The 1,089,684-nt window shown below is 44.0% G+C and overlaps 1 long non-coding RNA gene across 5 annotated transcripts; it reads right to left on the bottom strand.

Annotated features, from left to right (window-relative positions):
- Nucleotides 1–177,185: 177,185 nt before the first annotated feature.
- Nucleotides 177,186–1,033,879, bottom strand: LOC307181491. Of its 5 annotated transcripts, none has more exons than XR_013826899.1 (4): nucleotides 1,033,838–1,033,879; nucleotides 535,792–535,877; nucleotides 300,346–300,427; nucleotides 177,186–177,246 (listed from the first exon to the last, which is right to left on the bottom strand). It is a non-coding gene; the product is annotated as an uncharacterized lncRNA (long non-coding RNA). The 5 variants fall into 5 exon arrangements; XR_013826900.1 differs by lacking the exon at nucleotides 1,033,838–1,033,879 and adding an exon at nucleotides 783,757–783,805; XR_013826901.1 differs by lacking the exon at nucleotides 1,033,838–1,033,879 and adding an exon at nucleotides 764,083–764,142.
- Nucleotides 1,033,880–1,089,684: the final 55,805 nt, after the last annotated feature.

Genomic DNA, 1,089,684 nt, shown 5'->3' with positions numbered 1-1,089,684 from the left:
CAGCATGCCGGCCGGAACCAGATTAAGGCCTGAAGCCATCCTGCGGTGTTGTGGCCAGCTCAAAAGAAAGCGAGTTGAAGAAAGGAGCTCAGGGGCACTGTAAATCACAAACCTGCAGAGTTATAAATGACAGCTATCGTCCAAAAATAGACTGAAGTAAGGCTGCCAAGAGGACTTGAAAGCGGGGCAGAATTGCAGGAAACCGATTTCAGAGGTAGACTGGAATTGCATTGAAAGCATAGGAAAAGAGGCAGAACGTCCACAATGATGCACTTGGCCAAAAAGGGCGTATGCGTTTTTTTCCTGAATATATTCAGGAAAAAACGCATACGCCCCTTTTTGGCCAACCAAGCAAGCTTGCAAAGGAAATCTGCACTACAATGAAGTCTCACTTCCCCCTGGTCAAAAGGGCCATCTGAAAAAAGTGTAAATCCAGAAAGGCAGTACAGGCCATGGAGAACTGGGAGCCTTGTTATGCTGATGGGCGGATGTAAATTGCCAACAACCACTCGGGAGAAGTGTATGGTGTTTCCTGAAACATCTAAAAAAACAAAGCAACAGAACCTAGGGCACTTCCACTTATGGTCCTATAGCTTAGGGAAATTAAAATCAAAAAGACACAGCCACCCCAAACTTTGGGACGCCTCTGTTTACAAGAACCTCGTTTACAGTACAAGTTCAACATCACAGAAAGTGAAAAATGGATAAAGAACTTTGGTACTTACGTACAATGCAGTATCACTCAGCAATGAAATCTATGTCATCAGGCCCGTAGCAGCATAATGAGTGGATTCAGGTACGATGATTCTAACTGAAATAAGTCACACAGAAAAAGAAACATCATAAGATATCACTAATACACGGAATGTAAACTTGGCTACACAGGAACTGCATTCCAAAACAGAACAGGGTCTCAAATTTAGAAAACCAACTTATGCTTGCTTAAGGGAAAGGTGAGTTGGGGTGCTGCATAGAACCAGAGATTGAAATGAGCACAGATAAAGTTCCTTAAGCCAAATATGGAATAGACAAGAGCTACTCCTTGCTCAACGAAATGGACTCAACACCCCATATTAAACGCCTAAGAATGTACCTGACTAGTAAGTATCTTAAAACCTATGGATTGCTATGTCTCCGAAAGAGAATCAAGCATGTGTACACGGCATAAACGCAGCAGTGATAGGATTGGAGAGGTTCGGTGAGCAAATGAAGACCCTTTGAAGTCATATTGCATGGTACCCCATTCCACGGGTTTCAACTACCCAGGTTTAAGGTATTCTTCCTTCAGCTAAAACATGCATGTGGAACCTAGAGTATGATCAACCATGTGATCGGGAGACGTGTTCAAATATGTCTCAGTTTTCCTCCCCTGGTACTCGGGTGCAACATTCCAGACGCTTTACTAACACTCTCCCCACTTGGAGAGTCAGCGCCTTTAACCTCCTGTTTGGCCCAGTTTGCAATTTCTGCGGAAGATGAACAGGAATAGCGAGAACCAATGAGAGACTAGCTGGAGGTGTCTGGGCGGGCAAATTTAACTCTCATTTCCCACCAGGAAGAGGAATTAACCAAAGGCTCAGCATGCCGGGCCGGAACCAGATTAGGGCCTGAAGCCATCCTGCGGTGTTGCGGCCAGGTCACAAGAAAGCGAGTTGAAGAAAGGAGCTCAGGGGCACTGTAATTCACAAACCTGCAGAGTTATAAATGACAGCTATCGTCCAAAAATAGACTGAAGTAAGGCCGCCAAGAGGACTTGAAAGCAGGGCAGAATTGCAGGAAACCGATTTCAGGAGGTAGACTGGAATTGCATTGAAAGCATAGGAAAAGAGGCAGAACGTCCACAATGATGCACTTGGCCAAAAAGGGCGTATGCGTTTTTTCCTGAATATATTCAGGAAAAAACGCATACGCCCTTTTTGGCCAACCAAGCAAGCTTGCAAAGGAAATCTGCACTACAATGAAGTCTCACTTCCCCCCGGTCAAAAGGGCCATCTGAAAAAAGTGTAAAATCCAGAAAGGCAGGACAGGCCATGGAGAACTGGGAGCCTTGTTATGCTGATGGGCGGGATGTAAATTGCCAACAACCACTCCGGAGAAGTGTATGGTGTTTCCTGAAACATCTAAAAAACAAAGCAACAGAACCTAGGGCACTTCCACTTATGGTCCTATAGCTTAGGGAAATTAAAATCAAAAAGACACAGCCACCCCAAAGTTTGGGACGCCTCTGTTTACAAGAACCTCGTTTACAGTACAAGTTTAACATCACAGAAAGTGAAAAATGGATAAAGAACTTGTGGTACTTACGTACAATGCAGTATCACTCAGCAATGAAATCTATGTCATCAGGCCCTTAGCATCACAATGAGTGGATTCAGGTACGATGATTCTAACTGAAATAAGTCACACAGAAAAAGAAACATCATAAGATATCACTAATACACGGAATGTAAACATGGCTACACAGGAACTGCATTCCAAAACAGAACAGGGTCTCAAATTTAGAAAACCAACTTATGCTTGCTTAAGGGTAAAGGTGAGTTGGGGTGCTGCATAAAACCAGAGATTGAAATGAGCACAGATAAAGTTCCTTAAGCCAAATATGGAATAGACAAGAGCTACTCCTTGCTCAACGAAATGGACTCAAAACCCCATATTAAACCCCTAAGAATGTACCTGACTAGTAAGTATCTTAAAACCTATGGATTGCTATGTCTCCAAAAGAGAATCAAGCGTGTGTACAGGGGCATAAACGCAGCAGTGATAGGATTGGAGAGGTTCGGTGAGCAAATGAAGACCCTTTGAAGTCATATTGCATGGTACCCATTCCACGGGTCTCAACTCTCCATGTTTAAGGTATTCTTCCTTCAGCTAAAACATGCATGTGGAACCCAGAGTATGATCAACCATGTGAACGGGAGACGTGTTCAAATATGTCTCAGTTTTCCTCCCCTGGTACTCGGGTGCAACATTCCAGACGCTTTACTAACACTCTCCCGACTTGGAGAGTCAGTCCCTTTAACCTCCTGTTTGGCCCAGTTTGCAATTTCTGCGGAAGATGAACAGGAATAGCGAGAACCAATGAGAGGCTAGCTGGAGGTGTCTGGACGGGCAAATTTAACTCTCATTTCCCACCAGGAAGAGGAATTAACCAAAGGCTCAGCATGCCGGGCCGGAACCAGATTAGGGCCTGAAGCCATCCTGCGGTGTTGCGGCCAGCTCAAAAGAAAGCGGGTTGAAGAAAGGAGCTCAGGGGCACTGTAATTCACAAACCTGCAGAGTTATAAATGACAGCTATCGTCCAAAAATAGACTGAAGTAAGGCTGCCAAGAGGACTTGAAAGCGGGGCAGAATTGCAGGAAACCGATTTCAGGAAGTAGACTGGAATTGCATTGAAAGCATAGGAAAAGAGGCAGAACGTCCACAATGATGCACTTGGCCAAAAAGGGCGTATGCGTTTTTTCCTGAATATATTCAGGAAAAAACGCATACGCCCTTTTTGGCCAACCAAGCAAGCTTGCAAAGGAAATCTGCACTACAATGAAGTCTCACTTCCCCCCGGTCAAAAGGGCCATCTGAAAAAAGTGTAAAATCCAGAAAGGCAGGACAGGCCATGGAGAACTGGGAGCCTTGTTATGCTGATGGGCGGGATGTAAATTGCCAACAACCACTCGGGAGAAGTGTATGGTGTTTCCTGAAACATCTAAAAAACAAAGCAACAGAGCCTAGGGCACTGCCACTTATGGTCCTATAGCTTAGGGAAATTAAAATCAAAAAGACACAGCCACCCCAAAGTTTGGGGCGCCTCTGTTTACAAGAACCTCGTTTACAGTACAAGTTCAACATCACAGAAAGTGAAAAATGGATAAAGAAGTTGTGGTATTTACTTACAAAGCAATATCACTCAGCAATGAAATCTATGTCATCAGGCCCTTAGCATCACAATGAGTGGATTCAGGTATGATGATTCTAACTGAAATAAGTCACACAGAAAAAGAAACATCATATGATATCAGTAATACACGGAATGTAAACTTGGCTACACAGGAACTGAATTACAGAACAGAACAGGGTCTCAAATTTAGAAAACCAACTTACGCTTGCTTAAGGGGAAAGGTGAGTTGGGGTGCTGCATAAAACCAGAGATTGAAATGAGCACAGATAAAGTTCCTTAAGTCAAATATGGAATAGACAAGAGCTACTCCTTGCTCAACGAAATGGACTCAACACCGCATATTAAACGCCTAAGAATGTACCTGACTAGTAAGTATCGTAAAACCTATGGATTGCTATGTCTCCAAAAGAGAATCAAGCATGTGTACACGGGCATAAACGCAGCAGTGATAGGATTGGAGAGGTTCGGTGAGCAAATGAAGACCCTTTGAAGTCATATTGCATGGTACCCATTACACGGGTCTCAACTCTCCAGGTTTAAGGTATTCTTCCTTCAGCTAAAACATGCATGTGGAACCTAGAGTATGATCAACCATGTGAACGGGAGACGTGTTCAAATATGTCTCAGTTTTCCTCCCCTGGTACTCGGGTGCAACATTCCAGACGCTTTACTAACACTCTCCCCACTTGGAGAGTCAGCGCCTTTAACCTCCTGTTTGGCCCAGTTTGCAATTTCTGCGGAAGATGAACAGGAATAGCGAGAACCAATGAGAGACTAGCTGGAGGTGTCTGGGCGGGCAAATTTAACTCTCATTTCCCACCAGGAAGAGGAATTAACCAAAGGCTCAGCATGCCGGGCCGGAACCAGATTAGGGCCTGAAGCCATCCTGCGGTGTTGTGGCCAGCTCAAAAGAAAGCGAGTTGAAGAAAGGAGCTCAGGGGCACTGTAAATCACAAACCTGCAGAGTTATAAATGACAGCTATCGTCCAAAAATAGACTGAAGTAAGGCTGCCAAGAGGACTTGAAAGCGGGGCAGAATTGCAGGAAACCGATTTCAGGAGGTAGACTGGAATTGCATTGAAAGCATAGGAAAAGAGGCAGAACGTCCACAATGATGCACTTGGCCAAAAAGGGCGTATGCGTTTTTTCCTGAATATATTCAGGAAAAAACGCATACGCCCTTTTTGGCCAACCAAGCAAGCTTGCAAAGGAAATCTGCACTACAATGAAGTCTCACTTCCCCCTGGTCAAAAGGGCCATCTGAAAAAAGTGTAAAATCCAGAAAGGCAGGACAGGCCATGGAGAACTGGGAGCCTTGTTATGCTGATGGGCGGGATGTAAATTGCCAACAACCACTCGGGAGAAGTGTATGGTGTTTCCTGAAACATCTAAAAAACAAAGCAACAGAACCTAGGGCACTTCCACTTATGGTCCTATAGCTTAGGGAAATTAAAATCAAAAAGACACAGCCACCCCAAACTTTGGGACGCCTCTGTTTACAAGAACCTCGTTTACAGTACAAGTTCAACATCACAGAAAGTGAAAAATGGATAAAGAACTTGTGGTACTTACGTACAATGCAGTATCACTCAGCAATGAAATCTATGTCATCAGGCCCGTAGCAGCATAATGAGTGGATTCAGGTACGATGATTCTAACTGAAATAAGTCACACAGAAAAAGAAACATCATAAGATATCACTAATACACGGAATGTAAACTTGGCTACACAGGAACTGCATTCCAAAACAGAACAGGGTCTCAAATTTAGAAAACCAACTTATGCTTGCTTAAGGGGAAAGGTGAGTTGGGGTGCTGCATAAAACCAGAGATTGAAATGAGCACAGATAAAGTTCCTTAAGCCAAATATGGAATAGACAAGAGCTACTCCTTGCTCAACGAAATGGACTCAACACCCCATATTAAACGCCTAAGAATGTACCTGACTAGTAAGTATCTTAAAACCTATGGATTGCTATGTCTCCGAAAGAGAATCAAGCATGTGTACACGGGCATAAACGCAGCAGTGATAGGATTGGAGAGGTTCGGTGAGCAAATGAAGACCCTTTGAAGTCATATTGCATGGTACCCATTCCACGGGTTTCAACTACCCAGGTTTAAGGTATTCTTCCTTCAGCTAAAACATGCATGTGGAACCTAGAGTATGATCAACCATGTGATCGGGAGACGTGTTCAAATATGTCTCAGTTTTCCTCCCCTGGTACTCGGGTGCAACATTCCAGACGCTTTACTAACACTCTCCCCACTTGGAGAGTCAGCGCCTTTAACCTCCTGTTTGGCCCAGTTTGCAATTTCTGCGGAAGATGAACAGGAATAGCGAGAACCAATGAGAGACTAGCTGGAGGTGTCTGGGCGGGCAAATTTAACTCTCATTTCCCACCAGGAAGAGGAATTAACCAAAGGCTCAGCATGCCGGGCCGGAACCAGATTAGGGCCTGAAGCCATCCTGCGGTGTTGCGGCCAGGTCACAAGAAAGCGAGTTGAAGAAAGGAGCTCAGGGGCACTGTAATTCACAAACCTGCAGAGTTATAAATGACAGCTATCGTCCAAAAATAGACTGAAGTAAGGCCGCCAAGAGGACTTGAAAGCAGGGCAGAATTGCAGGAAACCGATTTCAGGAGGTAGACTGGAATTGCATTGAAAGCATAGGAAAAGAGGCAGAACGTCCACAATGATGCACTTGGCCAAAAAGGGCGTATGCGTTTTTTCCTGAATATATTCAGGAAAAAACGCATACGCCCTTTTTGGCCAACCAAGCAAGCTTGCAAAGGAAATCTGCACTACAATGAAGTCTCACTTCCCCCCGGTCAAAAGGGCCATCTGAAAAAAGTGTAAAATCCAGAAAGGCAGGACAGGCCATGGAGAACTGGGAGCCTTGTTATGCTGATGGGCGGGATGTAAATTGCCAACAACTACTCGGGAGAAGTGTATGGTGTTTCCTGAAACATCTAAAAAACAAAGCAACAGAACCTAGGGCACTTCCACTTATGGTCCTATAGCTTAGGGAAATTAAAATCAAAAAGACACAGCCACCCCAAAGTTTGGGACGCCTCTGTTTACAAGAACCTCGTTTACAGTACAAGTTCAACATCACAGAAAGTGAAAAATGGATAAAGAACTTGTGGTACTTACGTACAATGCAGTATCACTCAGCAATGAAATCTATGTCATCAGGCCCGTAGCAGCATAATGAGTGGATTCAGGTACGATGATTCTAACTGAAATAAGTCACACAGAAAAAGAAACATCATAAGATATCACTAATACACGGAATGTAAACTTGGCTACACAGGAACTGCATTCCAAAACAGAACAGGGTCTCAAATTTAGAAAACCAACTTATGCTTGCTTAAGGGTAAAGGTGAGTTGGGGTGCTGCATAAAACCAGAGATTGAAATGAGCACAGATAAAGTTCCTTAAGCCAAATATGGAATAGACAAGAGCTACTCCTTGCTCAACGAAATGGACTCAACACCCCATATTAAACGCCTAAGAATGTACCTGACTAGTAAGTATCTTAAAACCTATGGATTGCTATGTCTCCGAAAGAGAATCAAGCATGTGTACAGGGGCATAAACGCAGCAGTGATAGGATTGGAGAGGTTCGGTGAGCAAATGAAGACCCTTTGAAGTCATATTGCATGGTACCCATTCCACGGGTTTCAACTACCCAGGTTTAAGGTATTCTTCCTTCAGCTAAAACATGCATGTGGAACATAGAGTATGATCAACCATGTGATCGGGAGACGTGTTCAAATATGTCTCAGTTTTCCTCCCCTGGTACTCGGGTGCAACATTCCAGACGCTTTACTAACACTCTCCCCACTTGGAGAGTCAGTCCCTTTAACCTCCTGTTTGGCCCAGTTTGCAATTTCTGCGGAAGATGAACAGGAATAGCGAGAACCAATGAGAGGCTAGCTGGAGGTGTCTGGACGGGCAAATTTAACTCTCATTTCCCACCAGGAAGAGGAATTAACCAAAGGCTCAGCATGCCGGGCCGGAACCAGATTAGGGCCTGAAGCCATCCTGCGGTGTTGCGGCCAGGTCACAAGAAAGCGAGTTGAAGAAAGGAGCTCAGGGGCACTGTAATTCACAAACCTGCAGAGTTATAAATGACAGCTATCGTCCAAAAATAGACTGAAGTAAGGCCGCCAAGAGGACTTGAAAGCAGGGCAGAATTGCAGGAAACCGATTTCAGGAGGTAGACTGGAATTGCATTGAAAGCATAGGAAAAGAGGCAGAACGTCCACAATGATGCACTTGGCCAAAAAGGGCGTATGCGTTTTTTCCTGAATATATTCAGGAAAAAACGCATACGCCCTTTTTGGCCAACCAAGCAAGCTTGCAAAGGAAATCTGCACTACAATGAAGTCTCACTTCCCCCCGGTCAAAAGGGCCATCTGAAAAAAGTGTAAAATCCAGAAAGGCAGGACAGGCCATGGAGAACTGGGAGCCTTGTTATGCTGATGGGCGGGATGTAAATTGCCAACAACCACTCGGGAGAAGGGTATGGTGTTTCCTGAAACATCTAAAAAACAAAGCAACAGAACCTAGGGCACTTCCACTTATGGTCCTATAGCTTAGGGAAATTAAAATCAAAAAGACACAGCCACCCCAAAGTTTGGGACGCCTCTGTTTACAAGAACCTCTTTTACCGTATAAGTTTAACATCACAGATTGTGAAAAATGGATAAAGAACTTGTGGTACTTACGTACAATGCAGTATCACTCAGCAATGAAATCTATGTCATCAGGCCCGTAGCATCACAATGAGTGGATTCAGGTTCGATGATTCTAACTGAAATAAGTCACACAGAAAAAGAAACATCATAAGATATCACTAATACACGGAATGTAAACTTGGCTACACAGGAACTGCATTCCAAAACAGAACAGGGTCTCAAATTTAGAAAACCAACTTATGCTTGCTTAAGGGTAAAGGTGAGTTGGGGTGCTGCATAAAACCAGAGATTGAAATGAGCACAGATAAAGTTCCTTAAGCCAAATATGGAATAGACAAGAGCTACTCCTTGCTCAACGAAATGGACTCAAAACCCCATATTAAACGCCTAAGAATGTACCTGACTAGTAAGTATCTTAAAACCTATGGATTGCTATGTCTCCAAAAGAGAATCAAGCCTGTGTACAGGGGCATAAACGCAGCAGTGATAGGATTGGAGAGGTTCGGTGAGCAAATGAAGACCCTTTGAAGTCATATTGCATGGTACCCATTCCACGGGTCTCAACTCTCCATGTTTAAGGTATTCTTCCTTCAGCTAAAACATGCATGTGGAACCCAGAGTATGATCAACCATGTGAATGGGAGACGTGTTCAAATATGTCTCAGTTTTCCTCCCCTGGTACTCGGGTGCAACATTCCAGACGCTTTCCTAACACTCTCCCGACTTGGAGAGTCAGTCCCTTTAACCTCCTGTTTGGCCCAGTTTGCAATTTCTGCGGAAGATGAACAGGAATAGCGAGAACCAATGAGAGGCTAGCTGGAGGTGTCTGGACGGGCAAATTTAACTCTCATTTCCCACCAGGAAGAGGAATTAACCAAAGGCTCAGCATGCCGGGCCGGAACCAGATTAGGGCCTGAAGCCATCCTGCGGTGTTGCGGCCAGCTCAAAAGAAAGCGAGTTGAAGAAAGGAGCTCAGGGGCACTGTAATTCACAAACCTGCAGAGTTATAAATGACAGCTATCGTCCAAAAATAGACTGAAGTAAGGCTGCCAAGAGGACTTGAAAGCGGGGCAGAATTGCAGGAAACCGATTTCAGGAGGTAGACTGGAATTGCATTGAAAGCATAGGAAAAGAGGCAGAACGTCCACAATGATGCACTTGGCCAAAAAGGGCGTATGCGTTTTTTCCTGAATATATTCAGGAAAAAACGCATACGCCCTTTTTGGCCAACCAAGCAAGCTTGCAAAGGAAATCTGCACTACAATGAAGTCTCACTTCCCCCCGGTCAAAAGGGCCATCTGAAAAAAGTGTAAAATCCAGAAAGGCAGGACAGGCCATGGAGAACTGGGAGCCTTGTTATGCTGATGGGCGGGATGTAAATTGCAAACAACCACTCGGGAGAAGTGTATGGTGTTTCCTGAAACATCTAAAAAACAAAGCAACAGAGCCTAGGGCACTGCCACTTATGGTCCTATAGCTTAGGGAAATTAAAATCAAAAAGACACAGCCACCCCAAAGTTAGGGGCGCCTCTGTTTACAAGAACCTCGTTTACAGTACAAGTTCAACATCGCAGAAAGTGAAAAATGGATAAAGAAGTTGTGGTATTTACTTACAAAGCAATATCACTCAGCAATGAAATCTATGTCATCAGGCCCTTAGCATCACAATGAGTGGATTCAGGTATGATGATTCTAACTGAAATAAGTCACACAGAAAAAGAAACATCATAAGATATCAGTAATACACGGAATGTAAACTTGGCTACACAGGAACTGAATTACAGAACAGAACAGGGTCTCAAATTTAGAAAACCAACGTATTCTTGCTTAAGGGTAAAGGTGAGTTGGGGTGCTGCATAAAACCAGAGATTGAAATGAGCACAGATAAAGTTCCTTAAGCCAAATATGGAATAGACAAGAGCTACTCCTTGCTCAACGAAATGGACTCAACACCCCATATTAAACGCCTAAGAATGTACCTGACTAGTAAGTATCTTAAAACCTATGGATTGCTATGTCTCCGAAAGAGAATCAAGCATGTGTACAGGGGCATAAACGCAGCAGTGATAGGATTGGAGAGGTTCGGTGAGCAGATGAAGACCCTTTGAAGTCATATTGCATGGTACCCATTCCACGGGTTTCAACTACCCAGGTTTAAGGTATTCTTCCTTCAGCTAAAACATGCATGTGGAACCTAGAGTATGATCAACCATGTGATCGGGAGACGTGTTCAAATATGTCTCAGTTTTCCTCCCCTGGTACTCGGGTGCAACATTCCAGACGCTTTACTAACACTCTCCCCACTTGGAGAGTCAGTCCCTTTAACCTCCTGTTTGGCCCAATTTGCAATTTCTGCGGAAGATGAACAGGAATAGCGAGAACCAATGAGAGGCTAGCTGGAGGTGTCTGGACGGGCAAATTTAACTCTCATTTCCCACCAGGAAGAGGAATTAACCAAAGGCTCAGCATGCCGGCCCGGAACCAGATTAGGGCCTGAAGCCATCCTTCGGCGTTGCGGCCAGCTCAAAAGAAAGCGAGTTGAAGAAAGGAGCTCAGGGGCACTGTAATTCACAAACCTGCAGAGTTATAAATGACAGCTATCGTCCAAAAATAGACTGAAGTAAGGCTGCCAAGAGGACTTGAAAGCGGGGCAGAATTGCAGGAAACCGATTTCAGGAGGTAGACTGGAATTGCATTGAAAGCATAGGAAAAGAGGCAGAACGTCCACAATGATGCACTTGGCCAAAAAGGGCGTATGCGTTTTTTCCTGAATATATTCAGGAAAAAACGCATACGCCCTTTTTGGCCAACCAAGCAAGCTTGCAAAGGAAATCTGCACTACAATGAAGTCTCACTTCCCCCCGGTCAAAAGGGCCATCTGAAAAAAGTGTAAAATCCAGAAAGGCAGGACCGGCCATGGAGAACTGGGAGCCTTGTTATGCTGAAGGGCGGGATGTAAATTGCCAACAGACACTTGGGAGAAGTGTATGGTGTTTCCTGAAACATCTAAAAAACAAAGCAACAGAGCCTAGGGCACTGCCACTTATGGTCCTATAGCTTAGGGAAATTAAAATCAAAAAGACACAGCTCCCCAAAGTTTGGAACGGCTCTGTTTACAAGAACCTCGTTTACAGTACAAGTTCAACATCGCAGAAAGTGAAAAATGGATAAAGAAGTTGTGGTATTCACTTACAAAGCAATATCACTCAGCAATGAAATCTATGTCATCAGGCCCTTAGCAGCACAATGAGTGGATTCAGGTATGATGATTCTAACTGAAATAAGTCACACAGAAAAAGAAACATCATCAGATATCAGTAATACACGGAATGGAAACTTGGCTACACAGGAACTGAATTACAGAACAGAACAGGGTCTCAAATTTAGAAAGACAACTTATGCTTGCTTAAGGGTAAAGGTGAGTTGGGGTGCTGCATAAAACCAGAGATTGAAATGAGCACAGATAAAGTTCCTTAAGCCAAATATGGAATAGACAAGAGCTACTCCTTGCTCAACGAAATGGACTCAACACCGCATATTAAACGCCTAAGAATGTACCTGACTTGTAAGTATCTTAAAACCTATGGATTGCTATGTCTCCAAAAGAGAATCAAGCATGTGTACAGGGGCATAAACGCAGCAGTGATAGGATTGGAGAGGTTCGGTGAGCAAATGAAGACCCTTTGAAGTCATATTGCATGGTACCCATTCCACGGGTTTCAACTACCCAGGTTTAAGGTATTCTTCCTTCAGCTAAAACATGCATGTGGAACCTAGAGTATGATCAACCATGTGATCGGGAGACGTGTTCAAATATGTCTCAGTTTTCCTCCCCTGGTACTCGGGTGCAACATTCCAGACGCTTTACTAACACTCTCCCCACTTGGAGAGTCAGTCCCTTTAACCTCCTGTTTGGCCCAGTTTGCAATTTCTGCGGAAGATGAACAGGAATAGCGAGAACCAATGAGAGGCTAGCTGGAGGTGTCTGGACGGGCAAATTTAACTCTCATTTCCCACCAGGAAGAGGAATTAACCAAAGGCTCAGCATGCCGGGCCGGAACCAGATTAGGGCCTGAAGCCATCCTGCGGTGTTGCGGCCAGGTCACAAGAAAGCGAGTTGAAGAAAGGAGCTCAGGGGCACTGTAATTCACAAACCTGCAGAGTTACAAATGACAGCTATCGTCCAAAAATAGACTGAAGTAAGGCTGCCAAGAGGACTTGAAAGCGGGGCAGAATTGCAGGAAACCGATTTCAGGAGGTAGACTGGAATTGCATTGAAAGCATAGGAAAAGAGGCAGAACGTCCACAATGATGCACTTGGCCAAAAAGGGCGTATGCGTTTTTTCCTGAATATATTCAGGAAAAAACGCATACGCACTTTTTGGCCAACCAAGCAAGCTTGCAAAGGAAATCTGCACTACAATGAAGTCTCACTTCCCCCCGGTCAAAAGGGCCATCTGAAAAAAGTGTAAAATCCAGAAAGGCAGGACAGGCCATGGAGAACTGGGAGCCTTGTTATGCTGATGGGCGGGATGTAAATTGCCAACAACCACTCGGGAGAAGTGTATGGTGTTTCCTGAAACATCTAAAAAACAAAGCAACAGAACCTAGGGCACTTCCACTTATGGTCCTATAGCTTAGGGAAATTAAAATCAAAAAGACACAGCCACCCCAAAGTTTGGGACGCCTCTGTTTACAAGAACCTCGTTTACAGTACAAGTTCAACATCACAGAAAGTGAAAAATGGATAAAGAACTTGTGGTACTTACGTACAATGCAGTATCACTCAGCAATGAAATCTATGTCATCAGGCCCGTAGCAGCATAATGAGTGGATTCAGGTACGATGATTCTAACTGAAATAAGTCACACAGAAAAAGAAACATCATAAGATATCACTAATACACGGAATGTAAACTTGGCTACACAGGAACTGCATTCCAAAACAGAACAGGGTCTCAAATTTAGAAAACCAACTTATGCTTGCTTAAGGGGAAAGGTGAGTTGGGGTGCTGCATAAAACCAGAGATTGAAATGAGCACAGATAAAGTTCCTTAAGCCAAATATGGAATAGACAAGAGCTACTCCTTGCTCAACGAAATGGACTCAACACCCCATATTAAACGTCTAAGAATGTACCTGACTAGTAAGTATCTTAAAACCTATGGATTGCTATGTCTCCAAAAGAGAATCAAGCGTGTGTACAGGGGAATAAACGCAGCAGTGATAGGATTGGAGAGGTTCGGTGAGCAAATGAAGACCCTTTGAAGTCATATTGCATGGTACCCATTCCACGGGTCTCAACTCTCCATGTTTAAGGTATTCTTCCTTCAGCTAAAACATGCATGTGGAACCCAGAGTATGATCAACCATGTGAATGGGAGACGTGTTCAAATATGTCTCAGTTTTCCTCCCCTGGTACTCGGGTGCAACATTCCAGACGCTTTACTAACACTCTCCCCACTTGGAGAGTCAGTCCCTTTAACCTCCTGTTTGGCCCAGTTTGCAATTTCTGCGGAAGATGAACAGGAATAGCGAGAACCAATGAGAGGCTAGCTGGAGGTGTCTGGACGGGCAAATTTAACTCTCATTTCCCACCAGGAAGAGGAATTAACCAAAGGCTCAGCATGCCGGGCCGGAACCAGATTAGGGCCTGAAGCCATCCTGCGGTGTTGCGGCCAGGTCACAAGAAAGCGAGTTGAAGAAAGGAGCTCAGGGGCACTGTAATTCACAAACCTGCAGAGTTATAAATGACAGCTATCGTCCAAAAATAGACTGAAGTAAGGCTGCCAAGAGGAGTTGAAAGCGGGGCAGAATTGCAGGAAACCGATTTCAGGAGGTAGACTGGAATTGCATTGAAAACATAGGAAAAGAGGCAGAACGTCCACAATGATGCACTTGGCCAAAAAGGGCATATGCTTTTTTTCCTGAATATATTCAGGAAAAAACGCATACGCCCTTTTTGGCCAACCAAGCAAGCTTGCAAAGGAAATCTGCACTACAATGAAGTCTCACTTCCCCCCGGTCAAAAGGGCCATCTGAAAAAAGTGTAAAATCCAGAAAGGCAGGACAGGCCATGGAGAACTGGGAGCCTTGTTATGCTGATGGGCGGGATGTAAATTGCCAACAACCACTCGGGAGAAGTGTATGGTGTTTCCTGAAACATCTAAAAAACAAAGCAACAGAGCCTAGGGCACTTCCACTTATGGTCCTATAGCTTAGGGAAATTAAAATCAAAAAGACACAGCCACCCCAAAGTTTGGAACGGCTCTGTTTACAAGAACCTCGTTTACAGTACAAGTTCAACATCGCAGAAAGTGAAAAATGGATAAAGAAGTTGTGGTATTTACTTACAAAGCAATATCACTCAGCAATGAAATCTGTGTCATCAGGCCCTTAGCAGCACAATGAGTGGATTCAGGTATGATGATTCTAACTGAAGTAAGTCACACAGAAAAAGAAACATCATAAGATATCTGTAATACACGGAATGTAAACTTGGCTACACAGGAACTGAATTACAGAACAGAACAGGGTCTCAAATTTAGAAAACCAACTTATGCTTGCTTAAGGGTAAAGGTGAGTTGGGGTGCTGCATAAAACCAGAGATTGAAATGAGCACAGATAAAATTCCTTAAGTCAAATATGGAATAGACAAGAGCTACTCCTTGCTCAACGAAATGGACTCAACACCCCATATTAAACGCCTAAGAATGTACCTGACTAGTAAGTATCGTAAAACCTATGGATTGCTATGTCTCCGAAACAGAATCAAGCATGTGTACAGGGGCATAAACGCAGCAGTGATAGGATTGGAGAGGTTCGGTGAGCAAATGAAGACCCTTTGAAATCATATTGCATGGTACCCATTACACGGGTCTCAACTCTCCAGGTTTAAGGTATTCTTCCTTCAGCTAAAACATGCATGTGGAACCCAAGTATGGTCAACCATGTGAATGGGAGACGTGTTCAAATATGTCTCAGTTTTCCTCCCCTGGTACTCGGGTGCAACATTCCAGACGCTTTACTAACACTCTCCCCAGTTGGAGAGTCAGCGCCTTTAACCTCCTGTTTGGCCCAGTTTGCAATTTCTGCAGAAGATGAACAGGAATAGCGAGAACCAATGAGAGGCTAGCTGGAGGTGTCTGGACGGGCAAATTTAACTCTCATTTCCCACCAGGAAGAGGAAATAACCAAAGGCTCAGCGTGCCGTACCGGAACCAGATTAGGGCCTCAAGCCATCCTGTGGTGTTGCGGCAAGCTCACAAGAAAGCGAGTTGAAGAAAGGAGCTCAGGGGCACTGTAATTCACAAACCTGCAGTTATAAATGACAGCTATCGTCCAAAAATAGACTGAAGTAAGGCTGCCAAGAGGACTTGAAAGCGGGGCAGAATTGCAGGAGACCGATTTCAGGAGGTAGACTGGAATTGCATTGAAAGCTTAGGAAAAGAGGCAGAACGTCCACAATGATGCACTTGGCCAAAAAGGGCGTATGCGTTTTTTCCTGAATATATTCAGGAAAAAACGCATACGCCCTTTTTGGCCAACCAAGCAATCTTGCAATGGAAATCTGCACTACAATGAAGTCTCACTTCCCCCCGGTCAAAAGGGCCATCTGAAAAAAGTGTAAAATCCAGAAAGGCAGGACAGGCCATGGAGAACTGGGAGCCTTGTTATGCTGATGGGCGGGATGTAAATTGCCAACAACCACTCGGGAGAAGTGTATGGTGTTTCCTGAAACATCTAAAAAACAAAGCAACAGAACCTAGGGCACTTCCACTTATGGTCCTATAGCTTAGGGAAATTAAAATCAAAAAGACACAGCCACCCCAAAGTTTGGGACGCCTCTGTTTACAAGAACCTCGTTTACAGTACAAGTTCAACATCACAGAAAGTGAAAAATGGATAAAGAACTTGTGGTACTTACGTACAATGCAGTATCACTCAGCAATGAAATCTATGTCATCAGGCCCGTAGCAGCATAATGAGTGGATTCAGGTACGATGATTCTAACTGAAATAAGTCACACAGAAAAAGAAACATCATAAGATATCACTAATACACGGAATGTAAACTTGGCTACACAGGAACTGCATTCCAAAACAGAACAGGGTCTCAAATTTAGAAAACCAACTTATGCTTGCTTAAGGGTAAAGGTGAGTTGGGGTGCTGCATAAAACCAGAGATTGAAATGAGCACAGATAAAGTTCCTTAAGCCAAATATGGAATAGACAAGAGCTACTCCTTGCTCAACGAAATGGACTCAAAACCCCATATTAAACCCCTAAGAATGTACCTGACTAGTAAGTATCTTAAAACCTATGGATTGCTATGTCTCCAAAAGAGAATCAAGCGTGTGTACAGGGGAATAAACGCAGCAGTGATAGGATTGGAGAGGTTCGGTGAGCAAATGAAGACCCTTTGAAGTCATATTGCATGGTACCCATTCCACGGGTCTCAACTCTCCATGTTTAAGGTATTCTTCCTTCAGCTAAAACATGCATGTGGAACCCAGAGTATGATCAACCATGTGAATGGGAGACGTGTTCAAATATGTCTCAGTTTTCCTCCCCTGGTACTCGGGTGCAACATTCCAGACGCTTTACTAACACTCTCCCCACTTGGAGAGTCAGTCCCTTTCACCTCCTGTTTGGCCCAGTTTGCAATTTCTGCGGAAGATGAACAGGAATAGCGAGAACCAATGAGAGGCTAGCTGGAGGTGTCTGGACGGGCAAATTTAACTCTCATTTCCCACCAGGAAGAGGAATTAACCAAAGGCTCAGCATGCCGGGCCGGAACCAGATTAGGGCCTGAAGCCATCCTGCGGTGTTGCGGCCAGGTCACAAGAAAGCGAGTTGAAGAAAGGAGCTCAGGGGCACTGTAATTCACAAACCTGCAGAGTTATAAATGACAGCTATCGTCCCAAAATAGACTGAAGTAAGGCCGCCAAGAGGACTTGAAAGCAGGGCAGAATTGCAGGAAACCGATTTCAGGAGGTAGACTGGAATTGCATTGAAAGCATAGGAAAAGAGGCAGAACGTCCACAATGATGCACTTGGCCAAAAAGGGCGTATGCGTTTTTTCCTGAATATATTCAGGAAAAAACGCATACGCCCTTTTTGGCCAACCAAGCAAGCTTGCAAAGGAAATCTGCACTACAATGAAGTCTCACTTCCCCCCGGTCAAAAGGGCCATCTGAAAAAAGTGTAAAATCCAGAAAGGCAGGACAGGCCATGGAGAACTGGGAGCCTTGTTATGCTGATGGGCGGGATGTAAATTGCCAACAACCACTCGGGAGAAGCGTATGGTGTTTCCTGAAACATCTAAAAAACAAAGCAACAGAACCTAGGGCACTTCCACTTATGGTCCTATAGCTTAGGGAAATTAAAATCAAAAAGACACAGCCACCCCAAAGTTTGGGACGCCTCTGTTTACAAGAACCTCGTTTACAGTACAAGTTCAACATCACAGAAAGTGAAAAATGGATAAAGAACTTGTGGTACTTACGTACAATGCAGTATCACTCAGCAATGAAATCTATGTCATCAGGCCCGTAGCAGCATAATGAGTGGATTCAGGTACGATGATTCTAACTGAAATAAGTCACACAGAAAAAGAAACATCATAAGATATCACTAATACACGGAATGTAAACTTGGCTACACAGGAACTGCATTCCAAAACAGAACAGGGTCTCAAATTTAGAAAACCAACTTATGCTTGCTTAAGGGTAAAGGTGAGTTGGGGTGCTGCATAAAACCAGAGATTGAAATGAGCACAGATAAAGTTCCTTAAGCCAAATATGGAATAGACAAGAGCTACTCCTTGCTCAACGAAATGGACTCAAAACCCCATATTAAACCCCTAAGAATGTACCTGACTAGTAAGTATCTTAAAACCTATGGATTGCTATGTCTCCAAAAGAGAATCAAGCATGTGTACAGGGGAATAAACGCAGCAGTGATAGGATTGGAGAGGTTCGGTGAGCAAATGAAGACCCTTTGAAGTCATATTGCATGGTAACCATTCCACGGGTCTCAACTCTCCATGTTAAAGGTATTCTTCCTTCAGCTAAAATATGCATGTGGAACCCAGAGTATGATCAACCATGTGAATGGGAGACGTGTTCAAATATGTCTCAGTTTTCCTCCCCTGGTACTCGGGTGCAACATTCCAGACGCTTTACTAACACTCTCCCCACTTGGAGAGTCAGTCCCTTTAACCTCCTGTTTGGCCCAGTTTGCAATTTCTGCGGAAGATGAACAGGAATAGCGAGAACCAATGAGAGGCTAGCTGGAGGTGTCTGGACGGGCAAATTTAACTCTCATTTCCCACCAGGAAGAGGAATTAACCAAAGGCTCAGCATGCCGGGCCGGAACCAGATTAGGGCCTGAAGCCATCCTGTGGTGTTGCGGCCAGGTCACAAGAAAGCGAGTTGAAGAAAGGAGCTCAGGGGCACTGTAATTCACAAACCTGCAGAGTTATAAATGACAGCTATCGTCCAAAAATAGACTGAAGTAAGGCTGCCAAGAGGACTTGAAAGCGGGGCAGAATTGCATGAAACCGATTTCAGGAGGTAGACTGGAACTGCATTGAAAGCATAGGAAAAGAGGCAGAACGTCCACAATGATGCACTTGGCCAAAAAGGGCGTATGCGTTTTTTCCTGAATATATTCAGGAAAAAACGCATACGCCCTTTTTGGCCAACCAAGCAAGCTTGCAAAGGAAATCTGCACTACAATGAAGTCTCACTTCCCCCCGGTCAAAAGGGCCATCTGAAAAAAGTGTAAAATCCAGAAAGGCAGGACAGGCCATGGAGAACTGGGAGCCTTGTTATGCTGATGGGCGGGATGTAAATTGCCAACAACCACTCGGGAGAAGTGTATGGTGTTTCCTGAAACATCTAAAAAACAAAGCAACAGAACCTAGGGCACTTCCACTTATGGTCCTATAGCTTAGGGAAATTAAAATCAAAAAGACACAGCCACCCAAATGTTTGGAATGGCTCTGTTTACAAGAACCTCGTTTACAGTACAAGTTCAACATCGCAGAAAGTGAAAAATGGATAAAGAAGTTGTGGTATTTACTTACAAAGCAATATCACTCAGCAATGAAATCTGTGTCATCAGGCCCTTAGCAGCACAATGAGTGGATTCAGGTATGATGATTCTAACTGAAGTAAGTCACACAGAAAAAGAAACATCATAAGATATCAGTAATACACGGAATGTAAACTTGGCTACACAGGAACTGCATTCCAAAACAGAACAGGGTCTCAAATTTAGAAAACCAACTTATGCTTGCTTAAGGGTAAAGGTGAGTTGGGGTGCTGCATAAAACCAGAGATTGAAATGAGCACAGATAAAGTTCCTTAAGCCAAATATGGAATAGACAAGAGCTACTCCTTGCTCAACGAAATGGACTCAACACCCCATATTAAACGCCTAAGAATGTACCTGACTAGTAAGTATCTTAAAACCTATGGATTGCTATGTCTCCGAAAGAGAATCAAGCATGTGTACAGGGGCATAAGCGCAGCAGTGATAGGATTGGAGAGGTTCAGTGAGCAAATGAAGACCCTTTGAAGTCATATTGCATGGTACCCATTCCACGGGTCTCAACTCTCCATGTTTAAGGTATTCTTCCTTCAGCTAAAACATGCATGTGGAACCCAGAGTATGATCAACCATGTGAATGGGAGACGTGTTCAAATATGTCTCAGTTTTCCTCCCCTGGTACTCGGGTGCAACATTCCAGACGCTTTACTAACACTCTCCCCACTTGGAGAGTCAGTCCCTTTAACCTCCTGTTTGGCCCAGTTTGCAATTTCTGCGGAAGATGAACAGGAATAGCGAGAACCAATGAGAGGCTAGCTGGAGGTGTCTGGACGGGCAAATTTAACTCTCATTTCCCACCAGGAAGAGGAATTAACCAAAGGCTCAGCATGCCGGGCCGGAACCAGATTAGGGCCTGAAGCCATCCTGCGGTGTTGCGGCCAGGTCACAAGAAAGCGAGTTGAAGAAAGGAGCCCAGGGGCACTGTAATTCACAAACCTGCAGAGTTATAAATGACAGCTATCGTCCAAAAATAGACTGAAGTAAGGCTGCCAAGAGGACTTGAAAGCGGGGCAGAATTGCAGGAAACCGATTTCAGGAGGTAGACTGGAATTGCATTGAAAGCATAGGAAAAGAGGCAGAACGTCCACAATGATGCACTTGGCCAAAAAGGGCATATGCGTTTTTTCCTGAATATATTCAGGAAAAAACGCATACGCCCTTTTTGGCCAACCAAGCAAGCTTGCAAAGGAAATCTGCACTACAATGAAGTCTCACTTCCCCCCGGTCAAAAGGGCCATCTGAAAAAAGTGTAAAATCCAGACAGGCAGGACAGGCCATGGAGAACTGGGAGCCTTGTTATGCTGATGGGCGGGATGTAAATTGCCAACAATCACTCGGGAGAAGTGTATGGTGTTTCCTGAAACATCTAAAAAACAAAGCAACAGAACCTAGGGCACTTCCACTTATGGTCCTATAGTTTAGGGAAATTAAAATCAAAAAGACACAGCCACCCCAAAGTTTGGAACTGCTCTGTTTACAAGAACCTCGTTTACAGTACAAGTTCAACATCGCAGAAAGTGAAAAATGGATAAAGAAGTTGTGGTATTTACTTACAAAGCAATATCACTCAGCAATGAAATCTGTGTCATCAGGCACTTAGCAGCACAATGAGTGGATTCAGGTACGATGATTCTAACTGAAATAAGTCACACAGAAAAAGAAACATCATAAGATATCAGTAATACACGGAATGTAAACTTGGCTACACAGGAACTGAATTACAGAACAGAACAGGGTCTCAAATTTAGAAAACCAACTTATTCTTGCTTAAGGGTAAAGGTGAGTTGGGGTGCTGCATAAAACCAGAGATTGAAATGAGCACAGATAAAGTTCCTTAAGCCAAATATGGAATACACAAGAGCTACTCCTTGCTCAACGAAATGGACTCAACACCCCATATTAAACGCCTAAGAATGTACCTGACTAGTAAGTATCTTAAAACCTATGTATTGCTATGTCTCTGAAAGAGAATCAAGCATGTGTACAGGGGCATAAACGCAGCAGTGATAGGATTGGAGAGGTTCGGTGAGCAAATGAAGACCCTTTGAAGTCATATTGCATGGTACCCATTCCACGGGTTTCAACTACCCAGGTTTAAGGTATTCTTCCTTCAGCTAAAACATGCATGTGGAACCCAAGTATGATCAACCATGTGAACGGGAGACGTGTTCAAATATGTCTCAGTTTTCCTCCCCTGGTACTCGGGTGCAACATTCCAGACGCTTTACTAACACTCTCCCCACTTGGAGAGTCAGTCCCTTTAACCTCCTGTTTGGCCCAGTTTGCAATTTCTGCGGAAGATGAACAGGAATAGCGAGAACCAATGAGAGGCTAGCTGGAGGTGTCTGGACGGGCAAATTTAACTCTCATTTCCCACCAGGAAGAGGAATTAACCAAAGGCTCAGCATGCCGGGCCGGAACCAGATTAGGGCCTGAAGCCATCCTGTGGTGTTGCGGCTAGGTCACAAGAAAGCGAGTTGAAGAAAGGAGCTCAGGGGCACTGTAATTCACAAACCTGCAGAGTTATAAATGACAGCTATCGTCCAAAAATAGACTGAAGTAAGGCCGCCAAGAGGACTTGAAAGCGGGGCAGAATTGCAGGAAACCGATTTCAGGAGGTAGACTGGAATTGCATTGAAAGCATAGGAAAAGAGGCAGAACGTCCACAATGATGCACTTGGCCAAAAAGGGCGTATGCGTTTTTTCCTGAATATATTCAGGAAAAAACGCATACGCCCTTTTTGGCCAACCAAGCAAGCTTGCAAAGGAAATCTGCACTACAATGAAGTCTCACTTCCCCCCGGTCAAAAGGGCCATCTGAAAAAAGTGTAAAATCCAGAAAGGCAGGACAGGCCATGGAGAACTGGGAGCCTTGTTATGCTGATGGGCGGGATGTAAATTGCCAACAACCACTCGGGAGAAGTGTATGGTGTTTCCTGAAACATCTAAAATACAAAGCAACAGAACCTAGGGCACTTCCACTTATGGTCCTATAGCTTAGGGAAATTAAAATCAAAAAGACACAGCCACCCCAAAGTTTGGGACGCCTCCGTTTACAAGAACCTCGTTTACCGTACAAGTTCAATATCAGAGAAAGTGAGAAATGGATAAAGAACTTGTGGTACTTACGTACAATGCAGTATCACTCAGCAATGAAATCTATGTCATCAGGCCCGTAGCAGCATAATGAGTGGATTCAGGTACGATGATTCTAACTGAAATAAGTCACACAGAAAAAGAAACATCATAAGATATCACTAATACACGGAATGTAAACTTGGCTACACAGGAACTGCATTCCAAAACAGAACAGGGTCTCAAATTTAGAAAACCAACTTATGCTTGCTTAAGGGGAAAGGTGAGTTGGGTTGCTGCATAAAACCAGAGATTGAAATGAGCACAGATAAAGTTCCTTAAGCCAAATATGGAATAGACAAGAGCTACTCCTTGCTCAACGAAATGGACTCAACACCCCATATTAAACGCCTAAGAATGTACCTGACTAGTAAGTATCTTAAAACCTATGGATTGCTCTGTCTCCGAAAGAGAATCAAGCATGTGTACAGGGGCATAAACGCAGCAGTGATAGGATTGGAGAGGTTCGGTGAGCAAATGAAGACCCTTTGAAGTCATATTGCATGGTACCCATTCCACGGGTTTCAACTACCCAGGTTTTAGGTATTCTTCCTTCAGCTAAAACATGCATGTGGAACCCAAGTATGATCAACCATGTGAACGGGAGACGTGTTCAAATATGTCTCAGTTTTCCTCCCCTGGTACTCGGGTGCAACATTCCAGACGCTTTACTAACACTCTCCCCACTTGGAGAGTCAGCGCCTTTAACCTCCTGTTTGGCCCAGTTTGCAATTTCTGCGGAAGATGAACAGGAATAGCGAGAACCAATGAGAGACTAGCTGGAGGTGTCTGGACGGGCAAATTTAACTCTCATTTCCCAGCAGGAAGAGGAAATAACCAAAGGCTCAGCGTGCCGTGCCGGAACCAGTTTAGGGCCTGAAGCCAACCTGCGGTGTTGCGGCCAGGTCAAAAGAAAGCAAGTTGAAGAAAGGAGCTCAGGGGCACTGTAATTCACAAACCTGCAGAGTTATAAATGACAGCTATCGTCCAAAAATAGACTGAAGTAAGGCTGCCAAGAGGACTTGAAAGCGGGGCAGAATTGCAGGAAACCAATTTCAGGAGCTAGACTGGAATTGCATTGAAAGCATAGGAAAAGAGGCAGAACGTCCACAATGATGCACTTGGCCAAAAAGGGCGTATGCGTTTTTTCCTGAATATATTCAGGAAAAAACGCATACGCCCTTTTTGGCCAACCAAGCAAGCTTGCAAAGGAAATCTGCACTACAATGAAGTCTCACTTCCCCCCGGTCAAAAGGGCCATCTGAAAAAAGTGTAAAATCCAGAAAGGCAGGACAGGCCATGGAGAACTGGGAGCCTTGTTATGCTGATGGGCGGGATGTAAATTGCCAACAGACACTGGGGAGAAGTGTATGGTGTTTCCTGAAACATCTAAAAAACAAAGCAACAGAGCCTAGGGGAGTGCCACTTATGGTCCTATAGCTTAGGGAAATTAAAATCAAAAAGACACAGCCACCCCAAAGTTTGGGACGCCTCTGTTTACAAGAACCTCGTTTACAGTACAAGTTCAACATCGCAGAAAGTGAAAAATGGATAAAGAAGTTGTGGTATTTACTTACAAAGCAATATCACTCAGCAATGAAATCTATGTCATCAGGCCCTTAGCATCACAATGAGTGGATTCAGGTATGATGATTCTAACTGAAATAAGTCACACAGAAAAAGAAACATCATAAGATATCAGTAATACACGGAATGTAAACTTGGCTACACAGGAACTGAATTACAGAACAGAACAGGGACTCAAATTTAGAAAACCAACTTATGCTTGCTTAAGGGTAAAGGTGAGTTGGGGTGCTGCATAAAACCAGAGATTGAAATGAGCACAGATAAAGTTCCTTAAGTCAAATATGGAATAGACAAGAGCTACTCCTTGCTCAACGAAATGGACTCAACACCCCATATTAAACGCCTAAGAATGTACCTGACTAGTAAGTATCTTAAAACCTATGGATTGCTATGTCTCCGAAAGAGAATCAAGCATGTGTACAGGGGCATAAACGCAGCAGTGATAGGATTGGAGAGGTTCGGTGAGCAAATGAAGACCCTTTGAAGTCATATTGCATGGTACCCATTACACGGGTCTCAACTCTCCAGGTTTAAGGTATTCTTCCTTCAGCTAAAACATGCATGTGGAACCAAAGTATGATCAACCATGTGAACGGGAGACGTGTTCAAATATGTCTCAGTTTTCCTCCCCTGGTACTCGGGTGCAACATTCCAGACGCTTTACTAACACTCTCCCCACTTGGAGAGTCAGCGTCTTTAACCTCCTGTTTGGCCCAGTTTGCAATTTCTGCGGAAGATGAACAGGAATAGCGATAACCAATGAGAGACTAGCTGGAGGTGTCTGGACGGGCAAATTTAACTCTCATTTCCCACCAGGAAGAGGAAATAACCAAAGGCTCAGCGTGCCGTGCCGGAACCAGATTAGGGCCTGAAGCCATCCTGCGGTGTTGCGGCCAGGTCACAAGAAAGCAAGTTGAAGAAAGGAGCTCAGGGGCACTGTAAATCACAAACCTGCAGAGTTATAAAAGACAGCTATCGTCCAAAAATAGACTGAAGTAAGGCTGCCAAGAGGACTTGAAAGCGGGGCAGAATTGCAGGAAACCGATTTCAGGAGGTAGACTGGAATTGCATTGAAAGCATAGGAAAAGAGGCAGAACGTCCACAATGATGCACTTGGCCAAAAAGGGCGTATGCGTTTTTTCCTGAATATATTCAGGAAAAAACGCATACGCCCTTTTTGGCCAACCAAGCAAGCTTGCAAAGGAAATCTGCACTACAATGAAGTCTCACTTCCCCCCGGTCAAAAGGGCCATCTGAAAAAAGTGTAAAATCCAGAAAGGCAGGACAGGCCATGGAGAACTGGGAGCCTTGTTATGCTGATGGGCGGGATGTAAATTGCCAACAACCACTCGGGAGAAGTGTATGGTGTTTCCTGAAACATCTAAAAAACAAAGCAACAGAGCCTAGGGCACTTCCACTTATGGTCCTATAGCTTAGGGAAATTAAAATCAAAAAGACACAGCCACCCCAAAGTTTGGAACGGCTCTGTTTACAAGAACCTCGTTTACAGTACAAGTTCAACATCGCAGAAAGTGAAAAATGGATAAAGAAGTTGTGGTATTTACTTACAAAGCAATATCACTCAGCAATGAAATCTGTGTCATCAGGCCCTTAGCAGCACAATGAGTGGATTCAGGTATGATGATTCTAACTGAAATAAGTCACACAGAAAAAGAAACATCATAATATATCAGTAATACACGGAATGGAAACTTGGCTACACAGGAACTGAATTACAGAACAGAACAGGGTCTCAAATTTAGAAAACCAACTTATGCTTGCTTAAGGGGAAAGGTGAGTTGGGGTACTGCATAAAACCAGAGATTGAAATGAGCACAGATAAAGTTCCTTAAGCCAAATATGGAATAGACAAGAGCTACTCCTTGCTCAACGAAATGGACTCAACACCCCATATTAAACGCCTAAGAATGTACCTGACTAGTAAGTATCTTAAAACCTATGGATTGCTATGTCTCCGAAAGAGAATCAAGCATGTGTACAGGGGCATAAACGCAGCAGTGATAGGATTGGAGAGGTTCGGTGAGCAAATGAAGACCCTTTGAAATCATATTGCATGGTACCCATTCCACGGGTTTCAACTACCCAGGTTTAAGGTATTCTTCCTTCAGCTAAAACATGCATGTGGAACCTAGAGTATGATCAACCATGTGATCGGGAGACGTGTTCAAATATGTCTCAGTTTTCCTCCCCTGGTACTCGGGTGCAACATTCCAGACGCTTTACTAACACTCTCCCCACTTGGAGAGTCAGCACCTTTAACCTCCTGTTTGGCCCAGTTTGCAATTTCTGCGGAAGATGAACAGGAATAGCGAGAACCAATGAGAGGCTAGCTGGAGGTGTCTGGACGGGCAAATTTAACTCTCATTTCCCACCAGGAAGAGGAATTAACCAAAGGCTCAGCATGCCGGGCCGGAACCAGATTAGGGCCTGAAGGCATCCTGCGGTGTTTCGGCCAGGTCACAAGAAAGCGAGTTGAAGAAAGGAGCTCAGGGGCACTGTAATTCACAAACCTGCAGAGTTATAAATGACAGCTATCATCCAAAAATAGACTGAAGTAAGGCTGCCAAGAGGACTTGAAAGCGGGGCAGAATTGCAGGAAACCGATTTCAGGAGGTAGACTGGAATTGCATTGAAAGCATAGGAAAAGAGGCAGAACGTCCACAATGATGCACTTGGCCAAAAAGGGCATATGCGTTTTTTCCTGAATATATTCAGGAAAAAACGCATACGCCCTTTTTGGCCAACCAAGCAAGCTTGCAAAGGAAATCTGCACTACAATGAAGTCTCACTTCCCCCCGGTCAAAAGGGCCATCTGAAAAAAGTGTAAAATCCAGAAAGGCAACAGGCCATTGAGAACTGGGAGCCTTGTTATGCTGATGGGCGGGATGTAAATTGCCAACAGACACTCCGGAGAAGTGTATGGTGTTTCCTGAAACATCTAAAAAACAAAGCAACAGAGCCTAGGGCAGTTCCACTTATGGTCCTATAGCTTAGGGAAATTAAAATCAAAAAGAGACAGCCACCCCAAAGTTTGGAACGGCTCTGTTTACAAGAACCTCGTTTACAGTACAAGTTCAACATCGCAGAAAGTGAAAAATGGATAAAGAACTTGTGGTACTTACGTACAATGCAGTATCACTCAGCAATGAAATCTATGTCATCAGGCCCGTAGCAGCATAATGAGTAGATTCAGGTACGATGATTCTAACTGAAATAAGTCACACAGAAAAAGAAACATCATAAGATATCACTAATACACGGAATGTAAACTTGGCTACACAGGAACTGAATTCCAAAACAGAACAGGGTCTCAAATTTAGAAAACCAACTTATGCTTGCTTAAGGGGAAAGGTGAGTTGGGTTGCTGCATGAAACCAGAGATTGAAATGAGCACAGATAAAGTTCCTTAAGCCAAATATGGAATAGACAAGAGCTACTCCTTGCTCAACGAAATGGACTCAACACCCAATATTAAACGCCTAAGAATGTACCTGACTAGTAAGTATCTTAAAACCTATGGATTGCTATGTCTCCGAAAGAGAATCAAGCATGTGTACAGGGGCATAAACGCAGCAGTGATAGGATTGGAGAGGTTCGGTGAGCAAATGAAGACCCTTTGAAGTCATATTGCATGGTACCCATTCCACGGGTTTCAACTACCCAGGTTTTAGGTATTCTTCCTTCAGCTAAAACATGCATGTGGAACCTAGAGTATGATCAACCATGTGATCGGGAGACGTGTTCAAATATGTCTCAGTTTTCCTCCCCTGGTACTCGGGTGCAACATTCCAGACGCTTTACTAACACTCTCCCCACTTGAAGAGTCAGCGCCTTTAACCTCCTGTTTGGCCCAGTTTGCAATTTCTGCGGAAGATGAACAGGAATAGCGAGAACCAATGAGAGGCTAGCTGGAGGTGTCTGGACGGGCAAATTTAACTCTCATTTCCCACCAGGAAGAGGAATTAACCAAAGGCTCAGCGTGCCGTGCCGGAACCTGATTAGGGCCTGAAGCCATCCTTCGGTGTTGCGGCCAGGTCACAAGAAAGCGAGTTGAAGAAAGGAGCTCAGGGGCACTGTAATTCACAAACCTGCAGAGTTATAAATGACAGCTATCGTCCAAAAATAGACTGAAGTAAGGCTGCCAAGAGGACTTGAAAGCGGGGCAGAATTGCAGGAAACCGATTTCGGGAGGTAGACTGGAATTGCATTGAAAGCATAGGAAAAGAGGCAGAACGTCCACAATGATGCACTTGGCCAAAAAGTGCGTATGCGTTTTTTCCTGAATATATTCAGGAAAAAACGCATACGCCCTTTTTGGCCAACCAAGCAAGCTTGCAAAGGAAGTCTGCACTACAATGAAGTCTCACTTCCCCCCGGTCAAAAGGGCCATCTGAAAAAAGTGTAAAATCCAGAAAGGCAGGACAGGCCATGGAGAACTGGGAGCCTTGTTATGCTGATGGGCGGGATGTAAATTGCCAACAACCACTCGGGAGAAGTGTATGGTGTTTCCTGAAACATCTAAAAAACAAAGCAGCAGAACCTAGGGCACTTCCACTTATGGTCCTATAGCTTAGGGAAATTAAAATCAAAAAGACACAGCCACCCCAAAGTTTGGAACGGCTCTGTTTACAAGAACCTCGTTTACAGTACAAGTTCAACATCGCAGAAAGTGAAAAATGGATAAAGAAGTTGTGGTATTTACTTACAAAGTAATATCACTCAGCAATGAAATCTGTGTCATCAGGCCCTTAGCAGCACAATGAGTGGATTCAGGTATGATGATTCTAACTGAAGTAAGTCACACAGAAAAAGAAACATCATAAGATATCAGTAATACACGGAATGGAAACTTGGCTACACAGGAACTGAATTCCAAAACAGAACAGGGTCTCAAATTTAGAAAACCAACTTATGCTTGCTTAAGGGGAAAGGTGAGTTGGGTTGCTGCATGAAACCAGAGATTGAAATGAGCACAGATAAAGTTCCTTAAGCCAGATATGGAATAGACAAGAGCTACTCCTTGCTCAACGAAATGGACACAACACCCAATATTAAACGCCTAAGAATGTACCTGACTAGTAAGTATCTTAAAACCTATGGATTGCTATGTCTCCGAAAGAGAATCAAGCATGTGTACAGGGGCATAAACGCAGCAGTGATAGGATTGGAGAGGTTCGGTGAGCAAATGAAGACCCTTTGAAGTCATATTGCATGGTACCCATTCCACGGGTTTCAACTACCCAGGTTTTAGGTATTCTTCCTTCAGCTAAAACATGCATGTGGAACCCAGAGTATGATCAACCATGTGATCGGGAGACGTGTTCAAATATGTCTCAGTTTTCCTCCCCTGGTACTCGGGTGCAACATTCCAGACGCTTTACTAACACTCTCCCCACTTGGAGAGTCAGCGCCTTTAACCTCCTGTTTGGCCCAGTTTGCAATTTCTGCGGAAGATGAACAGGAATAGCGAGAACCAATGAGAGGCTAGCTGGAGGTGTCTGGACGGGCAAATTTAACTCTCATTTCCCACCAGGAAGAGGAATTAACCAAAGGCTCCGCATGCCGGGCCGGAACCAGATTAGGGCCTGAAGCCATCCTGCGGTGTTGCGGCCAGGTCACAAGAAAGCGAGTTGAAGAAAGGAGCTCAGGGGCACTGTAATTCACAAACCTGCAGAGTTATAAATGACAGCTATCGTCCAAAAATAGACTGAAGTAAGGCTGCCAAGAGGACTTGAAAGCGGGGCAGAATTGCAGGAAACCGATTTCAGGAGGTAGACAGGAATTGCATTGAAAGCATAGGAAAAGAGGCAGAACGTCCACAATGATGCACTTGGCCAAAAAGGGCGTATGCGTTTTTTCCTGAATATATTCAGGAAAAAACGCATACGCCCTTTTTGGCCAACCAAGCAAGCTTGCAAAGGAAGTCTGCACTACAATGAAGTCTCACTTCCCCCCGGTCAAAAGGGCCATCTGAAAAAAGTGTAAAATCCAGAAAGGCAGGACAGGCCATGGAGAACTGGGAGCCTTGTTATGCTGATGGGCGGGATGTAAATTGCCAACAGACACTCGGGAGAAGTGTATGGTGTTTCCTGAAACATCTAAAAAACAAAGCAACAGAGCCTAGGGCACTGCCACTTATGGTCCTATAGCTTAGGGAAATTAAAATCAAAAAGACACAGCCACCCCAAAGTTTGGGACGGCTCTGTTTACAAGAACCTCGTTTACAGTACAAGTTCAACATCGCAGAAAGTGAAAAATGGATAAAGAAGATGTGGTATTTATTTACAAAGCAATATCACTCAGCAATGAAATCTGTGCCATCAGGCCCTTAGCAGCACAATGAGTGGATTCAGGTATGATGATTCTAACTGAAATAAGTCACACAGAAAAAGAAACATCATAAGATATCAGTAATACATGGAATGTAAACTTGGCTACACAGGAACTGAATTACAGAACAGAACAGGGTCTCAAATTTAGAAAACCAACTTATTCTTGCTTAAGGGTAAAGGTGAGTTGGGGTGCTGCGTAAAACCAGAGATTGAAATGAGCACAGATAAAGTTCCTTAAGCCAAATATGGAATAGACAAGGGCTACTCCTTGCTCAACGAAATGACTCAACACCCCATATTAAACGCCTAAGAATGTTCCTGACTAGTAAGTATCTTAAAACCTATGGATTGCTATGTCTCCGAAAGAGAATCAAGCATGTGTACAGGGGCATAAACGCAGCAGTGATAGGATTGGAGAGGTTCGGTGAGCAAATGAAGACCCTTTGAAGTCATATTGCATGGTACCCATTCCACGGGTTTCAACTACCCAGGTTTAAGGTATTCTTCCTTCAGCTAAAACATGCATGTGGAACCTAGAGTATGATCAACCATGTGATCGGGAGACGTGTTCAAATATGTCTCAGTTTTCCTCCCCTGGTACTCGGGTGCAACATTCCAGACGCTTTACTAACACTCTCCCCACTTGAAGAGTCAGCGCCTTTAACCTCCTGTTTGGCCCAGTTTGCAATTTCTGCGGAAGATGAACAGGAATAGGGAGAACCAATAAGAGACTAGCTGGAGGTGTCTGGACGGGCAAATTTAACTCTCATTTCCCACCAGGAAGAGGAAATAACCAAAGACTCAGCGTGCCGTACCGGAACCAGATTAGGGCCTGAAGCCATCCTTCGGCGTTGCGGCCAGCTCAAAAGAAAGCGAGTTGAAGAAAGGAGCTCAGGGGCACTGTAATTCACAAACATGCAGAGTTACAAATGACAGCTATCGTCCAAAAATAGACTGAAGTAAGGCTGCCAAGAGGACTTGAAAGCGGGGCAGAATTGCAGGAAACCGATTTCAGGAGGTAGACTGGAATTGCATTGAAAGCATAGGAAAAGAGGCAGAACGTCCACAATGATGCACTTGGCCAAAAAGGGCGTATGCGTTTTTTCCTGAATATATTCAGGAAAAAACGCATACGCCCTTTTTGGCCAACCAAGCAAGCTTGCAAAGGAAATCTGCACTACAATGAAGTCTCACTTCCCCCCGGTCAAAAGGGCCATCTGAAAAAAGTGTAAAATCCAGAAAGGCAGGACAGGCCATGGAGAACTGGGAGCCTTGTTATGCTGATGGGCGGGATGTAAATTGCCAACAACCACTCGGGAGAAGTGTATGGTGTTTCCTGAAACATCTAAAAAACAAAGCAACAGAACCTAGGGCACTTCCACTTATGGTCCTATAGCTTAGGGAAATTAAAATCAAAAAGACACAGCCACCCCAAAGTTTGGAACGGCTCTGTTTACAAGAACCTCGTTTACAGTACAAGTTCAACATCGCAGAAAGTGAAAAATGGATAAAGAAGTTGTGGTATTTACTTACAAAGCAATATCACTCAGCAATGAAATCTGTGTCATCAGGCCCTTAGCAGCACAATGAGTGGATTCAGGTATGATGATTCTAACTGAAGTAAGTCACACAGAAAAAGAAACATCATAAGATATCAGTAATACACGGAATGGAAACTTGGCTACACAGGAACTGAATTCCAAAACAGAACAGGGTCTCAAATTTAGAAAACCAACTTATGCTTGCTTAAGGGGAAAGGTGAGTTGGGTTGCTGCATGAAACCAGAGATTGAAATGAGCACAGATAAAGTTCCTTAAGCCAGATATGGAATAGACAAGAGCTACTCCTTGCTCAACGAAATGGACACAACACCCAATATTAAACGCCTAAGAATGTACCTGACTAGTAAGTATCTTAAAACCTATGGATTGCTATGTCTCCGAAAGAGAATCAAGCATGTGTACAGGGGCATAAACGCAGCAGTGATAGGATTGGAGAGGTTCGGTGAGCAAATGAAGACCCTTTGAATTCATATTGCATGGTACCCATTCCACGGGTTTCAACTACCCAGGTTTTAGGTATTCTTCCTTCAGCTAAAACATGCATGTGGAACCCAGAGTATGATCAACCATGTGATCGGGAGACGTGTTCAAATATGTCTCAGTTTTCCTCCCCTGGTACTCGGGTGCAACATTCCAGACGCTTTACTAACACTCTCCCCACTTGGAGAGTCAGCGCCTTTAACCTCCTGTTTGGCCCAGTTTGCAATTTCTGCGGAAGATGAACAGGAATAGCGAGAACCAATGAGAGGCTAGCTGGAGGTGTCTGGACGGGCAAATTTAACTCTCATTTCCCACCAGGAAGAGGAATTAACCAAAGGCTCCGCATGCCGGGCCGGAACCAGATTAGGGCCTGAAGCCATCCTGCGGTGTTGCGGCCAGGTCACAAGAAAGCGAGTTGAAGAAAGGAGCTCAGGGGCACTGTAATTCACAAACCTGCAGAGTTATAAATGACAGCTATCGTCCAAAAATAGACTGAAGTAAGGCTGCCAAGAGGACTTGAAAGCGGGGCAGAATTGCAGGAAACCGATTTCAGGAGGTAGACTGGAATTGCATTGAAAGCATAGGAAAAGAGGCAGAACGTCCACAATGATGCACTTGGCCAAAAAGGGCGTATGCGTTTTTTCCTGAATATATTCAGGAAAAAACGCATACGCCCTTTTTGGCCAACCAAGCAAGCTTGCAAAGGAAATCTGCACTACAATGAAGTCTCACTTCCCCCCGGTCAAAAGGGCCATCTGAAAAAAGTGTAAAATCCAGAAAGGCAGGACAGGCCATGGAGAACTGGGAGCCTTGTTATGCTGATGGGCGGGATGTAAATTGCCAACAGACACTCGGGAGAAGTGTATGGTGTTTCCTGAAACATCTAAAAAACAAAGCAACAGAGCCTAGGGCACTGCCACTTATGGTCCTATAGCTTAGGGAAATTAAAATCAAAAAGACACAGCCACCCCAAAGTTTGGGACGGCTCTGTTTACAAGAACCTCGTTTACAGTACAAGTTCAACATCGCAGAAAGTGAAAAATGGATAAAGAAGTTGTGGTATTTACTTACAAAGCAATATCACTCAGCAATGAAATCTGTGCCATCAGGCCCTTAGCAGCACAATGAGTGGATTCAGGTATGATGATTCTAACTGAAATAAGTCACACAGAAAAAGAAACATCATAAGATATCAGTAATACATGGAATGTAAACTTGGCTACACAGGAACTGAATTACAGAACAGAACAGGGTCTCAAATTTAGAAAACCAACTTATGCTTGCTTAAGGGTAAAGGTGAGTTGGGGTGCTGCGTATAACCAGAGATTGAAATGAGCACAGATAAAGTTCCTTAAGCCAAATATGGAATAGACAAGAGCTACTCCTTGCTCAACGAAATGACTCAACACCCCATATTAAACGCCTAAGAATGTTCCTGACTAGTAAGTATCTTAAAACCTATGGATTGCTATGTCTCCGAAAGAGAATCAAGCATGTGTACAGGGGCATAAACGCAGCAGTGATAGGATTGGAGAGGTTCGGTGAGCAAATGAAGACCCTTTGAAGTCATATTGCATGGTACCCATTCCACGGGTTTCAACTACCCAGGTTTAAGGTATTCTTCCTTCAGCTAAAACATGCATGTGGAACCTAGAGTATGATCAACCATGTGATCGGGAGACGTGTTCAAATATGTCTCAGTTTTCCTCCCCTGGTACTCGGGTGCAACATTCCAGATGCTTTACTAACACTCTCCCCACTTGAAGAGTCAGCGCCTTTAACCTCCTGTTTGGCCCAGTTTGCAATTTCTGCGGAAGATGAACAGGAATAGGGAGAACCAATGAGAGACTAGCTGGAGGTGTCTGGACGGGCAAATTTAACTCTCATTTCCCACCAGGAAGAGGAAATAACCAAAGGCTCAGCGTGCCGTGCCGGAACCAGATTAGGGCCTGAAGCCATCCTTCGGCGTTGCGGCCAGCTCAAAAGAAAGCGAGTTGAAGAAAGGAGCTCAGGGGCATTGTAATTCACAAACCTGCAGAGTTATAAATGACAGCTATCGTCCAAAAATAGACTGAAGTAAGGCTGCCAAGAGGACTTGAAAGCGGGGCAGAATTGCAGGAAACTGATTTCAGGAGGTAGACTGGAATTGCATTGAAAGCATAGGAAAAGAGGGAGAACGTCCACAATGATGCACTTGGCCAAAAAGGGCGTATGCGTTTTTTCCTGAATATATTCAGGAAAAAACGCATACGCCCTTTTTGGCCAACCAAGCAAGCTTGCAAAGGAAATCTGCACTACAATGAAGTCTCACTTCCCCCCGGTCAAAAGGGCCATCTGAAAAAAGTGTAAAATCCAGAAAGGCAGGACAGGCCATGGAGAACTGGGAGCCTTGTTATGCTGATGGGCGGGATGTAAATTGCCAACAACCACTCGGGAGAAGTGTATGGTGTTTCCTGAAACATCTAAAAAACAAAGCAACAGATCCTAGGGCACTTCCACTTATGGTCCTATAGCTTAGGGAAATTGAAATCAAAAAGACACAGCCACCCCAAAGTTTGGAACGGCTCTGTTTACAAGAACCTCGTTTACAGTACAAGTTCAACATCGCAGAAAGTGAAAAATGGATAAAGAAGTTGTGGTATTTACTTACAAAGCAATATCACTCAGCAATGAAATCTGTGTCATCACGCCCTTAGCAGCACAATGAGTGGATTCAGGTATGATGATTCTAACTGAAATAAGTCACACAGAAAAAGAAACATCATAAGATATCAGTAATACACGGAATGTAAACTTGGCTACACAGGAACTGAATTACAGAACAGAACAGGGTCTCAAATTTAGAAAACCAACTTATGCTTGCTTAAGGGTAAAGGTGAGTTGGGGTGCTGCATAAAACCAGAGATTGAAATGAGCACAGATAAAGTTCCTTAAGTCAAATATGGAATAGACAAGAGCTACTCCTTGCTCAACGAAATGGACTCAACACCCCATATTAAACGCCTAAGAATGTACCTGACTAGTAAGTATCGTAAAACCTATGGATTACTATGTCTCCGAAAGAGAATGAAGCATGTGTACAGGGGCATAAACGCAGCAGTGATAGGATTGGAGAGGTTCGGTGAGCAAATGAAGACCCTTTGAAGTTATATTGCATGGTACCCATTACACGGGTCTTAACTCTCCAGGTTTAAGGTATTCTTCCTTCAGCTAAAACATGCATGTGGAACCCAAGTATGATCAACTATGTGAACGGGAGACGTGTTCAAATATGTCTCAGTTTTCCTCCCCTGGTACTCGGGTGCAACATTCCAGACACTTTACTAACACTCTCCCCACTTGGAGAGTCAGCGCCTTTAACCTCCTGTTTGGCCCAGTTTGCAATTTCTGCGGAAGATGAACAGGAATAGCGAGAACCAATGAGAGACTAGCTGGAGGTGTCTGGACGGGCAAATTTAACTCTCATTTCCCACCAGGAAGAGGAAATAACCAAAGGCTCAGCGTGCCGTGCCGGAACCAGATTAGGGCCTGAAGCCATCCTGCGGTGTTGCGGCCAGGTCACAAGAAAGCAAGTTGCAGAAAGGAGCTCAGGGGCACTGTAATTCACAAACCTGCAGAGTTATAAATGACAGCTATCGTCCAAAAATAGACTGAAGTAAGGCTGCCAAGAGGACTTGAAAGCGGGGCAGAATTGCAGGAAACCGATTTCAGGAGGTAGACTGGAATTGCATTGAAAGCATAGGAAAAGAGGGAGAACGTCCACAATGATGCACTTGGCCAAAAAGGGCGTATGCGTTTTTTCCTGAATATATTCAGGAAAAAACGCATACGCCCTTTTTGGCCAACCAAGCAAGCTTGCAAAGGAAATCTGCACTACAATGAAGTCTCACTTCCCCCCGGTCAAAAGGGCCATCTGAAAAAAGTGTAAAATCCAGAAAGGCAGGACAGGCCATGGAGAACTGGGAGCCTTGTTATGCTGATGGGCGGGATGTAAATTGCCAACAACCACTCGGGAGAAGTGTATGGTGTTTCCTGAAACATCTAAAAAACAAAGCAACAGATCCTAGGGCACTTCCACTTATGGTCCTATAGCTTAGGGAAATTGAAATCAAAAAGACACAGCCACCCCAAAGTTTGGAACGGCTCTGTTTACAAGAACCTCGTTTACAGTACAAGTTCAACATCGCAGAAAGTGAAAAATGGATAAAGAAGTTGTGGTATTTACTTACAAAGCAATATCACTCAGCAATGAAATCTGTGTCATCACGCCCTTAGCAGCACAATGAGTGGATTCAGGTATGATGATTCTAACTGAAATAAGTCACACAGAAAAAGAAACATCATAAGATATCAGTAATACACGGAATGTAAACTTGGCTACACAGGAACTGAATTACAGAACAGAACAGGGTCTCAAATTTAGAAAACCAACTTATGCTTGCTTAAGGGTAAAGGTGAGTTGGGGTGCTGCATAAAACCAGAGATTGAAATGAGCACAGATAAAGTTCCTTAAGTCAAATATGGAATAGACAAGAGCTACTCCTTGCTCAGCGAAATGGACTCAACACCCCATATTAAACGCCTAAGAATGTACCTGACTAGTAAGTATCGTAAAACCTATGGATTACTATGTCTCCGAAAGAGAATGAAGCATGTGTACAGGGGCATAAACGCAGCAGTGATAGGATTGGAGAGGTTCGGTGAGCAAATGAAGACCCTTTGAAGTTATATTGCATGGTACCCATTACACGGGTCTTAACTCTCCAGGTTTAAGGTATTCTTCCTTCAGCTAAAACATGCATGTGGAACCCAAGTATGATCAACTATGTGAACGGGAGACGTGTTCAAATATGTCTCAGTTTTCCTCCCCTGGTACTCGGGTGCAACATTCCAGACACTTTACTAACACTCTCCCCACTTGGAGAGTCAGCGCCTTTAACCTCCTGTTTGGCCCAGTTTGCAATTTCTGCGGAAGATGAACAGGAATAGCGAGAACCAATGAGAGACTAGCTGGAGGTGTCTCGACGGGCAAATTTAACTCTCATTTCCCACCAGGAAGAGGAAATAACCAAAGGCTCAGCGTGCCGTGCCGGAACCAGATTAGGGCCTGAAGCCATCCTGCGGTGTTGCGGCCAGGTCACAAGAAAGCAAGTTGCAGAAAGGAGCTCAGGGGCACTGTAATTCACAAACCTGCAGAGTTATAAATGACAGCTATCGTCCAAAAATAGACTGAAGTAAGGCTGCCAAGAGGACTTGAAAGCGGGGCAGAATTGCAGGAAACCGATTTCAGGAGGTAGACTGGAATTGCATTGAAAGCATAGGAAAAGAGGCAGAACGTCCACAATGATGCACTTGGCCAAAAAGGGCGTATGCGTTTTTTCCTGAATATATTCAGGAAAAAACGCATACGCCCTTTTTGGCCAACCAAGCAAGCTTGCAAAGGAAATCTGCACTACAATGAAGTCTCACTTCCCCCGGTCAAAAGGGCCATCTGAAAAAAGTGTAAAATCCAGAAAGGCAGGACAGGCCATGGAGAACTGGGAGCCTTGTTATGCTGATGGGCGGGATGTAAATTGCCAACAACCACTCGGGAGAAGTGTATGGTGTTTCCTGAAACATCTAAAAAACAAAGCAACAGAACCTAGGGCACTTCCACTTATGGTCCTATAGCTTAGGGAAATTAAAATCAAAAAGACACAGCCACCCCAAAGTTTGGAACGGCTCTGTTTACAAGAACCTCGTTTACAGTACAAGTTCAACATCGCAGAAAGTGAAAAATGGATAAAGAAGTTGTGGTATTTACTTACAAAGCAATATCACTCAGCAATGAAATCTGTGTCATCAGGCCCTTAGCAGCACAATGAGTGGATTCAGGTATGATGATTCTAACTGAAATAAGTCACACAGAAAAAGAAACATCATAAGATATCAGTAATACACGGAATGTAAACTTGGCTACACAGGAACTGAATTACAGAACAGAACAGGGTCTCAAATTTAGAAAACCAACTTATTCTTGCTTAAGGGTAAAGGTGAGTTGGGGTGCTGCATAAAACCAGAGATTGAAATGAGCACAGATAAAGTTCCTTAAGCCAAATATGGAATAGACAAGAGCTACTCCTTGCTCAACGAAATGGACTCAACACCGCATATTAAACGCCTAAGAATGTACCTGACTAGTAAGTATCTTAAAACCTATGGATTGCTATGTCTCCGAAAGAGAATCAAGCATGTGTACAGGGGCATAAACGCAGCAGTGATAGGATTGGAGAGGTTCGGTGAGCAAATGAAGACCCTTTGAAGTCATATTGCATGGTACCCATTCCACGGGTTTCAACTACCCAGGTTTAAGGTATTCTTCCTTCAGCTAAAACATGCATGTGGAACCTAGAGTATGATCAACCATGTGATCGGGAGACGTGTTCAAATATGTCTCAGTTTTCCTCCCCTGGTACTCGGGTGCAACATTCCAGACGCTTTACTAACACTCTCCCCACTTGGAGAGTCAGTCCCTTTAACCTCCTGTTTGGCCCAGTTTGCAATTTCTGCGGAAGATGAACAGGAATAGGGAGAACCAATGAGAGGCTAGCTGGAGGTGTCTGGACGGGCAAATTTAACTCTCATTTCCCACCAGGAAGAGGAATTAACCAAAGGCTCAGCATGCCGGGCCGGAACCAGATTAGGGCCTGAAGCCATCCTGCGGTGTTGCGGCCAGGTCACAAGAAAGCGAGTTGAAGAAAGGAGCTCAGGGGCACTGTAATTCACAAACCTGCAGAGTTATAAATGACAGCTATCGTCCAAAAATAGACTGAAGTAAGGCTGCCAAGAGGACTTGAAAGCGGGGCAGAATTGCAGGAAACCGATTTCAGGAGGTAGACTGGAATTGCATTGAAAGCATAGGAAAAGAGGCAGAACGTCCACAATGATGCACTTGGCCAAAAAGGGCGTATGCGTTTTTTCCTGAATATATTCAGGAAAAAACGCATACGCCCTTTTTGGCCAACCAAGCAAGCTTGCAAAGGAAATCTGCACTACAATGAAGTCTCACTTCCCCCCGGTCAAAAGGGCCATCTGAAAAAAGTGTAAAATCCAGAAAGGCAGGACAGGCCATGGAGAACTGGGAGCCTTGTTATGCTGATGGGCGGGATGTAAATTGCCAACAACCACTCGGGAGAAGTGTATGGTGTTTCCTGAAACATCTAAAAAACAAAGCAACAGAACCTAGGGCACTTCCACTTATGGTCCTATAGCTTAGGGAAATTAAAATCAAAAAGACACAGCCACCCCAAAGTTTGGAACGGCTCTGTTTACAAGAACCTCGTTTACAGTACAAGTTCAACATCGCAGAAAGTGAAAAATGGATAAAGAAGTTGTGGTATTTACTTACAAAGCAATATCACTCAGCAATGAAATCTGTGTCATCAGGCCCTTAGCAGCACAATGAGTGGATTCAGGTATGATGATTCTAACTGAAATAAGTCACACAGAAAAAGAAACATCATAAGATATCAGTAATACACGGAATGTAAACTTGGCTACACAGGAACTGAATTACAGAACAGAACAGGGTCTCAAATTTAGAAAACCAACTTATGCTTGCTTAAGGGTAAAGGTGAGTTGGGGTGCTGCATAAAACCAGAGATTGAAATGAGCACAGATAAAGTTCCTTAAGTCAAATATGGAATAGACAAGAGCTACTCCTTGCTCAACGAAATGGACTCAACACCGCATATTAAACGCCTAAGAATGTACCTGACTAGTAAGTATCGTAAAACCTATGGATTGCTATGTCTCCGAAAGAGAATGAAGCATGTGTACAGGGGCATAAACGCAGCAGTGATAGGATTGGAGAGGTTCGGTGAGCAAATGAAGACCCTTTGAAGTCATATTGCATGGTACCCATTCCACGGGTTTCAACTACCCAGGTTTAAGGTATTCTTCCTTCAGCTAAAACATGCATGTGGAACCTAGAGTATGATCAACCATGTGATCGGGAGACGTGTTCAAATATGTCTCAGTTTTCCTCCCCTGGTACTCGGGTGCAACATTCCAGACGCTTTACTAACACTCTCCCCACTTGGAGAGTCAGTCCCTTTAACCTCCTGTTTGGCCCAGTTTGCAATTTCTGCGGAAGATGAACAGGAATAGGGAGAACCAATGAGAGGCTAGCTGGAGGTGTCTGGACGGGCAAATTTAACTCTCATTTCCCACCAGGAAGAGGAATTAACCAAAGGCTCAGCATGCCGGGCCGGAACCAGATTAGGGCCTGAAGCCATCCTGCGGTGTTGCGGCCAGGTCACAAGAAAGCGAGTTGAAGAAAGGAGCTCAGGGGCACTGTAATTCACAAACCTGCAGAGTTATAAATGACAGCTATCGTCCAAAAATAGACTGAAGTAAGGCTGCCAAGAGGACTTGAAAGCGGGGCAGAATTGCAGGAAACCGATTTCAGGAGGTAGACTGGAATTGCATTGAAAGCATAGGAAAAGAGGCAGAACGTCCACAATGATGCACTTGGCCAAAAAGGGCGTATGCGTTTTTTCCTGAATATATTCAGGAAAAAACGCATACGCCCTTTTTGGCCAACCAAGCAAGCTTGCAAAGGAAATCTGCACTACAATGAAGTCTCACTTCCCCCCGGTCAAAAGGGCCATCTGAAAAAAGTGTAAAATCCAGAAAGGCAGGACAGGCCATGGAGAACTGGGAGCCTTGTTATGCTGATGGGCGGGATGTAAATTGCCAACAACCACTCGGGAGAAGTGTATGGTGTTTCCTGAAACATCTAAAAAACAAAGCAACAGAACCTAGGGCACTTCCACTTATGGTCCTATAGCTTAGGGAAATTAAAATCAAAAAGACACAGCCACCCCAAAGTTTGGAACGGCTCTGTTTACAAGAACCTCGTTTACAGTACAAGTTCAACATCGCAGAAAGTGAAAAATGGATAAAGAAGTTGTGGTATTTACTTACAAAGCAATATCACTCAGCAATGAAATCTGTGTCATCAGGCCCTTAGCAGCACAATGAGTGGATTCAGGTATGATGATTCTAACTGAAATAAGTCACACAGAAAAAGAAACATCATAAGATATCAGTAATACACGGAATGTAAACTTGGCTACACAGGAACTGAATTACAGAACAGAACAGGGTCTCAAATTTAGAAAACCAACTTATGCTTGCTTAAGGGTAAAGGTGAGTTGGGGTGCTGCATAAAACCAGAGATTGAAATGAGCACAGATAAAGTTCCTTAAGTCAAATATGGAATAGACAAGAGCTACTCCTTGCTCAACGAAATGGACTCAACACCGCATATTAAACGCCTAAGAATGTACCTGACTAGTAAGTATCGTAAAACCTATGGATTGCTATGTCTCCGAAAGAGAATGAAGCATGTGTACAGGGGCATAAACGCAGCAGTGATAGGATTGGAGAGGTTCGGTGAGCAAATGAAGACCCTTTGAAGTCATATTGCATGGTACCCATTCCACGGGTTTCAACTACCCAGGTTTAAGGTATTCTTCCTTCAGCTAAAACATGCATGTGGAACCTAGAGTATGATCAACCATGTGATCGGGAGACGTGTTCAAATATGTCTCAGTTTTCCTCCCCTGGTACTCGGGTGCAACATTCCAGACGCTTTACTAACACTCTCCCCACTTGGAGAGTCAGTCCCTTTAACCTCCTGTTTGGCCCAGTTTGCAATTTCTGCGGAAGATGAACAGGAATAGCGAGAACCAATGAGAGGCTAGCTGGAGGTGTCGGGACGGGCAAATTTAACTCTCATTTCCCACCAGGAAGAGGAATTAACCAAAGGCTCAGCATGCCGGGCCGGAATCACATTAGGGCCTGAAGCCATCCTGCGGTGTTGCGGCCAGGTCACAAGAAAGCGAGTTGAAGAAAGGAGCTCAGGGGCACTGTAATTCACAAACCTGCAGAGTTATAAATGACAGCTATCGTCCAAAAATAGACTGAAGTAAGGCTGCCAAGAGGACTTGAAAGCGGGGCAGAATTGCAGGAAACCGATTTCAGGAGGTAGACTGGAATTGCATTGAAAGCATAGGAAAAGAGGCAGAACGTCCACAATGATGCACTTGGCCAAAAAGGGCGTATGCGTTTTCTCCTGAATATATTCAGGAAAAAACGCATACGCCCTTTTTGGCCAACCAAGCAAGCTTGCAAAGGAAATCTGCACTACAATGAAGTCTCACTTCCCCCCGGTCAAAAGGGCCATCTGAAAAAAGTGTAAAATCCAGAAAGGCAGGACAGGCCATGGAGAACTGGGAGCCTTGTTATGCTGATGGGCGGGATGTAAATTGCCAACAGACACTCGGGAGAAGTGTATGGTGTTTCCTGAAACATCTAAAAAACAAAGCAACAGAGCCTAGGGCACTGCCACTTATGGTCCTATAGCTTAGGGAAATTAAAATCAAAAAGACACAGCCACCCCAAAGTTTGGGACGGCTCTGTTTACAAGAACCTCGTTTACAGTACAAGTTCAACATCGCAGAAAGTGAAAAATGGATAAAGAAGTTGTGGTATTTACTTACAAAGCAATATCACTCAGCAATGAAATCTGTGCCATCAGGCCCTTAGCAGCACAATGAGTGGATTCAGGTATGATGATTCTAACTGAAATAAGTCACACAGAAAAAGAAACATCATAAGATATCAGTAATACATGGAATGTAAACTTGGCTACACAGGAACTGAATTACAGAACAGAACAGGGTCTCAAATTTAGAAAACCAACTTATTCTTGCTTAAGGGTAAAGGTGAGTTGGGGTGCTGCATAAAACCAGAGATTGAAATGTGCACAGATAAAGTTCCTTAAGCCAAATATGGAATAGACAAGAGCTACTCCTTGCTCAACGAAATGACTCAACACCCCATATTAAACGCCTAAGAATGTTCCTGACTAGTAAGTATCTTAAAACCTATGGATTGCTATGTCTCCGAAAGAGAATCAAGCATGTGTACAGGGGCATAAACGCAGCAGTGATAGGATTGGAGAGGTTCGGTGAGCAAATGAAGACCCTTTGAAGTCATATTGCATGGTACCCATTCCACGGGTTTCAACTACCCAGGTTTAAGGTATTCTTCCTTCAGCTAAAACATGCATGTGGAACCTAGAGTATGATCAACCATGTGATCGGGAGACGTGTTCAAATATGTCTCAGTTTTCCTCCCCTGGTACTCGGGTGCAACATTCCAGACGCTTTACTAACACTCTCCCCACTTGAAGAGCCAGCGCCTTTAACCTCCTGTTTGGCCCAGTTTGCAATTTCTGCGGAAGATGAACAGGAATAGGGAGAACCAATGAGAGACTAGCTGGAGGTGTCTGGACGGGCAAATTTAACTCTCATTTCCCACCAGGAAGAGGAAATAACCAAAGGCTCAGCGTGCCGTGCCGGAACCAGATTAGGGCCTGAAGCCATCCTTCGGCGTTGCGGCCAGCTCAAAAGAAAGCGAGTTGAAGAAAGGAGCTCAGGGGCACTGTAATTCACAAACCTGCAGAGTTATAAATGACAGCTATCGTCCAAAAATAGACTGAAGTAAGGCTGCCAAGAGGACTTGAAAGCGGGGCAGAATTGCAGGAAACCGATTTCAGGAGGTAGACTGGAATTGCATTGAAAGCATAGGAAAAGAGGCAGAACGTCCACAATGATGCACTTGGCCAAAAAGGGCGTATGCGTTTTTTCCTGAATATATTCAGGAAAAAACGCATACGCCCTTTTTGGCCAACCAAGCAAGCTTGCAAAGGAAATCTGCACTACAATGAAGTCTCACTTCCCCCCGGTCAAAAGGGCCATCTGAAAAAAGTGTAAAATCCAGAAAGGCAGGAGAGGCCATGGAGAACTGGGAGCCTTGTTATGCTGATGGGCGGGATGTAAATTGCCAACAGACACTCGGGAGAAGTGTATGGTGTTTCCTGAAACATCTAAAAAACAAAGCAACAGAGCCTAGGGCACTGCCACTTATGGTCCTATAGCTTAGGGAAATTAAAATCAAAAAGACACAGCCACCCCAAAGTTTGGGACGGCTCTGTTTACAAGAACCTCGTTTACAGTACAAGTTCAACATCGCAGAAAGTGAAAAATGGATAAAGAAGTTGTGGTATTTACTTACAAAGCAATATCACTCAGCAATGAAATCTGTGCCATCAGGCCCTTAGCAGCACAATGAGTGGATTCAGGTATGATGATTCTAACTGAAATAAGTCACACAGAAAAAGAAACATCATAAGACATCAGTAATACATGGAATGTAAACTTGGCTACACAGGAACTGAATTACAGAACAGAACAGGGTCTCAAATTTAGAAAACCAACTTATTCTTGCTTAAGGGTAAAGGTGAGTTGGGGTGCTGCGTAAAACCAGAGATTGAAATGAGCACAGATAAAGTTCCTTAAGCCAAATATGGAATAGACAAGAGCTACTCCTTGCTCAACGAAATGACTCAACACCCCATATTAAACGCCTAAGAATGTTCCTGACTAGTAAGTATCTTAAAACCTATGGATTGCTATGTCTCCGAAAGAGAATCAAGCATGTGTACAGGGGCATAAACGCAGCAGTGATAGGATTGGAGAGGTTCGGTGAGCAAATGAAGACCCTTTGAAGTCATATTGCATGGTACCCATTCCACGGGTTTCAACTACCCAGGTTTAAGGTATTCTTCCTTCAGCTAAAACATGCATGTGGAACCTAGAGTATGATCAACCATGTGATCGGGAGACGTGTTCAAATATGTCTCAGTTTTCCTCCCCTGGTACTCGGGTGCAACATTCCAGACGCTTTACTAACACTCTCCCCACTTGAAGAGTCAGCGCCTTTAACCTCCTGTTTGGCCCAGTTTGCAATTTCTGCGGAAGATGAACAGGAATAGGGAGAACCAATGAGAGACTAGCTGGAGGTGTCTGGACGGGCAAATTTAACTCTCATTTCCCACCAGGAAGAGGAAATAACCAAAGGCTCATCGTGCCGTGCCGGAACCAGATTAGGGCCTGAAGCCATCCTTCGGCGTTGCGGCCAGCTCAAAAGAAAGCGAGTTGAAGAAAGGAGCTCAGGAGCACTGTAATTCACAAACCTGCAGAGTTATAAATGACAGCTATCGTCCAAAAATAGACTGAAGTAAGGCTGCCAAGAGGACTTGAAAGCGGGGCAGAATTGCAGGAAACCGATTTCAGGAGGTAGACAGGAATTGCATTGAAAGCATAGGAAAAGAGGGAGAACGTCCACAATGATGCACTTGGCCAAAAAGGGCGTATGCGTTTTTTCCTGAATATATTCAGGAAAAAACGCATACGCCCTTTTTGGCCAACCAAGCAAGCTTGCAAAGGAAATCTGCACTACAATGAAGTCTCACTTCCCCCCGGTCAAAAGGGCCATCTGAAAAAAGTGTAAAATCCAGAAAGGCAGGACAGGCCATGGAGAACTGGGAGCCTTGTTATGCTGATGGGCGGGATGTAAATTGCCAACAGACACTCGGGAGAAGTGTATGGTGTTTCTTGAAACATCTAAAAAACAAAGCAACAGAGCCTAGGGCACTGCCACTTATGGTCCTATAGCTTAGGGAAATTAAAATCAAAAAGACACAGCCACCCCAAAGTTTGGGACGGCTCTGTTTACAAGAACCTCGTTTACAGTACAAGTTCAATGTCACAGAAAGTGAAAAATGGATAAAGAAGTTGTGGTATTTACTTACAAAGCAATATCACTCAGCAATGAAATCTGTGTCATCAGGCCCTTAGCAGCACAATGAGTGGATTCAGGTATGATGATTCTAACTGAAATAAGTCACACAGAAAAAGAAACATCATAAGATATCAGTAATACATGGAATGTAAACTTGGCTACACAGGAACTGAATTACAGAACAGAACAGGGTCTCAAATTTAGAAAACCAACTTATTCTTGCTTAAGGGTAAAGGTGAGTTGGGGTTCTGCGTAAAACCAGAGATTGAAATGAGCACAGATAAAGTTCCTTAAGCCAAATATGGAATAGACAAGAGCTACTCCTTGCTCAACGAAATGACTCAACACCCCATATTAAACGCCTAAGAATGTTCCTGACTAGTAAGTATCTTAAAACATATGGATTGCTATGTCTCCAAAAGAGAATCAAGCATGTGTACAGGGGCATAAACGCAGCAGTGATAGGATTGGAGAGGTTCGGTGAGCAAATGAAGACCCTTTGAAGTCATATTGCATGGTACCCATTACACGGGTTTCAACTACCCAGGTTTAAGGTATTCTTCCTTCAGCTAAAACATGCATGTGGAACCTAGAGTATGATCAACCATGTGATCGGGAGACGTGTTCAAATATGTCTCAGTTTTCCTCCCCTGGTACTCGGGTGCAACATTCCAGACGCTTTACTAACACTCTCCCCACTTGAAGAGTCAGCGCCTTTAACCTCCTGTTTGGCCCAGTTTGCAATTTCTGCGGAAGATGAACAGGAATAGGGAGAACCAATGAGAGACTAGCTGGAGGTGTCTGGACGGGCAAATTTAACTCTCATTTCCCACCAGGAAGAGGAAATAACCAAAGGCTCAGCGTGCCGTGCCGGAACCAGATTAGGGCCTGAAGCCATCCTTCGGCGTTGCGGCCAGCTCAAAAGAAAGCGAGTTGAAGAAAGGAGCTCAGGGGCACTGTAATTCACAAACCTGCAGAGTTATAAATGACAGCTATCGTCCAAAAATAGACTGAAGTAAGGCTGCCAAGAGGACTGGAAAGCGGGGCAGAATTGCAGGAAACCGATTTCAGGAGGTAGACTGGAATTGCATTGAAAGCATAGGAAAAGAGGGAGAACGTCCACAATGATGCACTTGGCCAAAAAGGGCGTATGCGTTTTTTCCTGAATATATTCAGGAAAAAACGCATACGCCCTTTTTGGCCAACCAAGCAAGCTTGCAAAGGAAATCTGCACTACAATGAAGTCTCACTTCCCCCCGGTCAAAAGGGCCATCTGAAAAAAGTGTAAAATCCAGAAAGGCAGCACAGGCCATGGAGAACTGGGAGCCTTGTTATGCTGATGGGCGGGATGTAAATTGCCAACAACCACTCGGGAGAAGTGTATGGTGTTTCCTGAAACATCTAAAAAACAAAGCAACAGAACCTAGGGCACTTCCACTTATGGTCCTATAGCTTAGGGAAATTGAAATCAAAAAGACACAGCCACCCCAAAGTTTGGAACGGCTCTGTTTACAAGAACCTCGTTTACAGTACAAGTTCAACATCGCAGAAAGTGAAAAATGGATAAAGAAGTTGTGGTATTTACTTACAAAGCAATATCACTCAGCAATGAAATCTGTGTCATCACGCCCTTAGCAGCACAATGAGTGGATTCAGGTATGATGATTGTAACTGAAATAAGTCACACAGAAAAAGAAACATCATAAGATATCAGTAATACACGGAATGTAAACTTGGCTACACAGGAACTGAATTACAGAACAGAACAGGGTCTCAAATTTAGAAAACCAACTTATGCTTGCTTAAGGGTAAAGGTGAGTTGGGGTGCTGCATAAAACCAGAGATTGAAATGAGCACAGATAAAGTTCCTTAAGTCAAATATGGAATAGACAAGAGCTACTCCTTGCTCAACGAAATGGACTCAACACCGCATATTAAACGCCTAAGAATGTACCTGACTAGTAAGTATCGTAAAACCTATGGATTGCTATGTCTCCGAAAGAGAATGAAGCATGTGTACAGGGCATAAACGCAGCAGTGATAGGATTGGAGAGGTTCGGTGAGCAAATGAAGACCCTTTGAAGTCATATTGCATGGTACCCATTACACGGGTCTTAACTCTCCAGGTTTAAGGTATTCTTCCTTCAGCTAAAACATGCATGTGGAACCCAAGTATGATCAACCATGTGAACGGGAGACGTGTTCAAATATGTCTCAGTTTTCCTCCCCTGGTACTCGGGTGCAACATTCCAGACGCTTTACTAACACTCTCCCCACTTGGAGAGTCAGCGCCTTTAACCTCCTGTTTGGCCCAGTTTGCAATTTCTGCGGAAGATGAACAGGAATAGCGAGAACCAATGAGAGACTAGCTGGAGGTGTCTGGACGGGCAAATTTAACTCTCATTTCCCACCAGGAAGAGGAAATAACCAAAGGCTCAGCGTGCCGTGCCGGAACCAGATTAGGGCCTGAAGCCATCCTGCGGTGTTGCGGCCAGGTCACAAGAAAGCGAGGTGAAGAAAGGAGCTCAGGGGCACTGTAATTCACAAACCTGCAGAGTTATAAATGACAGCTATCGTCCAAAAATAGACTGAAGTAAGGCTGCCAAGAGGACTTGAAAGCGGGGCAGAATTGCAGGAAACCGATTTCAGGAGGTAGACTGGAATTGCATTGAAAGCATAGGAAAAGAGGCAGAACGTCCACAATGATGCACTTGGCCAAAAAGGGCGTATGCGTTTTTTCCTGAATATATTCAGCAAAAAACGCATACGCTCTTTTTGGCCAACCAAGCAAGCTTGCAAACGAAATCTGCACTACAATGAAGTCTCACTTCCCCCCGGTCAAAAGGGCCATCTGAAAAAAGTGTAAAATCCAGAAAGGCAGGACAGGCCATGGAGAACTGGGAGCCTTGTTATGCTGATGGGCGGGATGTAAATTGCCAACAACCACTCGGGAGAAGTGTATGGTGTTTCCTGAAACATCTAAAAAACAAAGCAACAGAACCTAGGGCACTTCCACTTATGGTCCTATAGCTTAGGGAAATTAAAATCAAAAAGACACAGCCACCCCAAAGTTTGGAACGGCTCTGTATACAAGAACCTCGTTTACAGTACAAGTTCAACATCGCAGAAAGTGAAAAATGGATAAAGAAGTTGTGGTATTTACTTACAAAGCAATATCACTCAGCAATGAAATCTGTGTCATCAGGCCCTTAGCAGCACAATGAGTGGATTCAGGTATGATGATTCTAACTGAATTAAGTCACACAGAAAAAGAAACATCATAAGATATCAGTAATACACGGAATGGAAACTTGGCTACACAGGAACTGAATTCCAAAACAGAACAGGTTCTCAACTTTAGAAAACCAACTTATGCTTGCTTAAGGGGAAAGGTGAGTTGGGTTGCTGCATGAAACCAGAGATTGAAATGAGCACAGATAAAGTTCCTTAAGCCAGATATGGAATAGATAAGAGCTACTCCTTGCTCAACGAAATGGACACAACACCCAATATTAAACGCCTAAGAATGTACCTGACTTGTAAGTATCTTAAAACCTATGGATTGCTATGTCTCCGAAAGAGAATCAAGCATGTGTACAGGGGCATAAACGCAGCAGTGATAGGATTGGAGAGGTTCGGTGAGCAAATGAAGACCCTTTGAAGTCATATTGCATGGTATCCATTCCACGGGTTTCAACTACCCAGGTTTTAGGTATTCTTCCTTCAGCTAAAACATGCATGTGGAACCCAGAGTATGATCAACCATGTGATCGGGAGACATGTTCAAATATGTCTCAGGTTTCGTACCCTGGTACTCGGGTGCAACATTCCAGACGCTTTACTAACACTCTCCCCACTTGGAGAGTCAGCGCCTTTAACCTCCTGTTTGGCCCAGTTTGCAATTTCTGCGGAAGATGAACAGGAATAGCGAGAACCAATGAGAGGCTAGCTGGAGGTGTCTGGACGGGCAAATTTAACTCTCATTTCCCACCAGGAAGAGGAATTAACCAAAGGCTCAGCATGCCGGGCCGGAAACAGATTAGGGCCTGAAGCCATCCTGGGGTGTTGCGGCCAGGTCACAAGAAAGCGAGTTGAAGAAAGGAGCTCAGGGGCACTGTAATTCACAAACCTGCAGAGTTATAAATGACAGCTATCGTCCAAAAATAGACTGAAGTAAGTCTGCCAAGAGGACTTGAAAGCGGGGCAGAATTGCAGGAAACCGATTTCAGGAGGTAGACTGGAATTGCATTGAAAGCATAGGAAAAGAGGCAGAACGTCCACAATGATGCACTTGGCCAAAAAGGGCGTATGTGTTTTTTCCTGAATATATTCAGGAAAAAACGCATACGCCCTTTTTGGCCAACCAAGCAAGCTTGCAAAGGAAATCTGCACTACAATGAAGTCTCACTTCCCCCCAGTCAAAAGGGCCATCTGAAAAAAGTGTAAAATCCAGAAAGGCAGGACAGGCCATGGAGAACAGGGAGCCTTGTTATGCTGATGGGCGGGATGTAAATTGCCAACAGACACTCGGGAGAAGTGTATGGTGTTTCCTGAAACATCTAAAAAACAAAGCAACAGAGCCTAGGGCACTGCCACTTATGGTCCTATAGCTTAGGGAAATTAAAATCAAAAAGACACAGCCACCCCAAAGTTTGGAACGGCTCTGTTTACAAGAACCTCGTTTACAGTACAAGTTCAACATCGCAGAAAGTGAAAAATGGATAAAGAAGTTGTGGTATTTACTTACAAAGCAATATCACTCAGCAATGAAATCTGTGTCATCACGCCCTTAGCAGCACAATGAGTGGATTCAGGTATGATGATTCTAACTGAAATAAGTCACACAGAAAAAGAAACATCATAAGATATCAGTAATACACGGAATGGAAACTGGGCTACACAGGAACTGAATTACAGAACAGAACAGGGTCTCAAATTTAGAAAACCAACTTATGCTTGCTTAAGGGTAAAGGTGAGTTGGGGTGCTGCATAAAACCAGAGATTGAAATGAGCACAGATAAAGTTCCTTAAGCCAAATATGGAATAGACAAGAGCTACTCCTTGCTCAATGAAATGGACTCAACACCGCATATTAAACGCCTAAGAATGTACCTGACTAGTAAGTATCTTAAAACCTATGGATTGCTATGTCTCCGAAAGAGAATCAAGCATGTGTACAGGGGCATAAACGCAGCAGTGATAGGATTGGAGAGGTTCGTGAGCAAATGAAGACCCTTTGAAGTCATATTGCATGGTACCCATTCCACGGGTTTCAACTACCCAGGTTTAAGGTATTCTTCCTTCAGCTAAAACATGCATGTGGAACCTAGAGTATGATCAACCATGTGATCGGGAGACGTGTTCAAATATGTCTCAGTTTTCGTACCCTGGTACTCGGGTGCAACATTCCAGACGCTTTACTAACACTCTCCACACTTGGAGAGTCAGTCCCTTTAACCTCCTGTTTGGCCCAGTTTGCAATTTCTGCGGAAGATGAACAGGAATAGCGAGAACCAATGAGAGACTAGCTGGAGGTGTCTGGACGGGCAAATTTAACTCTCATTTCCCACCAGGAAGAGGAATTAACCAAAGGCTCAGCATGCCGTGCCAGAACCAGATTAGGGCCTGAAGACATCCTTCGGTGTTGCGGCCAGGTCACAAGAAAGCGAGTTGAAGAAAGGAGCTCAGGGGCACTGTAATTCACAAACCTGCAGAGTTATAAATGACAGCTATCGTCCAAAAATAGACTGAAGTAAGGCTGCCAAGAGGACTTGAAAGCGGGGCAGAATTGCAGGAAACCGATTTCAGGAGGTAGACTGGAATTGCATTGAAAGCATAGGAAAAGAGGCAGAACGTCCACAATGATGCACTTGGCCAAAAAGTGCGTATGCGTTTTTTCCTGAATATATTCAGGAAAAAACGCATACGCCCTTTTTGGCCAAGCAAGCAAACTTGCAAAGGAAATCTGCACTACAATGAAGTCTCACTTCCCCCCGGTCAAAAGGGCCATCTGAAAAAAGTGTAAAATCCAGAAAGGCAGGACAGGCCATGGAGAACTGGGAGCCTTGTTATGCTGATGGGCGGGATGTAAATTGCCAACAGACACTCGGGAGAAGTGTATGGTGTTTCCTGAAACATCTAAAAAACACAGCAACAGAGCCTAGGGCACTTCCACTTATGGTCCTATAGCTTAGGGAAATTAAAATCAAAAAGACACAGCCACCCCAAAGTTTGGGACGCCTCTGTTTACAAGAACCTCGTTTCCCGTACAAGTTCAATATCACAGAAAGTGAAAAATGGATAAAGAACTTGTGGTACTTACGTACAATGCAGTATCACTCAGCAATGAAATCTATGTCATCAGGCCCGTAGCAGCATAATGAGTGGATTCAGGTACGATGATTCTAACTGAAATAAGTCACACAGAAAAAGAAACATCATAAGATATCACTAATACACGGAATGTAAACTTGGCTACACAGGAACTGAATTCCAAAACAGAACAGGTTCTCAAATTTAGAAAACCAACTTATGCTTGCTTAAGGGGAAAGGTGAGTTGGGTTCCTGCATAAAACCAGAGATTGAAATGAGCAGAGATAAAGTTCCTTAAGCCAAATATGGAATAGAAAAGAGCTACTCCTTGCTCAACGAAATGGACTCAACACCGCATATTAAACGCCTAAGAATGTACCTGACTAGTAAGTATCTTAAAACCTATGGATTGCTATGTCTCCGAAAGAGAATCAAGCATGTGTACCGGGGCATAAACGCAGCAGTGATAGGATTGGAGAGGTTCGGTGAGCAAATGAAGACCCTTTGAAGTCATATTGCATGGTAACCATTACACGGGTCTTAAATCTCCAGGTTTAAGGTATTCTTCCTTCAGCTAAAACATGCATGTGGAACCCAGAGTATGATCAACCATGTGAATGGGAGACGTGTTCAAATATGTCTCAGTTTTCCTCCCCTGGTACTCGGGTGCAACATTCCAGACGCTTTACTAACACTCTCCCGACATGGAGAATCAGCGCCTTTAACCTCCTATTTGGCCCAGTTTGCAATTTCTGCGGAAGGTGAACAGGAATAGCGAGAACCAATGAGAGACAAGCTGGAGGTGTCTGGACGGGCAAATTTAACTCTCATTTCCCACCAGGAAGAGGAAATAACCAAAGGCTCAGCGTGCCGTGCCGGAACCAGATTAGGGCCTGAAGCCATCCTGCGGTGTTGCAGCCAGCTCACAAGAAAGCGAGTTGAAGAAAGGAGCTCAGGGGCACTGTAATTCACAAACATGCAGAGTTATAAATGACAGCTATCGTCCAAAAATAGACTGAAGTAAGGCTGCCAAGAGGACTTGAAAGCGGGGCAGAATTGCAGGAAACCGATTTCAGGAGGTAGACTTGAATTGCCTTGAAAGCATAGGAAAAGAGGCAGAACGTCCACAATGATGCACTTGGCCAAAAAGGGCGTATGCGTTTTTTCCTGAATATATTCAGGAAAAAACGCATACGCCCTTTTTGGCCAACCAAGCAAGCTTGCAAAGGAAATCTGCACTACAATGAAGTCTCACTTCCCCCCGGTCAAAAGGGCCATCTGAAATAAGTGTAAAATCCAGAAAGGCAGGAGAGGCCATGGAGAACTGGGAGCCTTGTTATGCTGATGGGCGGGATGTAAATTGCCAACAGACACTCCGGAGAAGTGTATGGTGTTTCCTGAAACATCTAAAAAACAAATCAACAGAGCCTAGGGCACTTCCACTTATGGTCCTATAGCTTAGGGAAATTAAAATCAAAAAGACACAGCCACCCCAAAGTTTGGGACGCCTCTGTTTACAAGAACTTCGTTTACAGTACAAGTTCAACATCGCAGAAAGTGAAAAATGGATAAAGAAGTTGTGGTATTTACTTACAAAGCAATATCACTCAGCAATGAAATCTATGTCATCAGGCCCTTAGCATCACAATGAGTGGATTCAGGTATGATGATTGTAACTGAAATAAGTCACACAGAAAAAGAAACATCATAAGATATCAGTAATACACGGAATGTAAACTTGGCTACACAGGAACTGAATTACAGAACAGAACAGGGTCTCAAATTTAGAAAACCAACTTATGCTTGCTTAAGGGTAAAGGTGACTTGGGGTGCTTCATAAAACCAGAGATTGAAATGAGCAGAGATAAAGTTCCTTAAGTCAAATATGGAATAGACAAGAGCTACTCCGTGCTCAACGAAATGGACTCAACACCGCATATTAAACGCCTAAGAATGTACCTGACTTGTAAGTATCGTAAAACCTATGGATTGCAATGTCTCCAAAAGAGAATCAAGCATGTGTACAGGGGCATAAACGCAGCAGTGATAGGATTGGAGAGGTTCGGTGAGCAAATGAAGACCCTTTGAAGTCATATTGCATGGTACACATTACACGGGTCTCAACTCTCCAGGTTTAAGGTATTCTTCCTTCAGCTAAATCATGCATGTGGAACCCAAGTATGATCAACCATGTGAACGGGAGACGTGTTCAAATATGTCTCAGTTTTCCTCCCCTGGTACTCGGGTGCAACATTCCAGATGCTTTACTAACACTCTCCCCACTTGGAGAGTCAGCGCCTTTAACCTCCTGTTTGGCCCAGTTTGCAATTTCTGCGAAAGATGAACAGGAATAGCGAGAACCAATGAGAGGCTAGCTGGAGGTGTCTGGACGGGCAAATTTAACTCTCATTTCCCACCAGGAAGAGGAATTAACCAAAGGCTCAGCATGCCGGGCCGGAACCAGATTAGGGCCTGAAGCCATCCTGCGGTGTTGCGGGCAGCTCAGAAGAAAGCGAGTTGAAGAAAGGAGCTCAGGGGCACTGTAATTCACAAACCTGCAGAGTTATAAATGACAGCTATCGTCCAAAAATAGACTGAAGTAAGGCTGCCAAGAGGACTTGAAAGCGGGGCAGAATTGCAGGAAACCGATTTCAGGAGGTAGACTGGAATTGCCTTGAAAGCATAGGAAAAGAGGCAGAACGTCCACAATGATGCACTTGGCCAAAAAGGGCGTATGCGTTTTTTCCTGAATATATTCAGGAAAAAACGCATACGCCCTTTTTGGCCAACCAAGCAAGCTTGCAAAGGAAATCTGCACTACAATGAAGTCTCACTTCCCCCCGGTCAAAAGGGCCATCTGAAAAAAGTGTAAAATCCAGAAAGGCAGGACAGGCCATGGAGAACTGGGAGCCTTGTTATGCTGATGGGCGGGATGTAAATTGCCAACAGACACTCCGGAGAAGTGTATGGTGTTTCCTGAAACATCTAAAAAACAAATCAACAGAGCCTAGGGCACTTCCACTTATGGTCCTATAGCTTAGGGAAATTAAAATCAAAAAGACACAGCCACCCCAAAGTTTGGGACGCCTCTGTTTACAAGAACCTCGTTTACAGTACAAGTTCAACATCGCAGAAAGTGAAAAATGGATAAAGAAGTTGTGGTATTTACTTACAAAGCAATATCACTCAGCAATGAAATCTATGTCATCAGGCCCTTAGCATCACAATGAGTGGATTCAGGTATGATGATTGTAACTGAAATAAGTCACACAGAAAAAGAAACATCATAAGATATCAGTAATACACGGAATGTAAACTTGGCTACACAGGAACTGAATTACAGAACACAACAGGGTCTCAAATTTAGAAAACCAACTTATGCTTGCTTAAGGGTAAAGGTGACTTGGGGTGCTTCATAAAACCAGAGATTGAAATGAGCAGAGATAAAGTTCCTTAAGTCAAATATGGAATAGACAAGAGCTACTCCGTGCTCAACGAAATGGACTCAACACCTCATATTAAACGCCTAAGAATGTACCTGACTTGTAAGTATCGTAAAACCTATGGATTGCAATGTCTCCAAAAGAGAATCAAGCATGTGTACAGGGGCATAAACGCAGCAGTGATAGGATTGGAGAGGTTCGGTGAGCAAATGAAGACCCTTTGAAGTCATATTGCATGGTACCCATTACACGGGTCTCAACTCTCCAGGTTTAAGGTATTCTTCCTTCAGCTAAATCATGCATGTGGAACCCAAGTATGATCAACCATGTGAACGGGAGACGTGTTCAAATATGTCTCAGTTTTCCTCCCCTGGTACTCGGGTGCAACATTCCAGATGCTTTACTAACACTCTCCCCACTTGGAGAGTCAGCGCCTTTAACCTCCTGTTTGGCACAGTTTGCAATTTCTGCGAAAGATGAACAGGAATAGCGAGAACCAATGAGAGGCTAGCTGGAGGTGTCTGGACGGGCAAATTTAACTCTCATTTCCCACCAGGAAGAGGAATTAACCAAAGGCTCAGCATGCCGGGCCGGAACCAGATTAGGGCCTGAAGCCATCCTGCGGTGTTGCGGGCAGCTCAGAAGAAAGCCAGTTGAAGAAAGGAGCTCAGGGGCACTGTAATTCACAAACCTGCAGAGTTATAAATGACAGCTATCGTCCAAAAATAAACTGAAGTAAGGCTGCCAAGAGGACTTGAAAGCGGGGCAGAATTGCAGGAAACCGATTTCAGGAGGTAGACTGGAATTGCATTGAAAGCATAGGAAAAGAGGCAGAACGTCCACAATGATGCACTTGGCCAAAAAGGGCGTATGCGTTTTTTCCTGAATATATTCAGGAAAAAACGCATACGCCCTTTTTGGCCAAGGAAGCAAGCTTGCAAAGGAAATCTGCACTACAATGAAGTATCACTTCTCTCCGGTCAAAAGGGCCATCTGAAAAAAGTGTAAAATCCAGAAAGGCAGGAGAGGCCATGGAGAACTGGGAGCCTTGTTATGCTGATGGGCGGGATGTAAATTGCCAACAGACACTCGGGAGAAGTGTATGGTGTTTCCTGAAACATCTAAAAAACAAAGCAACAGAGCCTAGGGCACTGCCACTTATGGTCCTATAGCTTAGGGAAAATAAAATCAAAGAGACACAGCCACCCCAAAGTTTGGGACGCCTCTGTTTACAAGAACCTCGTTTACCGTACAAGTTCAATATCACAGAAAGTGAAAAATGGATAAAGAACTTGTGGTACTTACGTACAATGCAGTATCACTCACCAATGAAATCTATGTCATCAGGCCCATAGCAGCATAATGAGTGGATTCAGGCACGATGATTCTAACTGAAATAAGTCACACAGAAAAAGAAACATCATAAGATATCACTAATACACGGAATGTAAACTTGGCTACACAGGAACTGAATTCCAAAACAGAACAGGTTCTCAAATTTAGAAAACCAACTTATGCTTGCTTAAGGGTAAAGGTGAGTTGGGTTGCTGCATAAAACCAGAGATTGAAATGAGCAGAGATAAAGTTCCTTAAGCCAAATATGGAATAGACAAGAGCTACTCCTTGCTCAACGAAATGGACTCAACACCGCATATTAAACGCCTAAGAATGTAACTGACTAGTAAGTATCTTAAATCCTATGGATTGCTATGTCTCCGAAAGAGAATCAAGCATGTGTACCGGGGCATAAACGCAGCAGTGATAGGATTGGAGAGGTTCGGTGAGCAAATGAAGACCCTTTGAAGTCATATTGCATGGTACCCATTACACGGGTCTTAAATCTCCAGGTTTAAGGTATTCTTCCTTCAGCTAAAACCTGCATGTGGAACCCAGAGTATGATCAACCATGTGAACGGGAGACGTGTTCAAATATGTCTCAGTTTTCCTCCCTTGGTACTCGGGTGCAACATTCCAGACGCTTTACTAACACTCTCCCGACATGGAGAGTCAGCGCCTTTAACCTCCTATTTGGCCCAGTTTGCAATTTCTGCGGAAGGTGAACAGGAATAGCGAGAACCAATGAGAGACTAGCTGGAGGTGTCTGGACGGGCAAATTTAACTCTCATTTCCCACCAGGAAGAGGAAATAACCAAAGGCTCAGCGTGCCGTGCCGGAACCAGATTAGGGCCTGAAGCCATCCTGCGGTGTTGCGGCCAGCTCAAAAGAAAGCGAGTTGAAGAAAGGAGCTCAGGGGCACTGTAATTCACAAACCTGCAGAGTTATAAATGACAGCTATCGTCCAAAAATAGACTGAAGTAAGGCTGCCAAGAGGACTTGAAAGCGGGGCAGAATTGCAGGAAACCGATTTCAGGAGGTAGACTGGAATTGCATTGAAAGCATAGGAAAAGAGGCAGAATGTCCACAATGATGCACTTGGCCAAAAAGGGCGTATGCGTTTTTTCCTGAATATATTCAGGAAAAAACGCATACGCCCTTTTTGGCCAACCAAGCAAGCTTGCAAAGGAAATCTGCACTACAATGAAGTCTCACTTCCCCCTGGTCAAAAGGGCCATCCGAAAAAAGTGTAAAATTCAGAAAGGCAACAGGCCATTGAGAACTGGGAGCCTTGTTATGCTGATGGGCGGGATGTAAATTGCCAACAGACACTTGGGAGAAGTGTATGGTGTTTCCTGAAACATCTAAAAAACAAAGCAACAGAGCCTAGGGCACTTCCACTTATGGTCCTATAGCTTAGGGAATTTAAAATCAAAAAGACACAGCCACCCCAAAGTTTGGAACCACTCTGTTTACAAGAACCTCGTTTACAGTACAAGTTCAACATCGCAGAAAGTGAAAAATGGATAAAGAAGTTGTGGTATTCACTTACAAAGCAATATCACTCAGCAATGAAATCTATGTCATCAGGCCCTTAGCAGCATAATGAGTGGATTCAGGTATGATGATTCTAACTGAAATAAGTCACACAGAAAAAGAAACATCATAAGATATCACTAATACACGGAATGGAAACTTGGCTACACAGGAACTGAATTACAGAACAGAACAGGGTCTCAAATTTAGAAAACCAACTTATGCTTGCTTAAGGGTAAAGGTGAGTTGGGGTGCTGCATAAAACCAGAGATTGAAATGAGCACAGATAAAGTTCCTTAAGCCAAATATGGAATAGACAAGAGCTACTCCTTGCTCAACGAAATGGACTCAACACCGCATATTAAACGCCTAAGAATGTACCTGACTAGTAAGTATCTTAAAACCTATGTATTGCTATGTCTCCGAAAGAGAATCAAGCATGTGTACAGGGGCATAAACGCAGCAGTGATAGGATTGGAGAGGTTTGGTGAGCAAATGAAGACCCTTTGAAGTCATATTGCATGGTACACATTCCACGGGTTTCAACTACCCAGGTTTAAGGTATTCTTCCTTCAGCTAAAACATGCATGTGGAACCTAGAGTATGATCAACCATGTGATCGGGAGACGTGTTCAAATATGTCTCAGGTTTCGTACCCTGGTACTCGGGTGCAACATGCCAGACGCTTTACTAACACTCTCCCGACTTGGAGAGTCAGTCCCTTTAACCTCCTGCTTGGCCCAGTTTGCAATTTCTGCGGAAGATGAACAGGAATAGCGAGAACCAATGAGAGACTAGCTGGAGATGTCTGAACGGGCAAATTTAACTCTCATTTCCCACCAGGAAGAGGAATTAACCAAAGGCTCAGCGTGCCGTGCCGGAACCACATTAGGGCCTGAAGCCATCCTGCGGTGTTGCGGCCAGGTCACAAGAAAGCGAGTTGAAGAAAGGAGCTCAGGGGCACTGTAATTCACAAACCTGCAGAGTTATAAATGACAGCTATCGTCCAAAAATAGACTGAAGTAAGGCTGCCAAGAGGACTTGAAAGCGGGGCAGAATTGCAGGAAACCAATTTCAGGAGGTAGACTGGAATTGCATTGAAAGCATAGAAAAAGAGGCAGAATGTCCACAATGATGCACTTGGCCAAAAAGGGCGTATGCGTTTTTTCCTGAATATATTCAGGAAAAAACGCATACGCCCTTTTTGGCCAAGCAAGCATACTTGCAAAGGAAATCTGCACTACAATGAAGTCTCACTTCCCCCCGGTCAAAAGGGCCATCTGAAAAAAGTGTAAAATCCAGAAAGGCAGGACAGGCCATGGAAAACTGGGAGCCTCGTTATGCTGATGGGCGGGATGTAAATTGCCAACAGACACTCGGGAGAAGTGTATGGTGTTTCCTGAAACATCTAAAAAACAAAGCAACAGAGCCTAGGGCACTGCCACTTATGGTCCTATAGCTTAGGGAAATTAAAATCAAAAAGACACAGCCACCCCAAAGTTTGGAACGGCTCTGTTTACAAGAACCTCGTTTACAGTACAAGTTCAACATCACAGAAAGTGAAAAATGGATAAAGAACTTGTGGTACTTACGTACAATGCAGTATCACTCAGCAATGAAATCTATGTCATCAGGCCCGTAGCAGCATAATGAGTGGATTCAGGTACGATGATTCTAACTGAAATAAGTCACACAGAAAAAGAAACATCATAAGATATCACTAATACACGGAATGTAAACTTGGCTACACAGGAACTGAATTCCAAAACAGAACAGGTTCTCAAATTTAGAAAACCAACTTATGCTTGCTTAAGGGTAAAGGTGAGTTGGGTTGCTGCATAAAACCAGAGATTGAAATGAGCAGAGATAAAGTTCCTTAAGCCAAATATGGAATAGACAAGAGCTACTCCTTGCTCAACGAAATGGACTCAACACCGCATATTAAACGCCTAAGAATGTAACTGACTAGTAAGTATCTTAAATCCTATGGATTGCTATGTCTCCGAAAGAGAATCAAGCATGTGTACCGGGGCATAAACGCAGCAGTGATAGGATTGGAGAGGTTCGGTGAGCAAATGAAGACCCTTTGAAGTCATATTGCATGGTACCCATTACACGGGTCTTAAATCTCCAGGTTTAAGGTATTCTTCCTTCAGCTAAAACCTGCATGTGGAACCCAGAGTATGATCAACCATGTGAACGGGAGACGTGTTCAAATATGTCTCAGTTTTCCTCCCTTGGTACTCGGGTGCAACATTCCAGACGCTTTACTAACACTCTCCCGACATGGAGAGTCAGCGCCTTTAACCTCCTATTTGGCCCAGTTTGCAATTTCTGCGGAAGGTGAACAGGAATAGCGAGAACCAATGAGAGACTAGCTGGAGGTGTCTGGACGGGCAAATTTAACTCTCATTTCCCACCAGGAAGAGGAAATAACCAAAGGCTCAGCGTGCCGTGCCGGAACCAGATTAGGGCCTGAAGCCATCCTGCGGTGTTGCGGCCAGCTCAAAAGAAAGCGAGTTGAAGAAAGGAGCTCAGGGGCACTGTAATTCACAAACCTGCAGAGTTATAAATGACAGCTATCGTCCAAAAATAGACTGAAGTAAGGCTGCCAAGAGGACTTGAAAGCGGGGCAGAATTGCAGGAAACCGATTTCAGGAGGTAGACTGGAATTGCATTGAAAGCATAGGAAAAGAGGCAGAATGTCCACAATGATGCACTTGGCCAAAAAGGGCGTATGCGTTTTTTCCTGAATATATTCAGGAAAAAACGCATACGCCCTTTTTGGCCAACCAAGCAAGCTTGCAAAGGAAATCTGCACTACAATGAAGTCTCACTTCCCCCTGGTCAAAAGGGCCATCCGAAAAAAGTGTAAAATTCAGAAAGGCAACAGGCCATTGAGAACTGGGAGCCTTGTTATGCTGATGGGCGGGATGTAAATTGCCAACAGACACTTGGGAGAAGTGTATGGTGTTTCCTGAAACATCTAAAAAACAAAGCAACAGAGCCTAGGGCACTTCCACTTATGGTCCTATAGCTTAGGGAATTTAAAATCAAAAAGACACAGCCACCCCAAAGTTTGGAACCACTCTGTTTACAAGAACCTCGTTTACAGTACAAGTTCAACATCGCAGAAAGTGAAAAATGGATAAAGAAGTTGTGGTATTCACTTACAAAGCAATATCACTCAGCAATGAAATCTATGTCATCAGGCCCTTAGCAGCATAATGAGTGGATTCAGGTATGATGATTCTAACTGAAATAAGTCACACAGAAAAAGAAACATCATAAGATATCACTAATACACGGAATGGAAACTTGGCTACACAGGAACTGAATTACAGAACAGAACAGGGTCTCAAATTTAGAAAACCAACTTATGCTTGCTTAAGGGTAAAGGTGAGTTGGGGTGCTGCATAAAACCAGAGATTGAAATGAGCACAGATAAAGTTCCTTAAGCCAAATATGGAATAGACAAGAGCTACTCCTTGCTCAACGAAATGGACTCAACACCGCATATTAAACGCCTAAGAATGTACCTGACTAGTAAGTATCTTAAAACCTATGTATTGCTATGTCTCCGAAAGAGAATCAAGCATGTGTACAGGGGCATAAACGCAGCAGTGATAGGATTGGAGAGGTTTGGTGAGCAAATGAAGACCCTTTGAAGTCATATTGCATGGTACCCATTCCACGGGTTTCAACTACCCAGGTTTAAGGTATTCTTCCTTCAGCTAAAACATGCATGTGGAACCTAGAGTATGATCAACCATGTGATCGGGAGACGTGTTCAAATATGTCTCAGGTTTCGTACCCTGGTACTCGGGTGCAACATGCCAGACGCTTTACTAACACTCTCCCGACTTGGAGAGTCAGTCCCTTTAACCTCCTGCTTGGCCCAGTTTGCAATTTCTGCGGAAGATGAACAGGAATAGCGAGAACCAATGAGAGACTAGCTGGAGATGTCTGAACGGGCAAATTTAACTCTCATTTCCCACCAGGAAGAGGAATTAACCAAAGGCTCAGCGTGCCGTGCCGGAACCACATTAGGGCCTGAAGCCATCCTGCGGTGTTGCGGCCAGGTCACAAGAAAGCGAGTTGAAGAAAGGAGCTCAGGGGCACTGTAATTCACAAACCTGCAGAGTTATAAATGACAGCTATCGTCCAAAAATAGACTGAAGTAAGGCTGCCAAGAGGACTTGAAAGCGGGGCAGAATTGCAGGAAACCAATTTCAGGAGGTAGACTGGAATTGCATTGAAAGCATAGAAAAAGAGGCAGAATGTCCACAATGATGCACTTGGCCAAAAAGGGCGTATGCGTTTTTTCCTGAATATATTCAGGAAAAAACGCATACGCCCTTTTTGGCCAAGCAAGCATACTTGCAAAGGAAATCTGCACTACAATGAAGTCTCACTTCCCCCCGGTCAAAAGGGCCATCTGAAAAAAGTGTAAAATCCAGAAAGGCAGGACAGGCCATGGAAAACTGGGAGCCTCGTTATGCTGATGGGCGGGATGTAAATTGCCAACAGACACTCGGGAGAAGTGTATGGTGTTTCCTGAAACATCTAAAAAACACAGCAACAGAGCCTAGGGCACTTCCACTTATGGTCCTATAGCTTAGGGAAATTAAAATCAAAAAGACACAGCCACCCCAAAGTTTGGGACGCCTCTGTTTACAAGAACCTCGTTTCCCGTACAAGTTCAATATCACAGAAAGTGAAAAATGGATAAAGAACTTGTGGTACTTACGTACAATGCAGTATCACTCAGCAATGAAATCTATGTCATCAGGCCCGTAGCAGCATAATGAGTGGATTCAGGTACGATGATTCTAACTGAAATAAGTCACACAGAAAAAGAAACATCATAAGATATCACTAATACACGGAATGTAAACTTGGCTACACAGGAACTGAATTCCAAAACAGAACAGGTTCTCAAATTTAGAAAACCAACTTATGCTTGCTTAAGGGGAAAGGTGAGTTGGGTTCCTGCATAAAACCACAGATTGAAATGAGCAGAGATAAAGTTCCTTAAGCCAAATATGGAATAGACAAGAGCTACTCCTTGCTCAACGAAATGGACTCAACACCGCATATTAAACGCCTAAGAATGTACCTGACTAGTAAGTATCTTAAAACCTATGGATTGCTATGTCTCCGAAAGAGAATCAAGCATGTGTACCGGGGCATAAACGCAGCAGTGATAGGATTGGAGAGGTTCGGTGAGCAAATGAAGACCCTTTGAAGTCATATTGCATGGTAACCATTACACGGGTCTTAACTCTCCAGGTTTAAGGTATTCTTCCTTCAGCTAAAACATGCATGTGGAACCCAGAGTATGATCAACCATGTGAATGGGAGACGTGTTCAAATATGTCTCAGTTTTCCTCCCCTGGTACTCGGGTGCAACATTCCAGACGCTTTACTAACACTCTCCCGACATGGAGAATCAGCGCCTTTAACCTCCTATTTGGCCCAGTTTGCAATTTCTGCGGAAGGTGAACAGGAATAGCGAGAACCAATGAGAGACTAGCTGGAGGTGTCTGGACGGGCAAATTTAACTCTCATTTCCCACCAGGAAGAGGAAATAACCAAAGGCTCAGCGTGCCGTGCCGGAACCAGATTAGGGCCTGAAGCCATCCTGCGGTGTTGCAGCCAGCTCACAAGAAAGCGAGTTGAAGAAAGGAGCTCAGGGGCACTGTAATTCACAAACCTGCAGAGTTATAAATGACAGCTATCGTCCAAAAATAGACTGAAGTAAGGCTGCCAAGAGGACTTGAAAGCGGGGCAGAATTGCAGGAAACCGATTTCAGGAGGTAGACTTGAATTGCCTTGAAAGCATAGGAAAAGAGGCAGAACGTCCACAATGATGCACTTGGCCAAAAAGGGCGTATGCGTTTTTTCCTGAATATATTCAGGAAAAAACGCATACGCCCTTTTTGGCCAACCAAGCAAGCTTGCAAAGGAAATCTGCACTACAATGAAGTCTCACTTCCCCCCGGTCAAAAGGGCCATCTGAAAAAAGTGTAAAATCCAGAAAGGCAGGAGAGGCCATGGAGAACTGGGAGCCTTGTTATGCTGATGGGCGGGATGTAAATTGCTAACAGACACTCAGGAGAAGTGTATGGTGTTTCCTGAAACATCTAAAAAACAAAGCAACAGAGCCTAGGGCACTGCCACTTATGGTCCTATAGCTTAGGGAAAATAAAATCAAAAAGACACAGCCACCCCAAAGTTTGGGACGCCTCTGTTTACAAGAACCTCGTTTACCATACAAGTTCAATATCACAGAAAGTGAAAAATGGATAAAGAACTTGTGGTACTTACGTACAATGCAGTATCACTCACCAATGAAATCTATGTCATCAGGCCCATAGCAGCATAATGAGTGGATTCAGGCACGATGATTCTAACTGAAATAAGTCACACAGAAAAAGAAACATCATAAGATATCAGTAATACACGGAATGTAAACTTGGCTACACAGGAACTGAATTACAGAACACAACAGGGTCTCAAATTTAGAAAACCAACTTATGCTTTCTTAAGGGTAAAGGTGAGTTGGGGTGCTGCATAAAACCAGAGATTGAAATGAGCACAGATAAAGTTCCTTAAGCCAAATATGGAATAGACAAGAGCTACTCCTTGCTCAACAAAATGGACTCAACACCGCATATTTAACGCCTAAGAATGTACCTGACTAGTAAGTATCTTAAAACTTATGGATTGCTATGTCTCCGAAAGAGAATCAAGCATGTGTACAGGGGCATAAACGCAGCAGTGATAGGATTGGAGAGGTTCGGTGAGCAAATGAAGACCCTTTGAAGTCATATTGCATGGTACCCATTCCACGGGTTTCAACTACCCAGGTTTAAGGTATTCTTCCTTCAGCTAAATCATTGATGTGGAACCTAGAGTATGATCAACTATGTGATCGGGAGACGTGTTAAAATATGTCTCAGTTTTCGTACCCTGGTACTCGGGTGCAACATGCCAGACGCTTTACTAACACTCTCCCGACTTGGAGAGTCAGTCCCTTTAACCTCCTGCTTGGCCCAGTTTGCAATTTCTGCGGAAGATGAACAGGAATAGCGAGAACCAATGAGAGACTAGCTGGAGATGTCTAAACGGGCAAATTTAACTCTCATTTCCCACCAGGAAGAGGAATTAACCAAAGGCTCAGCGTGCCGTGCCGGAACCACATTAGGGCCTGAAGCCATCCTGCGGTGTTGCGGCCAGGTCACAAGAAAGCGAGTTGAAGAAAGGAGCTCAGGGGCACTGTAATTCACAAACCTGCAGAGTTTTAAATGACAGCTATCGTCCAAAAATATACTGAAGTAAGGCTGCCAAGAGGACTTGAAAGCGGGGCAGAATTGCAGGAAACCAATTTCAGGAGGTAGACTGGAATTGCATTGAAAGCATAGGAAAAGAGTCAGAATGTCCACAATGATGCACGTGGCCAAAAAGGGCGTATGCGTTTTTTCCTGAATATATTCAGGAAAAAACGCATACGCCCTTTTTGGCCAACCAAGCAAACTTGCAAAGAAATGTGCACTACAATGAAGTCTCACTTCCCCCTGGTCAAAAGGGCCATCTGAAAAAAGTGTAAAATCCAGAAAGGCAGGACAGGCCATGGAGAACTGGGAGCCTTGTTATGCTGATGGGCGGGATGTAAATTGCTAACAGACACTCAGGAGAAGTGTATGGTGTTTCCTGAAACATCTAAAAAACAAAGCAACAGAGCCTAGGGCACTGCCACTTATGGTCCTATAGCTTAGGGAAATTAAAATCAAAAACACACAGCCACCCCAAAGTTTGGGACGCCTCTGTTTACAAGAACCTCGTTTACAGTACAAGTTCAACATCGCAGAAAGTGAAAAATGGATAAAGAAGTTGTGGTATTTACTTACAAAGCAATATCACTCAGCAATGAAATCTATGTCATCAGGCCCTTAGCAGCACAATGAGTGGATTCAGGTATGATGATTCTAACTGAAATAAGTCACACAGAAAAAGAAACATCATAAGATATCAGTAATACACGGAATGTAAACTTGGCTACACAGGAACTGAATTACAGAACAGAACAGGGTCTCAAATTTAGAAAACCAACTTATGCTTGCTTAAGGGGAAAGGTGAGTTGGGGTGCTGCATAAAACCAGAGATTGAAATGAGCAGAGATAAAGTTCCTTAAGCCAAATATGGAATAGACAAGAGCTACTCCTTGCTCAACGAAATGGACTCAACACCGCATATTAAACGCCTAAGAATGTACCTGACTAGTAAGTATCTTAAAACCTATGGATTGCTATGTCTCCGAAAGAGAATCAAGCATGTGTACAGGGGCATAAACGCAGCAGTGATAGGATTGGAGAGGTTCGGTGAGCAAATGAAGACCCTTTGAAGTCATATTGCATGGTACCCATTCCACGGGTTTCAACTACCCAGGTTTTAGGTATTCTTCCTTCAGCTAAAACATGCCTGTGGAACCCAGAGTATGATCAACCATGTGATCGGGAGACGTGTTCAAATATGTCTCAGTTTTCCTCCCCTGGTACTCGGGTGCAACATTCCAGACGCTTTACTAACACTCTCCCGACTTGGAGAGTCAGCGCCTTTAACCTCCTGTTTGGCCCAGTTTGCAATTTCTGCGGAAGATGAACAGGAATAGCGAGAACCAATGAGAGGCTAGCTGGAGGTGTCTGGACGGGCAAATTTAACTCTCATTTCCCACCAGGAAGAGGAAATAACCAAAGGCTCAGCATGCTGTACCGGAACAAGATTAGGGCCTGAAGCCATCCTGCGGTGTTGCGGCCAGCTCAAAAGAAAGCGAGTTGAAGAAAGGTGCTCAGGGGCACTAAAATTCACAAACCTGCAGAGTTATAAATGACAGCTATCGTCCAAAAATAGACTGAAGTAAGGCTGCCAAGAGGACTTGAAAGCGGGGCAGAATTGCAGGAAACCGATTTCAGGAGGTAGACTGGAATTGCATTGAAAGCATAGGAAAAGAGGCAGAACGTCCACAATGATGCACTTGGCCAAAAAGGGCGTATGCGTTATTTCCTGAATATATTCAGGAAAAAACGCATACGCCCTTTTTGGCCAACCAAGCAAGCTTGCAAAGGAAATCTACACTACAATGAAGTCTCACTTCCCCCCGGTCAAAACGGCCATCTGAAAAAAGTGTAAAATCCAGAAAGGCAGGACAGGCCATGGAGAACTGGGAGCCTTGTTATGCTGATGGGCGGGATGTAAATTGCCAACAACCACTCGGGAGAAGTGTATGGTGTTTCCTGAAACATCTAAAAAACAAAGCAACAGAACCTTGGGCACTTCCACTTATGGTCCTATAGTTTAGGGAAATTAAAATCAAAAAGACACAGAACCCCAAAGTTTGGAACGGCTCTGTATACAAGAACCTCGTTTACAGTACAAGTTCAACATCGCAGAAAGTGAAAAATGGATAAAGAAGTTGTGGTATTCACTTACAAAGCAATATCACTCAGCAATGAAATCTATGTCATCAGGCCCTTAGCAGCACAATGAGTGGATTCAGGTATGATGATTCTAACTGAAATAAGTCACACAGAAAAAGAAACATCATAAGATATCAGTAATACACGGAATGTAAACTTGGCTACACAGGAACTGAATTACAGAACAGAAGAGGGTCTCAAATTTAGAAAACCAACTTATGCTTGCTTAAGGGTAAAGGTGAGTTGGGGTGCTGCATAAAACCAGAGATTGAAATGAGCACAGATAAAGTTCCTTAAGCCAAATATGGAATAGACAACAGCTACTCCTGGCTCAACGAAATGGACTCAACACCCCATATTAAACGCCTAAGAATGTACCTGACTAGTAAGTATCTTAAAATCTATGGATTGCTATGTCTCCGAAAGAGAATCAAGCATGTGTACAGGGGCATAAACGCAGCAGTGATAGGATTGGAGAGGTTCGGTGAGCAAATGAAGACCCTTTGAAGTCATATTGCATGGTACCCATTACACGGGTTTCAACTACCCAGGTTTTAGGTATTCTTCCTTCAGCTAAAACATGCATGTGGAACCCAGAGTATGATCAACCATGTGATCGGGAGACGTGTTCAAATATGTCTCAGTTTTCCTCCCCTGGTACTCGGGTGCAACATTCCAGACGCTTTACTAACACTCTCCCCACTTGGAGAGTCAGCGCCTTTAACCTCCTGTTTGGCCCAGTTTGCAATTTCTGCGGAAGACGAACAGGAATAGCGAGAACCAATGAGAGGCTAGCTGGAGGTGTCTGGACGGGCAAATTTAACTCTCATTTCCCACCAGGAAGAGGAATTAACCAAAGGCTCAGCATGCCGGGCCGGAACCAGATTAGGGCCTGAAGCCATCCTGGGGTGTTGCGGCCAGGTCACAAGAAAGCGAGTTGAAGAAAGGAGCTCAGGGGCACTGTAATTCACAAACCTGCAGAGTTATAAATGACAGCTATCGTCCAAAAATAGACTGAAGTAAGGCTGCCAAGAGGACTTGAAAGCGGGGCAGAATTGCAGGAAACCGATTTCAGGAGGTAGACTGGAATTGCATTGAAAGCATAGGAAAAGAGGCAGAACGTCCACAATGATGCACTTGGCCAAAAAGGGCGTATGCTTTTTTTCCTGAATAAATTCAGGAAAAAACGCATACGCCCTTTTTGGCCAACCAAGCAAGCTTGCAAAGGAAATCTGCACTACAATGAAGTCTCACTTCCCCCCGGTCAAAAGGGCCATCTGAAAAAAGTGTAAAATCCAGAAAGGCAGCACAGGCCATGGAGAACTGGGAGCCTTGTTATGCTGATGGGCGGGATGTAAATTGCCAACAGACACTCGGGAGAAGTGTATGGTGTTTCCTGTCGGGAGCCATATAGGAAGTGCCTTTGAGTCACAGCACAGACGAGACCCATAGTATCAAGCAAAGTTGATGCTATCGGGTATAAATATGGAGAAGCAAAGCTCTCCTCAGCAAAGCTGGTGCTGTCAGGTGTATATATGGAAAAGTAAAGTTCTCGTTTGCAAAGCTTCCTGCCTCCTGGTGGCTGGTGCCGTGCAATTGGCCTCTCTTGCCCAGTGCTGTAAGCTGGGCCCTCTCTGGAGGAGAAACCTGGGTTCCCGAAGACATGTGATCAGAGCCGGGGCCCCGCCAGTTGGTGAGGGAATCCCAGGGCAGGTGCTGGGCGTGGAGGCCACGGGGGCATAGGCTACCAAGGTGACAGAAAACTGACCTTCTCTGGGGGCGCTGCACCTCGCTCACTCGCACACCTCACATCTCCCTGCTTGGCCCCGGAGGATGGCTGGTTAGCCAGAGACGGGTAAGATTCCTCAGGGAAGGAACAACCTAAGACAGGCACAGTCGCAGAGGGGCCATCAGGAGAGAACTTGGGGGCCAACAGAGGTGGGGCATAGACCCTCACCCCCCCAACTTTGCAGGAGCCTGAACCCTCACCCCTTTTGAGAGAGGTCTCTTGTCCCCATGGCTGCTTCGCTTCCCACGCCCAGCTCAGATGAGAACCCAGGTAGCAGACCAGAGACCTGGCCAATGGCAACTGCTCTTCCACCGCAGCAGGGCTCTGTTTCCCATTTCCTCCGTGAACCATAGCTTTTCTCTGTGTTTTTCCCTGCCTTTGCCTAAGGTGATTTTTATAGGATTGCTTTTGGTGTTGGGAAAAATGTATAGTTTTAATGCAGGGGTTTAGGAAAGACCCCAATTTAGGGTAAAAACCAAGAGAAGGATTATAGCTACTTTGGCTCCTTTAATGATTATATTTGTTGGGGAAATATAATGGTGGGAACATTTCTGCAGCAGCTTTGTACTTTAAAAGAAAAATTGCAAGAGTTATGGCCTCCCAGTGGAGTTATAAACATGCTGGGAAATACCTGGGTATGGTGACAAGGTTTTATGCAACAGTGGGTTTAATCAATGAGTTTACGGTACAATGTCCGCTCCCATGGTTTTTTAGAAGTATAAAAAATGATGTGTATTGTTTTGATTGTTTTGATTACTATTGTAGGTTAGGAAATTTTTGGGTATGGTGGTGGGAAGGTTTTATGCTACAGTGGGTACATAATAAATTAGATAGAGTAGGCTACTTGGTAGCCTTTTATAAGTAGAATTGTTTTTTTGTATAATTTAGTGCCTTGTTTTGATTATAAAGGTAGAAGAAAATAGTCTATAAATATTTACAATTGTTAAAAGAATAATGTGCTTGAGTTTGTGCTTTGAATAGTTGGCTGATTGAACAAGAACATATAGGTACAAGAACATCTAATTTTCTAAAGAAGACGATGAAACCACAGACTGTGTTCCTGACGTAGATGTGACCAACATGTGATTAACCACAGGAGAAGAAAGAGACTCTGGGCGATGGGAAAATTACCTAACCTGTTTTAATCAATCTGCTGATGTAAATTACCTTTGTTTTGTGGCCTATGTGGGGGAGTTCTTGGCGTGGGAATGAGAATGTTGAATTTGAAAATGAGATCACTTTATAGTATAAAAGCTTTTGGAATCTTGAAAATAAATTTGTCAGATCCTTGCACCCAAGAAGAGGTGTCTTGAGTTCTGTCCACGCCGACTCCGTCCTCCCCTTTGGGTGAATCCTGTTCAGCTGGGGCTGGTCCTCGGCAGTTTCCTGAAACATCTAAAAAACAAAGCAACAGAGCCTAGGGCACTTCCACTTATGGTCCTATAGCTTAGGGAAATTAAAATCAAAAAGACACAGCCACCCCAAAGTTTGGGACGCCTCTGTTTACAAGAACCTCGTTTACCGTACAAGTTCAATATCACAGAAAGTGAAAAATGGATAAAGAACTTGTGGTACTTACGTACAATGCAGTATCACTCAGCAATGAAATCTATGTCATCAGGCCCGTAGCAGCATAATGAGTGGATTCAGGTACGATGATTCTAACTGAAATAAGTCACACAGAAAAAGAAACATCATAAGATATCACTAATACACGGAATGTAAACTTGGCTACAGAGGAACTGAATTCCAAAACAGAACAGGGTCTCAAATTTAGAAAACCAACTTATGCTTGCTTAAGGGGAAAGGTGAGTTGTGGTGCTGCATAAAACCAGAGATTGAAATGAGCACAGATAAAGTTCCTTAAGCCAAATATGGAATAGACAAGAGCTACTCCTTGCTCAACGAAATGGACTCAACACCCCATATTAAACGCCTAAGAATGTACCTGACTAGTAAGTATCTTAAAACCTATGGATTGCTATGTCTCCAAAAGAGAATCAACCGTGTGTACAGGGGCATAAATGCAGCAGTGATAGGATTGGAGAGGTTCGGTGAGCAAATGAAGACCCTTTGAAGTCATATTGCATGGTACCCATTACACAGGTCTCAACTCTCCAGGTTTAAGGTATTCTTCCTTCAGCTAAAACATGCATGTGGAACCCAGAGTATGATCAACCATGTGAACGGGAGACGTGTTCAAATATGTCTCAGTTTTCCTCCCCTGGTACTCGGGTGCAACATTCCAGACGCTTTACTAACACTCTCCCCACTTGGAGAGTCAGCGCCTTTAACCTCCTGTTTGGCCCAGTTTGCAATTTCTGCGGAAGATGAACAGGAATAGAGAGAACCAATGAGAGACTAGCTGGAGGTGTCTGGACGGGCAAATTTAACTCTCATTTCCCACCAGGAAGAGGAAATAACCAAAGGCTCAGCGTGCCGTGCCGGAACCAGATTAGGGTCTGAAGCCATCCTGCGGTGTTGCGGCCAGCTCAAAAGAAAGCGAGTTGAGGAAAGGAGCTCAGGGGCCCTGTAATTCACAAACCTGCAGAGTTATAAATCACAGCTATCGTCCAAAAATAGACTGAAGTAAGGCTGCCAAGAGGACTTGAAAGCGGGGCAGAATTGCAGGAAACCGATTTCAGGAGGTAGACTGGAATTGCATTGAAAGCATAGGAAAAGAGGCAGAACGTCCACAATGATGCACTTGGCCAAAAAGGGCGTATGCGTTTTTTCCTGAATATATTCAGGAAAACACGCATACGCCCTTTTTGGCCAACCCAGCAAGCTTGCAAAGGAAATCTGCACTACAATGAAGTCTCACTTCCCCCCGGTCAAAAGGGCCATCTGAAAAAAGTGTAAAATCCAGAAAGGCAGGACAGGCCATGGAGAACTGGGAGCCTTGTTATGCTGATGGGCGGGATGTAAATTGCCAACAGACACTCGGGAGAAGTGTATGGTGTTTCCTGAAACATCTAAAAAACAAAGCAACAGAGCCTAGGGCACTTCCACTTATGGTCCTATAGCTTAGGGAAATTACAATCAAAAAGACACAGCCACCCCAAAGTTTGGGACGCCTCTGTTTACAAGAACCTCATTTACCGTACAAGTTCAATATCACAGAAAGTGAAAAATGGATAAAGAACTTGTGGTACTTACGTACAATGCAGTATCACTCAGCAATGAAATCTATGTCATCAGGCCCGTAGCAGCATAATGAGTGGATTCAGGTACGATGATTCTAACTGAAATAAGTCACACAGAAAAAGAAACATCATAAGATATCACTAATACACGGAATGTAAACTTGGCTACAGAGGAACTGAATTCCAAAACAGAACAGGGTCTCAAATTTAGAAAACCAACTTATGCTTGCTTAAGGGGAAAGGTGAGTTGTGGTGCTGCATAAAACCAGAGATTGAAATGAGCACAGATAAAGTTCCTTAAGCCAAATATGGAATAGACAAGAGCTACTCCTTGCTCAACGAAATGGACTCAACACCCCATATTAAACGCCTAAGAATGTACCTGACTAGTAAGTATCTTAAAACCTATGGATTGCTATGTCTCCAAAAGAGAATCAAGCGTGTGTACAGGGGCATAAACGCAGCAGTGATAGGATTGGAGAGGTTCGGTGAGCAAATGAAGACCCTTTGAAGACATATTGCATGGTACCCATTCCACGGGTCTCAACTCTCCAGGTTTAAGGTATTCTTCCTTCAGCTAAAACATGCATGTGGAACCCAGAGTATGATCAACCGTGTGAACGGGAGACGTGTTCAAATATGTCTCAGTTTTCCTCCCCTGGTACTCGGGTGCAACATTCCAGACGCTTTACTAACACTCTCCCCACTTGGAGAGTCAGCGCCTTTAACCTCCTGTTTGGCCCAGTTTGCAATTTCTGCGGAAGATGAACAGGAATAGCGAGAACCAATGAGAGGCTAGCTGGAGGTGTCTGGACGGGCAAATTTAACTCTCATTTCCCACCAGGAAGAGGAAATAACCAAAGGCTCAGCGTGCCGTGCCGGAACCAGATTAGGGCCTGAAGCCATCCTGTGGTGTTGCGGCCAGCTCACAAGAAAGCGAGTTGAAGAAAGGAGCTCAGGGGCACTGTAATTCACAAACCTGCAGAGTTATAAATGACAGCTATCGTCCAAAAATAGACTGACGTAAGGCTGCCAAGAGGACTTGAAAGCGGGGCAGAATTGCAGGAAACCGATTTCAGGAGGTAGACTGGAATTGCATTGAAAGCATAGGAAAAGAGGCAGAACGTCCACAATGATGCACTTGGCCAAAAAGGGCATATGCGTTTTTTCCTGAATATATTCAGGAAAAAACGCATACGCCCTTTTTGGCCAACCAAGCAAGCTTGCAAAGGAAATCTGCACTACAATGAAGTCTCACTTCCCCCCGGTCAAAAGGGCCATCTGAAAAAAGTGTAAAATCCAGAAAGGCAGGACAGGCCATGGAGAACTGGGAGCCTTGTTATGCTGATGGGCGGGATGTAAATTGCCAACAGACACTTGGGAGAAGTGTATGGTGTTTCCTGAAACATCTAAAAAACAAAGCAACAGAGCCTAGGGCACTTCCACTTATGGTCCTATAGCTTAGGGAAATTAAAATCAAAAAGACACAGCCACTCCAAAGTTTGGGACGCCTCTGTTTACAAGAACCTCGTTTACCGTACAAGTTCAATATCACAGAAAGTGAAAAATGGATAAAGAACTTGTGGTACTTACGTACAATGCAGTATCACTCAGCAATGAAATCTATGTCATCAGGCCCGTAGCAGCATAATGAGTGGATTCAGGTACGATGATTCTAACTGAAATAAGTCACACAGAAAAAGAAACATCATAAGATATCACTAATACACGGAATGTAAACTTGGCTACAGAGGAACTGAATTCCAAAACAGAACAGGGTCTCAAATTTAGTAAACCAACTTATGCTTGCTTAAGGGGAAAGGTGAGTTGTGGTGCTGCATAAAACCAGAGATTGAAATGAGCACAGATAAAGTTCCTTAAGCCAAATATGGAATAGACAAGAGCTACTCCTTGCTCAACGAAATGGACTCAACACCCCATATTAAACGCCTAAGAATGTACCTGACTAGTAAGTATCTTAAAACCTATGGATTGCTATGTCTCCAAAAGAGAATCAAGCGTGTGTACAGGGGCATAAACGCAGCAGTGATAGGATTGGAGAGGTTCGGTGAGCAAATGAAGACCCTTTGAAGACATATTGAATGGTACCCATTCCACGGGTCTCAACTCTCCAGGTTTAAGGTATTCTTCCTTCAGCTAAAACATGCATGTGGAACCCAGAGTATGATCAACCGTGTGAACGGGAGACGTGTTCAAATATGTCTCAGTTTTCCTCCCCTGGTACTCGGGTGCAACATTCCAGACGCTTTACTAACACTCTCCCCACTTGGAGAGTCAGCGCCTTTAACCTCCTGTTTGGCCCAGTTTGCAATTTCTGCGGAAGATGAACAGGAATAGCGAGAACCAATGAGAGGCTAGCTGGAGGTGTCTGGACGGGCAAATTTAACTCTCATTTCCCACCAGGAAGAGGAAATAACCAAAGGCTCAGCGTACCGTGCCGGAACCAGATTAGGGCCTGAAGCCATCCTGCGGTGTTGCGGCCAGCTCAAAAGAAAGCGAGTTGAGGAAAGGAGCTCAGGGGCACTGTAATTCACAAACCTGCAGAGTTATAAATGACAGCTATCGTCCAAAAATATACTGACGTAAGGCTGCCAAGAGGACTTGAAAGCGGGGCAGAATTGCAGGAAACCGATTTCAGGAGGTAGACTGGAATTGCATTGAAAGCATAGGAAAAGAGGCAGAACGTCCACAATGATGCACTTGGCCAAAAAGGGCATATGCGTTTTTTCCTGAATATATTCAGGAAAAAACGCATACGCCCTTTTTGGCCAACCAAGCAAGCTTGCAAAGGAAATCTGCACTACAATGAAGTCTCACTTCCCCCCGGTCAAAAGGGCCATCTGAAAAAAGTGTAAAATCCAGAAAGGCAGGACAGGCCATGGAGAACTGGGAGCCTTGTTATGCTGATGGGCGGGATGTAAATTGCCAACAGACACTCGGGAGAAGTGTATGGTGTTTCCTGAAACATCTAAAAAACAAAGCAACAGAGCCTAGGGCACTTCCACTTATGGTCCTATAGCTTAGGGAAATTAAAATCAAAAAGACACAGCCACCCCAAAGTTTGGGACGCCTCTGTTTACAAGAACCTCGTTTACCGTACAAGTTCAATATCACAGAAAGTGAAAAATGGATAAAGAACTTGTGGTACTTACGTACAATGCAGTATCACTCAGCAATGAAATCTATGTCATCAGGCCCGTAGCAGCATAATGAGTGGATTCAGGTACGATGATTCTAACTGAAATAAGTCACACAGAAAAAGAAACATCATAAGATATCACTAATACACGGAATGTAAACTTGGCTACAGAGGAACTGAATTCCAAAACAGAACAGGGTCTCAAATTTAGAAAACCAACTTATGCTTGCTTAAGGGGAAAGGTGAGTTGTGGTGCTGCATAAAACCAGAGATTGAAATGAGCACAGATAAAGTTCCTTAAGCCAAATATGGAATAGACAAGAGCTACTCCTTGCTCAACGAAATGGACTCAACACCCCATATTAAACGCCTAAGAATGTACCTGACTAGTAAGTATCTTAAAACCTATGGATTGCTATGTCTCCAAAAGAGAATCAACCGTGTGTACAGGGGCATAAATGCAGCAGTGATAGGATTGGAGAGGTTCGGTGAGCAAATGAAGACCCTTTGAAGTCATATTGCATGGTACCCATTACACAGGTCTCAACTCTCCAGGTTTAAGGTATTCTTCCTTCAGCTAAAACATGCATGTGGAACCCAGAGTATGATCAACCATGTGAACGGGAGACGTGTTCAAATATGTCTCAGTTTTCCTCCCCTGGTACTCGGGTGCAACATTCCAGACGCTTTACTAACACTCTCCCCACTTGGAGAGTCAGCGCCTTTAACCTCCTGTTTGGCCCAGTTTGCAATTTCTGCGGAAGATGAACAGGAATAGACAGAACCAATGAGAGACTAGCTGGAGGTGTCTGGACGGGCAAATTTAACTCTCATTTCCCACCAGGAAGAGGAAATAACCAAAGGCTCAGCGTGCCGTGCCGGAACCAGATTAGGGTCTGAAGCCATCCTGCGGTGTTGCGGCCAGCTCAAAAGAAAGCGAGTTGAGGAAAGGAGCTCAGGGGCCCTGTAATTCACAAACCTGCAGAGTTATAAATCACAGCTATCGTCCAAAAATATACTGAAGTAAGGCTGCCAAGAGGACTTGAAAGCGGGGCAGAATTGCAGGAAACCGATTTCAGGAGGTAGACTGGAATTGCATTGAAAGCATAGGAAAAGAGGCAGAACGTCCACAATGATGCACTTGGCCAAAAAGGGCGTATGCGTTTTTTCCTGAATATATTCAGGAAAACACGCATATGCCCTTTTTGGCCAACCAAGCAAGCTTGCAAAGGAAATCTGCACTACAATGAAGTCTCACTTCCCCCCGGTCAAAAGGGCCATCTGAAAAAAGTGTAAAATCCAGAAAGGCAGGACAGGCCATGGAGAACTGGGAGCCTTGTTATGCTGATGGGCGGGATGTAAATTGCCAACAGACACTCGGGAGAAGTGTATGGTGTTTCCTGAAACATCTAAAAAACAAAGCAACAGAGCCTAGGGCACTGCCACTTATGGTCCTATAGCTTAGGGAAATTACAATCAAAAAGACACAGCCACCCCAAAGTTTGGGACGCCTCTGTTTACAAGAACCTCGTTTACAGTACAAGTTCAATATCACAGAAAGTGAAAAATGGATAAAGAACTTGTGGTACTTACGTACAATGCAGTATCACTCAGCAATGAAATCTATGTCATCAGGCCCGTAGCAGCATAATGAGTGGATTCAGGTACGATGATTCTAACTGAAATAAGTCACACAGAAAAAGAAACATCATAAGATATCACTAATACACGGAATGTAAACTTGGCTACAGAGGAACTGAATTCCAAAACAGAACAGGGTCTCAAATTTAGAAAACCAACTTATGCTTGCTTAAGGGGAAAGGTGAGTTGTGGTGCTGCATAAAACCAGAGATTGAAATGAGCACAGATAAAGTTCCTTAAGCCAAATATGGAATAGACAAGAGCTACTCCTTGCTCAACGAAATGGACTCAACACCCCATATTAAACGCCTAAGAATGTACCTGACTAGTAAGTATCTTAAAACCTATGGATTGCTATGTCTCCAAAAGAGAATCAAGCGTGTGTACAGGGGCATAAACGCAGCAGTGATAGGATTGGAGAGGTTCGGTGAGCAAATGAAGACCCTTTGAAGACATATTGCATGGTACCCATTCCACGGGTCTCAACTCTCCAGGTTTAAGGTATTCTTCCTTCAGCTAAAACATGCATGTGGAACCCAGAGTATGATCAACCGTGTGAACGGGAGACGTGTTCAAATATGTCTCAGTTTTCCTCCCCTGGTACTCGGGTGCAACATTCCAGACGCTTTACTAACACTCTCCCCACTTGGAGAGTCAGCGCCTTTAACCTCCTGTTTGGCCCAGTTTGCAATTTCTGCGGAAGATGAACAGGAATAGCGAGAACCAATGAGAGGCTAGCTGGAGGTGTCTGGACGGGCAAATTTAACTCTCATTTCCCACCAGGAAGAGGAAATAACCAAAGGCTCAGCGTGCCGTGCCGGAACCAGATTAGGGCCTGAAGCCATCCTGCGGTGTTGCGGCCAGCTCACAAGAAAGCGAGGTGAAGAAAGGAGCTCAGGGGCACTGTAATTCACAAACCTGCAGAGTTATAAATGACAGCTATCGTCCAAAAATATACTGACGTAAGGCTGCCAAGAGGACTTGAAAGCGGGGCAGAATTGCAGGAAACCGATTTCAGGAGGTAGACTGGAATTGCATTGAAAGCATAGGAAAAGAGGCAGAACGTCCACAATGATGCACTTGGCCAAAAAGGGCATATGCGTTTTTTCCTGAATATATTTAGGAAAAAACGCATACGCCCTTTTTGGCCAACCAAGCAAGCTTGCAAAGGAAATCTGCACTACAATGAAGTCTCACTTCCCCCCGGTCAAAAGGGCCATCTGAAAAAAGTGTAAAATCCAGAAAGGCAGGACAGGCCATGGAGAACTGGGAGCCTTGTTATGCTGATGGGAGGGATGTAAATTGCCAACAGACACTTGGGAGAAGTGTATGGTGTTTCCTGAAACATCTAAAAAACAAAGCAACAGAGCCTAGGGCACTTCCACTTATGGTCCTATAGCTTAGGGAAATTAAAATCAAAAAGACATAGCCACTCCAAAGTTTGGGACGCCTCTGTTTACAAGAACCTCGTTTACAGTACAAGTTCAACATCGCAGAATGTGAAAAATGGATAAAGAAGTTGTGGTATTTACTTACAAAGCAATATCACTCAGCAATGAAATCTATGTCATCAGGCCCTTAGCAGCACAATGAGTGGATTCAGGTATGATGATTCTAACTGAAATAAGTCACACAGAAAAAGAAACATCATAAGATATCAGTAATACACGGAATGTAAACTTGGCTACACAGGAACTGAATTACAGAACAGAACAGGGTCTCAAAATTAGAAAACCAACTTATGCTTGCTTAAGGAGAAAGGTGAGTTGGGGTGCTGCATAAAACCAGAGATCGAAATGAGCACAGATAAAGTTCCTTAAGCCAAATATGGAATAGACAAGAGCTACTCCTTGCTCAACGAAATGGACTCAATATCCCATATTAAACGCCTAAGAATGTACCTGACTAGTAAGTATCTTAAAACCTATGGATTGCTATGTCTCCAAAAGAGAATCAAGCATGTGTACAGGGGCATAAACGCAGCAGTGATAGGATTGGAGAGGTTCGGTGAGCAAATGAAGACCCTTTGAAGTCATATTGCATGGTACCCATTACACAGGTCTCAACTCTCCAGGTTTAAGGTATTCTTCCTTCAGCTAAAACATGCATGTGGAACCCAGAGTATGATCAACCATGTGAACGGGAGACGTGTTCAAATATGTCTCAGTTTTCCTCCCCTGGTACTCGGGTGCAACATTCCAGACGCTTTACTAACACTCTCCCCACTTGGAGAGTCAGCGCCTTTAACCTCCTGTTTGGCCCAGTTTGCAATTTCTGCGGAAGATGAACAGGAATAGCGAGAACCAATGAGAGACTAGCTGGAGGTGTCTGGACGGGCAAATTTAACTCTCATTTCCCACCAGGAAGAGGAAATAACCAAAGGCTCAGCGTGCCGTGCCGGAACCAGATTAGGGCCTGAAGCCATCCTGTGGTGTTGCGGCCAGCTCAAAAGAAAGCGTGTTGAGGAAAGGAGCTCAGGGACACTGTAATTCACAAACCTGCAGAGTTATAAATGACAGCTATCGTCCAAAAATAGACTGAAGTAAGGCTGCCAAGAGGACTTGAAAGCGGGGCAGAATTGCAGGAAACCGATTTCAGGAGGTAGACTGGAATTGCATTGAAAGCATAGGAAAAGAGGCAGAACGTCCACAATGATGCACTTGGCCAAAAAGGGCGTATGCGTTTTTTCCTGAATATATTCAGGAAAAAACGCATACGCCCTTTTTGGCCAACCAAGCAAGCTTGCAAAGGAAATCTGCACTACAATGAAGTCTCACTTCCCCCCGGTCAAAAGGGCCATCTGAAAAAAGTGTAAAATCCAGACAGGCAGGACAGGCCATGGAGAACTGGGAGCCTTGTTATGCTGATGGGCGGGATGTAAATTGCCAACAGACACTCGGGAGAAGTGTATGGTGTTTCCTGAAACATCTAAAAAACAAAGCAACAGAGCCTAGGGCACTTCCACTTATGGTCCTATAGCTTAGGGAAATTAAAATCAAAAAGACACAGCCACTCCAAAGTTTGGGACGCCTCTGTTTACAAGAACCTCGTTTACCGTACAAGTTCAATATCACAGAAAGTGAAAAATGGATAAAGAACTTGTGGTACTTACGTACAATGCAGTATCACTCAGCAATGAAATCTATGTCATCAGGCCCGTAGCAGCATAATGAGTGGATTCAGGTACGATGATTCTAACTGAAATAAGTCACACAGAAAAAGAAACATCATAAGATATCACTAATACACGGAATGTAAACTTGGCTACAGAGGAACTGAATTCCAAAACAGAACAGGGTCTCAAATTTAGTAAACCAACTTATGCTTGCTTAAGGGGAAAGGTGAGTTGTGGTGCTGCATAAAACCAGAGATTGAAATGAGCACAGATAAAGTTCCTTAAGCCAAATATGGAATAGACAAGAGCTACTCCTTGCTCAACGAAATGGACTCAACACCCCATATTAAACGCCTAAGAATGTACCTGACTAGTAAGTATCTTAAAACCTATGGATTGCTATGTCTCCAAAAGAGAATCAAGCGTGTGTACAGGGGCATAAACGCAGCAGTGATAGGATTGGAGAGGTTCGGTGAGCAAATGAAGACCCTTTGAAGACATATTGCATGGTACCCATTCCACGGGTCTCAACTCTCCAGGTTTAAGGTATTCTTCTTTCAGCTAAAACATGCATGTGGAACCCAGAGTATGATCAACCGTGTGAACGGGAGACGTGTTCAAATATGTCTCAGTTTTCCTCCCCTGGTACTCGGGTGCAACATTCCAGACGCTTTACTAACACTCTCCCCACTTGGAGAGTCAGCGCCTTTAACCTCCTGTTTGGCCCAGTTTGCAATTTCTGCGGAAGATGAACAGGAATAGCGAGAACCAATGAGAGGCTAGCTGGAGGTGTCTGGACGGGCAAATTTAACTCTCATTTCCCACCAGGAAGAGGAAATAACCAAAGGCTCAGCGTGCCATGCCGGAACCAGATTAGGGCCTGAAGCCATCCTGCGGTGTTGCGGCCAGCTCAAAAGAAAGCGAGTTGAGGAAAGGAGCTCAGGAGCACTGTAATTCACAAACCTGCAGAGTTATAAATGACAGCTATCGTCCAAAAATATACTGACGTAAGGCTGCCAAGAGGACTTGAAAGCGGGGCAGAATTGCAGGAAACCGATTTCAGGAGGTAGACTGGAATTGCATTGAAAGCATAGGAAAAGAGGCAGAACGTCCACAATGATGCACTTGGCCAAAAAGGGCGTATGCGTTTTTTCCTGAATATATTCAGGAAAAAACGCATACGCCCTTTTTGGCCAACCAAGCAAGCTTGCAAAGGAAATCTGCACTACAATGAAGTCTCACTTCCCCCCGGTCAAAAGGGCCATCTGAAAAAAGTGTAAAATCCAGAAAGGCAGGACAGGCCATGGAGAACTGGGAGCCTTGTTATGCTGATGGGCGGGATGTAAATTGCCAACAGACACTCGGGAGAAGTGTATGGTGTTTCCTGAAACATCTAAAAAACAAAGCAACAGAGCCTAGGGCACTTCCACTTATGGTCCTATAGCTTAGGGAAATTACAATCAAAAAGACACAGCCACCCCAAAGTTTGGGACGCCTCTGTTTACAAGAACCTCGTTTACCGTACAAGTTCAATATCACAGAAAGTGAAAAATGGATAAAGAACTTGTGGTACTTACGTACAATGCAGTATCACTCAGCAATGAAATCTATGTCATCAGGCCCGTAGCAGCATAATGAGTGGATTCAGGTACGATGATTCTAACTGAAATAAGTCACACAGAAAAAGAAACATCATAAGATATCAGTAATACACGGAATGGAAACTGGGCTACACAGGAACTGAATTCCAAAACAGAACAGGGTCTCAAATTTTGAAAACCAACTTATGCTTGCTTAAGGGGAAAGGTGAGTTGTGGTGCTGCATAAAACCAGAGATTGAAATGAGCACAGATAAAGTTCCTTAAGCCAAATATGGAATAGACAAGAGCTACTCCTTGCTCAACGAAATGGACTCAACACCCCATATTAAACGCCTAAGAATGTACCTGACTAGTAAGTATCTTAAAACCTATGGATTGCTATGTCTCCAAAAGAGAATCAAGCGTGTGTACAGGGGCATAAACGCAGCAGTGATAGGATTGGATAGGTTCGGTGAGCAAATGAAGACCCTTTGAAGACATATTGCATGGTACCCATTCCACGGGTCTCAACTCTCCAGGTTTAAGGTATTCTTCCTTCAGCTAAAACATGCATGTGGAACCCAGAGTATGATCAACCGTGTGAATGGGAGACGTGTTCAAATATGTCTCAGTTTTCCTCCCCTGGTACTCGGGTGCAACATTCCAGACGCTTTACTAACACTCTCCCCACTTGGAGAGTCAGCGCCTTTAACCTCCTGTTTGGCCCAGTTTGCAATTTCTGCGGAAGATGAACAGGAATAGCGAGAACCAATGAGAGACTAGCTGGAGGTGTCTGGACGGGCAAATTTCACTCTCATTTCCCACCAGGAAGAGGAAATAACCAAAGGCTCAGCGTGCCGTGCCGGAACCAGATTAGGGCCTGAAGCCATCCTGCGATGTTGCGGCCAGATCAAAAGAAAGTGAGTTGAGGAAAGGAGCTCAGGGGCACTGTAATTCACAAACCTGCAGAGTTATAAATGACAGCTATCATCCAAAAATATACTGAAGTAAGTCTGCCAAGAGGACTTGAAAGCGGGGCAGAATTGCAGGAAACCGATTTCAGGAGGTAGACTGGAATTGCATTGAAAGCATAGGAAAAGAGGCAGAACGTCCACAATGATGCACTTGGCCAAAAAGGGCGTATGCGTTTTTTCCTGAATATATTCAGGAAATAACGCATACGCCCTTTTTGGCCAACCAAGCAAGCTTGCAAAGGAAATCTGCACTACAATGAAGTCTCACTTCCCCCCGGTCAAAAGGGCCATCTGAAAAAAGTGTAAAATCCAGAAAGGCAGGACAGGCCATGGAGAACTGGGAGCCTTGTTATGCTGATGGGCGGGATGTAAATTGCCAACAGACACTCGGGAGAAGTGTATGGTGTTTCCTGAAACATCTAAAAAACAAAGCAACAGAGCCTAGGGCACTTCCACTTATGGTCCTATAGCTTAGGGAAATTAAAATCAAAAAGACACAGGCACCCCAAAGTTTGGGACGCCTCTGTTTACAAGAACCTCGTTTATAGTACAAGTTCAACATCGCAGAATGTGAAAAATGGGTAAAGAAGTTGTGGTATTTACTTACAAAGCAATATCACTCAGCATTGAAATCTATGTCATCAGGCCCTTAGCAGCACAATGAGTGGATTCAGGTATGATGATTCTAACTGAAATAAGTCACACAGAAAAAGAAACATCATAAGATATCAGTAATACACGGAATGTAAACTTGGCTACACAGGAACTGAATTCCAAAACAGAACAGGGTCTCAAATTTAGAAAACCAACTTATGCTTGCTTAAGGGGAAAGGTGAGTTGGGGTGCTGCATAAAACCAGAGATCGAAATGAGCACAGATAAAGTTCCTTAAGCCAAATATGGAATAGACAAGAGCTACTCCTTGCTCAACGAAATGGACTCAAAACCCCATATTAAACGCCTAAGAATGTACCTGACTAGTAAGTATCTTAAAACCTATGGATTGCTATGTCTCCAAAAGAGAATCAAGCGTGTGTACAGGGGCATAAACGCAGCAGTGATAGGATTGGAGAGGTTTGGTGAGCAAATGAAGACCCTTTGAAGTCATATTGCATGGTACCCATTACACAGGTCTCAACTCTCCAGGTTTAAGGTATTCTTCCTTCAGCTAAAACATGCATGTAGAACCTAGAGTATGATCAACCGTGTGAACGGGAGACGTGTTCAAATATGTCTCAGTTTTCCTCCCCTGGTACTCGGGTGCAACATTCCAGACGCTTTACTAACACTCTCCCCACTTGGAGAGTCAGCGCCTTTAACCTCCTGTTTGGCCCAGTTTGCAATTTCTGCGGAAGATGAACAGGAATAGCGAGAACCAATGAGAGACTAGCTGGAGGTGTCTGGACGGGCAAATTTAACTCTCATTTCCCACCAAGAAGAGGAAATAACCAAAGGCTCAGCGTGCCGTGCCGGAACCAGATTAGGGCCTGAAGCCATCCTGCGGTGTTGCGGCCAGATCAAAAGAAAGTGAGTTGAGGAAAGGAGCTCAGGGGCACTGTAATTCACAAACCTGCAGAGTTATAAATGACAGCTATCGTCCAAAAATAGACTGAAGTAAGTCTGCCAAGAGGACTTGAAAGCGGGGCAGAATTGCAGGAAACCGATTTCAGGAGGTAGACTGGAATTGCATTGAAAGCATAGGAAAAGAGGCAGAACGTCCACAATGATGCACTTGGCCAAAAAGGGCGTATGCGTTTTTTCCTGAATATATTCAGGAAAAAACGCATACGCCCTTTTTGGCCAACCAAGCAAGCTTGCAAAGGAAATCTGCACTACAATGAAGTCTCACTTCCCCCCGGTCAAAAGGGCCATCTGAAAAAAGTGTAAAATCCAGAAAGGCAGGACAGGCCATGGAGAACTGTGAGCCTTGTTATGCTGATGGGCGGGATGTAAATTGCCAACAGACACTTGGGAGAAGTGTATGGTGTTTCCTGAAACATCTAAAAAACAAAGCAACAGAGCCTAGGGCACTTCCACTTATGGTCCTATAGCTTAGGGAAATTAAAATCAAAAAGACACAGCCACCCCAAAGTTTGGGACGCCTCTGTTTACAAGCACCTCATTTACCGTACAAGTTCAATATCACAGAAAGTGAAAAATGGATAAAGAACTTGTGGTACTTACGTACAATGCAGTATCACTCAGCAATGAAATCTATGTCATCAGGCCCGTAGCAGCATAATGAGTGGATTCAGGTACGATGATTCTAACTGAAATAAGTCACACAGAAAAAGAAACATCATAAGATATCACTAATACACGGAATGTAAACTTGGCTACAGAGGAACTGAATTCCAAAACAGAACAGGGTCTCAAATTCAGAAAACCAACTTATGCTTGCTTAAGGGGAAAGGTGAGTTGGGGTGCTGCATAAAACCAGAGATTGAAATGAGCACAGATAAAGTTCCTTAAGCCAAATATGGAATAGACAAGAGCTACTCCTTGCTCAACGAAATGGACACAACACCCCATATTAAACGCCTAAGAATGTACCTGACTAGTAAGTATCTTAAAACCTATGGATTGCTATGTCTCCAAAAGAGAATCAAGCGTGTGTACAGGGGCATAAACACAGCAGTGATAGGATTGGAGAGGTTCGGTGAGCAAATGAAGACCCTTTGAACTCATATTGCATGGTACCCATTACACAGGTCTCAACTCTCCAGGTTTAAGGTATTCTTCCTTCAGCTAAAACATGCATGTGGAACCTAGAGTATGATCAACCGTGTGAACGGGAGACGTGTTCAAATATGTCTCAGTTTTCCTCCCCTGGTACTCGGGTGCAACATTCCAGACGCTTTACTAACACTCTCCCCACTTGGAGAGTCAGCGCCTTTAACCTCCTGTTTGGCCCAGTTTGCAATTTCTGCGGAAGATGAACAGGAATAGCGAGAACCAATGAGAGACTAGCTGGAGGTGTCTGGACGGGCAAATTTAACTCTCATTTCCCACCAGGAAGAGGAAATAACCAAAGGCTCAGCGTGCCGTGCCGGAACCAGATTAGGGCCTGAAGCCATCCTGCGATGTTGCGGCCAGATCAAAAGAACGTGAGTTGAGGAAAGGAGCTCAGGGGCACTGTAATTCACAAACCTGCAGAGTTATAAATGACAGCTATCGTCCAAAAATAGACTGAAGTAAGGCTGCCAAGAGGACTTGAAAGCGGGGCAGAATTGCAGGAAACCGATTTCAGGACGTAGACTGGAATTGCATTGAAAGCATAGGAAAAGAGGCAGAACGTCCACAATGATGCACTTGGCCAAAAAGGGCATATGCGTTTTTTCCTGAATATATTCAGGAAAAAACGCATACACCCTTTTTGGCCAACCAAGCAAGCTTGCAAAGGAAATCTGCACTACAATGAAGTCTCACTTCCCCCCGGTCAAAAGGGCCATCTGAAAAAAGTGTAAAATCCAGAAAGGCAGGACAGGCCATGGAGAACTGGGAGCCTTGTTATGCTGATGGGCGGGATGTAAATTGCCAACAGACACTCGGGAGAAGTGTATGGTGTTTCCTGAAACATCTAAAAAACAAAGCAACAGAGCCTAGGGCACTTCCACTTATGGTCCTATAGCTTAGGGAAATTAAAATCAAAAAGACACAGCCACCCCAAAGTTTGGAACGGCTCTGTTTACAAGAACCTCGTTTACAGTACAAGTTCAACATCGCAGAAAGTGAAAAATGGATAAAGAAGTTGTGGTATTCACTTACAAAGCAATATCACTCAGCAATGAAATCTGTGTCATCAGGCCCTTAGCAGCACAATGAGTGGATTCAGGTACGATGATTCTAACTGAAATAAGTTACACAGAAAAAGAAACATCATAAGATATCAGTAATACACGGAATGGAAACTTGGCTACACAGGAACTGAATTACAGAACAGAACAGGGTCTCAAATTTAGAAAACCAACTTATGCTAGCTTAAGGGGAAAGGTGAGTTGGGGTGCTGCATAAAACCAGAGATTGAAATGAGCACAGATAAAGTTCCTTAAGCCAAATATGGAATAGACAAGAGCAACTCCTTGCTCAACGAAATGGACTCAACACCCCATATTAAACGCCTAAGAATGTACCTGACTAGTAAGTATCTTCAAACCTATGGATTGCTATGTCTCCGAAAGAGAATCAAGCATGTGTACAGGGGCATAAACGCAGCAGTGATAGGATTGGAGAGGTTCGGTGAGCAAATGAAGACCCTTTGAAGTCATATTGCATGGTACCCATTCCACGGGTTTCAACTACCCAGGTTTAAGGTATTCTTCCTTCAGCTAAAACATGCATGTGGAACCTAGAGTATGATCAACCATGTGATCGGGAGACGTGTTCAAATATGTCTCAGTTTTCGTACCCTGGTACTCGGGTGCAACATTCCAGACGCTTTACTAACACTCTCCCAACTTGGAGAGTCAGTCCCTTTAACCTCCTGTTTGGCCCAGTTTGCAATTTCTGCGGAAGATGAACAGGAATAGCGAGAACCAATGAGAGACTAGCTGGAGGTGTCTAGACGGGCAAATTTTACTCTCATTTCCCACCAGGAAGAGGAATTAACCAAAGGCTCAGCGTGCCGTGCCAGAACCAGATTAGGGCCTGAAGCCATCCTGCGGTGTTGCGGCCAGCTCACAAGAAAGCGAGTTGAAGAAAGGAGCTCAGGGGCACTGTAATTCACAAACCTGCAGAGTTATAAATGACAGCTATCGTCCAAAAATAGACTGAAGTAAGGCTGCCAAGAGGACTTGAAAGCGGGGCAGAATTGCAGGAAACCGATTTCAGGAGGTAGACTGGAATTGCATTGAAAGCATAGGAAAAGAGGCAGAACGTCCACAATGATGCACTTGGCCAAAAAGGGCGTATGCGTTTTTTCCTGAATATATTCAGGAAAAAACGCATACGCCCTTTTTGGCCAACCAAGCAAGCTTGCAAAGGAAATCTGCACTACAATGAAGTCTCACTTCCCCCCTGTCAAAAGGGCCATCTGAAAAAAGTGTAAAATCCAGAAAGGCAGGACAGGCCATGGAGAACTGGGAGCCTTGTTATGCTGATGGGCGGGATGTAAATTGCCAACAACCACTCGGGAGAAGTGTATGGTGTTTCCTGAAACATCTAAAAAACAAAGAAACAGAGCCTAGGGCACTTCCACTTATGGTCCTATAGCTTAGGGAATTTAAAATCTAAAAGACACAGCCACCCCAAAGTTTGGAACGGCTCTGTTTACAAGAACCTCGTTTACAGTACAAGTTCAACATCACAGAAAGTGAAAAATGGAGAAAGAAGTTGTGGTATTTACTTACAAAGCAATATCACTCAGCAATGAAATCTGTGTCATCAGGCCCTTAGCAGCACAATGAGTGGATTCAGGTATGATGATTCTAACTGAAATAAGTCACAGAGAAAAAGAAACATCATAAGATATCAGTAATACACGGAATGGAAACTTGGCTACACAGGAACTGAATTACAGAACAGAACAGGGTCTCAAATTTAGAAAACCAACTTATGCTTGCTTAAGGGGAAAGGTGAGTTGGGGTGCTGCATAAAACCAGAGATTGAAATGAGCACAGATAAAGTTCCTTAAGCCAAATATGGAATAGACAAGAGCTACTCCTTGCTCAACGAAATGGACTCAACACCCCATATTAAACGCCTAAGAATGTACCTGACTAGTAAGTATCTTCAAACCTATGGATTGCTATGTCTCCGAAAGAGAATCAAGCATGTGTACAGGGGCATAAACGCAGCAGTGATAGGATTGGAGAGGTTCGGTGAGCAAATGAAGACCCTTTGAAGTCATATTGCATGGTACCCATTCCACGGGTTTCAACTACCCAGGTTTAAGGTATTCTTCCTTCAGCTAAAACATGCATGTGGAACCCAGAGTATGATCAACCGTGTGAACGGGAGACGTGTTCAAATATGTCTCAGTTTTCCTCCCCTGGTACTCGGGTGCAACATTCCAGACGCTTTACTAACACTCTCCCGACTTGGAGAGTCAGTCCCTTTAACCTCCTGTTTGGCCCAGTTTGCAATTTCTGCGGAAGATGAACAGGAATAGCGAGAACCAATGAGAGACTAGCTGGAGGTGTCTGGACGGGCAAATTTAACTCTCATTTCCCACCAGGAAGAGGAATTAACCAAAGGCTCAGCGTGCCGTGCCCGAACCAGATTAGGGCCTGAAGCCATCCTGCGGTGTTTTGGCCAGCTCACAAGAAAGTGAGTTGAAGAAAGGAGCTCAGGGGCACGGTAATTCACAAACCTGCAGAGTTATAAATGACAGCTATCGTCCAAAAATAGACTGAAGTAAGGCTGCCAAGAGGACTTGAAAGCGGGGCAGAATTGCAGGAAACCGATTTCGGGAGGTAGACTGGAATTGCATTGAAAGCATAGGAAAAGAGGCAGAACGTCCACAATGATGCACTTGGCCAAAAAGGGCGTATGCGTTTTTTCCTGAATATATTCAGGAAAAAACGCATACGCCCTTTTTGGCCAACCAAGCAAGCTTGCAAAGGAAATCTGCACTACAATGAAGTCTCACTTCCCCCCGGTCAAAAGGGCCATCTGAAAAAAGTGTAAAATCCAGAAAGGCAGGACAGGCCATGGAGAACTGGGAGCCTTGTTATGCTGATGGGCGGGATGTAAATTGCCAACAGACACTTGGGAGAAGTGTATGGTGTTTCCTGAAACATCGAAAAAACAAAGCAACAGAGCCTAGGGCACTTCCACTTATGGTCCTATAGCTTAGGAAAATTAAAATCAAAAAGACACAGCCACCCCAAAGTTTGGGACGCCTCTGTTTACAAGAACCTCGTTTACAGTACAAGTTCAACATCGCAGAAAATGAAAAATGGATAAAGAAGCTGTGGTATTTACTTACAAAGCAATATCACTCAGCAATGAAATCTATGTCATCAGGCCCTTAGCAGCACAATGAGTGGATTCAGATATGATGATTCTACCTGAAATAAGTCACACAGAAAAAGAAACATCATAAGATATCACTAATACACGGAATGTAAACTTGGCTACACAGGAACTGAATTTCAGAACAGAACAGGGTCTCAAATTTAGAAAACCAACTTATGCTTGCTTAAGGGGAAAGGTGAGTTGGGGTGCTGCATAAAACCAGAGATTGAAATGAGCACAGATAAAGTTCCTTAAGCCAAATATGGAATAGACAAGAGCTACTCCTTGCTCAATGAAATGGACTCAACACCCCATATTAAACGCCTAAGAATGTACCTGACTAGTAAGTATCTTAAAACCTATGGATTGCTATGTCTCCGAAAGAGAATCAAGCATGTGTACAGGGGCATAAACACAGCAGTGATAGGATTGGAGAGGTTCGGTGAGCAAATGAAGACCCTTTGAAGTCATATTGCATGGTACCCATTCCACGGGTTTCAACTACCCAGGTTTAAGGTATTCTTCCTTCAGCTAAAACATGCATGTGGAACCCAGAGTATGATCAACCATGTGATCGGGAGACGTGTTCAAATATGTCTCAGTTTTCGTACCCTGGTACTCGGGTGCAACATTCCAGACGCTTTACTAACACTCTCCCCACTTGGAGAGTCAGCGCCTTTAACCTCCTGTTTGGCTCAGTTTGCAATTTCTGCGGAAGATGAACAGGAATAGCGAGAACCAATGAGAGGCTAGCTGGAGGTGTCTGGACGGGCAAATTTAACTCTCATTTCCCACCAGGAAGAGGAAATAACCAAAGGCTCAGCGAGCCGTGCCGGAACCAGATTAGGGCCTGAATCCATCCTGCGGTGTTGCGGCCAGCTCAAAAGAAAGCGAGTTGAGGAAAGGAGCTCAGGGGCACTGTAATTCACAAACCTGCAGAGTTATAAATGACAGCTATCGTCCAAAAATATACTGACGTAAGGCTGCCAAGAGGACTTGAAAGCGGGGCAGAATTGCAGGAAACCGATTTCAGGAGGTAGACTGGAATTGCATTGAAAGCATAGGAAAAGAGGCAGAACGTCCACAATGATGCACTTGGCCAAAAAGGGCATATGCGTTTTTTCCTGAATATATTCAGGAAAAAACGCATACGCCCTTTTTGGCCAACCAAGCAAGCTTGCAAAGGAAATCTGCACTACAATGAAGTCTCACTTCCCCCCGGTCAAAAGGGCCATCTGAAAAAAGTGTAAAATCCAGAAAGGCAGGACAGGCCATGGAGAACTGGGAGCCTTGTTATGCTGATGGGCGGGATGTAAATTGCCAACAGACACTCGGGAGAAGTGTATGGTGTTTCCTGAAACATCTAAAAAACAAATCAACAGAGCCTAGGGCACTTCCACTTATGGTCCTATAGCTTAGGGAAATTAAAATCAAAAAGACACAGCCACCCCAAAGTTTGGGACGCCTCTGTTTACAAGAACCTCGTTTACAGTACAAGTTCAACATCGCAGAATGTGAAAAATGGATAAAGAAGTTGTGGTATTTACTTACAAAGCAATATCACTCAGCAATGAAATCTGTGTCATCAGGCCCTTAGCAGCACAATGAGTGGATTCAGGTATGATGATTCTAACTGAAATAAGTCACACAGAAAAAGAAACATCATAAGATATCAGTAATACACGGAATGTAAACTTGGCTACACAGGAACTGAATTACAGAACAGAACAGGGTCTCAAATTTAGAAAACCAACTTATGCTTGCTTAAGGGGAAAGGTGAGTTGGGGTGCTGCATAAAACCAGAGATCGAAATGAGCACAGATAAAGTTCCTTAAGCCAAATATGGAATAGACAAGAGCTACTCCTTGCTCAACGAAATGGACTCAACATCCCATATTAAACGCCTAAGAATGTACCTGACTAGTAAGTATCGTAAAACCTATGGATTGCTATGTCTCCAAAAGAGAATCAAGCATGTGTACAGGGGCAGAAACGCAGCAGTGATAGGATTGGAGAGGTTCGGTGAGCAAATGAAGACCCTTTGAAGTCATATTGCATGGTACCCATTACACAGGTCTCAACTCTCCAGGTTTAAGGTATTCTTCCTTCAGCTAAAACATGCATGTGGAACCCAGAGTATGATCAACCATGTGAACGGGAGACGTGTTCAAATATGTCTCAGTTTTCCTCCCCTGGTACTCGGGTGCAACATTCCAGACGCTTTACTAACACTCTCCCCACTTGGAGAGTCAGCGCCTTTAACCTCCTGTTTGGCCCAGTTTGCAATTTCTGCGGAAGATGAACAGGAATAGCGAGAACCAATGAGAGGCTAGCTGGAGGTGTCTGGACGGGCAAATTTAACTCTCATTTCCCACCAGGAAGAGGAAATAACCAAAGGCTCAGTGTGTCGTGCCGGAACCAGATTAGGGCCTGAAGCCATCCTGCGGTGTTGCGGCCAGCTCAAAAGAAAGCGAGTTGAAGAAAGGAGCTCAGGGGCACTGTAATTCACAAACCTGCAGAGTTATAAATGACAGCTATCGTCCAAAAATAGACTGAAGTAAGGCTGCCAAGAGGACTTGAAAGCGGGGCAGAATTGCAGGAAACCGATTTCAGGAGGTAGACTGAAATTGCATTGAAAGCATAGGAAAAGAGGCAGAACGTCCACAATGATGCACTTGGCCAAAAAGGGCGTATGCGTTTTTTCCTGAATATATTCAGGAAAAAACGCATACGCCCTTTTTGGCCAAGCAAGCAATCTTGCAAAGGAAATCTGCACTACAATGAAGTCTCACTTCCCCCCGGTCAAAAGGGCCATCTGAAAAAAGTGTAAAATCCAGAAAGGCAGGACAGGCCATGGAGAACTGGGAGCCTTGTTATGCTGAAGGGCGGGATGTAAATTGCCTACAACCACTCGGGAGAAGTGTATGGTGTTTCCTGAAACATCTAAAAAACAAAGCAACAGAGCCTAGGGCACTTCCACTTATGGTCCTATAGCTTAGGGAATTTAAAATAAAAAGACACAGCCACCCCAAAGTTTGGGACGCCTCTGTTTACAAGAACCTCGTTTACAGTACAAGTTCAACATCGCAGAAAGTGAAAAATGGATAAAGAAGTTGTGGTATTTACTTACAAAGCAATATCTCTCAGCAATGAAATCTATGTCATCAGGCCCTTAGCATCACAATGAGTGGATTCAGGTACGATGATTCTAACTGAAATAAGTCACACAGAAAAAGAAACATCATAAGATATCAGTAATACACGGAATGTAAACTTGGCTACACAGGAACTGAATTACAGAACACAACAGCGTCTCAAATTTAGACAACCAACTTATGCTTGCTTAAGGGGAAAGGTGAGTTGGGGTGCTGCATAAAACCAGAGATTGAAATGAGCACAGATAAAGTTCCTTAAGTCAAATATGGAATAGACAAGAGCTACTCCTTGCTCAACGAAATGGACTCAACACCGCATATTAAACGCCTAAGAATGTACCTGACTAGTAAGAATCGTAAAACCTATGGATTGCTATGTCTCCAAAAGAGAATCAAGCATGTGTACAGGGGCATAAACGCAGCAGTGATAGGATTGGAGAGGTTCGGTGAGCAAATGAAGACCCTTTGAAGTCTTATTGCATGGTACCCATTCCACGGGTTTCAACTACCCAGGTTTAAGGTATTCTTCCTTCAGCTAAAACATGTATGTGGAACCTAGTGTATGATCAACCATGTGATCGAGAGATGTATTCAAATATGTCTCAGTTTTCGTACCCTGGTATTCGGGTGCAACATTCCAGAAGCTTTACTAACACTCTCCCGACTTGGAGAGTCAGTCCCTTTAACCTCCTGTTTGGCCCACTTTGCAATTTCTGCGGAAGATGAACAGGAATAGCGAGAACCAATGAGAGACTAGCTGGAGGTGTCTGGACGGGCAAATTTAACTCTCATTTCCCACCAGGAAGAGGAATTAACCAAAGGCTCAGCGTGCCGTGCCGGAACCAGATTAGGGCCTGAAGCCATCCTGCGGTGTTGTGGCCAGGTCACAAGAAAGCGAGTTGAAGAAAGGAGCTCAGGGGCACTGTAATTCACAAACCTACAGAGTTATAAATGACAGCTATCGTCCAAAAATAGACTGAAGTAAGGCTGCCAAGAGGACTTGAAAGCGGGGCAGAATTGCAGGAAACCGATTTCAGGAGGTAGACTGAAATTGCATTGAAAGCATAGGAAAAGAGGCAGAACGTCCACAATGATGCACTTGGCCAAAAAGGGCGTATGCGTTTTTTCCTGAATATATTCAGGAAAAAACGCATACGCCCTTTTTGGCCAACCAAGCAAGCTTGCAAAGGAAATCTGCACTACAATGAAGTCTCACTTCCCCCCGGTCAAAAGGGCCATCTGAAAAATGTGTAAAATCCAGAAAGGCAGGACAGGCCATGGAGAACTGGGAGCCTTGTTATGCTGATGGGCGGGATGTAAATTGCCAACAGACACTGGGGAGAAGTGTATGGTGTTTCCTGAAACATCTAAAAAACAAAGCAACAGAGCCTAGGGCACTTCCACTTATGGTCCTATAGCTTAGGGAAATTAAAGTCAAAAAGACACAGCCACCCCAAAGTTTGGGACGCCTCTGTTTACAAGAACCTCGTTTACAGTACAAGTTCAACATTGCAGAAAGTGAAAAATGGATAAAGAAGTTGTGGTATTTACTTACAAAGCTATATCACTCAGCAATGAAATCTATGTCATCAGGCCCTTAGCAGCACAATGAGTGGATTCAGGTATGATGATTCTAACTGAAATAAGTCACACAGAAAAAGAAACATCATAAGATATCAGTAATACACGGAATGTAAACTTGGCTACACAGGAACTGAATTACAGAGCAGAACAGGGTCTCAAATTTAGAAAACCAACTTATGCTTGCTTAAGGGTAAAGGTGAGTTGGGGTGCTGCATAAAACCAGAGATTGAAATGAGCACAGATAAAGTTCCTTAAGTCAAATATGGAATAGACAAGAGCTACTCCTTGCTCAACGAAATGGACTCAACACCGCATATTAAACGCCTAAGAATGTACCTGACTAGTAAGTATCGTAAAACCTATGGATTGCTATGTCTCCAAAAGAGAATCAAGCATGTGTACAGGGGCATAAACGCAGCAGTGATAGGATTGGAGAGGTTCGGTGAGCAAATGAAGACCCTTTGAAGTCATATTGCATGGTACCCTTTACACGGGTCTCAACTCTCCAGGTTTAAGGTATTCTTCCTTCAGCTAAAACATGCATGTGGAACCCAAGTATGATCAACCATGTGAACGGGAGACGTGTTCAAATATGTCTCAGTTTTCCTCCCCTGGTACACGGGTGCAACATTCCAGACGCTTTACTAACACTCTCCCCACTTAGAGAGTCAGTCCCTTTAACCTCCTGTTTGGCCTAGTTTGCAATTACTGCGGAAGATGAACAGGAATAGCGAGAACCAATGAGAGACTAGCTGGAGGTGTCTGGACGGGCAAATTTAACTCTCATTTCCCACCAGGAAGAGGAAATAACCAAAGGCTCAGTGTGTCGTGCCGGAACCAGATTAGGGCCTGAAGCCATCCTGCGGTGTTGCGGCCAGCTCAAAAGAAAGCGAGTTGAAGAAAGGAGCTCAGGGGCACTGTAATTCACAAACCTGCAGAGTTATAAATGACAGCTATCGTCCAAAAATAGACTGAAGTAAGGCTGCCAAGAGGACTTGAAAGCGGGGCAGAATTGCAGGAAACCGATTTCAGGAGGTAGACTGAAATTGCATTGAAAGCATAGGAAAAGAGGCAGAACGTCCACAATGATGCACTTGGCCAAAAAGGGCGTATGCGTTTTTTCCTGAATATATTCAGGAAAAAACGCATACGCCCTTTTTGGCCAACCAAGCAATCTTGCAAAGGAAATCTGCACTACAATGAAGTCTCACTTCCCCCCGGTCAAAAGGGCCATCTGAAAAAAGTGTAAAATCCAGAAAGGCAGGACAGGCCATGGAGAACTGGGAGCCTTGTTATGCTGAAGGGCGGGATGTAAATTGCCTACAACCACTCGGGAGAAGTGTATGGTGTTTCCTGAAACATCTAAAAAACAAAGCAACAGAGCCTAGGGCACTTCCACTTATGGTCCTATAGCTTAGGGAATTTAAAATAAAAAAGACACAGCCACCCCAAAGTTTGGGACGCCTCTGTTTACAAGAACCTCGTTTACAGTACAAGTTCAACATCGCAGAAAGTGAAAAATGGATAAAGAAGTTGTGGTATTTACTTACAAAGCAATATCACTCAGCAATGAAATCTATGTCATCAGGCCCTTAGCATCACAATGAGTGGATTCAGGTATGATGATTCTAACTGAAATAAGTCACACAGAAAAAGAAACATCACAAGATATCAGTAATACACGGAATGTAAACTTGGCTACACAGGAACTGAATTACAGAGCAGAACAGGGTCTCAAATTTAGAAAACCAACTTATGCTTGCTTAAGGGGAAAGGTGAGTTGGGGTGCTGCATAAAACCAGAGATTGAAATGAGCACAGATAAAGTTCCTTAAGTCAAATATGGAATAGACAAGAGCTACTCCTTGCTCAACGAAATGGACTCAACACCGCATATTAAACGCCTAAGAATGTACCTGACTAGTAAGTATCGTAAAACCTATGGATTGCTATGTCTCCAAAAGAGAATCAAGCATGTGTACAGGGGCATAAACGCAGCAGTGATATGATTGGAGAGGTTCGGTGAGCAAATGAAGACCCTTTGAAGTCATATTTCATGGTACCCTTTACACGGGTCTCAACTCTCCAGGTTTAAGGTATTCTTCCTTCAGCTAAAACATGCATGTGGAACCCAAGTATGATCAACCATGTGAACGGGAGACGTGTTCAAATATGTCTCAGTTTTCCTCCCCTGGTACACGGGTGCAACATTCCAGACGCTTTACTGACACTCTCCCCACTTGGAGAGTCAGTCCCTTTAACCTCCTGTTTGGCCCAGTTTGCAATTTCTGCGGAAGATGAACAGGAATAGCGAGAACCAATGAGAGACTAGCTGGAGGTGTCTGGACGGGCAAATTTAACTCTCATTTCCCACCAGGAAGAGGAAATAACCAAAGGCTCAGTGTGTCGTGCCGGAACCAGATTAGGGCCTGAAGCCATCCTGCGGTGTTGCGGCCAGCTCAAAAGAAAGCGAGTTGAAGAAAGGAGCTCAGGGGCACTGTAATTCACAAACCTGCAGAGTTATAAATGACAGCTATCGTCCAAAAATAGACTGAAGTAAGGCTGCCAAGAGGACTTGAAAGCGGGGCAGAATTGCAGGAAACCGATTTCAGGAGGTAGACTGAAATTGCATTGAAAGCATAGGAAAAGAGGCAGAACGTCCACAATGATGCACTTGGCCAAAAAGCGCATATGCGTTTTTTCCTGAATATATTCAGGAAAAAACGCATACGCCCTTTTTGGCCAACCAAGCAATCTTGCAAAGGAAATTTGCACTACAATGAAGTCTCACTTCCCCCCGGTCAAAAGGGCCATCTGAAATAAGTGTAAAATCCAGAAAGGCAGGACAGGCCATGGAGAACTGGGAGCCTTGTTATGCTGATGGGCGGGATGTAAATTGCCAACAGACACTTGGGAGAAGTGTATGGTGTTTCCTGAAACATCTAAAAAACAAAGCAACAGAGCCTAGGGCACTTCCACTTATGGTCCTATAGCTTAGGGAATTTAAAATAAAAAAGACACAGCCACCCCAAAGTTTGGGACGCCTCTGTTTACAAGAACCTCGTTTACAGTACAAGTTCAACATCGCAGAAAGTGAAAAATTGATAAAGAAGTTGTGGTATTTACTTACAAAGCAATATCACTCAGCAATGAAATCTATGTCATCAGGCCCTTAGCATCACAATGAGTGAGTTCAGGTATGATGATTCTAACTGAAATAAGTCACACAGAAAAAGAAACATCATAAGATATCAGTAATACACGGAATGTAAACTTGGCTTCACAGGAACTGAATTACAGAACAGAACAGCGTCTCAAATTTAGAAAACCAACTTATGCTTGCTTAAGGGTAAAGGTGAGTTGGGGTGCTGCATAAAACCAGAGATTGAAATGAGCACAGATAAAGTTCCTTAAGCCAAATATGGAATAGACAAGAGCTACTCCTTGCTCAACGAAATGGACTCAACACCCCATATTAAATGCCTAAGAATGTACCTGACTAGTAAGTATCTTAAAACCTATGGATTGCTATGTCTCCGAAAGAGAATCAAGCATGTGTACAGGGGCATAAACGCAGCAGTGATAGGATTGGAGAGGTTCGGTGAGCAAATGAAGACCCTTTGAAGTCATATTGCATGGTACCCATTCCACGGGTTTCAACTACCCAGGTTTAAGGTATTCTTCCTTCAGCTAAAACATGCATGTGGAACCTAGAGTATGATCAACCATGTGATCGGGAGACGTGTTCAAATATGTCTCAGTTTTCCTCCCCTGGTACTCGGGTGCAACATTCCAGACGCTTTACTAACACTCTCCCCACTTGGAGAGTCAGTCCCTTTAACCTCCTGTTTGGCCCAGTTTGCAATTTCTGCGGAAGATGAACAGGAATAGCGAGAACCAATGAGAGACTAGCTGGAGGTGTCTGGACGGGCAAATTTAACTCTCATTTCCCACCAGGAAGAGGAAATAACCAAAGGCTCAGCGTGCCGTGCCGGAACTAGATTAGGGCCTGAAGCCATCCTGCGGTGTTGCGGCCAGCTCAAAAGAAAGCGAGTTGAGGAAAGGAGCTCAGGGACACTGTAATTCACAAACCTGCAGAGTTATAAATGACAGCTATCGTCCAAAAATAGACTGAAGTAAGGCTGCCAAGAGGACTTGAAAGCGGGGCAGAATTGCAGGAAACCGATTTCAGGAGGTAGACTGGAATTGCATTGAAAGCATAGGAAAAGAGGCAGAACGTCCACAATGATGCACTTGGCCAAAAAGGGCGTATGCGTTTTTTCCTGAATATATTCAGGAAAAAACGCATACGCCCTTTTTGGCCAACCAAGCAAGCTTGCAAAGGAAATCTGCACTACAATGAAGTCTCACTTCCCCCCGGTCAAAAGGGCCATCTGAAAAAAGTGTAAAATCCAGAAAGGCAGGACAGGCCATGGAGAACTGTGAGCCTTGTTATGCTGATGGGCGGGATGTAAATTGCCAACAGACACTTGGGAGAAGTGTATGGTGTTTCCTGAAACATCTAAAAAACAAAGCAACAGAGCCTAGGGCACTTCCACTTATGGTCCTATAGCTTAGGGAAATTAAAATCAAAAAGACACAGCCACCCCAAAGTTTGGGACGGCTCTGTTTACAAGCACCTCATTTACCGTACAAGTTCAATATCACAGAAAGTGAAAAATGGATAAAGAACTTGTGGTACTTACGTACAATGCAGTATCACTCAGCAATGAAATCTATGTCATCAGGCCCGTAGCAGCATAATGAGTGGATTCAGGTACGATGATTCTAACTGAAATAAGTCACACAGAAAAAGAAACATCATAAGATATCACTAATACACGGAATGTAAACTTGGCTACAGAGGAACTGAATTCCAAAACAGAACAGGGTCTCAAATTCAGAAAACCAACTTATGCTTGCTTAAGGGGAAAGGTGAGTTGGGGTGCTGCATAAAACCAGAGATTGAAATGAGCACAGATAAAGTTCCTTAAGCCAAATATGGAATAGACAAGAGCTACTCCTTGCTCAACGAAATGGACACAACACCCCATATTAAACGCCTAAGAATGTACCTGACTAGTAAGTATCTTAAAACCTATGGATTGCTATGTCTCCAAAAGAGAATCAAGCGTGGGTACAGGGGCATAAACGCAGCAGTGATAGGATTGGAGAGGTTCGGTGAGCAAATGAAGACCCTTTGAAGTCATATTGCATGGTACCCATTACACGGGTCTTAACTCTCCAGGTTTAAGGTATTCTTCCTTCAGCTAAAACATGCATGTGGAACCTAGAGTATGATCAACCGTGTGAACGGGAGACGTGTTCAAATATGTCTCAGTTTTCCTCCCCTGGTACTCGGGTGCAACATTCCAGACGCTTTACTAACACTCTCCCCACTTGGAGAGTCAGCGCCTTTAACCTCCTGTTTGGCCCAGTTTGCAATTTCTGCGGAAGATGAACAGGAATAGCGAGAACCAATGAGAGACTAGCTGGAGGTGTCTGGACGGGCAAATTTAACTCTCATTTCCCACCAGGAAGAGGAAATAACCAAAGGCTCAGCGTGCCGTGCCGGAACCAGATTAGGGCCTGAAGCCATCCTGCGATGTTGCGGCCAGATCAAAAGAAAGTGAGTTGAGGAAAGGAGCTCAGGGGCACTGTAATTCACAAACATGCAGAGTTATAAATGACAGCTATCATCCAAAAATATACTGAAGTAAGTCTACCAAGAGGACTTGAAAGCGGGGCAGAATTGCAGGAAACCGATTTCAGGAGGTAGACTGGAATTGCATTGAAAGCATAGGAAAAGAGGCAGAACGTCCACAATGATGCACTTGGCCAAAAAGGGCGTATGCGTTTTTTCCTGAATATATTCAGGAAAAAACGCATACGCCCTTTTTGGCCAACCAAGCAAGCTTGCAAAGGAAATCTGCACTACAATGAAGTCTCACTTCCCCCCGGTCAAAAGGGCCATCTGAAAAAAGTGTAAAATCCAGAAAGGCAGGACAGGCCATGGAGAAGTGGGAGCCTTGTTATGCTGATGGGCGGGATGTAAATTGCCAACAGACACTCAGGAGAAGAGTATGGTGTTTCCTGAAACATCTAAAAAACAAAGCAACAGAGCCTAGGGCACTTCCACTTATGGTCCTATAGCTTAGGGAAATTAAAATCAAAAAGACACAGGCACCCCAATGTTTGGGACGCCTCTGTTTACAAGAACCTCGTTTACAGTACAAGTTCAACATCGCAGAATGTGAAAAATGGGTAAAGAAGTTGTGGTATTTACTTACAAAGCAATATCACTCAGCATTGAAATCTATGTCATCAGGCCCTTAGCAGCACAATGAGTGGATTCAGGTATGATGATTCTAACTGAAATAAGTCACACAGAAAAAGAAACATCATAAGATATCAGTAATACACGGAATGTAAACTTGGCTACACAGGAACTGAATTCCAAAACAGAACAGGGTCTCAAATTTAGAAAACCAACTTATGCTTGCTTAAGGGGAAAGGTGAGTTGGGGTGCTGCATAAAACCAGAGATCGAAATGAGCACAGATAAAGTTCCTTAAGCCATATATGGAATAGACAAGAGCTACTCCTTGCTCAACGAAATGGACTCAACACCCCATATTAAATGCCTAAGAATGTACCTGACTAGTAAGTATCTTAAAACCTATGGATTGCTATGTCTCCAAAAGAGAATCAAGCGTGTGTACAGGGGCATAAACGCAGCAGTGATAGGATTGGAGAGGTTCGGTGAGCAAATGAAGACCCTTTGAAGTCATATTGCATGGTACCCATTACACAGGTCTCAACTCTCCAGGTTTAAGGTATTCTTCCTTCAGCTAAAACATGCATGTGGAACCTAGAGTATGATCAACCGTGTGAACGGGAGACGTGTTCAAATATGTCTCAGTTTTCCTCCCCTGGTACTCGGGTGCAACATTCCAGACGCTTTACTAACACTCTCCCCACTTGGAGAGTCAGCGCCTTTAACCTCCTGTTTGGCCCAGTTTGCAATTTCTGCGGAAGATGAACAGGAATAGCGAGAACCAATGAGAGACTAGCTGGAGGTGTCTGGACGGGCAAATTTAACTCTCATTTCCCACCAGGAAGAGGAAATAACCAAAGGCTCAGCGTGCCGTGCCGGAACCAGATTAGGGCCTGAAGCCATCCTGCGGTGTTGCGGCCAGATCAAAAGAAAGTGAGTTGAGGAAAGGAGCTCAGGGGCACTGTAATTCACAAACCTGCAGAGTTATAAATGACAGCTATCGTCCAAAAATAGACTGAAGTAAGTCTGCCAAGAGGACTTGAAAGCGGGGCAGAATTGCAGGAAACCGATTTCAGGAGGTAGACTGGAATTGCATTGAAAGCATAGGAAAAGAGGCAGAACGTCCACAATGATGCACTTGGCCAAAAAGGGCGTATGCGTTTTTTCCTGAATATATTCAGGAAAAAACGCATACGCCCTTTTTGGCCAACCAAGCAAGCTTGCAAAGGAAATCTGCACTACAATGAAGTCTCACTTCCCCCCGGTCAAAAGGGCCATCTGAAAAAAGTGTAAAATCCAGAAAGGCAGGACAGGCCATGGAGAACTGGGAGCCTTGTTATGCTGATGGGCGGGATGTAAATTGCCAACAGACACTCGGGAGAAGTGTATGGTGTTTCCTGAAACATCTAAAAAACAAAGCAACAGAGCCTAGGGCACTTCCACTTATGGTCCTATAGCTTAGGGAAATTAAAATCAAAAAGACACAGCCACCCCAAAGTTTGGGACACCTCTGTTTACAAGAACCTCGTTTACAGTACAAGTTCAACATCACAGAATGTGAAAAATGGATAAAGAAGTTGTGGTATTTACTTACAAAGCAATATCACTCAGCATTGAAATCTATGTCATCAGGCCCTTAGCAGCACAATGAGTGGATTCAGGTATGATGATTCTAACTGAAATAAGTCACACAGAAAAAGAAACATCATAAGATATCAGTAATACACGGAATGTAAACTTGGCTACACAGGAACTGAAATCCAAAACAGAACAGGGTCTCAAATTTAGAAAACCAACTTATGCTTGCTTAAGGGGAAAGGTGAGTTGGGGTGCTGCATAAAACCAGAGATCAAAATGAGCACAGATAAAGTTCCTTAAGCCAAATATGGAATAGACAAGAGCTACTCCTTGCTCAACGAAATGGACTCAACACCCCATATTAAACGCCTAAGAATGTACCTGACTAGTAAGTATCTTAAAACCTATGGATTGCTATGTCTCCAAAAGAGAATCAAGCGTGTGTACAGGGGCATAAACGCAGCAGTGATAGGATTGGAGAGGTTCGGTGAGCAAATGAAGACCCTTTGAAGACATATTGCATGGTACCCATTCCACGGGTCTCAACTCTCCAGGTTTAAGGTATTCTTCCTTCAGCTAAAACATGCATGTGGAACCCAGAGTATGATCAACCGTATGAACGGGAGACGTGTTCAAATATGTCTCAGTTTTCCTCCCCTGGTACTCGGGTGCAACATTCCAGACACTTTACTAACACTCTCCCCACTTGGAGAGTCAGCGCCTTTAACCTCCTGTTAGGCCCAGTTTGCAATTTCTGCGGAAGATGAACAGGAATAGCGAGAACCAATGAGAGACTAGCTGGAGGTGTCTGGACGGGCAAATTTAACTCTCATTTCCCACCAGGAAGAGGAATTAACCAAAGGCTCAGCGTGCTGTGCCAGAAACAGATTAGGGCCTGAAGCCATCCTGCGGTGTTGCGGCCAGCTCACAAGAAAGCGAGTTGAAGAAAGGAGCTCAGGGGCACTGTAATTCACAAACCTGCAGAGTTATAAATGACAGCTATCGTCCAAAAATATACTGAAGTAAGGCTGCCAAGAGGACTTGAAAGCGGGGCAGAATTGCAGGAAACCGATTTCAGGAGGTAGACTGGAATTGCATTGAAAGCATAGGAAAAGAGGCAGAACGTCCACAATGATGCACTTGGCCAAAAAGGGCGTATGCATTTTTTCCTGAATATATTCAGGAAAAAACGCATATGCCCTTTTTGGCCAACCAAGCAAGCTTGCAAAGGAAATCTGCACTACAATGAAGTCTCACTTCCCCCCAGTCAAAAGGGCCATCTGAAAAAAGTGTAAAATCCAGAAAGGCAGGACAGGCCATGGAGAACTGGGAGCCTTGTTATGCTGATGGGCGGGATGTAAATTGGCAACAGACACTTGGGAGAAGTGTATGGTGTTTCCTGAAACATCTAAAAAACAAAGCAACAGAGCCTAGGGCACTTCCACTTATGGTCCTATAGCTTAGGGAAATTAAAATCAAAAAGACACAGCCACCCCAAAGTTTGGGACGCCTCTGTTTACAAGCACCTCATTTACCGTACAAGTTCAATATCACAGAAAGTGAAAAATGGATAAACAACTTGTGGTACTTACGTACAATGCAGTATCACTCAGCAATGAAATCTATGTCATCAGGCCCGTAGCAGCATAATGAGTGGATTCAGGTACGATGATTCTAACTGAAATAAGTTACACAGAAAAAGAAACATCATAAGATATCAGTAATACACGGAATGGAAACTTGGCTACACAGGAACTGAATTACAGAACAGAACAGGGTCTCAAATTTAGAAAACCAACTTATGCTTGCTTAAGGGGAAAGGTGAGTTGGGGTGCTGCATAAAACCAGAGATTGAAATGAGCACAGATAAAGTTCCTTAAGCCAAATATGGAATAGACAAGAGCTACTCCTTGCTCAACGAAATGGACTCAACACCCCATATTAAACGCCTAAGAATGTACCTGACTAGTAAGTATCTTCAAACCTATGGATTGCTATGTCTCCGAAAGAGAATCAAGCATGTGTACAGGGGCATAAACGCAGCAGTGATAGGATTGGAGAGGTTCGGTAAGCAAATGAAGACCCTTTGAAGTCATATTGCATGGTACCCATTCCACGGGTTTCAACTACCCAGGTTTAAGGTATTCTTCCTTCAGCTAAAACATGCATGTGGAACCTAGAGTATGATCAACCATGTGATCGGGAGACGTGTTCAAATATGTCTCAGTTTTCGTACCCTGGTACTCGGGTGCAACATTCCAGACGCTTTACTAACACTCTCCCGACTTGGAGAGTCAGTCCCTTTAACCTCCTGTTTGGCCCAGTTTGCAATTTCTGCGGAAGATGAACAGGAATAGCGAGAACCAATGAGAGACTAGCTGGAGGTGTCTAGACGGGCAAATTTAACTCTCATTTCCCACCAGGAAGAGGAATTAACCAAAGGCTCAGCGTGCCGTGCCAGAACCAGATTAGGGCCTGAAGCCATCCTGCAGTGTTGCGGCCAGGTCACAAGAAAGCGAGTTGAAGAAAGGAGCTCAGGGGCACTGTAATTCACAAACCTGCAGAGTTATAAATGACAGCTATCGTCCAAAAATACACTGAAGTAAGGCTGCCAAGAGGACTTGAAAGCGGGGCAGAATTGCAGGAAACCGATTTCAGGAGGTAGACTGGAATTGCATTGAAAGCATAGGAAAAGAGGCAGAACGTCCACAATGATGCACTTGGCCAAAAAGGGCGTATGCGTTTTTTCCTGAATATATTCAGGAAAAAACGCATACGCCCTTTTTGGCCAACCAAGCAAGCTTGCAAAGGAAATCTTCACTACAATGACGTCTCACTTCCCCCCTGTCAAAAGGGCCATCTGAAAAAAGTGTAAAATCCAGAAAGGCAGGACAGGCCATGGAGAACTGGGAGCCTTGTTATGCTGATGGGCGGGATGTAAATTGCCAACAACCACTTGGGAGAAGTGTATGGTGTTTCCTGAAACATCTAAAAAACAAAGAAACAGAGCCTAGGGCACTTCCACTTATGGTCCTATAGCTTAGGGAATTTAAAATCTAAAAGACACAGCCACCCCAAAGTTTGGAACGGCTCTGTTTACAAGAACCTCGTTTACAGTACAAGTTCAACATCACAGAAAGTGAAAAATGGAGAAAGAAGTTGTGGTATTTACTTACAAAGCAATATCACTCAGCAATGAAATCTGTGTCATCAGGCCCTTAGCAGCACAATGAGTGGATTCAGGTATGATGATTCTAACTGAAATAAGTCACAGAGAAAAAGAAACATCATAAGATATCAGTAATACACGGAATGGAAACTTGGCTACACAGGAACTGAATTTCAGAACAGAACAGGGTCTCAAATTTAGAAAACCAACTTATGCTTGCTTAAGGGTAAAGGTGAGTTGGGGTGCTGCATAAAACCAGAGATTGAAATGAGCACAGATAAAGTTCCTTAAGCCAAATATGGAATAGACAAGAGCTACTCCTTGCTCAACGAAATGGACTCAACACCCCATATTAAACGCCTAAGAATGTACCTGACTAGTAAGTATCTTCAAACCTATGGATTGCTATGTCTCCGAAAGAGAATCAAGCATGTGTACAGGGGCATAAACACAGCAGTGATAGGATTGGAGAGGTTCGGTGAGCAAATGAAGACCCTTTGAAGTCATATTGCATGGTACCCATTCCACGGGTTTCAACTACCCAGGTTTAAGGTATTCTTCCTTCAGCTAAAACATGCATGTGGAAGCCAGAGTATGATCAACCATGTGATCGGGAGACGTGTTCAAATATGTCTCAGTTTTCGTACCCTGGTACTCGGGTGCAACATTCCAGACGCTTTACTAACACTCTCCCCACTTGGAGAGTCAGCGCCTTTAAACTCCTGTTTGGCCCAGTTTGCAATTTCTGCGGAAGATGAACAGGAATAGCGAGAACCAATGAGAGGCTAGCTGGAGGTGTCTGGACGGGCAAATTTAACTCTCATTTCCCACCAGGAAGAGGAAATAACCAAAGGCTCAGCGTGCCGTGCCCGAACCAGATTAGGGCCTGAAGCCATCCTGCGGTGTTTTGGCCAGCTCACAAGAAAGTGAGTTGAAGAAAGGAGCTCAGGGGCACGGTAATTCACAAACCTGCAGAGTTATAAATGACAGCTATCGTCCAAAAATAGACTGAAGTAAGGCTGCCAAGAGGACTTGAAAGCGGGGCAGAATTGCAGGAAACCGATTTCAGGAGGTAGACTGGAATTGCATTGAAAGCATAGGAAAAGAGGCAGAACGTCCACAATGATGCACTTGGCCAAAAAGGGCGTATGCGTTTTTTCCTGAATATATTCAGGAAAAAACGCATACGCCCTTTTTGGCCAACCAAGCAAGCTTGCAAAGGAAATCTGCACTACAATGAAGTCTCACTTCCCCCCGGTCAAAAGGGCCATCTGAAAAAAGTGTAAAATCCAGAAAGGCAGGACAGGCCATGGAGAACTGGGAGCCTTGTTATGCTGATGGGCGGGATGTAAATTGCCAACAGACACTCGGGAGAAGTGTATGGTGTTTCCTGAAACATCTAAAAAACAAAGCAACAGAGCCTAGGGCACTTCCATTTATGGTCCTATAGCTTAGGGAAATTACAATCAAAAAGACACAGCCACCCCAAAGTTTGGGACGCCTCTGTTTACAAGAACCTCGTTTACCGTACAAGTTCAATATCACAGAAAGTGAAAAATGGATAAAGAACTTGTGGTACTTACGTACAATGCAGTATCACTCAGCAATGAAATCTATGTCATCAGGCCCGTAGCAGCATAATGAGTGGATTCAGGTACGATGATTCTAACTGAAATAAGTCACACAGAAAAAGAAACATCATAAGATATCAGTAATACACGGAATGGAAACTGGGCTACACAGGAACTGAATTCCAAAACAGAACAGGGTCTCAAATTTTGAAAACCAACTTATGCTTGCTTAAGGGGAAAGGTGAGTTGTGGTGCTGCATAAAACCAGAGATTGAAATGAGCACAGATAAAGTTCCTTAAGCCAAATATGGAATAGACAAGAGCTACTCCTTGCTCAACGAAATGGACTCAACACCCCATATTAAACGCCTAAGAATGTACCTGACTAGTAAGTATCTTAAAACCTATGGATTGCTATGTCTCCAAAAGAGAATCAAGCGTGTGTACAGGGGCATAAACGCAGCAGTGATAGGATTGGATAGGTTCGGTGAGCAAATGAAGACCCTTTGAAGACATATTGCATGGTACCCATTCCACGGGTCTCAACTCTCCAGGTTTAAGGTATTCTTCCTTCAGCTAAAACATGCATGTGGAACCCAGAGTATGATCAACCGTGTGAACGGGAGACGTGTTCAAGTATGTCTCAGTTTTCCTCCCCTGGTACTCGGGTGCAACATTCCAGACGCTTTACTAACACTCTCCCCACTTGGAGAGTCAGCGCCTTTAACCTCCTGTTTGGCCCAGTTTGCAATTTCTGCGGAAGATGAACAGGAATAGCGAGAACCAATGAGAGACTAGCTGGAGGTGTCTGGACGGGCAAATTTCACTCTCATTTTCCACCAGGAAGAGGAAATAACCAAAGGCTCAGCGTGCCGTGCCGGAACCAGATTAGGGCCTGAAGCCATCCTGCGATGTTGCGGCCAGATCAAAAGAAAGTGAGTTGAGGAAAGGAGCTCAGGGGCACTGTAATTCACAAACCTGCAGAGTTATAAATGACAGCTATCATCCAAAAATATACTGAAGTAAGTCTGCCAAGAGGACTTGAAAGCGGGGCAGAATTGCAGGAAACCGATTTCAGGAGGTAGACTGGAATTGCATTGAAAGCATAGGAAAAGAGGCAGAACGTCCACAATGATGCACTTGGCCAAAAAGGGCGTATGCGTTTTTTCCTGAATATATTCAGGAAATAACGCATACGCCCTTTTTGGCCAACCAAGCAAGCTTGCAAAGGAAATCTGCACTACAATGAAGTCTCACTTCCCCCCGGTCAAAAGGGCCATCTGAAAAAAGTGTAAAATCCAGAAAGGCAGGACAGGCCATGGAGAACTGGGAGCCTTGTTATGCTGATGGGCGGGATGTAAATTGCCAACAGACACTCGGGAGAAGTGTATGGTGTTTCCTGAAACATCTAAAAAACAAAGCAACAGAGCCTAGGGCACTTCCACTTATGGTCCTATAGCTTAGGGAAATTAAAATCAAAAAGACACAGGCACCCCAAAGTTTGGGACGCCTCTGTTTACAAGAACCTCGTTTACAGTACAAGTTCAACATCGCAGAATGTGAAAAATGGGTAAAGAAGTTGTGGTATTTACTTACAAAGCAATATCACTCAGCATTGAAATCTATGTCATCAGGCCCTTAGCAGCACAATGAGTGGATTCAGGTATGATGATTCTAACTGAAATAAGTCACACAGAAAAAGAAACATCATAAGATATCAGTAATACACGGAATGTAAACTTGGCTACACAGGAACTGAATTCCAAAACAGAACAGGGTCTCAAATTTAGAAAACCAACTTATGCTTGCTTAAGGGGAAAGGTGAGTTGGGGTGCTGCATAAAACCAGAGATCGAAATGAGCACAGATAAAGTTCCTTAAGCCAAATATGAAATAGACAAGAGCTACTCCTTGCTCAACGAAATGGACTCAACACCCCATATTAAACGCCTAAGAATGTACCTGACTAGTAAGTATCTTAAAACCTATGGATTGCTATGTCTCCAAAAGAGAATCAAGCGTGTGTACAGGGGCATAAACGCAGCAGTGATAGGATTGGAGAGGTTCGGTGAGCAAATGAAGACCCTTTGAAGTCATATTGCATGGTACCCATTACACAGGTCTCAACTCTCCAGGTTTAAGGTATTCTTCCTTCAGCTAAAACATGCATGTAGAACCTAGAGTATGATCAACCGTGTGAACGGGAGACGTGTTCAAATATGTCTCAGTTTTCCTCCCCTGGTACTCGGGTGCAACATTCCAGACGCTTTACTAACACTCTCCCCACTTGGAGAGTCAGCGCCTTTAACCTCCTGTTTGGCCCAGTTTGCAATTTCTGCGGAAGATGAACAGGAATAGCGAGAACCAATGAGAGACTAGCTGGAGGTGTCTGGACGGGCAAATTTAACTCTCATTTCCCACCAAGAAGAGGAAATAACCAAAGGCTCAGCGTGCCGTGCCGGAACCAGATTAGGGCCTGAAGCCATCCTGCGGTGTTGCGGCCAGATCAAAAGAAAGTGAGTTGAGGAAAGGAGCTCAGGGGCACTGTAATTCACAAACCTGCAGAGTTATAAATGACAGCTATCGTCCAAAAATAGACTGAAGTAAGTCTGCCAAGAGGACTTGAAAGCGGGGCAGAATTGCAGGAAACCGATTTCAGGAGGTAGACTGGAATTGCATTGAAAGCATAGGAAAAGAGGCAGAACGTCCACAATGATGCACTTGGCCAAAAAGGGCGTATGCGTTTTTTCCTGAATATATTCAGGAAAAAACGCATACGCCCTTTTTGGCCAACCAAGCAAGCTTGCAAAGGAAATCTGCACTACAATGAAGTCTCACTTCCCCCCGGTCAAAAGGGCCATCTGAAAAAAGTGTAAAATCCAGAAAGGCAGGACAGGCCATGGAGAACTGTGAGCCTTGTTATGCTGATGGGCGGGATGTAAATTGCCAACAGACACTTGGGAGAAGTGTATGGTGTTTCCTGAAACATCTAAAAAACAAAGCAACAGAGCCTAGGGCACTTCCACTTATGGTCCTATAGCTTAGGGAAATTAAAATCAAAAAGACACAGCCACCCCAAAGTTTGGGACGCCTCTGTTTACAAGCACCTCATTTACCGTACAAGTTCAATATCACAGAAAGTGAAAAATGGATAAAGAACTTGTGGTACTTACGTACAATGCAGTATCACTCAGCAATGAAATCTATGTCATCAGGCCCGTAGCAGCATAATGAGTGGATTCAGGTACGATGATTCTAACTGAAATAAGTCACACAGAAAAAGAAACATCATAAGATATCACTAATACACGGAATGTAAACTTGGCTACAGAGGAACTGAATTCCAAAACAGAACAGGGTCTCAAATTCAGAAAACCAACTTATGCTTGCTTAAGGGGAAAGGTGAGTTGGGGTGCTGCATAAAACCAGAGATTGAAATGAGCACAGATAAAGTTCCTTAAGCCAAATATGGAATAGACAAGAGCTACTCCTTGCTCAACGAAATGGACACAACACCCCATATTAAACGCCTAAGAATGTACCTGACTAGTAAGTATCTTAAAACCTATGGATTGCTATGTCTCCAAAAGAGAATCAAGCGTGTGTACAGGGGCATAAACACAGCAGTGATAGGATTGGAGAGGTTCGGTGAGCAAATGAAGACCCTTTGAACTCATATTGCATGGTACCCATTCCACGGGTTTCAACTACCCAGGTTTAAGGTATTCTTCCTTCAGCTAAAACATGCATGTGGAACCTAGAGTATGATCAACCATGTGATCGGGAGACGTGTTCAAATATGTCTCAGTTTTTGTACCCTGGTACTCGGGTGCAACATTCCAGACGCTTTACTAACACTCTCCCGACTTGGAGAGTCAGTCCCTTTAACCTCCTGTTTGGCCCAGTTTGCAATTTCTGCGGAAGATGAACAGGAATAGCGAGAACCAATGAGAGACTAGCTGGAGGTGTCTAGACGGGCAAATTTAACTCTCATTTCCCAACAGGAAGAGGAATTAACCAAAGGCTCAGCGTGCCGTGCCAGAACCAGATTAGGGCCTGAAGCCATCCTGCGGTGTTGCGGCCAGGTCACAAGAAAGCGAGTTGAAGAAAGGAGCTCAGGGGCACTGTAATTCACAAACCTGCAGAGTTATAAATGACAGCTATCGTCCAAAAATAGACTGAAGTAAGGCTGCCAAGAGGACTTGAAAGCGGGGCAGAATTGCAGGAAACCGATTTCAGGAGGTAGACTGGAATTGCATTGAAAGCATAGGAAAAGAGGCAGAACGTCCACAATGATGCACTTGGCCAAAAAGGGCGTATGCGTTTTTTCCTGAATATATTCAGGAAAAAAGGCATACGCCCTTTTTGGCCAACCAAGCAAGCTTGCAAAGGAAATCTGCACTACAATGAAGTCTCACTTCCCCCCGGTCAAAAGGGCCATCTGAAAAAAGTGTAAAATCCAGAAAGGCAGGACCGGCCATGGAGAACTGGGAGCCTTGTTATGCTGATGGGTGGGATATAAATTGCCAACAGACACTTGGGAGAAGTGTATGGTGTTTCCTGAAACATCTAAAAAACAAATCAACAGAGCCTAGGGCACTTCCACTTATGGTCCTATAGCTTAGGGAAATTAAAATCAAAAAGACACAGCCACCCCAAAATTTGGGACGCCTCTGTTTACAAGAACCTCGTTTACAGTACAAGTTCAACATCGCAGAATGTGAAAAATGGATAAAGAAGTTGTGGTATTTACTTACAAAGCAATATCACTCAGCAATGAAATCTATGTCATCAGGCCCTTAGCAGCACAATGAGTGGATTCAGGTATGATGATTCTAACTGAAATAAGTCACACAGAAAAAGAAACATCATAAGATATCAGTAATACACGGAATGTAAACTTGGCTACACAGGAACTGAATTACAGAACAGAACAGGGTCTCAAATTTAGAAAACCAACTTATGCTTGCTTAAGGGGAAAGGTGAGTTGGGGTGCTGCATAAAACCAGAGATCGAAATGAGCACAGATAAAGCTCCTTAAGCCAAATATGGAATAGACAAGAGCTACTCCTTGCTCAACGAAATGGACTCAACATCCCATATTAAACGCGTAAGAATGTACCTGACTAGTAAGTATCTTAAAACCTATGGATTGCTATGTCTCCAAAAGAGAATCAAGCATGTGTACAGGGGCAGAAACGCAGCAGTGATAGGATTGGAGAGGTTCGGTGAGCAAATGAAGACCCTTTGAAGTCATATTGCATGGTACCCATTACACGGGTCTCAACTCTCCAGGTTTAAGGTATTCTTCCTTCAGCTAAAACATGCATGTGGAACCCAGAGTATGATAAACCATGTGAACGGGAGACGTGTTCAAATATGTCTCAGTTTTCCTCCCCTGGTACTCGGGTGCAACATTCCAGACGCTTTACTAACACTCTCCCCACTTGGAGAGTCAGCGCCTTTAACCTCCTGTTTGGCCCAGTTTGCAATTTCTGCGGAAGATGAACAGGAATAGCGAGAACCAATGAGAGACTAGCTGGAGGTGTCTGGACGGGCAAATTTAACTCTCATTTCCCACCAGGAAGAGGAAATAACCAAAGGCTCAGCGTGCCGTGCCGGAACCAGATTAGGGCCTGAAGCCATCCTGCGGTGTTGCGGCCAGATCAAAAGAAAGTGAGTTGAGGAAAGGAGCTCAGGGGCACTGTAATTCACAAACCTGCAGAGTTATAAATGACAGCTATCGTCCAAAAATAGACTGAAGTAAGTCTGCCAAGAGGACTTGAAAGCGGGGCAGAATTGCAGGAAACCGATTTCAGGAGGTAGACTGGAATTGCATTGAAAGCATAGGAAAAGAGGCAGAACGTACACAATGATGCACTTGGCCAAAAAGGGCGTATGCGTTTTTTCCTGAATATATTCAGGAAATAACGCATACGCCCTTTTTGGCCAACCAAGCAAGCTTGCAAAGGAAATCTGCACTACAATGAAGTCTCACTTCCCCCCGGTCAAAAGGGCCATCTGAAAAAAGTGTAAAATCCAGAAAGGCAGGACAGGCCATGGAGAACTGGGAGCCTTGTTATGCTGATGGGCGGGATGTAAATTGCCAACAGACACTCGGGAGAAGTGTATGGTGTTTCCTGAAACATCTAAAAAACAAAGCAACAGAGCCTAGGGCACTTCCACTTATGGTCCTATAGCTTAGGGAAATTAAAATCAAAAAGACACAGCCACCCCAAAGTTTGGGACGCCTCTGTTTACAAGAACCTCGTTTACAGTACAATTTCAACATCACAGAATGTGAAAAATGGATAAAGAAGTTGTGGTATTTACTTACAAAGCAATATCACTCAGCATTGAAATCTATGTCATCAGGCCCTTAGCAGCACAATGAGTGGATTCAGGTATGATGATTCTAACTGAAATAAGTCACACAGAAAAAGAAACATCATAAGATATCAGTAATACACGGAATGTAAACTTGGCTACACAGGAACTGAAATCCAAAACAGAACAGGGTCTCAAATTTAGAAAACCAACTTATGCTTGCTTAAGGGGAAAGGTGAGTTGGGGTGCTGCATAAAACCAGAGATCAAAATGAGCACAGATAAAGTTCCTTAAGCCAAATATGGAATAGACAAGAGCTACTCCTTGCTCAACGAAATGGACTCAACACCCCATATTAAACGCCTAAGAATGTACCTGACTAGTAAGTTTCTTAAAACCTATGGATTGCTATGTCTCCAAAAGAGAATCAAGCGTGTGTACAGGGGCATAAACGCAGCAGTGATAGGATTGGAGAGGTTCGGTGAGCAAATGAAGACCCTTTGAAGACATATTGCATGGTACCCATTCCACGGGTCTCAACTCTCCAGGTTTAAGGTATTCTTCCTTCAGCTAAAACATGCATGTGGAACCCAGAGTATGATCAACCGTATGAACGGGAGACGTGTTCAAATATGTCTCAGTTTTCCTCCCCTGGTACTCGGGTGCAACATTCCAGACACTTTACTAACACTCTCCCCACTTGGAGAGTCAGCGCCTTTAACCTCCTGTTAGGCCCAGTTTGCAATTTCTGCAGAAGATGAACAGGAATAGCGAGAACCAATGAGAGACTAGCTGGAGGTGTCTGGACGGGCAAATTTAACTCTCATTTCCCACCAGGAAGAGGAATTAACCAAAGGCTCAGCGTGCTGTGCCAGAAACAGATTAGGGCCTGAAGCCATCCTGCGGTGTTGCGGCCAGCTCACAAGAAAGCGAGTTGAAGAAAGGAGCTCAGGGGCACTGTAATTCACAAACCTGCAGAGTTATAAATGACAGCTATCGTCCAAAAATAGACTGAAGTAAGGCTGCCAAGAGGACTTGAAAGCGGGGCAGAATTGCAGGAAACCGATTTCAGGACGTAGACTGGAATTGCATTGAAAGCATAGGAAAAGAGGCAGAACGTCCACAATGATGCACTTGGCCAAAAAGGGCATATGCGTTTTTTCCTGAATATATTCAGGAAAAAACGCATACGCCCTTTTTGGCCAACCAAGCAAGCTTGCAAAGGAAATCTGCACTACAATGAAGTCTCACTTCCCCCCGGTCAAAAGGGCCATCTGAAAAAAGTGTAAAATCCAGAAAGGCAGGACAGGCCATGGAGAACTGGGAGCCTTGTTATGCTGATGGGCGGGATGTAAATTGCCAACAGACACTCGGGAGAAGTGTATGGTGTTTCCTGAAACATCTAAAAAACAAAGCAACAGAGCCTAGGGCACTTCCACTTATGGTCCTATAGCTTAGGGAAATTAAAATCAAAAAGACACAGCCACCCCAAAGTTTGGAACGGCTCTGTTTACAAGAACCTCGTTTACAGTACAAGTTCAACATCGCAGAAAGTGAAAAATGGATAAAGAAGTTGTGGTATTCACTTACAAAGCAATATCACTCAGCAATGAAATCTGTGTCATCAGGCCCTTAGCAGCACAATGAGTGGATTCAGGTATGATGATTCTAACTGAAATAAGTCACAGAGAAAAAGAAACATCATAAGATATCAGTAATACACGGAATGGAAACTTGGCTACACAGGAACTGAATTACAGAACAGAACAGGGTCTCAAATTTAGAAAACCAACTTATGCTTGCTTAAGGGGAAAGGTGAGTTGGGGTGCTGCATAAAACCAGAGATTGAAATGAGCACAGATAAAGTTCCTTAAGCCAAATATGGAATAGACAAGAGCTACTCCTTGCTCAACGAAATGGACTCAACACCCCATATTAAACGCCTAAGAATGTACCTGACTAGTAAGTATCTTCAAACCTATGGATTGCTATGTCTCCGAAAGAGAATCAAGCATGTGTACAGGGGCATAAACGCAGCAGTGATAGGATTGGAGAGGTTCGGTGAGCAAATGAAGACCCTTTGAAGTCATATTGCATGGTACCCATTCCACGGGTTTCAACTACCCAGGTTTAAGGTATTCTTCCTTCAGCTAAAACATGCATGTGGAACCCAGAGTATGATCAACCGTGTGAACGGGAGACGTGTTCAAATATGTCTCAGTTTTCCTCCCCTGGTACTCGGGTGCAACATTCCAGACGCTTTACTAACACTCTCCCGACTTGGAGAGTCAGTCCCTTTAACCTCCTGTTTGGCCCAGTTTGCAATTTCTGCGGAAGATGAACAGGAATAGCGAGAACCAATGAGAGACTAGCTGGAGGTGTCTGGACGGGCAAATTTAACTCTCATTTCCCACCAGGAAGAGGAATTAACCAAAGGCTCAGCGTGCCGTGCCCGAACCAGATTAGGGCCTGAAGCCATCCTGCGGTGTTTTGGCCAGCTCACAAGAAAGTGAGTTGAAGAAAGGAGCTCAGGGGCACGGTAATTCACAAACCTGCAGAGTTATAAATGACAGCTATCGTCCAAAAATAGACTGAAGTAAGGCTGCCAAGAGGACTTGAAAGCGGGGCAGAATTGCAGGAAACCGATTTCGGGAGGTAGACTGGAATTGCATTGAAAGCATAGGAAAAGAGGCAGAACGTCCACAATGATGCACTTGGCCAAAAAGGGCGTATGCGTTTTTTCCTGAATATATTCAGGAAAAAACGCATACGCCCTTTTTGGCCAACCAAGCAAGCTTGCAAAGGAAATCTGCACTACAATGAAGTCTCACTTCCCCCCGGTCAAAAGGGCCATCTGAAAAAAGTGTAAAATCCAGAAAGGCAGGACAGGCCATGGAGAACTGGGAGCCTTGTTATGCTGATGGGCGGGATGTAAATTGCCAACAGACACTTGGGAGAAGTGTATGGTGTTTCCTGAAACATCGAAAAAACAAAGCAACAGAGCCTAGGGCACTTCCACTTATGGTCCTATAGCTTAGGAAAATTAAAATCAAAAAGACACAGCCACCCCAAAGTTTGGGACGCCTCTGTTTACAAGAACCTCGTTTACAGTACAAGTTCAACATCGCAGAAAATGAAAAATGGATAAAGAAGCTGTGGTATTTACTTACAAAGCAATATCACTCAGCAATGAAATCTATGTCATCAGGCCCTTAGCAGCACAATGAGTGGATTCAGATATGATGATTCTACCTGAAATAAGTCACACAGAAAAAGAAACATCATAAGATATCACTAATACACGGAATGTAAACTTGGCTACACAGGAACTGAATTTCAGAACAGAACAGGGTCTCAAATTTAGAAAACCAACTTATGCTTGCTTAAGGGGAAAGGTGAGTTGGGGTGCTGCATAAAACCAGAGATTGAAATGAGCACAGATAAAGTTCCTTAAGCCAAATATGGAATAGACAAGAGCTACTCCTTGCTCAATGAAATGGACTCAACACCCCATATTAAACGCCTAAGAATGTACCTGACTAGTAAGTATCTTAAAACCTATGGATTGCTATGTCTCCGAAAGAGAATCAAGCATGTGTACAGGGGCATAAACACAGCAGTGATAGGATTGGAGAGGTTCGGTGAGCAAATGAAGACCCTTTGAAGTCATATTGCATGGTACCCATTCCACGGGTTTCAACTACCCAGGTTTAAGGTATTCTTCCTTCAGCTAAAACATGCATGTGGAACCCAGAGTATGATCAACCATGTGATCGGGAGACGTGTTCAAATATGTCTCAGTTTTCGTACCCTGGTACTCGGGTGCAACATTCCAGACGCTTTACTAACACTCTCCCCAATTGGAGATTCAGCGCCTTTAACCTCCTGTTTGGCCCAGTTTGCAATTTCTGCGGAAGATGAACAGGAATAGCGAGAACCAATGAGAGGCTAGCTGGAGGTGTCTGGACGGGCAAATTTAACTCTCATTTCCCACCAGGAAGAGGAAATAACCAAAGGCTCAGCGAGCCGTGCCGGAACCAGATTAGGGCCTGAATCCATCCTGCGGTGTTGCGGCCAGCTCAAAAGAAAGCGAGTTGAGGAAAGGAGCTCAGGGGCACTGTAATTCACAAACCTGCAGAGTTATAAATGACAGCTATCGTCCAAAAATATACTGACGTAAGGCTGCCAAGAGGACTTGAAAGCGGGGCAGAATTGCAGGAAACCGATTTCAGGAGGTAGACTGGAATTGCATTGAAAGCATAGGAAAAGAGGCAGAACGTCCACAATGATGCACTTGGCCAAAAAGGGCATATGCGTTTTTTCCTGAATATATTCAGGAAAAAACGCATATGCCCTTTTTGGCCAACCAAGCAAGCTTGCAAAGGAAATCTGCACTACAATGAAGTCTCACTTCCCCCCGGTCAAAAGGGCCATCTGAAAAAAGTGTAAAATCCAGAAAGGCAGGACAGGCCATGGAGAACTGGGAGCCTTGTTATGCTGATGGGCGGGATGTAAATTGCCAACAGACACTCAGGAGAAGTGTATGGTGTTTCCTGAAACATCTAAAAAACAAAGCAACAGAGCCTAGGGCACTTCCACTTATGGTACTATAGCTTAGGGAAATTAAAATCAAAAAGACACAGCCACCCCAAAGTTTGGGACGCCTCTGTTTACAAGAACCTCGTTTACCGTACAAGTTCAATATCACAGAAAGTGAAAAATGGATAAAGAACTTGTGGTACTTACGTACAATGCAGTATCACTCAGCAATGAAATCTATGTCATCAGGCCCGTAGCAGCATAATGAGTGGATTCAGGTACGATGATTCTAACTGAAATAAGTCACACAGAAAAAGAAACATCATAAGATATCACTAATACACGGAATGTAAACTTGGCTACAGAGGAACTGAATTCCAAAACAGAACAGGGTCTCAAATTTAGAAAACCAACTTATGCTTGCTTAAGGGGAAAGGTGAGTTGTGGTGCTGCATAAAACCAGAGATTGAAATGAGCACAGATAAAGTTCCTTAAGCCAAATATGGAATAGACAAGAGCTACTCCTTGCTCAACGAAATAGACTCAACACCCCATATTAAACGCCTAAGAATGTACCTGACTAGTAAGTATCTTAAAACCTATGGATTGCTATGTCTCCAAAAGAGAATCAAGCGTGTGTACAGGGGCATAAACGCAGCAGTGATAGGATTGGAGAGGTTCGGTGAGCAAATGAAGACCCTTTGAAGACATATTGCATGGTACCCATTCCACGGGTCTCAACTCTCCTGGTTTAAGGTATTCATCCTTCAGCTAAAACATGCATGTGGAACCCAGAGTATGATCAACCGTGTGAACGGGAGACGTGTTCAAATATGTCTCAGTTTTCCTCCCCTGGTACTCGGGTGCAACATTCCAGACGCTTTACTAACACTCTCCCCACTTGGAGAGTCAGCACCTTTAACCTCCTGTTTGGCCCAGTTTGCAATTTCTGCGGAAGATGAACAGGAATAGCGAGAACCAATGAGAGGCTAGCTGGAGGTGTCTGGACGGGCAAATTTCACTCTCATTTCCCACCAGGAAGAGGAATTAACCAAAGGCTCAGCGTGCCGTGCCGGAACCAGATTAGGGCCTGAAGCCATCCTGCGGTGTTGCGGCCAGCAAAAAAGAAAGCGAGTTGAGGAAAGGAGCTCAGGGGCCCTGTAATTCACAAACCTGCAGAGTTATAAATGACAGCTATCGTCCAAAAATAGACTGAAGTAAGGCTGCCAAGAGGACTTGAAAGCGGGGCAGAATTGCAGGAAACCGATTTCAGGAGGTAGACTGGAATTGCATTGAAAGCATAGGAAAAGAGGCAGAACGTCCACAATGATGCACTTGGCCAAAAAGGGCGTATGCGTTTTTTCCTGAATATATTCAGGAAAAAACGCATACGCCCTTTTTGGCCAACCAAGCAAGCTTGCAAAGGAAATCTGCACTACAATGAAGTCTCACTTCCCCCCGGTCAAAAGGGCCATCTGAAAAAAGTGTAAAATCCAGAAAGGCAGGACAGGCCATGGAGAACTGGGAGCCTTGTTATGCTGATGGGCGGGATGTAAATTGCCAACAGACACTCGGGAGAAGTGTATGGTGTTTCCTGAAACATCTAAAAAACAAATCAACAGAGCCTAGGGCACTTCCACTTATGGTCCTATAGCTTAGGGAAATTAAAATCAAAAAGACACAGCCACCCCAAAGTTTGGGACGCCTCTGTTTACAAGAACCTCGTTTACAGTACAAGTTCAACATCGCAGAATGTGAAAAATGGATAAAGAAGTTGTGGTATTTACTTACAAAGCAATATCACTCAGCAATGAAGTCTGTGTCATCAGGCCCTTAGCAGCACAATGAGTGGATTCAGGTATGATGATTCTAACTGAAATAAGTCACACAGAAAAAGAAACATCATAAGATATCAGTAATACACGGAATGTAAACTTGGCTACACAGGAACTGAATTACAGAACAGAACAGGGTCTCAAATTTAGAAAACCAACTTATGCTTGCTTAAGGGGAAAGGTGAGTTGGGGTGCTGCATAAAACCAGAGATCGAAATGAGCACAGATAAAGTTCCTTAAGCCAAATATGGAATAGACAAGAGCTACTCCTTGCTCAACGAAATGGACTCAACATCCCATATTAAACGCCTAAGAATGTACCTGACTAGTAAGTATCTTAAAACCTATGGATTGCTATGTCTCCAAAAGAGAATCAAGCATGTGTACAGGGGCAGAAACGCAGCAGTGATAGGATTGGAGAGGTTCGGTGAGCAAATGAAGACCCTTTGAAGTCATATTGCATGGTACCCATTACACAGGTCTCAACTCTCCAGGTTTAAGGTATTCTTCCTTCAGCTAAAACATGCATGTGGAACCCAGAGTATGATCAACCATGTGAACGGGAGACGTGTTCAAATATGTCTCAGTTTTCCTCCCCTGGTACTCGGGTGCAACATTCCAGACGCTTTACTAACACTCTCCCCACTTGGAGAGTCAGCGCCTTTAACCTCCTGTTTGGCCCAGTTTGCAATTTCTGCGGAAGATGAACAGGAATAGTGAGAACCAATGAGAGACTAGCTGGAGGTGTCTGGACGGGCAAATTTAACTCTCATTTCCCACCAGGAAGAGGAAATAACCAAAGGCTCAGCGTGCTGTGCCGGAACCAGATTAGGGCCTGAAGCCATCCTGCGGTGTTGCGGCCAGCTCAAAAGAAAGCGAGTTGAGGAAAGGAGCTCAGGGGCACTGTAATTCACAAACCTGCAGAGTTATAAATGACAGCTATCGTCCAAAAATAGACTGAAGTAAGGCTGCCAAGAGGACTTGAAAGCGGGGCAGAATTGCAGGAAACCGATTTCAGGAGGTAGACTGGAATTGCATTGAAAGCATAGGAAAAGAGGCAGAACGTCCACAATGATGCACTTGGCCAAAAAGGGCATATGCGTTTTTTCCTGAATATATTCAGGAAAAAACGCATACGCCCTTTTTGGCCAACCAAGCAAGCTTGCAAAGGAAATCTGCACTACAATGAAGTCTCACTTCCCCCCGGTCAAAAGGGCCATCTGAAAAAAGTGTAAAATCCAGAAAGGCAGGACAGGCCATGGAGAACTGGGAGCCTTGTTATGCTGATGGGCGGGATGTAAATTGCCAACAGACACTTGGGAGAAGTGTATGGTGTTTCCTGAAACATCTAAAAAACAAATCAACAGAGCCTAGGGCACTTCCACTTATGGTCCTATAGCTTAGGGAAATTAAAATCAAAAAGACACAGCCACCCCAAAGTTTGGGACGCCTCTGTTTACAAGCACCTCATTTACCGTACAAGTTCAATATCACAGAAAGTGAAAAATGGATAAAGAACTTGTGGTACTTACGTACAATGCAGTATCACTCAGCAATGAAATCTATGTCATCAGGCCCGTAGCAGCATAATGAGTGGATTCAGGTACGATGAATCTAACTGAAATAAGTCACACAGAAAAAGAAACATCATAAGATATCAGTAATACACGGAATGTAAACTTGGCTACAGAGGAACTGAATTCCAAAACAGAACAGGGTCTCAAATTTAGAAAACCAACTTATGCTTGCTTAAGGGGAAAGGTGAGTTGTGGTGCTGCATAAAACCAGAGATTGAAATGAGCACAGATAAAGTTCCTTAAGCCAAATATGGAATAGACAAGAGCTACTCCTTGCTCAACGAAATGGACTCAACACCCCATATTAAACGCCTAAGAATGTACCTGACTAGTAAGTTTCTTAAAACCTATGGATTGCTATGTCTCCAAAAGAGAATCAAGCGTGTGTACAGGGGCATAAACGCAGCAGTGATAGGATTGGAGAGGTTCGGTGAGCAAATGAAGACCCTTTGAAGACATATTGCATGGTACCCATTCCACGGGTCTCAACTCTCCAGGTTTAAGGTATTCTTCCTTCAGCTAAAACATGCATGTGGAACCCAGAGTATGATCAACCGTGTGAACGGGAGACGTGTTCAAATATGTCTCAGTTTTCCTCCCCTGGTACTCGGGTGCAACATTCCAGACGCTTTACTAACACTCTCCCCACTTGGAGAGTCAGCGCCTTTAACCTCCTGTTTGGCCCAGTTTGCAATTTCTGCGGAAGATGAACAGGAATAGCGAGAACCAATGAGAGGCTAGCTGGAGGTGTCTGGACGGGCAAATTTAACTCTCATTTCCCACCAGGAAGAGGAAATAACCAAAGGCTCAGCGTGCCGTGCCCGAACCAGATTAGGGCCTGAAGCCATCCTGCGGTGTTTTGGCCAGCTCACAAGAAAGTGAGTTGAAGAAAGGAGCTCAGGGGCACAGTAATTCACAAACCTGCAGAGTTATAAATGACAGCTATCGTCCAAAAATAGACTGAAGTAAGGCTGCCAAGAGGACTTGAAAGCGGGGCAGAATTGCAGGAAACCGATTTCGGGAGGTAGACTGGAATTGCATTGAAAGCATAGGAAAAGAGGCAGAACGTCCACAATGATGCACTTGGCCAAAAAGGGCGTATGCGTTTTTTCCTGAATATATTCAGGAAAAAACGCATACGCCCTTTTTGGCCAACCAAGCAAGCTTGCAAAGGAAATCTGCACTACAATGAAGTCTCACTTCCCCCCGGTCAAAAGGGCCATCTGAAAAAAGTGTAAAATCCAGAAAGGCAGGACAGGCCATGGAGAACTGGGAGCCTTGTTATGCTGATGGGCGGGATGTAAATTGCCAACAGACACTTGGGAGAAGTGTATGGTGTTTCCTGAAACATCGAAAAAACAAAGCAACAGAGCCTAGGGCACTTCCACTTATGGTCCTATAGCTTAGGAAAATTAAAATCAAAAAGACACAGCCACCCCAAAGTTTGGGACGCCTCTGTTTACAAGAACCTCGTTTACAGTACAAGTTCAACATCGCAGAAAATGAAAAATGGATAAAGAAGCTGTGGTATTTACTTACAAAGCAATATCACTCAGCAATGAAATCTATGTCATCAGGCCCTTAGCAGCACAATGAGTGGATTCAGATATGATGATTCTACCTGAAATAAGTCACACAGAAAAAGAAACATCATAAGATATCACTAATACACGGAATGTAAACTTGGCTACACAGGAACTGAATTTCAGAACAGAACAGGGTCTCAAATTTAGAAAACCAACTTATGCTTGCTTAAGGGGAAAGGTGAGTTGGGGTGCTGCATAAAACCAGAGATTGAAATGAGCACAGATAAAGTTCCTTAAGCCAAATATGGAATAGACAAGAGCTACTCCTTGCTCAATGAAATGGACTCAACACCCCATATTAAACGCCTAAGAATGTACCTGACTAGTAAGTATCTTAAAACCTATGGATTGCTATGTCTCCGAAAGAGAATCAAGCATGTGTACAGGGGCATAAACACAGCAGTGATAGGATTGGAGAGGTTCGGTGAGCAAATGAAGACCCTTTGAAGTCATATTGCATGGTACCCATTCCACGGGTTTCAACTACCCAGGTTTAAGGTATTCTTCCTTCAGCTAAAACATGCATGTGGAACCCAGAGTATGATCAACCATGTGATCGGGAGACGTGTTCAAATATGTCTCAGTTTTCGTACCCTGGTACTCGGGTGCAACATTCCAGACGCTTTACTAACACTCTCCCCACTTGGAGAGTCAGCGCCTTTAACCTCCTGTTTGGCCCAGTTTGCAATTTCTGCGGAAGATGAACAGGAATAGCGAGAACCAATGAGAGGCTAGCTGGAGGTGTCTGGACGGGCAAATTTAACTCTCATTTCCCACCAGGAAGAGGAAATAACCAAAGGCTCAGCGAGCCGTGCCGGAACCAGATTAGGGCCTGAATCCATCCTGCGGTGTTGCGGCCAGCTCAAAAGAAAGCGAGTTGAGGAAAGGAGCTCAGGGGCACTGTAATTCACAAACCTGCAGAGTTATAAATGACAGCTATCGTCCAAAAATATACTGACGTAAGGCTGCCAAGAGGACTTGAAAGCGGGGCAGAATTGCAGGAAACCGATTTCAGGAGGTAGACTGGAATTGCATTGAAAGCATAGGAAAAGAGGCAGAACGTCCACAATGATGCACTTGGCCAAAAAGGGCATATGCGTTTTTTCCTGAATATATTCAGGAAAAAACGCATACGCCCTTTTTGGCCAACCAAGCAAGCTTGCAAAGGAAATCTGCACTACAATGAAGTCTCACTTCCCCCCGGTCAAAAGGGCCATCTGAAAAAAGTGTAAAATCCAGAAAGGCAGGACAGGCCATGGAGAACTGGGAGCCTTGTTATGCTGATGGGCGGGATGTAAATTGCCAACAGACACTCGGGAGAAGTGTATGGTGTTTCCTGAAACATCTAAAAAACAAATCAACAGAGCCTAGGGCACTTCCACTTATGGTCCTATAGCTTAGGGAAATTAAAATCAAAAAGACACAGCCACCCCAAAGTTTGGGACGCCTCTGTTTACAAGAACCTCGTTTACAGTACAAGTTCAACATCGCAGAATGTGAAAAATGGATAAAGAAGTTGTGGTATTTACTTACAAAGCAATATCACTCAGCAATGAAATCTGTGTCATCAGGCCCTTAGCAGCACAATGAGTGGATTCAGGTACGATGATTCTAACTGAAATAAGTCACACAGAAAAAGAAACATCATAAGATATCACTAATACACGGAATGTAAACTTGGCTACAGAGGAACTGAATTCCAAAACAGAACAGGGTCTCAAATTTAGAAAACCAACTTATGCTTGCTTAAGGGGAAAGGTGAGTTGTGGTGCTGCATAAAACCAGAGATTGAAATGAGCACAGATAAAGTTCCTTAAGCCAAATATGGAATAGACAAGAGCTACTCCTTGCTCAACGAAATAGACTCAACACCCCATATTAAACGCCTAAGAATGTACCTGACTAGTAAGTATCTTAAAACCTATGGATTGCTATGTCTCCAAAAGAGAATCAAGCGTGTGTACAGGGGCATAAACGCAGCAGTGATAGGATTGGAGAGGTTCGGTGAGCAAATGAAGACCCTTTGAAGACATATTGCATGGTACCCATTCCACGGGTCTCAACTCTCCAGGTTTAAGGTATTCTTCCTTCAGCTAAAACATGCATGTGGAACCCAGAGTATGATCAACCGTGTGAATGGGAGACGTGTTCAAATATGTCTCAGTTTTCCTCCCCTGGTACTCGGGTGCAACATTCCAGACGCTTTACTAACACTCTCCCCACTTGGAGAGTCAGCGCCTTTAACCTCCTGTTTGGCCCAGTTTGCAATTTCTGCGGAAGATGAACAGGAATAGCGAGAACCAATGAGAGACTAGCTGGAGGTGTCTGGACGGGCAAATTTCACTCTCATTTCCCACCAGGAAGAGGAATTAACCAAAGGCTCAGCGTGCCGTGCCGGAACCAGATTAGGGCCTGAAGCCATCCTGCGGTGTTGCGGCCAGCTCAAAAGAAAGCGAGTTGAGGAAAGGAGCTCAGGGGCCCTGTAATTCACAAACCTGCAGAGTTATAAATGACAGCTATCGTCCAAAAATATACTGAAGTAAGGCTGCCAAGAGGACTTGAAAGCAGGGCAGAATTGCAGGAAACCGATTTCAGGAGGTAGACTGGAATTGCATTGAAAGCATAGGAAAAGAGGCAGAACGTCCACAATGATGCACTTGGCCAAAAAGGGCGTATGCGTTTTTTCCTGAATATATTCAGGAAAAAACGCATACGCCCTTTTTGGCCAACCAAGCAAGCTTGCAAAGGAAATCTGCACTACAATGAAGTCTCACTTCCCCCCGGTCAAAAGGGCCATCTGAAAAAAGTGTAAAATCCAGAAAGGCAGGACAGGCCATGGAGAACTGGGAGCCTTGTTATGCTGATGGGCGGGATGTAAATTGCCAACAGACACTTGGGAGAAGTGTATGGTGTTTCCTGAAACATCTAAAAAACAAATCAACAGAGCCTAGGGCACTTCCACTTATGGTCCTATAGCTTAGGGAAATTAAAATCAAAAAGACACAGCCACCCCAAAGTTTGGGACGCCTCTGTTTACAAGCACCTCATTTACCGTACAAGTTCAATATCACAGAAAGTGAAAAATGGATAAAGAACTTGTGGTACTTACGTACAATGCAGTATCACTCAGCAATGAAATCTATGTCATCAGGCCCGTAGCAGCATAATGAGTGGATTCAGGTACGATGAATCTAACTGAAATAAGTCACACAGAAAAAGAAACATCATAAGATATCAGTAATACACGGAATGTAAACTTGGCTACAGAGGAACTGAATTCCAAAACAGAACAGGGTCTCAAATTTAGAAAACCAACTTATGCTTGCTTAAGGGGAAAGGTGAGTTGTGGTGCTGCATAAAACCAGAGATTGAAATGAGCACAGATAAAGTTCCTTAAGCCAAATATGGAATAGACAAGAGCTACTCCTTGCTCAACGAAATGGACTCAACACCCCATATTAAACGCCTAAGAATGTACCTGACTAGTAAGTATCTTAAAACCTATGGATTGCTATGTCTCCAAAAGAGAATCAAGCGTGTGTACAGGGGCATAAACGCAGCAGTGATAGGATTGGAGAGGTTCGGTGAGCAAATGAAGACCCTTTGAAGACATATTGCATGGTACCCATTCCACGGGTCTCAACTCTCCAGGTTTAAGGTATTCTTCCTTCAGCTAAAACATGCATGTGGAACCCAGAGTATGATCAACCGTGTGAACGGGAGACGTGTTCAAATATGTCTCAGTTTTCCTCCCCTGGTACTCGGGTGCAACATTCCAGACGCTTTACTAACACTCTCCCCACTTGGAGAGTCAGCGCCTTTAACCTCCTGTTTGGCCCAGTTTGCAATTTCTGCGGAAGATGAACAGGAATAGCGAGAACCAATGAGAGGCTAGCTGGAGGTGTCTGGACGGGCAAATTTAACTCTCATTTCCCACCAGGAAGAGGAAATAACCAAAGGCTCAGCGTGCCGTGCCGGAACCAGATTAGGGCCTGAAGCCATTCTGCGGTGTTGCGGCCAGCTCAAAAGAAAGCGAGTTGAGGAAAGGAGCTCAGGGACACTGTAATTCACAAACCTGCAGAGTTATAAATGACAGCTATCGTCCAAAAATAGACTGAAGTAAGGCTGCCAAGAGGACTTGAAAGCGGGGCAGAATTGCAGGAAACCGATTTCAGGAGGTAGACTGGAATTGCACTGAAAGCATAGGAAAAGAGGCAGAACGTCCACAATGATGCACTTGGCCAAAAAGGGCGTATGCGTTTTTTCCTGAATATATTCAGGAAAAAAGGCATACGCCCTTTTTGGCCAACCAAGCAAGCTTGCAAAGGAAATCTGCACTACAATGAAGTCTCACTTCCCCCCGGTCAAAAGGGCCATCTGAAAAAAGTGTAAAATCCAGAAAGGCAGGACAGGCCATGGAGAACTGGGAGCCTTGTTATGCTGATGGGCGGGATGTAAATTGCCAACAGACACTCGGGAGAAGTGTATGGTGTTTCCTGAAACATCTAAAAAACAAAGCAACAGAGCCTAGGGCACTTCCACTTATGGTCCTATAGCTTAGGGAAATTAAAATCAAAAAGACACAGCCACTCCAAAGTTTGGGACGCCTCTGTTTACAAGAACCTCGTTTACCGTACAAGTTCAATATCACAGAAAGTGAAAAATGGATAAAGAAGTTGTGGTATTTACTTACAATGCAGTATCACTCAGCAATGAAATCTATGTCATCAGGTCCGTAGCAGCATAATGAGTGGATTCAGGTACGATGATTCTAACTGAAATAAGTCACACAGAAAAAGAAACATCATAAGATATCACTAATACACGGAATGTAAACTTGGCTACAGAGGAACTGAATTCCAAAACAGAACAGGGTCTCAAATTTAGTAAACCAACTTATGCTTGCTTAAGGGGAAAGGTGAGTTGTGGTGCTGCATAAAACCAGAGATTGAAATGAGCACAGATAAAGTTCCTTAAGCCAAATATGGAATAGACAAGAGCTACTCCTTGCTCAACGAAATGGACTCAACACCCCATATTAAACGCCTAAGAATGTACCTCACTAGTAAGTATCTTAAAACCTATGGATTGCTATGTCTCCAAAAGAGAATCAAGCGTGTGTACAGGGGCATAAAAGCAGCAGTGATAGGATTGGAGAGGTTCGGTGAGCAAATGAAGACCCTTTGAAGACATATTGCATGGTACCCATTCCACGGGTCTCAACTCTCCAGGTTTAAGGTATTCTTCCTTCAGCTAAAACATGCATGTGGAACCCAGAGTATGATCAACCGTGTGAACGGGAGACGTGTTCAAATATGTCTCAGTTTTCCTCCCCTGGTACTCGGGTGCAACATTCCAGACGCTTTACTAACACTCTCCCCACTTGGAGAGTCAGCGCCTTTAACCTCCTGTTTGGCCCAGTTTGCAATTTCTGCGGAAGATGAACAGGAATAGCGAGAACCAATGAGAGGCTAGCTGGAGGTGTCTGGACGGGCAAATTTAACTCTCATTTCCCACCAGGAAGAGGAAATAACCAAAGGCTCAGTGTGTCGTGCCGGAACCAGATTAGGGCCTGAAGCCATCCTGCGGTGTTGCGGCCAGCTCAAAAGAAAGCGAGTTGAAGAAAGGAGCTCAGGGGCACTGTAATTCACAAACCTGCAGAGTTATAAATGACAGCTATCGTCCAAAAATAGACTGAAGTAAGGCTGCCAAGAGGACTTGAAAGCGGGGCAGAATTGCAGGAAACCGATTTCAGGAGGTAGACTGAAATTGCATTGAAAGCATAGGAAAAGAGGCAGAACGTCCACAATGATGCACTTGGCCAAAAAGGGCGTATGCGTTTTTTCCTGAATATATTCAGGAAAAAACGCATACGCACTTTTTGGCCAACCAAGCAATCTTGCAAAGGAAATCTGCACTACAATGAAGTCTCACTTCCCCCCGGTCAAAAGGGCCATCTGAAAAAAGTGTAAAATCCAGACAGGCAGGACAGGCCATGGAGAACTGGGAGCCTTGTTATGCTGATGGGCGGGATGTAAATTGCCAACAGACACTGCGGAGAAGTTTATGGTGTTTCCTGAAACATCTAAAAAACAAAGCAGCAGAGCCTAGGGCACTGCCACTTATGGTCCTATAGCTTAGGGAAATTAAAATCAAAAAGACACAGCCACCCCAAAGTTTGGGACGCCTCTGTTTACAAGAACCTCGTTTACAGTACAAGTTCAACATCGCAGAAAGTGAAAAATGGATAAAGAAGTTTTGGTATTTACTTACAAAGCAATATCACTCAGCAATGAATTCTATGTCATCAGGCCCTTAGCATCACAATGAGTGAGTTCAGGTATGATGATTCTAACTGAAATAAGTCACACAGAAAAAGAAACATCATAAGATATCAGTAATACACGGAATGTAAACTTGGCTACACAGGAACTGAATTACAGAACACAACAGCGTCTCAAATTTAGAAAACCAACTTATGCTTGCTTAAGGGGAAAGGTGAGTTGGGGTGCTGCATAAAACCAGAGATTGAAATGAGCACAGATAAAGTTCCTTAAGTCAAATATGGAATAGACAAGAGCTACTCCTTGCTCAACGAAATGGACTCAACACCGCATATTAAACGCCTAAGAATGTACCTGACTAGTAAGTATCGTAAAACCTATGGATTGCTATGTCTCCAAAAGAGAATCAAGCATGTGTACAGGGGCATAAACGCAGCAGTGATAGGATTGGAGAGGTTCGGTGAGCAAATGAAGACCCTTTGAAGTCATATTGCATGGTACCCTTTACACGGGTCTCAACTCTCCAGGTTTAAGGTATTCTTCCTTCAGCTAAAACATGCATGTGGAACCCAAGTATGATCAACCATGTGAACGGGAGACGTGTTCAAATATGTCTCAGTTTTCCTCCCCTGGTACACGGGTGCAACATTCCAGACGCTTTACTAACACTCTCCCCACTTGGAGAGTCAGTCCCTTTAACCTCCTGTTTGGCCTAGTTTGCAATTACTGCGGAAGATGAACAGGAATAGCGAGAACCAATGAGAGACTAGCTGGAGGTGTCTGGACGGGCAAATTTAACTCTCATTTCCCACCAGGAAGAGGAAATAACCAAAGGCTCAGTGTGTCGTGCCGGAACCAGATTAGGGCCTGAAGCCATCCTGCGGTGTTGCGGCCAGCTCAAAAGAAAGCGAGTTGAAGAAAGGAGCTCAGGGGCACTGTAATTCACAAACCTGCAGAGTTATAAATGACAGCTATCGTCCAAAAACAGACTGAAGTAAGGCTGCCAAGAGGACTTGAAAGCGGGGCAGAATTGCAGGAAACCGATTTCAGGAGGTAGACTGAAATTGCATTGAAAGCATAGGAAAAGAGGCAGAACGTCCACAATGATGCACTTGGCCAAAAAGGGCGTATGCGTTTTTTCCTGAATATATTCAGGAAAAAACGCATACGCCCTTTTTGGCCAACCAAGTAAGCTTGCAAAGGAAATCTGCACTACAATGAAGTCTCACTTCTCCCCGGTCAAAAGGGCCATCTGAAAAAAGTGTAAAATCCAGAAAGGCAGGACAGGCCATGGAGAACTGGGAGCCTTGTTATGCTGATGGGTGGGATGTAAATTGCCAACAACCACTAGGGAGAAGTGTATGGTGTTTCCTGAAACATCTAAAAAACAAAGCAACAGAGCCTAGGGCACTTCCACTTATGGTCCTATAGCTTAGGCAATTTAAAATCAAAAAGACACAGCCACCCCAAAGTTTGGAACGGCTCTGTTTACAAGAACCTCGTTTACAGTACAAGTTCAACATCACAGAAAGTGAAAAATGGATAAAAAAGTTGTGGTATTAACTTACAAAGCAATATCACTCAGCAATGAAATCTGTGTCATCAGGCCCTTAGCAGCACAATGAGTGGATTCAGGTATGATGATTCTAACTGAAATAAGTCACACAGAAAAAGAAACATCATAAGATATCAGTAATACACGGAATGGAAACTTGGCTACACAGGAACTGAATTACAGAACAGAACAGGGTCTCAAATTTAGAAAACCAACTTATGCTTGCTTAAGGGGAAAGGTGAGTTGGGGTGCTGCATAAAACCAGAGATTGAAATGAGCACAGATAAAGTTCCTTAAGCCAAATATGGAATAGACAAGAGCTACTCCTTGCTCAACGAAATGGACTCAACACCGCATATTAAACGCCTAAGAATGTACCTGACTAGTAAGTATCTTAAAACCTATGGATTGCTATGTCTCCGAAAGAGAATCAAGCATGTGTACAGGGGCATAAACGCAACAGTGATAGGATTGGAGAGGTTCGGTGAGCAAATGAAGACCCTTTGAAGTCATATTGCATGGTACCCATTCCACGGCTTTCAGCTACCCAATTTAAGGTATTCTTCCTTCAGCTAAAACATGCATGTGGAACCTAGAGTATGATCAACCATGTGATCGGGAGACGTGTTCAAATATGTCTCAGTTTTCGTACCCTGGTACTCGGGTGCAACATTCCAGACGCTTTACTAACACTCTCCCGACCTGCAGAGTCAGTCCCTTTAACCTCCTGTATGGCCCAGTTTGCAATTTCTGCGGAAGATGAACAGGAATAGCGAGAACCAATTAGAGGCTAGCTGGAGGTGTCTGGACGGGCAAATTTAACTCTCATTTCCCACCAGGAAGAGGAATTAACCAAAGGCTCAGCGTGCCGTGCCGGAACCAGATTAGGGCCTGAAGCCATCCTGCGGTGTTGCGGCCAGCTCAAAAGAAAGCGAGTTGAAGAAAGGAGCTCAGGGGCACTGTAATTCACAAACCTGCAGAGTTATAAATGACAGCTATCGTCCAAAAATAGACTGAAGTAAGGCTGCCAAGAGGACTTGAAAGCGGGGCAGAATTGCAGGAAACCGATTTCAGGAGGTAGACTGGAATTGCATTGAAAGCATAGGAAAAGAGGCAGAACGTCCACAATGATGCACTTGGCCAAAAAGGGCGTATGCGTTTTTTCCTGAATATATTCAGGAAAAAACGCATACGCCCTTTTTGGCCAACCAAGCAAGCTTGCAAAGGAAATCTGCACTACAATGAAGTCTCACTTCCCCCCGGTCAAAAGGGACATCTGAAAAAAGTGTAAAATCCAGAAAGGCAGGACAGGCCATGGAGAACTGGGAGCCTTGTTATGCTGATGGGCGGGATGTAAATTGCCAACAGACACTGCGGAGAAGTTTATGGTGTTTCCTGAAACATCTAAAAAACAAAGCAGCAGAGCCTAGGGCACTGCCACTTATGGTCCTATAGCTTAGGGAAATTAAAATCAAAAAGACACAGCCACCCCAAAGTTTGGGACGCCTCTGTTTACAAGAACCTCATTTACAGTACAAGTTCAACATCGCAGAAAGTGAAAAATGGATAAAGAAGTTGTGGTATTTACTTACAAAGCAATATCACTCAGCAATGAAATCTATGTCATCAGGCCCTTAGCAGCACAATGAGTGGATTCAGGTACGATGATTCTAACTGAAATAAGTCACACAGAAAAAGAAACATCATAAGATATCACTAATACACGGAATGTAAACTTGGCTACACAGGAACTGCATTCCAAAACAGAACAGGGTCTCAAATTTAGAAAACCAACTTATGCTTGCTTAAGGGGAAAGGTGAGTTGGGGTGCTGCATAAAACCAGAGATTGAAATGAGCACAGATAAAGTTCCTTAAGCCAAATATGGAATAGACAAGAGCTACTCCTTGCTCAACGAAATGGACTCAACACCCCATATTAAACGCCTAAGAATGTACCTGACTAGTAAGTATCTTAAAACCTATGGATTGCTATGTCTCCAAAAGAGAATCAAGCGCGTGTACAGGGGCATAAACGCAGCAGTGATAGGATTGGAGAGGTTCGGTGAGCAAATGAAGACCCTTTGAAGTCATATTGCATGGTACCCATTCCACGGGTCTCAACTCTCCAGGTTTAAGGTATTCTTCCTTCAGCTAAAACATGCATGTGGAACCCAGAGTATGATCAACCATGTGAACGGGAGTCGTGTTCAAATATGTCTCAGTTTTGCTCCCCTGGTACTCGGGTGCAACATTCCAGACGCTTTACTAACACTCTCCCGACTTGGAGAGTCAGTCCCTTTAACCTCCTGTTTGGCCCAGTTTGCAATTTCTGCGGAAGATGAACAGGAATAGCGAGAACCAATGAGAGGCTAGCTGGAGGTGTCTGGACGGGCAAATTTAACTCTCATTTCCCACCAGGAAGAGGAATTAAGCAAAGGCTCAGCATGCCGGGCCGGAACCAGATTAGGGCCTGAAGCCATCCTGCGGTGTTACGGCCAGGTCACAAGAAAGCGAGTTGAAGAAAGGAGCTCAGGGGCACTGTAATTCACAAACCTGCAGAGTTATAAATGACAGCTATCGTCCAAAAATAGACTGAAGTAAGGCTGCCAAGAGGACTTGAAAGCGGGGCAGAATTGCAGGAAACCGATTTCAGGAGGTAGACTGGAATTGCATTGAAAGCATAGGAAAAGAGGCAGAACGTCCACAATGATGCACTTGGCCGAAAAGGGCGTATGCGTTTTTTCCTGAATATATTCAGGAAAAAACGCATACGCCCTTTTTGGCCAACCAAGCAAGCTTGCAAAGGAAATCTGCACTACAATGAAGTCTCACTTCTCCCCGGTCAAAAGGGCCATCTGAAAAAAGTGTAAAATCCAGAAAGGCAACAGGCCATTGAGAACTGGGAGCCTTGTTATGCTGATGGGCGGGATGTAAATTGGCAACAGACACTCAGGAGAAGTGTATGGTGTTTCCTGAAACATCTAAAAAACAAAGCAACAGAGCCTAGGGCACTTCCACTTATGGTCCTATAGCTTAGGGAAATTAAAATCAAAAAGACACAGCCACCCCAAAGTTTGGAATGGCTCTGTTTACAAGAACCTCGTTTACAGTACAAGTTCAACATCGCAGAAAGTGAAAAATGGATAAAGAAGTTGTGGTATTCACTTACAAAGCAATATCACTCAGCAATGAAATCTATGTCATCAGGCCCTTAGCAGCACAATGAGTGGATTCAGGTATGATGATTCTAACTGAAATAAGTCACACAGAAAAAGAAATATCATAAGATATCAGTAATACACGGAATGGAAACTTGGCTACACAGGAACTGAATTACAGAACAGAACAGGGTCTCAAATTTAGAAAACCAACTTATGCTTGCTTAAGGGTAAAGGTGAGTTGGGGTGCTGCATAAAACCAGAGATTGAAATGAGCACAGATAAAGTTCCTTAAGCCAAATATGGAATAGACAAGAGCTACTCCTTGCTCAATGAAATGGACTCAACACCGCATATTAAACGCCTAAGAATGTACCTGACTAGTAAGTATCTTAAAACCTATGGATTGCTATGTCTCCAAAAGAGAATCAAGCATGTGTACAGGGGCATAAACGCAGCAGTGATAGGATTGGAGAGGTTCGGTGAGCAAATGAAGACCCTTTGTAGTCATATTGCATGGTACCCATTCCACGGGTTTCAGCTACCCAATTTAAGGTATTCTTCCTTCAGCTAAAACATGCATGTGGAACCTAGAGTATGATCAAACATTTGATCGGGAGACGTGTTCAAATATGTCTCAGTTTTCGTACCCTGGTACTCGGGTGCAACATTCCAGACGCTTTACTCACACTCTCCCCACTTGAAGAGTCAGCGCCTTTAACCTCCTGTTTGGCACAGTTTGCAATTTCTGCAGAAGATGAACAGGAATAGCAAGAACCAATGAGAGGCTAGCTGGAGGTGTCTGGACGGGCAAATTTAACTCTCATTTCCCACCAGGAGGAGGAAATAACCAAAGGCTCAGTGTGCCGTGCCAGAACCAGATTAGGGCCTGAAGCCATCCTGCGGTGTTGCGGCCAGCTCACAAGAAAGCGAGTTGAAGAAAGGAGCTCAGGGGCACTGTAATTCACAAACCTGCAGAGTTATAAATGACAGCTATCGTCCAAAAATAGACTGAAGTAAGGCTGCCAAGAGGACTTGAAAGCGGGGCAGAATTGCAGGAAACCGATTTCAGGAGGTAGATTGAAATTGCATTGAAAGCATAGGAAAAGAGGCAGAACGTCCACAATGATGCACTTGGCCAAAAAGGGCGTATGCGTTTTTTCCTGAATATATTCAGGAAAAAACGCATACGCCCTTTTTGGCCAACCAAGCAAGCTTGCAAAGGAAATCTGCACTACAATGAAGTCTCACTTCCCCCCGGTCAAAAGGGCCATCTGAAAAAAGTGTAAAATCCAGAAAGGCAGGACAGGCCATGGAGAACTGGGAGCCTTGTTATGCTGAAGGGCAGGATGTAAATTGCCAGCAACCACTCGGGAGAAGTGTATGGTGTTTCCTGAAACATCTAAAAAACAAAGCAACAGAGCCTAGGGCACTTCCACTTATGGTCCTATAGCTTAGGGAAATTAAAATCAAAAAGACACAGCCACCCCAAAGTTTGGGACGCCTCTGTTTACAAGAACCTCGTTTACAGTACAAGTTCAACATCGCAGAAAGTGAAAAATGGATAAAGAAGTTGTGGTATTTACTTACAATTCAGTATCACTCAGCAATGAAATCTATGTCATCAGGTCCTTAGCATCACAATGAGTGGATTCAGGTATGATGATTCTAACTGAAATAAGTCACACAGAAAAAGAAACATCATAAGATATCACTAATACACGGAATGTAAACTTGGCTACACAGGAACTGAATTACAGAACAGAACCGGGTCTCAAATTTAGAAAACCAACTTATGCTTGCTTAAGGGTAAAGGTGAGTTGGGGTGCTGCATAAAACCAGAGATTGAAATGAGCACAGATAAAGTTCCTTAAGTCAAATATGGAATAGAGAAGAGCTTCTCCTTGCTCAACGAAATGGACTCAACACCGCATATTAAACGCCTAAGAATGTACCTGACTAGTAAGTATCGTAAAACCTATGGATTGCTATGTCTCCGAAAGAGAATCAAGCATGTGTACAGGGGCATAAACGCAACAGTGATAGGATTGGAGAGGTTCGGTGAGCAAATGAAGACCCTTTGAAGTCATATTGCATGGTACCCATTACACGGGTCTCAACTCTCCAGGTTTAAGGTATTCTTCCTTCAGCTAAAACATGCATGTGGATCCCAGAGTATGATCAACCATGTGAACGGGAGTCGTGTTCAAATATGTCTCAGTTTTGCTCCCCTGGTACTCGGGTGCAACATTCCAGACGCTTTACTAACACTCTCCCGACTTGGAGAGTCAGTCCCTTTAACCTCCTGTTTGGCCCAGTTTGCAATTTCTGCGGAAGATGAACAGGAATAGCGAGAACCAATGAGAGGCTAGCTGGAGGTGTCTGGACGGGCAAATTTAACTCTCATTTCCCACCAGGAAGAGGAATTAACCAAAGGCTCAGCATGCCTGCCCGGAACCAGATTAGGGCCTGAAGCCATCCTGCGGTGTTACGGCCAGGTCACAAGAAAGCGAGTTGAAGAAAGGAGCTCAGGGGCACTGTAATTCACAAACCTGCAGAGTTATAAATGACAGCTATCGTCCAAAAATAGACTGAAGTAAGGCTGCCAAGAGGACTTGAAAGCGGGGCAGAATTGCAGGAAACCGATTTCAGGAGGTAGACTGGAATTGCATTGAAAGCATAGGAAAAGAGGCAGAACGTCCACAATGATGCACTTGGCCGAAAAGGGCGTATGCGTTTTTTCCTGAATATATTCAGGAAAAAACGCATACGCCCTTTTTGGCCAACCAAGCAAGCTTGCAAAGGAAATCTGCACTACAATGAAGTCTCACTTCTCCCCGGTCAAAAGGGCCATCTGAAAAAAGTGTAAAATCCAGAAAGGCAACAGGCCATTGAGAACTGGGAGCCTTGTTATGCTGATGGGCGGGATGTAAATTGCCAACAGACACTCAGGAGAAGTGTATGGTGTTTCCTGAAACATCTAAAAAACAAAGCAACAGAGCCTAGGGCACTTCCACTTATGGTCCTATAGTTTAGGGAAATTAAAATCAAAAAGACACAGCCACCCCAAAGTTTGGAGTGGCTCTGTTTACAAGAACCTCGTTTACAGTACAAGTTCAACATCACAGAAAGTGAAAAATGGATAAAGAAGTTGTGGTATTCACTTACAAAGCAATATCACTCAGCAATGAAATCTGTGTCATCAGGCCCTTAGCAGCACAATGAGTGGATTCAGGTATGATGATTCTAACTGAAATAAGTCACACAGAAAAAGAAACATCATAAGATATCAGTAATACACGGAATGGAAACTTGGCTACACAGGAACTGAATTACAGAACAGAACACGGTCTCAAATTTAGAAAACCAACTTATGCTTGCTTAAGGGTAAAGGTGAGTTGGGGTGCTGCATAAAACCAGAGATTGAAATGAGCACAGATAAAGTTCCTTAAGCCAAATATGGAATAGACAAGAGCTACTCCTTGCTCAACGAAATGGACTCAACACCCCATATTAAACGCCTAAGAATGTACCTGACTAGTAAGTATCTTAAAACCTATGGATTGCTATGTCTCCAAAAGAGAATCAAGCATGTGTACAGGGGTATAAACGCAGCAGTGATAGGATTGGAGAGGTTCGGTGAGCAAATGAAGACCCTTTGAAGTCATATTGCATGGTACCCATTCCACGGGTTTCAGCTACCCAATTTAAGGTATTCTTCCTTCAGCTAAAACATGCATGTGGAACCTAGAGTATGATCAACCATTTGATCGGGAGACGTGTTCAAATATGTCTCAGTTTTCCACCCCTGGTACTCGGGTGCAACATTCCAGACGCTTTACTGACACTCTCCACACTTGAAGAGGCAGCACCTTTAACCTCCTGTTTGGCACAGTTTGCAATTTCTGCGGAAGATGAACAGGAATAGTGAGAACCAATGAGAGGCTAGCTGGAGGTGTCTGGACGGGCAAATTTAACTCTCATTTCCCACCAGGAGGAGGAAATAACCAAAGGCTCAGCGTGCCATGCCAGAACCAGATTAGGGCCTGAAGCCATCCTGCGGTGTTGCGGCCAGCTCACAAGAAAGCGAGTTGAAGAAAGGAGCTCAGGGGCACTGTAATTCACAAATCTGCAGAGTTATAAATGATAGCTATCGTCCAAAAATAGACTGAAGTAAGGCTGCCAAGAGGACTTGAAAGCGGGGCAGAATTGCAGGAAACCGATTTCAGGAGGTAGACTGGAATTGCATTGAAAGCATAGGAAAAGAGGCAGAACGTCCACAATGATGCACTTGGCCAAAAAGGGCGTATGCGTTTTTTCCTGAATATATTCAGGAAAAAACGCATACGCCCTTTTTGGCCAACCAAGCAAGCTTGCAAAGGAAATCTGCACTACAATGAAGTCTCACTTCTCCCCGGTCAAAAGGGCCATCTGAAAAAAGTGTAAAATCCAGAAAGGCAACAGGCCATTGAGAACTGGGAGCCTTGTTATGCTGATTGGCGGGATGTAAATTGCCAACAGACACTCAGGAGAAGTGTATGGTGTTTGTGAAACATCTAAAAAACAAAGCAACAGAGCCTAGGGCACTTCCACTTATGGTCCTATACCTTAGGGAAATTAAAATCAAAAAGACACAGCCACCCCATAGTTTGGGACGCCTCTGTTTACAAGAACCTCGTTTACAGTACAAGTTCAACATCGCAGAAAGTGAAAAATGGATAAAGAAGTTGTGGTATTCACTTACAAAGCAATATCACTCAGCAATGAAATCTATGTCATCAGGCCCTTAGCAGCACAATGAGTGGATTCAGGTATGATGATTCTAACTGAAATAAGTCACACAGAAAAAGAAACATCATAAGATATCAGTAATACACGGAATGTAAACTTGGCTACACAGGAACTGAATTACAGAGCAGAACAGGGTCTCAAATTTAGAAAACCAACTTATGCTTGCTTAAGGGTAAAGGTGAGTTGGGGTGCTGCATAAAACCTGAGATTGAAATGAGCACAGATAAAGTTCCTTAAGCCAAATATGGAATAGACAAGAGCTACTCCTTGCTCAATGAAATGGACTCAACACCGCATATTAAACGCCTAAGAATGTACCTGACTAGTAAGTATCTTAAAACCTATGGATTGCTATGTCTCCAAAAGAGATTCAAGCATGTGTACAGGGGCATAAACGCAGCAGTGATAGGATTGGAGAGGTTCGGTGAGCAAATGAAGACCCTTTGAAATCATATTGCATGGTACCCATTCCACGGGTTTCAGCTACCCAATTTAAGGTATTCTTCCTTCAGCTAAAACATGCATGTGGAACCTAGAGTATGATCAACCATTTGATCGGGAGACGTGTTCAAATATGTCTCAGTTTTCGTACCCTGGTACTCGGGTGCAACATTCCAGACGCTTTACTCACACTCTCCCCACTTGAAGAGTCAGCGCCTTTAACCTCCTGTTTGGCACAGTTTGCAATTTCTGCAGAAGATGAACAGGAATAGCGAGAACCAATGAGAGGTTAGCTGGAGGTGTCTGGACGGGCAAATTTAACTCTCATTTCCCACCAGGAGGAGGAAATAACCAAAGGCTCAGTGTGCCGTGCCAGAACCAGATTAGGGCCTGAAGCCATCCTGCGGTGTTGCGGCCAGCTCACAAGAAAACGAGTTGAAGAAAGGAGCTCAGGGGCACTGTAATTCACAAACCTGCAGAGTTATAAATGACAGCTATCGTCCAAAAATAGACTGAAGTAAGGTTGCCAAGAGGACTTGAAAGCGGGGCAGAATTGCAGGAAACCGATTTCAGGAGGTAGATTGAAATTGCATTGAAAGCATAGGAAAAGAGGCAGAACGTCCACAATGATGCACTTGGCCAAAAAGGGCGTATGCGTTTTTTCCTGAATATATTCAGGAAAAAACGCATACGCCCTTTTTGGCCAACCAAGCAAGCTTGCAAAGGAAATCTGCACTACAATGAAGTCTCACTTCCCCCCGGTCAAAAGGGCCATCTGAAAAAAGTGTAAAATCCAGAAAGGCAGGACAGGCCATGGAGAACTGGGAGCCTTGTTATGCTGAAGGGCAGGATGTAAATTGCCAGCAACCACTCGGGAGAAGTGTATGGTGTTTCCTGAAACATCTAAAAAACAAAGCAACAGAGCCTAGGGCACTTCCACTTATGGTCCTATAGCTTAGGGAAATTAAAATCAAAAAGACACAGCCACCCCAAAGTTTGGGACGCCTCTGTTTACAAGAACCTCGTTTACAGTACAAGTTCAACATCGCAGAAAGTGAAAAATGGATAAAGAAGTTGTGGTATTTACTTACAATTCAGTATCACTCAGCAATGAAATCTATGTCATCAGGTCCTTAGCAAAACAATGAGTGGATTCAGGTATGATGATTCTAACTGAAATAAGTCACACAGAAAAAGAAACATCATAAGATATCACTAATACACGGAATGTAAACTTGGCTACACAGGAACTGAATTACAGAACAGAACCGGGTCTCAAATTTAGAAAACCAACTTATGCTTGCTTAAGGGTAAAGGTGAGTTGGGGTGCTGCATAAAACCAGAGATTGAAATGAGCACAGATAAAGTTCCTTAAGTCAAATATGGAATAGACAAGAGCTACTCCTTGCTCAACGAAATGGACTCAACACCGCATATTAAACGCCTAAGAATGTACCTGACTAGTAAGTATCGTAAAACCTATGGATTGCTATGTCTCCGAAAGAGAATCAAGCATGTGTACAGGGGCATAAACGCAGCAGTGATAGGATTGGAGAGGTTCGGTGAGCAAATGAAGACCCTTTGAAGTCATATTGCATGGTACCCATTACACGGGTCTCAATTCTCCAAGTTTAAGGTATTCTTCCTTCAGCTAAAACATGCATGTGGAACCCAACTATGATCAACCATGTGAACGGGAGACGTGTTCAAATATGTCTCAGTTTTCCTCCCCTGGTACTCGGGTGCAACATTCCAGACGCTTTACTAACACTCTCCCCACTTGGAGAGTGAGCGCCTTTAACCTCCTGTTTGGCCCAGTTTGCAATTTCTGCGGAAGATGAACAGAAATAGCGAGAACCAATGAGAGGCTAGCTGGAGGTGTCTGGACGGGCAAATTTAACTCTCATTTCCCACCAGGAAGAGGAATTAACCAAAGGCTCAGCGTGCCGTGCCGGAACCAGATTAGGGCCTGAAGCCATCCTGCGGTGTTGCGGCCAGCTCAAAAGAAAGCGAGTTGAAGAAAGGAGCTCAGGGGCACTGTAATTCACAAACATGCAGAGTTATAAATGACAGCTATCGTCCAAAAATATACTGAAGTAAGGCTGCCAAGAGGACTTGAAAGCGGGGCAGAATTGCAGGAAACCGATTTCAGGAGGTAGACTGGAATTGCATTGAAAGCATAGGAAAAGAGGCAGAACGTCCACAATGATGCACTTGGCCAAAAAGGGCGTATGCGTTTTTTCCTGAATATATTCAGGAAAAAACGCATACGCCCTTTTTGGCCAACCAAGCAAGCTTGCAAAGGAAATCTGCACTACAATGAAGTCTCACTTCCCCCCGGTCAAAAGGGCCATCTGAAAAAAGTGTAAAATCCAGAAAGGCAGGACAGGCCATGGAGAACTGGGAGCCTTGTTATGCTGATGGGCGGGATGTAAATTGCCAACAGACACTGGGGAGAAGTGTATGGTGTTTCCTGAAACATCTAAAAAACAAAGCAACAGAGCCTAGGGCACTGCCACTTATGGTCCTATAGCTTAGGGAAATTAAAATCAAAAAGACACAGCCACCCCAAAGTTTGGGACGCCTCTGTTTACAAGAACCTCGTTTACAGTACAAGTTCAACATCGCAGAAAGTGAAAAATGGATAAAGAAGTTGTGGTATTTACTTACAAAGCAATATCACTCAGCAATGAAATCTATGTCATCAGGTCCTCAGCATCACAATGAGTGGATTCAGGTGTGATGATTCTAACTGAAATAAGTCACACAGAAAAAGAAACATCATAAGATATCAGTAATACACGGAATGGAAACTTGGCTACACAGGAACTGAATTACAGAACAGAACAGGGTCTCAAATTTAGAAAACCAACTTATGCTTGCTTAAGGGTAAAGGTGAGTTGGGGTGCTGCATAAAACCAGAGATTGAAATGAGCACAGATAAAGTTCCTTAAGCCAAATATGGAATAGACAAGAGCTACTCCTTGCTCAACGAAATGGACTCAACACCCCATATTAAACGCCTAAGAATGTACCTGACTAGTAAGTATCTTAAAACCTATGGATTGCTATGTCTCCAAAAGAGAATCAAGCATGTGTACAGGGGTATAAACGCAGCAGTGATAGGATTGGAGAGGTTCGGTGAGCAAATGAAGACCCTTTGAAGTCATATTGCATGGTACCCATTCCACGGGTTTCAGCTACCCAATTTAAGGTATTCTTCCTTCAGCTAAAACATGCATGTGGAACCTAGAGTATGATCAACCATTTGATCGGGAGACGTGTTCAAATATGTCTCAGTTTTCCACCCCTGGTACTCGGGTGCAACATTCCAGACGCTTTACTGACACTCTCCACACTTGAAGAGTCAGCGCCTTTAACCTCCTGTTTGGCACAGTTTGCAATTTCTGCGGAAGATGAACAGGAATAGTGAGAACCAATGAGAGGCTAGCTGAAGGTGTCTGGACGGGCAAATTTAACTCTCATTTCCCACCAGGAGGAGGAAATAACCAAAGGCTCAGCGTGCCGTGCCAGAACCAGATTAGGGCCTGAAGCCATCCTGCGGTGTTGCGGCCAGCTCACAAGAAAGCGAGTTGAAGAAAGGAGCTCAGGGGCACTGTAATTCACAAACCTGCAGAGTTATAAATGACAGCTATCGTCCAAAAATAGACTGAAGTAAGGCTGCCAAGAGGACTTGAAAGCGGGGCAGAATTGCAGGAAACCGATTTCAGGAGGTAGACTGAAATTGCATTGAAAGCATAGGAAAAGAGGCAGAACGTCCACAATGATGCACTTGGCCAAAAAGGGCGTATGCGTTTTTTCCTGAATATATTCAGGAAAAAACGCATACGCCCTTTTTGGCCAACCAAGCAAGCTTGCAAAGGAAATCTGCACTACAATGAAGTCTCACTTCTCCCCGGTCAAAAGGGCCATCTGAAAAAAGTGTAAAATCCAGAAAGGCAGGACAGGCCATGGAGAACTGGGAGCCTTGTTATGCTGAAGGGCGGGATGTAAATTGCCAACAACCACTCGGGAGAAGTGTATGGTGTTTCCTGAAACATCTAAAAAACAAAGCAACAGAGCCTAGGGCACTTCCACTTATGGTCCTATAGCTTAGGCAATTTAAAATCAAAAAGACACAGCCACCCCACAGATTGGAACGGCTCTGTTTACAAGAACCTCGTTTACAGTACAAGTTCAACATCGCAGAAAGTGAAAAATGGATAAAGAAGTTGTGGTATTTACTTACAAAGCAATATCACTCAGCAATGAAATCTATGTCATCAGGCCCTTAGCAGCACAATGAGTGGATTCAGGTATGATGATTCTAACTGAAATAAGTCACAAAGAAAAAGAAACATCATAAGATATCAGTAATACACGGAATGTAAACTTGGCTACAAGGAACTGAATTACAGAACAGAACAGGGTCTCAAATTTAGAAAACCAACTTATTCTTGCTTAAGGGTAAAGGTGAGTTGGGGTGCTGCATAAAACCTGAGATTGAAATGAGCACAGATAAAGTTCCTTAAGCCAAATATGGAATAGACAAGAGCTACTCCTTGCTCAACGAAATGGACACAACACCGCATATTAAACGCGTAAGAATGTACCTGACTAGTAAGTATCTTAAAACCTATGGATTGCTATGTCTCCGAAAGAGAATCAAGCATGTGTACAGGGGCATAAACGCAGCAGTGATAGGATTGGAGAGGTTCGGTGAGCAAATGAAGACCCTTTGAAGTCATATTGCATGGTACCCATTCCACGGGTTTCAACTACCCAGGTTTAAGGTATTCTTCCTTCAGCTAAAACATGCATGTGGAACCTAGAGTATGATCAACCATGTGATTGGGAGATGTGTTCAAATATGCCTCAGTTTTCGTACCCTGGTACTCGGGTGCAACATTCCAGATGCTTTACTAACACTCTCCCGACTTGCAGAGTCAGTCCCTTTAACCTCCTGTTTGGCCCAGTTTGCAATTTCTGCGGAAGATGAACAGGAATAGCGAGAACCAATTAGAGGCTAGCTGGAGGTGTCTGGACGGGCAAATTTAACTCTCATTTCCCACCAGGAAGAGGAATTAACCAAAGGCTCAGCGTGCCGTGCCGGAACCAGATTAGGGCCTGAAGCCATCCTGCGGTGTTGCGGCCAGCTCAAAAGAAAGCGAGTTGAAGAAAGGAACTCAGGGGCACTGTAATTCACAAACCTGCAGAGTTATAAATGACAGCTATCGTCCAAAAATAGACTGAAGTAAGGCTGCCAAGAGGACTTGAAAGCGGGGCAGAATTGCAGGAAACAGATTTCAGGAGGTAGACTGGAATTGCATTGAAAGCATAGGAAAAGAGGCAGAACGTCCACAATGATGCACTTGGCCAAAAAGGGCGTATGCGTTTTTTCCTGAATATATTCAGGAAAAAACGCATACGCCCTTTTTGGCCAACCAAGCAAGCTTGCAAAGGAAATCTGCACTACAATGAAGTCTCACTTCTCCCCGGTCAAAAGGGCCATCTGAAAAAAGTGTAAAATCCAGAAAGGCAACAGGCCATTGAGAACTGGGAGCCTTGTTATGCTGATGGGCGGGATGTAAATTGCCAACAGACACTCAGGAGAAGTGTATGGTGTTTGTGAAACATCTAAAAAACAAAGCAACAGAGCCTAGGGCACTTCCACTTATGGTCCTATACCTTAGGGAAATTAAAATCAAAAAGACACAGCCACCCCAAAGTTTGGGACGCCTCTGTTTACAAGAACCTCGTTTACAGTACAAGTTCAACATCGCAGAAAGTGAAAAATGGATAAGGAAGTTGTGGTATTCACTTACAAAGCAATATCACTCAGCAATGAAATCTATGTCATCAGGCCCTTAGCAGCACAATGAGTGGATTCAGGTATGATGATTCTAACTGAAATAAGTCACACAGAAAAAGAAACATCATAAGATATCAGTAATACACGGAATGGAAACTTGGCTACACAGGAACTGAATTACAGAACAGAACAGGGTCTCAAATTTAGAAAACCAACTTATGCTTGCTTAAGGGGAAAGGTGAGTTGGGGTGCTGCATAAAACCAGAGATTGAAATGAGCACAGATAAAGTTCCTTAAGCCAAATATGGAATAGACAAGAGCTACTCCTTGTTCAACGAAATGGACTCAACACCGCATATTAAACGCCTAAGAATGTACCTGACTAGTAAGTATCTTAAAACCTATGGATTGCTATGTCTCCAAAAGAGAATCAAGCATGTGTACAGGGGCATAAACGCAGCAGTGATAGGATTGGAGAGGTTCGGTGAGCAAATGAAGACCCTTTGAAGTCATATTGCATGGTACCCATTCCACGGGTTTCATCTACCGAATTTAAGGTATTCTTCCTTCAGCTAAAACATGCATGTGGAACCTAGAGTATGATCAACCATTTGATCGGGAGACGTGTTCAAATATGTCTCAGTTTTCGTACCCTGGTACTCGGGTGCAACATTCCAGACGCTTTACTCACACTCTCCCCACTTGAAGAGTCAGCGCCTTTAACCTCCTGTTTGGCACACTTTGCAATTTCTGCAGAAGATGAACAGGAATAGCGAGAACCAATGAGAGGCTAGCTGGAGGTGTCTGGACGGGCAAATTTAACTCTCATTTCCCACCAGGAGGAGGAAATAACCAAAGGCTCAGCGTGCCGTGCCAGAACCAGATTAGGGCCTGAAGCCATCCTGCGGTGTTGCGGCCAGCTCACAAGAAAGCGAGTTGAAGAAAGGAGCTCAGGGGCACTGTAATTCACAAACCTGCAGAGTTATAAATGACAGCTATCGTCCAAAAATAGACTGAAGTGAGGCTGCCAAGAGGACTTGAAAGCGGGGCAGAATTGCAGGAAACTGATTTCAGGAGGTAGATTGAAATTGCATTGAAAGCATAGGAAAAGAGGCAGAACGTCCACAATGATGCACTTGGCCAAAAAGGGCGTATGCGTTTTTTCCTGAATATATTCAGGAAAAAACGCATACGCCCTTTTTGGCCAACCAAGCAAGCTTGCAAAGGAAATCTGCACTACAATGAAGTCTCACTTCCCCCCGGTCAAAAGGGCCATCTGAAAAAAGTGTAAAATCCAGAAAGGCAGGACAGGCCACGGAGAACTGGGAGCCTTGTTATGCTGAAGGGCAGGATGTAAATTGCCAGCAACCACTCGGGAGAAGTGTATGGTGTTTCCTGAAACATCTAAAAAACAAAGCAACAGAGCCTAGGGCACTTCCACTTATGGTCCTATAGCTTAGGGAAATTAAAATCAAAAAGACACAGCCACCCCAAAGTTTGGGACGCCTCTGTTTACAAGAACCTCGTTTACAGTACAAGTTCAACATCGCAGAAAGTGAAAAATGGATAAAGAAGTTGTGGTATTTACTTACAATTCAGTATCACTCAGCAATGAAATCTATGTCATCAGGTCCTTAGCATCACAATGAGTGGATTCAGGTATGATGATTCTAACTGAAATAAGTCACACAGAAAAAGAAACATCATAAGATATCACTAATACACGGAATGTAAACTTGGCTACACAGGAACTGAATTACAGAACAGAACCGGGTCTCAAATTTAGAAAACCAACTTATGCTTGCTTAAGTGTAAAGGTGAGTTGGGGTGCTGCATAAAACCAGAGATTGAAATGAGCACAGATAAAGTTCCTTAAGTCAAATATGGAATAGACAAGAGCTACTCCTTGCTCAACGAAATGGACTCAACACCGCATATTAAACGCCTAAGAATGTACCTGACTAGTAAGTATCGTAAAACCTATGGATTGCTATGTCTCCAAAAGAGAATCAAGCATGTGTACAGGGGCATAAACGCAGCAGTGATAGGATTGGAGAGGTTCGGTGAGCAAATGAAGACCCTTTGAAGTCATATTGCATGGTACCCATTACACGGGTCTCAATTCTCCAAGTTTAAGGTATTCTTCCTTCAGCTAAAACATGCATGTGGAACCCAAGTATGATCAACCATGTGAACGGGAGACGTGTTAATATATGTCTCAGTTTTCCTCCCCTGGTACTCGGGTGCAACATTCCAGACGCTTTACTAACACTCTCCCCACTTGGAGAGTGAGCGCCTTTAACCTCCTGTTTGGCCCAGTTTGCAATTTCTGCGGAAAATGAACAGGAATAGCGAGAACCAATGAGAGGCTAGCTGGAGGTGTCTGGACGGGCAAATTTAACTCTCATATCCCACCAGGAAGAGGAATTAACCAAAGGCTCAGAGTGCCGTGCCGGAACCAGATTAGGGCCTGAAGCCATCCTGCGGTGTTGCGGCCAGCTCAAAAGAAAGCGAGTTGAAGAAAGGAGCTCAGGGGCACTGTAATTCACAAACCTGCAGAGTTATAAATGACAGCTATCATCCAAAAATATACTGAAGTAAGGCTGCCAAGAGGACTTGAATGTGGGGCAGAATTGCAGGAGACCGATTTCAGGAGGTAGACTGGAATTGCATTGAAAGCATAGGAAAAGAGGCAGAACGTCCACAATGATGCACTTGGCCAAAAAGGGCGTATGCGTTTTTTCCTGAATATATTCAGGAAAAAACGCATACGCACTTTTTGGCCAAACAAGCAAGCTTGCAAAGGAAATCTGCACTACAATGAAGTCTCACTTCCCCCCGGTCAAAAGGGACATCTGAAAAAAGTGTAAAATCCAGAAAGGCAGGACAGGCCATGGAGAACTGGGAGCCTTGTTATGCTGATGGGCGGGATGTAAATTGCCAACAGACACTGGGGAGAAGTGTATGGTGTTTCCTGAAACATCTAAAAAACAAAGCAACAGAGCCTAGGGCACTTCCACTTATGGTCCTATAGCTTAGGGAAATTAAAATCAAAAAGACACAGCCACCCCAAAGTTTGGGACGCCTCTGTTTACAAGAACCTCGTTTACAGTACAAGTTCAACATCGCAGAAAGTGAAAAATGGATAAAGAACTTGTGGTATTTACTTACAAAGCAATATCACTCAGCAATGAAATCTATGTCATCAGGCCCTTAGCAGCACAATGAGTGGATTCAGGTACGATGATTCTAACTGAAATAAGTCACACAGAAAAAGAAACATCATAAGATATCACTAATACACGGAATGTAAACTTGGCTACACAGGAACTGCATTCCAAAACAGAACAGGGTCTCAAATTTAGAAAACCAACTTATGCTTGCTTAAGGGGAAAGGTGAGTTGGGGTGCTGCATAAAACCAGAGATTGAAATGAGCACAGATAAAGTTCCTTAAGCCAAATATGGAATAGACAAGAGCTACTCCTTGCTCAACGAAATGGACTCAAAACCCCATATTAAACGCCAAAGAATGTACCTGACTAGTCAGTATCTTAAAACCTATGGATTGTTATGTCTCCGAAAGAGAATCAACCATGTGTACAGGGGCATAAACGCAGCAGTGATAGGATTGGAGAGGTTCGGTGAGCAAATGAAGACCCTTTGAAGTCATATTGCATGGTACCCATTACAGGGGTCTCAACTCTCCAGGTTTAAGGTATTCTTCCTTCAGCTAAAACATGCATGCGGAACCCAGAGTATGATCAACCGTGTGAACGGGAGTCGTGTTCAAATATGTCTCAGTTTTGCTCCCCTGGTACTCGGGTGCAACATTCCACACGCTTTAGTAACACTCTCCCGACTTGGAGAGTCAGTCCCTTTAACCTTCTGTTTGGCCCAGTTTGCAATTTCTGCGGAAGATGAACAGGAATAGCGAGAACCAATGAGAGACTAGCTGGAGGTGTCTGGACGGGCAAATTTAACTCTCATTTCCCACCAGGAAGAGGAATTAACCAAAGGCTCAGCATGCCGGTCCCGAACCAGATTAGGGCCTGAAGCCATCCTTCGGTGTTACGGCCAGGTCACAAGAAAGCGAGTTGAAGAAAGGAGCTCAGGGGCACTGTAATTCACAAACCTGCAGAGTTATAAATGACAGCTATCGTCCAAAAATAGACTGAAGTAAGGCTGCCAAGAGGACTTGAAAGCGGGGCAGAATTGCAGGAAACCGATTTCAGGAGGTAGACTGGAATTGCATTGAAAGCATAGGAAAAGAGGCAGAACGTCCACAATGATGCACTTGGCCAAAAAGGGCGTATGCGTTTTTTCCTGAATATATTCAGGAAAAAACGCATACGCCCTTTTTGGCCAACCAAGCAAGCTTGCAAAGGAAATCTGCACTACAATGAAGTCTCACTTCTCCCCGGTCAAAAGGGCCATCTGAAAAAAGTGTAAAATCCAGAAAGGCAACAGGCCATTGAGAACTGGGAGCCTTGTTATGCTGATGGGCGGGATGTAAATTGCCAACAGACACTCAGGAGAAGTGTATGGTGTTTCCTGAAACATCTAAAAAACAAAGCAACAGAGCCTAGGGCACTTCCACTTATGGTCCTATAGCTTAGGGAAATTAAAATCAAAAAGACACAGGCACCCCAAAGTTTGGAATGGCTCTGTTTACAAGAACCTCGTTTACAGTACAAGTTCAACATCGCAGAAAGTGAAAAATGGATAAAGAAGTTGTGGTATTCACTTACAAAGCAATATCACTCAGCAATGAAATCTATGTCATCAGGCCCTTAGCAGCACAATGAGTGGATTCAGGTATGATGATTCTAACTGAAATAAGTCACACAGAAAAAGAAACATCATAAGATATCAGTAATACACGGAATGGAAACTTGGCTACACAGGAACTGAATTACAGAACAGAACAGGGTCTCAAATTTAGAAAACCAACTTATGCTTGCTTAAGGGTAAAGGTGAGTTGGGGTGCTGCATAAAACCAGAGATTGAAATGAGCACAGATAAAGTTCCTTAAGCCAAATATGGAATAGACAAGAGCTACTCCTTGCTCAACGAAATGGACTCAACACCGCATATTAAACGCCTAAGTATGTACCTGACTAGTAAGTATCTTAAAACCTATGGATTGCTATGTCTCCAAAAGAGAATCAAGCATGTGTACAGGGGCATAAACGCAGCAGTGATAGGATTGGAGAGGTTCAGTGAGCAAATGAAGACCCTTTGAAGTCATATTGCATGGTACCCATTCCACGGGTTTCAGCTACCCAATTTAAGGTATTCTTCCTTCAGCTAAAACATGCATGTGGAACCTAGAGTATGATCAACCATTTCATCGGGAGACGTGTTCAAATATGTCTCAGTTTTCCTCGCCTGGTACTCGGGTGCAACATTCCAGACGCTTTACTGACACTCTCCCCACTTGAAGAGTCAGCGCCTTTAACGTCCTGTTTGGCACAGTTTGCAATTTCTGCAGAAGATGAACAGGAATAGCGAGAACGAATGAGAGGCTAGCTGGAGGTGTCTGGACGGGCAAATTTAACTCTCATTTCCCACCAGGAGGAGGAAATAACCAAAGGCTCAGCGTGCCGTGCCAGAACCAGATTAGGGCCTGAAGCCATCCTGCGGTGTTGCGGCCAGCTCACAAGAAAGGGAGTTGAAGAAAGGAGCTCAGGGGCACTGTAATTCACAAACCTGCAGAGTTATAAATGACAGCTATCGTCCAAAAATAGACTGAAGTAAGGCTGCCAAGAGGACTTGAAAGCGGGGCAGAATTGCAGGAAACCGATTTCAGGAGGTAGACTGAAATTGCATTGAAAGCATAGGAAAAGAGGCAGAACGTCCACAATGATGCACTTGGCCAAAAAGGGCGTATTCGTTTTTTCCTGAATATATTCAGGAAAAAACGCATACGCCCTTTTTGGCCAACCAAGCAAGCTTGCAAAGGAAATCTGCACTACAATGAAGTCTCACTTCCCCCCAGTCAAAAGGGCCATCTGAAAAAAGTGTAAAATCCAGAAAGGCAGGACAGGCCATGGAGAACTGGGAGCCTTGTTATGCTGAAGGGCGGGATGTAAATTGCCAACAACCACTCGGGAGAAGTGTATGGTGTTTCCTGAAACATCTAAAAAACAAAGCAACAGAGCCTAGGGCACTTCCACTTATGGTCCTATAGCTTCGGGAAATTAAAATCAAAAAGACACAGCCACCCCAAAGTTTGGGACGCCTCTGTTTACAAGAACCTCCTTTACAGTACAAGATCAACATCGCAGAAAGTGAAAAATGGATAAAGAAGTTGTGGTATTTACTTACAATGCAGTATCACTCAGCAATGAAATCTATGTCATCAGGTCCTCAGCATCACAATGAGTGGATTCAGGTGTGATGATTCTAACTGAAATAAGTCACACAGAAAAAGAAACATCATAAGATATCAGTAATACACGGAATGTAAACTTGGCTACACAGGAACTGAATTACAGAACAGAACAGGGTCTCAAATTTAGAAAACCAACTTATGCTTGCTTAAGGGAAAAGGTGAGTTGGGGTGCTGCATAAAACCAGAGATTGAAATGAACACAGATAAAGTTCCTTAAGTCAAATATGGAATACACAAGAGCTACTCCTTGCTCAACGAAATGGACTCAACACCGCATATTAAATGCCTAAGAATGTACCTGACTAGTAAGTATCTTAAAACCTATGGATTGCTATGTCTCCAAAAGAGAATCAAGCATGTGTACAGGGGCATAAACGCAGCAGTGATAGGATTGGAGAGGTTCGGTGAGCAAATGAAGACCCTTTGAAGTCATATTGCATGGTACCCATTACACGGGTCTCAATTCTCCAAGTTTAAGGTATTCTTCCTTCAGCTAAAACATGCATGTGGAACCCAAGTATGATCAACCATGTGAACGGGAGACGTGTTAAAATATGTCTCAGTTTTCCTCCCCTGGTACTCGGGTGCAACATTCCAGACGCTTTACTAACACTCTCCCCACTTGGAGAGTGAGCGCCTTTAACCTCCTGTTTGGCCCAGTTTGCAATTTCTGCGGAAGATGAACAGGAATAGCGAGAACCAATGAGAGGCTAGCTGGAGGTGTCTGGACGGGAAAATTTAACTCTCATTTCCCACCAGGAAGAGGAAATAACCAAAGGCTCAGTGTGCCGTGCTGGAACCAGATTAGGGCCTGAAGCCATCCTGCGGTGTTGCAGCCAGCTCAAAAGAAAGCGAGTTGAAGAAAGGAGCTCAGGGGCACTGTAATTCACAAACCTGCAGAGTTATAAATGACAGCTATCGTCCAAAAATATACTGAAGTAAGGCTGCCAAGAGGACTTGAATGTGGGGCAGAATTGCAGGAAACCGATTTCAGGAGGTAGACTGGAATTGCATTGAAAGCATAGGAAAAGAGGCAGAACGTCCACAATGATGCACTTGGCCAAAAAGGGCGTATGCGTTTTTTCCTGAATATATTCAGGAAAAAACGCATACGCCCTTTTTGGCCAACCAAGCAAGCTTGCAAAGGAAATCTGCACTACAATGAAGTCTCACTTCCCCCCGGTCAAAAGGGCCATCTGAAAAAAGTGTAAAATCCAGAAAGGCAGGACAGACCATGGAGAACTGGGAACCTTGTTATGCTGATGGGCGGGATGTAAATTGCCAACAACCACTTGGGAGAAGTGTATGGTGTTTCCTGAAACATCTAAAAAACAAAGCAACAGAACCTAGGGCACTTCCACTTATGGTCCTATAGCTTAGGGAAATTAAAATCAAAAAGACACAGCCACCCCAAAGTTTGGAACGGCTCTGTTTACAAGAACCTCGTTTACAGTACAAGTTCAACATCGCAGAAAGTGAAAAATGGATAAAGAAGTTGTGGTATTTACTTACAAAGCAATATCACTCAGCAATGAAATCTGTGTCATCAGGCCCTTAGAAGCACAATGAGTGGATTCAGGTATGATGATTCTAACTGAAATAAGTCACACAGAAAAAGAAACATCATAAGATATCAGTAATACACGGAATGTAAACTTGGCTACACAGGAACTGAATTACAGAACAGAACAGGGTCTCAAATTTAGAAAACCAACTTATGCTTGCTTAAGGGTAAAGGTGATTTGGGGTGCTGCATAAAACCAGAGATTGAAATGAGCACAGATAAAGTTCCTTAAGCCATATATGGAATAGACAAGAGCTACTCCTTGCTCAACGAAATGGACTCAACACCCCATATTAAACGCCTAAGAATGTACCTGACTAGTAAGTATCTTAAAACCTATGGATTGCTATGTCTCCAAAAGAGAATCAAGCGTGTGTACAGGGGCATAAACGCAGCAGTGATAGGATTGGAGAGGTTCGGTGAGCAAATGAAGACCCTTTGAAGTCATATTGCATGGTACCCATTCCACGGGTCTCAACTCTCCAGGTTTAAGGTATTCTTCCTTCAGCTAAAACATGCATGTGGAACCCCGAGTATGATCAACCGTGTGAACGGGAGACGTGTTCAAATATGTCTCAGTTTTCGTACCCTGGTACTCGGGTGCAACATTCCAGACGCTTTACTAACACTCTCCCGACTTGGAGAGTCAGTCCCTTTAACCTCCTGTTTGGCCGAGTTTGCAATTTCTGCGGAAGATGAACAGGAATAGGGAGAACCAATGAGAGACTAGCTGGAGGTGTCTGGACGGGCAAATTTAACTCTCATTTCCCACTAGGAAGAGGAATTAAGCAAAGGTTCAGCATGCTGTGCAGGAAACAGATTAGGGCCTGAAGCAATCCTGCGGTGTTGCGGCCAGCTCACAAGAAAGTGAGTTGAAGAAAGGAGCTCAGGGGCTCTGTAATTCACAAACCTGCAGAGTTATAAATGACAGCTATCGTCCAAAATTATACTGAAGTAAGGCTGCCAAGAGGACTTGAAAGTGGGGCAGAATTGCAGGATACCGATTTCAGGAGGTAGACTGGATTTGCATTGAAAGCGTAGGAAAAGAGGCAGAACGTCCACAATGATGCACTTTGCCGAAAGGGCATAAGCGTTTTTTCCTGAATATATTCAGGCAAAAACGCATACGCCCTTTTTGGCCAACCAAGCAAGCTTGCAAAGGAAATCTGCACTACAATGAAGTCTCACTTCCCCCCGGTCAAAAGGGCCATCAGAATAAAGTGTAAAATCCAGAAAGGCAGGACAGGCCATGGAGAACTGGGAGCCTTGTTATGCTGATGGGCGGGATGTAAATTGCCAACAGACACTTGAGAGAAGTGTATGGTGTTTCCTGAAACATCTAAAAAACAAAGCAACAGAGCCTAGGGCACTTCCACTTATGGTCCTATAGCTTAGGGAAATTAATATCAAAAAGACACAGCAACCCCAAAATTTGGGACGGCTCTTTTTACAGGAATCTCTTCTACGGCACAAGTTAAATATCCCAGAGAGCAAATAATGGATAAAGAAGTTGCGGTACTTCTGTACAACAGAATACCACTCAGCAATGAAATCTATGTCACCAGGCCCGTACCAGCATAATGAGTGGATTGAGGCACGATGATTCTAAGTGAAATAAGTCACACAGAAAAAGAAACATCATAAGGTATCACTAATACACGGAATGTGAACTTGGCTACACATGAACTGAATTACAAAACAGAACAGGGTGTCAAGTTTAGAAAACCAACTTATGCCTGCTTAAGGGGGAAGGTGAGTTGGGGTGCTGCATAAAAGCAGAGTTTGAAATTAGCACAGATACCGTTCCATAAGCCAAATATGTAATAGACAAGAGCTACCCCTTGCTCAACGAAATGGATTCAACAATGAGGTATCACCTCACACCTGGTAGAATAGGCATCATTGAAAATCTACAAACAAAAAATGCTGGAAAGGGTTTGGAGAAAAGGAACCCTCTTCCACTATTGTTGGGAATATAAATTGATACAGTCATTATGGAGAACAATATGGAATTTCTTAAGAAACTAACAATAGAATTACCATATGATACAGCAATCCCAGTACTGGACATATACCCAGACAAAACCATAAATCAGAAAGAGTCATTCACCGCAATGTTCATTGCATCACTATTTACAATATCGAGGTAATGGAAGCAACCTAAATGCCCACAGACAGACGAATGCATAAAGCTGTGGTACATATATAAAATGGAATATTACTAAGCCATGAAAAGGAATGAAATTGGGTCATTTGTAGAGACGTCGATGGATCTAGAGACTGTCATACAGAGTGAAGTAAGTCAGAAAGAGAAAAACAAATCTTGTATATTCATGCATATATGTGGAACCTAGAAAAACTGTACAGATTAACCATTTTGCAAGGCATAAATAGAGCAACAGATGTAGACAACAAACGTATGGACAACCAGGGGGGAAAGCTGTTGGGGGGGTGGTGGTGGGATGAGTTGAGAGACTGGGATTGGCATGTATACATTTATATGTATAAAATAGATAACCAATAAGAACCTGCTGTATAAAAATATAAAATAAAATTCAAAATTAAAAAGAAGTAAAATTTAAAAAATAAAACAGAAAAAACAATTATTCCCTGCACATACATGTATTTATATGAATAAATTATTTCCATGCTTATATCTGTAAATACAAAAAAGAGGAATAAAATCTACCTTGAACCAAAAACGAAAAAGAGAAAAAAAACACAGAACCCACCAGTTACACAGAGGAAAACCGTATCAGGGCACTTGCTCCAGTTGTAAACAATTCTGAAGTTGGTCAGTGGTGGGGAATCGTCTCCCATTCAGCCAGCAGCCCCCACGCAACAAGCGTCCTCATTGCAAAGCTGGGGCACCGTGCCGAGGCATCTGTGAGTAAACGTGAGCTGAGCCCCAGGCCAGTTGCTGCTGAACTATTCCCACCCGTCCCAGGTAAAACACCTGAATATATACAAGGACTTGAAAGCCTAGAGGAAGGGCCATAGAGCCACACGAGTGACAGCATGCCGGCCGACTTGGTGCCTGCAGGCCAGCCAGGATGGTCCTGGCCCTGGGTGCTCTTCTGGAAGATTTCCATTTCCCTGCCTGAGATACCCGTCCTGTCCCTGCCCCCACTGCTTTTTTCCTTCCTCACCTCTGCCCAGGGAGAAATTCCAGCAGCAGGTATGGGTGACACATCCTCTTCTTTAGCAGGTGGCAGCCTGGCAACTGCTGCAGAAAGTCCAGCAGAGCCCCACTCACACTGGGCCACCCACAAAGCCGTGGCCTCTCACTCCCTCCCACCAGCCCAGCCCCGAGACTGCTGACAGGGCAGAGAAAATGGCGTCAGGCACGGCTGCAGGGGCTCTTGCTGCCTGGAGTGGTATTTATATTGATCTCAACCCAGGCACACCTGGGGAGGGCTGGCCGGCACGGTAAGGCTGCCCAGGTCAGCCAATCATCACCCCTCAGGGGCTCACAGTTGCAGAAAATGGAACTTGCTGAACCGGCCAGGTCCAAGGAACAGGTGTGGGCTCCTGAGAGTCAGGATAGACAAGGGGCTGCAGCTTTGGCTTGTTTTCTAATCATTTTATCTGGCCCATGAGTGGGAGACAACTTCAAGAAAACCCTCTCCTAATGAGAGGAACCCAGGAGTCAGGGAGAGGAGGGGTGGGTGGTGGTTGGAGACAGAGGCCTGGTGCCCCGGGTGCAGTGGAAGTCTCTGGAAGACCAGGTGGAGGGAGGCCTCACGGAGTGATGCCCAGGGTCACAGACCTGTCGCAGCTGCTGTTTGTTAGTTCAAGTCCTGCTCTGAGGTGCTCTGTGTCAGCTCTGAGCGACAGGTGAGCTGGGGGTGCTCTGCAATGAGGGCTATGTGCACGGTTCCTGTGTGCCCAGCCCTGCCACGGTACCTGCAAGGGTAGCTCTGTATCCTGGGAGGGGCCTGACCACGAGAGCCCCGTGGGCTGGGGTGGGGGTGGGGTACCTGCCCAGGTGAGCTCCATATTCTGGGATTGGTCTGACCACGAGAGCCCCATGGGCTGCTGGGGACCTGGTAAAGGATGTCAGGACAGTCAGTGAAGCCACCGAGGATATACCTCCAGTTGCTCCTAATTCCTACACCCTGCTGGTCATTCTACCAACCACCAGGACATGGTATTCTGTATTAGTCTTCAATGATGCCTTCTTTTGTATTCCATTAGTCCCAGAGTCACAAGAAATTTTGGCTTGTGAGTGGCAGGACTCAACATACAACTAAAACAATACTTCCGGGCCGTCTGGCCCCAAGGGTGCAAAAATTCCCACACCATCTTTGGGGAAAGCTTAGCTAAAGACCTAAAAGTTCTACCTCTGGAAAAGGAAACCCTCCTTCAATATGCAGACGACATTCTGATCACCAGCCCTACTAAGGAGGCCTCTGAACTACCAAGCCAATAAAGGATAGAAGTTGTCCAAGAAAAAGCTCAAATATCACAGACTGCGGTGACCTGCCTGGGCTTCATTCTCACAGAAGGTCAGAGAAGCCCATCCCAGGAAAGGGAAGAAACCATTTTCAGCCTTACCCCTTTCTAAAACTAGAAGACAGCTTAGGGGTTCCTGGGGACGCCAGGGTTTGCTGCTTCTGGATCCCTAACTACAGTCTACTAGCTGGGCCTCTATATGAAACACTGAAAGGAAAAGATGATGATCCTTTTGAATAGAATCCAGAAGTGGCCTTTCAAGAATGGAAAGAGCAGTCAATTCAGACCCTTGCCCTGGAACTCCCTAATTTAGCTAAACCCTTTGACCTTTACATTCCCGGTGAAAGGTGAATCGCCATTGGAGAATTAGTGCAAAAACTGGGACCACTTGAAATGGAACAATGCAAGAATGCCATCCAGGTAGGATAAACTACGGTCACTAAGGGGCTTGGCCCACTGCCACATCTGGCCAAGATACTGGCGGTATCTAAAAACCTGGAAATCAGCAGCCCAAAAGGCCACCTCCCTCCTAAGGGAAAAGGACCCCACGTGGTGATCCTAACCACCAACCATGCCCTGAAGTTGCAGGGTTCACTCCGTGGGCACACTGACCTCGAGTGAGGAGGCCCTCCAACTCCAACATCCAGAGAGATAACCGGGGGCAACAGGGCACCATGACGACTCGTGTGAACATCACTTGACCTGGAGTTTCTCTCATAAAACAACAAGAGTGTGTCCCAAAAGAGTAGACTACTGCTTGCAGGACTTACTGCACCCAGAGGGGAGCTAATAATCTTGGCGGGGGAACAGTATACCACACTGTCACCATAGAAAAGCCTACAGACACCGTGATGATGGTGGCCAATAAGACCGGCTGGACTCCTGTTTACTTCAAAAGGCTGTTGACTCAGTAGCCATCATGGTCCTTGGTCACCACTGACCCTGGACTGTCTGGGAGTTGAGCGGGCAGGGCTCTGACACCTGGTGCTGTTTGTACGTTAATTCAGGGGCCTAACTGAAGAAAGCGCAGGCTACTGGTCAGAGCATCTAGGCTGGCAGAGATGGTCAGCCTAAGGTGGCCGAACAAATGTGGGGCGGGGTGAAACCGGCCCCCACAGCGTCTCTGCACATCTCTTTCCTGGACCCTTAAAGGTCATTAGAATCTATAACACTTCCAATGCTGGTGCTCAGGTGGACGAGCAGGGAGGCAGGGGTCCTGGGGACAATCAACGTCACCGGGAGGCTGCTGGGGAGAAGCTCTGACCCTCGCCCCAGGGTATGAGGGCTCCCAACTCAGCACTCAGCAGTTACAGAAGAAGGGTCTGCACCCTCAGCACTCCAAGAATGAGGAACGGGACAAAAGGCAGAGGAGGGGTTTGTCCCCAGCAAAGCCCATTAAAAATCCCTGGGAGATAAAAATAGAATCTGGGCAATAAAGTCAAGTCTAACCTTTTTTATCCTTTGTGCTTTGTCTAATTTCACGTGCTCCTAGGGTCCCGCATGCAGAGGTTCCACACCCGGCACTTCAGACCAGATTTCCTAGTGCAGAATGGCTGGGTCGACACCTCAGCTCCTGGGGCCCAGTGCAGACTCCACGATATAGAGCCTGAGCTACAGCCAACCCGGCCCTCGAGAGCTCCGCCGCCTCCCTCCCTCCCACTGACTCTGACAGGATCTCTACACAGCAGCCCAGCCCACAGCCCACGGGGTAGTGCATGCTCTCACCTCCCCATTCTCTGATCAAAATATAAAGTTTCCTTTGCTTGTGAACAAAACTCAGTCTCGATCTGTTGGCCCCAATGACACTGGGCAGGGGGACACTTGTTGGGGTCCACTCTGGAGGATCAGTAACAGAAATTGAGACTATTGTAACCTCAACGAACAGATGTGTGAGCCAAACTGTAGTTAACATAGAACAGTGTATAAGGCTCGGGTAAAATAAGATGTTTTTAACACTTCCATTTGATATTTCCATCACTTTTTATAAGCAAGTTCAGTGAAAAGGTTTGTCTTATTTGTCAGGTCAATATTAGAGAAACGAAGTGATTTCTTTCCAAGGATGTACAGCTAATAATCTTGGTTAAACCTTCAATCTTGTTTTAAATGCTTTTCCATTGAAAATGATACCTCTCTTTCAGCTCCCCCATTTCTGAGAAGTATAAAATCTTATAATTTATTATTACCAAAGGGGAAAGGTGGGAGGAGGGATAAATTAACAGTTTGGAATGAACACATACACACTGCTATGTATAAAATAGATCATCAACAAGGAACTACTGTATAGCACAGGGAACTACACTCAACATTTTGCAATAACCTATAAGGGGAAATAATCTGAAAAAGAATAGATATTTTTATTGACATCATCTATCAATGACAGTTAAAGTGTAGCCTAAGGGAAGCTGGTGGTGAGTGCTTCTGACCCTGAAGACTTCAATCATCTAAAGTTTGGACTCTGCCTACTTCCCAAGGCCCTTAATGAACATATGTGTAGCCGTAGCTTAAAAAATTCCCCAGTTTGGGTTTCGGGGAGACACTGATTTTGAAAAAGCCCTGGTGTTGTCCTTACATGAATGGGACTCTTCCTACTGCTAAAACATGTCTGTCACACCCAGAGGATGGTATACCGTCTGATCGGGAAGAGTTTGGAAAAGGCATCTCATCTCCTCATCTCCTGGTGCTCGGGTTCACCCCTCCAGCATCTTTACTAACAGTCTCCCCACTTGGAGATGTCAGCACTGTCAACATCCTGTTGCATACAGTTTGGAATTTGTCCAGAGGATGAAGCGGAAGGATGAGGAACAATGAGAGACAAGTCCTAGGTGTTCAGACAGGCACATGTCACTCTAATTTCCAATCAGGAAGACGAATTGACCAAAGGCTAGGGTTGCCCATGGAAACAGTATAGGGCTTGAGGAAATCCCGCTGCTTTGTGGCCAGTTCCCATAAACACGAGTTGAACAATGGAACTCAGGGGCAGTAAAATTCACAAAACTGCAGAGTTGAAAATATCCATCACTGAAAAATGTCTTGAGGAAAGTCAGAGAAAAGGACTTGTAAGCAAGGGAGAATGGCAGGAAAGGGATTTGAGGAGGTAGAAAGGACTCGCCATTAAGCACAAGAAAAGGAGCTGAACATTGCCAACATTGCAGTTGGCCAAAAAGGGTGTATGCGTTCTTTTCTGTATATATTCAAGAAAAGGGCATACACTTTTTTAGCCAACCAAACAGGTGGGCACTGGAAGTCAATACTACAAAAGATATCACTTCGCATCAGTCAGAAGAGCCATCCTCATAAAGCATAAACAACAGAAATGCAGGACAGGGCAACAAGAAGAGGGAGCCCTGTGAGACTTATAGTGGAAATATATATTGCCAACGGCCATTCTGGAGAAGTGTATTGTGTTTACTAAAGCATCTACAAAATGAGCTACAGAGCATAGGGCACTTGCACTCATGGGCGTATATCTTGGGAAAAACAAAAATCGAGAGGACACAGGCACCCCAATGTTTACCCCCTCTCTGTTTAAAAGATCCTCGACTAGGATATAACTTAAATGTCTCTGGAGGGAAAAAATGGATAGAGATGTGGTACTTAGGTAGAGTGGAATATTATTCAGCCTGGAAATCAATGAAATATGGCCAGTTGTAACAACTCCAGAGGAGTTACGTATGATCATTCTAAGTGACAGAATTCAAAAAGAAAAAGACACATATCATAAGATATCACTTAAAGGTGGAATCCAAAATGGCTACACATGAAATAAATTACAAAACAAAAACATAGTCAAATATGTAGAAAACACGCATAAGGCTGCTAAACGGGAAAGGTGGGGAGGGGTGAGGCATCATCCAGGAGGTTGAAATTAGCAAAGATACCATTCCAAATACCAAACTGATAATCAACAAGGCCTACACGGTAGCTAAAAGAACTGCACTCAGCACACTCAAGTCACCGGAAAAGAATATATACGACTGGTAAGAATCTGAAAAAGAATTTATTGATGTCTCTCTGTACGTGAATCAAGTGGATGTACAGCAGCAAGAAACAGAGCTTTGAAAATCAGCTGTAACCAATATAGTAATAAATTGAAAAAAATAAACGACAGAGAGACAGAGAAAACCTCTTACAACTTTTCCTCAGGGACGGTGATGCAACATGGATTGAACACATCTAGACCCACAGCAGGATGAGACATAAGGCTGGAAACTGTTTGCGCTAAGAGAAATGTGAGGTTGGGTGAGGAAATGCACACCCTTTAAAGTAATACTACCTGGTACCCATTCAATGGGTCCCAAATCTGCAGGTTCAAGGGATCTTCCTACAGCTAAAACATGCATGGAAAACCCAGAGGACTGTACACCATGTGATCGGGAGATGTGTCTAAAATGCACCTCATTTATCCTCTCCTGCTGCTCCTGTTCACCATTCCAGCCACGCTACTTAGAATCTCCCCACTTGGAGAATCAGCACATTTAAACTTCTGTTTCACACATTTTGCAAATTGTGAGGAGGATGAACGGGAAGAGGGGGAACCAATGAGAGAAGAGTTGTAGGGGTTTGGACGGGCACATATCACTCTAATTTCCCATTAAGAATAAGAATTAAAGAAAGGCTCAGCCTGCCTCGCCGGAGCCAAAATAGGGCCTGAAGCAATCCTGCGGGTTTGAGGCCAGCTCACAAAAGAGCAACTTAAAAAATGGAGCTCAGGGTCACTGCAATTCACAAACCTGCAGAGTTATAAATGAAAACTAACGTCCAAAAATATGTTGAGGTAAGGCAAAGAAGAGGATCTGAATGCAAGACAGAATTGCAAGAAACAGATTTCAAGAGATAGATTGGACTCGTCTTTAACGCACATGAAAAGCGGCAGAATTTCGACAATGATGCAGTTGGCCCAAAAGGGCGTATGCGTTTTTTCCTGATTATATCCAGGAAAAAACGCATACGCACTTTATGGGCAACGAAGCAAGCAAGCAATGCAAATGTGCACAACAAAGAAGTCTCACTTCCCACCGGTCAAAAGGGCCATCCTAAAAAATTGTAAAAACCAGAAATGCAGGACAGGCCATGGAGAACAGGGAGCCTTTATACGCTGATGGGCAGTGTGTGAACTGCCGAGAGCCACTCTGGAGAAGTGTATGGTGGTTCCTAAATCATCTAAAAAACAGAGCTACAGAGCATAGGACACTTCCAATCATGGGAGTATATCTAGGGAAGTCTAAAAATCAACAAGACACAAGCACACCACAGTTTAGGGCTACTCTGTTTACAAGAACCTCAACTTCAGTACACCTTAAATATCCCAGGAAAGAGAACAATGGATAAAGAAGATGTGGTACTTATGTACAATGGAATATCTCTTCACCATGAAATCAATGTAATAAGGCTAGTAGAAGGATAAAGAGTGGATTTAGGTCCGATAATACTACTTGAAATAAGTCAAACAGAAAAAGAAACATATCATAAGATATCACTTATAGAGGGAGGGTAAATATGGCTGCACAAGAAATGAATTACAGAACAGAACAGTGTCTCACATTTAGAAAACACACTTATGTCAGCTTAAGGGGAAAGGAGAGGTGGGGTGATGCATAAAACCAGAGTTTGAAATTAGCACAGATACCGTTCAATAAACCAAATAGGTATTAGACAAGATCTACACCTTGCTCAATGAACTGGCCTCAACACACCCTATACACCGCAGAGAAATATATCTGAGGAATAAGAATCTTAAAACCCATGTATTGATATATCTCCATAAGGGAATCAAGTGTGTGCAGAGCGGCACAAACACAGCAGTGAAAAGGAGCTAAACCCCATTATAGAAATAAATTTTAAAAACAAAACGCTGAAACAATGAAAGAGAGAAAAATTCTTACAAAATTCGCTCAGGGGCTGTGATGCAACCTGGATTGACCACATATAAACCCACAGCTGGATAAGACATAAGGCTGGACACTTGGGGCTGACAGGATTGGTGAGCTTTGGTGAGCAACTGCCGAAAGTTTAATGCAATACTTCATGCTACTCAGTCCAAGGGTCCCAACACTCCAGGTTGAAGGGAATCTTCCTACAGCTAAACCATGCTTGGGAAACCCAGCGACTGGTATACCATATGATCGGGAAAGGTTTCTAAAACGCACCTCATTTTTCCTCTCCTGGGGCTCCGGATCGACATTCCAGCCGCTTTACTAACAACATCCCCACATGGAGTCAATGCCTTTAAGTTCTGGTATCGCACAGTCTGCAGTTAGTGCAGAGGATGAATGGGAATAGGGGGAACCAGTGAGAAACTAGCTGTAGCGGTTTCAATGGGCACATGTCACTCTAATATCACATGAGTAAGAAGAATTAACCAAAGGCACAGCAAGGTGCCCCAGAAGAAAAATAGGGCTTCAAGGAATCCTGTGGTTACGGGGCAAGACCACAAAAATAAGAGCTAAAAAATGGAGCTAAGGGCCACTGCAATTCAAAAACCTGCAGAGTTATAAAGGCCGACTATTTTTAAAAAATATATTGAGGTAAGGCTATGAAGAGACATTGAAAGCAAGGCAGAATTGCAGGAAACCGATTTCAGGAGGTAGACTGGAATTGCATTGAAAACATATGAAGAGAGTCAGAAACTCGACAATGATGCACTTGGCCAAAAAGGGCGTATGTGTTTTTACCTGAATATATTCAGGAAAAAACACATACGCCCTTTTTGGCCAACCAAGCAAGCTTGCAAAGGAAATCTGCACTACAATGAAGTCTCACTTCCCCCCGGTCAAAAGGGCCATCTGAAAAAAGTGTAAAATCCAGAAAGGCAACAGGCCATTGAGAACTGGGAGCCTTGTTATGCTGATGGGCGGGATGTAAATTGCCAACAGACACTTGGGAGAAGTGTATGGTGTTTCCTGAAACATCTAAAAAACAAAGCAACAGAGCCTAGGGCACTTCCACTTATGGTCCTATAGCTTAGGGAAATTAAAATCAAAAAAACACAGCCACCCCAAAGTTTGGAACGGTTCTGTTTACAAGAACCCAGTTTACAGTACAAGTTCAACATTGCAGAAAGTGAAAAATGGATAAAGAAGTTGTGGTATTTACTTACAAAGCAATATCACTCAGCAATGAAATCTATGTCATCAGGCCCTTAGCAGCACAATGAGTGGATTCAGGTACGATGATTCTAACTGAAATAAGTCACACAGAAAAAGAAACATCATAAGATATCACTAATAAACGGAATGTAAACTTGGCTACACAGGAACTGAATTACAGAACAGAACCGGGTCTCAAATTTAGAAAACCAACTTATGCTTGCTTAAGGGGAAAGGTGAGTTGGGGTGCTGCATAAAACCAGAGATTGAAATGAGCACAGATAAAGTTCCTTAAGCCAAATATGGAATAGACAAGAGCTACTCCTTGCTCAACGAAATGGACTCAACACCGCATATTAAACGCCTAAGAATGTACCTGACTAGTAAGTATCTTAAAACCTATGGATTGCTATGTCTCCGAAAGAGAATCAAGCATGTGTACAGGGGCATAAACGCAGCAGTGATAGGATTGGAGAGGTTCATGAGCAAATGAAGACCCTTTGAAGTCATATTGCATGGTACCCATTCCACGGGTTTCAACTACCCAGGTTTAAGATATTCTTCCTTCAGCTAAAACATGCATGTGTCCCTAGAGTATGATCAACCATGTGATCGGGAGACGTGTTCAAATATGTCTCAGTTTTCGTACCCTCGTACTCGGGTGCAACATTCCAGACGCTTTACTAACACTCTCCCGACTTGGAGAGTCAGTCCCTTTAACCTCCTGTTTGGCCCAGTTTGCAATTTCTGCGGAAAATGAACAGGAATAGCGAGAACCAATGAGAGACTAGCTGGAGGTGTCTGGACGGGCAAATTTAACTCTCATTTCCCACCAGGAAGAGGAATTAACCAAAGGCTCAGCGTGCCGTGCCGGAACCAGATTAGGGCCTGAAGCCATCCTGCGGTGTTGCGGCCAGGTCACAAGAAAGCGAGTTGAAGAAAGGAGCTCAGGGGCACTGTAATTCACAAACCTGCAGAGTTATAAATGACAGCTATCGTCCAAAAATATACTGAAGTAAGGCTGCCAAGAGGACTTGAAAGCGGGGCAGAATTGCAGGAAACCGATTTCAGGAGGTAGACTGGAATTGCATTGAAAGCATAGGAAAAGAGGCAGAACGTCCACAATGATGCACTTGGCCAAAAAGGGCGTATGCGTTTTTTCCTGAATATATTCAGGAAAAAACGCATACGCCCTTTTTGGCCAACCAAGCAAGCTTGCAAAGGAAATCTGCACTACAATGAAGTCTCACTTCCCCCCGGTCAAAAGGGCCATCTGAAAAAAGTGTAAAATCCAGAAAGGCAGGACAGGCCATGGAGAACTGGGAGCCTTGTTATGCTGATGGGCGGGATGTAAATTGCCAACAGACACTCGGGAGAAGTGTATGGTGTTTCCTGAAACATCTAAAAAACAAAGCAACAGAGCCTAGGGCACTGCCACTTATGGTCCTATAGCTTAGGGAAATTAAAATCAAAAAGACACAGCCACCCGAAAGTTTGGGACGCCTCTGTTTACAAGAACCTCGTTTACAGTACAAGTTCAACATCGCAGAAAGTGAAAAATGGATAAAGAAGTTGTGGTACTTACGTACAATGCAGTATCACTCAGCAATGAAATCTATGTCATCAGGACCGTAGCAGCATAATGAGTGGATTCAGGTACGATGATTCTAACTGAAATAAGTCACACAGAAAAAGAAACATCATAAGATATCACTAATACACGGAATGTAAACTTGGCTACACAGGAACTGCATTTCAAAACAGAACAGGGTCTCAAATTTAGAAAACCAACTTATGCTTGCTTAAGGGGAAAGGTGAGTTGCGGGGCTGCATAAAACCAGAGATTGAAATGAGCACAGATAAAGTTCCTTAAGCCAAATATGGAATAGACAAGAGCTACTCCTTGCTCAACGAAATGGACTCAACACCCCATATTAAACGCCTAAGAATGTACCTGACTAGTAAGTATCTTAAAACCTATGGATTGCTATGTCTCCAAAAGAGAATCAAGCGTGTGTACAGGGGCATAAACGCAGCAGTGATAGGATTGGAGAGGTTCGGTGAGCAAATGAAGACCCTTTGAAGACATATTGCATGGTACCCATTCCACGGGTCTCAACTCTCAAGGTTTAAGGTATTCTTCCTTCAGCTAAAACACGCATGTGGAACCCAGAGTATGATCAACCGTGTGAACGGGAGACGTGTTCAAATATGTCTCAGTTTTCCTCCCCTGGTACTCGGGTGCAACATTCCAGACGCTTTACTAACACTCTCCCCACTTGGAGAGTCAGCGCCTTTAACCTCATGTTTGGCCCAGTTTCCAATTTCTGCGGAAGATGAACAGGAATAGGGAGAACCAATGAGAGACTAGCTGGAGGTGTCTGGACGGGCAAATTTAACTCTCATTTCCCACCAGGAAGAGGAAATAACCAAAGGCTTAGCGTGCCGTGCCGGAACCAGATTAGGGCCTGAAGCCATGCTGCGGTGTTGCGGCCAGGTCACAAGAAAGCGAGTTGAAGAAAGGAGCTCAGGGGCACTGTAATTCACAAACCTGCAGAGTTATAAATGACAGCTATCGTCCAAAAATAGACTGAAGTAAGGCTGCCAAGAGGACTTGAAAGCGGGGCAGAATTGCAGGAAACCGATTTCAGGAGGTAGACTGGAATTGCATTGAAAGCATAGGAAAAGAGGCAGAACGTCCACAATGATGCACTTGGCCAAAAAGGGCGTATGCGTTTTTTCCTGAATATATTCAGGAAAAAACGCATACGCCCTTTTTGGCCAACCAAGCAAGCTTGCAAAGGAAATATACACTACAATGAAGTCTCACTTCCCCGCGGTCAAAAGGGCCATCTGAAAAAAGTGTAAAATCCAGAAAGGCAGGACAGGCCATGGAGAACTGGGAGCCTTGTTATGCTGATGGGCGGGATGTAAATTGCCAACAGACACTCGGGAGAAGTGTATGGTGTTTCCTGAAACATCTAAAAAACAAAGCAACAGAGCCTAGGGCACTTCCACTTATGGTCCTATAGCTTAGGGAAATTAATATCAAAAAGACACAGCAACCCCAACATTTGGGACGGCTCTTTTTACAGGAATCTCTTCTACGGCACAGGTTAAATATCCCAGACAGCAAATAATGGATAAAGAAGTTGCGGTACTTGTGTACAACAGAATACCACTCAGCAATGAAATCTATGTCACCAGGCCCGTACCAGCATAATGAGTGGATTGAGGCACGATGATTTTAAGTGAAATAAGTCACACAGAAAAAGAAACATCATAAGGTATCACTAATACACGGAATGTGAACTTGGCTACACATGAACTGAATTACAAAACAGAACAGGGTGTCAAGTTTAGAAAACCAACTTATGCCTGCTTAAGGGGGAAGGTGAGTTGGGGTGCTGCATAAAAGCAGAGTTTGAAATTAGCACAGATACCGTTCCATAAGCCAAATATGTAATAGACAAGAGCTACCCCTTGCTCAACGAAATGGATTCAACAATGAGGTATCACCTCACACCTGGTAGAATAGGCATCATTGAAAATCTACAAACAAAAAATGCTGGAAAGGGTGTGGAGAAAAGGAACCCTCTTCCACTATTGTTGGGAATATAAATTGATACAGTCATTATGGAGAACAATATGGAATTTCTTAAGAAACTAACAATAGAATTACCATATGATACAGCAATCCCAGTACTGGACATATACCCAGACAAAACCATAAATCAAAAAGAGTCATTCACCGCAATGTTCATTGCATCACTATTTACAATATCGAGGTAATGGAAGCAACCTAAATGCCCACAGACAGACGAATGCATAAAGCTGTGGTACATATATAAAATGGAATATTACTAAGCCATGAAAAGGAATGAAATTGGGTCATTTGTAGAGACGTCAATGGATCTAGAGACTGTCATACAGAGTGAAGTAAGTCAGAAAGAGAAAAACAAATCTTGTATATTCATGCATATATGTGGAACCTAGAAAAACTGTACAGATTAACCATTTTGCAAGGCATAAATAGAGCAACAGATGTAGACAACAAACGTATGGACAACAAGGGGGGAAAGCTGTTGGGGGGTGGTGGTGGGAGGAGTTGAGAGACTGGGATTGGCATGTATACATTTATATGTATAAAATAGATAACCAATAAGAACCTGCTGTATAAAAATATAAAATAAAATTCAAAATTAATAAGAAGTAAAATTTAAAAAATAAAACAGAAAAAACAATTATTCCCTGCACATACATGTATTTATATGAATAAATTATTTCCATGCTTATATCTGTAAATACAAAAAAGAGGAATAAAATCTACCTTGAACCAAAAACGAAAAAGAGAAAAAAAACACAGAACCCACCAGTTACACAGAGGAAAACCGTATCAGGGCACTTGCTCCAGTTGTAAACAATTCTGAAGTTGGTCAGTGGTGGGGAATCGTCTCCCATTCAGCCAGCAGCCCCCACGCAACAAGCGTCCTCATTGCAAAGCTGGGGCACCGTGCCGAGGCATCTGTGAGTAAACGTGAGCTGAGCCCCAGGCCAGTTGCTGCTGAACTATTCCCACCCGTCCCAGGTAAAACACCTGAATATATACAAGGACTTGAAAGCCTAGAGGAAGGGCCATAGAGCCACACGAGTGACAGCATGCCGGCCGACTTGGTGCCTGCAGGCCAGCCAGGATGGTCCTGGCCCTGGGTGCTCTTCTGGAAGATTTCCATTTCCCTGCCTGAGATACCCGTCCTGTCCCTGCCCCCACTGCTTTTTTCCTTCCTCACCTCTGCCCAGGGAGAAATTCCAGCAGCAGGTATGGGTGACACATCCTCTTCTTTAGCAGGTGGCAGCCTGGCAACTGCTGCAGAAAGTCCAGCAGAGCCCCACTCACACTGGGCCACCCACAAAGCCGTGGCCTCTCACTCCCTCCCACCAGCCCAGCCCCGAGACTGCTGACAGGGCAGAGAAAATGGCGTCAGGCACGGCTGCAGGGGCTCTTGCTGCCTGGAGTGGTATTTATATTGATCTCAACCCAGGCACACCTGGGGAGGGCTGGCCGGCACGGTAAGGCTGCCCAGGTCAGCCAATCATCACCCCTCAGGGGCTCACAGTTGCAGAAAATGGAACTTGCTGAACCGGCCAGGTCCAAGGAACAGGTGTGGGCTCCTGAGAGTCAGGATAGACAAGGGGCTGCAGCTTTGGCTTGTTTTCTAATCATTTTATCTGGCCCATGAGTGGGAGACAACTTCAAGAAAACCCTCTCCTAATGAGAGGAACCCAGGAGTCAGGGAGAGGAGGGGTGGGTGGTGGTTGGAGACAGAGGCCTGGTGCCCCGGGTGCAGTGGAAGTCTCTGGAAGACCAGGTGGAGGGAGGCCTCACGGAGTGATGCCCAGGGTCACAGACCTGTCGCAGCTGCTGTTTGTTAGTTCAAGTCCTGCTCTGAGGTGCTCTGTGTCAGCTCTGAGCGACAGGTGAGCTGGGGGTGCTCTGCAATGAGGGCTATGTGCACGGTTCCTGTGTGCCCAGCCCTGCCACGGTACCTGCAAGGGTAGCTCTGTATCCTGGGAGGGGCCTGACCACGAGAGCCCCGTGGGCTGGGGTGGGGGTGGGGTACCTGCCCAGGTGAGCTCCATATTCTGGGATTGGTCTGACCACGAGAGCCCCATGGGCTGCTGGGGACCTGGTAAAGGATGTCAGGACACTCAGTGAAGCCACCGAAGATATACCTCCAGTTGCTCCTAATTCCTACACCCTGCTGGTCATTCTACCAACCACCAGGACATGGTATTCTGTATTAGTCTTCAATGATGCCTTCTTTTGTATTCCATTAGTCCCAGAGTCACAAGAAATTTTGGCTTGTGAGTGGCAGGACTCAACATACAACTAAAACAATACTTCCGGGCCGTCTGGCCCCAAGGGTGCAAAAATTCCCACACCATCTTTGGGGAAAGCTTAGCTAAAGACCTAAAAGTTCTACCTCTGGAAAAGGAAACCCTCCTTCAATATGCAGACGACATTCTGATCACCAGCCCTACTAAGGAGGCCTCTGAACTACCAAGCCAATAAAGGATAGAAGTTGTCCAAGAAAAAGCTCAAATATCACAGACTGCGGTGACCTGCCTGGGCTTCATTCTCACAGAAGGTCAGAGAAGCCCATCCCAGGAAAGGGAAGAAACCATTTTCAGCCTTACCCCTTTCTAAAACTAGAAGACAGCTTAGGGGTTCCTGGGGACGCCAGGGTTTGCTGCTTCTGGATCCCTAACTACAGTCTACTAGCTGGGCCTCTATATGAAACACTGAAAGGAAAAGATGATGATCCTTTTGAATAGAATCCAGAAGTGGCCTTTCAAGAATGGAAAGAGCAGTCAATTCAGACCCTTGCCCTGGAACTCCCTAATTTAGCTAAACCCTTTGACCTTTACATTCCCGGTGAAAGGTGAATCGCCATTGGAGAATTAGTGCAAAAACTGGGACCACTTGAAATGGAACAATGCAAGAATGCCATCCAGGTAGGATAAACTACGGTCACTAAGGGGCTTGGCCCACTGCCACATCTGGCCAAGATACTGGCGGTATCTAAAAACCTGGAAATCAGCAGCCCAAAAGGCCACCTCCCTCCTAAGGGAAAAGGACCCCACGTGGTGATCCTAACCACCAACCATGCCCTGAAGTTGCAGGGTTCGCTCCGTGGGCACACCGACCTCGAGTGAGGAGGCCCTCCAACTCCAACATCCAGAGAGATAACCGGGGGCAACAGGGCACCATGACGACTCGTGTGAACATCACTTGACCTGGAGTTTCTCTCATAAAACAACAAGAGTGTGTCCCAAAAGAGTAGACTACTGCTTGCAGGACTTACTGCACCCAGAGGGGAGCTAATAATCTTGGCGGGGGAACAGTATACCACACTGTCACCATAGAAAAGCCTACAGACACCGTGATGATGGTGGCCAATAAGACCGGCTGGACTCCTGTTTACTTCAAAAGGCTGTTGACTCAGTAGCCATCATGGTCCTTGATCACCACTGACCCTGGACTGTCTGGGAGTTGAGCGGGCAGGGCTCTGACACCTGGTGCTGTTTGTACGTTAATTCAGGGGCCTAACTGAAGAAAGCGCAGACTACTGGTCAGAGCATCTAGGCTGGCAGAGACGGTCAGCCTAAGGTGGCCGAACAAATGTGGGGCGGGGTGAAACCGGCCCCCACAGCGTCTCTGCACATCTCTTTCCTGGACCCTTAAAGGTCATTAGAATCTATAACACTTCCAATGCTGGTGCTCAGGTGGACGAGCAGGGAGGCAGGGGTCCTGGGGACAATCAACGTCACCGGGAGGCTGCTGGGGAGAAGCTCTGACCCTCGCCCCAGGGTATGAGGGCTCCCAACTCAGCACTCAGCAGTTACAGAAGAAGGGTCTGCACCCTCAGCACTCCAAGAATGAGGAACGGGACAAAAGGCAGAGGAGGGGTTTGTCCCCAGCAAAGCCCATTAAAAATCCCTGGGAGATAAAAATAGAATCTGGGCAATAAAGTCAAGTCTAACCTTTTTTATCCTTTGTGCTTTGTCTAATTTCACGTGCTCCTAGGGTCCCGCATGCAGAGGTTCCACACCCGGCACTTCAGACCAGATTTCCTAGTGCAGAATGGCTGGGTCGACACCTCAGCTCCTGGGGCCCAGTGCAGACTCCACGATATAGAGCCTGAGCTACAGCCAACCCGGCCCTCGAGAGCTCCACCGCCTCCCTCCCTCCCACTGACTCTGACAGGATCTCTACACAGCAGCCCAGCCCACAGCCCACGGGGTAGTGCATGCTCTCACCTCCCCATTCTCTGATCAAAATATAAAGTTTCCTTTGCTTGTGAACAAAACTCAGTCTCGATCTGTTGGTCCCAATGACACTGGGCAGGGGGACACTTGTTGGGGTCCACTCTGGAGGATCAGTAACAGAAATTGAGACTATTGTAACCTCAATGAACAGATGTGTGAGCCAAACTGTAGTTAACATAGAACAGTGTATAAGGCTCGGGTAAAATAAGATGTTTTTAACACTTCCATTTGATATTTCCATCACTTTTTATAAGCAAGTTCAGTGAAAAGGTTTGTCTTATTTGTCAGGTCAATATTAGAGAAACGAAGTGATTTCTTTCCAAGGATGTACAGCTAATAATCTTGGTTAAACCTTCAATCTTGTTTTAAATGCTTTTCCATTGAAAATGATACCTCTCTTTCAGCTCCCCCATTTCTGAGAAGTATAAAATCTTATAATTTATTATTACCAAAGGGGAAAGGTGGGAGGAGGGATAAATTAACAGTTTGGAATGAACACATACACACTGCTATGTATAAAATAGATCATCAACAAGGAACTACTGTATAGCACAGGGAACTACACTCAACATTTTGCAATAACCTATAAGGGGAAATAATCTGAAAAAGAATAGATATTTTTATTGACATCATCTATCAATGACAGTTAAAGTGTAGCCTAAGGGAAGCTGGTGGTGAGTGCTTCTGACCCTGAAGACTTCAATCATCTAAAGTTTGGACTCTGCCTACTTCCCAAGGCCCTTAATGAACATATGTGTAGCCGTAGCTTAAAAAATTCCCCAGTTTGGGTTTCGGGGAGACACTGATTTTGAAAAAGCCCTGGTGTTGTCCTTACATGAATGGGACTCTTCCTACTGCTAAAACATGTCTGTCACACCCAGAGGATGGTATACCGTCTGATCGGGAAGAGTTTGGAAAAGGCATCTCATCTCCTCATCTCCTGGTGCTCGGGTTCACCCCTCCAGCATCTTTACTAACAGTCTCCCCACTTGGAGATGTCAGCACTGTCAACATCCTGTTGCGTACAGTTTGGAATTTGTCCAGAGGATGAAGCGGAAGGATGAGGAACAATGAGAGACAAGTCCTAGGTGTTCAGACAGGCACATGTCACTCTAATTTCCAATCAGGAAGACGAATTGACCAAAGGCTAGGGTTGCCCATGGAAACAGTATAGGGCTTGAGGAAATCCCGCTGCTTTGTGGCCAGTTCCCATAAACACGAGTTGAACAATGGAACTCAGGGGCAGTAAAATTCACAAAACTGCAGAGTTGAAAATATCCATCACTGAAAAATGTCTTGAGGAAAGTCAGAGAAAAGGACTTGTAAGCAAGGGAGAATGGCAGGAAAGGGATTTGAGGAGGTAGAAAGGACTCGCCATTAAGCACAAGAAAAGGAGCTGAACATTGCCAACATTGCAGTTGGCCAAAAAGGGTGTATGCGTTCTTTTCTGTATATATTCAAGAAAAGGGCATACACTTTTTTAGCCAACCAAACAGGTGGGCACTGGAAGTCAATACCACAAAAGATATCACTTCGCATCAGTCAGAAGAGCCATCCTCATAAAGCGTAAACAACAGAAATGCAGGACAGGGCAACGAGAAGAGGGAGCCCTGTGAGACTTATAGTGGAAATGTATATTGCCAACGGCCATTCTGGAGAAGTGTATTGTGTTTACTAAAGCATCTACAAAATGAGCTACAGAGCATAGGGCACTTGCACTCATGGGCGTATATCTTGGGAAAAACAAAAATCGAGAGGACACAGGCACCCCAATGTTTACCCCCTCTCTGTTTAAAAGATCCTCGACTAGGATATAACTTAAATGTCTCTGGAGGGAAAAAATGGATAGAGATGTGGTACTTAGGTAGAGTGGAATATTATTCAGCCTGGAAATCAATGAAATATGGCCAGTTGTAACAACTCCGGAGGAGTTACGTATGATCATTCTAAGTGACAGAATTCAAAAAGAAAAAGACACATATCATAAGATATCACTTAAAGGTGGAATCCAAAATGGCTACACATGAAATAAATTACAAAACAAAAACATAGTCAAATATGTAGAAAACACGCATAAGGCTGCTAAACGGGAAAGGTGGGGAGGGGTGAGGCATCATCCAGGAGGTTGAAATTAGCAAAGATACCATTCCAAATACCAAACTGATAATCAACAAGGCCTACACGGTAGCTAAAAGAACTGCACTCAGCACACTCAAGTCACCGGAAAAGAATATATACGACTGGTAAGAATCTGAAAAAGAATTTATTGATGTCTCTCTGTACGTGAATCAAGTGGATGTACAGCAGCAAGAAACAGAGCTTTGAAAATCAGCTGTAACCAATATAGTAATAAATTGAAAAAAATAAACGACAGAGAGACAGAGAAAACCTCTTACAACTTTTCCTCAGGGACGGTGATGCAACATGGATTGAACACATCTAGACCCACAGCAGGATGAGACATAAGGCTGGAAACTGTTTGCGCTAAGAGAAATGTGAGGTTGGGTGAGGAAATGCACACCCTTTAAAGTAATACTACCTGGTACCCATTCAATGGGTCCCAAATCTGCAGGTTCAAGGGATCTTCCTACAGCTAAAACATGCATGGAAAACCCAGAGGACTGTACACCATGTGATCGGGAGATGTGTCTAAAATGCACCTCATTTATCCTCTCCTGCTGCTCCTGTTCACCATTCCAGCCACGCTACTTAGAATCTCCCCACTTGGAGAATCAGCACATTTAAACTTCTGTTTCACACATTTTGCAAATTGTGAGGAGGATGAACGGGAAGAGGGGGAACCAATGAGAGAAGAGTTGTAGGGGTTTGGACGGGCACATAACACTCTAATTTCCCATTAAGAATAAGAATTAAAGAAAGGCTCAGCCTGCCTCGCCGGAGCCAAAATAGGGCCTGAAGCAATCCTGCGGGTTTGAGGCCAGCTCACAAAAGAGCAACTTAAAAAATGGAGCTCAGGGTCACTGCAATTCACAAATCTGCAGAGTTATAAATGAAAACTAACGTCCAAAAATATGTTGAGGTAAGGCAAAGAAGAGGATCTGAATGCAAGACAGAATTGCAAGAAACAGATTTCAAGAGATAGATTGGACTCGTCTTTAACGCACATGAAAAGCGGCAGAATTTCGACAATGATGCAGTTGGCCCAAAAGGGCGTATGCGTTTTTTCCTGACTATATCCAGGAAAAAACGCATACGCACTTTATGGGTAACGAAGCAAGCAAGCAATGCAAATGTGCACAACAAAGAAGTCTCACTTCCCACCGGTCAAAAGGGCCATCCTAAAAAATTGTAAAAACCAGAAATGCAGGACAGGCCATGGAGAACTGGGAACCTTGTTATGCTGATGGGCGGGATGTAAATTGCCAACAGACACTCGGGAGAAGTGTATGGTGTTTCCTGAAACATCTAAAAAACAAAGCAACAGAGCCTAGGGCACTGCCACTTATGGTCCTATAGCTTAGGGAAATTAAAATCAAAAAGACACAGCCACCCCAAAGTTTGGGACGCCTCGGTTTACAAGAACCTCATTTACCGTACAAGTTTAATATCACAGAAAGTGAAAAATGGATAAAGAACTTGTGGTACTTACGTACAATGCAGTATCACTCAGCAATGAAATCTATGTCATCAGGACCGTAGCAGCATAATGAGTGGATTCAGGTACGATGATTCTAAATGAAATAAGTCACACAGAAAAAGAAACATCATAAGATTTCACTAATACACGGAATGTAAACTTGGCTACACAGGAACTGCATTCCAAAACAGAACAGCGTCTCAAATATAGAAAACCAACTTATGCTTGCTTAAGGGGAAAGATGAGTTGGGGTGCTGCATAAAACCAGAGATTGAAATGAGCACAGATAAAGTTCCTTAAGCCAAATATGGAATAGACAAGAGCTACTCCTTGCTCAACGAAATGGACTCAACACCCCATATTAAACGCCTAAGAATGTACCTGACTAGTAAGTATCTTAAAACCTATGGATTGCTATGTCTCCAAAAGAGAATCAAGCGTGTGTACAGGGGCATAAACGCAGCAGTGATAGGATTGGAGAGGTTCGGTGAGCAAATGAAGACCCTTTGAAGACATATTGCATGGTACCCATTCCACGGGTCTCAACTCTCCAGGTTTAAGGTATTCTTCCTTCAGCTAAAACATGCATGTGGAACCCAGAGTATGATCAACCGTGTGAACGGGAGACGTGTTCAAATATGTCTCAGTTTTCCTCCCCTGGTACTCGGGTGCAACATTCCAGACGCTTTACTAACACTCTACCCACTTGGAGAGTCAGCGCCTTTAACCTCCTGTTTGGCCCAGTTTGCAATTTCTGCGGAAGATGAACAGGAATAGGGAGAACCAATGAGAGACTAGCTGGAGGTGTCTGGACGGGCAAATTTAACTCTCATTTCCCACCAGGAAGAGAAAATAACCAAAGGCTCAGCGTGCCGTGCCGGAACCAGATTAGGGCCTGAAGACATCCTGCGGTGTTGCGGTCAGCTCACAAGAAAGCGAGTTGAAGAAAGGAGCTCAGGGACACTATAATTCACAAAGCTGCAGAGTTATAAATGACAGCTATCGTCCAAAAATAGACTGAAGTAACGCTGCCAAGAGGACTTGAAAGCAGGGAAGAATTGCAGGAAACCGATTTCAGGAGGTAGACTGGAATTGCATTGAAAGCATAGGAAAAGAGGCAGAACGTCCACAATGATGCACTTGGCCAAAAAGAGCGTATGCGTTTTTTCCTGAATATATTCAGGAAAAAACGTATACACACTTTTTGGCCAACCAAGCAAGCTTGCAAAGGAAATCTGCACTACAATGAAGTCTCACTTCCCCCCGGTCAAAAGGGCCATCTGAAAAAAGTGTAAAATCCAGAAAGGCAGGACAGGCCATGGAGAACTGGGAGCCTTGTTATGCTGATGGGCAGGATGTAAATTGCCAACAGACACTCGGGAGAAGTGTATGGTGTTTTTTACTGAAACATCTAAAAAACAAAGCAACAGAGCCTAGGGCACTTCCACTTATGGTCCTATAGCTTAGGGAAATTAAAATCAAAAAGACACAGCCACCCCAAAGTTTGGGACGCCTCTGTTTACAAGAACCTCATTTACAGTACAAGTTCAACATCACAGAAAGTGAAAAATGGATAAAGAAGTTGTGGTATTTACTTATAAAGCAATATCACTCAGCAATGAAATCTATGTCATCAGGCCCTTAGCAGCATAATGAGTGGATTCAGGTACGATGATTCTAACTGAAATAAGTCACACAGAAAAAGAAACATCATAAGATATCACTAATACACGGAATGTAAACTTGGCTACACAGGAACTGCATTCCAAAACAGAACAGGGTCTCAAATTTAGAAAACCAACTTATGCTTGCTTAAGGGGAAAGGTGAGTTGGGGTGCTGCATAAAACCAGAGATTGAAAGGAGCACAGATAAAGTTCCTGAAGCCAAATATGGAATAGACAAGAGCTACTCCTTGCTCAACGAAATGGACTCAACACCCCATATTAAAGGCCTAAGAATGTACCTGACTAGTAAGTATCTTAAAACCTATGGATTGCTATGTCTCCAAAAGAGAGTCAAGCACGTGTACAGGGGCATAAACGCAGCAGTGATAGGATTGGAGAGGTTCGGTGAGCAAATGAAGACCCTTTGAAGTCATATTGCATGGTACCCATTCCACGGGTCTCAACTCTCCAGGTTTAAGGTATTCTTCCTTCAGCTAAAACATGCATGTGGAACCCAGAGTATGATCAACCATGTGAACGGGAGACGTGTTCAAATATATCTCAGTTTTCTTCCCCTGGTACTCGGGTGCAACATTCCAGACGCATTACTAACACTCTCCCCACTTGGAGAGTCAGCGCCTTTAACCTCCTGTTTGGCCCAGTTTGCAATTTCTGTGGAAGATGAACAGGAATAGCGAGAACCAATGACAGACTAGCTGGAGGTGTCTGGACGGGCAAATTTAACTCTCATTTCCCACCAGGAAGAGGAATTAACCAAAGGCTCAGCGTGCCGTGCCGGAACCAGATTAGGGCCTGAAGCCATCCTGCGGTGTTGCGGCCAGCTCACAAGAAAGCGAGTTGAAGAAAGGAGCTCAGGGGCACTGTAATTCACAAACCTGCAGAGTTATAAATGGCAGCTATCGTCCAAAAATATACTGAAGTAAGGCTGCCAAGAGGACTTGAAAGCGGGGCAGAATTGCAAGAAACCGATTTCAGGAGGTAGACTGGAATTGCATTGAAAGCATAGGAAAAGAGGCAGAACGTCCACAATGATGCACTTGGCCAAAAAGGGCGTATGCGTTTTTTCCTGAATACATTCAGGAAAAAACGCATACGCCCTTTTTGGCCAACCAAGCAAGCTTGCAAAGGAAATCTGCACTACAATGAAGTCTCACTTCCCCCCGGTCAAAAGGGCCATCTGAAAAAAGTGTAAAATCCAGAAAGGCAGGAAAGGCCATGGAGAACTGGGAGCCTTGTTATGCTGATGGGCGGGATGTAAATTGCCAACAGACACTCGGGAGAAGTGTATGGTGTTTCCTGAAACATCGAAAAAACAAAGCAACAGAACCTAGGGCACTTCCACTTATGGTCCTATAGCTTAGGGAAATTAAAATCAAAAAGACACAGCCACCCCAAAGTTTGGGACGACTCTGTTTACAAGAACCTCGTTTACAGTACAAGTTCAACATCGCAGAAAGTGAAAAATGGATAAAGAAGATGTGGTATTTACTTACAAAGCAATATCACTCAGCAATGAAATCTATGTTATCAGGCCCTTAGCAGCACAATGAGTGGATTCAGGTATGATGATTCTAACTGAAATAAGTCACACAGAATAAGAAACATCAAAAAATATCACTAATACATGGAATTTAATCTTGGGTACAGAGGAACTGAATTACAAAACAGAACAGGGTCTCAAATTTAGAAAACCAACTTATGCTTGCTTAAGTGGAAAGGTGAGTTGGGGTGCTGCATAAAACCAGAGATTGAAATGAGCACAGATAAAGTTCCTTAAGCCAAATATGGAATAGACAAGAGCTACTCCTTGCTCAACGAAATGGACTCCACACCCCATATTAAACGCCTAAGAATATACCTGACTAGTAAGTATCTTAAAACGTATGGATTGCTATGTCTCCAAAATAGAATCAAGCATGTGTACAAGGGTCATAAAGGCAGCAGTGATAGGATTGGAGAGATTCGGTGAGCAAATGAAGACCCTTTGAAGTCATATTGCATGGTACCCATTCCACGGGTCTCAACTCTCCAGGTTTAAGGTATTCTTTCTTCAGCTAAAACATGCATGTGGAACCCAGAGTATGATGAACCGTGTGATCGGGAGACGTGTTCAAATATGTCTCAGTTTTCGTCCCCTGGTACTTCGGTGCAACATTCCAGACGCTTTACTAACACTCTCCCCACTTGGAAAGTCAGTCCCTTTAACCTCCTGTTTGGCCCAGTTTGCAATTTCTGCGGAAGATGAACAGGAATAGCGAGAACCAATGAGAGGCTAGCTGGAGGTGTCTGGACGGGCAAATTTAACTCTCATTTCCCACCAGGAAGAGGAAATAACCAAAGGCTCAGCGTGCCGTACCGGAACCAGATTAGGGCCTGAAGCCATCCTGCGGTGTTGCGGCCAGCTCAAAAGAAAGCGAGTTGAAGAAAGGAGCTCAGGGGCACTGTAATTCACAAACCTGCAGAGTTATAAATGACAGCTATCGTCCAAAAATAGACTGAAGTAAGGCTGCCAAGAGGACTTGAAAGCGGGGCAGAATTGCAGGAAACCGATTTCAGGAGGTAGACTGGAATTGCATTGAAAGCATAGGAAAAGAGGCAGAACGTCCACAATGATGCACTTGGCCAAAAAGGGCGTATGCGTTTTTTCCTGAATATATTCAGGAAAAAACGCATACGCCCTTTTTGGCCAACCAAGCAAGCTTGCAAAGGAAATCTGCACTACAATGAAGTCTCACTTCCCCCCGGTCAAAAGGGCCATCTGAAAAAAGTGTAAAATCCAGAAAGGCAGGACAGGCCATGGAGAACTGGGAGCCTTGTTATGCTGATGGGCGGGATGTAAATTGCCAACAGACACTCGGGAGAAGTGTATGGTGTTTCCTGAAACATCTAAAAAACAAAGCAACAGAGCCTAGTGCAATTCCACTTATGGTCCTATAGCTTAGGGAAATTAAAATCAAAAAGACACAGCCACCCCAAAGTTTGGGACGCCTCTGTTTACAAGAACCTCGTTTACCGTACAAATTCAATATCACAGAAAGTGAAAAATGGATAAAGAACTTGTGGTACTTACGTACAATGCAGTATCACTCAGCAATGAAATCTATGTCATCAGGCCCGTAGCAGCACAATGAGTGGATTCAGGTATGATGATTCTAACTGAAATAAGTCACACAGAAAAAGAAACATCATAAGATATCACTAATACACGGAATGTAAACTTGGCTACACAGGAACTGAATTCCAAAACAGAACAGGGTCTCAAATTTAGAAAACCAACTTATGCTTGCTTAAGGGGAAAGGTGAGTTGGGGTGCTGCATAAAACCAGAGATTGAAATGAGCACAGATAAAGATCCTGAAGCCAAATATGGAATAGAGAAGAGCTACTCCTTGCTCAACGAAATGGACTCAACACCCCATATTAAACGCCTAAGAATGTACCTGACTAGTAAGTATCTTAAAACCTATGGATTGCTATGTCTCCAAAAGAGAATCAAGCATGTGTAAAAGGGTAATAAACGCAGCAGTGATAGGATTGGAGAGATTCGTTGAGCAAATGAAGACCCTTTGAAGTCATATTGCATGGTACCCATTCCACGGGTCTCAACTCTCCAGGTTTAAGGTATTCTTTCTTCAGCTAAAACATGCATGTGGAACCCAGAGTATGATGAACCGTGTGATCGGGAGACGTGTTCAAATATGTCTCAGTTTTCGTCCCCTGGTACTTCGGTGCAACATTCCAGACGCTTTACTAACACTCTCCCCACTTGGAGAGTCAGTCCCTTTAACCTCCTGTTTGGCCCAGTTTGCAATTTCTGCGGAAGATGAACAGGAATAGCGAGAACCAATGAGAGGCTAGCTGGAGGTGTCTGGACGGGCAAATTTAACTCTCATTTCCCACCAGGAAGAGGAAATAACCAAAGGCTCAGCATGCCGTACCGGAACCAGATTAGGGCCTGAAGCCATCCTGCGGTGTTGCGGCCAGCTCAAAAGAAAGCGAGTTGAAGAAAGGAGCTCAGGGGCACTGTAATTCACAAACCTGCAGAGTTATAAATGACAGCTATCGTCCAAAAATAGACTGAAGTAAGGCTGCCAAGAGGACTTGAAAGCGGGGCAGAATTGCAGGAAACCGATTTCAGGAGGTAGACTGGAATTGCATTGAAAGCATAGGAAAAGAGGCAGAACGTCCACAATGATGCACTTGGCCAAAAAGGGCGTATGCGTTTTTTCCTGAATATATTCAGGAAAAAACGCATACGCACTTTTTGGCCAACCAAGCAAGCTTGCAAAGGAAATCTGCACTACAATGAAGTCTCACTTCCCCCCGGTCAAAAGGGCCATCTAAAAAAAGTGTAAAATCCAGAAAGGCAGTACAGGCCATGTAGAACTGGGAGCCTTGTTATGCTGATGGGCGGGAAGTAAATTGCCAACAACCACTCGGGAGAAGTATATGGTGTTTCCTGAAATATCTAAAAAACAAAGCAACAGAGCCTAGGGCACTTCCACTTATGGTCCTATAGCTTAGGGAAATTAAAATCAAAAAGACACAGCCACCCCAAAGTTTGGGAAGCCTCTGTTTACAAGAACCTCGTTTACAGTACAAGTTCAACATCGCAGAAAGTGAAAAATGGATAAAGAAGTTGTGGTATTTACTTACAAAGCAATATCACTCAGCAATGAAATCTATGTCATCAGGCCCTTAGCATCACAATGAGTGGATTCAGGTATGATGATTCTAACTGAAATAAGTCACACAGAAAAAGAAACATCATAAGATATCAGTAATACACGGAATGTAAACTTGGCTACACAGGAACTGAATTACAGAACAGAACAGGGTCTCAAATTTAGAAAACCAACTTATGCTTGCTTAAGGGTAAAGGTGAGTTGGGGTGCTGCATAAAACCAGAGATTGAAATGAGCACAGATAAAGTTCCTTAAGTCAAATATGGAATAGACAAGAGCTACTCCTTGCTCAACGAAATGGACTCAACACCGCATATTCAACGCCTAAGAATGTACCTGACTAGTAAGTATCTTAAAACCTATGGATCGCTATGTCTCCGAAAGAGAATCAAGCATGTGTACAGGGGCATCAACGCAGCAGTGATAGGATTGGAGAGGTTCGGTGAGCAAATGAAGACCCTTTGAAGTCATATTGCATGGTACCCATTCCACGGGTTTCAACTACCCAGGTTTAAGGTATTCTTCCTTCAGCTAAAACATGCATGTGGAACCTAGAGTATGATCAACCATGTGATCGGGAGACGTGTTCAAATATGTCTCAGTTTTCGTACCCTGGTACTCGGGTGCAACATTCCAGACGCTTTACTAACACTCTCCCGACTTGGAGAGTCAGCGCCTTTAACCTCCTGTTTGGCCCAGTTTGCAATTTCTGCGGAAGATGAACAGGAATAGCGAGAACCAATGAGAGACTAGCTGGAGGTGTCTGGATGGGCAAATTTAACTCTCATTTCCCACCAGGTAGAGGAAATAACCAAAGGCTCAGCGTGCCGTGCCGGAACCAGATTAGGGCCTGAAGCCATCCTGCGGTGTTGCGGCCAGCTCAAAAGAAAGCGAGTTGAAGAAAGGAGCTCAGGGGCACTGTAATTCACAAACCTGCAGAGTTATAAATGACAGCTATCGTCCAAAAATAGACTGAAGTAAGGCTGCCAAGAGGACTTGAAAGCGGGGCAGAATTGCAGGAAACCGATTTCAGGAGGTAGACTGCAATTGCATTGAAAGCATAGGAAAAGAGGCAGAACGTCCACAATGATGCACTTGGCCAAAAAGGGCGTATGCGTTTTTTCCTGAATATATTCAGGAAAAAACGCATACGCCCTTTTTGGCCAACCCAGCAAGCTTGCAAAGGAAATCTGCACTACAATGAAGTCTCACTTCCCCCCGGTCAAAAGGGCCATCTGAAAAAAGTGTAAAATCCAGAAAGACAGGACAGGCCATGGAGAACTGGGAGCCTTGTTATGCTGATGGGCGGGATGTAAATTGCCAACAACCACTCGGGAGAAGTGTATGGTGTTTCCTGAAACATCTAAAAAACAAAGCAACAGAGCCTAGGGCACTTCCACTTATGGTCCTATAGCTTAAGGAAATTAAAATCAAAAAGACACAGGCACCCCAAAGTTTGGGACGCCTCTGTTTACAAGAACTTCGTTTACCGTACAAATTCAATATCACAGAAAGTGAAAAATGGATAAAGAACTTGTGGTACTTACGTACAATGCAGTATCACTCAGCAATGAAATCTATGTCATCAGGCCCGTAGCAGCACAATGAGTGGATTCAGGTACGATGATTCTAACTGAAATAAGTCACACAGAAAAAGAAACATCATAAGATATCACTAATACACGGAATGTAAACTTGGCTACACAGGAACTGAATTCCAAAACAGAACAGGGTCTCAAATTTAGAAAACCAACTTATGCTTGCTTAAGGGGAAAGGTGAGTTGGGGTGCTGCATAAAACCAGAGATTGAAATGAGCACAGATAAAGTTCGTTAAGCCAAATATGGAATAGACAAGAGCTACTCCTTGCTCAACGAAATGGACTCCACACCCCATATTAAACGCCTAAGAATATACCTGACTAGTAAGTATCTTAAAACGTATGGATTGCTATGTCTCCAAAATAGAATCAAGCATGTGTACAAGGGTCATAAAGGCAGCAGTGATAGGATTGGAGAGATTCGGTGAGCAAATGAAGACCCTTTGAAGTCATATTGCATGGTACCCATTCCACGGGTCTCAACTCTCCAGGTTTAAGGTATTCTTTCTTCAGCTAAAACATGTATGTGGAAACCAGAGTATGATCAACCGTGTGATCGGGAGACGTGTTCAAATATGTCTCAGTTTTCGTCCCCTGGTACTTCGGTGCAACATTCCAGACGCTTTACTAACACTCTCCCCACTTGGAAAGTCAGTGCCTTTAACCTCCTGTTTGGCCCAGTTTGCAATTTCTGCGGAAGATGAACAGGAATAGCGAGAACCAATGAGAGGCTAGCTGGAGGTGTCTGGACGGGCAAATTTAACTCTCATTTCCCACCAGGAAGAGGAAATAACCAAAGGCTCAGCGTGCCGCACCGGAACCAGATTAGGGCCTGAAGCCATCCTGCGGTGTTGCGGCCAGCTCAAAAGAAAGCGAGTTGAAGAAAGGAGCTCAGGGGCACTGTAATTCACAAACCTGCAGAGTTATAAATGACAGCTATCGTCCAAAAATATACTGAAGTAAGGCTGCCAAGAGGACTTGAAAGCGGGGCAGAATTGCAGGAAACCGATTTCAGGAGGTAGACTGGAATTGCATTGAAAGCATAGGAAAAGAGGCAGAACGTCCACAATGATGCACTTGGCCAAAAAGGGCGTATGCGTTTTTTCCTGAATATATTCAGGAAAAAACGCATACGCCCTTTTTGGCCAACCAAGCAAGCTTGCAAAGGAAATCTGCACTACAATGAAGTCTCACTTCCCCCCGGTCAAAAGGGCCATCTGAAAAAAGTGTAAAATCCAGAAAGGCAGGACAGGCCATGGAGAACTGGGAGCCTTGTTATGCTGATGGGCGGGATGTAAATTGCCAACAGACACTCGGGAGAAGTGTATGGTGTTTCCTGAAACATCTAAAAAACAAAGCAACAGAGCCTAGTGCAATTCCACTTATGGTCCTATAGCTTAGGGAAATTAAAATCAAAAAGACACAGCCACCCCAAAGTTTGGGACGCCTCTGTTTACAAGAACCTCGTTTACCGTACAAATTCAATATCACAGAAAGTGAAAAATGGATAAAGAACTTGTGGTACTTACGTACAATGCAGTATCACTCAGCAATGAAATCTATGTCATCAGGCCCGTAGCAGCACAATGAGTGGATTCAGGTATGATGATTCTAACTGAAATAAGTCACACAGAAAAAGAAACATCATAAGATATCACTAATACACGGAATGTAAACTTGGCTACACAGGAACTGAATTCCAAAACAGAACAGGGTCTCAAATTTAGAAAACCAACTTATGCTTGCTTAAGGGGAAAGGTGAGTTGGGGTGCTGCATAAAACCAGAGATTGAAATGAGCACAGATAAAGATCCTGAAGCCAAATATGGAATAGAGAAGAGCTACTCCTTGCTCAACGAAATGGACTCAACACCCCATATTAAACGCCTAAGAATGTACCTGACTAGTAAGTATCTTAAAACCTATGGATTGCTATGTCTCCAAAAGAGAATCAAGCATGTGTAAAAGGGTAATAAACGCAGCAGTGATAGGATTGGAGAGATTCGTTGAGCAAATGAAGACCCTTTGAAGTCATATTGCATGGTACCCATTCCACGGGTCTCAACTCTCCAGGTTTAAGGTATTCTTTCTTCAGCTAAAACATGCATGTGGAACCCAGAGTATGATGAACCGTGTGATCGGGAGACGTGTTCAAATATGTCTCAGTTTTCGTCCCCTGGTACTTCGGTGCAACATTCCAGACGCTTTACTAACACTCTCCCCACTTGGAGAGTCAGTCCCTTTAACCTCCTGTTTGGCCCAGTTTGCAATTTCTGCGGAAGATGAACAGGAATAGCGAGAACCAATGAGAGGCTAGCTGGAGGTGTCTGGACGGGCAAATTTAACTCTCATTTCCCACCAGGAAGAGGAAATAACCAAAGGCTCAGCATGCCGTACCGGAACCAGATTAGGGCCTGAAGCCATCCTGCGGTGTTGCGGCCAGCTCAAAAGAAAGCGAGTTGAAGAAAGGAGCTCAGGGGCACTGTAATTCACAAACCTGCAGAGTTATAAATGACAGCTATCGTCCAAAAATAGACTGAAGTAAGGCTGCCAAGAGGACTTGAAAGCGGGGCAGAATTGCAGGAAACCGATTTCAGGAGGTAGACTGGAATTGCATTGAAAGCATAGGAAAAGAGGCAGAACGTCCACAATGATGCACTTGGCCAAAAAGGGCGTATGCGTTTTTTCCTGAATATATTCAGGAAAAAACGCATACGCACTTTTTGGCCAACCAAGCAAGCTTGCAAAGGAAATCTGCACTACAATGAAGTCTCACTTCCCCCCGGTCAAAAGGGCCATCTAAAAAAAGTGTAAAATCCAGAAAGGCAGTACAGGCCATGTAGAACTGGGAGCCTTGTTATGCTGATGGGCGGGAAGTAAATTGCCAACAACCACTCGGGAGAAGTATATGGTGTTTCCTGAAATATCTAAAAAACAAAGCAACAGAGCCTAGGGCACTTCCACTTATGGTCCTATAGCTTAGGGAAATTAAAATCAAAAAGACACAGCCACCCCAAAGTTTGGGAAGCCTCTGTTTACAAGAACCTCGTTTACAGTACAAGTTCAACATCGCAGAAAGTGAAAAATGGATAAAGAAGTTGTGGTATTTACTTACAAAGCAATATCACTCAGCAATGAAATCTATGTCATCAGGCCCTTAGCATCACAATGAGTGGATTCAGGTATGATGATTCTAACTGAAATAAGTCACACAGAAAAAGAAACATCATAAGATATCAGTAATACACGGAATGTAAACTTGGCTACACAGGAACTGAATTACAGAACAGAACAGGGTCTCAAATTTAGAAAACCAACTTATGCTTGCTTAAGGGTAAAGGTGAGTTGGGGTGCTGCATAAAACCAGAGATTGAAATGAGCACAGATAAAGTTCCTTAAGTCAAATATGGAATAGACAAGAGCTACTCCTTGCTCAACGAAATGGACTCAACACCGCATATTCAACGCCTAAGAATGTACCTGACTAGTAAGTATCTTAAAACCTATGGATCGCTATGTCTCCGAAAGAGAATCAAGCATGTGTACAGGGGCATCAACGCAGCAGTGATAGGATTGGAGAGGTTCGGTGAGCAAATGAAGACCCTTTGAAGTCATATTGCATGGTACCCATTCCACGGGTTTCAACTACCCAGGTTTAAGGTATTCTTCCTTCAGCTAAAACATGCATGTGGAACCTAGAGTATGATCAACCATGTGATCGGGAGACGTGTTCAAATATGTCTCAGTTTTCGTACCCTGGTACTCGGGTGCAACATTCCAGACGCTTTACTAACACTCTCCCGACTTGGAGAGTCAGCGCCTTTAACCTCCTGTTTGGCCCAGTTTGCAATTTCTGCGGAAGATGAACAGGAATAGCGAGAACCAATGAGAGACTAGCTGGAGGTGTCTGGATGGGCAAATTTAACTCTCATTTCCCACCAGGTAGAGGAAATAACCAAAGGCTCAGCGTGCCGTGCCGGAACCAGATTAGGGCCTGAAGCCATCCTGCGGTGTTGCGGCCAGCTCAAAAGAAAGCGAGTTGAAGAAAGGAGCTCAGGGGCACTGTAATTCACAAACCTGCAGAGTTATAAATGACAGCTATCGTCCAAAAATAGACTGAAGTAAGGCTGCCAAGAGGACTTGAAAGCGGGGCAGAATTGCAGGAAACCGATTTCAGGAGGTAGACTGCAATTGCATTGAAAGCATAGGAAAAGAGGCAGAACGTCCACAATGATGCACTTGGCCAAAAAGGGCGTATGCGTTTTTTCCTGAATATATTCAGGAAAAAACGCATACGCCCTTTTTGGCCAACCCAGCAAGCTTGCAAAGGAAATCTGCACTACAATGAAGTCTCACTTCCCCCCGGTAAAAAGGGCCATCTGAAAAAGTGTAAAATCCAGAAAGACAGGACAGGCCATGGAGAACTGGGAGCCTTGTTATGCTGATGGGCGGGATGTAAATTGCCAACAACCACTCGGGAGAAGTGTATGGTGTTTCCTGAAACATCTAAAAAACAAAGCAACAGAACCTAGGGCACTTCCACTTATGGTCCTATAGCTTAGGGAAATTAAAATCAAAAAGACACAGCCACCCCAAAGTTTGGAACGGCTCTGTTTACAAGAACCTCGTTTACAGTACAAGTTCAACATCGCAGAAAGTGAAAAATAGATAAAGAAGTTGTGGTATTTACTTACAAAGCAATATCACTCAGCAATGAAATCTGTGTCATCAGGCCCTTAGCAGCACAATGAGTGGATTCAGGTATGATGATTCTAACTGAAATAAGTCACACAGAAAAAGAAACATCATAAGATATCAGTAATACACGGAATGTAAACTTGGCTACACAGGAACTGAATTACAGAACAGAACAGGGTCTCAAATTTAGAAAACCAACTTATGCTTGCTTAAGGGTAAAGGTGAGTTGTGGTGCTGCATAAAACCAGAGATTGAAATGAGCACAGATAAAGTTCCTTAAGTCAAATATGGAATAGATAAGAGCTACTCCTTGCTCAACGAAATGGACTCAACACCGCATATTAAATGCCTAAGAATGTACCTGACTAGTAAGTATCTTAAAACCTATGGATTGCTATGTCTCCGAAAGAGAATCAAGCATGTGTACAGGGGCATAAACGCAGCAGTGATAGGATTGGAGAGGTTCGGTGAGCAAATGAAGACCCTTTGAAGTCATATTGCATGGTACCCATTACACGGGTCTTAACTCTCCAGGTTTAAGGTATTCTTCCTTCAGCTAAAACATGCATGTGGAACCTAGAGTATGATCAACCATGTGATCGGGAGACGTGTTCAAATATGTCTCAGTTTTCCTCCCCTGGTACTCGGGTGCAACATTCCAGACGCTTTACTAACACTCTCCCGACTTGGAGAGTCAGCGCCTTTAACCTCCTGTTTGGCCCAGTTTGCAATTTCTGCGGAAGATGAACAGGAATAGCGAGAACCAATGAGAGACAAGCTGGAGGTGTCTGGACGGGCAAATTTAACTCTCATTTCCCAACAGGAAGAGGAAATAACCAAAGGCTCAGCGTGCCGTGCCGGAACCAGATTAGGGCCTGAAGCCATCCTGCGGGGTTGCGGCCAGCTCAAAAGAAAGCGAGCTGAAGAAAGGAGCTCAGGGGCACTGTAATTCACAAACCTGCAGAGTTATAAATGACAGCTATCGTTCAAAAATAGACTGAAGTAAGGCTGCCAAGAGGACTTGAAAGCGGGGCAGAATTGCAGGAAACCGATTTCAGGAGGTAGACTGGAATTGCATTGAAAGCATAGGAAAAGAGGCAGAACGTCCACAATGATGCACTTGGCCAAAAAGGGCGTATGCGTTTTTTCCTGAATATATTCAGGAAAAAACGCATATGCCCTTTTTGGCAAACCAAGCAAGCTTGCAAAGGAAATCTGCACTACAATGAAGTCTCACTTCCCCCCGGTCAAAAGGGCCATCTGAAAAAAGTGTAAAATCCAGAAAGGCAGGACAGGCCATGGAGAACTGGGAGCCTTGTTATGCTGATGGGCGCGATGTAAATTAACAACAACCACTCCGGAGAAGTGTATGGTGTTTCCTGAATCATCTAAAAAACAAAGCAACAGAACCTAGGGCACTTCCACTTATGGTCCTATAGATTAGGGAAATTAAGATCAAAAAGACACAGCCACCCCAAAGTTTGGAACGGCTCTGTTTACAAGAACCTCGTTTACAGTACAAGTTCAACATCGCAGAAAGTGAAAAATGGATAAAGAAGTTGTGGTATTTACTTACAAAGCAATATCACTCAGCAATGAAATCTGTGTCATCAGGCCCTTAGCAGCACAATGAGTGGATTCAGGTATGATGATTCTAACTGAAATAAGTCACACAGAAAAAGAAACATCATAAGATATCAGTAATACACGGAATTTAAACTTAGCTACACAGGAACTGAATTACAGAACACAACAGGGTCTCAAATTTAGAAAACCAACTTATTCTTGCTTAAGGGTAAAGGTGAGTTGGGGTGCTGCATAAAACCAGAGATTGAAATGAGCACAGGTAAAGTTCCTTAAGCCAAATATGGAATAGACAAGAGCTACTCCTTGCTCAACGAAATGGACTCAACACCCCATATTAAACGCCTAAGAATGTACCTGACTAGGAAGTATCTTAAAACCTATGGATTGCTATGTCTCTGAAAGAGAATCAAGCATGTGTACAGGGGCATAAACGCAGCAGTGATAGGATTGGAGAGGTTCGGTGAGCAAATGAAGACCCTTTGAAGTCATATTGCATGGTACCCATTACACGGGTCTCAACTCTCCAGGTTTAAGGTATTCTTCCTTCAGCTAAAACATGCATGTGGAACCTAGAGTATGATCAACCATGTGATCGGGAGACGTGTTCAAATATGTCTCAGTTTTCGTACCCTGGTACTCGGGTGCAACATTCCAGATGCTTTACTAACACTCTCCCGACTTGGAGAGTCAGTCCCTTTAACCTCCTGTTTGGCCCAGTTTGCAATTTCTGCGGAAGATGAACAGGAATAGCGAGAACCAATGAGAGGCTAGCTGGAGGTGTCTGGACGGGCAAATTTAACTCTCATTTCCCACCAGGAAGAGGAATTAACCAAAGGCTCAGCGTGCCGTGCCGGAACCAGATTAGGGCCTGAAGCCATCCTGCGGTGTTGCGGCCAGCTCAAAAGAAAGCGAGTTGAAGAAAGGAGCTCAGGGGCACTGTAATTCACAAACCTGCAGAGTTATAAATGACAGCTATCGTCCAAAAATAGACTGAAGTAAGGCTGCCAAGAGGACTTGAAAGCGGGGCAGAATTGCAGGAAACCGATTTCAGGAGGTAGACTGGAATTGCATTGAAAGCATAGGAAAAGAGGCAGAACGTCCACAATGATGCACTTGGCCAAAAAGGGCGTATGCGTTTTTTCCTGAATATATTCAGGAAAAAACGCATACGCCCTTTTTGGCCAACCAAGCAAGCTTGCAAAGGAAATCTGCACTACAATGAAGTCTCACTTCCCCCCGGTCAAAAGGGCCATCTGAGAAAAGTGTAAAATCCAGAAAGGCAGGACAGGCCATGGAGAACTGGGAGCCTTGTTATGCTGATGGGCGGGATGTAAATTGCCAACAGACACTTGGGAGAAGTGTATGGTGTTTCCTGAAACATCTAAAAAACAAAGCAACAGAACCTAGGGCACTTCCACTTATGGTCCTATAGCTTAGGGAAATTAAAATCAAAAAGACACAGCCACCCCAAAGTTTGGAACGGCTCTGTTTACAAGAACCTCGTTTACAGTACAAGTTCAACATCGCAGAAAGTGAAAAATAGATAAAGAAGTTGTGGTATTTACTTACAAAGCAATATCACTCAGCAATGAGATCTGTGTCATCAGGCCCTTAGCAGCACAATGAGTGGATTCAGGTATGATGATTCTAACTGAAATAAGTCACACAGAAAAAGAAACATCATAAGATATCAGTAATACACGGAATTTAAACTTAGCTACACAGGAACTGAATTACAGAACACAACAGGGTCTCAAATTTAGAAAACCAACTTATTCTTGCTTAAGGGTAATGGTGAGTTGGGGTGCTGCATAAACCCAGAGATTGAAATGAGCACAGATAAAGTTCCTTAAGCCAAATATGGAATAGACAAGAGCTACTCCTTGCTCAACGAAATGGACTCAACACCCCATATTAAACGCCTAAGAATGTACCTGACTAGGAAGTATCTTAAAACCTATGGATTGCTATGTCTCCGAAAGAGAATCAAGCATGTGTACAGGGGCATAAACGCAGCAGTGATAGGATTGGAGAGGTTCGGTGAGCAAATGAAGACCCTTTGAAGTCATATTGCATGGTACCCATTACACGGGTCTCAACTCTCCAGGTTTAAGGTATTCTTCCTTCAGCTAAAACATGCATGTGGAACCTAGAGTATGATCAACCATGTGATCGGGAGACGTGTTCAAATATGTCTCAGTTTTCGTACCCTGGTACTCGGGTGCAACATTCCAGATGCTTTACTAACACTCTCCCGACTTGGAGAGTCAGTCCCTTTAACCTCCTGTTTGGCCCAGTTTGCAATTTCTGCAGAAGATGAACAGGAATAGCGAGAACCAATGAGAGGCTAGCTGGAGGTGTCTCGACGGGCAAATTTAACTCTCATTTCCCACCAGGAAGAGGAATTAACCAAAGGCTCAGCGTGCCGTGCCGGAACCAGATTAGGGCCTGAAGCCATCCTGCGGTGTTGCGGCCAGGTCACAAGAAAGCGAGTTGAAGAAAGGAGCTCAGGGGCACTGTAATTCACAAACCTGCAGAGTTATAAATGACAGCTATCGTCCAAAAATAGACTGAAGTAAGGCTGCCAAGAGGACTTGAAAGTGGGGCAGAATTGCAGGAAACCGATTTCAGGAGGTAGACTGGAATTGCATTGAAAGCATAGGAAAAGAGGCAGAACGTCCACAATGATGCACTTGGCCAAAAAGGGCGTATGCGTTTTTTCCTGAATATATTCAGGAAAAAACGCATACGCCCTTTTTGGCCAACCAAGCAAGCTTGCAAAGGAAATCTGCACTACAATGAAGTCTCACTTCCCCCCGGTCAAAAGGGCCATCTGAAAAAAGTGTAAAATCCAGAAAGACAGGACAGGCCATGGAGAACTGGGAGCCTTGTTATGCTGATGGGCGGGATGTAAATTGCCAACAGACACTCGGGAGAAGTGTATGGTGTTTCCTGAAACATCTAAAAAACAAAGCAACAGAGCCTAGGGCAATTCCACTTATGGTCCTATAGCTTAGGGAAATTAAAATCAAAAAGACACAGCCACCCCAAAGTTTGGAAAGGCTCTGTTTACAAGAACCTCGTTTACAGTACAAGTTCAACATCGCAGAAAGTGAAAAATGGATAAAGAAGTTGTGGTATTAACTTACAAAGCAATATCACTCAGCAATGAAATCTATGTCATCAGGCCCTTAGCAGCACAATGAGTGGATTCAGGTATGATGATTCTAACTGAAATAAGTCACACAGAAAAAGAAACATCATAAGATATCAGTAATACACGGAATGTAAACTTGGCTACACAGGAACTGAATTACAGAACAGAACAGGGTCTCAAATTTAGAAAACCAACTTATGCTTGCTTAAGGGTAAAGGTGAGTTGGGGTGCTGCATAAAACCAGAGATTGAAATGAGCACAGATAAAGTTCCTTAAGTCAAATATGGAATAGACAAGAGCTACTCCTTGCTCAACGAAATGGACTCAACACCGCATATTAAACGCCTAAGAATGTACCTGACTAGTAAGTATCTTAAAACCTATGGATCGCTATGTCTCCGAAAGAGAATCAAGCATGTGTACAGGGGCATAAACGCAGCAGTGATAGGATTGGAGAGGTTCGGTGAGCAAATGAAGACCCTTTGAAGTCATATTGCATGGTACCCATTCCACGGGTCTTAACTCTCCAGGTTTAAGGTATTCTTCCTTCAGCTAAAACATGCATGTGGAACCTAGAGTATGATCAACCATGTGATCGGGAGACGTGTTCAAATATGTCTCAGTTTTCGTACCCTGGTACTCGGGTGCAACATTCCAGACGCTTTAGTAACACTCTCCCGACTTGGAGAGTCAGTCCCTTTAACCTCCTGTTTGGCCCAGTTTGCAATTTCTGCGGAAGATGAACAGGAATAGCGAGAACCAATGAGAGGCTAGCTGGAGGTGTCTGGACGGGCAATTTTAACTCTCATTTCCCACCAGGAAGAGGAATTAACCAAAGGCTCAGCGTGACGTGCCAGAACAAGATTAGGGCCTGAAGCCATCCTGCGGTGTTGCGGCCAGCTCAAAAGAAAGCGAGTTGAAGAAAGGAGCTCAGGGGCACTGTAATTCACAAACCTGCAGAGTTATAAATGACAGCTATCGTCCAAAAATAGACTGAAGTAAGGCTGCCAAGAGGACTTGAAAGCGGGGCAGAATTGCAGGAAACCGATTTCAGGAGGTAGACTGCAATTGCATTGAAAGCATAGGAAAAGAGGCAGAACGTCCACAATGATGCACTTGGCCAAAAAGGGCATATGCGTTTTTTCCTGAATATATTCAGGAAAAAACGCATACGCCCTTTTTGGCCAACCCAGCAAGCTTTCAAAGGAAATCTGCACTACAATGAAGTCTCACTTCCCCCCGGTCAAAAGGGCCATCTGAAAAAAGTGTAAAATCCAGAAAGACAGGACAGGCCATGGAGAACTGGGAGCCTTGTTATGCTGATGGGCGGGATGTAAATTGCCAACAACCACTTGGGAGAAGTGTATGGTGTTTCCTGAAACATCTAAAAAACAAAGCAACAGAGCCTAGGGCACTTCCACTTATGGTCCTATAGCTTAGGGAAATTAAAATCAAAAAGACACAGCCACCCCAAAGTTTGGAAAGGCTCTGTTTACAAGAACCTCGTTTACAGTACAAGTTCAACATCGCAGAAAGTGAAAAATGGATAAAGAAGTTGTGGTATTTACTTACAAAGCAATATCACTCAGCAATGAAATCTGTGTCATCAGGCCCTTAGCAGCACAATGAGTGGATTCAGGTATGATGATTCTAACTGAAATAAGTCACACAGAAAAAGAAACATCATAAGATATCAGTAATACACGGAATGTAAACTTGGCTACACAGGAACTGAATTACAGAACAGAACAGGGTCTCAAATTTAGAAAACCAACTTATGCTTGCTTAAGGGTAAAGGTGAGTTGGGGTGCTGCATAAAACCAGAGATTGAAATGAGCACAGGTAAAGTTCCTTAAGCCAAATATGGAATAGACAAGAGCTACTCCTTGCTCAACGAAATGGACTCAACACCCCATATTAAACGCCTAAGAATGTACCTGACTAGGAAGTATCTTAAAACCTATGGATTGCTATGTCTCCGAAAGAGAATCAAGCATGTGTACAGGGGCATAAACGCAGCAGTGATAGGATTGGAGAGGTTCGGTGAGCAAATGAAGACCCTTTGAAGTCATATTGCATGGTACCCATTACACGGGTCTCAACTCTCCAGGTTTAAGGTATTCTTCCTTCAGCTAAAACATGCATGTGGAACCTAGAGTATGATCAACCATGTGATCGGGAGACGTGTTCAAATATGTCTCAGTTTTCGTACCCTGGTACTCGGTTGCAACATTCCAGACGCTTTAGTAACACTCTCCCGACTTGGAGAGTCAGTCCCTTTAACCTCCTGTTTGGCCCAGTTTGCAATTTCTGCGGAAGATGAACAGGAATAGCGAGAACCAATGAGAGGCTAGCTGGAGGTGTCTGGACGGGCAATTTTAACTCTCATTTCCCACCAGGAAGAGGAATTAACCAAAGGCTCAGCGTGACGTGCCAGAACAAGATTAGGGCCTGAAGCCATCCTGCGGTGTTGCGGCCAGCTCAAAAGAAAGCGAGTTGAAGAAAGGAGCTCAGGGGCACTGTAATTCACAAACCTGCAGAGTTATAAATGACAGCTATCGTCCAAAAATAGACTGAAGTAAGGCTGCCAAGAGGACTTGAAAGCGGGGCAGAATTGCAGGAAACCGATTTCAGGAGGTAGACTGGAATTGCATTGAAAGCATAGGAAAAGAGGCAGAACGTCCACAATGATGCACTTGGCCAAAAAGGGCGTATGCGTTTTTTCCTGAATATATTCAGGAAAAAACGCATACGCCCTTTTTGGCCAACCCAGCAAGCTTGCAAAGGAAATCTGCACTACAATGAAGTCTCACTTCCCCCCGGTCAAAAGGGCCATCTGAAAAAAGTGTAAAATCCAGAAAGACAGGACAGGCCATGGAGAACTGGGAGCCTTGTTATGCTGATGGGCGGGATGTAAATTGCCAACAACCACTTGGGAGAAGTGTATGGTGTTTCCTGAAACATCTAAAAAACAAAGCAACAGAGCCTAGGGCACTTCCACTTATGGTCCTATAGCTTAGGGAAATTAAAATCAAAAAGACACAGCCACCCCAAAGTTTGGAAAAGCTCTGTTTACAAGAACCTCGTTTACAGTACAAGTTCAACATCGCAGAAAGTGAAAAATGGATAAAGAAGTTGTGGTATTTACTTACAAAGCAATATCACTCAGCAATGAAATCTGTGTCATCAGGCCCTTAGCAGCACAATGAGTGGATTCAGGTATGATGATTCTAACTGAAATAAGTCACACAGAAAAAGAAACATCATAAGATATCAGTAATACACGGAATGTAAACTTGGCTACACAGGAACTGAATTACAGAACAGAACAGGGTCTCAAATTTAGAAAACCAACTTATGCTTGCTTAAGGGTAAAGGTGAGTTGGGGTGCTGCATAAAACCAGAGATTGAAATGAGCACAGATAAAGTTCCTTAAGTCAAATATGGAATAGACAAGAGCTACTCCTTGCTCAACGAAATGGACTCAACACCGCATATTAAACGCCTAAGAATGTACCTGACTAGTAAGTATCTTAAAACCTATGGATCGCTATGTCTCCGAAAGAGAATCAAGCATGTGTACAGGGGCATAAACGCAGCAGTGATAGGATTGGAGAGGTTCGGTGAGCAAATGAAGACCCTTTGAAGTCATATTGCATGGTACCCATTCCACGGGTCTTAACTCTCCAGGTTTAAGGTATTCTTCCTTCAGCTAAAACATGCATGTGGAACCTAGAGTATGATCAACCATGTGATCGGGAGACGTGTTCAAATATGTCTCAGTTTTCGTACCCTGGTACTCGGGTGCAACATTCCAGACGCTTTAGTAACACTCTCCCGACTTGGAGAGTCAGTCCCTTTAACCTCCTGTTTGGCCCAGTTTGCAATTTCTGCGGAAGATGAACAGGAATAGCGAGAACCAATGAGAGGCTAGCTGGAGGTGTCTGGACGGGCAATTTTAACTCTCATTTCCCACCAGGAAGAGGAATTAACCAAAGGCTCAGCGTGCCGTGCCAGAACCAGATTAGGGCCTGAAGCCGTCCTGCGGTGTTGCGGCCAGCTCAAAAGAAAGCGAGTTGAAGAAAGGAGCTCAGGGGCACTGTAATTCACAAACCTGCAGAGTTATAAATGACAGCTATCGTCCAAAAATAGACTGAAGTAAGGCTGCCAAGAGGACTTGAAAGCTGGGCAGAATTGCAGGAAACCGATTTCAGGAGGTAGACTGGAATTGCATTGAAAGCATAGGAAAAGAGGCAGAACGTCCACAATGATGCACTTGGCCAAAAAGGGCATATGCGTTTTTTCATGAATATATTCAGGAAAAAACGCATACGCCCTTTTTGGCCAACCAAGCAAGCTTGCAAAGGAAATCTGCACTACAATGAAGTCTCACTTCCCCCCGGTCAAAAGAGCCATCTGAAAAAAGTGTAAAATCCAGAAAGGCAGGACAGGCCATGGAGAACTGGGAGCCTTGTTATGCTGATGGGCGGGATGTAAATTGCCAACAGACACTTGGGAGAAGTGTATGGTGTTTCCTGAAACATCTAAAAAACAAAGCAACAGAGCCTAGGGCACTGCCACTTATGGTCCTATAGCTTAGGGAAATTAAAATCAAAAAGACACAGCCACCCCAAAGTTTGGGACGCCTCTGTTTACAAGAACCTCGTTTACAGTACAAGTTCAACATCGCAGAAAGTGAAAAATGGATAAAGAAGTTGTGGTATTTACTTACAAAGCAATATCACTCAGCAATGAAATCTGTGTCATCAGGCCCTTAGCAGCACAATGAGTGGATTCAGGTATGATGATTCTAACTGAAATAAGTCACACAGAAAAAGAAACATCATAAGATATCAGTAATACACGGAATGTAAACTTGGCTACACAGGAACAGAATTACAGAACAGAACAGGGTCTCAAATTTAGAAAACCAACTTATGCTTGCTTAAGGGTAAAGGTGAGTTGGGGTGCTGCATAAAACCAGAGATTGAAATGAGCACAGATAAAGTTCCTTAAGCCAAATATGGAATAGACAAGAGCTACTCCTTGCTCAACGAAATGGACTCAACACCCCATATTAAACGCCTAAGAATGTACCTGACTAGTAAGTATCTTAAAACCTATGGATTGCTATGTCTCCGAAAGAGAATCAAGCATGTGTACAGGGGCATAAACGCAGCAGTGATAGGATTGGAGACGTTCGGTGAGCAAATGAAGACCCTTTGAAGTCATATTGCATGGTACCCATTCCACGGGTTTCAACTACCCAGGTTTAAGGTATTCTTCCTTCAGCTAAAACATGCATGTGGAACCTAGAGTATGATCAACCATGTGATCGGGAGACGTGTTCAAATATGTCTCAGTTTTCCTCCCCTGGTACTCGGGTGCAACATTCCAGACGCTTTACTAACACTCTCCCCACTTGGAGAGTCAGCGCCTTTAACCTCCTGTTTGGCCCAGTTTGCAATTTCTGCGGAAGATGAACAGGAATAGCGAGAACCAATGAGAGACTAGCTGGAGGTGTCTGGACGGGCAAATTTAACTCTCATTTCCCACCAGGAAGAGGAAATAACCAAAGGCTCAGCGTGCCGTACCGGAACCAGATTAGGGCCTGAATCCATCCTGCGGTGTTTCGGCCAGCTCAAAAGAAAGCGAGTTGAAGAAAGGAGCTCAGGGGCACTGTAATTCACAAACCTGCAGAGTTATAAATGACAGCTATCGTCCAAAAATAGACTGAAGTAAGGCTGCCAAGAGGACTTGGAAGCGGGGCAGAATTGCAGGAAACCGATTTCAGGAGGTAGACTGGAATTGCATTGAAAGCATAGGAAAAGAGGCAGAACGTCCACAATGATGCACTTGGCCAAAAAGGGCGCATGCGTTTTTTCCTGAATATATTCAGGAAAAAACGCATACGCCCTTTTTGGCCAACCAAGCAAGCTTGCAAAGGAAATCTGCACTACAATGAAGTCTCACTTCCCCCCGGTCAAAAGGGCCATCTGAAAAAAGTGTAAAATCCAGAAAGGCAGGACAGGCCATGGAGAACTGGGAGCCTTGTTATGCTGATGGGCGGGATGTAAATTGCCAACAACCACTCGGGAGAAGTGTAGGTGTTTCCTGAAACATCTAAAAAACAAAGCAACAGAACCTAGGGCACTTCCACTTATGGTCCTATAGATTAGGGAAATTAAAATCAAAAAGACAGAGCCACCCCAAAGTTTGGAACGGCTCTGTTTACAAGAACCTCGTTTACAGTACAAGTTCAACATCGCAGAAAGTGAAAAATGGATAAAGAAGTTGTGGTATTTACTTACAAAGCAATATCACTCAGCAATGAAATCTGTGTCATCAGGCCCTTAGCAGCACAATGAGTGGATTCAGGTATGATGATTCTAACTGAAGTAAGTCACACAGAAAAAGAAACATCATAAGATATCTGTAATACACGGAATGTAAACTTGGCTACACAGGAACTGAATTACAGAACAGAACAGGTTCTCAAATTTAGAAAACCAACTTATGCTTGCTTAAGGGTAAAGGTGAGTTGGGGTGCTGCATAAAACCAGAGATTGAAATGAGCACAGATAAAGTTCCTTAAGTCAAATATGGAATAGACAAGAGCTACTCCTTGCTCAACGAAATGGACTCAACACCGCATATTAAACGCCTAAGAATGTACCTGACTAGTAAGTATCTTAAAACCTATAGATTGCTATGTCTCCGAAAGAGAATCAAGCATGTGTACAGGGGCATAAACACAGCAGTGATAGGATTGGAGAGGTTCGGTGAGCAAATGAAGACCCTTTGAAGTCATATTGCATGGTACCCATTACACGGGTTTCAACTACCCAGGTTTAAGGTATTCTTCCTTCAGCTAAAACATGCATGTGGAACCTAGAGTATGATCAACCATGTGATCGGGAGACGTGTTCAAATATGTCTCAGTTTTCGTACCCTGGTACTCGGGTGCAACATTCCAGACGCTTTACTAACACTCTCCCGACTTGGAGAGTCAGTCCCTTTAACCTCCTGTTTGGCCCAGTTTGCAATTTCTGCGGAAGATGAACAGGAATAACGAGAACCAATGAGAGGCTAGCTGGAGGTGTCTGGACGGGCAAATTTAACTCTCATTTCCCACCAGGAAGAGGAATTAACCAAAGGCTCAGCGTGCCGTGCCGGAACCAGATTAGGGCCTGAAGCCATCCTGCGGTGTTGCGGCCAGCTCAAAAGAAAGCGAGTTGAAGAAAGGAGCTCAGGGGCACTGTAATTCACAAACCTGCAGAGTTATAAATGACAGCTATCGTCCAAAAATAGACTGAAGTAAGGCTGCCAAGAGGACTTGAAAGCGGGGCAGAATTGCAGGAAACCGATTTCAGGAGGTAGACTGGAATTGCATTGAAAGCATAGGAAAAGAGGCAGAACGTCCACAATGATGCACTTGGCCAAAAAGGGCGTATGCGTTTTTTCCTGAATATATTCAGGAAAAAACGCATACGCCTTTTTTGGCCAACCAAGCAAGCTTGCAAAGGAAATCTGCACTACAATGAAGTCTCACTTCCCCCCGGTCAAAAGGGCCATCTGAATAAAGTGTAAAATCCAGAAAGGCAGGACAGGCCATGGAGAACTGGGAACCTTGTTATGCTGATGGGCGGGATGTAAATTGCCAACAGACACTCGGGAGAAGTGTATGGTGTTTCCTGAAACATCTAAAAAACAAAGCAACAGAGCCTAGGGCACTGCCACTTATGGTCCTATAGCTTAGGGAAATTAAAATCAAAAAGACACAGCCACCCCAAAGTTTGGGACGCCTCTGTTTACAAGAACCTCGTTTACAGTACAAGTTCAACATCGCAGAAATTGAAAAATGGATAAAGAACTTGTGGTACTTACGTACAATGCAGTATCACTCAGCAATGAAATCTATGTCATCAGGCCAGTAGCAGCATAATGAGTGGATTCAGGTACGATGATTCTAACTGAAATAAGTCACACAGAAGAAGAAACATCATAAGATATCACTAATACACGGAATGTAAACTTGGCTACACAGGAACTGCATTCCAAAACAGAACAGGGTCTCAAATTTAGAAAACCAACTTATGCTTGCTTAAGGGGAAAGGTGAGTTGGGGTGCTGCATAAAACCAGAGATTGAAATGAGCACAGATAAAGTTCCTTAAGCCAAATATGGAATAGACAAGAGCTACTCCTTGCTCAACGAAATGGACACAAAACCCCATATTAAACCCCTAAGAATGTACCTGACTAGTAAGTATCTTAAAACCTATGGATTGCTATGTCTCCGAAAGAGAATCAAGCATGTGTACAGGGGCATAAACGCAGCAGTGATAGGATTGGAGAGGTTCGGTGAGCAAATGAAGACCCTTTGAAGTCATATTGCATGGTACCCATTCCACGGGTTTCAACTACCCAAGTTTAAGGTATTCTTCCTTCAGCTAAAACATGCATGTGGAACCCAGAGTATGATCAACCATGTGCACGGGAGACGTGTTCAAATATGTCTCAGTTTTCCTCCCCTGGTACTCGGGTGCAACATTCCAGACGCTTTACTAACACTCTCCCCACTTGGAGAGTCAGCACCTTTAACCTCCTGTTTGGCACAGTTTGCAATTTCTGCGGAAGATGAACAGGAATAGCGAGAACCAATGAGAGGCTAGCTGGAGGTGTCTGGACGGGCAAATTTAACTCTCATTTCCCAACAGGAAGAGGAAATAACCAAAGGCTCAGCGTGCCGTGCCGGAACCAGATTAGGGCCTGAAGCCATCCTGCGGTGTTGCGGCCAGCTCAAAAGAAAGCGAGTTGAAGAAAGGAGCTCAGGGGCACTGTAATTCACAAACCTGCAGAGTTATAAATGACAGCTATCGTCCAAAAATAGACTGAAGTAAGGCTGCCAAGAGGACTTGAAAGCGGGGCAGAATTGCAGGAAACCGATTTCAGGAGGTAGACTGGAATTGCATTGAAAGCATAGGAAAAGAGGCAGAACGTCCACAATGATGCACTTGGCCAAAAAGGGCGTATGCGTTTTTTCCTGAATATATTCAGGAAAAAACGCATACGCCCTTTTTGGCCAACCAAGCAAGCTTGCAAAGGAAATCTGCACTACAATGAAGTCTCACTTCCCCCCGGTCAAAAGGGCCATCTGAAAAAAGTGTAAAATCCAGAAAGGCAGGAGAGGCCATGGAGAACTGGGAGCCTTGTTATGCTGAAGGGCGGGATGTAAATTGCCAACAACCACTCGGGAGAAGTGTATGGTGTTTCCTGAAACATCTAAAAAACAAAGCAACAGAACCTAGGGCACTTCCACTTATGGTCCTATAGCTTAGGGAAATTAAAATCAAAAAGACACAGCCACCCCAAAGTTTGGAACGGCTCTGTTTACAAGAACCTCGTTTACAGTACAAGTTCAACATCACAGAAAGTGAAAAATGGATAAAGAAGTTGTGGTATTTACTTACAAAGCAATATCACTCAGCAATGAAATCTGTGTCATCAGGCCCTTAGCAGCACAATGAGTGGATTCAGTTATGATGATTCTAACTGAAATAAGTCACACAGAAAAAGAAACATCATAAGATATCAGTAATACACGGAATGTAAACTTGGCTACACAGGAACTGAATTACAGAACAGAACAGGGTCTCAAATTCAGAAAACCAACTTATGCTTGCTTAAGGGTAAAGGTGAGTTGGGGTGCTGCATAAAACCAGAGATTGAAATGAGCACAGATAAAGTTCCTTAAGCCAAATATTGAATAGACAAGAGCTACTCCTTGCTCAACGAAATGGACTCAACACCGCATATTAAACGCCTAAGAATGTACCTGACTAGTAAGTATCTTAAAACCTATAGATTGCTATGTCTCTGAAAGAGAATCAAGCATGTGTACAGGGTCATAAACGCAGCAGTGATAGGATTGGAGAGGTTCGGTGAGCAAATGAAGACCCTTTGAAGTCATATTGCATGGTACCCATTCCACGGGTTTCAACTACCCAGGTTTAAGGTATTCTTCCTTCAGCTAAAACATGCATGTGGAACCTAGAGTATGATCAACCATGTGATCGGGAGACGTGTTCAAATATGTCTCAGTTTTCCTCCCCTGGTACTCGGGTGCAACATTCCAGACGCTTTACTAACACTCTCCCCACTTGGAGAGTCAGCGCCTTTAACCTCCTGTTTGGCCCAGTTTGCAATTTCTGCGGAAGATGAACAGGAATAGCGAGAACCAATGAGAGGCTAGCTGGAGGTGTCTGGACGGGCAAATTTAACTCTCATTTCCCACCAGGAAGAGGAAATAACCAAAGGCTCAGCGTGCCGTACCGGAACCAGATTAGGGCCTGAAGCCATCCTGCGGTGTTGCGGCCAGGTCACAAGAAAGCGAGTTGAAGAAAGGAGCTCAGGGGCACTGTAATTCACAAACCTGCAGAGTTATAAATGACAGCTATCGTCCAAAAATAGACTGAAGTAAGGCTGCCAAGAGGACTTGAAAGCGGGGCAGAATTGCAGGAAACCGATTTCAGGAGGTAGACTGGAATTGCATTGAAAGCATAGGAAAAGAGGCAGAACGTCCACAATGATGCACTTGGCCAAAAAGGGCGTATGCGTTTTTTCCTGAATATATTCAGGAAAAAACGCATACGCCCTTTTTGGCCAACCAAGCAAGCTTGCAAAGGAAATCTGCACTACAATGAAGTCTCACTTCCCCCCAGTCAAAAGGGCCATCTGAAAAAAGTGTAAAATCCAGAAAGGCAGGACAGGCCATGGAGAACTGGGAGCCTTGTTATGCTGATGGGCGGGATGTAAATTGCCAACAACCACTCGGGAGAAGTGTATGGTGTTTCCTGAAACATCTAAAAAACAAAGCAACAGAACCTAGGGCACTTCCACTTATGGTCCTATAGCTTAGGGAAATTAAAATGAAAAAGACACAGCCACCCCAAAGTTTGGAACGGCTCTGTTTACAAGAACCTCGTTTACAGTACAAGTTCAACATCGCAGAAAGTGAAAAATGGATAAAGAAGTTGTGGTATTTACTTACAAAGCAATATCACTCAGCAATGAAATCTGTGTCATCAGGCCCTTAGCAGCACAATGAGTGGATTCAGGTATGATGATTCTAACTGAAGTAAGTCACACAGAAAAAGAAACATCATAAGATATCAGTAATACACGGAATGTAAACTTGGCTACACAGGAACTGAATTACAGAACAGAACAGGGTCTCAAATTTAGAAAACCAACTTATGCTTGCTTAAGGGTAAAGGTGAGTTGGGGTGCTGCATAAAACCAGAGATTGAAATGAGCACAGATAAAGTTCCTTAAGTCAAATATGGAATAGACAAGAGCTACTCCTTGCTCAACGAAATGGACTCAACACCGCATATTAAACGCCTAAGAATGTACCTGACTAGTAAGTATCTTAAAACCTATGGATTGCTATGTCTCCGAAAGAGAATCAAGCATGTGTACAGGGGCATAAACACAGCAGTGATAGGATTGGAGAGGTTCGGTGAGCAAATGAAGACCCTTTGAAGTCATATTGCATGGTACCCATTCCACGGGTTTCAACTACCCAGGTTTAAGGTATTCTTCCTTCAGCTAAAACATGCATGTGGAACCTAGAGTATGATCAACCATGTGATCGGGAGACGTGTTCAAATATGTCTCAGTTTCCATACCCTGGTACTCGGGTGCAACATTCCAGACGCTTTACTAACACTCTCCCGACTTGGAGAGTCAGTCCCTTTAACCTCCTGTTTGGCCCAGTTTGCAATTTCTGCGGAAGATGAACAGGAATAGCGAGAACCAATGAGAGACTAGCTGGAGGTGTCTGGACGGGCAAATTTAACTCTCATTTCCCACCAGGAAGAGGAATTAACCAAAGGCTCAGCGTGCCGTGCCGGAACCAGATTAGGGCCTGAAGCCATCCTGCGGTGTTGCGGCCAGGTCACAAGAAAGCGAGTTGAAGAAAGGAGCTCAGGGGCACTGTAATTCACAAACCTGCAGAGTTATAAATGACAACTATCGTCCAAAAATAGACTGAAGTAAGGCTGCCAAGAGGACTTGAAAGCGGGGCAGAATTGCAGGAAACCGATTTCAGGAGGTAGACTGGAATTGCATTGAAAGCATAGGAAAAGAGGCAGAACGTCCACAATGATGCACTTGGCCAAAAAGGGCGTATGCGTTTTTTCCTGAATATATTCAGGAAAAAACGCATACGCCCTTTTTGGCCAACCAAGCAAGCTTGCAAAGGAAATCTGCACTACAATGAAGTCTCACTTCCCCCCGGTCAAAAGGGCCATCTGAAAAAAGTGTAAAATCCAGAAAGGCAGGACAGGCCATGGAGAACTGGGAACCTTGTTATGCTGATGGGCGGGATGTAAATTGCCAACAGACACTCGGGAGAAGTGTATGGTGTTTCCTGAAACATCTAAAAAACAAAGCAACAGAGCCTAGGGCACTGCCACTTATGGTCCTATAGCTTAGGGAAATTAAAATCAAAAAGACACAGCCACCCCAAATTTGGGACGCCTCTGTTTACAAGAACCTCGTTTACAGTACAAGTTCAACATCGCAGAAATTGAAAAATGGATAAAGAACTTGTGGTACTTACGTACAATGCAGTATCACTCAGCAATGAAATCTATGTCATCAGGCCTGTAGCAGCATAATGAGTGGATTCAGGTACGATGATTCTAACTGAAATAAGTCACACAGAAAAAGAAACATCATAAGATATCACTAATACACGGAATGTAAACTTGGCTACACAGGAACTGCATTCCAAAACAGAACAGTGTCTCAAATTTAGAAAACCAACTTATGCTTGCTTAAGGGTAAAGGTGAGTTGGGGTGCTGCATAAAACCAGAGATTGAAATGAGCACAGATAAAGTTCCTTAAGCCAAATATGGAATAGACAAGAGCTACTCCTTGCTCAACAAAATGGACTCAACATCCCATATTAAACGCCTAAGAATGTACCTGACTAGTAAGTATCTTAAAACCTATGGATTGCTATGTCTCCGAAAGAGAATCAAGCATGTGTACAGGGGCATAAATGCAGCAGTGATAGGATTGGAGAGGTTCGGTGAGCAAATGAAGACCCTTTGAAGTCATATTGCATGGTACCCATTCCCCGGGTCTCAACTCTCCAGGTTTAAGGTATTCTTCCTTCAGCTAAAACATGCATGTGGAACCCAGAGTATGATCAACCATGTGAACGGGAGACGTGTTCAAATATGTCTCAGTTTTCCTCCCCTGGTACTCGGGTGCAACATTCCAGACGCTTTACTAACACTCTCCCAACTTGGAGAGTCAGTCCCTTTAACCTCCTGTTTGGCCCAGTTTGCAATTTCTGCGGAAGATGAACAGGAATAGCGAGAACCAATGAGAGGCCAGCTGGAGGTGTCTGGACGGGCAAATTTAACTCTCATTTCCCACCAGGAAGAGGAATTAACCAAAGGCTCAGCATGCCGGGCCGGAACCAGATTAGGGCCTGAAGCCATCCTGCGGTGTTGCGGCCAGCTCAAAAGAAAGCGAGTTGAAGAAAGGAGCTCAGGGGCACTGTAATTCACAAACCTGCAGAGTTATAAATGACAGCTATCGTCCAAAAATAGACTGAAGTAAGGCTGCCAAGAGGACTTGAAAGCGGGGCAGAATTGCAGGAAACCGATTTCAGGAGGTAGACTGGAATTGCATTGAAAGCATAGGAAAAGAGGCAGAACGTCCACAATGATGCACTTGGCCAAAAAGGGCGTATGCGTTTTTTCCTGAATATATTCAGGAAAAAACGCATACGCTCTTTTTGGCCAACCCAGCAAGCTTGCAAAGGAAATCTGCACTACAGTGAAGTCTCACTTCCCCCAGGTCAAAAGGGCCATCTGAGAAAAGTGTAAAATCCAGAAAGGCAGGACAGGCCATGGAAAACTGGGAGCCTTGTTATGCTGATGGGTGGGATGTGAATTGCCAACAACCACTCGGGAGAAGTGTATGGTGTTTCCTGAAACATCTAAAAAACAAAGCAACAGAACCTAGGGCACTTCCACTTATGGTCCTATAGCTTAGGGAAATTAAAATGAAAAAGACACAGCCACCCCAAAGTTTGGAACGGCTCTGTTTACAAGAACCTCGTTTACAGTACAAGTTCAACATCGCAGAAAGTGAAAAATGGATAAAGAAGTTGTGGTATTTACTTACAAAGCAATATCACTCAGCAATGAAATCTGTGTCATCAGGCCCTTAGCAGCACAATGAGTGGATTCAGGTATGATGATTCTAACTGAAATAAGTCACACAGAAAAAGAAACATCATAAGATATCAGTAATACACGGAATGTAATCTTGGCTACACAGGAACTGAATTACAGAACAGAACAGGGTCTCAAATTTAGAAAACCAACTTATGCTTGCTTAAGGGTAAAGGTGAGTTGGGGTGCTGCATAAAACCAGAGATTGAAATGAGCACAGATAAAGTTCCTTAAGCCAAATATGGAATAGACAAGAGCTACTCCTTGCTCAACGAAATGGACTCAACACCCCATATTAAACGCCTAAGAATGTACCTGACTAGTAAGTATCTTAAAACCTATGGATTGCTATGTCTCCGAAAGAGAATCAAGCATGTGTACAGGGGCATAAATGCAGCAGTGATAGGATTGGAGAGGTTCGGTGAGCAAATGAAGACCCTTTGAAGTCATATTGCATGGTACCCATTACACGGGTCTGAACTCTCCAGGTTTAAGGTATTCTTCCTTCAGCTAAAACATGCATGTGGAACCCAGAGTATGATCAACCATGTGAACGGGAGACGTGTTCAAATATGTCTCAGTTTTCCTCCCCTGGTACTCGGGTGCAACATTCCAGACGCTTTACTAACACTCTCCCCACTTGGGGAGTCAGCGCCTTTAAACTCCTGTTTGGCCCAGTTTGCAATTTCTGCGGAAGATGAACAGGAATAGCGAGAACCAATGAGAGGCTAGCTGGAGGTTTCTGGACGGGCAAATTTAACTCTCATTTCCCACCAGGAAGAGGAAATAACCAAAGGCTCAGCGTGCCGTACCGGAACCAGATTAGGGCCTGAAGCCATCCTGCGGTGTTGCGGCCAGCTCAAAAGAAAGCGAGTTGAAGAAAGGAGATCAGGGGCACTGTAATTAACAAACCTGCAGAGTTATAAGTGACAGCTATCGTCCAAAAATAGACTGAAGTAAGGCTGCCATGAGGACTTGAAAGCAGGGCAGAATTGCAGGAAACCGATTTCAGGAGGTAGACTGGAATTGCATTGAAAGCATAGGAAAAGAGGCAGAACGTCCACAATGATGCACTTGGTCAAAAAGGGCGTATGCGTTTTTTCCTGAATATATTCAGGAAAAAACGCATACGCCCTTTTTGGCCAACCAAGCAAGCTTGCAAAGGAAATCTGCACTACAATGAAGTCTCACTTCCCCCCGGTCAAAAGGGCCATCTGAAAAAAGTGTAAAATCCAGAAAGGCAGGACAGGCCATGGAGAACTGGGAGCCTTGTTATGCTGATGGGCGGGATGTAAATTGCCAACAACCACTCGGGAGAAGTGTATGGTGTTTCCTGAAACATCTAAAAAACAAAGCAACAGAACCTAGGGCACTTCCACTTATGGTCCTATAGCTTAGGGAAATTAAAATCAAAAAGACACAGCCACCCCAAAGTTTGGGACGCCTCTGTTTACAAGAACCTCGTTTACAGTACAAGTTCAACATCGCAGAAAGTGAAAAATGGATAAAGAAGTTGTGGTATTTACTTACAAAGCAATATCACTCAGCAATGAAATCTGTGTCATCAGGCCCTTAGCAGCACAATGAGTGGATTCAGGTATGATGATTCTAACTGAAATAAGTCACACAGAAAAAGAAACATCATAAGATATCAGTAATACACGGAATGTAAACTTGGCTACACAGGAACTGAATTACAGAACAGAACAGGGTCTCAAATTTAGAAAACCAACTTATTCTTGCTTAAGGGTAAAGGTGAGTTGGGGTGCTGCATAAAACCAGAGATTGAAATGTGCACAGATAAAGTTCCTTAAGCCAAATATGGAATAGACAAGAGCTACTCCTTGCTCAACGAAATGGACTCAACACCCCATATTAAACGCCTAAGAATGTACCTGACTAGTAAGTATCTTAAAACTTATGGATTGCTATGTCTCCGAAAGAGAATCAAGCATGTGTACAGGGGCATAAATGCAGCAGTGATAGGATTGGAGAGGTTCGGTGAGCAAATGAAGACCCTTTGAAGTCATATTGCATGGTACCCATTCCACGGGTTTCAACTACCCAGGTTTAAGGTATTCTTCCTTCAGCTAAAACATGCATGTGGAACCTAGAGTATGATCAACCATGTGATCGGGAGACGTGTTCAAATATGTCTCAGTTTTCCTCCCCTGGTACTCGGGTGCAACATTCCAGACGTTTTACTAACACTCTCCCCACTTGGAGAGTCAGTCCCTTTAACCTCCTGTTTGGCCCAGTTTGCAATTTCTGCGGAAGATGAACAGGAATAGCGAGAACCAATGAGAGGCTAGCTGGAGGTGTCTGGACGGGCAAATTTAACTCTCATTTCCCACCAGGAAGAGGAATTAACCAAAGGCTCAGCATGCCGGGCCGGAACCAGATTAGGGCCTGAAGCCATCCTGCGGTGTTGCGGCCAGGTCACAAGAAAGCGAGTTGAAGAAAGGAGCTCAGGGGCACTGTAATTCACAAACCTGCAGAGTTATAAATGACAGCTATCGTCCAAAAATAGACTGAAGTAAGGCTGCCAAGAGGACTTGAAAGCGGGGCAGAATTGCAGGAAACCGATTTCAGGAGGTAGACTGGAATTGCATTGAAAGCATAGGAAAAGAAGCAGAACGTCCACAATGATGCACTTGGCCAAAAAGGGCGTATGCGTTTTTTCCTGAATATATTCAGGAAAAAACGCATACGCCCTTTTTGGCCAACCAAGCAAGCTTGCAAAGGAAATCTGCACTACAATGAAGTCTCACTTCCCCCCGGTCAAAAGGGCCATCTGAAAAAAGTGTAAAATCCAGAAAGGCAGGACAGGCCATGGAGAACTGGGAGCCTTGTTATGCTGATGGGCGGGATGTAAATTGCCAACAACCACTCGGGAGAAGTGTATGGTGTTTCCTGAAACATCTAAAAAACAAAGCAACAGAGCCTAGGGCACTGCCACTTATGGTCCTATAGCTTAGGGAAATTAAAATCAAAAAGACACAGCCACCCCAAAGTTTGGGACGCCTCTGTTTACAAGAACCTCGTTTACAGTACAAGTTCAACATCGCAGAAAGTGAAAAATGGATAAAGACGTTGTGGTATTTACTTACAAAGCAATATCACTCAGCAATGAAATCTATGTCATCAGGCCCTTAGCATCACAATGAGTGGATTCAGGTATGATGATTCTAACTGAAATAAGTCACACAGAAAAAGAAACATCATAAGATATCAGTAATACACGGAATGTAAACTTGGCTACACAGGAACTGAATTACAGAACAGAACAGGGTCTCAAATTTAGAAAACCAACTTATGCTTGCTTAAGGGTAAAGGTGAGTTGGGGTGCTGCATAAAACCAGAGATTGAAATGAGCACAGATAAAGTTCCTTAAGCCAAATATGGAATAGACAAGAGCTACTCCTTGCTCAACGAAATGGACTCAACACCGCATATTAAACGCCTAAGAATGTACCTGACTAGTAAGTATCGTAAAACCTATGGATTGCTATGTCTCCGAAAGAGAATCAAGCATGTGTACAGGGGCATAAACGCAGCAGTGATAGGATTGGAGAGTTTCGGTGAGCAAATGAAGACCCTTTGAAGTCATATTGCATGGTACCCATTCCACGGGTTTCAACTACCCAGGTTTTAGGTATTCTTCCTTCAGCTAAAACATGCATGTGGAACCCAGAGTATGATCAACCATGTGATCGGGAGACGTGTTCAAATATGTCTCAGTTTTCCTCCCCTGGTACTCGGGTGCAACATTCCAGACGCTTTACTAACACTCTCCCCAATTGGAGAGTCAGTGCCTTTAACCTCCTGTTTGGCCCAGTTTGCAATTTCTGCGGAAGATGAACAGGAATAGCGAGAACCAATGAGAGGCTAGCTGGAGGTGTCTGGACGGGCAAATTTAACTCTCATTTCCCACCAGGAAGAGGAAATAACCAAAGGTTCAGCATGCCGTACCGGAACCAGATTAGGGCCTGAAGCCATCAGGCGGTGTTGCGGCCAGCTCAAAAGAAAGCGAGTTGAAGAAAGGAGCTCAGGGGCACTGTAATTCACAAACCTGCAGAGTTATAAATGACAGCTATCGTCCAAAAATAGACTGAAGTAAGGCTGCCAAGAGGACTTGAAAGCGGGGCAGAATTGCAGGAAACCGATTTCAGGAGGTAGACTGGAATTGCATTGCAAGCATAGGAAAAGAGGCAGAACGTCCACAATGATGCACTTGGCCAAAAAGGGCGTATGCGTTTTTTCCTGAATATATTCAGGAAAAAACGCATACGCCCTTTTTGGCCAACCAAGCAAGCTTGCAAAGGAAATCTGCACTACAATGAAGTCTCACTTCCCCCCGGTCAAAAGGGCCATCTGAAAAAAGTGTAAAATCCAGAAAGGCAGGACAGGCCATGGAGAACTGGGAGCCTTGTTATGCTGATGGGCGGGATGTAAATTGCCAACAACCACTCGGGAGAAGTGTATGGTGTTTCCTGAAACATCTAAAAAACAAAGCAACAGAACCTAGGGCGCTTCCACTTATGGTCCTATAGCTTAGGGAAATTAAAATCAAAAAGACACAGCCACCCCAAAGTTTGGAACGGCTCTGTTTACAAGAACCTCGTTTACAGTACAAGTTCAACATCGCAGAAAGTGAAAAATGGATAAAGAAGTTGTGGTATTTACTTACAAAGCAATATCACTCAGCAATGAAATCTGTGTCATCAGGCCCTTAGCAGCACAATGAGTGGATTCAGGTATGATGATTCTAACTGAAGTAAGTCACACAGAAAAAGAAACATCATAAGATATCAGTAATACACGGAATGTAAACTTGGCTACACAGGAACTGAATTACAGAACAGAACAGGGTCTCAAATTTAGAAAACCAACTTATGCTTGCTTAAGGGTAAAGGTGAGTTGGGGTGCTGCATAAAACCAGAGATTGAAATGTGCACAGATAAAGTTCCTTAAGCCAAATATGGAATAGACAAGAGCTACTCCTTGCTCAACGAAATGGACTCAAAACCCCATATTAAACCCCTAAGAATGTACCTGACTAGTAAGTATCTTAAAACCTATGGATTGCTATGTCTCCAAAAGAGAATCAAGCGTGTGTACAGGGGAATAAACGCAGCAGTGATAGGATTGGAGAGGTTCGGTGAGCAAATGAAGACCCTTTGAAGTCATATTGCATGGTACCCATTCCACGGGTTTCAACTACCCAGGTTTTAGGTATTCTTCCTTCAGCTAAAACATGCATGTGGAACCCAGAGTATGATCAACCATGTGATCGGGAGACGTGTTCAAATATGTCTCAGTTTTCCTCCCCTGGTACTCGGGTGCAACATTCCAGACGCTTTACTAACACTCTCCCCACTTGGAGAGTCAGCGCCTTTAACCTCCTGTTTGGCCCAGTTTGCAATTTCTGCGGAAGATGAACAGGAATAGCGAGAACCAATGAGAGGCTAGCTGGAGGTGTCTGGACGGGCAAATTTAACTCTCATTTCCCACCAGGAAGAGGAAATAACCAAAGGCTCAGCATGCCGTACCGGAACCAGATTAGGGCCTGAAGCCATCCTGCGGTGTTGCGGCCAGCTCAAAAGAAAGCGAGTTGAAGAAAGGAGCTCAGGGGCACTGTAATTCACAAACCTGCAGAGTTATAAATGACAGCTATCGTCCAAAAATAGACTGAAGTAAGGCTGCCAAGAGGACTTGAAAGCGGGGCAGAATTGCAGGAAACCGATTTCAGGAGGTAGACTGGAATTGCATTGCAAGCATAGGAAAAGAGGCAGAACGTCCACAATGATGCACTTGGCCAAAAAGGGCATATGCGTTTTTTCCTGAATATATTCAGGAAAAAACGCATACGCCCTTTTTGGCCAACCAAGCAAGCTTGCAAAGGAAATCTGCACTACAATGAAGTCTCACTTCCCCCCGGTCAAAAGGGCCATCTGAAAAAAGTGTAAAATCCAGAAAGGCAGGACAGGCCATGGAGAACTGGGAGCCTTGTTATGCTGATGGGCGGGATGTAAATTGCCAACAACCACTCGGGAGAAGTGTATGGTGTTTCCTGAAACATCTAAAAAACAAAGCAACAGAACCTAGGGCACTTCCACTTATGGTCCTATAGCTTAGGGAAATTAAAATCAAAAAGACACAGCCACCCCAAAGTTTGGGACGCCTCTGTTTACAAGAACCTCGTTTACAGTACAAGTTCAACATCGCAGAAAGTGAAAAATGGATAAAGAACTTGTGGTAGTTACTTACAAAGCAATATCACTCAGCAATGAAATCTGTGTCATCAGGCCCTTAGCAGCACAAAGAGTGGATTCAGGTATGATGATTCTAACTGAAATAAGTCACACAGAAAAAGAAACATCATAAGATATCAGTAATACACGGAATGTAAACTTGGCTACACAGGAACAGAATTACAGAACAGAACAGGGTCTCAAATTTAGAAAACCAACTTATTCTTGCTTAAGGGTAAAGGTGAGTTGGGGTGCTGCATAAAACCAGAGATTGAAATGAGCACAGATAAAGTTCCTTAAGCCAAATATGGAATAGACAAGAGCTACTCCTTGCTCAATGAAATGGACTCAACACCCCATATTAAACGCCTAAGAATGTACCTGACTAGTAAGTATCTTAAAACCTATGGATTGCTATGTCTCCGAAAGAGAATCAAGCATGTGTACAGGGGCATAAACGCAGCAGTGATAGGATTGGAGAGGTTCGGTGAGCAAATGAAGACCCTTTGAAGTCATATTGCATGGTACCCATTCCACGGGTTTCAACTACCCAGGTTTAAGGTATTCTTCCTTCAGCTAAAACATGCATGTGGAACCTAGAGTATGATCAACCATGTGATCGGGAGACGTGTTCAAATATGTCTCAGTTTTCCTCCCCTGGTACTCGGGTGCAACATTCCAGACGCTTTACTAACACTCTCCCCACTTGGAGAGTGAGTCCCTTTAACCTCCTGTTTGGCCCAGTTTGCAATTTCTGCGGAAGATGAACAGGAATAGCGAGAACCAATGAGAGGCTAGCTGGAGGTGTCTGGACGGGCAAATTTAACTCTCATTTCCCACCAGGAAGAGGAAATAACCAAAGGCTCAGCGTGCCGAGCCGGAACCAGATTAGGGCCTGAAGCCATCCTGCGGTGTTGCAGCCAGGTCACAAGAAAGCGAGTTGAAGAAAGGAGCTCAGGGGCACTGTAATTCACAAACCTGCAGAGTTATAAATGACAGCTATCGTCCAAAAATAGACTGAAGTAAGGCTGCCAAGAGGACTTGAAAGCAGGGCAGAATTGCAGGAAACCGATTTCAGGAGGTAGACTGGAATTGCATTGAAAGCATAGGAAAAGAGGCAGAACGTCCACAATGATGCACTTGGCCAAAAAGGGCGTATGCGTTTTTTCCTGAATATATTCAGGAAAAAACGCATACGCCCTTTTTGGCCAACCAAGCAAGCTTGCAAAGGAAATCTGCACTACAATGAAGTCTCACTTCCCCCCGGTCAAAAGGGCCATCTGAAAAAAGTGTAAAATCCAGAAAGGCAGGACAGGCCATGGAGAACTGGGAGCCTTGTTATGCTGATGGGCGGGATGTAAATTGCCAACAACCACTCGGGAGAAGTGTATGGTGTTTCCTGAAACATCTAAAAAACAAAGCAACAGAACCTAGGGCACTTCCACTTATGGTCCTATAGCTTAGGGAAATTAAAATCAAAAAGACACAGCCACCCCAAAGTTTGGAACGGCTCTGTTTACAAGAACCTCGTTTACAGTACAAGTTCAACATCGCAGAAAGTGAAAAATGGATAAAGAACTTGTGGTATTTACTTACAAAGCAATATCACTCAGCAATGAAATCTGTGTCATCAGGCCCTTAGCAGCACAATGAGTGGATTCAGGTACGATGATTCTAACTGAAGTAAGTCACACAGAAAAAGAAACATCATAAGATATCAGTAATACACGGAATGTAAACTTGGCTACACAGGAACTGAATTACAGAACAGAACAGGGTCTCAAATTTAGAAAACCAACTTATGCTTGCTTAAGGGTAAAGGTGAGTTGGGGTGCTGCATAAAACCAGAGATTGAAATGAGCACAGATAAAGTTCCTTAAGTCAAATATGGAATAGACAAGAGCTACTCCTTGCTCAACGAAATGGACTCAACACCGCATATTAAACGCCTAAGAATGTACCTGACTAGTAAGTATCTTAAAACCTATGGATTGCTATGTCTCCGAAAGAGAATCAAGCATGTGTACAGGGGCATAAACGCAGCAGTGATAGGATTGGAGACGTTCAGTGAGCAAATGAAGACCCTTTGAAGTCATATTGCATGGTACCCATTCCACGGGTTTCAACTACCCAGGTTTAAGGTATTCTTCCTTCAGCTAAAACATGCATGTGGAACCTAGAGTATGATCAACCATGTGATCGGGAGACGTGTTCAAATATGTCTCAGTTTTCGTACCCTGGTACTCGGGTGCAACATTCCAGACGCTTTACTAACACTCTCCCGACTTGGAGAGTCAGTCCCTTTAACCTCCTGTTTGGCCCAGTTTGCAATTTCTGCGGAAGATGAACAGGAATAGCGAGAACCAATGAGAGGCTAGCTGGAGGTGTCTGGACGGGCAAATTTAACTCTCATTTCCCACCAGGAAGAGGAATTAACCAAAGGCTCAGCGTGCCGTGCCGGAACCAGATTAGGGCCTGAAGCCATCCTGCGGTGTTGCGGCCAGCTCAAAAGAAAGCGAGTTGAAGAAAGGAGCTCAGGGGCACTGTAATTCACAAACCTGCAGAGTTATAAATGACAGCTATCGTCCAAAAATAGACTGAAGTAAGGCTGCCAAGAGGACTTGAAAGCGGGGCAGAATTGCAGGAAACCGATTTCAGGAGGTAGACTGGAATTGCATTGAAAGCATAGGAAAAGAGGCAGAACGTCCACAATGATGCACTTGGCCAAAAAGGGCGTATGCGTTTTTTCCTGAATATATTCAAGAAAAAACGCATACGCCCTTTTTGGCCAACCAAGCAAGCTTGCAAAGGAAATCTGCACTACAATGAAGTCTCACTTCCCCCCGGTCAAAAGGGCCATCTGAAAAAAGTGTAAAATCCAGAAAGGCAGGACAGGCCATGGAGAACTGGGAGCCTTGTTATGCTGATGGGCGGGATGTAAATTGCCAACAGACACTCGGGAGAAGTGTATGGTGTTTCCTGAAACATCTAAAAAACAAAGCAACAGAGCCTACGGCACTGCCACTTATGGTCCTATAGCTTAGGGAAATTAAAATCAAAAAGACACAGCCACCCCAAAGTTTGGGACGCCTCTGTTTACAAGAACCTCGTTTACAGTACAAGTTCAACATCGCAGAAAGTGAAAAATTGATAAAGAACTTGTGGTATTTGCTTACAAAGCAATATCACTCAGCAATGAAATCTGTGTCATCAGGCCCTTAGCAGCACAATGAGTGGATTCAGGTATGATGATTCTAACTGAAATAAGTCACACAGAAAAAGAAACATCATAAGATATCAGTAATACACGGAATGTAAACTTGGCTACACAGGAACAGAATTACAGAACAGAACAGGGTCTCATATTTAGAAAACCAACTTATTCTTCCTTAAGGGTAAAGGTGAGTTGGGGTGCTGCATAAAACCAGAGATTGAAATGAGCACAGATAAAGTTCCTTAAGCCAAATATGGAATAGACAAGAGCTACTCCTTGCTCAATGAAATGGACTCAACACCCCATATTAAACGCCTAAGAATGTACCTGACTAGTAAGTATCTTAAAACCTATGGATTGCTATGTCTCCGAAAGAGAATCAAGCATGTGTACAGGGGCATAAACGCAGCAGTGATAGGATCGGAGAGGTTCGGTGAGCAAATGAAGACCCTTTGAAGTCATATTGCATGGTACCCATTCCACGGGTTTCAACTACCCAGGTTTAAGGTATTCTTCCTTCAGCTAAAACATGCATGTGGAACCTAGAGTATGATCAACCATGTGATCGGGAGACGTGTTCAAATATGTCTCAGTTTTCGTACCCTGGTACTCGGGTGCAACATACAAACGCTTTACTAACACTCTCCCGACTTGGAGAGTGAGTCCCTTTAACCTCCTGTTTGGCCCAGTTTGCAATTTCTGCGGAAGATGAACAGGAATAGCGAGAACCAATGAGAGGCTAGCTGGAGGTGTCTGGACGGGCAAATTTAACTCTCATTTCCCACCAGGAAGAGGAATTAACCAAAGGCTCAGCATGCCGGGTCGGAACCAGATTAGGGCCTGAAGCCATCCTGTGGTGTTGCGGCCAGGTCACAAGAAAGCGAGTTGAAGAAAGGAGCTCAGGGGCACTGTAATTCACAAACCTGCAGAGTTATAAATGACAGCTATCGTCCAAAAATATACTGAAGTAAGGCTGCCAAGAGGACTTGAAAGCGGGGCAGAATTGCAGGAAACCGATTTCAGGAGGTAGACTGGAATTGCATTGCAAGCATAGGAAAAGAGGCAGAACGTCCACAATGATGCACTTGGCCAAAAAGGGCGTATGCGTTTTTTCCTGAATATATTCAGGAAAAAACGCATACGCCCTTTTTGGCCAACCAAGCAAGCTTGCAAAGGAAATCTGCACTACAATGAAGTCTCACTTCCCCCCGGTCAAAAGGGCCATCTGAAAAAAGTGTAAAATCCAGAAAGGCAGGACAGGCCTTGGAGAACTGGGAGCCTTGTTATGCTGATGGGCGGGATGTAAATTGCCAACAACCACTCAGGAGAAGTGTATGGTGTTTCCTGAAACATCTAAAAAACAAAGCAACAGAACCTAGGGCACTTCCACTTATGGTCCTATAGCTTAGGGAAATTAAAATCAAAAAGACACAGCCACCCCAAAGTTTGGAACGGCTCTGTTTACAAGAACCTCGTTTACAGTACAAGTTCAACATCGCAGAAAGTGAAAAATGGATAAAGAAGTTGTGGTATTTTCTTACAAAGCAATATCACTCAGCAATGAAATCTGTGTCATCAGGCCCTTAGCAGCACAATGAGTGGATTCAGGTATGATGATTCTAACTGAAGTAAGTCACACAGAAAAAGAAACATCATAAGATATCAGTAATACATGGAATGTAAACTTGGCTACACAGGAACTGAATTACAGAACAGAACAGGGTCTCAAATTTAGAAAACCAACTTATGCTTGCTTAAGGGTAAAGGTGAGTTGGGGTGCTGCATAAAACCAGAGATTGAAATGAGCACAGATAAAGTTCCTTAAGCCAAATATGGAATAGACAAGAGCTACTCCTTGCTCAACGAAATGGACTCAACACCACATATTAAACGCCTAAGAATGTACCTGACTAGTAAGTATCTTAAAACCTATGGATTGCTATGTCTCCGAAAGAGAATCAAGCATGTGTACAGGGGCATAAACGCAGCAGTGATAGGATTGGAGACATTCGGTGAGCAAATGAAGACCCTTTGAAGTCATATTGCATGGTACCCATTCCACGGGTTTCAACTACCCAGGTTTAAGGTATTCTTCCTTCAGCTAAAACATGCATGTGGAACCTAGAGTATGATCAACCATGTGATCGGGAGACGTGTTCAAATATGTCTCAGTTTTCGTACCCTGGTACTCGGGTGCAACATTCCAGACGCTTTACTAACACTCTCCCGACTTGGAGAGTCAGTCCCTTTAACCTCCTGTTTGGCCCAGTTTGCAATTTCTGCGGAAGATGAACAGGAATAGCGAGAACCAATGAGAGGCTAGCTGGAGGTGTCTGGACGGGCAAATTTAACTCTCATTTCCCACCAGGAAGAGGAATTAACCAAAGGCTCAGCGTGCTGTGCCGGAACCAGATTAGGGCCTGAAGCCATCCTGCGGTGTTGCGGCCAGCTCAAAAGAAAGCGAGTTGAAGAAAGGAGCTCAGGGGCACTGTAATTCACAAAACTGCAGAGTTATAAATGACAGCTATCGTCCAAAAATAGACTGAAGTAAGGCTGCCAAGAGGACTTGAAAGCGGGGCAGAATTGCAGGAAACCGATTTCAGGAGGTAGACTGGAATTGCATTGAAAGCATAGGAAAAGAGGCAGAACGTCCACAATGATGCACTTGGCCAAAAAGGGCGTATGCTTTTTTTCCTGAATATATTCAGGAAAAAACGCATACGCCCTTTTTGGCCAACCAAGCAAGCTTGCAAAGGAAATCTGCACTACAATGAAGTCTCACTTCCCCCCGGTCAAAAGGGCCATCTGAAAAAAGTGTAAAATCCAGAAAGGCAGGACAGGCCATGGAGAACTGGGAGCCTTGTTATGCTGATGGGCGGGATGTAATTTGCCAACAGACACTTGGGAGAAGTGTATGGTGTTTCCTGAAACATCTAAAAAACAAAGCAACAGAGCCTAGGGCACTGCCACTTATGGTCCTATAGCTTAGGGAAATTAAAATCAAAAAGACACAGCCACCCCAAAGTTTGGGACGCCTCTGTTTACAAGAACCTCGTTTACAGTACAAGTTCAACATCGCAGAAAGTGAAAAATGGATAAAGAAGTTGTGGTATTTACTTACAAAGCAATATCACTCAGCAATGAAATCTGTGTCATCAGGCCCTTAGCAGCACAATGAGTGGATTCAGGTATGATGATTCTAACTGAAATAAGTCACACAGAAAAAGAAACATCATAAGATATCAGTAATACACGGAATGTAAACTTGGCTACACAGGAACTGAATTACAGAACAGAACAGGGTCTCAAATTTAGAAAACCAACTTATTCTTGCTTAAGGGGAAAGGTGAGTTGGGGTGCTGCATAAAACCAGAGATTGAAATGAGCACAGATAAAGTTCCTTAAGCCAAATATGGAATAGACAAGAGCTACTCCTTGCTCAACGAAATGGACTCAACACCCCATATTAAACGCCTAAGAATGTACCTGACTAGTAAGTATCTTAAAACCTATGGATTGCTATGTCTCCGAAAGAGAATCAAGCATGTGTACAGGGGCATAAACGCAGCAGTGATAGGATTGGAGAGGTTCGGTGAGCAAATGAAGACCCTTTGAAGTCATATTGCATGGTACCCATTCCACGGGTTTCAACTACCCAGGTTTAAGGTATTCTTCCTTCAGCTAAAACATGCATGTGGAACCTAGAGTATGATCAACCATGTGATCGGGAGACGTGTTCAAATATGTCTCAGTTTTCCTCCCCTGGTACTCGGGTGCAACATACAGACGCTTTACTAACACTCTCCCGACTTGGAGAGTGAGTCCCTTTAACCTCCTGTTTGGCCCAGTTTGCAATTTCTGCGGAAGATGAACAGGAATAGCGAGAACCAATGAGAGGCTAGCTGGAGGTGTCTGGACGGGCAAATTTAACTCTCATTTCCCACCAGGAAGAGGAATTAACCAAAGGCTCAGCATGCCGGGCCGGAACCAGATTAGAGCCTGAAGCCATCCTGTGGTGTTGCGGCCAGGTCACAAGAAAACGAGTTGAAGAAAGGAGCTCAGGGGCACTGTAATTCACAAACCTGCAGAGTTATAAATGACAGCTATCGTCCAAAAATAGACTGAAGTAAGGCTGCCAAGAGGACTTGAAAGCGGGGCAGAATTGCAGGAAACCGATTTCAGGAGGTAGACTGGAATTGCATTGCAAGCATAGTAAAAGAGGCAGAACGTCCACAATGATGCACTTGGCCAAAAAGGGCGTATGCGTTTTTTCCTGAATATATTCAGGAAAAAACGCATACGCCCTTTTTGGCCAACCAAGCAAGCTTGCAAAGGAAATCTGCACTACAATGAAGTCTCACTTCCCCCCGGTCAAAAGGGCCATCTGAAAAAAGTGTAAAATCCAGAAAGGCAGGACAGGCCATGGAGAACTGGGAGCCTTGTTATGCTGATGGGCGGGATGTAAATTGCCAACAACCACTCGGGAGAAGTGTATGGTGTTTCCTGAAACATCTAAAAAACAAAGCAACAGAACCTAGGGCACTTCCACTTATGGTCCTATAGCTTAGGGAAATTAAAATCAAAAAGACACAGCCACCCCAAAGTTTGGAACGGCTCTGTGTACAAGAACCTCGTTTACAGTACAAGTTCAACATCGCAGAAAGTGAAAAATGGATAAAGAAGTTGTGGTATTTACTTACAAAGCAATATCACTCAGCAATGAAATCTGTGTCATCAGGCCCTTAGCAGCACAATGAGTGGATTCAGGTATGATGATTCTAACTGAAGTAAGTCACACAGAAAAAGAAACATCATAAGATATCAGTAATACACGGAATGTAAACTTGGCTACACAGGAACTGAATTACAGAACAGAACAGGGTCTCAAATTTAGAAAACCAACTTATGCTTGCTTAAGGGGAAAGGTGAGTTGGGGTGCTGCATAAAACCAGAGATTGAAATGAGCACAGATAAAGTTCCTTAAGCCAAATATGGAATAGACAAGAGCTACTCCTTGCTCAACGAAATGGACTCAACACCGCATATTAAACGCCTAAGAATGTACCTGACTAGTAAGTATCGTAAAACCTATGGATTGCTATGTCTCCGAAAGAGAATCAAGCATGTGTACAGGGGCATAAACGCAGCAGTGATAGGATTGGAGACATTCGGTGAGCAAATGAAGACCCTTTGAAGTCATATTGCATGGTACCCATTCCACGGGTTTCAACTACCCAGGTTTAAGGTATTCTTCCTTCAGCTAAAACATGCATGTGGAACCTAGAGTATGATCAACCATGTGATCGGGAGACGTGTTCAAATATGTCTCAGTTTTCGTACCCTGGTATTCGGGTGCAACATTCCAGACGCTTTACTAACACTCTCCCGACTTGGAGAGTCAGTCCCTTTAACCTCCTGTTTGGCCCAGTTTGCAATTTCTGCGGAAGATGAACAGGAATAGCGAGAAGCAATGAGAGGCTAGCTGGAGGTGTCTGGACGGGCAAATTTAACTCTCATTTCCCACCAGGAAGAGGAATTAACCAAAGGCTCAGCGTGCTGTGCCGGAACCAGATTAGGGCCTGAAGCCATCCTGCGGTGTTGCGGCCAGGTCACAAGAAAGCGAGTTGAAGAAAGGAGCTCAGGGGCACTGTAATTCACAAACCTGCAGAGTTATAAATGACAGCTATCGTCCAAAAATAGACTGAAGTAAGGCTGCCAAGAGGACTTGAAAGCGGGGCAGAATTGCAGGAAACCGATTTCAGGAGGTAGACTGGAATTGCATTGAAAGCATAGGAAAAGAGGCAGAACGTCCACAATGATGCACTTGGCCAAAAAGGGCGTATGCGTTTTTTCCTGAATATATTCAGGAAAAAACGCATACGCCCTTTTTGGCCAACCAAGCAAGCTTGCAAAGGAAATCTGCACTACAATGAAGTCTCACTTCCCCCCGGTCAAAAGGGCCATCTGAAAAAAGTGTAAAATCCAGAAAGGCAGGACAGGCCATGGAGAACTGGGAGCCTTGTTATGCTGATGGGCGGGATGTAAATTGCCAACAACCACTCGGGAGAAGTGTATGGTGTTTCCTGAAACATCTAAAAAACAAAGCAACAGAACCTAGGGCACTTCCACTTATGGTCCTATAGCTTAGGGAAATTAAAATCAAAAAGACACAGCCACCCCAAAGTTTGGAACGGCTCTGTGTACAAGAACCTCGTTTACAGTACAAGTTCAACATCGCAGAAAGTGAAAAATGGATAAAGAAGTTGTGGTATTTACTTACAAAGCAATATCACTCAGCAATGAAATCTGTGTCATCAGGCCCTTAGCAGCACAATGAGTGGATTCAGGTATGATGATTCTAACTGAAGTAAGTCACACAGAAAAAGAAACATCATAAGATATCAGTAATACACGGAATGTAAACTTGGCTACACAGGAACTGAATTACAGAACAGAACAGGGTCTCAAATTTAGAAAACCAACTTATGCTTGCTTAAGGGGAAAGGTGAGTTGGGGTGCTGCATAAAACCAGAGATTGAAATGAGCACAGATAAAGTTCCTTAAGTCAAATATGGAATAGACAAGAGCTACTCCTTGCTCAACGAAATGGACTCAACACCGCATATTAAACGCCTAAGAATGTACCTGACTAGTAAGTATCTTAAAACCTATGGATTGCTATGTCTCCGAAAGAGAATCAAGCATGTGTACAGGGGCATAAACGCAGCAGTGATAGGATTGGAGAGTTTCGGTGAGCAAATGAAGACCCTTTGAAGTCATATTGCATGGTACCCATTCCACGGGTTTCAACTACCCAGGTTTAAGGTATTCTTCCTTCAGCTAAAACATGCATGTGGAACCTAGAGTATGATCAACCATGTGATCGGGAGACGTGTTCAAATATGTCTCAGTTTTCGTACCCTGGTACTCGGGTGCAACATTCCAGATGCTTTACTAACACTCTTCCGACTTGGAGAGTCAGTCCCTTTAACCTCCTGTTGGCCCAGTTTGCAATTTCTGCGGAAGATGAACAGGAATAGCGAGAACCAATGAGAGACTAGCTGGAGGTGTCTGGACGGGCAAATTTAACTCTCATTTCCCACCAGGAAGAGGAATTAACCAAAGGCTCAGCGTGCCGTGCCGTAACCAGATTAGGGCCCGAAGCCATCCTGCGGTGTTGCGGCCAGGTCACAAGAAAGCGAGTTGAAGAAAGGAGCTCAGGGGCACTGTAATTCACAAACCTGCAGAGTTATAAATGACAGCTATCGTCCAAAAATAGACTGAAGTAAGACTGCCAAGAGGACTTGAAAGCGGGGCAGAATTGCAGGAAACCGATTTCAGGAGGTAGACTGGAATTGCATTGAAAGCATAGGAAAACAGGCAGAACGTCCACAATGATGCACTTGGCCAAAAAGGGCGTATGCGTTTTTTCCTGAATATATTCAGGAAAAAACGCATACGCCCTTTTTGGCCAACCAAGCAAGCTTGCAAAGGAAATCTGCACTACAATGAAGTCTCACTTCCCCCCGGTCAAAAGGGCCATCTGAAAAAAGTGTAAAATCCAGAAAGGCAGGACAGGCCATGGAGAACTGGGAGCCTTGTTATGCTGATGGGCGGGATGTAAATTGCCAACAGACACTCGGGAGAAGTGTATGGTGTTTCCTGAAACATCTAAAAAACAAAGCAGCAGAGCCTAGGGCACTTCCACTTATGGTCCTATAGCTTAGGGAAATTAAAATCAAAAAGACACAGCCACCCCAAACTTTGGGACGCCTCTGTTTACAAGAACCTCGTTTACCGTACAAGTTCAATATCACAGAAAGTGAAAAATGGATAAAGAACTTGTGGTACTTACGTACAATGCAGTATCACTCAGCAATGAAATCTATGTCATCAGGCCCGTAGCAGCATAATGAGTGGATTCAGGTACGATGATTCTAACTGAAATAAGTCACACAGAAAAAGAAACATCATAAGATATCACTAATACACGGAACGTAAACTTGGCTACACAGGAACTGAATTCCAAAACAGAACAGGGTCTCAAATTTAGAAAACCAACTTATGCTTGCTTAAGGGGAAAGGTGAGTTGGGGTGCTGCATAAAACCAGAGATTGAAATGAGCACAGATAAAGTTCCTTAAGCCAAATATGGAATAGACAAGAGCTACTCCTTACTCAACGAAATGGACTCAACACCCCATATTAAACGCCTAAGAATGTACCTGACTAGTAAGTATCTTAAAACCTATGAATTGCTATGTCTCCAAAAGAGAATCAAGCTTGTGTACAGGGGCATAAACGCAGCAGTGATAGGATTGGAGAGGTTCGGTGAGCAAATGAAGACCCTTTGAAGACATATTGCATGGTACCCATTCCACGGGTCTCAACTCTCCAGGTTTAAGGTATTCTTCCTTCAGCTAAAACATGCATGTGGAACCTAGAGTATGATCAACCGTGTGAACGGGAGACGTGTTCAAATATGTCTCAGTTTTCCTCCCCTGGTACTCGGGTGCAACATTCCAGACGCTTTACTAACACTCTCCCCACTTGGAGAGTAAGCGCCTTTAACCTCCTGTTTGGCCCAGTTTGCAATTTCTGCGGAAGATGAACAGGAATAGCGAGAACCAATGAGAGGCTAGCTGGAGGTGTCTGGACGGGCAAATTTAACTCTCATTTCCCACCAGGAAGAGGAAATAACCAAAGGCTCAGCGTGCCGTACCGGAACCAGATTAGGGCCTGAAGCCATCCTGCGGTGTTGCGGCCAGGTCACAAGAAAGCGAGTTGAAGAAAGGAGCTCAGGGGCACTGTAATTCACAAACCTGCAGAGTTATAAATGACAGCTATCGTCCAAAAATAGACTGAAGTAAGGCTGCCAAGAGGACTTGAAAGCGGGGCAGAATTGCAGGAAACCGATTTCAGGAGGTAGACTGGAATTGCATTGAAAGCATAGGAAAAGAGGCAGAACGTCCACAATGATGCACTTGGCCAAAAAGGGCGTATGCGTTTTTTCCTGAATATATTCAGGAAAAAACGCATACGCCCTTTTTGGCCAACCAAGCAAGCTTGCAAAGGAAATCTGCACTACAATGAAGTCTCACTTCCCCCCGGTCAAAAGGGCCATCTGAAAAAAGTGTAAAATCCAGAAAGGCAGGACAGGCCATGGAGAACTGGGAGCCTTGTTATGCTGATGGGCGGGATGTAAATTGCCAACAACCAGTCGGGAGAAGTGTATGGTGTTTCCTGAAACATCTAAAAAACAAAGCAACAGAGCCTAGGGCACTTCCACTTATGGTCCTATAGCTTAGGGAAATTAAAATCAAAAAGACACAGCCACCCCAAAGTTTGGGACGGCTCTGTTTACGAGAACCTCGTTTACAGTACAAGTTCAACATCGTAGAAAGTGAAAAATGGATAAAGAAGTTGTGGTATTTACTTACAAAGCAATATCACTCAGCAATGAAATCTGTGTCATCAGGCCCTTAGCAGCACAATGAGTGGATTCAGGTATGATGATTCTAACTGAAGTAAGTCACACAGAAAAAGAAACATCATAAGATATCAGTAATACACGGAATGGAAACTTGGCTACACAGGAACTGAATTACAGAACAGAACAGGGTCTCAAATTTAGAAAACCAACTTATGCTTGCTTAAGGGTAAAGGTGAGTTGGGGTGCTGCATAAAACCAGAGATTGAAATGAGCACAGATAAAGTTCCTTAAGTCAAATATGGAATAGACAAGAGCTACTCCTTGCTCAACGAAATGGACTCAACACCGCATATTAAACGCCTAAGAATGTACCTGACTAGTAAGTATCTTAAAACCTATGGATTGCTATGTCTCCGAAAGAGAATCAAGCATGTGTACAGGGGCATAAACGCAGCAGTGATAGGATTGGAGAGGTTCGGTGAGCAAATGAAGACCCTTTGAAGTCATATTGCATGGTACCCATTACACGGGTCTTAACTCTCCAGGTTTAAGGTATTCTTCCTTCAGCTAAAACATGCATGTGGAACCCAAGTATGATCAACCATGTGAACGGGAGACGTGTTCAAATATGTCTCAGTTTTCCTCCCCTGGTACTCGGGTGCAACATTCCAGACGCTTTACTAACACTCTCCCCACTTGGAGAGTCAGCGCCTTTAACCTCCTGTTTGGCCCAGTTTGCAATTTCTGCGGAAGATGAACAGGAATCGCGAGAACCAATGAGAGACTAGCTGGAGGTGTCTGGACGGGCAAATTTAACTCTCATTTCCCACCAGGAAGAGGAAATAACCAAAGGCTCAGCGTGCCGGGCCGGAACCAGATTAGGGCCTGAAGCCATCCTGCGGTGTTGCGGCCAGGTCACAAGAAAGCGAGTTGAAGAAAGGAGCTCAGGGGCACTGTAATTCACAAACCTGCAGAGTTATAAATGACAGCTATCGTCCAAAAATAGACTGAAGTAAGGCTGCCAAGAGGACTTGAAATCGGGGCAGAATTGCAGGAAACCGATTTCAGGAGGTAGACTGGAATTGCATTGAAAGCATAGGAAAAGAGGCAGAACGTCCACAATGATGCACTTGGCCAAAAACGAAAAAACGCATACGCCCTTTTTGGCCAACCAAGCAAGCTTGCAAAGGAAATCTGCACTACAATGAAGTCTCACTTCCCCCCGGTCAAAAGGGCCATCTGAAAAAAGTGTAAAATCCAGAAAGGCAGGACAGGCCATGGAGAACTGGGAGCCTTGTTATGCTGATGGGCGGGATGTAAATTGCCAACAGACACTCGGGAGAAGTGTATGGTGTTTCCTGAAACATCTAAAAAACAAAGCAACAGAGCCTAGGGCACGGCCACTTCTGGTCCTATAGCTTAGGGAAATTAAAATCAAAAAGACACAGCCACCCCAAAGTTTGGAAAGGCTCTGTTTACAAGAACCTCGTTTACAGTACAAGTTCAACATCGCAGAAAGTGAAAAATGGATAAAGAAGTTGTGGTATTTACTTACAAAGCAATATCACTCAGCAATGAAATCTATGTCATCAGGCCCTTAGCATCACAATGAGTGGATTCAGGTATGATGATTCTAACTGAAATAAGTCACACAGAAAAAGAAACATCATAAGATATCAGTAATACATGGAATGTAAACTTGGCTACACAGGAACTGAATTACAGAACAGAACAGGGTCTCAAATTTAGAAAACCAACTTATGCTTGCTTAAGGGTAAAGGTGAGTTGGGGTGCTGCATAAAACCAGAGATTGAAATGAGCACAGATAAAGTTCCTTAAGTCAAATATGGAATAGACAAGAGCTACTCCTTGCTCAACGAAATGGACTCAACACCGCATATTAAACGCCTAAGAATGTACCTGACTAGTAAGTATCGTAAAACCTATGGATTGCTATGTCTCCAAAAGAGAATCAAGCATGTGTACAGGGGCATAAACGCAGCAGTGATAGGATTGGAGAGGTTCGGTGAGCAAATGAAGACCCTTTGAAGTCATATTGCATGGTACCCATTACACGGGTCTCAACTCTCCAGGTTTAAGGTATTCTTCCTTCAGCTAAAACATGCATGTGGAACCCAAGTATGATCAACCATGTGAACGGGAGACGTGTTCAAATATGTCTCAGTTTTCACCCCTGGTACTCGGGTGCAACATTCCAGACGCTTTACTAACACGCTCCCCACTTGGAGAGTCAGCGCCTTTAACCTCCTGTTTGGCCCAGTTTGCAATTTCTGCGGAAGATGAACAGGAATAGCGAGAACCAATGAGAGGCTAGCTGGAGGTGTCTGGACGGGCAAATTTAACTCTCATTTCCCACCAGGAAGAGGAAATAACCAAAGGCTCAGCGTGCCGTACCGGAACCAGATTAGGGCCTGAAGCCATCCTGCGGTGTTGCGGCCAGCTCAAAAGAAAGAGAGTTGAAGAAAGGAGCTCAGGGGCACTGTAATTCACAAACCTGCAGAGTTATAAATGACAGCTATCGTCCAAAAATAGACTGAAGTAAGGCTGCCAAGAGGACTTGAAAGCGGGGCAGAATTGCAGGAAACCGATTTCAGGAGGTAGACTGGAATTGCATTGAAAGCATAGGAAAAGAGGCAGAACGTCCACAATGATGCACTTGGCCAAAAAGGGCGTATGCGTTTTTTCCTGAATATATTCAGGAAAAAACGCATACGCCCTTTTTGGCCAACCAAGCAAGCTTGCAAAGGAAATCTGCACTACAATGAAGTCTCACTTCCCCCCGGTCAAAAGGGCCATCTGAAAAAAGTGTAAAATCCAGAAAGGCAGGACAGGCCATGGAGAACTGGGAGCCTTGTTATGCTGATGGGCGGGATGTAAATTGCCAACAACCACTCGGGAGAAATGTATGGTGTTTCCTGAAACATCTAAAAAACAAAGCAACAGAACCTAGGGCACTTCCACTTATGGTCCTATAGCTTAGGGAAATTAAAATCAAAAAGACACAGCCACCCCAAAGTTTGGAACGGCTCTGTTTACAAGAACCTCGTTTACAGTACAAGTTCAACATCGCAGAAAGTGAAAAATGGATAAAGAAGTTGTGGTATTTACTTACAAAGCAATATCACTCAGCAATGAAATCTGTGTCATCAGGCCCTTAGGAGCACAATGAGTGGATTCAGGTATGATGATTCTAACTGAAGTAAGTCACACAGAAAAAGAAACATCATAAGATATCAGTAATACACGGAATGTAAACTTGGCTACACAGGAACTGAATTACAGAACAGAACAGGGTCTCAAATTTAGAAAACCAACTTATGCTTGCTTAAGGGTAAAGGTGAGTTGGGGTGCTGCATAAAACCAGAGATTGAAATGAGCACAGATAAATTTCCTTAAGTCAAATATGGAATAGACAAGAGCTACTCCTTGCTCAACGAAATGGACTCAACACCGCATATTAAACGCTTAAGAATGTACCTGACTAGTAAGTATCGTAAAACCTATGGATTGCTATGTCTCCAAAAGAGAATCAAGCATGTGTACAGGGGCATAAACGCAGCAGTGATAGGATTGGAGAGGTTCGGTGAGCAAATGAAGACCCTTTGAAGTCATATTGCATGGTACCCATTACACGGGTCTCAACTCTCCAGGTTTAAGGTATTCTTCCTTCAGCTAAAACATGCATGTGGAACCCAAGTATGATCAACCATGTGAACGGGAGACGTGTTCAAATATGTCTCAGTTTTCCTCCCCTGGTACTCGGGTGCAACATTCCAGACGCTTTACTAACACTCTCCCCACTTGGAGAGTCAGCGCCTTTAACCTCCTGTTTGGCCCAGTTTGCAATTTCTGCGGAAGATGAACAGGAATAGCGAGAACCAATGAGAGGCTAGCTGGAGGTGTCTGGACGGGCAAATTTAACTCTCATTTCCCACCAGGAAGAGGAAATAACCAAAGGCTCAGCGTGCCGTACCGGAACCAGATTAGGGCCTGAAGCCATCCTGCGGTGTTGCGGCCAGCTCAAAAGAAACCGAGTTGAAGAAAGGAGCTCAGGGGCACTGTAATTCACAAACCTGCAGAGTTATAAATGACAGCTATCGTCCAAAAATAGACTGAAGTAAGGCTGCCAAGAGGACTTGAAAGCGGGGCAGAATTGCAGGAAACCGATTTCAGGAGGTAGACTGGAATTGCATTGCAAGCATAGGAAAAGAGGCAGAACGTCCACAATGATGCACTTGGCCAAAAAGGGCGTATGCGTTTTTTCCTGAATATATTCAGGAAAAAACGCATACGCCCTTTTTGGCCAACCAAGCAAGCTTGCAAAGGAAATCTACACTACAATGAAGTCTCACTTCCCCCCGGTCAAAAGGGCCATCTGAAAAAAGTGTAAAATCCAGAAAGGCAGGACAGGCCATGGAGAACTGGGAGCCTTGTTATGGTGATGGGCGGGATGTAAATTGCCAACAACCACTCGGGAGAAGTGTATGGTGTTTCCTGAAACATCTAAAAAACAAAGCAACAGAACCTAGGGCACTTCCACTTATGGTCCTATAGCTTAGGGAAATTAAAATCAAAAGACACAGCCACGCCAAAGTTTGGAACGGCTCTGTTTACAAGAACCTCGTTTACAGTACAAGTTCAACATCGCAGAAAGTGAAAAATGGATAAAGAAGTTGTGGTATTTACTTACAAAGCAATATCACTCAGCAATGGAATCTGTGTAATCAGGCCCTTAGCAGCACAATGAGTGGATTCAGGTATGATGATTCTAACTGAAGTAAGTCACACAGAAAAAGAAACATCATAAGATATCAGTAATACACGGAATGTAAACTTGGCTACACAGGAACTGAATTACAGAACAGAACAGGGACTCAAATTTAGAAAACCAACTTATGCTTGCTTAAGGGTAAAGGTGAGTTGGGGTGCTGCATAAAACCAGAGATTGAAATGAGCACAGATAAAGTTCCTTAAGTCAAATATGGAATAGACAAGAGCTACTCCTTGCTCAACGAAATGGACTCAACACCGCATATTAAACGCCTAAGAATGTACCTGACTAGTAAGTATCTTAAAACCTATGGATTGCTATGTCTCCGAAAGAGAATCAAGCATGTGTACAGGGGCATAAACGCAGCAGTGATAGGATTGGAGAGATTCGTGAGCAAATGAAGACCCTTTGAAGTCATATTGCATGGTATCCATTCCACGGGTTTCAACTACCCAGGTTTAAGGTATTCTTCCTTCAGCTAAAACATGCATGTGGAACCTAGAGTATGATCAACCATGTGATCGGGAGACGTGTTCAAATATGTCTCAGTTTTCGTACCCTGGTACTCGGGTGCAACATTCCAGACCTTTACTAACACTCTCCCCACTTGGAGAGTCAGTCCCTTTAACCTCCTGTTTGGCCCAGTTTGCAATTTCTGCGGAAGATGAACAGGAATAGCGAGAACCAATGAGAGGCTAGCTGGAGGTGTCTGGACGGGCAAATTTAACTCTCATTTCCCACCAGGAAGAGGAATTAACCAAAGGCTCAGCATGCCGGGCCGGAACCAGATTAGGGCCTGAAGCCATCCTGCGGTGTTGCGGCCAGGTCACAAGAAAGCGAGTTGAAGAAAGGAGCTCAGGGGCACTGTAATTCACAAACCTGCAGAGTTATAAATGACAGCTATCGTCCAAAAATAGACTGAAGTAAGGCTGCCAAGAGGACTTGAAAGCGGGGCAGAATTGCAGGAAACCGATTTCAGGAGGTAGACTGGAATTGCATTGAAAGCATAGGAAAAGAGGCAGAACGTCCACAATGATGCACTTGGCCAAAAAGGGCGTATGCGTTTTTTCCTGAATATATTCAGGAAAAAACGCATACGCCCTTTTTGGCCAACCAAGCAAGCTTGCAAAGGAAATCTGCACTACAATGAAGTCTCACTTCCCCCCGGTCAAAAGGGCCATCTGAAAAAAGTGTAAAATCCAGAAAGGCAGGACAGGCCATGGAGAACTGGGAGCCTTGTTATGCTGATGGGCAGGATGTAAATTGCCAACAACCACTCGGGAGAAGTGTATGGTGTTTCCTGAAACATCTAAAAAACAAAGCAACAGAGCCTAGGGCACTTCCACTTATGGTCCTATAGCTTAGGGAAATTAAAATCAAAAAGACACAGCCACCCCAATGTTTGGGACACCTCCATTTACAAGAACCTCGTTTACCGTACAAGTTCAATATCACAGAAAGTGAAAAATGGATAAAGAACTTGTGGTACTTACGTACAATGCAGTATCACTCAGCAATGAAATCTATGTCATCAGGCCCGTAGCAGCATAATGAGTGGATTCAGGTACGATGATTCTAACTGAAATAAGTCACACAGAAAAAGAAACATCATAAGATATCACTAATACACGGAATGGAAACTTGGCTACACAGTAACTGCATTCCAAAACAGAACAGGGTCTCAAATTTTGAAAACCAACTTATGCTTGCTTAAGGGGAAAGGTGAGTTGCGGTGCTGCATAAAACCAGAGATTGAAATGAGCACAGATAAAGTTCCTTAAGCCAAATATGGAATAGACAAGAGCTACTCCTTGCTCAACGAAATGGACTCAACACCCCATATTAAACGCCTAAGAATGTACCTGACTAGTAAGTATCTTAAAAGCTATGGATTGCTATGTCTCCAAAAGAGAATCAAGCGTGTGTACAGGGGCATAAACGCAGCAGTGATAGGATTGGAGAGGTTCGGTGAGCAAATGAAGACCCTTTGAAGTCATATTGCATGGTACCCATTCCACGGGTCTCAACTCTCCAGGTTTAAGGTATTCTTCCTTCAGCTAAAACATGCATGTGGAACCCAGAGTATGATCAACCATGTGAACGGGAGACGTGTTCAATTATGTCTCAGTTTTCCTCCCCTGGTACTCGGGTGCAACATTCCAGACGCTTTACTAACACTCTCCCGACTTGGAGAGTCAGTCCCTTTAACCTCCTGTTTGGCCCAGTTTGCAATTTCTGCGGAGGATGAACAGGAATAGCGAGAACCAATGAGAGACTAGCTGGAGGTGTCTGGACGGGCAAATTTAACTCTCATTTCCCAACAGGAAGAGGAAATAACCAAAGGCTCAGCGTGCCGTACCGGAACCAGATTAGGGCCTGAAGCCATCCTGCGGTGTTGCGGCCAGCTCAAAAGAAAGCGAGTTGAAGAAAGGAGCTCAGGGGCACTGTAATTCACAAACCTGCAGAGTTATAAATGACAGCTATCGTCCAAAAATAGACTGAAGTAAGGCTGCCAAGAGGACTTGAAAGCGGGGCAGAATTGCAGGAAACCGATTTCAGGAGGTAGACTGGAATTGCATTGAAAGCATAGGAAAAGAGGCAGAACGTCCACAATGATGCACTTGGCCAAAAAGGGCGTATGCGTTTTTTCCTGAATATATTCAGGAAAAAACGCATACGCCCTTTTTGGCCAACCAAGCAAGCTTGCAAAGGAAATCTGCACTACAATGAAGTCTCACTTCCCCCCGGTCAAAAGGGCCATCTGAAAAAAGTGTAAAATCCAGAAAGGCAGGACAGGCCATGGAGAACTGGGAGCCTTGTTATGCTGATGGGCGGGATGTAAATTGCCAACAACCACTCCGGAGAAGTGTATGGTGTTTCCTGAAACATCTAAAAAACAAAGCAACAGAACCTAGGGCACTTCCACTTATGGTCCTATAACTTAGGGAAATTAAAATGAAAAAGACACAGCCACCCCAAAGTTTGGAACGGCTCTGTTTACAAGAACCTCGTTTACAGTACAAGTTCAACATCGCAGAAAGTGAAAAATGGATAAAGAAGTTGTGGTATTTACTTACAAAGCAATATCACTCAGCAATGAAATCTGTGTCATCAGGCCCTTAGCAGAACAATGAGTGGATTCAGGTATGATGATTCTAACTGAAATAAGTCACACAGAAAAAGAAACATCATAAGATATCAGTAATACACGGAATGGAAACTTGGCTACACAGGAACTGAATTACAGAACAGAACAGGGTCTCAAATTTAGAAAACCAACTTATGCTTGCTTAAGGGTAAAGGTGAGTTGGGGTGCTGCATAAAACCAGAGATTGAAATGAGCACAGATAAAGTTCCTTAAGCCAAATATGGAATAGACAAGAGCTACTCCTTGCTCAACGAAATGGACTCAACACCGCATATTAAACGCCTAAGAATGTACCTGACTAGTAAGAATCTTAAAACCTATGGATTGCTATGTCTCCGAAAGAGAATCAAGCATGTGTACAGGGGCATAAACACAGCAGTGATAGGATTGGAGAGGTTCGGTGAGCAAATGAAGACCCTTTGAAGTCATATTGCATGGTACCTATTACACGGGTCTCAACTCTCCAGGTTTAAGGTATTCTTCCTTCAGCTAAAACATGCATGTGGAACCCAAGTATGATCAACCATGTGAACGGGAGACGTGTTCAAATATGTCTCAGTTTTCCTCCCCTGGTACTCGGGTGCAACATTCCAGACGCTTTACTAACACTCTCCCCACTTGGAGAGTCAGCTCCTTTAAACTCCTGTTTGGCCCAGTTTGCAATTTCTGCGGAAGATGAACAGGAATAGCGAGAACCAATGAGAGGCTAGCTGGAGGTGTCTGGACTGGCAAATTTAACTCTCATTTCCCACCAGGAAGAGGAAATAACCAAAGGCTCAGCGTGCCGTACCGGAACAAGATTAGGGCCTGAAGCCATCCTGCGGTGTTGCGGCCAGCTCAAAAGAAAGCGAGTTGAAGAAAGGAGCTCAGGGGCACTGTAATTCACAAACCTGCAGAGTTATAAATGACAGCTATTGTCCAAAAATAGACTGAAATAAGGCTGCCAAGAGGACTTGAAAGCGGGGCAGAATTGCAGGAAACCGATTTCAGGAGGTAGACTGGAATTGCATTGAAAGCATAGGAAAAGAGGCAGAACGTCCACAATGATGCACTTGGCCAAAAAGGGCGTATGCGTTTTTTCCTGAATATATTCAGGAAAAAACGCATACGCACTTTTTGGCCAACCAAGCAAGCTTGCAAAGGAAATCTGCACTACAATGAAGTCTCACTTCCCCCCGGTCAAAAGGGCCATCTGAAAAAAGTGTAAAATCCAGAAAGGCAGGACAGGCCATGGAGAACTGGGAGCCTTGTTATGCTGATGGGCGGGATGTAAATTGCCAACAACCACTCGGGAGAAGTGTATGGTGTTTCCTGAAACATCTAAAAAACAAAGCAACAGAGCCTAGGGCACTGTCACTTATGGTCCTATAGCTTAGGGAAATTAAAATCAAAAAGACACAGCCACCCCAAAGTTTGGGACGCCTCTGTTTACAAGAACCTCGTTTACAGTACCAGTTCAACATCGCAGAAAGTGAAAAATGGATAAAGAAGTTGTGGTATTTACTTACAAAGCAATATCACTCAGCAATGAAATCTATGTCATCAGGCCCTTAGCATCACAATGAGTGGATTCAGGTATGATGATTCTAACTGAAATAAGTCACACAGAAAAAGAAACATCATAAGATATCAGTAATACACGGAATGTAAACTTGGCTACATAGGAACTGAATTACAGAACAGAACAGGGTCTCAAATTTAGAAAACCAACTTATGCTTGCTTAAGGGTAAAGGTGAGTTGGGGTGCTGCATAAAACCAGAGATTGAAATGAGCACAGATAAAGTTCCTTAAGTCAAATATGGAATAGACAAGAGCTACTCCTTGCTCAACGAAATGGACTCAACACCGCATATTAAACGCCTAAGAATGTACCTGACTAGTAAGTATCTTAAAACCTATGGATTGCTATGTCTCCGAAAGAGAATCAAGCATGTGTACAGGGGCATAAACGCAGCAGTGATAGGATTGGAGAGGTTCGGTGAGCAAATGAAGACCCTTTGAAATCATATTGCATGGTACCCATTACACGGGTCTCAACTCTCCAGGTTTAAGGTATTCTTCCTTCAGCTAAAACATGCATGTGGAACCCAAGTATGATCAACCATGTGAACGGGAGACGTGTTCAAATATGTCTCAGTTTTCCTCCCCTGGTACTCGGGTGCAACATTCCAGACGCTTTACTAACACTCTCCCCACTTGGAGAGTCAGCGCCTTTAACCTCCTGTTTGGCCCAGTTTGCAATTTCTGCGGAAGATGAACAGGAATAGCGAGAACCAATGAGAGGCTAGCTGGAGGTGTCTGGACGGGCAAATTTAACTCTCATTTCCCACCAGGAAGAGGAAATAACCAAAGGCTCAGCGTGCCGTACCGGAACCAGATTAGGGCCTGAAGCCATCCTGCGGTGTTGCGGCCAGCTCAAAAGAAACCGAGTTGAAGAAAGGAGCTCAGGGGCACTGTAATTCACAAACCTGCAGAGTTATAAATGACAGCTATCGTCCAAAAATCGACTGAAGTAAGGTTGCCAAGAGGACTTGAAAGCGGGGCAGAATTGCAGGAAACCGATTTCAGGAGTTAGACTGGAATTGCATTGAAAGCATAGGAAAAGAGGCAGAACGTCCACAATGATGCACTTGGCCGAAAAGGGCGTATGAGTTTTTTCCTGAATATATTCAGGAAAAAACGCACACGCCCTTTTTGGCCAACCAAGCAAGCTTGCAAAGGAAATCTGCACTACAATGAAGTCTCACTTCCCCCCGGTCAAAAGGGCCATCTGAAAAAAGTGTAAAATCCAGAAAGGCAGGACAGGCCATGGAGAACTGGGAGCCTTGTTATGCTGATGGGTGAGATGTAAATTGCCAACAACCACTCGGGAGAAGTGTATGGTGTTTCCTGAAACATCTAAAAAACAAAGCAACAGAACCTAGGGCACTTCCACTTATGGTCCTATAGCTTAGGGAAATTAAAATCAAAAAGACACAGCCACCCCAATGTTTGGAACGGCTCTGTTTACAAGAACCTCGTTTACAGTACAAGTTCAACATCGCAGAAAGTGAAAAATGGATAAAGAAGTTGTGGTATTTACTTACAAAGCAATATCACTCAGCAATGAAATCTGTGTCATCAGGCCCTTAGCAGCACAATGAGTGGATTCAGGTATGATGATTCTAACTGAAATAAGTCACACAGAAAAAGAAACATCATAAGATATCAGTAATACACGGAATGTAAACTTGGCTACACAGGAACTGAATTACAGAACAGAAGAGGGTCTCAAATTTAGAAAACCAACTTATTCTTGCTTAAGGGTAAAGGTGAGTTGGGGTGCTGCATAAAACCAGAGATTGAAATGAGCACAGATAAAATTCCTTAAGCCAAATATGGAATAGACAAGAGCTACTCCTTGCTCAACGAAATGGACTCAACACCCCATATTAAACGCCTAAGAATGTACCTGACTAGTAAGTATCTTAAAACCTATGGATTGCTATGTCTCCGAAAGAGAATCAAGCATGTGTACAGGGGCATAAACGCAGCAGTGATAGGATTGGAGAGGTTCGGTGAGCAAATGAAGACCCTTTGAAGTCATATTGCATGGTACCCATTCCTCGGGTTTCAACTACCCAGGTTTAAGGTATTCTTCCTTCAGCTAAAACATGCATGTGGAACCTAGAGTATGATCAACCATGTGATCGGGAGACGTGTTCAAATATGTCTCAGTTTTCCTCCCCTGGTACTCGGGTGCAACATTCCAGATGCTTTACTAACACTCTCCCCACTTGGAGAGTCAGTCCCTTTAACCTCCTGTTTGGCCCAGTTTGCAATTTCTGCGGAAGATGAACAGGAATAGCGAGAACCAATGAGAGGATAGCTGGAGGTGTCTGGACGGGCAAATTTAACTCTCATTTCCCACCAGGAAGAGGAATTAACCAAAGGCTCCGCATGCCGGGCCGGAACCAGATTAGGGCCTGAAGCCATCCTGCGGTGTTGCGGCCAGGTCACAAGAAAGCGAGTTGAAGAAAGGAGCTCAGGGGCACTGTAATTCACAAACCTGCAGAGTTATAAATGACAGCTATCGTCCAAAAATAGACTGAAGTAAGGCTGCCAAGAGGACTTGAAAGCGGGGCAGAATTGCAGGAAACCGATTTCAGGAGGTAGACTGGAATTGCATTGAAAGCATAGGAAAAGAGGCAGAACGTCCACAATGATGCACTTGGCCAAAAAGGGCGTATGCGTTTTTCCCTGAATATATTCAGGAAAAAACGCATACGCCCTTTTTGGCCAACCAAGCAAGCTTGCAAAGGAAATCTGCACTACAATGAAGTCTCACTTCCCCCCGGTCAAAAGGGCCATCTGAAAAAAGTGTAAAATCCAGAAAGGCAGGACAGGCCATGGAGAACTGGGAGCCTTGTTATGCTGATGGGCGGGATGTAAATTGCCAACAGACACTCGGGAGAAGTGTATGGTGTTTCCTGAAACATCTAAAAAACAAAGCAACAGAGCCTAGGGCACTGTCACTTATGGTCCTATAGCTTAGGGAAATTAAAATCAAAAAGACACAGCCACCCCAAAGTTTGGGACGCCTCTGTTTACAAGAACCTCGTTTACAGTACCAGTTCAACATCGCAGAAAGTGAAAAATGGATAAAGAAGTTGTGGTATTTACTTACAAAGCAATATCACTCAGCAATGAAATCTATGTCATCAGGCCCTTAGCATCACAATGAGTGGATTCAGGTATGATGATTCTAACTGAAATAAGTCACACAGAAAAAGAAACATCATAAGATATCAGTAATACACGGAATGTAAACTTGGCTACATAGGAACTGAATTACAGAACAGAACAGGGTCTCAAATTTAGAAAACCAACTTATGCTTGCTTAAGGGTAAAGGTGAGTTGGGGTGCTGCATAAAACCAGAGATTGAAATGAGCACAGATAAAGTTCCTTAAGTCAAATATGGAATAGACAAGAGCTACTCCTTGCTCAACGAAATGGACTCAACACCGCATATTAAACGCCTAAGAATGTACCTGACTAGTAAGTATCTTAAAACCTATGGATTGCTATGTCTCCGAAAGAGAATCAAGCATGTGTACAGGGGCATAAACGCAGCAGTGATAGGATTGGAGAGGTTCGGTGAGCAAATGAAGACCCTTTGAAATCATATTGCATGGTACCCATTACACGGGTCTCAACTCTCCAGGTTTAAGGTATTCTTCCTTCAGCTAAAACATGCATGTGGAACCCAAGTATGATCAACCATGTGAACGGGAGACGTGTTCAAATATGTCTCAGTTTTCCTCCCCTGGTACTCGGGTGCAACATTCCAGACGCTTTACTAACACTCTCCCCACTTGGAGAGTCAGCGCCTTTAACCTCCAGTTTGGCCCAGTTTGCAATTTCTGCGGAAGATGAACAGGAATAGCGAGAACCAATGAGAGGCTAGCTGGAGGTGTCTGGACGGTCAAATTTAACTCTCATTTCCCACCAGGAAGAGGAAATAACCAAAGGCTCAGCGTGCCGTACCGGAACCAGATTAGGGCCTGAAGCCATCCTGCGGTGTTGCGGCCAGCTCAAAAGAAACCGAGTTGAAGAAAGGAGCTCAGGGGCACTGTAATTCACAAACCTGCAGAGTTATAAATGAGAGCTATCGTCCAAAAATCGACTGAAGTAAGGTTGCCAAGAGGACTTGAAAGCGGGGCAGAATTGCAGGAAACCGATTTCAGGAGTTAGACTGGAATTGCATTGAAAGCATAGGAAAAGAGGCAGAACGTCCACAATGATGCACTTGGCCGAAAAGGGCGTATGAGTTTTTTCCTGAATATATTCAGGAAAAAACGCATACGCCCTTTTTGGCCAACCAAGCAAGCTTGCAAAGGAAATCTGCACTACAATGAAGTCTCACTTCCCCCCGGTCAAAAGGGCCATCTGAAAAAAGTGTAAAATCCAGAAAGGCAGGGCAGGCCATGGAGAACTGGGAGCCTTGTTATGCTGATGGGTGGGATGTAAATTGCCAACAACCACTCGGGAGAAGTGTATGGTGTTTCCTGAAACATCTAAAAAACAAAGCAACAGAACCTAGGGCACTTCCACTTATGGTCCTATAGCTTAGGGAAATTAAAATGAAAAAGACACAGCCACCCCAAAGTTTGGAACGGCTCTGTTTACAAGAACCTCGTTTACAGTACAAGTTCAACATCGCAGAAAGTGAAAAATGGATAAAGAAGTTGTGGTATTTACTTACAAAGCAATATCACTCAGCAATGAAATCTGTGTCATCAGGCCCTTAGCAGCACAATGAGTGGATTCAGGTATGATGATTCTAACTGAAGTAAGTCACACAGAAAAAGAAACATCATAAGATATCAGTAATACACGGAATGTAAACTTGGCTACACAGGAACTGAATTACAGAACAGAACAGGGTCTCAAATTTAGAAAACCAACTTATGCTTGCTTAAGGGTAAAGGTGAGTTGGGGTGCTGCATAAAACCAGAGATTGAAATGAGCACAGATAAAGTTCCTTAAGTCAAATATGGAATAGACAAGAGCTACTCCTTGCTCAACGAAATGGACTCAACACCGCATATTAAACACCTAAGAATGTACCTGACTAGTAAGTATCTTAAAACCTATGGATTGCTATGTCTCCGAAAGAGAATCAAGCATGTGTACAGGGGCATAAACGCAGCAGTGATAGGATTGGAGAGGTTCGGTGAGCAAATGAAGACCCTTTGAAGTCATATTGCATGGTACCCATTCCACGGGTTTCAACTACCCCGGTTTAAGGTATTCTTCCTTCAGCTAAAACATGCATGTGGAACCTAGAGTATGATCAACCATGTGATCGGGAGACGTGTTCAAATATGTCTCAGTTTTCCTCCCCTAGTACTCGGGTGCAACATTCCAGACGCTTTACTAACACTCTCCCCACTTGGAGAGTCAGTCCCTTTAACCTCCTGTTTGGCCCAGTTTGCAATTTCTGCGGAAGATGAACAGGAATAGCGAGAACCAATGAGAGGCTAGCTGGAGGTGTCTGGACGGGCAAATTTAACTCTCATTTCCCACCAGGAAGAGGAATTAACCAAAGGCTCAGCATGCCGGGCCGGAACCAGATTAGGGCCTGAAGCCATCCTGCGGTGTTGCGGCCAGGTCACAAGAAAGCGAGTTGAAGAAAGGAGCTCAGGGGCACTGTAATTCACAAACCTGCAGAGTTATAAATGACAGCTATCGTCCAAAAATAGACTGAAGTAAGGCTGCCAAGAGGACTTGAAAGCGGGGCAGAATTGCAGGAAACCGATTTCAGGAGGTAGACTGGAATTGCATTGAAAGCATAGGAAAAGAGGCAGAACGTCCACAATGATGCACTTGGCCAAAAAGGGCGTATGCGTTTTTTCCTGAATATATTCAGGAAAAAACGCATACGCCCTTTTTGGCCAACCAAGCAAGCTTGCAAAGGAAATCTGCACTACAATGAAGTCTCACTTCCCCCCGGTCAAAAGGGCCATCTGAAAAAAGTGTAAAATCCAGAAAGGCAGGACAGGCCATGGAGAACTGGGAGCCTTGTTATGCTGATGGGCGGGATGTAAATTGCCAACAACCACTCGGGAGAAGTGTATGGTGTTTCCTGAAACATCTAAAAAACAAAACAACAGAACCTAGGTCACTTCCACTTATGGTCCTATAGCTTAGGGAAATTAAAATCAAAAAGACACAGCCACCCCAAAGTTTGGAACGGCTCTGTTTACAAGAACCTCGTTTACAGTACAAGTTCAACATCGCAGAAAGTGAAAAATGGATAAAGAACTTGTGGTACTTACGTACAATGCAGTATCACTCAGCAATGAAATCTATGTCATCAGGCCCTTAGCAGCATAATGAGTAGATTCAGGTACGATGATTCTAACTGAAATAAGTCACACAGAAAAAGAAACATCATAAGATATCACTAATACACGGAATGTAAACTTGGCTACACAGGAACTGCATTCCAAAACAGAACAGGGTCTCAAATTTAGAAAACCAACTTATGCTTGCTTAAGGGGAAAGGTGAGTTGGGGTGCTGCATAAAACCAGAGATTGAAATGAGCACAGATAAAGTTCCTTAAGCCAAATATGGAATAGACAAGAGCTACCCCTTGCTCAACGAAATGGACTCAAAACCCCATATTAAACCCCTAAGAATGTACCTGACTAGTAAGTATCTTAAAACCTATGGATTGCTATGTCTCCAAAAGAGAATCAAGCGTGTGTACAGGGGAATAAACGCAGCAGTGATAGGACTGGAGAGGTTCGGTGAGCAAATGAAGACCCTTTGAAGTCATATTGCATGGTACCCATTCCACGGGTTTCAACTACCCAGGTTTTAGGTATTCTTCCTTCAGCTAAAACATGCATGTGGAACCCAGAGTATGATCAACCGTGTGAACGGGAGACGTGTTCAATTATGTCTCAGTTTTCCTCCCCTGGTACTCGGGTGCAACATTCCAGACGCTTTACTAACACTCTCCCGACTTGGAGAGTCAGTCCCTTTAACCTCCTGTTTGGCCCAGTTTGCAATTTCTGCGGAAGATGAACAGGAATAGCGAGAACCAATGAGAGGCTAGCTGGAGGTGTCTGGACGGGCAAATTTAACTCTCATTTCCCACCAGGAAGAGGAATTAACCAAAGGCTCAGCATGCCGGGCCGGAACCAGATTAGGGCCTGAAGCCATCCTGCGGTGTTGCGGCCAGCTCAAAAGAAAGCGAGTTGAAGAAAGGAGCTCAGGGGCACTGTAATTCACAAACCTGCAGAGTTATAAATGACAGCTATCGTCCAAAAATAGACTGAAGTAAGGCTGCCAAGAGGACTTGAAAGCGGGGCAGAATTGCAGGAAACCGATTTCAGGAGGTAGACTGGAATTGCATTGCAAGCATAGGAAAAGAGGCAGAACGTCCACAATGATGCACTTGGCCAAAAAGGGCGTATGCGTTTTTTCCTGAATATATTCAGGAAAAAACGCATACGCCCTTTTTGGCCAACCAAGCAAGCTTGCAAAGGAAATCTACACTACAATGAAGTCTCACTTCCCCCCGGTCAAAAGGGCCATCTGAAAAAAGTGTAAAATCCAGAAAGGCAGGACAGGCCATGGAGAACTGGGAGCCTTGTTATGGTGATGGGCGGGATGTAAATTGCCAACAACCACTCGGGAGAAGTGTATGGTGTTTCCTGAAACATCTAAAAAACAAAGCAACAGAACCTAGGGCACTTCCACTTATGGTCCTATAGCTTAGGGAAATTAAAATCAAAAGACACAGCCACCCCAAAGTTTGGAACGGCTCTGTTTACAAGAACCTCGTTTACAGTACAAGTTCAACATCGCAGAAAGTGAAAAATGGATAAAGAAGTTGTGGTATTTACTTACAAAGCAATATCACTCAGCAATGGAATCTGTGTCATCAGGCCCTTAGCAGCACAATGAGTGGATTCAGGTATGATGATTCTAACTGAAGTAAGTCACACAGAAAAAGAAACATCATAAGATATCAGTAATACACGGAATGTAAACTTGGCTACACAGGAACTGAATTACAGAACAGAACAGGGACTCAAATTTAGAAAACCAACTTATGCTTGCTTAAGGGTAAAGGTGAGTTGGGGTGCTGCATAAAACCAGAGATTGAAATGAGCACAGATAAAGTTCCTTAAGTCAAATATGGAATAGACAAGAGCTACTCCTTGCTCAACGAAATGGACTCAACACCGCATATTAAACGCCTAAGAATGTACCTGACTAGTAAGTATCTTAAAACCTATGGATTGCTATGTCTCCGAAAGAGAATCAAGCATGTGTACAGGGGCATAAACGCAGCAGTGATAGGATTGGAGAGATTCGTGAGCAAATGAAGACCCTTTGAAGTCATATTGCATGGTACCCATTCCACGGGTTTCAACTACCCAGGTTTAAGGTATTCTTCCTTCAGCTAAAACATGCATGTGGAACCTAGAGTATGATCAACCATGTGATCGGGAGACGTGTTCAAATATGTCTCAGTTTTCGTACCCTGGTACTCGGGTGCAACATTCCAGACGCTTTACTAACACTCTCCCCACTTGGAGAGTCAGTCCCTTTAACCTCCTGTTTGGCCCAGTTTGCAATTTCTGCGGAAGATGAACAGGAATAGCGAGAACCAATGAGAGGCTAGCTGGAGGTGTCTGGACGGGCAAATTTAACTCTCATTTCCCACCAGGAAGAGGAATTAACCAAAGGCTCAGCATGCCGGGCCGGAACCAGATTAGGGCCTGAAGCCATCCTGCGGTGTTGCGGCCAGGTCACAAGAAAGCGAGTTGAAGAAAGGAGCTCAGGGGCACTGTAATTCACAAACCTGCAGAGTTATAAATGACAGCTATCGTCCAAAAATAGACTGAAGTAAGGCTGCCAAGAGGACTTGAAAGCGGGGCAGAATTGCAGGAAACCGATTTCAGGAGGTAGACTGGAATTGCATTGAAAGCATAGGAAAAGAGGCAGAACGTCCACAATGATGCACTTGGCCAAAAAGGGCGTATGCGTTTTTTCCTGAATATATTCAGGAAAAAACGCATACGCCCTTTTTGGCCAACCAAGCAAGCTTGCAAAGGAAATCTGCACTACAATGAAGTCTCACTTCCCCCCGGTCAAAAGGGCCATCTGAAAAAAGTGTAAAATCCAGAAAGGCAGGACAGGCCATGGAGAACTGGGAGCCTTGTTATGCTGATGGGCAGGATGTAAATTGCCAACAACCACTCGGGAGAAGTGTATGGTGTTTCCTGAAACATCTAAAAAACAAAACAACAGAACCTAGGGCACTTCCACTTATGGTCCTATAGCTTAGGGAAATTAAAATCAAAAAGACACAGCCACCCCAAAGTTTGGAACGGCTCTGTTTACAAGAACCTCGTTTACAGTACAAGTTCAACATCGCAGAAAGTGAAAAATGGATAAAGAACTTGTGGTACTTACGTACAATGCAGTATCACTCAGCAATGAAATCTATGTCATCAGGCCCTTAGCAGCATAATGAGTAGATTCAGGTACGATGATTCTAACTGAAATAAGTCACACAGAAAAAGAAACATCATAAGATATCACTAATACACGGAATGTAAACTTGGCTACACAGGAACTGCATTCCAAAACAGAACAGGGTCTCAAACTTAGAAAACCAACTTATGCTTGCTTAAGGGGAAAGGTGAGTTGGGGTGCTGCATAAAACCAGAGATTGAAATGAGCACAGATAAAGTTCCTTAAGCCAAATATGGAATAGACAAGAGCTACCCCTTGCTCAACGAAATGGACTGAAAACCCCATATTAAACCCCTAAGAATGTACCTGACTAGTAAGTATCTTAAAACCTATGGATTGCTATGTCTCCAAAAGAGAATCAAGCGTGTGTACAGGGGAATAAACGCAGCAGTGATAGGATTGGAGAGGTTCGGTGAGCAAATGAAGACCCTTTGAAGTCATATTTGATGGTACCCATTCCACGGGTTTCAACTACCCAGGTTTTAGGTATTCTTCCTTCAGCTAAAACATGCATGTGGAACCCAGAGTATGATCAACCGTGTGAACGGGAGACGTGTTCAAATATGTCTCAGTTTTCCTCCCCTGGTACTCGGGTGCAACATTCCAGACGCTTTACTAACACTCTCCCCACTTGGAGAGTCAGCGCCTTTAACCTCCTGTTTGGCCCAGTTTGCAATTTCTGCGGAAGATGAACAGTAATAGCGAGAACCAATGAGAGGCTAGCTGGAGGTGTCTGGACGGGCAAATTTAACTCTCATTTCCCACCAGGAAGAGGAATTAACCAAAGGCTCAGCATGCCGGGCCGGAACCAGATTAGGGCCTGAAGCCATCCTGCGGTGTTGCGGCCAGGTCACAAGAAAGCGAGTTGAAGAAAGGAGCTCAGGGGCACTGTAATTCACAAACCTGCAGAGTTATAAATGACAGCTATCGTCCAAAAATAGACTGAAGTAAGGCTGCCAAGAGGACTTGAAAGCGGGGCAGAATTGCAGGAAACCGATTTCAGGAGCTAGACTGGAATTGCATTGAAAGCATAGGAAAAGAGGCAGAACGTCCACAATGATGCACTTGGCCAAAAATGGCGTATGCTTTTTTTCCTGAATATATTCAGGAAAAAACGCATACGCACTTTTTGGCCAACCAAGCAAGCTTGCAAAGGAAATCTGCACTACAATGAAGTCTCACTTCCCCCCGGTCAAAAGGGCCATCTGAAAAAAGTGTAAAATCCAGAAAGGCAGGACAGGCCATGGAGAACTGGGAGCCTTGTTATGCTGATGGGCGGGATGTAAATTGCCAACAACCACTCGGGAGAAGTGTATGGTGTTTCCTGAAACATCTAAAAAACAAAGCAACAGAGCCTAGGGCACTGCCACTTACGGTCCTATAGCTTAGGGAAATTAAAATCAAAAAGACACAGCCACCCCAAAGTTTGGAACGGCTCTGTTTACAAGAACCTCGTTTACAGTACAAGTTCAACATCGCAGAAAGTGAAAAATGGATAAAGAACTTGTGGTACTTACGTACAATGCAGTATCACTCAGCAATGAAATCTATGTCATCAGGCCCTTAGCAGCATAACGAGTAGATTCAGGTACGATGATTCTAACTGAAATAAGTCACACAGAAAAAGAAACATCATAAGATATCACTAATACACGGAATGTAAACTTGGCTACACAGGAACTGCATTCCAAAACAGAACAGGGTCTCAAATTTAGAAAACCAACTTATGCTTGCTTAAGGGGAAAGGTGAGTTGGGGTGCTGCATAAAACCAGAGATTGAAATGAGCACAGATAAAGTTCCTTAAGCCAAATATGGAATAGACAAGAGCTACTCCTTGCTCAACGAAATGGACTCAAAACCCCATATTAAACCCCTAAGAATGTACCTGACTAGTAAGTATCTTAAAACCTATGGATTGCTATGTCTCCAAAAGAGAATCAAGGGTGTGTACAGGGGAATAAACGCAGCAGTGATAGGATTGGAGAGGTTCGGTGAGCAAATGAAGACCCTTTGAAGTCATATTGCATGGTACCCATTCCACGGGTTTCAACTACCCAGGTTTTAGGTATTCTTCCTTCAGCTAAAACATGCATGTGGAACCCAGAGTATGATCAACCGTGTGAACGGGAGACGTGTTCAAATATGTCTCAGTTTTCCTCCCCTGGTACTCGGGTGCAACATTCCAGACGCTTTACTAACACTCTCCCGACTTGGAGAGTCAGTCCCTTTAACCTCCTGTTTGGCCCAGTTTGCAATTTCTGCGGAAGATGAACAGGAATAGCGAGAACCAATGAGAGGCTAGCTGGAGGTGTCTGGACGGGCAAATTTAACTCTCATTTCCCACCAGGAAGAGGAATTAACCAAAGGCTCAGCATGCCGGGCCGGAACCAGATTAGGGCCTGAAGCCATCCTGCGGTGTTGCGGCCAGGTCACAAGAAAGCGAGTTGAAGAAAGGAGCTCAGGGGCACTGTAATTCACAAACCTGCAGAGTTATAAATGACAGCTATCGTCCAAAAATAGACTGAAGTAAGGCTGCCAAGAGGACTTGAAAGCGGGGCAGAATTGCAGGAAACCGATTTCAGGAGGTAGACTGGAATTGCATTGCAAGCATAGGAAAAGAGGCAGAACGTCCACAATGATGCACTTGGCCAAAAAGGGCGTATGCGTTTTTTCCTGAATATATTCAGGAAAAAACGCATACGCCCTTTTTGGCCAACCAAGCAAGCTTGCAAAGGAAATCTACACTACAATGAAGTCTCACTTCCCCCCGGTCAAAAGGGCCATCTGAAAAAAGTGTAAAATCCAGAAAGGCAGGACAGGCCATGGAGAACTGGGAGCCTTGTTATGGTGATGGGCGGGATGTAAATTGCCAACAACCACTCGGGAGAAGTGTATGGTGTTTCCTGAAACATCTAAAAAACAAAGCAACAGAACCTAGGGCACTTCCACTTATGGTCCTATAGCTTAGGGAAATTAAAATCAAAAGACACAGCCACCCCAAAGTTTGGAACGGCTCTGTTTACAAGAACCTCGTTTACAGTACAAGTTCAACATCGCAGAAAGTGAAAAATGGATAAAGAAGTTGTGGTATTTACTTACAAAGCAATATCACTCAGCAATGGAATCTGTGTCATCAGGCCCTTAGCAGCACAATGAGTGGATTCAGGTATGATGATTCTAACTGAAGTAAGTCACACAGAAAAAGAAACATCATAAGATATCAGTAATACACGGAATGTAAACTTGGCTACACAGGAACTGAATTACAGAACAGAACAGGGACTCAAATTTAGAAAACCAACTTATGCTTGCTTAAGGGTAAAGGTGAGTTGGGGTGCTGCATAAAACCAGAGATTGAAATGAGCACAGATAAAGTTCCTTAAGTCAAATATGGAATAGACAAGAGCTACTCCTTGCTCAACGAAATGGACTCAACACCGCATATTAAACGCCTAAGAATGTACCTGACTAGTAAGTATCTTAAAACCTATGGATTGCTATGTCTCCGAAAGAGAATCAAGCATGTGTACAGGGGCATAAACGCAGCAGTGATAGGATTGGAGAGATTCGTGAGCAAATGAAGACCCTTTGAAGTCATATTGCATGGTACCCATTCCACGGGTTTCAACTACCCAGGTTTAAGGTATTCTTCCTTCAGCTAAAACATGCATGTGGAACCTAGAGTATGATCAACCATGTGATCGGGAGACGTGTTCAAATATGTCTCAGTTTTCGTACCCTGGTACTCGGGTGCAACATTCCAGACGCTTTACTAACACTCTCCCCACTTGGAGAGTCAGTCCCTTTAACCTCCTGTTTGGCCCAGTTTGCAATTTCTGCGGAAGATGAACAGGAATAGCGAGAACCAATGAGAGGCTAGCTGGAGGTGTCTGGACGGGCAAATTTAACTCTCATTTCCCACCAGGAAGAGGAATTAACCAAAGGCTCAGCATGCCGGGCCGGAACCAGATTAGGGCCTGAAGCCATCCTGCGGTGTTGCGGCCAGGTCACAAGAAAGCGAGTTGAAGAAAGGAGCTCAGGGGCACTGTAATTCACAAACCTGCAGAGTTATAAATGACAGCTATCGTCCAAAAATAGACTGAAGTAAGGCTGCCAAGAGGACTTGAAAGCGGGGCAGAATTGCAGGAAACCGATTTCAGGAGGTAGACTGGAATTGCATTGAAAGCATAGGAAAAGAGGCAGAACGTCCACAATGATGCACTTGGCCAAAAAGGGCGTATGCGTTTTTTCCTGAATATATTCAGGAAAAAACGCATACGCCCTTTTTGGCCAACCAAGCAAGCTTGCAAAGGAAATCTGCACTACAATGAAGTCTCACTTCCCCCCGGTCAAAAGGGCCATCTGAAAAAAGTGTAAAATCCAGAAAGGCAGGACAGGCCATGGAGAACTGGGAGCCTTGTTATGCTGATGGGCAGGATGTAAATTGCCAACAACCACTCGGGAGAAGTGTATGGTGTTTCCTGAAACATCTAAAAAACAAAACAACAGAACCTAGGGCACTTCCACTTATGGTCCTATAGCTTAGGGAAATTAAAATCAAAAAGACACAGCCACCCCAAAGTTTGGAACGGCTCTGTTTACAAGAACCTCGTTTACAGTACAAGTTCAACATCGCAGAAAGTGAAAAATGGATAAAGAACTTGTGGTAATTACGTACAATGCAGTATCACTCAGCAATGAAATCTATGTCATCAGGCCCTTAGCAGCATAATGAGTAGATTCAGGTACGATGATTCTAACTGAAATAAGTCACACAGAAAAAGAAACATCATAAGATGTCACTAATACACGGAATGTAAACTTGGCTACACAGGAACTGCATTCCAAAACAGAACAGGGTCTCAAACTTAGAAAACCAACTTATGCTTGCTTAAGGGGAAAGGTGAGTTGGGGTGCTGCATAAAACCAGAGATTGAAATGAGCACAGATAAAGTTCCTTAAGCCAAATATGGAATACACAAGAGCCACCCCTTGCTCAACGAAATGGACTGAAAACCCCATATTAAACCCCTAAGAATGTACCTGACTAGTAAGTATCTTAAAACCTATGGATTGCTATGTCTCCAAAAGAGAATCAAGCATGTGTACAGGGGAATAAACGCAGCAGTGATAGGATTGGAGAGGTTCGGTGAGCAAATGAAGACCCTTTGAAGTCATATTTGATGGTACCCATTCCACGGGTTTCAACTACCCGGTTTTAGGTATTCTTCCTTCAGCTAAAACATGCATGTGGAACCCAGAGTATGATCAACCGTGTGAACGGGAGACGTGTTCAAATATGTCTCAGTTTTCCTCCCCTGGTACTCGGGTGCAACATTCCAGACGCTTTACTAACACTCTCCCCACTTGGAGAGTCAGCGCCTTTAACCTCCTGTTTGGCCCAGTTTGCAATTTCTGCGGAAGATGAACAGGAATAGCGAGAACCAATGAGAGGCTAGCTGGAGGTGTCTGGACGGGCAAATTTAACTCTCATTTCCCACCAGGAAGAGGAATTAACCAAAGGCTCAGCATGCCGGGCCGGAACCAGATTAGGGCCTGAAGCCATCCTGCGGTGTTGCGGCCAGGTCACAAGAAAGCGAGTTGAAGAAAGGAGCTCAGGGGCACTGTAATTCACAAACCTGCAGAGTTATAAATGACAGCTATCGTCCAAAAATAGACTGAAGTAAGGCTGCCAAGAGGACTTGAAAGCGGGGCAGAATTGCAGGAAACCGATTTCAGGAGCTAGACTGGAATTGCATTGAAAGCATAGGAAAAGAGGCAGAACGTCCACAATGATGCACTTGGCCAAAAATGGCGTATGCTTTTTTTCCTGAATATATTCAGGAAAAAACGCATACGCACTTTTTGGCCAACCAAGCAAGCTTGCAAAGGAAATCTGCACTACAATGAAGTCTCACTTCCCCCCGGTCAAAAGGGCCATCTGAAAAAAGTGTAAAATCCAGAAAGGCAGGACAGGCCATGGAGAACTGGGAGCCTTGTTATGCTGATGGGCGGGATGTAAATTGCCAACAACCACTCGGGAGAAGTGTATGGTGTTTCCTGAAACATCTAAAAAACAAAGCAACAGAGCCTAGGGCACTGCCACTTATGGTCCTATAGCTTAGGGAAATTAAAATCAAAAAGACACAGCCACCCCAAAGTTTGGAACGGCTCTGTTTACAAGAACCTCGTTTACAGTACAAGTTCAACATCGCAGAAAGTGAAAAATGGATAAAGAACTTGTGGTACTTACGTACAATGCAGTATCACTCAGCAATGAAATCTATGTCATCAGGCCCTTAGCAGCATAACGAGTAGATTCAGGTACGATGATTCTAACTGAAATAAGTCACACAGAAAAAGAAACATCATAAGATATCACTAATACACGGAATGTAAACTTGGCTACACAGGAACTGCATTCCAAAACAGAACAGGGTCTCAAATTTAGAAAACCAACTTATGCTTGCTTAAGGGGAAAGGTGAGTTGGGGTGCTGCATAAAACCAGAGATTGAAATGAGCACAGATAAAGTTCCTTAAGCCAAATATGGAATAGACAAGAGCTACTCCTTGCTCAACGAAATGGACTCAAAACCCCATATTAAACCCCTAAGAATGTACCTGACTAGTAAGTATCTTAAAACCTATGGATTGCTATGTCTCCAAAAGAGAATCAAGGGTGTGTACAGGGGAATAAACGCAGCAGTGATAGGATTGGAGAGGTTCGGTGAGCAAATGAAGACCCTTTGAAGTCATATTGCATGGTACCCATTCCACGGGTTTCAACTACCCAGGTTTTAGGTATTCTTCCTTCAGCTAAAACATGCATGTGGAACCCAGAGTATGATCAACCGTGTGAACGGGAGACGTGTTCAAATATGTCTCAGTTTTCCTCCCCTGGTACTCGGGTGCAACATTCCAGACGCTTTACTAACACTCTCCCGACTTGGAGAGTCAGTCCCTTTAACCTCCTGTTTGGCCCAGTTTGCAATTTCTGCGGAAGATGAACAGGAATAGCGAGAACCAATGAGAGGCTAGCTGGAGGTGTCTGGACGGGCAAATTTAACTCTCATTTCCCACCAGGAAGAGGAATTAACCAAAGGCTCAGCATGCCGGGCCGGAACCAGATTAGGGCCTGAAGCCATCCTGCGGTGTTGCGGCCAGGTCACAAGAAAGCGAGTTGAAGAAAGGAGCTCAGGGGCACTGTAATTCACAAACCTGCAGAGTTATAAATGACAGCTATCGTCCAAAAATAGACTGAAGTAAGGCTGCCAAGAGGACTTGAAAGCGGGGCAGAATTGCAGGAAACCGATTTCAGGAGCTAGACTGGAATTGCATTGCAAGCATAGGAAAAGAGGCAGAACGTCCACAATGATGCACTTGGCCAAAAAGGGCGTATGCGTTTTTTCCTGAATATATTCAGGAAAAAACGCATACGCCCTTTTTGGCCAACCAAGCAAGCTTGCAAAGGAAATCTGCACTACAATGAAGTCTCACTTCCCCCCGGTCAAAAGGGCCATCTGAAAAAAGTGTAAAATCCAGAAAGGCAGGACAGGCCATGGAGAACTGGGAGCCTTGTTATGCTGATGGGCGGGATGTAAATTGCCAACAACCACTCGGGAGAAGTGTATGGTGTTTCCTGAAACATCTAAAAAACAAAGCAACAGAACCTAGGGCACTTCCACTTATGGTCCTATAGCTTAGGGAAATTAAAATCAAAAAGACACAGCCACCCCAATGTTTGGAACGGCTCTGTTTACAAGAACCTCGTTTACAGTACAAGTTCAACATCACAGAAAGTGAAAAATGGATAAAGAAGTTGTGGTATTTACTTACAAAGCAATATCACTCAGCAATGAAATCTGTGTCATCAGGCCCTTAGCAGCACAATGAGTGGATTCAGGTATGATGATTCTAACTGAAGTAAGTCACACAGAAAAAGAAACATCATAAGATATCAGTAATACACGGAATGTAAACTTGGCTACACAGGAACTGAATTACAGAACAGAACAGGGTCTCAAATTTAGAAAACCAACTTATGCTTGCTTAAGGGTAAAGGTGAGTTGGGGTGCTGCATAAAACCAGAGATTGAAATGAGCACAGATAAAGTTCCTTAAGTCAAATATGGAATAGACAAGAGCTACTCCTTGCTCAACGAAATGGACTCAACACCGCATATTAAATGCCTAAGAATGTACCTGACTAGTAAGTATCTTAAAACCTATGGATTGCTATGTCTCCGAAAGAGAATCAAGCATGTGTACAGGGGCATAAACGCAGCAGTGATAGGATTGGAGAGGTTCGGTGAGCAAAAGAAGACCCTTTGAAGTCATATTGCATGGTACCCATTACACGGGTCTTAACTCTCCAGGTTTAAGGTATTCTTCCTTCAGCTAAAACATGCATGTGGAACCCAAGTATGATCAACCATGTGAACGGGAGACGTGTTCAAATATGTCTCAGTTTTCCTCCCCTGGTACTCGGGTGCAACATTCCAGACGCTTTACTAACACTCTCCCGACTTGGAGAGTCAGTCCCTTTAACCTCCTGTTTGGCCCAGTTTGCAATTTCTGCGGAAGATGAACAGGAATAGCGAGAACCAATGAGAGACTAGCTGGAGGTGTCTGGACGGGCAAATTTAACTCTCATTTCCCACCAGGAAGAGGAAATAACCAAAGGATCAGCGTGCCGTGCCGGAATCAGATTAGGGCCTGAAGCCATCCTGCGGTGTTGCGGCCAGCTCAAAAGAAAGCGAGTTGAAGAAAGGAGCTCAGGGGCACTGTAATTCACAAACCTGCAGAGTTATAAATGACAGCTATCGTCCAAAAATAGACTGAAGTAAGGCTGCCAAGAGGACTTGAAAGCGGGGCAGAATTGCAGGAAACCGATTTCAGGAGGTAGACTGGAATTGCATTGAAAGCATAGGAAAAGAGGCAGAACGTCCACAATGATGCACTTGGCCAAAAAGGGCGTATGCGTTTTTTCCTGAATATATTCAGGAAAAAACGCATACGCCCTTTTTGGCCAACCAAGCAAGCTTGCAAGGGAAATCTGCACTACAATGAAGTCTCACTTCCCCCCGGTCAAAAGGGCCATCTGAAAAAAGTGTAAAATCCAGAAAGGCAGGACAGGCCATGGAGAACTGGGAGCCTTGTTATGCTGATGGGCGGGATGTAAATTGCCAACAGAAACTCGGGAGAAGTGTATGGTGTTTCCTGAAACATCTAAAAAACAAAGCAACAGAGCATAGGGCACTGCCACTTATGGTCCTATAGCTTAGGGAAATTAAAATCAAAAAGACACAGCCACCCCAAAGTTTGGGATGCCTCTGTTTACAAGAACCTCGTTTACAGTACAAGTTCAACATCGCAGAAAGTGAAAAATGGATAAAGAAGTTGTGGTATTTACTTACAAAGCAATATCACTCAGCAATGAAATCTATGTCATCAGGCCCTTAGCATCACAATGAGTGGATTCAGGTATGATGATTCTAACTGAAATAAGTCACACAGAAAAAGAAACATCATAAGATATCAGTAATACACGGAATGTAAACTTGGCTACACAGGAACTGAATTACAGAACAGAACAGGGTCTCAAATTTAGAAAACCAACTTATGCTTGCTTAAGGGGAAAGGTGAGTTGGGGTGCTGCATAAAACCAGAGATTGAAATGAGCACAGATAAAGTTCCTTAAGTCAAATATGGAATAGACAAGAGCTACTCCTTGCTCAACGAAATGGACTCAACACCCCATATTAAACGCCTAAGAATGTACCTGACTAGTAAGTATCGTAAAACCTATGGATTGCTATGTCTCCGAAAGAGAATCAAGCATGTGTACAGGGGCATAAACGCAGCAGTGATAGGATTGGAGAGGTTCGGTGAGCAAATGAAGACCCTTTGAAGTCATATTGCATGGTACCCATTCCACGGGTTTCAACTACCCAGGTTTAAGGTATTCTTCCTTCAGCTAAAACATGCATGTGGAACCCAAGTATGATCAACCATGTGAACGGGAGACGTGTTCAAATATGTCTCAGTTTTCCTCCCCTGGAACTCGGGTGCAACATTCCAGACGCTTTACTAACACTCTCCCCTCTTGGAGAGTCAGCGCCTTTAACCTCCTGTTTGGCCCAGTTTGCAATTTCTGCGGAAGATGAACAGGAATAGCGAGAACCAATGAGAGACTAGCTGGAGGTGTCTGGACGGGCAAATTTAACTCTCATTTCCCACCAGGAAGAGGAAATAACCAAAGGCTCAGCGTGCCGTGCCGGAACCAGATTAGGGCCTGAAGCCATCCTGCGGTGTTGCGGCCAGGTCACAAGAAAGCGAGTTGAAGAAAGGAGCTCAGGGGCACTGTAATTCACAAACCTGCAGAGTTATAAATGACAGCTATCGTCCAAAAATATACTGAAGTAAGGCTGCCAAGAGGACTTGAAAGTGGGGCAGAATTGCAGGAAACCGATTTCAGGAGGTAGACTGGAATTGCATTGAAAGCATAGGAAAAGAGGCAGAACGTCCAAAATGATGCACTTGGCCAAAAAGGGCGTATGCGTTTTTTCCTGAATATATTCAGGAAAAAACGCATACGCCCTTTTTGGCCAACCAAGCAAGCTTGCAAAGGAAATCTGCACTACAGTGAAGTCTCACTTCCCCCCGGTCAAAAGGGCCATCTGAAAAAAGTGTAAAATCCAGAAAGGCAAGACAGGCCATGGAGAACTGGGAGCCTTGTTATGCTGATGGGCGGGATGTAAATTGCCAAAAACCACTCGGGAGAAGTGTATGGTGTTTCCTGAAACATCTAAAAAACAAAGCACCAGAGCCTAGGGCACTTCCACTTATGGTCCTATAGCTTAGGGAAATTAAAATCAAAAAGACACAGCCACCCCAAAGTTTGGGACGCCTCCGTTTACAAGAACCTCGTTTACCGTACAAGTTCAATATCACAGAAAGTGAAAAATGGATAAAGAACTTGTGGTACCTACGTACAATGCAGTATCACTCAGCAGTGAAATCTATGTCATCAGGCCCGTAGCAGCATAATGAGTGGATTCAGGTACGATGAATCTAACTAAAATAAGTCACACAGAAAAAGAAACATCATAAGATATCAGTAATACACGGAATGTAAACTTGGCTACACAGGAACTGCATTCCAAAACAGAACAGGGTCTCAAATTTAGAAAACCAACTTATGCTTGCTTAAGGGGAAAGGTGAGTTGGGGTGCTGCATAAAACCAGAGATTGAAATGAGCACAGATAAAGTTCCTTAAGCCAAATATGGAATAGACAAGAGCTACTCCTTCCTCAACGAAATGGACTCAACACCGCATATTAAACGCCTAAGAATGTACCTGACCAGTAAGTATCTTAAAACCTATGGATTGCTATGTCTCCGAAAGAGAATCAAGCATGTGTACAGGGGCATAAACGCAGCAGTGATAGGATTGGAGAGGTTCGGTGAGCAAATGAAGACCCTTTGAAGTCATATTGCATGGTACCCATTCCACGGGTTTCAACTACCCAGGTTTAAGGTATTCTTCCTTCAGCTAAAACATGCATGTGGAACCTAGAGTATGATCAACCATGTGATCGGGAGACGTGTTCAAATATGTCTCAGTTTTCCTCCCCTGGTACTCGGGTGCAACATTCCAGACGCTTTACTAACACTCTCCCCACTTGGAGAGTCAGTCCCTTTAACCTCCTGTTTGGCCCAGTTTGCAATTTCTGCGGAAGATGAACAGGAATAGCGAGAACCAATGAGAGGCTAGCTGGAGGTGTCTGAACGGGCAAATTTAACTCTCATTTCCCAGCAGGAAGAGGAATTAACCAAAGGCTCAGCATGCCGGGCTGGAACCAGATTAGGGCCTGAAGCCATCCTGCGGTGTTGCGGCCAGGTCACAAGAAAGCGAGTTGAAGAAAGGAGCTCAGGGGCACTGTAATTCACAAACCTGCAGAGTTATAAATGACAGCTATCGTCCAAAAATAGACTGAAGTAAGGCTGCCAAGAGGACTTGAAAGCGGGGCAGAATTGCAGGAAACCGATTGCAGGAGGTAGACTGGAATTGCATTGAAAGCATAGGAAAAGAGGCAGAACGTCCACAATGATGCACTTGGCCAAAAAGGGCGTATGCGTTTTTTCCTGAATATATTCAGGAAAAAATGCATACGCCCTTTTTGGCCAACCAAGCAAGCTTGCAAAGGAAATCTACACTACAATGAAGTCTCACTTCCCCCCGGTCAAAAGGGCCATCTGAAAAAAGTGTAAAATCCAGAAAGGCAGGACAGGCCATGGAGAAGTGGGAGCCTTGTTATGCTGATGGGCGGGATGTAAATTGCCACAGACACTCCGGAGAAGTGTATGGTGTTTCCTGAAACATCTAAAAAACAAAGCAACAGAGCCTAGGGCACTGCCACTTATGGTCCTATAGATTAGGGAAATTAAAATCAAAAAGACACAGCCCCCCCAAAGTTTGGGACGCCTCTGTTTACAAGAACCTCGTTTACAGTAGAAGTTCAACATCGCAGAAAGTGAAAAATGGATAAAGAAGTTGTGGTATTTACTTACAAAGCAATATCACTCAGCAATGAAATCTATGTCATCAGGCCCTTAGCATCACAATGAGTGGATTCAGGTATGATGATTCTAACTGAAATAAGTCACACAGAAAAAGAAACATCATAAGATATCAGTAATACACGGAATGTAAACTTGGCTACACAGGAACTGAATTACAGAACAGAACAGGGTCTCAAATTTAGAAAACTAACTTATGCTTGCTTAAGGGTAAAGGTGAGTTGGGGTGCTGCATAAAACCAGAGATTGAAATGAGCACAGATAAAGTTCCTTAAGTCAAATATGGAATAGACAAGAGCTACTCCTTGCTCAACGAAATGGACTCAACACCGCATATTAAACGCCTAAGAATGTACCTGACTAGTAAGTATCTTAAAACCTATGGATTGCTATGTCTCCGAAAGAGAATCAAGCATGTGTACAGGGGAATAAACACAGCAGTGATAGGATTGGAGAGGTTCGGTGAGCAAATGAAGACCCTTTGAAGTCATATTGCATGGTACCCATTACACGGGTCTCAACTCTCCAGGTTTAAGGTATTCTTCCTTCAGCTAAAACATGCATGTGGAACCCAAGTATGATCAACCATGTGAACGGGAGATGTGTTCAAATATGTCTCAGTTTTCCTCCCCTGGTACTCGGGTGCAACATTCCAGACGCTTTACTAACACTCTCCCCACTTGGAGAGTCAGTGCCTTTAACCTCCTGTTTGGCCCAGTTTGCAATTTCTGCGGAAGATGAACAGGAATAGCGAGAACCAATGAGAGGCTAGCTGGAGGTGTCTGGACGGGCAAATTTAACTCTCATTTCCCACCAGGAAGAAGAAATAACCAAAGGCTCAGCGTGCCGTACCGGAACCAGATTAGGGCCTGAAGCCATCCTGCGGTGTTGCGGCCAGCTCAAAAGAAAGCGAGTTGAAGAAAGGAGCTCAGGGGCACTGTAATTCACAAACCTGCAGAGTTATAAATGACAGCTATCGTCCAAAAATAGACTGAAGTAAGGCTGCCAAGAGGACTTGAAAGCGGGGCAGAATTGCAGGAAACCGATTTCAGGAGGTAGACTGGAATTGCATTGAAAGCATAGGAAAAGAGGCAGAACGTCCACAATGATGCACTTGGCCAAAAAGGGCGTATGCGTTTTTTCCTGAATATATTCAGGAAAAAACGCATACGCCCTTTTTGGCCAACCAAGCAAGCTTGCAAAGGAAATCTGCACTACAATGAAGTCTCACTTCCCCCCGGTCAAAAGGGCCATCTGAAAAAAGTGTAAAATCCAGAAAGGCAGGACAGGCCATGGAGAACTGGGAGCCTTGTTATGCTGATGGGCGGGATGTAAATTGCCAACAACCACTCGGGAGAAGTGTATGGTGTTTCCTGAAACATCTAAAAAACAAAGCAACAGAACCTAGGGCACTTCCACTTATGGTCCTATAGCTTAGGGAAATTAAAATCAAAAAGACACAGCCACCCCAAAGTTTGGAATGGCTCTGTTTACAAGAACCTCGTTTACAGTACAAGTTCAACATCGCAGAAAGTGAAAAATGGATAAAGAAGTTGTGGTATTTACTTACAAAGCAATATCACTCAGCAATGAAATCTGTGTCATCAGGCCCTTAGCAGCACAATGAGTGGATTCAGGTATGATGATTCTAACTGAAGTAAGTCACACAGAAAAAGAAACATCATAAGATATCAGTAATACACGGAATGTAAACTTGGCTACACAGGAACTGAATTACAGAACAGAACAGGGTCTCAAATTTAGAAAACCAACTTATGCTTGCTTAAGGGTAAAGGTGAGTTGGGGTGCTGCATAAAACCAGAGATTGAAATGAGCACAGATAAAGTTCCTTAAGTCAAATATGGAATAGACAAGAGCTACTCCTTGCTCAACGAAATGGACCCAACACCGCATATTAAACGCCTAAGAATGTACCTGACTAGTAAGTATCTTAAAACCTATGGATTGCTATGTCTCCGAAAGAGAATCAAGCATGTGTACAGGGGCATAAACGCAGCAGTGATAGGATTGGAGAGGTTCGGTGAGCAAATGAAGACCCTTTGAAGTCATATTGCATGGTACCCATTACACGGGTCTTAACTCTCCAGGTTTAAGGTATTCTTCCTTCAGCTAAAACATGCATGTGGAACCCAAGTATGATCAACCATGTGAACGGGAGACGTGTTCAAATATGTCTCAGTTTTCCTCCCCTGGTACTCGGGTGCAACATTCCAGACGCTTTACTAACACTCTCCCCACTTGGAGAGTCAGCGCCTATAACCTCCTGTTTGGCCCAGTTTGCAATTTCTGCGGAAGATGAACAGGAATAGCGAGAACCAATGAGAGGCTAGCTGGAGGTGTCTGGACGGGCAAATTTATCTCTCATTTCCCACCAGGAGAGGAAATAACCAAAGGCTCAGCGTGCCGTACCGGAACCAGATTAGGGCCTGAAGCCATCCTGCGGTGTTGCGGCCAGCTCAAAAGAAAGCGAGTTGAAGAAAGGAGCTCAGGGGCACTGTAATTCACAAACCTGCAGAGTTATAAATGACAGCTATCGTCCAAAAATATACTGAAGTAAGGCTGCCAAGAGGACTTGAAAGCGGGGCAGAATTGCAGGAAACCGATTTCAGGAGGTAGACTGGAATTGCATTGAAAGCATAGGAAAAGAGGCAGAACGTCCACAATGATGCACTTGGCCAAAAAGGGCGTATGCGTTTTTTCCTGAATATATTCAGGAAAAAACGCATACGCCCTTTTTGGCCAACCAAGCAAGCTTGCAAAGGAAATCTGCACTACAATGAAGTCTCACTTCCCCCCGGTCAAAAGGGCCATCTGAAAAAAGTGTAAAATCCAGAAAGGCAGGACAGGCCATGGAGAACTGGGAGCCTTGTTATGCTGATGGGCGGGATGTAAATTGCCAACAACCACTCGGGAGAAGTGTATGGTGTTTCCTGAAACATCTAAAAAACAAAGCAACAGAACCTAGGGCACTTCCACTTATGGTCCTATAGCTTAGGGAAATTAAAATCAAAAAGACACAGCCACCCCAAACTTTGGGACGCCTCTGTTTACAAGAACCTCGTTTACAGTACAAGTTCAACATCACAGAAAGTGAAAAATGGATAAAGAACTTGTGGTATTTACTTACAAAGCAATATCACTCAGCAATGAAATCTGTGTCATCAGGCCCTTAGCAGCACAATGAGTGGATTCAGGTATGATGATTCTAACTGAAGTAAGTCACACAGAAAAAGAAACATCATAAGATATCAGTAATACACGGAATGTAAACTTGGCTACACAGGAGCTGAATTACAGAACAGAACAGGGTCTCAAATTTAGAAAACCAACTTATGCTTGCTTAAGGGTAAAGGTGAGTTGGGGTGCTGCATAAAACCAGAGATTGAAATGAGCACAGATAAAGTTCCTTAAGCCAAATATGGAATAGACAAGAGCTACTCCTTGCTCAACGAAATGGACTCAACACCGCATATTAAACGCCTAAGAATGTACCTGACTAGTAAGTATCTTAAAACCTATGGATTGCTATGTCTCTGAAAGAGAATCAAGCATGTGTACAGGGGCATAAACGCAGCAGTGATAGGATTGGAGAGGTTCGGTGAGCAAATGAAGACCCTTTGAAGTCATATTGCATGGTACCCATTACACGGGTCTTAACTCTCCAGGTTTAAGGTATTCTTCCTTCAGCTAAAACATGCATGTGGAACCCAAGTATGATCAACCATGTGAACGGGAGACGTGTTCAAATATGTCTCAGTTTTCCTCCCCTGGTACTCGGGTGCAACATTCCAGACGCTTTACTAACACTCTCCCCACTTGGAGAGTCAGCGCCTTTAACCTCCTGTTTGGCCCAGTTTGCAATTTCTGCGGAAGATGAACAGGAATAGCGAGAACCAATGAGAGGCTAGCTGGAGGTGTCTGGACGGGCAAATTTAACTCTCATTTCCCACAAAGAAGAGGAAATAACCAAAGGCTCAGCGTGCCGTACCGGAACCAGATTAGGGCCTGAAGCCATCCTGCGGTGTTGCGGCCAGCTCAAAAGAAAGCGAGTTGAAGAAAGGAGCTCAGGGGCACTGTAATTCACAAACCTGCAGAGTTATAAATGACAGCTATCGTCCAAAAATAGACTGAAGTAAGGCTGCCAAGAGGACTTGAAAGCGGGGCAGAATTGCAGGAAACCGATTTCAGGAGGTAGACTGGAATTGCATTGAAAGCATAGGAAAAGAGGCAGAACGTCCACAATGATGCACTTGGCCAAAAAGGGCGTATGCGTTTTTTCCTGAATATATTCAGGAAAAAACGCATACGCCCTTTTTGGCCAACCAAGCAAGCTTGCAAAGGAAATCTGCACTACAATGAAGTCTCACTTCCCCCCGGTCAAAAGGGCCATCTGAAAAAAGTGTAAAATCCAGAAAGGCAGGACAGGCCATGGAGAACTGGGAGCCTTGTTATGCTGATGGGCGGGATGTAAATTGCCAACAACCACTCGGGAGAAGTGTATGGTGTTTCCTGAAACATCTAAAAAACAAAGCAACAGAACCTAGGGCACTTCCACGTATGGTCCTATAGCTTAGGGAAATTAAAATCAAAAAGACACAGCCACCCCAAAGTTTGGGACGCCTCTGTTTACAAGAACCTCGTTTACAGTACAAGTTCAACATCACAGAAAGTGAAAAATGGATAAAGAACTTGTGGTATTTACTTACAAAGCAATATCACTCAGCAATGAAATCTGTGTCATCAGGCCCTTAGCAGCACAATGAGTGGATTCAGGTATGATGATTCTAACTGAAGTAAGTCACACAGAAAAAGAAACATCATAAGATATCAGTAATACACGGAATGTAAACTTGGCTACACAGGAACTGAATTACAGAACAGAACAGGGTCTCAAATTTAGAAAACCAACTTATGCTTGCTTAAGGGTAAAGGTGAGTTGGGGTGCTGCATAAAACCAGAGATTGAAATGAGCACAGATAAAGTTCCTTAAGCCAAATATGGAATAGACAAGAGCTACTCCTTGCTCAACGAAATGGACTCAACACCGCATATTAAACGCCTAAGAATGTACCTGACTAGTAAGTATCTTAAAACCTATGGATTGCTATGTCTCTGAAAGAGAATCAAGCATGTGTACAGGGGCATAAACGCAGCAGTGATAGGATTGGAGAGGTTCGGTGAGCAAATGAAGACCCTTTGAAGTCATATTGCATGGTACCCATTACACGGGTCTTAACTCTCCAGGTTTAAGGTATTCTTCCTTCAGCTAAAACATGCATGTGGAACCCAAGTATGATCAACCATGTGAACGGGAGACGTGTTCAAATATGTCTCAGTTTTCCTCCCCTGGTACTCGGGTGCAACATTCCAGACGCTTTACTAACACTCTCCCCACTTGGAGAGTCAGCGCCTTTAACCTCCTGTTTGGCCCAGTTTGCAATTTCTGCGGAAGATGAACAGGATTAGCGAGAACCAATGAGAGGCTAGCTGGAGGTGTCTGGATGGGCAAATTTAACTCTCATTTCCCACCAGGAAGAGGAAATAACCAAAGGCTCAGCGTGCCGTACCGGAATCAGATTAGGGCCTGAAGCCATCCTGCGGTGTTGCGGCCAGCTCAAAAGAAAGCGAGTTGAAGAAAGGAGCTCAGGGGCACTGTAATTCACAAACCTGCAGAGTTATAAATGACAGCTATCGTCCAAAAATATACTGAAGTAAGGCCGCCAAGAGGACTTGAAAGCGGGGCAGAATTGCAGGAAACCGATTTCAGGAGGTAGACTGGAATTGCATTGAAAGCATAGGAAAAGAGGCAGAACGTCCACAATGATGCACTTGGCCAAAAAGGGCGTATGCGTTTTTTCCTGAATATATTCAGGAAAAAACACATACGCCCTTTTTGGCCAACCAAGCAAGCTTGCAAAGGAAATCTGCACTACAATGAAGTCTCACTTCCCCCCGGTCAAAAGGGCCATCTGAAAAAAGTGTAAAATCCAGAAAGGCAGGACAGGCCATGGAGAACTGGGAGCATTGTTATGCTGATGGGCAGGATGTAAATTGCCAACAACCACTCGGGAGAAGTGTATGGTGTTTCCTGAAACATCTAAAAAACAAAGCAACAGAACCTAGGGCACTTCCACTTATGGTCCTATAGCTTAGGGAAATTAAAATCAAAAAGACACAGCCACCCCAAAGTTTGGGACGCCTCTGTTTACAAGAACCTCGTTTACAGTACAAGTTCAACATCACAGAAAGTGAAAAATGGATAAAGAACTTGTGGTACTTACGTACAATGCAGTATCACTCAGCAATGAAATCTATGTCATCAGGCCCGTAGCAGCATAATGAGTGGATTCAGGTACGATGATTCTAACTGAAATAAGTCACACAGAAAAAGAAACATCATAAGATATCACTAATACACGGAATGTAAACTTGGCTACACAGGAACTGCATTCCAAAACAGAACAGGGTCTCAAATTTAGAAAACCAACTTATGCTTGCTTAAGGGTAAAGGTGAGTTGGGGTGCTGCATAAAACCAGAGATTGAAATGAGCACAGATAAAGTTCCTTAAGCCAAATATGGAATAGACAAGAGCTACTCCTTGCTCAACGAAATGGACTCAACACCCCATATTAAACGCCTAAGAATGTACCTGACTAGTAAGTATCTTAAAACCTATGGATTGCTATGTCTCCGAAAGAGAATCAAGCGTGTGTACAGGGGCATAAACGCAGCAGTGATAGGATTGGAGAGGTTCGGTGAGCAAATGAAGACCCTTTGAAATCATATTGCATGGTACCCATTCCACGTGTTTCAACTACCCAGGTTTAAGGTATTCTTCCTTCAGCTAAAACATGCATGTGGAACCTAGAGTATGATCAACCATGTGATCGGGAGACGTGTTCAAATATGTCTCAGTTTTCCTCCCCTGGTACTCGGGTGCAACATTCCAGACGCTTTACTAACACTCTCCCCACTTGGAGAGTCAGTCCGTTTAACCTCCTGTTTGGCCCAGTTTGCAATTTCTGCGGAAGATAAACAGGAATAGCGAGAACCAATGAGAGGCTAGCTGGAGGTGTCTGGACGGGCAAATTTAACTCTCATTTCCCACCAGGAAGAGGAAATAACCAAAGGCTCAGCGTGCCGGGCCGGAACCAGATTAGGGCCTGAAGCCATCCTGCGGTGTTGCGGCCAGGTCACAAGAAAGCGAGTTGAAGAAAGGAGCTCAGGGGCACTGTAATTCACAAACCTGCAGAGTTATAAATGACAGCTATCGTCCAAAAATAGACTGAAGTAAGGCCGCCAAGAGGACTTGAAAGCGGGGCAGAATTGCAGGAAACCGATTTCAGGAGGTAGAGTGGAATTGCATTGAAAGCATAGGAAAAGAGGCAGAACGTCCACAATGATGCACTTGGCCAAAAAGGGCGTATGCGTTTTTTCCTGAATATATTCAGGAAAAAACGCATACGCCCTCTTTGGCCAACCAAGCAAGCTTGCAAAGGAAATCTGCACTACAATGAAGTCTCACTTCCCCCCGGTCAAAAGGGCCATCTGAAAAAAGTGTAAAATCCAGAAAGGCAGGACAGGCCATGGAGAACTGGGAGCATTGTTATGCTGATGGGCGGGATGTAAATTGCCAACAACCACTCCGGAGAAGTGTATGGTGTTTCCTGAAACATCTAAAAAACAAAGCAACAGAACCTAGGGCACTTCCACTTATGGTCCTATAGCTTAGGGAAATTAAAATCAAAAAGACACAGCCACCCCAAAGTTTGGGACGCCTCTGTTTACAAGAACCTCGTTTACAGTACAAGTTTAACATCACAGAAAGTGAAAAATGGATAAAGAACTTGTGGTACTTACGTACAATGCAGTATCACTCAGCAATGAAATCTATGTCATCAGGCCCTTAGCATCACAATGAGTGGATTCAGGTACGATGATTCTAACTGAAATAAGTCACACAGAAAAAGAAACATCATAAGATATCACTAATACACGGAATGTAAACATGGCTACACAGGAACTGCATTCCAAAACAGAACAGGGTCTCAAATTTAGAAAACCAACTTATGCTTGCTTAAGGGTAAAGGTGAGTTGGGGTGCTGCATAAAACCAGAGATTGAAATGAGCACAGATAAAGTTCCTTAAGCCAAATATGGAATAGACAAGAGCTACTCCTTGCTCAACGAAATGGACTCAAAACCCCATATTAAACCCCTAAGAATGTACCTGACTAGTAAGTATCTTAAAACCTATGGATTGCTATGTCTCCAAAAGAGAATCAAGCGTGTGTACAGGGGCATAAACGCAGCAGTGATAGGATTGGAGAGGTTCGGTGAGCAAATGAAGACCCTTTGAAGTCATATTGCATGGTACCCATTCCACGGGTTTCAACTACCCAGGTTTAAGGTATTCTTCCTTCAGCTAAATCATGCATGTGGAACATAGAGTATGATCAACCATGTGATCGGGAGACGTGTTCAAATATGTCTCAGTTTTCCTCCCCTGGTACTCGGGTGCAACATTCCAGACGCTTTACTAACACTCTCCCCACTTGGAGAGTCAGTCCCTTTAACCTCCTGTTTGGCCCAGTTTGCAATTTCTGCGGAAGATGAACAGGAATAGCGAGAACCAATGAGAGGCTAGCTGGAGGTGTCTGGACGGGCAAATTTAACTCTCATTTCCCACCAGGAAGAGGAATTAACCAAAGGCTCAGCATGCCGGGCCGGAACCAGATTAGGGCCTGAAGCCATCCTGCGGTGTTGCGGCCAGGTCACAAGAAAGCGAGTTGAAGAAAGGAGCTCAGGGGCACTGTAATTCACAAACCTGCAGAGTTATAAATGACAGCTATCGTCCAAAAATAGACTGAAGTAAGGCCGCCAAGAGGACTTGAAAGCAGGGCAGAATTGCAGGAAACCGATTTCAGGAGGTAGACTGGAATTGCATTGAAAGCATAGGAAAAGAGGCAGAACGTCCACAATGATGCACTTGGCCAAAAAGGGCGTATGCGTTTTTTCCTGAATATATTCAGGAAAAAACGCATACGCCCTTTTTGGCCAACCAAGCAAGCTTGCAAAGGAAATCTGCACTACAATGAAGTCTCACTTCCCCCCGGTCAAAAGGGCCATCTGAAAAAAGTGTAAAATCCAGAAAGGCAGGACAGGCCATGGAGAACTGGGAGCCTTGTTATGCTGATGGGCGGGATGTAAATTGCCAACAACCACTCGGGAGAAGTGTATGGTGTTTCCTGAAACATCTAAAAAACAAAGCAACAGAGCCTAGGGCACTGCCACTTATGGTCCTATAGCTTAGGGAAATTAAAATCAAAAAGACACAGCCACCCCAAAGTTTGGGGCGCCTCTGTTTACAAGAACCTCGTTTACAGTACAAGTTCAACATCACAGAAAGTGAAAAATGGATAAAGAAGTTGTGGTATTTACTTACAAAGCAATATCACTCAGCAATGAAATCTATGTCATCAGGCCCTTAGCATCACAATGAGTGGATTCAGGTATGATGATTCTAACTGAAATAAGTCACACAGAAAAAGAAACATCATATGATATCAGTAATACACGGAATGTAAACTTGGCTACACAGGAACTGAATTACAGAACAGAACAGGGTCTCAAATTTAGAAAACCAACTTATGCTTGCTTAAGGGTAAAGGTGAGTTGGGGTGCTGCATAAAACCAGAGATTGAAATGAGCACAGATAAAGTTCCTTAAGTCAAATATGGAATAGACAAGAGCTACTCCTTGCTCAACGAAATGGACTCAACACCGCATATTAAACGCCTAAGAATGTACCTGACTAGTAAGTATCGTAAAACCTATGGATTGCTATGTCTCCAAAAGAGAATCAAGCATGTGTACACGGGCATAAACGCAGCAGTGATAGGATTGGAGAGGTTCGGTGAGCAAATGAAGACCCTTTGAAGTCATATTGCATGGTACCCATTACACGGGTCTCAACTCTCCAGGTTTAAGGTATTCTTCCTTCAGCTAAAACATGCATGTGGAACCTAGAGTATGATCAACCATGTGAACGGGAGACGTGTTCAAATATGTCTCAGTTTTCCTCCCCTGGTACTCGGGTGCAACATTCCAGACGCTTTACTAACACTCTCCCCACTTGGAGAGTCAGCGCCTTTAACCTCCTGTTTGGCCCAGTTTGCAATTTCTGCGGAAGATGAACAGGAATAGCGAGAACCAATGAGAGACTAGCTGGAGGTGTCTGGGCGGGCAAATTTAACTCTCATTTCCCACCAGGAAGAGGAATTAACCAAAGGCTCAGCATGCCGGGCCGGAACCAGATTAGGGCCTGAAGCCATCCTGCGGTGTTGTGGCCAGCTCAAAAGAAAGCGAGTTGAAGAAAGGAGCTCAGGGGCACTGTAAATCACAAACCTGCAGAGTTATAAATGACAGCTATCGTCCAAAAATAGACTGAAGTAAGGCTGCCAAGAGGACTTGAAAGCGGGGCAGAATTGCAGGAAACCGATTTCAGGAGGCAGACTGGAATTGCATTGAAAGCATAGGAAAAGAGGCAGAACGTCCACAATGATGCACTTGGCCAAAAAGGGCGTATGCGTTTTTTCCTGAATATATTCAGGAAAAAACGCATACGCCCTTTTTGGCCAACCAAGCAAGCTTGCAAAGGAAATCTGCACTACAATGAAGTCTCACTTCCCCCTGGTCAAAAGGGCCATCTGAAAAAAGTGTAAAATCCAGAAAGGCAGGACAGGCCATGGAGAACTGGGAGCCTTGTTATGCTGATGGGCGGGATGTAAATTGCCAACAACCACTCGGGAGAAGTGTATGGTGTTTCCTGAAACATCTAAAAAACAAAGCAACAGAACCTAGGGCACTTCCACTTATGGTCCTATAGCTTAGGGAAATTAAAATCAAAAAGACACAGCCACCCCAAACTTTGGGACGCCTCTGTTTACAAGAACCTCGTTTACAGTACAAGTTCAACATCACAGAAAGTGAAAAATGGATAAAGAACTTGTGGTACTTACGTACAATGCAGTATCACTCAGCAATGAAATCTATGTCATCAGGCCCGTAGCAGCATAATGAGTGGATTCAGGTACGATGATTCTAACTGAAATAAGTCACACAGAAAAAGAAACATCATAAGATATCACTAATACACGGAATGTAAACTTGGCTACACAGGAACTGCATTCCAAAACAGAACAGGGTCTCAAATTTAGAAAACCAACTTATGCTTGCTTAAGGGGAAAGGTGAGTTGGGGTGCTGCATAAAACCAGAGATTGAAATGAGCACAGATAAAGTTCCTTAAGCCAAATATGGAATAGACAAGAGCTACTCCTTGCTCAACGAAATGGACTCAACACCCCATATTAAACGCCTAAGAATGTACCTGACTAGTAAGTATCTTAAAACCTATGGATTGCTATGTCTCCGAAAGAGAATCAAGCATGTGTACACGGGCATAAACGCAGCAGTGATAGGATTGGAGAGGTTCGGTGAGCAAATGAAGACCCTTTGAAGTCATATTGCATGGTACCCATTCCACGGGTTTCAACTACCCAGGTTTAAGGTATTCTTCCTTCAGCTAAAACATGCATGTGGAACCTAGAGTATGATCAACCATGTGATCGGGAGACGTGTTCAAATATGTCTCAGTTTTCCTCCCCTGGTACTCGGGTGCAACATTCCAGACGCTTTACTAACACTCTCCCCACTTGGAGAGTCAGCGCCTTTAACCTCCTGTTTGGCCCAGTTTGCAATTTCTGCGGAAGATGAACAGGAATAGCGAGAACCAATGAGAGACTAGCTGGAGGTGTCTGGGCGGGCAAATTTAACTCTCATTTCCCACCAGGAAGAGGAATTAACCAAAGGCTCAGCATGCCGGGCCGGAACCAGATTAGGGCCTGAAGCCATCCTGCGGTGTTGCGGCCAGGTCACAAGAAAGCGAGTTGAAGAAAGGAGCTCAGGGGCACTGTAATTCACAAACCTGCAGAGTTATAAATGACAGCTATCGTCCAAAAATAGACTGAAGTAAGGCCGCCAAGAGGACTTGAAAGCAGGGCAGAATTGCAGGAAACCGATTTCAGGAGGTAGACTGGAATTGCATTGAAAGCATAGGAAAAGAGGCAGAACGTCCACAATGATGCACTTGGCCAAAAAGGGCGTATGCGTTTTTTCCTGAATATATTCAGGAAAAAACGCATACGCCCTTTTTGGCCAACCAAGCAAGCTTGCAAAGGAAATCTGCACTACAATGAAGTCTCACTTCCCCCCGGTCAAAAGGGCCATCTGAAAAAAGTGTAAAATCCAGAAAGGCAGGACAGGCCATGGAGAACTGGGAGCCTTGTTATGCTGATGGGCGGGATGTAAATTGCCAACAACTACTCGGGAGAAGTGTATGGTGTTTCCTGAAACATCTAAAAAACAAAGCAACAGAACCTAGGGCACTTCCACTTATGGTCCTATAGCTTAGGGAAATTAAAATCAAAAAGACACAGCCACCCCAAAGTTTGGGACGCCTCTGTTTACAAGAACCTCGTTTACAGTACAAGTTCAACATCACAGAAAGTGAAAAATGGATAAAGAACTTGTGGTACTTACGTACAATGCAGTATCACTCAGCAATGAAATCTATGTCATCAGGCCCGTAGCAGCATAATGAGTGGATTCAGGTACGATGATTCTAACTGAAATAAGTCACACAGAAAAAGAAACATCATAAGATATCACTAATACACGGAATGTAAACTTGGCTACACAGGAACTGCATTCCAAAACAGAACAGGGTCTCAAATTTAGAAAACCAACTTATGCTTGCTTAAGGGGAAAGGTGAGTTGGGGTGCTGCATAAAACCAGAGATTGAAATGAGCACAGATAAAGTTCCTTAAGCCAAATATGGAATAGACAAGAGCTACTCCTTGCTCAACGAAATGGACTCAACACCCCATATTAAACGCCTAAGAATGTACCTGACTAGTAAGTATCTTAAAACCTATGGATTGCTATGTCTCCGAAAGAGAATCAAGCATGTGTACAGGGGCATAAACACAGCAGTGATAGGATTGGAGAGGTTCGGTGAGCAAATGAAGACCCTTTGAAGTCATATTGCATGGTACCCATTCCACGGGTTTCAACTACCCAGGTTTAAGGTATTCTTCCTTCAGCTAAAACATGCATGTGGAACATAGAGTATGATCAACCATGTGATCGGGAGACGTGTTCAAATATGTCTCAGTTTTCCTCCCCTGGTACTCGGGTGCAACATTCCAGACGCTTTACTAACACTCTCCCCACTTGGAGAGTCAGTCCCTTTAACCTCCTGTTTGGCCCAGTTTGCAATTTCTGCGGAAGATGAACAGGAATAGCGAGAACCAATGAGAGGCTAGCTGGAGGTGTCTGGACGGGCAAATTTAACTCTCATTTCCCACCAGGAAGAGGAATTAACCAAAGGCTCAGCATGCCGGGCCGGAACCAGATTAGGGCCTGAAGCCATCCTGCGGTGTTGCGGCCAGGTCACAAGAAAGCGAGTTGAAGAAAGGAGCTCAGGGGCACTGTAATTCACAAACCTGCAGAGTTATAAATGACAGCTATCGTCCAAAAATAGACTGAAGTAAGGCCGCCAAGAGGACTTGAAAGCAGGGCAGAATTGCAGGAAACCGATTTCAGGAGGTAGACTGGAATTGCATTGAAAGCATAGGAAAAGAGGCAGAACGTCCACAATGATGCACTTGGCCAAAAAGGGCGTATGCGTTTTTTCCTGAATATATTCAGGAAAAAACGCATACGCCCTTTTTGGCCAACCAAGCAAGCTTGCAAAGGAAATCTGCACTACAATGAAGTCTCACTTCCCCCCGGTCAAAAGGGCCATCTGAAAAAAGTGTAAAATCCAGAAAGGCAGGACAGGCCATGGAGAACTGGGAGCCTTGTTATGCTGATGGGCGGGATGTAAATTGCCAACAACCACTCGGGAGAAGTGTATGGTGTTTCCTGAAACATCTAAAAAACAAAGCAACAGAGCCTAGGGCACTGCCACTTATGGTCCTATAGCTTAGGGAAATTAAAATCAAAAAGACACAGCCACCCCAAAGTTTGGGGCGCCTCTGTTTACAAGAACCTCGTTTACAGTACAAGTTCAACATCACAGAAAGTGAAAAATGGATAAAGAAGTTGTGGTATTTACTTACAAAGCAATATCACTCAGCAATGAAATCTATGTCATCAGGCCCTTAGCATCACAATGAGTGGATTCAGGTATGATGATTCTAACTGAAATAAGTCACACAGAAAAAGAAACATCATATGATATCAGTAATACACGGAATGTAAACTTGGCTACACAGGAACTGAATTACAGAACAGAACAGGGTCTCAAATTTAGAAAACCAACTTATGCTTGCTTAAGGGTAAAGGTGAGTTGGGGTGCTGCATAAAACCAGAGATTGAAATGAGCACAGATAAAGTTCCTTAAGTCAAATATGGAATAGACAAGAGCTACTCCTTGCTCAACGAAATGGACTCAACACCGCATATTAAACGCCTAAGAATGTACCTGACTAGTAAGTATCGTAAAACCTATGGATTGCTATGTCTCCAAAAGAGAATCAAGCATGTGTGCAGAGGCATAAACGCAGCAGTGATAGGATTGGAGAGGTTCGGTGAGCAAATGAAGACCCTTTGAAGTCATATTGCATGGTACCCATTACACGGGTCTCAACTCTCCAGGTTTAAGGTATTCTTCCTTCAGCTAAAACATGCATGTGGAACCTAGAGTATGATCAACCATGTGAACGGGAGACGTGTTCAAATATGTCTCAGTTTTCCTCCCCTGGTACTCGGGTGCAACATTCCAGACGCTTTACTAACACTCTCCCCACTTGGAGAGTCAGCGCCTTTAACCTCCTGTTTGGCCCAGTTTGCAATTTCTGCGGAAGATGAACAGGAATAGCGAGAACCAATGAGAGACTAGCTGGAGGTGTCTGGGCGGGCAAATTTAACTCTCATTTCCCACCAGGAAGAGGAATTAACCAAAGGCTCAGCATGCCGGGCCGGAACCAGATTAGGGCCTGAAGCCATCCTGCGGTGTTGTGGCCAGCTCAAAAGAAAGCGAGTTGAAGAAAGGAGCTCAGGGGCACTGTAAATCACAAACCTGCAGAGTTATAAATGACAGCTATCGTCCAAAAATAGACTGAAGTAAGGCTGCCAAGAGGACTTGAAAGCGGGGCAGAATTGCAGGAAACCGATTTCAGGAGGCAGACTGGAATTGCATTGAAAGCATAGGAAAAGAGGCAGAACGTCCACAATGATGCACTTGGCCAAAAAGGGCGTATGCGTTTTTTCCTGAATATATTCAGGAAAAAACGCATACGCCCTTTTTGGCCAACCAAGCAAGCTTGCAAAGGAAATCTGCACTACAATGAAGTCTCACTTCCCCCTGGTCAAAAGGGCCATCTGAAAAAAGTGTAAAATCCAGAAAGGCAGGACAGGCCATGGAGAACTGGGAGCCTTGTTATGCTGATGGGCGGGATGTAAATTGCCAACAACCACTCGGGAGAAGTGTATGGTGTTTCCTGAAACATCTAAAAAACAAAGCAACAGAACCTAGGGCACTTCCACTTATGGTCCTATAGCTTAGGGAAATTAAAATAAAAAAGACACAGCCACCCCAAACTTTGGGACGCCTCTGTTTACAAGAACCTCGTTTACAGTACAAGTTCAACATCACAGAAAGTGAAAAATGGATAAAGAACTTGTGGTACTTACGTACAATGCAGTATCACTCAGCAATGAAATCTATGTCATCAGGCCCGTAGCAGCATAATGAGTGGATTCAGGTACGATGATTCTAACTGAAATAAGTCACACAGAAAAAGAAACATCATAAGATATCACTAATACACGGAATGTAAACTTGGCTACACAGGAACTGCATTCCAAAACAGAACAGGGTCTCAAATTTAGAAAACCAACTTATGCTTGCTTAAGGGGAAAGGTGAGTTGGGGTGCTGCATAAAACCAGAGATTGAAATGAGCACAGATAAAGTTCCTTAAGCCAAATATGGAATAGACAAGAGCTACTCCTTGCTCAACGAAATGGACTCAACACCCCATATTAAACGCCTAAGAATGTACCTGACTAGTAAGTATCTTAAAACCTATGGATTGCTATGTCTCCGAAAGAGAATCAAGCATGTGTACACGGGCATAAACGCAGCAGTGATAGGATTGGAGAGGTTCGGTGAGCAAATGAAGACCCTTTGAAGTCATATTGCATGGTACCCATTCCACGGGTTTCAACTACCCAGGTTTAAGGTATTCTTCCTTCAGCTAAAACATGCATGTGGAACCTAGAGTATGATCAACCATGTGATCGGGAGACGTGTTCAAATATGTCTCAGTTTTCCTCCCCTGGTACTCGGGTGCAACATTCCAGACGCTTTACTAACACTCTCCCCACTTGGAGAGTCAGCGCCTTTAACCTCCTGTTTGGCCCAGTTTGCAATTTCTGCGGAAGATGAACAGGAATAGCGAGAACCAATGAGAGACTAGCTGGAGGTGTCTGGGCGGGCAAATTTAACTCTCATTTCCCACCAGGAAGAGGAATTAACCAAAGGCTCAGCATGCCGGGCCGGAACCAGATTAGGGCCTGAAGCCATCCTGCGGTGTTGCGGCCAGGTCACAAGAAAGCGAGTTGAAGAAAGGAGCTCAGGGGCACTGTAATTCACAAACCTGCAGAGTTATAAATGACAGCTATCGTCCAAAAATAGACTGAAGTAAGGCCGCCAAGAGGACTTGAAAGCAGGGCAGAATTGCAGGAAACCGATTTCAGGAGGTAGACTGGAATTGCATTGAAAGCATAGGAAAAGAGGCAGAACGTCCACAATGATGCACTTGGCCAAAAAGGGCGTATGCGTTTTTTCCTGAATATATTCAGGAAAAAACGCATACGCCCTTTTTGGCCAACCAAGCAAGCTTGCAAAGGAAATCTGCACTACAATGAAGTCTCACTTCCCCCCGGTCAAAAGGGCCATCTGAAAAAAGTGTAAAATCCAGAAAGGCAGGACAGGCCATGGAGAACTGGGAGCCTTGTTATGCTGATGGGCGGGATGTAAATTGCCAACAACTACTCGGGAGAAGTGTATGGTGTTTCCTGAAACATCTAAAAAACAAAGCAACAGAACCTAGGGCACTTCCACTTATGGTCCTATAGCTTAGGGAAATTAAAATCAAAAAGACACAGCCACCCCAAAGTTTGGGACGCCTCTGTTTACAAGAACCTCGTTTACAGTACAAGTTCAACATCACAGAAAGTGAAAAATGGATAAAGAACTTGTGGTACTTACGTACAATGCAGTATCACTCAGCAATGAAATCTATGTCATCAGGCCCGTAGCAGCATAATGAGTGGATTCAGGTACGATGATTCTAACTGAAATAAGTCACACAGAAAAAGAAACATCATAAGATATCACTAATACACGGAATGTAAACTTGGCTACACAGGAACTGCATTCCAAAACAGAACAGGGTCTCAAATTTAGAAAACCAACTTATGCTTGCTTAAGGGTAAAGGTGAGTTGGGGTGCTGCATAAAACCAGAGATTGAAATGAGCACAGATAAAGTTCCTTAAGCCAAATATGGAATAGACAAGAGCTACTCCTTGCTCAACGAAATGGACTCAACACCCCATATTAAACGCCTAAGAATGTACCTGACTAGTAAGTATCTTAAAACCTATGGATTGCTATGTCTCCGAAAGAGAATCAAGCATGTGTACAGGGGCATAAACGCAGCAGTGATAGGATTGGAGAGGTTCGGTGAGCAAATGAAGACCCTTTGAAGTCATATTGCATGGTACCCATTCCACGGGTTTCAACTACCCAGGTTTAAGGTATTCTTCCTTCAGCTAAAACATGCATGTGGAACATAGAGTATGATCAACCATGTGATCGGGAGACGTGTTCAAATATGTCTCAGTTTTCCTCCCCTGGTACTCGGGTGCAACATTCCAGACGCTTTACTAACACTCTCCCCACTTGGAGAGTCAGTCCCTTTAACCTCCTGTTTGGCCCAGTTTGCAATTTCTGCGGAAGATGAACAGGAATAGCGAGAACCAATGAGAGGCTAGCTGGAGGTGTCTGGACGGGCAAATTTAACTCTCATTTCCCACCAGGAAGAGGAATTAACCAAAGGCTCAGCATGCCGGGCCGGAACCAGATTAGGGCCTGAAGCCATCCTGCGGTGTTGCGGCCAGGTCACAAGAAAGCGAGTTGAAGAAAGGAGCTCAGGGGCACTGTAATTCACAAACCTGCAGAGTTATAAATGACAGCTATCGTCCAAAAATAGACTGAAGTAAGGCCGCCAAGAGGACTTGAAAGCAGGGCAGAATTGCAGGAAACCGATTTCAGGAGGTAGACTGGAATTGCATTGAAAGCATAGGAAAAGAGGCAGAACGTCCACAATGATGCACTTGGCCAAAAAGGGCGTATGCGTTTTTTCCTGAATATATTCAGGAAAAAACGCATACGCCCTTTTTGGCCAACCAAGCAAGCTTGCAAAGGAAATCTGCACTACAATGAAGTCTCACTTCCCCCCGGTCAAAAGGGCCATCTGAAAAAAGTGTAAAATCCAGAAAGGCAGGACAGGCCATGGAGAACTGGGAGCCTTGTTATGCTGATGGGCGGGATGTAAATTGCCAACAACCACTCGGGAGAAGGGTATGGTGTTTCCTGAAACATCTAAAAAACAAAGCAACAGAACCTAGGGCACTTCCACTTATGGTCCTATAGCTTAGGGAAATTAAAATCAAAAAGACACAGCCACCCCAAAGTTTGGGACGCCTCTGTTTACAAGAACCTCTTTTACCGTATAAGTTTAACATCACAGATTGTGAAAAATGGATAAAGAACTTGTGGTACTTACGTACAATGCAGTATCACTCAGCAATGAAATCTATGTCATCAGGCCCGTAGCATCACAATGAGTGGATTCAGGTTCGATGATTCTAACTGAAATAAGTCACACAGAAAAAGAAACATCATAAGATATCACTAATACACGGAATGTAAACTTGGCTACACAGGAACTGCATTCCAAAACAGAACAGGGTCTCAAATTTAGAAAACCAACTTATGCTTGCTTAAGGGTAAAGGTGAGTTGGGGTGCTGCATAAAACCAGAGATTGAAATGAGCACAGATAAAGTTCCTTAAGCCAAATATGGAATAGACAAGAGCTACTCCTTGCTCAACGAAATGGACTCAAAACCCCATATTAAACCCCTAAGAATGTACCTGACTAGTAAGTATCTTAAAACCTATGGATTGCTATGTCTCCAAAAGAGAATCAAGCCTGTGTACAGGGGCATAAACGCAGCAGTGATAGGATTGGAGAGGTTCGGTGAGCAAATGAAGACCCTTTGAAGTCATATTGCATGGTACCCATTCCACGGGTCTCAACTCTCCATGTTTAAGGTATTCTTCCTTCAGCTAAAACATGCATGTGGAACCCAGAGTATGATCAACCATGTGAATGGGAGACGTGTTCAAATATGTCTCAGTTTTCCTCCCCTGGTACTCGGGTGCAACATTCCAGACGCTTTCCTAACACTCTCCCGACTTGGAGAGTCAGTCCCTTTAACCTCCTGTTTGGCCCAGTTTGCAATTTCTGCGGAAGATGAACAGGAATAGCGAGAACCAATGAGAGGCTAGCTGGAGGTGTCTGGACGGGCAAATTTAACTCTCATTTCCCACCAGGAAGAGGAATTAACCAAAGGCTCAGCATGCCGGGCCGGAACCAGATTAGGGCCTGAAGCCATCCTGCGGTGTTGCGGCCAGCTCAAAAGAAAGCGAGTTGAAGAAAGGAGCTCAGGGGCACTGTAATTCACAAACCTGCAGAGTTATAAATGACAGCTATCGTCCAAAAATAGACTGAAGTAAGGCTGCCAAGAGGACTTGAAAGCGGGGCAGAATTGCAGGAAACCGATTTCAGGAGGTAGACTGGAATTGCATTGAAAGCATAGGAAAAGAGGCAGAACGTCCACAATGATGCACTTGGCCAAAAAGGGCGTATGCGTTTTTTCCTGAATATATTCAGGAAAAAACGCATACGCCCTTTTTGGCCAACCAAGCAAGCTTGCAAAGGAAATCTGCACTACAATGAAGTCTCACTTCCCCCCGGTCAAAAGGGCCATCTGAAAAAAGTGTAAAATCCAGAAAGGCAGGACAGGCCATGGAGAACTGGGAGCCTTGTTATGCTGATGGGCGGGATGTAAATTGCAAACAACCACTCGGGAGAAGTGTATGGTGTTTCCTGAAACATCTAAAAAACAAAGCAACAGAGCCTAGGGCACTGCCACTTATGGTCCTATAGCTTAGGGAAATTAAAATCAAAAAGACACAGCCACCCCAAAGTTTGGGGCGCCTCTGTTTACAAGAACCTCGTTTACAGTACAAGTTCAACATCGCAGAAAGTGAAAAATGGATAAAGAAGTTGTGGTATTTACTTACAAAGCAATATCACTCAGCAATGAAATCTATGTCATCAGGCCCTTAGCATCACAATGAGTGGATTCAGGTATGATGATTCTAACTGAAATAAGTCACACAGAAAAAGAAACATCATAAGATATCAGTAATACACGGAATGTAAACTTGGCTACACAGGAACTGAATTACAGAACAGAACAGGGTCTCAAATTTAGAAAACCAACGTATTCTTGCTTAAGGGTAAAGGTGAGTTGGGGTGCTGCATAAAACCAGAGATTGAAATGAGCACAGATAAAGTTCCTTAAGCCAAATATGGAATAGACAAGAGCTACTCCTTGCTCAACGAAATGGACTCAACACCCCATATTAAACGCCTAAGAATGTACCTGACTAGTAAGTATCTTAAAACCTATGGATTGCTATGTCTCCGAAAGAGAATCAAGCATGTGTACAGGGGCATAAACGCAGCAGTGATAGGATTGGAGAGGTTCGGTGAGCAGATGAAGACCCTTTGAAGTCATATTGCATGGTACCCATTCCACGGGTTTCAACTACCCAGGTTTAAGGTATTCTTCCTTCAGCTAAAACATGCATGTGGAACCTAGAGTATGATCAACCATGTGATCGGGAGACGTGTTCAAATATGTCTCAGTTTTCCTCCCCTGGTACTCGGGTGCAACATTCCAGACGCTTTACTAACACTCTCCCCACTTGGAGAGTCAGTCCCTTTAACCTCCTGTTTGGCCCAATTTGCAATTTCTGCGGAAGATGAACAGGAATAGCGAGAACCAATGAGAGGCTAGCTGGAGGTGTCTGGACGGGCAAATTTAACTCTCATTTCCCACCAGGAAGAGGAATTAACCAAAGGCTCAGCATGCCGGCCCGGAACCAGATTAGGGCCTGAAGCCATCCTGCGGTGTTGCGGCCAGGTCACAAGAAAGCGAGTTGAAGAAAGGAGCTCAGGGGCACTGTAATTCACAAACCTGCAGAGTTATAAATGACAGCTATCGTCCAAAAATAGACTGAAGTAAGGCTGCCAAGAGGACTTGAAAGCGGGGCAGAATTGCAGGAAACCGATTTCAGGAGGTAGACTGGAATTGCATTGAAAGCATAGGAAAAGAGGCAGAACGTCCACAATGATGCACTTGGCCAAAAAGGGCGTATGCGTTTTTTCCTGAATATATTCAGGAAAAAACGCATACGCCCTTTTTGGCCAACCAAGCAAGCTTGCAAAGGAAATCTGCACTACAATGAAGTCTCACTTCCCCCCGGTCAAAAGGGCCATCTGAAAAAAGTGTAAAATCCAGAAAGGCAGCACAGGCCATGGAGAACTGGGAGCCTTGTTATGCTGAAGGGCGGGATGTAAATTGCCAACAGACACTTGGGAGAAGTGTATGGTGTTTCCTGAAACATCTAAAAAACAAAGCAACAGAGCCTAGGGCACTGCCACTTATGGTCCTATAGCTTAGGGAAATTAAAATCAAAAAGACACAGCTCCCCAAAGTTTGGAACGGCTCTGTTTACAAGAACCTCGTTTACAGTACAAGTTCAACATCGCAGAAAGTGAAAAATGGATAAAGAAGTTGTGGTATTCACTTACAAAGCAATATCACTCAGCAATGAAATCTATGTCATCAGGCCCTTAGCAGCACAATGAGTGGATTCAGGTATGATGATTCTAACTGAAATAAGTCACACAGAAAAAGAAACATCATCAGATATCAGTAATACACGGAATGGAAACTTGGCTACACAGGAACTGAATTACAGAACAGAACAGGGTCTCAAATTTAGAAAGACAACTTATGCTTGCTTAAGGGTAAAGGTGAGTTGGGGTGCTGCATAAAACCAGAGATTGAAATGAGCACAGATAAAGTTCCTTAAGCCAAATATGGAATAGACAAGAGCTACTCCTTGCTCAACGAAATGGACTCAACACCGCATATTAAACGCCTAAGAATGTACCTGACTTGTAAGTATCTTAAAACCTATGGATTGCTATGTCTCCAAAAGAGAATCAAGCATGTGTACAGGGGCATAAACGCAGCAGTGATAGGATTGGAGAGGTTCGGTGAGCAAATGAAGACCCTTTGAAGTCATATTGCATGGTACCCATTCCACGGGTTTCAACTACCCAGGTTTAAGGTATTCTTCCTTCAGCTAAAACATGCATGTGGAACCTAGAGTATGATCAACCATGTGATCGGGAGACGTGTTCAAATATGTCTCAGTTTTCCTCCCCTGGTACTCGGGTGCAACATTCCAGACGCTTTACTAACACTCTCCCCACTTGGAGAGTCAGTCCCTTTAACCTCCTGTTTGGCCCAGTTTGCAATTTCTGCGGAAGATGAACAGGAATAGCGAGAACCAATGAGAGGCTAGCTGGAGGTGTCTGGACGGGCAAATTTAACTCTCATTTCCCACCAGGAAGAGGAATTAACCAAAGGCTCAGCATGCCGGGCCGGAACCAGATTAGGGCCTGAAGCCATCCTGCGGTGTTGCGGCCAGGTCACAAGAAAGCGAGTTGAAGAAAGGAGCTCAGGGGCACTGTAATTCACAAACATGCAGAGTTACAAATGACAGCTATCGTCCAAAAATAGACTGAAGTAAGGCTGCCAAGAGGACTTGAAAGCGGGGCAGAATTGCAGGAAACCGATTTCAGGAGGTAGACTGGAATTGCATTGAAAGCATAGGAAAAGAGGCAGAACGTCCACAATGATGCACTTGGCCAAAAAGGGCGTATGCGTTTTTTCCTGAATATATTCAGGAAAAAACGCATACGCACTTTTTGGCCAACCAAGCAAGCTTGCAAAGGAAATCTGCACTACAATGAAGTCTCACTTCCCCCCGGTCAAAAGGGCCATCTGAAAAAAGTGTAAAATCCAGAAAGGCAGGACAGGCCATGGAGAACTGGGAGCCTTGTTATGCTGATGGGCGGGATGTAAATTGCCAACAACCACTCGGGAGAAGTGTATGGTGTTTCCTGAAACATCTAAAAAACAAAACAACAGAATCTAGGGCACTTCCACTTATGGTCCTATAGCTTAGGGAAATTAAAATCAAAAAGACACAGCCACCCCAAAGTTTGGAATGGCTCTGTTTACAAGAACCTCGTTTACAGTACAAGTTCAACATCGCAGAAAGTGAAAAATGGATAAAGAACTTGTGGTACTTACGTACAATGCAGTATCACTCAGCAATGAAATCTATGTCACCAGGCCCTTAGCAGCATAATGAGTAGATTCAGGTACGATGATTCTAACTGAAATAAGTCACACAGAAAAAGAAACATCATAAGATATCACTAATACACGGAATGTAAACTTGGCTACACAGGAACTGCATTCCAAAACAGAACAGGGTCTCAAATTTAGAAAACCAACTTATGCTTGCTTAAGGGGAAAGGTGAGTTGGGGTGCTGCATAAAACCAGAGATTGAAATGAGCACAGATAAAGTTCCTTAAGCCAAATATGGAATAGACAAGAGCTACTCCTTGCTCAACGAAATGGACTCAAAACCCCATATTAAACCCCTAAGAATGTACCTGACTAGTAAGTATCTTAAAACCTATGGATTGCTATGTCTCCAAAAGAGAATCAAGCGTGTGTACAGGGGAATAAACGCAGCAGTGATAGGATTGGAGAGGTTCGGTGAGCAAATGAAGACCCTTTGAAGTCATATTGCATGGTACCCATTCCACGGGTTTCAACTACCCAGGTTTTAGGTATTCTTCCTTCAGCTAAAACATGCATGTGGAACCCAGAGTATGATCAACCGTGTGAACGGGAGACGTGTTCAAATATGTCTCAGTTTTCCTCCCCTGGTACTCGGGTGCAACATTCCAGACGCTTTACTAACACTCTCCCGACTTGGAGAGTCAGTCCCTTTAACCTCCTGTTTGGCCCAGTTTGCAATTTCTGCGGAAGATGAACAGGAATAGCGAGAACCAATGAGAGGCTAGCTGGAGGTGTCTGGACGGGCAAATTTAACTCTCATTTCCCACCAGGAAGAGGAATTAACCAAAGGTTCAGCATGCCGGGCCGCAACCAGATTAGGGCCTGAAGCCATCCTGCGGTGTTGCAGCCAGGTCACAAGAAAGCGAGTTGAAGAAAGGAGCTCAGGGACACTGTAATTCACAAACCTGCAGAGTTATAAATGACAGCTATCGTCCAAAAATAGACTGAAGTAAGGCTGCCAAGAGGACTTGAAAGCGGGGCAGAATTGCAGGAAACCGATTTCAGGAGGTAGACTGGAATTGCATTGAAAGCATAGGAAAAGAGGCAGAACGTCCACAATGATGCACTTGGCCAAAAAGGGCGTATGCGTTTTTCCCTGAATATATTCAGGAAAAAACGCATACGCCCTTTTTGGCAAACCAAGCAAGCTTGCAAAGGAAATCTGCACTACAATGAAGTCTCACTTCCCCCCGGTCAAAAGGGCCATCTGAAAAAAGTGTAAAATCCAGAAAGGCAGGACAGGCCATGGAGAACTGGGAGCCTTGTTATGCTGATGGGCGGGATGTAAATTGCCAACAGACACTCGGGAGAAGTGTATGGTGTTTCCTGAAACATCTAAAAAACAAAGCAACAGAGCCTAGGGCACTGCCACTTATGGTCCTATAGCTTAGGGAAATTAAAATCAAAAAGACACAGCCACCCCAAAGTTTGGGACGCCTCTGTTTACAAGAACCTCGTTTACAGTACAAGTTCAACATCGCAGAAAGTGAAAAATGGATAAAGAAGTTGTGGTATTTACTTACAAAGCAATATCACTCAGCAATGAAATCTATGTCATCAGGCCCTTAGCATCACAATGAGTGGATTCAGGTATGATGATTCTAACTGAAATAAGTCACACAGAAAAAGAAACATCATAAGATATCAGTAATACACGGAATGTAAACTTGGCTACATAGGAACTGAATTACAGAACAGAACAGGGTCTCAAATTTAGAAAACCAACTTATGCTTGCTTAAGGGTAAAGGTGAGTTGGGGTGCTGCATAAAACCAGAGATTGAAATGAGCACAGATAAAGTTCCTTAAGTCAAATATGGAATAGACAAGAGCTACTCCTTGCTCAACGAAAAGGACTCAACACCGCATATTAAACGCCTAAGAATGTACCTGACTAGTAAGTATCTTAAAACCTATGGATTGCTATGTCTCCGAAAGAGAATCAAGCATGTGTACAGGGGCATAAACGCAGCAGTGATAGGATTGGAGAGGTTCGGTGAGCAAATGAAGACCCTTTGAAATCATATTGCATGGTACCCATTACACGGGTCTCAACTCTCCAGGTTTAAGGTATTCTTCCTTCAGCTAAAACATGCATGTGGAACCCAAGTATGATCAACCATGTGAACGGGAGACGTGTTCAAATATGTCTCAGTTTTCCTCCCCTGGTACTCGGGTGCAACATTCCAGACGCTTTACTAACACTCTCCCCACTTGGAGAGTCAGCGCCTTTAACCTCCTGTTTGGCCCAGTTTGCAATTTCTGCGGAAGATGAACAGGAATAGCGAGAACCAATGAGAGGCTAGCTGGAGGTGTCTGGACGGGCAAATTTAACTCTCATTTCCCACCAGGAAGAGGAAATAACCAAAGGCTCAGCGTGCCGTACCGGAACCAGATTAGGGCCTGAAGCCATCCTGCGGTGTTGCGGCCAGCTCAAAAGAAAGCGAGTTGAAGAAAGGAGCTCAGGGGCACTGTAATTCACAAACCTGCAGAGTTATAAATGACAGCTATCGTCCAAAAATAGACTGAAGTAAAGCTGCCAAGAGGACTTGAATGCGGGGCAGAATTGCACGAAACCGATTTCAGGAGGTAGACTGGAATTGCATTGAAAGCATAGGAAAAGAGGCAGAACGTCCACAATGATGCACTTGGCCAAAAAGGGCGTATGCGTTTTTTCCTGAATATATTCAGGAAAAAACGCATACGCCCTTTTTGGCCAACCAAGCAAGCTTGCAAAGGAAATCTGCACTACAATGAAGTCTCACTTCCCCCCGGTCAAAAGGGCCATCTGAAAAAAGTGTAAAATCCAGAAAGGCAGGACAGGCCATGGAGAACTGGGAGCCTTGTTATGCTGATGGGCGGGATGTAAATTGCCAACAACCACTCGGGAGAAGTGTATGGTGTTTCCTGAAACATCTAAAAAACAAAGCAACAGAACCTAGGGCACTTCCACTTATGGTCCTATAGCTTAGGGAAATTAAAATAAAAAAGACACAGCCACCCCAATGTTTGGAACGGCTCTGTTTACAAGAACCTCGTTTACAGTACAAGTTCAACATTGCAGAAAGTGAAAAATGGATAAAGAAGTTGTGGTACTTACGTACAATGCAGTATCCCTCAGCAATGAAATCTATGTCATCAGGCCCGTAGCAGCATAATGAGTGGATTCAGGTACGATGATTCTAACTGAAATAAGTCACACAGAAAAAGAAACATCATAAGATATCACTAATACACGGAATGTAAACTTGGCTACACAGGAACTGCATTCCAAAACAGAACAGGGTCTCAAATTTAGAAAACCAACTTATGCTTGCTTAAGGGTAAAGGTGAGTTGGGGTGCTGCATAAAACCAGAGATTGAAATGAGCACAGATAAAGTTCCTTAAGCCAAATATGGAATAGACAAGAGCTACTCCTTGCTCAACGAAATGGACTCAACACCCCATATTAAACGCCTAAGAATGTACCTGACTAGTAAGTATCTTAAAACCTATGGATTGCTATGTCTCCGAAAGAGAATCAAGCATGTGTACAGGGGCATAAACACAGCAGTGATAGGATTGGAGAGGTTCAGTGAGCAAATGAAGACCCTTTGAAGTCATATTGCATGGTACCCATTCCACGGGTTTCAACTACCCAGGTTTAAGGTATTCTTCCTTCAGCTAAAACATGCATGTGGAACCTAGAGTATGATCAACCATGTGATCGGGAGACGTGTTCAAATATGTCTCAGTTTTCCTCCCCTGGTACTCGGGTGCAACATTCCAGACGCTTTACTAACACTCTCCCCACTTGGAGAGTCAGTCCCTTTCACCTCCTGTTTGGCCCAGTTTGCAATTTCTGCGGAAGATGAACAGGAATAGCGAGAACCAATGAGAGGCTAGCTGGAGGTGTCTGGACGGGCAAATTTAACTCTCATTTCCCACCAGGAAGAGGAATTAACCAAAGGCTCAGCATGCCGGGCCGGAACCAGATTAGGGCCTGAAGCCATCCTGCGGTGTTGCGGCCAGGTCACAAGAAAGCGAGTTGAAGAAAGGAGCTCAGGGGCACTGTAATTCACAAACCTGCAGAGTTATAAATGACAGCTATCGTCCAAAAATAGACTGAAGTAAGGCTGCCAAGAGGACTTGAAAGCGGGGCAGAATTGCAGGAAACCGATTTCAGGAGGTAGACTGGAATTGCATTGAAAACATAGGAAAAGAGGCAGAACGTCCACAATGATGCACTTGGCCAAAAAGGGCGTATGCGTTTTTTCCTGAATATATTCAGGAAAAAACGCATACGCCCTTTTTGGCCAACCAAGCAAGCTTGCAAAGGAAATCTGCACTACAATGAAGTCTCACTTCCCCCCGGTCAAAAGGGCCATCTGAAAAAAGTGTAAAATCCAGAAAGGCAGGACAGGCCATGGAGAACTGGGAGCCTTGTTATGCTGATGGGCGGGATGTAAATTGCCAACAACCACTCGGGAGAAGTGTATGGTGTTTCCTGAAACATCTAAAAAACAAAGCAACAGAACCTAGGGCACTTCCACTTATGGTCCTATAGCTTAGGGAAATTAAAATCAAAAAGACACAGCCACCCCAAAGTTTGGGACGCCTCTGTTTACAAGAACCTCGTTTACAGTACAAGTTCAACATCACAGAAAGTGAAAAATGGATAAAGAACTTGTGGTACTTACGTACAATGCAGTATCACTCAGCAATGAAATCTATGTCATCAGGCCCGTAGCAGCATAATGAGTGGATTCAGGTACGATGATTCTAACTGAAATAAGTCACACAGAAAAAGAAACATCATAAGATATCACTAATACACGGAATGTAAACTTGGCTACACAGGAACTGCATTCCAAAACAGAACAGGGTCTCAAATTTAGAAAACCAACTTATGCTTGCTTAAGGGTAAAGGTGAGTTGGGGTGCTGCATAAAACCAGAGATTGAAATGAGCACAGATAAAGTTCCTTAAGCCAAATATGGAATAGACAAGAGCTACTCCTTGCTCAACGAAATGGACTCAACACCCCATATTAAACGTCTAAGAATGTACCTGACTAGTAAGTATCTTAAAACCTATGGATTGCTATGTCTCCAAAAGAGAATCAAGCGTGTGTACAGGGGAATAAACGCAGCAGTGATAGGATTGGAGAGGTTCGGTGAGCAAATGAAGACCCTTTGAAGTCATATTGCATGGTACCCATTCCACGGGTCTCAACTCTCCATGTTTAAGGTATTCTTCCTTCAGCTAAAACATGCATGTGGAACCCAGAGTATGATCAACCATGTGAATGGGAGACGTGTTCAAATATGTCTCAGTTTTCCTCCCCTGGTACTCGGGTGCAACATTCCAGACGCTTTACTAACACTCTCCCCACTTGGAGAGTCAGTCCCTTTAACCTCCTGTTTGGCCCAGTTTGCAATTTCTGCGGAAGATGAACAGGAATAGCGAGAACCAATGAGAGGCTAGCTGGAGGTGTCTGGACGGGCAAATTTAACTCTCATTTCCCACCAGGAAGAGGAATTAACCAAAGGCTCAGCATGCCGGGCCGGAACCAGATTAGGGCCTGAAGCCATCCTGCGGTGTTGCGGCCAGGTCACAAGAAAGCGAGTTGAAGAAAGGAGCTCAGGGGCACTGTAATTCACAAACCTGCAGAGTTATAAATGACAGCTATCGTCCAAAAATAGACTGAAGTAAGGCTGCCAAGAGGAGTTGAAAGCGGGGCAGAATTGCAGGAAACCGATTTCAGGAGGTAGACTGGAATTGCATTGAAAACATAGGAAAAGAGGCAGAACGTCCACAATGATGCACTTGGCCAAAAAGGGCATATGCTTTTTTTCCTGAATATATTCAGGAAAAAACGCATACGCCCTTTTTGGCCAACCAAGCAAGCTTGCAAAGGAAATCTGCACTACAATGAAGTCTCACTTCCCCCCGGTCAAAAGGGCCATCTGAAAAAAGTGTAAAATCCAGAAAGGCAGGACAGGCCATGGAGAACTGGGAGCCTTGTTATGCTGATGGGCGGGATGTAAATTGCCAACAACCACTCGGGAGAAGTGTATGGTGTTTCCTGAAACATCTAAAAAACAAAGCAACAGAGCCTAGGGCACTTCCACTTATGGTCCTATAGCTTAGGGAAATTAAAATCAAAAAGACACAGCCACCCCAAAGTTTGGAACGGCTCTGTTTACAAGAACCTCGTTTACAGTACAAGTTCAACATCGCAGAAAGTGAAAAATGGATAAAGAAGTTGTGGTATTTACTTACAAAGCAATATCACTCAGCAATGAAATCTGTGTCATCAGGCCCTTAGCAGCACAATGAGTGGATTCAGGTATGATGATTCTAACTGAAGTAAGTCACACAGAAAAAGAAACATCATAAGATATCTGTAATACACGGAATGTAAACTTGGCTACACAGGAACTGAATTACAGAACAGAACAGGGTCTCAAATTTAGAAAACCAACTTATGCTTGCTTAAGGGTAAAGGTGAGTTGGGGTGCTGCATAAAACCAGAGATTGAAATGAGCACAGATAAAATTCCTTAAGTCAAATATGGAATAGACAAGAGCTACTCCTTGCTCAACGAAATGGACTCAACACCCCATATTAAACGCCTAAGAATGTACCTGACTAGTAAGTATCGTAAAACCTATGGATTGCTATGTCTCCGAAACAGAATCAAGCATGTGTACAGGGGCATAAACGCAGCAGTGATAGGATTGGAGAGGTTCGGTGAGCAAATGAAGACCCTTTGAAATCATATTGCATGGTACCCATTACACGGGTCTCAACTCTCCAGGTTTAAGGTATTCTTCCTTCAGCTAAAACATGCATGTGGAACCCAAGTATGATCAACCATGTGAATGGGAGACGTGTTCAAATATGTCTCAGTTTTCCTCCCCTGGTACTCGGGTGCAACATTCCAGACGCTTTACTAACACTCTCCCCACTTGGAGAGTCAGCGCCTTTAACCTCCTGTTTGGCCCAGTTTGCAATTTCTGCAGAAGATGAACAGGAATAGCGAGAACCAATGAGAGGCTAGCTGGAGGTGTCTGGACGGGCAAATTTAACTCTCATTTCCCACCAGGAAGAGGAAATAACCAAAGGCTCAGCGTGCCGTACCGGAACCAGATTAGGGCCTCAAGCCATCCTGTGGTGTTGCGGCAAGCTCACAAGAAAGCGAGTTGAAGAAAGGAGCTCAGGGGCACTGTAATTCACAAACCTGCAGAGTTATAAATGACAGCTATCGTCCAAAAATAGACTGAAGTAAGGCTGCCAAGAGGACTTGAAAGCGGGGCAGAATTGCAGGAGACCGATTTCAGGAGGTAGACTGGAATTGCATTGAAAGCTTAGGAAAAGAGGCAGAACGTCCACAATGATGCACTTGGCCAAAAAGGGCGTATGCGTTTTTTCCTGAATATATTCAGGAACAAACGCATACGCCCTTTTTGGCCAACCAAGCAAGCTTGCAATGGAAATCTGCACTACAATGAAGTCTCACTTCCCCCCGGACAAAAGGGCCATCTGAAAAAAGTGTAAAATCCAGAAAGGCAGGACAGGCCATGGAGAACTGGGAGCCTTGTTATGCTGATGGGCGGGATGTAAATTGCCAACAACCACTCGGGAGAAGCGTATGGTGTTTCCTGAAACATCTAAAAAACAAAGCAACAGAACCTAGGGCACTTCCACTTATGGTCCTATAGCTTAGGGAAATTAAAATCAAAAAGACACAGCCACCCCAAAGTTTGGGACGCCTCTGTTTACAAGAACCTCGTTTACAGTACAAGTTCAACATCACAGAAAGTGAAAAATGGATAAAGAACTTGTGGTACTTACGTACAATGCAGTATCACTCAGCAATGAAATCTATGTCATCAGGCCCGTAGCAGCATAATGAGTGGATTCAGGTACGATGATTCTAACTGAAATAAGTCACACAGAAAAAGAAACATCATAAGATATCACTAATACACGGAATGTAAACTTGGCTACACAGGAACTGCATTCCAAAACAGAACAGGGTCTCAAATTTAGAAAACCAACTTATGCTTGCTTAAGGGTAAAGGTGAGTTGGGGTGCTGCATAAAACCAGAGATTGAAATGAGCACAGATAAAGTTCCTTAAGCCAAATATGGAATAGACAAGAGCTACTCCTTGCTCAACGAAATGGACTCAAAACCCCATATTAAACCCCTAAGAATGTACCTGACTAGTAAGTATCTTAAAACCTATGGATTGCTATGTCTCCAAAAGAGAATCAAGCATGTGTACAGGGGAATAAACGCAGCAGTGATAGGATTGGAGAGGTTCGGTGAGCAAATGAAGACCCTTTGAAGTCATATTGCATGGTAACCATTCCACGGGTCTCAACTCTCCATGTTAAAGGTATTCTTCCTTCAGCTAAAATATGCATGTGGAACCCAGAGTATGATCAACCATGTGAATGGGAGACGTGTTCAAATATGTCTCAGTTTTCCTCCCCTGGTACTCGGGTGCAACATTCCAGACGCTTTACTAACACTCTCCCCACTTGGAGAGTCAGTCCCTTTAACCTCCTGTTTGGCCCAGTTTGCAATTTCTGCGGAAGATGAACAGGAATAGCGAGAACCAATGAGAGGCTAGCTGGAGGTGTCTGGACGGGCAAATTTAACTCTCATTTCCCACCAGGAAGAGGAATTAACCAAAGGCTCAGCATGCCGGGCCGGAACCAGATTAGGGCCTGAAGCCATCCTGTGGTGTTGCGGCCAGGTCACAAGAAAGCGAGTTGAAGAAAGGAGCTCAGGGGCACTGTAATTCACAAACCTGCAGAGTTATAAATGACAGCTATCGTCCAAAAATAGACTGAAGTAAGGCTGCCAAGAGGACTTGAAAGCGGGGCAGAATTGCAGGAAACCGATTTCAGGAGGTAGACTGGAACTGCATTGAAAGCATAGGAAAAGAGGCAGAACGTCCACAATGATGCACTTGGCCAAAAAGGGCGTATGCGTTTTTTCCTGAATATATTCAGGAAAAAACGCATACGCCCTTTTTGGCCAACCAAGCAAGCTTGCAAAGGAAATCTGCACTACAATGAAGTCTCACTTCCCCCCGGTCAAAAGGGCCATCTGAAAAAAGTGTAAAATCCAGAAAGGCAGGACAGGCCATGGAGAACTGGGAGCCTTGTTATGCTGATGGGCGGGATGTAAATTGCCAACAACCACTCGGGAGAAGTGTATGGTGTTTCCTGAAACATCTAAAAAACAAAGCAACAGAACCTAGGGCACTTCCACTTATGGTCCTATAGCTTAGGGAAATTAAAATCAAAAAGACACAGCCACCCCAATGTTTGGAATGGCTCTGTTTACAAGAACCTCGTTTACAGTACAAGTTCAACATCGCAGAAAGTGAAAAATGGATAAAGAAGTTGTGGTATTTACTTACAAAGCAATATCACTCAGCAATGAAATCTGTGTCATCAGGCCCTTAGCAGCACAATGAGTGGATTCAGGTATGATGATTCTAACTGAAGTAAGTCACACAGAAAAAGAAACATCATAAGATATCAGTAATACACGGAATGTAAACTTGGCTACACAGGAACTGCATTCCAAAACAGAACAGGGTCTCAAATTTAGAAAACCAACTTATGCTTGCTTAAGGGTAAAGGTGAGTTGGGGTGCTGCATAAAACCAGAGATTGAAATGAGCACAGATAAAGTTCCTTAAGCCAAATATGGAATACACAAGAGCTACTCCTTGCTCAACGAAATGGACTCAACACCCCATATTAAACGCCTAAGAATGTACCTGACTAGTAAGTATCTTAAAACCTATGGATTGCTATGTCTCCGAAAGAGAATCAAGCATGTGTACAGGGGCATAAGCGCAGCAGTGATAGGATTGGAGAGGTTCAGTGAGCAAATGAAGACCCTTTGAAGTCATATTGCATGGTACCCATTCCACGGGTCTCAACTCTCCATGTTTAAGGTATTCTTCCTTCAGCTAAAACATGCATGTGGAACCCAGAGTATGATCAACCATGTGAATGGGAGACGTGTTCAAATATGTCTCAGTTTTCCTCCCCTGGTACTCGGGTGCAACATTCCAGACGCTTTACTAACACTCTCCCCACTTGGAGAGTCAGTCCCTTTAACCTCCTGTTTGGCCCAGTTTGCAATTTCTGCGGAAGATGAACAGGAATAGCGAGAACCAATGAGAGGCTAGCTGGAGGTGTCTGGACGGGCAAATTTAACTCTCATTTCCCACCAGGAAGAGGAATTAACCAAAGGCTCAGCATGCCGGGCCGGAACCAGATTAGGGCCTGAAGCCATCCTGCGGTGTTGCGGCCAGGTCACAAGAAAGCGAGTTGAAGAAAGGAGCCCAGGGGCACTGTAATTCACAAACCTGCAGAGTTATAAATGACAGCTATCGTCCAAAAATAGACTGAAGTAAGGCTGCCAAGAGGACTTGAAAGCGGGGCAGAATTGCAGGAAACCGATTTCAGGAGGTAGACTGGAATTGCATTGAAAGCATAGGAAAAGAGGCAGAACGTCCACAATGATGCACTTGGCCAAAAAGGGCATATGCGTTTTTTCCTGAATATATTCAGGAAAAAACGCATACGCCCTTTTTGGCCAACCAAGCAAGCTTGCAAAGGAAATCTGCACTACAATGAAGTCTCACTTCCCCCCGGTCAAAAGGGCCATCTGAAAAAAGTGTAAAATCCAGACAGGCAGGACAGGCCATGGAGAACTGGGAGCCTTGTTATGCTGATGGGCGGGATGTAAATTGCCAACAATCACTCGGGAGAAGTGTATGGTGTTTCCTGAAACATCTAAAAAACAAAGCAACAGAACCTAGGGCACTTCCACTTATGGTCCTATAGTTTAGGGAAATTAAAATCAAAAAGACACAGCCACCCCAAAGTTTGGAACTGCTCTGTTTACAAGAACCTCGTTTACAGTACAAGTTCAACATCGCAGAAAGTGAAAAATGGATAAAGAAGTTGTGGTATTTACTTACAAAGCAATATCACTCAGCAATGAAATCTGTGTCATCAGGCACTTAGCAGCACAATGAGTGGATTCAGGTACGATGATTCTAACTGAAATAAGTCACACAGAAAAAGAAACATCATAAGATATCAGTAATACACGGAATGTAAACTTGGCTACACAGGAACTGAATTACAGAACAGAACAGGGTCTCAAATTTAGAAAACCAACTTATTCTTGCTTAAGGGTAAAGGTGAGTTGGGGTGCTGCATAAAACCAGAGATTGAAATGAGCACAGATAAAGTTCCTTAAGCCAAATATGGAATACACAAGAGCTACTCCTTGCTCAACGAAATGGACTCAACACCCCATATTAAACGCCTAAGAATGTACCTGACTAGTAAGTATCTTAAAACCTATGTATTGCTATGTCTCTGAAAGAGAATCAAGCATGTGTACAGGGGCATAAACGCAGCAGTGATAGGATTGGAGAGGTTCGGTGAGCAAATGAAGACCCTTTGAAGTCATATTGCATGGTACCCATTCCACGGGTTTCAACTACCCAGGTTTAAGGTATTCTTCCTTCAGCTAAAACATGCATGTGGAACCCAAGTATGATCAACCATGTGAACGGGAGACGTGTTCAAATATGTCTCAGTTTTCCTCCCCTGGTACTCGGGTGCAACATTCCAGACGCTTTACTAACACTCTCCCCACTTGGAGAGTCAGTCCCTTTAACCTCCTGTTTGGCCCAGTTTGCAATTTCTGCGGAAGATGAACAGGAATAGCGAGAACCAATGAGAGGCTAGCTGGAGGTGTCTGGACGGGCAAATTTAACTCTCATTTCCCACCAGGAAGAGGAATTAACCAAAGGCTCAGCATGCCGGGCCGGAACCAGATTAGGGCCTGAAGCCATCCTGTGGTGTTGCGGCTAGGTCACAAGAAAGCGAGTTGAAGAAAGGAGCTCAGGGGCACTGTAATTCACAAACCTGCAGAGTTATAAATGACAGCTATCGTCCAAAAATAGACTGAAGTAAGGCCGCCAAGAGGACTTGAAAGCGGGGCAGAATTGCAGGAAACCGATTTCAGGAGGTAGACTGGAATTGCATTGAAAGCATAGGAAAAGAGGCAGAACGTCCACAATGATGCACTTGGCCAAAAAGGGCGTATGCGTTTTTTCCTGAATATATTCAGGAAAAAACGCATACGCCCTTTTTGGCCAACCAAGCAAGCTTGCAAAGGAAATCTGCACTACAATGAAGTCTCACTTCCCCCCGGTCAAAAGGGCCATCTGAAAAAAGTGTAAAATCCAGAAAGGCAGGACAGGCCATGGAGAACTGGGAGCCTTGTTATGCTGATGGGCGGGATGTAAATTGCCAACAACCACTCGGGAGAAGTGTATGGTGTTTCCTGAAACATCTAAAATACAAAGCAACAGAACCTAGGGCATTTCCACTTATGGTCCTATAGCTTAGGGAAATTAAAATCAAAAAGACACAGCCACCCCAAAGTTTGGGACGCCTCCGTTTACAAGAACCTCGTTTACCGTACAAGTTCAATATCAGAGAAAGTGAGAAATGGATAAAGAACTTGTGGTACTTACGTACAATGCAGTATCACTCAGCAATGAAATCTATGTCATCAGGCCCGTAGCAGCATAATGAGTGGATTCAGGTACGATGATTCTAACTGAAATAAGTCACACAGAAAAAGAAACATCATAAGATATCACTAATACACGGAATGTAAACTTGGCTACACAGGAACTGCATTCCAAAACAGAACAGGGTCTCAAATTTAGAAAACCAACTTATGCTTGCTTAAGGGGAAAGGTGAGTTGGGTTGCTGCATAAAACCAGAGATTGAAATGAGCACAGATAAAGTTCCTTAAGCCAAATATGGAATAGACAAGAGCTACTCCTTGCTCAACGAAATGGACTCAACACCCCATATTAAACGCCTAAGAATGTACCTGACTAGTAAGTATCTTAAAACCTATGGATTGCTATGTCTCCGAAAGAGAATCAAGCATGTGTACAGGGGCATAAACGCAGCAGTGATAGGATTGGAGAGGTTCGGTGAGCAAATGAAGACCCTTTGAAGTCATATTGCATGGTACCCATTCCACGGGTTTCAACTACCCAGGTTTTAGGTATTCTTCCTTCAGCTAAAACATGCATGTGGAACCCAAGTATGATCAACCATGTGAACGGGAGACGTGTTCAAATATGTCTCAGTTTTCCTCCCCTGGTACTCGGGTGCAACATTCCAGACGCTTTACTAACACTCTCCCCACTTGGAGAGTCAGCGCCTTTAACCTCCTGTTTGGCCCAGTTTGCAATTTCTGCGGAAGATGAACAGGAATAGCGAGAACCAATGAGAGACTAGCTGGAGGTGTCTGGACGGGCAAATTTAACTCTCATTTCCCAGCAGGAAGAGGAAATAACCAAAGGCTCAGCGTGCCGTGCCGGAACCAGTTTAGGGCCTGAAGCCAACCTGCGGTGTTGCGGCCAGGTCAAAAGAAAGCAAGTTGAAGAAAGGAGCTCAGGGGCACTGTAATTCACAAACCTGCAGAGTTATAAATGACAGCTATCGTCCAAAAATAGACTGAAGTAAGGCTGCCAAGAGGACTTGAAAGCGGGGCAGAATTGCAGGAAAACAATTTCAGGAGCTAGACTGGAATTGCATTGAAAGCATAGGAAAAGAGGCAGAACGTCCACAATGATGCACTTGGCCAAAAAGGGCATATGCGTTTTTTCCTGAATATATTCAGGAAAAAACGCATACGCCCTTTTTGGCCAACCAAGCAAGCTTGCAAAGGAAATCTGCACTACAATGAAGTCTCACTTCCCCCCGGTCAAAAGGGCCATCTGAAAAAAGTGTAAAATCCAGAAAGGCAGGACAGGCCATGGAGAACTGGGAGCCTTGTTATGCTGATGGGCGGGATGTAAATTGCCAACAGACACTGGGGAGAAGTGTATGGTGTTTCCTGAAACATCTAAAAAACAAAGCAACAGAGCCTAGGGGAGTGCCACTTATGGTCCTATAGCTTAGGGAAATTAAAATCAAAAAGACACAGCCACCCCAAAGTTTGGGACGCCTCTGTTTACAAGAACCTCGTTTACAGTACAAGTTCAACATCGCAGAAAGTGAAAAATGGATAAAGAAGTTGTGGTATTTACTTACAAAGCAATATCACTCAGCAATGAAATCTATGTCATCAGGCCCTTAGCATCACAATGAGTGGATTCAGGTATGATGATTCTAACTGAAATAAGTCACACAGAAAAAGAAACATCATAAGATATCAGTAATACACGGAATGTAAACTTGGCTACACAGGAACTGAATTACAGAACAGAACAGGGACTCAAATTTAGAAAACCAACTTATGCTTGCTTAAGGGTAAAGGTGAGTTGGGGTGCTGCATAAAACCAGAGATTGAAATGAGCACAGATAAAGTTCCTTAAGTCAAATATGGAATAGACAAGAGCTACTCCTTGCTCAACGAAATGGACTCAACACCCCATATTAAACGCCTAAGAATGTACCTGACTAGTAAGTATCTTAAAACCTATGGATTGCTATGTCTCCGAAAGAGAATCAAGCATGTGTACAGGGGCATAAACGCAGCAGTGATAGGATTGGAGAGGTTCGGTGAGCAAATGAAGACCCTTTGAAGTCATATTGCATGGTACCCATTACACGGGTCTCAACTCTCCAGGTTTAAGGTATTCTTCCTTCAGCTAAAACATGCATGTGGAACCAAAGTATGATCAACCATGTGAACGGGAGACGTGTTCAAATATGTCTCAGTTTTCCTCCCCTGGTACTCGGGTGCAACATTCCAGACGCTTTACTAACACTCTCCCCACTTGGAGAGTCAGCGCGTTTAACCTCCTGTTTGGCCCAGTTTGCAATTTCTGCGGAAGATGAACAGGAATAGTGAGAACCAATGAGAGGCTAGCTGGAGGTGTCTGGACGGGCAAATTTAACTCTCGTTTCCCACCAGGAAGATGAAATAACCAAAGGCTCAGCGTGCCGCACCGGAACCAGATTAGGGCCTGAAGCCATCCTGCGGTGTTGCGGCCAGCTCAAAAGAAAGCGAGTTGAAGAAAGGAGCTCAGGGGCACTGTAATTCACAAACCTGCAGAGTTATAAATGACAGCTATCGTCCAAAAATAGACTGAAGTAAGGCTGCCAAGAGGACTTGAAAGCGGGGCAGAATTGCAGGAAACCGATTTCAGGAGGTAGACTGGAATTGCATTGAAAGCATAGGAAAAGAGGCAGAACGTCCACAATGATGCACTTGGCCAAAAAGGGCGTATGCGTTTTTTCCTGAATATATTCAGGAAAAAACGCATACGCCCTTTTTGGCCAACCAAGCAAGCTTGCAAAGGAAATCTGCACTACAATGAAGTCTCACTTCCCCCCGGTCAAAAGGGCCATCTGAAAAAAGTGTAAAATCCAGAAAGGCAGGACAGGCCATGGAGAACTGGGAGCCTTGTTATGCTGATGGGCGGGATGTAAATTGCCAACAACCACTCGGGAGAAGTGTATGGTGTTTCCTGAAACATCTAAAAAACAAAGCAACAGAACCTAGGGCACTTCCACTTATGGTCCTATAGCTTAGGGAAATTAAAATCAAAAAGACACAGCCACCCCAAAGTTTGGGTTGCCTCTGTTTACAAGAACCTCGTTTACAGTACAAGTTCAACATCACAGAAAGTGAAAAATGGATAAAGAACTCGTGGTACTTACGTACAATTCAGTATCACTCAGCAATGAAATCTATGTCATCAGGCCCTTAGCAGCATAATGAGTGGATTCAGGTACGATGATTCTAACTGAAATAAGTCACACAGAAAAAGAAACATCATAAGATATCACTAATACACGGAATGTAAACTTGGCTACACAGGAACTGCATTCCAAAACAGAACAGGGTCTCAAATTTAGAAAACCAACTTATGCTTGCTTAAGGGGAAAGGTGAGTTGGGGTGCTGCATAAAACCAGAGATTGAAATGAGCACAGATAAAGTTCCTTAAGCCAAATATGGAATAGACAAGAGCTACTCCTTGCTCAACGAAATGGACTCAACACCCCATATTAAACGCCTAAGAATGTACCTGACTAGTAAGTATCTTAAAACCTATGGATTGCTATGTCTCCGAAAGAGAATCAAGCATGTGTACAGGGGCATAAACGCAGCAGTGATAGGATTGGAGAGGTTCGGTGAGCAAATGAAGACCCTTTGAAGTCATATTGCATGGTACCCATTCCACGGGTTTCAACTACCCAGGTTTAAGGTATTCTTCCTTCAGCTAAAACATGCATGTGGAACCTAGAGTATGATCAACCATGTGATCGGGAGACGTGTTCAAATATGTCTCAGTTTTCCTCCCCTGGGACTCGGGTGCAACATTCCAGACGCTTTACTAACACTCTCCCCACTTGGAGAGTCAGTCCCTTTAACCTCCTGTTTGGCCCAGTTTGCAATTTCTGCGGAAGATGAACAGGAATAGCGAGAACCAATGAGAGACTAGCTGGAGGTGTCTGGACGGTCAAATTTAACTCTCATTTCCCACCAGGAAGAGGAATTAACCAAAGGCTCAGCATGCCGGGCCGGAACCAGATTCGGGCCTGAAGCCATCCTGCGGTGTTGCGGCCAGGTCACAAGAAAGCGAGTTGAAGAAAGGAGCTCAGGGGCACTGTAATTCACAAACCTGCAGAGTTATAAATGACAGCTATCGTCCAAAAATAGACTGAAGTAAGGCCGCCAAGAGGACTTGAAAGCAGGGCAGAATTGCAGGAAACCGATTTCAGGAGGTAGACTGGAATTGCATTGAAAGCATAGGAAAAGAGGCAGAACGTCCACAATGATGCACTTGGCCAAAAAGGGCGTATGCGTTATTTCCTGAATATATTCAGGAAAAAACGCATACGCCCTTTTTGGCCAACCAAGCAAGCTTGCAAAGGAAATCTGCACTACAATGAAGTCTCACTTCCCCCCGGTCAAAAGGGCCATCTGAAAAAAGTGTAAAATCCAGAAAGGCAGGACAGGCCATGGAGAACTGGGAGCCTTGTTATGCTGATGGGCGGGATGTAAATTGCCAACAACCACTCAGGAGAAGTGTATAGTGTTTCCTGAAACATCTAAAAAACAAAGCAACAGAGCCTAGGGGAGTGCCACTTATGGTCCTATAGCTTAGGGAAATTAAAATCAAAAAGACACAGCCACCCCAAAGTTTGGGACGCCTCTGTTTACAAGAACCTCGTTTACAGTACAAGTTCAACATCGCAGAAAGTGAAAAATGGATAAAGAAGTTGTGGTATTTACTTACAAAGCAATATCACTCAGCAATGAAATCTATGTCATCAGGCCCTTAGCATCACAATGAGTGGATTCAGGTATGATGATTCTAAATGAAATAAGTCACACAGAAAAAGAAACATCATAAGATATCAGTAATACACGGAATGTAAACTTGGCTACACAGGAACTGAATTACAGAACAGAACAGGGTCTCAAATTTAGAAAACCAACTTATGCTTGCTTAAGGGTAAAGGTGAGTTGGGGTGCTGCATAAAACCAGAGATTGAAATGAGCACAGATAAAGTTCCTTAAGCCAAATATGGAATAGACAAGAGCTACTCCTTGCTCAACGAAATGGACTCAAAACCCCATATTAAACGCCTAAGAATGTACCTGACTAGTAAGTATCTTAAAACCTATGGATTGCTATGTCTTCGAAAGAGAATCAAGCATGTGAACAGGGGCATAAACGCAGCAGTGATAGGATTGGAGAGGTTCGGTGAGCAAATGAAGACCCTTTGAAGTCATATTGCATGGTACCCATTCCACGGGTTTCAACTACCCAGGTTTTAGGTATTCTTCCTTCAGCTAAAACATGCATGTGGAACCCAGAGTATGATCAACCATGTGAACGGGAGACGTGTTCAAATATGTCTCAGTTTTCCTCCCCTGGTACTCGGGTGCCACATTCCAGACGCTTTACTAACACTCTCCCCACTTGGAGAGTCAGCGCCTTTAACCTCCTGTTTGGCACAGTTTGCAATTTCTGCGGAAGATGAACAGGAATAGCGATAACCAATGAGAGACTAGCTGGAGGTGTCTGGACGGGCAAATTTAACTCTCATTTCCCACCAGGAAGAGGAAATAACCAAAGGCTCAGCGTGCCGTGCCGGAACCAGATTAGGGCCTGAAGCCATCCTGCGGTGTTGCGGCCAGGTCACAAGAAAGCATGTTGAAGAAAGGAGCTCAGGGGCACTGTAAATCACAAACCTGCAGAGTTATAAAAGACAGCTATCGTCCAAAAATAGACTGAAGTAAGGCTGCCAAGAGGACTTGAAAGCGGGGCAGAATTGCAGGAAACCGATTTCAGGAGGTAGACTGGAATTGCATTGAAAGCATAGGAAAAGAGGCAGAACGTCCACAATGATGCACTTGGCCAAAAAGGGCGTATGCGTTTTTTCCTGAATATATTCAGGAAAAAACGCATACGCCCTTTTTGGCCAACCAAGCAATCTTGCAAAGGAAATCTGCACTACAATGAAGTCTCACTTCCCCCCGGTCAAAAGGGCCATCTGAAAAAAGTGTAAAATCCAGAAAGGCAGGACAGGCCATGGAGAACTGGGAGCCTTGTTATGCTGATGGGCGGGATGTAAATTGCCAACAACCACTCGGGAGAAGTGTATGGTGTTTCCTGAAACATCTAAAAAACAAAGCAACAGAGCCTAGGGCACTTCCACTTATGGTCCTATAGCTTAGGGAAATTAAAATCAAAAAGACACAGCCACCCCAAAGTTTGGAACGGCTCTGTTTACAAGAACCTCGTTTACAGTACAAGTTCAACATCGCAGAAAGTGAAAAATGGATAAAGAAGTTGTGGTATTTACTTACAAAGCAATATCACTCAGCAATGAAATCTGTGTCATCAGGCCCTTAGCAGCACAATGAGTGGATTCAGGTATGATGATTCTAACTGAAATAAGTCACACAGAAAAAGAAACATCATAATATATCAGTAATACACGGAATGGAAACTTGGCTACACAGGAACTGAATTACAGAACAGAACAGGGTCTCAAATTTAGAAAACCAACTTATGCTTGCTTAAGGGGAAAGGTGAGTTGGGGTACTGCATAAAACCAGAGATTGAAATGAGCACAGATAAAGTTCCTTAAGCCAAATATGGAATAGACAAGAGCTACTCCTTGCTCAACGAAATGGACTCAACACCCCATATTAAACGCCTAAGAATGTACCTGACTAGTAAGTATCTTAAAACCTATGGATTGCTATGTCTCCGAAAGAGAATCAAGCATGTGTACAGGGGCATAAACGCAGCAGTGATAGGATTGGAGAGGTTCGGTGAGCAAATGAAGACACTTTGAAATCATATTGCATGGTACCCATTCCACGGGTTTCAACTACCCAGGTTTAAGGTATTCCTCCTTCAGCTAAAACATGCATGTGGAACCTAGAGTATGATCAACCATGTGATCGGGAGACGTGTTCAAATATGTCTCAGTTTTCCTCCCCTGGTACTCGGGTGCAACATTCCAGACGCTTTACTAACACTCTCCCCACTTGGAGAGTCAGCACCTTTAACCTCCTGTTTGGCCCAGTTTGCAATTTCTGCGGAAGATGAACAGGAATAGCGAGAACCAATGAGAGGCTAGCTGGAGGTGTCTGGACGGGCAAATTTAACTCTCATTTCCCACCAGGAAGAGGAATTAACCAAAGGCTCAGCATGCCGGGCCGGAACCAGATTAGGGCCTGAAGGCATCCTGCGGTGTTTCGGCCAGGTCACAAGAAAGCGAGTTGAAGAAAGGAGCTCAGGGGCACTGTAATTCACAAACCTGCAGAGTTATAAATGACAGCTATCATCCAAAAATAGACTGAAGTAAGGCTGCCAAGAGGACTTGAAAGCGGGGCAGAATTGCAGGAAACCGATTTCAGGAGGTAGACTGGAATTGCATTGAAAGCATAGGAAAAGAGGCAGAATGTCCACAATGATGCACTTGGCCAAAAAGGGCATATGCGTTTTTTCCTGAATATATTCAGGAAAAAACGCATACGCCCTTTTTGGCCAACCAAGCAAGCTTGCAAAGGAAATCTGCACTACAATGAAGTCTCACTTCCCCCCGGTCAAAAGGGCCATCTGAAAAAAGTGTAAAATCCAGAAAGGCAACAGGCCATTGAGAACTGGGAGCCTTGTTATGCTGATGGGCGGGATGTAAATTGCCAACAGACACTCGGGAGAAGTGTATGGTGTTTCCTGAAACATCTAAAAAACAAAGCAACAGAGCCTAGGGCAGTTCCACTTATGGTCCTATAGCTTAGGGAAATTAAAATCAAAAAGAGACAGCCACCCCAAAGTTTGGAACGGCTCTGTTTACAAGAACCTCGTTTACAGTACAAGTTCAACATCGCAGAAAGTGAAAAATGGATAAAGAACTTGTGGTACTTACGTACAATGCAGTATCACTCAGCAATGAAATCTATGTCATCAGGCCCGTAGCAGCATAATGAGTAGATTCAGGTACGATGATTCTAACTGAAATAAGTCACACAGAAAAAGAAACATCATAAGATATCAGTAATACACGGAATGTAAACTTGGCTACACAGGAACTGAATTCCAAAACAGAACAGGGTCTCAAATTTAGAAAACCAACTTATGCTTGCTTAAGGGGAAAGGTGAGTTGGGTTGCTGCATGAAACCAGAGATTGAAATGAGCACAGATAAAGTTCCTTAAGCCAAATATGGAATAGACAAGAGCTACTCCTTGCTCAACGAAATGGACTCAACACCCAATATTAAACGCCTAAGAATGTACCTGACTAGTAAGTATCTTAAAACCTATGGATTGCTATGTCTCCGAAAGAGAATCAAGCATGTGTACAGGGGCATAAACGCAGCAGTGATAGGATTGGAGAGGTTCGGTGAGCAAATGAAGACCCTTTGAAGTCATATTGCATGGTACCCATTCCACGGGTTTCAACTACCCAGGTTTTAGGTATTCTTCCTTCAGCTAAAACATGCATGTGGAACCCAGAGTATGATCAACCATGTGATCGGGAGACGTGTTCAAATATGTCTCAGCTTTCCTCCCCTGGTACAAGGGTGCAACATTCCAGACGCTTTACTAACACTCTCCCCACTTGGAGAGTCAGCGCCTTTAACCTCCTGTTTGGCCAGGTTTGCAATTTCTGCGGAAGATGAACAGGAATAGCAAGAACCAATGAGAGGCTAGCTGGAGGTGTCTGGACGGGCAAATTTAACTCTCATTTCCCACCAGGAAGAGGAATTAACCAAAGGCTCAGCATGCCGGGCCGGAAACAGATTAGGGCCTGAAGCCATCCTGCGGTGTTGCGGCCAGGTCACAAGAAAGCGAGTTGAAGAAAGGAGCTCAGGGGCACTGTAATTCACAAACCTGCAGAGTTATAAATGACAGCTATCGTCCAAAAATAGACTGAAGTAAGGCTGCCAAGAGGACTTGAAAGCGGGGCAGAATTGCAGGAAACCGATTTCAGGAGGTAGACTGGAATTGCATTGAAAGCATAGGAAAAGAGGCAGAACGTCCACAATGATGCACTTGGCCAAAAAGGGCGTATGCGTTTTTTCCTGAATATATTCAGGAAAAAACGCATACGCCCTTTTTGGCCAACCAAGCAAACTGGCAAAGGAAATCTGCACTACAATGAAGTCTCACTTCCCCCCGGTCAAAAGGGCCATCTGAAAAAAGTGTAAAATCCAGAAAGGCAGGACAGGCCATGGAGAACTGGGAGCCTTGTTATGCTGATGGGCGGGATGTAAATTGCCAACAGACACTCAGGAGAAGTGTATGGTGTTTCCTGAAACATCTAAAAAACAAAGCAACAGAGGCTAGGACACTGCCACTTATGGTCCTATAGCTTAGGGAAATTAAAATCAAAAAGACACAGCCACCCCAAAGTTTGGAACGGCTCTGTTTACAAGAACCTCGTTTACAGTACAAGTTCAACATCGCAGAAAGTGAAAAATGGATAAAGAAGTTGTGGTATTTACTTACAAAGCAATATCACTCAGCAATGAAATTTGTGTCATCAGGCCGTTAGCAGCACAATGAGTGGATTCAGGTATGATGATTCTAACTGAAATAAGTCACACAGAAAAAGAAACCTCATAAGATAGCAGTAATACACGGAATGTAAACTTGGCTACACAGGAACTGAATTACAGAACAGAACAGGGTCTCAAATTTAGAAAACCAACTTATGCTTGCTTAAGGGGAAAGGTGAGTTGGGGTGCTGCATAAAACCAGAGATTGAAATGAGCACAGATAAAGTTCCTTAAGTCAAATATGGAATAGACAAGAGCTACTCCTTGCTCAACGAAATGGACTCAACACCGCATATTAAACGCCTAAGAATGTACCTGACTAGTAAGTATCTTAAAACCTATGGATTGCTATGTCTCCGAAAGAGAATCAAGCATGTGTACAGGGGCATAAACGCAGCAGTGATAGGATTGGAGAGGTTTGGTGAGCAAATGAAGACCCTTTGAAGTCATATTGCATGGTACCCATTACACGGGTCTTAACTCTCCAGGTTTAAGGTATTCTTCCTTCAGCTAAAAGATGCATGTGGAACCCAAGTATGATCAATCATGTGAACGGGAGACGTGTTCAAATATGTCTCAGTTTTCCTCCCCTGGTACTCGGGTGCAACATTCCAGACGCTTTACTAACACTCTCCCCACTTGGAGAGTCAGCACCTTTAACCTCCTGTTTGGCACAGTTTGCAATTTCTGCGGAAGATGAACAGGAATAGCGAGAACCAATGAGAGACTAGCTGGAGGTGTCTGGACTGGCAAATTTAACTCTCATTTCCCACCAGGAAGAGGAAATAACCAAAGGCTCAGCGTGCCGTGCCGGAACCAGATTAGGGCCTGAAGCCATCCTGCGGTGTTGCGGCCAGGTCACAAGAAAGCGAGTTGAAGAAAGGAGCTGAGGGGCACTGTAATTCACAAACCTGCAGAGTTATAAATGACAGCTATCGTCCAAAAATAGACTGAAGTAAGGCTGCCAAGAGGACTTGAAAGCAGGGCAGAATTGCAGGAAACCGATTTCAGGAGGTAGACTGGAATTGCATTGAAAGCATAGGAAAAGAGGCAGAACGTCCACAATGATGCACTTGGCCAAAAAGGGCGTATGCGTTTTTTCCTGAATATATTCAGGAAAAAACGCATACGCCCTTTTTGGCCAACCAAGCAAACTGGCAAAGGAAATCTGCACTACAATGAAGTCTCACTTCCCCCCGGTCAAAAGGGCCATCTGAAAAAAGTGTAAAATCCAGAAAGGCAGGACAGGCCATGGAGAACTGGGAGCCTTGTTATGCTGATGGGCGGGATGTAAATTGCCAACAACCACTCGGGAGAAGTGTATGGTGTTTCCTGAAACATCTAAAAAACAAAGCAACAGAACCTAGGGCACTTCCACTTATGGTCCTATAGCTTAGGGAAATTAAAATCAAAAAGACACAGCCACCCCAAAGTTTGGAACGGCTCTGTTTACAAGAACCTCGTTTACAGTACAAGTTCAACATCGCAGAAAGTGAAAAATGGATAAAGAAGTTGTGGTATTTACTTACAAAGCAATATCACTCAGCAATGAAATCTGTGTCATCAGGCCCTTAGCAGCACAATGAGTGGATTCAGGTATGATGATTCTAACTGAAATAAGTCACACAGAAAAAGAAACATCATAAGATATCAGTAATACACGGAATGTAAACTTGGCTACACAGGAACTGAATTACAGAACAGAACAGGGTCTCAAATTTAGAAAACCAACTTATTCTTGCTTAAGGGTAAAGGTGAGTTGGGGTGCTGCATAAAACCAGAGATTGAAATGAGCACAGATAAAGTTCCTTAAGCCAAATATGGAATAGACAAGAGCTACTCCTTGCTCAACGAAATGGACTCAACACCCCATATTAAACGCCTAAGAATGTACCTGACTAGTAAGTATCGTAAAACCTATGGATTTCTATGTCTCCGAAAGAGAATCAAGCATGTGTACAGGGGCATAAATGCAGCAGTGATAGGATTGGAGAGGTTCGGTGAGCAAATGAAGACCCTTTGAAGTCATATTGCATGGTACCCATTCCACGGGTTTCAACTACCCAGGTTTAAGGTATTCTTCCTTCAGCTAAAACATGCATGTGGAACCTAGAGTATGATCAACCATGTGATCGGGAGACGTGTTCAAATATGTCTCAGTTTTCCTCCCCTGGTACTCGGGTGCAACATTCCAGACGCTTTACTAACACTCTCCCCACTTGGAGAGTCAGTCCCTTTAACCTCCTGTTTGGCCCAGTTTGCAATTTCTGCGGAAGATGAACAGGAATAGCGAGAACCAATGAGAGGCTAGCTGGAGGTGTCTGGACGGGCAAATTTAACTCTCATTTCCCACCAGGAAGAGGAATTAACCAAAGGCTCCGCATGCCGGGCCGGAACCAGATTAGGGCCTGAAGCCATCCTTCGGCGTTGCGGCCAGCTCAAAAGAAAGCGAGTTGAAGAAAGGAGCTCAGGGGCACTGTAATTCACAAACCTGCAGAGTTATAAATGACAGCTATCGTCCAAAAATAGACTGAAGTAAGGCTGCCAAGAGGACTTGAAAGCGGGGCAGAATTGCAGGAAACCGATTTCAGGAGGTAGACTGGAATTGCATTGAAAGCATAGGAAAAGAGGCAGAACGTCCACAATGATGCACTTGGCCAAAAAGGGCGTATGTGTTTTTTCCTGAATATATTCAGGAAAAAACGCATACGCCCTTTTTGGCCAACCAAGCAAGCTTGCAAAGGAAATCTGCACTACAATGAAGTCTCACTTCCCCCCGGTCAAAAGGGCCATCTGAAAAAAGTGTAAAATCCAGAAAGGCAGGACAGGCCATGGAGAACTGGGAGCCTTGTTATGCTGATGGGCGGGATGTAAATTGCCAACAGACACTCGGGAGAAGTGTATGGTGTTTCCTGAAACATCTAAAAAACAAAGCAACAGAGCCTAGGGCACTGCCACTTATGGTCCTATAGCTTAGGGAAATTAAAATCAAAAAGACACAGCCACCCCAAAGTTTGGAACGGCTCTGTTTACAAGAACCTCGTTTACAGTACAAGTTCAACATCGCAGAAAGTGAAAAATGGATAAAGAAGTTGTGGTATTTACTTACAAAGCAATATAACTCAGCAATGAAATCTGTGCTATCAGGCCCTTAGCAGCACAATGAGTGGATTCAGGTATGATGATTCTAACTGAAGTAAGTCACACAGAAAAAGAAACATCATAAGATATCAGTAATACACGGAATGGAAACTTGGCTACACAGGAACTGAATTCCAAAACAGAACAGGGTCTCAAATTTAGAAAACCAACTTATTCTTGCATAAGGGTAAAGGTGAGTTGGGGTGCTGCGTAAAACCAGAGATTGAAATGAGCACAGATAAAGTTCCTTAAGCCAAATATGGAATAGACAAGAGCTACTCCTTGCTCAACGAAATGACTCAACACCCCATATTAAACGCCTAAGAATGTTCCTGACTAGTAAGTATCTTAAAACCTATGGATTGCTATGTCTCCGAAAGAGAATCAAGCATGTGTACAGGGGCATAAACGCAGCAGTGATAGGATTGGAGAGGTTCGGTGAGCAAATGAAGACCCTTTGAAGTCATATTGCATGGTACCCATTCCACGGGTTTCAACTACCCAGGTTTAAGGTATTCTTCCTTCAGCTAAAACATGCATGTGGAACCTAGAGTATGATCAACCATGTGATCGGGAGACGTGTTCAAATATGTCTCAGTTTTCCTCCCCTGGTACTCGGGTGCAACATTCCAGACGCTTTACTAACACTCTCCCCACTTGAAGAGTCAGCGCCTTTAACCTCCTGTTTGGCCCAGTTTGCAATTTCTGCGGAAGATGAACAGGAATAGCGAGAACCAATGAGAGGCTAGCTGGAGGTGTCTGGACGGGCAAATTTAACTCTCATTTCCCACCAGGAAGAGGAATTAACCAAAGGCTCAGCGTGCCGTGCCGGAACCTGATTAGGGCCTGAAGCCATCCTTCGGTGTTGCGGCCAGGTCACAAGAAAGCGAGTTGAAGAAAGGAACTCAGGGGCACTGTAATTCACAAACCTGCAGAGTTATAAATGACAGCTATCGTCCAAAAATAGACTGAAGTAAGGCCGCCAAGAGGACTTGAAAGCGGGGCAGAATTGCAGGAAACCGATTTCAGGAGGTAGACTGGAATTGCATTGAAAGCATAGGAAAAGAGGCAGAACGTCCACAATGATGCACTTGGCCAAAAAGGGCGTATGTGTTTTTTCCTGAATATATTCAGGAAAAAACGCATACGCCCTTTTTGGCCAACCAAGCAAGCTTGCAAAGGAAGTCTGCACTACAATGAAGTCTCACTTCCCCCCGGTCAAAAGGGCCATCTGAAAAAAGTGTAAAATCCAGAAAGGCAGGACAGGCCATGGAGAACTGGGAGCCTTGTTATGCTGATGGGCGGGATGTAAATTGCCAACAACCACTCGGGAGAAGTGTATGGTGTTTCCTGAAACATCTAAAAAACAAAGCAGCAGAACCTAGGGCACTTCCACTTATGGTCCTATAGCTTAGGGAAATTAAAATCAAAAAGACACAGCCACCCCAAAGTTTGGAACGGCTCTGTTTACAAGAACCTCGTTTACAGTACAAGTTCAACATCGCAGAAAGTGAAAAATGGATAAAGAAGTTGTGGTATTTACTTACAAAGTAATATCACTCAGCAATGAAATCTGTGTCATCAGGCCCTTAGCAGCACAATGAGTGGATTCAGGTATGATGATTCTAACTGAAGTAAGTCACACAGAAAAAGAAACATCATAAGATATCAGTAATACACGGAATGGAAACTTGGCTACACAGGAACTGAATTCCAAAACAGAACAGGGTCTCAAATTTAGAAAACCAACTTATGCTTGCTTAAGGGGAAAGGTGAGTTGGGTTGCTGCATGAAACCAGAGATTGAAATGAGCACAGATAAAGTTCCTTAAGCCAGATATGGAATAGACAAGAGCTACTCCTTGCTCAACGAAATGGACACAACACCCAATATTAAACGCCTAAGAATGTACCTGACTAGTAAGTATCTTAAAACCTATGGATTGCTATGTCTCCGAAAGAGAATCAAGCATGTGTACAGGGGCATAAACGCAGCAGTGATAGGATTGGAGAGGTTCGGTGAGCAAATGAAGACCCTTTGAAGTCATATTGCATGGTACCCATTCCACGGGTTTCAACTACCCAGGTTTTAGGTATTCTTCCTTCAGCTAAAACATGCATGTGGAACCCAGAGTATGATCAACCATGTGATCGGGAGACGTGTTCAAATATGTCTCAGTTTTCCTCCCCTGGTACTCGGGTGCAACATTCCAGACGCTTTACTAACACTCTCCCCACTTGGAGAGTCAGCGCCTTTAACCTCCTGTTTGGCCCAGTTTGCAATTTCTGCGGAAGATGAACAGGAATAGCGAGAACCAATGAGAGGCTAGCTGGAGGTGTCTGGACGGGCAAATTTAACTCTCATTTCCCACCAGGAAGAGGAATTAACCAAAGGCTCCGCATGCCGGGCCGGAACCAGATTAGGGCCTGAAGCCATCCTGCGGTGTTGCGGCCAGGTCACAAGAAAGCGAGTTGAAGAAAGGAGCTCAGGGGCACTGTAATTCACAAACCTGCAGAGTTATAAATGACAGCTATCGTCCAAAAATAGACTGAAGTAAGGCTGCCAAGAGGACTTGAAAGCGGGGCAGAATTGCAGGAAACCGATTTCAGGAGGTAGACAGGAATTGCATTGAAAGCATAGGAAAAGAGGCAGAACGTCCACAATGATGCACTTGGCCAAAAAGGGCGTATGCGTTTTTTCCTGAATATATTCAGGAAAAAACGCATACGCCCTTTTTGGCCAACCAAGCAAGCTTGCAAAGGAAGTCTGCACTACAATGAAGTCTCACTTCCCCCCGGTCAAAAGGGCCATCTGAAAAAAGTGTAAAATCCAGAAAGGCAGGACAGGCCATGGAGAACTGGGAGCCTTGTTATGCTGATGGGCGGGATGTAAATTGCCAACAGACACTCGGGAGAAGTGTATGGTGTTTCCTGAAACATCTAAAAAACAAAGCAACAGAGCCTAGGGCACTGCCACTTATGGTCCTATAGCTTAGGGAAATTAAAATCAAAAAGACACAGCCACCCCAAAGTTTGGGACGGCTCTGTTTACAAGAACCTCGTTTACAGTACAAGTTCAACATCGCAGAAAGTGAAAAATGGATAAAGAAGATGTGGTATTTACTTACAAAGCAATATCACTCAGCAATGAAATCTGTGCCATCAGGCCCTTAGCAGCACAATGAGTGGATTCAGGTATGATGATTCTAACTGAAATAAGTCACACAGAAAAAGAAACATCATAAGATATCAGTAATACATGGAATGTAAACTTGGCTACACAGGAACTGAATTACAGAACAGAACAGGGTCTCAAATTTAGAAAACCAACTTATTCTTGCTTAAGGGTAAAGGTGAGTTGGGGTGCTGCGTAAAACCAGAGATTGAAATGAGCACAGATAAAGTTCCTTAAGCCAAATATGGAATAGACAAGGGCTACTCCTTGCTCAACGAAATGACTCAACACCCCATATTAAACGCCTAAGAATGTTCCTGACTAGTAAGTATCTTAAAACCTATGGATTGCTATGTCTCCGAAAGAGAATCAAGCATGTGTACAGGGGCATAAACGCAGCAGTGATAGGATTGGAGAGGTTCGGTGAGCAAATGAAGACCCTTTGAAGTCATATTGCATGGTACCCATTCCACGGGTTTCAACTACCCAGGTTTAAGGTATTCTTCCTTCAGCTAAAACATGCATGTGGAACCTAGAGTATGATCAACCATGTGATCGGGAGACGTGTTCAAATATGTCTCAGTTTTCCTCCCCTGGTACTCGGGTGCAACATTCCAGACGCTTTACTAACACTCTCCCCACTTGAAGAGTCAGCGCCTTTAACCTCCTGTTTGGCCCAGTTTGCAATTTCTGCGGAAGATGAACAGGAATAGGGAGAACCAATAAGAGACTAGCTGGAGGTGTCTGGACGGGCAAATTTAACTCTCATTTCCCACCAGGAAGAGGAAATAACCAAAGGCTCAGCGTGCCGTACCGGAACCAGATTAGGGCCTGAAGCCATCCTTCGGCGTTGCGGCCAGCTCAAAAGAAAGCGAGTTGAAGAAAGGAGCTCAGGGGCACTGTAATTCACAAACCGGCAGAGTTATAAATGACAGCTATCGTCCAAAAATAGACTGAAGTAAGGCCGCCAAGAGGACTTGAAAGCGGGGCAGAATTGCAGGAAACCGATTTCAGGAGGTAGACTGGAATTGCATTGAAAGCATAGGAAAAGAGGCAGAACGTCCACAATGATGCACTTGGCCAAAAAGGGCGTATGCGTTTTTTCCTGAATATATTCAGGAAAAAACGCATACGCCCTTTTTGGCCAACCAAGCAAGCTTGCAAAGGAAATCTGCACTACAATGAAGTCTCACTTCCCCCCGGTCAAAAGGGCCATCTGAAAAAAGTGTAAAATCCAGAAAGGCAGGACAGGCCATGGAGAACTGGGAGCCTTGTTATGCTGATGGGCGGGATGTAAATTGCCAACAACCACTCGGGAGAAGTGTATGGTGTTTCCTGAAACATCTAAAAAACAAAGCAACAGAACCTAGGGCACTTCCACTTATGGTCCTATAGCTTAGGGAAATTAAAATCAAAAAGACACAGCCACCCCAAAGTTTGGAACGGCTCTGTTTACAAGAACCTCGTTTACAGTACAAGTTCAACATCGCAGAAAGTGAAAAATGGATAAAGAAGTTGTGGTATTTACTTACAAAGCAATATCACTCAGCAATGAAATCTGTGTCATCAGGCCCTTAGCAGCACAATGAGTGGATTCAGGTATGATGATTCTAACTGAAGTAAGTCACACAGAAAAAGAAACATCATAAGATATCAGTAATACACGGAATGGAAACTTGGCTACACAGGAACTGAATTCCAAAACAGAACAGGGTCTCAAATTTAGAAAACCAACTTATGCTTGCTTAAGGGGAAAGGTGAGTTGGGTTGCTGCATGAAACCAGAGATTGAAATGAGCACAGATAAAGTTCCTTAAGCCAGATATGGAATAGACAAGAGCTACTCCTTGCTCAACGAAATGGACACAACACCCAATATTAAACGCCTAAGAATGTACCTGACTAGTAAGTATCTTAAAACCTATGGATTGCTATGTCTCCGAAAGAGAATCAAGCATGTGTACAGGGGCATAAACGCAGCAGTGATAGGATTGGAGAGGTTCGGTGAGCAAATGAAGACCCTTTGAATTCATATTGCATGGTACCCATTCCACGGGTTTCAACTACCCAGGTTTTAGGTATTCTTCCTTCAGCTAAAACATGCATGTGGAACCCAGAGTATGATCAACCATGTGATCGGGAGACGTGTTCAAATATGTCTCAGTTTTCCTCCCCTGGTACTCGGGTGCAACATTCCAGACGCTTTACTAACACTCTCCCCACTTGGAGAGTCAGCGCCTTTAACCTCCTGTTTGGCCCAGTTTGCAATTTCTGCGGAAGATGAACAGGAATAGCGAGAACCAATGAGAGGCTAGCTGGAGGTGTCTGGACGGGCAAATTTAACTCTCATTTCCCACCAGGAAGAGGAATTAACCAAAGGCTCCGCATGCCGGGCCGGAACCAGATTAGGGCCTGAAGCCATCCTGCGGTGTTGCGGCCAGGTCACAAGAAAGCGAGTTGAAGAAAGGAGCTCAGGGGCACTGTAATTCACAAACCTGCAGAGTTATAAATGACAGCTATCGTCCAAAAATAGACTGAAGTAAGGCTGCCAAGAGGACTTGAAAGCGGGGCAGAATTGCAGGAAACCGATTTCAGGAGGTAGACTGGAATTGCATTGAAAGCATAGGAAAAGAGGCAGAACGTCCACAATGATGCACTTGGCCAAAAAGGGCGTATGCGTTTTTTCCTGAATATATTCAGGAAAAAACGCATACGCCCTTTTTGGCCAACCAAGCAAGCTTGCAAATGAAATCTGCACTACAATGAAGTCTCACTTCCCCCCGGTCAAAAGGGCCATCTGAAAAAAGTGTAAAATCCAGAAAGGCAGGACAGGCCATGGAGAACTGGGAGCCTTGTTATGCTGATGGGCGGGATGTAAATTGCCAACAGACACTCGGGAGAAGTGTATGGTGTTTCCTGAAACATCTAAAAAACAAAGCAACAGAGCCTAGGGCACTGCCACTTATGGTCCTATAGCTTAGGGAAATTAAAATCAAAAAGACACAGCCACCCCAAAGTTTGGGACGGCTCTGTTTACAAGAACCTCGTTTACAGTACAAGTTCAACATCGCAGAAAGTGAAAAATGGATAAAGAAGTTGTGGTATTTACTTACAAAGCAATATCACTCAGCAATGAAATCTGTGCCATCAGGCCCTTAGCAGCACAATGAGTGGATTCAGGTATGATGATTCTAACTGAAATAAGTCACACAGAAAAAGAAACATCATAAGATATCAGTAATACATGGAATGTAAACTTGGCTACACAGGAACTGAATTACAGAACAGAACAGGGTCTCAAATTTAGAAAACCAACTTATTCTTGCTTAAGGGTAAAGGTGAGTTGGGGTGCTGCGTATAACCAGAGATTGAAATGAGCACAGATAAAGTTCCTTAAGCCAAATATGGAATAGACAAGAGCTACTCCTTGCTCAACGAAATGACTCAACACCCCATATTAAACGCCTAAGAATGTTCCTGACTAGTAAGTATCTTAAAACCTATGGATTGCTATGTCTCCGAAAGAGAATCAAGCATGTGTACAGGGGCATAAACGCAGCAGTGATAGGATTGGAGAGGTTCGGTGAGCAAATGAAGACCCTTTGAAGTCATATTGCATGGTACCCATTCCACGGGTTTCAACTACCCAGGTTTAAGGTATTCTTCCTTCAGCTAAAACATGCATGTGGAACCTAGAGTATGATCAACCATGTGATCGGGAGACGTGTTCAAATATGTCTCAGTTTTCCTCCCCTGGTACTCGGGTGCAACATTCCAGACGCTTTACTAACACTCTCCCCACTTGAAGAGTCAGCGCCTTTAACCTCCTGTTTGGCCCAGTTTGCAATTTCTGCGGAAGATGAACAGGAATAGGGAGAACCAATGAGAGACTAGCTGGAGGTGTCTGGACGGGCAAATTTAACTCTCATTTCCCACCAGGAAGAGGAAATAACCAAAGGCTCAGCGTGCCGTGCCGGAACCAGATTAGGGCCTGAAGCCATCCTTCGGCGTTGCGGCCAGCTCAAAAGAAAGCGAGTTGAAGAAAGGAGCTCAGGGGCACTGTAATTCACAAACCTGCAGAGTTATAAATGACAGCTATCGTCCAAAAATAGACTGAAGTAAGGCTGCCAAGAGGACTTGAAAGTGGGGCAGAATTGCAGGAAACCGATTTCAGGAGGTAGACTGGAATTGCATTGAAAGCATAGGAAAAGAGGGAGAACGTCCACAATGATGCACTTGGCCAAAAAGGGCGTATGCGTTTTTTCCTGAATATATTCAGGAAAAAACGCATACGCCCTTTTTGGCCAACCAAGCAAGCTTGCAAAGGAAATCTGCACTACAATGAAGTCTCACTTCCCCACGGTCAAAAGGGCCATCTGAAAAAAGTGTAAAATCCAGAAAGGCAGGACAGGCCATGGAGAACTGGGAGCCTTGTTATGCTGATGGGCGGGATGTAAATTGCCAACAACCACTCGGGAGAAGTGTATGGTGTTTCCTGAAACATCTAAAAAACAAAGCAACAGATCCTAGGGCACTTCCACTTATGGTCCTATAGCTTAGGGAAATTGAAATCAAAAAGACACAGCCACCCCAAAGTTTGGAACGGCTCTGTTTACAAGAACCTCGTTTACAGTACAAGTTCAACATCGCAGAAAGTGAAAAATGGATAAAGAAGTTGTGGTATTTACTTACAAAGCAATATCACTCAGCAATGAAATCTGTGTCATCACGCCCTTAGCAGCACAATGAGTGGATTCAGGTATGATGATTCTAACTGAAATAAGTCACACAGAAAAAGAAACATCATAAGATATCAGTAATACACGGAATGTAAACTTGGCTACACAGGAACTGAATTACAGAACAGAACAGGGTCTCAAATTTAGAAAACCAACTTATGCTTGCTTAAGGGTAAAGGTGAGTTGGGGTGCTGCATAAAATCAGAGATTGAAATGAGCACAGATAAAGTTCCTTAAGTCAAATATGGAATAGACAAGAGCTACTCCTTGCTCAACGAAATGGACTCAACACCCCATATTAAACGCCTAAGAATGTACCTGACTAGTAAGTATCGTAAAACCTATGGATTACTATGTCTCCGAAAGAGAATGAAGCATGTGTACAGGGGCATAAACGCAGCAGTGATAGGATTGGAGAGGTTCGGTGAGCAAATGAAGACCCTTTGAAGTTATATTGCATGGTACCCATTACACGGGTCTTAACTCTCCAGGTTTAAGGTATTCTTCCTTCAGCTAAAACATGCATGTGGAACCCAAGTATGATCAACTATGTGAACGGGAGACGTGTTCAAATATGTCTCAGTTTTCCTCCCCTGGTACTCGGGTGCAACATTCCAGACACTTTACTAACACTCTCCCCACTTGGAGAGTCAGCGCCTTTAACCTCCTGTTTGGCCCAGTTTGCAATTTCTGCGGAAGATGAACAGGAATAGCGAGAACCAATGAGAGACTAGCTGGAGGTGTCTGGACGGGCAAATTTAACTCTCATTTCCCACCAGGAAGAGGAAATAACCAAAGGCTCAGCGTGCCGTGCCGGAACCAGATTAGGGCCTGAAGCCATCCTGCGGTGTTGCGGCCAGGTCACAAGAAAGCAAGTTGCAGAAAGGAGCTCAGGGGCACTGTAATTCACAAACCTGCAGAGTTATAAATGACAGCTATCGTCCAAAAATAGACTGAAGTAAGGCTGCCAAGAGGACTTGAAAGCGGGGCAGAATTGCAGGAAACCGATTTCAGGAGGTAGACTGGAATTGCATTGAAAGCATAGGAAAAGAGGCAGAACGTCCACAATGATGCACTTGGCCAAAAAGGGCGTATGCGTTTTTTCCTGAATATATTCAGGAAAAAACGCATACGCCCTTTTTGGCCAACCAAGCAAGCTTGCAAAGGAAATCTGCACTACAATGAAGTCTCACTTCCCCCCGGTCAAAAGGGCCATCTGAAAAAAGTGTAAAATCCAGAAAGGCAGGACAGGCCATGGAGAACTGGGAGCCTTGTTATGCTGATGGGCGGGATGTAAATTGCCAACAACCACTCGGGAGAAGTGTATGGTGTTTCCTGAAACATCTAAAAAACAAAGCAACAGAACCTAGGGCACTTCCACTTATGGTCCTATAGCTTAGGGAAATTAAAATCAAAAAGACACAGCCACCCCAAAGTTTGGAACGGCTCTGTTTACAAGAACCTCGTTTACAGTACAAGTTCAACATCGCAGAAAGTGAAAAATGGATAAAGAAGTTGTGGTATTTACTTACAAAGCAATATCACTCAGCAATGAAATCTGTGTCATCAGGCCCTTAGCAGCACAATGAGTGGATTCAGGTATGATGATTCTAACTGAAATAAGTCACACAGAAAAAGAAACATCATAAGATATCAGTAATACACGGAATGTAAACTTGGCTACACAGGAACTGAATTACAGAACAGAACAGGGTCTCAAATTTAGAAAACCAACTTATTCTTGCTTAAGGGTAAAGGTGAGTTGGGGTGCTGCATAAAACCAGAGATTGAAATGAGCACAGATAAAGTTCCTTAAGCCAAATATGGAATAGACAAGAGCTACTCCTTGCTCAACGAAATGGACTCAACACCGCATATTAAACGCCTAAGAATGTACCTGACTAGTAAGTATCTTAAAACCTATGGATTGCTATGTCTCCGAAAGAGAATCAAGCATGAATACAGGGGCATAAACGCAGCAGTGATAGGATTGGAGAGGTTCGGTGAGCAAATGAAGACCCTTTGAAGTCATATTGCATGGTACCCATTCCACGGGTTTCAACTACCCAGGTTTAAGGTATTCTTCCTTCAGCTAAAACATGCATGTGGAACCTAGAGTATGATCAACCATGTGATCGGGAGACGTGTTCAAGTATGTCTCAGTTTTCCTCCCCTGGTACTCGGGTGCAACATTCCAGACGCTTTACTAACACTCTCCCCACTTGGAGAGTCAGTCCCTTTAACCTCCTGTTTGGCCCAGTTTGCAATTTCTGCGGAAGATGAACAGGAATAGGGAGAACCAATGAGAGGCTAGCTGGAGGTGTCTGGACGGGCAAATTTAACTCTCATTTCCCACCAGGAAGAGGAATTAACCAAAGGCTCAGCATGCCGGGCCGGAACCAGATTAGGGCCTGAAGCCATCCTGCGGTGTTGCGGCCAGGTCACAAGAAAGCGAGTTGAAGAAAGGAGCTCAGGGGCACTGTAATTCACAAACCTGCAGAGTTATAAATGACAGCTATCGTCCAAAAATAGACTGAAGTAAGGCTGCCAAGAGGACTTGAAAGCGGGGCAGAATTGCAGGAAACCGATTTCAGGAGGTAGACTGGAATTGCATTGAAAGCATAGGAAAAGAGGCAGAACGTCCACAATGATGCACTTGGCCAAAAAGGGCGTATGCGTTTTTTCCTGAATATATTCAGGAAAAAACGCATACGCCCTTTTTGGCCAACCAAGCAAGCTTGCAAAGGAAATCTGCACTACAATGAAGTCTCACTTCCCCCCGGTCAAAAGGGCCATCTGAAAAAAGTGTAAAATCCAGAAAGGCAGGACAGGCCATGGAGAACTGGGAGCCTTGTTATGCTGATGGGCGGGATGTAAATTGCCAACAACCACTCGGGAGAAGTGTATGGTGTTTCCTGAAACATCTAAAAAACAAAGCAACAGAACCTAGGGCACTTCCACTTATGGTCCTATAGCTTAGGGAAATTAAAATCAAAAAGACACAGCCACCCCAAAGTTTGGAACGGCTCTGTTTACAAGAACCTCGTTTACAGTACAAGTTCAACATCGCAGAAAGTGAAAAATGGATAAAGAAGTTGTGGTATTTACTTACAAAGCAATATCACTCAGCAATGAAATCTGTGTCATCAGGCCCTTAGCAGCACAATGAGTGGATTCAGGTATGATGATTCTAACTGAAATAAGTCACACAGAAAAAGAAACATCATAAGATATCAGTAATACACGGAATGTAAACTTGGCTACACAGGAACTGAATTACAGAACAGAACAGGGTCTCAAATTTAGAAAACCAACTTATGCTTGCTTAAGGGTAAAGGTGAGTTGGGGTGCTGCATAAAACCAGAGATTGAAATGAGCACAGATAAAGTTCCTTAAGTCAAATATGGAATAGACAAGAGCTACTCCTTGCTCAACGAAATGGACTCAACACCGCATATTAAACGCCTAAGAATGTACCTGACTAGTAAGTATCGTAAAACCTATGGATTGCTATGTCTCCGAAAGAGAATGAAGCATGTGTACAGGGGCATAAACGCAGCAGTGATAGGATTGGAGAGGTTCGGTGAGCAAATGAAGACCCTTTGAAGTCATATTGCATGGTACCCATTACACGGGTCTTAACTCTCCAGGTTTAAGGTATTCTTCCTTCAGCTAAAACATGCATGTGGAACCTAGAGTATGATCAACCATGTGATCGGGAGACGTGTTCAAATATGTCTCAGTTTTCCTCCCCTGGTACTCGGGTGCAACATTCCAGACGCTTTACTAACACTCTCCCCACTTGGAGAGTCAGTCCCTTTAACCTCCTGTTTGGCCCAGTTTGCAATTTCTGCGGAAGATGAACAGGAATAGCGAGAACCAATGAGAGGCTAGCTGGAGGTGTCTGGACGGGCAAATTTAACTCTCATTTCCCACCAGGAAGAGGAATTAACCAAAGGCTCAGCATGCCGGGCCGGAACCACATTAGGGCCTGAAGCCATCCTGCGGTGTTGCGGCCAGGTCACAAGAAAGCGAGTTGAAGAAAGGAGCTCAGGGGCACTGTAATTCACAAACCTGCAGAGTTATAAATGACAGCTATCGTCCAAAAATAGACTGAAGTAAGGCTGCCAAGAGGACTTGAAAGCGGGGCAGAATTGCAGGAAACCGATTTCAGGAGGTAGACTGGAATTGCATTGAAAGCATAGGAAAAGAGGCAGAACGTCCACAATGATGCACTTGGCCAAAAAGGGCGTATGCGTTTTTTCCTGAATATATTCAGGAAAAAACGCATACGCCCTTTTTGGCCAACCAAGCAAGCTTGCAAAGGAAATCTGCACTACAATGAAGTCTCACTTCCCCCCGGTCAAAAGGGCCATCTGAAAAAAGTGTAAAATCCAGAAAGGCAGGACAGGCCATGGAGAACTGGGAGCCTTGTTATGCTGATGGGCGGGATGTAAATTGCCAACAGACACTCGGGAGAAGTGTATGGTGTTTCCTGAAACATCTAAAAAACAAAGCAACAGAGCCTAGGGCACTGCCACTTATGGTCCTATAGCTTAGGGAAATTAAAATCAAAAAGACACAGCCACCCCAAAGTTTGGGACGGCTCTGTTTACAAGAACCTCGTTTACAGTACAAGTTCAACATCGCAGAAAGTGAAAAATGGATAAAGAAGTTGTGGTATTTACTTACAAAGCAATATCACTCAGCAATGAAATCTGTGCCATCAGGCCCTTAGCAGCACAATGAGTGGATTCAGGTATGATGATTCTAACTGAAATAAGTCACACAGAAAAAGAAACATCATAAGATATCAGTAATACATGGAATGTAAACTTGGCTACACAGGAACTGAATTACAGAACAGAACAGGGTGTCAAATTTAGAAAACCAACTTATTCTTGCTTAAGGGTAAAGGTGAGTTGGGGTGCTGCGTAAAACCAGAGATTGAAATGTGCACAGATAAAGTTCCTTAAGCCAAATATGGAATAGACAAGAGCTACTCCTTGCTCAACGAAATGACTCAACACCCCATATTAAACGCCTAAGAATGTTCCTGACTAGTAAGTATCTTAAAACCTATGGATTGCTATGTCTCCGAAAGAGAATCAAGCATGTGTACAGGGGCATAAACGCAGCAGTGATAGGATTGGAGAGGTTCGGTGAGCAAATGAAGACCCTTTGAAGTCATATTGCATGGTACCCATTCCACGGGTTTCAACTACCCAGGTTTAAGGTATTCTTCCTTCAGCTAAAACATGCATGTGGAACCTAGAGTATGATCAACCATGTGATCGGGAGACGTGTTCAAATATGTCTCAGTTTTCCTCCCCTGGTACTCGGGTGCAACATTCCAGACGCTTTACTAACACTCTCCCCACTTGAAGAGCCAGCGCCTTTAACCTCCTGTTTGGCCCAGTTTGCAATTTCTGCGGAAGATGAACAGGAATAGGGAGAACCAATGAGAGACTAGCTGGAGGTGTCTGGACGGGCAAATTTAACTCTCATTTCCCACCAGGAAGAGGAAATAATCAAAGGCTCAGCGTGCCGTGCCGGAACCAGATTAGGGCCTGAAGCCATCCTTCGGCGTTGCGGCCAGCTCAAAAGAAAGCGAGTTGAAGAAAGGAGCTCAGGGGCACTGTAATTCACAAACCTGCAGAGTTATAAATGACAGCTATCGTCCAAAAATAGACTGAAGTAAGGCTGCCAAGAGGACTTGAAAGCGGGGCAGAATTGCAGGAAACCGATTTCAGGAGGTAGACAGGAATTGCATTGAAAGCATAGGAAAAGAGGGAGAACGTCCACAATGATGCACTTGGCCAAAAAGGGCGTATGCGTTTTTTCCTGAATATATTCAGGAAAAAACGCATACGCCCTTTTTGGCCAACCAAGCAAGCTTGCAAAGGAAATCTGCACTACAATGAAGTCTCACTTCCCCCCGGTCAAAAGGGCCATCTGAAAAAAGTGTAAAATCCAGAAAGGCAGGACAGGCCATGGAGAACTGGGAGCCTTGTTATGCTGATGGGCGGGATGTAAATTGCCAACAGACACTCGGGAGAAATGTATGGTGTTTCTTGAAACATCTAAAAAACAAAGCAACAGAGCCTAGGGCACTGCCACTTATGGTCCTATAGTTTAGGGAAATTAAAATCAAAAAGACACAGCCACCCCAAAGTTTGGGACGGCTCTGTTTACAAGAACCTCGTTTACAGTACAAGTTCAACATCGCAGAAAGTGAAAAATGGATAAAGAAGTTGTGGTATTTAATTACAAAGCAATATCACTCAGCAATGAAATCTGTGTCATCAGGCCCTTAGCAGCACAATGAGTGGATTCAGGTATGATGATTCTAACTGAAATAAGTCACACAGAAAAAGAAACATCATAAGATATCAGTAATACATGGAATGTAAACTTGGCTACACAGGAACTGAATTACAGAACAGAACAGGGTCTCAAATTTAGAAAACCAACTTATTCTTGCTTAAGGGTAAAGGTGAGTTGGGGTGCTGCGTAAAACCAGAGATTGAAATGAGCACAGATAAAGTTCCTTAAGCCAAATATGGAATAGACAAGAGCTACTCCTTGCTCAACGAAATGACTCAACACCGCATATTAAACGCCTAAGAATGTTCCTGACTAGTAAGTATCGTAAAACCTATGGATTGCTATGTCTCCGAAAGAGAATGAAGCATGTGTACAGGGGCATAAACGCAGCAGTGATAGGATTGGAGAGGTTCGGTGAGCAAATGAAGACCCTTTGAAGTCATATTGCATGGTACCCATTCCACGGGTTTCAACTACCCAGGTTTAAGGTATTCTTCCTTCAGCTAAAACATGCATGTGGAACCTAGAGTATGATCAACCATGTGATCGGGAGACGTGTTCAAATATGTCTCAGTTTTCCTCCCCTGGTACTCGGGTGCAACATTCCAGACGCTTTACTAACACTCTCCCCACTTGAAGAGTCAGCGCCTTTAACCTCCTGTTTGGCCCAGTTTGCAATTTCTGCGGAAGATGAACAGGAATAGGGAGAACCAATGAGAGACTAGCTGGAGGTGTCTGGACGGGCAAATTTAACTCTCATTTCCCACCAGGAAGAGGAAATAACCAAAGGCTCAGCGTGCCGTGCCGGAACCAGATTAGGGCCTGAAGCCATCCTTCGGCGTTGCAGCCAGCTCAAAAGAAAGCGAGTTGAAGAAAGGAGCTCAGGGGCACTGTAATTCACAAACCTGCAGAGTTATAAATGACAGCTATCGTCCAAAAATAGACTGAAGTAAGGCTGCCAAGAGGACTGGAAAGCGGGGCAGAATTGCAGGAAACCGATTTCAGGAGGTAGACTGGAATTGCATTGAAAGCATAGGAAAAGAGGGAGAACGTCCACAATGATGCACTTGGCCAAAAAGGGCGTATGCGTTTTTTCCTGAATATATTCAGGAAAAAACGCATACGCCCTTTTTGGCCAACCAAGCAAGCTTGCAAAGGAAATCTGCACTACAATGAAGTCTCACTTCCCCCCGGTCAAAAGGGCCATCTGAAAAAAGTGTAAAATCCAGAAAGGCAGGACAGGCCATGGAGAACTGGGAGCCTTGTTATGCTGATGGGCGGGATGTAAATTGCCAACAACCACTCGGGAGAAGTGTATGGTGTTTCCTGAAACATCTAAAAAACAAAGCAACAGATCCTAGGGCACTTCCACTTATGGTCCTATAGCTTAGGGAAATTGAAATCAAAAAGACACAGCCACCCCAAAGTTTGGAACGGCTCTGTTTACAAGAACCTCGTTTACAGTACAAGTTCAACATCGCAGAAAGTGAAAAATGGATAAAGAAGTTGTGGTATTTACTTACAAAGCAATATCACTCAGCAATGAAATCTGTGTCATCACGCCCTTAGCAGCACAATGAGTGGATTCAGGTATGATGATTGTAACTGAAATAAGTCACACAGAAAAAGAAACATCATAAGATATCAGTAATACACGGAATGTAAACTTGGCTACACAGGAACTGAATTACAGAACAGAACAGGGTCTCAAATTTAGAAAACCAACTTATGCTTGCTTAAGGGTAAAGGTGAGTTGGGGTGCTGCATAAAACCAGAGATTGAAATGAGCACAGATAAAGTTCCTTAAGTCAAATATGGAATAGACAAGAGCTACTCCTTGCTCAACGAAATGGACTCAACACCGCATATTAAACGCCTAAGAATGTACCTGACTAGTAAGTATCGTAAAACCTATGGATTGCTATGTCTCCGAAAGAGAATGAAGCATGTGTACAGGGGCATAAACGCAGCAGTGATAGGATTGGAGAGGTTCGGTGAGCAAATGAAGACCCTTTGAAGTCATATTGCATGGTACCCATTACACGGGTCTTAACTCTCCAGGTTTAAGGTATTCTTCCTTCAGCTAAAACATGCATGTGGAACCCAAGTATGATCAACCATGTGAACGGGAGACGTGTTCAAATATGTCTCAGTTTTCCTCCCCTGGTACTCGGGTGCAACATTCCAGACGCTTTACTAACACTCTCCCCACTTGGAGAGTCAGCGCCTTTAACCTACTGTTTGGCCCAGTTTGCAATTTCTGCGGAAGATGAACAGGAATAGCGAGAACCAATGAGAGACTAGCTGGAGGTGTCTGGACGGGCAAATTTAACTCTCATTTCCCACCAGGAAGAGGAAATAACCAAAGGCTCAGCGTGCCGTGCCGGAACCAGATTAGGGCCTGAAGCCATCCTGCGGTGTTGCGGCCAGGTCACAAGAAAGCAAGTTGCAGAAAGGAGCTCAGGGGCACTGTAATTCACAAACCTGCAGAGTTATAAATGACAGCTATCGTCCAAAAATAGACTGAAGTAAGGCTGCCAAGAGGACTTGAAAGCGGGGCAGAATTGCAGGAAACCGATTTCAGGAGGTAGACTGGAATTGCATTGAAAGCATAGGAAAAGAGGCAGAACGTCCACAATGATGCACTTGGCCAAAAAGGGCGTATGCGTTTTTTCCTGAATATATTCAGGAAAAAACGCATACGCCCTTTTTGGCCAACCAAGCAAGCTTGCAAAGGAAATCTGCACTACAATGAAGTCTCACTTCCCCCCGGTCAAAAGGGCCATCTGAAAAAAGTGTAAAATCCAGAAAGGCAGGACAGGCCATGGAGAACTGGGAGCCTTGTTATGCTGATGGGCGGGATGTAAATTGCCAACAACCACTGGGGAGAAGTGTATGGTGTTTCCTGAAACATCTAAAAAACAAAGCAACAGAACCTAGGGCACTTCCACTTATGGTCCTATAGCTTAGGGAAATTAAAATCAAAAAGACACAGCCACCCCAAAGTTTGGAACGGCTCTGTATACAAGAACCTCGTTTACAGTACAAGTTCAACATCGCAGAAAGTGAAAAATGGATAAAGAAGTTGTGGTATTTACTTACAAAGCAATATCACTCAGCAATGAAATCTGTGTCATCAGGCCCTTAGCAGCACAATGAGTGGATTCAGGTATGATGATTCTAACTGAATTAAGTCACACAGAAAAAGAAACATCATAAGATATCAGTAATACACGGAATGGAAACTTGGCTACACAGGAACTGAATTCCAAAACAGAACAGGTTCTCAACTTTAGAAAACCAACTTATGCTTGCTTAACGGGAAAGGTGAGTTGGGTTGCTGCATGAAACCAGAGATTGAAATGAGCACAGATAAAGTTCCTTAAGCCAGATATGGAATAGATAAGAGCTACTCCTTGCTCAACGAAATGGACACAACACCCAATATTAAACGCCTAAGAATGTACCTGACTTGTAAGTATCTTAAAACCTATGGATTGCTATGTCTCCGAAAGAGAATCAAGCATGTGTACAGGGGCATAAACGCAGCAGTGATAGGATTGGAGAGGTTCGGTGAGCAAATGAAGACCCTTTGAAGTCATATTGCATGGTACCCATTCCACGGGTTTCAACTACCCAGGTTTTAGGTATTCTTCCTTCAGCTAAAACATGCATGTGGAACCCAGAGTATGATCAACCATGTGATCGGGAGACATGTTCAAATATGTCTCAGTTTTCCTCCCCTGGTACTCGGGTGCAACATTCCAGACGCTTTACTAACACTCTCCCCACTTGGAGAGTCAGCGCCTTTAACCTCCTGTTTGGCCCAGTTTGCAATTTCTGCGGAAGATGAACAGGAATAGCGAGAACCAATGAGAGGCTAGCTGGAGGTGTCTGGACGGGCAAATTTAACTCTCATTTCCCACCAGGAAGAGGAATTAACCAAAGGCTCAGCATGCCGGGCCGGAAACAGATTAGGGCCTGAAGCCATCCTGCGGTGTTGCGGCCAGCTCAAAAGAAAGCGAGTTGAAGAAAGGAGCTCAGGGGCACTGTAATTCACAAACCTGCAGAGTTATAAATGACAGCTATCGTCCAAAAATAGACTGAAGTAAGGCTGCCAAGAGGACTTGAAAGCGGGAGAGAATTGCAGGAAACCGATTTCAGGAGGTAGACTGGAATTGCATTGAAATCATAGGAAAAGAGGCAGAACGTCCACAATGATGCACTTGGCCAAAAAGGGCGTATGCGTTTTTTCCTGAATATATTCAGGAAAAAACGCATACGCCCTTTTTGGCCAACCAAGCAAGCTTGCAAAGGAAATCTGCACTACAATGAAGTCTCACTTCCCCCCGGTCAAAAGGGCCATCTGAAAAAAGTGTAAAATTCAGAAAGGCAGGACAGGCCATGGAGAACTGGGAGCCTTGTTATGCTGATGGGCAGGATGTAAATTGCCAACAACCACTCGGAAGAAGTGTATGGTGTTTCCTGAAACATCTAAAAAACAAAGCAACAGAGCCTAGGGTACTGCCACTTATGGTCCTATAGCTTAGGGAAATTGAAATCAAAAAGACACAGCCACCCCAAAGTTTGGAACGGCTCTGTTTACAAGAACCTCGTTTACAGTACAAGTTCAACATCGCAGAAAGTGAAAAATGGATAAAGAAGTTGTGGTATTTACTTACAAAGCAATATCACTCAGCAATGAAATCTGTGTCATCACGCCCTTAGCAGCACAATGAGTGGATTCAGGTATGATGATTCTAACTGAAATAAGTCACACAGAAAAAGAAACATCATAAGATATCAGTAATACACGGAATGGAAACTGGGCTACACAGGAACTGAATTACAGAACAGAACAGGGTCTCAAATTTAGAAAACCAACTTATGCTTGCTTAAGGGTAAAGGTGAGTTGGGGTGCTGCATAAAACCAGAGATTGAAATGAGCACAGATAAAGTTCCTTAAGCCAAATATGGAATAGACAAGAGCTACTCCTTGCTCAATGAAATGGACTCAACACCGCATATTAAACGCCTAAGAATGTACCTGACTAGTAAGTATCTTAAAACCTATGGATTGCTATGTCTCCGAAAGAGAATCAAGCATGTGTACAGGGGCATAAACGCAGCAGTGATAGGATTGGAGAGGTTCGTGAGCAAATGAAGACCCTTTGAAGTCATATTGCATGGTACCCATTCCACGGGTTTCAACTACCCAGGTTTAAGGTATTCTTCCTTCAGCTAAAACATGCATGTGGAACCTAGAGTATGATCAACCATGTGATCGGGAGACGTGTTCAAATATGTCTCAGTTTTCGTACCCTGGTACTCGGGTGCAACATTCCAGACGCTTTACTAACACTCTCCCCACTTGGAGAGTCAGTCCCTTTAACCTCCTGTTTGGCCCAGTTTGCAATTTCTGCGGAAGATGAACAGGAATAGCGAGAACCAATGAGAGACTAGCTGGAGGTGTCTGGACGGGCAAATTTAACTCTCATTTCCCACCAGGAAGAGGAATTAACCAAAGGCTCAGCATGCCGTGCCAGAACCAGATTAGGGCCTGAAGACATCCTTCGGTGTTGCGGCCAGGTCACAAGAAAGCGAGTTGAAGAAAGGAGCTCAGGGGCACTGTAATTCACAAACCTGCAGAGTTATAAATGACAGCTATCGTCCAAAAATAGACTGAAGTAAGGCTGCCAAGAGGACTTGAAAGCGGGGCAGAATTGCAGGAAACCGATTTCAGGAGGTAGACTGGAATTGCATTGAAAGCATAGGAAAAGAGGCAGAACGTCCACAATGATGCACTTGGCCAAAAAGTGCGTATGCGTTTTTTCCTGAATATATTCAGGAAAAAACGCATACGCCCTTTTTGGCCAAGCAAGCAAACTTGCAAAGGAAATCTGCACTACAATGAAGTCTCACTTCCCCCCGGTCAAAAGGGCCATCTGAAAAAAGTGTAAAATCCAGAAAGGCAGGACAGGCCATGGAGAACTGGGAGCCTTGTTATGCTGATGGGCGGGATGTAAATTGCCAACAGACACTCGGGAGAAGTGTATGGTGTTTCCTGAAACATCTAAAAAACAAAGCAACAGAGCCTAGGGCACTTCCACTTATGGTCCTATAGCTTAGGGAAATTACAATCAAAAAGACACAGCCACCCCAAAGTTTGGGACGCCTCTGTTTACAAGAACCTCGTTTCCCGTACAAGTTCAATATCACAGAAAGTGAAAAATGGATAAAGAACTTGTGGTACTTACGTACAATGCAGTATAACTCAGCAATGAAATCTATGTCATCAGGCCCGTAGCAGCATAATGAGTGGATTCAGGTACGATGATTCTAACTGAAATAAGTCACACAGAAAAAGAAACATCATAAGATATCACTAATACACGGAATGTAAACTTGGCTACACAGGAACTGAATTCCAAAACAGAACAGGTTCTCAAATTTAGAAAACCAACTTATGCTTGCTTAAGGGGAAAGGTGAGTTGGGTTCCTGCATAAAACCAGAGATTGAAATGAGCAGAGATAAAGTTCCTTAAGCCAAATATGGAATAGAAAAGAGCTACTCCTTGCTCAACGAAATGGACTCAACACCGCATATTAAACGCCTAAGAATGTACCTGACTAGTAAGTATCTTAAAACCTATGGATTGCTATGTCTCCGAAAGAGAATCAAGCATGTGTACCGGGGCATAAACGCAGCAGTGATAGGATTGGAGAGGTTCGGTGAGCAAATGAAGACCCTTTGAAGTCATATTGCATGGTAACCATTACACGGGTCTTAAATCTCCAGGTTTAAGGTATTCTTCCTTCAGCTAAAACATGCATGTGGAACCCAGAGTATGATCAACCATGTGAATGGGAGACGTGTTCAAATATGTCTCAGTTTTCCTCCCCTGGTACTCGGGTGCAACATTCCAGACGCTTTACTAACACTCTCCCGACATGGAGAATCAGCGCCTTTAACCTCCTATTTGGCCCAGTTTGCAATTTCTGCGGAAGGTGAACAGGAATAGCGAGAACCAATGAGAGACAAGCTGGAGGTGTCTGGACGGGCAAATTTAACTCTCATTTCCCACCAGGAAGAGGAAATAACCAAAGGCTCAGCGTGCCGTGCCGGAACCAGATTAGGGCCTGAAGCCATCCTGCGGTGTTGCAGCCAGCTCACAAGAAAGCGAGTTGAAGAAAGGAGCTCAGGGGCACTGTAATTCACAAACATGCAGAGTTATAAATGACAGCTATCGTCCAAAAATAGACTGAAGTAAGGCTGCCAAGAGGACTTGAAAGCGGGGCAGAATTGCAGGAAACCGATTTCAGGAGGTAGACTTGAATTGCCTTGAAAGCATAGGAAAAGAGGCAGAACGTCCACAATGATGCACTTGGCCAAAAAGGGCGTATGCGTTTTTTCCTGAATATATTCAGGAAAAAACGCATACGCCCTTTTTGGCCAACCAAGCAAGCTTGCAAAGGAAATCTGCACTACAATGAAGTCTCACTTCCCCCCGGTCAAAAGGGCCATCTGAAATAAGTGTAAAATCCAGAAAGGCAGGAGAGGCCATGGAGAACTGGGAGCCTTGTTATGCTGATGGGCGGGATGTAAATTGCCAACAGACACTCCGGAGAAGTGTATGGTGTTTCCTGAAACATCTAAAAAACAAATCAACAGAGCCTAGGGCACTTCCACTTATGGTCCTATAGCTTAGGGAAATTAAAATCAAAAAGACACAGCCACCCCAAAGTTTGGGACGCCTCTGTTTACAAGAACTTCGTTTACAGTACAAGTTCAACATCGCAGAAAGTGAAAAATGGATAAAGAAGTTGTGGTATTTACTTACAAAGCAATATCACTCAGCAATGAAATCTATGTTATCAGGCCCTTAGCATCACAATGCGTGGATTCAGGTATGATGATTGTAACTGAAATAAGTCACACAGAAAAAGAAACATCATAAGATATCAGTAATACACGGAATGTAAACTTGGCTACACAGGAACTGAATTACAGAACAGAACAGGGTCTCAAATTTAGAAAACCAACTTATGCTTGCTTAAGGGTAAAGGTGACTTGGGGTGCTTCATAAAACCAGAGATTGAAATGAGCAGAGATAAAGTTCCTTAAGTCAAATATGGAATAGACAAGAGCTACTCCGTGCTCAACGAAATGGACTCAACACCGCATATTAAACGCCTAAGAATGTACCTGACTTGTAAGTATCGTAAAACCTATGGATTGCAATGTCTCCAAAAGAGAATCAAGCATGTGTACAGGGGCATAAACGCAGCAGTGATAGGATTGGAGAGGTTCAGTGAGCAAATGAAGACCCTTTGAAGTCATATTGCATGGTACCCATTACACGGGTCTCAACTCTCCAGGTTTAAGGTATTCTTCCTTCAGCTAAATCATGCATGTGGAACCCAAGTATGATCAACCATGTGAACGGGAGACGTGTTCAAATATGTCTCAGTTTTCCTCCCCTGGTACTCGGGTGCAACATTCCAGATGCTTTACTAACACTCTCCCCACTTGGAGAGTCAGCGCCTTTAACCTCCTGTTTGGCCCAGTTTGCAATTTCTGCGAAAGATGAACAGGAATAGCGAGAACCAATGAGAGGCTAGCTGGAGGTGTCTGGACGGGCAAATTTAACTCTCATTTCCCACCAGGAAGAGGAATTAACCAAAGGCTCAGCATGCCGGGCCGGAACCAGATTAGGGCCTGAAGCCATCCTGCGGTGTTGCGGGCAGCTCAGAAGAAAGCGAGTTGAAGAAAGGAGCTCAGGGGCACTGTAATTCACAAACCTGCAGAGTTATAAATGACAGCTATCGTCCAAAAATAAACTGAAGTAAGGCTGCCAAGAGGACTTGAAAGCGGGGCAGAATTGCAGGAAACCGATTTCAGGAGGTAGACTGGAATTGCATTGAAAGCATAGGAAAAGAGGCAGAACGTCCACAATGATGCACTTGGCCAAAAAGGGCGTATGCGTTTTTTCCTGAATATATTCAGGAAAAAACGCATACGCCCTTTTTGGCCAAGGAAGCAAGCTTGCAAAGGAAATCTGCACTACAATGAAGTCTCACTTCTCCCCGGTCAAAAGGGCCATCTGAAAAAAGTGTAAAATCCAGAAAGGCAGGAGAGGCCATGGAGAACTGGGAGCCTTGTTATGCTGATGGGCGGGATGTAAATTGCCAACAGACACTCGGGAGAAGTGTATGGTGTTTCCTGAAACATCTAAAAAACAAAGCAACAGAGCCTAGGGCACTGCCACTTATGGTCCTATAGCTTAGGGAAAATAAAATCAAAGAGACACAGCCACCCCAAAGTTTGGGACGCCTCTGTTTACAAGAACCTCGTTTCCCGTACAAGTTCAATATCACAGAAAGTGAAAAATGGATAAAGAACTTGTGGTACTTACGTACAATGCAGTATCACTCAGCAATGAAATCTATGTCATCAGGCCCGTAGCAGCATAATGAGTGGATTCAGGTACGATGATTCTAACTGAAATAAGTCACACAGAAAAAGAAACATCATAAGATATCACTAATACACGGAATGTAAACTTGGCTACACAGGAACTGAATTCCAAAACAGAACAGGTTCTCAAATTTAGAAAACCAACTTATGCTTGCTTAAGGGGAAAGGTGAGTTGGGTTCCTGCATAAAACCAGAGATTGAAATGAGCAGAGATAAAGTTCCTTAAGCCAAATATGGAATAGAAAAGAGCTACTCCTTGCTCAACGAAATGGACTCAACACCGCATATTAAACGCCTAAGAATGTACCTGACTAGTAAGTATCTTAAAACCTATGGATTGCTATGTCTCCGAAAGAGAATCAAGCATGTGTACCGGGGCATAAACGCAGCAGTGATAGGATTGGAGAGGTTCGGTGAGCAAATGAAGACCCTTTGAAGTCATATTGCATGGTAACCATTACACGGGTCTTAAATCTCCAGGTTTAAGGTATTCTTCCTTCAGCTAAAACATGCATGTGGAACCCAGAGTATGATCAACCATGTGAATGGGAGACGTGTTCAAATATGTCTCAGTTTTCCTCCCCTGGTACTCGGGTGCAACATTCCAGACGCTTTACTAACACTCTCCCGACATGGAGAATCAGCGCCTTTAACCTCCTATTTGGCCCAGTTTGCAATTTCTGCGGAAGGTGAACAGGAATAGCGAGAACCAATGAGAGACAAGCTGGAGGTGTCTGGACGGGCAAATTTAACTCTCATTTCCCACCAGGAAGAGGAAATAACCAAAGGCTCAGCGTGCCGTGCCGGAACCAGATTAGGGCCTGAAGCCATCCTGCGGTGTTGCAGCCAGCTCACAAGAAAGCGAGTTGAAGAAAGGAGCTCAGGGGCACTGTAATTCACAAACATGCAGAGTTATAAATGACAGCTATCGTCCAAAAATAGACTGAAGTAAGGCTGCCAAGAGGACTTGAAAGCGGGGCAGAATTGCAGGAAACCGATTTCAGGAGGTAGACTTGAATTGCCTTGAAAGCATAGGAAAAGAGGCAGAACGTCCACAATGATGCACTTGGCCAAAAAGGGCGTATGCGTTTTTTCCTGAATATATTCAGGAAAAAACGCATACGCCCTTTTTGGCCAACCAAGCAAGCTTGCAAAGGAAATCTGCACTACAATGAAGTCTCACTTCCCCCCGGTCAAAAGGGCCATCTGAAATAAGTGTAAAATCCAGAAAGGCAGGAGAGGCCATGGAGAACTGGGAGCCTTGTTATGCTGATGGGCGGGATGTAAATTGCCAACAGACACTCCGGAGAAGTGTATGGTGTTTCCTGAAACATCTAAAAAACAAATCAACAGAGCCTAGGGCACTTCCACTTATGGTCCTATAGCTTAGGGAAATTAAAATCAAAAAGACACAGCCACCCCAAAGTTTGGGACGCCTCTGTTTACAAGAACTTCGTTTACAGTACAAGTTCAACATCGCAGAAAGTGAAAAATGGATAAAGAAGTTGTGGTATTTACTTACAAAGCAATATCACTCAGCAATGAAATCTATGTCATCAGGCCCTTAGCATCACAATGCGTGGATTCAGGTATGATGATTGTAACTGAAATAAGTCACACAGAAAAAGAAACATCATAAGATATCAGTAATACACGGAATGTAAACTTGGCTACACAGGAACTGAATTACAGAACAGAACAGGGTCTCAAATTTAGAAAACCAACTTATGCTTGCTTAAGGGTAAAGGTGACTTGGGGTGCTTCATAAAACCAGAGATTGAAATGAGCAGAGATAAAGTTCCTTAAGTCAAATATGGAATAGACAAGAGCTACTCCGTGCTCAACGAAATGGACTCAACACCGCATATTAAACGCCTAAGAATGTACCTGACTTGTAAGTATCGTAAAACCTATGGATTGCAATGTCTCCAAAAGAGAATCAAGCATGTGTACAGGGGCATAAACGCAGCAGTGATAGGATTGGAGAGGTTCGGTGAGCAAATGAAGACCCTTTGAAGTCATATTGCATGGTACCCATTACACGGGTCTCAACTCTCCAGGTTTAAGGTATTCTTCCTTCAGCTAAATCATGCATGTGGAACCCAAGTATGATCAACCATGTGAACGGGAGACGTGTTCAAATATGTCTCAGTTTTCCTCCCCTGGTACTCGGGTGCAACATTCCAGATGCTTTACTAACACTCTCCCCACTTGGAGAGTCAGCGCCTTTAACCTCCTGTTTGGCCCAGTTTGCAATTTCTGCGAAAGATGAACAGGAATAGCGAGAACCAATGAGAGGCTAGCTGGAGGTGTCTGGACGGGCAAATTTAACTCTCATTTCCCACCAGGAAGAGGAATTAACCAAAGGCTCAGCATGCCGGGCCGGAACCAGATTAGGGCCTGAAGCCATCCTGCGGTGTTGCGGGCAGCTCAGAAGAAAGCGAGTTGAAGAAAGGAGCCCAGGGGCACTGTAATTCACAAACCTGCAGAGTTATAAATGACAGCTATCGTCCAAAAATAAACTGAAGTAAGGCTGCCAAGAGGACTTGAAAGCGGGGCAGAATTGCAGGAAACCGATTTCAGGAGGTAGACTGGAATTGCATTGAAAGCATAGGAAAAGAGGCAGAACGTCCACAATGATGCACTTGGCCAAAAAGGGCGTATGCGTTTTTTCCTGAATATATTCAGGAAAAAACGCATACGCCCTTTTTGGCCAAGGAAGCAAGCTTGCAAAGGAAATCTGCACTACAATGAAGTCTCACTTCTCCCCGGTCAAAAGGGCCATCTGAAAAAAGTGTAAAATCCAGAAAGGCAGGAGAGGCCATGGAGAACTGGGAGCCTTGTTATGCTGATGGGCGGGATGTAAATTGCCAACAGACACTCGGGAGAAGTGTATGGTGTTTCCTGAAACATCTAAAAAACAAAGCAACAGAGCCTAGGGCACTGCCACTTATGGTCCTATAGCTTAGGGAAAATAAAATCAAAGAGACACAGCCACCCCAAAGTTTGGGACGCCTCTGTTTACAAGAACCTCGTTTCCCGTACAAGTTCAATATCACAGAAAGTGAAAAATGGATAAAGAACTTGTGGTACTTACGTACAATGCAGTATCACTCACCAATGAAATCTATGTCATCAGGCCCATAGCAGCATAATGAGTGGATTCAGGCACGATGATTCTAACTGAAATAAGTCACACAGAAAAAGAAACATCATAAGATATCACTAATACACGGAATGTAAACTTGGCTACACAGGAACTGAATTCCAAAACAGAACAGGTTCTCAAATTTAGAAAACCAACTTATGCTTGCTTAAGGGTAAAGGTGAGTTGGGTTGCTGCATAAAACCAGAGATTGAAATGAGCAGAGATAAAGTTCCTTAAGCCAAATATGGAATAGACAAGAGCTACTCCTTGCTCAACGAAATGGACTCAACACCGCATATTAAACGCCTAAGAATGTAACTGACTAGTAAGTATCTTAAATCCTATGGATTGCTATGTCTCCGAAAGAGAATCAAGCATGTGTACCGGGGCATAAACGCAGCAGTGATAAGATTGGAGAGGTTCGGTGAGCAAATGAAGACCCTTTGAAGTCATATTGCATGGTACCCATTACACGGGTCTTAAATCTCCAGGTTTAAGGTATTCTTCCTTCAGCTAAAACCTGCATGTGGAACCCAGAGTATGATCAACCATGTGAACGGGAGACGTGTTCAAATATGTCTCAGTTTTCCTCCCTTGGTACTCGGGTGCAACATTCCAGACGCTTTACTAACACTCTCCCGACATGGAGAGTCAGCGCCTTTAACCTCCTATTTGGCCCAGTTTGCAATTTCTGCGGAAGGTGAACAGGAATAGCGAGAACCAATGAGAGACTAGCTGGAGGTGTCTGGACGGGCAAATTTAACTCTCATTTCCCACCAGGAAGAGGAAATAACCAAAGGCTCAGCGTGCCGTGCCGGAACCAGATTAGGGCCTGAAGCCATCCTGCGGTGTTGCGGCCAGCTCAAAAGAAAGCGAGTTGAAGAAAGGAGCTCAGGGGCACTGTAATTCACAAACCTGCAGAGTTATAAATGACAGCTATCGTCCAAAAATAGACTGAAGTAAGGCTGCCAAGAGGACTTGAAAGCGGGGCAGAATTGCAGGAAACCGATTTCAGGAGGTAGACTGGAATTGCATTGAAAGCATAGGAAAAGAGGCAGAATGTCCACAATGATGCACTTGGCCAAAAAGGGCGTATGCGTTTTTTCCTGAATATATTCAGGAAAAAACGCATACGCCCTTTTTGGCCAACCAAGCAAGCTTGCAAAGGAAATCTGCACTACAATGAAGTCTCACTTCCCCCTGGTCAAAAGGGCCATCCGAAAAAAGTATAAAATTCAGAAAGGCAACAGGCCATTGAGAACTGGGAGCCTTGTTATGCTGATGGGCGGGATGTAAATTGCCAACAGACACTTGGGAGAAGTGTATGGTGTTTCCTGAAACATCTAAAAAACAAAGCAACAGAGCCTAGGGCACTTCCACTTATGGTCCTATAGCTTAGGGAATTTAAAATCAAAAAGACACAGCCACCCCAAAGTTTGGAACCACTCTGTTTACAAGAACCTCGTTTACAGTACAAGTTCAACATCGCAGAAAGTGAAAAATGGATAAAGAAGTTGTGGTATTCACTTACAAAGCAATATCACTCAGCAATGAAATCTATGTCATCAGGCCCTTAGCAGCATAATGAGTGGATTCAGGTATGATGATTCTAACTGAAATAAGTCACACAGAAAAAGAAACATCATAAGATATCACTAATACACGGAATGGAAACTTGGCTACACAGGAACTGAATTACAGAACAGAACAGGGTCTCAAATTTAGAAAACCAACTTATGCTTGCTTAAGGGTAAAGGTGAGTTGGGGTGCTGCATAAAACCAGAGATTGAAATGAGCACAGATAAAGTTCCTTAAGCCAAATATGGAATAGACAAGAGCTACTCCTTGCTCAACGAAATGGACTCAACACCGCATATTAAACGCCTAAGAATGTACCTGACTAGTAAGTATCTTAAAACCTATGTATTGCTATGTCTCCGAAAGAGAATCAAGCATGTGTACAGGGGCATAAACGCAGCAGTGATAGGATTGGAGAGGTTTGGTGAGCAAATGAAGACCCTTTGAAGTCATATTGCATGGTACCCATTCCACGGGTTTCAACTACCCAGGTTTAAGGTATTCTTCCTTCAGCTAAAACATGCATGTGGAACCTAGAGTATGATCAACCATGTGATCGGGAGACGTGTTCAAATATGTCTCAGGTTTCGTACCCTGGTACTCGGGTGCAACATGCCAGACGCTTTACTAACACTCTCCCGACTTGGAGAGTCAGTCCCTTTAACCTCCTGCTTGGCCCAGTTTGCAATTTCTGCGGAAGATGAACAGGAATAGCGAGAACCAATGAGAGACTAGCTGGAGATGTCTGAACGGGCAAATTTAACTCTCATTTCCCACCAGGAAGAGGAATTAACCAAAGGCTCAGCGTGCCGTGCCGGAACCACATTAGGGCCTGAAGCCATCCTGCGGTGTTGCGGCCAGGTCACAAGAAAGCGAGTTGAAGAAAGGAGCTCAGGGGCACTGTAATTCACAAACCTGCAGAGTTATAAATGACAGCTATCGTCCAAAAATAGACTGAAGTAAGGCTGCCAAGAGGACTTGAAAGCGGGGCAGAATTGCAGGAAACCAATTTCAGGAGGTAGACTGGAATTGCATTGAAAGCATAGAAAAAGAGGCAGAATGTCCACAATGATGCACTTGGCCAAAAAGGGCGTATGCGTTTTTTCCTGAATATATTCAGGAAAAAACGCATACGCCCTTTTTGGCCAAGCAAGCATACTTGCAAAGGAAATCTGCACTACAATGAAGTCTCACTTCCCCCCGGTCAAAAGGGCCATCTGAAAAAAGTGTAAAATCCAGAAAGGCAGGACAGGCCATGGAAAACTGGGAGCCTCGTTATGCTGATGGGCGGGATGTAAATTGCCAACAGACACTCGGGAGAAGTGTATGGTGTTTCCTGAAACATCTAAAAAACACAGCAACAGAGCCTAGGGCACTTCCACTTATGGTCCTATAGCTTAGGGAAATTAAAATCAAAAAGACACAGCCACCCCAAAGTTTGGGACGCCTCTGTTTACAAGAACCTCGTTTCCCGTACAAGTTCAATATCACAGAAAGTGAAAAATGGATAAAGAACTTGTGGTACTTACGTACAATGCAGTATCACTCAGCAATGAAATCTATGTCATCAGGCCCGTAGCAGCATAATGAGTGGATTCAGGTACGATGATTCTAACTGAAATAAGTCACACAGAAAAAGAAACATCATAAGATATCACTAATACACGGAATGTAAACTTGGCTACACAGGAACTGAATTCCAAAACAGAACAGGTTCTCAAATTTAGAAAACCAACTTATGCTTGCTTAAGGGGAAAGGTGAGTTGGGTTCCTGCATAAAACCACAGATTGAAATGAGCAGAGATAAAGTTCCTTAAGCCAAATATGGAATAGACAAGAGCTACTCCTTGCTCAACGAAATGGACTCAACACCGCATATTAAACGCCTAAGAATGTACCTGACTAGTAAGTATCTTAAAACCTATGGATTGCTATGTCTCCGAAAGAGAATCAAGCATGTGTACAGGGGCATAAACGCAGCAGTGATAGGATTGGAGAGGTTCGGTGAGCAAATGAAGACCCTTTGAAGTCATATTGCATGGTAACCATTACACGGGTCTTAACTCTCCAGGTTTAAGGTATTCTTCCTTCAGCTAAAACATGCATGTGGAACCCAGAGTATGATCAACCATGTGAATGGGAGACGTGTTCAAATATGTCTCAGTTTTCCTCCCCTGGTACTCGGGTGCAACATTCCAGACGCTTTACTAACACTCTCCCGACATGGAGAATCAGCGCCTTTAACCTCCTATTTGGCCCAGTTTGCAATTTCTGCGGAAGGTGAACAGGAATAGCGAGAACCAATGAGAGACTAGCTGGAGGTGTCTGGACGGGCAAATTTAACTCTCATTTCCCACCAGGAAGAGGAAATAACCAAAGGCTCAGCGTGCCGTGCCGGAACCAGATTAGGGCCTGAAGCCATCCTGCGGTGTTGCAGCCAGCTCACAAGAAAGCGAGTTGAAGAAAGGAGCTCAGGGGCACTGTAATTCACAAACCTGCAGAGTTATAAATGACAGCTATCGTCCAAAAATAGACTGAAGTAAGGCTGCCAAGAGGACTTGAAAGCGGGGCAGAATTGCAGGAAACCGATTTCAGGAGGTAGACTTGAATTGCCTTGAAAGCATAGGAAAAGAGACAGAACGTCCACAATGATGCACTTGGCCAAAAAGGGCGTATGCGTTTTTTCCTGAATATATTCAGGAAAAAACGCATACGCCCTTTTTGGCCAACCAAGCAAGCTTGCAAAGGAAATCTGCACTACAATGAAGTCTCACTTCCCCCCGGTCAAAAGGGCCATCTGAAAAAAGTGTAAAATCCAGAAAGGCACGAGAGGCCATGGAGAACTGGGAGCCTTGTTATGCTGATGGGCGGGATGTAAATTGCTAACAGACACTCAGGAGAAGTGTATGGTGTTTCCTGAAACATCTAAAAAACAAAGCAACAGAGCCTAGGGCACTGCCACTTATGGTCCTATAGCTTAGGGAAAATAAAATCAAAAAGACACAGCCACCCCAAAGTTTTGGACGCCTCTGTTTACAAGAACCTCGTTTACCATACAAGTTCAATATCACAGAAAGTGAAAAATGGATAAAGAACTTGTGGTACTTACGTACAATGCAGTATCACTCACCAATGAAATCTATGTCATCAGGCCCATAGCAGCATAATGAGTGGATTCAGGCACGATGATTCTAACTGAAATAAGTCACACAGAAAAAGAAACATCATAAGATATCAGTAATACACGGAATGTAAACTTGGCTACACAGGAACTGAATTACAGAACACAACAGGGTCTCAAATTTAGAAAACCAACTTATGCTTTCTTAAGGGTAAAGGTGAGTTGGGGTGCTGCATAAAACCAGAGATTGAAATGAGCACAGATAAAGTTCCTTAAGCCAAATATGGAATAGACAAGAGCTACTCCTTGCTCAACAAAATGGACTCAACACCGCATATTAAACGCCTAAGAATGTACCTGACTAGTAAGTATCTTAAAACCTATGGATTGCTATGTCTCCGAAAGAGAATCAAGCATGTGTACAGGGGCATAAACGCAGCAGTGATAGGATTGGAGAGGTTCGGTGAGCAAATGAAGACCCTTTGAAGTCATATTGCATGGTACCCATTCCACGGGTTTCAACTACCCAGGTTTAAGGTATTCTTCCTTCAGCTAAATCATTCATGTGGAACCTAGAGTATGATCAACTAAGTGATCGGGAGACGTGTTAAAATATGTCTCAGTTTTCGTACCCTGGTACTCGGGTGCAACATGCCAGACGCTTTACTAACACTCTCCCGAGTTGGAGAGTCAGTCCCTTTAACCTCCTGCTTGGCCCAGTTTGCAATTTCTGCGGAAGATGAACAGGAATAGCGAGAACCAATGAGAGACTAGCTGGAGATGTCTAAACGGGCAAATTTAACTCTCATTTCCCACCAGGAAGAGGAATTAACCAAAGGCTCAGCGTGCCGTGCCGGAACCACATTAGGGCCTGAAGCCATCCTGCGGTGTTGCGGCCAGGTCACAAGAAAGCGAGTTGAAGAAAGGAGCTCAGGGGCACTGTAATTCACAAACCTGCAGAGTTTTAAATGACAGCTATCGTCCAAAAATATACTGAAGTAAGGCTGCCAAGAGGACTTGAAAGCGGGGCAGAATTGCAGGAAACCAATTTCAGGAGGTAGACTGGAATTGCATTGAAAGCATAGGAAAAGAGTCAGAATGTCCACAATGATGCACGTGGCCAAAAAGGGCGTATGCGTTTTTTCCTGAATATATTCAGGAAAAAACGCATACGCCGTTTTTGGCCAACCAAGCAAACTTGCAAAGAAATGTGCACTACAATGAAGTCTCACTTCCCCCTGGTCAAAAGGGCCATCTGAAAAAAGTGTAAAATCCAGAAAGGCAGGACAGGCCATGGAGAACTGGGAGCCTTGTTATGCTGATGGGCGGGATGTAAATTGCTAACAGACACTCAGGAGAAGTGTATGGTGTTTCCTGAAACATCTAAAAAACAAAGCAACAGAGCCTAGGGCACTGCCACTTATGGTCCTATAGCTTAGGGAAATTAAAATCAAAAAGACACAGCCACCCCAAAGTTTGGGACGCCTCTGTTTACAAGAACCTCGTTTACAGTACAAGTTCAACATCGCAGAAAGTGAAAAATGGATAAAGAAGTTGTGGTATTTACTTACAAAGCAATATCACTCAGCAATGAAATCTATGTCATCAGGCCCTTAGCAGCACAATGAGTGGATTCAGGTATGATGATTCTAACTGAAATAAGTCACACAGAAAAAGAAACATCATAAGATATCAGTAATACACGGAATGTAAACTTGGCTACACAGGAACTGAATTACAGAACAGAACAGGGTCTCAAATTTAGAAAACCAACTTATGCTTGCTTAAGGGGAAAGGTGAGTTGGGGTGCTGCATAAAACCAGAGATTGAAATGAGCAGAGATAAAGTTCCTTAAGCCAAATATGGAATAGACAAGAGCTACTCCTTGCTCAACGAAATGGACTCAACACCGCATATTAAACGCCTAAGAATGTACCTGACTAGTAAGTATCTTAAAACCTATGGATTGCTATGTCTCCGAAAGAGAATCAAGCATGTGTACAGGGGCATAAACGCAGCAGTGATAGGATTGGAGAGGTTCGGTGAGCAAATGAAGACCCTTTGAAGTCATATTGCATGGTACCCATTCCACGGGTTTCAACTACCCAGGTTTTAGGTATTCTTCCTTCAGCTAAAACATGCCTGTGGAACCCAGAGTATGATCAACCATGTGATCGGGAGACGTGTTCAAATATGTCTCAGTTTTCCTCCCCTGGTACTCGGGTGCAACATTCCAGACGCTTTACTAACACTCTCCCGACTTGGAGAGTCAGCGCCTTTAACCTCCTGTTTGGCCCAGTTTGCAATTTCTGCGGAAGATGAACAGGAATAGCGAGAACCAATGAGAGGCTAGCTGGAGGTGTCTGGACGGGCAAATTTAACTCTCATTTCCCACCAGGAAGAGGAAATAACCAAAGGCTCAGCATGCTGTACCGGAACAAGATTAGGGCCTGAAGCCATCCTGCGGTGTTGCGGCCAGCTCAAAAGAAAGCGAGTTGAAGAAAGGTGCTCAGGGGCACTAAAATTCACAAACCTGCAGAGTTATAAATGACAGCTATCGTCCAAAAATAGACTGAAGTAAGGCTGCCAAGAGGACTTGAAAGCGGGGCAGAATTGCAGGAAACCGATTTCAGGAGGTAGACTGGAATTGCATTGAAAGCATAGGAAAAGAGGCAGAACGTCCACAATGATGCACTTGGCCAAAAAGGGCGTATGCGTTATTTCCTGAATATATTCAGGAAAAAACGCATACGCCCTTTTTGGCCAACCAAGCAAGCTTGCAAAGGAAATCTACACTACAATGAAGTCTCACTTCCCCCGGTCAAAACGGCCATCTGAAAAAAGTGTAAAATCCAGAAAGGCAGGACAGGCCATGGAGAACTGGGAGCCTTGTTATGCTGATGGGCGGGATGTAAATTGCCAACAACCACTCGGGAGAAGTGTATGGTGTTTCCTGAAACATCTAAAAAACAAAGCAACAGAACCTTGGGCACTTCCACTTATGGTCCTATAGTTTAGGGAAATTAAAATCAAAAAGACACAGAACCCCAAAGTTTGGAACGGCTCTGTATACAAGAACCTCGTTTACAGTACAAGTTCAACATCGCAGAAAGTGAAAAATGGATAAAGAAGTTGTGGTATTCACTTACAAAGCAATATCACTCAGCAATGAAATCTATGTCATCAGGCCCTTAGCAGCACAATGAGTGGATTCAGGTATGATGATTCTAACTGAAATAAGTCACACAGAAAAAGAAACATCATAAGATATCAGTAATACATGGAATGGAAACTTGGCTACACAGGAACTGAATTACAGAACAGAAGAGGGTCTCAAATTTAGAAAACCAACTTATGCTTGCTTAAGGGTAAAGGTGAGTTGGGGTGCTGCATAAAACCAGAGATTGAAATGAGCACAGATAAAGTTCCTTAAGCCAAATATGGAATAGACAACAGCTACTCCTGGCTCAACGAAATGGACTCAACACCCCATATTAAACGTCTAAGAATGTACCTGACTAGTAAGTATCTTAACATCTATGGATTGCTATGTCTCCGAAAGAGAATCAAGCATGTGTACAGGGGCATAAACGCAGCAGTGATAGGATTGGAGAGGTTCGGTGAGCAAATGAAGACCCTTTGAAGTCATATTGCATGGTACCCATTCCACGGGTTTCAAATACCCAGGTTTTAGGTATTCTTCCTTCAGCTAAAACATGCATGTGCAACCCAGAGTATGATCAACCATGTGATCGGGAGACGTGTTCAAATATGTCTCAGTTTTCCTCCCCTGGTACTCGGGTGCAAGATTCCAGATGCCTTACTAACACTCTCCCCACTTGGAGAGTCAGCGCCTTTAACCTCCTGTTTGGCCCAGTTTGCAATTTCTGCGGAAGACGAACAGGAATAGCGAGAACCAATGAGAGGCTAGCTGGAGGTGTCTGGACGGGCAAATTTAACTCTCATTTCCCACCAGGAAGAGGAATTAACCAAAGGCTCAACATGCCGGGCCGGAACCAGATTAGGGCCTGAAGCCATCCTGCGGTGTTGCGGCCAGCTCAAAAGAAAGCGAGTTGAGGAAAGGAGCTCAGGGGCACTGTAATTCACAAACCTGCAGAGTTATAAATGACAGCTAACGTCCAAAAATAGACTGAAGTAAGGCTGCCAAGAGGACTTGAAAGCGGGGCAGAATTGCAGGAAACCGATTTCAGGAGGTAGACTGGAATTGCATTGAAAGCATAGGAAAAGAGGCAGAACGTCCACAATGATTCACTAGGCCAAAAAGGGCGTATGCGTTTTTTCCTGAATATATTTTCCTGAATATATTCAGGAAAAAACGCATACGCACTTTTTGGCCAACCAAGCAAGCTTGCAAAGGAAATCTGCACTACAATGAAGTCTCACTTCCCCCCGGTCAAAAGGGCCATCTGAAAAAAGTGTAAAATCCAGAAAGGCAGCACAGGCCATGGAGAACTGGGAGCCTTGTTATGCTGATGGGCGGGATGTAAATTGCCAACAACCACTCGGGAGAAGTGTATGGTGTTTCCTGAAACATCTAAAAAACAAAGCAACAGAGCCTAGGGCACTTCCACTTATGGTCCTATAGCTTAGGGAAATTAAAATCAAAAAGACACAGCCACCCCAAAGTTTGGGACGCCTCCGTTTACAAGAAACTCGTTTACCGTACAAGTTCAATATCACAGAAAGTGAAAAATGGATAAAGAACTTGTGGTACTTACGTACAATGCAGTATCACTCAGCAATGAAATCTATGTCATCAGGCCCATAGCAGCATAATGAGTGGATTCAGGTACGATGATTCTAACTGAAATAAGTCACACAGAAAAAGAAACATCATAAGATATCAGTAATACACGGAATGTAAACTTGGCTACACAGGAACTGAATTCCAAAACAGAACAGGGTCTCAAATTTAGAAAACCAACTTATGCTTGCTTAAGGGGAAAGGTGAGTTGGGGTGCTGCATAAAACCAGAGATTGAAATGAGCACAGATAAAGTTCCTTAAGCCAAATATGGAATAGACAAGAGCTACTCCTTGCTCAACGAAATGGACTCAACACCCCATATTAAACGCCTAAGAATGTACCTGACTAGTAAGTATCTTAAAACCTATGGATTGCTATGTCTCCAAAAGAGAATCAAGCGTGTGTACAGGGGCATAAACGCAGCAGTGATAGGATTGGAGAGGTTCGGTGAGCAAATGAAGACTTTTTGAAGTCATATTGCATGGTACCCATTACACGGGTTTCAACTACCCAGGTTTTAGGTATTCTTCCTTCAGCTAAAACATGCATGTGGAACCCAGAGTATGATCAACCATGTGATCGGGAGACGTGTTCAAATATGTCTCAGTTTTCCTCCCCTGGTACTCGGGTGCAACATTCCAGACGCTTTACTAACACTCTCCCGACTTGGAGAGTCAGTCCCTTTAACCTCCTGTTTGGCCCAGTTTGCAATTTCTGCGGAAGACGAACAGGAATAGCGAGAACCAATGAGAGGCTAGCTGGAGGTGTCTGGACGGGCAAATTTAACTCTCATTTTCCACCAGGAAGAGGAATTAACCAAAGGCTCAGCATGCCGGGCCGGAACCAGATTAGGGCCTGAAGCCATCCTGGGGTGTTGCGGCCAGGTCACAAGAAAGCGAGTTGAAGAAAGGAGCTCAGGGGCACTGTAATTCACAAACCTGCAGAGTTATAAATGACAGCTATCGTCCAAAAATAGACTGAAGTAAGGCTGCCAAGAGGACTTGAAAGCGGGGCAGAATTGCAGGAAACCGATTTCAGGAGGTAGACTGGAATTGCATTGAAAGCATAGGAAAAGAGGCAGAACGTCCACAATGATGCACTTGGCCAAAAAGGGCGTATGCTTTTTTTCCTGAATAAATTCAGGAAAAAACGCATACGCCCTTTTTGGCCAACCAAGCAAGCTTGCAAAGGAAATCTGCACTACAATGAAGTCTCACTTCCCCCCCGGTCAAAAGGGCCATCTGAAAAAAGTGTAAAATCCAGAAAGGCAGCACAGGCCATGGAGAACTGGGAGCCTTGTTATGCTGATGGGCGGGATGTAAATTGCCAACAACCACTCGGGAGAAGTGTATGGTGTTTCCTGAAACATCTGAAAAACAAAGCAACAGAGCCTAGGGCACATCCACTTATGGTCCTATAGCTTAGGGAAATTAAAATCAAAAAGACACAGCCACCCCAAAGTTTGGGACGCCTCCGTTTACAAGAAACTCGTTTTCCGTACAAGTTCAATATCACAGAAAGTGAAAAATGGATAAAGAACTTGTGGTACTTACGTACAATGCAGTATCACTCAGCAATGAAATCTATGTCATCAGGCCCATAGCAGCATAATGAGTGGATTCAGGTACGATGATTCTAACTGAAATAAGTCACACAGAAAAAGAAACATCATAAGATATCAGTAATACACGGAATGTAAACTTGGCTACACAGGAACTGAATTCCAAAACAGAACAGGGTCTCAAATTTAGAAAACCAACTTATGCTTGCTTAAGGGGAAAGGTGAGTTGGGGTGCTGCATAAAACCAGAGATTGAAATGAGCACAGATAAAGTTCCTTAAGCCAAATATGGAATAGACAAGAGCTACTCCTTGCTCAACGAAGTGGACTCAACACCGCATATTAAACGCCTAAGAATGTACCTGACTAGTAAGTATCTTAAAACCTATGGATTGCTATGTCTCCAAAAGAGAATCAAGCATGTGTACAGGGGCATAAACGCAGCAGTGATAGGATTGGAGAGGTTCGGTGAGCAAATGAAGACCCTTTGAAGTCATATTGCATGGTACCCATTCCACGGGTTTCAACTACCCAGGTTTAAGGTATTCTTCCTTCAGAAAAACATGCATGTGGAACCTAGAGTATGATCAACCATGTGATCATGAGACATGTTCAAATATGTCTCAGTTTTCGTACCCTGGTACTCGGGTGCAACATTCCTGACGCTTTACTAACACTCTCCCGACTTGGAGAGTCAGCGCCTTTAACCTCCTGTTTGGCCCAGTTTGCAATTTCTGCGGAAGATGAACAGGAATAGCGAGAACCAATGAGAGACTAGCTGGAGGTGTCTGGACGGGCAAATTTAACTCTCATTTCCCACCAGGAAGAGGAAATAACCAAAGGCTCAGCATGCCGTGCCGGAACCAGATTAGGGCCTGAAGCCATCCTGCGGTGTTGCGGCCAGATCAAAAGAAAGTGAGTTGAGGAAAGGAGCTCAGGGGCACTGTAATTCACAAACCTGCAGAGTTATAAATGACAGCTATCGTCCAAAAATAGACTGAAGTAAGTCTGCCAAGAGGACTTGAAAGCGGGGCAGAATTGCAGGAAACCGATTTCAGGAGGTAGACTGGAATTGCATTGAAAGCATAGGAAAAGAGGCAGAACGTCCACAATGATGCACTTGGCCAAAAAGGGCGTATGCGTTTTTTCCTGAATATATTCAGGAAAAAACGCATACGCCCTTTTTGGCCAACCAAGCAAGCTTGCAAAGGAAATCTGCACTACAATGAAGTCTCACTTCCCCCCGGTCAAAAGGGCCATCTGCAAAAAGTGTAAAATCCAGAAAGGCAGGACAGGCCATGGAGAACTGGGAGCCTTGTTATGCTGATGGGCGGGATGTAAATTGCCAACAGACACTCGGGAGAAGTGTATGGTGTTTCCTGAAACATCTAAAAAACAAAGCAACAGAGCCTAGGGCACTTCCACTTATGGTCCTATAGCTTAGGGAAATTAAAATCAAAAAGACACAGCCACCCCAAAGTTTGGGACACCTCCGTTTACAAGAAACTCGTTTACCGTACAAGTTCAGTATCACAGAAAGTGAAAAATGGATAAAGAACTTGTGGTACTTACGTACAATGCAGTATCACTCAGCAATGAAATCTATGTCATCAGGCCCATAGCAGCATAATGAGTGGATTCAGGTACGATGATTCTAACTGAAATAAGTCACACAGAAAAAGAAACATCATAAGATATCAGTAATACACGGAATGTAAACGTGGCTACACAGGAACTGCATTCCAAAACAGAACAGGGTCTCAAATTTAGAAAACCAACTTATGCTTGCTTAAGGGGAAAGGTGAGTTGGGGTGCTGCATAAAACCAGAGATTGAAATGAGCACAGATAAAGTTCCTTAAGCCAAATATGGAATAGACAAGAGCTACTCCTTGCTCAACGAAATGGACTCAACACCGCATATTAAACGCCTAAGAATGTACCTGACTAGTAAGTATCTTAAAACCTATGGATTGCTATGTCTCCGAAAGAGAATCAAGCATGTGTACAGGGGCATAAACGCAGCAGTGATAGGATTGGAGAGGTTCGGTGAGCAAATGAAGACCCTTTGAAGTCATATTGCATGGTACCCATTACACGGGTCTCAACTCTCGAGGTTTAAGGTATTCTTCCTTCAGCTAAAACATGCATGTGGAACCCAGAGTTAGATCAACCATGTAAACCGGAGACGTGTTCAAATATGTCTCAGTTTTCCTCCCCTGGTACTCGGGTGCAACATTCCAGACGCTTTACTAACACTCTCCCGACTTGGAGAGTCAGTCCCTTTAACCTCCTGTTTGGCCCAGTTTGCAATTTCTGCGGAAGATGAACAGGAATAGCGAGAACCAATGAGAGGCTAGCTGGAGGTGTCTGGACGGGCAAATTTAACTCTCATTTCCCACCAGGAAGAGGAATTAACCAAAGGCTCAGCATGCCGGGTCGGAACCAGATTAGGGCCTGAAGCCATCCTGCGGTGTTGCGGCCAGGTCACAAGAAAGCGAGTTGAAGAAAGGAGCTCAGGGGCACTGTAATTCACAAACCTGCAGAGTTATAAATGACAGCTATCGTCCAAAAATAGACTGAAGTAAGGCTGCCAAGAGGACTTGAAAGCGGGGCAGAATTGCAGGAAACCGATTTCAGGAGGTAGACTGGAATTGCATTGAAAGCATAGGAAAAGAGGCAGAACGTCCACAATGATGCACTTGGCCAAAAAGGGCGTATGCGTTTTTTCCTGAATATATTCAGGAAAAAACGCATACGCCCTTTTTGGCCAACCAAGCAAGCTTGCAAAGGAAATCTGCACTACAATGAAGTCTCACTTCCCCCCGGTCAAAAGGGCCATCTGAAAAAAGTGTAAAATCCAGAAAGGCAGGACAGGCCATGGAGAACTGGGAGCCTTGTTATACTGATGGGCGGGATGTAAATTGCCAACAGACACTCGGAAGAAGTGTATGGTGTTTCCTGAAACATCTAAAAAACAAAGCAACAGAGCCTAGGGCACTGTCACTTATGGTCCTATAGCTTAGAGAAATTAAAATCAAAAAGACACAGGCCCCCAAATGTTTGGGACGCCTCTGTTTACAAGAACCTCGTTTACCGTACAAGTTCAATATCACAGAAAGTGAAAAATGGATAAAGAACTTGTGGTACTTACGTACAATGCAGTATCACTCAGCAATGAAATCTATGTCATCAGGCCCGTAGCAGCATAATGAGTGGATTCAGGTATGATGATTCTAACTGAAATAAGTCACACAGAAAAAGAAACATCATAAGATATCACTAATACACGGAATGTAAACTTGGCTACAGAGGAACTGAATTCCAAAACAGAACAGGGTCTCAAATTTAGAAAACCAACTTATGCTTGCTTAAGGGGAAAGGTGAGTTGTGGTGCTGCATAAAACCAGAGATTGAAATGAGGACAGATAAAGTTCCTTAAGCCAAATATGGAATAGACAAGAGCTACTCCTTGCTCAACGAAATGGACTCAACACCCCATATTAAACGCCTAAGAATGTACCTGACTAGTAAGTATCTTAAAACCTATGGATTGCTATCTCTCCAAAAGAGAATCAAGCGTGTGTACAGGGGCATAAACACAGCAGTGATAGGATTGGAGAGGTTCGGTGAGCAAATGAAGACCCTTTGAAGACATATTGCATGGTACCCATTCCACGGGTCTCAACTCTCCAGGTTTAAGGTATTCTTCCTTCAGCTAAAACATGCATGTGGAACCCAGAGTATGATCAACCGTGTGAACGGGAGACGTGTTCAAATATGTCTCAGTTTTCCTCCCCTGGTACTCGGGTGCAACATTCCAGACGCTTTACTAACACTCTCCCCACTTGGAGAGTCAGCGCCTTTAACCTCCTGTTTGGCCCAGTTTGCAATTTCTGCGGAAGATGAACAGGAATAGCGAGAACCAATGAGAGACTAGCTGGAGGTGTCTGGACGGGCAAATTTAACTCTCATTTCCCACCAGGAAGAGGAAATAACCAAAGGCTCAGCGTGCCGTGCCGGAACCAGATTAGGGCCTGAAGCCATCCTGCGGTGTTCCGGCCAGCTCACAAGAAAGCGAGTTGAAGAAAGGAGCTCAGGGGCACTGTAATTCACAAACCTGCAGAGTTATAAATGACAGCTATCGTCCAAAAATATACTGACGTAAGGCTGCCAAGAGGACTTGAAAGCGGGGCAGAATTGCAGGAAACCGATTTCAGGAGGTAGACTGGAATTGCATTGAAAGCATAGGAAAAGAGGCAGAACGTCCACAATGATGCACTTGGCCAAAAAGGGCGTATGCGTTTTTTCCTGAATATATTCAGGAAAACACGCATACGCCCTTTTTGGCCAACCAAGCAAGCTTGCAAAGAAATCTGCACTACAATGAAGTCTCACTTCCCCCCGGTCAAAAGGGCCATCTGAAAAAAGTGTAAAATCCAGAAAGGCAGGACAGGCCATGGAGAACTGGGAGCCTTGTTATGCTGATGGGCGGGATGTAAATTGCCAACAGACACTCGGGAGAAGTGTATGGTGTTTCCTGAAACATCTAAAAAACAAAGCAACAGGGCCTAGGGCACTTCCACTAATGGTCCTATAGCTTAGGGAAATTAAAATCAAAAAGACACAGCCACCCCAAAGTTTGGGACGCCTCTGTTTACAAGAACCTCATTTACCGTACAAGTTCAATATCACAGAAAGTGAAAAATGGAAAAAGAACTTGTGGTACTTATGTACAATGCAGTATCACTCAGCAATGAAATCTATGTCATCAGGCCCGTAGCAGCATAATGAGTGGATTCAGGTATGATGATTCTAACTGAAATAAGTCACACAGAAAAAGAAACATCATAAGATATCAGTAATACACGGAATTTAAGCTTGGCTACACAGGAACTGAATTACAGAACAGAACAGGGTCTCAAATTTAGAAAACCAACTTATGCTTGCTTAAGGGGAAAGGTGAGTTGTGGTGCTGCATAAAACCAGAGATTGAAATGAGCACAGATAAAGTTCCTTAAGCCAAATATGGAATAGACAAGAGCTACTCCTTGCTCAACGAAATGGACTCAACACCGCATATTAAACGCCTAAGAGTGTACCTGACTAGTAAGTATCTTAAAACCTATGGATTGTTATGTCTCCAAAAGAGAATCAAGCGTGTGTACAGGGGCATAAACGCAGCAGTGATAGGATTGGAGAGGTTCGGTGAGCAAATGAAGACCCTTTGAAGACATATTGCATGGTACCCATTCCACGGGTCTCAACTCTCCAGGTTTAAGGCATTCTTCCTTCAGCTAAAACATGCATGTGGAACCCAGAGTATGATCAACCGTGTGAACGGGAGACGTGTTCAAATATGTCTCAGTTTTCCTCCCCTGGTACTCGGGTGCAACATTCCAGACGCTTTACTAACACTCTCCCCACTTGGAGAGTCAGCGCCTTTAACCTCCTGTTTGGCCCAGTTTGCAATTTCTGCGGAAGATGAACAGGAATAGCGAGAACCAATGAGAGGCTAGCTGGAGGTGTCTGGACGGGCAAATTTAACTCTCATTTCCCACCAGGAAGAGGAAATAACCAAAGGCTCAGCGTGCCGTGCCGGAACCAGATTAGGGTCTGAAGCCATCCTGCGGTGTTGCGGCCAGCTCAAAAGAAAGCGAGTTGAGGAAAGGAGCTCAGGGGCCCTGTAATTCACAAACCTGCAGAGTTATAAATCACAGCTATTGTCCAAAAATATACTGAAGTAAGGCTGCCAAGAGGACTTGAAAGCGGGGCAGAATTGCAGGAAACCGATTTCAGGAGGTAGACTGGAATTGCATTGAAAGCATAGGAAAAGAGGCAGAACGTCCACAATGATGCACTTGGCCAAAAAGGGCGTATGTGTTTTTTCCTGAATATATTCAGGAAAACACGCATACGCCCTTTTTGGCCAACCAAGCAAGCTTGCAAAGGAAATCTGCACTACAATGAAGTCTCACTTCCCCCCGGTCAAAAGGGCCATCTGAAAAAAGTGTAAAATCCAGAAAGGCAGGACAGGCCATGGAGAACTGGGAGCCTTGTTATGCTGATGGGCGGGATGTAAATTGCCAACAGACACTCGGGAGAAGTGTATGGTGTTTCCTGAAACATCTAAAAAACAAAGCAACAGAGCCTAGGGCACTTCCACTTATGGTCCTATAGCTTAGGGAAATTAAAATCAAAAAGACACAGCCACCCCAAAGTTTGGGACGCCTCTGTTTACAAGAACCTCGTTTACCGTACAAGTTCAATATCACAGAAAGTGAAAAATGGATAAAGAACTTGTGGTACTTACGTACAATGCAGTATCACTCAGCAATGAAATCTATGTCATCAGGCCCGTAGCAGCATAATGAGTGGATTCAGGTACGATGATTCTAACTGAAATAAGTCACACAGAAAAAGAAACATCATAAGATATCACTAATACACGGAATGTAAACTTGGCTACAGAGGAACTGAATTCCAAAACAGAACAGGGTCTCAAATTTAGAAAACCAACTTATGCCTGCTTAAGGGGAAAGGTGAGTTGTGGTGCTGCATAAAACCAGAGATTGAAATGAGCACAGATAAAGTTCCTTAAGCCAAATATGGAATAGACAAGAGCTACTCCTTGCTCAACGAAATGGACTCAACACCCCATATTAAACGCCTAAGAATGTACCTGACTAGTAAGTATCTTAAAACCTATGGATTGCTATGTCTCCAAAAGAGAATCAAGCGTGTGTACAGGGGCATAAACGCAGCAGTGATAGGATTGGAGAGGTTCAGTGAGCAAATGAAGACCCTTTGAAGACATATTGCATGGTACCCATTCCACGGGTCTCAACTCTCCAGGTTTAAGGCATTCTTCCTTCAGCTAAAACATGCATGTGGAACCCAGAGTATGATCAACCATGTGAACGGGAGACGTGTTCAAATATGTCTCAGTTTTCCTCCCCTGGTACTCGGGTGCAACATTCCAGACGCTTTACTAACACTCTCCCCACTTGGAGAGTCAGCGCCTTTAACCTCCTGTTTGGCCCAGTTTGCAATTTCTGCGGAAGATGAACAGGAATAGCGAGAACCAATGAGAGGCTAGCTGGACGTGTCTGGACGGGCAAATTTAACTCTCATTTCCCACCAGGAAGAGGAAATAACCAAAGGCTCAGCGTGCCGTGCCGGAACCAGATTAGGGTCTGAAGCCATCCTGCGGTGTTGCGGCCAGCTCAAAAGAAAGCGAGTTGAGGAAAGGAGCTCAGGGGCCCTGTAATTCACAAACCTGCAGAGTTATAAATGACAGCTATCGTCCAAAAATAGACTGAAGTAAGGCTGCCAAGAGGACTTGAAAGCGGGGCAGAATTGCAGGAAACCGATTTCAGGAGGTAGACTGGAATTGCATTGAAAGCATAGGAAAAGAGGCAGAACGTCCACAATGATGCACTTGGCCAAAAAGGGCGTATGCGTTTTTTCCTGAATATATTCAGGAAAAAACGCATACGCCCTTTTTGGCCAACCAAGCAAGCTTGCAAAGGAAATCTGCACTACAATGAAGTCTCACTTCCCCCCGGTCAAAAGGGCCATCTGAAAAAAGTGTAAAATCCAGAAAGGCAGGACAGGCCATGGAGAACTGGGAGCCTTGTTATGCTGATGGGCGGGATGTAAATTGCCAACAGACACTCGGGAGAAGTGTATGGTGTTTCCTGTCGGGAGCCATATAGGAAGTGCCTTTGAGTCACAGCACAGACGAGACCCATAGTATCAAGCAAAGTTGATGCTATCGGGTATAAATATGGAGAAGCAAAGCTCTCCTCAGCAAAGCTGGTGCTGTCAGGTGTATATATGGAAAAGTAAAGTTCTCGTTTGCAAAGCTTCCTGCCTCCTGGTGGCTGGTGCCGTGCAATTGGCCTCTCTTGCCCAGTGCTGTAAGCTGGGCCCTCTCTGGAGGAGAAACCTGGGTTCCCGAAGACATGTGATCAGAGCCGGGGCCCCGCCAGTTGGTGAGGGAATCCCAGGGCAGGTGCTGGGCGTGGAGGCCACGGGGGCATAGGCTACCAAGGTGACAGAAAACTGACCTTCTCTGGGGGCGCTGCACCTCGCTCACTCGCACACCTCACATCTCCCTGCTTGGCCCCGGAGGATGGCTGGTTAGCCAGAGACGGGTAAGATTCCTCAGGGAAGGAACAACCTAAGACAGGCACAGTCGCAGAGGGGCCATCAGGAGAGAACTTGGGGGCCAACAGAGGTGGGGCATAGACCCTCACCCCCCCAACTTTGCAGGAGCCTGAACCCTCACCCCTTTTGAGAGAGGTCTCTTGTCCCCATGGCTGCTTCGCTTCCCACGCCCAGCTCAGATGAGAACCCAGGTAGCAGACCAGAGACCTGGCCAATGGCAACTGCTCTTCCACCGCAGCAGGGCTCTGTTTCCCATTTCCTCCGTGAACCATAGCTTTTCTCTGTGTTTTTCCCTGCCTTTGCCTAAGGTGATTTTTATAGGATTGCTTTTGGTGTTGGGAAAAATGTATAGTTTTAATGCAGGGGTTTAGGAAAGACCCCAATTTAGGGTAAAAACCAAGAGAAGGATTATAGCTACTTTGGCTCCTTTAATGATTATATTTGTTGGGGAAATATAATGGTGGGAACATTTCTGCAGCAGCTTTGTACTTTAAAAGAAAAATTGCAAGAGTTATGGCCTCCCAGTGGAGTTATAAACATGCTGGGAAATACCTGGGTATGGTGACAAGGTTTTATGCAACAGTGGGTTTAATCAATGAGTTTACGGTACAATGTCCGCTCCCATGGTTTTTTAGAAGTATAAAAAATGATGTGTATTGTTTTGATTGTTTTGATTACTATTGTAGGTTAGGAAATTTTTGGGTATGGTGGTGGGAAGGTTTTATGCTACAGTGGGTACATAATAAATTAGATAGAGTAGGCTACTTGGTAGCCTTTTATAAGTAGAATTGTTTTTTGTATAATTTAGTGCCTTGTTTTGATTATAAAGGTAGAAGAAAATAGTCTATAAATATTTACAATTGTTAAAAGAATAATGTGCTTGAGTTTGTGCTTTGAATAGTTGGCTGATTGAACAAGAACATATAGGTACAAGAACATCTAATTTTCTAAAGAAGACGATGAAACCACAGACTGTGTTCCTGACGTAGATGTGACCAACATGTGATTAACCACAGGAGAAGAAAGAGACTCTGGGCGATGGGAAAATTACCTAACCTGTATTAATCAATCTGCTGATGTAAATTACCTTTGTTTTGTGGCCTATGTGGGGGAGTTCTTGGCGTGGGAATGAGAATGTTGAATTTGAAAATGAGATCACTTTATAGTATAAAAGCTTTTGGAATCTTGAAAATAAATTTGTCAGATCCTTGCACCCAAGAAGAGGTGTCTTGAGTTCTGTCCACGCCGACTCCGTCCTCCCCTTTGGGTGAATCCTGTTCAGCTGGGGCTGGTCCTCGGCAGTTTCCTGAAACATCTAAAAAACAAAGCAACAGAGCCTAGGGCACTTCCACTTATGGTCCTATAGCTTAGGGAAATTAAAATCAAAAAGACACAGCCACCCCAAAGTTTGGGACGCCTCTGTTTACAAGAACCTCGTTTACCGTACAAGTTCAATATCACAGAAAGTGAAAAATGGATAAAGAACTTGTGGTACTTACGTACAATGCAGTATCACTCAGCAATGAAATCTATGTCATCAGGCCCGTAGCAGCATAATGAGTGGATTCAGGTACGATGATTCTAACTGAAATAAGTCACACAGAAAAAGAAACATCATAAGATATCACTAATACACGGAATGTAAACTTGGCTACAGAGGAACTGAATTCCAAAACAGAACAGGGTCTCAAATTTAGAAAACCAACTTATGCTTGCTTAAGGGGAAAGGTGAGTTGGGGTGCTGCATAAAACCAGAGATTGAAATGAGCACAGATAAAGTTCCTTAAGCCAAATATGGAATAGACAAGAGCTACTCCTTGCTCAACGAAATGGACTCAACACCCCATATTAAACGCCTAAAAATGTACCTGACTAGTAAGTATCTTAAAACCTATGGATTGCTATGTCTCCAAAAGAGAATCAACCGTGTGCACAGGGGCATAAATGCAGCAGTGATAGGATTGGAGAGGTTCGGTGAGCAAATGAAGACCCTTTGAAGTCATATTGCATGGTACCCATTACACAGGTCTCAACTCTCCAGGTTTAAGGTATTCTTCCTTCAGCTAAAACATGCATGTGGAACCCAGAGTATGATCAACCATGTGAACGGGAGACGTGTTCAAATATGTCTCAGTTTTCCTCCCCTGGTACTCGGGTGCAACATTCCAGACGCTTTACTAACACTCTCCCCACTTGGAGAGTCAGCGCCTTTAACCTCCTGTTTGGCCCAGTTTGCAATTTCTGCGGAAGATGAACAGGAATAGAGAGAACCAATGAGAGACTAGCTGGAGGTGTCTGGACGGGCAAATTTAACTCTCATTTCCCACCAGGAAGAGGAAATAACCAAAGGCTCAGCGTGCCGTGCCGGAACCAGATTAGGGTCTGAAGCCATCCTGCGGTGTTGCGGCCAGCTCAAAAGAAAGCGAGTTGAGGAAAGGAGCTCAGGGGCCCTGTAATTCACAAACCTGCAGAGTTATAAATCACAGCTATCGTCCAAAAATAGACTGAAGTAAGGCTGCCAAGAGGACTTGAAAGCGGGGCAGAATTGCAGGAAACCGATTTCAGGAGGTAGACTGGAATTGCATTGAAAGCATAGGAAAAGAGGCAGAACGTCCACAATGATGCACTTGGCCAAAAAGGGCGTATACGTTTTTTCCTGAATATATTCAGGAAAACACGCATACGCCCTTTTTGGCCAACCCAGCAAGCTTGCAAAGGAAATCTGCACTACAATGAAGTCTCACTTCCCCCCGGTCAAAAGGGCCATCTGAAAAAAGTGTAAAATCCAGAAAGGCAGGACAGGCCATGGAGAACTGGGAGCCTTGTTATGCTGATGGGCGGGATGTAAATTGCCAACAGACACTCGGGAGAAGTGTATGGTGTTTCCTGAAACATCTAAAAAACAAAGCAACAGAGCCTAGGGCACTTCCACTTATGGTCCTATAGCTTAGGGAAATTAAAATCAAAAAGACACAGCCACCCCAAAGTTTGGGACGCCTCTGTTTACAAGAACCTCATTTACCGTACAAGTTCAATATCACAGAAAGTGAAAAATGGATAAAGAACTTGTGGTACTTACGTACAATGCAGTATCACTCAGCAATGAAATCTATGTCATCAGGCCCGTAGCAGCATAATGAGTGGATTCAGGTACGATGATTCTAACTGAAATAAGTCACACAGAAAAAGAAACATCATAAGATATCACTAATACACGGAATGTAAACTTGGCTACAGAGGAACTGAATTCCAAAACAGAACAGGGTCTCAAATTTAGAAAACCAACTTATGCTTGCTTAAGGGGAAAGGTGAGTTGTGGTGCTGCATAAAACCAGAGATTGAAATGAGCACAGATAAAGTTCCTTAAGCCAAATATGGAATAGACAAGAGCTACTCCTTGCTCAACGAAATGGACTCAACACCCCATATTAAACGCCTAAGAATGTACCTGACTAGTAAGTATCTTAAAACCTATGGATTGCTATGTCTCCAAAAGAGAATCAAGCGTGTGTACAGGGGCATAAACGCAGCAGTGATAGGATTGGAGAGGTTCGGTGAGCAAATGAAGACCCTTTGAAGACATATTGCATGGTACCCATTCCACGGGTCTCAACTCTCCAGGTTTAAGGTATTCTTCCTTCAGCTAAAACATGCATGTGGAACCCAGAGTATGATCAACCGTGTGAACGGGAGACGTGTTCAAATATGTCTCAGTTTTCCTCCCCTGGTACTCGGGTGCAACATTCCAGACGCTTTACTAACACTCTCCCCACTTGGAGAGTCAGCGCCTTTAACCTCCTGTTTGGCCCAGTTTGCAATTTCTGCGGAAGATGAACAGGAATAGCGAGAACCAATGAGAGGCTAGCTGGAGGTGTCTGGACGGGCAAATTTAACTCTCATTTCCCACCAGGAAGAGGAAATAACCAAAGGCTCAGCGTGCCGTGCCGGAACCAGATTAGGGCCTGAAGCCATCCTGTGGTGTTGCGGCCAGCTCACAAGAAAGCGAGTTGAAGAAAGGAGCTCAGGGGCACTGTAATTCACAAACCTGCAGAGTTATAAATGACAGCTATCGTCCAAAAATAGACTGACGTAAGGCTGCCCAGAGGACTTGAAAGCGGGGCAGAATTGCAGGAAACCGATTTCAGGAGGTAGACTGGAATTGCATTGAAAGCATAGGAGAAGAGGCAGAACGTCCACAATGATGCACTTGGCCAAAAAGGGCGTATGCGTTTTTTCCTGAATATATTCAGGAAAAAACGCATACGCCCTTTTTGGCCAACCAAGCAAGCTTGCAAAGGAAATCTGCACTACAATGAAGTCTCACTTCCCCCCGGTCAAAAGGGCCATCTGAAAAAAGTGTAAAATCCAGAAAGGCAGGACAGGCCATGGAGAACTGGGAGCCTTGTTATGCTGATGGGCGGGATGTAAATTGCCAACAGACACTTGGGAGAAGTGTATGGTGTTTCCTGAAACATCTAAAAAACAAAGCAACAGAGCCTAGGGCACTTCCACTTATGGTCCTATAGCTTAGGGAAATTAAAATCAAAAAGACACAGCCACTCCAAAGTTTGGGACGCCTCTGTTTACAAGAACCTCGTTTACCGTACAAGTTCAATATCACAGAAAGTGAAAAATGGATAAAGAACTTGTGGTACTTACGTACAATGCAGTATCACTCAGCAATGAAATCTATGTCATCAGGCCCGTAGCAGCATAATGAGTGGATTCAGGTACGATGATTCTAACTGAAATAAGTCACACAGAAAAAGAAACATCATAAGATATCACTAATACACGGAATGTAAACTTGGCTACAGAGGAACTGAATTCCAAAACAGAACAGGGTCTCAAATTTAGTAAACCAACTTATGCTTGCTTAAGGGGAAAGGTGAGTTGTGGTGCTGCATAAAACCAGAGATTGAAATGAGCACAGATAAAGTTCCTTAAGCCAAATATGGAATAGACAAGAGCTACTCCTTGCTCAACGAAATGGACTCAACACCCCATATTAAACGCCTAAGAATGTACCTGACTAGTAAGTATCTTAAAACCTATGGATTGCTATGTCTCCAAAAGAGAATCAAGCGTGTGTACAGGGGCATAAACGCAGCAGTGATAGGATTGGAGAGGTTCGGTGAGCAAATGAAGACCCTTTGAAGACATATTGAATGGTACCCATTCCACGGGTCTCAACTCTCCAGGTTTAAGGTATTCTTCCTTCAGCTAAAACATGCATGTGGAACCCAGAGTATGATCAACCGTGTGAACGGGAGACGTGTTCAAATATGTCTCAGTTTTCCTCCCCTGGTACTCGGGTGCAACATTCCAGACGCTTTACTAACACTCTCCCCACTTGGAGAGTCAGCGCCTTTAACCTCCTGTTTGGCCCAGTTTGCAATTTCTGCGGAAGATGAACAGGAATAGCGAGAACCAATGAGAGGCTAGCTGGAGGTGTCTGGACGGGCAAATTTAACTCTCATTTCCCACCAGGAAGAGGAAATAACCAAAGGCTCAGCGTACCGTGCCGGAACCAGATTAGGGCCTGAAGCCATCCTGCGGTGTTGCGGCCAGCTCAAAAGAAAGCGAGTTGAGGAAAGGAGCTCAGGGGCACTGTAATTCACAAACCTGCAGAGTTATAAATGACAGCTATCGTCCAAAAATATACTGACGTAAGGCTGCCAAGAGGACTTGAAAGCGGGGCAGAATTGCAGGAAACCGATTTCAGGAGGTAGACTGGAATTGCATTGAAAGCATAGGAAAAGAGGCAGAACGTCCACAATGATGCACTTGGCCAAAAAGGGCATATGCGTTTTTTCCTGAATATATTCAGGAAAAAACGCATACGCCCTTTTTGGCCAACCAAGCAAGCTTGCAAAGGAAATCTGCACTACAATGAAGTCTCACTTCCCCCCGGTCAAAAGGGCCATCTGAAAAAAGTGTAAAATCCAGAAAGGCAGGACAGGCCATGGAGAACTGGGAGCCTTGTTATGCTGATGGGCGGGATGTAAATTGCCAACAGACACTCGGGAGAAGTGTATGGTGTTTCCTGAAACATCTAAAAAACAAAGCAACAGAGCCTAGGGCACTTCCACTTATGGTCCTATAGCTTAGGGAAATTAAAATCAAAAAGACACAGCCACCCCAAAGTTTGGGACGCCTCTGTTTACAAGAACCTCGTTTACCGTACAAGTTCAATATCACAGAAAGTGAAAAATGGATAAAGAACTTGTGGTACTTACGTACAATGCAGTATCACTCAGCAATGAAATCTATGTCATCAGGCCCGTAGCAGCATAATGAGTGGATTCAGGTACGATGATTCTAACTGAAATAAGTCACACAGAAAAAGAAACATCATAAGATATCACTAATACACGGAATGTAAACTTGGCTACAGAGGAACTGAATTCCAAAACAGAACAGGGTCTCAAATTTAGAAAACCAACTTATGCTTGCTTAAGGGGAAAGGTGAGTTGTGGTGCTGCATAAAACCAGAGATTGAAATGAGCACAGATAAAGTTCCTTAAGCCAAATATGGAATAGACAAGAGCTACTCCTTGCTCAACGAAATGGACTCAACACCCCATATTAAACGCCTAAGAATGTACCTGACTAGTAAGTATCTTAAAACCTATGGATTGCTATGTCTCCAAAAGAGAATCAAGCGTGTGTACAGGGGCATAAATGCAGCAGTGATAGGATTGGAGAGGTTCGGTGAGCAAATGAAGACCCTTTGAAGTCATATTGCCTGGTACCCATTACACAGGTCTCAACTCTCCAGGTTTAAGGTATTCTTCCTTCAGCTAAAACATGCATGTGGAACCCAGAGTATGATCAACCATGTGAACGGGAGACGTGTTCAAATATGTCTCAGTTTTCCTCCCCTGGTACTCGGGTGCAACATTCCAGACGCTTTACTAACACTCTCCCCACTTGGAGAGTCAGCGCCTTTAACCTCCTGTTTGGCCCAGTTTGCAATTTCTGCGGAAGATGAACAGGAATAGAGAGAACCAATGAGAGACTAGCTGGAGGTGTCTGGACGGGCAAATTTAACTCTCATTTCCCACCAGGAAGAGGAAATAACCAAAGGCTCAGCGTGCCGTGCCGGAACCAGATTAGGGTCTGAAGCCATCCTGCGGTGTTGCGGCCAGCTCAAAAGAAAGCGAGTTGAGGAAAGGAGCTCAGGGGCCCTGTAATTCACAAACCTGCAGAGTTATAAATCACAGCTATCGTCCAAAAATATACTGAAGTAAGGCTGCCAAGAGGACTTGAAAGCGGGGCAGAATTGCAGGAAACCGATTTCAGGAGGTAGACTGGAATTGCATTGAAAGCATAGGAAAAGAGGCAGAACGTCCACAATGATGCACTTGGCCAAAAAGGGCGTATGCGTTTTTTCCTGAATATATTCAGGAAAACACGCATATGCCCTTTTTGGCCAACCAAGCAAGCTTGCAAAGGAAATCTGCACTACAATGAAGTCTCACTTCCCCCCGGTCAAAAGGGCCATCTGAAAAAAGTGTAAAATCCAGAAAGGCAGGACAGGCCATGGAGAACTGGGAGCCTTGTTATGCTGATGGGCGGGATGTAAATTGCCAACAGACACTCGGGAGAAGTGTATGGTGTTTCCTGAAACATCTAAAAAACAAAGCAACAGAGCCTAGGGCACTGCCACTTATGGTCCTATAGCTTAGGGAAATTACAATCAAAAAGACACAGCCACCCCAAAGTTTGGGACGCCTCTGTTTACAAGAACCTCGTTTACCGTACAAGTTCAATATCACAGAAAGTGAAAAATGGATAAAGAACTTGTGGTACTTACGTACAATGCAGTATCACTCAGCAATGAAATCTATGTCATCAGGCCCGTAGCAGCATAATGAGTGGATTCAGGTATGATGATTCTAACTGAAATAAGTCACACAGAAAAAGAAACATCATAAGATATCACTAATACACGGAATGTAAACTTGGCTACAGAGGAACTGAATTCCAAAACAGAACAGGGTCTCAAATTTAGAAAACCAACTTATGCTTGCTTAAGGGGAAAGGTGAGTTGTGGTGCTGCATAAAACCAGAGATTGAAATGAGCACAGATAAAGTTCCTTAAGCCAAATATGGAATAGACAAGAGCTACTCCTTGCTCAACGAAATGGACTCAACACCCCATATTAAACGCCTAAGAATGTACCTGACTAGTAAGTATCTTAAAACCTATGGATTGCTATGTCTCCAAAAGAGAATCAAGCGTGTGTACAGGGGCATAAACGCAGCAGTGATAGGATTGGAGAGGTTCGGTGAGCAAATGAAGACCCTTTGAAGACATATTGCATGGTACCCATTCCACGGGTCTCAACTCTCCAGGTTTAAGGTATTCTTCCTTCAGCTAAAACATGCATGTGGAACCCAGAGTATGATCAACCGTGTGAACGGGAGACGTGTTCAAATATGTCTCAGTTTTCCTCCCCTGGTACTCGGGTGCAACATTCCAGACGCTTTACTAACACTCTCCCCACTTGGAGAGTCAGCGCCTTTAACCTCCTGTTTGGCCCAGTTTGCAATTTCTGCGGAAGATGAACAGGAATAGCGAGAACCAATGAGAGGCTAGCTGGAGGTGTCTGGACGGGCAAATTTAACTCTCATTTCCCACCAGGAAGAGGAAATAACCAAAGGCTCAGCGTGCCGTGCCGGAACCAGATTAGGGCCTGAAGCCATCCTGCGGTGTTGCGGCCAGCTCACAAGAAAGCGAGGTGAAGAAAGGAGCTCAGGGGCACTGTAATTCACAAACCTGCAGAGTTATAAATGACAGCTATCGTCCAAAAATATACTGACGTAAGGCTGCCAAGAGGACTTGAAAGCGGGGCAGAATTGCAGGAAACCGATTTCAGGAGGTAGACTGGAATTGCATTGAAAGCATAGGAAAAGAGGCAGAACGTCCACAATGATGCACTTGGCCAAAAAGGGCATATGCGTTTTTTCCTGAATATATTTAGGAAAAAACGCATACGCCCTTTTTGGCCAACCAAGCAAGCTTGCAAAGGAAATCTGCACTACAATGAAGTCTCACTTCCCCCCGGTCAAAAGGGCCATCTGAAAAAAGTGTAAAATCCAGAAAGGCAGGACAGGCCATGGAGAACTGGGAGCCTTGTTATGCTGATGGGCGGGATGTAAATTGCCAACAGACACTTGGGAGAAGTGTATGGTGTTTCCTGAAACATCTAAAAAACAAAGCAACAGAGCCTAGGGCACTTCCACTTATGGTCCTATAGCTTAGGGAAATTAAAATCAAAAAGACATAGCCACTCCAAAGTTTGGGACGCCTCTGTTTACAAGAACCTCGTTTACCGTACAAGTTCAATATCACAGAAAGTGAAAAATGGATAAAGAACTTGTGGTACTTACGTACAATGCAGTATCACTCAGCAATGAAATCTATGTCATCAGGCCCGTAGCAGCATAATGAGTGGATTCAGGTACGATGATTCTAACTGAAATAAGTCACACAGAAAAAGAAACATCATAAGATATCACTATTACACGGAATGTAAACTTGGCTACAGAGGAACTGAATTCCAAAACAGAACAGGGTCTCAAATTTAGTAAACCAACTTATGCTTGCTTAAGGGGAAAGGTGAGTTGTGGTGCTGCATAAAACCAGAGATTGAAATGAGCACAGATAAAGTTCCTTAAGCCAAATATGGAATAGACAAGAGCTACTCCTTGCTCAACGAAATGGACTCAACACCCCATATTAAACGCCTAAGAATGTACCTGACTAGTAAGTATCTTAAAACCTATGGATTGCTATGTCTCCAAAAGAGAATCAAGCGTGTGTACAGGGGCATAAACGCAGCAGTGATAGGATTGGAGAGGTTCGGTGAGCAAATGAAGACCCTTTGAAGTCATATTGCATGGTACCCATTCCACGGGTCTCAACTCTCCAGGTTTAAGGTATTCTTCCTTCAGCTAAAACATGCATGTGGAACCCAGAGTATGATCAACCGTGTGAACGGGAGACGTGTTCAAATATGTCTCAGTTTTCCTCCCCTGGTACACGGGTGCAACATTCCAGACGCTTTACTAACACTCTCCCCACTTGGAGAGTCAGCGCCTTTAACCTCCTGTTTGGCCCAGTTTGCAATTTCTGCGGAAGATGAACAGGAATAGCGAGAACCAATGAGAGGCTAGCTGGAGGTGTCTGGACGGGCAAATTTAACTCTCATTTCCCACCAGGAAGAGGAAATAACCAAAGGCTCAGCGTGCCGTGCCGGAACCAGATTAGGGCCTGAAGCCATCCTGCGGTGTTGCGGCCAGCTCAAAAGAAAGCGAGTTGAGGAAAGGAGCTCAGGGGCACTGTAATTCACAAACCTGCAGAGTTATAAATGACAGCTATCGTCCAAAAATATACTGACGTAAGGCTGCCAAGAGGACTTGAAAGCGGGGCAGAATTGCAGGAAACCGATTTCAGGAGGTAGACTGGAATTGCATTGAAAGCATAGGAAAAGAGGCAGAACGTCCACAATGATGCACTTGGCCAAAAAGGGCATATGCGTTTTTTCCTGAATATATTCAGGAAAAAACGCATACGCACTTTTTGGCCAACCAAGCAAGCTTGCAAAGGAAATCTGCACTACAATGAAGTCTCACTTCCCCCCGGTCAAAAGGGCCATCTGAAAAAAGTGTAAAATCCAGAAAGGCAGGACAGGCCATGGAGAACTGGGAGCCTTGTTATGCTGATGGGCGGGATGTAAATTGCCAACAGACACTTGGGAGAAGTGTATGGTGTTTCCTGAAACATCTAAAAAACAAAGCAACAGAGCCTAGGGCACTTCCACTTATGGTCCTATAGCTTAGGGAAATTAAAACCAAAAAGACACAGCCACCCCAAAGTTTGGGACGCCTGTGTTTACAAGAACCTCGTTTACAGTACAAGTTCAACATCGTAGAATGTGAAAAATGGATAAAGAGGTTGTGGTATTTACTTACAAAGCAATATCACTCAGCAATGAAATCTATGTCATCAGGCCCTTAGCAGCACAATGAGTGGATTCAGGTATGATGATTCTAACTGAAATAAGTCACACAGAAAAAGAAACATCATAAGATATCAGTAATACACGGAATGTAAACTTGGCTACACAGGAACTGAATTACAGAACAGAACAGGGTCTCAAAATTAGAAAACCAACTTATGCTTGCTTAAGGAGAAAGGTGAGTTGGGGTGCTGCATAAAACCAGAGATCGAAATGAGCACAGATAAAGTTCCTTAAGCCAAATATGGAATAGACAAGAGCTACTCCTTGCTCAACGAAATGGACTCAATATCCCATATTAAACGCCTAAGAATGTACCTGACTAGTAAGTATCTTAAAACCTATGGATTGCTATGTCTCCAAAAGAGAATCAAGCATGTGTACAGGGGCATAAACGCAGCAGTGATAGGATTGGAGAGGTTCGGTGAGCAAATGAAGACCCTTTGAAGTCATATTGCATGGTACCCATTACACAGGTCTCAACTCTCCAGGTTTAAGGTATTCTTCCTTCAGCTAAAACATGCATGTGGAACCCAGAGTATGATCAACCATGTGAACGGGAGACGTGTTCAAATATGTCTCAGTTTTCCTCCCCTGGTACTCGGGTGCAACATTCCAGACGCTTTACTAACACTCTCCCCACTTGGAGAGTCAGCGCCTTTAACCTCCTGTTTGGCCCAGTTTGCAATTTCTGCGGAAGATGAACAGGAATAGCGAGAACCAATGAGAGACTAGCTGGAGGTGTCTGGACGGGCAAATTTAACTCTCATTTCCCACCAGGAAGAGGAAATAACCAAAGGCTCAGCGTGCCGTGCCGGAACCAGATTAGGGCCTGAAGCCATCCTGTGGTGTTGCGGCCAGCTCAAAAGAAAGCGTGTTGAGGAAAGGAGCTCAGGGACACTGTAATTCACAAACCTGCAGAGTTATAAATGACAGCTATCGTCCAAAAATAGACTGAAGTAAGGCTGCCAAGAGGACTTGAAAGCGGGGCAGAATTGCAGGAAACCGATTTCAGGAGGTAGACTGGAATTGCATTGAAAGCATAGGAAAAGAGGCAGAACGTCCACAATGATGCACTTGGCCAAAAAGGGCGTATGCGTTTTTTCCTGAATATATTCAGGAAAAAACGCATACGCCCTTTTTGGCCAACCAAGCAAGCTTGCAAAGGAAATCTGCACTACAATGAAGTCTCACTTCCCCCCGGTCAAAAGGGCCATCTGAAAAAAGTGTAAAATCCAGACAGGCAGGACAGGCCATGGAGAACTGGGAGCCTTGTTATGCTGATGGGCGGGATGTAAATTGCCAACAGACACTCGGGAGAAGTGTATGGTGTTTCCTGAAACATCTAAAAAACAAAGCAACAGAGCCTAGGGCACTTCCACTTATGGTCCTATAGCTTAGGGAAATTAAAATCAAAAAGACACAGCCACTCCAAAGTTTGGGACGCCTCTGTTTACAAGAACCTCGTTTACCGTACAAGTTCAATATCACAGAAAGTGAAAAATGGATAAAGAACTTGTGGTACTTACGTACAATGCAGTATCACTCAGCAATGAAATCTATGTCATCAGGCCCGTAGCAGCATAATGAGTGGATTCAGGTACGATGATTCTAACTGAAATAAGTCACACAGAAAAAGAAACATCATAAGATATCACTAATACACGGAATGTAAACTTGGCTACAGAGGAACTGAATTCCAAAACAGAACAGGGTCTCAAATTTAGTAAACCAACTTATGCTTGCTTAAGGGGAAAGGTGAGTTGTGGTGCTGCATAAAACCAGAGATTGAAATGAGCACAGATAAAGTTCCTTAAGCCAAATATGGAATAGACAAGAGCTACTCCTTGCTCAACGAAATGGACTCAACACCCCATATTAAACGCCTAAGAATGTACCTGACTAGTAAGTATCTTAAAACCTATGGATTGCTATGTCTCCAAAAGAGAATCAAGCGTGTGTACAGGGGCATAAACGCAGCAGTGATAGGATTGGAGAGGTTCGGTGAGCAAATGAAGACCCTTTGAAGACATATTGCATGGTACCCATTCCACGGGTCTCAACTCTCCAGGTTTAAGGTATTCTTCTTTCAGCTAAAACATGCATGTGGAACCCAGAGTATGATCAACCGTGTGAACGGGAGACGTGTTCAAATATGTCTCAGTTTTCCTCCCCTGGTACTCGGGTGCAACATTCCAGACGCTTTACTAACACTCTCCCCACTTGGAGAGTCAGCGCCTTTAACCTCCTGTTTGGCCCAGTTTGCAATTTCTGCGGAAGATGAACAGGAATAGCGAGAACCAATGAGAGGCTAGCTGGAGGTGTCTGGACGGGCAAATTTAACTCTCATTTCCCACCAGGAAGAGGAAATAACCAAAGGCTCAGCGTGCCATGCCGGAACCAGATTAGGGCCTGAAGCCATCCTGCGGTGTTGCGGCCAGCTCAAAAGAAAGCGAGTTGAGGAAAGGAGCTCAGGAGCACTGTAATTCACAAACCTGCAGAGTTATAAATGACAGCTATCGTCCAAAAATATACTGACGTAAGGCTGCCAAGAGGACTTGAAAGCGGGGCAGAATTGCAGGAAACCGATTTCAGGAGGTAGACTGGAATTGCATTGAAAGCATAGGAAAAGAGGCAGAACGTCCACAATGATGCACTTGGCCAAAAAGGGCGTATGCGTTTTTTCCTGAATATATTCAGGAAAAAACGCATACGCCCTTTTTGGCCAACCAAGCAAGCTTGCAAAGGAAATCTGCACTACAATGAAGTCTCACTTCCCCCCGGTCAAAAGGGCCATCTGAAAAAAGTGTAAAATCCAGAAAGGCAGGACAGGCCATGGAGAACTGGGAGCCTTGTTATGCTGATGGGCGGGATGTAAATTGCCAACAGACACTCGGGAGAAGTGTATGGTGTTTCCTGAAACATCTAAAAAACAAAGCAACAGAGCCTAGGGCACTTCCACTTATGGTCCTATAGCTTAGGGAAATTACAATCAAAAAGACACAGCCACCCCAAAGTTTGGGACGCCTCTGTTTACAAGAACCTCGTTTACCGTACAAGTTCAATATCACAGAAAGTGAAAAATGGATAAAGAACTTGTGGTACTTACGTACAATGCAGTATCACTCAGCAATGAAATCTATGTCATCAGGCCCGTAGCAGCATAATGAGTGGATTCAGGTATGATGATTCTAACTGAAATAAGTCACACAGAAAAAGAAACATCATAAGATATCACTAATACACGGAATGTAAACTTGGCTACAGAGGAACTGAATTCCAAAACAGAACAGGGTCTCAAATTCAGAAAACCAACTTATGCTTGCTTAAGGGGAAAGGTGAGTTGGGGTGCTGCATAAAACCAGAGATTGAAATGAGCACAGATAAAGTTCCTTAAGCCAAATATGGAATAGACAAGAGCTACTCCTTGCTCAACGAAATGGACACAACACCCCATATTAAACGCCTAAGAATGTACCTGACTAGTAAGTATCTTAAAACCTATGGATTGCTATGTCTCCAAAAGAGAATCAAGCGTGTGTACAGGGGCATAAACACAGCAGTGATAGGATTGGAGAGGTTCGGTGAGCAAATGAAGACCCTTTGAACTCATATTGCATGGTACCCATTACACAGGTCTCAACTCTCCAGGTTTAAGGTATTCTTCCTTCAGCTAAAACATGCATGTGGAACCTAGAGTATGATCAACCGTGTGAACGGGAGACGTGTTCAAATATGTCTCAGTTTTCCTCCCCTGGTACTCGGGTGCAACATTCCAGACGCTTTACTAACACTCTCCCCACTTGGAGAGTCAGCGCCTTTAACCTCCTGTTTGGCCCAGTTTGCAATTTCTGCGGAAGATGAACAGGAATAGCGAGAACCAATGAGAGACTAGCTGGAGGTGTCTGGACGGGCAAATTTAACTCTCATTTCCCACCAGGAAGAGGAAATAACCAAAGGCTCAGCGTGCCGTGCCGGAACCAGATTAGGGCCTGAAGCCATCCTGCGATGTTGCGGCCAGATCAAAAGAACGTGAGTTGAGGAAAGGAGCTCAGGGGCACTGTAATTCACAAACCTGCAGAGTTATAAATGACAGCTATCATCCAAAAATATACTGAAGTAAGTCTGCCAAGAGGACTTGAAAGCGGGGCAGAATTGCAGGAAACCGATTTCAGGAGGTAGACTGGAATTGCATTGAAAGCATAGGAAAAGAGGCAGAACGTCCACAATGATGCACTTGGCCAAAAAGGGCGTATGCGTTTTTTCCTGAATATATTCAGGAAAACACGCATACGCCCTTTTTGGCCAACCAAGCAAGCTTGCAAAGGAAATCTGCACTACAATGAAGTCTCACTTCCCCCCGGTCAAAAGGGCCATCTGAAAAAAGTGTAAAATCCAGAAAGGCAGGACAGGCCATGGAGAACTGGGAGCCTTGTTATGCTGATGGGCGGGATGTAAATTGCCAACAGACACTCGGGAGAAGTGTATGGTGTTTCCTGAAACATCTAAAAAACAAATCAACAGAGCCTAGGGCACTTCCACTTATGGTCCTATAGCTTAGGGAAATTAAAATCAAAAAGACACAGCCACCCCAAAGTTTGGGACGCCTCTGTTTACAAGAACCTCGTTTACAGTACAAGTTCAACATCGCAGAATGTGAAAAATGGGTAAAGAAGTTGTGGTATTTACTTACAAAGCAATATCACTCAGCATTGAAATCTATGTCATCAGGCCCTTAGCAGCACAATGAGTGGATTCAGGTATGATGATTCTAACTGAAATAAGTCACACAGAAAAAGAAACATCATAAGATATCAGTAATACACGGAATGTAAACTTGGCTACACAGGAACTGAATTCCAAAACAGAACAGGGTCTCAAATTTAGAAAACCAACTTATGCTTGCTTAAGGGGAAAGGTGAGATGGGGTGCTGCATAAAACCAGAGATTGAAATGAGCACAGATAAAGTTCCTTAAGCCAAATATGGAATAGACAAGAGCTACTCCTTGCTCAACGAAATGGACTCAACACCCCATATTAAACGCCTAAGAATGTACCTGACTAGTAAGTATCTTAAAACCTATGGATTGCTATGTCTCCAAAAGAGAATCAAGCGTGTGTACAGGGGCATAAACGCAGCAGTGATAGGATTGGAGAGGTTCGGTGAGCAAATGAAGACCCTTTGAAGTCATATTGCATGGTACCCATTACACAGGTCTCAACTCTCCAGGTTTAAGGTATTCTTCCTTCAGCTAAAACATGCATGTGGAACCTAGAGTATGATCAACCGTGTGAACGGGAGACGTGTTCAAATATGTCTCAGTTTTCCTCCCCTGGTACTCGGGTGCAACATTCCAGACGCTTTACTAACACTCTCCCCACTTGGAGAGTAAGCGCCTTTAACCTCCTGTTTGGCCCAGTTTGCAATTTCTGCGGAAGATGAACAGGAATAGCGAGAACCAATGAGAGACTAGCTGGAGGTGTCTGGACGGGCAAATTTAACTCTCATTTCCCACCAGGAAGAGGAAATAACCAAAGGCTCAGCGTGCTGTGCCAGAACCAGATTAGGGCCTGAAGCCATCCTGCGGTGTTGCGGCCAGATCAAAAGAAAGTGAGTTGAGGAAAGGAGCTCAGGGGCACTGTAATTCACAAACCTGCAGAGTTATAAATGACAGCTATCGTCCAAAAATAGACTGAAGTAAGTCTGCCAAGAGGACTTGAAAGCGGGGCAGAATTGCAGGAAACCGATTTCAGGAGGTAGACTGGAATTGCATTGAAAGCATAGGAAAAGAAGCAGAACGTCCACAATGATGCACTTGGCCAAAAAGGGCGTATGCGTTTTTTCCTGAATATATTCAGGAAAAAACGCATACGCCCTTTTTGGCCAACCAAGCAAGCTTGCAAAGGAAATCTGCACTACAATGAAGTCTCACTTCCCCCCGGTCAAAAGGGCCATCTGAAAAAAGTGTAAAATCCAGAAAGGCAGGACAGGCCATGGAGAACTGGGAGCCTTGTTATGCTGATGGGCGGGATGTAAATTGCCAACAGACACTCGGGAGAAGTGTATGGTGTTTCCTGAAACATCTAAAAAACAAATCAACAGAGCCTAGGGCACTTCCACTTATGGTCCTATAGCTTAGGGAAATTAAAATCAAAAAGACACAGCCACCCCAAAGTTTGGGACGCCTCTATTTACAAGAACCTCGTTTACAGTACAAGTTCAACATCGCAGAATGTGAAAAATGGGTAAAGAAGTTGTGGTATTTACTTACAAAGCAATATCACTCAACATTGAAATCTATGTCATCAGGCCCTTAGCAGCACAATGAGTGGATTCAGGTATGATGATTCTAACTGAAATAAGTCACACAGAAAAAGAAACATCATAAGATATCAGTAATACACGGAATGTAAACTTGGCTACACAGGAACTGAAATCCAAAACAGAACAGGGTCTCAAATTTAGAAAACCAACTTATGCTTGCTTAAGGGGAAAGGTGAGTTGGGGTGCTGCATAAAACCAGAGATCAAAATGAGCACAGATAAAGTTCCTTAAGCCAAATATGGAATAGACAAGAGCTACTCCTTGCTCAACGAAATGGACTCAACACCCCATATTAAACGCCTAAGAATGTACCTGACTAGTAAGTATCTTAAAACCTATGGATTGCTATGTCTCCAAAAGAGAATCAAGCGTGTGTACAGGGGCATAAACGCAGCAGTGATAGGATTGGAGAGGTTCGTGAGCAAATGAAGACCCTTTGAAGACATATTGCATGGTACCCATTCCACGGGTCTCAACTCTCCAGGTTTAAGGTATTCTTCCTTCAGCTAAAACATGCATGTGGAACCCAGAGTATGATCAACCGTGTGAACGGGAGACGTGTTCAAATATGTCTCAGTTTTCCTCCCCTGGTACTCGGGTGCAACATTCCAGACACTTTACTAACACTCTCCCCACTGGGAGAGTCAGCGCCTTTAACCTCCTGTTAGGCCCAGTTTGCAATTTCTGCGGAAGATGAACAGGAATAGCGAGAACCAATGAGAGACTAGCTGGAGGTGTCTGGACGGGCAAATTTAACTCTCATTTCCCACCAGGAAGAGGAAATAACCAAAGGCTCAGCGTGCTGTGCCAGAAACAGATTAGGGCCTGAAGCCATCCTGCGGTGTTGCGGCCAGCTCACAAGAAAGCGAGTTGAAGAAAGGAGCTCAGGGGCACTGTAATTCACAAACCTGCAGAGTTATAAATGACAGCTATCGTCCAAAAATATACTGAAGTAAGGCTGCCAAGAGGACTTGAAAGCGGGGCAGAATTGCAGGAAACCGATTTCAGGAGGTAGACTGGAATTGCATTGAAAGCATAGGAAAAGAGGCAGAACGTCCACAATGATGCACTTGGCCAAAAAGGGCGTATGCATTTTTTCCTGAATATATTCAGGAAAAAACGCATACGCCCTTTTTGGCCAACCAAGCAAGCTTGCAAAGGAAATCTGCACTACAATGAAGTCTCACTTCCCCCCGGTCAAAAGGGCCATCTGAAAAAAGTGTAAAATCCAGAAAGGCAGGACAGGCCATGGAGAACTGGGAGCCTTGTTATGCTGATGGGCGGGATGTAAATTGCCAACAGACACTCGGGAGAAGTGTATGGTGTTTCCTGAAACATCTAAAAAACAAAGCAACAGAGCCTAGGGCACTTCCACTTATGGTCCTATAGCTTAGGGAAATTAAAATCAAAAAGACACAGCCACCCCAAAGTTTGGAACGGCTCTGTTTACAAGAACCTCGTTTACAGTACAAGTTCAACATCGCAGAAAGTGAAAAATGGATAAAGAAGTTGTGGTATTCACTTACAAAGCAATATCACTCAGCAATGAAATCTGTGTCATCAGGCCCTTAGCAGCACATGAGTGGATTCAGGTACGATGATTCTAACTGAAATAAGTTACACAGAAAAAGAAACATCATAAGATATCAGTAATACACGGAATGGAAACTTGGCTGCACAGGAACTGAATTACAGAACAGAACAGGGTCTCAAATTTAGAAAACCAACTTATGCTTGCTTAAGGGGAAAGGTGAGTTGGGGTGCTGCATAAAACCAGAGATTGAAATGAGCACAGATAAAGTTCCTTAAGCCAAATATGGAATAGACAAGAGCTACTCCTTGCTCAACGAAATGGACTCAACACCCCATATTAAATGCCTAAGAATGTACCTGACTAGTAAGTATCTTCAAACCTATGGATTGCTATGTCTCCGAAAGAGAATCAAGCATGTGTACAGGGGCATAAACGCAGCAGTGATAGGATTGGAGAGGTTCAGTGAGCAAATGAAGACCCTTTGAAGTCATATTGCATGGTACCCATTCCACGGGTTTCAACTACCCAGGTTTAAGGTATTCTTCCTTCAGCTAAAACATGCATGTGGAACCTAGAGTATGATCAACCATGTGATCGGGAGACGTGTTCAAATATGTCTCAGTTTTTGTACCCTGGTACTCGGGTGCAACATTCCAGACGCTTTACTAACACTCTCCCGACTTGGAGAGTCAGTCCCTTTAACCTCCTGTTTGGCCCAGTTTGCAATTTCTGCGGAAGATGAACAGGAATAGCGAGAACCAATGAGAGACTAGCTGGAGGTGTCTAGACGGGCAAATTTAACTCTCATTTCCCAACAGGAAGAGGAATTAACCAAAGGCTCAGCGTGCCGTGCCAGAACCAGATTAGGGCCTGAAGCCATCCTGCGGTGTTGCGGCCAGGTCACAAGAAAGCGAGTTGAAGAAAGGAGCTCAGGGGCACTGTAATTCACAAACCTGCAGAGTTATAAATGACAGCTATCGTCCAAAAATAGACTGAAGTAAGGCTGCCAAGAGGACTTGAAAGCGGGGCAGAATTGCAGGAAACCGATTTCAGGAGGTAGACTGGAATTGCATTGAAAGCATAGGAAAAGAGGCAGAACGTCCACAATGATGCACTTGGCCAAAAAGGGCGTATGCGTTTTTTCCTGAATATATTCAGGAAAAAAGGCATACGCCCTTTTTGGCCAACCAAGCAAGCTTGCAAAGGAAATCTGCACTACAATGAAGTCTCACTTCCCCCCGGTCAAAAGGGCCATCTGAAAAAAGTGTAAAATCCAGAAAGGCAGGACCGGCCATGGAGAACTGGGAGCCTTGTTATGCTGATGGGTGGGATATAAATTGCCAACAGACACTTGGGAGAAGTGTATGGTGTTTCCTGAAACATCTAAAAAACAAATCAACAGAGCCTAGGGCACTTCCACTTATGGTCCTATAGCTTAGGGAAATTAAAATCAAAAAGACACAGCCACCCCAAAATTTGGGACGCCTCTGTTTACAAGAACCTCGTTTACAGTACAAGTTCAACATCGCAGAATGTGAAAAATGGATAAAGAAGTTGTGGTATTTACTTACAAAGCAATATCACTCAGCAATGAAATCTATGTCATCAGGCCCTTAGCAGCACAATGAGTGGATTCAGGTATGATGATTCTAACTGAAATAAGTCACACAGAAAAAGAAACATCATAAGATATCAGTAATACACGGAATGTAAACTTGGCTACACAGGAACTGAATTACAGAACAGAACAGGGTCTCAAATTTAGAAAACCAACTTATGCTTGCTTAAGGGGAAAGGTGAGTTGGGGTGCTGCATAAAACCAGAGATCGAAATGAGCACAGATAAAGCTCCTTAAGCCAAATATGGAATAGACAAGAGCTACTCCTTGCTCAACGAAATGGACTCAACATCCCATATTAAACGCGTAAGAATGTACCTGACTAGTAAGTATCTTAAAACCTATGGATTGCTATGTCTCCAAAAGAGAATCAAGCATGTGTACAGGGGCAGAAACGCAGCAGTGATAGGATTGGAGAGGTTCGGTGAGCAAATGAAGACCCTTTGAAGTCATATTGCATGGTACCCATTACACGGGTCTCAACTCTCCAGGTTTAAGGTATTCTTCCTTCAGCTAAAACATGCATGTGGAACCCAGAGTATGATAAACCATGTGAACGGGAGACGTGTTCAAATATGTCTCAGTTTTCCTCCCCTGGTACTCGGGTGCAACATTCCAGACGCTTTACTAACACTCTCCCCACTTGGAGAGTCAGCGCCTTTAACCTCCTGTTTGGCCCAGTTTGCAATTTCTGCGGAAGATGAACAGGAATAGCGAGAACCAATGAGAGACTAGCTGGAGGTGTCTGGACGGGCAAATTTAACTCTCATTTCCCACCAGGAAGAGGAAATAACCAAAGGCTCAGCGTGCCGTGCCGGAACCAGATTAGGGCCTGAAGCCATCCTGCGGTGTTGCGGCCAGATCAAAAGAAAGTGAGTTGAGGAAAGGAGCTCAGGGGCACTGTAATTCACAAACCTGCAGAGTTATAAATGACAGCTATCGTCCAAAAATAGACTGAAGTAAGTCTGCCAAGAGGACTTGAAAGCGGGGCAGAATTGCAGGAAACCGATTTCAGGAGGTAGACTGGAATTGCATTGAAAGCATAGGAAAAGAGGCAGAACGTACACAATGATGCACTTGGCCAAAAAGGGCGTATGCGTTTTTTCCTGAATATATTCAGGAAATAACGCATACGCCCTTTTTGGCCAACCAAGCAAGCTTGCAAAGGAAATCTGCACTACAATGAAGTCTCACTTCCCCCCGGTCAAAAGGGCCATCTGAAAAAAGTGTAAAATCCAGAAAGGCAGGACAGGCCATGGAGAACTGGGAGCCTTGTTATGCTGATGGGCAGGATGTAAATTGCCAACAGACACTCGGGAGAAGTGTATGGTGTTTCCTGAAACATCTAAAAAACAAAGCAACAGAGCCTAGGGCACTTCCACTTATGGTCCTATAGCTTAGGGAAATTAAAATCAAAAAGACACAGCCACCCCAAAGTTTGGGACGCCTCTGTTTACAAGAACCTCGTTTACAGTACAATTTCAACATCACAGAATGTGAAAAATGGATAAAGAAGTTGTGGTATTTACTTACAAAGCAATATCACTCAGCATTGAAATCTATGTCATCAGGCCCTTAGCAGCACAATGAGTGGATTCAGGTATGATGATTCTAACTGAAATAAGTCACACAGAAAAAGAAACATCATAAGATATCAGTAATACACGGAATGTAAACTTGGCTACACAGGAACTGAAATCCAAAACAGAACAGGGTCTCAAATTTAGAAAACCAACTTATGCTTGCTTAAGGGGAAAGGTGAGTTGGGGTGCTGCATAAAACCAGAGATCAAAATGAGCACAGATAAAGTTCCTTAAGCCAAATATGGAATAGACAAGAGCTACTCCTTGCTCAACGAAATGGACTCAACACCCCATATTAAACGCCTAAGAATGTACCTGACTAGTAAGTTTCTTAAAACCTATGGATTGCTATGTCTCCAAAAGAGAATCAAGCGTGTGTACAGGGGCATAAACGCAGCAGTGATAGGATTGGAGAGGTTCGGTGAGCAAATGAAGACCCTTTGAAGACATATTGCATGGTACCCATTCCACGGGTCTCAACTCTCCAGGTTTAAGGTATTCTTCCTTCAGCTAAAACATGCATGTGGAACCCAGAGTATGATCAACCGTATGAACGGGAGACGTGTTCAAATATGTCTCAGTTTTCCTCCCCTGGTACTCGGGTGCAACATTCCAGACACTTTACTAACACTCTCCCCACTTGGAGAGTCAGCGCCTTTAACCTCCTGTTAGGCCCAGTTTGCAATTTCTGCGGAAGATGAACAGGAATAGCGAGAACCAATGAGAGACTAGCTGGAGGTGTCTGGACGGGCAAATTTAACTCTCATTTCCCACCAGGAAGAGGAATTAACCAAAGGCTCAGCGTGCTGTGCCGGAAACAGATTAGGGCCTGAAGCCATCCTGCGGTGTTGCGGCCAGCTCACAAGAAAGCGAGTTGAAGAAAGGAGCTCAGGGGCACTGTAATTCACAAACCTGCAGAGTTATAAATGACAGCTATCGTCCAAAAATAGACTGAAGTAAGGCTGCCAAGAGGACTTGAAAGCGGGGCAGAATTGCAGGAAACCGATTTCAGGACGTAGACTGGAATTGCATTGAAAGCATAGGAAAAGAGGCAGAACGTCCACAATGATGCACTTGGCCAAAAAGGGCATATGCGTTTTTTCCTGAATATATTCAGGAAAAAACGCATACGCCCTTTTTGGCCAACCAAGCAAGCTTGCAAAGGAAATCTGCACTACAATGAAGTCTCACTTCCCCCCGGTCAAAAGGGCCATCTGAAAAAAGTGTAAAATCCAGAAAGGCAGGACAGGCCATGGAGAACTGGGAGCCTTGTTATGCTGATGGGCGGGATGTAAATTGCCAACAGACACTCGGGAGAAGTGTATGGTGTTTCCTGAAACATCTAAAAAACAAAGCAACAGAGCCTAGGGCACTTCCACTTATGGTCCTATAGCTTAGGGAAATTAAAATCAAAAAGACACAGCCACCCCAAAGTTTGGAACGGCTCTGTTTACAAGAACCTCGTTTACAGTACAAGTTCAACATCGCAGAAAGTGAAAAATGGATAAAGAAGTTGTGGTATTCACTTACAAAGCAATATCACTCAGCAATGAAATCTGTGTCATCAGGCCCTTAGCAGCACAATGAGTGGATTCAGGTACGATGATTCTAACTGAAATAAGTTACACAGAAAAAGAAACATCATAAGATATCAGTAATACACGGAATGGAAACTTGGCTACACAGGAACTGAATTACAGAACAGAACAGGGTCTCAAATTTAGAAAACCAACTTATGCTTGCTTAAGGGGAAAGGTGAGTTGGGGTGCTGCATAAAACCAGAGATTGAAATGAGCACAGATAAAGTTCCTTAAGCCAAATATGGAATAGACAAGAGCAACTCCTTGCTCAACGAAATGGACTCAACACCCCATATTAAACGCCTAAGAATGTACCTGACTAGTAAGTATCTTCAAACCTATGGATTGCTATGTCTCCGAAAGAGAATCAAGCATGTGTACAGGGGCATAAACGCAGCAGTGATAGGATTGGAGAGGTTCGGTGAGCAAATGAAGACCCTTTGAAGTCATATTGCATGGTACCCATTCCACGGGTTTCAACTACCCAGGTTTAAGGTATTCTTCCTTCAGCTAAAACATGCATGTGGAACCTAGAGTATGATCAACCATGTGATCGGGAGACGTGTTCAAATATGTCTCAGTTTTCGTACCCTGGTACTCGGGTGCAACATTCCAGACGCTTTACTAACACTCTCCCAACTTGGAGAGTCAGTCCCTTTAACCTCCTGTTTGGCCCAGTTTGCAATTTCTGCGGAAGATGAACAGGAATAGCGAGAACCAATGAGAGACTAGCTGGAGGTGTCTGGACGGGCAAATTTAACTCTCATTTCCCACCAGGAAGAGGAATTAACCAAAGGCTCAGCGTGCTGTGCCGGAAACAGATTAGGGCCTGAAGCCATCCTGCGGTGTTGCGGCCAGCTCACAAGAAAGCGAGTTGAAGAAAGGAGCTCAGGGGCACTGTAATTCACAAACCTGCAGAGTTATAAATGACAGCTATCGTCCAAAAATAGACTGAAGTAAGGCTGCCAAGAGGACTTGAAAGCGGGGCAGAATTGCAGGAAACCGATTTCAGGAGGTAGACTGGAATTGCATTGAAAGCATAGGAAAAGAGGCAGAACGTCCACAATGATGCACTTGGCCAAAAAGGGCGTATGCGTTTTTTCCTGAATATATTCAGGAAAAAACGCATACGCCCTTTTTGGCCAACCAAGCAAGCTTGCAAAGGAAATCTGCACTACAATGAATTCTCACTTCCCCCCGGTCAAAAGGGCCATCTGAAAAAAGTGTAAAATCCAGAAAGGCAGGACAGGCCATGGAGAACTGGGAGCCTTGTTATGCTGATGGGCGGGATGTAAATTGCCAACAACCACTCGGGAGAAGTGTATGGTGTTTCCTGAAACATCTAAAAAACAAAGAAACAGAGCCTAGGGCACTTCCACTTATGGTCCTATAGCTTAGGGAATTTAAAATCTAAAAGACACAGCCACCCCAAAGTTTGGAACGGCTCTGTTTACAAGAACCTCGTTTACAGTACAAGTTCAACATCACAGAAAGTGAAAAATGGAGAAAGAAGTTGTGGTATTTACTTACAAAGCAATATCACTCAGCAATGAAATCTGTGTCATCAGGCCCTTAGCAGCACAAAGAGTGGATTCAGGTATGATGATTCTAACTGAAATAAGTCACAGAGAAAAAGAAACATCATAAGATATCAGTAATACACGGAATGGAAACTTGGCTACACAGGAACTGAATTACAGAACAGAACAGGGTCTCAAATTTAGAAAACCAACTTATGCTTGCTTAAGGGGAAAGGTGAGTTGGGGTGCTGCATAAAACCAGAGATTGAAATGAGCACAGATAAAGTTCCTTAAGCCAAATATGGAATAGACAAGAGCTACTCCTTGCTCAACGAAATGGACTCAACACCCCATATTAAACGCCTAAGAATGTACCTGACTAGTAAGTATCTTCAAACCTATGGATTGCTATGTCTCCGAAAGAGAATCAAGCATGTGTACAGGGGCATAAACGCAGCAGTGATAGGATTGGAGAGGTTCGGTGAGCAAATGAAGACCCTTTGAAGTCATATTGCATGGTACCCATTCCACGGGTTTCAACTACCCAGGTTTAAGGTATTCTTCCTTCAGCTAAAACATGCATGTGGAACCCAGAGTATGATCAACCGTGTGAACGGGAGACGTGTTCAAATATGTCTCAGTTTTCCTCCCCTGGTACTCGGGTGCAACATTCCAGACGCTTTACTAACACTCTCCCGACTTGGAGAGTCAGTCCCTTTAACCTCCTGTTTGGCCCAGTTTGCAATTTCTGCGGAAGATGAACAGGAATAGCGAGAACCAATGAGAGACTAGCTGGAGGTGTCTGGACGGGCAAATTTAACTCTCATTTCCCACCAGGAAGAGGAATTAACCAAAGGCTCAGCGTGCCGTGCCCGAACCAGATTAGGGCCTGAAGCCATCCTGCGGTGTTTTGGCCAGCTCACAAGAAAGTGAGTTGAAGAAAGGAGCTCAGGGGCACGGTAATTCACAAACCTGCAGAGTTATAAATGACAGCTATCGTCCAAAAATACACTGAAGTAAGGCTGCCAAGAGGACTTGAAAGCGGGGCAGAATTGCAGGAAACCGATTTCGGGAGGTAGACTGGAATTGCATTGAAAGCATAGGAAAAGAGGCAGAACGTCCACAATGATGCACTTGGCCAAAAAGGGCGTATGCGTTTTTTCCTGAATATATTCAGGAAAAAACGCATACGCCCTTTTTGGCCAACCAAGCAAGCTTGCAAAGGAAATCTGCACTACAATGAAGTCTCACTTCCCCCCGGTCAAAAGGGCCATCTGAAAAAAGTGTAAAATCCAGAAAGGCAGGACAGGCCATGGAGAACTGGGAGCCTTGTTATGCTGATGGGCGGGATGTAAATTGCCAACAGACACTTGGGAGAAGTGTATGGTGTTTCCTGAAACATCGAAAAAACAAAGCAACAGAGCCTAGGGCACTTCCACTTATGGTCCTATAGCTTAGGAAAATTAAAATCAAAAAGACACAGCCACCACAAAGTTTGGGACGCCTCTGTTTACAAGAACCTCGTTTACAGTACAAGTTCAACATCGCAGAAAATGAAAAATGGATAAAGAAGCTGTGGTATTTACTTACAAAGCAATATCACTCAGCAATGAAATCTATGTCATCAGGCCCGTAGCAGCATAATGAGTGGATTCAGGTACGATGATTCTAACTGAAATAAGTCACACAGAAAAAGAAACATCATAAGATATCACTAATACACGGAATGTAAACTTGGCTACACAGGAACTGAATTCCAAAACAGAACAGGGTCTCAAATTTAGAAAACCAACTTATGCTTGCTTAAGGGGAAAGGTGAGTTGTGGTGCTGCATAAAACCAGAGATTGAAATGAGCACAGATAAAGTTCCTTAAGCCAAATATGGAATAGACAAGAGCTACTCCTTGCTCAACGAAATAGACTCAACACCCCATATTAAACGCCTAAGAATGTACCTGACTAGTAAGTATCTTAAAACCTATGGATTGCTATGTCTCCAAAAGAGAATCAAGCGTGTGTACAGGGGCATAAACGCAGCAGTGATAGGATTGGAGAGGTTCGGTGAGCAAATGAAGACCCTTTGAAGACATATTGCATGGTACCCATTCCACGGGTCTCAACTCTCCTGGTTTAAGGTATTCTTCCTTCAGCTAAAACATGCATGTGGAACCCAGAGTATGATCAACCGTGTGAACGGGAGACGTGTTCAAATATGTCTCAGTTTTCCTCCCCTGGTACTCGGGTGCAACATTCCAGACGCTTTACTAACACTCTCCCCACTTGGAGAGTCAGCGCCTTTAACCTCCTGTTTGGCCCAGTTTGCAATTTCTGCGGAAGATGAACAGGAATAGCGAGAACCAATGAGAGGCTAGCTGGAGGTGTCTGGACGGGCAAATTTCACTCTCATTTCCCACCAGGAAGAGGAATTAACCAAAGGCTCAGCGTGCCGTGCCGGAACCAGATTAGGGCCTGAAGACATCCTGCGGTGTTGCGGCCAGCAAAAAAGAAAGCGAGTTGAGGAAAGGAGCTCAGGGTCCCTGTAATTCACAAACCTGCAGAGTTATAAATGACAGCTATCGTCCAAAAATAGACTGAAGTAAGGCTGCCAAGAGGACTTGAAAGCGGGGCAGAATTGCAGGAAACCGATTTCAGGAGGTAGACTGGAATTGCATTGAAAGCATAGGAAAAGAGGCAGAACGTCCACAATGATGCACTTGGCCAAAAAGGGCGTATGCGTTTTTTCCTGAATATATTCAGGAAAAAACGCATACGCCCTTTTTGGCCAACCAAGCAAGCTTGCAAAGGAAATCTGCACTACAATGAAGTCTCACTTCCCCCCGGTCAAAAGGGCCATCTGAAAAAAGTGTAAAATCCAGAAAGGCAGGACAGGCCATGGAGAACTGGGAGCCTTGTTATGCTGATGGGCGGGATGTAAATTGCCAACAGACACTCGGGAGAAGTGTATGGTGTTTCCTGAAACATCTAAAAAACAAATCAACAGAGCCTAGGGCACTTCCACTTATGGTCCTATAGCTTAGGGAAATTAAAATCAAAAAGACACAGCCACCCCAAAGTTTGGGACGCCTCTGTTTACAAGAACCTCGTTTACAGTACAAGTTCAACATCGCAGAATGTGAAAAATGGATAAAGAAGTTGTGGTATTTACTTACAAAGCAATATCACTCAGCAATGAAGTCTGTGTCATCAGGCCCTTAGCAGCACAATGAGTGGATTCAGGTATGATGATTCTAACTGAAATAAGTCACACAGAAAAAGAAACATCATAAGATATCAGTAATACACGGAATGTAAACTTGGCTACACAGGAACTGAATTACAGAACAGAACAGGGTCTCAAATTTAGAAAACCAACTTATGCTTGCTTAAGGGGAAAGGTGAGTTGGGGTGCTGCATAAAACCAGAGATCGAAATGAGCACAGATAAAGTTCCTTAAGCCAAATATGGAATAGACAAGAGCTACTCCTTGCTCAACGAAATGGACTCAACATCCCATATTAAACGCCTAAGAATGTACCTGACTAGTAAGTATCTTAAAACCTATGGATTGCTATGTCTCCAAAAGAGAATCAAGCATGTGTACAGGGGCAGAAACGCAGCAGTGATAGGATTGGAGAGGTTCGGTGAGCAAATGAAGACCCTTTGAAGTCATATTGCATGGTACCCATTACACAGGTCTCAACTCTCCAGGTTTAAGGTATTCTTCCTTCAGCTAAAACATGCATGTGGAACCCAGAGTATGATCAACCATGTGAACGGGAGACGTGTTCAAATATGTCTCAGTTTTCCTCCCCTGGTACTCGGGTGCAACATTCCAGACGCTTTACTAACACTCTCCCCACTTGGAGAGTCAGCGCCTTTAACCTCCTGTTTGGCCCAGTTTGCAATTTCTGCGGAAGATGAACAGGAATAGTGAGAACCAATGAGAGACTAGCTGGAGGTGTCTGGACGGGCAAATTTAACTCTCATTTCCCACCAGGAAGAGGAAATAACCAAAGGCTCAGCGTGCTGTGCCGGAACCAGATTAGGGCCTGAAGCCATCCTGCGGTGTTGCGGCCAGCTCAAAAGAAAGCGAGTTGAGGAAAGGAGCTCAGGGGCACTGTAATTCACAAACCTGCAGAGTTATAAATGACAGCTATCGTCCAAAAATAGACTGAAGTAAGGCTGCCAAGAGGACTTGAAAGCGGGGCAGAATTGCAGGAAACCGATTTCAGGAGGTAGACTGGAATTGCATTGAAAGCATAGGAAAAGAGGCAGAACGTCCACAATGATGCACTTGGCCAAAAAGGGCATATGCGTTTTTTCCTGAATATATTCAGGAAAAAACGCATACGCCCTTTTTGGCCAACCAAGCAAGCTTGCAAAGGAAATCTGCACTACAATGAAGTCTCACTTCCCCCCGGTCAAAAGGGCCATCTGAAAAAAGTGTGAAATCCAGAAAGGCAGGACAGGCCATGGAGAACTGGGAGCCTTGTTATGCTGATGGGCGGGATGTAAATTGCCAACAGACACTTGGGAGAAGTGTATGGTGTTTCCTGAAACATCTAAAAAACAAATCAACAGAGCCTAGGGCACTTCCACTTATGGTCCTATAGCTTAGGGAAATTAAAATCAAAAAGACACAGCCACCCCAAAGTTTGGGACGCCTCTGTTTACAAGCACCTCATTTACCGTACAAGTTCAATATCACAGAAAGTGAAAAATGGATAAAGAACTTGTGGTACTTACGTACAATGCAGTATCACTCAGCAATGAAATCTATGTCATCAGGACCGTAGCAGCATAATGAGTGGATTCAGGTACGATGAATCTAACTGAAATAAGTCACACAGAAAAAGAAACATCATAAGATATCAGTAATACACGGAATGTAAACTTGGCTACAGAGGAACTGAATTCCAAAACAGAACAGGGTCTCAAATTTAGAAAACCAACTTATGCTTGCTTAAGGGGAAAGGTGAGTTGGGGTGCTGCATAAAACCAGAGATTGAAATGAGCACAGATAAAGTTCCTTAAGCCAAATATGGAATAGACAAGAGCTACTCCTTGCTCAACGAAATGGACTCAACACCCCATATTAAACGCCTAAGAATGTACCTGACTAGTAAGTATCTTAAAACCTATGGATTGCTATGTCTCCAAAAGAGAATCAAGCGTGTGTACAGGGGCATAAACGCAGCAGTGATAGGATTGGAGAGGTTCGGTGAGCAAATGAAGACCCTTTGAAGACATATTGCATGGTACCCATTCCACGGGTCTCAACTCTCCAGGTTTAAGGTATTCTTCCTTCAGCTAAAACATGCATGTGGAACCCAGAGTATGATCAACCGTGTGAACGGGAGACGTGTTCAAATATGTCTCAGTTTTCCTCCCCTGGTACTCGGGTGCAACATTCCAGACGCTTTACTAACACTCTCCCCACTTGGAGAGTCAGCGCCTTTAACCTCCTGTTTGGCCCAGTTTGCAATTTCTGCGGAAGATGAACAGGAATAGCGAGAACCAATGAGAGGCTAGCTGGAGGTGTCTGGACGGGCAAATTTAACTCTCATTTCCCACCAGGAAGAGGAAATAACCAAAGGCTCAGCGTGCCGTGCCCGAACCAGATTAGGGCCTGAAGCCATCCTGCGGTGTTTTGGCCAGCTCACAAGAAAGTGAGTTGAAGAAAGGAGCTCAGGGGCACGGTAATTCACAAACCTGCAGAGTTATGAATGACAGCTATCGTCCAAAAATAGACTGAAGTAAGGCTGCCAAGAGGACTTGAAAGCGGGGCAGAATTGCAGGAAACCGATTTCGGGAGGTAGACTGGAATTGCATTGAAAGCATAGGAAAAGAGGCAGAACGTCCACAATGATGCACTTGGCCAAAAAGGGCGTATGCGTTTTTTCCTGAATATATTCAGGAAAAAACGCATACGCCCTTTTTGGCCAACCAAGCAAGCTTGCAAAGGAAATCTGCACTACAATGAAGTCTCACTTCCCCCCGGTCAAAAGGGCCATCTGAAAAAAGTGTAAAATCCAGAAAGGCAGGACAGGCCATGGAGAACTGGGAGCCTTGTTATGCTGATGGGCGGGATGTAAATTGCCAACAGACACTTGGGAGAAGTGTATGGTGTTTCCTGAAACATCGAAAAAACAAAGCAACAGAGCCTAGGGCACTTCCACTTATGGTCCTATAGCTTAGGAAAATTAAAATCAAAAAGACACAGCCACCCCAAAGTTTGGGACGCCTCTGTTTACAAGAACCTCGTTTACAGTACAAGTTCAACATCGCAGAAAATGAAAAATGGATAAAGAAGCTGTGGTATTTACTTACAAAGCAATATCACTCAGCAATGAAATCTATGTCATCAGGCCCTTAGCAGCACAATGAGTGGATTCAGATATGATGATTCTACCTGAAATAAGTCACACAGAAAAAGAAACATCATAAGATATCACTAATACACGGAATGTAAACTTGGCTACACAGGAACTGAATTTCAGAACAGAACAGGGTCTCAAATTTAGAAAACCAACTTATGCTTGCTTAAGGGGAAAGGTGAGTTGGGGTGCTGCATAAAACCAGAGATTGAAATGAGCACAGATAAAGTTCCTTAAGCCAAATATGGAATAGACAAGAGCTACTCCTTGCTCAATGAAATGGACTCAACACCCCATATTAAACGCCTAAGAATGTACCTGACTAGTAAGTATCTTAAAACCTATGGATTGCTATGTCTCCGAAAGAGAATCAAGCATGTGTACAGGGGCATAAACACAGCAGTGATAGGATTGGAGAGGTTCGGTGAGCAAATGAAGACCCTTTGAAGTCATATTGCATGGTACCCATTACACGGGTTTCAACTACCCAGGTTTAAGGTATTCTTCCTTCAGCTAAAACATGCATGTGGAACCCAGAGTATGATCAACCATGTGATCGGGAGACGTGTTCAAATATGTCTCAGTTTTCGTACCCTGGTACTCGGGTGCAACATTCCAGACGCTTTACTAACACTCTCCCCACTTGGAGAGTCAGCGCCTTTAACCTCCTGTTTGGCCCAGTTTGCAATTTCTGCGGAAGATGAACAGGAATAGCGAGAACCAATGAGAGGCTAGCTGGAGGTGTCTGGACGGGCAAATTTAACTCTCATTTCCCACCAGGAAGAGGAAATAACCAAAGGCTCAGCGAGCCGTGCCGGAACCAGATTAGGGCCTGAATCCATCCTGCGGTGTTGCGGCCAGCTCAAAAGAAAGCGAGTTGAGGAAAGGAGCTCAGGGGCACTGTAATTCACAAACCTGCAGAGTTATAAATGACAGCTATCGTCCAAAAATATACTGACGTAAGGCTGCCAAGAGGACTTGAAAGCGGGGCAGAATTGCAGGAAACCGATTTCAGGAGGTAGACTGGAATTGCATTGAAAGCATAGGAAAAGAGGCAGAACGTCCACAATGATGCACTTGGCCAAAAAGGGCATATGCGTTTTTTCCTGAATATATTCAGGAAAAAACGCATACGCCCTTTTTGGCCAACCAAGCAAGCTTGCAAAGGAAATCTGCACTACAATGAAGTCTCACTTCCCCCCGGTCAAAAGGGCCATCTGAAAAAAGTGTAAAATCCAGAAAGGCAGGACAGGCCATGGAGAACTGGGAGCCTTGTTATGCTGATGGGCGGGATGTAAATTGCCAACAGACACTCGGGAGAAGTGTATGGTGTTTCCTGAAACATCTAAAAAACAAATCAACAGAGCCTAGGGCACTTCCACTTATGGTCCTATAGCTTAGGGAAATTAAAATCAAAAAGACACAGCCACCCCAAAGTTTGGGACGCCTCTGTTTACAAGAACCTCGTTTACAGTACAAGTTCAACATCGCAGAATGTGAAAAATGGATAAAGAAGTTGTGGTATTTACTTACAAAGCAATATCACTCAGCAATGAAATCTGTGTCATCAGGCCCTTAGCAGCACAATGAGTGGATTCAGGTATGATGATTCTAACTGAAATAAGTCACACAGAAAAAGAAACATCATAAGATATCAGTAATACACGGAATGTAAACTTGGCTACACAGGAACTGAATTACAGAACAGAACAGGGTCTCAAATTTAGAAAACCAACTTATGCTTGCTTAAGGGGAAAGGTGAGTTGGGGTGCTGCATAAAACCAGAGATCGAAATGAGCACAGATAAAGTTCCTTAAGCCAAATATGGAATAGACAAGAGCTACTCCTTGCTCAACGAAATGGACTCAACATCCCATATTAAACGCCTAAGAATGTACCTGACTAGTAAGTATCTTAAAACCTATGGATTGCTATGTCTCCAAAAGAGAATCAAGCATGTGTACAGGGGCAGAAACGCAGCAGTGATAGGATTGGAGAGGTTCGGTGAGCAAATGAAGACCCTTTGAAGTCATATTGCATGGTACCCATTACACAGGTCTCAACTCTCCAGGTTTAAGGTATTCTTCCTTCAGCTAAAACATGCATGTGGAACCCAGAGTATGATCAACCATGTGAACGGGAGACGTGTTCAAATATGTCTCAGTTTTCCTCCCCTGGTACTCGGGTGCAACATTCCAGACGCTTTACTAACACTCTCCCCACTTGGAGAGTCAGCGCCTTTAACCTCCTGTTTGGCCCAGTTTGCAATTTCTGCGGAAGATGAACAGGAATAGTGAGAACCAATGAGAGACTAGCTGGAGGTGTCTGGGCGGGCAAATTTAACTCTCATTTCCCACCAGGAAGAGGAAATAACCAAAGGCTCAGCGTGCTGTGCCGGAACCAGATTAGGGCCTGAAGCCATCCTGCGGTGTTGCGGCCAGCTCAAAAGAAAGCGAGTTGAGGAAAGGAGCTCAGGGGCACTGTAATTCACAAACCTGCAGAGTTATAAATGACAGCTATCGTCCAAAAATACACTGAAGTAAGGCTGCCAAGAGGACTTGAAAGCGGGGCAGAATTGCAGGAAACCGATTTCAGGAGGTAGACTGGAATTGCATTGAAAGCATAGGAAAAGAGGCAGAACGTCCACAATGATGCACTTGGCCAAAAAGGGCATATGCGTTTTTTCCTGAATATATTCAGGAAAAAAGGCATACGCCCTTTTTGGCCAACCAAGCAAGCTTGCAAAGGAAATCTGCACTACAATGAAGTCTCACTTCCCCCCGGTCAAAAGGGCCATCTGAAAAAAGTGTAAAATCCAGAAAGGCAGGACAGGCCATGGAGAACTGGGAGCCTTGTTATGCTGATGGGCGGGATGTAAATTGCCAACAGACACTTGGGAGAAGTGTATGGTGTTTCCTGAAACATCTAAAAAACAAATCAACAGAGCCTAGGGCACTTCCACTTATGGTCCTATAGCTTAGGGAAATTAAAATCAAAAAGACACAGCCACCCCAAAGTTTGGGACGCCTCTGTTTACAAGCACCTCATTTACCGTACAAGTTCAATATCACAGAAAGTGAAAAATGGATAAAGAACTTGTGGTACTTACGTACAATGCAGTATCACTCAGCAATGAAATCTATGTCATCAGGCCCGTAGCAACATAATGAGTGGATTCAGGTACGATGATTCTAACTGAAATAAGTCACACAGAAAAAGAAACATCATAAGATATCACTAATACACGGAATGTAAACTTGGCTACAGAGGAACTGAATTCCAAAACAGAACAGGGTCTCAAATTTAGAAAACCAACTTATGCTTGCTTAAGGGGAAAGGTGAGTTGTGGTGCTGCATAAAACCAGAGATTGAAATGAGCACAGATAAAGTTCCTTAAGCCAAATATGGAATAGACAAGAGCTACTCCTTGCTCAACGAAATGGACTCAACACCCCATATTAAACGCCTAAGAATGTACCTGACTAGTAAGTATCTTAAAACCTATGGATTGCTATGTCTCCAAAAGAGAATCAAGCGTGTGTACAGGGGCATAAACGCAGCAGTGATAGGATTGGAGAGGTTCGGTGAGCAAATGAAGACCCTTTGAAGACATATTGCATGGTACCCATTCCACGGGTCTCAACTCTCCAGGTTTAAGGTATTCTTCCTTCAGCTAAAACATGCATGTGGAACCCAGAGTATGATCAACCGTGTGAACGGGAGACGTGTTCAAATATGTCTCAGTTTTCCTCCCCTGGTACTCGGGTGCAACATTCCAGACGCTTTACTAACACTTTCCCCACTTGGAGATTCAGCGCCTTTAACCTCCTGTTTGGCCCAGTTTGCAATTTCTGCGGAAGATGAACAGGAATAGCGAGAACCAATGAGAGGCTAGCTGGAGGTGTCTGGACGGGCAAATTTAACTCTCATTTCCCACCAGGAAGAGGAAATAACCAAAGGCTCAGTGTGTCGTGCCGGAACCAGATTAGGGCCTGAAGCCATCCAGCGGTGTTGCGGCCAGCTCAAAAGAAAGCGAGTTGAAGAAAGGAGCTCAGGGGCACTGTAATTCACAAACCTGCAGAGTTATAAATGACAGCTATCGTCCAAAAATAGACTGAAGTAAGGCTGCCAAGAGGACTTGAAAGCGGGGCAGAATTGCAGGAAACCGATTTCAGGAGGTAGACTGAAATTGCATTGAAAGCATAGGAAAAGAGGCAGAACGTCCACAATGATGCACTTGGCCAAAAAGGGCGTATGCGTTTTTTCCTGAATATATTCAGGAAAAAACGCATACGCCCTTTTGGCCAAGCAAGCAATCTTGCAAAGGAAATCTGCACTACAATGAAGTCTCACTTCCCCCCGGTCAAAAGGGCCATCTGAAAAAAGTGTAAAATCCAGAAAGGCAGGACAGGCCATGGAGAACTGGGAGCCTTGTTATGCTGAAGGGCGGGATGTAAATTGCCTACAACCACTCGGGAGAAGTGTATGGTGTTTCCTGAAACATCTAAAAAACAAAGCAACAGAGCCTAGGGCACTTCCACTTATGGTCCTATAGCTTAGGGAATTTAAAATAAAAAGACACAGCCACCCCAAAGTTTGGGACGCCTCTGTTTACAAGAACCTCGTTTACAGTACAAGTTCAACATCGCAGAAAGTGAAAAATGGATAAAGAAGTTGTGGTATTTACTTACAAAGCAATATCTCTCAGCAATGAAATCTATGTCATCAGGCCCTTAGCATCACAATGAGTGGATTCAGGTATGATGATTCTAACTGAAATAAGTCACACAGAAAAAGAAACATCATAAGATATCAGTAATACACGGAATGTAAACTTGGCTACACAGGAACTGAATTACAGAACACAACAGCGTCTCAAATTTAGACAACCAACTTATGCTTGCTTAAGGGGAAAGGTGAGTTGGGGTGCTGCATAAAACCAGAGATTGAAATGAGCACAGATAAAGTTCCTTAAGTCAAATATGGAATAGACAAGAGCTACTCCTTGCTCAATGAAATGGACTCAACACCGCATATTAAACGCCTAAGAATGTACCTGACTAGTAAGTATCGTAAAACCTATGGATTGCTATGTCTCCAAAAGAGAATCAAGCATGTGTACAGGGGCATAAACGCAGCAGTGATAGGATTGGAGAGGTTCGGTGAGCAAATGAAGACCCTTTGAAGTCTTATTGCATGGTACCCATTCCACGGGTTTCAACTACCCAGGTTTAAGGTATTCTTCCTTCAGCTAAAACATGTATGTGGAACCTAGTGTATGATCAACCATGTGATCGAGAGATGTATTCAAATATGTCTCAGTTTTCGTACCCTGGTATTCGGGTGCAACATTCCAGAAGCTTTACTAACACTCTCCCGACTTGGAGAGTCAGTCCCTTTAACCTCCTGTTTGGCCCACTTTGCAATTTCTGCGGAAGATGAACAGGAATAGCGAGAACCAATGAGAGACTAGCTGGAGGTGTCTGGACGGGCAAATTTAACTCTCATTTCCCACCAGGAAGAGGAATTAACCAAAGGCTCATCGTGCCGTGCCGGAACCAGATTAGGGCCTGAAGCCATCCTGCGGTGTTGTGGCCAGGTCACAAGAAAGCGAGTTGAAGAAAGGAGCTCAGGGGCACTGTAATTCACAAACCTACAGAGTTATAAATGACAGCTATCGTCCAAAAATAGACTGAAGTAAGGCTGCCAAGAGGACTTGAAAGCGGGGCAGAATTGCAGGAAACCGATTTCAGGAGGTAGACTGAAATTGCATTGAAAGCATAGGAAAAGAGGCAGAACGTCCACAATGATGCACTTGGCCAAAAAGGGCGTATGCGTTTTTTCCTGAATATATTCAGGAAAAAACGCATACGCCCTTTTTGGCCAACCAAGCAAGCTTGCAAAGGAAATCTGCACTACAATGAAGTCTCACTTCCCCCCGGTCAAAAGGGCCATCTGAAAAATGTGTAAAATCCAGAAAGGCAGGACAGGCCATGGAGAACTGGGAGCCTTGTTATGCTGATGGGCGGGATGTAAATTGCCAACAGACACTGGGGAGAAGTGTATGGTGTTTCCTGAAACATCTAAAAAACAAAGCAACAGAGCCTAGGGCACTTCCACTTATGGTCCTATAGCTTAGGGAAATTAAAGTCAAAAAGACACAGCCACCCCAAAGTTTGGGACGCCTCTGTTTACAAGAACCTCGTTTACAGTACAAGTTCAACATTGCAGAAAGTGAAAAATGGATAAAGAAGTTGTGGTATTTACTTACAAAGCAATATCACTCAGCAATGAAATCTATGTCATCAGGCCCTTAGCAGCACAATGAGTGGATTCAGGTATGATGATTCTAACTGAAATAAGTCACACAGAAAAAGAAACATCATAAGATATCAGTAATACACGGAATGTAAACTTGGCTACACAGGAACTGAATTACAGAGCAGAACAGGGTCTCAAATTTAGAAAACCAACTTATGCTTGCTTAAGGGTAAAGGTGAGTTGGGGTGCTGCATAAAACCAGAGATTGAAATGAGCACAGATAAAGTTCCTTAAGTCAAATATGGAATAGACAAGAGCTACTCCTTGCTCAACGAAATGGACTCAACACCGCATATTAAACGCCTAAGAATGTACCTGACTAGTAAGTATCGTAAAACCTATGGATTGCTATGTCTCCAAAAGAGAATCAAGCATGTGTACAGGGGCATAAACGCAGCAGTGATAGGATTGGAGAGGTTCGGTGAGCAAATGAAGACCCTTTGAAGTCATATTGCATGGTACCCTTTACACGGGTCTCAACTCTCCAGGTTTAAGGTATTCTTCCTTCAGCTAAAACATGCATGTGGAACCCAAGTATGATCAACCATGTGAACGGGAGACGTGTTCAAATATGTCTCAGTTTTCCTCCCCTGGTACACGGGTGCAACATTCCAGACGCTTTACTAACACTCTCCCCACTTAGAGAGTCAGTCCCTTTAACCTCCTGTTTGGCCTAGTTTGCAATTACTGCGGAAGATGAACAGGAATAGCGAGAACCAATGAGAGACTAGCTGGAGGTGTCTGGACGGGCAAATTTAACTCTCATTTCCCACCAGGAAGAGGAAATAACCAAAGGCTCAGTGTGTCGTGCCGGAACCAGATTAGGGCCTGAAGCCATCCTGCGGTGTTGCGGCCAGCTCAAAAGAAAGCGAGTTGAAGAAAGGAGCTCAGGGGCACTGTAATTCACAAACCTGCAGAGTTATAAATGACAGCTATCGTCCAAAAATAGACTGAAGTAAGGCTGCCAAGAGGACTTGAAAGCGGGGCAGAATTGCAGGAAACCGATTTCAGGAGGTAGACTGAAATTGCATTGAAAGCATAGGAAAAGAGGCAGAACGTCCACAATGATGCACTTGGCCAAAAAGGGCGTATGCGTTTTTTCCTGAATATATTCAGGAAAAAACGCATACGCCCTTTTTGGCCAACCAAGCAATCTTGCAAAGGAAATCTGCACTACAATGAAGTCTCACTTCCCCCCGGTCAAAAGGGCCATCTGAAAAAAGTGTAAAATCCAGAAAGGCAGGACAGGCCATGGAGAACTGGGAGCCTTGTTATGCTGAAGGGCGGGATGTAAATTGCCTACAACCACTCGGGAGAAGTGTATGGTGTTTCCTGAAACATCTAAAAAACAAAGCAACAGAGCCTAGGGCACTTCCACTTATGGTCCTATAGCTTAGGGAATTTAAAATAAAAAAGACACAGCCACCCCAAAGTTTGGGACGCCTCTGTTTACAAGAACCTCGTTTACAGTACAAGTTCAACATCGCAGAAAGTGAAAAATGGATAAAGAAGTTGTGGTATTTACTTACAAAGCAATATCACTCAGCAATGAAATCTATGTCATCAGGCCCTTAGCATCACAATGAGTGGATTCAAGTATGATGATTCTAACTGAAATAAGTCACACAGAAAAAGAAACATCATAAGATATCAGTAATACACGGAATGTAAACTTGGCTACACAGGAACTGAATTACAGAGCAGAACAGGGTCTCAAATTTAGAAAACCAACTTATGCTTGCTTAAGGGTAAAGGTGAGTTGGGGTGCTGCATAAAACCAGAGATTGAAATGAGCACAGATAAAGTTCCTTAAGTCAAATATGGAATAGACAAGAGCTACTCCTTGCTCAACGAAATGGACTCAACACCGCATATTAAACGCCTAAGAATGTACCTGACTAGTAAGTATCGTAAAACCTATGGATTGCTATGTCTCCAAAAGAGAATCAAGCATGTGTACAGGGGCATAAACGCAGCAGTGATATGATTGGAGAGGTTCGGTGAGCAAATGAAGACCCTTTGAAGTCATATTTCATGGTACCCTTTACACGGGTCTCAACTCTCCAGGTTTAAGGTATTCTTCCTTCAGCTAAAACATGCATGTGGAACCCAAGTATGATCAACCATGTGAACGGGAGACGTGTTCAAATATGTCTCAGTTTTCCTCCCCTGGTACACGGGTGCAACATTCCAGACGCTTTACTGACACTCTCCCCACTTGGAGAGTCAGTCCCTTTAACCTCCTGTTTGGCCCAGTTTGCAATTTCTGCGGAAGATGAACAGGAATAGCGAGAACCAATGAGAGACTAGCTGGAGGTGTCTGGACGGGCAAATTTAACTCTCATTTCCCACCAGGAAGAGGAAATAACCAAAGGCTCAGTGTGTCGTGCCGGAACCAGATTAGGGCCTGAAGCCATCCTGCGGTGTTGCGGCCAGCTCAAAAGAAAGCGAGTTGAAGAAAGGAGCTCAGGGGCACTGTAATTCACAAACCTGCAGAGTTATAAATGACAGCTATCGTCCAAAAATAGACTGAAGTAAGGCTGCCAAGAGGACTTGAAAGCGGGGCAGAATTGCAGGAAACCGATTTCAGGAGGTAGACTGAAATTGCATTGAAAGCATATGAAAAGAGGCAGAACGTCCACAATGATGCACTTGGCCAAAAAGCGCATATGCGTTTTTTCCTGAATATATTCAGGAAAAAACGCATACGCCCTTTTTGGCCAACCAAGCAATCTTGCAAAGGAAATTTGCACTACAATGAAGTCTCACTTCCCCCCGGTCAAAAGGGCCATCTGAAATAAGTGTAAAATCCAGAAAGGCAGGACAGGCCATGGAGAACTGGGAGCCTTGTTATGCTGATGGGCGGGATGTAAATTGCCAACAGACACTTGGGAGAAGTGTATGGTGTTTCCTGAAACATCTAAAAAACAAAGCAACAGAGCCTAGGGCACTTCCACTTATGGTCCTATAGCTTAGGGAATTTAAAATAAAAAAGACACAGCCACCCCAAAGTTTGGGACGCCTCTGTTTACAAGAACCTCGTTTACAGTACAAGTTCAACATCGCAGAAAGTGAAAAATTGATAAAGAAGTTGTGGTATTTACTTACAAAGCAATATCACTCAGCAATGAAATCTATGTCATCAGGCCCTTAGCATCACAATGAGTGAGTTCAGGTATGATGATTCTAACTGAAATAAGTCACACAGAAAAAGAAACATCATAAGATATCAGTAATACACGGAATGTAAACTTGGCTTCACAGGAACTGAATTACAGAACAGAACAGCGTCTCAAATTTAGAAAACCAACTTATGCTTGCTTAAGGGGAAAGGTGAGTTGGGGTGCTGCATAAAACCAGAGATTGAAATGAGCACAGATAAAGTTCCTTAAGCCAAATATGGAATAGACAAGAGCTACTCCTTGCTCAACGAAATGGACTCAACACCCCATATTAAATGCCTAAGAATGTACCTGACTAGTAAGTATCTTAAAACCTATGGATTGCTATGTCTCCGAAAGAGAATCAAGCATGTGTACAGGGGCATAAACGCAGCAGTGATAGGATTGGAGAGGTTCGGTGAGCAAATGAAGACCCTTTGAAGTCATATTGCATGGTACCCATTCCACGGGTCTCAACTCTCCAGGTTTAAGGTATTCTTCCTTCAGCTAAAACATGCATGTGGAACCTAGAGTATGATCAACCATGTGATCGGGAGACGTGTTCAATTATGTCTCAGTTTTCCTCCCCTGGTACTCGGGTGCAACATTCCAGACGCTTTACTAACACTCTCCCCACTTGGAGAGTCAGTCCCTTTAACCTCCTGTTTGGCCCAGTTTGCAATTTCTGCGGAAGATGAACAGGAATAGCGAGAACCAATGAGAGACTAGCTGGAGGTGTCTGGACGGGCAAATTTAACTCTCATTTCCCACCAGGAAGAGGAAATAACCAAAGGCTCAGCGTGCCGTGCCGGAACCAGATTAGGGCCTGAAGCCATCCTGCGGTGTTGCGGCCAGCTCAAAAGAAAGCGAGTTGAGGAAAGGAGCTCAGGGACACTGTAATTCACAAACCTGCAGAGTTATAAATGACAGCTATCGTCCAAAAATAGACTGAAGTAAGGCTGCCAAGAGGACTTGAAAGCGGGGCAGAATTGCAGGAAACAGATTTCAGGAGGTAGACTGGAATTGCATTGAAAGCATAGGAAAAGAGGCAGAACGTCCACAATGATGCACTTGGCCAAAAAGGGCGTATGCGTTTTTTCCTGAATATATTCAGGAAAAAACGCATACGCCCTTTTTGGCCAACCAAGCAAGCTTGCAAAGGAAATCTGCACTACAATGAAGTCTCACTTCCCCCCGGTCAAAAGGGCCATCTGAAAAAAGTGTAAAATCCAGAAAGGCAGGACAGGCCATGGAGAACTGTGAGCCTTGTTATGCTGATGGGCGGGATGTAAATTGCCAACAGACACTTGGGAGAAGTGTATGGTGTTTCCTGAAACATCTAAAAAACAAAGCAACAGAGCCTAGGGCACTTCCACTTATGGTCCTATAGCTTAGGGAAATTAAAATCAAAAAGACACAGCCACCCCAAAGTTTGGGACGGCTCTGTTTACAAGCACCTCATTTACCGTACAAGTTCAATATCACAGAAAGTGAAAAATGGATAAAGAACTTGTGGTACTTACGTACAATGCAGTATCACTCAGCAATGAAATCTATGTCATCAGGCCCGTAGCAGCATAATGAGTGGATTCAGGTACGATGATTCTAACTGAAATAAGTCACACAGAAAAAGAAACATCATAAGATATCACTAATACACGGAATGTAAACTTGGCTACAGAGGAACTGAATTCCAAAACAGAAAAGGGTCTCAAATTCAGAAAACCAACTTATGCTTGCTTAAGGGGAAAGGTGAGTTGGGGTGCTGCATAAAACCAGAGATTGAAATGAGCACAGATAAAGTTCCTTAAGCCAAATATGGAATAGACAAGAGCTACTCCTTGCTCAACGAAATGGACACAACACCCCATATTAAACGCCTAAGAATGTACCTGACTAGTAAGTATCTTAAAACCTATGGATTGCTATGTCTCCAAAAGAGAATCAAGCGTGTGTACAGGGGCATAAACGCAGCAGTGATAGGATTGGAGAGGTTCGGTGAGCAAATGAAGACCCTTTGAAGTCATATTGCATGGTACCCATTACACAGGTCTCAACTCTCCAGGTTTAAGGTATTCTTCCTTCAGCTAAAACATGCATGTGGAACCTAGAGTATGATCAACCGTGTGAACGGGAGACGTGTTCAAATATGTCTCAGTTTTCCTCCCCTGGTATTCGGGTGCAACATTCCAGACGCTTTACTAACACTCTCCCCACTTGGAGAGTCAGCGCCTTTAACCTCCTGTTTGGCCCAGTTTGCAATTTCTGCGGAAGATGAACAGGAATAGCGAGAACCAATGAGAGACTAGCTGGAGGAGTCTGGACGGGCAAATTTAACTCTCATTTCCCACCAGGAAGAGGAAATAACCAAAGGCTCAGCGTGCCGTGCCGGAACCAGATTAGGGCCTGAAGCCATCCTGCGATGTTGCGGCCAGATCAAAAGAAAGTGAGTTGAGGAAAGGAGCTCAGGGGCACTGTAATTCACAAACCTGCAGAGTTATAAATGACAGCTATCATCCAAAAATATACTGAAGTAAGTCTACCAAGAGGACTTGAAAGCGGGGCAGAATTGCAGGAAACCGATTTCAGGAGGTAGACTGGAATTGCATTGAAAGCATAGGAAAAGAGGCAGAACGTCCACAATGATGCACTTGGCCAAAAAGGGCGTATGCGTTTTTTCCTGAATATATTCAGGAAATAACGCATACGCCCTTTTTGGCCAACCAAGCAAGCTTGCAAAGGAAATCTGCACTACAATGAAGTCTCACTTCCCCCCGGTCAAAAGGGCCATCTGAAAAAAGTGTAAAATCCAGAAAGGCAGGACAGGCCATGGAGAAGTGGGAGCCTTGTTATGCTGATGGGCGGGATGTAAATTGCCAACAGACACTCAGGAGAAGAGTATGGTGTTTCCTGAAACATCTAAAAAACAAAGCAACAGAGCCTAGGGCACTTCCACTTATGGTCCTATAGCTTAGGGAAATTAAAATCAAAAAGACACAGGCACCCCAAAGTTTGGGACGCCTCTGTTTACAAGAACCTCGTTTACAGTACAAGTTCAACATCGCAGAATGTGAAAAATGGGTAAAGAAGTTGTGGTATTTACTTACAAAGCAATATCACTCAGCATTGAAATCTATGTCATCAGGCCCTTAGCAGCACAATGAGTGGATTCAGGTATGATGATTCTAACTGAAATAAGTCACACAGAAAAAGAAACATCATAAGATATCAGTAATACACGGAATGTAAACTTGGCTACACAGGAACTGAATTCCAAAACAGAACAGGGTCTCAAATTTAGAAAACCAACTTATGCTTGCTTAAGGGGAAAGGTGAGTTGGGGTGCTGCATAAAACCAGAGATCGAAATGAGCACAGATAAAGTTCCTTAAGCCATATATGGAATAGACAAGAGCTACTCCTTGCTCAACGAAATGGACTCAACACCCCATATTAAACGCCTAAGAATGTACCTGACTAGTAAGTATCTTAAAACCTATGGATTGCTATGTCTCCAAAAGAGAATCAAGCGTGTGTACAGGGGCATAAACGCAGCAGTGATAGGATTGGAGAGGTTCGGTGAGCAAATGAAGACCCTTTGAAGTCATATTGCATGGTACCCATTACACAGGTCTCAACTCTCCAGGTTTAAGGTATTCTTCCTTCAGCTAAAACATGCATGTGGAACCTAGAGTATGATCAACCGTGTGAACGGGAGACGTGTTCAAATATGTCTCAGTTTTCCTCCCCTGGTACTCGGGTGCAACATTCCAGACGCTTTACTAACACTCTCCCCACTTGGAGAGTCAGCGCCTTTAACCTCCTGTTTGGCCCAGTTTGCAATTTCTGCGGAAGATGAACAGGAATAGCGAGAACCAATGAGAGACTAGCTGGAGGTGTCTGGACGGGCAAATTTAACTCTCATTTCCCACCAGGAAGAGGAAATAACCAAAGGCTCAGCGTGCCGTGCCGGAACCAGATTAGGGCCTGAAGCCATCCTGCGGTGTTGCGGCCAGATCAAAAGAAAGTGAGTTGAGGAAAGGAGCTCAGGGGCACTGTAATTCACAAACCTGCAGAGTTATAAATGACAGCTATCGTCCAAAAATAGACTGAAGTAAGTCTGCCAAGAGGACTTGAAAGCGGGGCAGAATTGCAGGAAACCGATTTCAGGAGGTAGACTGGAATTGCATTGAAAGCATAGGAAAAGAGGCAGAACGTCCACAATGATGCACTTGGCCAAAAAGGGCGTATGCGTTTTTTCCTGAATATATTCAGGAAAAAACGCATACGCCCTTTTTGGCCAACCAAGCAAGCTTGCAAAGGAAATCTGCACTACAATGAAGTCTCACTTCCCCCCGGTCAAAAGGGCCATCTGAAAAAAGTGTAAAATCCAGAAAGGCAGGACAGGCCATGGAGAACTGGGAGCCTTGTTATGCTGATGGGCGGGATGTAAATTGCCAACAGACACTCGGGAGAAGTGTATGGTGTTTCCTGAAACATCGAAAAAACAAAGCAACAGAGCCTAGGGCACTTCCACTTATGGTCCTATAGCTTAGGGAAATTAAAATCAAAAAGACACAGCCACCCCAAAGTTTGGGACGCCTCTGTTTACAAGAACCTCGTTTACAGTACAAGTTCAACATCACAGAATGTGAAAAATGGATAAAGAAGTTGTGGTATTTACTTACAAAGCAATATCACTCAGCATTGAAATCTATGTCATCAGGCCCTTAGCAGCACAATGAGTGGATTCAGGTATGATGATTCTAACTGAAATAAGTCACACAGAAAAAGAAACATCATAAGATATCAGTAATACACGGAATGTAAACTTGGCTACACAGGAACTGAAATCCAAAACAGAACAGGGTCTCAAATTTAGAAAACCAACTTATGCTTGCTTAAGGGGAAAGGTGAGTTGGGGTGCTGCATAAAACCAGAGATCAAAATGAGCACAGATAAAGTTCCTTAAGCCAAATATGGAATAGACAAGAGCTACTCCTTGCTCAATGAAATGGACTCAACACCCCATATTAAACGCCTAAGAATGTACCTGACTAGTAAGTATCTTAAAACCTATGGATTGCTATGTCTCCAAAAGAGAATCAAGCGTGTGTACAGGGGCATAAACGCAGCAGTGATAGGATTGGAGAGGTTCGGTGAGCAAATGAAGACCCTTTGAAGACATATTGCATGGTACCCATTCCACGGGTCTCAACTCTCCAGGTTTAAGGTATTCTTCCTTCAGCTAAAACATGCATGTGGAACCCAGAGTATGATCAACCGTATGAACGGGAGACGTGTTCAAATATGTCTCAGTTTTCCTCCCCTGGTACTCGGGTGCAACATTCCAGACACTTTACTAACACTCTCCCCACTTGGAGAGTCAGCGCCTTTAACCTCCTGTTAGGCCCAGTTTGCAATTTCTGCGGAAGATGAACAGGAATAGCGAGAACCAATGAGAGACTAGCTGGAGGTGTCTGGACGGGCAAATTTAACTCTCATTTCCCACCAGGAAGAGGAATTAACCAAAGGCTCAGCGTGCTGTGCCAGAAACAGATTAGGGCCTGAAGCCATCCTGCGGTGTTGCGGCCAGCTCACAAGAAAGCGAGTTGAAGAAAGGAGCTCAGGGGCACTGTAATTCACAAACCTGCAGAGTTATAAATGACAGCTATCGTCCAAAAATATACTGAAGTAAGGCTGCCAAGAGGACTTGAAAGCGGGGCAGAATTGCAGGAAACCGATTTCAGGAGGTAGACTGGAATTGCATTGAAAGCATAGGAAAAGAGGCAGAACGTCCACAATGATGCACTTGGCCAAAAAGGGCGTATGCATTTTTTCCTGAATATATTCAGGAAAAAACGCATATGCCCTTTTTGGCCAACCAAGCAAGCTTGCAAAGGAAATCTGCACTACAATGAAGTCTCACTTCCCCCCAGTCAAAAGGGCCATCTGAAAAAAGTGTAAAATCCAGAAAGGCAGGACAGGCCATGGAGAACTGGGAGCCTTGTTATGCTGATGGGCGGGATGTAAATTGGCAACAGACACTTGGGAGAAGTGTATGGTGTTTCCTGAAACATCTAAAAAACAAAGCAACAGAGCCTAGGGCACTTCCACTTATGGTCCTATAGCTTAGGGAAATTAAAATCAAAAAGACACAGCCACCCCAAAGTTTGGGACGCCTCTGTTTACAAGCACCTCATTTACCGTACAAGTTCAATATCACAGAAAGTGAAAAATGGATAAACAACTTGTGGTACTTACGTACAATGCAGTATCACTCAGCAATGAAATCTATGTCATCAGGCCCGTAGCAGCATAATGAGTGGATTCAGGTACGATGATTCTAACTGAAATAAGTTACACAGAAAAAGAAACATCATAAGATATCAGTAATACACGGAATGGAAACTTGGCTACACAGGAACTGAATTACAGAACAGAACAGGGTCTCAAATTTAGAAAACCAACTTATGCTTGCTTAAGGGGAAAGGTGAGTTGGGGTGCTGCATAAAACCAGAGATTGAAATGAGCACAGATAAAGTTCCTTAAGCCAAATATGGAATAGACAAGAGCTACTCCTTGCTCAACGAAATGGACTCAACACCCCATATTAAACGCCTAAGAATGTACCTGACTAGTAAGTATCTTCAAACCTATGGATTGCTATGTCTCCGAAAGAGAATCAAGCATGTGTACAGGGGCATAAACGCAGCAGTGATAGGATTGGAGAGGTTCGGTAAGCAAATGAAGACCCTTTGAAGTCATATTGCATGGTACCCATTCCACGGGTTTCAACTACCCAGGTTTAAGGTATTCTTCCTTCAGCTAAAACATGCATGTGGAACCTAGAGTATGATCAACCATGTGATCGGGAGACGTGTTCAAATATGTCTCAGTTTTCGTACCCTGGTACTCGGGTGCAACATTCCAGACGCTTTACTAACACTCTCCCGACTTGGAGAGTCAGTCCCTTTAACCTCCTGTTTGGCCCAGTTTGCAATTTCTGCGGAAGATGAACAGGAATAGCGAGAACCAATGAGAGACTAGCTGGAGGTGTCTAGACGGGCAAATTTAACTCTCATTTCCCACCAGGAAGAGGAATTAACCAAAGGCTCAGCGTGCCGTGCCAGAACCAGATTAGGGCCTGAAGCCATCCTGCGGTGTTGCGGCCAGGTCTCAAGAAAGCGAGTTGAAGAAAGGAGCTCAGGGGCACTGTAATTCACAAACCTGCAGAGTTATAAATGACAGCTATCGTCCAAAAATACACTGAAGTAAGGCTGCCAAGAGGACTTGAAAGCGGGGCAGAATTGCAGGAAACCGATTTCAGGAGGTAGACTGGAATTGCATTGAAAGCATAGGAAAAGAGGCAGAACGTCCACAATGATGCACTTGGCCAAAAAGGGCGTATGCGTTTTTTCCTGAATATATTCAGGAAAAAACGCATACGCCCTTTTTGGCCAACCAAGCAAGCTTGCAAAGGAAATCTGCACTACAATGACGTCTCACTTCCCCCCTGTCAAAAGGGCCATCTGAAAAAAGTGTAAAATCCAGAAAGGCAGGACAGGCCATGGAGAACTGGGAGCCTTGTTATGCTGATGGGCGGGATGTAAATTGCCAACAACCACTTGGGAGAAGTGTATGGTGTTTCCTGAAACATCTAAAAAACAAAGAAACAGAGCCTAGGGCACTTCCACTTATGGTCCTATAGCTTAGGGAATTTAAAATCTAAAAGACACAGCCACCCCAAAGTTTGGAACGGCTCTGTTTTCAAGAACCTCGTTTACAGTACAAGTTCAACATCACAGAAAGTGAAAAATGGAGAAAGAAGTTGTGGTATTTACTTACAAAGCAATATCACTCAGCAATGAAATCTGTGTCATCAGGCCCTTAGCAGCACAATGAGTGGATTCAGGTATGATGATTCTAACTGAAATAAGTCACAGAGAAAAAGAAACATCATAAGATATCAGTAATACACGGAATGTAAACTTGGCTACACAGGAACTGAATTTCAGAACAGAACAGGGTCTCAAATTTAGAAAACCAACTTATGCTTGCTTAAGGGTAAAGGTGAGTTGGGGTGCTGCATAAAACCAGAGATTGAAATGAGCACAGATAAAGTTCCTTAAGCCAAATATGGAATAGACAAGAGCTACTCCTTGCTCAACGAAATGGACTCAACACCGCATATTAAACGCCTAAGAATGTACCTGACTAGTAAGTATCTTCAAACCTATGGATTGCTATGTCTCCGAAAGAGAATCAAGCATGTGTACAGGGGCATAAACACAGCAGTGATAGGATTGGAGAGGTTCGGTGAGCAAATGAAGACCCTTTGAAGTCATATTGCATGGTACCCATTCCACGGGTTTCAACTACCCAGTTTTAAGGTATTCTTCCTTCAGCTAAAACATGCATGTGGAACCCAGAGTATGATCAACCATGTGATCGGGAGACGTGTTCAAATATGTCTCAGTTTTCGTACCCTGGTACTCGGGTGCAACATTCCAGACGCTTTACTAACACTCTCCCCACTTGGAGAGTCAGCGCCTTTAAACTCCTGTTTGGCCCAGTTTGCAATTTCTGCGGAAGATGAACAGGAATAGCGAGAACCAATGAGAGGCTAGCTGGAGGTGTCTGGACGGGCAAATTTAACTCTCATTTCCCACCAGGAAGAGGAAATAACCAAAGGCTCAGCATGCCGTGCCCGAACCAGATTAGGGCCTGAAGCCATCCTGCGGTGTTTTGGCCAGCTCACAAGAAAGTGAGTTGAAGAAAGGAGCTCAGGGGCACGGTAATTCACAAACCTGCAGAGTTATAAATGACAGCTATCGTCCAAAAATAGACTGAAGTAAGGCTGCCAAGAGGACTTGAAAGCGGGGCAGAATTGCAGGAAACCGATTTCGGGAGGTAGACTGGAATTGCATTGAAAGCATAGGAAAAGAGGCAGAACGTCCACAATGATGCACTTGGCCAAAAAGGGCGTATGCGTTTTTTCCTGAATATATTCAGGAAAAAACGCATACGCCCTTTTTGGCCAACCAAGCAAGCTTGCAAAGGAAATCTGCACTACAATGAAGTCTCACTTCCCCCCGGTCAAAAGGGCCATCTGAAAAAAGTGTAAAATCCAGAAAGGCAGGACAGGCCATGGAGAACTGGGAGCCTTGTTATGCTGATGGGCGGGATGTAAATTGCCAACAGACACTTGGGAGAAGTGTATGGTGTTTCCTGAAACATCTAAAAAACAAATCAACAGAGCCTAGGGCACTTCCACTTATGGTCCTATAGCTTAGGGAAATTAAAATCAAAAAGACACAGCCACCCCAAAGTTTGGGACGCCTCTGTTTACAAGCACCTCATTTACCGTACAAGTTCAATATCACAGAAAGTGAAAAATGGATAAAGAACTTGTGGTACTTACGTACAATGCAGTATCACTCAGCAATGAAATCTATGTCATCAGGCCCGTAGCAGCATAATGAGTGGATTCAGGTACGATGAATCTAACTGAAATAAGTCACACAGAAAAAGAAACATCATAAGATATCAGTAATACACGGAATGTAAACTTGGCTACAGAGGAACTGAATTCCAAAACAGAACAGGGTCTCAAATTTAGAAAACCAACTTATGCTTGCTTAAGGCGAAAGGTGAGTTGTGGTGCTGCATAAAACCAGAGATTGAAATGAGCACAGATAAAGTTCCTTAAGCCAAATATGGAATAGACAAGAGCTACTCCTTGCTCAACGAAATAGACTCAACACCCCATATTAAACGCCTAAGAATGTACCTGACTAGTAAGTATCTTAAAACCTATGGATTGCTATGTCTCCAAAAGAGAATCAAGCGTGTGTACAGGGGCATAAACGCAGCAGTGATAGGATTGGAGAGGTTCGGTGAGCAAATGAAGACCCTTTGAAGACATATTGCATGGTACCCATTCCACGGGTCTCAACTCTCCAGGTTTAAGGTATTCTTCCTTCAGCTAAAACATGCATGTGGAACCCAGAGTATGATCAACCGTGTGAATGGGAGACGTGTTCAAATATGTCTCAGTTTTCCTCCCCTGGTACTCGGGTGCAACATTCCAGACGCTTTACTAACACTCTCCCCACTTGGAGAGTCAGCGCCTTTAACCTCCTGTTTGGCCCAGTTTGCAATTTCTGCGGAAGATGAACAGGAATAGCGAGAACCAATGAGAGACTAGCTGGAGGTGTCTGGACGGGCAAATTTCACTCTCATTTCCCACCAGGAAGAGGAATTAACCAAAGGCTCAGCGTGCCGTGCCGGAACCAGATTAGGGCCTGAAGCCATCCTGCGGTGTTGCGGCCAGCTCAAAAGAAAGCGAGTTGAGGAAAGGAGCTCAGGGGCCCTGTAATTCACAAACCTGCAGAGTTATAAATGACAGCTATCGTCCAAAAATAGACTGAAGTAAGCCTGCCAAGAGGACTTGAAAGCAGGGCAGAATTGCAGGAAACCGATTTCAGGAGGTAGACTGGAATTGCATTGAAAGCATAGGAAAAGAGGCAGAACGTCCACAATGATGCACTTGGCCAAAAAGGGCGTATGCGTTTTTTCCTGAATATATTCAGGAAAAAACGCATACGCCCTTTTTGGCCAACCAAGCAAGCTTGCAAAGGAAATCTGCACTACAATGAAGTCTCACTTCCCCCCGGTCAAAAGGGCCATCTGAAAAAAGTGTAAAATCCAGAAAGGCAGGACAGGCCATGGAGAACTGGGAGCCTTGTTATGCTGATGGGCGGGATGTAAATTGCCAACAGACACTTGGGAGAAGTGTATGGTGTTTCCTGAAACATCTAAAAAACAAATCAACAGAGCCTAGGGCACTTCCACTTATGGTCCTATAGCTTAGGGAAATTAAAATCAAAAAGACACAGCCACCCCAAAGTTTGGGACGCCTCTGTTTACAAGCACCTCATTTACCGTACAAGTTCAATATCACAGAAAGTGAAAAATGGATAAAGAACTTGTGGTACTTACGTACAATGCAGTATCACTCAGCAATGAAATCTATGTCATCAGGCCCGTAGCAGCATAATGAGTGGATTCAGGTACGATGAATCTAACTGAAATAAGTCACACAGAAAAAGAAACATCATAAGATATCAGTAATACACGGAATGTAAACTTGGCTACAGAGGAACTGAATTCCAAAACAGAACAGGGTCTCAAATTTAGAAAACCAACTTATGCTTGCCTAAGGGGAAAGGTGAGTTGTGGTGCTGCATAAAACCAGAGATTGAAATGAGCACAGATAAAGTTCCTTAAGCCAAATATGGAATAGACAAGAGCTACTCCTTGCTCAACGAAATGGACTCAACACCCCATATTAAACGCCTAAGAATGTACCTGACTAGTAAGTATCTTAAAACCTATGGATTGCTATGTCTCCAAAAGAGAATCAAGCGTGTGTACAGGGGCATAAACGCAGCAGTGATAGGATTGGAGAGGTTCGGTGAGCAAATGAAGACCCTTTGAAGACATATTGCATGGTACCCATTCCACGGGTCTCAACTCTCCAGGTTTAAGGTATTCTTCCTTCAGCTAAAACATGCATGTGGAACCCAGAGTATGATCAACCGTGTGAACGGGAGACGTGTTCAAATATGTCTCAGTTTTCCTCCCCTGGTACTCGGGTGCAACATTCCAGACGCTTTACTAACACTCTCCCCACTTGGAGAGTCAGCGCCTTTAACCTCCTGTTTGGCCCAGTTTGCAATTTCTGCGGAAGATGAACAGGAATAGCGAGAACCAATGAGAGGCTAGCTGGAGGTGTCTGGACGGGCAAATTTAACTCTCATTTCCCACCAGGAAGAGGAAATAACCAAAGGCTCAGCGTGCCGTGCCGGAACCAGATTAGGGCCTGAAGCCATCCTGCGGTGTTGCGGCCAGCTCAAAAGAAAGCGAGTTGAGGAAAGGAGCTCAGGGACACTGTAATTCACAAACCTGCAGAGTTATAAATGACAGCTATCGTCCAAAAATAGACTGAAGTAAGGCTGCCAAGAGGACTTGAAAGCGGGGCAGAATTGCAGGAAACCGATTTCAGGAGGTAGACTGGAATTGCATTGAAAGCATAGGAAAAGAGGCAGAACGTCCACAATGATGCACTTGGCCAAAAAGGGCGTATGCGTTTTTTCCTGAATATATTCAGGAAAAAAGGCATACGCCCTTTTTGGCCAACCAAGCAAGCTTGCAAAGGAAATCTGCACTACAATGAAGTCTCACTTCCCCCCGGTCAAAAGGGCCATCTGAAAAAAGTGTAAAATCCAGACAGGCAGGACAGGCCATGGAGAACTGGGAGCCTTGTTATGCTGATGGGCGGGATGTAAATTGCCAACAGACACTCGGGAGAAGTGTATGGTGTTTCCTGAAACATCTAAAAAACAAAGCAACAGAGCCTAGGGCACTTCCACTTATGGTCCTATAGCTTAGGGAAATTAAAATCAAAAAGACACAGCCACTCCAAAGTTTGGGACGCCTCTGTTTACAAGAACCTCGTTTACCGTACAAGTTCAATATCACAGAAAGTGAAAAATGGATAAAGAACTTGTGGTACTTACGTACAATGCAGTATCACTCAGCAATGAAATCTATGTCATCAGGTCCGTAGCAGCATAATGAGTGGATTCAGGTACGATGATTCTAACTGAAATAAGTCACACAGAAAAAGAAACATCATAAGATATCACTAATACACGGAATGTAATCTTGGCTACAGAGGAACTGAATTCCAAAACAGAACAGGGTCTCAAATTTAGTAAACCAACTTATGCTTGCTTAAGGGGAAAGGTGAGTTGTGGTGCTGCATAAAACCAGAGATTGAAATGAGCACAGATAAAGTTCCTTAAGCCAAATATGGAATAGACAAGAGCTACTCCTTGCTCAACGAAATGGACTCAACACCCCATATTAAACGCCTAAGAATGTACCTGACTAGTAAGTATCTTAAAACCTATGGATTGCTATGTCTCCAAAAGAGAATCAAGCGTGTGTACAGGGGCATAAAAGCAGCAGTGATAGGATTGGAGAGGTTCGGTGAGCAAATGAAGACCCTTTGAAGACATATTGCATGGTACCCATTCCACGGGTCTCAACTCTCCAGGTTTAAGGTATTCTTCCTTCAGCTAAAACATGCATGTGGAACCCAGAGTATGATCAACCGTGTGAACGGGAGACGTGTTCAAATATGTCTCAGTTTTCCTCCCCTGGTACTCGGGTGCAACATTCCAGACGCTTTACTAACACTCTCCCCACTTGGAGAGTCAGCGCCTTTAACCTCCTGTTTGGCCCAGTTTGCAATTTCTGCGGAAGATGAACAGGAATAGCGAGAACCAATGAGAGGCTAGCTGGAGGTGTCTGGACGGGCAAATTTAACTCTCATTTCCCACCAGGAAGAGGAAATAACCAAAGGCTCAGTGTGTCGTGCCGGAACCAGATTAGGGCCTGAAGCCATCCTGCGGTGTTGCGGCCAGCTCAAAAGAAAGCGAGTTGAAGAAAGGAGCTCAGGGGCACTGTAATTCACAAACCTGCAGAGTTATAAATGACAGCTATCGTCCAAAAATAGACTGAAGTAAGGCTGCCAAGAGGACTTGAAAGCGGGGCAGAATTGCAGGAAACCGATTTCAGGAGGTAGACTGAAATTGCATTGAAAGCATAGGAAAAGAGGCAGAACGTCCACAATGATGCACTTGGCCAAAAAGGGCGTATGCGTTTTTTCCTGAATATATTCAGGAAAAAACGCATACGCACTTTTTGGCCAACCAAGCAATCTTGCAAAGGAAATCTGCACTACAATGAAGTCTCACTTCCCCCCGGTCAAAAGGGCCATCTGAAAAAAGTGTAAAATCCAGACAGGCAGGACAGGCCATGGAGAACTGGGAGCCTTGTTATGCTGATGGGCGGGATGTAAGTTGCCAACAGACACTGCGGAGAAGTTTATGGTGTTTCCTGAAACATCTAAAAAACAAAGCAGCAGAGCCTAGGGCACTGCCACTTATGGTCCTATAGCTTAGGGAAATTAAAATCAAAAAGACACAGCCACCCCAAAGTTTGGGACGCCTCTGTTTACAAGAACCTCGTTTACAGTACAAGTTCAACATCGCAGAAAGTGAAAAATGGATAAAGAAGTTGTGGTATTTACTTACAAAGCAATATCACTCAGCAATGAAATCTATGTCATCAGGCCCTTAGCATCACAATGAGTGAGTTCAGGTATGATGATTCTAACTGAAATAAGTCACACAGAAAAAGAAACATCATAAGATATCAGTAATACACGGAATGTAAACTTGGCTACACAGGAACTGAATTACAGAACACAACAGCGTCTCAAATTTAGAAAACCAACTTATGCTTGCTTAAGGGGAAAGGTGAGTTGGGGTGCTGCATAAAACCAGAGATTGAAATGAGCACAGATAAAGTTCCTTAAGTCAAATATGGAATAGACAAGAGCTACTCCTTGCTCAACGAAATGGACTCAACACCGCATATTAAACGCCTAAGAATGTACCTGACTAGTAAGTATCGTAAAACCTATGGATTGCTATGTCTCCAAAAGAGAATCAAGCATGTGTACAGGGGCATAAACGCAGCAGTGATAGGATTGGAGAGGTTCGGTGAGCAAATGAAGACCCTTTGAAGTCATATTGCATGGTACCCTTTACACGGGTCTCAACTCTCCAGGTTTAAGGTATTCTTCCTTCAGCTAAAACATGCATGTGGAACCCAAGTATGATCAACCATGTGAACGGGAGACGTGTTCAAATATGTCTCAGTTTTCCTCCCCTGGTACACGGGTGCAACATTCCAGACGCTTTACTAACACTCTCCCCACTTGGAGAGTCAGTCCCTTTAACCTCCTGTTTGGCCTAGTTTGCAATTACTGCGGAAGATGAACAGGAATAGCGAGAACCAATGAGAGACTAGCTGGAGGTGTCTGGACGGGCAAATTTAACTCTCATTTCCCACCAGGAAGAGGAAATAACCAAAGGCTCAGTGTGTCGTGCCGGAACCAGATTAGGGCCTGAAGCCATCCTGCGGTGTTGCGGCCAGCTCAAAAGAAAGCGAGTTGAAGAAAGGAGCTCAGGGGCACTGTAATTCACAAACCTGCAGAGTTATAAATGACAGCTATCGTCCAAAAATAGACTGAAGTAAGGCTGCCAAGAGGACTTGAAAGCGGGGCAGAATTGCAGGAAACCGATTTCAGGAGGTAGACTGAAATTGCATTGAAAGCATAGGAAAAGAGGCAGAACGTCCACAATGATGCACTTGGCCAAAAAGGGCGTATGCGTTTTTTCCTGAATATATTCAGGAAAAAACGCATACGCCCTTTTTGGCCAACCAAGCAATCTTGCAAAGGAAATCTGCACTACAATGAAGTCTCACTTCCCCCCGGTCAAAAGGGCCATCTGAAAAAAGTGTAAAATCCAGAAAGGCAGGACAGGCCATGGAGAACTGGGAGCCTTGTTATGCTGAAGGGCGGGATGTAAATTGCCTACAACCACTCGGGAGAAGTGTATGGTGTTTCCTGAAACATCTAAAAAACAAAGCAACAGAGCCTAGGGCACTTCCACTTCTGGTCCTATAGCTTAGGGAATTTAAAATAAAAAAGACACAGCCACCCCAAAGTTTGGGACGCCTCTGTTTACAAGAACCTCGTTTACAGTACAAGTTCAACATCGCAGAAAGTGAAAAATGGATAAAGAAGTTGTGGTATTTACTTACAAAGCAATATCACTCAGCAATGAAATCTGTGTCATCAGGCCCTTAACAGCACAATGAGTGGATTCAGGTATGATGATTCTAACTGAAATAAGTCACACAGAAAAAGAAACATCATAAGATATCAGTAATACACGGAATGGAAACTTGGCTACACAGGAACTGAATTACAGAACAGAACAGGGTCTCAAATTTAGAAAACCAACTTATGCTTGCTTAAGGGGAAAGGTGAGTTGGGGTGCTGCATAAAACCAGAGATTGAAATGAGCACAGATAAAGTTCCTTAAGTCAAATATGGAATAGACAAGAGCTACTCCTTGCTCAACGAAATGGACTCAACACCGCATATTAAACGCCTAAGAATGTACCTGACTAGTAAGTATCTTAAAACCTATGGATTGCTATGTCTCCGAAAGAGAATCAAGCATGTGTACAGGGTCATACACGTAGCAGTGATAGGATTGGAGAGGTTCGTGAGCAAATGAAGACCCTTTGAAGTCATATTGCATGGTACCCATTCCACGGGTTTCAACTACCCAGGTTTAAGGTATTCTTCCTTCAGCTAAAACATGCATGTGGAACCTAGAGTATGATCAACCATGTGAACGGGAGTCGTGTTCAAATATGTCTCAGTTTTCCTCCCCTGGTACTCGGGTGCAACATTCCAGACGCTTTACTAACACTCTCCCGACTTGGAGAGTCAGTCCCTTTAACCTCCTGTTTGGCCCAGTTTGCAATTTCTGCGGAAGATGAACAGGAATAGCGAGACCCAATGAGAGGCTAGCTGGAGGTGTCTGGACGGGCAAATTTAACTCTCATTTCCCACCAGGAAGAGGAATTAACCAAAGGCTCAGCATGCCGGGCCGGAACCAGATTAGGGCCTGAAGCCATCCTGCGTTGTAACGGCCAGGTCACAAGAAAGCGAGTTGAAGAAGGGAGCTCAGGGGCACTGTAATTCTCAAACCTGCAGAGTTATAAATGACAGCTATCGTCCAAAAATAGACTGAAGTAAGGCTGCCAAGAGGACTTGAAAGCGGGGCAGAATTGCAGGAAACCGATTTCAGGAGGTAGACTGGAATTGCATTGAAAGCATAGGAAAAGAGGCAGAACGTCCACAATGATGCACTTTGCCTAAAAGGGCGTATGCGTTTTTTCCTGAATATATTCAGGAAAAAACGCATACGCACTTTTTGGCCAACCAAGTAAGCTTGCAAAGGAAATCTGCACTACAATGAAGTCTCACTTCTCCCCGGTCAAAAGGGCCATCTGAAAAAAGTGTAAAATCCAGAAAGGCAGGACAGGCCATGGAGAACTGGGAGCCCTGTTATGCTGATGGATGGGATGTAAATTGCCAACAACCACTAGGGAGAAGTGTATGGTGTTTCCTGAAACATCTAAAAAACAAAGCAACAGAGCCTAGGGCACTTCCACTTATGGTCCTATAGCTTAGGCAATTTAAAATCAAAAAGACACAGCCACCCCAAAGTTTGGAACGGCTCTGTTTACAAGAACCTCGTTTACAGTACAAGTTCAACATCACAGAAAGTGAAAAATGGATAAAAAAGTTGTGGTATTAACTTACAAAGCAATATCACTCAGCAATGAAATCTGTGTCATCAGGCCCTTAGCAGCACAATGAGTGGATTCAGGTATGATGATTCTAACTGAAATAAGTCACACAGAAAAAGAAACATCATAAGATATCAGTAATACACGGAATGGAAACTTGGCTACACAGGAACTGAATTACAGAACAGAACAGGGTCTCAAATTTAGAAAACCAACTTATGCTTGCTTAAGGGGAAAGGTGAGTTGGGGTGCTGCATAAAACCAGAGATTGAAATGAGCACAGATAAAGTTCCTTAAGCCAAATATGGAATAGACAAGAGCTACTCCTTGCTCAACGAAATGGACTCAACACCGCATATTAAACGCCTAAGAATGTACCTGACTAGTAAGTATCTTAAAACCTATGGATTGCTATGTCTCCGAAAGAGAATCAAGCATGTGTACAGGGGCATAAACGCAACAGTGATAGGATTGGAGAGGTTCGGTGAGCAAATGAAGACCCTTTGAAGTCATATTGCATGGTACCCATTCCACGGCTTTCAGCTACCCAATTTAAGGTATTCTTCCTTCAGCTAAAACATGCATGTGGAACCTAGAGTATGATCAACCATGTGATCGGGAGACGTGTTCAAATATGTCTCAGTTTTCGTACCCTGGTACTCGGGTGCAACATTCCAGACGCTTTACTGACACTCTCCCGACCTGCAGAGTCAGTCCCTTTAACCTCCTGTATGGCCCAGTTTGCAATTTCTGCGGAAGATGAACAGGAATAGCGAGAACCAATTAGAGGCGAGCTGGAGGTGTCTGGACGGGCAAATTTAACTCTCATTTCCCACCAGGAAGAGGAATTAACCAAAGGCTCAGCGTGCCGTGCCGGAACCAGATTAGGGCCTGAAGCCATCCTGCGGTGTTGCGGCCAGCTCAAAAGAAAGCGAGTTGAAGAAAGGAGCTCAGGGGCACTGTAATTCACAAACCTGCAGAGTTATAAATGACAGCTATCGTCCAAAAATAGACTGAAGTAAGGCTGCCAAGAGGACTTGAAAGCGGGGCAGAATTGCAGGAAACCGATTTCAGGAGGTAGACTGGAATTGCATTGAAAGCATAGGAAAAGAGGCAGAACGTCCACAATGATGCACTTGGCCAAAAAGGGCGTATGCGTTTTTTCCTGAATATATTCAGGAAAAAACGCATACGCCCTTTTTGGCCAACCAAGCAAGCTTGCAAAGGAAATCTGCACTACAATGAAGTCTCACTTCCCCCCGGTCAAAAGGGCCATCTGAAAAAAGTGTAAAATCCAGAAAGGCAGGACAGGCCATGGAGAACTGGGAGCCTTGTTATGCTGATGGGCGGGATGTAAATTGCCAACAGACACTGCGGAGAAGTTTATGGTGTTTCCTGAAACATCTAAAAAACAAAGCAGCAGAGCCTAGGGCACTGCCACTTATGGTCCTATAGCTTAGGGAAATTAAAATCAAAAAGACACAGCCACCCCAAAGTTTGGGACGCCTCTGTTTACAAGAACCTCGTTTACAGTACAAGTTCAACATCGCAGAAAGTGAAAAATGGATAAAGAAGTTGTGGTATTTACTTACAAAGCAATATCACTCAGCAATGAAATCTATGTCATCAGGCCCTTAGCAGCACAATGAGTGGATTCAGGTACGATGATTCTAACTGAAATAAGTCACACAGAAAAAGAAACATCATAAGATATCACTAATACACGGAATGTAAACTTGGCTACACAGGAACTGCATTCCAAAACAGAACAGGGTCTCAAATTTAGAAAACCAACTTATGCTTGCTTAAGGGGAAAGGTGAGTTGGGGTGCTGCATAAAACCAGAGATTGAAATGAGCACAGATAAAGTTCCTTAAGCCAAATATGGAATAGACAAGAGCTACTCCTTGCTCAACGAAATGGACTCAAAACCCCATATTAAACGCCTAAGAATGTACCTGACTAGTAAGTATCTTAAAACCTATGGATTGCTATGTCTCCAAAAGAGAATCAAGCGTGTGTACAGGGGCATAAACGCAGCAGTGATAGGATTGGAGAGGTTCGGTGAGCAAATGAAGACCCTTTGAAGTCATATTGCATGGTACCCATTCCACGGGTCTCAACTCTCCAGGTTTAAGGTATTCTTCCTTCAGCTAAAACATGCATGTGGAACCCAGAGTATGATCAACCATGTGAACGGGAGTCGTGTTCAAATATGTCTCAGTTTTGCTCCCCTGGTACTCGGGTGCAACATTCCAGACGCTTTACTAACACTCTCCCGACTTGGAGAGTCAGTCCCTTTAACCTCCTGTTTGGCCCAGTTTGCAATTTCTGCGGAAGATGAACAGGAATAGCGAGAACCAATGAGAGGCTAGCTGGAGGTGTCTGGACGGGCAAATTTAACTCTCATTTCCCACCAGGAAGAGGAATTAAGCAAAGGCTCAGCATGCCGGGCCGGAACCAGATTAGGGCCTGAAGCCATCCTGCGGTGTTACGGCCAGGTCACAAGAAAGCGAGTTGAAGAAAGGAGCTCAGGGGCACTGTAATTCACAAACCTGCAGAGTTATAAATGACAGCTATCGTCCAAAAATAGACTGAAGTAAGGCTGCCAAGAGGACTTGAAAGCGGGGCAGAATTGCAGGAAACCGATTTCAGGAGGTAGACTGGAATTGCATTGAAAGCATAGGAAAAGAGGCAGAACGTCCACAATGATGCACTTGGCCGAAAAGGGCGTATGCGTTTTTTCCTGAATATATTCAGGAAAAAACGCATACGCCCTTTTTGGCCAACCAAGCAAGCTTGCAAAGGAAATCTGCACTACAATGAAGTCTCACTTCTCCCCGGTCAAAAGGGCCATCTGAAAAAAGTGTAAAATCCAGAAAGGCAACAGGCCATTGAGAACTGGGAGCCTTGTTATGCTGATGGGCGGGATGTAAATTGCCAACAGACACTCAGGAGAAGTGTATGGTGTTTCCTGAAACATCTAAAAAACAAAGCAACAGAGCCTAGGGCACTTCCACTTATGGTCCTATAGCTTAGGGAAATTAAAATCAAAAAGACACAGCCACCCCAAAGTTTGGAATGGCTCTGTTTACAAGAACCTCGTTTACAGTACAAGTTCAACATCGCAGAAAGTGAAAAATGGATAAAGAAGTTGTGGTATTCACTTACAAAGCAATATCACTCAGCAATGAAATCTATGTCATCAGGCCCTTAGCAGCACAATGAGTGGATTCAGGTATGATGATTCTAACTGAAATAAGTCACACAGAAAAAGAAATATCATAAGATATCAGTAATACACGGAATGGAAACTTGGCTACACAGGAACTGAATTACAGAACAGAACAGGGTCTCAAATTTAGAAAACCAACTTATGCTTGCTTAAGGGTAAAGGTGAGTTGGGGTGCTGCATAAAACCAGAGATTGAAATGAGCACAGATAAAGTTCCTTAAGCCAAATATCGAATAGACAAGAGCTACTCCTTCTCAACGAAATGGACTCAACACCCCATATTAAACGCCTAAGAATGTACCTGACTAGTAAGTATCTTAAAACCTATGGATTGCTATGTCTCCAAAAGAGAATCAAGCATGTGTACAGGGGTATAAACGCAGCAGTGATAGGATTGGAGAGGTTCGGTTAGCCAATGAAGACCCTTTGAAGTCATATTGCATGGTACCCATTCCACGGGTTTCAGCTACCCAATTTAAGGTATTCTTCCTTCAGCTAAAACATGCATGTGGAACCTAGAGTATGATCAACCATTTGATCGGGAGACGTGTTCAAATATGTCTCAGTTTTCCACCCCTGGTACTCGGGTGCAACATTCCAGACGCTTTACTGACACTCTCCACACTTGAAGAGTCAGTCCCTTTAACCTCCTGTTTGGCCCAGTTTGCAATTTCTGCGGAAGATGAACAGGAATAGCGAGAACCAATTAGAGGCTAGCTGGAGGTGTCTGGACGGGCAAATTTAACTCTCATTTCCCACCAGGAAGAGGAATTAACCAAAGGCTCAGCATGCCGTGCCGGAACCAGATTAGGGCCTGAAGCCATCCTGCGGTGTTGCGGCCAGCTCAAAAGAAAGCGAGTTGAAGAAAGGAGCTCAGGGGCACTGTAATTCACAAACATGCAGAGTTATAAATGACAGCTATCGTCCAAAAATAGACTGAAGTAAGGCTGCCAAGAGGACTTGAAAGCGGGGCAGAATGCAGGAAACCGATTTCAGGAGGTAGACTGGAATTGCATTGAAAGCATAGGAAAAGAGGCAGAACGTCCACAATGATGCACTTGGCCAAAAAGGGCGTATGCGTTTTTTCCTGAATATATTCAGGAAAAAACGCATACGCCCTTTTTGGCCAACCAAGCAAGCTTGCAAAGGAAATCTGCACTACAATGAAGTCTCACTTCTCCCCGGTCAAAAGGGCCATCTGAAAAAAGTGTAAAATCCAGAAAGGCAACAGGCCATTGAGAACTGGGAGCCTTGTTATGCTGATTGGCGGGATGTAAATTGCCAACAGACACTCAGGAGAAGTGTATGGTGTTTGTGAAACATCTAAAAAACAAAGCAACAGAGCCTAGGGCACTGCCACTTATGGTCCTATAGATTAGGGAAATTAAAATCAAAAAGACACAGCCACCCCAAAGTTTGGGACGCCTCTGTTTACAAGAACCTCGTTTACAGTACAAGTTCAACATCGCAGAAAGTTAAAAAATGGATAAAGAAGTTGTGGTATTTACTTACAAAGCAATATCACTCAGCAATGAAATCTATGTCATCAGGCCCTTAGCAGCACAATGAATGGATTCAGGTACGATGATTCTAACTGAAATAAGTCACACAGAAAAAGAAACATCATAAGATATCACTAATACACGGAATGTAAACTTGGCTACACAGGAACTGCATTCCAAACCTGAACAGGGTCTCAAATTTAGAAAACCAACTTATGCTTGCTTAAGGGGAAAGGTGAGTTGGGGTGCTGCATAAAACCAGAGATTGAAATGAGCACAGATAAAGTTCCTTAAGCCAAATATGGAATAGACAAGAGCTACTCCTTGCTCAACGAAATGGACTCAAAACCCCATATTAAACGCCTAAGAATGTACCTGACTAGTAAGTATCTTAAAACCTATGGATTGCTATGTCTCCGAAAGAGAATCAAGCATGTGTACAGGGGCATAAACGCAACAGTGATAGGATTGGAGAGGTTCGGTGAGCAAATGAAGACCCTTTGAAGTCATATTGCATGGTACCCATTACACGGGTCTCAACTCTCCAGGTTTAAGGTATTCTTCCTTCAGCTAAAACATGCATGTGGAACCCAGAGTATGATCAACCATGTGAACGGGAGTCGTGTTCAAATATGTCTCAGTTTTGCTCCCCTGGTACTCGGGTGCAACATTCCAGACGCTTTACTAACACTCTCCCGACTTGGAGAGTCAGTCCCTTTAACCTCCTGTTTGGCCCAGTTTGCAATTTCTGCGGAAGATGAACAGGAATAGCGAGAACCAATGAGAGGCTAGCTGGAGGTGTCTGGACGGGCAAATTTAACTCTCATTTCCCACCAGGAAGAGGAATTAAGCAAAGGCTCAGCATGCCGGGCCGGAACCAGATTAGGGCCTGAAGCCATCCTGCGGTGTTACGGTCAGGTCACAAGAAAGCGAGTTGAAGAAAGGAGCTCAGGGGCACTGTAATTCACAAACCTGCAGAGTTATAAATGACAGCTATCGTCCAAAAATAGACTGAAGTAAGGCTGCCAAGAGGACTTGAAAGCGGGGCAGAATTGCAGGAAACCGATTTCAGGAGGTAGACTGGAATTGCATTGAAAGCATAGGAAAAGAGGCAGAACGTCCACAATGATGCACTTGGCCGAAAAGGGCGTATGCGTTTTTTCCTGAATATATTCAGGAAAAAACGCATACGCCCTTTTTGGCCAACCAAGCAAGCTTGCAAAGGAAATCTGCACTACAATGAAGTCTCACTTCTCCCCGGTCAAAAGGGCCATCTGAAAAAAGTGTAAAATCCAGAAAGGCAACAGGCCATTGAGAACTGGGAGCCTTGTTATGCTGATGGGCGGGATGTAAATTGCCAACAGACACTCAGGAGAAGTGTATGGTGTTTCCTGAAACATCTAAAAAACAAAGCAACAGAGCCTAGGGCACTTCCACTTATGGTCCTATAGTTTAGGGAAATTAAAATCAAAAAGACACAGCCACCCCAAAGTTTGGAGTGGCTCTGTTTACAAGAACCTCGTTTACAGTACAAGTTCAACATCACAGAAAGTGAAAAATGGATAAAGAAGTTGTGGTATTCACTTACAAAGCAATATCACTCAGCAATGAAATCTGTGTCATCAGGCCCTTAGCAGCACAATGAGTGGATTCAGGTATGATGATTCTAACTGAAATAAGTCACACAGAAAAAGAAACATCATAAGATATCAGTAATACACGGAATGGAAACTTGGCTACACAGGAACTGAATTACAGAACAGAACAGGGTCTCAAATTTAGAAAACCAACTTATGCTTGCTTAAGGGTAAAGGTGAGTTGGGGTGCTGCATAAAACCAGAGATTGAAATGAGCACAGATAAAGTTCCTTAAGCCAAATATGGAATAGACAAGAGCTACTCCTTGCTCAACGAAATGGACTCAACACCCCATATTAAACGCCTAAGAATGTACCTGACTAGTAAGTATCTTAAAACCTATGGATTGCTATGTCTCCAAAAGAGAATCAAGCATGTGTACAGGGGTATAAACGCAGCAGTGATAGGATTGGAGAGGTTCGGTGAGCAAATGAAGACCCTTTGAAGTCATATTGCATGGTACCCATTCCACGGGTTTCAGCTACCCAATTTAAGGTATTCTTCCTTCAGCTAAAACATGCATGTGGAACCTAGAGTATGATCAACCATTTGATCGGGAGACGTGTTCAAATATGTCTCAGTTTTCCACCCCTGGTACTCGGGTGCAACATTCCAGACGCTTTACTGACACTCTCCACACTTGAAGAGTCAGCACCTTTAACCTCCTGTTTGGCACAGTTTGCAATTTCTGCGGAAGATGAACAGGAATAGTGAGAACCAATGAGAGGCTAGCTGGAGGTGTCTGGACGGGCAAATTTAACTCTCATTTCCCACCAGGAGGAGGAAATAACCAAAGGCTCAGCGTGCCATGCCAGAACCAGATTAGGGCCTGAAGCCATCCTGCGGTGTTGCGGCCAGCTCACAAGAAAGCGAGTTGAAGAAAGGAGCTCAGGGGCACTGTAATTCACAAATCTGCAGAGTTATAAATGATAGCTATCGTCCAAAAATAGACTGAAGTAAGGCTGCCAAGAGGACTTGAAAGCGGGGCAGAATTGCAGGAAACCGATTTCAGGAGGTAGACTGGAATTGCATTGAAAGCATAGGAAAAGAGGCAGAACGTCCACAATGATGCACTTGGCCAAAAAGGGCGTATGCGTTTTTTCCTGAATATATTCAGGAAAAAACGCATACGCCCTTTTTGGCCAACCAAGCAAGCTTGCAAAGGAAATCTGCACTACAATGAAGTCTCACTTCTCCCCGGTCAAAAGGGCCATCTGAAAAAAGTGTAAAATCCAGAAAGGCAACAGGCCATTGAGAACTGGGAGCCTTGTTATGCTGATTGGCGGGATGTAAATTGCCAACAGACACTCAGGAGAAGTGTATGGTGTTTGTGAAACATCTAAAAAACAAAGCAACAGAGCCTAGGGCACTTCCACTTATGGTCCTATACCTTAGGGAAATTAAAATCAAAAAGACACAGCCACCCCATAGTTTGGGACGCCTCTGTTTACAAGAACCTCGTTTACAGTACAAGTTCAACATCGCAGAAAGTGAAAAATGGATAAAGAAGTTGTGGTATTCACTTACAAAGCAATATCACTCAGCAATGAAATCTATGTCATCAGGCCCTTAGCAGCACAATGAGTGGATTCAGGTATGATGATTCTAACTGAAATAAGTCACACAGAAAAAGAAACATCATAAGATATCAGTAATACACGGAATGGAAACTTGGCTACACAGGAACTGAATTACAGAACAGAACAGGGTCTCAAATTTAGAAAACCAACTTATGCTTGCTTAAGGGTAAAGGTGAGTTGGGGTGCTGCATAAAACCTGAGATTGAAATGAGCACAGATAAAGTTCCTTAAGCCAAATATGGAATAGACAAGAGCTACTCCTTGCTCAACGAAATGGACTCAACACCCCATATTAAACGCCTAAGAATGTACCTGACTAGTAAGTATCTTAAAACCTATGGATTGCTATGTCTCCAAAAGAGAATCAAGCATGTGTACAGGGGTATAAACGCAGCAGTGATAGGATTGGAGAGGTTCGGTGAGCAAATGAAGACCCTTTGAAGTCATATTGCATGGTACCCATTCCACGGGTTTCAGCTACCCAATTTAAGGTATTCTTCCTTCAGCTAAAACATGCATGTGGAACCTAGAGTATGATCAACCATTTGATCGGGAGACGTGTTCAAATATGTCTCAGTTTTCCACCCCTGGTACTCGGGTGCAACATTCCAGACGCTTTACTGACACTCTCCACACTTGAAGAGTCAGCACCTTTAACCTCCTGTTTGGCACAGTTTGCAATTTCTGCGGAAGATGAACAGGAATAGTGAGAACCAATGAGAGGCTAGCTGGAGGTGTCTGGACGGGCAAATTTAACTCTCATTTCCCACCAGGAGGAGGAAATAACCAAAGGCTCAGCGTGCCATGCCAGAACCAGATTAGGGCCTGAAGCCATCCTGCGGTGTTGCGGCCAGCTCACAAGAAAGCGAGTTGAAGAAAGGAGCTCAGGGGCACTGTAATTCACAAATCTGCAGAGTTATAAATGATAGCTATCGTCCAAAAATAGACTGAAGTAAGGCTGCCAAGAGGACTTGAAAGCGGGGCAGAATTGCAGGAAACCGATTTCAGGAGGTAGACTGGAATTGCATTGAAAGCATAGGAAAAGAGGCAGAACGTCCACAATGATGCACTTGGCCAAAAAGGGCGTATGCGTTTTTTCCTGAATATATTCAGGAAAAAACGCATACGCCCTTTTTGGCCAACCAAGGAAGCTTGCAAAGGAAATCTGCACTACAATGAAGTCTCACTTCTCCCCGGTCAAAAGGGCCATCTGAAAAAAGTGTAAAATCCAGAAAGGCAACAGGCCATTGAGAACTGGGAGCCTTGTTATGCTGATTGGCGGGATGTAAATTGCCAACAGACACTCAGGAGAAGTGTATGGTGTTTGTGAAACATCTAAAAAACAAAGCAACAGAGCCTAGGGCACTTCCACTTATGGTCCTATACCTTAGGGAAATTAAAATCAAAAAGACACAGCCACCCCATAGTTTGGGACGCCTCTGTTTACAAGAACCTCGTTTACAGTACAAGTTCAACATCGCAGAAAGTGAAAAATGGATAAAGAAGTTGTGGTATTCACTTACAAAGCAATATCACTCAGCAATGAAATCTATGTCATCAGGCCCTTAGCAGCACAATGAGTGGATTCAGGTATGATGATTCTAACTGAAATAAGTCACACAGAAAAAGAAACATCATAAGATATCAGTAATACACGGAATGGAAACTTGGCTACACAGGAACTGAATTACAGAACAGAACAGGGTCTCAAATTTAGAAAACCAACTTATGCTTGCTTAAGGGTAAAGGTGAGTTGGGGTGCTGCATAAAACCTGAGATTGAAATGAGCACAGATAAAGTTCCTTAAGCCAAATATGGAATAGACAAGAGCTACTCCTTGCTCAATGAAATGGACTCAACACCGCATATTAAACGCCTAAGAATGTACCTGACTAGTAAGTATCTTAAAACCTATGGATTGCTATGTCTCCAAAAGAGATTCAAGCATGTGTACAGGGGCATAAACGCAGCAGTGATAGGATTGGAGAGGTTCGGTGAGCAAATGAAGACCCTTTGAAGTCATATTGCATGGTACCCATTCCACGGGTTTCAGCTACCCAATTTAAGGTATTCTTCCTTCAGCTAAAACATGCATGTGGAACCTAGAGTATGATCAACCATTTGATCGGGAGACGTGTTCAAATATGTCTCAGTTTTCGTACCCTGGTACTCGGGTGCAACATTCCAGACGCTTTACTCACACTCTCCCCACTTGAAGAGTCAGCGCCTTTAACCTCCTGTTTGGCACAGTTTGCAATTTCTGCAGAAGATGAACAGGAATAGCGAGAACCAATGAGAGGTTAGCTGGAGGTGTCTGGACGGGCAAATTTAACTCTCATTTCCCACCAGGAGGAGGAAATAACCAAAGGCTCAGTGTGCCGTGCCAGAACCAGATTAGGGCCTGAAGCCATCCTGCGGTGTTGCGGCCAGCTCACAAGAAAACGAGTTGAAGAAAGGAGCTCAGGGGCACTGTAATTCACAAACCTGCAGAGTTATAAATGACAGCTATCGTCCAAAAATAGACTGAAGTAAGGTTGCCAAGAGGACTTGAAAGCGGGGCAGAATTGCAGGAAACCGATTTCAGGAGGTAGATTGAAATTGCATTGAAAGCATAGGAAAAGAGGCAGAACGTCCACAATGATGCACTTGGCCAAAAAGGGCGTATGCGTTTTTTCCTGAATATATTCAGGAAAAAACGCATACGCCCTTTTTGGCCAACCAAGCAAGCTTGCAAAGGAAATCTGCACTACAATGAAGTCTCACTTCCCCCCGGTCAAAAGGGCCATCTGAAAAAAGTGTAAAATCCAGAAAGGCAGGACAGGCCATGGAGAACTGGGAGCCTTGTTATGCTGAAGGGCAGGATGTAAATTGCCAGCAACCACTCGGGAGAAGTGTATGGTGTTTCCTGAAACATCTAAAAAACAAAGCAACAGAGCCTAGGGCACTGCCACTTATGGTCCTATAGCTTAGGGAAATTAAAATCAAAAAGACACAGCCACCCCAAAGTTTGGGACGCCTCTGTTTACAAGAACCTCGTTTACAGTACAAGTTCAACATCGCAGAAAGTGAAAAATGGATAAAGAAGTTGTGGTATTTACTTACAAAGCAATATCACTCAGCAATGAAATCTATGTCATCAGGCCCTTAGCAGCACAATGAATGGATTCAGGTACGATGATTCTAACTGAAATAAGTCACACAGAAAAAGAAACATCATAAGATATCACTAATACACGGAATGTAAACTTGGCTACACAGGAACTGCATTCCAAACCAGAACAGGGTCTCAAATTTAGAAAACCAACTTATGCTTGCTTAAGGGGAAAGGTGAGTTGGGGTGCTGCATAAAACCAGAGATTGAAATGAGCACAGATAAAGTTCCTTAAGCCAAATATGGAATAGACAAGAGCTACTCCTTGCTCAACGAAATGGACTCAAAACCCCATATTAAACGCCTAAGAATGTACCTGACTAGTAAGTATCTTAAAACCTATGGATTGCTATGTCTCTGAAAGAGAATCAAGCATGTGTACAGGGGCATAAACGCAGCAGTGATAGGATTGGAGAGGTTCGGTGAGCAAATGAAGACCCTTTGAAGTCATATTGCATGGTACCCATTACACGGGTCTCAACTCTCCAGGTTTAAGGTATTCTTCCTTCAGCTAAAACATGCATGTGGAACCCAGAGTATGATCAACCATGTGAACGGGAGTCGTGTTCAAATATGTCTCAGTTTTGCTCCCCTGGTACTCGGGTGCAACATTCCAGACACTTTACTAACACTCTCCCGACTTGGAGAGTCAGTCCCTTTAACCTCCTGTTTGGCCCAGTTTGCAATTTCTGCGGAAGATGAACAGGAATAGCGAGAACCAATGAGAGGCTAGCTGGAGGTGTCTGGACGGGCAAATTTAACTCTCATTTCCCACCAGGAAGAGGAATTAAGCAAAGGCTCAGCATGCCGTGCCGGAACCAGATTAGGGCCTGAAGCCATCCTGCGGTGTTACGGCCAGGTCACAAGAAAGCGAGTTGAAGAAAGGAGCTCAGGGGCACTGTAATTCACAAACCTGCAGAGTTATAAATGACAGCTATCGTCCAAAAATAGACTGAAGTAAGGCTGCCCAGAGGACTTGAAAGCGGGGCAGAATTGCAGGAAACCGATTTCAGGAGGTAGACTGAAATTGCATTGAAAGCATAGGAAAAGAGGCAGAACGTCCACAATGATGCACTTGGCCAAAAAGGGCGTATGCGTTTTTTCCTGAATATATTCAGGAAAAAACGCATACGCCCTTTTTGGCCAACCAAGCAAGCTTGCAAAGGAAATCTGCACTACAATGAAGTCTCACTTCTCCCCGGTCAAAAGGGCCATCTGAAAAAAGTGTAAAATCCAGAAAGGCAGGACAGGCCATGGAGAACTGGGAGCCTTGTTATGCTGAAGGGCGGGATGTAAATTGCCAACAACCACTCGGGAGAAGTGTATGGTGTTTCCTGAAACATCTAAAAAACAAAGCAACAGAGCCTAGGGCACTTCCACTTATGGTCCTATAGCTTAGGCAATTTAAAATCAAAAAGACACAGCCACCCCACAGATTGGAACGGCTCTGTTTACAAGAACCTCGTTTACAGTACAAGTTCAACATCGCAGAAAGTGAAAAATGGATAAAGAAGTTGTGGTATTTACTTACAAAGCAATATCACTCAGCAATGAAATCTATGTCATCAGGCCCTTAGCAGCACAATGAGTGGATTCAGGTATGATGATTCTAACTGAAATAAGTCACAAAGAAAAAGAAACATCATAAGATATCAGTAATACACGGAATGTAAACTTGGCTACAAGGAACTGAATTACAGAACAGAACAGGGTCTCAAATTTAGAAAACCAACTTATTCTTGCTTAAGGGTAAAGGTGAGTTGGGGTGTTGCATAAAACCTGAGATTGAAATGAGCACAGATAAAGTTCCTTAAGCCAAATATGGAATAGACAAGAGCTACTCCTTGCTCAACGAAATGGACACAACACCGCATATTAAACGCGTAAGAATGTACCTGACTAGTAAGTATCTTAAAACCTATGGATTGCTATGTCTCCGAAAGAGAATCAAGCATGTGTACAGGGGCATAAACGCAGCAGTGATAGGATTGGAGAGGTTCGGTGAGCAAATGAAGACCCTTTGAAGTCATATTGCATGGTACCCATTCCACGGGTTTCAACTACCCAGGTTTAAGGTATTCTTCCTTCAGCTAAAACATGCATGTGGAACCTAGAGTATGATCAACCATGTGATTGGGAGATGTGTTCAAATATGCCTCAGTTTTCGTACCCTGGTACTCGGGTGCAACATTCCAGATGCTTTACTAACACTCTCCCGACTTGCAGAGTCAGTCCCTTTAACCTCCTGTTTGGCCCAGTTTGCAATTTCTGCGGAAGATGAACAGGAATAGCGAGAACCAATTAGAGGCTAGCTGGAGGTGTCTGGACGGGCAAATTTAACTCTCATTTCCCACCAGGAAGAGGAATTAACCAAAGGCTCAGCGTGCCGTGCCGGAACCAGATTAGGGCCTGAAGCCATCCTGCGGTGTTGCGGCCAGCTCAAAAGAAAGCGAGTTGAAGAAAGGAACTCAGGGGCACTGTAATTCACAAACCTGCAGAGTTATAAATGACAGCTATCGTCCAAAAATAGACTGAAGTAAGGCTGCCAAGAGGACTTGAAAGCGGGGCAGAATTGCAGGAAACAGATTTCAGGAGGTAGACTGGAATTGCATTGAAAGCATAGGAAAAGAGGCAGAACGTCCACAATGATGCACTTGGCCAAAAAGGGCGTATGCGTTTTTTCCTGAATATATTCAGGAAAAAACGCATACGCCCTTTTTGGCCAACCAAGCAAGCTTGCAAAGGAAATCTGCACTACAATGAAGTCTCACTTCTCCCCGCTCAAAAGGGCCATCTGAAAAAAGTGTAAAATCCAGAAAGGCAACAGGCCATTGAGAACTGGGAGCCTTGTTATGCTGATTGGCGGGATGTAAATTGCCAACAGACACTCAGGAGAAGTGTATGGTGTTTGTGAAACATCTAAAAAACAAAGCAACAGAGCCTAGGGCACTTCCACTTATGGTCCTATACCTTAGGGAAATTAAAATCAAAAAGACACAGCCACCCCAAAGTTTGGGACGCCTCTGTTTACAAGAACCTCGTTTACAGTACAAGTTCAACATCGCAGAAAGTGAAAAATGGATAAGGAAGTTGTGGTATTCACTTACAAAGCAATATCACTCAGCAATGAAATCTATGTCATCAGGCCCTTAGCAGCACAATGAGTGGATTCAGGTATGATGATTCTAACTGAAATAAGTCACACAGAAAAAGAAACATCATAAGATATCAGTAATACACGGAATGGAAACTTGGCTACACAGGAACTGAATTACAGAACAGAACAGGGTCTCAAATTTAGAAAACCAACTTATGCTTGCTTAAGGGTAAAGGTGAGTTGGGGTGCTGCATAAAACCAGAGATTGAAATGAGCACAGATAAAGTTCCTTAAGCCAAATATGGAATAGACAAGAGCTACTCCTTGTTCAAAGAAATGGACTCAACACCGCATATTAAACGCCTAAGAATGTACCTGACTAGTAAGTATCTTAAAACCTATGGATTGCTATGTCTCCAAAAGAGAATCAAGCATGTGTACAGGGGCATAAACGCAGCAGTGATAGGATTGGAGAGGTTCGGTGAGCAAATGAAGACCCTTTGAAGTCATATTGCATGGTACCCATTCCACGGGTTTCATCTACCGAATTTAAGGTATTCTTCCTTCAGCTAAAACATGCATGTGGAACCTAGAGTATGATCAACCATTTGATCGGGAGACGTGTTCAAATATGTCTCAGTTTTCGTACCCTGGTACTCGGGTGCAACATTCCAGACGCTTTACTCACACTCTCCCCACTTGAAGAGTCAGCGCCTTTAACCTCCTGTTTGGCACACTTTGCAATTTCTGCAGAAGATGAACAGGAATAGCGAGAACCAATGAGAGGCTAGCTGGAGGTGTCTGGACGGGCAAATTTAACTCTCATTTCCCACCAGGAGGAGGAAATAACCAAAGGCTCAGCGTGCCATGCCAGAACCAGATTAGGGCCTGAAGCCATCCTGCGGTGTTGCGGCCAGCTCACAAGAAAGCGAGTTGAAGAAAGGAGCTCAGGGGCACTGTAATTCACAAACCTGCAGAGTTATAAATGACAGCTATCGTCCAAAAATAGACTGAAGTGAGGCTGCCAAGAGGACTTGAAAGCGGGGCAGAATTGCAGGAAACTGATTTCAGGAGGTAGATTGAAATTGCATTGAAAGCATAGGAAAAGAGGCAGAACGTCCACAATGATGCACTTGGCCAAAAAGGGCGTATGCGTTTTTTCCTGAATATATTCAGGAAAAAACGCATACGCCCTTTTTGGCCAACCAAGCAAGCTTGCAAAGGAAATCTGCACTACAATGAAGTCTCACTTCCCCCCGGTCAAAAGGGCCATCTGAAAAAAGTGTAAAATCCAGAAAGGCAGGACAGGCCATGGAGAACTGGGAGCCTTGTTATGCTGAAGGGCAGGATGTAAATTGCCAGCAACCACTCGGGAGAAGTGTATGGTGTTTCCTGAAACATCTAAAAAACAAAGCAACAGAGCCTAGGGCACTTCCACTTATGGTCCTATAGCTTAGGGAAATTAAAATCAAAAAGACACAGCCACCCCAAAGTTTGGGACGCCTCTGTTTACAAGAACCTCGTTTACAGTACAAGTTCAACATCGCAGAAAGTGAAAAATGGATAAAGAAGTTGTGGTATTTACTTACAATTCAGTATCACTCAGCAATGAAATCTATGTCATCAGGTCCTTAGCATCACAATGAGTGGATTCAGGTATGATGATTCTAACTGAAATAAGTCACACAGAAAAAGAAACATCATAAGATATCACTAATACACGGAATGTAAACTTGGCTACACAGGAACTGAATTACAGAACAGAACCGGGTCTCAAATTTAGAAAACCAACTTATGCTTGCTTAAGTGTAAAGGTGAGTTGGGGTGCTGCATAAAACCAGAGATTGAAATGAGCACAGATAAAGTTCCTTAAGTCAAATATGGAATAGACAAGAGCTACTCCTTGCTCAACGAAATGGACTCAACACCGCATATTAAACGCCTAAGAATGTACCTGACTAGTAAGTATCGTAAAACCTATGGATTGCTATGTCTCCAAAAGAGAATCAAGCATGTGTACAGGGGCATAAACGCAGCAGTGATAGGATTGGAGAGGTTCGGTGAGCAAATGAAGACCCTTTGAAGTCATATTGCATGGTACCCATTACACGGGTCTCAATTCTCCAAGTTTAAGGTATTCTTCCTTCAGCTAAAACATGCATGTGGAACCCAAGTATGATCAACCATGTGAACGGGAGACGTGTTAATATATGTCTCAGTTTTCCTCCCCTGGTACTCGGGTGCAACATTCCAGACGCTTTACTAACACTCTCCCCACTTGGAGAGTGAGCGCCTTTAACCTCCTGTTTGGCCCAGTTTGCAATTTCTGCGGAAAATGAACAGGAATAGCGAGAACCAATGAGAGGCTAGCTGGAGGTGTCTGGACGGGCAAATTTAACTCTCATATCCCACCAGGAAGAGGAATTAACCAAAGGCTCAGAGTGCCGTGCCGGAACCAGATTAGGGCCTGAAGCCATCCTGCGGTGTTGCGGCCAGCTCAAAAGAAAGCGAGTTGAAGAAAGGAGCTCAGGGGCACTGTAATTCACAAACCTGCAGAGTTATAAATGACAGCTATCATCCAAAAATATACTGAAGTAAGGCTGCCAAGAGGACTTGAATGTGGGGCAGAATTGCAGGAGACCGATTTCAGGAGGTAGACTGGAATTGCATTGAAAGCATAGGAAAAGAGGCAGAACGTCCACAATGATGCACTTGGCCAAAAAGGGCGTATGCGTTTTTTCCTGAATATATTCAGGAAAAAACGCATACGCACTTTTTGGCCAAACAAGCAAGCTTGCAAAGGAAATCTGCACTACAATGAAGTCTCACTTCCCCCGGGTCAAAAGGGACATCTGAAAAAAGTGTAAAATCCAGAAAGGCAGGACAGGCCATGGAGAACTGGGAGCCTTGTTATGCTGATGGGCGGGATGTAAATTGCCAACAGACACTGGGGAGAAGTGTATGGTGTTTCCTGAAACATCTAAAAAACAAAGCAACAGAGCCTAGGGCACTTCCACTTATGGTCCTATAGCTTAGGGAAATTAAAATCAAAAAGACACAGCCACCCCAAAGTTTGGGACGCCTCTGTTTACAAGAACCTCGTTTACAGTACAAGTTCAACATCGCAGAAAGTGAAAAATGGATAAAGAAGTTGTGGTATTTACTTACAAAGCAATATCACTCAGCAATGAAATCTATGTCATCAGGCCCTTAGCAGCACAATGAGTGGATTCAGGTACGATGATTCTAACTGAAATAAGTCACACAGAAAAAGAAACATCATAAGATATCACTAATACACGGAATGTAAACTTGGCTACACAGGAACTGCATTCCAAAACAGAACAGGGTCTCAAATTTAGAAAACCAACTTATGCTTGCTTAAGGGGAAAGGTGAGTTGGGGTGCTGCATAAAACCAGAGATTGAAATGAGCACAGATAAAGTTCCTTAAGCCAAATATGGAATAGACAAGAGCTACTCCTTGCTCAACGAAATGGACTCAAAACCCCATATTAAACGCCAAAGAATGTACCTGACTAGTCAGTATCTTAAAACCTATGGATTGTTATGTCTCCGAAAGAGAATCAACCATGTGTACAGGGGCATAAACGCAGCAGTGATAGGATTGGAGAGGTTCGGTGAGCAAATGAAGACCCTTTGAAGTCATATTGCATGGTACCCATTACACGGGTCTCAACTCTCCAGGTTTAAGGTATTCTTCCTTCAGCTAAAACATGCATGCGGAACCCAGAGTATGATCAACCGTGTGAACGGGAGTCGTGTTCAAATATGTCTCAGTTTTGCTCCCCTGGTACTCGGGTGCAACATTCCAGACGCTTTAGTAACACTCTCCCGACTTGGAGAGTCAGTCCCTTTAACCTCCTGTTTGGCCCAGTTTGCAATTTCTGCGGAAGATGAACAGGAATAGCGAGAACCAATGAGAGACTAGCTGGAGGTGTCTGGACGGGCAAATTTAACTCTCATTTCCCACCAGGAAGAGGAATTAACCAAAGGCTCAGCATGCCGGTCCCGAACCAGATTAGGGCCTGAAGCCATCCTTCGATGTTACGGCCAGGTCACAAGAAAGCGAGTTGAAGAAAGGAGCTCAGGGGCACTGTAATTCACAAACCTGCAGAGTTATAAATGACAGCTATCGTCCAAAAATAGACTGAAGTAAGGCTGCCAAGAGGACTTGAAAGCGGGGCAGAATTGCAGGAAACCGATTTCAGGAGGTAGACTGGAATTGCATTGAAAGCATAGGAAAAGAGGCAGAACGTCCACAATGATGCACTTGGCCAAAAAGGGCGTATGCGTTTTTTCCTGAATATATTCAGGAAAAAACGCATACGCCCTTTTTGGCCAACCAAGCAAGCTTGCAAAGGAAATCTGCACTACAATGAAGTCTCACTTCTCCCCGGTCAAAAGGGCCATCTGAAAAAAGTGTAAAATCCAGAAAGGCAACAGGCCATTGAGAACTGGGAGCCTTGTTATGCTGATGGGCGGGATGTAAATTGCCAACAGACACTCAGGAGAAGTGTATGGTGTTTCCTGAAACATCTAAAAAACAAAGCAACAGAGCCTAGGGCACTTCCACTTATGGTCCTATAGCTTAGGGAAATTAAAATCAAAAAGACACAGGCACCCCAAAGTTTGGAATGGCTCTGTTTACAAGAACCTCGTTTACAGTACAAGTTCAACATCGCAGAAAGTGAAAAATGGATAAAGAAGTTGTGGTATTCACTTACAAAGCAATATCACTCAGCAATGAAATCTATGTCATCAGGCCCTTAGCAGCACAATGAGTGGATTCAGGTATGATGATTCTAACTGAAATAAGTCACACAGAAAAAGAAACATCATAAGATATCAGTAATACACGGAATGGAAACTTGGCTACACAGGAACTGAATTACAGAACAGAACAGGGTCTCAAATTTAGAAAACCAACTTATGCTTGCTTAAGGGTAAAGGTGAGTTGGGGTGCTGCATAAAACCAGAGATTGAAATGAGCACAGATAAAGTTCCTTAAGCCAAATATGGAATAGACAAGAGCTACTCCTTGCTCAACGAAATGGACTCAACACCGCATATTAAACGCCTAAGTATGTACCTGACTAGTAAGTATCTTAAAACCTATGGATTGCTATGTCTCCAAAAGAGAATCAAGCATGTGTACAGGGGCATAAACGCAGCAGTGATAGGATTGGAGAGGTTCGGTGAGCAAATGAAGACCCTTTGAAGTCATATTGCATGGTACCCATTCCACGGGTTTCAGCTACCCAATTTAAGTTATTCTTCCTTCAGCTAAAACATGCATGTGGAACCTAGAGTATGATCAACCATTTCATCGGGAGACGTGTTCAAATATGTCTCAGTTTTCCTCGCCTGGTACTCGGGTGCAACATTCCAGACGCTTTACTGACACTCTCCCCACTTGAAGAGTCAGCGCCTTTAACGTCCTGTTTGGCACAGTTTGCAATTTCTGCAGAAGATGAACAGGAATAGCGAGAACGAATGAGAGGCTAGCTGGAGGTGTCTGGACGGGCAAATTTAACTCTCATTTCCCACCAGGAGGAGGAAATAACCAAAGGCTCAGCGTGCCGTGCCAGAACCAGATTAGGGCCTGAAGCCATCCTGCGGTGTTGCGGCCAGCTCACAAGAAAGGGAGTTGAAGAAAGGAGCTCAGGGGCACTGTAATTCACAAACCTGCAGAGTTATAAATGACAGCTATCGTCCAAAAATAGACTGAAGTAAGGCTGCCAAGAGGACTTGAAAGCGGGGCAGAATTGCAGGAAACCGATTTCAGGAGGTAGACTGAAATTGCATTGAAAGCATAGGAAAAGAGGCAGAACGTCCACAATGATGCACTTGGCCAAAAAGGGCGTATTCGTTTTTTCCTGAATATATTCAGGAAAAAACGCATACGCCCTTTTTGGCCAACCAAGCAAGCTTGCAAACGAAATCTGCACTACAATGAAGTCTCACTTCCCCCCAGTCAAAAGGGCCATCTGAAAAAAGTGTAAAATCCAGAAAGGCAGGACAGGCCATGGAGAACTGGGAGCCTTGTTAGGCTGAAGGGCGGGATGTAAATTGCCAACAACCACTCGGGAGAAGTGTATGGTGTTTCCTGAAACATCTAAAAAACAAAGCAACAGAGCCTAGGGCACTTCCACTTATGGTCCTATAGCTTCGGGAAATTAAAATCAAAAAGACACAGCCACCCCAAAGTTTGGGACGCCTCTGTTTACAAGAACCTCCTTTACAGTACAAGTTCAACATCGCAGAAAGTGAAAAATGGATAAAGAAGTTGTGGTATTTACTTACAATGCAGTATCACTCAGCAATGAAATCTATGTCATCAGGTCCTCAGCATCACAATGAGTGGATTCAGGTGTGATGATTCTAACTGAAATAAGTCACACAGAAAAAGAAACATCATAAGATATCAGTAATACACGGAATGTAAACTTGGCTACACAGGAACTGAATTACAGAACAGAACAGGGTCTCAAATTTAGAAAACCAACTTATGCTTGCTTAAGGGTAAAGGTGAGTTGGGGTGCTGCATAAAACCAGAGATTGAAATGAACACAGATAAAGTTCCTTAAGTCAAATATGGAATACACAAGAGCTACTCCTTGCTCAACGAAATGGACTCAACACCGCATATTAAATGCCTAAGAATGTACCTGACTAGTAAGTATCTTAAAACCTATGGATTGCTATGTCTCCAAAAGAGAATCAAGCATGTGTACAGGGGCATAAACGCAGCAGTGATAGGATTGGAGAGGTTCGGTGAGCAAATGAAGACCCTTTGAAGTCATATTGCATGGTACCCATTACACGGGTCTCAATTCTCCAAGTTTAAGGTATTCTTCCTTCAGCTAAAACATGCATGTGGAACCCAAGTATGATCAACCATGTGAACGGGAGACGTGTTAAAATATGTCTCAGTTTTCCTCCCCTGGTACTCGGGTGCAACATTCCAGACGCTTTACTAACACTCTCCCCACTTGGAGAGTGAGCGCCTTTAACCTCCTCTTTGGCCCAGTTTGCAATTTCTGCGGAAGATGAACAGGAATAGCGAGAACCAATGAGAGGCTAGCTGGAGGTGTCTGGACGGGAAAATTTAACTCTCATTTCCCACCAGGAAGAGGAAATAACCAAAGGCTCAGTGTGCCGTGCTGGAACCAGATTAGGGCCTGAAGCCATCCTGCGGTGTTGCAGCCAGCTCAAAAGAAAGCGAGTTGAAGAAAGGAGCTCAGGGGCACTGTAATTCACAAACCTGCAGAGTTATAAATGACAGCTATCGTCCAAAAATATACTGAAGTAAGGCTGCCAAGAGGACTTGAATGTGGGGCAGAATTGCAGGAAACCGATTTCAGGAGGTAGACTGGAATTGCATTGAAAGCATAGGAAAAGAGGCAGAACGTCCACAATGATGCACTTGGCCAAAAAGGGCGTATGCGTTTTTTCCTGAATATATTCAGGAAAAAACGCATACGCCCTTTTTGGCCAACCAAGCAAGCTTGCAAAGGAAATCTGCACTACAATGAAGTCTCACTTCCCCCCGGTCAAAAGGGCCATCTGAAAAAAGTGTAAAATCCAGAAAGGCAGGACAGACCATGGAGAACTGGGAACCTTGTTATGCTGATGGGCGGGATGTAAATTGCCAACAACCACTTGGGAGAAGTGTATGGTGTTTCCTGAAACATCTAAAAAACAAAGCAACAGAACCTAGGGCACTTCCACTTATGGTCCTATAGCTTAGGGAAATTAAAATCAAAAAGACACAGCCACCCCAAAGTTTGGAACGGCTCTGTTTACAAGAACCTCGTTTACAGTACAAGTTCAACATCGCAGAAAGTGAAAAATGGATAAAGAAGTTGTGGTATTTACTTACAAAGCAATATCACTCAGCAATGAAATCTGTGTCATCAGGCCCTTAGAAGCACAATGAGTGGATTCAGGTATGATGATTCTAACTGAAATAAGTCACACAGAAAAAGAAACATCATAAGATATCAGTAATACACGGAATGTAAACTTGGCTACACAGGAACTGAATTACAGAACAGAACAGGGTCTCAAATTTAGAAAACCAACTTATGCTTGCTTAAGGGTAAAGGTGATTTGGGGTGCTGCATAAAACCAGAGATTGAAATGAGCACAGATAAAGTTCCTTAAGCCATATATGGAATAGACAAGAGCTACTCCTTGCTCAACGAAATGGAGTCAACACCCCATATTAAACGCCTAAGAATGTACCTGACTAGTAAGTATCTTAAAACCTATGGATTGCTATGTCTCCAAAAGAGAATCAAGCGTGTGTACAGGGGCATAAACGCAGCAGTGATAGGATTGGAGAGGTTCGGTGAGCAAATGAAGACCCTTTGAAGTCATATTGCATGGTACCCATTCCACGGGTCTCAACTCTCCAGGTTTAAGGTATTCTTCCTTCAGCTAAAACATGCATGTGGAACCCCGAGTATGATCAACCGTGTGAACGGGAGACGTGTTCAAATATGTCTCAGTTTTCGTACCCTGGTACTCGGGTGCAACATTCCAGACGCTTTACTAACACTCTCCCGACTTGGAGAGTCAGTCCCTTTAACCTCCTGTTTGGCCGAGTTTGCAATTTCTGCGGAAGATGAACAGGAATAGGGAGAACCAATGAGAGACTAGCTGGAGGTGTCTGGACGGGCAAATTTAACTCTCATTTCCCACTAGGAAGAGGAATTAAGCAAAGGCTCAGCATGCTGTGCAGGAAACAGATTAGGGCCTGAAGCAATCCTGCGGTGTTGCGGCCAGCTCACAAGAAAGTGAGTTGAAGAAAGAAGCTCAGGGGCTCTGTAATTCACAAACCTGCAGAGTTATAAATGACAGCTATCGTCCAAAATTATACTGAAGTAAGGCTGCCAAGAGGACTTGAAAGTGGGGCAGAATTGCAGGATACCGATTTCAGGAGGTAGACTGGATTTGCATTGAAAGCGTAGGAAAAGAGGCAGAACGTCCACAATGATGCACTTTGCCGAAAGGGCATAAGCGTTTTTTCCTGAATATATTCAGGCAAAAACGCATACGCCCTTTTTGGCCAACCAAGCAAGCTTGCAAAGGAAATCTGCACTACAATGAAGTCTCACTTCCCCCCGGTCAAAAGGGCCATCAGAATAAAGTGTAAAATCCAGAAAGGCAGGACAGGCCATGGAGAACTGGGAGCCTTGTTATGCTGATGGGCGGGATGTAAATTGCCAACAGACACTTGAGAGAAGTGTATGGTGTTTCCTGAAACATCTAAAAAACAAAGCAACAGAGCCTAGGGCACTTCCACTTATGGTCCTATAGCTTAGGGAAATTAATATCAAAAAGACACAGCAACCCCAAAATTTGGGACGGCTCTTTTTACAGGAATCTCTTCTACGGCACAAGTTAAATATCCCAGAGAGCAAATAATGGATAAAGAAGTTGCGGTACTTCTGTACAACAGAATACCACTCAGCAATGAAATCTATGTCACCAGGCCCGTACCAGCATAATGAGTGGATTGAGGCACGATGATTCTAAGTGAAATAAGTCACACAGAAAAAGAAACATCATAAGGTATCACTAATACACGGAATGTGAACTTGGCTACACATGAACTGAATTACAAAACAGAACAGGGTGTCAAGTTTAGAAAACCAACTTATGCCTGCTTAAGGGGGAAGGTGAGTTGGGGTGCTGCATAAAAGCAGAGTTTGAAATTAGCACAGATACCGTTCCATAAGCCAAATATGTAATAGACAAGAGCTACCCCTTGCTCAACGAAATGGATTCAACAATGAGGTATCACCTCACACCTGGTAGAATAGGCATCATTGAAAATCTACAAACAAAAAATGCTGGAAAGGGTGTGGAGAAAAGGAACCCTCTTCCACTATTGTTGGGAATATAAATTGATACAGTCATTATGGAGAACAATATGGAATTTCTTAAGAAACTAACAATAGAATTACCATATGATACAGCAATCCCAGTACTGGACATATACCCAGACAAAACCATAAATCAAAAAGAGTCATTCACCGCAATGTTCATTGCATCACTATTTACAATATCGAGGTAATGGAAGCAACCTAAATGCCCACAGACAGACGAATGCATAAAGCTGTGGTACATATATAAAATGGAATATTACTAAGCCATGAAAAGGAATGAAATTGGGTCATTTGTAGAGACGTCGATGGATCTAGAGACTGTCATACAGAGTGAAGTAAGTCAGAAAGAGAAAAACAAATCTTGTATATTCATGCATATATGTGGAACCTAGAAAAACTGTACAGATTAACCATTTTGCAAGGCATAAATAGAGCAACAGATGTAGACAACAAACGTATGGACAACCAGGGGGGAAAGCTGTTGGGGGGGTGGTGGTGGGATGAGTTGAGAGACTGGGATTGGCATGTATACATTTATATGTATAAAATAGATAACCAATAAGAACCTGCTGTATAAAAATATAAAATAAAATTCAAAATTAAAAAGAAGTAAAATTTAAAAAATAAAACAGAAAAAACAATTATTCCCTGCACATACATGTATTTATATGAATAAATTATTTCCATGCTTATATCTGTAAATACAAAAAAGAGGAATAAAATCTACCTTGAACCAAAAACGAAAAAGAGAAAAAAAACACAGAACCCACCAGTTACACAGAGGAAAACCGTATCAGGGCACTTGCTCCAGTTGTAAACAATTCTGAAGTTGGTCAGTGGTGGGGAATCGTCTCCCATTCAGCCAGCAGCCCCCACGCAACAAGCGTCCTCATTGCAAAGCTGGGGCACCGTGCCGAGGCATCTGTGAGTAAACGTGAGCTGAGCCCCAGGCCAGTTGCTGCTGAACTATTCCCACCCGTCCCAGGTAAAACACCTGAATATATACAAGGACTTGAAAGCCTAGAGGAAGGGCCATAGAGCCACACGAGTGACAGCATGCCGGCCGACTTGGTGCCTGCAGGCCAGCCAGGATGGTCCTGGCCCTGGGTGCTCTTCTGGAAGATTTCCATTTCCCTGCCTGAGATACCCGTCCTGTCCCTGCCCCCACTGCTTTTTTCCTTCCTCACCTCTGCCCAGGGAGAAATTCCAGCAGCAGGTATGGGTGACACATCCTCTTCTTTAGCAGGTGGCAGCCTGGCAACTGCTGCAGAAAGTCCAGCAGAGCCCCACTCACACTGGGCCACCCACAAAGCCGTGGCCTCTCACTCCCTCCCACCAGCCCAGCCCCGAGACTGCTGACAGGGCAGAGAAAATGGCGTCAGGCACGGCTGCAGGGGCTCTTGCTGCCTGGAGTGGTATTTATATTGATCTCAACCCAGGCACACCTGGGGAGGGCTGGCCGGCACGGTAAGGCTGCCCAGGTCAGCCAATCATCACCCCTCAGGGGCTCACAGTTGCAGAAAATGGAACTTGCTGAACCGGCCAGGTCCAAGGAACAGGTGTGGGCTCCTGAGAGTCAGGATAGACAAGGGGCTGCAGCTTTGGCTTGTTTTCTAATCATTTTATCTGGCCCATGAGTGGGAGACAACTTCAAGAAAACCCTCTCCTAATGAGAGGAACCCAGGAGTCAGGGAGAGGAGGGGTGGGTGGTGGTTGGAGACAGAGGCCTGGTGCCCCGGGTGCAGTGGAAGTCTCTGGAAGACCAGGTGGAGGGAGGCCTCACGGAGTGATGCCCAGGGTCACAGACCTGTCGCAGCTGCTGTTTGTTAGTTCAAGTCCTGCTCTGAGGTGCTCTGTGTCAGCTCTGAGCGACAGGTGAGCTGGGGGTGCTCTGCAATGAGGGCTATGTGCACGGTTCCTGTGTGCCCAGCCCTGCCACGGTACCTGCAAGGGTAGCTCTGTATCCTGGGAGGGGCCTGACCACGAGAGCCCCGTGGGCTGGGGTGGGGGTGGGGTACCTGCCCAGGTGAGCTCCATATTCTGGGATTGGTCTGACCACGAGAGCCCCATGGGCTGCTGGGGACCTGGTAAAGGATGTCAGGACAGTCAGTGAAGCCACCGAGGATATACCTCCAGTTGCTCCTAATTCCTACACCCTGCTGGTCATTCTACCAACCACCAGGACATGGTATTCTGTATTAGTCTTCAATGATGCCTTCTTTTGTATTCCATTAGTCCCAGAGTCACAAGAAATTTTGGCTTGTGAGTGGCAGGACTCAACATACAACTAAAACAATACTTCCGGGCCGTCTGGCCCCAAGGGTGCAAAAATTCCCACACCATCTTTGGGGAAAGCTTAGCTAAAGACCTAAAAGTTCTACCTCTGGAAAAGGAAACCCTCCTTCAATATGCAGACGACATTCTGATCACCAGCCCTACTAAGGAGGCCTCTGAACTACCAAGCCAATAAAGGATAGAAGTTGTCCAAGAAAAAGCTCAAATATCACAGACTGCGGTGACCTGCCTGGGCTTCATTCTCACAGAAGGTCAGAGAAGCCCATCCCAGGAAAGGGAAGAAACCATTTTCAGCCTTACCCCTTTCTAAAACTAGAAGACAGCTTAGGGGTTCCTGGGGACGCCAGGGTTTGCTGCTTCTGGATCCCTAACTACAGTCTACTAGCTGGGCCTCTATATGAAACACTGAAAGGAAAAGATGATGATCCTTTTGAATAGAATCCAGAAGTGGCCTTTCAAGAATGGAAAGAGCAGTCAATTCAGACCCTTGCCCTGGAACTCCCTAATTTAGCTAAACCCTTTGACCTTTACATTCCCGGTGAAAGGTGAATCGCCATTGGAGAATTAGTGCAAAAACTGGGACCACTTGAAATGGAACAATGCAAGAATGCCATCCAGGTAGGATAAACTACGGTCACTAAGGGGCTTGGCCCACTGCCACATCTGGCCAAGATACTGGCGGTATCTAAAAACCTGGAAATCAGCAGCCCAAAAGGCCACCTCCCTCCTAAGGGAAAAGGACCCCACGTGGTGATCCTAACCACCAACCATGCCCTGAAGTTGCAGGGTTCACTCCGTGGGCACACCGACCTCGAGTGAGGAGGCCCTCCAACTCCAACATCCAGAGAGATAACCGGGGGCAACAGGGCACCATGACGACTCGTGTGAACATCACTTGACCTGGAGTTTCTCTCATAAAACAACAAGAGTGTGTCCCAAAAGAGTAGACTACTGCTTGCAGGACTTACTGCACCCAGAGGGGAGCTAATAATCTTGGCGGGGGAACAGTATACCACACTGTCACCATAGAAAAGCCTACAGACACCGTGATGATGGTGGCCAATAAGACCGGCTGGACTCCTGTTTACTTCAAAAGGCTGTTGACTCAGTAGCCATCATGGTCCTTGGTCACCACTGACCCTGGACTGTCTGGGAGTTGAGCGGGCAGGGCTCTGACACCTGGTGCTGTTTGTACGTTAATTCAGGGGCCTAACTGAAGAAAGCGCAGGCTACTGGTCAGAGCATCTAGGCTGGCAGAGATGGTCAGCCTAAGGTGGCCGAACAAATGTGGGGCGGGGTGAAACCGGCCCCCACAGCGTCTCTGCACATCTCTTTCCTGGACCCTTAAAGGTCATTAGAATCTATAACACTTCCAATGCTGGTGCTCAGGTGGACGAGCAGGGAGGCAGGGGTCCTGGGGACAATCAACGTCACCGGGAGGCTGCTGGGGAGAAGCTCTGACCCTCGCCCCAGGGTATGAGGGCTCCCAACTCAGCACTCAGCAGTTACAGAAGAAGGGTCTGCACCCTCAGCACTCCAAGAATGAGGAACGGGACAAAAGGCAGAGGAGGGGTTTGTCCCCAGCAAAGCCCATTAAAAATCCCTGGGAGATAAAAATAGAATCTGGGCAATAAAGTCAAGTCTAACCTTTTTTATCCTTTGTGCTTTGTCTAATTTCACGTGCTCCTAGGGTCCCGCATGCAGAGGTTCCACACCCGGCACTTCAGACCAGATTTCCTAGTGCAGAATGGCTGGGTCGACACCTCAGCTCCTGGGGCCCAGTGCAGACTCCACGATATAGAGCCTGAGCTACAGCCAACCCGGCCCTCGAGAGCTCCGCCGCCTCCCTCCCTCCCACTGACTCTGACAGGATCTCTACACAGCAGCCCAGCCCACAGCCCACGGGGTAGTGCATGCTCTCACCTCCCCATTCTCTGATCAAAATATAAAGTTTCCTTTGCTTGTGAACAAAACTCAGTCTCGATCTGTTGGCCCCAATGACACTGGGCAGGGGGACACTTGTTGGGGTCCACTCTGGAGGATCAGTAACAGAAATTGAGACTATTGTAACCTCAACGAACAGATGTGTGAGCCAAACTGTAGTTAACATAGAACAGTGTATAAGGCTCGGGTAAAATAAGATGTTTTTAACACTTCCATTTGATATTTCCATCACTTTTTATAAGCAAGTTCAGTGAAAAGGTTTGTCTTATTTGTCAGGTCAATATTAGAGAAACGAAGTGATTTCTTTCCAAGGATGTACAGCTAATAATCTTGGTTAAACCTTCAATCTTGTTTTAAATGCTTTTCCATTGAAAATGATACCTCTCTTTCAGCTCCCCCATTTCTGAGAAGTATAAAATCTTATAATTTATTATTACCAAAGGGGAAAGGTGGGAGGAGGGATAAATTAACAGTTTGGAATGAACACATACACACTGCTATGTATAAAATAGATCATCAACAAGGAACTACTGTATAGCACAGGGAACTACACTCAACATTTTGCAATAACCTATAAGGGGAAATAATCTGAAAAAGAATAGATATTTTTATTGACATCATCTATCAATGACAGTTAAAGTGTAGCCTAAGGGAAGCTGGTGGTGAGTGCTTCTGACCCTGAAGACTTCAATCATCTAAAGTTTGGACTCTGCCTACTTCCCAAGGCCCTTAATGAACATATGTGTAGCCGTAGCTTAAAAAATTCCCCAGTTTGGGTTTCGGGGAGACACTGATTTTGAAAAAGCCCTGGTGTTGTCCTTACATGAATGGGACTCTTCCTACTGCTAAAACATGTCTGTCACACCCAGAGGATGGTATACCGTCTGATCGGGAAGAGTTTGGAAAAGGCATCTCATCTCCTCATCTCCTGGTGCTCGGGTTCACCCCTCCAGCATCTTTACTAACAGTCTCCCCACTTGGAGATGTCAGCACTGTCAACATCCTGTTGCGTACAGTTTGGAATTTGTCCAGAGGATGAAGCGGAAGGATGAGGAACAATGAGAGACAAGTCCTAGGTGTTCAGACAGGCACATGTCACTCTAATTTCCAATCAGGAAGACGAATTGACCAAAGGCTAGGGTTGCCCATGGAAACAGTATAGGGCTTGAGGAAATCCCGCTGCTTTGTGGCCAGTTCCCATAAACACGAGTTGAACAATGGAACTCAGGGGCAGTAAAATTCACAAAACTGCAGAGTTGAAAATATCCATCACTGAAAAATGTCTTGAGGAAAGTCAGAGAAAAGGACTTGTAAGCAAGGGAGAATGGCAGGAAAGGGATTTGAGGAGGTAGAAAGGACTCGCCATTAAGCACAAGAAAAGGAGCTGAACATTGCCAACATTGCAGTTGGCCAAAAAGGGTGTATGCGTTCTTTTCTGTATATATTCAAGAAAAGGGCATACACTTTTTTAGCCAACCAAACAGGTGGGCACTGGAAGTCAATACTACAAAAGATATCACTTCGCATCAGTCAGAAGAGCCATCCTCATAAAGCATAAACAACAGAAATGCAGGACAGGGCAACAAGAAGAGGGAGCCCTGTGAGACTTATAGTGGAAATATATATTGCCAACGGCCATTCTGGAGAAGTGTATTGTGTTTACTAAAGCATCTACAAAATGAGCTACAGAGCATAGGGCACTTGCACTCATGGGCGTATATCTTGGGAAAAACAAAAATCGAGAGGACACAGGCACCCCAATGTTTACCCCCTCTCTGTTTAAAAGATCCTCGACTAGGATATAACTTAAATGTCTCTGGAGGGAAAAAATGGATAGAGATGTGGTACTTAGGTAGAGTGGAATATTATTCAGCCTGGAAATCAATGAAATATGGCCAGTTGTAACAACTCCAGAGGAGTTACGTATGATCATTCTAAGTGACAGAATTCAAAAAGAAAAAGACACATATCATAAGATATCACTTAAAGGTGGAATCCAAAATGGCTACACATGAAATAAATTACAAAACAAAAACATAGTCAAATATGTAGAAAACACGCATAAGGCTGCTAAACGGGAAAGGTGGGGAGGGGTGAGGCATCATCCAGGAGGTTGAAATTAGCAAAGATACCATTCCAAATACCAAACTGATAATCAACAAGGCCTACACGGTAGCTAAAAGAACTGCACTCAGCACACTCAAGTCACCGGAAAAGAATATATACGACTGGTAAGAATCTGAAAAAGAATTTATTGATGTCTCTCTGTACGTGAATCAAGTGGATGTACAGCAGCAAGAAACAGAGCTTTGAAAATCAGCTGTAACCAATATAGTAATAAATTGAAAAAAATAAACGACAGAGAGACAGAGAAAACCTCTTACAACTTTTCCTCAGGGACGGTGATGCAACATGGATTGAACACATCTAGACCCACAGCAGGATGAGACATAAGGCTGGAAACTGTTTGCGCTAAGAGAAATGTGAGGTTGGGTGAGGAAATGCACACCCTTTAAAGTAATACTACCTGGTACCCATTCAATGGGTCCCAAATCTGCAGGTTCAAGGGATCTTCCTACAGCTAAAACATGCATGGAAAACCCAGAGGACTGTACACCATGTGATCGGGAGATGTGTCTAAAATGCACCTCATTTATCCTCTCCTGCTGCTCCTGTTCACCATTCCAGCCACGCTACTTAGAATCTCCCCACTTGGAGAATCAGCACATTTAAACTTCTGTTTCACACATTTTGCAAATTGTGAGGAGGATGAACGGGAAGAGGGGGAACCAATGAGAGAAGAGTTGTAGGGGTTTGGACGGGCACATATCACTCTAATTTCCCATTAAGAATAAGAATTAAAGAAAGGCTCAGCCTGCCTCGCCGGAGCCAAAATAGGGCCTGAAGCAATCCTGCGGGTTTGAGGCCAGCTCACAAAAGAGCAACTTAAAAAATGGAGCTCAGGGTCACTGCAATTCACAAACCTGCAGAGTTATAAATGAAAACTAACGTCCAAAAATATGTTGAGGTAAGGCAAAGAAGAGGATCTGAATGCAAGACAGAATTGCAAGAAACAGATTTCAAGAGATAGATTGGACTCGTCTTTAACGCACATGAAAAGCGGCAGAATTTCGACAATGATGCAGTTGGCCCAAAAGGGCGTATGCGTTTTTTCCTGATTATATCCAGGAAAAAACGCATACGCACTTTATGGGCAACGAAGCAAGCAAGCAATGCAAATGTGCACAACAAAGAAGTCTCACTTCCCACCGGTCAAAAGGGCCATCCTAAAAAATTGTAAAAACCAGAAATGCAGGACAGGCCATGGAGAACAGGGAGCCTTTATACGCTGATGGGCAGTGTGTGAACTGCCGAGAGCCACTCTGGAGAAGTGTATGGTGGTTCCTAAATCATCTAAAAAACAGAGCTACAGAGCATAGGACACTTCCAATCATGGGAGTATATCTAGGGAAGTCTAAAAATCAACAAGACACAAGCACACCACAGTTTAGGGCTACTCTGTTTACAAGAACCTCAACTTCAGTACACCTTAAATATCCCAGGAAAGAGAACAATGGATAAAGAAGATGTGGTACTTATGTACAATGGAATATCTCTTCACCATGAAATCAATGTAATAAGGCTAGTAGAAGGATAAAGAGTGGATTTAGGTCCGATAATACTACTTGAAATAAGTCAAACAGAAAAAGAAACATATCATAAGATATCACTTATAGAGGGAGGGTAAATATGGCTGCACAAGAAATGAATTACAGAACAGAACAGTGTCTCACATTTAGAAAACACACTTATGTCAGCTTAAGGGGAAAGGAGAGGTGGGGTGATGCATAAAACCAGAGTTTGAAATTAGCACAGATACCGTTCAATAAACCAAATAGGTATTAGACAAGATCTACACCTTGCTCAATGAACTGGCCTCAACACACCCTATACACCGCAGAGAAATATATCTGAGGAATAAGAATCTTAAAACCCATGTATTGATATATCTCCATAAGGGAATCAAGTGTGTGCAGAGCGGCACAAACACAGCAGTGAAAAGGAGCTAAACCCCATTATAGAAATAAATTTTAAAAACAAAACGCTGAAACAATGAAAGAGAGAAAAATTCTTACAAAATTCGCTCAGGGGCTGTGATGCAACCTGGATTGACCACATATAAACCCACAGCTGGATAAGACATAAGGCTGGACACTTGGGGCTGACAGGATTGGTGAGCTTTGGTGAGCAACTGCCGAAAGTTTAATGCAATACTTCATGCTACTCAGTCCAAGGGTCCCAACACTCCAGGTTGAAGGGAATGTTCCTACAGCTAAACCATGCTTGGGAAACCCAGCGACTGGTATACCATATGATCGGGAAAGGTTTCTAAAACGCACCTCATTTTTCCTCTCCTGGGGCTCCGGATCGACATTCCAGCCGCTTTACTAACAACATCCCCACATGGAGTCAATGCCTTTAAGTTCTGGTATCGCACAGTCTGCAGTTAGTGCAGAGGATGAATGGGAATAGGGGGAACCAGTGAGAAACTAGCTGTAGCGGTTTCAATGGGCACATGTCACTCTAATATCACATGAGTAAGAAGAATTAACCAAAGGCACAGCAAGGTGCCCCAGAAGAAAAATAGGGCTTCAAGGAATCCTGTGGTTACGGGGCAAGACCACAAAAATAAGAGCTAAAAAATGGAGCTAAGGGCCACTGCAATTCAAAAACCTGCAGAGTTATAAAGGCCGACTATTTTTAAAAAATATATTGAGGTAAGGCTATGAAGAGACATTGAAAGCAAGGCAGAATTGCAGGAAACCGATTTCAGGAGGTAGACTGGAATTGCATTGAAAACATATGAAGAGAGTCAGAAACTCGACAATGATGCACTTGGCCAAAAAGGGCGTATGTGTTTTTTCCTGAATATATTCAGGAAAAAACACATACGCCCTTTTTGGCCAACCAAGCAAGCTTGCAAAGGAAATCTGCACTACAATGAAGTCTCACTTCCCCCCGGTCAAAAGGGCCATCTGAAAAAAGTGTAAAATCCAGAAAGGCAACAGGCCATTGAGAACTGGGAGCCTTGTTATGCTGATGGGCGGGATGTAAATTGCCAACAGACACTTGGGAGAAGTGTATGGTGTTTCCTGAAACATCTAAAAAACAAAGCAACAGAGCCTAGGGCACTTCCACTTATGGTCCTATAGCTTAGGGAAATTAAAATCAAAAAAACACAGCCACCCCAAAGTTTGGAACGGTTCTGTTTACAAGAACCCAGTTTACAGTACAAGTTCAACATTGCAGAAAGTGAAAAATGGATAAAGAAGTTGTGGTATTTACTTACAAAGCAATATCACTCAGCAATGAAATCTATGTCATCAGGCCCTTAGCAGCACAATGAGTGGATTCAGGTACGATGATTCTAACTGAAATAAGTCACACAGAAAAAGAAACATCATAAGATATCACTAATAAACGGAATGTAAACTTGGCTACACAGGAACTGAATTACAGAACAGAACCGGGTCTCAAATTTAGAAAACCAACTTATGCTTGCTTAAGGGGAAAGGTGAGTTGGGGTGCTGCATAAAACCAGAGATTGAAATGAGCACAGATAAAGTTCCTTAAGCCAAATATGGAATAGACAAGAGCTACTCCTTGCTCAACGAAATGGACTCAACACCGCATATTAAACGCCTAAGAATGTACCTGACTAGTAAGTATCTTAAAACCTATGGATTGCTATGTCTCCGAAAGAGAATCAAGCATGTGTACAGGGGCATAAACGCAGCAGTGATAGGATTGGAGAGGTTCGTGAGCAAATGAAGACCCTTTGAAGTCATATTGCATGGTACCCATTCCACGGGTTTCAACTACCCAGGTTTAAGATATTCTTCCTTCAGCTAAAACATGCATGTGTCCCTAGAGTATGATCAACCATGTGATCGGGAGACGTGTTCAAATATGTCTCAGTTTTCGTACCCTCGTACTCGGGTGCAACATTCCAGACGCTTTACTAACACTCTCCCGACTTGGAGAGTCAGTCCCTTTAACCTCCTGTTTGGCCCAGTTTGCAATTTCTGCGGAAAATGAACAGGAATAGCGAGAACCAATGAGAGACTAGCTGGAGGTGTCTGGACGGGCAAATTTAACTCTCATTTCCCACCAGGAAGAGGAATTAACCAAAGGCTCAGCGTGCCGTGCCGGAACCAGATTAGGGCCTGAAGCCATCCTGCGGTGTTGCGGCCAGGTCACAAGAAAGCGAGTTGAAGAAAGGAGCTCAGGGGCACTGTAATTCACAAACCTGCAGAGTTATAAATGACAGCTATCGTCCAAAAATATACTGAAGTAAGGCTGCCAAGAGGACTTGAAAGCGGGGCAGAATTGCAGGAAACCGATTTCAGGAGGTAGACTGGAATTGCATTGAAAGCATAGGAAAAGAGGCAGAACGTCCACAATGATGCACTTGGCCAAAAAGGGCGTATGCGTTTTTTCCTGAATATATTCAGGAAAAAACGCATACGCCCTTTTTGGCCAACCAAGCAAGCTTGCAAAGGAAATCTGCACTACAATGAAGTCTCACTTCCCCCCGGTCAAAAGGGCCATCTGAAAAAAGTGTAAAATCCAGAAAGGCAGGACAGGCCATGGAGAACTGGGAGCCTTGTTATGCTGATGGGCGGGATGTAAATTGCCAACAGACACTCGGGAGAAGTGTATGGTGTTTCCTGAAACATCTAAAAAACAAAGCAACAGAGCCTAGGGCACTGCCACTTATGGTCCTATAGCTTAGGGAAATTAAAATCAAAAAGACACAGCCACCCGAAAGTTTGGGACGCCTCTGTTTACAAGAACCTCGTTTACAGTACAAGTTCAACATCGCAGAAAGTGAAAAATGGATAAAGAAGTTGTGGTACTTACGTACAATGCAGTATCACTCAGCAATGAAATCTATGTCATCAGGACCGTAGCAGCATAATGAGTGGATTCAGGTACGATGATTCTAACTGAAATAAGTCACACAGAAAAAGAAACATCATAAGATATCACTAATACACGGAATGTAAACTTGGCTACACAGGAACTGCATTTCAAAACAGAACAGGGTCTCAAATTTAGAAAACCAACTTATGCTTGCTTAAGGGGAAAGGTGAGTTGCGGGGCTGCATAAAACCAGAGATTGAAATGAGCACAGATAAAGTTCCTTAAGCCAAATATGGAATAGACAAGAGCTACTCCTTGCTCAACGAAATGGACTCAACACCCCATATTAAACGCCTAAGAATGTACCTGACTAGTAAGTATCTTAAAACCTATGGATTGCTATGTCTCCAAAAGAGAATCAAGCGTGTGTACAGGGGCATAAACGCAGCAGTGATAGGATTGGAGAGGTTCGGTGAGCAAATGAAGACCCTTTGAAGACATATTGCATGGTACCCATTCCACGGGTCTCAACTCTCAAGGTTTAAGGTATTCTTCCTTCAGCTAAAACACGCATGTGGAACCCAGAGTATGATCAACCGTGTGAACGGGAGACGTGTTCAAATATGTCTCAGTTTTCCTCCCCTGGTACTCGGGTGCAACATTCCAGACGCTTTACTAACACTCTCCCCACTTGGAGAGTCAGCGCCTTTAACCTCATGTTTGGCCCAGTTTCCAATTTCTGCGGAAGATGAACAGGAATAGGGAGAACCAATGAGAGACTAGCTGGAGGTGTCTGGACGGGCAAATTTAACTCTCATTTCCCACCAGGAAGAGGAAATAACCAAAGGCTCAGCGTGCCGTGCCGGAACCAGATTAGGGCCTGAAGCCATGCTGCGGTGTTGCGGCCAGGTCACAAGAAAGCGAGTTGAAGAAAGGAGCTCAGGGGCACTGTAATTCACAAACCTGCAGAGTTATAAATGACAGCTATCGTCCAAAAATAGACTGAAGTAAGGCTGCCAAGAGGACTTGAAAGCGGGGCAGAATTGCAGGAAACCGATTTCAGGAGGTAGACTGGAATTGCATTGAAAGCATAGGAAAAGAGGCAGAACGTCCACAATGATGCACTTGGCCAAAAAGGGCGTATGCGTTTTTTCCTGAATATATTCAGGAAAAAACGCATACGCCCTTTTTGGCCAACCAAGCAAGCTTGCAAAGGAAATATACACTACAATGAAGTCTCACTTCCCCGCGGTCAAAAGGGCCATCTGAAAAAAGTGTAAAATCCAGAAAGGCAGGACAGGCCATGGAGAACTGGGAGCCTTGTTATGCTGATGGGCCGGATGTAAATTGCCAACAGACACTCGGGAGAAGTGTATGGTGTTTCCTGAAACATCTAAAAAACAAAGCAACAGAGCCTAGGGCACTTCCACTTATGGTCCTATAGCTTAGGGAAATTAATATCAAAAAGACACAGCAACCCCAACATTTGGGACGGCTCTTTTTACAGGAATCTCTTCTACGGCACAGGTTAAATATCCCAGACAGCAAATAATGGATAAAGAAGTTGCGGTACTTGTGTACAACAGAATACCACTCAGCAATGAAATCTATGTCACCAGGCCCGTACCAGCATAATGAGTGGATTGAGGCACGATGATTTTAAGTGAAATAAGTCACACAGAAAAAGAAACATCATAAGGTATCACTAATACACGGAATGTGAACTTGGCTACACATGAACTGAATTACAAAACAGAACAGGGTGTCAAGTTTAGAAAACCAACTTATGCCTGCTTAAGGGGGAAGGTGAGTTGGGGTGCTGCATAAAAGCAGAGTTTGAAATTAGCACAGATACCGTTCCATAAGCCAAATATGTAATAGACAAGAGCTACCCCTTGCTCAACGAAATGGATTCAACAATGAGGTATCACCTCACACCTGGTAGAATAGGCATCATTGAAAATCTACAAACAAAAAATGCTGGAAAGGGTGTGGAGAAAAGGAACCCTCTTCCACTATTGTTGGGAATATAAATTGATACAGTCATTATGGAGAACAATATGGAATTTCTTAAGAAACTAACAATAGAATTACCATATGATACAGCAATCCCAGTACTGGACATATACCCAGACAAAACCATAAATCAAAAAGAGTCATTCACCGCAATGTTCATTGCATCACTATTTACAATATCGAGGTAATGGAAGCAACCTAAATGCCCACAGACAGACGAATGCATAAAGCTGTGGTACATATATAAAATGGAATATTACTAAGCCATGAAAAGGAATGAAATTGGGTCATTTGTAGAGACGTCGATGGATCTAGAGACTGTCATACAGAGTGAAGTAAGTCAGAAAGAGAAAAACAAATCTTGTATATTCATGCATATATGTGGAACCTAGAAAAACTGTACAGATTAACCATTTTGCAAGGCATAAATAGAGCAACAGATGTAGACAACAAACGTATGGACAACAAGGGGGGAAAGCTGTTGGGGGGGTGGTGGTGGGATGAGTTGAGAGACTGGGATTGGCATGTATACATTTATATGTATAAAATAGATAACCAATAAGAACCTGCTGTATAAAAATATAAAATAAAATTCAAAATTAATAAGAAGTAAAATTTAAAAAATAAAACAGAAAAAACAATTATTCCCTGCACATACATGTATTTATATGAATAAATTATTTCCATGCTTATATCTGTAAATACAAAAAAGAGGAATAAAATCTACCTTGAACCAAAAACGAAAAAGAGAAAAAAAACACAGAACCCACCAGTTACACAGAGGAAAACCGTATCAGGGCACTTGCTCCAGTTGTAAACAATTCTGAAGTTGGTCAGTGGTGGGGAATCGTCTCCCATTCAGCCAGCAGCCCCCACGCAACAAGCGTCCTCATTGCAAAGCTGGGGCACCGTGCCGAGGCATCTGTGAGTAAACGTGAGCTGAGCCCCAGGCCAGTTGCTGCTGAACTATTCCCACCCGTCCCAGGTAAAACACCTGAATATATACAAGGACTTGAAAGCCTAGAGGAAGGGCCATAGAGCCACACGAGTGACAGCATGCCGGCCGACTTGGTGCCTGCAGGCCAGCCAGGATGGTCCTGGCCCTGGGTGCTCTTCTGGAAGATTTCCATTTCCCTGCCTGAGATACCCGTCCTGTCCCTGCCCCCACTGCTTTTTTCCTTCCTCACCTCTGCCCAGGGAGAAATTCCAGCAGCAGGTATGGGTGACACATCCTCTTCTTTAGCAGGTGGCAGCCTGGCAACTGCTGCAGAAAGTCCAGCAGAGCCCCACTCACACTGGGCCACCCACAAAGCCGTGGCCTCTCACTCCCTCCCACCAGCCCAGCCCCGAGACTGCTGACAGGGCAGAGAAAATGGCGTCAGGCACGGCTGCAGGGGCTCTTGCTGCCTGGAGTGGTATTTATATTGATCTCAACCCAGGCACACCTGGGGAGGGCTGGCCGGCACGGTAAGGCTGCCCAGGTCAGCCAATCATCACCCCTCAGGGGCTCACAGTTGCAGAAAATGGAACTTGCTGAACCGGCCAGGTCCAAGGAACAGGTGTGGGCTCCTGAGAGTCAGGATAGACAAGGGGCTGCAGCTTTGGCTTGTTTTCTAATCATTTTATCTGGCCCATGAGTGGGAGACAACTTCAAGAAAACCCTCTCCTAATGAGAGGAACCCAGGAGTCAGGGAGAGGAGGGGTGGGTGGTGGTTGGAGACAGAGGCCTGGTGCCCCGGGTGCAGTGGAAGTCTCTGGAAGACCAGGTGGAGGGAGGCCTCACGGAGTGATGCCCAGGGTCACAGACCTGTCGCAGCTGCTGTTTGTTAGTTCAAGTCCTGCTCTGAGGTGCTCTGTGTCAGCTCTGAGCGACAGGTGAGCTGGGGGTGCTCTGCAATGAGGGCTATGTGCACAGTTCCTGTGTGCCCAGCCCTGCCACGGTACCTGCAAGGGTAGCTCTGTATCCTGGGAGGGGCCTGACCACGAGAGCCCCGTGGGCTGGGGTGGGGGTGGGGTACCTGCCCAGGTGAGCTCCATATTCTGGGATTGGTCTGACCACGAGAGCCCCATGGGCTGCTGGGGACCTGGTAAAGGATGTCAGGACAGTCAGTGAAGCCACCGAGGATATACCTCCAGTTGCTCCTAATTCCTACACCCTGCTGGTCATTCTACCAACCACCAGGACATGGTATTCTGTATTAGTCTTCAATGATGCCTTCTTTTGTATTCCATTAGTCCCAGAGTCACAAGAAATTTTGGCTTGTGAGTGGCAGGACTCAACATACAACTAAAACAATACTTCCGGGCCGTCTGGCCCCAAGGGTGCAAAAATTCCCACACCATCTTTGGGGAAAGCTTAGCTAAAGACCTAAAAGTTCTACCTCTGGAAAAGGAAACCCTCCTTCAATATGCAGACGACATTCTGATCACCAGCCCTACTAAGGAGGCCTCTGAACTACCAAGCCAATAAAGGATAGAAGTTGTCCAAGAAAAAGCTCAAATATCACAGACTGCGGTGACCTGCCTGGGCTTCATTCTCACAGAAGGTCAGAGAAGCCCATCCCAGGAAAGGGAAGAAACCATTTTCAGCCTTACCCCTTTCTAAAACTAGAAGACAGCTTAGGGGTTCCTGGGGACGCCAGGGTTTGCTGCTTCTGGATCCCTAACTACAGTCTACTAGCTGGGCCTCTATATGAAACACTGAAAGGAAAAGATGATGATCCTTTTGAATAGAATCCAGAAGTGGCCTTTCAAGAATGGAAAGAGCAGTCAATTCAGACCCTTGCCCTGGAACTCCCTAATTTAGCTAAACCCTTTGACCTTTACATTCCCGGTGAAAGGTGAATCGCCATTGGAGAATTAGTGCAAAAACTGGGACCACTTGAAATGGAACAATGCAAGAATGCCATCCAGGTAGGATAAACTACGGTCACTAAGGGGCTTGGCCCACTGCCACATCTGGCCAAGATACTGGCGGTATCTAAAAACCTGGAAATCAGCAGCCCAAAAGGCCACCTCCCTCCTAAGGGAAAAGGACCCCACGTGGTGATCCTAACCACCAACCATGCCCTGAAGTTGCAGGGTTCACTCCGTGGGCACACCGACCTCGAGTGAGGAGGCCCTCCAACTCCAACATCCAGAGAGATAACCGGGGGCAACAGGGCACCATGACGACTCGTGTGAACATCACTTGACCTGGAGTTTCTCTCATAAAACAACAAGAGTGTGTCCCAAAAGAGTAGACTACTGCTTGCAGGACTTACTGCACCCAGAGGGGAGCTAATAATCTTGGCGGGGGAACAGTATACCACACTGTCACCATAGAAAAGCCTACAGACACCGTGATGATGGTGGCCAATAAGACCGGCTGGACTCCTGTTTACTTCAAAAGGCTGTTGACTCAGTAGCCATCATGGTCCTTGGTCACCACTGACCCTGGACTGTCTGGGAGTTGAGCGGGCAGGGCTCTGACACCTGGTGCTGTTTGTACGTTAATTCAGGGGCCTAACTGAAGAAAGCGCAGGCTACTGGTCAGAGCATCTAGGCTGGCAGAGATGGTCAGCCTAAGGTGGCCGAACAAATGTGGGGCGGGGTGAAACCGGCCCCCACAGCGTCTCTGCACATCTCTTTCCTGGACCCTTAAAGGTCATTAGAATCTATAACACTTCCAATGCTGGTGCTCAGGTGGACGAGCAGGGAGGCAGGGGTCCTGGGGACAATCAACGTCACCGGGAGGCTGCTGGGGAGAAGCTCTGACCCTCGCCCCAGGGTATGAGGGCTCCCAACTCAGCACTCAGCAGTTACAGAAGAAGGGTCTGCACCCTCAGCACTCCAAGAATGAGGAACGGGACAAAAGGCAGAGGAGGGGTTTGTCCCCAGCAAAGCCCATTAAAAATCCCTGGGAGATAAAAATAGAATCTGGGCAATAAAGTCAAGTCTAACCTTTTTTATCCTTTGTGCTTTGTCTAATTTCACGTGCTCCTAGGGTCCCGCATGCAGAGGTTCCACACCCGGCACTTCAGACCAGATTTCCTAGTGCAGAATGGCTGGGTCGACACCTCAGCTCCTGGGGCCCAGTGCAGACTCCACGATATAGAGCCTGAGCTACAGCCAACCCGGCCCTCGAGAGCTCCGCCGCCTCCCTCCCTCCCACTGACTCTGACAGGATCTCTACACAGCAGCCCAGCCCACAGCCCACGGGGTAGTGCATGCTCTCACCTCCCCATTCTCTGATCAAAATATAAAGTTTCCTTTGCTTGTGAACAAAACTCAGTCTCGATCTGTTGGCCCCAATGACACTGGGCAGGGGGACACTTGTTGGGGTCCACTCTGGAGGATCAGTAACAGAAATTGAGACTATTGTAACCTCAACGAACAGATGTGTGAGCCAAACTGTAGTTAACATAGAACAGTGTATAAGGCTCGGGTAAAATAAGATGTTTTTAACACTTCCATTTGATATTTCCATCACTTTTTATAAGCAAGTTCAGTGAAAAGGTTTGTCTTATTTGTCAGGTCAATATTAGAGAAACGAAGTGATTTCTTTCCAAGGATGTACAGCTAATAATCTTGGTTAAACCTTCAATCTTGTTTTAAATGCTTTTCCATTGAAAATGATACCTCTCTTTCAGCTCCCCCATTTCTGAGAAGTATAAAATCTTATAATTTATTATTACCAAAGGGGAAAGGTGGGAGGAGGGATAAATTAACAGTTTGGAATGAACACATACACACTGCTATGTATAAAATAGATCATCAACAAGGAACTACTGTATAGCACAGGGAACTACACTCAACATTTTGCAATAACCTATAAGGGGAAATAATCTGAAAAAGAATAGATATTTTTATTGACATCATCTATCAATGACAGTTAAAGTGTAGCCTAAGGGAAGCTGGTGGTGAGTGCTTCTGACCCTGAAGACTTCAATCATCTAAAGTTTGGACTCTGCCTACTTCCCAAGGCCCTTAATGAACATATGTGTAGCCGTAGCTTAAAAACTTCCCCAGTTTGGGTTTCGGGGAGACACTGATTTTGAAAAAGCCCTGGTGTTGTCCTTACATGAATGGGACTCTTCCTACTGCTAAAACATGTCTGTCACACCCAGAGGATGGTATACCGTCTGATCGGGAAGAGTTTGGAAAAGGCATCTCATCTCCTCATCTCCTGGTGCTCGGGTTCACCCCTCCAGCATCTTTACTAACAGTCTCCCCACTTGGAGATGTCAGCACTGTCAACATCCTGTTGCGTACAGTTTGGAATTTGTCCAGAGGATGAAGCGGAAGGATGAGGAACAATGAGAGACAAGTCCTAGGTGTTCAGACAGGCACATGTCACTCTAATTTCCAATCAGGAAGACGAATTGACCAAAGGCTAGGGTTGCCCATGGAAACAGTATAGGGCTTGAGGAAATCCCGCTGCTTTGTGGCCAGTTCCCATAAACACGAGTTGAACAATGGAACTCAGGGGCAGTAAAATTCACAAAACTGCAGAGTTGAAAATATCCATCACTGAAAAATGTCTTGAGGAAAGTCAGAGAAAAGGACTTGTAAGCAAGGGAGAATGGCAGGAAAGGGATTTGAGGAGGTAGAAAGGACTCGCCATTAAGCACAAGAAAAGGAGCTGAACATTGCCAACATTGCAGTTGGCCAAAAAGGGTGTATGCGTTCTTTTCTGTATATATTCAAGAAAAGGGCATACACTTTTTTAGCCAACCAAACAGGTGGGCACTGGAAGTCAATACTACAAAAGATATCACTTCGCATCAGTCAGAAGAGCCATCCTCATAAAGCATAAACAACAGAAATGCAGGACAGGGCAACAAGAAGAGGGAGCCCTGTGAGACTTATAGTGGAAATATATATTGCCAACGGCCATTCTGGAGAAGTGTATTGTGTTTACTAAAGCATCTACAAAATGAGCTACAGAGCATAGGGCACTTGCACTCATGGGCGTATATCTTGGGAAAAACAAAAATCGAGAGGACACAGGCACCCCAATGTTTACCCCCTCTCTGTTTAAAAGATCCTCGACTAGGATATAACTTAAATGTCTCTGGAGGGAAAAAATGGATAGAGATGTGGTACTTAGGTAGAGTGGAATATTATTCAGCCTGGAAATCAATGAAATATGGCCAGTTGTAACAACTCCAGAGGAGTTACGTATGATCATTCTAAGTGACAGAATTCAAAAAGAAAAAGACACATATCATAAGATATCACTTAAAGGTGGAATCCAAAATGGCTACACATGAAATAAATTACAAAACAAAAACATAGTCAAATATGTAGAAAACACGCATAAGGCTGCTAAACGGGAAAGGTGGGGAGGGGTGAGGCATCATCCAGGAGGTTGAAATTAGCAAAGATACCATTCCAAATACCAAACTGATAATCAACAAGGCCTACACGGTAGCTAAAAGAACTGCACTCAGCACACTCAAGTCACCGGAAAAGAATATATACGACTGGTAAGAATCTGAAAAAGAATTTATTGATGTCTCTCTGTACGTGAATCAAGTGGATGTACAGCAGCAAGAAACAGAGCTTTGAAAATCAGCTGTAACCAATATAGTAATAAATTGAAAAAAATAAACGACAGAGAGACAGAGAAAACCTCTTACAACTTTTCCTCAGGGACGGTGATGCAACATGGATTGAACACATCTAGACCCACAGCAGGATGAGACATAAGGCTGGAAACTGTTTGCGCTAAGAGAAATGTGAGGTTGGGTGAGGAAATGCACACCCTTTAAAGTAATACTACCTGGTACCCATTCAATGGGTCCCAAATCTGCAGGTTCAAGGGATCTTCCTACAGCTAAAACATGCATGGAAAACCCAGAGGACTGTACACCATGTGATCGGGAGATGTGTCTAAAATGCACCTCATTTATCCTCTCCTGCTGCTCCTGTTCACCATTCCAGCCACGCTACTTAGAATCTCCCCACTTGGAGAATCAGCACATTTAAACTTCTGTTTCACACATTTTGCAAATTGTGAGGACGATGAACGGGAAGAGGGGGAACCAATGAGAGAAGAGTTGTAGGGGTTTGGACGGGCACATATCACTCTAATTTCCCATTAAGAATAAGAATTAAAGAAAGGCTCAGCCTGCCTCGCCGGAGCCAAAATAGGGCCTGAAGCAATCCTGCGGGTTTGAGGCCAGCTCACAAAAGAGCAACTTAAAAAATGGAGCTCAGGGTCACTGCAATTCACAAACCTGCAGAGTTATAAATGAAAACTAACGTCCAAAAATATGTTGAGGTAAGGCAAAGAAGAGGATCTGAATGCAAGACAGAATTGCAAGAAACAGATTTCAAGAGATAGATTGGACTCGTCTTTAACGCACATGAAAAGCGGCAGAATTTCGACAATGATGCAGTTGGCCCAAAAGGGCGTATGCGTTTTTTCCTGATTATATCCAGGAAAAAACGCATACGCACTTTATGGGCAACGAAGCAAGCAAGCAATGCAAATGTGCACAACAAAGAAGTCTCACTTCCCACCGGTCAAAAGGGCCATCCTAAAAAATTGTAAAAACCAGAAATGCAGGACAGGCCATGGAGAACAGGGAGCCTTTATACGCTGATGGGCAGTGTGTGAACTGCCGAGAGCCACTCTGGAGAAGTGTATGGTGGTTCCTAAATCATCTAAAAAACAGAGCTACAGAGCATAGGACACTTCCAATCATGGGAGTATATCTAGGGAAGTCTAAAAATCAACAAGACACAAGCACACCACAGTTTAGGGCTACTCTGTTTACAAGAACCTCAACTTCAGTACACCTTAAATATCCCAGGAAAGAGAACAATGGATAAAGAAGATGTGGTACTTATGTACAATGGAATATCTCTTCACCATGAAATCAATGTAATAAGGCTAGTAGAAGGATAAAGAGTGGATTTAGGTCCGATAATACTACTTGAAATAAGTCAAACAGAAAAAGAAACATATCATAAGATATCACTTATAGAGGGAGGGTAAATATGGCTGCACAAGAAATGAATTACAGAACAGAACAGTGTCTCACATTTAGAAAACACACTTATGTCAGCTTAAGGGGAAAGGAGAGGTGGGGTGATGCATAAAACCAGAGTTTGAAATTAGCACAGATACCGTTCAATAAACCAAATAGGTATTAGACAAGATCTACACCTTGCTCAATGAACTGGCCTCAACACACCCTATACACCGCAGAGAAATATATCTGAGGAATAAGAATCTTAAAACCCATGTATTGATATATCTCCATAAGGGAATCAAGTGTGTGCAGAGCGGCACAAACACAGCAGTGAAAAGGAGCTAAACCCCATTATAGAAATAAATTTTAAAAACAAAACGCTGAAACAATGAAAGAGAGAAAAATTCTTACAAAATTCGCTCAGGGGCTGTGATGCAACCTGGATTGACCACATATAAACCCACAGCTGGATAAGACATAAGGCTGGACACTTGGGGCTGACAGGATTGGTGAGCTTTGGTGAGCAACTGCCGAAAGTTTAATGCAATACTTCATGCTACTCAGTCCAAGGGTCCCAACACTCCAGGTTGAAGGGAATGTTCCTACAGCTAAACCATGCTTGGGAAACCCAGCGACTGGTATACCATATGATCGGGAAAGGTTTCTAAAACGCACCTCATTTTTCCTCTCCTGGGGCTCCGGATCGACATTCCAGCCGCTTTACTAACAACATCCCCACATGGAGTCAATGCCTTTAAGTTCTGGTATCGCACAGTCTGCAGTTAGTGCAGAGGATGAATGGGAATAGGGGGAACCAGTGAGAAACTAGCTGTAGCGGTTTCAATGGGCACATGTCACTCTAATATCACATGAGTAAGAAGAATTAACCAAAGGCACAGCAAGGTGCCCCAGAAGAAAAATAGGGCTTCAAGGAATCCTGTGGTTACGGGGCAAGACCACAAAAATAAGAGCTAAAAAATGGAGCTAAGGGCCACTGCAATTCAAAAACCTGCAGAGTTATAAAGGCCGACTATTTTTAAAAAATATATTGAGGTAAGGCTATGAAGAGACATTGAAAGCAAGGCAGAATTGCAGGAAACCGATTTCAGGAGGTAGACTGGAATTGCATTGAAAACATATGAAGAGAGTCAGAAACTCGACAATGATGCACTTGGCCAAAAAGGGCGTATGTGTTTTTTCCTGAATATATTCAGGAAAAAACACATACGCCCTTTTTGGCCAACCAAGCAAGCTTGCAAAGGAAATCTGCACTACAATGAAGTCTCACTTCCCCCCGGTCAAAAGGGCCATCTGAAAAAAGTGTAAAATCCAGAAAGGCAACAGGCCATTGAGAACTGGGAGCCTTGTTATGCTGATGGGCGGGATGTAAATTGCCAACAGACACTTGGGAGAAGTGTATGGTGTTTCCTGAAACATCTAAAAAACAAAGCAACAGAGCCTAGGGCACTTCCACTTATGGTCCTATAGCTTAGGGAAATTAAAATCAAAAAAACACAGCCACCCCAAAGTTTGGAACGGTTCTGTTTACAAGAACCCAGTTTACAGTACAAGTTCAACATTGCAGAAAGTGAAAAATGGATAAAGAAGTTGTGGTATTTACTTACAAAGCAATATCACTCAGCAATGAAATCTATGTCATCAGGCCCTTAGCAGCACAATGAGTGGATTCAGGTACGATGATTCTAACTGAAATAAGTCACACAGAAAAAGAAACATCATAAGATATCACTAATAAACGGAATGTAAACTTGGCTACACAGGAACTGAATTACAGAACAGAACCGGGTCTCAAATTTAGAAAACCAACTTATGCTTGCTTAAGGGGAAAGGTGAGTTGGGGTGCTGCATAAAACCAGAGATTGAAATGAGCACAGATAAAGTTCCTTAAGCCAAATATGGAATAGACAAGAGCTACTCCTTGCTCAACGAAATGGACTCAACACCGCATATTAAACGCCTAAGAATGTACCTGACTAGTAAGTATCTTAAAACCTATGGATTGCTATGTCTCCGAAAGAGAATCAAGCATGTGTACAGGGGCATAAACGCAGCAGTGATAGGATTGGAGAGGTTCGTGAGCAAATGAAGACCCTTTGAAGTCATATTGCATGGTACCCATTCCACGGGTTTCAACTACCCAGGTTTAAGATATTCTTCCTTCAGCTAAAACATGCATGTGTCCCTAGAGTATGATCAACCATGTGATCGGGAGACGTGTTCAAATATGTCTCAGTTTTCGTACCCTCGTACTCGGGTGCAACATTCCAGACGCTTTACTAACACTCTCCCGACTTGGAGAGTCAGTCCCTTTAACCTCCTGTTTGGCCCAGTTTGCAATTTCTGCGGAAAATGAACAGGAATAGCGAGAACCAATGAGAGACTAGCTGGAGGTGTCTGGACGGGCAAATTTAACTCTCATTTCCCACCAGGAAGAGGAATTAACCAAAGGCTCAGCGTGCCGTGCCGGAACCAGATTAGGGCCTGAAGCCATCCTGCGGTGTTGCGGCCAGGTCACAAGAAAGCGAGTTGAAGAAAGGAGCTCAGGGGCACTGTAATTCACAAACCTGCAGAGTTATAAATGACAGCTATCGTCCAAAAATATACTGAAGTAAGGCTGCCAAGAGGACTTGAAAGCGGGGCAGAATTGCAGGAAACCGATTTCAGGAGGTAGACTGGAATTGCATTGAAAGCATAGGAAAAGAGGCAGAACGTCCACAATGATGCACTTGGCCAAAAAGGGCGTATGCGTTTTTTCCTGAATATATTCAGGAAAAAACGCATACGCCCTTTTTGGCCAACCAAGCAAGCTTGCAAAGGAAATCTGCACTACAATGAAGTCTCACTTCCCCCCGGTCAAAAGGGCCATCTGAAAAAAGTGTAAAATCCAGAAAGGCAGGACAGGCCATGGAGAACTGGGAGCCTTGTTATGCTGATGGGCGGGATGTAAATTGCCAACAGACACTCGGGAGAAGTGTATGGTGTTTCCTGAAACATCTAAAAAACAAAGCAACAGAGCCTAGGGCACTGCCACTTATGGTCCTATAGCTTAGGGAAATTAAAATCAAAAAGACACAGCCACCCGAAAGTTTGGGACGCCTCTGTTTACAAGAACCTCGTTTACAGTACAAGTTCAACATCGCAGAAAGTGAAAAATGGATAAAGAAGTTGTGGTACTTACGTACAATGCAGTATCACTCAGCAATGAAATCTATGTCATCAGGACCGTAGCAGCATAATGAGTGGATTCAGGTACGATGATTCTAACTGAAATAAGTCACACAGAAAAAGAAACATCATAAGATATCACTAATACACGGAATGTAAACTTGGCTACACAGGAACTGCATTTCAAAACAGAACAGGGTCTCAAATTTAGAAAACCAACTTATGCTTGCTTAAGGGGAAAGGTGAGTTGCGGGGCTGCATAAAACCAGAGATTGAAATGAGCACAGATAAAGTTCCTTAAGCCAAATATGGAATAGACAAGAGCTACTCCTTGCTCAACGAAATGGACTCAACACCCCATATTAAACGCCTAAGAATGTACCTGACTAGTAAGTATCTTAAAACCTATGGATTGCTATGTCTCCAAAAGAGAATCAAGCGTGTGTACAGGGGCATAAACGCAGCAGTGATAGGATTGGAGAGGTTCGGTGAGCAAATGAAGACCCTTTGAAGACATATTGCATGGTACCCATTCCACGGGTCTCAACTCTCAAGGTTTAAGGTATTCTTCCTTCAGCTAAAACACGCATGTGGAACCCAGAGTATGATCAACCGTGTGAACGGGAGACGTGTTCAAATATGTCTCAGTTTTCCTCCCCTGGTACTCGGGTGCAACATTCCAGACGCTTTACTAACACTCTCCCCACTTGGAGAGTCAGCGCCTTTAACCTCATGTTTGGCCCAGTTTCCAATTTCTGCGGAAGATGAACAGGAATAGCGAGAACCAATGAGAGACTAGCTGGAGGTGTCTGGACGGGCAAATTTAACTCTCATTTCCCACCAGGAAGAGGAAATAACCAAAGGCTCAGCGTGCCGTGCCGGAACCAGATTAGGGCCTGAAGCCATGCTGCGGTGTTGCGGCCAGGTCACAAGAAAGCGAGTTGAAGAAAGGAGCTCAGGGGCACTGTAATTCACAAACCTGCAGAGTTATAAATGACAGCTATCGTCCAAAAATAGACTGAAGTAAGGCTGCCAAGAGGACTTGAAAGCGGGGCAGAATTGCAGGAAACCGATTTCAGGAGGTAGACTGGAATTGCATTGAAAGCATAGGAAAAGAGGCAGAACGTCCACAATGATGCACTTGGCCAAAAAGGGCGTATGCGTTTTTTCCTGAATATATTCAGGAAAAAACGCATACGCCCTTTTTGGCCAACCAAGCAAGCTTGCAAAGGAAATATACACTACAATGAAGTCTCACTTCCCCGCGGTCAAAAGGGCCATCTGAAAAAAGTGTAAAATCCAGAAAGGCAGGACAGGCCATGGAGAACTGGGAGCCTTGTTATGCTGATGGGCGGGATGTAAATTGCCAACAGACACTCGGGAGAAGTGTATGGTGTTTCCTGAAACATCTAAAAAACAAAGCAACAGAGCCTAGGGCACTTCCACTTATGGTCCTATAGCTTAGGGAAATTAATATCAAAAAGACACAGCAACCCCAACATTTGGGACGGCTCTTTTTACAGGAATCTCTTCTACGGCACAGGTTAAATATCCCAGACAGCAAATAATGGATAAAGAAGTTGCGGTACTTGTGTACAACAGAATACCACTCAGCAATGAAATCTATGTCACCAGGCCCGTACCAGCATAATGAGTGGATTGAGGCACGATGATTTTAAGTGAAATAAGTCACACAGAAAAAGAAACATCATAAGGTATCACTAATACACGGAATGTGAACTTGGCTACACATGAACTGAATTACAAAACAGAACAGGGTGTCAAGTTTAGAAAACCAACTTATGCCTGCTTAAGGGGGAAGGTGAGTTGGGGTGCTGCATAAAAGCAGAGTTTGAAATTAGCACAGATACCGTTCCATAAGCCAAATATGTAATAGACAAGAGCTACCCCTTGCTCAACGAAATGGATTCAACAATGAGGTATCACCTCACACCTGGTAGAATAGGCATCATTGAAAATCTACAAACAAAAAATGCTGGAAAGGGTGTGGAGAAAAGGAACCCTCTTCCACTATTGTTGGGAATATAAATTGATACAGTCATTATGGAGAACAATATGGAATTTCTTAAGAAACTAACAATAGAATTACCATATGATACAGCAATCCCAGTACTGGACATATACCCAGACAAAACCATAAATCAAAAAGAGTCATTCACCGCAATGTTCATTGCATCACTATTTACAATATCGAGGTAATGGAAGCAACCTAAATGCCCACAGACAGACGAATGCATAAAGCTGTGGTACATATATAAAATGGAATATTACTAAGCCATGAAAAGGAATGAAATTGGGTCATTTGTAGAGACGTCGATGGATCTAGAGACTGTCATACAGAGTGAAGTAAGTCAGAAAGAGAAAAACAAATCTTGTATATTCATGCATATATGTGGAACCTAGAAAAACTGTACAGATTAACCATTTTGCAAGGCATAAATAGAGCAACAGATGTAGACAACAAACGTATGGACAACCAGGGGGGAAAGCTGTTGGGGGGGTGGTGGTGGGATGAGTTGAGAGACTGGGATTGGCATGTATACATTTATATGTATAAAATAGATAACCAATAAGAACCTGCTGTATAAAAATATAAAATAAAATTCAAAATTAAAAAGAAGTAAAATTTAAAAAATAAAACAGAAAAAACAATTATTCCCTGCACATACATGTATTTATATGAATAAATTATTTCCATGCTTATATCTGTAAATACAAAAAAGAGGAATAAAATCTACCTTGAACCAAAAACGAAAAAGAGAAAAAAAACACAGAACCCACCAGTTACACAGAGGAAAACCGTATCAGGGCACTTGCTCCAGTTGTAAACAATTCTGAAGTTGGTCAGTGGTGGGGAATCGTCTCCCATTCAGCCAGCAGCCCCCACGCAACAAGCGTCCTCATTGCAAAGCTGGGGCACCGTGCCGAGGCATCTGTGAGTAAACGTGAGCTGAGCCCCAGGCCAGTTGCTGCTGAACTATTCCCACCCGTCCCAGGTAAAACACCTGAATATATACAAGGACTTGAAAGCCTAGAGGAAGGGCCATAGAGCCACACGAGTGACAGCATGCCGGCCGACTTGGTGCCTGCAGGCCAGCCAGGATGGTCCTGGCCCTGGGTGCTCTTCTGGAAGATTTCCATTTCCCTGCCTGAGATACCCGTCCTGTCCCTGCCCCCACTGCTTTTTTCCTTCCTCACCTCTGCCCAGGGAGAAATTCCAGCAGCAGGTATGGGTGACACATCCTCTTCTTTAGCAGGTGGCAGCCTGGCAACTGCTGCAGAAAGTCCAGCAGAGCCCCACTCACACTGGGCCACCCACAAAGCCGTGGCCTCTCACTCCCTCCCACCAGCCCAGCCCCGAGACTGCTGACAGGGCAGAGAAAATGGCGTCAGGCACGGCTGCAGGGGCTCTTGCTGCCTGGAGTGGTATTTATATTGATCTCAACCCAGGCACACCTGGGGAGGGCTGGCCGGCACGGTAAGGCTGCCCAGGTCAGCCAATCATCACCCCTCAGGGGCTCACAGTTGCAGAAAATGGAACTTGCTGAACCGGCCAGGTCCAAGGAACAGGTGTGGGCTCCTGAGAGTCAGGATAGACAAGGGGCTGCAGCTTTGGCTTGTTTTCTAATCATTTTATCTGGCCCATGAGTGGGAGACAACTTCAAGAAAACCCTCTCCTAATGAGAGGAACCCAGGAGTCAGGGAGAGGAGGGGTGGGTGGTGGTTGGAGACAGAGGCCTGGTGCCCCGGGTGCAGTGGAAGTCTCTGGAAGACCAGGTGGAGGGAGGCCTCACGGAGTGATGCCCAGGGTCACAGACCTGTCGCAGCTGCTGTTTGTTAGTTCAAGTCCTGCTCTGAGGTGCTCTGTGTCAGCTCTGAGCGACAGGTGAGCTGGGGGTGCTCTGCAATGAGGGCTATGTGCACGGTTCCTGTGTGCCCAGCCCTGCCACGGTACCTGCAAGGGTAGCTCTGTATCCTGGGAGGGGCCTGACCACGAGAGCCCCGTGGGCTGGGGTGGGGGTGGGGTACCTGCCCAGGTGAGCTCCATATTCTGGGATTGGTCTGACCATGAGAGCCCCATGGGCTGCTGGGGACCTGGTAAAGGATGTCAGGACACTCAGTGAAGCCACCGAAGATATACCTCCAGTTGCTCCTAATTCCTACACCCTGCTGGTCATTCTACCAACCACCAGGACATGGTATTCTGTATTAGTCTTCAATGATGCCTTCTTTTGTATTCCATTAGTCCCAGAGTCACAAGAAATTTTGGCTTGTGAGTGGCAGGACTCAACATACAACTAAAACAATACTTCCGGGCCGTCTGGCCCCAAGGGTGCAAAAATTCCCACACCATCTTTGGGGAAAGCTTAGCTAAAGACCTAAAAGTTCTACCTCTGGAAAAGGAAACCCTCCTTCAATATGCAGACGACATTCTGATCACCAGCCCTACTAAGGAGGCCTCTGAACTACCAAGCCAATAAAGGATAGAAGTTGTCCAAGAAAAAGCTCAAATATCACAGACTGCGGTGACCTGCCTGGGCTTCATTCTCACAGAAGGTCAGAGAAGCCCATCCCAGGAAAGGGAAGAAACCATTTTCAGCCTTACCCCTTTCTAAAACTAGAAGACAGCTTAGGGGTTCCTGGGGACGCCAGGGTTTGCTGCTTCTGGATCCCTAACTACAGTCTACTAGCTGGGCCTCTATATGAAACACTGAAAGGAAAAGATGATGATCCTTTTGAATAGAATCCAGAAGTGGCCTTTCAAGAATGGAAAGAGCAGTCAATTCAGACCCTTGCCCTGGAACTCCCTAATTTAGCTAAACCCTTTGACCTTTACATTCCCGGTGAAAGGTGAATCGCCATTGGAGAATTAGTGCAAAAACTGGGACCACTTGAAATGGAACAATGCAAGAATGCCATCCAGGTAGGATAAACTACGGTCACTAAGGGGCTTGGCCCACTGCCACATCTGGCCAAGATACTGGCGGTATCTAAAAACCTGGAAATCAGCAGCCCAAAAGGCCACCTCCCTCCTAAGGGAAAAGGACCCCACGTGGTGATCCTAACCACCAACCATGCCCTGAAGTTGCAGGGTTCGCTCCGTGGGCACACCGACCTCGAGTGAGGAGGCCCTCCAACTCCAACATCCAGAGAGATAACCGGGGGCAACAGGGCACCATGACGACTCGTGTGAACATCACTTGACCTGGAGTTTCTCTCATAAAACAACAAGAGTGTGTCCCAAAAGAGTAGACTACTGCTTGCAGGACTTACTGCACCCAGAGGGGAGCTAATAATCTTGGCGGGGGAACAGTATACCACACTGTCACCATAGAAAAGCCTACAGACACCGTGATGATGGTGGCCAATAAGACCGGCTGGACTCCTGTTTACTTCAAAAGGCTGTTGACTCAGTAGCCATCATGGTCCTTGATCACCACTGACCCTGGACTGTCTGGGAGTTGAGCGGGCAGGGCTCTGACACCTGGTGCTGTTTGTACGTTAATTCAGGGGCCTAACTGAAGAAAGCGCAGACTACTGGTCAGAGCATCTAGGCTGGCAGAGACGGTCAGCCTAAGGTGGCCGAACAAATGTGGGGCGGGGTGAAACCGGCCCCCACAGCGTCTCTGCACATCTCTTTCCTGGACCCTTAAAGGTCATTAGAATCTATAACACTTCCAATGCTGGTGCTCAGGTGGACGAGCAGGGAGGCAGGGGTCCTGGGGACAATCAACGTCACCGGGAGGCTGCTGGGGAGAAGCTCTGACCCTCGCCCCAGGGTATGAGGGCTCCCAACTCAGCACTCAGCAGTTACAGAAGAAGGGTCTGCACCCTCAGCACTCCAAGAATGAGGAACGGGACAAAAGGCAGAGGAGGGGTTTGTCCCCAGCAAAGCCCATTAAAAATCCCTGGGAGATAAAAATAGAATCTGGGCAATAAAGTCAAGTCTAACCTTTTTTATCCTTTGTGCTTTGTCTAATTTCACGTGCTCCTAGGGTCCCGCATGCAGAGGTTCCACACCCGGCACTTCAGACCAGATTTCCTAGTGCAGAATGGCTGGGTCGACACCTCAGCTCCTGGGGCCCAGTGCAGACTCCACGATATAGAGCCTGAGCTACAGCCAACCCGGCCCTCGAGAGCTCCACCGCCTCCCTCCCTCCCACTGACTCTGACAGGATCTCTACACAGCAGCCCAGCCCACAGCCCACGGGGTAGTGCATGCTCTCACCTCCCCATTCTCTGATCAAAATATAAAGTTTCCTTTGCTTGTGAACAAAACTCAGTCTCGATCTGTTGGTCCCAATGACACTGGGCAGGGGGACACTTGTTGGGGTCCACTCTGGAGGATCAGTAACAGAAATTGAGACTATTGTAACCTCAATGAACAGATGTGTGAGCCAAACTGTAGTTAACATAGAACAGTGTATAAGGCTCGGGTAAAATAAGATGTTTTTAACACTTCCATTTGATATTTCCATCACTTTTTATAAGCAAGTTCAGTGAAAAGGTTTGTCTTATTTGTCAGGTCAATATTAGAGAAACGAAGTGATTTCTTTCCAAGGATGTACAGCTAATAATCTTGGTTAAACCTTCAATCTTGTTTTAAATGCTTTTCCATTGAAAATGATACCTCTCTTTCAGCTCCCCCATTTCTGAGAAGTATAAAATCTTATAATTTATTATTACCAAAGGGGAAAGGTGGGAGGAGGGATAAATTAACAGTTTGGAATGAACACATACACACTGCTATGTATAAAATAGATCATCAACAAGGAACTACTGTATAGCACAGGGAACTACACTCAACATTTTGCAATAACCTATAAGGGGAAATAATCTGAAAAAGAATAGATATTTTTATTGACATCATCTATCAATGACAGTTAAAGTGTAGCCTAAGGGAAGCTGGTGGTGAGTGCTTCTGACCCTGAAGACTTCAATCATCTAAAGTTTGGACTCTGCCTACTTCCCAAGGCCCTTAATGAACATATGTGTAGCCGTAGCTTAAAAAATTCCCCAGTTTGGGTTTCGGGGAGACACTGATTTTGAAAAAGCCCTGGTGTTGTCCTTACATGAATGGGACTCTTCCTACTGCTAAAACATGTCTGTCACACCCAGAGGATGGTATACCGTCTGATCGGGAAGAGTTTGGAAAAGGCATCTCATCTCCTCATCTCCTGGTGCTCGGGTTCACCCCTCCAGCATCTTTACTAACAGTCTCCCCACTTGGAGATGTCAGCACTGTCAACATCCTGTTGCGTACAGTTTGGAATTTGTCCAGAGGATGAAGCGGAAGGATGAGGAACAATGAGAGACAAGTCCTAGGTGTTCAGACAGGCACATGTCACTCTAATTTCCAATCAGGAAGACGAATTGACCAAAGGCTAGGGTTGCCCATGGAAACAGTATAGGGCTTGAGGAAATCCCGCTGCTTTGTGGCCAGTTCCCATAAACACGAGTTGAACAATGGAACTCAGGGGCAGTAAAATTCACAAAACTGCAGAGTTGAAAATATCCATCACTGAAAAATGTCTTGAGGAAAGTCAGAGAAAAGGACTTGTAAGCAAGGGAGAATGGCAGGAAAGGGATTTGAGGAGGTAGAAAGGACTCGCCATTAAGCACAAGAAAAGGAGCTGAACATTGCCAACATTGCAGTTGGCCAAAAAGGGTGTATGCGTTCTTTTCTGTATATATTCAAGAAAAGGGCATACACTTTTTTAGCCAACCAAACAGGTGGGCACTGGAAGTCAATACCACAAAAGATATCACTTCGCATCAGTCAGAAGAGCCATCCTCATAAAGCGTAAACAACAGAAATGCAGGACAGGGCAACGAGAAGAGGGAGCCCTGTGAGACTTATAGTGGAAATGTATATTGCCAACGGCCATTCTGGAGAAGTGTATTGTGTTTACTAAAGCATCTACAAAATGAGCTACAGAGCATAGGGCACTTGCACTCATGGGCGTATATCTTGGGAAAAACAAAAATCGAGAGGACACAGGCACCCCAATGTTTACCCCCTCTCTGTTTAAAAGATCCTCGACTAGGATATAACTTAAATGTCTCTGGAGGGAAAAAATGGATAGAGATGTGGTACTTAGGTAGAGTGGAATATTATTCAGCCTGGAAATCAATGAAATATGGCCAGTTGTAACAACTCCGGAGGAGTTACGTATGATCATTCTAAGTGACAGAATTCAAAAAGAAAAAGACACATATCATAAGATATCACTTAAAGGTGGAATCCAAAATGGCTACACATGAAATAAATTACAAAACAAAAACATAGTCAAATATGTAGAAAACACGCATAAGGCTGCTAAACGGGAAAGGTGGGGAGGGGTGAGGCATCATCCAGGAGGTTGAAATTAGCAAAGATACCATTCCAAATACCAAACTGATAATCAACAAGGCCTACACGGTAGCTAAAAGAACTGCACTCAGCACACTCAAGTCACCGGAAAAGAATATATACGACTGGTAAGAATCTGAAAAAGAATTTATTGATGTCTCTCTGTACGTGAATCAAGTGGATGTACAGCAGCAAGAAACAGAGCTTTGAAAATCAGCTGTAACCAATATAGTAATAAATTGAAAAAAATAAACGACAGAGAGACAGAGAAAACCTCTTACAACTTTTCCTCAGGGACGGTGATGCAACATGGATTGAACACATCTAGACCCACAGCAGGATGAGACATAAGGCTGGAAACTGTTTGCGCTAAGAGAAATGTGAGGTTGGGTGAGGAAATGCACACCCTTTAAAGTAATACTACCTGGTACCCATTCAATGGGTCCCAAATCTGCAGGTTCAAGGGATCTTCCTACAGCTAAAACATGCATGGAAAACCCAGAGGACTGTACACCATGTGATCGGGAGATGTGTCTAAAATGCACCTCATTTATCCTCTCCTGCTGCTCCTGTTCACCATTCCAGCCACGCTACTTAGAATCTCCCCACTTGGAGAATCAGCACATTTAAACTTCTGTTTCACACATTTTGCAAATTGTGAGGACGATGAACGGGAAGAGGGGGAACCAATGAGAGAAGAGTTGTAGGGGTTTGGACGGGCACATAACACTCTAATTTCCCATTAAGAATAAGAATTAAAGAAAGGCTCAGCCTGCCTCGCCGGAGCCAAAATAGGGCCTGAAGCAATCCTGCGGGTTTGAGGCCAGCTCACAAAAGAGCAACTTAAAAAATGGAGCTCAGGGTCACTGCAATTCACAAATCTGCAGAGTTATAAATGAAAACTAACGTCCAAAAATATGTTGAGGTAAGGCAAAGAAGAGGATCTGAATGCAAGACAGAATTGCAAGAAACAGATTTCAAGAGATAGATTGGACTCGTCTTTAACGCACATGAAAAGCGGCAGAATTTCGACAATGATGCAGTTGGCCCAAAAGGGCGTATGCGTTTTTTCCTGACTATATCCAGGAAAAAACGCATACGCACTTTATGGGTAACGAAGCAAGCAAGCAATGCAAATGTGCACAACAAAGAAGTCTCACTTCCCACCGGTCAAAAGGGCCATCCTAAAAAATTGTAAAAACCAGAAATGCAGGACAGGCCATGGAGAACTGGGAACCTTGTTATGCTGATGGGCGGGATGTAAATTGCCAACAGACACTCGGGAGAAGTGTATGGTGTTTCCTGAAACATCTAAAAAACAAAGCAACAGAGCCTAGGGCACTGCCACTTATGGTCCTATAGCTTAGGGAAATTAAAATCAAAAAGACACAGCCACCCCAAAGTTTGGGACGCCTCGGTTTACAAGAACCTCATTTACCGTACAAGTTTAATATCACAGAAAGTGAAAAATGGATAAAGAACTTGTGGTACTTACGTACAATGCAGTATCACTCAGCAATGAAATCTATGTCATCAGGACCGTAGCAGCATAATGAGTGGATTCAGGTACGATGATTCTAAATGAAATAAGTCACACAGAAAAAGAAACATCATAAGATTTCACTAATACACGGAATGTAAACTTGGCTACACAGGAACTGCATTCCAAAACAGAACAGCGTCTCAAATATAGAAAACCAACTTATGCTTGCTTAAGGGGAAAGATGAGTTGGGGTGCTGCATAAAACCAGAGATTGAAATGAGCACAGATAAAGTTCCTTAAGCCAAATATGGAATAGACAAGAGCTACTCCTTGCTCAACGAAATGGACTCAACACCGCATATTAAACGCCTAAGAATGTACCTGACTAGTAAGTATCTTAAAACCTATGGATTGCTATGTCTCCAAAAGAGAATCAAGCATGTGTACAGGGGCATAAACGCAGCAGTGATAGGATTGGAGAGGTTCGGTGAGCAAATGAAGACCCTTTGAAGACATATTGCATGGTACCCATTCCACGGGTCTCAACTCTCCAGGTTTAAGGTATTCTTCCTTCAGCTAAAACATGCATGTGGAACCCAGAGTATGATCAACCGTGTGAACGGGAGACGTGTTCAAATATGTCTCAGTTTTCCTCCCCTGGTACTCGGGTGCAACATTCCAGACGCTTTACTAACACTCTACCCACTTGGAGAGTCAGCGCCTTTAACCTCCTGTTTGGCCCAGTTTGCAATTTCTGCGGAAGATGAACAGGAATAGGGAGAACCAATGAGAGACTAGCTGGAGGTGTCTGGACGGGCAAATTTAACTCTCATTTCCCACCAGGAAGAGAAAATAACCAAAGGCTCAGCGTGCCGTGCCGGAACCAGATTAGGGCCTGAAGACATCCTGCGGTGTTGCGGTCAGCTCACAAGAAAGCGAGTTGAAGAAAGGAGCTCAGGGACACTATAATTCACAAAGCTGCAGAGTTATAAATGACAGCTATCGTCCAAAAATAGACTGAAGTAAGGCTGCCAAGAGGACTTGAAAGCAGGGAAGAATTGCAGGAAACCGATTTCAGGAGGTAGACTGGAATTGCATTGAAAGCATAGGAAAAGAGGCAGAACGTCCACAATGATGCACTTGGCCAAAAAGAGCGTATGCGTTTTTTCCTGAATATATTCAGGAAAAAACGTATACACCCTTTTTGGCCAACCAAGCAAGCTTGCAAAGGAAATCTGCACTACAATGAAGTCTCACTTCCCCCCGGTCAAAAGGGCCATCTGAAAAAAGTGTAAAATCCAGAAAGGCAGGACAGGCCATGGAGAACTGGGAGCCTTGTTATGCTGATGGGCGGGATGTAAATTGCCAACAGACACTCGGGAGAAGTGTATGGTGTTTTTTACTGAAACATCTAAAAAACAAAGCAACAGAGCCTAGGGCACTTCCACTTATGGTCCTATAGCTTAGGGAAATTAAAATCAAAAAGACACAGCCACCCCAAAGTTTGGGACGCCTCTGTATACAAGAACCTCATTTACAGTACAAGTTCAACATCACAGAAAGTGAAAAATGGATAAAGAAGTTGTGGTATTTACTTATAAAGCAATATCACTCAGCAATGAAATCTATGTCATCAGGCCCTTAGCAGCATAATGAGTGGATTCAGGTACGATGATTCTAACTGAAATAAGTCACACAGAAAAAGAAACATCATAAGATATCACTAATACACGGAATGTAAACTTGGCTACACAGGAACTGCATTCCAAAACAGAACAGGGTCTCAAATTTAGAAAACCAACTTATGCTTGCTTAAGGGGAAAGGTGAGTTGGGGTGCTGCATAAAACCAGAGATTGAAAGGAGCACAGATAAAGTTCCTGAAGCCAAATATGGAATAGACAAGAGCTACTCCTTGCTCAACGAAATGGACTCAACACCCCATATTAAAGGCCTAAGAATGTACCTGACTAGTAAGTATCTTAAAACCTATGGATTGCTATGTCTCCAAAAGAGAGTCAAGCACGTGTACAGGGGCATAAACGCAGCAGTGATAGGATTGGAGAGGTTCGGTGAGCAAATGAAGACCCTTTGAAGTCATATTGCATGGTACCCATTCCACGGGTCTCAACTCTCCAGGTTTAAGGTATTCTTCCTTCAGCTAAAACATGCATGTGGAACCCAGAGTATGATCAACCATGTGAACGGGAGACGTGTTCAAATATATCTCAGTTTTCTTCCCCTGGTACTCGGGTGCAACATTCCAGACGCATTACTAACACTCTCCCCACTTGGAGAGTCAGCGCCTTTAACCTCCTCTTTGGCCCAGTTTGCAATTTCTGTGGAAGATGAACAGGAATAGCGAGAACCAATGACAGACTAGCTGGAGGTGTCTGGACGGGCAAATTTAACTCTCATTTCCCACCAGGAAGAGGAATTAACCAAAGGCTCAGCGTGCCGTGCCGGAACCAGATTAGGGCCTGAAGCCATCCTGCGGTGTTGCGGCCAGCTCACAAGAAAGCGAGTTGAAGAAAGGAGCTCAGGGGCACTGTAATTCACAAACCTGCAGAGTTATAAATGGCAGCTATCGTCCAAAAATATACTGAAGTAAGGCTGCCAAGAGGACTTGAAAGCGGGGCAGAATTGCAAGAAACCGATTTCAGGAGGTAGACTGGAATTGCATTGAAAGCATAGGAAAAGAGGCAGAACGTCCACAATGATGCACTTGGCCAAAAAGGGCGTATGCGTTTTTTCCTGAATACATTCAGGAAAAAACGCATACGCCCTTTTTGGCCAACCAAGCAAGCTTGCAAAGGAAATCTGCACTACAATGAAGTCTCACTTCCCCCCGGTCAAAAGGGCCATCTGAAAAAAGTGTAAAATCCAGAAAGGCAGGAAAGGCCATGGAGAACTGGGATCCTTGTTATGCTGATGGGCGGGATGTAAATTGCCAACAGACACTCGGGAGAAGTGTATGGTGTTTCCTGAAACATCGAAAAAACAAAGCAACAGAACCTAGGGCACTTCCACTTATGGTCCTATAGCTTAGGGAAATTAAAATCAAAAAGACACAGCCACCCCAAAGTTTGGGACGCCTCTGTTTACAAGAACCTCGTTTACAGTACAAGTTCAACATCGCAGAAAGTGAAAAATGGATAAAGAAGATGTGGTATTTACTTACAAAGCAATATCACTCAGCAATGAAATCTATGTTATCAGGCCCTTAGCAGCACAATGAGTGGATTCAGGTATGATGATTCTAACTGAAATAAGTCACACAGAATAAGAAACATCAAAAAATATCACTAATACATGGAATTTAATCTTGGGTACAGAGGAACTGAATTACAAAACAGAACAGGGTCTCAAATTTAGAAAACCAACTTATGCTTGCTTAAGTGGAAAGGTGAGTTGGGGTGCTGCATAAAACCAGAGATTGAAATGAGCACAGATAAAGTTCCTTAAGCCAAATATGGAATAGACAAGAGCTACTCCTTGCTCAACGAAATGGACTCCACACCCCATATTAAACGCCTAAGAATATACCTGACTAGTAAGTATCTTAAAACGTATGGATTGCTATGTCTCCAAAATAGAATCAAGCATGTGTACAAGGGTCATAAAGGCAGCAGTGATAGGATTGGAGAGATTCGGTGAGCAAATGAAGACCCTTTGAAGTCATATTGCATGGTACCCATTCCACGGGTCTCAACTCTCCAGGTTTAAGGTATTCTTTCTTCAGCTAAAACATGCATGTGGAACCCAGAGTATGATGAACCGTGTGATCGGGAGACGTGTTCAAATATGTCTCAGTTTTCGTCCCCTGGTACTTCGGTGCAGCATTCCAGACGCTTTACTAACACTCTCCCCACTTGGAGAGTCAGTCCCTTTAACCTCCTGTTTGGCCCAGTTTGCAATTTCTGCGGAAGATGAACAGGAATAGCGAGAACCAATGAGAGGCTAGCTGGAGGTGTCTGGACGGGCAAATTTAACTCTCATTTCCCACCAGGAAGAGGAAATAACCAAAGGCTCAGCGTGCCGTACCGGAACCAGATTAGGGCCTGAAGCCATCCTGCGGTGTTGCGGCCAGCTCAAAAGAAAGCGAGTTGAAGAAAGGAGCTCAGGGGCACTGTAATTCACAAACCTGCAGAGTTATAAATGACAGCTATCGTCCAAAAATAGGCTGAAGTAAGGCTGCCAAGAGGACTTGAAAGCGGGGCAGAATTGCAGGAAACCGATTTCAGGAGGTAGACTGGAATTGCATTGAAAGCATAGGAAAAGAGGCAGAACGTCCACAATGATGCACTTGGCCAAAAAGGGCGTATGCGTTTTTTCCTGAATATATTCAGGAAAAAAGGCATACGCCCTTTTTGGCCAACCAAGCAAGCTTGCAAAGGAAATCTGCACTACAATGAAGTCTCACTTCCCCCCGGTCAAAAGGGCCATCTGAAGAAAGTGTAAAATCCAGAAAAGCAGGACAGGCCATGGAGAACTGGGAGCCTTGTTATGCTGATGGGCGGGATGTAAATTGCCAACAGACACTCGGGAGAAGTGTATGGTGTTTCCTGAAACATCTAAAAAACAAAGCAACAGAGCCTAGGGCACTTCCACTTATGGTCCTATAGCTTAAGGAAATTAAAATCAAAAAGACACAGGCACCCCAAAGTTTGGGACGCCTCTGTTTACAAGAACTTCGTTTACCGTACAAATTCAATATCACAGAAAGTGAAAAATGGATAAAGAACTTGTGGTACTTACGTACAATGCAGTATCACTCAGCAATGAAATCTATGTCATCAGGCCCGTAGCAGCACAATGAGTGGATTCAGGTATGATGATTCTAACTGAAATAAGTCACACAGAAAAAGAAACATCATAAGATATCACTAATACACGGAATGTAAACTTGGCTACACAGGAACTGAATTCCAAAACAGAACAGGGTCTCAAATTTAGAAAACCAACTTATGCTTGCTTAAGGGGAAAGGTGAGTTGGGGTGCTGCATAAAACCAGAGATTGAAATGAGCACAGATAAAGATCCTGAAGCCAAATATGGAATAGAGAAGAGCTACTCCTTGCTCAACGAAATGGACTCAACACCCCATATTAAACGCCTAAGAATGTACCTGACTAGTAAGTATCTTAAAACCTATGGATTGCTATGTCTCCAAAAGAGAATCAAGCATGTGTAAAAGGGTAATAAACGCAGCAGTGATAGGATTGGAGAGATTCGTTGAGCAAATGAAGACCCTTTGAAGTCATATTGCATGGTACCCATTCCACGGGTCTCAACTCTCCAGGTTTAAGGTATTCTTTCTTCAGCTAAAACATGCATGTGGAACCCAGAGTATGATGAACCGTGTGATCGGGAGACGTGTTCAAATATGTCTCAGTTTTCGTCCCCTGGTACTTCGGTGCAACATTCCAGACGCTTTACTAACACTCTCCCCACTTGGAGAGTCAGTCCCTTTAACCTCCTGTTTGGCCCAGTTTGCAATTTCTGCGGAAGATGAACAGGAATAGCGAGAACCAATGAGAGGCTAGCTGGAGGTGTCTGGACGGGCAAATTTAACTCTCATTTCCCACCAGGAAGAGGAAATAACCAAAGGCTCAGCATGCCGTACCGGAACCAGATTAGGGCCTGAAGCCATCCTGCGGTGTTGCGGCCAGCTCAAAAGAAAGCGAGTTGAAGAAAGGAGCTCAGGGGCACTGTAATTCACAAACCTGCAGAGTTATAAATGACAGCTATCGTCCAAAAATAGACTGAAGTAAGGCTGCCAAGAGGACTTGAAAGCGGGGCAGAATTGCAGGAAACCGATTTCAGGAGGTAGACTGGAATTGCATTGAAAGCATAGGAAAAGAGGCAGAACGTCCACAATGATGCACTTGGCCAAAAAGGGCGTATGCGTTTTTTCCTGAATATATTCAGGAAAAAACGCATACGCCCTTTTTGGCCAACCAAGCAAGCTTGCAAAGGAAATCTGCACTACAATGAAGTCTCACTTCCCCCCGGTCAAAAGGGCCATCTAAAAAAAGTGTAAAATCCAGAAAGGCAGTACAGGCCATGTAGAACTGGGAGCCTTGTTATGCTGATGGGCGGGAAGTAAATTGCCAACAACCACTCGGGAGAAGTATATGGTGTTTCCTGAAATATCTAAAAAACAAAGCAACAGAGCCTAGGGCACTTCCACTTATGGTCCTATAGCTTAGGGAAATTAAAATCAAAAAGACACAGCCACCCCAAAGTTTGGGAAGCCTCTGTTTACAAGAACCTCGTTTACAGTACAAGTTCAACATCGCAGAAAGTGAAAAATGGATAAAGAAGTTGTGGTATTTACTTACAAAGCAATATCACTCAGCAATGAAATCTATGTCATCAGGCCCTTAGCATCACAATGAGTGGATTCAGGTATGATGATTCTAACTGAAATAAGTCACACAGAAAAAGAAACATCATAAGATATCAGTAATACACGGAATGTAAACTTGGCTACACAGGAACTGAATTACAGAACAGAACAGGGTCTCAAATTTAGAAAACCAACTTATGCTTGCTTAAGGGTAAAGGTGAGTTGGGGTGCTGCATAAAACCAGAGATTGAAATGAGCACAGATAAAGTTCCTTAAGTCAAATATGGAATAGACAAGAGCTACTCCTTGCTCAACGAAATGGACTCAACACCGCATATTCAACGCCTAAGAATGTACCTGACTAGTAAGTATCTTAAAACCTATGGATCGCTATGTCTCCGAAAGAGAATCAAGCATGTGTACAGGGGCATCAACGCAGCAGTGATAGGATTGGAGAGGTTCGGTGAGCAAATGAAGACCCTTTGAAGTCATATTGCATGGTACCCATTCCACGGGTTTCAACTACCCAGGTTTAAGGTATTCTTCCTTCAGCTAAAACATGCATGTGGAACCTAGAGTATGATCAACCATGTGATCGGGAGACGTGTTCAAATATGTCTCAGTTTTCGTACCCTGGTACTCGGGTGCAACATTCCAGACGCTTTACTAACACTCTCCCGACTTGGAGAGTCAGCGCCTTTAACCTCCTGTTTGGCCCAGTTTGCAATTTCTGCGGAAGATGAACAGGAATAGCGAGAACCAATGAGAGACTAGCTGGAGGTGTCTGGATGGGCAAATTTAACTCTCATTTCCCACCAGGTAGAGGAAATAACCAAAGGCTCAGCGTGCCGTGCCGGAACCAGATTAGGGCCTGAAGCCATCCTGCGGTGTTGCGGCCAGCTCAAAAGAAAGCGAGTTGAAGAAAGGAGCTCAGGGGCACTGTAATTCACAAACCTGCAGAGTTATAAATGACAGCTATCGTCCAAAAATAGACTGAAGTAAGGCTGCCAAGAGGACTTGAAAGCGGGGCAGAATTGCAGGAAACCGATTTCAGGAGGTAGACTGCAATTGCATTGAAAGCATAGGAAAAGAGGCAGAACGTCCACAATGATGCACTTGGCCAAAAAGGGCGTATGCGTTTTTTCCTGAATATATTCAGGAAAAAACGCATACGCCCTTTTTGGCCAACCCAGCAAGCTTGCAAAGGAAATCTGCACTACAATGAAGTCTCACTTCCCCCCGGTCAAAAGGGCCATCTGAAAAAAGTGTAAAATCCAGAAAGACAGGACAGGCCATGGAGAACTGGGAGCCTTGTTATGCTGATGGGCGGGATGTAAATTGCCAACAACCACTCTGGAGAAGTGTATGGTGTTTCCTGAAACATCTAAAAAACAAAGCAACAGAGCCTAGGGCACTTCCACTTATGGTCCTATAGCTTAGGGAAATTAAAATCAAAAAGACACAGCCACCCCAAAGTTTGGACTGGCTCTGTTTACAAGAACCTCGATTACAGTACAAGTTCAACATCGCAGAAAGTGAAAAATGGATAAAGAACTTGTCGTATTTACTTACAAAGCAATATCACTCAGCAATGAAATCTGTGTCATCAGGCCCTTAGCAGCACAATGAGTGGATTCAGGTATGATGATTCTAACTGAAATAAGTCACACAGAAAAAGAAACATCATAAGATATCAGTAATACATGGAATGTAAACTTGGCTACACAGGAACTGAATTACAGAACAGAACAGGGTCTCAAATATAGAAAACCAACTTATTCTTGCTTAAGGGTAAAGGTGAGTTGGGGTGCTGCATAAAACCAGAGATTGAAATGAGCACAGATAAAGTTCCTTAAGCCAAATATGGAATAGACAAGAGCTACTCCTTGCTCAATGAAATGGAGTCAACACCGCATATTAAACGCCTAAGAATGTACCTGACTAGTAAGTATCCTAAAACCTATGGATTGCTATGTCTCCGAAAGAGAATCAAGCATGTGTACAGGGGCATAAACGCAGCAGTGATAGGATTGGAGAGGTTCGGTGAGCAAATGAAGACTCTTTGAAGTCATATTGCATGGTACCCATTACACGGGTCTCAACTCTCCATGTTTAAGATATTCTTCCTTCAGCTAAAACATGCATGTGGAACCTAGAGTATGATCAACCAAGTGATCGGGAGACGTGTTCAAATATGTCTCAGTTTTCGTACCCTGGTACTCAGGTGCAACATTCCAGACGCTTTACTAACACTCTCCCGACTTGGAGAGTCAGTCCCTTTAACCTCCTGTTTGGCCCAGTTTGCAATTTCTGTGGAAGATGAACAGGAATAGCGAGAACCAATGAGAGGCTAGCTGGAGGTGTCTGGACGGGCAAATTTAACTCTCATTTTCCACCAAGAAGAGGAATTAACCAAAGGCTCAGTGTGCCTTGCCGGAACCAGATTAGGGCCTGAAGCCATCCTGTGGTGTTGCGGCCAGGTCACAGGAAAGCAAGTTGAAGAAAGGAGCTCAGGGGCACTGTAATTCACAAACCTGCAGAGTTATAAATGACAGCTATCGTCCAAAAATAGACTGAAGTAAGGCTGCCAAGAGGACTTGAAAGCGGGGCAGAATTGCAGGAAACCGATTTCAGGAGGTAGACTGGAATTGCATTGAAAGCATAGGAAAAGAGGCAGAACGTCCACAATGATGCACTTGGCCAAAAAGGGCGTATGCGTTTTTTCCTGAATATATTCAGGAAAAAACGCATACGCCCTTTTTGGCCAACCAAGCAAGCTTGCAAAGGAAATCTGCACTACAATGAAGTCTCACTTCCCCCCGGTCAAAAGGGCCATCTGAAAAAAGTGTAAAATCCAGAAAGGCAGGACAGGCCATGGAGAACTGGGAGCCTTGTTATGCTGATGGGCGGGATGTAAATTGCCAACAGACACTTGGGAGAAGTGTATGGTGTTTCCTGAAACATCTAAAAAACAAAGCAACAGAACCTAGGGCACTTCCACTTATGGTCCTATAGCTTAGGGAAATTAAAATCAAAAAGACACAGCCACCCCAAAGTTTGGAACGGCTCTGTTTACAAGAACCTCGTTTACAGTACAAGTTCAACATCGCAGAAAGTGAAAAATAGATAAAGAAGTTGTGGTATTTACTTACAAAGCAATATCACTCAGCAATGAAATCTGTGTCATCAGGCCCTTAGCAGCACAATGAGTGGATTCAGGTATGATGATTCTAACTGAAATAAGTCACACAGAAAAAGAAACATCATAAGATATCAGTAATACACGGAATGTAAACTTGGCTACACAGGAACTGAATTACAGAACAGAACAGGGTCTCAAATTTAGAAAACCAACTTATGCTTGCTTAAGGGTAAAGGTGAGTTGTGGTGCTGCATAAAACCAGAGATTGAAATGAGCACAGATAAAGTTCCTTAAGTCAAATATGGAATAGATAAGAGCTACTCCTTGCTCAACGAAATGGACTCAACACCGCATATTAAACGCCTAAGAATGTACCTGACTAGTAAGTATCTTAAAACCTGTGGATTGCTATGTCTCCGAAAGAGAATCAAGCATGTGTACAGGGGCATAAACGCAGCAGTGATAGGATTGGAGAGGTTCGGTGAGCAAATGAAGACCCTTTGAAGTCATATTGCATGGTACCCATTACACGGGTCTTAACTCTCCAGGTTTAAGGTATTCTTCCTTCAGCTAAAACATGCATGTGGAACCTAGAGTATGATCAACCATGTGATCGGGAGACGTGTTCAAATATGTCTCAGTTTTCCTCCCCTGGTACTCGGGTGCAACATTCCAGACGCTTTACTAACACTCTCCCGACTTGGAGAGTCAGCGCCTTTAACCTCCTGTTTGGCCCAGTTTGCAATTTCTGCGGAAGATGAACAGGAATAGCGAGAACCAATGAGAGACAAGCTGGAGGTGTCTGGACGGGCAAATTTAACTCTCATTTCCCAACAGGAAGAGGAAATAACCAAAGGCTCAGCGTGCCGTGCCGGAACCAGATTAGGGCCTGAAGCCATCCTGCGGGGTTGCGGCCAGCTCAAAAGAAAGCGAGCTGAAGAAAGGAGCTCAGGGGCACTGTAATTCACAAACCTGCAGAGTTATAAATGACAGCTATCGTTCAAAAATAGACTGAAGTAAGGCTGCCAAGAGGACTTGAAAGCGGGGCAGAATTGCAGGAAACCGATTTCAGGAGGTAGACTGGAATTGCATTGAAAGCATAGGAAAAGAGGCAGAACGTCCACAATGATGCACTTGGCCAAAAAGGGCGTATGCGTTTTTTCCTGAATATATTCAGGAAAAAACGCATATGCCCTTTTTGGCAAACCAAGCAAGCTTGCAAAGGAAATCTGCACTACAATGAAGTCTCACTTCCCCCCGGTCAAAAGGGCCATCTGAAAAAAGTGTAAAATCCAGAAAGGCAGGACAGGCCATGGAGAACTGGGAGCCTTGTTATGCTGATGGGCGCGATGTAAATTAACAACAACCACTCCGGAGAAGTGTATGGTGTTTCCTGAATCATCTAAAAAACAAAGCAACAGAACCTAGGGCACTTCCACTTATGGTCCTATAGATTAGGGAAATTAAGATCAAAAAGACACAGCCACCCCAAAGTTTGGAACGGCTCTGTTTACAAGAACCTCGTTTACAGTACAAGTTCAACATCGCAGAAAGTGAAAAATGGATAAAGAAGTTGTGGTATTTACTTACAAAGCAATATCACTCAGCAATGAAATCTGTGTCATCAGGCCCTTAGCAGCACAATGAGTGGATTCAGGTATGATGATTCTAACTGAAATAAGTCACACAGAAAAAGAAACATCATAAGATATCAGTAATACACGGAATTTAAACTTAGCTACACAGGAACTGAATTACAGAACACAACAGGGTCTCAAATTTAGAAAACCAACTTATTCTTGCTTAAGGGTAAAGGTGAGTTGGGGTGCTGCATAAAACCAGAGATTGAAATGAGCACAGGTAAAGTTCCTTAAGCCAAATATGGAATAGACAAGAGCTACTCCTTGCTCAACGAAATGGACTCAACACCCCATATTAAACGCCTAAGAATGTACCTGACTAGGAAGTATCTTAAAACCTATGGATTGCTATGTCTCCGAAAGAGAATCAAGCATGTGTACAGGGGCATAAACGCAGCAGTGATAGGATTGGAGAGGTTCGGTGAGCAAATGAAGACCCTTTGAAGTCATATTGCATGGTACCCATTACACGGGTCTCAACTCTCCAGGTTTAAGGTATTCTTCCTTCAGCTAAAACATGCATGTGGAACCTAGAGTATGATCAACCATGTGATCGGGAGACGTGTTCAAATATGTCTCAGTTTTCGTACCCTGGTACTCGGGTGCAACATTCCAGATGCTTTACTAACACTCTCCCGACTTGGAGAGTCTGTCCCTTTAACCTCCTGTTTGGCCCAGTTTGCAATTTCTGCGGAAGATGAACAGGAATAGCGAGAACCAATGAGAGGCTAGCTGGAGGTGTCTGGACGGGCAAATTTAACTCTCATTTCCCACCAGGAAGAGGAATTAACCAAAGGCTCAGCGTTCCGTGCCGGAACCAGATTAGGGCCTGAAGCCATCCTGCGGTGTTGCGGCCAGCTCAAAAGAAAGCGAGTTGAAGAAAGGAGCTCAGGGGCACTGTAATTCACAAACCTGCAGAGTTATAAATGACAGCTATCGTCCAAAAATAGACTGAAGTAAGGCTGCCAAGAGGACTTGAAAGCGGGGCAGAATTGCAGGAAACCGATTTCAGGAGGTAGACTGGAATTGCATTGAAAGCATAGGAAAAGAGGCAGAACGTCCACAATGATGCACTTGGCCAAAAAGGGCGTATGCGTTTTTTCCTGAATATATTCAGGAAAAAACGCATACGCCCTTTTTGGCCAACCAAGCAAGCTTGCAAAGGAAATCTGCACTACAATGAAGTCTCACTTCCCCCCGGTCAAAAGGGCCATCTGAGAAAAGTGTAAAATCCAGAAAGGCAGGACAGGCCATGGAGAACTGGGAGCCTTGTTATGCTGATGGGCGGGATGTAAATTGCCAACAGACACTTGGGAGAAGTGTATGGTGTTTCCTGAAACATCTAAAAAACAAAGCAACAGAACCTAGGGCACTTCCACTTATGGTCCTATAGCTTAGGGAAATTAAAATCAAAAAGACACAGCCACCCCAAAGTTTGGAACGGCTCTGTTTACAAGAACCTCGTTTACAGTACAAGTTCAACATCGCAGAAAGTGAAAAATAGATAAAGAAGTTGTGGTATTTACTTACAAAGCAATATCACTCAGCAATGAGATCTGTGTCATCAGGCCCTTAGCAGCACAATGAGTGGATTCAGGTATGATGATTCTAACTGAAATAAGTCACACAGAAAAAGAAACATCATAAGATATCAGTAATACACGGAATTTAAACTTAGCTACACAGGAACTGAATTACAGAACACAACAGGGTCTCAAATTTAGAAAACCAACTTATTCTTGCTTAAGGGTAAAGGTGAGTTGGGGTGCTGCATAAAACCAGAGATTGAAATGAGCACAGATAAAGTTCCTTAAGCCAAATATGGAATAGACAAGAGCTACTCCTTGCTCAACGAAATGGACTCAACACCCCATATTAAACGCCTAAGAATGTACCTGACTAGGAAGTATCTTAAAACCTATGGATTGCTATGTCTCCGAAAGAGAATCAAGCATGTGTACAGGGGCATAAACGCAGCAGTGATAGGATTGGAGAGGTTCGGTGAGCAAATGAAGACCCTTTGAAGTCATATTGCATGGTACCCATTACACGGGTCTCAACTCTCCAGGTTTAAGGTATTCTTCCTTCAGCTAAAACATGCATGTGGAACCTAGAGTATGATCAACCATGTGATCGGGAGACGTGTTCAAATATGTCTCAGTTTTCGTACCCTGGTACTCGGGTGCAACATTCCAGATGCTTTACTAACACTCTCCCGACTTGGAGAGTCAGTCCCTTTAACCTCCTGTTTGGCCCAGTTTGCAATTTCTGCGGAAGATGAACAGGAATAGCGAGAACCAATGAGAGGCTAGCTGGAGGTGTCTGGACGGGCAAATTTAACTCTCATTTCCCACCAGGAAGAGGAATTAACCAAAGGCTCAGCGTGCCGTGCCGGAACCAGATTAGGGCCTGAAGCCATCCTGCGGTGTTGCGGCCAGCTCAAAGAAAGCGAGTTGAAGAAAGGAGCTCAGGGGCACTGTAATTCACAAACCTGCAGAGTTATAAATGACAGCTATCGTCCAAAAATAGACTGAAGTAAGGCTGCCAAGAGGACTTGAAAGTGGGGCAGAATTGCAGGAAACCGATTTCAGGAGGTAGACTGGAATTGCATTGAAAGCATAGGAAAAGAGGCAGAACGTCCACAATGATGCACTTGGCCAAAAAGGGCGTATGCGTTTTTTCCTGAATATATTCAGGAAAAAACGCATACGCCCTTTTTGGCCAACCAAGCAAGCTTGCAAAGGAAATCTGCACTACAATGAAGTCTCACTTCCCCCCGGTCAAAAGGGCCATCTGAAAAAAGTGTAAAATCCAGAAAGACAGGACAGGCCATGGAGAACTGGGAGCCTTGTTATGCTGATGGGCGGGATGTAAATTGCCAACAGACACTCGGGAGAAGTGTATGGTGTTTCCTGAAACATCTAAAAAACAAAGCAACAGAGCCTAGGGCAATTCCACTTATGGTCCTATAGCTTAGGGAAATTAAAATCAAAAAGACACAGCCACCCCAAAGTTTGGAAAGGCTCTGTTTACAAGAACCTCGTTTACAGTACAAGTTCAACATCGCAGAAAGTGAAAAATGGATAAAGAAGTTGTGGTATTAACTTACAAAGCAATATCACTCAGCAATGAAATCTATGTCATCAGGCCCTTAGCAGCACAATGAGTGGATTCAGGTATGATGATTCTAACTGAAATAAGTCACACAGAAAAAGAAACATCATAAGATATCAGTAATACACGGAATGTAAACTTGGCTACACAGGAACTGAATTACAGAACAGAACAGGGTCTCAAATTTAGAAAACCAACTTATGCTTGCTTAAGGGTAAAGGTGAGTTGGGGTGCTGCATAAAACCAGAGATTGAAATGAGCACAGATAAAGTTCCTTAAGTCAAATATGGAATAGACAAGAGCTACTCCTTGCTCAACGAAATGGACTCAACACCGCATATTAAACGCCTAAGAATGTACCTGACTAGTAAGTATCTTAAAACCTATGGATCGCTATGTCTCCGAAAGAGAATCAAGCATGTGTACAGGGGCATAAACGCAGCAGTGATAGGATTGGAGAGGTTCGGTGAGCAAATGAAGACCCTTTGAAGTCATATTGCATGGTACCCATTCCACGGGTCTTAACTCTCCAGGTTTAAGGTATTCTTCCTTCAGCTAAAACATGCATGTGGAACCTAGAGTATGATCAACCATGTGATCGGGAGACGTGTTCAAATATGTCTCAGTTTTCGTACCCTGGTACTCGGGTGCAACATTCCAGACGCTTTAGTAACACTCTCCCGACTTGGAGAGTCAGTCCCTTTAACCTCCTGTTTGGCCCAGTTTGCAATTTCTGCGGAAGATGAACAGGAATAGCGAGAACCAATGAGAGGCTAGCTGGAGGTGTCTGGACGGGCAATTTTAACTCTCATTTCCCACCAGGAAGAGGAATTAACCAAAGGCTCAGCGTGACGTGCCAGAACAAGATTAGGGCCTGAAGCCATCCTGCGGTGTTGCGGCCAGCTCAAAAGAAAGCGAGTTGAAGAAAGGAGCTCAGGGGCACTGTAATTCACAAACCTGCAGAGTTATAAATGACAGCTATCGTCCAAAAATAGACTGAAGTAAGGCTGCCAAGAGGACTTGAAAGCGGGGCAGAATTGCAGGAAACCGATTTCAGGAGGTAGACTGGAATTGCATTGAAAGCATAGGAAAAGAGGCAGAACGTCCACAATGATGCACTTGGCCAAAAAGGGCGTATGCGTTTTTTCCTGAATATATTCAGGAAAAAACGCATACGCCCTTTTTGGCCAACCCAGCAAGCTTGCAAAGGAAATCTGCACTACAATGAAGTCTCACTTCCCCCCGGTCAAAAGGGCCATCTGAAAAAAGTGTAAAATCCAGAAAGACAGGACAGGCCATGGAGAACTGGGAGCCTTGTTATGCTGATGGGCGGGATGTAAATTGCCAACAACCACTTGGGAGAAGTGTATGGTGTTTCCTGAAACATCTAAAAAACAAAGCAACAGAGCCTAGGGCACTTCCACTTATGGTCCTATAGCTTAGGGAAATTAAAATCAAAAAGACACAGCCACCCCAAAGTTTGGAAAGGCTCTGTTTACAAGAACCTCGTTTACAGTACAAGTTCAACATCGCAGAAAGTGAAAAATGGATAAAGAAGTTGTGGTATTTACTTACAAAGCAATATCACTCAGCAATGAAATCTGTGTCATCAGGCCCTTAGCAGCACAATGAGTGGATTCAGGTATGATGATTCTAACTGAAATAAGTCACACAGAAAAAGAAACATCATAAGATATCAGTAATACACGGAATGTAAACTTGGCTACACAGGAACTGAATTACAGAACAGAACAGGGTCTCAAATTTAGAAAACCAACTTATGCTTGCTTAAGGGTAAAGGTGAGTTGGGGTGCTGCATAAAACCAGAGATTGAAATGAGCACAGGTAAAGTTCCTTAAGCCAAATATGGAATAGACAAGAGCTACTCCTTGCTCAACGAAATGGACTCAACACCCCATATTAAACGCCTAAGAATGTACCTGACTAGGAAGTATCTTAAAACCTATGGATTGCTATGTCTCCGAAAGAGAATCAAGCATGTGTACAGGGGCATAAACGCAGCAGTGATAGGATTGGAGAGGTTCGGTGAGCAAATGAAGACCCTTTGAAGTCATATTGCATGGTACCCATTACACGGGTCTCAACTCTCCAGGTTTAAGGTATTCTTCCTTCAGCTAAAACATGCATGTGGAACCTAGAGTATGATCAACCATGTGATCGGGAGACGTGTTCAAATATGTCTCAGTTTTCGTACCCTGGTACTCGGTTGCAACATTCCAGACGCTTTAGTAACACTCTCCCGACTTGGAGAGTCAGTCCCTTTAACCTCCTGTTTGGCCCAGTTTGCAATTTCTGCGGAAGATGAACAGGAATAGCGAGAACCAATGAGAGGCTAGCTGGAGGTGTCTGGACGGGCAATTTTAACTCTCATTTCCCACCAGGAAGAGGGATTAACCAAAGGCTCAGCGTGACGTGCCAGAACAAGATTAGGGCCTGAAGCCATCCTGCGGTGTTGCGGCCAGCTCAAAAGAAAGCGAGTTGAAGAAAGGAGCTCAGGGGCACTGTAATTCACAAACCTGCAGAGTTATAAATGACAGCTATCGTCCAAAAATAGACTGAAGTAAGGCTGCCAAGAGGACTTGGAAGCGGGGCAGAATTGCAGGAAACCGATTTCAGGAGGTAGACTGGAATTGCATTGAAAGCATAGGAAAAGAGGCAGAACGTCCACAATGATGCACTTGGCCAAAAAGGGCGTATGCGTTTTTTCCTGAATATATTCAGGAAAAAACGCATACGCCCTTTTTGGCCAACCAAGCAAGCTTGCAAAGGAAATCTGCACTACAATGAAGTCTCACTTCCCCCCGGTCAAAAGGGCCATCTGAAAAAAGTGTAAAATCCAGAAAGGCAGGACAGGCCATGGAGAACTGGGAGCCTTGTTATGCTGATGGGCGGGATGTAAATTGCCAACAACCACTCAGGAGAAGTGTAGGTGTTTCCTGAAACATCTAAAAAACAAAGCAACAGAACCTAGGGCACTTCCACTTATGGTCCTATAGATTAGGGAAATTAAAATCAAAAAGACAGAGCCACCCCAAAGTTTGGAACGGCTCTGTTTACAAGAACCTCGTTTACAGTACAAGTTCAACATCGCAGAAAGTGAAAAATGGATAAAGAAGTTGTGGTATTTACTTACAAAGCAATATCACTCAGCAATGAAATCTGTGTCATCAGGCCCTTAGCAGCACAATGAGTGGATTCAGGTATGATGATTCTAACTGAAGTAAGTCACACAGAAAAAGAAACATCATAAGATATCAGTAATACACGGAATGTAAACTTGGCTACACAGGAACTGAATTACAGAACAGAACAGGGTCTCAAATTTAGAAAACCAACTTATGCTTGCTTAAGGGTAAAGGTGAGTTGGGGTGCTGCATAAAACCAGAGATTGAAATGAGCACAGATAAAGTTCCTTAAGTCAAATATGGAATAGACAAGAGCTACTCCTTGTTCAACGAAATGGACTCAACACCGCATATTAAACGCCTAAGAATGTACCTGACTAGTAAGTATCTTAAAACCTATAGATTGCTATGTCTCCGAAAGAGAATCAAGCATGTGTACAGGGGCATAAACATAGCAGTGATAGGATTGGACAGGTTCGGTGAGCAAATGAAGACCCTTTGAAGTCATATTGCATGGTACCCATTACACGGGTTTCAACTACCCAGGTTTAAGGTATTCTTCCTTCAGCTAAAACATACATGTGGAACCTAGAGTATGATCAACCATGTGATCGGGAGACGTGTTCAAATATGTCTCAGTTTTCGTACCCTGGTACTCGGGTGCAACATTCCAGACGCTTTACTAACACTCTCCCGACTTGGAGAGTCAGTCCCTTTAACCTCCTGTTTGGCCCAGTTTGCAATTTCTGCGGAAGATGAACAGGAATAGGGAGAACCAATGAGAGGCTAGCTGGAGGTGTCTGGACGGGCAAATTTAACTCTCATTTCCCACCAGGAAGAGGAATTAACCAAAGGCTCAGCGTGCCGTGCCGGAACCAGATTAGGGCCTGAAGCCATCCTGCGGTGTTGCGGCCAGCTCAAAAGAAAGCGAGTTGAAGAAAGGAGCTCAGGGGCACTGTAATTCACAAACCTGCAGAGTTATAAATGACAGCTATCGTCCAAAAATAGACTGAAGTAAGGCTGCCAAGAGGACTTGAAAGCGGGGCAGAATTGCAGGAAACCGATTTCAGGAGGTAGACTGGAATTGCATTGAAAGCATAGGAAAAGAGGCAGAACGTCCACAATGATGCACTTGGCCAAAAAGGGCGTATGCGTTTTTTCCTGAATATATTCAGGAAAAAACGCATACGCCTTTTTTGGCCAACCAAGCAAGCTTGCAAAGGAAATCTGCACTACAATGAAGTCTCACTTCCCCCCGGTCAAAAGGGCCATCTGAATAAAGTGTAAAATCCAGAAAGGCAGGACAGGCCATGGAGAACTGGGAACCTTGTTATGCTGATGGGCGGGATGTAAATTGCCAACAGACACTCGGGAGAAGTGTATGGTGTTTCCTGAAACATCTAAAAAACAAAGCAACAGAGCCTAGGGCACTGCCACTTATGGTCCTATAGCTTAGGGAAATTAAAATCAAAAAGACACAGCCACCCCAAAGTTTGGGACGCCTCTGTTTACAAGAACCTCGTTTACAGTACAAGTTCAACATCGCAGAAATTGAAAAATGGATAAAGAACTTGTGGTACTTACGTACAATGCAGTATCACTCAGCAATGAAATCTATGTCATCAGGCCAGTAGCAGCATAATGAGTGGATTCAGGTACGATGATTCTAACTGAAATAAGTCACACAGAAGAAGAAACATCATAAGATATCACTAATACACGGAATGTAAACTTGGCTACACAGGAACTGCATTCCAAAACAGAACAGGGTCTCAAATTTAGAAAACCAACTTATGCTTGCTTAAGGGGAAAGGTGAGTTGGGGTGCTGCATAAAACCAGAGATTGAAATGAGCACAGATAAAGTTCCTTAAGCCAAATATGGAATAGACAAGAGCTACTCCTTGCTCAACGAAATGGACACAAAACCCCATATTAAACCCCTAAGAATGTACCTGACTAGTAAGTATCTTAAAACCTATGGATTGCTATGTCTCCGAAAGAGAATCAAGCATGTGTACAGGGGCATAAACGCAGCAGTGATAGGATTGGAGAGGTTCGGTGAGCAAATGAAGACCCTTTGAAGTCATATTGCATGGTACCCATTCCACGGGTTTCAACTACCCAAGTTTTAGGTATTCTTCCTTCAGCTAAAACATGCATGTGGAACCCAGAGTATGATCAACCATGTGCACGGGAGACGTGTTCAAATATGTCTCAGTTTTCCTCCCCTGGTACTCGGGTGCAACATTCCAGACGCTTTACTAACACTCTCCCCACTTGGAGAGTCAGCACCTTTAACCTCCTGTTTGGCACAGTTTGCAATTTCTGCGGAAGATGAACAGGAATAGCGAGAACCAATGAGAGGCTAGCTGGAGGTGTCTGGACGGGCAAATTTAACTCTCATTTCCCAACAGGAAGAGGAAATAACCAAAGGCTCAGCGTGCCGTGCCGGAACCAGATTAGGGCCTGAAGCCATCCTGCGGTGTTGCGGCCAGCTCAAAAGAAAGCGAGTTGAAGAAAGGAGCTCAGGGGCACTGTAATTCACAAACCTGCAGAGTTATAAATGACAGCTATCGTCCAAAAATAGACTGAAGTAAGGCTGCCAAGAGGACTTGAAAGCGGGGCAGAATTGCAGGAAACCGATTTCAGGAGGTAGACTGGAATTGCATTGAAAGCATAGGAAAAGAGGCAGAACGTCCACAATGATGCACTTGGCCAAAAAGGGCGTATGCGTTTTTTCCTGAATATATTCAGGAAAAAACGCATACGCCCTTTTTGGCCAACCAAGCAAGCTTGCAAAGGAAATCTGCACTACAATGAAGTCTCACTTCCCCCCGGTCAAAAGGGCCATCTGAAAAAAGTGTAAAATCCAGAAAGGCAGGAGAGGCCATGGAGAACTGGGAGCCTTGTTATGCTGAAGGGCGGGATGTAAATTGCCAACAACCACTCGGGAGAAGTGTATGGTGTTTCCTGAAACATCTAAAAAACAAAGCAACAGAACCTAGGGCACTTCCACTTATGGTCCTATAGCTTAGGGAAATTAAAATGAAAAAGACACAGCCACCCCAAAGTTTGGAACGGCTCTGTTTACAAGAACCTCGTTTACAGTACAAGTTCAACATCGCAGAAAGTGAAAAATGGATAAAGAAGTTGTGGTATTTACTTACAAAGCAATATCACTCAGCAATGAAATCTGTGTCATCAGGCCCTTAGCAGCACAATGAGTGGATTCAGGTATGATGATTCTAACTGAAGTAAGTCACACAGAAAAAGAAACATCATAAGATATCAGTAATACACGGAATGTAAACTTGGCTACACAGGAACTGAATTACAGAACAGAACAGGGTCTCAAATTTAGAAAACCAACTTATGCTTGCTTAAGGGTAAAGGTGAGTTGGGGTGCTGCATAAAACCAGAGATTGAAATGAGCACAGATAAAGTTCCTTAAGTCAAATATGGAATAGACAAGAGCTACTCCTTGCTCAACGAAATGGACTCAACACCGCATATTAAACGCCTAAGAATGTACCTGACTAGTAAGTATCTTAAAACCTATGGATTGCTATGTCTCCGAAAGAGAATCAAGCATGTGTACAGGGGCATAAACACAGCAGTGATAGGATTGGAGAGGTTCGGTGAGCAAATGAAGACCCTTTGAAGTCATATTGCATGGTACCCATTCCACGGGTTTCAACTACCCAGGTTTAAGGTATTCTTCCTTCAGCTAAAACATGCATGTGGAACCTAGAGTATGATCAACCATGTGATCGGGAGACGTGTTCAAATATGTCTCAGTTTTCATACCCTGGTACTCGGGTGCAACATTCCAGACGCTTTACTAACACTCTCCCGACTTGGAGAGTCAGTCCCTTTAACCTCCTGTTTGGCCCAGTTTGCAATTTCTGCGGAAGATGAACAGGAATAGCGAGAACCAATGAGAGACTAGCTGGAGGTGTCTGGACGGGCAAATTTAACTCTCATTTCCCACCAGGAAGAGGAATTAACCAAAGGCTCAGCGTGCCGTGCCGGAACCAGATTAGGGCCTGAAGCCATCCTGCGGTGTTGCGGCCAGGTCACAAGAAAGCGAGTTGAAGAAAGGAGCTCAGGGGCACTGTAATTCACAAACCTGCAGAGTTATAAATGACAACTATCGTCCAAAAATAGACTGAAGTAAGGCTGCCAAGAGGACTTGAAAGCGGGGCAGAATTGCAGGAAACCGATTTCAGGAGGTAGACTGGAATTGCATTGAAAGCATAGGAAAAGAGGCAGAACGTCCACAATGATGCACTTGGCCAAAAAGGGCGTATGCGTTTTTTCCTGAATATATTCAGGAAAAAACGCATACGCCCTTTTTGGCCAACCAAGCAAGCTTGCAAAGGAAATCTGCACTACAATGAAGTCTCACTTCCCCCCGGTCAAAAGGGCCATCTGAAAAAAGTGTAAAATCCAGAAAGGCAGGACAGGCCATGGAGAACTGGGAACCTTGTTATGCTGATGGGCGGGATGTAAATTGCCAACAGACACTCGGGAGAAGTGTATGGTGTTTCCTGAAACATCTAAAAAACAAAGCAACAGAGCCTAGGGCACTGCCACTTATGGTCCTATAGCTTAGGGAAATTAAAATCAAAAAGACACAGCCACCCCAAATTTGGGACGCCTCTGTTTACAAGAACCTCGTTTACAGTACAAGTTCAACATCGCAGAAATTGAAAAATGGATAAAGAACTTGTGGTACTTACGTACAATGCAGTATCACTCAGCAATGAAATCTATGTCATCAGGCCTGTAGCAGCATAATGAGTGGATTCAGGTACGATGATTCTAACTGAAATAAGTCACACAGAAAAAGAAACATCATAAGATATCACTAATACACGGAATGTAAACTTGGCTACACAGGAACTGCATTCCAAAACAGAACAGGGTCTCAAATTTAGAAAACCAACTTATGCTTGCTTAAGGGTAAAGGTGAGTTGGGGTGCTGCATAAAACCAGAGATTGAAGTGAGCACAGATAAAGTTCCTTAAGCCAAATATGGAATAGACAAGAGCTACTCCTTGCTCAACAAAATGGACTCAACATCCCATATTAAACGCCTAAGAATGTACCTGACTAGTAAGTATCTTAAAACCTATGGATTGCTATGTCTCCGAAAGAGAATCAAGCATGTGTACAGGGGCATAAATGCAGCAGTGATAGGATTGGAGAGGTTCGGTGAGCAAATGAAGACCCTTTGAAGTCATATTGCATGGTACCCATTCCCCGGGTCTCAACTCTCCAGGTTTAAGGTATTCTTCCTTCAGCTAAAACATGCATGTGGAACCCAGAGTATGATCAACCATGTGAACGGGAGACGTGTTCAAATATGTCTCAGTTTTCCTCCCCTGGTACTCGGGTGCAACATTCCAGACGCTTTACTAACACTCTCCCAACTTGGAGAGTCAGTCCCTTTAACCTCCTGTTTGGCCCAGTTTGCAATTTCTGCGGAAGATGAACAGGAATAGCGAGAACCAATGAGAGGCCAGCTGGAGGTGTCTGGACGGGCAAATTTAACTCTCATTTCCCACCAGGAAGAGGAATTAACCAAAGGCTCAGCATGCCGGGCCGGAACCAGATTAGGGCCTGAAGCCATCCTGCGGTGTTGCGGCCAGCTCCAAAGAAAGCGAGTTGAAGAAAGGAGCTCAGGGGCACTGTAATTCACAAACCTGCAGAGTTATAAATGACAGCTATCGTCCAAAAATAGACTGAAGTAAGGCTGCCAAGAGGACTTGAAAGCGGGGCAGAATTGCAGGAAACCGATTTCAGGAGGTAGACTGGAATTGCATTGAAAGCATAGGAAAAGAGGCAGAACGTCCACAATGATGCACTTGGCCAAAAAGGGCGTATGCGTTTTTTCCTGAATATATTCAGGAAAAAACGCATACGCTCTTTTTGGCCAACCCAGCAAGCTTGCAAAGGAAATCTGCACTACAGTGAAGTCTCACTTCCCCCCGGTCAAAAGGGCCATCTGAAAAAAGTGTAAAATCCAGAAAGGCAGGACAGGCCATGGAAAACTGGGAGCCTTGTTATGCTGATGGGTGGGATGTAAATTGCCAACAACCACTCGGGAGAAGTGTATGGTGTTTCCTGAAACATCTAAAAAACAAAGCAACAGAACCTAGGGCACTTCCACTTATGGTCCTATAGCTTAGGGAAATTAAAATGAAAAAGACACAGCCACCCCAAAGTTTGGAACGGCTCTGTTTACAAGAACCTCGTTTACAGTACAAGTTCAACATCGCAGAAAGTGAAAAATGGATAAAGAAGTTGTGGTATTTACTTACAAAGCAATATCACTCAGCAATGAAATCTGTGTCATCAGGCCCTTAGCAGCACAATGAGTGGATTCAGGTATGATGATTCTAACTGAAATAAGTCACACAGAAAAAGAAACATCATAAGATATCAGTAATACACGGAATGTAATCTTGGCTACACAGGAACTGAATTACAGAACAGAACAGGGTCTCAAATTTAGAAAACCAACTTATGCTTGCTTAAGGGTAAAGGTGAGTTGGGGTGCTGCATAAAACCAGAGATTGAAATGAGCACAGATAAAGTTCCTTAAGCCAAATATGGAATAGACAAGAGCTACTCCTTGCTCAACGAAATGGACTCAACACCCCATATTAAACGCCTAAGAATGTACCTGACTAGTAAGTATCTTAAAACCTATGGATTGCTATGTCTCCGAAAGAGAATCAAGCATGTGTACAGGGGCATAAATGCAGCAGTGATAGGATTGGAGAGGTTCGGTGAGCAAATGAAGACCCTTTGAAGTCATATTGCATGGTACCCATTACACGGGTCTGAACTCTCCAGGTTTAAGGTATTCTTCCTTCAGCTAAAACATGCATGTGGAACCCAGAGTATGATCAACCATGTGAACGGGAGACGTGTTCAAATATGTCTCAGTTTTCCTCCCCTGGTACTCGGGTGCAACATTCCAGACGCTTTACTAACACTCTCCCCACTTGGGGAGTCAGCGCCTTTAAACTCCTGTTTGGCCCAGTTTGCAATTTCTGCGGAAGATGAACAGGAATAGCGAGAACCAATGAGAGGCTAGCTGGAGGTGTCTGGACGGGCAAATTTAACTCTCATTTCCCACCAGGAAGAGGAATTAACCAAAGGCTCAGCATGCCGGGCCGGAACCAGATTAGGGCCTGAAGCCATCCTGCGGTGTTGCGGCCAGGTCACAAGAAAGCGAGTTGAAGAAAGGAGCTCAGGGGCACTGTAATTCACAAACCTGCAGAGTTATAAATGACAGCTATCGTCCAAAAATAGACTGAAGTAAGGCTGCCAAGAGGACTTGAAAGCGGGGCAGAATTGCAGGAAACCGATTTCAGGAGGTAGACTGGAATTGCATTGAAAGCATAGGAAAAGAAGCAGAACGTCCACAATGATGCACTTGGCCAAAAAGGGCGTATGCGTTTTTTCCTGAATATATTCAGGAAAAAACGCATACGCCCTTTTTGGCCAACCAAGCAAGCTTGCAAAGGAAATCTGCACTACAATGAAGTCTCACTTCCCCCCGGTCAAAAGGGCCATCTGAAAAAAGTGTAAAATCCAGAAAGGCAGGACAGGCCATGGAGAACTGGGAGCCTTGTTATGCTGATGGGCGGGATGTAAATTGCCAACAACCACTCGGGAGAAGTGTATGGTGTTTCCTGAAACATCTAAAAAACAAAGCAACAGAGCCTAGGGCACTGCCACTTATGGTCCTATAGCTTAGGGAAATTAAAATCAAAAAGACACAGCCACCCCAAAGTTTGGGACGCCTCTGTTTACAAGAAGCTCGTTTACAGTACAAGTTCAACATCGCAGAAAGTGAAAAATGGATAAAGACGTTGTGGTATTTACTTACAAAGCAATATCACTCAGCAATGAAATCTATGTCATCAGGCCCTTAGCATCACAATGAGTGGATTCAGGTATGATGATTCTAACTGAAATAAGTCACACAGAAAAAGAAACATCATAAGATATCAGTAATACACGGAATGTAAACTTGGCTACACAGGAACTGAATTACAGAACAGAACAGGGTCTCAAATTTAGAAAACCAACTTATGCTTGCTTAAGGGAAAAGGTGAGTTGGGGTGCTGCATAAAACCAGAGATTGAAATGAGCACAGATAAAGTTCCTTAAGCCAAATATGGAATAGACAAGAGCTACTCCTTGCTCAACGAAATGGACTCAACACCGCATATTAAACGCCTAAGAATGTACCTGACTAGTAAGTATCGTAAAACCTATGGATTGCTATGTCTCCGAAAGAGAATCAAGCATGTGTACAGGGGCATAAACGCAGCAGTGATAGGATTGGAGAGTTTCGGTGAGCAAATGAAGACCCTTTGAAGTCATATTGCATGGTACCCATTCCACGGGTTTCAACTACCCAGGTTTTAGGTATTCTTCCTTCAGCTAAAACATGCATGTGGAACCCAGAGTATGATCAACCATGTGATCGGGAGACGTGTTCAAATATGTCTCAGTTTTCCTCCCCTGGTACTCGGGTGCAACATTCCAGACGCTTTACTAACACTCTCCCCAATTGGAGAGTCAGTGCCTTTAACCTCCTGTTTGGCCCAGTTTGCAATTTCTGCGGAAGATGAACAGGAATAGCGAGAACCAATGAGAGGCTAGCTGGAGGTGTCTGGACGGGCAAATTTAACTCTCATTTCCCACCAGGAAGAGGAAATAACCAAAGGCTCAGCATGCCGTACCGGAACCAGATTAGGGCCTGAAGCCATCCGGCGGTGTTGCGGCCAGCTCAAAAGAAAGCGAGTTGAAGAAAGGAGCTCAGGGGCACTGTAATTCACAAACCTGCAGAGTTATAAATGACAGCTATCGTCCAAAAATAGACTGAAGTAAGGCTGCCAAGAGGACTTGAAAGCGGGGCAGAATTGCAGGAAACCGATTTCAGGAGGTAGACTGGAATTGCATTGCAAGCATAGGAAAAGAGGCAGAACGTCCACAATGATGCACTTGGCCAAAAAGGGCGTATGCGTTTTTTCCTGAATATATTCAGGAAAAAACGCATACGCCCTTTTTGGCCAACCAAGCAAGCTTGCAAAGGAAATCTGCACTACAATGAAGTCTCACTTCCCCCCGGTCAAAAGGGCCATCTGAAAAAAGTGTAAAATCCAGAAAGGCAGGACAGGCCATGGAGAACTGGGAGCCTTGTTATGCTGATGGGCGGGATGTAAATTGCCAACAACCACTCGGGAGAAGTGTATGGTGTTTCCTGAAACATCTAAAAAACAAAGCAACAGAACCTAGGGCACTTCCACTTATGGTCCTATAGCTTAGGGAAATTAAAATCAAAAAGACACAGCCACCCCAAAGTTTAGGACGCCTCTGTTTACAAGAACCTCGTTTACAGTACAAGTTCAACATCGCAGAAAGTGAAAAATGGATAAAGAACTTGTGGTAGTTACTTACAAAGCAATATCACTCAGCAATGAAATCTGTGTCATCAGGCCCTTAGCAGCACAAAGAGTGGATTCAGGTATGATGATTCTAACTGAAATAAGTCACACAGAAAAAGAAACATCATAAGATATCAGTAATACACGGAATGTAAACTTGGCTACACAGGAACAGAATTACAGAACAGAACAGGGTCTCAAATTTAGAAAACCAACTTATTCTTGCTTAAGGGTAAAGGTGAGTTGGGGTGCTGCATAAAACCAGAGATTGAAATGAGCACAGATAAAGTTCCTTAAGCCAAATATGGAATAGACAAGAGCTACTCCTTGCTCAATGAAATGGACTCAACACCCCATATTAAACGCCTAAGAATGTACCTGACTAGTAAGTATCTTAAAACCTATGGATTGCTATGTCTCCGAAAGAGAATCAAGCATGTGTACAGGGGCATAAACGCAGCAGTGATAGGATTGGAGAGGTTCGGTGAGCAAATGAAGACCCTTTGAAGTCATATTGCATGGTACCCATTCCACGGGTTTCAACTACCCAGGTTTAAGGTATTCTTCCTTCAGCTAAAACATGCATGTGGAACCTAGAGTATGATCAACCATGTGATCGGGAGACGTGTTCAAATATGTCTCAGTTTTCCTCCCCTGGTACTCGGGTGCAACATTCCAGACGCTTTACTAACACTCTCCCCACTTGGAGAGTGAGTCCCTTTAACCTCCTGTTTGGCCCACTTTGCAATTTCTGCGGAAGATGAACAGGAATAGCGAGAACCAATGAGAGGCTAGCTGGAGGTGTCTGGACGGGCAAATTTAACTCTCATTTCCCACCAGGAAGAGGAAATAACCAAAGGCTCAGCGTGCCGAGCCGGAACCAGATTAGGGCCTGAAGCCATCCTGCGGTGTTGCGGCCAGGTCACAAGAAAGCGAGCTGAAGAAAGGAGCTCAGGGGCACTGTAATTCACAAACCTGCAGAGTTATAAATGACAGCTATCGTCCAAAAATAGACTGAAGTAAGGCTGCCAAGAGGACTTGAAAGCGGGGCAGAATTGCAGGAAACCGATTTCAGGAGGTAGACTGGAATTGCATTGAAAGCATAGGAAAAGAGGCAGAACGTCCACAATGATGCACTTGGCCAAAAAGGGCGTATGCGTTTTTTCCTGAATATATTCAGGAAAAAACGCATACGCCCTTTTTGGCCAACCAAGCAAGCTTGCAAAGGAAATCTGCACTACAATGAAGTCTCACTTCCCCCCGGTCAAAAGGGCCATCTGAAAAAAGTGTAAAATCCAGAAAGGCAGGACAGGCCATGGAGAACTGGGAGCCTTGTTATGCTGATGGGCGGGATGTAAATTGCCAACAACCACTCGGGAGAAGTGTATGGTGTTTCCTGAAACATCTAAAAAACAAAGCAACAGAACCTAGGGCACTTCCAGTTATGGTCCTATAGCTTAGGGAAATTAAAATCAAAAAGACACAGCCACCCCAAAGTTTGGAACGGCTCTGTTTACAAGAACCTCGTTTACAGTACAAGTTCAACATCGCAGAAAGTGAAAAATGGATAAAGAACTTGTGGTATTTACTTACAAAGCAATATCACTCAGCAATGAAATCTGTGTCATCAGGCCCTTAGCAGCACAATGAGTGGATTCAGGTACGATGATTCTAACTGAAGTAAGTCACACAGAAAAAGAAACATCATAAGATATCAGTAATACACAGAATGTAAACTTGGCTACACAGGAACTGAATTACAGAACAGAACAGGGTCTCAAATTTAGAAAACCAACTTATGCTTGCTTAAGGGTAAAGGTGAGTTGGGGTGCTGCATAAAACCAGAGATTGAAATGAGCACAGATAAAGTTCCTTAAGTCAAATATGGAATAGACAAGAGCTACTCCTTGCTCAACGAAATGGACTCAACACCGCATATTAAACGCCTAAGAATGTACCTGACTAGTAAGTATCTTAAAACCTATGGATTGCTATGTCTCCGAAAGAGAATCAAGCATGTGTACAGGGGCATAAACGCAGCAGTGATAGGATTGGAGACGTTCAGTGAGCAAATGAAGACCCTTTGAAGTCATATTGCATGGTACCCATTCCACGGGTTTCAACTACCCAGGTTTAAGGTATTCTTCCTTCAGCTAAAACATGCATGTGGAACCTAGAGTATGATCAACCATGTGATCGGGAGACGTGTTCAAATATGTCTCAGTTTTCGTACCCTGGTACTCGGGTGCAACATTCCAGACGCTTTACTAACACTCTCCCGACTTGGAGAGTCAGTCCCTTTAACCTCCTGTTTGGCCCAGTTTGCAATTTCTGCGGAAGATGAACAGGAATAGCGAGAACCAATGAGAGGCTAGCTGGAGGTGTCTGGACGGGCAAATTTAACTCTCATTTCCCACCAGGAAGAGGAATTAACCAAAGGCTCAGCGTGCCGTGCCGGAACCAGATTAGGGCCTGAAGCCATCCTGCGGTGTTGCGGCCAGCTCAAAAGAAAGCGAGTTGAAGAAAGGAGCTCAGGGGCACTGTAATTCACAAACCTGCAGAGTTATAAATGACAGCTATCGTCCAAAAATAGACTGAAGTAAGGCTGCCAAGAGGACTTGAAAGCGGGGCAGAATTGCAGGAAACCGATTTCAGGAGGTAGACTGGAATTGCATTGAAAGCATAGGAAAAGAGGCAGAACGTCCACAATGATGCACTTGGCCAAAAAGGGCGTATGCGTTTTTTCCTGAATATATTCAAGAAAAAACGCATACGCCCTTTTTGGCCAACCAAGCAAGCTTGCAAAGGAAATCTGCACTACAATGAAGTCTCACTTCCCCCCGGTCAAAAGGGCCATCTGAAAAAAGTGTAAAATCCAGAAAGGCAGGACAGGCCATGGAGAACTGGGAGCCTTGTTATGCTGATGGGCGGGATGTAAATTGCCAACAGACACTCGGGAGAAGTGTATGGTGTTTCCTGAAACATCTAAAAAACAAAGCAACAGAGCCTAGGGCACTGCCACTTATGGTCCTATAGCTTAGGGAAATTAAAATCAAAAAGACACAGCCACCCCAAAGTTTGGGACGCCTCTGTTTACAAGAACCTCGTTTACAGTACAAGTTCAACATCGCAGAAAGTGAAAAATTGATAAAGAACTTGTGGTATTTGCTTACAAAGCAATATCACTCAGCAATGAAATCTGTGTCATCAGGCCCTTAGCAGCACAATGAGTGGATTCAGGTATGATGATTCTAACTGAAATAAGTCACACAGAAAAAGAAACATCATAAGATATCAGTAATACACGGAATGTAAACTTGGCTACACAGGAACAGAATTACAGAACAGAACAGGGTCTCATATTTAGAAAACCAACTTATTCTTCCTTAAGGGTAAAGGTGAGTTGGGGTGCTGCATAAAACCAGAGATTGAAATGAGCACAGATAAAGTTCCTTAAGCCAAATATGGAATAGACAAGAGCTACTCCTTGCTCAATGAAATGGACTCAACACCCCATATTAAACGCCTAAGAATGTACCTGACTAGTAAGTATCTTAAAACCTATGGATTGCTATGTCTCCGAAAGAGAATCAAGCATGTGTACAGGGGCATAAACGCAGCAGTGATAGGATCGGAGAGGTTCGGTGAGCAAATGAAGACCCTTTGAAGTCATATTGCATGGTACCCATTCCACGGGTTTCAACTACCCAGGTTTAAGGTATTCTTCCTTCAGCTAAAACATGCATGTGGAACCTAGAGTATGATCAACCATGTGATCGGGAGACGTGTTCAAATATGTCTCAGTTTTCGTACCCTGGTACTCGGGTGCAACATACAGACGCTTTACTAACACTCTCCCGACTTGGAGAGTGAGTCCCTTTAACCTCCTGTTTGGCCCAGTTTGCAATTTCTGCGGAAGATGAACAGGAATAGCGAGAACCAATGAGAGGCTAGCTGGAGGTGTCTGGACGGGCAAATTTAACTCTCATTTCCCACCAGGAAGAGGAATTAACCAAAGGCTCAGCATGCCGGGTCGGAACCAGATTAGGGCCTGAAGCCATCCTGTGGTGTTGCGGCCAGGTCACAAGAAAGCGAGTTGAAGAAAGGAGCTCAGGGGCACTGTAATTCACAAACCTGCAGAGTTATAAATGACAGCTATCGTCCAAAAATATACTGAAGTAAGGCTGCCAAGAGGACTTGAAAGCGGGGCAGAATTGCAGGAAACCGATTTCAGGAGGTAGACTGGAATTGCATTGCAAGCATAGGAAAAGAGGCAGAACGTCCACAATGATGCACTTGGCCAAAAAGGGCGTATGCGTTTTTTCCTGAATATATTCAGGAAAAAACGCATACGCCCTTTTTGGCCAACCAAGCAAGCTTGCAAAGGAAATCTGCACTACAATGAAGTCTCACTTCCCCCCGGTCAAAAGGGCCATCTGAAAAAAGTGTAAAATCCAGAAAGGCAGGACAGGCCTTGGAGAACTGGGAGCCTTGTTATGCTGATGGGCAGGATGTAAATTGCCAACAACCACTCAGGAGAAGTGTATGGTGTTTCCTGAAACATCTAAAAAACAAAGCAACAGAACCTAGGGCACTTCCACTTATGGTCCTATAGCTTAGGGAAATTAAAATCAAAAAGACACAGCCACCCCAAAGTTTGGAACGGCTCTGTTTACAAGAACCTCGTTTACAGTACAAGTTCAACATCGCAGAAAGTGAAAAATGGATAAAGAAGTTGTGGTATTTTCTTACAAAGCAATATCACTCAGCAATGAAATCTGTGTCATCAGGCCCTTAGCAGCACAATGAGTGGATTCAGGTATGATGATTCTAACTGAAGTAAGTCACACAGAAAAAGAAACATCATAAGATATCAGTAATACATGGAATGTAAACTTGGCTACACAGGAACTGAATTACAGAACAGAACAGGGTCTCAAATTTAGAAAACCAACTTATGCTTGCTTAAGGGTAAAGGTGAGTTGGGGTGCTGCATAAAACCAGAGATTGAAATGAGCACAGATAAAGTTCCTTAAGCCAAATATGGAATAGACAAGAGCTACTCCTTGCTCAACGAAATGGACTCAACACCACATATTAAACGCCTAAGAATGTACCTGACTAGTAAGTATCTTAAAACCTATGGATTGCTATGTCTCCGAAAGAGAATCAAGCATGTGTACAGGGGCATAAACGCAGCAGTGATAGGATTGGAGACATTCGGTGAGCAAATGAAGACCCTTTGAAGTCATATTGCATGGTACCCATTCCACGGGTTTCAACTACCCAGGTTTAAGGTATTCTTCCTTCAGCTAAAACATGCATGTGGAACCTAGAGTATGATCAACCATGTGATCGGGAGACGTGTTCAAATATGTCTCAGTTTTCGTACCCTGGTACTCGGGTGCAACATTCCAGACGCTTTACTAACACTCTCCCGACTTGGAGAGTCAGTCCCTTTAACCTCCTGTTTGGCCCAGTTTGCAATTTCTGCGGAAGATGAACAGGAATAGCGAGAACCAATGAGAGGCTAGCTGGAGGTGTCTGGACGGGCAAATTTAACTCTCATTTCCCACCAGGAAGAGGAATTAACCAAAGGCTCAGCGTGCTGTGCCGGAACCAGATTAGGGCCTGAAGCCATCCTGCGGTGTTGCGGCCAGCTCAAAAGAAAGCGAGTTGAAGAAAGGAGCTCAGGGGCACTGTAATTCACAAAACTGCAGAGTTATAAATGACAGCTATCGTCCAAAAATAGACTGAAGTAAGGCTGCCAAGAGGACTTGAAAGCGGGGCAGAATTGCAGGAAACCGATTTCAGGAGGTAGACTGGAATTGCATTGAAAGCATAGGAAAAGAGGCAGAACGTCCACAATGATGCACTTGGCCAAAAAGGGCGTATGCGTTTTTTCCTGAATATATTCAGGAAAAAACGCATACGCCCTTTTTGGCCAACCAAGCAAGCTTGCAAAGGAAATCTGCACTACAATGAAGTCTCACTTCCCCCCGGTCAAAAGGGCCATCTGAAAAAAGTGTAAAATCCAGAAAGGCAGGACAGGCCATGGAGAACTGGGAGCCTTGTTATGCTGATGGGTGGGATGTAATTTGCCAACAGACACTTGGGAGAAGTGTATGGTGTTTCCTGAAACATCTAAAAAACAAAGCAACAGAGCCTAGGGCACTGCCACTTATGGTCCTATAGCTTAGGGAAATTAAAATCAAAAAGACACAGCCACCCCAAAGTTTGGGACGCCTCTGTTTACAAGAACCTCGTTTACAGTACAAGTTCAACATCGCAGAAAGTGAAAAATGGATAAAGAAGTTGTGGTATTTACTTACAAAGCAATATCACTCAGCAATGAAATCTGTGTCATCAGGCCCTTAGCAGCACAATGAGTGGATTCAGGTATGATGATTCTAACTGAAATAAGTCACACAGAAAAAGAAACATCATAAGATATCAGTAATACACGGAATGTAAACTTGGCTACACAGGAACAGAATTACAGAACAGAACAGGGTCTCAAATTTAGAAAACCAACTTATTCTTGCTTAAGGGGAAAGGTGAGTTGGGGTGCTGCATAAAACCAGAGATTGAAATGAGCACAGATAAAGTTCCTTAAGCCAAATATGGAATAGACAAGAGCTACTCCTTGCTCAATGAAATGGACTCAACACCCCATATTAAACGCCTAAGAATGTACCTGACTAGTAAGTATCTTAAAACCTATGGATTGCTATGTCTCCGAAAGAGAATCAAGCATGTGTACAGGGGCATAAACGCAGCAGTGATAGGATTGGAGAGGTTCGGTGAGCAAATGAAGACCCTTTGAAGTCATATTGCATGGTACCCATTCCACGGGTTTCAACTACCCAGGTTTAAGGTATTCTTCCTTCAGCTAAAACATGCATGTGGAACCTAGAGTATGATCAACCATGTGATCGGGAGACGTGTTCAAATATGTCTCAGTTTTCCTCCCCTGGTACTCGGGTGCAACATACAGACGCTTTACTAACACTCTCCCGACTTGGAGAGTGAGTCCCTTTAACCTCCTGTTTGGCCCAGTTTGCAATTTCTGCGGAAGATGAACAGGAATAGCGAGAACCAATGAGAGGCTAGCTGGAGGTGTCTGGACGGGCAAATTTAACTCTCATTTCCCACCAGGAAGAGGAATTAACCAAAGGCTCAGCATGCCGGGCCGGAACCAGATTAGAGCCTGAAGCCATCCTGCGGTGTTGCGGCCAGGTCACAAGAAAACGAGTTGAAGAAAGGAGCTCAGGGGCACTGTAATTCACAAACCTGCAGAGTTATAAATGACAGCTATCGTCCAAAAATAGACTGAAGTAAGGCTGCCAAGAGGACTTGAAAGCGGGGCAGAATTGCAGGAAACCGATTTCAGGAGGTAGACTGGAATTGCATTGCAAGCATAGTAAAAGAGGCAGAACGTCCACAATGATGCACTTGGCCAAAAAGGGCGTATGCGTTTTTTCCTGAATATATTCAGGAAAAAACGCATACGCCCTTTTTGGCCAACCAAGCAAGCTTGCAAAGGAAATCTGCACTACAATGAAGTCTCACTTCCCCCCGGTCAAAAGGGCCATCTGAAAAAAGTGTAAAATCCAGAAAGGCAGGACAGGCCATGGAGAACTGGGAGCCTTGTTATGCTGATGGGCGGGATGTAAATTGCCAACAACCACTCGGGAGAAGTGTATGGTGTTTCCTGAAACATCTAAAAAACAAAGCAACAGAACCTAGGGCACTTCCACTTATGGTCCTATAGCTTAGGGAAATTAAAATCAAAAAGACACAGCCACCCCAAAGTTTGGAACGGCTCTGTGTACAAGAACCTCGTTTACAGTACAAGTTCAACATCGCAGAAAGTGAAAAATGGATAAAGAAGTTGTGGTATTTACTTACAAAGCAATATCACTCAGCAATGAAATCTGTGTCATCAGGCCCTTAGCAGCACAATGAGTGGATTCAGGTATGATGATTCTAACTGAAGTAAGTCACACAGAAAAAGAAACATCATAAGATATCAGTAATACACGGAATGTAAACTTGGCTACACAGGAACTGAATTACAGAACAGAACAGGGTCTCAAATTTAGAAAACCAACTTATGCTTGCTTAAGGGGAAAGGTGAGTTGGGGTGCTGCATAAAACCAGAGATTGAAATGAGCACAGATAAAGTTCCTTAAGCCAAATATGGAATAGACAAGAGCTACTCCTTGCTCAACGAAATGGACTCAACACCGCATATTAAACGCCTAAGAATGTACCTGACTAGTAAGTATCTTAAAACCTATGGATTGCTATGTCTCCGAAAGAGAATCAAGCATGTGTACAGGGGCATAAACGCAGCAGTGATAGGATTGGAGACATTCGGTGAGCAAATGAAGACCCTTTGAAGTCATATTGCATGGTACCCATTCCACGGGTTTCAACTACCCAGGTTTAAGGTATTCTTCCTTCAGCTAAAACATGCATGTGGAACCTAGAGTATGATCAACCATGTGATCGGGAGACGTGTTCAAATATGTCTCAGTTTTCGTACCCTGGTACTCGGGTGCAACATTCCAGACGCTTTACTAACACTCTCCCGACTTGGAGAGTCAGTCCCTTTAACCTCCTGTTTGGCCCAGTTTGCAATTTCTGCGGAAGATGAACAGGAATAGCGAGAACCAATGAGAGGCTAGCTGGAGGTGTCTGGACGGGCAAATTTAACTCTCATTTCCCACCAGGAAGAGGAATTAACCAAAGGCTCAGCGTGCTGTGCCGGAACCAGATTAGGGCCTGAAGCCATCCTGCGGTGTTGCGGCCAGGTCACAAGAAAGCGAGTTGAAGAAAGGAGCTCAGGGGCACTGTAATTCACAAACCTGCAGAGTTATAAATGACAGCTATCGTCCAAAAATAGACTGAAGTAAGGCTGCCAAGAGGACTTGAAAGCGGGGCAGAATTGCAGGAAACCGATTTCAGGAGGTAGACTGGAATTGCATTGAAAGCATAGGAAAAGAGGCAGAACGTCCACAATGATGCACTTGGCCAAAAAGGGCGTATGCGTTTTTTCCTGAATATATTCAGGAAAAAACGCATACGCCCTTTTTGGCCAACCAAGCAAGCTTGCAAAGGAAATCTGCACTACAATGAAGTCTCACTTCCCCCCGGTCAAAAGGGCCATCTGAAAAAAGTGTAAAATCCAGAAAGGCAGGACAGGCCATGGAGAACTGGGAGCCTTGTTATGCTGATGGGCGGGATGTAAATTGCCAACAGACACTTGGGAGAAGTGTATGGTGTTTCCTGAAACATCTAAAAAACAAAGCAACAGAGCCTAGGGCACTGCCACTTATGGTCCTATAGCTTAGGGAAATTAAAATCAAAAAGACACAGCCACCCCAAAGTTTGGGACGCCTCTGTTTACAAGAAGCTCGTTTACAGTACAAGTTCAACATCGCAGAAAGTGAAAAATGGATAAAGACGTTGTGGTATTTACTTACAAAGCAATATCACTCAGCAATGAAATCTGTGTCATCAGGCCCTTAGCAGCACAATGAGTGGATTCAGGTATGATGATTCTAACTGAAATAAGTCACACAGAAAAAGAAACATCATAAGATATCAGTAATACACGGAATGTAAACTTGGCTACACAGGAACTGAATTACAGAACAGAACAGGGTCTCAAATTTAGAAAACCAACTTATTCTTGCTTAAGGGTAAAGGTGAGTTGGGGTGCTGCATAAAACCAGAGATTGAAATGTGCACAGATAAAGTTCCTTAAGCCAAATATGGAATAGACAAGAGCTACTCCTTGCTCAACGAAATGGACTCAACACCCCATATTAAACGCCTAAGAATGTACCTGACTAGTAAGTATCTTAAAACTTATGGATTGCTATGTCTCCGAAAGAGAATCAAGCATGTGTACAGGGGCATAAATGCAGCAGTGATAGGATTGGAGAGGTTCGGTGAGCAAATGAAGACCCTTTGAAGTCATATTGCATGGTACCCATTCCACGGGTTTCAACTACCCAGGTTTAAGGTATTCTTCCTTCAGCTAAAACATGCATGTGGAACCTAGAGTATGATCAACCATGTGATCGGGAGACGTGTTCAAATATGTCTCAGTTTTCCTCCCCTGGTACTCGGGTGCAACATTCCAGACGTTTTACTAACACTCTCCCCACTTGGAGAGTCAGTCCCTTTAACCTCCTGTTTGGCCCAGTTTGCAATTTCTGCGGAAGATGAACAGGAATAGCGAGAACCAATGAGAGGCTAGCTGGAGGTGTCTGGACGGGCAAATTTAACTCTCATTTCCCACCAGGAAGAGGAATTAACCAAAGGCTCAGCATGCCGGGCCGGAACCAGATTAGGGCCTGAAGCCATCCTGCGGTGTTGCGGCCAGGTCACAAGAAAGCGAGTTGAAGAAAGGAGCTCAGGGGCACTGTAATTCACAAACCTGCAGAGTTATAAATGACAGCTATCGTCCAAAAATAGACTGAAGTAAGGCTGCCAAGAGGACTTGAAAGCGGGGCAGAATTGCAGGAAACCGATTTCAGGAGGTAGACTGGAATTGCATTGAAAGCATAGGAAAAGAAGCAGAACGTCCACAATGATGCACTTGGCCAAAAAGGGCGTATGCGTTTTTTCCTGAATATATTCAGGAAAAAACGCATACGCCCTTTTTGGCCAACCAAGCAAGCTTGCAAAGGAAATCTGCACTACAATGAAGTCTCACTTCCCCCCGGTCAAAAGGGCCATCTGAAAAAAGTGTAAAATCCAGAAAGGCAGGACAGGCCATGGAGAACTGGGAGCCTTGTTATGCTGATGGGCGGGATGTAAATTGCCAACAACCACTCGGGAGAAGTGTATGGTGTTTCCTGAAACATCTAAAAAACAAAGCAACAGAGCCTAGGGCACTGCCACTTATGGTCCTATAGCTTAGGGAAATTAAAATCAAAAAGACACAGCCACCCCAAAGTTTGGGACGCCTCTGTTTACAAGAAGCTCGTTTACAGTACAAGTTCAACATCGCAGAAAGTGAAAAATGGATAAAGACGTTGTGGTATTTACTTACAAAGCAATATCACTCAGCAATGAAATCTATGTCATCAGGCCCTTAGCATCACAATGAGTGGATTCAGGTATGATGATTCTAACTGAAATAAGTCACACAGAAAAAGAAACATCATAAGATATCAGTAATACACGGAATGTAAACTTGGCTACACAGGAACTGAATTACAGAACAGAACAGGGTCTCAAATTTAGAAAACCAACTTATGCTTGCTTAAGGGAAAAGGTGAGTTGGGGTGCTGCATAAAACCAGAGATTGAAATGAGCACAGATAAAGTTCCTTAAGCCAAATATGGAATAGACAAGAGCTACTCCTTGCTCAACGAAATGGACTCAACACCGCATATTAAACGCCTAAGAATGTACCTGACTAGTAAGTATCGTAAAACCTATGGATTGCTATGTCTCCGAAAGAGAATCAAGCATGTGTACAGGGGCATAAACGCAGCAGTGATAGGATTGGAGAGTTTCGGTGAGCAAATGAAGACCCTTTGAAGTCATATTGCATGGTACCCATTCCACGGGTTTCAACTACCCAGGTTTTAGGTATTCTTCCTTCAGCTAAAACATGCATGTGGAACCCAGAGTATGATCAACCATGTGATCGGGAGACGTGTTCAAATATGTCTCAGTTTTCCTCCCCTGGTACTCGGGTGCAACATTCCAGACGCTTTACTAACACTCTCCCCAATTGGAGAGTCAGTGCCTTTAACCTCCTGTTTGGCCCAGTTTGCAATTTCTGCGGAAGATGAACAGGAATAGCGAGAACCAATGAGAGGCTAGCTGGAGGTGTCTGGACGGGCAAATTTAACTCTCATTTCCCACCAGGAAGAGGAAATAACCAAAGGCTCAGCATGCCGTACCGGAACCAGATTAGGGCCTGAAGCCATCCGGCGGTGTTGCGGCCAGCTCAAAAGAAAGCGAGTTGAAGAAAGGAGCTCAGGGGCACTGTAATTCACAAACCTGCAGAGTTATAAATGACAGCTATCGTCCAAAAATAGACTGAAGTAAGGCTGCCAAGAGGACTTGAAAGCGGGGCAGAATTGCAGGAAACCGATTTCAGGAGGTAGACTGGAATTGCATTGCAAGCATAGGAAAAGAGGCAGAACGTCCACAATGATGCACTTGGCCAAAAAGGGCGTATGCGTTTTTTCCTGAATATATTCAGGAAAAAACGCATACGCCCTTTTTGGCCAACCAAGCAAGCTTGCAAAGGAAATCTGCACTACAATGAAGTCTCACTTCCCCCCGGTCAAAAGGGCCATCTGAAAAAAGTGTAAAATCCAGAAAGGCAGGACAGGCCATGGAGAACTGGGAGCCTTGTTATGCTGATGGGCGGGATGTAAATTGCCAACAACCACTCGGGAGAAGTGTATGGTGTTTCCTGAAACATCTAAAAAACAAAGCAACAGAACCTAGGGCACTTCCACTTATGGTCCTATAGCTTAGGGAAATTAAAATCAAAAAGACACAGCCACCCCAAAGTTTAGGACGCCTCTGTTTACAAGAACCTCGTTTACAGTACAAGTTCAACATCGCAGAAAGTGAAAAATGGATAAAGAACTTGTGGTAGTTACTTACAAAGCAATATCACTCAGCAATGAAATCTGTGTCATCAGGCCCTTAGCAGCACAAAGAGTGGATTCAGGTATGATGATTCTAACTGAAATAAGTCACACAGAAAAAGAAACATCATAAGATATCAGTAATACACGGAATGTAAACTTGGCTACACAGGAACAGAATTACAGAACAGAACAGGGTCTCAAATTTAGAAAACCAACTTATTCTTGCTTAAGGGTAAAGGTGAGTTGGGGTGCTGCATAAAACCAGAGATTGAAATGAGCACAGATAAAGTTCCTTAAGCCAAATATGGAATAGACAAGAGCTACTCCTTGCTCAATGAAATGGACTCAACACCCCATATTAAACGCCTAAGAATGTACCTGACTAGTAAGTATCTTAAAACCTATGGATTGCTATGTCTCCGAAAGAGAATCAAGCATGTGTACAGGGGCATAAACGCAGCAGTGATAGGATTGGAGAGGTTCGGTGAGCAAATGAAGACCCTTTGAAGTCATATTGCATGGTACCCATTCCACGGGTTTCAACTACCCAGGTTTAAGGTATTCTTCCTTCAGCTAAAACATGCATGTGGAACCTAGAGTATGATCAACCATGTGATCGGGAGACGTGTTCAAATATGTCTCAGTTTTCCTCCCCTGGTACTCGGGTGCAACATTCCAGACGCTTTACTAACACTCTCCCCACTTGGAGAGTGAGTCCCTTTAACCTCCTGTTTGGCCCACTTTGCAATTTCTGCGGAAGATGAACAGGAATAGCGAGAACCAATGAGAGGCTAGCTGGAGGTGTCTGGACGGGCAAATTTAACTCTCATTTCCCACCAGGAAGAGGAAATAACCAAAGGCTCAGCGTGCCGAGCCGGAACCAGATTAGGGCCTGAAGCCATCCTGCGGTGTTGCGGCCAGGTCACAAGAAAGCGAGCTGAAGAAAGGAGCTCAGGGGCACTGTAATTCACAAACCTGCAGAGTTATAAATGACAGCTATCGTCCAAAAATAGACTGAAGTAAGGCTGCCAAGAGGACTTGAAAGCGGGGCAGAATTGCAGGAAACCGATTTCAGGAGGTAGACTGGAATTGCATTGAAAGCATAGGAAAAGAGGCAGAACGTCCACAATGATGCACTTGGCTAAAAAGGGCGTATGCGTTTTTTCCTGAATATATTCAGGAAAAAACGCATACGCCCTTTTTGGCCAACCAAGCAAGCTTGCAAAGGAAATCTGCACTACAATGAAGTCTCACTTCCCCCCGGTCAAAAGGGCCATCTGAAAAAAGTGTAAAATCCAGAAAGGCAGGACAGGCCATGGAGAACTGGGAGCCTTGTTATGCTGATGGGCGGGATGTAAATTGCCAACAACCACTCGGGAGAAGTGTATGGTGTTTCCTGAAACATCTAAAAAACAAAGCAACAGAACCTAGGGCACTTCCAGTTATGGTCCTATAGCTTAGGGAAATTAAAATCAAAAAGACACAGCCACCCCAAAGTTTGGAACGGCTCTGTTTACAAGAACCTCGTTTACAGTACAAGTTCAACATCGCAGAAAGTGAAAAATGGATAAAGAACTTGTGGTATTTACTTACAAAGCAATATCACTCAGCAATGAAATCTGTGTCATCAGGCCCTTAGCAGCACAATGAGTGGATTCAGGTACGATGATTCTAACTGAAGTAAGTCACACAGAAAAAGAAACATCATAAGATATCAGTAATACACAGAATGTAAACTTGGCTACACAGGAACTGAATTACAGAACAGAACAGGGTCTCAAATTTAGAAAACCAACTTATGCTTGCTTAAGGGTAAAGGTGAGTTGGGGTGCTGCATAAAACCAGAGATTGAAATGAGCACAGATAAAGTTCCTTAAGTCAAATATGGAATAGACAAGAGCTACTCCTTGCTCAACGAAATGGACTCAACACCGCATATTAAACGCCTAAGAATGTACCTGACTAGTAAGTATCTTAAAACCTATGGATTGCTATGTCTCCGAAAGAGAATCAAGCATGTGTACAGGGGCATAAACGCAGCAGTGATAGGATTGGAGACGTTCAGTGAGCAAATGAAGACCCTTTGAAGTCATATTGCATGGTACCCATTCCACGGGTTTCAACTACCCAGGTTTAAGGTATTCTTCCTTCAGCTAAAACATGCATGTGGAACCTAGAGTATGATCAACCATGTGATCGGGAGACGTGTTCAAATATGTCTCAGTTTTCGTACCCTGGTACTCGGGTGCAACATTCCAGACGCTTTACTAACACTCTCCCGACTTGGAGAGTCAGTCCCTTTAACCTCCTGTTTGGCCCAGTTTGCAATTTCTGCGGAAGATGAACAGGAATAGCGAGAACCAATGAGAGGCTAGCTGGAGGTGTCTGGACGGGCAAATTTAACTCTCATTTCCCACCAGGAAGAGGAATTAACCAAAGGCTCAGCGTGCCGTGCCGGAACCAGATTAGGGCCTGAAGCCATCCTGCGGTGTTGCGGCCAGCTCAAAAGAAAGCGAGTTGAAGAAAGGAGCTCAGGGGCACTGTAATTCACAAACCTGCAGAGTTATAAATGACAGCTATCGTCCAAAAATAGACTGAAGTAAGGCTGCCAAGAGGACTTGAAAGCGGGGCAGAATTGCAGGAAACCGATTTCAGGAGGTAGACTGGAATTGCATTGAAAGCATAGGAAAAGAGGCAGAACGTCCACAATGATGCACTTGGCCAAAAAGGGCGTATGCGTTTTTTCCTGAATATATTCAAGAAAAAACGCATACGCCCTTTTTGGCCAACCAAGCAAGCTTGCAAAGGAAATCTGCACTACAATGAAGTCTCACTTCCCCCCGGTCAAAAGGGCCATCTGAAAAAAGTGTAAAATCCAGAAAGGCAGGACAGGCCATGGAGAACTGGGAGCCTTGTTATGCTGATGGGCGGGATGTAAATTGCCAACAGACACTCGGGAGAAGTGTATGGTGTTTCCTGAAACATCTAAAAAACAAAGCAACAGAGCCTAGGGCACTGCCACTTATGGTCCTATAGCTTAGGGAAATTAAAATCAAAAAGACACAGCCACCCCAAAGTTTGGGACGCCTCTGTTTACAAGAACCTCGTTTACAGTACAAGTTCAACATCGCAGAAAGTGAAAAATTGATAAAGAACTTGTGGTATTTGCTTACAAAGCAATATCACTCAGCAATGAAATCTGTGTCATCAGGCCCTTAGCAGCACAATGAGTGGATTCAGGTATGATGATTCTAACTGAAATAAGTCACACAGAAAAAGAAACATCATAAGATATCAGTAATACACGGAATGTAAACTTGGCTACACAGGAACAGAATTACAGAACAGAACAGGGTCTCATATTTAGAAAACCAACTTATTCTTCCTTAAGGGTAAAGGTGAGTTGGGGTGCTGCATAAAACCAGAGATTGAAATGAGCACAGATAAAGTTCCTTAAGCCAAATATGGAATAGACAAGAGCTACTCCTTGCTCAATGAAATGGACTCAACACCCCATATTAAACGCCTAAGAATGTACCTGACTAGTAAGTATCTTAAAACCTATGGATTGCTATGTCTCCGAAAGAGAATCAAGCATGTGTACAGGGGCATAAACGCAGCAGTGATAGGATCGGAGAGGTTCGGTGAGCAAATGAAGACCCTTTGAAGTCATATTGCATGGTACCCATTCCACGGGTTTCAACTACCCAGGTTTAAGGTATTCTTCCTTCAGCTAAAACATGCATGTGGAACCTAGAGTATGATCAACCATGTGATCGGGAGACGTGTTCAAATATGTCTCAGTTTTCGTACCCTGGTACTCGGGTGCAACATACAGACGCTTTACTAACACTCTCCCGACTTGGAGAGTGAGTCCCTTTAACCTCCTGTTTGGCCCAGTTTGCAATTTCTGCGGAAGATGAACAGGAATAGCGAGAACCAATGAGAGGCTAGCTGGAGGTGTCTGGACGGGCAAATTTAACTCTCATTTCCCACCAGGAAGAGGAATTAACCAAAGGCTCAGCATGCCGGGTCGGAACCAGATTAGGGCCTGAAGCCATCCTGTGGTGTTGCGGCCAGGTCACAAGAAAGCGAGTTGAAGAAAGGAGCTCAGGGGCACTGTAATTCACAAACCTGCAGAGTTATAAATGACAGCTATCGTCCAAAAATATACTGAAGTAAGGCTGCCAAGAGGACTTGAAAGCGGGGCAGAATTGCAGGAAACCGATTTCAGGAGGTAGACTGGAATTGCATTGCAAGCATAGGAAAAGAGGCAGAACGTCCACAATGATGCACTTGGCCAAAAAGGGCGTATGCGTTTTTTCCTGAATATATTCAGGAAAAAACGCATACGCCCTTTTTGGCCAACCAAGCAAGCTTGCAAAGGAAATCTGCACTACAATGAAGTCTCACTTCCCCCCGGTCAAAAGGGCCATCTGAAAAAAGTGTAAAATCCAGAAAGGCAGGACAGGCCTTGGAGAACTGGGAGCCTTGTTATGCTGATGGGCAGGATGTAAATTGCCAACAACCACTCAGGAGAAGTGTATGGTGTTTCCTGAAACATCTAAAAAACAAAGCAACAGAACCTAGGGCACTTCCACTTATGGTCCTATAGCTTAGGGAAATTAAAATCAAAAAGACACAGCCACCCCAAAGTTTGGAACGGCTCTGTTTACAAGAACCTCGTTTACAGTACAAGTTCAACATCGCAGAAAGTGAAAAATGGATAAAGAAGTTGTGGTATTTTCTTACAAAGCAATATCACTCAGCAATGAAATCTGTGTCATCAGGCCCTTAGCAGCACAATGAGTGGATTCAGGTATGATGATTCTAACTGAAGTAAGTCACACAGAAAAAGAAACATCATAAGATATCAGTAATACATGGAATGTAAACTTGGCTACACAGGAACTGAATTACAGAACAGAACAGGGTCTCAAATTTAGAAAACCAACTTATGCTTGCTTAAGGGTAAAGGTGAGTTGGGGTGCTGCATAAAACCAGAGATTGAAATGAGCACAGATAAAGTTCCTTAAGCCAAATATGGAATAGACAAGAGCTACTCCTTGCTCAACGAAATGGACTCAACACCACATATTAAACGCCTAAGAATGTACCTGACTAGTAAGTATCTTAAAACCTATGGATTGCTATGTCTCCGAAAGAGAATCAAGCATGTGTACAGGGGCATAAACGCAGCAGTGATAGGATTGGAGACATTCGGTGAGCAAATGAAGACCCTTTGAAGTCATATTGCATGGTACCCATTCCACGGGTTTCAACTACCCAGGTTTAAGGTATTCTTCCTTCAGCTAAAACATGCATGTGGAACCTAGAGTATGATCAACCATGTGATCGGGAGACGTGTTCAAATATGTCTCAGTTTTCGTACCCTGGTACTCGGGTGCAACATTCCAGACGCTTTACTAACACTCTCCCGACTTGGAGAGTCAGTCCCTTTAACCTCCTGTTTGGCCCAGTTTGCAATTTCTGCGGAAGATGAACAGGAATAGCGAGAACCAATGAGAGGCTAGCTGGAGGTGTCTGGACGGGCAAATTTAACTCTCATTTCCCACCAGGAAGAGGAATTAACCAAAGGCTCAGCGTGCTGTGCCGGAACCAGATTAGGGCCTGAAGCCATCCTGCGGTGTTGCGGCCAGCTCAAAAGAAAGCGAGTTGAAGAAAGGAGCTCAGGGGCACTGTAATTCACAAAACTGCAGAGTTATAAATGACAGCTATCGTCCAAAAATAGACTGAAGTAAGGCTGCCAAGAGGACTTGAAAGCGGGGCAGAATTGCAGGAAACCGATTTCAGGAGGTAGACTGGAATTGCATTGAAAGCATAGGAAAAGAGGCAGAACGTCCACAATGATGCACTTGGCCAAAAAGGGCGTATGCGTTTTTTCCTGAATATATTCAGGAAAAAACGCATACGCCCTTTTTGGCCAACCAAGCAAGCTTGCAAAGGAAATCTGCACTACAATGAAGTCTCACTTCCCCCCGGTCAAAAGGGCCATCTGAAAAAAGTGTAAAATCCAGAAAGGCAGGACAGGCCATGGAGAACTGGGAGCCTTGTTATGCTGATGGGTGGGATGTAATTTGCCAACAGACACTTGGGAGAAGTGTATGGTGTTTCCTGAAACATCTAAAAAACAAAGCAACAGAGCCTAGGGCACTGCCACTTATGGTCCTATAGCTTAGGGAAATTAAAATCAAAAAGACACAGCCACCCCAAAGTTTGGGACGCCTCTGTTTACAAGAACCTCGTTTACAGTACAAGTTCAACATCGCAGAAAGTGAAAAATGGATAAAGAAGTTGTGGTATTTACTTACAAAGCAATATCACTCAGCAATGAAATCTGTGTCATCAGGCCCTTAGCAGCACAATGAGTGGATTCAGGTATGATGATTCTAACTGAAATAAGTCACACAGAAAAAGAAACATCATAAGATATCAGTAATACACGGAATGTAAACTTGGCTACACAGGAACAGAATTACAGAACAGAACAGGGTCTCAAATTTAGAAAACCAACTTATTCTTGCTTAAGGGGAAAGGTGAGTTGGGGTGCTGCATAAAACCAGAGATTGAAATGAGCACAGATAAAGTTCCTTAAGCCAAATATGGAATAGACAAGAGCTACTCCTTGCTCAATGAAATGGACTCAACACCCCATATTAAACGCCTAAGAATGTACCTGACTAGTAAGTATCTTAAAACCTATGGATTGCTATGTCTCCGAAAGAGAATCAAGCATGTGTACAGGGGCATAAACGCAGCAGTGATAGGATTGGAGAGGTTCGGTGAGCAAATGAAGACCCTTTGAAGTCATATTGCATGGTACCCATTCCACGGGTTTCAACTACCCAGGTTTAAGGTATTCTTCCTTCAGCTAAAACATGCATGTGGAACCTAGAGTATGATCAACCATGTGATCGGGAGACGTGTTCAAATATGTCTCAGTTTTCCTCCCCTGGTACTCGGGTGCAACATACAGACGCTTTACTAACACTCTCCCGACTTGGAGAGTGAGTCCCTTTAACCTCCTGTTTGGCCCAGTTTGCAATTTCTGCGGAAGATGAACAGGAATAGCGAGAACCAATGAGAGGCTAGCTGGAGGTGTCTGGACGGGCAAATTTAACTCTCATTTCCCACCAGGAAGAGGAATTAACCAAAGGCTCAGCATGCCGGGCCGGAACCAGATTAGAGCCTGAAGCCATCCTGCGGTGTTGCGGCCAGGTCACAAGAAAACGAGTTGAAGAAAGGAGCTCAGGGGCACTGTAATTCACAAACCTGCAGAGTTATAAATGACAGCTATCGTCCAAAAATAGACTGAAGTAAGGCTGCCAAGAGGACTTGAAAGCGGGGCAGAATTGCAGGAAACCGATTTCAGGAGGTAGACTGGAATTGCATTGCAAGCATAGTAAAAGAGGCAGAACGTCCACAATGATGCACTTGGCCAAAAAGGGCGTATGCGTTTTTTCCTGAATATATTCAGGAAAAAACGCATACGCCCTTTTTGGCCAACCAAGCAAGCTTGCAAAGGAAATCTGCACTACAATGAAGTCTCACTTCCCCCCGGTCAAAAGGGCCATCTGAAAAAAGTGTAAAATCCAGAAAGGCAGGACAGGCCATGGAGAACTGGGAGCCTTGTTATGCTGATGGGCGGGATGTAAATTGCCAACAACCACTCGGGAGAAGTGTATGGTGTTTCCTGAAACATCTAAAAAACAAAGCAACAGAACCTAGGGCACTTCCACTTATGGTCCTATAGCTTAGGGAAATTAAAATCAAAAAGACACAGCCACCCCAAAGTTTGGAACGGCTCTGTGTACAAGAACCTCGTTTACAGTACAAGTTCAACATCGCAGAAAGTGAAAAATGGATAAAGAAGTTGTGGTATTTACTTACAAAGCAATATCACTCAGCAATGAAATCTGTGTCATCAGGCCCTTAGCAGCACAATGAGTGGATTCAGGTATGATGATTCTAACTGAAGTAAGTCACACAGAAAAAGAAACATCATAAGATATCAGTAATACACGGAATGTAAACTTGGCTACACAGGAACTGAATTACAGAACAGAACAGGGTCTCAAATTTAGAAAACCAACTTATGCTTGCTTAAGGGGAAAGGTGAGTTGGGGTGCTGCATAAAACCAGAGATTGAAATGAGCACAGATAAAGTTCCTTAAGCCAAATATGGAATAGACAAGAGCTACTCCTTGCTCAACGAAATGGACTCAACACCGCATATTAAACGCCTAAGAATGTACCTGACTAGTAAGTATCTTAAAACCTATGGATTGCTATGTCTCCGAAAGAGAATCAAGCATGTGTACAGGGGCATAAACGCAGCAGTGATAGGATTGGAGACATTCGGTGAGCAAATGAAGACCCTTTGAAGTCATATTGCATGGTACCCATTCCACGGGTTTCAACTACCCAGGTTTAAGGTATTCTTCCTTCAGCTAAAACATGCATGTGGAACCTAGAGTATGATCAACCATGTGATCGGGAGACGTGTTCAAATATGTCTCAGTTTTCGTACCCTGGTACTCGGGTGCAACATTCCAGACGCTTTACTAACACTCTCCCGACTTGGAGAGTCAGTCCCTTTGACCTCCTGTTTGGCCCAGTTTGCAATTTCTGCGGAAGATGAACAGGAATAGCGAGAACCAATGAGAGGCTAGCTGGAGGTGTCTGGACGGGCAAATTTAACTCTCATTTCCCACCAGGAAGAGGAATTAACCAAAGGCTCAGCGTGCTGTGCCGGAACCAGATTAGGGCCTGAAGCCATCCTGCGGTGTTGCGGCCAGGTCACAAGAAAGCGAGTTGAAGAAAGGAGCTCAGGGGCACTGTAATTCACAAACCTGCAGAGTTATAAATGACAGCTATCGTCCAAAAATAGACTGAAGTAAGGCTGCCAAGAGGACTTGAAAGCGGGGCAGAATTGCAGGAAACCGATTTCAGGAGGTAGACTGGAATTGCATTGAAAGCATAGGAAAAGAGGCAGAACGTCCACAATGATGCACTTGGCCAAAAAGGGCGTATGCGTTTTTTCCTGAATATATTCAGGAAAAAACGCATACGCCCTTTTTGGCCAACCAAGCAAGCTTGCAAAGGAAATCTGCACTACAATGAAGTCTCACTTCCCCCCGGTCAAAAGGGCCATCTGAAAAAAGTGTAAAATCCAGAAAGGCAGGACAGGCCATGGAGAACTGGGAGCCTTGTTATGCTGATGGGCGGGATGTAAATTGCCAACAGACACTTGGGAGAAGTGTATGGTGTTTCCTGAAACATCTAAAAAACAAAGCAACAGAGCCTAGGGCACTGCCACTTATGGTCCTATAGCTTAGGGAAATTAAAATCAAAAAGACACAGCCACCCCAAAGTTTGGGACGCCTCTGTTTACAAGAACCTCGTTTACAGTACAAGTTCAACATCGCAGAAAGTGAAAAATGGATAAAGAAGTTGTGGTATTTACTTACAAAGCAATATCACTCAGCAATGAAATCTGTGTCATCAGGCCCTTAGCAGCACAATGAGTGGATTCAGGTATGATGATTCTAACTGAAATAAGTCACACAGAAAAAGAAACATCATAAGATATCAGTAATACACGGAATGTAAACTTGGCTACACAGGAACAGAATTACAGAACAGAACAGGGTCTCAAATTTAGAAAACCAACTTATTCTTGCTTAAGGGTAAAGGTGAGTTGGGGTGCTGCATAAAACCAGAGATTGAAATGAGCACAGATAAAGTTCCTTAAGCCAAATATGGAATAGACAAGAGCTACTCCTTGCTCAATGAAATGGACTCAACACCCCATATTAAACGCCTAAGAATGTACCTGACTAGTAAGTATCTTAAAACCTATGGATTGCTATGTCTCCGAAACAGAATCAAGCATGTGTACAGGGGCATAAACGCAGCAGTGATAGGATTGGAGAGGTTCGGTGAGCAAATGAAGACCCTTTGAAGTCATATTGCATGGTACCCATTCCACGGGTTTCAACTACCCAGGTTTAAGGTATTCTTCCTTCAGCTAAAACATGCATGTGGAACCTAGAGTATGATCAACCATGTGATCGGGAGACGTGTTCAAATATGTCTCAGTTTTCCTCCCCTGGTACTCGGGTGCAACATACAGACGCTTTACTAACACTCTCCCGACTTGGAGAGTGAGTCCCTTTAACCTCCTGTTTGGCCCAGTTTGCAATTTCTGCGGAAGATGAACAGGAATAGCGAGAACCAATGAGAGGCTAGCTGGAGGTGTCTGGACGGGCAAATTTAACTCTCATTTCCCACCAGGAAGAGGAATTAACCAAAGGCTCAGCATGCCGGGCCGGAACCAGATTAGAGCCTGAAGCCATCCTGCGGTGTTGCGGCCAGGTCACAAGAAAACGAGTTGAAGAAAGGAGCTCAGGGGCACTGTAATTCACAAACCTGCAGAGTTATAAATGACAGCTATCGTCCAAAAATAGACTGAAGTAAGGCTGCCAAGAGGACTTGAAAGCGGGGCAGAATTGCAGGAAACCGATTTCAGGAGGTAGACTGGAATTGCATTGAAAGCATAGGAAAAGAGGCAGAACGTCCACAATGATGCACTTGGCCAAAAAGGGCGTATGCGTTTTTTCCTGAATATATTCAGGAAAAAACGCATACGCCCTTTTTGGCCAACCAAGCAAGCTTGCAAAGGAAATCTGCACTACAATGAAGTCTCACTTCCCCCCGGTCAAAAGGGCCATCTGAAAAAAGTGTAAAATCCAGAAAGGCAGGACAGGCCATGGAGAACTGGGAGCCTTGTTATGCTGATGGGCGGGATGTAAATTGCCAACAACCACTCGGGAGAAGTGTATGGTGTTTCCTGAAACATCTAAAAAACAAAGCAACAGAACCTAGGGCACTTCCACTTATGGTCCTATAGCTTAGGGAAATTAAAATCAAAAAGACACAGCCACCCCAAAGTTTGGAACGGCTCTGTGTACAAGAACCTCGTTTACAGTACAAGTTCAACATCGCAGAAAGTGAAAAATGGATAAAGAACTTGTGGTAGTTACTTACAAAGCAATATCACTCAGCAATGAAATCTGTGTCATCAGGCCCTTAGCAGCACAATGAGTGGATTCAGGTATGATGATTCTAACTGAAGTAAGTCACACAGAAAAAGAAACATCATAAGATATCAGTAATACACGGAATGTAAACTTGGCTACACAGGAACTGAATTACAGAACAGAACAGGGTCTCAAATTTAGAAAACCAACTTATGCTTGCTTAAGGGGAAAGGTGAGTTGGGGTGCTGCATAAAACCAGAGATTGAAATGAGCACAGATAAAGTTCCTTAAGTCAAATATGGAATAGACAAGAGCTACTCCTTGCTCAACGAAATGGACTCAACACCGCATATTAAACGCCTAAGAATGTACCTGACTAGTAAGTATCTTAAAACCTATGGATTGCTATGTCTCCGAAAGAGAATCAAGCATGTGTACAGGGGCATAAACGCAGCAGTGATAGGATTGGAGAGTTTCGGTGAGCAAATGAAGACCCTTTGAAGTCATATTGCATGGTACCCATTCCACGGGTTTCAACTACCCAGGTTTAAGGTATTCTTCCTTCAGCTAAAACATGCATGTGGAACCTAGAGTATGATCAACCATGTGATCGGGAGACGTGTTCAAATATGTCTCAGTTTTCGTACCCTGGTACTCGGGTGCAACATTCCAGATGCTTTACTAACACTCTTCCGACTTGGAGAGTCAGTCCCTTTAACCTCCTGTTGGCCCAGTTTGCAATTTCTGCGGAAGATGAACAGGAATAGCGAGAACCAATGAGAGACTAGCTGGAGGTGTCTGGACGGGCAAATTTAACTCTCATTTCCCACCAGGAAGAGGAATTAACCAAAGGCTCAGCGTGCCGTGCCGTAACCAGATTAGGGCCCGAAGCCATCCTGCGGTGTTGCGGCCAGGTCACAAGAAAGCGAGTTGAAGAAAGGAGCTCAGGGGCACTGTAATTCACAAACCTGCAGAGTTATAAATGACAGCTATCGTCCAAAAATAGACTGAAGTAAGACTGCCAAGAGGACTTGAAAGCGGGGCAGAATTGCAGGAAACCGATTTCAGGAGGTAGACTGGAATTGCATTGAAAGCATAGGAAAAGAGGCAGAACGTCCACAATGATGCACTTGGCCAAAAAGGGCGTATGCGTTTTTTCCTGAATATATTCAGGAAAAAACGCATACGCCCTTTTTGGCCAACCAAGCAAGCTTGCAAAGGAAATCTGCACTACAATGAAGTCTCACTTCCCCCCGGTCAAAAGGGCCATCTGAAAAAAGTGTAAAATCCAGAAAGGCAGGACAGGCCACGGAGAACTGGGAGCCTTGTTATGCTGATGGGCGGGATGTAAATTGCCAACAGACACTCGGGAGAAGTGTATGGTGTTTCCTGAAACATCTAAAAAACAAAGCAGCAGAGCCTAGGGCACTTCCACTTATGGTCCTATAGCTTAGGGAAATTAAAATCAAAAAGACACAGCCACCCCAAAGTTTGGGACGCCTCTGTTTACAAGAACCTCGTTTACCGTACAAGTTCAATATCACAGAAAGTGAAAAATGGATAAAGAACTTGTGGTACTTACGTACAATGCAGTATCACTCAGCAATGAAATCTATGTCATCAGGCCCGTAGCAGCATAATGAGTGGATTCAGGTACGATGATTCTAACTGAAATAAGTCACACAGAAAAAGAAACATCATAAGATATCACTAATACACGGAACGTAAACTTGGCTACACAGGAACTGAATTCCAAAACAGAACAGGGTCTCAAATTTAGAAAACCAACTTATGCTTGCTTAAGGGGAAAGGTGAGTTGGGGTGCTGCATAAAACCAGAGATTGAAATGAGCACAGATAAAGTTCCTTAAGCCAAATATGGAATAGACAAGAGCTACTCCTTGCTCAACGAAATGGACTCAACACCCCATATTAAACGGCTAAGAATGTACCTGACTAGTAAGTATCTTAAAACCTATGAATTGCTATGTCTCCAAAAGAGAATCAAGCTTGTGTACAGGGGCATAAACGCAGCAGTGATAGTATTGGAGAGGTTCGGTGAGCAAATGAAGACCCTTTGAAGACATATTGCATGGTACCCATTCCACGGGTCTCAACTCTCCAGGTTTAAGGTATTCTTCCTTCAGCTAAAACATGCATGTGGAACCTAGAGTATGATCAACCGTGTGAACGGGAGACGTGTTCAAATATGTCTCAGTTTTCCTCCCCTGGTACTCGGGTGCAACATTCCAGACGCTTTACTAACACTCTCCCCACTTGGAGAGTAAGCGCCTTTAACCTCCTGTTTGGCCCAGTTTGCAATTTCTGCGGAAGATGAACAGGAATAGCGAGAACCAATGAGAGGCTAGCTGGAGGTGTCTGGACGGGCAAATTTAACTCTCATTTCCCACCAGGAAGAGGAAATAACCAAAGGCTCAGCGTGCCGTACCGGAACCAGATTAGGGCCTGAAGCCATCCTGCGGTGTTGCGGCCAGGTCACAAGAAAGCGAGTTGAAGAAAGGAGCTCAGGGGCACTGTAATTCACAAACCTGCAGAGTTATAAATGACAGCTATCGTCCAAAAATAGACTGAAGTAAGGCTGCCAAGAGGACTTGAAAGCGGGGCAGAATTGCAGGAAACCGATTTCAGGAGGTAGACTGGAATTGCATTGAAAGCATAGGAAAAGAGGCAGAACGTCCACAATGATGCACTTGGCCAAAAAGGGCGTATGCGTTTTTTCCTGAATATATTCAGGAAAAAACGCATACGCCCTTTTTGGCCAACCAAGCAAGCTTGCAAAGGAAATCTGCACTACAATGAAGTCTCACTTCCCCCCGGTCAAAAGGGCCATCTGAAAAAAGTGTAAAATCCAGAAAGGCAGGACAGGCCATGCAGAACTGGGAGCCTTGTTATGCTGATGGGCGGGATGTAAATTGCCAACAACCACTCGGGAGAAGTGTATGGTGTTTCCTGAAACATCTAAAAAACAAAGCAACAGAGCCTAGGGCACTTCCACTTATGGTCCTATAGCTTAGGGAAATTAAAATCAAAAAGACACAGCCACCCCAAAGTTTGGGACGGCTCTGTTTACAAGAACCTCGTTTACAGTACAAGTTCAACATCGTAGAAAGTGAAAAATGGATAAAGAAGTTGTGGTATTTACTTACAAAGCAATATCATTCAGCAATGAAATCTGTGTCATCAGGCCCTTAGCAGCACAATGAGTGGATTCAGGTATGATGATTCTAACTGAAGTAAGTCACACAGAAAAAGAAACATCATAAGATATCAGTAATACACGGAATGTAAACTTGGCTACACAGGAACTGAATTACAGAACAGAACAGGGTCTCAAATTTAGAAAACCAACTTATGCTTGCTTAAGGGTAAAGGTGAGTTGGGGTGCTGCATAAAACCAGAGATTGAAATGAGCACAGATAAAGTTCCTTAAGTCAAATATGGAATAGACAAGAGCTACTCCTTGCTCAACGAAATGGACTCAACACCCCATATTAAACGCCTAAGAATGTACCTGACTAGTAAGTATCTTAAAACCTATGGATTGCTATGTCTCCGAAAGAGAATCAAGCATGTGTACAGGGGCATAAACGCAGCAGTGATAGGATTGGAGAGGTTCGGTGAGCAAATGAAGACCCTTTGAAGTCATATTGCATGGTACCCATTCCACGGGTTTCAACTACCCAGGTTTAAGGTATTCTTCCTTCAGCTAAAACATGCATGTGGAACCCAAGTATGATCAACCATGTGAACGGGAGACGTGTTCAAATATGTCTCAGTTTTCCTCCCCTGGTACTCGGGTGCAACATTCCAGACGCTTTACTAACACTCTCCCCACTTGGAGAGTCAGCGCCTTTAACCTCCTGTTTGGCCCAGTTTGCAATTTCTGCGGAAGATGAACAGGAATCGCGAGAACCAATGAGAGACTAGCTGGAGGTGTCTGGACGGGCAAATTTAACTCTCATTTCCCACCAGGAAGAGGAAATAACCAAAGGCTCAGCGTGCCGTGCCGGAACCAGATTAGGGCCTGAAGCCATCCTGCGGTGTTGCGGCCAGGTCACAAGAAAGCGAGTTGAAGAAAGGAGCTCAGGGGCACTGTAATTCACAAACCTGCAGAGTTATAAATGACAGCTATCGTCCAAAAATAGACTGAAGTAAGGCTGCCAAGAGGACTTGAAATCGGGGCAGAATTGCAGGAAACCGATTTCAGGAGGTAGACTGGAATTGCATTGAAAGCATAGGAAAAGAGGCAGAACGTCCACAATGATGCACTTGGCCAAAAAGGGCGTATGCGTTTTTTCCTGAATATATTCAGGAAAAAACGCATACGCCCTTTTTGGCCAACCAAGCAAGCTTGCAAAGGAAATCTGCACTACAATGAAGTCTCACTTCCCCCCGGTCAAAAGGGCCATCTGAAAAAAGTGTAAAATCCAGAAAGGCAGGACAGGCCATGGAGAACTGGGAGCCTTGTTATGCTGATGGGCGGGATGTAAATTGCCAACAGACACTCGGGAGAAGTGTATGGTGTTTCCTGAAACATCTAAAAAACAAAGCAACAGAGCCTAGGGCACTGCCACTTATGGTCCTATAGCTTAGGGAAATTAAAATCAAAAAGACACAGCCACCCCAAAGTTTGGGACGGCTCTGTTTACAAGAACCTCGTTTACAGTACAAGTTCAACATCATAGAAAGTGAAAAATGGATAAAGAAGTTGTGGTATTTACTTACAAAGCAATATCACTCAGCAATGAAATCTGTGTCATCAGGCCCTTAGCAGCACAATGAGTGGATTCAGGTATGATGATTCTAACTGAAGTAAGTCACACAGAAAAAGAAACATCATAAGATATCAGTAATACACGGAATGGAAACTTGGCTACACAGGAACTGAATTACAGAACAGAACAGGGTCTCAAATTTAGAAAACCAACTTATGCTTGCTTAAGGGTAAAGGTGAGTTGGGGTGCTGCATAAAACCAGAGATTGAAATGAGCACAGATAAAGTTCCTTAAGTCAAATATGGAATAGACAAGAGCTACTCCTTGCTCAACGAAATGGACTCAACACCGCATATTAAACGCCTAAGAATGTACCTGACTAGTAAGTATCTTAAAACCTATGGATTGCTATGTCTCCGAAAGAGAATCAAGCATGTGTACAGGGGCATAAACGCAGCAGTGATAGGATTGGAGAGGTTCGGTGAGCAAATGAAGACCCTTTGAAGTCATATTGCATGGTACCCATTACACGGGTCTTAACTCTCCAGGTTTAAGGTATTCTTCCTTCAGCTAAAACATGCATGTGGAACCCAAGTATGATCAACCATGTGAACGGGAGACGTGTTCAAATATGTCTCAGTTTTCCTCCCCTGGTACTCGGGTGCAACATTCCAGACGCTTTACTAACACTCTCCCCACTTGGAGAGTCAGCGCCTTTAACCTCCTGTTTGGCCCAGTTTGCAATTTCTGCGGAAGATGAACAGGAATCGCGAGAACCAATGAGAGACTAGCTGGAGGTGTCTGGACGGGCAAATTTAACTCTCATTTCCCACCAGGAAGAGGAAATAACCAAAGGCTCAGCGTGCCGGGCCGGAACCAGATTAGGGCCTGAAGCCATCCTGCGGTGTTGCGGCCAGGTCACAAGAAAGCGAGTTGAAGAAAGGAGCTCAGGGGCACTGTAATTCACAAACCTGCAGAGTTATAAATGACAGCTATCGTCCAAAAATAGACTGAAGTAAGGCTGCCAAGAGGACTTGAAATCGGGGCAGAATTGCAGGAAACCGATTTCAGGAGGTAGACTGGAATTGCATTGAAAGCATAGGAAAAGAGGCAGAACGTCCACAATGATGCACTTGGCCAAAAAGGGCGTATGCGTTTTTTCCTGAATATATTCAGGAAAAAACGCATACGCCCTTTTTGGCCAACCAAGCAAGCTTGCAAAGGAAATCTGCACTACAATGAAGTCTCACTTCCCCCCGGTCAAAAGGGCCATCTGAAAAAAGTGTAAAATCCAGAAAGGCAGGACAGGCCATGGAGAACTGGGAGCCTTGTTATGCTGATGGGCGGGATGTAAATTGCCAACAGACACTCGGGAGAAGTGTATGGTGTTTCCTGAAACATCTAAAAAACAAAGCAACAGAGCCTAGGGCACTGCCACTTCTGGTCCTATAGCTTAGGGAAATTAAAATCAAAAAGACACAGCCACCCCAAAGTTTGGAAAGGCTCTGTTTACAAGAACCTCGTTTACAGTACAAGTTCAACATCGCAGAAAGTGAAAAATGGATAAAGAAGTTGTGGTATTTACTTACAAAGCAATATCACTCAGCAATGAAATCTATGTCATCAGGCCCTTAGCATCACAATGAGTGGATTCAGGTATGATGATTCTAACTGAAATAAGTCACACAGAAAAAGAAACATCATAAGATATCAGTAATACATGGAATGTAAACTTGGCTACACAGGAACTGAATTACAGAACAGAACAGGGTCTCAAATTTAGAAAACCAACTTATGCTTGCTTAAGGGTAAAGGTGAGTTGGGGTGCTGCATAAAACCAGAGATTGAAATGAGCACAGATAAAGTTCCTTAAGTCAAATATGGAATAGACAAGAGCTACTCCTTGCTCAACGAAATGGACTCAACACCGCATATTAAACGCCTAAGAATGTACCTGACTAGTAAGTATCGTAAAACCTATGGATTGCTATGTCTCCAAAAGAGAATCAAGCATGTGTACAGGGGCATAAACGCAGCAGTGATAGGATTGGAGAGGTTCGGTGAGCAAATGAAGACCCTTTGAAGTCATATTGCATGGTACCCATTACACGGGTCTCAACTCTCCAGGTTTAAGGTATTCTTCCTTCAGCTAAAACATGCATGTGGAACCCAAGTATGATCAACCATGTGAACGGGAGACGTGTTCAAATATGTCTCAGTTTTCCTCCCCTGGTACTCGGGTGCAACATTCCAGACGCTTTACTAACACGCTCCCCACTTGGAGAGTCAGCGCCTTTAACCTCCTGTTTGGCCCAGTTTGCAATTTCTGCGGAAGATGAACAGGAATAGCGAGAACCAATGAGAGGCTAGCTGGAGGTGTCTGGACGGGCAAATTTAACTCTCATTTCCCACCAGGAAGAGGAAATAACCAAAGGCTCAGCGTGCCGTACCGGAACCAGATTAGGGCCTGAAGCCATCCTGCGGTGTTGCGGCCAGCTCAAAAGAAAGAGAGTTGAAGAAAGGAGCTCAGGGGCACTGTAATTCACAAACCTGCAGAGTTATAAATGACAGCTATCGTCCAAAAATAGACTGAAGTAAGGCTGCCAAGAGGACTTGAAAGCGGGGCAGAATTGCAGGAAACCGATTTCAGGAGGTAGACTGGAATTGCATTGAAAGCATAGGAAAAGAGGCAGAACGTCCACAATGATGCACTTGGCCAAAAAGGGCGTATGCGTTTTTTCCTGAATATATTCAGGAAAAAACGCATACGCCCTTTTTGGCCAACCAAGCAAGCTTGCAAAGGAAATCTGCACTACAATGAAGTCTCACTTCCCCCCGGTCAAAAGGGCCATCTGAAAAAAGTGTAAAATCCAGAAAGGCAGGACAGGCCATGGAGAACTGGGAGCCTTGTTATGCTGATGGGCGGGATGTAAATTGCCAACAACCACTCGGGAGAAGTGTATGGTGTTTCCTGAAACATCTAAAAAACAAAGCAACAGAACCTAGGGCACTTCCACTTATGGTCCTATAGCTTAGGGAAATTAAAATCAAAAAGACACAGCCACCCCAAAGTTTGGAACGGCTCTGTTTACAAGAACCTCGTTTACAGTACAAGTTCAACATCGCAGAAAGTGAAAAATGGATAAAGAAGTTGTGGTATTTACTTACAAAGCAATATCACTCAGCAATGAAATCTGTGTCATCAGGCCCTTAGGAGCACAATGAGTGGATTCAGGTATGATGATTCTAACTGAAGTAAGTCACACAGAAAAAGAAACATCATAAGATATCAGTAATACACGGAATGTAAACTTGGCTACACAGGAACTGAATTACAGAACAGAACAGGGTCTCAAATTTAGAAAACCAACTTATGCTTGCTTAAGGGTAAAGGTGAGTTGGGGTGCTGCATAAAACCAGAGATTGAAATGAGCACAGATAAATTTCCTTAAGTCAAATATGGAATAGACAAGAGCTACTCCTTGCTCAACGAAATGGACTCAACACCGCATATTAAACGCTTAAGAATGTACCTGACTAGTAAGTATCGTAAAACCTATGGATTGCTATGTCTCCAAAAGAGAATCAAGCATGTGTACAGGGGCATAAACGCAGCAGTGATAGGATTGGAGAGGTTCGGTGAGCAAATGAAGACCCTTTGAAGTCATATTGCATGGTACCCATTACACGGGTCTCAACTCTCCAGGTTTAAGGTATTCTTCCTTCAGCTAAAACATGCATGTGGAACCCAAGTATGATCAACCATGTGAACGGGAGACGTGTTCAAATATGTCTCAGTTTTCCTCCCCTGGTACTCGGGTGCAACATTCCAGATGCTTTACTAACACTCTCCCCACTTGGAGAGTCAGCGCCTTTAACCTCCTGTTTGGCCCAGTTTGCAATTTCTGCGGAAGATGAACAGGAATAGCGAGAACCAATGAGAGGCTAGCTGGAGGTGTCTGGACGGGCAAATTTAACTCTCATTTCCCACCAGGAAGAGGAAATAACCAAAGGCTCAGCGTGCCGTACCGGAACCAGATTAGGGCCTGAAGCCATCCTGCGGTGTTGCGGCCAGCTCAAAAGAAACCGAGTTGAAGAAAGGAGCTCAGGGGCACTGTAATTCACAAACCTGCAGAGTTATAAATGACAGCTATCGTCCAAAAATAGACTGAAGTAAGGCTGCCAAGAGGACTTGAAAGTGGGGCAGAATTGCAGGAAACCGATTTCAGGAGGTAGACTGGAATTGCATTGAAAGCATAGGAAAAGAGGCAGAACGTCCACAATGATGCACTTGGCCAAAAAGGGCATATGCGTTTTTTCCTGAATATATTCAGGAAAAAACGCATACGCCCTTTTTGGCCAACCAAGCAAGCTTTCAAAGGAAATCTGCACTACAATGAAGTCTCACTTCCCCCCGGTCAAAAGGGCCATCTGAAAAAAGTGTAAAATCCAGAAAGGCAGGACAGGCCATGGAGAACTGGGAGCCTTGTTATGCTGATGGGCGGGATGTAAATTGCCAACAACCACTCGGGAGAAGTGTATGGTGTTTCCTGAAACATCTAAAAAACAAAGCAACAGAGCCTAGGGCACTTCCACTTATGGTCCTATAGCTTAGGGAAATTAAAATCAAAAAGACACAGCCACCCCAAAGTTTGGGACGCCTCCGTTTACAAGAACCTCGTTTACCGTACAAGTTCAATATCACAGAAATTGAAAAATGGATAAAGAACTTGTGGTACTTACGTACAATGCAGTATCACTCAGCAATGAAATCTATGTCATCAGGCCCGTAGCAGCATAATGAGTGGATTCAGGTACGATGATTCTAACTGAAATAAGTCACACAGAAAAAGAAACATCATAAGATATCACTAATACACGGAATGTAAACTTGGCTACACAGGAACTGCATTCCAAAACAGAACAGGGTCTCAAATTTAGAAAACCAACTTATGCTTGCTTAAGGGGAAAGGTGAGTTGGGGTGCTGCATAAAACCAGAGATTGAAATGAGCACAGATAAAGTTCCTTAAGCCAAATATGGAATAGACAAGAGCTACTCCTTGCTCAACGAAATGGACTCAACACCCCATATTAAACGCCTAAGAATGTACCTGACTAGTAAGTATCTTAAAACCTATGGATTGCTATGTCTCCAAAAGAGAATCAAGCGTGTGTACAGGGGCATAAACGCAGCAGTGATAGGATTGGAGAGGTTCGGTGAGCAAATGAAGACCCTTTGAAGTCATATTGCATGGCACCCATTCCACGGGTCTCAACTCTCCAGGTTTAAGGTATTCTTCCTTCAGCTAAAACATGCATGTGGAACCCAGAGTATGATCAACCATGTGAACGGGAGACGTGTTCAAATATGTCTCAGTTTTCCTCCCCTGGTACTCGGGTGCAACATTCCAGACGCTTTACTAACACTCTCCCCACTTGGAGAGTCAGTCCCTTTAACCTCCTGTTTGGCCCAGTTTGCAATTTCTGCGGAGGATGAACAGGAATAGCGAGAACCAATGAGAGACTAGCTGGAGGTGTCGGAACGGGCAAATTTAACTCTCATTTCCCACCAGGAAGAGGAATTAACCAAAGACTCAGCATGCCGGGCCGGAACCAGATTAGGGCCTGAAGCCATCCTGCAGTGTTGCGGCCAGGTCACAAGAAAGCAAGTTGAAGAAAGGAGCTCAGGGGCACTGTAATTCACAAACCTGCAGAGTTATAAATGACAGCTATCGTCCAAAAATAGACTGAAGTAAGGCTGCCAAGAGGACTTGAAAGCGGGGCAGAATTGCAGGAAACCGATTTCAGGAGGTAGACTGGAATTGCATTGAAAGCATAGGAAAAGAGGCAGAACGTCCACAATGATGCACTTGGCCAAAAAGGGCGTATGCGTTTTTTCCTGAATATATTCAGGAAAAAACGCATACGCCCTTTTTGGCCAAGCAAGCAAGCTTGCAAAGGAAATCTGCACTACAATGAAGTCTCACTTCCCCCCGGTCAAAAGGGCCATCTGAAAAAAGTGTAAAATCCAGAAAGGCAGGACAGGCCATGGAGAACTGGGAGCCTTGTTATGCTGATGGGCGGGATGTAAATTGCCAACAACCACTCGGGAGAAGTGTATGGTGTTTCCTGAAACATCTAAAAAACAAAGCAACAGAACCTAGGGCACTTCCACTTATGGTCCTATAGCTTAGGGAAGTTAAAATGAAAAAGACACAGCCACCCCAAAGTTTGGAACGGCTCTGTTTACAAGAAACTCGTTTACAGTACAAGTTCAACATCGCAGAAAGTGAAAAATGGATAAAGAAGTTGTGGTATTTACTTACAAAGCAATATCACTCAGCAATGAAATCTATGTCATCAGGCCCTTAGCAGCACAATGCGTGGATTCAGGTATGATGATTCTAACTGAAATAAGTCACACAGAAAAAGAAACATCATAAGATATCAGTAATACACGGAATGTAAACTTGGCTACACAGGAACAGAATTACAGAACAGAACAGGGTCACAAATTTAGAAAACCAACTTATTCTTGCTTAAGGGTAAAGGTGAGTTGGGGTGCTGCATAAAACCAGAGATTGAAATGAGCACAGATAAAGTTCCTTAAGCCAAATATGGAATAGACAAGAGCTACTCCTTGCTCAACGAAATGGACTCAACACACCATATTAAACGCCTAAGAATGTACCTGACTAGTAAGTATCTTAAAACCTATGGATTGCTATGTCTCCGAAAGAGAATCAAGCATGTGTACAGGGGCATAAACGCAGCAGTGATAGGATTGGAGAGGTTCGGTGAGCAAATGAAGAACCTTTGAAGTCATATTGCATGGTACCCATTACACGGGTCTTAACTCTCCAGGTTTAAGGTATTCTTCCTTCAGCTAAAACATGCATGTGGAACGCAAGTATGATCAACCATGTGAATGGGAGATGTGTTCAAATATGTCTCAGTTTTTCTCCCCTGGTACTCGGGTGCAACATTCCAGACGCTTTACTAACACTCACCCCACTTGGAGAGTCAGCGCCTTTAACCTCCTGTTTGGCCCAGTTTGCAATTTCTGCGGAAGATGAACAGGAATAGCGAGAACCAATGAGAGACTAGCTGGAGGTGTCTGGATGGGCAAATTTAACTCTCATTTCCCACCAGGAAGAGGAAATAACCAAAGGCTCAGCATGCCGTGCCGGAACCAGATTAGGGCCTGAAGCCATCCTGCGGTGTTGTGGCCAGGTCACAAGAAAGCAAGTTGAAGAAAGGAGCTCAGGGGTACTGTAATTCACAAACCTGCAGAGTTATAAATGACAGCTATCGTCCAAAAATAGACTGAAGTAAGGCTGCCAAGAGGACTTGAAAGCGGGGCAGAATTGCAGGAAACCGATTTCAGGAGGTAGACTGGAATTGCATTGAAAGCATAGGAAAAGAGGCAGAACGTCCACAATGATGCACTTGGCCAAAAAGGGCGTATACGTTTTTTCCTGAATATATTCAGGAAAAAACGCATACGCCCTTTTTGGCCAAACAAGCAAGCTTGCAAAGGAAATCTGCACTACAATGAAGTCTCACTTCCCCCCGGTCAAAAGGGCCATCTGAAAAAAGTGTAAAATCCAGAAAGGCAGGACAGGCCATGGAGAACTGGGAGCCTTGTTATGCTGATGGGCGGGATGTAAATTGCCAACAACCACTCGGGAGAAGTGTATGGTGTTTCCTGAAACATCTAAAAAACAAAGCAACAGAGCCTAGGGCACTTCCACTTATGGTCCTATAGCTTAGGGAAATTAAAATCAAAAAGACACAGCCACCCCAAAGTTTGGGACGCCTCTGTTTACAAGAACCTCGTTTACCATACAAGTTCAACATCGCAGAAAGTGAAAAATGCATAAAGAAGTTGTGGTATTTACTTACAAAGCAATATCACTCAGCAATGAAATCTGTGTCATCAGGCCCTTAGCAGCACAATGAGTGGATTCAGGTATGATGATTCTAACTGAAATAAGTCACACAGAAAAAGAAACATCATAAGGTATCAGTAATACACGGAATGTAAACTTGGCTACACAGGAACTGAATTACAGAACAGAACAGGGTCTCAAATTTAGAAAACCAACTTATGCTTGCTTAAGGGTAAAGGTGAGTTGGGGTGCTGCATAAAACCAGAGATTGAAATGAGCACAGATAAAGTTCCTTAAGCCAAATATGGAATAGACAAGAGCTACTCCTTGCTCAACGAAATGGACTCAACACCGCATATTAAACGCCTAAGAATGTACCTGACTAGTAAGTATCTTAAAACCTATGGATTGCTATGTCTCCGAAAGAGAATCAAGCATGCGTACAGGGGCATAAACGCAGCAGTGATAGGATTGGAGAGGTTCGGTGAGCAAATGAAGACCCTTTGAAGTCATATTGCATGGTACCTATTCCACGGGTTTCAACTACCCAGGTTTAAGGTATTCTTCTTTCAGCTAAAACATGCATGTGGAACCTAGAGTATGATCAACCATGTGATCGGGAGACGTGTTCAAATATGTCTCAGTTTTCCTCCCCTGGTACTCGGGTGCAACATTCCAGACGCTTTACTAACACTCTCCCCACTTGGAGAGTCAGTCCCTTTAACCTCCTGTTTGGCCCAGTTTGCAATTTCTGCGGAAGATGAAAAGGAATAGCGAGAACCAATGAGAGGCTAGCTGGAGGTGTCTGGACGGGCAAATTTAACTCTCATTTCCCACCAGGAAGAGGAAATAACCAAAGGCTCAGCGTGCCGTACCGGAACCAGATTAGGGCCTGAAGCCATCCTGCGGTGTTGCGGCCAGGTCACAAGAAAGCGAGTTGAAGAATGGAGCTCAGGGGCACTGTAATTCACAAACCTGCAGAGTTATAAATGACAGCTATCGTCCAAAAATAGACTGAAGTAAGGCTGCCAAGAGGACTTGAAATCGGGGCAGAATTGCAGGAAACCGATTTCAGGAGGTAGACTGGAATTGCATTGAAAGCATAGGAAAAGAGGCAGAACGTCCACAATGATGCACTTGGCCAAAAAGGGCGTATGCGTTTTTTCCTGAATATATTCAGGAAAAAACGCATACGCCCTTTTTGGCCAACCAAGCAAGCTTGCAAAGGAAATCTGCACTACAATGAAGTCTCACTTCCCCCCGGTCAAAAGGGCCACCTGAAAAAAGTGTAAAATCCAGAAAGGCAGGACAGGCCATGGAGAACTGGGAGCCTTGTTATGCTGATGGGCGGGATGTAAATTGCCAACAGACACTCGGGAGAAGTGTATGGTGTTTCCTGAAACATCTAAAAAACAAAGCAACAGAGCCTAGGGCACTGCCACTTATGGTCCTATAGCTTAGGGAAATTAAAATCAAAAAGACACAGCCACCCAAAAGTTTGGGACGCCTCTGTTTACAAGAACCTCGTTTACAGTACAAGTTCAACATCGCCGAAAGTGAAAAATGGATAAAGAAGTTGTGGTATTTACTTAAAAAGCAATATCACTCAGCAATGAAATCTATGTCATCAGGCCCTTAGCATCACAATGAGTGGATTCAGGTATGATGATTCTAACTGAAGTAAGTCACACAGAAAAAGAAACATCATAAGATATCAGTAATACACGGAATGTAAACTTGGCTACACAGGAACTGAATTACAGAACAGAACAGGGTCTCAAATTTAGAAAACTAACTTATGCTTGCTTAAGGGGAAAGGTGAGTTGGGGTGCTGCATAAAACCAGAGATTGAAATGAGCACAGATAAAGTTCCTTAAGCCAAATATGGAATAGACAAGAGCTACTCCTTGCTCAACGAAATGGACTCAACACCCCATATTAAACGCGTAAGAATGTACCTGACTAGTAAGTATCTTAAAACCTATGGATTGCTATGTCTCCAAAAGAGAATCAAGCATGTGTACAGGGGCATAAACGCAGCAGTGATAGGATTGGAGAGGTTCGGTGAGCAAATGAAGACCCTTTGAAGTCATATTGCATGGCACCCATTCCACGGGTCTCAACTCTCCAGGTTTAAGGTATTCTTCCTTCAGCTAAAACATGCATGTGGAACCCAGAGTATGATCAACCATGTGAACGGGAGACGTGTTCAAATATGTCTCAGTTTTCCTCCCCTGGTACTCGGGTGCAACATTCCAGACGCTTTACTAACACTCTCCCGACTTGGAGAGTCAGCGCCTTTAACCTCCTGTTTGGCCCAGTTTGCAATTTCTGCGGAAGATGAACAGGAATAGCGAGAACCAATGAGAGACTAGCTGGAGGTGTCTGGACGGGCAAATTTAACTCTCATTTCCCACCAGGAAGAGGAAATAACCAAAGGCTCAGCGTGCCGTACCGGAACCAGATTAGGGCCTGAAGCCATCCTGCAGTGTTGCGGCCAGGTCAAAAGAAAGCGAGTTGAAGAAAGGAGCTCAGGGGCACTGTAATTCACAAACCTGCAGAGTTATAAATGACAGCTATCGTCCAAAAATAGACTGAAGTAAGGCTTCCAAGAGGACTTGAAATCGGGGCAGAATTGCAGGAAACCGATTTCAGGAGGTAGACTGGAATTGCATTGAAAGCATAGGAAAAGAGGCAGAACGTCCACAATGATGCACTTGGCCAAAAAGGGCGTATGCGTTTTTTCCTGAATATATTCAGGAAAAAACGCATACGCCCTTTTTGGCCAACCAAGCAAGCTTGCAAAGGAAATCTGCACTACAATGAAGTCTCACTTCCCCCCGGTCAAAAGGGCCATCTGAAAAAAGTGTAAAATCCAGAAAGGCAGGACAGGCCATGGAGAACTGGGAGCCTTGTTATGCTGATGGGCGGGATGTAAATTGCCAACAGACACTCGGGAGAAGTGTATGGTGTTTCCTGAAACATCTAAAAAACAAAGCAACAGAGCCTAGGGCACTGCCACTTATGGTCCTATAGCTTAGGGAAATTAAAATCAAAAAGACACAGCCACCCCAAAGTTTGGGACGCCTCTGTTTACAAGAACCTCGTTTACAGTACAAGTTCAACATCGCAGAAAGTAAAAAATGGATAAAGAAGTTGTGGTATTTACTTACAAAGCAATATCACTCAGCAATGAAATCTATGTCATCAGGCCCTTAGCATCACAATGAGTGGATTCAGGTATGATGATTCTAACTGAAATAAGTCACACAGAAAAAGAAACATCATAAGATATCAGTAATACACGGAATGTAAACTTGGCTACACAGGAACTGAATTACAGAACAGAACAGGGTCTCAAATTTAGAAAACCAACTTATGCTTGCTTAAGGGTAAAGGTGAGTTGGGGTGCTGCATAAAACCAGAGATTGAAATGAGCACAGATAAATTTCCTTAAGTCAAATATGGAATAGACAAGAGCTACTCCTTGCTCAACGAAATGGACTCAACATCGCATATTAAACGCCTAAGAATGTACCTGACTAGTAAGTATCTTAAAACCTATGGATTGCTATGTCTCCGAAAGAGAATCAAGCATGTGTACAGGGGCATAAACGCAGCAGTGATAGGATTGGAGAGGTTTGGTGAGCAAATGAAGACCCTTTGAAGTCATATTGCATGGTACCCATTACACGGGTCTTAACTCTCCAGGTTTAAGGTATTCTTCCTTCAGCTAAAACATGCATGTGGAACCCAAGTATGATCAACCATGTGAACGGGAGACGTGTTCAAATATGTCTCAGTTTTCCTCCCCTGGTACTCGGGTGCAACATTCCAGACGCTTTACTAACACTCTCCCCACTTGGAGAGTCAGCGCCTTTAACCTCCTGTTTGGCCCAGTTTGCAATTTCTGCGGAAGATGAACAGGAATAGCGAGAACCAATGAGAGACTAGCTGGAGGTGTCTGGACGGGCAAATTTAACGCTCATTTCCCACCAGGAAGAGGAAATAACCAAAGGCTCAGCGTGCCGTGCCGGAACCAGATTAGGGCCTGAAGCCATCCTGCGGTGTTGCGGCCAGGTCACAAGAAAGCCAGTTGAAGAAAGGAGCTCAGGGGCACTGTAATTCACAAACCTGCAGAGTTATAAATGACAGCTATCGTCCAAAAATAGACTGAAGTAAGGCTGCCAAGAGGACTTGAAAGCGGGGCAGAATTGCAGGAAACCGATTTCAGGAGGTAGACTGGAATTGCACTGAAAGCATAGGAAAAGAGGCAGAACGTCCACAATGATGCACTTGGCCAAAAAGGGCGTATGCGTTTTTTCCTGAATATATTCAGGAAAAAACGCATACGCCCTTTTTGGCCAACCAAGCAAGCTTGCAAAGGAAATCTGCACTACAATGAAGTCTCACTTCCCCCCAGTCAAAAGGGCCATCTGAAAAAAGTGTAAAATCCAGAAAGGCAGGACAGGCCATGGAGAACTGGGAGCCTTGTTATGCTGATGGGCGGGATGTAAATTGCCAAGAACCACTCGGGAGAAGTGTATGGTGTTTCCTGAAACATCTAAAAAACAAAGCAACAGAGCCTAGGGCACTTCCACTTATGGTCCTATAGCTTAGGGAAATTAAAATCAAAAAGACACAGCCACCCCAAAGTTTGGGACGCCTCCGTTTACAAGAACCTCGTTTACCGTACAAGTTCAATATCACAGAAATTGAAAAATGGATAAAGAACTTGTGGTACTTACGTACAATGCAGTATCACTCAGCAATGAAATCTATGTCATCAGGCCCGTAGCAGCATAATGAGTGGATTCAGGTACGATGATTCTAACTGAAATAAGTCACACAGAAAAAGAAACATCATAAGATATCACTAATACACGGAATGTAAACTTGGCTACACAGGAACTGCATTCCAAAACAGAACAGGGTCTCAAATTTAGAAAACCAACTTATGCTTGCTTAAGGGGAAAGGTGAGTTGGGGTGCTGCATAAAACCAGAGATTGAAATGAGCACAGATAAAGTTCCTTAAGCCAAATATGGAATAGACAAGAGCTACTCCTTGCTCAACGAAATGGACTCAACACCCCATATTAAACGCCTAAGAATGTACCTGACTAGTAAGTATCTTAAAACCTATGGATTGCTATGTCTCCAAAAGAGAATCAAGCGTGTGTACAGGGGCATAAACGCAGCAGTGATAGGATTGGAGAGGTTCGGTGAGCAAATGAAGACCCTTTGAAGTCATATTGCATGGCACCCATTCCACGGGTCTCAACTCTCCAGGTTTAAGGTATTCTTCCTTCAGCTAAAACATGCATGTGGAACCCAGAGTATGATCAACCATGTGAACGGGAGACGTGTTCAAATATGTCTCAGTTTTCCTCCCCTGGTACTCGGGTGCAACATTCCAGACGCTTTACTAACACTCTCCCCACTTGGAGAGTCAGTCCCTTTAACCTCCTGTTTGGCCCAGTTTGCAATTTCTGCGGAGGATGAACAGGAATAGCGAGAACCAATGAGAGACTAGCTGGAGGTGTCTGAACGGGCAAATTTAACTCTCATTTCCCACCAGGAAGAGGAATTAACCAAAGACTCAGCATGCCGGGCCGGAACCAGATTAGGGCCTGAAGCCATCCTGCAGTGTTGCGGCCAGGTCACAAGAAAGCAAGTTGAAGAAAGGAGCTCAGGGGCACTGTAATTCACAAACCTGCAGAGTTATAAATGACAGCTATCGTCCAAAAATAGACTGAAGTAAGGCTGCCAAGAGGACTTGAAAGCGGGGCAGAATTGCAGGAAACCGATTTCAGGAGGTAGACTGGAATTGCATTGAAAGCATAGGAAAAGAGGCAGAACGTCCACAATGATGCACTTGGCCAAAAAGGGCGTATGCGTTTTTTCCTGAATATATTCAGGAAAAAACGCATACGCCCTTTTTGGCCAACCAAGCAAGCTTGCAAAGGAAATCTGCACTACAATGAAGTCTCACTTCCCCCCGGTCAAAAGGGCCATCTGAAAAAAGTGTAAAATCCAGAAAGGCAGGACAGGCCATGGAGAACTGGGAGCCTTGTTATGCTGATGGGCGGGATGTAAATTGCCAACAACCACTCGGGAGAAGTGTATGGTGTTTCCTGAAACATCTAAAAAACAAAGCAACAGAACCTAGGGCACTTCCACTTATGGTCCTATAGCTTAGGGAAGTTAAAATGAAAAAGACACAGCCACCCCAAAGTTTGGAACGGCTCTGTTTACAAGAAACTCGTTTACAGTACAAGTTCAACATCGCAGAAAGTGAAAAATGGATAAAGAAGTTGTGGTATTTACTTACAAAGCAATATCACTCAGCAATGAAATCTATGTCATCAGGCCCTTAGCAGCACAATGCGTGGATTCAGGTATGATGATTCTAACTGAAATAAGTCACACAGAAAAAGAAACATCATAAGATATCACTAATACACGGAATGTAAACTTGGCTACACAGGAACTGAATTACAGAACAGAACAGGGTCTCAAATTTAGAAAACCAACTTATTCTTGCTTAAGGGTAAAGGTGAGTTGGGGTGCTGCATAAAACCAGAGATTGAAATGAGCACAGATAAAGTTCCTTAAGCCAAATATGGAATAGACAAGAGCTACTCCTTGCTCAACGAAATGGACTCAACACCGCATATTAAACGCCTAAGAATGTACCTGACTAGTAAGTATCTTAAAACCTATGGATTGCTATGTCTCCGAAAGAGAATCAAGCATGTGTACAGGGGCATAAACGCAGCAGTGATAGGATTGGAGAGGTTCGGTGAGCAAATGAAGACCCTTTGAAGTCATATTGCATGGTACCCATTACACGGGTCTTAACTCTCCAGGTTTAAGGTATTCTTCCTTCAGCTAAAACATGCATGTGGAACGCAAGTATGATCAACCATGTGAATGGGAGATGTGTTCAAATATGTCTCAGTTTTTCTCCCCTGGTACTCGGGTGCAACATTCCAGACGCTTTACTAACACTCACCCCACTTGGAGAGTCAGCGCCTTTAACCTCCTGTTTGGCCCAGTTTGCAATTTCTGCGGAAGATGAACAGGAATAGCGAGAACCAATGAGAGACTAGCTGGAGGTGTCTGGACGGGCAAATTTAACTCTCATTTCCCACCAGGAAGAGGAAATAACCAAAGGCTCAGCGTGCCGTGCCGGAACCAGATTAGGGCCTGAAGCCATCCTGCGGTGTTGCGGCCAGGTCACAAGAAAGCAAGTTGAAGAAAGGAGCTCAGGGGTACTGTAATTCACAAACCTGCAGAGTTATAAATGACAGCTATCGTCCAAAAATAGACTGAAGTAAGGCTGCCAAGAGGACTTGAAAGTGGGGCAGAATTGCAGGAAACCGATTTCAGGAGGTAGACTGGAATTGCATTGAAAGCATAGGAAAAGAGGCAGAACGTCCACAATGATGCACTTGGCCAAAAAGGGCGTATACGTTTTTTCCTGAATATATTCAGGAAAAAACGCATACGCCCTTTTTGGCCAAACAAGCAAGCTTGCAAAGGAAATCTGCACTACAATGAAGTCTCACTTCCCCCCGGTCAAAAGGGCCATCTGAAAAAAGTGTAAAATCCAGAAAGGCAGGACAGGCCATGGAGAACTGGGAGCCTTGTTATGCTGATGGGCGGGATGTAAATTGCCAACAACCACTCGGGAGAAGTGTATGGTGTTTCCTGAAACATCTAAAAAACAAAGCAACAGAGCCTAGGGCACTGCCACTTATGGTCCTATAGCTTAGGGAAATTAAAATCAAAAAGACACAGCCACCCCAAAGTTTGGGACGCCTCTGTTTACAAGAACCTCGTTTACCATACAAGTTCAACATCGCAGAAAGTGAAAAATGCATAAAGAAGTTGTGGTATTTACTTACAAAGCAATATCACTCAGCAATGAAATCTGTGTCATCAGGCCCTTAGCAGCACAATGAGTGGATTCAGGTATGATGATTCTAACTGAAATAAGTCACACAGAAAAAGAAACATCATAAGGTATCAGTAATACACGGAATGTAAACTTGGCTACACAGGAACTGAATTACAGAACAGAACAGGGTCTCAAATTTAGAAAACCAACTTATGCTTGCTTAAGGGTAAAGGTGAGTTGGGGTGCTGCATAAAACCAGAGATTGAAATGAGCACAGATAAAGTTCCTTAAGCCAAATATGGAATAGACAAGAGCTACTCCTTGCTCAACGAAATGGACTCAACACCGCATATTAAACGCCTAAGAATGTACCTGACTAGTAAGTATCTTAAAACCTATGGATTGCTATGTCTCCGAAAGAGAATCAAGCATGCGTACAGGGGCATAAACGCAGCAGTGATAGGATTGGAGAGGTTCGGTGAGCAAATGAAGACCCTTTGAAGTCATATTGCATGGTACCCATTCCACGGGTTTCAACTACCCAGGTTTAAGGTATTCTTCTTTCAGCTAAAACATGCATGTGGAACCTAGAGTATGATCAACCATGTGATCGGGAGACGTGTTCAAATATGTCTCAGTTTTCCTCCCCTGGTACTCGGGTGCAACATTCCAGACGCTTTACTAACACTCTCCCCACTTGGAGAGTCAGTCCCTTTAACATCCTGTTTGGCCCAGTTTGCAATTTCTGCGGAAGATGTACAGGAATAGCGAGAACCAATGAGAGGCTAGCTGGAGGTGTCTGGACGGGCAAATTTAACTCTCATTTCCCACCAGGAAGAGGAAATAACCAAAGGCTCAGCGTGCCGTGCCGGAACCAGATTAGGGCCTGAAGCCATCCTGCGGTGTTGCGGCCAGGTCACAAGAAAGCAAGTTGAAGAAAGGAGCTCAGGGGCACTGTAATTCACAAACCTGCAGAGTTATAAATGACAACTATCGTCCAAAAATAGACTGAAGTAAGGCTGCCAAGAGGACTTGAAAGCGGGGCAGAATTGCAGGAAACCGATTTCAGGAGGTAGACTGGAATTGCATTGAAAGCATAGGAAAAGAGGCAGAACGTCCACAATGATGCACTTGGCCAAAAAGGGCGTATACGTTTTTTCCTGAATATATTCAGGAAAAAACGCATACGCCCTTTTTGGCCAACCAAGCAAGCTTGCAAAGGAAATCTGCACTACAATGAAGTCTCACTTCCCCCCGGTCAAAAGGGCCATCTGAAAAAAGTGTAAAATCCAGAAAGGCAGGACAGGCCATGGAGAACTGGGAGCCTTGTTATGCTGATGGGCGGGATGTAAATTGCCAACAACCACTCGGGAGAAGTGTATGGTGTTTCCTGAAACATCTAAAAAACAAAGCAACAGAGCCTAGGGCACTTCCACTTATGGTCCTATAGCTTAGGGAAATTAAAATCAAAAAGACACAGCCACCCCAAAGTTTGGGACGCCTCTATTTACAAGAACCTCGTTTACAGTACAAGTTCAACATCGCAGAAAGTGAAAAATGCATAAAGAAGTTGTGGTATTTACTTACAAAGCAATATCACTCAGCAATGAAATCTGTGTCATCAGGCCCTTAGCAGCACAATGAGTGGATTCAGGTATGATGATTCTAACTGAAATAAGTCACACAGAAAAAGAAACATCATAAGGTATCAGTAATACACGGAATGTAAACTTGGCTACACAGGAACTGAATTACAGAACAGAACAGGGTCTCAAATTTAGAAAACCAACTTATGCTTGCTTAATGGTAAAGGTGAGTTGGGGTGCTGCATAAAACCAGAGATTGAAATGAGCACAGATAAAGTTCCTTAAGCCAAATATGGAATAGACAAGAGCTACTCCTTGCTCAACGAAATGGACTCAACACCCCATATTAAACGCCTAAGAATGTACCTGACTAGTAAGTATCTTAAAACCTATGGATTGCTATGTCTCCGAAAGAGAATCAAGCATGTGTACAGGGGCATAAACGCAGCAGTGATAGGATTGGAGAGGTTCGGTGAGCAAATGAAGACCCTTTGAAGTCATATTGCATGGTACCCATTACACGGGTCTCAACTCTCCAGGTTTAAGGTATTCTTCCTTCAGCTAAAACATGCATGTGGAACCCAAGTATGATCAACCATGTGAACGGGAGACGTGTTCAAATATGTCTCAGTTTTCCTCCCCTGGTACTCGGGTGCAATATTCCAGACGCTTTACTAACACTCTCCCGACTTGGAGAGTCAGCGCCTTTAACCTCCTGTTTGGCCCAGTTTGCAATTTCTGCGGAAGATGAAAAGGAATAGCGAGAACCAATGAGAGGCTAGCTGGAGGTGTCTCGACGGGCAAATTTAACTCTCATTTCCCACCAGGAAGAGGAAATAACCAAAGGCTCAGCGTGCCGTACCGGAACCAGATTAGGGCCTGAAGCCATCCTGCGGTGTTGCGGCCAGGTCACAAGAAAGCGAGTTGAAGAAAGGAGCTCAGGGGCACTGTAATTCACAAACCTGCAGAGTTATAAATGACAGCTATCGTCCAAAAATAGACTGAAGTAAGGCTGCCAAGAGGACTTGAAATCGGGGCAGAATTGCAGGAAACCGATTTCAGGAGGTAGACTGGAATTGCATTGAAAGCATAGGAAAAGAGGCAGAACGTCCACAATGATGCACTTGGCCAAAAAGGGCGTATGCGTTTTTTCCTGAATATATTCAGGAAAAAACGCATACGCCCTTTTTGGCCAACCAAGCAAGCTTGCAAAGGAAATCTGCACTACAATGAAGTCTCACTTCCCCCCGGTCAAAAGGGCCACCTGAAAAAAGTGTAAAATCCAGAAAGGCAGGACAGGCCATGGAGAACTGGGAGCCTTGTTATGCTGATGGGCGGGATGTAAATTGCCAACAGACACTCGGGAGAAGTGTATGGTGTTTCCTGAAACATCTAAAAAACAAAGCAACAGAGCCTAGGGCACTGCCACTTATGGTCCTATAGCTTAGGGAAATTAAAATCAAAAAGACACAGCCACCCAAAAGTTTGGGACGCCTCTGTTTACAAGAACCTCGTTTACAGTACAAGTTCAACATCGCCGAAAGTGAAAAATGGATAAAGAAGTTGTGGTATTTACTTACAAAGCAATATCACTCAGCAATGAAATCTATGTCATCAGGCCCTTAGCATCACAATGAGTGGATTCAGGTATGATGATTCTAACTGAAGTAAGTCACACAGAAAAAGAAACATCATAAGATATCAGTAATACACGGAATGTAAACTTGGCTACACAGGAACTGAATTACAGAACAGAACAGGGTCTCAAATTTAGAAAACTAACTTATGCTTGCTTAAGGGTAAAGGTGAGTTGGGGTGCTGCATAAAACCAGAGATTGAAATGAGCACAGATAAAGTTCCTTAAGCCAAATATGGAATAGACAAGAGCTACTCCTTGCTCAACGAAATGGACTCAACACCCCATATTAAACGCGTAAGAATGTACCTGACTAGTAAGTATCTTAAAACCTATGGATTGCTATGTCTCCAAAAGAGAATCAAGCATGTGTACAGGGGCATAAACGCAGCAGTGATAGGATTGGAGAGGTTCGGTGAGCAAATGAAGACCCTTTGAAGTCATATTGCATGGCACCCATTCCACGGGTCTCAACTCTCCAGGTTTAAGGTATTCTTCCTTCAGCTAAAACATGCATGTGGAACCCAGAGTATGATCAACCATGTGAACGGGAGACGTGTTCAAATATGTCTCAGTTTTCCTCCCCTGGTACTCGGGTGCAACATTCCAGACGCTTTACTAACACTCTCCCGACTTGGAGAGTCAGCGCCTTTAACCTCCTGTTTGGCCCAGTTTGCAATTTCTGCGGAAGATGAACAGGAATAGCGAGAACCAATGAGAGACTAGCTGGAGGTGTCTGGACGGGCAAATTTAACTCTCATTTCCCACCAGGAAGAGGAAATAACCAAAGGCTCAGCGTGCCGTACCGGAACCAGATTAGGGCCTGAAGCCATCCTGCAGTGTTGCGGCCAGGTCAAAAGAAAGCGAGTTGAAGAAAGGAGCTCAGGGGCACTGTAATTCACAACCTGCAGAGTTATAAATGACAGCTATCGTCCAAAAATAGACTGAAGTAAGGCTTCCAAGAGGACTTGAAATCGGGGCAGAATTGCAGGAAACCGATTTCAGGAGGTAGACTGGAATTGCATTGAAAGCATAGGAAAAGAGGCAGAACGTCCACAATGATGCACTTGGCCAAAAAGGGCGTATGCGTTTTTTCCTGAATATATTCAGGAAAAAACGCATACGCCCTTTTTGGCCAACCAAGCAAGCTTGCAAAGGAAATCTGCACTACAATGAAGTCTCACTTCCCCCCGGTCAAAAGGGCCATCTGAAAAAAGTGTAAAATCCAGAAAGGCAGGACAGGCCATGGAGAACTGGGAGCCTTGTTATGCTGATGGGCGGGATGTAAATTGCCAACAACCACTCGGGAGAAGTGTATGGTGTTTCCTGAAACATCTAAAAAACAAAGCAACAGAGCCTAGGGCACTTCCACTTATGGTCCTATAGCTTAGGGAAATTAAAATCAAAAAGACACAGCCACCCCAAAGTTTGGGACGCCTCTGTTTACAAGAACCTCGTTTACAGTACAAGTTCAACATCGCAGAAAGTGAAAAATGCATAAAGAAGTTGTGGTATTTACTTACAAAGCAATATCACTCAGCAATGAAATCTGTGTCATCAGGCCCTTAGCAGCACAATGAGTGGATTCAGGTATGATGATTCTAACTGAAATAAGTCACACAGAAAAAGAAACATCATAAGGTATCAGTAATACACGGAATGTAAACTTGGCTACACAGGAACTGAATTACAGAACAGAACAGGGTCTCAAATTTAGAAAACCAACTTATGCTTGCTTAAGGGTAAAGGTGAGTTGGGGTGCTGCATAAAACCAGAGATTGAAATGAGCACAGATAAAGTTCCTTAAGCCAAATATGGAATAGACAAGAGCTACTCCTTGCTCAACGAAATGGACTCAACACCGCATATTAAACGCCTAAGAATGTACCTGACTAGTAAGTATCTTAAAACCTATGGATTGCTATGTCTCCGAAAGAGAATCAAGCATGTGTACAGGGGCATAAACGCAGCAGTGATAGGATTGGAGAGGTTCGGTGAGCAAATGAAGACCCTTTGAAGTCATATTGCATGGTACCCATTCCACGGGTTTCAACTACCCAGGTTTAAGGTATTCTTCCTTCAGCTAAAACATGCATGTGGAACCCAAGTATGATCAACCATGTGAACGGGAGATGTGTTCAAATATGTCTCAGTTTTCCTCCCCTGGTACTCGGGTGCAATATTCCAGACGCTTTACTAACACTCTCCCGACTTGGAGAGTCAGCGCCTTTAACCTCCTGTTTGGCCCAGTTTGCAATTTCTGCGGAAGATGAAAAGGAATAGCGAGAACCAATGAGAGGCTAGCTGGAGGTGTCTGGACGGGCAAATTTAACTCTCATTTCCCACCAGGAAGAGGAAATAACCAAAGGCTCAGTGTGCCGTACCGGAACCAGATTAGGGCCTGAAGCCATCCTGCGGTGTTGCGGCCAGGTCACAAGAAAGCGAGTTGAAGAAAGGAGCTCAGGGGCACTGTAATTCACAAACCTGCAGAGTTATAAATGACAGCTATCGTCCAAAAATAGACTGAAGTTAGGCTGCCAAGAGGACTTGAAATCGGGGCAGAATTGCAGGAAACCGATTTCAGGAGGTAGACTGGAATTGCATTGAAAGCATAGGAAAAGAGGCAGAACGTCCACAATGATGCACTTGGCCAAAAAGGGCGTATGCGTTTTTTCCTGAATATATTCAGGAAAAAACGCATACGCCCTTTTTGGCCAACCAAGCAAGCTTGCAAAGGAAATCTGCACTACAATGAAGTCTCACTTCCCCCCGGTCAAAAGGGCCACCTGAAAAAAGTGTAAAATCCAGAAAGGCAGGACAGGCCATGGAGAACTGGGAGCCTTGTTATGCTGATGGGCGGGATGTAAATTGCCAACAGACACTCGGGAGAAGTGTATGGTGTTTCCTGAAACATCTAAAAAACAAAGCAACAGAGCCTAGGGCACTTCCACTTATGGTCCTATAGCTTAGGGAAATTAAAATCAAAAAGACACAGCCACCCAAAAGTTTGGGACGCCTCTGTTTACAAGAACCTCGTTTACAGTACAAGTTCAACATCGCCGAAAGTGAAAAATGGATAAAGAAGTTGTGGTATTTACTTACAAAGCAATATCACTCAGCAATGAAATCTATGTCATCAGGCCCTTAGCATCACAATGAGTGGATTCAGGTATGATGATTCTAACTGAAGTAAGTCACACAGAAAAAGAAACATCATAAGATATCAGTAATACACGGAATGTAAACTTGGCTACACAGGAACTGAATTACAGAACAGAACAGGGTCTCAAATTTAGAAAACCATCTTATGCTTGCTTAAGGGTAAAGGTGAGTTGGGGTGCTGCATAAAACCAGAGATTGAAATGAGCACAGATAAAGTTCCTTAAGTCAAATATGGAATAGACAAGAGCTACTCCTTGCTCAATGAAATGGACTCAACACCGCATATTAAACGCCTAAGAATGTACCTGACTAGTAAGTATCGTAAAACCTATGGATTGCTATGTCTCCAAAAGAGAATCAAGCATGTGTACAGGGGCATAAACGCAGCAGTGATAGGATTGGAGAGGTTCGGTGAGCAAATGAAGACCCTTTGAAGTCATATTGCATGGTACCCATTACACGGGTCTCAACTCTCCAGGTTTAAGGTATTCTTCCTTCAGCTAAAACATGCATGTGGAACCCAAGTATGATCAACCATGTGAACGGGAGATGTGTTCAAATATGTCTCAGTTTTCCTCCCCTGGTACTCGGGTGCAATATTCCAGACGCTTTACTAACACTCTCCCGACTTGGAGAGTCAGCGCCTTTAACCTCCTGTTTGGCCCAGTTTGCAATTTCTGCGGAAGATGAACAGGAATAGCGAGAACCAATGAGAGACTAGCTGGAGGTGTCTGGACGGGCAAATTTAACTCTCATTTCCCACCAGGAAGAGGAAATAACCAAAGGCTCAGCGTGCCGTACCGGAACCAGATTTGGGCCTGAAGCCATCCTGCGGTGTTGCGGCCAGGTCATAAGAAAGCGAGTTGAAGAAAGGAGCTCAGGGGCACTGTAATTCACAAACCTGCAGAGTTATAAATGACAGCTATCGTCCAAAAATAGACTGAAGTAAGGCTGCCAAGAGGACTTGAAAGCGGGGCAGAATTGCAGGAAACCGATTTCAGGAGGTAGACTGGAATTGCATTGAAAGCATAGGAAAAGAGGCAGAACGTCCACAATGATGCACTTGGCCAAAAAGGGCGTATGCGTTTTTTCCTGAATATATTCAGGAAAAAACGCATACGCCCTTTTTGGCCAACCAAGCAAGCTTGCAAAGGAAATCTGCACTACAATGAAGTCTCACTTCCCCCTGGTCAAAATGGCCATCTGAAAAAAGTGTAAAATCCAGAAAGGCAGGACAGGCCATGGAGAACTGGGAGCCTTGTTATGCTGATGGGCGGGATGTAAATTGCCAACAACCACTCGGGAGAAGTGTATGGTGTTTCCTGAAACATCTAAAAAACAAAGCAACAGAGCCTAGGGCACTGCCACTTATGGTCCTATAGCTTAGGGAAATTAAAATCAAAAAGACACAGCCACCCCAAAGTTTGGGAAGCCTCTGTTTACAAGAACCTCGTTTACAGTACAAGTTCAACATCGCAGAAAGTGAAAAATGGATAAAGAAGTTGTGGTATTTACTTACAAAGCAATATCACTCAGCAATGAAATCTATGTCATCAGGCCCTTAGCATCACAATGAGTGGATTCAGGTATGATGATTCTAACTGAAATAAGTCACACAGAAAAAGAAACATCATAAGATATCAGTAATACATGGAATGTAAACTTGGCTACACAGGAACTGAATTACAGAACAGAACAGGGTCTCAAATTTAGAAAACCAACTTATGCTTGCTTAAGGGTAAAGGTGAGTTGGGGTGCTGCATAAAACCAGAGATTGAAATGAGCACAGATAAAGTTCCTTAAGTCAAATATGGAATAGACAAGAGCTACTCCTTGCTCAACGAAATGGACTCAACACCGCATATTAAACGCCTAAGAATGTACCTGACTAGTAAGTATCGTAAAACCTATGGATTGCTATGTCTCCAAAAGAGAATCAAGCATGTGTACAGGGGCATAAACGCAGCAGTGATAGGATTGGAGAGGTTCGGTGAGCAAATGAAGACCCTTTGAAGTCATATTGCATGGTACCCATTACACGGGTCTCAACTCTCCAGGTTTAAGGTATTCTTCCTTCAGCTAAAACATGCATGTGGAACCCAAGTATGATCAACCATGTGATCGGGAGACGTGTTCAAATATGTCTCAGTTTTCCTCCCCTGGTACTCGGGTGCAACATTCCAGACGTTTTACTAACATTCTCCCCACTTGGAGAGTCAGCGCCTTTAACCTCCTGTTTGGCCCAGTTTGCAATTTCTGCGGAAGATGAACAGGAATAGCGAGAACCAATGAGAGGCTAGCTGGAGGTGTCTGGACGGGCAAATTTAACTCTCATTTCCCACCAGGAAGAGGAAATAACCAAAGGCTCAGCGTGCCGTCCCGGAACCAGATTAGGGCCTGAAGCCATCCTGCGGTGTTGCGGCCAGCTCAAAATAAAGCGAGTTGAAGAAAGGAGCTCAGGGGCACTGTAATTCACAAACCTGCAGAGTTATAAATGACAGCTATCGTCCAAAAATAGACTGAAGTAAGGCTGCCAAGAGGACTTGAAAGCGGGGCAGAATTGCAGGAAACCGATTTCAGGAGGTAGACTGGAATTGCATTGAAAGCATAGGAAAAGAGGCAGAACGTCCACAATGATGCACTTGGCCAAAAAGGGCGTATGCGTTTTTTCCTGAATATATTCAGGAAAAAACGCATACGCCCTTTTTGGCCAAACAAGCAAGCTTGCAAAGGAAATCTGCACTACAATGAAGTCTCACTTCCCCCCGGTCAAAAGGGCCATCTGAAAAAAGTGTAAAATCCAGAAAGGCAGGACAGGCCATGGAGAACTGGGAGCCTTGTTATGCTGATGGGCGGGATGTAAATTGCCAACAACCACTCGGGAGAAGTGTATGGTGTTTCCTGAAACATCTAAAAAACAAAGCAACAGAACCTAGGGCACTTCCACTTATGGTCCTATAGCTTAGGGAAATTAAAATCAAAGAGACACAGCCACCCCAAAGTTTGGAACGGCTCTGTTTACAAGAACCTCGTTTACAGTACAAGTTCAACATCGCAGAAAGTGAAAAATGGATAAAGAAGTTGTGGTATTTACTTACAAAGCAATATCACTCAGCAATGAAATCTGTGTCATCAGGCCCTTAGCAGCACAATGAGCGGATTCAGGTATGATGATTCTAACTGAAGTAAGTCACACAGAAAAAGAAACATCATAAGATATCAGTAATACACGGAATGTAAACTTGGCTACACAGGAACTGAATTACAGAACAGAACAGGGTCTCAAATTTAGAAAACCAACTTATGCTTGCTTAAGGGTAAAGGTGAGTTGGGGTGCTGCATAAAACCAGAGATTGAAATGAGCACAGATAAAGTTCCTTAAGTCAAATATGGAATAGACAAGAGCTACTCCTTGCTCAACGAAATGGACTCAACACCGCATATTAAACGCCTAAGAATGTACCTGACTAGTAAGTATCTTAAAACCTATGGATTGCTATGTCTCCAAAAGAGAATCAAGCATGTGTACAGGGGCATAAACGCAGCAGTGATAGGATTGGAGAGGTTCGGTGAGCAAATGAAGACCCTTTGAAGTCATATTGCATGGTACCCATTACACGGGTCTTAACTCTCCAGGTTTAAGGTATTCTTCCTTCAGCTAAAACATGCATGTGGAACCCAAGTATGATCAACCATGTGAACGGGAGACGTTTCAAATATGTCTCAGTTTTCGTACCCTGGTACTCGGGTGCAACATTCCAGACGCTTTACTAACACTCTCCCCACTTGGAGAGTCAGCGCCTTTAACCTCCTGTTTGGCCGAGTTTGCAATTTCTGCGGAAGATGAACAGGAATAGCGAGAACCAATGAGAGGCTAGCTGGAGGTGTCTGGACGGGCAAATTTAACTCTCATTTCCCACCAGGAAGAGGAAATAACCAAAGGCTCAGCGTGCCGTGCCGGAACCAGATTAGGGCCTGAAGCCATCCTGCGGTGTTGCGGCCAGGTCACAAGAAAGCAAGTTGAAGAAAGGAGCTCAGGGGCACTGTAATTCACAAACCTGCAGAGTTATAAATGACAGCTATCGTCCAAAAATAGACTGAAGTAAGGCTGCCAAGAGGACTTGAAAGCGGGGCAGAATTGCAGGAAACCGATTTCAGGAGGTAGACTGGAATTGCACTGAAAGCATAGGAAAAGAGGCAGAACGTCCACAATGATGCACTTGGCCAAAAAGGGCGTATGCGTTTTTTCCTGAATATATTCAGGAAAAAACGCATACGCCCTTTTTGGCCAACCAAGCAAGCTTGCAAAGGAAATCTGCACTACAATGAAGTCTCACTTCCCACCAGTCAAAAGGGCCATCTGAAAAAAGTGTAAAATCCAGAAAGGCAGGACAGGCCATGGAGATCTGGGAGCCTTGTTATGCTGATGGGCGGGATGTAAATTGCCAACAACCACTCGGGAGAAGTGTATGGTGTTTCCTGAAACATCTAAAAAACAAAGCAACAGAGCCTAGGGCACTTCCACTTATGGTCCTATAGCTTAGGGAAATTAAAATCAAAAAGACACAGCCACCCCAAAGTTTGGAACGGCTCTGTTTACAAGAACCTCGTTTACAGTACAAGTTCAACATCGCAGAACGTGAAAAATGGATAAAGAAGTTGTGGTATTTACTTACAAAGCAATATCACTCAGCAATGAAATCTGTGTCATCAGGCCCTTAGCAGCACAATGCGTGGATTCAGGTATGATGATTCTAACTGAAATAAGTCACACAGAAAAAGAAACTTCATAAGATATCAGTAATACACGGAATGTAAACTTGGCTACACAGGAACTGAATTACAGAACAGAACAGGGTCTCAAATTTAGAAAACCAACTTATGCTTGCTTAAGGGTAAAGGTGAGTTGGGGTGCTGCATAAAACCAGAGATTGAAATGAGCACAGATAAAGTTCCTTAAGCCAAATATGGAATAGACAAGAGCTACTCCTTGCTCAATGAAATGGACTCAACACCCCATATTAAACGCCTAAGAATGTACCTGACTAGTAAGTATCTTAAAACCTATGGATTGCTATGTCTCCGAAAGAGAATCAAGCATGTGTACAGGGGCATAAACGCAGCAGTGATAGGATTGGAGAGGTTCGGTGAGCAAATGAAGACCCTTGGAAGTCATATTGCATGGTACCCATTACACGGGTCTTAACTCTCCAGGTTTAAGGTATTCTTCCTTCAGCTAAAACATGCATGTGGAACCCAAGTATGATCAACCATGTGAACGGGAGACGTGTTCAAATATGTCTCAGTTTTCCTCCCCTGGTACTCAGGTGCAACATTCCAGACGCTTTACTAACACTCTCCCCACTTGGAGAGTCAGCGCCTTTAACCTCCTGTTTGGCCCAGTTTGCAATTTCTGCGGAAGATGAACAGGAATAGCGAGAACCAATGAGAGACTAGCTGGAGGTGTCTGGACGGGCAAATTTAACTCTCATTTCCCACCAGGAAGAGGAAATAACCAAAGGCTCAGCGTATCGTACCGGAACCAGATTAGGGCGTGAAGCCATCCTGCGGTGTTGCGGCCAGGTCACAAGAAAGCAAGTTGAAGAAAGGAGCTCAGGGGCACTGTAATTCACAAACCTGCAGAGTTATAAATGACAGCTATCGTCCAAAAATAGACTGAAGGAAGGCTGCCAAGAGGACTTGAAAGCGGGGCAGAATTGCAGGAAACCGATTTCAGGAGGTAGACTGGAATTGCATTGAAAGCATAGGAAAAGAGGCAGAACGTCCACAATGATGCACTTGGCCAAAAAGGGCGTATGCGTTTTTTCCTGAATATATTCAGGAAAAAACGCATACGCCCTTTTTGGCCAACCAAGCAAGCTTGCAAAGGAAATCTGCACTACAATGAAGTCTCACTTCCCCCTGGTCAAAAGGGCCATCTGAAAAAAGTGTAAAATCCAGAAAGGCAGGACAGGCCATGGAGAACTGGGAGCCTTGTTATGCTGATGGGCGGGATGTAAATTGCCAACAGACACTCGGGAGAAGTGTATGGTGTTTCCTGAAACATCTAAAAAACAAAGCAACAGAGCCTAGGGCACTGCCACTTATGGTCCTATAGCTTAGGGAAATTAAAATCAAAAAGACACAGCCACCCCAAAGTTTGGGACGCCTCTGTTTACAAGAACCTCGTTTACAGTACAAGTTCAACATCGCAGAAAGTGAAAAATGGATAAAGAAGTTGTGGTATTTACTTACAAAGCAATATCACTCAGCAATGAAATCTATGTCATCAGGCCCTTAGCATCACAATGAGTGGATTCAGGTATGATGATTCTAACTGAAATAAGTCACACAGAAAAAGAAACATCATAAGATATCAGTAATACATGGAATGTAAACTTGGCTACACAGGAACTGAATTACAGAACAGAACAGGGTCTCAAATTTAGAAAACCAACTTATGCTTGCTTAAGGGGAAAGGTGAGTTGGGGTGCTGCATAAAACCAGAGATTGAAATGAGCACAGATAAAGTTCCTTAAGTCAAATATGGAATAGACAAGAGCTACTCCTTGCTCAACGAAATGGACTCAACACCGCATATTAAACGCCTAAGAATGTACCTGACTAGTAAGTATCGTAAAACCTATGGATTGCTATGTCTCCAAAAGAGAATCAAGCATGTGTACAGGGGCATAAACGCAGCAGTGATAGGATTGGAGAGGTTCGGTGAGCAAATGAAGACCCTTTGAAGTCATATTGCATGGTACCCATTACACGGGTCTCAACTCTCCAGGTTTAAGGTATTCTTCCTTCAGCTAAAACATGCATGTGGAACCCAAGTATGATCAACCATGTGATCGGGAGACGTGTTCAAATATGTCTCAGTTTTCCTCCCCTGGTACTCGGGTGCAACATTCCAGACGCTTTACTAACACTCTCCCCACTTGGAGAGTCAGCGCCTTTAACCTCCTGTTTGGCCCAGTTTGCAATTTCTGCGGAAGATGAACAGGAATAGCGAGAACCAATGAGAGGCTAGCTGGAGGTGTCTGGACGGGCAAATTTAACTCTCATTTCCCACCAGGAAGAGGAAATAACCAAAGGCTCAGCGTGCCGTACCGGAACCAGATTAGGGCCTGAAGCCATCCTGCGGTGTTGCGGCCAGCTCAAAAGAAAGCGAGTTGAAGAAAGGAGCTCAGGGGCACTGTAATTCACAAACCTGCAGAGTTATAAATGACAGCTATCGTCCAAAAATAGACTGAAGTAAGGCTGCCAAGAGGACTTGAAAGCGGGGCAGAATTGCAGGAAACCGATTTCAGGAGGTAGACTGGAATTGCATTGAAAGCATAGGAAAAGAGGCAGAACGTCCACAATGATGCACTTGGCCAAAAAGGGCGTATGCGTTTTTTCCTGAATATCTTCAGGAAAAAACGCATACGCCCTTTTTGGCCAACCAAGCAAGCTTGCAAAGGAAATCTGCACTACAATGAAGTCTCACTTCCCCCCGGTCAAAAGGGCCATCTGAAAAAAGTGTAAAATCCAGAAAGGCAGGACAGGCCATGGAGAACTGGGAGCCTTGTTATGCTGATGGGCGGGATGTAAGTTGCCAACAACCACTCGGGAGAAGTGTATGGTGTTTCCTGAAACATCTAAAAAACAAAGCAACAGAACCTAGGGCACTTCCACTTATGGTCCTATAGCTTAGGGAAATTAAAATCAAAGAGACACAGCCACCCCAAAGTTTGGAACGGCTCTGTTTACAAGAACCTCGTTTACAGTACAAGTTCAACATCGCAGAAAGTGAAAAATGGATAAAGAAGTTGTGGTATTTACTTACAAAGCAATATCACTCAGCAATGAAATCTGTGTCATCAGGCCCTTAGCAGCACAATGAGTGGATTCAGGTATGATGATTCTAACTGAAGTAAGTCACACAGAAAAAGAAACATCATAAGATATCAGTAATACAAGGAATGTAAACTTGGCTACACAGGAACTGAATTACAGAACAGAACAGGGTCTCAAATTTAGAAAACCAACTTATGCTTGCTTAAGGGTAAAGGTGAGTTGGGGTGCTGCATAAAACCAGAGATTGAAATGAGCACAGATAAAGTTCCTTAAGTCAAATATGGAATAGACAAGAGCTACTCCTTGCTCAACGAAATGGACTCAACACCGCATATTAAACGCCTAAGAATGTACCTGACTAGTAAGTATCGTAAAACCTATGGATTGCTATGTCTCCGAAAGAGAATCAAGCATGTGTACAGGGGCATAAACACAGCAGTGATAGGATTGGAGAGGTTCGGTGAGCAAATGAAGACCCTTTGAAGTCATATTGCATGGTACCCATTACACGGGTCTCAACTCTCCAGGTTTAAGGTATTCTTCCTTCAGCTAAAACATGCATGTGGAACCCAAGTATGATCAACCATGTGATCGGGAGACGTGTTCAAATATGTCTCAGTTTTCCTCCCCTGGTACTCGGGTGCAACATTCCAGACGCTTTACTAACACTCTCCCCACTTGGAGAGTCAGCGCCTTTAACCTCCTGTTTGGCCCAGTTTGCAATTTCTGCGGAAGATGAACAGGAATAGCGAGAACCAATGAGAGGCTAGCTGGAGGTGTCTGGACGGGCAAATTTAACTCTCATTTCCCACCAGGAAGAGGAAATAACCAAAGGCTCAGCGTGCCGTACCGGAACCAGATTAGGGCCTGAAGCCATCCTGCGGTGTTGCGGCCAGCTCAAAAGAAAGCGAGTTGAAGAAAGGAGCTCAGGGGCACTGTAATTCACAAACCTGCAGAGTTATAAATGACAGCTATCGTCCAAAAATAGACTGAAGTAAGGCTGCCAAGAGGACTTGAAAGCGGGGCAGAATTGCAGGAAACCGATTTCAGGAGGTAGACTGGAATTGCATTGAAAGCATAGGAAAAGAGGCAGAACGTCCACAATGATGCACTTGGCCAAAAAGGGCGTATGCGTTTTTTCCTGAATATCTTCAGGAAAAAACGCATACGCCCTTTTTGGCCAACCAAGCAAGCTTGCAAAGGAAATCTGCACTACAATGAAGTCTCACTTCCCCCCGGTCAAAAGGGCCATCTGAAAAAAGTGTAAAATCCAGAAAGGCAGGACAGGCCATGGAGAACTGGGAGCCTTGTTATGCTGATGGGCGGGATGTAAATTGCCAACAACCACTCGGGAGAAGTGTATGGTGTTTCCTGAAACATCTAAAAAACAAAGCAACAGAGCCTAGGGCACTTCCACTTATGGTCCTATAGCTTAGGGAAATTAAAATCAAAAAGACACAGCCACCCCAAAGTTTGGAACGGCTCTGTTTACAAGAACCTCGTTTACAGTACAAGTTCAACATCGCAGAACGTGAAAAATGGATAAAGAAGTTGTGGTATTTACTTACAAAGCAATATCACTCAGCAATGAAATCTGTGTCATCAGGCCCTTAGCAGCACAATGCGTGGATTCAGGTATGATGATTCTAACTGAAATAAGTCACACAGAAAAAGAAACATCATAAGATATCAGTAATACACGGAATGTAAACTTGGCTACACAGGAACTGAATTACAGAACAGAACAGGGTCTCAAATTTAGAAAACCAACTTATGCTTGCTTAAGGGTAAAGGTGAGTTGGGGTGCTGCATAAAACCAGAGATTGAAATGAGCACAGATAAAGTTCCTTAAGTCAAATATGGAATAGACAAGAGCTACTCCTTGCTCAACGAAATGGACTCAAACCCCATATTAAACGCCTAAGAATGTACCTGACTATTAAGTATCTTAAAACCTATGGATTGCTATGTCTCCGAAAGAGAATCAAGCATGTGTACAGGGGCATAAACGCAACAGTGATAGGATTGGAGAGGTTCGGTGAGCAAATGAAGTCCCTTTGAAGTCATATTGCATGGTACCCATTACACGGGTCTTAACTCTCCAGGTTTAAGGTATTCTTTCTTCAGCTAAAACATGCATGTGGAACGCAAGTATGATCAACCATGTGAATGGGAGACGTGTTCAAATATGTCTCAGTTTTTCTCCCCTGGTACTCGGGTGCAACATTCCAGACGCTTTACTAACACTCTCCCCACTTGGAGAGTCAGCGCCTTTAACCTCCTGTTTGGCCCAGTTTGCAATTTCTGCGGAAGATGAACAGGAATAGCGAGAACCAATGAGAGACTAGCTGGAGGTGTCTGGACGGGCAAATTTAACTCTCATTTCCCACCAGGAAGAGGAAATAACCAAAGGCTCAGCGTGCCGTGCCGGAACCAGATTAGGGCCTGAAGCCATCCTGCGGTGTTGCGGCCAGGTCACAAGAAAGCAAGTTGAAGAAAGGAGCTCAGGGGCACTGTAATTCACAAACCTGCAGAGTTATAAATGACAGCTATCGTCCAAAAATAGACTGAAGTAATGCTGCCAAGAGGACTTGAAAGCGGGGCAGAATTGCAGGAAACCGATTTCAGGAGGTAGACTGGAATTGCATTGCAAGCATAGGAAAAGAGGCAGAACGTCCACAATGATGCACTTGGCCAAAAAGGGCGTATGCGTTTTTTCCTGAATATATTCAGGAAAAAACGCATACGCCCTTTTTGGCCAACCAAGCAAGCTTGCAAAGGAAATCTGCACTACAATGAAGTCTCACTTCCCCCCGTTCAAAAGGGCCATCTGAAAAAAGTGTAAAATCCAGAAAGGCAGGACAGGCCATGGAGAACTGGGAGCCTTGTTATGCTGATGGGCGGGATGTAAATTGCCAACAACCACTTGGGAGAAGTGTATGGTGTTTCCTGAAACATCTAAAAAACAAAGCAACAGAGCCTAGGGCACTTCCACTTATGGTCCTATAGCTTAGGGAAATTAAAATCAAAAAGACACAGCCACCCCAAAGTTTGGGACGCCTCTGTTTACAAGAACCTCGTTTACAGTACAAGTTCAACATCCCAGAAAGTGAAAAATGCATAAAGAAGTTGTGGTATTTACTTACAAAGCAATATCACTCAGCAATGAAATCTGTGTCATCAGGCCCTTAGCAGCACAATGAGTGGATTCAGGTATGATGATTCTAACTGAAATAAGTCACACAGAAAAAGAAACATCATAAGATATCAGTAATACACGGAATGTAAACTTGGCTACACAGGAACTGAATTACAGAACAGAACAGGGTCTCAAATTTAGAAAACCAACTTATGCTTGCTTAAGGGGAAAGGTGAGTTGGGGTGCTGCATAAAACCAGAGATTGAAATGAGCACAGATAAAGTTCCTTAAGTCAAATATGGAATAGACAAGAGCTACTCCTTGCTCAACGAAATGGACTCAACACCGCATATTAAACGCCTAAGAATGTACCTGACTAGTAAGTATCTTAAAACCTATGGATTGCTATGTCTCCGAAAGAGAATCAAGCATGTGTACAGGGGCATAAACGCAGCAGTGATAGGATTGGAGAGGTTCGGTGAGCAAATGAAGACCCTTTGAAGTCATATTGCATGGTACCCATTCCACGGGTTTCAACTACCCAGGTTTAAGGTATTCTTCCTTCAGCTAAAACATGCATGTGGAACCTAGAGTATGATCAACCATGTGATCGGGAGACGTGTTCAAATATGTCTCAGTTTTCCTCCCCTGGTACTCGGGTGCAACATTCCAGACGCTTTACTAACACTCTCCCCACTTGGAGCGTCAGTCCCTTTAACCTCCTGTTTGGCCCAGTTTACAATTTCTGCGGAAGATGAACAGGAATAGCGAGAACCAATGAGAGGCTAGCTGGAGGTGTCTGGACGGGCAAATTTAACTCTCATTTCCCACCAGGAAGAGGAATTAACTAAAGGCTCAGCGTGCCGTGCCGGAACCAGATTAGGGCCTGAAGCCATCCTGCGGTGTTGCGGCCAGGTCACAAGAAAGCGAGTTGAAGAAAGGAGCTCAGGGGCACTGTAATTCACAAACCTGCAGAGTTATAAATGACAGCTATCGTCCAAAAATAGACTGAAGTAAGGCTGCCAAGAGGACTTGAAAGCGGGGCAGAATTGCAGGAAACCGATTTCAGGAGGTAGACTGGAATTGCATTGAAAGCATAGGAAAAGAGGCAGAACGTCCACAATGATGCACTTGGCCAAAAAGGGCGTATGCGTTTTTTCCTGAATATATTCAGGAAAAAACGCATACGCCCTTTTTGGCCAACCAAGCAAGCTTGCAAAGGAAATCTGCACTACAATGAAGTCTCACTTCCCCCCGGTCAAAAGGGCCATCTGAAAAAAGTGTAAAATCCAGAAAGGCAGGACAGGCCATGGAGAACTGGGAGCCTTGTTATGCTGATGGGCGGGATGTAAATTGCCAACAGACACTCGGGAGAAGTGTATGGTGTTTCCTGAAACATCTAAAAAACAAAGCAACAGAGCCTAGGGCACTTCCACTTATGGTCCTATAGCTTAGGGAAATTAAAATCAAAAAGACACAGCCACCCCAAAGTTTGGGACGCCTCTGTTTACAAGAACCTCGTTTACAGTACAAGTTCAACATCGCAGAAAGTGAAAAATGGATAAAGAACTTGTGGTACTTACGTACAATGCAGTATCACTCAGCAATGAAATCTATGTCATCAGGCCCGTAGCAGCATAATGAGTGGATTCAGGTACGATGATTCTAACTGAAATAAGTCACACAGAAAAAGAAACATCATAAGATATCACTAATACACGGAATGTAAACTTGGCTACACAGGAACTGCATTCCAAAACAGAACAGGGTCTCAAATTTAGAAAACCAACTTATGCTTGCTTAAGGGGAAAGGTGAGTTGGGGTGCTGCATAAAACCAGAGATTGAAATGAGCACAGATAAAGTTCCTTAAGCCAAATATGGAATAGACAAGAGCTACTCCTTGCTCAACGAAATGGACTCAAAACCCCATATTAAACCCCTAAGAATGTACCTGACTAGTAAGTATCTTAAAACCTATGGATTGCTATGTCTCCAAAAGAGAATCAAGCGTGTGTACAGGGGAATAAACGCAGCAGTGATAGGATTGGAGAGGTTCGGTGAGCAAATGAAGACCCTTTGAAGTCATATTGCATGGTACCCATTCCACGGGTTTTAACTACCCAGGTTTAAGGTATTCTTCCTTCAGCTAAAACATGCATGTGGAACCTAGAGTATGATCAACCATGTGATCGGGAGACGTGTTCAAATATGTCTCAGTTTTCCTCCCCTGGTACTCGGGTGCAACATTCCAGACGCTTTACTAACACTCTCCCCACTTGGAGAGTCAGTCCCTTTAACCTCCTGTTTGGCCCAGTTTGCAATTTCTGCGGAAGATGAACAGGAATAGCGAGAACCAATGAGAGGCTAGCTGGAGGTGTCTGGACGGGCAATTTTAACTCTCATTTCCCACCAGGAAGAGGAATTAACCAAAGGCTCAGCATGCCAGGCCGGAACCAGATTAGGGCCTGAAGCCATCCTGCGGTGTTGCGGCCAGGTCACAAGAAAGCGAGTTGAAGAAAGGAGCTCAGGGGCACTGTAATTCACAAACCTGCAGAGTTATAAATGACAGCTATCGTCCAAAAATAGACTGAAGTAAGGCTGCCAAGAGGACTTGAAAGCGGGGCAGAATTGCAGGAAACCGATTTCAGGAGGTAGACTGGAATTGCATTGAAAGCATAGGAAAAGAGGCAGAACGTCCACAATGATGCACTTGGCCAAAAAGGGCGTATGCGTTTTTTCCTGAATATCTTCAGGAAAAAACGCATACGCCCTTTTTGGCCAACCAAGCAAGCTTGCAAAGGAAATCTGCACTACAATGAAGTCTCACTTCCCCCCGGTCAAAAGGGCCATCTGAAAAAAGTGTAAAATCCAGAAAGGCAGGACAGGCCATGGAGAACTGGGAGCCTTGTTATGCTGATGGGCGGGATGTAAGTTGCCAACAACCACTCGGGAGAAGTGTATGGTGTTTCCTGAAACATCTAAAAAACAAAGCAACAGAGCCTAGGGCACTTCCACTTATGGTCCTATAGCTTAGGGAAATTAAAATCAAAAAGACACAGCCACCCCAAAGTTTGGGACGCCTCTGTTTACAAGAACCTCGTTTACAGTACAAGTTCAACATCGCAGAAAATGAAAAATGCATAAAGAAGTTGTGGTATTTACTTACAAAGCAATATCACTCAGCAATGAAATCTGTGTCATCAGGCCCTTAGCAGCACAATGAGTGGATTCAGGTATGATGATTCTAACTGAAATAAGTCACACAGAAAAAGAAACATCATAAGATATCAGTAATACACGGAATGTAAACTTGGCTACACAGGAACTGAATTACAGAACAGAACAGGGTCTCAAATTTAGAAAACCAACTTATGCTTGCTTAAGGGTAAAGGTGAGTTGGGGTGCTGCATAAAACCAGAGATTGAAATGAGCACAGATAAAGTTCCTTAAGCCAAATATGGAATAGACAAGAGCTACTCCTTGCTCAACGAAATGGACTCAACACCGCATATTAAACGCCTAAGAATGTACCTGACTAGTAAGTATCTTAAAACCTATGGATTGCTATGTCTCCGAAAGAGAATCAAGCATGTGTACAGGGGCATAAACGCAGCAGTGATAGGATTGGAGACGTTCGGTGAGCAAATGAAGACCCTTTGAAGTCATATTGCATGGTACCCATTCCACGGGTTTCAACTACCCAGGTTTAACGTATTCTTCCTTCAGCTAAAACATGCATGTGGAACGCAAGTATGATCAACCATGTGAATGGGAGATGTGTTCAAATATGTCTCAGTTTTTCTCCCCTGGTACTCGGGTGCAACATTCCAGACGCTTTACTAACACTCTCCCCACTTGGAGAGTCAGCGCCTTTAACCTCCTGTTTGGCACAGTTTGCAATTTCTGCGGAAGATGAACAGGAATAGCGAGAACCAATGAGAGACTAGCTGGAGGTGTCTGGACGGGCAAATTTAACTCTCATTTCCCACCAGGAAGAGGAAATAACCAAAGGCTCAGCGTGCCGTGCCGGAACCAGATTAGGGCCTGAAGCCATCCTGCGGTGTTGCGGCCAGGTCACAAGAAAGCAAGTTGAAGAAAGGAGCTCAGGGGCACTGTAATTCACAAACCTGCAGAGTTATAAATGACAGCTATCGTCCAAAAATAGACTGAAGTAAGGCTGCCAAGAGGACTTGAAAGCGGGGCAGAATTGCAGGAAACCGATTTCAGGAGGTAGACTGGAATTGCATTGAAAGCATAGGAAAAGAGGCAGAACGTCCACAATGATGCACTTGGCCAAAAAGGGCGTATGCATTTTTTCCTGAATATATTGAGGAAAAAACGCATACACCCTTTTTGGCCAACCAAGCAAGCTTGCAAAGGAAATCTGCACTACAATGAAGTCTCACTTCCCCCCGGTCAAAAGGGCCATCTGAAAAAAGTGTAAAATCCAGAAAGGCAGGACAGGCCATGGAGAACTGGGAGCCTTGTTATGCTGATGGGCGGGATGTAAATTGCCAACAACCACTTGGGAGAAGTGTATGGTGTTTCCTGAAACATCTAAAAAACAAAGCAACAGAGCCTAGGGCACTTCCACTTATGGTCCTATAGCTTAGGGAAATTAAAATCAAAAAGACACAGCCACCCCAAAGTTTGGGACGCCTCTGTTTACAAGAACCTCGTTTACAGTACAAGTTCAACATCGCAGAAAGTGAAAAATGCATAAAGAAGTTGTGGTATTTACTTACAAAGCAATATCACTCAGCAATGAAATCTGTGTCATCAGGCCCTTAGCAGCACAATGAGTGGATTCAGGTACGATGATTCTAACTGAAGTAAGTCACACAGAAAAAGAAACATCATAAGATATCAGTAATACACGGAATGTAAACTTGGCTACACAGGAACTGAATTACAGAACAGAACAGGGTCTCAAATTTAGAAAACCAACTTATTCTTGCTTAAGGGTAAAGGTGAGTTGGGGTGCTGCATAAAACCAGAGATTGAAATGAGCACAGATAAATTTCCTTAAGTCAAATATGGAATAGACAAGAGCTACTCCTTGCTCAACGAAATGGACTCAACACCGCATATTAAACGCCTAAGAATGTACCTGTCTAGTAAGTATCTTAAAACCTATGGATTGCTATGTCTCCGAAAGAGAATCAAGCATGTGTACAGGGGCATAAACGCAGCAGTGATAGGATTGGAGAGGTTCGGTGAGCAAATGAAGACCCTTTGAAGTCATATTGCATGGTACCCATTCCACGGGTTTCAACTACACAGGTTTAAGGTATTCTTCCTTCAGCTAAAACATGCATGTGGAACCCAAGTATGATCAACCATGTGAACGGGAGACGTGTTCAAATATGTCTCAGTTTTCCTCCCCTGGTACTCGGGTGCAACATTCCAGACGCTTTACTAACACTCTCCCCACTTGGAGAGTCAGCGCCTTTAACCTCCTGTTTGGCCCAGTTTGCAATTTCTGCGGAAGATGAACAGGAATAGCGAGAACCAATGAGAGGCTAGCTGGAGGTGTCTGGACGGGCAAATTTAACTCTCATTTCCCACCAGGAAGAGGAAATAACCAAAGGCTCAGCGTGCCGTACCGGAACCAGATTAGGGCCTGAAGCCATCGTGCGGTGTTGCGGCCAGCTCAAAAGAAAGCGAGTTGAAGAAAGGAGCTCAGGGGCACTGTAATTCACAAACCTGCAGAGTTATAAATGACAGCTATCGTCCAAAAATAGACTGAAGTAAGGCTGCCAAGAGGACTTGAAAGCGGGGCAGAATTGCAGGAAACCGATTTCAGGAGGTAGACTGGAATTGCATTGAAAGCATAGGAAAAGAGGCAGAACGTCCACAATGATGCACTTGGCCAAAAAGGGCGTATGCGTTTTTTCCTGAATATATTCAGGAAAAAACGCATACGCCCTTTTTGGCCAACCAAGCAAGCTTGCAAAGGAAATCTGCACTACAATGAAGTCTCACTTCCCCCCGGTCAAAAGGGCCATCTGAAAAAAGTGTAAAATCCAGAAAGGCAGGACAGGCCATGGAGAACTGGGAGCCTTGTTATGCTGATGGGCGGGATGTAAATTGCCAACAGACACTCGGGAGAAGTGTATGGTGTTTCCTGAAACATCTAAAAAACAAAGCAACAGAGCCTAGGGCACTGCCACTTATGGTCCTATAGCTTAGGGAAATTAAAATCAAAAAGACACAGCCACCCCAAAGTTTGGAACGGCTCTGTTTACAAGAACCTCGTTTACAGTACAAGTTCAACATCGCAGAAAGTGAAAAATGGATAAAGAAGTTGTGGTATTTACTTACAAAGCAATATCACTCAGCAATGAAATCTGTGTCATCAGGCCCTTAGCAGCACAATGAGTGGATTCAGGTATGATGATTCTAACTGAAGTAAGTCACACAGAAAAAGAAACATCATAAGATATCAGTAATACATGGAATGTAAACTTGGCTACACAGGAACTGAATTACAGAACAGAACAGGGTCTCAAATTTAGAAAACCAACTTATGCTTGCTTAAGGGTAAAGGTGAGTTGGGGTGCTGCATAAAACCAGAGATTGAAATGAGCACAGATAAATTTCCTTAAGTCAAATATGGAATAGACAAGAGCTACTCCTTGCTCAACGAAATGGACTCAACACCGCATATTAAACGCCTAAGAATGTACCTGACTAGTAAGTATCTTAAAACCTATGGATTGCTATGTCTCCGAAAGAGAATCAAGCATGTGTACAGGGGCATAAACGCAGCAGTGATAGGATTGGAGAGGTTCGGTGAGCAAATGAAGACCCTTTGAAGTCATATTGCATGGTACCCATTACACGGGTCTTAACTCTCCAGGTTTAAGGTATTCTTTCTTCAGCTAAAACATGCATGTGGAACGCAAGTATGATCAACCATGTGAATGGGAGATGTGTTCAAATATGTCTCAGTTTTTCTCCCCTGGTACTCGGGTGCAACATTCCAGACGCTTTACTAACACTCTCCCCACTTGGAGAGTCAGCGCCTTTAACCTCCTGTTTGGCCCAGTTTGCAATTTCTGCGGAAGATGAACAGGAATAGCGAGAACCAATGAGAGACTAGCTGGAGGTGTCTGGACGGGCAAATTGAACTCTCATTTCCCACCAGGAAGAGGAAATAACCAAAGGCTCAGCGTGCCATGCCGGAACCAGATTAGGGCCTGAAGCCATCCTGCGGTGTTGCGGGCAGGTCACAAGAAAGCAAGTTGAAGAAAGGAGCTCAGGGGCACTGTAATTCACAAACCTGCAGAGTTATAAATGACAGCTATCGTCCAAAAATAGACTGAAGTAAGGCTGCCAAGAGGACTTGAAAGCGGGGCAGAATTGCAGGAAACCGATTTCAGGAGGTAGACTGGAATTGCATTGAAAGCATAGGAAAAGAGGCAGAACGTCCACAATGATGCACTTGGCCAAAAAGGGCGTATGCGTTTTTTCCTGAATATATTCAGGAAAAAACGCATACGCCCTTTTTGGCCAACCAAGCAAGCTTGCAAAGGAAATCTGCACTACAATGAAGTCTCACTTCCCCCCAGTCAAAAGGGCCATCTGAAAAAAGTGTAAAATCCAGAAAGGCAGGACAGGCCATGGAGAACTGGGAGCCTTGTTATGCTGATGGGCGGGATGTAAATTGCCAACAGACACTCGGGAGAAGTGTATGGTGTTTCCTGAAACATCTAAATAACAAAGCAACAGAGCCTAGGGCACTTCCACTTATGGTCCTATAGCTTAGGGAAATTAAAATCAAAAAGACACAGCCACCCCAAAGTTTGGGACGCCTCCGTTTACAAGAACCTCGTTTACCGTACAAGTTCAATATCACAGAAATTGAAAAATGGATAAAGAACTTGTGGTACTTACGTACAATGCAGTATCACTCAGCAATGAAATCTATGTCATCAGGCCCGTAGCAGCATAATGAGTGGATTCAGGTACGATGATTCTAACTGAAATAAGTCACACAGAAAAAGAAACATCATAAGATATCACTAATACACGGAATGTAAACTTGGCTACACAGGAACTGCATTCCAAAACAGAACAGGGTCTCAAATTTAGAAAACCAACTTATGCTTGCTTAAGGGGAAAGGTGAGTTGGGGTGCTGCATAAAACCAGAGATTGAAATGAGCACAGATAAAGTTCCTTAAGCCAAATATGGAATAGACAAGAGCTACTCCTTGCTCAACGAAATGGACTCAACACCCCATATTAAACGCCTAAGAATGTACCTGACTAGTAAGTATCTTAAAACCTATGAATTGCTATGTCTCCAAAAGAGAATCAAGCGTGTGTACAGGGGCATAAACGCAGCAGTGATAGGATTGGAGAGGTTCGGTGAGCAAATGAAGACCCTTTGAAGACATATTGCATGGTACCCATTCCACGGGTCTCAACTCTCCAGGTTTAAGGTATTCTTCCTTCAGCTAAAACATGCATGTGGAACCCAGAGTATGATCAACCATGTGAACGGGAGACGTGTTCAAATATGTCTCAGTTTTCCTCCCCTGGTACTCGGGTGCAACATTCCAGACGCTTTACTAACACTCTCCCCACTTGGAGAGTCAGCGCCTTTAACCTCCTGTTTGGCCCAGTTTGCAATTTCTGCGGAAGATGAACAGGAATAGCGAGAACCAATGAGAGACTAGCTGGAGGTGTCTGGACGGGCAAATTGAACTCTCATTTCCCACCAGGAAGAGGAAATAACCAAAGGCTCAGCGTGCCGTGCCGGAACCAGATTAGGGCCTGAAGCCATCCTGCGGTGTTGCGGCCAGGTCACAAGAAAGCGAGTTGAAGAAAGGAGCTCAGGGGCACTGTAATTCACAAACCTGCAGAGTTATAAATGACAGCTATCGTCCAAAAATAGACTGAAGTAAGGCTGCCAAGAGGACTTGAAAGCGGGGCAGAATTGCAGGAAACCGATTTCAGGAGGTAGACTGGAATTGCATTGAAAGCATAGGAAAAGAGGCAGAACGTCCAAAATGATGCACTTGGCCAAAAAGGGCGTATGCGTTTTTTCCTGAATATATTCAGGAAAAAACGCATACGCCCTTTTTGGCCAACCAAGCAAGCTTGCAAAGGAAATCTGCACTACAATGAAGTCTCACTTCCCCCCGGTCAAAAGGGCCATCTGAAAAAAGTGTAAAATCCAGAAAGGCAGGACAGGCCATGGAGAACTGGGAGCCTTGTTATGCTGATGGACGGGATGTAAATTGCCAACAACCACTCGGGAGAAGTGTATGGTGTTTCCTGAAACATCTAAAAAACAAAGCAACAGAACCTAGGGCACTTCCACTTATGGTCCTATAGCTTAGGGAAGTTAAAATGAAAAAGACACAGCCACCGGAAAGTTTGGAATGGCTCTGTTTACAAGAACCTCGTTTACAGTACAAGTTCAACATCGCAGAAAGTGAAAAATGGATAAAGAAGTTGTGGTATTTACTTACAAAGCAATATCACTCAGCAATGAAATCTGTGTCATCAGGCCCTTAGCAGCACAATGCGTGGATTCAGGTATGATGATTCTAACTGAAATAAGTCACACAGAAAAAGAAACATCATAAGATATCAGTAATACACGGAATGTAAACTTGGCTACACAGGAACTGAATTACAGAACAGAACAGGGTCTCAAATTTAGAAAACCAACTTATTCTTGCTTAAGGGTAAAGGTGAGTTGGGGTGCTGCATAAAACCAGAGATTGAAATGAGCACAGATAAAGTTCCTTAAGCCAAATATGGAATAGACAAGAGCTACTCCTTGCTCAACGAAATGGACTCAACACCCCATATTAAACGCCTAAGAATGTACCTGACTAGTAAGTATCTTAAAACCTATGGATTGCTATGTCTCCGAAAGAGAATCAAGCATGTGTACAGGGGCATAAATGCAGCAGTGATAGGATTGGAGAGGTTCGGTGAGCAAATGAAGACCCTTTGAAGTCATATTGCATGGTACCAATTACACGGGTCTTAACTCTCCAGGTTTAAGGTATTCTTCCTTCAGCTAAAACATGCATGTGGAACGCAAGTATGATCAACCATGTGAATGGGAGATGTGTTCAAATATGTCTCAGTTTTTCTCCCCTGGTACTCGGGTGCAACATTCCAGACGCTTTACTAACACTCACCCCACTTGGGGAGTCAGCGCCTTTAACCTCCTGTTTGGCCCAGTTTGCAATTTCTGCGGAAGATGAACAGGAATAACGAGAACCAATGAGAGACTAGCTGGAGGTGTCTGGACGGGCAAATTTAACTCTCATTTCCCACCAGGAAGAGGAAATAAGCAAAGGCTCAGCGTGCCGTGCCGGAACCAGATTAGGGCCTGAAGCCATCCTGCGGTGTTGCGGCCAGGTCACAAGAAAGCAAGTTGAAGAAAGGAGCTCAAGGGCACTGTAATTCACAAACCTGCAGAGTTATAAATGACAGCTATCGTCCAAAAATAGACTGAAGTAAGGCTGCCAAGAGGACTTGAAAGCGGGGCAGAATTGCAGGAAACCGATTTCAGGAGGTAGACTGGAATTGCATTGAAAGCATAGGAAAAGAGGCAGAACGTCCACAATGATGCACTTGGCCAAAAAGGGCATATACGTTTTTTCCTGAATATATTCAGGAAAAAACGCATACGCCCTTTTTGGCCAACCAGGCAAGCTTGCAAAGGAAATCTGCACTACAATGAAGTCTCACTTCCCCCCGGTCAAAAGGGCCATCTGAAAAAAGTGTAAAATCCAGAAAGGCAGGACAGGCCATGGAGAACTGGGAGCCTTGTTATGCTGATGGGCGGGATGTAAATTGCCAACAACCACTCGGGAGAAGTGTATGGTGTTTCCTGAAACATCTAAAAAACAAAGCAACAGAGCCTAGGGCACTTCCACTTATGGTCCTATAGCTTAGGGAAATTAAAATCAAAAAGACACAGCCACCCCAAAGTTTGGGACGCCTCTGTTTACAAGAACCTCGTTTACAGTACAAGTTCAACATCGCAGAAAGTGAAAAATGCATAAAGAAGTTGTGGTATTTACTTACAAAGCAATATCACTCAGCAATGAAATCTGTGTCATCAGGCCCTTAGCAGCACAATGAGTGGATTCAGGTATGATGATTCTAACTGAAATAAGTCACACAGAAAAAGAAACATCATAAGGTATCAGTAATACACGGAATGTAAACTTGGCTACACAGGAACTGAATTACAGAACAGAACAGGGTCTCAAATTTAGAAAACCAACTTATGCTTGCTTAAGGGTAAAGGTGAGTTGGGGTGCTGCATAAAACCAGAGATTGAAATGAGCACAGATAAAGTTCCTTAAGTCAAATATGGAATAGACAAGAGCTACTCCTTGCTCAACGAAATGGACTCAACACCGCATATTAAACGCCTAAGAATGTACCTGACTAGTAAGTATCTTAAAACCTATGGATTGCTATGTCTCCGAAAGAGAATCAAGCATGCGTACAGGGGCATAAACGCAGCAGTGATAGGATTGGAGAGGTTCGGTGAGCAAATGAAGACCCTTTGAAGTCATATTGCATGGTACCCATTCCACGGGTTTCAACTACCCAGGTTTAAGGTATTCTTCTTTCAGCTAAAACATGCATGTGGAACCTAGAGTATGATCAACCATGTGATCGGGAGACGTGTTCAAATATGTCTCAGTTTTCCTCCCCTGGTACTCGGGTGCAACATTCCAGACGCTTTACTAACACTCTCCCCACTTGGAGAGTCAGTCCCTTTAACCTTCTGTTTGGCCCAGTTTGCAATTTCTGTGGAAGATGTACAGGAATAGCGAGAACCAATGAGAGGCTAGCTGGAGGTGTCTGGACGGGCAAATTTAACTCTCATTTCCCACCAGGAAGAGGAATTAACCAAAGGCTCAGCGTGCCGTGCCGGAACCAGATTATGGCCTGAATCCATCCTGCGGTGTTGCGGCCAGGTCACAAGAAACCGAGTTGAAGAAAGGAGCTCAGGGGCACTGTAATTCACAAACCTGCAGAGTTATAAATGACAGCTATCGTCCAAAAATAGACTGAAGTAAGGCTGCCAAGAGGACTTGAAAGCGGGGCAGAATTGCAGGAAACCGATTTCAGGAGGTAGACTGGAATTGCATTGAAAGCATAGGAAAAGAGGCAGAACGTCCACAATGATGCACTTGGCCAAAAAGGGCGTATGCGTTTTTTCCTGAATATATTCAGGAAAAAACGCATACGCCCTTTTTGGCCAACCAAGCAAGCTTGCAAAGGAAATCTGCACTACAATGAAGTCTCACTTCCCCCCGGTCAAAAGGGCCATCTGAAAAAAGTGTAAAATCCAGAAAGGCAGGACAGGCCATGGAGAACTGGGAGCCTTGTTATGCTGATGGGCGGGATGTAAATTGCCAACAGACACTAGGGAGAAGTGTATGGTGTTTCCTGAAACATCTAAAAAACAAAGCAACAGAGCCTAGGGCACTGCCACTTATGGTCCTATAGCTTAGGGAAATTAAAATCAAAAAGACACAGCCACCCCAAAGTTTGGGACGCCTCTGTTTACAAGAACCTCGTTTACAGTACAAGTTCAACATCGCAGAAAGTGAAAAATGGATAAAGAAGTTGTGGTATTTACTTACAAAGCAATATCACTCAGCAATGAAATCTGTGTCATCAGGCCCTTAGCAGCACAATGAGTGGATTCAGGTATGATGATTCTAACTGAAGTAAGTCACACAGAAAAAGAAACATCATAAGATATCAGTAATACATGGAATGTAAACTTGGCTACACAGGAACTGAATTACAGAACAGAACAGGGTCTCAAATTTAGAAAACCAACTTATGCTTGCTTAAGGGTAAAGGTGAGTTGGGGTGCTGCATAAAACCAGAGATTGAAATGAGCACAGATAAATTTCCTTAAGTCAAATATGGAATAGACAAGAGCTACTCCTTGCTCAACGAAATGGACTCAACACCGCATATTAAACGCCTAAGAATGTACCTGACTAGTAAGTATCTTAAAACCTATGGATTGCTATGTCTCCGAAAGAGAATCAAGCATGTGTACAGGGGCATAAACGCAGCAGTGATAGGATTGGAGAGGTTCGGTGAGCAAATGAAGACCCTTTGAAGTCATATTGCATGGTACCCATTACACGGGTCTTAACTCTCCAGGTTTAAGGTATTCTTTCTTCAGCTAAAACATGCATGTGGAACGCAAGTATGATCAACCATGTGAATGGGAGATGTGTTCAAATATGTCTCAGTTTTTCTCCCCTGGTACTCGGGTGCAACATTCCAGACGCTTTACTAACACTCTCCCCACTTGGAGAGTCAGCGCCTTTAACCTCCTGTTTGGCCCAGTTTGCAATTTCTGCGGAAGATGAACAGGAATAGCGAGAACCAATGAGAGACTAGCTGGAGGTGTCTGGACGGGCAATTTTAACTCTCATTTCCCACCAGGAAGAGGAATTAACCAAAGGCTCAGCGTGCCGTGCCGGAACCAGATTAGGGCCTGAAGCCATCCTGCGGTGTTGCGGCCAGGTCACAAGAAAGCGAGTTGAAGAAAGGAGCTCAGGGGCACTGTAATTCACAAACCTGCAGAGTTATAAATGACAGCTATCGTCCAAAAATAGACTGAAGTAAGGCTGCCAAGAGGACTTGAAAGCGGGGCAGAATTGCAGGCAACCGATTTCAGGAGGTAGACTGGAATTGCATTGAAAGCATAGGAAAAGAGGCAGAACGTCCACAATGATGCACTTGGCCAAAAAGGGCGTATGCGTTTTTTCCTGAATATATTCAGGAAAAAACGCATACGCCCTTTTTGGCCAACCAAGCAAGCTTGCAAAGGAAATCTGCACTACAATGAAGTCTCACTTCCCCCCGGTCAAAAGGGCCATCTGAAAAAAGTGTAAAATCCAGAAAGGCAGGACAGGCCATGGAGAACTGGGAGCCTTGTTATGCTGATGGGCGGGATGTAAATTGCCAACAGACACTCGGGAGAAGTGTATGGTGTTTCCTGAAACATCTAAAAAACAAAGCAACAGAGCCTAGGGCACTGCCACTTATGGTCCTATAGCTTAGGGAAATTAAAATCAAAAAGACACAGCCACCCCAAAGTTTGGGACGCCTCTGTTTACAAGAACCTCGTTTACAGTACAAGTTCAACATCGCAGAAAGTGAAAAATGGATAAAGAACTTGTGGTAATTACGTACAATGCAGTATCACTCAGCAATGAAATCTATGTCATCAGGCCCGTAGCAGCATAATGAGTGGATTCAGGTACGATGATTCTAACTGAAATAAGTCACACAGAAAAAGAAACATCATAAGATATCACTAATACACGGAATGTAAACTTGGCTACACAGGAACTGCATTCCAAAACAGAACAGGGTCTCAAATTTAGAAAACCAACTTATGCTTGATTAAGGGGAAAGGTGAGTTGGGGTGCTGCATAAAACCAGAGATTGAAATGAGCACAGATAAAGTTCCTTAAGCCAAATATGGAATAGACAAGAGCTACTCCTTGCTCAACGAAATGGACTCAAAACCACATATTAAACCCCTAAGAATGTACCTGACTAGTAAGTATCTTAAAACCTATGGATTGCTATGTCTCCAAAAGAGAATCAAGCGTGTGTACAGGGGAATAAACGCAGCAGTGATAGGATTGGAGAGGTTCGGTGAGCAAATGAAGACCCTTTGAAGTCATATTGCATGGTACCCATTCCACGGGTCTCAAATCTCCAGGTTTAAGGTATTCTTCCTTCAGCTAAAACATGCATGTGGAACCCAGAGTATGATCAACCATGTGAACGGGAGACGTGTTCAAATATGTCTCAGTTTTCCTCCCCTGGTACTCGGGTGCAACATTCCAGACACTTTACTAACACTCTCCCGACTTGGAGAGTCAGTCCCTTTAACCTCCTGTTTGGCCCAGTTTGCAATTTCTGCGGAATATGAAAAGGAATAGCAAGAACCAATGAGAGGCTAGCTGGAGGTGTCTGGACGGGCAAATTTAACTCTCATTTCCCACCAGGAAGAGGAATTAACCAAAGGCTCAGCGTGCCGTGCCGGAACCAGATTAGGGCCTGAAGCCATCCTGCGGTGTTGCGGCCAGGTCACAAGAAAGCGAGTTGAAGAAAGGAGCTCAGGGGCACTGTAATTCACAAACCTGCAGAGTTATAAATGACAGCTATCGTCCAAAAATAGACTGAAGTAAGGCTGCCAAGAGGACTTGAAAGCGGGGCAGAATTGCAGGAAACCGATTTCAGGAGGTAGACTGGAATTGCATTGAAAGCATAGGAAAAGAGGCAGAACGTCCACAATGATGCACTTGGCCAAAAAGGGCGTATGCGTTTTTTCCTGAATATATTCAAGAAAAAACGCATACGCCCTTTTTGGCCAACCAAGCAAGCTTGCAAAGGAAATCTGCACTACAATGAAGTCTCACTTCCCCCCGGTCAAAAGGGCCATCTGAAAAAAGTGTAAAATCCAGAAAGGCAGGACAGGCCATGGAGAACTGGGAGCCTTGTTATGCTGATGGGCGGGATGTAAATTGCCAACAGACACTCGGGAGAAGTGTATGGTGTTTCCTGAAACATCTAAAAAACAAAGCAACAGAGCCTAGGGCACTGCCACTTATGGTCCTATAGCTTAGGGAAATTAAAATCAAAAAGACACAGCCACCCCAAAGTTTGGGACGCCTCTGTTTACAAGAACCTCGTTTACAGTACAAGTTCAACATCGCAGAAAGTGAAAAATGGATAAAGAAGTTGTGGTATTTACTTACAAAGCAATATCACTCAGCAATGAAATCTGTGTCATCAGGCCCTTAGCAGCACAATGAGTGGATTCAGGTATGATGATTCTAACTGAAGTAAGTCACACAGAAAAAGAAACATCATAAGATATCAGTAATACACGGAATGTTAACTTGGCTACACAGGAACTGAATTACAGAACAGAACAGGGTCTCAAATTTAGAAAACCAACTTATGCTTGCTTAAGGGTAAAGGTGAGTTGGGGTGCTGCATAAAACCAGAGATTGAAATGAGCACAGATAAAGTTCCTTAAGTCAAATATGGAATAGACAAGAGCTACTCCTTGCTCAACGAAATGGACTCAACACCCCATATTAAACGCCTAAGAATGTACCTGACTAGTAAGTATCTTAAAACCTATGGATTGCTATGTCTCCGAAAGAGAATCAAGCATGTGTACAGGGGCATAAACGCAGCAGTGATAGGATTGGAGAGGTTCGGTGAGCAAATGAAGACCCTTTGAAGTCATATTGCATGGTACCCATTCCACGGGTTTCAACTACCCAGGTTTAAGGTATTCTTCCTTCAGCTAAAACATGCATGTGGAACCTAGAGTATGATCAACCATGTGATCGGGAGACGTGGTCAAATATGTCTCAGTTTTCGTACCCTGGTACTCGGGTGCAACATTACAGACGCTTTACTAACACTCTCCCGACTTGGAGAGTCAGTCCCTTTAACCTCCTGTTTGGCCCAGTTTGCAATTTCTGCGGAAGATGAACAGGAATAGCGAGAACCAATGAGAGGCTAGCTGGAGGTGTCTGGACGGGCAAATTTAACTCTCATTTCCCACCAGGAAGAGGAATTAACCACACGCTCAGCGTGCCGTGCCGGAACCAGATTAGGGCCTGAAGCCATCCTGCGGTGTTGCGGCCAGCTCAAAAGAAAGCGAGTTGAAGAAAGGAGCTCAGGGGCACTGTAATTCACAAACCTGCAGAGTTATAAATGACAGCTATCGTCCAAAAATAGACTGAAGTAAGGCTGCCAAGAGGACTTGAAAGCGGGGCAGAATTGCAGGAAACCGATTTCAGGAGGTAGACTGGAATTGCATTGAAAGCATAGGAAAAGAGGCAGAACGTCCACAATGATGCACTTGGCCAAAAAGGGCGTATGCGTTTTTTCCTGAATATATTCAGGAAAAAACGCATATGCCCTTTTTGGCCAACCAAGCAAGCTTGCAAAGGAAATCTGCACTACAATGAACTCTCACTTCCCCCCGGTCAAAAGGGCCATCTGAAAAAAGTGTAAAATCCAGAAAGGCAGGACAGGCCATGGAGAACTGGGAGCCTTGTTATGCTGATGGGCGGGATGTAAATTGCCAACAACCACTCGGGAGAAGTGTATGGTGTTTCCTGAAACATCTAAAAAACAAAGCAACAGAGCCTAGGGCACTGCCACTTATGGTCCTATAGCTTAGGGAAATTAAAATCAAAAAGACACAGCCACCCCAAAGTTTGGGACGCCTCTGTTTACAAGAACCTCGTTTACAGTACAAGTTCAACATCGCAGAAAGTGAAAAATGGATAAAGAAGTTGTGGTATTTACTTACAAAGCAATATCACTCAGCAATGAAATCTGTGTCATCAGGCCCTTAGCAGCACAATGAGTGGATTCAGGTATGATGATTCTAACTGAAGTAAGTCACACAGAAAAAGAAACATCATAAGATATCAGTAATACACGGAATGTTAACTTGGCTACACAGGAACTGAATTACAGAACAGAACAGGGTCTCAAATTTAGAAAACCAACTTATGCTTGCTTAAGGGTAAAGGTGAGTTGGGGTGCTGCATAAAACCAGAGATTGAAATGAGCACAGATAAAGTTCCTTAAGTCAAATATGGAATAGACAAGAGCTACTCCTTGCTCAACGAAATGGACTCAACACCCCATATTAAACGCCTAAGAATGTACCTGACTAGTAAGTATCTTAAAACCTATGGATTGCTATGTCTCCGAAAGAGAATCAAGCATGTGTACAGGGGCATAAACGCAGCAGTGATAGGATTGGAGAGGTTCGGTGAGCAAATGAAGACCCTTTGAAGTCATATTGCATGGTACCCATTCCACGGGTTTCAACTACCCAGGTTTAAGGTATTCTTCCTTCAGCTAAAACATGCATGTGGAACCTAGAGTATGATCAACCATGTGATCGGGAGACGTGGTCAAATATGTCTCAGTTTTCGTACCCTGGTACTCGGGTGCAACATTACAGACGCTTTACTAACACTCTCCCGACTTGGAGAGTCAGTCCCTTTAACCTCCTGTTTGGCCCAGTTTGCAATTTCTGCGGAAGATGAACAGGAATAGCGAGAACCAATGAGAGGCTAGCTGGAGGTGTCTGGACGGGCAAATTTAACTCTCATTTCCCACCAGGAAGAGGAATTAACCACACGCTCAGCGTGCCGTGCCGGAACCAGATTAGGGCCTGAAGCCATCCTGCGGTGTTGCGGCCAGCTCAAAAGAAAGCGAGTTGAAGAAAGGAGCTCAGGGGCACTGTAATTCACAAACCTGCAGAGTTATAAATGACAGCTATCGTCCAAAAATAGACTGAAGTAAGGCTGCCAAGAGGACTTGAAAGCGGGGCAGAATTGCAGGAAACCGATTTCAGGAGGTAGACTGGAATTGCATTGAAAGCATAGGAAAAGAGGCAGAACGTCCACAATGATGCACTTGGCCAAAAAGGGCGTATGCGTTTTTTCCTGAATATATTCAGGAAAAAACGCATATGCCCTTTTTGGCCAACCAAGCAAGCTTGCAAAGGAAATCTGCACTACAATGAACTCTCACTTCCCCCCGGTCAAAAGGGCCATCTGAAAAAAGTGTAAAATCCAGAAAGGCAGGACAGGCCATGGAGAACTGGGAGCCTTGTTATGCTGATGGGCGGGATGTAAATTGCCAACAACCACTCGGGAGAAGTGTATGGTGTTTCCTGAAACATCTAAAAAACAAAGCAACAGAGCCTAGGGCACTTCCACTTATGGTCCTATAGCTTAGGGAAATTAAAATCAAAAAGACACAGCCACCCCAAAGTTTGGGACGCCTCTGATTACAAGAACCTCGTTTACAGTACAAGTTCAACATCGCAGAAAGTGAAAAATGGATAAAGAAGTTGTGGTATTTACTTACAAAGCAATATCACTCAGCAATGAAATCTGTGTCATCAGGCCCTTAGCAGCACAATGAGTGGATTCAGGTATGATGATTCTAACTGAAATAAGTCACACAGAAAAAGAAACATCATAAGATATCAGTAATACACGGAATGTAAACTTGGCTACACAGGAACTGTATTACAGAACAGAACAGGGTCTCAAATTTAGAAAACCAACTTATTCTTGCTTAAGGGTAAAGGTGAGTTGGGGTGCTGCATAAAACCAGAAATTGAAATGAGCACAGATAAAGTTCCTTAAGCCAAATATGGAATAGACAAGAGCTACTCCTTGCTCAACGAAATGGACTCAACACCCCATATTAAACGCCTAAGAATGTACCTGACTAGTAAGTATCTTAAAACCTATGGATTGCTATGTCTCCGAAAGAGAATCAAGCATGTGTACAGGGGCATAAACGCAGCAGTGATAGTATTGAAGAGGTTCGGTGAGCAAATGAAGACCCACTGAAGTCATATTGCATGGTACCCATTCCACGGGTTTCAACTACCCAGGTTTAAGGTATTCTTCCTTCAGCTAAAACATGCATGTGGAACCTAGAGTATGATCAACCATGTGATCGGGAGACGTGTTCAAATATGTCTCAGTTTTCCTCCCCTGGTACTCGGGTGCAACATTCCAGACGCTTTACTAACACTCTCCCCACTTGGAGAGTCAGTCCCTTTAACCTCCTGTTTGGCCCAGTTTGCAAGTTCTGCGGAAGATGAACAGGAATAGCGAGAACCAATGAGAGGCTAGCTGGAGGTGTCTGGACGGGCAAATTTAACTCTCATTTCCCACCAGGAAGAGGAATTAACCAAAGGCTCAGCATGCCGGGCCGGAACCAGATTAGGGCCTGAAGCCATCCTGCGGTGTTGCGGCCAGGTCACAAGAAAGCGAGTTGAAGAAAGGAGCTCAGGGGCACTGTAATTCACAAACCTGCAGAGTTATAAATGACAGCTATCGTCCAAAAATAGACTGAAGTAAGGCTGCCAAGAGGACTTGAAAGCGGGGCAGAATTGCAGGAAACCGATTTCAGGAGGTAGACTGGAATTGCATTGAAAGCATAGGAAAAGAGGCAGAACGTCCACAATGATGCACTTGGCCAAAAAGGGCGTATGCATTTTTTCCTGAATATATTCAGGAAAAAACGCATACGCCCTTTTTGGCCAACCAAGCAAGCTTGCAAAGGAAATCTGCACTACAATGAAGTCTCACTTCCCCCCGGTCAAAAGGGCCATCTGAAAAAAGTGTAAAATCCAGAAAGGCAGGACAGGCCATGGAGAACTGGGAGCCTTGTTATGCTGATGGGCGGGATGTAAATTGCCAACAGACACTCGGGAGAAGTGTATGGTGTCTCCTGAAACATCTAAAAAACAAAGCAACAGAGCCTAGGGCACTGCCACTTATGGTCCTATAGATTAGGGAAATTAAAATCAAAAAGACACAGCCACCCCAAAGTTTGGGACGCCTCTGTTTACAAGAACCTCGTTTACAGTACAAGTTCAACATCACAGAAAGTGAAAAATGGATAAAGAAGCTGTGGTATTTACTTACAAAGCAATATCACTCAGCAATGAAATCTATGTCATCAGGCCCTTAGCATCACAATGAGTGGATTCAGGTATGATGATTCTAACTGAAGTAAGTCACACAGAAAAAGAAACATCATAAGATATCAGTAATACACGGAATGTAAACTTGGCTACACAGGAACTGAATTACAGAACACAACAGGGTCTCAAATTTAGAAAACCAACTTATGCTTGCTTAAGGGTAAAGGTGAGTTGGGGTGCTGCATAAAACCAGAGATTGAAATGAGCACAGATAAAGTTCCTTAAGTCAAATATGGAATAGACAAGAGCTACTCCTTGCTCAACGAAATGGACTCAACACCGCATATTAAACGCCTAAGAATGTACCTGACTAGTAAGTATCTTAAAACCTATGGATTGCTATGTCTCCGAAAGAGAATCAAGCATGTGTACAGGGGCATAAACGCAGCAGTGATAGGATTGGAGAGGTTCAGTGAGCAAATGAAGACCCTTTGAAGTCATATTGCATGGTACCCATTACACGGGTCTCAACTCTCCAGGTTTAAGGTATTCTTCCTTCAGCTAAAACATGCATGTGGAACCCAAGTATGATCAACCATGTGAACGAGAGACGTGTTCAAATATGTCTCAGTTTTCCTCCCCTGGTACTCGGGTGCAACATTCCAGACGCTTTACTAACACTCTCCCCATTGGAGAGTCAGCGCCTTTAACCTCCTGTTTGGCCCAGTTTGCAATTTCTGCGGAAGATGAACAGGAATAGTGAGAACCAATGAGAGGCTAGCTGGAGGTGTCTGGACGGGCAAATTTAACTCTCATTTCCCACCAGGAAGAGGAAATAACCAAAGGCTCAGCGTGCCGTACCGGAACCAGATTAGGGCCTGAAGCCATCCTGCGGTGTTGCGGCCAGCTCAAAAGAAAGCGAGTTGAAGAAAGGAGCTCAGGGGCACTGTAATTCACAAACCTGCAGAGTTATAAATGACAGCTATCGTCCAAAAATAGACTGAAGTAAGGCTGCCAAGAGAACTTGAAAGCGGGGCAGAATTGCAGGAAACCGATTTCAGGAGGTAGACTGGAATTGCATTGAAAGCATAGGAAAAGAGGCAGAACGTCCACAATGATGCACTTGGCCAAAAAGGGCGTATGCGTTTTTTCCTGAATATATTCAGGAAAAAACGCATACGCCCTTTTTGGCCAACCAAGCAAGCTTGCAAAGGAAATCTGCACTACAATGAAGTCTCACTTCCCCCCGGTCAAAAGGGCCATCTGAAAAAAGTGTAAAATCCAGAAAGGCAGGACAGGCCATGGAGAACTGGGAGCCTTGTTATGCTGATGGGCGGGATGTAAATTGCCAACAGACACTCGGGAGAAGTGTATGGTGTTTCCTGAAACATCTAAAAAACAAAGCAACAGAGCCTAGGGCACTGCCACTTATGGTCCTATAGCTTAGGGAAATTAAAATCAAAAAGACACAGCCACCCCAAAGTTTGGGACGCCTCTGTTTACAAGAACCTCGTTTACAGTACAAGTTCAACATCGCAGAAAGTGAAAAATGGATAAAGAACTTGTGGTACTTACGTACAATGCAGTATCACTCAGCAATGAAATCTATGTCATCAGGCCCTTAGCAGCACAATGAGTGGATTCAGGTACGATGATTCTAACTGAAATAAGTCACACAGAAAAAGAAACATCATAAGATATCAGTAATACACGGAATGTAAACTTGGCTACACAGGAACTGCATTCCAAAACAGAACAGGGTCTCAAATTTAGAAAACCAACTTATGCTTGCTTAAGGGGAAAGGTGAGTTGGGGTGCTGCATAAAACCAGAGATTGAAATGAGCACAGATAAAGTTCCTTAAGCCAAATATGGAATAGACAAGAGCTACTCCTTGCTCAACGAAATGGACTCAACACCCCATATTAAACGCCTAAGAATGTACCTGACTAGTAAGTATCTTAAAACCTATGGATTGCTATGTCTCCAAAAGAGAATCAAGCGTGTGTACAGGGGCATAAACGCAGCAGTGATAGGATTGGAGAGGTTCGGTGAGCAAATGAAGACCCTTTGAAGTCATATTGCATGGTACCCATTCCACGGGTCTCAACTCTCCAGGTTTAAGGTATTCTTCCTTCAGCTAAAACATGCATTTGGAACCCAGAGTATGATCAACCATGTGAACGGGAGACGTGTTCAAATATGTCTCAGTTTTCCTCCCCTGGTACTCGGGTGCAACATTCCAGACGCTTTACTAACACTCTCCCGACTTGAAGAGTCAGTCCCTTTAACCTCCTGTTTGGCCCAGTTTGCAATTTCTGCGGAGGATGAACAGGAATAGCGAGAACCAATGAGAGACTAGCTGGAGGTGTCTGGACGGGGAAATTTAACTCTCATTTCCACCAGGAAGAGGAAATAACCAAAGGCTCAGCGTGCCGTACCGGAACCAGATTAGGGCCTGAAGCCATCCTGCGGTGTTGTGGCCAGGTCACAAGAAAGCGAGTTGAAGAAAGGAGCTCAGGGGCACTGTAATTCACAAACCTGCAGAGTTATAAATGACAGCTATCGTCCAAAAATAGACTGAAGTAAGGCTGCCAAGAGGACTTGAAAGCGGGGCAGAATTGCAGGAAACCGATTTCAGGAGGTAGACTGGAATTGCATTGAAAGCATAGGAAAAGAGGCAGAACGTCCACAATGATGCACTTGGCCAAAAAGGGCGTATGCGTTTTTTCCTGAATATATTCAGGAAAAAACGCATACGCCCTTTTTGGCCAACCAAGCAAGCTTGCAAAGGACATCTGCACTACAATGAAGTCTCACTTCCCCCCGGTCAAAAGGGCCATCTGAAAAAAGTGTAAAATCCAGAAAGGCAACAGGCCATTGAGAGCTGGGAGCCTTGTTATGCTGATGGGCGGGATGTAAATTGCCAACAGACACTCTGGAGAAGTGTATGGTGTTTCCTGAAACATCTAAAAAACAATGCAACAGAGCCTAGGGCACTTCCACTTATGGTCCTATAGCTTAGGGAAATTAAAATCAAAAAGACACAGCCACTCCAAAGTTTGGAACGGCTCTGTTTACAAGAACCTCGTTTACAGTACAAGTTCAACATCGCAGAAAGTGAAAAATGGATAAAGAACTTGTGGTACTTACGTACAATGCAGTATCACTCAGCAATGAAATCTATGTCATCAGGCCCGTAGCAGCATAATGAGTGGATTCAGGTATGATGATTCTAACTGAAATAAGTTACACAGAAAAAGAAACATCATAAGATATCACTAATACACGGAATGTAAACTTGGCTACACAGGAACTGAATTCCAAAACAGAACAGGTTCTCAAATTTAGAAAACCAACTTATGCTTGCTTAAGGGGAAAGGTGAGTTGGGATGCTGCATAAAACCAGAGATTGAAATGAGCACAGATAAAGTTCCTTAAGCCATATATGGAATAGAGAAGAGCTACTCCTTGCTCAACGAAATGGACTCAACACCGCATATTAAACGCCTAAGAATGTACCTGACTAGTAAGTATCTTAAAACCTATGGATTGCTATGTCTCCGAAAGAGAATCAAGCATGTGTACAGGGGCATAAACGCAGCAGTGATAGGATTGGAGAGGTTCGGTGAGCAAATGAAGACCCTTTGAAGTCATATTGCATGGTACCCATTCCACGGGTTTCAACTACCCAGGTTTTAGGTATTCTTCCTTCAGCTAAAACATGCATGTGGAACCCAGAGTATGATCAACCATGTGATCGGGAGACGTGTTCAAATATGTCTCAGTTTTCCTCCCCTGGTACTCGGGTGCAACATTCCAGACGCTTTACTAACACTCTCCCCACTTGGAGAGTCAGCGCCTTTAACCTCCTGTTTGGCCCAGTTTGCAATTTCTGTGGAAGATGTACAGGAATAGCGAGAACCAATGAGAGGCTAGCTGGAGGTGTCTGGACGGGCAAATTTAACTCTCATTTCCCACCAGGAAGAGGAAATAACCAAAGGCTCAGCGTGCCGTACCGGAACCAGATTAGGGCCTGAAGACATCCTGCGGTGTTGCGGCCAGGTCACAAGAAAGCGAGTTGAAGAAAGGAGCTCAGGGGCACTGTAATTCACAAACCTGCAGAGTTATAAATGACAGCTATCGTCCAAAAATAGACTGAAGTAAGGCTGCCAAGAGGACTTGAAAGCGGGGCAGAATTGCAGGAAACCGATTTCAGGAGGTAGACTGCAATTGCATTGAAAGCATAGGAAAAGAGGCAGAACGTCCACAATGATGCACTTGGCCAAAAAGGGCGTATGCGTTTTTTCCTGAATATATTCAGGAAAAAACGCATACGCCCTTTTTGGCCAACCAAGCAAGCTTGCAAAGGAAATCTGCACTACAATGAAGTCTCACTTCCCCCCGGTCAAAAGGGCCATCTGAAAAAAGTGTAAAATCCAGAAAGGCAGGACAGGCCATGGAGAACTGGGAGCCTTGTTATGCTGATGGGCGGGATGTAAATTGCCAACAACCACTCGGGAGAAGTGTATGGTGTTTCCTGAAACATCTAAAAAACAAAGCAACAGAACCTAGGGCACTTCCACTTATGGTCCTATAGCTTAGGGAAATTAAAATCAAAAAGACACAGCCACCCCAAAGTTTGGAACGGCTCTGTTTACAAGAACCTCGTTTACAGTACAAGTTCAACATCGCAGAAAGTGAAAAATGCATAAAGAAGTTGTGGTATTTACTTACAAAGCAATATCACTCAGCAATGAAGTCTGTGTCATCAGGCCCTTAGCAGCACAATGAGTGGATTCAGGTATGATGATTCTAACTGAAGTAAGTCACACAGAAAAAGAAACATCATAAGATATCAGTAATACACGGAATGTAAACTTGGCTACACAGGAACTGAATTACAGAACAGAACAGGGTCTCAAATTTAGAAAACCAACTTATGCTTGCTTAAGGGTAAAGGTGAGTTGGGGTGCTGCATAAAACCAGAGATTGAAATGAGCACAGATAAAGTTCCTTAAGTCAAATATGGAATAGACAAGAGCTACTCCTTGCTCAACGAAATGGACTCAACACCGCATATTAAACGCCTAAGAATGTACCTGACTAGTAAGTATCTTAAAACCTATGGATTGCTATGTCTCCGAAAGAGAATCAAGCATGTGTACAGGGGAATAAACGCAGCAGTGATAGGATTGGAGAGGTTCGGTGAGCAAATGAAGACCCTTTGAAGTCATATTGCATGGTACCCATTCCACGGGTCTCAACTCTCCAGGTTTAAGGTATTCTTCCTTCAGCTAAAACATGCATTTGGAACCCAGAGTATGATCAACCATGTGAACGGGAGACGTGTTCAAATATGTCTCAGTTTTCCTCCCCTGGTACTCGGGTGCAACATTCCAGACGCTTTACTAACACTCTCCCGACTTGAAGAGTCAGTCCCTTTAACCTCCTGTTTGGCCCAGTTTGCAATTTCTGCGGAGGATGAACAGGAATAGCGAGAACCAATGAGAGACTAGCTGGAGGTGTCTGGACGGGGAAATTTAACTCTCATTTCCACCAGGAAGAGGAAATAACCAAAGGCTCAGCGTGCCGTACCGGAACCAGATTAGGGCCTGAAACCATCCTGCGGTGTTGTGGCCAGGTCACAAGAAAGCGAGTTGAAGAAAGGAGCTCAGGGGCACTGTAATTCACAAACCTGCAGAGTTATAAATGACAGCTATCGTCCAAAAATAGACTGAAGTAAGGCTGCCAAGAGGACTTGAAAGCGGGGCAGAATTGCAGGAAACCGATTTCAGGAGGTAGACTGGAATTGCATTGAAAGCATAGGAAAAGAGGCAGAACGTCCACAATGATGCACTTGGCCAAAAAGGGCGTATGCGTTTTTTCCTGAATATATTCAGGAAAAAACGCATACGCCCTTTTTGGCCAACCAAGCAAGCTTGCAAAGGACATCTGCACTACAATGAAGTCTCACTTCCCCCCGGTCAAAAGGGCCATCTGAAAAAAGTGTAAAATCCAGAAAGGCAACAGGCCATTGAGAGCTGGGAGCCTTGTTATGCTGATGGGCGGGATGTAAATTGCCAACAGACACTCTGGAGAAGTGTATGGTGTTTCCTGAAACATCTAAAAAACAATGCAACAGAGCCTAGGGCACTTCCACTTATGGTCCTATAGCTTAGGGAAATTAAAATCAAAAAGACACAGCCACTCCAAAGTTTGGAACGGCTCTGTTTACAAGAACCTCGTTTACAGTACAAGTTCAACATCGCAGAAAGTGAAAAATGGATAAAGAACTTGTGGTACTTACGTACAATGCAGTATCACTCAGCAATGAAATCTATGTCATCAGGCCCGTAGCAGCATAATGAGTGGATTCAGGTATGATGATTCTAACTGAAATAAGTTACACAGAAAAAGAAACATCATAAGATATCACTAATACACGGAATGTAAACTTGGCTACACAGGAACTGAATTCCAAAACAGAACAGGTTCTCAAATTTAGAAAACCAACTTATGCTTGCTTAAGGGGAAAGGTGAGTTGGGATGCTGCATAAAACCAGAGATTGAAATGAGCACAGATAAAGTTCCTTAAGCCATATATGGAATAGAGAAGAGCTACTCCTTGCTCAACGAAATGGACTCAACACCGCATATTAAACGCCTAAGAATGTACCTGACTAGTAAGTATCTTAAAACCTATGGATTGCTATGTCTCCGAAAGAGAATCAAGCATGTGTACAGGGGCATAAACGCAGCAGTGATAGGATTGGAGAGGTTCGGTGAGCAAATGAAGACCCTTTGAAGTCATATTGCATGGTACCCATTCCACGGGTTTCAACTACCCAGGTTTTAGGTATTCTTCCTTCAGCTAAAACATGCATGTGGAACCCAGAGTATGATCAACCATGTGATCGGGAGACGTGTTCAAATATGTCTCAGTTTTCCTCCCCTGGTACTCGGGTGCAACATTCCAGACGCTTTACTAACACTCTCCCCACTTGGAGAGTCAGCGCCTTTAACCTCCTGTTTGGCCCAGTTTGCAATTTCTGTGGAAGATGTACAGGAATAGCGAGAACCAATGAGAGGCTAGCTGGAGGTGTCTGGACGGGCAAATTTAACTCTCATTTCCCACCAGGAAGAGGAAATAACCAAAGGCTCAGCGTGCCGTACCGGAACCAGATTAGGGCCTGAAGACATCCTGCGGTGTTGCGGCCAGGTCACAAGAAAGCGAGTTGAAGAAAGGAGCTCAGGGGCACTGTAATTCACAAACCTGCAGAGTTATAAATGACAGCTATCGTCCAAAAATAGACTGAAGTAAGGCTGCCAAGAGGACTTGAAAGCGGGGCAGAATTGCAGGAAACCGATTTCAGGAGGTAGACTGCAATTGCATTGAAAGCATAGGAAAAGAGGCAGAACGTCCACAATGATGCACTTGGCCAAAAAGGGCGTATGCGTTTTTTCCTGAATATATTCAGGAAAAAACGCATACGCCCTTTTTGGCCAACCAAGCAAGCTTGCAAAGGAAATCTGCACTACAATGAAGTCTCACTTCCCCCCGGTCAAAAGGGCCATCTGAAAAAAGTGTAAAATCCAGAAAGGCAGGACAGGCCATGGAGAACTGGGAGCCTTGTTATGCTGATGGGCGGGATGTAAATTGCCAACAACCACTCGGGAGAAGTGTATGGTGTTTCCTGAAACATCTAAAAAACAAAGCAACAGAACCTAGGGCACTTCCACTTATGGTCCTATAGCTTAGGGAAATTAAAATCAAAAAGACACAGCCACCCCAAAGTTTGGAACGGCTCTGTTTACAAGAACCTCGTTTACAGTACAAGTTCAACATCGCAGAAAGTGAAAAATGCATAAAGAAGTTGTGGTATTTACTTACAAAGCAATATCACTCAGCAATGAAGTCTGTGTCATCAGGCCCTTAGCAGCACAATGAGTGGATTCAGGTATGATGATTCTAACTGAAGTAAGTCACACAGAAAAAGAAACATCATAAGATATCAGTAATACACGGAATGTAAACTTGGCTACACAGGAACTGAATTACAGAACAGAACAGGGTCTCAAATTTAGAAAACCAACTTATGCTTGCTTAAGGGTAAAGGTGAGTTGGGGTGCTGCATAAAACCAGAGATTGAAATGAGCACAGATAAAGTTCCTTAAGTCAAATATGGAATAGACAAGAGCTACTCCTTGCTCAACGAAATGGACTCAACACCGCATATTAAACGCCTAAGAATGTACCTGACTAGTAAGTATCTTAAAACCTATGGATTGCTATGTCTCCGAAAGAGAATCAAGCATGTGTACAGGGGAATAAACGCAGCAGTGATAGGATTGGAGAGGTTCGGTGAGCAAATGAAGACCCTTTGAAGTCATATTGCATGGTACCCATTACACGGGTTTCAACTACCCAGGTTTAAGGTATTCTTCCTTCAGCTAAAACATGCATGTGGAACCTAGAGTATGATCAACCATGTGATCGGGAGACGTGTTCAAATATGTCTCAGTTTTCGTACCCTGGTACTCGGGTGCAACATTCCAGACGCTTTACTAACACTCTCCCGACTTGGAGAGTCAGTCCCTTTAACCTCCTGTTTGGCCCAGTTTGCAATTTCTGCGGAAGATGAACAGGAATAGCGAGAACCAATGAGAGGCTAGCTGGAGGTGTCTGGACGGGCAAATTTAACTCTCATTTCCCACCAGGAAGTGGAATTAACCAAACGCTCAGCGTGCCGTGCCAGAACCAGATTAGGGCCTGAAGCCATCCTGCGGTGTTGCGGCCAGCTCAAAAGAAAGCGAGTTGAAGAAAGGAGCTCAGGCACACTGTAATTCACAAACCTGCAGAGTTATAAATGACAGCTATCGTCCAAAAATAGACTGAAGTAAGGCTGCCAAGAGGACTTGAAAGCGGGGCAGAATTGCAGGAAACCGATTTCAGGAGGTAGACTGGAATTGCATTGAAAGCATAGGAAAAGAGGCAGAACGTCCACAATGATGCACTTGGCCAAAAAGGGCGTATGCGTTTTTTCCTGAATATATTCAGGAAAAAACGCATACGCCCTTTTTGGCCAACCAAGCAAGCTTGCAAAGGAAATCTGCACTACAATGAAGTCTCACTTCCCCCCGGTCAAAAGGGCCATCTGAAAAAAGTGTAAAATCCAGAAAGGCAGGACAGGCCATGGAGAACTGGGAGCCTTGTTATGCTGATGGGCGGGATGTAAATTGCCAACAGACACTGGGGAGAAGTGTATGGTGTCTCCTGAAACATCTAAAAAACAAAGCAACAGAGCCTAGGGCACTGCCACTTATGGTCCTATAGCTTAGGGAAATTAAAATCAAAAAGACACAGCCACCCCAAAGTTTGGGACGCCTCTGTTTACAAGAACCTCGTTTACAGTACAAGTTCAACATCGCAGAAAGTGAAAAATGGATAAAGAACTTGTGGTACTTACGTACAATGCAGTATCACTCAGCAATGAAATCTATGTCATCAGGCCCGTAGCAGCATAATGAGTGGATTCAGGTATGATGATTCTAACTGAAATAAGTTACACAGAAAAAGAAACATCATAAGATATCACTAATACACGGAATGTAAACTTGGCTACACAGGAACTGAATTCCAAAACAGAACAGGTTCTCAAATTTAGAAAACCAACTTATGCTTGCTTAAGGGGAAAGGTGAGTTGGGATGCTGCATAAAACCAGAGATTGAAATGAGCACAGATAAAGTTCCTTAAGCCATATATGGAATAGAGAAGAGCTACTCCTTGCTCAACGAAATGGACTCAACACCGCATATTAAACGCCTAAGAATGTACCTGACTAGTAAGTATCTTAAAACCTATGGATTGCTATGTCTCCGAAAGAGAATCAAGCATGTGTACAGGGGCATAAACGCAGCAGTGATAGGATTGGAGAGGTTCGGTGAGCAAATGAAGACCCTTTGAAGTCATATTGCATGGTACCCATTCCACGGGTTTCAACTACCCAGGTTTTAGGTATTCTTCCTTCAGCTAAAACATGCATGTGGAACCCAGAGTATGATCAACCATGTGATCGGGAGACGTGTTCAAATATGTCTCAGTTTTCCTCCCCTGGTACTCGGGTGCAACATTCCAGACGCTTTACTAACACTCTCCCCACTTGGAGAGTCAGCGCCTTTAACCTCCTGTTTGGCCCAGTTTGCAATTTCTGTGGAAGATGTACAGGAATAGCGAGAACCAATGAGAGGCTAGCTGGAGGTGTCTGGACGGGCAAATTTAACTCTCATTTCCCACCAGGAAGAGGAAATAACCAAAGGCTCAGCGTGCCGTACCGGAACCAGATTAGGGCCTGAAGACATCCTGCGGTGTTGCGGCCAGGTCACAAGAAAGCGAGTTGAAGAAAGGAGCTCAGGGGCACTGTAATTCACAAACCTGCAGAGTTATAAATGACAGCTATCGTCCAAAAATAGACTGAAGTAAGGCTGCCAAGAGGACTTGAAAGCGGGGCAGAATTGCAGGAAACCGATTTCAGGAGGTAGACTGCAATTGCATTGAAAGCATAGGAAAAGAGGCAGAACGTCCACAATGATGCACTTGGCCAAAAAGGGCGTATGCGTTTTTTCCTGAATATATTCAGGAAAAAACGCATACGCCCTTTTTGGCCAACCAAGCAAGCTTGCAAAGGAAATCTGCACTACAATGAAGTCTCACTTCCCCCCGGTCAAAAGGGCCATCTGAAAAAAGTGTAAAATCCAGAAAGGCAGGACAGGCCATGGAGAACTGGGAGCCTTGTTATGCTGATGGGCGGGATGTAAATTGCCAACAACCACTCGGGAGAAGTGTATGGTGTTTCCTGAAACATCTAAAAAACAAAGCAACAGAACCTAGGGCACTTCCACTTATGGTCCTATAGCTTAGGGAAATTAAAATCAAAAAGACACAGCCACCCCAAAGTTTGGAACGGCTCTGTTTACAAGAACCTCGTTTACAGTACAAGTTCAACATCGCAGAAAGTGAAAAATGCATAAAGAAGTTGTGGTATTTACTTACAAAGCAATATCACTCAGCAATGAAGTCTGTGTCATCAGGCCCTTAGCAGCACAATGAGTGGATTCAGGTATGATGATTCTAACTGAAGTAAGTCACACAGAAAAAGAAACATCATAAGATATCAGTAATACACGGAATGTAAACTTGGCTACACAGGAACTGAATTACAGAACAGAACAGGGTCTCAAATTTAGAAAACCAACTTATGCTTGCTTAAGGGTAAAGGTGAGTTGGGGTGCTGCATAAAACCAGAGATTGAAATGAGCACAGATAAAGTTCCTTAAGTCAAATATGGAATAGACAAGAGCTACTCCTTGCTCAACGAAATGGACTCAACACCGCATATTAAACGCCTAAGAATGTACCTGACTAGTAAGTATCTTAAAACCTATGGATTGCTATGTCTCCGAAAGAGAATCAAGCATGTGTACAGGGGAATAAACGCAGCAGTGATAGGATTGGAGAGGTTCGGTGAGCAAATGAAGACCCTTTGAAGTCATATTGCATGGTACCCATTCCACGGGTTTCAACTACCCAGGTTTAAGGTATTCTTCCTTCAGCTAAAACATGCATGTGGAACCTAGAGTATGATCAACCATGTGATCGGGAGACGTGTTCAAATATGTCTCAGTTTTCGTACCCTGGTACTCGGGTGCAACATTCCAGACGCTTTACTAACACTCTCCCGACTTGGAGAGTCAGTCCCTTTAACCTCCTGTTTGGCCCAGTTTGCAATTTCTGCGGAAGATGAACAGGAATAGCGAGAACCAATGAGAGGCTAGCTGGAGGTGTCTGGACGGGCAAATTTAACTCTCATTTCCCACCAGGAAGTGGAATTAACCAAACGCTCAGCGTGCCGTGCCAGAACCAGATTAGGGCCTGAAGCCATCCTGCGGTGTTGCGGCCAGCTCAAAAGAAAGCGAGTTGAAGAAAGGAGCTCAGGCACACTGTAATTCACAAACCTGCAGAGTTATAAATGACAGCTATCGTCCAAAAATAGACTGAAGTAAGGCTGCCAAGAGGACTTGAAAGCGGGGCAGAATTGCAGGAAACCGATTTCAGGAGGTAGACTGGAATTGCATTGAAAGCATAGGAAAAGAGGCAGAACGTCCACAATGATGCACTTGGCCAAAAAGGGCGTATGCGTTTTTTCCTGAATATATTCAGGAAAAAACGCATACGCCCTTTTTGGCCAACCAAGCAAGCTTGCAAAGGAAATCTGCACTACAATGAAGTCTCACTTCCCCCCGGTCAAAAGGGCCATCTGAAAAAAGTGTAAAATCCAGAAAGGCAGGACAGGCCATGGAGAACTGGGAGCCTTGTTATGCTGATGGGCGGGATGTAAATTGCCAACAGACACTCGGGAGAAGTGTATGGTGTCTCCTGAAACATCTAAAAAACAAAGCAACAGAGCCTAGGGCACTGCCACTTATGGTCCTATAGCTTAGGGAAATTAAAATCAAAAAGACACAGCCACCCCAAAGTTTGGGACGCCTCTGTTTACAAGAACCTCGTTTACAGTACAAGTTCAACATCACAGAAAGTGAAAAATGGATAAAGAAGTTGTGGTATTTACTTACAAAGCAATATCACTCAGCAATGAAATCTATGTCATCAGGCCCTTAGCATCACAATGAGTGGATTCAGGTATGATGATTCTAACTGAAGTAAGTCACACAGAAAAAGAAACATCATAAGATATCAGTAATACACGGAATGTAAACTTGGCTACACAGGAACTGAATTACAGAACAGAACAGGGTCTCAAATTTAGAAAACCAACTTATGCTTGCTTAAGGGTAAAGGTGAGTTGGGGTGCTGCATAAAACCAGAGATTGAAATGAGCACAGATAAAGTTCCTTAAGTCAAATATGGAATAGACAAGAGCTACTCCTTGCTCAACGAAATGGACTCAACACCGCATATTAAACGCCTAAGAATGTACCTGACTAGTAAGTATCTTAAAACCTATGGATTGCTATGTCTCCGAAAGAGAATCAAGCATGTGTACAGGGGCATAAACGCAGCAGTGATAGGATTGGAGAGGTTCGGTGAGCAAATGAAGACCCTTTGAAGTCATATTGCATGGTACCCATTCCACGGGTTTCAACTACCCAGGTTTTAGGTATTCTTCCTTCAGCTAAAACATGCATGTGGAACCCAGAGTATGATCAACCATGTGAACGGGAGACGTGTTCAAATATGTCTCAGTTTTCCTCCCCTGGTACTCGGGTGCAACATTCCAGACGCTTTACTAACACTCTCCCCACTTGGAGAGTCAGCACCTTTAACCTCCTGTTTGGCACAGTTTGCAATTTCTGCGGAAGATGAACAGGAATAGCGAGAACCAATGAGAGGCTAGCTGGAGGTGTCTGGACGGGCAAATTTAACTCTCATTTCCACCAGGAAGAGGAAATAACCAAAGGCTTAGCGTGCCGTGCCAGAACCAGATTAGGGCCTGAAGCCATCCTGCGGTGTTGCGGCCAGGTCACAAGAAAGCGAGTTGAAGAAAGGAGCTCAGGCACACTGTAATTCACAAACCTGCAGAGTTATAAATGACAGCTATCGTCCAAAAATAGACTGAAGTAAGGCTGCCAAGAGGACTTGAAAGCGGGGCAGAATTGCAGGAAACCGATTTCAGGAGGTAGACTGGAATTGCATTGAAAGCATAGGAAAAGAGGCAGAACGTCCACAATGATGCACTTGGCCAAAAAGGGCGTATGCGTTTTTTCCTGAATATATTCAGGAAAAAACGCATACGCCCTTTTTGGCCAACCAAGCAAGCTTGCAAAGGAAATCTGCACTACAATGAAGTCTCACTTCCCCCCGGTCAAAAGGGCCATCTGAAAAAAGTGTAAAATCCAGAAAGGCAACAGGCCATTGAGAACTGGGAGCCTTGTTATGCTGATGGGCGGGATGTAAATTGCCAACAGACACTCTGGAGAAGTGTATGGTGTTTCCTGAAACATCTAAAAAACAATGCAACAGAGCCTAGGGCACTTCCACTTATGGTCCTATAGCTTAGGGAAATTAAAATCAAAAAGACACAGCCACCCCAAAGTTTGGAACGGCTCTGTTTACAAGAACCTCGTTTACAGTACAAGTTCAACATCGCAGAAAGTGAAAAATGGATAAAGAACTTGTGGTACTTACGTACAATGCAGTATCACTCAGCAATGAAATCTATGTCATCAGGCCCGTAGCAGCATAATGAGTGGATTCAGGTATGATGATTCTAACTGAAATAAGTTACACAGAAAAAGAAACATCATAAGATATCACTAATACACGGAATGTAAACTTGGCTACACAGGAACTGAATTCCAAAACAGAACAGGTTCTCAAATTTAGAAAACCAACTTATGCTTGCTTAAGGGGAAAGGTGAGTTGGGATGCTGCATAAAAGCAGAGATTGAAATGAGCACAGATAAAGTTCCTTAAGCCATATATGGAATAGAGAAGAGCTACTCCTTGCTCAACGAAATGGACTCAACACCGCATTTAAACGCCTAAGAATGTACCTGACTAGTAAGTATCTTAAAACCTATGGATTGCTATGTCTCCGAAAGAGAATCAAGCATGTGTACAGGGGCATAAACGCAGCAGTGATAGGATTGGAGAGGTTCGGTGAGCAAATGAAGACCCTTTGAAGTCATATTGCATGGTACCCATTCCACGGGTTTCAACTACCCAGGTTTTAGGTATTCTTCCTTCAGCTAAAACATGCATGTGGAACCCAGAGTATGATCAACCATGTGATCGGGAGACGTGTTCAAATATGTCTCAGTTTTCCTCCCCTGGTACTCGGGTGCAACATTCCAGACGCTTTACTAACACTCTCCCCACTTGGAGAGTCAGCGCCTTTAACCTCCTGTTTGGCCCAGTTTGCAATTTCTGCGGAAGATGAACAGGAATAGCGAGAACCAATGAGAGACTAGCTGGAGGTGTCTGGACGGGCAAATTTAACTCTCATTTCCCACCAGGAAGAGGAATTAACCAAAGGCTCAGCGTGCCGTGCCGGAACAAGATTAGGGCCTGAAGCCATCCTGCGGTGTTGCGGCCAGCTCACAAGAAAGCGAGTTGAAGAAAGGAGCTCAGGGGCACTGTAATTCACAAACCTGCAGAGTTATAAATGACAGCTATCGTCCAAAAATAGACTGAAGTAAGGCTGCCAAGAGGACTTGAAAGCGGGGCAGAATTGCAGGAAACCGATTTCAGGAGGTAGACTGCAATTGCATTGAAAGCATAGGAAAAGAGGCAGAACGTCCACAATGATGCACTTGGCCAAAAAGGGCGTATGCGTTTTTTCCTGAATATATTCAGGAAAAAACGCATACGCCCTTTTTGGCCAACCAAGCAAGCTTGCAAAGGAAATCTGCACTACAATGAAGTCTCACTTCCCCCCGGTCAAAAGGGCCATCTGAAAAAAGTGTAAAATCCAGAAAGGCAGGACAGGCCATGGAGAACTGGGAGCCTTGTTATGCTGATGGGCGGGATGTAAATTGCCAACAACCACTCGGGAGAAGTGTATGGTGTTTCCTGAAACATCTAAAAAACAAAGCAACAGAACCTAGGGCACTTCCACTTATGGTCCTATAGCTTAGGGAAATTAAAATCAAAAAGACACAGCCACCCCAAAGTTTGGAACGGCTCTGTTTACAAGAACCTCGTTTACAGTACAAGTTCAACATCGCAGAAAGTGAAAAATGCATAAAGAAGTTGTGGTATTTACTTACAAAGCAATATCACTCAGCAATGAAGTCTGTGTCATCAGGCCCTTAGCAGCACAATGAGTGGATTCAGGTATGATGATTCTAACTGAAGTAAGTCACACAGAAAAAGAAACATCATAAGATATCAGTAATACACGGAATGTAAACTTGGCTACACAGGAACTGAATTACAGAACAGAACAGGGTCTCAAATTTAGAAAACCAACTTATGCTTGCTTAAGGGTAAAGGTGAGTTGGGGTGCTGCATAAAACCAGAGATTGAAATGAGCACAGATAAAGTTCCTTAAGTCAAATATGGAATAGACAAGAGCTACTCCTTGCTCAACGAAATGGACTCAACACCGCATATTAAACGCCTAAGAATGTACCTGACTAGTAAGTATCTTAAAACCTATGGATTGCTATGTCTCCGAAAGAGAATCAAGCATGTGTACAGGGGAATAAACGCAGCAGTGATAGGATTGGAGAGGTTCGGTGAGCAAATGAAGACCCTTTGAAGTCATATTGCATGGTACCCATTACACGGGTTTCAACTACCCAGGTTTAAGGTATTCTTCCTTCAGCTAAAACATGCATGTGGAACCTAGAGTATGATCAACCATGTGATCGGGAGACGTGTTCAAATATGTCTCAGTTTTCGTACCCTGGTACTTGGGTGCAACATTCCAGACGCTTTACTAACACTCTCCCGACTTGGAGAGTCAGTCCCTTTAACCTCCTGTTTGGCCCAGTTTGCAATTTCTGCGGAAGATGAACAGGAATAGCGAGAACCAATGAGAGGCTAGCTGGAGGTGTCTGGACGGGCAAATTTAACTCTCATTTCCCACCAGGAAGAGGAATTAACCAAACGCTCAGCGTGCCGTGCCAGAACCAGATTAGGGCCTGTAGCCATCCTGCGGTGTTGCGGCCAGCTCAAAAGAAAGCGAGTTGAAGAAAGGAGCTCAGGCACACTGTAATTCACAAACCTGCAGAGTTATAAATGACAGCTATCGTCCAAAAATAGACTGAAGTAAGGCTGCCAAGAGGACTTGAAAGCGGGGCAGAATTGCAGGAAACCGATTTCAGGAGGTAGACTGGAATTGCATTGAAAGCATAGGAAAAGAGGCAGAACGTCCACAATGATGCACTTGGCCAAAAAGGGCGTATGCGTTTTTTCCTGAATATATTCAGGAAAAAACGCATACGCCCTTTTTGGCCAACCAAGCAAGCTTGCAAAGGAAATCTGCACTACAATGAAGTCTCACTTCCCCCCGGTCAAAAGGGCCATCTGAAAAAAGTGTAAAATCCAGAAAGGCAGGACAGGCCATGGAGAACTGGGAGCCTTGTTATGCTGATGGGCGGGATGTAAATTGCCAACAGACACTCGGGAGAAGTGTATGGTGTCTCCTGAAACATCTAAAAAACAAAGCAACAGAGCCTAGGGCACTGCCACTTATGGTCCTATAGCTTAGGGAAATTAAAATCAAAAAGACACAGCCACCCCAAAGTTTGGGACGCCTCTGTTTACAAGAACCTCGTTTACAGTACAAGTTCAACATCGCAGAAAGTGAAAAATGGATAAAGAACTTGTGGTACTTACGTACAATGCAGTATCACTCAGCAATGAAATCTATGTCATCAGGCCCGTAGCAGCATAATGAGTGGATTCAGGTATGATGATTCTAACTGAAATAAGTTACACAGAAAAAGAAACATCATAAGATATCACTAATACACGGAATGTAAACTTGGCTACACAGGAACTGAATTCCAAAACAGAACAGGTTCTCAAATTTAGAAAACCAACTTATGCTTGCTTAAGGGGAAAGGTGAGTTGGGATGCTGCATAAAACCAGAGATTGAAATGAGCACAGATAAAGTTCCTTAAGCCATATATGGAATAGAGAAGAGCTACTCCTTGCTCAACGAAATGGACTCAACACCGCATATTAAACGCCTAAGAATGTACCTGACTAGTAAGTATCTTAAAACCTATGGATTGCTATGTCTCCGAAAGAGAATCAAGCATGTGTACAGGGGCATAAACGCAGCAGTGATAGGATTGGAGAGGTTCGGTGAGCAAATGAAGACCCTTTGAAGTCATATTGCATGGTACCCATTCCACGGGTTTCAACTACCCAGGTTTTAGGTATTCTTCCTTCAGCTAAAACATGCATGTGGAACCCAGAGTATGATCAACCATGTGATCGGGAGACGTGTTCAAATATGTCTCAGTTTTCCTCCCCTGGTACTCGGGTGCAACATTCCAGACGCTTTACTAACACTCTCCCCACTTGGAGAGTCAGCGCCTTTAACCTCCTGTTTGGCCCAGTTTGCAATTTCTGTGGAAGATGTACAGGAATAGCGAGAACCAATGAGAGGCTAGCTGGAGGTGTCTGGACGGGCAAATTTAACTCTCATTTCCCACCAGGAAGAGGAAATAACCAAAGGCTCAGCGTGCCGTACCGGAACCAGATTAGGGCCTGAAGACATCCTGCGGTGTTGCGGCCAGGTCACAAGAAAGCGAGTTGAAGAAAGGAGCTCAGGGGCACTGTAATTCACAAACCTGCAGAGTTATAAATGACAGCTATCGTCCAAAAATAGACTGAAGTAAGGCTGCCAAGAGGACTTGAAAGCGGGGCAGAATTGCAGGAAACCGATTTCAGGAGGTAGACTGCAATTGCATTGAAAGCATAGGAAAAGAGGCAGAACGTCCACAATGATGCACTTGGCCAAAAAGGGCGTATGCGTTTTTTCCTGAATATATTCAGGAAAAAACGCATACGCCCTTTTTGGCCAACCAAGCAAGCTTGCAAAGGAAATCTGCACTACAATGAAGTCTCACTTCCCCCCGGTCAAAAGGGCCATCTGAAAAAAGTGTAAAATCCAGAAAGGCAGGACAGGCCATGGAGAACTGGGAGCCTTGTTATGCTGATGGGCGGGATGTAAATTGCCAACAGACACTCGGGAGAAGTGTATGGTGTCTCCTGAAACATCTAAAAAACAAAGCAACAGAGCCTAGGGCACTGCCACTTATGGTCCTATAGCTTAGGGAAATTAAAATCAAAAAGACACAGCCACCCCAAAGTTTGGGACGCCTCTGTTTACAAGAACCTCGTTTACAGTACAAGTTCAACATCGCAGAAAGTGAAAAATGGATAAAGAAGTTGTGGTATTTACTTACAAAGCAATATCACTCAGCAATGAAATCTATGTCATCAGGCCCTTAGCATCACAATGAGTGGATTCAGGTATGATGATTCTAACTGAAGTAAGTCACACAGAAAAAGAAACATCATAAGATATCAGTAATACACGGAATGTAAACTTGGCTACACAGGAACTGAATTACAGAACAGAACAGGGTCTCAAATTTAGAAAACCAACTTATGCTTGCTTAAGGGTAAAGGTGAGTTGGGGTGCTGCATAAAACCAGAGATTGAAATGAGCACAGATAAAGTTCCTTAAGTCAAATATGGAATAGACAAGAGCTACTCCTTGCTCAACGAAATGGACTCAACACCGCATATTAAACGCCTAAGAATGTACCTGACTAGTAAGTATCTTAAAACCTATGGATTGCTATGTCTCCGAAAGAGAATCAAGCATGTGTACAGGGGCATAAACGCAGCAGTGATAGGATTGGAGAGGTTCGGTGAGCAAATGAAGACCCTTTGAAGTCATATTGCATGGTACCCATTCCACGGGTTTCAACTACCCAGGTTTTAGGTATTCTTCCTTCAGCTAAAACATGCATGTGGAACCCAGAGTATGATCAACCATGTGAACGGGAGACGTGTTCAAATATGTCTCAGTTTTCCTCCCCTGGTACTCGGGTGCAACATTCCAGACGCTTTACTAACACTCTCCCCACTTGGAGAGTCAGCACCTTTAACCTCCTGTTTGGCACAGTTTGCAATTTCTGCGGAAGATGAACAGGAATAGCGAGAACCAATGAGAGGCTAGCTGGAGGTGTCTGGACGGGCAAATTTAACTCTCATTTCCACCAGGAAGAGGAAATAACCAAAGGCTTAGCGTGCCGTGCCAGAACCAGATTAGGGCCTGAAGCCATCCTGCGGTGTTGCGGCCAGGTCACAAGAAAGCGAGTTGAAGAAAGGAGCTCAGGCACACTGTAATTCACAAACCTGCAGAGTTATAAATGACAGCTATCGTCCAAAAATAGACTGAAGTAAGGCTGCCAAGAGGACTTGAAAGCGGGGCAGAATTGCAGGAAACCGATTTCAGGAGGTAGACTGGAATTGCATTGAAAGCATAGGAAAAGAGGCAGAACGTCCACAATGATGCACTTGGCCAAAAAGGGCGTATGCGTTTTTTCCTGAATATATTCAGGAAAAAACGCATACGCCCTTTTTGGCCAACCAAGCAAGCTTGCAAAGGAAATCTGCACTACAATGAAGTCTCACTTCCCCCCGGTCAAAAGGGCCATCTGAAAAAAGTGTAAAATCCAGAAAGGCAACAGGCCATTGAGAACTGGGAGCCTTGTTATGCTGATGGGCGGGATGTAAATTGCCAACAGACACTCTGGAGAAGTGTATGGTGTTTCCTGAAACATCTAAAAAACAAAGCAAGAGAGCCTAGGGCACTTCCACTTATGGTCCTATAGCTTAGGGAAATTAAAATCACAAAGACACAGCCACCCCAAAGTTTGGAACGGCTCTGTTTACAAGAACCTCGTTTACAGTACAAGTTCAACATCGCAGAAAGTGAAAAATGGATAAAGAAGTTGTGGTATTTACTTACAAAGCAATATCACTCAGCAATGAAATCTATGTCATCAGGCCCTTAGCAGCACAATGAGTGGATTCAGGTATGATGATTCTAACTGAAATAAGTCACACAGAAAAAGAAACATCATAAGATATCAGTAATACACGGAATGGAAACTTGGCTACACAGGAACTGAATTACAGAACAGAACAGGGTCTCAAATTTAGAAAACCAACTTATGCTTGCTTAAGGGTAAAGGTGAGATGGGGCTGCATAAAACCAGAGATTGAAATGAGCACAGATAAAGTTCCTTAAGCCAAATATGGAATAGACAAGAGCTACTCCTTGCTCAACGAAATGGACTCAACACCGCATATTAAACGCCTAAGAATGTACCTGACTAGTAAGTATCTTAAAACCTATGGATTGCTATGTCTCCGAAAGAGAATCAAGCATGTGTACAGGGGCATAAACGCAGCAGTGATAGGATTGGAGAGGTTCGGTGAGCAAATGAAGACCCTTTGAAGTCATATTGCATGGTACCCATTACACGGGTCTTAACTCTCCAGGTTTAAGGTATTCTTCCTTCAGCTAAAACATGCATGTGGAACCCAAGTATGATCAACCATGTGAACGGGAGACGTGTTCAAATATGTCTCAGTTTTCCTCCCCTGGTACTCGGGTGCAACATTCCAGACGCTTTACTAACACTCTCCCCACTTGGAGAGTCAGTCCCTTTAACCTCCTGTTTGTCCCAGTTTGCAATTTCTGCGGAAGATGAACAGGAATAGCGAGAACCAATGAGAGGCTAGCTGGAGGTGTCTGGACGGGCAAATTTAACTCTCATTTCCCACCAGGAAGAGGAATTAACCAAAGGCTCCGCATGCCGGCCCGGAACCAGATTAGGGCCTGAAGCCATCCTGCGGTGTTGCGGCCAGGTCACAAGAAAGCGAGTTGAAGAAAGGAGCTCAGGGGCACTGTAATTCACAAACCTGCAGAGTTATAAATGACAGCTATCGTCCAAAAACAGACTGAAGTAAGGCTGCCAAGAGGACTTGAAAGCGGGGCAGAATTGCAGGAAACCGATTTCAGGAGGTAGACTGGAATTGCATTGAAAGCATAGGAAAAGAGGCAGAACGTCCACAATGATGCACTTGGCCAAAAAGGGCGTATGCGTTTTTTCCTGAATATATTCAGGAAAAAACGCATACGCCCTTTTTGGCCAACCAAGCAAGCTTGCAAAGGAAATCTGCACTACAATGAAGTCTCACTTCCCCCCGGTCAAAAGGGCCATCTGAAAAAAGTGTAAAATCCAGAAAGGCAGGACAGGCCATGGAGAACTGGGAGACTTGTTATGCTGATGGGCGGGATGTAAATTGCCAACAACCACTCGGGAGAAGTGTATGGTGTTTCCTGAAACATCTAAAAAACAAAGCAACAGAGCCTAGGGCACTGCCACTTATGGTTCTATAGCTTAGGGAAATTAAAATCAAAAAGACACAGCCACCCCAATGTTTGGGGCGCCTCTGTTTACAAGAACCTCGTTTACAGTAGAAGTTCAACATCGCAGAAAGTGAAAAATGGATAAAGAAGTTGTGGTATTTACTTACAAAGCAATATCACTCAGCAATGAAATCTGTGTCATCAGGCCCTTAGCAGCACAATGAGTGGATTCAGGTATGATGATTCTAACTGAAGTAAGTCACACAGAAAAAGAAACATCATAAGATATCAGTAATACACGGAATGTAAACTTGGCTACACAGGAACTGAATTACAGAACAGAACAGGGTCTCAAATTTAGAAAACCAACTTATGCTTGCTTAAGGGTAAAGGTGAATTGGGGTGCTGCATAAAACCAGAGATTGAAATGAGCACAGATAAAGTTCCTTAAGTCAAATATGGAATAGACAAGAGCTACTCCTTGCTCAACGAAATGGACTCAACACCGCATATTAAACGCCTAAGAATGTACCTGACTAGTAAGTATCTTAAAACCTATGGATTGCTATGTCTCCGAAAGAGAATCAAGCATGTGTACAGGGGCATAAACGCAGCAGTGATAGGATTGGAGAGGTTCGGTGAGCAAATGAAGACCCTTTGAAGTCATATTGCATGGTACCCATTACACGGGTCTTAACTCTCCAGGTTTAAGGTATTCTTCCTTCAGCTAAAACATGCATGTGGAACCCAAGTATGATCAACCATGTGAACGGGAGATGTGTTCAAATATGTCTCAGTTTTCCTCCCCTGGTACTCGGGTGCAACATTCCAGACGCTTTACTAACACTCTCCCCACTTGGAGAGTCAGCGCCTTTAACCTCCTGTTTGGCCCAGTTTGCAATTTCTGCGGAAGATGAACAGGAATAGCGAGAACCAATGGGAGGCTAACTGGAGGTGTCTGGACGGGCAAATTTAACTCTCATTTCCCACCATGAAGAGGAAATAACCAAAGGCTCAGCGTGCCATGCCGAAACCAGATTAGGGCCTGAAGCCAGCCTGCGGTGTTGCGGCCAGGTCACAAGAAAGCAAAATGAAGAAAGGAGCTCAGGGGCACTGTAATTCACAAACCTGCAGAGTTATAAATGACAGCTATCGTCCAAAAATAGACTGAAGTAAGGCTGCCAAGAGGACTTGAAAGCGGGGCAGAATTGCAGGAAACCGATTTCAGGAGGTAGACTGGAATTGCATTGAAAGCATAGGAAAAGAGGCAGAAAGTCCACAATGATGCACTTGGCCAAAAAGGGCGTATGCGTTTTTTCCTGAATATATTCAGGAAAAAACGCATACGCCCTTTTTGGCCAACCAAGCAAGCTTGCAAAGGAAATCTGCACTACAATGAAGTCTCACTTCCCCCCGGTCAAAAGGGCCATCTGAAAAAAGTGTAAAATCCAGAAAGGCAACAGGCCATTGAGAACTGGGAGCCTTGTTATGCTGAAGGGCGGGATGTAAATTGCCAACAGACACTTGGGAGAAGTGTATGGTGTTTCCTGAAACATCTAAAAAACAAAGCAACAGAGCCTAGGGCACTTCCACTTATGGTCCTATAGCTTAGGGAAATTAAAATCAAAAAGACACAGCTCCCCAAAGTTTGGAACGGCTCTGTTTACAACAACCTCGTTTACAGTACAAGTTCAACATCGCAGAAAGTGAAAAATGGATAAAGAAGTTGTGGTATTCACTTACAAAGCAATATCACTCAGCAATGAAATCTATGTCATCAGGCCTTTGGCAGCACAATGAGTGGATTCAGGTATGATGATTCTAACTGAAATAAGTCACACAGAAAAAGAAACATCATCAGATATCAGTAATACACGGAATGGAAACTTGGCTACACAGGAACTGAATTACAGAACAGAACAGGGTCTTAAATTTAGAAAGACAACTTATGCTTGCTTAAGGGTAAAGGTGAGTTGGGGTGCTGCATAAAACCAGAGATTGAAATGAGCACAGATAAAGTTCCTTAAGCCAAATATGGAATAGACAAGAGCTACTCCTTGCTCAACGAAATGGACTCAACACCGCATATTAAACGCCTAAGAATGTACCTGACTTGTAAGTATCTTAAAACCTATGGATTGCTATGTCTCCAAAAGAGAATCAAGCATGTGTACAGGGGCATAAACGCAGCAGTGATAGGATTGGAGAGGTTCGGTGAGCAAATGAAGACCCTTTGAAGTCATATTGCATGGTACCCATTCCACGGGTTTTAACTACCCAGGTTTAAGGTATTCTTCCTTCAGCTAAAACATGCATGTGGAACCTAGAGTATGATCAACCATGTGATCGGGAGACGTGTTCAAATATATCTCAGTTTTCCTCCCCTGGTACTCGGGTGCAACATTCCAGACGCTTTACTAACACTCTCCCCACTTGGAGAGTCAGTCCCTTTAACCTCCTGTTTGGCCCAGTTTGCAATTTCTGCGGACGATGAACAGGAATAGCGAGAACCAATGAGAGGCTAGCTGGAGGTGTCTGGACGGGCAAATTTAACTCTCATTTCCCACCAGGAAGAGGAATTAACCAAAGGCTCAGCATGCCGGGCCGGAACCAGATTAGGGCCTGAAGCCATCCTGCGGTGTTGCGGCCAGGTCACAAGAAAGCGAGTTGAAGAAAGGAGCTCAGGGGCACTGTAATTCACAAACCTGCAGAGTTATAAATGACAGCTATCGTCCAAAAATAGACTGAAGTAAGGCTGCCAAGAGGACTTGAAAGCGGGGCAGAATTGCAGGAAACCGATTTCAGGAGGTAGACTGGAATTGCATTGAAAGCATAGGAAAAGAGGCAGAACGTCCACAATGATGCACTTGGCCAAAAAGGGCGTATGCGTTTTTTCCTGAATATATTCAGGAAAAAACGCATACGCCCTTTTTGGCCAACCAAGCAAGCTTGCAAAGGAAATCTGCACTACAATGAAGTCTCACTTCCCCCCGGTCAAAAGGGCCATCTGAAAAACGTGTAAAATCCAGAAAGGCAGGACAAGCCATGGAGAACTGGGAGCCTTGTTATGCTGATGGGCGGAATGTAAATGGCCAACAGACACTTGGGAGAAGTGTATGGTGTTTCCTGAAACATCTAAAAAACAAAGCAAGAGAGCCTAGGGCACTTCCACTTATGGTCCTATAGCTTAGGGAAATTAAAATCAAAAAGACACAGCCACCCCAAAGTTTGGAACGGCTCTGTTTACAAGAACCTCGTTTACAGTACAACTTCAACATCGCAGAAAGTGAAAAATGGATAAAGAAGTTGTGGTATTTACTTACAAAGCAATATCACTCAGCAATGAAATCTATGTCATCAGGCCCTTAGCAGCACAATGAGTGGATTCAGGTATGATGATTCTAACTGAAATAAGTCACACAGAAAAAGAAACATCATAAGATATCAGTAATACACGGAATGGAAACTTGGCTACACAGGAACTGAATTACAGAACAGAACAGGGTCTCAAATTTAGAAAACCAACTTATGCTTGCTTAAGGGTAAAGGTGAGATGGGGCTGCATAAAACCAGAGATTGAAATGAGCACAGATAAAGTTCCTTAAGCCAAATATGGAATAGACAAGAGCTACTCCTTGCTCAACGAAATGGACTCAACACCGCATATTAAACGCCTAAGAATGTACCTGACTAGTAAGTATCTTAAAACCTATGGATTGCTATGTCTCCGAAAGAGAATCAAGCATGTGTACAGGGGCATAAACGCAGCAGTGATAGGATTGGAGAGGTTCGGTGAGCAAATGAAGACCCTTTGAAGTCATATTGCATGGTACCCATTCCACGGGTTTCAACTACCCAGGTTTAAGGTATTCTTCCTTCAGCTAAAACATGCATGTGGAACCTAGAGTATGATCAACCATGTGATCGGGAGACGTGTTCAAATATGTCTCAGTTTTCGTACCCTGGTACTCGGGTGCAACATTCCAGACGCTTTACTAACACTCTCCCCACTTGGAGAGTCAGTCCCTTTAACCTCCTGTTTGGCCCAGTTTGCAATTTCTGCGGAAGATGAACAGGAATAGCGAGAACCAATGAGAGGCTAGCTGGAGGTGTCTGGACGGGCAAATTTAACTCTCATTTCCCACCAGGAAGAGGAATTAACCAAAGGCTCAGCTTGCCGGGCCAGAACCAGATTAGGGCCTGAAGCCATCCTGCGGTGTTGCGGCCAGGTCACAAGAAAGCGAGTTGAAGAAAGGAGCTCAGGGGCACTGTAATTCACAAACCTGCAGAGTTATAAATGACAGCTATCGTCCAAAAACAGACTGAAGTAAGGCTGCCAAGAGGACTTGAAAGCGGGGCAGAATTGCAGGAAACCGATTTCAGGAGGTAGACTGGAATTGCATTGAAAGCATAGGAAAAGAGGCAGAACGTCCACAATGATGCACTTGGCCAAAAAGGGCGTATGCGTTTTTTCCTGAATATATTCAGGAAAAAACGCATACGCCCTTTTTGGCCAACCAAGCAAGCTTGCAAAGGAAATCTGCACTACAATGAAGTCTCACTTCCCCCCGGTCAAAAGGGCCATCTGAAAAAAGTGTAAAATCCAGAAAGGCAGGACAGGCCATGGAGAACTGGGAGCCTTGTTATGCTGATGGGCGGGATGTAAATTGCCAACAACCACTCGGGAGAAGTGTATGGTGTTTCCTGAAACATCTAAAAAACAAAGCAACAGAGCCTAGGGCACTGCCACTTATGGTCCTATAGCTTAGGGAAATTAAAATCAAAAAGACACAGCCACCCCAAAGTTTGGGGCGCCTCTGTTTACAAGAACCTCGTTTACAGTAGAAGTTCAACATCGCAGAAAGTGAAAAATGGATAAAGAAGTTGTGGTATTTACTTACAAAGCAATATCACTCAGCAATGAAATCTGTGTCATCAGGCCCTTAGCAGCACAATGAGTGGATTCAGGTATGATGATTCTAACTGAAGTAAGTCACACAGAAAAAGAAACATCATAAGATATCAGTAATACACGGAATGTAAACTTGGCTACACAGGAACTGAATTACAGAACAGAACAGGGTCTCAAATTTAGAAAACCAACTTATGCTTGCTTAAGGGTAAAGGTGAGTTGGGGTGCTGCATAAAACCAGAGATTGAAATGAGCACAGATAAAGTTCCTTAAGTCAAATATGGAATAGACAAGAGCTACTCCTTGCTCAACGAAATGGACTCAACACCGCATATTAAACGCCTAAGAATGTACCTGACTAGTAAGTATCTTAAAACCTATGGATTGCTATGTCTCCGAAAGAGAATCAAGCATGTGTACAGGGGCATAAACGCAGCAGTGATAGGATTGGAGAGGTTCGGTGAGCAAATGAAGACCCTTTGAAGTCATATTGCATGGTACCCATTACACGGGTCTTAACTCTCCAGGTTTAAGGTATTCTTCCTTCAGCTAAAACATGCATGTGGAACCCAAGTATGATCAACCATGTGAACGGGAGACGTGTTCAAATATGTCTCAGTTTTCCTCCCCTGGTACTCGGGTGCAACATTCCAGACGCTTTACTAACACTCTCCCCACTTGGAGAGTCAGTCCCTTTAACCTCCTGTTTGGCCCAGTTTGCAATTTCTGCGGAAGATGAACAGGAATAGCGAGAACCAATGAGAGGCTAGCTGGAGGTGTCTGGACGGGCAAATTTAACTCTCATTTCCCACCAGGAAGAGGAATTAACCAAAGGCTCCGCATGCCGGCCCGGAACCAGATTAGGGCCTGAAGCCATCCTGCGGTGTTGCGGCCAGGTCACAAGAAAGCGAGTTGAAGAAAGGAGCTCAGGGGCACTGTAATTCACAAACCTGCAGAGTTATAAATGACAGCTATCGTCCAAAAACAGACTGAAGTAAGGCTGCCAAGAGGACTTGAAAGCGGGGCAGAATTGCAGGAAACCGATTTCAGGAGGTAGACTGGAATTGCATTGAAAGCATAGGAAAAGAGGCAGAACGTCCACAATGATGCACTTGGCCAAAAAGGGCGTATGCGTTTTTTCCTGAATATATTCAGGAAAAAACGCATACGCCCTTTTTGGCCAACCAAGCAAGCTTGCAAAGGAAATCTGCACTACAATGAAGTCTCACTTCCCCCCGGTCAAAAGGGCCATCTGAAAAAAGTGTAAAATCCAGAAAGGCAGGACAGGCCATGGAGAACTGGGAGACTTGTTATGCTGATGGGCGGGATGTAAATTGCCAACAACCACTCGGGAGAAGTGTATGGTGTTTCCTGAAACATCTAAAAAACAAAGCAACAGAGCCTAGGGCACTGCCACTTATGGTCCTATAGCTTAGGGAAATTAAAATCAAAAAGACACAGCCACCCCAAAGTTTGGGGCGCCTCTGTTTACAAGAACCTCGTTTACAGTAGAAGTTCAACATCGCAGAAAGTGAAAAATGGATAAAGAAGTTGTGGTATTTACTTACAAAGCAATATCACTCAGCAATGAAATCTGTGTCATCAGGCCCTTAGCAGCACAATGAGTGGATTCAGGTATGATGATTCTAACTGAAGTAAGTCACACAGAAAAAGAAACATCATAAGATATCAGTAATACACGGAATGTAAACTTGGCTACACAGGAACTGAATTACAGAACAGAACAGGGTCTCAAATTTAGAAAACCAACTTATGCTTGCTTAAGGGTAAAGGTGAATTGGGGTGCTGCATAAAACCAGAGATTGAAATGAGCACAGATAAAGTTCCTTAAGTCAAATATGGAATAGACAAGAGCTACTCCTTGCTCAACGAAATGGACTCAACACCGCATATTAAACGCCTAAGAATGTACCTGACTAGTAAGTATCTTAAAACCTATGGATTGCTATGTCTCCGAAAGAGAATCAAGCATGTGTACAGGGGCATAAACGCAGCAGTGATAGGATTGGAGAGGTTCGGTGAGCAAATGAAGACCCTTTGAAGTCATATTGCATGGTACCCATTACACGGGTCTTAACTCTCCAGGTTTAAGGTATTCTTCCTTCAGCTAAAACATGCATGTGGAACCCAAGTATGATCAACCATGTGAACGGGAGATGTGTTCAAATATGTCTCAGTTTTCCTCCCCTGGTACTCGGGTGCAACATTCCAGACGCTTTACTAACACTCTCCCCACTTGGAGAGTCAGCGCCTTTAACCTCCTGTTTGGCCCAGTTTGCAATTTCTGCGGAAGATGAACAGGAATAGCGAGAACCAATGGGAGGCTAACTGGAGGTGTCTGGACGGGCAAATTTAACTCTCATTTCCCACCATGAAGAGGAAATAACCAAAGGCTCAGCGTGCCATGCCGAAACCAGATTAGGGCCTGAAGCCAGCCTGCGGTGTTGCGGCCAGGTCACAAGAAAGCAAGTTGAAGAAAGGAGCTCAGGGGCACTGTAATTCACAAACCTGCAGAGTTATAAATGACAGCTATCGTCCAAAAATAGACTGAAGTAAGGCTGCCAAGAGGACTTGAAAGCGGGGCAGAATTGCAGGAAACCGATTTCAGGAGGTAGACTGGAATTGCATTGAAAGCATAGGAAAAGAGGCAGAAAGTCCACAATGATGCACTTGGCCAAAAAGGGCGTATGCGTTTTTTCCTGAATATATTCAGGAAAAAACGCATACGCCCTTTTTGGCCAACCAAGCAAGCTTGCAAAGGAAATCTGCACTACAATGAAGTCTCACTTCCCCCCGGTCAAAAGGGCCATCTGAAAAAAGTGTAAAATCCAGAAAGGCAACAGGCCATTGAGAACTGGGAGCCTTGTTATGCTGAAGGGCGGGATGTAAATTGCCAACAGACACTTGGGAGAAGTGTATGGTGTTTCCTGAAACATCTAAAAAACAAAGCAACAGAGCCTAGGGCACTTCCACTTATGGTCCTATAGCTTAGGGAAATTAAAATCAAAAAGACACAGCTCCCCAAAGTTTGGAACGGCTCTGTTTACAAGAACCTCGTTTACAGTACAAGTTCAACATCGCAGAAAGTGAAAAATGGATAAAGAAGTTGTGGTATTCACTTACAAAGCAATATCACTCAGCAATGAAATCTATGTCATCAGGCCTTTGGCAGCACAATGAGTGGATTCAGGTATGATGATTCTAACTGAAATAAGTCACACAGAAAAAGAAACATCATCAGATATCAGTAATACACGGAATGGAAACTTGGCTACACAGGAACTGAATTACAGAACAGAACAGGGTCTTAAATTTAGAAAGACAACTTATGCTTGCTTAAGGGGAAAGGTGAGTTGGGGTGCTGCATAAAACCAGAGATTGAAATGAGCACAGATAAAGTTCCTTAAGCCAAATATGGAATAGACAAGAGCTACTCCTTGCTCAACGAAATGGACTCAACACCGCATATTAAACCCCTAAGAATGTACCTGACTTGTAAGTATCTTAAAACCTATGGATTGCTATGTCTCCAAAAGAGAATCAAGCATGTGTACAGGGGCATAAACGCAGCAGTGATAGGATTGGAGAGGTTCGGTGAGCAAATGAAGACCCTTTGAAGTCATATTGCATGGTACCCATTCCACGGGTTTCAACTACCCAGGTTTAAGGTATTCTTCCTTCAGCTAAAACATGCATGTGGAACCTAGAGTATGATCAACCATGTGATCGGGAGACGTGTTCAAATATATCTCAGTTTTCCTCCCCTGGTACTCGGGTGCAACATTCCAGACGCTTTACTAACACTCTCCCCACTTGGAGAGTCAGTCCCTTTAACCTCCTGTTTGGCCCAGTTTGCAATTTCTGCGGACGATGAACAGGAATAGCGAGAACCAATGAGAGGCTAGCTGGAGGTGTCTGGACGGACAAATTTAACTCTCATTTCCCACCAGGAAGAGGAATTAACCAAAGGCTCAGCATGCCGGGCCGGAACCAGATTAGGGCCTGAAGCCATCCTGCGGTGTTGCGGCCAGGTCACAAGAAAGCGAGTTGAAGAAAGGAGCTCAGGGGCACTGTAATTCACAAACCTGCAGAGTTATAAATGACAGCTATCGTCCAAAAATAGACTGAAGTAAGGCTGCCAAGAGGACTTGAAAGCGGGGCAGAATTGCAGGAAACCGATTTCAGGAGGTAGACTGGAATTGCATTGAAAGCATAGGAAAAGAGGCAGAACGTCCACAATGATGCACTTGGCCAAAAAGGGCGTATGCGTTTTTTCCTGAATATATTCAGGAAAAAACGCATACGCCCTTTTTGGCCAACCAAGCAAGCTTGCAAAGGAAATCTGCACTACAATGAAGTCTCACTTCCCCCCGGTCAAAAGGGCCATCTGAAAAACGTGCAAAATCCAGAAAGGCAGGACAGGCCATGGAGAACTGGGAGCCTTGTTATGCTGATGGGCGGGATGTAAATTGCCAACAACCACTCGGGAGAAGTGTATGGTGTTTCCTGAAACATCTAAAAAACAAAGCAACAGAACCTAGGGCACTTCCACTTATGGTCCTATAGCTTAGGGAAATTAAAATCAAAAAGACACAGCCACCCCAAAGTTTGGAACGGCTCTGTTTACAAGAACCTCGTTTACAGTACAAGTTCAACATCGCAGAAAGTGAAAAATGGATAAAGAAGTTGTGGTATTTACTTACAAAGCAATATCACTCAGCAATGAAATCTGTGTCATCAGGCCCTTAGCAGCACAATGAGTGGATTCAGGTATGATGATTCTAACTGAAATAAGTCACACAGAAAAAGAAACATCATAAGATATCAGTAATACACGGAATGTAAACTTGGCTACACAGGAACTGAATTACAGAACAGAACAGGGTCTCAAATTTAGAAAACCAACGTATTCTTGCTTAAGGGTAAAGGTGAGTTGGGGTGCTGCATAAAACCAGAGATTGAAATGAGCACAGATAAAGTTCCTTAAGCCAAATATGGAATAGACAAGAGCTACTCCTTGCTCAACGAAATGGACTCAACACGCCATATTAAACGCCTAAGAATGTACCTGACTAGTAAGTATCTTAAAACCTATGGATTGCTATGTCTCCGAAAGAGAATCAAGCATGTGTACAGGGGCATAAACGCAGCAGTGATAGGATTGGAGAGGTTCGGTGAGCAGATGAAGACCCTTTGAAGTCATATTGCATGGTACCCATTCCACGGGTTTCAACTACACAGGTTTAAGGTATTCTTCCTTCAGCTAGAACATGCATGTGGAACCTAGAGTATGATCAACCATGTGATCGGGAGACGTGTTCAAATATGTCTCAGTTTTCCTCCCCTGGTACTCGGGTGCAACATTCCAGACGCTTTACTAACATTCTCCCCACTTGGAGAGTCAGTCCCTTTAACCTCCTGTTTGGCCCAGTTTGCAATTTCTGCGGAAGATGAACAGGAATAGCGAGAACCAATGAGAGGCTAGCTGGAGGTGTCTGGACGGGCAAATTTAACTCTCATTTCCCACCAGGAAGAGGAATTAACCAAAGGCTCCGCATGCCGGCCCGGAACCAGATTAGGGCCTGAAGCCATCCTGCGGTGTTGCGGCCAGGTCACAAGAAAGCGAGTTGAAGAAAGGAGCTCAGGGGCACTGTAATTCACAAACCTGCAGAGTTATAAATGACAGCTATCGTCCAAAAACAGACTGAAGTAAGGCTGCCAAGAGGACTTGAAAGCGGGGCAGAATTGCAGGAAACCGATTTCAGGAGGTAGACTGGAATTGCATTGAAAGCATAGGAAAAGAGGCAGAACGTCCACAATGATGCACTTGGCCAAAAAGGGCGTATGCGTTTTTTCCTGAATATATTCAGGAAAAAACGCATACGCCCTTTTTGGCCAACCAAGCAAGCTTGCAAAGGAAATCTGCACTACAATGAAGTCTCACTTCCCCCCGGTCAAAAGGGCCATCTGAAAAAAGTGTAAAATCCAGAAAGGCAGGACAGGTCATGGAGAACTGGGAGCCTTGTTATGCTGATGGGCGGGATGTAAATTGCCAACAACCACTCGGGAGAAGTGTATGGTGTTTCCTGAAACATCTAAAAAACAAAGCAACAGAGCCTAGGGCACTGCCACTTATGGTCCTATAGCTTAGGGAAATTAAAATCAAAAAGACACAGCCACCCCAAAGTTTGGAACGGCTCTGTTTACAAGAACCTCGTTTACAGTACAAGTTCAACATCGCAGAAAGTGAAAAATGGATAAAGAAGTTGTGGTATTTACTTACAAAGCAATATCACTCAGCAATGAAATCTGTGTCATCAGGCCCTTAGCAGCACAATGAGTGGATTCAGGTATGATGATTCTAACTGAAGTAAGTCACACAGAAAAAGAAACATCATAAGATATCAGTAGTACACGGAATGTAAACTTGGCTACACAGGAACTGAATTACAGAACAGAACAGGGTCTCAAATTTAGAAAACCAACTTATGCTTGCTTAAGGGTAAAGGTGAGTTGGGGTGCTGCATAAAACCAGAGATTGAAATGAGCACAGATAAAGTTCCTTAAGTCAAATATGGAATAGACAAGAGCTACTCCTTGCTCAATGAAATGGACTCAACACCGCATATTAAACGCCTAAGAATGTACCTGACTAGTAAGTATCTTAAAACCTATGGATTGCTATGTCTCCGAAAGAGAATCAAGCATGTGTACAGGGGCATAAACGCAGCAGTGATAGGATTTGAGAGGTTCGGTGAGCAAATGAAGACCCTTTGAAGTCATATTGCATGGTACCCATTCCACGGGTCTTAACTCTCCAGGTTTAAGGTATTCTTCCTTCAGCTAAAACATGCATGTGGAACCCAAGTATGATCAACCATGTGAACGGGAGACGTGTTCAAATATGTCTCAGTTTTGCTCCCCTGGTACTCGGGTGCAACATTCCAGACGCTTTACTAACACTCTCCCCACTTGGAGAGTCAGTCCCTTTAACCTCCTGTTTGGCCCAGTTTGCAATTTCTGCGGAAGATGAACAGGAATAGCGAGAACCAATGAGAGGCTAGCTGGAGGTGTCTGGACGGGCAAATTTAACTTTCATTTCCCACCAGGAAGAGGAATTAACCAAAGGCTCCGCATGCCGGCCCGGAACCAGATTAGGGCCTGAAGCCATCCTGCGGTGTTGCGGCCAGTTCACAGGAAAGCGAGTTGAAGAAAGGAGCTCAGGGGCACTGTAATTCACAAACCTGCAGAGTTATAAATGACAGCTATCGTCCAAAAATAGACTGAAGTAAGGCTGCCAAGAGGACTTGAAAGCGGGGCAGAATTGCAGGAAACCGATTTCAGGAGGTAGACTGGAATTGCATTGAAAGCATAGGAAAAGAGGCAGAAAGTCCACAATGATGCACTTGGCCAAAAAGGGCGTATGCGTTTTTTCCTGAATATATTCAGGAAAAAACGCTTACGCCCTTTTTGGCCAACCAAGCAAGCTTGCAAAGGAAATCTGCACTACAATGAAGTCTCACTTCCCCCCGGTCAAAAGGGCCATCTGAAAAAAGTGTAAAATCCAGAAAGGCAACAGGCCATTGAGAACTGGGAGCCTTGTTATGCTGAAGGGCGGGATGTAAATTGCCAACAGACACTTGGGAGAAGTGTATGGTGTTTCCTGAAACATCTAAAAAACAAAGCAACAGAGCCTAGGGCACTTCCACTTATGGTCCTATAGCTTAGGGAAATTAAAATCAAAAAGACACAGCTCCCCAAAGTTTGGAACGGCTCTGTTTACAAGAACCTCGTTTACAGTACAAGTTCAACATCGCAGAAAGTGAAAAATGGATAAAGAAGTTGTGGTATTCACTTACAAAGCAATATCACTCAGCAATGAAATCTATGTCATCAGGCCCTTAGCAGCACAATGAGTGGATTCAGGTATGATGATTCTAACTGAAATAAGTCACACAGAAAAAGAAACATCATCAGATATCAGTAATACACGGAATGGAAACTTGGCTACACAGGAACTGAATTACAGAACAGAACAGGGTCTCAAATTTAGAAAACCAACGTATTCTTGCTTAAGGGTAAAGGTGAGTTGGGGTGCTGCATAAAACCAGAGATTGAAATGAGCACAGATAAAGTTCCTTAAGCCAAATATGGAATAGACAAGAGCTACTCCTTGCTCAACGAAATGGACTCAACACCCCATATTAAACGCCTAAGAATGTACCTGACTAGTAAGTATCTTAAAACCTATGGATTGCTATGTCTCCGAAAGAGAATCAAGCATGTGTACAGGGGCATAAAGGCAGCAGTGATAGGATTGGAGAGGTTCGGTGAGCAGATGAAGACCCTTTGAAGTCATATTGCATGGTACCCATTCCACGGGTTTCAACTACCCAGGTTTAAGGTATTCTTCCTTCAGCTAAAACATGCATGTGGAACCTAGAGTATGATCAACCATGTGATCGGGAGACGTGTTCAAATATGTCTCAGTTTTCCTCCCCTGGTACTCGGGTGCAACATTCCAGACGCTTTACTAACACTCTCCCCACTTGGAGAGTCAGTCCCTTTAACCTCCTGTTTGGCCCAGTTTGCAATTTCTGCGGAAGATGAACAGGAATAGCGAGAACCAATGAGAGGCTAGCTGGAGGTGTCTGGACGGGCAAATTTAACTCTCATTTCCCACCAGGAAGAGGAATTAACCAAAGGCTCAGCATGCCGGCCCAGAACCAGATTAGGGCCTGAAGCCATCCTGCGGTGTTGCGGCCAGGTCACAAGAAAGCGAGTTGAAGAAAGGAGCTCAGGGGCACTGTAATTCACAAACCTGCAGAGTTATAAATGACAGCTATCGTCCAAAAATAGACTGAAGTAAGGCTGCCAAGAGGACTTGAAAGCGGGGCAGAATTGCAGGAAACCGATTTCAGGAGGTAGACTGGAATTGCATTGAAAGCATAGGAAAAGAGGCAGAACGTCCACAATGATGCACTTGGCCAAAAAGGGCATATGCGTTTTTTCCTGAATATATTCAGGAAAAAACGCATACGCCCTTTTTGGCCAACCAAGCAAGCTTGCAAAGGAAATCTGCACTACAATGAAGTCTCACTTCCCCCCGGTCAAAAGGGCCATTTGAAAAAAGTGTAAAATCCAGAAAGGCAACAGGCCATTGAGAACTGGGAGCCTTGTTATGCTGAAGGGCGGGATGTAAATTGCCAACAGACACTTGGGAGAAGTGTATGGTGTTTCCTGAAACATCTAAAAAACAAAGCAACAGAGCCTAGGGCACTTCCACTTATGGTCCTATAGCTTAGGGAAATTAAAATCAAAAAGACACAGCTCCGCAAAGTTTGGAACGGCTCTGTTTACAAGAACCTCGTTTACAGTACAAGCTCAACATCGCAGAAAGTGAAAAATGGATAAAGAAGTTGTGGTATTCACTTACAAAGCAATATCACTCAGCAATGAAATCTATGTCATCAGGCCCTTAGCAGCACAATGAGTGGATTCAGGTATGATGATTCTAACTGAAATAAGTCACACAGAAAAAGAAACCTCATCAGATATCAGTAATACACGGAATGGAAACTTGGCGACAGAGGAACTGAATTACAGAACAGAACAGGGTCTCAAATTTAGAAAGACAACTTATGCTTGCTTAAGGGTAAAGGTGAGTTGGGGTGCTGCATAAAACCAGAGATTGAAATGAGCACAGATAAAGTTCCTTAAGCCAAATATGGAATAGACAAGAGCTACTCCTTGCTCAACGAAATGGACTCAACACTGCATATTAAACGCCTAAGAATGTACCTGACTTGTAAGTATCTTAAAACCTATGGATTGCTATGTCTCCAAAAGAGAATCAAGCATGTGTACAGGGGCATAAACGCAGCAGTGATAGGATTGGAGAGGTTCGGTGAGCAAATGAAGACCCTTTGAAGTCATATTGCATGGTACCCATTCCACGGGTTTCAACTACCCAGGTTTAAGGTATTCTTCCTTCAGCTAAAACATGCATGTGGAACCTAGAGTATGATCAACCATGTGATCGGGAGACGTGTTCAAATATGTCTCAGTTTTCCTCCCTGGTACTCGGGTGCAACATTCCAGACGCTTTACTAACACTCTCCCCATTTGGAGAGTCAGTCCCTTTAACCTCCTGTTTGGCCCAGTTTGCAATTTCTGCGGAAGATAAACAGGAATAGCGAGAACCAATGAGAGGCTAGCTGGAGGTGTCTGGACGGGCAAATGTAACTCTCATTTCCCACCAGGAAGAGGAATTAATCAAAGGCTCAGCATGCCGGGCCGGAACGAGATTAGGGCCTGAAGCCATCCTGCGGTGTTGCGGCCAGGTCACAAGAAAGCGAGTTGAAGAAAGGAGCTCAGGGGCACTGTAATTCACAAACCTGCAGAGTTATAAATGACAGCTATCGTCCAAAAATAGACTGAAGTAAGGCTGCCAAGAGGACTTGAAAGCGGGGCAGAATTGCAGGAAACCGATTTCAGGAGGTAGACTGGAATTGCATTGAAAGCATAGGAAAAGAGGCAGAACGTCCACAATGATGCACTTGGCCAAAAAGGGCGTATACGTTTTTTCCTGAATATATTCAGGAAAAAACGCATACGCCCTTTTTGGCCAACCAAGCAAGCTTGCAAAGGAAATCTGCACTACAATGAAGTCTCACTTCCCCCCGGTCAAAAGGGCCATCTGAAAAAAGTGTAAAATCCAGAAAGGCAGGACAGGCCATGGAGAACTGGGAGCCTTGTTATGCTGATGGGCGGGATGTAAATTGCCAACAACCACTCGGGAGAAGTGTATGGTGTTTCCTGAAACATCTAAAAAACAAAGCAACAGAGCCTAGGGCACTTCCACTTATGGTCCTATAGCTTAGGGAAATTAAAATCAAAAAGACACAGCCACCCCAAAGTTTGGAACGGCTCTGTTTACAAGAACCTCGTTTACAGTACAAGTTCAACATCGCAGAAAGTGAAAAATGGATAAAGTGGTTGTGGTATTTACTTACAAAGCAATATCACTCAGCAATGAAATCTGTGTCATCAGGCCCTTAGCAGCACAATGAGTGGATTCAGGTATGATGATTCTAACTGAAATAAGTCACACAGAAAAAGAAACATCATAAGATATCAGTAATACACGGAATGGAAACTTGGCTACACAGGAACTGAATTACAGAACAGAACAGGGTCTCAAATTTAGAAAAACAACTTATGCTTGCTTAAGGGGAAAGGTGAGTTGGGGTGCTGCATAAAACCAGAGATTGAAATGAGCACAGATAAAGTTCCTTAAGCCAAATATGGAATAGACAAGAGCTACTCCTTGCTCAACGAAATGGACTCAACACCCCATATTAAACGCCTAAGAATGTACCTGACTAGTAAGTATCTTAAAACCTATGGATTGCTATGTCTCCGAAAGAGAATCAAGCATGTGTACAGGGGCATAAACACAGCAGTGATAGGATTGGAGAGGTTCGGTGAGCAAATGAAGACCCTTTGAAGTCATATTGCATGGTACCCATTCCACGCGTCTCAACTCTCCATGTTTAAGGTATTCTTCCTTCAGCTAAAACATGCATGTGGAACCCAGAGTATGATCAACCATGTGAATGGGAGACGTGTTCAAATATGTCTCAGTTTTCCTCCCCTGGTACTCGGGTGCAACATTCCAGACGCTTTACTAACACTCTCCCGACTTGGAGAGTCAGTCCCTTTAACCTCCTGTTTGGCCCAGTTTGCAATTTCTGCGGAAGATGAACAGGAATAGCGAGAACCAATGAGAGACTAGCTGGAGGTGTCTGGACGGGCAAATTTAACTCTCATTTCCCACCAGGAAGAGGAATTAACCAAAGGCTCAGCATGCCGGGCCGGAACCAGATTAGGGCCTGAAGCCATCCTGCGGTGTTGCGGCCAGCTCAAAAGAAAGCGAGTTGAAGAAAGGAGCTCAGGGGCACTGTAATTCACAAACCTGCAGAGTTATAAATGACAGCTATCGTCCAAAAATAGACTGAAGTAAGGCTGCCAAGAGGACTTGAAAGCGGGGCAGAATTGCAGGAAACCGATTTCAGGAGGTAGACTGGAATTGCATTGAAAGCATAGGAAAAGAGGCAGAACGTCCACAATGATGCACTTGGCCAAAAAGGGCGTATGCGTTTTTTCCTGAATATATTCAGGAAAAAACACATACGCCCTTTTTGGCCAACCAAGCAAGCTTGCAAAGGAAATCTGCACTACAATGAAGTCTCACTTCCCCCCGGTCAAAAGGGCCATCTGAAAAAAGTGTAAAATCCAGAAAGGCAGGACAGGACATGGAGAACTGGGAGCCTTGTTATGCTGATGGGCGGGATGTAAATTGCCAACAACCACTCAGGAGAAGTGTATGGTGTTTCCTGAAACATCTAAAAAACAAAGCAACAGAGCCTAGGGCACTTCCACTTATGGTCCTATAGCTAAGGGAAATTAAAATCAAAAAGACACAGCCACCCCAAAGTTTGGAACGGCTCTGTTTACAAGAACCTCGTTTACAGTACAAGTTCAACATCGCAGAAAGTGAAAAATGGATAAAGAAGTTGTGGTATTTACTTACAAAGCAATATCACTCAGCAATGAAATCTGTGTCATCAGGCCCTTAGCAGCACAATGAGTGGATTCAGGTATGATGATTCTAACTGAAGTAAGTCACACAGAAAAAGAAACATCATAAGATATCAGTAATACACGGAATGTAAACTTGGCTACACAGGAACTGAATTACAGAACAGAACAGGGTCTCAAATTTAGAAAACCAACTTATGCTTGCTTAAGGGTAAAGGTGAGTTGGGGTGCTGCATAAAACCAGAGATTGAAATGAGCATAGATAAAGTTCCTTAAGTCAAATATGGAATAGACAAGAGCTACTCCTTGCTCAACGAAATGGACTCAACACCGCATATTAAACGCCTAAGAATGTACCTGACTAGTAAGTATCTTAAAACCTATGGATTGCTATGTCTCCGAAAGAGAATCAAGCATGTGTACAGGGGCATAAACGCAGCAGTGATAGGATTGGAGAGGTTCAGTGAGCAAATGAAGACCCTTTGAAGTCATATTGCATGGTACCCATTACACGGGTCTTAACTCTCCAGGTTTAAGATATTCTTCCTTCAGCTAAAACATGCATGTGGAACCCAAGTATGATCAACCATGTGAACGGGAGACGTGTTGAAATATGTCTCAGTTTTCCTCCCCTGGTACTCGGGTGCAACATTCCAGACGCTTTACTAACACTCTCCCCACTTGGAGAGTCAGCGCCTTTAACCTCCTGTTTGGCCCAGTTTGCAATTTCTGCGGAAGATGAACAGGAATAGCGAGAACCAATGAGAGGCTAACTGGAGGTGTCTGGACGGGCAAATTTAACTCTCATTTCCCACCATGAAGAGGAGATAACCAAAGGCTCAGCATGCCGTACCGGAACCAGATTAGGGCCTGAAGCCAGCCTGCGGTGTTGCGGCCAGGTCACAAGAAAGCAAGTTGAAGAAAGGAGCTCAGGGGCACTGTAATTCACAAACCTGCAGAGTTATAAATGACAGCTATCGTCCAAAAATAGACTGAAGTAAGGCTGCCAAGAGGACTTGAAAGCGGGGCAGAATTGCAGGAAACTGATTTCAGGAGGTAGACTGGAAATGCATTGAAAGCATAGGAAAAGAGGCAGAACGTCCACAATGATGCACTTGGCCAAAAAGGGCGTATGCGTTTTTTCCTGAATATATTCAGGAAAAAACGCATACGCCCTTTTTGGCCAACCAAGCAAGCTTGCAAAGGAAATCTGCACTACAATGAAGTCTCACTTCCCCCCGGTCAAAAGGGCCATCTGAAAAAAGTGTAAAATCCAGAAAGGCAGGACAGGCCATGGAGAACTGGGAGCCTTGTTATGCTGATGGGTGGGATGTAAATTGCCAACAACCACTCGGGAGAAGTGTATGGTGTTTCCTGAAACATCTAAAAAACAAAGCAACAGAACCTAGGGCACTTCCACTTATGGTCCTATAGCTTAGGGAAATTAAAATCAAAAAGACACAGTCACCCCAAAGTTTGGAACGGCTCTGTTTACAAGAACCTCGTTTACAGTACAAGTTCAACATCGCAGAAAGTGAAAAATGGATAAAGAAGTTGTGGTATTTACTTACAAAGCAATATCACTCAGCAATAAAAAATCTGTGTCATCAGGCCCTTAGCAGCACAATGAGTGGATTCAGGTATGATGATTCTAACTGAAATAAGTCACACAGAAAAAGAAACATCATAAGATATCAGTAATACACGGAATGGAAACTTGGCTACACAGGAACTGAATTACAGAACAGAACAGGGTCTCAAATTTAGAAAACCAACGTATTCTTGCTTAAGGGTAAAGGTGAGTTGGGGTGCTGCATAAAACCAGAGATTGAAATGAGCACAGATAACGTTCCTTAAGCCAAATATGGAATAGACAAGAGCTACTCCTTGCTCAACGAAATGGACTCAACACCCCATATTAAACGCCTAAGAATGTACCTGACTAGTAAGTATCTTAAAACCTATGGATTGCTATGTCTCTGAAAGAGAATCAAGCATGTGTACAGGGGCATAAACGCAGCAGTGATAGGATTGGAGAGGTTCGGTGAGCAGATGAAGACCCTTTGAAGTCATATTGCAAGGTACCCATTCCACGGGTTTCAACTACCCAGGTTTAAGGTATTCTTCCTTCAGCTAAAACATGCATGTGGAACCTAGAGTATGATCAACCATGTGATCGGGAGACGTGTTCAAATATGTCTCAGTTTTCCTCCCCTGGTACTCGGGTGCAACATTCCAGACGCTTTACTAACACTCTCCCCACTTGGAGAGTCAGTCCCTTTAACCTCCTGTTTGGCCCAGTTTGCAATTTCTGCGGAAGATGAACAGGAATAGCGAGAACCAATGAGAGGCTAGCTGGAGGTGTCTGGACGGGCAAATTTAACTCTCATTTCCCACCAGGAAGAGGAATTAACCAAAGGCCCAGCATGCCGGCCCAGAACCAGATTAGGGCCTGAAGCCATCCTGCGGTGTTGCGGCCAGGTCACAAGAAAGCGAGTTGAAGAAAGGAGCTCAGGGGCACTGTAATTCACAAACCTGCAGAGTTATAAATGACAGCTATCGTCCAAAAATAGACTGAAGTAAGGCTGCCAAGAGGACTTGAAAGCGGGGCAGAATTGCAGGAAACCGATTTCAGGAGGTAGACTGGAATTGCATTGAAAGCATAGGAAAAGAGGCAGAAAGTCCACAATGATGCACTTGGCCAAAAAGGGCGTATGCGTTTTTTCCTGAATATATTCAGGAAAAAACGCATACGCCCTTTTTGGCCAACCAAGCAAGCTTGCAAAGGAAATCTGCACTACAATGAAGTCTCACTTCCCCCCGGTCAAAAGGGCCATCTGAAAAAAGTGTAAAATCCAGAAAGGCAACAGGCTATTGAGAACTGGGAGCCTTGTTATGCTGAAGGGCGGGATGTAAATTGCCAACAGACACTTGGGAGAAGTGTATGGTGTTTCCTGAAACATCTAAAAAACAAAGCAACAGAGCCTAGGGCACTTCCACTTATGGTCCTATAGCTTAGGGAAATTAAAATCAAAAAGACACAGCTCCCCAAAGTTTGGAACGGCTCTGTTTACAAGAACCTCGTTTACAGTACAAGTTCAACATCGCAGAAAGTGAAAAATGGATAAAGAAGTTGTGGTATTCACTTACAAAGCAATATCACTCAGCAATGAAATCTGTGTCATCAGGCCCTTAGCAGCACAATGAGTGGATTCAGGTATGATGATTCTAACTGAAGTAAGTCACACAGAAAAAGAAACATCATAAGATATCAGTAATACACGGAATGTAAACTTGGCTACACAGGAACTGAATTACAGAACAGAACAGGGTCTCAAATTTAGAAAACCAACTTATGCTTGCTTAAGGGTAAAGGTGAGTTGGGGTGCTGCATAAAACCAGAGATTGAAATGAGCACAGATAAAGTTCCTTAAGTCAAATATGGAATAGACAAGAGCTACTCCTTGCTCAACGAAATGGACTCAACACCGCATATTAAACGCCTAAGAATGTACCTGACTAGTAAGTATCTTAAAACCTATGGATTGCTATGTCTCCGAAAGAGAATCAAGCATGTGTACAGGGGCATAAACGCAGCAGTGATAGGATTGGAGAGGTTCAGTGAGCAAATGAAGACCCTTTGAAGTCATATTGCATGGTACCCATTACACGGGTCTTAACTCTCCAGGTTTAAGATATTCTTCCTTCAGCTAAAACATGCATGTGGAACCCAAGTATGATCAACCATGTGAACGGGAGACGTGTTGAAATATGTCTCAGTTTTCCTCCCCTGGTACTCGGGTGCAACATTCCAGACGCTTTACTAACACTCTCCCCACTTGGAGAGTCAGCGCCTTTAACCTCCTGTTTGGCCCAGTTTGCAATTTCTGCGGAAGATGAACAGGAATAGCGAGAACCAATGAGAGGCTAACTGGAGGTGTCTGGACGGGCAAATTTAACTCTCATTTCCCACCATGAAGAGGAGATAACCAAAGGCTCAGCATGCCGTACCGGAACCAGATTAGGGCCTGAAGCCAGCCTGCGGTGTTGCGGCCAGGTCACAAGAAAGCAAGTTGAAGAAAGGAGCTCAGGGGCACTGTAATTCACAAACCTGCAGAGTTATAAATGACAGCTATCGTCCAAAAATAGACTGAAGTAAGGCTGCCAAGAGGACTTGAAAGCGGGGCAGAATTGCAGGAAACTGATTTCAGGAGGTAGACTGGAAATGCATTGAAAGCATAGGAAAAGAGGCAGAACGTCCACAATGATGCACTTGGCCAAAAAGGGCGTATGCGTTTTTTCCTGAATATATTCAGGAAAAAACGCATACGCCCTTTTTGGCCAACCAAGCAAGCTTGCAAAGGAAATCTGCACTACAATGAAGTCTCACTTCCCCCCGGTCAAAAGGGCCATCTGAAAAAAGTGTAAAATCCAGAAAGGCAGGACAGGCCATGGAGAACTGGGAGCCTTGTTATGCTGATGGGTGGGATGTAAATTGCCAACAACCACTCGGGAGAAGTGTATGGTGTTTCCTGAAACATCTAAAAAACAAAGCAACAGAACCTAGGGCACTTCCACTTATGGTCCTATAGCTTAGGGAAATTAAAATCAAAAAGACACAGTCACCCCAAAGTTTGGAACGGCTCTGTTTACAAGAACCTCGTTTACAGTACAAGTTCAACATCGCAGAAAGTGAAAAATGGATAAAGAAGTTGTGGTATTTACTTACAAAGCAATATCACTCAGCAATAAAAAATCTGTGTCATCAGGCCCTTAGCAGCACAATGAGTGGATTCAGGTATGATGATACTAACTGAAATAAGTCACACAGAAAAAGAAACATCATAAGATATCAGTAATACACGGAATGGAAACTTGGCTACACAGGAACTGAATTACAGAACAGAACAGGGTCTCAAATTTAGAAAACCAACGTATTCTTGCTTAAGGGTAAAGGTGAGTTGGGGTGCTGCATAAAACCAGAGATTGAAATGAGCACAGATAACGTTCCTTAAGCCAAATATGGAATAGACAAGAGCTACTCCTTGCTCAACGAAATGGACTCAACACCCCATATTAAACGCCTAAGAATGTACCTGACTAGTAAGTATCTTAAAACCTATGGATTGCTATGTCTCTGAAAGAGAATCAAGCATGTGTACAGGGGCATAAACGCAGCAGTGATAGGATTGGAGAGGTTCGGTGAGCAGATGAAGACCCTTTGAAGTCATATTGCAAGGTACCCATTCCACGGGTTTCAACTACCCAGGTTTAAGGTATTCTTCCTTCAGCTAAAACATGCATGTGGAACCTAGAGTATGATCAACCATGTGATCGGGAGACGTGTTCAAATATGTCTCAGTTTTCCTCCCCTGGTACTCGGGTGCAACATTCCAGACGCTTTACTAACACTCTCCCCACTTGGAGAGTCAGTCCCTTTAACCTCCTGTTTGGCCCAGTTTGCAATTTCTGCGGAAGATGAACAGGAATAGCGAGAACCAATGAGAGGCTAGCTGGAGGTGTCTGGACGGGCAAATTTAACTCTCATTTCCCACCAGGAAGAGGAATTAACCAAAGGCCCAGCATGCCGGCCCAGAACCAGATTAGGGCCTGAAGCCATCCTGCGGTGTTGCGGCCAGGTCACAAGAAAGCGAGTTGAAGAAAGGAGCTCAGGGGCACTGTAATTCACAAACCTGCAGAGTTATAAATGACAGCTATCGTCCAAAAATAGACTGAAGTAAGGCTGCCAAGAGGACTTGAAAGCGGGGCAGAATTGCAGGAAACCGATTTCAGGAGGTAGACTGGAATTGCATTGAAAGCATAGGAAAAGAGGCAGAAAGTCCACAATGATGCACTTGGCCAAAAAGGGCGTATGCGTTTTTTCCTGAATATATTCAGGAAAAAACGCATACGCCCTTTTTGGCCAACCAAGCAAGCTTGCAAAGGAAATCTGCACTACAATGAAGTCTCACTTCCCCCCGGTCAAAAGGGCCATCTGAAAAAAGTGTAAAATCCAGAAAGGCAACAGGCTATTGAGAACTGGGAGCCTTGTTATGCTGAAGGGCGGGATGTAAATTGCCAACAGACACTTGGGAGAAGTGTATGGTGTTTCCTGAAACATCTAAAAAACAAAGCAACAGAGCCTAGGGCACTTCCACTTATGGTCCTATAGCTTAGGGAAATTAAAATCAAAAAGACACAGCTCCCCAAAGTTTGGAACGGCTCTGTTTACAAGAACCTCGTTTACAGTACAAGTTCAACATCGCAGAAAGTGAAAAATGGATAAAGAAGTTGTGGTATTCACTTACAAAGCAATATCACTCAGCAATGAAATCTGTGTCATCAGGCCCTTAGCAGCACAATGAGTGGATTCAGGTATGATGATTCTAACTGAAGTAAGTCACACAGAAAAAGAAACATCATAAGATATCAGTAATACACGGAATGTAAACTTGGCTACACAGGAACTGAATTACAGAACAGAACAGGGTCTCAAATTTAGAAAACCAACTTATGCTTGCTTAAGGGTAAAGGTGAGTTGGGGTGCTGCATAAAACCAGAGATTGAAATGAGCACAGATAAAGTTCCTTAAGTCAAATATGGAATAGACAAGAGCTACTCCTTGCTCAACGAAATGGACTCAACACCGCATATTAAACGCCTAAGAATGTACCTGACTAGTAAGTATCTTAAAACCTATGGATTGCTATGTCTCCGAAAGAGAATCAAGCATGTGCACAGGGGCATAAACGCAGCAGTGATAGGATTGGAGAGGTTCGGTGAGCAAATGAAGACCCTTTGAAGTCATATTGCATGGTACCCATTACACGGGTCTTAACTCTCCAGGTTTAAGGTATTCTTCCTTCAGCTAAAACATGCATGTGGAACCCAAGTATGATCAACCATGTGAACGGGAGACGTGTTCAAATATGTCTCAGTTTTCCTCCCCTGGTACTCGGGTGCAACATTCCAGACGCTTTACTAACACTCTCCCCACTTGGAGAGTCAGCGCCTTTAACCTCCTGTTTGGCCCAGTTTGCAATTTCTGCGGAAGATGAACAGGAATAGCGAGAACCAATGAGAGACTAGCTGGAGGTGTCTGGACGGGCAAATTTAACTCTCATTTCCCACCAGGAAGAGGAAATAACCAAAGGATCAGCGTGCCGTGCCGGAATCAGATTAGGGCCTGAAGCCATCCTGCGGTGTTGCGGCCAGGTCACAAGAAAGCGAGTTGAAGAAAGGAGCTCTGGGGCACTGTAATTCACAAACCTGCAGAGTTATAAATGACAGCTATCGTCCAAAAATAGACTGAAGTAAGGCTGCCAAGAGGACTTGAAAGCGGGGCAGAATTGCAGGAAACCGATTTCAGGAGGTAGACTGGAATTGCATTGAAAGCATAGGAAAAGAGGCAGAACGTCCACAATGATGCACTTGGCCAAAAAGGGCGTATGCGTTTTTTCCTGAATATATTCAGGAAAAAACGCATACGCCCTTTTTGGCCAACCAAGCAAGCTTGCAAAGGAAATCTGCACTACAATGAAGTCTCACTTCCCCCCGGTCAAAAGGGCCATCTGAAAAAAGTGTAAAATCCAGAAAGGCAGGACAGGCCATGGAGAACTGGGAGCCTTGTTATGCTGATGGGCGGGATGTAAATTGCCAACAGACACTCCGGAGATGTATGGTGTTTCCTGAAACATCTAAAAAACAAAGCAACAGAGCCTAGGGCACTGCCACTTATGGTCCTATAGCTTAGGGAAATTAAAATCAAAAAGACACAGCCACCCCAAAGTTTGGGACGCCTCTGTTTACAAGAACCTCGTTTACAGTACAAGTTCAACATCGCAGAAAGTGAAAAATGGATAAAGAAGTTGTGGTATTTACTTACAAAGCAATATCACTCAGCAATGAAATCTGTGTCATCAGGCCCTTAGCAGCACAATGAGTGGATTCAGGTATGATGATTCTAACTGAAGTAAGTCACACAGAAAAAGAAACATCATAAGATATCAGTAATACACGGAATGTAAACTTGGCTACACAGGAACTGAATTACAGAACAGAACAGGGTCTCAAATTTAGAAAACCAACTTATGCTTGCTTAAGGGTAAAGGTGAGTTGGGGTGCTGCATAAAACCAGAGATTGAAATGAGCACAGATAAAGTTCCTTAAGTCAAATATGGAATAGACAAGAGCTACTCCTTGCTCAACGAAATGGACTCAACACCGCATATTAAACGCCTAAGAATGTACCTGACTAGTAAGTATCTTAAAACCTATGGATTGCTATGTCTCCGAAAGAGAATCAAGCATGTGCACAGGGGCATAAACGCAGCAGTGATAGGATTGGAGAGGTTCGGTGAGCAAATGAAGACCCTTTGAAGTCATATTGCATGGTACCCATTACACGGGTCTTAACTCTCCAGGTTTAAGGTATTCTTCCTTCAGCTAAAACATGCATGTGGAACCCAAGTATGATCAACCATGTGAACGGGAGACGTGTTCAAATATGTCTCAGTTTTCCTCCCCTGGTACTCGGGTGCAACATTCCAGACGCTTTACTAACACTCTCCCCACTTGGAGAGTCAGCGCCTTTAACCTCCTGTTTGGCCCAGTTTGCAATTTCTGCGGAAGATGAACAGGAATAGCGAGAACCAATGAGAGACTAGCTGGAGGTGTCTGGACGGGCAAATTTAACTCTCATTTCCCACCAGGAAGAGGAAATAACCAAAGGATCAGCGTGTCGTGCCGGAATCAGATTAGGGCCTGAAGCCATCCTGCGGTGTTGCGGCCACGTCACAAGAAAGCGAGTTGAAGAAAGGAGCTCTGGGGCACTGTAATTCACAAACCTGCAGAGTTATAAATGACAGCTATCGTCCAAAAATACACTGAAGTAAGGCTGCCAAGAGGACTTGAAAGCGGGGCAGAATTGCAGGAAACCGATTTCAGGAGGTAGACTGGAATTGCATTGAAAGCATAGGAAAAGAGGCAGAACGTCCACAATGATGCACTTGGCCAAAAAGGGCGTATGCGTTTTTTCCTGAATATATTCAGGAAAAAACGCATACGCCCTTTTTGGCCAACCAAGCAAGCTTGCAAAGGAAATCTGCACTACAATGAAGTCTCACTTCCCCCCGGTCAAAAGGGCCATCTGAAAAAAGTGTAAAATCCAGAAAGGCAGGACAGGCCATGGAGAACTGGGAGCCTTGTTATGCTGATGGGCGGGATGTAAATTGCCAACAGACACTCCGGAGATGTATGGTGTTTCCTGAAACATCTAAAAAACAAAGCAACAGAGCCTAGGGCACTGCCACTTATGGTCCTATAGCTTAGGGAAATTAAAATCAAAAAGACACAGCCACCCCAAAGTTTGGGACGCCTCTGTTTACAAGAACCTCGTTTACAGTACAAGTTCAACATCGCAGAAAGTGAAAAATGGATAAAGAAGTTGTGGTATTTACTTACAAAGCAATATCACTCAGCAATGAAATCTGTGTCATCAGGCCCTTAGCAGCACAATGAGTGGATTCAGGTATGATGATTCTAACTGAAGTAAGTCACACAGAAAAAGAAACATCATAAGATATCAGTAATACACGGAATGTAAACTTGGCTACACAGGAACTGAATTACAGAACAGAACAGGGTCTCAAATTTAGAAAACCAACTTATGCTTGCTTAAGGGTAAAGGTGAGTTGGGGTGCTGCATAAAACCAGAGATTGAAATGAGCACAGATAAAGTTCCTTAAGTCAAATATGGAATAGACAAGAGCTACTCCTTGCTCAACGAAATGGACTCAACACCGCATATTAAACCCCTAAGAATGTACCTGACTAGTAAGTATCTTAAAACCTATGGATTGCTATGTCTCCGAAAGAGAATCAAGCATGTGTACAGGGGCATAAACGCAGCAGTGATAGGATTGGAGAGGTTCGGTGAGCAAATGAAGACCCTTTGAAGTCATATTGCATGGTACCCATTACACGGGTCTTAACTCTCCAGGTTTAAGGTATTCTTCCTTCAGCTAAAAGATGCATGTGGAACCCAAGTATGATCAACCATGTGAACGGGAGACGTGTTCAAATATGTCTCAGTTTTCCTCCCCTGGTACTCGGGTGCAACATTCCAGACGCTTTACTAACACTCTCCCCACTTGGAGAGTCACCGCCTTTAACCTCCTGTTTGGCCCAGTTTGCAATTTCTGCGGAAGATGAACAGGAATAGCGAGAACCAATGACAGACTAGCTGGAGGTGTCTGGACGGGCAAATTTAACTCTCATTTCCCACCAGGAAGAGGAAATAACCAAAGGATCAGCGTGCCGTGCCGGAATCAGATTAGGGCCTGAAGCCATCCTGCGGTGTTGCGGCCAGGTCACAAGAAAGCGAGTTGAAGAAAGGAGCTCTGGGGCACTGTAATTCACAAACCTGCAGAGTTATAAATGACAGCTATCGTCCAAAAATAGACTGAAGTAAGGCTGCCAAGAGGACTTGAAAGCGGGGCAGAATTGCAGGAAACCGATTTCAGGAGGTAGACTGGAATTGCATTGAAAGCATAGGAAAAGAGGCAGAACGTCCACAATGATGCACTTGGCCAAAAAGGGCGTATGCGTTTTTTCCTGAATATATTCAGGAAAAAACGCATACGCCCTTTTTGGCCAACCCAGCAAGCTTGCAAAGGAAATCTGCACTACAATGAAGTCTCACTTCCCCCTGGTCAAAAGGGCCATCTGAAAAAAGTGTAAAATCCAGAAAGGCAGGACAGGCCATGGAGAACTGGGAGCCTTGTTATGCTGATGGGCGGGATGTAAATTGCCAACAGACACTCGGGAGAAGTGTATGGTGTTTCCTGAAACATCTAAAAAACAAAGCAACAGAGCCTAGGGCACTGCCACTTATGGTCCTATAGCTTAGGGAAATTAAAATCAAAAAGACACAGCCACCCCAAAGTTTGGGACGCCTCTGTTTACAAGAACCTCGTTTACAGTACAAGTTCAACATCGCAGAAAGTGAAAAATGGATAAAGAAGTTGTGGTATTTACTTACAAAGCAATATCACTCAGCAATGAAATCTATGTCATCAGGCCCTTAGCATCACAATGAGTGGATTCAGGTATGATGATTGTAACTGAAATAAGTCACACAGAAAAAGAAACATCATAAGATATCAGTAATACACGGAATGTAAACTTGGCTACACAGGAACTGAATTAAAGAACAGAACAGGGTCTCAAATTTAGAAAACCAACTTATGCTTGCTTAAGGGGAAAGGTGAGTTGGGGTGCTACATAAAACCAGAGATTGAAATGAGCACAGATAAAGTTCCTTAAGTCAAATATGGAATAGACAAGAGCTACTCCTTGCTCAACGAAATGGACTCAACACCGCATATTAAACGCCTAAGAATGTACCTGACTAGTAAGTATCTTAAAACCTATGGATTGCTATGTCTCCAAAAGAGAATCAAGCATGTATGCAGAGGCATAAACGCAGCAGTGATAGGATTGGAGAGGTTCGGTGAGCAAATGAAGACCCTTTGAAGTCATATTGCATGGTACCCATTACACGGGTCTCAACTCTCCAGGTTTAAGGTATTCTTCCTTCAGCTAAAACATGCATGTGGAACCGAAGTATGATCAACCATGTGAACGGGAGACGTGTTCAAATATGTCTCAGTTTTCCTCCCCTGGTACTCGGGTGCAACATTCCAGACGCTTTACTAACACTCTCCCCACTTGGAGAGTCAGCGCCTTTAACCTCCTGTTTGGCCCAGTTTGCAATTTCTGCGGAAGATGAACAGGAATAGTGAGAACCAATGAGAGGCTATCTGGAGGTGTCTGGACGGGCAAATTTAACTCTCATTTCCCACCAGGAAGAGGAAACAACCAAAGGCTCAGCGTGCCGTACCGGAACCAGATTAGGGCCTGAAGCCATCCTGCGGTGTTGCGGCCAGCTCAAAAGAAAGCGAGTTGAAGAAAGGAGCTCAGGGGCACTGTAATTCACAAACCTGCAGAGTTATAAATGACAGCTATCGTCCAAAAATAGACTGAAGTAAGGCTGCCAAGAGGACTTGAAAGCGGGGCAGAATTGCAGGAAACCGATTTCAGGAGGTAGACTGGAATTGCATTGAAAGCATAGGAAAAGAGGCAGAACGTCCACAATGATGCACTTGGCCAAAAAGGGCGTATGCGTTTTTTCCTGAATATATTCAGGAAAAAACGCATACGCCCTTTTTGGCCAACCAAGCAAGCTTGCAAAGGAAATCTGCACTACAATGAAGTCTCACTTCCCCCCGGTCAAAAGGGCCATCTGAAAAAAGTGTAAAATCCAGAAAGGCAGGACAGGCCATGGAGAACTGGGAGCCTTGTTATGCTGATGGGCGGGATGTAAATTGCCAACAGACACTCGGGAGAAGTGTATGGTGTTTCCTGAAACATCTAAAAAACAAAGCAACAGAGCCTAGGGCACTGCCACTTATGGTCCTATAGCTTAGGGAAATTAAAATCAAAAAGACACAGCCACCCCAAAGTTTGGGACGCCTCCGTTTACAAGAACCTCGTTTACCGTACAAGTTCAATATCACAGAAAGTGAAAAATGGATAAAGAACTTGTGGTACTTACGTACAATGCAGTATCACTCAGCAGTGAAATCTATGTCATCAGGCCCGTAGCAGCATAATGAGTGGATTCAGGTACGATGATTCTAACTGAAATAAGTCACACAGAAAAAGAAACATCATAAGATATCACTAATACACGGAATGTAAACTTGGCTACACAGGAACTGCATTCCAAAACAGAACAGGGTCTCAAATTTAGAAAACCAACTTATGCTTGCTTAAGGGTAAAGGTGAGTTGAGCTGCTGCATAAAACCAGAGATTGAAATGAGCACAGATAAAGTTCCTTAAGCCAAATATGGAATAGACAAGAGCTACTCCTTGCTCAACGAAATGGACTCAACACCCCATATTAAACGCCTAAGAATGTACCTGACTAGTAAGTATCTTAAAACCTATGGATTGCTATGTCTCCGAAAGAGAATCAAGCGTGTGTACAGATGAATAAACGCAGCAGTGATAGGATTGGAGAGGTTCGGTGAGCAAATGAAGACCCTTTGAAGTCATATTGCATGGTACCCATTCCACGGGTCTCAACTCTCCAGGTTTAAGGTATTCTTCCTTCAGCTAAAACATGCATGTGGAACCCAGAGTATGATCAACCATGTGAACGGGAGACGTGTTCAAATATGTCTCAGTTTTCCTCCCCTGGTACTCGGGTGCAACATTCCAGACGCTTTACTAACACTCTCCCGACTTGGAGAGTCAGTCCCTTTAACCTCCTGTTTGGCCCAGTTTGCAATTTCTGCGGAAGATGAACAGGAATAGCGAGAACCAATGAGAGGCTAGCTGGAGGTGTCTGGACGGGCAAATTTAACTCTCATTTCCCACCAGGAAGAGGAATTAACCAAAGGCTCAGCATGCCGGGCCGGAACCAGATTAGGGCCTGAAGCCATCCTGCGGTGTTGCGGCCAGGTCACAAGAAAGCGATTTGAAGAAAGGAGCTCAGGGGCACTGTAATTCACAAACCTGCAGAGTTATAAATGACAGCTATCGTCCAAAAATAGACTGAAGTAAGGCTGCCAAGAGGACTTGAAAGCGGGGCAGAATTGCAGGAAACCGATTTCAGGAGGTAGACTGGAATTGCATTGAAAGCATAGGAAAAGAGGCAGAACGTCCACAATGATGCACTTGGCCAAAAAGGGCGTATGCGTTTTTTCCTGAATATATTCAGGAAAAAACGCATACGCCCTTTTTGGCCAACCAAGCAAGCTTGCAAAGGAAATCTGCACTACAATGAAGTCTCACTTCCCCCCGGTCAAAAGGGCCATCTGAAAAAAGTGTAAAATCCAGAAAGGCAGGACAGGCCATGGAGAACTGGGAGCCTTGTTATGCTGATGGGCGGGATGTAAATTGCCAACAACCACTCGGGAGAAGTGTATGGTGTTTCCTGAAACATCTAAAAAACAAAGCAACAGAACCTAGGGCACTTCCACTTATGGTCCTATAGCTTAGGGAAATTAAAATCAAAAAGACACAGCCACCCCAAAGTTTGGAACGGCTCTGTTTACAAGAACCTCGTTTACAGTACAAGTTCAACATCGCAGAAAGTGAAAAATGCATAAAGAAGTTGTGGTATTTACTTACAAAGCAATATCACTCAGCAATGAAATCTGTGTCATCAGGCCCTAAGCAGCACAATGAGTGGATTCAGGTATGATGATTCTAACTGAAATAAGTCACACAGAAAAAGAAACATCATAAGATATCAGTAATACACGGAATGTAAACTTGGCTACACAGGAACTGAATTACAGAACAGAACAGGGTCTCAAATTTAGAAAACCAACTTATGCTTGCTTAAGGGTAAAGGTGAGTTGGGGTGCTGCATAAAACCAGAGATTGAAATGAGCACAGATAAAGTTCCTTAAGCCAAATATGGAATAGACAAGAGCTACTCCTTGCTCAATGAAATGGACTCAACACCGCATATTAAACGCCTAAGAATGTACCTGACTAGTAAGTATCTTAAAACCTATGGATTGCTATGTCTCCGAAAGCGAATCAAGCATGTGTACAGGGGCATAAACGCAGCAGTGATAGGATCGGAGAGGTTCGGTGAGCAAATGAAGACCCTTTGAAGTCATATTGCATGGTACCCATTCCACGGGTTTCAACTACCCAGGTTTAAGGTATTCTTCCTTCAGCTAAAACATGCATGTGGAACCTAGAGTATGATCAACCATGTGATCGGGAGACGTGTTCAAATATGTCTCAGTTTTCCTCCCCTGGTACTCGGGTGCAACATTCCAGACGCTTTACTATCACTCTCCCCACTTGGAGAGTCAGTCCCTTTAACCTCCTGTTTGGCCCAGTTTGCAATTTCTGTGGAAGATGAACAGGAATAGCGAGAACCAATGAGAGGCTAGCTGGAGGTGTCTGGACGGGCAAATTTAACTCTCATTTCCCACCAGGAAGAGGAATTAACCAAAGGCTCAGCATGCCGGGCCGGAACCAGATTAGGGCCTGAAGCCATCCTGCGGTGTTGCGGCCAGGTCACAAGAAAGCGAGTTGAAGAAAGGAGCTCAGGGGCACTGTAATTCACAAACCTGCAGAGTTATAAATGACAGCTATCGTCCAAAAATAGACTGAAGTAAGGCTGCCAAGAGGACTTGAAAGCGGGGCAGAATTGCAGGAAACCGATTTCAGGAGGTAGACTGGAATTGCATTGAAAGCATAGGAAAAGAGGCAGAACGTCCAAAATGATGCACTTGGCCAAAAAGGGCGTATGCGTTTTTTCCTGAATATATTCAGGAAAAAACGCATACGCCCTTTTTGGCCAACCAAGCAAGCTTGCAAAGGAAATCTGCACTACAATGAAGTCTCACTTCCCCCCGGTCAAAAGGGCCATCTGAAAAAAGTGTAAAATCCAGAAAGGCAGGACAGGCCATGGAGAACTGGGAGCCTTGTTATGCTGATGGGCGGGATGTAAATTGCCAACAACCACTCGGGAGAAGTGTATGGCGTTTCCTGAAACATCTAAAAAACAAAGCAACAGAACCTAGAGCACTTCCACTTATGGTCCTATAGCTTAGGGAAATTAAAATGAAAAAGACACAGCCACCCCAAAGTTTGGAACGGCTCTGTTTACAAGAACCTCGTTTACAGTACAAGTTCAACATCGCAGAAAGTGAAAAATGGATAAAGAAGTTGTGGTATTTACTTAGAAAGCAATATCACTCAGCAATGAAATCTGTGTCATCAGGCCCTTAGCATCACAATGAGTGGATTCAGGTATGATGATTCTAACTGAAATAAGTCACACAGAAAAAGAAACATCATAAGATATCAGTAATACACGGAATGGAAACTTGGCTACACAGGAACTGAATTACAGAACAGAAGAGGGTCTCAAATTTAGAAAACCAATTTATGCTTGCTTAAGGGGAAAGGTGAGTTGGGGTGCTGCATAAAACCAGAGATTGAAATGAGCACAGATAAAGTTCCTTAAGCCAAATATGGAATAGACAAGAGCTACTCCTTGCTCAACGAAATGGACTCAACACCCCATATTAAACGCCTAAGAATGTACCTGACTAGTAAGTATCTTAAAACCTATGGATTGTTATGTCTCCGAAAGAGAATCAAGCATGTGTACAGGGGCATAAACGCAGCAGTGATAGGATTGGAGAGGTTCGGTGAGCAAATGAAGACCCTTTGAAGTCATATTGCATGGTACCCATTCCACGGGTTTCAACTACCCAGGTTTAAGGTATTCTTCCTTCAGCTAAAACATGCATGTGGAACCTAGAGTATGATCAACCATGTGATCGGGAGACGTGTTCAAATATGTCTCAGTTTTCCTCCCCTGGTACTCGGGTGCAACATTCCAGATGCTCTACTAACACTCTCCCCACTTGGAGAGTCAGTCCCTTTAACCTCCTGTTTGGCCCAGTTTGCAATTTCTGTGGAAGATGAACAGGAATAGCGAGAACCAATGAGAGGCTAGCTGGAGGTGTCTGGACGGGCAAATTTAACTCTCATTTCCCACCAGGAAGAGGAATTAACCAAAGGCTCAGCATGCCGGGCCGGAACCAGATTAGGGCCTGAAGCCATCCTGCGGTGTTGCGGCCAGGTCACAAGAAAGCGAGTTGAAGAAAGGAGCTCAGGGGCACTGTAATTCACAAACCTGCAGAGTTATAAATGACAGCTATCGTCCAAAAATAGACTGAAGTAAGGCTGCCAAGAGGACTTGAAAGCGGGGCAGAATTGCAGGAAACCGATTTCAGGAGGTAGACTGGAATTGCATTGAAAGCATAGGAAAAGAGGCAGAACGTCCACAATGATGCACTTGGCCAAAAAGGGCGTATGCGTTTTTTCCTGAATATATTCAGGAAAAAACGCATACGCCCTTTTTGGCCAACCAAGCAAGCTTGCAAAGGAAATCTGCACTACAATGAAGTCTCACTTCCCCCCAGTCAAAAGGGCCATCTGAAAAAAGTGTAAAATCCAGAAAGGCAGGACAGGCCATGGAGAACTGGGAGCCTTGTTATGCTGATGGGCGGGATGTAAATTGCCAACAACCACTCGGGAGAAGTGTATGGCGTTTCCTGAAACATCTAAAAAACAAAGCAACAGAACCTAGAGCACTTCCACTTATGGTCCTATAGCTTAGGGAAATTAAAATGAAAAAGACACAGCCACCCCAAAGTTTGGAACGGCTCTGTTTACAAGAACCTCGTTTACAGTACAAGTTCAACATCGCAGAAAGTGAAAAATGGATAAAGAAGTTGTGGTATTTACTTACAAAGCAATATCACTCAGCAATGAAATCTGTGTCATCAGGCCCTTAGCATCACAATGAGTGGATTCAGGTATGATGATTCTAACTGAAATAAGTCACACAGAAAAAGAAACATCATAAGATATCAGTAATACACGGAATGGAAACTTGGCTACACAGGAACTGAATTACAGAACAGAAGAGGGTCTCAAATTTAGAAAACCAACTTATGCTTGCTTAAGGGGAAAGGTGAGTTGGGGTGCTGCATAAAACCAGAGATTGAAATGAGCACAGATAAAGTTCCTTAAGCCAAATATGGAATAGACAAGAGCTACTCCTTGCTCAACGAAATGGACTCAACACCCCATATTAAACGCCTAAGAATGTACCTGACTAGTAAGTATCTTAAAACCTATGGATTGTTATGTCTCGGAAAGAGAATCAAGCATGTGTACAGGGGCATAAACGCAGCAGTGATAGGATTGGAGAGGTTCGGTGAGCAAATGAAGACCCTTTGAAGTCATATTGCATGGTACCCATTCCACGGGTTTCAACTACCCAGGTTTAAGGTATTCTTCCTTCAGCTAAAACATGCATGTGGAACCTAGAGTATGATCAACCATGTGATCGGGAGACGTGTTCAAATATGTCTCAGTTTTCCTCCCCTGGTACTCGGGTGCAACATTCCAGATGCTCTACTAACACTCTCCCCACTTGGAGAGTCAGTCCCTTTAACCTCCTGTTTGGCCCAGTTTGCAATTTCTGCGGAAGATGAACAGGAATAGCAAGAACCAATGAGAGGCTAGCTGGAGGTGTCTGGACGGGCAAATTTAACTCTCATTTCCCACCATGAAGAGGAATTAACCAAAGGCTCAGCGTGCCCTGCCGGAACCAGATTAGGGCCTGAAGCCATCCTGCGGTGTTGCGGCCAGGTCACAAGAAAGCGAGTTGAAGAAAGGAGCTCAGGGGCACTGTAATTCACAAACCTGCAGAGTTATAAATGACAGCTATCGTCCAAAAATAGACTGAAGTAAGGCTGCCAAGAGGACTTGAAAGCGGGGCAGAATTGCAGGAAACCGATTTCAGGAGGTAGACTGGAATTGCATTGAAAGCATAGGAAAAGAGGCAGAACGTCCACAATGATGCACTTGGCCAAAAAGGGCGTACGCGTTTTTTCCTGAATATATTCAGGAAAAAATGCATACGCCCTTTTTGGCCAACCAAGCAAGCTTGCAAAGGAAATCTGCACTACAATGAAGTCTCACTTCCCCCCGGTCAAAAGGGCCATCTGAAAAAAGTGTAAAATCCAGAAAGGCAGGACAGGCCATGGAGAACTGGGAGCCTTGTTATGCTGATGGGCGGGATGTAAATTGCCAACAGACACTCGGGAGAAGTGTATGGTGTTTCCTGAAACATCTAAAAAACAAAGCAACAGAGCGTAGGGCACTGCCACTTATGGTCCTATAGCTTAGGGAAATTAAAATCAAAAAGACACAGCCACCCCAAAGTTTGGGACGCCTCTGTTTACAAGAACCTCGTTTACAGTACAAGTTCAACATTGCAGAAAGTGAAAAATGGATAAAGAAGTTGTGGTATTTACTTACAAAGCAATATCACTCAGCAATGAAATCTATGTCATCAGGCACTTAGCATCACAATGAGTGGATTCAGGTATGATGATTCTAACTGAAATAAGTCACACAGAAAAAGAAACATCATAAGATATCAGTAATACACGGAATGTAAACTTGGCTACACAGGAACTGAATTACAGAACAGAACAGGGTCTAAAATTTAGAAAACTAACTTATGCTTGCTTAAGGGTAAAGGTGAGTTGGGGTGCTGCATAAAACCAGAGATTGAAATGAGCACAGATAAAGTTCCTTAAGTCAAATATGGAATAGACAAGAGCTACTCCTTGCTCAATGAAATGGACTCAACACCGCATATTAAACGCCTAAGAATGTACCTGACTAGTAAGTATCTTAAAACCTATGGATTGCTATGTCTCCGAAAGAGAATCAAGCATGTGTACAGGGGCATAAACGCAGCAGTGATAGGATTGGAGAGGTTCGGTGAGCAAATGAAGACCCTTTGAAGTCATATTGCATGGTACCCATTACACGGGTCTCAACTCTCCAGGTTTAAGGTATTCTTCCTTCAGCTAAAACATGCATGTGGAACCCAAGTATGATCAACCATGTGAACGGGAGACGTGTTCAAATATGTCTCAGTTTTCCTCCCCTGGTACTCGGGTGCAACATTCCAGACGCTTTACTAACACTCTCCCCACTTGGAGAGTCAGCGCCTTTAACCTCCTGTTTGGCCCAGTTTGCAATTTTTGCGGAAGATGAACAGGAATAGCGAGAACCAATGAGAGACTAGCTGGAGGTGTCTGGACGGGCAAATTGAACTCTCATTTCCCACCAGGAAGAGGAATTAACCAAAGGCTCAGCATGCCGGGCCGGAACCAGATTAGGGCCTGAAGCCATCCTGCGGTGTTGCGGCCAGCTCAAAAGAAAGCGAGTTGAAGAAAGGAGCTCAGGGGCACTGTAATTCACAAACCTGCAGAGTTATAAATGACAGCTATCGTCCAAAAATAGACTGAAGTAAGGCTGCCTAGAGGACTTGAAAGCGGGGCAGAACTGCAGGAAACCGATTTCAGGAGGTAGACTGGAATTGCATTGAAAGCATAGGAAAAGAGGCAGAACGTCCACAATGATGCACTTGGCCAAAAAGGGCGTATGCGTTTTTTCCTGAATATATTCAGGAAAAAACACATACGCCCTTTTTGGCCAACAAAGCAAGCTTGCAAAGGAAATCTGCACTACAATGAAGTCTCACTTCCCCCCGGTCAAAAGGGCCATCTGAAAAAAGTGTAAAATCCAGAAAGGCAGGACAGGCCATGGAGAACTGGGAGCCTTGTTATGCTGATGGGCGGGATGTAAATTGCCAACAACCACTCGGGAGAAGTGTATGGTGTTTCCTGAAACATCTAAAAAACAAAGCAACAGAGCCTAGGGCACTTCCACTTATGATCCTATAGCTTAGGGAAATTAAAATCAAAAAGACACAGCCACCTCAAAGTTTGGAACGGCTCTGTTTACAAGAACCTCGTTTACAGTACAAGTTCAACATCGCAGAAAGTGAAAAATGGATAAAGAAGTTGTGGTATTTACTTAGAAAGCAATATCACTCAGCAATGAAATCTGTGTCATCAGGCCCTTAGCAGCACAATGAGTGGATTCAGGTATGATGATTCTAACTGAAGTAAGTCACACAGAAAAAGAAACATCATAAGATATCAGTAATAAGGGGAATGTAAACTTGGCTACACAGGAACTGAATTACAGAACAGAACAGGGTCTCAAATTTAGAAAACCAACTTATGCTTGCTTAAGGGTAAAGGTGAGTTGGGGTGCTGCATAAAACCAGAGATTGAAATGAGCACAGATAAAGTTCCTTAAGTCAAATATGGAATAGACAAGAGCTACTCCTTGCTCAACGAAATGGACTCAACACCGCATATTAAACGCCTAAGAATGTACCTGACTAGTAAGTATCTTAAAACCTATGGATTGCTATGTCTCCGAAAGAGAATCAAGCATGTGTACAGGGGCATAAACGCAGCAGTGATAGGATTGGAGAGGTTCGGTGAGCAAATGAAGACCCTTTGAAGTCATATTGCATGGTACCCATTACACGGGTCTTAACTCTCCAGGTTTAAGGTATTCTTCCTTCAGCTAAAACATGCATGTGGAACCCAAGTATGATCAACCATGTGAACGGGAGACGTGTTCAAATATGTCTCAGTTTTCCTCCCCTGGTACTCGGGTGCAACATTCCAGACGCTTTACTAACACTCTCCCCACTTGGAGAGTCAGCGCCTTTAACCTCCTGTTTGGCCCAGTTTGCAATTTCTGCGGAAGATGAACAGGAATAGCGAGAACCAATGAGAGGCTAACTGGAGGTGTCTGGACGGGCAAATTTAACTCTCATTTCCCACCATGAAGAGGAAATAACCAAAGGCTCAGCGTGCCGTGCCGGAACCAGATTAGGGCCTGAAGCCAGCCTGCGGTGTTGCGGCCAGGTCACAAGAAAGCAAGTTGAAGAAAGGAGCTCAGGGGCACTGTAATTCACAAACCTGCAGAGTTATAAATGACAGCTATCGTCCAAAAATAGACTGAAGTAAGGCTGCCAAGAGGACTTGAATGCGGGGCAGAATTGCAGGAAACCGATTTCAGGAGGTAGACTGGAATTGCATTGAAAGCATAGGAAAAGAGGCAGAACGTCCACAATGATGCACTTGGCCAAAAAGGGCGTATGCGTTTTTTCCTGAATATATTCAGGAAAAAACGCATACGCCCTTTTTGGCCAACCAAGCAAGCTTGCAAAGGAAATCTGCACTACAATGAAGTCTCACTTCCCCCCGGTCACAAAGGGCCATCTGAAGAAAGTGTAAAATCCAGAAAGGCAGGACAGGCCATGGAGAACTGGGAGCCTTGTTATGCTGATGGGCGGGATGTAAATTGCCAACAACCACTCGGGAGAAGTGTATGGTGTTTCCTGAAACATCTAAAAAACAAAGCAACAGAACCTAGGGCACTTCCACTTATGGTCCTATAGCTTAGGGAAATTAAAATCAAAAAGACACAGCCACCCCAAAGTTTGGAACGGCTCTGTTTACAAGAACCTCGTTTACAGTACAAGTTCAACATCGCAGAAAGTGAAAAATGGATAAAGAAGTTGTGGTATTTACTTACAAAGCAATATCACTCAGCAATGAAATCTGTGTCATCAGGCCCTTAGCAGCACAATGAGTGGATTCAGGTATGATGATTCTAACTGAAATAAGTCACACAGAAAAAGAAACATCATAAGATATCAGTAATACACGGAATGTAAACTTGGCTACACAGGAACTGAATTACAGAACAGAACAGGGTCTCAAATTTAGAAAACCAACGTATTCTTGCTTAAGGGTAAAGGTGAGTTGGGGTGCTGCATAAAACCAGAGATTGAAATGAGCACAGATAAAGTTCCTTAAGCCAAATATGGAATAGACAAGAGCTACTCCTTGCTCAACAAAATGGACTCAACACCCCATATTAAACGCCTAAGAATGTACCTGACTAGTAAGTATCTTAAAACCTATGCATTGCTATGTCTCCGAAAGAGAATCAAGCATGTGTACAGGGGCATAAACGCAGCAGTGATAGGATTGGAGAGGTTCGGTGAGCAGATGAAGACCCTTTGAAGTCATATTGCATGGTACCCATTCCACGGGTTTCAACTACCCAGGTTTAAGGTATTCTTCCTTCAGCTAAAACATGCATGTGGAACCTAGAGTATGATCAACCATGTGATCGGGAGACGTGTTCAAATATGTCTCAGTTTTCCTCCCCTGGTACTCGGGTGCAACATTCCAGACGCTTTACTAACACTCTCCCCACTTGGAGAGTCAGTCCCTTTAACCTCCTGTTTGGCCCAGTTTGCAATTTCTGCGGAAGATGAACAGGAATAGCGAGAACCAATGAGAGGCTAGCTGGAGGTGTCTGGACGGGCAAATTTAACTCTCATTTCCCACCAGGAAGAGGAATTAACCAAAGGCTCAGCATGCCGGCCCGGAACCAGATTAGGGCCTGAAGCCATCCTGCGGTGTTGCGGCCAGGTCACAAGAAAGCGAGTTGAAGAAAGGAGCTCAGGGGCACTGTAATTCACAAACCTGCAGAGTTATAAATGACAGCTATCGTCCAAAAATAGACTGAAGTAAGGCTGCCAAGAGGACTTGAAAGCGGGGCAGAATTGCAGGAAACCGATTTCAGGAGGTAGACTGGAATTGCATTGAAAGCATAGGAAAAGAGGCAGAAAGTCCACAATGATGCACTTGGCCAAAAAGGGCGTATGCGTTTTTTCCTGAATATATTCAGGAAAAAACGCATACGCCCTTTTTGGCCAACCAAGCAAGCTTGCAAAGGAAATCTGCACTACAATGAAGTCTCACTTCCCCCCGGTCAAAAGGGCCATCTGAAAAAAGTGTAAAATCCAGAAAGGCAACAGGCCATTGAGAACTGGGAGCCTTGTTATGCTGAAGGGCGGGATGTAAATTGCCAACAGACACTTGGGAGAAGTGTATGGTGTTTCCTGAAACATCTAAAAAACAAAGCAACAGAGCCTAGGGCACTTCCACTTATGGCCCTATAGCTTAGGGAAATTAAAATCAAAAAGACACAGCCACCCCAAAGTTTGGAACGGCTCTGTTTACAAGAACCTCGTTTACAGTACAAGTTCAACATCGCAGAAAGTGAAAAATGGATAAAGAAGTTGTGGTATTTACTTACAAAGCAATATCACTCAGCAATGAAATCTGTGTCATCAGGCCCTTAGCAGCACAATGAGTGGATTCAGGTATGATGATTCTAACTGAAATAAGTCACACAGAAAAAGAAACATCATAAGATATCAGTAATACACGGAATGGAAACTTGGCTACACAGGAACTGAATTACAGAACAGAACAGGGTCTCAAATTTAGAAAACCAACTTATGCTTGCTTAAGGGTAAAGGTGAGTTGGGGTGCTGCATAAAACCAGAGATTGAAATGAGCACAGATAAAGTTCCTTAAGTCAAATATGGAATAGACAAGAGCTACTCCTTGCTCAACGAAATGGACTCAACACCGCATATTAAACGCCTAAGAATGTACCTGACTAGTAAGTATCTTAAAACCTATGGATTGCTATGTCTCCGAAAGAGAATCAAGCATGTGTACAGGGGCATAAACGCAGCAGTGATAGGATTGGAGAGGTTCGGTGAGCAAATGAAGACCCTTTGAAGTCATATTGCATGGTACCCATTACACGGGTCTTAACTCTCCAGGTTTAAGGTATTCTTCCTTCAGCTAAAACATGCATGTGGAACCCAAGTATGATCAACCATGTGAACGGGAGATGTGTTGAAATATGTCTCAGTTTTCCTCCCCTGGTACTCGGGTGCAACATTCCAGACGCTTTACTAACACTCTCCCCACTTGGAGAGTCAGCGCCTTTAACCTCCTGTTTGGCCCAGTTTGCAATTTCTGCGGAAGATGAACAGGAATAGCGAGAACCAATGAGAGGCTAACTGGAGGTGTCTGGACGGGCAAATTTAACTCTCATTTCCCACCATGAAGAGGAAATAACCAAAGGCTCAGCGTGCCGTGCCGGAACCAGATTAGGGCCTGAAGCCAGCCTGCGGTGTTGCGGCCAGGTCACAAGAAAGCGAGTTGAAGAAAGGAGCTCAGGGGCACTGTAATTCACAAACCTGCAGAGTTATAAATGACAGCTATCGTCCAAAAATAGACTGAAGTAAGGCTGCCAAGAGGACTTGAATGCGGGGCAGAATTGCAGGAAACCGATTTCAGGAGGTAGACTGGAATTGCATTGAAAGCATAGGAAAAGAGGCAGAACGTCCACAATGATGCACTTGGCCAAAAAGGGCGTATGCGTTTTTTCCTGAATATATTCAGGAAAAAACGCATACGCCCTTTTTGGCCAACCAAGCAAGCTTGCAAAGGAAATCTGCACTACAATGAAGTCTCACTTCCCCCCGGTCAAAAGGGCCATCTGAAAAAAGTGTAAAATCCAGAAAGGCAGGACAGGCCATGGAGAACTGGGAGCCTTGTTATGCTGATGGGCGGGATGTAAATTGCCAACAACCACTCGGGAGAAGTGTATGGTGTTTCCTGAAACATCTAAAAAACAAAGCAACAGAACCTAGGGCACTTCCACTTATGGTCCTATAGCTTAGGGAAATTAAAATCAAAAAGACACAGCCACCCCAAAGTTTGGAACGGCTCTGTTTACAAGAACCTCGTTTACAGTACAAGTTCAACATCGCAGAAAGTGAAAAATGGATAAAGAAGTTGTGGTATTTACTTACAAAGCAATATCACTCAGCAATGAAATCTGTGTCATCAGGCCCTTAGCAGCACAATGAGTGGATTCAGGTATGATGATTCTAACTGAAATAAGTCACACAGAAAAAGAAACATCATAAGATATCAGTAATACACGGAATGTAAACTTGGCTACACAGGAACTGAATTACAGAACAGAACAGGGTCTCAAATTTAGAAAACCAACTTATGCTTGCTTAAGGGTAAAGGTGAGTTGGGGTGCTGCATAAAACCAGAGATTGAAATGAGCACAGATAAAGTTCCTTAAGCCAAATATGGAATAGACAAGAGCTACTCCTTGCTCAACGAAATGGACTCAACACCCCATATTAAACGCCTAAGAATGTACCTGACTAGTAAGTATCTTAAAACCTATGCATTGCTATGTCTCCGAAAGAGAATCAAGCATGTGTACAGGGGCATAAACGCAGCAGTGATAGGATTGGAGAGGTTCGGTGAGCAGATGAAGACCCTTTGAAGTCATATTGCATGGTACCCATTCCACGGGTTTCAACTAGCCAGGTTTAAGGTATTCTTCCTTCAGCTAAAACATGCATGTGGAACCTAGAGTATGATCAACCATGTGATCGGGAGACGTGTTCAAATATGTCTCAGTTTTCCTCCCCTGGTACTCGGGTGCAACATTCCAGACGCTTTACTAACACTCTCCCCACTTGGAGAGTCAGTCCCTTTAACCTCCTGTTTGGCCCAGTTTGCAATTTCTGCGGAAGATGAACAGGAATAGCGAGAACCAATGAGAGGCTAGCTGGAGGTGTCTGGACGGGCAAATTTAACTCTCATTTCCCACCAGGAAGAGGAATTAACCAAAGGCTCAGCATGCCGGCCCGGAACCAGATTAGGGCCTGAAGCCATCCTGCGGTGTTGCGGCCAGGTCACAAGAAAGCGAGTTGAAGAAAGGAGCTCAGGGGCACTGTAATTCACAAACCTGCAGAGTTATAAATGACAGCTATCGTCCAAAAATAGACTGAAGTAAGGCTGCCAAGAGGACTTGAAAGCGGGGCAGAATTGCAGGAAACCGATTTCAGGAGGTAGACTGGAATTGCATTGAAAGCATAGGAAAAGAGGCAGAAAGTCCACAATGATGCACTTGGCCAAAAAGGGCGTATGCGTTTTTTCCTGAATATATTCAGGAAAAAATGCATACGCCCTTTTTGGCCAACCAAGCAAGCTTGCAAAGGAAATCTGCACTACAATGAAGTCTCACTTCCCCCCGGTCAAAAGGGCCATCTGAAAAAAGTGTAAAATCCAGAAAGGCAACAGGCCATTGAGAACTGGGAGCCTTGTTATGCTGAAGGGCGGGATGTAAATTGCCAACAGACACTTGGGAGAAGTGTATGGTGTTTCCTGAAACATCTAAAAAACAAAGCAACAGAGCCTAGGGCACTTCCACTTATGGCCCTATAGCTTAGGGAAATTAAAATCAAAAAGACACAGCCACCCCAAAGTTTGGAACGGCTCTGTTTACAAGAACCTCGTTTACAGTACAAGTTCAACATCGCAGAAAGTGAAAAATGGATAAAGAAGTTGTGGTATTTACTTACAAAGCAATATCACTCAGCAATGAAATCTGTGTCATCAGGCCCTTAGCAGCACAATGAGTGGATTCAGGTATGATGATTCTAACTGAAATAAGTCACACAGAAAAAGAAACATCATAAGATATCAGTAATACACGGAATGGAAACTTGGCTACACAGGAACTGAATTACAGAACAGAACAGGGTCTCAAATTTAGAAAACCAACTTATGCTTGCTTAAGGGTAAAGGTGAGTTGGGGTGCTGCATAAAACCAGAGATTGAAATGAGCACAGATAAAGTTCCTTAAGTCAAATATGGAATAGACAAGAGCTACTCCTTGCTCAACGAAATGGACTCAACACCGCATATTAAACGCCTAAGAATGTACCTGACTAGTAAGTATCTTAAAACCTATGGATTGCTATGTCTCCGAAAGAGAATCAAGCATGTGTACAGGGGCATAAACGCAGCAGTGATAGGATTGGAGAGGTTCGGTGAGCAAATGAAGACCCTTTGAAGTCATATTGCATGGTACCCATTACACGGGTCTTAACTCTCCAGGTTTAAGGTATTCTTCCTTCAGCTAAAACATGCATGTGGAACCCAAGTATGATCAACCATGTGAACGGGAGACGTGTTCAAATATGTCTCAGTTTTCCTCCCCTGGTACTCGGGTGCAACATTCCAGACGCTTTACTAACACTCTCCCCACTTGGAGAGTCAGCGCCTTTAACCTCCTGTTTGGCCCAGTTTGCAATTTCTGCGGAAGATGAACAGGAATAGCGAGAACCAATGAGAGGCTAACTGGAGGTGTCTGGACGGGCAAATTTAACTCTCATTTCCCACCATGAAGAGGAAATAACCAAAGGCTCAGCGTGCCGTGCCGGAACCAGATTAGGGCCTGAAGCCAGCCTGCGGTGTTGCGGCCAGGTCACAAGAAAGCAAGTTGAAGAAAGGAGCTCAGGGGCACTGTAATTCACAAACCTGCAGAGTTATAAATGACAGCTATCGTCCAAAAATAGACTGAAGTAAGGCTGCCAAGAGGACTTGAATGCGGGGCAGAATTGCAGGAAACCGATTTCAGGAGGTAGACTGGAATTGCATTGAAAGCATAGGAAAAGAGGCAGAACGTCCACAATGATGCACTTGGCCAAAAAGGGCGTATGCGTTTTTTCCTGAATATATTCAGGAAAAAACGCATACGCCCTTTTTGGCCAACCAAGCAAGCTTGCAAAGGAAATCTGCACTACAATGAAGTCTCACTTCCCCCCGGTCAAAAGGGCCATCTGAAAAAAGTGTAAAATCCAGAAAGGCAGGACAGGCCATGGAGAACTGGGAGCCTTGTTATGCTGATGGGCGGGATGTAAATTGCCAACAACCACTCGGGAGAAGTGTATGGTGTTTCCTGAAACATCTAAAAAACAAAGCAACAGAACCTAGGGCACTTCCACTTATGGTCCTATAGCTTAGGGAAATTAAAATCAAAAAGACACAGCCACCCCAAAGTTTGGAACGGCTCTGTTTACAAGAACCTCGTTTACAGTACAAGTTCAACATCGCAGAAAGTGAAAAATGGATAAAGAAGTTGTGGTATTTACTTACAAAGCAATATCACTCAGCAATGAAATCTGTGTCATCAGGCCCTTAGCAGCACAATGAGTGGATTCAGGTATGATGATTCTAACTGAAATAAGTCACACAGAAAAAGAAACATCATAAGATATCAGTAATACACGGAATGTAAACTTGGCTACACAGGAACTGAATTACAGAACAGAAAAGGGTCTCAAATTTAGAAAACCAACGTATTCTTGCTTAAGGGTAAAGGTGAGTTGGGGTGCTGCATAAAACCAGAGATTGAAATGAGCACAGATAAAGTTCCTTAAGCCAAATATGGAATAGACAAGAGCTACTCCTTGCTCAACGAAATGGACTCAACACCCCATATTAAACGCCTAAGAATGTACCTGACTAGTAAGTATCTTAAAACCTATGCATTGCTATGTCTCCGAAAGAGAATCAAGCATGTGTACAGGGGCATAAACGCAGCAGTGATAGGATTGGAGAGGTTCGGTGAGCAGATGAAGACCCTTTGAAGTCATATTGCATGGTACCCATTCCACGGGTTTCAACTACCCAGGTTTAAGGTATTCTTCCTTCAGCTAAAACATGCATGTGGAACCTAGAGTATGATCAACCATGTGATCGGGAGACGTGTTCAAATATGTCTCAGTTTTCCTCCCCTGGTACTCGGGTGCAACATTCCAGACGCTTTACTAACACTCTCCCCACTTGGAGAGTCAGTCCCTTTAACCTCCTGTTTGGCCCAGTTTGCAATTTCTGCGCAAGATGAACAGGAATAGCGAGAACCAATGAGAGGCTAGCTGGAGGTGTCTGGACGGGCAAATTGAACTCTCATTTCCCACCAGGAAGAGGAATTAACCAAAGGCTCAGCATGCCGGCCCGGAACCAGATTAGGGCCTGAAGCCATCCTGCGGTGTTGCGGCCAGGTCACAAGAAAGCGAGTTGAAGAAAGGAGCTCAGGGGCACTGTAATTCACAAACCTGCAGAGTTATAAATGACAGCTATCGTCCAAAAATAGACTGAAGTAAGGCTGCCAAGAGGACTTGAAAGCGGGGCAGAATTGCAGGAAACCGATTTCAGGAGGTAGACTGGAATTGCATTGAAAGCATAGGAAAAGAGGCAGAAAGTCCACAATGATGCACTTGGCCAAAAAGGGCGTATGCGTTTTTTCCTGAATATATTCAGGAAAAAACGCATACGCCCTTTTTGGCCAACCAAGCAAGCTTGCAAAGGAAATCTGCACTACAATGAAGTCTCACTTCCCCCCGGTCAAAAGGGCCATCTGAAAAAAGTGTAAAATCCAGAAAGGCAACAGGCCATTGAGAACTGGGAGCCTTGTTATGCTGAAGGGCGGGATGTAAATTGCCAACAGACACTTGGGAGAAGTGTATGGTGTTTCCTGAAACATCTAAAAAACAAAGCAACAGAGCCTAGGGCACTTCCACTTATGGCCCTATAGCTTAGGGAAATTAAAATCAAAAAGACACAGCCACCCCAAAGTTTGGAACGGCTCTGTTTACAAGAACCTCGTTTACAGTACAAGTTCAACATCGCAGAAAGTGAAAAATGGATAAAGAAGTTGTGGTATTTACTTACAAAGCAATATCACTCAGCAATGAAATCTGTGTCATCAGGCCCTTAGCAGCACAATGAGTGGATTCAGGTATGATGATTCTAACTGAAATAAGTCACACAGAAAAAGAAACATCATAAGATATCAGTAATACACGGAATGGAAACTTGGCTACACAGGAACTGAATTACAGAACAGAACAGGGTCTCAAATTTAGAAAACCAACTTATGCTTGCTTAAGGGTAAAGGTGAGTTGGGGTGCTGCATAAAACCAGAGATTGAAATGAGCACAGATAAAGTTCCTTAAGTCAAATATGGAATAGACAAGAGCTACTCCTTGCTCAACGAAATGGACTCAACACCGCATATTAAACGCCTAAGAATGTACCTGACTAGTAAGTATCTTAAAACCTATGGATTGCTATGTCTCCGAAAGAGAATCAAGCATGTGTACAGGGGCATAAACGCAGCAGTGATAGGATTGGAGAGGTTCGGTGAGCAAATGAAGACCCTTTGAAGTCATATTGCATGGTACCTTTTACACGGGTCTCAACTCTCCAGGTTTAAGGTATTCTTCCTTCAGCTAAAACATGCATGTGGAACCCAAGTATGATCAACCATGTGAACGGGAGACGTGTTGAAATATGTCTCAGTTTTCCTCCCCTGGTACTCGGGTGCAACATTCCAGACGCTTTACTAACACTCTCCCCACTTGGAGAGTCAGCGCCTTTAACCTCCTGTTTGGCCCAGTTTGCAATTTCTGCGGAAGATGAACAGGAATAGCGAGAACCAATGAGAGGCTAACTGGAGGTGTCTGGACGGGCAAATTTAACTCTCATTTCCCACCATGAAGAGGAAATAACCAAAGGCTCAGCGTGCCGTGCCGGAACCAGATTAGGGCCTGAAGCCATCCTGCGGTGTTGCGGCCAGGTCACAAGAAAGCAAGTTGAAGAAAGGAGCTCAGGGGCACTGTAATTCACAAACCTGCAGAGTTATAAATGACAGCTATCGTCCAAAAATAGACTGAAGTAAGGCTGCCAAGAGGACTTGAATGCGGGGCAGAATTGCAGGAAACCGATTTCAGGAGGTAGACTGGAATTGCATTGAAAGCATAGGAAAAGAGGCAGAACGTCCACAATGATGCACTTGGCCAAAAAGGGCGTATGCGTTTTTTCCTGAATATATTCAGGAAAAAACGCATACGCCCTTTTTGGCCAACCAAGCAAGCTTGCAAAGGAAATCTGCACTACAATGAAGTCTCACTTCCCCCCGGTCAAAAGGGCCATCTGAAAAAAGTGTAAAATCCAGAAAGGCAGGACAGGCCATGGAGAACTGGGAGCCTTGTTATGCTGATGGGCGGGATGTAAATTGCCAACAGACACTCGGGAGAAGTGTATGGTGTCTCCTGAAACATCTAAAAAACAAAGCAACAGAACCTAGGGCACTTCCACTTATGGTCCTATAGCTTAGGGAAATTAAAATCAAAAAGACACAGCCACCCCAAAGTTTGGAACGGCTCTGTTTACAAGAACCTCGTTTACAGTACAAGTTCAACATCGCAGAAAGTGAAAAATGCATAAAGAAGTTGTGGTATTTACTTACAAAGCAATATCACTCAGCAATGAAATCTGTGTCATCAGGCCCTTAGCAGCACAATGAGTGGATTCAGGTATGATGATTCTAACTGAAATAAGTCACACAGAAAAAGAAACATCATAAGATATCAGTAATACACGGAATGTAAACTTGGCTACACAGGAACTGAATTACAGAACAGAACAGGGTCTCAAATTTAGAAAACCAACGTATTCTTGCTTAAGGGTAAAGGTGAGTTGGGGTGCTGCATAAAACCAGAGATTGAAATGAGCACAGATAAAGTTCCTTAAGCCAAATATGGAATAGACAAGAGCTACTCCTTGCTCAACGAAATGGACTCAACACCCCATATTAAACGCCTAAGAATGTACCTGACTAGTAAGTATCTTAAAACCTATGCATTGCTATGTCTCCGAAAGAGAATCAAGCATGTGTACAGGGGCATAAACGCAGCAGTGATAGGATTGGAGAGGTTCGGTGAGCAGATGAAGACCCTTTGAAGTCATATTGCATGGTACCCATTCCACGGGTTTCAACTACCCAGGTTTAAGGTATTCTTCCTTCAGCTAAAACATGCATGTGGAACCTAGAGTATGATCAACCATGTGATCGGGAGACGTGTTCAAATATGTCTCAGTTTTCCTCCCCTGGTACTCGGGTGCAACATTCCAGACGCTTTACTAACACTCTCCCCACTTGGAGAGTCAGTCCCTTTAACCTCCTGTTTGGCCCAGTTTGCAATTTCTGCGGAAGATGAACAGGAATAGCGAGAACCAATGAGAGGGTAGCTGGAGGTGTCTGGACGGGCAAATTGAACTCTCATTTCCCACCAGGAAGAGGAATTAACCAAAGGCTCAGCATGCCGGCCCGGAACCAGATTAGGGCCTGAAGCCATCCTGCGGTGTTGCGGCCAGGTCACAAGAAAGCGAGTTGAAGAAAGGAGCTCAGGGGCACTGTAATTCACAAACCTGCAGAGTTATAAATGACAGCTATCGTCCAAAAATAGACTGAAGTAAGGCTGCCAAGAGGACTTGAAAGCGGGGCAGAATTGCAGGAAACCGATTTCAGGAGGTAGACTGGAATTGCATTGAAAGCATAGGAAAAGAGGCAGAAAGTCCACAATGATGCACTTGGCCAAAAAGGGCGTATGCGTTTTTTCCTGAATATATTCAGGAAAAAACGCATACGCCCTTTTTGGCCAACCAAGCAAGCTTGCAAAGGAAATCTGCACTACAATGAAGTCTCACTTCCCCCCGGTCAAAAGGGCCATCTGAAAAAAGTGTAAAATCCAGAAAGGCAACAGGCCATTGAGAACTGGGAGCCTTGTTATGCTGAAGGGCGGGATGTAAATTGCCAACAGACACTTGGGAGAAGTGTATGGTGTTTCCTGAAACATCTAAAAAACAAAGCAACAGAGCCTAGGGCACTTCCACTTATGGCCCTATAGCTTAGGGAAATTAAAATCAAAAAGACACAGCCACCCCAAAGTTTGGAACGGCTCTGTTTACAAGAACCTCGTTTACAGTACAAGTTCAACATCGCAGAAAGTGAAAAATGGATAAAGAAGTTGTGGTATTTACTTACAAAGCAATATCACTCAGCAATGAAATCTGTGTCATCAGGCCCTTAGCAGCACAATGAGTGGATTCAGGTATGATGATTCTAACTGAAATAAGTCACACAGAAAAAGAAACATCATAAGATATCAGTAATACACGGAATGTAAACTTGACTACACAGGAACTGAATTACAGAACAGAACAGGGTCTCAAATTTAGAAAACCAACTTATGCTTGCTTAAGGGTAAAGGTGAGTTGGGGTGCTGCATAAAACCAGAGATTGAAATGAGCACAGATAAAGTTCCTTAAGCCAAATATGGAATAGACAAGAGCTACTCCTTGCTCAACGAAATGGACTCAACACCGCATATTGAACGCCTAAGAATGTACCTGACAAGTAAGTATCTTACAACCTATAGATTGCTATGTCTCCGAAAGAGAATCAAGCATGTGTACAGGGGCATAAACGCAGCAGTGATAGGATTGGAGAGGTTCGGTGAGCAAATGAAGACCCTTTGAAGTCATATTGCATGGTACCCATTACACGGGTCTCAACTCTCCAGGTTTAAGGTATTCTTCCTTCAGCTAAAACATGCATGTGGAACCCAAGTATGATCAACCATGTGAACGGGAGACGTGTTCAAATATGTCTCAGTTTTCCTCCCCTGGTACTCGGGTGCAACATTCCAGACGCTTTACTAACACTCTCCCCACTTGGAGAGTCAGCGCCTTTAACCTCCTGTTTGGCCCAGTTTGCAATTTCTGCGGAAGATGAACAGGAATAGCGAGAACCAATGAGAGGCTAGCTGGAGGTGTCTGGACGGGCAAATTTAACTCTCATTTCCCACCAGGAAGAGGAAATAACCAAAGGCTGAGCGTGCCATACCAGAACCAGATTAGGGCCTGAAGCCATCCTGCGGTGTTGCGGCCAGGTCACAAGAAAGCGAGTTGAAGAAAGGAGCTCAGGGGCACTGTAATTCACAAACCTGCAGAGTTATAAATGACAGCTATCGTCCAAAAATAGACTGAAGTAAGGCTGCCAAGAGGACTTGAAAGCGGGGCAGAATTGCAGGAAACCGATTTCAGGAGCTAGACTGGAATTGCATTGCAAGCATAGGAAAAGAGGCAGAACGTCCACAATGATGCACTTGGCCAAAAAGGGCGTATGCGTTTTTTCCTGAATATATTCAGGAAAAAACGCATACGCCCTTTTTGGCCAACCAAGCAAGCTTGCAAAGGAAATCTGCACTACAATGAAGTCTCACTTCCCCCCGGTCAAAAGGGCCATCTGAAAAAAGTGTAAAATCCAGAAAGGCAGGACAGGCCATGGAGAACTGGGAGCCTTGTTATGCTGATGGGCGGGATGTAAATTGCCAACAACCACTCGGGAGAAGTGTATGGTGTTTCCTGAAACATCTAAAAAACAAAGCAACAGAACCTAGGGCACTTCAACTTATGGTCCTATAGCTTAGGGAAATTAAAATCAAAAAGACACAGCCACCCCAAAGTTTGGAATGGCTCTGTTTACAAGAACCTCGTTTACAGTACAAGTTCAACATCGCAGAAAGTGAAAAATGCATAAAGAAGTTGTGGTATTTACTTACAAAGCAATATCACTCAGCAATGAAATCTGTGTCATCAGGCCCTTAGCAGCACAATGAGTGGATTCAGGTATGATGATTCTAACTGAAGTAAGTCACACAGAAAAAGAAACATCATAAGATATCAGTAATACACGGAATGTAAACTTGGCTACACAGGAACTGAATTACAGAACAGAACAGGGTCTCAAATTTAGAAAACCAACTTATGCTTGCTTAAGGGTAAAGGTGAGTTGGGGTGCTGCATAAAACCAGAGATTGAAATGAGCACAGATAAAGTTCCTTAAGTCAAATATGGAATAGACAAGAGCTACTCCTTGCTCAACGAAATGGACTCAACACCGCATATTAAACGCCTAAGAATGTACCTGACTAGTAAGTATCGTAAAACCTATGGATTGCTATGTCTCCAAAAGAGAATCAAGCATGTGTGCAGAGGCATAAACGCAGCAGTGATAGGATTGGAGAGGTTCGGTGAGCAAATGAAGACCCTTTGAAGTCATATTGCATGGTACCCATTACACGGGTCTCAACTCTCCAAGTTTAAGGTATTCTTCCTTTAGCTAAAACATGCATGTGGAACCCAAATATGATCAACCATGTGAACGGGAGACGTGTTCAAATATGTCTCAGTTTTCCTCCCCTGGTACTCGGGTGCAACATTCCAGACGCTTTACTAACACTCTCCCCACTTGGAGAGTCAGCGCCTTTAACCTCCTGTTTGGCCCAGTTTGCAATTTCTGCGGAAGATGAACAGGAATAGCGAGAACCAATGAGAGGCTAGCTGGAGGTGTCTGGACGGGCAAATTTAACTCTCATTTCCCACCAGGAAGAGGAAATAACCAAAGGCTCAGCGTGCCGTACCGGAACCAGATTAGGGCCTGAAGCCATCCTGCGGTGTTGCGGCCAGCTCAAAAGAAAGCGAGTTGAAGAAAGGAGCTCAGGGGCACTGTAATTCACAAACCTGCAGAGTTATAAATGACAGCTATCGTCCAAAAATAGACTGAAGTAAGGCTGCCAAGAGGACTTGAAAGCGGGGCAGAATTGCAGGAAACCGATTTCAGGAGGTAGACTGGAATTGCATTGAAAGCATAGGAAAAGAGGCAGAACGTCCACAATGATGCACTTGGCCAAAAAGGGCGTATGCGTTTTTTCCTGAATATATTCAGGTAAAAACGCATACGCCCTTTTTGGCCAACCAAGCAAGCTTGCAAAGGAAATCTGCACTACAATGAAGTCTCACTTCCCCCCGGTCAAAAGGGCCATCTGAAAAAAGTGTAAAATCCAGAAAGGCAGGACAGGACATGGAGAACTGGGAGCCTTGTTATGCTGATGGGCGGGATGTAAATTGCCAACAACCACTCGGGAGAAGTGTATGGTGTTTCCTGAAACATCTAAAAAACAAAGCAACAGAACCTAGGGCACTTCCACTTATGGTCCTATAGCTTAGGGAAATTAAAATAAAAAAGACACAGCCACCCCAAAGTTTGGAACAGCTCTGTTTACAAGAACCTCGTTTACAGTACAAGTTCAACATCGCAGAAAGTGAAAAATGGATAAAGAAGTTGTGGTATTTACTTACAAAGCAATATCACTCAGCAATGAAATCTGTGTCATCAGGCCCTTAGCAGCACAATGAGTGGATTCAGGTATGATGATTCTAACTGAAGTAAGTCACACAGAAAAAGAAACATCATAAGATATCAGTAATACACGGAATGTAAACTTGGCTACACAGGAACTGAATTAAAGAACAGAACAGGGTCTCAAATTTAGAAAACCAACTTATGCTTGCTTAAGGGTAAAGATGAGTTGGGGTGCTGCATAATCCAGAGATTGAAATGAGCACAGATAAAGTTCCTTAAGTCAAATATGGAATAGACAAGAGCTACTCCTTGCTCAACGAAATGGACTCAACACCCCATATTAAACGCCTAAGAATGTACCTGACTAGTAAGTATCTTAAAACCTATGGATTGCTATGTCTCCGAAAGAGAATCAAGCATGTGTACAGGGGCATAAACGCAGCAGTGATAGGATTGGAGAGGTTCGGTGAGCAAATGAAGACCCTTTGAAGTCATATTGCATGGTACCCATTACACGGGTCTTAACTCTCCAGGTTTAAGGTATTCTTCCTTCAGCTAAAACATGCATGTGGAACCCAAGTATGATCAACCATGTGAACGGGAGACGTGTTCAAATATGTCTCAGTTTTCCTCCCCTGGTACTCGGGTGCAACATTCCAGACGCTTTACTAACACTCTCCCCACTTGGAGAGTCAGCGCCTTTAACCTCCTGTTTGGCCCAGTTTGCAATTTCTGCGCAAGATGAACAGGAATAGCGAGAACCAATGAGAGACTAGCTGGAGGTGTCTGGACCGGCAAATTTAACTCTCATTTCCCACCAGGAAGAGGAAATAACCAAAGGCTCAGCGTGCCGGGCTGGAACCAGATTAGGGCCTGAAGCCATCCTGCGGTGTTGCGGCCAGGTCACAAGAAAGCGAGTTGAAGAAAGGAGCTCAGGGGCACTGTAATTCACAAACCTGCAGAGTTATAAATGACAGCTATCGTCCAAAAATAGACTGAAGTAAGGCTGCCAAGAGGACTTGAAATCGGGGCAGAATTGCAGGAAACCGATTTCAGGAGGTAGACTGGAATTGCATTGAAAGCATAGGAAAAGAGGCAGAACGTCCACAATGATGCACTTGGCCAAAAAGGGCGTATGCGTTTTTTCCTGAATATATTCAGGAAAAAACGCATACGCCCTTTTTGGCCAACCAAGCAAGCTTGCAAAGGAAATCTGCACTACAGTGAAGTCTCACTTCCCCCCGGTCAAAAGGGCCATCTGAAAAAAGTGTAAAATCCAGAAAGGCAAGACAGGCCATGGAGAACTGGGAGCCTTGTTATGCTGATGGGCGGGATGTAAATTGCCAACAACCACTCGGGAGAAGTGTATGGTGTTTCCTGAAACATCTAAAAAACAAAGCACCAGAGCCTAGGGCACTTCCACTTATGGTCCTATACCTTAGGGAAATTAAAATCAAAAAGACACAGCCACCCCAAAGTTTGGGACGCCACCGTTTACAAGAACCCCGTTTACCGTACAAGTTCAATATCACAGAAAGTGAAAAATGGATAAAGAACTTGTGGTACTTACGTACAATGCAGTATCACTCAGCAGTGAAATCTATGTCATCAAGCCCGTAGCAGCATAATGAGTGGATTCAGGTACGATGATTCTAACTGAAATAAGTCACACAGAAAAAGAAACATCATAAGATATCACTAATACACGGAATGTAAACTTGGCTACACAGGAACTGCATTCCAAAACAGAACAGGGTCTCAAATTTAGAAAACCAACATATGCTTGCTTAAGGGTAAAGGTGAGTTGGGGTGCTGCATAAAACCAGAGATTGAAATGAGCACAGATAAAGTTCCTTAAGCCAAATATGGAATAGACAAGAGCTACTCCTTGCTCAACGAAATGGACTCAACACCCCATATTAAACGCCTAAGAATGTACCTGACTAGTAAGTATCTTAAAACCTATGGATTGCTATGTCTCCAAAAGAGAATCAAGCGTGTGTACAGGGGCATAAACGCAGCAGTGATAGGATTGGAGAGGTTCGGTGAGCAAATGAAGACCCTTTGAAGTCATATTGCATGGAACCCATTCCACGGGTTTCAACTACCCAGGTTTAAGGTATTCTTCCTTCAGCTAAAACATGCATTTGGAACCTAGAGTATGATCAACCATGTGATCGGGAGACGTGTTCAAATATGTCTCAGTTTTCCTCCCCTGGTACTCGGGTGAAACATTCCAGATGCTTTACTAACACTCTCCCGACTTGGAGAGTCAGTCCCTTTAACCTCCTGTTTGGCCCAGTTTGCAATTTCTGCGGAAGATGAACAGGAATAGCGAGAACAAATGAGAGGCTAGCTGGAGGTGTCTGGACGGGCAAATTTAACTCTCATTTCCCACCAGGAAGAGGAATTAACCAAAGGCTCAGCATGCCGGGCCGGAACCAGATTAGGGCCTGAAGCCATCCTGCGGTGTTGCGGCCAGGTCACAAGAAAGCGAGTTGAAGAAAGGAGCTCAGGGGCACTGTAATTCACAAACCTGCAGAGTTATAAATGACAGCTATCGTCCAAAAATAGACTGAAGTAAGGCTGCCAAGAGGACTTGAAAGCGGGGCAGAATTGCAGGAAACCGATTTCAGGAGGTAGACTGGAATTGCATTGAAAGCATAGGAAAAGAGGCAGAACGTCCACAATGATGCACTTGGCCAAAAAGGGCGTATGCGTTTTTTCCTGAATATATTCAGGAAAAAACGCATACGCCCTTTTTGGCCAACCAAGCAAGCTTGCAAAGGAAATCTGCACTACAATGAAGTCTCACTTCCCCCCGGTCAAAAGGGCCATCTGAAAAAAGTGTAAAATCCAGAAAGGCAGGACAGGCCATGGAGAACTGGGAGCCTTGTTATGCTGATGGGCGGGATGTAAATTGCCAACAACCACTCGGGAGAAGTGTATGGTGTTTCCTGAAACATCTAAAAAACAAAGCAACAGAACCTAGGGCACTTCCACTTATGGTCCTATAGTTTAGGGAAATTAAAATCAAAAAGACACAGCCACCCCAAAGTTTGGGACGCCTCTGTTTACAAGAACCTCATTTACAGTACAAGTTCAACATCACAGAAAGTGAAAAATGGATAAAGAACTTGTGGTACTTACGTACAATGCAGTATCACTCAGCAATGAAATCTATGTCATCAGGCCCGTAGCAGCATAATGAGTGGATTCAGGTACGATGATTCTAACTGAAATAAGTCACACAGAAAAAGAAACATCATAAGATATCACTAATACACGGAATGTAAACTTGGCTACAGAGGAACTGCATTCCAAAACAGAACAGGGTCTCAAATTTAGAAAACCAACTTATGCTTGCTTAAGGGTAAATGTGAGTTGGGGTGCTGCATAAAACCAGAGATTGAAATGAGCACAGATAAAGTTCCTTAAGCCAAATATGGAATAGACAAGAGCTACTCCTTGCTCAACGAAATGGACTCAACACCCCATATTAAACGCCTAAGAATGTACCTGACTAGTAAGTATCTTAAAACCTATGGATTGCTATGTCTCCGAAAGAGAATCAAGCATGTGTACAGGGGCATAAACGCAGCAGTGATAGGATTGGAGAGGTTCGGTGAGCAAATGAAGACCCTTTGAAGTCATATTGCATGGTACCCATTCCACGGGTCTCAACTCTCCATGTTTAAGGTATTCTTCCTTCAGCTAAAACATGCATGTGGAACCCAGAGTATGATCAACCATGTGAATGGGAGACGTGTTCAAATATGTCTCAGTTTTCCTCCCCTGGTACTCGGGTGCAACATTCCAGACGCTTTACTAACACTCTCCCCACTTGGAGAGTCAGTCCCTTTAACCTCCTGTTTGGCCCAGTTTGCAATTTCTGCGGAAGATGAACAGGAATAGCGAGAACCAATGAGAGGCTAGCTGGAGGTGTCTGGACGGGCAAATTTAACTCTCATTTCCCACCAGGAAGAGGAATTAACCAAAGGCTCAGCATGCCGGGCCGGAACCAGATTAGGGCCTGAAGCCATCCTGCGGTGTTGTGGCCAGGTCACAAGAAAGCGAGTTGAAGAAAGGAGCTCAGGGGCACTGTAATTCACAAACCTGCAGAGTTATAAATGACAGCTATCGTCCAAAAATAGACTGAAGTAAGGCTGCCAAGAGGACTTGAAAGCGGGGCAGAATTGCAGGAAACCGATTTCAGGAGGTAGACTGGAATTGCATTGAAAGCATAGGAAAAGAGGCAGAACGTCCACAATGATGCACTTGGCCAAAAAGGGCGTATGCGTTTTTTCCTGAATATATTCAGGAAAAAACGCATACGCCCTTTTTGGCCAACCAAGCAAGCTTGCAAAGGAAATCTGCACTACAATGAAGTCTCACTTCCCCCCGGTCAAAAGGGCCATCTGAAAAAAGTGTAAAATCCAGAAAGGCAGGACAGGCCATGGAGAACTAGGAGCCTTGTTATGCTGATGGGCGGGATGTAAATTGCCAACAACCACTCGGGAGAAGTGTATGGTGTTTCCTGAAACATCTAAAAAACAAAGCAACAGAACCTTGGGCACTTCCACTTATGGTCCTATAGCTTAGGGAAATTAAAATCAAAAAGACACAGCCACCCCAAAGTTTGGAACGGCTCTGTATACAAGAACCTCGTTTACAGTACAAGTTCAACATCGCAGAAAGTGAAAAATGGATAAAGAAGTTGTGGTATTCACTTACAAAGCAATATCACTCAGCAATGAAATCTATGTCATCAGGCCCTTAGAAGCACAATGAGTGGATTCAGGTATGATGATTCTAACTGAAATAAGTCACACAGAAAAAGAAACATCATAAGATATCAGTAATACACGGAATGGAAACTTGGCTACACAGGAACTGAATTACAGAACAGAAGAGGGTCTCAAATTTAGAAAAGCAACTTATGCTTGCTTAAGGGTAAAGGTGAGTTGGGGTGCTGCATAAAACCAGAGATTGAAATGAGCACAGATAAAGTTCCTTAAGCCAAATATGGAATAGACAACAGCTACTCCTTGCTCAACGAAATGGACTCAACACCGCATATTAAACGCCTAAGAATGTACCTGACTAGTAAGTATCTTAAAACCTATGGATTGCTATGTCTCCGAAAGAGAATCAAGCATGTGTACAGGGTCATAAACGCAGCAGTGATAGGATTGGAGAGGTTCGGTGAGCAAATGAAGACCCTTTGAACTCATATTGCATGGTACCCATTCCACGGGTTTCAAATACCCAGGTTTTAGGTATTCTTCCTTCAGCTAAAACATGCATGTGCAACCCAGAGTATGATCAACCATCTGATCGGGAGACGTGTTCAAATATGACTCAGTTTTCCTCCCCTGGTACTCGGGTGCAACATTCCAGACGCTTTACTAACACTCTCCCCACTTGGAGAGTCAGTGCCTTTAACCTACTGTTTGGCCCAGTTTGCAATTTCTGCGGAAGATGAACAGGAATAGCGAGAACCAATTAGAGGCTAGCTGGAGGTGTCTGGACGGGCAAATTTAACTCTCATTTCCCACCAGGAAGAGGAAATAACCAAAGGCTCAGCGTGCCGTACTGGAACCAGATTAGGGCCTGAAGCCATCCTGCAGTGTTGCGGCCAGCTCAAAAGAAAGCGAGTTGAAGAAAGGAGCTCAGGGGCACTGTAATTCACAAACCTGCAGAGTTATAAATGACACCTATTGTCCAAAAATAGACTGAAGTAAGGCTGCCAAGAGGACTTGAAAGCGGGGCAGAATTGCAGGAAACCGATTTCAGGAGGTAGACTGGAATTGCATTGAAAGCATAGGAAAAGAGGCAGAACGTCCACAATGATGCACTTGGCCAAAAAGGGCGTATGCGTTTTTTCCTGAATATATTCAGGAAAAAACGCATACGCCCTTTTTGGCCAACCAAGCAAGCTTGCAAAGGAAATCTGCACTACAATGAAGTCTCACTTCCCCCCGGTCAAAAGGGCCATCTGAAAAAAGTGTAAAATCCAGAAAGGCAGGACAGGCCATGGAGAACTGGGAGCCTTGTTATGCTGATGGGCGGGATGTAAATTGCCAACAACCACTCGGGAGAAGTGTATGGTGTTTCCTGAAACATCTAAAAAACAAAGCAACAGAGCCTAGGGCACTGCCACTTATGGTCCTATAGCTTAGGGAAATTAAAATCAAAAAGACACAGCCACCCCAAAGTTTGGGATGCCTCTGTTTACAAGAACCTCGTTTACCATACAAGTTCAATATCACAGAAAGTGAAAAATGGATAAAGAACTTGTGGTACTCACGTACAATGCAGTATCACTCAGCAATGAAATCTATGTCATCAGGCCCGTAGCAGCATAATGAGTCGATTCAGGTACAATGATTCTAACTGAAATAAGTGACACAGAAAAAGAAACATCATAAGATATCACTAATACACGGAATGTAAACTTGGCTACAGAGGAACTGCATTCCAAAACAGAACAGGGTCTCAAATTTAGAAAACCAACTTATGCTTGCTTAAGGGTAAAGGTGAGTTGGGGTGCTGCATAAAACCAGAGATTGAAATGAGCACAGATAAAGTTCCTTAAGCCAAATATGGAATACACAAGAGCTACTCCTTGCTCAACGAAATGGACTCAACACCGCATATTAAACGCCTAAGAATGTACATGACTAGTAAGTATCTTCAAACCTATGGATTGCTATGTCTCCGAAAGAGAATCAAGCATGTGTACAGGGGCATAAACGCAGCAGTGATAGGATTGGAGAGGTTCGTGAGCAAATGAAGACCCTTTGAAGTCATATTGCATGGTACCCATTCCACGGGTTTCAACTACCCAGGTTTAAGGTATTCTTCCTTCAGCTAAAACATGCATGTGGAACCTAGAGTATGATCAACCATGTGATCGGGAGACGTGTTCAAATATGTCTCAGTTTTCGTACCCTGGTACTCGGGTGCAACATTCCAGACGCTTTACTAACACTCTCCCCACTTGGAGAGTCAGTCCCTTTAACCTCCTGTTTGGCCCAGTTTGCAATTTCTGTGGAAGATAAACAGGAATAGCGAGATCCAATGAGAGACTAGCTGGAGGTGTCTGGATGGGCAAATTTAACTCTCATTTCCCACCAGGAAGAGGAATTAACCAAAGGCTCAGCGTGCCGTGCCAGAACCAGATTAGGGCCTGAAGCCATCCTGCGGTGTTGTGGCCAGGTCACAAGAAAGCGAGTTGAAGAAAGGAGCTCAGGGGCACTGTAATTCACAAACCTGCAGAGTTATAAATGACAGCTATCGTCCAAAAATAGACTGAAGTAAGGCTGCCAAGAGGACTTGAAAGCGGGGCAGAATTGCAGGAAACCGATTTCAGGAGGTAGACTGGAATTGCATTGAAAGCATAGGAAAAGAGGCAGAACGTCCACAATGATGCACTTGGCCAAAAAGGGCGTATGCGTAATTTCCTGAATATATTCAGGAAAAAACGCATACGCCCTTTTTGGCCAACCAAGCAAACTTGCAAAGGAAATCTGCACTACAATGAAGTCTCACTTCCCCCCGGTCAAAAGGGCCATCTGAAAAAAGTGTAAAATCCAGAAAGGCAGGACAGGCCATGGAGAACTGGGAGCCTTGTTATGCTGATGGCCGGGATGTAAATTGCCAACAACCACTCGGGAGAAGTGTATGGTGTTTCCTGAAACATCTAAAAAACAAAGCAACAGAACCTAGGGCACTTCCACTTATGGTCCTATAGCTTAGGGAAATTAAAATCAAAAAGACACAGCCACCCCAAAGTTTGGGACGCCTCTGTTTACAAGAACCCCGTTTACAGTACAAGTTCAACATCGCAGAAAGTGAAAAATGGATAAAGAGGTTGTGGTATTTACTTACAAAGCAATATCACTCAGCAATGAAATCTATGTCATCAGGCCCTTAGCAGTACAATGAGTGGATTAGGGTATGATGATTCTAACTGAAATAAGTCACACAGAAAAAGAAACATCATAAGATATCAGTAATACACGGAATGGAAACTTGGCTACACAGGAACTGAATTACAGAACAGAACAGGGTCTCAAACTTAGAAAACCAACTTATGCTTGCTTAAGGGTAAAGGTGAGTTGGGGTGCTGCATAAAACCAGAGATTGAAATGAGCACAGATAAAGTTCCTTAAGCCAAATATGGAATAGACAAGATCTACTCCTTGCTCAACGAAATGGACTCAACACCGCATATTAAACGCCTAAGAATGTACCTGACTAGTAAGTATCTTAAAACCTATGGATTGCTATGTCTCCGAAAGAGAATCAAGCATGTGTACAGGGGCATAAACGCAGCAGTGATAGGATTGGAGAGGTTCGTGAGCAAATGAAGACCCTTTGAAGTCATATTGCATGGTACCCATTCCACGGGTTTCAACTACCCAGGTTTTAGGTATTCTTCCTTCAGCTAAAACATGCATGTGGAACCTAGAGTATGATCAACCATGTGATCGGGAGACGTGTTCAAATATGTCTCAGTTTTCGTACCCTGGTACTCGGGTGCAACATTCCAGACGCTTTACTAACACTCTCCCCACTTGGAGAGTCAGCCCCTTCAACCTCCTGTTTGGCCCAGTTTGCAATTTCTGTGGAAGATGAACAGGAATAGCGAGAACCAATGAGAGACTAGCTGGAGGTGTCTGGATGGGCAAATTTAACTCTCATTTCCCACCAGGAAGAGGAATTAACCAAAGGCTCAGCGTGCCGTGCCAGAACCAGATTAGGGCCTGAAGCCATCCTGCGGTGTTGCGGCCAGGTCACAAGAAAGCGAGTTGAAGAAAGGAGCTCAGGGGCACTGTAATTCACAAACCTGCAGAGTTATAAATGACAGCTATCGTCCAAAAATAGACTGAAGTAAGGCTGCCAAGAGGACTTGAAAGCGGGGCAGAATTGCAGGAAACCGATTTCAGGAGGTAGACTGGAATTGCATTGAAAGCATAGGAAAAGAGGCAGAACGTCCACAATGATGCACTTGGCCAAAAAGGGCGTATGCGTTTTTTCCTGAATATATTCAGGAAAAAACGCATACGCCCTTTTTGGCCAACCAAGCAAGCTTGCAAAGGAAATCTGCACTACAATGAAGTCTCACTTCCCCCCGGTCAAAAGGGCCATCTGAAAAAAGTGTAAAATCCAGAAAGGCAGGACAGGCCATGGAGAACTGGGAGCCTTGTTATGCTGATGGGCGGGATGTAAATTGCCAACAACCACTCGGGAGAAGTGTATGGTGTTTCCTGAAACATCTAAAAAACAAAGCAACAGAGCCTAGGGCACTGCCACTTATGGTCCTATAGCTTAGGGAAATTAAAATCAAAAAGACACAGCCACCCCAAAGTTTGGAACGGCTCTGTTTACAAGAACCTCGTTTACAGTACAAGTTCAACATCGCAGAAAGTGAAAAATGGATAAAGAAGTTGTGGTATTTACTTACAAAGCAATATCACTCAGCAATGAAATCTGTGTCATCAGGCCCTTAGCAGCACAATGAGTGGATTCAGGTATGATGATTCTAACTGAAATAAGTCACACAGAAAAAGAAACATCATAAGATATCAGTAATACACGGAATGTAAACTTGGCTACACAGGAACTGAATTACAGAACAGAACAGGGTCTCAAATATAGAAAACCAACTTATGCTTGCTTAAGGGTAAAGGTGAGTTGGGGTGCTGCATAAAACCAGAGATTGAAATGAGCACAGATAAAGTTCCTTAAGCCAAATATGGAATAGACAAGAGCTACTCCTTGCTCAACGAAATGGACTCAACACCGCATATTAAACGCCTAAGAATGTACCTGACTAGTAAGTATCTTCAAACCTATGGATTGCTATGTCTCCGAAAGAGAATCAAGCATGTGTACAGGGGCATAAACGCAGCAGTGATAGGATTGGAGAGGTTCGTGAGCAAATGAAGACCCTTTGAAGTCATATTGCATGGTACCCATTCCACGGGTTTCAACTACCCAGGTTTAAGGTATTCTTCCTTCAGCTAAAACATGCATGTGGAACCTAGAGTATGATCAACCATGTGATCGGGAGACGTGTTCAAATATGTCTCAGTTTTCGTACCCTGGTACTCGGGTGCAACATTCCAGACGCTTTACTAACACTCTCCCCACTTGGAGAGTCAGTCCCTTTAACCTCCTGTTTGGCCCAGTTTGCAATTTCTGTGGAAGATGAACAGGAATAGCGAGATCCAATGAGAGACTAGCTGGAGGTGTCTGGATGGGCAAATTTAACTCTCATTTCCCACCAGGAAGAGGAATTAACCAAAGGCTCAGCGTGCCGTGCCAGAACCAGATTAGGGCCTGAAGCCATCCTGCGGTGTTGTGGCCAGGTCACAAGAAAGCGAGTTGAAGAAAGGAGCTCAGGGGCACTGTAATTCACAAACCTGCAGAGTTATAAATGACAGCTATCGTCCAAAAATAGACTGAAGTAAGGCTGCCAAGAGGACTTGAGAGCGGGGCAGAATTGCAGGAAACCGATTTCAGGAGGTAGACTGGAATTGCATTGAAAGCATAGGAAAAGAGGCAGAACGTCCACAATGATGCACTTGGCCAAAAAGGGCGTATGCGTTATTTCCTGAATATATTCAGGAAAAAACGCATACGCCCTTTTTGGCCAACCAAGCAAACTTGCAAAGGAAATCTGCACTACAATGAAGTCTCACTTCCCCCCGGTCAAAAGGGCCATCTGAAAAAAGTGTAAAATCCAGAAAGGCAGGACAGGCCATGGAGAACTGGGAGCCTTGTTATGCTGAAGGCCGGGATGTAAATTGCCAACAACCACTCGGGAGAAGTGTATGGTGTTTCCTGAAACATCTAGAAAACAAAGCAACAGAGCCTAGGGCACTTCCACTTATGGTCCTATAGCTTAGGGAAATTAAAATCAAAAAGACACAGCCACCCCAAAGTTTGGGACGCCTCTGTTTACAAGAACCCCGTTTACAGTACAAGTTCAACATCGCAGAAAGTGAAAAATGGATAAAGAAGTTGTGGTATTTACTTACAAAGCAATATCACTTAGCAATGAAATCTATGTCATCAAGCCCTTAGCAGCACAATGAGTGGATTAGGGTATGATGATTCTAACTGAAATAAGTCACACAGAAAAAGAAACATCATAAGATATCAGTAATACACGGAATGGAAACTTGGCTACACAGAAACTGAATTACAGAACAGAACAGGGTCTCAAACTTAGAAAACCAACTTATGCTTGCTTAAGGGTAAAGGTGAGTTGGGGTGCTGCATAAAACCAGAGATTGAAATGAGCACAGATAAAGTTCCTTAAGTCAAATATGGAATAGACAAGAGCTACTCCTTGCTCAACGAAATGGACTCAACACCGCATATTAAACGCCTAAGAATGTACCTGACTAGTAAGTATCGTAAAACCTATGGATTGCTATGTCTCCGAAAGAGAATCAAGCATGTGTACAGGGGCATAAACGCAGCAGTGATAGGATTGGAGAGGTTCGGTGAGCAAATGAAGACCCTTTGAAGTCATATTGCATGGTACCCATTCCACGGGTTTCAACTACCCAGGTTTTAGGTATTCTTCCTTCAGCTAAAACATGCATGTGGAACCCAGAGTATGATCAACCATGTGATCGGGAGACGTGTTCAAATATGTCTCAGTTTTCCTCCCCTGGTACTCGGGTGCAACATTCCAGACGCTTTACTAACACTCTCCCCACTTGGAGAGTCAGCACCTTTAACCTCCTGTTTGGCCCAGTTTGCAATTTCTGCGGAAGATGAACAGGAATAGCGAGAACCAATGAGAGGCTAGCTGGAGGTGTCTGGACGGGCAAATTTAACTCTCATTTCCCACCAGGAGGAGGAAATAACCAAAGGCTCAGCGTGCCGTACCGGAACCAGATTAGGGCCTTAAGCCATCCTGCAGTGTTGCGGCCAGCTCAAAAGAAAGCGAGTTGAAGAAAGGAGCTCAGGGGCACTGAAATTCACAAACCTGCAGAGTTATAAATGACAGCTATCGTCCAAAAATAGACTGAAGTAAGGCTGCCAAGAGGACTTGAAAGCGGGGCAGAATTGCAGGAAACCGATTTCAGGAGGTAGACTGCAATTGCATTGAAAGCATAGGAAAAGAGGCAGAACGTCCACAATGATGCACTTGGCCAAAAAGGGCGTATGCGTTTTTTCCTGAATATATTCAGGAAAAAACGCATACGCCCTTTTTGGCCAACCAAGCAAGCTTGCAAAGGAAATCTGCACTACAATGAAGTCTCACTTCCCCCCGGTCTAAAGGGCCATCTGAAAAAAGTGTAAAATCCAGAAAGGCAGGACAGGCCATGGAGAACTGGGAGCCTTGTTATGCTGAAGGCCGGGATGTAAATTGCCAACAACCACTCGGGAGAAGTGTATGGTGTTTCCTGAAACATCTAGAAAACAAAGCAACAGAGCCTAGGGCACTTCCACTTATGGTCCTATAGCTTAGGGAAATTAAAATCAAAAAGACACAGCCACCCCAAAGTTTGGGACGCCTCTGTTTACAAGAACCCCGTTTACAGTACAAGTTCAACATCGCAGAAAGTGAAAAATGGATAAAGAAGTTGTGGTATTTACTTACAAAGCAATATCACTTAGCAATGAAATCTATGTCATCAAGCCCTTAGCAGCACAATGAGTGGATTAGGGTATGATGATTCTAACTGAAATAAGTCACACAGAAAAAGAAACATCATAAGATATCAGTAATACACGGAATGGAAACTTGGCTACACAGAAACTGAATTACAGAACAGAACAGGGTCTCAAACTTAGAAAACCAACTTATGCTTGCTTAAGGGTAAAGGTGAGTTGGGGTGCTGCATAAAACCAGAGATTGAAATGAGCACAGATAAAGTTCCTTAAGTCAAATATGGAATAGACAAGAGCTACTCCTTGCTCAACGAAATGGACTCAACACCGCATATTAAACGCCTAAGAATGTACCTGACTAGTAAGTATCGTAAAACCTATGGATTGCTATGTCTCCGAAAGAGAATCAAGCATGTGTACAGGGGCATAAACGCAGCAGTGATAGGATTGGAGAGGTTCGGTGAGCAAATGAAGACCCTTTGAAGTCATATTGCATGGTACCCATTCCACGGGTTTCAACTACCCAGGTTTTAGGTATTCTTCCTTCAGCTAAAACATGCATGTGGAACCCAGAGTATGATCAACCATGTGATCTGGAGACGTGTTCAAATATGTCTCAGTTTTCCTCCCCTGGTACTCGGGTGCAACATTCCAGACGCTTTACTAACACTCTCCCCACTTGGAGAGTCAGCACCTTTAACCTCCTGTTTGGCCCAGTTTGCAATTTCTGCGGAAGATGAACAGGAATAGCGAGAACCAATGAGAGGCTAGCTGGAGGTGTCTGGACGGGCAAATTTAACTCTCATTTCCCACCAGGAGGAGGAAATAACCAAAGGCTCAGCGTGCCGTACCGGAACCAGATTAGGGCCTGAAGCCATCCTGCAGTGTTGCGGCCAGCTCAAAAGAAAGCGAGTTGAAGAAAGGAGCTCAGGGGCACTGAAATTCACAAACCTGCAGAGTTATAAATGACAGCTATCGTCCAAAAATAGACTGAAGTAAGGCTGCCAAGAGGACTTGAAAGCGGGGCAGAATTGCAGGAAACCGATTTCAGGAGGTAGACTGGAATTGCATTGAAAGCATAGGAAAAGAGGCAGAACGTCCACAATGATGCACTTGGCCAAAAAGGGCGTATGCGTTTTTTCCTGAATATATTCAGGAAAAAACGCATACGCCCTTTTTGGCCAACCAAGCAAGCTTGCAAAGGAAATCTGCACTACAATGAAGTCTCACTTCCCCCCGGTCTAAAGGGCCATCTGAAAAAAGTGTAAAATCCAGAAAGGCAGGACAGGCCATGGAGAACTGGGAGCCTTGTTATGCTGAAGGTCGGGATGTAAATTGCCAACAACCACTCGGGAGAAGTGTATGGTGTTTCCTGAAACATCTAAAAAACAAAGCAACAGAACCTAGGGCACTTCCACTTATGGTCCTATAGCTTAGGGAAATTAAAATCAAAAAGACACAGCCACCCCAAAGTTTCGAACGGCTCTGTTTACAAGAACCTCGTTTACAGTACAAGTTCAACATCGCAGAAAGTGAAAAATGGATAAAGAAGTTGTGGTATTTACTTACAAAGCAATATCACTCAGCAATGAAATCTGTGTCATCAGGCCCTTAGCAGCACAATGAGTGGATTCAGGTATGATGATTCTAACTGAAATAAGTCACACAGAAAAAGAAACATCATAAGATATCAGTAATACACGGAATGGAAACTTGGCTACACAGGAACTGAATTCCAAAACAGAACAGGTTCTCAAATTTAGAAAACCAACTTATGCTTGCTTAAGGGGAAAGGTGAGTTGGGGTGCTGCATAAAACCAGAGATTGAAATGAGCACAGATAAAGTTCCTTAAGCCAAATATGGAATAGACAAGAGCTACTCCTTGCTCAACGAAATGCACTCAACACCCCATATTAAACGCCTAAGAATGTACCTGACTTGTAAGTATCTTAAAACCTATGGATTGCTATGTCTCCGAAAGAGAATCAAGCATGTGTACAGGGGCATAAACGCAGCAGTGATAGGATTGGAGAGGTTCGGTGAGCAAATGAAGACCCTTTGAAGTCATATTGCATGGTACCCATTCCACGGGTTTCAACTACCCAGGTTTAAGGTATTCTTCCTTCAGCTAAAACATGCATGTGGAACCTAGAGTATGATCAACCATGTGATCGGGAGACGTGTTCAAATATGTCTCAGTTTTCCTCCCCTGGTACTCGGGTGCCACATTCCAGACGCTTTACTAACACTCTCCCCACTTGGAGAGTCAGCGCCTTTAACCTCCTGTTTGGCACAGTTTGCATTTCTGTGGAAGATGAACAGGAATAGCGAGAACCAATGACAGGCTAGCTGGAGGTGTCTGGACGGGCAAATTTAACTCTCATTTCCCACCAGGAAGAGGAAATAACCAAAGGCTCAGCGTGCCATACCGGAACCAGATTAGGGCCTGAAGCCATCCTGCGGTGTTGCGGCCAGCTCAAAAAAAGTGAGGTGTAGAAAGGAGCTAAGGGGCACTGTAATTCACAAACCTGCAGAGTTATAAATGACAGCTATCGTCCAAAAATAGACTGAAGTAAAGCTGCCAAGAGGACTTGAAAGCAGGGCAGAATTGCAGGAAACCGATTTCAGGAGGTAGACTGGAATTGCATTGAAAGCATAGGAAAAGAGGCAGAACGTCCACAATGATGCACTTGGCCAAAAAGGGCGTATGCGTTTTTTCCTGAATATATTCAGGAAAAAACGCATACGCCCTTTTTGGCCAACCAAGCAAGCTTGCAAAGGAAATCTGCACTACAATGAAGTCTCACTTCCCCCCGGTCAAAAGGGCCATCTGAAAACAGTGTAAAATCCAGAAAGGCAGGACAGGCCATGGAGCACTAGGAGCCTTGTTATGCTGATGGGCGGGATGTAAATTGCCAACAGACACTCGGGAGAAGTGTATGGTGTTTCCTGAAACATCTAAAAAACAAAGCAACAGAGCCTAGGGCACTTCCACTTATGGTCCTATAGCTTAGGGAAATTAAAATCAAAAAGACACAGCCACCCCAAAGTTTGGGACGCCTCTGTTTACAAGAACCTCGTTTACAGTACAAGTTCAATATCACAGAAAGTGAAAAATGGATAAAGAAGTTGTGGTATTTACTTACAAAGCAATATCACTCAGCAATGAAATCTATGTCATCAGGCCCTTAGCAGCACAATGAGTGGATTCAGGTATGATGATTCTAACTGAAATAAGTCACACAGAAAAAGAAACATCATAAGATATCAGTAATACACGGAATGTAAACTTGGCTACACAGGAACTGAATTCCAAAACAGAACAGGGTCTCAAATTTAGAAAACCATCTTTTGCTTGCTTAAGGGGAAAGGTGAGTTGGGGTGCTGCATAAAACCAGAGATTGAAATGAGCACAGATAAAGTTCCTTAAGCCAAATATGGAATAGACAAGAGCTACTCCTTGCTCAACGAAATGGACTCAACACCGCATATTAAACGCCTAAGAATGTACCTGACTAGTAAGTATCTTAAAACCTATGCATTGCTATGTCTCCGAAAGAGAATCAAGCATGTGTACAGGGGCATAAACGCAGCAATGATAGGATTGGAGAGGTTCGGTGAGCAAATGAAGACCCTTTGAAGTCATATTGCATGGTACCCATTCCACGGGTTTCAACTACCCAGGTTTAAGGTATTCTTCCTTCAGCTGAAACATGCATGTGGAACCTAGAGTATGATCAACCATTTGATCGGGAGACGTGTTCAAATATGTCTCAGTTTTCGTACCCTGGTACTCGGGTGCAACATTCCAGACGCTTTACTAACACTCTCCCCACTTGGAGAGTCAGTAGCTTTAACCTCCTGTTTGGCCCATTTTGCAATTTCTGCAGAAGATGAACAGGAATAGCGAGAAGCAATGAGAGGCTAGCTGGAGGTGTCTGGACGGGCAAATTTAACTCTCATTTCCCATCAGGAAGAGGAATTAACCAAAGGCTCAGCGTGCCGTGCCGGAACCAGATTAGGGCCTGAAGCCATCCTGCGGTGTTGCGGCCTGGTCACAAGAAAGCGAGTTGAAGAAAGGAGCTCAGGGGCACTGTAATTCACAAACCTGCAGAGTTATAAATGACAGCTATCGTCCAAAAATAGACTGAAGTAAGGCTGCCAAGAGGACTTGAAAGCGGGGCAGAATTGCAGGAAACCGATTTCAGGAGGTAGACTGGAATTGCATTGAAAGCATAGGAAAAGAGGCAGAATGTCCACAATGATGCACTTGGCCAAAAAGGGCGTATCTATTTTTTCCTGAATATATTCAGGAAAAAACGCATACGCACTTTTTGGCCAACCAAGCAAACTTGCAAAGAAAATCTGCACTACAATGAAGTCTCACTTCCCCCCGGTCAAAAGGGCCATCTGAAAAAAGTGTAAAATCCAGAAAGGCAGGACAGGCCATGGAGAACTGGGAGCCTTGTTATGCTGATGGGCGGGATGTAAATTGTCAACAGACACTTGGGAGAAGTGTATGGTGTTTCCTGAAACATCTAAAAAACAAAGCAACAGAGCCTAGGGCACTTGCACATATGGTCCTATAGATTAGGGAAATTAAAATCAAAAAGACACAGCCACCCCAAAGTTTGGGATGCCTCTGTTTACAAGAACCTCGTTTACCGTACAAGTTCAATATCACAGAAAGTGAAAAATGGATAAAGAACTTGTGGTACTTACGTACAATGCAGTATCACTCAGCAATGAAATCTATGTCATCAGTCCCGTAGCAGCATCATGAGTAGATTCAGGTACGATGATTCTAACTGAAATAAGTCACACAGAAAAAGAAATATCATAAGATATCAGTAATACACGGAATGTAAACTTGGCTACACAGGAACTGAATTCCAAAACAGAACAGGTTCTCAATTTAGAAAACGAACTTATGCTTGCTTAAGGGGAAAGGTGAGTTGGGTTGCTGCATAAAACCAGAGATTGAAATGAGCACCGATAAAGTTCCTTAAGCCAAATATGGAATAGACAAGAGCTACTCCTTGCTCAATGAAATGGACTCAACACCGCATATTAAACGCCTAAGAATGTAACTAACTAGTGAGTATCTTAAAACCTATGGATTGCTATGTCTCCAAAAGAGAATCAAGCGTGTGTACAGGGGCATAAACGCAGCAGTGATAGGATTCGAGAGCTTCGGTGAGCAAATGAAGACCCTTTGAAGTCATATTGCATGGTGCCCATTCCACGGGTCTCAACTCTCCAGGTTTAAGGTGTTCTTCCTTCAGCTAAAACATGCATGTGGAACCCAGAGTATGATCAACCATGTGAACGGGAGACGTGTTCAAATATGTCTCAGTTTTCCTCCCCTGGTACTCGGGTGCAACATTCCAGACGCTTTACTAACACTCTCCCGACTTGGAGAGTCAGTCCCTATAACCTCCTGTTTAGCCCACTTTGCAATTTCTGCGGAAGATGAACAGGAATAGCGAGAACCAATGAGAGGCTAGCTGGAGGTGTCTGGATGGGCAAATTTAACTCTCATTTCCCACCAGGAAGAGGAATTAACCAAAGGCTCAGCATGCCGGGCCGGAACGAGATTAGGGCCTGAAGCCATCCTGCGGTGTTGCGGCCAGGTCACAAAAAAGCGAGTTGAAGAAAGGAGCTCAGGGGCACTGTAATTCACAAACCTGCAGAGTTATAAATGACAGCTATCGTCCAAAAATAGATTGAAGTAAGGCTGCCAAGAGGACTTGAAAGCGGGGCAGAATTGCAGGAAACCGATTTCAGGAGGTAGACTGGAATTGCACTGAAAGCATAGGAAAAGAGGCAGAATGTCCACAATGATGCACTTGGCCAAAAATGGCGTATGCGTTTTTTCCTGAATATATTCAGGAAAAAACGCATACGCCCTTTTTGGCCAACCAAGCAAGCTTGCAAAGGAAATCTGCACTACAATGAAGTCTCACTTCCCCCCGGTCAAAAGGGCCATCTGAAAAAAGTGTAAAATCCAGAAAGGCAGGACAGGCCATGGAGAACTGGGAGCCTTGTTATGCTGATGGGCGGGATGTCAACTGCCAACAACCACTCGGGAGAAGTGTATGGTGTTTCCTGAAACATCTAAAAAACAAAGCAACAGAACCTAGGGCACTTCCACTTATGGTCCTATAGCTTAGGGAAATTAAAATCAAAAAGACACAGCCACCCCAAAGTTTGGAACGGCTCTGTTTACAAGAACCTTGTTTACAGTACAAGTTCAACATCGCAGAAAGTGAAAAATGGATAAAGAAGTTGTGGTATTTACTTACAAAGCAATATCACTCAGCAATGAAATCTGTGTCATCAGGCCCTTAGCAGCACAATGAGTGGATTCAGGTATGATGATTCTAACTGAAATAAGTCACACAGAAAAAGAAACATCATAAGATATCAGTAATAAACGGAATGGAAACTTGGCTACACAGGAACTGAATTACAGAACAGAACAGGGTCTCAAATTTAGAAAACCAACTTATGCTTGCTTAAGGGTAAAGGTGAGTTGGGGTGCTGCATAAAACCAGAGATTGAAATGAGCACAGATAAAGTTCCTTAAGCCAAATATGGAATAGACAAGAGCTACTCCTTGCTCAACGAAATGGACTCAAAACCCCATATTAAACGCCTAAGAATGTACCTGACTAGTAAGTATCTTAAAACCTATAGATTGCTATGTCTCCGAAAGAGAATCAAGCATGTGTACAGGGGCATAAACGCAGCAGTGATAGGATTGGAGAGGTTCGGTGAGCAAATGAAGACCCTTTGAAGTCATATTGCATGGTACCCATTCCACGGGTTTCAACTACCCAGGTTTTAGGTATTCTTCCTTCAGCTAAAACATGCATGTGGAACCCAGAGTATGATCAACCATGTGATCGGGAGACGTGTTCAAATATGTCTCAGTTTTCCTCCCCTGGTACTCGGGTGCAACATTCCAGACGCTTTACTAACACTCTCCCCACTTGGAGAGTCAGCGCCTTTAACCTCCTGTTTGGCACAGTTTGAAATTTCTGCGGAAGATGAACAGGAATAGCGAGAACCAATGAGAGGCTAGCTGGAGGTGTCTGGACGGGCAAATTTAACTCTCATTTCCCACCAGGAAGAGGAAATAACCAAAGGCTCAGCATGCCGTACCGGAACCAGATTAGGGCCTGAAGCCATCCTGCGGTGTTGCGGCCAGGTCACAAGAAAGCGAGTTGAAGAAAGGAGCTCAGGGGCACTGTAATTCACAAACCTGCAGAGTTATAAATGACAGCTATCGTCCAAAAATAGACTGAAGTAAGGCTGCCAAGAGGACTTGAAAGCGGGGCAGAATTGCAGGAAACCGATTTCAGGAGGTAGACTGGAATTGCATTGAAAGCATAGGAAAAGAGGCAGAACGTCCACAATGATGCACTTGGCCAAAAAGGGCGTATGCGTTTTTTCCTGAATATATTCAGGAAAAAACGCATACGCCCTTTTTGGCCAACCAAGCAAGCTTGCAAAGGAAATCTGCACTACAATGAAGTCTCACTTCCCCCCGGTCAAAAGGGCCATCTGAAAAAAGTGTAAAATCCAGAAAGGCAGGACAGGCCATGGAGAACTGGGAACCTTGTTATGCTGATGGGCGGGATGTAAATTGCCAACAGACACTCGGGAGAAGTGTATGGTGTTTCCTGAAACATCTAAAAAACAAAGCAACAGAGCCTAGGGCACTGCCACTTATGGTCCTATAGCTTAGGGAAATTAAAATCAAAACGACACAGCCACCCAAAAGTTTGGGACGCCTCTGTTTACAAGAACCTCGTTTACAGTACAAGTTCAACATCGCAGAAAGTGAAAAATGGATAAAGAAGTTGTGGTATTTACTTACAAAGCAATATCACTCAGCAATGAAATCTATGTCATCAGGCCCTTAGCAGCACAATGAGTGGATTCAGGTATGATGATTCTAACTGAAATAAGTCACACAGAAAAAGAAACATCATAAGATATCAGTAATACACGGAATGTAAACTTGGCTACACAGGAACTGAATTACAGAACAGAACAGGGTCTCAAATTTAGAAAACCAACTTATGCTTGCTTAAGGGGAAAGGTGAGTTGGGATGCTGCATAAAACCAGAGATTGAAATGAGCACAGATAAAGTTCCTTAGCCAAATAGGGAATAGACAAGAGCTACTCCTTGCTCAACGAAATGGACTCAACACCCCATATTAAACGCCTAAGAATGTACCTGACTAGTAAGTATCTTAAAACCTATGGATTGCTATGTCTCCAAAAAAGAATCAAGCGTGTGTACAGGGGCATAAACGCAGCAGTGATAGGATTGGAGAGGTTCGGTGAGCAAATGAAGACCCTTTGAAGACATATTGCATGGTACCCATTCCACGGGTCTCAACTCTCCAGGTTTAAGGTATTCTTCCTTCAGCTAAAACATGCATGTGGAACCCAGAGTATGATCAACCGTGTGAACGGGAGACGTGTTCAAATATGTCTCAGTTTTCCTCCCCTGGTACTCGGGTGCAACATTCCAGACGCTTTACTAACACTCTCCCCACTTGGAGAGTCAGCGCCTTTAACCTCCTGTTTGGCCCAGTTTGCAATTTCTGCGGAAGATGAACAGGAATAGCGAGAACCAATGAGAGACTAGCTGGAGGTGTCTGGACGGGCAAATTTAACTCTCATTTCCCACCAGGAAGAGGAAATAACCAAAGGCTCAGCGTGCCGTGCCGGAACCAGATTAGGGCCTGAAGCCATCCTGCGGTGTTGCGGCCAGCTCACAAGAAAGCGAGTTGAAGAAAGGAGCTCAGGGGCACTGTAATTCACAAACCTGCAGAGTTATAAATGACAGCTATCGTCCAAAAATATACTGACGTAAGGCTGCCAAGAGGACTTGAAAGAGGGGAAGAATTGCAGGAAAACGATTTCAGGAGGTAGACTGGAATTGCATTGAAAGCATAGGAAAAGAGGCAGAACGTCCACAATGATGCACTTGGCCAAAAAGGGCGTATGCGTTTTTTCCTGAATATATTCAGGAAAAAACGCATACGCCCTTTTTGGCCAACCAAGCAAACTTGCAAAGGAAATCTGCACTACAATGAAGTCTCACTTCCCCCCGGTCAAAAGGGCCATCTGAAAAAAGTGTAAAATCCAGAAAGGCAGGACAGGCCATGGAGAACTGGGAGCCTTGTTATGCTGATGGGCGGGATGTAAATTGCCAACAGACACTCGGGAGAAGTGTATGGTGTTTCCTGAAACATCTGAAAAACAAAGCAACAGAGCCTAGGGCACTTCCACTTATGGTCCTATAGCTTAGGGAAATTAAAATCAAAAAGACACAGCCACCCCAAAGTTTGGGACGCCTCCGTTTACAAGAAACTCGTTTACCGTACAAGTTCAATATCACAGAAAGTGAAAAATGGATAAAGAACTTGTGGTACTTACGTACAATGCAGTATCACTCAGCAATGAAATCTATGTCATCAGGCCCATAGCAGCATAATGAGTGGATTCAGGTACGATGATTCTAACTGAAATAAGTCACACAGAAAAAGAAACATCATAAGATATCAGTAATACACGGAATGTAAACTTGGCTACACAGGAACTGAATTACAAAACAGAACAGGGTCTCAAATTTAGAAAACCAACTTATGCTTGCTTAAGGGGAAAGGTGAGTTGGGGTGCTGCATAAAACCAGAGATTGAAATGAGCACAGATAAAGTTCCTTAAGCCAAATATGGAATAGAGAAGAGCTACTCCTTGCTCAACGAAATGGACTCAACACCCCATATTAAACGCCTAAGAATGTACCTGACTAGTAAGTATCTTAAAACCTATGGATTGCTATGTCTCCAAAAGAGAATCAAGCGTGTGTACAGGGGCATAAACGCAGCAGTGATAGGATTGGAGAGGTTCGGTGAGCAAATGAAGACCCTTTGAAGTCATATTTCATGGTACCCATTCCACGCGTTTCAACTACCCAGGTTTTAGGTATTCTTCCTTCAGCTAAAACATGCATGTGGAACCCAGAGTATGATCAACCATGTGATCGGGAGACGTGTTCAAATATGTCTCAGTTTTCCTCCCCTGGTACTCGGGTGCAACATTCCAGATGCTTTACTAACACTCTCCCCACTTGGAGAGTCAGCGCCTTTAACCTCCTGTTTGACCCAGTTTGCAATTTCTGCGGAAGACGCACAGGAATAGCGAGAACCAATGAGAGGCTAGCTGGAGGTGTCTGGACGGGCAAATTTAACTCTCATTTCCCACCAGGAAGTGGAATTAACCAAAGGCTCAGCATGCCTGTCCGGAACCAGATTAGGGCCTGAAGCCATCCTGCGGTGTTGCGGCCAGGTCACAAGAAAGCGAGTTGAAGAAAGGAGCTCAGGGGCACTGTAATTCACAAACCTGCAGAGTTATAAATGACAGCTATCGTCCAAAAATTGACTGAAGTAAGGCTGCTAAGAGGACTTGAAAGCGGGGCAAAATTGCAGGAAACCAATTTCAGGAGGTAGACTGGAATTGCATTGAAAGCATAGGAAAAGAGGCAGAACGTCCACAATGATTCACTTGGCCAAAAAGGGCGTATGCGTTTTTTCCTGAATATATTCAGGAAAAAACGCATACGCCCTTTTTGGCCAACCAAGCAAGCTTGCAAAGGAAATCTGCACTACAATGAAGTCTCACTTCCCCCCGGTCAAAAGGGCCATCTGAAAAAAGTGTAAAATCCAGAAAGGCAGCACAGGCCATGGAGAACTGGTAGCCTTGTTATGCTGATGGCCGGGATGTAAATTGCCAACAACCACTAGGGAGAAGTGTATGGTGTTTCCTGAAACATCTGAAAAACAAAGCAACAGAGCCTAGGGCACTTCCACTTATGGTCCTATAGCTTAGGGAAATTAAAATCAAAAAGACACAGCCACCCCAAAGTTTGGGACGCCTCCATTTACAAGAAAATCGTTTACCGTACAAGTTCAATATCACAGAAAGTGAAAAATGGATAAAGAACTTGTGGTACTTACGTACAATGCAGTATCACTCAGCAATGAAATCTATGTCATCAGGCCCATAGCAGCATAATGAGTGGATTCAGGTACGATGATTCTAACTGAAATAAGTCACACAGAAAAAGAAACATCATAAGATATCAGTAATACACGGAATGTAAACTTGGCTACACAGGAACTGAATTCCAAAACAGAACAGGGTCTCAAATTTAGAAAACCAACTTATGCTTGCTTAAGGGTAAAGGTGAGTTGGGGTGCTGCATAAAACCAGAGATTGAAATGAGCACAGATAAAGTTCCTTAAGCCAAATATGGAATAGACAAGAGCTACTCCTTGCTCAACGAAATGGACTCAACACCCCATATTAAACGCCTAAGAATGTACCTGACTAGTAAGTATCTTAAAACCTATGGATTGCTATGTCTCCAAAAGAGAATCAAGCGTGTGTACAGGGGCATAAACGCAGCAGTGATAGGATTGGAGAGGTTCGGTGAGCAAATGAAGACCCTTTGAAGACATATTGCATGGTACCCATTCCACGGGTCTCAACTCTCCAGGTTTAAGGTATTCTTCCTTCAGCTAAAACATGCATGTGGAACCCAGAGTATGATCAACCGTGTGAACGGGAGACGTGTTCAAATATGTCTCAGTTTTCCTCCCCTGCTACTCGGGTGCAACATTCCAGATGCTTTCCTAACACTCTCCCCACTTGGAGAGTCAGCGCCTTTAACCTCCTGTTTGGCCCAGTTTGCAATTTCTGCGGAAGATGAACAGGAATAGCGAGAAGCAATGAGAGACTAGCTGGAGGTGTCTGGACGGGCAAATTTAACTCTCATTTCCCACCAGGAAGAGGAAATAACCAAAGGCTCAGCGTGCCGTGCCGGAACCAGATTAGGGCCTGAAGCCATCCTGCGGTGTTGCGGCCAGCTCACAAGAAAGCGAGTTGAAGAAAGGAGCTCAGGGGCACTGTAATTCACAAACCTGCAGAGTTATAAATGACAGCTATCGTCCAAAAATAGACTGAAGTAAGGCTGCCAAGAGGACTTGAAAGCGGGGCAGAATTGCAGGAAAACGATTTCAGGAGGTAGACTGGAATTGCATTGAAAGCATAGGAAAAGAGGCAGAACGTCCACAATGATGCACTTGGCCAAAAAGGGCGTATGCGTTTTTTCCTGAATATATTCAGGAAAAAACGCATACGCCCTTTTTGGCCAACCAAGCAAACTTGCAAAGGAAATCTGCACTACAATGAAGTCTCACTTCCCCCCGGTCAAAAGGGCCATCTGAAAAAAGTGTAAAATCCAGAAAGGCAGGACAGGCCATGGAGAACTGGGAGCCTTGTTATGCTGATGGGCGGGATGTAAATTGCCAACAACCACTCCGGAGAAGTGTATGGTGTTTCCTGAAACATCTAAAAAACAAAGCAACAGAGCCTAGGGCACTTCCACTTATGGTCCTATAGCTTAGGGAAATTAAAATCAAAAAGACACAGCCACCCCAAAGTTTGAGACGCCTCTGTTTACAAGAACCTCATTTACCGTACAAGTTCAATATCACAGAAAGTGAAAAATGGATAAAGAACTTGTGGTACTTACGTACAATGCAGTATCACTCAGCAATGAAATCTATGTCATCAGGCCCGTAGCAGCATAATGAGTGGATTCAGGTACGATGATTCTAACTGAAATAAGTCACACAGAAAAAGAAACATCATAAGATATCACTAATACACGGAATGTAAACTTTGCTACACAGGAACTGAATTCCAAAACAGAACAGGGTCTCAAATTTAGAAAACCAACTTATGCTTGCTTAAGGGGAAAGGTGAGTTGGGGTGCTGCATAAAACCAGAGATTGAAATGAGCACAGATAAAGTTCCTTAAGCCAAATATGGAATAGACAAGAGCTACTCCTTGCTCAACGAAATGGACTCAACACCCCATATTAAACGCCTAAGAATGTACCTGACTAGTAAGTATCTTAAAACCTAAGGATTGCTATGTCTCCAAAAGAGAATCAAGCGTGTGTACAGGTGCATAAACGCAGCAGTGATAGGATTGGAGAGGTTCGGTGAGCAAATGAAGACCCTTTGAAGTCATATTGCATGGTACCCATTACACGGGTTTCAACTACCCAGGTTTTAGGTATTCTTCCTTCAGCTAAAACATGCATGTGGAACCCAGAGTATGATCAACCATGTGATCGGGAGACGTGTTCAAATATGTCTCAGTTTTCCTCCCCTGGTACTCGGGTGCAACATTCCAGACGCTTTACTAACACTCTCCCCACTTGGAGAGTCAGCGCCTTTAACCTCCTGTTTGGCCCAGTTTGCAATTTCTGCGGAAGACGAACAGGAATAGCGAGAACCAATGAGAGGCTAGCTGGAGGTGTCTGGACGGGCAAATTTAACTCTCATTTCCCACCAGGAAGAGGAATTAACCAAAGGCTCAGCATGCCGGGCCGGAACCAGATTAGGGCCTGAAGCCATCCTGCGGTGTTGCGGCCAGGTCACAAGAAAGCGAGTTGAAGAAAGGAGCTCAGGGGCACTGTAATTCACAAACCTGCAGAGTTATAAATGACAGCTATCGTCCAAAAATAGACTGAAGTAAGGCTGCCAAGAGGACTTGAAATCGGGGCAGAATTGCAGGAAACCGATTTCAGGAGGTAGACTGGAATTGCATTGAAAGCATAGGAAAAGAGGCAGAACGTCCACAATGATTCACTTGGCCAAAAAGGGCGTATGCATTTTTTCCTGAATATATTCAGGAAAAAACGCATACGCCCTTTTTGGCCAACCAAGCAAGCTTGCAAAGGAAATCTGCACTACAATGAAGTCTCACTTCCCCCCGGTCAAAAGGGCCATCTGAAAAAAGTGTAAAATCCAGAAAGGCAGGACAGGCCATGGAGAACTGGGAGCCTTGTTATGCTGATGTGCGGGATGTAAATTGCCAACAACCACTCGGGAGAAGTGTATGGTGTTTCCTGAAACATCTAAAAAACAAAGCAACAGAGCCTAGGGCACTTCTACTTATGGTCCTATAGCTTAGGGAAATTAAAATCAAAAAGACACAGCCACCCCAAAGTTTGGGACGCCCCCGTTTACAAGAAACTCGTTTACCGTACAAGTTCAATATCACAGAAAGTGAAAAATGGATAAAGAACTTGTGGTACTTACGTACAATGCAGTATCACTCAGCAATGAAATCTATGTCATCAGGCCCATAGCAGCATAATGAGTGGATTCAGGTACGATGATTCTAACTGAAATAAGTCACACAGAAAAAGAAACATCATAAGATATCAGTAATACACGGAATGTAAACTTGGCTACACAGGAACTGCATTCCAAAACAGAACAGGGTCTCAAATTTAGAAAACCAACTAATGCTTGCTTAAGGGGAAAGGTGAGTTGGGGTGCTGCATAAAACCAGAGATTGAAATGAGCACAGATAAAGTTCCTTAAGCCAAATATGGAATAGACAAGAGCTACTCCTTGCTGAACGAAATGGACTCAACACCCCATATTAAACGCCTAAGAATGTACCTGACTAGTAAGTATCTTAAAACCTATGGATTGCTATGTCTCCGAAAGAGAATCAAGCGTGTGTACAGGGGCATAAACGCAGCAGTGATAGGATTGGAGAGGTTCGGTGAGCAAATGAAGACCCTTTGAAGTCATATTGCATGGTACCCATTACACGGGTTTCAACTACCCAGGTTTTAGGTATTCTTCCTTCAGCTAAAACATGCATGTGGAACCCAGAGTATGATCAACCATGTGATCGGGAGACGTGTTCAAATATGTCTCAGTTTTCCTCCCCTGGTACTCGGGTGCAACAATCCAGACGCTTTACTAACACTCTCCCGACTTGGAGAGTCAGTCCCTTTAACCTCCTGTTTGGCCCAGTTTGCAATTTCTGCGGAAGATGAACAGGAATAGCGAGAACCAATTAGAGGCTAGCTGGAGGTGTCTGGACGGGCAAATTTAACTCTCATTTCCCACCAGGAAGAGGAAATAACCAAAGGCTCAGTGTGCCGTGCCGGAACCAGATTAGGGCCTGAAGCCATCCTGCGGTGTTGCGGCCAGCTCAAAAGAAATCGAGTTGAAGAAAGGAGCTCAGGGGCACTGTAATTCACAAACCTGCAGAGTTATAAATGACAGCTATCGTCCAAAAATAGACTGAAGTAAGGCTGCCAAGAGGACTTGAAAGCGCGGCAGAATTGCAGGAAATCGATTTCAGGAGGTAGACTGCAATTGCATTGAAAGCATAGGAAAAGAGGCAGAACGTCCACAATGATGCACTTGGCAAAAAAGTGCGTATGCATTTTTTCCTGAATATATGCAGGAAAAAACGCATACACCCTTTTTGGCCAACCAAGCAAGCTTGCAAAGGAAATCTGCACTACAATGAAGTCTCACTTCCCCCCAGTCAAAAGGGCCATCTGAAAAAAGTGTAAAATCCAGAAAGGCAGGACAGGCCATGGAGAACTGGGAGCCTTGTTATGCTGAAGGGTGGGATGTAAATTGCCAACAACCACTCGGGAGAAGTGTATGGTGTTTCCTGAAACATCTAAAAAACAAAGCAACAGAGCCTAGGGCACTTCCACTTATGGTCCTATAGCTTAGGGAAATTAAAATCAAAAAGACACAGCCACCCCAAAGTTTCGAAAGGCTCCGTTTACAAGAACCTCGTTTACAGTACAAGTTCAACATCGCAGAAAGTGAAAAATGGATAAAGAAGTTGTGGTATTCACTTACAAAGCAATATCACTCAGCAATGAAATCTATGTCATCAGGCCCTTAGCAGCACAATGAGTGGATTCAGGTATGATGATTCTAACTGAAATAAGTCACACAGAAAAAGAAACATCATAAGATATCAGTAATACACGGAATGTAAACTTGGCTACACAGGAACTGAATTACAGAACAGAACAGGGTCTCAAATTTAGAAAACCAACTTATGCTTGCTTAAGGGGAAAGGTGAGTTGGGGTGCTGCATAAAACCAGAGATTGAAATGAGCACAGATAAAGTTCTTTAAGCCAAATATGGAATAGACAAGAGCTACTCCTTGCTCAACGAAATGGACTCAACACCGCATATTAAACGTCTAAGAATGTACCTGACTAGTAAGTATCTTAAAACCTATGGATTGCTATGTCTCCGAAAGAGAATCAAGCATGTGTACAGGGTCATAAACGCAGCAGTGATAGGATTGGAGAGGTTCGTGAGCAAATGAAGACCCTTTGAAGTCATATTGCATGGTACCCATTCCACAGGTTTCAACTACCCAGGTTTAAGGTATTCTTCCTTCAGCTAAAACATGCATGTGGAACCTAGAGTATGATCAACCATGTGAACGGGAGTCGTGTTCAAATATGTCTCAGTTTTCCTCCCCTGGTACTCGGGTGCAACATTCCAGACGCTTTACTAACACTCTCCCGACTTGGAGAGTCAGTCCCTTTAACCTCCTGTTTGGCCCAGTTTGCAATTTCTGCGGAAGATGAACAGGAATAGCGAGACCCAATGAGAGGCTAGCTGGAGGTGTCTGGACGGGCAAATTTAACTCTCATTTCCCATCAGGAAGAGGAATTAACCAAAGGCTCAGCATGCCGGGCCGGAACCAGATTAGGGCCTGAAGCCATCCTGCGGTGTTACGGCCAGGTCACAAGAAAGCGAGTTGAAGAAAGGAGCTCAGGGGCACTGTAATTCACAAACCTGCAGAGTTATAAATGACAGCTATCGTCCAAAAATAGACTGAAGTAAGGCTGCCAAGAGGACTTGAAAGCGGGGCAGAATTGCAGGAAACCGATTTCAGGAGGTAGACTGGAATTGCATTGAAAGCATAGGAAAAGAGGCAGAACGTCCACAATGATGCACTTGGCCAAAAAGGGCCTATGCGTTTTTTCCTGAATATATTCAGGAAAAAACGCATACGCCCTTTTTGGCCAACCAAGTAAGCTTGCAAAGGAAATCTGCACTACAATGAAGTCTCACTTCTCCCCGGTCAAAAGGGCCATCTGAAAAAAGTGTAAAATCCAGAAAGGCAGGACAGGCCATGGAGAACTGGGAGCCTTGTTATGCTGAAGGGCGGGATGTATATTGCCAACAACCACTAGGGAGAAGTGTATGGTGTTTCCTGAAACATCTAAAAAACAAAGCAACAGAGCCTAGGGCACTTCCACTTATGGTCCTATAGCTTAGGCAATTTAAAAGCAAAAAGACACAGCCACCCCAAAGTTTGGAACGGCTCTGTTTACAAGAACCTCGTTTACAGTACAAGTTCAACATCACAGAATGTGAAAAATGGATAAAAAAGTTGTGGTATTTACTTACAAAGCAATATCACTCAGCAATGAAATCTGTGTCATCAGGCCCTTAGCAGCACAATGAGTGGATTCAGGTATGATGATTCTAACTGAAATAAGTCACACAGAAAAAGAAACATCATAAGATATCAGTAATACACGGAATGGAAACTTGGCTACACAGGAACTGAATTACAGAACAGAACAGGGTCTCAAATTTAGAAAACCAACTTATGCTTGCTTAAGGGTAAAGGTGAGTTGGGGTGCTGCATAAAACCAGAGATTGAAATGAGCACAGATAAAGTTCCTTAAGCCAAATATGGAATAGACAAGAGCTACTCCTTGCTCAACGAAATGGACTCAACACCGCATATTAAACGCCTAAGAATGTACCTGACTAGTAAGTATCTTAAAACCTATGGATTGCTATGTCTCCGAAAGAGAATCAAGCATGTGTACAGGGGCATAAACGCAACAGTGATAGGATTGGAGAGGTTCGGTGAGCAAATGAAGACCCTTTGAAGTCATATTGCATGGTACCCATTCCACGGGTTTCAACTACCCAGGTTTAAGGTATTCTTCCTTCAGCTAAAACATGCATGTGGAACCTAGAGTATGATCAACCATGTGATCGGGAGACGTGTTCAAATATGTCTCAGTTTTCGTACCTTGGTACTCGGGTGCAACATTCCAGATGCTTTACTAACACTCTCCCGACTTGGAGAGTCAGTCCCTTTAACCTCATGTTTGGCCCAGTTTCCAATTTCTGCGGAAGATGAACAGGAATAGCGAGAACCAATGAGAGGCTAGCTGGAGGTGTCTGGACGGGCAAATTTAACTCTCATTTCCCACCAGGAAGAGGAAATAACCGAAGGCTCAGCGTGCCGTGCCGGAACCAGATTAGGGCCTGAAGCCATCCTGCGGTGTTGCGGCCAGGTCACAAGAAAGCGAGTTGAAGAAAGGAGCTCAGGGGCACTGTAATTCACAAACCTGCAGAGTTATGAATGACAGCTATCGTCCAAAAATAGACTGAAGTAAGGCTGCCAAGAGGACTTGAAAGCGGGGCAGAATTGCAGGAAACCGATTTCAGGAGGTAGACTGGAATTGCATTGAAAGCATAGGAAAAGAGGCAGAACGTCCACAATGATGCACTTGGCCAAAAAGGGCGTATGCGTTTTTTCCTGAATATATTCAGGAAAAAACGCATACGCCCTTTTTGGCCAACCAAGCAAGCTTGCAAAGGAAATCTGCACTACAATGAAGTCTCACTTCCCCCCGGTCAAAAGGGCCATCTGAAAAAAGTGTAAAATCCAGAAAGGCAGGACAGGCCATGGAGAACTGGGAGCCTTGTTATGCTGATGGGCGGGATGTAAATTGCCAACAGACACTAAGGAAAAGTGTATGGTGTTTCCTGAAACATCTAAAAAACAAAGCAACAGAGCCTAGGGCACTTCCACTTATGGTCCTATAGCTTAGGGAAATTAAAATCAAAAAGACACAGCCACCCCAAAGTTTGGGACGCCTCTGTTTACAAGAACCTTGTTTACAGTACAAGTTCAACATCGCAGAAAGTGAAAAATGGATAAAGAAGTTGTGGTATTTACTTACAAAGCAATATCACTCAGCAATGAAATCTATGTCATCAGGCCCTTAGCAGCACAATGAGTGGATTCAGGTATGATGATTCTAACTGAAATAAGTCACACAGAAAAAGAAACATCATAAGATATCAGTAATACACGGAATGTAAACTTGGCTACACAGGAACTGAATTACAGAACAGAACAGGGTCTCAAATTTAGAAAACCAACTTATGCTTGCTTAAGGGTAAAGGTGAGTTGGGGTGCTGCATAAAACCAGAGATTGAAATGAGCACAGATAAAGTTCCTTAAGCCAAATATGGAATAGACAAGAGCTACTCCTTGCTCAACGAAATGGACTCAACACTGCATATTAAACGCCTAAGAATGTACCTGACTAGTAAGTATCTTAAAACCTATGGATTGCTATGTCTCCGAAAGGGAATCAAGGATGCGTACAGGGGCATAAACGCAGCAGTGATAGGATTGGAGAGGTTCGGTGAGCAAATGAAGACCCTTTGAAGTCATATTGCATGGTACCCTTTACACGGGTCTCAACTCTCCAGGTTTAAGGTATTCTTCCTTCAGCTAAAACATGCATGTGGAACCCAAGTATGATCAACCATGTGAACGGGAGACGTGTTCAAATATGTCTCAATTTTCCTCCCCTGGTACTCGGGTGCAACATTCCAGACGCTTTACTAACACTCTCCGCACTAGGAGAGTCAGCGCCTTTAACCTCCTGTTTGGCCCAGTTTGCAATTTCTGCGGAAGATGAACAGGAATAGCGAGAACCAATGAGAGACTAGCTGGAGGTGTCTGGACGGGCAAATTTAACTCTCATTTCCCACCAGGAAGAGGAAATAACCAAAGGCTCAGTGTGTCGTGCCAGAACAAGATTAGGGCCTGAAGACATCCTGCGGTGTTGCGGCCAGGTCACAAGAAAGCGAGTTGAAGAAAGGAGCTCAGGGGCACTGTAATTCACAAACCTGCAGAGTTATAAATGACAGCTATCGTCCAAAAATAGACTGAAGTAAGGCTGCCAAGAGGACTTGAAAGCGGGGCAGAATTGCAGGAAACCGATTTCAGGAGGTAGACTGGAATTGCATTGAAAGCATAGGAAAAGAGGCAGAACGTCCACAATGATGCACTTGGCCAAAAAGGGCGTATGCGTTTTTTCCTGAATATATTCAGGAAAAAACGCATACGCCCTTTTTGGCCAACCAAGCAAGCTTGCAAAGGAAATCTGCACTACAATGAAGTCTCACTTCCCCCCGGTCAAAAGGGCCATCTGAAAAAAGTGTAAAATCCAGAAAGGCAGGACAGGCCATGGAGAACTGGGAGCCTTGTTATGCTGAAGGGCGGGATGTAAATTGCCAACAACCACTTGGGAGAAGTTTATGGTGTTTCCTGAAACATCTAAAAAACAAAGCAACAGAGCCTAGGGCACTTCCACTTATGGTCCTATAGCTTAGGGAATTTTAAATCAAAAAGACACAGCCACCCCAAAGTTTCGAAAGGCTCCGTTTACAAGAACCTCGTTTACAGTACAAGTTCAACATCGCAGAAAGTGAAAAATGGATAAAGAAGTTGTGGTATTCACTTACAAAGCAATATCACTCAGCAATGAAATCTATGTCATCAGGCCCTTAGCAGCACAATGAGTGGATTCAGGTATGATGATTCTAACTGAAATAAGTCACACAGAAAAAGAAACATCATAAGATATCAGTAATACACGGAATGTAAACTTGGCTACACAGGAACTGAATTACAGAACAGAACAGGGTCTCAAATTTAGAAAACCAACTTATGCTTGCTTAAGGGGAAAGGTGAGTTGGGGTGCTGCATAAAACCAGAGATTGAAATGAGCACAGATAAAGTTCTTTAAGCCAAATATGGAATAGACAAGAGCTACTCCTTGCTCAACGAAATGGACTCAACACCGCATATTAAACGTCTAAGAATGTACCTGACTAGTAAGTATCTTAAAACCTATGGATTGCTATGTCTCTGAAAGAGAATCAAGCATGTGTACAGGGTCATAAACGCAGCAGTGATAGGATTGGAGAGGTTCGTGAGCAAATGAAGACCCTTTGAAGTCATATTGCATGGTACCCATTCCACGGGTTTCAACTACCCAGGTTTAAGGTATTCTTCCTTCAGCTAAAACATGCATGTGGAACCTAGAGTATGATCAACCATGTGAACGGGAGTCGTGTTCAAATATGTCTCAGTTTTCCTCCCCTGGTACTCGGGTGCAACATTCCAGACGCTTTACTAACACTCTCCCGACTTGGAGAGTCAGTCCCTTTAACCTCCTGTTTGGCCCAGTTTGCAATTTCTGCGGAAGATGAACAGGAATAGCGAGACCCAATGAGAGGCTAGCTGGAGGTGTCTGGACGGGCAAATTTAACTCTCATTTCCCACCAGGAAGAGGAATTAACCAAAGGCTCAGCATGCCGGGCCGGAACCAGATTAGGGCCTGAAGCCATCCTGCGGTGTTACGGCCAGGTCACAAGAAAGCGAGTTGAAGAAAGGAGCTCAGGGGCACTGTAATTCACAAACCTGCAGAGTTATAAATGACAGCTATCGTCCAAAAATAGACTGAAGTAAGGCTGCCAAGAGGACTTGAAAGCGGGGCAGAATTGCAGGAAACCGATTTCAGGAGGTAGACTGGAATTGCATTGAAAGCATAGGAAAAGAGGCAGAACGTCCACAATGATGCACTTGGCCAAAAAGGGCCTATGCGTTTTTTCCTGAATATATTCAGGAAAAAACGCATACGCCCTTTTTGGCCAACCAAGTAAGCTTGCAAAGGAAATCTGCACTACAATGAAGTCTCACTTCTCCCCGGTCAAAAGGGCCATCTGAAAAAAGTGTAAAATCCAGAAAGGCAGGACAGGCCATGGAGAACTGGGAGCCTTGTTATGCTGAAGGGCGGGATGTAAATTGCCAACAACCACTAGGGAGAAGTGTATGGTGTTTCCTGAAACATCTAAAAAACAAAGCAACAGAGCCTAGGGCACTTCCACTTATGGTCCTATAGCTTAGGCAATTTAAAATCAAAAAGACACAGCCACCCCAAAGTTTGGAACGGCTCTGTTTACAAGAACCTCGTTTACAGTACAAGTTCAACATCACAGAAAGTGAAAAATGGATAAAAAAGTTGTGGTATTTACTTACAAAGCAATATCACTCAGCAATGAAATCTGTGTCATCAGGCCCTTAGCAGCACAATGAGTGGATTCAGGTATGATGTTTCTAACTGAAATAAGTCACACAGAAAAAGAAACATCATAAGATATCAGTAATACACGGAATGGAAACTTGGCTACACAGGAACTGAATTACAGAACAGAACAGGGTCTCAAATTTAGAAAACCAACTTATGCTTGCTTAAGGGTAAAGGTGAGTTGGGGTGCTGCATAAAACCAGAGATTGAAATGAGCACAGATAAAGTTCCTTAAGCCAAATATGGAATAGACAAGAGCTACTCCTTGCTCAACGAAATGGACTCAACACCGCATATTAAACGCCTAAGAATGTACCTGACTAGTAAGTATCTTAAAACCTATGGATTGCTATGTCTCCGAAAGAGAATCAAGCATGTGTACAGGGGCATAAACGCAACAGTGATAGGATTGGAGAGGTTCGGTGAGCAAATGAAGACCCTTTGAAGTCATATTGCATGGTACCCATTCCACGGGTTTCAACTACCCAGGTTTAAGGTATTCTTCCTTCAGCTAAAACATGCATGTGGAACCTAGAGTATGATCAACCATGTGATCGGGAGACGTGTTCAAATATGTCTCAGTTTTCGTACCTTGGTACTCGGGTGCAACATTCCAGATGCTTTACTAACACTCTCCCGACTTGGAGAGTCAGTCCCTTTAACCTCATGTTTGGCCCAGTTTCCAATTTCTGCGGAAGATGAACAGGAATAGCGAGAACCAATGAGAGGCTAGCTGGAGGTGTCTGGACGGGCAAATTTAACTCTCATTTCCCACCAGGAAGAGGAAATAACCGAAGGCTCAGCGTGCCGTGCCGGAACCAGATTAGGGCCTGAAGCCATCCTGCGGTGTTGCGGCCAGGTCACAAGAAAGCGAGTTGAAGAAAGGAGCTCAGGGGCACTGTAATTCACAAACCTGCAGAGTTATGAATGACAGGTATCGTCCAAAAATAGACTGAAGTAAGGCTGCCAAGAGGACTTGAAAGCGGGGCAGAATTGCAGGAAATCGATTTCAGGAGGTAGACTGGAATTGCATTGAAAGCATAGGAAAAGAGGCAGAACGTCCACAATGATGCACTTGGCCAAAAAGGGCGTATGCGTTTTTTCCTGAATATATTCAGGAAAAAACGCATACGCCCTTTTTGGCCAACCAAGCAAGCTTGCAAAGGAAATCTGCACTACAATGAAGTCTCACTTCCCCCCGGTCAAAAGGGCCATCTGAAAAAAGTGTAAAATCCAGAAAGGCAGGACAGGCCATGGAGAACTGGGAGCCTTGTTATGCTGAAAGGCGGGATGTAAATTGCCAACAACCACTTGGGAGAAGTGTATGGTGTTTCCTGAAACATCTAAAAAACAAAGCAACAGAGCCTAGGGCACTTCCACTTATGGTCCTATAGCTTAGGGAATTTTAAATCAAAAAGACACAGCCACCCCAAAGTTTGGGACGCCTCTGTTTACAAGAACCTCGATTACAGTAAAAGTTCAACATCGCAGAAAGTGAAAAATGGATAAAGAAGTTGTGGTATTTACTTACAAAGCAATATCACTCAGCAATGAAATCTATGTCATCAGGCCCTTAGCATCACAATGAGTGGGTTGAGGTATGATGATTCTAACTGAAATAAGTCACACAGAAAAAGAAACATCATAAGATATCAGTAATACACGGAATGTAAACTTGGCTACACAGGAACTGAATTACAGAACAGAAAAGCGTCTCAAATTTAGAAAACCAACTTATGCTTGCTTAAGGGGAAAGGTGAGTTGGGGTGCTGCATAAAACCAGAGATTGAAATGAGCACAGATAAAGTTCCTTAAGTCAAATATGGAATTGACAAGAGCTACTCCTTGCTCAACGAAATGGACTCAACACCGCATATTAAACGCCTAAGAATGTACCTGAGTAGTAAGTATCGTAAAACCTATGGATTGCTATGTCTCCAAAAGAGAAGCAAGCATGTGTACAGGGGCATAAACGCAGCAGTGATAGGATTGGAGAGGTTCGGTGAGCAAATGAAGACCCTTTGAAGTCATATTGCATGGTACCCATTACACGGGTCTCAACTCTCCAGGTTTAAGGTATTCTTCCTTCAGCTAAAACATGCATGTGGAACCCAAGTATGATCAACCATGTGAACGGGAGACGTGTTCAAATATGTCTCAGTTTTCCTCCCCTGGTACTCGCGTGCAACATTCCAGACGCTTTACTAACACTCTCCCCACTTGGAGAGTCAGCGCCTTTAAACTCCTGTTTGGCCCAGTTTGCAATTTCTGCGGAAGATGAACAGGAATAGCGAGAACCAATGAGAGGCTAGCTGGAGGTGTCTGGACGGGCAAATTTAACTCTCATTTCCCACCAGGAAGAGGAAATAACCAAAGGCTCAGTGTGCCGTGCCGGAACCAGATTAGGGCCTGAAGCCATCCTGCGGTGTTGCGGCCAGCTCAAAAGAAATCGAGTTGAAGAAAGGAGCTCAGGGGCACTGTAATTCACAAACCTGCAGAGTTATAAATGACAGCTATCGTCCAAAAATAGACTGAAGTAAGGCTGCCAAGAGGACTTGAAAGCGGGGCAGAATTGCAGGAAATCGATTTCAGGAGGTAGACTGCAATTGCATTGAAAGCATAGGAAAAGAGGCAGAACGTCCACAATGATGCACTTGGCCAAAAAGGGCATATGCATTTTTTCCTGAATATATTCAGGAAAAAACGCATACACCCTTTTTGGCCAACCAAGCAAGCTTGCAAAGGAAATCTGCACTACAATGAAGTCTCACTTCCCCCCAGTCAAAAGGGCCATCTGAAAAAAGTGTAAAATCCAGAAAGGCAGGACAGGCCATGGAGAACTGGGAGCCTTGTTATGCTGAAGGGCGGGATGTAAATTGCCAACAACAACTCGGGAGAAGTGTATGGTGTTTCCTGAAACATCTAAAAAACAAAGCAACAGAGCCTAGGGCACTTCCACTTATGGTCCTATAGCTTAGGGAATTTAAAATCAAAAAGACACAGCCACCCCAAAGTTTCAAAAGGCTCCGTTTACAAGAACCTCGTTTACAGTACAAGTTCAACATCGCAGAAAGTGAAAAATGGATAAAAAAGTTGTGGTATTTACTTACAAAGCAATACAACTCAGCAATGAAATCTGTGTCATCAGGCCCTTAGCAGCACAATGAGTGGATTCAGGTATGATGATTCTAACTGAAATAAGTCACACAGAAAAAGAAACATCATAAGATATCAGTAATACATGGAATGTAAACTTGGCTACACAGGAACTGAATTACAGAACAGAACAGGGTCTCAAATTTAGAAAAACAACTTATGCTTGCTTAAGGGTAAAGGTGAGTTGGGGTGCTGCATAAAACCAGAGATTGAAATGAGCACAGATAAAGTTCCTTAAGCCAAATATGGAATAGACAAGAGCTACTCCTTGCTCAATGAAATGGACTCAACACCGCATATTAAACGCCTAAGAATGTACCTGACTAGTAAGTATCGTAAAACCTATGGATGGCTATGTCTCCAAAAGAGAATCAAGCATGTGTACAGCGGCATAAACGCAGCAGTGATAGGATTGGAGAGGTTCGGTGAGCAAATGAAGACCCTTTGAAGTCATATTGCATGGTACCCATTCCACGGGTTTCAACTACCCTGGTTTAAGGTATTCTTACTTCAGCTAAAACATGTATGTGGAACCTAGAGTATGATCAACCATGTGATCGGGAGACGTGTTCAAATATGTCTCAGTTTTCGTACCCTGGTATTCGGGTGCAACATTCCAGACGCTTTACTAACACTCTCCCCACTTGGAGAGTGAGCGCCTTTAACCTCCTGTTTGGCCCAGTTTGCAATTTCTGCGGAAGATGAACAGGAATAGCGAGAACCAATGAGAGGCTAGCTGGAGGTGTCTGGACGGGCAAATTTAACTCTCATTTCCCACCAGGAAGAGGAAATAACCAAAGGCTCAGCGTGCCGTGCCGGAACCAGATTAGGGCCTGAAGCCATCCTGCGGTGTTGCGGCCAGCTCACAAGAAAGCGAGTTGAAGAAAGGAGCTCAGGGGCACTGTAATTCACAAACCTGCAGAGTTATAAATGACAGCTATCGTCCAAAAATATACTGAAGTAAGGCTGCCAAGAGGACTTGAATGTGGGGCAGAACTGCAGGAAACCGATTTCAGGAGGTAGACTGGAATTGCATTGAAAGCATAGGAAAAGAGGCAGAACGTCCACAATGATGCACTTGGCCAAAAAGGGCGTATGCGTTTTTTCCTGAATATATTCAGGAAAAAACGCATACGCCCTTTTTGGCCAACCAAGCAAGCTTGCAAAGGAAATCTGCACTACAATGAAGTCTCACTTCCCCCCGGTCAAAAGGGCCATCTGAAAAAAGTGTAAAATCCAGAAAGGCAGGACAAGCCATGGAGAACTGGGAGCCTTGTTATGCTGAAGGGCGGCATGTAAATTGCCAAAAACCACTCTGGAGAAGTGTATGGTGTTTCCTGAAACATCTAAAAAACAAAGCAACAGAAACTAGGGCACTTCCACTTATGGTCCTAAAGATTAGGGAAATTAAAATCAAAAAGACACAGCCACCCCAAAGTTTGCGACGCCTCTGTTTACAAGAACCTCGTTTACAGTACAAGTTCAACATCGCAGAAAGTGAAAAATGGATAAAGAAGTTGTAGTATTTACTTACAAAGCAATATCACTCAGCAATGAAATCTGTGTCATCAGGCCCTTAGCAGCACAATGAGTGGATTCAGGTATGATGATTCTAACTGAAATAAGTCACACAGAAAAAGAAACATCATAAGGTATCAGTAATACACGGAATGTAAACTTGGCTACACAGGAACTGAATTACAGAACAGAACAGGGTCTCAAATTTAGAAAACCAACTTATTCTTGCTTAAGGGGAAAGGTGAATTGGGGTGCTGCATAAAACCAGAGATTGAAATGAGCACAGATAAAGTTCCTTAAGCCAAATATGGAATAGACAAGAGCTACTCCTTGCTCAACGAAATGGACTCAACACCGCATATTAAACGCGTAAGAATGTACCTGACTAGTAAGTATCTTAAAACCTATGGATTGCTATGTCTCCGAAAGAGAATCAAGCATGTGTACAGGGGCATAAACGCAGCAGTGATAGGATTGGAGAGGTTCGGTGAGCAAATGAAGACCCTTTGAAGTCATATTGCATGGTACCCATTCCACGGGTTTCAACTACCCAGATTTAAGGTATTCTTCCTTCAGCTAAAACATGCATGTGGAACCTACAGTATGATAAACCATGTGATCGGGAGACGTGTTCAAATATGTCTCAGTTTTCGTACCCTGGTACTCGGGTGCAACATTCCAGACGCTTTACTAACACTCTCCAGACTTGCAGAGTCAGTCCCTTTAACCTCCTGTTTGGCCCAGTTTGCAATTTCTGCGGAAGATGAACAGGAATAGCGAGAACCAATTAGAGGCTAGCTGGAGGTGTCTGGACGGGCAAATTTAACTCTCATTTCCCACCAGGAAGAGGAATTAACCAAAGGCTCAGCGTGCCGTGCCGGAACCAGATTAGGGCCTGAAGCCATCCTGCGGTGTTGCGGCCAGCTCAAAAGAAAGCGAGTTGAAGAAAGGAGCTCAGGGGCACTGTAATTCACAAACCTGCAGAGTTATAAATGACAGCTATCGTCCAAAAATAGACTGAAGTAAGGCTGCCAAGAGGACTTGAAAGCGGGGCAGAATTGCAGGAACCCGATTTCAGGAGGTAGACTGGAATTGCATTGAAAGCATAGGAAAAGAGGCAGAACGTCCACAATGATGCACTTGGCCAAAAAGGGCGTATGCGTTTTTTCCTGAATATATTCAGGAAAAAACGCATACGCCCTTTTTGGCCAACCAAGCAAGCTTGCAAAGGAAATCTGCACTACAATGAAGTCTCACTTCCCCCCGGTCAAAAGGGCCATCTGAAAAAAGTGTAAAATCCAGAAAGGCAGGACAGGCCATGGAGAACTGGGAGCCTTGTTATGCTGATGGGCGGGATGTAAATTGCCAACAGACACTGGGGAGAAGTGTATGGTGTTTCCTGAAACATCTAAAAAACAAAGCAGCAGAGCCTAGGGCACTGCCACTTATGGTCCTATAGCTTAGGGAAATTAAAATCAAAAAGACACAGCCACCCCAAAGTTTGGGACGCCTCTGTTTACAAGAACCTCGTTTACAGTACAAGTTCAACATCGCAGAAAGTGAAAAATGGATAAAGAAGTTGTGGTATTTACTTACAAAGCAATATCACTCAGCAATGAAATCTATGTCATCAGGCCCTTAGCAGCACAATGAGTGGATTCAGGTACGATGATTTTAACTGAAATAAGTCACACAGAAAAAGAAACATCATAAGATATCACTAATACACGGAATGTAAACTTGGCTACACAGGAACTGCATTCCAAAACAGAACAGGGTCTCAAATTTAGAAAACCAACTTATGCTTGCTTAAGGGGAAAGGTGAGTTGGGGTGCTGCATAAAACCAGAGATTGAAATGAGCACAGATAAAGTTCCTTAAGCCAAATATGGAATAGACAAGAGCTACTCCTTGCTCAACGAGATGGACTCAAAACCCCATATTAAACGCCTAAGAATGTACCTGACTAGTAAGTATCTTAAAACCTATGGATTGCTATGTCTCCAAAAGAGAATCAAGCGTGTGTACAGGGGCATAAACGCAGCAGTGATAGGATTGGAGAGGTTCGGTGAGCAAATGAAGACCCTTTGAAGTCATATTGCATGGTATCCATTACACGGGTCTCAACTCTCCAGGTTTAAGGTATTCTTCCTTCAGCTAAAACATGCATGTGGAACCCAGAGTATGATCAACCATGTGAACGGGAGTCGTGTTCAAATATGTCTCAGTTTTGCTCCCCTGGTACTCGGGTGCAACATTCCAGACGCTTTACTAACACACTCCCGACTTGGAGAGTCAGTCCCTTTAACCTCCTGTTTGGCCCAGTTTGCAATTTCTGCGGAAGATGAACAGGAATAGCGAGAACCAATGAGAGGCTAGCTGGAGGTGTCTGGACGGGCAAATTTAACTCTCATTTCCCACCAGGAAGAGGAATTAACCAAAGGCTCAGCATGCCGGGCCGGAACCAGATTAGGGCCTGAAGCCATCCTGCGGTGTTACGGCCAGGTCACAAGAAAGCGAGTTGAAGAAAGGAGCTCAGGGGCACTGTAATTCACAAACCTGCAGAGTTATAAATGACAGCTATCGTCCAAAAATAGACTGAAGTAAGGCTGCCAAGAGGACTTGAAAGCGGGGCAGAATTGCAGGAAACCGATTTCAGGAGGTAGACTGGAATTGCATTGAAAGCATAGGAAAAGAGGCAGAACGTCCACAATGATGCACTTGGCCAAAAAGGGCGTATGCGTTTTTTCCTGAATATATTCAGGAAAAAACGCATACGCCCTTTTTGGCCAACCAAGCAAGCTTGCAAAGGAAATCTGCACTACAATGAAGTCTCACTTCCCCCCGGTCAAAAGGGCCATCTGAAAAAAGTGTAAAATCCAGAAAGGCAGGACAGGCCATGGAGAACTGGGAGCCTTGTTATGCTGAAGGGCGGGATGTAAATTGCCAACAACCACTCGGGAGAAGTGTATGGTGTTTCCTGAAACATCTAAAAAACAAAGCAACAGAGCCTAGGGCACTTCCACTTATGGTCCTATAGCTTAGGCAATTTAAAATCAAAAAGACACAGCCACCCCAAAGTTTGGAACGGCTCTGTTTACAAGAACCTCGTTTACAGTACAAGTTCAACATCGCAGAAAGTGAAAAATGGATAAAGAAGTTGTGGTATTCACTTACAAAGCAATATCACTCAGCAATGAAATCTATGTCATCAGGCCCTTAGCAGCACAATGAGTGGATTCAGGTATGATGATTCTAACTGAAATAAGTCACACAGAAAAAGAAACATCATAAGATATCAGTAATACACGGAATGGAAACTTGGCTACACAGGAACTGAATTACAGAACAGAACAGGGTCTCAAATTTAGAAAACCAACTTATGCTTGCTTAAGGGGAAAGGTGAGTTGGGGTGCTGCATAAAACCAGAGATTGAAATGAGCACAGATAAAGTTCCTTAAGCCAAATATGGAATAGACAAGAGCTACTCCTTGCTCAACGAAATGGACTCAACACCCCATATTAAACGCCTAAGAATGTACCTGACTAGTAAGTATCGTAAAACCTATGGATTGCTATGTCTCCAAAAGAGAATCAAGCATGTGTACAGGGGTATAAACGCAGCAGTGATAGGATTGGAGAGGTTCGGTGAGCTAATGAAGACCCTTTGAAGTCATATTGCATGGTACCCATTCCACGGGTTTCAGCTACCCAATTTAACGTATTCTTCCTTCAGCTAAAACATGCATGTGGAACCTAGAGTATGATCAACCATTTGATCGGGAGACGTGTTCAAATATGTCTCAGTTTTCCACCCCTGGTTCTCGGGTGCAACATTCCAGACGCTTTACTGACACTCTCCACACTTGAAGAGTCAGCGCCTTTAACCTCCTGTTTGGCACAGTTTGCAATTTCTGCGGAAGATGAACAGGAATAGTGAGAACCAATGAGAGGCTAGCTGGAGGTGTCTGGACGGGCAAATTTAACTCTCATTTCCCACCAGGAGGAGGAAATAACCAAAGGCTCAGCGTGCCGTGCCAGAACCAGATTAAGGCCTGAAGCCATCCTGCGGTGTTGCGGCCAGCTCACAAGAAAGCGAGTTGAAGAAAGGAGCTCAGGGGCACTGTAATTCACAAACCTGCAGAGTTATAAATGACAGCTATCGTCCAAAAATAGACTGAAGTAAGGCTGCCAAGAGGACTTGAAAGCGGGACAGAATTGCAGGAAACCGATTTCAGGAGGTAGACTGAAATTGCATTGAAAGCATAGGAAAAGAGGCAGAACGTCCACAATGATGCACTTGGCCAAAAAGGGCGTATGCGTTTTTTCCTGAATATATTCAGGAAAAAACGCATACGCCCTTTTTGGCCAACCAAGCAAGCTTGCAAAGGAAATCTGCACTACAATGAAGTCTCATTTCTCCCCGGTCAAAAGGGCCATCTGAAAAAAGTGTAAAATCCAGAAAGGCAACAGGCCATTGAGAACTGGGAGCCTTGTTATGCTGATGGGCGGGATGTAAATTGCCAACAGACACTTAGGAGAAGTGTATGGTGTTTCCTGAAACATCTAAAAAACAAAGCAACAGAGCCTAGGGCACTTCCACTTATGGTCCTATAGCTTAGGGAAATTAAAATCAAAAAGACACAGCCACCCCATAGTTTGGGACGCCTCTGTTTACAAGAACCTCGTTTACAGTACAAGTTCAACATCGCAGAAAGTGAAAAATGGATAAAGAAGTTGTGGTATTCACTTACAAAGCAATATCACTCAGCAATGAAATCTATGTCATCAGGCCCTTAGCAGCACAATGAGTGGATTCAGGTATGATGATTCTAACTGAAATAAGTCACACAGAAAAAGAAACATCATAAGATATCAGTAATACACGGAATGGAAACTTGGCTACACAGGAACTGAATTACAGAACAGAACAGGGACTCAAATTTAGAAAACCAACTTATGCTTGCTTAAGGGGAAAGGTGAGTTGGGATGCTGCATAAAACCAGAGATTGAAATGAGCACAGATAAAGTTCCTTAAGCCAAATATGGAATAGACAAGAGCTACTCCTTGCTCAACGAAATGGACTCAACACCCCATATTAAACGCCTAAGAATGTACCTGACTAGTAAGTATCGTAAAACCTATGGATTGCTATGTCTCCAAAAGAGAATCAAGCATGTGTACAGGGGCATAAACGCAGCAGTGATAGGATTGGAGAGGTTCGGTGAGCAAATGAAGACCCTTTGAAGTCATATTGCATGGTACCCATTACACGGGTCTCAATTCTCCAAGTTTAAGGTATTCTTCCTTCAGCTAAAACATGCATGTGGAACCCAAGTATGATCAACCATGTGAACGGGAGACGTGTTAATATATGTCTCAGTTTTCCTCCCCTGGTACTCGGGTGCAACATTCCAGACGCTTTACTAACACTCTCCCCACTTGGAGAGTGAGCGCCTTTAACCTCCTGTTTGGCCCAGTTTGCAATTTCTGCGGAAGATGAACAGAAATAGCGAGAACCAATGAGAGGCTAGCTGGAGGTGTCTGGACGGGCAAATTTAACTCTCATTTCCCACCAGGAAGAGGAAATAACCAAAGGCTCAGCGTGCCGTGCCGGAACCAGATTAGGGCCTGAAGCCATCCTGCGGTGTTGCGGCCAGCTCAAAAGAAAGCGAGTTGAAGAAAGGAGCTCAGCGGCACTATAATTCACAAACCTGCAGAGTTATAAATGACAGCTATCGTCCAAAAATATACTGAAGTAAGGCTGCCAAGAGGACTTGAATGTGGGGCAGAATTGCAGGAGACCGATTTCAGGAGGTAGACTGGAATTGCATTGAAAGCATAGGAAAAGAGGCAGAACGTCCACAATGATGCACTTGGCCAAAAAGGGCGTATGCGTTTTTTCCTGAATATATTTTTTTTCCTGAATATATTTCCTGAATATATTCAGGAAAAAACGCATACGCCCTTTTTGGCCAACCAAGCAAGCTTGCAAAGGAAATTTGCACTACAGTGAAGTCTCACTTCCCCCCGGTCAAAAGGGCCATCTGAAAAAAGTGTAAAATCCAGAAAGGCAGGACAGGCCATGGAGAACTGGGAGCCTTGTTATGCTGATGGGCGGGATGTAAATTGCCAACAACCACTCTGGAGAAGTGTATGGTGTTTCCTGAAACATCTAAAAAACAAAGCAACAGAACCTAGGGCACTTCCACTTATGGTCCTATAGCTTAGGGAAATTAAAATCAAAAAGACACAGCCACTCCAAAGTTTGGAACGGCTCTGTTTACAAGAACCTCGTTTACAGTACAAGTTCAACATCGCAGAAAGTGAAAAATGGATAAAGAAGTTGTGGTATTTACTTACAAAGCAATATCACTCAGCAATGAAATCTGTGTCATCAGGCCCTTAGCAGCACAATGAGTGGATTCAGGTATGATGATTCTAACTGAAATAAGTCACACAGAAAAAGAGTCATCATAAGGTATCAGTAATACACGGAATGTAAACTTGGCTACACAGTAACTGAATTACAGAACAGAACAGGGTTTCAAATTTAGAAAAACAACTTATGCTTGCTTAAGAGTAAAGGTGAGTTGGGGTGCTGCATAAAACCAGAGATTGAAATGAGCACAGATAAAGTTCCTTAAGCCAAATATGGAATAGACAAGAGCTACTCCTTGCTCAACGAAATGGACTCAACACCACATATTAAACGCCTAAGAATGTACCTGACTAGTAAGTATCTTAAAACCTATGGATTGCTATGTCTCCGAAAGAGAATCAAGCATGTGTACAGGGATATAAACGCAGCAGTGATAGGATTGGAGAGGTTCGGTGAGCAAATGAAGACCCTTTGAAGTCATATTGCATGGTACCCATTCCACGGGTTTCAACTACCCAGGTTTAAGGTATTCTTCCTTCAGCTAAAACATGCATGTGGAACATAGAGTATGATCAACCATGTGATCGGGAGACGTGTTCAAATATGTCTCAGTTTTCGTACCCTGGTACTCGGGTGCAACATTCCAGACGCTTTATTAACACTCTCCAGACTTGGAGAGTCAGTCCCTTTAACCTCCTGTTTGGCCCAGTTTGCAATTTCTGCGGAAGATGAACAGGAATAGCGAGAACCAATGAGAGGCTAGCTGGAGGTGTCTGGACGGGCAAATTTAACTCTCATTTTCCACCAAGAAGAGGAATTAAGCAAAGGCTCAGCGTGCCGTGCCGGAACCAGATTAGGGCCTGAAGCCATCCTGCGGTGTTGCGGCCAGCTCACAAGAGAGCGAGTTGAAGAAAGGAGCTCAGGGGCACTGTAATTCACAAACCTGCAGAGTTATAAATGACAGCTATCGTCCAAAAATAGACTGAAGTAAGGCTGCCAAGAGGACTTGAAAGCGGGACAGAATTGCAGGAAACCGATTTCAGGAGGTAGACTGGAATTGCATTGAAAGCATAGGAAAAGAGGCAGAACGTCCACAATGATGCACTTGGCCAAAAAGGGCGTATGCATTTTTTCCTGAATATATTCAGGAAAAAACGCATACGCCCTTTTTGGCCAACCAAGCAAGCTTGCAAAGGAAATCTGCACTACAATGAAGTCTCACTTCCCCCCGGTCAAAAGGGCCATCTAAAAAAAGTGTAAAATCCAGAAAGGCAGGACAGGCCATGGAGAACTGGGAGCCTTGTTATGCTGATGGGCGGGATGTAAATTGCCAACAGACACTTGGGAGAAGTGTATGGTGTTTCCTGAAACATCTAAAAAACAAAGCAACAGAACCTAGGGCACTTCCACTTATGGTCCTATAGCTTAGGGAAATTAAAATCAAAAAGACACAGCCACCCCAAAGTTTGGAAAGGCTCTGTTTACAAGAACCTCGATTACAGTACAAGTTCAACATCGCAGAAAGTGAAAAATGGATAAAGAAGTTGTGGTATTCACTTACAAAGCAATATCACTCAGCAATGAAATCTATGTCATCAGGCCCTTAGCAGCACAATGAGTGGATTCAGGTATGATGATTCTAACTGAAATAAGTCACACAGAAAAAGAAACATCATAAGATATCAGTAATACACGGAATGTAAACTTGGCTACACAGGAACTGAATTACAGAACAGAACAGGGTCTCAAATTTAGAAAACCAACTTATGCTTGCTTAAGGGTAAAGGTGAGTTGGGGTGCTGCATAAAACCAGAGATTGAAATGAGCACAGATAAAGTTCCTTAAGTCAAATATGGAATAGACAAGAGCTACTCCTTGCTCAACGAAATGGACTCAACACCGCATATTAAACGCCTAAGAATGTACCTGACTAGTAAGTATCTTAAAACCTATGGATCGCTATGTCTCCGAAAGAGAATCAAGCATGTGTACAGGGGCATAAACGCAGCAGTGATAGGATTGGAGAGGTTCGGTGAGCAAATGAAGACCCTTTGAAGTCATATTGCATGGTACCCATTACACGGGTCTTAACTCTCCAGGTTTAAGGTATTCTTCGTTCGGCTAAAACATGCATGTGGAACCTAGAGTATGATCAACCATGTGATCGGGAGACGTGTTCAAATATGTCTCAGTTTTCGTACCCTGGTACTCGGGTGCAACATTCCAGACGCTTTAGTAACACTCTCCCGACTTGGAGAGTCAGTCCCTTTAACCTCCTGTTTGGCCCAGTTTGCAATTTCTGCGGAAGATGAACAGGAATAGCGAGAACCAATGAGAGGCTAGGTGGAGGTGTCTGGACGGGCAATTTTAACTCTCATTTCCCACCAGGAAGAGGAATTAACCAAAGGCTCAGCGTGCCGTGCCAGAACCAGATTAGGGCCTGAAGCCATCCTGCGGTGTTGCGGCCAGCTCAGAAGAAAGCGAGTTGAAGAAAGGAGCTCAGGGGCACTGTAATTCACAAACCTGCAGAGTTATAAATGACAGCTATCGTCCAAAAATAGACTGAAGTAAGGCTGCCAAGAGGACTTGAAAGCGGGGCAGAATTGCAGGAAACCGATTTCAGGAGGTAGACTGGAATTGCATTGAAAGCATAGGAAAAGAGGCAGAACGTCCACAATGATGCACTTGGCCAAAAAGGGCGTATGCGTTTTTTCCTGAATATATTCAGGAAAAAACGCATACGCCCTTTTTGGCCAACCCAGCAAGCTTGCAAAGGAAATCTGCACTACAATGAAGTCTCACTTCCCCCCGGTCAAAAGGGCCATCTGAAAAAAGTGTAAAATCCAGAAAGACAGGACAGGCCATGGAGAACTGGGAGCCTTGTTATGCTGATGGGCGGGATGTAAATTGCCAACAGACACTCAGGAGAAGTGTATGGTGTTTCCTGAAACATCTAAAAAACAAAGCAACAGAGCCTAGGGCACTTCCACTTATGGTCCTATAGCTTAGGGAAATTAAAATCAAAAAGACACAGCCACCCCAAAGTTTGGAAAGGCTCTGTTTACAAGAACCTCGTTTACAGTACAAGTTCAACATCGCAGAAAGTGAAAAATGGATAAAGAAGTTGTGGTATTTACTTAGAAAGCAATATCACTCAGCAATGAAATCTGTGTCATCAGGCCCTTAGCAGCACAATGAGTGGATTCAGGTATGATGATTCTAACTGAAATAAGTCACACAGAAAAAGAAACATCATAAGATATCAGTAATACACGGAATGTAAACTTGGCTACACAGGAACTGAATTACAGAACAGAACAGGGTCTCAAATTTAGAAAACCAACTTATGCTTGCTTAAGGGTAAAGGTGAGTTGTGGTGCACCATAAAACCAGACATTGAAATGAGCACAGATAAAATTCCTTAAGTCAAATATGGAATAGATAAGAGCTACTCCTTGCTCAACGAAATGGACTCAACACCGCATATTAAACGCCTAAGAATGTACCTGACTAGTAAGTATCTTAAAACCTATGGATTGCTATGTCTCCGAAAGAGAATCAAGCATGTGTACAGGGGCATAAACGCAGCAGTGATAGGATTGGAGAGGTTCGGTGAGCAAATGAAGACCCTTTGAAGTCATATTGCATGGTACCCATTCCACGGGTTTCAACTAGCCAGGTTTAAGGTATTCTTCCTTCAGCTAAAACATGCATGTGGAACCTAGAGTATGATCAACCATGTGATCGGGAGACGTGTTCAAATATGTCTCAGTTTTCCTCCCCTGGTACTCGGGTGCAACATTCCAGACGCTTTACTAACACTCTCCCCACTTGGAGAGTCAGCGCCTTTAACCTCCTGTTTGGCCCAGTTTGCAATTTCTGCGGAAGATGAACAGGAATAGCGAGAACCAATGAGAGGCTAGCTGGAGGTGTCTGGACGGGCAAATTTAACTCTCATTTCCCACCAGGAAGAGGAAATAAACAAAGGCTCAGCGTGCCGTACCGGAACCAGATTAGGGCCTGAAGCCATCCTGCGGTGTTGCGGCCAGCTCACAAGAAAGCGAGTTGAAGAAAGGAGCTCAGGGGCACTGTAATTCACAAACCTGCAGAGTTATAAATGACAGCTATCGTCCAAAAATAGACTGAAGTAAGGCTGCCAAGAGGATTTGAATGCGGGGCAGAATTGCAGGAAACCGATTTCAGGAGGTAGACTGGAATTGCATTGCAAGCATAGGAAAAGAGGCAGAACGTCCACAATGATGCACTTGGCCAAAAAGGGCGTATGCGTTTTTTCCTGAATATATTCAGGAAAAAACGCATACGCCCTTTTTGGCCAACCAAGCAAGCTTGCAAAGGAAATCTGCACTACAATGAAGTCTCACTTCCCCCCGGTCAAAAGGGCCATCTGAAAAAAGTGTAAAATCCAGAAAGGCAGGACAGGCCATGGAGAACTGGGAGCCTTGTTATGCTGATGGGCGGGATGTAAATTGCCAACAACCACTCGGGAGAAGTGTATGGTGTTTCCTGAAACATCTAAAAAACAAAGCAACAGAACCTAGGGCACTTCCACTTATGGTCCTATAGCTTAGGGAAATTAAATGAAAAATACACAGCCACCCCAAAGTTTGGAACGGCTCTGTTTACAAGAACCTCGTTTACAGTACAAGTTCAACATCGCAGAAAGTGAAAAATGGATAAAGAAGTTGTGGTATTTACTTACAAAGCAATATCACTCAGCAATGAAATCTGTGTCATCAGGCCCTTAGCAGCACAATGAGTGGATTCAGGTATGATGATTCTAACTGAAGTAAGTCACACAGAAAAAGAAACATCATAAGATATCAGTAATACACGGAATGTAAACTTGGCTACACAGGAACTGAATTACAGAACAGAACAGGGTCTCAAATTTAGAAAACCAACTTATGCTTGCTTAAGGGTAAAGGTGAGTTGGGGTGCTGCATAAAACCAGAGATTGAAATGAGCACAGATAAAGTTCCTTAAGTCAAATATGGAATAGACAAGAGCTACTCCTTGCTCAACGAAATGGACTCAACACCGCATATTAAACGCCTAAGAATGTACCTGACTAGTAAGTATCTTAAAACCTATGGATTGCTATGTCTCCGAAAGAGAATCAAGCATGTGTACAGGGGCATAAACACAGCAGTGATAGGATTGGAGAGGTTCGGTGAGCAAATGAAGACCCTTTGAAGTCATATTGCATGGTACCCATTCCACGGGTTTCAACTACCCAGGTTTAAGGTATTCTTCCTTCAGCTAAAACATGCATGTGGAACCTAGAGTATGATCAACCATGTGATCGGGAGACGTGTTCAAATATGTCTCAGTTTTCATACCCTGGTACTCGGGTGCAACATTCCAGACGCTTTACTAACACTCTCCCGACTTGGAGAGTCAGTCCCTTTAACCTCCTGTTTGGCCCAGTTTGCAATTTCTGCGGAAGATGAACAGGAATAGCGAGAACCAATGAGAGGCTAGCTGGAGGTGTCTGGACGGGCAAATTTAACTCTCATTTCCCACCAGGAAGAGGAATTAACCAAAGGCTCAGCGTGCCGTGCCGGAACCAGATTAGGGCCTGAAGCCATCCTGCGGTGTTGCGGCAAGGTCACAAGAAAGCGAGTTGAAGAAAGGAGCTCAGGGGCACTGTAATTCACAAACCTGCAGAGTTATAAATGACAGCTATCGTCCAAAAATAGACTGAAGTAAGGCTGCCAAGAGGACTTGAAAGCGGGGCAGAATTGCAGGAAACCGATTTCAGGAGGTAGACTGGAATTGCATTGAAAGCATAGGAAAAGAGGCAGAACGTCCACAATGATGCACTTGGCCAAAAAGGGTGTATGCGTTTTTTCCTGAATATATTCAGGAAAAAACGCATACGCCCTTTTTGGCCAACTAAGCAAGCTTGCAAAGGAAATCTGCACTACAATGAAGTCTCACTTCCCCCCGGTCAAAAGGGCCATCTGAAAAAAGTGTAAAATCCAGAAAGGCAGGACAGGCCATGGAGAACTGGGAACCTTGTTATGCTGATGGGCGGGATGTAAATTGCCAACAGACACTCGGGAGAAGTGTATGGTGTTTCCTGAAACATCTAAAAAACAAAGCAACAGAACCTAGGGCACTTCCACTTATGGTCCTATAGCTTAGGAAAATTAAAATCAAAAAGACACAGCCACCCCAAAGTTTGGAACGGCTCTGTTTACAAGAACCTCGTTTACAGTACAAGTTCAACATCGCAGAAAGTGAAAAATGGATAAAGAAGTTGTGGTATTTACTTACAAAGCAATATCACTCAGCAATGAAATCTGTGTCATCAGGCCCTTAGCAGCACAATGAGTGGATTCAGGTATGATGATTCTAACTGAAATAAGTCACACAGAAAAAGAAACATCATAAGATATCAGTAATACACGGAATGTAATCTTGGCTACACAGGAACTGAATTACAGAACAGAACAGGGTCTCAAATTTAGAAAACCAACTTATGCTTGATTTAGGGGAAAGGTGAGTTGGGGTGCTGCATAAAACCAGAGATTGAAATGAGCACAGATAAAGTTCCTTAAGCCAAATATGGAATAGACAAGAGCTACTCCTTGCTCAACGAAATGGACTCAACACCCCATATTAAACGCCTAAGAATGTACCTGACTAGTAAGTATCTTAAAACCTATGGATTGCTATGTCTCCGAAAGAGAATCAAGCATGTGTACAGGGGCATAAACGCAGCAGTGATAGGATTGGAGAGGTTCGGTGAGCAAATGAAGACCCTTTGAAGTCATATTGCATGGTACCCATTCCACGGGTCTCAACTCTCCAGGTTTAAGGTATTCTTCCTTCAGCTAAAACATGCATGTGGAACCCAGAGTATGATCAACCATGTGAACGGGAGACGTGTTCAAATATGTCTCAGTTTTCCTCCCCTGGTACTCGGGTGCAACATTCCAGACGCTTTACTAACACTCTCCTGACTTGGAGAGTCAGTCCCTTTAACCTCCTGTATGGCCCAGTTTGCAATTTCTGCGGAAGATGAACAGGAATAGCGAGAACCAATGAGAGGCTAGCTGGAGGTGTCTGGACGGGCAAATTTAACTCTCAATTCCCACCAGGAAGAGGAATTAACCAAAGGCTCAGCATGCCGGGCCAGAACCAGATTAGGGCCTGAAGCCATCCTGCGGTGTTGCGGCCAGGTCACAAGAAAGCGAGTTGAAGAAAGGAGCTCAGGGGCACTGTAATTCACAAACCTGCACAGTTATAAATGACAGCTATCGTCCAAAAATAGACTGAAGTAAGGCTGCCAAGAGGACTTGAAAGCGGGACAGAATTGCAGGAAATCGATTTCAGGAGGTAGACTGGAATTGCATTGAAAGCATAGGAAAAGAGGCAGAACGTCCACAATGATGCACTTGGCCAAAAAGGGCGTATGCGTTTTTTCCTGAATATATTCAGGAAAAAACGCATACGCCCTTTTTGGCCAACCCAGCAAGCTTGCAAAGGAAATCTTCACTACAATGAAGTCTCACTTCCCCCCGGTCAAAAGGGCCATCTGAAAAAAGTGTAAAATCCAGAAAGGCAGGACAGGCCATGGAGAACTGGGAGCCTTGTTATGCTGATGGGTGGGATGTAAATTGCCAACAACCACTCGGGAGAAGTGTATGGTGTTTCCTGAAACATCTAAAAAACAAAGCAACAGAACCTAGGGCACTTCCACTTATGGTCCTATAGCTTAGGGAAATTAAAATCAAAAAGACACAGCCACCCCAAAGTTTGGAACGGCTCTGTTTACAAGAACCTCGTTTACAGTACAAGTTCAACATCGCAGAAAGTGAAAAATGGATAAAGAACTTGTGGTATTTACTTACAAAGCAATATCACTCAGCAATGAAATCTGTGTCATCAGGCCCTTAGCAGCACAATGAGTGGATTCAGGTATGATGATTCTAACTGAAATAAGTCACACAGAAAAAGAAACATCATAAGATATCAGTAATACACGGAATGTAATCTTGGCTACACAGGAACTGAATTACAGAACAGAACATGGTCTCAAATTTAGAAATCCAACTTATTCTTGCTTAAGGGTAAAGGTGAGTTGGGGTGCTGCATAAAACCAGAGATTGAAATGAGCACAGATAAAGTTCCTTAAGCCAAATATGGAATAGACAAGAGCTACTCCTTGCTCAACGAAATGGACTCAACACCCCATATTAAACGCCTAAGAATGTACCTGACTAGTAAGTATCTTAAAACCTATGGATTGCTATGTCTCCGAAAGAGAATCAAGCATGTGTACAGGGGCATAATTGCAGCAGTGATAGGATTGGAGAGGTTCGGTGAGCAAATGAAGACCCTTTGAAGTCATATTGCATGGTACCCATTCCACGGGTTTCAACTCTCCAGGTTTAAGGTATTCTTCCTTCAGCTAAAACATGCATGTGGAACCTAGAGTATGATCAACCATGTGATCGGGAGACGTGTTCAAATATGTCTCAGTTTTCCTCCCCTGGTACTCGGGTGCAACATTCCAGACGCTTTACTAAAACTCTCCCCACTTGGAGAGTCAGCGCCTTTAACCTCCTGTTTGTCCCAGTTTGCAATTTCTGCGGAAGATGAACAGGAATAGCGAGAACCAATGAGAGGCTAGCTGGAGGTGTCTGGACGGGCAAATTTAACTCTCATTTCCCACCAGGAAGAGGAATTAACCAAAGGCTCAGCGTGCCGTACCGGAACCAGATTAGGGCCTGAAGCCATCCTGCGGTGTTGCGGCCAGCTCAAAAGAAAGCGAGTTGAAGAAAGGAGCTCAGGGGCACTGTAATTCACAAACCTGCAGAGTTATAAATGACAGCTATCGTCCAAAAATATACTGAAGAAAGGCTGCCAAGAGGACTTGAAAGCGGGGCAGAATTGCAGGAAACCGATTTCAGGAGGTAGACTGGAATTGCATTGAAAGCATAGGAAAAGAGGCAGAACGTCCACAATGATGCACTTGGTCAAAAAGGGCGTATGCGTTTTTTCCTGAATATATTCAGGAAAAAACGCATACGCCCTTTTTGGCCAACCAAGCAAGCTTGCAAAGGAAATCTGCACTACAATGAAGTCTCACTTCCCCCCGGTCAAAAGGGCCATCTGAAAAAAGTGTAAAATCCAGAAAGGCAGGACAGGCCATGGAGAACTGGGAGCCTTGTTATGCTGATGGGCGGGATGTAAATTGCCAACAACCACTCGGGAGAAGTGTATGGTGTTTCCTGAAACATCTAAAAAACAAAGCAACAGAACCTAGGGCACTTCCACTTATGGTCCTATAGCTTAGGGATATTAAAATCAAAAAGACACAGCCACCCCAAAGTTTGGAACGGCTCTGTTTACAAGAACCTCGTTTACAGTACAAGTTCAACATCGCAGAAAGTGAAAAATGGATAAAGAAGTTGTGGTATTTACTTACAAAGCAATATCACTCAGCAATGAAATCTGTGTCATCAGGCCCTTAGCAGCACAATGAGTGGATTCAGGTATGATGATTCTAACTGAAATAAGTCACACAGAAAAAGAAACATCATAAGATATCAGTAATACACGGAATGGAAACTTGGCTACACAGGAACTGAATTACAGAACAGAACAGGGTCTCAAATTTAGAAAACCAACTTATTCTTGCTTAAGGGTAAAGGTGAGTTGGGGTGTTGCATAAAACCAGAGATTGAAATGAGCACAGATAAAGTTCCTTAAGCCAAATATGGAATAGACAAGAGCTACTCCTTGCTCAACGAAATGGACTCAACACCCCATATTAAACGCCTAAGAATGTACCTGACTAGTAAGTATCTTAAAACTTATGGATTGCTATGTCTCCGAAAGAGAATCAAGCATGTGTACAGGGGCATAAATGCAGCAGTGATAGGATTGGAGAGGTTCGGTGAGCAAATGAAGACCCTTTGAAGTCATATTGCATGGTACCCATTCCACGGGTTTCAACTACCCAGGTTTAAGGTATTCTTCCTTCAGCTAAAACATGCATGTGGAACCTAGAGTATGATCAACCATGTGATCGGGAGACGTGTTCAAATATGTCTCAGTTTTCCTCCCCTGGTACTCGGGTGCAACATTCCAGACGCTTTACTAACACTCTCCCCACTTGGAGAGTCAGTCCCTTTAACCTCCTGTTTGGCCCAGTTTGCAATTTCTGCGGAAGATGAACAGGAATAGCGAGAACCAATGAGAGGCTAGCTGGAGGTGTCTGGACGGGCAAATTTAACTCTCATTTCCCACCAGGAAGAGGAATTAACCAAAGGCTCAGCATGCCGGGCCGGAACCAGATTAGGGCCTGAAGCCATCCTGCGGTGTTGCGGCCAGGTCACAAGAAAGCGAGTTGAAGAAAGGAGCTCAGGGGCACTGTAATTCACAAACCTGCAGAGTTATAAATGACAGCTATCGTCCAAAAATAGACTGAAGTAAGGCTGCCAAGAGGACTTGAAAGCGGGGCAGAAGAGCTGGAAACCGATTTCAGGAGGTAGACTGGAATTGCATTGAAAGCATAGGAAAAGAGGCAGAACGTCCACAATGATGCACTTGGCCAAAAAGGGCGTATGCGTTTTTTCCTGAATATATTCAGGAAAAAACGCATACGCCCTTTTTGGCCAACCAAGCAAGCTTGCAAAGGAAATCTGTACTACAATGAAGTCTCACTTCCCCCCGGTCAAAAGGGCCATCTGAAAAAAGTGTAAAATCCAGAAAGGCAGGACAGGCCATGGAGAACTGGGAGCCTTGTTATGCTGATGGGCGGGATGTAAATTGCCAACAACCACTCGGGAGAAGTGTATGGTGTTTCCTGAAACATCTAAAAAACAAAGCAACAGAACCTAGGGCACTTCCACTTATGGTCCTATAGCTTAGGGAAATTAAAATGAAAAAGTCACAGCCACCCCAAAGTTTGGAACGGCTCTGTTTACAAGAACCTCGTTTACAGTACAAGTTCAACATCGCAGAAAGTGAAAAATGGATAAAGAAGTTGTGGTATTTACTTACAAAGCAATATCACTCAGCAAAGAAATCTGTGTCATCAGGCGCTTAGCAGCACAATGAGTGGATTCAGGTATGATGATTCTAACTGAAATAAGTCACACAGAAAAAGAAACATCATAAGATATCAGTAATACACGGAATTTAAACTTGGCTACACAGGAACTGAATTACAGAACAGAACAGGGTCTCAAATTTAGAAAACCAACTTATTCTTGCTTAAGGGTAAAGGTGAGTTGGGGTGCTGCATAAAACCAGAGATTGAAATGAGCACAGATAAAGTTTCTTAAGCCAAATATGGAATAGATAAGAGCTACTCCTTGCTCAACGAAATGGACACAACACCGCATATTAAACGCCTAAGAATGTACCTGACTAGTAAGTATCTTAAAACCTATGGATGGCTATGTCTCTGAAAGAGAATCAAGCATGTGTACAGGGGCATAAACGCAGCAGTGATAGGATTGGAGAGGTTCGGTGAGCAAATGAAGACCCTTTGAAGTCATATTGCATGGTACCCATTCCACCGGTTTCAACTAGCCAGGTTTAAGGTATTCTTCCTTCAGCTAAAACATGCATGTGGAACCTAGAGTATGATCAACCATGTGATCGGGAGACGTGTTCAAATATGTCTCAGTTTTCCTCCCCTGGTACTCGGGTGCAACATTCCAGACGCTTTACTAACACTCTCCCCACTTGGAGAGTCAGCGCCTTTAACCTCCTGTTTGGCCCAGTTTGCAATTTCTGCGGAAGATGAACAGGAATAGCGAGAACCAATGAGAGGCTAGCTGGAGGTGTCTGGACGGGCAAATTTAACTCTCATTTCCCACCAGGAAGAGGAAATAACCAAAGGCTCAGCGTGCCGTAGCGGAACCAGATTAGGGCCTGAAGCCATCCTGCGATGTTGCGGCCAGCTCAAAAGAAAGCGAGTTGAAGAAAGGAGCTCAGGGGCACTGTAATTCACAAACCTGCAGAGTTATAAATGACAGCTATCGTCCAAAAATAGACTGAAGTAAGGCTGCCAAGAGGACTTGAAAGCGGGGCAGAATTGCAGGAAACCAATTTCAGGAGGTAGACTGGAATTGCATTGAAAGCATAGGAAAAGAGGCAGAACGTCCACAATGATGCACTTGGCCAAAAAGGGCGTATGCATTTTTTCCTGAATATATTCAGGAAAAAACGCATACGCCCTTTTTGGCCAACCAAGCAAGCTTGCAAAGGAAATCTGCACTACAATGAAGTCTCACTTCCCCCCGGTCAAAAGGGCCATCTGAAAAAAGTGTAAAATCCAGAAAGGCAGGACAGGCCATGGAGAACTGGGAGCCTTGTTATGCTGATGGGCGGGATGTAAATTGCCAACAACCACTCAGGAGAAGTGTAGGTGTTTCCTGAAACATCTAAAAAACAAAACAACAGAACCTAGGGCACTTCCACTTATGGTCCTATAGCTTAGGGAAATTAAAATCAAAAAGACACAGCCACCCCAAAGTTTGGAACGGCTCTGTTTACAAGAACCTCGTTTACAGTACAAGTTCAACATCGCAGAAAGTGAAAAATGGATAAAGAAGTTGTGGTATTTACTTACAAAGCAATATCACTCAGCAATGAAATCTGTGTCATCAGGCCCTTAGCAGCACAATGAGTGGATTCAGGTATGATGATTCTAACTGAAATAAGTCACACAGAAAAAGAAACATCATAAGATATCAGTAATACACGGAATGTAAACTTGGCTACACAGGAACTGAATTACAGAACAGAACAGGGTCTCAAATTTAGAAAACCAACTTATTCTTGCTTAAGGGTAAAGGTGAGTTGGGGTGCTGCATAAAACCAGAGATTGAAATGAGCACAGATAAAGTTCCTTAAGCCAAATATGGAATAGACAAGAGCTACTCCTTGCTCAACGAAATGGACTCAACACCCCATATTAAACGCCTAAGAATGTACCTGACTAGTAAGTATCTTAAAACCTATGGATTGCTATGTCTCCGAAAGAGAATCAAGCATGTGTACAGGGGCATAAACGCAGCAGTGATAGGATTGGAGAGGTTCGGTGAGCAAATGAAGACCCTTTGAAGTCATATTGCATGGTACCCATTCCACGGGTTTCAACTACCCAGGTTTAAGGTATTCTTCCTTCAGCTAAAACATGCATGTGGAACCTAGAGTATGATCAACCATGTGATCGGGAGACGTGTTCAAATATGTCTCAGTTTTCCTCCCCTGGTACTCGGGTGCAACATTCCAGACGCTTTACTAACACTCTCCCCACTTGGAGAGTCAGCGCCTTTAACCTCCTGTTTGGCCCAGTTTGCAATTTCTGCGGAAGATGAACAGGAATAGCGAGAACCAATGAGAGGCTAGCTGGAGGTGTCTGGACGGGCAAATTTAACTCTCATTTCCCACCAGGAAGAGGAAATAAACAAAGGCTCAGCGTGCCGTACCGGAACCAGATTAGGGCCTGAAGCCATCCTGCGGTGTTGCGGCCAGCTCACAAGAAAGCGAGTTGAAGAAAGGAGCTCAGGGGCACTGTAATTCACAAACCTGCAGAGTTATAAATGACAGCTATCGTCCAAAAATAGACTGAAGTAAGGCTGCCAAGAGGATTTGAAAGCGGGGCAGAATTGCAGGAAACCGATTTCAGGAGGTAGACTGGAATTGCATTGCAAGCATAGGAAAAGAGGCAGAACGTCCACAATGATGCACTTGGCCAAAAAGGGCGTATGCGTTTTTTCCTGAATATATTCAGGAAAAAACGCATACGACCTTTTTGGCCAACCCAGCAAGCTTGCAAAGGAAATCTGCACTACAATGAAGTCTCACTTCCCCCCGGTCAAAAGGGCCATCTGAAAAAAGTGTAAAATCCAGAAAGGCAGGACAGGCCATGGAGAACTGGGAGCCTTTTTATGCTGAAGGGCGGGATGTAAATTGCCAACAACCACTCGGGAGAAGTGTATGGTGTTTCCTGAAACATCTAAAAAACAAAGCAACAGAACCTAGGGCACTTCCACTTATGGTCCTATAGCTTAGGGAAATTAAAATCAAAAAGACACAGCCACCCCAAAGTTTGGAACGGCTCTGTTTACAAGAACCTCGTTTACAGTACAAGTTCAACATCGCAGAAAGTGAAAAATGGATAAAGAAGTTGTGGTATTTACTTAGAAAGCAATATCACTCAGGAATGAAATCTGTGTCATCAGGCCCTTAGCAGCACAATGAGTGGATTCAGGTATGATGATTCTAACTGAAATAAGTCACACAGAAAAAGAGACATCATAAGGTATCAGTAATACACGGAATGTAAACTTGGCTACACAGGAACTGAATTACAGAACAGAACAGGGTCTCAAATTTAGAAAACCAACTTATGCTTGCTTAAGGGTAAAGGTGAGTTGGGGTGCTGCATAAAACCAGAGATTGAAATGAGCACAGATAAAGTTCCTTAAGCCAAATATGGAATAGACAAGAGCTACTCCTTGCTCAACGAAATGGACTCAACACCGCATATTAAACGCCTAAGAATGTACCTGACTAGTAAGTGTCTTAAAAGCTATAGATTGCTATGTCTCCGAAAGAGAATCAAGCATGTGTACAGGGGCATAAACGCAGCAGTGATAGGATTGGAGAGGTTCGGTGAGCAAATGAAGACCCTTTGAAGTCATATTGCATGGTACCCATTCCACGGGTTTCAACTAGCCAGGTTTAAGGTATTCTTCCTTCAGCTAAAACATGCATGTGGAACCTAGAGTATGATCAACCATGTGATCGGGAGACGTGTTCAAATATGTCTCAGTTTTCCTCCCCTGGTACTCGGGTGCAACATTCCAGACGCTTTACTAACACTCTGCCCACTTGGAGAGTCAGCGCCTTTAACCTCCTGTTTGGCCCAGTTTGCAATTTCTGCGGAAGATGAACAGGAATAGCGAGAACCAATGAGAGGCTAGCTGGAGGTGTCTGGATGGGCAAATTTAACTCTCATTTCCCACCAGGAAGAGGAAATAACCAAAGGCTCAGCGTGCCGTACCGGAACCAGATTAGGGCCTGAAGCCATCCTGCGGTGTTGCGGCCAGGTCACAAGAAAGCGAGTTGAAGAAAGGAGCTCAGGGGCACTGTAATTCACAAACCTGCAGAGTTATAAATGACAGCTATCGTCCAAAAATAGACTGAAGTAAGGCTGCCAAGAGGACTTGAAAGCAGGGCAGAATTGCAGGAAACCGATTTCAGGAGGTAGACTGGAATTGCATTGAAAGCATAGGAAAAGAGGCAGAACGTCCACAATGATGCACTTGGCCAAAAAGGGCGTATGCGTTTTTTCCTGAATATATTCAGGAAAAAACGCATACGCCCTTTTTGGCCAACCAAGCAAGCTTGCAAAGGAAATCTGCACTACAATGAAGTCTCACTTCCCCCCGGTCAAAAGGGCCATCTGAAAAAAGTGTAAAATCCAGAAAGGCAGGACAGGCCATGGAGAACTGGGAGCCTTGTTATGCTGATGGGCGGGATGTAAATTGCCAACAACCACTCGGGAGAAGTGTATGGTGTTTCCTGAAACATCTAAAAAACAAAGCAACAGAACCTAGGGCACTTCCACTTATGGTCCTATAGCTTAGGGAAATTAAATGAAAAATACACAGCCACCCCAAAGTTTGGAACGGCTCTGTTTACAAGAACCTCGTTTACAGTACAAGTTCAACATCGCAGAAAGTGAAAAATGGATAAAGAAGTTGTGGTATTTACTTACAAAGCAATATCACTCAGCAATGAAATCTGTGTCATCAGGCCCTTAGCAGCACAATGAGTGGATTCAGGTATGATGATTCTAACTGAAGTAAGTCACACAGAAAAAGAAACATCATAAGATATCAGTAATACATGGAATGTAAACTTGGCTACACAGGAACTGAATTACAGAACAGAACAGGGTCTCAAATTTAGAAAACCAACTTATGCTTGCTTAAGGGTAAAGGTGAGTTGGGGTGCTGCATAAAACCAGAGATTGAAATGAGCACAGATAAAGTTCCTTAAGTCAAATATGGAATAGACAAGAGCTACTCCTTGCTCAACGAAATGGACTCAACACCGCATATTAAACGCCTAAGAATGTACCTGACTAGTAAGTATCTTAAAACCTATGGATTGCTATGTCTCCGAAAGAGAATCAAGCATGTGTACAGGGGCATAAACACAGCAGTGATAGGATTGGAGAGGTTCGGTGAGCAAATGAAGACCCTTTGAAGTCATATTGCATGGTACCCATTCCACGGGTTTCAACTACCCAGGTTTAAGGTATTCTTCCTTCAGCTAAAACATGCATGTGGAACCTAGAGTATGATCAACCATGTGATCGGGAGACGTGTTCAAATATGTCTCAGTTTTCCTCCCCTGGTACTCGGGTGCAACATTCCAGACGCTTTACTAACACTCTCCCGACTTGGAGAGTCAGTCCCTTTAACCTCCTGTTTGGCCCAGTTTGCAATTTCTGCGGAAGATGAACAGGAATAGCGAGAACCAATGAGAGGCTAGCTGGAGGTGTCTGGACGGGCAAATTTAACTCTCATTTCCCACCAGGAAGAGGAATTAACCAAAGGCTCAGCGTGCCGTGCCAGAACCAGATTAGGGCCTGAAGCCATCCTGCGGTGTTGCGGCAAGGTCACAAGAAAGCGAGTTGAAGAAAGGAGCTCAGGGGCACTGTAATTCACAAACCTGCAGAGTTATAAATGACAGCTATCGTCCAAAAATAGACTGAAGTAAGGCTGCCAAGAGGACTTGAAAGCGGGGCAGAATTGCAGGAAACCGATTTCAGGAGGTAGACTGGAATTGCATTGAAAGCATAGGAAAAGAGGCAGAACGTCCACAATGATGCACTTGGCCAAAAAGGGTGTATGCGTTTTTTCCTGAATATATTCAGGAAAAAACGCATACGCCCTTTTTGGCCAACCAAGCAAGCTTGCAAAGGAAATCTGCACTACAATGAAGTCTCACTTCCCCCCGGTCAAAAGGGCCATCTGAAAAAAGTGTAAAATCCAGAAAGGCAGGACAGGCCATGGAGAACTGGGAACCTTGTTATGCTGATGGGCGGGATGTAAATTGCCAACAGACACTCGGGAGAAGTGTATGGTGTTTCCTGAAACATCTAAAAAACAAAGCAACAGAGCCTAGGGCACTGCCACTTATGGTCCTATAGCTTAGGGAAATTAAAATCAAAAAGACACAGCCACCCCAAAGTTTGGGACGCCTCTGTTTACAAGAACCTCATTTACAGTACAAGTTCAACATCGCAGAAATTGAAAAATGGATAAAGAACTTGTGGTACTTACGTACAATGCAGTATCACTCAGCAATGAAATCTATGTCATCAGGCCCGTAGCAGCATAATGAGTGGATTCAGGTACGATGATTCTAACTGAAATAAGTCACACAGAAAAAGAAACATCATAAGATATCACTAATACACGGAATGTAAACTTGGCTACACAGGAACTGCATTCCAAAACAGAACAGGGTCTCAAATTTAGAAAACCAACTTATGCTTGCTTAAGGGGAAAGGTGAGTTGGGGTGCTGCATAAAACCAGAGATTGAAATGAGCACAGATAAAGTTCCTTAAGCCAAATATGGAATAGACAAGAGCTACTCCTTGCTCAACGAAATGGACTCAACACCCCATATTAAACGCCTAAGAATGTACCTGACTAGTAAGTATCTTAAAACCTATGGATTGCTGTCTCCGAAAGAGAATCAAGCATGTGTACAGGGGCATAAATGCAGCAGTGATAGGATTGGAGAGGTTCGGTGAGCAAATGAAGACCCTTTGAAGTCATATTGCATGGTACCCATTCCACGGGTCTCAACTCTCCAGGTTTAAGGTATTCTTCCTTCAGCTAAAACATGCATGTGGAACCCAGAGTATGATCAACCACGTGAACGGGAGACGTGTTCAAATATGTCTCAGTTTTCCTCCCCTGGTACTCGGGTGCAACATTCCAGACGCTTTACTAACACTCTCCCGACTTGGAGAGTCAGTCCCTTTAACCTCCTGTTTGGCCCAGTTTGCAATTTCTGCGGAAGATGAACAGGAATAGCGAGAACCAATGAGAGGCTAGCTGGAGGTGTCTGGACGGGCAAATTTAACTCTCATTTCCCACCAGGAAGAGGAATTAACCAAAGGCTCAGCATGCCGGGCCGGAACCAGATTAGGGCCTGAAGCCATCCTGCGGTGTTGCGGCCAGCTCAAAAGAAAGCGAGTTGAAGAAAGGAGCTCAGGGGCACTGTAATTCACAAACCTGCAGAGTTATAAATGACAGCTATCGTCCAAAAATAGACTGAAGTAAGGCTGCCAAGAGGACTTGAAAGCGGGGCAGAATTGCAGGAAACCGATTTCAGGAGGTAGACTGGAATTGCATTGAAAGCATAGGAAAAGAGGCAGAACGTCCACAATGATGCACTTGGCCAAAAAGGGCGTATGCGTTTTTTCCTGAATATATTCAGGAAAAAACGCATACGCACTTTTTGGCCAACCCAGCAAGCTTGCAAAGGAAATCTGCACTACAATGAAGTCTCACTTCCCCCCGGTCAAAAGGGCCATCTGAAAAAAGTGTAAAATCCAGAAAGGCAGGACAGGCCATGGAGAACTGGGAGCCTTGTTATGCTGAAGGGTGGGATGTAAATTGCCAACAACCACTCGGGAGAAGTGTATGGTGTTTCCTGAAACATCTAAAAAACAAAGCAACAGAACCTAGGGCACTTCCCCTTATGGTCCTATAGCTTAGGAAAATTAAAATCAAAAAGACACAGCCACCCCAAAGTTTGGAACGGCTCTGTTTACAAGAACCTTGTTTACAGTACAAGTTCAACATCGCAGAAAGTGAAAAATGGATAAAGAAGTTGTGGTATTTACTTACAAAGCAATATCACTCAGCAATGAAATCTGTGTCATCAGGCCCTTAGCAGCACAATGAGTGGATTCAGGTATGATGATTCTAACTGAAATAAGTCACACAGAAAAAGAAACATCATAAGATATCAGTAATACACGGAATGTAATCTTGGCTACACAGGAACTGAATTACAGAACAGAACAGGGTCTCAAATTTAGAAAACCAACTTATGCTTGATTTAGGGGAAAGGTGAGTTGGGGTGCTGCATAAAACCAGAGATTGAAATGAGCACAGATAAAGTTCCTTAAGCCAAATATGGAATAGACAAGAGCTACTCCTTGCTCAACGAAATGGACTCAACACCCCATATTAAACGCCTAAGAATGTACCTGACTAGTAAGTATCTTAAAACCTATGGATTGCTATGTCTCCGAAAGAGAATCAAGCATGTGTACAGGGGCATAAACGCAGCAGTGATAGGATTGGAGAGGTTCGGTGAGCAAATGAAGACCCTTTGAAGTCATATTGCATGGTACCCATTCCACGGGTCTCAACTCTCCAGGTTTAAGGTATTCTTCCTTCAGCTAAAACATGCATGTGGAACCCAGAGTATGATCAACCATGTGAACGGGAGACGTGTTCAAATATGTCTCAGTTTTCCTCCCCTGGTACTCGGGTGCAACATTCCAGACGCTTTACTAACACTCTCCTGACTTGGAGAGTCAGTCCCTTTAACCTCCTGTATGGCCCAGTTTGCAATTTCTGCGGAAGATGAACAGGAATAGCGAGAACCAATGAGAGGCTAGCTGGAGGTGTCTGGACGGGCAAATTTAACTCTCATTTCCCACCAGGAAGAGGAATTAACCAAAGGCTCAGCATGCCGGGCCGGAACCAGATTAGGGCCTGAAGCCATCCTGCGGTGTTGCGGCCAGGTCACAAGAAAGCGAGTTGAAGAAAGGAGCTCAGGGGCACTGTAATTCACAAACCTGCACAGTTATAAATGACAGCTATCGTCCAAAAATAGACTGAAGTAAGGCTGCCAAGAGGACTTGAAAGCGGGACAGAATTGCAGGAAATCGATTTCAGGAGGTAGACTGGAATTGCATTGGAAGCATAGGAAAAGAGGCAGAACGTCCACAATGATGCACTTGGCCAAAAAGGGCGTATGCGTTTTTTCCTGAATATATTCAGGAAAAAACGCATACGCCCTTTTTGGCCAACCCAGCAAGCTTGCAAAGGAAATCTTCACTACAATGAAGTCTCACTTCCCCCCGGTCAAAAGGGCCATCTGAAAAAAGTGTAAAATCCAGAAAGGCAGGACAGGCCATGGAGAACTGGGAGCCTTGTTATGCTGATGGGTGGGATGTAAATTGCCAACAACCACTCGGGAGAAGTGTATGGTGTTTCCTGAAACATCTAAAAAACAAAGCAACAGAACCTAGGGCACTTCCACTTACGGTCCTATAGCTTAGGGAAATTAAAATCAAAAAGACAGAGCCACCCCAAAGTTTGGAACGGCTCTGTTTACAAGAACCTCGTTTACAGTACAAGTTCAACATCGCAGAAAGTGAAAAATGGATAAAGAAGTTGTGGTATTTACTTACAAAGCAATATCACTCAGCAATGAAATCTGTGTCATCAGGCCCTTAGCAGCACAATGAGTGGATTCAGGTATGATGATTCTAACTGAAATAAGTCACACAGAAAAAGAAACATCATAAGATATCAGTAATACACGGAATGTAATCTTGGCTACACAGGAACTGAATTACAGAACAGAACATGGTCTCAAATTTAGAAATCCAACTTATTCTTGCTTAAGCGTAAAGGTGAGTTGGGGTGCTGCATAAAACCAGAGATTGAAATGAGCACAGATAAAGTTCCTTAAGCCAAATATGGAATAGACAAGAGCTACTCCTTGCTCAACGAAATGGACTCAACACCCCATATTAAACGCCTAAGAATGTACCTGACTAGTAAGTATCTTAAAACCTATGGATTGCTATGTCTCCGAAAGAGAATCAAGCATGTGTACAGGGGCATAATTGCAGCAGTGATAGGATTGGAGAGGTTCGGTGAGCAAATGAAGACCCTTTGAAGTCATATTGCATGGTACCCATTCCACGGGTTTCAACTCTCCAGGTTTAAGGTATTCTTCCTTCAGCTAAAACATGCATGTGGAACCTAGAGTATGATCAACCATGTGATCGGGAGACGTGTTCAAATATGTCTCAGTTTTCCTCCCCTGGTACTCGGGTGCAACATTCCAGACGCTTTACTAAAACTCTCCCCACTTGGAGAGTCAGCGCCTTTAACCTCCTGTTTGGCCCAGTTTGCAATTTCTGCGGAAGATGAACAGGAATAGCGAGAACCAATGAGAGGCTAGCTGGAGGTGTCTGGACGGACAAATTTAACTCTCATTTCCCACCAGGAAGAGGAATTAACCAAAGGCTCAGCATGCCGGGCCGGAACCAGATTAGGGCCTGAAGCCATCCTGCGGTGTTGCGGCCAGGTCACAAGAAAGCGAGTTGAAGAAAGGAGCTCAGGGGCACTGTAATTCACAAACCTGCAGAGTTATAAATGACAGCTATCGTCCTAAAATAGACTGAAGTAAGGCTGCCAAGAGGACTTGAAAGCGGGGCAGAAGAGCTGGAAACCGATTTCAGGAGGTAGACTGGAATTGCATTGAAAGCATAGGAAAAGAGGCAGAACGTCCACAATGATGCACTTGGCCAAAAAGGGCGTATGCGTTTTTTCCTGAATATATTCAGGAAAAAACGCATACGCCCTTTTTGGCCAACCAAGCAAGCTTGCAAAGGAAATCTGTACTACAATGAAGTCTCACTTCCCCCCGGTCAAAAGGGCCATCTGAAAAAAGTGTAAAATCCAGAAAGGCAGGACAGGCCATGGAGAACTGGGAGCCTTGTTATGCTGATGGGCGGGATGTAAATTGCCAACAGACACTTGGGAGAAGTGTATAGTGTTTCCTGAAACATCTAAAAAACAAAGCAACAGAGCCTAGGGCACTGCCACTTATGGTCCTATAGCTTAGGGAAATTAAAATCAAAAAGACACAGCCACCCCAAAGTTTGGGACGCCTCTGTTTACAAGAACCTCGTTTACAGTACAAGTTCAACATCGCAGAAAGTGAAAAATGGATAAAGACGTTGTGGTATTTACTTACAAAGCAATATCACTCAGCAATGAAATCTATGTCATCAGGCCCTTAGCATCACAATGAGTGGATTCAGGTATGATGATTCTAACTGAAATAAGTCACACAGAAAAAGAAACATCATAAGATATCAGTAATACACGGAATGTAAACTTGGCTACACAGGAACTGAATTACAGAACAGAACAGGGTCTCAAATTTAGAAAACCAACTTATGCTTGCTTAAGGGTAAAGGTGAGTTGGGGTGCTGCATAAAACCAGAGATTGAAATGAGCACAGATAAAGTTCCTTAAGTCAAATATGGAATAGACAAGAGCTACTCCTTGCTCAACGAAATGGACTCAACACCGCATATTAAACGCCTAAGAATGTACCTGACTAGTAAGTATCTTAAAACCTATGGATTGCTATGTCTCCGAAAGAGAATCAAGCATGTGTACAGGGGCATAAACGCAGCAGTGATAGGATTGGAGAGGTTCGGTGAGCAAATGAAGACCCTTTGAAGTCATATTGCATGGTACCCATTACACGGGTCTCAACTCTCCAGGTTTAAGGTATTCTTCCTTCAGCTAAAACATGCATGTGGAACCCAAGTATGATCAACCATGTGAATGGGAGACGTGTTCAAATATGTCTCAGTTTTCCTCCCCTGGTACTCGGGTGCAACATTCCAGACGCTTTACTAACACTCTCCCCACTTGGAGAGTCAGCGCCTATAAACTCCTGTTTGGCCCAGTTTGCAATTTCTGCGGAAGATGAACAGGAATAGCGAGAACCAATGAGAGGCTAGCTGGAGGTGTCTGGACGGGCAAATTTAACTCTCATTTCCCACCAGGAAGAGGAAATAACCAAAGGCTCAGCGTGCCGTACCGGAACCAGATTAGGGCCTGAAGCCATCCTGCGGTGTTGCGGCCAGGTCACAAGAAAGCAAGTTGAAGAAAGGAGCTCAGGGGCACTGTAATTAACAAACCTGCAGAGTTATAAATGACAGCTATCGTCCAAAAATATACTGAAGTAAGGCTGCCAAGAGGACTTGAAAGCGGGGCAGAATTGCAGGAAACCGATTTCAGGAGGTAGACTGGAATTGCATTGAAAGCATAGGAAAAGAGGCAGAACGTCCACAATGATGCACTTGGTCAAAAAGGGCGTATGCGTTTTTTCCTGAATATATTCAGGAAAAAACGCATACGCCCTTTTTGGCCAACCAAGCAAGTTTGCAAAGGAAATCTGCACTACAATGAAGTCTCACTTCCCCCCGGTCAAAAGGGCCATCTGAAAAAAGTGTAAAATCCAGAAAGGCAGGACAGGCCATGGAGAACTGGGAGCCTTGTTACGCTGATGGGCGGGATATAAATTGCCAATAACCACTCGGGAGAAGTGTATGGTGTTTCCTGAAACATCTAAAAAACAAAGCAACAGAACCTAGGGCACTTCCACTTATGGTCCTATAGCTTAGGGAAATTAAAATCAAAAAGACACAGCCACCCCAAAGTTTGGAACGGCTCTGTTTACAAGAACCTCGTTTACAGTACAAGTTCAACATCGCAGAAAGTGAAAAATGGATAAAGAAGTTGTGGTATTTACTTACAAAGCAATATCACTCAGCAATGAAATCTGTGTCATCAGGCCCTTAGCAGCACAATGAGTGGATTCAGGTATGATGATTCTAACTGAAATAAGTCACACAGAAAAAGAAACATCATAAGATATCAGTAATACACGGAATGTAAACTTGGCTACACAGGAACTGAATTACAGAACAGAACAGGGTCTCAAATTTAGAAAACCAACTTATTCTTGCTTAAGGGTAAAGGTGAGTTGGGGTGCTGCATAAAACCAGAGATTGAAATGAGCACAGATAAAGATCCTTAAGCCAAATATGGAATAGACAAGAGCTACTCCTTGCTCAACGAAATGGACTCAACACCCCATATTAAACGCCTAAGAATGTACCTGACTAGTAAGTATCTTAAAACTTATGGATTGCTATGTCTCCGAAAGAGAATCAAGCATGAGTACAGGGGCATAAATGCTGCAGTGATAGGATTGGAGAGGTTCGGTGAGCAAATGAAGACCCTTTGAAGTCATATTGCATGGTACCCATTCCACGGGTTTCAACTACCCAGGTTTAAGGTATTCTTCCTTCAGCTAAAACATGCATGTGGAACCTAGAGTATGATCAACCATGTGATCGGGAGACGTGTTCAAATATGTCTCAGTTTTCCTCCCCTGGTACTCGGGTGCAACATTCCAGACGCTTTACTAACACTCTCCCCACTTGGAGAGTCAGTCCCTTTAACCTCCTGTTTGGCCCAGTTTGCAATTTCTGCGGAAGATGAACAGGAATAGCGAGAACCAATGAGAGGCTAGCTGGAGGTGTCTGGACGGGCAAATTTAACTCTCATTTCCCACCAGGAAGAGGAATTAACCAAAGGCTCAGCATGCCGGGCCGGAACCAGATTAGGGCCTGAAGCCATCCTGCGGTGTTGCGGCCAGGTCACAAGAAAGCGAGTTGAAGAAAGGAGCTCAGGGGCACTGTAATTCACAAACCTGCAGAGTTATAAATGACAGCTATCGTCCAAAAATAGACTGAAGTAAGGCTGCCAAGAGGACTTGAAAGCGGGGCAGAATTGCAGGAAACCGATTTCAGGAGGTAGACTGGAATTGCATTGAAAGCATAGGAAAAGAGGCAGAACGTCCACAATGATGCACTTGGCCAAAAAGGGCGTATGCGTTTTTTCCTGAATATATTCAGGAAAAAACGCATACGCCCTTTTTGGCCAACCCAGCAAGCTTGCAAAGGAAATCTTCACTACAATGAAGTCTCACTTCCCCACGGTCAAAAGGGCCATCTGAAAAAAGTGTAAAATCCAGAAAGGCAGGACAGGCCATGGAGAACTGGGAGCCTTGTTATGCTGATGGGCGGGATGTAAATTGCCAACAGACACTCGGGAGAAGTGTATGGTGTTTCCTGAAACATCTAAAAAACAAAGCAACAGAGCCTAGGGCACTGCCACTTATGGTCCTATAGCTTAGGGAAATTAAAATCAAAAAGACACAGCCACCCCAAAGTTTGGGACGCCTCTGTTTACAAGAACCTCGTTTACAGTACAAGTTCAACATCGCAGAAAGTGAAAAATGGATAAAGACGTTGTGGTATTTACTTACAAAGCAATATCACTCAGCAATGAAATCTATGTCATCAGGCCCTTAGCATCACAATGAGTGGATTCAGGTATGATGATTCTAACTGAAATAAGTCACACAGAAAAAGAAACATCATAAGATATCAGTAATACACGGAATGTAAACTTGGCTACACAGGAACTGAATTACAGAACAGAACAGGGTCTCAAATTTAGAAAACCAACTTATGCTTGCTTAAGGGTAAAGGTGAGTTGGGGTGCTGCATAAAACCAGAGATTGAAATGAGCACAGATAAAGTTCCTTAAGTCAAATATGGAATAGACAAGAGCTACTCCTTGCTCAACGAAATGGACTCAACACCGCATATTAAACGCCTAAGAATGTACCTGACTAGTAAGTATCTTAAAACCTATGGATTGCTATGTCTCCGAAAGGGAATCAAGCATGTGTACAGGGGCATAAACGCAGCAGTGATAGGATTGGAGAGGTTCGGTGAGCAAATGAAGACCCTTTGAAGTCATATTGCATGGTACCCATTCCACGGGTCTCAACTCTCCATGTTTAAGGTATTCTTCCTTCAGCTAAAACATGCATGTGGAACCAAGTATGATCAACCATGTGAACGGGAGACGTGTTCAAATATGTCTCAGTTTTCCTCCCCTGGTACTCGGGTGCAACATTCCAGACGCTTTACTAACACTCTCCCCACTTGGAGAGTCAGCGCCTTTAACCTCCTGTTTGGCCCAGTTTGCAATTTCTGCGGAAGATGAACAGGAATAGCGAGAACCAATGAGAGGCTAGCTGGAGGTGTCTGGACGGGCAAATTTAACTCTCATTTCCCACCAGGAAGAGGAAATAACCAAAGGCTCAGTGTGCCGTACCGGAACCAGATTAGGGCCTGAAGCCATCCTGCGGTGTTGCGGCCAGCTCAAAAGAAAGCGAGTTGAAGAAAGGAGCTCAGGGGCACTGTAATTAACAAACCTGCAGAGTTATAAATGACAGCTATCGTCCAAAAATATACTGCAGTAAGGCTGCCAAGAGGACTTGAAAGCGGGGCAGAATTGCAGGAAACCGATTTCAGGAGGTAGACTGGAATTGCATTGAAAGCATAGGAAAAGAGGCAGAACGTTCACAATGATGCACTTGGTCAAAAAGGGCGTATGCGTTTTTTCCTGAATATATTCAGGAAAAAACGCATACGCCCTTTTTGGCCAACTAAGCAAGCTTGCAAAGGAAATCTGCACTACAATGAAGTCTCACTTCCCCCCGGTCAAAAGGGCCATCTGAAAAAAGTGTAAAATCCAGAAAGGCAGGACAGGCCATGGAGAACTGGGAGCCTTGTTATGCTGATGGGCGGGATGTAAATTGCCAACAACCACTCGGGAGAAGTGTATGGTGTTTCCTGAAACATCTAAAAAACAAAGCAACAGAACCTAGGGCACTTCCACTTATGGTCCTATAGCTTAGGGAAATTAAAATCAAAAAGACACAGCCACCTCAAAGTTTGGAACGGCTCTGTTTACAAGAACCTCGTTTACAGTACAAGTTCAACATCACAGAAAGTGAAAAATGGATAAAGAAGTTGTGGTATTTACTTACAAAGCAATATCACTCAGCAATGAAATCTCTGTCATCAGGACCGTAGCAGCATAATGAGTGGATTCAGGTACGATGATTCTAACTGAAATAAGTCACACAGAAAAAGAAACATCATAAGATATCACTAATACACGGAATGTAAACTTGGCTACACAGGAACTGCATTCCAAAACAGAACAGCGTCTCAAATTTAGAAAACCAACTTATGCTTGCTTAAGGGTAAAGGTGAGTTGGGGTGCTGCATAAAACCAGAGATTGAAATGAGCACAGATAAAGTTCCTTAAGCCAAATATGGAATAGACAAGAGCTACTCCTTGCTCAATGAAATGGACTCAAAACCCCATATTAAACGCCTAAGAATGTACCTGACTAGTAAGTATCTTAAAACCTATGGATTGCTATGTCTCCGAAAGAGAATCAAGCATGTGTACAGGGGCATAAACGCAGCAGTGATAGGATTGGAGAGGTTCGGTGAGCAAATGAAGACCCTTTGAAGTCATATTGCATGGTACCCATTCCAAGGGTTTCAACTACCCAGGTTTAAGGTATTCTTCCTTCAGCTAAAACATGCATGTGGAACCTAGAGTATGATCAACCATGTGATCGGGAGACGTGTTCAAATATGTCTCAGTTTTCCTCCCCTGGTACTCGGGTGCAACATACAGACGCTTTACTAACACTCTCCCGACTTGGAGAGTGAGTCCCTTTAACCTCCTGTTTGGCCCAGTTTGCAATTTCTGCGGAAGATGAACAGGAATAGCGAGAACCAATGAGAGGCTAGCTGGAGGTGTCTGGACGGGCAAATTTAACTCTCATTTCCCACCAGGAAGAGGAATTAACCAAAGGCTCAGCATGCCGGACCGGAACCAGATTAGGGCCTGAAGCCATCCTGCGGTGTTGCGGCCAGCTCAAAAGAAAGCGAGTTGAAGAAAGGAGCTCAGGGGCACTGTAATTCACAAACCTGCACAGTTATAAATGACAGCTATCGTCCAAAAATAGACTGAAGTAAGGCTGCCAAGAGGACTTGAAAGCGGGGCAGAATTGCAGGAAACCGATTTCAGGAGGTAGACTGGAATTGCATTGAAAGCATAGGAAAAGAGGCAGAACGTCCACAATGATGCACTTGGCCAAAAAGGGCGTATGCGTTTTTTCCTGAATATATTCAGGAAAAAACGCATACGCCCTTTTTGGCCAACTAAGCAAGCTTGCAAAGGAAATCTGCACTACAATGAAGTCTCACTTCCCCCCGGTCAAAAGGGCCATCTGAAAAAAGTGTAAAATCCAGAAAGGCAGGACAGGCCATGGAGAACTGGGAGCCTTGTTATGCTGATGGGCGGGATGTAAATTGCCAACAACCACTCGGGAGAAGTGTATGGTGTTTCCTGAAACATCTAAAAAACAAAGCAACAGAACCTAGGGCACTTCCACTTATGGTCCTATAGCTTAGGGAAATTAAAATCAAAAAGACACAGCCACCCCAAAGTTTGGAACGGCTCTGTTTACAAGAACCTCGTTTACAGTACAAGTTCAACATCGCAGAAAGTGAAAAATGGATAAAGAAGTTGTGGTATTTACTTACAAAGCAATATCACTCAGCAATGAAATCTGTGTCATCAGGCCCTTAGCAGCACAATGAGTGGATTCAGGTATGATGATTCTAACTGAAGTAAGTCACACAGAAAAAGAAACATCATAAGATATCAGTAATACACGGAATGTAAACTTGGCTACACAGGAACTGAATTACAGAACAGAACAGGGTCTCAAATTTAGAAAACCAACTTATGCTTGCTTAAGGGTAAAGGTGAGTTGGGGTGTTGCATAAAACCAGAGATTGAAATGAGCACAGATAAAGTTCCTTAAGCCAAATATGGAATAGACAAGAGCTACTCCTTGCTCAACGAAATGGACTCAACACCGCATATTAAATGCCTAAGAATGTACCTGACTAGTAAGTATCTTAAAACCTATGGATTGCTATGTCTCCGAAAGAGAATCAAGCATGTGTACAGGGGCATAAACGCAGCAGTGATAGGATTGGAGAGGTTCGGTGAGCAAATGAAGACCCTTTGAAGTCATATTGCATGGTACCCATTCCAAGGGTTTCAACTACCCAGGTTTAAGGTATTCTTCCTTCAGCTAAAACATGCATGTGGAACCTAGAGTATGATCAACCATGTGATCGGGAGACGTGTTCAAATATGTCTCAGTTTTCCTCCCCTGGTACTCGGGTGCAACATACAGACGCTTTACTAACACTCTCCCGACTTGGAGAGTGAGTCCCTTTAACCTCCTGTTTGGCCCAGTTTGCAATTTCTGCGGAAGATGAACAGGAATAGCGAGAACCAATGAGAGGCTAGCTGGAGGTGTCTGGACGGGCAAATTTAACTCTCATTTCCCACCAGGAAGAGGAATTAACCAAAGGCTCAGCATGCCGGGCCGGAACCAGATTAGGGCCTGAAGCCATCCTACGGTGTTGCGGCCAGCTCAAAAGAAAGCGAGTTGAAGAAAGGAGCTCAGGGGCACTGTAATTCACAAACCTGCACAGTTATAAATGACAGCTATCGTCCAAAAATAGACTGAAGTAAGGCTGCCAAGAGGACTTGAAAGCGGGGCAGAATTGCAGGAAACCGATTTCAGGAGGTAGACTGGAATTGCATTGAAAGCATAGGAAAAGAGGCAGAACGTCCACAATGATGCACTTGGCCAAAAAGGGCGTATGCGTTTTTTCCTGAATATATTCAGGAAAAAACGCATACGCCCTTTTTGGCCAACTAAGCAAGCTTGCAAAGGAAATCTGCACTACAATGAAGTCTCACTTCCCCCCGGTCAAAAGGGCCATCTGAAAAAAGTGTAAAATCCAGAAAGGCAGGACAGGCCATGGAGAACTGGGAGCCTTGTTATGCTGATGGGCGGGATGTAAATTGCCAACAACCACTCGGGAGAAGTGTATGGTGTTTCCTGAAACATCTAAAAAACAAAGCAACAGAACCTAGGGCACTTCCACTTATGGTCCTATAGCTTAGGGAAATTAAAATCAAAAAGACACAGCCACCCCAAAGTTTGGAACGGCTCTGTTTACAAGAACCTCGTTTACAGTACAAGTTCAACATCGCAGAAAGTGAAAAATGGATAAAGAAGTTGTGGTATTTACTTACAAAGCAATATCACTCAGCAATGAAATCTGTGTCATCAGGCCCTTAGCAGCACAATGAGTGGATGCAGGTATGATGATTCTAACTGAAGTAAGTCACACAGAAAAAGAAACATCATAAGATATCAGTAATACACGGAATGTAAACTTGGCTACACAGGAACTGAATTACAGAACAGAACAGGGTCTCAAATTTAGAAAACCAACTTATGCTTGCTTAAGGGTAAAGGTGAGTTGGGGTGCTGCATAAAACCAGAGATTGAAATGAGCACAGATAAAGTTCCTTAAGCCAAATATGGAATAGACAAGAGCTACTCCTTGCTCAACGAAATGGACTCAACACCGCATATTAAACGCCTAAGAATGTACCTGACTAGTAAGTATCTTAAAACCTATGGATTGCTATGTCTCCGAAAGAGAATCAAGCATGTGTACAGGGGCATAAACGCAGCAGTGATAGGATTGGAGAGGTTCGGTGAGCAAATGAAGACCCTTTGAAGTCATATTGCATGGTACCCATTCCAAGGGTTTCAACTACCCAGGTTTAAGGTATTCTTCCTTCAGCTAAAACATGCATGTGGAACCTAGAGTATGATCAACCATGTGATCGGGAGACGTGTTCAAATATGTCTCAGTTTTCCTCCCCTGGTACTCGGGTGCAACATACAGACGCTTTACTAACACTCTCCCGACTTGGAGAGTGAGTCCCTTTAACCTCCTGTTTGGCCCAGTTTGCAATTTCTGCGGAAGATGAACAGGAATAGCGAGAACCAATGAGAGGCTAGCTGGAGGTGTCTGGACGGGCAAATTTAACTCTCATTTCCCACCAGGAAGAGGAATTAACCAAAGGCTCAGCATGCCGGGCCGGAACCAGATTAGGGCCTGAAGCCATCCTGCGGTGTTGCGGCCAGCTCAAAAGAAAGCGAGTTGAAGAAAGGAGCTCAGGGGCACTGTAATTCACAAACCTGCACAGTTATAAATGACAGCTATCGTCCAAAAATAGACTGAAGTAAGGCTGCCAAGAGGACTTGAAAGCGGGGCAGAATTGCAGGAAACCGATTTCAGGAGGTAGACTGGAATTGCATTGAAAGCATAGGAAAAGAGGCAGAACGTCCACAATGATGCACTTGGCCATAAAGGGCGTATGCGTTTTTTCCTGAATATATTCAGGAAAAAACGCATACGCCCTTTTTGGCCAACTAAGCAAGCTTGCAAAGGAAATCTGCACTACAATGAAGTCTCACTTCCCCCCGGTCAAAAGGGCCATCTGAAAAAAGTGTAAAATCCAGAAAGGCAGGACAGGCCATGGAGAACTGGGAGCCTTGTTATGCTGATGGGCGGGATGTAAATTGCCAACAACCACTCGGGAGAAGTGTATGGTGTTTCCTGAAACATCTAAAAAACAAAGCAACAGAACCTAGGGCACTTCCACTTATGGTCCTATAGCTTAGGGAAATTAAAATCAAAAAGACACAGCCACCCCAAAGTTTGGAACGGCTCTGTTTACAAGAACCTCGTTTACAGTACAAGTTCAACATCGCAGAAAGTGAAAAATGGATAAAGAAGTTGTGGTATTTACTTACAAAGCAATATCACTCAGCAATGAAATCTGTGTCATCAGGCCCTTAGCAGCACAATGAGTGGATTCAGGTATGATGATTCTAACTGAAGTAAGTCACACAGAAAAAGAAACATCATAAGATATCAGTAATACACGGAATGTAAACTTGGCTACACAGGAACTGAATTACAGAACAGAACAGGGTCTCAAATTTAGAAAACCAACTTATGCTTGCTTAAGGGTAAAGGTGAGTTGGGGTGCTGCATAAAACCAGAGATTGAAATGAGCACAGATAAAGTTCCTTAAGCCAAATATGGAATAGACAAGAGCTACTCCTTGCTCAACGAAATGGACTCAACACCGCATATTAAACGCCTAAGAATGTACCTGACTAGTAAGTATCTTAAAACCTATGGATTGCTATGTCTCCGAAAGAGAATCAAGCATGTGTACAGGGGCATAAACGCAGCAGTGATAGGATTGGAGAGGTTCGGTGAGCAAATGAAGACCCTTTGAAGTCATATTGCATGGTACCCATTCTACGGGTTTCAACTACCCAGGTTTAAGGTATTCTTCCTTCAGCTAAATCATGCATGTGGAACCTAGAGTATGATCAACCATGTGATCGGGAGACGTGTTCAAATATGTCTCAGTTTTCGTACCCTGGTACTCGGGTGCAACATTCCAGACGCTTTACTAACACTCTCCCGACTTGGAGAGTCAGTCCCTTTAACCTCCTGTTTGGCCCAGTTTGCAATTTCTGCGGAAGATGAACAGGAATAGCGAGAACCAATGAGAGGCTAGCTGGAGGTGTCTGGACGGGCAATTTTAACTCTCATTTCCCACCAGGAAGAGGAATTAACCAAAGGCTCAGCGTGCCGTGCCAGAACCAGATTAGGGCCTGAAGCCATCCTGCGGTGTTGCGGCCAGCTCAAAAGAAAACGAGTTGAAGAAAGGAGCTCAGGGACACTGTAATTCACAAACCTGCAGAGTTATAAATGACAGCTATCGTCCAAAAATTGACTGAAGTAAGGCTGCCAAGAGGACTTGAAAGCGGGGCAGAATTGCAGGAAACCGATTTCAGGAGGTAGACTGGAATTGCATTGAAAGCATAGGAAAAGAGGCAGAACGTCCACAATGATGCACTTGGCCAAAAAGTGCGTATGCGTTTTCTCCTGAATATATTCAGGAAAAAACGCATACGCCCTTTTTGGCCAACCAAGCAAGCTTGCAAAGGAAATCTGCACTACAATGAAGTCTCACTTCCCCCCGGTCAAAAGGGCCATCTGAAAAAAGTGTAAAATCCAGAAAGGCAGGACAGGCCATGGAGAACTGGGAGCCTTGTTATGCTGATGGGCGGGATGTAAATTGCCAACAACCACTCGGGAGAAGTGTATGGTGTTTCCTGAAACATCTAAAAAACAAAGCAACAGAGCCTAGGGCACTGTCACTTATGGTCCTATAGCTTAGGGAAATTAAAATCAAAAAGACACAGCCACCCCAAAGTTTGGGACGCCTCTGTTTACAAGAACCTCGTTTACAGTACAAGTTCAACATCGCAGAAAGTGAAAAATGGATAAAGAACTTGTGGTATTTACTTACAAAGCAATATCACTCAGCAATGAAATCTGTGTCATCAGGTCCTTAGCAGCACAATGAGTGGATTCAGGTATGATGATTCTAACTGAAATAAGTCACACAGAAAAAGAAACATCATAAGATATCAGTAATACACGGAATGTAAACTTGGCTACACAGGAACAGAATTACAGAACAGAACAGTGTCTCAAATTTAGAAAACCAACTTATTCTTGCTTAAGGGTAAAGGTGAGTTGGGGTGCTGCATAAAACCAGAGATTGAAATGAGCACAGATAAAGTTCCTTAAGCCAAATATGGAATAGACAAGAGCTACTCTTTGCTCAATGAAATGGACTCAACACCCCATATTAAACGCCTAAGAATGTACCTGACTAGTAAGTATCTTAAAACCTATGGATTGCTATGTCTCCGAAAGAGAATCAAGCATGTGTACAGGGGCATAAACGCAGCAGTGATAGGATTGGAGAGGTTCGGTGAGCAAATGAAGACCCTTTGAAGTCATATTGCATGGTACCCATTCCACGGGTTTCAACTACCCAGGTTTAAGGTATTCTTCCTTCAGCTAAAACATGCATGTGGAACATAGAGTATGATCAACCATGTGATCGGGAGACGTGTTCAAATATGTCTCAGTTTTCGTACCCTGGTACTCGGGTGCAACATTCCAGACGCTTTACTAACACTCTCCAGACTTGCAGAGTCAGTCCCTTTAACCTCCTGTTTGGCCCAGTTTGCAATTTCTGCGGAAGATGAACAGGAATAGCGAGAACCAATGAGAGGCTAGCTGGAGGTGTCTGGACGGGCAAATTTAACTCTCATTTCCCACCAGGAAGAGGAATTAACCAAAGGCTCAGCGTGCCATGCCGGAACCAGATTAGGGCCTGAAGCCATCCTGCGGTGTTGCGGCCAGCTCAAAAGAAAGCGAGTTGAAGAAAGGAGCTCAGGGGCACTGTAATTCACAAACCTGCAGAGTTATAAATGACAGCTATCGTCCAAAAATAGACTGAAGTAAGGCTGCCAAGAGGACTTGAAAGCGGGGCAGAATTGCAGGAAACCGATTTCAGGAGGTAGACTGGAATTGCATTGCAAGCATAGGAAAAGAGGCAGAACGTCCACAATGATGCACTTGGCCAAAAAGGGCGTATGCGTTTTTTCCTGAATATATTCAGGAAAAAACGCATACGCCCTTTTTGGCCAACCAAGCAAGCTTGCAAAGGAAATCTGCACTACAATGAAGTCTCACTTCCCCCCGGTCAAAAGGGCCATCTGAAAAAAGTGTAAAATCCAGAAAGGCAGGACAGGCCATGGAGAACTGGGAGCCTTGTTATGCTGATGGGCGGGATGTAAATTGCCAACAGACACTCGGGAGAAGTGTATGGTGTTTCCTGAAACATCTAAAAAACAAAACAACAGAGCCTAGGGCACTGCCACTTATGGTCCTATAGCTTAGGGAAATTAAAATCAAAAAGACACAGCCACCCCAAAGTTTGGGACGCCTCTGTTTACAAGAACCTCGTTTACAGTACAAGTTCAACATCGCAGAAAGTGAAAAATTGATAAAGAACTTGTGGTATTTGCTTACAAAGCAATATCACTCAGCAATGAAATCTGTGTCATCAGGCCCTTAGCAGCACAATGAGTGGATTCAGGTATGATGATTCTAACTGAAATAAGTCACACAGAAAAAGAAACATCATAAGATATCAGTAATACACGGAATGTAAACTTGGCTACACAGGAACAGAATTACAGAACAGAACAGGGTCTCAAATTTAGAAAACCAACTTATTCTTGCTTAAGGGTAAAGGTGAGTTGGGGTGCTGCATAAAACCAGAGATTGAAATGAGCACAGATAAAGTTCCTTAAGCCAAATATGGAATAGACAAGAGCTACTCCTTGCTCAATGAAATGGACTCAACACCCCATATTAAACGCCTAAGAATGTACCTGACTAGTAAGTATCTTAAAACCTATGGATTGCTATGTCTCCGAAAGAGAATCAAGCATGTGTACAGGGGCATAAACGCAGCAGTGATAGGATTGGAGAGGTTCGGTGAGCAAATGAAGACCCTTTGAAGTCATATTGCATGGTACCCATTCCACGGGTTTCAACTACCCAGGTTTAAGGTATTCTTCCTTCAGCTAAAACATGCATGTGGAACCTAGAGTATGATCAACCATGTGATCGTGAGACGTGTTCAAATATGTCTCAGTTTTCCTCCCCTGGTACTCGGGTGCAACATACAGATGCTTTACTAACACTCTCCCGACTTGGAGAGTGAGTCCCTTTAACCTCCTGTTTGGCCCAGTGTGCAATTTCTGCGGAAGATGAACAGGAATAGCGAGAACCAATGAGAGGCTAGCTGGAGGTGTCTGGACGGGCAAATTTAACTCTCATTTCCCACCAGGAAGAGGAATTAACCAAAGGCTCAGCATGCCGGCCCGGAACCAGATTAGGGCCTGAAGCCATCCTGCGGTGTTGCGGCCAGGTCACAAGAAAGCGAGTTGAAGAAAGGAGCTCAGGGGCACTGTAATTCACAAACCTGCAGAGTTATAAATGACAGCTATCGTCCAAAAATATACTGATGTAAGGCTGCCAAGAGGACTTGAAAGCGGGGCAGAATTGCAGGAAACCGATTTCAGGAGGTAGACTGGAATTGCATTGCAAGCATAGGAAAAGAGGCAGAACGTCCACAATGATGCACTTGGCCAAAAAGGGCGTATGCGTTTTTTCCTGAATATATTCAGGAAAAAACGCATACGCACTTTTTGGCCAACCAAGCAAGCTTGCAAAGGAAATCTGCACTACAATGAAGTCTCACTTCCCCCCGGTCAAAACGGCCATCTGAAAAAAGTGTAAAATCCAGAAAGGCAGGACAGGCCATGGAGAACTGGGAGCCTTGTTATGCTGATGGGCGGGATGTAAATTGACAACAGACACTCGGGAGAAGTGTATGGTGTTTCCTGAAACATCTAAAAAACAAAGCAACAGAACCTAGGGCACTTCCACTTATGGTCCTATAGATTAGGGAAATTAAAATCAAAAAGACACAGCCACCCCAAAGTTTGGAACGGCTCTGTTTACAAGAACCTCGTTTACAGTACAAGTTCAACATCGCAGAAAGTGAAAAATGGATAAAGAACTTGTGGTATTTACTTACAAAGCAATATCACTCAGCAATGAAATCTGTGTCATCAGGCCCTTAGCAGCACAATGAGTGGATTCAGGTATGATGATTCTAACTGAAATAAGTCACACAGAAAAAGAAACATCATAAGATATCAGTAATACACGGAATGTAAACTTGGCTACACAGGAACAGAATTATAGAACAGAACAGGGTCTCAAATTTAGAAAACCAACTTATTCTTGCTTAAGGGTAAAGGTGAGTTGGGGTGCTGCATAAAACCAGAGATTGAAATGAGCACAGATAAAGTTCCTTAAGCCAAATACGGAATAGACAAGAGCTACTCCTTGCTCAATGAAATGGACTCAACACCCCATATTAAACGCCTAAGAATGTACCTGACTAGTAAGTATCTTAAAACCTATGGATTGCTATGTCTCCGAAAGAGAATCAAGCATGTGTACAGGGGCATAAACGCAGCAGTGATAGGATTGGAGAGGTTCGGTGAGCAAATGAAGACCCTTTGAAGTCATATTGCATGGTACCCATTCCACGGGTTTCAACTACCCAGGTTTAAGGTATTCTTCCTTCAGCTAAAACATGCATGTGGAACCTAGAGTATGATCAACCATGTGATCGTGAGACGTGTTCAAATATGTCTCAGTTTTCCTCACCTGGTACTCGGGTGCAACATACAGATGCTTTACTAACACTCTCCCGACTTGGAGAGTGAGTCCCTTTAACCTCCTGTTTGGCCCAGTGTGCAATTTCTGCGGAAGATGAACAGGAATAGCGAGAACCAATGAGAGGCTAGCTGGAGGTGTCTGGACGGGCAAATTTAACTCTCATTTCCCACCAGGAAGAGGAATTAACCAAAGGCTCAGCATGCCGGCCCGGAACCAGATTAGGGCCTGAAGCCATCCTGCGGTGTTGCGGCCAGGTCACAAGAAAGCGAGTTGAAGAAAGGAGCTCAGGGGCACTGTAATTCACAAACCTGCAGAGTTATAAATGACAGCTATCGTCCAAAAATATACTGATGTAAGGCTGCCAAGAGGACTTGAAAGCGGGGCAGAATTGCAGGAAACCGATTTCAGGAGGTAGACTGGAATTGCATTGCAAGCATAGGAAAAGAGGCAGAACGTCCACAATGATGCACTTGGCCAAAAAGGGCGTATGCGTTTTTTCCTGAATATATTCAGGAAAAAACGCATACGCACTTTTTGGCCAACCAAGCAAGCTTGCAAAGGAAATCTGCACTACAATGAAGTCTCACTTCCCCCCGGTCAAAACGGCCATCTGAAAAAAGTGTAAAATCCAGAAAGGCAGGACAGGCCATGGAGAACTGGGAGCCTTGTTATGCTGATGGGCGGGATGTAAATTGACAACAGACACTCGGGAGAAGTGTATGGTGTTTCCTGAAACATCTAAAAAACAAAGCAACAGAACCTAGGGCACTTCCACTTATGGTCCTATAGATTAGGGAAATTAAAATCAAAAAGACACAGCCACCCCAAAGTTTGGAACGGCTCTGTTTACAAGAACCTCGTTTACAGTACAAGTTCAACATCGCAGAAAGTGAAAAATGGATAAAGAACTTGTGGTATTTACTTACAAAGCAATATCACTCAGCAATGAAATCTGTGTCATCAGGCCCTTAGCAGCACAATGAGTGGATTCAGGTATGATGATTCTAACTGAAATAAGTCACACAGAAAAAGAAACATCATAAGATATCAGTAATACACGGAATGTAAACTTGGCTACACAGGAACAGAATTATAGAACAGAACAGGGTCTCAAATTTAGAAAACCAACTTATTCTTGCTTAAGGGTAAAGGTGAGTTGGGGTGCTGCATAAAACCAGAGATTGAAATGAGCACAGATAAAGTTCCTTAAGCCAAATATGGAATAGACAAGAGCTACTCCTTGCTCAATGAAATGGACTCAACACCCCATATTAAACGCCTAAGAATGTACCTGACTAGTAAGTATCTTAAAACCTATGGATTGCTATGTCTCCGAAAGAGAATCAAGCATGTGTACAGGGGCATAAACGCAGCAGTGATAGGATTGGAGAGTTTCAGTGAGCAAATGAAGACCCTTTGAAGTCATATTGCATGGTACCCATTCCACGGGTTTCAACTACCCAGGTTTAAGGTATTCTTCCTTCAGCTAAAACATGCATGTGGAACCTAGAGTATGATCAACCATGTGATCGGGAGACGTGTTCAAATATGTCTCAGTTTTCCTCCCCTGGTACTCGGGTGCAACATTCCAGACGCTTTACTAACACTCTCCCGACTTGGAGAGTCAGTCCCTTTAACCTCCTGTTTGGCCCAGTTTGCAATTTCTGCGGAAGATGAACAGGAATAGCGAGAACCAATGAGAGGCTAGCTGGAGGTGTCTGGACGGGCAAATTTAACTCTCATTTCCCACCAGGAAGAGGAATTAACCAAAGGCTCAGCGTGCCGTGCCGGAACCAGATTAGGGCCTGAAGCCATCCTGCGGTGTTGCGGCCAGCTCAAAAGAAAGCGAGTTGAAGAAAGGAGCTCAGGGGCACTGTAATTCACAAACCTGCAGAGTTATAAATGACAGCTATCGTCCAAAAATAGACTGAAGTAAGGCTGCCAAGAGAACTTGAAAGCGGGGCAGAATTGCAGGAAACCGATTTCAGGAGGTAGACTGGAATTGCATTGAAAGCATAGGAAAAGAGGCAGAACGTCCACAATGATGCACTTGGCCAAAAAGGGCGTATGCGTTTTTTCCTGAATATATTCAGGAAAAAACGCATACGCCCTTTTTGGCCAACCAAGCAAGTTTGCAAAGGAAATCTGCACTACAATGAAGTCTCACTTCCCCCCGGTCAAAAGGGCCATCTGAAAAAAGTGTAAAATCCAGAAAGGCAGGACAGGCCATGGAGAACTGGGAGCCTTGTTATGCTGATGGGCGGGATGTAAATTGACAACAGACACTCGGGAGAAGTGTATGGTGTTTCCTGAAACATCTAAAAAACAAAGCAACAGAGCCTAGGGCACTGCCACTTATGGTCCTATAGCTTAGGGAAATTAAAATCAAAAAGACACAGCCACCCCAAAGTTTGGGACGCCTCTGTTTACAAGAACCTCGTTTACAGTACAAGTTCAACATCGCAGAAAGTGAAAAATGGATAAAGAACTTGTGGTATTTGCTTACAAAGCAATATCACTCAGCAATGAAATCTGTGTCATCAGGCCCTTAGCAGCACAATGAGTGGATTCAGGTATGATGATTCTAACTGAAATAAGTCACACAGAAAAAGAAACATCATAAGATATCAGTAATACACGGAATGTAAACTTGGCTACACAGGAACAGAATTACAGAACAGAACAGGGTCTCAAATTTAGAAAACCAACTTATTCTTGCTTAAGGGTAAAGGTGAGTTGGGGTGCTGCATAAAACCAGAGATTGAAATGAGCACAGATAAAGTTCCTTAAGCCAAATATGGAATAGACAAGAGCTACTCCTTGCTCAATGAAATGGACTCAACACCCCATATTAAACGCCTAAGAATGTACCTGACTAGTAAGTATCTTAAAACCTATGGATTGCTATGTCTCCGAAAGAGAATCAAGCATGTGTACAGGAGCATAAACGCAGCAGTGATAGGATTGGAGAGGTTCGGTGAGCAAATGAAGACCCTTTGAAGTCATATTGCATGGTACCCATTCCACGGGTTTCAACTACCCAGGTTTAAGGTATTCTTCCTTCAGCTAAAACATGCATGTGGAACCTAGAGTATGATCAACCATGTGATCGGGAGACGTGTTCAAATATGTCTCAGTTTTCCTCCCCTGGTACTCGGGTGCAACATACAGACGCTTTACTAACACTCTCCCGACTTGGAGAGTGAGTCCCTTTAACCTCCTGTTTGGCCCAGTTTGCAATTTCTGCGGAAGATGAACAGGAATAGTGAGAACCAATGAGAGGCTAGCTGGAGGTGTCTGGACGGGCAAATTTAACTCTCATTTCCCACCAGGAAGAGGAATTAACCAAAGGCTCAGCATGCCGGGCCGGAACCAGATTAGGGCCTGAAGCAATCCTGCGGTGTTGCGGCCAGGTCACAAGAAAGCGAGTTGAAGAAAGGAGCTCAGGGGCACTGTAATTCACAAACCTGCAGAGTTATAAATGACAGCTATCGTCCAAAAATATACTGAATTAAGGCTGCCAAGAGGATTTGAAAGCGGGGCAGAATTGCAGGAAACCGATTTCAGGAGGTAGACTGGAATTGCATTGCAAGCATAGGAAAAGAGGCAGAACGTCCACAATGATGCACTTGGCCAAAAAGGGCGTATGCGTTTTTTCCTGAATATATTCAGGAAAAAACGCATACGCCCTTTTTGGCCAACCAAGCAAGCTTGCAAAGGAAATCTGCACTACAATGAAGTCTCACTTCCCCCAGGTCAAAAGGGCCATCTGAAAAAAGTGTAAAATCCAGAAAGGCAGGACAGGCCATGGAGAACTGGGAGCCTTGTTATGCTGATGGGCGGGATGTAAATTGCCAACAACCACTGGGGAGAAGTGTATGGTGTTTCCTCAAACATCTAAAAAACAAAGCAACAGAGCCTAGGGCACTGCCACTTATGGTCCTATAGCTTAGGGAAATTAAAATCAAAAAGACACAGCCACCCCAAAGTTTGGGACGCCTCTGTTTACAAGAACCTCGTTTACAGTACAAGTTCAACATCGCAGAAAGTGAAAAATGGATAAAGAACTTGTGGTACTTACGTACAATGCAGTATCACTCAGCAATGAAATCTATGTCATCAGGCCCGTAGCAGCATAATGAGTGGATTCAGGTACGATGATTCTAACTGAAATAAGTCACACAGAAATAGAAACATCATAAGATATCACTAATACACGGAATGTAACCTTGGCTACACAGGAACTGCATTCCAAATCAGAACAGGGTCTCAAATTTAGAAAACCAACTTATGCTTGCTTAAGGGTAAAGGTGAGTTGGGGTGCTGCATAAAACCAGAGATTGAAATGAGCACAGATAAAGTTCCTTAAGCCAAATATGGAATAGACAAGAGCTACTCCTTGCTCAACGAAATGGACTCAAAACCCCATATTAAACCCCTAAGAATGTACCTGACTAGTAAGTATCTTAAAACCTATGGATTGCTATGTCTCCAAAAGAGAATCAATCATGTGTACAGGGGAATAAACGCAGCAGTGATAGGATTGGAGAGGTTCGGTGAGCAAATGAAGACCCTTTGAAGTCATATTGCATGGTACCCATTCCACTTGTCTCAACTCTCCAGGTTTAAGGTATTCTTCCTTCAGCTAAAACATGCATGTGGAACCCAGAGTACGATCAACCATGTGAACGGGAGACGTGTTCAAATATGTCTCAGTTTTCCTCCCCTGGTACTCGGGTGCAACATTCCAGACGCTTTACTAACACTCTCCCCACTTGGAGAGTCAGTCCCTTTAACCTCCTGTTTGGCCCAGTTTGCAATTTCTGCGGAAGATGAACAGGAATAGTGAGAACCAATGAGAGGCTAGCTGGAGGTGTCTGGACGGGCAAATTTAACTCTCATTTCCCACCAGGAAGAGGAATTAACCAAAGGCTCAGCGTGCCGGGCTGGAACCAGATTAGGGCCTGAAGCCATCCTGCGGTGTTGCGGCCAGGTCACAAGAAAGCGAGTTGAAGAAAGGAGCTCAGGGGCACTGTAATTCACAAACTTGCAGAGTTATAAATGACAGCTATCGTCCAAAAATAGACTGAAGTAAGGCTGCCAAGAGGACTTGAAAGCGGGGCAGAATTGCAGGAAACCGATTTCAGGAGGTAGACTGGAATTGCATTGAAAGCATAGGAAAAGAGGCAGAACGTCCACAATGATGCACTTGGCCAAAAAGGGCGTATGCGTTTTTTCCTGAATATATTCAGGAAAAAACGCATACGCCCTTTTTGGCCAACCAAGCAAGCTTGCAAAGGAAATCTGCACTACAATGAAGTCTCACTTCCCCCCGGTCAAAAGGGCCATCTGAAAAAAGTGTAAAATCCAGAAAGGCAGGACAGGCCATGGAGAACTGGGAGCCTTGTTATGCTGATGGGCGGGATGTAAATTGCCAACAGACACTCTGGAGAAGTGTATGGTGTTTCCTGAAACATCTAAAAAACAAAGCAACAGAGCCTAGGGCACTGCCACTTATGGTCCTATAGCATAGGGAAATTAAAATCAAAAAGACACAGCCACCCCAAAGTTTGGGACGCCTCTGTTTACAAGAACCTCGTTTACAGTACAAGTTCAACATTGCACAAAGTGAAAAATGGATAAAGAACTTGTGGTACTTACGTACAATGCAGTATCACTCAGCAATGAAATCTATGTCATCAGGCCCGTAGCAGCATAATGAGTAGATTCAGGTACGATGATTCTAACTGAAATAAGTCACACAGAAAAAGAAACATCATAAGATATCACTAATACACGGAATGTAAACTTGGCTACACAGGAACTGAATTCCAAAACAGAACAGGTTCTCAAATTTAGAAAAACTACTTATGCTTGCTTAAGGGGAAAGGTGAGTTGGGTTGCTGCATAAACCAGAGATTGAAATGAGCACAGATAAAGTTCCTTAAGCCAAATATGGAATAGACAAGAGCTACTCCTTGCTCAACGAAATGGACTCAACACCGCATATTAAACGCCTAAGAATGTACCTGACTAGTAAGTATCGTAAAACCTATGGATTGCTATGTCTCCGAAAGAGAATCAAGCATGTGTACAGGGGCATAAACGCAGCAGTGATAGGATTGGAGAGGTTCGGTGAGCAAATGAAGACCCTTTGAAGTCATATTGCATGGTACCCATTCCACGGGTTTCAACTACCCAGGTTTTAGGTATTCTTCCTTCAGCTAAAACATGCATGTGGAACCCAGAGTATGATCAACCATGTGATCGGGAGACGTGTTCAAATATGTCTCAGTTTTCCTCCCCTGGTACTCGGGTGCAACATTCCAGACGCTTTACTAACACTCTCCCCACTTGGAGAGTCAGCGCCTTTAACCTCCTGTTTGGCCCAGTTTGCAATTTCTGCGGAAGATGAACAGGAATAGCGAGAACCAATGAGAGGCTAGCTGGAGGTGTCTGGACGGGCAAATTTAACTCTCATTTCCCACCAGGAAGAGGAAATAACCAAAGGCTCAGCATGCCGTACCGGAACCAGATTAGGGCCTGAAGCCATCCTGCGGTGTTGCGGCCAGCTCAAAAGAAAGCGAGTTGAAGAAAGGAGCTCAGGGGCACTGTAATTCACAAACCTGCAGAGTTATAAATGACAGCTATCGTCCAAAAATAGACTGAAGTAAGGCTGCCAAGAGGACTTGAAAGCGGGGCAGAATTGCAGGAAACCGATTTCAGGAGGTAGACTGAAATTGCATTGAAAGCATAGGAAAAGAGGCAGAACGTCCACAATGATGCACTTGGCCAAAAAGGGCGTATGCGTTTTTTCCTGAATATATTCAGGAAAAAACGCATACGCCCTTTTTGGCCAACCAAGCAAGCTTGCAAAGGAAATCTGCACTACAATGAAGTCTCACTTCCCCCCGGTCAAAAGGGCCATCTGAAAAAAGTGTAAAATCCAGAAAGGCAGGACAGGCCATGGAGAACTGGGAGCCTTGTTATGCTGATGGGCGGGATGTAAATTGCCAACAACCACTCCGGAGAAGTGTATGGTGTTTCCTGAAACATCTAAAAAACAAAGCAACAGAGCCTAGGGCACTGCCACTTATGGTCCTATAGCTTAGGGAAATTAAAATCAAAAAGACACAGCCACCCCAAAGTTTGGGACGCCTCTGTTTACAAGAACCTCGTTTACAGTACAAGTTCAACATCGCAGAAAGTGAAAAATGGATAAAGATGTTGTGGTATTTACTTACAAAGCAATATCACTCAGCAATGAAATCTATGTCATCAGGCCCTTAGCATCACAATGAGTGGATTCAGGTATGATGATTCTAACTGAAATAAGTCACACAGAAAAAGAAACATCATAAGATATCAGTAATACACGGAATGTAAACTTGGCTACACAGGAACTGAATTACAGAACAGAACAGGGTCTCAAATTTAGAAAACCAACTTATGCTTGCTTAAGGGTAAAGGTGAGTTGGGGTGCTGCATAAAACCAGAGATTGAAATGAGCACAGATAAAGTTCCTTAAGTCAAATATGGAATAGACAAGAGCTACTCCTTGCTCAACGAAATGGACTCAACACCGCATATTAACGCCTAAGAATGTACCTGACTAGTAAGTATCTTAAAACCTATGGATTGCTATGTCTCTGAAAGAGAATCATGCATGTGTACAGGGGCATAAACGCAGCAGTGATAGGATTGGAAGGTTCGGTGAGCAAATGAAGACCCTTTGAAGTCATATTGCATGGTACCCATTCCACGGGTTTCAACTACCCAGGTTTAAGGTATTCTCCCTTCAGCTAAAACATGCATGTGGAACCTAGAGTATGATCAACCATGTGATCGGGAGATGTGTTCAAATATGTCTCAGTTTTCATACCCTGGTACTCGGGTGCAACATTCCAGACGCTTTACTAACACTCTCCCGACTTGGAGAGTCAGTCCCTTTAACCTCCTGTTTGGCCCAGTTTGCAATTTCTGCGGAAGATGAACAGGAATAGCGAGAACCAATGAGAGGCTAGCTGGAGGTGTCTGGACGGGCAAATTTAACTCTCATTTCCCACCAGGAGGAGGAAATAACCAAAGGCTCAGCGTGCCGTGCCGGAACCAGATTAGGGCCCGAAGCCATCCTGCGGTGTTGCGGCCAGCTCACAAGAAAGCGAGTTGAAGAAAGGAGCTCAGGGGCACTGTAATTCACAAACCTGCAGAGTTATAAATGACAGCTATCGTCCAAAAATAGACTGAAGTAAGGCTGCCAAGAGGACTTGAAAGCGGGGCAGAATTGCAGGAAACCGATTTCAGGAGGTAGACTGGAATTGCATTGAAAGCATAGGAAAAGAGGCAGAACGTCCACAATGATGCACTTGGCCAAAAAGGGCGTATGCGTTTTTTCCTGAATATATTCAGGAAAAAACGCATACGCCCTTTTTGGCCAACCAAGCAAGCTTGCAAAGGAAATCTGCACTACAATGAAGTCTCACTTCCCCCCGGTCAAAAGGGCCATCTGAAAAAAGTGTAAAATCCAGAAAGGCAGGACAGGCCATGGAGAACTGGGAGCCTTGTTATGCTGATGGGCGGGATGTAAATTGCCAACAACCACTCGGGAGAAGTGTATGGTGTTTCCTGAAACATCTAAAAAACAAATCAACAGAGACTAGGGCACTTCCACTTATGGTCCTATAGCTTAGGAAAATTAAAATAAAAAAGACACAGCCACCCCAAAGTTTGGAACGGCTCTGTTTACAAGAACCTCGTTTACAGTACAAGTTCAACATCGCAGAAAGTGAAAAATGGATAAAGAAGTTGTGGTATTTACTTACAAAGCAATATCACTCAGCAATGAAATCTATGTCATCAGGCTCTTAGGAGCACAATGAGTGGATTCAGGTATGATGATTCTAACTGAAATAAGTCACACAGAAAAAGAAACATCATAATATATCAGTAATACACGGAATGTAAACTTGGCTACACAGGAACTGAATTACAGAACAGAACAGGGTCTCAAATTTAGAAAACCAACTTATGCTTGCTTAAGGGTAAAGGTGAATTGGGGTGCTGCATAACCAGAGATCGAAATGAGCACAGATAAAGTTCCTTAAGCCAAATATGGAATAGACAAGAGCTACTCCTTGCTCAACGAAAAGGACTCAACACCGCATATTAAACGCCTAAGAATGTACCTGACTAGTAAGTATCTTAAAACCTATGGATTGCTATGTCTCCGAAAGAGAATCAAGCATGTGTACAGGGGCATAAACGCAGCAGTGATAGGATTGGAGAGGATCGGTGAGCAAATGAAGACCCTTTGAAGTCATATTGCATGGTACCCATTCCACGGGTTTCAACTACCCAGGTTTAAGGTATTCTTCCTTCAGCTAAAACATGCATGTGGAACCTAGAGTATGATCAACCATGTGATCGGGAGACGTGTTCAAATATGTCTCAGTTTTCCTCCCCTGGTACTCGGGTGCAACATACAGACACTTTACTAACACCCTCCCGACTTGGAGAGTCAGTCCCTTTAACCTCCTGTTTGGCCCAGTTTGCAATTTCTGCGGAAGATGAACAGGAATAGCGAGAACCAATGAGAGGCTAGCTGGAGGTGTCTGGACGGGCAAATTTAACTCTCATTTCCCACCAGGAAGAGGAAATAACCAAAGGCTCAGCGTGCCGTGCCAGAACAAGATTAGGGCCTGAAGCCATCCTGCAGTGTTGCGGCCAGGTCACAAGAAAGCGAGTTGAAGAAAGGAGCTCAGGGGCACTGTAATTCACAAACCTGCAGAGTTATAAATGACAGCTATCGTCCAAAAATAGACTGAAGTAAGGCTGCCAAGAGGACTTGAAAGCGGGGCAGAATTGCAGGAAACCGATTTCAGGAGGTAGACTGGAATTGCATTGAAAGCATAGGAAAAGAGGCAGAACGTCCACAATGATGCACTTGGCCAAACAGGGCGTATGCGTTTTTTCCTGAATATATTCAGGAAAAAACGCATACGCCCTTTTTGGCCAACCAAGCAAGCTTGCAAAGGAAATCTGCACTACAATGAAGTGTCACTTCCCCCTGGTCAAAAGGGCCATCTGAAAAAAGTGTAAAATCCAGAAAGGCAGGACAGGCCACGGAGAACTGGGAGCCTTGTTATGCTGATGGGCGGGATGTAAATTGCCAACAGACACTCTGGAGAAGTGTATGGTGTTTCCTGAAACATCTAAAAAACAAAGCAACAGAGCCTAGGGCACTTCCACTTATGGTCCTATAGCTTAGGGAAATTAAAATCAAAAAGACACAGCCACCCCAAAGTTTGGGACGCCTCTGTTTACAAGACCTCGTTTACCGTACAAGTTCAATATCACAGAAAGTGAAAAATGGATAAAGAACTTGTGGTACTTACGTACAATGCAGTATCACTCAGCAATGAAATCTATGTCATCAGGCCCGTAGCAGCATAATGAGTGGATTCAGGTACGATGATTCTAACTGAAATAAGTCACACAGAAAAAGAAACATCATAAGATATCACTAATACACGGAATGTAAACTTGGCTACACAGGAACTGAATTCCAAAACAGAACAGGGTCTCAAATTTAGAAAACCAACTTATGCTTGCTTAAGGGGAAAGGTGAGTTGGGGTGCTGCATAAAACCAGAGATTGAAATGAGCACAGATAAAGTTCCTTAAGCCAAATATGGAATAGAAAACAGCTACTCCTTACTCAACGAAATGGACTCAACACCCCATATTAAACGCCTAAGAATGTACCTGACTAGTAAGTATCTTAAAACCTATGGATTGCTATGTCTCCAAAAGTGAATCAAGCGTGTGTACAGGGGCATAAACGCAGCAGTGATAGGATTGGAGAGGTTCGGTGAGCAAATGAAGACCGTTTGAAGTCATATTGCATGCTACCCATTCCACGGGTCTCAACTCTCCAGGTTTAAGGTATTCTTCCTTCAGCTAAAACATGCATGTGGAACCCAGAGTATTATCAACCGTGTGAACGGGAGACGTGTTCAAATATGTCACAGTTTTCCTCCACTGGTACTCGGGTGCAACATTCCAGACGCTTTACTAACACTCTCCCCACTTGGAGAGTCAGCGCCTTTAACCTCCTGTTTGGCCCAGTTTGCAATTTCTGTGGAAGATGAACAGGAATAGCGAGAACCAATGAGAGACTAGCTGGAGGTGTCTGGACGGGCAAATTTAACTCTCATTTCCCACCAGGAAGAGGAAATAACCAAAGGTTAAGCGTGCCGTGCCGGAAAGAGATTAGGGCCTGAAGCCATCCTGCGGTGTTGCGGCCAGCTCACAAGAAATCGAGTTGAAGAAAGGAGCTCAGGGACACTGTAATTCACAAACCTGCAGAGTTATAAATGACAGCTATCGTCCAAAAATAGACTGAAGTAAGGCTGCCAAGAGGACTTGAAAGCGGGGCAGAATTGCAGGAAACCGATTTCAGGAGGTAGACTGGAATTGCATTGAAAGCATAGGAAAAGAGGCAGAACGTCCACAATGATGCACTTGGCCAAAAAGGGCATATGCGTTTTTTCCTGAATATATTCAGGAAAAAACGCATACGCCGTTTTTGGTCAACCAAGCAAGCTTGCAAAGGAAATCTGCACTACAATGAAGTCTCACTTCCCCCCGGTCAAAAGGGCCATCTGAAAAAAGTGTAAAATCCAGAAAGGCAGGACAGGCCACAGAGAACTGGGAGCCTTGTTATGCTGATGGGCGGGATGTAAATTGCCAACAGACACTCGGGAGAAGTGTATGGTGTTTCCTGAAACATCTAAAAAACAAAGCAACAGAGCCTAGGGCACTGCCACTTATGGTCCTATAGCTTAGGGAAATTAAAATCAAAAAGACACAGCCACCCCAAAGTTTGGGACGCCTCTGTTTACAACAACCTCGTTTACAGTACAAGTTCAATATCACAGAAAGTGAAAAATGGATAAAGAACTTGTGGTACTTACGTACAATGCAGTATCACTCAGCAATGAAATCTATGTCATCAGGCCCGTAGCAGCATAATGAGTGGATTCAGGTACGATGATTCTAACTGAAATAAGTCACACAGAAAAAGAAACATCATAAGATATCACTAATACACGGAATGTAAACTTGGCTACACAGGAACTGCATTCCAAAACAGAACAGGGTCTCAAATTTAGAAAACCAACTTATGCTTGCTTAAGGGTAAAGGTGAGTTGGGGTGCTGCATAAAACCAGAGATTGAAATGAGCACAGATAAAGTTCCTTAAGCCAAATATGGAATAGAAAACAGCTACTCCTTACTCAACGAAATGGACTCAACACCCCATATTCAACGCCTAAGAATGTACCTGACTAGTAAGTATCTTAAAACCTATGGATTGCTATGTCTCCAAAAGAGAATCAAGCGTGTGTACAGGGACATAAACGCAGCAGTGATAGGATTGGAGAGGTTCGGTGAGCAAATGAAGACCGTTTGAAGTCATATTGCATGCTACCCATTCCACGGGTCTCAACTCTCCAGGTTTAAGGTATTCTTCCTTCAGCTAAAACATGCATGTGGAACCCAGAGTATGATCAACCGTGTGAACGGGAGACGTGTTCAAATATGTCTCAGTTTTCCTCCCCTGGTACTCGGGTGCAACATTCCAGACGCTTTACTAACACTCTCCCCACTTGGAGAGTCAGCGCCTTTAACCTCCTGTTTGGCCCAGTTTGCAATTTCTGTGGAAGATGAACAGGAATAGCGAGAACCAATGAGAGACTAGCTGGAGGTGTCTGGACGGGCAAATTTAACTCTCATTTCCCACCAGGAAGAGGAAATAACCAAAGGCTAAGCGTGCCGTTCCGGAAACAGATTAGGGCCTGAAGCCATCCTGCGGTGTTGCGGCCAGCTCACAAGAAAGCGAGTTGAAGAAAGGAGCTCAGGGACACTGTAATTCACAAACCTGCAGAGTTATAAATGACAGCTATCGTCCAAAAATAGACTGAAGTAAGGCTGCCAAGAGGACTTGAAAGCAGGGCAGAATTGCAGGAAACCGATTTCAGGAGGTAGACTGGAATTGCATTGAAAGCATAGGAAAAGAGGCAGAACGTCCACAATGATGCACTTGGCCAAAAAGTGCGTATGCGTTTTTTCCTGAATATATTCAGGAAAAAACGCATACGCCCTTTTTGGCCAACCAAGCAAGCTTGCAAAGGAAATCTGCACTACAATGAAGTCTCACTTCCCCCCGGTCAAAAGGGCCATCTGAAAAAAGTGTAAAATCCAGAAAGGCAGGACAGGCCATGGAGAACTGCGAGCCTTGTTATGCTGATGGGCGGGATGTAAATTGCCAACAGACACTCGGGAGAAGTGTATGGTGTTTCCTGAAACATCTAAAAAACAAAGCAACAGAGCCTAGGGCACTTCCACTTATGGTCCTATAGCTTAGGGAAATTAAAATCAAAAAGACACAGCAACCCCATAGTTTGGGACGCCTCTGTTTACAAGAACCTCGTTTACCGTACAAGTTCAATATCACAGAAAGTGAAAAATGGATAAAGAACTTGTGGTAATTACGTACAATGCAGTATCACTCAGCAATGAAATCTATGTCATCAGGCCCGTAGCAGCATAAAGAGTGGATTCAGGTACGATGATTCTAACTGAAATAAGTCACACAGAAAAAGAAACATCATAAGATATCACTAATACACGGAATGTAAACTTGACTACACAGGAACTGAATTCCAAAACAGAACAGGGTCTCAAATTTAGAAAACAAACTTATGCTTGCTTAAGGGTAAAGGTGAGTTGGGGTGCTGCATAAAACCAGAGATTGAAATGAGCACAGATAAAGTTCCTTAAGCCAAATATGGAATAGACAAGAGCTACTCCTTGCTCAACGAAATGGACTCAACACCCCATATTAAACGCCTAAGAATGTACCTGACTAGTAAGTATCTTAAAACCTATGAATTGCTATGTCTCCAAAAGAGAATCAAGCGTGTGTACAGGGGCATAAACGCAGCAGTGATAGGATTGGAGAGGTTCGGTGAGCAAATGAAGACCCTTTGAAGACATATTGCATGGTACCCATTCCACGGGTCTCAACTCTCCAGTTTTAAGGTATTCTTCCTTCAGCTAAAACATGCATGTGGAACCCAGAGTATGATCAACCATGTGAACGGGAGACGTGTTCAAATATGTCTCAGTTTTCCTCCCCTGGTACTCGGGTGCAACATTCCAGACGCTTTACTAACACTCTCCCCACTTGGAGAGTCAGCGCCTTTAACCTCCTGTTTGGCCCAGTTTGCAATTTCTGCGGAAGATGAACAGGAATAGCGAGAACCAATGAGAGACTAGCTGGAGGTGTCTGGACGGGCAAATTTAACTCTCATTTCCCACCAGGAAGAGGAATTAACCAAAGGCTCAGCGTGCCGTGCAGGAACGAGATTAGGGCCTGAATCCATCCTGCGGTGTTGCGGCCAGCTCACAAGAAAGCGAGTTGAAGAAAGGAGCTCAGGGGCACTGTAATTCACAAACCTGCAGAGTTATAAATGACAGCTATCGTCCAAAAATAGACTGAAGTAAGGCTGCCAAGAGGACTTGAAAGCAGGGCAGAATTGCAGGAAACCGATTTCAGGAGGTAGACTGGAATTGCATTGAAAGCATAGGAAAAGAGGCAGAACGTCCACAATGATGCACTTGGCCAAAAAGTGCGTATGCGTTTTTTCCTGAATATATTCAGGAAAAAACGCATACGCCCTTTTTGGCCAACCAAGCAAGCTTGCAAAGGAAATCTGCACTACAATGAAGTCTCACTTCCCCCCGGTCAAAAGGGCCATCTGAAAAAAGTGTAAAATCCAGAAAGGCAGGACAGGCCATGGAGAACTGCGAGCCTTGTTATGCTGATGGGCGGGATGTAAATTGCCAACAGACACTCGGGAGAAGTGTATGGTGTTTCCTGAAACATCTAAAAAACAAAGCAACAGAGCCTAGGGCACTTCCACTTATGGTCCTATAGCTTAGGGAAATTAAAATCAAAAAGACACAGCAACCCCAAAGTTTGGGACGCCTCTGTTTACAAGAACCTCGTTTACCGTACAAGTTCAATATCACAGAAAGTGAAAAATGGATAAAGAACTTGTGGTAATTACGTACAATGCAGTATCACTCAGCAATGAAATCTATGTCATCAGGCCCGTAGCAGCATAAAGAGTGGATTCAGGTACGATGATTCTAACTGAAATAAGTCACACAGAAAAAGAAACATCATAAGATATCACTAATACACGGAATGTAAACTTGACTACACAGGAACTGAATTCCAAAACAGAACAGGGTCTCAAATTTAGAAAACCAACTTATGCTTGCTTAAGCGGAAAGGTGAGTTGGGGTGCTGCATAAAACCAGAGATTGAAATGAGCACAGATAAAGTTCCTTAAGCCAAATATGGAATAGACAAGAGCTACTCCTTGCTCAACGAAATGGACTCAACACCCCATATTAAACGCCTAAGAATGTACCTGACTAGTAAGTATCTTAAAACCTATGAATTGCTATGTCTCCAAAAGAGAATCAAGCGTGTGTACAGGGGCATAAACGCAGCAGTGATAGGATTGGAGAGGTTCGGTGAGCAAATGAAGACCCTTTGAAGACATATTGCATGGTACCCATTCCACGGGTCTCAACTCTCCAGGTTTAAGGTATTCTTCCTTCAGCTAAAACATGCATGTGGAACCCAGAGTATGATCAACCATGTGAACGGGAGACGTGTTCAAATATGTCTCAGTTTTCCTCCCCTGGTACTCGGGTGCAACATTCCAGACGCTTTACTAACACTCTCCCCACTTGGAGAGTCAGCGCCTTTAACCTCCTGTTTGGCCCAGTTTGCAATTTCTGCGGAAGATGAACAGGAATAGCGAGAACCAATGAGAGACTAGCTGGAGGTGTCTGGACGGGCAAATTTAACTCTCATTTCCCACCAGGAAGAGGAATTAACCAAAGGCTCAGCGTGCCGTGCCGGAACCAGATTAGGGCCTGAATCCATCCTGCGGTGTTGCGGCCAGCTCACAAGAAAGCGAGTTGAAGAAAGGAGCTCAGGGGCACTGTAATTCACAAACCTGCAGAGTTATAAATGACAGCTATCGTCCAAAAATAGACTGAAGTAAGGCTGCCAAGAGGACTTGAAAGCGGGGCAGAATTGCAGGAAACCGATTTCAGGAGGTAGACTGGAATTGCATTGAAAGCATAGGAAAAGAGGCAGAACGTCCACAATGATGCACTTGGCCAAAAAGGGCGTATGCGTTTTTTCCTGAATATATTCAGGAAAAAACGCATACGCCCTTTTTGGCCAACCAAGCAAGCTTGCAAAGGAAATCTGCACTACAATGAAGTCTCACTTCCCCCCGGTCAAAAGGGCCATCTGAAAAAAGTGTAAAATCCAGAAAGACAGGACAGGCCATGGAGAACTGGGAGCCTTGTTATGCTGATGGACGGGATGTAAATTGCCAACAACCACTCGGGAGAAGTGTATGGTGTTTCCTGAAACATCTAAAAAACAAAGCAACAGAACCTAGGGCACTGCCACTTATGGTCCTATAGCTTAGGGAAATTAAAATCAAAAAGACACAGCCACCCCAAAGTTTGGGACGCCTCTGTTTACAAGAACCTCGTTTACAGTACAAGTTCAACATCGCAGAAAGTGAAAAATGGATAAAGAACTTGTGGTATTTACTTACAAAGCAATATCACTCAGCAATGAAATCTGTGTCATCAGGCCCTTAGCAGCACAATGAGTGGATTCAGGTATGATGATTCTAACTGAAGTAAGTCACACAGAAAAAGAAACATCATAAGATATCAGTAATACACAGAATGTAAACTTGGCTACACAGGAACTGAATTACAGAACAGAACAGGGTCTCAAATTTAGAAAACCAACTTATGCTTGCTTAAGGGTAAAGGTGAGTTGGGGTGCTGCATAAAACCAGAGATTGAAATGAGCACAGATAAAGTTCCTTAAGTCAAATATGGAATAGACAAGAGCTACTCCTTGCTCAACGAAATGGACTCAACACCGCATATTAAACGCCTAAGAATGTACCTGACTAGTAAGTATCTTAAAACCTATGGATTGCTATGTCTCCGAAAGAGAATCAAGCATGTGTACAGGGGCATAAACGCAGCAGTGATAGGATTGGAGAGGTTCGGTGAGCAAATGAAGACCCTTTGAAGTTATATTGCATGGTACCCATTACACGGGTCTTAACTCTCCAGGTTTAAGGTATTCTTCCTTCAGCTAAAACATGCATGTGGAACCCAAGTATGATCAACCATGTGAATGGGAGACGTGTTCAAATATGTCTCAGTTTTCCTCCCCTGGTACTCGGGTGCAACATTCCAGACGCTATACTAACACTCTCCCCACTTGGAGAGTCAGCGCCTTTAACCTCCTGTTTGGCCCAGTTTGCAATTTCTGCGGAAGATGAACAGGAATAGCGAGAACCAATGAGAGACTAGCTGGAGGTGTCTGGACGGGCAAATTTAACTCTCATTTCCCACCAGGAAGAAGAAATAACCAAAGGCTCAACGTGCCGTACCGGAACCAGATTAGGGCCTGAAGCCATCCTGCGGTGTTGCGGCCAGGTCACAAGAAAGCGAGTTGAAGAAAGGAGCTCAGGGGCACTGTAATTCACAAACCTGCAGAGTTATAAATGACAGCTATCGTCCAAAAATAGACTGAAGTAAGGCTGCCAAGAGGACTTGAAATCGGGGCAGAATTGCAGGAAACCGATTTCAGGAGGTAGACTGGAATTGCATTGAAAGCATAGGAAAAGAGGCAGAACGTCCACAATGATGCACTTGGCCAAAAAGGGCGTATGCGTTTTTTCCTGAATATATTCAGGAAAAAACGCATACGCCCTTTTTGGCCAACCAAGCAAGCTTGCAAAGGAAATCTGCACTACAATGAAGTCTCACTTCCCCCCGGTCAAAAGGGCCATCTGAAAAAAGTGTAAAATCCAGAAAGGCAGGACAGGCCATGGAGAACTGGGAGCCTTGTTATGCTGATGGGCGGGATGTAAATTGCCAACAGACACTCGGGAGAAGTGTATGGTGTTTCCTGAAACATCTAAAAAACAAAGCAACAGAGCCTAGGGCACTGCCACTTATGGTCCTATAGCTTAGGGAAATTAAAATCAAAAAGACACAGCCACCCCAAAGTTTGGGACGCCTCTGTTTACAAGAACCTCGTTTACAGTACAAGTTCAACATCGCAGAAAGTGAAAAATGGATAAAGAAGTTGTGGTATTTACTTACAAAGCAATATCACTCAGCAATGAAATCTATGTCATCAGGCCCTTAGCATCACAATGAGTGGATTCAGGTATGATGATTCTAACTGAAATAAGTCACACAGAAAAAGAAACATCATAAGATATCAGTAATACACGGAATGTAAACTTGGCTACACAGGAACTGAATTACAGAACAGAACAGGGTCTCAAATTTAGAAAACCAACTTATGCTTGCTTAAGGGTAAAGGTGAGTTGGGGTGCTGCATAAAACCAGAGATTGAAATGAGCACAGATAAAGTTCCTTAAGTCAAATATGGAATAGACAAGAGCTACTCCTTGCTCAACGAAATGGACTCAACACCGCATATTAAACGCCTAAGAATGTACCTGACTAGTAAGTATCGTAAAACCTATGGATTGCTATGTCTCCAAAAGAGAATCAAGCATGTGTACAGGGGCATAAACGCAGCAGTGATAGGATTGGAGAGGTTCGGTGAGCAAATGAAGACCCTTTGAAGTCATATTGCATGGTACCCATTACACGGGTCTCAACTCTCCAGGTTTAAGGTATTCTTCCTTCAGCTAAAACATGCATGTGGAACCCAAGTATGATCAACCATGTGAACGGGAGACGTGTTCAAATATGTCTCAGTTTTCCTCCCCTGGTACTCGGGTGCAATATTCCAGACGCTTTACTAACACTCTCCCGACTTGGAGAGTCAGCGCCTTTAACCTCCTGTTTGGCCCAGTTTGCAATTTCTGCGGAAGATGAACAGGAATAGCGAGAACCAATGAGAGACTAGCTGGAGGTGTCTGGACGGGCAAATTTAACTCTCATTTCCCACCAGGAAGAGGAAATAACCAAAGGCTCAGCGTGCCGTGCCGGAACCAGATTAGGGCCTGAAGCCATCCTGCGGTGTTGCGGCCAGGTCACAAGAAAGCGAGTTGAAGAAAGGAGCTCAGGGGCACTGTAATTCACAAACCTGCAGAGTTATAAATGACAGCTATCGTCCAAAAATAGACTGAAGTAAGGCTGCCAAGAGGACTTGAAAGCGGGGCAGAATTGCAGGAAACCGATTTCAGGAGGTAGACTGGAATTGCATTGAAAGCATAGGAAAAGAGGCAGAACGTCCACAATGATGCACTTGGCCAAAAAGGGTGTATGCGTTTTTTCCTGAATATATTCAGGAAAAAACGCATACGCCCTTTTTGGCCAACCAAGCAAGCTTGCAAAGGAAATCTGCACTACAATGAAGTCTCACTTCCCCCCGGTCAAAAGGGCCATCTGAAAAAAGTGTAAAATCCAGAAAGGCAGGACAGGCCATAGAGAACTGGGAGCCTTGTTATGCTGATGGGCGGGATGTAAATTGCCAACAACCACTGGGGAGAAGTGTATGGTGTTTCCTGAAACATCTAAAAAACAAAGCAACAGAGCCTAGGGCACTTCCACTTATGGTCCTATAGCTTAGTGAAATTAAAATCAAAAAGACACAGCCACCCCAAAGTTTGGGACGCCTCTGTTTACAAGAACCTCGTTTACAGTACAAGTTCAACATCGCAGAAAGTGAAAAATGCATAAAGAAGTTGTGGTATTTACTTACAAAGCAATATCACTCAGCAATGAAATCTGTGTCATCAGGCCCTTAGCAGCACAATGAGTGGATTCAGGTATGATGATTCTAACTGAAGTAAGTCACACAGAAAAAGAAACATCATAAGATATCAGTAATACACGGAATGTAAACTTGGCTACACAGGAACTGAATTACAGAACAGAACAGGGTCTCAAATTTAGAAAACCAACTTATTCTTGCTTAAGGGTAAAGGTGAGTTGGGGTGCTGCATAAAACCAGAGATTGAAATGAGCACAGATAAAGTTCCTTAAGCCAAATATGGAATAGACAAGAGCTACTCCTTGCTCAACGAAATGGACTCAACACCGCATATTAAACGCCTAAGAATGTACCTGACTAGTAAGTATCTTAAAACCTATGGATTGCTATGTCTCCGAAAGAGAATGAAGCATGTGTACAGGGGCATAAACGCAGCAGTGATAGGATTGGAGAGGTTCGGTGAGCAAATGAAGACCCTTTGAAGTCATATTGCATGGTACCCATTCCACGGGTTTCAACTACCCAGGTTTAAGGTATTCTTCCTTCAGCTAAAACATGCATGTGGAACCTAGAGTATGATCAACCATGTGATCGGGAGACGTGTTCAAATATGTCTCAGTTTTCCTCCCCTGGTACTCGGGTGCAACATTCCAGACACTTTACTAACACTCTCCCCACTTGGAGAGTCAGTCCCTTTAACCTCCTGTTTGGCCCAGTTTGCAATTTCTGCGGAAGATGAACAGGAATAGCGAGAACCAATGAGAGGCTAGCTGGAGGTGTCTGGACGGGCAAATTTAACTCTCATTTCCCACCAGGAAGAGGAATTAACCAAAGGCTCAGCGTGCCGTGCCGGAACCAGATTAGGGCCTGAAGCCATCCTGCGGTGTTGCGGCCAGGTCACAAGAAAGCGAGTTGAAGAAAGGAGCTCAGGGGCACTGTAATTCACAAACCTGCAGAGTTATAAATGACAGCTATCGTCCAAAAATAGACTGAAGTAAGGCTGCCAAGAGGACTTGAAAGCGGGGCAGAATTGCAGGAAACCGATTTCAGGAGGTAGACTGGAATTGCATTGAAAGCATAGGAAAAGAGGCAGAACGTCCACAATGATGCACTTGGCCAAAAAGGGCGTATGCGTTTTTTCCTGAATATATTCAGGAAAAAACGCATACGCCCTTTTTGGCCAACCAAGCAAGCTTGCAAAGGAAATCTGCACTACAATGAAGTCTCACTTCCCCCCGGTCAAAAGGGCCATCTGAAAAAAGTGTAAAATCCAGAAAGGCAGGACAGGCCATGGAGAACTGGGAGCCTTGTTATGCTGATGGGCGGGATGTAAATTGCCAACAACCACTCGAGAGAAGTGTATGGTGTTTCCTGAAACATCTAAAAAACAAAGCAACAGAACCTAGGGCACTTCCACTTATGGTCCTATAGCTTAGGGAAATTAAAATCAAAAGGACACAGCCACCCCAAAGTTTGGAACGGCTCTGTTTACAAGAACCTCGTTTACAGTACAAGTTCAACATCGCAGAAAGTGAAAAATGGATAAAGAAGTTGTGGTATTTACTTACAAAGCAATATCACTCAGCAATGAAATCTGTGTCATCAGGCCCTTAGCAGCACATTGAGTGGATTCAGGTATGATGATTCTAACTGAAGTAAGTCACACAGAAAAAGAAAAATCATAAGATATCAGTAATACACTGAATGTAAACTTGGCTACACAGGAACTGAATTACAGAACAGAACAGGGTCTCAAATTTAGAAAACCAACTTATGCTTGCTTAAGGGTAAAGGTGAGTTGGGGTGCTGCATAAAACCAGAGATTGAAATGAGCACAGATAAATTTCCTTAAGTCAAATATGGAATAGACAAGAGCTACTCCTTGCTCAACGAAATGGACTCAACATCGCATATTAAACGCCTAAGAATGTACCTGACTAGTAAGTATCTTAAAACCTATGGATTGCTATGTCTCCGAAAGAGAATCAAGCATGTGTACAGGGGCATAAACGCAGCAGTGATAGGATTGGAGAGGTTTGGTGAGCAAATGAAGACCCTTTGAAGTCATATTGCATGGTACCCATTACACGGGTCTTAACTCTCCAGGTTTAAGGTATTCTTCCTTCAGCTAAAACATGCATGTGGAACCCAAGTATGATCAACCATGTGATCGGGAGACGTGTTCAAATATGTCTCAGTTTTCCTCCCCTGGTACTCGGGTGCAACATTCCAGACGCTTTACTAACACTCTCCCCACTTGGAGAGTCAGCGCCTTTAACCTCCTGTTTGGCCCAGTTTGCAATTTCTGCGGAAGATGAACAGGAATAGCGAGAACCAATGAGAGACTAGCTGGAGGTGTCTGGACGGGCAAATTTAACTCTTATTTCCCACCAGGAAGAGGAAATAACCAAAGGCTCAGCGTGCCGTGCCGGAAACAGATTAGGGCCTGAAGCCATCCTGCGGTGTTGCGGCCAGGACACAAGAAAGCAAGTTGAAGAAAGGAGCTCAGGGGCACTGTAATTCACAAACCTGCAGAGTTATAAATGACAGCTATCGTCCAAAAATAGACTGAAGTAAGGCTGCCAAGAGGACTTGAAAGCGGGGCAGAATTGCAGGAAACCGATTTCAGGAGGTAGACTGGAATTGCACTGAAAGCATAGGAAAAGAGGCAGAACGTCCACAATGATGCACTTGGCCAAAAAGGGCGTATGCGTTTTTTCCTGAATATATTCAGGAAAAAACGCATACGCCCTTTTTGGCCAACCAAGCAAGCTTGCAAAGGAAATCTGCACTACAATGAAGTCTCACTTCCCCCCAGTCAAAAGGGCCATCTGAAAAAAGTGTAAAATCCAGAAAGGCAGGACAGGCCATGGAGAACTGGGAGCCTTGTTATGCTGATGGGCGGGATGTAAATTGCCAACAACCACTCCGGAGAAGTGTATGGTGTTTCCTGAAACATCTAAAAAACAAAGCAACAGAGCCTAGGGCACTTCCACTTATGGTCCTATAGCTTAGGGAAATTAAAATCAAAAAGACACAGCCACCCCAAAGTTTGGGACGCCTCCGTTTACAAGAACCTCGTTTACCGTACAAGTTCAATATCACAGAAATTGAAAAATGGATAAAGAACTTGTGGTACTTACGTACAATGCAGTATCACTCAGCAATGAAATCTATGTCATCAGGCCCGTAGCAGCATAATGAGTGGATTCAGGTACGATGATTCTAACTGAAATAAGTCAAACAGAAAAAGAAACATCATAAGATATCACTAATACACGGAATGTAAACTTGGCTACACAGAACTGCATTCCAAAACAGAACAGGGTCTCAAATTTAGAAAACCAACTTATGCTTGCTTAAGGGGAAAGGTGAGTTGGGGTGCTGCATAAAACCAGAGATTGAAATGAGCACAGATAAAGTTCCTTAAGCCAAATATGGAATAGACAAGAGCTACTCCTTGCTCAACGAAATGGACTCAACACCCCATATTAAACGCCTAAGAATGTACCTGACTAGTAAGTATCTTAAAACCTATGGATTGCTATGTCTCCGAAAGAGAATCAAGCATGTGTACAGGGGCATAAACGCAGCAGTGATAGGATTGGAGAGGTTCGGTGAGCAAATGAAGACCCTTTGAAGTCATATTGCATGGTACCCATTACACGGGTCTTAACTCTCCAGGTTTAAGGTATTCTTCCTTCAGCTAAAACATGCATGTGGAACGCAAGTATGATCAACCATGTGAATGGGAGATGTGTTCAAATATGTCTCAGTTTTTCTCCCCTGGTACTCGGGTGCAACATTCCAGACGCTTTACTAACACTCTCCCCACTTGGAGAGTCAGCGCCTTTAACCTCCTCTTTGGCCCAGTTTGCAATTTCTGCGGAAGATGAACAGGAATAGCGAGAACCAATGAGAGACTAGCTGGAGGTGTCTGGACGGGCAAATTTAACTCTCATTTCCCACCAGGAAGAGGAAATAACCAAAGGCTCAGCGTGCCGTGCCGGAACCAGATTAGGGCCTGAAGCCATCCTGCGGTGTTGCGGCCAGGTCACAAGAAAGCAAGTTGAAGAAAGGAGCTCAGGGGCACTGTAATTCACAAACCTGCAGAGTTATAAATGACAGCTATCGTCCAAAAATAGACTGAAGTAAGGCTGCCAAGAGGACTTGAAAGCGGGGCAGAATTGCAGGAAACCGATTTCAGGAGGTAGACTGGAATTGCATTGAAAGCATAGGAAAAGAGGCAGAACGTCCACAATGATGCACTTGGCCAAAAAGGGCGTATACGTTTTTTCCTGAATATATTCAGGAAAAAACGCATACGCCCTTTTTGGCCAACCAAGCAAGCTTGCAAAGGAAATCTGCACTACAATGAAGTCTCACTTCCCCCCGGTCAAAAGGGCCATCTGAAAAAAGTGTAAAATCCAGAAAGGCAGGACATCCATGGAGAACTGGGAGCCTTGTTATGGTGATGGGCGGGATGTAAATTGCCAACAACCACTCGGGAGAAGTGTATGGTGTTTCCTGAAACATCTAAAAAACAAAGCAACAGAGCCTAGGGCACTTCCACTTATGGTCCTATAGCTTAGGGAAATTAAAATCAAAAAGACACAGCCACCCCAAAGTTTGGGACGCCTCTGTTTACAAGAACCTCGTTTACAGTACAAGTTCAACATCGCAGAAAGTGAAAAATGCATAAAGAAGTTGTGGTATTTACTTACAAAGCAATATCACTCAGCAATGAAATCTGTGTCATCAGGCCCTTAGCAGCACAATGAGTGGATTCAGGTATGATGATTCTAACTGAAATAAGTCACACAGAAAAAGAAACATCATAAGGTATCAGTAATACACGGAATGTAAACTTGGCTACACAGGAACTGAATTACAGCACAGAACAGGGTCTCAAATTTAGAAAACCAACTTATTCTTGCTTAAGGGTAAAGGTGAGTTGGGGTGCTGCATAAAACCAGAGATTGAAATGAGCACAGATAAAGTTCCTTAAGCCAAATATGGAATAGACAAGAGCTACTCCTTGCTCAACGAAATGGACTCAACACTGCATATTAAACGCCTAAGAATGTACCTGACTAGTAAGTATCTTAAAACCTATGGATTGCTATGTCTCCGAAAGAGAATCAAGCATGCGTACAGGGGCATAAACGCAGCAGTGATAGGATTGGAGAGGTTCGGTGAGCAAATGAAGACCCTTTGAAGTCATATTGCATGGTACCCATTCCACGGGTTTCAACTACCCAGGTTTAAGGTATTCTTCCTTCAGCTAAAACATGCATGTGGAACCTAGAGTATGATCAACCATGTGATCGGGAGACGTGTTCAAATATGTCTCAGTTTTCCTCCCCTGGTACTCGGGTGCAACATTCCAGACGCTTTACTAACACTCTCCCCACTTGGAGAGTCAGTCCCTTTAACCTCCTGTTTGGCCCAGTTTGCAATTTCTGCGGAAGATGAACAGGAATAGCGAGAACCAATGAGAGGCTAGCTGGAGGTGTCTGGACGGGCAAATTTAACTCTCATTTCCCACCAGGAAGAGGAATTAACCAAAGGCTCAGCGTGCCGTGCCGGAACTAGATTAGGGCCTGAAGCCATCCTGCGGTGTTGCGGCCAGGTCACAAGAAAGCGAGTTTAAGAAAGGAGCTCAGGGGCACTGTAATTCACAAACCTGCAGAGTTATAAATGACAGCTATCGTCCAAAAATAGACTGAAGTAAGGCTACCAAGAGGACTTGAAAGCGGGGCAGAATTGCAGGAAACCGATTTCAGGAGGTAGACTGGAATTGCATTGAAAGCATAGGAAAAGAGGCAGAACGTCCACAGTGATGCACTTGGCCAAAAAGGGCGTATGCGTTTTTTCCTGAATATATTCAGGAAAAAACGCATACGCCCTTTTTGGCCAACCAAGCAAGCTTGCAAAGGAAATCTGCACTACAATGAAGTCTCACTTCCCCCCGGTCAAAAGGGCCATCTGAAAAAAGTGTAAAATCCAGAAAGGCAGGACAGGCCATGGAGAACTGGGAGCCTTGTTATGCTGATGGGCGGGATGTAAATTGCCAACAGACACTAGGGAGAAGTGTATGGTGTTTCCTGAAACATCTAAAAAACAAAGCAACAGAGCCTAGGGCACTGCCACTTATGGTCCTATAGCTTAGGGAAATTAAAATCTAAAAGACACAGCCACCCCAAAGTTTGGAACGGCTCTGTTTACAAGAACCTCGTTTACAGTACAAGTTCAACATCGCAGAAAGTGAAAAATGGATAAAGAAGTTGTGGTATTTACTTACAAAGCAATATCACTCAGCAATGAAATCTGTGTCATCAGGCCCTTAGCAGCACAATGAGTGGATTCAGGTATGATGATTCTAACTGAAATAAGTCACACAGAAAAAGAAACATCATAAGATATCAGTAATACACGGAATGTAAACTTGGCTACACAGGAACTGAATTACAGAACAGAACAGGGTCTCAAATTTAGAAAACCAACTTATGCTTGCTTAAGGGTAAAGGTGAGTTGGGGTGCTGCATAAAACCAGAGATTGAAATGAGCACAGATAAAGTTCCTTAAGTCAAATATGGAATAGACAAGAGCTACTCCTTGCTCAACGAAATGGACTCAACACCGCATATTAAACGCCTAAGAATGTACCTGACTAGTAAGTATCGTAAAACCTATGGATTGCTATGTCTCCAAAAGAGAATCAAGCATGTGTACAGGGGCATAAACGCAGCAGTGATAGGATTGGAGAGGTTCGGTGAGCAAATGAAGACCCTTTGAAGTCATATTGCATGGTACCCATTACACGGGTCTCAACTCTCCAGGTTTCAGGTATTCTTCCTTCAGGTAAAACATGCATGTGGAACCCAAGTATGATCAACCATGTGAACGGGAGACGTGTTCAAATATGTCTCAGTTTTCCTCCCCTGGTACTCGGGTGCAATATTCCAGACGCTTTACTAATACTCTCCCGACTTGGAGAGTCAGCGCCTTTAACCTCCTGTTTGGCCCAGTTTGCAATTTCTGCGGAAGATGAACAGGAATAGCGAGAACCAATGAGAGGCTAGCTGGAGGTATCTGGACGGGCAAATTTAACTCTCATTTCCCACCAGGAAGAGGAAATAACCAAAGGCTCAGCGTGCCGTACCGGAACCAGATTAGGGCCTGAAGCCATCCTGCGGTGTTGCGGCCAGGTCACAAGAAAGCGAGTTGAAGAAAGGAGCTCAGGGGCACTGTAATTCACAAACCTGCAGAGTTATAAATGACAGCTATCGTCCAAAAATAGACTGAAGTAAGGCTGCCAAGAGGACTTGAAATCGGGGCAGAATTGCAGGAAACCGATTTCAGGAGGTAGACTGGAATTGCATTGAAAGCATAGGAAAAGAGGCAGAACGTCCACAATGATGCACTTGGCCAAAAAGGGCGTATGCGTTTTTTCCTGAATATATTCAGGAAAAAACGCATACGCCCTTTTTGGCCAACCAAGCAAGCTTGCAAAGGAAATCTGCACTACAATGAAGTCTCACTTCCCCCCGGTCAAAAGGGCCATCTGAAAAAAGTGTAAAATCCAGAAAGGCAGGACAGGCCATGGAGAACTGGGAGCCTTGTTATGCTGATGGGCGGGATGTAAATTGCCAACAGACACTAGGGAGAAGTGTATGGTGTTTCCTGAAACATCTAAAAAACAAAGCAACAGAGCCTAGGGCACTGCCACTTATGGTCCTATAGCTTAGGGAAATTAAAATCAAAAAGACACAGCCACCCCAAAGTTTGGAACGGCTCTGTTTACAAGAACCTCGTTTACAGTACAAGTTCAACATCGCAGAAAGTGAAAAATGGATAAAGAAGTTGTGGTATTTACTTACAAAGCAATATCACTCAGCAATGAAATCTGTGTCATCAGGCCCTTAGCAGCACAATGAGTGGATTCAGGTATGATGATTCTAACTGTAATAAGTCACACAGAAAAAGAAACATCATAAGATATCAGTAATACACGGAATGTAAACTTGGCTACACAGGAACTGAATTACAGAACAGAACAGGGTCTCAAATTTAGAAAACCAACTTATGCTTGCTTAAGGGTAAAGGTGAGTTGGGGTGCTGCATAAAACCAGAAATTGAAATGAGCACAGATAAAGTTCCTTAAGCCAAATATGGAATAGACAAGAGCTACTCCTTGCTCAACGAAATGGACTCAACACCCCATATTAAACGCCTAAGAATGTACCTGACTAGTAAGTATCTTAAAACCTATGGATTGCTATGTCTCCGAAAGAGAATCAAGCATGTGTACAGGGGCATAAACGCAGCAGTGATAGGATTGAAGAGGTTCGGTGAGCAAATGAAGACCCTTTGAAGTCATATTGCATGGTACCCATTCCACGGGTTTCAACTACCCAGGTTTAAGGTATTCTTCCTTCAGCTAAAACATGCATGTGGAACCTAGAGTATGATCAACCATGTGATCGGGAGACGTGTTCAAATATGTCTCAGTTTTCCTCCCCTGGTACTCGGGTGCAACATTCCAGACGCTTTACTAACACTCTCCCCACTTGGAGAGTCAGTCCCTTTAACCTCCTGTTTGGCCCAGTTTGCAATTTCTGCGGAAGATGAACAGGAATAGCGAGAACCAATGAGAGGCTAGCTGGAGGTGTCTGGACGGGCAAATTTAACTCTCATTTCCCACCAGGAAGAGGAATTAACCAAAGGCTCAGCATGCCAGGCCGGAACCAGATTAGGGCCTGAAGCCATCCTGCGGTGTTGCGGCCAGTTCACAAGAAAGCGAGTTGAAGAAAGGAACTCAGGGGCACTGTAATTCACAAACCTGCAGAGTTATAAATGACAGCTATCGTCCAAAAATAGACTGAAGTCAGGCTGCCAAGAGGACTTGAAAGCGGGGCAGAATTGCAGGAAACCGATTTCAGGAGGTAGACTGGAATTGCATTGAAAGCATAGGAAAAGAGGCAGAACGTCCACAATGATGCACTTGGCCAAAAAGGGCGTATGCGTTTTTTCCTGAATATATTCAGGAAAAAACGCATACGCCCTTTTTGGCCAACCCAGCAAGCTTGCAAAGGAAATCTGCACTACAATGAAGTCTCACTTCCCCCCGGTCAAAAGGGCCATCTGAAAAAAGTGTAAAATCCAGAAAGGCAGGACAGGCCATGGAGAACTGGGAGCCATGTTATGCTGATGGGCGGGATGTAAATTGCCAACAACCACTCGGGAGAAGTGTATGGTGTTTCCTGAAACATCTAAAAAACAAAGCAACAGAACCTAGTGCACTTCCACTTATGGTCCTATAGCTTAGGGAAATTAAAATCAAAAAGACACAGCCACCCCAAAGTTTGGAACGGCTCTGTTTACAAGAACCTCGTTTACAGTACAAGTTCAACATCGCAGAAAGTGAAAAATGGATAAAGAAGTTGTGGTATTTACTTACAAAGCAATATCACTCAGCAATGAAATCTGTGTCATCAGGCCCTTAGCAGCACAATGAGTGGATTCAGGTATGATGATTCTAACTGAAATAAGTCACACAGAAAAAGAAACATCATAAGATATCAGTAATACACGGAATGTAAACTTGGCTACACAGGAACTGAATTACAGAACAGAACAGGGTCTCAAATTTAGAAAACCAACTTATGCTTGCTTAAGGGTAAAGGTGAGTTGTGGTGCTGCATAAAACCAGAGATTGAAATGAGCACAGATAAAGTTCCTTAAGCCAAATATGGAATAGACAAGAGCTACTCCTTGCTCAACGAAATGGACTCAACACCCCATATTAAACGCCTAAGAATGTACCTGACTAGTAAGTATCGTAAAACCTATGGATTGCTATGTCTCCGAAAGAGAATCAAGCATGTGTACAGGGGCATAAACGCAGCAGTGATAGGATTGAAGAGGTTCGGTGAGCAAATGAAGACCCTTTGAAGTCATATTACATGGTACCCATTCCACGGGTTTCAACTACCCAGGTTTAAGGTATTCTTCCTTCAGCTAAAACATGCATGTGGAACCTAGAGTATGATCAACCATGTGATCGGGAGACGTGTTCAAATATGTCTCAGTTTTCCTCCCCTGGTACTCGGGTGCAACATTCCAGACGCTTTACTAACACTCTCCCCACTTGGAGAGTCAGTCCCTTTAACCTCCTGTTTGGCCCAGTTTGCAATTTCTGCGGAAGATGAACAGGAATAGCGAGAACCAATGAGAGGCTAGCTGGAGGTGTCTGGACGGGCAAATTTAACTCTCATTTCCCACCAGGAAGAGGAATTAACCAAAGGCTCAGCATGCCGGGCCGGAACCAGATTAGGGCCTGAAGCCATCCTGCGGTGTTGCGGCCAGGTCACAAGAAAGCGAGTTGAAGAAAGGAGCTCAGGGGCACTGTAATTCACAAACCTGCAGAGTTATAAATGACAGCTATCGTCCAAAAATAGACTGAAGTAAGGCTGCCAAGAGGACTTGAAAGCGGGGCAGAATTGCAGGAAACCGATTTCAGGAGGTAGACTGGAATTGCATTGAAAGCATAGGAAAAGAGGCAGAACGTCCACAATGATGCACTTGGCTAAAAAGGGCGTATGCGTTTTTTCCTGAATATATTCAGGAAAAAACGCATACGCCCTTTTTGGCCAACCAAGCAAGCTTGCAAAGGAAATCTGCACTACAATGAAGTCTCACTTCCCCCCGGTCAAAAGGGCCATCTGAAAAAAGTGTAAAATCCAGAAAGGCAGGACAGGCCATGGAGAACTGGGAGCCTTGTTATGCTGATGGGCGGGATGTGAATTGCCAACAACCACTCGGGAGAAGTGTATGGTGTTTCCTGAAACATCTAAAAAACAAAGCAACAGAGCCTAGGGCACTTCCACTTATGGTCCTATAGCTTAGGGAAATTAAAATCAAAAAGACACAGCCACCCCAACGTTTGGGACGCCTCCGTTTACAAGAACCTCGTTTACCGTACAAGTTCAATATCACAGAAAGTGAAAAATGGATAAAGAACTTGTGGTACTTACGTACAATGCAGTGTCACTCAGCAATGAAATCTATGTCATCAGGCCCGTAGCAGCATAATGAGTGGATTCAGGTACGATGATTCTAACTGAAATAAGTCACACAGAAAAAGAAACATCATAAGATATCACTAATACATGGAATGTAAACTTGGCTACACAGGAACTGCATTCCAAAACAGAACAGGGTCTCAAATTTAGAAAACCAACTTATGCCTGCTTAAGGGGAAAGGTGAGTTGGGTTGCTGCATAAAACCAGAGATTGAAATGAGCACAGATAAAGTTCCTTAAGCCAAATATGGAATAGACAAGAGCTACTCCTTGCTCAACGAAATGGACTCAACACCGCATATTAAACGCCTAAGAATGTACATGACTAGTAAGTATCTTAAAACCTATGGATTGCTATGTCTCCAAAAGAGAATCAAGCATGTGTACAGGGGCATAAACGCAGCAGTGATAGGATTGGAGAGGTTCGGTGAGCAAATGAAGACCCTTTGAAGACATATTGCATGGTACCCATTCCACGGGTTTCAACTACCCAGGTTTTAGGTATTCTTCCTTCAGCTAAAACATGCATGTGGAACCCAGAGTATGATCAACCATGTGATTGGGAGACGTGTTCAAATATGTCTCAGTTTTCCTCCCCTGGTACTCGGGTGCAACATTCCAGACGCTTTACTAACACTCTCCCCTCTTGGAGAGTCAGCGCCGTTAACCTCCTGTTTGGCACAGTTTGCAATTTCTGCGGAAGATGAACAGGAATAGCGAGAACCAATGAGAGGCTAGCTGGAGGTGTCTGGACGGGCAAATTTAACTCTCATTTCCCACCAGGAAGAGGAAATAACCAAAGGCTCAGCGTGCCGTACCGGAACCAGATTAGGGCCTGAAGCCATCCTGCGGTGTTGCGGCCAGCTCAAAAGAAAGCGAGTTGAAGAAAGGAGCTCAGAGGCACTGTAATTCACAAACCTGCAGAGTTATAAATGACAGCTATCGTCCAAAAATAGACTGAAGTAAGGCTGCCAGGAGGACTTGAAAGCGGGGCAGAATTGCAGGAAACCGATTTCAGGAGGTAGACTGGAATTGCATTGAAAGCATAGGAAAAGAGGCAGAACGTCCACAATGATGCACTTGGCCAAAAAGGGCGTATGCGTTTTTTCCTGAATATATTCAGGAAAAAACGCATACGCACTTTTTGGCCAACCAAGCAAGCTTGCAAAGGAAATCTGCACTACAATGAAGTCTCACTTCCCCCCGGTCAAAAGGGCCATCTGAAAAAAGTGTAAAATCCAGAAAGGCAGGACAGGCCATGGATAACTGGGAGCCTTGTTATGCTGATGGGCGGGATGTAAATTGCCAACAGACACTCGGGAGAAGTGTATGGTGTCTCCTGAAACATCTAAAAAACAAAGCAACAGAGCCTAGGGCACTGCCACTTATGGTCCTATAGCTTAGGGAAATTAAAATCAAAAAGACACAGCCACCCCAAAGTTTGGGACGCCTCTGTTTACAAGAACCTCGTTTACAGTACAAGTTCAACATCGCAGAAAGTGAAAAATGGATAAAGAACTTGTGGTACTTACGTACAATGCAGTATCACTCAGCAATGAAATCTATGTCATCAGGCCCGTAGCAGCATAATGAGTGGATTCAGGTACGATGATTCTAACTGAAATAAGTCACACAGAAAAAGAAACATCATAAGATATCACTAATACACGGAATGTAAACTTGGCTACACAGGAACTGCATTCCAAAACAGAACAGGGTCTCAAATTTAGAAAACCAACTTATGCTTGCTTAAGGGGAAAGGTGAGTTGGGGTGCTGCATAAAACCAGAGATTGAAATGAGCACAGATAAAGTTCCTTAAGCCAAATATGGAATAGACAAGAGCTACTCCTTGCTCAACGAAATGGACTCAAAACCCCATATTAAACGCCTAAGAATGTACCTGACTAGTAAGTATCTTAAAACCTATGGATTGCTATGTCTCCGAAAGAGAATCAAGCATGTGTACAGGGGCATAAACGCAGCAGTGATAGGATTGGAGAGGTTCGGTGAGCAAATGAAGACCCTTTGAAGTCATATTGCATGGTACCCATTCCACGGGTTTCAACTACCCAGGTTTTAGGTATTCTTCCTTCAGCTAAAACATGCATGTGGAACCCAGAGTATGATCAACCATGTGATCGGGAGACGTGTTCAAATATGTCTCAGTTTTCCTCCCCTGGTACTCGGGTGCAACATTCCAGACGCTTTACTAACACTCTCCCCACTTGGAGAGTCAGCGCCTTTAAACTCCTGTTTGGCCCAGTTTGCAATTTCTGCGGAAGATGAACAGGAATAGCGAGAACCAATGAGAGGCTAGCTGGAGTTGTCTGGACGGGCAAATTTAACTCTCATTTCCCACCAGGAAGAGGAAATAACCAAAGGCTCAGCGTGCCGTGCCGGAACCAGATTAGGGCCTGAAGCCATCCTGCGGTGTTGCGGCCAGCTCAAAAGAAAGCGAGTTGAAGAAAGGAGCTCAGGGGCACTGTAATTCACAAACCTGCAGAGTTATAAATGACAGCTATCGTCCAAAAATAGACTGAAGTAAGGCTGCCAAGAGGACTTGAAAGCGGGGCAGAATTGCAGGAAACCGATTTCAGGAGGTAGACTGGAATTGCATTGAAAGCATAGGAAAAGAGGCAGAACGTCCACAATGATGCACTTGGCCAAAAAGGGCGTATGCGTTTTTTCCTGAATATATTCAGGAAAAAACGCATACGCCCTTTTTGGCCAACCAAGCAAGCTTGCAAAGGAAATCTGCACTACAATGAAGTCTCACTTCCCCCCGGTCAAAAGGGCCATCTGAAAAAAGTGTAAAATCCAGAAAGGCAGGACAGGCCATGGAGAACTGGGAGCCTTGTTATGCTGATGGGCGGGATGTAAATTGCCAACAACCACTCGGGAGAAGTGTATGGTGTTTCCTGAAACATCAAAAAAACAAAGCAACAGAACCTAGGGAACTTCCACTTATGGTCCTATAGCTTAGAGAAATTAAAATCAAAAAGACACAGCCACCCCAAAGTTTGGAACGGCTCTGTTTACAAGAACCTCGTTTACAAGAACCTCGTTCAACATCGCAGAAAGTGAAAAATGGATAAAGAAGTTGTGGTATTTACTTACAAAGCAATATCACTCAGCAATGAAATCTGTGTCATTAGGCCCTTAGCAGCACAATGAGTGGATTCAGGTATGATGATTCTAACTGAAATAAGTCACACAGAAAAAGAAACATCATAAGATATCAGTAATACACGCAATGTAAACTTGGCTACACAGGAACTGAATTACAGAACAGAACAGGGTCTCAAATTTAGAAAACCAACTTATTCTTGCTTAAGGGTAAAGGTGAGTTGGGGTGCTGCATAAAACCAGAGATTGAAATGAGCACAGATAAAGTTCCTTAAGCCAAATATGGAATAGACAAGAGCTACTCCTTGCTCAACGAAATGGACTCAACACCGCATATTAAGCGCCTAAGAATGTACCTGACTAGTAAGTATCTTAAAACCTATGGATTGCTATGTCTCCGAAAGAGAATCAAGCATGTGTACAGGGGCATGAACGCAGCAGTGATAGGATTGGAGAGGTTCGGTGAGCAAATGAAGACCCTTTGAAGTCATATTGCATGGTACCCATTCCACGGGTTTCAACTACCCAGGTTTAAGGTATTCTTCCTTCAGCTAAAACATGCATGTGGAACCTAGAGTATGATCAACCATGTGATCGGGAGACGTGTTCAAATATGTCTCAGTTTTCGTACCCTGGTACTCGGGTGCAACATTCCAGACGCTTTACTAACACTCTCCCGACTTGGAGAGTCAGTCCCTTTAACCTCCTGTTTGGCCCAGTTTGCAATTTCTGCGGAAGATGAACAGGAATAGCGAGAACCAATGAGAGGCTAGCTGGAGGTGTCTGGACGGGCAAATTTAACGCTCATTTCCCACCAGGAAGAGGAATTAACCAAACGCTCAGTGTGCCATGCCGGAACCAGATTAGGGCCTGAAGCCATCCTACGGTGTTGCGGCCAGCTCAAAAGAAAGCGAGTTGAAGAAAGGAGCTCAGGCACACTGTAATTCACAAACCTGCAGAGTTATAAATGACAGCTATCGTCCAAAAATAGACTGAAGTAAGGCTTCCAAGAGGACTTGAAAGCGGGGCAGAATTGCAGGAAACCGATTTCAGGAGGTAGACTGGAATTGCATTGAAAGCATAGGAAAAGAGGCAGAACGTCCACAATGATGCACTTGGCCAAAAAGGGCGTATGCGTTTTTTCCTGAATATATTCAGGAAAAAACGCATACGCCCTTTTTGGCCAACCAAGCAAGCTTGCAAAGGAAATCTGCACTACAATGAAGTCTCACTTCCCCCCGGTCAAAAGGGCCATCTGAAAAAAGTGTAAAATCCAGAAAGGCAGGACAGGCCATGGAGAACTGGGAGCCTTGTTATGCTGATGGGCGGGATGTAAATTGCCAACAGACACTTGGGAGAAGTGTATGGTGTTTCCTGAAACAATCTAAAAAACAAAGCAACAGAGCCTAGGGCACTGCCACTTATGGTCCTATAGCTTAGGGAAATTAAAATCAAAAAGACACAGCCACCCCAAAGTTTGGGACGCCTCTGTTTACAAGAACCTCGTTTACAGTACAAGTTCAACATCGCAGAAAGTGAAAAATGGATAAAGAACTTGTGCTACTTACGTACAATGCAGTATCACTCAGCAATGAAATCTATGTCATCAGGCCCGTAGCAGCATAATGAGTGGATTCAGGTACAATGATTCTAACTGAAATAAGTCACAAAGAAAAAGAAACATCATAAGATATCAGTAATACACGGAATGTAAACTTGGCTACACAGGAACTGCATTCCAAAACAGAACAGGGTCTCAAATTTAGAAAACCAACTTATGCTTGCTTAAGGGGAAAGGTGAGTTGGGGTGCTGCATAAAACCAGAGATTGAAATGAGCACAGATAAAGTTCCTTAAGCCAAATATGGAATAGATAAGAGCTACTCCTTGCTCAACGAAATGGACTCAACACCGCATATTAAGCGCCTAAGAATGTACCTGACTAGTAAGTATCTTAAAACCTATGGATTGCTATGTCTCCGAAAGAGAATCAAGCATGTGTACAGGGGCATAAACGCAGCAGTGATAGGATTGGAGAGGTTCGGTGAGCAAATGAAGACCCTTTGAAGTCATATTGCATGGTACCCATTACACGGGTCTTAACTCTCCAGGTTTAAGGTATTCTTCCTTCAGCTAAAACATGCATGTGGAACCCAAGTATGATCAACCATGTGATCGGGAGACGTGTTCAATTATGTCTCAGTTTTCCTCCCCTGGTACTCGGGTGCAACATTCCAGACGCTTTACTAACACTCTCCCCACTTGGAGAGTCAGCACCTTTAACCTCCTGTTTGGCCCAGTTTGCAATTTCTGCGGAAGATGAACAGGAATAGCGAGAACCAATGAGAGGCTAGCTGGAGGTGTCTGGACGGGCAAATTTAACTCTCATTTCCCACCAGGAAGAGGAATTAACTAAAGGCTCAGCGTGCCGTGCCGGAACCAGATTAGGGCCTGAAGCCATCCTGCGGTGTTGCGGCCAGCTCACAAGAAAGCGAGTTGAAGAAAGGAGCTCAGGGGCACTGTAATTCACAAACCTGCAGAGTTATAAATGACAGCTATCGTCCAAAAATAGACTGAAGTAAGGCTGCCAAGAGGACTTGAAAGCGGGGCAGAATGGCAGGAAACCGATTTCAGGAGGTAGACTGGAATTGCATTGAAAGCATAGGAAAAGAGGCAGAACGTCCACAATGATGCACTTGGCCAAAAAGGGCGTATGCGTTTTTTCCTGAATATATTCAGGAAAAAACGCATAGGCCCTTTTTGGCCAACCAAGCAAGCTTGCAAAGGAAATCTGCACTACAATGAAGTCTCACTTCCCCCCGGTCAAAAGGGCCATCTGAAAAAAGTGTAAAATCCAGAAAGGCAGGACAGGCCATGGAGAACTGGGAGCCTTGTTATGCTGATGGGCGGGATGTAAATTGCCAACAGACACTCGGGAGAAGTGTATGGTGTTTCCTGAAACATCTAAAAAACAAAGCAACAGAGCCTAGGGCACTGCCACTTATGGTCCTATAGCTTAGGGAAATTAAAATCAAAAAGACACAGCCACCCCAAAGTTTGGGACGCCTCTGTTTACAAGAACCTCGTTTACAGTACAAGTTCAACATCGCAGAAAGTGAAAAATGGATAAAGAACTTGTGCTACTTACGTACAATGCAGTATCACTCAGCAATGAAATCTATGTCATCAGGCCCATAGCAGCATAATGAGTGGATTCAGGTACGATGATTCTAACTGAAATAAGTCACACAGAAAAAGAAACATCATAAGATATCACTAATACACGGAATGTAAACTTGGCTACACAGGAACTGCATTCCAAAACAGAACAGGGTCTCAAATTTAGAAAACCAACTTATGCTTGCTTAAGGGGAAAGGTGAGTTGGGGTGCTGCATAAAACCAGAGATTGAAATGAGCACAGATAAAGTTCCTTAAGCCAAATATGGAATAGACAAGAGCTACTCCTTGCTCAACGAAATGGACTCAAAACCCCATATTAAACCCCTAAGAATGTACCTGACTAGTAAGTATCTTAAAACCTATGGATTGCTATGTCTCCAAAAGAGAATCAAGCGTGTGTACAGGGGAATAAACGCAGCAGTGATAGGATTGGAGAGGTTTGGTGAGCAAATGAAGACCCTTTGAAGTCATATTGCATGGTACCCATTCCACGGGTCTCAAATCTCCAGGTTTAAGGTATTCTTCCTTCAGCTAAAACATGCATGTGGAACCCAGAGTATGATCAACCATGTGAACGGGAGACGTGTTCAAATATGTCTCAGTTTTCCTCCCCTGGTACTCGGGTGCAACATTCCAGACGCTTTACTATCACTCTCCCCACTTGGAGAGTCAGTCCCTTTAACCTCCTGTTTGGCCCAGTTTGCAATTTCTGCGGAAGATGAACAGGAATAGGGAGAACCAATGAGAGGCTAGCTGGAGGTGTCTGGACGGGCAAATTTAACTCTCATTTCCCACCAGGAAGAGGAATTAACCAAAGGCTCAGCATGCCGGGCCGGAACCAGATTAGGGCCTGAAGCCATCCTGCGGTGTTGTGGCCAGTTCACAAGAAAGCGAATTGAAGAAAGGAGCTCAGGGGCACTGTAATTCACAAACCTGCAGAGTTATAAATGACAGCTATCGTCCAAAAATAGACTGAAGTAAGGCTGCCAAGAGGACTTGAAAGCGGGGCAGAATTGCAGGAAACCGATTTCAGGAGGTAGACTGGAATTGCATTGAAAGCATAGGAAAAGAGGCAGAACGTCCACAATGATGCACTTGGCCAAAAAGGGCGTATGCGTTTTTTCCTGAATATATTCAGGAAAAAACGCATACGCCCTTTTTGGCCAACCAAGCAAGCTTGCAAAGGAAATCTGCACTACAATGAAGTCTCACTTCCCCCCGGTCAAAAGGGCCATCTGAAAAAAGTGTAAAATCCAGAAAGGCAGGACAGGCCATGGAGAACTGGGAGACTTGTTATGCTGATGGGCGGGATGTAAATTGCCAACAACCACTCGGGAGAAGTGTATGGTGTTTCCTGAAACATCTAAAAAACAAAGCAACAGAACCTAGGGCACTTCCACTTATGGTCCTATAGCTTAGGGAAATTAAAATCAAAAAGACACAGCCACCCCAAAGTTTGGGACGCCTCTGTTTACAAGAACCTCGTTTACAGTACAAGTTCAACATCGCAGAAACTTAAAAATGGATAAAGAAGTTGTGGTATTTACTTACAAAGCAATATCACTCAACAATGAAATCTGTGTCATCAGGCCCTTAGCAGCACAATGAGTGGATTCAGGTATGATGATTCTAACTGAAGTAAGTCACACAGAAAAAGAAACATCATAAGATATCAGTAATACACGGAATGTAAACTTGGCTACACAGGAACTGAATTACAGAACAGAACAGGGTCTCAAATTTAGAAAACCAACTTATGCTTGCTTAAGGGTAAAGGTGAGTTGGGGTGCTGCATAAAACCAGAGATTGAAATGAGCACAGATAAAGTTCCTTAAGTCAAATATGGAATAGACAAGAGCTACTCCTTGCTCAACGAAATGGACTCAACACCGCATATTAAATGCCTAAGAATGTACCTGACTAGTAAGTATCTTAAAACCTATGGATTGCTATGTCTCCGAAAGAGAATCAAGCATGTGTACAGGGGAATAAACGCAGCAGTGATAGGATTGGAGAGGTTCGGTGAGCAAATGAAGACCCTTTGAAGTCATATTGCATCGTACCCATTCCACGGGTTTCAACTACCCAGGTTTAAGGTATTCTTCCTTCAGCTAAAACATGCATGTGGAACCTAGAGTATGATCAACCATGTGATCGGGAGACGTGTTCAAATATGTCTCAGTTTTCGTACCCTGGTACTCGGGTGCAACATTCCAGACGCTTTACTAACACTCTTCCGACTTGGAGAGTCAGTCCCTTTAACCTCCTGTTTGGCCCCGTTTGCAATTTCTGCGGAAGATGAACAGGAATAGCGAGAACCAATGAGAGGCTAGCTGGAGGTGTCTGGACGGGCAAATTTAACTCTCATTTCCCACCAGGAAGAGGAATTAACCAAACGCTCAGCGTGCCATGCCGGAACCAGTTTAGGGCCTGAAGCCATCCTGCGGTGTTGCGGCCAGCTCAAAAGAAAGCGAGTTGAAGAAAGGAGCTCAGGCACACTGTAATTCACAAACCTGCAGAGTTATAAATGACAGCTATCGTCCAAAAATAGACTGAAGTAAGGCTTCCAAGAGGACTTGAAAGCGGGGCAGAATGGCAGGAAACCGATTTCAGGAGGTAGACTGGAATTGCATTGAAAGCATAGGAAAAGAGGCAGAACGTCCACAATGATGCACTTGGCCAAAAAGGGCGTATGCGTTTTTTCCTGAATATATTCAGGAAAAAACGCATACGCCCTTTTTGGCCAACCAAGCAAGCTTGCAAAGGAAATCTGCACTACAATGAAGTCTCACTTCCCCCCGGTCAAAAGGGCCATCTGAAAAAAGTGTAAAATCCAGAAAGGCAGGACATGCCATGGAGAACTGGGAGCCTTGTTATGCTGATGGGCGGGATGTAAATTGCCAACAGACACTCAGGAGAAGTGTATGGTGTTTCCTGAAACATCTAAAAAACAAAGCAACAGAGCCTAGGGCACTGCCACTTATGGTCCTATAGCTTAGGGAAATTAAAATCAAAAAGACACAGCCACCCCAAAGTTTGGGACGCCTCTGTTTACAAGAACCTCGTTTACAGTACAAGTTCAACATCGCAGAAAGTGAAAAATGGATAAAGAACTTGTGGTACTTACGTACAATGCAGTATCACTCAGCAATGAAATCTATGTCATCAGGCCCGTAGCAGCATAATGAGTGGATTCAGGTACGATGATTCTAACTGAAATAAGTCACACAGAAAAAGAAACATCATAAGATATCACTAATACACGGAATGTAAACTTGGCTACACAGGAACTGCATTCCAAAACAGAACAGTGTCTCAAATTTAGAAAACCAACTTATGCTTGCTTAAGGGGAAAGGTGAGTTGGGGTGCTGCATAAAACCAGAGATTGAAATGAGCACAGATAAAGTTCCTTAAGCCAAATATGGAATAGACAAGAGCTACTCCTTGCTCAACGAAATGGACTCAAAACCCCATATTAAACCCCTAAGAATGTACCTGACTAGTAAGTATCTTAAAACCTATGGATTGCTATGTCTCCAAAAGAGAATCAAGCGTGTGTACAGGGGAATAAACGCAGCAGTGATAGGATTGGAGAGGTTCGGTGAGCAAATGAAGACCCTTTGAAGTCATATTGCATGGTACCCATTCCACGGGTTTCAACTACCCAGGTTTTAGGTATTCTTCCTTCAGCTAAAACATGCATGTGGAACCCAGAGTATGATCAACCATGTGATTGGGAGACGTGTTCAAATATGTCTCAGTTTTCCTCCCCTGGTACTCGGGTGCAACTTTCCAGACGCTTTACTAACACTCTCCCCTCTTGGAGAGTCAGCGCCTTTAACCTCCTGTTTGGCACAGTTTGCAATTTCTGCGGAAGATGAACAGGAATAGCGAGAACCAATGAGAGGCTAGCTGGAGGTGTCTGGACGGGCAAATTTAACTCTCATTTCCCACCAGGAAGAGGAAATAACCAAAGGCTCAGCGTGCCGTACCGGAACCAGATTAGAGCCTGAAGCCATCCTGCCTTGTTGCGGCCAGCTCAAAAGAAAGCGAGTTGAAGAAAGGAGCTCAGGGGCACTGTAATTCACAAACCTGCAGAGTTATAAATGACAGCTATCGTCCAAAAATAGACTGAAGTAAGGCTGCCAAGAGGACTTGAAAGCGGGGCAGAATTGCAGGAAACCGATTTCAGGAGGTAGACTGGAATTGCATTGAAAGCATAGGAAAAGAGGCAGAACGTCCACAATGATGCACTTGGCCAAAAAGGGCGTATGCGTTTTTTCCTGAATATATTCAGGAAAAAACGCATACGCCCTTTTTGGCCAACCAAGCAAGCTTGCAAAGGAAATCTGCACTACAATGAAGTCTCACTTCCCCCCGGTCAAAAGGGCCATCTGAAAAAAGTGTAAAATCCAGAAAGGCAGGACAGGCCATGGAGAACTGGGAGCCTTGTTATGCTGATGGGCGGGATGTAAATTGCCAACAACCACTCGGGAGAAGTGTATGGTGTTTCCTGAAACATCTAAAAAACAAAGCAACAGAACCTAGGGCACTTCCACTTATGGTCCTATAGCTTAGGGAAATTAAAATAAAAAAGACACAGCCACCCCAAAGTTTGGGACACCTCTGTTTACAAGAACCTCGTTTACAGTACAAGTTCAACATTGCAGAAAGTGAAAAATGGATAAAGAAGTTGTGGTATTTACTTACAAAGCAATATCACTCAGCAATGAAATCTGTGTCATCAGGCCCTTAGCAGCACAATAAGTGGATTCAGGTATGATGATTCTAACTGAAGTAAGTCACACAGAAAAAGAAACATCATAAGATATCAGTAATACACGGAATGTAAACTTGGCTACACAGGAACTGAATTACAGAACAGAACAGGGTCTCAAATTTAGAAAACCAACTTATGCTTGCTTAAGGGTAAAGGTGAGTTGGGGTGCTGCATAAAACCAGAGATTGAAATGAGCACAGATAAAGTTCCTTAAGTCAAATATGGAATAGACAAGAGCTACTCCTTGCTCAACGAAATGGACTCAACACCGCATATTAAACACCTAAGAATGTACCTGACTAGTAAGTATCTTAAAACCTATGGATTGCTATGTCTCCGAAAGAGAATCAAGCATGTGTACAGGGGCATAAACGCAGCAGTGATAGGATTGGAGAGGTTCGGTGAGCAAATGAAGACCCTTTGAAGTCATATTGCATGGTACCCATTCCACGGTCTCAAATCTCCAGGTTTAAGGTATTCTTCCTTCAGCTAAAACATGCATGTGGAACCCAGAGTATGATCAACCATGTGAACGGGAGACGTGTTCAAATATGTCTCAGTTTTCCTCCCCTGGTACTCGGGTGCAACATTCCAGACGCTTTACTAACACTCTCCCCACTTGGAGAGTCAGTCCCTTTAACCTCCTGTTTGGCCCAGTTTGCAATTTCTGCGGAAGATGAACAGGAATAGCGAGAACCAATGAGAGGCTAGCTGGAGGTGTCTGGACGGGCAAATTTAACGCTCATTTCCCACCAGGAAGAGGAATTAACCAAACGCTCAGCGTGCCATGCCGGAACCAGATTAGGGCCTGAAGCCATCCTGCGGTGTTGCGGCCAGCTCAAAAGAAAGCGAGTTGAAGAAAGGAGCTCAGGCACACTGTAATTCACAAACCTGCAGAGTTATAAATGACAGCTATCGTCCAAAAATAGACTGAAGTAAGGCTTCCAAGAGGACTTGAAAGCGGGGCAGAATTGCAGGAAACCGATTTCAGGAGGTAGACTGGAATTGCATTGAAAGCATAGGAAAAGAGGCAGAACGTCCACAATGATGCACTTGGCCAAAAAGGGCGTATGCGTTTTTTCCTGAATATATTCAGGAAAAAACGCATACGCCCTTTTTGGCCAACCAAGCAAGCTTGCAAAGGAAATCTGCACTACAATGAAGTCTCACTTCCCCCCGGTCAAAAGGGCCATCTGAAAAAAGTGTAAAATCCAGAAAGGCAGGACATGCCATGGAGAACTGGGAGCCTTGTTATGCTGATGGGCGGGATGTAAATTGCCAACAGACACTCGGGAGAAGTGTATGGTGTTTCCTGAAACATCTAAAAAACAAAGCAACAGAGCCTAGGGCACTGCCACTTATGGTCCTATAGCTTAGGGAAATTAAAATCAAAAAGACACAGCCACCCCAAAGTTTGGGACGCCTCTGTTTACAAGAACCTCGTTTACAGTACAAGTTCAACATCGCAGAAAGTGAAAAATGGATAAAGAACTTGTGGTACTTACGTACAATGCAGTATCACTCAGCAATGAAATCTATGTCATCAGGCCCGTAGCAGCATAATGAGTGGATTCAGGTACGATGATTCTAACTGAAATAAGTCACACAGAAAAAGAAACATCATAAGATATCACTAATACACGGAATGTAAACTTGGCTACACAGGAACTGCATTCCAAAACAGAACAGGGTCTCAAATTTAGAAAACCAACTTATGCTTGCTTAAGGGGAAAGGTGAGTTGGGGTGCTGCATAAAACCAGAGATTGAAATGAGCACAGATAAAGTTCCTTAAGCCAAATATGGAATAGACAAGAGCTACTCCTTGCTCAACGAAATGGACTCAAAACCCCATATTAAACGCCTAAGAATGTACCTGACTAGTAAGTATCTTAAAACCTATGGATTGCTATGTCTCCGAAAGAGAATCAAGCATGTGTACAGGGGCATAAACGCAGCAGTGATAGGATTGGAGAGGTTCGGTGAGCAAATGAAGACCCTTTGAAGTCATATTGCATGGTACCCATTCCACGGGTTTCAACTACCCAGGTTTTAGGTATTCTTCCTTCAGCTAAAACATGCATGTGGAACCCAGAGTATGATCAACCATGTGATCGGGAGACGTGTTCAAATATGTCTCAGTTTTCCTCCCCTGGTACTCGGGTGCAACATTCCAGACGCTTTACTAACACTCTCCCCACTTGGAGAGTCAGCGCCTTTAAACTCCTGTTTGGCACAGTTTGCAATTTCTGCGGAAGATGAACAGGAATAGCGAGAACCAATGAGAGGCTAGCTGGAGGTGTCTGGACGGGCAAATTTAACTCTCATTTCCCACCAGGAAGAGGAAATAACCAAAGGCTCAGCGTGCCGTGCCGGAACCAGATTAGGGCCTGAAGCCATCCTGCGGTGTTGCGGCCAGCTCACAAGAAAGCGAGTTGAAGAAAGGAGCTCAGGGGCACTGTAATTCACAAACCTGCAGAGTTATAAATGACAGCTATCGTCCAAAAATAGACTGAAGTAAGGCTGCCAAGAGGACTTGAAAGCGGGGCAGAATTGCAGGAAACCGATTTCAGGAGGTAGACTGGAATTGCATTGAAAGCATAGGAAAAGAGGCAGAACGTCCACAATGATGCACTTGGCCAAAAAGGGCGTATGCGTTTTTTCCTGAATATATTCAGGAAAAAACGCATACGCCCTTTTTGGCCAACCAAGCAAGCTTGCAAAGGAAATCTGCACTACAATGAAGTCTCACTTCCCCCCGGTCAAAAGGGCCATCTGAAAAAAGTGTAAAATCCAGAAAGGCAGGACAGGCCATGGAGAACTGGGAGCCTTGTTATGCTGATGGGCGGGATGTAAATTGCCAACAGACACTCGGGAGAAGTGTATGGTGTCTCCTGAAACATCTAAAAAACAAAGCAACAGAGCCTAGGGCACTGCCACTTATGGTCCTATAGCTTAGGGAAATTAAAATCAAAAAGACACAGCCACCCCAAAGTTTGGAACGCCTCTGTTTACAAGAACCTCGTTTACAGTACAAGTTCAACATCGCAGAAAGTGAAAAATGGATAAAGAACTTGTGGTACTTACGTACAATGAAGTATCACTCAGCAATGAAATCTATGTCATCAGGCCCGTAGCAGCATAATGAGTGGATTCAGGTACGATGATTCTAACTGAAATAAGTCACACAGAAAAAGAAACATCATAAGATATCACTAATACACGGAATGTAAACTTGGCTACACAGGAACTGCATTCCAAAACAGAACAGGGTCTCAAATTTAGAAAACCAACTTATGCTTGCTTAAGGGGAAAGGTGAGTTGGGGTGCTGCATAAAACCAGAGATTGAAATGAGCACAGATAAAGTTCCTTAAGCCAAATATGGAATAGATAAGAGCTACTCCTTGCTCAACGAAATGGACTCAACACCGCATATTAAGCGCCTAAGAATGTACCTGACTAGTAAGTATCTTAAAACCTATGGATTGCTATGTCTCCGAAAGAGAATCAAGCATGTGTACAGGGGCATGAACGCAGCAGTGATAGGATTGGAGAGGTTCGGTGAGCAAATGAAGACCCTTTGAAGTCATATTGCATGGTACCCATTACACGGGTCTTAACTCTCCAGGTTTAAGGTATTCTTCCTTCAGCTAAAACATGCATGTGGAACCCAAGTATGATCAACCATGTGATCGGGAGACGTGTTCAAATATGTCTCAGTTTTCCTCCCCTGGTACTCGGGTGCAACATTCCAGACGCTTTACTAACACTCTCCCCACTTGGAGAGTCAGCACCTTTAACCTCCTGTTTGGCCCAGTTTGCAATTTCTGCGGAAGATGAACAGGAATAGCGAGAACCAATGAGAGGCTAGCTGGAGGTGTCTGGACGGGCAAATTTAACTCTCATTTCCCACCAGGAAGAGGAATTAACTAAAGGCTCAGCGTGCCGTGCCGGAACCACATTAGGGCCTGAAGCCATCCTGCGGTGTTGCGGCCAGCTCACAAGAAAGCGAGTTGAAGAAAGGAGCTCAGGGGCACTGTAATTCACAAACCTGCTGAGTTATAAATGACAGCTATCGTCCAAAAATAGACTGAAGTAAGGCTGCCAAGAGGACTTGAAAGCGGGGCAGAATTGCAGGAAACCGATTTCAGGAGGTAGACTGGAATTGCATTGAAAGCATAGGAAAAGAGGCAGAACGTCCACAATGATGCACTTGGCCAAAAAGGGCGTATGCGTTTTTTCCTGAATATATTCAGGAAAAAACGCATACGCCCTTTTTGGCCAACCAAGCAAGCTTGCAAAGGAAATCTGCACTACAATGAAGTCTCACTTCCCCCCGGTCAAAAGGGCCATCTGAAAAAAGTGTAAAATCCAGAAAGGCAGGACAGGCCATGGAGAACTGGGAGCCTTGTTATGCTGATGGGCGGGATGTAAATTGACAACAGACACTCGGGAGAAGTGTATGGTGTTTCCTGAAACATCTAAAAAACAAAGCAACAGAGCCTAGGGCACTGCCACTTATGGTCCTATAGCTTAGGGAAATTAAAATCAAAAAGACACAGCCACCCCAAAGTTTGGGACGCCTCTGTTTACAAGAACCTCGTTTACAGTACAAGTTCAACATCGCAGAAAGTGAAAAATGGATAAAGAACTTGTGCTACTTACGTACAATGCAGTATCACTCAGCAATGAAATCTATGTCATCAGGCCCATAGCAGCATAATGAGTGGATTCAGGTACGATGATTCTAACTGAAATAAGTCACACAGAAAAAGAAACATCATAAGATATCAGTAATACACGGAATGTAAACTTGGCTACACAGGAACTGCATTCCAAAACAGAACAGGGTCTCAAATTTAGAAAACCAACTTATGCTTGCTTAAGGGGAAAGGTGAGTTGGGGTGCTGCATAAAACCAGAGATTGAAATGAGCACAGATAAAGTTCCTTAAGCCAAATATGGAATAGACAAGAGCTACTCCTTGCTCAACGAAATGGACTCAAAACCCCATATTAAACCCCTAAGAATGTACCTGACTAGTAAGTATCTTAAAACCTATGGATTGCTATGTCTCCAAAAGAGAATCAAGCGTGTGTACAGGGGAATAAACGCAGCAGTGATAGGATTGGAGAGGTTCGGTGAGCAAATGAAGACCCTTTGAAGTCATATTGCATGGTACCCATTCCACGGGTCTCAAATCTCCAGGTTTAAGGTATTCTTCCTTCAGCTAAAACATGCATGTGGAACCCAGAGTATGATCAACCATGTAATCGGGAGACGTGTTCAAATATGTCTCAGTTTTCCTCCCCTGGTACTCGGGTGCAACATTCCAGACGCTTTACTAACACTCTCCCCACTTGGAGAGTCAGTCCCTTTAACCTCCTGTTTGGCCCAGTTTGCAATTTCTGCGGAAGATGAACAGGAATAGCGAGAACCAATGAGAGGCTAGCTGGAGGTGTCTGGACGGGCAAATTTAACTCTCATTTCCCACCAGGAAGAGGAATTAACCAAAGGCTCAGCATGCCGGGCCGGAACCAGATTAGGGCCTGAAGCCATCCTGTGGTGTTGCGGCCAGTTCACAAGAAAGCGAGTTGAAGAAAGGAGCTCAGGGGCACTGTAATTCACAAACCTGCAGAGTTATAAATGACAGCTATCGTCCAAAAATAGACTGAAGTAAGGCTGCCAAGAGGACTTGAAAGCGGGGCAGAATTGCAGGAAACCGATTTCAGGAGGTAGACTGGAATTGCATTGAAAGCATAGGAAAAGAGGCAGAACGTCCACAATGATGCACTTGGCCAAAAAGGGCGTATGCGTTTTTTCCTGAATATATTCAGGAAAAAACGCATACGCCCTTTTTGGCCAACCAAGCAAGCTTGCAAAGGAAATCTGCACTACAATGAAGTCTCACTTCCCCCCGGTCAAAAGGGCCATCTGAAAAAAGTGTAAAATCCAGAAAGGCAGGACAGGCCATGGAGAACTGGGAGCCTTGTTATGCTGATGGGCGGGATGTAAATTGCCAACGACCACTCGGGAGAAGTGTATGGTGTTTCCTGAAACATCTAAAAAACAAAGCAACAGAACCTAGGGCACTTCCACTTATGGTCCTATAGCTTAGGGAAATTAAAATCAAAAAGACACAGCCATGCCAAAGTTTGGGACGCCTCTGTTTACAAGAACCTCGTTTACAGTACAAGTTCAACATCGCAGAAAGTGAAAAATGGATAAAGAACTTGTGGTATTTACTTACAAAGCAATATCACTCAGCAATGAAATCTGTGTCATCAGGCCCTTAGCAGCACAATGAGTGGATTCAGGTATGATGATTCTAACTGAAATAAGTCACACAGAAAAAGAAACATCATAAGATATCAGTAATACACGGAATGTAAACTTGGCTACACAGGAACTGAATTACAGAACAGAACAGGGTCTCAAATTTAGAAAACCAACTTATCCTTGCTTAAGGGTAAAGGTGAGTTGGGGTGCTGCATAAAACCAGAAATTGAAATGAGCACAGATAAAGTTCCTTAAGCCAAATATGGAATAGACAAGAGCTACTCCTTGCTCAACGAAATGGACTCAACACCCCATATTAAACGCCTAAGAATGTACCTGACTAGTAAGTATCTTAAAACCTATGGATTGCTATGTCTCCGAAAGAGAATCAAGCATGTGTACAGGGGCATAAACGCAGCAGTGATAGGATTGAAGAGGTTCGGTGAGCAAATGAAGACCCTTTGAAGTCATATTGCATGGTACCCATTCCACGGGTTTCAACTACCCAGGTTTAAGGTATTCTTCCTTCAGCTAAAACATGCATGTGGAACCTAGAGTATGATCAACCATGTGATCGGGAGACGTGTTCAAATATGTCTCAGTTTTCCTCCCCTGGTACTCGGGTGCAACATTCCAGACGCTTTACTAACACTCTCCCCACTTGGAGAGGCAGTCCCTTTAACCTCCTGTTTGGCCCAATTTGCAATTTCTGCGGAAGATGAACAGGAATAGCGAGAACCAATGAGAGGCTAGCTGGAGGTGTCTGGACGGGCAAATTTAACTCTCATTTCCCACCAGGAAGAGGAATTAACCAAAGGCTCAGCATGCCGGGCCGGAACCAGATTAGGGCCTGAAGCCATCCTGCGGTGTTGCGGCCAGGTCACAAGAAAGCGAGTTGAAGAAAGGAGCTCAGGGGCACTGTAATTCACAAACCTGCAGAGTTATAAATGACAGCTATCGTCCAAAAATAGACTGAAGTAAGGCTGCCAAGAGGACTTGAAAGCGGGGCAGAATTGCAGGAAACCAATTTCAGGAGGTAGACTGGAATTGCATTGAAAGCATAGGAAAAGAGGCAGAACGTCCACAATGATGCACTTGGCCAAAAAGGGCGTATGCGTTTTTTCCTGAATATATTCAGGAAAAAACGCATACGCCCTTTTTGGCCAACCAAGCAAGCTTGCAAAGGAAATCTGCACTACAATGAAGTCTCACTTCCCCCCGGTCAAAAGGGCCATCTGAAAAAAGTGTAAAATCCAGAAAGGCAGGACAGGCCATGGAGAACTGGGAGCCTTGTTATGCTGATGGGCGGGATGTAAATTGCCAACAACCACTCGGGAGAAGTGTATGGTGTTTCCTGAAACATCTAAAAAACAAAGCAACAGAGCCTAGGGCACTTCCACTTATGGTCCTATAGCTTAGGGAAATTAAAATCAAAAAGACACAGCCACCCCAAAGTTTGGGACGCCTCAGTTTACAAGAACCTCGTTTACCGTACAAGTTCAATATCACAGAAAGTGAAAAATGGATAAAGAACTTGTGGTACTTACGTACAATGCAGTGTCACTCAGCAATGAAATCTATGTCATCAGGCCCGTAGCAGCATAATGAGTGGATTCAGGTACGATGATTCTAACTGAAATAAGTCACACAGAAAAAGAAACATCATAAGATATCAGTAATACACGGAATGTAAACTTGGCTACACAGGAACTGCATTCCAAAACAGAACAGGGTCTCAAATTTAGAAAACCAACTTATGCCTGCTTAAGGGGAAAGGTGAGTTGGGTTGCTGAATAAAACCAGAGATTGAAATGAGCACAGATAAAGTTCCTTAAGCCAAATATGGAATAGACAAGAGCTACTCCTTGCTCAACGAAATGGACTCAACACCGCATATTAAACGCCTAAGAATGTACCTGACTAGTAAGTATCGTAAAACCTATGGATTGCTATGTCTCCAAAAGAGAATCAAGCAAGTGTACAGGGGCATAAACTCAGCAGTGATAGGATTGGAGAGGTTCGGTGAGCAAATGAAGACCCTTTGAAGTCATATTGCATGGTACCCATTCCACGGGTTTCAACTACCCAGGTTTTAGGTATTCTTCCTTCAGCTAAAATATGCATGTGGAACCCAGAGTATGATCAACCATGTGATTGGGAGACGTGTTCAAATATGTCTCAGTTTTCCTCCCCTGGTACTCGGGTGCAACATTCCAGACGCTTTACTAACACTCTCCCCTCTTGGAGAGTCAGCGCCTTTAACCTCCTGTTTGGCACAGTTTGCAATTTCTGCGGAAGATGAACAGGAATAGCGAGAACCAATGAGAGGCTAGCTGGAGGTGTCTGGACGGGCAAATTTAACTCTCATTTCCCACCAGGAAGAGGAAATAACCAAAGGCTCAGCGTGCCGTACTGGAACCAGATTAGGGCCTGAAGCCATCCTGCGGTGTTGCGGCCAGCTCAAAAGAAAGCGAGTTGAAGAAAGGAGCTCAGGGGCACTGTAATTCACAAACCTGCAGAGTTATAAATGACAGCTATCGTCCAAAAATAGACTGAAGTAAGGCTGCCAAGAGGACTTGAAAGCGGGGCAGAATTGCAGGAAACCGATTTCAGGAGGTAGACTGGAATTGCATTGAAAGCATAGGAAAAGAGGCAGAACGTCCACAATGATGCACTTGGCCAAAAAGGGCGTATGCGTTTTTTCCTGAATATATTCAGGAAAAAACGCATACGCCCTTTTTGGCCAACCAAGCAAGCTTGCAAAGGAAATCTGCACTACAATGAAGTCTCACTTCCCCCCGGTCAAAAGGGCCATCTGAAAAAAGTGTAAAATCCAGAAAGGCAGGACAGGCCATGGATAACTGGGAGCCTTGTTATGCTGATGGGCGGGATGTAAATTGCCAACAGACACTCGGGAGAAGTGTATGGTGTCTCCTGAAACATCTAAAAAACAAAGCAACAGAGCCTAGGGCACTGCCACTTATGGTCCTATAGCTTAGGGAAATTAAAATCAAAAAGACACAGCCACCCCAAAGTTTGGGACGCCTCTGTTTACAAGAACCTCGTTTACAGTACAAGTTCAACATCGCAGAAAGTGAAAAATGGATAAAGAACTTGTGGTACTTACGTACAATGCAGTATCACTCAGCAATGAAATCTATGTCATCAGGCCCGTAGCAGCATAATGAGTGGATTCAGGTACGATGATTCTAACTGAAATAAGTCACACAGAAAAAGAAACATCATAAGATATCACTAATACACGGAATGTAAACTTGGCTACACAGGAACTGCATTCCAAAACAGAACAGGGTCTCAAATTTAGAAAACCAACTTATGCTTGCTTAAGGGGAAAGGTGAGTTGGGGTGCTGCATAAAACCAGAGATTGAAATGAGCACAGATAAAGTTCCTTAAGCCAAATATGGAATAGACAAGAGCTACTCCTTGCTCAACGAAATGGACTCAAAACCCCATATTAAACGCCTAAGAATGTACCTGACTAGTAAGTATCTTAAAACCTATGGATTGCTATGTCTCCGAAAGAGAATCAAGCATGTGTACAGGGGCATAAACGCAGCAGTGATAGGATTGGAGAGGTTCGGTGAGCAAATGAAGACCCTTTGAAGTCATATTGCATGGTACCCATTCCACGGGTTTCAACTACCCAGGTTTTAGGTATTCTTCCTTCAGCTAAAACATGCATGTGGAACCCAGAGTATGATCAACCATGTGATCGGGAGACGTGTTCAAATATGTCTCAGTTTTCCTCCCCTGGTACTCGGGTGCAACATTCCAGACGCTTTACTAACACTCTCCCCACTTGGAGAGTCAGCGCCTTTAACCTCCTGTTTGGCCCAGTTTGCAATTTCTGCGGAAGATGAACAGGAATAGCGAGAACCAATGAGAGGCTAGCTGGAGGTGTCTGGACGGGCAAATTTAACTCTCATTTCCCACCAGGAGGCGGAAATAACCAAAGGCTCAGCGTGCCGTGCCGGAACCACATTAGGGCCTGAAGCCATCCTGCGGTGTTGCGGCCAGGTCACAAGAAAGCGAGTTGAAGAAAGGAGCTCAGGGGCACTGTAATTCACAAACCTGCAGAGTTATAAATGACAGCTATCGTCCAAAAATAGACTGAAGTAAGGCTGCCAAGAGGACTTGAAAGCGGGGCAGAATTGCAGGAAACCGATTTCAGGAGGTAGACTGGAATTGCATTGAAAGCATAGGAAAAGAGGCAGAACGTCCACAATGATGCACTTGGCCAAAAAGGGCGTATGCGTTTTTTCCTGAATATATTCAGGAAAAAACGCATACGCACTTTTTGGCCAACCAAGCAAGCTTGCAAAGGAAATCTGCACTACAATGAAGTCTCACTTCCCCCCGGTCAAAAGGGCCATCTGAAAAAAGTGTAAAATCCAGAAAGGCAGGACAGGCCATGGAGAACTGGGAGCCTTGTTATGCTGATGGGCGGGATGTAAATTGCCAACAGACACTCGGGAGAAGTGTATGGTGTCTCCTGAAACATCTAAAAAACAAAGCAACAGAGCCTAGGGCACTGCCACTTATGGTCCTATAGCTTAGGGAAATTAAAATCAAAAAGACACAGCCACCCCAAAGTTTGGGACGCCTCTGTTTACAAGAACCTCGTTTACAGTACAAGTTCAACATCGCAGAAAGTGAAAAATGGATAAAGAACTTGTGGTACTTACGTACAATGCAGTATCACTCAGCAATGAAATCTATGTCATCAGGCCCGTAGCAGCATAATGAGTGGATTCAGGTACGATGATTCTAACTGAAATAAGTCACACAGAAAAAGAAACATCATAAGATATCAGTAATACACGGAATGTAAACTTGGCTACACAGGAACTGCATTCCAAAACAGAACAGGGTCTCAAATTTAGAAAACCAACTTATGCATGCTTAAGGGGAAAGGTGAGTTGGGGTGCTGCATAAAACCAGAGATTGAAATGAGCACAGATAAAGTTCCTTAAGCCAAATATGGAATAGATAAGAGCTACTCCTTGCTCAACGAAATGGACTCAAAACCCCATATTAAACGCCTAAGAATGTACCTGACTAGTAAGTATCTTAAAACCTATGGATTGCTATGTCTCCGAAAGAGAATCAAGCATGTGTACAGGGGCATAAACGCAGCAGTGATAGGATTGGAGAGGTTCGGTGAGCAAATGAAGACCCTTTGAAGTCATATTGCATGGTACCCATTCCACGGATTTCAACTAACCAGGTTTTAGGTATTCTTCCTTCAGCTAAAACATGCATGTGGAACCCAGAGTATGATCAACCATGTGATCGGGAGACGTGTTCAAATATGTCTCAGTTTTCCTTCCCTGGTACTCGGGTGCAACATTCCAGACGCTTTACTAACACTCTCCCCACTTGGAGAGTCAGCGCCTTTAACCTCCTGTTTGGCACAGTTTGCAATTTCTGCGGAAGATGAACAGGAATAGCGAGAACCAATGAGAGGCTAGCTGGAGGTGTCTGGACGGGCAAATTTAACTCTCATTTCCCACCAGGAAGAGGAAATAACCGAAGGCTCAGCGTGCCGTGCCGGAACCAGATTAGGGCCTGAAGCCATCCTGCGGTGTTGCGGCCAGGTCACAAGAAAGCGAGTTGAAGAAAGGAGCTCAGGGGCACTGTAATTCACAAACCTGCAGAGTTATAAATGACAGCTATCGTCCAAAAATAGACTGAAGTAAGGCTGCCAAGAGGACTTGAAAGCGGGGCAGAATTGCAGGAAACCGATTTGAGGAGGTAGACAGGAATTGCATTTCAAGCATAGGAAAAGAGGCAGAACGTCCACATGATGCACTTGGCCAAAAAGGGCGTATGCGTTTTTTCCTGAATATATTCAGGAAAAAACGCATACGCCCTTTTTGGCCAACCAAGCAAGCTTGCAAAGGAAATCTGCACTACAATGAAGTCTCACTTCCCCCCGGTCAAAAGGGCCATCTGAAAAAAGTGTAAAATCCAGAAAGGCAGGACAGGCCATGGAGAACTGAGAGCCTTGTTATGCTGATGGGCGGGATGTAAATTGCCAACAACCACTCGGGAGAAGTGTATGGTGTTTCCTAAAACATCTAAAAAACAAAGCAACAGAACCTAGGGCACTTCCACTTATGGTCCTATAGCTTAGGGAAATTAAAATCAAAAAGACACAGCCACCCCAAAGTTTGGAACGGCTCTGTTTACAAGAACCTCGTTTACAGTACAAGTTCAGCATCGCAGAAAGTGAAAAATGGATAAAGAACATGTGGTACTTACTTACAAAGCAATATCACTCAGCAATGAAATCTGTGTCATCAGGCCCTTAGCAGCACAATGAGTGGATTCAGGTATGATGATTCTAACTGAAATAAGTCACACAGAAAAAGAAACATCATAAGATATCTGTAATACACGGAATGTAAACTTGGCTACACAGGAACTGAATTACAGAACAGAACAGGGTCTCAAATTTAGAAAACCAACTTATTCTTGCTTAAAGGTAAAGGTGAGTTGGGGTGCTGCATAAAACCAGAGATTGAAATGAGCACAGATAAAGTTCCTTAAGTCAAATATGGAATAGATAAGAGCTACTCCTTGCTCAACGAAATGGACTCAACACCGCATATTAAACGCCTAAGAATGTACCTGACTAGTAAGTATCTTAAAACCTATGGATTGCTATGTCTCCGAAAGAGAATCAAGCATGTGTACAGGGGCATAAACGCAGCAGTGATAGGATTGGAGAGGTTCGGTGAGCAAATGAAGACCCTTTGAAGTCATATTGCATGGTACCCATTCCACGGGTTTCAACTACCCAGGTTTAAGGTATTCTTCCTTCAGCTAAAACATGCATGTGGAACCTAGAGTATGATCAACCATGTGATCGGGAGACGTGTTCAAATATGTCTCAGTTTTCGTACCCTGGTACTCGGGTGCAACATTCCAGACGCTTTACTAACACTCTCCCGACTTGGAGAGTCAGCCCCTTTAACCTCCTGTTTGGCCCAGTTTGAAATTTCTGCAGAAGATGAACAGGAATAGCGAGAACCAATGAGAGACTAGCTGGAGGTGTCTGGATGGGCAAATTTAACTCTCATTTCCCACCAGGAAGAGGAAATAACCAAAGGCTCAGCGTGCCGTGCCGGAACCAGATTAGGGCCTGAAGCCATCCTGCGGTGTTGCGGCCAGCTCACAAGAAAGCGAGTTGAAGAAAGTAGCTCAGGGGCACTGTAATTCACAAACCTGCAGAGTTATAAATGACAGCTATCGTCCAAAAATAGACTGAAGTAAGGCTGCCAAGAGGACTTGAAAGCGGGGCAGAATTGCAGGAAACCGATTTCAGGAGGTAGACTGGAATTGCATTGAAAGCATAGGAAAAGAGGCAGAACGTCCACAATGATGCACTTGGCCAAAAAGGGCGTATGCGTTTTTTCTTGAATATATTCAGGAAAAAACGCATACGCCCTTTTTGGCCAACCAAGCAAGCTTGCAAAGGAAATCTGCACTACAATGAAGTCTCACTTCCCGCCGGTCAAAAGGGCCATCTGGAAAAAGTGTAAAATCCAGAAAGGCAGGACAGGCCATGGAGAACTGGGAGCCTTGTTATGCTGATGGGCGGGATGTAAATTGCCAACAGACACTTGGGAGAAATGTATGGTGTTTCCTGAAACATCTAAAAAACAAAGCAACAGAGCCTAGGGCACTTCCACTTATGGTCCTATAGCTTAGGGAAATTAAAATCAAAAAGACACAGCCACCCCAAAGTTTGGAACGGCTCTGTTTACAAGAACCTCGTTTACAGTACAAGTTCAACATCGCAGAAAGTGAAAAATGGATAAAGAAGTTGTGGTATTTACTTACAAAGCAATATCACTCAGCAATGAAATCTGTGTCATCAGGCCCTTAGCAGCACAATGAGTGGATTCAGGTATGATGATTCTAACTGAAATAAGTCACACAGAAAAAGAAACATCATAAGATATCAGTAATACACGGAATGTAAACTTGGCTACACAGGAACTGAATTACAGAACAGAACAGGGTCTCAAATTTAGAAAACCAACTTATTCTTGCTTAAGGGTAAAGGTGAGTTGGGGTGCTGCATAAAACCAGAGATTGAAATGAGCACAGATAAAGTTCCTTAAGCCAAATATGGAATAGACAAGAGCTACTCCTTGCTCAATGAAATGGACTCAACACCGCATATTAAACGCCTAAGAATGTACCTGACTAGTAAGTATCTTAAAACCTATGGATTGCTATGTCTCCGAAAGAGAATCCAGCATGTGTACAGGGGCATAAACGCAGCAGTGATAGGATTGGAGAGGTTCGGTGAGCAAATGAAGACCCTTTGAAGTCATATTGCATGGTACCCATTACACGGGTCTCAACTCTCAAGGTTTAAGGTATTCTTCCTTCAGCTAAAACATGCATGTGGAACCTAGAGTATGATCAACCATGTGATCGGGAGACGTGTTCAAATATGTCTCAGTTTTCGTACCCTGGTACTCGGGTGCAACATTCCAGATGCTTTACTAACACTCTCCCGACTTGGAGAGTCAGTCCCTTTAACCTCCTGTTTGGCCCAGTTTGCAATTTCTGCGGAAGATGAACAGGAATAGCGAGAACCAATGAGAGGCTAGCTGGAGGTGTCTGGACGGGCAAATTTAACTCTCATTTTCCACCAGGAAGAGGAAATAACCAAAGGCTCAGCGTGCCGTGCCGGAACCAGATTAGGGCCTGAAGCCTTCCTGCGGTGTTGCGGCCAGCTCAAAAGAAAGCGAGTTGAAGAAAGGAGCTCAGGGGCACTGTAATTCACAAACCTGCAGAGTTATAAATGACAGCTATCGTCCAAAAATAGACTGAAGTAAGGCTGCCAAGAGGACTTGAAAGAGGGGCAGAATTGCAGGAAACCGATTTCAGGAGGTAGACTGGAATTGCATTGAAAGCATAGGAAAAGAGGCAGAACGTCCACAATGATGCACTTGGCCAAAAAGGGCGTATGCGTTTTTTCCTGAATATATTCAGGAAAAAACGCATACGCCCTTTTTGGCCAACCAAGCAAGCTTGCAAAGGAAATCTGCACTACAATGAAGTCTCACTTCCCCCCGGTCAAAAGGGCCATCTGAAAAAAGTGTAAAATCCAGAAAGGCAGGACAGGCCATGGAGAACTGGGAGCCTTGTTATGCTGATGGGCGGGATGTAAATTGCCAACAGACACTTGGGAGAAGTGTATGGTGTTTCCTGAAACATCTAAAAAACAAAGCAACAGAACCTAGGGCACTTCCCCTTATGGTCCTATAGCTTAGGGAAATTAAAATCAAAAAGACACAGCCACCCCAAAGTTTGGAACGGCTCTGTTTACAAGAACCTCGTTTACAGTACAAGTTCAACATCGCAGAAAGTGAAAAATGGATAAAGAACTTGTGGTATTTACTTACAAAGCAATATCACTCAGCAATGAAATCTGTGTCATCAGGCCCTTAGCAGCACAATGAGTGGATTCAGGTATGATGATTCTAACTGAAATAAGTCACACAGAAAAAGAAACATCATAAGATATCAGTAATACACGGAATGTAAACTTGGCTACACAGGAACTGAATTACAGAACAGAACAGGGTCTCAAATTTAGAAAACCAACTTATTCTTGCTTAAGGGTAAAGGTGAGTTGGGGTGCTGCATAAAACCAGAGATTGAAATGAGCACAGATAAAGTTCCTTAAGCCAAATATGGAATAGACAAGAGCTACTCCTTGCTCAACGAAATGGACTCAACACCCCATATTAAACGCCTAAGAATGTACCTGACTAGTAAGTATCTTAAAACCTATGGATTGCTATGTCTCTGAAAGAGAATCAAGCATGTGTACAGGGGCATAAACGCAGCAGTGATAGGATTGGAGAGGTTCGGTGGGCAAATGAAGACCCTTTGAAGTCATATTGCATGGTACCCATTCCACGGGTTTCAACTACCCAGGTTTAAGGTATTCTTCCTTCAGCTAAAACATGCATGTGGAACCTAGAGTATGATCAACCATGTGATCGGGAGACGTGTTCAAATATGTCTCAGTTTTCGTACCCTGGTACTCGGGTGCAACATTCCAGACGCTTTACTAACACTCTCCCGACTTGGAGAGTCAGTCCCTTTAACCTCCCGTTTGTCCCAGTTTGCAATTTCTGCGGAAGATGAACAGGAATAGCGAGAACCAATGAGAGGCTAGCTGGAGGTGTCTGGACGGGCAAATTTAACTCTCATTTTTCACCATGAAGAGGAATTAACCAAAGGCTCAGCGTGCCCTGCCGGAACCAGATTAGGGCATAGAGCCATCCTGTGGTGTTGCGGCCAGGTCACAAGAAAGCAAGTTGAAGAAAGGAGCTCAGGGGCACTGTAATTCACAAACCTGCAGAGTTATAAATGACAGCTATCGTCCAAGAATAGACTGAAGTAAGGCTGCCAAGAGGACTTGAAAGCGGGGCAGAATTGCAGGAAACCGATTTCAGGAGCTAGACTGGAATTGCATTGAAAGCATAGGAAAAGAGGCAGAACGTCCACAATGATGCACTTGGCCAAAAAGGGCGTATGCGTTTTTTCCTGAATATATTCAGGAAAAAACGCATACGCCCTTTTTGGCCAACCAAGCAAGCTTGCAAAGGAAATCTGCACTACAATGAAGTCTCACTTCCCCCCGGTCAAAAGGGCCATCTGAAAAAAGTGTAAAATCCAGAAAGGCAGGACAGGCCATGGAGAACTGGGAGCCTTGTTATGCTGATGGGCGGGATGTTAATTGCCAACAACCACTCGGGAGAAGTGTATGGTGTTTCCTGAAACATCTAAAAAACAAAGCAACAGAACCTAGGGCACTTCCACTTATGGTCCTATAGCTTAGGGAAATTAAAATCAAAAAGACACAGCCACCCCAAAGTTTGGAAAGGCTCTGTTTACAAGAACCTCGTTTACAGTACAAGTTCAACATCGCAGAAAGTGAAAAATGGATAAAGAAGTTGTGGTATTTACTTACAAAGCAATATCACTCAGCAATGAAATCTGTGTCATCAGGCCCTTAGCAGCACAATGAGTGGATTCAAGTATGATGATTCTAACTGAAATAAGTCACACAGAAAAAGAAACATCATAAGATATCAGTAATACACGGAATGTAAACTTGGCTACACAGGAACTGAATTACAGAACAGAACAGGGTCTCAAATTTAGAAAACCAACTTATGCTTGCTTAAGGGGAAAGGTGAGTTGCAGTGCTGCATAAAACCAGAGATTGAAATGAGCACAGATAAAGTTCCTTAAGTCAAATATGGAATAGATAAGAGCTACTCCTTGCTCAACGAAATGGACTCAACACCGCATATTAAACGCCTAAGAATGTACCTGACTAGTAAGTATCTTAAAACCTATGGATTGCTATGTCTCCGAAAGAGAATCAAGCATGTGTACAGGGGCATTAACGCAGCAGTGATAGGATTGGAGAGGTTCGGTGAGCAAATGAAGACCCTTTGAAGTCATATTGCATGGTACCCATTACACTGGTCTTAACTCTCCAGGTTTAAGGTATTCTTCCTTCAGCTAAAACATGCATGTGGAACCTAGAGTATGATCAACCATGTGATCGGGAGACGTGTTCAAATATGTCTCAGTTTTCGTACCCTGGTACTCGGGTGCAACATTCCAGACGCTTTACTAACACTCTCCCCACTTGGAGAGTCAGTCCCTTTAACCTCCTGTTTGGCCTAGTTTGCAATTTCTGCGGAAGATGAACAGGAATAGCGAGAACCAATGAGAGACTAGCTGGAGGTGTCTGGACGGGCAAATTTAACTCTCATTTCCCACCAGGAAGAGGAAATAACCAAAGGCTCAGCATGCCGTGCCGGAACCAGATTAGGGCCTGAAGCCATCCTGCCGTGTTGCGGCCAGCTCAAAACAAAGCGAGTTGAAGAAAGGAGCTCAGGGACACTGTAATTCACAAACCTGCAGAGTTATAAATGACAGCTATCGTCCAAAAATAGACTGAAGTAAGGCTGCCAAGAGGACTTGAAAGCGGGGCAGAATTGCAGGAAACCGATTTCAGGAGGTAGACTGGAATTGCATTGAAAGCATAGGAAAAGAGGCAGAACCTCCACAATGATGCACTTGGCCAAAAAGGGTGTATGCGTTTTTTCCTGAATATATTCAGGAAAAAACGCATACGCCCTTTTTGGCCAACCAAGCAAGCTTGCAAAGGAAATCTGCACTACAATGAAGTCTCACTTCCCCCCGGTCAAAAGGGCCATCTGAAAAAAGTGTAAAATCCAGAAAGGCAGGACAGGCCATGGAGAACTGGGAGCCTTGTTATGCTGATGGGCGGGATGTAAATTGCCAACAGACACTGGGGAGAAGTGTATGGTGTTTCCTGAAACATCTAAAAAACAAAGCAACAGAGCCTAGGGCACTGCCACTTATGGTCCTATAGCTTAGGGAAATTAAAATCAAAAAGACACAGCCACCCCAAAGTTTGGGGCGCCTCCGTTTACAAGAACCTCGTTTACAGTACAAGTTGAACATCGCAGAAAGTGAAAAATGGATAAAGACGTTGTGGTATTTACTTACAAAGCAATATCTCTCAGCAATGAAATCTATGTTATCAGGCCCTTAGCATCACAATGAGTGGATTCAGGTATGATGATTCTAACTGAAATAAGTCACACAGAAAAAGAAACATCATAAGATATCAGTAATACACGGAATGTAAACTTGGCTACACAGGAACTGAATTACAGAACAGAACAGGGTCTCAAATTTAGAAAACCAACTTATGCTTGCTTAAGGGGAAAGGTGAGTTGCAGTGCTGCATAAAACCAGAGATTGAAATGAGCACAGATAAAGTTCCTTAAGTCAAATATGGAATAGATAAGAGCTACTCCTTGCTCAACGAAATGGACTCAACACCGCATATTAAACGCCTAAGAATGTACCTGACTAGTAAGTATCTTTAAACCTATGGATTGCTATGTCTCCGAAAGAGAATCAAGCATGTGTACAGGGGCATTAATGCAGCAGTGATAGGATTGGAGAGGTTCGGTGAGCAAATGAAGACCCTTTGAAGTCATATTGCATGGTACCCATTACACTGGTCTTAACTCTCCAGGTTTAAGGTATTCTTCCTTCAGCTAAAACATGCATGTGGAACCTAGAGTATGATCAACCATGTGATCGGGAGACGTGTTCAAATATGTCTCAGTTTTCGTACCCTGGTACTCGGGTGCAACATTCCAGACGCTTTACTAACACTCTCCCCACTTGGAGAGTCAGTCCCTTTAACCTCCTGTTTGGCCCAGTTTGCAATTTCTGCGGAAGATGAACAGGAATAGCGAGAACCAATGAGAGACTAGCTGGAGGTGTCTGGACGGGCAAATTTAACTCTCATTTCCCACCAGGAAGAGGAAATAACCAAAGGCTCAGCATGCCGTGCCGGAACCAGATTAGGGCCTGAAGCCATCCTGCCGTGTTGCGGCCAGCTCAAAACAAAGCGAGTTGAAGAAAGGAGCTCAGGGACACTGTAATTCACAAACCTGCAGAGTTATAAATGACAGCTATCGTCCAAAAATAGACTGAAGTAAGGCTGCCAAGAGGACTTGAAAGCGGGGCAGAATTGCAGGAAACCGATTTCAGGAGGTAGACTGGAATTGCATTGAAAGCATAGGAAAAGAGGCAGAACGTCCACAATGATGCACTTGGCCAAAAAGGGCGTATGCGTTTTTTCCTGAATATATTCAGGAAAAAACGCATACGCCCTTTTTGGCCAACCAAGCAAGCTTGCAAAGGAAATCTGCACTACAATGAAGTCTCACTTCCCCCCGGTCAAAAGGGCCATCTGAAAAAAGTGTAAAATCCAGAAAGGCAGGACAGGCCATGGAGAACTGGGAGCCTTGTTATGCTGATGGGCGGGATGTAAATTGCCAACAGACACTGGGGAGAAGTGTATGGTGTTTCCTGAAACATCTAAAAAACAAAGCAACAGAGCCTAGGGCACTGCCACTTATGGTCCTATAGCTTAGGGAAATTAAAATCAAAAAGACACAGCCACCCCAAAGTTTGGGGCGCCTCCGTTTACAAGAACCTCGTTTACAGTACAAGTTCAACATCGCAGAAAGTGAAAAATGGATAAAGACGTTGTGGTATTTACTTACAAAGCAATATCACTCAGCAATGAAATCTATGTTATCAGGCCCTTAGCATCACAATGAGTGGATTCAGGTATGATGATTCTAACTGAAATAAGTCACACAGAAAAAGAAACATCATAAGATATCAGTAATACACGGAATGTAAACTTGGCTACACAGGAACTGAATTACAGAACAGAACAGGGTCTAAAATTTAGAAAACCAACTTATGCTTGCTTAAGGGTAAAGGTGAGTTGGGGTGCTGCATAAAACCAGAGATTGAAATGAGCACAGATAAAGTTCCTTAAGTCAAATATGGAATAGACAAGAGCTACTCCTTGCTCAACGAAATGGACTCAACACCGCATATTAAACGCCTAAGAATGTACCTGACTAGTAAGTATCTTAAAACCTATGGATTGCTATGTCTCTGAAAGAGAATCAAGCATGTGTACAGGGGCATAAATGCAGCAGTGATAGGATTGGAGAGGTTCGGTGAGCAAATGAAGACCCTTTGAAGACATATTGCATGGTACCCATTACACGGGTCTCAACTCTCCAGGTTTAAGGTATTCTTCCTTCAGCTAAAACATGCATGTGGAACCTAGAGTATGATCAACCATGTGATCGGGAGACGTGTTCAAATATGTCTCAGTTTTCCTCCCCTGGTACTCGGGTGCAACATTCCAGACGCTTTACTAACACTCTCCCCACTTGGAGAGTCAGTCCCTTTAACCTCCTGTTTGGCCCAGTTTGCAATTTCTGCGGAAGATGAACAGGAATAGCGAGAACCAATGAGAGGCTAGCTGGAGGTGTCTGGACGGGCAAATTTAACTCTCATTTCCCACCAGGAAGAGGAATTAACCAAAGGCTCAGCGTGCCATGCCGGAACCAGATTAGGGCCTGAAGCCATCCTGCGGTGTTGCGGCCAGGTCACAAGAAAGCGAGTTGAAGAAAGGAGCTCAGGGGCACTGTAATTCACAAACCTGCAGAGTTATAAATGACAGCTATCGTCCAAAAATAGACTGAAGTAAGGCTGCCAAGAGGACTTGAAAGCGGGGCAGAATTGCAGGAAACCGTTTTCAAGAGGTAGACTGGAATTGCATTGAAAGCATAGGAAAAGAGGCAGAACGTCCACAATGATGCACTTGGCCAAAAAGGGCGTATGCGTTTTTTCCTGAATATATTCAGGAAAAAACGCATACGCCCTTTTTGGCCAACCAAGCAAGCTTGCAAAGGAAATCTGCACTACAATGAAGTCTCACTTCCCCCCGGTCAAAAGGGCCATCTGAAAAAAGTGTAAAATCCAGAAAGGCAGGACAGGCCATGGAGAACTGGGAGCCTTGTTATGCTGATGGGCGGGATGTAAATTGCCAACAACCACTCGGGAGAAGTGTATGGTGTTTCCTGAAACATCTAAAAAACAAAGCAACAGAGCCTAGGGCACTTCCACTTATGGTCCTATAGCTTAGGGAAATTAAAATCAAAAAGACACAGCCACCCCAAAGTTTGGGACGCCTCCGTTTACAAGAACCTCGTTTACCGGACAAGTTCAATATCACAGAAAGTGAAAAATGGATAAAGAACTTGTGGTACTTACGTACAATGCAGTATCACTCAGCAATGAAATCTATGTCATCAGGCCCGTAGCAGCATAATGAGTGGATTCAGGTACGATGATTCTAACTGAAATAAGTCACACAGAAAAAGAAACATCATAAGATATCACTAATACACGGAATGTAAACTTGGCTACACAGGAACTGCATTCCAAAACAGAACAGGGTCTCAAATTTAGAAAACCAACTTATGCTTGCTTAAGGGTAAAGGTGAGTTGGGGTGCTGCATAAAACCAGAGATTGAAATGAGCACAGATAAAGTTCCTTAAGCCAAATATGGAATAGACAAGAGCTACTCCTTGCTCAACGAAATGGACTCAACACCCCATATTAAACGCCTAAGAATGTACCTGACTAGTAAGTATCTTAAAACCTATGGATTGCTATGTCTCCAAAAGAGAATCAAGCGTGTGTACAGGGGCATAAACGCAGCAGTGATAGGATTGGAGAGGTTCGGTGAGCAAATGAAGACCCTTTGAAGTCATATTGCATGGTACCCATTCCACGGGTCTCAACTCTCCAGGTTTAAGGTATTCTTCCTTCAGCTAAAACATGCATTTGGAACCCAGAGTATGATCAACCATGTGAACGGGAGACGTGTTCAAATATGTCTCAGTTTTCCTCCCCTGGTACTCGGGTGCAACATTCCAGACGCTTTACTAACACTCTCCCGACTTCGAGAGTCAGTCCCTTTAACCTCCTGTTTGGCCCAGTTTGCAATTTCTGCGGAGGATGAACAGGAATAGCAAGAACCAATGAGAGACTAGCTGGAGGTGTCTGGACGGGCAAATTTAACTCTCATTTCCCAACAGGAAGAGGAAATAACCAAAGGCTCAGCGTGCCGTACCGGAACCAGATTAGGGCCTGAAGCCATCCTGCGGTGTTGCGGCCAGCTCAAAAGAAAGCGAGTTGAAGAAAGGAGCTCAGGGGCACTGTAAATCACAAACCTGCAGAGTTATAAATGACAGCTATCGTCCAAAAATAGACTGAAGTAAGGCTGCCAAGAGGACTTGAAAGCGGGGCAGAATTGCAGGAAACCGATTTCAGGAGGTAGACTGGAATTGCATTGAAAGCATAGGAAAAGAGGCAGAACGTCCACAATGATGCACTTGGCCAAAAAGGGCGTATGCGTTTTTTCCTGAATATATTCAGGAAAAAACGCATACGCCCTTTTTGGCCAACCAAGCAAGCTTGCAAAGGAAATCTGCACTACAATGAAGTGTCACTTCCCCCCGGTCAAAAGGGCCATCTGAAAAAAGTGTAAAATCCAGAAAGGCAGGACAGGCCATGGAGAACTGGGAGCCTTGTTATGCTGATGGGCGGGATGTAAACTGCCAACAACCACTCGGGAGAAGTGTATGGTGTTTCCTGAAACATCTAAAAAACAAAGCAACAGAACCTAGGGCACTTCCACTTATGGTCCTATAGCTTAGGGAAATTAAAATCAAAAAGACACAGCCACCCCAAAGTTTGGAACGGCTCTGTTTACAAGAACCTCGTTTACAGTACAAGTTCAACATCGCAGAAAGTGAAAAATGGATAAAGAAGTTGTGGTATTTACTTACAAAGCAATATCACTCAGCAATGAAATCTGTGTCATCAGGCCCTTAGCAGCACAATGAGTGGATTCAGGTATGATGATTCTAACTGAAATAAGTCACACAGAAAAAGAAACATCATAAGATATCAGTAATACACGGAATGTAAACTTGGCTACACAGGAACTGCATTGCAAAACAGAACAGGGTCTCAAATTTAGAAAACCAACTTATTCTTGCTTAAGGGTAAAGGTGAGTTGGGGTGCTGCATAAAACCAGAGATTGAAATGAGCACAGATAAAGTTCCTTAAGCCAAATATGGAATAGACAAGAGCTACTCCTTGCTCAACGAAATGGACTCAACACCGCATATTAAACGCCTAAGAATGTACCTGACTAGTAAGTATCTTAAAACCTATGGATTGCTATGTCTCCGAAAGAGAATCAAGCATGTGTACAGGGGCATAAATGCAGCAGTGATAGGATTGGAGAGGTTCGGTGAGCAAATGAAGACCCTTTGAAGTCATATTGCATGGTACCCATTCCACGGGTTTCAACTACCCAGGTTTAAGGTATTCTTCCTTCAGCTAAAACATGCATGTGGAACCTAGAGTATGATCAACCATGTGATCGGGAGACGTGTTCAAATATGTCTCACTTTTCCTCCCCTGGTACTTGGGTGCAACATTCCAGACGCTTTACTAACACTCTCCCCACTTGGAGAGTCAGTCCCTTTAACCTCCTGTTTGGCCCAGTTTGCAATTTCTGCGGAAGATGAACAGGAATAGAGAGAACCAATGAGAGACTAGCTGGAGGTGTCTGGACGGGCAAATTTAACTCTCATTTCCCAACAGGAAGAGGAAATAACCAAAGGCTCAGCGTGCCGTACCGGAACCAGATTAGGGCCTGAAGCCATCCTGCGGTGTTGCGGCCAGTTCAAAAGAAACCGAGTTGAAGAAAGGAGCTCAGGGGCACTGTAATTCACAAACATGCAGAGTTATAAATGACAGCTATCGTCCAAAAATAGACTGAAGTAAGGCTGCCAAGAGGACTTGAAAGCGGGGCAGAATTGCAGGAAACCGATTTCAGGAGGTAGACTGGAATTGCATTGAAAGCATAGGAAAAGAGGCAGAACGTCCACAATGATGCACTTGGCCAAAAAGGGCGTATGCGTTTTTTTCTGAATATATTCAGGAAAAAACGCATACGCCCTTTTTGGCGAACCAAGCAAGCTTGCAAAGGAAATCTGCACTACAATGAAGTCTCACTTCCCCCCGGTCAAAAGGGCCATCTGAAAAAAGTGTAAAATCCAGAAAGGCAGGACAGGCCATGGAGAACTGGGAGCCTTGTTATGCTGATGGGCGGGATGTAAATTGCCAACAACCACTCGGGAGAAGTGTATGGTGTTTCCTGAAACATCTAAAAAACAAAGCAACAGAACCTAAGGCACTTCCACTTATGGTCCTATAGCTTAGGGAAATTAAAATCAAAAAGACACAGCCACCCCAAAGTTTGGAACGGCTCTGTTTACAAGAACCTCGTTTACAGTACAAGTTCAACATCGCAGAAAGTGAAAAATGGATAAAGAAGTTGTGGTATTTACTTACAAAGCAATATCACTCAGCAATGAAATCTGTGTCATCAGGCCCTTAGCAGCACAATGAGTGGATTCAGGTATGATGATTCTAACTGAAATAAGTCACACAGAAAAAGAAACATCATAAGATATCAGTAATACACGGAATGTAAACTTGGCTACACAGGAACTGCATTCCAAAACAGAACAGGGTCTCAAATTTAGAAAACCAACTTATTCTTGCTTAAGGGTAAAGGTGAGTTGGGGTGCTGCATAAAACCAGAGATTGAAATGAGCACAGATAAAGTTCCTTAAGCCAAATATGGAATAGACAAGAGCTACTCCTTGCTCAACGAAATGGACTCAAAACCGCATATTAAACGCCTAAGAATGTACCTGACTAGTAAGTATCTTAAAACCTATGAATTGCTATGTCTCCAAAAGAGAATCAAGCGTGTGTACAGGGGCATAAACGCAGCAGTGATAGGATTGGAGAGGTTCGGTGAGCAAATGAAGACCCTTTGAAGACATATTGCATGGTACCCATTCCACGGGTCTCAACTCTACAGGTTTAAGGTATTCTTCCTACAGCTAAAACATGCATGTGGAACCCAGAGTATGATCAACCGTGTGAACGGGAGACGTGTTCAAATATGTCTCAGTTTTCCTACCCTGGTACTCGGGTGCAACATTCCAGACGCTTTACTAACACTCTCCCCACTTGGAGAGTCAGCGTCTTTAACCTCCTGTTTGGCCCAGTTTGCAATTTCTGCGGAAGATGAACAGGAATAGCGAGAACCAATGAGAGACTAGCTGGAGGTGTCTGGACGGGCAAATTTAACTCTCATTTCCCACCAGGAAGAGGAATTAACCAAAGGCTCAGCGTGCCGTGCCGGAACAAGATTAGGGCCTGAAGCCATCCTGCGGTGTTGCGGCCAGGTCACAAGAAAGCGAGTTGAAGAAAGGAGCTCAGGGGCACTGTAATTCACAAACCTGCAGAGTTATAAATGACAGCTATCGTCCAAAAATAGACTGAAGTAAGGCTGCCAAGAGGACTTGAAAGCGGGGCAGAATTGCAGGAAACCAATTTCAGGAGGTAGACTGGAATTGCATTGAAACCATAGGAAAAGAGGCAGAACGTCCACAATGATGCACTTGGCCAAAAAGGGCGTATGCGTTTTTTCCTGAATATATTCAGGAAAAAACGCATACGCCCTTTTTGGCCAACCAAGCAAGCTTGCAAAGGAAATCTGCACTACAATGAAGTCTCACTTCCCCCCGGTCAAAAGGGCCATCTGAAAAAAGTGTAAAATCCAGAAAGGCAGGACAGGCCATGGAGAACTGGGAGCCTTGTTATGCTGATGGGCGGGATGTAAATTGCCAACAGACACTGGGGAGAAGTGTATGGTGTTTCCTGAAACATCTAAAAAACAAAGCATCAGAGCCTAGGGCACTTCCACTTATGGTCCTATAGCTTAGGGAAATTAAAATCAAAAAGACACAGCCACCCCAAAGTTTGGAACGGCTCTGTTTACAAGAACCTCGTTTACAGTACAAGTTCAACATCGCAGAAATTGAAAAATGGATAAAGAAGTTGTGGTATTCACTTACAAAGCAATATCACTCAGCAATGAAATCTATGTCATCAGGCCCTTAGCAGCACAATGAGTGGATTCAGGTATGATGATTCTAACTGAAATAAGTCACACAGAAAAAGAAACATCATAAGATATCAGTATACACGGAATGTAAACTTGGCTACACAGGAACTGAATTACAGAACAGAACAGGGTCTCAAATTTAGAAAACCAACTTATGCTTGCTTAAGGGTAAAGGTGAGTTGGGGTGCTGCATAAAACCAGAGATTGAAATGAGCACAGATAAAGTTCCTTAAGCCAAATATGGAATAGACAAGAGCTACTCCTTGCTCAACAAAATGGACTCAACACCGCATATTAAACGCCTAAGAATGTACCTGACTAGTAAGTATCTTAAAACCTATGAATTGCTATGTCTCCAAAAGAGAATCAAGCGTGTGTACAGGGGCATAAACGCAGCAGTGATAGGATTGGAGAGGTTCGGTGAGCAAATGAAGACCCTTTGAAGTCATATTGCATGGTACCCATTCCACGGGTTTCAACTACCCAGGTTTAAGGTATTCTTCCTTCAGCTAAAACATGCATGTGGAACCTAGAGTATGATCAACCATGTGATCGGGAGACGTGTTCAAATATGTCTCAGTTTTCCTCCCCTGGTACTCGGGTGCAACATTCCAGACGCTTTACTAACACTCTCCCCACTTGGAGAGTCAGTCCCTTTAACCTCCTGTTTGGCCCAGTTTGCAATTTCTGCGGAAGATAAACAGGAATAGCGAGAACCAATGAGAGGCTAGCTGGAGGTGTCTGGATGGGCAAATTTAACTCTCATTTCCCACCAGGAAGAGGAATTAACCAAAGGCTCAGCATGCCGGGCCGGAACCAGATTAGGGCCTGAAGCCATCCTGCGGTGTTGCGGCCAGGTCACAAGAAAGCGAGTTGAAGAAAGGAGCTCAGGGGCACTGTAATTCACAAACCTGCAGAGTTATAAATGACAGCTATCGTCCAAAAATAGACTGAAGTAAGGCTGCCAAGAGGACTTGAAAGCGGGGCAGAATTGCAGGAAACCGATTTCAGGAGGTAGACTGGAATTGCATTGAAAGCATAGGAAAAGAGGCAGAACGTCCACAATGATGCACTTGGCCAAAAAGGGCGTATGCGTTTTTGCCTGAATATATTCAGGAAAAAACGCATACGCCCTTTTTGGCCAACCAAGCAAGCTTGCAAAGGAAATCTGCACTACAATGAAGTCTCACTTCCCCCCGGTCAAAAGGGCCATCTGAAAAACGTGTAAAATCCAGAAAGGCAACAGGCCATTGAGAACTGGGAGCCTTGTTATGCTGAAGGGCGGGATGTAAATTGCCAACAGACACTTGGGAGAAGTGTATGGTGTTTCCTGAAACATCTAAAAAACAAAGCAACAGAGCCTAGGGCACTTCCACTTATGGTCCTATAGCTTAGGGAAATTAAAATCAAAAAGACACAGCCACCCCAAAGTTTGGAACGGCTCTGTTTACAAGAACCTCGTTTACAGTACAAGTTCAACATCGCAGAAAGTGAAAAATGGATAAAGAAGTTGTGGTATTCACTTACAAAGCAATATCACTCAGCAATGAAATCTATGTCATCAGGCCCTTAGCAGCACAATGAGTGGATTCAGGTATGATGATTCTAACTGAAATAAGTCACACAGAAAAAGAAACATCATCAGATATCAGTAATACACGGAATGGAAACTTGGCGACACAGGAACTGAATTACAGAACAGAACAGGGTCTCAAATTTAGAAAGACAACTTATGCTTGCTTAAGGGTAAAGGTGAGTTGGGGTGCTGCATAAAACCAGAGATTGAAATGAGCACAGATAAAGTTCCTTAAGTCAAATATGGAATAGACAAGAGCTACTCCTTGCTCAACGAAATGGACTCAACACCGCATATTAAACGCCTAAGAATGTACCTGACTAGTAAGTATCTTAAAACCTATGGATTGCTATGTCTCCGAAAGAGAATCAAGCATGTGTACAGGGGCATAAACGCAGCAGTGATAGGATTGGAGAGGTTCGGTGAGCAAATGAAGACCCTTTGAAGTCATATTGCATGGTACCCATTACACGGGTCTCAAATCTCCAGGTTTAAGGTATTCTTCCTTCAGCTAAAACATGCATGTGGAACCTAGAGTATGATCAACCATGTGATCGGGAGTCATGTTCAAATATGTCTCAGTTTTCCTCCCCTGGTACTCGGGTGCAACATTCCAGACGCTTTACTAACACTCTCCCCACTTGGAGAGTCAGCCCCTTTAACCTCCTGTTTGGCCCAGTTTGCAATTTCTGCGGAAGATGAACAGGAATAGCGAGAACCAATGAGAGGCTAGCTGGAGGTGTCTGGACGGGCAAATTTAACTCTCATTTCCCACCAGGAAGAGGAATTAACCAAAGGCTCAGCATGCCGGGCCGGAACCAGATTAGGGCCTGAAGCCATCCTGCGGTGTTGCGGCCAGCTCAAAAGAAAGCGAGTTGAAGAAAGGAGCTCAGGGGCACTGTAATTCACAAACATGCAGAGTTATAAATGACAGCTATCGTCCAAAAATAGACTGAAGTAAGGCTGCCAAGAGGACTTGAAAGCGGGGCAGAATTGCAGGAAACCGATTTCAGGAGGTAGACTGGAATTGCATTGAAAGCATAGGAAAAGAGGCAGAACGTCCACAATGATGCACTTGGCCAAAAAGGGCATATGCGTTTTTTCCTGAATATATTCAGGAAAAAACGCATACGCCCTTTTTGGCCAACCAAGCAAGCTTGCAAAGGAAATCTGCACTACAATGAAGTCTCACTTCCCCCCGGTCAAAAGGGCCATCTGAAAAAAGTGTAAAATCCAGAAAGGCAACAGGCCATTGAGAACTGGGAGCCTTGTTATGCTGAAGGGCGGGATGTAAATTGCCAACAGACACTTGGGAGAAGTGTATGGTGTTTCCTGAAACATCTAAAAAACAAAGCAACAGAACCTAGGGCACTTCCACTTATGGTCCTATAGCTTAGGGAAATTAAAATCAAAAAGACACAGCCACCCCAAAGTTTGGAACGGCTCTGTTTACAAGAACCTCGTTTACAGTACAAGTTCAACATCGCAGAAAGTGAAAAATGGATAAAGAACTTGTGGTATTTACTTACAAAGCAATATCACTCAGCAATGAAATCTGTGTCATCAGGCCCTTAGCAGCACAATGAGTGGATTCAGGTATGATGATTCTAACTGAAGTAAGTCACACAGAAAAAGAAACATCATAAGATATCAGTAATACACGGAATGTAAACTTGGCTACACAGGAACTGAATTACAGAACAGAACAGGGTCTCAAATTTAGAAAACCAACTTATGCTTGCTTAAGGGTAAAGGTGAGTTGGGGTGCTGCATAAAACCAGAGATTGAAATGAGCACAGATAAAGTTCCTTAAGTCAAATATGGAATAGACAAGAGCTACTCCTTGCTCAACGAAATGGACTCAACACCGCATATTAAACGCCTAAGAATGTACCTGACTAGTAAGTATCTTAAAACCTATGGATTGCTATGTCTCCGAAAGAGAATCAAGCATGTGTACAGGGGCATAAACGCAGCAGTGATAGGATTGGAGAGGTTCGGTGAGCAAATGAAGACCCTTTGAAGTCATATTGCATGGTACCCATTACACGGGTCTTAACTCTCCAGGTTTAAGGTATTCTTCCTTCAGCTAAAACATGCATGTGGAACCCAAGTATGATCAACCATGTGAATGGGAGACGTGTTCAAATATGTCTCAGTTTTCCTCCCCTGGTACTCGGGTGCAACATTCCAGATGCTTTACTAACACCTCCCCACTTGGAGAGTCAGTCCCTTTAACCTCCTGTTTGGCCCAGTTTGCAATTTCTGCGGAAGATGAACAGGAATAGCGAGAACCAATGAGAGACTAGCTGGAGGTGTCTGGACGGGCAAATTTAACTCTCATTTCCCACCAGGAAGAGGAAATAACCAAAGGATCAGCGTGCCGTGCCGGAATCAGATTAGGGCCTGAAGCCATCCTGCGGTGTTGCGGCCAGGTCACAAGAAAGCGAGTTGAAGAAAGGAGCTCAGGGGCACTGTAATTCACAAACCTGCAGAGTTATAAATGACAGCTATCGTCCAAAAATAGACTGAAGTAAGGCTGCCAAGAGGACTTGAAAGCGGGGCAGAATTGCAGGAAACCGATTTCAGGAGGTAGACTGGAATTGCATTGAAAGCATAGGAAAAGAGGCAGAACGTCCACAATGATGCACTTGGCCAAAAAGGGCGTATGCGTTTTTTCCTGAATATATTCAGGAAAAAACGCATACGCCCTTTTTGGCCAACCAAGCAAGCTTGCAAAGGAAATCTGCACTACAATGAAGTCTCACTTCCCCCCGGTCAAAAGGGCCATCTGAAAAAAGTGTAAAATCCAGAAAGGCAGGACAGGCCATGGAGAACTGGGAGCCTTGTTATGCTGATGGGCGGGATGTAAATTGCCAACAGCCACTCGGGAGAAGTGTATGGTGTTTCCTGAAACATCTAAAAAACAAAGCAACAGAGCCTAGGGCACTGCCACTTATGGTCCTATAGCTTAGGGAAATTAAAATCAAAAAGACACAGCCACCCCAAAGTTTGGGACGCCTCTGTTTACAAGAAACTCGTTTACAGTACAAGTTCAACATCGCAGAAAGTGAAAAATGGATAAAGAAGTTGTGGTATTTACTTACAAAGCAATATCACTCAGCAATGAAATCTATGTCATCAGGCCCTTAGCATCACAATGAGTGGATTCAGGTATGATGATTCTAACTGAAATAAGTCACACAGAAAAAGAAACATCATAAGATATCAGTAATACACGGAATGTAAACTTGGCTACACAGGAACTGAATTACAGAACAGAAGAGGGTCTCAAATTTAGAAAACCAACTTATGCTTGCTTAAGGGTAAAGGTGAGTTGGGGTGCTGCATAAAACCAGAGATTGAAATGAGCACAGATAAAGTTCCTTAAGTCAAATATGGAATAGACAAGAGCTACTCCTTGCTCAACGAAATGGACTCAACACCGTATATTAAATGCCTAAGAATGTACCTGACTAGTAAGTATCGTAAAACCTATGGATTGCTATGTCTCCAAAAGAGAATCAAGCATGTGTGCAGGGGCATAAACGCAGCAGTGATAGGATTGGAGAGGTTCGGTGAGCAAATGAAGACACTTTGATGTCATATTGCATGGTACCCATTACACGGGTCTCAACTCTCCAGGTTTAAGGTATTCTTCCTTCAGCTAAAACATGCATGTGGAACCCAAGTATGATCAACCATGTGAACGGGAGACGTGTTCAAATATGTCTCAGTTTTCCTCCCCTGGTACTCGGGTGCAACATTCCAGACGCTTTACTAACACTCTCCCCACTTGGAGAGTCAGCGACTTTAACCTCCTGTTTGGCCCAGGTTGCAATTTCTGCGGAAGATGAACAGGAATAGCGAGAACCAATGAGAGGCTAGCTGGAGGTGTCTGGACGGGCAAATTTAACTGTCATTTCCCACCAGGAAGAGGAATTAACCAAAGGCTCAGCGTGCCGGGCCGGAACCAGATTAGGGCCTGAAGCCATCCTGCGGTGTTGCGGCCAGGTCACAAGAAAGCGAGTTGAAGAAAGGAGCTCAGGGGCACTGTAATTCACAAACCTGCAGAGTTATAAATGACAGCTATCGTCCAAAAATAGACTGAAGTAAGGCTGCCAAGAGGACTTGAAAGCGGGGCAGAATTGCAGGAAACCGATTTCAGGAGGTAGACTGGAATTGCATTGAAAGCATAGGAAAAGAGGCAGAACGTCCACAATGATGCACTTGGCCAAAAAGGGCGTATGCGTTTTTTCCTGAATATATTCAGGAAAAAACGCATACGCCCTTTTTGGCCAACCAAGCAAGCTTGCAAAGGAAATCTGCACTACAATGAAGTCTCACTTCCCCCCGGTCAAAAGGGCCATCTGAAAACAGTGTAAAATCCAGAAAGGCAGGACAGGCCATGGAGCACTAGGAGCCTTGTTATGCTGATGGGCGGGATGTAAATTGCCAACAGCCACTCGGGAGAAGTGTATGGTGTTTCCTGAAACATCTAAAAAACAAAGCAACAGAGCCTAGGGCACTGCCACTTATGGTCCTATAGCTTAGGGAAATTAAAATCAAAAAGACACAGCCACCCCAAAGTTTGGGACGCCTCTGTTTACAAGAAACTCGTTTACAGTACAAGTTCAACATCGCAGAAAGTGAAAAATGGATAAAGAAGTTGTGGTATTTACTTACAAAGCAATATCACTCAGCAATGAAATCTATGTCATCAGGCCCTTAGCATCACAATGAGTGGATTCAGGTATGATGATTCTAACTGAAATAAGTCACACAGAAAAAGAAACATCATAAGATATCAGTAATACACGGAATGTAAACTTGGCTACACAGGAACTGAATTACAGAACAGAAGAGGGTCTCAAATTTAGAAAACCAACTTATGCTTGCTTAAGGGTAAAGGTGAGTTGGGGTGCTGCATAAAACCAGAGATTGAAATGAGCACAGATAAAGTTCCTTAAGTCAAATATGGAATAGACAAGAGCTACTCCTTGCTCAACGAAATGGACTCAACACCGTATATTAAATGCCTAAGAATGTACCTGACTAGTAAGTATCGTAAAACCTATGGATTGCTATGTCTCCAAAAGAGAATCAAGCATGTGTGCAGGGGCATAAACGCAGCAGTGATAGGATTGGAGAGGTTCGGTGAGCAAATGAAGACACTTTGATGTCATATTGCATGGTACCCATTACACGGGTCTCAACTCTCCAGGTTTAAGGTATTCTTCCTTCAGCTAAAACATGCATGTGGAACCCAAGTATGATCAACCATGTGAACGGGAGACGTGTTCAAATATGTCTCAGTTTTCCTCCCCTGGTACTCGGGTGCAACATTCCAGACGCTTTACTAACACTCTCCCCACTTGGAGAGTCAGCGACTTTAACCTCCTGTTTGGCCCAGGTTGCAATTTCTGCGGAAGATGAACAGGAATAGCGAGAACCAATGAGAGGCTAGCTGGAGGTGTCTGGACGGGCAAATTTAACTGTCATTTCCCACCAGGAAGAGGAATTAACCAAAGGCTCAGCGTGCCGGGCCGGAACCAGATTAGGGCCTGAAGCCATCCTGCGGTGTTGCGGCCAGGTCACAAGAAAGCGAGTTGAAGAAAGGAGCTCAGGGGCACTGTAATTCACAAACCTGCAGAGTTATAAATGACAGCTATCGTCCAAAAATCGACTGAAGTAAGGCTGCCAAGAGGACTTGAAAGCGGGGCAGAATTGCAGGAAACCGATTTCAGGAGGTAGACTGGAATTGCATTGAAAGCATAGGAAAAGAGGCAGAACGTCCACAATGATGCACTTGGCCAAAAAGGGCGTATGCGTTTTTTCCTGAATATATTCAGGAAAAAACGCATACGCCCTTTTTGGCCAACCAAGCAAGCTTGCAAAGGAAATCTGCACTACAATGAAGTCTCACTTCCCCCCGGTCAAAAGGGCCATCTGAAAAAAGTGTAAAATCCAGAAAGGCAGGACAGGCCATGGAGAACTGGGAGCCTTGTTATGCTGATGGGCGGGATGTAAATTGCCAACAACCACTCGGGAGAAGTGTATGGTGTTTCCTGAAACATCTAAAAAACAAAGCAACAGAACCTAGGGCACTTCCACTTATGGTCCTATAGCTTAGGGAAATTAAAATCAAAAAGACACAGCCACCCCAAAGTTTGGAACGGCTCTGTTTACAAGAACCTCGTTTACAGTACAAGTTCAACATCGCAGAAAGTGAAAAATGGATAAAGAAGTTGTGGTATTTACTTACAAAGCAATATCACTCAGCAATGAAATCTGTGTCATCAGGCCCTTAGCAGCACAATGAGTGGATTCAGGTATGATGATTCTAACTGAAATAAGTCACACAGAAAAAGAAACATCATAAGATATCAGTAATACACGGAATGTAAACTTGGCTACACAGGAACTGAATTACAGAACAGAACAGGGTCTCAAATTTAGAAAACCAACTTATGCTTGCTTAAGGGTAAAGGTGAGTTGGGGTGCTGCATAAAACCAGAGATTGAAATGAGCACAGATAAAGTTCCTTAAGCCAAATATGGAATAGACAAGAGCTACTCCTTGCTCAACGAAATGGACTCAACACCGCATATTAAACGCCTAAGAATGTACCTGACTAGTAAGTATCTTAAAACCTATGGATTGCTATGTCTCCGAAAGAGAATCAAGCATGTGTACAGGGGCATAAACGCAGCAGTGATAGGACTGGAGAGGTTCGGTGAGCAAATGAAGACCCTTTGAAGTCATATTGCATGGTACCCATTCCACGGGTTTCAACTACCCAGGTTTTAGGTATTCTTCCTTCAGCTAAAACATGCATGTGGAACCCAGAGTATGATCAACCATGTGATCGGGAGACGTGTTCAAATATGTCTCAGTTTTCCTCCCCTGGTATTCGGGTGCAACATTCCAGACGCTTTACTAACACTCTCCCCACTTGGAGAGTCAGTCCCTTTAACCTCCTGTTTGGCCCAGTTTGCAATTTCTGCGGAAGATGAACAGGAATAGCGAGAACCAATGAGAGGCTAGCTGGAGGTGTCTGGACGGGCAAATTTAACTCTCATTTCCCACCAGGAAGAGGAATTAACCAAAGGCTCCGCATGCCGGGCCGGAACCAGATTAGGGCCTGAAGCCATCCTGCGGTGTTGCGGCCAGGTCACAAGAAAGCGAGGTGAAGAAAGGAGCTCAGGGGCACTGTAATTCACAAACCTGCAGAGTTATAAATGACAGCTATCGTCCAAAAATAGACTGAAGTAAGGCTGCCAAGAGGACTTGAAAGCGGGGCAGAATTGCAGGAAACCGATTTCAGGAGGTAGACTGGAATTGCATTGAAAGCATAGGAAAAGAGGCAGAACGTCCACAATGATGCACTTGGCTGAAAAGGGCGTATGAGTTTTTTCCTGAATATATTCAGGAAAAAACGCATACGCCCTTTTTGGCCAACCAAGCAAGCTTGCAAAGGAAATCTGCACTACAATGAAGTCTCACTTCCCCCCGGTCAAAAGGGCCATCTGAAAAAAGTGTAAAATCCAGAAAGGCAGGACAGGCCATGGAGAACTGGGAGCCTTGTTATGCTGATGGGTGGGATGTAAATTGCCAACAACCACTCGGGAGAAGTGTATGGTGTTTCCTGAAACATCTAAAAAACAAAGCAACAGAACCTAGGGCACTTCCACTTATGGTCCTATAGCTTAGGGAAATTAAAATCAAAAAGACACAGCCACCCCAAAGTTTGGAATGGCTCTGTTTACAAGAACCTCGTTTACAGTACAAGTTCAACATCGCAGAAAGAGAAAAATGGATAAAGAAGTTGTGGTATTTACTTACAAAGCAATATCACTCAGCAATGAAATCTGTGTCATCAGGCCCTTAGCAGCACAATGAGTGGATTCAGGTATGATGATTCTAACTGAAGTAAGTCACACAGAAAAAGAAACATCATAAGATATCACTAATACACGGAATGTAAACATGGCTACACAGGAACTGAATTACAGAACAGAACAGGGTCTCAAATTTAGAAAACCAACTTATGCTTGCTTAAGGGTAAAGGTGAGTTGGGGTGCTGCATAAAACCAGAGATTGAAATGAGCACAGATAAAGTTCCTTAAGTCAAATATGGAATAGACAAGAGCTACTCCTTGCTCAACGAAATGGACTCAACACCGCATATTAAACACCTAAGAATGTACCTGACTAGTAAGTATCTTAAAACCTATGGATTGCTATGTCTCTGAAAGAGAATCAAACATGTGTACAGGGGCATAAACGCAGCAGTGATAGGATTGGAGAGGTTCGGTGAGCAAATGAAGACCCTTTGAAATCATATTGCATGGTACCAATTCCACGGGTTTCAACTACCCAGGTTTCAGGTATTCTTCCTTCAGCTAAAACATGCATGTGGAACCTAGAGTATGATCAACCATGTGATCGGGAGACGTGTTCAAATATGTCTCAGTTTTCGTACCCTGGTACTCGGGTGCAACATTCCAGACGCTTTACTAACACTCTCCCCACTTGGAGAGTCAGTCCCTTTAACCTCCTGTTTGGCCCAGTTTGCAATTTCTGCGGAAGATGAACAGGAATAGCGAGAACCAATGAGAGGCTAGCTGGAGGTGTCTGGACGGGCAAATTTAACTCTCATTTCCCACCAGGAAGAGGAATTAACCAAAGGCTCAGCATGCCGGGCCGGAACCAGATTAGGGCCTGAAGCCATCCTGCGGTGTTGCGGCCAGGTCACAAGAAAGCGAGTTGAAGAAAGGAGCTCAGGGGCACTGTAATTCACAAACCTGCAGAGTTATAAATGACAGCTATCGTCCAAAAATAGACTGAAGTAAGGCTGCCAAGAGGACTTGAAAGCGGGGCAGAATTGCAGGAAACCGATTTCAGGAGGTAGACTGAAATTGCATTGAAAGCATAGGAAAAGAGGCAGAACGTCCACAATGATGCACTTGGCCAAAAAGGGCGTATGCGTTTTTTCCTGAATATATTCAGGAAAAAACGCATACGCCCTTTTTGGCCAACCAAGCAAGCTTGCAAAGGAAATCTGCACTACAATGAAGTCTTACTTCCCCCCGGTCAAAAGGGCCATCTGAAAAAAGTGTAAAATCCAGAAAGGCAGGACAGGCCATGGAGAACTGGGAGCCTTGTTATGCTGATGGGCGGGATGTAAATTGCCAACAACCACTCGGGAGAAGTGTATGGTGTTTCCTGAAACATCTAAAAAACAAAGCAACAGAGCCTAGGGCACTTCCACTTATGGTCCTATAGCTTAGGGAAATTAAAATCAAAAAGGCACAGCCACCCCAAAGTTTGGGACGCCTCCGTTTACAAGAACTTCGTTTACCGTACAAGTTCAATATCACAGAAAGTGAAAAATGGATAAAGAACTTGTGGTACTTACGTACAATGCAGTATCACTCAGCAATGAAATCTATGTCATCAGGCCCGTAGCAGCATAATGAGTGGATTCAGGTACGATGATTCTAACTGAAATAAGTCACACAGAAAAAGAAACATCATAAGATATCACTAATACACGGAATGTAAACTTGGCTACACAGGAACTGCATTCCAAAACAGAACAGGGTCTCAAATTTAGAAAACCAACTTATGCTTGCTTAAGGGTAAAGGTGAGTTGGGGTGCTGCATAAAACCAGAGATTGAAATGAGCACAGATAAAGTTCCTTAAGTCAAATATGGAATAGACAAGAGCTACTCCTTGCTCAACGAAATGGACTCAACACCGCATATTAAACGCCTAAGAATGTACCTGACTAGTAAGTATCTTAAAACCTATGGATTGCTATGTCTCCGAAAGAGAATCAAGCATGTGTACAGGGGCATAAACGCAGCAGTGATAGGATTGGAGAGGTTCGGTGAGCAAATGAAGACCCTTTGAAGTCATATTGCATGGTACCCGTTCCACGGGTTTCAACTACCCAGGTTTAAGGTATTCTTCCTGCAGCTAAAACATGCATGTGGAACCTAGAGTATGATCAACCATGTGATCGGGAGACGTGTTCAAATATGTCTCAGTTTTCCTCCCCTGGTACTCGGGTGCAACATTCCAGACGCTTTACTAACACTCTCCCCACTTGGAGAGTCAGCGCCTTTAACCTCCTGTTTGGCCCAGTTTGCAATTTCTGCGGAAGATGAACAGGAATAGCGAGAACCAATGAGAGGCTAGCTGGAGGTGTCTGGACGGGCAAATTTAACTCTCATTTCCCACCAGGAAGAGGAAATAACCAAAGGCTCAGCGTGCCGTACCGGAACCAGATTAGGGCCTGAAGCCATCCTGCGGTGTTGCGGCCAGCTCAAAAGAAACCGAGTTGAAGAAAGGAGCTCAGGGGCACTGTAATTCACAAACCTGCAGAGTTATAAATGACAGCTATCGTCCAAAAATAGACTGAAGTAAGGTTGCCAAGAGGACTTGAAAGCAGGGCAGAATTGCAGGAAACCGATTTCAGGAGGTAGACTGGAATTGCATTGAAAGCATAGGAAAAGAGGCAGAACGTCCACAATGATGCACTTGGCCGAAAAGGGCGTATGAGTTTTTTCCTGAATATATTCAAGAAAAAACGCATACGCCCTTTTTGGCCAACCAAGCAAGCTTGCAAAGGAAATCTGCACTACAATGAAGTCTCACTTCCCCCCGGTCAAAAGGGCCATCTGAAAAAAGTGTAAAATCCAGAAAGGCAGCACAGGCCATGGAGAACTGGGAGCCTTGTTATGCTGATGGGTGGGATGTAAATTGCCAACAACCACTCGGGAGAAGTGTATGGTGTTTCCTGAAACATCTAAAAAACAAAGCAACAGAACCTAGGGCACTTCCACTTATGGTCCTATAGCTTAGGGAAATTAAAATGAAAAAGACACAGCCACCCCAAAGTTTGGAACGGCTCTGTTTACAAGAACCTCGTTTACAGTACAAGTTCAACATCGCAGAAAGTGAAAAATGGATAAAGAAGTTGTGGTATTTACTTACAAAGCAATATCACTCAGCAATGAAATCTGTGTCATCAGGCCCTTAGCAGCACAATGAGTGGATTCAGGTATGATGATTCTAACTGAAGTAAGTCACACAGAAAAAGAAACATCATAAGATATCACTAATACACGGAATGTAAACATGGCTACACAGGAACTGCATTCCAAAACAGAACAGGGTCTCAAATTTAGAAAACCAACTTATGCTTGCTTAAGGGTAAAGGTGAGTTGGGGTGCTGCATAAAACCAGAGATTGAAATGAGCACAGATAAAGTTCCTTAAGTCAAATATGGAATAGACAAGAGCTACTCCTTGCTCAACGAAATGGACTCAACACCGCATATTAAACACCTAAGAATGTACCTGACTAGTAAGTATCTTAAAACCTATGGATTGCTATGTCTCTGAAAGAGAATCAAACATGTGTACAGGGGCATAAACGCAGCAGTGATAGGATTGGAGAGGTTCGGTGAGCAAATGAAGACCCTTTGAAATCATATTGCATGGTACCCATTCCACGGGTTTCAACTACCCAGGTTTAAGGTATTCTTCCTTCAGCTAAAACATGCATGTGGAACCTAGAGTATGATCAACCATGTGATCGGGAGACGTGTTCAAATATGTCTCAGTTTTCGTACCCTGGTACTCGGGTGCAACATTCCAGACGCTTTACTAACACTCTCCCCACTTGGAGAGTCAGTCCCTTTAACCTCCTGTTTGGCCCAGTTTGCAATTTCTGCGGAAGATGAACAGGAATAGCGAGAACCAATGAGAGGCTAGCTGGAGGTGTCTGGACGGGCAAATTTAACTCTCATTTCCCACCAGGAAGAGGAATTAACCAAAGGCTCAGCATGCCGGGCCGGAACCAGATTAGGGCCTGAAGCCATCCTGCGGTGTTGCGGCCAGGTCACAAGAAAGCGAGTTGAAGAAAGGAGCTCAGGGGCACTGTAATTCACAAACCTGCAGAGTTATAAATGACAGCTATCGTCCAAAAATAGACTGAAGTAAGGCTGCCAAGAGGACTTGAAAGCGGGGCAGAATTGCAGGAAACCGATTTCAGGAGGTAGACTGGAATTGCATTGAAAGCATAGGAAAAGAGGCAGAACGTCCACAATGATGCACTTGGCCAAAAAGGGCGTATGCGTTTTTTCCTGAATATATTCAGGAAAAAACGCATACGCCCTTTTTGGCCAACCCAGCAAGCTTGCAAAGGAAATCTGCACTACAATGAAGTCTCACTTCCCCCCGGTCAAAAGGGCCATCTGAAAAAAGTGTAAAATCCAGAAAGGCAGGACAGGCCATGGAGAACTGGGAGCCTTGTTATGCTGATGGGCGGGATGTAAATTGCCAACAACCACTCGGGAGAAGTGTATGGTGTTTCCTGAAACATCTAAAAAACAAAGCAACAGAGCCTAGGGCACTTCCACTTATGGTCCTATAGCTTAGGGAAATTAAAATCAAAAAGGCACAGCCACCCCAAAGTTTGGGACGCCTCCGTTTACAAGAACTTCGTTTACCGTACAAGTTCAATATCACAGAAAGTGAAAAATGGATAAAGAACTTGTGGTACTTACGTACAATGCAGTATCACTCAGCAATGAAATCTATGTCATCAGGCCCGTAGCAGCATAATGAGTGGATTCAGGTACGATGATTCTAACTGAAATAAGTCACACAGAAAAAGAAACATCATAAGATATCACTAATACACGGAATGTAAACTTGGCTACACAGGAACTGCATTCCAAAACAGAACAGGGTCTCAAATTTAGAAAACCAACTTATGCTTGCTTAAGGGTAAAGGTGAGTTGGGGTGCTGCATAAAACCAGAGATTGAAATGAGCACAGATAAAGTTCCTTAAGTCAAATATGGAATAGACAAGAGCTACTCCTTGCTCAACGAAATGGACTCAACACCGCATATTAAACGCCTAAGAATGTACCTGACTAGTAAGTATCTTAAAACCTATGGATTGCTATGTCTCCGAAAGAGAATCAAGCATGTGTACAGGGGCATAAACGCAGCAGTGATAGGATTGGAGAGGTTCGGTGAGCAAATGAAGACCCTTTGAAGTCATATTGCATGGTACCCGTTCCACGGGTTTCAACTACCCAGGTTTAAGGTATTCTTCCTGCAGCTAAAACATGCATGTGGAACCTAGAGTATGATCAACCATGTGATCGGGAGACGTGTTCAAATATGTCTCAGTTTTCCTCCCCTGGTACTCGGGTGCAACATTCCAGACGCTTTACTAACACTCTCCCCACTTGGAGAGTCAGCGCCTTTAACCTCCTGTTTGGCCCAGTTTGCAATTTCTGCGGAAGATGAACAGGAATAGCGAGAACCAATGAGAGGCTAGCTGGAGGTGTCTGGACGGGCAAATTTAACTCTCATTTCCCACCAGGAAGAGGAAATAACCAAAGGCTCAGCGTGCCGTACCGGAACCAGATTAGGGCCTGAAGCCATCCTGCGGTGTTGCGGCCAGCTCAAAAGAAACCGAGTTGAAGAAAGGAGCTCAGGGGCACTGTAATTCACAAACCTGCAGAGTTATAAATGACAGCTATCGTCCAAAAATAGACTGAAGTAAGGTTGCCAAGAGGACTTGAAAGCAGGGCAGAATTGCAGGAAACCGATTTCAGGAGGTAGACTGGAATTGCATTGAAAGCATAGGAAAAGAGGCAGAACGTCCACAATGATGCACTTGGCCGAAAAGGGCGTATGAGTTTTTTCCTGAATATATTCAAGAAAAAACGCATACGCCCTTTTTGGCCAACCAAGCAAGCTTGCAAAGGAAATCTGCACTACAATGAAGTCTCACTTCCCCCCGGTCAAAAGGGCCATCTGAAAAAAGTGTAAAATCCAGAAAGGCAGCACAGGCCATGGAGAACTGGGAGCCTTGTTATGCTGATGGGTGGGATGTAAATTGCCAACAACCACTCGGGAGAAGTGTATGGTGTTTCCTGAAACATCTAAAAAACAAAGCAACAGAACCTAGGGCACTTCCACTTATGGTCCTATAGCTTAGGGAAATTAAAATGAAAAAGACACAGCCACCCCAAAGTTTGGAACGGCTCTGTTTACAAGAACCTCGTTTACAGTACAAGTTCAACATCGCAGAAAGTGAAAAATGGATAAAGAAGTTGTGGTATTTACTTACAAAGCAATATCACTCAGCAATGAAATCTGTGTCATCAGGCCCTTAGCAGCACAATGAGTGGATTCAGGTATGATGATTCTAACTGAAGTAAGTCACACAGAAAAAGAAACATCATAAGATATCACTAATACACGGAATGTAAACATGGCTACACAGGAACTGCATTCCAAAACAGAACAGGGTCTCAAATTTAGAAAACCAACTTATGCTTGCTTAAGGGTAAAGGTGAGTTGGGGTGCTGCATAAAACCAGAGATTGAAATGAGCACAGATAAAGTTCCTTAAGTCAAATATGGAATAGACAAGAGCTACTCCTTGCTCAACGAAATGGACTCAACACCGCATATTAAACACCTAAGAATGTACCTGACTAGTAAGTATCTTAAAACCTATGGATTGCTATGTCTCTGAAAGAGAATCAAACATGTGTACAGGGGCATAAACGCAGCAGTGATAGGATTGGAGAGGTTCGGTGAGCAAATGAAGACCCTTTGAAATCATATTGCATGGTACCCATTCCACGGGTTTCAACTACCCAGGTTTAAGGTATTCTTCCTTCAGCTAAAACATGCATGTGGAACCTAGAGTATGATCAACCATGTGATCGGGAGACGTGTTCAAATATGTCTCAGTTTTCGTACCCTGGTACTCGGGTGCAACATTCCAGACGCTTTACTAACACTCTCCCCACTTGGAGAGTCAGTCCCTTTAACCTCCTGTTTGGCCCAGTTTGCAATTTCTGCGGAAGATGAACAGGAATAGCGAGAACCAATGAGAGGCTAGCTGGAGGTGTCTGGACGGGCAAATTTAACTCTCATTTCCCACCAGGAAGAGGAATTAACCAAAGGCTCAGCATGCCGGGCCGGAACCAGATTAGGGCCTGAAGCCATCCTGCGGTGTTGCGGCCAGGTCACAAGAAAGCGAGTTGAAGAAAGGAGCTCAGGGGCACTGTAATTCACAAACCTGCAGAGTTATAAATGACAGCTATCGTCCAAAAATAGACTGAAGTAAGGCTGCCAAGAGGACTTGAAAGCGGGGCAGAATTGCAGGAAACCGATTTCAGGAGGTAGACTGGAATTGCATTGAAAGCATAGGAAAAGAGGCAGAACGTCCACAATGATGCACTTGGCCAAAAAGGGCGTATGCGTTTTTTCCTGAATATATTCAGGAAAAAACGCATACGCCCTTTTTGGCCAACCCAGCAAGCTTGCAAAGGAAATCTGCACTACAATGAAGTCTCACTTCCCCCCGGTCAAAAGGGCCATCTGAAAAAAGTGTAAAATCCAGAAAGGCAGGACAGGCCATGGAGAACTGGGAGCCTTGTTATGCTGATGGGCGGGATGTAAATTGCCAACAACCACTCGGGAGAAGTGTATGGTGTTTCCTGAAACATCTAAAAAACAAAGCAACAGAGCCTAGGGCACTTCCACTTATGGTCCTATAGCTTAGGGAAATGAAAATCAAAAAGACACAGCCACCCCAAAGTTTGGGACGCCTCCGTTTACAAGAACCTCGTTTACCGTACAAGTTCAATATCACAGAAAGTGAAAAATGGATAAAGAACTTGTGGTACTTACGTACAATGCAGTATCACTCAGCAATGAAATCTATGTCATCAGGCCCGTAGCAGCATAATGAGTGGATTCAGGTACGATGATTCTAACTGAAATAAGTCACACAGAAAAAGAAACATCATAAGATATCACTAATACACGGAATGTAAACTTGGCTACACAGGAACTGCATTCCAAAACAGAACAGGGTCTCAAATTTAGAAAACCAACTTATGCTTGCTTAAGGGTAAAGGTGAGTTGGGGTGCTGCATAAAACCAGAGATTGAAATGAGCACAGATAAAGTTCCTTAAGTCAAATATGGAATAGACAAGAGCTACTCCTTGCTCAACGAAATGGACTCAACACCGCATATTAAACGCCTAAGAATGTACCTGACTAGTAAGTATCTTAAAACCTATGGATTGCTATGTCTCCGAAAGAGAATCAAGCATGTGTACAGGGGCATAAACGCAGCAGTGATAGGATTGGAGAGGTTCGGTGAGCAAATGAAGACCCTTTGAAGTCATATTGCATGGTACCCATTCCACGGGTTTCAACTACCCAGGTTTAAGGTATTCTTCCTTCAGCTAAAATATGCATGTGGAACCTAGAGTATGATCAACCATGTGATCGGGAGACGTGTTCAATTATGTCTCAGTTTTCCTCCCCTGGTACTCGGGTGCAACATTCCAGACGCTTTACTAACACTCTCCCCACTTGGAGAGTCAGTCCCTTTAACCTCCTGTTTGGCCCAGTTTGCAATTTCTGCGGAAGATGAACAGGAATAGCGAGAACCAATGAGAGGCTAGCTGGAGGTGTCTGGACGGGCAAATTTAACTCTCATTTCCCACCAGGAAGAGGAATTAACCAAAGGCTCAGCATGCCGGGCCGGAACCAGATTAGGGCCTAAAGCCATCCTGTGGTGTTGCGGCCAGGTCACAAGAAAGCGAGTTGAAGAAAGGAGCTCAGGGGCACTGTAATTCACAAACCTGCAGAGTTATAAATGACAGCTATCGTCCAAAAATAGACTGAAGTAAGGCTGCCAAGAGGACTTGAAAGCGGGGCAGAATTGCAGGAAACCGATTTCAGGAGGTAGACTGGAATTGCATTGAAAGCATAGGAAAAGAGGCAGAAAGTCCACAATGATGCACTTGGCCAAAAAGGGCGTATGCGTTTTTTCCTGAATATATTCAGGAAAAAACGCATACGCCCTTTTTGGCCAACCAAGCAAGCTTGCAAAGGAAATCTGCACTACAATGAAGTCTCACTTCCCCCCGGTCAAAAGGGCCATCTGAAAAAAGTGTAAAATCCAGAAAGGCAGGACAGGCCATGGAGAACTGGGAGCCTTGTTATGCTGATGGGCGGGATGTAAATTGCCAACAACCACTCGGGAGAAGTGTATGGTGTTTCCTGAAACATCTAAAAAACAAAGCAACAGAACCTAGGGCACTTCCACTTATGGTCCTATAGCTTAGGGAAATTAAAATCAAAAAGACACAGCCACCCCAAAGTTTGGGACGCCTCTGTTTACAAGAACCTCGTTTACAGTACAAGTTCAACATCGCAGAAAGTGAAAAATGGATAAAGAAGTTGTGGTATTTACTTACAAAGCAATATCACTCAGCAATGAAATCTGTGTCATCAGGCCCTTAGCAGCACAATGAGTGGATTCAGGTATGATGATTCTAACTGAAATAAGTCACACAGAAAAAGAAACATCATAAGATATCAGTAATACACGGAATGTAAACTTGGCTACACAGGAACTGAATTACAGAACAGAACAGGGTCTCAAATTTAGAAAACCAACTTATGCTTGCTTAAGGGTAAAGGTGAGTTGGGGTGCTGCATAAAACCAGAGATTGAAATGACCACAGATAAAGTTCCTTAAGCCAAATATGGAATAGACAAGAGCTACTCCTTGCTAAACGAAATGGACTCAACACCCCATATTAAACGCCTAAGAATGTACCTGACTAGTAAGTATCTTAAAACCTATGGATTGCTATGTCTCCGAAAGAGAATCAAGCATGTGTACAGGGGCATAAACGGAGCAGTGATAGGATTGGAGAGGTTCGGTGAGCAAATGAAGACCCTTTGAAGTCATATTGCATCGTACCCATTCCACGGGTTTCAACTACCCAGGTTTAAGGTATTCTTCCTTCAGCTAAAACATGCATGTGGAACCTAGAGTATGATCAACCATGTGATCGGGAGACGTGTTCAAATATGTCTCAGTTTTCCTCCCCTGGTACTCGGGTGCAACATTCCAGACGCTTTACTAACACTCTCCCCACTTGGAGAGTCAGTCCCTTTAACCTCCTGTTTGGCCCAGTTTGCAATTTCTGCGGAAGATGAACAGGAATAGCGAGAACCAATGAGAGGCTAGCTGGAGGTGTCTGGATGGGCAAATTTAACTCTCATTTCCAACCAGGAAGAGGAATTAACCAAAGGCTCAGCATGCCGGGCCGGAACCAGATTAGGGCCTGAAGCCATCCTGCGGTGTTGGGGCCAGGTCACAAGAAAGCGAGTTGAAGAAAGGAGCTCAGGGGCACTGTAATTCACAAACCTGCAGAGTTATAAATGACAGCTATCGTCCAAAAATAGACTGAAGTAAGGCCACCAAGAGGACTTGAAAGCAGGGCAGAATTGCAGGAAACCGATTTTAGGAGGTAGACTGGAATTGCATTGAAAGCATAGGAAAAGAGGCAGAACGTCCACAATGATGCACTTGGCCAAAAAGGGCGTATGCGTTTTTTCCTGAATATATTCAGGAAAAAACGCATACGCCCTTTTTGGCCAACCAAGCAAGCTTGCAAAGGAAATCTGCACTACAATGAAGTCTCACTTCCCCCTGGTCAAAAGGGCCATCTGAAAAAAGTGTAAAATCCAGAAAGGCAGGACAGGCCATGGAGAACTGGGAGCCTTGTTATGCTGATGGGCGGGATGTAAATTGCCAACAACCACTCGGGAGAAGTGTATGGTGTTTCCTGAAATATCTAAAAAACAAAGCAACAGAACCTAGGGCACTTCCACTTATGGTCCTATAGCTTAGGGAAATTAAAATCAAAAAGACACAGCCACCCCAAAGTTTGGGACGCCTCTGTTTACAAGAACCTCGTTTACAGTACAAGTTTAACATCACAGAAAGTGAAAAATGGATAAAGAACTTGTGGTACTTACGTACAATGCAGTATCACTCAGCAATGAAATCTATGTCATCAGGCCCGTAGCAGCATAATGAGTGGATTCAGGTACGATGATTCTAACAGAAATAAGTCACACAGAAAAAGAAACATCATAAGATATCACTAATACACGGAATGTAAACTTGGCTACACAGGAACTGCATTCCAAAACAGAACAGGGTCTCAAATTTAGAAAACCAACTTATGCTTGCTTAAGGGTAAAGGTGAGTTGGGGTGCTGCATAAAACCAGAGATTGAAATGAGCACAGATAAAGTTCCTTAAGTCAAATATGGAATAGACAAGAGCTACTCCTTGCTCAACGAAATGGACTCAACCCGCATATTAAACGCCTAAGAATGTACCTGACTAGTAAGTATCTTAAAACCTATGGATTGCTATGTCTCCGAAAGAGAGTCAAGCATGTGTACAGGGGCATAAACGCAGCAGTGATAGGATTGGAGAGGTTCGGTGAGCAAATGAAGACCCTTTGAAGTCATATTGCATGGTACCCATTACACGGGTCTTAACTCTCCAGGTTTAAGGTATTCTTCCTTCAGCTAAAACATGCATGTGGAACCCAAGTATGATCAACCATGTGAACGGGAGACGTGTTCAAATATGTCTCAGTTTTCCTCCCCTGGTACTCGGGTGCAACATTCCAGGCGCTTTACTAACACTCTTCCCACTTGGAGAGTCACCGCCTTTAACCTCCTGTTTGGCCCAGTTTGCAATTTCTGCGGAAGATGAACAGGAATAGCGAGAACCAATGAGAGACTAGCTGGAGGTGTCTGGACGGGCAAATTTAACTCTCATTTCCCACCAGGAAGAGGAAATAACCAAAGGATCAGCGTGCCGTGCCGGAATCAGATTAGGGCCTGAAGCCATCCTGCGGTGTTGCGGCCAGGTCACAAGAAAGCGAGTTGAAGAAAGGAGCTCAGGGGCACTGTAATTCACAAACCTGCAGAGTTATAAATGACAGCTATCGTCCAAAAATAGACTGAAGTAAGGCCACCAAGAGGACTTGAAATCAGGGCAGAATTGCAGGAAACCGATTTTAGGAGGTAGACTGGAATTGCATTGAAAGCATAGGAAAAGAGGCAGAACGTCCACAATGATGCACTTGGCCAAAAAGGGTGTATGCGTTTTTTCCTGAATATATTCAGGAAAAAACGCATACGCCCTTTTTGGCCAACCAAGCAAGCTTGCAAAGGAAATCTGCACTACAATGAAGTCTCACTTCCCCCTGGTCAAAAGGGCCATCTGAAAAAAGTGTAAAATCCAGAAAGGCAGGACAGGCCATGGAGAACTGGGAGCCTTGTTATGCTGATGGGCGGGATGTAAATTGCCAACAACCACTCGGGAGAAGTGTATGGTGTTTCCTGAAATATCTAAAAAACAAAGCAACAGAACCTAGGGCACTTCCACTTATGGTCCTATAGCTTAGGGAAATTAAAATCAAAAAGACACAGCCACCCCAAAGTTTGGGACGCCTCTGTTTACAAGAACCTCGTTTACAGTACAAGTTCAACATCGCAGAAAGTGAAAAATGGATAAAGAAGTTGTGGTATTTACTTACAAAGCAATATCACTCAGCAATGAAATCTGTGTCATCAGGCCCTTAGCAGCACAATGAGTGGATTCAGGTATGATGATTCTAACTGAAGTAAGTCACACAGAAAAAGAAACATCATAAGATATCAGTAATACACGGAATGTAAACTTGGCTACACAGGAACTGAATTACAGAACAGAACAGGGTCTCAAATTTAGAAAACCAACTTATGCTTGCTTAAGGGTAAAGGTGAGTTGGGGTGCTGCATAAAACCAGAGATTGAAATGAGCACAGATAAAGTTCCTTAAGTCAAATATGGAATAGACAAGAGCTACTCCTTGCTCAACGAAATGGACTCAACACCGCATATTAAACGCCTAAGAATGTACCTGACTAGTAAGTATCTTAAAACCTATGGATTGCTATGTCTCCGAAAGAGAATCAAGCATGTGTACAGGGGCATAAACGCAGCAGTGATAGGATTGGAGAGGTTCGGTGAGCAAATGAAGACCCTTTGAAGTCATATTGCATGGTACCCATTACACGGGTCTTAACTCTCCAGGTTTAAGGTATTCTTCCTTCAGCTAAAACATGCATGTGGAACCCAAGTATGATCAACCATGTGAACGGGAGACGTGTTCAAATATGTCTCAGTTTTCCTCCCCTGGTACTCGGGTGCAACATTCCAGGCGCTTTACTAACACTCTCCCCACTTGGAGAGTCACCGCCTTTAACCTCCTGTTTGGCCCAGTTTGCAATTTCTGCGGAAGATGAACAGGAATAGGGAGAACCAATGAGAGACTAGCTGGAGGTGTCTGGACGGGCAAATTTAACTCTCATTTCCCACCAGGAAGAGGAAATAACCAAAGGCTCAGCATGCCGTGCCGGAATCAGATTAGGGCCTGAAGCCATCCTGCAGTGTTGCGGCCAGGTCACAAGAAAGCGAGTTGAAGAAAGGAGCTCTGGGGCACTGTAATTCACAAACCTGCAGAGTTATAAATGACAGCTATCGTCCAAAAATAGACTGAAGTAAGGCTGCCAAGAGGACTTGAAAGCGGGGCAGAATTGCAGGAAACCGATTTCAGGAGGTAGACTGGAATTGCATTGAAAGCATAGGAAAAGAGGCAGAACGTCCACAATGATGCACTTGGCCAAAAAGGGCGTATGCGTTTTTTCCTGAATATATTCAGGAAAAAACGCATACGCCCTTTTTGGCCAACCAAGCAAGCTTGCAAAGGAAATCTGCACTACAATGAAGTCTCACTTCCCCCCGGTCAAAAGGGCCATCTGAAAAAAGTGTAAAATCCAGAAAGGCAGGACAGGCCATGGAGAACTGGGAGCCTTGTTATGCTGATGGGCGGGATGTAAATTGCCAACAACCACTCGGGAGAAGTGTATGGTGTTTCCTGAAACATCTAAAAAACAAACCAACAGAACCTAGGGCACTTCCACTTATGGTCCTATAGCTTAGGGAAATTAAAATAAAAAAGACACAGCCACCCCAAAGTTTGGAACGGCTCTGTTTACAAGAACCTCGTTTACAGTACAAGTTCAACATCGCAGAAAGTGAAAAATGGATAAAGAAGTTGTGGTATTTACTTACAAACCAATATCACTCAGCAATGAAATCTGTGTCATCAGGCCCTTAGCAGCACAATGAGTGGATTCAGGTATGATGATTCTAACTGAAGTAAGTCACACAGAAAAAGAAACATCATAAGATATCAGTAATACACGGAATGTAAACTTGGCTACACAGGAACTGAATTACAGAACAGAACAGGGTCTCAAATTTAGAAAACCAACTTATGCTTGCTTAAGGGTAAAGGTGAGTTGGGGTGCTGCATAAAACCAGAGATTGAAATGAGCACAGATAAAGTTCCTTAAGTCAAATATGGAATAGACAAGAGCTACTCCTTGCTCAACGAAATGGACTCAACACCGCATATTAAACGCCTAAGAATGTACCTGACTAGTAAGTATCTTAAAACCTATGGATTGCTATGTCTCCAAAAGAGAATCAAGCATGTGTACAGGGGCATAAACGCAGCAGTGATAGGATTGGAGAGGTTCGGTGAGCAAATGAAGACCCTTTGAAGTCATATTGCATGGTACCCATTACACGGGTCTTAACTCTCCAGGTTTAAGGTATTCTTCCTTCAGCTAAAACATGCATGTGGAACCCAAGTATGATCAACCATGTGAACGGGAGACGTGTTCAAATATGTCTCAGTTTTCCTCCCCTGGTACTCGGGTGCAACATTCCAGGCGCTTTTCTAACACTCTTCCCACTTGGAGAGTCACCGCCTTTAACCTCCTGTTTGGCCCAGTTTGCAATTTCTGCGGAAGATGAACAGGAATAGCGAGAACCAATGAGAGACTAGCTGGAGGTGTCTGGACGGGCAAATTTAACTCTCATTTCCCACCAGGAAGAGGAAATAACCAAAGGATCAGCGTGCCGTGCCGGAATCAGATTAGGGCCTGAAGCCATCCTGCGGTGTTGCGGCCAGGTCACAAGAAAGCGAGTTGAAGAAAGGAGCTCTGGGGCACTGTAATTCACAAACCTGCAGAGTTATAAATGACAGCTATCGTCCAAAAATAGACTGAAGTAAGGCTGCCAAGAGGACTTGAAAGCGGGGCAGAATTGCAGGAAACCGATTTCAGGAGGTAGACTGGAATTGCATTGAAAGCATAGGAAAAGAGGCAGAACGTCCAAAATGACGCACTTGGCCAAAAAGGGCGTATGCGTTTTTTCCTGAATATATTCAGGAAAAAACGCATACGCCCTTTTTGGCCAACCAAGCAAGCTTGCAAAGGAAATCTGCACTACAATGAAGTCTCACTTCCCCCCGGTCAAAAGGGCCATCTGAAAAAAGTGTAAAATCCAGAAAGGCAGGACAGGCCATGGAGAACTGGGAGCCTTGTTATGCTGATGGGCGGGATGTAAATTGCCAACAGACACTCGGGAGAAGTGTATGGTGTTTCCTGAAACATCTAAAAAACAAAGCAACAGAGCCTAGGGCACTGCCACTTATGGTCCTATAGCTTAGGGAAATTAAAATCAAAAAGACACAGCCACCCCAAAGTTTGGGACGACTCTGTTTACAAGAACCTCGTTTACAGTACAAGTTCAACATCGCAGAAAGTGAAAAATGGATAAAGAAGTTGTGGTATTTACTTACAAACCAATATCACTCAGCAATGAAATCTATGTCATCAGGCCCTTAGCATCACAATGAGTGGATTCAGGTATGATGATTCTAACTGAAATAAGTCACACAGAAAAAGAAACATCATAAGATATCAGTAATACACGGAATGTAAACTTGGCTACACAGGAACTGAATTACAGAACAGGACAGGGTCTCAAATTTAGAAAACCAACATATGCTTGCTTAAGGGTAAAGGTGAGTTGGGGTGCTGCATAAAACCAGAGATTGAAATGAGCACAGATAAAGTTCCTTAAGTCAAATATGGAATAGACAAGAGCTACTCCTTGCTCAACGAAATGGACTCAACACCCCATATTAAACGCCTAAGAATGTACCTGACTAGTAAGTATCTTAAAACCTATGGATTGCTATGTCTCCAAAAGAGAATCAAGCATGTGTACAGGGGCATAAACGCAGCAGTGATAGGATTGGAGAGGTTCGGTGAGCAAATGAAGACCCTTTGAAGTCATATTGCATGGTACCCATTACACGGGTCTTAACTCTCCAGGTTTAAGGTATTCTTCCTTCAGCTAAAACATGCATGTGGAACCCAAGTATGATCAACCATGTGAACGGGAGACGTGTTCAAATATGTCTCAGTTTTCCTCCCCTGGTACTCGGGTGCAACATTCTAGACGCTTTACTAACACTCTCCCCACTTGGAGAGTCAGCGCCTTTAACCTCCTGTTTGGCCCAGTTTGCAATTTCTGCGGAAGATGAACAGGAATAGCGAGAACCAATGAGAGACTAGCTGGAGGTGTCTGGACGGGCAAATTTAACTCTCATTTCCCACCAGGAAGAGGAAATAACCAAAGGCTCAGCATGCTGTGCCGGAACCAGATTAGGGCCTGAAGCCATCCTGCGGTGTTGCGGCCAGGTCACAAGAAAGCGAGTTGAAGAAAGGAGCTCAGGGGCACTGTAATTCACAAACCTGCAGAGTTATAAATGACAGCTATCGTCCAAAAATAGACTGAAGTAAGGCTGCCAAGAGGACTTGAAAGCCGGGCAGAATTGCAGGAAACCGATTTCAGGAGGTAGACTGGAATTGCATTGAAAGCATAGGAAAAGAGGCAGAACGTCCACAATGATGCACTTGGCCAAAAAGGGCGTATGCGTTTTTACCTGAATATATTCAGGAAAAAACGCATACGCCCTTTTTGGCCAACCAAGCAAGCTTGCAAAGGAAATCTGCACTACAGTGAAGTCTCACTTCCCCCCGGTCAAAAGGGCCATCTGAAAAACGTGTAAAATCCAGAAAGGCAAGACAGGCCATGGAGAACTGGGAGCCTTGTTATGCTGATGGGCGGGATGTAAATTGCCAACAACCACTCGGGAAAAGTGTATGGTGTTTCCTGAAACATCTAAAAAACAAAGCACCAGAGCCTAGGGCACTTCCACTTATGGTCCTATAGCTTAGGGAAATTAAAATCAAAAAGACACAGCCACCCCAAAGTTTGGGACGCCTCCGTTTACAAGAACCTCGTTTACCGTACAAGTTCAATATCACAGAAAGTGAAAAATGGATAAAGAACTTGTGGTACTTACGTACAATGCAGTATCACTCAGAAGTGAAATCTATGTCATCAGGCCCATAGCAGCATAATGAGTGGATTCAGGTACGATGATTCTAACTGAAATAAGTCACACAGAAAAAGAAACATCATAAGATATCACTAATACACGGAATGTAAACTTGGCTACACAGGAACTGCATTCCAAAACAGAACAGGGTCTCAAATTTAGAAAACCAACTTATGCTTGCTTAAGGGGAAAGGTGAGTTGAGCTGCTGCATAAAACCAGAGATTGAAATGAGCACAGATAAAGTTCCTTAAGCCAAATATGGAATAGACAAGAGCTACTGCTTGCTCAACGAAATGGACTCAACACCCCATATTAAACGCCTAAGAATGTACCTGACTAGTAAGTATCTTAAAACCTATGGATTGCTATGTCTCCAAAAGAGAATCAAGCGTGTGTACAGGGGCATAAACGCAGCAGTGATAGGATTGGAGAGGTTCGGTGAGCAAATGAAGACCCTTTGAAGTCATATTGCATGGTACCCATTCCACGGGTTTCAACTACCCAGGTTTAAGGTATTCTTCCTTCAGCTAAAACATGCATGTGGAACCTAGAGTATGATCAACCATGTGATCGGGAGACGTGTTCAAATATGTCTCAGTTTTCCTCCCCTGGTACTCGGGTGCAACATTCCAGACGCTTTACTAACACTCTCCCCACTTGGAGAGTCAGTCCCTTTAACCTCCTGTTTGGCCCAGTTTGCAATTTCTGCGGAAGATGAACAGGAATAGCGAGAACCAATGAGAGGCTAGCTGGAGGTGTCTGGACGGGCAAATTTAACTCTCATTTCCCACCAGGAAGAGGAATTAACCAAAGGCTCAGCATGCCGGGCCGGAACCAGATTAGGGCCTGAAGCCATCCTGCGGTGTTGCGGCCAGGTCACAAGAAAGCGAGTTGAAGAAAGGAGCTCAGGGGCACTGTAATTCACAAACCTGCAGAGTTATAAATGACAGCTATCGTCCAAAAATAGACTGAAGTAAGGCTGCCAAGAGGACTTGAAAGCGGGGCAGAATTGCAGGAAACCGATTTCAGGAGGTAGACTGGAATTGCATTGAAAGCATAGGAAAAGAGGCAGAACGTCCACAATGATGCACTTGGCCAAAAAGGGCGTATGCGTTTTTTCCTGAATATATTCAGGAAAAAACGCATACGCCCTTTTTGGCCAACCAAGCAAGCTTGCAAAGGAAATCTGCACTACAATGAAGTCTCACTTCCCCCCGGTCAAAAGGGCCATCTGAAAAAAGTGTAAAATCCAGAAAGGCAGGACAGGCCATGGAGAACTGGGAGCCTTGTTATGCTGATGGGCGGGATGTAAATTGCCAACAGACACTTGGGAGAAGTGTATGGTGTTTCCTGAAACATCTAAAAAACAAAACAACAGAACCTAGGGCACTTCCACTTATGGTCCTATAGCTTAGGGAAATTAAAATCAAAAAGACACAGCCACCCCAAAGTTTGGAACGGCTCTGTTTAAAAGAACCTCATTTACAGTACAAGTTCAACATCGCAGAAAGTGAAAAATGGATAAAGTACTTGTGGTACTTACGTACAATGCAGTATCACTCAGCAATGAAATCTATGTCATCAGGCCCTTAGCAGCATAATGAGTAGATTCAGGTACGATGATTCTAACTGAAATAAGTCACACAGAGAAAGAAACATCATAAGATATCACTAATACACGGAATGTAAACTTGTCTACACAGGAACTGCATTCCAAAACAGAACAGGGTCTCAAATTTAGAAAGCCAACTTATGCTTGCTTAAGGGGAAAGGTGAGTTGGGGTGCTGCATAAAACCAGAGATTGAAATGAGCACAGATAAAGTTCCTTAAGCCAAATATGGAATAGACAAGAGCTACTCCTTGATCAACGAAATGGACTCAAAACCCCATATTAAACCCCTAAGAATGTACCTGACTAGTAAGTATCTTAAAACCTATGGATTGCTATGTCTCCAAAAGAGAATCAAGCATGTGTACAGGGGAATAAACGCAGCAGTGATAGGATTGGAGAGGTTCGGTGAGCAAATGAAGACCCTTTGAAGTCATATTGCATGGTACCCATTCCACGGGTTTCAACTACCCAGGTTTAAGGTATTCTTCCTTCAGCTAAAACATGCATGTGGAACCTAGAGTATGATCAACCATGTGATCGGGAGACGTGTTCAAATATGTCTCAGTTTTCCTCACCTGGTACTCGGGTGCAACATTCCAGACGCTTTACTAACACTCTCCCCACTTGGAGAGTCAGTCCCTTTAACCTCCTGTTTGGCCCAGTTTGCAATTTCTGCGGAAGATGAACAGGAATAGCGAGAACCAATGAGAGGCTAGCTGGAGGTGTCTGGACGGGCAAATTTAACTCTCATTTCCCACCAGGAAGAGGAAATAACCAAAGGCTCAGCATGCCGTGCCGGAAGCAGATTAGGGCCTGAAGCCATCCTGCGGTGTTGCGGCCAGGTCACAAGAAAGCGAGTTGAAGAAAGGAGCTCAGGGGCACTGTAATTCACAAACCTGCAGAGTTATAAATGACAGCTATCGTCCAAAAATAGACTGAAGTAAGGCTGCCAAGAGGACTTGAAAGCCGGGCAGAATTGCAGGAAACCGATTTCAGGAGGTAGACTGGAATTGCATTGAAAGCATAGGAAAAGAGGCAGAACGTCCACAATGATGCACTTGGCCAAAAAGGGCGTATGCGTTTTTACCTGAATATATTCAGGAAAAAACGCATACGCCCTTTTTGGCCAACCAAGCAAGCTTGCAAAGGAAATCTGCACTACAGTGAAGTCTCACTTCCCCCCGGTCAAAAGGGCCATCTGAAAAACGTGTAAAATCCAGAAAGGCAAGACAGGCCATGGAGAACTGGGAGCCTTGTTATGCTGATGGGCGGGATGTAAATTGCCAACAACCACTCGGGAAAAGTGTATGGTGTTTCCTGAAACATCTAAAAAACAAAGCACCAGAGCCTAGGGCACTTCCACTTATGGTCCTATAGCTTAGGGAAATTAAAATCAAAAAGACACAGCCACCCCAAAGTTTGGGACGCCTCCGTTTACAAGAACCTCGTTTACCGTACAAGTTCAATATCACAGAAAGTGAAAAATGGATAAAGAACTTGTGGTACTTACGTACAATGCAGTATCACTCAGAAGTGAAATCTATGTCATCAGGCCCATAGCAGCATAATGAGTGGATTCAGGTACGATGATTCTAACTGAAATAAGTCACACAGAAAAAGAAACATCATAAGATATCACTAATACACGGAATGTAAACTTGGCTACACAGGAACTGCATTCCAAAACAGAACAGGGTCTCAAATTTAGAAAACCAACTTATGCTTGCTTAAGGGGAAAGGTGAGTTGAGCTGCTGCATAAATCCAGAGATTGAAATGAGCACAGATAAAGTTCCTTAAGCCAAATATGGAATAGACAAGAGCTACTGCTTGCTCAACGAAATGGACTCAACACCCCATATTAAACGCCTAAGAATGTACCTGACTAGTAAGTATCTTAAAACCTATGGATTGCTATGTCTCCAAAAGAGAATCAAGCGTGTGTACAGGGGCATAAACGCAGCAGTGATAGGATTGGAGAGGTTCGGTGAGCAAATGAAGACCCTTTGAAGTCATATTGCATGGTACCCATTCCACGGGTTTCAACTACCCAGGTTTAAGGTATTCTTCCTTCAGCTAAAACATGCATGTGGAACCTAGAGTATGATCAACCATGTGATCGGGAGACGTGTTCAAATATGTCTCAGTTTTCCTCCCCTGGTACTCGGGTGCAACATTCCAGATGCTTTATTAACACTCTCCCGACTTGGAGAGTGAGTCCCTTTAACCTCCTGTTTGGCCCAGTTTGCAATTTCTGCGGAAGATGAACAGGAATAGCGAGAACCAATGAGAGGCTAGCTGGAGGTGTCTGGACGGGCAAATTTAACTCTCATTTCCCACCAGGAAGAGGAATTAACCAAAGGCTCAGCATGCCGGGCCGGAACCAGATTAGGGCCTGAAGCCATCCTGCGGTGTTGCGGCCAGGTCACAAGAAAGCGAGTTGAAGAAAGGAGCTCAGGGGCACTGTAATTCACAAACCTGCAGAGTTATAAATGACAGCTATCGTCCAAAAATAGACTGAAGTAAGGCTGCCAAGAGGACTTGAAAGCGGGGCAGAATTGCAGGAAACCGATTTCAGGAGGTAGACTGGAATTGCATTGAAAGCATAGGAAAAGAGGCAGAACGTCCACAATGATGCACTTGGCCAAAAAGGGCGTATGCGTTTTTTCCTGAATATATTCAGGAAAAAACGCATACGCCCTTTTTGGCCAACCAAGCAAGCTTGCAAAGGAAATCTGCACTACAATGAAGTCTCACTTCCCCCCGGTCAAAAGGGCCATCTGAAAAAAGTGTAAAATCCAGAAAGGCAGGACAGGCCATGGAGAACTGGGAGCCTTGTTATGCTGATGGGCGGGATGTAAATTGCCAACAACCACTCGGGAGAAGTGTATGGTGTTTCCTGAAACATCTAAAAAACAAAGCAACAGAACCTAGGGCACTTCCACTTATGGTCCTATAGCTTAGGGAAATTAAAATCAAAAAGACACAGCCACCCCAAAGTTTGGAACGGCTCTGTTTACAAGAACCTCGTTTACAGTACAAGTTCAACATCGCAGAAAGTGAAAAATGGATAAAGAAGTTGTGGTATTTACTTACAAAGCAATATCACTCAGCAATGAAATCTGTGTCATCAGGCCCTCAGCAGCACAATGAGTGGATTCAGGTATGATGATTCTAACTGAAATAAGTCACACAGAAAAAGAAACATCATAAGATATCAGTAATACACGGAATGTAAACTTGGCTACACAGGAACTGAATTACAGAACAGAACAGGGTCTCAAATTTAGAAAACCAACTTATTCTTGCTTAAGGGTAAAGGTGAGTTGGGGTGCTGCATAAAACCAGAGATTGAAATGAGCACAGATAAAGTTCCTTAAGCCAAATATGGAATAGACAAGAGCTACTCCTTGCTCAACGAAATGGACTCAACACCGCATATTAAACGCCTAAGAATGTACCTGACTAGTAAGTATCTTAAAACCTATGGATTGCTATGTCTCCGAAAGAGAATCAAGCATGTGTACAGGGGCATAAACGCAGCAGTGATAGGATTGGAGAGGTTCGGTGAGCAAATGAAGACCCTTTGAAGTCATATTGCATGGTACCCATTCCACGGGTTTCAACTACCCAGGTTTAAGGTATTCTTCCTTCAGCTAAAACATGCATGTGGAACCTAGAGTATGATCAACCATGTGATCGGGAGACGTGTTCAAATATGTCTCAGTTTTCCTCCCCTGGTACTCGGGTGCAACATTCCAGACGCTTTACTAACACTCTCCCCACTTGGAGAGTCAGTCCCTTTAACCTCCTGTTTGGCCCAGTTTGCAATTTCTGCGGAAGATGAACAGGAATAGCGAGAACCAATGAGAGGCTAGCTGGAGGTGTCTGGACGGGCAAATTTAACTCTCATTTCCCACCAGGAAGAGGAATTAACCAAAGGCTCAGCATGCCGGGCCGGAACCAGATTAGGGCCTGAAGCCATCCTGCGGTGTTGCGGCCAGGTCACAAGAAAGCGAGTTGAAGAAAGGAGCTCAGGGGCACTGTAATTCACAAACCTGCAGAGTTATAAATGACAGCTATCGTCCAAAAATAGACTGAAGTAAGGCTGCCAAGAGGACTTGAAAGCGGGGCAGAATTGCAGGAAACCGATTTCAGGAGGTAGACTGGAATTGCATTGAAAGCATAGGAAAAGAGGCAGAACGTCCACAATGATGCACTTGGCCAAAAAGGGCGTATGCGTTTTTTCCTGAATATATTCAGGAAAAAACGCATACGCCCTTTTTGGCCAACCAAGCAAGCTTGCAAAGGAAATCTGCACTACAATGAAGTCTCACTTCCCCCCGGTCAAAAGGGCCATCTGAAAAAAGTGTAAAATCCAGAAAGGCAGGACAGGCCATGGAGAACTGGGAGCCTTGTTATGCTGATGGGCGGGATGTAAATTGCCAACAGACACTTGGGAGAAGTGTATGGTGTTTCCTGAAACATCTAAAAAACAAAACAACAGAACCTAGGGCACTTCCACTTATGGTCCTATAGCTTAGGGAAATTAAAATCAAAAAGACACAGCCACCCCAAAGTTTGGAACGGCTCTGTTTAAAAGAACCTCATTTACAGTACAAGTTCAACATCGCAGAAAGTGAAAAATGGATAAAGTACTTGTGGTACTTACGTACAATGCAGTATCACTCAGCAATGAAATCTATGTCATCAGGCCCTTAGCAGCATAATGAGTAGATTCAGGTACGATGATTCTAACTGAAATAAGTCACACAGAGAAAGAAACATCATAAGATATCACTAATACACGGAATGTAAACTTGTCTACACAGGAACTGCATTCCAAAACAGAACAGGGTCTCAAATTTAGAAAGCCAACTTATGCTTGCTTAAGGGGAAAGGTGAGTTGGGGTGCTGCATAAAACCAGAGATTGAAATGAGCACAGATAAAGTTCCTTAAGCCAAATATGGAATAGACAAGAGCTACTCCTTGATCAACGAAATGGACTCAAAACCCCATATTAAACCCCTAAGAATGTACCTGACTAGTAAGTATCTTAAAACCTATGGATTGCTATGTCTCCAAAAGAGAATCAAGCATGTGTACAGGGGAATAAACGCAGCAGTGATAGGATTGGAGAGGTTCGGTGAGCAAATGAAGACCCTTTGAAGTCATATTGCATGGTACCCATTCCACGGGTTTCAACTACCCAGGTTTAAGGTATTCTTCCTTCAGCTAAAACATGCATGTGGAACCTAGAGTATGATCAACCATGTGATCGGGAGACGTGTTCAAATATGTCTCAGTTTTCCTCACCTGGTACTCGGGTGCAACATTCCAGACGCTTTACTAACACTCTCCCCACTTGGAGAGTCAGTCCCTTTAACCTCCTGTTTGGCCCAGTTTGCAATTTCTGCGGAAGATGAACAGGAATAGCGAGAACCAATGAGAGGCTAGCTGTAGGTGTCTGGACGGGCAAATTTAACTCTCATTTCCCACCAGGAAGAGGAATTAACCAAAGGCTCAGCATGCCGGGCCGGAACCAGATTAGGGCCTGAAGCCATCCTGCGGTGTTGCGGCCAGGTCACAAGAAAGCGAGTTGAAGAAAGGAGCTCAGGGGCACTGTAATTCACAAACCTGCAGAGTTATAAATGACAGCTATCGTCCAAAAATAGACTGAAGTAAGGCTGCCAAGAGGACTTGAAAGCGGGGCAGAATTGCAGGAAACCGATTTCAGGAGGTAGACTGGAATTGCATTGAAAGCATAGGAAAAGAGGCAGAACGTCCACAATGATGCACTTGGCCAAAAAGGGCGTATGCGTTTTTTCCTGAATATATTCAGGAAAAAACGCATACGCCCTTTTTGGCCAACCAAGCAAGCTTGCAAAGGAAATCTGCACTACAATGAAGTCTCACTTCCCCCCGGTCAAAAGGGCCATCTGAAAAAAGTGTAAAATCCAGAAAGGCAGGACAGGCCATGGAGAACTGGGAGCCTTGTTATGCTGATGGGCGGGATGTAAATTGCCAACAGCCACTCGGGAGAAGTGTATGGTGTTTCCTGAAACATCTAAAAAACAAAACAACAGAACCTAGGGCACTTCCACTTATGGTCCTATAGCTTAGGGAAATTAAAATCAAAAAGACACAGCCACCCCAAAGTTTGGAACGGCTCTGTTTACAAGAACCTCGTTTACAGTACAAGTTCAACATCGCAGAAAGTGAAAAATGGATAAAGAACTTGTGGTACTTACGTACAATGCAGTATCACTCAGCAATGAAATCTATGTCATCAGGCCCTTAGCAGCATAATGAGTAGATTCAGGTACGATGATTCTAACTGAAGTAAGTCACACAGAAAAAGAAACATCATAAGATATCAGTAATACACGGAATGGAAACTTGGCTACACAGGAACTGAATTACAGAACAGAACAGGGTCTCAAATTTAGAAAACCAACTTATGCTTGCTTAAGGGTAAAGGTGAGTTGGGGTGCTGCATAAAACCAGAGATTGAAATGAGCACAGATAAAGTTCCTTAAGTCAAATACGGAATAGACAAGAGCTACTCCTTGCTCAACGAAATGGACTCAACACCGCATATTAAACGCCTAAGAATGTACCTGACTAGTAAGTATCTTAAAACCTATGGATTGCTATGTCTCCAAAAGAGAATCAAGCATGTGTACAGGGGCATAAACGCAGCAGTGATAGGATTGGAGAGGTTCGGTGAGCAAATGAAGACCCTTTGAAGTCATATTGCATGGTACCCATTACACGGGTCTTAACTCTCCAGGTTTAAGGTATTCTTCCTTCAGCTAAAACATGCATGTGGAACCCAAGTATGATCAACCATGTGAACGGGAGACGTGTTCAAATATGTCTCAGTTTTCCTCCCCTGGTACTCGGGTGCAACATTCCAGACGCTTTACTAACACTCTCCCCACTTGGAGAGTCACCGCCTTTAACCTCCTGTTTGGCCCAGTTTGCAATTTCTGCGGAAGATGAACAGGAATAGCGAGAACCAATGAGAGACTAGCTGGAGGTGTCTGGACGGGCAAATTTAACTCTCATTTCCCACCAGGAAGAGGAAATAACCAAAGGATCAGCGTGCCGTGCCGGAATCAGATTAGGGCCTGAAGCCATCCTGCGGTGTTGCGGCCAGGTCACAAGAAAGCGAGTTGAAGAAAGGAGCTCTGGGGCACTGTAATTCACAAACCTGCAGAGTTATAAATGACAGCTATCGTCCAAAAATAGACTGAAGTAAGGCTGCCAAGAGGACTTGAAAGCGGGGCAGAATTGCAGGAAACCGATTTCAGGAGGTAGACTGGAATTGCATTGAAAGCATAGGAAAAGAGGCAGAACGTCCACAATGATGCACTTGGCCAAAAAGGGCGTATGCGTTTTTTCCTGAATATATTCAGGAAAAAACGCATACGCCCTTTTTGGCCAACCAAGCAAGCTTGCAAAGGAAATCTGCACTACAATGAAGTCTCACTTCCCCCCGGTCAAAAGGGCCATCTGAAAAAAGTGTAAAATCCAGAAAGGCAGGACAGGCCATGGAGAACTGGGAGCCTTGTTATGCTGATGGGCGGGATGTAAATTGCCAACAACCACTCGGGAGAAGTGTATGGTGTTTCCTGAAACATCTAAAAAACAAAGCAACAGAGCCTAGGGCACTGCCACTTATGGTCCTATAGTTTAGGGAAATTAAAATAAAAAAGACACAGCCACCCCAAAGTTTGGGGCGCCTCTGTTTACAAGAACCTCGTTTACAGTACAAGTTCAACATCGCAGAAAGTGAAAAATGGATAAAGAAGTTGTGGTATTTACTTACAAAGCAATATCACTCAGCAATGAAATCTGTGTCATCAGGCCCTTAGCAGCACAATGAGTGGATTCAGGTATGATGATTCTAACTGAAGTAAGTCACACAGAAAAAGAAACATCATAAGATATCAGTAATACACGGAATGGAAACTTGGCTACACAGGAACTGAATTACAGAACAGAACAGGGTCTCAAATTTAGAAAACCAACTTATGTTTGCTTAAGGGTAAAGGTGAGTTGGGGTGCTGCATAAAACCAGAGATTGAAATGAGCACAGATAAAGTTCCTTAAGTCAAATATGGAATAGACAAGAGCTACTCCTTGCTCAACGAAATGGACTCAACACCGCATATTAAACGCCTAAGAATGTACCTGACTAGTAAGTATCTTAAAACCTATGGATTGCTATGTCTCCGAAAGAGAATCAAGCATGTGTACAGGGGCATAAACGCAGCAGTGATAGGATTGGAGAGGTTCGGTGAGCAAATGAAGACCCTTTGAAGTCATATTGCATGGTACCCATTACACGGGTCTTAACTCTCCAGGTTTAAGGTATTCTTCCTTCAGCTAAAACATGCATGTGGAACCCAAGTATGATCAACCATGTGAACGGGAGACGTGTTCAAATATGTCTCAGTTTTCCTCCCCTGGTACTCGGGTGCAACATTCCAGACGCTTTACTAACACTCTCCCCACTTGGAGAGTCACTGCCTTTAACCTCCTGTTTGGCCCAGTTTGCAATTTCTGCGGAAGATGAACAGGAATAGCGAGAACCAATGAGAGACTAGCTGGAGGTGTCTGGACGGGCAAATTTAACTCTCATTTCCCACCAGGAAGAGGAAATAACCAAAGGATCAGCGTGCCGTGCCGGAATCAGATTAGGGCCTGAAGCCATCCTGCGGTGTTGCGGCCAGGTCACAAGAAAGCGAGTTGAAGAAAGGAGCTCTGGGGCACTGTAATTCACAAACCTGCAGAGTTATAAATGACAGCTATCGTCCAAAAATAGACTGAAGTAAGGCTGCCAAGAGGACTTGAAAGCGGGGCAGAATTGCAGGAAACCGATTTCAGGAGGTAGGCTGGAATTGCATTGAAAGCATAGGAAAAGAGGCAGAACGTCCACAATGATGCACTTGGCCAAAAAGGGCGTATGCGTTTTTTCCTGAATATATTCAGGAAAAAACGCATACGCCCTTTTTGGCCAACCAAGCAAGCTTGCAAAGGAAATCTGCACTACAATGAAGTCTCACTTCCCCCCGGTCAAAAGGGCCATCTGAAAAAAGTGTAAAATCCAGAAAGGCAGGACAGGCCATGGAGAACTGGGAGCCTTGTTATGCTGATGGGCGTGATGTAAATTGCCAACAGACACTCGGGAGAAGTGTATGGTGTTTCCTGAAACATCTAAAAAACAAAGCAACAGAGCCTAGGGCACTGCCACTTATGGTCCTATAGCTTAGGGAAATTAAAATCAAAAAGACACAGCCACCCCAAAGTTTGGGACGCCTCTGTTTACAAGAACCTCGTTTACAGTACAAGTTCAACATCGCAGAAAGTGAAAAATGGATAAAGAAGTTGTGGTATTTACTTACAAAGCAATATCACTCAGCAATGAAATCTGTGTCATCAGGCCCTTAGCAGCACAATGAGTGGATTCAGGTATGATGATTCTAACTGAAGTAAGTCACACAGAAAAAGAAACATCATAAGATATCAGTAATACACGGAATGTAAACTTGGCTACACAGGAACTGAATTACAGAACAGAACAGGGTCTCAAATTTAGAAAACCAACTTATGCTTGCTTAAGGGTAAAGGTGAGTTGGGGTGCTGCATAAAACCAGAGATTGAAATGAGCACAGATAAAGTTCCTTAAGTCAAATATGGAATAGACAAGAGCTACTCCTTGCTCAACGAAATGGACTCAACACCGCATATTAAACGCCTAAGAATGTACCTGACTAGTAAGTATCTTAAAACCTATGGATTGCTATGTCTCCGAAAGAGAATCAAGCATGTGTACAGGGGCATAAACGCAGCAGTGATAGGATTGGAGAGGTTCGGTGAGCAAATGAAGACCCTTTGAAGTCATATTGCATGGTACCCATTCCACGGGTCTTAACTCTCCAGGTTTAAGGTATTCTTCCTTCAGCTAAAACATGCTTGTGGAACCCAAGTATGATCAACCATGTGAACGGGAGACGTGTTCAAATATGTCTCAGTTTTCCTCCCCTGGTACTCGGGTGCAACATTCCAGACGCTTTACTAACACTCTCCCCACTTGGAGAGTCAGCGCCTTTAACCTCCTGTTTGGCCCAGTTTGCAATTTCTGCGGAAGATGAACAGGAATAGCGAGAACCAATGAGAGACTAGCTGGAGGTGTCTGGACGGGCAAATTTAACTCTCATTTCCCACCAGGAAGAGGAAATAACCAAAGGATCAGCGTGCCGTGCCGGAATCAGATTAGGGCCTGAAGCCATCCTGCGGTGTTGCGGCCAGGTCACAAGAAAGCGAGTTGAAGAAAGGAGCTCTGGGGCACTGTAATTCACAAACCTGCAGAGTTATAAATGACAGCTATCGTCCAAAAATAGACTGAAGTAAGGCTGCCAAGAGGACTTGAAAGCGGGGCAGAATTGCAGGAAACCGATTTCAGGAGGTAGGCTGGAATTGCATTGAAAGCATAGGAAAAGAGGCAGAACGTCCACAATGATGCACTCGGCCAAAAAGGGCGTATGCGTTTTTTCCTGAATATATTCAGGAAAAAACGCATACGCCCTTTTTGGCCAACCAAGCAAGCTTGCAAAGGAAATCTGCACTACAATGAAGTCTCACTTCCCCCCGGTCAAAAGGGCCATCTGAAAAAAGTGTAAAATCCAGAAAGGCAGGACAGGCCATGGAGAACTGGGAGCCTTGTTATGCTGATGGGCGGGATGTAAATTGCCAACAGACACTCGGGAGAAGTGTATGGTGTTTCCTGAAACATCTAAAAAACAAAGCAACAGAGCCTAGGGCACTGCCACTTATGGTCCTATAGCTTAGGGAAATTAAAATCAAAAAGACACAGCCACCCCAAAGTTTGGGACGCCTCTGTTTACAAGAACCTCGTTTACAGTACAAGTTCAACATCGCAGAAAGTGAAAAGTGGATAAAGAAGTTGTGGTATTTACTTACAAAGCAATATCACTCAGCAGTGAAATCTATGTCATCAGGCCCGTAGCAGCATAATGAGTGGATTCAGGTACGATGATTCTAACTGAAATAAGTCACACAGAAAAAGAAACATCATAAGATATCACTAATACACGGAATGTAAACTTGGCTACACAGGAACTGCATTCCAAAACAGAACAGGGTCTCAAATTTAGAAAACCAACTTATGCTTGCTTAAGGGGAAAGGTGAGTTGAGCTGCTGCATAAAACCAGAGATTGAAATGAGCACAGATAAAGTTCCTTAAGCCAAATATGGAATAGACAAGAGCTACTCCTTGCTCAACGAAATGGACTCAACACCCCATATTAAACGCCTAAGAATGTACCTGACTAGTAAGTATCTTAAAACCTATGGATTGCTATGTCTCCAAAAGAGAATCAAGCGTGTGTACAGGGGCATAAACGCAGCAGTGATAGGATTGGAGAGGTTCGGTGAGCAAATGAAGACCCTTTGAAGTCATATTGCATGGTACCCATTCCACGGGTTTCAACTACCCAGGTTTAAGGTATTCTTCCTTCAGCTAAAACATGCATGTGGAACCTAGAGTATGATCAACCATGTGATCGGGAGTCTTGTTCAAATATGTCTCAGTTTTCCTCCCCTGGTACTTGGGTGCAACATTCCAGACGCTTTACTAACACTCTCCCCACTTGGAGAGTCAGCGCCTTTAACCTCCTGTTTGGCCCAGTTTGCAATTTCTGCGGAAGATGAACAGGAATAGCGAGAACCAATGAGAGGCTAGCTGGAGGTGTCTGGACGGGCAAATTTAACTCTCATTTCCCACCAGGAAGAGGAATTAACCAAAGGCTCAGCATGCCGGGCCGGAACCAGATTAGGGCCTGAAGCCATCCTGCGGTGTTGCGGCCAGGTCACAAGAAAGCGAGTTGAAGAAAGGAGCTCAGGGGCACTGTAATTCACAAACCTGCAGAGTTATAAATGACAGCTATCGTCCAAAAATAGACTGAAGTAAGGCTGCCAAGAGGACTTGAAAGCGGGGCAGAATTGCAGGAAACCGATTTCAGGAGGTAGACTGGAATTGCATTGAAAGCATAGGAAAAGAGGCAGAACGTCCACAATGATGCACTTGGCCAAAAAGGGCGTATGCGTTTTTTCCTGAATATATTCAGGAAAAAACGCATACGCCCTTTTTGGCCAACCAAGCAAGCTTGCAAAGGAAATCTGCACTACAATGAAGTCTCACTTCCCCCCGGTCAAAAGGGCCATCTGAAAAAAGTGTAAAATCCAGAAAGGCAGGACAGGCCATGGAGAACTGGGAGCCTTGTTATGCTGATGGGCGGGATGTAAATTGCCAACAGACACTTGGGAGAAGTGTATGGTGTTTCCTGAAACATCTAAAAAACAAAGCAACAGAGCCTAGGGCACTGCCACTTATGGTCCTATAGCTTAGGGAAATTAAAATCAAAAAGACACAGCCACCCCAAAGTTTGGGACGCCTCCGTTTACAAGAACCTCGTTTACCGTACAAGTTCAATATCACAGAAAGTGAAAAATGGATAAAGAACTTGTGGTACTTACGTACAATGCAGTATCACTCAGCAATGAAATCTATGTCATCAGGCCCGTAGCAGCATAATGAGTGGATTCAGGTACGATGATTCTAACTGAAATAAGTCACACAGAAAAAGAAACATCATAAGATATCACTAATACATGGAATGTAAACTTGGCTACACAGGAACTGCATTCCAAAACAGAACAGGGTCTCAAATTTAGAAAACCAACTTATGCTTGCTTAAGGGGAAAGGTGAGTTGAGCTGCTGCATAAAACCAGAGATTGAAATGAGCACAGATAAAGTTCCTTAAGCCAAATATGGAATAGACAAGAGCTACTCCTTGCTCAACGAAATGGACTCAACACCCCATATTAAACGCCTAAGAATGTACCTGACTAGTAAGTATCTTAAAACCTATGGATTGCTATGTCTCCGAAAGAGAATCAAGCATGTGTACAGGGGCATAAACGCAGCAGTGATAGGATTGGAGAGGTTCGGTGAGCAAATGAAGACCCTTTGAAGTCATATTGCATGGTACCCATTCCACGGGTTTCAACTACCCAGGTTTAAGGTATTCTTCCTTCAGCTAAAACATGCATGTGGAACCTAGAGTATGATCAACCATGTGATCGGGAGACGTGTTCAAATATGTCTCAGTTTTCCTCCCCTGGTACTCGGGTGCAACATTCCAGACGCTTTACTAACACTCTCCCGACTTGGAGAGTCAGTCCCTTTATCGTCCTGTTTGGCCCAGTTTGCAATTTCTGCGGAAGATGAACAGAAATAGCGAGAACCAATGAGAGGCTAGCTGGAGGTGTCTGGACGGGCAAATTTAACTCTCATTTCCCACCAGGAAGAGGAACTAACCAAAGGCCCAGCGTGCCGTGCCGGAACCAGATTAGGGCCTGAAGCCATCCTGCGGTGTTGCGGCCAGGTCACAAGAAAGCGAGTTGAAGAAAGGAGCTCAGGGGCACTGTAATTCACAAACCTGCAGAGTTATAAATGACAGCTATCGTCCAAAAATAGACTGAAGTAAGGCTGCCAAGAGGACTTGAAAGCGGGGCAGAATTGCAGGAAACCGATTTCAGGAGGTAGACTGGAATTGCATTGAAAGCATAGGAAAAGAGGCAGAACGTCCACAATGATGCACTTGGCCAAAAAGGGCGTATGCGTTTTTTCCTGAATATATTCAGGAAAAAACGCATACGCCCTTTTTGGCCAACCAAGCAAGCTTGCAAAGGAAATCTACACTACAATGAAGTCTCACTTCCCCCCGGTCAAAAGGGCCATCTGAAAAAAGTGTAAAATCCAGAAAGGCAGGACAGGCCATGGAGAACTGGGAGCCTTGTTATGCTGATGGGCGGGATGTAAATTGCCTACAACCACTCAGGAGAAGTGTATGGTGTTTCCTGAAACATCTAAAAAACAAAGCAACAGAACCTAGGGCACTTCCACTTATGGTCCTATAGCTTAGGGAAATTAAAATCAAAAAGACACAGCCACCCCAAAGTTTGGAACGGCTCTGTTTACAAGAACCTCGTTTACAGTACAAGTTCAACATCGCAGAAAGTGAAAAATGGATAAAGCAGTTGTGGTATTTACTTACAAAGCAATATCACTCAGCAATGAAATCTGTGTCATCAGGCCCTTAGCAGCACAATGAGTGGATTCAGGTATGATGATTCTAACTGAAATAAGTCACACAGAAAAAGAAACATCATAAGATATCAGTAATACACGGAATGTAAACTTGGCTACACAGGAACTGCATTCCAAAACAGAACAGGGTCTCAAATTTAGAAAACCAACTTATGCTTGCTTAAGGGTAAAGGTGAGTTGGGGTGCTGCATAAAACCAGAGATTGAAATGAGCACAGATAAAGTTCCTTAAGCCAAATATGGAATAGACAAGAGCTACTCCTTGCTCAACGAAATGGACTCAAAACCCCATATTAAACCCCTAAGAATGTACCTGACTAGTAAGTATCTTAAAACCTATGGATTGCTATGTCTCCGAAAGAGAATCAAGCATGTGTACAGGGGAAGAAACGCAGCAGTGATAGGATTGGAGAGGTTCGGTGAGCAAATGAAGACCCTTTGAAGTCATATTGCATGGTACCCATTCCACGGGTCTCAACTCTCCAGGTTTAAGGTATTCTTCCTTCAGCTAAAACATGCATGTGGAACCCAGAGTATGATCAACCATGTGAACAGGAGACGTGTTCAAATATGTCTCAGTTTTCCTCCCCTGGTACTCGGGTGCAACATTCCAGACGCTTTACTAACACTCTCCCAACTTGGAGAGTCAGTCCCTTTAACCTCCTGTTTGGCCCAGTTTGCAATTTCTGCGGAAGATGAACAGGAATAGCGAGAACCAATGAGAGGCTAGCTGGAGGTGTCTGGACGGGCAAATTTAACTCTCATTTCCCACCAGGAAGAGGAATTAACCAAAGGCTCAGCATGCCGGGCCGGAACCAGATTAGGGCCTGAAGCCATCCTGCGGTGTTGCGGCCAGGTCACAAGAAAGCGAGTTGAAGAAAGGAGCTCAGGGGCACTGTAATTCACAAACCTGCAGAGTTATAAATGACAGCTATCGTCCAAAAATAGACTGAAGTAAGGCTGCCAAGAGGACTTGAAAGCGGGGCAGAATTGCAGGAAACCGATTTCAGGAGGTAGACTGGAATTGCATTGAAAGCATAGGAAAAGAGGCAGAACGTCCACAATGATGCACTTGGCCAAAAAGGGCGTATGCGTTTTTTCCTGAATATATTCAGGAAAAAACGCATAAGCCCTTTTTGGCCAACCAAGCAAGCTTGCAAAGGAAATCTACACTACAATGAAGTCTCACTTCCTCCCGGTCAAAAGGGCCATCTGAAAAAAGTGTAAAATCCAGAAAGGCAGGACAGGGAATGGAGAACTGGGAGCCTTGTTATGGTGATGGGCGGGATGTAAATTGCCAACAACCACTCGGGAGAAGTGTATGGTGTTTCCTGAAACATCTAAAAAACAAAGCAACAGAACCTAGGGCACTTCCACTTATGGTCCTATAGCTTAGGGAAATTAAAATCAAAAAGACACAGCCACCCCAAAGTTTGGAACGGCTCTGTTTACAAGAACCTCGTTTACAGTACAAGTTCAACATCGCAGAAAGTGAAAAATGGATAAAGAAGTTGTGGTATTTACTTACAAAGCAATATCACTCAGCAATGAAATCTGTGTCATCAGGCCCTTAGCAGCACAATGAGTGGATTCAGGTATGATGATTCTAACTGAAGTAAGTCACACAGAAAAAGAAACATCATAAGATATCAGTAATACACGGAATGTAAACTTGGCTACACAGGAACTTAATTACAGAACAGAACAGGGTCTCAAATTTAGAAAACCAACTTATGCTTGCTTAAGGGTAAAGGTGAGTTGGGGTGCTGCATAAAACCAGAGATTGAAATGAGCACAGATAAAGTTCCTTAAGCCAAATATGGAATAGACAAGAGCTACTCCTTGCTCAACGAAATGGACTCAACACCGCATATTAAACGCCTAAGAATGTACCTGACTAGTAAGTATCTTAAAACCTATGGATTGCTATGTCTCCGAAAGAGAATCAAGCATGTGTACAGGGGCATAAACGCAGCAGTGATAGGATTGGAGAGGTTCGGTGAGCAAATGAAGACCCTTTGAAGTCATATTGCATGGTACCCATTCCACGGGTTTCAACTACCCAGGTTTAAGGTATTCTTCCTTCAGCTAAAACATGCATGTGGAACCTAGAGTATGATCAACCATGTGATCGGGAGACGTGTTCAAATATGTCTCAGTTTTCCTCCCCTGGTACTCGGGTGCAACATTCCAGACGCTTTACTAACACTCTCCCCACTTGGAGAGTCAGTCCCTTTAACCTCCTGTTTGGCCCAGTTTGCAATTTCTGCGGAAGATGAACAGGAATAGCGAGAACCAATGAGAGGCTAGCTGGAGGTGTCTGGACGGGCAAATTTAACTCTCATTTCCCACCAGGAAGAGGAATTAACCAAAGGCTCAGCATGACGGGCCGGAACCAGATTAGGGCCTGAAGCCATCCTGCGGTGTTGCGGCCAGGTCACAAGAAAGCGAGTTGAAGAAAGGAGCTCAGGGGCACTGTAATTCACAAACCTGCAGAGTTATAAATGACAGCTATCGTCCAAAAATAGACTGAAGTAAGGCTGCCAAGAGGACTTGAAAACGGGGCAGAATTGCAGGAAACCGATTTCAGGAGGTAGACTGGAATTGCATTGAAAGCATAGGAAAAGAGGCAGAACGTCCACAATGATGCACTTGGCCAAAAAGGGCGTATGCGTTTTTTCCTGAATATATTCAGGAAAAAACGCATACGCCCTTTTTGGCCAACCAAGCAAGCTTGCAAAGGAAATCTGCACTACAATGAAGTCTCACTTCCCCCCGGTCAAAAGGGCCATCTGAAAAAAGTGTAAAATCCAGAAAGGCAGGACAGGCCATGGAGAACTGGGAGCCTTGTTATGCTGATGGGCGGGATGTAAATTGCCAACAACCACTCGGGAGAAGTGTATGGTGTTTCCTGAAACATCTAAAAAACAAAGCAACAGAACCTAGGGCACTTCCACTTATGGTCCTATAGTTTAGGGAAATTAAAATGAAAAAGACACAGCCACCCCAAAGTTTGGAATGGCTCTGTTTACAAGAACCTCGTTTACAGTACAAGTTCAACATCGCAGAAAGTGAAAAATGGATAAAGAAGTTGTGGTATTTACTTACAAAGCAATATCACTCAGCAATGAAATCTGTGTCATCAGGCCCTTAGCAGCACAATGAGTGGATTCAGGTATGATGATTCTAACTGAAATAAGTCACACAGAAAAAGAAACATCATAAGATATCAGTAATACACGGAATGTAAACTTGGCTACACAGGAACTGAATTACAGAACAGAACAGGGTCTCAAATTTAGAAAACTAACTTATGCTTGCTTAAGCGTAAAGGTGAGTTGGGGTGCTGCATAAAACCAGAGATTGAAATGAGCACAGATAAAGTTCCTTAAGTCAAATATGGAATAGACAAGAGCTACTACTTGCTCAACGAAATGGACTCAACACCGCATATTAAACGCCTAAGAATGTACCTGACTAGTAAGTATCTTAAAACCTATGGATTGCTATGTCTCCGAAAGAGAATCAAGCATGTGTACAGGGGCATAAACACAGCAGTGATAGGATTGGAGAGGTTCGGTGAGCAAATGAAGACCCTTTGAAGTCATATTGCATGGTACCCATTACACGGGTCTCAACTCTCCAGGTTTAAGGTATTCTTCCTTCAGCTAAAACATGCATGTGGAACCCAAGTATGATCAACCATGTGAACGGGAGACGTGTTCAAATATGTCTCAGTTTTCCTCCCCTGGTACTCGGGTGCAACATTCCAGACGCTTTACTAACACTCTCCCCACTTGGAGAGTCAGTGCCTTTAACCTCCTGTTTGGCCCAGTTTGCAATTTCTGCGGAAGATGAACAGGAATAGCGAGAACCAATTAGAGGCTAGCTGGAGGTGTCTGGACGGGCAAATTTAACTCTCATTTCCCACCAGGAAGAGGAAATAACCAAAGGCTCAGCGTGCCGTACCGGAACCAGATTAGGGCCTGAAGCCATCCTGCGGTGTTGCGGCCAGCTCAAAAGAAAGCGAGTTGAAGAAAGGAGCTCAGGGGCACTGTAATTCACAAACCTGCAGAGTTATAAATGACAGCTATCGTCCAAAAATAGACTGAAGTAAGGCTGCCAAGAGGACTTGAAAGCGGGGCAGAATTGCAGGAAACCGATTTCAGGAGGTAGACTGGAATTGCATTGAAAGCATAGGAAAAGAGGCAGAACGTCCACAATGATGCACTTGGCCAAAAAGGGCGTATGCGTTTTTTCCTGAATATATTCAGGAAAAAACGCATACGCCCTTTTTGGCCAACCAAGCAAGCTTGCAAAGGAAATCTGCACTACAATGAAGTCTCACTTCCCCCCGGTCAAAAGGGCCATCTGTAAAAAGTGTAAAATCCAGAAAGGCAGGACAGGCCATGGAGAACTGGGAGCCTTGTTATGCTGATGGGCGGGATGTAAATTGCCAACAACCACTCGGGAGAAGTGTATGGTGTTTCCTGAAACATCTAAAAAACAAAGCAACAGAACCTAGGGCACTTCCACTTATGGTCCTATAGCTTAGGGAAATTAAAATCAAAAAGACACAGCCACCCCAAAGTTTGGGACAGCTCTGTTTACAAGAACCTCATTTACAGTACAAGTTCAACATCACAGAAAATGAAAAATGGATAAAGAACTTGTGGTACTTACGTACAATGCAGTATCACTCAGCAATGAAATCTATGTCATCAGGCCCGTAGCACCATAATGAGTGGATTCAGGTACGATGATTCTAACTGAAATAAGTCACACAGAAAAAGAAACATCATAAGATATCACTAATACACGGAATGTAAACTTGGCTACACAGGAACTGCATTCCAAAACAGAACAGGGTCTCAAATTTAGAAAACCAACTTATGCTTGCTTAAGGGTAAAGGTGAGTTGGGGTGCTGCATAAAACCAGAGATTGAAATGAGCACAGATAAAGTTCCTTAAGCCAAATATGGAATAGACAAGAGCTACTCCTTGCTCAACGAAATGGACTCAACACCCCATATTAAACGCCTAAGATGTACCTGACTAGTAAGTATCTTAAAACCTATGGATTGCAATGTCTCCGAAAGAGAATCAAGCATGTGTACAGGGGCATAAACGCAGCAGTGATAGGATTGGAGAGGTTCGGTGAGCAAATGAAGACCCTTTGAAGTCATATTGCATGGTACCCATTCCACGGGTTTCAACTACCCAGGTTTAAGGTATTCTTCCTTCAGCTAAAACATGCATGTGGAACCTAGAGTATGATCAACCATGTGATCGGGAGACGTGTTCAAATATCTCTCAGTTTTCCTCCCCTGGTACTCGGGTGCAACATTCCAGACGCTTTACTAACACTCTCCCCACTTGGAGAGTCAGTCCCTTTAACCTCCTGTTTGGCCCAGTTTGCAATTTCTGCGGAAGATGAACAGGAATAGCGAGAACCAATTAGAGGCTAGCTGGAGGTGTCTGGACGGGCAAATTTAACTCTCATTTCCCACCAGGAAGAGGAATTAACCAAAGGCTCAGCATGCCGGGCCGGAACCAGATTAGGGCCTGAAGCCATCCTGCGGTGTTGCGGCCAGGTCACAAGAAAGCGAGTTGAAGAAAGGAGCTCAGGGGCACTGTAATTCACAAACCTGCAGAGTTATAAATGACAGCTATCGTCCAAAAATAGACTGAAGTAAGGCTGCCAAGAGGACTTGAAAGCGGGGCAGAATTGCAGGAAACCGATTTCAGGAGGTAGACTGGAATTGCATTGAAAGCATAGGAAAAGAGGCAGAACGTCCACAATGATGCACTTGGCCAAAAAGGGCGTATGCGTTTTTTCCTGAATATATTCAGGAAAAAACGCATACGCCCTTTTTGGCCAACCAAGCAAGCTTGCAAAGGAAATCTGCACTACAATGAAGTCTCACTTCCCCCCGGTCAAAAGGGCCATCTGAAAAAAGTGTAAAATCCAGAAAGGCAGGACAGGCCATGGAGAACTGGGAGCCTTGTTATGCTGATGGGCGGGATGTAAATTGCCAACAACCACTTGGGAGAAGTGTATGGTGTTTCCTGAAACATCTAAAAAACAAAGCAACAGAGCCTAGGGCACTTCCACTTATGGTCCTATAGCTTAGGGAAATTAAAATCAAAAAGACACAGCCACCCCAAAGTTTGGGGCGCCTCTGTTTACAAGAACCTCGTTTACAGTACAAGTTCAACATCGCAGAAAGTGAAAAATGGATAAAGAAGTTGTGGTATTTACTTACAAAGCAATATCACTCAGCAATGAAATCTATGTCATCAGGCCCTTAGCATCACAATGAGTGGATTCAGGTATGATGATTCTAACTGAAATAAGTCACACAGAAAAAGAAACATCATAAGATATCAGTAATACACGGAATGTAAACTTGGCTACACAGGAACTGAATTACAGAACAGAACAGGGTCTCAAATTTAGAAAACCAACTTATGCTTGCTTAAGGGGAAAGGTGAGTTGGGGTGCTGCATAAAACCAGAGATTGAAATGAGCACAGATAAAGTTCCTTAAGTCAAATATGGAATAGACAAGAGCTACTCCTTGCTCAACGAAATGGACTCATCACCGCATATTAAACGCCTAAGAATGTACCTGACTAGTAAGTATCGTAAAACCTATGGATTGCTATGTCTCCAAAAGAGAATCAAGCATGTGTACAGGGGCATAAACGCAGCAGTGATAGGATTGGAGAGGTTCGGTGAGCAAATGAAGACCCTTTGAAGTCATATTGCATGGTACCCATTACACGGGTCTCAACTCTCCAGGTTTAAGGTATTCTTCCTTCAGCTAAAACATGCATGTGGAACCCAAGTATGATCAACCATGTGAACGGGAGACGTGTTCAAATATGTCTCAGTTTTCCCCCCTGGTACTCGGGTGCAACATTCCAGACGGTTTACTAACACTCTCCCCACTTGGAGAGTCAGCGCCTTTAACCTCCTGTTTGGCCCAGTTTGCAATTTCTGCGGAAGATGAACAGGAATAGCGAGAACCAATGAGAGACTAGCTGGAGGTGTCTCGACGGGCAAATTTAACTCTCATTTCCCACCAGGAAGAGGAATTAACCAAAGGCTCAGCATGCCGGGCCGGAACCAGATTAGGGCCTGAAGCCATCCTGCGGTGTTGCGGCCAGCTCAAAAGAAAGCGAGTTGAAGAAAGGAGCTCAGGGGCACTGTAATTCACAAACCTGCAGAGTTATAAATGACAGCTATCGTCCAAAAATAGACTGAAGTAAGGCTGCCTAGAGGACTTGAAAGGGGGGCAGAATTGCAGGAAACCGATTTCAGGAGGTAGACTGGAATTGCATTGAAAGCATAGGAAAAGAGGCAGAACGTCCACAATGATGCACTTGGCCAAAAAGGGCGTATGCGTTTTTTCCTGAATATATTCAGGAAAAAACACATACGCCCTTTTTGGCCAACCAAGCAAGCTTGCAAAGGAAATCTGCACTACAATGAAGTCTCACTTCCCCCCGGTCAAAAGGGCCATCTGAAAAAAGTGTAAAATCCAGAAAGGCAGGACAGGACATGGAGAACTGGGAGCCTTGTTATGCTGATGGGCGGGATGTAAATTGCCAACAACCACTCGGGAGAAGTGTATGGTGTTTCCTGAAACATCTAAAAAACAAAGCAACAGAGCCTAGGGCACTTCCACTTATGGTCCTATAGCTTAGGGAAATTAAAATCAAAAAGACACAGCCACCCCAAAGTTTGGAACGGCTCTGTTTACAAGAACCTCGTTTACAGTACAAGTTCAACATCGCAGAAAGTGAAAAATGGATAAAGAAGTTGTGGTATTTACTTACAAAGCAATATCACTCAGCAATGAAATCTGTGTCATCAGGCCCTCAGCAGCACAATGAGTGGATTCAGGTATGATGATTCTAACTGAAATAAGTCACACAGAAAAAGAAACATCATAAGATATCAGTAATACACGGAATGTAAACTTGGCTACACAGGAACTGAATTACAGAACAGAACAGGGTCTCAAATTTAGAAAACCAACTTATGCTTGCTTAAGGGTAAAGGTGAGATGGGGTGCTGCATAAAACCAGAGATTGAAATGAGCACAGATAAAGTTCCTTAAGTCAAATATGGAATAGACAAGAGCTACTCCTTGCTCAACGAAATGGACTCAACACCGCATATTAAACGCCTAAGAATGTACCTGACTAGTAAGTATCGTAAAACCTATGGATTGCTATGTCTCCGAAAGAGAATCAAGCATGTGTACAGGGGCATAAACGCAGCAGTGATAGGATTGGAGAGGTTCGGTGAGCAAATGAAGACCCTTTGAAGTCATATTGCATGGTACCCATTACACGGGTCTTAACTCTCCAGGTTTAAGGTATTCTTCCTTCAGCTAAAACATGCATGTGGAACCCAAGTATGATCAACCATGTGAACGGGAGACGTGTTGAAATATGTCTCAGTTTTCCTCCCCTGGTACTCGGGTGCAACATTCCAGACGCTTTACTAACACTCTCCACACTTGGAGAGTCAGCGCCTTTAACCTCCTGTTTGGCCCAGTTTGTAATTTCTGTGGAAGATGAACAGGAATAGCGAGAACCAATGAGAGGCTAACTGGAGGTTTCTGGACGGGCAAATTTAACTCTCATTTCCCACCAGGAAGAGGAAATAACCAAAGGCTCAGCGTGCCGTGCCGGAACCAGATTAGGGCCTGAAGCCAGCCTGCGGTGTTGCGGCCAGGTCACAAGAAAGCAAGTTGAAGAAAGGAGCTCAGGGGCACTGTAATTCACAAACCTGCAGAGTTATAAATGACAGCTATCGTCCAAAAATAGACTGAAGTAAGGCTGCCAAGAGGACTTGAATGCGGGGCAGAATTGCAGGAAACCGATTTCAGGAGGTAGACTGGAATTGCATTGAAAGCATAGGAAAAGAGGCAGAACGTCCACAATGATGCACTTGGCCAAAAAGGGCGTATGCGTTTTTTCCTGAATATATTCAGGAAAAAACGCCTACGCCCTTTTTGGCCAACCAAGCAAGCTTGCAAAGGAAATCTGCACTACAATGAAGTCTCACTTCCCCCCGGTCAAAAGGGCCATCTGAAAAAAGTGTAAAATCCAGAAAGGCAACAGGCCATTGAGAACTGGGAGCCTTGATATGCTGAAGGGCGGGATGTAAATTGCCAACAGACACTTGGGAGAAGTGTATGGTGTTTCCTGAAACATCTAAAAAACAAAGCAACAGAGCCTAGGGCACTTCCACTTATGGTCCTATAGCTTAGGGAAATTAAAATCAAAAAGACACAGCCACCCCAAAGTTTGGAACGGCTCTGTTTACAAGAACCTCGTTTACAGTACAAGTTCAACATCGCAGAAAGTGAAAAATGGATAAAGAACTTGTGGTACTTACGTACAATGCAGTATCACTCAACAATGAAATCTATGTCATCAGGCCCTTAGCAGCATAATGAGTAGATTCAGGTACGATGATTCTAACTGAAATAAGTCACACAGAAAAAGAAACATCATAAGATATCACTAATACACGGAATGTAAACTTGGCTACACAGGAACTACATTCCAAAACAGAACAGGGTCTCAAATTTAGAAAACCAACTTATGCTTGCTTAAGGGGAAAGGTGAGTTGGGGTGCTGCATAAAACCAGAGATTGAAATGAGCACAGATAAAGTTCCTTAAGCCAAATATGGAATAGACAAGAGCTACTCCTTGCTCAACGAAATGGACTCAAAACCCCATATTAAACCCCTAAGAATGTACCTGACTAGTAAGTATCTTAAAACCTATGGATTGCTATGTCTCCAAAAGAGAATCAAGCGTGTGTACAGGGGAATAAATGCAGCAGTGGTAGGATTGGAGAGGTTCGGTGAGCAAATGAAGACCCTTTGAAGTCATATTGCATGGTACCCATTCCACGGGTTTCAATTACCCAGGTTTTAGGTATTCTTCCTTCAGCTAAAACATGCATGTGGAACCCAGAGTATGATCAACCGTGTGAACGGGAGACGTGTTCAAATATGTCTCAGTTTTCCTCCCCTGGTACTCGGGTGCAACATTCCAGACGCTTTACTAACACTCTCCCCACTTGGAGAGTCAGTCCCTTTAACCTCCTGTTTGGCCCAGTTTGCAATTTCTGCGGAAGATGAACAGGAATAGCGAGAACCAATGAGAGGCTAGCTGGAGGTGTCTGGACGGGCAAATTTAACTCTCATTTCCCACCAGGAAGAGGAATTAAACAAAGGCTCAGCATGCCGGGCCGGAACCAGATTAGGGCCTGAAGCCATCCTGCGGTGTTGCGGCCAGGTCACAAGAAAGCGAGTTGAAGAAAGGAGCTCAGGGGCACTGTAATTCACAAACATGCAGAGTTATAAATGACAGCTATTGTCCAAAAATAGACTGAAGTAAGGCTGCCAAGAGGACTTGAAAGCGGGGCAGAATTGCAGGAAACCGATTTCAGGAGGTAGACTGGAATTGCATTGAAAGCATAGGAAAAGAGGCAGAACTTCCACAATGATGCACTTGGCCAAAAAGGGCGTATGCGTCTTTTCCTGAATATATTCAGGAAAAAACGCATACGCCCTTTTTGGCCAACCAAGCAAGCTTGCAAAGGAAATCTGCAGTACAATGAAGTCTCATTCCCCCCGGTCAAAAGGGCCATCTGAAAAAAGTGTAAAATCCAGAAAGGCAGGACAGGCCATGGAGAACTGGGAGCCTTGTTATGCTGATGGGCGGGATGTAAATTGCCAACAACCACTTGGGAGAAGTGTATGGTGTTTCCTGAAACATCTAAAAAACAAAGCAACAGAGCCTAGGGCACTTCCACTTATGGTCCTATAGCTTAGGGAAATTAAAATCAAAAAGACACAGCCACCCCAAAGTTTGGGACGCCTCCGTTTACAAGAACCTCGTTTACCGTACAAGTTCAATATCACAGAAAGTGAAAAATGGATAAACAACTTGTGGTACTTACGTACAATGCAGTATCACTCAGCAATGAAATCTCTGTCATCAGGCCCGTAGCAGCATAATGAGTGGATTCAGGTACGATGATTCTAACTGAAATAAGTCACACAGAAAAAGAAACATCATAAGATATCAGTAATACACGGAATGTAAACTTGGCTACACAGGAACTGAATTACAGAACAGAACAGGGTCTCAAATTTAGAAAACCAACTTATGCTTGCTTAAGGGTAAAGGTGAGTTGGGGTGCTGCATAAAACCAGAGATTGAAATGAGCACAGATAAAGTTCCTTAAGTCAAATATGGAATAGACAAGAGCTACTCCTTGCTCAACGAAATGGACCCAACACCGCATATTAAACGCTTAAGAATGTACCTGACTAGTAAGTATCTTAAAACCTATGGATTGCTATGTCTCCGAAAGAGAATCAAGCATGTGTACAGGGGCATAAACGCAGCAGTGACAGGATTGGAGAGGTTCGGTGAGCAAATGAAGACCCTTTGAAGTCATATTGCATGGTACCCATTACACGGGTCTCAACTCTCCAAGTTTAAGGTATTCTTCCTTCAGCTAAAACATGCATGTGGAACCCAAGTATGATCAACCATGTGAATGGGAGACGTGTTCAAATATGTCTCAGTTTTCCTCCCCTGGTACTCGGGTGCAACATTCCAGACGCTTTACTAACACTCTCCCCACTTGGAGAGTCAGCGCCTTTAACCTCCTGTTTGGCCCAGTTTGCAATTTCTGCGGAAGATGAACAGGAATAGCGAGAACCAATGAGATGCTAGCTGGAGGTGTCTGGACGGGCAAATTTAACTCTCATTTCCCACCAGGAAGAGGAAATAACCAAAGGCTCAACGTGCCGTACCGGAACCAGATTAGGGCCTGAAGCCATCCTGCGGTGTTGCGGCCAGCTCAAAAGAAAGCGAGTTGAAGAAAGGAGCTCAGGGGCACTGTAATTCACAAACCTGCAGAGTTATAAATGACAGCTATCGTCCAAAAATAGACTGAAGTAAGGCTGCCAAGAGGACTTGAAAGCCGGGCAGAATTGCAGGAAACCGATTTCAGGAGGTAGACTGGAATTGCATTGAAAACATAGGAAAAGAGGCAGAACGTCCACAATGATGCACTTGGCCAAAAAGGGCGTATGCGTTTTTTCCTGAATATATTCAGGAAAAAACGCATACGCCCTTTTTGGCCAACCAAGCAAGCTTGCAAAGGAAATCTGCACTACAATGAAGTCTCACTTCCCCCCGGTCAAAAGGGCCATCTGAAAAAAGTGTAAAATCCAGAAAGGCAGGACAGGCCATGGAGAACTGGGAGCCTTGTTATGCTGATGGGCGGGATGTAAATTGCCAACAACCACTCAGGAGAAGTGTAGGTGTTTCCTGAAACATCTAAAAAACAAAACAACAGAACCTAGGGCACTTCCACTTATGGTCCTATAGCTTAGGGAAATTAAAATCAAAAAGACACAGCCACCCCAAAGTTTGGAACGGCTCTGTTTACAAGAACCTCGTTTACAGTACAAGTTCAACATTGCAGAAAGTGAAAAATGGATAAAGAAGTTGTGGTATTTACTTACAAAGCAATATCACTCAGCAATGAAATCTGTGTCATCAGGCCCTTAGCAGCACAATGAGTGGATTCAGGTATGATGATTCTAACTGAAGTAAGTCACACAGAAAAAGAAACATCATAAGATATCAGTAATAAACGGAATGTAAACTTGGCTACACAGGAACTGAATTACAGAACAGAACAGGGTCTCAAATTTAGAAAACCAACTTATGCTTGCTTAAGGGTAAAGGTGAGTTGGGGTGCTGCATAAAACCAGAGATTGAAATGAGCACAGATAAAGTTCCTTAAGTCAAATATGGAATAGACAAGAGCTACTCCTTGCTCAACGAAATGGACTCAACACCGCATATTAAACACCTAAGAATGTACCTGACTAGTAAGTATCTTAAAACCTATGGATTGCTATGTCTCCGAAAGAGAATCAAGCATGTGTACAGGGGCATAAACGCAGCAGTGATAGGATTGGAGAGGTTCGGTGAGCAAATGAAGACCCTTTGAAATCATATTGCATGGTACCCATTACACGGGTCTCAACTCTCCAGGTTTAAGGTATTCTTCCTTCAGCTAAAACATGCATGTGGAACCCAAGTATGATCAACCATGTGAACGGGAGACGTGTTCAAATATGTCTCAGTTTTCCTCCCCTGGTACTCGGGTGCAACATTCCAGAGGCTTTACTAACACTCTCCCCACTTGGAGAGTCAGCGCCTTTAACCTCCTGTTTGGCACAGTTTGCAATTTCTGCGGAAGATGAACAGGAATAGCGAGAACCAATGAGAGGCTAGCTGGAGGTGTCTGGACGGGCAAATTTAACTCTCATTTCCCACCAGGAAGAGGAAATAACCAAAGGCTCAGCGTGCCGTACCGGAACCAGATTAGGGCCTGAAGCCATCCTGCGGTGTTGCGGCCAGCTCAAAAGAAAGCGAGTTGAAGAAAGGAGCTCAGGGGCACTGTAATTCACAAACCTGCAGAGTTATAAATGACAGCTATCATCCAAAAATAGACTGAAGTAAGGCTGCCAAGAGGACTTGAAAGCGGGGCAGAATTGCAGGAAACCGATTTCAGGAGGTAGACTGGAATTGCATTGAAAGCATAGGAAAAGAGGCAGAACGTCCACAATGATGCACTTGGCCAAAAAGGGCGTATGTGTTTTTTCCTGAATATATTCAGGAAAAAACGCATACGCCCTTTTTGGCCAACCAAGCAAGCTTGCAAAGGAAATCTGCACTACAATGAAGTCTCACTTCCCCCTGGTCAAAAGGGCCATCTGAAAAAAGTGTAAAATCCAGAAAGGCAGGACAGGCCATGGAGAACTGGGAGCCTTGTTATGCTGATGGGCGGGATGTAAATTGCCAACAGACACTGGGGAGAAGTGTATGGTGTTTCCTGAAACATCTAAAAAACAAAGCAACAGAGCCTAGGGCACTTCCACTTATGGTCCTATAGCTGAGGGAAATTAAAATCAAAAAGACACAGCCACCGAAAGTTTGGGACGCCTCTGTTTACAAGAACCTCGTTTACAGTACAAGTTCAACATCGCAGAAAGTGAAAAATGGATAAAGAAGTTGTGGTATTTACTTACAAAGCAATATCACTCAGCAATGAAATCTATGTCATCAGGCCCTTAGCATCACAATGAGTGGATTCAGGTATGATGATTCTAACTGAAATAAGTCACACAGAAAAAGAAACATCATAAGATATCAGTAATACACGGAATGTAAACTTGGCTACACAGGAACTGAATTACAGAACAGAACAGGGTCTCAAATTTAGAAAACCAACTTATGCTTGCTTAAGGGTAAAGGTGAGTTGGGGTGCTGCATAAAACCAGAGATTGAAATGAGCACAGATAAAGTTCCTTAAGTCAAATATGGAATAGACAAGAGCTACTCCTTGCTCAACGAAATGGACTCAACACCGCATATTAAACGCCTAAGTATGTACCTGACTTGTAAGTATCTTAAAACCTATGGATTGCTATGTCTCCGAAAGAGAATCAAGCATGTGTACAGGGGCATAAACGCAGCAGTGATAGGATTGGAGAGGTTCGGTGAGCAAATGAAGACCCTTTGAAGTCATATTGCATGGTACCCATTACACGGGTCTCAACTCTCCAGGTTTAAGGTATTCTTCCTTCAGCTAAAACATGCATGTGGAACCCAAGTATGATCAACCATGTGAATGGGAGACGTGTTCAAATATGTCTCAGTTTTCCTCCCCTGGTACTCGGGTGCAACATTCCAGACGCTTTACTAACACTCTCCCCACTTGGAGAGTCAGCGCCTTTAACCTCCTGTTTGGCCCAGTTTGCAATTTCTGCGGAAGATGAACAGGAATAGCGAGAACCAATGAGAGGCTAGCTGGAGGTGTCTGGACGGGCAAATTTAACTCTCATTTCCCACCAGGAAGAGGAAATAACCAAAGGCTCAGCGTGCCGTACTGGAACCAGATTAGGGCCTGAAGCCATCCTGCGGTGTTGCGGCCAGCTCAAAAGAAAGCGAGTTGAAGAAAGGAGCTCAGGGGCACTGTAATTCACAAACCTGCAGAGTTATAAATGACAGCTATCGTCCAAAAATAGACTGAAGTAAGGCTGCCAAGAGGACTTGAAAGCGGGGCAGAATTGCAGGAAACCGATTTCAGGAGGTAGACTGGAATTGCATTGAAAGCATAGGAAAAGAGGCAGAACGTCCACTATGATGCACTTGGCCAAAAAGGGCGTATGCGTTTTTTCCTGAATATATTCAGGAAAAAACGCATACGCCCTTTTTGGCCAACCAAGCAAGCTTGCAAAGGAAATCTGCACTACAATGAAGTCTCACTTCCCCCCGGTCAAAAGGGCCATCTGAAAAAAGTGTAAAATCCAGAAAGGCAGGACAGGCCATGGAGAACTGGGAGCCTTGTTATGCTGATGGGCGGGATGTAAATTGCCAACAACCACTCGGGAGAAGTGTATGGTGTTTCCTGAAACATCTAAAAAACAAAGCAACAGAACCTAGGGCACTTCCACTTATGGTCCTATAGCTTAGGGAAATTAAAATCAAAAAGACACAGCCACCCCAAAGTTTGGAACGGCTCTGTTTACAAGAACCTCGTTTACAGTACAAGTTCAACATTGCAGAAAGTGAAAAATGGATAAAGAAGTTGTGGTATTTACTTACAAAGCAATATCACTCAGCAATGAAATCTGTGTCATCAGGCCCTTAGCAGCACAATGAGTGGATTCAGGTATGATGATTCTAACTGAAGTAAGTCACACAGAAAAAGAAACATCATAAGATATCAGTAATACACGGAATGTAAACTTGGCTACACAGGAACTGAATTACAGAACAGGACAGGGTCTCAAATTTAGAAAACCAACTTATGCTTGCTTAAGGGTAAAGGTGAGTTGGGGTGCTGCATAAAACCAGAGATTGAAATGAGCACAGATAAAGTTCCTTAAGTCAAATATGGAATAGACAAGAGCTACTCCTTGCTCAACGAAATGGACTCAACACCGCATATTAAACACCTAAGAATGTACCTGACTAGTAAGTATCTTAAAACCTATGGATTGCTATGTCTCCGAAAGAGAATCAAGCATGTGTACAGGGGCATAAACGCAGCAGTGATAGGATTGGAGAGGTTCGGTGAGCAAATGAAGACCCTTTGAAGTCATATTGCATGGTACCCATTCCACGGGTTTCAACTACCCAGGTTTAAGGTATTCTTCCTTCAGCTAAAACATGCATGTGGAACCCAAGTATGATCAACCATATGAACGGGAGACGTGTTCAAATATGTCTCAGTTTTCCTCCCCTGGTACTCGGGTGCAACATTCCAGACGCTTTACTAACACTCTCCCCACTTGGAGAGTCAGCGCCTTTAACCTCCTGTTTGGCCCAGTTTGCAATTTCTGCAGAAGATGAACAGGAATAGCGAGAACCAATGAGAGACTAGCTGGAGGTGTCTGGACGGGCAAATTTAACTCTCATTTCCCACAAGGAAGAGGAATTAACCAAAGGCTCAGCATGCCGGGCCGGAACCAGATTAGGGTTTGAAGCCATCCTGCGGTGTTGCGGCCAGCTCAAAAGAAAGCGAGTTGAAGAAAGGAGCTCAGGGGCACTGTAATTCACAAACCTGCAGAGTTATAAATGACAGCTATCGTCCAAAAATAGACTGAAGTAAGGCTGCCAAGAGGACTTGAAAGCGGGGCAGAATTGCAGGAAACCGATTTCAGGAGGTAGACTGGAATTGCATTGAAAGCATAGGAAAAGAGGCAGAACGTCCACAATGATGCACTTGGCCAAAAAGGGCGTATGCGTTTTTTCCTGAATATATTCAGGAAAAAACGCATACGCCCTTTTTGGCCAACCAAGCAAGCTTGCAAAGGAAATCTGCACTACAATGAAGTCTCACTTCCCCCCGGTCAAAAGGGCCATCTGAAAAAAGTGTGAAATCCAGAAAGGCAACAGGCCATTGAGAACTGGGAGCCTTGTTATGCTGAAGGGCGGGATGTAAATTGCCAACAACCACTCGGGAGAAGTGTATGGTGTTTCCTGAAACATCTAAAAAACAAAGCAACAGAGCCTAGGGCACTTCCACTTATGGTCCTATAGCTTAGGGAAATTAAAATCAAAAAGACACAGCCACCCCAAAGTTTGGAACGGCTCTGTTTACAAGAACCTCGTTTACAGTACAAGTTCAACATCGCAGAAAGTGAAAAATGGATAAAGAAGTTGTGGTATTTACTTACAAAGCAATATCACTCAGCAATGAAATCTGTGTCATCAGGCCCTTAGCAGCACAATGAGTGGATTCAGGTATGATGATTCTAACTGAAGTAAGTCACACAGAAAAAGAAACATCATAAGATATCAGTAATACACGGAATGTAAACTTGGCTACACAGGAACTGAATTACAGAACAGAACAGGGTCTCAAATTTAGAAAACCAACTTATGCTTGCTTAAGGGTAAAGGTGAGTTGGGGTGCTGCATAAAACCAGAGATTGAAATGAGCACAGATAAAGTTCCTTAAGCCAAATATGGAATAGACAAGAGCTACTCCTTGCTCAACGAAATGGACTCAACACCGCATATTAAACGCCTAAGAATGTACCTGACAAGTAAGTATCTTACAACCTATGGATTGCTATGTCTCCGAAAGAGAATCAAGCATGTGTACAGGGGCATAAACGCAGCAGTGATAGGATTGGAGAGGTTCGGTGAGCAAATGAAGACCCTTTGAAGTCATATTGCATGGTACCCATTACACGGGTCTCAACTCTCCAGGTTTAAGGTATTCTTCCTTCAGCTAAAACATGCATGTGGAACCCAAGTATGATCAACCGTGTGAATGGGAGACGTGTTCAAATATGTCTCAGTTTTCCTCCCCTGGTACTCGGGTGCAACATTCCAGATGCTTTACTAACACTCTCCCCACTTGGAGAGTCAGCGCCTTTAACCTCCTGTTTGGCCCAGTTTGCAATTTCTGCGGAAGATGAACAGGAATAGCGAGAACCAATGAGAGGCTAGCTGGAGGTGTCTGGACGGGCAAATTTAACTCTCATTTCCCACCAGGAAGAGGAAATAACCAAAGGCTCAGCGTGCCGTACCGGAACCAGATTAGGGCCTGAAGCCATCCTGCGGTGTTGCGGCCAGCTCAAAAGAAAGCGAGTTGAAGAAAGGAGCTCAGGGGCACTGTAATTCACAAACCTGCAGAGTTATAAATGACAGCTATCGTCCAAAAATAGACTGAAGTAAGGCTGCCAAGAGGACTTGAAAGCGGGGCAGAATTGCAGGAAACCGATTTCAGGAGGTAGACTGGAATTGCATTGAAAGCATAGGAAAAGAGGCAGAACGTCCACAATGATGCACTTGGCCAAAAAGGGCGTATGCGTTTTTTCCTGAATATATTCAGGAAAAAACGCATACGCCCTTTTTGGCCAACCAAGCAAGCTTGCAAAGGAAATCTGCACTACAATGAAGTCTCACTTCCCCCCGGTCAAAAGGGCCATCTGAAAAAAGTGTAAAATCCAGAAAGGCAGGACAGGCCATGGAGAACTGGGAGCCTTGTTATGCTGATGGGCGGGATGTAAACTGCCAACAACCACTCGGGAGAAGTGTATGGTGTTTCCTGAAACATCTAAAAAACAAAGCAACAGAACCTAGGGCACTTCCACTTATGGCCCTATAGCTTAGGGAAATTAAAATCAAAAAGACACAGCCACCCCAAAGTTTGGAACGGCTCTGTTTACAAGAACCTCGTTTACAGTACAAGTTCAACATCGCAGAAAGTGAAAAATGGATAAAGAAGTTGTGGTATTTACTTACAAAGCAATATCACTCAGCAATGAAATCTGTGTCATCAGGCCCTTAGCAGCACAATGAGTGGATTCAGGTATGATGATTCTAACTGAAGTAAGTCACACAGAAAAAGAAACATCATAAGATATCAGTAATACACGGAATGTAAACTTGGCTACACAGGAACTGAATTACAGAACAGAACAGGGTCTCAAATTTAGAAAACCAACTTATGCTTGCTTAAGGGTAAAGGTGAGTTGGGGTGCTGCATAAAACCAGAGATTGAAATGAGCACAGATAAAGTTCCTTAAGCCAAATATGGAATAGACAAGAGCTACTCCTTGCTCAACGAAATGGACTCAACACCGCATATTAAACGCCTAAGAATGTACCTGACAAGTAAGTATCTTACAACCTATGGATTGCTATGTCTCCGAAAGAGAATCAAGCATGTGTACAGGGGCATAAACGCAGCAGTGATAGGATTGGAGAGGTTCGGTGAGCAAATGAAGACCCTTTGAAGTCATATTGCATGGTACCCATTACACGGGTCTCAACTCTCCAGGTTTAAGGTATTCTTCCTTCAGCTAAAACATGCATGTGGAACCCAAGTATGATCAACCATGTGAATGGGAGACGTGTTCAAATATGTCTCAGTTTTCCTCCCCTGATACTCGGGTGCAACATTCCAGATGCTTTACTAACACTCTCCCCACTTGGAGAGTCAGCGACTTTAACCTCCTGTTTGGCCCAGTTTGCAATTTCTGCGGAAGATGAACAGGAATAGCGAGAACCAATGAGAGGCTAGCTGGAGGTGTCTGGACGGGCAAATTTAACTCTAATTTCCCACCAGGAAGAGGAATTAACCAAAGGCTCAGCGTGCCGTACCGGAACCAGATTAGGGCCTGAAGCCATCCTGCGGTGTTGCGGCCAGCTCAAAAGAAAGCGAGTTGAAGAAAGGAGCTCAGGGGCACTGTAATTCACAAACCTGCAGAGTTATAAATGACAGCTATCGTCCAAAAATAGACTGAAGTAAGGCTGCCAAGAGGACTTGAAAGCGGGGCAGAATTGCAGGAAACCGATTTCAGGAGGTAGACTGGAATTGCATTGAAAGCATAGGAAAAGAGGCAGAACGTCCACAATGATGCACTTGGCCAAAAAGGGCGTATGCGTTTTTTCCTGAATATATTCAGGAAAAAACGCATACGCCCTTTTTGGCCAACCAAGCAAGCTTGCAAAGGAAATCTGCACTACAATGAAGTCTCACTTCCCCCCGGTCAAAAGGGCCATCTGAAAAAAGTGTAAAATCCAGAAAGGCAGGACAGGCCATGGAGAACTGGGAGCCTTGTTATGCTGATGGGCGGGATGTAAATTGCCAACAACCACTCGGGAGAAGTGTATGGTGTTTCCTGAAACATCTAAAAAACAAAGCAACAGAACCTAGGGCACTTCCACTTATGGCCCTATAGCTTAGGGAAATTAAAATCAAAAAGACACAGCCACCCCAAAGTTTGGAACGGCTCTGTTTACAAGAACCTCGTTTACAGTACAAGTTCAACATCGCAGAAAGTGAAAAATGGATAAAGAAGTTGTGGTATTTACTTACAAAGCAATATCACTCAGCAATGAAATCTGTGTCATCAGGCCCTTAGCAGCACAATGAGTGGATTCAGGTATGATGATTCTAACTGAAGTAAGTCACACAGAAAAAGAAACATCATAAGATATCAGTAATACACGGAATGTAAACTTGGCTACACAGGAACTGAATTACAGAACAGAACAGGGTCTCAAATTTAGAAAACCAACTTATGCTTGCTTAAGGGTAAAGGTGAGTTGGGGTGCTGCATAAAACCAGAGATTGAAATGAGCACAGATAAAGTTCCTTAAGCCAAATATGGAATAGACAAGAGCTACTCCTTGCTCAACGAAATGGACTCAACACCGCATATTAAACGCCTAAGAATGTACCTGACAAGTAAGTATCTTACAACCTATGGATTGCTATGTCTCCGAAAGAGAATCAAGCATGTGTACAGGGGCATAAACGCAGCAGTGATAGGATTGGAGAGGTTCGGTGAGCAAATGAAGACCCTTTGAAGTCATATTGCATGGTACCCATTACACGGGTCTCAACTCTCCAGGTTTAAGGTATTCTTCCTTCAGCTAAAACATGCATGTGGAACCCAAGTATGATCAACCGTGTGAATGGGAGACGTGTTCAAATATGTCTCAGTTTTCCTCCCCTGGTACTCGGGTGCAACATTCCAGATGCTTTACTAACACTCTCCCCACTTGGAGAGTCAGCGCCTTTAACCTCCTGTTTGGCCCAGTTTGCAATTTCTGCGGAAGATGAACAGGAATAGCGAGAACCAATGAGAGGCTAGCTGGAGGTGTCTGGACGGGCAAATTTAACTCTCATTTCCCACCAGGAAGAGGAAATAACCAAAGGCTCAGCGTGCCGTACCGGAACCAGATTAGGGCCTGAAGCCATCCTGCGGTGTTGCGGCCAGCTCAAAAGAAAGCGAGTTGAAGAAAGGAGCTCAGGGGCACTGTAATTCACAAACCTGCAGAGTTATAAATGACAGCTATCGTCCAAAAATAGACTGAAGTAAGGCTGCCAAGAGGACTTGAAAGCGGGGCAGAATTGCAGGAAACCGATTTCAGGAGGTAGACTGGAATTGCATTGAAAGCATAGGAAAAGAGGCAGAACGTCCACAATGATGCACTTGGCCAAAAAGGGCGTATGCGTTTTTTCCTGAATATATTCAGGAAAAAACGCATACGCCCTTTTTGGCCAACCAAGCAAGCTTGCAAAGGAAATCTGCACTACAATGAAGTCTCACTTCCCCCCGGTCAAAAGGGCCATCTGAAAAAAGTGTAAAATCCAGAAAGGCAGGACAGGCCATGGAGAACTGGGAGCCTTGTTATGCTGATGGGCGGGATGTAAATTGCCAACAACCACTCGGGAGAAGTGTATGGTGTTTCCTGAAACATCTAAAAAACAAAGCAACAGAACCTAGGGCACTTCCACTTATGGCCCTATAGCTTAGGGAAATTAAAATCAAAAAGACACAGCCACCCCAAAGTTTGGAACGGCTCTGTTTACAAGAACCTCGTTTACAGTACAAGTTCAACATCGCAGAAAGTGAAAAATGGATAAAGAAGTTGTGGTATTTACTTACAAAGCAATATCACTCAGCAATGAAATCTGTGTCATCAGGCCCTTAGCAGCACAATGAGTGGATTCAGGTATGATGATTCTAACTGAAGTAAGTCACACAGAAAAAGAAACATCATAAGATATCAGTAATACACGGAATGTAAACTTGGCTACACAGGAACTGAATTACAGAACAGAACAGGGTCTCAAATTTAGAAAACCAACTTATGCTTGCTTAAGGGTAAAGGTGAGTTGGGGTGCTGCATAAAACCAGAGATTGAAATGAGCACAGATAAAGTTCCTTAAGCCAAATATGGAATAGACAAGAGCTACTCCTTGCTCAACGAAATGGACTCAACACCGCATATTAAACGCCTAAGAATGTACCTGACAAGTAAGTATCTTACAACCTATGGATTGCTATGTCTCCGAAAGAGAATCAAGCATGTGTACAGGGGCATAAACGCAGCAGTGATAGGATTGGAGAGGTTCGGTGAGCAAATGAAGACCCTTTGAAGTCATATTGCATGGTACCCATTACACGGGTCTCAACTCTCCAGGTTTAAGGTATTCTTCCTTCAGCTAAAACATGCATGTGGAACCCAAGTATGATCAACCGTGTGAATGGGAGACGTGTTCAAATATGCCTCAGTTTTCCTCCCCTGGTACTCGGGTGCAACATTCCAGATGCTTTACTAACACTCTCCCCACTTGGAGAGTCAGCGCCTTTAACCTCCTGTTTGGCCCAGTTTGCAATTTCTGCGGAAGATGAACAGGAATAGCGAGAACCAATGAGAGGCTAGCTGGAGGTGTCTGGACGGGCAAATTTAACTCTCATTTCCCACCAGGAAGAGGAAATAACCAAAGGCTCAGCGTGCCGTACCGGAACCAGATTAGGGCCTGAAGCCATCCTGCGGTGTTGCGGCCAGCTCAAAAGAAAGCGAGTTGAAGAAAGGAGCTCAGGGGCACTGTAATTCACAAACCTGCAGAGTTATAAATGACAGCTATCGTCCAAAAATAGACTGAAGTAAGGCTGCCAAGAGGACTTGAAAGCGGGGCAGAATTGCAGGAAACCGATTTCAGGAGGTAGACTGGAATTGCATTGAAAGCATAGGAAAAGAGGCAGAACGTCCACAATGATGCACTTGGCCAAAAAGGGCGTATGCGTTTTTTCCTGAATATATTCAGGAAAAAACGCATACGCCCTTTTTGGCCAACCAAGCAAGCTTGCAAAGGAAATCTGCACTACAATGAAGTCTCACTTCCCCCTGGTCAAAAGGGCCATCTGAAAAAAGTGTAAAATCCAGAAAGGCAGGACAGGCCATGGAGAACTGGGAGCCTTGTTATGCTGATGGGCGGGATGTAAATTGCCAACAACCACTCGGGAGAAGTGTATGGTGTTTCCTGAAACATCTAAAAAACAAAGCAACAGAACCTAGGGCACTTCCACTTATGGTCCTATAGCTTAGGGAAATTAAAATCAAAAAGACACAGCCACCCCAAAGTTTGGAACGGCTCTGTTTACAAGAACCTCGTTTACAGTACAAGTTCAACATTGCAGAAAGTGAAAAATGGATAAAGAAGTTGTGGTATTTACTTACAAAGCAATATCACTCAGCAATGAAATCTGTGTCATCAGGCCCTTAGCATCACAATGAGTGGATTCAGGTATGATGATTCTAACTGAAGTAAGTCACACAGAAAAAGAAACATCATAAGATATCAGTAATACACGGAATGGAAACTTGGCTACACAGGAACTGAATTACAGAACAGGACAGGGTCTCAAATTTAGAAAACCAACTTATGCTTGCTTAAGGGTAAAGGTGAGTTGGGGTGCTGCATAAAACCAGAGATTGAAATGAGCACAGATAAAGTTCCTTAAGTCAAATATGGAATAGACAAGAGCTACTCCTTGCTCAACGAAATGGACTCAACACCGCATATTAAACGCCTAAGAATGTACCTGACTAGTAAGTATCTTAAAACCTATGGATTGCTATGTCTCCGAAAGAGAATCAAGCATGTGTACAGGGGCATAAACGCAGCAGTGATAGGATTGGAGAGGTTCGGTGAGCAAATGAAGACCCTTTGAAGTCATATTGCATGGTACCCATTCCACGGGTCTCAACTCTCAGGTTTAAGGTATTCTTCCTTCAGCTAAAACATGCATGTGGAACCCAAGTATGATCAACCGTGTGAATGGGAGACGTGTTCAAATATGTCTCAGTTTTCCTCCCCTGGTACTCGGGTGCAACATTCCAGATGCTTTACTAACACTCTCCCCACTTGGAGAGTCAGCGCCTTTAACCTCCTGTTTGGCCCAGTTTGCAATTTCTGCGGAAGATGAACAGGAATAGCGAGAACCAATGAGAGGCTAGCTGGAGGTGTCTGGACGGGCAAATTTAACTCTCATTTCCCACCAGGAAGAGGAAATAACCAAAGGCTCAGCGTGCCGTACCGGAACCAGATTAGGGCCTGAAGACATCCTGCGGTGTTGCGGCCAGCTCAAAAGAAAGCGAGTTGAAGAAAGGAGCTCAGGGGCACTGTAATTCACAAACCTGCAGAGTTATAAATGACAGCTATCGTCCAAAAATAGACTGAAGTAAGGCTGCCAAGAGGACTTGAAAGCGGGGCAGAATTGCAGGAAACCGATTTCAGGAGGTAGACTGGAATTGCATTGAAAGCATAGGAAAAGAGGCAGAACGTCCACAATGATGCACTTGGCCAAAAAGGGCGTATGCGTTTTTTCCTGAATATATTCAGGAAAAAACGCATACGCCCTTTTTGGCCAACCAAGCAAGCTTGCAAAGGAAATCTGCACTACAATGAAGTCTCACTTCCCCCCGGTCAAAAGGGCCATCTGAAAAAAGTGTAAAATCCAGAAAGGCAGGACAGGCCATGGAGAACTGGGAGCCTTGTTATGCTGATGGGCGGGATGTAAATTGCCAACAACCACTCGGGAGAAGTGTATGGTGTTTCCTGAAACATCTAAAAAACAAAGCAACAGAACCTAGGGCACTTCCACTTATGGCCCTATAGCTTAGGGAAATTAAAATCAAAAAGACACAGCCACCCCAAAGTTTGGAACGGCTCTGTTTACAAGAACCTCGTTTACAGTACAAGTTCAACATCGCAGAAAGTGAAAAATGGATAAAGAAGTTGTGGTATTTACTTACAAAGCAATATCACTCAGCAATGAAATCTGTGTCATCAGGCCCTTAGCAGCACAATGAGTGGATTCAGGTATGATGATTCTAACTGAAGTAAGTCACACAGAAAAAGAAACATCATAAGATATCAGTAATACACGGAATGTAAACTTGGCTACACAGGAACTGAATTACAGAACAGAACAGGGTCTCAAATTTAGAAAACCAACTTATGCTTGCTTAAGGGTAAAGGTGAGTTGGGGTGCTGCATAAAACCAGAGATTGAAATGAGCACAGATAAAGTTCCTTAAGCCAAATATGGAATAGACAAGAGCTACTCCTTGCTCAACGAAATGGACTCAACACCGCATATTAAACGCCTAAGAATGTACCTGACAAGTAAGTATCTTACAACCTATGGATTGCTATGTCTCCGAAAGAGAATCAAGCATGTGTACAGGGGCATAAACGCAGCAGTGATAGGATTGGAGAGGTTCGGTGAGCAAATGAAGACCCTTTGAAGTCATATTGCATGGTACCCATTACACGGGTCTCAACTCTCCAGGTTTAAGGTATTCTTCCTTCAGCTAAAACATGTATGTGGAACCCAAGTATGATCAACCGTGTGAATGGGAGACGTGTTCAAATATGCCTCAGTTTTCCTCCCCTGGTACTCGGGTGCAACATTCCAGATGCTTTACTAACACTCTCCCCACTTGGAGAGTCAGCGCCTTTAACCTCCTGTTTGGCCCAGTTTGCAATTTCTGCGGAAGATGAACAGGAATAGCGAGAACCAATGAGAGGCTAGCTGGAGGTGTCTGGACGGGCAAATTTAACTCTCATTTCCCACCAGGAAGAGGAAATAACCAAAGGCTCAGCGTGCCGTACCGGAACCAGATTAGGGCCTGAAGCCATCCTGCGGTGTTGCGGCCAGCTCAAAAGAAAGCGAGTTGAAGAAAGGAGCTCAGGGGCACTGTAATTCACAAACCTGCAGAGTTATAAATGACAGCTATCGTCCAAAAATAGACTGAAGTAAGGCTGCCAAGAGGACTTGAAAGCGGGGCAGAATTGCAGGAAACCGATTTCAGGAGGTAGACTGGAATTGCATTGAAAGCATAGGAAAAGAGGCAGAACGTCCACAATGATGCACTTGGCCAAAAAGGGCGTATGCGTTTTTTCCTGAATATATTCAGGAAAAAACGCATACGCCCTTTTTGGCCAACCAAGCAAGCTTGCAAAGGAAATCTGCACTACAATGAAGTCTCACTTCCCCCTGGTCAAAAGGGCCATCTGAAAAAAGTGTAAAATCCAGAAAGGCAGGACAGGCCATGGAGAACTGGGAGCCTTGTTATGCTGATGGGCGGGATGTAAATTGCCAACAACCACTCGGGAGAAGTGTATGGTGTTTCCTGAAACATCTAAAAAACAAAGCAACAGAACCTAGGGCACTTCCACTTATGGTCCTATAGCTTAGGGAAATTAAAATCAAAAAGACACAGCCACCCCAAAGTTTGGAACGGCTCTGTTTACAAGAACCTCGTTTACAGTACAAGTTCAACATTGCAGAAAGTGAAAAATGGATAAAGAAGTTGTGGTATTTACTTACAAAGCAATATCACTCAGCAATGAAATCTGTGTCATCAGGCCCTTAGCAGCACAATGAGTGGATTCAGGTATGATGATTCTAACTGAAGTAAGTCACACAGAAAAAGAAACATCATAAGATATCAGTAATACACGGAATGGAAACTTGGCTACACAGGAACTGAATTACAGAACAGGACAGGGTCTCAAATTTAGAAAACCAACTTATGCTTGCTTAAGGGTAAAGGTGAGTTGGGGTGCTGCATAAAACCAGAGATTGAAATGAGCACAGATAAAGTTCCTTAAGCCAAATATGGAATAGACAAGAGCTACTCCTTGCTCAACGAAATGGACTCCACACCCCATATTAAACGCCTAAGAATATACCTGACTAGTAAGTATCTTAAAACCTATGGATTGCTATGTCTCCAAAAGAGAATCAAGCGTGTGTACAAGGGTCATAAACGCAGCAGTGATAGGATTGGAGAGATTCGGTGAGCAAATGAAGACCCATTGAAGTCATATTGCATGGTACCCATTCCACGGGTTTTAACTACCCAGGTTTAAGGTATTCTTCCTTCAGCTAAAACATGCATGTGGAACCTAGAGTATGATCAACCATGTGATCGGGAGACGTGTTCAAATATGTCTCAGTTTTCCTCCCCTGGTACTCGGGTGCAACATTCCAGACTCTTTACTAACACTCTCCCGACTTGGAGAGTCAGTCCCTTTAACCTCCTGTTTGGCCCAGTTTGCAATTTCTGCGGAAGATGAACAGGAATAGCGAGAACCAATGAGAGGCTAGCTGGAGGTGTCTGGACGGGCAAATTTAACTCTCATTTCCCACCAGGAAGAGGAATTAACCAAAGGCTCAGCTTGCCGGGCCGGAACCAGATTAGGGCCTGAAGCCATCCTGCGGTGTTGCAGCCAGGTCACAAGAAAGCGAGTTGAAGAAAGGAGCTCAGGGGCACTGTAATTTACAAACCTGCAGAGTTATAAATGACAGCTATCGTCCAAAAATAGACTGAAGTAAGGCTGCCAAGAGGACTTGAAAGCGGGGCAGAATTGCAGGAAACCGATTTCAGGAGGTAGACTGGAATTGCATTGAAAGCATAGGAAAAGAGGCAGAACGTCCACAATGATGCACTTGGCCAAAAAGGGCGTATGCGTTTTTTCCTGAATATATTCAGGAAAAAACGCATACGCCCTTTTTGGCCAACCAAGCAAGCTTGCAAAGGAAATCTGCACTACAATGAAGTCTCACTTCCCCCCGGTCAAAAGGGCCATCTGAAAAAAGTGTAAAATCCAGAAAGGCAACAGGCCATGGAGAACTGGGAGCCTTGTTATGCTGATGGGCGGGATGTAAATTGCCAACAGACACTAGGGAGAAGTGTATGGTGTTTCCTGAAACATCTAAAAAACAAAGCAACAGAGCCTAGGGCACTTCCACTTATGGTCCTATAGCTTAGGGAAATAAAAATCAAAAAGACACAGCCACCTCAAAGTTTGGGACGCCTCTGTTTACAAGAACCTCGTTTACCGTACAAGTTCAATATCACAGAAAGTGAAAAATGGATAAAGAACTTGTGGTACTTACGTACAATGCAGTATCACTCAGCAATGAAATCTATGTCATCAGGCCCGTAGCAGCATAATGAGTGGATTCAGGTACGATGATTCTAACTGAAATAAGTCACACAGAAAAAGAAACATCATAAGATATCACTAATACACGGAATGTAAACTTGGCTACACAGGAACTGAATTCCAAAACAGAACAGGTTCTCAAATTTAGAAAACCAACTTATGCTTGCTTAAGGGGAAAGGTGAGTTGGGGTGCTGCATAAAACCAGAGATTGAAATGAGCACAGATAAAGTTCCTTAAGCCAAATATGGAATAGACAAGAGCTACTCCTTGCTCAACGAAATGGACTCAACACCGCATATTAAACGCCTAAGAATGTACCTGACTAGTAAGTATCTTAAAACCTATGGATTGCTATGTCTCTGAAAGAGAATCAAGCATGTGTACAGGGGCATAAACGCAGCAGTGATAGGATTGGAGAGGTTCGGTGAGCAAATGAAGACCCTTTGAAGCATATTGCATGGTACCCATTCCACGGGTTTCAACTACCCAGGTTTCAGGTATTCTTCCTTCAGCTAAAACATGCATGTGGAACCTAGAGTATGATCAACCATGTGATCGGGAGACGTGTTCAAATATGTCTCAGGTTTCTTCCCCTGGTACTCGGGTGCAACATTCCAGACTCTTAACTAACACTCTCCCCACTTGGAGAGTCAGCGAATTTAACCTCCTGTTTGACACAGTTTGCAATTTCTGCGGAAGATGAACAGGAATAGGGAGAACCAATGAGAGACTAGCTGGAGGTGTCTGAACGGGCAAATTTAACTCTCATTTCCCACTAGGAAGAGGAATTAACCAAAGGCTCAGCATGCCGTGCCGGAAACAGATTAGGGCCTGAAGCCATCCTGCGGTGTTGCGGCCAGCTCACAAGAAAGTGAGTTGAAGAAAGGAGCTCAGGGGCTCTGTAATTCACAAACCTGCAGAGTTATAAATGACAGCTATCGTCCAAAAATATACTGAAGGAAGGCTGCCAAGAGGACTTGAAAGCGGGGCAGAATTGCAGGATACCGATTTCAGGAGGTAGACTGGATTTGCATTGAAAGCATAGGAAAAGAGGCAGAACGTCCACAATGATGCACTTTGCCAAAAGGGAATATGCGTTTTTTCCTGAATATATTCAGGAAAAAACGCATACGCCCTTTTTGGCCAACCAAGCAAGCTTGCAAAGGAAATCTGCACTACAATGAAGTCTCACTTCCCCCCGGTCAAAAGGGCCATCAGAATAAAGTGTAAAATCCAGAAAGGCAGGACAGGCCATGGAGAACTGGGAGCCTTGTTATGCTGATGGGCGGGATGTAAATTGCCAACAGACACTCGGGAGAAGTGTATGGTGTTTCCTGAAACATCTAAAAAACAAAGCAACAGAGCCTAGGGCACTTCCACTTATGGTCCTATAGCTTAGGGAAATTAATATCAAAAAGACACAGCAACCCCAAAATTTGGGACGGCTCTTTTTACAGGAATCTCTTCTACGGCACAAGTTAAATATCCCAGAGAGCAAATAATGGATAAAGAAGTTGCGGTACTTCTGTACAACAGAATACCACTCAGCAATGAAATCTATGTCACCAGGCCCGTACCAGCATAATGAGTGGATTGAGGCACGATGATTGTAAGTGAAATAAGTCACACAGAAAAAGAAACATCATAAGTTATCACTAATACACGGAATGTGAACTTGGCTACATATGAACTGAATTACAAAACAGAACAGGGTCTCAAGTTTAGAAAACCAACTTATGCCTGCTTAAGGGGGAAGGTGAGTTGGGGTGCTGCATAAAAGCAGAGTTTGAAATTAGCACAGATACCGTTCCATAAGCCAAATATGTAATAGACAAGAGCTACCCCTTGCTCAACGAAATGGATTCAACAATGAGGTATCACCTCACACCTGGTAGAATAGGCATCATTGAAAATCTACAAACAAAAAATGCTGGAAAGGGTGTGGAGAAAAGGAACCCTCTTCCACTATTGTTGGGAATATAAATTGATACAGTCATTATGGAGAACAATATGGAATTTCTTAAGAAACTAACAATAGAATTACCATATGATACAGCAATCCCAGTACTGGACATATACCCAGACAAAACCATAAATCAAAAAGAGTCATTCACCGCAATGTTCATTGCATCACTATTTACAATATCGAGGTAATGGAAGCAACCTAAATGCCCACAGACAGACGAATGCATAAAGCTGTGGTACATATATAAAATGGAATATTACTAAGCCATGAAAAGGAATGAAATTGGGTCATTTGTAGAGACGTCGATGGATCTAGAGACTGTCATACAGAGTGAAGTAAGTCAGAAAGAGAAAAACAAATCTTGTATATTCATGCATATATGTGGAACCTAGAAAAACTGTACAGATTAACCATTTTGCAAGGCATAAATAGAGCAACAGATGTAGACAACAAACGTATGGACAACAAGGGGGGAAAGCTGTTGGGGGGGTGGTGGTGGGAGGAGTTGAGAGACTGGGATTGGCATGTATACATTTATATGTATAAAATAGATACCCAATAAGAACCTGCTGTATAAAAATATAAAATAAAATTCAAAATTAAAAAGAAGTAAAATTTAAAAAATAAAACAGAAAAAACAATTATTCCCTGCACATACATGTATTTATATGAATAAATTATTTCCATGCTTATATCTGTAAATACAAAAAAGAGGAATAAAATCTACCTTGAACCAAAAACGAAAAAGAGAAAAAAAACACAGAACCCACCAGTTACACAGAGGAAAACCGTATCAGGGCACTTGCTCCAGTTGTAAACAATTCTGAAGTTGGTCAGTGGTGGGGAATCGTCTCCCATTCAGCCAGCAGCCCCCACGCAACAAGCGTCCTCATTGCAAAGCTGGGGCACCGTGCCGAGGCATCTGTGAGTAAACGTGAGCTGAGCCCCAGGCCAGTTGCTGCTGAACTATTCCCACCCGTCCCAGGTAAAACACCTGAATATATACAAGGACTTGAAAGCCTAGAGGAAGGGCCATAGAGCCACACGAGTGACAGCATGCCGGCCGACTTGGTGCCTGCAGGCCAGCCAGGATGGTCCTGGCCCTGGGTGCTCTTCTGGAAGATTTCCATTTCCCTGCCTGAGATACCCGTCCTGTCCCTGCCTCCACTGCTTTTTTCCTTCCTCACCTCTGCCCAGGGAGAAATTCCAGCAGCAGGTATGGGTGACACATCCTCTTCTTTAGCAGGTGGCAGCCTGGCAACTGCTGCAGAAAGTCCAGCAGAGCCCCACTCACACTGGGCCACCCACAAAGCCGTGGCCTCTCACTCCCTCCCACCAGCCCAGCCCCGAGACTGCTGACAGGGCAGAGAAAATGGCGTCAGGCACGGCTGCAGGGGCTCTTGCTGCCTGGAGTGGTATTTATATTGATCTCAACCCAGGCACACCTGGGGAGGGCTGGCCGGCACGGTAAGGCTGCCCAGGTCAGCCAATCATCACCCCTCAGGGGCTCACAGTTGCAGAAAATGGAACTTGCTGAACCGGCCAGGTCCAAGGAACAGGTGTGGGCTCCTGAGAGTCAGGATAGACAAGGGGCTGCAGCTTTGGCTTGTTTTCTAATCATTTTATCTGGCCCATGAGTGGGAGACAACTTCAAGAAAACCCTCTCCTAATGAGAGGAACCCAGGAGTCAGGGAGAGGAGGGGTGGGTGGTGGTTGGAGACAGAGGCCTGGTGCCCCGGGTGCAGTGGAAGTCTCTGGAAGACCAGGTGGAGGGAGGCCTCACGGAGTGATGCCCAGGGTCACAGACCTGTCGCAGCTGCTGTTTGTTAGTTCAAGTCCTGCTCTGAGGTGCTCTGTGTCAGCTCTGAGTGACAGGTGAGCTGGGGGTGCTCTGCAATGAGGGCTATGTGCACGGTTCCTGTGTGCCCAGCCCTGCCACGGTACCTGCAAGGGTAGCTCTGTATCCTGGGAGGGGCCTGACCACGAGAGCCCCGTGGGCTGGGGTGGGGGTGGGGTACCTGCCCAGGTGAGCTCCATATTCTGGGATTGGTCTGACCACGAGAGCCCCATGGGCCGCTGGGGACCTGGTAAAGGATGTCAGGACAGTCAGTGAAGCCACTGAGGATATACCTCCAGTTGCTCCTAATTCCTACACCCTGCTGGTCATTCTACCAACCACCAGGACATGGTATTCTGTATTAGTCTTCAATGATGCCTTCTTTTGTATTCCATTAGTCCCAGAGTCACAAGAAATTTTGGCTTGTGAGTGGCAGGACTCAACATACAACTAAAACAATACTTCCGGGCCGTCTGGCCCCAAGGGTGCAAAAATTCCCACACCATCTTTGGGGAAAGCTTAGCTAAAGACCTAAAAGTTCTACCTCTGGAAAAGGAAACCCTCCTTCAATATGCAGACGACATTCTGATCACCAGCCCTACTAAGGAGGCCTCTGAACTACCAAGCCAATAAAGGATAGAAGTTGTCCAAGAAAAAGCTCAAATATCACAGACTGCGGTGACCTGCCTGGGCTTCATTCTCACAGAAGGTCAGAGAAGCCCATCCCAGGAAAGGGAAGAAACCATTTTCAGCCTTACCCCTTTCTAAAACTAGAAGACAGCTTAGGGGTTCCTGGGGAGGCCAGGGTTTGCTGCTTCTGGATCCCTAACTACAGTCTACTAGCTGGGCCTCTATATGAAACACTGAAAGGAAAAGATGATGATCCTTTTGAATAGAATCCAGAAGTGGCCTTTCAAGAATGGAAAGAGCAGTCAATTCAGACCCTTGCCCTGGAACTCCCTAATTTAGCTAAACCCTTTGACCTTTACATTCCCGGTGAAAGGTGAATCGCCATTGGAGAATTAGTGCAAAAACTGGGACCACTTGAAATGGAACAATGCAAGAATGCCATCCAGGTAGGATAAACTACGGTCACTAAGGGGCTTGGCCCACTGCCACATCTGGCCAAGATACTGGCGGTATCTAAAAACCTGGAAATCAGCAGCCCAAAAGGCCACCTCCCTCCTAAGGGAAAAGGACCCCACGTGGTGATCCTAACCACCAACCATGCCCTGAAGTTGCAGGGTTCGCTCCGTGGGCACACCGACCTCGAGTGAGGAGGCCCTCCAACTCCAACATCCAGAGAGATAACCGGGGGCAACAGGGCACCATGACGACTCGTGTGAACATCACTTGACCTGGAGTTTCTCTCATAAAACAACAAGAGTGTGTCCCAAAAGAGTAGACTACTGCTTGCAGGACTTACTGCACCCAGAGGGGAGCTAATAATCTTGGCGGGGGAACAGTATACCACACTGTCACCATAGAAAAGCCTACAGACACCGTGATGATGGTGGCCAATAAGACCGGCTGGACTCCTGTTTACTTCAAAAGGCTGTTGACTCAGTAGCCATCATGGTCCTTGATCACCACTGACCCTGGACTGTCTGGGAGTTGAGCGGGCAGGGCTCTGACACCTGGTGCTGTTTGTACGTTAATTCAGGGGCCTAATTGAGGAAAGCGCAGACTACTGGTCAGAGCATCTAGGCTGGCAGAGACGGTCAGCCTAAGGTGGCCGAACAAATGTGGGGCGGGGTGAAACCGGCCCCCACAGCGTCTCTGCACATCTCTTTCCTGGACCCTTAAAGGTCATTAGAATCTATAACACTTCCAATGCTGGTGCTCAGGTGGACGAGCAGGGAGGCAGGGGTCCTGGGGACAATCAACGTCACCGGGAGGCTGCTGGGGAGAAGCTCTGACCCTCGCCCCAGGGTATGAGGGCTCCCAACTCAGCACTCAGCAGTTACAGAAGAAGGGTCTGCACCCTCAGCACTCCAAGAATGAGGAACGGGACAAAAGGCAGAGGAGGGGTTTGTCCCCAGCAAAGCCCATTAAAAATCCCTGGGAGATAAAAGTAGAATCTGGGCAATAAAGTCAAGTCTAACCTTTTTTATCCTTTGTGCTTTGTCTAATTTCACGTGCTCCTAGGGTCCCGCATGCAGAGGTTCCACACCCGGCACTTCAGACCAGATTTCCTAGTGCAGAATGGCTGGGTCGACACCTCAGCTCCTGGGGCCCAGTGCAGACTCCACGATATAGAGCCTGAGCTACAGCCAACCCGGCCCTCGAGAGCTCTGCCGCCTCCCTCCCTCCCACTGACTCTGACAGGATCTCTACACAGCAGCCCAGCCCACAGCCCACGGGGTAGTGCATGCTCTCACCTCTCCATTCTCTGATCAAAATATAAAGTTTCCTTTGCTTGTGAACCAAACTCAGTCTCGATCTGTTGGCCCCAATGACACTGGGCAGGGGGACACTTGTTGGGGTCCACTCTGGAGGATCAGTAACAGAAATTGAGACTATTGTAACCTCAATGAACAGATGTGTGAGCCAAACTGTAGTTAACATAGAACAGTGTATAAGGCTCGGGTAAAATAAGATGTTTTTAACACTTCCATTTGATATTTCCATCACTTTTTATAAGCAAGTTCAGTGAAAAGGTTTGTCTTATTTGTCGGGTCAATATTAGAGAAACGAAGTGATTTCTTTCCAAGGATGTACATCTAATAATCTTGGTTAAACCTTCAATCTTGTTTTAAATGCTTTTCCATTGAAAATGATACCTCTCTTTTAGCTCCCCCATTTCTGAGAAGTATAAAATCTTATAATTTATTATTACCAAAGGGGAAAGGTGGGAGGAGGGATAAATTAACAGTTTGGAATGAACACATACACACTGCTATGTATAAAATAGATCATCAACAAGGAACTACTGTATAGCACAGGGAACTACACTCAACATTTTGCAATAACCTATAAGGGGAAATAATCTGAAAAAGAATAGATATTTTTATTGACATCATCTATCAATGACAGTTAAAGTGTAGCCTAAGGGAAGCTGGTGGTGAGTGCTTCTGACCCTGAAGACTTCAATCATCTAAAGTTTGGACTCTGCCTACTTCCCAAAGCCCTTAATGAACATATGTGTAGCCGTAGCTTAAAAAATTCCCCAGTTTGGGTTTCGGGGAGACACTGATTTTGAAAAAGCCCTGGTGTTCTCCTTACATGAATGAGACTCTTCCTACTGCTAAAACATGTCTGTCACACCCAGAGGATGGTATACCGTCTGATCGGGAAGAGTTTGGAAAAGGCATCTCATCTCCTCATCTCCTGGTGCTCGGGTTCACCCCTCCAGCGTCTTTACTAACAGTCTCCCCACTTGGAGATGTCAGCACTGTCAACATCCTGTTGCGTACAGTTTGGAATTTGTCCAGAGGATGAAGCGGAAGGATGAGGAACAATGAGAGACAAGTCCTAGGTGTTCAGACAGGCACATGTCACTCTAATTTCCAATCAGGAAGACGAATTGACCAAAGGCTAGGGTTGCCCATGGAAACAGTATAGGGCTTGAGGAAATCCCGCTGCTTTGTGGCCAGTTCCCATAAACACGAGTTGAACAATGGAACTCAGGGGCAGTAAAATTCACAAAACTGCAGAGTTGAAAATATCCATCACTGAAAAATGTCTTGAGGAAAGTCAGAGAAAAGGACTTGTAAGCAAGGGAGAATGGCAGGAAAGGGATTTGAGGAGGTAGAAAGGACTCGCCATTAAGCACAAGAAAAGGAGCTGAACATTGCCAACATTGCAGTTGGCCAAAAAGGGTGTATGCGTTCTTTTCTGTATATATTCAAGAAAAGGGCATACACTTTTTTAGCCAACCAAACAGGTGGGCACTGGAAGTCAATACTACAAAAGATATCACTTCGCATCAGTCAGAAGAGCCATCCTCATAAAGCATAAACAACAGAAATGCAGGACAGGGCAACAAGAAGAGGGAGCCCTGTGAGACTTATAGTGGAAATATATATTGCCAACGGCCATTCTGGAGAAGTGTATTGTGTTTACTAAAGCATCTACAAAATGAGCTACAGAGCATAGGGCACTTGCACTCACGGGCGTATATCTTGGGAAAAACAAAAATCGAGAGGACACAGGCACCCCAATGTTTACCCCCTCTCTGTTTAAAAGATCCTCGACTAGGATATAACTTAAATGTCTCTGGAGGGAAAAAATGGATAGAGATGTGGTACTTAGGTAGAGTGGAATATTATTCAGCCTGGAAATCAATGAAATATGGCCAGTTGTAACAACTCCGGAGGAGTTACGTATGATCATTCTAAGTGACAGAATTCAAAAAGAAAAAGACACATATCATAAGATATCACTTAAAGGTGGAATCCAAAATGGCTACACATGAAATAAATTACAAAACAAAAACATAGTCAAATATGTAGAAAACACGCATAAGGCTGCTAAACGGGAAAGGTGGGGAGGGGTGAGGCATCATCCAGGAGGTTGAAATTAGCAAAGATACCATTCCAAATACCAAACTGATAATCAACAAGGCCTACACGGTAGCTAAAAGAACTGCACTCAGCACACTCAAGTCACCGGAAAAGAATATATACGACTGGTAAGAATCTGAAAAAGAATTTATTGATGTCTCTCTGTACGTGAATCAAGTGGATGTACAGCAGCAAGAAACAGAGCTTTGAAAATCAGCTGTAACCAATATAGTAATAAATTGAAAAAAATAAACGACAGAGAGACAGAGAAAACCTCTTACAACTTTTCCTCAGGGACGGTGATGCAACATGGATTGAACACATCTAGACCCACAGCAGGATGAGACATAAGGCTGGAAACTGTTTGCGCTAAGAGAAATGTGAGGTTGGGTGAGGAAATGCACACCCTTTAAAGTAATACTACCTGGTACCCATTCAATGGGTCCCAAATCTGCAGGTTCAAGGGATCTTCCTACAGCTAAAACATGCATGGAAAACCCAGAGGACTGTACACCATGTGATCGGGAGATGTGTCTAAAATGCACCTCATTTATCCTCTCCTGGTGCTCCTGTTCACCATTCCAGCCACGCTACTTAGAATCTCCCCACTTGGAGAATCAGCACATTTAAACTTCTGTTTCACACATTTTGCAAATTGTGAGGAGGATGAACGGGAAGAGGGGGAACCAATGAGAGAAGAGTTGTAGGGGTTTGGACGGGCACATATCACTCTAATTTCCCATTAAGAATAAGAATTAAAGAAAGGCTCAGCCTGCCTCGCCGGAGCCAAAATAGGGCCTGAAGCAATCCTGCGGGTTTGAGGCCAGCTCACAAAAGAGCAACTTAAAAAATGGAGCTCAGGGTCACTGCAATTCACAAACCTGCAGAGTTATAAATGAAAACTAACGTCCAAAAATATGTTGAGGTAAGGCAAAGAAGAGGATCTGAATGCAAGACAGAATTGCAAGAAACAGATTTCAAGAGATAGATTGGACTCGTCTTTAACGCACATGAAAAGCGGCAGAATTTCGACAATGATGCAGTTGGCCCAAAAGGGCGTATGCGTTTTTTCCTGATTATATCCAGGAAAAAACGCATACGCACTTTATGGGCAACGAAGCAAGCAAGCAATGCAAATGTGCACAACAAAGAAGTCTCACTTCCCACCGGTCAAAAGGGCCATCCTAAAAAATTGTAAAAACCAGAAATGCAGGACAGGCCATGGAGAACAGGGAGCCTTTATACGCTGATGGGCAGTGTGTGAACTGCCGAGAGCCACTCTGGAGAAGTGTATGGTGGTTCCTAAATCATCTAAAAAACAGAGCTACAGAGCATAGGACACTTCCAATCATGGGAGTATATCTAGGGAAGTCTAAAAATCAACAAGACACAAGCACACCACAGTTTAGGGCTACTCTGTTTACAAGAACCTCAACTTCAGTACACCTTAAATATCCCAGGAAAGAGAACAATGGATAAAGAAGATGTGGTACTTATGTACAATGGAATATCTCTTCACCATGAAATCAATGTAATAAGGCTAGTAGAAGGATAAAGAGTGGATTTAGGTCCGATAATACTACTTGAAATAAGTCAAACAGAAAAAGAAACATATCATAAGATATCACTTATAGAGGGAGGGTAAATATGGCTGCACAAGAAATGAATTACAGAACAGAACAGTGTCTCACATTTAGAAAACACACTTATGTCAGCTTAAGGGGAAAGGAGAGGTGGGGTGATGCATAAAACCAGAGTTTGAAATTAGCACAGATACCGTTCAATAAACCAAATAGGTATTAGACAAGATCTACACCTTGCTCAATGAACAGGCCTCAACACACCCTATACACCGCAGAGAAATATATCTGAGGAATAAGAATCTTAAAACCCATGTATTGATATATCTCCATAAGGGAATCAAGTGTGTGCAGAGCGGCACAAACACAGCAGTGAAAAGGAGCTAAACCCCATTATAGAAATAAATTTTAAAAACAAAACGCTGAAACAATGAAAGAGAGAAAAATTCTTACAAAATTCGCTCAGGGGCTGTGATGCAACCTGGATTGACCACATATAAACCCACAGCTGGATAAGACATAAGGCTGGACACTTGGGGCTGACAGGATTGGTGAGCTTTGGTGAGCAACTGCCGAAAGTTTAATGCAATACTTCATGCTACTCATTCCAAGGGTCCCAACACTCCAGGTTGAAGGGAATCTTCCTACAGCTAAACCATGCTTGGGAAACCCAGCGACTGGTATACCATATGATCGGGAAAGGTTTCTAAAACGCACCTCATTTTTCCTCTCCTGGGGCTCCGGATCGACATTCCAGCCGCTTTACTAACAACATCCCCACATGGAGTCAATGCCTTTAAGTTCTGGTATCGCACAGTCTGCAGTTAGTGCAGAGGATGAATGGGAATAGGGGGAACCAGTGAGAAACTAGCTGTAGCGGTTTCAATGGGCACATGTCACTCTAATATCACATCAGTAAGAAGAATTAACCAAAGGCACAGCAAGGTGCCCCAGAAGAAAAATAGGGCTCAAGGAATCCTGTGGTTATGGGGCAAGACCAAAAAAATAAGAGCTAAAAAATGGAGCTAAGGGCCACTGCAATTCAAAAACCTGCAGAGTTATAAAGGCCAACTATTTTTAAAAAATATATTGAGGTAAGGCTATGAAGAGGCATTGAAAGCAAGGCAGAATTGCAGGAAACCTATTTCAGGAGGTAGACTGGAATTGCATTGAAAGCATATGAAGAGAGTCAGAAACTCGACAATGATGCACTTGGCCAAAAAGGGCGTATGCGTTTTTTCCTGAATATATTCAGGAAAAAACGCATACGCCCTTTTTGGCCAACCAAGCAAGCTTGCAAAGGAAATCTGCACTACAATGAAGTCTCACTTCCCCCCGGTCAAAAGGGCCATCTGAAAAAAGTGTAAAATCCAGAAAGGCAGGACAGGCCATGGAGAACTGGGAGCCTTGTTATGCTGATGGGTGGGATGTAAATTGCCAACAGACACTCGGGAGAAGTGTATGGTGTTTCCTGAAACATCTAAAAAACAAAGCAACAGAACCTAGGGCACTTCCACTTATGGTCCTATAGCTTAGGGAATTTAAAATCAAAAAGACACAGCCACCCCAAATTTTGGAACGGCTCTGTTTACAAGAACCTCGTTTACAGTACAAGTTCAACATCGCAGAAAGTGAAAAATGGATAAAGAAGTTGTGGTATTTACTTACAAAGCAATATCACTCAGCAATGAAATCTGTGTCATCAGGCCCTTAGCAGCACAATGAGTGGATTCAGGTATGATGATTCTAACTGAAATAAGTCACACAGAAAAAGAAACATCATAAGATATCAGTAATACACGGAATGTAAACTTGGCTACACAGGAACTGAATTACAGAGCAGAACAGGGTCTCAAATTTAGAAAACCAACTTATGCTTGCTTAAGGGTAAAGGTGAGTTGGGGTGTTGCATAAAACCAGAGATTGAAATGAGCACAGATAAAGTTCCTTAAGTCAAATATGGAATAGACAAGAGCTACTCCTTGCTCAACGAAATGGACTCAACACCGCATATTAAACGCCTAAGAATGTACCTGACTAGTAAGTATCGTAAAACCTATGGATTGCTATGTCTCCAAAAGAGAATCAAGCATGTGTACAGGGGCATAAACACAGCAGTGATAGGATTGGAGAGGTTCGGTGAGCAAATGAAGACCCTTTGAAGTCATATTGCATGGTACCCTTTACACGGGTCTCAACTCTCCAGGTTTAAGGTATTCTTCCTTCAGCTAAAACATGCATGTGGAACCCAAGTATGATCAACCATGTGAACGGGAGACGTGTTCAAATATGTCTCAGTTTTCCTCCTCTGGTACTCGGGTGCAACATTCCAGAGGCTTTACTAACACTCTCCCCACTTGGAGAGTCAGCGCCGTTAACCTCCTGTTTGGCCCAGTTTGCAATTTCTGCGGAAGATGAGCAGGAATAGGGAGAGCCAATGAGAGGCTAGCTGAAGGTGTCTGGACGGGCAAATTTAACTCTCATTTCCCACCAGGAAGAAGAAATAACCAAAGGCTCAGCGTGCCGTGCCGGAACCAGATTAGGGCCTGAAGACATCCTGCGGTGTTGTGGCCAGCTCACAAGAAAGCGAGTTGAAGAAAGGAGCTCAGGGGCACTGTAATTCACAAACCTGCAGAGTTATAAATGACAGCTATCGACCAAAAATATACTTAAGTAAGGCTGCCAAGAGGACTTGAAAGTGGGGCAGAATTGCAGGAAACCGATTTCAGGAGGTAGACTGGAATTGCATTGAAAGCATAGGAAAAGAGGCAGAAAGTCCACAACCATGCACTTGGCCAAAAAGAGCGTATGCGTTTTTTCCTGAATATATTCAGGAAAAAACGCATACGCCCTTTTTGGCCAACCAAGCAAGCTTGCAAAGGAAATCTGCACTACAATGAAGTCTCACTTCCCCCCGGTCAAAAGGGCCATCTGAAAAAAGGGTAAAATCCAGAAAGGCAGGACAGGCCATGGAGAACTGGGAGCCTTGTTATGCTGATGGGCGGGATGTAAATTGCCAACAACCACTCGGGAGAAGTGTATGGTGTTTCCTGAAACATCTAAAAAACAAAGCAACAGAGCCTAGGGCACTTCCACTTATGGTCCTATAGCTTAGGGAATTTGAAATCAAAAAGACACAGCCACCCCAAAGTTTGGGACGCCTCTGTTTACAAGAACCTCGTTTACAGTACAAGTTCAACATCGCAGAAAGTGAAAAATGGATAAAAAAGTTGTGGTATTTACTTACAAAGCAATATCACTCAGCAATGAAATCTGTGTCATCAGGCCCTTAGCAGCACAATGAGTGGATTCAGGTATGATGATTCTAACAGAAATAAGTCACACAGAAAAAGAAACATCATAAGATATCAGTGATACACGGAATGTAAACTTGGCTACACAGGAACTGAATTACAGAACAGAACAGGGTCTCAAATTTAGAAAACCAACTTATGCTTGCTTAAGGGGAAAGGTGAGTTGGGGTGCTGCATAAAACCAGAGATTGAAATGAGCACAGATAAAGATCCTTAAGCCAAATATGGAATAGACAAGAGCTACTCCTTGCTCAACGAAATGGACTCAACACCGCATATTAAACTCGTAAGAATGTACCTGACTTGTAAGTATCTTAAAACCTATGGATTGCTATGTCTCCGAAAGACAATCAAGCATGTGTACAGGGGCATAAACGCAGCAGTGATAGGATTGGAGAGGTTCGGTGAGCAAATGAAGACCCTTTGAAGTCATATTGCATGGTACCCATTCGACGGGTTTCAACTACCCAGATTTAAGGTATTCTTCCTTCAGCTAAAACATGTATGTGGAACCTAGAGTATGATCAACCATGTGATCGGGAGACGTGTTCAAATATCTCTCAGTTTTCGTACCCTGGTATTCGGGTGCAACATTCCAGACGCTTTACTAACACTCTCCCCACTTGGAGAGTCAGTCCCTTTAACCTCCTGTTTGGCCCAGTTTGCAATTTCTGTGGAAGATGAACAGGAATAGCGAGAACCAATGAGAGACTAGCTGGAGGTGTCTGGACGGGCAAATTTAACTCTCATTTCCCACCAGGAAGAGGAATTAACCAAAGGCTCAGCGTGCCGTGCCGGAACCAGATTAGGGCCTGAAGACATCCTGCGGTGTTGCGGCCAGCTCACAAGAAAGCGAGTTGAAGAAAGGAGCTCAGGGGCACTGTAATTCACAAACCTACAGAGTTATAAATGACAGCTATCGCCCAAAAATAGACTGAAGTAAGGCTGCCAAGAGGACTTGAAAGCGGGGCAGAATTGCAGGAAACCGATTTCAGGAGGTAGACTGGAATTGCATTGAAAGCATAGGAAAAGAGGCAGAACGTCCACAATGATGCACTTGGCCAAAAAGGGCGTATGCGTTTTTTCCTGAATATATTCAGGAAAAAACGCATACGCCCTTTTTGGCCAACCAAGCAAGCTTGCAAAGGAAATCTGCACTACAATGAAGTCTCACTTCCCCCCCGGTCAAAAGGGCCATCTGAAAAAAGTGTAAAATCCAGAAAGGCAGGACAGGCCATGGAGAACTGGGAGCCTTGTTATGCTGATGGGAGGGATGTAAATTGCCAACAGACACTCGGGAGAAGTGTATGGTGTTTCCTGAAACATCTAGAAAACAAAGCAACACAGCCTAGGGCACTTCCACTTATGGTCCTATAGCTTAGGGAAATTAAAATCAAAAAGACACCCACCCCAAAGTTTGGGACGCCTCTGTTTACAAGAACCTCATTTACAGTACAAGTTCAACATCACAGAAAGTGAAAAATGGATAAAGAAGTTGTGGTATTTACTTACAAAGCAATATCACTCAGCAATGAAATCTATGTCATCAGGCCCTTAGCAGCACAATGAGTGGATTCAGGTATGATGATTCTAACTGAAATAAGTCACACAGAAAAAGAAACATCATAAGATATCAGTAATACACGGAATGTAAACTTGGCTACACAGGAACTGAATTACAGAACAGAACAGGGTCTCAAATTTAGAAAACCAACTTATGCTTGCTTAAGGGTAAAGGTGAGTTGGGGTGCTGCATAAAACCAGAGATTGAAATGAGCACAGATAAAGTTCCTTAAGTCAAATATGGAATAGACAAGAGCTACTCCTTGCTCAACGAAATGGACTCAACACCGCATATTAAACGCCTAAGAATGTACCTGACTAGTAAGTATCTTAAAACCTATGGATTGCTATGTCTCCGAAAGAGAATCAAGCATGTGTACAGGGGCATAAACGCAGCAGTGATAGGATTGGAGAGGTTCGGTGAGCAAATGAAGACCCTTTGAAGTCATATTGCATGGTACCCATTCCACGGGTTTCAACTACCCATGTTTAAGGTATTCTTCCTTCAGCTAAAACATGCATGTGGAACCTAGAGTATGATCAACCATGTGATCGGGAGACGTGTTCAAATATCTCTCAGTTTTCGTACCCTGGTACTCGCGTGCAACATTCCACACGCTTTACTAACACTCTCCCGACTTGGAGACTCAGTCCCTTTAATCTCCTGTTTGGCCCAGTTTGCAATTTCTGCGGAAGATGAACAGGAATAGCGAGAACCAATGAGAGACTACCTGGAGGTGTCTGGACGGGCAAATTTAACTCTCATTTCCCACCAGGAAGAGGAATTAACCAAAGGCTCAGCGTGCCGTGCCGGAACCAGATTAGGGCCTGAAGCCATCCTGCGGTGTTGCGGCCAGCTCACAAGAAAGCGAGTTGAAGAAAGGAGCTCAGGGGCACTGTAATTCACAAACCTGCAGAGTTATAAATGACAGCTATCGTCCAAAAATAGACTGAAGTAAGGCTGCCAAGAGGACTTGAAAGCGGGGCAGAATTGCAGGAAACCGATTTCAGGAGGTAGACTGGAATTGCATTGAAAGCATAGGAAAAAAGGCAGAACGTCCACAATGATGCACTTGGCCAAAAAGGGCGTATGCGTTTTTTCCTGAATATATTCAGGAAAAAACGCATACGCCCTTTTTGGCCAACCAAGCAAGCTTGCAAAGGAAATCTGCACTACAATGAAGTCTCACTTCCCCCCGGTCAAAAGGGCCATCTGAAAAAAGTGTAAAATCCAGAAAGGCAGGACAGGCCATGGCGAACTGTGAGCCTTGTTATGCTGAAGGGCGGGATGTAAATTGCCAACAACCACTCGGGAGAAGTGTATGGTGTTTCCTGAAACATCTAAAAAACAAAGCAACAGAGCCTAGGGCACTTCCACTTATGGTCCTATAGCTTAGGGAATTTGAAATCAAAAAGACACAGCCACCCCAAAGTTTGGGACGCCTCTGTTTACAAGAACCTCGTTTACAGTACAAGTTCAACATCGCAGAAAGTGAAAAATGGATAAAAAAGTTGTGGTATTTACTTACAAAGCAATATCACTCAGCAATGAAATCTCTGTCATCAGGCACTTAGCAGCACAATGAGTGGATTCAGGTATATTGATTCTAACTGAAATAAGTCACACAGAAAAAGAAACATCATAAGATATCAGTAATACATGGAATGTAAACATGGCTACACAGGAACTGAATTACAGAACAGAACAGGGTCTCAAATTTAGAAAACCACCTTATGCTTGCTTAAGGGTAAAGGTGAGTTGGGGTGCTGCATAAAACCAGAGATTGAAATGAGCACAGATAAAGTTCCTTAAGCCAAATATGGAATAGACAAGAGCTACTCCTTGCTCAACGAAATGGACTCAACACCGCATATTAAACTCCTAAGAATGTACCTGACTAGTAAGTATCTTAAAACCTAGGGATTGCTATGTCTCGGAAAGAGAATCAAGCATGTGTACAGGGGCATAAACGCAGCAGTGATAGGATTGGAGAGGTTCGGTGAGCAAATGAAGACCCTTTGAAGTCATATTGCATGGTACCCATTCCACGGGTTTCAACTACCCAGGTTTTAGGTATTCTTCCTTCAGCTAAAACATGCATGTGGAACCCAGAGTATGATCAACCATGTGATCGGGAGACGTGTTCAAATATGTCTCAGTTTTCCTCCCCTGGTACTCGGGTGCAACATTCCAGACGCTTTACTAACACTCTCCCCACTTGGAGAGTCTGCACCTTTAACCTCCTGTTTGGCCCAGTTTGCAATTTCTGCGGAAGATGAACAGGAATAGCGAGAACCAATGAGAGGCTAGCTGGAGGTGTCTGGACGGGCAAATTTAACTCTCATTTCCCACCAGGAAGAGGAAATAACCAAAGGCTCAGCGTGACGTACCGGAACCAGATTAGGGCCTGAAGCCATCCTGTGGTGTTGTGGCCAGCTCAAAAGAAAGCGAGTTGAAGAAAGGAGCTCAGGGGCACTGTAATTCACACACCTGCAGAGTTGTTAATGACAGCTATCGTCCAAAAATATACTGAAGTAAGGCTGCCAAGAGGACTTGAAAGCGGGGCAGAATTGCAGGAAACCGATTTCAGGAGGTAGACTGGAATTGCATTGAAAGCATAGGAAAAGAGGCAGAACGTCCACAATGATGCACTTGGCCAAAAAGGGCGTATGCGTTTTATCCTGAATATATTCAGGAAAAAACGCATACGCCCTTTTTGGCCAAACAAGCAAGCTTGCAAAGGAAATCTGCACTACAATGAAGTCTCACTTCCCCCTGGTCAAAAGGGCTATCTGAAAAAAGTGTAAAATCCAGAAAGGCAGGACAGGCCATGGAGAACTGGGAGCCTTGTTATGCTGATGGGCGGGATGTAAATTGCCAACAGACACTCGGGAGAAGTGTATGGTGTTTCCTGAAACATCTAATAAACAAAGCAACAGAGCCTAGGGCACTTCCTCTTATGGTCCTATAGCTTAGGGAAATTAAAATCAAAAAGACACAGCCACACCAAAGATTGGGACGCCTCTGTTTACAAGAACCTCGTTTACAGTACAAGATCAACATCGCAGAAAGTGAAAAATGGATAAAGAAGTTGTGGTATTTACTTACAGAGCAATATCACTCAGCAATTAAATCTATTTCATCAGGCCCTTAGCAGCACAATGAGTGGATTCAGGTATGATGATTCTAACTGAAATAAGTCACACAGAAAAAGATACATCATAAGATATCAGTAATACACGGAATGTAAACTTGGCTACACAGGAACTGAAATACAGAACAGAACAGGGTCTCAAATTTAGAAAACCAACTTATGCTTGCTTAAGGGGAAAGGTGAGTTGGGGTGCTGCATAAAACCAGAGATTGAAATGAGCACAGATAAAGTTCCTTAAGCCAAATATGGAATAGACAAGAGCTACTCCTTGCTCAACGAAATGGACTCAACACCGCATATTAAACGCCTACGAATGTACCTGACTAGTAAGTATCTTAAAACCTATGGATTGCTATGTCTCCGAAAGAGAATCAAGCATGTGTACAGGGGCATAAACGCAGCAGTGATAGGATTGGAGAGGTCGGTGAGCAAATGAAGACCCTTTGAAGTCATATTGCATGGTACCCATTCCACGGGTTTCAACTACCCAGGTTTTAAGTATTCTTCCTTCAGCTAAAACATGCATGTGGAACCCAGAGTATGATCAACCGTGTGAACGGGAGACGTGTTCAAATATGTCTCAGTTTTCCTCCCCTGGTACTCGGGTGCAACATTCCAGACGCTTTACTAACACTCTCCCGACTTGGAGAGTCAGTCCCTTTAACCTCCTGTTTGGCCCAGTTTGCAATTTCTGCGGAAGATGAACAGGAATAGCGAGAACCAATGAGAGGCTAGCTGGAGGTGTCTGGACGGGCAAATTTAACTCTCATTTCCCACCAGGAAGAGGAATTAACCAAAGGCTCAGCATGCCGGGCCGGAACCAGATTAGGGCCTGAAGCCATCCTGCGGTGTTGCGGCCAGGTCACAAGAAAGCGAGTTGAAGAAAGGAGCTCAGGGGCACTGTAATTCACAAACCTGCAGAGTTATAAATGACAGCTATCGTCCAAAAATAGACTGAAGTAAGGCTGCCAAGAGGACTTGAAAGCGGGGCAGAATTGCAGGAAACCGATTTCAGGAGGTAGACTGGAATTGCATTGAAAGCATAGGAAAAGAGGCAGAACGTCCACAATGATGCACTTGGCCAAAAAGGGCGTATGCGTTTTTTCCTGAATATATTCAGGAAAAAACGCATACGCCCTTTTTGGCCAACCAAGCAAGCTTGCAAAGGAAATCTGCACTACAATGAAGTCTCACTTCCCCCCGGTCAAAAGGGCCATCTGAAAAAAGTGTAAAATCCAGAAAGGCAGGACAGGCCATGGAGAACTGGGAGCCTTGTTATGCTGATGGGCGGGATGTAAATTGCCAACAACCACTCGGGAGAAGTGTATGGTGTTTCCTGAAACATCTAAAAAACAAAACAACAGAACCTAGGGCACTTCCACTTATGGTCCTATAGCTTAGGGAAATTAAAATCAAAAAGACACAGCCACCCCAAAGTTTGGAACGGCTCTGTTTACAAGAACCTCGTTTACAGTACAAGTTCAACAACGCAGAAAGTGAAAAATGGATAAAGAACTTGTGGTACTTACGTACAATGCAGTATCACTCAGCAATGAAATCTATGTCATCAGGCCCTTAGCAGCATAATGAGTAGATTCAGGTACGATGATTCTAACTGAAATAAGTCACACAGAAAAAGAGACATCATAAGATATCAGTAATACACGGAATGTAAACTTGGCAACACAGGAACTGAATTACAGAACAGAACAGGGTCTCAAATTTAGAAAACCAACTTATGCTTGCTTAAGGGTAAAGGTGAGTTGGGGTGCTGCATAAAACCAGAGATTGAAATGAGCACAGATAAAGTTCCTTCAGCCAAATATGGAATAGACAAGAGCTACTCCTTGCTCAACGAAATGGACTCAACACCGCATATTAAACGCCTAAGAATGTACCTGACAAGTAAGTATCTTAAAACCTATAGATTGCTATCTCTCCGAAAGAGAATCAAGCATGTGTACAGGGGAATAAACGCAGCAGTGATAGGATTGGAGAGGTTCGGTGAGCAAATGAAGACCCTTTGAAGTCATATTGCATGGTACCTATTACACGGGTCTCAACTCTCCAGGTTTAAGGTATTCTTCCTTCAGCTAAAACATGCATGTGGAACCCAAGTATGATCAACCATGTGAACGGGAGACGTGTTCAAATATGTCTCAGTTTTCCTCCCCTGGTACTCGGGTGCAACATTCCAGATGCTTTACTAACACTCTCCCCACTTGGAGAGTCAGCGCCTTTAACCTCCTGTTTGGCCCAGTTTGCAATTTCTGCGGAAGATGAACAGGAATAGCGAGAACCAATGAGAGGCTAGCTGGAGGTGTCTGGACGGGCAAATTTAACTCTCATTTCCCACCAGGAAGAGGAAATAACCAAAGGCTCAGCGTGCCGTACCGGAACCAGATTAGGGCCTGAAGCCATCCTGCGGTGTTGCGGCCAGCTCAAAAGAAAGCGAGTTGAAGAAAGGAGCTCAGGGGCACTGTAATTCACAAACCTGCAGAGTTATAAATGACAGCTATCGTCCAAAAATAGACTGAAGTAAGGCTGCCAAGAGGACTTGAAAGCGGGGCAGAATAGCAGGAAACCAATTTCAGGAGCTAGACTGGAATTGCATTGCAAGCATAGGAAAAGAGGCAGAACGTCCACAATGATGCACTTGGCCAAAAAGGGCGTATCCATTTTTTCCTGAATATATTCAGGAAAAAATGCATACGCCCTTTTTGGCCAACCAAGCAAGCTTGCAAAGGAAATCTGCACTACAATGAAGTCTCACTTCCCCCCGGTCAAAAGGGCCATCTGAAAAAAGTGTAAAATCCAGAAAGGCAGGACAGGCCATGGAGAACTGGGAGCCTTGTTATGCTGATGGGCGGGATGTAAATTGCCAACAACCACTCGGGAGAAGTGTATGGTGTTTCCTGAAACATCTAAAAAACAAAGCAACAGAACCTAGGGCACTTCCACTTATGGTCCTATAGCTTAGGGAAATTAAAATCAAAAAGACACAGCCACCCCAAAGTTTGGAACGGCTCTGTTTACAAGAACCTCGTTTACAGTACAAGTTCAACATCGCAGAAAGTGAAAAATGGATAAAGAAGTTGTGGTATTTACTTACAAAGCAATATCACTCAGCAATGAAATCTGTGTCATCAGGCCCTTAGCAGCACAATGAGTGGATTCAGGTATGATGATTCTAACTGAAATAAGTCACACAGAAAAAGAAACATCATAAGATATCAGTAATACACGGAATGTAAACTTGGCTACACAGGAACTGAATTACAGAACAGAACAGGGTCTCAAATTTAGAAAACCAACTTATGCTTGCTTAAGGGTAAAGGTGAGTTGGGGTGCTGCATAAAACCAGAGATTGAAATGAGCACAGATAAAGTTCCTTAAGTCAAATATGGAATAGACAAGAGCTACTCCTTGCTCAACGAAATGGACTCAACACCGCATATTAAACGCCTAAGAATGTACCTGACTAGTAAGTATCGTAAAACCTATGGATTGCTATGTCTCCAAAAGAGAATCAAGCATGTGTGCAGAGGCATAAACGCAGCAGTGATAGGATTGGAGAGGTTCGGTGAGCAAATGAAGACCCTTTGAAGTCATATTGCATGGTACCCATTACACGGGTCTCAACTCTCCAAGTTTAAGGTATTCTTCCTTCAGCTAAAACATGCATGTGGAACCCAAGTATGATCAACCATGTGAACGGGAGACGTGTTCAAATATGTCTCAGTTTTCCTCCCCTGGTACTCGGGTGCAACATTCCAGACGCTTTACTAACACTCTCCCCACTTGGAGAGTCAGCGCCTTTAACCTCCTGTTTGGCCCAGTTTGCAATTTCTGCGGAAGATGAACAGGAATAGCGAGAACCAATGAGAGGCTAGCTGGAGGTGTCTGGACGGCCAAATTTAACTCTCATTTCCCACCAGGAAGAGGAAATAACCAAAGGCTCAGCGTGCCGTACCGGAACCAGATTAGGGCCTGAAGCCATCCTGCGGTGTTGCGGCCAGCTCAAAAGAAAGCGAGTTGAAGAAAGGAGCTCAGGGGCACTGTAATTCACAAACCTGCAGAGTTATAAATGACAGCTATCGTCCAAAAATAGACTGAAGTAAGGCTGCCAAGAGGACTTGAAAGCGGGGCAGAATTGCAGGAAACCGATTTCAGGAGGTAGACTGGAATTGCATTGAAAGCATAGGAAAAGAGGCAGAACGTCCACAATGATGCACTTGGCCAAAAAGGGCGTATCCGTTTTTTCCTGAATATATTCAGGAAAAAACGCATACGCCCTTTTTGGCCAACCAAGCAAGCTTGCAAAGGAAATCTGCACTACAATGAAGTCTCACTTCCCCCCGGTCAAAAGGGCCATCTGAAAAAAGTGTAAAATCCAGAAAGGCAGGACAGGCCATGGAGAACTGGGAGCCTTGTTATGCTGATGGGCGGGATGTAAATTGCCAACAACCACTCGGGAGAAGTGTATGGTGTTTCCTGAAACATCTAAAAAACAAAGCAACAGAACCTAGGGCACTTCCACTTATGGTCCTATAGCTTAGGGAAATTAAAATCAAAAAGACACAGCCACCCCAAAGTTTGGAACGGCTCTGTTTACAAGAACCTCGTTTACAGTACAAGTTCAACATCGCAGAAAGTGAAAAATGGATAAAGAAGTTGTGGTATTTACTTACAAAGCAATATCACTCAGCAATGAAATCTGTGTCATCAGGCCCTTAGCAGCACAATGAGTGGATTCAGGTATGATGATTCTAACTGAAGTAAGTCACACAGAAAAAGAAACATCATAAGATATCAGTAATACACGGAATGTAAACTTGGCTACACAGGAACTGAATTACAGAACAGAACAGGGTCTCAAATTTAGAAAACCAACTTATGCTTGCTTAAGGGTAAAGATGAGTTGGGGTGCTGCATAAAACCAGAGATTGAAATGAGCACAGATAAAGTTCCTTAAGTCAAATATGGAATAGACAAGAGCTACTCCTTGCTCAACGAAATGGACTCAACACCCCATATTAAACGCCTAAGAATGTACCTGACTAGTAAGTATCGTAAAACCTATGGATTGCTATGTCTCCGAAAGAGAATCAAGCATGTGTACAGGGGCATAAACGCAGCAGTGATAGGATTGGAGAGGTTCGGTGAGCAAATGAAGACCCTTTGAAGTCATATTGCATGGTACCCATTCCACGGGTTTCAACTACCCAGGTTTAAGGTATTCTTCCTTCAGCTAAAACATGCATGTGGAACCTAGAGTATGATCAACCATGTGATCGGGAGACGTGTTCAAATATGTCTCAGTTTTCCTCCCCTGGTACTCGGGTGCAACATTCCAGACGCTTTACTAACACTCTCCCCACTTGGAGAGTCAGTCCCTTTAACCTCCTGTTTGGCCCAGTTTGCAATTTCTGCGGAAGATGAACAGGAATAGCGAGAACCAATGAGAGGCTAGCTGGAGGTGTCTGGACGGGCAAATTTAACTCTCATTTCCCACCAGGAAGAGGAATTAAACAAAGGCTCAGCATGCCGGGCCAGAACCAGATTAGGGCCTGAAGCCATCCTGCGGTGTTGCGGCCAGCTCACAAGAAAGCGAGTTGAAGAAAGGAGCTCAGGGGCACTGTAATTCACAAACCTGCAGAGTTATAAATGACAGCTATCGTCCAAAAATAGACTGAAGTAAGGCTGCCAAGAGGACTTGAAAGCGGGGCAGAATTGCAGGAAACCGATTTCAGGAGGTAGACTGGAATTGCATTGAAAGCATAGGAAAAGAGGCAGAACGTCCACAATGATGCACTTGGCCAAAAAGGGCGTATGCGTTTTTTCCTGAATATATTCAGGAAAAAACGCATACGCCCTTTTTGGCCAACCAAGCAAGCTTCAAAGGAAATCTGCACTACAATGAAGTCTCACTTCCCCCCGGTCAAAAGGGCCATCTGAAAAAAGTGTAAAATCCAGAAAGGCAGGACAGGCCATGGAGAACTGGGAGCCTTGTTATGCTGATGGGCGGGATGTAAATTGCCAACAACCACTCGGGAGAAGTGTATGGTGTTTCCTGAAACATCTAAAAAACAAATCAACAGAACCTAGGGCACTTCCACTTATGGTCCTATAGCATAGGGAAATTAAAATCAAAAAGACACAGCCACCCCAAAGTTTGGGACGCCTCTGTTTACAAGAACCTCCTTTACAGTACAAGTTCAACATCACAGAAAGTGAAAAATGGATAAAGAACTTGTGGTACTTACGTACAATGCAGTATCACTCAGCAATGAAATCTATGTCATCAGGCCCGTAGCAGCATAATGAGTGGATTCAGGTACGATGATTCTAACTGAAATAAGTCACACAGAAAAAGAAACATCATAAGATATCACTAATACACGGAATGTAAACTTGGCTACACAGGAATTGAATTATAGAACAGAACAGGGTCTCAAATTTAGAAAACCAACTTATTCTTGCTTAAGGGTAAAGGTGAGTTGGGGTGCTGCATGAAACCAGAGATTGAAATGAGCACAGATAAAGTTCCTTAAGCCAAATATGGAATACACAAGAGCTACTCCTTGCTCAACGAAATGGACTCAACACCCCATATTAAACGCCTAAGAATGTACCTGACTAGTAATTATCTTAAAACCTATGGATTGCTATGTCTCTGAAAGAGAATCAAGCATGTGTACAGGGGCATAAACGCAGCAGTGATAGGATTGGAGCGGTTCGGTGAGCAAATGAAGACCCTTTGAAGTCATATTGCATGGTACCCATTCCACGGGTTTCAACTACCCAGGTTTTAGGTATTCTTCCTTCAGCTAAAACATGCATGTGGAACCCAGAGTATGATCAACCGTGTGAACGGGAGACGTGTTCAAATATGTCTCAGTTTTCCTCCCCTGGTACTCGGGTGCAACATTCCAGACGCTTTACTAACACTCTCCCGACTTGGAGAGTCAGTCCCTTTAACCTCCTGTTTGGCCCAGTTTGCAATTTCTGCGGAAGATGAACAGGAATAGCGAGAACCAATGAGAGGCTAGCTGGAGGTGTCTGGACGGGCAAATTTAACTCTCATTTCCCACCAGGAAGAGGAATTAACCAAAGGCTCAGCATGCCGGGCCGGAACCAGATTAGGGCCTGAAGCCATCCTGCGGTGTTGCGGCCAGGTCACAAGAAAGCGAGTTGAAGAAAGGAGCTCAGGGGCACTGTAATTCACAAACCTGCAGAGTTATAAATGACAGCTATCGTCCAAAAATAGACTGAAGTAAGGCTGCCAAGAGGACTTGAAAGCGGGGCAGAATTGCAGGAAACCGATTTCAGGAGGTAGACTGGAATTGCATTGAAAGCATAGGAAAAGAGGCAGAACGTCCACAATGATGCACTTGGCCAAAAAGGGCGTATCCGTTTTTTCCTGAATATATTCAGGAAAAAACGCATACGCCCTTTTTGGCCAACCAAGCAAGCTTGCAAAGGAAATCTGCACTACAATGAAGTCTCACTTCCCCCCGGTCAAAAGGGCCATCTGAAAAAAGTGTAAAATCCAGAAAGGCAGGACAGGCCATGGAGAACTGGGAGCCTTGTTATGCTGATGGGCGGGATGTAAATTGCCAACAACCACTCGGGAGAAGTGTATGGTGTTTCCTGAAACATCTAAAAAACAAAGCAACAGAACCTAGGGCACTTCCACTTATGGTCCTATAGCTTAGGGAAATTAAAATCAAAAAGACACAGCCACCCCAAAGTTTGGAACGGCTCTGTTTACAAGAACCTCGTTTACAGTACAAGTTCAACATCGCAGAAAGTGAAAAATGGATAAAGAAGTTGTGGTATTTACTTACAAAGCAATATCACTCAGCAATGAAATCTGTGTCATCAGGCCCTTAGCAGCACAATGAGTGGATTCAGGTATGATGATTCTAACTGAAGTAAGTCACACAGAAAAAGAAACATCATAAGATATCAGTAATACACGGAATGTAAACTTGGCTACACAGGAACTGAATTACAGAACAGAACAGGGTCTCAAATTTAGAAAACCAACTTATGCTTGCTTAAGGGTAAAGATGAGTTGGGGTGCTGCATAAAACCAGAGATTGAAATGAGCACAGATAAAGTTCCTTAAGTCAAATATGGAATAGACAAGAGCTACTCCTTGCTCAACGAAATGGACTCAACACCCCATATTAAACGCCTAAGAATGTACCTGACTAGTAAGTATCGTAAAACCTATGGATTGCTATGTCTCCGAAAGAGAATCAAGCATGTGTACAGGGGCATAAACGCAGCAGTGATAGGATTGGAGAGGTTCGGTGAGCAAATGAAGACCCTTTGAAGTCATATTGCATGGTACCCATTCCACGGGTTTCAACTACCCAGGTTTAAGGTATTCTTCCTTCAGCTAAAACATGCATGTGGAACCTAGAGTATGATCAACCATGTGATCGGGAGACGTGTTCAAATATGTCTCAGTTTTCCTCCCCTGGTACTCGGGTGCAACATTCCAGACGCTTTACTAACACTCTCCCCACTTGGAGAGTCAGTCCCTTTAACCTCCTGTTTGGCCCAGTTTGCAATTTCTGCGGAAGATGAACAGGAATAGCGAGAACCAATGAGAGGCTAGCTGGAGGTGTCTGGACGGGCAAATTTAACTCTCATTTCCCACCAGGAAGAGGAATTAAACAAAGGCTCAGCATGCCGGGCCAGAACCAGATTAGGGCCTGAAGCCATCCTGCGGTGTTGCGGCCAGCTCACAAGAAAGCGAGTTGAAGAAAGGAGCTCAGGGGCACTGTAATTCACAAACCTGCAGAGTTATAAATGACAGCTATCGTCCAAAAATAGACTGAAGTAAGGCTGCCAAGAGGACTTGAAAGCGGGGCAGAATTGCAGGAAACCGATTTCAGGAGGTAGACTGGAATTGCATTGAAAGCATAGGAAAAGAGGCAGAACGTCCACAATGATGCACTTGGCCAAAAAGGGCGTATGCGTTTTTTCCTGAATATATTCAGGAAAAAACGCATACGCCCTTTTTGGCCAACCAAGCAAGCTTCAAAGGAAATCTGCACTACAATGAAGTCTCACTTCCCCCCGGTCAAAAGGGCCATCTGAAAAAAGTGTAAAATCCAGAAAGGCAGGACAGGCCATGGAGAACTGGGAGCCTTGTTATGCTGATGGGCGGGATGTAAATTGCCAACAACCACTCGGGAGAAGTGTATGGTGTTTCCTGAAACATCTAAAAAACAAATCAACAGAACCTAGGGCACTTCCACTTATGGTCCTATAGCATAGGGAAATTAAAATCAAAAAGACACAGCCACCCCAAAGTTTGGGACGCCTCTGTTTACAAGAACCTCCTTTACAGTACAAGTTCAACATCACAGAAAGTGAAAAATGGATAAAGAACTTGTGGTACTTACGTACAATGCAGTATCACTCAGCAATGAAATCTATGTCATCAGGCCCGTAGCAGCATAATGAGTGGATTCAGGTACGATGATTCTAACTGAAATAAGTCACACAGAAAAAGAAACATCATAAGATATCACTAATACACGGAATGTAAACTTGGCTACACAGGAATTGAATTATAGAACAGAACAGGGTCTCAAATTTAGAAAACCAACTTATTCTTGCTTAAGGGTAAAGGTGAGTTGGGGTGCTGCATGAAACCAGAGATTGAAATGAGCACAGATAAAGTTCCTTAAGCCAAATATGGAATACACAAGAGCTACTCCTTGCTCAACGAAATGGACTCAACACCCCATATTAAACGCCTAAGAATGTACCTGACTAGTAATTATCTTAAAACCTATGGATTGCTATGTCTCTGAAAGAGAATCAAGCATGTGTACAGGGGCATAAACGCAGCAGTGATAGGATTGGAGCGGTTCGGTGAGCAAATGAAGACCCTTTGAAGTCATATTGCATGGTACCCATTCCACGGGTTTCAACTACCCAGGTTTTAGGTATTCTTCCTTCAGCTAAAACATGCATGTGGAACCCAGAGTATGATCAACCGTGTGAACGGGAGACGTGTTCAAATATGTCTCAGTTTTCCTCCCCTGGTACTCGGGTGCAACATTCCAGACGCTTTACTAACACTCTCCCGACTTGGAGAGTCAGTCCCTTTAACCTCCTGTTTGGCCCAGTTTGCAATTTCTGCGGAAGATGAACAGGAATAGCGAGAACCAATGAGAGGCTAGCTGGAGGTGTCTGGACGGGCAAATTTAACTCTCATTTCCCACCAGGAAGAGGAATTAACCAAAGGCTCAGCATGCCGGGCCGGAACCAGATTAGGGCCTGAAGCCATCCTGCGGTGTTGCGGCCAGGTCACAAGAAAGCGAGTTGAAGAAAGGAGCTCAGGGGCACTGTAATTCACAAACCTGCAGAGTTATAAATGACAGCTATCGTCCAAAAATAGACTGAAGTAAGGCTGCCAAGAGGACTTGAAAGCGGGGCAGAATTGCAGGAAACCGATTTCAGGAGGTAGACTGGAATTGCATTGAAAGCATAGGAAAAGAGGCAGAACGTCCACAATGATGCACTTGGCCAAAAAGGGCGTATGCGTTTTTTCCTGAATATATTCAGGAAAAAACGCATACGCCCTTTTTGGCCAACCAAGCAAGCTTGCAAAGGAAATCTGCACTACAATGAAGTCTCACTTCCCCCCGGTCAAAAGGGCCATCTGAAAAAAGTGTAAAATCCAGAAAGGCAGGACAGGCCATGGAGAACTGGGAGCCTTGTTATGCTGATGGGCGGGATGTAAATTGCCAACAACCACTCGGGAGAAGTGTATGGTGTTTCCTGAAACATCTAAAAAACAAAGCAACAGAACCTAGGGCACTTCCACTTATGGTCTTATAGCTTAGGGAAATTAAAATCAAAAAGACACAGCCACCCCAAAGTTTGGGACGCCTCTGTTTACAAGAACCTCGTTTACAGTACAAGTTCAACATCACAGAAAGTGAAAAATGGATAAAGAACTTGTGGTACTTACGTACAATGCAGTATCACTCAGCAATGAAATCTATGTCATCAGGCCCGTAGCAGCATAATGAGTGGATTCAGGTACGATGATTCTAACTGAAATAACTCACACAGAAAAAGAAACATCATAAGATATCAGTAATACACGGAATGTAAACTTGGCTACACAGGAATTGAATTATAGAACAGAACAGGGTCTCAAATTTAGAAAACCAACTTATTCTTGCTTAAGGGTAAAGGTGAGTTGGGGTGCTGCATGAAACCAGAGATTGAAATGAGCACAGATAAAGTTCCTTAAGCCAAATATGGAATACACAAGAGCTACTCCTTGCTCAACGAAATGGACTCAACACCCCATATTAAACGCCTAAGAATGTACCTGACTAGTAATTATCTTAAAACCTATGGATTGCTATGTCTCTGAAAGAGAATCAAGCATGTGTACAGGGGCATAAACGCAGCAGTGATAGGATTGGAGAGGTTCGGTGAGCAAATGAAGACCCTTTGAAGTCATATTGCATGGTACCCATTCCACGGGTTTCAACTACCCAGGTTTAAGGTATTCTTCCTTCAGCTAAAACATGCATGTGGAACCTAGAGTATGATCAACCATGTGATCGGGAGACGTGTTCAAATATGTCTCAGTTTTCCTCCCCTGGTACTCGGGTGCAACATTCCAGACGCTTTACTAACACTCTCCCCACTTGGAGAGTCAGTCCCTTTAACGTCCTGTTTGGCCCAGTTTGCAATTTCTGCGGAAGATGAACAGAAATAGCGAGAATCAATGAGAGGCTAGCTGGAGGTGTCTGGACGGGCAAATTTAACTCTCATTTCCCACCAGGAAGAGGAATTAACCAAAGGCTCAGCATGCCGGGCCGGAACCAGATTAGGGCCTGAAGCCATCCTGCGGTGTTGCGGCTAGGTCACAAGAAAGCGAGTTGAAGAAAGGAGCTCAGGGGCACTGTAATTCACAAACCTGCAGAGTTATAAATGACAGCTATCGTCCAAAAATAGACTGAAGTAAGGCCGCCAAGAGGACTTGAAAGCAGGGCAGAATTGCAGGAAACCGATTTCAGGAGGTAGACTGGAATTGCATTGCAAGCATAGGAAAAGAGGCAGAACGTCCACAATGATGCACTTGGCCAAAAAGGGCGTATGCGTTTTTTCCTGAATATATTCAGGAAAAAACGCATACGCCCTTTTTGGCCAACCAAGCAAGCTTGCAAAGGAAATCTGCACTACAATGAAGTCTCACTTCCCCCCGGTCAAAAGGGCCATCTGAAAAAAGTGTAAAATCCAGAAAGGCAGGACAGGCCATGGAGAACTGGGAGCCTTGTTATGCTGATGGGCGGGATGTAAATTGCCAACAACCACTCGGGAGAAGTGTATGGTGTTTCCTGAAACATCTAAAAAACAAAGCAACAGAGCCTAGGGCACTTCCACTTATGGTCCTATAGCTTAGGGAAATTAAAATCAAAAAGACACAGCCACCCCAAAGTTTGGGACGCCTCCGTTTACAAGAACCAAGTTTACCGTACAAGTTCAATATCACAGAAAGTGAAAAATGGATAAAGAACTTGTGGTACTTACGTACAATGCAGTATCACTCAGCAATGAAATCTATGTCATCAGGCCCGTAGCAGCATAATGAGTGGATTCAGGTATGATGATTCTAACTGAAATAAGTCACACAGAAAAAGAAACATCATAAGATATCACTAATACACGGAATGTAAACTTGGCTACACAGGAACTGCATTCCAAAACAGAACAGGGTCTCAAATTTAGAAAACCAACTTATGCTTGCTTAAGGGGAAAGGTGAGTTGGGGTGCTGCATAAAACCAGAGATTGAAATGAGCACAGATAAAGTTCCTGAAGCCAAATATGGAATAGACAAGAGCTACTCCTTGCTCAACGAAATGGACTCAACACCCCATATTAAACGCCTAAGAATGTACCTGACTAGTAAGTATCTTAAAACCTATGGATTGCTATGTCTCCGAAAGAGAATCAAGCATGTGTACAGGGGCATAAACGCAGCAGTGATAGGATTGGAGAGGTTCGGTGAGCAAATGAAGACCCTTTGAAGTCATATTGCATGGTACCCATTCCACGGGTTTCAACTACCCAGGTTTTAGGTATTCTTCCTTCAGCTAAAACATGCATGTGGAACCCAGAGTATGATCAACCATGTGAACGGGAGACGTGTTCAAATATGTCTCAGTTTTCCTCCCCTGGTACTCGGGTGCAACATTCCAGACGCTTTACTAACACTCTCCCCACTTGGAGAGTCAGCGCCTTTAACCTCCTGTTTGGCCCAGTTTGCAATTTCTGCGGAAGATGAACAGGAATAGCGAGAACCAATGAGAGACTAGCTGGAGGTGTCTGGACGGGCAAATTTAACTCTCATTTCCCAGCAGGAAGAGGAAATAACCAAAGGCTCAGCGTGCCGTGCCGGAACCAGATTAGGGCCTGAAGCCATCCTGCGGTGTTGCGGCCAGGTCAAAAGAAAGCAAGTTGAAGAAAGGAGCTCAGGGACACTGTAATTCACAAACCTGCAGAGTTATAAATGACAGCTATCGTCCAAAAATAGACTGAAGTAAGGCTGCCAAGAGGACTTGAAAGCGGGGCAGAATTGCAGGAAACCGATTTCAGGAGGTAGACTGGAATTGCATTGAAAGCATAGGAAAAGAGGCAGAACGTCCACAATGATGCACTTGGCCAAAAAGGGCGTATGCGTTTTTTCCTGAATATATTCAGGAAAAAACGCATACGCCCTTTTTGGCCAACCAAGCAAGCTTGCAAAGGAAATCTGCACTACAATGAAGTCTCACTTCCCCCCGGTCAAAAGGGCCATCTGAAAAAAGTGTAAAATCCAGAAAGGCAGGACAGGCCATGGAGAACTGGGAGCCTTGTTATGCTGATGGGCGGGATGTAAATTGCCAACAGACACTCGGGAGAAGTGTATGGTGTTTCCTGAAACATCTAAAAAACAAAGCAACAGAGCCTAGGGCACTGCCACTTATGGTCCTATAGCTTAGGGAAATTAAAATCAAAAAGACACAGCCACCCCAAAGTTTGGGACGCCTCTGTTTACAAGAACCTCGTTTACAGTACAAGTTCAACATCGCAGAAAGTGAAAAATGGATAAAGAAGTTGTGGTATTTACTTACAAAGCAATATCACTCAGCAATGAAATCTATGTCATCAGGCCCTCAGCATCACAATGAGTGGATTCAGGTATGATGATTCTAACTGAAATAAGTCACACAGAAAAAGAAACATCATAAGATATCAGTAATACACGGAATGTAAACTTGGCTACACAGGAACTGAATTACAGAACAGAACAGGGACTCAAATTTAGAAAACCAACTTATGCTTGCTTAAGGGTAAAGGTGAGTTGGGGTGCTGCATAAAACCAGAGATTGAAATGAGCACAGATAAAGTTCCTTAAGTCAAATATGGAATAGACAAGAGCTACTCCTTGCTCAACGAAATGGACTCAACACCGCATATTAAACACCTAAGAATGTACCTGACTAGTAAGTATCTTAAAACCTATGGATTGCTATGTCTCCGAAAGAGAATCAAGCATGTGTACAGGGGCATAAACGCAGCAGTGATAGGATTGGAGAGGTTCGGTGAGCAAATGAAGACCCTTTGAAGTCATATTGCATGGTACCCATTACACGGGTCTCAACTCTCCAGGTTTAAGGTATTCTTCCTTCAGCAAAAACATGCATGTGGAAACCAAGTATGATCAACCATGTGAACGGGAGACGTGTTCAAATATGTCTCAGTTTTCCTCCCCTGGTACTCGGGTGCAACATTCCAGACGCTTTACTAACACTCTCCCCACTTGGAGAGTCAGCGCCTTTAACCTCCTGTTTGGCCCAGTTTGCAATTTCTGCGGAAGATGAACAGGAATAGTGAGAACCAATGAGAGGCTAGCTGGAGGTGTCTGGACGGGCAAATTTAACTCTCATTTCCCACCAGGAAGAGGAAATAACCAAAGGCTAAGCGTGCCGTACCGGAACCAGATTAGGGCCTAAAGCCATCCTGCGGTGTTGTGGCCAGCTCAAAAGAAAGCGAGTTGAAGAAAGGAGCTCAGGGGCACTGTAATTCACAAACCTGCAGAGTTATAAATGACAGCTATCGTCCAAAAATAGACTGAAGTAAGGCTGCCAAGAGGACTTGAAAGCGGGGCAGAATTGCAGGAAACCGATTTCAGGAGGTAGACTGGAATTGCATTGAAAGCATAGGAAAAGAGGCAGAACGTCCACAATGATGCACTTGGCCAAAAAGGGCGTATGCGTTTTTTCCTGAATATATTCAGGAAAAAACGCACACGCCCTTTTTGGCCAACCAAGCAAGCTTGCAAAGGAAATCTGCACTACAATGAAGTCTCACTTCCCCCCCGTCAAAAGGGCCATCTGAAAAAAGTGTAAAATCCAGAAAGGCAGGACAGGCCATGGAGAACTAGGAGCCTTGTTATGCTGATGGGCGGGATGTAAATTGCCAACAACCACTCGGGAGAAGTGTATGGTGTTTCCTGAAACATCTAAAAAACAAAGCAACAGAACCTAGGGCACTTCCACTTATGGTCCTATAGCTTAGGGAAATTAAAATCAAAAAGACACAGCCACCCCAAAGTTTGGAATGGCTCTGTTTACAAGAACCTCGTTTACAGTACAAGTTCAGCATTGCAGAAAGTGAAAAATGGATAAAGAAGTTGTGGTATTTACTTACAAAGCAATATCACTCAGCAATGAAATCTGTGTCATCAGGCACTTAGCAGCACAATGAGTGGATTCAGGTATGATGATTCTAACTGAAGTAAGTCACACAGAAAAAGAAACATCATAAGATATCAGTAATACACGGAATGTAAACTTGGCTACACAGGAACTGAATTACAGAACAGAACAGGGTCTCAAATTTAGAAAACCAACTTATGCTTGCTTAAGGGTAAAGGTGAGTTGGGGTGCTGCATAAAACCAGAGATTGAAATGAGCACAGATAAAGCTCCTTAAGTCAAATATGGAATAGACAAGAGCTACTCCTTGCTCAACGAAATGGACTCAACACCGCATATTAAACGCCTAACAATGTACCTGACTAGTAAGTATCTTAAAACCTATGGATTGCTATGTCTCCTTAAGAGAATCAAGCATGTGTACAGGGGCATAAACGCAGCAGTGATAGGATTGGAGAGGTTCGGTGAGCAAATGAAGACCCTTTGAAGTCATATTGCATGGTGCCCATTACACGGGTCTTAACTCTCCAGGTTTAAGGTATTCTTCCTTCAGCTAAAACATGCATGTGGAACCTAGAGTATGATCAACCATGTGATCGGGAGACGTGTTCAAATATGTCTCAGTTTTCCTCCCCTGGTACTCGGGTGCAACATTCCAGACGCTTTACTAACACTCTCCCCACTTGGAGAGTCAGTCCCTTTAACCTCCTGTTTGGCCCAGTTTGCAATTTCTGCGGAAGATGAACAGGAATAGCGAGAACCAATGAGAGGCTAGCTGGAGGTGTCTGGACGGGCAAATTTAACTCTCATTTCCCACCAGGAAGAGGAATTAACCAAAGGCTCAGCATGCCGGGCCGGAACCAGATTAGGGCCTGAAGCCATCCTGCGGTGTTGCGGCCAGGTCACAAGAAAGCGAGTTGAAGAAAGGAGCTCAGGGGCACTGTAATTCACAAACCTGCAGAGTTATAAATGACAGCTATCGTCCAAAAATAGACTGAAGTAAGGCCGCCAAGAGGACTTGAAAGCAGGGCAGAATTGCAGGAAACCGATTTCACGAGGTAGACTGGAATTGCATTGAAAGCATAGGAAAAGAGGCAGAACGTCCACAATGATGCACTTGGCCAAAAAGGGCGTATGCGTTTTTTCCTGAATATATTCAGGAAAAAACGCATACGCCCTTTTTGGCCAACCAAGCAAGCTTGCAAAGGAAATCTGCACTACAATGAAGTCTCACTTCCCCCCGGTCAAAAGGGCCATCTGAAAAAAGTGTAAAATCCAGAAAGGCAGGACAGGCCATGGAGAACTGGGAGCCTTGTTATGCTGATGGGCGGGATGTAAATTGCCAACAACCACTCGGGAGAAGTGTATGGTGTTTCCTGAAACATCTAAAAAACAAAGCACCAGAGCCTAGGGCACTTCCACTTATGGTCCTATAGCTTAGGGAAATTAAAATCAAAAAGACACAGCCACCCCAAAGTTTGGGACGCCTCTGTTTACAAGAACCTCGTTTACAGTACAAGTTCAACATCACAGAAAGTGAAAAATGGATAAAGAACTTGTGGTACTTACGTACAATGCAGTATCACTCAGCAATGAAATCTATGTCATCAGGCCCATAGCAGCATAATGAGTGGATTCAGGTACGATGATTCTAACTGAAATAAGTCACACAGAAAAAGAAACATCATAAGATATCACTAATACACGGAATGTAAACTTGGCTACACAGGAACTGAATTACAGAACAGAACAGGGACTCAAATTTAGAAAACCAACTTATGCTTGCTTAAGGGGAAAGGTGAGTTGGGGTGCTGCATAAAACCAGAGATTGAAATGAGCACAGATAAAGTTCCTTAAGCCAAATATGGAATAGACAAGAGCTACTCCTTGCTCAACGAAATGGACTCAAAACCCCATATTAAACGGCTAAGAATGTACCTGACTAGTAAGTATCTTAAAACCTATGGATTGCTATGTCTCCGAAAGAGAATCAAGCATGTGTACAGGGGCATAAACGCAGCAGTGATAGCATTGGAGAGGTTCAGTGAGCAAATGAAGACCCTTTGAAGTCATATTGCATGGTACCCATTCCACGGGTTTCAACTACCCAGGTTTTAGGTATTCTTCCTTCAGCTAAAACATGCATGTGGAACCCAGAGTATGATCATCCATGTGATCGGGAGACGTGTTCAAATATGTCTCAGTTTTCCTCCCCTGTTACTCGGGTGCAACATTCCAGACGCTTTACTAACACTCTCCCCACTTGGAGAGTCAGCGCCTTTAACCTCCTGTTTGGCACAGTTTGCAATTTCTGCGGAAGATGAACAGGAATAGCGAGAACCAATGAGAGGCTAGCTGGAGGTGTCTGGACGGGCAAATTTAACTCTCATTTCCCAACAGGAAGAGGAAATAACCAAAGGCTCAGCGTGCCGTGCCGGAACCAGATTAGGGCCTGAAGCCATCCTGCGTTGTTGCGGCCAGCTCAAAAGAAAGCGAGCTGAAGAAAGGAGCTCAGGGGCACTGTAATTCACAAACCTGCAGAGTTATAAATGACAGCTATCGTCCAAAAATAGACTGAAGTAAGGCTGCCAAGAGGACTTGAAAGCGGGGCAGAATTGCAGGAAACCGATTTCAGGAGGTAGACTGGAATTGCATTGAAAGCATAGGAAAAGAGGCAGAACGTCCACAATGATGCACTTGGCCAAAAAGGGCGTATGCGTTTTTTCCTGAATATATTCAGGAAAAAACGCATACGCCCTTTTTGGCCAACCAAGCAAGCTTGCAAAGGAAATCTGCACTACAATGAAGTCTCACTTCCCCCCGGTCAAAAGGGCCATCTGAAAAAACTGTAAAATCCAGAAAGGCAGGACAGGCCATGGAGAACTGGGAGCCTTGTTATGCTGATGGGCGGGATGTAAATTGCCAACAACCACTCAGGAGAAGTGTACGGTGTTTCCTGAAACATCTAAAAATCAAAGCAACAGAGCCTAGGGCACTGCCACTTATGGTCCTATAGCTTAGGGAAATTAAAATCAAAAAGACACAGCCACCCCAAAGTTTGGAACGGCTCTGTTTACAAGAACCTCGTTTACAGTACAAGTTCAACATCGCAGAAAGTGAAAAATGGATAAAGAACTTGTGGTATTTACTTACAAAGCAATATCACTCAGCAATGAAATCTGTGTCATCAGGCCCTTAGCATCACAATGAGTGGATTCAGGTATGATGATTCTAACTGAAATAAGTCACACAAAAAAGAAACATCATAAGATATCAGTAATACACGGAATGGAAACTTGGCTACACAGGAACTGAATTACAGAACAGAACAGGGTCTCAAATTTAGAAAACCAACTTATGCTTGCTTAAGGGTAAATGTGAGTTGGGGTGCTGCATAAAACCAGAGATTGAAATGAGCACAGATAAAGTTCCTTAAGCCAAATATGGAATAGACAAGAGCTACTCCTTGCTCAACGAAATGGACTCAACACCGCATATTAAACGCCTAAGAATGTACCTGACTAGTAAGTATCTTAAAACCTATAGATTGCTATGTCTCCGAAAGAGAATCAAGCATGTGTACAGGGGCATAAACGCAGCAGTGATAGGATTGGAGAGGTTCGGTGAGCAAATGAAGACCCTTTGAAGTCATATTGCATGGTACCCATTCCACGGGTTTCAACTACCCAGGTTTTAGGTATTCTTCCTTCAGCTAAAACATGCATCTGGAACCCAGAGTATGATCAACCATGTGATCGGGAGACGTGTTCAAATATGTCTCAGTTTTCCTCCCCTGGTACTCGGGTGCAACATTCGAGACGCTTTACTAACACTCTCCCCACTTGGAGAGTCAGCACCTTTAACCTCCTGTTTGGCACAGTTTGCAATTTCTGCGGAAGATGAACAGGAATAGCGAGAACCAATGAGAGGCTAGCCGGAGGTGTCTGGACGGGCAAATTTAACTCTCATTTCCCACCAGGAGGAGGAAATAACCAAAGGCTCAGCGTGCCGTGCCAGAACCAGATTAGGGCCTGAAGCCATCCTGCGGTGTTGCGGCCAGGTCACAAGAAAGCGAGTTGAAGAAAGGAGCTCAGGGGCACTGTAATTCACAAACCTGCAGAGTTATAAATGACAGCTATCGTCCAGAAATAGACTGAAGTAAGGCTGCCAAGAGGACTTGAAAACGGGGCAGAATTGCAGGAAACCGATTTCAGGAGGTAGACTGAAATTGCATTGAAAGCATAGGAAAAGAGGCAGAACGTCCACAATGATGCACTTGACCAGACAGGGCGTATGCGTTTTTTCCTGAATATATTCAGGAAAAAACGCATACGCCCTTTTTGGCCAACCAAGCAAGCTTGCAAAGGAAATCTGCACTACAATGAAGTCTCACTTCCCCCTGGTCAAAAGGGCCATCTGAAAAAAGTGTAAAATCCAGAAAGGCAGGACAGGCCATGGAGAACTGGGAGCCTTGTTATGCTGATGGGCGGGATGTAAATTGCCAACAGACACTCGGGGGAAGTGTATGGTGTTTCCTGAAACATCTAAAAAACAAAGCAACAGAGCCTAGGGTACTGCCACTTATGGTCCTATAGCTTAGGGAAATTAAAATAAAAAAGACACAGCCACCCCAAAGTTTGGGACGCCTCTGTTTACAAGAACCTCTTTTACAGTACAAGTTCAACATCGCAGAAAGTGAAAAATGGATAAAGAACTTGTGGTACTTACGTACAATGCAGTATCACTCAGCAATGAAATCTATGTCATCAGGCCCGTAGCAGCATAATGAGTAGATTCAGTTACGATGATTCTAACTGAAATAAGTCACACAGAAAAAGAAACATCATAAGATATCAGTAATACACGGAATGTAAACTTGGCTACACAGGAACTGAATTCCAAAACAGAACAGGTTCTCAAATTTAGAAAACCAACTTATGCTTGCTTAAGGGGAAAGGTGAGTTGGGTTGCTGCATGAAACCAGAGATTGAAATGAGCACAGATAAAGTTCCTTAAGCCAAATATGGAATAGACAAGAGCTACTCCTTGCTCAACGAAATGGACTCAACACCCAATATTAAACGCCTAAGAATGAACCTGACTAGTAAGTATCTTAAAACCTATGGATTGCTATGTCTCCGAAAGAGAATCAAGCATGTGTACAGGGGCATAAACGCAGCAGTGATAGGATTGGAGAGGTTCGGTGAGCAAATGAAGACCCTTTGAAGTCATATTGCATGGTACCCATTCCACGGGTTTCAACTACCCAGGTTTTAGGTATTCTTCCTTCAGCTAAAACATGCATGTGGAACCCAGAGTATGATCAACCATGTGATCGGGAGACGTGTTCAAATATGTCTCTGTTTTCCTCCCCTGGTACAAGGGTGCAACATTCCAGACGCTTTACTAACACTCTCCCCACTTGGAGAGTCAGCACCTTTAACCTCCTGTTTGTCCCAGTTTGCAATTTCTGCGGAAGATGAACAGGAATAGGGAGAACCAATGAGAGACTAGCTGGAGGTGTCTGGACGGGCAAATTTAACTCTCATTTCCCACCAGGAAGAGGAATTAACCAAAGGCTCAGCGTGCCGTTCCGGAACCAGATTAGGGCCTGAAGCCATCCTGTGGTGTTGCGGCCAGCTCACAAGAAAGCGAGTTGAAGAAAGGAGCTCAGGGGCACTGTAATTCACAAACCTGCAGAGTTATAAATGACAGCTATCGTCCAAAAATATACTGAAGTAAGGCTGCCAAGAGGACTTGAAAGCGGGGCAGAATTGCAGGAAACCGATTTCAGGAGGTACACTGGAATTGCATTGAAAGCATAGGAAAAGAGGCAGAACGTCCACAATGATGCACTTGGCCAAAAAGGGCGTATGCGTTTTTTCCAGAATATATTCAAAAAAAACGCATACGCACTTTTTGGCCAACCAAGCAAACTTGCAAAGGAAATCTGCACTACAATGATGTCTCACTTTTCCCCGGTCAAAAGGGCCATCTGAAAAAAGTGTAAAATCCAGAAAGGCAGGACAGGCCATGGAGAACTGGGAGCCTTGTTATGCTGATGGGCGGGATGTAAATTGCCAACAGACAGTCGGGAGAAGTGTATGGTGTTTCCTGAAACATCTAAAAAACAAAGCAACAGAGCCTAGGGCACTGCCACTTATGGTCCTATAGCTTAGGGAAATTAAAATCAAAAAGACACAACCACCCCAAAGTTTGGGACGCCTCTGTTTACAAGAACCTCGTTTACAGTACAAGTTCAACATCGCAGAAAGTGAAAAATGGATAAAGAAGTTGTGGTATTTACTTACAAAGCAATATCACTCAGCAATGAAATCTATGTCATCAGGCCCTTAGCATCACAATGAGTGGATTCAGGTATGATGATTCTAACTGAAATAAGTCACACAGAAAAAGAAACATCATAAGATATCAGTAATACACGGAATGTAAACTTGGCTACACAGGAACTGAATTACAGAACAGAACAGGGACTCAAATTTAGAAAACCAACTTATGCTTGCTTAAGGGTAAAGGTGAGTTGGGGTGCTGCATAAAACCAGAGATTGAAATGAGCACAGATAAAGTTCCTTAAGTCAAATATGGAATAGACAAGAGCTACTCCTTGCTCAACGAAATGGACTCAACACCCCATATTAAACGCCTAAGAATGTACCTGACTAGTAAGTATCGTAAAACCTATGGATTGCTATGTCTCCAAAAGAGAATCAAGCATGTGTACAGGGGCATAAACGCAGCAGTGATAGGATTGGAGAGGTTCGGTGAGCAAATGAAGACCCTTCGAAGTCATATTGCATGGTACCCATTACACGGGTCTCAACTCTCCAGGTTTAAGGTATTCTTCCTTCAGCTAAAACATGCATGTGGAACCCAAGTATGATCAACCATGTGAACGGGAGACGTGTTCAAATATGTCTCAGTTTTCCTCCCCTGGTACTCGGGTGCAACATTCCAGACGCTTTACTAACACTCTCCCCACTTGGAGAGTCAGCGCCTTTAACCTCCTGTTTGGCCCAGTTTGCAATTTCTGCGGAAGATGAACAGGAATAGCGAGAACCAATGAGAGGCTAGTTGGAGGTGTCTGGACGGGCAAATTTAACTCTCATTTCCCACCAGGAAGAGGAAATAACCAAAGGCTCAGCGTGCCGTACCGGAACCAGATTAGGGCCTGAAGCCATCCTGCGGTGTTGCGGCCAGCTCAAAAGAAAGCGAGTTGAAGAAAGGAGCTCAGGGGCACTGTAATTCACAAACCTGCAGAGTTATAAATGACAGCTATCGTCCAAAAATAGACTGAAGTAAGGCTCCCAAGAGGACTTGAAAGCGGGGCAGAATTGCAGGAAACCGATTTCAGGAGGTAGACTGGAATTGCATTGAAAGCATAGGAAAAGAGGCAGAACGTCCACAATGATGCACTTGGCCAAAAAGGGCGTATGCGTTTTTTCCTGAATATATTCAGGAAAAAACGCACACGCCCTTTTTGGCCAACCAAGCAAGCTTGCAAAGGAAATCTGCACTACAATGAAGTCTCACTTCCCCCCCGTCAAAAGGGCCATCTGAAAAAAGTGTAAAATCCAGAAAGGCAGGACAGGCCATGGAGAACTAGGAGCCTTGTTATGCTGATGGGCGGGATGTAAATTGCCAACAACCACTCGGGAGAAGTGTATGGTGTTTCCTGAAACATCTAAAAAACAAAGCAACAGAACCTAGGGCACTTCCACTTATGGTCCTATAGCTTAGGGAAATTAAAATCAAAAAGACACAGCCACCCCAAAGTTTGGAATGGCTCTGTTTACAAGAACCTCGTTTACAGTACAAGTTCAGCATTGCAGAAAGTGAAAAATGGATAAAGAAGTTGTGGTATTTACTTACAAAGCAATATCACTCAGCAATGAAATCTGTGTCATCAGGCACTTAGCAGCACAATGAGTGGATTCAGGTATGATGATTCTAACTGAAGTAAGTCACACAGAAAAAGAAACATCATAAGATATCAGTAATACACGGAATGTAAACTTGGCTACACAGGAACTGAATTACAGAACAGAACAGGGTCTCAAATTTAGAAAACCAACTTATGCTTGCTTAAGGGTAAAGGTGAGTTGGGGTGCTGCATAAAACCAGAGATTGAAATGAGCACAGATAAAGCTCCTTAAGTCAAATATGGAATAGACAAGAGCTACTCCTTGCTCAACGAAATGGACTCAACACCGCATATTAAACGCCTAACAATGTACCTGACTAGTAAGTATCTTAAAACCTATGGATTGCTATGTCTCCTTAAGAGAATCAAGCATGTGTACAGGGGCATAAACGCAGCAGTGATAGGATTGGAGAGGTTCGGTGAGCAAATGAAGACCCTTTGAAGTCATATTGCATGGTGCCCATTACACGGGTCTTAACTCTCCAGGTTTAAGGTATTCTTCCTTCAGCTAAAACATGCATGTGGAACCCAAGTATGATCAACCATGTGAACGGGAGACGTGTTCAAATATGTCTCAGTTTTCCTCCCCTGGTACTCGGGTGCAACATTCCAGATGCTTTACTAACACTCTCCCCACTTGGAGAGTCAGCGCCTTTAACCTCCTGTTTGGCCCAGTTTGCAATTTCTGCGGAAGATGAACAGGAATAGCGAGAACCAATGAGAGGCTAGCTGGAGGTGTCTGGACGGGCAAATTTAACTCTCATTTCCCACCAGGAAGAGGAAATAACCAAAGGCTCAGCGTGCCGTGCCGGAACCAGATTAGGGCCTGAAGCCATCCTGCGTTGTTGCGGCCAGCTCAAAAGAAAGCGAGCTGAAGAAAGGAGCTCAGGGGCACTGTAATTCACAAACCTGCAGAGTTATAAATGACAGCTATCGTCCAAAAATAGACTGAAGTAAGGCTGCCAAGAGGACTTGAAAGCGGGGCAGAATTGCAGGAAACCGATTTCACGAGGTAGACTGGAATTGCATTGAAAGCATAGGAAAAGAGGCAGAACGTCCACAATGATGCACTTGGCCAAAAAGGGCGTATGCGTTTTTTCCTGAATATATTCAGGAAAAAACGCATACGCCCTTTTTGGCCAACCAAGCAAGCTTGCAAAGGAAATCTGCACTACAATGAAGTCTCACTTCCCCCCGGTCAAAAGGGCCATCTGAAAAAAGTGTAAAATCCAGAAAGGCAGGACAGGCCATGGAGAACTGGGAGCCTTGTTATGCTGATGGGCGGGATGTAAATTGCCAACAACCACTCGGGAGAAGTGTATGGTGTTTCCTGAAACATCTAAAAAACAAAGCAACAGAACCTAGGGCACTTCCACTTATGGTCCTATAGATTAGGGAAATTAAAATCAAAAAGACACAGCCACCCCAAAGTTTGGGACGCCTCTGTTTACAAGAACCTCGTTTACAGTACAAGTTCAACATCACAGAAAGTGAAAAATGGATAAAGAACTTGTGGTACTTACGTACAATTCAGTATCACTCAGCAATGAAATCTATGTCATCAGGCCCTTAGCAGCATAATGAGTGGATTCAGGTACGATGATTCTAACTGAAATAAGTCACACAGAAAAAGAAACATCATAAGATATCACTAATACACGGAATGTAAACTTGGCTACACAGGAACTGCATTCCAAAACAGAACAGGGTCTCAAATTTAGAAAACCAACTTATGCTTGCTTAAGGGGAAAGGTGAGTTGGGGTGCTGCATAAAACCAGAGATTGAAATGAGCACAGATAAAGTTCCTTAAGCCAAATATGGAATAGACAAGAGCTACTCCTTGCTCAACGAAATGGACTCAACACCCCATATTAAACGCCTAAGAATGTACCTGACTAGTAAGTATCTTAAAACCTATGGATTGCTATGTCTCCGAAAGAGAATCAAGCATGTGTACAGGGGTATAAACGCAGCAGTGATAGGATTGGAGAGGTTCGGTGAGCAAATGAAGACCCTTTGAAGTCATATTGCATGGTACCCATTCCACGGGTTTCAACTACCCAGGTTTAAGGTATTCTTCCTTCAGCTAAAACATGCATGTGGAACCTAGAGTATGATCAACCATGTGATCGGGAGACGTGTTCAAATATGTCTCAGTTTTCCTCCCCTGGTACTCGGGTGCAACATTCCAGACGCTTTACTAACACTCTCCCCACTTGGAGAGTCAGTCCCTTTAACCTCCTGTTTGGCCCAGTTTGCAATTTCTGCGGAAGATGAACAGGAATAGCGAGAACCAATGAGAGGCTAGCTGGAGGTGTCTGGACGGGCAAATTTAACTCTCATTTCCCACCAGGAAGAGGAATTAACCAAAGGCTCAGCATGCCGGGCCGGAACCAGATTAGGGCCTGAAGCCATCCTGCGGTGTTGCGGCCAGGTCACAAGAAAGCGAGTTGAAGAAAGGAGCTCAGGGGCACTGTAATTCACAAACCTGCAGAGTTATAAATGACAGCTATCGTCCAAAAATAGACTGAAGTAAGGCCGCCAAGAGGACTTGAAAGCAGGGCAGAATTGCAGGAAACCGATTTCAGGAGGTAGACTGGAATTGCATTGAAAGCATAGGAAAAGAGGCAGAACGTCCACAATGATGCACTTGGCCAAAAAGGGCGTATGCGTTTTTTCCTGAATATATTCAGGAAAAAACGCATACGCCCTTTTTGGCCAACCAAGCAAGCTTGCAAAGGAAATCTGCACTACAATGAAGTCTCACTTCCCCCCGGTCAAAAGGGCCATCTGAAAAAAGTGTAAAATCCAGAAAGGCAGGACAGGCCATGGAGAACTGGGAGCCTTGTTATGCTGATGGGCGGGATGTAAATTGCCAACAACCACTCGGGAGAAGTGTATGGTGTTTCCTGAAACATCTAAAAAACAAAGCACCAGAGCCTAGGGCACTTCCACTTATGGTCCTATAGCTTAGGGAAATTAAAATCAAAAAGACACAGCCACCCCAAAGTTTGGGACGCCTCTGTTTACAAGAACCTCGTTTACAGTACAAGTTCAACATCACAGAAAGTGAAAAATGGATAAAGAACTTGTGGTACTTACGTACAATGCAGTATCACTCAGCAATGAAATCTATGTCATCAGGCCCATAGCAGCATAATGAGTGGATTCAGGTACGATGATTCTAACTGAAATAAGTCACACAGAAAAAGAAACATCATAAGATATCACTAATACACGGAATGTAAACTTGGCTACACAGGAACTGAATTACAGAACAGAACAGGGACTCAAATTTAGAAAACCAACTTATGCTTGCTTAAGGGGAAAGGTGAGTTGGGGTGCTGCATAAAACCAGAGATTGAAATGAGCACAGATAAAGTTCCTTAAGCCAAATATGGAATAGACAAGAGCTACTCCTTGCTCAACGAAATGGACTCAAAACCCCATATTAAACGGCTAAGAATGTACATGACTAGTAAGTATCTTAAAACCTATGGATTGCTATGTCTCCGAAAGAGAATCAAGCATGTGTACAGGGGCATAAACGCAGCAGTGATAGCATTGGAGAGGTTCAGTGAGCAAATGAAGACCCTTTGAAGTCATATTGCATGGTACCCATTCCACGGGTTTCAACTACCCAGGTTTTAGGTATTCTTCCTTCAGCTAAAACATGCATGTGGAACCCAGAGTATGATCAACCATGTGATCGGGAGACGTGTTCAAATATGTCTCAGTTTTCCTCCCCTGTTACTCGGGTGCAACATTCCAGACGCTTTACTAACACTCTCCCCACTTGGAGAGTCAGCGCCTTTAACCTCCTGTTTGGCACAGTTTGCAATTTCTGCGGAAGATGAACAGGAATAGCGAGAACCAATGAGAGGCTAGCTGGAGGTGTCTGGACGGGCAAATTTAACTCTCATTTCCCAACAGGAAGAGGAAATAACCAAAGGCTCAGCGTGCCGTGCCGGAACCAGATTAGGGCCTGAAGCCATCCTGCGTTGTTGCGGCCAGCTCAAAAGAAAGCGAGCTGAAGAAAGGAGCTCAGGGGCACTGTAATTCACAAACCTGCAGAGTTATAAATGACAGCTATCGTCCAAAAATAGACTGAAGTAAGGCTGCCAAGAGGACTTGAAAGCGGGGCAGAATTGCAGGAAACCGATTTCAGGAGGTAGACTGGAATTGCATTGAAAGCATAGGAAAAGAGGCAGAACGTCCACAATGATGCACTTGGCCAAAAAGGGCGTATGCGTTTTTTCCTGAATATATTCAGGAAAAAACGCATACGCCCTTTTTGGCCAACCAAGCAAGCTTGCAAAGGAAATCTGCACTACAATGAAGTCTCACTTCCCCCCGGTCAAAAGGGCCATCTGAAAAAAGTGTAAAATCCAGAAAGGCAGGACAGGCCATGGAGAACTGGGAGCCTTGTTATGCTGATGGGCGGGATGTAAATTGCCAACAACCACTCAGGAGAAGTGTACGGTGTTTCCTGAAACATCTAAAAATCAAAGCAACAGAGCCTAGGGCACTGCCACTTATGGTCCTATAGCTTAGGGAAATTAAAATCAAAAAGACACAGCCACCCCAAAGTTTGGAACGGCTCTGTTTACAAGAACCTCGTTTACAGTACAAGTTCAACATCGCAGAAAGTGAAAAATGGATAAAGAACTTGTGGTATTTACTTACAAAGCAATATCACTCAGCAATGAAATCTGTGTCATCAGGCCCTTAGCATCACAATGAGTGGATTCAGGTATGATGATTCTAACTGAAATAAGTCACACAAAAAAGAAACATCATAAGATATCAGTAATACACGGAATGGAAACTTGGCTACACAGGAACTGAATTACAGAACAGAACAGGGTCTCAAATTTAGAAAACCAACTTATGCTTGCTTAAGGGTAAATGTGAGTTGGGGTGCTGCATAAAACCAGAGATTGAAATGAGCACAGATAAAGTTCCTTAAGCCAAATATGGAATAGACAAGAGCTACTCCTTGCTCAACGAAATGGACTCAACACCGCATATTAAACGCCTAAGAATGTACCTGACTAGTAAGTATCTTAAAACCTATAGATTGCTATGTCTCCGAAAGAGAATCAAGCATGTGTACAGGGGCATAAACGCAGCAGTGATAGGATTGGAGAGGTTCGGTGAGCAAATGAAGACCCTTTGAAGTCATATTGCATGGTACCCATTCCACGGGTTTCAACTACCCAGGTTTTAGGTATTCTTCCTTCAGCTAAAACATGCATCTGGAACCCAGAGTATGATCAACCATGTGATCGGGAGACGTGTTCAAATATGTCTCAGTTTTCCTCCCCTGGTACTCGGGTGCAACATTCGAGACGCTTTACTAACACTCTCCCCACTTGGAGAGTCAGCACCTTTAACCTCCTGTTTGGCACAGTTTGCAATTTCTGCGGAAGATGAACAGGAATAGCGAGAACCAATGAGAGGCTAGCCGGAGGTGTCTGGACGGGCAAATTTAACTCTCATTTCCCACCAGGAGGAGGAAATAACCAAAGGCTCAGCGTGCCGTGCCAGAACCAGATTAGGGCCTGAAGCCATCCTGCGGTGTTGCGGCCAGGTCACAAGAAAGCGAGTTGAAGAAAGGAGCTCAGGGGCACTGTAATTCACAAACCTGCAGAGTTATAAATGACAGCTATCGTCCAGAAATAGACTGAAGTAAGGCTGCCAAGAGGACTTGAAAACGGGGCAGAATTGCAGGAAACCGATTTCAGGAGGTAGACTGAAATTGCATTGAAAGCATAGGAAAAGAGGCAGAACGTCCACAATGATGCACTTGACCAGACAGGGCGTATGCGTTTTTTCCTGAATATATTCAGGAAAAAACGCATACGCCCTTTTTGGCCAACCAAGCAAGCTTGCAAAGGAAATCTGCACTACAATGAAGTCTCACTTCCCCCTGGTCAAAAGGGCCATCTGAAAAAAGTGTAAAATCCAGAAAGGCAGGACAGGCCATGGAGAACTGGGAGCCTTGTTATGCTGATGGGCGGGATGTAAATTGCCAACAGACACTCGGGGGAAGTGTATGGTGTTTCCTGAAACATCTAAAAAACAAAGCAACAGAGCCTAGGGTACTGCCACTTATGGTCCTATAGCTTAGGGAAATTAAAATAAAAAAGACACAGCCACCCCAAAGTTTGGGACGCCTCTGTTTACAAGAACCTCTTTTACAGTACAAGTTCAACATCGCAGAAAGTGAAAAATGGATAAAGAACTTGTGGTACTTACGTACAATGCAGTATCACTCAGCAATGAAATCTATGTCATCAGGCCCGTAGCAGCATAATGAGTAGATTCAGTTACGATGATTCTAACTGAAATAAGTCACACAGAAAAAGAAACATCATAAGATATCAGTAATACACGGAATGTAAACTTGGCTACACAGGAACTGAATTCCAAAACAGAACAGGTTCTCAAATTTAGAAAACCAACTTATGCTTGCTTAAGGGGAAAGGTGAGTTGGGTTGCTGCATGAAACCAGAGATTGAAATGAGCACAGATAAAGTTCCTTAAGCCAAATATGGAATAGACAAGAGCTACTCCTTGCTCAACGAAATGGACTCAACACCCAATATTAAACGCCTAAGAATGAACCTGACTAGTAAGTATCTTAAAACCTATGGATTGCTATGTCTCCGAAAGAGAATCAAGCATGTGTACAGGGGCATAAACGCAGCAGTGATAGGATTGGAGAGGTTCGGTGAGCAAATGAAGACCCTTTGAAGTCATATTGCATGGTACCCATTCCACGGGTTTCAACTACCCAGGTTTTAGGTATTCTTCCTTCAGCTAAAACATGCATGTGGAACCCAGAGTATGATCAACCATGTGATCGGGAGACGTGTTCAAATATGTCTCTGTTTTCCTCCCCTGGTACAAGGGTGCAACATTCCAGACGCTTTACTAACACTCTCCCCACTTGGAGAGTCAGCACCTTTAACCTCCTGTTTGTCCCAGTTTGCAATTTCTGCGGAAGATGAACAGGAATAGGGAGAACCAATGAGAGACTAGCTGGAGGTGTCTGGACGGGCAAATTTAACTCTCATTTCCCACCAGGAAGAGGAATTAACCAAAGGCTCAGCGTGCCGTTCCGGAACCAGATTAGGGCCTGAAGCCATCCTGTGGTGTTGCGGCCAGCTCACAAGAAAGCGAGTTGAAGAAAGGAGCTCAGGGGCACTGTAATTCACAAACCTGCAGAGTTATAAATGACAGCTATCGTCCAAAAATATACTGAAGTAAGGCTGCCAAGAGGACTTGAAAGCGGGGCAGAATTGCAGGAAACCGATTTCAGGAGGTACACTGGAATTGCATTGAAAGCATAGGAAAAGAGGCAGAACGTCCACAATGATGCACTTGGCCAAAAAGGGCGTATGCGTTTTTTCCAGAATATATTCAAAAAAAACGCATACGCACTTTTTGGCCAACCAAGCAAACTTGCAAAGGAAATCTGCACTACAATGATGTCTCACTTTTCCCCGGTCAAAAGGGCCATCTGAAAAAAGTGTAAAATCCAGAAAGGCAGGACAGGCCATGGAGAACTGGGAGCCTTGTTATGCTGATGGGCGGGATGTAAATTGCCAACAGACAGTCGGGAGAAGTGTATGGTGTTTCCTGAAACATCTAAAAAACAAAGCAACAGAGCCTAGGGCACTGCCACTTATGGTCCTATAGCTTAGGGAAATTAAAATCAAAAAGACACAACCACCCCAAAGTTTGGGACGCCTCTGTTTACAAGAACCTCGTTTACAGTACAAGTTCAACATCGCAGAAAGTGAAAAATGGATAAAGAAGTTGTGGTATTTACTTACAAAGCAATATCACTCAGCAATGAAATCTATGTCATCAGGCCCTTAGCATCACAATGAGTGGATTCAGGTATGATGATTCTAACTGAAATAAGTCACACAGAAAAAGAAACATCATAAGATATCAGTAATACACGGAATGTAAACTTGGCTACACAGGAACTGAATTACAGAACAGAACAGGGACTCAAATTTAGAAAACCAACTTATGCTTGCTTAAGGGTAAAGGTGAGTTGGGGTGCTGCATAAAACCAGAGATTGAAATGAGCACAGATAAAGTTCCTTAAGTCAAATATGGAATAGACAAGAGCTACTCCTTGCTCAACGAAATGGACTCAACACCCCATATTAAACGCCTAAGAATGTACCTGACTAGTAAGTATCGTAAAACCTATGGATTGCTATGTCTCCAAAAGAGAATCAAGCATGTGTACAGGGGCATAAACGCAGCAGTGATAGGATTGGAGAGGTTCGGTGAGCAAATGAAGACCCTTCGAAGTCATATTGCATGGTACCCATTACACGGGTCTCAACTCTCCAGGTTTAAGGTATTCTTCCTTCAGCTAAAACATGCATGTGGAACCCAAGTATGATCAACCATGTGAACGGGAGACGTGTTCAAATATGTCTCAGTTTTCCTCCCCTGGTACTCGGGTGCAACATTCCAGACGCTTTACTAACACTCTCCCCACTTGGAGAGTCAGCGCCTTTAACCTCCTGTTTGGCCCAGTTTGCAATTTCTGCGGAAGATGAACAGGAATAGCGAGAACCAATGAGAGGCTAGTTGGAGGTGTCTGGACGGGCAAATTTAACTCTCATTTCCCACCAGGAAGAGGAAATAACCAAAGGCTCAGCGTGCCGTACCGGAACCAGATTAGGGCCTGAAGCCATCCTGCGGTGTTGCGGCCAGCTCAAAAGAAAGCGAGTTGAAGAAAGGAGCTCAGGGGCACTGTAATTCACAAACCTGCAGAGTTATAAATGACAGCTATCGTCCAAAAATAGACTGAAGTAAGGCTGCCAAGAGGACTTGAAAGCGGGGCAGAATTGCAGGAAACCGATTTCAGGAGGTAGACTGGAATTGCATTGAAAGCATAGGAAAAGAGGCAGAACGTCCACAATGATGCACTTGGCCAAAAAGGGCGTATGCGTTTTTTCCTGAATATATTCAGGAAAAAACGCATACGCCCTTTTTGGCCAACCAAGCAAGCTTGCAAAGGAAATCTGCACTACAATGAAGTCTCACTTCCCCCCGGTCAAAAGGGCCATCTGAAAAAAGTGTAAAATCCAGAAAGGCAGGACAGGCCATGGAGAACTGGGAGCCTTGTTATGCTGATGGGCGGGATGTAAATTGCCAACAGACACTCGGGAGAAGTGTATGGTGTTTCCTGAAACATCTAAAAAACAAAGCAACAGAGCCTAGGGCACTGCCACATATGGTCCTATAGCTTAGGGAAATTAAAATCAAAAAGACACAGCCACCCCAAAGTTTGGGACGCCTCTGTTTACAAGAACCTCGTTTACAGTACAAGTTCAACATCGCAGAAAGTGAAAAATGGATAAAGAAGTTGTGGTATTTACTTACAAAGCAATATCACTCAGCAATGAAATCTATGTCATCAGGCCCTTAGCAGCACAATGAGTGGATTCAGGTATGATGATTCTAACGGAACTAAGTCACACAGAAAAAGAAACATCATAAGATATCAGTAATACACGGAATGTAAACTTGGCTACACAGGAACTGAATTACAGAACAGAACAGGGTCTCAAATTTAGAAAACCAACTTATGCTTGCTTAAGGGTAAAGGTGAGTTGGGGTGCTGCATAAAACCAGAGATTGAAATGAGCACAGATAAAGTTCCTTAAGCCAAATATGGAATAGACAAGAGCTACTCCTTGCTCAACGAAATGGACTCAACACCCCATATTAAACGCCTAAGAATGTACCTGACTAGTAAGTATCTTAAAACCTATGGATTGCTATGTCTCTGAAAGAGAATCAAGCATGTGTACAGGGGCATAAACGCAGCAGTGATAGGATTGGAGAGGTTCGGTGGGCAAATGAAGACCCTTTGAAGTCATATTGCATGGTACCCATTCCACGGGTTTCAACTACCCAGGTTTAAGGTATTCTTCCTTCAGCTAAAACATGCATGTGGAACCTAGAGTATGATCAACCATGTGATCGGGAGACGTGTTCAAATATGTCTCAGTTTTCGTACCCTGGTACTCGGGTGCAACATTCCAGACGCTTTACTAACACTCTCCCGACTTGGAGAGTCAGTCCCTTTAACCTCCCGTTTGTCCCAGTTTGCAATTTCTGCGGAAGATGAACAGGAATAGCGAGAACCAATGAGAGGCTAGCTGGAGGTGTCTGGACGGGCAAATTTAACTCTCATTTTTCACCATGAAGAGGAATTAACCAAAGGCTCAGCGTGCCCTGCCGGAACCAGATTAGGGCATAGAGCCATCCTGTGGTGTTGCGGCCAGGTCACAAGAAAGCAAGTTGAAGAAAGGAGCTCAGGGGCACTGTAATTCACAAACCTGCAGAGTTATAAATGACAGCTATCGTCCAAGAATAGACTGAAGTAAGGCTGCCAAGAGGACTTGAAAGCGGGGCAGAATTGCAGGAAACCGATTTCAGGAGCTAGACTGGAATTGCATTGAAAGCATAGGAAAAGAGGCAGAACGTCCACAATGATGCACTTGGCCAAAAAGGGCGTATGCGTTTTTTCCTGAATATATTCAGGAAAAAACGCATACGCCCTTTTTGGCCAACCAAGCAAGCTTGCAAAGGAAATCTGCACTACAATGAAGTCTCACTTCCCCCCGGTCAAAAGGGCCATCTGAAAAAAGTGTAAAATCCAGAAAGGCAGGACAGGCCATGGAGAACTGGGAGCCTTGTTATGCTGATGGGCGGGATGTAAATTGCCAACAACCACTCGGGAGAAGTGTATGGTGTTTCCTGAAACATCTAAAAAACAAAGCAACAGAACCTAGGGCACTTCCACTTATGGTCCTATAGCTTAGGGAAATTAAAATCAAAAAGACACAGCCACCCCAAAGTTTGGAAAGGCTCTGTTTACAAGAACCTCGTTTACAGTACAAGTTCAACATCGCAGAAAGTGAAAAATGGATAAAGAAGTTGTGGTATTTACTTACAAAGCAATATCACTCAGCAATGAAATCTGTGTCATCAGGCCCTTAGCAGCACAATGAGTGGATTCAAGTATGATGATTCTAACTGAAATAAGTCACACAGAAAAAGAAACATCATAAGATATCAGTAATACACGGAATGTAAACTTGGCTACACAGGAACTGAATTACAGAACAGAACAGGGTCTCAAATTTAGAAAACCAACTTATGCTTGCTTAAGGGGAAAGGTGAGTTGCAGTGCTGCATAAAACCAGAGATTGAAATGAGCACAGATAAAGTTCCTTAAGTCAAATATGGAATAGATAAGAGCTACTCCTTGCTCAACGAAATGGACTCAACACCGCATATTAAACGCCTAAGAATGTACCTGACTAGTAAGTATCTTAAAACCTATGGATTGCTATGTCTCCGAAAGAGAATCAAGCATGTGTACAGGGGCATTAACGCAGCAGTGATAGGATTGGAGAGGTTCGGTGAGCAAATGAAGACCCTTTGAAGTCATATTGCATGGTACCCATTACACTGGTCTTAACTCTCCAGGTTTAAGGTATTCTTCCTTCAGCTAAAACATGCATGTGGAACCTAGAGTATGATCAACCATGTGATCGGGAGACGTGTTCAAATATGTCTCAGTTTTCGTACCCTGGTACTCGGGTGCAACATTCCAGACGCTTTACTAACACTCTCCCCACTTGGAGAGTCAGTCCCTTTAACCTCCTGTTTGGCCTAGTTTGCAATTTCTGCGGAAGATGAACAGGAATAGCGAGAATCAATGAGAGACTAGCTGGAGGTGTCTGGACGGGCAAATTTAACTCTCATTTCCCACCAGGAAGAGGAAATAACCAAAGGCTCAGCATGCCGTGCCGGAACCAGATTAGGGCCTGAAGCCATCCTGCCGTGTTGCGGCCAGCTCAAAACAAAGCGAGTTGAAGAAAGGAGCTCAGGGACACTGTAATTCACAAACCTGCAGAGTTATAAATGACAGCTATCGTCCAAAAATAGACTGAAGTAAGGCTGCCAAGAGGACTTGAAAGCGGGGCAGAATTGCAGGAAACCGATTTCAGGAGGTAGACTGGAATTGCATTGAAAGCATAGGAAAAGAGGCAGAACCTCCACAATGATGCACTTGGCCAAAAAGGGCGTATGCGTTTTTTCCTGAATATATTCAGGAAAAAACGCATACGCCCTTTTTGGCCAACCAAGCAAGCTTGCAAAGGAAATCTGCACTACAATGAAGTCTCACTTCCCCCCGGTCAAAAGGGCCATCTGAAAAAAGTGTAAAATCCAGAAAGGCAGGACAGGCCATGGAGAACTGGGAGCCTTGTTATGCTGATGGGCGGGATGTAAATTGCCAACAGACACTGGGGAGAAGTGTATGGTGTTTCCTGAAACATCTAAAAAACAAAGCAACAGAGCCTAGGGCACTGCCACTTATGGTCCTATAGCTTAGGGAAATTAAAATCAAAAAGACACAGCCACCCCAAAGTTTGGGGCGCCTCCGTTTACAAGAACCTCGTTTACAGTACAAGTTCAACATCGCAGAAAGTGAAAAATGGATAAAGACGTTGTGGTATTTACTTACAAAGCAATATCTCTCAGCAATGAAATCTATGTTATCAGGCCCTTAGCATCACAATGAGTGGATTCAGGTATGATGATTCTAACTGAAATAAGTCACACAGAAAAAGAAACATCATAAGATATCAGTAATACACGGAATGTAAACTTGGCTACACAGGAACTGAATTACAGAACAGAACAGGGTCTCAAATTTAGAAAACCAACTTATGCTTGCTTAAGGGGAAAGGTGAGTTGGGGTGCTGCATAAAACCAGAGATTGAAATGAGCACAGATAAAGTTCCTTAAGTCAAATATGGAATAGACAAGAGCTACTCATTGCTCAACGAAATGGACTCAACACCGCATATTAAACGCCTAAGAATGTACCTGACTAGTAAGTATCTTAAAACCTATGGATTGCTATGTCTCTGAAAGAGAATCAAGCATGTGTACAGGGGCATAAATGCAGCAGTGATAGGATTGGAGAGGTTCGGTGAGCAAATGAAGACCCTTTGAAGACATATTGCATGGTACCCATTACACGGGTCTCAACTCTCCAGGTTTAAGGTATTCTTCCTTCAGCTAAAACATGCATGTGGAACCTAGAGTATGATCAACCATGTGATCGGGAGACGTGTTCAAATATGTCTCAGTTTTCCTCCCCTGGTACTCGGGTGCAACATTCCAGACGCTTTACTAACACTCTCCCCACTTGGAGAGTCAGTCCCTTTAACCTCCTGTTTGGCCCAGTTTGCAATTTCTGCGGAAGATGAACAGGAATAGCGAGAACCAATGAGAGGCTAGCTGGAGGTGTCTGGACGGGCAAATTTAACTCTCATTTCCCACCAGGAAGAGGAATTAACCAAAGGCTCAGCGTGCCATGCCGGAACCAGATTAGGGCCTGAAGCCATCCTGCGGTGTTGCGGCCAGGTCACAAGAAAGCGAGTTGAAGAAAGGAGCTCAGGGGCACTGTAATTCACAAACCTGCAGAGTTATAAATGACAGCTATCGTCCAAAAATAGACTGAAGTAAGGCTGCCAAGAGGACTTGAAAGCGGGGCAGAATTGCAGGAAACCGTTTTCAAGAGGTAGACTGGAATTGCATTGAAAGCATAGGAAAAGAGGCAGAACGTCCACAATGATGCACTTGGCCAAAAAGGGCGTATGCGTTTTTTCCTGAATATATTCAGGAAAAAACGCATACGCCCTTTTTGGCCAACCAAGCAAGCTTGCAAAGGAAATCTGCACTACAATGAAGTCTCACTTCCCCCCGGTCAAAAGGGCCATCTGAAAAAAGTGTAAAATCCAGAAAGGCAGGACAGGCCATGGAGAACTGGGAGCCTTGTTATGCTGATGGGCGGGATGTAAATTGCCAACAACCACTCGGGAGAAGTGTATGGTGTTTCCTGAAACATCTAAAAAACAAAGCAACAGAGCCTAGGGCACTTCCACTTATGGTCCTATAGCTTAGGGAAATTAAAATCAAAAAGACACAGCCACCCCAAAGTTTGGGACGCCTCCGTTTACAAGAACCTCGTTTACCGGACAAGTTCAATATCACAGAAAGTGAAAAATGGATAAAGAACTTGTGGTACTTACGTACAATGCAGTATCACTCAGCAATGAAATCTATGTCATCAGGCCCGTAGCAGCATAATGAGTGGATTCAGGTACGATGATTCTAACTGAAATAAGTCACACAGAAAAAGAAACATCATAAGATATCACTAATACACGGAATGTAAACTTGGCTACACAGGAACTGCATTCCAAAACAGAACAGGGTCTCAAATTTAGAAAACCAACTTATGCTTGCTTAATGGGAAAGGTGAGTTGGGGTGCTGCATAAAACCAGAGATTGAAATGAGCACAGATAAAGTTCCTTAAGCCAAATATGGAATAGACAAGAGCTACTCCTTGCTCAACGAAATGGACTCAACACCCCATATTAAACGCCTAAGAATGTACCTGACTAGTAAGTATCTTAAAACCTATGGATTGCTATGTCTCCAAAAGAGAATCAAGCGTGTGTACAGGGGCATAAACGCAGCAGTGATAGGATTGGAGAGGTTCGGTGAGCAAATGAAGACCCTTTGAAGTCATATTGCATGGTACCCATTCCACGGGTCTCAACTCTCCAGGTTTAAGGTATTCTTCCTTCAGCTAAAACATGCATTTGGAACCCAGAGTATGATCAACCATGTGAACGGGAGACGTGTTCAAATATGTCTCAGTTTTCCTCCCCTGGTACTCGGGTGCAACATTCCAGACGCTTTACTAACACTCTCCCGACTTCGAGAGTCAGTCCCTTTAACCTCCTGTTTGGCCCAGTTTGCAATTTCTGCGGAGGATGAACAGGAATAGCAAGAACCAATGAGAGACTAGCTGGAGGTGTCTGGACGGGCAAATTTAACTCTCATTTCCCAACAGGAAGAGGAAATAACCAAAGGCTCAGCGTGCCGTACCGGAACCAGATTAGGGCCTGAAGCCATCCTGCGGTGTTGCGGCCAGCTCAAAAGAAAGCGAGTTGAAGAAAGGAGCTCAGGGGCACTGTAAATCACAAACCTGCAGAGTTATAAATGACAGCTATCGTCCAAAAATAGACTGAAGTAAGGCTGCCAAGAGGACTTGAAAGCGGGGCAGAATTGCAGGAAACCGATTTCAGGAGGTAGACTGGAATTGCATTGAAAGCATAGGAAAAGAGGCAGAACGTCCACAATGATGCACTTGGCCAAAAAGGGCGTATGCGTTTTTTCCTGAATATATTCAGGAAAAAACGCATACGCCCTTTTTGGCCAACCAAGCAAGCTTGCAAAGGAAATCTGCACTACAATGAAGTGTCACTTCCCCCCGGTCAAAAGGGCCATCTGAAAAAAGTGTAAAATCCAGAAAGGCAGGACAGGCCATGGAGAACTGGGAGCCTTGTTATGCTGATGGGCGGGATGTAAATTGCCAACAACCACTCGGGAGAAGTGTATGGTGTTTCCTGAAACATCTAAAAAACAAAGCAACAGAACCTAGGGCACATCCACTTATGGTCCTATAGCTTAGGGAAATTAAAATCAAAAAGACACAGCCACCCCAAAGTTTGGAACGGCTCTGTTTACAAGAACCTCGTTTACAGTACAAGTTCAACATCGCAGAAAGTGAAAAATGGATAAAGAAGTTGTGGTATTTACTTACAAAGCAATATCACTCAGCAATGAAATCTGTGTCATCAGGCCCTTAGCAGCACAATGAGTGGATTCAGGTATGATGATTCTAACTGAAATAAGTCACACAGAAAAAGAAACATCATAAGATATCAGTAATACACGGAATGTAAACTTGGCTACACAGGAACTGCATTGCAAAACAGAACAGGGTCTCAAATTTAGAAAACCAACTTATTCTTGCTTAAGGGTAAAGGTGAGTTGGGGTGCTGCATAAAACCAGAGATTGAAATGAGCACAGATAAAGTTCCTTAAGCCAAATATGGAATAGACAAGAGCTACTCCTTGCTCAACGAAATGGACTCAACACCGCATATTAAACGCCTAAGAATGTACCTGACTAGTAAGTATCTTAAAACCTATGGATTGCTATGTCTCCGAAAGAGAATCAAGCATGTGTACAGGGGCATAAATGCAGCAGTGATAGGATTGGAGAGGTTCGGTGAGCAAATGAAGACCCTTTGAAGTCATATTGCATGGTACCCATTCCACGGGTTTCAACTACCCAGGTTTAAGGTATTCTTCCTTCAGCTAAAACATGCATGTGGAACCTAGAGTATGATCAACCATGTGATCGGGAGACGTGTTCAAATATGTCTCACTTTTCCTCCCCTGGTACTTGGGTGCAACATTCCAGACGCTTTACTAACACTCTCCCCACTTGGAGAGTCAGTCCCTTTAACCTCCTGTTTGGCCCAGTTTGCAATTTCTGCGGAAGATGAACAGGAATAGAGAGAACCAATGAGAGACTAGCTGGAGGTGTCTGGACGGGCAAATTTAACTCTCATTTCCCAACAGGAAGAGGAAATAACCAAAGGCTCAGCGTGCCGTACCGGAACCAGATTAGGGCCTGAAGCCATCCTGCGGTGTTGCGGCCAGTTCAAAAGAAACCGAGTTGAAGAAAGGAGCTCAGGGGCACTGTAATTCACAAACATGCAGAGTTATAAATGACAGCTATCGTCCAAAAATAGACTGAAGTAAGGCTGCCAAGAGGACTTGAAAGCGGGGCAGAATTGCAGGAAACCGATTTCAGGAGGTAGACTGGAATTGCATTGAAAGCATAGGAAAAGAGGCAGAACGTCCACAATGATGCACTTGGCCAAAAAGGGCGTATGCGTTTTTTTCTGAATATATTCAGGAAAAAACGCATACGCCCTTTTTGGCGAACCAAGCAAGCTTGCAAAGGAAATCTGCACTACAATGAAGTCTCACTTCCCCCCGGTCAAAAGGGCCATCTGAAAAAAGTGTAAAATCCAGAAAGGCAGGACAGGCCATGGAGAACTGGGAGCCTTGTTATGCTGATGGGCGGGATGTAAATTGCCAACAACCACTCGGGAGAAGTGTATGGTGTTTCCTGAAACATCTAAAAAACAAAGCAACAGAACCTAAGGCACTTCCACTTATGGTCCTATAGCTTAGGGAAATTAAAATCAAAAAGACACAGCCACCCCAAAGTTTGGAACGGCTCTGTTTACAAGAACCTCGTTTACAGTACAAGTTCAACATCGCAGAAAGTGAAAAATGGATAAAGAAGTTGTGGTATTTACTTACAAAGCAATATCACTCAGCAATGAAATCTGTGTCATCAGGCCCTTAGCAGCACAATGAGTGGATTCAGGTATGATGATTCTAACTGAAATAAGTCACACAGAAAAAGAAACATCATAAGATATCAGTAATACACGGAATGTAAACTTGGCTACACAGGAACTGCATTCCAAAACAGAACAGGGTCTCAAATTTAGAAAACCAACTTATTCTTGCTTAAGGGTAAAGGTGAGTTGGGGTGCTGCATAAAACCAGAGATTGAAATGAGCACAGATAAAGTTCCTTAAGCCAAATATGGAATAGACAAGAGCTACTCCTTGCTCAACGAAATGGACTCAACACCGCATATTAAACGCCTAAGAATGTACCTGACTAGTAAGTATCTTAAAACCTATGAATTGCTATGTCTCCAAAAGAGAATCAAGCGTGTGTACAGGGGCATAAACGCAGCAGTGATAGGATTGGAGAGGTTCGGTGAGCAAATGAAGACCCTTTGAAGACATATTGCATGGTACCCATTCCACGGGTCTCAACTCTACAGGTTTAAGGTATTCTTCCTACAGCTAAAACATGCATGTGGAACCCAGAGTATGATCAACCGTGTGAACGGGAGACGTGTTCAAATATGTCTCAGTTTTCCTACCCTGGTACTCGGGTGCAACATTCCAGACGCTTTACTAACACTCTCCCCACTTGGAGAGTCAGCGTCTTTAACCTCCTGTTTGGCCCAGTTTGCAATTTCTGCGGAAGATGAACAGGAATAGCGAGAACCAATGAGAGACTAGCTGGAGGTGTCTGGACGGGCAAATTTAACTCTCATTTCCCACCAGGAAGAGGAATTAACCAAAGGCTCAGCGTGCCGTGCCGGAACAAGATTAGGGCCTGAAGCCATCCTGCGGTGTTGCGGCCAGGTCACAAGAAAGCGAGTTGAAGAAAGGAGCTCAGGGGCACTGTAATTCACAAACCTGCAGAGTTATAAATGACAGCTATCGTCCAAAAATAGACTGAAGTAAGGCTGCCAAGAGGACTTGAAAGCGGGGCAGAATTGCAGGAAACCAATTTCAGGAGGTAGACTGGAATTGCATTGAAACCATAGGAAAAGAGGCAGAACGTCCACAATGATGCACTTGGCCAAAAAGGGCGTATGCGTTTTTTCCTGAATATATTCAGGAAAAAACGCATACGCCCTTTTTGGCCAACCAAGCAAGCTTGCAAAGGAAATCTGCACTACAATGAAGTCTCACTTCCCCCCGGTCAAAAGGGCCATCTGAAAAAAGTGTAAAATCCAGAAAGGCAGGACAGGCCATGGAGAACTGGGAGCCTTGTTATGCTGATGGGCGGGATGTAAATTGCCAACAGACACTGGGGAGAAGTGTATGGTGTTTCCTGAAACATCTAAAAAACAAAGCATCAGAGCCTAGGGCACTTCCACTTATGGTCCTATAGCTTAGGGAAATTAAAATCAAAAAGACACAGCCACCCCAAAGTTTGGAACGGCTCTGTTTACAAGAACCTCGTTTACAGTACAAGTTCAACATCGCAGAAATTGAAAAATGGATAAAGAAGTTGTGGTATTCACTTACAAAGCAATATCACTCAGCAATGAAATCTATGTCATCAGGCCCTTAGCAGCATAATGAGTGGATTCAGGTATGATGATTCTAACTGAAATAAGTCACACAGAAAAAGAAACATCATAAGATATCAGTATACACGGAATGTAAACTTGGCTACACAGGAACTGAATTACAGAACAGAACAGGGTCTCAAATTTAGAAAACCAACTTATGCTTGCTTAAGGGTAAAGGTGAGTTGGGGTGCTGCATAAAACCAGAGATTGAAATGAGCACAGATAAAGTTCCTTAAGCCAAATATGGAATAGACAAGAGCTACTCCTTGCTCAACAAAATGGACTCAACACTGCATATTAAACGCCTAAGAATGTACCTGACTAGTAAGTATCTTAAAACCTATGAATTGCTATGTCTCCAAAAGAGAATCAAGCGTGTGTACAGGGGCATAAACGCAGCAGTGATAGGATTGGAGAGGTTCGGTGAGCAAATGAAGACCCTTTGAAGTCATATTGCATGGTACCCATTCCACGGGTTTCAACTACCCAGGTTTAAGGTATTCTTCCTTCAGCTAAAACATGCATGTGGAACCTAGAGTATGATCAACCATGTGATCGGGAGACGTGTTCAAATATGTCTCAGTTTTCCTCCCCTGGTACTCGGGTGCAACATTCCAGACGCTTTACTAACACTCTCCCCACTTGGAGAGTCAGTCCCTTTAACCTCCTGTTTGGCCCAGTTTGCAATTTCTGCGGAAGATAAACAGGAATAGCGAGAACCAATGAGAGGCTAGCTGGAGGTGTCTGGATGGGCAAATTTAACTCTCATTTCCCACCAGGAAGAGGAATTAACCAAAGGCTCAGCATGCCGGGCCGGAACCAGATTAGGGCCTGAAGCCATCCTGCGGTGTTGCGGCCAGGTCACAAGAAAGCGAGTTGAAGAAAGGAGCTCAGGGGCACTGTAATTCACAAACCTGCAGAGTTATAAATGACAGCTATCGTCCAAAAATAGACTGAAGTAAGGCTGCCAAGAGGACTTGAAAGCGGGGCAGAATTGCAGGAAACCGATTTCAGGAGGTAGACTGGAATTGCATTGAAAGCATAGGAAAAGAGGCAGAACGTCCACAATGATGCACTTGGCCAAAAAGGGCGTATGCGTTTTTTCCTGAATATATTCAGGAAAAAACGCATACGCCCTTTTTGGCCAACCAAGCAAGCTTGCAAAGGAAATCTGCACTACAATGAAGTCTCACTTCCCCCCGGTCAAAAGGGCCATCTGAAAAACGTGTAAAATCCAGAAAGGCAGGACAGGCCATGGAGAACTGGGAGCCTTGTTATGCTGATGGGCGGGATGTAAATTGCCTACAACCACTCGGGAGAAGTGTATGGTGTTTCCTGAAACATCTAAAAAACAAAGCAACAGAACCTAGGGCACTTCCACTTATGGTCCTATAGCTTAGGGAAATTAAAATCAAAAAGACACAGCCACCCCAAAGTTTGGAACGGCTCTGTTTACAAGAACCTCGTTTACAGTACAAGTTCAACATCGCAGAAAGTGAAAAATGGATAAAGAAGTTGTGGTATTTACTTACAAAGCAATATCACTCAGCAATGAAATCTGTGTCATCAGGCCCTTAGCAGCACAATGAGTGGATTCAGGTATGATGATTCTAACTGAAATAAGTCACACAGAAAAAGAAACATCATAAGATATCAGTAATACACGGAATGTAAACTTGGCTACACAGGAACTGAATTACAGAACAGAACAGGGTCTCAAATTTAGAAAACCAACGTATTCTTGCTTAAGGGTAAAGGTGAGTTGGGGTGCTGCATAAAACCAGAGATTGAAATGAGCACAGATAAAGTTCCTTAAGCCAAATATGGAATAGACAAGAGCTACTCCTTGCTCAACGAAATGGACTCAACACCGCATATTAAACGCCTAAGAATGTACCTGACTAGTAAGTATCTTAAAACCTATGGATTGCTATGTCTCCGAAAGAGAATCAAGCATGTGTACAGGGGCATAAACGCAGCAGTGATAGGATTGGAGAGGTTCGGTGAGCAGATGAAGACCCTTTGAAGTCATATTGCATGGTACCCATTCCACGGGTTTCAACTACCCAGGTTTAAGGTATTCTTCCTTCAGCTAAAACATGCATGTGGAACCTAGAGTATGATCAACCATGTGATCGGGAGACGTGTTCAAATATGTCTCAGTTTTCCTCCCCTGGTACTCGGGTGCAACATTCCAGACGCTTTAGTAACACTCTCCCCACTTGGAGAGTCAGTCCCTTTAACCTCCTGTTTGGCCCAGTTTGCAATTTCTGCGGAAGATGAACAGGAATAGCGAGAACCAATGAGAGGCTAGCTGGAGGTGTCTGGACGGGCAAATTTAACTCTCATTTCCCACCAGGAAGAGGAATTAACCAAAGGCTCAGCATGCCGGCCCAGAACCAGATTAGGGCCTGAAGCCATCCTGCGGTGTTGCGGCCAGGTCACAAGAAAGCGAGTTGAAGAAAGGAGCTCAGGGGCACTGTAATTCACAAACCTGCAGAGTTATAAATGACAGCTATCGTCCAAAAATAGACTGAAGTAAGGCTGCCAAGAGGACTTGAAAGCGGGGCAGAATTGCAGGAAACCGATTTCAGGAGGTAGACTGGAATTGCATTGAAAGCATAGGAAAAGAGGCAGAACGTCCACAATGATGCACTTGGCCAAAAAGGGCATATGCGTTTTTTCCTGAATATATTCAGGAAAAAACGCATACGCCCTTTTTGGCCAACCAAGCAAGCTTGCAAAGGAAATCTGCACTACAATGAAGTCTCACTTCCCCCCGGTCAAAAGGGCCATCTGAAAAAAGTGTAAAATCCAGAAAGGCAACAGGCCATTGAGAACTGGGAGCCTTGTTATGCTGAAGGGCGGGATGTAAATTGCCAACAGACACTTGGGAGAAGTGTATGGTGTTTCCTGAAACATCTAAAAAACAAAGCAACAGAGCCTAGGGCACTTCCACTTATGGTCCTATAGCTTAGGGAAATTAAAATCAAAAAGACACAGCCACCCCAAAGTTTGGAACGGCTCTGTTTACAAGAACCTCGTTTACAGTACAAGTTCAACATCGCAGAAAGTGAAAAATGGATAAAGAAGTTGTGGTATTCACTTACAAAGCAATATCACTCAGCAATGAAATCTATGTCATCAGGCCCTTAGCAGCACAATGAGTGGATTCAGGTATGATGATTCTAACTGAAATAAGTCACACAGAAAAAGAAACATCATCAGATATCAGTAATACACGGAATGGAAACTTGGCGACACAGGAACTGAATTACAGAACAGAACAGGGTCTCAAATTTAGAAAGACAACTTATGCTTGCTTAAGGGTAAAGGTGAGTTGGGGTGCTGCATAAAACCAGAGATTGAAATGAGCACAGATAAAGTTCCTTAAGTCAAATATGGAATAGACAAGAGCTACTCCTTGCTCAACGAAATGGACTCAACACCGCATATTAAACGCCTAAGAATGTACCTGACTAGTAAGTATCTTAAAACCTATGGATTGCTATGTCTCCGAAAGAGAATCAAGCATGTGTACAGGGGCATAAACGCAGCAGTGATAGGATTGGAGAGGTTCGGTGAGCAAATGAAGACCCTTTGAAGTCATATTGCATGGTACCCATTACACGGGTCTCAAATCTCCAGGTTTAAGGTATTCTTCCTTCAGCTAAAACATGCATGTGGAACCTAGAGTATGATCAACCATGTGATCGGGAGTCATGTTCAAATATGTCTCAGTTTTCCTCCCCTGGTACTCGGGTGCAACATTCCAGACGCTTTACTAACACTCTCCCCACTTGGAGAGTCAGCCCCTTTAACCTCCTGTTTGGCCCAGTTTGCAATTTCTGCGGAAGATGAACAGGAATAGCGAGAACCAATGAGAGGCTAGCTGGAGGTGTCTGGACGGGCAAATTTAACTCTCATTTCCCACCAGGAAGAGGAATTAACCAAAGGCTCAGCATGCCGGGCCGGAACCAGATTAGGGCCTGAAGACATCCTGCGGTGTTGCGGCCAGCTCAAAAGAAAGCGAGTTGAAGAAAGGAGCTCAGGGGCACTGTAATTCACAAACCTGCAGAGTTATAAATGACAGCTATCGTCCAAAAATAGACTGAAGTAAGGCTGCCAAGAGGACTTGAAAGCGGGGCAGAATTGCAGGAAACCGATTTCAGGAGGTAGACTGGAATTGCATTGAAAGCATAGGAAAAGAGGCAGAACGTCCACAATGATGCACTTGGCCAAAAAGGGCGTATGCGTTTTTTCCTGAATATATTCAGGAAAAAACGCATACGCCCTTTTTGGCCAACCAAGCAAGCTTGCAAAGGAAATCTGCACTACAATGAAGTCTCACTTCCCCCCGGTCAAAAGGGCCATCTGAAAAAAGTGTAAAATCCAGAAAGGCAACAGGCCATTGAGAACTGGGAGCCTTGTTATGCTGAAGGGCGGGATGTAAATTGCCAACAGACACTTGGGAGAAGTGTATGGTGTTTCCTGAAACATCTAAAAAACAAAGCAACAGAACCTAGGGCACTTCCACTTATGGTCCTATAGCTTAGGGAAATTAAAATCAAAAAGACACAGCCACCCCAAAGTTTGGAACGGCTCTGTTTACAAGAACCTCGTTTACAGTACAAGTTCAACATCGCAGAAAGTGAAAAATGGATAAAGAACTTGTGGTATTTACTTACAAAGCAATATCACTCAGCAATGAAATCTGTGTCATCAGGCCCTTAGCAGCACAATGAGTGGATTCAGGTATGATGATTCTAACTGAAGTAAGTCACACAGAAAAAGAAACATCATAAGATATCAGTAATACACGGAATGTAAACTTGGCTACACAGGAACTGAATTACAGAACAGAACAGGGTCTCAAATTTAGAAAACCAACTTATGCTTGCTTAAGGGTAAAGGTGAGTTGGGGTGCTGCATAAAACCAGAGATTGAAATGAGCACAGATAAAGTTCCTTAAGTCAAATATGGAATAGACAAGAGCTACTCCTTGCTCAACGAAATGGACTCAACACCGCATATTAAACGCCTAAGAATGTACCTGACTAGTAAGTATCTTAAAACCTATGGATTGCTATGTCTCCGAAAGAGAATCAAGCATGTGTACAGGGGCATAAACGCAGCAGTGATAGGATTGGAGAGGTTCGGTGAGCAAATGAAGACCCTTTGAAGTCATATTGCATGGTACCCATTACACGGGTCTTAACTCTCCAGGTTTAAGGTATTCTTCCTTCAGCTAAAACATGCATGTGGAACCCAAGTATGATCAACCATGTGAATGGGAGACGTGTTCAAATATGTCTCAGTTTTCCTCCCCTGGTACTCGGGTGCAACATTCCAGATGCTTTACTAACACTCTCCCCACTTGGAGAGTCAGTCCCTTTAACCTCCTGTTTGGCCCAGTTTGCAATTTCTGCGGAAGATGAACAGGAATAGCGAGAACCAATGAGAGACTAGCTGGAGGTGTCTGGACGGGCAAATTTAACTCTCATTTCCCACCAGGAAGAGGAAATAACCAAAGGATCAGCGTGCCGTGCCGGAATCAGATTAGGGCCTGAAGCCATCCTGCGGTGTTGCGGCCAGGTCACAAGAAAGCGAGTTGAAGAAAGGAGCTCAGGGGCACTGTAATTCACAAACCTGCAGAGTTATAAATGACAGCTATCGTCCAAAAATAGACTGAAGTAAGGCTGCCAAGAGGACTTGAAAGCGGGGCAGAATTGCAGGAAACCGATTTCAGGAGGTAGACTGGAATTGCATTGAAAGCATAGGAAAAGAGGCAGAACGTCCACAATGATGCACTTGGCCAAAAAGGGCGTATGCGTTTTTTCCTGAATATATTCAGGAAAAAACGCATACGCCCTTTTTGGCCAACCAAGCAAGCTTGCAAAGGAAATCTGCACTACAATGAAGTCTCACTTCCCCCCGGTCAAAAGGGCCATCTGAAAAAAGTGTAAAATCCAGAAAGGCAGGACAGGCCATGGAGAACCGGGAGCCTTGTTATGCTGAAGGGCGGGATGTAAATTGCCAACAACCACTCGGGAGAAGTGTATGGTGTTTCCTGAAACATCTAAAAAACAAAGCAACAGAGCCTAGGGCACTGCCACTTATGGTCCTATAGCTTAGGGAAATTAAAATCAAAAAGACACAGCCACCCCAAAGTTTGGGACGCCTCTGTTTACAAGAACCTCGTTTACAGTACAAGTTCAACATCGCAGAAAGTGAAAAATGGATAAAGAAGTTGTGGTATTTACTTACAAAGCAATATCACTCAGCAATGAAATCTGTGTCATCAGGCCCTTAGCAGCACAATGAGTGGATTCAGGTATGATGATTCTAACTGAAGTAAGTCACACAGAAAAAGAAACATCATAAGATATCAGTAATACACGGAATGTAAACTTGGCTACACAGGAACTGAATTACAGAACAGAACAGGGTCTCAAATTTAGAAAGACAACTTATGCTTGCTTAAGGGTAAAGGTGAGTTGGGGTGCTGCATAAAACCAGAGATTGAAATGAGCACAGATAAAGTTCCTTAAGCCAAATATGGAATAGACAAGAGCTACTCCTTGCTCAACGAAATGGACTCAACACCGCATATTAAACGCCTAAGAATGTACCTGACTTGTAAGTATCTTAAAACCTATGGATTGCTATGTCTCCAAAAGAGAATCAAGCATGTGTACAGGGGCATAAACGCAGCAGTGATAGGATTGGAGAGGTTCGGTGAGCAAATGAAGACCCTTTGAAGTCATATTGCATGGTACCCATTCCACGGGTTTCAACTACCCAGGTTTAAGGTATTCTTCCTTCAGCTAAAACATGCATGTGGAACCTAGAGTATGATCAACCATGTGATCGGGAGACGTGTTCAAATATGTCTCAGTTTTCCTCCCCTGGTACTCGGGTGCAACATTCCAGACGCTTTACTAACACTCTCCCCACTTGGAGAGTCAGTCCCTTTAACCTCCTGTTTGGCCCAGTTTGCAATATCTGCGGAAGATGAACAGGAATAGCGAGAACCAATGAGAGGCTAGCTGGAGGTGTCTGGACGGGCAAATTTAACTCTCATTTCCCACCAGGAAGAGGAATTAACCAAAGGCTCAGCATGCCGGCCCAGAACCAGATTAGGGCCTGAAGCCATCCTGCGGTGTTGCGGCCAGGTCACAAGAAAGCGAGTTGAAGAAAGGAGCTCAGGGGCACTGTAATTCACAAACCTGCAGAGTTATAAATGACAGCTATCGTCCAAAAATAGACTGAAGTAAGGCTGCCAAGAGGACTTGAAAGCGGGGCAGAATTGCAGGAAACCGATTTCAGGAGGTAGACTGGAATTGCATTGAAAGCATAGGAAAAGAGGCAGAACGTCCACAATGATGCACTTGGCCAAAAAGGGCGTATGCGTTTTTTCCTGAATATATTCAGGAAAAAACGCATACGCCCTTTTTGGCCAACCAAGCAAGCTTGCAAAGGAAATCTGCACTACAATGAAGTCTCACTTCCCCCCGGTCAAAAGGGCCATCTGAAAAAAGTGTAAAATCCAGAAAGGCAGGACAGGCCATGGAGAACTGGGAGCCTTGTTATGCTGATGGGCGGGATGTAAATTGCCAACAGCCACTCGGGAGAAGTGTATGGTGTTTCCTGAAACATCTAAAAAACAAAGCAACAGAGCCTAGGGCACTGCCACTTATGGTCCTATAGCTTAGGGAAATTAAAATCAAAAAGACACAGCCACCCCAAAGTTTGGGACGCCTCTGTTTACAAGAAACTCGTTTACAGTACAAGTTCAACATCGCAGAAAGTGAAAAATGGATAAAGAAGTTGTGGTATTTACTTACAAAGCAATATCACTCAGCAATGAAATCTATGTCATCAGGCCCTTAGCATCACAATGAGTGGATTCAGGTATGATGATTCTAACTGAAATAAGTCACACAGAAAAAGAAACATCATAAGATATCAGTAATACACGGAATGTAAACTTGGCTACACAGGAACTGAATTACAGAACAGAAGAGGGTCTCAAATTTAGAAAACCAACTTATGCTTGCTTAAGGGTAAAGGTGAGTTGGGGTGCTGCATAAAACCAGAGATTGAAATGAGCACAGATAAAGTTCCTTAAGTCAAATATGGAATAGACAAGAGCTACTCCTTGCTCAACGAAATGGACTCAACACCGTATATTAAATGCCTAAGAATGTACCTGACTAGTAAGTATCGTAAAACCTATGGATTGCTATGTCTCCAAAAGAGAATCAAGCATGTGTGCAGGGGCATAAACGCAGCAGTGATAGGATTGGAGAGGTTCGGTGAGCAAATGAAGACACTTTGATGTCATATTGCATGGTACCCATTACACGGGTCTCAACTCTCCAGGTTTAAGGTATTCTTCCTTCAGCTAAAACATGCATGTGGAACCCAAGTATGATCAACCATGTGAACGGGAGACGTGTTCAAATATGTCTCAGTTTTCCTCCCCTGGTACTCGGGTGCAACATTCCAGACGCTTTACTAACACTCTCCCCACTTGGAGAGTCAGCGACTTTAACCTCCTGTTTGGCCCAGGTTGCAATTTCTGCGGAAGATGAACAGGAATAGCGAGAACCAATGAGAGGCTAGCTGGAGGTGTCTGGACGGGCAAATTTAACTGTCATTTCCCACCAGGAAGAGGAATTAACCAAAGGCTCAGCGTGCCGGGCCGGAACCAGATTAGGGCCTGAAGCCATCCTGCGGTGTTGCGGCCAGGTCACAAGAAAGCGAGTTGAAGAAAGGAGCTCAGGGGCACTGTAATTCACAAACCTGCAGAGTTATAAATGACAGCTATCGTCCAAAAATAGACTGAAGTAAGGCTGCCAAGAGGACTTGAAAGCGGGGCAGAATTGCAGGAAACCGATTTCAGGAGGTAGACTGGAATTGCATTGAAAGCATAGGAAAAGAGGCAGAACGTCCACAATGATGCACTTGGCCAAAAAGGGCGTATGCGTTTTTTCCTGAATATATTCAGGAAAAAACGCATACGCCCTTTTTGGCCAACCAAGCAAGCTTGCAAAGGAAATCTGCACTACAATGAAGTCTCACTTCCCCCCGGTCAAAAGGGCCATCTGAAAAAAGTGTAAAATCCAGAAAGGCAGGACAGGCCATGGAGAACTGGGAGCCTTGTTATGCTGATGGGCGGGATGTAAATTGCCAACAACCACTCGGGAGAAGTGTATGGTGTTTCCTGAAACATCTAAAAAACAAAGCAACAGAACCTAGGGCACTTCCACTTATGGTCCTATAGCTTAGGGAAATTAAAATCAAAAAGACACAGCCACCCCAAAGTTTGGAACGGCTCTGTTTACAAGAACCTCGTTTACAGTACAAGTTCAACATCGCAGAAAGTGAAAAATGGATAAAGAAGTTGTGGTATTTACTTACAAAGCAATATCACTCAGCAATGAAATCTGTGTCATCAGGCCCTTAGCAGCACAATGAGTGGATTCAGGTATGATGATTCTAACTGAAATAAGTCACACAGAAAAAGAAACATCATAAGATATCAGTAATACACGGAATGTAAACTTGGCTACACAGGAACTGAATTACAGAACAGAACAGGGTCTCAAATTTAGAAAACCAACTTATGCTTGCTTAAGGGTAAAGGTGAGTTGGGGTGCTGCATAAAACCAGAGATTGAAATGAGCACAGATAAAGTTCCTTAAGCCAAATATGGAATAGACAAGAGCTACTCCTTGCTCAACGAAATGGACTCAACACCGCATATTAAACGCCTAAGAATGTACCTGACTAGTAAGTATCTTAAAACCTATGGATTGCTATGTCTCCGAAAGAGAATCAAGCATGTGTACAGGGGCATAAACGCAGCAGTGATAGGACTGGAGAGGTTCGGTGAGCAAATGAAGACCCTTTGAAGTCATATTGCATGGTACCCATTCCACGGGTTTCAACTACCCAGGTTTTAGGTATTCTTCCTTCAGCTAAAACATGCATGTGGAACCCAGAGTATGATCAACCATGTGATCGGGAGACGTGTTCAAATATGTCTCAGTTTTCCTCCCCTGGTATTCGGGTGCAACATTCCAGACGCTTTACTAACACTCTCCCCACTTGGAGAGTCAGTCCCTTTAACCTCCTGTTTGGCCCAGTTTGCAATTTCTGCGGAAGATGAACAGGAATAGCGAGAACCAATGAGAGGCTAGCTGGAGGTGTCTGGACGGGCAAATTTAACTCTCATTTCCCACCAGGAAGAGGAATTAACCAAAGGCTCCGCATGCCGGGCCGGAACCAGATTAGGGCCTGAAGCCATCCTGCGGTGTTGCGGCCAGGTCACAAGAAAGCGAGGTGAAGAAAGGAGCTCAGGGGCACTGTAATTCACAAACCTGCAGAGTTATAAATGACAGCTATCGTCCAAAAATAGACTGAAGTAAGGCTGCCAAGAGGACTTGAAAGCGGGGCAGAATTGCAGGAAACCGATTTCAGGAGGTAGACTGGAATTGCATTGAAAGCATAGGAAAAGAGGCAGAACGTCCACAATGATGCACTTGGCCGAAAAGGGCGCATGAGTTTTTTCCTGAATATATTCAGGAAAAAACGCATACGCCCTTTTTGGCCAACCAAGCAAGCTTGCAAAGGAAATCTGCACTACAATGAAGTCTCACTTCCCCCCGGTCAAAAGGGCCATCTGAAAAAAGTGTAAAATCCAGAAAGGCAGGACAGGCCATGGAGAACTGGGAGCCTTGTTATGCTGATGGGTGGGATGTAAATTGCCAACAACCACTCGGGAGAAGTGTATGGTGTTTCCTGAAACATCTAAAAAACAAAGCAACAGAACCTAGGGCACTTCCACTTATGGTCCTATAGCTTAGGGAAATTAAAATCAAAAAGACACAGCCACCCCAAAGTTTGGAATGGCTCTGTTTACAAGAACCTCGTTTACAGTACAAGTTCAACATCGCAGAAAGAGAAAAATGGATAAAGAAGTTGTGGTATTTACTTACAAAGCAATATCACTCAGCAATGAAATCTGTGTCATCAGGCCCTTAGCAGCACAATGAGTGGATTCAGGTATGATGATTCTAACTGAAGTAAGTCACACAGAAAAAGAAACATCATAAGATATCACTAATACACGGAATGTAAACATGGCTACACAGGAACTGAATTACAGAACAGAACAGGGTCTCAAATTTAGAAAACCAACTTATGCTTGCTTAAGGGTAAAGGTGAGTTGGGGTGCTGCATAAAACCAGAGATTGAAATGAGCACAGATAAAGTTCCTTAAGTCAAATATGGAATAGACAAGAGCTACTCCTTGCTCAACGAAATGGACTCAACACCGCATATTAAACACCTAAGAATGTACCTGACTAGTAAGTATCTTAAAACCTATGGATTGCTATGTCTCTGAAAGAGAATCAAACATGTGTACAGGGGCATAAACGCAGCAGTGATAGGATTGGAGAGGTTCGGTGAGCAAATGAAGACCCTTTGAAATCATATTGCATGGTACCAATTCCACGGGTTTCAACTACCCAGGTTTCAGGTATTCTTCCTTCAGCTAAAACATGCATGTGGAACCTAGAGTATGATCAACCATGTGATCGGGAGACGTGTTCAAATATGTCTCAGTTTTCGTACCCTGGTACTCGGGTGCAACATTCCAGACGCTTTACTAACACTCTCCCCACTTGGAGAGTCAGTCCCTTTAACCTCCTGTTTGGCCCAGTTTGCAATTTCTGCGGAAGATGAACAGGAATAGCGAGAACCAATGAGAGGCTAGCTGGAGGTGTCTGGACGGGCAAATTTAACTCTCATTTCCCACCAGGAAGAGGAATTAACCAAAGGCTCAGCATGCCGGGCCGGAACCAGATTAGGGCCTGAAGCCATCCTGCGGTGTTGCGGCCAGGTCACAAGAAAGCGAGTTGAAGAAAGGAGCTCAGGGGCACTGTAATTCACAAACCTGCAGAGTTATAAATGACAGCTATCGTCCAAAAATAGACTGAAGTAAGGCTGCCAAGAGGACTTGAAAGCGGGGCAGAATTGCAGGAAACCGATTTCAGGAGGTAGACTGGAATTGCATTGAAAGCATAGGAAAAGAGGCAGAACGTCCACAATGATGCACTTGGCCAAAAAGGGCGTATGCGTTTTTTCCTGAATATATTCAGGAAAAAACGCATACGCCCTTTTTGGCCAACCAAGCAAGCTTGCAAAGGAAATCTGCACTACAATGAAGTCTCACTTCCCCCCGGTCAAAAGGGCCATCTGAAAAAAGTGTAAAATCCAGAAAGGCAGGACAGGCCATGGAGAACTGGGAGCCTTGTTATGCTGATGGGCGGGATGTAAATTGCCAACAACCACTCGGGAGAAGTGTATGGTGTTTCCTGAAACATCTAAAAAACAAAGCAACAGAACCTAGGGCACTTCCACTTATGGTCCTATAGCTTAGGGAAATTAAAATCAAAAAGACACAGCCACCCCAAAGTTTGGAACGGCTCTGTTTACAAGAACCTCGTTTACAGTACAAGTTCAACATCGCAGAAAGTGAAAAATGGATAAAGAAGTTGTGGTATTTACTTACAAAGCAATATCACTCAGCAATGAAATCTGTGTCATCAGGCCCTTAGCAGCACAATGAGTGGATTCAGGTATGATGATTCTAACTGAAATAAGTCACACAGAAAAAGAAACATCATAAGATATCAGTAATACACGGAATGTAAACTTGGCTACACAGGAACTGAATTACAGAACAGAACAGGGTCTCAAATTTAGAAAACCAACTTATGCTTGCTTAAGGGTAAAGGTGAGTTGGGGTGCTGCATAAAACCAGAGATTGAAATGAGCACAGATAAAGTTCCTTAAGCCAAATATGGAATAGACAAGAGCTACTCCTTGCTCAACGAAATGGACTCAACACCGCATATTAAACGCCTAAGAATGTACCTGACTAGTAAGTATCTTAAAACCTATGGATTGCTATGTCTCCGAAAGAGAATCAAGCATGTGTACAGGGGCATAAACGCAGCAGTGATAGGACTGGAGAGGTTCGGTGAGCAAATGAAGACCCTTTGAAGTCATATTGCATGGTACCCATTCCACGGGTTTCAACTACCCAGGTTTTAGGTATTCTTCCTTCAGCTAAAACATGCATGTGGAACCCAGAGTATGATCAACCATGTGATCGGGAGACGTGTTCAAATATGTCTCAGTTTTCCTCCCCTGGTATTCGGGTGCAACATTCCAGACGCTTTACTAACACTCTCCCCACTTGGAGAGTCAGTCCCTTTAACCTCCTGTTTGGCCCAGTTTGCAATTTCTGCGGAAGATGAACAGGAATAGCGAGAACCAATGAGAGGCTAGCTGGAGGTGTCTGGACGGGCAAATTTAACTCTCATTTCCCACCAGGAAGAGGAATTAACCAAAGGCTCCGCATGCCGGGCCGGAACCAGATTAGGGCCTGAAGCCATCCTGCGGTGTTGCGGCCAGGTCACAAGAAAGCGAGGTGAAGAAAGGAGCTCAGGGGCACTGTAATTCACAAACCTGCAGAGTTATAAATGACAGCTATCGTCCAAAAATAGACTGAAGTAAGGCTGCCAAGAGGACTTGAAAGCGGGGCAGAATTGCAGGAAACCGATTTCAGGAGGTAGACTGGAATTGCATTGAAAGCATAGGAAAAGAGGCAGAACGTCCACAATGATGCACTTGGCCGAAAAGGGCGTATGAGTTTTTTCCTGAATATATTCAGGAAAAAACGCATACGCCCTTTTTGGCCAACCAAGCAAGCTTGCAAAGGAAATCTGCACTACAATGAAGTCTCACTTCCCCCCGGTCAAAAGGGCCATCTGAAAAAAGTGTAAAATCCAGAAAGGCAGGACAGGCCATGGAGAACTGGGAGCCTTGTTATGCTGATGGGTGGGATGTAAATTGCCAACAACCACTCGGGAGAAGTGTATGGTGTTTCCTGAAACATCTAAAAAACAAAGCAACAGAACCTAGGGCACTTCCACTTATGGTCCTATAGCTTAGGGAAATTAAAATCAAAAAGACACAGCCACCCCAAAGTTTGGAATGGCTCTGTTTACAAGAACCTCGTTTACAGTACAAGTTCAACATCGCAGAAAGAGAAAAATGGATAAAGAAGTTGTGGTATTTACTTACAAAGCAATATCACTCAGCAATGAAATCTGTGTCATCAGGCCCTTAGCAGCACAATGAGTGGATTCAGGTATGATGATTCTAACTGAAGTAAGTCACACAGAAAAAGAAACATCATAAGATATCACTAATACACGGAATGTAAACATGGCTACACAGGAACTGAATTACAGAACAGAACAGGGTCTCAAATTTAGAAAACCAACTTATGCTTGCTTAAGGGTAAAGGTGAGTTGGGGTGCTGCATAAAACCAGAGATTGAAATGAGCACAGATAAAGTTCCTTAAGTCAAATATGGAATAGACAAGAGCTACTCCTTGCTCAACGAAATGGACTCAACACCGCATATTAAACACCTAAGAATGTACCTGACTAGTAAGTATCTTAAAACCTATGGATTGCTATGTCTCTGAAAGAGAATCAAACATGTGTACAGGGGCATAAACGCAGCAGTGATAGGATTGGAGAGGTTCGGTGAGCAAATGAAGACCCTTTGAAATCATATTGCATGGTACCAATTCCACGGGTTTCAACTACCCAGGTTTCAGGTATTCTTCCTTCAGCTAAAACATGCATGTGGAACCTAGAGTATGATCAACCATGTGATCGGGAGACGTGTTCAAATATGTCTCAGTTTTCGTACCCTGGTACTCGGGTGCAACATTCCAGACGCTTTACTAACACTCTCCCCACTTGGAGAGTCAGTCCCTTTAACCTCCTGTTTGGCCCAGTTTGCAATTTCTGCGGAAGATGAACAGGAATAGCGAGAACCAATGAGAGGCTAGCTGGAGGTGTCTGGACGGGCAAATTTAACTCTCATTTCCCACCAGGAAGAGGAATTAACCAAAGGCTCAGCATGCCGGGCCGGAACCAGATTAGGGCCTGAAGCCATCCTGCGGTGTTGCGGCCAGGTCACAAGAAAGCGAGTTGAAGAAAGGAGCTCAGGGGCACTGTAATTCACAAACCTGCAGAGTTATAAATGACAGCTATCGTCCAAAAATAGACTGAAGTAAGGCTGCCAAGAGGACTTGAAAGCGGGGCAGAATTGCAGGAAACCGATTTCAGGAGGTAGACTGAAATTGCATTGAAAGCATAGGAAAAGAGGCAGAACGTCCACAATGATGCACTTGGCCAAAAAGGGCGTATGCGTTTTTTCCTGAATATATTCAGGAAAAAACGCATACGCCCTTTTTGGCCAACCAAGCAAGCTTGCAAAGGAAATCTGCACTACAATGAAGTCTTACTTCCCCCCGGTCAAAAGGGCCATCTGAAAAAAGTGTAAAATCCAGAAAGGCAGGACAGGCCATGGAGAACTGGGAGCCTTGTTATGCTGATGGGCGGGATGTAAATTGCCAACAACCACTCGGGAGAAGTGTATGGTGTTTCCTGAAACATCTAAAAAACAAAGCAACAGAGCCTAGGGCACTTCCACTTATGGTCCTATAGCTTAGGGAAATTAAAATCAAAAAGGCACAGCCACCCCAAAGTTTGGGACGCCTCCGTTTACAAGAACTTCGTTTACCGTACAAGTTCAATATCACAGAAAGTGAAAAATGGATAAAGAACTTGTGGTACTTACGTACAATGCAGTATCACTCAGCAATGAAATCTATGTCATCAGGCCCGTAGCAGCATAATGAGTGGATTCAGGTACGATGATTCTAACTGAAATAAGTCACACAGAAAAAGAAACATCATAAGATATCACTAATACACGGAATGTAAACTTGGCTACACAGGAACTGCATTCCAAAACAGAACAGGGTCTCAAATTTAGAAAACCAACTTATGCTTGCTTAAGGGTAAAGGTGAGTTGGGGTGCTGCATAAAACCAGAGATTGAAATGAGCACAGATAAAGTTCCTTAAGTCAAATATGGAATAGACAAGAGCTACTCCTTGCTCAACGAAATGGACTCAACACCGCATATTAAACGCCTAAGAATGTACCTGACTAGTAAGTATCTTAAAACCTATGGATTGCTATGTCTCCGAAAGAGAATCAAGCATGTGTACAGGGGCATAAATGCAGCAGTGATAGGATTGGAGAGGTTCGGTGAGCAAATGAAGACCCTTTGAAGTCATATTGCATGGTACCCGTTCCACGGGTTTCAACTACCCAGGTTTAAGGTATTCTTCCTGCAGCTAAAACATGCATGTGGAACCTAGAGTATGATCAACCATGTGATCGGGAGACGTGTTCAAATATGTCTCAGTTTTCCTCCCCTGGTACTCGGGTGCAACATTCCAGACGCTTTACTAACACTCTCCCCACTTGGAGAGTCAGCGCCTTTAACCTCCTGTTTGGCCCAGTTTGCAATTTCTGCGGAAGATGAACAGGAATAGCGAGAACCAATGAGAGGCTAGCTGGAGGTGTCTGGACGGGCAAATTTAACTCTCATTTCCCACCAGGAAGAGGAAATAACCAAAGGCTCAGCGTGCCGTACCGGAACCAGATTAGGGCCTGAAGCCATCCTGCGGTGTTGCGGCCAGCTCAAAAGAAACCGAGTTGAAGAAAGGAGCTCAGGGGCACTGTAATTCACAAACCTGCAGAGTTATAAATGACAGCTATCGTCCAAAAATAGACTGAAGTAAGGTTGCCAAGAGGACTTGAAAGCAGGGCAGAATTGCAGGAAACCGATTTCAGGAGGTAGACTGGAATTGCATTGAAAGCATAGGAAAAGAGGCAGAACGTCCACAATGATGCACTTGGCCGAAAAGGGCGTATGAGTTTTTTCCTGAATATATTCAAGAAAAAACGCATACGCCCTTTTTGGCCAACCAAGCAAGCTTGCAAAGGAAATCTGCACTACAATGAAGTCTCACTTCTCCCCGGTCAAAAGGGCCATCTGAAAAAAGTGTAAAATCCAGAAAGGCAGCACAGGCCATGGAGAACTGGGAGCCTTGTTATGCTGATGGGTGGGATGTAAATTGCCAACAACCACTCGGGAGAAGTGTATGGTGTTTCCTGAAACATCTAAAAAACAAAGCAACAGAACCTAGGGCACTTCCACTTATGGTCCTATAGCTTAGGGAAATTAAAATGAAAAAGACACAGCCACCCCAAAGTTTGGAACGGCTCTGTTTACAAGAACCTCGTTTACAGTACAAGTTCAACATCGCAGAAAGTGAAAAATGGATAAAGAAGTTGTGGTATTTACTTACAAAGCAATATCACTCAGCAATGAAATCTGTGTCATCAGGCCCTTAGCAGCACAATGAGTGGATTCAGGTATGATGATTCTAACTGAAGTAAGTCACACAGAAAAAGAAACATCATAAGATATCACTAATACACGGAATGTAAACATGGCTACACAGGAACTGCATTCCAAAACAGAACAGGGTCTCAAATTTAGAAAACCAACTTATGCTTGCTTAAGGGTAAAGGTGAGTTGGGGTGCTGCATAAAACCAGAGATTGAAATGAGCACAGATAAAGTTCCTTAAGTCAAATATGGAATAGACAAGAGCTACTCCTTGCTCAACGAAATGGACTCAACACCGCATATTAAACACCTAAGAATGTACCTGACTAGTAAGTATCTTAAAACCTATGGATTGCTATGTCTCTGAAAGAGAATCAAACATGTGTACAGGGGCATAAACGCAGCAGTGATAGGATTGGAGAGGTTCGGTGAGCAAATGAAGACCCTTTGAAATCATATTGCATGGTACCCATTCCACGGGTTTCAACTACCCAGGTTTAAGGTATTCTTCCTTCAGCTAAAACATGCATGTGGAACCTAGAGTATGATCAACCATGTGATCGGGAGACGTGTTCAAATATGTCTCAGTTTTCGTACCCTGGTACTCGGGTGCAACATTCCAGACGCTTTACTAACACTCTCCCCACTTGGAGAGTCAGTCCCTTTAACCTCCTGTTTGGCCCAGTTTGCAATTTCTGCGGAAGATGAACAGGAATAGCGAGAACCAATGAGAGGCTAGCTGGAGGTGTCTGGACGGGCAAATTTAACTCTCATTTCCCACCAGGAAGAGGAATTAACCAAAGGCTCAGCATGCCGGGCCGGAACCAGATTAGGGCCTGAAGCCATCCTGCGGTGTTGCGGCCAGGTCACAAGAAAGCGAGTTGAAGAAAGGAGCTCAGGGGCACTGTAATTCACAAACCTGCAGAGTTATAAATGACAGCTATCGTCCAAAAATAGACTGAAGTAAGGCTGCCAAGAGGACTTGAAAGCGGGGCAGAATTGCAGGAAACCGATTTCAGGAGGTAGACTGGAATTGCATTGAAAGCATAGGAAAAGAGGCAGAACGTCCACAATGATGCACTTGGCCAAAAAGGGCGTATGCGTTTTTTCCTGAATATATTCAGGAAAAAACGCATACGCCCTTTTTGGCCAACCCAGCAAGCTTGCAAAGGAAATCTGCACTACAATGAAGTCTCACTTCCCCCCGGTCAAAAGGGCCATCTGAAAAAAGTGTAAAATCCAGAAAGGCAGGACAGGCCATGGAGAACTGGGAGCCTTGTTATGCTGATGGGCGGGATGTAAATTGCCAACAACCACTCGGGAGAAGTGTATGGTGTTTCCTGAAACATCTAAAAAACAAAGCAACAGAGCCTAGGGCACTTCCACTTATGGTCCTATAGCTTAGGGAAATGAAAATCAAAAAGACACAGCCACCCCAAAGTTTGGGACGCCTCCGTTTACAAGAACCTCGTTTACCGTACAAGTTCAATATCACAGAAAGTGAAAAATGGATAAAGAACTTGTGGTACTTACGTACAATGCAGTATCACTCAGCAATGAAATCTATGTCATCAGGCCCGTAGCAGCATAATGAGTGGATTCAGGTACGATGATTCTAACTGAAATAAGTCACACAGAAAAAGAAACATCATAAGATATCACTAATACACGGAATGTAAACTTGGCTACACAGGAACTGCATTCCAAAACAGAACAGGGTCTCAAATTTAGAAAACCAACTTATGCTTGCTTAAGGGTAAAGGTGAGTTGGGGTGCTGCATAAAACCAGAGATTGAAATGAGCACAGATAAAGTTCCTTAAGTCAAATATGGAATAGACAAGAGCTACTCCTTGCTCAACGAAATGGACTCAACACCGCATATTAAACGCCTAAGAATGTACCTGACTAGTAAGTATCTTAAAACCTATGGATTGCTATGTCTCCGAAAGAGAATCAAGCATGTGTACAGGGGCATAAACGCAGCAGTGATAGGATTGGAGAGGTTCGGTGAGCAAATGAAGACCCTTTGAAGTCATATTGCATGGTACCCATTCCACGGGTTTCAACTACCCAGGTTTAAGGTATTCTTCCTTCAGCTAAAATATGCATGTGGAACCTAGAGTATGATCAACCATGTGATCGGGAGACGTGTTCAATTATGTCTCAGTTTTCCTCCCCTGGTACTCGGGTGCAACATTCCAGACGCTTTACTAACACTCTCCCCACTTGGAGAGTCAGTCCCTTTAACCTCCTGTTTGGCCCAGTTTGCAATTTCTGCGGAAGATGAACAGGAATAGCGAGAACCAATGAGAGGCTAGCTGGAGGTGTCTGGACGGGCAAATTTAACTCTCATTTCCCACCAGGAAGAGGAATTAACCAAAGGCTCAGCATGCCGGGCCGGAACCAGATTAGGGCCTAAAGCCATCCTGCGGTGTTGCGGCCAGGTCACAAGAAAGCGAGTTGAAGAAAGGAGCTCAGGGGCACTGTAATTCACAAACCTGCAGAGTTATAAATGACAGCTATCGTCCAAAAATAGACTGAAGTAAGGCTGCCAAGAGGACTTGAAAGCGGGGCAGAATTGCAGGAAACCGATTTCAGGAGGTAGACTGGAATTGCATTGAAAGCATAGGAAAAGAGGCAGAAAGTCCACAATGATGCACTTGGCCAAAAAGGGCGTATGCGTTTTTTCCTGAATATATTCAGGAAAAAACGCATACGCCCTTTTTGGCCAACCAAGCAAGCTTGCAAAGGAAATCTGCACTACAATGAAGTCTCACTTCCCCCCGGTCAAAAGGGCCATCTGAAAAAAGTGTAAAATCCAGAAAGGCAGGACAGGCCATGGAGAACTGGGAGCCTTGTTATGCTGATGGGCGGGATGTAAATTGCCAACAACCACTCGGGAGAAGTGTATGGTGTTTCCTGAAACATCTAAAAAACAAAGCAACAGAACCTAGGGCACTTCCACTTATGGTCCTATAGCTTAGGGAAATTAAAATCAAAAAGACACAGCCACCCCAAAGTTTGGGACGCCTCTGTTTACAAGAACCTCGTTTACAGTACAAGTTCAACATCGCAGAAAGTGAAAAATGGATAAAGAAGTTGTGGTATTTACTTACAAAGCAATATCACTCAGCAATGAAATCTGTGTCATCAGGCCCTTAGCAGCACAATGAGTGGATTCAGGTATGATGATTCTAACTGAAATAAGTCACACAGAAAAAGAAACATCATAAGATATCAGTAATACACGGAATGTAAACTTGGCTACACAGGAACTGAATTACAGAACAGAACAGGGTCTCAAATTTAGAAAACCAACTTATGCTTGCTTAAGGGTAAAGGTGAGTTGGGGTGCTGCATAAAACCAGAGATTGAAATGACCACAGATAAAGTTCCTTAAGCCAAATATGGAATAGACAAGAGCTACTCCTTGCTAAACGAAATGGACTCAACACCCCATATTAAACGCCTAAGAATGTACCTGACTAGTAAGTATCTTAAAACCTATGGATTGCTATGTCTCCGAAAGAGAATCAAGCATGTGTACAGGGGCATAAACGCAGCAGTGATAGGATTGGAGAGGTTCGGTGAGCAAATGAAGACCCTTTGAAGTCATATTGCATCGTACCCATTCCACGGGTTTCAACTACCCAGGTTTAAGGTATTCTTCCTTCAGCTAAAACATGCATGTGGAACCTAGAGTATGATCAACCATGTGATCGGGAGACGTGTTCAAATATGTCTCAGTTTTCCTCCCCTGGTACTCGGGTGCAACATTCCAGACGCTTTACTAACACTCTCCCCACTTGGAGAGTCAGTCCCTTTAACCTCCTGTTTGGCCCAGTTTGCAATTTCTGCGGAAGATGAACAGGAATAGCGAGAACCAATGAGAGGCTAGCTGGAGGTGTCTGGATGGGCAAATTTAACTCTCATTTCCAACCAGGAAGAGGAATTAACCAAAGGCTCAGCATGCCGGGCCGGAACCAGATTAGGGCCTGAAGCCATCCTGCGGTGTTGGGGCCAGGTCACAAGAAAGCGAGTTGAAGAAAGGAGCTCAGGGGCACTGTAATTCACAAACCTGCAGAGTTATAAATGACAGCTATCGTCCAAAAATAGACTGAAGTAAGGCCACCAAGAGGACTTGAAAGCAGGGCAGAATTGCAGGAAACCGATTTTAGGAGGTAGACTGGAATTGCATTGAAAGCATAGGAAAAGAGGCAGAACGTCCACAATGATGCACTTGGCCAAAAAGGGCGTATGCGTTTTTTCCTGAATATATTCAGGAAAAAACGCATACGCCCTTTTTGGCCAACCAAGCAAGCTTGCAAAGGAAATCTGCACTACAATGAAGTCTCACTTCCCCCTGGTCAAAAGGGCCATCTGAAAAAAGTGTAAAATCCAGAAAGGCAGGACAGGCCATGGAGAACTGGGAGCCTTGTTATGCTGATGGGCGGGATGTAAATTGCCAACAACCACTCGGGAGAAGTGTATGGTGTTTCCTGAAATATCTAAAAAACAAAGCAACAGAACCTAGGGCACTTCCACTTATGGTCCTATAGCTTAGGGAAATTAAAATCAAAAAGACACAGCCACCCCAAAGTTTGGGACGCCTCTGTTTACAAGAACCTCGTTTACAGTACAAGTTTAACATCACAGAAAGTGAAAAATGGATAAAGAACTTGTGGTACTTACGTACAATGCAGTATCACTCAGCAATGAAATCTATGTCATCAGGCCCGCAGCAGCATAATGAGTGGATTCAGGTACGATGATTCTAACAGAAATAAGTCACACAGAAAAAGAAACATCATAAGATATCACTAATACACGGAATGTAAACTTGGCTACACAGGAACTGCATTCCAAAACAGAACAGGGTCTCAAATTTAGAAAACCAACTTATGCTTGCTTAAGGGTAAAGGTGAGTTGGGGTGCTGCATAAAACCAGAGATTGAAATGAGCACAGATAAAGTTCCTTAAGTCAAATATGGAATAGACAAGAGCTACTCCTTGCTCAACGAAATGGACTCAACCCGCATATTAAACGCCTAAGAATGTACCTGACTAGTAAGTATCTTAAAACCTATGGATTGCTATGTCTCCGAAAGAGAGTCAAGCATGTGTACAGGGGCATAAACGCAGCAGTGATAGGATTGGAGAGGTTCGGTGAGCAAATGAAGACGCTTTGAAGTCATATTGCATGGTACCCATTACACGGGTCTTAACTCTCCAGCTTTAAGGTATTCTTCCTTCAGCTAAAACATGCATGTGGAACCCAAGTATGATCAACCATGTGAACGGGAGACGTGTTCAAATATGTCTCAGTTTTCCTCCCCTGGTACTCGGGTGCAACATTCCAGGCGCTTTACTAACACTCTTCCCACTTGGAGAGTCACCGCCTTTAACCTCCTGTTTGGCCCAGTTTGCAATTTCTGCGGAAGATGAACAGGAATAGCGAGAACCAATGAGAGACTAGCTGGAGGTGTCTGGACGGGCAAATTTAACTCTCATTTCCCACCAGGAAGAGGAAATAACCAAAGGATCAGCGTGCCGTGCCGGAATCAGATTAGGGCCTGAAGCCATCCTGCGGTGTTGCGGCCAGGTCACAAGAAAGCGAGTTGAAGAAAGGAGCTCAGGGGCACTGTAATTCACAAACCTGCAGAGTTATAAATGACAGCTATCGTCCAAAAATAGACTGAAGTAAGGCCACCAAGAGGACTTGAAAGCAGGGCAGAATTGCAGGAAACCGATTTCAGGAGGTAGACTGGAATTGCATTGAAAGCATAGGAAAAGAGGCAGAACGTCCACAATGATGCACTTGGCCAAAAAGGGCGTATGCGTTTTTTCCTGAATATATTCAGGAAAAAACGCATACGCCCTTTTTGGCCAACCAAGCAAGCTTGCAAAGGAAATCTGCACTACAATGAAGTCTCACTTCCCCCTGGTCAAAAGGGCCATCTGAAAAAAGTGTAAAATCCAGAAAGGCAGGACAGGCCATGGAGAACTGGGAGCCTTGTTATGCTGATGGGCGGGATGTAAATTGCCAACAACCACTCGGGAGAAGTGTATGGTGTTTCCTGAAATATCTAAAAAACAAAGCAACAGAACCTAGGGCACTTCCACTTATGGTCCTATAGCTTAGGGAAATTAAAATCAAAAAGACACAGCCACCCCAAAGTTTGGGACGCCTCTGTTTACAAGAACCTCGTTTACAGTACAAGTTCAACATCGCAGAAAGTGAAAAATGGATAAAGAAGTTGTGGTATTTACTTACAAAGCAATATCACTCAGCAATGAAATCTGTGTCATCAGGCCCTTAGCAGCACAATGAGTGGATTCAGGTATGATGATTCTAACTGAAGTAAGTCACACAGAAAAAGAAACATCATAAGATATCAGTAATACACGGAATGTAAACTTGGCTACACAGGAACTGAATTACAGAACAGAACAGGGTCTCAAATTTAGAAAACCAACTTATGCTTGCTTAAGGGTAAAGGTGAGTTGGGGTGCTGCATAAAACCAGAGATTGAAATGAGCACAGATAAAGTTCCTTAAGTCAAATATGGAATAGACAAGAGCTACTCCTTGCTCAACGAAATGGACTCAACACCGCATATTAAACGCCTAAGAATGTACCTGACTAGTAAGTATCTTAAAACCTATGGATTGCTATGTCTCCGAAAGAGAATCAAGCATGTGTACAGGGGCATAAACGCAGCAGTGATAGGATTGGAGAGGTTCGGTGAGCAAATGAAGACCCTTTGAAGTCATATTGCATGGTACCCATTACACGGGTCTTAACTCTCCAGGTTTAAGGTATTCTTCCTTCAGCTAAAACATGCATGTGGAACCCAAGTATGATCAACCATGTGAACGGGAGACGTGTTCAAATATGTCTCAGTTTTCCTCCCCTGGTACTCGGGTGCAACATTCCAGGCGCTTTACTAACACTCTCCCCACTTGGAGAGTCACCGCCTTTAACCTCCTGTTTGGCCCAGTTTGCAATTTCTGCGGAAGATGAACAGGAATAGGGAGAACCAATGAGAGACTAGCTGGAGGTGTCTGGACGGGCAAATTTAACTCTCATTTCCCACCAGGAAGAGGAAATAACCAAAGGCTCAGCGTGCCGTGCCGGAATCAGATTAGGGCCTGAAGCCATCCTGCAGTGTTGCGGCCAGGTCACAAGAAAGCGAGTTGAAGAAAGGAGCTCTGGGGCACTGTAATTCACAAACCTGCAGAGTTATAAATGACAGCTATCGTCCAAAAATAGACTGAAGTAAGGCTGCCAAGAGGACTTGAAAGCGGGGCAGAATTGCAGGAAACCGATTTCAGGAGGTAGACTGGAATTGCATTGAAAGCATAGGAAAAGAGGCAGAACGTCCACAATGATGCACTTGGCCAAAAAGGGCGTATGCGTTTTTTCCTGAATATATTCAGGAAAAAACGCATACGCCCTTTTTGGCCAACCAAGCAAGCTTGCAAAGGAAATCTGCACTACAATGAAGTCTCACTTCCCCCCGGTCAAAAGGGCCATCTGAAAAAAGTGTAAAATCCAGAAAGGCAGGACAGGCCATGGAGAACTGGGAGCCTTGTTATGCTGATGGGCGGGATGTAAATTGCCAACAACCACTCGGGAGAAGTGTATGGTGTTTCCTGAAACATCTAAAAAACAAACCAACAGAACCTAGGGCACTTCCACTTATGGTCCTATAGCTTAGGGAAATTAAAATAAAAAAGACACAGTCACCCCAAAGTTTGGAACGGCTCTGTTTACAAGAACCTCGTTTACAGTACAAGTTCAACATCGCAGAAAGTGAAAAATGGATAAAGAAGTTGTGGTATTTACTTACAAACCAATATCACTCAGCAATGAAATCTGTGTCATCAGGCCCTTAGCAGCACAATGAGTGGATTCAGGTATGATGATTCTAACTGAAGTAAGTCACACAGAAAAAGAAACATCATAAGATATCAGTAATACACGGAATGTAAACTTGGCTACACAGGAACTGAATTACAGAACAGAACAGGGTCTCAAATTTAGAAAACCAACTTATGCTTGCTTAAGGGTAAAGGTGAGTTGGGGTGCTGCATAAAACCAGAGATTGAAATGAGCACAGATAAAGTTCCTTAAGTCAAATATGGAATAGACAAGAGCTACTCCTTGCTCAACGAAATGGACTCAACACCGCATATTAAACGCCTAAGAATGTACCTGACTAGTAAGTATCTTAAAACCTATGGATTGCTATGTCTCCGAAAGAGAATCAAGCATGTGTACAGGGGCATAAACGCAGCAGTGATAGGATTGGAGAGGTTCGGTGAGCAAATGAAGACCCTTTGAAGTCATATTGCATGGTACCCATTACACGGGTCTTAACTCTCCAGGTTTAAGGTATTCTTCCTTCAGCTAAAACATGCATGTGGAACCCAAGTATGATCAACCATGTGAACGGGAGACGTGTTCAAATATGTCTCAGTTTTCCTCCCCTGGTACTCGGGTGCAACATTCCAGGCGCTTTACTAACACTCTTCCCACTTGGAGAGTCACCGCCTTTAACCTCCTGTTTGGCCCAGTTTGCAATTTCTGCGGAAGATGAACAGGAATAGCGAGAACCAATGAGAGACTAGCTGGAGGTGTCTGGACGGGCAAATTTAACTCTCATTTCCCACCAGGAAGAGGAAATAACCAAAGGATCAGCGTGCCGTGCCGGAATCAGATTAGGGCCTGAAGCCATCCTGCGGTGTTGCGGCCAGGTCACAAGAAAGCGAGTTGAAGAAAGGAGCTCTGGGGCACTGTAATTCACAAACCTGCAGAGTTATAAATGACAGCTATCGTCCAAAAATAGACTGAAGTAAGGCTGCCAAGAGGACTTGAAAGCGGGGCAGAATTGCAGGAAACCGATTTCAGGAGGTAGACTGGAATTGCATTGAAAGCATAGGAAAAGAGGCAGAACGTCCAAAATGACGCACTTGGCCAAAAAGGGCGTATGCGTTTTTTCCTGAATATATTCAGGAAAAAACGCATACGCCCTTTTTGGCCAACCAAGCAAGCTTGCAAAGGAAATCTGCACTACAATGAAGTCTCACTTCCCCCCGGTCAAAAGGGCCATCTGAAAAAAGTGTAAAATCCAGAAAGGCAGGACAGGCCATGGAGAACTGGGAGCCTTGTTATGCTGATGGGCGGGATGTAAATTGCCAACAGACACTCGGGAGAAGTGTATGGTGTTTCCTGAAACATCTAAAAAACAAAGCAACAGAGCCTAGGGCACTGCCACTTATGGTCCTATAGCTTAGGGAAATTAAAATCAAAAAGACACAGCCACCCCAAAGTTTGGGACGACTCTGTTTACAAGAACCTCGTTTACAGTACAAGTTCAACATCGCAGAAAGTGAAAAATGCATAAAGAAGTTGTGGTATTTACTTACAAACCAATATCACTCAGCAATGAAATCTATGTCATCAGGCCCTTAGCATCACAATGAGTGGATTCAGGTATGATGATTCTAACTGAAATAAGTCACACAGAAAAAGAAACATCATAAGATATCAGTAATACACGGAATGTAAACTTGGCTACACAGGAACTGAATTACAGAACAGGACAGGGTCTCAAATTTAGAAAACCAACATATGCTTGCTTAAGGGTAAAGGTGAGTTGGGGTGCTGCATAAAACCAGAGATTGAAATGAGCACAGATAAAGTTCCTTAAGTCAAATATGGAATAGACAAGAGCTACTCCTTGCTCAACGAAATGGACTCAACACCCCATATTAAACGCCTAAGAATGTACCTGACTAGTAAGTATCTTAAAACCTATGGATTGCTATGTCTCCAAAAGAGAATCAAGCATGTGTACAGGGGCATAAACGCAGCAGTGATAGGATTGGAGAGGTTCGGTGAGCAAATGAAGACCCTTTGAAATCATATTGCATGGTACCCATTACACGGGTCTTAACTCTCCAGGTTTAAGGTATTCTTCCTTCAGCTAAAACATGCATGTGGAACCCAAGTATGATCAACCATGTGAACGGGAGACGTGTTCAAATATGTCTCAGTTTTCCTCCCCTGGTACTCGGGTGCAACATTCTAGACGCTTTACTAACACTCTCCCCACTTGGAGAGTCAGCGCCTTTAACCTCCTGTTTGGCCCAGTTTGCAATTTCTGCGGAAGATGAACAGGAATAGCGAGAACCAATGAGAGACTAGCTGGAGGTGTCTGGACGGGCAAATTTAACTCTCATTTCCCACCAGGAAGAGGAAATAACCAAAGGCTCAGCATGCCGTGCCGGAACCAGATTAGGGCCTGAAGCCATCCTGCGGTGTTGCGGCCAGGTCACAAGAAAGCGAGTTGAAGAAAGGAGCTCAGGGGCACTGTAATTCACAAACCTGCAGAGTTATAAATGACAGCTATCGTCCAAAAATAGACTGAAGTAAGGCTGCCAAGAGGACTTGAAAGCCGGGCAGAATTGCAGGAAACCGATTTCAGGAGGTAGACTGGAATTGCATTGAAAGCATAGGAAAAGAGGCAGAACGTCCACAATGATGCACTTGGCCAAAAAGGGCGTATGCGTTTTTACCTGAATATATTCAGGAAAAAACGCATACGCCCTTTTTGGCCAACCAAGCAAGCTTGCAAAGGAAATCTGCACTACAGTGAAGTCTCACTTCCCCCCGGTCAAAAGGGCCATCTGAAAAACGTGTAAAATCCAGAAAGGCAAGACAGGCCATGGAGAACTGGGAGCCTTGTTATGCTGATGGGCGGGATGTAAATTGCCAACAACCACTCGGGAAAAGTGTATGGTGTTTCCTGAAACATCTAAAAAACAAAGCACCAGAGCCTAGGGCACTTCCACTTATGGTCCTATAGCTTAGGGAAATTAAAATCAAAAAGACACAGCCACCCCAAAGTTTGGGACGCCTCCGTTTACAAGAACCTCGTTTACCGTACAAGTTCAATATCACAGAAAGTGAAAAATGGATAAAGAACTTGTGGTACTTACGTACAATGCAGTATCACTCAGAAGTGAAATCTATGTCATCAGGCCCATAGCAGCATAATGAGTGGATTCAGGTACGATGATTCTAACTGAAATAAGTCACACAGAAAAAGAAACATCATAAGATATCACTAATACACGGAATGTAAACTTGGCTACACAGGAACTGCATTCCAAAACAGAACAGGGTCTCAAATTTAGAAAACCAACTTATGCTTGCTTAAGGGGAAAGGTGAGTTGAGCTGCTGCATAAAACCAGAGATTGAAATGAGCACAGATAAAGTTCCTTAAGCCAAATATGGAATAGACAAGAGCTACTGCTTGCTCAACGAAATGGACTCAACACCCCATATTAAACGCCTAAGAATGTACCTGACTAGTAAGTATCTTAAAACCTATGGATTGCTATGTCTCCAAAAGAGAATCAAGCGTGTGTACAGGGGCATAAACGCAGCAGTGATAGGATTGGAGAGGTTCGGTGAGCAAATGAAGACCCTTTGAAGTCATATTGCATGGTACCCATTCCACAGGTTTCAACTACCCAGGTTTAAGGTATTCTTCCTTCAGCTAAAACATGCATGTGGAACCTAGAGTATGATCAACCATGTGATCGGGAGACGTGTTCAAATATGTCTCAGTTTTCCTCCCCTGGTACTCGGGTGCAACATTCCAGATGCTTTATTAACACTCTCCCGACTTGGAGAGACAGTCCCTTTAACCTCCTGTTTGGCTCAGTTTGCAATTTCTGCGGAAGATGAACAGGAATAGCGAGAACCAATGAGAGGCTAGCTGGAGGTGTCTGGACGGGCAAATTTAACTCTCATTTCCCACCAGGAAGAGGAATTAACCAAAGGCTCAGCATGCCGGGCCGGAACCAGATTAGGGCCTGAAGCCATCCTGCGGTGTTGCGGCCAGGTCACAAGAAAGCGAGTTGAAGAAAGGAGCTCAGGGGCACTGTAATTCACAAACCTGCAGAGTTATAAATGACAGCTATCGTCCAAAAATAGACTGAAGTAAGGCTGCCAAGAGGACTTGAAAGCGGGGCAGAATTGCAGGAAACCGATTTCAGGAGGTAGACTGGAATTGCATTGAAAGCATAGGAAAAGAGGCAGAACGTCCACAATGATGCACTTGGCCAAAAAGGGCGTATGCGTTTTTTCCTGAATATATTCAGGAAAAAACGCATACGCCCTTTTTGGCCAACCAAGCAAGCTTGCAAAGGAAATCTGCACTACAATGAAGTCTCACTTCCCCCCGGTCAAAAGGGCCATCTGAAAAAAGTGTAAAATCCAGAAAGGCAGGACAGGCCATGGAGAACTGGGAGCCTTGTTATGCTGATGGGCGGGATGTAAATTGCCAACAACCACTCGGGAGAAGTGTATGGTGTTTCCTGAAACATCTAAAAAACAAACCAACAGAACCTAGGGCACTTCCACTTATGGTCCTATAGCTTAGGGAAATTAAAATCAAAAAGACACAGCCACCCCAAAGTTTGGAACGGCTCTGTTTACAAGAACCTCGTTTACAGTACAAGTTCAACATCGCAGAAAGTGAAAAATGGATAAAGAAGTTGTGGTATTTACTTACAAAGCAATATCACTCAGCAATGAAATCTGTGTCATCAGGCCCTCAGCAGCACAATGAGTGGATTCAGGTATGATGATTCTAACTGAAATAAGTCACACAGAAAAAGAAACATCATAAGATATCAGTAATACACGGAATGTAAACTTGGCTACACAGGAACTGAATTACAGAACAGAACAGGGTCTCAAATTTAGAAAACCAACTTATTCTTGCTTAAGGGTAAAGGTGAGTTGGGGTGCTGCATAAAACCAGAGATTGAAATGAGCACAGATAAAGTTCCTTAAGCCAAATATGGAATAGACAAGAGCTACTCCTTGCTCAACGAAATGGACTCAACACCGCATATTAAACGCCTAAGAATGTACCTGACTAGTAAGTATCTTAAAACCTATGGATTGCTATGTCTCCGAAAGAGAATCAAGCATGTGTACAGGGGCATAAACGCAGCAGTGATAGGATTGGAGAGGTTCGGTGAGCAAATGAAGACCCTTTGAAGTCATATTGCATGGTACCCATTCCACGGGTTTCAACTACCCAGGTTTAAGGTATTCTTCCTTCAGCTAAAACATGCATGTGGAACCTAGAGTATGATCAACCATGTGATCGGGAGACGTGTTCAAATATGTCTCAGTTTTCCTCACCTGGTACTCGGGTGCAACATTCCAGACGCTTTACTAACACTCTCCCCACTTGGAGAGTCAGTCCCTTTAACCTCCTGTTTGGCCCAGTTTGCAATATCTGCGGAAGATGAACAGGAATAGCGAGAACCAATGAGAGGCTAGCTGGAGGTGTCTGAACGGGCAAATTTAACTCTCATTTCCCACCAGGAAGAGGAATTAACCAAAGGCTCAGCATGCCGGGCCGGAACCAGATTAGGGCCTGAAGCCATCCTGCGGTGTTGCGGCCAGGTCACAAGAAAGCGAGTTGAAGAAAGGAGCTCAGGGGCACTGTAATTCACAAACCTGCAGAGTTATAAATGACAGCTATCGTCCAAAAATAGACTGAAGTAAGGCTGCCAAGAGGACTTGAAAGCGGGGCAGAATTGCAGGAAACCGATTTCAGGAGGTAGACTGGAATTGCATTGAAAGCATAGGAAAAGAGGCAGAACGTCCACAATGATGCACTTGGCCAAAAAGGGCGTATGCGTTTTTTCCTGAATATATTCAGGAAAAAACGCATACGCCCTTTTTGGCCAACCAAGCAAGCTTGCAAAGGAAATCTACACTACAATGAAGTCTCACTTCCCCCCGGTCAAAAGGGCCATCTGAAAAAAGTGTAAAATCCAGAAAGGCAGGACAGGCCATGGAGAACTGGGAGCCTTGTTATGCTGATGGGCGGGATGTAAATTGCCAACAACCACTCGGGAGAAGTGTATGGTGTTTCCTGAAACATCTAAAAAACAAAGCAACAGAACCTAGGGCACTTCCACTTATGGTCCTATAGCTTAGGGAAATTAAAATCAAAAAGACACAGCCACCCCAAAGTTTGGAACGGCTCTGTTTACAAGAACCTCGTTTACAGTACACGTTCAACATCGCAGAAAGTGAAAAATGGATAAAGAAGTTGTGGTATTTACTTACAAAGCAATATCACTCAGCAATGAAATCTGTGTCATCAGGCCCTTAGCAGCACAATGAGTGGATTCAGGTATGATGATTCTAACTGAAGTAAGTCACACAGAAAAAGATACATCATAAGGTATCAGTAATACACGGAATGTAAACTTGGCTACACAGGAACTGAATTACAGAACAGAACAGGGTCTCAAATTTAGAAAACCAACTTATGCTTGCTTAAGGGTAAAGGTGAGTTGGGGTGCTGCATAAAACCAGAGATTGAAATGAGCACAGATAAAGTTCCTTAAGCCAAATATGGAATAGACAAGAGCTACTCCTTGCTCAACGAAATGGACTCAACACCGCATATTAAACGCCTAAGAATGTACCTGACTAGTAAGTATCTTAAAACCTATGGATTGCTATGTCTCCGAAAGAGAATCAAGCATGTGTACAGGGGCATAAACGCAGCAGTGATAGGATTGGAGAGGTTCGGTGAGCAAATGAAGACCCTTTGAAGTCATACTGCATGGTACCCATTCCATGGGTTTCAACTACCCAGGTTTAAGGTATTCTTCCTTCAGCGAAAACATGCATTTGGAACCTAGAGTATGATCAACCATGTGATCGGGAGACGTGTTCAAATATGTCTCAGTTTTCCTCCCCTGGTACTCGGGTGCAACATTCCAGACGCTTTACTAACACTCTCCCCACTTGGAGAGTCAGTCCCTTTAACCTCCTGTTTGGCCCAGTTTGCAATTTCTGCGGTAGATGAACAGGAATAGCGAGAACCAATGAGAGGCTAGCTGGAGGTGTCTGGACGGGCAAATTTAACTCTCATTTCCCACCAGGAAGAGGAATTAACCAAAGGCTCAGCATGCCGGGCCGGAACCAGATTAGGGCCTGAAGCCATCCTGCGGTGTTGCGGCCAGGTCACAAGAAAGCGAGTTGAAGAAAGGAGCTCAGGGGCACTGTAATTCACAAACCTGCAGAGTTATAAATGACAGCTATCGTCCAAAAATAGACTGAAGTAAGGCTGCCAAGAGGACTTGAAAGCGGGGCAGAATTGCAGGAAACCGATTTCAGGAGGTAGACTGGAATTGCATTGAAAGCATAGGAAAAGAGGCAGAACGTCCACAATGATGCACTTGGCCAAAAAGGGCGTATGCGTTTTTTCCTGAATATATTCAGGAAAAAACGCATACGCCCTTTTTGGCCAACCAAGCAAGCTTGCAAAGGAAATCTGCACTACAATGAAGTCTCACTTCCCCCCGGTCAAAAGGGCCATCTGAAAAAAGTGTAAAATCCAGAAAGGCAGGACAGGCCATGGAGAACTGGGAGCCTTGTTATGCTGATGGGCGGGATGTAAATTGCCAACAGACACTTGGGAGAAGTGTATGGTGTTTCCTGAAACATCTAAAAAACAAAACAACAGAACCTAGGGCACTTCCACTTATGGTCCTATAGCTTAGGGAAATTAAAATCAAAAAGACACAGCCACCCCAAAGTTTGGAACGGCTCTGTTTAAAAGAACCTCATTTACAGTACAAGTTCAACATCGCAGAAAGTGAAAAATGGATAAAGTACTTGTGGTACTTACGTACAATGCAGTATCACTCAGCAATGAAATCTATGTCATCAGGCCCTTAGCAGCATAATGAGTAGATTCAGGTACGATGATTCTAACTGAAATAAGTCACACAGAGAAAGAAACATCATAAGATATCACTAATACACGGAATGTAAACTTGTCTACACAGGAACTGCATTCCAAAACAGAACAGGGTCTCAAATTTAGAAAGCCAACTTATGCTTGCTTAAGGGGAAAGGTGAGTTGGGGTGCTGCATAAAACCAGAGATTGAAATGAGCACAGATAAAGTTCCTTAAGCCAAATATGGAATAGACAAGAGCTACTCCTTGATCAACGAAATGGACTCAAAACCCCATATTAAACCCCTAAGAATGTACCTGACTAGTAAGTATCTTAAAACCTATGGATTGCTATGTCTCCAAAAGAGAATCAAGCATGTGTACAGGGGAATAAACGCAGCAGTGATAGGATTGGAGAGGTTCGGTGAGCAAATGAAGACCCTTTGAAGTCATATTGCATGGTACCCATTCCACGGGTTTCAACTACCCAGGTTTAAGGTATTCTTCCTTCAGCTAAAACATGCATGTGGAACCTAGAGTATGATCAACCATGTGATCGGGAGACGTGTTCAAATATGTCTCAGTTTTCCTCACCTGGTACTCGGGTGCAACATTCCAGACGCTTTACTAACACTCTCCCCACTTGGAGAGTCAGTCCCTTTAACCTCCTGTTTGGCCCAGTTTGCAATTTCTGCGGAAGATGAACAGGAATAGCGAGAACCAATGAGAGGCTAGCTGGAGGTGTCTGGACGGGCAAATTTAACTCTCATTTCCCACCAGGAAGAGGAATTAACCAAAGGCTCAGCATGCCGGGCCGGAACCAGATTAGGGCCTGAAGCCATCCTGCGGTGTTGCGGCCAGGTCACAAGAAAGCGAGTTGAAGAAAGGAGCTCAGGGGCACTGTAATTCACAAACCTGCAGAGTTATAAATGACAGCTATCGTCCAAAAATAGACTGAAGTAAGGCTGCCAAGAGGACTTGAAAGCGGGGCAGAATTGCAGGAAACCGATTTCAGGAGGTAGACTGGAATTGCATTGAAAGCATAGGAAAAGAGGCAGAACGTCCACAATGATGCACTTGGCCAAAAAGGGCGTATGCGTTTTTTCCTGAATATATTCAGGAAAAAACGCATACGCCCTTTTTGGCCAACCAAGCAAGCTTGCAAAGGAAATCTGCACTACAATGAAGTCTCACTTCCCCCCGGTCAAAAGGGCCATCTGAAAAAAGTGTAAAATCCAGAAAGGCAGGACAGGCCATGGAGAACTGGGAGCCTTGTTATGCTGATGGGCGGGATGTAAATTGCCAACAGCCACTCGGGAGAAGTGTATGGTGTTTCCTGAAACATCTAAAAAACAAAACAACAGAACCTAGGGCACTTCCACTTATGGTCCTATAGCTTAGGGAAATTAAAATCAAAAAGACACAGCCACCCCAAAGTTTGGAACGGCTCTGTTTACAAGAACCTCGTTTACAGTACAAGTTCAACATCGCAGAAAGTGAAAAATGGATAAAGAACTTGTGGTACTTACGTACAATGTAGTATCACTCAGCAATGAAATCTATGTCATCAGGCCCTTAGCAGCATAATGAGTAGATTCAGGTACGATGATTCTAACTGAAGTAAGTCACACAGAAAAAGAAACATCATAAGATATCAGTAATACACGGAATGTAAACTTGGCTACACAGGAACTGAATTACAGAACAGAACAGGGTCTCAAATTTAGAAAACCAACTTATGCTTGCTTAAGGGTAAAGGTGAGTTGGGGTGCTGCATAAAACCAGAGATTGAAATGAGCACAGATAAAGTTCCTTAAGTCAAATACGGAATAGACAAGAGCTACTCCTTGCTCAACGAAATGGACTCAACACCGCATATTAAACGCCTAAGAATGTACCTGACTAGTAAGTATCTTAAAACCTATGGATTGCTATGTCTCCAAAAGAGAATCAAGCATGTGTACAGGGGCATAAACGCAGCAGTGATAGGATTGGAGAGGTTCGGTGAGCAAATGAAGACCCTTTGAAGTCATATTGCATGGTACCCATTACACGGGTCTTAACTCTCCAGGTTTAAGGTATTCTTCCTTCAGCTAAAACATGCATGTGGAACCCAAGTATGATCAACCATGTGAACGGGAGACGTGTTCAAATATGTCTCAGTTTTCCTCCCCTGGTACTCGGGTGCAACATTCCAGACGCTTTACTAACACTCTCCCCACTTGGAGAGTCACCGCCTTTAACCTCCTGTTTGGCCCAGTTTGCAATTTCTGCGGAAGATGAACAGGAATAGCGAGAACCAATGAGAGACTAGCTGGAGGTGTCTGGACGGGCAAATTTAACTCTCATTTCCCACCAGGAAGAGGAAATAACCAAAGGATCAGCGTGCCGTGCCGGAATCAGATTAGGGCCTGAAGCCATCCTGCGGTGTTGCGGCCAGGTCACAAGAAAGCGAGTTGAAGAAAGGAGCTCTGGGGCACTGTAATTCACAAACCTGCAGAGTTATAAATGACAGCTATCGTCCAAAAATAGACTGAAGTAAGGCTGCCAAGAGGACTTGAAAGCGGGGCAGAATTGCAGGAAACCGATTTCAGGAGGTAGACTGGAATTGCATTGAAAGCATAGGAAAAGAGGCAGAACGTCCACAATGATGCACTTGGCCAAAAAGGGCGTATGCGTTTTTTCCTGAATATATTCAGGAAAAAACGCATACGCCCTTTTTGGCCAACCAAGCAAGCTTGCAAAGGAAATCTGCACTACAATGAAGTCTCACTTCCCCCCGGTCAAAAGGGCCATCTGAAAAAAGTGTAAAATCCAGAAAGGCAGGACAGGCCATGGAGAACTGGGAGCCTTGTTATGCTGATGGGCGGGATGTAAATTGCCAACAACCACTCGGGAGAAGTGTATGGTGTTTCCTGAAACATCTAAAAAACAAAGCAACAGAGCCTAGGGCACTGCCACTTATGGTCCTATAGTTTAGGGAAATTAAAATAAAAAAGACACAGCCACCCCAAAGTTTGGGGCGCCTCTGTTTACAAGAACCTCGTTTACAGTACAAGTTCAACATCGCAGAAAGTGAAAAATGGATAAAGAAGTTGTGGTATTTACTTACAAAGCAATATCACTCAGCAATGAAATCTGTGTCATCAGGCCCTTAGCAGCACAATGAGTGGATTCAGGTATGATGATTCTAACTGAAGTAAGTCACACAGAAAAAGAAACATCATAAGATATCAGTAATACACGGAATGGAAACTTGGCTACACAGGAACTGAATTACAGAACAGAACAGGGTCTCAAATTTAGAAAACCAACTTATGTTTGCTTAAGGGTAAAGGTGAGTTGGGGTGCTGCATAAAACCAGAGATTGAAATGAGCACAGATAAAGTTCCTTAAGTCAAATATGGAATAGACAAGAGCTACTCCTTGCTCAACGAAATGGACTCAACACCGCATATTAAACGCCTAAGAATGTACCTGACTAGTAAGTATCTTAAAACCTATGGATTGCTATGTCTCCGAAAGAGAATCAAGCATGTGTACAGGGGCATAAACGCAGCAGTGATAGGATTGGAGAGGTTCGGTGAGCAAATGAAGACCCTTTGAAGTCATATTGCATGGTACCCATTACACGGGTCTTAACTCTCCAGGTTTAAGGTATTCTTCCTTCAGCTAAAACATGCATGTGGAACCCAAGTATGATCAACCATGTGAACGGGAGACGTGTTCAAATATGTCTCAGTTTTCCTCCCCTGGTACTCGGGTGCAACATTCCAGACGCTTTACTAACACTCTCCCCACTTGGAGAGTCACTGCCTTTAACCTCCTGTTTGGCCCAGTTTGCAATTTCTGCGGAAGATGAACAGGAATAGCGAGAACCAATGAGAGACTAGCTGGAGGTGTCTGGACGGGCAAATTTAACTCTCATTTCCCACCAGGAAGAGGAAATAACCAAAGGATCAGCGTGCCGTGCCGGAATCAGATTAGGGCCTGAAGCCATCCTGCGGTGTTGCGGCCAGGTCACAAGAAAGCGAGTTGAAGAAAGGAGCTCTGGGGCACTGTAATTCACAAACCTGCAGAGTTATAAATGACAGCTATCGTCCAAAAATAGACTGAAGTAAGGCTGCCAAGAGGACTTGAAAGCGGGGCAGAATTGCAGGAAACCGATTTCAGGAGGTAGGCTGGAATTGCATTGAAAGCATAGGAAAAGAGGCAGAACGTCCACAATGATGCACTTGGCCAAAAAGGGCGTATGCGTTTTTTCCTGAATATATTCAGGAAAAAACGCATACGCCCTTTTTGGCCAACCAAGCAAGCTTGCAAAGGAAATCTGCACTACAATGAAGTCTCACTTCCCCCCGGTCAAAAGGGCCATCTGAAAAAAGTGTAAAATCCAGAAAGGCAGGACAGGCCATGGAGAACTGGGAGCCTTGTTATGCTGATGGGCGGGATGTAAATTGCCAACAGACACTCGGGAGAAGTGTATGGTGTTTCCTGAAACATCTAAAAAACAAAGCAACAGAGCCTAGGGCACTGCCACTTATGGTCCTATAGCTTAGGGAAATTAAAATCAAAAAGACACAGCCACCCCAAAGTTTGGGACGCCTCTGTTTACAAGAACCTCGTTTACAGTACAAGTTCAACATCGCAGAAAGTGAAAAATGGATAAAGAAGTTGTGGTATTTACTTACAAAGCAATATCACTCAGCAATGAAATCTGTGTCATCAGGCCCTTAGCAGCACAATGAGTGGATTCAGGTATGATGATTCTAACTGAAGTAAGTCACACAGAAAAAGAAACATCATAAGATATCAGTAATACACGGAATGTAAACTTGGCTACACAGGAACTGAATTACAGAACAGAACAGGGTCTCAAATTTAGAAAACCAACTTATGCTTGCTTAAGGGTAAAGGTGAGTTGGGGTGCTGCATAAAACCAGAGATTGAAATGAGCACAGATAAAGTTCCTTAAGTCAAATATGGAATAGACAAGAGCTACTCCTTGCTCAACGAAATGGACTCAACACCGCATATTAAACGCCTAAGAATGTACCTGACTAGTAAGTATCTTAAAACCTATGGATTGCTATGTCTCCGAAAGAGAATCAAGCATGTGTACAGGGGCATAAACGCAGCAGTGATAGGATTGGAGAGGTTCGGTGAGCAAATGAAGACCCTTTGAAGTCATATTGCATGGTACCCATTCCACGGGTCTTAACTCTCCAGGTTTAAGGTATTCTTCCTTCAGCTAAAACATGCTTGTGGAACCCAAGTATGATCAACCATGTGAACGGGAGACGTGTTCAAATATGTCTCAGTTTTCCTCCCCTGGTACTCGGGTGCAACATTCCAGACGCTTTACTAACACTCTCCCCACTTGGAGAGTCAGCGCCTTTAACCTCCTGTTTGGCCCAGTTTGCAATTTCTGCGGAAGATGAACAGGAATAGCGAGAACCAATGAGAGACTAGCTGGAGGTGTCTGGACGGGCAAATTTAACTCTCATTTCCCACCAGGAAGAGGAAATAACCAAAGGATCAGCGTGCCGTGCCGGAATCAGTTTAGGGCCTGAAGCCATCCTGCGGTGTTGCGGCCAGGTCACAAGAAAGCGAGTTGAAGAAAGGAGCTCTGGGGCACTGTAATTCACAAACCTGCAGAGTTATAAATGACAGCTATCGTCCAAAAATAGACTGAAGTAAGGCTGCCAAGAGGACTTGAAAGCGGGGCAGAATTGCAGGAAACCGATTTCAGGAGGTAGGCTGGAATTGCATTGAAAGCATAGGAAAAGAGGCAGAACGTCCACAATGATGCACTTGGCCAAAAAGGGCGTATGCGTTTTTTCCTGAATATATTCAGGAAAAAACGCATACGCCCTTTTTGGCCAACCAAGCAAGCTTGCAAAGGAAATCTGCACTACAATGAAGTCTCACTTCCCCCCGGTCAAAAGGGCCATCTGAAAAAAGTGTAAAATCCAGAAAGGCAGGACAGGCCATGGAGAACTGGGAGCCTTGTTATGCTGATGGGCGGGATGTAAATTGCCAACAGACACTCGGGAGAAGTGTATGGTGTTTCCTGAAACATCTAAAAAACAAAGCAACAGAGCCTAGGGCACTGCCACTTATGGTCCTATAGCTTAGGGAAATTAAAATCAAAAAGACACAGCCACCCCAAAGTTTGGGACGCCTCTGTTTACAAGAACCTCGTTTACAGTACAAGTTCAACATCGCAGAAAGTGAAAAGTGGATAAAGAAGTTGTGGTATTTACTTACAAATCAATATCACTCAGCAGTGAAATCTATGTCATCAGGCCCGTAGCAGCATAATGAGTGGATTCAGGTACGATGATTCTAACTGAAATAAGTCACACAGAAAAAGAAACATCATAAGATATCACTAATACACGGAATGTAAACTTGGCTACACAGGAACTGCATTCCAAAACAGAACAGGGTCTCAAATTTAGAAAACCAACTTATGCTTGCTTAAGGGGAAAGGTGAGTTGAGCTGCTGCATAAAACCAGAGATTGAAATGAGCACAGATAAAGTTCCTTAAGCCAAATATGGAATAGACAAGAGCTACTCCTTGCTCAACGAAATGGACTCAACACCCCATATTAAACGCCTAAGAATGTACCTGACTAGTAAGTATCTTAAAACCTATGGATTGCTATGTCTCCAAAAGAGAATCAAGCGTGTGTACAGGGGCATAAACGCAGCAGTGATAGGATTGGAGAGGTTCGGTGAGCAAATGAAGACCCTTTGAAGTCATATTGCATGGTACCCATTCCACGGGTTTCAACTACCCAGGTTTAAGGTATTCTTCCTTCAGCTAAAACATGCATGTGGAACCTAGAGTATGATCAACCATGTGATCGGGAGTCTTGTTCAAATATATCTCAGTTTTCCTCCCCTGGTACTTGGGTGCAACATTCCAGACGCTTTACTAACACTCTCCCCACTTGGAGAGTCAGCGCCTTTAACCTCCTGTTTGGCCCAGTTTGCAATTTCTGCGGAAGATGAACAGGAATAGCGAGAACCAATGAGAGGCTAGCTGGAGGTGTCTGGACGGGCAAATTTAACTCTCATTTCCCACCAGGAAGAGGAACTAACCAAAGGCCCAGCGTGCCGAGCCGGAACCAGATTAGGGCCTGAAGCCATCCTGCGGTGTTGCGGCCAGCTCAAAAGAAAGCGAGTTGAAGAAAGGAGCTCAGGGGCACTGTAATTCACAAACCTGCAGAGTTATAAATGACAGCTATCGTCCAAAAATAGACTGAAGTAAGGCTGCCAAGAGGACTTGAAAGCGGGGCAGAATTGCAGGAAACCGATTTCAGGAGGTAGACTGGAATTGCATTGAAAGCATAGGAAAAGAGGCAGAACGTCCACAATGATGCACTTGGCCAAAAAGGGCGTATGCGTTTTTTCCTGAATATATTCAGGAAAAAACGCATACGCCCTTTTTTGCCAACCAAGCAAGCTTGCAAAGGAAATCTACACTACAATGAAGTCTCACTTCCCCCCGGTCAAAAGGGCCATCTGAAAAAAGTGTAAAATCCAGAAAGGCAGGACAGGCCATGGAGAACTGGGAGCCTTGTTATGCTGATGGGCGGGATGTAAATTGCCTACAACCACTCAGGAGAAGTGTATGGTGTTTCCTGAAACATCTAAAAAACAAAGCAACAGAGCCTAGGGCACTTCCACTTATGGTCCTATAGCTTAGGCAATTTAAAATCAAAAAGACACAGCCACCTCACAGATTGGAACGGCTCTGTTTACAAGAACCTCGTTTACAGTACAAGTTCAACATCGCAGAAAGTGAAAAATGGATAAAGAAGTTGTGGTATTTACTTACAAAGCAATATCACTCAGCAATGAAATCTGTGTCATCAGGCCCTTAGCAGCACAATGAGTGGATTCAGGTATGATGATTCTAACTGAAATAAGTCACACAGAAAAAGAAACATCATAAGATATCAGTAATACACGGAATGTAAACTTGGCTACACAGGAACTGCATTCCAAAACAGAACAGGGTCTCAAATTTAGAAAACCAACTTATGCTTGCTTAAGGGTAAAGGTGAGTTGGGGTGCTGCATAAAACCAGAGATTGAAATGAGCACAGATAAAGTTCCTTAAGCCAAATATGGAATAGACAAGAGCTACTCCTTGCTCAACGAAATGGACTCAAAACCCCATATTAAACCCCTAAGAATGTACCTGACTAGTAAGTATCTTAAAACCTATGGATTGCTATGTCTCCGAAAGAGAATCAAGCGTGTGTACAGGGGAATAAACGCAGCAGTGATAGGATTGGAGAGGTTCGGTGAGCAAATTAAGACCCTTTGAAGTCATATTGCATGGTACCCATTCCACGGGTTTCAACTACCCAGGTTTAAGGTATTCTTCCTTCAGCTAAAACATGCATGTGGAACCTAGAGTATGATCAACCATGTGATCGGGAGTCTTGTTCAAATATATCTCAGTTTTCCTCCCCTGGTACTTGGGTGCAACATTCCAGACGCTTTACTAACACTCTCCCCACTTGGAGAGTCAGCGCCTTTAACCTCCTGTTTGGCCCAGTTTGCAATTTCTGCGGAAGATGAACAGGAATAGCGAGAACCAATGAGAGGCTAGCTGGAGGTGTCTGGACGGGCAAATTTAACTCTCATTTCCCACCAGGAAGAGGAACTAACCAAAGGCCCAGCGTGCCGAGCCGGAACCAGATTAGGGCCTGAAGCCATCCTGCGGTGTTGCGGCCAGCTCAAAAGAAAGCGAGTTGAAGAAAGGAGCTCAGGGGCACTGTAATTCACAAACCTGCAGAGTTATAAATGACAGCTATCGTCCAAAAATAGACTGAAGTAAGGCTGCCAAGAGGACTTGAAAGCGGGGCAGAATTGCAGGAAACCGATTTCAGGAGGTAGACTGGAATTGCATTGAAAGCATAGGAAAAGAGGCAGAACGTCCACAATGATGCACTTGGCCAAAAAGGGCGTATGCGTTTTTTCCTGAATATATTCAGGAAAAAACGCATACGCCCTTTTTTGCCAACCAAGCAAGCTTGCAAAGGAAATCTACACTACAATGAAGTCTCACTTCCCCCCGGTCAAAAGGGCCATCTGAAAAAAGTGTAAAATCCAGAAAGGCAGGACAGGCCATGGAGAACTGGGAGCCTTGTTATGCTGATGGGCGGGATGTAAATTGCCTACAACCACTCAGGAGAAGTGTATGGTGTTTCCTGAAACATCTAAAAAACAAAGCAACAGAGCCTAGGGCACTTCCACTTATGGTCCTATAGCTTAGGCAATTTAAAATCAAAAAGACACAGCCACCTCACAGATTGGAACGGCTCTGTTTACAAGAACCTCGTTTACAGTACAAGTTCAACATCGCAGAAAGTGAAAAATGGATAAAGAAGTTGTGGTATTTACTTACAAAGCAATATCACTCAGCAATGAAATCTGTGTCATCAGGCCCTTAGCAGCACAATGAGTGGATTCAGGTATGATGATTCTAACTGAAATAAGTCACACAGAAAAAGAAACATCATAAGATATCAGTAATACACGGAATGTAAACTTGGCTACACAGGAACTGCATTCCAAAACAGAACAGGGTCTCAAATTTAGAAAACCAACTTATGCTTGCTTAAGGGTAAAGGTGAGTTGGGGTGCTGCATAAAACCAGAGATTGAAATGAGCACAGATAAAGTTCCTTAAGCCAAATATGGAATAGACAAGAGCTACTCCTTGCTCAACGAAATGGACTCAAAACCCCATATTAAACCCCTAAGAATGTACCTGACTAGTAAGTATCTTAAAACCTATGGATTGCTATGTCTCCGAAAGAGAATCAAGCGTGTGTACAGGGGAATAAACGCAGCAGTGATAGGATTGGAGAGGTTCGGTGAGCAAATGAAGACCCTTTGAAGACATATTGCATGGTACCCATTCCACGGGTCTCAACTCTCCAGGTTTAAGGTATTCTTCCTTCAGCTAAAACATGCATGTGGAACCCAGAGTATGATCAACCATGTGAACAGGAGACGTGTTCAAATATGTCTCAGTTTTCCTCCCCTGGTACTCGGGTGCAACATTCCAGACGCTTTACTAACACTCTCCCAACTTGGAGAGTCAGTCCCTTTAACCTCTTGTTTGGCCCAGTTTGCAATTTCTGCGGAAGATGAACAGGAATAGCGAGAACCAATGAGAGGCTAGCTGGAGGTGTCTGGACGGGCAAATTTAACTCTCATTTCCCACCAGGAAGAGGAATTAACCAAAGGCTCAGCATGCCGGGCCGGAACCAGATTAGGGCCTGAAGCCATCCTGCGGTGTTGCGGCCAGGTCACAAGAAAGCGAGTTGAAGAAAGGAGCTCAGGGGCACTGTAATTCACAAACCTGCAGAGTTATAAATGACAGCTATCGTCCAAAAATAGACTGAAGTAAGGCTGCCAAGAGGACTTGAAAGCGGGGCAGAATTGCAGGAAACCGATTTCAGGAGGTAGACTGGAATTGCATTGAAAGCATAGGAAAAGAGGCAGAACGTCCACAATGATGCACTTGGCCAAAAAGGGCGTATGCGTTTTTTCCTGAATATATTCAGGAAAAAACGCATACGCCCTTTTTGGCCAACCAAGCAAGCTTGCAAAGGAAATCTGCACTACAATGAAGTCTCACTTCCCCCCGGTCAAAAGGGCCATCTGAAAAAAGTGTAAAATCCAGAAAGGCAGGACAGGCCATGGAGAACTGGGAGCCTTGTTATGCTGATGGGCGGGATGTAAATTGCCAACAGAAACTTGGGAGAAGTGTATGGTGTTTCCTGAAACATCTAAAAAACAAAGCAACAGAGCCTAGGGCACTGCCACTTATGGTCCTATAGCTTAGGGAAATTAAAATAAAAAAGACACAGCCACCCCAAAGTTTGGGACGCCTCCGTTTACAAGAACCTCGTTTACCGTACAAGTTCAATATCACAGAAAGTGAAAAATGGATAAAGAACTTGTGGTACTTACGTACAATGCAGTATCACTCAGCAATGAAATCTATGTCATCAGGCCCGTAGCAGCATAATGAGTGGATTCAGGTACGATGATTCTAACTGAAATAAGTCACACAGAAAAAGAAACATCATAAGATATCACTAATACATGGAATGTAAACTTGGCTACACAGGAACTGCATTCCAAAACAGAACAGGGTCTCAAATTTAGAAAACCAACTTATGCTTGCTTAAGGGGAAAGGTGAGTTGAGCTGCTGCATAAAACCAGAGATTGAAATGAGCACAGATAAAGTTCCTTAAGCCAAATATGGAATAGACAAGAGCTACTCCTTGCTCAACGAAATGGACTCAACACCCCATATTAAACGCCTAAGAATGTACCTGACTAGTAAGTATCTTAAAACCTATGGATTGCTATGTCTCCGAAAGAGAATCAAGCGTGTGTACAGGGGAAGAAACGCAGCAGTGATAGGATTGGAGAGGTTCGGTGAGCAAATGAAGACCCTTTGAAGTCATATTGCATGGTACCCATTCCACGGGTCTCAACTCTCCAGGTTTAAGGTATTCTTCCTTCAGCTAAAACATGCATGTGGAACCCAGAGTATGATCAACCATGTGAACAGGAGACGTGTTCAAATATGTCTCAGTTTTCCTCCCCTGGTACTCGGGTGCAACATTCCAGACGCTTTACTAACACTCTCCCAACTTGGAGAGTCAGTCCCTTTAACCTCCTGTTTGGCCCAGTTTGCAATTTCTGCGGAAGATGAACAGGAATAGCGAGAACCAATGAGAGGCTAGCTGGAGGTGTCTGGACGGGCAAATTTAACTCTCATTTCCCACCAGGAAGAGGAATTAACCAAAGGCTCAGCATGCCGGGCCGGAACCAGATTAGGGCCTGAAGCCATCCTGCGGTGTTGCGGCCAGGTCACAAGAAAGCGAGTTGAAGAAAGGAGCTCAGGGGCACTGTAATTCACAAACCTGCAGAGTTATAAATGACAGCTATCGTCCAAAAATAGACTGAAGTAAGGCTGCCAAGAGGACTTGAAAGCGGGGCAGAATTGCAGGAAACCGATTTCAGGAGGTAGACTGGAATTGCATTGAAAGCATAGGAAAAGAGGCAGAACGTCCACAATGATGCACTTGGCCAAAAAGGGCGTATGCGTTTTTTCCTGAATATATTCAGGAAAAAACGCATACGCCCTTTTTGGCCAACCAAGCAAGCTTGCAAAGGAAATCTACACTACAATGAAGTCTCACTTCCTCCCGGTCAAAAGGGCCATCTGAAAAATGTGTAAAATCCAGAAAGGCAGGACAGGGAATGGAGAACTGGGAGCCTTGTTATGGTGATGGGCGGGATGTAAATTGCCAACAACCACTCGGGAGAAGTGTATGGTGTTTCCTGAAACATCTAAAAAACAAAGCAACAGAACCTAGGGCACTTCCACTTATGGTCCTATAGCTTAGGGAAATTAAAATCAAAAAGACACAGCCACCCCAAAGTTTGGAACGGCTCTGTTTACAAGAACCTCGTTTACAGTACAAGTTCAACATCGCAGAAAGTGAAAAATGGATAAAGAAGTTGTGGTATTTACTTACAAAGCAATATCACTCAGCAATGAAATCTGTGTCATCAGGCCCTTAGCAGCACAATGAGTGGATTCAGGTATGATGATTCTAACTGAAGTAAGTCACACAGAAAAAGAAACATCATAAGATATCAGTAATACACGGAATGTAAACTTGGCTACACAGGAACTTAATTACAGAACAGAATAGGGTCTCAAATTTAGAAAACCAACTTATGCTTGCTTAAGGGTAAAGGTGAGTTGGGGTGCTGCATAAAACCAGAGATTGAAATGAGCACAGATAAAGTTCCTTAAGCCAAATATGGAATAGACAAGAGCTACTCCTTGCTCAACGAAATGGACTCAACACCGCATATTAAACGCCTAAGAATGTACCTGACTAGTAAGTATCTTAAAACCTATGGATTGCTATGTCTCCGAAAGAGAATCAAGCATGTGTACAGGGGCATAAACGCAGCAGTGATAGGATTGGAGAGGTTCGGTGAGCAAATGAAGACCCTTTGAAGTCATATTGCATGGTACCCATTCCACGGGTTTCAACTACCCAGGTTTAAGGTATTCTTCCTTCAGCTAAAACATGCATGTGGAACCTAGAGTATGATCAACCATGTGATCGGGAGACGTGTTCAAATATGTCTCAGTTTTCCTCCCCTGGTACTCGGGTGCAACATTCCAGACGCTTTACTAACACTCTCCCCACTTGGAGAGTCAGTCCCTTTAACCTCCTGTTTGGCCCAGTTTGCAATTTCTGCGGAAGATGAACAGGAATAGCGAGAACCAATGAGAGGCTAGCTGGAGGTGTCTGGACGGGCAAATTTAACTCTCATTTCCCACCAGGAAGAGGAATTAACCAAAGGCTCAGCATGCCGGGCCGGAACCAGATTAGGGCCTGAAGCCATCCTGCGGTGTTGCGGCCAGGTCACAAGAAAGCGAGTTGAAGAAAGGAGCTCAGGGGCACTGTAATTCACAAACCTGCAGAGTTATAAATGACAGCTATCGTCCAAAAATAGACTGAAGTAAGGCTGCCAAGAGGACTTGAAAACGGGGCAGAATTGCAGGAAACCGATTTCAGGAGGTAGACTGGAATTGCATTGAAAGCATAGGAAAAGAGGCAGAACGTCCACAATGATGCACTTGGCCAAAAAGGGCGTATGCGTTTTTTCCTGAATATATTCAGGAAAAAACGCATACGCCCTTTTTGGCCAACCAAGCAAGCTTGCAAAGGAAATCTGCACTACAATGAAGTCTCACTTCCCCCCGGTCAAAAGGGCCATCTGAAAAAAGTGTAAAATCCAGAAAGGCAGGACAGGCCATGGAGAACTGGGAGCCTTGTTATGCTGATGGGCGGGATGTAAATTGCCAACAACCACTCGGGAGAAGTGTATGGTGTTTCCTGAAACATCTAAAAAACAAAGCAACAGAACCTAGGGCACTTCCACTTATGGTCCTATAGTTTAGGGAAATTAAAATGAAAAAGACACAGCCACCCCAAAGTTTGGAATGGCTCTGTTTACAAGAACCTCGTTTACAGTACAAGTTCAACATCGCAGAAAGTGAAAAATGGATAAAGAAGTTGTGGTATTTACTTACAAAGCAATATCACTCAGCAATGAAATCTGTGTCATCAGGCCCTTAGCAGCACAATGAGTGGATTCAGGTATGATGATTCTAACTGAAATAAGTCACACAGAAAAAGAAACATCATAAGATATCACTAATACACGGAATGTAAACTTGGCTACACAGGAACTGCATTCCAAAACAGAACAGGGTCTCAAATTTAGAAAACCAACTTATGCTTGCTTAAGGGTAAAGGTGAGTTGGGGTGCTGCATAAAACCAGAGATTGAAATGAGCACAGATAAAGTTCCTTAAGCCAAATATGGAATAGACAAGAGCTACTCCTTGCTCAACGAAATGGACTCAACACCCCATATTAAACGCCTAAGATGTACCTGACTAGTAAGTATCTTAAAACCTATGGATTGCAATGTCTCCGAAAGAGAATCAAGCATGTGTACAGGGGCATAAACGCAGCAGTGATAGGATTGGAGAGGTTCGGTGAGCAAATGAAGACCCTTTGAAGTCATATTGCATGGTACCCATTCCACGGGTTTCAACTACCCAGGTTTAAGGTATTCTTCCTTCAGCTAAAACATGCATGTGGAACCTAGAGTATGATCAACCATGTGATCGGGAGACGTGTTCAAATATCTCTCAGTTTTCCTCCCCTGGTACTCGGGTGCAACATTCCAGACGCTTTACTAACACTCTCCCCACTTGGAGAGTCAGTCCCTTTAACCTCCTGTTTGGCCCAGTTTGCAATTTCTGCGGAAGATGAACAGGAATAGCGAGAACCAATTAGAGGCTAGCTGGAGGTGTCTGGACAGGCAAATTTAACTCTCATTTCCCACCAGGAAGAGGAATTAACCAAAGGCTCAGCATGCCGGGCCGGAACCAGATTAGGGCCTGAAGCCATCCTGCGGTGTTGCGGCCAGGTCACAAGAAAGCGAGTTGAAGAAAGGAGCTCAGGGGCACTGTAATTCACAAACCTGCAGAGTTATAAATGACAGCTATTGTCCAAAAATAGACTGAAGTAAGGCTGCCAAGAGGACTTGAAAGCGGGGCAGAATTGCAGGAAACCGATTTCAGGAGGTAGACTGGAATTGCATTGAAAGCATAGGAAAAGAGGCAGAACGTCCACAATGATGCACTTGGCCAAAAAGGGCGTATGCGTTTTTTCCTGAATATATTCAGGAAAAAACGCATACGCCCTTTTTGGCCAACCAAGCAAGCTTGCAAAGGAAATCTGCACTACAATGAAGTCTCACTTCCCCCCGGTCAAAAGGGCCATCTGAAAAAAGTGTAAAATCCAGAAAGGCAGGACAGGCCATGGAGAACTGGGAGCCTTGTTATGCTGATGGGCGGGATGTAAATTGCCAACAACCACTCGGGAGAAGTGTATGGTGTTTCCTGAAACATCTAAAAAACAAAGCAACAGAGCCTAGGGCACTTCCACTTATGGTCCTATAGCTTAGGGAAATTAAAATCAAAAAGACACAGCCACCCCAAAGTTTGGGGCGCCTCTGTTTACAAGAACCTCGTTTACAGTACAAGTTCAACATCGCAGAAAGTGAAAAATGGATAAAGAAGTTGTGGTATTTACTTACAAAGCAATATCACTCAGCAATGAAATCTATGTCATCAGGCCCTTAGCATCACAATGAGTGGATTCAGGTATGATGATTCTAACTGAAATAAGTCACACAGAAAAAGAAACATCATAAGATATCAGTAATACACGGAATGTAAACTTGGCTACACAGGAACTGAATTACAGAACAGAACAGGGTCTCAAATTTAGAAAACCAACTTATGCTTGCTTAAGGGGAAAGGTGAGTTGGGGTGCTGCATAAAACCAGAGATTGAAATGAGCACAGATAAAGTTCCTTAAGTCAAATATGGAATAGACAAGAGCTACTCCTTGCTCAACGAAATGGACTCATCACCGCATATTAAACGCCTAAGAATGTACCTGACTAGTAAGTATCGTAAAACCTATGGATTGCTATGTCTCCAAAAGAGAATCAAGCATGTGTACAGGGGCATAAACGCAGCAGTGATAGGATTGGAGAGGTTCGGTGAGCAAATGAAGACACTTTGATGTCATATTGCATGGTACCCATTACACGGGTCTCAACTCTCCAGGTTTAAGGTATTCTTCCTTCAGCTAAAACATGCATGTGGAACCCAAGTATGATCAACCATGTGAACGGGAGACGTGTTCAAATATGTCTCAGTTTTCCCCCCTGGTACTCGGGTGCAACATTCCAGACGGTTTACTAACACTCTCCCCACTTGGAGAGTCAGCGCCTTTAACCTCCTGTTTGGCCCAGTTTGCAATTTCTGCGGAAGATGAACAGGAATAGCGAGAACCAATGAGAGACTAGCTGGAGGTGTCTCGACGGGCAAATTTAACTCTCATTTCCCACCAGGAAGAGGAATTAACCAAAGGCTCAGCATGCCGGGCCGGAACCAGATTAGGGCCTGAAGCCATCCTGCGGTGTTGCGGCCAGCTCAAAAGAAAGCGAGTTGAAGAAAGGAGCTCAGGGGCACTGTAATTCACAAACCTGCAGAGTTATAAATGACAGCTATCGTCCAAAAATAGACTGAAGTAAGGCTGCCTAGAGGACTTGAAAGGGGGGCAGAATTGCAGGAAACCGATTTCAGGAGGTAGACTGGAATTGCATTGAAAGCATAGGAAAAGAGGCAGAACGTCCACAATGATGCACTTGGCCAAAAAGGGCGTATGCGTTTTTTCCTGAATATATTCAGGAAAAAACGCATACGCCCTTTTTGGCCAACCAAGCAAGCTTGCAAAGGAAATCTGCACTACAATGAAGTCTCACTTCCCCCCGGTCAAAAGGGCCATCTGAAAAAAGTGTAAAATCCAGAAAGGCAGGACAGGACATGGAGAACTGGGAGCCTTGTTATGCTGATGGGCGGGATGTAAATTGCCAACAACCACTCGGGAGAAGTGTATGGTGTTTCCTGAAACATCTAAAAAACAAAGCAACAGAGCCTAGGGCACTGCCACTTATGGTCCTATAGCTTAGGGAAATTAAAATCAAAAAGACACAGCCACCTCAAAGTTTGGAACGGCTCTGTTTACAAGAACCTCGTTTACAGTACAAGTTCAACATCGCAGAAAGTGAAAAATGGATAAAGAAGTTGTGGTATTTACTTAGAAAGCAATATCACTCAGCAATGAAATCTGTGTCATCAGGCCCTTAGCAGCACAATGAGTGGATTCAGGTATGATGATTCTAACTGAAGTAAGTCACACAGAAAAAGAAACATCATAAGATATCAGTAATACACGGAATGTAAACTTGGCTACACAGGAACTGAATTACAGAACAGAACAGGGTCTCAAATTTAGAAAACCAACTTATGCTTGCTTAAGGGTAAAGGGGAGATGGGGTGCTGCATAAAACCAGAGATTGAAATGAGCACAGATAAAGTTCCTTAAGTCAAATATGGAATAGACAAGAGCTACTCCTTGCTCAACGAAATGGACTCAACACCGCATATTAAACGCCTAAGAATGTACCTGACTAGTAAGTATCGTAAAACCTATGGATTGCTATGTCTCCGAAAGAGAATCAAGCATGTGTACAGGGGCATAAACGCAGCAGTGATAGGATTGGAGAGGTTCGGTGAGCAAATGAAGACCCTTTGAAGTCATATTGCATGGTACCCATTACACGGGTCTTAACTCTCCAGGTTTAAGGTATTCTTCCTTCAGCTAAAACATGCATGTGGAACCCAAGTATGATCAACCATGTGAACGGGAGACGTGTTGAAATATGTCTCAGTTTTCCTCCCCTGGTACTCGGGTGCAACATTCCAGACGCTTTACTAACACTCTCCACACTTGGAGAGTCAGCGCCTTTAACCTCCTGTTTGGCCCAGTTTGTAATTTCTGTGGAAGATGAACAGGAATAGCGAGAACCAATGAGAGGCTAACTGGAGGTTTCTGGACGGGCAAATTTAACTCTCATTTCCCACCAGGAAGAGGAAATAACCAAAGGCTCAGCGTGCCGTGCCGGAACCAGATTAGGGCCTGAAGCCAGCCTGCGGTGTTGCGGCCAGGTCACAAGAAAGCAAGTTGAAGAAAGGAGCTCAGGGGCACTGTAATTCACAAACCTGCAGAGTTATAAATGACAGCTATCGTCCAAAAATAGACTGAAGTAAGGCTGCCAAGAGGACTTGAATGCGGGGCAGAATTGCAGGAAACCGATTTCAGGAGGTAGACTGGAATTGCATTGAAAGCATAGGAAAAGAGGCAGAACGTCCACAATGATGCACTTGGCCAAAAAGGGCGTATGCGTTTTTTCCTGAATATATTCAGGAAAAAACGCCTACGCCCTTTTTGGCCAACCAAGCAAGCTTGCAAAGGAAATCTGCACTACAATGAAGTCTCACTTCCCCCCGGTCAAAAGGGCCATCTGAAAAAAGTGTAAAATCCAGAAAGGCAACAGGCCATTGAGAACTGGGAGCCTTGATATGCTGAAGGGCGGGATGTAAATTGCCAACAGACACTTGGGAGAAGTGTATGGTGTTTCCTGAAACATCTAAAAAACAAAGCAACAGAGCCTAGGGCACTTGCACTTATGGTCCTATAGCTTAGGGAAATTAAAATCAAAAAGACACAGCCACCCCAAAGTTTGGAACGGCTCTGTTTACAAGAACCTCGTTTACAGTACAAGTTCAACATCGCAGAAAGTGAAAAATGGATAAAGAACTTGTGGTACTTACGTACAATGCAGTATCACTCAGCAATGAAATCTATGTCATCAGGCCCTTAGCAGCATAATGAGTAGATTCAGGTACGATGATTCTAACTGAAATAAGTCACACAGAAAAAGAAACATCATAAGATATCACTAATACACGGAATGTAAACTTGGCTACACAGGAACTACATTCCAAAACAGAACAGGGTCTCAAATTTAGAAAACCAACTTATGCTTGCTTAAGGGGAAAGGTGAGTTGGGGTGCTGCATAAAACCAGAGATTGAAATGAGCACAGATAAAGTTCCTTAAGCCAAATATGGAATAGACAAGAGCTACTCCTTGCTCAACGAAATGGACTCAAAACCCCATATTAAACCCCTAAGAATGTACCTGACTAGTAAGTATCTTAAAACCTATGGATTGCTATGTCTCCAAAAGAGAATCAAGCGTGTGTACAGGGGAATAAATGCAGCAGTGGTAGGATTGGAGAGGTTCGGTGAGCAAATGAAGACCCTTTGAAGTCATATTGCATGGTACCCATTCCACGGGTTTCAATTACCCAGGTTTTAGGTATTCTTCCTTCAGCTAAAACATGCATGTGGAACCCAGAGTATGATCAACCGTGTGAACGGGAGACGTGTTCAAATATGTCTCAGTTTTCCTCCCCTGGTACTCGGGTGCAACATTCCAGACGCTTTACTAACACTCTCCCCACTTGGAGAGTCAGTCCCTTTAACCTCCTGTTTGGCCCAGTTTGCAATTTCTGCGGAAGATGAACAGGAATAGCGAGAACCAATGAGAGGCTAGCTGGAGGTGTCTGGACGGGCAAATTTAACTCTCATTTCCCACCAGGAAGAGGAATTAAACAAAGGCTCAGCATGCCGGGCCGGAACCAGATTAGGGCCTGAAGCCATCCTGCGGTGTTGCGGCCAGGTCACAAGAAAGCGAGTTGAAGAAAGGAGCTCAGGGGCACTGTAATTCACAAACATGCAGAGTTATAAATGACAGCTATTGTCCAAAAATAGACTGAAGTAAGGCTGCCAAGAGGACTTGAAAGCGGGGCAGAATTGCAGGAAACCGATTTCAGGAGGTAGACTGGAATTGCATTGAAAGCATAGGAAAAGAGGCAGAACTTCCACAATGATGCACTTGGCCAAAAAGGGCGTATGCGTCTTTTCCTGAATATATTCAGGAAAAAACGCATACGCCCTTTTTGGCCAACCAAGCAAGCTTGCAAAGGAAATCTGCAGTACAATGAAGTCTCATTCCCCCCGGTCAAAAGGGCCATCTGAAAAAAGTGTAAAATCCAGAAAGGCAGGACAGGCCATGGAGAACTGGGAGCCTTGTTATGCTGATGGGCGGGATGTAAATTGCCAACAACCACTTGGGAGAAGTGTATGGTGTTTCCTGAAACATCTAAAAAACAAAGCAACAGAGCCTAGGGCACTTCCACTTATGGTCCTATAGCTTAGGGAAATTAAAATCAAAAAGACACAGCCACCCCAAAGTTTGGGACGCCTCCGTTTACAAGAACCTCGTTTACCGTACAAGTTCAATATCACAGAAAGTGAAAAATGGATAAACAACTTGTGGTACTTACGTACAATGCAGTATCACTCAGCAATGAAATCTCTGTCATCAGGCCCGTAGCAGCATAATGAGTGGATTCAGGTACGATGATTCTAACTGAAATAAGTCACACAGAAAAAGAAACATCATAAGATATCAGTAATACACGGAATGTAAACTTGGCTACACAGGAACTGAATTACAGAACAGAACAGGGTCTCAAATTTAGAAAACCAACTTATGCTTGCTTAAGGGTAAAGGTGAGTTGGGGTGCTGCATAAAACCAGAGATTGAAATGAGCACAGATAAAGTTCCTTAAGTCAAATATGGAATAGACAAGAGCTACTCCTTGCTCAACGAAATGGACCCAACACCGCATATTAAACGCTTAAGAATGTACCTGACTAGTAAGTATCTTAAAACCTATGGATTGCTATGTCTCCGAAAGAGAATCAAGCATGTGTACAGGGGCATAAACGCAGCAGTGACAGGATTGGAGAGGTTCGGTGAGCAAATGAAGACCCTTTGAAGTCATATTGCATGGTACCCATTACACGGGTCTCAACTCTCCAAGTTTAAGGTATTCTTCCTTCAGCTAAAACATGCATGTGGAACCCAAGTATGATCAACCATGTGAATGGGAGACGTGTTCAAATATGTCTCAGTTTTCCTCCCCTGGTACTCGGGTGCAACATTCCAGACGCTTTACTAACACTCTCCCCACTTGGAGAGTCAGCGCCTTTAACCTCCTGTTTGGCCCAGTTTGCAATTTCTGCGGAAGATGAACAGGAATAGCGAGAACCAATGAGATGCTAGCTGGAGGTGTCTGGACGGGCAAATTTAACTCTCATTTCCCACCAGGAAGAGGAAATAACCAAAGGCTCAACGTGCCGTACCGGAACCAGATTAGGGCCTGAAGCCATCCTGCGGTGTTGCGGCCAGCTCAAAAGAAAGCGAGTTGAAGAAAGGAGCTCAGGGGCACTGTAATTCACAAACCTGCAGAGTTATAAATGACAGCTATCGTCCAAAAATAGACTGAAGTAAGGCTGCCAAGAGGACTTGAAAGCCGGGCAGAATTGCAGGAAACCGATTTCAGGAGGTAGACTGGAATTGCATTGAAAGCATAGGAAAAGAGGCAGAACGTCCACAATGATGCACTTGGCCAAAAAGGGCGTATGCGTTTTTTCCTGAATATATTCAGGAAAAAACGCATACGCCCTTTTTGGCCAACCAAGCAAGCTTGCAAAGGAAATCTGCACTACAATGAAGTCTCACTTCCCCCCGGTCAAAAGGGCCATCTGAAAAAAGTGTGAAATCCAGAAAGGCAACAGGCCATTGAGAACTGGGAGCCTTGTTATGCTGAAGGGCGGGATGTAAATTGCCAACAACCACTCGGGAGAAGTGTATGGTGTTTCCTGAAACATCTAAAAAACAAAGCAACAGAGCCTAGGGCACTTCCACTTATGGTCCTACAGCTTAGGGAAATTAAAATCAAAAAGACACAGCCACCCCAAAGTTTGGAACGGCTCTGTTTACAAGAACCTCGTTTACAGTACAAGTTCAACATCGCAGAAAGTGAAAAATGGATAAAGAACTTGTGGTACTTACGTACAATGCAGTATCACTCAGCAATGAAATCTATGTCATCAGGCCCTCAGCAGCATAATGAGTAGATTCAGGTACGATGATTCTAACTGAAATAAGTCACACAGAAAAAGAAACATCAAAAGATATCACTAATACACGGAATGTAAACTTGGCTACACAGGAACTGCATTCCAAAACAGAACAGTGTCTCAAATTTAGAAAACCAACTTATGCTTGCTTAAGGGTAAAGGTGAGTTGGGGTGCTGCATAAAACCAGAGATTGAAATGAGCACAGATAAAGTTCCTTAAGCCAAATATGGAATAGACAAGAGCTACTCCTTGCTCAACGAAATGGACTCAAAACCCCATATTAAACCCCTAAGAATGTACCTGACTAGTAAGTATCTTAAAACCTATGGATTGCTATGTCTCCAAAAGAGAATCAAGCATGTGTACAGGGGAATAAATGCAGCAGTGATAGGATTGGAGAGGTTCGGTGAGCAAATGAAGACCCTTTGAAGTCATATTGCATCGTACCCATTCCACGGGTTTCAACTACCCAGGTTTTAGGTATTCTTCCTTCAGCTAAAACATGCATGTGGAACCCAGAGTATGATCAACCGTGTGAACGGGAGACGTGTTCAAATATGTCTCAGTTTTCCTCCCCTGGTACTCGGGTGCAACATTCCAGACGCTTTACTAACACTCTCCCGACTTGGAGAGTCAGTCCCTTTAACCTCCTGTTTGGCCCAGTTTGCAATTTCTGCGGAAGATGAACAGGAATAGCGAGAACCATTGAGAGGCTAGCTGGAGGTGTCTGGACGGGCAAATTTAACTCTAATTTCCCACCAGGAAGAGGAATTAACCAAAGGCTCAGCGTGCCGTACCGGAACCAGATTAGGGCCTGAAGCCATCCTGCGGTGTTGCGGCCAGCTCAAAAGAAAGCGAGTTGAAGAAAGGAGCTCAGGGGCACTGTAATTCACAAACCTGCAGAGTTATAAATGACAGCTATCGTCCAAAAATAGACTGAAGTAAGGCTGCCAAGAGGACTTGAAAGCGGGGCAGAATTGCAGGAAACCGATTTCAGGAGGTAGACTGGAATTGCATTGAAAGCATAGGAAAAGAGGCAGAACGTCCACAATGATGCACTTGGCCAAAAAGGGCGTATGCGTTTTTTCCTGAATATATTCAGGAAAAAACGCATACGCCCTTTTTGGCCAACCAAGCAAGCTTGCAAAGGAAATCTGCACTACAATGAAGTCTCACTTCCCCCCGGTCAAAAGGGCCATCTGAAAAAAGTGTAAAATCCAGAAAGGCAGGACAGGCCATGGAGAACTGGGAGCCTTGTTATGCTGATGGGCGGGATGTAAATTGCCAACAACCACTCGGGAGAAGTGTATGGTGTTTCCTGAAACATCTAAAAAACAAAGCAACAGAACCTAGGGCACTTCCACTTATGGCCCTATAGCTTAGGGAAATTAAAATCAAAAAGACACAGCCACCCCAAAGTTTGGAACGGCTCTGTTTACAAGAACCTCGTTTACAGTACAAGTTCAACATCGCAGAAAGTGAAAAATGGATAAAGAAGTTGTGGTATTTACTTACAAAGCAATATCACTCAGCAATGAAATCTGTGTCATCAGGCCCTTAGCAGCACAATGAGTGGATTCAGGTATGATGATTCTAACTGAAGTAAGTCACACAGAAAAAGAAACATCATAAGATATCAGTAATACACGGAATGTAAACTTGGCTACACAGGAACTGAATTACAGAACAGAACAGGGTCTCAAATTTAGAAAACCAACTTATGCTTGCTTAAGGGTAAAGGTGAGTTGGGGTGCTGCATAAAACCAGAGATTGAAATGAGCACAGATAAAGTTCCTTAAGCCAAATATGGAATAGACAAGAGCTACTCCTTGCTCAACGAAATGGACTCAACACCGCATATTAAACGCCTAAGAATGTACCTGACAAGTAAGTATCTTACAACCTATGGATTGCTATGTCTCCGAAAGAGAATCAAGCATGTGTACAGGGGCATAAACGCAGCAGTGATAGGATTGGAGAGGTTCGGTGAGCAAATGAAGACCCTTTGAAGTCATATTGCATGGTACCCATTACACGGGTCTCAACTCTCCAGGTTTAAGGTATTCTTCCTTCAGCTAAAACATGCATGTGGAACCCAAGTATGATCAACCGTGTGAATGGGAGACGTGTTCAAATATGTCTCAGTTTTCCTCCCCTGGTACTCGGGTGCAACATTCCAGATGCTTTACTAACACTCTCCCCACTTGGAGAGTCAGCGCCTTTAACCTCCTGTTTGGCCCAGTTTGCAATTTCTGCGGAAGATGAACAGGAATAGCGAGAACCAATGAGAGGCTAGCTGGAGGTGTCTGGACGGGCAAATTTAACTCTCATTTCCCACCAGGAAGAGGAAATAACCAAAGGCTCAGCGTGCCGTACCGGAACCAGATTAGGGCCTGAAGCCATCCTGCGGTGTTGCGGCCAGCTCAAAAGAAAGCGAGTTGAAGAAAGGAGCTCAGGGGCACTGTAATTCACAAACCTGCAGAGTTATAAATGACAGCTATCGTCCAAAAATAGACTGAAGTAAGGCTGCCAAGAGGACTTGAAAGCGGGGCAGAATTGCAGGAAACCGATTTCAGGAGGTAGACTGGAATTGCATTGAAAGCATAGGAAAAGAGGCAGAACGTCCACAATGATGCACTTGGCCAAAAAGGGCGTATGCGTTTTTTCCTGAATATATTCAGGAAAAAACGCATACGCCCTTTTTGGCCAACCAAGCAAGCTTGCAAAGGAAATCTGCACTACAATGAAGTCTCACTTCCCCCCGGTCAAAAGGGCCATCTGAAAAAAGTGTAAAATCCAGAAAGGCAGGACAGGCCATGGAGAACTGGGAGCCTTGTTATGCTGATGGGCGGGATGTAAATTGCCAACAACCACTCGGGAGAAGTGTATGGTGTTTCCTGAAACATCTAAAAAACAAAGCAACAGAACCTAGGGCACTTCCACTTATGGCCCTATAGCTTAGGGAAATTAAAATCAAAAAGACACAGCCACCCCAAAGTTTGGAACGGCTCTGTTTACAAGAACCTCGTTTACAGTACAAGTTCAACATCGCAGAAAGTGAAAAATGGATAAAGAAGTTGTGGTATTTACTTACAAAGCAATATCACTCAGCAATGAAATCTGTGTCATCAGGCCCTTAGCAGCACAATGAGTGGATTCAGGTATGATGATTCTAACTGAAGTAAGTCACACAGAAAAAGAAACATCATAAGATATCAGTAATACACGGAATGTAAACTTGGCTACACAGGAACTGAATTACAGAACAGAACAGGGTCTCAAATTTAGAAAACCAACTTATGCTTGCTTAAGGGTAAAGGTGAGTTGGGGTGCTGCATAAAACCAGAGATTGAAATGAGCACAGATAAAGTTCCTTAAGCCAAATATGGAATAGACAAGAGCTACTCCTTGCTCAACGAAATGGACTCAACACCGCATATTAAACGCCTAAGAATGTACCTGACAAGTAAGTATCTTACAACCTATGGATTGCTATGTCTCCGAAAGAGAATCAAGCATGTGTACAGGGGCATAAACGCAGCAGTGATAGGATTGGAGAGGTTCGGTGAGCAAATGAAGACCCTTTGAAGTCATATTGCATGGTACCCATTACACGGGTCTCAACTCTCCAGGTTTAAGGTATTCTTCCTTCAGCTAAAACATGCATGTGGAACCCAAGTATGATCAACCGTGTGAATGGGAGACGTGTTCAAATATGTCTCAGTTTTCCTCCCCTGGTACTCGGGTGCAACATTCCAGATGCTTTACTAACACTCTCCCCACTTGGAGAGTCAGCGCCTTTAACCTCCTGTTTGGCCCAGTTTGCAATTTCTGCGGAAGATGAACAGGAATAGCGAGAACCAATGAGAGGCTAGCTGGAGGTGTCTGGACGGGCAAATTTAACTCTCATTTCCCACCAGGAAGAGGAAATAACCAAAGGCTCAGCGTGCCGTACCGGAACCAGATTAGGGCCTGAAGCCATCCTGCGGTGTTGCGGCCAGCTCAAAAGAAAGCGAGTTGAAGAAAGGAGCTCAGGGGCACTGTAATTCACAAACCTGCAGAGTTATAAATGACAGCTATCGTCCAAAAATAGACTGAAGTAAGGCTGCCAAGAGGACTTGAAAGCGGGGCAGAATTGCAGGAAACCGATTTCAGGAGGTAGACTGGAATTGCATTGAAAGCATAGGAAAAGAGGCAGAACGTCCACAATGATGCACTTGGCCAAAAAGGGCGTATGCGTTTTTTCCTGAATATATTCAGGAAAAAACGCATACGCCCTTTTTGGCCAACCAAGCAAGCTTGCAAAGGAAATCTGCACTACAATGAAGTCTCACTTCCCCCCGGTCAAAAGGGCCATCTGAAAAAAGTGTAAAATCCAGAAAGGCAGGACAGGCCATGGAGAACTGGGAGCCTTGTTATGCTGATGGGCGGGATGTAAATTGCCAACAACCACTCGGGAGAAGTGTATGGTGTTTCCTGAAACATCTAAAAAACAAAGCAACAGAACCTAGGGCACTTCCACTTATGGCCCTATAGCTTAGGGAAATTAAAATCAAAAAGACACAGCCACCCCAAAGTTTGGAACGGCTCTGTTTACAAGAACCTCGTTTACAGTACAAGTTCAACATCGCAGAAAGTGAAAAATGGATAAAGAAGTTGTGGTATTTACTTACAAAGCAATATCACTCAGCAATGAAATCTGTGTCATCAGGCCCTTAGCAGCACAATGAGTGGATTCAGGTATGATGATTCTAACTGAAGTAAGTCACACAGAAAAAGAAACATCATAAGATATCAGTAATACACGGAATGTAAACTTGGCTACACAGGAACTGAATTACAGAACAGAACAGGGTCTCAAATTTAGAAAACCAACTTATGCTTGCTTAAGGGTAAAGGTGAGTTGGGGTGCTGCATAAAACCAGAGATTGAAATGAGCACAGATAAAGTTCCTTAAGCCAAATATGGAATAGACAAGAGCTACTCCTTGCTCAACGAAATGGACTCAACACCGCATATTAAACGCCTAAGAATGTACCTGACAAGTAAGTATCTTACAACCTATGGATTGCTATGTCTCCGAAAGAGAATCAAGCATGTGTACAGGGGCATAAACGCAGCAGTGATAGGATTGGAGAGGTTCGGTGAGCAAATGAAGACCCTTTGAAGTCATATTGCATGGTACCCATTACACGGGTCTCAACTCTCCAGGTTTAAGGTATTCTTCCTTCAGCTAAAACATGCATGTGGAACCCAAGTATGATCAACCGTGTGAATGGGAGACGTGTTCAAATATGCCTCAGTTTTCCTCCCCTGGTACTCGGGTGCAACATTCCAGATGCTTTACTAACACTCTCCCCACTTGGAGAGTCAGCGCCTTTAACCTCCTGTTTGGCCCAGTTTGCAATTTCTGCGGAAGATGAACAGGAATAGCGAGAACCAATGAGAGGCTAGCTGGAGGTGTCTGGACGGGCAAATTTAACTCTCATTTCCCACCAGGAAGAGGAAATAACCAAAGGCTCAGCGTGCCGTACTGGAACCAGATTAGGGCCTGAAGCCATCCTGCGGTGTTGCGGCCAGCTCAAAAGAAAGCGAGTTGAAGAAAGGAGCTCAGGGGCACTGTAATTCACAAACCTGCAGAGTTATAAATGACAGCTATCGTCCAAAAATAGACTGAAGTAAGGCTGCCAAGAGGACTTGAAAGCGGGGCAGAATTGCAGGAAACCGATTTCAGGAGGTAGACTGGAATTGCATTGAAAGCATAGGAAAAGAGGCAGAACGTCCACAATGATGCACTTGGCCAAAAAGGGCGTATGCGTTTTTTCCTGAATATATTCAGGAAAAAACGCATACGCCCTTTTTGGCCAACCAAGCAAGCTTGCAAAGGAAATCTGCACTACAATGAAGTCTCACTTCCCCCTGGTCAAAAGGGCCATCTGAAAAAAGTGTAAAATCCAGAAAGGCAGGACAGGCCATGGAGAACTGGGAGCCTTGTTATGCTGATGGGCGGGATGTAAATTGCCAACAACCACTCGGGAGAAGTGTATGGTGTTTCCTGAAACATCTAAAAAACAAAGCAACAGAACCTAGGGCACTTCCACTTATGGTCCTATAGCTTAGGGAAATTAAAATCAAAAAGACACAGCCACCCCAAAGTTTGGAACGGCTCTGTTTACAAGAACCTCGTTTACAGTACAAGTTCAACATCGCAGAAAGTGAAAAATGGATAAAGAAGTTGTGGTATTTACTTACAAAGCAATATCACTCAGCAATGAAATCTGTGTCATCAGGCCCTTAGCAGCACAATGAGTGGATTCAGGTATGATGATTCTAACTGAAGTAAGTCACACAGAAAAAGAAACATCATAAGATATCAGTAATACACGGAATGGAAACTTGGCTACACAGGAACTGAATTACAGAACAGGACAGGGTCTCAAATTTAGAAAACCAACTTATGCTTGCTTAAGGGTAAAGGTGAGTTGGGGTGCTGCATAAAACCAGAGATTGAAATGAGCACAGATAAAGTTCCTTAAGTCAAATATGGAATAGACAAGAGCTACTCCTTGCTCAACGAAATGGACTCAACACCGCATATTAAACGCCTAAGAATGTACCTGACTAGTAAGTATCTTAAAACCTATGGATTGCTATGTCTCCGAAAGAGAATCAAGCATGTGTACAGGGGCATAAACGCAGCAGTGATAGGATTGGAGAGGTTCGGTGAGCAAATGAAGACCCTTTGAAGTCATATTGCATGGTACCCATTCCACGGGTCTCAACTCTCAGGTTTAAGGTATTCTTCCTTCAGCTAAAACATGCATGTGGAACCCAAGTATGATCAACCGTGTGAATGGGAGACGTGTTCAAATATGTCTCAGTTTTCCTCCCCTGGTACTCGGGTGCAACATTCCAGATGCTTTACTAACACTCTCCCCACTTGGAGAGTCAGCGCCTTTAACCTCCTGTTTGGCCCAGTTTGCAATTTCTGCGGAAGATGAACAGGAATAGCGAGAACCAATGAGAGGCTAGCTGGAGGTGTCTGGACGGGCAAATTTAACTCTCATTTCCCACCAGGAAGAGGAAATAACCAAAGGCTCAGCGTGCCGTACCGGAACCAGATTAGGGCCTGAAGCCATCCTGCGGTGTTGCGGCCAGCTCAAAAGAAAGCGAGTTGAAGAAAGGAGCTCAGGGGCACTGTAATTCACAAACCTGCAGAGTTATAAATGACAGCTATCGTCCAAAAATAGACTGAAGTAAGGCTGCCAAGAGGACTTGAAAGCGGGGCAGAATTGCAGGAAACCGATTTCAGGAGGTAGACTGGAATTGCATTGAAAGCATAGGAAAAGAGGCAGAACGTCCACAATGATGCACTTGGCCAAAAAGGGCGTATGCGTTTTTTCCTGAATATATTCAGGAAAAAACGCATACGCCCTTTTTGGCCAACCAAGCAAGCTTGCAAAGGAAATCTGCACTACAATGAAGTCTCACTTCCCCCCGGTCAAAAGGGCCATCTGAAAAAAGTGTAAAATCCAGAAAGGCAGGACAGGCCATGGAGAACTGGGAGCCTTGTTATGCTGATGGGCGGGATGTAAATTGCCAACAACCACTCGGGAGAAGTGTATGGTGTTTCCTGAAACATCTAAAAAACAAAGCAACAGAACCTAGGGCACTTCCACTTATGGCCCTATAGCTTAGGGAAATTAAAATCAAAAAGACACAGCCACCCCAAAGTTTGGAACGGCTCTGTTTACAAGAACCTCGTTTACAGTACAAGTTCAACATCGCAGAAAGTGAAAAATGGATAAAGAAGTTGTGGTATTTACTTACAAAGCAATATCACTCAGCAATGAAATCTGTGTCATCAGGCCCTTAGCAGCACAATGAGTGGATTCAGGTATGATGATTCTAACTGAAGTAAGTCACACAGAAAAAGAAACATCATAAGATATCAGTAATACACGGAATGTAAACTTGGCTACACAGGAACTGAATTACAGAACAGAACAGGGTCTCAAATTTAGAAAACCAACTTATGCTTGCTTAAGGGTAAAGGTGAGTTGGGGTGCTGCATAAAACCAGAGATTGAAATGAGCACAGATAAAGTTCCTTAAGCCAAATATGGAATAGACAAGAGCTACTCCTTGCTCAACGAAATGGACTCAACACCGCATATTAAACGCCTAAGAATGTACCTGACAAGTAAGTATCTTACAACCTATGGATTGCTATGTCTCCGAAAGAGAATCAAGCATGTGTACAGGGGCATAAACGCAGCAGTGATAGGATTGGAGAGGTTCGGTGAGCAAATGAAGACCCTTTGAAGTCATATTGCATGGTACCCATTACACGGGTCTCAACTCTCCAGGTTTAAGGTATTCTTCCTTCAGCTAAAACATGCATGTGGAACCCAAGTATGATCAACCGTGTGAATGGGAGACGTGTTCAAATATGTCTCAGTTTTCCTCCCCTGGTACTCGGGTGCAACATTCCAGATGCTTTACTAACACTCTCCCCACTTGGAGAGTCAGCGCCTTTAACCTCCTGTTTGGCCCAGTTTGCAATTTCTGCGGAAGATGAACAGGAATAGCGAGAACCAATGAGAGGCTAGCTGGAGGTGTCTGGACGGGCAAATTTAACTCTCATTTCCCACCAGGAAGAGGAAATAACCAAAGGCTCAGCGTGCCGTACCGGAACCAGATTAGGGCCTGAAGCCATCCTGCGGTGTTGCGGCCAGCTCAAAAGAAAGCGAGTTGAAGAAAGGAGCTCAGGGGCACTGTAATTCACAAACCTGCAGAGTTATAAATGACAGCTATCGTCCAAAAATAGACTGAAGTAAGGCTGCCAAGAGGACTTGAAAGCGGGGCAGAATTGCAGGAAACCGATTTCAGGAGGTAGACTGGAATTGCATTGAAAGCATAGGAAAAGAGGCAGAACGTCCACAATGATGCACTTGGCCAAAAAGGGCGTATGCGTTTTTTCCTGAATATATTCAGGAAAAAACGCATACGCCCTTTTTGGCCAACCAAGCAAGCTTGCAAAGGAAATCTGCACTACAATGAAGTCTCACTTCCCCCTGGTCAAAAGGGCCATCTGAAAAAAGTGTAAAATCCAGAAAGGCAGGACAGGCCATGGAGAACTGGGAGCCTTGTTATGCTGATGGGCGGGATGTAAATTGCCAACAACCACTCGGGAGAAGTGTATGGTGTTTCCTGAAACATCTAAAAAACAAAGCAACAGAACCTAGGGCACTTCCACTTATGGTCCTATAGCTTAGGGAAATTAAAATCAAAAAGACACAGCCACCCCAAAGTTTGGAACGGCTCTGTTTACAAGAACCTCGTTTACAGTACAAGTTCAACATCGCAGAAAGTGAAAAATGGATAAAGAAGTTGTGGTATTTACTTACAAAGCAATATCACTCAGCAATGAAATCTGTGTCATCAGGCCCTTAGCAGCACAATGAGTGGATTCAGGTATGATGATTCTAACTGAAGTAAGTCACACAGAAAAAGAAACATCATAAGATATCAGTAATACACGGAATGGAAACTTGGCTACACAGGAACTGAATTACAGAACAGGACAGGGTCTCAAATTTAGAAAACCAACTTATGCTTGCTTAAGGGTAAAGGTGAGTTGGGGTGCTGCATAAAACCAGAGATTGAAATGAGCACAGATAAAGTTCCTTAAGTCAAATATGGAATAGACAAGAGCTACTCCTTGCTCAACGAAATGGACTCAACACCGCATATTAAACGCCTAAGAATGTACCTGACTAGTAAGTATCTTAAAACCTATGGATTGCTATGTCTCCGAAAGAGAATCAAGCATGTGTACAGGGGCATAAACGCAGCAGTGATAGGATTGGAGAGGTTCGGTGAGCAAATGAAGACCCTTTGAAGTCATATTGCATGGTACCCATTCCACGGGTCTCAACTCTCAGGTTTAAGGTATTCTTCCTTCAGCTAAAACATGCATGTGGAACCCAAGTATGATCAACCGTGTGAATGGGAGACGTGTTCAAATATGTCTCAGTTTTCCTCCCCTGGTACTCGGGTGCAACATTCCAGATGCTTTACTAACACTCTCCCCACTTGGAGAGTCAGCGCCTTTAACCTCCTGTTTGGCCCAGTTTGCAATTTCTGCGGAAGATGAACAGGAATAGCGAGAACCAATGAGAGGCTAGCTGGAGGTGTCTGGACGGGCAAATTTAACTCTCATTTCCCACCAGGAAGAGGAAATAACCAAAGGCTCAGCGTGCCGTACCGGAACCAGATTAGGGCCTGAAGCCATCCTGCGGTGTTGCGGCCAGCTCAAAAGAAAGCGAGTTGAAGAAAGGAGCTCAGGGGCACTGTAATTCACAAACCTGCAGAGTTATAAATGACAGCTATCGTCCAAAAATAGACTGAAGTAAGGCTGCCAAGAGGACTTGAAAGCGGGGCAGAATTGCAGGAAACCGATTTCAGGAGGTAGACTGGAATTGCATTGAAAGCATAGGAAAAGAGGCAGAACGTCCACAATGATGCACTTGGCCAAAAAGGGCGTATGCGTTTTTTCCTGAATATATTCAGGAAAAAACGCATACGCCCTTTTTGGCCAACCAAGCAAGCTTGCAAAGGAAATCTGCACTACAATGAAGTCTCACTTCCCCCCGGTCAAAAGGGCCATCTGAAAAAAGTGTAAAATCCAGAAAGGCAGGACAGGCCATGGAGAACTGGGAGCCTTGTTATGCTGATGGGCGGGATGTAAATTGCCAACAACCACTCGGGAGAAGTGTATGGTGTTTCCTGAAACATCTAAAAAACAAAGCAACAGAACCTAGGGCACTTCCACTTATGGCCCTATAGCTTAGGGAAATTAAAATCAAAAAGACACAGCCACCCCAAAGTTTGGAACGGCTCTGTTTACAAGAACCTCGTTTACAGTACAAGTTCAACATCGCAGAAAGTGAAAAATGGATAAAGAAGTTGTGGTATTTACTTACAAAGCAATATCACTCAGCAATGAAATCTGTGTCATCAGGCCCTTAGCAGCACAATGAGTGGATTCAGGTATGATGATTCTAACTGAAGTAAGTCACACAGAAAAAGAAACATCATAAGATATCAGTAATACACGGAATGTAAACTTGGCTACACAGGAACTGAATTACAGAACAGAACAGGGTCTCAAATTTAGAAAACCAACTTATGCTTGCTTAAGGGTAAAGGTGAGTTGGGGTGCTGCATAAAACCAGAGATTGAAATGAGCACAGATAAAGTTCCTTAAGCCAAATATGGAATAGACAAGAGCTACTCCTTGCTCAACGAAATGGACTCAACACCGCATATTAAACGCCTAAGAATGTACCTGACAAGTAAGTATCTTACAACCTATGGATTGCTATGTCTCCGAAAGAGAATCAAGCATGTGTACAGGGGCATAAACGCAGCAGTGATAGGATTGGAGAGGTTCGGTGAGCAAATGAAGACCCTTTGAAGTCATATTGCATGGTACCCATTACACGGGTCTCAACTCTCCAGGTTTAAGGTATTCTTCCTTCAGCTAAAACATGCATGTGGAACCCAAGTATGATCAACCGTGTGAATGGGAGACGTGTTCAAATATGTCTCAGTTTTCCTCCCCTGGTACTCGGGTGCAACATTCCAGATGCTTTACTAACACTCTCCCCACTTGGAGAGTCAGCGCCTTTAACCTCCTGTTTGGCCCAGTTTGCAATTTCTGCGGAAGATGAACAGGAATAGCGAGAACCAATGAGAGGCTAGCTGGAGGTGTCTGGACGGGCAAATTTAACTCTCATTTCCCACCAGGAAGAGGAAATAACCAAAGGCTCAGCGTGCCGTACCGGAACCAGATTAGGGCCTGAAGCCATCCTGCGGTGTTGCGGCCAGCTCAAAAGAAAGCGAGTTGAAGAAAGGAGCTCAGGGGCACTGTAATTCACAAACCTGCAGAGTTATAAATGACAGCTATCGTCCAAAAATAGACTGAAGTAAGGCTGCCAAGAGGACTTGAAAGCGGGGCAGAATTGCAGGAAACCGATTTCAGGAGGTAGACTGGAATTGCATTGAAAGCATAGGAAAAGAGGCAGAACGTCCACAATGATGCACTTGGCCAAAAAGGGCGTATGCGTTTTTTCCTGAATATATTCAGGAAAAAACGCATACGCCCTTTTTGGCCAACCAAGCAAGCTTGCAAAGGAAATCTGCACTACAATGAAGTCTCACTTCCCCCTGGTCAAAAGGGCCATCTGAAAAAAGTGTAAAATCCAGAAAGGCAGGACAGGCCATGGAGAACTGGGAGCCTTGTTATGCTGATGGGCGGGATGTAAATTGCCAACAACCACTCGGGAGAAGTGTATGGTGTTTCCTGAAACATCTAAAAAACAAAGCAACAGAACCTAGGGCACTTCCACTTATGGTCCTATAGCTTAGGGAAATTAAAATCAAAAAGACACAGCCACCCCAAAGTTTGGAACGGCTCTGTTTACAAGAACCTCGTTTACAGTACAAGTTCAACATTGCAGAAAGTGAAAAATGGATAAAGAAGTTGTGGTATTTACTTACAAAGCAATATCACTCAGCAATGAAATCTGTGTCATCAGGCCCTTAGCAGCACAATGAGTGGATTCAGGTATGATGATTCTAACTGAAGTAAGTCACACAGAAAAAGAAACATCATAAGATATCAGTAATACACGGAATGGAAACTTGGCTACACAGGAACTGAATTACAGAACAGGACAGGGTCTCAAATTTAGAAAACCAACTTATGCTTGCTTAAGGGTAAAGGTGAGTTGGGGTGCTGCATAAAACCAGAGATTGAAATGAGCACAGATAAAGTTCCTTAAGTCAAATATGGAATAGACAAGAGCTACTCCTTGCTCAACGAAATGGACTCAACACCGCATATTAAACGCCTAAGAATGTACCTGACTAGTAAGTATCTTAAAACCTATGGATTGCTATGTCTCCGAAAGAGAATCAAGCATGTGTACAGGGGCATAAACGCAGCAGTGATAGGATTGGAGAGGTTCGGTGAGCAAATGAAGACCCTTTGAAGTCATATTGCATGGTACCCATTCCACGGGTCTCAACTCTCAGGTTTAAGGTATTCTTCCTTCAGCTAAAACATGCATGTGGAACCCAAGTATGATCAACCATGTGAACGGGAGACGTGTTCAAATATGTCTCAGTTTTCCTCCCCTGGTACTCGGGTGCAACATTCCAGACGCTTTACTAACACTCTCCCCACTTGGAGAGTCAGCGCCTTTAACCTCCTGTTTGGCCCAGTTTGCAATTTCTGCGGAAGATGAACAGGAATAGCGAGAACCAATGAGAGGCTAGCTGGAGGTGTCTGGACGGGCAAATTTAACTCTCATTTCCCACCAGGAAGAGGAAATAACCAAAGGCTCAGCGTGCCGTACCGGAACCAGATTAGGGCCTGAAGCCATCCTGCGGTGTTGCGGCCAGCTCAAAAGAAAGCGAGTTGAAGAAAGGAGCTCAGGGGCACTGTAATTCACAAACCTGCAGAGTTATAAATGACAGCTATCGTCCAAAAATAGACTGAAGTAAGGCTGCCAAGAGGACTTGAAAGCGGGGCAGAATTGCAGGAAACCGATTTCAGGAGGTAGACTGGAATTGCATTGAAAGCATAGGAAAAGAGGCAGAACGATCACAATGATGCACTTGGCCAAAAAGGGCGTATGCGTTTTTTCCTGAATATATTCAGGAAAAAACGCATACGCCCTTTTTGGCCAACCAAGCAAGCTTGCAAAGGAAATCTGCACTACAATGAAGTCTCACTTCCCCCCGGTCAAAAGGGCCATCTGAAAAAAGTGTAAAATCCAGAAAGGCAGGACAGGCCATGGAGAACTGGGAGCCTTGTTATGCAGATGGGCGGGATGTAAATTGCCAACAACCACTCGGGAGAAGTGTATGGTGTTTCCTGAAACATCTAAAAAACAAAGCAACAGAACCTAGGGCACTTCCACTTATGGTCCTATAGCTTAGGGAAATTAAAATCAAAAAGACACAGCCACCCCAAAGTTTGGAACGGCTCTGTTTACAAGAACCTCGTTTACAGTACAAGTTCAACATCGCAGAAAGTGAAAAATGGATAAAGAAGTTGTGGTATTTACTTACAAAGCAATATCACTCAGCAATGAAATCTGTGTCATCAGGCCCTTAGCAGCACAATGAGTGGATTCAGGTATGATGATTCTAACTGAAGTAAGTCACACAGAAAAAGAAACATCATAAGATATCAGTAATACACGGAATGTAAACTTGGCTACACAGGAACTGAATTACAGAACAGGACAGGGTCTCAAATTTAGAAAACCAACTTATGCTTGCTTAAGGGTAAAGGTGAGTTGGGGTGCTGCATAAAACCAGAGATTGAAATGAGCACAGATAAAGTTCCTTAAGTCAAATATGGAATAGACAAGAGCTACTCCTTGCTCAACGAAATGGACTCAACACCGCATATTAAACACCTAAGAATGTACCTGACTAGTAAGTATCTTAAAACCTATGGATTGCTATGTCTCCGAAAGAGAATCAAGCATGTGTACAGGGGCATAAACGCAGCAGTGATAGGATTGGAGAGGTTCGGTGAGCAAATGAAGACCCTTTGAAGTCATATTGCATGGTACCCATTCCACGGGTTTCAACTACCCAGGTTTAAGGTAGTCTTCCTTCAGCTAAAACATGCATGTGGAACCTAGAGTATGATCAACCATGTGATCGGGAGACGTGTTCAAATATGTCTCAGGTTTCCTCCCCTGGTACTCGGGTGCAACATTCCAGACGCTTTACTAACACTCTCCCCACTTGGAGAGTCAGTCCCTTTAACCTCCTGTTTGGCCCAGTTTGCAATTTCTGCGGAAGATGAACAGGAATAGCGAGAACCAATGAGAGGCTAGCTGGAGGTGTCTGGACGGGCAAATTTAACTCTCATTTCCCACCAGGAAGAGGAAATAACCAAAGGCTCAGCGTGCCGTACCGGAACCAGATTAGGGCCTGAAGCCATCCTGCGGTGTTGCGGCCAGCTCAAAAGAAAGCGAGTTGAAGAAAGGAGCTCAGGGGCACTGTAATTCACAAACCTGCCGAGTTATAAATGACAGCTATCGTCCAAAAATAGACTGAAGTAAGGCTGCCAAGAGGACTTGAAAGCGGGGCAGAATTGCAGGAAACCGATTTCAGGAGGTAGACTGGAATTGCATTGAAAGCATAGGAAAAGAGGCAGAACGTCCACAATGATGCACTTGGCCAAAAAGGGCATATGCGTTTTTTCCTGAATATATTCAGGAAAAAACGCATACGCCCTTTTTGGCCAACCAAGCAAGCTTGCAAAGGAAATCTGCACTACAATGAAGTCTCACTTCCCCCCGGTCAAAAGGGCCATCTGAAAAAAGTGTAAAATCCAGAAAGGCAGGACAGGCCATGGAGAACTGGGAGCCTTGTTATGCTGATGGGCGGGATGTAAATTGCCAACAGACACTCCGGAGAAGTGTATGGTGTTTCCTGAAACATCTAAAAAACAAAGCAACAGAACCTAGGGCACTTCCACTTATGGTCCTATAGCTTAGGGAAATTAAAATCAAAAAGACACAGCCACCCCAAAGTTTGGGACGCCTCTGTTTACAAGAACCTCGTTTACAGTACAAGTTCAACATTGCAGAAAGTGAAAAATGGATAAAGAACTTGTGGTATTTACTTACAAAGCAATATCACTCAGCAATGAAATCTATGTCATCAGGCCCTTAGCATCACAATGAGTGGATTCAGGTATGATGATTCTAACTGAAATAAGTCACACAGAAAAAGAAACATCATAAGATATCAGTAATACACGGAATGTAAACTTGGCTACACAGGAACTGAATTACAGAACAGAACAGGGTCTCAAATTTTGAAAACTAACTTATGCTTGCTTAAGGGTAAAGGTGAGTTGGGGTGCTGCATAAAACCAGAGATTGAAATGAGCACAGATAAAGTTCCTTAAGTCAAATATGGAATAGACAAGAGCTACTCCTTGCTCAACGAAATGGACTCAACACCGCATATTAAACGCCTAAGAATGTACCTGACTAGTAAGTATCTTAAAACCTATGGATTGCTATGTCTCCGAAAGAGAATCAAGCATGTGTACAGGGGCATAAACACAGCAGTGATAGGATTGGAGAGGTTCGGTGAGCAAATGAAAACCCTTTGAAGTCATATTGCATGGTACCCATTACACGGGTCTCAACTCTCTAGGTTTAAGGTATTCTTCCTTCAGCTAAAACATGCATGTGGAACCCAAGTATGATCAACCATGTGAACGGGAGACGTGTTCAAATATGTCTCAGTTTTCCTCCCCTGGTACTCGGGTGCAACATTCCAGACGCTTTACTAACACTCTCCCCACTTGGAGAGTCAGCGCCTTTAACCTCCTGTTTGGCCCAGTTTGCAATTTCTGCGGAAGATGAACAGGAATAGTGAGAACCAATGAGAGGCTAGCTGGAGGTGTCTGGACGGGCAAATTTAACTCTCATTTCCCACCAGGAAGAGGAAATAACCAAAGACTCAGCGTGCCGTACCTGAACCAGATTAGGGCCTGAAGCCATCCTGCGGTGTTGCGGCCAGCTCAAAAGAAAGCGAGTTGAAGAAAGGAGCTCAGGGGCACTGTAATTCACAAACCTGCAGAGTTATAAATGACAGCTATCGTCCAAAAATAGACTGAAGTAAGGCTGCCAAGAGGACTTGAAAGCGGGGCAGAATTGCAGGAAACCGATTTCAGGAGGTAGACTGGAATTGCATTGAAAGCATAGGAAAAGAGGCAGAACGTCCACAATGATGCACTTGGCCAAAAAGGGCGTATGCGTTTTTTCCTGAATATATTCAGGAAAAAACGCATACGCCCTTTTTGGCCAACCAAGCAAGCTTGCAAAGGAAATCTGCACTACAATGAAGTCTCACTTCCCCCCGGTCAAAAGGGCCATCAGAAAAAAGTGTAAAATCCAGAAAGGCAGGACAGGCCATGGAGAACTGGGAGCCTTGTTATGCTGATGGGCGGGATGTAAATTGCCAACAACCACTCGGGAGAAGTGTATGGTGTTTCCTGAAACATCTAAAAAACAAAGCAACAGAACCTAGGGCACTTCCACTTATGGTCCTATAGCTTAGGGAAATTAAAATCAAAAAGACACAGCCACCCCAAAGTTTGGGACGCCTCTGTTTACAAGAACCTCGTTTACAGTACAAGTTCAACATCACAGAAAGTGAAAAATGGAAAAAGAACTTGTGGTACTTACGTACAATGCAGTATCACTCAGCAATGAAATCTATGTCATCAGGCCCGTAGCAGCATAATGAGTGGATTCAGGTACGATGATTCTAACTGAAATAAGTCACACAGAAAAAGAAACATCATAAGATATCACTAATACACGGAATGTAAACTTGGCTACACAGGAACTGCATTCCAAAACAGAACAGGGTCTCAAATTTAGAAAACCAACTTATGCTTGCTTAAGGGGAAAGGTGAGTTGGGGTGCTGCATAAAACCAGAGATTGAAATGAGCACAGATAAAGTTCCTTAAGCCAAATATGGAATAGACAAGAGCTACTCCTTGCTCAACGAAATGGACTCAACACCCCATATTAAACGCCTAAGTATGTACCTGACTAGTAAGTATCTAAAAACCTATGGATGCTATGTCTCCAAAAGAGAATCAAGCGTGTGTACAGGGGAATAAATGCAGCAGTGATAGGATTGGAGAGGTTCGGTGAGCAAATGAAGACCCTTTGAAGTCATATTGCATGGTACCCATTCCACGGGTCTCAACTCTCCATGTTTAAGGTATTCTTCCTTCAGCTAAAACATGCATGTGGAACCCAGAGTATGATCAACCATGTGAATGGGAGACGTGTTCAAATATGTCTCAGTTTTCCTCCCCTGGTACTCGGGTGCAACATTCCAGACGCTTTACTAACACTCTCCCCACTTGGAGAGTCAGTCCCTTTAACCTCCTGTTTGGCCCAGTTTGCAATTTCTGCGGAAGATGAACAGGAATAGCGAGAACCAATGAGAGACTAGCTGGAGGTGTCTGGACGGGCAAATTTAACTCTCATTTCCCACCAGGAAGAGGAAATAACCAAAGGCTCAGCGTGCCGTGCCAGAACCAGATTAGGGCCTGAAGCCATCCTGCGGTGTTGTGGCCAGGTCAAAAGAAAGCAAGTTGAAGAAAGGAGCTCAGGGGCACTGTAATTCACAAACCTGCAGAGTTATCAATGACAGGTATCGTCCAAAAATAGACTGAAGTAAGGCTGCCAAGAGGACTTGAAAGCGGGGCAGAATTGCAGGAAACCGATTTCAGGAGGTAGACTGGAATTGCATTGAAAGCATAGGAAAAGAGGCAGAACGTCCACAATGATGCACTTGGCCAAAAAGGGCGTATGCGTTTTTTCCTGAATATATTCAGGAAAAAACGCATACGCCCTTTTTGGCCAACCAAGCAAGCTTGCAAAGGAAATCTGCACTACAATGAAGTCTCACTTCCCCCCGGTCAAAAGGGCCATCTGAAAAAAGTGTAAAATCCAGAAAGGCAGGACAGGCCATGGAGAACTGGGAGCCTTGTTATGCTGATGGGCGGGATGTAAATTGCCAACAGACACTCGGGAGAAGTGTATGGTGTTTCCTGAAACATCTAAAACACAAAGCAACAGAGCCTAGGGCACTGCCACTTATGGTCCTATAGCTTAGGGAAATTAAAATCAAAAAGACACAGCCACCCCAAAATTTGGGACGCCTCTGTTTACAAGAACCTCGTTTACAGTACAAGTTCAACATCGCAGAAAGTGAAAAATGGATAAAGAAGTTGTGGTATTTACTTACAAAGCAATATCACTCAGCAATGAAATCTGTGTCATCAGGCCCTTAGCAGCACAATGAGTGGATTCAGGTATGATGATTCTAACTGAAGTAAGTCACACAGAAAAAGAAACATCATAAGATATCAGTAATACACGGAATGTAAACTTGGCTACACAGGAACTGAATTACAGAACAGAACAGGGTCTCAAATTTAGAAAACCAACTTATGCTTGCTTAAGGGTAAAGGTGAGTTGGGGTGCTGCATAAAACCAGAGATTGAAATGAGCACAGATAAAGTTCCTTAAGTCAAATATGGAATAGACAAGAGCTACTCCTTGCTCAATGAAATGGACTCAACACCGCATATTAAACGCCTAAGAATGTACCTGACTAGTAAGTATCTTAAAACCTATGGATTGCTATGTCTCCGAAAGAGAATCAAGCATGTGTACAGGGGCATAAACGCAGCAGTGATAGGATTGGAGAGGTTCGGTGAGCAAATGAAGACCCTTTGAAATCATATTGCATGGTACCCATTACACGGGTCTCAACTCTCCAGGTTTAAGGTATTCTTCCTTCAGCTAAAACATGCATGTGGAACCCAAGTATGATCAACCATGTGAACGGGAGACGTGTTCAAATATGTCTCAGTTTTCCTCCCCTGGTACTCGGGTGCAACATTCCAGACGCTTTACTAACACTCTCCCCACTTGGAGAGTCAGCGCCTTTAACCTCCTGTTTGGCCCAGTTTGCAATTTCTGCGGAAGATGAACAGGAATAGTGAGAACCAATGAGAGGCTAGCTGGAGGTGTCTGGACGGGCAAATTTAACTCTCATTTCCCACCAGGAAGATGAAATAACCAAAGGCTCAGCGTGCCGTACCGGAACCAGATTAGGGCCTGAAGCCATCCTGCGGTGTTGCGGCCAGCTGAAAAGAAAGCGAGTTGAAGAAAGGAGCTCAGGGGCACTGTAATTCACAAACCTGCAGAGTTATAAATGACAGCTATCGTCCAAAAATAGACTGAAGTAAGGCTGCCAAGAGGACTTGAAAGCGGGGCAGAATTGCAGGAAACCGATTTCAGGAGGTAGACTGGAATTGCATTGAAAGCATAGGAAAAGAGGCAGAACGTCCACAATGATGCACTTGGCCAAAAAGGGCGTATGCGTTTTTTCCTGAATATATTCAGGAAAAAACGCATACGCCCTTTTTGGCCAACCAAGCAAGCTTGCAAAGGAAATCTGCACTACAATGAAGTCTCACTTCCCCACGGTCAAAAGGGCCATCTGAAAAAAGTGTAAAATCCAGAAAGGCAGGACAGGCCATGGAGAACTGGGAGCCTTGTTATGCTGATGGGCGGGATGTAAATTGCCAACAGACACTCGGGAGAAGTGTATGGTGTTTCCTGAAACATCTAAAAAACAAAGCAACAGAGCCTAGGGCACTGCCACTTATGGTCCTATAGCTTAGGGAAATTAAAATCAAAAAGACACAGCCACCCCAAAATTTGGGACGCCTCTGTTTACAAGAACCTCGTTTACAGTACAAGTTCAACATCGCAGAAAGTGAAAAATGGATAAAGAAGTTGTGGTATTTACTTACAAAGCAATATCACTCAGCAATGAAATCTATGTCATCAGGCCCTTAGCATCACAATGAGTGGATTCAGGTATGATGATTCTAACTGAAATAAGTCACACAGAAAAAGAAACATCATAAGATATCAGTAATACACGGAATGTAAACTTGGCTACACAGGAACTGAATTACAGAACAGAACAGGGTCTCAAATTTAGAAAACCAACTTATGCTTGCTTAAGGGTAAAGGTGAGTTGGGGTGCTGCATAAAACCAGAGATTGAAATGAGCACAGATAAAGTTCCTTAAGTCAAATATGGAATAGACAAGAGCTACTCCTTGCTCAACGAAATGGACTCAACACCGCATATTAAACGCCTAAGAATGTACCTGACTAGTAAGTATCTTAAAACCTATGGATTGCTATGTCTCCGAAAGAGAGTCAAGCATGTGTACAGGGGCATAAACGCAGCAGTGATAGGATTGGAGAGGTTCGGTGAGCAAATGAAGACCCTTTGAAGTCATATTGCATGGTACCCATTACACGGGTCTCAAGTCTCCAGGTTTAAGGTATTCTTCCTTCAGCTAAAACATGCATGTGGAACCCAAGTATGATCAACCATGTGAACGGGAGACGTGTTCAAATATGTCTCAGTTTTCCTCCCCTGGTACTCGGGTGCAACATTCCAGACGCTTTACTAACACTCTCCCCACTTGGAGAGTCAGCACCTTTAACCTCCTGTTTGGCCCAGTTTGCAATTTCTGCGGAAGATGAACAGGAATAGTGAGAACCCATGAGAGGCTAGCTGGAGGTGTCTGGACGGGCAAATTTAACTCTCATTTCCCACCAGGAAGATGAAATAACCAAAGGCTCAGCGTGCCGTACCGGAACCAGATTAGGGCCTGAAGCCATCCTGCGGTGTTGCGGCCAGCTCAAAAGAAAGCGAGTTGAAGAAAGGAGCTCAGGGGCACTGTAATTCACAAACCTGCAGAGTTATAAATGACAGCTATCGTCCAAAAATAGACTGAAGTAAGGCTGCCAAGAGGACTTGAAAGCGGGGCAGAATTGCAGGAAACCGATTTCAGGAGGTAGACTGGAATTGCATTGAAAGCATAGGAAAAGAGGCAGAACGTCCACAATGATGCACTTGGCCAAAAAGGGCGTATGCGTTTTTTCCTGAATATATTCAGGAAAAAACGCATACGCCCTTTTTGGCCAACCAAGCAAGCTTGCAAAGGAAATCTGCACTACAATGAAGTCTCACTTCCCCCCGGTCAAAAGGGCCATCTGAAAAAAGTGTAAAATCCAGAAAGGCAGGACAGGCCATGGAGAACTGGGAGCCTTGTTATGCTGATGGGCGGGATGTAAATTGCCAACAGACACTCGGGAGAAGTGTATGGTGTTTCCTGAAACATCTAAAAATGAAAGCAACAGAGCCTAGGGCACTGCCACTTATGGTCCTATAGCTTAGGGAAATTAAAATCAAAAAGACACAACCACCCCAAAGTTTGGGACGCCTCTGTTTACAAGAACCTCGTTTACAGTACAAGTTCAACATCGCAGAAATTGAAAAATGGATAAAGAACTTGTGGTACTTACGTACAATGCAGTATCACTCAGCAATGAAATCTATGTCATCAGGCCCGTAGCAGCATAATGAGTGGATTCAGGTACGATGATTCTAACTGAAATAAGTCACACAGAAAAAGAAACATCATAAGATATCACTAATACACGGAATGTAAACTTGGCTACACAGGAACTGCATTCCAAAACAGAACAGGGTCTCAAATTTAGAAAACCAACTTATGCTTGCTTAAGGGTAAAGGTGAGTTGGGGTGCTGCATAAAACCAGAGATTGAAATGAGCACAGATAAAGTTCCTTAAGCCAAATATGGAATACACAAGAGCTACTCCTTGCTCAACGAAATGGACTCAAAACCCCATATTAAACGCCTAAGAATGTACCTGACTAGTAAGTATCTTAAAACCTATGGATTGCTATGTCTCCGAAAGAGAATCAAGCATGTGTACAGGGGCATAAACGCAGCAGTGATAGGATTGGAGAGGTTCGGTGAGCAAATGAAGACCCTTTGAAGTCATATTGCATGGTACCCATTCCACGGGTTTCAACTACCCAGGTTTTAGGTATTCTTCCTTCAGCTAAAACATGCATGTGGAACCCAGAGTATGATCAACCATGTGATCGGGAGACGTGTTCAAATATGTCTCAGTTTTCCTCCCCTGGTACTCGGGTGCAACATTCCAGACGCTTTACTAACACTCTCCCCACTTGGAGAGTCATCGCCTTTAACCTCCTGTTTGGCACAGTTTGCAATTTCTGCGGAAGATGAACAGGAATAGCGAGAACCAATGAGAGGCTAGCTGGAGGTGTCTGGACGGGCAAATTTAACTCTCATTTCCCACCAGGAAGAGGAAATAACCAAAGGCTCAGCGTGCCGTGCCGGAACCAGATTAGGGCCTGAAGCCATCCTGCGGTGTTGCGGCCAGCTCAAAAGAAAGCGAGTTGAAGAAAGGAGCTCAGGGGCACTGTAATTGACAAAACTGCAGAGTTATAAATGACAGCTATCGTCCAAAAATAGACTGAAGTAAGGCTGCCAAGAGGACTTGAAAGCGGGGCAGAATTGCAGGAAACCGATTTCAGGAGGTAGACTGGAATTGCATTGAAAGCATAGGAAAAGAGGCAGAACGTCCACAATGATGCACTTGGCCAAAAAGGGCGTATGAGTTTTTTCCTGAATATATTCAGGAAAAAACGCATACGCCCTTTTTGGCCAACCAAGCAAGCTTGCAAAGGAAATCTGCACTACAATGAAGTCTCACATCCCCCCGGTCAAAAGGGCCATCTGAAAAAAGTGTAAAATCCAGAAAGGCAGGACAGGCCATGGAGAACTGGGAGCCTTGTTATGCTGATGGGCGGGATGTAAATTGCCAACAACCACTCGGGAGAAGTGTATGGTGTTTCCTGAAACATCTAAAAAACAAAGCAACAGAACCTAGGGCACTTCCACTTATGGTCCTATAGCTTAGGGAAATTAAAATCAAAAAGACACAGCCACCCCAAAGTTTGGAACGGCTCTGTTTACAAGAACCTCGTTTACAGTACAAGTTCAACATCGCAGAAAGTGAAAAATGGATAAAGAAGTTGTGGTATTTACTTACAAAGCAATATCACTCAGCAATGAAATCTGTGTCATCAGGCCCTTAGCATCACAATGAGTGGATTCAGGTATGATGATTCTAACTGAAATAAGTCACACAGAAAAAGAAACATCATAAGATATCAGTAATACACGGAATGTAAACTTGGCTACACAGGAACTGAATTACAGAACAGAACAGGGTCTCAAATTTAGAAAACCAACTTATGCTTGCTTAAGGGTAAAGGTGAGTTGGGGTGCTGCATAAAACCAGAGATTGAAATGAGCACAGATAAAGTTCCTTAAGCCAAATATGGAATAGACAAGAGCTACTCCTTGCTCAACGAAATGGACTCAACACCGCATATTAAACGCCTAAGAATGTACCTGACTAGTAAGTATCGTAAAACCTATGGATTGCTATGTCTCCAAAAGAGAATCAAGCATGTGTACAGGGGCATAAACGCAGCAGTGATAGGATTGGAGAGGTTCGGTGAGCAAATGAAGACCCTTTGAAGTCATATTGCATGGTACCCATTACACGGGTCTCAACTCTCCAGGTTTAAGGTATTCTTCCTTCAGCTAAAACATGCATGTGGAACCCAAGTATGATCAACCATGTGAACGGGAGACGTGTTCAAATATGTCTCAGTTTTCCTCCCCTGGTACTCGGGTGCAACATTCCAGACGCTTTACTAACACTCTCCCCACTTGGAGAGTCAGTCCCTTTAACCTCCTGTTTGGCCCAGTTTGCAATTTCTGCGGAAGATGAACAGGAATAGCGAGAACCAATGAGAGGCTCGCTGGAGGTGTCTGGACGGGCAAATTTAACTCTCATTTCCCACCAGGAAGAGGAAATAACCAAAGGCTCAGCGTGCCGTACCGGAACCAGATTAGGGCCTGAAGCCATCCTGCGGTGTTGCGGCCAGCTCAAAAGAAAGCGAGTTGAAGAAAGGAGCTCAGGGGCACTGTAATTCACAAACCTGCAGAGTTATAAATGACAGCTATCGTCCAAAAATAGACTGAAGTAAGGCTGCCAAGAGGACTTGAAAGCGGGGCAGAATTGCAGGAAACCGATTTCAGGAGGTAGACTGGAATTGCATTGAAAGCATAGGAAAAGAGGCAGAACGTCCACAATGATGCACTTGGCCAAAAAGGGCGTATGCGTTTTTTCCTGAATATATTCAGGAAAAAACGCATACGCCCTTTTTGGCCAACCAAGCAAGCTTGCAAAGGAAATCTGCACTACAATGAAGTCTCACTTCCCCCCGGTCAAAAGGGCCATCTGAAAAAAGTGTAAAATCCAGAAAGGCAGGACAGGTCATGGAGAACTGGGATCCTTGTTATGCTGATGGGCGGGATGTAAATTGCCAACAACCACTCCGGAGAAGTGTATGGTGTTTCCTGAAACATCTAAAAAACAAAGCAACAGAACCTAGGGCACTTCCACTTATGGTCCTATAGCTTAGGGAAATTAAAATCAAAAAGACACAGCCACCCCAAAGTTTGGAACGGCTCTGTTTACAAGAACCTCGTTTACAGTACAAGTTCAACATCGCAGAAAGTGAAAAATGGATAAAGAAGTTGTGGTATTTACTTACAAAGCAATATCACTCAGCAATGAAATCTGTGTCATCAGGCCCTCAGCAGCACAATGAGTGGATTCAGGTATGATGATCCTAACTGAAGTAAGTCACACAGAAAAAGAAACATCATAAGATATCAGTAATACACGGAATGTAAACTTGGCTACACAGGAACTGAATTACAGAACAGAACAGGGTCTCAAATTTAGAAAACCAACTTATGCTTGCTTAAGGGTAAAGGTGAGTTGGGGTGCTGCATAAAACCAGAGATTGAAATGAGCACAGATAAAGTTCCTTAAGTCAAATATGGAATAGACAAGAGCTACTCCTTGCTCAACGAAATGGACTCAACACCGCATATTAAACGCCTAAAAATGTACCTGACTAGTAAGTATCGTAAAACCTATGGATTGCTATGTCTCCAAAAGAGAATCAAGCATGTGTACAGGGGCATAAACGCAGCAGTGATAGGATTGGAGAGGTTCGGTGAGCAAATGAAGACCCTTTGAAGTCATATTGCATGGTACCCATTCCACGGGTTTCAACTACCCAGGTTTAAGGTATTCCTCCTTCAGCTAAAACATGCATGTGGAACCTAGAGTATGATCAACCATGTGATTGGGAGACGTGTTCAAATATGTCTCAGTTTTCGTACCCTGGTATTCGGGTGCAACATTCCAGACGCTTTACTAACACTCTCCCGACTTGGAGAGTCAGTACCTTTAACCTCCTGTTTGGCCCAGTTTGCAATTTCTGCGGAAGATGAACAGGAATAGCGAGAACCAATGAGAGACTAGCTGGAGGTGTCTGGACGGGCAAATTTAACTCTCATTTCCCACCAGGAAGAGGAAATAACCAAAGGCTCAGTGTTTCGTGCCGGAACCAGATTAGGCCCTGAAGCCATCCTGCGGTGTTGCGGCCAGCTAAAAAGAAAGCGAGTTGAAGAAAGGAGCTCAGGGGCACTGTAATTCACAAACCTGCAGAGTTATAAATGACAGCTATCGTCCAAAAATAGACTGAAGTAAGGCTGCCAAGAGGACTTGAAAGCGGGGCAGAATTGCAGGAAACCGATTTCAGGAGGTAGACTGGAATTGCATTGAAAGCATAGGAAAAGAGGCAGAACGTCCACAATGATGCACTTGGCCAAAAAGGGCGTATGCGTTTTTTCCTGAATATATTCAGGAAAAAACGCATACGCCCTTTTTGGCCAACAAAGCAAGCTTGCAAAGGAAATCTGCACTACAATGAAGTCTCACTTCCCCCCGGTCAAAAGGGCCATCTGAAAAAAGTGTAAAATCCAGAAAGGCAGGACAGGCCATGGAGAACTGGGAGCCTTGTTATGCTGAAGGGCGGGATGTAAATTGCCAACAACCACTCAGGAGAAGTGTATGGTGTTTCCTGAAACATCTAAAAAACAAAGCAACAGAGCCTAGGGCACTTCCACTTATGGTCCTATAGCTTAGGGAATTTAAAATCAAAAAGACACAGCCACCCCAAAATTTGGGACGCCTCTGTTTACAAGAACCTCGTTTACAGTACAAGTTCAACATCGCAGAAAGTGAAAAATGGATAAAGAAGTTGTGGTATTTACTTACAAAGCAATATCACTCAGCAATGAAATCTATGTCATCAGGCCCTTAGCATCACAATGAGTGGGTTCAGGTATGATGATTCTAACTGAAATAAGTCACACAGAAAAAGAAACATCATAAGATATCAGTAATACACGGAATGTAAACTTGGCTACAAAGGAACTGAATTACAGAACAGAACAGCGTCTCAAATTTAGAAAACCAACTTATGCTGGCTTAAGGTTAAAGGTGAGTTGGGGTGCTGCATAAAACCAGAGATTGAAATGAGCACAGATAAAGTTCCTTAAGTCAAATATGGAATAGACAAGAGCTACTCCTTGCTCAACGAAATGGACTCAACACCGCATATTAAACGCCTAAGAATGTACCTGACTAGTAAGTATCGTAAAACCTATGGATTGCTATGTCTCCAAAAGAGAATCAAGCATGTGTACAGGGGCATAAACGCAGCAGTGATAGGATTGGAGAGGTTCGGTGAGCAAATGAAGACCCTTTGAAGTCATATTGCATGGTACCCATTACACGGGTCTCAACTCTCCAGGTTTAAGGTATTCTTCCTTCAGCTAAAACATGCATGTGGAACCTAGAGTATGATCAACCATGTGATCGGGAGACGTGTTCAAATATGTCTCAGTTTTCGTACCCTGGTACTCGGGTGCAACATTCCAGACGCTTTACTAACACTCTCCCCACTTGGAGAGTCAGTCCCTTTAACCTCCTGTTTGGCCCAGTTTGCAATTTCTGTGGAAGATGAACAGGAATAGCGAGAACCAATGAGAGACTAGCTGGAGGTGTCTGGATGGGCAAATTTAACTCTCATTTCCCACCAGGAAGAGGAATTAACCAAAGGCTCATCGTGCCGTGCCAGAACCAGATTAGGGCCTGAAGACCTCCTGCAGTGTTGCGGCCAGGTCACAAGAAAGCGAGTTGAAGAAAGGAGCTCAGGGGCACTGTAATTCACAAACCTGCAGAGTTATAAATGACAGCTATCGTCCAAAAATAGACTGAAGTAAGGCTGCCAAGAGGACTTGAAAGCGGGGCAGAATTGCAGGAAACCGATTTCAGGAGGTAGACTGGAATTGCATTGAAAGCATAGGAAAAGAGGTAGAACGTCCACAATGATGCACTTGGCCAAAAAGGGCATATGCGTTTTTTCCTGAATATATTCAGGAAAAAACGCATACGCCCTTTTTGGCCAACCAAGCAAGCTTGCAAAGGAAATCTGCACTACAATGAAGTCTCACTTCCCCCCGGTCAAAAGGGCCATCTGAAAAAAGTGTAAAATCCAGAAAGGCAGGACAGGCCATGGAGAACTGGGAGCCTTGTTATGCTGATGGGCGGGATGTAAATTGCCAACAACCACTCGGGAGAAGTGTATGGTGTTTCCTGAAACATCTAAAAAAGAAAACAACAGAACCTAGGGCACTTCCACTTATGGTCCTATAGCTTAGGGAAATTAAAATCCAAAAGACACAGCCACCCCAAAGTTTCGAACGGCTCTGTTTACAAGAACCTCGTTTACAGTACAAGTTCAACATCGCAGAAAGTGAAAAATGGAGAAAGAAGTTGTGGTATTTACTTACAAAGCAATATCACTCAGCAATGAAATCTGTGTCATCAGGCCCTTAGCAGCACAATGAGTGGATTCAGGTATGATGATTCTAACTGAAATAAGTCACACAGAAAAAGAAACATCATAAGATATCAGTAATACACGGAATGTAAACTTGGCTACACAGGAACTGAATTACAGAACAGAACATGGTCTCAAATTTAGAAAGCCAACTTATGCTTGCTTAAGGGTAAAGGTGAGTTGGGGTGCTGCATAAAACCAGAGATTGAAATGAGCACAGATAAAGTTCCTTAAGTCAAATATGGAATAGACAAGAGCTACTCCTTGCTCAACGAAATGGACTCAACACCGCATATTAAACGCCTAAGAATGTACCTGACTAGTAAGTATCTTAAAACCTATGGATTCCTATGTCTCCGAAAGAGAATCAAGCATGTGTACAGGGGCATAAAAGCAGCAGTGATAGGATTGGAGAGGTTCGGTGAGCAAATGAAGACCCTTTGAAGTTATATTGCATGGTACCCATTACACGGGTCTTATCTCTCCAGGTTTAAGGTATTCTTCCTTCAGCTAAAACATGCATGTGGAACCCAAGTATGATCAACAATGTGAACGGGAGACGTGTTCAAATATGTCTCAGTTTTCCTCCCCTGGTACTCGGGTGCAACATTCCAGACGCTTTACTAACATTCTCCCCACTTGGAGAGTCAGCGCCTTTAACCTCCTGTTTGGCCCAGTTTGCAATTTCTGAGGAAGATGAACAGGAATAGCGAGAACCAATGAGAGACTAGCTGGAGGTGTCTGGACGGGCAAATTTAACTCTCATTTCCCAACAGGAAGAGGAAATAACCAAAGGCTCAGCGTGCCCTGCCGGAACCAGATTAGGGCCTGAAGCCATCCTGCGGTGTTGCGGCCAGCTCACAAGAAAGCGAGTTGAAGAAAGGAGCTCAGGGGCACTGTAATTCACAAAGCTGCAGAGTTATAAATGACAGCTATCGTCCAAAAATAGACTGAAGTAAGGCTGCCAAGAGGACTTGAAAGCGGGGCAGAATTGCAGGAAACCGATTTCAGGAGGTAGACTGGAATTGCATTGAAAGCATAGGAAAAGAGGCAGAAAGTCCACAATGATGCACTTGGCCAAAAAGGGCGTATGCGTTTTTTCCTGAATATATTCAGGAAAAAACACATACGCCCTTTTTGGCCAACCAAGCAAACTTGCAAAGGAAATCTGCACTACAATGAAGTCTCACTTCACCCCGGTCAAAAGGGCCATCTGAAAAAAGTGTAAAATCCAGAAAGGCAGGACAGGCCATGGAGAACTGGGAGCCTTGTTATGCTGATGGGCGGGATGTAAATTGCCAACAGACACTTGGGAGAAGTGTATGGTGTTTCCTGAAACATCTAAAAAACAAAGGAACAAAGCCTAGGGCACTTCCACTTATGGTCCTATAGCTTAGGGAAATTAAAATCAAAAAGACACAGCCACCCCAAAGTTTGGGACGCCTCCGTTTACAAGAACCTTATTTACCGTACAAGTTCAATATCACAGAAAGTGAAAAATGGATAAAGAACTTGTGGTACTTACGTACAATGCAGTATCACTCAGCAATGAAATCTATGTCATCAGGCCCGTAGCAGCATAATGAGTGGATTCAGGTATGATGATTCTAACTGAAATAAGTCACACAGAAAAAGAAACATCATAAGATATCAGTAATACACGGAATGTAAACTTGGCTACACAGGAACTGAATTACAGAACAGAACAGGGTCTCAAATTTAGAAAACCAACTTATGCTTGCTTAAGGGTAAAGGTGAGTTGGGGTGCTGCATAAAACCAGAGATTGAAATGAGCACAGATAAAGTTCCTTAAGCCAAATATGGAATAGACAAGAGCTACTCCTTGCTCAACGAAATGGACTCAAAACCCCATATTAAACGCCTAAGAATGTACCTGACTAGTAAGTATCTTAAAACCTATGGATTGCTATGTCTCCAAAAGAGAATCAAGCGTGTGTACAGGGGCATAAACGCAGCAGTGATAGGATTGGAGAGGTTCGGTGAGCAAATGAAGACCCTTTGAAGTCATATTGCATGGTACCCATTACACGGGTCTCAACTCTCCAGGTTTAAGGTATTCTTCCTTCAGCTAAAACATGCATGTGGAACCCAGAGTATGATCAACCATGTGAACGGGAGACATGTTCAAATATGTCTCATTTTCCTCCCCTGGTACTCGGGTGCAACATTCCAGACGCTTTACTAACACTCTCCCGACTTGGAGAGTCAGTCCCTTTAACTTCCTGTTTGGCCCAGTTTGCAATTTCTCTGGTAGATGAACAGGAATAGCGAGAACCAATGAGAGGCTAGCTGGAGGTGTCTGGACGGGCAAATTTAACTCTCATTTCCCACCAGGAAGAGGAATTAACCAAAGGCTCAGCATGCCGGGCCGGAACCAGATTAGGGCCTGAAGCCATCCTGCGGTGTTGCGGCCAGGTCACAAGAAAGCGAGTTGAAGAAAGGAGCTCAGGGGCACTGTAATTCACAAACCTGCAGAGTTATAAATGACAGCTATCGTCCAAAAATAGACTGAAGTATGGCTGCCAAGAGGACTTGAAAGCGGGGCAGAATTGCAGGAAACCGATTTCAGGAGGTAGACTGGAATTGCATTGAAAGCATAGGAAAAGAGGCAGAACGTCCACAATGATGCACTTGGCCAAAAAGGGCGTATGCGTTTTTTCCTGAATATATTCAGGAAAAAACGCATACGCCCTTTTTGGCCAACCAAGCAAGCTTGCAAAGGAAATCTGCACTACAATGAAGTCTCACTTCCCCCTGGTCAAAAGGGCCATCTGAAAAACGTGTAAAATCCAGAAAGGCAGGACAGGCCATGGAGAACTGGGAGCCTTGTTATGCTGATGGGTGGGATGTAAATTGCCAACAACCACTCGGGAGAAGTGTATGGTGTTTCCTGAAACATCTAAAAGACAAAGCAACAGAACCTAGGGCACTTCCACTTATGGTCCTATAGCTTAGGGAAATTAAAATCAAAAAGACACAGCCACCTCAAAGTTTGGAACGGCTCTGTTTACAAGAACCTCGTTTACAGTACAAGTTCAACATCGCAGAAAGTGAAAAATGGATAAAGAAGTTGTGGTATTTACTTACAAAGCAATATCACTCAGCAATGAAATCTGTGTCATCAGGCCCTTAGCAGTACAATGAGTGGATTCAGGTATGATGATTCTAACTGAAATAAGTCACACAGAAAAAGAAACATCATAAGATATCAGTAATACACGGAATGTAAACTTGGCTATACAGGAACTGCATTCCAAAACAGAACAGGGTCTCAAATTTAGAAAACCAACTTATGCTTGCTTAAGGGTAAGGGTGAGTTGGGGTGCTGCATAAAACCAGAGATTGAAATGAGCACAGATAAAGTTCCTTAAGCCAAATATGGAATAGACAAGAGCTACTCCTTGCTCAACGAAATGGACTCAACACCGCATATTAACCGCCTAAGAATGTACCTGACTAGTAAGTATCTTAAAACCTATAGATTGCTATGTCTCCGAAAGAGAATCAAGCATGTGTACAGGGGCATAAACGCAGCAGTGATAGGATTGGAGAGGTTCGGTGAGCAAATGAAGACCCTTTGAAGTCATATTGCATGGTACCCATTCCACGGGTTTCAACTACCCAGGTTTTAGGTATTCTTCCTTCAGCTAAAACATGCATGTGGAACCCAGAGTATGATCAACCATGTGATCGGGAGACATGTTCAAATATGTCTCAGTTTTCCTCCCCTGGTACTCGGGTGCAACATTCCAGACGCTTTACTAACACTCTCCCCACTTGGAGAGTCAGCGCCTTTAACCTCCTGTTTAGCACAGTTTGCAATTTCTGCGGAAGATGAACAGGAATAGCGAGAACCAATGAGAGGCTAGCTGGAGGTGTCTGGACGGGCAAATTTAACTCTCATTTCCCACCAGGAAAAGGAATTAACCAAAGGCTCAGCGTGCCGTGCCAGAACCAGATTAGGGCCTGAAGCCATCCTGCGGTGTTGCGGCCAGCTGAAAAGAAAGCGAGTTGAAGAAAGGAGCTCAGGGGCACTGTAATTCACAAACCTGCAGAGTTATAAATGACAGCTATCGTCCAAAAATAGACTGAAGTGAGGCTGCCAAGAGGACTTGAAAGCGGGGCAGAATTGCAGGAAACCGATTTCAGGAGGTAGACTGGAATTGCATTGAAAGCATAGGAAAAGAGGCAGAACGTCCACAATGATGCACTTGGCCAAAAAGGGCGTATGCGTTTTTTCCTGAATATATTCAGGAAAAAACGCATACGCCCTTTTTGGCCAACCAAGCAAGCTTGCAAAGGAAATCTGCACTACAATGAAGTCTCACTTCCCCCCGGTCAAAAGGGCCATCTGAAAAAAGTGTAAAATCCAGAAAGGCAGGACAGGCCAAGGAGAACTGGGAGCCTTGTTATGCTGATGGGCGGGATGTAAATTGCCAACAGACACTCGGGAGAAGTGTATGGTGTTTCCTGAAACATCTAAAAAACAAAGCAACAGAGCCTAGGGCACTGCCACTTATGGTCCTATAGCTTAGGGAAATTAAAATCAAAAAGACACAGCCACCCCAAAGTTTGGGACGCCTCCGTTTACAAGAACCTCGTTTACCGTACAAGTTCAATATCACAGAAAGTGAAAAATGGATAAAGAACTTGTGGTACTTACGTACAATGCAGTATCACTCAGCAATGAAATCTATGTCATCAGGCCCGTAGCAGCATAATGAGTGGATTCAGGTACGATGATTCTAACTGAAATAAGTCACACAGAAAAAGAAACATCATAAGATATCACTAATACACGGAATGTAAACTTGGCTACACAGGAACTGCATTCCAAAACAGAACAGGGTCTCAAATTTAGAAAACCAACTTATGCTTGCTTAAGGGGAAAGGTGAGTTGGGGTGCTGCATAAAACCAGAGATTGAAATGAGCACAGATAAAGTTCCTTAAGCCAAATATGGAATAGACAAGAGCTACTCCTTGCTCAACGAAATGGACTCAAAACCCCATATTAAACGCCTAAGAATGTACCTGACTAGTAAGTATCTTAAAACCTATGGATTGCTATGTCTCCAAAAGAGAATCAAACTTGTGTACAGGGGCATAAACGCAGCAGTGATAGGATTGGAGAGGTTCGGTGAGCAAATGAAGACCCTTTGAAGTCATATTGCATGGTACCCATTACACGGGTCTCAACGCTCCAGGTTTAAGGTATTCTTCCTTCAGCTAAAACATGCATGTGGAACCCAAGTATGATCAACCATGTGATCGGGAGACGTGTTCAAATATGTCTCAGTTTTCGTACCCTGGTACTCAGGTGCAACATTCCAGACGCTTTACTAACACTCTCCCCACTTGGAGAGTCAGCGCCTTTAACCTCCTGTTTGGCCCAGTTTGCAATTTCTGCGGAAGATGAACAGGAATAGCGAGAACCAATGGAGACTAGCTGGAGGTGTCTGGACGGGCAAATTTAACTCTCATTTCCTACCAGGAAGAGGAATTAACCAAAGGCTCAGCGTGCCGTGCCAGAACCAGATTAGGGCCTGAAGCCATCCTGCGGTGTTTCAGCCAGCTCACAAGAAAGCGAGTTGAAGAAAGGAGCTCAGGGGCACTGTAATTCACAAACCTGCAGAGTTATAAATGACAGCTATCGTCCAAAAATAGACTGAAGTAAGGCTGCCAAGAGGACTTGAAAGCGGGGCAGAATTGCAGGAAACCGATTTCAGGAGGTAGACTGGAATTGCATTGAAAGCATAGGAAAAGAGGCAGAACGTCCACAATGATGCACTTGGCCAAAAAGGGCGTATGCGTTTTTTCCTGAATATATTCAGGAAAAAACGCATACGCCCTTTTTGGCCAACCAAGCAAGCTTGCAAAGGAAATCTGCACTACAATGAAGTCTCACTTCCCCCCGGTCAAAAGGGCCATCTGAAAAACGTGTAAAATCCAGAAAGGCAGGACAGGCCATGGAGAACTGGGAGCCTTGTTATGCTGATGGGCGGGATGTAAATTGCCAACAGACACTTGGGAGAAGTGTATGGTGTTTCCTGAAACATCTAAAAAACAAAGGAACAAAGCCTAGGGCACTTCCACTTATGGTCCTATAGCTTAGGGAAATTAAAATCAAAAAGACACAGCCACCCCAAAGTTTGGGACGCCTCCGTTTACAAGAACCTTATTTACCGTACAAGTTCAATATCACAGAAAGTGAAAAATGGATAAAGAACTTGTGGTACTTACGTACAATGCAGTATCACTCAGCAATGAAATCTATGTCATCAGGCCCGTAGCAGCATAATGAGTGGATTCAGGTATGATGATTCTAACTGAAATAAGTCACACAGAAAAAGAAACATCATAAGATATCAGTAATACACGGAATGTAAACTTGGCTACACAGGAACTGAATTACAGAACAGAACAGGGTCTCAAATTTAGAAAACCAACTTATGCTTGCTTAAGGGTAAAGGTGAGTTGGGGTGCTGCATAAAACCAGAGATTGAAATGAGCACAGATAAAGTTCCTTAAGCCAAATATGGAATAGACAAGAGCTACTCCTTGCTCAACGAAATGGACTCAAAACCCCATATTAAACGCCTAAGAATGTACCTGACTAGTAAGTATCTTAAAACCTATGGATTGCTATGTCTCCAAAAGAGAATCAAGCGTGTGTACAGGGGCATAAACGCAGCAGTGATAGGATTGGAGAGGTTCGGTGAGCAAATGAAGACCCTTTGAAGTCATATTGCATGGTACCCATTACACGGGTCTCAACTCTCCAGGTTTAAGGTATTCTTCCTTCAGCTAAAACATGCATGTGGAACCCAGAGTATGATCAACCATGTGAACGGGAGACATGTTCAAATATGTCTCATTTTCCTCCCCTGGTACTCGGGTGCAACATTCCAGACGCTTTACTAACACTCTCCCGACTTGGATAGTCAGTCCCTTTAACTTCCTGTTTGGCCCAGTTTGCAATTTCTCTGGTAGATGAACAGGAATAGCGAGAACCAATGAGAGGCTAGCTGGAGGTGTCTGGACGGGCAAATTTAACTCTCATTTCCCACCAGGAAGAGGAATTAACCAAAGGCTCAGCATGCCGGGCCGGAACCAGATTAGGGCCTGAAGCCATCCTGCGGTGTTGCGGCCAGGTCACAAGAAAGCGAGTTGAAGAAAGGAGCTCAGGGGCACTGTAATTCACAAACCTGCAGAGTTATAAATGACAGCTATCGTCCAAAAATAGACTGAAGTATGGCTGCCAAGAGGACTTGAAAGCGGGGCAGAATTGCAGGAAACCGATTTCAGGAGGTAGACTGGAATTGCATTGAAAGCATAGGAAAAGAGGCAGAACGTCCACAATGATGCACTTGGCCAAAAAGGGCGTATGCGTTTTTTCCTGAATATATTCAGGAAAAAACGCATACGCCCTTTTTGGCCAACCAAGCAAGCTTGCAAAGGAAATCTGCACTACAATGAAGTCTCACTTCCCCCTGGTCAAAAGGGCCATCTGAAAAACGTGTAAAATCCAGAAAGGCAGGACAGGCCATGGAGAACTGGGAGCCTTGTTATGCTGATGGGTGGGATGTAAATTGCCAACAACCACTCGGGAGAAGTGTATGGTGTTTCCTGAAACATCTAAAAGACAAAGCAACAGAACCTAGGGCACTTCCACTTATGGTCCTATAGCTTAGGGAAATTAAAATCAAAAAGACACAGCCACCTCAAAGTTTGGAACGGCTCTGTTTACAAGAACCTCGTTTACAGTACAAGTTCAACATCGCAGAAAGTGAAAAATGGATAAAGAAGTTGTGGTATTTACTTACAAAGCAATATCACTCAGCAATGAAATCTGTGTCATCAGGCCCTTAGCAGTACAATGAGTGGATTCAGGTATGATGATTCTAACTGAAATAAGTCACACAGAAAAAGAAACATCATAAGATATCAGTAATACACGGAATGTAAACTTGGCTATACAGGAACTGCATTCCAAAACAGAACAGGGTCTCAAATTTAGAAAACCAACTTATGCTTGCTTAAGGGTAAGGGTGAGTTGGGGTGCTGCATAAAACCAGAGATTGAAATGAGCACAGATAAAGTTCCTTAAGCCAAATATGGAATAGACAAGAGCTACTCCTTGCTCAACGAAATGGACTCAACACCGCATATTAACCGCCTAAGAATGTACCTGACTAGTAAGTATCTTAAAACCTATAGATTGCTATGTCTCCGAAAGAGAATCAAGCATGTGTACAGGGGCATAAACGCAGCAGTGATAGGATTGGAGAGGTTCGGTGAGCAAATGAAGACCCTTTGAAGTCATATTGCATGGTACCCATTCCACGGGTTTCAACTACCCAGGTTTTAGGTATTCTTCCTTCAGCTAAAACATGCATGTGGAACCCAGAGTATGATCAACCATGTGATCGGGAGACATGTTCAAATATGTCTCAGTTTTCCTCCCCTGGTACTCGGGTGCAACATTCCAGACGCTTTACTAACACTCTCCCCACTTGGAGAGTCAGCGCCTTTAACCTCCTGTTTGGCACAGTTTGCAATTTCTGCGGAAGATGAACAGGAATAGCGAGAACCAATGAGAGGCTAGCTGGAGGTGTCTGGACGGGCAAATTTAACTCTCATTTCCCACCAGGAAAAGGAATTAACCAAAGGCTCAGCGTGCCGTGCCAGAACCAGATTAGGGCCTGAAGCCATCCTGCGGTGTTGCGGCCAGCTGAAAAGAAAGCGAGTTGAAGAAAGGAGCTCAGGGGCACTGTAATTCACAAACCTGCAGAGTTATAAATGACAGCTATCGTCCAAAAATAGACTGAAGTGAGGCTGCCAAGAGGACTTGAAAGCGGGGCAGAATTGCAGGAAACCGATTTCAGGAGGTAGACTGGAATTGCATTGAAAGCATAGGAAAAGAGGCAGAACGTCCACAATGATGCACTTGGCCAAAAAGGGCGTATGCGTTTTTTCCTGAATATATTCAGGAAAAAACGCATACGCCCTTTTTGGCCAACCAAGCAAGCTTGCAAAGGAAATCTGCACTACAATGAAGTCTCACTTCCCCCCGGTCAAAAGGGCCATCTGAAAAAAGTGTAAAATCCAGAAAGGCAGGACAGGCCAAGGAGAACTGGGAGCCTTGTTATGCTGATGGGCGGGATGTAAATTGCCAACAGACAGTCGGGAGAAGTGTATGGTGTTTCCTGAAACATCTAAAAAACAAAGCAACAGAGCCTAGGGCACTGCCACTTATGGTCCTATAGCTTAGGGAAATTAAAATCAAAAAGACACAGCCACCCCAAAGTTTGGGACGCCTCCGTTTACAAGAACCTCGTTTACCGTACAAGTTCAATATCACAGAAAGTGAAAAATGGATAAAGAACTTGTGGTACTTACGTACAATGCAGTATCACTCAGCAATGAAATCTATGTCATCAGGCCCGTAGCAGCATAATGAGTGGATTCAGGTACGATGATTCTAACTGAAATAAGTCACACAGAAAAAGAAACATCATAAGATATCACTAATACACGGAATGTAAACTTGGCTACACAGGAACTGCATTCCAAAACAGAACAGGGTCTCAAATTTAGAAAACCAACTTATGCTTGCTTAAGGGGAAAGGTGAGTTGGGGTGCTGCATAAAACCAGAGATTGAAATGAGCACAGATAAAGTTCCTTAAGCCAAATATGGAATAGACAAGAGCTACTCCTTGCTCAACGAAATGGACTCAAAACCCCATATTAAACGCCTAAGAATGTACCTGACTAGTAAGTATCTTAAAACCTATGGATTGCTATGTCTCCAAAAGAGAATCAAACTTGTGTACAGGGGCATAAACGCAGCAGTGATAGGATTGGAGAGGTTCGGTGAGCAAATGAAGACCCTTTGAAGTCATATTGCATGGTACCCATTACACGGGTCTCAACGCTCCTGGTTTAAGGTATTCTTCCTTCAGCTAAAACATGCATGTGGAACCCAAGTATGATCAACCATGTGATCGGGAGACGTGTTCAAATATGTCTCAGTTTTCGTACCCTGGTACTCAGGTGCAACATTCCAGACGCTTTACTAACACTCTCCCCACTTGGAGAGTCAGCGCCTTTAACCTCCTGTTTGGCCCAGTTTGCAATTTCTGCGGAAGATGAACAGGAATAGCGAGAACCAATGGAGACTAGCTGGAGGTGTCTGGACGGGCAAATTTAACTCTCATTTCCTACCAGGAAGAGGAATTAACCAAAGGCTCAGCGTGCCGTGCCAGAACCAGATTAGGGCCTGAAGCCATCCTGCGGTGTTTCAGCCAGCTCACAAGAAAGCGAGTTGAAGAAAGGAGCTCAGGGGCACTGTAATTCACAAACCTGCAGAGTTATAAATGACAGCTATCGTCCAAAAATAGACTGAAGTAAGGCTGCCAAGAGGACTTGAAAGCGGGGCAGAATTGCAGGAAACCGATTTCAGGAGGTAGACTGGAATTGCATTGAAAGCATAGGAAAAGAGGCAGAACGTCCACAATGATGCACTTGGCCAAAAAGGGCGTATGCGTTTTTTCCTGAATATATTCAGGAAAAAACGCATACGCCCTTTTTGGCCAAACAAGCAAGCTTGCAAAGGAAATCTGCACTACAATGAAGTCTCACTTCCCCTCGGTCAAAAGGGCCATCTGAAAAAAGTGTAAAATCCAGAAAGGCAGGACAGGCCATGGAGAACTGGGAGCCTTGTTATGCTGATGGGCGGGATGTAAATTGCCAACAGCCACTCCGGAGAAGTGTATGGTGTTTCCTGAAACATCTAAAAAACAAAACAACAGAACCTAGGGCACTTCCACTTATGGTCCTATAGCTTAGGGAAATTAAAATCAAAAAGACACAGCCACCCCAAAGTTTGGAACGGCTCTGTTTACAAGAACCTCGTTTACAGTACAAGTTCAACATCGCAGAAAGTGAAAAATGGATAAAGAAGTTGTGGTATTTACTTACAAAGCAACATCACTCAGCAATGAAATCTGTGTCACAAGGCCCTTAGCAGCACAATGAGTGGATTCAGGTATGATGATTCTAACTGAAATAAGTCACACAGAAAAAGAAACATCATAAGATATCAGTAATACACGGAACGGAAACTTGGCTACACAGGAACTGAATTACAGAACAGAACAGGGTCTCAAATTTAGAAAACCAACTTATGCTTGCTTAAGGGGAAAGGTGAGTTGGGTTGCTGCATAAAATCAGAGATTGAAATGAGCACAGATAAAGTTCCTTAAGCCAAATATGGAATAGACAAGAGCTACTCCTTGCTCAACGAAATGGACTCAACACCGCATATTAAACGCCTAAGAATGTACCTGACTAGTAAGTATCTTAAAACCTATGGATTGCTATGTCTCTGAAAGAGAATCAAGCATGTGTACAGGGGCATAAACGCAGCAGTGATAGGATTGGAGAGGTTCGGTGAGCAAATGAAGACCCTTTGAAGTCATACTGCATGGTACCCATTACACGGGTCTCAACTCTCCATGTTTAAGGTATTCTTCCTTCAGCTAAAACATGCATGTGGAACCCAGAGTATGATCAACCGTGTGAACGGGAGACGTGTTCAAATATGTCTCAGTTTTCCTCCCCTGGTACTCGGGTGCAACATTCCAGATGCTTTACTAACACTCTCCCGACTTGGAGAGTCAGCGCCTTTAACCTCCTGTTTGGCACAGTTTGCAATTTCTGCGGAAGATGAACAGGAATAGCGAGAACCAATGAGAGACTACCTGGAGGTGTCTGAACGGGCAAATTTAACTCTCATTTCCCACCAGGAAGAGGAATTAAGCAAAGGCTCAGCGTGCCATGCCGGAACCACATTAGGGCCTGAAGCCATCCTGCGGTGTTGCGGCCAGATCACAAGAAAGCGAGTTGAAGAAAGGAGCTCAGGGGCACTGTAATTCACAAACCTGCAGAGTTATAAATGACAGCTATCGTCCAAAAATAGACTGAAGTAAGGTTGCCAAGAGGACTTGAAAGCGGCGCAGAATTGCAGGAAACCGATTTCAGGAGGTAGACAGGAATTGCATTTCAAGCATAGGAAAAGAGGCAGAACGTCCACAATGATGCACTTGGCCAAAAAGGGCGTATGCGTTTTTTCCTTAATATATTCAGGAAAAAACGCATACGCACTTTTTGGCCAACCAAACAAGCTTGCAAAGGAAATCTGCACTACAATGAAGTCTCACTTTCCCCAGGTCAAAAGGGCCATCTGAAAAAAGTGTAAAATCCAGAAAGGCAGGACAGGACATGGAGAACTGGGAGCCTTGTTATGCTGATGGGCGGGATGTAAATTGCCAACAGCCACTCGGGAGAAGTGTATGGTGTTTCCTGAAACATCTAAAAAACAAAGCAACAGAGCCTAGTGCACTTCCACTTATGGTCCTATAGCTTAGGGAAATTAAAATCAAAAAGACACAGCCACCCCAAAGTTTGGGACGCCTCTGTTTACAAGAACCTCGTTTACCGTACAAGTTCAATATCACAGAAAGTGAAAAATGGATAAAGAAGTTGTGGTACTCATGTACAATGCAATATCACTCAGCAATGAAATCTATGTCACCAGGCCCATAGCCGCATAATGAGTGGATTCAGGTATGGTGATTCTAACTGAAATAAGTCACACAGAAAAAGAAACATCAAAAAATATCACTAATACATGGAATTTAAACTTGGCTACAGAGGAACTGAATTACAAAACAGAACAGGGTCTCAAATTTTGAAAACTAACTTATGCTTGCTTAAGGGGAAAGGTGAGTTGGGGTGCTGCATAAAACCAGAGATTGAAATGAGCACAGATAAAGTTCCTTAAGCCAAATATGGAATAGACAAGAGCTACTCCTTGCTCAACGAAATGGACTCCACACCCCATATTAAACGCCTAAGAATATACCTGACTAGTAAGTATCTTAAAACCTATGGATTGCTATGTCTCCAAAAGAGAATCAAGCGTGTGTACAAGGGTCATAAACGCAGCAGTGATAGGATTGGAGAGATTCGGTGAGCAAATGAAGACCCATTGAAGTCATATTGCATGGTACCCATTCCACGGGTTTTAACTACCCAGGTTTAAGGTATTCTTCCTTCAGCTAAAACATGCATGTGGAACCTAGAGTATGATCAACCATGTGATCGGGAGACGTGTTCAAATATGTCTCAGTTTTCCTCCCCTGGTACTCGGGTGCAACATTCCAGACTCTTTACTAACACTCTCCCGACTTGGAGAGTCAGTCCCTTTAACCTCCTGTTTGGCCCAGTTTGCAATTTCTGCGGAAGATGAACAGGAATAGCGAGAACCAATGAGAGGCTAGCTGGAGGTGTCTGGACGGGCAAATTTAACTCTCATTTCCCACCAGGAAGAGGAATTAACCAAAGGCTCAGCTTGCCGGGCCGGAACCAGATTAGGGCCTGAAGCCATCCTGCGGTGTTGCAGCCAGGTCACAAGAAAGCGAGTTGAAGAAAGGAGCTCAGGGGCACTGTAATTTACAAACCTGCAGAGTTATAAATGACAGCTATCGTCCAAAAATAGACTGAAGTAAGGCTGCCAAGAGGACTTGAAAGCGGGGCAGAATTGCAGGAAACCGATTTCAGGAGGTAGACTGGAATTGCATTGAAAGCATAGGAAAAGAGGCAGAACGTCCACAATGATGCACTTGGCCAAAAAGGGCGTATGCGTTTTTTCCTGAATATATTCAGGAAAAAACGCATACGCCCTTTTTGGCCAACCAAGCAAGCTTGCAAAGGAAATCTGCACTACAATGAAGTCTCACTTCCCCCCGGTCAAAAGGGCCATCTGAAAAAAGTGTAAAATCCAGAAAGGCAACAGGCCATGGAGAACTGGGAGCCTTGTTATGCTGATGGGCGGGATGTAAATTGCCAACAGACACTAGGGAGAAGTGTATGGTGTTTCCTGAAACATCTAAAAAACAAAGCAACAGAGCCTAGGGCACTTCCACTTATGGTCCTATAGCTTAGGGAAATAAAAATCAAAAAGACACAGCCACCTCAAAGTTTGGGACGCCTCTGTTTACAAGAACCTCATTTACCGTACAAGTTCAATATCACAGAAAGTGAAAAATGGATAAAGAACTTGTGGTACTTACGTACAATGCAGTATCACTCAGCAATGAAATCTATGTCATCAGGCCCGTAGCAGCATAATGAGTGGATTCAGGTACGATGATTCTAACTGAAATAAGTCACACAGAAAAAGAAACATCATAAGATATCACTAATACACGGAATGTAAACTTGGCTACACAGGAACTGAATTCCAAAACAGAACAGGTTCTCAAATTTAGAAAACCAACTTATGCTTGCTTAAGGGGAAAGGTGAGTTGGGGTGCTGCATAAAACCAGAGATTGAAATGAGCACAGATAAAGTTCCTTAAGCCAAATATGGAATAGACAAGAGCTACTCCTTGCTCAACGAAATGGACTCAACACCGCATATTAAACGCCTAAGAATGTACCTGACTAGTAAGTATCTTAAAACCTATGGATTGCTATGTCTCTGAAAGAGAATCAAGCATGTGTACAGGGGCATAAACGCAGCAGTGATAGGATTGGAGAGGTTCGGTGAGCAAATGAAGACCCTTTGAAGCATATTGCATGGTACCCATTCCACGGGTTTCAACTACCCAGGTTTCAGGTATTCTTCCTTCAGCTAAAACATGCATGTGGAACCTAGAGTATGATCAACCATGTGATCGGGAGACGTGTTCAAATATGTCTCAGGTTTCTTCCCCTGGTACTCGGGTGCAACATTCCAGACTCTTAACTAACACTCTCCCCACTTGGAGAGTCAGCGAATTTAACCTCCTGTTTGACACAGTTTGCATTTTCTGCGGAAGATGAACAGGAATAGGGAGAACCAATGAGAGACTAGCTGGAGGTGTCTGAACGGGCAAATTTAACTCTCATTTCCCACTAGGAAGAGGAATTAACCAAAGGCTCAGCATGCCGTGCCGGAAACAGATTAGGGCCTGAAGCCATCCTGCGGTGTTGCGGCCAGCTCACAAGAAAGTGAGTTGAAGAAAGGAGCTCAGGGGCTCTGTAATTCACAAACCTGCAGAGTTATAAATGACAGCTATCGTCCAAAAATATACTGAAGGAAGGCTGCCAAGAGGACTTGAAAGCGGGGCAGAATTGCAGGATACCGATTTCAGGAGGTAGACTGGATTTGCATTGAAAGCATAGGAAAAGAGGCAGAACGTCCACAATGATGCACTTTGCCAAAAGGGAATATGCGTTTTTTCCTGAATATATTCAGGAAAAAACGCATACGCCCTTTTTGGCCAACCAAGCAAGCTTGCAAAGGAAATCTGCACTACAATGAAGTCTCACTTCCCCCCGGTCAAAAGGGCCATCAGAATAAAGTGTAAAATCCAGAAAGGCAGGACAGGCCATGGAGAACTGGGAGCCTTGTTATGCTGATGGGCGGGATGTAAATTGCCAACAGACACTCGGGAGAAGTGTATGGTGTTTCCTGAAACATCTAAAAAACAAAGCAACAGAGCCTAGGGCACTTCCACTTATGGTCCTATAGCTTAGGGAAATTAATATCAAAAAGACACAGCAACCCCAAAATTTGGGACGGCTCTTTTTACAGGAATCTCTTCTACGGCACAAGTTAAATATCCCAGAGAGCAAATAATGGATAAAGAAGTTGCGGTACTTCTGTACAACAGAATACCACTCAGCAATGAAATCTATGTCACCAGGCCCGTACCAGCATAATGAGTGGATTGAGGCACGATGATTGTAAGTGAAATAAGTCACACAGAAAAAGAAACATCATAAGTTATCACTAATACACGGAATGTGAACTTGGCTACATATGAACTGAATTACAAAACAGAACAGGGTCTCAAGTTTAGAAAACCAACTTATGCCTGCTTAAGGGGGAAGGTGAGTTGGGGTGCTGCATAAAAGCAGAGTTTGAAATTAGCACAGATACCGTTCCATAAGCCAAATATGTAATAGACAAGAGCTACCCCTTGCTCAACGAAATGGATTCAACAATGAGGTATCACCTCACACCTGGTAGAATAGGCATCATTGAAAATCTACAAACAAAAAATGCTGGAAAGGGTGTGGAGAAAAGGAACCCTCTTCCACTATTGTTGGGAATATAAATTGATACAGTCATTATGGAGAACAATATGGAATTTCTTAAGAAACTAACAATAGAATTACCATATGATACAGCAATCCCAGTACTGGACATATACCCAGACAAAACCATAAATCAAAAAGAGTCATTCACCGCAATGTTCATTGCATCACTATTTACAATATCGAGGTAATGGAAGCAACCTAAATGCCCACAGACAGACGAATGCATAAAGCTGTGGTACATATATAAAATGGAATATTACTAAGCCATGAAAAGGAATGAAATTGGGTCATTTGTAGAGACGTCGATGGATCTAGAGACTGTCATACAGAGTGAAGTAAGTCAGAAAGAGAAAAACAAATCTTGTATATTCATGCATATATGTGGAACCTAGAAAAACTGTACAGATTAACCATTTTGCAAGGCATAAATAGAGCAACAGATGTAGACAACAAACGTATGGACAACAAGGGGGGAAAGCTGTTGGGGGGGTGGTGGTGGGAGGAGTTGAGAGACTGGGATTGGCATGTATACATTTATATGTATAAAATAGATACCCAATAAGAACCTGCTGTATAAAAATATAAAATAAAATTCAAAATTAAAAAGAAGTAAAATTTAAAAAATAAAACAGAAAAAACAATTATTCCCTGCACATACATGTATTTATATGAATAAATTATTTCCATGCTTATATCTGTAAATACAAAAAAGAGGAATAAAATCTACCTTGAACCAAAAACGAAAAAGAGAAAAAAAACACAGAACCCACCAGTTACACAGAGGAAAACCGTATCAGGGCACTTGCTCCAGTTGTAAACAATTCTGAAGTTGGTCAGTGGTGGGGAATCGTCTCCCATTCAGCCAGCAGCCCCCACGCAACAAGCGTCCTCATTGCAAAGCTGGGGCACCGTGCCGAGGCATCTGTGAGTAAACGTGAGCTGAGCCCCAGGCCAGTTGCTGCTGAACTATTCCCACCCGTCCCAGGTAAAACACCTGAATATATACAAGGACTTGAAAGCCTAGAGGAAGGGCCATAGAGCCACACGAGTGACAGCATGCCGGCCGACTTGGTGCCTGCAGGCCAGCCAGGATGGTCCTGGCCCTGGGTGCTCTTCTGGAAGATTTCCATTTCCCTGCCTGAGATACCCGTCCTGTCCCTGCCTCCACTGCTTTTTTCCTTCCTCACCTCTGCCCAGGGAGAAATTCCAGCAGCAGGTATGGGTGACACATCCTCTTCTTTAGCAGGTGGCAGCCTGGCAACTGCTGCAGAAAGTCCAGCAGAGCCCCACTCACACTGGGCCACCCACAAAGCCGTGGCCTCTCACTCCCTCCCACCAGCCCAGCCCCGAGACTGCTGACAGGGCAGAGAAAATGGCGTCAGGCACGGCTGCAGGGGCTCTTGCTGCCTGGAGTGGTATTTATATTGATCTCAACCCAGGCACACCTGGGGAGGGCTGGCCGGCACGGTAAGGCTGCCCAGGTCAGCCAATCATCACCCCTCAGGGGCTCACAGTTGCAGAAAATGGAACTTGCTGAACCGGCCAGGTCCAAGGAACAGGTGTGGGCTCCTGAGAGTCAGGATAGACAAGGGGCTGCAGCTTTGGCTTGTTTTCTAATCATTTTATCTGGCCCATGAGTGGGAGACAACTTCAAGAAAACCCTCTCCTAATGAGAGGAACCCAGGAGTCAGGGAGAGGAGGGGTGGGTGGTGGTTGGAGACAGAGGCCTGGTGCCCCGGGTGCAGTGGAAGTCTCTGGAAGACCAGGTGGAGGGAGGCCTCACGGAGTGATGCCCAGGGTCACAGACCTGTCGCAGCTGCTGTTTGTTAGTTCAAGTCCTGCTCTGAGGTGCTCTGTGTCAGCTCTGAGTGACAGGTGAGCTGGGGGTGCTCTGCAATGAGGGCTATGTGCACGGTTCCTGTGTGCCCAGCCCTGCCACGGTACCTGCAAGGGTAGCTCTGTATCCTGGGAGGGGCCTGACCACGAGAGCCCCGTGGGCTGGGGTGGGGGTGGGGTACCTGCCCAGGTGAGCTCCATATTCTGGGATTGGTCTGACCACGAGAGCCCCATGGGCCGCTGGGGACCTGGTAAAGGATGTCAGGACAGTCAGTGAAGCCACTGAGGATATACCTCCAGTTGCTCCTAATTCCTACACCCTGCTGGTCATTCTACCAACCACCAGGACATGGTATTCTGTATTAGTCTTCAATGATGCCTTCTTTTGTATTCCATTAGTCCCAGAGTCACAAGAAATTTTGGCTTGTGAGTGGCAGGACTCAACATACAACTAAAACAATACTTCCGGGCCGTCTGGCCCCAAGGGTGCAAAAATTCCCACACCATCTTTGGGGAAAGCTTAGCTAAAGACCTAAAAGTTCTACCTCTGGAAAAGGAAACCCTCCTTCAATATGCAGACGACATTCTGATCACCAGCCCTACTAAGGAGGCCTCTGAACTACCAAGCCAATAAAGGATAGAAGTTGTCCAAGAAAAAGCTCAAATATCACAGACTGCGGTGACCTGCCTGGGCTTCATTCTCACAGAAGGTCAGAGAAGCCCATCCCAGGAAAGGGAAGAAACCATTTTCAGCCTTACCCCTTTCTAAAACTAGAAGACAGCTTAGGGGTTCCTGGGGAGGCCAGGGTTTGCTGCTTCTGGATCCCTAACTACAGTCTACTAGCTGGGCCTCTATATGAAACACTGAAAGGAAAAGATGATGATCCTTTTGAATAGAATCCAGAAGTGGCCTTTCAAGAATGGAAAGAGCAGTCAATTCAGACCCTTGCCCTGGAACTCCCTAATTTAGCTAAACCCTTTGACCTTTACATTCCCGGTGAAAGGTGAATCGCCATTGGAGAATTAGTGCAAAAACTGGGACCACTTGAAATGGAACAATGCAAGAATGCCATCCAGGTAGGATAAACTACGGTCACTAAGGGGCTTGGCCCACTGCCACATCTGGCCAAGATACTGGCGGTATCTAAAAACCTGGAAATCAGCAGCCCAAAAGGCCACCTCCCTCCTAAGGGAAAAGGACCCCACGTGGTGATCCTAACCACCAACCATGCCCTGAAGTTGCAGGGTTCGCTCCGTGGGCACACCGACCTCGAGTGAGGAGGCCCTCCAACTCCAACATCCAGAGAGATAACCGGGGGCAACAGGGCACCATGACGACTCGTGTGAACATCACTTGACCTGGAGTTTCTCTCATAAAACAACAAGAGTGTGTCCCAAAAGAGTAGACTACTGCTTGCAGGACTTACTGCACCCAGAGGGGAGCTAATAATCTTGGCGGGGGAACAGTATACCACACTGTCACCATAGAAAAGCCTACAGACACCGTGATGATGGTGGCCAATAAGACCGGCTGGACTCCTGTTTACTTCAAAAGGCTGTTGACTCAGTAGCCATCATGGTCCTTGATCACCACTGACCCTGGACTGTCTGGGAGTTGAGCGGGCAGGGCTCTGACACCTGGTGCTGTTTGTACGTTAATTCAGGGGCCTAATTGAGGAAAGCGCAGACTACTGGTCAGAGCATCTAGGCTGGCAGAGACGGTCAGCCTAAGGTGGCCGAACAAATGTGGGGCGGGGTGAAACCGGCCCCCACAGCGTCTCTGCACATCTCTTTCCTGGACCCTTAAAGGTCATTAGAATCTATAACACTTCCAATGCTGGTGCTCAGGTGGACGAGCAGGGAGGCAGGGGTCCTGGGGACAATCAACGTCACCGGGAGGCTGCTGGGGAGAAGCTCTGACCCTCGCCCCAGGGTATGAGGGCTCCCAACTCAGCACTCAGCAGTTACAGAAGAAGGGTCTGCACCCTCAGCACTCCAAGAATGAGGAACGGGACAAAAGGCAGAGGAGGGGTTTGTCCCCAGCAAAGCCCATTAAAAATCCCTGGGAGATAAAAGTAGAATCTGGGCAATAAAGTCAAGTCTAACCTTTTTTATCCTTTGTGCTTTGTCTAATTTCACGTGCTCCTAGGGTCCCGCATGCAGAGGTTCCACACCCGGCACTTCAGACCAGATTTCCTAGTGCAGAATGGCTGGGTCGACACCTCAGCTCCTGGGGCCCAGTGCAGACTCCACGATATAGAGCCTGAGCTACAGCCAACCCGGCCCTCGAGAGCTCTGCCGCCTCCCTCCCTCCCACTGACTCTGACAGGATCTCTACACAGCAGCCCAGCCCACAGCCCACGGGGTAGTGCATGCTCTCACCTCTCCATTCTCTGATCAAAATATAAAGTTTCCTTTGCTTGTGAACCAAACTCAGTCTCGATCTGTTGGCCCCAATGACACTGGGCAGGGGGACACTTGTTGGGGTCCACTCTGGAGGATCAGTAACAGAAATTGAGACTATTGTAACCTCAATGAACAGATGTGTGAGCCAAACTGTAGTTAACATAGAACAGTGTATAAGGCTCGGGTAAAATAAGATGTTTTTAACACTTCCATTTGATATTTCCATCACTTTTTATAAGCAAGTTCAGTGAAAAGGTTTGTCTTATTTGTCGGGTCAATATTAGAGAAACGAAGTGATTTCTTTCCAAGGATGTACATCTAATAATCTTGGTTAAACCTTCAATCTTGTTTTAAATGCTTTTCCATTGAAAATGATACCTCTCTTTTAGCTCCCCCATTTCTGAGAAGTATAAAATCTTATAATTTATTATTACCAAAGGGGAAAGGTGGGAGGAGGGATAAATTAACAGTTTGGAATGAACACATACACACTGCTATGTATAAAATAGATCATCAACAAGGAACTACTGTATAGCACAGGGAACTACACTCAACATTTTGCAATAACCTATAAGGGGAAATAATCTGAAAAAGAATAGATATTTTTATTGACATCATCTATCAATGACAGTTAAAGTGTAGCCTAAGGGAAGCTGGTGGTGAGTGCTTCTGACCCTGAAGACTTCAATCATCTAAAGTTTGGACTCTGCCTACTTCCCAAAGCCCTTAATGAACATATGTGTAGCCGTAGCTTAAAAAATTCCCCAGTTTGGGTTTCGGGGAGACACTGATTTTGAAAAAGCCCTGGTGTTCTCCTTACATGAATGAGACTCTTCCTACTGCTAAAACATGTCTGTCACACCCAGAGGATGGTATACCGTCTGATCGGGAAGAGTTTGGAAAAGGCATCTCATCTCCTCATCTCCTGGTGCTCGGGTTCACCCCTCCAGCGTCTTTACTAACAGTCTCCCCACTTGGAGATGTCAGCACTGTCAACATCCTGTTGCGTACAGTTTGGAATTTGTCCAGAGGATGAAGCGGAAGGATGAGGAACAATGAGAGACAAGTCCTAGGTGTTCAGACAGGCACATGTCACTCTAATTTCCAATCAGGAAGACGAATTGACCAAAGGCTAGGGTTGCCCATGGAAACAGTATAGGGCTTGAGGAAATCCCGCTGCTTTGTGGCCAGTTCCCATAAACACGAGTTGAACAATGGAACTCAGGGGCAGTAAAATTCACAAAACTGCAGAGTTGAAAATATCCATCACTGAAAAATGTCTTGAGGAAAGTCAGAGAAAAGGACTTGTAAGCAAGGGAGAATGGCAGGAAAGGGATTTGAGGAGGTAGAAAGGACTCGCCATTAAGCACAAGAAAAGGAGCTGAACATTGCCAACATTGCAGTTGGCCAAAAAGGGTGTATGCGTTCTTTTCTGTATATATTCAAGAAAAGGGCATACACTTTTTTAGCCAACCAAACAGGTGGGCACTGGAAGTCAATACTACAAAAGATATCACTTCGCATCAGTCAGAAGAGCCATCCTCATAAAGCATAAACAACAGAAATGCAGGACAGGGCAACAAGAAGAGGGAGCCCTGTGAGACTTATAGTGGAAATATATATTGCCAACGGCCATTCTGGAGAAGTGTATTGTGTTTACTAAAGCATCTACAAAATGAGCTACAGAGCATAGGGCACTTGCACTCACGGGCGTATATCTTGGGAAAAACAAAAATCGAGAGGACACAGGCACCCCAATGTTTACCCCCTCTCTGTTTAAAAGATCCTCGACTAGGATATAACTTAAATGTCTCTGGAGGGAAAAAATGGATAGAGATGTGGTACTTAGGTAGAGTGGAATATTATTCAGCCTGGAAATCAATGAAATATGGCCAGTTGTAACAACTCCGGAGGAGTTACGTATGATCATTCTAAGTGACAGAATTCAAAAAGAAAAAGACACATATCATAAGATATCACTTAAAGGTGGAATCCAAAATGGCTACACATGAAATAAATTACAAAACAAAAACATAGTCAAATATGTAGAAAACACGCATAAGGCTGCTAAACGGGAAAGGTGGGGAGGGGTGAGGCATCATCCAGGAGGTTGAAATTAGCAAAGATACCATTCCAAATACCAAACTGATAATCAACAAGGCCTACACGGTAGCTAAAAGAACTGCACTCAGCACACTCAAGTCACCGGAAAAGAATATATACGACTGGTAAGAATCTGAAAAAGAATTTATTGATGTCTCTCTGTACGTGAATCAAGTGGATGTACAGCAGCAAGAAACAGAGCTTTGAAAATCAGCTGTAACCAATATAGTAATAAATTGAAAAAAATAAACGACAGAGAGACAGAGAAAACCTCTTACAACTTTTCCTCAGGGACGGTGATGCAACATGGATTGAACACATCTAGACCCACAGCAGGATGAGACATAAGGCTGGAAACTGTTTGCGCTAAGAGAAATGTGAGGTTGGGTGAGGAAATGCACACCCTTTAAAGTAATACTACCTGGTACCCATTCAATGGGTCCCAAATCTGCAGGTTCAAGGGATCTTCCTACAGCTAAAACATGCATGGAAAACCCAGAGGACTGTACACCATGTGATCGGGAGATGTGTCTAAAATGCACCTCATTTATCCTCTCCTGGTGCTCCTGTTCACCATTCCAGCCACGCTACTTAGAATCTCCCCACTTGGAGAATCAGCACATTTAAACTTCTGTTTCACACATTTTGCAAATTGTGAGGAGGATGAACGGGAAGAGGGGGAACCAATGAGAGAAGAGTTGTAGGGGTTTGGACGGGCACATATCACTCTAATTTCCCATTAAGAATAAGAATTAAAGAAAGGCTCAGCCTGCCTCGCCGGAGCCAAAATAGGGCCTGAAGCAATCCTGCGGGTTTGAGGCCAGCTCACAAAAGAGCAACTTAAAAAATGGAGCTCAGGGTCACTGCAATTCACAAACCTGCAGAGTTATAAATGAAAACTAACGTCCAAAAATATGTTGAGGTAAGGCAAAGAAGAGGATCTGAATGCAAGACAGAATTGCAAGAAACAGATTTCAAGAGATAGATTGGACTCGTCTTTAACGCACATGAAAAGCGGCAGAATTTCGACAATGATGCAGTTGGCCCAAAAGGGCGTATGCGTTTTTTCCTGATTATATCCAGGAAAAAACGCATACGCACTTTATGGGCAACGAAGCAAGCAAGCAATGCAAATGTGCACAACAAAGAAGTCTCACTTCCCACCGGTCAAAAGGGCCATCCTAAAAAATTGTAAAAACCAGAAATGCAGGACAGGCCATGGAGAACAGGGAGCCTTTATACGCTGATGGGCAGTGTGTGAACTGCCGAGAGCCACTCTGGAGAAGTGTATGGTGGTTCCTAAATCATCTAAAAAACAGAGCTACAGAGCATAGGACACTTCCAATCATGGGAGTATATCTAGGGAAGTCTAAAAATCAACAAGACACAAGCACACCACAGTTTAGGGCTACTCTGTTTACAAGAACCTCAACTTCAGTACACCTTAAATATCCCAGGAAAGAGAACAATGGATAAAGAAGATGTGGTACTTATGTACAATGGAATATCTCTTCACCATGAAATCAATGTAATAAGGCTAGTAGAAGGATAAAGAGTGGATTTAGGTCCGATAATACTACTTGAAATAAGTCAAACAGAAAAAGAAACATATCATAAGATATCACTTATAGAGGGAGGGTAAATATGGCTGCACAAGAAATGAATTACAGAACAGAACAGTGTCTCACATTTAGAAAACACACTTATGTCAGCTTAAGGGGAAAGGAGAGGTGGGGTGATGCATAAAACCAGAGTTTGAAATTAGCACAGATACCGTTCAATAAACCAAATAGGTATTAGACAAGATCTACACCTTGCTCAATGAACAGGCCTCAACACACCCTATACACCGCAGAGAAATATATCTGAGGAATAAGAATCTTAAAACCCATGTATTGATATATCTCCATAAGGGAATCAAGTGTGTGCAGAGCGGCACAAACACAGCAGTGAAAAGGAGCTAAACCCCATTATAGAAATAAATTTTAAAAACAAAACGCTGAAACAATGAAAGAGAGAAAAATTCTTACAAAATTCGCTCAGGGGCTGTGATGCAACCTGGATTGACCACATATAAACCCACAGCTGGATAAGACATAAGGCTGGACACTTGGGGCTGACAGGATTGGTGAGCTTTGGTGAGCAACTGCCGAAAGTTTAATGCAATACTTCATGCTACTCATTCCAAGGGTCCCAACACTCCAGGTTGAAGGGAATCTTCCTACAGCTAAACCATGCTTGGGAAACCCAGCGACTGGTATACCATATGATCGGGAAAGGTTTCTAAAACGCACCTCATTTTTCCTCTCCTGGGGCTCCGGATCGACATTCCAGCCGCTTTACTAACAACATCCCCACATGGAGTCAATGCCTTTAAGTTCTGGTATCGCACAGTCTGCAGTTAGTGCAGAGGATGAATGGGAATAGGGGGAACCAGTGAGAAACTAGCTGTAGCGGTTTCAATGGGCACATGTCACTCTAATATCACATCAGTAAGAAGAATTAACCAAAGGCACAGCAAGGTGCCCCAGAAGAAAAATAGGGCTCAAGGAATCCTGTGGTTATGGGGCAAGACCAAAAAAATAAGAGCTAAAAAATGGAGCTAAGGGCCACTGCAATTCAAAAACCTGCAGAGTTATAAAGGCCAACTATTTTTAAAAAATATATTGAGGTAAGGCTATGAAGAGGCATTGAAAGCAAGGCAGAATTGCAGGAAACCTATTTCAGGAGGTAGACTGGAATTGCATTGAAAGCATATGAAGAGAGTCAGAAACTCGACAATGATGCACTTGGCCAAAAAGGGCGTATGCGTTTTTTCCTGAATATATTCAGGAAAAAACGCATACGCCCTTTTTGGCCAACCAAGCAAGCTTGCAAAGGAAATCTGCACTACAATGAAGTCTCACTTCCCCCCGGTCAAAAGGGCCATCTGAAAAAAGTGTAAAATCCAGAAAGGCAGGACAGGCCATGGAGAACTGGGAGCCTTGTTATGCTGATGGGTGGGATGTAAATTGCCAACAGACACTCGGGAGAAGTGTATGGTGTTTCCTGAAACATCTAAAAAACAAAGCAACAGAACCTAGGGCACTTCCACTTATGGTCCTATAGCTTAGGGAATTTAAAATCAAAAAGACACAGCCACCCCAAATTTTGGAACGGCTCTGTTTACAAGAACCTCGTTTACAGTACAAGTTCAACATCGCAGAAAGTGAAAAATGGATAAAGAAGTTGTGGTATTTACTTACAAAGCAATATCACTCAGCAATGAAATCTGTGTCATCAGGCCCTTAGCAGCACAATGAGTGGATTCAGGTATGATGATTCTAACTGAAATAAGTCACACAGAAAAAGAAACATCATAAGATATCAGTAATACACGGAATGTAAACTTGGCTACACAGGAACTGAATTACAGAGCAGAACAGGGTCTCAAATTTAGAAAACCAACTTATGCTTGCTTAAGGGTAAAGGTGAGTTGGGGTGTTGCATAAAACCAGAGATTGAAATGAGCACAGATAAAGTTCCTTAAGTCAAATATGGAATAGACAAGAGCTACTCCTTGCTCAACGAAATGGACTCAACACCGCATATTAAACGCCTAAGAATGTACCTGACTAGTAAGTATCGTAAAACCTATGGATTGCTATGTCTCCAAAAGAGAATCAAGCATGTGTACAGGGGCATAAACACAGCAGTGATAGGATTGGAGAGGTTCGGTGAGCAAATGAAGACCCTTTGAAGTCATATTGCATGGTACCCTTTACACGGGTCTCAACTCTCCAGGTTTAAGGTATTCTTCCTTCAGCTAAAACATGCATGTGGAACCCAAGTATGATCAACCATGTGAACGGGAGACGTGTTCAAATATGTCTCAGTTTTCCTCCTCTGGTACTCGGGTGCAACATTCCAGAGGCTTTACTAACACTCTCCCCACTTGGAGAGTCAGCGCCGTTAACCTCCTGTTTGGCCCAGTTTGCAATTTCTGCGGAAGATGAACAGGAATAGGGAGAGCCAATGAGAGGCTAGCTGAAGGTGTCTGGACGGGCAAATTTAACTCTCATTTCCCACCAGGAAGAAGAAATAACCAAAGGCTCAGCGTGCCGTGCCGGAACCAGATTAGGGCCTGAAGACATCCTGCGGTGTTGTGGCCAGCTCACAAGAAAGCGAGTTGAAGAAAGGAGCTCAGGGGCACTGTAATTCACAAACCTGCAGAGTTATAAATGACAGCTATCGACCAAAAATATACTTAAGTAAGGCTGCCAAGAGGACTTGAAAGTGGGGCAGAATTGCAGGAAACCGATTTCAGGAGGTAGACTGGAATTGCATTGAAAGCATAGGAAAAGAGGCAGAAAGTCCACAACCATGCACTTGGCCAAAAAGAGCGTATGCGTTTTTTCCTGAATATATTCAGGAAAAAACGCATACGCCCTTTTTGGCCAACCAAGCAAGCTTGCAAAGGAAATCTGCACTACAATGAAGTCTCACTTCCCCCCGGTCAAAAGGGCCATCTGAAAAAAGGGTAAAATCCAGAAAGGCAGGACAGGCCATGGAGAACTGGGAGCCTTGTTATGCTGATGGGCGGGATGTAAATTGCCAACAACCACTCGGGAGAAGTGTATGGTGTTTCCTGAAACATCTAAAAAACAAAGCAACAGAGCCTAGGGCACTTCCACTTATGGTCCTATAGCTTAGGGAATTTGAAATCAAAAAGACACAGCCACCCCAAAGTTTGGGACGCCTCTGTTTACAAGAACCTCGTTTACAGTACAAGTTCAACATCGCAGAAAGTGAAAAATGGATAAAAAAGTTGTGGTATTTACTTACAAAGCAATATCACTCAGCAATGAAATCTGTGTCATCAGGCCCTTAGCAGCACAATGAGTGGATTCAGGTATGATGATTCTAACAGAAATAAGTCACACAGAAAAAGAAACATCATAAGATATCAGTGATACACGGAATGTAAACTTGGCTACACAGGAACTGAATTACAGAACAGAACAGGGTCTCAAATTTAGAAAACCAACTTATGCTTGCTTAAGGGGAAAGGTGAGTTGGGGTGCTGCATAAAACCAGAGATTGAAATGAGCACAGATAAAGATCCTTAAGCCAAATATGGAATAGACAAGAGCTACTCCTTGCTCAACGAAATGGACTCAACACCGCATATTAAACTCGTAAGAATGTACCTGACTTGTAAGTATCTTAAAACCTATGGATTGCTATGTCTCCGAAAGACAATCAAGCATGTGTACAGGGGCATAAACGCAGCAGTGATAGGATTGGAGAGGTTCGGTGAGCAAATGAAGACCCTTTGAAGTCATATTGCATGGTTCCCATTCGACGGGTTTCAACTACCCAGATTTAAGGTATTCTTCCTTCAGCTAAAACATGTATGTGGAACCTAGAGTATGATCAACCATGTGATCGGGAGACGTGTTCAAATATCTCTCAGTTTTCGTACCCTGGTATTCGGGTGCAACATTCCAGACGCTTTACTAACACTCTCCCCACTTGGAGAGTCAGTCCCTTTAACCTCCTGTTTGGCCCAGTTTGCAATTTCTGTGGAAGATGAACAGGAATAGCGAGAACCAATGAGAGACTAGCTGGAGGTGTCTGGACGGGCAAATTTAACTCTCATTTCCCACCAGGAAGAGGAATTAACCAAAGGCTCAGCGTGCCGTGCCGGAACCAGATTAGGGCCTGAAGACATCCTGCGGTGTTGCGGCCAGCTCACAAGAAAGCGAGTTGAAGAAAGGAGCTCAGGGGCACTGTAATTCACAAACCTACAGAGTTATAAATGACAGCTATCGCCCAAAAATAGACTGAAGTAAGGCTGCCAAGAGGACTTGAAAGCGGGGCAGAATTGCAGGAAACCGATTTCAGGAGGTAGACTGGAATTGCATTGAAAGCATAGGAAAAGAGGCAGAACGTCCACAATGATGCACTTGGCCAAAAAGGGCGTATGCGTTTTTTCCTGAATATATTCAGGAAAAAACGCATACGCCCTTTTTGGCCAACCAAGCAAGCTTGCAAAGGAAATCTGCACTACAATGAAGTCTCACTTCCCCCCCGGTCAAAAGGGCCATCTGAAAAAAGTGTAAAATCCAGAAAGGCAGGACAGGCCATGGAGAACTGGGAGCCTTGTTATGCTGATGGGAGGGATGTAAATTGCCAACAGACACTCGGGAGAAGTGTATGGTGTTTCCTGAAACATCTAAAAAAGAAAGCAACACAGCCTAGGGCACTTCCACTTATGGTCCTATAGCTTAGGGAAATTAAAATCAAAAAGACACCCACCCCAAAGTTTGGGACGCCTCTGTTTACAAGAACCTCATTTACAGTACAAGTTCAACATCACAGAAAGTGAAAAATGGATAAAGAAGTTGTGGTATTTACTTACAAAGCAATATCACTCAGCAATGAAATCTATGTCATCAGGCCCTTAGCAGCACAATGAGTGGATTCAGGTATGATGATTCTAACTGAAATAAGTCACACAGAAAAAGAAACATCATAAGATATCAGTAATACACGGAATGTAAACTTGGCTACACAGGAACTGAATTACAGAACAGAACAGGGTCTCAAATTTAGAAAACCAACTTATGCTTGCTTAAGGGTAAAGGTGAGTTGGGGTGCTGCATAAAACCAGAGATTGAAATGAGCACAGATAAAGTTCCTTAAGTCAAATATGGAATAGACAAGAGCTACTCCTTGCTCAACGAAATGGACTCAACACCGCATATTAAACGCCTAAGAATGTACCTGACTAGTAAGTATCTTAAAACCTATGGATTGCTATGTCTCCGAAAGAGAATCAAGCATGTGTACAGGGGCATAAACGCAGCAGTGATAGGATTGGAGAGGTTCGGTGAGCAAATGAAGACCCTTTGAAGTCATATTGCATGGTACCCATTCCACGGGTTTCAACTACCCATGTTTAAGGTATTCTTCCTTCAGCTAAAACATGCATGTGGAACCTAGAGTATGATCAACCATGTGATCGGGAGACGTGTTCAAATATCTCTCAGTTTTCGTACCCTGGTACTCGCGTGCAACATTCCACACGCTTTACTAACACTCTCCCGAGTTGGAGACTCAGTCCCTTTAATCTCCTGTTTGGCCCAGTTTGCAATTTCTGCGGAAGATGAACAGGAATAGCGAGAACCAATGAGAGACTACCTGGAGGTGTCTGGACGGGCAAATTTAACTCTCATTTCCCACCAGGAAGAGGAATTAACCAAAGGCTCAGCGTGCCGTGCCGGAACCAGATTAGGGCCTGAAGCCATCCTGCGGTGTTGCGGCCAGCTCACAAGAAAGCGAGTTGAAGAAAGGAGCTCAGGGGCACTGTAATTCACAAACCTGCAGAGTTATAAATGACAGCTATCGTCCAAAAATAGACTGAAGTAAGGCTGCCAAGAGGACTTGAAAGCGGGGCAGAATTGCAGGAAACCGATTTCAGGAGGTAGACTGGAATTGCATTGAAAGCATAGGAAAAGAGGCAGAACGTCCACAATGATGCACTTGGCCAAAAAGGGCGTATGCGTTTTTTCCTGAATATATTCAGGAAAAAACGCATACGCCCTTTTTGGCCAACCAAGCAAGCTTGCAAAGGAAATCTGCACTACAATGAAGTCTCACTTCCCCCCGGTCAAAAGGGCCATCTGAAAAAAGTGTAAAATCCAGAAAGGCAGGACAGGCCATGGCGAACTGTGAGCCTTGTTATGCTGAAGGGCGGGATGTAAATTGCCAACAACCACTCGGGAGAAGTGTATGGTGTTTCCTGAAACATCTAAAAAACAAAGCAACAGAGCCTAGGGCACTTCCACTTATGGTCCTATAGCTTAGGGAATTTGAAATCAAAAAGACACAGCCACCCCAAAGTTTGGGACGCCTCTGTTTACAAGAACCTCGTTTACAGTACAAGTTCAACATCGCAGAAAGTGAAAAATGGATAAAAAAGTTGTGGTATTTACTTACAAAGCAATATCACTCAGCAATGAAATCTCTGTCATCAGGCACTTAGCAGCACAATGAGTGGATTCAGGTATATTGATTCTAACTGAAATAAGTCACACAGAAAAAGAAACATCATAAGATATCAGTAATACATGGAATGTAAACATGGCTACACAGGAACTGAATTACAGAACAGAACAGGGTCTCAAATTTAGAAAACCACCTTATGCTTGCTTAAGGGTAAAGGTGAGTTGGGGTGCTGCATAAAACCAGAGATTGAAATGAGCACAGATAAAGTTCCTTAAGCCAAATATGGAATAGACAAGAGCTACTCCTTGCTCAACGAAATGGACTCAACACCGCATATTAAACTCCTAAGAATGTACCTGACTAGTAAGTATCTTAAAACCTAGGGATTGCTATGTCTCGGAAAGAGAATCAAGCATGTGTACAGGGGCATAAACGCAGCAGTGATAGGATTGGAGAGGTTCGGTGAGCAAATGAAGACCCTTTGAAGTCATATTGCATGGTACCCATTCCACGGGTTTCAACTACCCAGGTTTTAGGTATTCTTCCTTCAGCTAAAACATGCATGTGGAACCCAGAGTATGATCAACCATGTGATCGGGAGACGTGTTCAAATATGTCTCAGTTTTCCTCCCCTGGTACTCGGGTGCAACATTCCAGACGCTTTACTAACACTCTCCCCACTTGGAGAGTCTGCACCTTTAACCTCCTGTTTGGCCCAGTTTGCAATTTCTGCGGAAGATGAACAGGAATAGCGAGAACCAATGAGAGGCTAGCTGGAGGTGTCTGGACGGGCAAATTTAACTCTCATTTCCCACCAGGAAGAGGAAATAACCAAAGGCTCAGCGTGACGTACCGGAACCAGATTAGGGCCTGAAGCCATCCTGTGGTGTTGTGGCCAGCTCAAAAGAAAGCGAGTTGAAGAAAGGAGCTCAGGGGCACTGTAATTCACACACCTGCAGAGTTGTAAATGACAGCTATCGTCCAAAAATATACTGAAGTAAGGCTGCCAAGAGGACTTGAAAGCGGGGCAGAATTGCAGGAAACCGATTTCAGGAGGTAGACTGGAATTGCATTGAAAGCATAGGAAAAGAGGCAGAACGTCCACAATGATGCACTTGGCCAAAAAGGGCGTATGCGTTTTATCCTGAATATATTCAGGAAAAAACGCATACGCCCTTTTTGGCCAAACAAGCAAGCTTGCAAAGGAAATCTGCACTACAATGAAGTCTCACTTCCCCCTGGTCAAAAGGGCTATCTGAAAAAAGTGTAAAATCCAGAAAGGCAGGACAGGCCATGGAGAACTGGGAGCCTTGTTATGCTGATGGGCGGGATGTAAATTGCCAACAGACACTCGGGAGAAGTGTATGGTGTTTCCTGAAACATCTAAAAAACAAAGCAACAGAGCCTAGGGCACTTCCTCTTATGGTCCTATAGCTTAGGGAAATTAAAATCAAAAAGACACAGCCACACCAAAGATTGGGACGCCTCTGTTTACAAGAACCTCGTTTACAGTACAAGATCAACATCGCAGAAAGTGAAAAATGGATAAAGAAGTTGTGGTATTTACTTACAGAGCAATATCACTCAGCAATTAAATCTATTTCATCAGGCCCTTAGCAGCACAATGAGTGGATTCAGGTATGATGATTCTAACTGAAATAAGTCACACAGAAAAAGATACATCATAAGATATCAGTAATACACGGAATGTAAACTTGGCTACACAGGAACTGAAATACAGAACAGAACAGGGTCTCAAATTTAGAAAACCAACTTATGCTTGCTTAAGGGGAAAGGTGAGTTGGGGTGCTGCATAAAACCAGAGATTGAAATGAGCACAGATAAAGTTCCTTAAGCCAAATATGGAATAGACAAGAGCTACTCCTTGCTCAACGAAATGGACTCAACACCGCATATTAAACGCCTAAGAATGTACCTGACTAGTAAGTATCTTAAAACCTATGGATTGCTATGTCTCCGAAAGAGAATCAAGCATGTGTACAGGGGCATAAACGCAGCAGTGATAGGATTGGAGAGGTCGGTGAGCAAATGAAGACCCTTTGAAGTCATATTGCATGGTACCCATTCCACGGGTTTCAACTACCCAGGTTTTAAGTATTCTTCCTTCAGCTAAAACATGCATGTGGAACCCAGAGTATGATCAACCGTGTGAACGGGAGACGTGTTCAAATATGTCTCAGTTTTCCTCCCCTGGTACTCGGGTGCAACATTCCAGACGCTTTACTAACACTCTCCCGACTTGGAGAGTCAGTCCCTTTAACCTCCTGTTTGGCCCAGTTTGCAATTTCTGCGGAAGATGAACAGGAATAGCGAGAACCAATGAGAGGCTAGCTGGAGGTGTCTGGACGGGCAAATTTAACTCTCATTTCCCACCAGGAAGAGGAATTAACCAAAGGCTCAGCATGCCGGGCCGGAACCAGATTAGGGCCTGAAGCCATCCTGCGGTGTTGCGGCCAGGTCACAAGAAAGCGAGTTGAAGAAAGGAGCTCAGGGGCACTGTAATTCACAAACCTGCAGAGTTATAAATGACAGCTATCGTCCAAAAATAGACTGAAGTAAGGCTGCCAAGAGGACTTGAAAGCGGGGCAGAATTGCAGGAAACCGATTTCAGGAGGTAGACTGGAATTGCATTGAAAGCATAGGAAAAGAGGCAGAACGTCCACAATGATGCACTTGGCCAAAAAGGGCGTATGCGTTTTTTCCTGAATATATTCAGGAAAAAACGCATACGCCCTTTTTGGCCAACCAAGCAAGCTTGCAAAGGAAATCTGCACTACAATGAAGTCTCACTTCCCCCCGGTCAAAAGGGCCATCTGAAAAAAGTGTAAAATCCAGAAAGGCAGGACAGGCCATGGAGAACTGGGAGCCTGGTTATGCTGATGGGCGGGATGTAAATTGCCAACAACCACTCGGGAGAAGTGTATGGTGTTTCCTGAAACATCTAAAAAACAAAACAACAGAACCTAGGGCACTTCCACTTATGGTCCTATAGCTTAGGGAAATTAAAATCAAAAAGACACAGCCACCCCAAAGTTTGGAACGGCTCTGTTTACAAGAACCTCGTTTACAGTACAAGTTCAACAACGCAGAAAGTGAAAAATGGATAAAGAACTTGTGGTACTTACGTACAATGCAGTATCACTCAGCAATGAAATCTATGTCATCAGGCCCTTAGCAGCATAATGAGTAGATTCAGGTACGATGATTCTAACTGAAATAAGTCACACAGAAAAAGAGACATCATAAGATATCAGTAATACACGGAATGTAAACTTGGCAACACAGGAACTGAATTACAGAACAGAACAGGGTCTCAAATTTAGAAAACCAACTTATGCTTGCTTAAGGGTAAAGGTGAGTTGGGGTGCTGCATAAAACCAGAGATTGAAATGAGCACAGATAAAGTTCCTTCAGCCAAATATGGAATAGACAAGAGCTACTCCTTGCTCAACGAAATGGACTCAACACCGCATATTAAACGCCTAAGAATGTACCTGACAAGTAAGTATCTTAAAACCTATAGATTGCTATCTCTCCGAAAGAGAATCAAGCATGTGTACAGGGGAATAAACGCAGCAGTGATAGGATTGGAGAGGTTCGGTGAGCAAATGAAGACCCTTTGAAGTCATATTGCATGGTACCTATTACACGGGTCTCAACTCTCCAGGTTTAAGGTATTCTTCCTTCAGCTAAAACATGCATGTGGAACCCAAGTATGATCAACCATGTGAACGGGAGACGTGTTCAAATATGTCTCAGTTTTCCTCCCCTGGTACTCGGGTGCAACATTCCAGACGCTTTACTAACACTCTCCCCACTTGGAGAGTCAGCGCCTTTAACCTCCTGTTTGGCCCAGTTTGCAATTTCTGCGGAAGATGAACAGGAATAGCGAGAACCAATGAGAGGCTAGCTGGAGGTGTCTGGACGGGCAAATTTAACTCTCATTTCCCACCAGGAAGAGGAAATAACCAAAGGCTCAGCGTGCCGTACCGGAACCAGATTAGGGCCTGAAGCCATCCTGCGGTGTTGCGGCCAGCTCAAAAGAAAGCGAGTTGAAGAAAGGAGCTCAGGGGCACTGTAATTCACAAACCTGCAGAGTTATAAATGACAGCTATCGTCCAAAAATAGACTGAAGTAAGGCTGCCAAGAGGACTTGAAAGCGGGGCAGAATAGCAGGAAACCAATTTCAGGAGCTAGACTGGAATTGCATTGCAAGCATAGGAAAAGAGGCAGAACGTCCACAATGATGCACTTGGCCAAAAAGGGCGTATCCATTTTTTCCTGAATATATTCAGGAAAAAATGCATACGCCCTTTTTGGCCAACCAAGCAAGCTTGCAAAGGAAATCTGCACTACAATGAAGTCTCACTTCCCCCCGGTCAAAAGGGCCATCTGAAAAAAGTGTAAAATCCAGAAAGGCAGGACAGGCCATGGAGAACTGGGAGCCTTGTTATGCTGATGGGCGGGATGTAAATTGCCAACAACCACTCGGGAGAAGTGTATGGTGTTTCCTGAAACATCTAAAAAACAAAGCAACAGAACCTAGGGCACTTCCACTTATGGTCCTATAGCTTAGGGAAATTAAAATCAAAAAGACACAGCCACCCCAAAGTTTGGAACGGCTCTGTTTACAAGAACCTCGTTTACAGTACAAGTTCAACATCGCAGAAAGTGAAAAATGGATAAAGAAGTTGTGGTATTTACTTACAAAGCAATATCACTCAGCAATGAAATCTGTGTCATCAGGCCCTTAGCAGCACAATGAGTGGATTCAGGTATGATGATTCTAACTGAAATAAGTCACACAGAAAAAGAAACATCATAAGATATCAGTAATACACGGAATGTAAACTTGGCTACACAGGAACTGAATTACAGAACAGAACAGGGTCTCAAATTTAGAAAACCAACTTATGCTTGCTTAAGGGTAAAGGTGAGTTGGGGTGCTGCATAAAACCAGAGATTGAAATGAGCACAGATAAAGTTCCTTAAGTCAAATATGGAATAGACAAGAGCTACTCCTTGCTCAACGAAATGGACTCAACACCGCATATTAAACGCCTAAGAATGTACCTGACTAGTAAGTATCGTAAAACCTATGGATTGCTATGTCTCCAAAAGAGAATCAAGCATGTGTGCAGAGGCATAAACGCAGCAGTGATAGGATTGGAGAGGTTCGGTGAGCAAATGAAGACCCTTTGAAGTCATATTGCATGGTACCCATTACACGGGTCTCAACTCTCCAAGTTTAAGGTATTCTTCCTTCAGCTAAAACATGCATGTGGAACCCAAGTATGATCAACCATGTGAACGGGAGACGTGTTCAAATATGTCTCAGTTTTCCTCCCCTGGTACTCGGGTGCAACATTCCAGACGCTTTACTAACACTCTCCCCACTTGGAGAGTCAGCGCCTTTAACCTCCTGTTTGGCCCAGTTTGCAATTTCTGCGGAAGATGAACAGGAATAGCGAGAACCAATGAGAGGCTAGCTGGAGGTGTCTGGACGGCCAAATTTAACTCTCATTTCCCACCAGGAAGAGGAAATAACCAAAGGCTCAGCGTGCCGTACCGGAACCAGATTAGGGCCTGAAGCCATCCTGCGGTGTTGCGGCCAGCTCAAAAGAAAGCGAGTTGAAGAAAGGAGCTCAGGGGCACTGTAATTCACAAACCTGCAGAGTTATAAATGACAGCTATCGTCCAAAAATAGACTGAAGTAAGGCTGCCAAGAGGACTTGAAAGCGGGGCAGAATTGCAGGAAACCGATTTCAGGAGGTAGACTGGAATTGCATTGAAAGCATAGGAAAAGAGGCAGAACGTCCACAATGATGCACTTGGCCAAAAAGGGCGTATCCGTTTTTTCCTGAATATATTCAGGAAAAAACGCATACGCCCTTTTTGGCCAACCAAGCAAGCTTGCAAAGGAAATCTGCACTACAATGAAGTCTCACTTCCCCCCGGTCAAAAGGGCCATCTGAAAAAAGTGTAAAATCCAGAAAGGCAGGACAGGCCATGGAGAACTGGGAGCCTTGTTATGCTGATGGGCGGGATGTAAATTGCCAACAACCACTCGGGAGAAGTGTATGGTGTTTCCTGAAACATCTAAAAAACAAAGCAACAGAACCTAGGGCACTTCCACTTATGGTCCTATAGCTTAGGGAAATTAAAATCAAAAAGACACAGCCACCCCAAAGTTTGGAACGGCTCTGTTTACAAGAACCTCGTTTACAGTACAAGTTCAACATCGCAGAAAGTGAAAAATGGATAAAGAAGTTGTGGTATTTACTTACAAAGCAATATCACTCAGCAATGAAATCTGTGTCATCAGGCCCTTAGCAGCACAATGAGTGGATTCAGGTATGATGATTCTAACTGAAGTAAGTCACACAGAAAAAGAAACATCATAAGATATCAGTAATACACGGAATGTAAACTTGGCTACACAGGAACTGAATTACAGAACAGAACAGGGTCTCAAATTTAGAAAACCAACTTATGCTTGCTTAAGGGTAAAGATGAGTTGGGGTGCTGCATAAAACCAGAGATTGAAATGAGCACAGATAAAGTTCCTTAAGTCAAATATGGAATAGACAAGAGCTACTCCTTGCTCAACGAAATGGACTCAACACCCCATATTAAACGCCTAAGAATGTACCTGACTAGTAAGTATCGTAAAACCTATGGATTGCTATGTCTCCGAAAGAGAATCAAGCATGTGTACAGGGGCATAAACGCAGCAGTGATAGGATTGGAGAGGTTCGGTGAGCAAATGAAGACCCTTTGAAGTCATATTGCATGGTACCCATTCCACGGGTTTCAACTACCCAGGTTTAAGGTATTCTTCCTTCAGCTAAAACATGCATGTGGAACCTAGAGTATGATCAACCATGTGATCGGGAGACGTGTTCAAATATGTCTCAGTTTTCCTCCCCTGGTACTCGGGTGCAACATTCCAGACGCTTTACTAACACTCTCCCCACTTGGAGAGTCAGTCCCTTTAACCTCCTGTTTGGCCCAGTTTGCAATTTCTGCGGAAGATGAACAGGAATAGCGAGAACCAATGAGAGGCTAGCTGGAGGTGTCTGGACGGGCAAATTTAACTCTCATTTCCCACCAGGAAGAGGAATTAAACAAAGGCTCAGCATGCCGGGCCAGAACCAGATTAGGGCCTGAAGCCATCCTGCGGTGTTGCGGCCAGCTCACAAGAAAGCGAGTTGAAGAAAGGAGCTCAGGGGCACTGTAATTCACAAACCTGCAGAGTTATAAATGACAGCTATCGTCCAAAAATAGACTGAAGTAAGGCTGCCAAGAGGACTTGAAAGCGGGGCAGAATTGCAGGAAACCGATTTCAGGAGGTAGACTGGAATTGCATTGAAAGCATAGGAAAAGAGGCAGAACGTCCACAATGATGCACTTGGCCAAAAAGGGCGTATGCGTTTTTTCCTGAATATATTCAGGAAAAAACGCATACGCCCTTTTTGGCCAACCAAGCAAGCTTCAAAGGAAATCTGCACTACAATGAAGTCTCACTTCCCCCCGGTCAAAAGGGCCATCTGAAAAAAGTGTAAAATCCAGAAAGGCAGGACAGGCCATGGAGAACTGGGAGCCTTGTTATGCTGATGGGCGGGATGTAAATTGCCAACAACCACTCGGGAGAAGTGTATGGTGTTTCCTGAAACATCTAAAAAACAAATCAACAGAACCTAGGGCACTTCCACTTATGGTCCTATAGCATAGGGAAATTAAAATCAAAAAGACACAGCCACCCCAAAGTTTGGGACGCCTCTGTTTACAAGAACCTCCTTTACAGTACAAGTTCAACATCACAGAAAGTGAAAAATGGATAAAGAACTTGTGGTACTTACGTACAATGCAGTATCACTCAGCAATGAAATCTATGTCATCAGGCCCGTAGCAGCATAATGAGTGGATTCAGGTACGATGATTCTAACTGAAATAAGTCACACAGAAAAAGAAACATCATAAGATATCACTAATACACGGAATGTAAACTTGGCTACACAGGAATTGAATTATAGAACAGAACAGGGTCTCAAATTTAGAAAACCAACTTATTCTTGCTTAAGGGTAAAGGTGAGTTGGGGTGCTGCATGAAACCAGAGATTGAAATGAGCACAGATAAAGTTCCTTAAGCCAAATATGGAATACACAAGAGCTACTCCTTGCTCAACGAAATGGACTCAACACCCCATATTAAACGCCTAAGAATGTACCTGACTAGTAATTATCTTAAAACCTATGGATTGCTATGTCTCTGAAAGAGAATCAAGCATGTGTACAGGGGCATAAACGCAGCAGTGATAGGATTGGAGCGGTTCGGTGAGCAAATGAAGACCCTTTGAAGTCATATTGCATGGTACCCATTCCACGGGTTTCAACTACCCAGGTTTTAGGTATTCTTCCTTCAGCTAAAACATGCATGTGGAACCCAGAGTATGATCAACCGTGTGAACGGGAGACGTGTTCAAATATGTCTCAGTTTTCCTCCCCTGGTACTCGGGTGCAACATTCCAGACGCTTTACTAACACTCTCCCGACTTGGAGAGTCAGTCCCTTTAACCTCCTGTTTGGCCCAGTTTGCAATTTCTGCGGAAGATGAACAGGAATAGCGAGAACCAATGAGAGGCTAGCTGGAGGTGTCTGGACGGGCAAATTTAACTCTCATTTCCCACCAGGAAGAGGAATTAACCAAAGGCTCAGCATGCCGGGCCGGAACCAGATTAGGGCCTGAAGCCATCCTGCGGTGTTGCGGCCAGGTCACAAGAAAGCGAGTTGAAGAAAGGAGCTCAGGGGCACTGTAATTCACAAACCTGCAGAGTTATAAATGACAGCTATCGTCCAAAAATAGACTGAAGTAAGGCTGCCAAGAGGACTTGAAAGCGGGGCAGAATTGCAGGAAACCGATTTCAGGAGGTAGACTGGAATTGCATTGAAAGCATAGGAAAAGAGGCAGAACGTCCACAATGATGCACTTGGCCAAAAAGGGCGTATGCGTTTTTTCCTGAATATATTCAGGAAAAAACGCATACGCCCTTTTTGGCCAACCAAGCAAGCTTGCAAAGGAAATCTGCACTACAATGAAGTCTCACTTCCCCCCGGTCAAAAGGGCCATCTGAAAAAAGTGTAAAATCCAGAAAGGCAGGACAGGCCATGGAGAACTGGGAGCCTTGTTATGCTGATGGGCGGGATGTAAATTGCCAACAACCACTCGGGAGAAGTGTATGGTGTTTCCTGAAACATCTAAAAAACAAAGCAACAGAACCTAGGGCACTTCCACTTATGGTCTTATAGCTTAGGGAAATTAAAATCAAAAAGACACAGCCACCCCAAAGTTTGGGACGCCTCTGTTTACAAGAACCTCGTTTACAGTACAAGTTCAACATCACAGAAAGTGAAAAATGGATAAAGAACTTGTGGTACTTACGTACAATGCAGTATCACTCAGCAATGAAATCTATGTCATCAGGCCCGTAGCAGCATAATGAGTGGATTCAGGTACGATGATTCTAACTGAAATAACTCACACAGAAAAAGAAACATCATAAGATATCAGTAATACACGGAATGTAAACTTGGCTACACAGGAATTGAATTATAGAACAGAACAGGGTCTCAAATTTAGAAAACCAACTTATTCTTGCTTAAGGGTAAAGGTGAGTTGGGGTGCTGCATGAAACCAGAGATTGAAATGAGCACAGATAAAGTTCCTTAAGCCAAATATGGAATACACAAGAGCTACTCCTTGCTCAACGAAATGGACTCAACACCCCATATTAAACGCCTAAGAATGTACCTGACTAGTAATTATCTTAAAACCTATGGATTGCTATGTCTCTGAAAGAGAATCAAGCATGTGTACAGGGGCATAAACGCAGCAGTGATAGGATTGGAGCGGTTCGGTGAGCAAATGAAGACCCTTTGAAGTCATATTGCATGGTACCCATTCCACGGGTTTCAACTACCCAGGTTTAAGGTATTCTTCCTTCAGCTAAAACATGCATGTGGAACCTAGAGTATGATCAACCATGTGATCGGGAGACGTGTTCAAATATGTCTCAGTTTTCCTCCCCTGGTACTCGGGTGCAACATTCCAGACGCTTTACTAACACTCTCCCCACTTGGAGAGTCAGTCCCTTTAACGTCCTGTTTGGCCCAGTTTGCAATTTCTGCGGAAGATGAACAGAAATAGCGAGAATCAATGCGAGGCTAGCTGGAGGTGTCTGGACGGGCAAATTTAACTCTCATTTCCCACCAGGAAGAGGAATTAACCAAAGGCTCAGCATGCCGGGCCGGAACCAGATTAGGGCCTGAAGCCATCCTGCGGTGTTGCGGCTAGGTCACAAGAAAGCGAGTTGAAGAAAGGAGCTCAGGGGCACTGTAATTCACAAACCTGCAGAGTTATAAATGACAGCTATCGTCCAAAAATAGACTGAAGTAAGGCCGCCAAGAGGACTTGAAAGCAGGGCAGAATTGCAGGAAACCGATTTCAGGAGGTAGACTGGAATTGCATTGAAAGCATAGGAAAAGAGGCAGAACGTCCACAATGATGCACTTGGCCAAAAAGGGCGTATGCGTTTTTTCCTGAATATATTCAGGAAAAAACGCATACGCCCTTTTTGGCCAACCAAGCAAGCTTGCAAAGGAAATCTGCACTACAATGAAGTCTCACTTCCCCCCGGTCAAAAGGGCCATCTGAAAAAAGTGTAAAATCCAGAAAGGCAGGACAGGCCATGGAGAACTGGGAGCCTTGTTATGCTGATGGGCGGGATGTAAATTGCCAACAACCACTCGGGAGAAGTGTATGGTGTTTCCTGAAACATCTAAAAAACAAAGCAACAGAGCCTAGGGCACTTCCACTTATGGTCCTATAGCTTAGGGAAATTAAAATCAAAAAGACACAGCCACCCCAAAGTTTGGGACGCCTCCGTTTACAAGAACCAAGTTTACCGTACAAGTTCAATATCACAGAAAGTGAAAAATGGATAAAGAACTTGTGGTACTTACGTACAATGCAGTATCACTCAGCAATGAAATCTATGTCATCAGGCCCGTAGCAGCATAATGAGTGGATTCAGGTATGATGATTCTAACTGAAATAAGTCACACAGAAAAAGAAACATCATAAGATATCACTAATACACGGAATGTAAACTTGGCTACACAGGAACTGCATTCCAAAACAGAACAGGGTCTCAAATTTAGAAAACCAACTTATGCTTGCTTAAGGGGAAAGGTGAGTTGGGGTGCTGCATAAAACCAGAGATTGAAATGAGCACAGATAAAGTTCCTGAAGCCAAATATGGAATAGACAAGAGCTACTCCTTGCTCAACGAAATGGACTCAACACCCCATATTAAACGCCTAAGAATGTACCTGACTAGTAAGTATCTTAAAACCTATGGATTGCTATGTCTCCGAAAGAGAATCAAGCATGTGTACAGGGGCATAAACGCAGCAGTGATAGGATTGGAGAGGTTCGGTGAGCAAATGAAGACCCTTTGAAGTCATATTGCATGGTACCCATTCCACGGGTTTCAACTACCCAGGTTTTAGGTATTCTTCCTTCAGCTAAAACATGCATGTGGAACCCAGAGTATGATCAACCATGTGAACGGGAGACGTGTTCAAATATGTCTCAGTTTTCCTCCCCTGGTACTCGGGTGCAACATTCCAGACGCTTTACTAACACTCTCCCCACTTGGAGAGTCAGCGCCTTTAACCTCCTGTTTGGCCCAGTTTGCAATTTCTGCGGAAGATGAACAGGAATAGCGAGAACCAATGAGAGACTAGCTGGAGGTGTCTGGACGGGCAAATTTAACTCTCATTTCCCACCAGGAAGAGGAAATAACCAAAGGCTCAGCGTGCCGTGCCGGAACCAGATTAGGGCCTGAAGCCATCCTGCGGTGTTGCGGCCAGGTCAAAAGAAAGCAAGTTGAAGAAAGGAGCTCAGGGACACTGTAATTCACAAACCTGCAGAGTTATAAATGACAGCTATCGTCCAAAAATAGACTGAAGTAAGGCTGCCAAGAGGACTTGAAAGCGGGGCAGAATTGCAGGAAACCGATTTCAGGAGGTAGACTGGAATTGCATTGAAAGCATAGGAAAAGAGGCAGAACGTCCACAATGATGCACTTGGCCAAAAAGGGCGTATGCGTTTTTTCCTGAATATATTCAGGAAAAAACGCATACGCCCTTTTTGGCCAACCAAGCAAGCTTGCAAAGGAAATCTGCACTACAATGAAGTCTCACTTCCCCCCGGTCAAAAGGGCCATCTGAAAAAAGTGTAAAATCCAGAAAGGCAGGACAGGCCATGGAGAACTGGGAGCCTTGTTATGCTGATGGGCGGGATGTAAATTGCCAACAGACACTCGGGAGAAGTGTATGGTGTTTCCTGAAACATCTAAAAAACAAAGCAACAGAGCCTAGGGCACTGCCACTTATGGTCCTATAGCTTAGGGAAATTAAAATCAAAAAGACACAGCCACCCCAAAGTTTGGGACGCCTCTGTTTACAAGAACCTCGTTTACAGTACAAGTTCAACATCGCAGAAAGTGAAAAATGGATAAAGAAGTTGTGGTATTTACTTACAAAGCAATATCACTCAGCAATGAAATCTATGTCATCAGGCCCTCAGCATCACAATGAGTGGATTCAGGTATGATGATTCTAACTGAAATAAGTCACACAGAAAAAGAAACATCATAAGATATCAGTAATACACGGAATGTAAACTTGGCTACACAGGAACTGAATTACAGAACAGAACAGGGACTCAAATTTAGAAAACCAACTTATGCTTGCTTAAGGGTAAAGGTGAGTTGGGGTGCTGCATAAAACCAGAGATTGAAATGAGCACAGATAAAGTTCCTTAAGTCAAATATGGAATAGACAAGAGCTACTCCTTGCTCAACGAAATGGACTCAACACCGCATATTAAACACCTAAGAATGTACCTGACTAGTAAGTATCTTAAAACCTATGGATTGCTATGTCTCCGAAAGAGAATCAAGCATGTGTACAGGGGCATAAACGCAGCAGTGATAGGATTGGAGAGGTTCGGTGAGCAAATGAAGACCCTTTGAAGTCATATTGCATGGTACCCATTACACGGGTCTCAACTCTCCAGGTTTAAGGTATTCTTCCTTCAGCAAAAACATGCATGTGGAACCCAAGTATGATCAACCATGTGAACGGGAGACGTGTTCAAATATGTCTCAGTTTTCCTCCCCTGGTACTCGGGTGCAACATTCCAGACGCTTTACTAACACTCTCCCCACTTGGAGAGTCAGCGCCTTTAACCTCCTGTTTGGCCCAGTTTGCAATTTCTGCGGAAGATGAACAGGAATAGTGAGAACCAATGAGAGGCTAGCTGGAGGTGTCTGGACGGGCAAATTTAACTCTCATTTCCCACCAGGAAGAGGAAATAACCAAAGGCTAAGCGTGCCGTACCGGAACCAGATTAGGGCCTAAAGCCATCCTGCGGTGTTGTGGCCAGCTCAAAAGAAAGCGAGTTGAAGAAAGGAGCTCAGGGGCACTGTAATTCACAAACCTGCAGAGTTATAAATGACAGCTATCGTCCAAAAATAGACTGAAGTAAGGCTGCCAAGAGGACTTGAAAGCGGGGCAGAATTGCAGGAAACCGATTTCAGGAGGTAGACTGGAATTGCATTGAAAGCATAGGAAAAGAGGCAGAACGTCCACAATGATGCACTTGGCCAAAAAGGGCGTATGCGTTTTTTCCTGAATATATTCAGGAAAAAACGCACACGCCCTTTTTGGCCAACCAAGCAAGCTTGCAAAGGAAATCTGCACTACAATGAAGTCTCACTTCCCCCCCGTCAAAAGGGCCATCTGAAAAAAGTGTAAAATCCAGAAAGGCAGGACAGGCCATGGAGAACTAGGAGCCTTGTTATGCTGATGGGCGGGATGTAAATTGCCAACAACCACTCGGGAGAAGTGTATGGTGTTTCCTGAAACATCTAAAAAACAAAGCAACAGAACCTAGGGCACTTCCACTTATGGTCCTATAGCTTAGGGAAATTAAAATCAAAAAGACACAGCCACCCCAAAGTTTGGAATGGCTCTGTTTACAAGAACCTCGTTTACAGTACAAGTTCAGCATTGCAGAAAGTGAAAAATGGATAAAGAAGTTGTGGTATTTACTTACAAAGCAATATCACTCAGCAATGAAATCTGTGTCATCAGGCACTTAGCAGCACAATGAGTGGATTCAGGTATGATGATTCTAACTGAAGTAAGTCACACAGAAAAAGAAACATCATAAGATATCAGTAATACACGGAATGTAAACTTGGCTACACAGGAACTGAATTACAGAACAGAACAGGGTCTCAAATTTAGAAAACCAACTTATGCTTGCTTAAGGGTAAAGGTGAGTTGGGGTGCTGCATAAAACCAGAGATTGAAATGAGCACAGATAAAGCTCCTTAAGTCAAATATGGAATAGACAAGAGCTACTCCTTGCTCAACGAAATGGACTCAACACCGCATATTAAACGCCTAACAATGTACCTGACTAGTAAGTATCTTAAAACCTATGGATTGCTATGTCTCCTTAAGAGAATCAAGCATGTGTACAGGGGCATAAACGCAGCAGTGATAGGATTGGAGAGGTTCGGTGAGCAAATGAAGACCCTTTGAAGTCATATTGCATGGTGCCCATTACACGGGTCTTAACTCTCCAGGTTTAAGGTATTCTTCCTTCAGCTAAAACATGCATGTGGAACCCAAGTATGATCAACCATGTGAACGGGAGACGTGTTCAAATATGTCTCAGTTTTCCTCCCCTGGTACTCGGGTGCAACATTCCAGATGCTTTACTAACACTCTCCCCACTTGGAGAGTCAGCGCCTTTAACCTCCTGTTTGGCCCAGTTTGCAATTTCTGCGGAAGATGAACAGGAATAGCGAGAACCAATGAGAGGCTAGCTGGAGGTGTCTGGACGGGCAAATTTAACTCTCATTTCCCACCAGGAAGAGGAAATAACCAAAGGCTCAGCGTGCCGTGCCGGAACCAGATTAGGGCCTGAAGCCATCCTGCGTTGTTGCGGCCAGCTCAAAAGAAAGCGAGCTGAAGAAAGGAGCTCAGGGGCACTGTAATTCACAAACCTGCAGAGTTATAAATGACAGCTATCGTCCAAAAATAGACTGAAGTAAGGCTGCCAAGAGGACTTGAAAGCGGGGCAGAATTGCAGGAAACCGATTTCACGAGGTAGACTGGAATTGCATTGAAAGCATAGGAAAAGAGGCAGAACGTCCACAATGATGCACTTGGCCAAAAAGGGCGTATGCGTTTTTTCCTGAATATATTCAGGAAAAAACGCATACGCCCTTTTTGGCCAACCAAGCAAGCTTGCAAAGGAAATCTGCACTACAATGAAGTCTCACTTCCCCCCGGTCAAAAGGGCCATCTGAAAAAAGTGTAAAATCCAGAAAGGCAGGACAGGCCATGGAGAACTGGGAGCCTTGTTATGCTGATGGGCGGGATGTAAATTGCCAACAACCACTCGGGAGAAGTGTATGGTGTTTCCTGAAACATCTAAAAAACAAAGCAACAGAACCTAGGGCACTTCCACTTATGGTCCTATAGATTAGGGAAATTAAAATCAAAAAGACACAGCCACCCCAAAGTTTGGGACGCCTCTGTTTACAAGAACCTCGTTTACAGTACAAGTTCAACATCACAGAAAGTGAAAAATGGATAAAGAACTTGTGGTACTTACGTACAATTCAGTATCACTCAGCAATGAAATCTATGTCATCAGGCCCTTAGCAGCATAATGAGTGGATTCAGGTACGATGATTCTAACTGAAATAAGTCACACAGAAAAAGAAACATCATAAGATATCACTAATACACGGAATGTAAACTTGGCTACACAGGAACTGCATTCCAAAACAGAACAGGGTCTCAAATTTAGAAAACCAACTTATGCTTGCTTAAGGGGAAAGGTGAGTTGGGGTGCTGCATAAAACCAGAGATTGAAATGAGCACAGATAAAGTTCCTTAAGCCAAATATGGAATAGACAAGAGCTACTCCTTGCTCAACGAAATGGACTCAACACCCCATATTAAACGCCTAAGAATGTACCTGACTAGTAAGTATCTTAAAACCTATGGATTGCTATGTCTCCGAAAGAGAATCAAGCATGTGTACAGGGGTATAAACGCAGCAGTGATAGGATTGGAGAGGTTCGGTGAGCAAATGAAGACCCTTTGAAGTCATATTGCATGGTACCCATTCCACGGGTTTCAACTACCCAGGTTTAAGGTATTCTTCCTTCAGCTAAAACATGCATGTGGAACCTAGAGTATGATCAACCATGTGATCGGGAGACGTGTTCAAATATGTCTCAGTTTTCCTCCCCTGGTACTCGGGTGCAACATTCCAGACGCTTTACTAACACTCTCCCCACTTGGAGAGTCAGTCCCTTTAACCTCCTGTTTGGCCCAGTTTGCAATTTCTGCGGAAGATGAACAGGAATAGCGAGAACCAATGAGAGGCTAGCTGGAGGTGTCTGGACGGGCAAATTTAACTCTCATTTCCCACCAGGAAGAGGAATTAACCAAAGGCTCAGCATGCCGGGCCGGAACCAGATTAGGGCCTGAAGCCATCCTGCGGTGTTGCGGCCAGGTCACAAGAAAGCGAGTTGAAGAAAGGAGCTCAGGGGCACTGTAATTCACAAACCTGCAGAGTTATAAATGACAGCTATCGTCCAAAAATAGACTGAAGTAAGGCCGCCAAGAGGACTTGAAAGCAGGGCAGAATTGCAGGAAACCGATTTCAGGAGGTAGACTGGAATTGCATTGAAAGCATAGGAAAAGAGGCAGAACGTCCACAATGATGCACTTGGCCAAAAAGGGCGTATGCGTTTTTTCCTGAATATATTCAGGAAAAAACGCATACGCCCTTTTTGGCCAACCAAGCAAGCTTGCAAAGGAAATCTGCACTACAATGAAGTCTCACTTCCCCCCGGTCAAAAGGGCCATCTGAAAAAAGTGTAAAATCCAGAAAGGCAGGACAGGCCATGGAGAACTGGGAGCCTTGTTATGCTGATGGGCGGGATGTAAATTGCCAACAACCACTCGGGAGAAGTGTATGGTGTTTCCTGAAACATCTAAAAAACAAAGCACCAGAGCCTAGGGCACTTCCACTTATGGTCCTATAGCTTAGGGAAATTAAAATCAAAAAGACACAGCCACCCCAAAGTTTGGGACGCCTCTGTTTACAAGAACCTCGTTTACAGTACAAGTTCAACATCACAGAAAGTGAAAAATGGATAAAGAACTTGTGGTACTTACGTACAATGCAGTATCACTCAGCAATGAAATCTATGTCATCAGGCCCATAGCAGCATAATGAGTGGATTCAGGTACGATGATTCTAACTGAAATAAGTCACACAGAAAAAGAAACATCATAAGATATCACTAATACACGGAATGTAAACTTGGCTACACAGGAACTGAATTACAGAACAGAACAGGGACTCAAATTTAGAAAACCAACTTATGCTTGCTTAAGGGTAAAGGTGAGTTGGGGTGCTGCATAAAACCAGAGATTGAAATGAGCACAGATAAAGTTCCTTAAGCCAAATATGGAATAGACAAGAGCTACTCCTTGCTCAACGAAATGGACTCAAAACCCCATATTAAACGGCTAAGAATGTACCTGACTAGTAAGTATCTTAAAACCTATGGATTGCTATGTCTCCGAAAGAGAATCAAGCATGTGTACAGGGGCATAAACGCAGCAGTGATAGCATTGGAGAGGTTCAGTGAGCAAATGAAGACCCTTTGAAGTCATATTGCATGGTACCCATTCCACGGGTTTCAACTACCCAGGTTTTAGGTATTCTTCCTTCAGCTAAAACATGCATGTGGAACCCAGAGTATGATCAACCATGTGATCGGGAGACGTGTTCAAATATGTCTCAGTTTTCCTCCCCTGTTACTCGGGTGCAACATTCCAGACGCTTTACTAACACTCTCCCCACTTGGAGAGTCAGCGCCTTTAACCTCCTGTTTGGCACAGTTTGCAATTTCTGCGGAAGATGAACAGGAATAGCGAGAACCAATGAGAGGCTAGCTGGAGGTGTCTGGACGGGCAAATTTAACTCTCATTTCCCAACAGGAAGAGGAAATAACCAAAGGCTCAGCGTGCCGTGCCGGAACCAGATTAGGGCCTGAAGCCATCCTGCGTTGTTGCGGCCAGCTCAAAAGAAAGCGAGCTGAAGAAAGGAGCTCAGGGGCACTGTAATTCACAAACCTGCAGAGTTATAAATGACAGCTATCGTCCAAAAATAGACTGAAGTAAGGCTGCCAAGAGGACTTGAAAGCGGGGCAGAATTGCAGGAAACCGATTTCAGGAGGTAGACTGGAATTGCATTGAAAGCATAGGAAAAGAGGCAGAACGTCCACAATGATGCACTTGGCCAAAAAGGGCGTATGCGTTTTTTCCTGAATATATTCAGGAAAAAACGCATACGCCCTTTTTGGCCAACCAAGCAAGCTTGCAAAGGAAATCTGCACTACAATGAAGTCTCACTTCCCCCCGGTCAAAAGGGCCATCTGAAAAAAGTGTAAAATCCAGAAAGGCAGGACAGGCCATGGAGAACTGGGAGCCTTGTTATGCTGATGGGCGGGATGTAAATTGCCAACAACCACTCAGGAGAAGTGTACGGTGTTTCCTGAAACATCTAAAAATCAAAGCAACAGAGCCTAGGGCACTGCCACTTATGGTCCTATAGCTTAGGGAAATTAAAATCAAAAAGACACAGCCACCCCAAAGTTTGGAACGGCTCTGTTTACAAGAACCTCGTTTACAGTACAAGTTCAACATCGCAGAAAGTGAAAAATGGATAAAGAACTTGTGGTATTTACTTACAAAGCAATATCACTCAGCAATGAAATCTGTGTCATCAGGCCCTTAGCATCACAATGAGTGGATTCAGGTATGATGATTCTAACTGAAATAAGTCACACAAAAAAGAAACATCATAAGATATCAGTAATACACGGAATGGAAACTTGGCTACACAGGAACTGAATTACAGAACAGAACAGGGTCTCAAATTTAGAAAACCAACTTATGCTTGCTTAAGGGTAAATGTGAGTTGGGGTGCTGCATAAAACCAGAGATTGAAATGAGCACAGATAAAGTTCCTTAAGCCAAATATGGAATAGACAAGAGCTACTCCTTGCTCAACGAAATGGACTCAACACCGCATATTAAACGCCTAAGAATGTACCTGACTAGTAAGTATCTTAAAACCTATAGATTGCTATGTCTCCGAAAGAGAATCAAGCATGTGTACAGGGGCATAAACGCAGCAGTGATAGGATTGGAGAGGTTCGGTGAGCAAATGAAGACCCTTTGAAGTCATATTGCATGGTACCCATTCCACGGGTTTCAACTACCCAGGTTTAAGGTATTCTTCCTTCAGCTAAAACATGCATCTGGAACCCAGAGTATGATCAACCATGTGATCGGGAGACGTGTTCAAATATGTCTCAGTTTTCCTCCCCTGGTACTCGGGTGCAACATTCGAGACGCTTTACTAACACTCTCCCCACTTGGAGAGTCAGCACCTTTAACCTCCTGTTTGGCACAGTTTGCAATTTCTGCGGAAGATGAACAGGAATAGCGAGAACCAATGAGAGGCTAGCCGGAGGTGTCTGGACGGGCAAATTTAACTCTCATTTCCCACCAGGAGGAGGAAATAACCAAAGGCTCAGCGTGCCGTGCCAGAACCAGATTAGGGCCTGAAGCCATCCTGCGGTGTTGCGGCCAGGTCACAAGAAAGCGAGTTGAAGAAAGGAGCTCAGGGGCACTGTAATTCACAAACCTGCAGAGTTATAAATGACAGCTATCGTCCAGAAATAGACTGAAGTAAGGCTGCCAAGAGGACTTGAAAACGGGGCAGAATTGCAGGAAACCGATTTCAGGAGGTAGACTGAAATTGCATTGAAAGCATAGGAAAAGAGGCAGAACGTCCACAATGATGCACTTGACCAGACAGGGCGTATGCGTTTTTTCCTGAATATATTCAGGAAAAAACGCATACGCCCTTTTTGGCCAACCAAGCAAGCTTGCAAAGGAAATCTGCACTACAATGAAGTCTCACTTCCCCCTGGTCAAAAGGGCCATCTGAAAAAAGTGTAAAATCCAGAAAGGCAGGACAGGCCATGGAGAACTGGGAGCCTTGTTATGCTGATGGGCGGGATGTAAATTGCCAACAGACACTCGGGGGAAGTGTATGGTGTTTCCTGAAACATCTAAAAAACAAAGCAACAGAGCCTAGGGTACTGCCACTTATGGTCCTATAGCTTAGGGAAATTAAAATAAAAAAGACACAGCCACCCCAAAGTTTGGGACGCCTCTGTTTACAAGAACCTCTTTTACAGTACAAGTTCAACATCGCAGAAAGTGAAAAATGGATAAAGAACTTGTGGTACTTACGTACAATGCAGTATCACTCAGCAATGAAATCTATGTCATCAGGCCCGTAGCAGCATAATGAGTAGATTCAGTTACGATGATTCTAACTGAAATAAGTCACACAGAAAAAGAAACATCATAAGATATCAGTAATACACGGAATGTAAACTTGGCTACACAGGAACTGAATTCCAAAACAGAACAGGTTCTCAAATTTAGAAAACCAACTTATGCTTGCTTAAGGGGAAAGGTGAGTTGGGTTGCTGCATGAAACCAGAGATTGAAATGAGCACAGATAAAGTTCCTTAAGCCAAATATGGAATAGACAAGAGCTACTCCTTGCTCAACGAAATGGACTCAACACCCAATATTAAACGCCTAAGAATGAACCTGACTAGTAAGTATCTTAAAACCTATGGATTGCTATGTCTCCGAAAGAGAATCAAGCATGTGTACAGGGGCATAAACGCAGCAGTGATAGGATTGGAGAGGTTCGGTGAGCAAATGAAGACCCTTTGAAGTCATATTGCATGGTACCCATTCCACGGGTTTCAACTACCCAGGTTTTAGGTATTCTTCCTTCAGCTAAAACATGCATGTGGAACCCAGAGTATGATCAACCATGTGATCGGGAGACGTGTTCAAATATGTCTCTGTTTTCCTCCCCTGGTACAAGGGTGCAACATTCCAGACGCTTTACTAACACTCTCCCCACTTGGAGAGTCAGCACCTTTAACCTCCTGTTTGTCCCAGTTTGCAATTTCTGCGGAAGATGAACAGGAATAGGGAGAACCAATGAGAGACTAGCTGGAGGTGTCTGGACGGGCAAATTTAACTCTCATTTCCCACCAGGAAGAGGAATTAACCAAAGGCTCAGCGTGCCGTTCCGGAACCAGATTAGGGCCTGAAGCCATCCTGTGGTGTTGCGGCCAGCTCACAAGAAAGCGAGTTGAAGAAAGGAGCTCAGGGGCACTGTAATTCACAAACCTGCAGAGTTATAAATGACAGCTATCGTCCAAAAATATACTGAAGTAAGGCTGCCAAGAGGACTTGAAAGCGGGGCAGAATTGCAGGAAACCGATTTCAGGAGGTACACTGGAATTGCATTGAAAGCATAGGAAAAGAGGCAGAACGTCCACAATGATGCACTTGGCCAAAAAGGGCGTATGCGTTTTTTCCAGAATATATTCAAAAAAAACGCATACGCACTTTTTGGCCAACCAAGCAAACTTGCAAAGGAAATCTGCACTACAATGATGTCTCACTTTTCCCCGGTCAAAAGGGCCATCTGAAAAAAGTGTAAAATCCAGAAAGGCAGGACAGGCCATGGAGAACTGGGAGCCTTGTTATGCTGATGGGCGGGATGTAAATTGCCAACAGACAGTCGGGAGAAGTGTATGGTGTTTCCTGAAACATCTAAAAAACAAAGCAACAGAGCCTAGGGCACTGCCACTTATGGTCCTATAGCTTAGGGAAATTAAAATCAAAAAGACACAACCACCCCAAAGTTTGGGACGCCTCTGTTTACAAGAACCTCGTTTACAGTACAAGTTCAACATCGCAGAAAGTGAAAAATGGATAAAGAAGTTGTGGTATTTACTTACAAAGCAATATCACTCAGCAATGAAATCTATGTCATCAGGCCCTTAGCATCACAATGAGTGGATTCAGGTATGATGATTCTAACTGAAATAAGTCACACAGAAAAAGAAACATCATAAGATATCAGTAATACACGGAATGTAAACTTGGCTACACAGGAACTGAATTACAGAACAGAACAGGGTCTCAAATTTAGAAAATCAACTTATGCTTGCTTAAGGGTAAAGGTGAGTTGGGGTGCTGCATAAAACCAGAGATTGAAATGAGCACAGATAAAGTTCCTTAAGTCAAATATGGAATAGACAAGAGCTACTCCTTGCTCAACGAAATGGACTCAACACCCCATATTAAACGCCTAAGAATGTACCTGACTAGTAAGTATCGTAAAACCTATGGATTGCTATGTCTCCAAAAGAGAATCAAGCATGTGTACAGGGGCATAAACGCAGCAGTGATAGGATTGGAGAGGTTCGGTGAGCAAATGAAGACCCTTCGAAGTCATATTGCATGGTACCCATTACACGGGTCTCAACTCTCCAGGTTTAAGGTATTCTTCCTTCAGCTAAAACATGCATGTGGAACCCAAGTATGATCAACCATGTGAACGGGAGACGTGTTCAAATATGTCTCAGTTTTCCTCCCCTGGTACTCGGGTGCAACATTCCAGACGCTTTACTAACACTCTCCCCACTTGGAGAGTCAGCGCCTTTAACCTCCTGTTTGGCCCAGTTTGCAATTTCTGCGGAAGATGAACAGGAATAGCGAGAACCAATGAGAGGCTAGTTGGAGGTGTCTGGACGGGCAAATTTAACTCTCATTTCCCACCAGGAAGAGGAAATAACCAAAGGCTCAGCGTGCCGTACCGGAACCAGATTAGGGCCTGAAGCCATCCTGCGGTGTTGCGGCCAGCTCAAAAGAAAGCGAGTTGAAGAAAGGAGCTCAGGGGCACTGTAATTCACAAACCTGCAGAGTTATAAATGACAGCTATCGTCCAAAAATAGACTGAAGTAAGGCTGCCAAGAGGACTTGAAAGCGGGGCAGAATTGCAGGAAACCGATTTCAGGAGGTAGACTGGAATTGCATTGAAAGCATAGGAAAAGAGGCAGAACGTCCACAATGATGCACTTGGCCAAAAAGGGCGTATGCGTTTTTTCCTGAATATATTCAGGAAAAAACGCATACGCCCTTTTTGGCCAACCAAGCAAGCTTGCAAAGGAAATCTGCACTACAATGAAGTCTCACTTCCCCCCGGTCAAAAGGGCCATCTGAAAAAAGTGTAAAATCCAGAAAGGCAGGACAGGCCATGGAGAACTGGGAGCCTTGTTATGCTGATGGGCGGGATGTAAATTGCCAACAGACACTCGGGAGAAGTGTATGGTGTTTCCTGAAACATCTAAAAAACAAAGCAACAGAGCCTAGGGCACTGCCACATATGGTCCTATAGCTTAGGGAAATTAAAATCAAAAAGACACAGCCACCCCAAAGTTTGGGACGCCTCTGTTTACAAGAACCTCGTTTACAGTACAAGTTCAACATCGCAGAAAGTGAAAAATGGATAAAGACGTTGTGGTATTTACTTACAAAGCAATATCACTCAGCAATGAAATCTATGTCATCAGGCCCTTAGCAGCACAATGAGTGGATTCAGGTATGATGATTCTAACGGAACTAAGTCACACAGAAAAAGAAACATCATAAGATATCAGTAATACACGGAATGTAAACTTGGCTACACAGGAACTGAATTACAGAACAGAACAGGGTCTCAAATTTAGAAAACCAACTTATGCTTGCTTAAGGGTAAAGGTGAGTTGGGGTGCTGCATAAAACCAGAGATTGAAATGAGCACAGATAAAGTTCCTTAAGCCAAATATGGAATAGACAAGAGCTACTCCTTGCTCAACGAAATGGACTCAACACCCCATATTAAACGCCTAAGAATGTACCTGACTAGTAAGTATCTTAAAACCTATGGATTGCTATGTCTCTGAAAGAGAATCAAGCATGTGTACAGGGGCATAAACGCAGCAGTGATAGGATTGGAGAGGTTCGGTGGGCAAATGAAGACCCTTTGAAGTCATATTGCATGGTACCCATTCCACGGGTTTCAACTACCCAGGTTTAAGGTATTCTTCCTTCAGCTAAAACATGCATGTGGAACCTAGAGTATGATCAACCATGTGATCGGGAGACGTGTTCAAATATGTCTCAGTTTTCGTACCCTGGTACTCGGGTGCAACATTCCAGACGCTTTACTAACACTCTCCCGACTTGGAGAGTCAGTCCCTTTAACCTCCCGTTTGTCCCAGTTTGCAATTTCTGCGGAAGATGAACAGGAATAGCGAGAACCAATGAGAGGCTAGCTGGAGGTGTCTGGACGGGCAAATTTAACTCTCATTTTTCACCATGAAGAGGAATTAACCAAAGGCTCAGCGTGCCCTGCCGGAACCAGATTAGGGCATAGAGCCATCCTGTGGTGTTGCGGCCAGGTCACAAGAAAGCAAGTTGAAGAAAGGAGCTCAGGGGCACTGTAATTCACAAACCTGCAGAGTTATAAATGACAGCTATCGTCCAAGAATAGACTGAAGTAAGGCTGCCAAGAGGACTTGAAAGCGGGGCAGAATTGCAGGAAACCGATTTCAGGAGCTAGACTGGAATTGCATTGAAAGCATAGGAAAAGAGGCAGAACGTCCACAATGATGCACTTGGCCAAAAAGGGCGTATGCGTTTTTTCCTGAATATATTCAGGAAAAAACGCATACGCCCTTTTTGGCCAACCAAGCAAGCTTGCAAAGGAAATCTGCACTACAATGAAGTCTCACTTCCCCCCGGTCAAAAGGGCCATCTGAAAAAAGTGTAAAATCCAGAAAGGCAGGACAGGCCATGGAGAACTGGGAGCCTTGTTATGCTGATGGGCGGGATGTAAATTGCCAACAACCACTCGGGAGAAGTGTATGGTGTTTCCTGAAACATCTAAAAAACAAAGCAACAGAACCTAGGGCACTTCCACTTATGGTCCTATAGCTTAGGGAAATTAAAATCAAAAAGACACAGCCACCCCAAAGTTTGGAAAGGCTCTGTTTACAAGAACCTCGTTTACAGTACAAGTTCAACATCGCAGAAAGTGAAAAATGGATAAAGAAGTTGTGGTATTTACTTACAAAGCAATATCACTCAGCAATGAAATCTGTGTCATCAGGCCCTTAGCAGCACAATGAGTGGATTCAAGTATGATGATTCTAACTGAAATAAGTCACACAGAAAAAGAAACATCATAAGATATCAGTAATACACGGAATGTAAACTTGGCTACACAGGAACTGAATTACAGAACAGAACAGGGTCTCAAATTTAGAAAACCAACTTATGCTTGCTTAAGGGGAAAGGTGAGTTGCAGTGCTGCATAAAACCAGAGATTGAAATGAGCACAGATAAAGTTCCTTAAGTCAAATATGGAATAGATAAGAGCTACTCCTTGCTCAACGAAATGGACTCAACACCGCATATTAAACGCCTAAGAATGTACCTGACTAGTAAGTATCTTAAAACCTATGGATTGCTATGTCTCCGAAAGAGAATCAAGCATGTGTACAGGGGCATTAACGCAGCAGTGATAGGATTGGAGAGGTTCGGTGAGCAAATGAAGACCCTTTGAAGTCATATTGCATGGTACCCATTACACTGGTCTTAACTCTCCAGGTTTAAGGTATTCTTCCTTCAGCTAAAACATGCATGTGGAACCTAGAGTATGATCAACCATGTGATCGGGAGACGTGTTCAAATATGTCTCAGTTTTCGTACCCTGGTACTCGGGTGCAACATTCCAGACGCTTTACTAACACTCTCCCCACTTGGAGAGTCAGTCCCTTTAACCTCCTGTTTGGCCTAGTTTGCAATTTCTGCGGAAGATGAACAGGAATAGCGAGAACCAATGAGAGACTAGCTGGAGGTGTCTGGACGGGCAAATTTAACTCTCATTTCCCACCAGGAAGAGGAAATAACCAAAGGCTCAGCATGCCGTGCCGGAACCAGATTAGGGCCTGAAGCCATCCTGCCGTGTTGCGGCCAGCTCAAAACAAAGCGAGTTGAAGAAAGGAGCTCAGGGACACTGTAATTCACAAACCTGCAGAGTTATAAATGACAGCTATCGTCCAAAAATAGACTGAAGTAAGGCTGCCAAGAGGACTTGAAAGCGGGGCAGAATTGCAGGAAACCGATTTCAGGAGGTAGACTGGAATTGCATTGAAAGCATAGGAAAAGAGGCAGAACCTCCACAATGATGCACTTGGCCAAAAAGGGCGTATGCGTTTTTTCCTGAATATATTCAGGAAAAAACGCATACGCCCTTTTTGGCCAACCAAGCAAGCTTGCAAAGGAAATCTGCACTACAATGAAGTCTCACTTCCCCCCGGTCAAAAGGGCCATCTGAAAAAAGTGTAAAATCCAGAAAGGCAGGACAGGCCATGGAGAACTGGGAGCCTTGTTATGCTGATGGGCGGGATGTAAATTGCCAACAGACACTGGGGAGAAGTGTATGGTGTTTCCTGAAACATCTAAAAAACAAAGCAACAGAGCCTAGGGCACTGCCACTTATGGTCCTATAGCTTAGGGAAATTAAAATCAAAAAGACACAGCCACCCCAAAGTTTGGGGCGCCTCCGTTTACAAGAACCTCGTTTACAGTACAAGTTCAACATCGCAGAAAGTGAAAAATGGATAAAGACGTTGTGGTATTTACTTACAAAGCAATATCTCTCAGCAATGAAATCTATGTTATCAGGCCCTTAGCATCACAATGAGTGGATTCAGGTATGATGATTCTAACTGAAATAAGTCACACAGAAAAAGAAACATCATAAGATATCAGTAATACACGGAATGTAAACTTGGCTACACAGGAACTGAATTACAGAACAGAACAGGGTCTCAAATTTAGAAAACCAACTTATGCTTGCTTAAGGGGAAAGGTGAGTTGCAGTGCTGCATAAAACCAGAGATTGAAATGAGCACAGATAAAGTTCCTTAAGTCAAATATGGAATAGATAAGAGCTACTCCTTGCTCAACGAAATGGACTCAACACCGCATATTAAACGCCGAAGAATGTACCTGACTAGTAAGTATCTTAAAACCTATGGATTGCTATGTCTCCGAAAGAGAATCAAGCATGTGTACAGGGGCATTAACGCAGCAGTGATAGGATTGGAGAGGTTCGGTGAGCAAATGAAGACCCTTTGAAGTCATATTGCATGGTACCCATTACACTGGTCTTAACTCTCCAGGTTTAAGGTATTCTTCCTTCAGCTAAAACATGCATGTGGAACCTAGAGTATGATCAACCATGTGATCGGGAGACGTGTTCAAATATGTCTCAGTTTTCGTACCCTGGTACTCGGGTGCAACATTCCAGACGCTTTACTAACACTCTCCCCACTTGGAGAGTCAGTCCCTTTAACCTCCTGTTTGGCCCAGTTTGCAATTTCTGCGGAAGATGAACAGGAATAGCGAGAACCAATGAGAGACTAGCTGGAGGTGTCTGGACGGGCAAATTTAACTCTCATTTCCCACCAGGAAGAGGAAATAACCAAAGGCTCAGCATGCCGTGCCGGAACCAGATTAGGGCCTGAAGCCATCCTGCCGTGTTGCGGCCAGCTCAAAACAAAGCGAGTTGAAGAAAGGAGCTCAGGGACACTGTAATTCACAAACCTGCAGAGTTATAAATGACAGCTATCGTCCAAAAATAGACTGAAGTAAGGCTGCCAAGAGGACTTGAAAGCGGGGCAGAATTGCAGGAAACCGATTTCAGGAGGTAGACTGGAATTGCATTGAAAGCATAGGAAAAGAGGCAGAACGTCCACAATGATGCACTTGGCCAAAAAGGGCGTATGCGTTTTTTCCTGAATATATTCAGGAAAAAACGCATACGCCCTTTTTGGCCAACCAAGCAAGCTTGCAAAGGAAATCTGCACTACAATGAAGTCTCACTTCCCCCCGGTCAAAAGGGCCATCTGAAAAAAGTGTAAAATCCAGAAAGGCAGGACAGGCCATGGAGAACTGGGAGCCTTGTTATGCTGATGGGCGGGATGTAAATTGCCAACAGACACTGGGGAGAAGTGTATGGTGTTTCCTGAAACATCTAAAAAACAAAGCAACAGAGCCTAGGGCACTGCCACTTATGGTCCTATAGCTTAGGGAAATTAAAATCAAAAAGACACAGCCACCCCAAAGTTTGGGGCGCCTCCGTTTACAAGAACCTCGTTTACAGTACAAGTTCAACATCGCAGAAAGTGAAAAATGGATAAAGACGTTGTGGTATTTACTTACAAAGCAATATCACTCAGCAATGAAATCTATGTTATCAGGCCCTTAGCATCACAATGAGTGGATTCAGGTACGATGATTCTAACTGAAATAAGTCACACAGAAAAAGAAACATCATAAGATATCACTAATACACGGAATGTAAACTTGGCTACACAGGAACTGAATTCCAAAACAGAACAGGGTCTCAAATTTAGAAAACCAACTTATGCTTGCTTAATGGGAAAGGTGAGTTGGGGTGCTGCATAAAACCAGAGATTGAAATGAGCACAGATAATGTTCCTTAAGCCAAATATGGAATAGACAAGAGCTACTCCTTGCTCAACGAAATGGACTCAACACCCCATATTAAACGCCTAAGAATGTACCTGACTAGTAAGTATCTTAAAACCTATGGATTGCTATGTCTCCAAAAGAGAATCAAGCGTGTGTACAGGGGCATAAACGCAGCAGTGATAGGATTGGAGAGGTTCGGTGAGCAAATGAAGACCCTTTGAAGTCATATTGCATGGTACCCATTCCACGGGTCTCAACTCTCCAGGTTTAAGGTATTCTTCCTTCAGCTAAAACATGCATTTGGAACCCAGAGTATGATCAACCATGTGAACGGGAGACGTGTTCAAATATGTCTCAGTTTTCCTCCCCTGGTACTCGGGTGCAACATTCCAGACGCTTTACTAACACTCTCCCGACTTCGAGAGTCAGTCCCTTTAACCTCCTGTTTGGCCCAGTTTGCAATTTCTGCGGAGGATGAACAGGAATAGCAAGAACCAATGAGAGACTAGCTGGAGGTGTCTGGACGGGCAAATTTAACTCTCATTTCCCAACAGGAAGAGGAAATAACCAAAGGCTCAGCGTGCCGTACCGGAACCAGATTAGGGCCTGAAGCCATCCTGCGGTGTTGCGGCCAGCTCAAAAGAAAGCGAGTTGAAGAAAGGAGCTCAGGGGCACTGTAAATCACAAACCTGCAGAGTTATAAATGACAGCTATCGTCCAAAAATAGACTGAAGTAAGGCTGCCAAGAGGACTTGAAAGCGGGGCAGAATTGCAGGAAACCGATTTCAGGAGGTAGACTGGAATTGCATTGAAAGCATAGGAAAAGAGGCAGAACGTCCACAATGATGCACTTGGCCAAAAAGGGCGTATGCGTTTTTTCCTGAATATATTCAGGAAAAAACGCATACGCCCTTTTTGGCCAACCAAGCAAGCTTGCAAAGGAAATCTGCACTACAATGAAGTGTCACTTCCCCCCGGTCAAAAGGGCCATCTGAAAAAAGTGTAAAATCCAGAAAGGCAGGACAGGCCATGGAGAACTGGGAGCCTTGTTATGCTGATGGGCGGGATGTAAATTGCCAACAACCACTCGGGAGAAGTGTATGGTGTTTCCTGAAACATCTAAAAAACAAAGCAACAGAACCTAGGGCACTTCCACTTATGGTCCTATAGCTTAGGGAAATTAAAATCAAAAAGACACAGCCACCCCAAAGTTTGGAACGGCTCTGTTTACAAGAACCTCGTTTACAGTACAAGTTCAACATCGCAGAAAGTGAAAAATGGATAAAGAAGTTGTGGTATTTACTTACAAAGCAATATCACTCAGCAATGAAATCTGTGTCATCAGGCCCTTAGCAGCACAATGAGTGGATTCAGGTATGATGATTCTAACTGAAATAAGTCACACAGAAAAAGAAACATCATAAGATATCAGTAATACACGGAATGTAAACTTGGCTACACAGGAACTGCATTGCAAAACAGAACAGGGTCTCAAATTTAGAAAACCAACTTATTCTTGCTTAAGGGTAAAGGTGAGTTGGGGTGCTGCATAAAACCAGAGATTGAAATGAGCACAGATAAAGTTCCTTAAGCCAAATATGGAATAGACAAGAGCTACTCCTTGCTCAACGAAATGGACTCAACACCGCATATTAAACGCCTAAGAATGTACCTGACTAGTAAGTATCTTAAAACCTATGGATTGCTATGTCTCCGAAAGAGAATCAAGCATGTGTACAGGGGCATAAATGCAGCAGTGATAGGATTGGAGAGGTTCGGTGAGCAAATGAAGACCCTTTGAAGTCATATTGCATGGTACCCATTCCACGGGTTTCAACTACCCAGGTTTAAGGTATTCTTCCTTCAGCTAAAACATGCATGTGGAACCTAGAGTATGATCAACCATGTGATTGGGAGACGTGTTCAAATATGTCTCACTTTTCCTCCCCTGGTACTTGGGTGCAACATTCCAGACGCTTTACTAACACTCTCCCCACTTGGAGAGTCAGTCCCTTTAACCTCCTGTTTGGCCCAGTTTGCAATTTCTGCGGAAGATGAACAGGAATAGAGAGAACCAATGAGAGACTAGCTGGAGGTGTCTGGACGGGCAAATTTAACTCTCATTTCCCAACAGGAAGAGGAAATAACCAAAGGCTCAGCGTGCCGTACCGGAACCAGATTAGGGCCTGAAGCCATCCTGCGGTGTTGCGGCCAGTTCAAAAGAAACCGAGTTGAAGAAAGGAGCTCAGGGGCACTGTAATTCACAAACATGCAGAGTTATAAATGACAGCTATCGTCCAAAAATAGACTGAAGTAAGGCTGCCAAGAGGACTTGAAAGCGGGGCAGAATTGCAGGAAACCGATTTCAGGAGGTAGACTGGAATTGCATTGAAAGCATAGGAAAAGAGGCAGAACGTCCACAATGATGCACTTGGCCAAAAAGGGCGTATGCGTTTTTTTCTGAATATATTCAGGAAAAAACGCATACGCCCTTTTTGGCGAACCAAGCAAGCTTGCAAAGGAAATCTGCACTACAATGAAGTCTCACTTCCCCCCGGTCAAAAGGGCCATCTGAAAAAAGTGTAAAATCCAGAAAGGCAGGACAGGCCATGGAGAACTGGGAGCCTTGTTATGCTGATGGGCGGGATGTAAATTGCCAACAACCACTCGGGAGAAGTGTATGGTGTTTCCTGAAACATCTAAAAAACAAAGCAACAGAACCTAAGGCACTTCCACTTATGGTCCTATAGCTTAGGGAAATTAAAATCAAAAAGACACAGCCACCCCAAAGTTTGGAACGGCTCTGTTTACAAGAACCTCGTTTACAGTACAAGTTCAACATCGCAGAAAGTGAAAAATGGATAAAGAAGTTGTGGTATTTACTTACAAAGCAATATCACTCAGCAATGAAATCTGTGTCATCAGGCCCTTAGCAGCACAATGAGTGGATTCAGGTATGATGATTCTAACTGAAATAAGTCACACAGAAAAAGAAACATCATAAGATATCAGTAATACACGGAATGTAAACTTGGCTACACAGGAACTGCATTCCAAAACAGAACAGGGTCACAAATTTAGAAAACCAACTTATTCTTGCTTAAGGGTAAAGGTGAGTTGGGGTGCTGCATAAAACCAGAGATTGAAATGAGCACAGATAAAGTTCCTTAAGCCAAACATGGAATAGACAAGAGCTACTCCTTGCTCAACGAAATGGACTCAACACCGCATATTAAACGCCTAAGAATGTACCTGACTAGTAAGTATCTTAAAACCTATGAATTGCTATGTCTCCAAAAGAGAATCAAGCGTGTGTACAGGGGCATAAACGCAGCAGTGATAGGATTGGAGAGGTTCGGTGAGCAAATGAAGACCCTTTGAAGACATATTGCATGGTACCCATTCCACGGGTCTCAACTCTACAGGTTTAAGGTATTCTTCCTACAGCTAAAACATGCATGTGGAACCCAGAGTATGATCAACCGTGTGAACGGGAGACGTGTTCAAATATGTCTCAGTTTTCCTACCCTGGTACTCGGGTGCAACATTCCAGACGCTTTACTAACACTCTCCCCACTTGGAGAGTCAGCGTCTTTAACCTCCTGTTTGGCCCAGTTTGCAATTTCTGCGGAAGATGAACAGGAATAGCGAGAACCAATGAGAGACTAGCTGGAGGTGTCTGGACGGGCAAATTTAACTCTCATTTCCCACCAGGAAGAGGAATTAACCAAAGGCTCAGCGTGCCGTGCCGGAACAAGATTAGGGCCTGAAGCCATCCTGCGGTGTTGCGGCCAGGTCACAAGAAAGCGAGTTGAAGAAAGGAGCTCAGGGGCACTGTAATTCACAAACCTGCAGAGTTATAAATGACAGCTATCGTCCAAAAATAGACTGAAGTAAGGCTGCCAAGAGGACTTGAAAGCGGGGCAGAATTGCAGGAAACCAATTTCAGGAGGTAGACTGGAATTGCATTGAAACCATAGGAAAAGAGGCAGAACGTCCACAATGATGCACTTGGCCAAAAAGGGCGTATGCGTTTTTTCCTGAATATATTCAGGAAAAAACGCATACGCCCTTTTTGGCCAACCAAGCAAGCTTGCAAAGGAAATCTGCACTACAATGAAGTCTCACTTCCCCCCGGTCAAAAGGGCCATCTGAAAAAAGTGTAAAATCCAGAAAGGCAGGACAGGCCATGGAGAACTGGGAGCCTTGTTATGCTGATGGGCGGGATGTAAATTGCCAACAGACACTGGGGAGAAGTGTATGGTGTTTCCTGAAACATCTAAAAAACAAAGCATCAGAGCCTAGGGCACTTCCACTTATGGTCCTATAGCTTAGGGAAATTAAAATCAAAAAGACACAGCCACCCCAAAGTTTGGAACGGCTCTGTTTACAAGAACCTCGTTTACAGTACAAGTTCAACATCGCAGAAATTGAAAAATGGATAAAGAAGTTGTGGTATTCACTTACAAAGCAATATCACTCAGCAATGAAATCTATGTCATCAGGCCCTTAGCAGCATAATGAGTGGATTCAGGTATGATGATTCTAACTGAAATAAGTCACACAGAAAAAGAAACATCATAAGATATCAGTATACACGGAATGTAAACTTGGCTACACAGGAACTGAATTACAGAACAGAACAGGGTCTCAAATTTAGAAAACCAACTTATGCTTGCTTAAGGGTAAAGGTGAGTTGGGGTGCTGCATAAAACCAGAGATTGAAATGAGCACAGATAAAGTTCCTTAAGCCAAATATGGAATAGACAAGAGCTACTCCTTGCTCAACAAAATGGACTCAACACTGCATATTAAACGCCTAAGAATGTACCTGACTAGTAAGTATCTTAAAACCTATGAATTGCTATGTCTCCAAAAGAGAATCAAGCGTGTGTACAGGGGCATAAACGCAGCAGTGATAGGATTGGAGAGGTTCGGTGAGCAAATGAAGACCCTTTGAAGTCATATTGCATGGTACCCATTCCACGGGTTTCAACTACCCAGGTTTAAGGTATTCTTCCTTCAGCTAAAACATGCATGTGGAACCTAGAGTATGATCAACCATGTGATCGGGAGACGTGTTCAAATATGTCTCAGTTTTCCTCCCCTGGTACTCGGGTGCAACATTCCAGACGCTTTACTAACACTCTCCCCACTTGGAGAGTCAGTCCCTTTAACCTCCTGTTTGGCCCAGTTTGCAATTTCTGCGGAAGATAAACAGGAATAGCGAGAACCAATGAGAGGCTAGCTGGAGGTGTCTGGATGGGCAAATTTAACTCTCATTTCCCACCAGGAAGAGGAATTAACCAAAGGCTCAGCATGCCGGGCCGGAACCAGATTAGGGCCTGAAGCCATCCTGCGGTGTTGCGGCCAGGTCACAAGAAAGCGAGTTGAAGAAAGGAGCTCAGGGGCACTGTAATTCACAAACCTGCAGAGTTATAAATGACAGCTATCGTCCAAAAATAGACTGAAGTAAGGCTGCCAAGAGGACTTGAAAGCGGGGCAGAATTGCAGGAAACCGATTTCAGGAGGTAGACTGGAATTGCATTGAAAGCATAGGAAAAGAGGCAGAACGTCCACAATGATGCACTTGGCCAAAAAGGGCGTATGCGTTTTTTCCTGAATATATTCAGGAAAAAACGCATACGCCCTTTTTGGCCAACCAAGCAAGCTTGCAAAGGAAATCTGCACTACAATGAAGTCTCACTTCCCCCCGGTCAAAAGGGCCATCTGAAAAACGTGTAAAATCCAGAAAGGCAGGACAGGCCATGGAGAACTGGGAGCCTTGTTATGCTGATGGGCGGGATGTAAATTGCCTACAACCACTCGGGAGAAGTGTATGGTGTTTCCTGAAACATCTAAAAAACAAAGCAACAGAACCTAGGGCACTTCCACTTATGGTCCTATAGCTTAGGGAAATTAAAATCAAAAAGACACAGCCACCCCAAAGTTTGGAACGGCTCTGTTTACAAGAACCTCGTTTACAGTACAAGTTCAACATCGCAGAAAGTGAAAAATGGATAAAGAAGTTGTGGTATTTACTTACAAAGCAATATCACTCAGCAATGAAATCTGTGTCATCAGGCCCTTAGCAGCACAATGAGTGGATTCAGGTATGATGATTCTAACTGAAATAAGTCACACAGAAAAAGAAACATCATAAGATATCAGTAATACACGGAATGTAAACTTGGCTACACAGGAACTGAATTACAGAACAGAACAGGGTCTCAAATTTAGAAAACCAACGTATTCTTGCTTAAGGGTAAAGGTGAGTTGGGGTGCTGCATAAAACCAGAGATTGAAATGAGCACAGATAAAGTTCCTTAAGCCAAATATGGAATAGACAAGAGCTACTCCTTGCTCAACGAAATGGACTCAACACCGCATATTAAACGCCTAAGAATGTACCTGACTAGTAAGTATCTTAAAACCTATGGATTGCTATGTCTCCGAAAGAGAATCAAGCATGTGTACAGGGGCATAAACGCAGCAGTGATAGGATTGGAGAGGTTCGGTGAGCAGATGAAGACCCTTTGAAGTCATATTGCATGGTACCCATTCCACGGGTTTCAACTACCCAGGTTTAAGGTATTCTTCCTTCAGCTAAAACATGCATGTGGAACCTAGAGTATGATCAACCATGTGATCGGGAGACGTGTTCAAATATGTCTCAGTTTTCCTCCCCTGGTACTCGGGTGCAACATTCCAGACGCTTTAGTAACACTCTCCCCACTTGGAGAGTCAGTCCCTTTAACCTCCTGTTTGGCCCAGTTTGCAATTTCTGCGGAAGATGAACAGGAATAGCGAGAACCAATGAGAGGCTAGCTGGAGGTGTCTGGACGGGCAAATTTAACTCTCATTTCCCACCAGGAAGAGGAATTAACCAAAGGCTCAGCATGCCGGCCCAGAACCAGATTAGGGCCTGAAGCCATCCTGCGGTGTTGCGGCCAGGTCACAAGAAAGCGAGTTGAAGAAAGGAGCTCAGGGGCACTGTAATTCACAAACCTGCAGAGTTATAAATGACAGCTATCGTCCAAAAATAGACTGAAGTAAGGCTGCCAAGAGGACTTGAAAGCGGGGCAGAATTGCAGGAAACCGATTTCAGGAGGTAGACTGGAATTGCATTGAAAGCATAGGAAAAGAGGCAGAACGTCCACAATGATGCACTTGGCCAAAAAGGGCATATGCGTTTTTTCCTGAATATATTCAGGAAAAAACGCATACGCCCTTTTTGGCCAACCAAGCAAGCTTGCAAAGGAAATCTGCACTACAATGAAGTCTCACTTCCCCCCGGTCAAAAGGGCCATCTGAAAAAAGTGTAAAATCCAGAAAGGCAACAGGCCATTGAGAACTGGGAGCCTTGTTATGCTGAAGGGCGGGATGTAAATTGCCAACAGACACTTGGGAGAAGTGTATGGTGTTTCCTGAAACATCTAAAAAACAAAGCAACAGAGCCTAGGGCACTTCCACTTATGGTCCTATAGCTTAGGGAAATTAAAATCAAAAAGACACAGCCACCCCAAAGTTTGGAACGGCTCTGTTTACAAGAACCTCGTTTACAGTACAAGTTCAACATCGCAGAAAGTGAAAAATGGATAAAGAAGTTGTGGTATTCACTTACAAAGCAATATCACTCAGCA

The sequence above is a fragment of the Stenella coeruleoalba genome (assembly GCF_951394435.1).
Source record: "Stenella coeruleoalba genome assembly, contig: scaffold_116, whole genome shotgun sequence".
NCBI lineage: Eukaryota > Metazoa > Chordata > Mammalia > Artiodactyla > Delphinidae > Stenella > Stenella coeruleoalba.
The sequence above is the reverse complement of the archived record's forward strand: the minus strand, read 5'-3'. Positions and strand labels throughout refer to the sequence as shown.